At 43.8% G+C, this 825947-nt stretch overlaps 6 protein-coding genes, 2 long non-coding RNA genes and 1 other non-coding gene across 26 annotated transcripts; 4 read left to right on the top strand and 5 right to left on the bottom strand.

Moving 5' to 3' along the window:
- Nucleotides 1-17022: 17022 nt before the first annotated feature.
- MRPS14 (mitochondrial ribosomal protein S14) lies at nt 17023-23098 on the top strand. Its single transcript, XM_039486619.1, has 3 exons — nt 17023-17135; nt 18858-19016; nt 22549-23098. Exons 1-3 carry the CDS (start codon nt 17031-17033, stop codon nt 22729-22731), a joined length of 447 nt encoding a protein of 148 aa, XP_039342553.1. The 5' UTR covers nt 17023-17030; the 3' UTR covers nt 22732-23098.
- LOC120371101 lies at nt 18546-22034 on the bottom strand. Its single transcript, XR_005584140.1, has 2 exons — nt 21821-22034; nt 18546-18759 (listed from the first exon to the last, which is right to left on the bottom strand). It is a non-coding gene; the product is annotated as an uncharacterized LOC120371101 (long non-coding RNA).
- Nucleotides 23099-24510: 1412 nt separating the features above from the next.
- LOC120370380 (calcyclin binding protein) lies at nt 24511-47214 on the bottom strand. 5 transcript variants are annotated; one of them, XM_039484980.1, is made up of 8 exons: nt 47061-47200; nt 37710-37840; nt 35433-35506; nt 34925-35120; nt 31990-32086; nt 31361-31460; nt 28752-28846; nt 24511-25889 (listed from the first exon to the last, which is right to left on the bottom strand). In XM_039484980.1, the coding sequence occupies exons 4-8, from the start codon at nt 35046-35048 to the stop codon at nt 25730-25732; spliced, it is 576 nt and encodes a 191-aa protein (XP_039340914.1). In that variant the 5' UTR covers nt 35049-35120; nt 35433-35506; nt 37710-37840; nt 47061-47200; the 3' UTR covers nt 24511-25729. The 5 variants fall into 5 exon arrangements, with proteins under 5 accessions (XP_039340914.1, XP_039340912.1, XP_039340913.1 ...); XM_039484978.1 differs by lacking the exons at nt 35433-35506; nt 37710-37840 and adding an exon at nt 45293-45391 and having other exon boundaries at nt 47061-47162; XM_039484979.1 differs by lacking the exons at nt 35433-35506; nt 37710-37840 and having other exon boundaries at nt 47061-47214.
- Nucleotides 47215-47367: 153 nt separating this feature from the next.
- On the top strand, nt 47368-54267 carry LOC120370381. Of its 2 annotated transcripts, XR_005583720.1 has the most exons (3): nt 47368-47915; nt 50491-50606; nt 52317-54267. It is a non-coding gene; the product is annotated as an uncharacterized LOC120370381 (long non-coding RNA). The 2 variants fall into 2 exon arrangements; XR_005583721.1 differs by lacking the exon at nt 50491-50606.
- A 1262-nt stretch (nt 54268-55529) lies between these two features.
- On the bottom strand, nt 55530-597645 carry RABGAP1L (RAB GTPase activating protein 1 like). 7 transcript variants are annotated; one of them, XM_039484969.1, is made up of 26 exons: nt 597457-597610; nt 540574-540741; nt 536225-536417; nt 532747-532957; nt 529819-529993; nt 528329-528489; nt 526855-526965; nt 510913-510979; nt 498240-498342; nt 497052-497218; nt 490323-490467; nt 459137-459230; nt 452938-453088; nt 284939-285052; nt 244834-244908; nt 228030-228155; nt 226372-226515; nt 196400-196441; nt 154852-154980; nt 75847-75939; nt 65962-66072; nt 63064-63168; nt 61365-61448; nt 60771-60842; nt 58613-58810; nt 55530-57165 (listed from the first exon to the last, which is right to left on the bottom strand). In XM_039484969.1, exons 2-26 carry the CDS (start codon nt 540706-540708, stop codon nt 57010-57012), a joined length of 3162 nt encoding a protein of 1053 aa, XP_039340903.1. In that variant the 5' UTR covers nt 540709-540741; nt 597457-597610; the 3' UTR covers nt 55530-57009. The 7 variants fall into 7 exon arrangements, with proteins under 7 accessions (XP_039340903.1, XP_039340906.1, XP_039340907.1 ...); XM_039484970.1 differs by lacking the exons at nt 55530-57165; nt 58613-58810; nt 60771-60842; ... (1 more) ...; nt 63064-63168; nt 65962-66072 and adding an exon at nt 75213-75550 and having other exon boundaries at nt 597457-597645; XM_039484972.1 differs by lacking the exons at nt 196400-196441; nt 226372-226515; nt 228030-228155; ... (13 more) ...; nt 540574-540741; nt 597457-597610 and adding an exon at nt 167524-167706.
- On the bottom strand, nt 250804-250877 carry TRNAI-GAU. The gene has a single exon. It is a non-coding gene; the product is annotated as a tRNA-Ile (tRNA).
- On the bottom strand, nt 404836-406813 carry GPR52 (G protein-coupled receptor 52). The gene has a single exon (XM_039484977.1). The coding sequence runs from the start codon at nt 406796-406798 to the stop codon at nt 405713-405715; it is 1086 nt and encodes a 361-aa protein (XP_039340911.1). The 5' UTR covers nt 406799-406813; the 3' UTR covers nt 404836-405712.
- Nucleotides 597646-671866: 74221 nt separating the features above from the next.
- Nucleotides 671867-776527, top strand: RC3H1 (ring finger and CCCH-type domains 1). 6 transcript variants are annotated; one of them, XM_039484571.1, is made up of 20 exons: nt 671867-672554; nt 727565-727927; nt 736790-736910; nt 738139-738378; nt 740399-740574; nt 742622-742822; nt 743475-743601; nt 746802-746920; nt 748641-748753; nt 752510-752791; nt 753099-753310; nt 755097-755479; nt 756902-757066; nt 759159-759329; nt 762382-762595; nt 763061-763151; nt 763278-763413; nt 765950-766114; nt 766761-766864; nt 768614-776527. In XM_039484571.1, the coding sequence occupies exons 2-20, from the start codon at nt 727697-727699 to the stop codon at nt 768762-768764; spliced, it is 3402 nt and encodes a 1133-aa protein (XP_039340505.1). In that variant the 5' UTR covers nt 671867-672554; nt 727565-727696; the 3' UTR covers nt 768765-776527. The 6 variants fall into 6 exon arrangements, with proteins under 6 accessions (XP_039340505.1, XP_039340507.1, XP_039340504.1 ...); XM_039484573.1 differs by having other exon boundaries at nt 671868-672554; nt 743469-743601; nt 765977-766114; XM_039484570.1 differs by having other exon boundaries at nt 671868-672554; nt 743469-743601.
- Nucleotides 776528-779720: 3193 nt separating this feature from the next.
- SERPINC1 (serpin family C member 1) lies at nt 779721-798446 on the top strand. 2 transcript variants are annotated; one of them, XM_039486797.1, is made up of 7 exons: nt 779721-779871; nt 787682-788060; nt 790715-790930; nt 791289-791426; nt 792519-792912; nt 793464-793528; nt 797847-798446. In XM_039486797.1, the coding sequence occupies exons 2-7, from the start codon at nt 787686-787688 to the stop codon at nt 798018-798020; spliced, it is 1362 nt and encodes a 453-aa protein (XP_039342731.1). In that variant the 5' UTR covers nt 779721-779871; nt 787682-787685; the 3' UTR covers nt 798021-798446. The 2 variants fall into 2 exon arrangements, with proteins under 2 accessions (XP_039342731.1, XP_039342732.1); XM_039486798.1 differs by lacking the exon at nt 779721-779871 and adding an exon at nt 785422-785451.
- Nucleotides 798447-825947: the final 27501 nt, after the last annotated feature.

Here is an 825947-nt window from a genome sequence, read left to right as displayed (position 1 = left end):
CAGTTACGCTGGAGTAGATCTGAAGTAATGCCATTGCAATCAGTTAAGTTGTTCCCAATTTATCGCTTGGCTACACTTGAGAGTTACAGCGCATTAAAGGAGCTCCGGGTGCACTACCTCACTACCCGTCCACACTGGCAAGGCACATAGAGCACTCTGACTCCACAGCTAGAACGCTGCTGGTACTCCACCTCTGCGAGTGGAATAACACTTGATCCGCCCTCGCTGGAGCAGCCCAGCGTCAGTGTGAAAGAAGTTGTGCATTACTGGGCTCTGATCAGCCCCTGGAAACGTCCCATAATCCCCTTAAGTCAAGTGGCCACTCTTGTCATTGTTCTGGATATGCCCTTTGAAAGCTCCATTTGACAGCCAGCATGCTTAGCTGCTCTGAGACAAAACAACCATTACTGTGGAATGCTGTGTGTGAGAGAGAGAGGCGGGGGGGAGGAGGAGGTCTGCTGCTGTCTGAACTTACAAGACAGCATGCTGACATGCTCTCAGTCCCCCAAAAACCCACTCTCTCTCCCCTCACATACACACAACACACTCCCTATTAGTCTATAAGGTGCCACAGGATTCTTTGTTGCTTTTACAGATCCAGACTAACACGGCTACCCCTCTGATACTTAACACACTCCCTGTCACACTCCACCCAACCCCCCATTTGAAAAGCACATTGCAGCCACTTGCATGCTGGGATACCCCAATGCACTGCTCTCTGTAGCCATTGCAAGAGCTGCTAATGTGGCCACGCTAGTGCGCTGTCAGTGTGGACAGACTACAGTGCTTTCCCTACCGCGCTATATGAAAGCTGGTTTAACGCAAAGCGCTCTACATCTGCAAGTGTAGCCATGCTCTTAGTGTAAATGAGAGCAGAATCTGGCCCATTTTGTGTTATTGATATTGCCACCAATGAAAGTGCTTAAATAGACACCAGCAGCAGTGAAAAGCAGAACTCATTCATGATGGTTTTCTATATTCACTGGCACCCCACAAAATACCCAATATCCACTGTGCCCAAGTTTCACAGAATCTAGAAATGGAAAATATCTATTCAGTTCTCTAATATTCTAGTCCATCGCCCAGCCATTTGCTTCCTATTATACATTTACTCATTTTATCCAGTCTAGTGGGGCACTCAACTTGTCTCTTCAATCCACATGGCTACTTATTTTACAGAGTTTCCATAAACTTCATTTAATGTAAATGACTGAATTGCTCATCTTGACTTTCTGCACTGAGGCTGTGCTGCTATTTCCAACACCATTTCCTGTAGAGAGATGCTCCTAACAATTTTATTTTCCTGTGTGGGATGATGTTTTGAATATGAGTTGTGTGTGCGTGCGCGTTTAAGTTTAGTTCTGATCTTAGTGAAACAAGAAACACATCTTGGGCTCCAAAAGGAATGGGTTATTGTAGCTACAATATGAGCTGACCACATTCTGCTTTGAATACAACTGAATCCAACTTGGTTACACTGTTTCTTTGAGTGAGTCTATTGCCTTTTTCAAGGACATCACTCACCAATTGACTCTTTACCTAAGTCTACAAAAGTTTGGGATGATTTCAGTTATTAGAAAACAGAATGGAAACCAGTCAGGTAAATCTTTGGGCTTATTTATCTTTCTTTTTCTTCTCATGTGTTTTCTCTTCTACAAAGTCTACATTTTTATATGTATCTGGCTTCCTAACTAGTGTGAATGAAAGATTTATTTCTGAAGCCCCTTGACTGCTTTGAAAATCTCTGCATCTTTGCTTTTTTTTAAATTTATTTTCCAACTGAGTTGTTTAATATAATAAGGTTTTTGTAGCAAGGGTGTAACACTAGCTACGAGGCTTCTTTTTATTATCTATATTAATTACCAATCAGATATTTACATTATTCATTCAGTGTGTGGGTGGCGTTTTTACCTGTGATTAATTGTTATTTTATTAAAGTAAGCCTCTCTCTTTAAGAGAAGAGAATTTTTTAAAATGCTGTATAATTAGCAATTTTTGTAATTATTATAATTGATCACTTCGGTCTATTTTCTTTAATTTTGTTTTGCTAGTGAATGTCATCTTTTTTACATAAACAGTATAATAAATAAAATACTTATTATGGAAAATAAATAGTCTATTTAATTTGACCTGATGATAAAGAGCTTCAAATAATTTGGCCCTATGGAGTCTGTGAAATGACATGTGCACTGTAAGGCATGAAAGAGGCTGTTGAGCAGGTAGATAATTTATATATCAAGCATTTTGTTATTAGTTTGTGTTGCAGTCGTAATTTGTAAATATGGATAAACAACCTTAGTATGATCCCATGACAAGAGGAAAAGTCTTTTAAAACAAATAAAAATCATAGAAATTAGTGTCTGAAATAGAAAGTGTAAAGAACACAACAGATCCTGAAATAACCAGTCTAGGAGTGAAATCCTGACTCCACTGAAGTCAATGGCAACTCCCATCGACTTCAATGAAGACAGCATTTCACTCTAGATATTTGTTTCTTTGAAGGAAAATACTCTGAGCAAGTTTAAACCTTTTAACTTGGAACATATATTATATACTAACTAGAACACCATTTTCTGTGAAATATGTATTCTAATAACACTTACCTGCCACACAGGTGTGTTGTGAGGCTTATTTCATTAGTGTTTGTAAAGTGCTTTGAGGTCTTTAGGTGAAAGGTGCTATAAAAGGGGAAAGAATGATTATTCATGCTTCATCAAAGTCTAAGAGTATTCCCATTTCTTGTCCTAAAGGAAACTGTAGAAAAATGTTCCCCTTACCTCTGGGATATTCTTCAGCTGTCTGATAAGCAGGAGGGTCCTTCTGTTTTGGCTGCCACCTGCAATGGGAAACTTTGGCTGCCACCTGCAATGGGGACTGGTTAGCAACTGCTCTTCTCTGCTCAGTTTCTGATGCCTCTTTTCCCCTCTGGAAGTTTAAATCTCCTTCAGACTAGATGAAAGGAGCCAATAGAGACACTTGGGTGTTTCCCTTTTGAGCTTTTCATAAGAAATAAAGAAGGTTTGAGAGACGGTGAAAAATTCTTCACTGTGTCTCACTCTCTCATTCTATCAGACCCTATCCCTTTATGTTTAGATTTTGACTAAAAACCAGCAGATGTTTATATTTTTGCAAAAACAGGAGCAGAGATCTCAGAATTGTTGTGAAGTCCCATATATGGAGAAGCACTTTTAAAGCATTATTTTGCTGAGGCCTGGGTGTATTCAACACAAAAAAAAGGAAAAGTATAGTACACTTCAAAACCAGTTAAGATTAAATCACAACATTGGGGCTCGAAAGCTTGTCTCTTTCACAAACAGAAGCTGATCCAATAAAGATATTACCTCATTCACTTTACCTATCACATCGTTTGCAAAACTCAAGTACTTAAAAGAAAGCAAATTAAAAGTTAAGAATACCACTTCTTTTTAATCACCCACATAATAAAATTATATACCTACAACAAAGCAAATCCTAAATTAGAGTAAATTGGCACAGTAAATTGGCCATAGAACCTGAGCCATTATTCTTATGAAGTACTAGAGCTGACTGAATATAAACACCCATTTACATGAACATTTTCAGAATGTTGAAGCTCTTTTCATTTCAGAAGATTTGAATGGACCTTTTAAAAACAGATTTTAATAAATGATAAAAAAAATTCCCAAAAACCTGATTTTTGGTATACTAAATATTTCTATTCCCATTTCAATGTTTTCTACAATTTCTAATGTATCAAGAACAGACACATTTTTCACAGGAAACATAAACAATGTTGCCATTTTTTTGCAAAAATTTAATACCTTTTTAACAAAAATCTAACTTTGTATGAACATAATTACTAAAAATGTTATTGACATGGTTCTCAAATTAAGCCTGAAGCCCACACAGATTTTGTCAGGGGCATAACCCAGCCTCCAAGACTTTGCCATTTTCTTGGGTGGAGTTTGGCAACTGTTAGGCACTAGGGAAAACCCACAAACTAATGACAAGCTTGATAATGGCAGAGGCCTTTTGAATGTATGATACTACACCACTGAATGAGTGGGGGTTCGTAATGGGGAGCAAGGGAAAGAGGGCTCTAACACAAGCATAACAGATTTCTGCTGTGTACATGTGGAGCCATTTTGGGGGGCCAGGGAAAGTTATACCACTTTCCTTCCAGTAGTCCAGATTGAACCCTATTGTAACCAGAGGCTGCCTTGGGTACTTTTATTTTTGAGGCTTGGAACTCTGGATTTACTACTTGCCTTCTTTATTCATTATCACTTGATCTTTTGCCTACAGGGAACTGATTCAGAGGAGGCAGCAGGGTCCAATGATCTAAGCATAGGACTCCGAGCCAGGAGCAGCTGCATTCTAGCCCCTTTTTTATTCTGACATACTGCGTGGCCTTGTGCAAGTCAATTAATCTTTCTCAATATCAGTTTTCCAGTTCATGACATGGTGACAATGGCCCAGATCCTCCACTATTGTGCAGTACTTTATGCCTCCCCACTAGGGGAGCGAGGCCCAGCACAGCTGGCCATGGTCAATTCTCTACTAGCCTAGTTTGTATGCCACCATCTTTTTCTATTGCTGGCACAGGGGGCATAGTGAGGAGAAAGGAGCCATGCCCAGGTTATCTCTGGGCCCTGCTGATTCCCATCTACCACACAGGCTTCTTAGAACCAATGGTAGCTGGAGCAATTTAGAGTGCAGGCTGTCCCTAACTTACAGTAGGGGACCATCCTGGCTCAGAATGGGCTCACGATCTCACCCAATCACACTTACCTGCCTCATGGAGATGTTGAGGATTCCAGCGCTCTGCAATGCAAGGCACTATGCAAATACTAAGTATCATAGACATGTATCGATCACTTCTTCTCTCATCTGCTGGGATCTGATATAAAGTATGATGCACTTTATTACACTGAGCATATTTTTCCAAACACTCCCTATGACTGCAAGTCAAGGTATCACATCTGAGCTGTTGGCGTAAATAACTCTCACCAACAATGGACTGCTAGAAGGGCGGGAAAAACGTTCTGGAAACTTTGTCAGCTAAGGTGAACTGAATTCAAAGTCATATTTTAAAGAGATTCTGGACATTGTCTGAAACCACTTGAACATAACAGTTTATGCTAAAGGACATCCTGAAGATCCATATTAAATAAACTATTGGCTCTCCTGGTTTAAGGGACTCCGATATGCCATATTTGTATTTGCTTTTTCCAAATGGTTGCTGCAACAGGAGAGCAGAAAGGACTCCAAGAGAATTTCAGGAAAAGGCAAAACTGTGCTTTTTGATAAGCACGATGGATCTCAACTTGATCTGAGAACTCCAGCGGGCTATGCCCACATAGGCAGAGAACATCACAATCACAATCCAACAGACTGCTTCGAGAGCAGTATTTACCCCATGATATTATGCTCTATATCCATGACAAACTGTATTATTCTCAAACTATTGGAGAAAATAAAACAATAATGTTCAGGGGCAGAGTCTCTCCTGTGCTGAGATTTGCCCAGGGCAGAGGAAGAGGAGTGTGACTATCAGAGATCCAGCTACAGTTCTCAGGTTTCAGAGTAGCAGCCATGTTAGTCTGTATCCGCAAGGAGTACTTGTGGCACCTTAGAGACTAACAAATTTATTTGAGCATAAGCTTTCTTGGGCTACAGCCCACTTCATCGGATGCATAGACTGGAACATACAGCAAAAAGATATTTATACATACAGAGAACATGAAAAGGTGGAAGTAGCCATACCAACTGTAAGAGGCTACAGTTCCCTGATTCTTTCCCCTGAGCGGCTCCAGCTCTAGCATGGGGGCTTTTGTAACTTACACTAGCTGGCAATGGTCTCTAAGGAACCATGCCCAGCTAAGAATTGCTGGAGCACAGCAGTATGGCTCCAGACATGCCCCCTCCTGCCCCGGCTTGGCCCCGTTGCATCTTGTGAGCGGTATAAAGGGGCTAGATTGGGGAGGAGAATTTGGATCTGAGGTTTGTGAGCAGATAACTTGCTTTTTAATAAGAAATATTTTAAAATCACTAATTTAGTAAAGTCAGAGGGCAATATACAGTACTTGGGAATTATGGAACCTTCCCAACACTGTTATAGCCAATACGTCAGGAATGCATACAGGATAGCAAATATCCTGCATGATTCCTATATGCCCTGCCAGTTGTGCAATCATCATTCTGTTAGTTCAGCAGCGTTCACAGCATGTGTGCATTAGTCTGTACACATCTGCACAGTACTTGTATTAAGTGAATTGACAAATACTATTTCTTTTGTTGTTTACAGTGCAAATATTCGTAATAAAAATAAATATAAAGTGAACACTGTACACTTTGTATTCTGTGTTGTAATTGAAATCAATATATTTGAAAATGTAGAAAACATCCCAAAATATTTAAATAAATGGTATTCTATGATTGTTTAAAAGTGTGATTAATCACAATTCATTTTTTTTAAATTGCTTGACAGCCCTACTTTATACCTTTAATCTGGCATCAGTCTCCTTATATATCCCCCTCCCCAGGATCATACTCATCATACACAGCACCTCCCACACTCACCTCTGTCTATTTTCCATCTGAACTCACTAGCTCCCCGTGCAGCTGCTCAAGGATAAAAGCAGGTCAAATGCTACAAAAAACAATGCACAATTACTGATTTTTTTTTTAAACAAAATCTCTTTGGCTATGTCTGTGTCCCTTTTTGCATTTGCATTTCATAAATATTCTAGCAAATGAGCTCACTGGCCAGCAGGTTTTCAGAAACAGAGAATTCAAGCAAATACTCGAGAATATCTATGACAAGCAAATTTTTCATTCTTCCTGCAAGCACCAGAAACTTGATTTTAAACATTCCATTCAGCCAGTCAGGGACCAGAAACACACCACGTAACTTAGGTGCTCAGATGCACATAGCTTGAGTTTTTAGTATCAGATACTCACAACAAACTGCTAATAAATGAGTTACAGACCAAGAGCCTGGCTATCCTGTATTTTCAGAGCTTTGTGCTCCTCGGGTACTGGGGGATTCCCTCAGTGCAGGGGAATCTTCATTTGATGTAAGAACAGCTGTAGTGTCTCCTATACCAAATCTTGATTACCCTCTTAGGTCAGCTTTCTCACTGCTTTACTCTGCAAGCAGTGCAAAGGGGTCAGCGCCTGGGCCAGGATTTAGCCCAGAGCCTTACATCTCTGGGTTGCTGGTCCTAAGCCATCTCAGGTGAGTAGTGACTGAAAATTGCTACCATATTATGGCACTTTGGTAGCCTATGTGATGCAAGTTAGTGGTCTCAGTCCAGTGCCTAGAGGACAGATGTCCACATGAGAGAAACCATCTACCACAAGTAGCACTGAGGTTGGCAGGGAGACCAAGGATATAATAGGCTCTGGAGACTGAACTATCCTCTCAACTATAAAATCTGTCCCTTCAGGCATGGACACGGTTGATGTTCTCTGGCAGTAGTCAGGGTTCGTTATGTTACTGATTCTACTGTGCATAAAGAGACTTCAATCCCCAGGACTCAAACTGCAAGAAACTGTACTTCCATTGTAACACATTAGAACCCCTCTGCCTCTGCTCAGACTGTCACATGGACAAAAGGCAGCACATCAGGCCTGTGAAAGGAGATAATTTCAAAGGCAAGACTTTTTGGATGCTCCAGCCAGTAGATATGAATTATTAATTTCATCAAGAGGTTGAGTTTAAAGTGAAGAGCCCGACATAAGTTCCACCTGAAGTCACAACTTTGTTTACTGCAGCAAAAAGTTATTTTAATGCACCTTGATTGAGATTCCACACAGTGCAAAAGGCAGTTATTCTTTTGAGGCACTATCGTATAGGAAGAAACACACCGCACATGCAGAATTTCCCAGTCATTTTTCATTGGTGAGAGGGTGTCGGAGAAAAACTCAGTTCTCGCTTTTTCGTTTGGGTGCAGCAAAATCAAATACTTTATTATTTCTCCAGTAATTACAATGGAGGGAGAGAGTGCCATAGGACACAAGGTCGCCCCAGTCCTGGACAGGTCTCTCAACTGGTAAACAATTACAGCAAGCCTTTATACCTTTGTTACAGACAATTTCTAGCAATAATACAGACGGTAAAAAGAAACAACTGCATTTGTTTATACATAAGCCTTTCTGCTATCTTATTTGTCTCACTACTAGAAAAAGCAAGCCTGCATATTTGGTTATCAATGCAAGGTCGTAATAACTTTTTACACAGTTCGTTCGTCTGTCCCACACTATCTTTGCTTCTACAAGTCTCACGTCATTAGGGTTACAGCTAGGCTAACTGTTGCTAACTGACTGACATGCATTAAAATCCCCTTCAAATCCTTATTAATTCTTTCCCTGCTTCCACACTCCCCCCTTTTGTACTTCTAGTACAACAAATATTTTCAAATCTCTATTTGCATTAATTCGTGGATTTCAGATTCTACATCAGATGTTTCAACCTTAGGTGTTTTGATTGGATGTAATGACAATGCATGATTAGCATGAACATGAAAGGTATTGCTATTATTACGTTTTTTACAACAACAACAACAACAACAACATAATCCTAAGCTAACTAACAACACTACAAACAATAACATTCCCATAGGAATAATATAATGGGGTTGTTGTACAGTTTTGGTTACAAAGCACAATACATCATACTTAGTACATAAAGTAGACACTCTATAAGCTGTATGAAAGGCATTCTTTTCAGCTTGATATATATTCTGAAGCATGTGAATTTGCCCTTGCAATTCAGAGATTCTTTGAACCTTTGGTAACAATGAAAGCAAATTTTGAAACCGATCAGGCACTACTCTAGTCCAATTAAAATATACCTGAAATCTAAGAGCTACTTGCAACATTCTATCTGCAGGCCAGGAAATGATATAATTGCCTGCAGCAGTGGTAAGATTAATATGTATATCTTGCAATGTGGTGGCTTTAACGTACACACAGCTATCATTAGCTTGAAAAAAAGTGGGTGTCCCGTCAGGGTAGTTCCTTGACCACCACCCTCTCAGCAAATATTGTCATAAACAGTGACAACTTCCCCTGGCTTCAGTTTATAGATACACTGAGCTGTGGTGGTTCTAACGGCCAAAATGTCCATTGACTCTCTATTCTTATTCAAAATGTCAGGTGTTATTCTAGGGGTACTGTCTAGAAATCAGTTAGGTATACCAGGTGGTCTAATTTCCCAGATGTCTCAGTAAATAATTACAGTCCCACATGCATCCTCCCCATGGACCCAGCAGGATTCGGTATGCGGGAGCCCACACCCACCCTAACTGGTCCATATGCTTGGAAGGAGCACCGTGAATGTCCACACTTCCATCCAGAAAGTGTCCAAGTACGTCTCCATGACCATAAATCAGATGGTACTCCTGATGTGTCTGTAAGGGCAGTGGGCCAAGTCTGGTCTAGATCCCACTGCAATGCCTTTCCAGCCTCAGTGATATTCAATACCATCTCTGTCAGTAACTTCTGGGTCATAGAACTAAGGGTGGAAATGACATGTAACTCACCAACTCCAGCCTGTACTTAAGATAGCTGAGCTTCAAAAATAAGGCTAGTGGCCTTTTCTAGTTGGCCCAATTTCTTATCATGTTCTTGGCCTTTAAAAATAGTCCAAATGGCTACTACACTATTGGCCCCAGCCCACAGGGATCTGGTCAATTCCCTTTTTGTCCAGAGGAAATAACCCAGGCTTTTTTGTTGTGCTAATCTAATGGCAGCCCCTTGTGAGCAATCTGGGTATGTAGAAGTGATTTGAAAACTGGATAAGGGCAATGTCATTTAAAATCCAATTAGGGAGTGCAATACACACTGAAGGATTTATCCAGAACACAGGGCGCAGCCTGTAGATTAAACCCCAAAATCCAATCAATACCACATTCCCAAGCATGGATCCCACAAAAAAAAATTTTCCTGCCAGTGTATAATTCTTTGTTTCTTCACCAGGGTCAGTTCTTAATGTTCTTTTCAGTCAGGAATTCCTGGACTTTGGCAATGTCAGTGGAGTGAGTGTTTCTTCTTCTTTCCTGAAGCAGTCGTGGTTCAGCATCCTATAGGGGAGATTACCAGGACATCATCCCGTAATGATTTTGCTTCTTCTAGAAAAGTTTAAAGGCACAGTAGTTTGTCAGTGGACAAGGGAGAGGTTGCTAGCACGTCACCTTGTCCTTTTTCCCTGCTGTCCAGAAGCACAGTAGAACTAGAAGAAAGAATAGGCTAATTATCAGTAGGAAAATTCTTCTGATGTGGAGGGGTCTTCTTGCAGTGAGAATCATGGGTCCAAGCAGTCAGTCTTTGGCACTTCACAGCGGTGTTGGTAGTCAGCAGGACTTGGAAAGGGCCTTTCCAGCGTGGAGCCAAGGCAGTCTTTCGTTGATGGATCTTTATGTAGACCCAGTCTCCTGGTTGCAACGAGTGGCAAGGTTGCACAGGATCCTTCGGTAGTGCTTCCTTCACCTGTGTATAAAAAGACTTAACACATTTCATTAGTGCCCGACAATACTTAAGCATTATGTTATCCATCAAATGAATGTCCATCTGAGCTGGGGTTAGTGGGGGTGCAGTTGGTAGTCGCATTGGGTGTCCTGTCAAAATTTCATGAGGGCTGAGTCCAGTCTTTCGATTGGGAATGGCTCTCATACTCATCAGTGCCAAAGGAAGGGCATCTGGCCACTTTAAGTTTGTTTCAGCACAAATCTTGGCCAGTTTATTTTTTAAAATCCCGTTCTGGCGTTCCACTGTCCCAGCAGACTGTGGGTGGTGAGGGCAGTGAGCTGCACATAACTCCTTTACAATCTGTCCAGTAAAATGAGTTCCACGATCACTGTTGATACTCACAGGGATGCCAAAACGTGGTACAAAATCTTTAAGCAAAATTTCACAACAGTCCTGACATCTGCTTTCCTGCAGGGAAAAGCTTCAACCCAATTGGTAAATACATCAACTAAAACTAATACATATTCATAACCACAACATTTAGACATTTAAATAAAATCAATCTGAATAATTACAAAAGGTCCCCAAGGAGGAGGGTGGGCTGCCTGCTGCACACCAATCTCGTTTAACTGCAGCAACCATCCCCCCTTTCCTTGGTAGTCAGCCAAGTCTTAGCTGTGAGCGGTATCCTTGACTGGGGCCAGCGCCTTATCCTTAGACTGAGCATGTTAGCTATTCTCTTTTTTTTCCCCCTTCTTGGCTTTTTTTTAACCTACAAAAGAAACTTTTACTCTTTACTTATACACCTTCTTTTATACCATGAACACATAAACATTACTGTTATACAGTACATTAGTCTTATTATTCAATGTATGCCACATATACCCTTTCACTAAAATAACCTTATTACAGAACTTTGGAACAACAAGCCAGGACAAGCACACCCACTTTGAGAAGTTCACTTAATATAACCTCTAGTCCAATAGATTTCCACCATCCCCAGCCCTCTGGCTAGAAGTCTGAGGTAGCCAGAAGGATCCCCTGTACAATATGGGGAGTGGGTTAACTTTTCATGTCCTTGCTTCCAAAGACTGTTGGTATGCAAATTTTAACAATTCTTAATTAAAAGATTTGGCCAATGTAGTTTCTTTCTCATACTTAAGAAAATGTATTAGACTTTAGTATATCACATTTTTCTGATGTAACCAAACACTTTATATTCTAAGTTGAACAAAACAAGTATCTGCATTTCAATCCAACACTTCCGCTTGATTTCAAATCAGACCATCTCATGAAAATATTAAACACAACAATTCTGGCCACGAGACAAACACCACAAGACAGAACATAGAACACACAACATAATTTTTTCTCTGTCAGTAAATGCATGGTATGTTGAATGCTGTTCAGCTGGCATTAGTTTTCTTTGATTATCTGAAAGACAAAAACAGGTCTACCCCTTTTGGGCAGTCAATCATTACTTAAAATATACAAATACTCTTGTTGATTTCAGGCAAAATAGAGGAATTACCCCATATTTCTCGTATGTGTTTCTTAGACAGCCCTGGTTTCAGCGGCCTCTACCTTATCAGTTAGTTAATTTGCATTAACACAGATGCTTTCTGGCTTGCTTTTTTTACTTTTAACTCCTGCTTTTAAACACTGAAAGAAAACATCACCACTTATAGTGCCTTTAGAGCCTAATAAAATTTTCATTACATAGCACTGTATACATTCTTCAACTGATTTAACAAAATTGTTCATAGCCAAATGATTGCAATCTAATAATTTCTTTGCCTGAATTTATTTACAAACATTTCAAAGACACCAAACACTTTTCTCTTTAGCATTTTTACAAAGTTCAACTGCTGTTCCCTCCAGCAACTACAGAGTCAACTTTTCACTTTCCTTAAAAATCACTTGCTTGTCTCCCAACAGTCACTTTTATCAACTCAAATCACCATTCCAAATATCCTCCTGAGTATTTGAAATCCTCATGCTTATATTCACTTACTCCTTCTTTCCACTACACCCTCAAAAGTTTCCAACCTGTTCTCCAATCTCTCTGTCTGTTGCCTGCCCACCTGGGCCCGATCCTGCTTTTCTCGCTGAGCCATCCCTTCCATTGGCACCAATTTGCTCCACTACCAGTTTAGCTAGGAGGATGGGCTTCTCAACTAGCCCCCACCCTTCTGGTCTTTTCCCTAAAACATTTCTACTCACAAGACTACCCGAGTCCTCCCTAGTAAGGGTTGCCACCTGGGCAAAAATACATGGCCATTGGGTAAAGGACATTTACTTAACATATAATCCAAACCACTTTAGGGGGTCTACCCAGAGACCCACCCATTTGTCTGCTGACACTTAAACAGAAAAGAAAATTACACAGAAAGCAGAGAGAATTACAGTCTAACCCAGATTTTCTACTTCTATTACATTGTCCGTTACAGGGGGCGGGACAGAAAGATCTCAATACAACCTCAGAGCTTCATCGCACACATGGCTTCCACTCTGAGGAATTACGAACGAGAAGTTCAGTTCCGCCCACACACCCAACGCCCAAATGAACAGAGCAGAAAAACAACAGTAACCGGTTAAACAAAACAGAACAAAACCAGATAGTGTTTCCTTATTCTATTAGGGCTTACCTTTAATCATGCTATTCTTAACATATAACACCAACAGTACCAAACAAAACAAACATAAAATAACAAGGGTAAAACAGATAGATGGTGTAAATTCTGCAGGGCTCCCCCATTCTTAATTGCTCACCAAACTGTGACAAATTCCTGTTACCAATTTATCCCTCATGTCAGGTGATTAGACTGACACTGCAGGAGGTTGGGGGAAGAAAACACACCATATAACCAAATTTTAAAGCTTCATTAAAAATAATAAAACAACAATGGAGAGTGTTGGGAATGCTCCCACCTCACTCAGGAAAAATATGAATGCTCCAAGCCTTAAGCCACTTTAATACTCACACATGTCTCACTGGAAAGTTAAGCTTTGCAAATATAATTCCAATTCTGTAACTTGTACTGCCTTTGGTTTGCCTCCGTCTCTATTTTTCCACATCAGCTGAGGCTGAAAGCAGTTTTTCTTTGCACTTAGCATAGTCCGCGCTGATTCTTGACCTTGAACACAAAACAACTTCTCCTTTATCTCTGGGCTAAGCTGAATTTCTAATTAACCCGTTCCTAGATAAATTGCTCACACTGTGTCAGAGGCTTTTCTCTGGTGATTAAAAGCTCCTCTGAGATATATGATCTTATCTAGATTGAAGATACCTTCTAAATGGGCACTGTTTAGATGGATTTTCACGCGTGTGAAGATTCCAATTCTCTAAATACCTGCAGGTTTTAGGACCACAATGTACGTACATGTAATATGCTGGGGTACCCTTAGGGGGTGAGGTGGAATATTTAGACTGTCCCTTACCCATTTTCCACTTACACACACAGAGAGGGTGCCCTGTCCGCGCTAGCGGCTCAGAAACTAAGGATCTTTCCCTACAGGGCACTCACACAGGAGAGACTCACAAGGAAGACTACGACTCTCCTACACCTCCCTTCAGCAAAGAGCGTCGGCTAGTCTCTGGGAGACGGCGCCGCTTACTCTGATTGCATCCAGTGAGATGATCAGACTGTCAGTAGCCCACACGGAAGGGAAAGGGGAGGGAAGATGGGTTCACACACGCCTAGACCCAGGCAGTTTCCTCGCTGGACTATGCCAGGCCGAGTCAGCCCACCGTGGGTCGGATCTCCTAAAGATCCACTAGTTACCGGGCTTGTGTTAGAGTAGTCCTGATCATGAGCATTCGCTTCACAGGGTATTCTGGGCGTCTTCCGGTAACAGCCACTCACACTGGTGTACACACACACACACACCAAGGCCTCTTTTTTTTTTTTTTTTTAAACCACGATGCATCTTTACCTGGTCTGGACCAATACCATGAGGTGGTATGACAACCCCTCTTGAGGCGGTAAAAACCCCTCAGCACCGGTGCATTCTAATGCATTTACCTATGCATTACCTTATGCATTACCTTGTTGGCCAACTCAGCAGTTCCCTATACTGCTATAAACTAACCTTGTTGGGGCCTTTCCCCAATACCACTCTGCATCTGATCTTGCTGCACAGTCAATAAGTTCAGATGGCATGAGCCCAACAGAGACAGACATCCTCACGGACAGACCTCCTCCGATACCCCAATAGAGATTTCAAAAGGTCTCATACCTCTCATGTAGCGCCATGGGGTTCGAAGGGGAATGATCTGTAGTAGCCGTCTGTGGGTCCGTGGGCGTTGCCATCCCGGACGAGCCCCCAAATTGTCGGAGAAAAACTCAGTTCTCGCTTTTTCATTTGGGTGCAGCAAAATCAAATACTTTATTATTTCTCCAGTAATTACAATGGAGGGAGAGAGTGCCATAGGACACAAGGTCACCCCAGTCCTGGACAGGTCTCTCAACTGGTAAACAATTACAGCAAGCCTTTATACCTTTATTACAGACAATTTCTAGCAATAATACAGACGGTAAAAAGAAACAATTGCATTTGTTTATACATAAGCCTTTCTGCTATCTTATTTGTCTCACTACTAGAAAAAGCAAGCCTGAATATTTGGTTATCAATGCAAGGTCGTAATAACTTTTTACACAGTTTGTTCGTCTGTCCCACACTATCTTTGCTTCTACAAGTCTCACGTCATTAGGGTTACAGCTAGGCTAACTGTTGCTAACTGACTGACATGCATTAAAATCCCCTTCAAATCCTTATTCTTTCCCTGCTTCCACAAGGGTCATGATTGTTCTTTTGCCTGTAAACCACATGTACTTAATCAAAAATTGTGGGCTGAGGTGGTGTGAAATCTTGCCACTGTAAATTAGCTACTAAAAACCAAGAATAAGACCTATGAATAGCCAGGCAGATGAAGAGGCAGCTTGAGAGATGGGAGAGAGATGAGAAAAACAGACTGATAGAGAAACCAAATGTGTAGTAATTATGGTCTTGCAGTACAGATATAGTTAAATGGAAAGTGACCACATTGTGTGGTGTATTGCTTAATCACATTGCATCATATTTTCCTGTTGGAACTCCATCCCCATCATTTGTACAAGCTCTCCCCTCCCAACATCAGATCCTTGTGGTCTGTACAAAGGCTTAGCCTGAGGTTTTGCAAAGGCTACCAGTTTAATCTAATGAGGGAGGTATTTATTCAGACTGACATCAGCATGAGGATGAAGTTCCTACACAGTGTAACCATCGAAAATGATTTGGGTCCCCCTCCCCCCAGCACTTTAAAGTGGAGTTTCACTATAAAAGGAAAGGCATATAGGGCAAAAGCTCCACCCCCTTTACTCCAAGAGTGGTGGCAAGAGTTCTCATCAGTCCTGCAGTGATAGGGGGTTGCCAGCAGCCTCAGTAATGATGGACTCTGAAAGTAGTATCTTCACTCACATTGGGAAGTAGCTATAGCGAGTCTAACCCAGCTGTTCTTTGCTCCTTGTGTATAGAAGCAGCTGCAACAAGATCAGGAACTAGGGATTCCTCTTCCTTGCCCAGCATAGTGCCAACTTTCCTCCACTTTGGCCTTATCTATATTGGGAATTTGCCCCAATTCCAGAAGCACACCCTTGTGTGCATCTTTATGTTCTCTACAAAGAGCCAAGGAACATCAGCCGATCCGTGTCAAAAGCTTGTGTATGGCACACATGGTGGCAATACTGCTGCCCATGGGTGTGGAGGAAGTCTCAGCACATTGAGGAGGTAAAGCAGGAGTGACCCCATAATGATGCAGTGGAGGTCTGAGCAGAGAATGGGGGAACCTTGCATGCTATATAGCTAGCTAGATTAGCCAGAGGAGCCCAGCTGCTCACATAGGTCTAATGGTTAATTTATCACAGACACCTCTGGGCTTCATCTCTTTAGTTGAGCCCATTGTGTGGGGCATCACCCACGGGTCAGGGCCTGTTTCCCCCTTTGTTCATAACAGCGCTGAGCACGCTGGCAGAGACTGACAAACTCAAAGGGTGCCACTCGGGGCTGTGAACTCCAGGCTTCATGGGGAGTCAGGACAGGATCGCCTACTCCTGGCCAGGAGCTTTCACCTCCTGTGGATTTCATGCTGTCACACAGGTCAGCAGCTTCATCCTGTGGGCCTGAAATAGGAGCAGTGCCAGGGGTTGGGCTGCAGAAGGGAAATGAACAATGTGTCCTATCATCCAAACCCGTGGCTCTGCCTGGTTCCACCAAACCTCTCCCTCCCCTCAAAAATCCCCTTAAATCCCCTTCCCCCAAGCCCATCCTCCCTCCAACCCCCTCTTCCCTCATCCCTAAACCTCCCTTCCTCCACCAAGCCTCCCAAAACCTTTCCTTCACCAACCACCCCTCCCCCCAAACTCTCCTTTGTCCCCCAAAGCCTTTCCTCCCCAAACTCCTCTGCCCCCCAACCACCCCTCCCCCTCCTACAAACCCAGCCCCTCTGCCCCCAACCACCCCTCCCCTCCTACAAACCCCAGCCCTCTGCCCCCAACCACCCCTCCTCCTACAAACCCCAGCCCACCCTCACTCTCCCCATGCCCTGCCCAGACCCCGCCCCGGCGCGTGGCTGTAAGCGCATGCGCCAGGCGGCGAAGATGGCGGCCTCCATGCTGGGCTGGGCGTTGCGGGCCGCTCGGCAGGTCAGGCCCGTCGGGCGGCAGCGCCCGGCTCGGGGACTCCGCGGGGCTCGCGCTGGGGCTGGTAACTTCCCCGGGCCGGGCCCCGGTCACTGTCCCGCCACCGACTGGCCGCTGAGCCCAACCTCTGTGCCTGCCCCGGCTCCGATCCGTGCCCCTCGGTGCCCCCTGCCCGTCCGCATTGGCCCCCTCGGTCCGTACCCAGCGCCCCCGCTCCCTGCCCTCGGGATCCCTCCCCCCGCAGCGCCCCCGCTCCCTGCCCTCGGGATCCCTCCCCCCCCAGCGCCCCCCGCTCCCTGCCCTCGGGATCCCTCCCCCCGCAGCGCCCCCGCTCCCTGCCCTCGGGATCCCTCCCCCCCCAGCGCCCCCGCTCCCTGCCCTCGGGATCCCCGCAGCGCCCCCTGCTCCCTGCCCTCGGGATCGCTCCCAGCGCCCCGCCCCTGCCCTCGGGATCCCCGGCAGCGCCCCGCTCCCTGCCCTCGGGATCCCCACAGCGCCTCTCGCTCCCTGCCCTCGGGATTCCCGCCCCCTGCGCCCCCGCTCCCTGCCCTCGGGATTCCCGCCCCCTGCGCCCCCGCTCCCTGCCCTCGGGATTGCTCCCCAGGCAGCCTTTGTGCCTTTGCCTGGTGCCCTCTCTTTGCAGCTCTGTCTGGTGGCCCATGTCCCTCCCGGGGTTGGGCTGCAGCTACCAGTGCAGCGCACCGGGTTCGCTCGCCCCTAGGTGAATTGTAGTATTCCCGTCTTTTCAGGTTGGTTAATTTAGGCGGGAAGGATTGGTGGCTTGTCTGGAGAAGCATTTTACAGAGTGTGCCACTTGGCTTTAGAGAGAGGCAGTGTTGTCTAGGACAGTGGCTCTCAGCATTTCCAGACTACTGCAGGTGAAGAACCAGCAGCAGGAGAAGAGATTCAGCTGCAGAAAAAATTCCTGTTTTCATGGATAGATCCCTAGTGATAAACTCTCTTCCCTTGATTTTGTTAGCAGCTAGAAATAGAAAAGGCCCTTTAGGATGTTTGATATGTATGTCTCACTCACACGATATATCCTCTATCAAGACTGTATAGGCCATTAAAACTAGATTTTGTTCTGTGGGTTCTAGGAGATGCTAACAGCCCTTTTATTTATGATTATGATGATTTGTATTCCTGTAATGCCTACAGGCTTTAACCAAGATCAAAGTCCCCTTGTGTTACGTGCTAGTAGGGCATTTTATTAAGACTAGGGACTGCGTATTTAAATCTTGACAATCTTAAGACTCCATTGTATGCTGTGTAAGAAACACACCTGTGCTGGGATGTATAATCCTGCAGGCCTTGTCTATGCTACAGAATTTTGTGTCTGAACGTAGCTGTCAACAACCATGTTAACACTTGAAACTACATACAGTTTGTCCTGGTCTACGCTGACTGTTAAACATGACAGATTGCAGTTGTCAACAATTGTGTCCTTAGAGATGATAGAATTTCATGACCGAGGCCAGGCCAACAAGAGAGCTAGCTGGTGTGATTAATCCTGTAGCTCAGCAAAATTCTCTGGATGGGTGAAGAGGGTGACTGTTGCCAGTATTGTCAGGCCTGAAGACCAGAGGAGTCAGAGAAGGCAGTGATTGAATCCAAATGAGGGTAGAGTCTAGAAAGAGTAAATTGGAATAAGCAATATTTGGAGTTGGGTGAGTGATAAAATACTGGAAGCTGCAGATTTAACCTTTATATTTTCCCCTTTGTCAGATATTCCCCTTGCCCTGTAGAGGGCAAGTGCGGGGTTACTATGTGGACTGGAGGATGCTGCGTGATGTAAAGAGACGGAAGATGGCTTATGAATATGCAGATGAGAGGTTGCGGATCAACGCTCTCCGAAAAAACAACATCCTGCCTAAAGAACTGCAGGTAAAGTAAAGTCCATTTGTACTTTCCTGCAGGACCATAACTCTTTAGGTAGAAGGTATGTGCATCCACATTGCTGCTGCAGCAGCATTCTCTGAGCATCACAAGCTACTTTGTATGAATCTAATTGTGCAGCCAATGCCAGGCTTCAGATTCTGGGGAGTCAGTCTAGAATACCTGCATCCATTTTTTTTCACAAGCTCACTTCACATCATGTAGCTATCTACTTAATATTGACACTCAGCTCCAGAGCCTTGTCCCTTTTGGGTCATTCTCAAGAGAAATAAAATCTCTTGGGTGGAACTCCTTTGCCACTGCTAAAATCAGAAGTCAGAGGGTATTAGAACAGGAAGTGGTTATGTCCTGCAGGGGTACAGTGAACAGCTTAATTGTTCCTATGGATGTTCCTACAGTCTTGTTTTTCCTTCTGTAACTGTCACTAATGGATGAGTTTGAGGGCCATTTCCCCTTTAGGTATGGGAGGTTCACTATCTAATTCAGTGGTGCGCATACTTTTCCAGTCACGCCCCCACTTACCATTAATGGAATCTGTCTCTGCCTCCCTCCTCCATTACTGCACAGCCAAGGCTGCCTCTACCTTGCAGACATGCTGCACCGCTAGGGCAGGGCCAATATCTGCCCCCGCCCCTCTTGGGTTTTCAGCCGGGGGGTGGAGCCAGCATTCTGTGCAGAGGATGCCGGGAGCAGAAATTGGCATGGCACACTGACCCACAGGCTAGGTGAGCCCACTGAGGTACTTGGGGGTGGAGGTGCTCCCTCCCTGCCCCCAAGGGGGCTGGCACAAGCTATCTGGCATTGCCACTCAGTCCTGAACATTCCTCCATGCCCCCCTGAGGGGGGGTGCCCCACAATTTTGCTCACCAGAGGTTTAGTTCCTAAAGAAACCCTGTACATCCAGGCTGATTTCTGCTCCCACACTACTTTAAAATCTTGGGGCATGAGCCTGTAAAGACTTGCCCATATGCTTAATCTCAAATATTTAAGTAGTCCCGTTGATTTCAACAATGTTGTGCACTGTTAAAATTAGACTTTTACAAGTCTTTCCAGGATCAGGACCTTTATATATAATTTCTGGATTTGTATTGTCTAGTCACCACCACCTCAGCCAACCCATCTGAAAACCCTAATACAGCCAGCAGGTGTCACCAGGGCTATAGAAATTGCTAGAGGGGGGATGGAAGGAGAAAGGTAAGTGCTGCTGATCTGACTCTTAAGTTAAAACATTCTGCTGGAAGTAGCTTTTTCCCCTAGCTGAGCCATCAGTTTCCTTATTTCCCAATGCCAGTATTTACAACAGGAGATGCTTCTTGTTCTCTCAGTCCCTCATTGGTTTGAGTTAGCAAGACTTCCCCTCAGAACTCTGTCTTCAGCAGTTGTTTGTCTGGAATCTTTATTTATATTCTAAAATAAAGCTAGCAATCTTCTTTATAGACTTACCAGGAAATAATGCACCCAAGCTGCTGCTGTGAGGGGTGATCATGGGAATAAGTTAGGATTCTGCTCTGGCTGGTTTGTTAAAGGGGTGCAGAAAGGGTTGATTTGTAGTAGAGAACCTTCTGACTTCTCTGGATGAGTGCTCTAGTATTTTCTGGGTGATTGCTCACATAACTAGCATATAAACTCATTTCCTCATAGAAATTATTCAGACCAAAGGAACAATTGATACCTCATGGGGAACAGTCTCATTGTGTCCTGTTTTCAGTCTCTACATTTTCTGTGGAGTTTCCTTTACCTACCCTTTTGAGTGAGATATAGCAGTGAGTACAATTCATGCTATGAGCTGGCCTTTACATGCCATATTCACCTACCAACATTAAGGTAGCATCAGCCTGCGGTGGACATTTTGTATAAAAACAAGGATTGCTGTTAGTTTATTTGCTCATGCTATTCCCCAGCTGGTGGTGGTCATCTTTCAGAGTCACAGCTAGCTACTGTAGTAGTGAATGTGACTTCAGGTGGGGAAAATGAACTGTTCAGTATAAAATTCCCATGTCATTCTAGTGCCCCTGCTAGTCTTCAGAAGTAGGGAAGAAGAGCATGGAAAACAAGATCTATGCTGTTGCTTTCCACAACATGGTACTTGGGCTCTAACGAAACACTTAAGCAACAGACTCCAGATATGTGCCTTTCAGAAACTCTGAGTAGCATCAGAAAGGCACCAGTTAATTCTGAGCAACTCCACTGTACAAATCAGACTTGTCTATCTGTTGTAGCAAATATAACAACTTCTTACAGTCTCCAAAAGCTGGTGCTACAAACTCCCTATTGAAATTGGCAGTTTACATTTAATTTGCTAATTTAAAGGACACTATTTTTTTTATTTTTTTTGCTATCTATGACAAATTGTGGCTTGAAATTTTTCCTTAAAGATTTGTTTCCCTAACTACCTACCTTCACTCCCCAATGTGGTTGCACTGGCTTGCTCTTCTAGGGTTGTTTGAAAGTATTAGGCTTTGTACATAAAGCCCTGAAGCATCTGGTTTGAAGATAAAACCTACAGTTACACTGACTCTGCAAAGGTAAGAAACAGAAGTAGGTCATCTGTGCAGTTTCTTGACCTTTTGTCCCTTTGAGATCACATGGCCTTTTTAGCAGAAGGAAGTTTTGCAAGGGTACTGCAAGCCTCAGGGAAACAGTAATTGAATGCAACACCATTTACCTGATCCAGCATTAGACCCTGCCACTGCCTGGGTTTCCCAGTGTGACTATACCCAAATTCTTCTGACTCAAATACCTCTTCTTGGAGTTTGGGATATAAAAACATTACAGTTCAAATGTCAACTTACTTCAAAACAAGCCTCTCCCTGACTATCAGTTTCACAGCCCTTTGCTGGGCTCAACAGTTCTTTGTCAAAACCCAACTCCTGCTGTTTTTTTCAAGCCTCTTTTTCTTACAGCTTCTTGCCCCTCCATGCAGGTTGCTTCAGTCAGGTCCTTCCTTCTGGCTGGAGTTGAGACATCTTCCCCAATCTCTTCTGACACTGGGTCCCCTTGCAAGAATTGTCCTACTCATAGTAGGTCTCTCTCTCACCAACTGAGCAGACTCCTTTATCTGCCTGGAAGCCTCTCAGCTGGGGAGGTAGCTAACATGAAACAGGTGGGGCTGAGCCCAACTCCCTTAAAGGGCCAGTCCACCCTCTAACAGAGACACTATTGACAAGTTGTAATTGTCCAACTGGACTGTTCAGTGACTTGTGTGAAATGCATGAGGACACTTTTCAGTTCCTAATGGAGCAGGGTCCTCATCCAGCAAGTGGAGCCATTAAATCCCATGGGAAGTCTGAAGAGAGAGAATCTAGAAGAGCCTGGAGAGCAAACTGCCCTCTCATTAGTGGAGAGGTGATGGCTCCAGGGTAGGAAGGAGGCATATGCTGGTACTTGTGCTGTGGGTAAGAGAGCCTTCAGGCCTATCCATCACTATCCCCGTCACTAAACTGCCTTAGAAAACCTAACCCTGGGCAAAATACAGCATAGCAACTTCTGTATGTGTAACTGCCCCTTCCTTTGGCTCCAGGAAATAGCTGATAAAGAGATTGCTGCCCTGCCACGTGACAGCTGCCCTGTGAGGATCCGGAATAGATGTGTCCTGACATCCCGTTCACGAGGTGTGAAGCGGCGCTGGAGGCTTAGTCGAATTGTTTTCCGCCACCTGGCTGACCACAATCAGATGTCTGGGATACAGAGAGCTATGTGGTAAATCACCACCAGGACTTGTTTGCTCAGTCAAAAAGAGGCAGACTGGGCCTAGTTCATGCTTTCCTGTAACTGAAAAAGCAAGACTGTCCTTTTTGTTTAAAGTCCTGCATAAACGTAACAGAAACAAGGGGAGGGGATAGAGAGGATGCAAACAGCAGTCATTGCAGTTCTGTCACTGGGATACCACTGTGAGGGGACTACTGCAAATCTGATGGCGAAGAGATATGGGTAGGGGCGAGTAGGAATGCACCAAGCCAGGCTGTGCTAAAGGCAGTTTCATTTTGCCATGAAGAGTTGCTACTCTGTTATAAAACCAAGCTGGGATTTGTAATTAAAAGGAACATCTAAATTAAAAACACATTACAGTACAGACTTGTTCAGTGATTCCTGTTCACTCTTTACATTCAGACTGCAATGACCTCTTTTGCGCAGTTATCTGGTCAAAAGTATCACTAAAAACAAGGAATCACACAATGTAGCAGGGAAGTATGCTGCTGTGAATATGAAGACAAGCTCCAGCGGCCAAATAGCTGAATGTATGCCCACCCTCAGTTTAGGTATTTAGACACTACACCTGTTCAGTTTATCTATATGTTATGGGCTGAGCACGCATAGCAGTGGACAAACATCCCATCCAGCTGCTACCCTCATATGTCCCAGGTTCAGCATGTCCCTAGCCCCACTTCCATGTTACAATTGTTCTGGTAGTAACCCACTTGATGAGCAAACCCCACAGGATTTTTGGGCGCTGCAGGGATCTTTAGCTTAGGTACGAGGAGCGTTGCTGCAGGGCAAATGAGGAAGCCAAAAAACATCCACGGGGGAGGGGGGAGAGAGAAGCAAACAGCGTAACCATGAAAGTTATTTATTGCCAGGTAATAACCATAGGGGAGCCAAACAAATAAGAGTTATAATATTAAATCTAACTTAAATTTGATTATAAACGTCAGGTTTAGATAGGATATACCTAGAGAGAGACATGGGTTCTCACCACTCTGTGAAGCTTGAATCGATTGGGGGTTCCAGGTGGTGGTGGTAGCTGAGTGTCCTGCTGGAGACAGGCAGAGCCCCCCAGCACATGCAGTCAAGAGAAGATGACGTCCCAATGGAACTGATGCTGATTTTGGATCCAGGCATCAGAACACTTGAGCACAGGTAGGGGTTTTTGTAGGGAAACAACACACTAGATTTGTTTATGGGTGAACTGATGGCTCAAGGGAGTACACTAAAGTTTTGTTCAGGCTAGACAATAGGACCTGATCATTCCTGGCTATGGGTGGTGGTCCTTGGAGGGAGCTCACAATGCAATTAGGGAGCTTTCCTATTTTGGATACCAATGAAGGATTTATTACTAGAATTGGTCTGATAACTACTGAGCTTGGTGTGGGCAGGCGGGTTTATTAACATCTAGAGCAGCGATTCCCCCCTCATGCGGTGCTTCCCTGCTTTTCTGGTCCCAGAGTTCCATGCAGTTCTTGCCTTGGAATCTCTCTTCTCTATTCTGTATGCTAACAGCGATGCCTCCCTATCCCATCTTTGATACAAATGAGGCTAAGGGAGGTTCCTTACTCCTGGCACCCTTGTCCCGAGGTTTAGGTGTGTCTCCTACTGCCTTTTCATTCCTTTTTGTAAGTCCTTCTGATCAGCTTTGGTTCAAGCAAAGGCTGTGGGGTGGGGAAGGTCATTTGTGAGACAGACTGGGTACTGTGCCCTGGTTCCCCAAGAACATAGAGCTGACAGGTAACACCCCCACATTCAAGGAGTTTGCACAGGATCCCTGCCCCCTTCCTATTCTGTGATTCCTTCACATTGCTGGGAGGAGCATGTGTTCAATCCTACCTTTTACCCATATTCTGCCAGTTGCCAAGCCTGCAGAGGCTCCTTTTTTATAGCAGCAATGGTTGAGCAGCTTCCTGTTGCTAATACAGGAAGCTACAATGAATTCCACATTAACCAACCTGGGGGCTAAGGCTTAGTTCTGTTGACCTGTAGGCTCCTAACCATCTCAAAGTAGGGTGGGAGGAAGTCAACAGTTGTACTGTACTCTAGTAGACAGCACCACCTTTTTTAAAGAAAGGCGGTCATGCCTATAGCAACTTAGTAATTCATTAGTTTGGTACAGAACCTTCCTGTCAATGATCAAGAACTTTACAAAGGGTCGAGAGTAGTTACGCTTCTGCCTTGTGCTAGTCCAAACGTTCTTGCATCTTTCCTTTCTATGGCTACTAACTGCACTGCTGTTACTCAGCCGTGGCTCCTGCATTTTGGGGAGGTGGTTGGAAAAATGGGTGGATTGCCTGCCACAGGCAGATGCTGGGTAAGCTTGTCACATTCAGCTTTTCCTGGGTGCACTTAAGCAAGTCTCTTGACTAGCAACAGGTATCTGCTCAGCATGCTTTCTATAGGGTTCTTGCCATTGCCCTTTTGTAAAGAATGGCAGGCAAGAGCTACTTTCCAGCGCAGTAAGCTAGTAACTAGAGTCGAAGCTGCAGATTCCACACCTATAATTAAGCTGGCTTCAGCAATTTAGACACGTCTGTCCTTTTGAGGTTTGTTTGATAGTTTCTCCTGCTTCCTGCATGTAGAAAGTCACTTGAGCTGATTTTTGCCCCATTAGGGCTAGGAACTAAATAGCCGAAGGCAACCAAGTGACACGTTGACTAGCACACAATAGCTTAGGATTTTTCTTTTTACGTTTGCATAATTATCAGCTTTACAGACATTTCGGATGAGCAGAACAATAAAAAGCTCTTAGGGGGAAGGGGAGGGAAGAGATACAAATATTTCCTACTCCTCAGGGAAGAGGAAACCACTTGATGGAAAGAAATGCTTTATAAGTGTATTTTATTTAAATATTTTCTCCAACCTGAAATGGAAAACAGGTAAGTGTCTTTGCTTGGAAGAAGGTTGTGTAAACAATGCACTTGTAGAACTGATCTCTGCAGCACAGCAAAAGTCCCATATGGAAGGTCCATGTCAAGGCAGCCTTTGGAGTAGTTTCAAATATCTAATGGCATATCCCCTTTGCCTTGTTTCTCTCTGCTTTCAACCCAGGCCTTGTTAATGGTTCTTTTCATTTCATCATCTCCCTCTGCATACATCTTTTTCAGAAGGTTCATCAGCCCCTCACCAGGGTCTGAGGTGTCATAAGAGGCTTTCCTGTAAGACAGGTGGATATGCATGAAACAAGCTTATCACTGTATTATCATAATGCCTAGGAGCCTCAGTCATTTGTAACAATTCTCTGCCAAACTTTAAATGTTTTGCCATTTTTTTTGTGTAAGAATTATGTAGAATTTTGCCTTGGGTTTTGGGAAAGGGTGTTATGGAGTCTCAAGCTGAGTCCTCTGAGCTTGGCATCTTCAAAAAGAGAAAGAGGGCATTGTCTAGACTAAGTGGAAAATAAAAAAACATCATGTTGGAGCTGTCTCACCCGCCCTGCCACGTGCTGCTCCTGCCCTCTGCCTTGGAGCTGCTCCCAGGAGCCTCCTGCTTGCTGTGCAGGGAGGAAGAGGGGGGCATCCCCCTCCCCCGCTTACCCCTTCTCCATGTAGAGCAGGGTGGGGACACATATGCTGGCCGCAGCTGCTGTCTCAACTTCCCGAGAGTGGTGTCAGCATACTTAAAGGGGCAATGCGCATCTCTCTCACACACAGGGTGTGTGTCTTTGTCTCTGTCTGCCATGCTGCCTCCCCTCCCTCCATTCCTGCTGCCTTGTAGAGTGTGAGTCTACATTAACAACAATGTGGTAACCCTTGAGGGCTCAGCCGAGCGCTAGTTCATCATTTAGCAGTAAGGCATTCCTGGGAAATATCCCACCCTCTGACTTCACCACCTCAACCAAGCTTCACAATCATCATTGCTATGTACAGTATTAAATTGTTTGATTAAAACTTTTACTGTGTGCACGCGCGTGTGTATATTATATATAGTTTGTCTGGTGAAAAAAATTTCCCTGGAACCTAACCCCCACCATTTACATTAATTCTTATGGGGAAACTGGATTCCCTTAATTTTGTTTTGCTTAAAATCACATTTTTCAGGAACATAACTAAAACGTTAAGTGAGGAATTACTGTAGTTTGACTTCTATTTTGGATGGGCAGGGGCCAGTGGGGCTGGAGCCACCTCTGCACGGGACTGTCCGGGGAGGAATTGCCACCTCCACCCCGACTCACCTCAGCAGGTCACCCGCCTGTCTGGGTTGGGCGGGGGGGGAGTGGGCACAACCAAAAATTATAACTCAAGGGGGGGAGGGGGGGGAAGAGGAGAGCTCAGCTCAAAAAGTTTGAGAGCAGCTCAACAGCAGGGAGAGGGGTAGCTAGCGGCTGTATGCGGGCAGAGAGGTAGCTAGGGGCTGTGTGTGGGCAGAAGGGTAGCTAGGGCCTGTTTGCTGGGAGGGGGATAGCTAGTGGCTGTGTGCTGGGAGGGCTCCCCTGCAGCTTCAACCCACTGCATCAGCAGGAGACAAGGGAATGCTGCAGCTGCCTGCTCCATGGTACCAGCCAGAAAGCAGCAGCTTTCCTGCACTGCCCAGCTGTGGCCTCCTGCCTCCAACCTGACCAGTGGATGGTGAGAGGAGGTGGAGGAAGGGGTGTGTGTGGAGCTGCCCCGGGACTGCCCTGTTCTTGCACTGTAGCTTCGGGATTGGGGGGAGGGAACATCTCCATGTCCCTCCAACTCTGCCCATGGGCTCAGGGCTTCTGCCCCGTGCGGAGTGTTGGGGTTTGGGAATTCAGCCCAGCTGCTCCTGGTTTCAGCCCCACTCGGGGTTCCAGGGATTGGGGCACTAAACCTGCAGCTCCCTGCTTCAGCCCCTCTAGAGGTGCTGGGAACCTGGCTCTGGGTTTTAGCCCCAGGGCCCCCCTGAAAGGGTTCATGGACCCCCTGTTGAGAACTGCTGCCCTAGAGTGTGACAGCAAGATTGTCCCAGGTGATCTACAAAGTGGCTGGGTCCTGCAACTTTAAATAATAATAAAATAATAATAAATTGGAGATATACCAATCTCCTAGAACTGGAAGGGACCTTGAAAGGTCATTGAGTCCAGCCCCCTGCTTCACTAGCAGGACCAAGTACTGATTTTTGCCCCAGATCCCTAAGTGGCCCCCTCAAGGATTGAACTCACAACCCTGGGTGTAGCAGGCCAATTATATATTGTTACTAACACCTTGAACAGGGAGTCAGTGCAGACCTTTGTAGGGCTGGCTTAGTGGTAAAATACTGCATTGCAGGAGACATATGTTCAATGACCAGTACCCAGTCCCTTGTGCAGCATGCACCAGAAGGAAGCAATAAACTGCTAACGAATTATGAGATATGGATGCAGAAAGAAGGTAGTTTTGATCAGAATTCTAATGTTTCAGATAGCCCAATCTCTACCCATGAGCCCTCAGAAGATTTGCTGGCAAAGCTGACAGGCTCCTGTTTTATTCCTCCTTAAAAGATTGCAGAACGGAGCTACAAAGGAGGGACATAAAGAGCCTCAAGCCATCAACAGAGATGTGGAAAACACTCCATTACCCCCTGCAGGGAAAAAGCCTCTAAGAGCATTTAGTCCCAATTAGAGCAGCTATTCAGAAATACAGCCTCCAAGATAGGACCATGTGGCTTGATGAACAGTTAACTTGAAGCCTCTCATTGCTAGTCTTCACCACAGTTCTCTAAACTTCCTGTGCTGCACCATTCACCAACATCCTATTAAAATCATTTAAAGGATGTACCAGGTGTATCCCACCTGAAGCATTCAAGCAGTAGAAGGCGGAAGGATTTTAGCAACTCAGTGCAAATTCCTTCCCAGTGCACTAATCTTTAGTGCCAAAGGAATCCCCAGATCAGCTGATTACTAAAATCACGAAAACAGTTATGAAATAATTCTCAGGATGTAAAGCAGCTTAAACGCTTGGCCCTTGGACCAACAATTCTCATTTTGTAGACTAGAGACGTTAAAGTCAAGTACACATCTGCTTTCGTTGGTGACTAATGCAATTTTGTTAGGGGTGGAGTGAAAGGGGGGACACTCACTCTTTCTCCTTGCTCTCTTTTTCCACCTGAGTCAGGCAATCCCATTTTTCCTCCCGTTTCTTCCTACATAATACAAGGATCATATCCGTCTTGATCTGTAAAGGGGGGCAAAGAAAAAAAAATCTGATGGTAAGATGTGAATTAAGGATACTTATTGTAGGCGATACTCGTTGCATCCACAATAATTAAAGTAGCAGAACAGTTTCTGGTATTATTCTATTGCTGGATGCTCATACCTTTCTCAGAGAGTTGCTGTCTGGGCTAGTTTTTTCTTATATGGGGCATATTTTTATATCTATATCAAGTATTTGGCTCTGGGGCACTAAGGGTTACTTTGTTTTGAACACTCTAAAAGGGACACAGTCATGTCTAACAGCAGTCAGTATTAAAGGGAGACAGAAAGTATTCTATGAATTCCAAAATACACTCCCAATGCAGGAGCAGACTGGCCCACAATACTTGAGATCCTGAAAACATTGTGGTCTGTCTGGTCAATGGCCTTTTTACCTGGTCAGAGGGACTAGACACCAATCAACGTTAAAGATCCAATACCTACTTTCTTTCTGTGGTGGTTCAAAAATATTACACCCCAGTGGAAATCTGGGGAAAAGGATTAGTATGAGCTTTTCTAAGGACTGTCTCAGAATCAATGATCAGATACGAACTTTCTGATCCCTGAAACTCAGGCACACCACCCACCTAACTTCTAGCACTACTCAGCACCACCTGGAATTAGCAGACATTATCTGCTGTGGTCTGTGCTAGTAGTACAGCCCAGCTTATGACTCCAGCCAGTCCACCTCTGCACTTTTTACTCGAACACAAGGACTCAGCTTATGTTTTCAAGAGTATGGCTTAAGGACTCAAAAGAACCTACAGAGGCACACAATGCACCTCAGTCTAGACTCTCAACAGCCTCTGCTTTTCCACTTCAGACCCACAGCCCACTTCTAATCTGATCTGCAACTCCCTTTGCTATTCCAGTATTTTGTGATGAGGATAAATGGTCTAAGAGTCCAGTAATGATAACATTGAAATCAGGGGTAACTCTATTTGTACCCATATCTTCAGGGATAAAAAGCTAGTCTGAAGACATCACCAAGCCTCAGTGCAGCACCCCAGTGAATTACAAGCAAGACCCTGTGTACTCAGCTGTAACTTTGACCTAAATTCTGTAATCAGACCCCTGCATTCTGCTTCAGATCAATAAAAACCTGTTTTTTAATTCAATACAATATGAAAAATGAATATCTCTATAGAGTATCCACATTATTTAAGCTGATGTTAAATTCAATTTATTTTACACTGCCCTACAGAACTGTGGACCACAACCCACATTTTTAAGTTATATATGTCTAGGACAGTGTTCTCAACCTGTGGGCTGCTTGGGGCCCAATCAGCACAGATCTGAGACCATGTGACATCCTTAGGGCCATAGAAGTAGTATTGGATACGGCCCACAATGGTAAATAGATTGAGAACCTATAGGTTTAGGATGACCAGGTGTCCTGATTTTAAAGGGACGGTACCGATACTGGGGGGTTTGTCTTATATAGGTGCTTATTACCTCCCAGCCCCTGTCCTGATTTTTCACACTTGCTATCTGGTCACCCTATATATGTCATTTGGGGAAGCTGTAAATGTTGGCAGTTGAGTATGGGGCATATGTGGCTTTTGGCACATAGGAATGAGAGGTGATTTGGGTCTGCAGATAGGCACACTAGCTGGAAGTTAAGATAATTAGCGCTGGAATAGTTAACAACATTTTCTATCATTCAACTTCAAAGCCAACATCCCAATGAGATAAATGGGCAGCTCAGCTCTTGTTTCAGGCTGTGTACAGATTCAGGCATCTATTTACTTTCTGGGCTTGTCTACCTAAATATTTTGTTTGTGGCAAAGAAAGCTGGGGCGTGAACCTACTCCGCACTAGCCTGCAGTGTACTAGGTGTCCATTTGGACCCTGCTGAGGCACATTAAGAGTTTGTTCAGGAGATATCAAAGCACACTAACAAATTCTTAGTGCACCTCAGCAGGGTCCATATGGACAGGTAGTGCATAGCAGGCTAGCACGGGGTAAATTCACACTCCCGCTTGCCACGAACTAAGTGTTTGTGTAGACAAGCCCTCTCTTCATGTTTGGAAAATTTTTCTTTGCAACCATAAGGGCTAGATACGGGGATATTTAGGAGCCTAAAGATGCACAGAAACACTTAACAGGATTTTCAAAAGCACCTAAGCAGTTTGGGTGCTTAACGCCTATTGATTTCAGTGGAAGTTAGGGCCCAGACCATCAAAGGTGTTTAGGCACTTTTGAAAATCCCACTAAGCATCTGTCTGCATCTTTAGGAACCTCTATACCTACAAAAATCTGTCCCTTGATGTTTTAAAATAAAAGCATGGATCAATCTGGCACACAATTCTGCAGCCACAGAATACGTGAAAGTCACCATTACAATTCCCATTAGAGGCTGGAGAAAGCAAGAGAGAAAGTTTGAGGTTAGAGCAATCCTATAAGGCTAAATTGGAGGATTCTACTGAATCGGGCTAAGATGACTCAGATGGTAAGGGGGTCTATACAAGTACCTCCAAAGATAAGATACACAGACCTTCCTTGAGCTGCATTCCACAGAGATGGGTTTCAGAAGGTTATTGAATGTCATGGAGTAATTCTTGCCATTGAGATTCTTCACTAGCAGATCAAATGACCTAGAATGGAGAAAGAAAGGAAGTGTGTAATGAATGCACACACTTTACTTCCCTATCATACACAATATGCAAACTGACCCTTAACAAGAGAGGGATACAGCCCCACTCCTTGGGAAACTAAACCCACAAACTTTTGTTGTTTGTCCAGCACTTTCCAATTCCCTACTTGTTGCAATATTGGAAGATTCCTTGAAAGGACTATTGTCTAAAGGTTACAAGGAACTACAAGTCAGAAGTCCTGATCAGATTTCTTTTTATGGCTCTTACTGTGGGACCTTGGGTAAATCACTTAACGTCTCAGTGTTTCAGTTTTGTCACTCATAAAATGGGGCTAATAACACATCCCTTACGACAGTGTTTTACGGCTTAATTAGCATTAGTAAAATGCTTTGAGATCCTCTGAATACAGCTACATATGCATGTGCCAAAGTAACCCAGAAAGGGACTCAATACAACAGGCCTCTGAATCTCAGGTACAGCTCTTCCAATATGCTCTTCCTGGTACAGCATAGCAACAGTCTGGACTCACCTCTCTGTAAAGTGGACCTGCACATTCTCAGCTGGAAGCTGCTGCACTCCATTTAAAGTGATGTAAATCTTCACAAACTTATCCGACTGATCCCAACCTGCAAGGGAGAAAATTAGATACGTTTCTTCCAGCCTTCCTCTGCCTGCTCATGACTGGTGTTCCTCTGAAACAACAATAGCAACCCCAAAAGAGAGCATGCCTTCCACTATAGGCCATACAATATTAAAACTGCCTTCAGAGGGCCAGGGCCGGCTTTATGCCGATTCCCCCGAATTGGGCCCCGCGCGTAAGGGGGCCCCGCTCCAGGGGTCTTCGGCGGCATTTCGGCAGCAGGGGGTCCTTCGGTGCCGCGGAAGACCCGGAGTGGACCCCTCCCCCCCCACCCCCCCCAAGCCCCAGACCGCTGCCAAGTTTTCCAATCGGGCCCCGTGGGTCATAAAGCCAGCCCTGCAGAGGGAAGCCATTAGCTGCTCAAAGAAGGGTGGAATGGAAGAGGGGAGGCCAGGCATGCCCTTTGGGGCTCTGCTCCCCTGGTCCCCATAGTGCATCAAAGAGCAACTCTACCACAGCAGGGAGAAGCAAGGCACCTCTGCCTGACTTAGCGGAAAGGGGTAGGCAGGATCAGAGCCGAGTGGCAGGTTTGGCTGCATCTCTTCTGGCCTCCTACTTTGATGCCCACTTTCACCCAGTACTCCATTCAATTGGGGCAGGGTACTGGACTGTGGGCACTATCTCCATAGATCAGCATGTTGGACACTCCCTGCACCTTTTGCCTGGATTGAAAGTGAAGAGCACCTGGCTCTTTCCCTCATATCGGCCAAGTATTGGGAGGGGTCAGGAGTGTGCAGGACAGGGACCAGTAATCCCCTCCCCATTAATGCTGGAAGATTTGGGACTGCGTAAATCTGCCACCCTCCCCACACACTGCAGCTAAACCTGAAGAGGCTCTCAATGCCCCCCAGTGGTAGCTGCTAGGCTACCTAGCCTGACGGATCTCCTGCTGGTGCCAGGAAAGGGGCTCCTCCTCAGATAAAGCAGGGATGGAGGCTTATTTTTGCTCTTGGGATCCCTTAACCCTTCTCACCTTTAAAACACAATGCCCATATTGGGCAATTATCATCCTTGTAATTTAAACACACACACACACAAGGGGAGTACGAGTGACAAACTGAGTTAACCAGTTAACCACCAGTTGGCACTAATGCTCTGTTCCTTTTACATCATTAATCTTAATGTGATGTTATATGATTCACATGGTCATATTTTAATCATAGTTGCTACCACTGTTATATAATTGCAACAAATCTTGTACAAAGTATGTCATGTAAGGGGTCTATGGAAAAGTTATGATTTGCTTAATATGATTATCCTATTTGTATGCATGCATCATTTTTATATCTAAAGTTGTGAATACTGGCTCTATACCTGTATTTCAAATGTGTTTGCTTCTGGGTACTACCCACAAGGTATCTAGCCAGCACATTGTGAAGGGACTATTCAAGTTGAATGGCTCATCACAATGGCCCATGGAAGACGCCTATCCACACCTAGGGTTGCCAACTTTCTTATTGCAGAAAACAGAACATTCTTGTCCTGCCCCTCTGCCCCACACTTGCTCACTCCACTCCCCCTCCTCTCTCCCCTGCACCCTTGCTCATTTTCACCAGGCTAGGGCAGGGGTTGGGTTGTGGGAGGGGATACAGGCTCTGGGCTGGGGGTGTGGGCCAGAAATGAGGGGTTCAGAGTGCGAGTGGGGGCTCTGGGCTAGGGCAGAGGGTTGGGGTGCAGGCTCTGGGAGGGAGTTTGGGTGCTGAAAGCAGCTCAGGGCTGGGGCAGGGGGTTGGGGAGTGGGGGCAGCCATGGGGCTCTGGGAGCTTCAATAGGAGCTGTGGAGCCAGCGCTCAGGGCAGTGCCTGTGCCAAGGAGTTGGAGGGACATGCCAGCAGTTTCTGGGAACCGCACGGCCCTGGCTGCTGCAGCCAACTGGACTTTTAGTGGCCTGGTCAGCTGTGCTGACCGGAGTTGCCAGGGTCCCATTTTGACCAGGCTTCTGGTTGAAAACTGGATGCCTGGCAACCCTATCCACACCTGATGGACTTTCATGTGATCGTTCTAACTAGAGTATGGGTAATGGCCTCTGCTATAACTCAGCAAAGCATGCAAGGGCATGTGACTAAATCATGACCCTAAATTCCATCTTGTTACCTGTATTTTTCCACAAACTGTGCGGAGGGCTTTGTTTGAAACAATGGATTTTCCTCCATATGGCAAAAACGATCAAAGGCCCTGGAAACATCCCAATTTTGCCTCTTTCCTGCTCTGATCTCTGGACTTATATGAATGGGAGCATTCTAACCAAGGGACTGAGGACCTTCCAATGATTTGGGAGCAACCAGAGACTTAACCAGTTAGCAGTTTATGCCATCACTGTTTCAAGCCTTATCCAAGAACTCTTTGCAACACTAAAGCTCACCATCTCTACTATGGCACTGATCTTAGAACTGTACTCATGTCTGTAGGTATAATGAGCTTTTAACAAATACTCTCTCTTTTCTTTTTAAATAAATTTTAGTTTAGTTAATAAGAATTGGCTAAGCATGTATTTGGGTAAGATCTGAAATATTCATTAACCTGAGAGGTAATGTGTAACCTTTGAGATTGGTAGAACTTTCATATTTGACTTGGCAGTCTGGGTGAAAGACCAAGGCTGGGTTGCTTTAAGGGAACTGTGTTTTGTCTTCTGGGTGACCAGTAAGGTATTATAGAAGCTATTTTGTGGCTAGCTTGGTGGATCTAAGTATTGGAATGACCACCAGCTTTGGGGATTGTCTGCCCCATTCTGCAGTTTGCCCTAATTAAGTAAACTCAGTGTGGCTGCCTGGGACTCTGGTCACACACAGCTCTGCAGGAAGTGGGGATGGAAGAGCAATCCTACCATAACTGTTGATTTTCACTGTGTATCCCCCAGCTGGTGGTTTCTCTTCCTCCATAGTATCTTCTTTTAGCTTGGGTGGTGGCTGGTTCTTGATTTCCATCTCTAGCTTGTACTTTTCTGCCATCAAGACATCATGAGTTCTTTTTCTTGTGGCTTTTTTCAGGAGCTCTTTCACCTCTTCCAAATCTTTTTCTAGCTGGGTTTAAGAATTGAGATCATATATGTACATTAAACACGTGCCTCTTTATCTGAGGTTTACTGCTGAGCCCATTCACTTATCTCAGTCACAGAAACTGGAGATGGATTATATGACTGAACGGGTCTTGTCCATCCCAACCCCACACCCTGGGGCCAATGTAGGACTGCTACCTATAGTGCTTTGTCCAGTCTAATATTAAATATTGCAAAGCAACAAGAATATTGCCACTTTCCTATTCAACAGTCTGCAAATTTCTCCCAATGTTTAGCTTGCATTTTCTCTCTAAAAACTCCAGATGTTTTTACTCATTGAGGCAGAGACTTTTTCTTCTGTGTTTGTACTAGCATAACAGGATTCTGGTCCAGGACTTGGACTCCTAGGTGCTATGATACAAATAATAAATAAGAAGAACATATGAGCTCCCACACTGGATCAGACCAATGGTTCATCAAGCCTAATATCCTGTCTCTGACAGCGGCCAATACCACAGCATACAGGATTGGGCAATTTGGAGGGATCCACCCATGTCTTCTCGTTTAGGGTCTCCCCAAGCATGGGATTACATCCCTGACCATCTTGGCTAATAGCCATAGATGGACTATCCTCCATGAACTTATCTAATTATTTTTTGAACCCGGTTATACTTTTGGTCATCACAAAATCCCATGGCAACCAGTTCCACAGGTTAATTGTTTATTACATGAAGAAGTATTTCCTCTTGTTTGTATTAAACAGGCTGCCTATTAATTTCATTGGGTGACCCCTGGTTTTTGTATTGGATGAAAGAGTAAATAATACTCCTCTATTCACTTTTCCACACCAGTCATGATTTTATAGATCTCTATCATATCCCCGCTTAATTGTCTCTTTTTGAAGCTGAAGAGCCCTAATCCTCTTAGATCCTCTTATGGAAGATGTTCCATATCATTGATCATTTTTGTTGTCCTTCTCTGAACCTTTTTCAGTTCTGAACTGGACACAGTATTCAAGATATGAGTGCATCATGGGTTTATATAGTGGTTTATATAGTAGCATAATGATATTTTCTATCAGTTAATAGTTCCTGACATCCTGTTAGCATTTTTTAACTGCTGCTAGGCATTGAGCAGAAGTTTTCAGAGAAATATCCACAATGACTCTTAAGATCTCTTTTTTGAGTAGTAACAACCAATTTAGACCCCATAATTTTGTATGTACAGTTCATCTGCCATTTTGTTGCCTAGTCACTCAGTTTTGTGAGATTCCCCTGTAATTCTTTGCAATCAGCTTTGGACTTTACTATCTTCAATAATGTTGTATCATTTGCAAACTTTGCCATTTCACTGTTCACTCCATTTAACGTATCATTAACGAATATGTTAAACAGCACAGGTTCCAGAACAGATCTTTAGGGGGCCATGCTGTTAATCTCTATTCATTATGAAAAGTGACAGTTTATTTCTATGCTTTGTTTCAGGTCTTTTAACCAGTTACTGATCAATGAATATCCCATGACTACTTACTTTACTTAAAAGTCTTTGGTAAGGGACCTTGTCAAAGGCTTTCTGAAAATCACCCTTGTCCACACGTGCTTTCTTGACACCCTCAAAGAATTCTAATAGACTGATGAAGTCATGACTTCCTTTTACAAAAGCCATGTTGACTCTTGCCCAACAAATTGCATTAATCTATGTGATTGATAATTCTGTTCTTTACTATAGTGCCTATCAATTTGCCCAGTACTGAAGATAGCCTGACTGGCCTGTAATTGCCAGGATCACCTCTGGAGCCTTTTTTAAAAATTGGAGTTACATTAGCTACCTTCCAGTCATGTGGTACAAAGGCTTGTGTGAATGGTAGGTTACAGATGACCGTTAGTAGTTCTGCAATTTCATATTTGAGCTCCTTCAGAACTCTCGGGAGAATACCACCTGGTCCTGGTGACTTGTTACTGTTAAATTTATCAATTTGTTCTAAAACCTTTTCCATTGGCACATCAATGTGGGACACTACTCCACATTTGTCACCCAAAAAGAATAGCTTTGATGTGGGTACCTCCCCCACATCCTTTGCAGTGAAGACCCATGCAAATAATTACTTTAGCACCTTTGTCATTTCATGCCCCCACTGCCTATTTGGCAGGCTTCCTTCCTCTGATGTGCGTAAAAAAATTCTTACTGTTAGTTTTTGTGTCTTTAACAAGTTGCTTTTCAAACTCTTTCTTGGCCTCCCTTATTATATTTAACCTGCCAGAGTTTGTGCTCCTTCCTATTATTCTCAGTAGGTTTTGACTTCCAAATTTTAAAGGATGCCTTTTTGGTGGCAATTCTTTTGGTCCTTTTATTGTTTTCTCTGATTTGGGGTATACATTTAGGATGAGCGTCTTTTATGGTGTTTTTAAAAATAGTCCCCTTGCCACTTGCAGGCATTTATCTCTTGTGACAACACCTTTTAATTTCCAACTAACAAGAGTTCTCATTTTTGTGTAGTTTCCCTTTTAGAAGTTAAATGTTCCTATAGTGGTATTTTTGGTATTATCCCACCTACAAGGATGTTAAATGTAATTACATTATGGTCACTATTACCAACTGCTTTAACTATAATTACCTCTTGGACCAGATCCTGTGCTTCACTTAGGACTAAATCTACAATTGTCTCTCTCCCTGTGGGTTCCAGGAGTAGCTGCTCCTCTAGACAGTCATTTATGGTGCCTAGATATGTTATCTCTGCATCACTCCCTGAAATGATATTTACCCAGTCAAATGAGGATAGCTGAAAACACCCACTGTTATTGATCTTTCTGCTTGTGTAGCATTTCACAGTCACTGTCACCATCCTGGTCAGGTGGTCAGTAATATAGTCCTACTATCCATGGAATTTCTATCCAGAGAGATTCTTGTGGCACAGTTTGTTTCATTTAAGATTTTTACCTTATTTAACTACTTAATTTATTAAAGAAAAAAATGAATACACACAGAGAGATGATAGTGATATCCCCATGATAAATTTCAGAAACATATGGTAACTATTTATCCTGCATTTCTGTCCATCTCACCTGCACTCTGCCCACTAAATGTTTCTTGGGACACTTTTATTTAACCACCTGAGCACTTTCAAACAGCAGCCTTAAAAATCAACCTACTGGAGAAGTGTTTCCTCAGTTCTAACCACTTCTCAGATGTGAAATTCCCCTGCAAAAGTTACACTGCTTTAAGATACAAGACAGACAGTATTCAGTCTTGGACCAGCAACATAGTAGTCCAATACCATACATTTCCAAGGTAGAAACTGGAACTTTGTGCCAATAGAAGGGGGAAAACTGACAGATTTTTCCAGTTGGACACACAGCAACTGTTCTATTACTGGTAGCTTCTGAAGGATCAGATCTTAAAATGCAGACAAGTAGTTTTTCTCCATGACAACTAAGATTGCAACTAATCACCCCAAAGCATATTCCAGAATTTTAGCTTCCACTTAGAACTAAAGACAATAGAAATCAATATGCCCATCCAACACATGGGACATTTGCCCGAGGACCACCAATTAAGCTGAAATACACATTCCCCTGGAAAAGTCTTCCAGCTACTCAAAGCAGTGACTCCTACCTCTTTTCGTAGAGCTAGGGAGAGAGACAAGAATAACTCTCTCATGTCCTGTTCAAAGTGCTCTATCTCCTCCTCCTCCTATCTGTTAATCAAGAACCATAGATGAATATAGAAACTATATAGGAGGTAAGCTGACTAGAAATAACTTGTTAGTCAACCCCAGTAAAAACCAAAGATCAATTGTGACAAACTGCCTGCTATGCCAAGAAAGCCAAACCAACTAGCCTTCACCCCAAATTAAAAGTTTTATATTTGTCTGCTTGATGACTCAAAGGCACTCACTCTCTCTATGAGGTTAACTTGTTCCTTCACAATGTTTCTTTTTCTAGTGAAATGAAAGGTATTAAATATAATCAAAGAATGTATGGACTGTGTCCACTAAATTTAAAGAAACTGTGATAGGGTATGTACCCCTCAGAGGCTTTGAAAGAGAAGCCAATTTATATACCAGCCTGCACCTGGCGAGTGGGCTAGGCTTAACTGAGAATGAAGCCCAGCTGGGGAGGAGCAATTATAAAGGCAGGAAGTTGACAGCAGAAAGGAGTTGTGTGTATAAAGTGAAGAACTCTGGGAGTAGAGAGATTATGAGGGGAAAACTAAGAGAGAGAAAGCAAGCAAGCAAGCATGTGCCCTGGGATCCTTTCCTATGTGGGGAAGTCTGGCAAGAGGCCAGGAGCGGGACTAACTAAGCAGGCTCTGGGAGTGCAGCAGACTCCAGTGGTAAGCCCTGATAAAAGGACAGGATTTGGACTACCAGGGGAAAGACCAGGAAGGTGCTCAGTTCAGGAACAGAGCAATAGAGATGAGGTCAAGCTCAAAGAGGGCAGAAATTGGTTTTAATTTGTAATGTGGGATTTTTTTATGGGGATTCCAAGGGAGAGACCCCTCAGAAAGAGAGAATCAATGGAAAGCCCAGAGAGAAGAGCATGAAAACCATGAGGCCCAGAAATGGGGCAGATGATCCTTTTGTGAGGGCATTAGACTGTTTTCTTTTGGACTTTGTTTCCCTGGAAGGAGTGGTCTAAATCGTGACCCAGCTGGAGGGCCAAGTCACACAAAGAGACTGACCACTACAGCAGCTGTCAGCAGAGGGTGCCAGATGCGGAGAGAGACGCAACACCATGCACTCCAGCAGTGAGTGACAGAAATTATATGGAATTTTGTTTCTCTAAGTGATAGTGACACTATAGAAGGGGTATGAATTGTATGGTACAAGAAAGAAAAAAATACTGAAAGATAACCACCTGTATATAGCCTTGACATATTAAAATACATTGCTTAATGGGGAAATTCCAAATAACAGCCTGGATAATACAGAAAATTACTGAAATATAGACCTTGAAATGAATGAAAAAAGCCTCCATTAAGAAAAGTATCAAAGAAATGTTACACTGATGCCATCTACTGGATATCAATGGCAACAACAGAGAAACTGAAATCCAAGAGCCTATCTGGCAAATGGACAACAGAAATAAGAATTACATGTGCATAAGCCCTGCCTGGCCCCCGATGAACCCTGAAACAGCATATATAGACTGAGGTCACCATGTGGGACCCCACCGTTTTGCTGAATTCACAAAAGCTGCAAAATTCAGAAGTGCTACTGACGCTTGGACTAACCCCATGAAGAGACTCCCCTATCCAAGTTAACGAAACTGAGAAGTGGTGAGACTCACTCCAGAGATAGTAGTTTTGCTTTGTTTTTTAATGTAAGTAACTGAAAGCTCTCATGGTGAATCTACACTTTCTAGTGAGACCTCAAATAACCATATTTTGGATTTTAACTAAGGAATGCTAGATGTATGTTTCTCCTTTGTAAGTCCAAGCACACTGGCCTAAGAGAACCTCAAACAATAACTTTTAGCAATTCCTTTTGATGTTTTCAACTTGTCCAATTCAAACCAAACACTGGAAAGAACAGGAACCATATTCATAAGAGTGCCTTAAGACAAGGGTATCCCTTTTGGAAAATTACTTAAAGTGCAATAAATGCACTAGAGAGACTAAAGAACTAATGATGCCTGGTGGGAAGTGTAATAAGAAATCTCAGTGATTCCTGTTGTTCAGTAGTATAAGTGCTTGGCCTCAATGCTGTTCTATATCAACTGCTTGCAAGACAGTATGTTGTATTCAGTACATGGCTAGAATATTATATATCCAAACTCAATAACACTGTAGATTACAAACCTATGTGGTTCTTTAGGAATAAACTTATTGACTAGTTAAGAACAACTAAGGCTATGTCTACACTGCATTTCGTCATTAAAACTTTTGTCACTCTAGGTGTGGAAAAAAACACACTCCCCCAAACGACAAAAGTTCTAATGACAAAAAGCGCCGGTGTGGACAGCGCTACGTCGGCAAGAGAGGTGGTTTTATTTTGATGTCAGGAGAGCTCTCTCCTGGCAACAAAGAATGGCTACGCTATGTACCTTACAATGGGGTAGCTGTGGCAGCACAGCCAAGCCGTTGGAACATGAGCAGTGTAGACATAGCTTAAGTATCCTGATCTGAACAGTAGCATTCAAGATAAAAATAACCTTGAAAAGAACATGGCACTGAAGTTAGTAAGCTAGCATTCCCCAGACTCAATAAAGAAGGGGTTATCCTAATTAAATTCCATTCCAATATTAACATTTATCAAATAGCAAATCTATTGTTTTAGATTGTAGCTTTTAATCCTGACACCTCAACCGACTAATTAAAAAAAAAACTAGGGCTGTCAATTAATTGTGGATAACTCGTAATTAACTCAAATTTAAAACTGATTAATCGCAGTTTTAATCACACTTAATAGAATACCAATTGAAATTTATTAAATATTTTGGATGTTTTGGATACATTTTCAAATATATTGATTTCCATTGCAACACAGAATACAAAGTGTACTGTGCTCACTTTATATTTTTATTACAAATATTTGCACTGTAAAAATGAAACAAAAGAAATAGTATGTCAATTCATCTCATACAAGTACCGTAGTACAATCTCTTTATCATGAAAGTGCAACTTACAAATGTAGATTTTTGTTGTTCTATAACTGCACTCAAAAACAAAACAATGTACAACTTTAGCACCTACAAGTCCACTCAGTCCTACTTCTTGTTCAGCCAATCACTAAGAGAAACAAATTTGTTTACATTTACAGGAGATAATGCTGCCAGCTTCTTATTTACAATGTCACCTGAAAATGAGAACAGGCGTTCACATGGCACTTTTGTAGCCAGCATTGCAAGCTATTTACGTGTCAGATATGCTAAACACTCGTATGCCCTTTCATGCTTTGGCCACTATTCCAGAGGACATGATTCCATGCTGATGATACTAGTATGAAAAAAAAAAAACAAGGTGTTGATTGAACTCTTTGGGGGAGAATAGTTGTCTTCTGCTCTGTTTTACCTACATTCTGCCATGTATTTCCATGTTATAGCAGTCTCAGATGATGACCCAGCACATGGTGTTCGTTTTAAGAACACTTTCACTGCAGATTTGCAAAATGCAAAGAAGGTACTAATATGAGCTTTCTAAAGATAGCTACAGCACTCAACCCAAGGTTTAAGAATCTGAGGTGCCTTCCAAAATCTGATCAGGACAGCATGTGGAGCATCCTTTCAGATGTCTTAAAAGAGCAACGCTCCAATGCAGAAATTACAGCACCCGAACCATCAAAAAGAAAATCAACCTTCTGCTGGTGGTATCTGACTCAGATGATGAAACTGAATATACGTCGGTCTGCACCGCTTTGGATCATTATCGAGCAGAACCCATCATCAGCATGGATGCACGTCCTCTGGAATGGTGGTTGAAGATGGAAGGACATATGAAACTTTAGCGCATCTGGCACATAAATATCTTGCAACACTGGCTACAACAGTGCCATGCGAATGTCTGTTCTCACTTTCAGGTGACATTTTAAACAAGAAGCGGGCATTATCTCCTGCAAATGTAAACAAATGTGTTTGTCTGAGCGATTGGCTGAGTGGACTTTGTTTTGGTTTTGAATGCAGTCATTTTTTGTACTTAATTCTACATTTGTAAGTTCAACTTTCATGATAGATTGCATTACAGTACTTGTATTAGGTGAACTGAAAAATACGTTCTTTTTTACGGCACAAATATTTGTAATCAAAACTAAAGTGAGCACTGTAACACTTTGTATTCTGTGTTGTAACTGAAACCAATATATTTGAAAATGTAGAAAACATCAAAATATTTAAATAAATGGTATTCTATTGTTTAACAGTGTGATTAATCACATGGTTAATTTTTAATTGCTTGACAGCCTTAAAAAAGGATCCCATGTCACACTTGCGTGGCTCTGGCTCTTCAGCACATCCTGGCTATGACTGCTCCAGTTACTTCTCTTTGCCTTCTAGTCAGATTATGTTCAGCCCTTTATATTTTGGTGGTCCCGTGACCTTTGGGCCACTACAGGCCCAGCAGTTCCAAAAGCAGGGTGGATAAAAATGAGTAGTTTGTTTTTAAAATTAAGTTTTTTTTCCTCAAAGCATTTTATTAAAAAAATCAATTTTAAATAAAAATCCATCTAAAGAGGGATTATTAATTCCATAGTATGAGACAATATATTCATGTCATGTTTAAGAAAATGTTTTGTAAATGAGTTCCAATAGTTCATGGATTAGGGACCCAATCTTATGGAGTTCCAGGGGCTTCTGTATAGATTTAGGTTAAACTTTCTATCTACCCAATGAGACTCAGTGCTCAGTCTAGAACAGTGGTCCCCAACCTTTTCATCTGGCCCGTGGCAGTGGTCGAGCATCTGCTGAAATGCCACCGAATTTCAGCGGCAATGCCTCTTGATGACATCGCTTGCCGCCGACAAGCGATGTCATCGAGAGGCCTCGCCGCCGAATTTCGACAGCATTTCAGCAGATGCTCGACCGCCGGCCAGGACGCAGGCGCATTTAGATGCCCCCGCGGGCGCACCGCATTAGGGACCGCTGGTCTAGAAGACACCATCAGAGATGCTTAGTTCTGCAGTTCTCAAACTGTGGATTTGTGTCTCCAGAGATAACATACTTGTTAACAGCAAACATGTTTTTAAATAATATACAGAGGTGAGAAATAATAGACCTGAAGCTTATTGTCCCTCTGCAAATTTGTGTACACAGAGTCAATTCCTTACCTCTCTCTAAAAGTGCAAAGTTTCAAAACATTCAATGAATAGAAGATTGTTGGGGGCTGAACAGATCTGGACAAGGAGAAGAAGTCTGGAGATAAAGGTGAGCAGGGAGGGACAGGTAGTAGAAACAAAAGTGAAACTGTTTGAGCAGCATATTCCAGAAGTCTTGAGGTCTTTCTGACCGTAGCCTTCATTGATTTGAGATCTACCATACCATTCTCTCACTGGAAGGGAAAACCTATAACGGCAGCAGGTTGTAAAAGAGACCCAGTTTGGGAATATTTTAATGAAGTTCCTCTACTTGTGGGTAGGACAGGCATGCATGCAAAACGCAAACAGTGTAACAAAGAAATGCAAGGCCTGGTTGCCTGAATGAAACAACATCATGAGAAGTATTCCTTCTCAGGAGGAAGCTGCGTTGAAGATGATGAAAGGAACATCACTTTTAAAATGTATAGTGTGTACCTTCTAAAAATGAAACCTACATCTCTGAGTTGTGAAGAGTATGTATTAAGTTTATAACCAACACAAATGCACTTTTATGTACAAATCCATGATTAAATTGAGTCTTCCTGACTAGTGATTTAAATCCTGATTAAATCAAATCCACTCTATCCAAAAGGCTGCTGGGCCTTAAAGAATGTTGGTGCAATGGTCTGGCCCTTTATTTTGGGCACATGCAGAAGGCATCATACCAACCTTCAGCTCAAGGTGTTTTGAGTTCAAAGCCAAAACTATGTGCTTTCTTTCTTCATCTTCTTAGCATATTGTTCAGTCTTGCCCCCGCCTGCTCAACTGGGTAGAAAGGGGAAGACTATTCAGTGTCTTCAAGAAGTGTCTGTGCTGCAAAAAGATACTGACTATAGCTAAGCCATGGACATTGTTTTGATATCAATTCCTTACACAACATCGTCATTTGGAGGACCATGTCTAAATGGCTGACTGCATTTCAGGTTGCCATGGCCTGGCTGGCCTAAAACTTAATCTTCAGTTTCATTCTGTTTGAGACAAAGAAAAGCAGGACTACTGGATGCTTCAAGTATGTTTCTGTTTTAGACTTATGCAAAACAGCCTTTCCTGCTTGCTCTTCACTCCATACATTTACAAAGAACTATTGCTTGGACTCTGCCTCTAGGGAGGAATCCTGCTTTGTTCTGTCTGGCGGATCCTCTTTCCAAAGTCGGGGAGCCCAGTAGGACTCTTGCCTCCTAGAGTCACCCCCATCCCATCCCATCATTCAGTTTTGGATCATCAACAGGGTAAGTATAACTGGACCAGTATAGTTAAGCCAGTAACCTGCTACAACTATCCCTATGGGCCTAGAAAAAACATCTTTAGAGTAGGGAATTCTACTTGTTTGATGCCAGAGAGCAGAGGCCAGAAGTGAGACGTGTGCAAGACAATACTTTCACAGAAACTGAATTACAGATAAGTAATTACACCTTTTGTTCCTCCATTCTTTTTGCAGCACTCAGAGGAGAGGAGGATGGGGTGAGGACCCTTCCCATGGGGGTGATGAGCTGCTAAGTATCTGTGGGAAGCTGGACAGGTGGAGGGTTAAAGGGCAATGGGTTAATACAACTTTAGTAAAGCACTAATACAATGCCTTTTGTCTTCAGAGCAGTTACAACCATTACATTCCACTGTGTCCTCCTCTGGAAAAAGCTGAAATTTCCCCCCTTCTAATGGCACAAAGTTCCATTTTCTAGCTTTGAAAGGTTGTAAGATATTGAACTTACCTTAATGCATGTAGAGCAGGGGTGGGCAAACTATGGCCCAGGGGCCACATCCAGCCTGCCAGATGTTTTAATCCAGCCCTCAAGTTCCCACCAGTGAATGGGGTCGGGGGCTTGCCCAGCTCCATGCAGCTCCCGGAAGCAGTGGCATGTCCCTCCTCTGGCTCACATGCTGCCCCCACCCCAAGTGCCACTCACACAGCTCCCACTGGTTGGGAACCATGGCCAATAGGAACTTTAGGGGTGGTACTTCTGGACAGGGCAGCGCAGAGCCACCTGGCTGCCCCACCACGTAGGAGCCAGAGAGAGAACATGCTGCTGCTTCTGGGAGCTGCTTGAGGTAAGCACCATCCTGAGCCTGCATCCCTGACCCCCTCCTGCCCCAGCCCTGATCCCCCTTACCCCCTCTGAACCCCTCAGTCCTAGCCCAAAGCCCCCTCCTGCACCCCCCAGCCCACCCCAGAGCCTGCACCCCCAGCTGGAGCCTGCTATACAATTTCCATACCTGGATGTGGCCCTCAGGGCAAAAAGTTTACCAGCCCCTGGTGTAGAGTCAGCATAGCCAGTCCTATGCTTCCTTCTTCACACCCCAGTGCAGGTGCCATGAAGGATGTTCCCCAACTCAATATGTACCATCTGGACCACAGGCAGCTAGAACAAGCTAATGTGTACCCTGGCTGGAGCAGACTCATGGAGCGTCTCCTCCATTTCCTCTGTGGGAGAGGAGAGCCAGCCTTTCCAAAGCACTCCCTTTGGAGGCAGAGCTCCTAGCTGATCTCTATGGGGCTCCCACGGCCAGGCAGGGAAGAAGGGCAGGCACTGGGAGCAATGGCAGCCAGAGGTACTTTCTTCTCCTCCCCCTGGGATGGAGCAGGCAGCCTGAGTAGCTGCAGCAGGGAAGGACCAGCAGCTGCAGGGGCAGTAAGGGGAAGGTGGGAGGAACACTGACTCCCGTGGGGACAGGGACAGGGACAGGGACAGGGCCAGACCCTTCCATTTAAAACGGCAGCTCAGAGAGCACATGGTAAGGCCTAATGACACAGGAAGCAGCTCAGCCAGGCAGGCGGGAGGGCCAGCAGGGCTGAGTGCCCAGCAGCTCAGAGGGCCGGGAGGGGGCCACTCATTTGCCATATTTCTTGTGCTCGCAGGAGAGAACTATGGGGTGTGGCACTCCCAGAACTCGCGTGTGCGCGCCCGGGCGGGCGCAGGGAGCTGCCCGCGCACCTGGAGCGGGGGCGGGGCAGGCTGGGGCCCAGGGGGGCCACGCTTCCAGGCAGGGGTAACGGAGCCCAACCAGCTGGCCCGAAGGCAGGAGCAAGACCTGCCCCTACCGGCCCTCCACTGGGCTCTGTGTGGCCCCACATTCCCTGCAACCCCCCCGCCCCCACTGGGCTCTGTGCACTTTGCCCCGCAGCCCCCGGGCACTACAACGTCCCCCAAGACCCACTCCCTGGCATCCCCAGGCGCCCCTCACCTCCTCCCGCGCAGACGCCATGTCAGGGATGCTGCGCCCGATCTGGGGGGAGGGACAGCCGGACACTGACACAGCCGCAGCGGAGGCTGTTCCCGCCCCGCCCCTTCGGAACTTTCCGGAGCCCCCGTCCGCCACGCCCCCTAGTAACGATCCCAGGCTTCAGCCTCGGATCAGGAGCCGGGACCACGCCCCTTAGCGACCAGCGCCACATAAACCACGCCCCTTCTTATTCCCCGCAGGAAGAGGCATAGAGTTCGCGGGAGTCCGAGTGTCCTAGAAGGTCCCACTGCGGAGCTGGTATAGGCGCTCGGCGGCCATTTTATCGCCCTGCGCGCTGCGAGCGGGAACGGAGTGGGCGGGGCTGTCAAAGGCGCGACGTTTCCAGGGAGACCGCCTAGCTGAGGCACCGCTCGGGCTGTGTTAGGGGGTGTTCGCCGCGGGGAGGCGGGCGCCTCTGGTCAGGGGCTCCGGCTCCGTCACTGCCGCCCGTCTGATGGCCATCACCCCTGCGGTAGCGAGTCTCTCTTCGGGCCGGAGCACCGGGGGTCGCTCTTGGTTGGCCAGTGGCCGCCCAGAGGAAAGGGCCGAGGAGCCCCCCACTCGCCGCGGGGGACGCGGGAGCCGGCGCTGTGTGGATGCGCCATGCGAGGAGAGCCGCGGAGGACGGGGCTGGTCGGGTACTAGCTCGGCTGGCAGCGTCCTTAGACCCGGGTAGGCTCCCTCGTAGTCCCGCTCGCTGGTCGCTGCCCCCTTCATGTGGGACGCTTCTTCCGCCCTCTGCAGCTGCCTGCTGGTTCGCCCCTGCACAGTGGGCGCTGGTGACTGCAGCAGTCATGGACCAGTAGCCCGAGGAAGGTACGTGAGCACCTTTAACGCTAGAGACAGTTTAGTCCTAGACAGTTTTTTGAAGTGCTTATATACAAATGCTACAAGTCTAAATAATAAGATGTGTGAACTTGAGTGCCTGGTATTAAATGATGCAATTGGCATTACAGAAACTTGGTGGAATGAGGATAATCAATGGGACACAGGAATACCCAGGTACAAAATATATCAGAAGGACAGAACAAGTCAGGCAGGCAGAAGGGTGGCGCTGTATGCTTCAGAAAGCGTAGAGGCAAGTGAAAATCTTAGCTGAACCAAACTCTACCATAGAATCTCAATGGATAGTATTTCTATGCTTGAATAATAAGAATATAGCAGTAGGGATATAGTACCAACTACCTGGCCAGGATGGTGATAGACTGCAAAGTGCTCAGAAAGATTAGCGAGGCTGTAAAAATAAACTCAGTAATAATGAGGGGGATTTCAACAATCCCCATACTGACTGGGTACATAGCACCTCAGGATGAGATACAGTTTCTTGACGTCTTAAATGACTAATTCTTGGAGCAGCTAGTCCTGGAACCCGCAAGAGGAGAGGCAATGCTTGATTTATTCCAAATTTGAGCTCAGGATCTGGGCTGAGAGATGAATCGAGCTGAACCACTTGGTAATAGTGACCATAATATAATTAAATTTAACATCCCTGTGGGGGTGATGACACCACAGCAGTCCACCATGGTAGCATTTAATTTCAGAAAGGGGAACTACACAAAAATGAGGACGTTAGTGAAACAGAAATTAAAAAGTACAGTGCCAAAAGTGAAATAACTGCAAGTTGCATGGAAACTTTTTGAAGACTGCATAATAGAGGCCCAGATGTGCCTACCTTTAAGATGCAATACAAGCACAGTATGGTACTTGCTTTTTAAATTTTTTTTGGTCTCTGCTCCTGCCTGATTGATTACTTCCAGTTTCACATGGTGTCCAGTTGACTGGTCAGTCTGTAACTCTTCTTTGAGGTTCTACAGTATTTAGATTTTTCAGAAAGCCTTTGATAAGGTCCTTCATCAAAGGCTCTTAGGCAAAGTACGAAATTAGTGGGATAAGAAGGAAGGTCCTCTCATGGATCTCACTGGTTAAAAGATAGGAAACAGGGTAGGAATAATGGCCAGTTTTTAGAATAGAGAGCGGTAAATAGTGGTGTGTACCCCAGGGGTCTGTACTGGGAGCAGTACTGTTCAACATAACTGAATTTATTTGAGCATAAGCTTTCGTGGGCCACAGCCCACTTCATCGGATGCATAGACTGGAACATACAGCAAGAAGATATTTATACATACAGAGAACATGAAAAGGTGAAAGTAGCCATACCAACTGTAAGAGGCCAATCAATTGAGATGAGCTATCATCAGCAAGAGGAAAAAAAACTTTTGAAGTGATAAGCGAGATGACCCATAGAAGGTGTGAGGATACTTAACATGGGGAAATAGATTAAATTAGTGTAAAGAGATCTTGGAGTTGTGGATAATTTTCTGAAAACATCCACTGAATGTGCAGTGGCAGTCAAAAAAGCAAACAGAATATTGGGAATTGTTAGGAAAGGGATCGATAAGACAGAAAATATATTCCCTCTATATAAATCCAGGTACTCCCATATCTTGACTACTACATCTCAAAAAAGATATATTGGAATTGGAAAAAGTACAGAAAAGAAAAGCAAAAATGATTAGGGGTATGGAACAGCTTCCCTATAAAGAGAGATTAATAAGACTGAGACTTTTCAGCTTGGAAAAAAGACTACTAAGGGGAGATATGATAGAGTTCTATGAAATCATGACTGGTGTGGAGAAAGTAAACAAGGAACTATTATTTTCTCCTCATAACACACGAACTAAGGGTCACCAAATGAAATTAATAGGCAGCAGGTTTAAAACAAACAAAAGGAAGTATTTCTTCACACAGTGCACAGTTAACCTGTGGAACTCCTTGTCTGAGGTTGTTGTGAAAGCAAAGACAATAATGGGGTTCAAAAAAGAACAAGATAAATTCATGGAAGATACATCAGTGGCTATTAGCCAGGATGGGCAGGGATAGTGTCCTTGGTTTCTGTTTCCCAGAACCTGGGAATGGGTGATGGATCACTTGATGATTACCTCTTCTGTTTATTCCCTCTGAAGAACCTGGTATTGGCCACTGTCGGAAGACAGGATATTGGGCTAGATGGACTTGTGGTCTGACCCAGTATAGCCACTCTTATGTTAGAGAAAGCTGTTCCTTGCTTTTTCCTTTGGAAAAATGTAATCTTACTTTTATTTTGTGTCTTCCCACTCCCCTTGCGTCCCAGCTGTCTGGCCCTCTTCTTCTCTGCTCCTCTCCCCCAGCACAAGCTTCTGTCCCTTTTCTAATCTGCTCCCCTGGCCTTACTGCACAGCCACCTTCTCCTTCTCTTCTTGGGTATAGTGCTTGGCTTCCCCATTGCCCGCTTCCACTGTGTATTCTGCTAGGGAGATACACAAGACCCTGTAGCCTCACTCCTTGTGTAGCATCAGCCTCTAGGAATGGTGTATACTGTATATAGACAGACTGGCACCTTTACTTCCACCAGCTTTCGTAAGCCTGTAGGATCTGAAGACCCCAGGCATCTCTAGAAACAATTGGAAAAGAGGAGCCGTGTGATGTATCAGTTCTCCAGACTGCCAGCAATTGAGCTGTGGACCACAGGTGCAGTACTGCATTACCCCATCCAGGGGTAGTCAATTATTTTTTGTCAAGGTCCAAATTTCTTGGTCAATGTATAGTCAAGGTCTAGACTCCAGAGAAAATAATAAACAACAATAATAATAATAATGATGATAAGTAAATAAAAAGATCTTGTGGGCCATTGAAAAGTGTCTGGTGGTCTGGAATTGGCCCACAAGTCTGCCTATGGACTACCCCTACCCCAGATCCTTTAAATTAGTTGGTTGCTATGTAACATCCACTGGTGGACTTTCTAAGTGTGAATTCAGTGATAGGCAAGGATACGATTTAATTCCAGAGGTCATGGATTCTGTGATTCTTTTAACAAACCTCTGTGACTTCTTTGGCTTCCGTCCCCCACTTCTTGGGCTGTCAGTGCCTTTCTCCCCTCTTCCCCCAGGACTTGCACTTCAGTCCCCTCTGGTGGTCAGTGCCCCGTTCCCCTCTTTCCCAGTTATTTTTAGTAAAAGTCAGGGACAGGCGTCCATGAATTTTTGTTTATTGCCTGTGACCTGTCCCTGACTTTTACTAAAAATAACTGTGACAAAATCTTAACCTTAGTGATAGTTGATACAGTAATGCTGCATGCCTGAGAGTGACCAAATTCAGTTGCTATAAGCATATCAAAGGTGCCTGTGTTAATCAGATTTATTGTAAATAGAGGTCAAACCATTTCTTGAGCAGACATTGAGGGTATCAGTAATGTGAGCAGTTTATGAAAACAAGCATCTCATTCCCATCTTGTTTGCATTTCTGTTTATTTTACAACGTATCATTCACACAATGAAAACAAGATACTGATCTAAACATGTCTAACAATTAAAAAAGTAAACATTTCTTGTGGTGATGTACATTAAATTACACTTTTTAATAACAAGCGTTACATATATATTTTTATATAATACATGGATTGGTTATACAGCGACTGATTGGCAGTATAGAAATGTTCCCAAATCATACGTTTAACACAACAAAGCTCCTGTATCTCCCTAGTCCATTAGCACTGTATTTCTCTTATAATTAGGGATGGACCCAAATCAAGACTGTGCAGCTGAATAACCCCAACAGGTGGGGAACCCTCACTCTGGATCCACACTTTGCAGCTGGTCTCTGTTTCAAGAGGCTGAATAAAACCCTTGGAACTGAACCCCCTTTAAATTTTGGAAAAATATGGATCTGGATAGGGCCCATCTCTGCTTGCACTTGACATCATTGTATTTTCTACTTAAACTATAAAGAAGATTCTCTCCAGAGTTGGGCTTTCTAAAAGGTGAATGTTCTAAGTGAAATGGCTCCCAATACAGTTCTTGAAAACATCATCCACATTAGTTTCCTCCAAGGGATTGTTGAAAGGAGAGAATCAGGCAAAGAGGCCAATAACATTTTCTCTTGTTTAGATGAATTGGTAGTAGGATCCATGTATTATATAAAAAAATAAGAGAAACTGAAAGGAAATTAGTAGAGCCCAGGATTCTGGTGGTTATCAAATCACACGAGTGAAATTTGTGACACTAGACCCTTCTGATGTATTTTATATCCCAATTCAGTTTCCTATATATTATTCTATATATAATATATAGTTTCCAAAGATGCATATATGCTCCTTTACAGGTTAAATAAAAACAAGTCTCACTGAATAAGAAAATAAGGGAAGGAAGTAAAGTTCTTATTTTTGAGCCATATTTTTTCCAGGTAAAAATAGGCATGAAATACATTCAACAGCAAACCACTGGGAGTCTGGAAGAAATTGACAGCTCTGTATTCCTGAAGGGCAAACCTGTACATAGTGAGTAATGGTCGTGAAATGATGATTTGCAGGCCTCTGAACTAGGAAAGGTAGGGTTGTAAATTAGTTCTTGTGTGTAGTGCCTTTAAAAAGTCCATTTTCTAGTTCTCATTATGAATCTCTTTAAAACTGGATGCTTTCCAGTTTCAGAGGGTGCATTGGTGGGTGTTCAGAAGTCAACTTGCGACATTTTCTACATTGAGTAGTTCAAAGTGAAAGAGATGTAGTGTGTGAGCATTTAGCACTATTTGGATGGAAATCCTCTTTTTAGTGGGCCAGCTCTCCATGGAATGGTTAGTGTAATAACCAGAAAGGGCATTTACAACAAGTCTATATTTTTAAGAGGAAAATGTACGGTACTGCGTTAAATCTATGGGCATATGCAATGCTATATGTCTAAAAGCTATTGAACAACCGACTACTTTACACGGCATCATCCACTGATTGCTGCTGTGGGTTCAAGAGAACAGTCATTCAGCTCTTAGTTAAAACCACTGCCTAGATCTTCAAAATGTAAAACGTGTACTAAAGGCTTCTCTAGGAGATGAAAAATAACATACCATTATATGACAAAGTTCACATGTTCAGTAAAATATTATTCAGTACAGGGATGTCAGAATTCAGCCCTACACACTTCCTAGCGAGAGGTTTGTAGCATTAGGAAAGCAAGATTTTTCATACTTAATTTGTAAATCATGATACTGTAGCGGCCAGTACAGGCAGTTTTTCTACTCTGTTAAAGAACACTATCACCAAGGCTAGTTGGCATATCACAAACTCAACTCCATGGGTGAAATCCTGGCCCCACTGAAGTCAATGGGAGTTTGGCCGTTGTCTTACTGGGGCCAGGATTTCACCCCAGGTGTTTGCCACAAAACCTAAATCTGTAATTAATTTGTCTCTATTTAGACTACAAGAGTCTGCTATGACTAATATACTTTGGTATCAAGGGATAAGTGTCTGCTCTGCCTGACTCTCCTTTCTTGCTCTAGTGAACAGAGATACCTCACACCTGCTTTTTGCTTCAAAATAGCTTTTTAATGAAATAAGAGAATAAAACAAAATATGCTAGCATAAAACAGGAAATTCAATGGCTAAACAAGAAGTCCCGCCATACAACTTATAATACAAAAAGATTTTTCTGCTTATCTAAAGATAACTTAGCCATAACAAATGGGAAGATGTACAATCTAATGAGCAGGGCAGAGGCTGGGATGTGGGTGTCAGCTAGCTAAACTGAGTACATGGTTCAGTGCTTTCCTTCTACTGAGGACTGAAGCATATGAACCTTGAGCAATTTACCTGAATGAAGGCAAGTTGTTAACTTTTCAATTTTTTTTAAGAGATATGAAGTATGCACTGCTGTTTTACATAAATTCAATTTTGATCCACAAATATATTAGTGAATTGATTTACAATGTAATTAATCCAACTTGATTTATCCTATGAAGTGTTTCACCCAAATAAACTTCTGCATAAAGTGAAAAAAATGTACTTGTTCTTTCTGCATTGTGCACCTCAGTGAGGCACTAGTATCCACAAGATTAATAACTGCACCAAAATATATATTTTTACAGAGATTGGTTTCTTTGTGAAATTAAGGCCATATTTCAGAATTACTTGTTCTGAATGGAAGTAAAAATAAAAATCCCCAGTAATGCTTGCTCCTTACATATGGATGGACACAAGTTACCTTTTGTACAACTGTTGGAACTGGGCATGCATTTTGATATTGAACAAACAAAAATAATTACTTCCACGCTTTGAGTTATGTTAACTGTTTCACTGCTGTTTGAACAGATGCATATTAGCTTCAGTGAGACTTTTAATTCAGGAAGTTTCCCATTGAAAAAAAAATCTATGCAAACACAGCCAACCCTGAAGGTGCACATTTCCATCATGTGCCTGGTTCTGTCTTTCACCACTGAAAGGGCCAACTAAAACCCATTTTTTTTTATCCTTATGACAATGTTAGGTTATTTGTATATACAGCCAGGAAGTTGGATTTTACCTCCTATCTTGTAATCCTACAGTCTTTTTAGCTTTCCATGTTATTGAATATCACTGTCATTAGTCAGGAAAGTGATTTTGAAAATGACATTGAGCTATTTTATTTGTTTTCACAGATTCCAAACAAGATTTACAGTTTTTAAAGTAAAATGTTATTCATTCTTCTAATTAGAGGTGATAGACACTCAACCTGGGATTTGGGGGGGGGGGGGGGAGAGATCAAGCCTCTTGGATCATTACCAGGAGTGAAGAATCTGTCATCAGAACTTGACTGATAATTTTATTGCTATCATGTGAAGGCAAAATAGAATCCAATTTCCTCTCCAATAACTGTCAGGGCTCAGCATGGCTTATAGGTAGCAAACATTTTTGTGAGTGGAGACATGCCAAAAAGTGCCATTTTAAATTCACTTTTCTGTTTATACTGCACTGAAGACCTTGTTTGGAAAACAGTATAAATCAACCTGTAGGCATGATTTAAATTAAAGGATTGGCATTTAAATGAGAAATTTGGACAAAACTGGTGGTTTGATACTAGTAACAATGTTGGCTGTGAGCACAGTACTCTAGGTATTACAATAAATTAATTATCCTAATGTATTTAATTGTATATAATTGTCACCTCCAGTTTATTACATAACTTAGTTCAAGTTTAATTCACTTACTAAGTTCATGTTCCTGTCCAGTGGAATTGCCAGTGACAGTGAGATGTCACTGGCAATTCCACTGGACAGGAACATTGGTCTTTATCTGAATAAATATTAATAGTACTAAGCTGATTATGGAAAGTATGCCAAAATTCGGTTTCATTTGAAGAACCCTCTTATTTTGGTTCCACTCTGTAACAACATCTAGACAAAAGACTGTTCTTCCATTTAAGTTTATAAGCCATTCTAACAAGAGGAACATCCAGCTCTGTTCTTAGGTTCTTTTTTTTTCCTACATCACCAAATTGCAGGCCTTTTGCTGCCTAAGGATAGTGACTACATTTGGATCTCTACTTCAAACAGCTGGCTGCTCTTCAAAATGTCTCATTTGGCACAGGGTAAATGTTAAACTTGTACTATATGTAAAAATCTTCTGAAAATATGCTTGAAAATGAAGCAGGATGTGAGTATCAAACTTTATTGTACAGAGCTGATAAGATATTACATTACTTAAAGTTAAAATCAAAACAGGGCTAATGTCCCTGGAACATTTTATAACATGGGGAAACTTAATGCACAACTAACCTCTTGTCCAGCAACAATATTTATCTGTGAGACCTTCTTATAGACATGTTAAATATAATTTAATATTTCCATCAATTTTTCATGAAATAAGTATTTCTATAAACATTTATGTTCAATCAAAAAAAGTCACAACTGCTTTTGCACTTCTACAACTTAGAGATATAAAACAAGACAATCCTGTTTCCAGACAGACTCAGGAATAATCATCAGTAAAGTTTACCTCATGAGTAAAGTCTATTATCTTGCATTTCTAATATTTTCTCCTTTAAAAAAAAATACAGCAACTTAGGGTTCCCTAATAAAGTGTCAAAAGCAAATAGACTTTTCCATGGTGTTTGTTTCTCCTGTGCAAAGAGCTTTTTGATTTGATGCTTCCATTTTGTGCCAAGTCCAATGCTTAAACCTTGGCCCAATGTTTCATGTGAAAATATTTCCACCAACTTTACACTGAAAAAAAATAGCTTTTAGTGCACGGGGTAGTAGAATGTCAAAACTAAGCAAGGTTTCAAATCTACTTATTGCCCCTTCCCTCCCCCCCACAAAAAATAGCCTTCCCTTTGTTCTAATGGAGGGAATCATTTCTCCAGTTCTGAAAATAAAACTGAATAAGAAGGGAACTAGAATATTTCACTTTAAATTCCAGTTCAGGTGCAATGCACAAGAATTAAACAGTGCTGCCACTCAGCACCTGCAAGACCTGCGCTCCTTGAATTTGTGCAGGAAACTAATTGCCAAAAATCAAACACACAGAATATTCACAGGGAAGATAATAAACACTTGTGCTATGCCAGAGAGAGCACAAGTCTATTTTGGCTGTGACTTAAGACTTACAGTGAATGGGAAATGCTTCTCTGCAGGATGTATTCGCCACTGTAAACTGGAGATGATCCCATGGCATGAGTATAGAGCCTAGCATTATACTGTGCTTTCTTTGACAAGATTTATGCTTCAGTACTTTATGCTGCCCTCCTTCTTTCCCAAAAAGAAAAGATCTGTTTTATGCAAGATAAAAATTATTGTAGTTATAATTAGTTCACATACTGAACACTTAGTTTTGATTTATTATCCATCTTAACATCTAAGCATATAAAATAAAGTGTAAAAGGATGAAGGTTATTGGAACGTGGCTTTCAGGAAGGCAGGTGGGAAATAAGTATTCAACATAAAATTGGATTCTTTAAATAACTTCCCTTTGGAAAGGGTCACACCAGAATGAGTAAAGACACTGAAGGATTTCACTTCAATGCCTGCATTCCTGTCTTTTGTCCTTTCCCCAAGAGGAGACCCCCCTGGGGAAATCCTCCAGGGTTTCAGTTGCTTTGTTCTTTGTGCTCTTGTGCCAGGGGTCTGGCTGGAACTATGTACTGCTGTCTTTGGGTGGCTGGGATGGTGGAGGCTGCTGTGCTGGCTGTGTGCTCGTGGCCGTTTTGATAGAGTTCAGGGTTTTGCTAAACCAAGAGTTTTTAGCAGCTTGGATTTCATTCATAAGGGTTCCTCTCTGGTGCTCCAGTTCCTAAGGAAGTAGAATAGTCAGAGTTGATCAGAAAAATAATTGATTACAGAGAGGCATCTTCAAATTCAATCCCTGTAACTCAGTTCTTTCCTTCTACAGTCATGGGGGTGGAATTGGAGGGGAGAGGCAGTAGAACTACAGAAGATAGTAGTACAAATTAGAGCCCTTTTTCTTTGAAGTCTGGAAGGGAAGAGAGAAAAGGAACATCCCAGTTTCCTGGGAATTCACAAAATCAGCAAAGTCCAATTAGATTGGCATAAAATAAACCCTCAGAGGTGATGTGTGGGTGTAGCAATGGTACAGACAAGCATATGCACACAAGATTTAATCTATATTAGGGTAATAGAACAATGGTATGGTGCCTTGATGGCTTGGCAGCTGTGTGTAGAGATGTCTAGAAGTAGAACAATGGTATGAAAGGAAGGGTGTATCTTGAGCTGCCACTGAACCAATAGAGGAATGGTAGTATCTGAGGAGTGGGGGCTGCCTTGCTTGGATGAAGCTCTTTGCCAGAGGTACTGATGGATGCCACAAGGGATACTACTATCCATGATGGAGGTTGTGACTTGTGGTGAGAGTGACTCCACAAGCTTGGCAGAAGAGGAGAAGGTACTTCACGAACAAAAGGGTAGACAACAGAAAATCATATGCCAGACAGGGCTGGGGTAAGTTACGGGCCATAAATGAGAGCTATGTTACTAAAAGGCTGGATTGTGTTTTATAGTTTCTGCCATGGATTGGGAATGGGGTACAGTTACATTTATCCCCAGCAGATCTATAGGAGGCACTGAGTTTCATACCTTTTCCAGAGCTCCTTACCATGTAGGTTAAACGTGGCCATTGTGCCACCCTTTAAGAGGGTGCAGTATGCTTTCTCTGCAGTCTTCTTAGCCCCCTTTGGCTTGGCTAGCCTTGTAGGGAGTGCAAGGATGACTGTATTCAGCTTCAGTGCAGGAATGAAAGGAAGAAGGAGACGTCTTACAATTTGGCTATGTCTACACAATGTACTTTACAGTGGCACAACTGTGCTGCTACAGTTATGCCTCTGTAAGGTCTCCTGTGTAGCCGCTCTTTGCCGGCTGGACAGAGCTCTCCTTCCAGGAAAATAAAACCATCACCAATGAGCAGCGGTAGCTTTGTCAGTGGGAGAGTGTCTCACGCTGACAAAGTGTTGTCCACAGACACTTTTTGTTGTTAAAACTTTTGTCAGTGAGGAGGGAGAGGGGGTATTTTTTCACACCCCTGACCGGCAGAAGTTTTACCAACAGAAGTAGCAGTGTAGACATAGCCCTTAGTGTTGCTGCATAAAAGCACAGTAGCATTCTAGCTCCATCCACACTGCAGAACCAAAGTCAAGGAGACAGTCACATTGCAACTAAATTCCCCATAGGGTAGATAGGGCTTAATACAATCAGTCTTTTCTGTAGTAGGATACCTGTACATATACCTGAATTTTGCACTTTGCTTCCACAAGCTGCAGTTTGGTCTGTGCCAGTTCCAGCTCCATCTCCCTCAGCTGCTTCTTGAGTGCATCCTTCTCATCATCTCTTTCTGTTCCCTGGGTCTCTCTGCTTATAGCAGGCAGCTTCAATGCTCCTTCCTTACTGAAAATCTCACTGCAGTGTTTGCAAGCCATCACTTTACCCTGGGAACAGCCAGAGAATCCATTTTTAGCAATGTTACAGATGTCCTGTTTCCTGGAAGAGCCGCTCTTATGTTAGATTTGCTTTTTGGTGGTAATGGTAGAGCCACTAAGTGTGTGAGATTGTCACATGCGGTCTTACCTCAAATGATTTTAGAAGTTCATGAACAACAGATATGGGTGCATGCACCAAGATAAGAATTCCTAATACTTTAAGCATTTTTTCAACACATCTAGACTTTGGAAGTCACATTTACCCTCTTGTCAAGACTTGTGATATTTTTGCAGTACTGCATTAATGTTAGCATAGTTGTTAAAGTAGATTGCAGTCTTTTTTCCTCTGGCTAAACCTGCTGCTTTAAAAAAAAACCTGATAAAATATTAAGGTTAATATGGCTTTGGAAAAGGAAATATTACAGCCATGTGATATTGCTTAGAAACCCACTCCCATCCAGGTTTTCCCTACTCGTCACAAGCAAGCACTCCATGCTGGATGCAATGGCTGCTACTTTGCTATTAATACCGGCATGTAATAGTGATACTATCTTACAGAATGCTCCTAGTGTCAAGAACACTTGACAACAGCAAGTTCCATATTGGGTTGGCCTGAAGAGGTGCTTACAAATTGACTAACAATTTGTTCCAGTAACTTTTCAGGTATCAAAGTTAAGATTGCTGGTCTATAATTCCCTAAGTCCTTTTTGTTCCCCTAGTTAAAGATCAGTATTATGTTTGCCTTTCTCCAATCTTCTGGGACCTCACCTGTCTTCCATAAGTTCTCAAAGATGGTTGCTTCAGCTATTTCCTTAACTACTCTAGAATGAATTTCATCAAGCCCTGCTGACTTGAATACATCTCATTTATCTAAATATTCTTCAAACTCTTCTTTCCCTATTTTGGCTTACATTCCTTCCCTCTTGTTGTTAATATTGGGTTGAATATCTGGTCACCATTAACAATAGCCAGTGTCTCAGACCACTTAGCAAGAGTAAACAAGCAAAAACATTGACATTCATCTAGTTTCTTAAAGTATTTCAGTAAATCAGTCTTTATTTTTGTGAAACTAAGTTTAGAACAGTAAGTTGAGTACCTGGCAGTCTCATTTCAGAAATGTCTTTTTTTGTATAAAGAGGGAAGATATGTATGTTGCTAAACTGCCAACTACTTGTAAAGCATGTGTAAAACCCTTGGTTTAATGTTTCAGAAATAGTAAGCAGCAAAATTTATAATCATAGCAAAAGGCAGACATTTGCCACTGGATAGCAACAGATTATATATTTCAGAAAGTTTGAGAACTACAGAAACAGAGGGAGGGATTCCATGTATGTTGCTATGGCAGCATACAGGTGCTGTGAAGTCCCTTATTGGGGAAAATTCCCCTAGTGTGGAGACTATGTAGGACAACCAGAGACATCTCTATGCAGACCTCACAAGGCCTTGGTGTTCAGGACAGGAGGGGGATGGTTATGGAAAGTCTGGGACAGACCAGGCCAGCCCACCATAATTAAGAGCAGCTCCCTGGCCTGCCCAGAATCCATCAGGTCCAAAGCAACCTTTGCTCTTTCTGTCCTGGGCTGTGCCTGTGTGCACTGTGCAAAATGGAGATGCAGTTCAAAAGCTCCCACAAAGGGCTCTCTTTCTCATCGTATTAGAACGTATAAAGACTTATCCCTCCATGCTTCCTGCCAAATTCATACATTTCTGCGGGGGAAAATATAGGCACTCTGTGCACTCCAGTTTGGAAGCTCCAGCATACTTGATGTCCCTTCACCATGCTGTTTCGGATATGTATTCTACAATTGTTTCCATCCTGTGAAACATCTGAGAGGGTATTTTAGACCATCTTCCTGGCTCACAAGGCTGCTACTATATGGCTGCAGTTCAGTTCCTTTCAGTATCTTACTGCCAGCATCTATGAATATTTGAGTTAATGACACTTCACATACAGAGGCCTCATTCTCACCTTCACAACCTCCAGTTCCTCCTTACTTGCTGTCTGTTGTTTCTCCAGCCTGGTACTCAGCTGGGAACAAATCTGGAAGAGAGAAAACAACCCCTTTGATAAAGTTTATACAAAAAACACTCTTGTGGTACATTTCAGCATTATTTTATTACAGCTTCACCAAAGTCATACACAGTTATTTCCTCAGAATGAATCCATTAGTGGTAGCAAGGCTGACAAAAAAAGGTCTAAATGGTAGTATTCAAGATGCAACCTCAACACTGAGATTGATTTGACTAATTTCATGGGGAGCTGGCCTACATCCTTAGCCAGGAGCAGGGCAAAAGAGGCGGTTGCACTTAGCGGGTTGGGAATAGCTTGATAAGGAGGTATTCTTCTCTACAGAAAGTGGTATATTCTTTCTGGAGTTGTCCAAGTGGAATCCAACTGTCTACAATTCATGCTCTCAGAAAGCCTGAAATGAGACATGCCCTGGTCAAAAGTACTAGGACTAGAATGCTGAGCAGTCAGCTTGCCTGAGATAGGGAGTAGGAAGACGTTAAAAATGGTTTACAAATAACTATATGAAACAGGAGTTTTCTTTATAAATGTTACTTGTTTATATTCCGCAATAATGGCAGTGGTTTTCTTTATTTCAGATTCCGCCTTCTCTAGTTGTTTCCTGAAGATTTCCTTCAGCTGGAAAGTTCAAGGAGAGAAATCATATTAGTGGGCGGGCTTTGAGGAATTTTCCAACATGTGAATGATGACATCACTCTTGAACATACTCTGCATCTATAACAGGGGTCAGCAACCTTTCAGAAGTGCTGTGCCGAATCTTCATTTATTCACTTTAATTTAAGGTTTTGCGTGCCAGTAATACATTTTAACGTTTTTAGAAGGTCCCTTTCTAGAAGTCTATACTATATAACTAAACTATTGTTGTATGTAAAGTAAATAAGGTTTATAAAATGTTTAAGAAGCTTCATTTAAAATTACATTAAAATGCAGAGTCCCCCGGACCGGTGGCCAGGACCCGGGCAGTGTGAGTGCCATTGAAAATCAGCTCGTGTGCTGCCTTTGGCACCCGTGCCATAGGTTGCCTACCCCGGTCTATAATAACGCTATAACTCTTCATTACCAATTCCCATTACTTGATAAAGCCTGGCATTCAAAAGCTTTGTTATAGCCTCTGTTTTACTCAATGTGAAGTTATCTTAGTAGTATGATTGTATTCTCAGCAATATGAACAACCATTTAAAAACAGGGACATTTATTGCGTATCTCTGGTTAGGAAATTCTGCTCTAGAGTATGGGGAACATCTTTGATGATGACTGAATACAAACAAGCCCACTAGACTGCCAAATGTTGTTTAGTGTTTGGGTTCCCCAGATCCATACTCAAATATACTTTTTTCCTGGGTGAAAAGGAAGGAGGAGCATGCCAGGATTACCACAATGACCTCTCCAGCTCAAATGGCTCAGAATCGCAGTACTGACCACTGCATTAAAATACCATTAAATCCCATCTTGCCATTCAGCACTATAAAGAACACAGACCTTTCAACAGAAGTAAAAGTCTCTCTTGCCAGATGTGGTAAAACTCTAGCGACACATGGAGAGAGCCTGGGACTCTCTAGTTTAGAGAAACAGAACTATGAAGGATAGGTGTTGTTTGTTTGTTTTTGGGTGGGAGACTGATAACCTTTTGTTAATGCAATGAAGCAAATAAGTCTCATTGCTCCAGCTTCTGCTTACAGATAGGTAGCAAAGAAATCCTCAAGGATGATGAGAGGGGTTTTTGCTATTGAAACACACTTATATGTAGGTCACTGTTCAGGATTTAAAATAGCTAAACGTTTAAAAAAAATTATAAACCAGTATCAGGTGAAACCCAGTTGGGAAAAACATCATTTCCATTCTGTCCTTGGGCTTAGGGCCTGGAAGCACTTAACAGCTCATAGCTTTAACTTGCTGATCCAGTATGGCAAATTCTATGTAACAGCCATGCCTCCAGCTACTTTTGTAGGCTCTGAAGAGGGTCCTTGGGTGTGGGTGTTTTACATAGTGGCAGTAAAAATGATGTTGGAAGACAGGATTAAAATTGGAAAATGGGACCCTCAGTGCTCCAGTAGGAACACAAAAGATGCTCAGAAATAGAGAACGTTAATTTTTTTCTCTTTATATGGATCTTTTATTTTCACTCTGACTTAAAGAATGAATGTTTTGAGGGGCACTAACAAATGTTTGATACTCCCTCAAATTCTTGTGGTTTGTGTGTTTGGTTAGGTGGAAACGCTTAAACAAGGCTTACCTGGGCAGTTTCTTCTTCTTGCTTCTGCTTTTCTTCCTCAGTCTCCACTAGTTTCTGTTTAGTCAGGAGAAGCTCCTTGTTCAGAACATCTGCCTTGTCTTCAGCCTGACAATCAGAAGGGATGAGCTAAAAAAATTTATGCAACTCTTCCTCCTATGTTCTCCCACTCTCACTTTTTGCAGGAGAAACATGTTTTTTTTCTAGTAACTGCTTGCTTGGTTATTGCATTATGTTTCAGCTGCTGTGCAAAGGCCACACAACTATTTGATACTCTAACAGAAAATGTGCTGGGTCACATTAAGAGCAATTAAGGATCCTGGATCATGTGTGAGACTCCTGGCTTATATTAGATGTGTGACTAATGTAAATAAAAGGAAGACTATGAATCAGAAGGGAGGCAGTATGGTATAGTGGGCTAGGTTCTCAACCAAGCTCCTGGGGCAAGTGGCTTGATCTTTCTGTGCTTTGGTTACCATATCTGTAAAATAGGGAAGATACCTACACCACAGGAGAGTTGAGAGTTTGTGTGGCACTTTACACTTTTCAATACTTAGTGTGCAGGCCAATATAAGAAACAGAAGAGCATTATCTACCATTGTAAAAACAGTGCAAAAATATTTTCTGGATAAGCCAGATAATACATGTTGGTCAGGATGTGTGAATTTGCTCCCCCATTTGAAGAGGTAGGCATGACAATGAGATGTTCAAGAGTACCAGAAATGTCTTGGTATGGTGAGGGTACCTTGCTGGCCTAGCTGATTACCATGAAAAAGAGGTTTTGTCAGTGTTGAGTATACTCACTGGCTAGCTAACTTCCCCATTTCTTAGATAAATATTGCATCATAGCACTCACTCTGTTCGATAAGCAGATTGATGGAAAATAACTGGCTGCAAAATCATGGGAAAAAGCACTGCAAAATGATTGATTACCTAATTCAGACATTGTGCGTGTGACCTGCACCATGTTTTCCCACCATCACTGGCACTATGGCTTGCTTCTTTGCCATGCTGCCATTGGTTATTAATAGCAGTTAAATGCAGAGGATGGGTGAAATCCTGGCTCCACTGAAGTCAATGGGAGTTTTTCCAGTGACTTCAGTGGGGCCAGGATGTTACTCAAGGTGCTTTGAGACAGGAACAATGTCCCTACCTTTAGGAGCTTACATCTACAAGAATAACCAAGATGCAGTGAGGACACCCCCAGGATTTCCCCACACCCCCAGAACACTAACTCCTCTCACTGTGTTTGGAGGAGGGGGAAATCCTGGGTGGGGGGGAGATGAAGCAAGTCTTTAGCAAGGATATGAATAAGAGGAAGGTGGGAGGATCGGTAGGTTTTTCCACACGTAGTGGCAGTATGGAAGAGGGCACAAAGAAGAGAATAGTTGAAAGGAAGAGGATAGTGATGCTAGCATCTGATGGAGCAAAGGAGGTAAGGGGATAGTAAAGGGGACCTGCCAACTTTAAAAAGAAAAACAAACAAACCGGTTTTAGATCCTAGACCAGTAACATAATACATGGTTCAACATAACCATTAAAAACACTTGAAAGAACTATCTGAATATCAGTTCCTCTTTCTGTTTGCTCAGTCCCAGGTGCTCATCTGCCTAGCACCATAATAAGTGTTATTAATTCTTGTAGGGAAGGAAGACGTCAGTTGCACATAGAGAGGCAAAGCTATTGCCCCAGCAGGGGTGAACTGCAGGTAAAAGAGCCACTTCAATCTCCTACACAGAAGACAGCTATAACATAAGAGCAGGAATGGGAAGAAAATAAGCAGCTGTGGAGCTAGCAAGTGTTACAATTTGGCATGTATTTCAACTGCTGCTGGGGAGGATACATCTAGCATTCCACAAGGTTTGATCATCTACTCATGGCCTCCAGAGACATTGCCCTTATCCTTTGCCTCTTGTGCATCTCCCCCACCAGCATGGCTCAGGCTCTTAGTCATAACTGAGCCCAAAACAGCAGACACTGACTTTCAAGAGGCAGAGTAACTGCAGGTTTGTGGCATGGACTGTATTTCTTTATGTAAGTTGGGAATCGTAAACAGTCAAAGCACAGTCATGCACAACTGGATTCAGATACCCTTACTCATACCGAGGAGCACCTTACCCCACTACAGCACCTACTGGCTTCAGTTTGAGTAAGATGCTACTCACTGAAATAAGAGTGCAGAATCTCCTGTTTATTATTTAATACAGTAATAATTACTAACTGTTCACCTCTAAGGAATGTAGCAGAATACACTGAAGCTCTGAAGTGCACTGCATTATTGCAAAGAGATAGACAACACCCCAGTTGTGTGTATAACCTTCCCAAAGTCAACCTAATCATGCGAACAGCTCCCCCAGCACTTGTCCTCTGTGCCAAAGCTTAGGTTTTGTAGCAACCAGATTACTGATGGAAATACTAAACATCTTAACATTTGCTGCTAGCACCGCTCAGCTTTCTTGGGAGTGCTGTCTGCTACCTTGGTAACTGGAGCTAGAATTAGATGGTTTTGGAAGAGCAGAGGAACGTGTGAGGTAAGAGACATACTGGATGACATTATAGCAAATTAAAGTTTTGAAGAGTATGGTGTACATTTTTCAAGTTAGTAGTCATATTCTGATATTTGCATGAGAGATTAAGGCCTACATTTTCCAAAACAGAGTGCAATAGCACAGGTAATTTGGTGTCCACTGGTGCCAATATTTGGGCCTACAGCTGCATCCATTAGATACTTAACTTCTTGACGGTAGTTAGGCATCTCAATGGGAGCAGATAAAGGCACTAATAATGCCTTCAATTTTGCACTCATTCAATTGTGAATGCAAAATGCTGCCATTGCCCTCCTCACCACCTAACATTAGGAGTTCAGACTCAGGCCTGGCTACAAATCAGTGCCTGTGTTACCTGGTCCAAGTCATTTCGGAGGGCTATTTTGCTCGTTACAAGTTCATGGGCAAGGTCATCATTCTCCTGTTCCAGACGCATGCTGGCTTCCTGGAGCCTGCGGTTCTCCCTCTGCAGAAAGAGAGGAACAAATAGGAGAATAAGTTAATTCTTATCAATTTTAAAATGAAAGAACAAAGAGACAAGTGAATATGAGAATGAGAAAAAGTGTAAAAACCAAGAAGGCATGAGTGCACAGTTAAGGCAGGATTGCTGCTGTGGGAAACAACATTGAATTAAGCCAGCGGATGCAGTAGCCCATCTGTCAGGGCCTGTTTAGAAAAACTGAAACGGTGCTATGGAAATGTAACTTGAAGGGCAGTGATTCCAATTCCATCCCTGTGGTGCTCTTTACAAGTATGAGCTTTCGTGAGTGAATACCCACTTTGTCGGAAGTGGGTATTCACTCATGAAAGCTCATGCTCCAAAACGTCTGTTAGTCTATAAGGTGCCACAAGACTCTTTGCTGCTTTTACAGATCCAGACTAACACAGCTACCCCTCTGATACTTTACAAGTATATTTATGTTCAGGCCCAAATGACACACTGATTGTAAGTTTCCCTGAGTTCAAAAGCACCCTTCTTACAACAAAAATACTCTGCTTCTACATGGTGATCATTAAGGAAAATTGGTTAGATAATAAAATCCCACACAAAACACAGTGGTAATGAACAAGTGCCATTTTTAAGAGATGCTCTTAATAGTCTATTCAGGTCCAAAATAGAATATGTCGTGCCCCATTTTACCAAATATTGATTTCAAATCTTCCATATGAATATTATGTTCTGAAAATGATGTAGAACCAACTGTCCTTCTGCTGGATCTCAAAACAGGGCGGCCTAGTAATGAACCTTTCTACAGCTCTGTTGAATTGCTTTCTCCAAAATCTGTGCCAGTGGATTCTAGTGTGTATTCAAATTACATCTGCTAAGAAAGAGTGCAAATGGGGAGATGGCCTCTCTTTTTTAAATGTATAAGGATTCCAGAACAATGATGCAGATCAACTCAGAAATGAAAAAAATATTCAGTGTATAGAAGACTAGGGCCTGATTCTCCCCTGGCTTGCACCTTGTGTAGTCACCTATCCCTGTGCAAAGTGGTTGTAAAACACTAGCAAACCACTGTAAGTAAATTAGGGGAGAAGGGAGAGAGGAATAACTAATGCATTTTTTTATCATCGGAATGATGTTTCTTGTCCAAGGACTGTAAGGCAGAAACATTTGTTAAAGATGTCTCAGGTTGAGCAGACAGGCTGCCAAACATGCTCTGAGAATCCTCATCAAGCAGTTGGCTTGAGAAGAATGGGCTAAATATGGGGATCTTAATCAAATGAATTTGCAAAGAGCTGCAGATTTGCTTGCCTGAGCCCTTCCTTAATGGCCTCTAGTCTTTCATACCAAAGAAGGGATGGGGGAAATCTATGAGCTATGTAAAATAAAGACAAAATTTCAAGTTTTTATGAAGAACCTCCTTATGACTGAAGAATGGAATTCTCCACATAACATTTTACAAAGACCATCTCTTCACTTGAGGACACATGTCAATTTTTTCCTTTAAACAAAAATAAAATTAAATATATTATAGCCTCTAAGATAGCAAGATACTACCTCTGTAATAAACTTTCATGAGTTACTCAACCACTGCAATTGCTTCAAAACAAAGAATCCTTGAACCCACTGCATAAACATGCTACTCAGCTTTCTTAATTTTCCTCCTACTCCACAACTATGTTCCTAACAATCCTAATGGAAGATATGGGTAAGGCATTAAAATCCCAACAGAGAAGGGTTGCCAACTCTTCAGGATTGCCCTGGAGTCTCCAGGAATTACAGATTAATCTTTAATTATTGATTATGTCATGATGAAACCTACAGAAAAACCTCCAACCAAAACTGGCAACCCTGCAACAGAGATACAGTCCTGTTTTTGCTCCAACATCCTCCTGCTGCAAGAATATTTCATATGCTTGCCAAAACAAACAAGGAGAACTACTGCTCAAAAAGGATGTTTTAAAAAAAGAAAGAAAACCTCTCCTGTTGTTAAACAGCTTCCTCTGTGCCAGGAAGTGGAGCCTTTGCAAATACCTAGTCTTCAGTGTGACCTTATTGTGCAACAGTGCCTGAAATATTGCACTGCACAGGAAGGTAGATTTGTTTCCTTTTGAAGACATCATACATTAAACAACTGCTACATGGTTACTGAAGCCTTAAATGAAAGAACCTTGTTATGATTTGACACAAGTCAAGTAAACATCTTTTAAAGACAAAAACCTCTGCTGAGTTTTTAGTTAAATTACACTGTACTCTGCTATAAATATAAATTTGTTAAAACTAGTTCTTCAGGTAAGGGTAATATATAGTTGGATGTAAAACTAAATTACAATCTTCTATAAAAAGCTATCAAGTGTCTTTGCTTCAATACTTTGTTCACACTATCAAAGGATTGCCAATTTCATTTGCAAAGATAGCTACCTGACAGCAGATATAGCTGAAAAAGAGACATAATTAACTTAAAACTTCTCACTAGACAGAAATTACTAAGATAGCTGCTATAATGCTGATTATAGGAATACTGTTTAAAGATAAAGAAGAAATCAGCTGGATTCCTTACAGACCTGTGTGAAATAACCCTGAAAGTTGTTTGGCTTTAACATTCTTTGCTATGCTTTTGCCAGAAGCATCAGTGTCTGCAAAGCAAGCAGCATAAGGTGAGAACTCCTGCTCTGCACTCACAGACAAGTGGGAAAGCAAGCAATGTGGTTGGAAATGCACTATTCTCCTCTTAAATAGGAATCTGCATAGCAAGTTTTAAAATGTTAGATGAGTCCTATTCATTATACCAGCCAACAGCTATTTAGTCTCTGTGATTCTACATATATTTATTTTCTAGCGGAGGATAATTTATCAAGTTGCCTTTCCTTTCCCTTAGAAAAAGGATACAAAGTATGATTAGCCATGACTAGGCTTCTCCAGCCCCTCCCCACACCCTACCAATGAAGAACTGCATGCTTTCTCAGGAGCAAGTTCCCAAATCTATTTAAATCCAAAGAAACAATTATATTAACAAAAAAGAGGAACATAGTAACTAAGCTGTGCCTCTCACAAAAGGAAGTGAGCTACTTTTGCTGCCTGTCAAATGTTTTGCAGAGTTTTGCACATAGCCTCATTTGCAGGTGGGGGGCAATCTTCAGATTCATTTTAAATACAGTTTGTTACCTACAACCAGGCTAACATCAGAACCAGCATTTTGTAACCTCACATAAGCTGACTGGTCAGACCTGCTAGATGTTCTACAGCTGTAAACAGAGACTCCCAATCACTCCCTGCCTTGTCTCTAAATACACAGCATTTATAAAAGTTTTTACTGACTGTACTAAGTATTTCCTTCTTGTTGGTATCACTGTTTCCACAAGCAGTAAAATAAAAGATGGAGCTTTCCAAAATAGTCTCCTTCCTTTTGTCACAGGAGACAGCTGGTTACATTTGGTTAGTGTCTGTAAAAGGAGGATACTGCATTTCCAATAGAGACAAACACATTACATACACGCACAAATAAACTTACCTCCTGCAAAGTCACAGACCAACTACTGCTTTCAATCATTGGTGTCAACACAGTGAAAACAGGATATCCAGTGAATTTTAAATATCATACAAAATAATTAGGACATTAAAAAACAAAACAAAAATTCCTGATTTGCTAATCCTACACTGGGATTTTCTCACCTTGTTTTTTAAAGGTATGGTCTACTCTAGCTTCCACTTATTAAAACAAACATTTGATTTAAAGAAGAAAGCTGATTTGAAACTTGCAAGCAAGTCCCAACTCAGGAAGGCTAATAAACTCCACCCTCTGCTATCAAGCTAGCATGAAGGATGAATATACATGATTACCAATCATGATGCAAATTTTTTTCACTGCTGCTACTAAAGCTGGGTGTGACTGTGTCACAAACCTTGCTGAAATCTTAATTTTCACATTTTGTTGTTCCAAAAAGCAGATATTTAAACATGGAGAGTTTCTTATTGATGGAAATGAAACGATTGATTGGAATTCACATTCCTGGATGGCAGCAGGTTGAACGCTTCATGAGTCAATCCAAAAGAGCAGTTAATTAGGTTAATTCCAAGATGGTAAAATTGAGATATGTAAGATGGCTAAAAAGCCACAAAGCTTTAAAGGAACAATTATCCAGGACAAAAGAGGTTTTATGGAAGGCGTCAAAAAGTTTTACACTGCGCTCTCTGCTACTATGATGAACTCTTGGCTATGGTTTTAAAGAAACATTCCTTCAACTGTCATAGTACAGAGTTTTGGGATTTTTTAAACAAAGAAGAAAACCACTCTAACTTATCAAATGTTTCTTCCCCTACATTCAGGAATGCCAATGCAACAACTAGCACCAAAATAACAATTCCTGGAATATTAATTTTTTACTTATTGACACTTCAGGCATACAAAAAAGCTAATACATCTGGATTATACATTAATATAGATTTAAAATTGCTCCTGTATGGCAGTGGAGCCATACAGGTGTAACTGTTCCACTCACAGATCTCGTTGCAGGATCAAGGCTCTTGTGTACAAAATTAGGACATCAAAGCAATTTTGGATGTGAACAACTTTTGTTAAGGGTCATATTCTAGCAGTAAACACTAAAGTGAATATATTTACCTTATTGCAGCAAGATCACACTGTAGGAATAGGAAACTTTCCTAATTTATTTCATTAAGATAAATAGAGCAGTGACATTTAACATTTTTGGTCCTAATCGGCTGTGAGCTATGTGTGAGCAGACTATTTTGCCCACTGAAGTCAATGGGATTCTGCATAGGTGCAGGGTCTACCTGTAGGATTCTAGCTTTTGTTTGCACAACTGTACATGACTTTTTTTTTTACTGGACCCAAGTTTTCATAACTGATACAGCCTATAAACCCATATTATATGTGAGAAGTTCTCAGAGGCTGGAAAAATCACCCAGAATATGGGGGAAATATTTGTCTGAATTATTTTGGTACTTTCCTTGGAGACACAGCTCCCATTTTTTTACTGGCTTCTACTTACAATTTGTGATGTGTTTTAACTAAGAGTCAATTTATTTACTGAAGGATGGCAACTCAGGCTGTGTTTCTGTTTTAGTCTATGAAAATGTCAGATGTTATATTTGTCTGAATGTAAAAACCCAACAGTAAAGTTATTCTGCTGCAGAAATGTGCCTGTATGAATTTAGTTTTCCTAAATGAAATATTTCTAAATTAAGAAAATAAAAATAAACCCCAAAATGAATTTCAGAGCACTATTTCTGATTTGTCTGTGTGTGTGGTGAATGAAATCTGTCACAATTGACTTGCAGAAAATAAGCATGCCCAATAACTAATTCTTGCATCATACTGTACATGTAACATAGTGTACTACATTGCTTCCACTCAGTCTGTGTATGATCTGGCTAGCTGATGATTAATCAGATGATGTAAAAATCCCAGTTTTAAATGATCTCAGAATTTACAGATGGTTTGAGGTTGGACAGTTCTTAGAATGTAATAATAATAAATTTACAATTCTGTCCATACCTTATAGGGATATTGTCAGTCAGTTTGGACATACTACTCTACCATATCTGCTGAAGAATGTCATGTGGATTGTTTATATCTGTTTTAAAAAAATTCTACTGCAGAGAAATTAATCTCCATGTCCATGCTTGTTCCTCTGGAGATCTGCGTTGGGGGAGAAGGAATGCTTCCTCAGCAGTCCTTTTCCCCTCACCAGAACACCCAGATGCCCCTCTGTAGGTGTACTGCCCAGAAGGGACTCTACTGGGTGTTGAGTAGGGTGGGCAGGAGAAGACGACTAGCCATTCTGTGCATCATCACCACTTGGTGTTCACTGGATTGCTGTGGAATGTGGTTAGGCTTAATACACCTCAGTGCTGTATAGCTCTCCCAGATCCGCTCCATGACTCCCACTGAGTAGCCACCCATGCCAACAGCAGCATGGTTTTGACTAGAGCCATGTTGCTAGCAACAGGAAGAGAAGGCCCACTGAACATACAGCTCCTGGCTCTGTCAGTTTAAGAGGCCCTTTCCTGCGGATCCACATGATCTGTAAAGTTGGGAGGCTTCAATCCCTCCTCACTCTGCAGTCCCCCAAGCCCTGCCCCCCACATGTGAGGGGAGGATAATTCACACGACAGTTTTATTCTTTAAGAACCGTAATGAGTCTGAGCAAAGTGACATACAACAAGGCTGTCGGTGTGCATCTAAATGATCACCCCAAAGTTGCACAGGTAGTGAAACAAACCAAAACACATGCTGAAAACAAGGAAGAGAATAAATATGTTCTGCATCTAAAAGATGAACATGCTACACAGACCCCTGCTCCACAGAGCTCGGAAGAAATCATTAAACAAAAGCCATCCCCACTACTGAATGGTGAACTGAAAATTATTTTTTTCTGCTAGGAAAACTGAGTTTTTAAGCCACAACCCTCATGAAGAGTATCATCCCAATGGGAGCTCCTGGAGGCATCATGCAAGGACAGCATGGGCCCTTTGACAAGGTGCAGAGTGCTATCCCCCAGTTCTAGGGAGCCTAGCACTGGCAGTGGTGTGAATATAGTCCTTGCACTCCTGAACACAAGGGCTGCAATGGTGTCTTTTAAGGGATGAGAAGGGCTTTGGTTTCTCCCCCTTGCACATCCATGCAGGCCTGCAGTCATAACTGACTGACTCCTATATGCATAGTCTTCGAATGTTGTTTCTCACCATTCTCATCAAGATACACTAATAAAATTAAACATACAAAACTGGAGTTAATACACTTATCATAACAGACATGTTCTCCCATTAAGAGAGAGAACCTCTTTTCCATGTGTGAAACCTATCAGATAAAAAGCTTGAACTAAATGTGGCTCAGCTGGTTGTGAGGGATCACTCTACTAATCACTGCATCTACAAAAGGTTGACCTGATCCAATCCAGATAAAAGTTACACAAAGAGTTGCATGACTGCAAGCCAGAATCCTGAATTCTAATCTTGCCTCTGACAGTGACTCACTGTGGGTGTGGCCAAGTAAATCACTTCACCTGTTTCACGATCTGCTAAATGGGAATAATAATCCTTGCTCATCCATCTCCCATGAGTGCTGTAAGGTTTAATTAGCTAATATGCTTGCACAGTGGTTTGAAGATGAACAGTACCCTACATTTTCTAAGTATGATTGTAGTTCTGTGTTAGTATGAACAAACTGAAGAAAGAAAACAATCCAAATTAACAAGCAGTAAATATGATTATTTCCATATAGGGAAATTAACTAGCATTCTCTTGGCCATGAATGCAGTCCTAGTTCTGACAGAAAATCAGATCTATGCTGGATTAGAGTTATGTTAAAAAATGTTAATTTGCAGTTTAGCCTCAGAAATCAAGAAATGCCAGTTACACTTTCAAACACAGTCTTAACTCTGCCTCTTCACATGTATGCATTATAACAGTCTTTCACTACATGACTCTGTACTATTCCTCAGCATCATACATTGTTTTCTATAACCTTAGATACTGTACACAATTGTAGTACACCTCTACCCCGATATAACACGAATTTGGATATAACGCAGTAAAGCAGCGCTGGGGAGGGGAGGGGGGAGCTGTGCACTCCAGCAGATCAAACCAAGTTTGATATAACGTGGTTTCACCTATAACACAGTAAGACTTTTTGGCTTCCGAGGACAGTGTTATATTGAGGTAGAGGTGTATCTTGTAGAACTGTTTACTACTCTATGTATGCCAGACAGAATTCATTTAGAAAGTACATAGAAAATGGCACTTATATGTTATGTATAATATTGAGTAACAGTAAAAAAGTTGCTGGCATATGCTGGCCACATAAGTTCACAGCTAAGTCACCCAATAGGCAGTTCAGTGCCTCTTCCTTGAGAAATGCACTGAAGGAAAGCTGAGCTGCTGCTGGAAAAAAAGAAAAAGGTGTAGTAGAAGGGTCCTCAATTTTAAATGAAATACAAACCTTAGAAAGAACTTACCCTATAAAAAAAAAGTCTAAATCAATAGAATATATCATTATGATAATGATAATGAAATTCAAATATATTACAATAAAAAATATTACACGGTGTGACATGTTTATTAGGGCTTGTAGACAAAAATTGACATATTACTATATTGTATTATCTGAGGAACATCATCTGGGCATGTAATCAAAGCTCAGAGGCTCTAGTCCAACTGAACTGTGCTAGGAGTAGGACCTGAGTGCAGAAAGGTGACTTTATGAGTACTGAGTTCATCCTCAGCAAAGTTTTTCAAGATCTGTTGTGTTGGCTTATCTGTGCATTTTCTGCAACATTCCTGACAAATTTTCCCTCAGTATGGCCAACATTGGTACAAGCAAAATAATGCTTTTCCAAACCCCATTCTGAAAGAGTGGCAAGCTACCCTACATGTGCAATAACGTTTTTCCAAGTTTTGCCATAAACAGGGCAATTACTTTTATAAAGTAAAAAGAACCAGCCCCCCAGCTTGAGCAAAATTTGCTTTCTAGGCCCAGATCCTACACTGAGAACTGCATGGACAAACCCCCTCTGACTGCACGGAGCCCCACTGAAGCCAACGGGGCCCTATGCAGGTGCAGGTGTCTGCATACCTGGTTTTCGATGCAGGATCTGGGCCATAATTTGTAAATTTATTCAGCACATTTTTGCCTTTTCCCCCTGTTCATAGCTGTGCATGAATAGATCATGGAACTGTCAAATGTATTCATTATTTGAAATTATTCACAAATTGCTTCAGTGAATGATTCCTGATCTGCCTGCGTATGCAGCATTAGAAAACAAACAAGAAAGGATAAGATCATGCATGCTTATATCTGCTTGTACATAACACAATACTGGCAAGATATTGGATAGTCACACAGTCAGGCCTCCACCCAGCAAGATGCTCTGTGTGGCTGGAGCTACATGCATGTGGGGGCCTGCCTGCAGAGAGCGGCTTTCAGCACTGGGGCCCAATTACCCTGGAAGTCAGAAATTCAGATATACTGTTAAGCTAATGCTTTTTTTGTGAGCCATCAACCTATCAGACTAACAACTTGACTGCTCCACAGTAACCAAGACATTTGACTTTGAACCTGTGGCCATATGTTGTTGATCCCTTTAAGCTGTAATTGATATTCATTCAAATAAATGTAATAACTACCAACATTATTCTGCTTCACACATCATTGGGGCTTTATTTTTCTCCTGTTCATTATTATGTCTACTGCAGTAGTATCAAGGGACCCCAAGCAGGGACCAGGGCCCCCTTGTACTAACAAAAATTATTAAATCTTGCTACAAACAGAGATTAATGACAAGGACCATGTCAGTCTTGGATGAGTTCACCTTCCTAAAGTCTTTGCGGATGTGACCATGCACAGTTTTTGCTAAACAGTATGTATTATTTCCTCCTTTTTGTGTCAGTAGTTGAGAATCACCCTCAGTCTCACAGCGTCTCATGCAGATTCCCAGTAAGAGCGCAACAGCAGGAGAGTTACCTACAAACATATAAACTGAAAGAAGAAAAATATTATATGTGGCTATTTGAGGGCTTTTCGAGTGTTCAACTTTTTTGACTGAAATATTCCTGGAAAATCAGAATGTCTCCAAGTAGCCAATGTGATCATTAAAGAAATTAGATTAATTGGACCCACCACTTTAATTCCCAATATAGTTTTCTGTATTGTATTGGCATATCCCAGTATGTGTGAAATACTGACATAGGCACCTCTTGCTGACTAGTGAAATCTGATCACTACTGCATGTGATTTACCCAATGGAGTAGGTTTCCATATAGTGTCTCCTTTACCTTGTATCTGTCCATTGGGTCTTCCTGCTGCAGCTGACTCTCTCGCATTGTCTGATACTCTCTCTCATATTTCTTCAGCTTCTTTGTGGGCACCTGTGGAATACATTCAGACAAACATGCTCTTAGAGAATCACAGGAAAAGGCTTCCAGAAGACTTTAAATGCAAACATGAAGTAGAGGAAGCTCTGGATATTCTCTACTGAATAATTAATTCCTTATCCCACTGTCACCAGAAAGATGGTGTGAAAGCTGGGGGAATAGTAACATTTTTGCACTCTACTTTTGTTGACAGTAAAAAGAGGCACACCAAACAGTTATCGATACAGCACATGCAGAGAGGATCCTTACTAAGCTTAATGGCATTTATTTTTAAATACTTCAAAAGGAAACCAGAATTCTGAAGTAGAAAAATATTGAATAAAATCAGGAGGAGGAGAACAGGTACCAATATGGGAAATAAAGGAAGAATGGCGAGAAGAACATGACCGAGGTGGCTCTGCTCTCATTCACCTGCCCACACCAAGTCTGGGCATCAGTGTCCCGGAGTTAAGTGATGCCCCATGACACTGATAAAGCTGCATTGCTCACTTCCAGCCACAGCAGGGATACAGTGAGTCAGCTACACAGATGCAAATCACATACAGATTTGGTAAACAACTGTGCAAACAGGTCAAGTCACAGACAGCTGGATTTACATGAAAACATCCATCAGTTTTTTTGCAAAAAAATCAGTCAAGATATAGAAACAGCATCTGTATGTTTCTAAGGTGTAGAATGGAGATACTCAGCTTTACATTTATTTTTTAATTGGCTATAATGTGGCTTTGTGTATACTCCCATTATTTTCTCCCTTGACGACATTTAACAGCACTCTAATGTCCCCAACAACCCAGAATAGGCAACAACAAAGCTGCTAGCTGTACGGCATACATTGGCATCAGGAAAGGACATCAGTGGAAGAATACATCACAGTGATTCCTGTGATATTTCTGCCAATCTTCTAGTCCCTGACCCCCTTGTTATTAAGCAATTGACTAAAATCAGGAGCATTTCATGCTAGTACAGAGCTTCATGTGACATCCACGTTGCAGCTACTGGCAGGACGGGGCTGCACCACAACCACCCTGTCATAGTGGTTGTTGGGAAGAGAAGGTGGCCATTGGGCCATGTGGCCACTAGAGGGTTCAGCATGTGTGTGTGCACACACGCATGAAGGTGGGGCTTAATATAGTTTCTCTTTTCAATTTTCCATTTATCGATTTTCTTCCCCTGCCATAGGAAAGGGCCATGGTGGTTCCCAAAGTCACAGCAGAAAGGGTCTGGGGAGTTACAGCTGGGAGATGTGGAAGCCAATCCTGCTTGCAAGGTTCAGTACACTGCCACAGGGAGTTTCTGTGCTAGACGCAGAAAGGGCTAATACAGCACAAGGGAACAGTTGCAGCCTATTGTTAAACATAAAGCTACAACCCTAAAATATAGACTTTGAAGAGAATAAGAACAGGGAAGAATACAAGCAATGCAATAATTCGGGAATGTTCATGAGAATTCTACTTGGATGCCTCTTAAATAAACATCTATGAAAAGTGCTAAATGATAAGAGAAGATGGTATTATTATTATTACCTGAAAACATATTTGAATGAAAATAATTTAATAGGAGATGCTCATTTATATGTCAATTGACCCCATTAACTATATGAAAAGCAGGGCTTCCTGGGAAAGTACAAACCATTTCATCTTTCCTACCATGCTATGGCTGTTAAGGCTACCTTAACATTCAGCGCTAAATATACACTTCAAAGTAAGATTTTAAGGAAATGAACCAATCCTACACAAAACCCAATCTATTCCCACCCTGCTGTGATTCCATGATGTTTACTTGATCTTGCTTAGAGAAATGGAGCGGGTTCCCAGAATGACGTGTCGCTAGGATACCTTCCAAGCTTATGTCTCTTGTGCTGTTGTGTGATGCTTTGCATCTACCAGCTATTGGCACAAAACAGAGAGAGAAAAAGAAGGGAACGACAGGCGGAGAAGCATGTACAGATATAAAAAGCATGAGTACTTATGAAGCAAAAGGAGAATTAGACTAGAAATTGCTGCACCTTGAAGTGCTGTATTGCAAGGTAAACAATTCTTTTAGACAATGTTGAAAATTTTAGATCTTTATTGGAAATTTCAGATCAATGACAGGACAAAGCCACCAGATCCCAAAGAAAGGGGCACAGTGAGGGAGAAAAATAGTAAATGAATTGTTGTACCAATCAATTTACCTACTTCTTAATATTTTTAATTAATAGTGGATCAAATCTTTAAGGTGCACATGCAAAAGTGTGCATGCTAAATCTCATTACACTCACAAGGTCTGGGTTTGCATATATGCATATATCTACAGTCATTCACTTACATACCTCCGTAATGAGCACCCATTCTATATATATAGGGTGGATACAAATATATTAGATTGGCTAGACAGGAAGATAAGCAGAAGAAGCCAGAGAAGAATTGCATGGTCACCTGTACTCCTTACTTTCAGGTATTTGTGAGTTTAAGTCAAACCTTAATGACATATGAACATTTATTTTGTATTTAGTGTTCAACAGAACTACCAATTAAGCAGGCCCATCATCAATACTTTCTATATTATGCACACTTCTATTGCATCCACCACTGCAGTCCTCCTGGATAGTGAAAGGGACTTGCTAGAAGGCCGTGATGGTTAAAGCATGGCCTCAATGCAGACTTACCAGTTCCTTAGAGGTCCAAACATCTAAAAGAGCTGGGGGAGTTTCTGCATAGCTTACAAAGGAAGCATGAGGCCCAAATTCCTGTGTTTTATATCTTGATATCTAACTAGGTACTTATATGGCCATGATCACTATAGCATCCAAGTGCCTCACAAACATTAATCACTTCTCTACCTCACAGGCGTATAGATTATTACCCCATGTTACAGATGGGAACTGAAGCACAAAATAGCCAAAGTCACACAAGAAATTTGTGGTAGAACTGAGAATTGAACTCAGGTCCCCTGAGTCCCAGTTCAATGCAAGACCAACCTTATTCTCTTCTTTGTAATACCAGATAGCCAGGCAGAAGAAAGGCAGTAAAAAGATATGGGCTGGGTAAGCAATAACCTATACTAGGATATTTGGAGGAGGGCTGAGAGACATTGCCGTGAAACACACAACTACAAAGAGTACTGTATCGAGGCTTTATGGCATCATTTTAGTGTAGTGTAAGTGAAATGGATGAGGACTAGAGCTATGGCTACACTTAAACTTCAAAGCGCTGCCGCGGCAGCGCTTTGAAGCGCTAAGTGTAGTCAAAGCGCCAGCGCTGGGAGAAAACTCTCCCAGCGCTGTCCGTACTCCACCTGCCTGTGGGGAATAACGGACAGCGCTGGGAGCGCGGCTCCCAGCGCTGGGGCTTTGACTACACTGGCGCTTTGTAGCGCCGCAATTTGCAGCGCTGCAAAGGGTGTGTTTTCACACCCTGCTGCAGCGCTGCAAATTTGTAAGTGTAGCCAAGCCCTAGTTCTCCTTATTGGGACTGTGTTAGAGGCCATTAACAGGAACCTAAACACACTAACCAGTAGTATGCAGCACTCCTTGTTAAATTTTTAAAACTTAATTGGCTACCTGCTGGGAGCAGCCTTACTTGTTCGGTTTAGGGTATTGTTGTGAGCTGGCTGAAACTTTGTTATGGGATGCTAAAACCACATTGAGATTGAGAGGTGTGAACACACCCTTCAACTAACATGAGGCTAAGACCCCACCTAGGACAAAAGTAAAATACCCCTGAGCCAATGGTTCATCAGGCTGACACGGTTTAGACATGTCAGTTTCGTAGCCAATGGTACATAAGGAAGCAATGTGGCCAGCATCATGTCCACCAGCCATAGCCAGCCCTAACCTGAAGGAGCAGGTACCATTTTGCAGCTGGGTAAACTGGAAGTCACCTTTCAGCATGAGATTGAGCAAGACTCAAACCCACTGTACCTGTGAATCCACCCAAGTTTTTGCTGAGTATTGTTTTAGGTAGGTGTGTGTGTGCAGAAAAACAGAACACAGGAACTGAGAACAAACAGATTAGAGAGAGAACCAAAAACAAACAGCAAGAGAGTCAAGCAGTAACCTGTGGGCATAGTGTGACCCTGGGAAAAGCTAGAGAAAGAAACTCTCTTTCTGTTGGCTGGAGAGGCTCGAGGGCTGTAAGTTAAGAAACTGCTCTTTTTTGTTCTTGATTACTCCTGCATTTGTAGAAGCAAGACTCCATACATTCCTTGTGTGACATAATGTACCTCAAAATAGCATCCTGTAACCCCCACATTCACCACTTGTAGATGATTATGATATTTGTACAAAGAGTGATTTCTAAGGTATCCTAGGAAAAGTCATGATTTGCTGGAACTCGTTCTGTCAAAATATGTATATCATCATTGTATATGGAGTTATGAGATTTTGCTATTTTTCCACTTATGCCACATTCCTATCATCACTGGAAAATAATACCCAAATACAGCGAAATACTGTTCTGGCAATTTGAGAAAAAGCTTCCACTAGGAAAACATTCCACTCCAGAACAATAATCCCATATATTATAAACTTTACATATGCATAACAACTGACATGTGGTCTCTACTACTATCCAGTAGTAGTATTCTCCAAGGAGTCTGACAAATTATTATAGCTCTTTCTTTTCCTGGATCCATGCTGTTTTGCACTTTAACTCCTTGATACAGTTTGCCTAACACATGATCGCAAACTGTGATCTATTACTTTACAAACATCTGACATATCTCTAGGCCAAGGGGTCTCAAACTGGGGGTCGGGACCCCTCAGGGGGTCACAAGGTTATTACATGGGGGGTTGCGAGCTGTCACCCTCCACCCCAAACCCTGCTTTGCCTCCAGCATTTATAATGGTGTTAAATATATAAAGTGTTTTAATGCATAAGGGGGGTCGCAATCAGAGGCTTGCTGTGTGAAAGAGGTCACCAGTACAAAAGTCTGAGAACTCCTGCTCTAGGCCCTTTCATAAATAATTGCATTATGTTAGCCATGTTTCACTTTTCATGGATTGTGGCTGAACTGAGTATGCTCATAAAAGTGTCCATGAAAGCTTCTGAAATATTGATTTCTTCTTTCTTTAACACCTTGAGGCGTATGCTGGCTGGATGGCACTGTAACAAATTTAGGATTTATAAACCTTGCTTAACCATGTATCTCAATATCTCATATTCCATTCCTGTACATTTGATTTTTATTTTATTGTATTGTATTCTTCATAACCAGAGACACACACAGAGCCAGTCATGCAGTAGATCTCAATAAAACTCAAACACAAGGAACTGAACAAACAAAACTTCCCTCTGAAGAAGCACAAGACTCTCACTCGGGCAAAAACAATGCCATTATCAAGTCAAGTGAACATTCAATGATCATTACAATGAGCTGTCAGATGGCAGGTGAGGAAAAATAACACAATGCATCTTTAGCTTGTTCTCCAGGTTTACAGGAACAAAAAGATCTACAACTGCTATAAGGTCACCCTCTTTGAGGAGGAGTCTCAGGCATGGCAGCACACTGCTCTCTACGAGCTGTGGGTGGCCAGGACAAAAAGGGATCAGTATCCACTCAACTTCTGGAGAGTTTTCATTCATCCAACAATAGTTTTAGTAATTTATGGACAATCCAGACCGATCCTGCTGTATTAATGAATTCCAGATCTACATCCCCTTTTCTCCAAAGATCTCAGAATGCTTTACAAACAGTCATTAGGCCTCAGTTCTATGTGAGTTTGTTATGCTCATTTTATAGATAGGGAAACTAAGGCAAAAAGATGCTATGTGACCTGCCATGGCTTCAAAGTGAGCAAGTGGCTGAGCCAGAAATAGAATTCCCAATTCCTAATCTGCAGCTCTAACCACTAGACCATGTTAAGAAGAGTATTTTCATTCTTTACCTGTTGTTTATTAGTGGTCTTCCTTTAACCATAGACCCACCTTTCTATATACTGCTTCATATACACTAATAACTGAATAGCCAACTCAATTTGCTAACTTCTATATTCCGTTAGATTTATTTCTGCACTCTTCTACCGCTCTCTGTGGTTTCTATATGGAAAATAAACCAAACATTTAATATTTTCCTCTCACTTTCTTTGAAGTAGGCGATTAAAGTTTTCAGCTCCACTTGTTTGTCTTTTCCTTGGTATTAGGGTTGTCAAATGTCTAATCACACAAACCCAAACATCCTTGCCCCGCCCCTTCCTTGAGGCCCCACCCCACCACTTCATCCCCCCTCCCTCTGTTGCTTGCTCTCCCTCACCCTCGTTCACTTTCATGGGGTTAGGGCAGGGAGTTGGGGTGTGGACTGTAGGCTGGGGCCAAGGAGTTCGGAGTGTGGGAGGGGGCTCTGGGCTGAGCCTGGGGCAGGGGGTTGGGATGCCAGAGAGGGTGAGGGATACAAGCTCTGGGAAGGAGCTTGGGTGCTGGAGGGAGCTCAGGGCTGGGGATTAGGGTGTGGGAGAGGGTGATGGGTGCAAGCTCTGCGAGGGAGTTTGGATGTAGTAGGGGGCTCAGGGCTGGGGCAAGGGGTTGGTGCAGGAGGGGTGCGGGCTCTGGGAAGGAGTTTGGGTGCTTACCTCAGGTGGCAGCACAGCAGGGCTAAGGCAGGCTCCCTGCCTGCCCTGGCCCCATGCCACTCCTGGAAGCAGCCAGCACAGCCCTGTGGCCCCTGGAGGGGAGCCAGGCAGCCCCTGCAGCTCCCATTGGCCACAGTTCCTGGCCAATGGAAGCTATGGAGTCAGCACTCTGAGCAGCATGCGGAGACACCCTGCCCCTCCCACCCCCAGGGGCCGCAGGGACGTGCTGGCTGCTTCCGGAAAGGGCGTGGGACCAGGACAGGCAGGGAGCCTGCCTTAGCCCCGCTGCGCCGCCTGACTTTTAGCAGCCTAAAATCTCTCAATTTGGCTTCAGTAGCCTCTGGGAGATACAGTTCAATTCCGGGAGACTCCCAGCGAAACTGTGAGGGTTGGCAACCCTACTTGGTATTTCAAGATTAGGGGGAGAAATTAAATTACTTCAAAGTCAAGATGCCACCACAATCTAATGATTTTTTAGATGAATGAATGCTTAACTTTCTACACTTACAGTCTAACAATACCTAATAGTAAATGTTTGGCTTATTGAAGTATGTCAGCTGAGGACCAGAAGGTTTAGACTAAATTCCTAACCAATACTCAGAATACAGAGTAGTGAAAACGAATTAAGATCATATGTAGTGTTTTGGCTTGTATTACAAGTTATTGTACCAGTTTCTTCCAGTTAATATCCTGTATTAAAAAGAATGTATTCAGCCAAACTAGGGCCAAGGAAGGATAATACAGCTCCATTCAAACAGCTGATTAAACTTATTTAACGCTTGAATGTAATAGTCAAATTTACAGTGAAACTGTCTTAAAGCTTCACTGCATTGTGTAATCATTGATGCAGATCACTGAATTGTCCTTTCAATAACAATAAGATTTCTAAGAGGGCTCTAACAGTACCTTGAGATATTTGTCATAGTGGATTAGATTCAAAATAAGATTAATCCTTCTTGTAATCTACAAGAAATCTAATCCAGAGGACTAATATACCAGACATGATACCATGCAAGGCAATCCGAAGAATTTAATTCTCCAGAGAGATTCAATTTAATCACATGCATAAAGTCCCCATGGGAGAAAAAGGGCACATTTGAACTGGCAACATTTAATTTTTATTGGATAAAGTTAAGGTTTATAGTGAAAAACTTCTGACTCACTGTTAAAGAAGAAATATGGAGATCATAACAAGTAGCCTGTGCACATGGAAAATTCACAGGTTGGAACAACAACTGGGACAGAGGTAGAGAAATTCCGCATTTCTCCTTTTGTCACTGTCTTGAGAACAGCTCACTGGTGGCTCAGAGACCATGCTGCTTTATAGTAGTCTTGAGATCAAACTACAGACAATGCTTCCCTCAGAGAGAATGCTTCCCTCTACCAAGCGCCCTGAAACATGCATTCTAAAAAAATCCAACATTGGATGCCAACAACCTAACTATTGACTAGTCTCCTACCTCTCTTTCTCAGGCAAGATTATCAAGGAGGTGGCAGAGAGCAGTTTCCAACAGAACCTCACCTTCAGCAATATGCTTCACAGTCTGGCTTCAGGCCAGGTCATAGCACAAAAAAAGACAGTTACCTTTTCTATAACTGGTGTTCTTCGAGATGTGTAGTTTATGTCCATCCCATATTAGGTGTGTGTGTTTGCCACATGCACTGGTGCTGGAAGTCTTTCCCTCAGCAGTATCCATAGGGAACTGGCTCTGGTACCCTCTGGAGTGGCACCTACATGGTGCGATATAAGGGGTGCCAGCTCCCCCCACCCTCAGTTCCTTCTTGCCAGAAACTCCGACAGTAGGGAAGGAGGGTGGGTCATGGAATGGACATGAGCAACACATCTCAAAGAACACCAGTTACGGAAAAGGTAACTGTCTTTTCTTCTTTGAGTGCTTGCTCATGTCCATTCCATATTAGGTGACTCCAAAGCAGTACCCCTGGAGGTGGGTAGGAGTTCACAGACGTGTAGATTGCAACACAGCTCTGCTGAACCCAGCATCATCTCTGGACTGCTGAACGATGGCATACTGAGCAGTAAACCTGTGAACAGAGGACCACGTTGCGGCTCTACAGATGTCCTGGATAGGGATGTGCACCAGGAAGGCCACCAAAGACACCTGTGCTCGTGTCAAGTGGGATCTGACAATCAGCGGTGGCGGTGGAACCCCTGCCAGGTTGAAACAGGTCCGTATGCACGAGGTAATCCAATTAGAAATCCTCTGTGAGGACACTGGGCGACCTTTCATCCTATCTGCTGTAGCGATGAAGACTTGAGTTGATTTTTTAAAAGGTTTGGTACAACACCAAGGCCCTCTGCATGGCTCATATATGTTGCTGGGGGAACACTGTGCATGGAGGCTGTGGTGCTTGGTGTGGAGTCGGTCCTCTACTCCGGTGCCGGAGTGCCGACTCGATTAGGAGCACTCTTAGATGGATATTGCACTCCTTCTTCGTCCTAGGTTTGAAGGACTTGCAGATATGGCACTTGTCACTTATGTGCCCTTTGCGTAAGCACTTTAGACAGCTGGTATGGGGATTGCTGATGGGCATAGGCTGTTTGCAGTGATCACAGGGTTTAAAGCTTAAAGCTTGGGGACCGGGGCATGCCCCGACCCCAAGCTGGGTCCCGTTCAGGACTAACAAAGAGTTTGAGAATACTATTAAGGGTAACTAAGAAAACTACTAACTACGTATAACTATTTTACAGGATTTCAAAGTTTGCAAGATCAGAGATGGAATCAATGCTAGTCGAAACAGCAGACGTTCCAGCACTGTCAATGGCGGCAAGAAGGAACTGAGGGTAGGGGGAGCTGGTGGCACCCCTTATACCGCATGATGTGGGCACCACTCCAGAGGACACCAGAGCCAGTCCCCTACGGATACTGCTGAGGGGAAAACTTCCGGCACCGGTGCATGTGGCAAGCACACACACCTAATATGGAGTGGACATGAGCAAGCACTTGAAGAAGAACAGTGCTTGTTGCTCTGTTTAACAACCTCCGCATAGTGAAGGATAGAGGTGAATCAATTATGCTGATACTCTAATCTAGTCTATTCAGGTTCTTGCACAGCATGCATCACTATGAAATCTGAGTGCCTCATGCTATTCTACCTTCTACACTATCAGCAGGGGGACATTCCGTTAAAGCTTCCTGCTGCATAAGCCCAACTGTTTTGTGTAAACCTATATGAAAAGGCTCCTTTACATGTAGCATGAAGCTCCATTTAGTATTCCAGAAAGGAGGAGTTTACACAGATTCTCCTCTTATAGCAGCAAGGCAGTCTTAGCAATCACACCTACTAATATTCTTTCATTTCAGTGAGAGAACTTTTTTTTTTTTAATTTTTAACAAATCACCTTATTTTTCATGTTGTATGCATAGATTTCATGAATAAGGAATCTGCAGATGAACCACCCCATTCAAACCCTAACTGGAAGCCAAGAAAAACTGGTTGGGCTGAAGTTTGGGTCAGTTTTTATTTTATGCTAACAACAGGATCATCAATTCATTATCTAAATGCATAGGTTCTAATTAGACTAGAAAGAGGAACACATGGAATTCCAGAGAGACATTTTGAAAATATTCTACTGTACAGTGATGAGTTATCCTGATTCCAGATGGCAGTCTCCAGAGCCAGTGGCATGAGATGCTTTGGACACTTCTAATGTTGGGGGTTAATCCTTACAAAACATTTCCATATACCTAAAGCCAGCGGTCAATGGCATGTGCATTTCTATAGCCCTTTCAGCTAAGGATTTTATTAATTAGGCCTCAGAATACCCATGTGAGATAGTTAAGTAGCAGGTGAAAAGAATATTTTTATTATCTATCATTTAAGGAAGGCCAGGACCAACATTCCAAACAAGGTTCCTTTCTCCAAGATTGTATAATCTAAGTAAGTTTATCCTGGGGAACATGGCGTAAGATCAGATAATTAGGGGAAATGTCACTTTGTTTAGGCACTGGGGACAGGATCCTGTTCAGGATAACAGAGTTGCGGATAACTGCGGTTGCACCATCATCAGGTTTGTCCATTGGTTCATATCAATCCACTGCCACGTTTTAATTTTTGTAAAGGTCATGTTTACATATATTTGAATTGCTGCTGTTGCTCCCGTTTATCTTATGTGATTGTAGCATCACACTTAAACTCAGTATGAGGGATGTCTCTCACTTTTAAAGTTTAGACCATGTCTACATTAGCGAGCTTATGGTGGCATAGCTGTACCGATGCAGCTTGTGTAGCCGCTCTATGCTGATGGGAGAGAGCTCTCCTATTGACATAATTAAACCACTTCCAATGAGCGGCAGTAGCTGTGTGGGCAGGAAAGCATCTCCTACCATCATAATGCTGCCGACACCGGCACTTCTGACTCAATTTCCCCCCAGGCCCAAGTCAGTGAAAAGTCTTAGGGAATGTTATGCAGGAGCTGCGATTGCTCCCTCGGCAAGTTCACAAGGCTCACAAAGGAGTGGAATTGCTGGGGTTCTGCTACACTCTGCATGGGGAGAAAAAACACAGAGACACTGCAGAGGGAGGCTGTCACACTGTATGCCACAGAGCACTGCTGTATGGTAGCTCTACCCATGGTAATGCAGGGGTCGGTGAGGGGAGTTGTCAGTAGGTCCCACCAACACTGCAGGTCCACTGGCCAAATATTGAATACAAAAGGCATGTTACATTGTAGGCTGCAGCCACTACTCCAACTTGGAGACTGCCATAGTGGCCATATCGTGGTAACACTACTACTCTGTACCTTGGCTCCAAGCTGGTTTATGCAGGCTCTGCGTGGGACTCAGAATTTGGCTCTAAACTAAAGAAATGGGTTCCAGTAAAAGGATCACTCAGGGCTAACTAGAGAACAGCACTGCTGGCTCTGCTGACAGACCCGTCAATTCTTCAGAAGAAAAGGAGGAGGGCAATATATACTGTCCAAAGGAGCTGGGGCTTTCTTCTCCCAGCTTCTCCTGTTCCACTCATCCTTCTGCTAGTCAGTGCAATGAGAAGGAGGGCAGCTGGGGGCTAGGAGAGCACGGCAGAACTGTCACAGTACACAGGGAGGAGGAAGCTGTGCTGTAACATGTGAGTTAAATACAGTGCTGAACCCAGGAGAAGGAGACAGTCCCAAGGACCTCTAACTTACAACAGCTTCCCAAAGAATAGCCAGAGTTCTCCAGCCATCTCCTTTCCTCTCCAGACAGACAGACAGACACACCCCATGCCGGGAGCTGCACAGGGCCAGCCCCACTCTGCACAGTAAACAACCCTGTGCTAGGTATTCCTAGATAACCGGTTAAACTGGCTTTCCAATCCCCTTCACAACCGTTCAGAGTCCTTGAAGGGATTGCAGGGGAGTGTAAAACTGAGGCCAGTGGTGTTGCAGCTAACATATGTGATAGGAGAATTGGCCGACTCAGCAAATTCTGGATCCTATTCACTTTACCATGGCGGAGCTGGTGTGCCTGTTAATTTCTCACAGCACCAGGGCAGAAGCACTGGTTGGAAAAGAAAAAGTTGATTTTGCAATTGGTAGTCAGAGCAAACACAGAAAAGAGCAAGAATGCTAGAAAATTAGGAAAATACCTTCCACAATGTTTTTGAATCATGCTAGGAAGGGGAAAAAAATCCCTGAAGCCAAGAGACCACAACTAAACCGAGTGAGGGTTAACTTCCCAACCTCTTACTTCCAGTATGTAAAACCAATGCAAATTAATTTTATCATCTTACAACTTGTGGGCACAGTGTGTATGCAGCCACTATCCTATTAACAATGGGCCCGTAACCAGGTTCAGTGACATCTAGATTGCAAAAGCTGTAAACACTCCACATTAAACATATTTAGCACAGCCAACAGCTTTCAGCTAACAAGCAATCAACTGAGTGCATCTTGTGAAACCTGCAATTAGTTTGGTGAAAACCATCTGCCCAGCAGACTGGATAAGCAGATGCCTTTGAATGATACAAGCCATAATACATGGCTTGTGGTCTACAGATCGCACAGAAAAGGCTATTGAAAACCACAGTTCTTGACATGAGGGAGATTTAGTGGTTACGGCATTAACCTAGGACTTGGGAAACCCAAGTTCAAGTCCTTGCTCCACCAGACTTCTTATGTGACCTTGGGCAAGTCACTTAGTCTCTCTGTACCTCAGTTCCCCCTCTGTAACATGGCAGTAATATCACTTCCCTGCCTCACAGTGGGGTTATGAGCACACAAACATTAAAGCCCAGTAGGTGTTCAGATATTCCGGTAAAGGAGGCTATAAGCACCACAGATGGACAGACAATTTGTGAACCGAATGCCTGGGTTTGTGGATAGCAGGTGCCAGAGGAGAATTCACAGTGATGTTCTCTATGGAAGATACCAGCTGTATCCCTTCCTGCATCTTCTGGCTAGGGGAGCAGAGCAAATAGATCCAGATTGGATCAATGATGTGCAGTGAATGAGGCACGAAAGCACAAATTGAAGAGCAAGGATTAAAAAAACCTGAAGCACTGTTCAACCTCCATACTGATTAGCAACGTGATAAAACTTTTTGCAATATATGGATTCAGAATGAGTGAAAACGGTATCATAAAACTGAGGGCTAAATGAGAACATTATTTTTAACTCAGATTTTCACCTTGATAGGTGAGCGTTTACATTTTGTTCCATCCACCAGTTAGGGAGAAGTCAGGCTTCTATAAAAAGTTTTATTGCTTTTTCCACTGGAAACTGGTTTCAGATAAGCTTGTTTTTGTCATCCTAGCTAATTCATTTTCTTATGAAAATCCCTCCAAAGTTGGTGGTTTTTAGCTAACAAACAGAGAAGTGAAGCTTGCATTTGTTATTGTCTTATTTATGCAAAACATACTTAGTGCTTACAGCAGTGAAGCATGTTTCATCTTCCAAGCACCCTGTAACGCACAGAAAGAAAAATGCTGCTCCTACAGGAGACTTTAGTTTGAGAGACATATGCTGGAGGTCTCATGTAGCCATCAGTGAAACATCATTAGCGCTTCTAAAAATTATGGATGATCATTTTCTAACATAAAAGGCATAGCACCCAACACAAAGTACTATTTTGGACTTCATTATGATACACAAGGATTAATTCATCACTGGACTGGAAGTTGGTGGTTGCCTAGGAACCAGGGATCATGACCTGATTACATTCAATATGGGCAAACAGGACAGTCCCAACTAGTAATATATATATACACACACACACACACACACACACACACACACACACACACACACTCTCTCTCTCTCTCTCTCTCTCTCTCACTTGGGTACTTCAAAAGGGCTAATTTCCCAAAGTTGAGGAAAATTATGAGTGAAATTGAGTGGGAGGAAATTGTAGACCGAAAAAAGTGAATGAAAACTGGAAGTTCTTAAGAAGAGTTCATTAGATGGCCAAAAAGCCACAAATCCAGAACCAGGAAAGAGGACAGCGTTGGCTAAACGCCTATCCTGGTTAGTGGTGAAGTGAAGGCAGCATTAAGAAATAAAATATATATATATAACAAAAGGAAAAAAGGGGAAATAGATGGCAATCAATATAAATTGGAAGTTATTAAGTGTAGAAAATTGATAACGGAAGCTAACAATATCAAGGAAAAATCCAGGCTTGCAGAGCTAAGGACAAGAAGAAGGATTTTTTAAAGTTTATTAGGAATAAAAGAATTCTTAGCAACAGCATAGGCCCTGTACTTGATGGAGATGGTAACATTTTTATTAATGACATAGAAAAGGCAGAAATATTCAGTAAATATTTATGTTCTGTATTTGGAAATGAGTAGGATGATGTACTCATATCACAAGAGAATGATGAAGTACTTTCCAGTCCACTAGTAATTAAAGAGTTAAACACTATCTACAAAGGGATAAACATTTTTAAATCAGAAGGCCCAGATAACTTGAACCAAGAGTCCTAAAAGACTTGGCTGAGGACATCTGTCCCACTGGTGTTCATTTTTAATAAATCTTGGACATTCCAGAAGACTAGAAGAGTACTAATCTTGTGCCAAGATTCATAAAGGGCAAGTGGAATGACCCAGGTAACTATAGGAAAGTTAGCCAGATATCAATCCTTGGCAAAATAATGCAAAAGCTGACATAGGGTTCAACGGATAAAAAATTAAAGGACAGGAATATAATTAATGGCAGCCAATGCAGTATTATGGAAAATAGGTCTCATCAAACAAACCTGATTTCATTCTTTGAGGAGGTTACAATTTTTGGTTGATATAATATATTTTGATTTTGTACCACATTACATTTTGATTAAAAATTAGCACTATACAATATTAATAAAGCATAAGATACACTGATTAAGAACTGGCTAACTGACAAACCTAAAAAAGGAGTTGTTGATCAGCGAGTTGGGATGTCTAGTGGGGTTCCACCAGGATCGGTACTAGATCTGATGCTATTTAATATTTTCATCAACGATCTGGGAGTAAAGATAAAATTTGCAGATGACACGAAAATTGATGGAAAGGTAAATAATGATGAGGATAGGGCAGGCATACAGAGTGACCTGGACTACTTGCATCCGAAGAAGTGGGTATTCACCCACGAAAGCTCATGCTGCAAAACGTCTGTTAGTCTATAAGGTGCCACAGGATTCTTTGCTGCTTTTACAGAACCAGACTAACACGGCTACCCCTCTGATACTGGACTACTTGGTAAGCTGGGCCAATTTAAACAAAATGCATTTTAATACAGCCAAATGCAAAGATATACCTCTGGGAACAAGGAATGCAGGCCGGCCACACCGACAGAGCAGGGGATTGTATTCTGGAAAGCTGTGACTCTGAAAAGGATTTAGAGGTCATAGTGGACAAGAAACTCAACATGAGCTCCCAGTGTGATGCTGTGGCAAAAAGGGCTAATGCAATCCTTGGATGTATAAACAAGGGAGTAGGAAGATGAATTTACCTCTGTAAACCAGCTATTTCACTATAGAGCATTTAAAAGAAACATCAGAATCAGCAAGCTAATGTGCTTATCTATAGATACTGGAGGCAGTGGTATATATCAGGGCAGGAGGGAGTGGGGTAAGTTACTGCTGTGATGGGGAATGAGGAAGTCAAGTTCCTCCCTGTACATTTCAGGTTACTTCCAATGAGGAAGAAGGCAAAGGGAGATGCATTTCTACCCCACTGCCAAAAGGCTCAACTTCTTGGGTGCCCAAAAGTTAAGTAGACTCCTTTGCTTTTCCAAGTACTAAAAGTCCCAACTGTCCCGCACCCAGCTGACAAAAGCAATTGCTTCACCTCTGACAGTTTGTACAGTGTTTTAAGAATACATAATAGCAAAAACCTGCTTTAAACATTAAAAATTTGAGGCAGCATAAACTAAATCAAATTTTATGTAAAAAAATAAAGAATGATATAGTGATTATTCCCTTCCATATTTAATTCAGTAGGTTTTTTTCATTTACTTAAATATGCCTCAGAATTTCCACCCTGCTACAGAATTCAGCCTCTCAGAGCCATAAAACATAGGGCCAGAGAGAATCGAGGTCCACTTTACCACAGAGTTCACAGGTAAGTCAGTGGTGAAAGCAAAATATACACTGGCAACTGTCACACTATTTACCACCTACATGTACGTGAGTAGTATGGAAAACATATGCTTATCCACTATTTCCCAGTTCCATGACTGGCATTAAATATACATGCACATGCAAACATTTCTGAAAATTTTACTAGACAGGTGTCTGCATCACAATTATTTCCTTGTTGTCAGTCCCAGGAGAGAGGCCAAGAACTGAATGGTTGCTGGAGAATTAACTCCCCCTTTGGCCCTTAGAGATCTTCACATTAGGGTTGAGGCACTGGCAGTGCACATGGCATGATCTGCACTGCCACTGTGTATGCTATACCAGTTTCTCTAGATAAATGGAAATCAGAAAAGAATCTAAATATGATTAATTTGAGAAGGGAAAGGAATTGTGTTTAGACTGTTTAATCCCAGAGGCTGTCAGTACAGTACCTTTCATGAGCAACAGTTACTCAATTAAAAAAATAAATAAATAGCCAAAGAAATCATAATAAGTGAAAATATTTTCACTTTCAAAGACTCTGAAATAAAAAGGTAAGCTACTGAACAACGAAATAAGCTGAAGTCTTTCTATAGCATCCAGTGACTTTGGCCCCAATCCTTTAATTAGCTCCATACAGGCACACCCCTACGCTCAGAGAACCCCACTGAAGTCAATGGGTTTGTGCGTGGTAGAGTTCATTATAGGCTTGAGGCCTCTGTACATAACAAAAGGATCTAAATTTCACAGGTTCTCTCTGTGCAGTTGACGTTCTGTTCTTTGTGATGCTGTTAAGGGAAAAGTGTTGTGTCATCATGGTTACATGGTTAAGAACACTGGCATCACAATGAACGTAAAATAGTATATGTAAATACAACATTAGCACCTTACTCAAACCAAATAATCTAACCAGCCTCCAGTGGATAGGTTAATTATTCCCCTGAAATCTATCCAACAAATAAATACAAGGCCTCCCTTGTCACAGGTGGATTCAGAGGGTGCAAGTAACATGTGAATATATTTGTGAATGTTTAACAGAATCTCTCAGATGAAGTATCTACCTCACACATCGCTGTGGCCTCTCCAGGAGTAGATAATTGAGAAAGAACAAATAGAGAACAAAGAAAACATGAGGCCTATGTTTGCTTCTTTTAGGCTTTGTCTACATTGGGGTATTTAAAGCCAGGTCTACACAGTTTTTGGACCAGTGTAACTATTACAGTCTTTTCATACAGGAGTTATACCAGTACTGTATAACTGTGTCCACACTAGGGGGACTGTACCACTTTAAGTTAAAGGAGTGCAATTTTTGTGTGCAGACAAGGTCTTAAAATAAATAAAATCCCAGTACGAACTGTGGGAGCCCTAATGTACATCAATCAATCCTTAACTAAAAGGGAAGCCACTGGAGCCTTGTCCAAATGAGGGCTCATCCCAGAACAGCTGTCAGTACTAATGGAATTACTAGGAAAATTCCAAAGTGTAGACATAGCCTATGTGGTATGTTGGAGACCATCATGGGAGATGGTAACAGGGAAGTATTTGGTGGATGGAAAGGTCAGGATTGGGTCAAGGAGTTTGCACTCTGGAGAAGAGTCTTGGCAGTTAAAGAGATTAGGTGAAGTCTGTCATAGGGTGTGTTTAAGAAACAGAGGGAGGGTGATTGGTTTATGAAATCACAGAAGTCAGAAGATTAAATTCTGAGCAATTGGGTGGCCAGGGAGTGGGGAGAAGATGGGGGGACAGAGAGAAACAGAACTTTTTTTTTTGTTTGTTTGTTTTTTTAAAAACACCAGTTTAACACAAGCTCATGAAAAGCACCTGGGAGAGAAGCGCTCTAAAAATTTCAATAACCTTCCCCTTCAGAAAACTCCCACTCCATTTTTCTAGTCCTCCTAGAAGGTCTCAGAAAACAACCACCACCGCCACAGTGGAGATAAACCTTGACACTCTTGATACTGCTAATATTAAAAAAAAGGCTGGAAAAAAATTTTTTTTTGGTGATGGGTGCGGGGAGAAGGAATGAAAGAAGAATAAAAAGGGCACAATCAACATTTTTCCTTTGCAGAGCAACTTTACAAATGAGCTAAGGCCCACAACATAGCAGCTATACGTATAGGAGACAGGCCAACACAGATGACTAAATATTATGGGACTTCACTAAATTCAGAATGAAAGTCCCAATTTCAACAAAACAGGTCTCAATACCAGGACACCCACCTAACTGGGATGTATATTCACCCCATCTGTAACAGGCTAACTCCCTCACTTGGTGTGGCTGTCCTCGAACTTGATCTGCAGTAGGTACCCCAAAATGTTGGCTATAACCTGATTAGTGTAAATTTTAGTTCCATGTGATTTATTCACAAATCAGTTTTACTTAGGTTGCTGCACATACAAAATATACTGGCAGAAAAAGCTGAGCCCTGTAATGCCACAGCACCATTATTCTTACACACTCTGGGTGTAAGAACACTGGATTACATTGGATTATACCAGTTAAACCTCTTTGATCCAAGTTTTCTGCAGCTAAACTGAGAATTAAAATTCCCTAGAGTAAAACCACTCAGTTCTGGTACAACCTGCACAATGACCAACTTTGATTTGTTTCTGTCAAATTCAGAATATTAAGTGCACAATGGTTCCAAATAGTCATCTTTCCCCTTTAATGACACTGAATTAAAAGAAAGAGATGCATTCCAGCCTTATGCTTGTTGTTTGCTCAAAATATTTTGCTCTTTTCCTCATATCTTTTTATTTAGCAACCTATGCAACTGATTCTCCATTGCCTTGCACCTGCCGTAGGTATTTACACCAGTGCAAAACAGGTATAAAACACTACTACATCTTAACAATAGCATTTTACACTCACTTTGCACAAGTGTGACTACACAAGTGGAAAATCAGGCCCATAAACCTCTTTTTAATTTACTACACGGTAATAATAGCTATGTAACTGCAGTATAGTAAAATATGTTATTTACAATATATGATAAACTTTCAGCATGAAAAACAAACAGAAGTATTGCTCTCATAGTGATGGTTTTGGAATGTAATTTAAGAAGAGCTTATCTGAAATCTTCCACGTATTTGGCACTTTGTGTAGTCAGTTATTTATTATTTGTATTGTGGGACTGCCCAAAGGTCCCAATTAGAAGCTGGACCCGGAGACGCTGGAACAATTTTTATAGTGGGGTGGCTGAGATCCATTGAACCAAACGTGTATATAATGGAAACCACTTCAAGCCAGGGGGTACGGCAGTACTCCCAGCATCTCTGGTTCCAGAACCTATGGCTGGACCTCAGTGTGTTAGGTGCTGTACAAACACACAGTAAGACATTGCCAATGTCTTAGAGAGATTTCTTTATACGATAAGTACTGTAATCCCACTTAACTCACTAGTATTTTTCTGAGGCAAAAGAAAAGTTGTTCCGTTTTCTGTGGAAACTGTGGCTGAAATGGATGTGAGCTGGGAAATAGCTGAAACTGAATGGTAGTGGGGGCGTGGTTTCCCCTCTTGCGGAAGGCTCATGCAAGATCCTTACTGTTACAGTGATTAGAACTCAACAGCACCAGAAGGTTAAGTAAAGCTGGCCTTAGACAACAGTCTGTGGCCCCATAGTCTTATGCTAATTTGGCAACTCAAAGGCTAGGCTGATTCCCTCCTGTATATTTTGGCACTGGGACCTATAGCAAAAGTCTGTGTTTGTTATTTTTACTTGGCATTAACCTTTTGTGACCCTGACCCATGTCAGATGACTGTCTTACTAGTACTCCTGCATGTCACACACTTACGGGAGGACTTATTGAACAAGAGGAATTAGAATGAAACTAGTTCTGCCAACCCTGCACATTCAAAAATCATGACTCAGGCCTTCAAAATCATGAGATTGTCTTAAAATATCATGAGATTTAAAAAAATAATGTATTTTGGAATCTTTTTATTTGCTTTCCAATGCTGGAGCTTTAAAGTTCATGTTTTCAAGCTTTTCTCCACAAGTTCTCTCTGGGAGAAAAAAAAAAAAAAGAAAGCTGAAATTCTCATGTAATTGCATGAATCCTGAAGCTGGCGCTTTAAGAAAATCACCAAGTATCGCTAGTCTCGTGATAAAGTCATGCAAGATGCCAACACTAGAAACTCATAATCTGATGTACTTTACCCCAATCCAAAAGTGAGACTGGAAAGGGGAAGGAAGTCACAGAAGAAACCTTTGCTGGAAGCTTTGTGAGGCACTGGAGTTCAGATAAACCACATTGGGTTAGTTTGTAACTTTGGGATTTCTCCCTCCATTGACCTTCCCCCTCCCTACATGGAATGGGGGATAAACCACCTTCACAGCAGCACTCTTCCTTTTCCCTGGAGAGGGCTCATGAGAAGTCCAGGGATCTGCACCTGGGGACAGGCTATGGGGGCGGTGGGCAAGCAGCAGTCTGAGCCAGAACACCTGGTCACTTCTGTGCAAAGGCAAAGCCTGGCATTAAAGAGGAAGAAGCAGACGAAACTGTAAGAGGAACCTTACTCCCACGGAGGGGTACAATTAACTCCACAGGTAAATTGTTATGTCTGACAGTAGAAGAATTTAATGTTGCTTTCTTTTAAATGGTAAGTTAGTTTAGAAGCAAACAAACTTGTAACCATTTCCAAAGTCAAATCCCTACAAACCACTTCTGCAGAATCTTGTTCAATGTAGCAAACCCGTCTTGTGGGGCTATCTGGTACAAGTGACCAAAGCAGACTCAACAGGATTTGCTATTTAACTTCATCCCAAAATCACGTGCTGTTCAGTCCAATATGAGACAGTTAAATGTATTTTAAGGCTGATTGAAATCACTAGCAGAAATACTCGCAATTTACTGTCTTTGCCTTATATCATCAAAATGGAGCCTGACATGACTAAAAATTAACCAACTTCAGAAGTGTCAAGTGTCTGCATTTTGCAGTCCCTCCACTAATAGCAGAGATGAAAACCTGCAGCTAAGGATTTGGCCAGTGTGCTGAAACACATGCAGCAACCTGTGCTTCAGAACCAAACCCTGTACACTTGATAAGCACGTATGTTCTGTTATGTTAAAATAAATAATATAGTGATAATAATACTTTGTCCTTCTACAGTGTATTTCATCCAAAGATCGCAATATACTGCGAGGTACTATTTCCATTTCACAGATGAGCAAAAAAAAAGTGACCACAGTGTTATTTCATCATACAGAGAGAGAAAGTGGTAGAATCAGTCAAGGCTGTAACTCAGAATGTCTGACATCAATTCCTCCTCTACATCAATTCTTCACTCAGCACTAGTGACTCACATCTGGCAAGGGGAACAAATGTTGTAGAAAATCCAGACTAAACTGTGCACAAGGTGTTGTCTCTGAACTTCTCTGAATCTGTACAAAGCATGGATGCAATTGCTAGATCCATGTAAGCGAAACTTCCCAAGTAATTAAACTGTAGGCTTGGGCTCAGATGCAGTGTTTCTTACCACAAAAATTTTATCTAAATGATTCGTGAGAAATAGCCTACTAGCATGGAAGCAATTCAGCACTCAGGAAAATATTCTTGGTTCTGGGCTGGTGAAACTCAAGAGCATGACAGAGTTTGAGAACCCAAGTATAGCTATGCACATGACAACCAACTGCTCTAACGGTGCTTCTGCTAGCCAATTTACAGCAGTGCTAGCTGTCTTAGGCTTGTCTACACTAGCAATTAACAGCGCTGCAACTTTCTCGCTCAGGGGTTTGAAAAAAAACATACCCCTTAGCGCAGCAAGTTGCAGCACTGTAAAGCACCAGTGTAGACCGTGCCCCAGCGCTGGGAGCCGCGTCCCTCATGGAGGTGGCTGCAACCACACAAGGCACATTAAAGCGCTGCAGCGCTTTAGCATTGCCAGGGTAGTCTAGTCCTTAGAGAAAGATCTTATTCTGTGTTGTTGATCAGGAAGACAGTTGCTGTTATAGCAATTGCCTAAGACAGGGAGGAGGGCTTTGTCTAGACTAAGATTGAATGGTGTTCAGTTAGAACATGTTAGCTAACACATTTTAAAAGCCCAGTGTAGACAAGGCACACAGCCTGTAACGTGCTAAGCTGGTCATGTGAAAGCTTAGGAGGTGCTTTGGCTTTTACTCAACCAAGCTTAGCACATGTTAAAGAATGAAGTGTCTTGTTGACAGTAGACTTTTCAAACATGTTAGCTAGGGCAGTGGTTCTCGACCAGGGGTACACTTACCCCTCGGGGTACACAGAGGTCTTCCAGAGGGTACATCAATTCATCTAGATATATACCTAGTTTTACAACAGGCTACATAAAAACCCCTAGCAAAGTCAGTACAAACTAAAATTCCATACAGACAATGACTAGTTTATACTCTCTATACACTACACTGAAATGTTAGTACGCTATTTATATTCCAATTGATTTATTTTACAATTATATGGTAAAAATGAGAAAGTCAGCAATTTTTCAGTACTAGTGTGCTGTGACACTTTTGTATTTTTACGTCTGATTTTGTAAGCAAGTAGTTTTTAAGTGAGGTGAAACTTGGGGGTACACAAGAGAAATCAGACTCTTGAAAGGGGCACAGTAGTCTGGAAAGGTTGAGAGCCATTGAACTAGGGTGATCAGATAGCAAGTGTGAAAAATCAGGACGGGTTGGGGCGTGGGGGGAGAAATAAGTGCCTATATAAGACAAAGCCCTAAATATAGGAACTGTCCCTATAAAATCGGGGCATCTGGTCACCCTAATGTTAGCTAATATGTTTCAACATATCTTAAATCTTAGTCTAGACAAGACCTAATGGCAAGGAAGAAAAATGGCACCAGAATGAATGTGACTGGACAAAATCTAAGGAAACTGCCTTAGCTTTGGAGTCCTAATCAGGTGTAATGAAGAGAGGTCATTTGCACATAAATTGCAATTTCCACTGGTGGGGAGGGAAACTAAAGTAGTCGTGAATTTAATGTATTTTTAAAATACATGGATATGGCATATTTTTCCTCTTATGAAGATTATAGATCTGCCACATCTGGAGGAATCCAGGCCCTGTTACCTAAATAAATTCTCTCCCTCTGATACTTACTTACACAGATAGTATACACACAGTGACCAAAAATTGCAAACAGGGTGCCTAAACATAGGCTCCTAGATAAGAAGCATGATGTTTAGTGATGCTTAGCATCTGCACCTGTCAATAAAAAGTTAAGCTCAGCACTTCTGAAAAATCAGGTTTGTATTTTCTAAACCCTTGATCTCACCAATGACTCAATGCCGACAGACCCTTGCATGAAGTCATTCACAGAATCTGACTCTAAAAAATGTGGAATTGGGAGCTCAACTTTGGGCATTCTTTGAAAATCCTAGAGGAGACAAGGTGCAGAGGGCTTTTACTTTGACAAAGCTAGGTGAGGTCAACCCTATACCTCCAACCAGCAGTTGAGTTCACCTAATTACAGCACAGTAAAAGCTCCCTGTATCTTGTCTGGACTAAGATTTTACAGCAGGATAGCTAATGCTTGACTTATCGCGCCTTTTATTTTTATTTTTTTTGTTGGTATTGAAGACAAAGCTGTTAACTTCAGTGGTACCCCACATATCCACAATAACAGATCCCAATGCAGAATCATGACCATACTATGCATATAATGTACATACAGGTCTCTAATATGCTTTAGAATAGTAATTTGGTGCTGAATTTAAATAAAAAGTTTGCATAGATGCTATATTGATTTTAAAATAGGATATATAAGAACAACTCCTATAAAATGAGTGTGAAGTCTATGAACCATCATGTGGGCCAAATTCACAGCTCAGATTCACAGGAACTATGTTGGTTTACACCAGCTGAGAATCTGGCTTTGAGTCTTTAACGGACATGCTAGAAGTGTTGAGGTTATTTAGCACTTGCTCTGTTTTTAGGAGAAAAATACTTTGGAATTAGTTCCAGTCTCATTTTTACTTCTTTCAGAGAGCTCAAAACACTTGAGAACCATAAAAGTTCAAATCAAAATTACACAAAAAACGTATATATTATACACACCACAAAACTAGCTTTTTTACTGAGCACTTCCTCCTCTCTTCACCTCAGTCTCTGAGAAAGACATTAACTCAATATGAACGTTGAAATTCTTACTGCAAATTACTATTATCATTATTATTACTATGTATGCTATTTCTCAGTACATATGAACAAATCACAGAGAGATTTATATATTTTTTAAGAACTGTATTGCTTTCAATGAAAGGGCTCCTCTACTGTAGGAATATAACCATCACATGTTACAGTAAAAGGATCAACAACCTGTGAACAAGAGTTCACAATCACAACAGCAACACCTACCACAGATTTGGGTTTGCTGATTGCCACCAGACTGGCCAGAAAATCTTCATCATGCAGCTGGCTAAAAATATGGGAATTGTAGGCCACCACTATGGAGATTTCTTCCATCATTTTGTCAGCAAGCTCCCAGCCCTTAGCAGCAGCAGCAGCAGCAGGTTCACTATCCAACAATGAACTTTATCTCAGTTCTTTGTGGGTGATGGTCGCCCACACCCACCTGAAGAAGCTAGAGTGGGTGGAGTATCACAAGAAAAACCCCAGCCAACCAAAGCAGCTCCTGTATGTAGTTTGTTTCTTGAGGTGTGTGTGTGGGGCGGGGGTCCTCTTATCTTTACAGGAAATGTGTATTATAAACGCCTGCTCACATTGTCAGAGAAAGCAGAAAAGTAATTTACTGAAGTTTTCTCAAATCCTAGGAAACTATTTAATTCTCTCTGTTCATCCCAAAGTTCTTTGTAATGATTCACTCTTTAAGTCCAATATTTATCCACAGGCAGATGATTCTTCTTGTTGGGGGAGTTTGGTTTTCTACTGAATTCTTGTTTTATGCTTATTCTGCAGATTCAAAGGAAAGGAGTGTATAAATGACCTCTTGTATGCCCTCCATGGAATTTTTCACAAGTTTATAAATCTGTCCTCGGAAATACTTGAAAAAGTAGTCACTTTCTTCTGCACAGTTTTAGGTGGTTGTTTGTGTCATTTAGGGTTTTTTGGAAAACTTGTACTAAAATTAAAGCATAAGTAGGGCTGCTACAGCAACGATATCAAATTACAAGCAAGAAAGAGTCCCAGCTATGGTGGAGATTGAACAGATGTTAGTTTCCTTTTGTAACCCAGAGAGTAAAACGGTCACCTCAAAAAGAGAAGAATATGATGAAAAAATCAAGATTCTTTTATCTAAACTATCTATACTCTAAAAAGGAAATATACATTTTCAAGCAAAAGAAAACCAATAGAAATCCACATTATTTTTCCCAGGCTTGATTGTCCTTAGCATGAAATATTCAGGACTTCTATTGCTTTTAATTACAAAAGTGATAGGGTCTCAGACAGACAGTGTACAGTAGCCCTGTTGGTTGCTTCCCGGAGAATCAGTCTTGTCAAATCATTTGTTTAAACATCCATATGACAAAGAAAAACTGCCAAAACAGAAAAAAAATAGTTTGGAAAATGATAAAGAAATTGAAAGTCATCAAACTATAAATTAAAATACAGTTCTACAGAAAAGTATGAATTGTTTTAAAGAAATAAAACACATCCTATGAGAAAAACTCCTTTAAGCTCAGTTTTACAAGGAAAAGTAATCACTGCCAAATGAACACACACTAAAATTATATCGGCTGTGCTTCTATTTAGCCCCATCTATTACATTTTTTACCCTCTCTGGTAACATGTTGTTCCAGCAATGAAAACTCCGACCTGTGCAAGAAATGTAAATGGATTCAGTTGGGTGTTTTTCCCAAATCAGAGTGAATGCTGGATACTGCAAACCTTACAGAGATTTCCAGTCCGAATTGCCAGTAGCATATTGTCACACGCTTGCTTTCCAGAACAAACAGGATAAGATCAACGTTGCTCTTCTCTTTTTCCTGTTTTTCTTGAAGTATCTTTCAAAGATTACATGCGTATTTAAATAGCACCACGTGCTATTTGCATTTGAATAGGAAACTTGAGCGACAGCTGTAGTGTTCAGGATTAAAAACCAACATCTCTTTTGCTTAAATAGGGGAGGAAAAAAATTACATGTTATTGCTAGGAAACAGAAGAGTGTTCTAATAGGCTTATGGCAAACAAAAATGAGGCGCTTGAGGTGAAATCCTTGAGATTAAGACAGTTTCTGATCATGTTTAACCCTTGCAGGAGAAAGAAAAATATTTTCACTTGAAATTTATCTGCAATGCAGCTTTTGTGCTGTATATTTCTGCTTTGTTTAGATGAGGTTGTCTTATAATATTTCTTGTACTTGTTTCCCTCAGTAGAGGTAATTCAGATTAAAAAATTAGAGTGATATCCAGTAAACAATTTGTGTATCAAGGAGTCCAGCAGATAGCTCATACCTTGTATTCTAAAATCTTCTTATATTTTCCGAAGTGCTGTAAATTGTACTGGGAACTTCTTTACGTATGTTCTCTTCTGCTTCATGGCTTCAGGTTTTTCTTATAGCAACACTTGCTGGCACTGAAAGCAGTTCTTCCTGCATTCACATTTCTCTCAGTCATGGTGACTCAGTGTTTGCAGATAGTATCTGTATATGAGGTGTGCTGACAAAGACACCTGTTGTAGGTGGTGAAGAAAGAAACTTCCCATAATTCCACACTCCTTGCTGGCAGCTGTTCAGAGGCTGCAAACAGGGACTGAAATTACATTTGAACAGTCATGTATGTACCGAGGGAGCGAGCACACAGTACAACAACAACCATTCCTGCATTAGTGAGAGCACAACTTAATTCTACAACAAAGGTAGGGGGTAGAGAATGCAGATATGCAAAATAATACCCAGCTCAGATCATTAAATCCTTCTAGTTAACTTTTTGCTGGTCAGAGATTATGGGCCAGATTTTACTCTCATTTTACAAAAAGAACAGGAGTACTTGTGGCACCTTAGAGACTAACAAATTTATTTGAGCATAAGCTTTGGTGGGCTACAGCCCACTTCATCGGATGCATGCAGTGGAAAATACAGTAGGAAGATTATATATATATATATATATATATATATATATATATATATATATATATATATATATATATATATATATATATATATATATATTATACACACAGAGAACATGAAACAATGGGTGTTACCATACACACTCTAATGAGAGTGATCAGTTAAGGTGAGCTATTACCAGCAGGAGAGAAAAAAAACTTTTTGTAGTGGTACGCAAAATGGTCCATTTGCAGCAGTTGACAAGAAGTTGTGAGGAACGTGGGGGTGGGGGGAGAATAAACATGGGGAAATAGTTTTACTTTGTATAATGACCCATACACTCCCAGTCTTTATTCAAGCCTAATTTAATGGTGTCCATTTTGCAAATTAATTCCAATTCAGCAGTCTCTCGTTGGAGTCTGGTTTTGAAGTTTTTTTGTTGTAATGTTGCGACTTTTAGGTCTGTAATCGAGTGACCAGGGAGATTGAAGTGTTCTCCAACTGGTTTTTGAATGTTATAATTCTTGACGTCTGATTTGTGTCCATTTATTCTTTTATGTAGAGACTGTCCGGTTTGGCCAATGTAGATGGCAGAGGGACATTACTGGCACACGATGGCATATATCATATTGGTAGATGTGCAGGTGAACGAGTCTCTGATAGTGTGGCTGATGTGATTAGGTCCTATGATGGTGTCCCCTGAATAGATATGTGGACAGAGTTTGCAACGGGCTTTGTTGCAAGGATAGGTTCCTGGGTTAGTGTTTTTGTTGTGTGGTCTGTGGTTGCTGGTATTTGCTTCAGGTTGGGAGGCTGCCTGTAAGCCCTGCAGGTGATAGCTCACCTTAACTGATCACTCTCGTTAGAGTGTGTCTGGTAACACCCATTGTTTCATGTTCTCTGTGTATATATATATCTTCCTACTGTATTTTCCACTGCATGCATCCGATGAAGTGGGCTGTAGCCCATGAAAGCTTATGCTCAAATAAATTTGTTAGTCTCTAAGGTGCCACAAGTACTCCTGTTCTTTTTTGTGGATACAGACTAACACGGCTGCTACTCTGAAACCTCTCATTTTACAGCAGAACAGTTCACTGACTTAAACGGGTATTTCTTCAACCACGTGAGCTCAGTCGAGTTAGCCTGATGTGACTGAAAAGTCCTGTTAGAATGCAGGCAAGTTGTGTTGACTGGCTGGGTTGTAGCCCAGGAAGAGCCCAGGTTGAAACATGGCTAGCACCTGCACCTTAACAGGGCTTTTCAGTCATGTTAAAATAATCCGACTGAGCTAACACAATTAAAAACACAACCTGTCTGCCTATCAAGACATGGCCCAGATTATCATTTCACTGAAACTGGGAAGAGGGGATATGCCTTTTCTACAGAAACAGATCACAATCTCTTCCGGTCTGCCCACGTGTTTTCTGATCTTGAATACCGAGCCCCTCAGCAACAAAGATTTTTAAGCACTCCTTTGATGAATAACATATCAGACACATGATGTAAAAACTATGTGCAGACTAGAGCTGCCTCACGTTCTTCCCCCTCCTTTGTAACAAATGCTGCTGCTTTGCATAACATCACACAAGTATTGCAGAAGCAGTCATCAAGGAAGTGGTAAAGCAGTTTTCCTGTGTCATTTGTATTTCAACCAGGTGGTCATGGGGAGGCAGGAGGGCAATCTTAGCCAGCCAGCAGATGGCTAGGACAGCAGCACAAGACTACACTAGCTAATATAACTGACCTGAATCACATTTGCTGGGCTTTTACACATTTGGAGGAAAAGAAAATATGAATGGAATATTTCTGAATTTTGCATAACATTTGCCTTTATGCAGCAAAATTCTGCTTATTCACCGGATAAGATTCCCTCCCACCCTACCTCCAGCAACGTCTTATTGCTATATGACAAGGGACCTTTCCACTGAATGACTGAAAAGCATTATTAGAGAGACAAGGTGGGTGAGGTAACTTCTGTTGTTGAGAGACTTGAAAGAGAGTGCAGCTAGAGAGCGTGTCTCTTTCATCACCCACCTCACCTCTCTAATATCCTGAGACCAACATGGCTCGACCATCACCGAAAAGAGTTATGTATGCTGAGCAAGGGCCTTCTCCAGATTTTTGCTAAGCATTCACTGCAGCCACTCCTTTTATGAAGCAGAGTTTAGAGTTTCCTTCAGTCACTCCAAGCTGGATTTCATATGAACTTCCCAGATTCATTAACATAACAGACTTCAGATAATTAAATTCAAACCTGTTTGTATAGCACTTGAAGTGCTACTTGGCCGTGCTTAAGAGATTTTTGCATAGTTTTTCAACCAATACAGGATGAACAATGGTACTATCATACCCCTTTCTTAACTTCCCACCATGTAATAAAAGGTAAGATTTGTTTCAAATGCAGCCATTAAAGTGGAAAACAGCTGATTAGAAGAGAAAGCTTGTTTATCCCACATTAAAGGTCTACCCTGCTCTTTACCCCAAGAGGATAACTGGCAATTAAGAAGCCAAAGGAGTGGACAAAAAAAAAATCTAGCTCTTAATGTGCACAGGGAGTAATATTATTTCCCCAAAGAGCTAAATATCACAGAAAAACCACTCAGGACTATAAAATGGCTGATCATATTTGGGCAATCCCAGACAACACTGCTGCCCTCCAGAAAAAGTTGAATGACACTCTCTTCATTAGGCTGATTCCTAGAGTAAATCAAACTTTTGTAGCCTGGGGAATGCCAGACCAGCCTTGATTTAGGTGTTAACTACCTCAAGTTAAGTGATAATCAATACAGTCCTATGCAGACATACCTTTGAGAAGGAATATTAACCATTAAATAAGTAACTGTCTGGAAACTATCATAGTATAGGGTCATATTCTAATTATGAACTAGTTCAAATTTTAAGAGAAACATAATGAATTAGGAACCTCTGGGGATTTTCTGTTTTTACACAAACATTAAGTATAAAGTGATATTCATGGAGAGTGTCATATGTAACTTCATAGCAGTGGTGTATATTGCACCAGATGCTTATTGCTGGACAATAAGCTTTTCACGGTTTTACTTTTAAGTATCAGATAACATGGCCTAAATTTTTAAAAATGTGTGTGAGAGCACCTGAGTTGTGCCTGCAAAAATCCTGCCCGCATGTGTACAAATCAGGGTTGTACATGCAGTAAGATATGTATGCATGCAAATCCTTGACTTTTGCAAGTGTCTTGCCTTCCTTGTAATTTGGGTGCAGGCAAAATTGTGCACTCAATCTTACAGATTTAAGCCAGCAAGCCAATATACTTTAGAGAGTTAGTGTTATTCTTCTGGTGGTAGCAGGTTAGCAGGATTGGAATTGCTGAGTCAGGGCCTTTTCCAGCAAGCCGGTGACTCTGGAATTCTCTCCCCCTCAATATAAATCTGTAGCAAGTTTTAGAGAAAAGGTCAAAACTTTTGCTTCTTTTTATTTTATGGCTGTGCTCTGGCTGTGTTTGAATTATTTACTGTATGCGTGGGTGAAGGGGGTGAGATGAGATTTGTTGCCCTTACTTTGTTCTACTCCTATTTTAAAGTTAAAAAAAATACAAAAAACAAAACAAAAAAAGCTTTTAAATTGTTCAGGTCTTCTCTATAGATTATAAGGAAGCAAAATTCACAAAACCCAAACTCTTCCTTTCCTTCCCCCATCCTTTGCAAATCATCAGAATGCCACACAGAAAGCTAATACTGACCCACGTTCCCACTGTAGTTATTGATGAATAAAGATCTGTCTACTTCAGTGGTCCCCAACCTTTTTGTGGCCAGTAGCACATTCATGTTTTCAGAAGAGTGTGGCGGGCACCAACAATTTTTCAAGACTTATTTTGTATTTGTACATTAAATAATAAAAAAATCATATTTAATATTACATAATATATGAATCAAGAGAGAAGCCGGAGAAAAGCGAACACTGGCGCCTGCAGCCCGGGAGTACTCTGTCCCCAGCAGGCATGGGGCCCCGGATTCTCTCCTCTGCTGGACACTAGGCGGGTCCCGCGCCTGCCGGGGACCGAGAACACCGGCGCCTGCAGCCTGCAGCCCTGGAGTTCTCTGTCCCTGGCAGGCGTGGGGCCGCAGCTTCTCTCCCCTCCTGGGCACTAGGCAGGCCCCGCACCTGCCGGGAACAGAGAACACTGCGCCTGCAGCCTGAGTTCTCTGTCCCCGGCAGGCACAGGGCCATGGGTTCTTTCCCCTGCTGGGCAATAGGCGGGCACACATAAATGCCTTGGCGGGCGCCATGGCAACCAAGGGCACCTCGTTGGGGACCACTGGTCTACTTTCCTCTCCCTTCTTCAGCTTTCTCAAGAAATTAATGGTGAATTTCTCACTTCATGTCCTTCTGTCTCTAATAAATATATATATTTTAAAATCATCATCTATGCAAACCATTGTCTTGAACACTGTGCGTGTGTGTGTGTGTGTAGCAGTCCTTTCCCCCACCTTCCACTACGTTTTGGGTGGGATTTTCAAGGGAGCCTAAGGCTTAAACTGCTACAGCAGCACAACTGCAGTGCTTCAGTGTGGACACTCACTCTGGTTGGCTTAACTACATTGCTCAGGGGTTTGGATTTTATGCACCCCTGAACAACGTAGCTGGGTCAACCTAAGTTTTTAGAGCAAACCTGGCCTAAGTAATTTAGGAGCACAAGTCTCACTGAAAGTCAATTGGACCTACGCTCCGCCGTGACTTGGGTTACATTACATCTATGCAGCAATTGAAGGTGTGAGTGCAGCTCGGGCAGACATACTCACACTAGCTTTAATCTAGCTACCACAACTAAAAACAGCAGTGAAGCTGCAGTGGCATGTGCTGTACAAGCCCACCTGGCACCCCTATGTACTCACATTCCTAGCTCATGCCACTGCAGCTTCACTGCTACTTTTAGCCATTCTTTCTAGCTAGATTAAAGCTATTTTGGGTATACCTATCCATGCTGCAATCATACATTTGACTGTAGAATAGACATATCTGCAGGCTTTTGAAAATCATACCCTTTCTCATCTGTAAGCTAACACTACAATTTGAGGGTGGGTGGGGCGATATTGTAGAGTACCTAGCATAATCTGTGGTATGACAGAGAACAGTCTGCCATCCACTTGTCTGATTCATTATGCGAAACCAATATGGCATTTTTGCTACTTGCAGCAGCTGAGAGGTTACCCAGTTATGCTGCATAATAAGCAAAGGCTATTCTAGACATATTTCACTCTCAGTGTCAATCTTAGAGCAGAGCAAGCAGGTCTACATGGCAGGTCCATGTGGTAAAGGCACCAAAAATTCTCTGTGCTTCACCTGTACATGTGGATAATAGTACATACCTACCTTATAGAGGATATTAATCTAAGAACTAAATAATACGTGCATAGCTCTTTGCACATTTTAAGCACTAACTAATAAACTGATCCAAAACAATAGCCTTTGAAATGAAAACTGTTTAAAACGGCAACATTTGCCAGCTGATCTAATGTTTTAAAAGTTTTGAGGCTCAAATATATTTTTGTAGACAAATGTAACACCACAATGGTTTGCAGTTGAAATTTTTAAATTAATTCTGGTTTAGCCCAGGTAGCTGGGTGCATAGTTTGATTTAGGGACTCGCTGTGCTATCTGACTGGGGCTCCTCAGAAATCTGAATGACCAGAACACAACTGTATCAAACAGAAGTCTTGTTAGGGCAAAGTGAACCTGCAGCTGGTATGGGCTCCTCACAAAAGCTCATAAGCATGTATCTATGTTGTTACCTTTGTCCTTGAATTACAATGACTGTCGTCATATACTGTTTTTGAATAGCAAATGAGAACAGATATTAACATTAAACAACACATTATAAAGTTTAAATTTGCAAATATGAAGAAGCTTGAAGTTAGCATGGCACCGTGGGCCAGGAGTCCTTGGTTCTAATCCAAAGTTTGCACCTGACTTGCTGTGTGGCCTTCTGCTAGTTGGACTGCTCTGATTCTGTTTTCCCATCCATAAAATGGAGGTTAGATTACCTGCCTATTTAGTTGTGAAAATTAGTTAATATTTGCATTGAAAATATAAAATGCTAAGTATAATTTTTTGGAGATTGCCTGTCAGGTTCTCGTCAAATTGCTGTCAAAACAGCTTATTACCTGGCAGACTGCCACATTGTGCAGGGTGAATAGGACACAGAAGAAGAAATATTTATTTGGATGCCTCATAGCACAACTGGTTTCAATTTTAATTTAATCATTTAGGGCAGGGGTAGGCAATCTATGGCACGCATGCCAAAGGCGGCACGTGAGCTGATTTTCAGTGGCACTCACACTGCCCGGGTCCTGGCCACCGGTCTTGGGGGCTCTGCATTTTAGTTTAATTTTAAATGAAGCTTCTTAAACATTTTAAAAACCTTATTTACTTTACATACAACAATAGTTTAGTTATATATTATAGACTTATAGAAAGAGACCTTCTAAAAACATTAAAATGTATTATTGGCACACAAAACCTTAAATCAGAGTGAATAAATGAAGACTCGGCACACCACTTCTGAAAGGTTGCTGACCTCTGATTTAGGGCATGTCCACAAAGCAGCTGGAAGGTAAAATTCACAGTGTGGGTAAATGTCCACATGCAGGCTCTGCTTGAGCTAGCACCTAAAACAGTGCAGTCGCCATGGCATAATCCTGCTCAACCCGCTGGGTACATATTAGGGTGGCTAGCATGAGCTGCTGCTCATGCCACTGGGGCCACACTGCTACTTTTAGGGGCTATGTCGAGCAGAGCTAGCATGCACATATACACACACACTGGGAATTACCCCTCCAAACTGCTATGTACTGTACTCTTGGGGTCAGATCATACCGTGCACAAGGGAAGGAGAGGGAGCAAAAGGGGAGACCTGAGGGACCAGGTGCAAAGAGAAACTTTTTCACTCACAGGGCTTGTCTCAACTGCAACAGTTAGCCCAGGTCTACACTACCACTTATGTTGGCAAAAAACACCCCCGAGTGACATAAGTTTTGCCGGCATAAGTGGTAGTGTGAACTGGTTCATTCACTTGCATGTCCACCAATGTAATATACGCCATCATGTGCCAGCAATGCCCCTCTGCTATCTACATCGGCCAAACTGGACAATCCCTACATAAAAGGAAAAATGGACACAAGTCAGATATTAGGAATGGCAATATACAAAAACCTGTAGGAGAACACTTCAACCTCCCTGGACACACAATAGCAGATTTAAAGGTGGCCATCCTGCAGCAAAAAACCATCAGGACCAGACTCCAAAAGGGAAACTGCTGAACTTCAGTTCATTTGCAAATTTGACACCATCAGCTCAGGATTAAACAAAGACTGTGAATGTCTAGCCAACTACAAAAGCAGTTTCTCCTCCCTAGGTGTTCACACCTCAACTGCTAGAAGAGGGCCTCATCCTCCCTGATTGAACTAACCTTGTTATCTCTAGACTGATTCTTGCCTGCATATTTATACCTGCCTCTGGAAATTTCCACCACATGAGTCCGATGAAGTGGGTGTTCACCCATGAAAGCTTATGCTCCAATACTTCTGTTAGTCTATAACGTGCCACAGGACTCTGTTGCTTTTTACAGATCCAGACTAACATGGCTACCCCTCTGATACTTTCAAGGGGAAATGTTTATATTAAACTCACTTCTAAAAAATTCACAAGATTTTTGAGAGGCTTTTTTTGTTTAATTTTCAGTGGCTATTTTATTCTAGTTTTAAACACTTTCCCTTGGAAACAATTTAGATGTTAAATTATATACACAATGACCAGCAACACCACACTTTAATCTAAGGCCTGGTCTACACTACGTGTTTAAACAGAATTTAGCAGCGATAAACCGAATTAACCCTGCACCCGTCCACACAACGAAGCCCTTTATATCGATATAAAGGGCTCTTTAAACTGATTTCTGTACTCCTCCCCGACGAGGGGACTAGCGCTGAAATCGGTATTGCCATGTCGGATTAGGGTTAGTGTGGCCACAATTCAACGGTATTGGCCTCCGGGCGGTATCCCACAGTGCACCATTGTGACTGCTCTAGACAGCAATCTGAACTCGGATGCACTGGCCAGGTAGACAGGAAAAGCCCCGCGAACTTTTGAATTTCATTTCCTGTTTGCCCAGCGTGGAGCTCTGATCAGCACGGGTGGCGATGCAGTCCCAAATCCAAAAAGAGCTCCATCATGGACCGTATGGGAGATACTGGATCTGATCACTGTATGGGGAAACAAATCTGTTCTATCAGAGCTCCATTACAGAAGATGAAATGACAAAGCATTTGAAAAAATCTCCAGGCTATGATAGACAGAGGCCACAGCAGGGACTCAGCACAGTGCTGCGTGACAAGCGTAATGGAAAGCCAAAGAATCAAAAGGACGCTTATGGAGGGAGGGAGGGGGGACTGAGGACTCCAGCTATCCCACAGTTCCCGCAGTCTCCGAAAAGCACTTGCATTCTTGGCTGAGCTACCAATGCCTGAAGGGTCAAAAACATTGTACGGGGTGGTTCAGGATATATCTTGTCAATTTACTCTCCCTCCCCCCCGTGAAAGAAAAGGGAAAAAAATAGTTTCTCGCCTTTTTTCAATGTCATCGTATGTCTACTGCATGCTGCTGGTAGACGCAGTGCTGCGGCGCTGAACAGCAGCCTCCCCTCCCCTTCCTTTCCTGATGACAGACGGTGCAAAATGATGGAAAACCGTCATCATCCCGTGAGTGCTCCTGGCTGGCCTCGGTGAGGTCGGCCGGGGGTGCCTGGGTAAAAATGGGAACGACTCCTGGTCATTCCCGGCAGATGGTACAAAATGCTTGGTAACCGTCCTCATCATAGCAGCTGGAGGCTGAGCTCCATCAGCCCTCCCCCCACACCCTCTTTCATGTCTAAAGGAAAGATTCTGTACTCCCTGGACTATCATAGCAGCGAGAGGCTGCGCTCCTCTCCCCCCCCCTTTAATGTCCTGCCTGGACTATCATAGCAGCTGGAGGCTGCCTCCCCCTCATTTTATCTCGCTAAAAAGTCAGTGTTTCTTATTCCTGCATTCTTTATTACTTCATCACACAAATGTGGGGACACTGCCACGGTAGCCCAGGAGGGTTGGGGGAGGAGAGAAGCAATGGATGGGTTTGTTGCAGGGGCACCCTCTAGAATGGCATGCAGCTCACCATTTCTGCGGGATCTCTGGGGCTCTGACCCGGAGCAGCTGTGCTCTCTGGTTCTCTAGTACACTTGCCCCATATTCTAGGCAGGACTGACTCTATTTTTAGACAAAACATAAAGAAGGTAATGACCCGGGGAGTCATTCCCATTTTTGTCCATGCGCCCCCGGCCGACCTCATCAAGGCCAGCCAGGAGCACCCATGACAGCAGCAGACAGTACAAAATGATTGATAACCGTCACTGCCAACTTCCAATTGCAAACGGTGCAAAATGACTGATAACCATCATCTCATCGCCAATTTACAATGGCAGATGGTGCAATAGGGATGGTAACTGTCTCTGCTATCTTGCAAAGGCAAATGAATGCTGCTGTGTAGCACTGCAGTACCGCCTCTGTCAGCAGCATCCAGTACACATACGGTGACAGTGACAAAAGGCAAAAGAGGCTCCATGATTGCCATGCTATGGTGTCTGCCATGGCAATCCAGGGGAAAAAGGGTGCGAAATGATTGTCTGCCGTTGCTTTCACGGAGGAAGGATTGAGTGATGACATTTACCCAGAATCACCCGCGACACTGTTTTTGCACCATCATACATTGGGATCTCAACCCAGAATTCCAATGGGTGGGGGAGACTGCGGGAACTATGGGATAGCTACAGGATAACTACCAGTGCAACGCTCTGGAAATCGACGCTAGCCTCGGTACATGGACGCACACCGCCGAATTAATGTGCTTAGTGTGGCCGCGTGCACTCGACTTTATACAATCTGTTTAAAAAACCGGTTTCTGTAAAATTGGAATAATCCCGTAGTGTAGACATACCCTAAGAGTCAAGTTTTCCTTTGCCACCAAGTCTCTGTTCATCATTGCACTCTATAGTAAAAGGAATATAGTCCACATTTGGAAGAAAAAAAGATTTCAGAAGCAAAGATAATTTCTCCTCAAAGGTTTATTTTGTCCGAGGGTCAGTATGCAAGTTGTTTCAGTCCTTAATTATGTTGATCCAGTTTCCTAATGTGGAAACTGTATCTACTACCCGATGGTTCAATAAAGCGTAATACAATTAGAAAAAGCTACGATTTTTTTCAAGATACATTTTTCTTGATTTGACACAACAGGCTTATCTTTGGACTTGGAGTGGTATGAGAGGGGGAAGGGAGCATCTTGCGCAGTTTAGTGAAGCAATTCTTTCCATGCTAATGAAATATTTCTTTACTCAGACTCGATCAAAGAGATTCCAGGCATTTTCAAACATTTGTATGTCCCGTTGGCATCTCCTCAGCTTTTCTCCTCCGACTCCATTTTGCTTTTTTATCCAAGGAAGATACGATCTGGACCATTACACCAGTATCATCACTGCTATAAAGTCTATATAGCTAATGGAAATGAGCCTAAAGAAAGACAAAGGAATATACCCAGCCCAGTGCAGGCGCCCACAGGAGAAGAGATGGGAGTGTAGGGAGTCTCTTCTCCTTGCATCCGTCTGCAAGGGCTGGACAAAATCTACCATTTGGACTACTAAAGGCTAGTGCTTTTGCCATGTGGCAGAGCTGCCCGGCAGCAGAAAGAAGAGGACACTGCACTTCCATCAATGGTGTGGCTGTGCTCCCTCATACTCACTGGAGGCTCAATGACTCCTAGAGATCCTGCTGGTGTGGGGTCTCCCCACAACACCCCAAACAGGGGTGTCTCAAAGGCACAATAGAGCTATAATATCTAATCCTACTTGGCATTTTCAGCATGCCTTCTACAAGCAGAAAAACTCTTCAGGCCTAATTCTTCCCACACAGATTACAATGGGATTGTCAGATATAATGGAGGGTAGATTTTGCCTCACATAGATACCCTCAATGATTTTTCAAGGGACACCATCAATGTAACCTCTGCCTGTTACAAGTAACGCCTAGGATTATTGTAACTACATAATAACACCTAGGGTTACTCTAACAGATGAGAGAAATAAATAAAAAAATTTCTATCTATCTATCTATATATATATATATATATATATGGAGTTTGTTTACTTTCTGAATTTGACAGCATTTTGTGTATGGTCAGTGTCACTATTTTCCCGTTGTTTGTTTGGGTCTTTCACAAAACTTTAGAAAAAAATGTTAAAAGAAGAAAATTTGGTTTGTAAAACCATCAAAATGTGCAGGAGACTCTGAGGCAGGTGTGTACCTGACAACTTTTAACACATTTGCTTTAAAATTAGCTACATTTCAAGTTGACAGTATTCCCTTTAACCCTGATTTGCTCTTCTGCTCCAACCAGTCAGCTTCTAGGCTGGGTAGGAACTGTAAGAATGTGGCAGTTCCTGTCTAACATCAGTTTGTATGCAGAAGGTTCAAGTTTTATTAGATTCCAAGTCTGTGTTCACCACTCAAATTAAGGAGGGAAAAATCAGTCTTTATCTTCTTTTGTTTACAAAAGGCTCTGTTTGGGATCTCAAGAAAAAGCTCTGAGAATTCTGTCCCTATAACAGCACTGCTTTAAACTAACATGAAGTTGATCAGAAAATGAGGTGCTTTCAAGCAAATGTTAAAATTAATGTGAAAAAAGAGACATTATTTTGCTGTCTCCCATATGACTGACCACATATAATGTAAATCTAGGGCCGTGGATACCTATGGGGCTCTCAGAACAATTTTTTGGGGGCCTCAGAGTGTGGCCACCAACCTTTGCTGGGGGCCGCTCTGAAAATGTGTCCAAACCCAAGCCCTGCTGCCCCAGGCTGAAGTCCAGAGCCGGAGCCCAGGTCCCAAAGCCCGCTGAGCACACACACTGACCCCAGATGTCTGCGGAGGTGCTGCCTGGAGCCCCCAGGAGGCTGCCTGGTGCAGACTGCTGATGCCTTGCTGGTGGTGCCAGCAAACACCAAGGCAGCCAGGAGCAATGGCTAGGCAATGCAGGGAGGGGCTGCTGCTTTGCCCCCTTCCTCCCACCCCCAAATCTCCACCCAAGCGGCTGTCATAGCCTCAGAAAAATCCCCTGGTGGCCACATGCGGCCAAAGTGGCTGCATTTGAGAAACGCTGGCCTATAACATTTAGAAGACTTACAAATGTCTGTCTTCTCAAGAATTGTTCCTGCTATGTTTGTGGGACAATGTCTTGGTTTCTAATAATGCTGTGAAACAGGTGAGGGATTTGATCCACACTGCAAAACATGCCATGTCTCCTTTACAGGAATGCTCCACCGGCATTGCTTCTGTTGAAGTAGCTGTCCCGGAGTGAAGTGTCTTGCTGCAGCTGGTTGTAATAGTATGGAGGACTACAAATCAACTTGGCAACTCTACTGGCATTGAGGGAGCCCCTCTAAGGACAGGTGATTAATTCAGCAGATACATTAACTGGACTTTCCGCGGCGTTTGAGTATGAAAGTAGACTTTCACACTGGTAATTCTTCTGATGCAGCCTGTTCTATTTCATACGTTTCATAATATTATGATTATTGCTATGGCTAAATTCTCTACTGATCTTGTCATGAAAGAGAAAACACCAAGCTCCTTTCTTGTCCTCAGATGCCCCAGGAACCTCTCAGACTCACTCTGTTGCGTGACAACTTTGTGTGATTTATTTATTTTCCCATCACCAATACTAATACAATCCCATGCAGCGATATTATATATAAAGCTTCTCTACCTTTAGCCCTTTCCTACAGGACCAGAGGTCTCTCTTTTTTTAGGTCTCTGCACACACTCGGCTCAACTAGCCCTGGTTACTCCTTCTCTCCCCCTGGTACTTCCTTCCTGTCTTTCTTACACCCCTCAGCTGACAGACTAATTGGCTCATCCAGCCTCTGAGCCCGATCAGCCAATTAGTTTTCATATCCCCAATCAGTCATCTCCCGGGGAGTTGACTGATGCCTAAGTGATCAGAGTGCTGGCTCACCTGATAGCTCCCAGCACTCTGTCACACACGGTTTAAAGCTGCAACACAGAGAAAGCACAGAAATTTCAGAGATAAGTTCATATTCGTCCCTTCCCCCATAATACCAAATAACAGCAGCAACAAAGAATCTTGGGGTGGGTTAAGGGCTGAGAGTCCTAACTTGGCATCTAAGTGCTTTTGGTCATTTATTATTTATTTATGACTTGTAGGGCTGTCGATTAATCGCAGTTAACTCATGCGATTAACTCAAAAAAATGAATTGCAATTAACTGCAGTTTTAATCGCACTGTTTAACAATGGAATACTAATTGAAATGTATTAAATATTTTGGGTGTTTTTCTACATTTTCAAATATACTGATTTCAATTATAAAACAGAATACAAAGTGTAGAGGGGTTATTTTATAGTATTTTTTTTTATTACAAATATTTTCACTGTAAATATCCAGACCTCTGAACCCACAATGCTGGAATACTGTACTGTATGATCTTACAGTGCTAAGGCCCAAATCTTGAGTGAATCACAGGCAGGCAGAAAAGCATTTATCTGCTTCTCTCTGTTCTTCTCAAGAGGGAGGCAAGTGAGAGAGACAGCATGAAAGCAGAAAAATGTTTTCCTACCAAAAAGGAGTATAAGCTCAAAACTGCCATGGACAGACAAGGAAAGAGACAGAGTGTCGCCAAAGGCAGTGTGATGCAGGGCACCAGAGAGTATGAGTCACGGGACAAGCACAGTCCAGAGATGCAATTCATGAATGCCATGTATATGTTTTTTAAAAAATATTTGTTTTAAATAACTCTCCATAGGATTCAGCTTTCCCTTTACTAATCGGATACAGTATTATCCTACAGTTGTGGTGCAAACAACTGCAACTTATAATAGTATTCATACAGTGCTCGGAGCCTTTATAATATAGTATTTTAGTTGTTGTAAGGCAATAGGTATTGTAACCTAACAACTGTGATTCCATAATCAGGGTTACCATGACTCTTACAGCCAGATTCTCTGTTGTGTTACAACTCTTTTTGTGCTGCTCTGTTGGTATAAGGTGACCATTAGGTCAGTGGACCTCACCACTGGGGAAATACCTCTGGCAAAAGGGGATTCTAGTGTAGGGGCTATGGCCAGGGAGAAAGACGCATGACTTTAGACACCACTGCACTCATTGTCTGATGGAATAGCACCACATGCAGCTGAGCATAAGTTAGAGCAGCCAGAGAATAAAGGAAGCACAAATGTGGCACAAAGCCACCTTTGTTCCCATCCCCTCGTTTCCTGTATCAAGAATCGCTGGGACTGAACAGAGATTCAGGGCTGCTATTTCTTGTTGAATGAGACACTCACCCCAGCTGTGGCAGGCTATGCTCTAAAATTCACATTCAGCATCTTTGGAGAGAATCTCTTGCTCAGCAAACATGACAAGAAGTTTGTTAAGATGATGGACAGGAAGAAAAGGATAAAAAATTGACAAATAATGCGGTTAGAAAGAAGACACAATGATATCCAAATAAAGTTAACATGTTCAAACACAGAGGCTTAGAGCCTTCTATGTAAGTTAAGGACAAATCTGTTCAGCTCTGGTGGCCAAGAACTATAAACAAATAAATAAAAAGCTCCAAGCAAGAAGCTAGATATTGGTCAATTTGTTATTTTGGCGGTTGCTAAGTAACAGGCTCTGCTCTGCAGGACTAAAGCAGCATGAAATTAGCAGCTTTTCAGAAAAAGACAAATTTAATATAAAATTGGGGATGTGTCATTTCAATGGAAAAAGAGAGACAAGCATCAACTTGTTAATCAGATAAGGTGGGCATCTTCTGAGTGTTCAGGGACCTTAAATGATGTGGCAAAGAGGTTTTGCTCTGGATGCGTACTGATAAATTCCAAGGCATGAGTAGTAAGTAAATAATGTAATCATTATTAAAATGATGTCCATTATAGTCACCTAATGTGCTTATTAAATTACCTTGAATAACAAACTCCATCACCATTAAATCATTAAAAAGGGGATAAAGAATAAGACTGAGAATATATTATTGCCCTTATATAAATCCATGGTACGCCCACATCATGAATACTGTGTACAGATGTGGTCTCCTCACCTCAAAAAAGATATTCTAGCACTAGAAAAGGTTCAGAAAAGGGCAACTAAAATGATTAGGGGTTTGAAGAGAGTCCCATATGAGGAAAGATTAAAGAGGCTAGGACTCTTCAGCTTGGAAAAGAGGAGACTAAGGGGGGATATGATAGAGGTATATAAAATCATGAGTGATGTGGAGAAAGTGGATAAGGAAAAGTTATTTACTTATTCCCATAATACAAGAACTAGGGGTCACCAAATGAAATTAATAGGCAGCAGGTTTAAAACAAATAAAAGGAAGTTCTTCTTCACGCAGTGCACAGTCAACTTGTGGAACTCCTTACCCGAGGAGGTTGTGAAGGCTAGGACTATGGCAGTGTTTAAAAGATAACTGGATAAATTCATGGTGGTTAAGTCCATAAATGGCTATTAGCCAGGATGGGTAAAGAATGGTGTCCCTAGCCTCTGTCCGTCAGAGGATGGAGATGGATGGCAGAAGAGAGATCACTTGATCATTGCCTGTTAGGTTCACTCCCTCTGGGGCACCTGGCATTGGCCACTGTCAGTAGACAGATACTGTGCTAGATGGACCTTTGGTCTGACCCGGTACGGCCGTTCTTATGTTCTTATGTTCACCTTAGACTACCCCCTGCTGGAGTGACAGCTGACTATATACCACTTGTACCAGAGATACATGGATGACATTTTCATCCTCTGGGCAAATGACCTAAACACCCCATACATTTCCACCATAACTTCAACAACTACTACCCATCCATCAAACTCTCTAGAACACACCCGCACCAACATCAACTTTCTTGACACCACGATCAGCTTCAACAATGGAACCCCATAGAAAACTATATACAGGAAACCCAGGGATCACCACACCTACCTTTGTAGATTCAGTAACCATACCAAGGAATCTGTTCTCTACAGCCAAGCACTCAGATACCACAGAATATGTTCCTAGGAGAAAGCCTGGGATACATACCCTAGCACACTTAAAATCACCCTCACCAAACAAGAATACTCCACCAGGGAAGTAGTTTACATCATGGAATGGGCTACCCAAATACCCTGAGAGAACCTGCTTCAATACAGGAAAAAAAACCTCTGACTGCATACCTCTAGTTGTCATGTGACACCCCACACTGGAACCCATACAAGGTATCATTGAATAATTACAACCCATTTACGATGGGGACCACATCTTGAAAGAAATCTTTCCCAAACCCTCTCTTCTGGCCTTCAAACAACCCCCCAGCCTTACCAAGCTCATCAGAAACAAGTTCCTCACAGACCAGGACCCACCAACTCAAAGTGGCACCAGAACTTGCCAGAACAACAGACGCAAAACCTGCAGACATATCTCCACTGCTACAATGATCAACACCGCCCACAACACACCTTTCAAGATCCATGGTCCTACACATGCCTATCACAACGTGTGGTGTACCTCATCCAGCACACCAAATGCCCCAATAATAATTAAGTGGATGAAACCAGACAACCACTGCACTTTCGAATGAACTCACACAGAAAAATGGATAAAAGACAAAAACACCACATCACCTCAGTGTGAACACTTTTCACAAAACGATCACTCTGTATCTGACCTCTCATTCCTCGATCTCAAAGGAAACCTGCACAACACCTTGAAAAGACAAGCATGGGAGCTTAAACTCATAACTTTGCTAGACATAAAAAATTAGGGACTGAACAGAGACACTGGATTTATGGCTTATTACAACAATCTGTAACCCACTAACCCCATTTTTTTGGTTCTATGGCCACAGAGGTGACAATGGGCCACTTTACGTTGAATAGTCTCTTAGAATGTATGTTTACTTAGGCTAAACAACCTGTTCCACCTCTTAAGTCTGGTCTACACTACAGACCTATGTCGGTATAACTATGTCACTCAGGGATGTGAAAAATCCAAAACCCCGACTGATGTGGTTATACTGACTTTAACGCCCCGTGTACACAATGCTATGTCGACATAGGTACCGCCTCTCAGGGAGGTGGATTAACTATTGGCATAGGAGTGTCTTCACTTAAGAACTGCAGCTGCACCATTTTAAGTGTAGACCTGTCCTTATTTAGCTGTAGCACTCTGAGTACCTTTCCCAGACCTGAAGAAGAGCTTGTGTAGCCTGAAAGCTTGTGTCTTTCCCCAACAGAAGTTTATCCAATAAAAGATATTACCTCTCCATATCACCACATTCTTAGTTACAGACCATCTCTCTTTAATGTAATTCCCCAGCACTTCAGCTCAAGGTTGTCATGATGTGGTCTTTGCATTCACCCGAGGATTCCTCTCATTTTATGTCATTAAAGTAGCACAATCTCAGCCTCACAGGTCTGCCCCTTCTGCCCAAGTAATTCTTCTATACCACGTTCTTTCCATGTTTGGAATTCTCTCTGGCCTTTCAGAGCATCAAAATACCTATTTATGCACACACTGAGAAATCATTACACAGAGAATAGCTAGTATTATTGACTGAAATAACTGAACAGCAAGAAGAGTAGCTTGGGTACATGTTTCCTAAAGGAATTAAAGAAGTATTTGAAAGAAAGATTGCTCTAGGGGTTCAATTATTAACTATGGCCAGATTGTAGCAGTTAATAGCTGCCCAGAGTTATGAAGCTGTCCTGTCCCAGCAGGTCACTACAGGCAACTTACTAACTGATGTAGAGTGGGTCAAGCCACAGGAGCAGAGAAAATTACAACTGTGGCTGGCCCCTGCATGAAGTTCAAGGGAGAGGAAAGGCAACTTGCTCCCTCTCCCCTTTCACACCCACAAACAGTCAGTGATAATCTAGCCCAGGGGTAGGCAACCTATGGCACATGTGCCGAAGGCGGCACGCAAGCTGATTTCCAGTGGCACTCACACTGTCCTGGCCACTGGTCTGGGGAGCTCTGCATTTTAATTTAAATGAAGCTTCTTAAACATTTAAAAAACTTTGTTTACTTTACATACAACAATAGTTTAGTTATATATTATAGACTTATAGAAAGAGACCTTCTAAAAACATTAAAATGTATTACCAGCACGCGAAACCTTGAATTAGAGTGAATAAGTGAAGACTCGGCACAGCACTTCTGAAAGGCTGCCGACTCCTGATCTAGCCCATTATTATTGTTATTATTAAGGTTCATTTACATAGTACCTTTAAATCCAGTGGCTCTCCATAAACAGAAAAACACGCATTCCTTGCCCCAAGAGCTTATTACCTATAGGCCAAATCCTGCTCTTATGCACAGGAACAATCCCATTGACTTCATTTACATTACTTGTATAAGTAAAGCCAACAACACTCAGCACTGGGGCAGTGTTCCCTCTAATTTTTCCCACGTCTGTGCGGAATGAATTTTGTTATGTGCACCAATATGGAGGTGATGTGTGACACATCACCTTCATATACACATCACCTCCATATTGGTGCACATAACAAAATTCATGTGGTGGTGGTGGGGCTGAGGTGTTCTTTGTGGGAGGGGGCTCAGGGCTGAGGCAGAGGGTTGGGGTGCAGAGGGGTGAGGGCTCCAGCTGGGATTGCAGGCTCTGGGGTGGGGCTGGAGATGAGGGATTTGGAGTGCAGGAGGGTGTTCCAGGGCTACGGCAGGGAGCGAGGCCTCGCCCCAGCACTCTCTCCCTGCAGCAGCACCTGGATGGGGGAGGGCCGTGCCTGGGGCCGACCCATGCTGAGCCAGCCGCGCCTGGGGTGGTGCTGCTCCAGCTGCACCTGGGCCCGATCTGGCCATGGCTGGGTCCCCTGTGCAGCACTAAATAGCCTGCTGCACGGCCTCGCAGCTTACAGGGAATTTAGCCCTGGGTGGATATGAGAGGGTGCAAAAGATGTTCAGGGCTAAATCAGGGAAATATAGGTGAGAGATTCCCAGCCCTATTTTATGCACCAGAGCTATACCCCCATCATCCCTGTGAATGATGCTGAAATGTACACAGACCACAAGCAGCTGACCAGGCAACCAATTACTGATCCCAGAAAATTGGAACATTGACTCTTTTGAATCCTCATGATTGTAGGCAGGGTTTGTGGGTTCTTGAGAGATGAAGGCCTGAGGGGCATTACAGTAGAACCTCAGAGTTACGAATACCTCAGGAATGGAGGTTGTTTGTAACTCTGAAACCTTTGTAATGCTGAACAAAACGTTATGGCTGTTCCTTCAAAAGTTTGTAATTGAACATTCATGTAATGCAGCTTTGAAACTTTACTATGCAGAAGAAAAATGCTGCTTTAAACCATCTTAATTTAAATTAAACAATCACAGAAACAGTTTCCTTACCTTGTCAATTTTTTTAAACTTTCTCTTTATTTTTCTAGTAGTTTACGTTTAACACAGTACTGTAATTGCTTCTCCCCGGTCTCTATTGCTGTCTGATTGCCTACTTCCAGTTCCAAATGATGTGTGTGGTTGACTGGTCAGCTCGTAACTCTGATTTTTGTAACTCTGAGGTTCTACTGTATTTCAGTTTGTCTGGGGTCTGATGGAAGGCAGCTGAGGCTCACTGGTGAGGTGAATAGTTAGGACAGGTGGTATCCACTTCCTTAATGAGCCAATTAAGAGAACCTACCAAAGGGGTCTATCTGATCTCACAGGAAAGAAACACGCATTTAAACCGAATTTAGCAGCGTTAAACTGATTTAACCCTGCACCCGTCCACACAATGAGGCCCTTTATATCGATATAAAGGGCTCTTTAAACCGATTTCTGTACCGGGAGGACTAGTGCTGAAATCGGTATTGCCATGTCGGATTAGGGTTAGTGTGGCCGCAAATCGACGGTATTGGCCTCCGGGCACTATCCCACAGTGCACCATTGTTACCGCTCTGGAAAGCCATCTGAACTCGGATGCACTGGCCAGGTAGACAGGAAAAGCCCCGCGAACTTTTGAATTTCATTTCCTGTTTGGCCAGCGTGGAGAGCTCACCAGCACAGGTGACCACGCAGAGCTCATCAGCACAGGTAACAATGCAGTCTCCTGAGAATCGAAAAAGAGCTCCAGCATGGACCGCACAGGAGGTACTGGATCTGATCGCTGTATGGGGAGAGGATTCCATGCTAACAGAACTCCGTTCCAAAAGATGAAATGAAAAAACATTTGAAAAAATTTCCAAGGCCATGATGCAGAGAGGCCACACCAGGGACTCAGTACAGTGCCGTGTGAAAGTTAAGGAGCTCAGACAAGCCTACCAGAAAACCAAAGAATCAAATGGAAGGTCCGGGGCAGGGCCGAAATCATGCCGCTTCTACGCTGAGCTGCATGCAATTCTAGGGGGATCCGCCACCAGTACCCCACCCCTGTCCGTGGATTCCGAGGTGGGGGTGGTAATCTCAGCCATGGCTGAGGATTCTGTGGACGGGGAAGATGAGGAGGAGGAAGAGGAGGACGAGCTTGCAGAGAGCACACAGCACTCCATTCTCCCCAACAGCCAGGAGCTTTTTCTCACCCTGACGGAATTACCCTCCCAGCCCTCCCAAGCCACTATCCCAGACAATGAAGCCATGGAAGGGACCTCTGGTGAGTGTATCTTTGTAAATATAAAACATGGTTTAAAAGCAAGCGTTTTTTAATGATTAATTTGCCCTGAGGACTTGGGATGCCTTTGCGGCCAGTACAGTTACTGGAAAAGTCTGTTAACATGTCTGGGGATGGAGCAGAAATCCTCCAGGGACATGTCCATGAAGCTCTCCTGGAGGTACTCCAAAAGCCTTTGCAGAAGGTTTCTGGGCAGGGCAGCCTTATTCCGTCCTCCATGGTAGGACACTTGACCACGCCATGCATGTAGCAAGTAATCTTGTATCATTGCATGACAAAGCCTAGCTGCGTATGGTCCCGGTGTTTGCTGGCATTCAAGCAACATCCGTTCTTTATCTCGCTGTGTTATCCTTAGAGAGAGTGATATCGTTCATGGTAACCTGGTTGAAATTCAGGAATTTAATTAAGGGGACATAGATGGCTATTCCTACTGGGCTGTTTGCCTGTTGCTTAAAAGAAATCCTTCCTTGCAGGTAGCCAAGCAGAGGGAAGTGGGGGGTGATTGGCGGTGAGCTTTTTCGCATTTGGCTAGCAGGGATCTTCCCTGCTACCAGCCACGCGGTGGTGGGGGGGGAAGGGTGGTGTTTAGTGATCTTCCATGATACCAGCCACGCGGTGGGGGGGGAGGGCCAAAGCGATCATCCCAGAGAATTGGATGGGGGGGTGGTTTCTGCTGCTGCATGTTAACAGGAAAGAAGCAGCACTGAACGGGCTTAGCTTGGTATTTGGGAAAGGAGGGCACTGTGTATATGAAGGCTGCAGAAGCCGAAAGCCAATGGCTTACCATGGCCGCATGCAAGCTGAATTCTGATGCCTGGACCTGCGTCTGTGAGATCTCTAACACCAGAGCCGCAGGCACTCAATATTAAGATGCAAAATGCGACCTTGTAGTGAAATCACATGTGCTATGTAAGGTGAATAGTGTTGTTCACCGTGAAAGAGTATGACCATTGTTCTCTAAAATGTATCTTTTTAAATACTTCTCTCCCTTTTTTCCCTCCCTCATGCAGCTGCAAATTTTTCAAGCCTCCCTACTCCATCCCGAAGGCTAGCTCAGATAAGGCAGCGGAAAAAAAAGACACAAGACGAAATGTTCTCGGAAATCACGGAAGTGACCCGCAATGAAAGAGCTCATCTGAATGAGTGGAAGGACGTGGTATCAAATTACAGGAAAGATGCCAGTGAACGTGAGGACAGGAAGGACGCTCGAGATGAGAGGTGGCAGCAGGAAGATCAGAGGTGTAGGCAGGAAGATCAGTGGTGGCGGGATGCAACTCTGGGGCTGCTGCGTGATCAAACTGACATGCTCCGGCGTCTGGTGGAGCTTCAGGAACAGCAGCAGGATCACAGAGTGCCGCTGCAGCCCCTGTAATGCCACCCTCACCCCTCACCATGTTCCACATCCTCCTCACCCAGACGTGTAAGAACGTGTGGGGGGAGGCTCCGTGCACCGCCCACTCCACCCCCGTGGACAGCCCAACCAAAAGGCTCTCATTACTTTGAAATTTTTTTAGTGGCCTTTTCCTTCCCTCCTCCCAAACCACACCTGGGCTACCTTGTCAGTTCTCTCTCTCTTTTTATAATGAATTAATAAAGAATACATGATTTTTAAACGATAGTGACTTTATTTCCTTAAGCAAGCTGTAATCGAAGGGGGAGGGTGGGTTGTTTACAGGGAATGAGTCAGTCAAGGAGGGGGGGGGTTCATCAAGGGGAAACAAACACAGCAGTCACACCGTACCCTGGCCCATGATGAAACTCGTTTTCAAAGCTTCTCTGATGCGCACTGCTTCCTGGTGTGCTCTTCTAATCACCCTGGTGTCTGGCTGCGCATAATCAGTGGCCAGGTGATTTGCCTCAGCCTCCCACCCCGCCATAAAGGTCTCCCCCTTACTCTCACAGAGATTGTGGAGCACACAGCAAGCAGTAATAACAATGGGGACACTGGTTTGGCTGAGGTCTGAGCGAGTCAGTAATGTGCGCCAGCACTCCTTTAAACGGCCAAATGCACATTCTACCACCATTCTGCACTTGCTCAGCCTGTAGTTGAACAACTCCTGACTACTGTCCAGGCTGCCTCTGTATGGCTTCATGAGCCATGGCATTAAGGGGTAGGCTGGGTCCCCCAGGATAACTACAGGCATTTCAACATCCCCAACTGTTATTTTCTGGTCTGGGAAGTAATTCCCTTGCTGCAGCCGTTTAAACAGAGTAGTGTTCCTAAAGACGCGAGCGTCATGAACCCTTCCTGGCCATCCCACGTGGATGTTGGTGAAACGTCCCTTGTGATCCACCAGTGCTTGCAGCACCACTGAAAAGTACCCCTTGCGGTTTACGTACTGGGTGCCCTGGTGCTCCGGTGCCAAGATAGAGATAGGGGTTCCATCTATCGCCCCCCCACAGTTAGGGAATCCCATTGCAGCAAAGCCATCCACTATGGCCTGCACATTTCCCAGAGTCACAACCTTTCGTAGCAGCATCTTAATGACTGCTTTGGCTACTTGCATCACAGCAGCCCCCACAGTAGATTTTCCCACTCCAAATTGATTCCCAACTGACCGGTAGCTGTCTGGCATTGCAAGCTTCCAGAGGGCTATTGCCACTCGCTTCTCAACTGTGAGGGCTGCTCTCATCTTGGTATTCTGGCGTTTCAGGGCAGGGGAAAGCAAGTCACAAAGTTCCATGAAAGTGTCCTTACGCATGCGAAAGTTTCGCAGCCACTGGGAATCGTCCCAAACCTGCAAAACTATGCGGTCCCATCAGTCTGTGCTTGTTTCCCGGGCCCAAAATTGGTGTTCAATGGCTAGAACCTGCCCCATTACCAGCAGGATCTCCAAAGCGCAGGGACGCGCAGTTTGAGAGAATTCTGTGTCAATGTCCTCATCACTCTCGTCGCCGCACTGCTGTAGCCGCCTCCTCCTCGACTGGTTTTGCAGGTCCTGGTTCACCATAGACTGCATGATAATGTGTGAGGTATTTACAACATCCATGATTGCTGTCTTGAGCTCAGCAGGGTCCATGCTTGCCGTGCTATGGCGTCTGCACAGTTCATCCAGGAAAAAAGGCGTGAAATGGTTGTCTGCTGCTTTCACGGAGGGAGGGGTGAGGCTGTACTCAGAACCACCCACGACAAAGTTTTTTGCCCCATCAAGCACTGGGATCTCAACCCAGAATTCCAAGGGCAGGGGATACTGTGGGAACTATGGGATATCTATGGGATGGCTACCCACAGTGCAACGCTCCGGAAATTGACACCAGCCTCGGTACATGAACGCACACCGCCGAATTAATGTGCTTAGTGTGGCTGCTTGCACTCGACTTTATACAATCTGTTTTTAAAAACTGGTTTCTGTAAAATCGGTATAATCCTGTAGTGTAGACATACCCAGAGATGGAGACTCCAAAAACTGTCCTGAGAGATTCATAGGGCATACAAGCCAGAGAAGTGAGTTATGCAATATAGTAGTTAATTGGTAGCAGTGTGGTCTTGCGCCTAAAGCAGCAGACTATGTCAAGATACCTGGGTTCTACTTGTAGCTGTGCCACTGACTGATCTGCTGTGACTTGGAACAGGTCACTTCCTTTCTCTGCTTCAGATTCCCCCTCTACGAGACGTGGATAACAATATTTCATCTTCCAGAGGTGTTGTGAGGCTCAATTCATTAATATTTGTAATGTATATTGTGATAGTTAAATGTCTGGCAAAACTGCAAAGTACTGTCAGCTCTATGTATTTGAACAACGTGAGCAACTGAACTGAGACAATTTTCTTTTGAGTCACAAGAACTGGTGAATACATTAAAACCACAGGGAGAGCTTTTCCTTTATCCAAACGGTTTGTTCAGCATATCTCTGCAGCTGTGGTACCCCTGGCCTTCCTCTGCCATGTTTCTGGGACAGCTTATGAGACTGGACCCAATTACTGTCAGCACACTGCCCCACACCTCTGCTTTTTGCACAAAAACTTTTATTCCCCAAAACTAAAAATGATTCAGTGTGGCGCGTTTTCCAATGTTTTGCCAATTTTTTGTTCCTATAAACTCAACTTACATGCAGCACACTGTGCCACTAGACAGCTGATATTGTAAAGTGATACCTCAACTCCATTACACATCTTTTTCAGGGAGGCCAGCTTCCCCTCCAGAAATGCCATCTCAAATGGACACATCCCTGGGCTAGAAAGTCATCTTCTGTCTTGTCACTTCTTATACTCCTAATATTTTTAATGATGTCAAATGTACTAATGGCTTCTCAACCCACTTAACAACAAACCTAGTAAATAAAAACATACCGACTTGGATTTGTAAGGGGTCTCGGGGCTTAGATGCCCAACTCCTCTAGCCACAAGTATTACAGTATTTTAAGGAAGATTAAACAATTATTTTTACTACTCAGAGGCTTCCATGAAAGAGTCTTCCCCATTCAGTTTCATGAACCCCACACCAAGTTAAAAACTCAAATTTCAAGTCACAAGGACATACAAACAATCACATCATACTTGCCCTACACATTTTTCAACAGGTTTCCCACCTACTTATTTTTATTTATATTGTGGTAGCACACAGCGGCTCCAGTCAGGACTGTGCTGGGCACTGAACAAAGACAGAGATAGTCCCTGCCCTGCAATCTAAGAATCATAGAATCATAGAACTGGAAGGGACCTCGAGAGGTCATCTTGTCCAGTCTCCTGCACTCGTGGAAGGACTAATTATCTAGACCATTCCTGACAGGTGTTTGTCCAACCTGCTCTTAAAAGTCTTCAATGATGGAACAGCAAAGAATCCTGTGGCACCTTATAGACTAACACACGTTTTGCAGCATGAGCTTCAATGATGGAGATTCCACAACCTAACTGGGCAATTTTTTCCAGTGCTTAATCACCCAGACAGTTAGGAAATTTTTCCTTATGTCCAACCTAAACCTCCCTTGCTGCAATTTAAGACCATTGCTTCTTGTCCTATCCTCAGAGATTAAGAAAAACAATTTTTCTTCCTCCTCCTTTTACATACAGGGCTGGGGCAGAGGGTTGGGGTACAGGAGAGGGGTGAGGGGTGCGGGCACTGGCACTTACACTTGGGCGGCTCCCGGAAGCGACCGGCATGTCCCTCCAGCTTCTAGGCTCAGGGATGGCCAGGTGGCTCTGTGCGCTGTTCTGCCCCAGGCACTGCCCCCGCAGCTCCCATTTGCAGGAGTTCCTGGCCAATGGAAGCTGTGGAGTCAGCCCTCTGGGCAGGGGTAGTGTGCAGAGACCCCGGTCATCCCTGCGCCTAGGAGCCAGACATGCCGGCTGCTTGCCAGGGCAGATAGGGAGCCTGCCTTAGCCCTGTTGCACTGCCGACTGGACTTTTAGTGGCCTGTTAAAATCTCCCAGATTGCTTTCAAAAGTCACTGGGAGATCGATGCCAATTCTGGTAGACTCCCGGCCAATCCAGGAGGGCTGGCAACCCTACCTACCACAGTGGAGGGAGTGGAAGTTAATGCAGGTAGGAGCCATGGGGAAGCCCCCTCCTCTGCAGGCTGGAGACAGAGGGCAGCTGCTGGAGTCCGCCAGGGAACTGTGGGGAGTGTACATGAGCCTCTGGTGGGGAGCCAGGGGGATTCTGAGCAGTGGATTGGAGTCGGGAGGCAGTCAAGGCAGGGGCACAGGGGTGCCAGGGCCTAAATCTGCACGTGTGCATGTTCAGGATCTTTGAGGTGCAAAAAACCAGGACAACCCGGATGACCTTGAGCCAATAAAACTGGACCGCTGGCAGCGTGCCCTGAGCACCCTTACAGAATTCTCAGCACAAAAGGGCTGATCCTGGGAAAGCCTGGACATGTGGCAACCTTAAGTCTGTATGCACTGACAGTTGCATTTTCAACCTGTAATTGTCACACACACATTGGGGTGGTCAGGGGAGTTCAAAAACAAACTATACTAAAACATCATTTCTTCTTCATCTCTCCCCCCACCCCCAAATCTCATGATTTCTGAACTCTTGGGAGTGGACAATACTGATAAAATTACATGTATTATCAAATTTAATTGTATTGTAAGTAACTTACTATATCAACAGGCACAAAAAGGAAAATCCAACCTTTTCCTATTGTATATCCTGTATAAATTATTTACATTTATGTAGCAGCAGCCAATCTCTCCTCTTCCAATGTCAACAAACTGGTCTTTATGTTCTCAGACTGACTTTTGGAGCTTGAAGGATTTCTAAGTCTCAGATTTTAAGTCTCTGTGTACTAGCATAAGGAACATTTAATTGTTTAGTACCCTTACTACTGGCATTTCTGAGCAGTTAGACATTATCTACCTTTATTATTTCCAAAGCACATAATTATTATAGTCTCACTAATCCTTTACTATTTGTTTTTGATCAGTAAAGGGCAATAGAGGGAAACCCAACATGAAAACCTGGATATATATGGTCTGACTCATGCTCACCTTGTTCTGAACATCACCTCATCATTCTTGAAAGTTCTTTGGGAACCCTAAAAATCGGTGGCCACCAACCGGTCAATCGCGATCGACTGGTCGATCCTAGAGGATATCCCAGTTGATCGTGCTCTCCGATGGTGCAGTGGGGCTGCTGCTAAAGCAGGTTCCCTGCCTGCCCCAGCCCCACACTGCTACTGGAAACATCAATGTGGACCCAAGGGCAGGGGTCTCCCTCCATGCGCTGCTCCTGCCTGAAAGCACTGCACCCGCAACTCTCATTAGCCAGGAACAGGGAGCTTGCAGTGTGCAGAGCCACGTGCCTCCCATCCCCCCACTACAGGCTGCAGGGGCACATCAGCCCTCCCGGGAGCGGTGTGGGGCCAGGGTAGGCAGGGAGCCTGCCTTTGCGGCAGCCACGCTGCACCACCAACTGGGATCTGCCAGAGGTAAGTGCTGCCCGGCGGGAGGCCATACCCCAACCCCCAGCCCCCTCCCAGAGCCAGCACCTTATACCCCCTCCTGTACCCTGAACCCCCTTCCTGCACCCCAAGCCCGAGCCCTGAGACCCGTCCCAGAGCCAGCCCCCCAAGCTCCCAACCCCTAGCCCTGACCCCCCTCTCAGAGCCAGCACCCCATACCCCATCTGGCACCCCAAACTCCCTCCTGCACCCCAAGCCCCAGCCCTGACCCCCCTCCCAGAACCAGCACCCTGTACCCCTCCTTCACCCCAACCCCCAGCTCATCCCACAGCCCCCTCCTGCACCCAAACTCCCTCCCAGAGCTTGCACCCCTCAGCCCCTCCTGCACCCCAACCCCCTGCCCCAGGCTCAGACCAGAGCTCCCTCCCACACTGCAAATCCCTCAGCCCCAGCCCAGAGCCTGCACCCCTCCCGAACTCCAATCCCCGACCCCAGCCCAGTGAAAGTGAGTGAAGGGGGAGGAAAGCGAGCGACCGAGAGAGGGGTTGATGGAGTGAGCAGGGCGGGGCTTTCAGGAAGGTGCGGGCTAGATCCTTGGTTGCCCTTAAATTCAAAAAGTGATCTTGGGCGTAAAAAAGTTAGAGACCACTGCCTTAAATAAATAAAACACCAGCTAATAACCAAGTTATTCTATCAAATGCAGTTAAACCCCTTCAATACAGTATTATTCTCACTAAAAATTCTATACTTGGAAATCATAGCTCAGAATCAGATGCAATAGGAACCACTCAAATGTGGAGGGGGTTTTAAGGAATGAAAAGATTCTCTCCATTGGAGCCAGGATTCCCTACTGGCAGATACATGAGCTTCCAATCCAGCAATAAATCTATAAATATGTTGCTCATTTCCTGCTTGCTTAGGCCATTAGGCCTTAATCTACTTCCTGAGAAAAAAATGGCTAATGGAGAGAGATTTATAATAGTAATCAGAACAGAAGATGGACTCCTGGCATCTAGTCACTCAAACCCCATCTGTCCTCATATTTCACCTCAGCAATTAATATTGTTTCTGTAAAGAATCCTTTCACTCCATACAGTGCAAGGTTGTTTGTTACCAAAGAGCAAGGAAAGAAGGAAGATTTTCAATCGTTTCTAAGTGTCCAAAATGCGGCATCTTTCTTGTTTTCATTGTGTGATTTCCCTGGACAGATGACTTCAAGAAATGAACTGTAGAAGAGCTCTGTGTGTAGCTCGAAAGTTCTCTCTTTCACCAACAGAAGTTGGTCCAATAAATGATGTTACCTCACGCACCTTGTCTCTGCAATTTATTTATCAGGTACGTCACATCTGTCTGGGTGGATGGTTCTGGGTAATCTAAGAATATGGCACAAAAAAGTGAATTAAAAATATTGTTTCTGGACTAGATGGCTCCTGCCTCTGCGTCCACACATCATTAAAACACGCCAGTCTCACAATGCAGAACTGAAAAGCCAGAAAGGGGAAATGATGACAGCCTGGTTGTTGTTCTCAACATCCCAGGCATTGGGCTAACAGGAAACTTTCTGTGCTGGGTCCTTCACTTTAGGGAGAACGGATACTGCCTGTTCCAAACTGCACTCATGCATAGGACAAGTTCTATCCTGTGTATATGAGGTTTTTACTACAAGTAAACCCAAACCTCACTTTATATTATGAGGCAATGAAAGGCCATATTCTGCCTTTCTGTGTACATAGCTTCCACTAAAGGCAATGGGAACTGGGTATGTACATCTAAGGATGGAAATGAGTCCAAGTGAAGTTGAAGGGAGAAGAGGAAAATTACCCTACTTCATGGGGGCCAAGAGTAGGGTTATTAGTCCAAATTTGGAGTTATTTGTGAAAAGGGTTCCCAAGATACAGCACCTCCTAAAAACAGATTGTGTACAAAATCACCTAGTTCTTCTAACCATTTTGTGCTCATCTGGGGCTCAAACTATGGCTCACCCCTTCCCCATACTGACCTCAACCACTCAAGATTTATCTCAGCTGGTGCACGGCACCCACTGCCCCTTTGGGGAAACAATATTGAAAAATTAGGAAGGGTAAGACGTAGAATTTAGGTCAGCATGACATATACTGATGACCTAAAAGAGTGAAATGTGCATGTGCAGCAAGACCAGGGCTCTGCAGGCAGTCTGTTTTCATAGTAACTGGGTGGCTCAAGGTAATATGCCATGGTCATTGAACCTGAGCTGTACCTGGCACTGTGAAGTTAAGGTTCACCCTCTGCCAGCTTTCAGAGAATATATGTTGTGTATTTTGTTCTCTGCCTCCATTCTGCTGGGACTCCTTCTGGATGTTTTGCCCAGAAACCAAAAGTTCTGGTTTAAGAGATATGTTTTAAAGTTCTTAAGTAAAATTTTAAAGAAGTACCAAGGAAATTCACATTAATAAAATACCGGGAAGATGAAAGACTCTAGTATACGGTTAAAGTAACATATTTCTTGAACAATGGATCTGACTGTAATCAAAGGAATGCAAGTCGCTGGGTCATTTGGTCAATGGATTTCTGCTATATAGCCCTCTAAATGTGAACTGCTCATACATTTTTAGAGTTGTATAGATTTTGTTGTAGCACAGCTAAGGAATATGGAGGTTGGAGCAGGGGGAGGGAATGTGAGGGTTGTTGGAGCAGTGTGGCCAGTGTGGAGGTTGAGAGAGTGCAGGATGACCACTCTGCGCCTTCAACCACCTTCACCCTTTAGGGTTGTGTTCTGGCACAGCCACTGACAGGACAGCACACCCTGAGATAATGACCCTTATGAGTGTCAGGATTCATTTCAACACTGCTTTTGAAAATCTTGTTTGATGACTTTGACAAAGAACTGGATTTCCAAAAACTGGCCATTCCGCCTGGAAAAGCTGCAGGAGTGGATGTGAAGCAGTCTTGGGGAGATAGAGAGAAATGTCCTAGTATAGTGTGGTCAGAAGTTGGCATCAAAGTGGATTCTCCCTGCCCAGGTGCTGTACAGAAAAATCAAACTATAATAATATATGCTAACAACAACAAGATAAATATTTCATCTTTAAACAATGCTAGAGCCCCAGGAAAAAAGAGGGAAGGAGTGAAGTCCTACACAGGCTTCTCAATTAAAAAGAAACACCTCTGTAAAAGGTGAAAAAAAAATACTGTGACTTTTCCATCTAGCTAGTTACTTAAGCAACCTCTTTTTTGAAAATTTCAGCACCTCAGCTGTTAGACACATTCTGTCTCAGTTCAAAAGCCCTGCCTCCTATCTTTGCACTTGTGTTCCTGCTATGGCACTTTTTTTTTTTAATACACAGGTTATAAAGAAGGCCCATTTTAACCGTATCATATCTGTCTCATTTACTTCCCCACAAGAAGCCAGGGCTGTTAGAAACTAGTATTAGTCACATAGGGCTGGAGAAAGCCACAGCAGTAATACGAGGGGAATCTGAAAATATTACTACCACTACTATGAAACTTCCAGCCAGACTTCTAGTCTGTCAGAGATGTCTTAGACAGTGTAACAAATTATTCTTAGCACTTAATTCTGAAGCCTTCCAGAACAGGTACTAATAATGACTGAAATAATATTTGGAGGTATGTAAAGGAAAGTGACTCACCTGGAACTGAAATTCTCAGGGTACATTGTCAATGCAAATCCCTATAACACTTGGAATGTGCCCTCACCATTCCATGCTCAGAATTATTTGGAAAGCAGTGAACTTCAACTTCAAGTGCAGTTCCTAGCTAAACCAAACATTCACTGAAAAGGGTAGGTAATAAGGACCCTGGCCCCAACGGTCCCTCAGCATCTTTCTTAACTCCATCAGCAATGGAGCTGAAAATACAATGGACCTCTTTCTTGTTAATCTTTTTGCCTTCTATGTTTTTAAAAAAAATTAAATAAAACCATAGCATTAGGTTTCTTATCTTACCATTGAGTCAAATCAGAATACATTGGTTCATTTCATTTGTCCACACCATTGCACAGGCCTGGACACTTTCCTCCTCTGTATCGGAATGTGAGACTAAGGGCATGGCTACACTTGCAGATGTAGAGCGCTGTGAGTTAAACCCGCCTTCGTAGAGCGCAGTAGGGAAAGCGCTGCAGTCTGTCCACACTGACAGCTTCAAGCACACTGGTGTGGCCACATTTGCAGTTCTTGCAGTGGCATTGGGAGCGGTGCATTATGGGCAGCTATCCCAGCATGCAAGTGACTACAACATGCTTTTCAAATGCGGGGGTGGGGTGGAGTGTGACAGGGAGTGTGTTGTGTGTATGTGGGGGGGGGAGGGCGTGGGTTGTTGGGGTGCTGAGAGTGTGTCAGCATGTTATCTTGTAAGTTCAGACCACCCTCCTCCCCCCCGCCTCTCTCTCACTCACTCACAGCAAACAGTAAATGCTTGCTTTTTCCTCGGAGCTGATAAGCAGCCGACTTCTCCGAAACGGAGCTTTGAAAGGGCATTTCCGCATTCCTGCAGCCGGTTTCACAACAATGACAAGAGTGGCCACTTGACTTAAGGGGATCATGGGAAGTTTCCAGAGGCTGATCACAGCGCAGTAACGCAACACCTCATTCACAATGGTGCTGCAGCACTCCAATGGGGGCCCAGCAACGTTTTTCTACTCGCCGAGGTGGAGTACCAGCAGTGCTATAGCTGCGAAGCTGCTCTACGTGCCTTCCCAGTGTGGACGGGGAGTAAGCTAGGGTGCCCAGGGCTGCTTTATTGCGCTGTAACTCACAAGTGTAGCCAAGGCCTAATTGTTCTTCTTTTCCTGAGCTATTCTGTGGCATCGGTCATGGTTCTGATTACTTGACCTTGTGTGTTTAGGGATCATGGCTGAAGCTGACAAGACGTTGTGCTTTGAGTGCTATGAGGCCTACAGCAATAAAATATCGATTACAAATGAGGATTTGGAGTGCTTAAAATATATGGATGAAGGACATTCACCGAAGGGCTGCTCAGTCTTTACAGAGCAGGAGACTTCACATTCTCATTCAAACTCAATCAGTTCCAGGCTCCACTCAATGCTGTGGTGAGTGGGAAGGGCCTGGATCAGATGAAGATCTTATGGAAACCGCTATCAAGTGCCTGTGAAGACTGAACTCCCAGGATTGCCTATGTGAGAGGGGAAGGAGCGGTGGATTTCACACTTGGAAGGGATATCAGATTCCCTGAAGCAGTAGAGGCAGATCTTGTGCACGTCGCTTACCAAGAAGACCAGAGGGGAGGCAAGGCAAGGTTTGAAGCCTGGGACTTTGGGCATAAGTAACTGGTCATAGGGGAAAGGGGGGGGGGGGCAGAAACCCTTGGTTTCCACTAACTACTATTTTAAAAGCACTAACTGACAAACAAACAATGAGTAAAATAACAAAACTTAAAACTATGTACAATATTTACAGATAATGGATCAAGTAGAAGTTAGAAGACTAATGGATACAGGAGGGTTCTGTCCCAGATAGCCAGTGACAAAAAGGAACTGGAGAGATGGTCAATCCACGCCACCATTTATACACTCATATTGCAGCATACGAAATGCAAGGCGTAGGTGTGGCCCAATGAGAATGTCTGGTCCCGGGCACATAAAGTGCACGCACAGCTACAGCAAATACCCATAGGGACCAGCACTCGAAAAAGGACTCCAAGTTCGGAAATGATTTTGTAAATAGAAGACTCTTGGTAACTAATTTCGAACCACTTTTGATGTTGAGACTACTACAACAGAATTAAACACCAGCTTTGGTGGGGGCCAGTGATGCTTTGATCTGTGCAATCCCATCTTTTTGAAACAAAGAAATACCAAATATGTATGATAAATTATATGTCGCTAGACAAATATATTTGTTTATGCAGAAATAAATGTATGGCATCCTAATAAAAAGGATCTATCTTAGCTGAGTTAAGGGAAATTATGAATCTAGAGGCTTATGCAAGAAAAGTACTCTTCTTTTGTAGAGCTTCAATCTGACATTCAGAAGTGCCTGTTCATTGCATGATGCTATACCATGAATCAGAGACGTAGCCCAAGTAGAGAACAGAGTGCGCAGTAAAAAACATGACCCTCCTTATTATGACGACAGGATTGCAGTTCTGCAAACTGGAGATAACTGCACACGGATAATAAGTGGAATTGAAAATCAGCTTTTAATAAGAAATCCCACATGACACGGCAGCACTTTCTATAGGCCTGAAAACAATTCTCTCCAGTTTGATTTGACTTCTTCAGAAATCGATAAACGAGCAATTTTTTTCTGTCCCTTATGTCGGAAAATTAATTTGATGCAGCACTGGCAGAGCTCTTGCATCCTTGGAGCCTTTCTACAAGGAGCTCTTTCACTTTTTTCTGGGTTTTGGGTGGGCTTTTCCCCTCTTATGGCAAAAACAAGATTTCTAGCCCTTCCCATTGCAAAGATAGATTCCCTTACACACAAATCAATGCATGGTTACTTGTTAATCCAGCCCAGCAGGAATCTGTTTCCAGGCCAAAGAGCAGTTTCAATAAAGGTGTGAATATTATCACTCATTCACCTCAGACAAAAAGAACAGGAGTACTTGTGGCACCTTAGAAACTAACAAATTTATTTCAGCATAAGCTTTCGTGGGCTACAGCCCACTTCTTTGGATGCATAGAATGGAACACACGGAAAGAAGATATTTATACATACAGAGAACGTGAAAAGGTGGAAGTAGCCATGCCAACTGTAAGAGCTCATCTCAATTGACTGGACTATCATCAGCAGGAGGAAAAAAAACCAAAAACCTTTGAAGTGATAATCGAGATGACCCATAGAAGGTGTGAGGAGAACTTAACATGAGGAATTAATGTAATGACCCAACCATTCCCAGTCTCTGTTTAAACCTAAGTTAATTGTATCTAATTTGCATATTAATTCGAGTTCAGCGCTCTCTCTTTGGAGTCTGTTTTTGAAGTTTTTTTGTTGCAAAATTGCCACCTTCAAGTCTGTCACTGAATGGTTAGAGAGGTTGAAGTGTTCTCCCACTGGTTTTTGAATGTTATGATTCCTGATGTCAGATTTGTGTCCATTTATTCTTTTGCAAAGAGACTGTCCGGTTTGGCCAATGTACATGGTAGATGGGCATTGCTGGCACATGATGGCATATATCACGTTGGTAGATGTGCAGGTGAACGAGCCCCTGATGGCGTGGCTGATGTGGTTAGGTCCTATGATGGTGTCACTTGAATAGATATGTGGACAGAGCTGGCATTGGGCTTTGTTGCAAGGATAGGTTCCTGGGTTAGTGTTTATGTTGTATGGTGTGCGGTTGCTCGTGAGTATTTGCTTAGGTGTTAGCTTCAAAGGCTAGTTGGAACTATTTAAATAGCAATATTATTAATGAATGTTGTTTTAAGCTATGTAAAGAACAATTTCCAGTTGAAACAAGTTTAGCATAGTCGCTACTAGCTTAGTTTGTTCTTTTTGGCTCAGCTAGTAAAACTATTAGCTATGTACCACATAGCTCAAGGCAGAGCTAAGGTTATTTGCAGGATGCACAGATCACCTTATTAACGTGCACCTGTGACAAGAGTTTGGGTAACTGTTTCATATAGAAAAAGCCACAATTTTGTTGAACTTGTCAGCTGCTGTTCATGTAAGGTGGTGAGAGCAGCACTCTGTCCTCTTACACTACCAATCCAATGGGAGAACCCTACACTTGCTTTGAAGTGTGGATGGAAAAAACATAGTTACAATGTTCAATGGGGCTGCTCTCATCAGGGCCTTAATGTGCTGCTATTACCAAGTCTTTTCTCCCACTGAGAAGAGGGTGAGGAGGGATTAGAAGAGAAGCCGGCTGTCATATGTGAGCTATGCAAAGGAAGAAGAGCAGCCATTAACCAATATGTTTAGACTGCAGGAAAGCAAGCTCATAGAGTTGAAGGCCAGAAGGGACAATTATATCATCTATTCTTAACCTCCTGTATTGAGCCCAATTACTTGTGTTTGATTAAAGTATAACTTGTGTTTTGGTTAATGCATATCTTCCAGAAGGGAATTCAATTTTGTTCTGAAGACATGAAAAGACGGCTACGCCACCTCTTCCCTTGGTAATTCCAATGTTCCAATGGTTAATTGCCATTAACATTTGAATAGCTTAGTAAGACTCAAAAAGAGATAAACAACATATGAATAAGAAGAGTATCTTCAATCAGACTCAGCAGTATAGCAATTAGAAAGGCTCTCATTCCTCATGCTGGAGGTTATAAATGAATGGCTAGCTGAGATCAGGAAGAAAATTCCATCCCCTCCAACTATTTTATAGACTTGGCCAGATACACTATGGAAGGTGTTTCCCTTCCATATAGAACAGACCATTGCCAGAGGCAAGATATCTGACTACTGTTATCTTCTTCTGGTAGGGTAACTGTAATGGACTGGGAAAAGAGCAGGAAACAAAAGTGAAAAATCCTTCTTCTCCTGTAGTGTCTTACATCCTACTGGGAGAATGAGCATTTACCTTGTTCTGTCTGGCAAATTCAGCTGTAAACAAGACTGTGCTTTGCCCTTAGATTCTGATCAGATAACTTTACAGTGCCCAGGCCCACCGGCAGCAATTCTGGGCTCCAGAGCAGAATAGTCAATGGGCCCCCATGCATGCACAAGCTGCGCTGGTGCAGACGTGATCCACCAGACATTTGGGTGGTGCTGCGCCTGCGCTGGCTGACGCCCAGCAAGCTGCCGGCTGCATTGCTGGGTGCGCTCTTCTGGCATGGCCAGGGCTTCCACATGCCTGCCCAGAAGGGTTACCAACTGTCTAATCACACAAACACAAAGACCCTTGCACCATCCCTTACCTGAGGCTCCTCCCCCTGCTTACTCCATCCCCCCTCCCTCCATCGCTCGCTCTCCCCCACCCTCACTCACTTTCAACAGGCTGGGGAGGGGGCTGGGCTGTGGGGTGCAGGCTCTGGGAGGGAGTTTTGGTGCAGGAGGGGGTGAGGGGTGCAGGATCTGGGTGGGAGTTTGGGCTCTAGGCTGGGGCAGGGGGTTGGGGTGCAGGAGGGAGTCAGAGGGTCGGCACTTACCTTGGGCGGCTCCCGAAAGCGACTGGCACACCCCTCTTGCAGTGGCTCCTAGGCGGGGGGCCCAGAAAGCCTCCATGCACCGCTGCCCACAGGCACCACCCCCACAGCTCCCATTGGCCGCAGTTCCTGGCCAATGGGAGCTGTGGAGTCGGCACTCGGGGCGGGGGCAGTGCACAGAGACCTCCTCCCCAGGCTTCAGGGACATACTGTCGGCCGCTTCCGGGAGCAGCATGGAGCAAGGGTGGGCAGGAAGCCTGCCTTAGCCCTGCTGTGCTGATGCCGCCCCCCAGCCCTTTTAAATCACCCAGGTCCCTGGGCAATTGCCCGCTCCCCCCCCCCCCCCCACCCACCCAGTCTGCAGGTCTGATAGTGCCTAGCCTCTTAAAGTTTGGAACAAAATGAATCACATCTTAGGTTCCACAAATGTGGGGCAAATACATAAGCCAAATTTGCCATTGGCTGTTAAGGTGTACGCTGACTTTGGAGTTATGTAACATATATGAGTTGTGCTAGATGCAGAATTATGTAAGAATTTCTACAAATCTAATAACGTAGTACAAGTTACCTCCAAAGTGTCCCCCAAATGCATGGAATACTATCCCACAATTGCCTAAAAAAACAGTAGTATTTCTTGCAAATTTCCACTAATCAATAGTGAGCTCCTAACTAGTGAACCATTCAATTCCAGAACCATCATACTTAGTGCCAATTAATGTGTTCCAGACTGGGTGGTAAGTCACTGCTAGGGACACACCCTAAATGAATGAGACAGCCTCCATCACACTTTACACACAGTCTTCAATTAACATAGCTTCTCTATTTTTGCCAAACTATCCTCAAGACACAGAGTGGTGCCTGTGCTTTCAGACTTGTTTTAAAGTTAGGACTGTGTTTGGTTTCACTGTGTCTAGGGCAGTCTCTATTTTAAATCCTAGAATGAAGATCGATCTCAGTCTGGGAGACTCTACCAGTGTTTAGACAAATGGTAACTTGTCATTTTCTTCCCAAGTGCAAAACTAGTACTGACAACCCAGAGCATTCCAAAACCAGGAATCAGGCTTTAAAAAAAAGTGGGTTTCTTTTTTTGTTTGTTTTCTGGTTATTGAACCTTCAGGGTTCATATTTTCAAGCTCTTCTATGAAATCATGAGGGCTAGAAACCTACTTTCAAAAATAAACAATGAAAGCTGAGATTCTCATGTATTAACATGACTCCAGGAGCTGCAATTTTAAGAAAAACATCCACTCTCGAAAACCTCATGGTAAAATCATGAGTTGGCACAGTTGTGGCCCTGCTTTCAGGTTTGTTATTTAGTCTCAAAATAACTGGAATGCAGGAGAGGCCCCAAGTTTCAAGCAGCACATTAGACATAACATAAATGGCAAAGATGAACAACATAAAGGACTCAGCACCGAGGGACACCTTGAATCTTTATACTTGTCAGTGATTGCTGGAGCTATTTGAATTCCTCTCCAGATAAGACCTTCCATTTACCCAGTGTCTGAATACTAGCTCCCACACCACAAGGCACCCAGATGATATTTCTATGTGACAATGTGGAAGAAAGATGAGGCCAAAACAAGGTAGCACAAAGTCATGGCCAAGTTTGACTGCTGGGTCTCTGGCAGCCAAAGATTTGATCAGTTTTTGTAGCCATCTGATGGCTGTTGCTGAAACTTAGGCAACATGGCTTTTCTCCCTACAGAAAAAGACCGCGGAGCCTCCAAAATCCTCTTCAGAGGAGCTTCTATTGTTCTGCTGAAGGAGACATCAGCTGCTGTGCCCAGATTCCAGGAATATGGTATTTCTCTTAGCTGCCCTGGAGATAGTTACATTCACTTTTGGTTTCCTCAGGACAGTTTGAGAGTCATCTCTCAAAAACTAATGAAGGGACCTTAGCAGCCTGTTATGCTACTTTCTAGCCACGATATCGAAGATGGAGGATAAAGGGGCCAAATGATTAATTCACTGAAATGTTAAGTTATTTTCAGCAGTTATGCATTTGTCACATTTGTGCTACTAGGATGAGAAAGCACTAAGAGCAGCACTGATTAAACACAGGAACGTAGGAAATAAAACTTTAAAAAGAGCTTGCGCCATTAACAGCAACCTCACTTTTCACATATGTTTGGGACTGGGCCATTTGGAACACTTCAAAATGTAAGACAATCAAAGAACAATAACTTTTTGCTAGAACTGGCTGTGTAAATGTAAGGTACTAGTCATGCAATCTGTCTCCAAGTAATTTTCAGTATTGTTTTATACAACACATTTTTAAGATCAAGAAATAAAAAAACTTTGCTCATGTTAGTTTCAAAGGTCAGTGTATTTTCCAATTATCCTTTTGGGTACAACTACAGAGGGCATTGGGTGTATTTAGAAACAATCCTGTTAATCACTAGTTTAGCAATTTACAGAAAACGCTCCTTGGCACTTACACTCTGAGATTCATAAAGAGAACCATATTTGTTTGATTTATCAACATAGCCACTTTCCAATTCAGTATTAGTAAAACACACAGTCTCTCTCTCAGAGCAGATGCATGATCTTATTTAAAAAAAACAAGTCAGTTTGCTGCTTACACTCTGTGGATCCTGAAAGGAATTTCATTCTGGGGAAAATGAACTCATTTCTTTTAGTGGACATTCCGGGCCAGATTCTCCCACCTTGCCCCTTTACAATAACTTAGACCTAGGCAAAGTGGCAGTAAAATGCTGAATAGCAGCATTTTATACCCATTTTTCAAAGGTGCAAGAAGCAAGGGAGGAGAGAATCCTTTATGTACATTTCCAAACACTCAGAAAATTGATGTTTTGGGACTAAAGGAAACCTGCAATAACAGGGGTTTTTTGGGTCTCTGTTGCTACCTGACTGTGTACTTCCAGTTCCAAATGAGGTGTGTGGTTGTTCTGTCTGTTCGTAACTCTGAGGTTCTACTCTAAGACATTCAGTGCTTACAGTGGATGATGGCAGAGGAGCTAAAGAGCATTAAGATACATATCAGATTCTTTTACTGCTGGTCCATATTTCAGTTGTGAAATGCACGGCTCTCCCACAGCCCCTAGTGCTTGCCCAATAAAACCACAAAACACTGAAATATTTTGGGAATTTCAACAAAAGTGAACTTGCATCTCAAAGAAAATATCCAGAAACTGTTCTTTGCTACTGCTAAAAATTAAATAAATTTGATAGTGACCATCTCATATACCTCAGTGAGAGTAACAGATTTGTCATGAGTTCTAACAAAGCATTTGTCCTGCAAAGTATTTGTTGAATTAACTGCTTCCATTTTTGCACTGAGGCTGGCAACAACTGTAGCACAATCTGAGACAGACTCTGGGTGTTAACGACATACACAGCAGCAAATAAAGGGGCTGAGTTCGTAACAATAGGGCAGCTAATATAGTATTTCTCATCTCAGAAATGTCATCACTATTGCCCACAATGTCCTGTCACTCACTAGCACGTTTCTCACTGTCATAGCTCCAGGCAAGATGACAGGTTCTTAAAATATCAATGTGGTCTGAAAAACAACTATGCTTGCTCTTACTCATCTGAAGCAACCAGCTACAAAGAAAGGAAATAATTGCTTTTAAATATCATGTATAAATCTTCCAAATCAGGGGTTTCCAGTCTCATTTATACATTGTGGCATATGAAATCAAAACTATCTGGGTCTATCACACAACATCTCAGTGGATGGGTTACTTACCTCTCTCCTCAAAAGCTGAGAGAAACTTGTCCTAGCTGACAGTTAACTTCTTTGGCCAATAGCCCAGACACAATTATCAGTGATTTCTGCCGAGAAAGGCTAAAACTGATATAAACGGGAGCAGCAAAGCATGCAGTGGCTCTAAACTATTCTCCTATTTGCCCTTCATTGGCAGAAACTAAGGAAGAAGTAGCTCTGAAGTCCTCTGTAGAGTAACAATTCTATGAACAATGTTCATTAAGTGTCTGTCTCAAAAGGAAATGGAAGATGTATCTGGCCACATCTGGGCAGAGAGACCATTTGTGGTGACTCAAACAATCTGCTCAGGTGGTCTTCTACGCTGTTCTGTATGCCTGGCAGAGAAGACGCTTCTAGATTTATCCAATAGGCAATACAGAACTCCCACAGTAAAACGTCTTCCTGACAGAGTGGAGAAGTGTAGGTTCTCCCATGTTTGTTGAGGTAAAACATTGCTGCTGCGCTATCTGTGAGGACTAGCAGGCTGCTTCCACTGAGCTGCAATAGAAATACTTGGAATGCCAGTCTCAAAGCTTTCAGTTCTCTGACACTGATGTGAAAAGCTAAGTCTTCTAAGGACCACTGACCTTGTGTCGGCATGGCAGAGAACTCAGGTTGGCTCCCCATCCCACAGCATAAGCATCTGTCACTAGTGTGAGAGTCGGTTGTGGGCGGGCACACACATACATCGGCTGGGTTTGTCCACCAATCTATGTGAGGCCCTGGGAGGACACTCTTATCACTAAGTCTAATTGAGGGCAGCTTGGCGAGTAGACTGATAACAGCCAGCCCTGCAGAGTTCTGAGGCACAGTTTGGCATATTGAACCAGGTGCAAGAGTACATGTAGGTGCAATAGGCCATGTGACTTAGAAGCCTCCAACAGTTTTGTGCTGTTGTGACTGGGTGAACTGTCAAACATATAACAATTGATCAGATGGCCTGGAACTTGGAGTCTGGAAGAAAGGCATTCACTTGAGATGAGTGCAGTACTGCCCCTATGAACCGTATATCCTCTGGACCAGGGAGAGGAAAGATTTTTCTGTGTTGATTAACAGTCCCTAAACATTGAACATTGACTGAATCAGAGCAACAATGTTATGTTCTTGCAGTCTGGACTGGCCCCTGACCAGCCAGTTGTCAGGGGTAAACCTGAACTCCCAATCTTTGGAGGAATGTAGCTACTATTGCCATTACTTTTGTAAAGACCCGGGGAGCTGCTCCAGTGAACTGGTAATGCTTTTGACTTACCAGAAACTTGGGTACTTCTTTTGAGCTGGATTGACTGCCACATGGGAGTAGAGAGAAGTTGAGAATGGCATACCAGTCCCCAGGATCCAGGGAAGGGATAATAGAAGCTAGGGTGATCATGTGAGCCTTTATCTTTTTAAGAATCTGTTAGGTTGATGCAGGTCTATAACTGGTCTGAGACTCACCCTCCCCCACCTTCACTTTTGGGATTAGGAAATATCAGGAATAAAATCCCTTCCCTCTGAAACCACCTGGAACCTCCTCTATGGCTCCTAAGCAAAGAACCGATTTTTCTTCCTCGATAAGGAGTTTCTTGTTAAAGTGGACCCTGAAGAGGGATGGGGAGAGAGGAGTAGAAGCAAACTGGAGAGTATATCCCACTTCCACAGTGCTCTAGATCCACTGGCCTGAAGTAACTGGGGACCAAGCACTGCGGAAGTGGGACATATGGCTTGTGAAGATGAGAGAGTTTGGGTCTAGAGAGATGGAGACTCTCATGTTGACCTTGACTGGCCCATCAAAATGACCACTTTGCACTTCCTGGGTGTCTTGAAGGGCCTGGAGCTGGTACAAAACAGCAGGACAGGGAGACCTACACCTATCACCCCTGGACCTCTTTTTTGACAGGTCCTTGTCTAGGCAGATGAGCGGAATATTGGTGCATATGCTGGGGCTGAAAGTGCTTCCAGACAGGGCAGATGTTACTGACCTATGGACTTCAAGATGGCTTTAGTATCCTTAAGTCCATGGAGCTTGCTGTCTGTGTGGTCCGGGAATTACAGAAGGACTCTCAGATGGCAGGTCCTGAATAGTATTCTGGACTGCCCAGGGAAGGCCCAAAGGATGATCTATGTATGGCAGCTGCAGAAGCCAGGGTTCTAGCTGCTGACTCTGCTGCGTCCAGCCACACCTACAACATAGTTCTCACAACTGATCTGCCCTCATTGACCAAAGAAGAGAACTCCTCCCTAGTGTTCTCTGGGAGAAGCTCCCTGAACTTTTTCATGGAGTCCCACAAATTAAAATCACACCGCCCCAACAGAGCCTGTTGGTTAACAATATGCAGCTGCAAATTCTCATTGAATAAATCTTTCTGATGAATAAATCCAACCTCATAGCATGTTTTGATTTGGGGAAGTGGCCGCCTGGTGCTCCGTCACTCTGATTAGCTGCTGTGACAACTAATGAGCCCAGAGGTGGGTGAGTATAAAGGTACTCAAAACCTTGGGAGGATACATAGTACTTTCTTTCTGCCCTGGTAGTGGTGGGAGGCAAAGAGGATGGAGTCTGCCATAGGCTCTGGTATTGTCTCATAAATTGGCAGAGCTACCTTGGAAAGAGACCCACAGATGATTAAAATGTCAGCCAGGCAAAGTGAGGACTCTCTAACCTCTTCAACCTGTGCACCTCAGTCTGCAGCCCCTCTCCTTAATAACTTCTGATAAACATTAAAATCATCAGGATGGGGTGGAGTTGTCCTGGATGAAACAGACTCATCTGGAGTGGGCAAAGAGAAGGGAAAGACTGGAGGTGGTAGAATCTCTTCTACCAGCTTTTGCTCAGGTCCTGGAAACCTCTTCTTGATGCTCAATACCTGCTCGGTACCAGACTCTGGGGACTGAACCATTCAGTGAGCAGACTCTGCCCTCCTAGATGAAGGCACTGAGTATGCACTGTGTGGGAAAGATCTGGAAGCTGGGGGGAACTCTCCAGGGTCCAAAATAGCCACTGATACAGGGCAGGGCCCCACTGTCCTGGCCACATTCCCACAGTAGATCCTATTGAAGAGTCATGGTGTTAGGTTGACAAAGAGGATCTTAGAGCAGTGGGTCCTGCTTCAGGGTTCTGAGATGTAAGAGCCCACCTCAGAGTCCAAGGACAAAGATTCCCCTTCTTCTGACCATAATGGGGCTGATCCAGTCAGTCTGGGGACCAGTGCTGAGAGCCTGGTGATAGGGGGTGCGCTGCAATCCTTGCAGGCTTCCTCTTGGATTGTACCGAGGACCCATGTGTCCCAGAAACAGGCAACTGTGAAACCGAAAGTTGAATCAATGGCAGATGTGGCGTCAGTGCCAAGGGATCGGACTCCTTAAGGAAGGAGATACCAGCACCAACAACCAGAGCAGATTTCCTGCTGCCACAAATACCTCCAACGTAGTCAGCAGCAAGAGGATCTCTTGTTCCAGTGCTGAAGAAGTTGATGGTGCTGCTTCTGGCATCAGGTTCAACAGTGCTCCTTATGGCGCCAGAGCCGACTGAGCCAACTTAGGCACTGATTTGGAGAAAGAATGCTTAGGTTTCAGGCGCACTGTACTCAACTCATAACAGACTTAGAGGGTGGAGACCTTCCCCTAGCTGGGGTCTCACTGGAAGTTTTGTATTTCTTCCTTGGTACAGGCAAGAGAGAATGGTGCTGAGATTCTGCTAAAGCTGGAGGCAAGTTTCTCACTGAAGCTGCAGCATTTGGCATCGAATCAGATCAGGACGGCTCCAACAGTGAACTGAGCGCCACCTCCATCAGCAGGAATTTCAGCCTAGCCTCTCTGTCCTCCTTCATTGTAGGTCTGAACTCTGCAAATCTGACACCAGCCCTTTATGTGTGCGGTTGCTCACTAGCATCAGCCTTAAGCAAGAAGCGCACGGCTTGAAGCTGGTGACGAAACTTTGTTTTGTGAATAGGAAACCACCCTAATGGGTAAAACAACAAATCTGAAACATGCATCCGACCAAGTGGGTATTCATCCACGAAAGCTCATGCTCCAATACGTCTGTTAGTCTATAAGGTGCCACAGGACTCTTTGCTGTTTGTTTAAACACATCTAAAACTTACTAACTATCCTAACTATACTGAAGACTAGACCAACTATATGTGTGTGTGTGTGTATACACACACACATATGCATACATACACACACACACACTATATTTACAGAGAGAGAGGGAGAGAGCGAGCACTGTTCTGGTACTGAACAGAGTTCCAATGACTTATAGGTGCTAAAAAGGAACTGAGGGGGGTTAGAGGCGGCTCTTCCCTTTATAACTGCAAACGGTGGTGCACAGCAGCAGGGGGGAGCTCGAGCTGCCCAATGGGTACCACTAAGAGAAAAAGTTTCTGACGGATGTAGGCTGGGCACGCCAACCCAAGAGTGGAATGCACATGTGCCATCTCTCAAAGAAGAAATTAAAGATAAGTGAAGTTCAGCTGAAATCTTTTCACCAGGCTTGGCTGCTCCTAGGCTTCCTTTAACAGGATTGCTAGATCCCTGCCCACCTCTCTTATGTTTGAGCAAGCTAATGAACCACTTGCTTCAGTGAGTCAGCAGAACCCACTTAACATTCCTTCGCAGGAATAATACCTTCTAATAGGGTGGTGTGGGGTGTTTCACACACACACTGCCAGCCTGTGACACTAAATCTAAATTGACATTTTTCTTTTAATTTAATTCCATTTCCCTCCACTGCTGATGAACTCGGCATCATTCTTAACCTTGAGTTGTCCTTCCCCTCCCTCCAACACTATCTGGATGTGCATACCTCTGCAACATAGCCTAAGTAGGACAGTGCCTTGATTCCACCTCTGCTGAACTAAGTTGTGCCTTTATCTCACCCTTCAAATTCCAGTATGTGCCGAATTCTACTTTCTGCCTTCTTATCCATATAATAAACAAGTGTGTCCACGTCACAACAACTCAAACAACTCAACAGACTTCCAATTCATTTTGGAATTTAGTTCAGAATTCCCTTCCCTGTTTTAAAAGGACCCCATGCTCTTGCTAGTGTCGACCTCACAGACTTGGTTTCCTCCTCCATTGCTAAACTGGTATTGGGCTCCATTTCTCTGCACAACATGGCTACCTTTCATGAAAGAACATTCCTTTCTGCAGCTCTTGCTATCTGGAAGAGCATTCCTCCGCACGTCTGCTTCATTTGATCGCCCTCCCCTTTTCACAGGTCGTATCTGTTCTCCCTGGCTTATCCCTCCTAATTCCTCTTTCCCTCTGTTATTGGTCTTTTGGCAGACTGCTTTCACCACACACCATTGTTTCTTGTAATGTATACCATAATATTATCTTGTATTAATTAATGTTGTGACTCATTTAAAGATACAGTTTGCTATCCCAATAGATATAAAAGATGTTCTTATATACAAAATAAAATTGTACTCTATTGAAATTTATTTTTTATTTATTTTTTTAAACTAGGATTAACTATTCTAAGAATAATTAATTTGAAGACATACTGCACTGTGCTTTTTTGGTAATTTCTACTAGTTTGGGGATTGCATTTATGTGTGATGCAAAACTTTGTAACAATTTTTAACTTCAAAATAGGCTAATAGCTTTGGCTGCATACCAGCAAATAGGCACTCAGCTAGAAAAGCTGCAGGAGGACAAAAAACAATGAATGACAAAAGATTTTAATGCAAAATCCTTTAAAAGAATAATGAACTGACTGGAAGAAAAATTGACATGGCATGAGTATGCTGAGAAATCCATACTCTGCACAGATTTAATTTACCAAATAGAGTGAAAGCCATTCTAAGTTTGAAAAAAAAAATATGACTCTTATTACGCATATGTAGCCAAAATCACAATAGTCATCAGATTGGGTGGTAATAATAACAAAACCGTATCTGACACAGTAAGTTAATAACAGCATCATTAATATACGTATACCTTCTACATTGAATGATTCCAAAATAATTCACAAAATCAATCAAATACAATCAGCTGGCATGCAATAAATTGCACAAGAGCAAAGTGAGGGAAATTTGGGCCTAAGAAAATCGCCCTCCCCTTTTCATACAAATCGCTATGATGCCAACCCAGAGCTATGGCACTTCTATATTTAAGGTCTCTGAAAAATGCATACAAAGTAAACAGCATAGAAATCAATTTATTTAGCTCAGCAGAAACCAGGCCTCAAATTATTCAAACCAGGATTTGAACTGTGGTCTGACTGAATATAGGTATGTCAAACCTGAAGCTTAATCTTTTAAGCCTTTCCCTCCCATACTTTCATCTCTGAAGGGAAGGATTCAAGTCCAAGCATAGGTGACAAGTAAAAGGGATTTTAGTCTCAACCTTATGTTCACTTTACAAACCTTGTCTTTGCGCAACTAAAAATAGTCAACCAATGTAACACAGAAATGGTTACCTACCTTTCTGTAACTGTTGTTCTTCAAGATGCATTGCACATGTCCATGCCCAGCGCATGGTTGTCAAAGATTTTCTCCTCCAGCAATACCCATTGGGGTGGTTCAAGCATCCTCTGCTGCCATGTGCCACTGCATGCAGGTATAAAGGGCGGAGCTGCCCTTGACCCCCCTCAGTTTCTTTCTACTGCATAGACTCCAATAGAGAGGGGTGGGTCATGGAATGAATATGTGCAACACATCTCAAAGAACAACAGTTATGGAAAGGCAAGTAACTGTTTCTTCTTCTTTGAGTGATTGCACAGGTCCATTCCACTGTAGGTGATTTACAAGCAGATCAATCTGGAGGTGGGCCTGGTGTCTATTTGAACAGTGATTGTAGAACAACATGCCCAAATCTGGCATCGTTCCTGGATTGAAGGGCTCTAGTGTAATGAGAAGCAAGTGAGAGGACGGATGACCACGTCCAGAGTAGCAATTGTCCCAGGAAAGCCGTAGTTGTGCGTATGCCCTTGTTGAATGTACTAGCATGCTAGCCGGTGGAATGACATGAGCCAATTGGCAACATAAACACATATACAAAGAAATCCAAGAGAAAATCCTCTGAAAGGATACCGAGTGACCTTTCATTCTGTCCACTGCTGTGACAAACAATTGTGACGATGACCTAAATGATTTAGTTTGGTCTAGGTAAAAAGCTGAAGCTCTTCTGACATCTAAAGAGTGGAGCTTTTCTTCATCTCTATGAGCATGAGGCTACTGGAAGAAAGTTGGCAAATAGATTGCCTGATTAATGTGAAATTTGTAAACAGCTTTTGTCAGGTACTTTGGGTGAGGGCAAAGGTAAACCTTGTTCTTAAAAAAGACCTTACAGGAGGCCCTGATACCAGACCTCTCAGCTCGCCCACTCTTCTAACTGAGGTAGTTGCAATAAAAAACAACACTTTAACAGAGACGTTGAATAGAGAACAAGTCTTGAATGGTTCAAAGGGTGGTTCCATTAACTTTGCTAATAGGAGGTTCAGATCCCATGGGTGGATAAGTTCTTGTACATGTGGGATGCGACTGGAAAAAAAGAGATCTGTTATTCATGGATGAGTGGAAAGCAGAGATAGTTGCCAGATGAACTTTGACAGAGATAACTGCTAGATCTTGATGTTTCAAGTACAGAAGATAGCCCAACATGTGATGGATGGGGACTCACTTCAGAGGAAGAACTTTCTGGTAGGTCTAGATGGAAAAACGCTTCCATTTAGCCAGGTAATTACTCTTAGTTGAAGATTTTCTACTATTTAGAAGTACTTCTTCCATGTTCTTTGAGCAAGTCTTTTGTAACAGTGTTAGCCATGAAGCATCCATTCTGTCATGTGGAGGGCCCACAGGTTGGGGTGGAAGAGGCGGCCATGGTCCCGGGAAATTGTGTCTGGATTCAGCAGGTGAGACAACGTAGGTCTGACTGACAAGCTTACCAGGGTCGAGAACCAGTGCTGCCGATGCCACACTAGTCTCATTTGATCTTGGACAAGACTCTGGGCAGTAACAGGATCGGAGGGAAGGCATACAGTAAGGTGTTCTTCCAGGACAACAGGAATGCATCCGTCAACAAACCAGGCTGTGACCTCCTTGGGAATAGAACTGATGACACTTTCTTTTTGTCCTTGCTGCAACCAGGTCCATTTGAGGAGTGCCCCAGTCAGAAGATGGACCTGGCCATGTCTGGATGATGTGACCATTTGAGAAGGACTTGATCAATTGATCTGCTAGCATATTCTGCACCCCTGGAAGAGAAGCAGCTCTGACGTGAACAGAGTTGGCTATGCAGAACTCTATGCAAAACCAAATCGAATGTGCTGATCCTTGTCTGTTTACATAAAACATGATGGCTATGTTGTCTGTTAACACTAGCAGATTTTTTTCCCTTAATATGTGGAAGGAAGGCCCAATACACAAGATGGACAGCTTGCAATTCTCTGACATTTATATGAGCCTTTAGATCTTGGGAAGACCACTGACCTTGAGTCTTCAGTGACCCCATATATACTCCCTAACCCAGTGATGATGCATCTAAAGAGTGTGCTGGTTGCAGGGGAGCAGTGGGGATGCCCCACAAACTTTCAGAGGGTCTGTCCACTAGTCCAGAGATGACAAGATTAGCAGTGGTTCTTGCGCCACCATGTCTAGATGATGGCGGCTCAGGAAATACACTGAAGCTAGCCACCCGTATAGCTTTCTGAAATGCAGTTTTGTGTGCGTCACTCTGTGCATAAGTACACACTGCCATGTGCCTAAGGCAACTGCACTCTCGGTGACAGGATGTGCTTTTAGTTGCAGAACTAAACTCCGCAGCATTTCAAATCTTGATTGTGGCAGAAAAGCTTTGACTTTTGTAGAGTCTGGGACTGCTCTGATAAATGTTATTCGCTGTACTGGTTTCAGAATTGATTTGTCCAAGCTGACTAGGAGCCCCAGCACATCAAAGGTAGACCAGATAATGGCTGCACTGGCCAGTACCTGAGACCTAGACTGGCCTCTCACCAGCCAGTCATCCAGGTAAGGGAACACACATACCCCGACCTTTCAAAGGAATGCTGCTACCATTGCCATGCATTCTGTGAAAACACAAGGAGCTTCCGACAGTCTGAATGGAAGCACTGTAAATTGGTAGTGGATACCCTTTACCATGAACTTGAGAAACTTCTGGTGGTTCTGGTGGATTACCACATGGAAATAAGCATCTTTCAAGCTGAGGTCAGCATACCAGTCCCCTTGCTCCAAGGAAGGAATAATGGAAGCTAGAGTAACCAGGCAAAAGTTTATTTTCTTCAGGAACTTGTTTAACTCTCTTAGATCTAAGAGAGGCCTGAGACCAACTTTTGCTTTCAGACTAAGAAAAGAGCAGGATTAAAAACCCCTCCCCATGAAGAAGAGAGTAACTTCCTCTACTGCCCCTATTTGAAGAAGAGATTGGACCTCCTGTTGAAGACTGGTCTCGAGAGTGGTCCCTGAAGAGAGAGGGAGAGGGGGATTGGGAAGAGGGAAAAGAAACAAATTGGTGGGTGAATTCCAAATGCACCATGCTTAAGACCCATTGAACTGAAATGATGTGGGACCAAGCACTTAGGAAGTAGGGTAAACAGTGGGCAAATGGGGGCAGGGGTAGGAGCAGATGGCACTCTCGGGACAGGCAGTCTGTCCTTGACCAACACTTATTTGGACTAAGCCACTAGATGGGGGAAGCCGAGTCTGCAGAAGAGGAGGGTGGCAGTGGTCACCTCCTGTAATTTCTGGGTCTGAGATATAAAGCCTGGAAATCTGTGGGTCTGCTGTGGGCAGAACTGCTTCCTTTTCATCACCATCATGTAACTTCCAAGCAACTTCAGTGTCTTGAATCCTTTAGGCTACAGCGCCTATCTGATAAAAGGGAAGGACCTACAAATGGGAGGTCTTGGATGGTCTCCTGAACCTCTGGAGGGAGACCAGAAGACTGCAGCCACAAACACCTTCTCATAAGATATGGCAGACACCATGACTTCAGCTGATGAGTCAGCTGCATCCAAGCCAGCCTGAAGAGTTGTTCTGGCCACCAGCTTGCCCCTGTCCACCATCACATTTAAGTCCTGCCTCCAGCCGTCTCGTAACCTGTCCTTAAACTTCAACATGTGATTCTACAAGGTGAAATCATACCGACCTAGAAGTGCCTGTTGATATACAATCCTAAACTGCAGAAACTTACAACTAACCCTAACTAACTCATTACTATTTCTAAGAAAATGGGTATAATTTACACTGGAATGAGGTAAGAACTTGCAGTAGCAAGATTGAATCCATTCCAACAATTGTCCTGGGCAGTTAGAAGGAACTGAGAAGGGTTGGGGATGGCTCCACCTTTTATACCTGCACACAATGGCGCACAGCAGCAGAGAGCACCTGAGCCACCCTGATAGGCTCTGTTGAGCGAAAAAATCTCTGACATACATTCACTAAGTGCACATTCACCTACAGTGGAATAGATATGTGCAGTCACTTTGAAGAATAACTATCAATCTTCGTTCAAATGCAGAAGTAAATTGGAGTTAGTGGTGTTCCAGATGAAGGCTGAGGTGCATTGGCAGCATTGTTTGGAAAAATTTGCATAGCATTTGCCTTCTATAGGCTGGACTCAACACCTAGTCTTGAGAGTCTCTCACTTACATGACATAAGTGTTTTAATATTAATACATACAAAGGACAAGCCTAATAAAGTATTAAACTCGAAAAGCAGAAAGAAACTAGTTCTCAGTAGTGCGCTGTGATTAAATAAAAGCTTCATTTTCTAATTTTTTTTCCCAGTGGGAAGATCATACTTTCTGGTGATAGATTCCCAGTCCATTTTGCTGAGCATTACTTACACAATTCCAATTAATAGAAAAGCCTCAAGACTTGAGTTAAGAATACCCCTTTGTATTTAGGACCAAAATTTGCTACCAAATGGTTAAGCTCTACTTCTATAATCATTCCAAAAGAAAAATGCCAGATCGAAGAGACCACTCCCACAACATCTCATCTCTACATCCTCTTGCCATTTTACCCACTTAAAATCATTATTTCCCCTAGCATAGACTTATGGAAGAATTGTGAGAGTTTCCCCAGGTTAGCCATCCATCACTACAAAAACACAACCCTAGTACAGAGCTCCTAAGAAGCCCATTGCTTACAGATAAGGCTTTGGCTAGGGTACCATTTGGACAGAGGACCATTGTCTCAGTAAGCATGAACTGCAAGAAAAATGGTCTTCTACTCCAAAATATTTACAGTATAAAACAATACCTGGCAGACAAATAGCCCCAAAGGCAAGACACCTGGTAGCCCAAATTGACAAATGGCTGTGTGAGCCTCTGACATACCATCCAGCTTTTTAGTCTTTTGACTATTTACAAATTAACTAATTAAGTGACATCTCTACTTTTACTTTTCCAACTATAAATCAATTTCCCTATTCTACTTAGTTGCTTTATTCAAAACAGATTTTGAGGGAAAAAAGCCTGATGCAATATTTTGTTTAAATATAAAGAATAAAAATTAGAGATAGTGAAGACCACTCTTACCTTAATGTTGCAGGCCTGTTCCATTAGTCTTCTAGCATTCTCTTCTGCTCTGTACCTCTTTGGCAGCTGAACTCTGAAGAATTTTAAAGCCCCTTCAAAATCAGCCTGTAAAAGGTCCTCCTTTGAGGTCTGCAATGAAATACAGATAAGAACTATTATAAACACACAGAACATCCATACCTGCTCTATTATTGGATTTATCATCTATTAAATGTATTCCGAACAGCCAGTGTTCACATTAGCTCAAAAAACATTCTCTAGTACAATGATTCTCTAACTTACATCTTATAAGATGAAATAAAAAGTCAAGAGCACATCCAGAAAAATCCCAGACAAAGTAGCATGATAAGAGGAGTTTAACAAGATGATGTACTTATCTTTCTGTACCTGGAGGCTGAGAAAGTAAATCTGGCAAAGTCTGTCAAGATGGAACTCAGGGACAGAAAAACTAGGAGGAGAATTATGGTGTTTTTTAGATGGTTTGTGCGTCTTAGATTGTTGCTGATTTCAGTAACTCCCTGCTAGAAAGACAGTGTATGTGGCTGCAGACGTCATCATCAGATGTAAAAGTGCTTCTGAGTTATAACAAGTATCAGCAAATCATTAATGTGAGGGAGCCTGTGACACTAAATGTCATATGTAGCACTGTGCCAGAAAAAGCATTACACCCCACCTCTATATTTTTCAATTTAATGCTTATCACAGTGGTACTGAGCCACAAACATAGCCAGTACTGTACCTGGAAAAGGGAAGAGATTAAGATTCAACAGAAATCCAGTAGTGCTGCTGACAGGGCAATATGAACAGTATCATGGAGATTAGTATTTGTTTCTGTTACTCACATCCTACTAAAAATGTATGTAAAATTTAATAAGATTAACTTCTGCATTTGAGAGAATACAAAGGACTACAGCTAATTAATTAATTAATTGTTAATGGGCAGCAGGTTTAAAACAAATAAAAGGAAGTTCTTCACACAGCGCACAGTCAATCTGTGGAATTCCTTGCCTGAGGAGTTGTGAAGGCCAAAACTATAACAAGGTTTAAAAGAGAACTAGATAAATTAATGGAGATTAAGTCCATTAACAGATAGTTAAGGGTTAAAGTGTGTTTTACCTGTAAAGGGTTAACATGCAGTACCTGGTGACCACCTGACCAAAGGACCAATCAGAGATGAGATAATTTCAAATCTCTGTGGAGGAAGGGAAGTGTTGTGTGTTCTTGTTTGAACTCTTTGAATCTAAGAGAGACAGGCATGTCTCCAAGTTCTCCTGGTTTTAGTTCTACTAATTAATAGTAATAGTTTTAATTAGAAAATTATTAGTATTATTTGATTTGATTTTGATTTTTAGGTTTTTTGCTAAGGAAAAGCTAAAAGAAATGCTTTTGCTATTGTTTTTTTTTTTTTTTTAAGGAGAAGGGGGAGAGGGAATTGATTGAGAGAGACCCTATGAGTGTCTTGCTCATAGAGATTCTTAGAGATCTTTTATTTTTTTTTTTTTTTTCTTTTTCTTTTTCTTTTTCTTTTTTCTTCTTTTCTTCAGGATTGGGGAGGAAGTGGGGGAGGGGGGGGAGGGAGGTGTGTGTGGAGATTGTGTAGGTGTTCAATTTCAGTATCCTTCAGAGCAGGCAGAAGGAGAGGAGGAGAGAGGAGGGGAGGGAGGGGGGTGGATGGATCCTCCTCTGTGTCTTGAAGGGAGACGGGGAAGAGGGGAAGGGGGGTGTCAGCCGAGGAGGGGGTGGTGCGGGGTGGTGGACCTACCCTAGATTTTGGGGTGGGGGAAGACTAGGATTTTGCTACTTGGAACCCAGTTTCAAGTGAGGTCAGTGCCCCCATGGTGGCAGACGGGTGCATTTCTGGTGAACCCATTGTTTTTTTTTTTTTTTCCTTGAGTTTTGGGCTTTTTTTCGCTTTTCTTTTTTCTTGCTTCTTGCTTTTTTTTTCTCTTTCTGAAAGTTTTTTCAGGCAGTTTTCAGCAGTTAAGGTTTTTTCAGTTCTTCCTAGCTTTTTCTTAAGAAGCCTCAGGTTTTCTGTTTTGTGCCCTCCCTGTCAAGAGATATCAGACGAGATTCCATTCCTGAGGAAAAAGCTATTTCCCAAAGCACATTCCCATCCAGAAAAGAGGTTTTGCAGGGGAGGGAGAAAGAAGGGCAGCAGATTTTTTTTTTTTTTTCCCTTTTTTTTTGAAATTCCTTGACCAATAAGAAACAAAAATACTGAAAGGATTTAAACTTCTCTACGCCGTACTAGGGGAACAGCTGTACCCCAGCAGCTTATTAGTACCACAGCTCAGGAGGGAAGGAGAGATTGCTTTTTTTAAAGATTTTTTTTTTTTTTTTTTTTTTCTGGATTTAGCTTTTTTCTGTGGGCTTTTCTTTTTTTCTTTTTCTTCTTTTTTTTTTCTTTTTTTTCTTTTTCTTTCTGTCTTTAAAAAAAAGGAGGAAAGAGTTGGAGGTTTGTGTTAAAGTGAGGCCACTGGACACTGTACTTAGGAGTGTTAGAAAAGGAAGGAAACAGGTTTTTTTTTTTTTGGTCTTTTTTATATCAAGCACAGTTTTTCATTCAGCAAATGAAGTTTTGTTTTTTTTTTTTTTTTTTTTTTTTTCTTTAAAAAATGAAAGGTTAGAGAAAGGGGGGAAAATTGGGGACTGACTGCACTGGCTGCAAACAAAAGCAACAAACACAAGCAACACCAGCAACCCACACACTTGCAGAGCTGACTGCAGAGCACCAGAAGCAGAGTGGTTCCCATCAGAAACCCTTCCCCTTCTTGGTGAGAACACTGAGGCACTGGGAAAGGTTTGAAAAGTTTTAAAAGAAACCTGCCATGGCCTGAAGACCCTGAAGACCAGACTCAGGAATAAGAACTTCTTTTTTTGCTGTCTATAAATTATCAATTCCATCCCCTTGCATGGGGAGACTTGGCCAACCATGTGCAGCTGGCCAAGAGGGGGAGTGGTCATCCATGTGGCCAGCCAAAGCAAGCAGGCCCTCCCCCTGTTCCTGAGCCATCCACCAGAACCCGTCTGTGTTACAAAGACCCAGACCAGACAGGTGTGGTGTGATCCCATCCCAGACACACACTCAGCAGATATACCAACCCATCCAGGAACCAGCGAACTGGAAGAGCAACCAGCGGCAAACCAGCCCCACGCCAGCGCCAGCGCGCACAACCACACCAGGGCGCCCAGCAAACCCAACAGGCAGCAGCTGCAGCAGAGCACAGCCAAGCAGCTCTAAACTCAGAGAGCCAAAGCCAGAGCACCCACCACAGCCACCAGCGGTCCACAGTCACCCAGAACAACCTCAAACTCCACATCCAACCCAAAGTTCCTCCCACTCAAGCAGGACCAGACTGAGCAGGACAAGCCGCCGATGAGCCTTAAGACAACAGACAGCTTGGCGCAGCAACCCACCGCCTCAGCAACCCACCGCTTTCTGCAAGACACTTGTTCTGGGACTTCTGGATATTTATAGAAGGATTCCTACTACCAGACACAGGAAGGACTCAAAGACAGGACTGGTTCCAGCTTGCAATCACAGTTAAGTTGCAAGTGGGCATTCTGGGGGTAACTGGGAAAAACAAGGCAAAATTCAAAAAAAAACATCCAAAAAACAAAAAAACACAAGTGCAAAATAAATGCCAAGGAATGGAATGGCAATGTGTTGTTCAATGCACCATTGTTCATGTTGTTTATATTGTTTGTAGTATTAGTAGTGTGTTGTTGTATTGTATAGTTTTATATTAGTTGTTTATTTAGTAGTTGTTTATCTTTCATTGTTTGTTTTAAATAGTGTTGTTTTTACAGTTGCTTTAGAGTTAACCACCAGTAGTTTTTATAGGTTTAAGGGTTAAACCTGCACCAAAAAAGGACTACAGAGTTAATCAAAGAACCAATAATCTGTGGAGAGACCACCTGAGTGAAGCCTTTTCAAATCTCTCTGTGGAGGAGAGATCTGTTCTGTGAGACAGTTATGTCTCTGTGTTCTCTCTTCTTTTCTGAGAATAGTGTAGTTAAAAATAGAAATTAATTAGTCTTATGATTTCTTTATTTATTTTCAATATATTAATTGTTATTTAAATTTTATATTAGTGCTTTGCTGATATTTTTGCTTATTGAAATTTTGTTTCTCTCTCTTGAGAGATTGAATCCAGAGATTGATAGTTTCTTCCAGAGATTGATAGAGGCTCTTCCTTTTCTTTGTCTCTCAATTTCTTTTCTTTTTTTTCTTTTTCTTTCTTTTCTTTCTTCTTTCTTTTTTCTGTATCTTTAGGGGATTCTTTCTCTTTCTCTTGTGTTGGGGGAGGTGGGTTGCTTTTCCTCCTCAGAGATTCAGGAGCAGAGAGGAGGGAGGAGGAGAGGAGAGGAAGGGGGGAAGAATTCTCCTCCCTGAGTGGAGGGTTCCTGAAGGAGAGGGAGGGAGAGAGGGGGGGAAAGAGGGGTGGGAAGTGTTCCTTGAAGGGGAATTGTGGTGTGGGGAAAGGGGGAGACCTACTCAGGGAGGGGGGTGGGGGCCCTGGCCCTGAAAGGGGAAACTTGAAACCCCCAGTGAGGTGAGGTGCAGACAGGGTGATTAACTAGGATGGGTAAGAAATGGTGCCCCTAGCCTCTGTTTGTCAGAGGGTGGAGATGGATGGCAGGAGAGCAATCACTTGATCATTACCTGTTAGGTTCACTCTGTCTGGGGCACCTGGCATTGGCTACTGTTGGTAGACAGGATACTGGGCTGGATGGACCTTTGGTCTGACCCAGTATGGCCATTCTTATGTTCTTATGTAAAATTTTCAAATGTGAATGCCCAACTTCCATGTGTACAATGCACTATGTTTGCACAGCGGTCAGGGTTGCACATATGCAATAGGTGCGTGTGTGACAAATCCCCAAAGTGAACTACTCAGTTTCCCAAATGTAGCCTCACCAGTCCAAAATCTCATGAAGTCTTCAAATGAAGATTGAATGCCTTTCTGGAAGATATGCTTTAGTCATACACAAGTGATTGGGCTCAATACAGGCATAACTGGATCAAATTCTATGGCCTGTACTAGATGTTCTAATGATCCCTTCTGGTCTTAAAATCTGTGAAAATCTAACTGGAGAAAATGATCCTGATGCTTTCAGTTATGAATCAGTGCTACACACCTTGTGAACCTGGATATTCTTATTGCAAGATTGGCTCATTTACATATAAATAATTAAATAAACTATATAAACACTTTTTTTTAAAAGAGCAAATATAATTTTTCCCAAATGCTTTAAATTATATTTCAACAAAAAGATGCAGGCTTTAAAAGCATGTACCAGAAACAATCGAGCATAGGAAGTGGCCCAGCTGGCCACAAACAACAGCCCTTTGAAAGTGCAGTAGCAGCTAAGCCCAGAAAAGATGGAAGGAGGGGCCTGAAAGGAACAATCTAGTTAAGCTTAATACGATTTTTAAACAGTACTCAAGATTGTGCAGGTGTTTTCATTTCTGCTCTTATTTCTATTACAAACTATTTTTCATGGTGGGAGAATACAGTGCATAGATCAGAAAAAAAGGCTTTAAAATTCCTTCAAATCTGTTAAAGTGGTAGAAAGAGCCAGGGTGAATTTTCCTGGTCACTAATCTCTTGAGTAGTTTAGCGCATGAGGATGGTACCTGAAGTATGCCACTTCAACACTGACAATGTTGCCAGTTATTGACCTGTTTTCATCTCCCTTTTTGGGAAACATCATGGAGAAGGCTGTAGTAGGGGAGCCCTCAGATTTCCTCAGTCAGGCTTAAGGCCCATGAATGGGGGACAAACTACACTGGATGTGTTGACTAATGATCTCCTCCTAATGACAGAAGAAGATCAAATGTCCATGCTGATTTTTTGGGTGTGTTGGTAATCTTTGCCACCACTGATCACAAGATATGGTTGATAGGTTCATGACCCCTCAAGGAGTGGCTTAAGTTGCTTGAGTAGCCTGTTCCTTTGTGTTTGTGATTCCAGACAGCAAGTGTTGTTCTGCCCCAAAAACTCTCACGTAGGGTTCCATAGGGATCTATCTGGCTACTCCTCTGTTTATAGTAGATGAGGCCGCTGGGATCATTAGTGAAGGAACGTGAGAAAAGGTACCTTCAGCAGGTTGATGACATGCAGCTCTACAAACCATCATAGGTGCTGGAACTAGGGGTGCTGCTGCACCCCCTGGCTTAAAGTGGTTTCCATCACATACAGGGTCTACAGTTTGGTTCAATGGCTCTCAGCACCCCCACTACACAAATTGTTCCAGCGGCTATGCAAACAATCATATCTGGCTCTGGCTGAGGCTCGATCCAGACAGTAATAAGGCAATGTTGATGGAATGCTGATGCATTTAACTGATTTGGGGCTGCTCATCAATGCTGCTGTGGCCAAAAAAATATATGGTTTAAACTGTACCTGCAACCATTTCTTTTGGATGCAGGCTTCACCTGAGCTATCTGTATTTTTATCACTCAAGACAGGGTGACTGTAGTGTATTCCACATAGGGCAACACTTTGGGGATTATTATATGGAACTTGTAGAATGTGTTGGCTTGCTTATTAAGCAGTCCCGCATACAGAGAGCATGCAGTACCAATGATCTGCACTGGCTGCCTATCAGCTTTTGGGTACAAGTTCAAAGGGTTAGTGTTAACTGAAAAAACATAAATGATTTGGTAAATGGCTACCTGAGTGATCACCTCTCCCCATGTGTGATACTGCCACATTTGCAATCAAGGGAGGCATCTGAGCTGCAGTCACTCATTATATTGCAAAACTTTCCTCTTTGAGAAAGTATTTCTCAATGCGTGTCATTCACAATTTATTCCCAAATCCCTCTCCCCTCAAAAAACCCACACAAACAAACAAAACTTACCCCCAAGTACAGTTCTGACCCCATAAAGGGAGACGTGCCAGAGACTCCATGAAGTCCACTAAGGACTTTTCTATTGCTATTGATTTTATGTAGAAGGATCTCAGATACTACCCTGATGGAGCTCTAATGGATGGAGGGACTGCTGACAGAAAGTTTTCCATCCAGGTTCTGGACTTCAAAAGTTAATGCCAGAGCCTTGATTTCTTAGCCTTCCAGGCACACTGCAAATCCCATCTTTTTGCCAGGCTATGATAAGGAAGGGGATTGAGTGCTGGAATTAGATTATCCTAGTTTTAGGTGACTTTTTAGTTTGAATTGGCCTGGGTTAGTCTGTTCACTTGTGTTGTCTGTACTGTATTCTATTTGTATTTTTTAACTAATATATTGCATCAAGAGCTCCAGATAGGTGCCCTGTAAATCAGTTAAATCAACAACTGCAACAATTGCTCCAGTATGTCTTAATATGATATAGGAGTAGCAGAGAAGAGAAAGCACTATTTGAAAACAAGCACAAAATTCAGTCTTCAAATACGCTGTGAGGCAATTTCCCCCCACCCAGTAATGGGACTTTTCAAATGTATTCCAAATACATTTGGGGGGTTCAGGACATTGCCGGGACCATTCTGAATGCAATTCTCCTAGGCAGTTAGAACATCAAGCCCTTGGAACTCCAAAAGCACCACACTCCCAAAGTAATGGTTCATTATAAAAAACACTCAAAACATTGAACCAAACTTTGATGCAAAGAACTTGCTAGGAGAACCAAATTGTGTTTTGTATAATGTACATCTATTATTTTGTTGTTCTCCCAAGCTATTCATTTACTATTATTCATTACTCATGTAAATAAGAACTATTCATACAAGTAACAGTTTGCTGGATTGAGTCTATAACCATTGAAAAGTACAAGTTATGAAGTTTTCGAGCAGATACACAGTGTTTAGCTGAAGCCTTAATATTTGGACTTTTCTACTTCACTGTGCATTTTTAATTTTTTTTTAAATGACCCTGTTAATTGAAATGTTAAAGTTTCGCAGTGAAAAATCACATGAAGTCAAAAAATACCAAAGTAAAGATTCTAAGAATAATGTTCACTGACTGCATTTGTGTATGTCTTATGCTCTAAGTTGTTCAACCAACAGAAATATTTAGCTACTCATTAGAACAGGAAAGAAAAAAGCAATAGAAAATAGTGTGTGTGTGTGTGATGGGGTGTCCACCCCACACAAAACTGGAAAGAGTTAAGGTGCGCCAATTAACTGCCCAGATTGCACCTGGACCAGGATCAAGGGATTGATTAAATGAGGCTCAGCTAGGCAGGAACAGGAAGAGCCTGTCTGTATAAAAGTCTAGGACAGGGGTAGGCAACCTATGGCACGGGTGTCGAAGGCAGCACACAAGCTGATTTTCAGTGGCACTCACACTGCCTGGGTCCTGGCCACCGGTCCAGGAGGCTCTGCATTTTAATTTAATTTTAAATGAAGCTTCTTAAACATTTTGAAACCTTATTTATTTTACATACAACAATAGTTTAGTTATATATTGTAGACTTATAGAAAGAGACGTTCTAAATACGCACGACCTTAAATTAGAGTGAATAAATGAAGACTCGGCACACCACTTCTGAAAGGTTGCTGACCCCTGGTCTAGGAGCTGAGAAAAGGAAGAGGCTGCAGAAGAGCATTCTACAATCGCCCTCTGGAAGGTGTGTTTGGGGCTAGAGAGAGTAGCCTACAGACAGGGGCGGCTCTAGAAATCGGGCTGCCCCAAGCAGCGCGGAGCGCTGCGCTGCCCTTCCCCGGTCCCGCGGCGGGTCCCCTCTTCCCGCGGCTCCGGTTGAGCTCCTGCCGGCATGCCTGCAGCAGGTCCACCGGAGCCCGGGACCAGCGGACCTGCCGCAGTCATGCCTGCGGGAGCTCAACCGGAGCCGCGGGAAGAGGGGACCCGCCGCAGTCATGCCTGCGGCAGGTCCGCTCGTTCCGGGCTCCGGTGGACCTGCCGCAGGCATGCCGGCGGGAGCTCCACCGGAGCCAAATGCCGCCCCCCCGGGAAACGGCCTCCCCAAGCGCCTGCTTGGCGCGCTGGTGTCTAAAGCCGCCCCTGCCTACAGATACTCCCGGGGCGGAGGGAGTTTGGGCTGGCACACCCAGACAGGTGGGAGAGCCAGCAAGGTAAGAAAGGCACAGGAGAAAACAGCAAGGAATAGGAGGGCAGACCTTGACTGCTGATTAGAGGGCCCCAGGCCAGGGGTTTCCCTACCAGCTACCCAGGAAGTGGCAACAGCTCAGGCACTCTTCCTGCTCACTGCCCAGCCGGTGCCACTCCCTCAAGTCAGGGGACTACTTAGCCACCTGATTCCCCTCAGCTGTGGCCTTTTGGGTTAATTAGCCCCCTTCTCAATCTGTATTAACCCTTTCAGGGTAAGTGTGGGGTGAACACCCATCACAATGTGTAATACAAATTAGACTGGTGTTGACACCGTAAGCCTTCCATTTTTTGACTTTTTGTGATCCTTAATGATGGATCAAGGAAGAATTCTGGATCCATTCAGCATACAAAGATCTGTAAACTCCTTGGTCTGCAGTTAATCAGCTCGTAGAGCTGACAAACAGCTCATTTTTACCAAAAAAGTTTGTAAGCTTGGTGAACCATCAAGTCCAGCTTAATTACCTGCATATCCATGTTGTGTTTTTGTGCATGTGGGGACTTAAGGACACTTTCTAGTACTCAATAAACAGCTTTCAAATCGTTGTGTTTGTTAAACTGATTTTTCTTTCAAACCAAACCAAAATAGTAGATCTCAAAGATGTCCATGGCCATATCAAGTTGAAGTTTCAAACTTCAGCCTGTTTCATCATAGCCATGTCTTTAAAAGGGTGAGTAAAACATTTTAGGTTTTTTTAAATGGATAAAGTGTGTTTTTGTAGATGTGTAAATGCCCTTCAAGGAATTTTGCTGAAACTCAGAAAAAGCACTTTCCACTGCAAAAGTGCAGTTTTGGAAAACCCTAAGCATGAAGCAGGAGAAGAGAATGCACACTGTTTTGAAATTATGGGCAGTATAACATACCCACCTTGATTACCTTTTTTGGCAAGTACACAATGTCACAATGAAGCTCCCCAAAATAGTTAACAACATGCACTGTGGAAAATGTAACTGACTTGTTTTTCTTTTAATTCAATTACTCTGTTGTGCGTTGCAGAAATTTCCAGCCTGCTTCAGTAATGTCAACATCAACTCTGACTCTAATTCTCACCTAAGAAGTGATGAGGCATATGGACTTGATTCTCCACTGTCTTGCATCTTGTATAATCATTTACACCTACCTGTACAGAGGATAAAACACTACCACGTCAAAATGGTAGCATTTTACACCCTCTTTGACCAGAGATCAATGTCTACCCAGAGTGCAAGGCAGGGGAGAGTCAGACACTGTTCTCTCTAATTCCTTACTAAATTCCCTACCATTATATCTGTTTCCTATGCCAAATACTCTTACCCTATACAGTTTCCCCATCTGTAGAATGGGGATAATGATATTTACCTCTTTTTGCAAGGTGCTTTAAGCTCTATGGATGAAAAGTGTGTAGATGGGAGCTAGGTATTACTATTATTATTGATCTCACACACTATAAAATGTACTCTTCTAAGACAAATAGGTCAGACTGTATGTCTCTTATTTAACCTCTTTCATATTCTAAATCTGGTAATCTAAAATTAAGGATTATCTGCTAATTTTTTTAAAGTTTTGAATCCATTCCTTTTCCATAGATAGGAGAAAGTATGCAATGCTATATGTGACATGGTTCCCCATAATACTGCCCTGTAAGTATTAGTCATGGATCCAGCATCATTAGCCACTCCAATAAGATAAAGCTGAACTACTGTACTTTCTACCACTGTAGCGAGTAAACTTTCTGAGAACCAAGGCCTTGTCTATGTTAGAAAATGATCTGCCTGTATATTCTTCTAGTGTACATGCAGTTTAAACTGGCAAAAGAGTGCATTTGCCAGTAGAGCTTACACTGTTTCCTGGAACAAAACAAGCTATACTGGCAAAAGCACTTTTTCCCAGTATAAAAATGTCATTTAAAAAAAAAGAATCACAGTGCTAACCAACAGTACCAGCAAAAGTTTTCGTGTAGACCTCGCCTAAGTCTTATACACAATGTATTGACATCCACAAGTGCACTACTAATAACTCTGTGACTGAAGATCCATGATGGCTCTTGCCAAATCTCTCCAGTTCAGCTATGTGTACTCACGGACTTCTAAAAGGCACTGTAAGTTAAGACTTGCAAAATAATCATGAAAATGTATAGGCCCAAACACACACAGTCTAATCATGATGATAATGAAGGGAAAAACCCAAACAAAATTAATGCTATTTCAGTTGCCTTTCAACAAGTGTACTTGACTCAGGTGAGAATTTTATAGGCTGATGTAACTGCTATAGAGCATATTTTTCACATAACTCCTTAATGGAATACATTTTGCATACAGCTCAGGATTTGGGCACATTAGGAGTGGTACGGGGGGAAGCTTGGATAATGTTTATAGTTTGATTGATTCAAACCTGTTATTAGCCTCTCTCTATGATGAGCACTAAATCCATACCCACACCAAATGATGTTATTCAAATTTGTCATCACTTTTCATTTCAAGTAATTGAAACTACTTGGTTTTTGACTGAATGTCTCACAATGCAGAAGGAAAAGAGTATTCTGGTGAACTTCTTATGCCTTAAACATCCTCTAAGAAAGACTGTCACTTATCTGGGTCTACTGCAGAAAATGGAGATCAAGAATAGGTTTCTAAAGTACTTGTAAAAAACCTAGCTTAGGTCACTCTAGGAATAGTACAGGATTAGTTGAGAGTATGGCAATAAAGAAACCCCCCTATCCCTCTAGAAAATCAATTTCCCATTATAAAACTGCCTGGGTCCGGCTTAAGAACTCTCTCCAACATACAATAACCAGATTAGTTGGAATATTTATGTTCAGCTATGAAATACTGGATATTAGACAACAGAACTGCTTTAGACCAATTATACTACAGAACTGAAGCCTGGTTTAGTTACAGAGCCATGGAAGAGAACTGGGCAGAACTGGCTAGTGATTTTGTCTTTTACCTTAACTATTTTGTGTGTTTGGCTTTGTTCTTGTGCTGCTGTACAAATGATAAGCAGGTCAGACGTCTCTGTATCATAACAAGCCACACTAGCTTCAGGCCATTTCACAGACACACAGTTCAGGTGCTCCAGCAGATAAGAGCATCTTTAACCATTTCCTTCTCAGAGATAATTTAGACATTTTACACCTTGCCAGCTGGATTTTCACAGTCAAGCACAGAAACGTTAGAAGTAAGCAAATATACAGCATCACTGCTTCAAATTATGGATGAAATTGCCTGCATGTCTGAAATTAACATTGGCATCAGGAGTTAGGAATTCCGAATGCTAAGCACCAATGCATTCTGCATTAGTATTTGGGAATGAGTAAGACATACTACACTAGCAATCACAATGAAATTGAGAACAAAAACATTAATGCAGCCCTATGACCCCTCAAACCAGTTAAGGAGTGGCACTGATGGACTCAGAAGGGAGTATCCATCCAGTTTTCCTTGGCTAGAACAGCAGTGAGCAGGATTCAGTGCTTCTTAGGTGGGCTGTGTAAAGCAGAGGGAAAATGGGGGAATCCTCATGTATCTAACAGCTGCAGAGGATCCTTGGAGGCAGAGGGAGGGGAAAGGAGGATGGCAGATAAGCTATGAATTAATTTCAAGAAAATGTGATCTCACCGCAAGCAGCCGAGGCACAAACAGGCGATGCCCCATCCCCAGAAGTTCCAGCACACGACATGCATACTCATTCACCAGCTTGCTCCTCTCGTCATGCATGTCCTGTGACTTTTTGACGGGTGGTGTGAGCTTGGCAGCTGGGGTGGTGCAAGGTACCCCTTCTTCCATGAGCAATAAGCAGTAAGTATCCAGAGTGAGAAGCGCTGTCTCTTAGCCACAATCTGAAAAACTACAATATTATAGGAGCTAGCCTCAGGTCTCCCAAATAGGTTCACACTTCTGCCTACAGCAAGGACTGTCAGCTAATGTCTTAGAAAGAGCAAGGCATCTTGCTATGAATCAAAGAAGAATATGATCCACTGTGATGGCTTAGCAGGAGTCCAAAGTAGATTACAAAAAACAAACCAAAGAACAGATGCATCTAAATATATCTGGAAAGCAGGAAAATGGCAGAGAATGAGAGCAGGAAAGCTCTGATGGGAGAAAGGCAAAGGATAGCTATCAGGGCCCAGTGCATCTATGAATGTGTGTGTGCGCAGACAGGAGCAGCAATAAGAGCAATAAAACCAGGGCAGTTATGAAGCTGCAAAGAGAAAAGGATGAGCTCATTGCAATCCCTGATTCGTGACAATCCTGGCTGCTGCTGCCGCTGCTGCCTCTTGCTGTGAATCAGTAATGAAGGGGTAGGAAAGGAGGGGGAGGGGAGAGAAGGAGGTAGGTGAATGAGCATGCAGAGTGTGTCTCGGGGGAGAATGCTGTAATAAGAAGCCAATAGTGAGCTGTTGAATCGATGAGCTCCCCCTCCCAGTCTACCTTAAATCAATGTTAGTCAGACAGTTTCTGCTGTTGAATCCCGAACTCACAGATACATGAACTGCATCCTCTTACCATTTGATGCTTAGAGGAAATCAACAGACTGCCAACCAATATGTACACTGTATTCATATCTGCTTTCAAAAAACACAAACAGATTCAATACTTTCCACATACATGTGGGTAGGACAAGACACTCCAGTCCCTCCTAGATTACTGCATGGAACAGTGAGAGATGCCAGGGCGTACTGATGGACAGGATCGAGAGAGCACAGCACACAGATTCTAAGAAGCTGGAATGACACGGCCTATGTCTGTATAGCACTAACTACAGTTTCAGGTAGTATGACTTCAGGAGGCATTTCTGAATGTGGAGAAGATTTGCACTGATGGAACAGAATTTCTACAATGTATAAAATATGATGGGAAAAAAAAAAGAACTAAAAATTTGTTTGGGGAAATGCTGTGGTGTCACATCTTCAATTGTCTTGCATTTCTCCCATGCATGGAACAGGCCAGGTACCTCTGCCATATGGCTAGATATATTGTACCATGTTCTGCTTCATCTCATTGGGAGTGAGCTTGAGAAAGCTTGCCTTTTATGACAGGTTTCAGAGTAGCAGCCGTGTTAGTCTGTATCCGCAAAAAAAACAGGAGTACTTGTGGCACCTTAAAGACTAACAAATTTATTTAAGCATGAGCTTTCGTGAGCTACAGCTCACTTCTTCGGATGCATAGAATGGAACACACAGACAGGGGATATTTATACATACAGAGAACATGAAAAGGTGGAAGTATGCATAACAACAGGCAGAGTCTTGCCTTTTATGAGGCTCTGCCTTTAAATCATTCAGTTAGAAAATGGACTGTACAACAGAGCATATCTTTGGAACAATTCACACACTAGACTGAAAACTAAGATAATATCCCTGCCTAAGCAGAAAGATAATGGAATTCAACATATTTCTAATTTATAGAAAGATGGTAGATTTTGAAAATATCTAAAATGACAAAGAGATATGATCCTTGAAAATTGCACACATTTCTGCAAATACATATTAGCTTGTAAAAAGCATTTGTCCCTGGACTTCCTATATCCAGGATAACTCCCTTTAGCAGAGCTACTGGCCAAAACATTATTTGATAAAAAGTGAAATTCCACAATACAGGGTCACAACATTGAAATCACAATCAGAATGCTCTGATTGTGTATAGACTATAAGTAGTCTAAATGTGAAGAAGATTTGACTTATTTAGGGCAGGTCTACACTAAGGGTGGGGGTCGAACTAGGGTACGCAATTCAGCTACGTGAATAGCATAGCTGAATTCGAAGTACCCTAGTTCGAACTACTCACCCGTCCAGACGCCGCGGAATCGAAGTCCGCGGCTCCAAGGTCGACTCTGCCACCGCCTTTTGCAGTGGTGGAGTACCGGAGTCGACCGCGGCGCTTCCGGAGTTCGAACTATCGCGTCCAGATTAGACGCGATAGTTCGAACTCCGAGAAGTCGAACTCACCGCATCGACCCGGCTGGTAAGTGTAGACTAGCCCTAAGACATGTCTGGATAAACTCTGCAACAGCAGTGAAAAATACTAAATTGAAGTTGATACAATTCAGGATAATGCACCATCTATACTGAACTCCATTAAAACATTTTCTTGGACTGACAAAGAACTTTACGGGAAAGGTGTTAGCAAAAATAACTCCATCCTCATAGGTCATCTTGGTTTACTGGTACAGATGAAGTGCATGGGAGAATGGCTGGAGCAGCAGTGGAAGAAACTATGGGCTAATGACGGCTGACTGTGTCCAAGATTCCTTAAACTCTTATGTATGGCTGTGCAGGAGGCAAAGAAGAAATTCATCATCTTACCCACAGCACCTACAGATTTGCTTTAGCAGTGTATAGCCTATTTAATCCAAGCAGTTCTCCTGGCAGTTGATTTGAGTACATCCTGCTGCAAGGAAATACCTTATTTTGCACAGCAAATCTTTCATGTTTGGACTGGACTGTCTGGAGAACAGAATTTTGAAGGAGTGGAGGCTAGATCATCTCTGACTTAGTTAAGGTTAGTGATCCCCATTGAGGCTTGGGATGTACAGGGAGTACTTTGATCCACTCCCTGCACCTGGCTGTTGAAGGCTGATAAGGAAATAGTAGGTCCATGATTGGTAGAGATTGTCCTAGCACTCTTAAGAGAAATTGTGTATGACCTTTGCACAAGAAATCTTTACTTGTAACAGACAATATGACCAACTATAATCTTCCATTTTGGTTAAGTTTATGAAGAAAGCTCTGATATTCTAGAATCCTCAGATCTTTGATCCTTGCCGATCTGGCTTTAGACCATTTATGGAATTCAGATTGCACTGGAAGTACTGGTTCTAAAGGACTAAAGATCAGTAGTCCACATTAATAGATTTATAAGCGGACTTCAGCACTGTTCATCATGAGGTGGTCCTGACTTGCTTAAGGCCCAAGAAGGAACATATAAGGCTACCTTGTTACAGGATTCCAATGAATGCTCTTGCGTAATTGTTTCAGTGCACGGAAGGTCTCATGTGTTGTTACCCAAGGTTCTACCTTATCATGTCTATACAATGTGTGGGTAGGTCCACTGTGGGGGCTAGCAAGAAAGGGATGTGTTAACTGGGTTGGGAAAAAGCTGGGGGGTTCCACTCAGGAAAACAAAAACAACAACATAGTGGGATTATTTTTCCAATTTTGTTTTTGCATTTTTTAAATATGTACATGAACATAACATATGTAGAGAGTTCGAAGATACTAAAACATTAGAATCAAGTTTCAATCTGTGATTAGATTCATGGATGACAGGGCCAGAAGGGACCACTGTGATCTTCTGCTCTGCCCTCCTGTATACCACAGGCCATAGGACTTCCCCAAAATAATTCCAGTTTGAACAAGAGAAGATGTTTTAGTAAAACATCCAATCTTGGTTTAAAAATTGCCCATGATGAAGAATCCACCATGACCCTTAATAAATTGCTCCAAGGGTTAATTCCCCTCACTTTTAAAAATGTATGCCTAATTTCCAGTATGAATTTTCAGTCTTGTTAGACCTTTGTTTGCAAGGTGAGGAGCCCATGATCATAATCAAAGTTTTCAAAATGAAAACTTTACTCTCAAAACATTAAAAAGGAAACAATGTGACTATGAAGGTTCTTGTTAAGCCTACTGGGAAACATGAAGGAAAAAACGGTTATCTACCTTTTCGTAACTTGTTCTTCGAGATGTATTGTTCACATCCATTACACATTAGATGTGCGCGCACCGCATGCACGGACATCGGAAACTTTATCCCTTAGTGGCTCCCGTCGGGCCAGCAGCGGGGCCCCGCCAGAGCGGCGCCCCGCTCTAGTGCATATATACCCCTGCCGGCCCGACCCTCCCTCAGTTCCTTCTTGCTGGAGACTCCGACAGAGGGGAAGGAGGGTGGGAAGTGTAATGGACGTGACCAACACATCTCGAAGAACAACAGTTACGAAAAGGTAGGTAACCGTTTTTTCTTCTTCAAGTGATTGTTCACGTCCATTACACATTAGGTGACTCACAAGCTTACCATAGGAGGAGGGTATGAGTCAAGGAATAATTGATTGAAGCACAGCCATGCCAACTGCCGCATCCTCTCTGGCCTAATGATGGACTGTGTAGTGGGCTGTGAATGTGTGTACCGACGACCAGGTGGCTGCTTTACAGATCTCCTGGAGCAGAACCTGAGCCAGGAAAGCCGTCGAGGACGCTTGAGCCCTAGTCGAGTGAGCTGTGATCGCCGGGGCTGGCACTTTGGTGAGCTCATAGCAGATGCAATCCACGATCCACGATGATATCCGTTGCGCCGAGATAGGGAGGCCCTTCATTCTGTCTGCAATGGCAACAAACAACTTGTGTCGACTTGCAAAAAGGCCTGGTTTGTTCCAGGTACAACGCCAGGGCCCTACAGACATCTAGGCTATGCAGGCTGCGGTGACTCGGATCCATGTGTGGTTTGGGAAAGAATACCGGTAAACAAATGATCTGACCCATGTGAAACTGTGAGACCACTTTAGGGAGGAATTTAGGGTGTGGCCTCAGCTGCACCTTGTCCTTATAAAAAACTGTATATGGGGGTTCCAAAGTGAAGGCCCTCAGCTCTGACACCCTCCTAGCTGACGTAATGGCCACCAAAAATGCCACCTTCCATGAGAGGTGCATGAGAAAGCAAGAGGCTAGGGGTTCAAAAAGTGGTCCCATGAGCTTAGTTAAGACCAGGTTAAGGTTCCATGGGGGAACCGGTGGGTGCGAGTAGGGAAACACCCTCTCCAACCCCTTGAGAAATCAGACTACTATGGGGTTGGAAAAACACGGAATGCCCAGACTCCCCAGGGTGGAACGCCGATATGGCGGCCAGATGTACTCTGATTGAGGAGGAGGCAAGACCCTGATTTTTGAGGTGCAGAAGGTATTCTAGTATAGATGGGACAGAGGCCTGAAGAGGCTGTATGAGCTTAGGTTCGCACCAGTATGAGAACCTCTTCCATTTGGCAAGGTATGTCGCCCTTGTGGAAGGTTTTCTGCTACCAAGGAGAATTTGTTGTACCTGGCGGGAGCACCTACTCTCCATAGCGTTTCGCCACAGAGATTCCACACTGTGAGATGTAGAGACTGCAGGTTCGGGAGGAGCAGGCGACCCCTGTCCTGTGTGATGAGATCTCGGTGCAGGGGCAGGGTAATTGGGGCAGTCACTGACAGTTCCAGCAGAGTCGTAAACCAATTTTGGTGTGACCAGGCCGGTGCGATGAGAATCATCACCGCTTTATTCCTGCAGACCTTGAACAGGACTCTGTGGATGAGTGGGAGTGGCGGGAAGGCGTACTTCAGACTCCAACCCCACAGAATTGCGAAGGCATCTGCCACCGAGCCTGGGCTGAGGTTTTGGAAGGAACAAAACTGAGGGCATTGGCTTTTGTCCTTGGTGGCAAAGAGATCTATTTGGGGAAATCCCCACCTCCAGAAAATTGATCTCAGGACATCCGCTCTTAACGTCCATTCGTGCACTTGATACGATCTGCTGAGGCAGTCCGCTAGCTTGTTTTGCACCCCCCGAAGGTATGATGCCACTAGTTGGACTGAGTGGGCTATACAAAAGTCCCACAGGAGAAGCGCCTAGTGGCAGAGGGGAGAGGAACAGGCACCACCTTGCTTGTTTATGTAGAACATGGCGGTAGTGTTGTTCGTCACAACTGTCATGCTGTGGTCTTCTATGGTAGCATGAAAGGTCTGGCAGGCGAGGCGAACCGCCCTTAGCTCCTTCACATTGATGTGGAGCGACATTTCCTCCCTGGACCACAACCCCTGCATTTGCAGATCCCCCAAGTGTGCTCCCCAGCTTAAGTCTGATGCGTCTATTACCAGCGTCAAGGTGGGTTGTGGTGTAGCGAAGGGGACCCCTTCGCAAACTACCTGCTGATTGAGCCACCAGCGGAGGGAGTCTGAGACTCAAGCCGGGATTGTCACTACAAGGTCCAAGGGGTCTCTGCTGGGGCGATATGTTTGGGCTAGCCACAGTTGCATAGGTCTGAGTCTCAGCCAGGCATGTTTGACTACATGGGTGCACACTGCCATGTGCTCCAGAAGCTGCATGCAGCATCTGACTGTAGTTGTGGGGAACCATTGCACGGTTCGCTGAATGGCTAGGAACCTGGGAACCGGTAGGCTTGCTCGTGCCTGTACCAAGTCCAGGACTGCCCCTATGAAGTCCAGTCTTTGTGTAGGTATCAGTGAGGACTTGGGCACATTGACTAGAAGACCTAGCTTGTGGAACAAGTCTAGTGCCAATGTCACATGGGAACAGACCTTGTCCTCAGACCGGCCTGCGAGAAGCCAATCGTCCAAGTATGGATACACCCGCTTTTCCTTTTTCAAAGAAATGCTGCCAACACGGACATGCATTCCGTGAACACCTGTGGGGCCGTCACCAGGCCGAAGGGTAGGACCGTAAACTGGTAATGGTGATGGCTTATGGGGAACTGCAGGAACCGCCGGTGAGCGAGGTGAATGGTGACGTGAAAGTACGCATCTTTCATATCGAGGGCAGCGTACCAATCCCCCGGATCCAGGGAAGGGATAATAGAACCAAGGGAGACCATGCGGAAGCAGACCTGACTAGGAATTTGTTGAGTCCGCATAGGTCCAGAATGGGTCGAAGACCCCCCCTTTGCCTTGGGGATAAGGAAGTACCTGGATTAGAACCCTTTCCCTCTTAGGTCTGGAGGGACCTCCTCCACCGCCCCTGCCCTGAGAAGGGCCTGAACCTCCTGCATCAGGAGTTGCTCATGAGAGGGGTCCCTGAAGAGGGACGGGGATGGGGGGTGGGAGAGAGGGGGCGAGGAGAACTGAAGCGTGTATCCCATCTTCACCATGCGCAGGACCCAATGGTCCGATGTCATATTGGACCATGCACGGTAGAAATGGGACAAAAGGTTCATGAAACAGAGGGGAGGATCTGGTGAGAGGTTTGGTGTGCTGTCCTCGAGCGCACCTTCAAAATCCCTGCTTGTTGTCGGGTTGTGGCTTGCCCTGGCCCTGGCCCTGGCCTTGGCTAGGCATGTTGTTCCGCCTATGCCTATTATCTCTGCCCCTTCTGCGGTAAGGTTCCTGCCTGGGGCGAGGATGGTACTGTCTTTGTTGTGGCGGTTGGGGTTTAAAAGGCTTCCTCTGCAGGCATAGCCAGAGCGGCCCGAGTCCATCTCGGAGTCCATGGACGGTGACCTCGGGGGCCACGGTAGTGCCGAGGAACAGTGCCGGTCAGGGACTGGGGAGCGATATCGTATTGACCGGGACTGGGATCGGGAGTGGTGCCTTGCCGACCAGGACTGGGATCAGTTCCGGTACTCTGGAGACCGGGAACGACGGCCAGTGGTCGGGCCCGGCCTTGAAATGTCCCAGCGTCCGCTTGGAGAAGGAGCTGGGGAATGCTAGGGTGGCGAGGCCGGTGCCAAGCGTGAGCCAGTGCCAGTTTGCCTCTGGACGACAGTCTTGGTGCCAGAGGCTTCTCCTTGGTTGGGAGGGGGCTCGTCGCGGACAATTCAATGAGGTCCTTTGCTGCCTTAAATGTGTCCGGCGTGGAGGTTTGTTCTGGGAGCTCCTCCAGCCCTTCCTCCTCACTCGAGGTGCTTACCCCGGGGCTTGACGGACCTTTCGGTGCGGGAGCCACCGGTACAGGGGGTCTGTTCTGGGGGTTCCAAAGTGAAGGCCCTTTTGCGCACTTGAGGCCTTCATGGGCGCTGCTCTCTTATGTGGGGAGCGCCCTCGGGCCTTGGGTAGGCCCTTTGACTGGGTCGGTGAAGTCAACCGGTGCCAGGGCCGGTTGTGTTGTCTCAGTGCCCTAGGCTTAGGGTGCCCCACCAGTGCCGGGTCACGAACCAATGTCGGGGCACTCCACACCGAGGCCGCCGGAGCCATGGGATGGTCCAAAGTTGAGGGCTGTAACGCAACCTCCGTGAGCAGCTGCTTCATTCGAAAATCTCTTTCTTTTTTAGTCCTTGGCTTGAAAGCCTTACAGATTTTGCAGAGTTCTGTCTGATGCGATTCCCTCAGGCAACGGAGACACGAGTCGTGGGGATCACTAATTGGCATAGGATTGCGGCACGTGGCACAAGCCTTGAAGCCTTGGGCGTGTGGCCTTCCCCGCCGCCCAGGGCCGGTGCCGGAATTTATCCACACCTAGAACAAAGGAAGCTTAACTATCTACTAAGAAACCGTAACTACTAACAACCAACACTGATAACTGCTAACAATCCTAAGGGACACTCTCAGTCGAGAGACAGGAGTTGTTCCAACAACGCCACAGATGGTGGTAAGAAGGAACTGAGGGAGGGTCGGGCCGGCAGGGGTATATATGCACCAGAGCAGGGTGCCACTCTGGCGGGGCCCCCCTGCCGGCTCGATGGGAGCCGCTAAGGGAAAAAGTTTCCAACGTCCGTGCACACAGCGTGTGCACACCTAATGTGTAATGGACGTGAACAATCACTCGAAGAAGAACTTACAGAACTGTCTAGAAGCACAGAGAGTGGAATGACTGGTGAGAGAGGCAGGGCTAGTGGGTGGAATCAACAGGAGGCAGAACAGTTCCATTCATCATTTGTCAATTTTTGAAAGACCTGCATTCTGATCAACAGACCTCAAGCTAATTTTAATAGACGGGGGCCTCACCTATTGCGTTCTTTTGTTTTACTTACAGAAATGCAGACTTTTCATTTTGGTTAAGGCTTGTTTCTTTTCATGTATGAAGAATGAATATGCTTGTGAAGTGAATACAAAGTTGTCTCTTTACTCTAGCAGGCAAAGAAATAATGAGATCCGATTGCTGGGAGCTGAAGCAAGATAATTTCAGATTGGAAATAAGGTGCGATTTTTAGCAGTGAGGATAATTAACCACTGGAACAGCTTCCCAAGGGAGATGGTGTATTCCTCATTCCTTGAAATCTTTAAATCAAGATTGATGGTCTTGCTACAAAGAGACATACTCTAACACTAACTCCACTAAGTTGTTATAGGTTTGATGCAAGGGGTGCAATCTATGGCCTGAGTTGTGCAGAAGGTCAGCACTGAATATCATAATGGTCCCTTTTGGCCTTAAAATGTGTGACTGACATAGTGTGTCTCTTGCATTTCATTTTACAACACCTTTAAGGGTTTTTTATTTTGTTTTTCAACGCGTGCCCCCTCCCAGTTTTTTCCTTGGGAAAATAATCTCTTTTTTTGGAGGGGTGTGTGTTTTTCTAATAAGCTAATGATATTCGAACCAGAGGGTACAGTGGAATGTTTCCCTCTGTGGATTGAGTACAGTATATGCAGCTTATTAGACAGCCAAAAGTTGCCATTAACCAGCAGTTGTCAGTAAGCAAAAGGCAGATTTGTAAGGCTGCAGCCAGGGAAGGAAAGGCTGGGACATCTCGAGCTCTGGATGCAGGCAGGTTTGTGGGGGCTGCAGCTAGGGAATGAAGCGCTGGGGCTACAAGGTACCTCTCCCTGCACTTTCCAGGCTGTGTTCTGCCTTGGCACAGGGGGCCTGGGCTTGGCATACGTCAACTCTTTCTTTCTTGGCTGCAGCCTCACAATCCTGCCTGCAGCTGGGGCTTTCCAGGGGAGCAGGGGTGCTGGGATTTGTGGAGTCCAGGCCCTGGTGCCAGGGCTCGACACAACCTGGAGAACGCAGGGAGAGGTAACTGTGCAGGCCCCTGGGCCCTCAGTGTCCTGATCCCTATGCAAAGCCCCGACATCTGGGCATCTGCCTGGGGCATGGGCTCCACATGTCCCAGCACTTCTATCCCTGGCTGCAGCCCCCACAAAAAAGTTGTCAATAGCCGGCATGCCTGTTGCCAGTATCCAGACCAATTAACGTTGTAGCCCATTGTACGGTATCAGTTCCAGGCAGAATGGTTCTATTAACAGAAAGCTGTTATTAACTAGGTCGTTATTAAGCATAACCTTCCGCAATTGGCACACGAACGAGAGTGAGTGGGCTGAGGCTCAACCTGGACTGAGCTGATATTAGTAGGCTGGGAGAAACAACCAGAAGATATGGCAATGATTACCTTAATCCTTCAGACTGAGAATGGGTCTGCTGCTTGTCATTCAAATTTGCAATTTGGCGGTCTTGTTACACTCCCAGCTGCTGCAGTTTTATAGCACAAGTAAGCAGGACATCTTATTTCCATCTGTTTCTTGTCAGGAAGTTCCAGCCCTCTCTCTCTCTGATGCAGACCTTACTGCCATTCATGCAACATTAGACTATTACAATGCACTCTTCAAAGGACCACTCTTTAAATCAACTCAGAAACTGAGGCTGGTACAACCAGGAGCAAAGCATGCAAGTTAAGCAGCTTGTCTTGTAGTCAGCACACAGCACTAGTACTCTGAATCTCCATGTGCTGCTCATTAGCTTCTTAGTGGACTTTAAGGTATTGGTTCTGACCTATGAATCCCTAACTGGCCAAGGGCTTTCTTTTCCAAGAGACTGTCTCTCTGCCTATGCGACAATACCACAGTTGAGCTCAGCAGAGATGGGGGGAGGGATAGCTCAGTGGTTTGAGCATTGGCCTGCTTAACCCAGGGTTGTGAGTTCAATCCTTGAAGGGGCTATTTCAGGATCTGGGGCAAAAATCTGTCAGGGGATTGGTCCTGCTTTGAGCAGGAGGGTGGACTAGATGACCTCCTGAGGTCCCTTCCAACCTTGGCATTCTATGTTTCTATAATGAGGAGCTCCCTGCTAGAGAAGTAGCTGCTGGCAGGGCATTCTCTGTGAGGGCTCTTCAACTTGGTTTCAAAATAGGGTGACCAGAAAGCAAGTGTGAAAAATCAGGGTGGGGGTAATAGGAGCCTATACAAGAAAAAGACCCAAAAATCAGGACTGTCCCTATAAAATCAGGACATCTGGTCACCCTATTTCAAAATCACATTTGTTGACCTTTAGAGCATGGTTCAAAGCCATCTCTCTGATGTAGCTTTAATATACAATTGTATTTGAAAAATGTGTCAAGAAGCCCCTAAAACAAAGGATGGGTACTTCTTTTACGGAACTAGTATATAAATCAAAACAAACATATATATGGGAAGGAATCTGTGGATGGATGAAGTTCAGGAGATTCTAAGATGAGGTTGTGGATTTCTATCTGGGAGAGATTAGGGTTCTCATGACATAGTTACCTGGCATGTCATGGGTCTACCCTCACTTGAAACTGGCCGGTTTCAAAGTGAGGACCCGCATGTATCCCCCCACCCTAAAATCCTAGGGTAGGTCCCCTTTTCTGCCACCACCCGGTCAATTTCGTGGGCCGGGACACCCCTGTTTCCCCCCTGTCTCCCTTCAAAGACACTCCCTGGGAACACAGATCAATTCACAGAGGAGGAACCTTCCCCCTCCCCTCTCTTCCCTCTCTCCAGCCTGCTCCGAAGAGAGATACCTGGATTCAAACGCCTTGAATCTCTACACACAGGGAAGCAGCCCACTTCCCCCTCCCCTTCCCCTGAATTTCCCCAAGGGAAGGAATTAACCAAGTCCAAAGAAAAGAAAAGAATTTATTAAGAGAACAAAAAGAAAATACAGAATCTCTATGAGTCCAAGCTGGACACTCATAGGGTATAACCTTGCTAAGTTCTGGAGAGAATCCTCTCTCTTTCTCAGTACAACCAGTACAAGCAGAATTAAGAATAATCAACAACAAACACACAGAATTGCAAACATAGGATTATTAGATAAGGACACAAAGTATCTTTCTAATACTCACTATCTTGACTAGAAGAAATTAGTTCAGAAAGGTGGAACTTGTAGGGACTTGATTAACTCGTCTGGTCTCTTGAACTCCAAACGGCCAAAGACAAAGACCCCCCCAAACAGAGAGAGAAAGTTCCCTCCTAGGAGTTTCAAATTCTCTTCCCTGATTGGTCCTCAGGTCAGGTGCCCACCAGGTACTATGCTTTAACCCTTTACTAACTATTCATGACAAATGTATTAGCAGGAGTGTTGTAAGCAAGCCATGAGAAGTAATTCTTCTGCTTTACTCTGCACTAATTAGGCCTCAACTGGAATATTGTGTCCAGTTCTGGGCGCCACATTTCAGGAAGGATGTGGACAAATTGGAGAGAGTCCAGAGAAGAGCAACAAAAATGATTAAAGGTCTAGAAAACATGACCTATGAGGGAAGACTGAAAAAATTGGGTTTGTTTAGTCTGGAAAAGAGAAGACAGAAGAGGGGACATGATAACAGTTTTCAAGTATGTAAAAGGTTGTTACAAGGAGGAGGAAGAAAAATTGTTTTTCTTAACCTCTGAGGATATGACAAGAAGCAATGGGCTTAAATTGTATCAAGGGAGGTTTAGGTTGGACATTACAAAAAACTTCCTATCAGGGTGGTTAAGCACTAGAATAAATTAGGTATTAGGAAGTTTTGCGCAAAACAGTTGTTGGTTTGCTACTGCTGTTCTTTACTCTAAGTATTTGTCATGTGCTCAGAGGCTGGCGACAGGGGGTCTTATGTCTTACATGTTCATACTGAGTTCACACTCAGATACTACGATAATGGAAGCCATATGAGTACCTAAGCTAGACAGATAGGCATTGAAACAACAAAACAAGCATCACTAATAGTTCCCACATAATAAACTATTGCTTTTGTATGATAGTTTCTGAGCTATAGAGCTGTCCAAAGAAAGCATCTCTTTGGATTACCATTAGTATTTTAGTAGAAAAAAGACTGAGTCACTAAAAAGCTAATGAGAATCTAATATTGAAAAAAATAGATGTTCTCTTTAATGAAAATGCCTTCCTATGAAAAGATAAAACATAGGCTGCAATGAGAATAAATTTGAAAATACCTGAAGACCATGTTTTTTTACACTGGAAGACAAGAGAATGAGCTAGACTCCTTCCTCCCTCTCATTTTACCAACCCCTTTCTTTACACACTTGGTTCTACGGTTATGCTCATGGTGGTGCAGTATCATTGGATTATTATTTACTTTATCACCTACTTACATGTCCCTACAAATAATTTTCACCAAGGGAGTCTAAAGATTTTCCTAGGATTCCTAAATCTTAAAGTGCAGGACAAGACCTGGCCCTGGAGCAGCTCATTCCAATTTACATATGTAAATTCTGATTTGTCACCTAAGAAAGGACAGCAGAATGAGGCGGAATGAGACCAGAATGGTGGGCAGGAGTTTTCACAGAATACTTTATCAAATGATCCAGGGACTTGGAGCCACTAAAGGGCTGAATTCTGGTGAATTTTGAGTTATTTTTCCTGCTTTCATTCTCAAACCCTTTTAAAGGGGGGAAAAAAAGCTTAAAATTCACATAACCGTGTACATGACACTCTAGCACAATGGTCCCTAGATCCCTAGCTTATTAGGACAAATTGTCCATGACAAACATTTCCACACTGGAGTTAAAGGGTTCATCTACAGACTGTCTCTATAAAGAGGCAATTTTCAATAAATACACTCAGCAGAGCTGGGCTTTGAAACCCACAAAACCCACTGCTGTTGACCTTCCTGAGTTAGGGGAACTAGAAACGTAAAGGAGAATCTCAGCCTTGTTTTTTAAAAAAGGTAAATTTCTAGACCTCTCCCTTGTGAAGACAGCTTTGAAAACACAGAACAGTAGTCACTGATCACTAATGCTGAACAGAATAATTAGCTGGAATCCACTTCTGCAGCAGGAGCCTTGGGAAAGAACCTAACAAACCCCTGTGCACCTGCTCCCTCTGCACACATTTTTTATGTAAAATGAGCAAGTTTAACTTTGTTCTGCCTCTCAAATAACCATCTCACTAGCCCTGCCTCAAATCCTTAGGCCAGCCCTGTGCACAGTAGTGTGATAATGGTGGATACGAATCGGTTACACTTTGGATGTTGAGGGGGAAAACAAATTGTTGTCACTCTTTTGCAGGGCTACCCAAAATGTTATGGGGCTGGCTCTGCTCTTAGACAGTTCTTGTAATTTGCTGAGAATTCAGAGGTATCTCTTGGATGTGTCTAAATACACAGCCAATGTTGGGCTAAGAGGCCCCAAAACAGCATCTTTGAAAAAACTACTCATGTTGAAGTTTTTCTCAGGAAATCCTTGTGTCTCACAGTTCCTGCCAAGCAAGTTACTGAGTCTGTATAGCTCACCACAAAGAAAATCCAACATGATATCAACATTGTCAACAAACAATCAAGAGAGGAGTGACTGTCAGACATCCTCAACAATGCTCAGAGAGAGCCTGGAGTAAACTAAAGGTAAGGAAAGGACAAATAACTCCCATCTCCCAGAACACACAGACTTCCTGGGGAAGTGGCTTGTACCAGCCTAAGCCTCAGAAATACCCCATCTATTTGCAAGGAGTGAAATTAACTCCATCTCTCACAGCCGCATGCTGAAGGCCAGTTAGGGTAGGTCTGCACTGCAGCTGGGAGCCTGGGTAAATAGACACATGCTAGCTCTGCTCAAGTTAGCATGCTAAAAAGACAATGTTGTGGCATGCGTTAGCCACCCATGTATGGACCCAAGGGGCAGTGTAGGGTTCTACATGGGAGGCTAGCTTGTGTTGCCACCCATGCCATAATGGCCACAGTGCTATTTTTAGTGTGCTAGCTCAAGCAGAGCTAGTGTGTGTCTCTCTACCCAGGCTGGGAGGCACACTCGTTGCTGCAAAGTACCCTAAGAAGCGTCTATGCAGAGCTTAAGTGGGATTTAAGTAAGAGACACAAGCGTTGTGCTGGCCTAGTGTTGCCAACTTATACAATTTTATTGCGAGTCTCACAATATTTTTAAAGCACTTGGAGTCGTGTGATTGCATGAGAATCTTGGGTCTCATTAAAAAAAGCCTCCAACCCTCTTGGTTGCAGAGAAATCGTGAAAAGTGATATTTGTATACGCTAAAGGCTCAGAATCAAAAGACAAATAAAAAGAACACAGAACATATATTTTAAAATCTCAAGAGTTTTCAGGGCTGACTCATGATTCTTAAACATTTGGGGTTGGCAATATTGCAAATGTTATCCAGAGCGACAACTTATCAGTCCAGTTCTCTCCTTTCCTCCCCACTTCACCCCACTCCCCTCTCTGTAGTAGTGATTACTAGGCCACTAATACCCCAGGCCAAACACATCAACTGGCATGTGATGGGATCTTGCAAAAGACAACGGTAGAATCTAGAGGTTCTACCAGAAATCGTTTAAAACAACAGAAACTAAAAATACATAACTACTGTAAATGACTAGCAGATTTGATACCCAGGGCCAAAAGAGCCCTGGATCCAATCTGGAGAGATTTCCCCTTGGTGCAAGGCAATTTATGCTGTCCTGAGAGGCACCCGCTGCAAACCCTGGCATAGGAGTAATGGCTGACAATGAAAGGGGGGTTGCCATAACAGACATTAGTATGGTCATTCTGGCTTGCACTGCAGTGCTATGTTGAAGTTGGTCGATTTCACTCAAGCGACGCTGTCCCAAATGCAGTAACTCGAGTGTACTACATCGAGCTGACCGTTGCAGTGAAGACAAGGCACAGAACAAAATCTTATCCTTGATTTTTAAAGTCCTGGTACCTTCCAGAGGATGAGAGACAAAATTTGGGACTGGGTAGCTATAAGTGTCCACCAAAGGAGCTGACAAGGTACCATGAGAGCAGAATGAAAAGGGCTCCCTGCATTACTGGCAAGATGTTTGCTACAGAGGAAATTTACTCCTATGCAGAGGGCCAGTGTAACCCTTATGCTTCACTTGCCTCCCACATAAACCCTGGCTTTAAGAGGTGCACCAGTTGTGATGACCCTCTGCTTAGTGATAAATTTCACTGCATGAGACCAAGTTGTCCCTAAAAGGCTGGCTTGATGAGTGAAGGTCGCAAAGGATAGAGAAGGGAAAGGAGAGATACAGAGGAATAATGATATCAAATAATCCACCCTTTTCATTCTAGTTTTCATTTATTTTTGGAAATGAGAAGCCACCAACACCAGCTAGCTGTCTGAAATACTCCCTATCACTAACTTTTAAGACACTCTAGATAACAAAATATGTTATTAAGATTTCCAACCCCTGTACACTTGAACTTAGTATCTTTTTACAGACCAAAGGATGGGGCTTGATCTATTAGCAACCAACCAATATTTTCTTAGTGGTTACCTACATCAATGCACTTGATCAATAGCCAGGGTTTGGGGATTTTTATGAACTGTGGATAACTTTTGTGTTTTGTCCACAGCCTGTAAGTAGCTCATTTCCATAAAGAGAGTGTGCATGTCCAAGAAGTCACGGTGTTTTGTGACACTTTTAGTTATTGCACATTATTTTCTTTGTGTTTCAGTTTCTTGTATTTTAATTTAAACTTTTACTTCTGTATAATGATGTATTTTTATACTTGCCTCATTTTGCTAGCCCCAAAACTGAATTGAAAAGTGTGCATTTAATTTTCCAGATAACAGAGTGGGAAGATTAAAGTAAGGCACAGGAGCCGGCAAACAGAGCTGTAAACGGGAGTTTGAGTGGGAGTTTGCAGGAGCAGTTGGAGGGAAGACTAAGAGAGGCAGGCAGAGGAACAGACAGGCTACTGAAGGGAGTGTGTGGTGTTGTAGCAGTGTCTTGGTGCTTGTTGGGGGTTTGTTTTGCTGTGGGCGGTGGTGTTTCGGTTTGGTTTGTGTTTCTCAGATTTACAGGAGTGAGGTGGGAAGCCTATGACAGACACAGAGGCATCAGTTGTAGTGACCCAAGCAGTGGAAGACACAATGAAGATGACTGGATGTGGAAGCTGCAGCATGTACGTGATCCTGGAGGGGGTACCTGATAAAAGTTTCATCTGCATGAAGTGCCGCCTGATAGAGCTGATGGTAGAAAAGATCCGAGGACTGGAGATGCAGGTGGAAACTCTGGTTGAGTTTAGAAGGTTCAGCAAGGACAAGTGTAGAGTCCTGCACTTAGGACGGAAGAATCCCATTCACTGTTACAAACTAGGGACCGAATGGCTAGGAAGCAGTTCTGCAGAAAAGGACCTAGGGGTTACAGTGGACGAGAAGCTGGATATGAGTCAACAGTGTGTCCTTGTTGCCAAGAAGGCTGACGGCATTTTGGGCTGTATAAGTAGGGGCACTGCCAGCAGATCGAGGCACATGATCATTCCCCTCTATTTAACATTGGTGAGGCCTCATCTGGAGTACTGTGTCCAGTTTTGGGCCCCACACTACAAGAAGGATGTGGAAAAACTGGAAAGAGTCCAGCAGAAGGCAACAAAAATGATTAGGGGGCTGGAGCACATGACTTAGGAGGAGAGGCTGAGGGAACTGGGATTGTTTAGTCTGCAGAAAAGAAGAATGACGGGGGATTTGATAGCTGCTTTCAACTACCTGAAAGGGGGTTCCAAAGAGGATGGATCTAGCCTATTCAGTGGTACCTGATGACAGAACAAGGAGTAATGGTCTCAAGTTGCAGTGGGAGAGGTTTAGGTTGGATATTAGGAAAAACTTTTTCACTAGGAGAGTGGTGAAGCACTGGAATGGGTTACCTAGGGAGGTGGTGGAATCTCCTTCCTTAGAGGTTTTTAAGGTCAGGCTTGACAAAGCCCTGGCTGGGATGATTTAGTTGGGAATTGGTCCTGCTTTGAGCAGGGGGTTGGACTAGATGACCTCCTGAGGTCCCTTCCAACCCTGATATTCTATGATTCTAAGTGGATTCGAGCGGATGATGGAGCAAAGACATGAGGAGACTGAATGGAAAAGCTCAGACTTGTAGATGGAAGCAGGACCAAAGAACTCTGAGGGGAGACTGCTGGGTGAGGAAACTGGACAGTGGAAGCATGTGACTAAGAGAACCAGGCAGAGAAAAAGATGGGCTAGTGAAGGAGAAATAGAGCTCAGGAACAGGTTTGCAGAGCTGGAAAATGAAGAAGGGGCATAGTAGATGGTTGCTGAAGGTGAGAGGGCAAGGAAGAAGAGAAGAGCAGCTAGTCCTATAAGAAGAGGGGAAAAGTCAATGGAGATAACACCAAATATGAGCCCCAGGAGGATAGCAAGGGCGAATAGGAATCGAGAGGACTTGCAGCCAGAGGGAACATGGGATATACCGGAGAATCGCACCGTCACCAGGAAAAGGCAGGTCTACGTGACTGGGGACTCCTTACTGAGAAGGATAGACAGGCCTGTAACCAGAGCTGATCCAGAGAACAGAAGGGTGTGCTGTCTGCCGGGTATTAAGATATGGGATGTGGACCTGAGGCTGAAGAGGATACTAATGGGAGCGGGAAAGAATCCACTGATTGTCCTTCATGTGGGAACGAATGATACAGCTAGATTCTTGCTGGAACGTATCAATGGGGACTATGCCAGGCAGGGGAAGACGCTTAAGGAAATCGAGGCTCGGGTGATCTTCAGCGGGATTCTGCCTGTTCCTAGAGAAGGGCAACAAAGGTGTGACAAGATTATGATGATCAACAGATGGCTCAGGCAGTGGTGCTATAAGGAGGACTTTGGGATGTATGGCCACTGGGAGGCATTCATGGACAGAGGATTGTTCTCTCAGGATGGACTTCACCTGAGTAGGGAGGGAAATAGACTTCTAGGATGGAGGCTGGCAAAACTGATTAAGAGAACTTTAAACTAGGAGGGGAGATGGTTGGGAAATGTCCAGGTAATCTCCATGCTCGATTTTAACATTGAGAGGGAAGAAAACTAAGAAAGAAAGGATACAGCCATGGGTAGGAGAATGGACATACAGAGGAAGGGTAGTGTAGATACCATTCTAATAGGTGATACTGGTGGTAGAATGTCTGGGCCTAATCGGGTATAGAATGTGAGCGAAGCCAAACAGCAAGAATTAAGATGTTTGTACACCAATGCGAGGAGCCTAGGTAACAAAATGGAGGAACTAGAGTTACTGGTGCAGGAAGTGAAACCGGATATTATAGGGATAACAGAAACATGGTAGAATAGTAGTCATGACTGGAGTACAGGTATTGAAGGCTATGTGCTGTTTAGGAAAGACAGAAATAAAGGCAAAGGCAGTAGAGTAGCATGTATATCAATGATGAGGTAGACTGTAAAGAAATAAGAAGGGATGGAATGGATAAGACAGAGTCTGGGCAAAAATCACATTGGGAAAGAAAGCTACTAGAGCCTCCCTTGAGATAGTGCTTGGGGTGTGCTATAGACCATCGGGATCTGATTTGGATATGGATAGAGACCTTTTTAATGTTTTTAATGAAGTAAATACTAATGGGAATTGCGTGATCATGGGAGACTTTAACTTCCCAGATATAGACTGGAGGACATAGGGCTCAGATTTTCCTAGATACGATAGCTGATGAATTCCTTCACCAAGTAGTTGAAGAACCAACAAGAGGGGATGCCATTTTAGATTTGGTTTGGGGGAGTAGTGAGGACCTCATAGAAGAAATGGTTGTAGGGGACAACGTTGGTTCGAGTGATCATGAGCTAATTCAGTTTAAACTAAATGGAACAATAAACAAAAATAGATCTGGGACTAGGGTTTTTGATTTCAAAAGGGCTAACTTAAAAAAATTAAGGAAATTAGTTAGGGAAGTGGATTGGACTGAAGAACTTGGGGATCTAAAGGTAGAGGAGGCCTGCAATTACTTCATGTCAAAGTTGCAGAAACTATCAGAAGCCTACATCCCAAGAAAGGAGAAAAAATTCATAGGCAGGAGTTGTAGACCAAACTGGATGAGCAAGCATCTCAGAGAGGGGATTAAGAAAAAGCAGAAAGCCTACAAGGAGTGGAAAATGGGAGTGATCAGCCAGGAATGCTACCTTATTGAGGTCAGAACATTTAGGGATAAAGTGAGAAAGGCCAAAAGCCATGTAGAATTGGACCTTGCAAAGGGAATTAAAACCAATAGTAAAAGGTTCTATAGCCATATAAATAAGAAGAAAACCAAGAAAGAAGTGGGACTGCTAAACACGGAGGATGGAGTGGAGGTTAAGGATAATCTAGGCATGGCCCAATATCTAAACAAATACTTTGCCTCAGTCTTTAATGAGGAGTTGAGGGATAATGGTAGGATGGCAAATGGGAATGAGGATATGAAGGTAGATATTACCACATCCAAGGTAGAAGCCAAACTCGAACATCTTAATGGGACTAAATCAGGGGGCCCAGATAATCTTCATCCAAGAATATTAAAGGAACTTGCACATGAAATTGCAAGCCCATTAGCAAGAATTTTTAACGAATCTGTAAACTCAGGGGTTGTACCGTATGACTGGGAAAAAAAGTGATCTGGGCAACTACAGGCCTGTTAGTTTGACATCTGTAGTATGTAGTCTTGGAAAAAAGTTGAAAGAGAAAGTAGTTAAGGACATTGAGGTCTATGGAAATTGGGACAAAATACAACATGGTTTTACAAAAGGTAGATCATGCCAAACCAACCCGATCTCCTTCTTTGACAAGGTAACAGATTTTTTAGACAAAGGAAATGCAGTGGATCTAATTTACGATTTCAATAAGGCATTTGATGTGGTTCCACATGGGGAATTATTAGTTAAATTGGAAAAGAAGGGGATCAATATGAAAATTGAAAAGGTGGATAAGGAACTGGTTAAAGGGGAGACTACAATGGGTTGTACTGAAAGGTAAACTGTCAGGCTGGAGGAAGGTTACTAGTGGAGTTTCTCAGGGATCGATTTTGGGACCAATCTTATTTAATCTTTTTATTATTGACCTTGGCACAAAAAGTGGGAATGTGCTAATAAAGTTTGCGGATGACACAAAGCTGGGAGGTATTGCCAATACAGAGAAGGGCCAGGATATCATATAGGAAGATCTGGATGACCTTGTAAACTGGAGTAATAGTAATAGGATGAAATTTAATAGCAAAAAGTGCAAGGTCATGCATTTAGGGATTAACAAGAATTATTGTTATAAGCTGGGGATGCATCAGTTGGAAGTAACAGAGGAGGAGAAGGACCTCGGAGTATTGGTTGATCACAGGATGACTATAAGCTGCTAATGTGATATGGCCGTGAAAAAAGCTAATGCGGTCTTGGGATGCATCAGGCGAGGTATTTCCAGTAGAGATAAGGAGGTGTTAGTACTGTTATACAAGGCACTGGTGAGACCTCATCTGGAATACTGTGTGCAGTTCTGGTCTCCCATGTTTAAGAAGGATGAATTCAAACTGGAACAGGTACAGAGAAGGGCTACTAGGATGATCCAAGGAATGGAAAACCTGTCTTATGAAAGGAGACTCAAAGAGCTTGACTTGTTTAGCCTAACCAAAAGAAGGTTGATATGATTGCCCTCTCTAAATATATCAGAGGAATAAATACCAGGGAGGGAGAGGAATTATTTAAGCTCAGTACCAATGTGGACACAAGAACAAATGGATATAAACTGACCATCAGGAAGTTTAGAGTTGAAATTAGATGAAGGTTTCTAACCATCAGAGGAGTGAAGTTCTGGAACAGCCTTCCAAGTGGAGCAGTGGGGGCAAAAGACATATCTGGCTTCAAGACTAAGCTTGATAAGTTTATGGAGGGGATGGTATAATGGGATAGCCTAATTTTGGCAATTAATTGGTCTTTGACTATTAGCAGTAAATATGCCCAATGGCTTGTGATGGTATGTTAGATGGGGTGGGATCTGAGTTACTACAGAGAATTATTTTCTGGATGTCTGGCTGGTGAGTCTTGCCCACATGCTCAGGGTTTAGCTGATCACCATATTTGGGGTTGGAAAGGAATTTTCCTCCAGGGCAGACTGGCAGAGGCCCTGGGGGTTTTTTGCGTTCCTCTGGGGCATGGGTCATTTGCTGGAAGATTCTCTGCATCTTGAAGTCTTTAAACCATGATTTGAGGACTTCAATGGCTCAGACACAGGTTTGATACAGGAGTGGGTGAGTGAGATTCTGTGGCCTGCGTTGTGCAGGAAAGTCAGACTAGGTGATCATAATGATCCCGTCTGACCGTAAAGTCTATGATTCTATGAATACATAATGTGTAGAACTTAAAAATCTGATTAAAAAACCTGATTTTCCTGAGTCTCCTTATGTTACTTTGATGTTTGGTAAACCATAAACAAGAGAACACTTGCTCAGAAGTCACATTTTGTGATATAGCTACATAAGTTTGGATGCAATTAATCAAAAATGTAAATTCCACTGTAAACCTTGCTTTACACTTTCAGCTCACTCAATTAAGAGTTTTTGAGTGGAAATAAAAAGGCTTACCATGGCTAAAATTGCATTCCATATTTGTCTAAAATGGGGTGTCAAATGACACTTTTTAATGGAACAGGTTTCCTAACGGATGCAAATATTGTAATGTTTACTTTGCAATCCACAACAAGGAAGCTGACTGTCTGGGTGATAAAAGGCATTTGAATATGTGCCATGCACTGGAATGGGAATGTATTTTCCTTTTCACCATTCTAAATCTATAATCTTAATGAGTGTCCTTTTTATGAAAATGTCAAGATAGCAAATTGCTTGTGAAAGTGCTTTAAACTGTCCTTCATTAACAGTGTATCTGCCATTTAAACATGAATGTTCATTTTACGCTGCTGTGCCTTAGTCTGTCTCCCTCTTGGGAACTGGGAAGTAAGAGCAAAGAAAGTTGTTTACATCAATGAGCTCAACTTATTAACAATGCTTCAGTTACAATTACAATATTAAATATCTAAACAATAAGCAATTGTATAATACTGCCACCAACAGGACAAAATTATAATTGAGAATACTTTGTGGATGCTATATATCAGGGGTGGCCAAAACACCGCTCGTGAGCCGCTTTCCAGTTAAAGAGCAGCTTGCAGAGCCTCCCATCCCCCAACCCTCCCACTCTCCGCCTACCAGCCTTGGCAGGAGGGAGCTCTGGACTTCTGCCCTGCAGCAGGGTAGTGGCTCTCAGTGCTTCTGCCCAGTGGAGAGGGGGCTCTCAGGGCTTGAGCCCCATGGGGCACACCTGCTGGGGTTTGGGGCTTGAGCCCCACTTTTGCTGAAGCCCTGATCCCTGAGATAACCCACCTCCCCGCCAGGCAGAAGTCCCAAGACCTGGCAGGTGTGCCCGGCTCTCGAACTTCTAAAGATTATCAGATGCGGCTTGGAGGGTCAGTAAGTTTGGCCACCCCTGCTGTATATTCTACATCAATATCTGAAAGGTAGTAACTGTTGGAGGAAGATGTGACTAAATGGAACACTTACAACTTGGACACTGTAGGGAAAGTTTATTTCCTTCAACACACTATTTTCCATACTGGATCAGACTAATACTCCGTCAGGTCTGGGAGTCTATGGCAGTGGCCAATGCCTGTTGTTCAGAGAAAAGCAACCAAAACACATAATGATTGTGCCTAATCAACTGTGTATTGCTGTGAATGTGTTAGATCATGGAGGTGTGGATGGGAGCAGGTTCCTCCCTGATTCCTGTAACTATCATTTTATTCCCTGAAACAGGTTAGCATGCCCAGGTTATTGGTCAGAGGAACTTCACTGCCATTTAAAACTCTAGCAAAAATTCAGTTTTAATCTAAGCACCTGGTAGAGCAGACACACCAAATTTACTAGGCTAGTAGACAGTTCAGGACCAGAGTTATAATTCAGTTGGTAATTAGAGGACATTACTGAACATTACTCACAGATGCCAGGAAGAAATGACATTTACTGGGTAGAGACTCTTTAATAGCCTGTTGATTAATGATTCCTAAAATTAGAAATCACCCAAAAGATTGTGGGGGAGAAAAAAAGAGTAAAGTTTTATTTTTTATATATATATATATATATATATATATATATATATCATAGAACTGGAAGGGACCCCGAAAGGTCATCAAGGCCAGCCCCCTGTCTTCACTAGCAGGACCAAGTACTGATTTTGCCCCAGATCCCTAAGTGGCCCCCTCAAGGACTAAACTCACAACCCTGCCATTAATTATGCCTGGGGTGAGGTCTACCTATACCAAGCCCCCAGAGCTGTTAGACTACATGCAGTATCCAACTCCAGCTCTGGTAAGGAACGAGCTCCTCAGAAGCACATGGTTTCATAAAGATGTTGTTCTGAAGCACTCAGATTTGGTTACTGTTATTTGAAAGACAGAAACTAAAAGCATCTTGTTTCTAAGCTATAAAAGTTGCAAATATATTTAAGTGGCAAATATTTATTTCAGAACTCAGTACAAAAATCCTCTCCTCTCAAATAGGAGAGCAATTGCTGCTGAAAGCAAGCCATGCTCTAATTTAGATCATCATTTCCATGTTGCTGCTGCTATGGAAGTGAAGTCTTCTGTAACAAAGTGAAAGGTACATCCTTTTAAACTAATAAGTGATTTCTAATTTAGAACCTGATCTTACTTGACTATATTCTCTTTGTGGTTATTTTCTGCTTTCCAATAGGGAAATATTTTATCAAGATAACTTCTTTATTACTGTTTAGTGCCTATTACTGCCACAACATGAGGATGGATGCAACATACTGTATTATCTTAAGAGTTGCTAAGAGCAGAATAACAAACCAAAATGCAGACAGTTACAAGCTTATAAAGTGCTTATAATAAAGTGATTCTAGAATACCTTCTTAAAAGTTTTCCCTTCTAATATTCTGAGGTAGTCAATACAGAACTGACTCAGTGGGCAAGGGAGATAATCATCAAGTAATTAGATTGAGTGCTTTATGTTACAGATAACCAGGGCTAATTTTTTAAAACAAGAAGTCTCCTTAATCGTAACAAGGCCTTTCTAAAGGTAGATGTTTAGGGGTTCAATCCTCTTGCTAACATAACACCAAGGCCCTTGCCTACGCTTGAAATTTTTTCTAGAAACATACTACTGTTGCTAACATCAGCTCAGCTGCATAAGTGTTAGCAACGTTGGAAGCACTACTGGACACAGACGACTGAGCTGATGCAGATGTTTTTAAAACCATATCACGTAACCCTGTTCAGAGCAAGTCTAATCAACAAGGTGTTAAAACACTCCCAGCAGCCTACCCACATGTCTATGATAGAAACGTCATGGAGGCATGCAGCTGAAATATCTTTGGATGTAGCAGAGTATGTTCCAATACCCCAAATAGTGAAACATCTGCCAGCTCACAGCACATGCGTACATGTAACCTAGTCCATTAGAGGGACTCTGTGCTGAGATAAATTGGCCCCTAGCTTTAACCCCTAAGAGCAATGAGAAGACTACCACGTAGGGTCGATCTAAGATATGCAACTTCAGCTTCGCGAATAGCGTAGCTGAAGTCAATGTACTTAGATCTACTCACCGTGGTGTCTTCACTGCGGTAAGTCAACAGTTGATGCTCTCCCATCGACTCCACTTGCACTTCTAGTTCTGGTGGAGTACCGGAGTTGACGGGAGAGTGCTCAGCAGTCGATTTATCGTGTCTATACTAGATGCAATAAATTGACCCCTGCTGGATCGATCACTGCTCGCTGATCCAGCAGATACTGTAGACAAGCTGTAAGTGTTTAATTAATTGGCTTTGTCTTGTCTAGGAAATAAGTAAAAGCTCTCTTAACATTTAAGGTGTATAATCTAATGTCTCTCAGAATCAAATGGGGTTTAGGAAAGAAGATGGGTAAATTAATGAGCTGATTAAGATGGAAATAAAAGACTACTTTAGTAAAATAAATTTTGGGTGAGGATATAGGAACCAACTATCAGGATTTGGAACTCACTGGGAAATCCATATAGAAAAGCTATTCTATTTCAGCATAAACAGCTGTCTATGAGAAGGTTTTTGCTTCCAGAAATGATCTCCTGAACTTTTGCAGAACAGTCAGAGCTGAAACCTCCTGACAGGCCAGTAGCTAACCTGTAAGACTGAGCAACTTCCATGTGAAGAACACAGCTTTGATCATGAGACAATACACCCAGGAGATTGAGAAGTGAGACTTCAAGGTCCAATTCTAGATCCATGAGATCCAAAAACCAGAGCTGTTTGGTCCAGTTTTGAGCTATCAATAACACTTTGTCCCACTTGCTCTTTCTGATGACTCTGGAAACTAGAGATATTTGGGGAAAACATGGAAGAACTGTTGAGTTCAATTGTAAAAACAAATCCCTTGAGGATCCTGGGATTATTCTGCATGATTTTTATGTTTGAAATCTCAGGTATCACATATCTTATCTTCCTTGTTTTTGCTGGAGGTCTCCCTTGGAAAACCCAAAGAAGTAGATTGGGTGCTCTCTCAGCCCTTCATTGCTATGACGGGGCGCTGAATCTTTGAAAAAGGGAGCTTGCCTGTTAACTGTTCATTAGGCATACCACTCATTTAACAATGTGTTGTAACAAAAAAAAAAAACAAAAAAATCATTCAATACTCTGGATAAAAATGACTTTCCCCATTGCAGGGCTTGTCTTCACTGATTCATGTTATAGCTCAAGTAATCCTGTTAATTTGACTCCCATTTACACTGAAAAACTCCTCTCTTCTGTACTGCCATACTAGTAACACAAGTTGGCCATCATGACTAAGGGCATAGGCAAAACCCTAGTGACCAACTCACATCTGCTAACATGACCATTCTGTCTCATGGATGCAAGCTAGCACTACTAAATTGCTGCTGATCCTCCAATACTCTCCCACAATCCTGCTTGACCATTTGGGACTCAATTTTCACAAGGTATGTGTCATGTCAAACTGCTAAGTTTCCAGTAATCCACAGAATCTCTCAGAGAAAAAAACACACCAGGTAATCAAGTTCTCAGTTTGTAATGTAAGAAACAAGCAGCAAACACATGAGGTTTTTCTGTTGTTTTTTAAAACCTTTCAGGCCTTTCTCTCTCTCTCACACACACACATACACATACATCCCAGAATAGTGCTGGGCAACCTGCGGCCCATCAGGGTAATCTGATTGTGGGCCATAAGAGATTTTGCTGATGTTGACCGTCCGCAGGCACAGCCCCCCTGCAGCTCCCAGTGGCTGCGGTTCACCGTTCCCGGCCAATGGGAGCTGGCTGCCGCTTCCCACAGCTCCCATTGGCCAGGAACGGCGAACCGCGGTCACTGGGAGCTGCGAGGAGCCATGTCTGCAGACAGTTAATGTCAGCAAAATGTCTCGTGGCCCACAATCAGATTACCCTGATGGGCCGAATGCAGCCCACGGGCCACAGATTGCCCACCACTGCCCAAGAACTATAATAGAGCACAAACATTTTTTCACCTTTTGCAGTCATTTTGAAAATTGAGAGTGGAAGCTAGTGGCATTGCAGACTGACAACTCTCTGGAAACGCACGTGAAATTAATTTCCTTGTTCCAGGCTGTTCCTTGAAGATGTGTCAATTTAACAAAGTAACCACACAATCTGGCACAAACTGGCTATCTGCTAAGGAAACTCCAGTTACTGAGGATACATCTTCACTGCAAAGCTAATTTGTGTTGTCTTCGTTTGAGTTGCATATCTCACATTAGCATAGCTCAAGTGACAATGGCCACACTGTGAAATAATCCTCACGTTGGTTTGTCCACAAAGGTGCTGCACTCACTCATGTGTCATGCTATGATTTCTGGGGGGTATATCCAAGGCTTCTTTGAGCTACAGTAAACTGAGCTGTCTATGAATTATTTCCCAGTAAATTGTGAGAGAACTTGTCTGTCCTTTCTAGACACATGGGGAATTGTGGGAAGACATTGGAGGACTAGTGATAATTGAGTGGCGCTAGCCTGCATCCACATTACAGAGTAATTATGTTAACAACTGATGAGCTGTGCTAATTTGAGCTGTAGTCTCTACCCCTTGAGGGGTCAGCCCCTTTCAGTTAAAAGCACCATCACACATAAATTAAGGGTTTGTGTGTGTGGACAGGATTTGAATCAGGATGTGAGTTATAACTTGAGTGAACTGCAGTGAAGACAAGGTCTTAAACAGCAGACTGTTGGACAATACAGAGGTTTTTTGACAGTAGCGTGTTGGGAATACTACAGAGCACTTGTCCAGTTCCAGCACCACTTCCATTTCCAAACAAAAGCAAAGATGAAGTCTTGGCCCTGATAAAGTCAATGTGAGTTCTGCAATTGACATCAACTGAGCCAGGATTTCACCCCAAATGTTCTGTCAAGTGTAATTTTTCTGTATCTAAGATAGTCATAAGATAAAGATTATTTTCATCTACACTACAACAGACTTCTAGTTTCTCCCTTGTCATTACAAATGTGTTTCATATGCAATTATACATTTCCTGGAGGAATAACTTCATGAAATACCTCAGCAAGGAAGTATAGGACTGTGAAGTGAAGCAAAGTTGTTTTCTTCTGAGCAGGTACATTTATGAGGCATCTTAATCACCGTATTACCTTTGTCTCCAGGAACTTTACTGCATGATGAAGCAGTTTAATACAAACAACAAAGCTGACATTTTTAAGGACAACCCCCCCCATCCCCCAACCTCACCTGTTACAGTATTTTCATTTTCCTCCATGATAACTCTGAGACACCAACCACCATTCCCTGAGGCTTTTCAATGTGGTTTTATTACAAGGTGTGGCATATTCAATTAAATAATCCCTGATTGTGAATATCTCATACTGCTTTATAATAAACAAAAGGGTTAAAATAAATGACTTACCTTTAAGAGTGCCAAGGCTACATGAAAGATTATGTTCAGACCCTGAAAAGGAGAAGAAGAAAAAAAGGGAGTTGAATCAGTCCCACTGTACCAGGTTTTAGTTCTCCCTTGGGAGATTTGCAAGATTTTTGTCAGAGTCCTGAGGCACCCCCAGTTTCCCCCACTTCACATCCCACACTTAAGGCCCCATGATGCAGCTTCCAAACTTCTAGCTGAGGGGGACCGAGACTCTTTGGACTCCAGTGATTTTGCTCTCTTATTGGTCAGACAGGTGCTTTTGGACAGCCCTCTGTCCCTTGGCTGAATATCAGTCAAATCTGGTCTCTCATGGAGCAGTACAGAATAATATCAGCAACTGACCATTGGGACAGCCTGTTTCTTCAAAGCCAACAGAACCAAATATTCTAGTTAATACAATTTTTGCCAGTCAAAGAAAGCAGCTTGTATCTAAAATCTTTTGTATTAAACACCCACAAAAATCCCAAGTCTTAAACACACAGATTTTCTGATATCAACTCAAATGTAAGACAGTTCAGAGATCAGGCAGCTAGATGTGTAAACCAGACCTGTTGTGCTTGCCACTTTCACTACATTGCAAACATATGGCTCTATATACATGAATATATATAATAAAGGAAATAATGATAAAATAATGATGCTCCACAGATTTCAGATCCCCTGAGAGAAGACAGTGCTGGAATTGCTAGGCTCAGTGGAGCTGAATTAAAGGTACCAGTGCTCCCTCCTAGACTTTCTAACAGACCTTAAACAGGCCAACTCTGCCTTCATCTGGTGCCATTCTGAGTCCAAAGATAAAGATCTAGAGCCTCTTTCTGACTACACATAAAAGTTGTACTGCTTAACTGGTATAGTTAAAGCGGTGCAATCACCTTCTGGTGGACCTTGAGGGGGCCATTTAGGGATCTGAGGCAAAAATCTGTCTGGGGATTGGTCCTGCTTCGAGCAGGGGGTTGGACTAGATGACCTCCTGAGGTCCCTTCCAGCCCTGATATTCTATGATTCTATGACGCAGCTATGTCGGTATAAAGATGTTTATACCAGTAAAGATATTCCTATATGACAAGGCACCTTTATACCAGTATAACTGCATCCACATGAGGGCTTGTCCAAGGGTACGTCTACACTACGGGATTATTCCGAATTTACATAAACCGGTTTAACAAAACAGATTGTATAAAATCGAGTGTGCGCGGCCACACTAAACACATTAAATCGGTGGTGTGCGTCCACGGTCGATTTCTGGAGCATTGCACTGTGGGTAGCTATTCCGTAGCTATCCCATAGTTCCCGCAGCCTCCCCCCCCCTTTGAATTTCCGGGTTGAGATCCCAGTGCCTGATGCGGCAAAAATCATTGTCGCGGGTGGTTCTGGGTAAATGTCGTCAGTCACTCCTTCCGCTGGGAAAGCAACGGCAGACAAGCATTTCACGCCTTTTTTTCCCTGGATTGCCCTGGAAGATGCCATAGCATGGCAATCATGGAGCCTGTTTTGCCTTTTGTGACTGTCACTGTATGTGTACTAGATGCCGCTCACAGAGGCGATTCAGCAGTGCTACACAGCTGCATGCTTTTGCTTTTGCATGATAGCAGAGATGGTTATCAGCCATATTGTACCATCTACCATACCATAAATTGGTAATAAGATGGGCATGGCTACCAGTCCTTTTGCACTGTTCCATTTGCTGCTGTCATAAGTGCCCCTGGCTGCTCTTAGCAAGGGCGCAAAGCCAAAATTGGGAATGACTCCCTGAGTCAATCCCTCCTTTTGGGATCTAAAAATAGAATCAGTCCTGCCTAGAATATGGGCAAGTGTACTAGAGAACCACTGTATCAGAGAACCAGAGAGCACAGCTGCTCTGTGTCAGATCCTGCATAGATTATGAGCTGTATGCTATTCACAGGGGGTGCTCCTGCAACAACCCCACCTGTTCATTCCATTCTTCCCCTGCCTTCCTGGACTACCATAGCATTGTCCCCCCACTTGTGTGATGAAGTAATAAAGAATGCGGGAATACTTGTTAGTGAGAAATGAGTGGAAGGCAGCCTCCAGTTGCTATGATAGTCCACATAGGACATTAAGGAGTGTGGAGGAGAGGAGCCCAGCATCCTGCTGCTAGTCCAGGGGCAATTGAATCTTTTCTTTACACATGAAGGGTGGGGGCTGATGAAGCTCAGCCCCCTGTTGCTATGATGATGATGGTTATCAGCCATATTGTACCATCTACCAGGAAAAATTAGGGCCAGGCGCCCTTGATCGACCTGACCGATGCTAGTACGCATGGTTACCAGTCCTTTTGCACTGCCCCATGTGCCAATAGGCTGATGATGACGATGGGTATCAGTCTTATTGTACCATCAGCCACCCATGACGGGGGGGGAGCAAGGATGTTGGTGTTGAGTGCTGCACCATCGCATCTATCTGCAGCATTCAGTAAAGATAGGGTGACATGTAAAAGAGTCAAGACAGGATTGTTTTCCCTTTCACTTCTGGGGGTGGGGGGGGGTGCGTAAATTGCCTAGCTATGCCCTGACCCACCACGGACACTGTTTTTGACCCTAGAAGCATTTGGAGCTCAGCCAAGAATGCAAATGCTTTTCAGAGACTGCAGGAACTGTGGGATAGCTTGAGTCCTCCAGTCCATGAGCGTCCATTTGATTCTTTGGCTTTCCGTTATGCTTGCCACGCAGCAGTGCGCTGAGTCCCTGCTATGGCATCTGTCTGGAGATATTTAAAAAATGATTTTGAATTTCGTCTTCTGTAACGGAGCGCTGATAGAACAGATTTGCCTGCCCTTACAGCGATCACGTCCGCATCGTCCATGCTGGAGCTCTTTCTTTATTTTGATTTTTAACTGCATCACCACCCGTGCTGATCGGAGCTCCACGCTGGGCAAACAGGAAATATTCAAAAGTTCGCGGGGCTTTTCCTGTCTACCTGGCCATTGCATCCGAGTTCAGATTGCTGTCCAGAGCGGTCAGTGGTGCACTGTGGGATACCGCCCGGAGGCCAATACCGTCGATCTGCGGCCACACTAACCCCAATCCGATATGTTAATACCGATATTAGCCCTACTCCTCTCGTTAGGGAGGAGTACAGAAACCGGTTTAAAGAGCCATTTATACCGATATAAAGGGCCTCTTAGTGTGGACGGTTGTGGCGTTAAATCGGTTTTACGCTCCTAAAACCGGTTTAAACACGTAGTGTAGACCAGGCTCCAGTATAACTATATCAGTAAAAATATCACACCCCTCACCTATACAGTTATATCAGTACAACTTGCAAGTGTAGACCAGGCCAAAGAGCACAATACAGCTGTATTTTGCAGGATCAAACATTCCCTCTATCAATAAAACAGGGTCTACTAGCTATGACTACTTTGCCATACGTAGCTCCATTTAACTTTATACAGGGCTTTATGATACCCTGGCTAAGGTAGATACTGTACTATATAAAACCCACATTTATTGTATTATTTTGACTTTCCTTTGTATTTATCACTATAACTTTACATTTTTTAGCAAATGTAGATAGTTCAACTGCAGGTTACCTACTACATTGCCTCACTCAGATTTAACATATGAAAGAGTTCCAACAGACTTGCTCAGAAATAATGTTGCCATTATAATACACACTGTTATGGGATTATCACAGGATTTCCTTAGTAATCTCCCCTTGTACAATAACAAGATTTCAATGAGTTCCTTGCTAATTTCACTCTGTAATTTGTTTTAACAATATCATAATGGAGTTTCTGAGGTAATCTCACATATTTTTATTAATTAGGGTTGAGTGAATTGGTTTTTGCAAGAATAAGAGCCCTTAAACTTTTGCCAATCCCTTGAACCAAGCCTTCTTTAAGGTTCAGAAATATTGATGTAAATTCTCTCCATCACATTTCACCTCCAACAATTTGCTGTCAAGATCTTTCCTGTCGTCTAAAGCTTCCCCGTTAGCGTCATATCACATTGCCTAGCACTCCTGGGAAACTAGCTCACATGTTGTCAGGGGCTTCCAGGCATGCTGTGTCATTTATAGGAGTGGGTTCTGTTAGGAAAACCCAGAGATACAAAATTAAAGAGGCAGCATGTAACCCCTAAGATCCAATAGCATAGGGAGGGCTGTGGAGCCATCTGCTCTGTCCTTAGAAAAATGCTGCTGGTTGGGAGAGGTAGAAGTAGCCTCCTCCTCGAGAAGCTTGCTGATTCCGTGATGAGAAGTCCTCCAAACCTCCCCCTAAACGTGATGCTCTATATCTTAGGTATAAATGTAAAATCGTGGAGTTTGTCGTGTCCTGCACAATCCAGACTTCATCAAAAGCTGCAGAACCTTTTAAAAAGAAGTTTTCTTAGAATGTAAGCTCTGTCAGGCAGGATCGGTCTTTTCTGTCATGTTTGTGCAGTGCTAAGCATAATGGGGTTGTGGTACATGACTGGGGTTCCTGGGTGCTACCAAAATTTAAAAAAAAAATTGCATTAGCTAGCAAGTTGTTTGGTAATTCTATATTTAATCACTATGGCAACAGTTCACACATCTTCCACCAGAGGTCAGAATTGTAGCAGCATTGAAACCAGAGGAGCATTTATTGAACCATCACTAGTTCCATCGGCAACAACAGCAGTTTAAATATACACCAAAAGTGATTTTGTTTATTTTCACTAGAAAAGTGTTTGACTGTCAACCATGCTAACTGAAATTCATGCAACAGGTAAAGTGCTGATAGTAACAGTCGAAACTCCCAATATTGCCATTCCAGAATCTCTCAACCTGATTCTAGACAGAACATTTTTAGTGGTAAAAAGAGTATTTCAGGCTCCATAGCCTCTCTCTGCTGAGAATGCGATCAAGACTGCCAAAAAGTATGGAATTTTCTGTAACTTGTGATATCAATCCTTTAAAAATGTAACTGAAACCAACAATTCATTTCACATAGTCATCGGATGGTAACAACTTTCATCCACAACTGAAGTGGACTAGGTTTGAGCGCATGGTCTATAAATGAAAAGCTCTGTACTCGTAACTGCCATCAGAATGAACAATGATGTGCTCAAACAAGAAACTGTCAGGACCCCAGTATCAAAGCCAGGCTTGCTAGGTCCATAGGCTGCATCCCAAGCTGCTGCACCACAGCAATGCACTGAACTACCACCTTGACCAACAGTCTTCGTGCTAAAGGCCTACAGACCCACAGCAGCCTTCCTCAGGCCCCTGATTGGATGGTCTGGCCACATTCTCACTGGGCACTTGGACTACATAAAGACCCCAACAGGAAGAGGAAGCTATCTGAGCAACAGACCATTGCCTGCTGGTTGCTGCCTAAACCACCTTGCCTTGCTGCTTTGCCTGACCCTACCTTGCTGCCTGCTGCCTCGCCTGACCTCACCTCCTTAACCCACTGACTCAACCCCTTGGATTGGATCTTCCAGCTACTGACCTCTGCAAGAACTCTGACCACTTCTCCAGAATACCTCTGATACCAATCCATCTCCTGGCTGCCTGACCACCCGCACACACTTGACTACTGCTCTGGACTGCCACCTAGCCTACCTCGGCCAATGGGCATTACAAAATCCCACAATCAGCACAGATTGACTGGCGAAGCAGATTTTGTTATCGTATGCCAACACACAGTCCTACTCCTGCAGAATTACTGATGATTACTGTCTTGTGTGCAATTTCAGGCACTATAAAAGTCCCATGAAAAAATCAAGTGTTGGTTTGTCTTCCCAAGAACTCTTCTCTGTCACTGGCAGCCTTGGCTCTAAACGTATACTGTTTCCATCTCCCCTCTACCATGTTCTTGTTATTGAGGTCAGTGTAACAGTTCTTATATCACCTCTCTTCCACTAGACAGCAAAAGGGACATGATGAGGACCTCCCTGTGCCCTGAAGATCCCCAGCTGCTTTAACAGCCCCTTGGGGCGACTGACAGCCAGTGTAATTGACAGCAGCCCTGGCTTTGCTCCAAGTTACATTGGGCAATCAGTCAAACACATAGGCAGCCCAGGATCAGGAGAGGACAAAGTAACTTAAAACCTCCGATACATACAGCCCTCCTGAGGGCATGTCTACACTTACCTCCAGAGCGATTAATCCAGCAGGGGTCGATTTATCGCATCTAGTGAAGACACAATAAATCGACTGCCGAGCACTCTTCCATCGACTCTGGTACTCCACCGGAGCGAGAAGCGCAGGTGGAGTCGACAGGGGAGTGTCAGCAGTTGACTTACTGCAGTGAAGACACCTTGGTAACCAGCTCTAAGTATGTTGACTTCAGCTACCTTATTCACATAGCTGAAGTTGCGTACCTTAGATCAATCTACCCCCCTAGCGTAAACCAGGCCTGAGATGTGCTCTGTGCTCCTTGACTGCAGCCAGTCAAGTAGTTGTAAGTCAACCATCTATGTCAAGAGCCCTGAAGCAGAGGGTGTGGGAATTGTTCCCCTAGGATCCATGCCTGGAACTAACCCTTTGTGCACTGACCTCCCACACTTCTTCCACAGAGACAGAAAAAGGTCAGCAGACTCCATGGCATCACATGCAACCCCTCCTTGGGGATGGCCCTCTGCATAGCATGCCCCTCCCCTCCTCCAAATCTATCCTGAGTTTCCTGTAGGGCAGCATATTCATACAGAGTACAACTTTAAGGTCACAGAGGTAGTGTGAGTAAAAACAGTTTTAGAAAAGAAAGCTCATTGACTCTTTGTGCACAGCTGGAGATAAGGAAATGAAACAGAAGCAAGGAGGCTGCTGAACAGGTGTATGGGCTTGTCAGGAAGTGATGTTGATAAAACATATACTAATGAATAGTATTCTTGAAACAAATGTAACAGGAATTGTAAACAATATACCTGATGAAATATGGGGATTATTTTTCTAATATTTTTGGTTCTGTTGTAAAAGACTGATGTTCGGTAAAATAAAAAAAAAGAAAACATTTCCCTCAGCTTGATCAAAACCCAAGGTAAATGCCATCTGTGCAAGTTATTTCAAACAGAGGAGCTTGCTGACACGAGGGAGAGTGTGAAATTCCTGTTGTTGGCTGAACGTAATTGTTGACTACTTCATACTCCTGCCCAGTTCATTGGGTTCAATTTAAATATTTTCTTCTCACAAGTCAAACCAATTAATCCTCACTGAGGCTCTGGGGCAGAATTTAGGCTCAAATAATTCTAAAATAAGAAAACTCATAGCAGGATCAAGAAGCTTGGCCACATTCCCTTGTGGAGCTTCCTCTGTATTGTTTTCTTAAAAAGACTAGGAGAGGGACCCTTCTGGTACAGGCAGGGAGTTCAGTCCCCAAGCCTCTGGAATTCAGGGGCTTAGCTGAAAAAGCATAGGTGTCTTTGTGAAGGTCTTGGGGAGGGCATGGCTTCAGTGGACCCATGATTCCACAGACTCTCTCACTGGCTACCATGCTTTGAATCTCCCCTCCCCGCCCCACCTCTCAGGTGGCTTCCACAGAGTTGCACACACAAGTCAGAGGGATGCAATATTAGTCCTGTAAAGCAATAATGGTGGGGCGATGATGCATGAAGAGAGCTCATCCCCTGTCCCTGCCCACTCCACAGCTCAGATTCTAACACCATGGAGGGACTACCGCAGTGCCCAGCTAGTACTCTATGCTACTCTGCATGTGAAGGTATGATCAGGCCCTTAGTTTAAGGTTTCAAAACCAAATCATTATTGACTTGTTTGAACTCCAAATATGCCAAAAGACTGATTTCCCAGGGAATTCTGGGTTCTAACCAGCAAATTTCATCTAAATTGTAAAATATGTAAAGTTTCAGCTGAAAATAGTATGTGTGTGTGCGCACACTGAAGTTAAGACTGGAAATGAGAGAGTTTAAATGGAAACTTTTAAAAAAACTTTACAGTTCTGTTCCCCTAAATGTGTGAGTGCCCTGCAGAAGGACTGTGTCTTTTTTTTTGGGGGGGGGGGGGGGGAGGGACGGACGATAAGAGGTGGGGAGTTCAAAGGGAGGCAAGTTAAAATCACCTTCAATCAAGATTCCCTCTGCATGGTAGTAACACACTTCAAACTCAAGATAACACTAGGAGAATCCCAAAAGAGGATCAAGCAATCTTCAACAATCCTCAACTTTTAAATCATGAACATGGCATTAATGTCACTTAATCCAACATAAGTAAGTGCATCCTTTAGTGAATCATAAACTGCTTCTGTATATAAGTTCTGAGACTATTTTCTCTATCCACTCCATAAACACCAAAACATACTCACTAAAGTGCATAAGTAAACTACAATCACATGTGATTAAAACCCCCTTTAAATACAAAGGAACTCGGGAATAATTAACCATTTCATTACAAGAGCAATCACGTTTCTTGGATTGATGAAGCTGACCTTCCAATAAGAAAAAGAACTGTATGTTTTTTTCCCTTGGGCATAAAAGTAACCTAATAGTCAGAGTTCATGGGACATCATATATTTCTCTTTCAAATATAATGAGAGGGTAAGATTAAGTGAATACTAGGGATATGTTGATTTTTTGTTATGGACTAAACTGTTGCGGACTAAAGACGTTTTAATGAAAAAAATTAATTTGTTATCACAATTTACATGTCAACACTTAGGGTAATTATGAATGAGACAAATATACAATGCAACATGTTTGCTTAGTGCATTTCAGGGTTTTAACCTTTTCACTCCAAAACTGGAAATGCAGAAGAAAGTGCAACTACTACTATGGCAGAAGCAGATATGGGATTAAAAACTGTTTGGCCTGGAATGCTGATATGCTTTCTTTTACAGAACCAATGAGCTGGATTAAGTTACTCCTTTATTTATGTTTTATTTCACTGCTTAATTTAGTATTTGAGCTCAAATTAACTTGTTATGAAGATCAACAGGCTGGTGCCAAGCTGCTGGCAACCTCCAATAACCCAGTGTGCAGCTGGCTTGTGCAGCTGGGAAGTGGGTGGGGCCAGAATAATAGAATTATAGAAATATAGGGCTGGAATGGATGTCAGGAGGTCAACTAGTCCATCCCCCTGTGATGAGGCAGGACCAAGTAACCTAGAATACAGTGATGCAGCACATCTCCTGAAGAGCATTTGCCTGTGGGGCTTTTATGGAACCCATGTCTGATTTTCAATCTGTTCTCACATGGCAGAAGTCCGAAGGGAAGGTAGTGTTGGTACTGGCACCTCCTCTCCCCAGGAGGCATCACCACACTGACACAGATGCCTCTGTGGTCACAGAGCAATGCTCTTAACACCACCATCCACCACCCCAGAGGGTGAATCTGGCCGAACAGATTTAATGGAAATTCATTCAATATATTCGTCTCTGATTTGGGAGTGCATGGAGGTGAATACATGTGGTTTTACTCCTATATAAGGATGGGTTCTAGGAGGAATTAAAAAGGCGATATTGACAAAACATTCTCTACAGCTCATAGACTCATAGACTTTAAGGTCAGAAGGGACCATTATGATCATCTAGTCTGACCTCCTGCACAATGCAGGCCACAGAATCTCACCCACCCACTCCTGTAACAAACCCCTAACCTATGTCTGAGCTACTGAAGTCCTCAAATTGTGGTTTGAAGACCTCATATTCAGATGCATCAGGTATGTGTTAAAGAAGTCTGAGTTGCTCCTAAATAACATTTGAAAAATCTCAGGCCAAAATGGATAGTATCAAGAGAACCAGTCACTGTAACTCTGTTTCAAAATTCTGATATTAAAATGTTTCTAATCTGGTTTTTAGAATTTAGCTATTCATTAGAAGCTAATTTGAAGCTGTTCTGTAATTGTGTGTTCAGTTGAACTTTTTTCAAAGGTGCCATAAAGGGTAATTGAGGTTACAGATTCTAAAAGGGAATTACAATTCTATTTAAATTTTGGATTGGGTCGAGTTGAATGTTTGTTTGGTGGCTATGATTTGTGGGGCACAAATGACGGGGCCTGAGGAATAAGTTCTTCTTTTTGCTGACTATAACTATGTAGAGTAAAAGGTCTGTGGCATAGTCTTCAATTTGTAAGTCATGGAGGCCTGCTGAACATTTTGCAGGGATTGGTTTTGAATTAATTTAATAAACAATAATACACCTCTACCCCAATATAACGCTGTCCTTGGGAGCCAAAAATTTTTACCATGTTATAAATGAAACCGCATTATATTGAACTTGCTTTGATCCGCTGGAGTGCGCAGCCCCACCCCCACCGGAGCGTGCTTTACCGCGTTATATCCGAATTCGCATTATATCAGGTTCGTGATATCGGGGTAGAGGTGTAATTTGCACTTACATACCACTTCTCATAGCTTGGTAATCACAGCTGTGCCTCAGTTGTCTCATCAGTAAAATAGGGATAACTGAGGTTAAATCCACTCTGAAAAGTGACTATGTAAAAATGACATCTTCTTACTCACAAGATCTATCTGTTCCTTGTGTGTATTCAGAGTTAGAGCTGCTTGCTTTACTGACTAAAATAAGTTGTTAGTATTGTTTATTGCTGTTAGGGAGAAGTCAAGGAGAGAGAGCTGGATTCTATTTTGGCTTATCTATCATTAACAGAATTGCTAAATTTCAATTGCAAAATATTTGTTACTGTTCTGATAGCCAGAAAGAATCCTACTTGACTCTCACATTCCAGGGTGAAAAAAACATTTAACTTGTAATTCTGTAAGAGAGTAAGCCTTGGGCAGGCAACAGACACAGCTTTCTTAGTAACTATTCCTCATCTATGGAACTCACTTCTGAAAGAAATCAAAATGACCACAAACCCCAATGTCTTCATAGTAGAAGGCATAACTTACTTCTTCAACCTAGCCTTTTTCAATAGCCTCACCAAAATCACCTATTATAAAAACATCATAATAAAAAATTGAGTCCCTATAGTAAGGAAAAGGAAGGAAAACACTGAAATCTTCATGTCTATTTTTTAATATACAGTAGAACCCTGTTCATCCAACCCTCTATTAGCCAGCTCTCACAACCAGCAGACACAGGTCCAGAAGCGGGGATCTCCCCTATGGCCACTAGATGGCGCTGCGGACTCACACTTTCCCATTCCTTCAATTATCCAAATATTTGATAATCCGATTTTGCCCCAGTCCCAATTAGATCGGATAAACAGGGTTCTGCTGTATTGGTACTTCTTTCAGAGAACACAGTGATGGAAATAGTATAAGAATATAAATTAGATTCAACTGACTGGATTAAATAGGCAACTAAATTGGATAACAATAGATAACTGAGATTGTAAAAACACTATTAAGGGATTCAATATTTATTGTCACTTTTCAGAACAGAACAATGCCCTAAGGGCAAAATTTTCAACATGCACAACTGGGGATGGATTTTCAAAAGTGCTCAGCCCCCCCAGCAGTCCGCATTATGGCATTTTTTGCCAAATTTAAAAAAAAAAAAAAAAAAAGCTCAGCACCTAACTCCTAGTTCTTTAAAAAACGTGGCCCGTTATTTTGTTGACTAACTAGGAATTGAGCTCATTTGAAAATCTTGTCCCAATTGTGAGTTCTTCCCAACATGTGATTTGCCTAAATATATATGAATCATTTGCAAGGTAAGAAAAAGAACCCAGGATTCCAGATTTATGCCTAATCCACTAAACCACAGGCACCCAGTACAGGTTTTCTTTCTTCCCTGTAAGTGGAACATTACCCCAATTCGTCGTTCTGGGTTTTAATTTAATGGGTCATACTGAGGGATACATGTTTTGGTATAGTGAGTTTAAGAGGTATAGATGAATTCAGTCAGTGAATGAGTTTAACTTGCCTATATTTGATTTATATTCACTGCATGTGAAGGATCTCAGAGTGACAGTACAATGGACGCCATTCAAATCTGTATATTTCCCATTTCAAAAGTAATTGCTGTACCATAGTTTCTCTGTTTCAAAGTACAGGAAGATACTGCTGTGACTGTAAGTATGGTAAATGGAACAATGCATGTTGAGTTTTTAATTATACCAAATGCACTTGGCACACTCAAAGGACCTGCTCCTACCTCTTTAATGAAGTTTATATACCTCTCATCATAGCCTCAAGATGCATTTTACAATTACATTAAAAATACAATTATCAAATGGATTCCAAAGTTGAGAAAAGATCTTCCGATCAGCTGCCTTCAGTGTCTTTATATTATTGAGGGGTTGATATTACCAATGGTATTTTAAACCATAGTAACTTGTGCCAAAGGTTCGCAGTCCCTAAAGGCTACATTATCAGAATCAGCAGGGTGAGACCCACTATTAGAAATAACATTAGGGCAGGAGACTCTAGGAGCACATGAGGAATGATAATAGTGACCACAACAGCATTCACAAGTTATTAATATTCCCTTTATTAAAAACTTTACTACACAGATAATTAATGCCACAGTTACAGACACCTAAGTGAAGTGGAGGAATACCATAAGATGTCCAGCATCTATGTTTTCATACTCATATCCCCAAGGTTACCATAAGGACGGGAGAAATTTTCAACAAGTGGTCATCTGTGGAGGGTCTGCTGATGCATTCTTCCCCACTATTCAGTCCTTTTATTCTGTTACACTCATGCTCATAACCCATATACATATGCTTGAGGGTTCCACTCCTTTTCCCTTAACTGGACTTCCATACCTATAAAATCTGGGATGCCCCACTTTTCAGAGGCTATCCTCTTAGGACCCCTTATTTTCATTAGCATTTACAACAAGTCCCCATGGTAACCTGTGATTGCTGCAGTATTTCCCAAGATGTTACAATCGGGCATCATGTGGTACATTGTGGCATATTTTTCCAATCACCACCTATTAGCATATATTTTACAGTAATCTTGTAACTTCACAGGTACAGGGTTACTCTTGGGTTACGTTCTCATGGCCTAATGTGGCTAAGTTAAAACCTTACAGGCCTCAGCCTGGAGACCTTGTATTACGGCCTTACTTTGCTTTGCTTATATACTTATTCACTCATAAATGCTTGTCAGCCTTATACCCCTATAATACAATCCTACTTATTCCTATACCTCCAATTTAAATCTATTCATCACACATTGATTACATATGAATTAACCACAACAATAGTTAACACAATTAAATGACTGTATAAGGCGATTATCTACAAATATGAGTGCTGAAATGCAAGCATCCCAGTAAATCTCAAGTTTCAAGGTAAAGGATGTCGTAAACTAGGTGCCTACACTGGTATCTGAGAGGCTGGCAGTATTTCCCCATATTCAGAGTAAGAAATATAGCCTCATCCTCAAAAACAAAAACAAAAAAAAAAAAGCTGATCTTGTTGGACTGGTTAATATAACAGAGACAAGGTAGGTGAGGTAATGTGTTTTATTGGACCAATTTCTGTTGTGGAGAGAGACAAGTTTTCGAGCTTACACAGAGCTCTTTTTCAGGTCTGGGAAATTAACTCAGGGTATAACTCGGAGTTAGTTTCCCAGACCTGAAGAAGAACTCTGTGTAAGCTCGAAAGCTCGTCTCTCTCACCAATAAAATTTGGTCCAGTAAAAGATATTAACTCATCCACCTTCTCTCTCTAATATCCGGGGCCCAACATGGCTACAACAACAGTGCATACAACAATGGTTAATATAATGCAGGGGTTGGCAACCTTTCAGAAGTGGTGTGCCGAGTCTTTATTTATTCACTCTAATTTAAGGTTTCATGTGCCAGTAATACATTTTAACGTTTTTAGAAGGTGTCATTCTATAAGTCTATAATATATAACTAAACTATTGTTGTATGTAAAGTAAATAAGGTTTTTAAAATGTTTATGAAGCTTCATTTAAAATTAAATTAAAATGCAGAGCCCCCCGGACCAGTGGCCAGGACCCGGGCAGCGTGAGTGCCACTGGAAATCAGCTTGCGTGCCGCCTTCGGCACGCGTGCCATAGGTTGCCTACCCCTGATAGAATGTCATTTCTCCATTTGTAATATTTACTTAGGTTCTTTTTGAAATTGTGCTTTTGCTTTATGTACTGCCTGGAATGACTAGAATCTGCTCCTATCCACAAGCAGCAGATGGCAGTACATGTTAGGTAGGAATAATAGAAATGTACTGTACTCCTAGAAAAATTGTCCATAGGGAGACTAGCTAGAAAGTGGCTCAAAAGTGCTTTGAGTAAACATATGGAGACAGAGGTCAAAAGCAGCAGCGGCTCCAGGCACCAGCGCTCCAAGCACATGCCTGGGGCAGCAAGCTGCAGGGGGAGCCCTGCCCATCCCTGTGAGGGCGGCAGTCAGGCAGCCTTCAGTGGCTTGTCTGAGGGAGGTCCGCCGGTCCCGTGGATTCGATGGCAGGTACGCCGAATCCGTGGGACCGGCGGACCTCCCACAGGCAAGCCGCCGAAGGCAGCCTGCCTGCCGTGCTTGTGGCGGCAAAAAAGCTAGAGCCGTCCCTGGTCAAAAGCATATTGTGATAATGCACTACATGGTTCACAGCTGGGTGCTGAAGAAAATAAAGGAAAACCTATATAGTGCTCTACAAAAATAAAGAGAAAATATATACAGATTTTATATATATATTAGTAACAATAGAGTATCCACCAAAGGACAATGAATGCTCTTCTGCTCTCAGGGCCTTATCTGGGTCTGACCACAGACGGATATATTTGAAAGGCACTACATTTTTATAATGCTATCTCTGCCTCTACAAAGGCCTGATTCTGGCAAATTAGGAATTGGTTTAAATGGAATCTGTATTAGACCCTTATTCCAAGTATTACCAGCACTCCTACGGTACATAATTCAGTGGGAATTTAACAGGCATGCTCAGTAACTTAAAGACATTCTCACCAACTACTTTCTTGTACTTGGGAATTATTTGACTTCTAAATAACTCCTTTTTGTGGAAGAAAACCTGTCTAATGAATGTCAAATGATCACAGAGCAAGTAAGTTTAATACAGGGGAAACTAATAAAACTCACAGCCAGAGAAGGAAAGTGTGAGGCAAGTTAAATAGGGTGCTCACACCTCAATGGCAACTTTTTTCTTAGGCCTGGGCTGGGCTACACTTAGAAGTTTTGCCAGCATACCTATCTCAATTAGGAGCGGGGGAGGGAGGGAAAAATCACTTCCCTAATCAACATAGATATGCCCAGCAAAAGACAAGTGTAGACACAATGATACCATCAAAAATATTTTTGCTTGTATAGTTTTTTTTTTTTTTGGGGGGGGGGAGGGGGGGAGAGAGAGAGAGAACTGGTATAAAGCTAAACCAGCAAAGAACTCTTTAATCTGTCTCCCCTGTAGAAGGGCTTGCTGGTATATCTATCACGGTATAGCTGTTCTGATAAACACTTTATAGTGTACACGAGGCCTTAAACTCTGGCCAAAGCAACAGTCTTAGAAAACATTTAGAGGATTTTTATTAATGAACTACAAAAGAAAGTTAAAAAGTAAACCAAGATCAGAAATGTGTGCTCAATGTCATTCAACTATGGGGTGCATTCAGCACATTATAAAAAATATATATGTATACTCTTCATGTATGTTAGCAAGAGGCCCCTGAATGTGTTTTTTTTGAGCTTCACCAAATCAGGAAATTTTACTGTAGCAATGACCAGACTCTTGAGAATTAACGTAAATCCCAGTTTAATCTTTAGGTTTAAATTAATAATTAAAAAGAAAAAAGACAAAATGTAAAAATATACTACTTAAAAAAAATAATAAGGGAAATGTTCTCAGTCTCCCATGAGACTGCTCAATGATACAGCAAAGATTTCCAGCAGGATAGCACTGAAGCCATAAAAAGATGAATTCTGGGACATCAACGAAGTACTGAGATCCACCCAGTTGATTTAGAATCAAAGACTTTTTTAAAAGTTACTTTTTACATGTCTCTCTCCTCTCCACCATAATTCAGGGCATTCAGCACAGGACACAGAAATGTGCTAAATTTTCAGCCACATTGTGACGGGGTGTACTTACCCTGCATTGGTTCAGGAGTGATTCATTCTGTGGGCTGAGGAAGCTGGGCATGCTCCAGCTGAAACCAGAGTATAAAAGGGAGTAGCTCACTCAAGCAATTTAGTCTTCCTCTGTTTTTGTGAGCATTAGTTTGAAACTAGTTTTAAGCCTTTTATGATTCTAATCTAAAACATTTAAAACAAAAACTTTAAAGGTGCATTAAGCCATATACTACACCAATTGCTGAATTGTTTACATTTATTTCTGTTCCAGTACTGGAAAACTTCTCCCCCACCTTATGGGGCAAAGCAGTAACCATAACTACAGTTATGTTTAAAATAGGTCCAACTGTCTGATGTAAACCCAAGAAAGCAAGAAAATTCAGAGATAGCAAACTTGACTTAACTCCACTACCTTAATTGGGGGGAAGGGGGGCACGAATGAAAGCCACTGGCTGTATAATTCTAATCTCAAAATTGACAATATAAATATCTCTATATAAATATATGTATATAAACACACACCTTTTTATGTATCAGGTATGTAGTCCTGATACAAAGTCCTAGCATTTTAATATTTTAAGACACATTACACAGCTGTAGTGACTCTTTTTTTTTTAAAGGAATTTGTAATCTTCAATGATCTTTTAACACTGAGCAAAACTGATGGATTGACAGCCTTTTAGATGAAAGCCCTCTATTAGCCACATTACAGATACCAGGCCTATTCAATACTTTACCCTGTGAGACTGCAAAGAGCAGTGTCAATTAATGCCTGTGGTAATGGAAGGGATGTGATATGGAATCCTGTCAACTAGCAAATGGACTAACAATTCATTTCACCTGTTCTGAGAGTGAAATAACTAATTCTTTTACTCTTTTCTTTCAAACTAGTAAATAGTGGGTCTAGTGGATCTAGAGTACCATATTGGACATACAGGTTCAAATCCTACCCTTTAGTTCCCTAAGCATGAGTGCTGCTGATAACCTACCCAGCCCACCCTGGAATAAACTCTTAGGTCTATTAAGGACTAATGTTAATAGGCTCAGAAGAAAATCCCACCCAGTTATCACTAGATGCTATGAGGATGGTTGACATAAGAAAAGAAAATGCCTCCACAGGGTCTGAGAGATGTGGAAGAAGGACTGAAGAGAAAAAAAAGTGGCAAGGACATTTAGCCTAAAGTCTGATAATCTATACCAATGGTCCCCCAACTTTTTCTGTCACGCCCGCCCCTACCCATAATGGAAACTGTCCAAGTCCTCCCCCACCCCCAGGAGCCATGGACGACAGCAGGGCTGGAGCTGTGGTCAGGAGCCAAGGCCAGGACTGCAGCTAGGAGCAGGGCTGAGGCTGGGGCCCGAGCTGTGGCTGGGGGCGGGCCCAGAGCAAGCTGGAGGCAGAGTGGGGCTGGGTGGTGCTCCCTCCCTGCGCCCCATAGGGATGGGCCCAGGCCCCACTGTGCCCCCCTGAATGTTCCTTGGCGCATCCCACAGTTTGGGGACCACTGATCTACACCCTTTTTATTTAAAGCAAATAAAGTTGTTTTTGACTTACAGGAGTGAAGGAAAACAGAGTCCAACACATCTGTGCAACTGTTGCAATGGTATATTTTCATGCTGAAACTTTCTGCACAGAATTTTGATCTAAAGCTAGTTTTTAAGTCTAAACTGTTACAGCTCTAAAATAGGGTTTATTTTTAGAGAACCCTCTCTACCATTTAATAAGCTTTAGTAAACATGCATTATGGAAATGCTGACAGATGCTTAATTACAGTTTTGATAGACAATATAGCAAATTCTGAAAAGTTCCAGCATTTTTGTCAACAGAACCTTGCTAAGATAAAATACTGTACACTATTTCTTTAAATTCACATTTTACCCCACTGTAAATTTGGGGAGGAAGTGGATTTGTTCCAGATCCAATTCCTGAGGAAGTTTAACAGGTTAAAATATTAATCTGTTCTTTTTCAACTTGGCTTTGTTGATGGAATCACAGCAGAGTTTGACAACAACAGATAAAAAATAACAGGCTATTATGACTTCTAGTACTAGAGTCAGAACTAATGTGCCGAGTCTACCAGTCTTATAGTCTGAGCTATATCATTCTGCTTAGTGTTTCCCAGCACCTACATTCCCAGCAAGACACTGCACTGGAAAAATCAAACCTTCCATGCCCATGTGTATAATCCCTATGAGACTTTAACTATTTCATTATCAAACCTAGCACTTCTCAACAACCATAGTTATACAATATAGCTCCATAATTTAACTCTGAAGTCATGCCCGCTCACTAGATTTAAATAACATTTTCTAAGATTTATTTACAATCAAATATATCAGTCAATTATTTTATACAAATAATCTACCAAGGCTGATTCTGAACATTATTTTACACAAATTCTGAGCTGAATATTTATGGAAGGAGAATGGTCCAGGGTTATAATATAGGACAAGGATTCACAAGATCTGTTCTATTCCCAGCTCTACCATTATGTTGCTGTGTGACCTTGCAAAAGTTAGCTTCAACTCTCTGTGACTCAGATTTTCCAGTCTCTGAATACTATAATTACAATACACATAATTTACAAATAACAGATTGAATTCCCAGTAACTCATTTCTACTCAGTCCTCAGAAATGTTGATCCCAAAATGGCAGCTCGAAATCCAGACCATTTTTGTGACAACTGTCGCTTTCTGGTATGATTGATACTACCGAACATGCACCAAGGCCCACCAGATGTGTGCTAATATTTAATGTATACCCTTTAGAAGGAGAAAAATGTTATCCTTAAGCACTTCAACATCCTCAAAGTTTTGCACAAAAATGGCCTTCTGTAATGAAAAAACTGAACATAAGATTTCAAGTTATTATTAACGTTGTGACACAAACCAACAAGCACCTGGAAATTCAAAGTTAATAATGGAGTGACAGCTTTAGCATTGAACTTCCTGGCTTTTGACAATACTGCTTGTATCACGACTCCTTGTACTGAACATTTTCCTTTAAAAGAAAATGTCATGAAAGGTTATAAAAGGCATCTAATTTACTTGTCAGGATTTTTTTTTTTTTGCTCTCTAATAAATAGGTAGGTAGACTTGTGTAAACACATTTTTTTAAAATGCATATTTATGAAAAAATATGTAAAATGTTAATTCACCTGAGATCCAATACAATTATCTAAATATCTATTATACATACATACATGGACCAAGACTTCAGTGTTGTGAAAGAACTGAGTGTGTGGCAAAAGGTACTAAGAAAGATCACTCATAAGAAAGCAACTTGTCAAATAGAAACAAAAGAGTAAGGTAAGAGATCCTTGATCTATTAAATATGATCTTTAGTATTTCTAAGCCAATTTATGTACATCACAATAAGAAAGCCCTACACAGAAAATACAACATTTTTTAAAAAGGAAAAAGTACCAGTTCTCCTGGGATCTCCACAGTGATCAAGGAGGGATGGCAAGTTTGACTTTAATATGCAAACAATAGGGAAAAAAGTGTTGGGATAAGCCAATTTGAGTAAGTGTTTAAAGAAGGCGAGCAGTGAAGAATCAGGTTACTGGAGATAAAATGAGATTGAGGAATGTGAGTCTCAAGGATTGTCAACAATAAAGGGTGAGCCTATTTTACTTACTTTTATGAGAACTGCATTGAAAGGCGAGCACTTCTCGTTTCGGGTTGGGGCGATCTACCCAAAAGTAAGCTATTTAAGAATGTTATATTGAAATCTATTAGATGAGGAAAACCTTTAGTTCTCCTAACACTCTATTCCACTAAGTAGAACTCCACACTCCTTAAATCTAGGTTTAATTTAACCTAGATTTAATTCTTTGCTGCTCACCTTTCAACTATCAATATCCTGCAGACTGGTCCAGAGAGCCCCAACTTGATGACATTCTGGTTAAGCTCAAAAGCCATTTACTTCACAGGGTTTGTGGAAAAGGTTTAGGATATGGATATGTTTCTTTATGCATGAGTGTTGTTCTTGTATGAGGATATGTTCCTGTTACTTTGTTACAGTTTCTGATTGTTTAATTCTACTGAAGGGCTACATTTGCAACCCATAAGTGATTTTTTAATTCTGCTGTGTTGTATGATTAATTATTCAAAATGCCTAGAGCATTTTGTATGACTTATTTCTTACTATTGTTAAAATCTAAATAAATAAATAAATAAATAATCAGCAACAGTGACAAGTGTACCCCAACCCTAATCCTCTCTAGCCATCAGCAACAATAGCCTCTGCTCAAGTCCCTCAAGCTGTAAAATCCTCCCCATTCCAGACAGGGCTTTGACACCAAGGTGACAAATGAGGAATCCCTAGGAGGCATTAGTGCAGTGACATTGGAAATATGGAGCACCCTAGGCCTACATCACATCTTCAACAGTTGGGAGATGGGTAGAGGGGAAGCTGATGACTGGAGGTCACAGGGAGGATGTTGGGGGAGAGGGGATGCTCAAAAAAGGCAGTGTTTTGGATACACATCTAAGCCTTTGAACGCACATTCAAACCTAACCATTTGATATTCTCCCAACATTCACTGTGACCTTGCACGGCAAGTTCCAGACTGCTATGAATTTTAACAAGGAAGATATTATCTCCATCAAGCTATATATAAGGAAAAGATTAAAAGACCTTTGCTGTAGAGGCACAAACACCACTATAATGCTAGAAAAAGATATCCTGAACATCAGTTCATTATTTATCACTATATTACTGGTTTGCCATTTAGTTTCTTCTCTTTCCTATCCTCCATTACCCAAAATTCTTATTTCCCCCACATATTAAGGTTCGTTAGTGACCTCTTCCATGAGACTTTCAGTGGAAAGCAGCATACTTGCTCGTTATAAGATGCTGCAGTCACCAAAAATGCTTTTCCTTTCTGGAATGAGGATTTAAAATACCCCTTTGAATTATCAATGTTCTTCCCTCTCCCAGCACAGATAAAATCAAAACTGATAAACCCCATCTGAAATTAACCCTGTCTGGCACAAAGTGTTAATCAATTAGCACCATAATTAGCATCATTTTCATGGGGACCAGAGAATCTCATTGCCAATGACTAGCTCTGACCATCTATAAGCATTTTGTTACCTATTTTTCTTTCTTCAGACATTTTTTCCTGCATAAAAGAGTTACTTCGGATGTAAATATTTTGTCAACTACAGGCAGGATAGAGACACAGAGAAAGCACAGCCAGGAAGGAAGTTAAAAGCTATTCAAAATTCATCTGTATTTATGATAAAGACAAGCTAATGAAAAGGCTGGAAACCCATAAAAAAGCCACAACACAGCTCACTTCAAAAGGGTTTTTTTAGACGGACATTTTCCATTGTTAAATGCTGCACCTAGTTTTTTCCTTCCAGTTGCTGGAATTACAGATATGCTGAGAAATAAAGAAAAGAGCTATTTAATGCAGACAATGCTATGCTGCATAGCTCTTCTTGGAGGCTGCTTGGGGACATAGCTTTACAATATGACTGGAATCCTAAATTAAAGGCCTATTTCTTGTCTTTTCTTTCAAGCTCCATATGCCCTTAGCTTTTATTTTCCTTCTCTGTTGAGGGCCAGACACATTTTTGATTTAACCACAGACCAACCCTAATACTATTTTTGACCATTATCTCCTCCAACAAATTCTCAGGAGCCCAAGTATTTTTAGGCTGGATTCTTTCTGGAGGTCAGTGTTATTTTCTGGCTGTTCTGTACTGTTGCTTGGTTTTCTGCCTGAGCTCTGGTCTACACTACAGGGCTAGGTCGAATTTAGCCATGTTAGGTCGATTTTATAACGAATGTGTCTACACAAGTAACCCCGTTCTGTCAACTTAAAGGGCTCTTAAAATTGACTTCTGTACTCTTCCCCGGGGAGGGGAGTAATGCTAAAATCGACCTTGCTGGGTCGAATTAGGGGTAGTGCGGACGCAAACTGACGTTATTGGTCTCCGGGAGCTCTCTCAGAGTGCTCCAATGTGACCGCTCTGGACAGCAGTTTCAACTCCGATGCACTAGCCAGGTACACAGGAAAAGCCCCAGGAAGTTTTGAATTTCATTTCCTGTTTGGTCAGCATGGTGAGCTCAGCAGCACAGGTGACCATGCAGTCCCCCCAGAATCGCAAACGAGTTCCAGCATGGAGCGAACGAGAGACACTGGATCTGATCGCTGTATAGGGAGAAGAATCTGTGCAGGCAGAACTCCAATCAAAAAGAAGAAATGCTGATATATATGCCAAAATCGCAGAGGGCATGATGGGCAGAGGCTACAACAGGGACACACAGCAGTGCCGCGTGAAAGTCAAGGAGCTCAGGAAAGCCTACCAAAAGACAAAGGAGGCAAACGGTCGCTCTGGGTCAGAGACTCATACATGCTGCTTCTATGATCAGCTGCATGGCATTCTGGGGAAGTGGGGGGGGGCTACCACTACCCCACCACTGTCCGTGGACACCTGCAAGGCGGGAGTCTCACACAAGGAGGATTTTGTGGATGAGGAGCAGGAGGCAAGCGTTGAATCCATTCTCCCTGGCAGCCAGGACCTTTTCATCACCCTGGAGCCAATGCCCTCCCAAGGGGGGTACCCCCAACCCTGAAGGCAAAAAAGGCACCTCTGGTGAGTGCACATTTGTAATTACAGTACAGGGTTTAAAAGCAATAGTGTTCAATGTCTGATTCACCCTGAAGACTTGGGATGCATTCGCAGCCAGTACAGCTGCTGGAAAAGTCTGTTAACATGTCTGGGGATGGAGCAGAAATCCTCCAGGGACACCTCCATGAAGCTCCCCCGGAGGTACTTTGAAAGCCTTTGCCGAAGGTTTCTGGGGAGAGCTGCCTTAATTCATCCTCCACGGTAGAACACTTTACCACACCAAGCCAGTAGCAAGTAGTCTGGGATCATTGCAGCACAAAGCATGGCAGCAAATGGTCCTGGGTTTTGGTCGTATTCAAGCAACATTCGGTGTATATCTTTCTGTGTTAGCCTCAGGAGAGTGATATCATTCATGGTCACCTGGTTGAAACAGGGGAATTTTTGTAAAAGAACAGTAAAAGGACCCTATTCATACTGGGCTGTTTGCGCTTGGCTAAAAGAGATCATCCCTGAGAATAGCCACGGGGCGGGGGGGAGGGGTGAAGGGATCATCCGAAATAGCCACGTGGAGGGGTGGGGGAAGGTGTGTGCCTCACATCCACCCAAAAACCACAGCGCCTCCTTTTTAATGGCAAACCAACCAGCAATGCTTGCTATGGGAAAGGAGGGTGCTGCAGTTTGAAAACATTCCCAGATGTTATGAAGGCGTTAGAAGCCAAACCCGCATACCCTTTGGCTTACCATGGCTGCCAAGAAACTGAATTCTGTTCCTCAGCCGTGTGTGATGTGTCACCATACTGGAAGGCACTCAATATAAAAGGCAAAATGTGACCTTGTACCTAAAGCACATGCGCTGTCTGCTGCGAATTGCTTGATTCACTGTGAAAGAGTCTCCTTTTTGTTCTCAGAAATGTATCATCTTAAATTTTACTCTCCCTTTTTATTCCCCGCAGGTGCAAATGTTTCTATGCTCCCCCTACAATCTCCATCCCTGAGGTTATCGTAGATTAGAAGGTGAAAAAAAACGCACTCGCAATTACATGTTTTCCGAGCTCATGCAGTCCTCCCACACTGATCAGGCACAGCTGAATGCAGTGGCAGAGTCCAGGAAAGCATTAAGTGAGCATAATGAGAAGAGGCAGGATGCAATGCTGAGGCTAATGGGGGAGCAAACAGACAAGCTCAAGTGTCTGATGGAGCTGCAGGAAAGCCAACAAGAGCACAGACCGCTGCTGCATCCACTGTACAACCGACTGCCCTCCTCCCCAAGTTCCATATCCTCCTCACCCAGATGCCCAAGAACGTGGGGGAGGCTCCGGGCACCCAGCCACTCCACTCTAGAGGATGGCCCAAGCAACAGAAGGCTGTCATTCAAACAGTTTTGATTTGTAGTGTGGCTACAATAAGCAATGTGGCCTTGTCCTTCCCTCCTCCTCACCCGGGCTACCTTATCAATTATCTCCCTTTTTTTCAATTAATAAAGAAAGAATGCATGGTTTCAAAACAATAGTGACTTTATTTCCTTTGCCAGCTGTGATAAAGGGGGGAGGGTGGTTGGCTTACAGGGAATTAAAATCAACAAAGGGGGCAGGTTTGCATCAAAGAGAAACAGACAACTGTCACACCGTAGGCTGGCCAGTCATGAAACTGGTTTTCAAAGCGCCTCTATGCGCAGTGCGCATACCTGTGCTCTTCTAATCGCCCTGGTGTCTGGCTGTTCAAAATTGGCAGCCAGGCGATTTGCCTCAACCTCCCACCCCACCATAAACGTCTCCCCCTTACTCTCACAGATATTATGGAGCACACAGCAAGCAGTAATAACAATGGGAATATTGGTTGTGCTGAGGTCTAACCTAGTCAGCAAACAGCACCAGCGAGCTTTTAAATGTCTAAAGGCACATTCTACCACCATTCTGCACTTGCTCAGCCTACAGTTGAACTGCTCCTTACTACTGTCCAGGCTGCCTGTGTCTGGCTTCATGAGCCATGGGAACAAGGGGTAGGCTGGGTCTCCAAGGATAACTATTGGCATGTCAACATCTCCAACAGTAATTTTCTGGTCTGGAAAGTAAGTCCCTTCTTGCAGCTGCTCAAACAGCCCGGAGTTCCTAAAGATGCGAGCGTCATGCACCTTTCCTGGCCATCTCACGTTGATGTCGGTGAAACATCCCTTGTGATCCACCAGCGCTTGCAGCACCATTGAGAAGTACCACTGGCGGTTTATGTACTGGTTGCCAAGGTGGTCTGGTCCCAAGATAGGGATGTGAATTCCATCTATGGCCCCACCACAGTTAGGGAAACCCATTGTAGCAAAGCCATCCACTATGACCTGCACATTTCCCCAGAGTCACTACCCTTAGTAGCAGAACGTCAGTGATTGAATTGGCTACTTGATTCACACTAGATTCGGCCACTCCAAATTGATTCCCGACAAACCAGTAGCCATCAGGCGTTGCAAGCTTTCACAGGCCTATCGCCACTCACTTCTCAACTTTCAGGGCAGCTCTCATCTTGGTACTCCTGCGCTTCAGGGTGGGGGAAAGCAAATCACAGAGTTCCAGGAAAGTGGCCTTATGCATGCGGAAGTTTCGCAGCCCCTGGGAATCATCCCATACCTGCAACACTATGCGGTCCCACCAGTCTGTGGTTGTTTGCCGGGCCCAGAATTGGCATTCCACCGTATAAACCAACCTCACTGCTGCCATGCTGTCCCAATTGCCACATCCCATGCTTTCAGGAATGTCTGTGCCCATGTCCTCCTCACAATCGTCCTCATGCTGCTGTCTCTTAGCCAGGCTCTGCACATACTGCAGTATAATGTGCGAGGTGTTTACAATGCTTGCAACAGCAGCAGTGAGCTGAGTGGGCTCCATGCTTGCCGTGCTATGGCGTCTGCACGGGTAACCCAGGAAAAAAGGCGCAAAATGATTGTTTGCAGTTGGTTTCACAGAGTGAGGAAAGGAGGGGAGACTGACGACATGTACCCAAAACCACCTGTGACAATGGTTTTGCCCCATCAGGCATTGGGAGCTTAACCCAGAATTCCAATGGGCAGCGGAGACTGTGGAAACTGTGGGATAGCTTCTCCCAGTGCACCGCTCCGTGAATTGATGCTAGCCATGGTAGTGAGGACGCACTCCGCCAACTTAATGCACTTAGTGGGGACATACACAATCAACCGTATAAAATCGATTTCTAAAAATTGACTTCTATAAAATCAATCTAATTTTGTAGTGTAGACATACCCTGAGACATTTTCCTGTCGGGGATTGAGATTTCTACACGACTTCCTACTAGCCCTTCATTTCTTTAATATTTCTGATTATTGTTTAGCCATCATAAATTAGGCCCCTTTCATGTTAAAGGGTTTTCCTCCCTCAAATGCTAGGTTTACTTTTTCTAGCAGATTCCAATTTTTCCTCTTACACCGCTTTACTTATACTCCCAAAAGGAAAAAAAGGTTTTCATCTTTTTTAATGTGTGTTTTCACCAAACAAGGTGAGACAGAGGCTACCAGATATGACATCTGTATTTCAATGTTTCTAGAGCTGAGTTTTTAAAAAAAAATCTACATTTTCTTCAGCATTTATACTTTCTTATTGGGGTTAATACAATAAAGGGTGAAGTGTGGTTCTACTGTCAGATGGGCAATCACTGCTCTGATAAGCTGTGGATTCTTGTCTGCACTGTTTCTTACAATAACGGTGTCTGAGGGTATGTCTACACTACAAGACTATTTCGAATCAACTTAAGTCGAATTTGTGGAATCGACCTTATGAAGTCGAATTTGTACATCCACACTAAATACACTAATTCGACTGTGTGAGTCCACAGTAATGGGGCCAGCGTCAACTTTGGAAGCGGTGCACTGTGGGAAGCAATCCCACAGTTCCCGCAGTCCCCGCTGCCCATTGGAATGCTGGGTAGAGCCCCCAATGCCTGCTGGGGGAAAAATGTGTTGAGGGTGGTTTTGGGTAACTGTCATCATTGAACCGTCAATCACGCCCTCCCTCCCTCCCTGAAAGCGCCTGCGGGCAATCTGTTAGTGCACTTTTCTGCTCAGTGACAGCGCGGGCGCCGCAGCACTGCGAGCATGGAGCCCGCTGCAGTTATGGCCGTTGTCAACTCCTCGCACCTTATCGTCCACCTCTTCCACAGCCAGCTGCTGAGAAATAGGGCTACTTTTCAATGGTGCTGCGAGCACTGGTGGACCATGGGGGACGTTTTACCAACATCAACGTCGGGTGGCCAGGCAAAGTTCATGACATGCGTGTTTTCAGGAACTCTGGTCTGTTTAGACGCCTGCAGGAAGGTAGTTTCTTCCTGGACCACAAAATAACTCTTGGGGATGTGCAGATGCCTATAGTGATCCTCGGGTACCCAGCCTACCCACTAATGCCCTGGCTCGTGAAGCCCTATGCAGGCGCCTTGCACAGCGACAAGGAACTCTTCAAGTACCAGCGAGCAGCGTGACCTGTGACTGTTCAGTTTCTTTACAGAGAAGCTGAACCTGCCTCTGTTTCTTTACCAAGTTACTGTTGACTAGCATCTGCAGTTACATACCCCGTCCACCCCGCTTCCCCCACTTCCAACACACGTTTAAAAATAAAATACATGTTCCACTGTAACTTTACAAAGGTTTCTTTATTGATGACTTTGCGTTAAAGGGTTGAAATTGGGACGCAGACTGTGCTGGGTAGGGTGTGCGGTGATGTAAAGACCACCTCTAAACACGAGGAATGACAGGCTCCTGCTCCCAGAGCGGTCTGCAGTGCCGGACTGGTTGTTTCAATGGAGCCTGCCATCCCTCCTTTTTGGGACTCTGTGTGCGGGGGCTATGGGCCTTGTGGCGGGGGAGGACGGATACAGATTCCTCTGCTGCGTGGCTCTGTGGTCCAGGACAGGGACCGTTGCATGAGATCTGTAACCCCCCTCCCCCGCTACAAAGTCATGTACCCCCCCACCCACACAGAACCTGCAAACCACCTCCCATACCGAACAGGGTGCCTACTGACTGCACTGTGTGTGTGACCTGCTGCTGATCCTGCCCCCGTCTCTGCACCCTGCTAAAGGTGACTGTCCTATGCAAAACCCTACCCCCTTACCCACCCACCCACCCCTTCAAACACAGCGTTGTGTAAAAATGCATGACGGAAACAGTAATTAACAGCAAAGTATTTTTAATAATTAACCAGACAGTCAGGGGATGAAACTGGGATTGGGGCTTGGGTGAGTCAGGAAGGGAAGGAATTCTCAAAAATTAGGGTATGAGAGCTTTTGGGTACTTGAGCACTCTGCTGGGGTGCAGTGACAGTTTTCACGGCCCCTGGCGCCACTCCTTCTGGTTACTTTGGGTGACGGGAGGTATGGGACTTTGTTGCGGGGGAGGGCAGTTGCAGATACACTGCGGGGGGGCTCTGTCCTCCTGGCTGCGGTCCTGTGTGGCTGGTCAGAACATCCAAGCTCGGACTGCTGTCCAGCGCGTCAACAGAGTGGTGCACTGTGGGATAGCTCCCGGAGCTACTAAGTTTGATTTGCATCCACACCTAGCCTAATTCGACATAGCCATGTCGAATTTAGCGCTACTCCCCTCGTCGGGGAGGAGTACAGAATTCGAACTAAAGAGCCCTCTATGTTGAATTAAATGGCTTCCTGGTGTGGACGGGTGCACGGTTAATTTGAATTAACGCTGCTAAATTTGAATTAAAGTCCTAGTGTAGACCAGGCCTGAAAGAGACTGGAGTGAACAGACATGACTTTCTCTTCAAGAAACAGAGCGTAGGGATACATTAGATTGACAGAGACTGATCGCACTAGCAGACACAATTCTGTTTTGAAAATAAACTTGCTAACTTAATTCCAAAGAGATCAAAATGCTGAACTCAGTGTATGATTTACTCTGTAAGGAATAGGATGCATGCAAGTGAAATGGGTGGCACTGATGTTCTCTTCTCCTCTGTTTGTTTTACTAACACAACTAGAAATTGTTAGAGAAAGAAGACTAAATGGTTTGAGCCCACACTGGAACACACTGTGATCATGAAAAGTAAATAAAATGATCTTTACCCCATGTCTGCTGAAGCTGTGAAATTGACAAAAAAGCCGGCTCCCCAGCCAGCCTGCTGCCTGGTCTCTGCTCCACACTCCCACTGACCGGACACCAGGCATAGACCTCCCCACTGGGAGCTCAGCTGTCCCCGACCCTGACCCCCGGACTCTCAGCTCCCCGCTCCCCACTGGAAGCTCAGCTGCACCAGACCCTGACCCCTGGACTCTCAGCTCCCCGCACCCCACTGGGAGCTCAGCTGTCCCTGACCCTGACCCCCGGACACTCAGCTCCCCGCTCCCCACTGGGAGCTCAGCTGCACCAGCGGCACCCGGCTGGGAGCTCAGCACCTGGAGTCTGGTTTGCTGCCGTGCTCCCAGCAGTAAACCAAGAGCATCCGACGAAGTGGGTATTCACCCACGAAAGCTCATGCTCCAATACGTCCGTTAGTCTATAAGGTGCCACAGGACTCTCTGCTGCCTTTACAGATCCAGACTAACATGGCTACCCCTCTGATACATAGGAGCCTGGTGGGGCAGTCAGGCTCCTGGAAGGGAGCTGAGAAGCCTGGTGCAACCTCCCCATTCCCAGCGGGGAGCTGAGAAGCTGGGTATGTCTGCCTTGTTCCCAGTAGGGAGGGGCTGCCAAGCTCCTGGCGAGTAGTGGACTACCAGTGGGGAGATGCATGCGGTGCTGAGCGCCCTTGCTGTCAGCCCCCCCCACCCCCCTTCTTAAGTCGGTGGAAGTGCACCTGGTGAGGATGCGTACCATCAACAGAAGAAGAACCGTGTGGACATGAACTACCACAGTAATTACTGCAGTGGCTGTAAGCTGATCTAACATAGGTCGACTCAAGTTTATAGTGTAGACATGCCCCAAGAAACTGCAACTCTGTTCTCTGGAGAAAGGCAGTGCTTGATTATTTTCTAACCGTCAGACCTAAGAGTTTAATGTACCAGAACTGTCTGGTAATTCTCCACTATCTGTGAAATACCAGGCTATCAGAAACAACAAGTAATATTCACCCTGTCTTTGGATGCTCTGATCTGGGGAAACAAAGTAAAGTTCTACCACAGCAGTCTTATCTGAGCAATTGGTTGGTTGCCAGAAGCCAGATTTATTAAACTTGGATGAACTATCCATTAAAAAAATTAAATGGCTAACTAACTGAACTTACACTTATTTAAAAGTCCATCCTGAAAAAATTAATCACTTGCAGCTAGTGCAAAACTACATTTATAAAGAGCAAGGTGCCTTGCTAGCATCTTCAGTTTAACACATTCAGCATTCATTTAGAAATTAATCTGATAGAAACTGAGCAAAAAATGACTAAATCTTCCAACAAAATGAGGTAAAAAAGGAAAATTAACAACATTTTTTGGACAAAAAGCATTTTTTCTTATTCAAGGACGGTGTCATTTTACCTCACAGAGTAGTAAATCAATGATGTGGAAGACCATGCAGAGTGGGAACTTGGCAGTAAAGAGGGTGAGAAACCACTGGGATGCATACATATGAGCTTCCAGGTTCAAGTCTGCGAAATGGCTATATAAATCAGGTAGCTGCTCCTAGAGTAAGGAAAAAAAAAAGGGGGAGGGGAGAAATGCTTAAATGTCACCCAAGGATCCTCCAGCTTCAGAAACACACTGCCAGCAAGGTTATTGGAGGTTTGAGAAAAGAGGAAAGTGAAATCCTGGCTCCATTAAAGCCAATGGGCGTTTTGCCACAGACTTCAGTGGGGACAGGATTTCACCTTCAATTTTTGGCGGCTTCTCTGTGTTACCCGCCACAGATTCTATCATGCTAGTTATTAAAAACAAAATCAAATCAATACTATACTGTGGGATTAGAGAGAGAAATTACAGGACATTAAATATGGAAAGGTAGAGTAGTTGTGCCATGTATAAGGTGTGTAACTATCTATTTTAAAAAATCGTTAATGCTTTTGTTCTAAATGGTTTATTCTGGGAAAACAATGAAATTATGGACATTGGAGCAGGGAGTTTAAATCAGCCTCAGGGATCATGAAAGATCAGCAGAAAACTAAAAAACATTAACAATCAGACAACGAGGCAAGTTCCACAGGCCAGGAATGCAGTATACACCAACTACGAGGTATGTAGTAACTTCAATTGTAGATTATATAAATTGGTCATTAAAAATACATTTACTTGATAAAGTTCATTGTAGCTGTTTGGTACAAATATTGAAAAAAACATACTGAGGACAAATTAATGTATTTTTTTTAATGTAGCACCACATAACACTTTATTGAAAAGTATCAGTAAATTGTAAACATACACAAATTGTCATCCTGGAAAGCGAGTTCAAAGGGGTTGTGTGCCCAAGATTGTATTTTAGTTTTTAAATCTCAAAAAGGAAATTTTGCAGAACAGTTGTATTTTTACTCTGGTTAACTGAATCCAACAGCAAGCTTCCATTATTGTAACTGCACCAGAGGTCAAATCTTAATGGACTGTTAATAATGGCTTATTAGTCAGGACACCAGCGTATAAAACTTGTAATGGTTTAGTCAGAGTTAAACTGCTTTTAATATGAAAAATTAAAATGTGAGGAAAAACTAGACGCATATTGAGTCACAATAAGATGACCCATGGCCTGCAAAATGATCTGTGGTGGCCTTATTTTTCATATTCATAGAATCGTCCCAGCTTGTATAATATCTTAACTCATAATGCAAGTCATATAAACTAAGACAATCCTATACCAAAATATTCTCATATTCTGTTAGAACTCAGAAGTTCTACTGTAGTCACATCAATTTAACAAATAAAAAGAGAAGGGGAGAGAAAACCATAAATATCCTCTCTTTGAATCAAAAAAGTTTGCAAGAGTAAGTATATGGAAGCCAAAAGAAAACAGACACAGACCCAACCACAATGTTTGGCTTCAGATCTTAAATGTCCTTCAATTTGGGGCTCTTAGGATTCAAGAATTTGGTCCAATACACTCCTGAAAGGAGAAAGTTGTATTTTTCTAAAGCTGTAAGAGAATAGTTTACCTCTTCCCCACTCAACATTACCACGTATTAAAGGACAAGAGTTCTTGATCCTGGTCCTACCTGCATTAGTTTCTCTAGTTGGTAAAATTTGCAGTGAAGATCTTCAAAGTTATTTTTGTAGAGGTCTCGCAAGCCGTAGTCATACATGATCTTCACCAGCACACAAAAGGCTTGCTCCTCTGGCATCTGCAAGGAGAAATACACAAAGAGTCTTTGAATGACAATGCAGAGATTTGAAATATCATAGCTGTAACATTTCAAAATTCCCTTTGCCCAAGGGATGGTAAGAGATTCTGAAAAAAATCTAAATGTTTCAATTTTTTAAAATTCAAAATTACTTTTAATTTTGAAATTTTCTGAAATTTTATTATTTAAAACATTAGAAAGCTTGAAATGTTTTTGTTTATTCAGTTCTATTAGGTACCAAAAAATCTTGGGGGAATAATTTATTCTCCTTGAGGAAAACATTAGTTAGGCCTTGTCTATACTGATTTGAAACAGTGTTAGGATCTTTCTTCAGAACCTTATTCAAACACAGTGTAAACAGTATTCTAGTCTCAATTCAATGCTTGGGGCTGTAAATGCACAACTGCCATTAGCATTCCCACTACAAAGGTAAATGAGAATATTTAGCTAAGCTGGTACATAATTCTCATCTAGAAAACCACAGTAAAAAACAAATTGTCATCAAAACAGTCTTTGTCAACTGGACATTAGAAAAACATTTCTAAAAAATTCTAGGCTATATCAGGCCCTCATGGGAAAAAATGCAGAAAGGGAAAATTACAGCCAACTTTCAGGTGCATTAAGCAGTCCCGGGTCAGGTTTTCCATGACTGAGGACGCAACAATGAGCTTGGCCCTCCAAACATGTGACCATTCTGAGACCTCTCCAAGCAGCATGACTCCCTCAGAAGCCCTGCTACACCATGTCCATACCTCCTCCTCCAAATGATACTGAACGCTTTAATCCCTGCTGGGGCTCTACTCAAGACCCACTTAGGGGCTTCACTAAATCAGCCAACCTCACTTTTGGAGTTGTGCTGGCTGGCTGCATGCCCTAATGGGAGGGGAGGTTGTGAGAAGTCTTGTGTCATCATAACTTCCCTTGATAGTATCCCTGACTTCAGGGGATACCATAACAGGGTATGTGTGAGCGGAAGCTATTGCAGACACAAATCAGGACTTTAATCACAAGAATGTCTTACTTCTGCAAATACCACATAAGTGCCAATGAGCAGAAACTACTTCTGAATATCTGAGTGACAACTCTTGACCTTTTACTATTTCCGCTTGCACGCAGAATCTCTCTCTAGACAAATGTCAGCAGTGGATAAAAGTTAAATAGTTTTCTTCAAAGAGAATTTCAGTCCCTTTTTATTGACTTCTAAGGTTTCACTTTTTAGTGCCCAGACTAAGATCACGCCTTGCCTCTAGGCCAAAACTGGTGCTGAGTCCTTTCTCTTTAGCCAGTTTACATGAAAGTAGCTGTTGAACCTCAAGAACTGCCAGCCCAGCTGCCAGGTGTCTGTGCAGACTAAGATCAGACATAATAAGCTGTTAAGAGATCTCACATCTCTTGCCACAATTTTATCTGAAAAGATGAACCCCTATGGGTTAAGAAGAGAAATTAATAGCTTTCTCCTGCATGAAGAGCTTGGGGACTTGGGTCTGTTCTTTCTAAAACATAAATGTAAACTTATTTTACTTGCTCATATACTAACAAGGAAATTATGTTTACACACATGTGCATGTTCACCCAGACATGTGCATGCACACACACATTCATCCCCATCCAACACATACGGTGTGTCAGCACTGCAAAAAAAAAAAAAGTGTGTTCTTAACTCAGGTTAAAATAGCAGGGAAAACATAGTAACTCAGGTTTTAACTTGGGTTAGCAGGTGAAGTTTAAACCTCTAAGGGAACCTGGGGTTGAACTCAAGCTGCAAACCCAGGTTAAATGCCAAATTGCTGTGTATTCACTGGTATTTTAACCCAAGTTAAGAATAGACCTTTTTTTGCAATGAAGACATACCTACAAGGAGTAGAGAGGGATTGAGAGTTTATTGTGAGGCCAAGTCTTTTACAGGGAGAGGCCATGGAGACTTCACTCTTGGGGGATAAGGATTTCCCCAGTATTACCAATCCCAAGAGTCCAAAATCATGAATCAATCCCCAAAATTTATGTTGTTATTAAGCCAATGAAATTTAAAAAAATAAATTTTGGTTTCTTTTAATTTGCTTTGGTTTTTGAGCCCCTTTTCCAACCATGATTGCTAAAAACTTACCAATTTGTTAATAATGAGAACTAAGATTCTCACATAGTCACATGAATGCAAGAGCTGGGCTTCAAGAAGCACACAAAATATTGCAAGATCTGTGGTAAAATCACAACAGCTGGAGACAAATGGTTCCCTGTGACTGGGAAATCTCTGCTCATATTTTGGTGGGGATTTCTCCAGAAGAACTATGAAGACTCAAGATGGAGGTTCAGGCTACCCAGCCACCCCTAGAAGACAACTCAGGGGAAGGAAAAAGCACCCCCTATCCCAGAAGAATACAAAAGGCCTGGGGACCATGGGACCATGTAGAGATTAACAAGGCTTAGGCCTGGTCTACACTAGGCTTTTAAACCGATTTTAGCAGCATTAAACTGATTTAATGCCGCACCCGTTCACACCACGAGGCCCTTTATATCAATATAAAGGGCTCTTTAAACCGGTTTCTGTACTCCTCCCCGACGAGAGGAGTAGCACTAATATCGGTATTACCATATCGGATTAGGGTTAGTGTGGCCGCAAATCGACGGTATTGGCCTCCGGGCGGTATCCCACAGTGCACCACTGTGACCGCTCTGGACAGCATTCTGAACTCGGATGCACTGCCCAGGTACACAGGAAAAGCCCCGCGAACTTTTGAAATTCATTTCCTGCTTGCCCAGCGTGGAGAGCTCATCAGCACAGGTGACCACGCACAGCTCATCTGCACAGGTAACAATGCAGTCTCCTGAGAATCGAAAAAGAGCTCCAGCGTGGACTACACGGGAGGTACTGGATCTGATCGCTATATGGGGAGAGGATTCAGTGCTAACAGAACTGCGTTCCAAAAGACGAAATGAAAAAGTATTTGAAAGAATTTCCAAGGCTATGATGGAAAAAGGCCACAGCAGGGACTCAGTGCAGTGCAGAGTGAAAGTTAAGGAGCTCAGACAAGCCTATCAGAAAACAAAAGAAGCAAACGGAAGGTCCGGTGCAGGGCCAAAAACATGCCGCTTCTACGCTGAGCTGCATGCAATTTTAGGGGGCTGCGCCACAACTACCCCACCCCTGTCCGTGGATTCCGAGGTGGGGGTTGTAATCTCAGCCATGGCTGAGGATTATGCGGACGGGGAAGATTACGATGAGGAAGGTGACGAGGACGACCTTGCAGAGAGCACACAGCACTCCGTTAGCCCCAACAGCCAGGAGCTTTTTCTGACCCAGACGGAATTACCCTCCCAGCCCTCCCAAGCAACTATCCCAGACAATGAAGCCATGGAAGTGACCTCTGGTGAGTGTACCTTTGTAAATATCAAACATTGTTTTTTAAGCAAGCGTTTTTTAATGATTGATTTGCCCTGAGGACTTGGGATGCATTCGCAGCCAGTAAAGTTACTTAGAAAAGTTTGTTAACATGTCTGGGGATTGAGCGGAAATCCTCCAGGGACATCTCCATGAAGCGCTCCTGGAGGTACTCCAAAAGCCTTTGCAGAAAGTTTCTGGGCAAGGCAGCCTTGTTCCATCCACCATGGTAGGACACTTTACCACGCCATGCATGTAGCAAGTAATCGGGTATCATTGCATGGCAAAGCATAGCTGCGTATGGTCCCGGTGATTGCTGGCATTCAAGAAAAGACGGTTACTCACCGTTGTAACTTGTTCTTCGAGATGTGTTGCTCCTATCCATTCCAGTTAGGTGTGCGCGCCGCACGTGCACGGCTCTTCAGAAGATTTTTACCCTAGCAACACCGGCGGGCCGGCTGGGCGCCCCCTGGACTGGCGCCGCTATAGCGCTAGATATATACCCCGGCCGGCCCGTCCGCTCCTCAGTTCCTTCTTGTCGGCTACTCCGACAGTGGGGAAGGAGGGCGGGTCTGGAATGGATAGGAGCAACACATCTCGAAGAACAACAGTTACAACGGTGAGTAACCGTCTTTTCTTCTTCGAGTGATTGCTCCTATGCATTCCAGTTAGGTGATTCCCAAGCCTTACCTAGGCGGTGGAGTCGGAGTGAGACGTGGCAGAGTGTAAGACTGCTGAGCCGAAGGCTGCACCGTCTCTGGACTGTTGCACCAACGCGTAGTGGGAAGCGAAGGTGTGGACAGAAGACCAGGTGGCCGCTCTACAGATGTCCTGGATGGGGACATGGGCCAGGAAGGCGGCAGACGAGGCTTGCGCTCTTGTAGAGTGAGCGGTGAGGCGGCTAGCTGGCACTCGAGCAAGCTCGTAACATGTCCGGATACAAGACGTTACCCAGGAGGAAATCCTCTGAGAGGAGACCGGCTTGCCTTTCATACGCTCCGCAACCGCTACGAATAGTTGGGGCGAACGCCGGAAGGATTTCGTTCGCTCTGTGTAGAAAGCGAGGGCCCTGTGGACGTCCAGGGTGTGAAGCTGTTGTTCCCGACTCGAGGCGTGAGGCTTTGGGAAAAAAACCGGAAGAAAAATGTCCTGGTTCAAATGGAAGGCCGACACCACCTTAGGGAGGAAGGCCGGGTGTGGCCGAAGCTGAACTTTGTCTGCATGAAAGATGGTATACGGTGGACCAGCCGTCAGTGCATGAAGCTCGGAAACTCGCCTCGCTGAGGTTATGGCAACTAGGAAAGCCGTTTTCCACGACAGGTGGAGTAGGGAACATGTGGCCAAGGGCTCGAAAGGGGCTCCCATGAGCCTGGCCAAAACTAGCTTCAGATCCCAGGATGGGGTAGGACGTCGTACTGGCGGGAACAAGCGATCTAGGCTTTTTAGGAAGCGGGAAACCGTCGGATCGGAGAAGATAGACCGGTGACCGACCGGCGGTCGAAAGGTGGATATGGCCGTTAGGTGTACTTTCAACGATGAGACCACAAGACCCTGCTCCTTAAGCGACCAGAGGTAGTCCTGGATCGTTGGAATAGGGACGACGAACGGACTAAGGTCTCTCTGATCGCACCAGAGTGCGAAACGCTTCCATTTCGCGAGGTAAGTCGAGCGAGTGGAAGGCTTCCTGCTCTCTAGCAGGACTCGCTGGACCGCTGCCGAACAGTCACGCTCCGGCTGTAAGATGGAGGGACTGCAGGTCCGGGTGGCGGAGCCTGCCGAAGTCCTGCGTTATCAGATCCGGCCACAACGGGAGTGGAATGGGATCCCGTACTGAGAGCTCGAGCAGTAGAGTGTACCAGTGCTGTCTCGGCCAGGCAGGAGCGACGAGTATGAGGCGGGCCCTGTCCCTCCGAAATTTGAGCAGCACTCGATGTACGAGTGGGAACGGAGGGAAGGCGTAGAGGAGGTGATCCATCCAGGAGCAGAGGAATGCGTCCAACAGGGAGCCTTGGGAGCGACCCTGGTAAGAACAGAACTGGTGGCATTTCCTGTTCTCTCTGGAGGCAAACAGGTCTATTTGGGGAAACCCCCACATTCGGAAAATTGTGTGTGCCACATATGGACGCAGGGACCACTCGTGAGAAAGGAACGACCTGCTGAGACGGTCGGCCAGCGTGTTCTGCACCCCCGGAAGATAGGACGCTACCAGGTGAATCGAGTGGGTTATGCAGAAGTCCCACAGGAGCATCGCTTCCGTGCAAAGCAGGGAGGATCAGGCCCCGCCCTGCTTGTTGACATAAAACATCGCCGTCGTGTTGTCCGTACACACCGCCACACAGCGCCCTTGGAGATGGGAGCGGAAGGCTTGACACGCAAGGTGAATTCCCTGACATTGAAATGTAGGGAGAGCTCTCGGGGTGACCAGAGACCTTGGGTGTGCAGGTCGGCCAGGTGCGCCCCCCACCCCAGCTCCGAAGCATCCGTGGTCAGGGTGACGGATGGGTGAGGAGGGCGGAATGGGACTCCGGCACACATGACTTCCGGGTCCAGCTGAGTGAAGCAAGGGTCGGCTTCATGGGCGTGACCACCATATCTATGGAGTCGCGGTGTGGCCGGTACACCGACGCAAGCCAAGTTTGAAACGGGCGAAGGCGCAACCTCGCGTATGAAGTGACGAACGTGCACGATGCCATGTGGCCGAGGAGGCGGAGGCAGGATCGCACCGTTGTTGTGGGAAAGGATTGCAGGTCCCGAACTAAGGAGACCAGAGACTGATGCCGAAGTTGAGGGAGGCGGGCCCTGGCCAAATTGGAATCCAGGACTGCTCCGATGAACTCCACCCTCTGCGATGGAATCAACATGGACTTCTTGGCATTTATCATAAGTCCTAGGCACTGAAACAGGGCCAGGGTCGTGGTCATGTGACTTGCTACCAGTTGGCGGGATGGTCCGCGGATCAGCCAATCGTCGAGATACGGGTATACGTGAATACGACGACGGCAGAGGGCTGCGGCAACCACTGCCATGCACTTGGTGAAGACCCTCGGCGCGGTGGAGAGGCCGAAGGGAAGCACCGTAAACTGGTAGTGCGTGCTGTTGACGACAAAACGCAGGTAGTGTCGATGAGGAGGGTAAATCGCAACATGGAAATACGCATCCTTCATGTCGAGGGCGGCAAACCAGTCTCCCGGATCCAGGGAGGGAATGATAGTCCCCAGGGTTACCATGCGAAACTTGAGCTTGAGCAGGTATCTGTTGAGCTCCCGGAGATCTAGTATAGGTCTTAGACCTCCTTTCGCTTTGGGGATCAGGAAATATCGGGAATAAAATCCCCTGCCTCGCATTTCGCTCGGCACCTCCTCTATGGCACCCAAACTCAGCAGAGTCTCGACCTCTTGGGAGAGGACTTGCTCATGAGAGGGGTCCCTGAAGAGGGACGGGGTGGGTGGGTAGGAGGGAGGGGGCGAAACAAACTGAAGACGGTAACCGGACTCTACCGTGCGTACCACGCAGTTGTCCGCTGTAATCTGGGCCCACGCCGGGAGGAAATGAGAAAGCCGGTTGAAAAATAACGGGGAAGGATCCAGTAACGAGACTGATGGGCCGTCCTCGGGCGTCCCATCAAAATCCCTGCTTCAGCCCTTGAGGGGCCTTGGGGGGTGCCTGGGACTGGGTGCAGCGGTTGCCGGATGGCCTACGCCGGTTCAGCCTGCCTCTACGCCCATTATCAGGCCATGGCCTGGCCTGATTGAATGGCCGATACGGCTGCTGCCTGAAGGACCTCCGCTGGGTAGCTGGCGTGTGCATGCCCAGGGTGCGGATGGTGATACGGCCATCTTTCAGGGTCTAGATTCTGGAGTCTGTTTTCTCCGAGAATAGGCCCTTGGTATTGAAGGGCAGGTCCTGTAAGGTGTACTGGACTTCTGGCAGCAAGGTGGAAAACTGCAGCCAGGAGATCCTCCTCACGGTCACTCCTGATGCCAAAGTTCTGCTCCGGAATCTGCTGAGTCCAGCGAGGCCTGGAGGGAGGACCTGGAGGCTTTCTTGCCCTCCTCAAGCAGGGCTGAGAATTCTTGCCTGGAGGATGATGGAATCAACTCCGTAAACTTAGAGAGGGCCACGAAGTTGTCGTATGTGTAGCGGCCAAGGAGAGCCAGCTGGTTGGCTATCCGTAGCTGAAGGCCGCCCGCCGAATAGACCTTCCGGCCCAACAGGTCCATCCGCCACGCGTCCTTGGACTTTGGCGCCGGCGCGTGTTGCCCATTTCTCTCCCGGTCATTCACAGACTGCACGACAAGGGAGTCTGGGGTCGGGTGCGTATACAGGTACTCGTACCCGGTCGGGGGAACGGAGTACTTTCGCTCCACGCCCCGAGCAGTGGGAGGGATGGCTGCAGGCGACTGCCAGATTGTAGTGGCATTCTTCTGGATGGTGCGAATGAAGGGCAGGGCCACTCGCATCGGGGCCTCAGCTCCAAGCACCCTAGTAACCGGATCCTCGTCTTCAGTGACCTCTGCGACCGGGAGGTCAATGGCTTGTGCCACCCGACGAAGGAGGTCCTGGTGGGCATGCAAGTCAATCGGAGGGGGATCCGATGATGAAGACCCCGCCACCGCCTCATCCGGCGAGGAAGACGAGGACAGGCCCTGGCCCATGGCTTGAAGCTGAGGCTCGTCCATGGGGTACGAAGCCTCCGCCTCTACGGGATGCTCCGCCGGTACAGGCGGTGGTGGAGCCTCAGCCGGAGGTGATGGAGGAGGCCTGCTGACAGTGGCGTCCGGCACCCTGTGGTCGGAGGCGCTGGGTCGCTGCAGGGAGGGGACGCCTTGAGCCTCGTGATAGGCCCAGGGGGTCCAGAAGCCCCATTGCTGTGGACCGTGGTCCTGCCCGGTGCTCTCCACCGCTGCCCTCGTGCGAGGCGACCGACGGTTGGCGGGAAGGCCACGGGGGGGCAGAGGCGCTCAGGGACTGCGCCATCGATGCCGCTAGTCTGCCCGTGGACGGTGCCGGGGACCGGTGCCGGTCAACGCGGTGCCGGGAGCAAGAGCGGGACCATCGACCGCATGAGTATCGGGAGGTCGACCGCGATCTCAACCGTCGTCGACGGGAGCGGCTCCGTGAACGGTGACGGGAGCGGTGTCGGGATCCGGACCTTCTTCGGTGCCGACGGTCCGGAGACCGGGACCGGGATCGTCTCCGGGAGTGCGACCGGTACCGCGATGAGGAGCGGTACCGGGACTGCAACCGGTGCTGAGAAGGAGAGCGGTACCGGGATGGTGACCGGTGCCGGGACCTGGATCGGCGTGCAGGTGACCGTCTCCGGGATCGGGATCGGGAGCGGGACCTGGATCGCCTTCTATCCCGTCTGTCAGGGGAAGGAGGCCTCGTCATGGCCGGTTTACCCACTGACTGTACAGCCCGCACCGGCGGTGCCGGGGGCCGGAGGCTCAGTGCCTCTGTGAGCTCTATGAGCTCCATCGCCGTCGAGAAAGTCTCGGGCGTGGACGGGAGAGGCAGCTCGACCACGGTTCGCACTGGGGAGCACGGAGGTACCAGACTCAACGGCCCTGACGGTGCCAGAGTCGACGGTACCACGCATGGTCTATGCGCTGTCGAGGTCGGTGCCGAAGAGGCCAACACTGGCTGCTGGGCAAGCGGTCCTGATGCCGATGTCTTCATAGACTTTTGCTGCGGCTTTCGTTTCCCCGATGGTGAGAGGGAACGGTGCTGGGGCTTCGGTGCCGGCTGCTTTTTCTTAAGAGTCTCGGTACCGGACCGGTCAGGGACCGCTGGAGCGCTCCGTGCCGAGGACGATGGCGGAGCTGAAGGTGTCGGCACCGCAGGGGTAAGCGCCGACTCCATTAGGAGCTTTCTCAATCTAATGTCCCGCTCCTTTTTTGTTCTAGGTTTGAACGATCTGCAAATTGGGCACTTATCTGGTCGATGGGCCTCACCCAGACAATGCAGGCAGGAGTCGTGAGGATCCCCAATCGGCATGTGCCGCTGGCAAGCCGCACAGGGCTTGAACCCCGGTGTCTTGGGCATAAGCCCGCACCGGACGGGAAAAGAGGGCTAAGCCCCCCTAATTCCCCTTAATCTACCTAATAACTAACTTAACTAACTATTTAACTAACTATATACACTAAATCAAAATGAGAAACAGAGGTGAGCTAGGGATGTGGAGGTCAAAGGAGCACTCCACTGTTCCAACGGCCGTTACGGGCGGGAAGAAGGAACTGAGGAGCGGCCGGGCCGGCCGGGGTATATATCTAGTGCTATAGCGGCGCCACTCCAGGGGGCGCCCAGCCGGCCCGCCGGTGTTGCTAGGGTAAAAATCTTCCGAAGAGCCGTGCACGCAAGGCGCGCACACCTAACTGGAATGCATAGGAGCAATCACTCGAAGAAGAAACATCCGTTCTTTATCTCGCTGTGTTATCCTCAGCAGAGTGATATCGTTCAGGGGAACCTGGTTGAAAATCAGGAATTTAATTAAGGGGACAGAGATGGCCATTTTCCTACTGGGGTCGTGGACTGCAGCTTAAAAAAATTCCTTTCCTGCACCTAGCCAAGCGGGGGGAAGGGAGGAGTGAAATACCGATGAGCTTTTTCGTGTTTGGTTAGCGTGTGGTGATGGGGGGAAGTGGGGTGATTAGCAGTGAGCTTTCATGGTACCAGCCATGCGTTGGGGGGGAGGGGTAAAGCACTGCTGAAGCCGAAAGACAGTGGCTTACCATGGCCGCCTGCAAGCTGAATTCTGATGCCCGGACCTGTGTCTGTGAGATCTGTAACACCAGAGCCGCAGGCACTCAATATTAAGATGAAAAATGCGAACTTGCAGTGAAATCGCATGTGCTATGTAAGGTGAATAGTGCTGTTCACTGTGAAAGAGTACAACCATTGCTCTGTAAAATGTATCTTTTTAAATACGTAGCTCCCTTTTTTCCCTCCCTCATGCAGCTGCAAATTTTTCAAGCCTCCCTACTCCATCCCAAAGGCTAGCTCAGATAAGGTGGAGGAAAAAGAAGACGCGAGACGAGATGTTCTCAGATATAATGGAAGTAACCCGCAAGGAAAGAGCTCATCTGAATGAGTGGAAGGAGGTGGTATCAAATTACAGGAAAGATGCCAGTGAATGTGAGGACAGGAGGGACACCCGAGATGAGAGGTGGCAGCAGGAAGATCGGCAGGAAGATCAGAGGTGGCGGCAGGAAGATCAGCGGTGGCGGGATGCAACTCTGGGGCTGCTGCGTGATCAAACTGACATGCTCCGGCATCTGGTGGAGCTTCAGGAACGGCAGCAGGATCACAGAGTGCCGCTGCAGCCCCTGTATAACCACCCTCACCCCTCACCCAGACGTGTAAGAACACGTGTGGGGAGGCTCCGTGCACCCGCCCACTCCACCCCCGTGGACAGCCCAACCAGAAGGCTGTCATTACTGTGAAGTTTTTTTAGTGGGCTTTTCCATCCCTCCTGTCCTCTTCCCAAACCACACCCGGGCTACCTTCTCAGTTCTCTCCCTCTTTTTATAATGGATTAATAAAGAATACATGATTTTTAAACTATAGTGACTTTATTTCCATAAGCAAGCTGTAATTGAAGGGGGAGGGTGGGTTGCTTACAGGGAATGAGTCAATCAAGGGGGGTGGGTGTTCATCAACAAACACAGCAGTCACACCCTACCCTGGCCAGTGATGAAGCTCGTTTTCAAAGCGTCTCTGATGTGCACCGCTTCCTGGTGTGTTCTTCTAATCTCCCTGGTGTCTGGCTGTGCGTAATCAGCGGCCAGGTGATTTGCCTCAGCCTCCCACCCCACCATAAAGGTCTCCCCCTTACTCTCACAGAGGTTGTGGAGAACACAGCAAGCAACAATAACATAGGGGACATTGGTTTGGCTGAGGTCTGAGCGAGTCAGTAATGTGCGCCAGCGTGCCTTTAAACGGCCAAAGGCACATTCTACCACCATTTTGCACTTGCTCAGCCTGTATTTGAACAGCTCCTGACCACTGTCCAGGCTGCCTCTGTATGGCTTCATGAGCCATGGCATCAAGGGGTAGGCTGGGTCCCCCAGGATAACTACAGGCATTTCAACATCCCCAACTGTTATTTTCTGGTCTGGAAAGTAAGTCCCTTGCTGCAGCCGTTTAAACAGAGTAGTGCTTCTGAAGACGCGAGCATCATCATTTACCCTCGCTGGCCATCCCACGTGGATGTTGGTGAAACGTCCCTTGTGATCCACCAGTGCTTGCAGCGCCATGGAAAAGTATCCCTTGCGGTTTACGTACTGGGTGCCCTGGTGCTCCGGTGCCAATATAGGGATATGGGTTCCATCTATCGCCCCCCCACAGTTAGGGAATCCCATTGCAGCAAAGCCATCCACTATGGCCTGCACATTTCCCAGAGTCACAACCTTTCGTAGCAGCAGCTTAATGATTGCTTTGGCTACTTGCATCACAGCAGCCCCCACAGTAGATTTTCCAACTCCAAATTGATTCCCGACTGACTGGTAGCTGTCTGGCGTTGCAAGCTTCCAGAGGGCTATTGCCACTCGCTTCTCCACTGTGAGGGCTGCTCTCATCTTAGTATTATGGTGTTTCAGGGCAGGGGCAAGCAAGTCACAAAGTTCCATGAAAGTGCCCTTATGCATGCGAAAGTTTCGCAGCCACTGCGAATCGTCCCACACCTGCAACACAATGCGGTCCCACCAGTCTGTGCTTGTTTCCCGGGCCCAAAATCGGCGTTCAATGGCTAGAACCTGCCCCATTACCATCAGGATCTCCAAAGCGCAGGGGCCCGCGGTTTGAGAGAATTCTGTGTCCATGTCCTCATCACTCTCATCGCCGCGCTGCCGTAGCCGCCTCCTCTTCGCCTGGCTTTGCAGGTCCTGGTTCACCATAGACTGCACGAGAATGCACGAGGTGTTTAAAACGTCCACGATTGTGGTATTGAGCTGAGCAGGGTCCATGCTTGCTGTGCTATGGCGTCTGCACAGTTCACCCAGGAAAAAAGGCGCGAAACGGTTGTCTGCTGCTTTCACGGAGGGAGGGGTGAGGCTGTACCCAGAACCACCCGCGACAATGATTTTTGCCCCATCAGGCACTGGGATCTCAACCCAGAATTCCAAGGGGCGGGGGAGACTGCAGGAACTATGGGATAGCTTCGGGATACCTACCCACAGTGCAACACTCCGGAAATCAATGCTAGCCTCGGTACATGGACGCACACCACCGAATTACTGTGCGTTGTGTGGCCGCGTGCAATCGACTTTATACAATCTGTTTTACAAAACCGGTTTATGTAAATTCGGAATAATCCCGTAGTGTAGACGTACCCTTAGACACGTTCAGAACAGAGTCAGTAAGCATTCAGGACATTGGACTGGTTGGGAATGGACAATCTGGGGGAGCTAGGAGCTTGAAGGATGTGATCTTCTTCCTCTCCCCCACCAGAGCTCCTAAGCGACATCAGAGAGAATTTGCTTCCTCCCCTTCTCTGATCATTTCAGTTTCATTTCTTATTAGGAATGTATGTATTATATAGGCATATTAAAATGGGTGTAATTGACATTTGGTGGTCCCTAGAAATACCTTTCAAATTTAATCACAAACTCTAAAAACACTCAAAGGCAATTTTACACAGTAATGCCAATGTAACATCACACATTTGGAGATAAGGGGAGCCAAACGAAAATTCATCATATTTGGAATTTGGCAGCTTATTCATTTTTTGAACACTTGTGTCTCTACAAATAGCTTATCTTATCTGAACCAAACTTAAAAAAAAAAAAAGTCTACTGTTGGGTAAGAAATGCCATGTAAAATATCTGATGGCATGTTTGATTCTGGAATATATGGAGGTGAGGTGTGGGGGGTGATAATGTCGTTCTAGTTTCAATTGTATCTATAAAGAGACTATCATCTCTCCACAATGCTCTTATTGGGTATCAGCTGCTTAGATCTTCAAGACGTCATAGTTGTATTTTAAGAAGATAATACTTATGCCTGAAACAGTCTGAATTTTTCTTTTAGACATCTTACTTAGTAACTTCTTTCCTCTTGGGCTGTCCGTGTGAGGGATAAATCTTTAGAGGTCTTCTAAAGAACCATACTCTAAATGGTGATAACTTCTGAGAGTGATTAATGTGATGTTACCAACAAAAGCCTGGCACTGAAAACAAGCAATAGCCTGCATAACTGTTTTTTTAAAATGCTCTTCACAATATCCCATTTCTTAACTCCATAGATGTATCAATACATTTGTTTAGCAGCTTGTAAATATCTAATATTTTTCAACTATGCTAGTATCTTGGAAATTAAAGATGACAATACAAATTAACAATCAAGTATGTCTTTCAATGAATGGGTCAAATCCGTTATTCAGCTTTTGCTCATGAGATTTCAAAACTGCTCAAGTGACTTGGGAGCAAAGAGACAAATTGAAAGTCAATGGCACTTATGATCCATTTGGGTGAGAATCCCATTCTCAGACAAGCTCCCACTAACTTCAATAAGAGTTTGCCTGGTGAGAACCAGGTTAAAAATGAAATGTAAATCCATTAAAAACTTCAGGATTTGGCAAACTATTCAAAAAAGTATCCTTTACCATCAAATAAAAACTGACCACTACAAAATATATAATAGCTTCTATTATAACAAAACCTAATTATTCCTGACCTAATGGTTTCTTAAGAACATAAGAATGGCTATAATGAGTCAGACCAATGGTCCACCTATCTAGCCCAGTATCCTGTCTTCTGACAGTGGCTGGTGCCAGAATCTTCAGAGGGAAATGAACAGAACAGGGCAATTATCCTGTGTTCAATTCCCCGTTATCCAGTCCCAGCTTCAGAGGCTAGGGACTCTCAGAGCAGGGGTTGCATCCATGACTATCTTAGCTAATAGCCATTGATGGACCTATCTAATTCTTTTTTGAGCCCACAGTCATACTTTTGGCCTTCACAACATCCCCCAGCAAAAAGTTCTCCGGGTTGACTGTGTGTTGTGTGAAGAAGTACTTCTTTCTGTTTGTTTTAAACCTGCTGCCTATTAATTCATTGGATGACCCCAGTTTGTATTGTGTGAAGGGATAAATAACACTTCCTTATTCACTTTCACCACATCATTCATGATTTTATACACCTCTATCATCGCCCCCACCCCCCACTAATTATCTCTCTCCTAAATTGAACAGTCCCAATCTTTTTAATCTGTCCTCATATAGAAGCTGTTCCATACCCCTAATCATTTCTGTTGCCCTTCTCTGCACCTTTTCCAATTCTAATATAACTTTTTTGAGATGGGATGACCTGAACTGCACAAAGTATTCAAGTGTGGAGGTACCATGGATTTATATTGTGGTATTATATCATCTTCTGTTTTATTGTCTATCTATTTCCTAATAGTTCCTAACTTCGTTAGCTTTTTTGACTGCCACTGCACATTGAGCAGATGTTTTCAGAGAACTAGCCAAGATCATTCTTGACTGGTAACAGCTAATTTAGACCCCCAACATTTTGTATGTATAGGTGGGATTATATTTGGCAATGAACATTATTGTTCATTTATTAACATTGAATTTCATCTGCTATTTTGTTGCCTAGACACCCAGCTTAGTGGGATCCTGTGACGTACCCATGTACCCTTTGTAACTCTTCACTGACAGCTTTGGACTTAATGATCTTGAGTAATTTAGTATTGTCCACCTCACTTTTCACCCCTCTTTCCAGATCATTTATGAATAGGGCCCTACCAAATTCACTGCCATGAAAAAAGCATAACGACTGTGAAATCTGGTCTCTCTCCATGAAATCTGGTCTTTAGTGTGCTTTTATTCTATACTATAATGATTTCACAGGTGAGACCAGCATTTCTCAAATTGGGGGTCCTGACCCAAAAGGGAGTTGCAGGGGGGTCACAAGGTTATTTTAGGGAAGTTGCAGTATTGCCACCCTTACTTCTGCGCTGCCTTCAGAGCTGGGCAGCCGGAGAGCGGAGAGTGTTGGCTGTTGGCCGGCACCCAGCTCTGAGGGCAGTGCCCCACCAGCAGCTGTGCAGAAGTAAGGATGGCAATACCATACCATGCCACCCTTACTTCTGCACTGCTGCCTTCAGAGCTGTGTGACCAGAGAGTGACGGCTGCAGACCAAGGACCCAGTTCTGAAGGCAGCAGCGCAGAAGTAAAGGTGACAATACCATACCATGCCATCCTTACTTCTGCGCTGCTGCTGGCAGTGGCTCTGCCTTCAGAGCTGGGCTCCCAGCCAACAGCTGCCACTCTCCACCTGCCCAGCTCTGACAGTCGCACTGCTGGTAGCAACAGTGCAGAAGTAAGGGTAGCAGTATTGCAAAGCTCCTCTACAATAATCTTGTGACACCCCCTCAACTCCTTTTTTGATCAGGACCCCTAGAGTTCCAATATCTGATTTAAATATCTGAAATCATGAAATTTATGATTTTTAAAATCCTATGACCATGAAATTAAGCAAAATGAATTGTGAATTTGGTAGGGTCCTATTTATGAATATGTTGAACAGCACTGGTCCCAGTATAGATCCCTAGGGAACCCTGCTATTTATCGCTTTCCATTGTGAAAAATGACCATTTATTCCTTGCCATTGTTTCCTATTTTTTAACCAGTTACTGAGCCATGAGAGGGCCTTCCCTCTTATCCCATGACTGCTTACTTTGCTTCAGATCCTTTGGGGAGGGATCTTGTGAAAGGCTTTCTGAAAGTCCAGGTATACTATATCCACTGAGTCACCCTTGTCCACGTGCTTGTTGACACCACCAAAGAATTCTAATTGCTTGGCAAGGCATGATTTCCCTTTACAAAAGCTGTGTTGATTCTTCCCCAACATATCACGTTCATCTACGTGTCTGAAAAATTTGTTCTTTACTGTAGTTTCAACCAATTTGCCTGGTACTGAAGTTAGGCTGACTGGTCTGTAATTGCTGGGATCGCCTCTGGAGACTTTTTTAAAAATTGGAGTTACATTAGCTATTCCCCAGTCATCTGGTACAGAGGCTGATTTAAGCAATAGGTTACCTACTACAGTTAGTAGCTCTGCAATTTCATATTTGAGTAGTTCATATTCTTATTTGTAGATGAACCACACATTTGTAGAAATAAGCCACATGTACTTTCTCTTGGCATCAGGCAAAAAGGATTCCACAGGGAAGAAAAAGATGAACAGACAGAAAAACTAGCACTGGTGAATATTTGATGGACACCAAGTTACGGTATTACATTTTTAAAAACTGCTTCAGCTTCATCATATCAGAGCTTTCACTTTGTAATTTACTCACATGCAGCAGCAACACCGCAGCAAGGAAGGACTGTCCCTGACAATAGCCAATGTCTTCATCATAAACAGAGTATGCCTAGAAAAAAATAAAGGCAAGTTTAATTTCTTTACTGAATATTTAAAATCCAAGTATCTTTTGTCACAAAACACAGTATAATTAATGCAGTATTCAGATCATGTGATATTCTGGAGCTAGAGGCACTGAAGTGCATGGAATTGCAACCACTTTGGTGTAGGCTTAATGTGCATTAAATAAAACATGTATAGATCGCTGCTTGTCCTTTACTGACACTGTATATTTTCAAATGTGCTGAAAATGTTGGGCCTTATTGTTCTCCCACTTAAACCAGTGTGAATCAGCAATAATTTTACTGAAATCAATAGAGTTACATCAGTGTAAAACTGATAAAAGAGGAAAATTAGAACAGTTACCTTTAAAAAACCCAAACAAACTGTTACATGATAAAATTCTGGGCCCTGAGAGTGTTAAGAAGAAAACCACCAAGGGTAATTTGAAACGGACATTTTCTCTGTAAGACAGCGGTCCCTGCCTTATTATCATACTGAAAAGGAATAATAATACTCAACTTGCAGATAACAAGGTTGTAATTCCATGGAGGATTTCAGATGACATCATAGGAATGAGGCTTAAGAAATGTTTTCCAAAGATTTGAAAGCTTCCTTTCAGGAAATGAAACCAACTGCACCTCCGTTCAAGCCATCCTGGCATTATTAAAAGTCTATCAATATTTTAGAATTTTAATTAAAGGGCTTTAAAATACAATTTGATCTATGTCTTTATATTTTTTATTTTGTAGATCTTAATAATGATACCTACTCTCCTTTCCTACATGCTTTGAAAAGCAGTGAAACAGTTACTGTAGACACGAAAAGAAAATATCGACATCTGAACTGGAACTCACTGAAATGAATGGTTCCATTCAGACCTCAGAGCTTTCATTTCAAGTTCTCTGAAAGCTCAGGAAGACATCACATCAGTTGCATTTTAGCTCATGTTTTGAAAAGTTACTTCACAACTATAACAGCTAGAGACTACTAAAAAAAAAAACCCAAAAAACCAACCCCACAAACCTGGAGAAAAACTGCTTCACCTAATCCTCCACTGGTGTAAGGTTCCTGAGAGATCGTATGCCAATCATGAGGTTAGCATTGCACCTGTGTAGCTCTAACTTGTGCTGGAGCTGGGTATTTCTGAATCAGGGAGTTGCAAACAGCTCCCTGCCTAGCCCTCACACTCTCTGTGAAGAATTAAGCTCCTCAGCCATAAACTCTAAAGATATGTTATGAGCAACTGGGTACCATGAGTAACCTAGCCCTGGTCTACACTATGAGTTTAGGTCGAATTTAGCAGCGTTAGATCGATTTAACCCTGCACCCGTCCACACGACGAAGCCATTTTTGTCAACTTAAAAGGCTCTTAAAATCGATTTCTGTACTCCTCCCCCACGAGGGGATTAGCGCTGAAATCGACACAGCTGGGTTGAATTTGGGGTAGTGTGGACGCAATTCGATGGTATTGGCCTCCAGGAGCTATCCCAGAGTGCTCCATTGTGACTGCTCTGGACAGCACTTTGAACTCAGATGCACTAGCCAGGTACACAGGAAAAGCCTGGGAACTTCTGAATTTCATTTCCTGTTTTGGCCAGCGTCGCAAACTCAGCAGCACTCAGCAGCACAGGTGACCATGAAGTGCCCCTAGAATGTTTCTACATTCCCCCTATCATCTCTGTCCCTGAAGTTATCGCAGATTAGAAGGCGAAAAAACTGCACTCGCGATGATATGTTTTCCGAGCTCATGCAGTCCTCCTGCACTGATAGGGCACAGCGTAATGCATGGAGGCATTCAGTGGCAGAGGCCAGGAAAGAATTGCTGTGTTAGCTTTATGGTAAAAATATCATGCCTCACTAGCGATTCTGCCTGAGCTAGGTCACTGTGTCAGCCTTGGGCGGGGGCATGACCGCTTTGTGAGCAGGAAGGCCATAGATACAGACATTGCATTAGGTAGCTTCTGTAGCTAGAGAAAACATTCCTGTGCATTCAGCAAAGTCTGTGGCAAAAAAGAGAAGCCCCGTAGTGTAGTGGTTATCATGTTCACCTAACACAGAAAAGCCCCATAGTGTAGTGGTTATCATGTTCACCTAACACATGAAACATCCCTGGTTCGAAAGCTGGCGGAAACAGGTGGCTGTTCCTTTTTCTGACTCCTCTCCTGCACTTTTAGTCTTAGAACAGACCACGCTGTGAAATTTTACTTTTAATTATAACAATTATGAGTTAAATAATATGGAAGCTCTCTCTAAGTTATAGTCCCGGGTTCCTTACTCTTTCAGCTACTCTGATAAATTAACATTTTTGTTAGGGGCGGGGAAAATTGTCATGAAGCCTTTTATAGGGACTAATGCTATCTAGGACTCTGAAATAATCTTAACATGGCCCATAGAGTGCAATCCTTCGTTCTGGATTTGTCATTCCACAAGTTGAACTGCTCCTTACTACTGTCCAGGCTTCATGATCCATGGGAGCAAGGGGCAGGCTGGTGTAGGTGCGACCGTGCGGTCCTGCCAGCTGGGAGAGCAGCCTGAGGCAGAAGCCTCCAGCTAACATGATATTCCAGGCAGGACCGAATCACCATGAGATGAAACTTAAAGAAGAGAATGACCTGGAGTCACTCCCATTCGGTGCTCTAAGAGGAGGATAGCCATGTCTGTCCAGGTACCCCCGATCGACCTCACTGAGGTTTGCCAGCTGAGCGGGACCCCAGCTGGCAGAAGCCAGCGGACGGAGCCTTGCTCACCTTGCTGCCGGTCTGGGGCTCCGTCTGCCGGCCCTGCTCAGCCCACTGCCTGCCTGCAGTTCCGATCATCCAGGCAGGCAGTGGGCTGAGCAGGTCCAGTGGATGGGACCCTGGAAAAAAGGCGCAAAACAATTGTCTGCCGTTGCTTTCACCGGGGGGAGGAGGGGAGGGGCTGACGACATGTACCCAGAACCACCCGCGACAAAGTTTTTGCCCCATCAAGCATTGGGAGCTCAACCCAGAATTTCAATGGGCGGCGGAGACTGCAGGAACTGTGGGATAGCTACCCACAAAATGCAATGCTCCGAAAGTCGATGCTAGCCTCGGTACTGTGGATGCACTCCACTGACTTAATGGTCTTAAGTGGGGACACACACAATCAACAGTATCAAATTGATTTCTAAAAAATCTACATATTAAATCGACCTAATTTCGTAGTGTAGACATACCCTTCGTGATATAATTCACATGGAAGTTTCATGTTGCCTGTATGCCTGAGGGTACAATTAATGACACGCAGCAATAGTTTTATTATAGCACTATTCATCCAGGTCATCCAAATATCTGACTAATGTCCCAGATGTTGCTTTGATTATGTTGTTGCATCTCCAAAACAAGTAAAACATGTATTGTAATTTTAAAACAAAACCACACCCACACAACATTCTCATTAAACCATCAATGTAAGTGATGCTTTGCCTTCTGTACACAAATGATCTGCTATAGAGATAAAGTACAGGATAAACACAAGACTAATCAAAAAGAAATTTTCAACATCTGTCTCTGATTCTCTGCTAACATTTTGCACTTTGCTTCAGCTGAGAGTGGTTTTTTAGGAATTTTTTTCTTCTGTGGGAGATATAACATTTTGAACACCCAGAAACATGATAGTACCTCACAAAATAAAACAGACAGTCCTGCCCCAAATAATAAATTTAATTTTAATATGACACAAATAGCAAGAGCCATAGACATAGGCTATGTCTCCACTGCCATAAGTGCGAATCACAAAACTGTCTCCACACCCTCACAAACATCTGATCTTGTAAGATAATGGTTTGAATTGGGACCCTACATTAGTGTTTTGTTTCTAAGCCCTGGTCTACACTACGAGTTTAGGTCAAATTTAGCACCGTTACATCGATTTAACCCTGCACCCATCCACATGACGAAGCCTTTTTTCCGACTTAAAGGGCTCTTAAAATCGATTTCTAGTCCTTCCCCGATGAGGGGATTAGTGCTGAAATCGACCTTGCTGGGTCAAATTTGGGGTAGTGTGAGGGTAGTGGGGTCGCAATTCGATGGTATTGCCCTCTGGGAGCTATCCCAGAGTTCTCCATTGTGACTGCTCTGGACAGCGCTCTCAACTCAGATGCACTGGCCAGGTAGACAGGAAAAGCCCCGCAAACTTTTGAATCTCATTTCCTGTTTGGCCAGCGTGGCAAGCTGATGAGCGCAGGTGACCATGCAGAGCTCATCAGCAGAGGTGACCATGGAGTCCCAGAATCACAAAAGAGCTCCAGCATGGACTGAACGGGAGGTACTGGATCTGATCACTGTATGGAGAGATGAATCCGTGCTATCAGAACTCTGTTCCAAAAGGCGAAATGCCAAAATACTTGAAAAAATCTCCAAGGGCATGAAAGACAAAGGCTATAACAGGGACCCGCGGCAGTGCCGCATGAAACTTAAGGCGCTCAGATAAGCCTACCAAAAAACCAAAGAGGCAAACGTCTGCTCCGGGTCAGACCCCCAGACATGCCGCTTCTATCATGAGCTGCATGCCATTCTAGCAGGTGCCCCTACAAATACCCCACCCCTGTATGTGGACTCCTGCAAGGGGACAAGGAAGATGATGATGAGGAGGAGGTTGAAGATAGGCAAGTAGAGAAACCATTCTCCCCAACAGCCAGGAACTGTTTATCACCCTGGAGATATTACCCTCCCAACCCGGGCTCCCGGACCTTAAAGGCGGAGAAGGCACCTCTGGTGAGTTTACCTTTGTAAATATAATACATAGTTTAAAAGCAAGCGTGTTTAATGATTAATTTGCCCTGAAGACTTGGGATGTATTCGTGGCTAGTAAAGCTACTGGAATGCAGTCAAGCAACATCCGTTCTTTATCTCTGTGTTATCCTCAGGAGAGTGATATCATTCATGGTCACCTGGTTGAAATAGGGGAATTTTATTAAGGGGACATTGAGAGGTGGCTGTTCCTGCTGGGCTGTGTGCCTGTGGCTAAAAAGAAACCATCCCTGCTGTTAGCCACATGGTGGGAGGAGGGGTGAAGCCATCATCCCAGAGAATTGGGTGTGAGGGGGAGTTACTAGGGTTTGTGCTGCACGTTAACCCAAAAACCGCAGCCCCTCCTTTTAAATGGCCAACCCATTTTAAATGGTCAACCCAACTCTCCCTTTTTTTCCTTCCGCAGCAGCAAATGTTTCAATGCTCCCCCTATCATCTCCGTCCCAGACGCTAGGGCAGATAAGAAGGTGAAAAAAATGCACTTGCGATGAAATGTTCTCTGAGTTCATGCAGTTGTCCCACACTGAGAGAGCCCAGCAGAATGTGTGGAGGCAGACAATGTCAGAGTACAGGAAAGCACAAAATGAATGCAAGGACAGATGGCTAGAGCAAGAGGAGTGGTGGTGGCAGCGTGATGAGAGGAGGCAGGATGCAATGCTGAGGCTACTGGAGGATCGAACTGATATGCTCCGGCGTATGGTTGAGCTGCAGAAAAGGCAGCAGGAGCACAGACCGCCGCTGCAGCCCCTGTGTAACCAACCACCCTCCTCCCGAATTTCCATAGCCTCCTCACCTAGACGCCCAGGAATGCAGTGGGGGCGTGGGTCCCCTCTGGGCACTCAACCACTCCACCCCAGAGGACTGCCCAAGCAACAGAAGGCTGGCATTCAATAAGTTTTGAAGTGCAGTGTGGCCTTGTCCTTCCCCACCCCTCATAGAATCATAGATTATTAGGGTTGGAAGGGACCTCAAGAGATCATCTAGTCCAACCCCCTGCTCAAAGCAGGACCAATCCCCAAATGGGCCCCTCAAGGATTGAACTTACAACCCTGGGTTTAACTGGCCAATGCTCAAACCACTAAGCTATCCCTCCCCCCGCAGAAGCCACCCTCTCCATCCCGCACACGGAGTGGCCAGCATGGGGCATGAACCCATGACCTTGGCGTTATCAGCACCACGCTCTAACCAGCTGAGCTAGCCGGGCTATCTTGGCAGTTATCCCCCTACTTGTGTGATGAATTAATAAAGAATGCATGAATGTGAAGCAACAATGACTTTATTGTCTCTGCAAGCAGTGATTGAAGTGGGGAGAGGAGGGTGGTTAGCTTACAGGGAAGCAGAGTGAACCAAGGAAGGGTTCGGGGGGGTCATCAAGCAGAAACAAACAGAACTTTCACACCGTAGCCTGGCCAATCATGAAACTGGTTTTCAAAGCTTCTCTGATGCTCACCATGCCCTCCTGTACTCTGCTAACCACCCTGGTGTCTGGCTGCCATGATGTCCATATTGCCGGGGCCCATACTTTGAGAGAAGTCTATGTCCATGTCCTGATCACTCTCATCACCACACTTCCGTCGCCTGGTTTTGCTTTTGCAGGTTCTGGTTCTGCATATACTGCAGAATAATGTGTGTGGTGTTTACAGTGCTCATAACTACCACGGTGATCTGAGCGGGCTCCATGCTTGCCGTGCTATGGTGTCTGCGCTGAAAAAAGGCGCGAAACGATTGTCTGCCATTGCTCTGATGCAGGGAGGGGCAACTTGGCTTACAGGGAATTAAAATCAACAAAGAGGGTGGGTTTGTATCAAGGAGAAACACACACAACTGTCACATAGAATGGCCCCCTCAAGGATTGAACTCAAAACCCTGGGTTTAGCAGGTTAATGCTCAAACCACTAAGCTATCCCTCCTCTCACATTCAGGGAGGGAAGGAAGGAGGGGGGAGCAAATGAATACAAATGAATACAAAACAAATCTGGACTCTTTCTTGTTTAGATCCACTCCATCAATCTTATACATCTTAGACTGGTAGCAGATGGTGCAGTACGACTGCTAGCCATCCTCGTCTCCTGGCTGCTCGCCAGAAGACAGTGCAGTATGAATGCAGGCAGGACTGAATCTCCATGAGACTAAACTTAAAAAGAGAATGACCTGGAGTCACTCCCATTTATGTCCAGGTGCCCCTGACAGACCTCACCGAGGTCTGCTAGGAGCACCCATGTCTGCCCAAGTGCCCCTGACCAACCTCACTGAGGTTGGCTAAAAGAACACCCAGGAGATGACGACGATGGCTACCAGTCGTAATGCACCATCTGCTGCCAAAAGGCAATGAGTTGCTGCTGTGTAGCAATGCAGTCCTACGTCTGGCAGCACCCAGGAAATGTACAGTGATGGTGAGCTGAGCGGGCTCCATGCTTGCCGTGGTATAGTGTCTGCACAGGTAACCTGGAAATAAGGCTCAAAACGATTGTCTGCCATTGCTTTCATGGGGGGGAATGGGGCTGATGACATGTCTACCAGAACCACATGTCTACCAGAACCACCCGTGAAAATGTTTTTGCCCCATCAAGCATTGGGAGCTCAACCCAGGATTCCAATGGGTGGCAGAGACTGCGGGAACTGTGGGATAGCTACCACAGTGCAACGCTCCGGAAGTCGACACTAGCCTTGGTACTGTGGACGCACTCCACCAAGTTAATGGTCTTAATGGTCTTGAGTGGGGACACACACAATCGACTGTATAAAATCAATTTCTAAAAAATCGACTTCTATAAATTCAACCTAATTTCGTACTATAGACATACGCTAAGTCTCAGATGAGACAAGGTTGCAAATTCTACTTAGCTGGGGATAAACTGGATAGTGTGGGAATAGGATAGTGTAGGCAATATTCACACGCAGCTTTTTGAAAGGCGTGGTAACTCATGAAAGGTAGAATTATACATTGTAGTCACATCTTGGCCAGATTTTTTTGGACAACCATTCCCTTGCTTTGTATCGAAAAGGATATTCACAGCATTAGGACCACAATGTTTTCACAGAAACCAAATTCTGTATTTTCTGTTCTTCTGGAGCCCCTCTAAACTAAAAAGTACAAAAGATTCTGCGTGTGAAGTTGCCATCATCAAACGCAGTCAGTAGCAACGAACCCTTTTCTCAGTCCCGGGGAGGAAAGCCATTTCCACTTTTGTTTCAAGTTCTTTTAGCAGATTTTTATTGCAAAAAGACCCATCTAAAACTTTCATGTAGTGCATCTTCATTGGGGTCTTGTTGCAGTGCTTTCAGTGGATGGTGGCAGAGGAGCTAAAGAGCATTAAGATACATATCAGATTCTTTTACTGCTGGTCCATATTTCAATTGTGAAATGCACGGCTCTCCCACAGCCCCTAGTGCTTGCCCAATAAAACCACAAAACACTGAAATATTTTGGGAATTTCAACAAAAGTTGAACTTGCACCTCAAAGAAAATATCCAGAAACTGTTCTTTGCTACTGCTAAAAATTAAATAAATTTGATAGTGACCATCTCATATACCTCAGTGAGAGTAACAGATTTGTCATGAGTTCTAACAAAGCATTTGTCCTGCGAAGTATTTGTTGAATTAACTGCTTCCATTTTTGCACTGAGGCTGGCAACAACTGTAGCACAATCTGAGACAGACTCTGGGTATTAACGACATACACAGCAGCAAATAAAGGGGCTGAGCTGGTAACAATGGGGCAGCTAATATAGTATTTCTCATCTCAGAAATGTCATCACTATTGCCCACAATGTCCTGTCACTCACTAGCACGTTTCTCACTGTCATAGCTCCAGGCAAGATGAGATGTTCTTAAAATATCAATGTGGTCTGAAAAACAACTATGCTTGCTCTTACTCATCTGAAGCAACCAGCTACAAAGAAAGGAAATAATTGCTTTTAAATATCATGCATAAATCTTCCAAATCAGGGGTTTCCAGTCTCATTTATACATTGTGGCATATGAAATCAAAACCATCTGGGTCTATCGCATAATATCTCAGTGGGTGGGTTACTTACCTCTCTCCTCAAAAGCTGAGAGAAATTTGTCCTAGCTGACAGTTAACTTCCCTGGCCAACAGCCCTAGCACAATTATCAAGGATTTCTGCCAAGAAAGTCTAAAACTGATATAAACGGGAGCTGCAAAGCATGCAGTGTCTCTAAACTATCCTCCTATTTGCCCTTGATTGGCAGAAACTAAGGAAGAAGTAGCTCTGAAGTCCTCTGTAGAATAACAATTTTAGAATGTTTTTATGAACAGTGTTCATTAAATGTCTCTCTTAAAAGGAGCCCACAAGTGTCCTGTACAGGGAGTCTCATGCACTCATATTTCATACTGCATTTATAGCTACCCTTGCTGGAAATTAGCTGTGGCCCACAGATAGTATCTTTGTATCTATATAGCTTACTAATCTTTTGTTTGTATTAAACACAGAGTAACCAGAACAGAGACCACAACAGCCCAGATCCATTCTTTTTATCATCTGCTCAAATGCAAAGAGATTAACATCCTCAGTTAGATAAGGAAACAGATTCACATAAACAGCTTAATACTAAAACTGAAACCTGATTACTAATTTCGACAAATTTAGCTGCTGAGGTTACAAGGTAGGAGAACTCCATCGTGCTTAATAACTGTCAGGAGCTGTCATTCTTGTAAATGGATGCTAGTTTGGGTAAGTGTTTAATTAAAATTGGTCTCTTGCTCTACTAACCCAAGCACTGGATCAATATAAAATGTTTTTTAATTAAAAGTTAAAATGGAATGGATTCTGGACATGTCCTAACCAGTGCCAGGATTTGTTAAAAAAATAGAGTGTTAATTAAGAAAAAGCAATAAGGGAATATGTTTTTTTCATCTGAATTCCCACATGTCTACCAGTCTGTGGGTACTTAATCCCTTATTTATTTAGTACTTCCGAAAGTTGTTTCATATCTGCCTTTTAAAGGGCAGTGCTGTTCAGTAGCAAATACACAAAGAAATAGCCAGTCATTTATTTTCAGCATTATAACAACATTCACTATTTTTTTTAAGTTATCTAAACTGTAACACAAAACTACTAACAAAGGATAGACATACACAGGATTCTATTGGTGGTGGACAATAATTACATAATAGTTACTTGGTTTAAAAATAGCAACAGCTAACTAATTCAAAGAGATTTTAAAACAAGTATCAAGTATCAGAGGGGTAGCCGTGTTAGTCTGGATCTGTAAAAGCAGCAAAGAGTCCTGTGGTACCTTATAGACTAACAGACGTATTGGAGCATGAGCTTTCATGGGTGAATACATGCATCCGACGAAGTGGGTATTCACCCACGAATGCTCATGCTCCAATACGTCTGTTAGTCTATAAGGTGACACTGGACTCTTTGCTGCTAAAACAAGTATGTTCTAAGTCAATTAATTATTGTTAAAAAATCCTGGTACAGAAAACAGGAAGTATTCGTGAGGTAAATGTTCCTTTTTCATCATCAGATTTTCATTTCATGGTACAGAACTTGTAGACAGAAACAGAGAAACTGTGATAACAGATCAGACTAATGTTTCCTCTATTTCAGTATCCTACCAGATGCTTCAGAGGAAGGTGCAAAAAACCACAAAATGGATAATTATGGAGTAACATGCCCATCGGGGGAGTTTCTGCCTAACCTCAGGAAGTCAGAGGTTGGCTTATACTCTGAAGCATCCCTTGTAATTTTTTAAATCTTTTCTTATGTAACTGTGTATATGTTCTTATTGTTCACATTTTTGTCTAACCCCTTTTAAATTCTTAATACACTCTTGGAACTCACTGCCACAAGATATCAAAACCACAAGTAAATGACCCATGTAAATAGTACGGAAAAGATGAAAAACTTCAGTAGCAGCTAGTGATCAATTAAAGAAATGACAGGCAGTCATATTTAGGCAGGATTTGGGTAATTTACCTAGCACCTGCTAGTCTGAGCACTAAGCCTTCTAGCCAGGGTAAAAGAGACTTGTGCTGCCAGGTAACCAAAGACACAATCATGAGGGCTAGAGATTTTTTTTTTTTAAATGAAACATTTGATTCTGAAGAAATTAATAGCATTTGCCCAGGAAAGTTTCATACTCATCCCATGTGAGTGGATTTTTCAAGCTTCATGTTTAGGATATTTCAAAATACAAGGTTTTATTTTGTTTTTTGTAGTTCTTGTTCTTTTGTTTCAGTTGGTTTTTGTTCAGTTACTTGTAAAACTTTACATTGCAGAGCATCAGTACAAGCTTTACTTCATCAATTTACCCTCAACAATAAGGGTGCTACCTACAGGGACTATCACAATATTATGCAACTAATAAGATCATCCACAGGAATTTTTCAAGGTAACATCCTTTCAGGAGCACCTAGGTTGTTTTCCAGACCTCGAGACAAAATCATGCTCCCAGTGAAGTTAATGGGACTTTTATCATTTACTTGAATAAGGACAGGATTTGTCCTTTAATGACCTGGAACAATTTAGCAAACCTTTATGCTGGTATTCTTCTCTGACTGCTACTCAGAAATCGTTGTTTACTGTCGTAAGAGAAGAGTGAGATTCCTACACCTTCCCCTCCTCCCACAATGATATAGGATTTTTTTAAATTAAAAGAACAGACTTCTGAACAGACAGGCTGTAAGTCTCTACTGGGCAATCCTGTTCAACTCATTAATAACAAACAGAAACCGAGCCACCTCTACACGATCAATAGCTTCTTTATAACAGCTATCAGTCTTCTAGAACTTGTAAGGGATTTTCAAGTTATCACAACATCTATAGCACCTTTTGGGATCAACACAGCCTCCGAAAATAGCACTACTGATATGGAGTAGTCTGCTGATCCAAATAGAAGAATGCAGAAGTCTACGGTCAACAGAAATGCTCTTTAAAAAAACTGTTATAGAAAATTGATTGAGATCCGAACCCTTAATAGAATTAAGTAGATTTAAAAATTCGAAATATATCCATTTCAAAGGTGAACAGAAAGGCTTCTGGCCTGAACTTAAACCCTCAGATTTCTGTGATTCTGCTGCTACTGTGGATGATGTCACTAACATGAAAGCAGGCTAAGGAATGCACATCAAAGCTCCAAAGTGAGATGGACTTTGATCACTTTGCCTTCCCAATCAAGAAAATTAATTGAGACATGATAGCTCAGCTCTCCCAAGGTTCCATCGTACTCAGAACCCATAAAACTTCAACATACTAACTAGGAAATGTGAAATTACAATCATATTGCCAATGCGCCTTTAACACAGTGAGCCAGTCACACTAAACTACAATAGATGACATTCAAATATCCTTCTATACCTTCTGCTCCGGGAAGATCTGCATTTTTTCCAGAGCTCGCATTTACCCCCCATCTTCACACCAGTGTAGGCACACAACAGAACTACCCTCTTTCTGGCAAAAGGCATGGATGGAGCTTCCTTAGAATTGGGTACTAGCATCTTTCTCTCATCTGCAAGGGTCACTGGTGAACAACACAGCAAGCTCTCTCTCCCATGAGTAAGTATCAAGCATACTGGATGCAGAGGACACCAAGAGACTGGGAGTCAAGGGCAGGTTTTCAGGACTACTGCGATCCCAGCTTGCTTTTTATTATCTATTTTGTGTCAGTACCATATTTCTAAGCAGGGTCGGCTCCAGGCACCAAAATTCCAAGCAGGTGCTTGGGGCGGCAATTTGCAAGGGGCAGCAGTCCGTGTGTTTTTGCCCCCAAGCAGCATGCTGAATTGCCACCGCGGACGGCGGGGGCAGTCCCTGTGCCATTAGGGTGGCTTGCACATTCCCACGGCGGCGGCAATTCGGCAGCAGCTTCTATGTTCAGATGTCTGCGGCGGCGCAGCTTCTGTCTTCCGGCTGAAGACAGAAGCTGCCGCCGAATTGCCGCCGCTGCAGAAACACGCGTGCCACCCTAACGGCACATGGACTGCCCCTGCCGTCAGCAGCGGCAATTTGGCACGCTGCTTGGGGCGGCCAAAACAGTAGAACCAGCCCTGTTTCTAAAGATGGTCTGAGGGATATACCAACAATTTGTGATGAAGGAATTAAACCTTTATATTACCAAAGTTTTACTCTAATAGAACTGGCTTTAGATTATACTTGTAGTAACAGAATTACACTGCACTTCAATGACACCGTACTTCCAGGGGCTGATTTTGAATTAAGTTTCTTTTTTCTGTGCAACAGTGGGTCTTATATAAGAATCTGAGCTCTTTGCCATTTCCTTATACACAGGCATGCTCCCACCTAAAGCAGTGTCAAAGTGGGAGCAGTAGAGTTTTCACCTGTCTTTGCTCTGAACTGCCTTTTCTTACCCTCATATAATTCACCTCTTTTCTTCCTTCTGCTCTGCCCACAGCAAAAATCTGTATATTGCTCTCATAACTGGGTTTCAGGAGAAAGCATATTGCACAGAAAAAGCAACACTGCTTTATCAACGGCTAGGACAGGGGTCGTCAACCTACGGCACACATGCCAAAGGTGGCACATGAGCTGATTATTGATGGCAAGCGGCGCGGGCTGAGCTGCTCAGCCCGCTGCCTCTCTGGGGTTTCCGCCGCCGGCTTCTGCCAGCCGGGGTCCCACTGCCAGTCTCACTCAGCACCACTGCTGGCCTGGGTGAAGGAACCCCAGTCTGGCAGCGGGCTGAGACCCTGGCTGGCAGGAGCCAGCTGCTAATACCCCAGAGCGGGGGCAGGCTGAGCTGGGGTCCCCCCCTGCCGCAGCCCCACTCACCTTGCGCAGGTCCCCTGCCAGACAGGGTCCAGGCCTCCGGCCCTGCTCAGCCCTACCAGCCACCAGCTCCACTCACCTCAGCTTCTGATCTGGGCAGGGGCGGCTCTAGGGTTTTTGCTGCCCCAAGCACGGCAGGCAGGCTGCCTTCAGCGGTTTGCCTGAGGAGGGTCCGCTGGTCCTGCGGCTTCGGCAGTCCTCCAAAGCCGCGGGACCAGCGGACCCTCCACAGGCACGCCTGCGGGAGGTCCATGAAAGCCACGAGACCAGTGGACCCTCCGCAGGCAAGCCGCCGAGGGCAGCCTGCCTGCCACCCTCGCAGCGCCGGCAGAGTGCCCCCCACAGCTTGCCACCCCAAGCACACGCTTGGCGTGCTGGGGCCTGGAGCTGCCCCTGGATCTGGGGTTTCAGCTGCTGATCTCCTGCCAGCCGTGGTCCGGATCTCCAGCCTTGCTCAGCCTGCTTTCCGGCCTGGAGTCCCAGCAGGGCACCCTGGGCTCTGCTCCTGGCCTTGGATCAGTGCTGTGCAGCCTCCCCGCTGTGGCCCACTGTCCCCAGCCTGGGACAGTGAGGGTTGCACATGAGGCAAGAGGGGGTGCAGCACAGCACCCCCATCTTAAAATTGCTTATATCAGACCACACTGCGTTTGACCTTGTGCCTGCCCTCTATCGCCATTTTTTTTCCCACTGAGAGTTGAAGGGAACATTTGACAAAATGGCAGCTCCTAAGAAAGTGAAGCTAGATGTCCGACTATTTCAGCCTGCTTGGACAGACGCATTTGGATTTATTGAAGGACCGTGCTATTTGTGCTTTCTGTTATGAAAGTGTTGTTTGTCGCACATCAGGCGTTTGATGACATTTTGAAACGAAGCACGAGAAAACCTTTCTTGACGAAGCAGACAAGACTGAATCAATCAAAAAGGCAGTAGCAGCCTATGAGAAGCAAAGCAGTGTTTTTAAAAGCTTAAGTGTAAGTATAAATCAAGCTACAGAAGGAAGTTACAAGATTGCACAGTGCATTGCAAAAAACAAAAAGCCGTTTACAGATGGGGAATATATAAAAGAAGTTTTTCTCAGCAGTTCAGAGATTTTGTTCAATGATTTGCCAAATAAAGATACAATCATACCTAGAATAAAAGAACTGCCCATCTCTGCCAGAATAGTTGAGAGACGCGCAAGTGAAATGGCAGAAAACATTAAGGAAAAGCAGACGACTGCATTGAAAGACACAGCAGTGTTTAGTGTTGCAGTTGATGAGAGCGTGGATAAAAATGACGTTCCACATTTGGCAGTTATTGCAAGATATTGTGCTTCCGATGAAATCCAAGAGGAAAGAAGGCTGAAGGGAGATATGATTGCTCTCTATAAATATATCAGAGGAATAAATACCAGGGAAGGAGAGGAATTATTTAAGCTCAGTACCAATGTGGACACAAGAACAAATGGACATAAACTGGCCATCAGGAAGTTTAGACTTGACATTAGACAAAGGTTTCTAACCATCAGAGGAGTGAAGTTCTGGAACAGCCTTCCAAGGGGACTAGTGGGGGCAAAAGACATATCAAGCTTAGTCTTGAAGCCAGATAAGTTTATGGAGGGGATGGTATAATGGGATAGCCTAATTTTGGCAATTAATTCATCTTTGACTACTAGCGGATGTTAGATGGGTTGGGATCTGAGTTACTACAGAGAATTCTTTCCTGGGTGTCTGGCTGGTGAGTCTTGCCCACATGCTCAAGGGTTTAACTGATCGCCATATTTGGGGTCGGGAAGGAATTTTCCTCCAGGGCAGATTGGCAGAAGCCCTGGGGGGGTTTCACCTTCCTCTGCAGCGTGGGGCACGGGCCACTTGCAGGAAGGTTCTCTGCATCTTGAAGTCTTTAAACCATGATTTGAGGACTTCAATGGCTCAGACACAGGTTTGATAAAGGAGTGGGTGGGTGAGATTCTGTGGCCTGCATTGTGCAGGAGGTCAGACTAGATGATCATAATGGTCCCTTCTGACCTTAAAGTCTGTGATTCTATGATTCTAACTTTGTTGCCTAAAACCCCTGCATGGCACAACAAAGGGGGAAGATATATTGGAAAGTTTTGCAAACCATTTTGAAAAACAAGGCGTTGACATCAGAAAAATATTTGTAAAGTTACTTGAAGATCAAATTGGCCATCCAACAGTCAAATTTCACTGTATCATCCATCAAGAAAACCTGTGTGCTAAAATTTCTAATTCAGAGCTTAATAATGTGATGAATACAGTGGTGCAAATTGTGCATTTCCTTGTTGCTTGATCTGCTTTGACTCACAGACAATTTCAAGCACTGCTAGAAAAGATGGACAGTGCTTATAACGACATCCCACTTCACAGCAACGTTCGGTGGCTAAGTTGTGGCAAGGTTTTGGTGCACTTTGTAAACTGTTTTGATGCAATCAAGGCCTTTTTGTCAAAAAAAGAACAAAACTACCTCGAACTGGATGATGACAAATGGCTGTGTAAGCTTATGTTTCTAACTGATATCACTGCTCACCTAAACAAACCCAACCTCTGTCTCCAGGGTGCAGGGCAAACAGTTCTGGATCATTATGAAGCCTGGAAAGCATTTGTTGTGAAACTAGCAGTTTTTTCCAGGGATATTCAAACTTCTACTTTCTGCTACTTCCGACTCATAAAAGAGCTATCAACACATTGCACTGTCAATGTCGATGAGATTGGAAAGTACATGCAAGAACTGGAATCAGAATTTTCTGACAGATTTCAAGATTTCCAGAGATTTGGCCCAATGCTTTCTTTTCTAATTAAACCTGAAAAGTTCAAGAAAAGCGACTTGGATTTGTCTGTACTTCAGTGGATGGGTGTTGAAGATTTCAAAATGCAACTCATTCAGTTAAAAAGCTCAGAATTGTGGACATCAAAGTTTGTGGATCTGCGGAGCGCACTTGAAGCTATCAAGAGAGATCATGGGGCCTCTATTCTGACCTGCTGGACGTCCCTGACAGTGAAATTTAACTGTTTGAAGAAAATTGCATTTGCAATGCTTTCAGCATTTGGATCCACATACCTGTGTGAACAGGTATTTTCACACATGAAATCTGTCCTCTGTCCCTCTCGGAGCCAGTTAACAAGTGATTACTCAGAAGCCTGTGTGCAGCTTAAAGTATCCAAATACGTGCCAGACATTGGAAAACTCAGTAAGGAAAAGCAAGGGCAAGGATCACACTAAACTGATAAGACCTGCATTTTAATTTAATTTTAAATAAAGCTTCTGAAACATTTTGAAAACCTTGTTTACTTTACATATAACAGTAGTTTGGTTATATATTATAGACTTATAGAGAGACCTTCTAAAAAACTTGGATCTGTGTCTCTTATTTAAGAGTTTATAGCGCTGAGAGGCTAGGAAGTTATTTACTTCATGTTTGGTCTCTTAATAATTTTGGTTGTACAGTAATTTACAACTCTGCACCCAAACCAGTCGAATAGCTAATTGTACATCCAGGTTGCAGAATAACAGTATTCCTACTACTTTATCTAACAAGCTGGGATATCTTGGATATATCATATAATACACCCTCCCACACCACTGCGTTTACGCAGAGCTATGATTATTGAATTATTTAATCCACTTATGAAGTACCCACTGCAAGGCATTTCAGTTTCACACAATAAGCCTCATGCAGAGCCGTAACTACAATCTGAGACTGGGAGAATGAAGAAATATTTACAATCTCTTCAGGCAGGCCTCCTAGCGCAATAAATCATTTATTTTCTTTCCAGCACTGTGGCTTCACAAACCTGACCTTTTAACTGGTGCAGTCTCAGCAGAAAATTCATATGTGAGACTAGCATTACTCCTTCCTTGCTGATGCACAGAGGGAGAGTCTTATTAATATAGAAGCAGCAAAGAATCCTGTGGCACCTTATAGACTAACAGACGTTTTGCAGCATGAGCTTTCGTGGGTGAATACCCACTTCTTCGGATGCAAGCAGTGGAAATTTCCAGGGGCAGGTGTGTATATATAAGCAAGCAAGAAGCAAGCTAGAGATAACGAGGTTAGATCAATCAGGGAGGATGGGGCCCTGTTCCAGCAGCTGAGGTGTGAAAACCAAGGGAGGAGAAACTGGTTCTGTAATTGGCAAGCCATTCACAGTCTTTGTTTAGTCCTAAACTGATGGTGTTAAATTTGCAGATGAACTGGAGCTCAGCAGTTTCTCTTTGGAGTCTGGTCCTAAAGTTTTTTTGCTGTAGGATGGCCACCTTAAAATCTGCTATTGTGTGGCCAGGGAGGTTGAAGTGTTCTCCTACAGGTTTTTGTATATTGCCATTCCTAATGTCTGATTTGTGTCCATTTATCCTTTTCCGCAGAGACTGTCCAGTTTGGCCGATGTACAGGGCACATCGTGCCTGGGCGAATGGCCAGGGCACCATGGTCGGAGGGTGGGGGAGAGAAAACGCCATCCAAGCGCTGCAAACAGGCCTGGGTTGCTGGAGCAGGGGTGAGTGCAGCAGAGCCCGGGGCTGGAGCCCTGGCCAGATGAGCAGGGGGTGGGCGATGCCGGCTGGGGCTGCCAGCCTGGCTGGGAGGCACAGGCACCAGGGTTTGTCCTGCGGAGCCAGTGGGCCAGCCCCGGGTCTCCCCCAACCCCAATGAGGTAGGCAATGCCAACAGCCTGGCGAGGAGGCGCAGGCAGCAGGACTCGCCCCTCTGGAGCCAGAGAGCCAGCTTCTGGGTCCCCCCTTCCCATGGACACAGTTGTCAGGGGGCATATGGCTGGGCTCAGAAATGCCTCCTTCCGCAGCCCTTCCTGCAGGTGATGAAGGCGGGAAGCCCAAGGAGCCCCTGGGGACCAGGGGCGGTGGGGAAGGTGCGCCCACAGGCACCAGGGCTCCAAAAATAAAGTTCACCCAGGGCACCATTTTCCCTAAGGCCAGTCCTGCAGTCACCAACTGCTATAGCCCTGGGTGTTTTGTGGCTGTGCAGCTTTGGTCCAGAGCTCTGACCCCAACAGCCTGCCAGCAGGACACAAGCCTCATGCTGGCTTTGTCCAACCTCGTTACTACGCCTGGCAGGCAGACCTAAGCACCCTTCTAGCCCTGAATTGGCTCCCAAATCATCCTACTGCAGGGACCAGAAAAAGTGTTAGGTTTGCTGCCTTTACAGATACAGTAAAACATTCCAACCTGTTAGCTTTCTAGAAGCACACATGATACAGGTCTTACACACCACTGATGATTAATAATGAAAGCAAAACAAGTTTGTTAACAAAAGAGCATGGATTAAGTGATACCAAGTAAAAAGGATAAAGGTAGAGATGGTTACAAGCAAATAGTTAAAACATGCATCTAAAAGGCTAAAACTGAATCTAGAATGATAGTCTTTTTTCAAGATGGTTTCTCTAACTCAGTCTCCTTTCCACTTTTTACTGGCCAGGACCTATCACAGAGATCAAATTGCTTGGTTTCTTTGTCTTGTAAGGTGAAGGATGGAGTCTCTCCTTTATATCCCCAAAAGGATTCTCTTTGTCTTATAAGTCTGGAAGGCCTCTTGGGGATCCAGTCTCCTGTGTGTCTCTGGGATACAAGACCCATGGTAATTCTCTGTCTCTTGAGTTCAGGATCAGGATAACCCCCACCAGTTTAGCTTGACAGCTTTGTTTATGGCCAATCTACAAATCAAGATAAACCCACATTCCTTTGTCTAGGACACACCTGTTTATCACCTTTACCTAAGCTAGGCTGTCTGGTCTTAAACATGTTCTAGTAACATCACAGAAAGGAAATTCATAACTTCATAAATAGCATTAAACCATGCATTTTACAGTGATATTAATAACCCTTGTGTTATTAACTTTCACATGATATCTCCCAAGGCATATTTTGTCCAACCATTATTGCAGTAGTGTGTAAATTGTGAATACAGGGATGCCTAGGGTCGCAGTAAGGATATATGCATATAAAGAAGAAGAGAGCACTGAAGGAGAGGACACTATAACAGAGTGAATCAGGAAAGAGGTTTGAAGGATAAACAAAGGAGAAATCGACTGGATAGCATTATGGAGCAGCTTTGCCACACTGAAGGATGAGCCAAAGAGCAAACAATCAAAATAGGCGAATCATGGTATAAAAGTTACATGTCATGATAGCACAAATCAATACAGCGTTTCCATTACATTATCTCCTATAGCTAAGAGAGTCCAAAGGAAAGTACATTGGGCATGATCAGTACTAGCTGCTCCAGAGAAACAGCTTGTAATTCTCTCTCTGAGGACCAAACACACAGAGATTTGGTCAATTGCTGCAGTGGGATTATGTTATTCCATTGTAAACCAAGTGCTGTGCTGAATAATTCATCCCCATTTCTACAAGCATGGGTAGGATTAAGAATAAACTATAAACTAGATGAGGAAAAAAAAGAAAGTGTCCAGCAATGAAAGGTGCCATGTCACAAATGACACGGATCCGCCTCCAGTGCCTCAGTTTTCATTGGAAACATTGACACCCACTTTGAGCCTGTGAAATAAAACACAACCATGTTTGCAGAAACAGGTGAGTGCTGCATTTATTTTTGTTTGGTTCTTTGTACAATAAGATTATTAACCTAAACAAACTGGGATATTGATTTCTCTGCAACATATTTGATTCTTCCTATTAAAAAGTCACAGCAGTTGTTTCTCCATCAAATACAAGCTGCTTTAATCAGAAAATGAGAAAAAACAACATGCCTCAAATTAAATTGTGCACTGCAGATACTCCAAACCAAACAGCTGAGAGGACTATTTCTGCCAATTGCTTTGTATCCCTATAGCACAGAGCCTTTAACTAGATGTGTAGCATGGAAGTAGGCCATCAGCACTATTCCATTATTCTCGGTGACACAGAGAATGAACTCTCCAAAAATTGTTCTAATTTTCATAAAATTAACAAAAATGCAAGAGTGCAAGAAATGAAAACACTTGCTCTGTAAAATACTAGCCAATCTGAAGCCCCCCAATGAAATTTATAGAGTCAGTCACTGCTGGTTCTTTTCTCATCACCCATTACCATCTTCAGCCTTACAAGTTCATTTCTAGAGTCTTAATTTCATCACACAAATGTGCCGCAACAGAAAAAGCATCACACTTTCCTGATTCCTTTCTATTCTGAAGAGATTAAGAGAAGAAACAAGAACTGACAGATCCATTAAAACATGGCAGTGAGCTTTTAAGTCTTCCTTCTTATCTGATGGTTCAGATCATTTCTCATTTCACTGGGGCACAGAGAAACTCACTCCTCTCCAGCTTTCTACTCTCCTATTGAAGAAAACAGAGACCTTTCCTGGCCCTATTAAACAGCAGCATTCTTCAAATGTCTCCTGTTTTCACATTTAGGAGAGCAGCAAGAGTGCACAGTATCTGTTAAAAGACTCTCTCTACTATAAAGCTGCCAAGCCATTGCTTTCAGCACTGAAGGTTTTCATGAAATCATCTCTCTTGTAAGCAACTTCATTAACTTTTAAAAACAGTTCTTCTAAAACTTGACAAGGCTCTTGTACTATGTAACAAACACAGGACCAGATTAGATATAGGCACAACAGGCACATTCCCAGGGCCCTGGCTCGCGGAGACATGTGATGTTATACTAAGTCCTGAGGTTTGGTTTTTTTAAATTATGTTTCTAGCCCTTATAGTACTGTCGTCAGGTGGCTGTCTCCTGGGTGCCCCATTGTGGCCTCAACAGCCCCCAGCCTCAATTTCCCTCTTCCAGGCACTGATCGCCTGCCCATATTCTCCACCATATGTGATAAAGTGGCCATGTCTGGCAGGAGTACCTGAAGCAGGCAACGGCACAACCAGTGCACTAGCCTCAGTTTTGTGTTTCTTCCAGAGTCCCCAGTAACTCCACACAAGCTTTCCAAGTATAAATAGCTATTATCAGGGTTAATTTATTACAAACGGTCCCACACAAACACAATTCAGATTTCCTCAGCACAGTCAGAAGAGCACATTCATTCTCTCAAATCCCAACACACCACGTACAACTCTGAACATCTCTCACCACACTCCAGCATCTCTCTTTAGACTCTCAGGTACAGCCCTGGCATTTCTCACCACACCTCCCCCAGGTATGGCTCTGGTGTCTCACACTATGCCTTGCCCCAGCCCCATTAACTATTGTGCTTCTCTGCCCTGCTTCATTCTCAGGTCTGGCTCTAGCTCTCACACGGAGACATCAGCAAGTTCATCATTCACCAGCATTCAGCCTGTTCTGGCCCTTTGGCTTCAGCTCTCTGGCTCAGAGAGCCAACAGACATCTCCGTCCTCTGCTTGCAGCCTTCAGCCCTGGGCATAGCTTTCTGATCTGGAGAAGTTTGTAGGTGACTCCCTTAATTTACTTTCTGCCTTCTGCTTTCACCAGCCTGATTTGGTTCCACTGTTCATCAGTGAACTCTCCCTCCTTCAGCGACATCTCCTTGCTAAAGCTCTCAACCTAGCCCTGCTCTTCCTTATGAGCTTTGAACTCTCTCTTGACTTTGGGCTGTTTCCAACTAGCATGCATCTGGACTAGAACAGAATAATTGAGACCGATTTCATATAAAGGGCCAGTTATTCTGTTACAAATGTGAATAAGAGCTTGAAAACATGACCTTGAGTGCAACTAATGCAGTGATGTCTGCACAAGTCTGCACGGAGCCTGCAGCAGAGGTAGGAGCATCGCTCACTGGGGCCGACCAAACTATTTTAGGAGGACACTATGCCAAGGTTTAAGGGGCCCCCCTCCATTGCTCAGAGAGCCCTGCCAGTACTCTCAGCAAGGCTGGAGGGTCAGGAAGCAGCCAAAGTCAACAGTCCAGAGGAGAGGGAGCCTCCTGGTTCCTCCAGGCAGCTGGGGTAACAACAGGAGCAGCCTGGAGAAGAAGCAGGCTACTGCTGCAGGGGTCCGTATGAGCAAGAGCTCCAGTTACTGGGGGAGATGGCAAGGGTCATTGGTTCTGGCACTCTACAGGAGGTGGAAAGGGAGCCAAAGTCACTGTCACATCTCCCAGTGGTCAGAATAAGGGAAGGTCCAGCATCTGCAGTTCTTGGTTGGCCAGGAGGAGCAGGGGCCACTACTGCCTGCAATTTCCAGCTTTTTTGGGGGGGGCAAAGGGGGGTGTCCTCTACTACTGCTCCTGAGAGCCTGACATCTCTGCTGCTCCCAAGCTAGCTGGGTGGAAGTCTAGGGCTTCCCCTCCCGCTTGTCCCTCCCTCCCCCTTCTTTTTCTGGATGCACAATATCTGTCAGCAGTCAAGTTGAAAAACTAGAAGCAAAAGCACTGGTGAGGAGCTGATAATTAAGATGGAGCAGGAAATGGACAGGTCGGAGGAATAAGTTTATGAGAAGGTATATAGATTCATAGATTTTCAAGCCAGACTTACTGTGATCACAGAATCATAGAAATGTAGGACTGAAAGAGATCTCGAAAAACCATCTAGTCCCATTCCCCAAACTGAGGCAGGACTGAGTATTATCAAGGCCATCCCTGACAGGTGTTTGTCTAACCTATTCTTAAAAACCTCCAATAACAGAGATTCCACAACCTCCCTAGGCAATTTTATTCCAGTGCTTAACTACCCTGATTGTTAGGAAGTTTTTTCTGATGTCTAACCTAAATCTCCTCTGCAATTTAAGCTCATTACTTCTTGTCCTGTCCTCAGTAGCTAAGGAGAATAATTTATAATTTTCTCCTTATAACAACCTTTTAAGTACTTGAAGACTTATGTCCCCCAACTCAGTCTTCTCTTCTCCAGACTAAACATGTTTTCTAGACCTTTAATAATTTTTGTTGCTCTCCTTGGGACTTTCTCCAGTCTGTCCACATCTTTTCCGAAGTGCAGTGCCCAGAACTGGACACAATACTCCAGTGGAGGCCTTCTCAGAGCTGAGAAGAGTAGAAAAATTACTTCTTGTGTCTTGTTCACAACACTCCCGCTAATACATCCCAGAATGATGTTTGCTTTTTCTGCAACAGTATTACAACGTTGACTCATATTTAGTTTGTGATCCACTATAACCCCAGATCCTTTTCTGAAGTACTCCTTCCTACGCGTCATTTCCCATTTTGTATTTCTGCAATTGATTATTCCTTACTAAGTGTAGTACACTGCATTTGTCCTTACTGAATTTCATCCTATTTAATTCAGACCATTTCTCCAGTTTGTCAAGATAATTTTGAATTTTAATCCTGTCCCCCAAAGCGCTTGCAACCACTCCGAGCTTGGTATTGTCTGCACACTTTATAAGTGCACTCTCTATGCCATTATCAAAATCATTTATGAAGATATTGAATAGAACCAGACCCAAGACAGATCTCTGCAGGATCCCACTTGACATGTCCTGGCTTGATTGTGAGCCATTGATAACTACTCTCTGAGTATCATTTTTCTCTAAGGTCTAGGCTATATTTCTCTAGTTTCTTTATGAAACGCTCATGTGAGACAATATCAAAAGCCTTACTAAAAAGTCAAGATATATGACATCTATGCTTTTCCCCTATCCACAAGGCTTATTACCCTGTCAAAGAAGAAGATTAGGTTGTTTTGACATGATTTGTTCTTGACAAATCTATGTTTACTGTTACTTATTACCTTATTTTCTTCTAGGTGCTTACAAATTGCTTATGTGATTATTTGCTCCATTATCTTTCCAGGTATCGAAGTTAAGCTGACTGGTCTACAATTCCGTGGGTTGTGCTTATTCCCCTTTTTATAGATATAATCAAAGGCCTTGGTTAGGTCGATGAATGCCATGAACAGTTCCTGGTGTTGCTCTCTGCACTTCTCCTGAATCGGTTGTGCCACAAAGATCATGTCAGTTGTGCCTTGGGATGGCCTGAAGCCATACTGTGATTTCAGGAGGTGGGAGGAGGTGGGGGAGAGGGAGGAGGCCGTTTAGTAGGATCCAGGCAAGGATCTTCCTTGCGATGGAGAGGATGGTAATACCTCTGTAGTTCCCGCACCAAGATTTGTCCCTTTTCTTGAATATTGTAACAATGGGAAAGCCGCTTCCCTGATCGTGATGCCCTATGGAACGTGCTGTGTAAGTCTGGCTGTTCACAGAAATTCATTTCCATCAGACTATTCCATGATGGGATGACTGCCACCATTCTGTGCAACAGCTCAGAGACCAAACCATTCATCATTCATGCTGTTGTCAAGCAGGGCTATGTCACTTCTCCAACACTCTTCTTCATTTACCTTGCTGTGATCCTGATTTTCATCTGCAACCGCCTTCCTGATGGAATCAGAATTGAGTATTGGATGGATGGCCAACTCCTCAATCGCCAACGTCTCCAAACAAAATCTAAGATCATGAGAACTGGCATCACTGATCAGTATGCAGATGACTGCGTCATCCTTTCACGCATAGAGGCCGATCTACAAAGCACCCTAAATCTTTTTGCAGATGCCTATCACAGCCTGGGTCTTCCTCTCATCATCGGGAAAATCAAGATACTCTAGCCCTCATCAGCACAGACTACTCTTCGTACTCCACAAATCATCATCGGCGGAGAACTCCTGGAAAATGTGGACCACTTTCCATACCTTGGTAGCCACCTCTCCCAAACAGCCAGCATTGACACAGAAACTGAATACAGGATCTGCTGTGTGGAACACTACTCAAATGAGTCTTCAATGATAGGGATCTGCTAACAGGCACCAAGATCTTGGTTTACATGGCAGTTGTCATCCCCACCCTTCTCTATGGGTGTGAGACCTGGGAAACCTACAAATGACATCTCAAGTGGCTGGAGAGGTTCCAGCACTGCTGCCTCAGGAGGATTCTCGGGATCAGCTGGAAAGACTGACGCACCAACATCAGCGTGCTCTCTGCAGCCCACATCAGCAGTACAGAAGAGTAAGTCATGAAAACCAACTCCGCTGGGCTGGCCACTCTGTAAGTATGCCTGACACTCACCTCCTGAAGCAAGTACTCTTTTCTCAGTTAAGTCAAGGAAGAATGGCTCGCAGAGGGCAGCAGAAGCGCTTCAAAGGCATTCTGAAAGTACATCTTAAAAAGGGAGGCATCAACCCAACAAACTGGGAGGACTCAGAGCGGAACAGAACACAGTGGCATCATACCATACGCCAAGCCACAGCTCATTTTGAGGAGAACAGCTGTGCTCATGAGACAAAGAAGTGGCAAAGGAGGAAAGAAAGGGCACAATTGTCCAACCAACAACTATGTCTCCTCCAAGAGTACACCTATCACGTCTGTGGGAAAATCTGCAGGGCATGTGTGATGGGTTGCTCCACTTCAAGGTGCCATCTGATGTGCTGAGATATCACTGAGCCCATGTGTTCTGCCAGCCTGGGCCCCCCTTACCCTGTCTTGTTGAGCCAGGCTGTTAAACCTCCTCTAGCACACACATAGGCAGGGCCACACCCAGCTGCAGAAAAACACAGACACTGAGATTAGCTCTGGGAAGACTCAGTTTCAGGGACTTGCCTCAGCACTTAGGTGCCCACCTGCCTTAGAGTGCAGACCCAAAGGTATATTGTCTTGCACTGTATAAAAGAATCTGCACAGCGCGAGCTCCTAAAAATTTACCCTCGTCCTCAATATGAAGAGAGATATGCACCCTTTCTTGCCCCCCCCAGTTAAAAATTGCACAAACTGGGTTTAATAATAAACAAAACAAATGTATTAACTATAAAAGGCTGATTTGAAGTGATTATAAGGGATAGCAAACAGAATAAAGCAGATTATTAAGCAAATAAAACAAAATATTCAAACTAAGCTTGATTCACTAAAGAAAATTGATTACAAATAGTAATTTCTCACCCTAAATGTTGTTTCAGGCAGATTACAGAGATCCTTGAAAGCCCGCTGCACTGGCCTGCAGCTTGTAACTTCAGGTATTACTACTCACAGGTTAGACACCCTTCCAGCCTGGGCTCAACTCTTCTCCCCCACTCCCGGTTCAGTTCTTGCTTCCAGGTGTTTCCCAGTGTCTCTTTGGGTGGGGAGGCAGAGGAAAACCATAATGATGACACTCCCCTGCCTTATATAGCTTTTGTGTATGGCAGTAACCCTTTGTCTTCCAGTGGAAAAACAATGGCATTGCAAGGGCGGGGGGAGGGGAGAGTCCCAGTACCAGGTGACTCAGACCCATGTCTCTGCAGGGTGGTAGCAGCTATTACTCACAGGCTGTCTGGAGCATCCACAGGAAGACTAAGCTCTTTCACAGTCAATTGTTTTTACTAATGGGCCATCAGCCCTGTCTGGCTTTTTCATTGTTGTACCTGAAGGGCTAGTTGTGGGTGACAACCAAAGTAGCACATTTGAAATACAGATACGTAGTCAATATTCCTAGATTCAGGCACAGAAATAATAAAGGCATACAAATTGGATAATCACATTCAGTAAATCATAACCTTTCCAATGATATCTTACATGAACCATCTTGCATAAAGTATATCTTAGTTATGCCATATCCATATCATAAGCATATTTCCATAAAGGATATGGAGTGTAATATCGCAGCATGAATTGGGCTCCTCAGACACTTAGAAACCCACCAATGAACCCCCTTGGCAGACATCATCCTCGCATCAAGGAATATCCGAAGAGTTTATATATAGGTATTATATTTGCCCTTTTTCAGTCTTCAGGTATCTCTCCGATCCTCCACTAGTTCTAAAAGGTAATCGCTAATGGCTCAGAGATCTCTTCAGTCAGTTCCTTAAGTATTCTAAGATGTATTTCCTCAGGCCCTGCCGACTTGAAGACATCAAACTATTCTAAGTAATTCTTAACTTGTTCTGCTATTTTAGCCTCTGATCCCACTTCATTTATACTGTTGTTCTCTATGTTAGTCATTGATCAATGCTAACTTTTTTGGTGAAAACTGAAACCAAAAAAAGGCATTTAACTCTTCAGCCACTGCTGCATTTTCTGTTATTGTCTTTTCCTCCTCATTTAGTAATGGGTGTACCCTATCTCTGGTCTGCCTCTTGCTTCCTATGTATTTGTAAAATGCTTTCTTGTTACTCTTTATATTCTAGCTAGGTCAATCTCGTTTTGTGCCTCGGCCTTTCTAATTTTGTCTCTACATACTTGTGTTTTTTAAATACTCATTCTTTTTAATTTGACCTCGTTTCCACGTCTTGTATGAATCTTATTTGAGTTTTAGGTCATTGAAGATCTCTTGGTTAAGCCAGGGTAGCTGCTTACCATACTTCCTATCTTTCATATGCATAGGTATTGTTTGCTTTTGTGCCCTTAATAATGTCTCTTCGAAAAACTGCCAACTGTCCTTAACTCTTTTTTCCCTTACACTTGCTTCCCATAGGATCTTACCTACCAATTCTCTGAGTTTGCTGAAGTCTGCCTTCTTGAAGTCCACTGTCTTTACTCTGCTGTTTTCCCTCCTGCTGTTGCTTAAAATCAAGAACTCAATCATTTCATGATCACTTTCACCCAAGCTGCCTTCCACCTTCAGATTCTCAACTAGTTCCTCCTTGTTTGTCAGAATTAAATTCAGAGTAGCCCCTGCCCTAGTGGCTTTCTCCACTTTCTGTACAAGAAGTTGTCTCCAATGCATTCCAAGAACTTGCTGAATAATCTGTACCCTGCTGCAGATGTCTGGATAGTTGAAGTCTCCCATCATCATCAAGTCCTGTATTTTGAATGATTTTGTTAGTTGTTTAAAAAAAGCCTCATCCATGTCTTCTTCCTGGTTAGGTGGTCTATTAAAAACCCCTACCATGATATCACCCTTGTTCTATACCACTTTTATCCTTACGCAGAGACTTTCAATTGATCTGCCTTACACTTCTGTTCAACCTTGGTGCAAGTGAATACATCTTTAACATACAAGGCAACACCTCTTCTCTAATTGTCCTTCCTGAACAAGCTGTATCAGTCTATACCAATATCGTCTAGTCTGACCTCCTGCACAGCACAGGCCATAGGACTTCCCTGAATTAACTCCTGTTTGAATTACAGTAGATCTTTTAGCAAAACATCCAATCTTGATTTTAAAATAGTCAGTGATGGAGAATCCACGACAACCCTTGGTAAGTTGTTCCAGTGATTAATTACCTTCACTGTTAAAAATGTATGCCTTATTTTCAGCCTAAATTTGTCTAGCTTCACCTTCCATACATTTGATCTTGTTATACCTTCACTAGATTGAAGAGCCTTGTACTATCAAATTTCTGTTCCCCATATAGGTATTTATAGACTGATCAAGTCACCCCTTAACCTTCTCTTTGATAAGTTAAATAAATTAAGCTCCTTGACATTACTACTGGAAGGCATGTTTTCCATTCTTTTAATCATTCTTGTGACTCTTCTCTGCACCCTCTCCAATTTATCAACATCTTCCTTGAATTGTGGACACCAGAACTAGACACAGTATTCCAGTAGCGATAACACTGGTGCCAAATACAGATGTAATATATAACTTCTATACTCCTACTCAATTTTCCCAATTATACATCTAAACATCACACTAGCCCTTTGACCACAGCATCACACTAGGAGCGCATGTTCAGCTGATTATCCACCAGGACCACCAAGTCTTTGTCAGAGTCTCTGGCTCCCAGGATAAAATACTGCATCCTGTAAGTACGGTCTGAATTCTTTTTTCTTAGATGTATGAATTTGGCCATACTGAAATGCATATTTGCATGCATCCAGCTTACCAAGCAATCCAGATCACTCTGAATCAGTGACCTGTCCTCTTTATTATTTACCACTCCAATCTTTGTGTCATCTGAAAACTTAGTAACTAATGATTTTATGTTTTCTTCCAGATCATTGATAAAAACTAGGGCTGTCGATTAATCACAGTTAACTCACACGGTTAACTCAAAAATATTAATTGCGATTAAAAAAATGAATCATGATTAATAGCAGTTTTAATCGCACTGTTAAACAATAGAATAACAATTGAAATGTATTAAATATTTTGGATGTCTTTCTACATTTTCATATATATAGTTTTTTGTGATATAATTGAAATCAAAGTATTTTACTACAAATATCTGCACTGTAAAAATGATAAACAAAAGAAATTGTGTTTTTCAAATCTCCTCATACAACTACTGTAGTGCAATCTCTGTCATGAAATTGCAATATACAAATATAGATTTTTTTTGTTATATAACTGCACTCAAAAACAAAACAATGTAAAACTTCAGAGTCTACAAGTCCACTCAGTCCTACTTCTTGTTCAGCCAATCGCTAAGACAAACAAGTTCGTTTACATTTATGGGAGATAATGCTGCCCTCTTCTTATTTACAATGTCACCAGAAAGCGAGAACAGGCATTTGCATAGCACGTTTGTAGCCGGCATTGCAAGGTATTTACATGCCAGGTATGCTAAATATTCATATGCCCCTTCATGCTTCAGCCACCATTCCAGGGGACATGCTTCCATGCTGATGACACTAGTTAAAAAAAATAATGCATTAATTAAATTTGTGACTGAACTCCTTGGGGGAGAATTGTATGTCCCCTGCTGTGTTTTACCCAAACTTTGCCATATATTTCATGTTATAGCAGTCTCGGATGATGACCCAGCACATGTTGTTCATTTTAAGAAACACTTTCACTGCAGATTTCACAAAACACAAAGAAGGTACCAATGTGAGATTTCTAAAGATAGTACAGCACTCAACCCAAGGTTTAAGAATCTGAAGTGCCAAAATCTGAGAGGGACGAGGTGTGGAGCATGCTTTCAGAAGTCTTAAAAAAGCAACACTCTGATGCGGAAACTACAGAACCCAAATGACCAAAAAAGAATATCAACCTTCTGCTGGTGGCATCTGACTCAGATAATGAAAATGAACATGTGTCGGTCCACAATGCTTTGGACTGTATTGAGCAGAACCCATCATCAGCATGGACGCATGTGCCCTGGAATGCTGGTTGAAGCATGGAGGGACATAGGAATCTTTAGCGCATCTGGAATGTAAATATCTTGCGACCCGGCTACAACAGTGCCATGAGAACGCTTGTTCTCATTGTAAACAAGAAGCGGGCAGGATTATCTCCTGAAAATGTAAATAAACTTGTTTGTTTGAGCAATTGTCTGAACAAGAAGTAGGACTGTGTGGACTTGCAGGTGCTAAAATTTTCCATCGTTTAATTTTTGAATGCTTTTTTTTTTTTTACTTAATTCTACATTTGTAAGTTCAACTTTCATGCTAAAGAGATTGGACTACAGTGCTTGTATTACATGAACTGAAAAATACTATTTCTTTTGTTTTTTTACAGTGCAAATACTTGTATTCAAAAATAAATATGAAGTGAGCACTGTACACTTTGTATTCTGTGTTGTAATTGAAATAAATATATTTGAAAATATAGAAACATCCAAAACTATTTAAATAAATGGCATTCTATTACTGGTGGCGCTTAGGACTTTCCAGGAGGGACGGGAAGGGGTGGGGACACGGCATGCTCAGAGGAGAAGGCGGAGAAGAGGCAGGGCAGGGGCGGGGACTTGGGGGAAAGGGGTGGAATGGGGGCTGGAAAGGGGCAGGGAGTTTGGGGAAGGGGTTGAATGAGGGCGGTGCAGAGGCGGGGCCAGGGGTAGGTTGAGAACCCACCGGGAAGAGGGGAAGTCGGCACCTATGGGACCAAGAACTGATCACTGCAGGACTCCTCTAGAAACACTGATGATGATTCCCCAGTTACAATCACATGTTGAGACCTATCACTTTAGCCATATTTAATCCATTTGAGATATGCTGGAGTTTTTTGTGCATTGTTCTAGTTTCTTCATTATAATGTTGTGTGGTACCAAGTCAAATACCTTACTGAAGTCTAATACTTTTCCCTTTTTATCAACCAAATTTATAATCTCATCCAAAAAAAGGTATCAAATTAGTTAGACAAGATCTATTTTCCACAAAACTGTGCTGATTGGCATTAATGTGTTACTCTTCTTTAATTATTAATTGAGTCCTGTATCAGTAGTTTCATCATTTTTCCCAAGATTAATTTCAGGCTGACAGACATATAATAACCCAGATCATCCTGTTTATCAATTTTAAATAGTGGCATATTAGCTTTCTTCTAGTCCTTTAGAACTGTCCCAAGACTCACTGAAAAACAATATTAACATTTCAGTGAGCTCCTTGGCCAACACTTTTAAAACTCTTGAATGCAAATTATCTGGACTTGCTGATTTTAAAATGTCTAAATTTAGTAACTGATGTTCAACATCTTACTGAATTACTGTTGGAATAGAAAGAATTTCACCATTGTCATATAATTTGTATACACCATCCAGCTATTTCCCAAATATAGAACAGAAATATTAATTGAACACTTCTGCCTTCCTGCATTATTATAGACAATTTTACCATTTCTGTCTAGTAATGGAATGGAGGATGAGACAAGTAACAGGGAGAGAGAAGGGGAGTGGCAGAGGCAGTGCCTAGGCAGTTATTCATTCTGCACACCAAAAAAAATTAAAGGGAATACTGGATGCAACCTCCACTCCCTTGCAAAAGAGGTCCCTAGGAAAAGGTGCCAGCCCCGTTTTTAGAAGCATGGACCACTATGTCAGAGGTCCCCCAGTGATGCCACCCCAGCAAAAGTCTTTTTGGGGACATAGGTTGTCACTACTGCTCCCCACCCCATCCTTATAAAAGGAGGGAGACACAATTAACACACTTCTGGCTGCCTACCGGAATAGGTATATATGGTTTAAAGCAGAAATTTAAGATCTCTTGGGATGTAAAAATATGAAGAGTGTGTGAAATTTGTCACCTGCTCAAACTGGCTTTAGACAAGTGACTTATATAAATATATGGGGGATGGAATCCTCCTCCCCAACCCGCAGAACACCTGCACAGCCACTACATTTCTCATAAACAGTGAAGTTTTAGCAAGTGGCTCCATAAAGTTTGTAAATCTACTGGTTATCCAGCCACTCCATCTAAGCCCACATACAACTCCACTCTGACCTGTCCTGGAGAGAACTGCCAAAGAATGCAGCACTCCCTGCATGACCTCTCTTTGGCCTGTTCCCCATGCAGCGGAATCATAGCTCTCTTGCTCTCATTGCAAACCTGTGAAAGGGGCAGATACGAGCCCCCTGTTTTTGATAATTGGATAAAATCAAACATTGTAAAGTGTAAAGGGAAAGACCTTTGTACAGGTTAAAAACGGTTACTTACCTTTGTAACTGTTGTTCTTCGAGATGTGTTGCTCATATCCATTCCATGTAGGTGTGTGCGCGCCGCGTGCATGTTCGTCGGAAGACTTTTACCCTAGCAACTCAGTGGGTCGGCTGGGCGCCCCCTGGAGTGGCGCCACCATGGCGCCGGATATATACACCAGCCGACCCACCCAGTCCTCAGTTCCTTCTTGCCGGCTACTCGGACAGTGGGGAAGGAGGGTAGGTTTGGAAAGGATATGAGCAACACATCTCAAAGAACAACAGTTACAAAGGTAAGTAACCGTTTTTTCTTCTTCGAGTGATTTCTTATATCCATTCCATGTAGGTGATTCCCAAGCCTTACGTAGGCGGTGGGGTCGGAGTGAGATGTTGCAGAATGCAAACTGCTGAGCCAAAGGCTGCATCATCTCTGGACAGACAGACCAAAGAGGCAAAGGTCCGGACAGAGGACCATGTAGTAGCATGACATAGCCCCTGGAAGGGTATGTGAGTCGGAAAGGCAGGAGAAGAAGCCTGAGCCCTGGTGAAACGAGCAGTAAGGTGGCCCGACGGAACATGAGCCTGTCACAGGAGGAGCAAATGCATGACGTCACCCAGGATGGAAAGCTCTGGGAGGAGACAGGTAGGCCCTTCATCCGGTCTGCCAATACAACGAAGAGTTGGGGCGTACAAAAAGGCTTGTCCGTTCGACATAAAAAGCAAGCGCCCTACGGACGTCTAGGGAGGGCAAATGTGCTCCCGTCGCAATGAATGGGGCTTCGGAAGAAGACCGGAAGGAAGATATCCCGGATGATATGAAAGGTCAACAGCACCTTAGGGAGGAAGGCCGGACGTGGTCACAACCGCCCCTTGTCCTTACGCAACATAGTGTACCGTGGGTTCACTGTGAGAGCCCGAAGCTCGGAGACTTGTCCAACCGATGCAAGGCGACAAGGAAAAAGCTGTCCCCCAGGGCAGGTATCTCAGCCAGCATGTTGTCAGTGGTTCAAATGGAGCAGGCATAAGTCTGCTTATAACCAGGTTGAAGACCCAGGAGTTGGTGGGGCGGTGAACCTGGGGGCATAAGTGCCCCAAGCCCTTGAGGAACCTAGAAACCACAGCATGTGAGAATATGAAGCGGCCACTCTCCCTTGGGAGGAAGGTAGAGACGGCTGCCAAGTGCACCCTTAATGATGAACTGCGCCAGGCGCTGCTGTTTGAAGATCATAGGGAACCCCAGAGGAAATAGAATGGAACCTCTGTGGGGGAAACATTGTGTTTCATAGCAGCAAGAGAAAGACTGCCAGTTGGGCAGAAATGTTAACCGAGTGGAAGGCTTCCTACCACCCAGGAGAATCCTGTAGAACCGAGGCAGAACAATGTAACACGGATCGGTTTAGGCCCGCAGCAGGCATGTGGAGATGTGCAGGGATTGCAAGTCTAGGTGGTAAAGTTTGCCATGACCCAGAGTTATGAGGTCTGGGCAAAGAGGCAGGGGAATCGGTTGGCTACCGACAGGTCTAGCGACATGGTGTACCAGTGCTGCCTGGACCACGCTGGAGCGATCATGATCAGATGCGCTCTGTCCCTGCGGAGTGTTAGCAGGACCTTGCGAACCAGCGGGAGCGGTGGGAAAAACGGACGGCAGACGACTCGTCCATGGCATCAGAAAAACAGCCAAGATCGAGTCCTGGGGGAGGCCTTGGCATGAGCAGAACTTCTCTCTCGTTCCGTTCCCGCGAGAGCGAAGTTCCGGAAACGTAATGGCTAACATCCGGAGGAATCCACCACTTGAGAGACCGGAAGGAACTGCTGAGGCGATCCGCCAGAGTGTTCCGGTCCCCAAGAGAAAGGACGCTACCAGGTCCGTCAATTGAGCTGTGCAGGAGACCCAGAGCTGGATAGCTCCCTGCCAAAAAGAGGAGGACCGTGCTCCTCCGTGCTTGTTTATGCAATGGGTGTCCGGTGTGTTATCTGTGAACACGGAGACACAAAAGCCTTGTAGGTGCTGCTGAAGCGCCTGGTACACAAGGCAGACTGCTCTCAACTCCCGGACATTGATGTGCAAGGGCAGCTGTTGAGCCAACCAAAGGTCTGGAGTGGGAAACTGACCCAAGTGAGCACCCCAGTCAAGAGATGGGGCATCCATCATGAGGGACACCGAGGGTGAGGTGGATGGAACAGCACCTCTGCACACGTCAGGGAGGGCGTCGACCCCCAGTCGAGGGAGCCTAGCACGCCTGGAGGGATCGAGGCGACCATGACCATGCTGACTCTGGCCGGGTGGTACACTGAGGTGAGTCACGATTAAAGTGTACGGAGGCGAAGCCTGGCATGTTCGGTTACGCACGTGCAGGCAGACATGTGACCCAGAAAATCTAGGCAAGTTCAAGCCAAAGTTGCCGGGAAGGTCCGTAGACCTTGTACAATGGTTACCAACGCGTGAAAGCAAGGCGTAGGTAAGCAGGCTGTGCGATACTGAAGTCCAGAGTGGCCTCAGTTAAGTGTATTCCCTGAGCGGGAATCCGGGTGGATTTCGCTATATGGTTCCTCAGGCCTAAACGCAGGAATAGGACCTCGTCGACTCCCATGAGTGGTAACTTGGGCCCCGGTGGCCCCTGGAATGAGCCAATCGTCCAGATACGGAGAACGTGTATCCGACAATGGCGGAGAGGGCAGCGACTACAGCCAGAGACTGAATACACAGGGGGCTGACACATAGTCAGCCAGGAGGACCGTAAACTGGAAATGACGGTTGGTCACAAACCGGAGGTACCTGCTGTGCGGAGGATAAATGGCGATGTGAAAATACGCGCCCTTCATATCGAGGGCGGCATACCAGTCTCTGGGATCCAAGGATGGGATGACGGTCCCCATGGATACCATGCGGAACTCCAGGTATATCATAACTTGTTGAGCTCCCTCAGGTCTAGGATAGGTCTGAGACCTCCCTTCACCTTGGGGATCAGGAACTAGTGGGGCTAGAACCTTTTGTCCCTTTCGACCATGGAACCTCCTCTATAGCGCCGATGGTGAGGAGCGCCCGCACCTCTTGCTCATGAGAGGGGTCCCAGGAGGGATGAGGAGGGACAGGTTTTTGCCCGACTGGTGGTTGGGAGGACCCTGATTTTGGCCCCTTAGGGGTCCCGACCAATGCCTACGACTGCCTCAGCGTCGCCTGCTGGCAAAGCCTTGTCTTTGGCTAGGCGCAGGGTAAGGGCGGCGAGGCTGGGCGGAAAGGTCGGCGGTGAGACATCGGCATGTACATGCCAAGAGGGAGTGCATAGTGACCTCGCTGACCTTTGGGCCTTGCAGCCTAGGTCCAGTTTTGAGAACAGGCCTTTGTCATTGAAGGACAAGTCCTGTATAGTGTGTAGCAGCTGCGAGGGAAGGCTTGATACCTGGAGCCATGAAATGCACCTCATGGCAACACCCGAGGCCAGAGCCGTGGCTGTGGAGTCCGCTATCTCCAACAAGGTGTGGAGGGAAGCTCTCGCAACTCTGAACCCTTTTTCCAGGAGGGCATCAAACTCTTGACGGGAGTTCTGAGAACCCGACTCCATAAAGTCTCCCATTAGATGACAAGGGAGCAGGGGGAAAGACGTACATATAGGTGCCCGTCGCCCCTGGAGGATACCATGCACATGCATTCGACTCCCGTGCCTACGGGCGGGATAGTGGCCACTTGGAGATTCATAGTGAATGCCATCCGTCTCGGGAGGTCCTGATGGGCCCTCAGGCCGATTAGGGGAGGGCCTAAGGAGCACGCTTCTGCCACCGCCTCATCTCGGGAGGAGGGAGACAAAAAGCCGGGGCAAGTGGGTCTTGTGCGGGCTCACGCTCCTGGACGACCTGCTGATCTGGTGGGATGTGGGAATCCAGTGGCAGAACCGGACTCCCTCCGTACCGGTCGGAGGGGGACGACTAACTGTCACCCCTGGTACCCATTGCTCTGACGGAAAAGAGCGTGATGGGAGCACAGGTAGCGCGCCCAAGATGTACAGGGCAGCCACTGATGGAGGTCAGGGTCCTGTCCTGGAGCACCCAGAAGACTCCGGTGTCCACATCCGAATGGATGGCCATGGAGAAGTTAAAGCCCTGAGCGGAGTCTCCCTCTCCAGCTCATGGCGCTCGACGCGGCACCGGGAATCGGTACCATGAGGCCTACCGGTACCAGGAGCGAGAATGGGACCTGCGACCGGAGCGATGCCGGGAGGCTGGCCGAGATCTCGAGGCTCGACACCGGGAGTGGCTATGTGAGTCCAGTGCCTGGAGCGGTGTCGGGAGCTGGATCTGCACCGAGTGTAGCAGGTCGGGAAACGGGCCGCTGATCGGTGCCGCGGGTACGACCGGTACCGATATGGGGAAACGGTGCCAGGACCGTGAACGGTGCCGGCACCGGGCTTGACGACAGGACCGAGAACATCTGCGGGACTGCGATCGTGAACGGTGCTGCTCTGTGGTGCCGACGCCGGGTGGCGTGAGCAAGACAGGCTCGCGATAGATAATATAACCCGCACCGGCGGTACCGGGGGTTAAAGCAGCGCAGGTTCTGCCCTTGCCATTAACACCCTCGCTGTGGAAATGTTTCCTGCGTGGAGGGAATAGTGAGGACAACCACAGCTCGCATCAGGGAGCGTTCAGGTGGTGGACTCGACGGCTCCTGCATGGCCGGAGTCTACGGTGCTGATACTGTCGGTGCCGCAGCAGGTACTGGCGCCGGGCAGTGCGACGTAGTAGAGCACTCGGGCTGCGGAGCAGGTGGCTCGGACGCAGCTTAATCGCAAGCTCGACCACAGTTCGTACCGGGGAGCTTTCCAGCACCGGACTCGACGGCTCTTGCCTGGCCGGAGTTAACAGTGCGGATATCGTCGGTGCCGCGGCAGACATCGGTGCCGGGCGATCTGACTGAGCATAGCGCTCGGCTGCGGAGCAGGCGGCTCGGACGCAGCAAGGATATTGTGCCTCTTCATCCTCCAGGCCGAGTGGACGTCAGAGCCAGTGACGGTCGGCGCCGAGAGGCCTTGGCGGTACCGGCGATCCGGTGCCGAGGGAGCGCTCCTTGAAGATTAACCAGCGCTCAGTGCCGAGAGCGGAGGAGCAAGAGCTGCCTCCCTCAGGAGCTGTTTGAGACGAAAGTCCCGCTCTCCTTTGATCTCGGATTAAAGGCCTCACAAATGCGGCACTTATCTATGAGTTGAGATTCCTCGAGGCACTTAGGAGAGGATCTCTTGTCAGCATCGGCTTGTGGCCGGCCGAGCATTATAAAACCCTGTGGACCGGGCATCGGACCCGGCACCGGGTGAGGGGAAGGGGATAAACCCCGAACCCCTGTGAAATAAATATTATACTACAAACAAATAAGGTTAACTACAACTATAAACATCTGAACTATATACTTAACGAGAGAAACTACGAGTAGCTAGGGAAGTGGAGGTCAGCTAAGCCGCGCTCCACTGTTCCAATGACCGACACGGGCGGTAAGAAGGAACTGAGGAGTGGGTGGGTCGGCTGGTGTATATATCCGGCGCCATGGTGGCGCCACTCCAGGGGGCGCCCAGCCGACCCACTGAGTTGCTAGGGTAAAAGTCTTCCGATGAACATGCACGCGGCGCGCACACACCTACATGGAATGGATATGAGCAATCACTCCAAGAAGAACACTCGGTTACATTAAATCAGATCTCTGAAGATTTTTTTTTTTACTATGTATCATAGGGGTGGGCAAACTACAGCCCACGGGCTAAATCCAGCCCACCAGCTGTTTTAATCCGTCCCTTGAGCTCCTGCTGGGGAGTAGGGTCTGGGGCTTGCCCCGCGCCAGCTGGAGAGCAGGGTCGGGGGCTGCACCATGCAGCTCCTGGAAGCAGCGGCATGGCCCCCCCTCCAGCTCCTACACTTAGGGGCAGCCAGGGGCCTCCACTCTGCACGCTACCCCCACTCCAAGCACTGCCCCCACAACTCCCATTGTCAGGAACCGCAGCCAATGGAGCCAGAGAAGGGACATGCTGCTGCTTCTGGGAGCCACTTGAGGTAAGCGCCACCCACAGCCTACACCCCCGAGCCTCTCCCTGTGCCCTAACCCCCTTCCCCCTCCCACCCTCCAAACCCCTTGGTCCCAGCCCAGAGCACCCTCCTGCACCCCAAACTCCTCATCCCCAGCCCCACTGCAGAGCCTGCACCCCCACTGGAGCCCCCACTCTCCTGCCCCAACCTCCACCTCCCCAGTACCCTGAACTCCTCATTTCTGGCCCCACCCTGGAGCCTGCACCCCCAACCAGAGCCCTCACCCCCTCCTGCACCTTAACCCCAATTTTGTGAGCATTTATGGCCTGCCATACAATTTCTATTCCCAAATGTGGCCCTAGGGTGACCAGATGTCCCGATTTTATAGGGACAGTCCCGATTTTGGGGTCTTTTTCTTATATAGGCTCCTATTACCCCCCACCCCCATCCCGATTTTTCACATTTGCTGTCTGGTCATCCTATGTGGCCCTCAGGCCAAAAGGTTTGCACACCCCTGGTGTATCAGCTCAAATTGCATGTTGAAATTCATAGGATAGCCAGTAACTGACTCTATTTTAGGACATGTCCGTTTGCAATAGGATACCTAAACTTGCAAGAAGCAATTTGATGAGATATAACTCAGCATAACTAATAATCCCACACCTTCGCCAAAATAATTCCTGATGACAAAAATAAAATAAAATCTAATCTTATTTCCCACCCCTGGCTGAAAATTACAATGGTGGAAGAACATAACTGATCTAGCTGTGATGCCCCACTTTGCGCATCTCTCCACTGTGGCAGGTCCGTTTTTTGTGCCCGGGAACAAGTTACTTCACTTAGTGCCTCAGCTTCTTCATCTATAAAATGGAGCTGATGATACCCTCCTCCATCAAGTGCTTTGAGATCTATGAGTGAAAGTGCTACGTAAGAGTTAAGTGTTATTTGTGGGAGTTACTCTCTGAGTAGCTGCTTCGGGGAGGCTCTTTGCTACTGTCACTGCAGAACTGGCTCTGGAGGCTCAGACTGCCCTGGCAGCTCTCTACTGCAGACCAAGTGACAAAGCTCAATTGCCCTGTGCCTCTACAGCAACACACCTGTGAGACCGTACTGCCCATCAGCAAAGCTGACTTGAGACCGTAATATTCCCACAGTCTCACTTGAGGAGATACAGAATATGAAGTTACAAGATCTACTTTAGTAGGTCTAATCCTGAGGAACACTGAAATCACATCTCTAATTCAAAATAAGTTTTAAGATCTAACTGACCACTGATTTGAACCAGACCAGAGTTACAAGGGAGTAAAATCACAGCAAAATCTCAAACGACTTTTTTTTTTTTAAAAACAGAAAAAACTGACCATACCTTACATATCTTGTACAGTGATTCCTGCCCGTCTCCTCCTGTGTCTTTGAAATAGTCATGTGCTGGAAATGTTCGATGAATGTCTCGTGTAATGACGCTCTCCTGGACAGAGTCCTAGTGAGAGAAAAAAAAATACTATTAGCAGTTACAGTATAATTAAATATGCAGAATGTAAAATTATATCTGCAGTCAACATGGATGTATCACATAACTGCCTTACTGACTCGTCCCCCAAAAATGCACTTAAAAAAATTCCACTCCTATAACCAGTTGACAGCTGCTTTAGTAAGAGCAACGTGGCAAGTTTTTCTTCCTCCAGGCTTAGGGTCCAAAAAGCTTAAACTCTGGTAGCACTTTAAGGAAATGGTTAGTCATTTAATTGTAGCTGCTTTTTCCCTGGAAATGTTGCGTACTATATCCCTCTGAATATCAAGAAAACAGAATCAGACTGCCTTGAGCAACCTTACAGATGCATTTCTTCAAAACATATCAGGCCAACAGCAAAACAGTGCTAATTACAAATTAAAACTAGTAGTTTGAACCTGGCTGTTTGAAAATACTTAAAATTGATCAAGAGAAAAAAAATCTGAAAATGTTGTTATACTAGAATCCATAATGACCACACACAACTATTCATCCTGCCTCTCTCAAAACAGAAAAAAGGAAGGATTAAGTGATTGTCAGACAAGTCCATACTTTCCCTTGCTACCCATACCTCTTTAATTCAGCTCAATTTTCATGCTGGCTAGTAATTAGATATGTCTGTCTGTGTGCAAAAGGAAGGAGACTGCTTGGAAAGCTGTGTGTCTGTCAAAAAACATCCAAATTATTGCAAATCAATCCTGAGAAAATTCTACTAGCATACACCAAGCAGAGATGCCAACCTGGTTCTGAAACTTTTAGGGATGTTCGTGAAAATAATTAGGAAGGAATTGGGGAGCTTGCTTGGACCTCTCTCTCCCCTCTTCCTGCAGAAACTGGGAACTCTCCCTCTCCCCATAGGCACCAACTTCCCCTTAGCCAGGAGGATGTTTGACACCCCCCCGGCCACGCCCTTTCCCTGCCTCTTCCCGCCCCTGCACCGCCACTGCCCTGCCCCCATTCCACTCCTTCCCCCAAGTCCTCACCCTGCCCTGCCTCTTCTCCACCTCCTCCCCTAAGCACGCCACATCCCGCTCCTCCCCCTCCCTCCCAGGAAGTCCAAAGCGCCACCAAACAGCTGTTAGGCAGAGGGAAGCGTGGGGGGGGGGGGAGAAGGAGTGAGGACGCAGCATGTTCGGGGGAGGAGGTGGTGAGGAGGGGATGGAGGGAGCTTGGCTGCCGGTGTGTGCTAAGCACCTGCTAATTTTTTCCTGTGGGTGCTCCAGCCCCGGAACACCCACGGAGTCGGCGCCTCTTGTTCCTGTCTATGCCCATGGGCTGTGAGATACCTGGGCCCCTTGTACCCCACCCCCAAACATGGAGAAAGAGAGGAATAGCCCTAGGTAAGCTGCCCTCCTATGCCACTAGGGCTCTTAACTACCTTGGCCAGTCCCAGGCCTAGACTGCCTTCCTAGGATCATACTCATCTTCTCATTCTTCTGTTGCGTTCCCCTCCTTCCTCTGCCATTGCAACCTCCTCCTCCCCTGGCTTCTCTCCTCTAGACTGTGCAGCAAGTGTCTGATAGCAGGCAAGCCGCAGAGACTTCAGTCGGGTTTGGGATGCTGGATTCATCACTCAAGCCGCAGGCTGCATGTTGTGCTCTATCTGCCCTATGTGGACCTTGCTGGCACACTCCAGGTGACTAGAGGGTACTAACATAGTTCAGTGAGCCCACACAGTGCAAGTAAAATGCAACACATAGCCTGGGACTTGGGCAGTGAATCCAGCAGCACCCAACACATTCAAAATCACTGTGGCTTGCCTCCTATCAGAGCCACACTACGCAGTCTGTGGGTACGTCTACACTACGGGATTATTCCAATTTTACATAAACCGGTTTAGCAAAACAGATTGTATAAAATCGAGTGTGCGCGGCCACACTAAACACATTAAATCGGTGGTGTGCGTCCACGGTCCGAGGCTAGCGTCGATTTCTGGAGCGTTGCACTGTGGGTAGCTATTCCGTAGCTATCCCATAGTTCCCGCAGCCTCCCCCGCCCCTTGGAATTTCCAGGTTGAGATCCCAGTGCCTGATGGGGCAAAAATCATTGTCGCGGGTGGTTCTGGGTAAATGTCATCAGTCACTCCTTCCTCTGGGAAAGCAACGGCAGACAAGCATTTCACGCCTTTTTTCCCTGGATTGCCCTGGCAGATGCCATAGCATGGCAATCATGGAGCCTGTTTTGCCTTTTGTGACTATCACCGTATGTGTACTAGATGCCGCTCACAGAGGCGATTCAGCAGCGCTACACAGCAGCATGCTTTTGCATGACAGCAGAGATGGTTACTAGCCATACTGTACCATCTACCATACCATAAATTGGTAATAAGATGATCATGGTTACCAGTCCTTTTGCACTGTACCATTTGCTGCTGTCATAAGTGCCCCGGCTGATCAGCCAGGGGCACAAAAGCCAAAATTGGGAATGACTCCCTGAGTCAAACCCTCCTTTTTGGTATCTAAAAATAGAATCAGTCCTGCCTAGAATATGGGCAAGTGTACTAGAGAACCACTGTATCATAGAACCAGAGAGCACAGCCGCTCTGTGTCAGATCCCACAGAAATTATGAGCTGTATGCTATTCACACGGGGTGCTCCTGCAACAACCCCACCTGTTGATTCTGTTCTTCCCCCAGCCTTCCTGGGCTACCATAGCATTGTCCCCCCACTTGTGTGATGAAGTAATAAAGAATGCAGGAATAAGACACAGTGACTTGTTAGTGAGAAATGAGTGGAAGGCAGCCTCCAGCTGCTATGATAGTCCAGACAGGACAGTAAGGAGTGTGGAGGAGAGGAGCCCAGCATCCCTCTGCTAGTCCAGGGGCAATTGAATCTTTTCTTTACACATGAAGGATGGGGGCTGATGGAGCTCAGCCCCCTGTTGCTATGATGACGACGGTTATCAGCCATACTGCACCATCTACCAGGAAAAATTAGGGCCAGGCGCCCTTGAGTGACCTAACTGATGCTAGTCGGCATGGTTACCAGTCCTTTTGCACTGCCCCATGTGCCAATAGGCTGATGATGAGGACGGGTACCAGTCATTTTGCACCATCAGCCACCCATGGCGGGGGGGGGGGGAGCAAGGATGTTGGTGTTGAGTGCTGCAGCATCGCATCTATCTGCAGCATTCAGTAAAGATAGGGTGACATGTTAAAGAGTCAAGAGAGGATTTTTTCCCCTTTCACTTCTGGGGGTGGGGTGTGTGTGTGTGTGCGTAAATTGCTGAGCTATGCCCTGACCCACCGCGGACACTGTGTTTGACCCTAGAAGCATTTGGAGCTCAGCCAAGAATGCAAATACTTTTCGGAGACTGCAGGAACTGTGGGATAGCTTGAGTCCTCCAGTCCATGAGCGTCCATTTGATTCTTTGGCTTTCCGTTACGCTTGTCACACAGCAGTGCGCTGAGCCCCTGCTATGGCGTCTGTCTGGAGATTTTTTAAAAATGATTTTGAATTTCGTATTCTGTATCGGAGCGCTGATAGAACAGATTTGCCTGCCCTTACAGCGATCACGTCCGCATGGTCCATGCGGGAGCTCTTTCTTTATTTTGATTTTTAACTGCATGGCCACACATGCTGATCGGAGCTCCACGCTGGGCAAACAGGAAATATTCAAAAGTTCGCGGGGCTTTTCCTGTCTACCTGGCCACTGCATCCGAGTTCAGATTGCTGTCCAGAGCGGTCAGTGGTGCACTGTGGGATACCGTTCGGAGGCCAATACCATCGATCTGCGGCCACACTAACCCTAATCCGATATGGTAATACCGATATTAGCGCTACTCCTCTCGTTAGGGAGGAGTACAGAAACCAGTTTAAAGAGCCCTTTATACTGATAGAAAGGGCCTCTCAGTGTGGACGGGTGTGGCGTTAAATCGGTTTTACGCTCCTAAAACCGGTTTAAACGCCTAGTGTAGACCAGGCCTGTGTATTGCCAGAGAGGTGATGGAGAAGAATGCCCTCCCCCATGCTACAGCATTATTTGCTGTGTTTGTCAGATCCTGGTGGTGGTGAGTGAGACACACACACTTACAAAATTAGTAGATTTGCACCTGAATTAATAATTTCATAATTACATGTAAAAATCAGGAGGATTGTGGAAAATTAGGGAGGGTTGGCATCTCTGTACCAAGAAGCACTAACCAAGCATTGGTGTTATAGCTACAATAACAGGAGAACCTAAACCTCCTTCTATCCTAACAGCAGCATACTAGGTCACACCAAAGGTCCATCTAGCCCAGTATCTTGTATTTTGACAGTGGCCAATGCCAGGTGCCCAGGAGGAATGAACAGAACAGGTAATCATCAAGTGAACCATTCCCTGTCGCCCCTTTCACAAACTGACAAACAGAATCTAGGGCCACCATCCATGCCCATCCTGGCTAATAGCCATTGATGGACCGATCCTCCATAAATTTATCTAGTTCTTTTTTTAACCCTCTTATAGTCTTGGCCTTCACAACATCCTCTGGCAAGGAGTTCCACAGGTTGACTGTGTGTTGTGTGAAGAAATACTTTTTGTTTTAAACCTGCTGCCTATTAACTTCATTTGGTGACCCCTAGTTCTTATGTTATGAGAAGGAGTAAATAACACTTCCTTATTTACGTTCTCCACACCCATCATTATTTTATAGACCTCTATTATATCCCCCCTTAGTCGTCTCTTTTCCAAGCTGAAAAGTCCCAATCTTACTAATCTCTCCTCATATGAAGCTGTTCCATACCACTAATCATTTTATCGCCCTTTTCCAAACCTTTTCCAATTACAATATATCTTTTTTGAGATGGGGCGACCACATCTCCATGCAGTATTCAAGATGTGGGTTTACCATGGATTTATATAGAGGGAATATGATATTTTCTGTCTTATCTATCCCTTTCCTAATGATTCCCAACATTCTGTTATCTTTTTTTGACTGCTGCTGCACATTGAGTGGATGTTGTCAGAGAAGTATCCACAATGACTCCAATATCTCTTTCTTGAGTGGTAACAGCTAATTTAGACCCCATCATTTTATATGTATATTTGGGATTATGTTTTCCAATGTACATTACTTTGCATTTAACAACATTGAACTTCATCTGCCATTTTGTTGCCTAGTCACCCAGTTTTGTTAGATCCCTTTCTAACTCTGTGCAGTCTGCTTTGGACTTAACTATCTTGAATAGTTTTGTATCATCTGCAAATTTTGCCACGTCACTGTTTACCCCTTTTTCTGGATCATTTATGAATATGTTGAATAGTACTGGTTCCAGTATAGACCCCTGGGGGACACCACTTATTTACCTATCACCATTCTGAAAACTAACCATTTATTCCTAACATTTGTTTCTTATCTTTTAACCAGTTACCAATCCATGAGAGGACCTTCCTTCTTATCCCAGGACAGCTTACTTTTCTTAAGAGCCTTTGGTGAGGGACCTTATCAAAGGTTTTCTGAAAATATTAGTATACTATATCTACTGGATCACCCTAGTCCACATGCTTATTGACCCTCTCAAAGAATTCTAGTAGATTGGTGAGGCATGATTTCCCTTTACAAAAAACATGTTGACACTTCCCCCAACAAATTATGTTCATCTATGTGTCTGACAATTCTGTTCTTTACTATAGTTTCAACCAGTTTGCCCGGTATTGAAGTCAGGCTTACTGTCTTGTAATTGCTGGGATCACCTCTGGAGCCCTTTTTAAAAACTGGCATCACATTATCTATCCTCCAGTTATCTGGTATAGAAGCTGATTTAAATGATAAGTTACTAATCACAGTTGTTAGTTCTGCAATTTCTCATTTGAGTTCCTTCAGAACTCTTAGGTGAATACCACCTGATCCTGGTGACTTATTACTGTTTAATTTATCAATTTGTTCCAAAACCTCCTCTAATGACACCTCAATCTGGGCCAGTACCTCAGATCTGACATCTAAAACGAATGGCTCAGGTTTGGGAATCTCCATTACATCCTCAGCAATGAAGACTGATGCAAAGAATTCATTTAGTTTCTCTACAATGGCCTTATCATCCTTGAGTGCTCCTTCAGCATCTCGATCATCCAGTAGGCCACTCGTTGTTTAGTAGGCTTCCTGCTTTCTGGTGTACTTACAATTTTTTTTGCTATTACTTTTTGAGTCTTTGGCTAGCTGATCTTCAAATTCTTTTTCGGCCTTTCTAATTATATTTTTACACTTCACTTGCCAGAATTCATACTCCTCCTTATTTTCCTCACAAGGATTTAACTTCCACTTTTTAAAGGATACCTTTTTGCCTCTCACTGCTTCTTTTATTTTATTGTTTAGCCACTGTGGCACTTTTTGGTTTTCTTACTAATTTTTTTATTTTGGGGTATACATTTAAGTTGAGCCTCTATTATGGTGTCTTTAAAAGTTTCCATGCAGCTTGCAGGAATTTCATTTTTGGCACTGTACCTTTTAATTTCTGTTTAACTAACTTCCTTATTTTTGCCAAGTACACTGCTCTACAGGCAAAATGCTTCTGAAATAAATGTAGTCAAAAGTTACTAATTCTGGGTCACTGAGAACGAAAATGATGCTTAAAATTGTTGATTGGCTCTAGTTTTCAAGTTATGCTATTGGGTCAGTAAATACGACCCTTGACTTGGGAATAGCGGAGGATAAGTGAGTTATAAAGGGAAGGGATCTCAATTTAAACCAGAAATGACTAAAATACATCTTTAACTGGATCTATGAATAAATCTATGACTGGGTTTGGACAGTACTTGCTTTTTAGGCAAAACAATGAATGATGCAATCTGAAGCTGGTATTGCATCATACATGATATGAATTGCATCATGTTATTCCTAGAAGTCATGGATGATGCAATCATAACGAAGCTTACATCACTCTGCTGAACAAATTGCCCTATATCAGCTCTACAAATCATACAGTGTCGTGCTCTCTTATTTGTCAGTGTTTGATTTTGCAAAGGGACACATTTCTGTTTAGCCAAAGTGAGCAGAGACGCCTCGTACTTGTGTGAACAGTGCAGATAACTTCTGCTATGTTTGTGGTGAAATGACTTTTGCATCACAAAAGCGCAGTATAACCACTATGGTTAAGAGAGCCTATCACCTTTATTTTGGTTGCAAAATTGGAGATCAGGACAAGAGGTGGGCCCCACACATATGCTGCAACACTTGTGCAATAAATCTTCGCCAGCGGTTGAACAGGAAAAGAAAATCTATGCCTTTTGCAATGCCAATGATTTGGAGAGAGCCAACAGATCATACCAGCAATTATTACTTCTGCATGGTGCCTCCAGTTTGAAAAGGTGTGTCAAAGAAGACAAAGTGGACTGTGCATTATCCAAACATTCCATCAGCTATACGCCCAGTACCCCACGGAGAAGGACTGCCGGTTTCTGATGCACCAGAATCATTCTCACTTGAGTCAGACGAGGAAGAGGAAGAGGATGAAACTTCTGGTCCTGAACCATCAATGTCACAGGACCCACATTTTCTCCCATCCTCCTCCTCTGAACCACACCTCATAACACAAGGTGAACTGAATGACCTTGTCAGGGATTTGGAACTACCCAAGAGTAAGGCAGAGCTGTTGGGCTCCAGACTACAGCAGTGGAATCTCCTGGCAGGTGATGTTAGGGTTTCCATGTTCTGTGACCGTCAAAAGGATCTTGTCCCATTCTTCTTCATGGAAGGTGATCTTGTAGCCTGCAACAACATCGATGGTGTGATGGCAGCCCTCAACATCGTTCACGATCCAGATGAGTGGAGACTGTTCATTGATTCATCGAAGACGAGTCTTAAAGCTGTTTTGCTGCATAATGGCAATGTTTTGCCATCAATTCCAGTTGGTCATGCAGTCCATATGAAGGAAACCTATGACAACATGAAACAACTTTTGAGGTGCATAAACTATGACCAACATCAGTGGCAGCTTTGTGGTGATTTGAAGGTTGTTGCTCTCTTGCTTGGTCTGCAGACTTGATACACAAAGTACTGCTGTTTTCTCTGCGAATGGGATAGTCGTGAAAGAGATTCCCACTACATCAAGAAAGATTGGCCACTCCGACAGTCATTGGAGGCTGGGAGGAAAAGTGTTCAGCATCCACCACTTGTTGAATCAAGGAAGATTTTGTTACCACCCTTACACATTAAGCTGGGTCTGATGAAGAACTTTGTCAAGGCCATTGACAAAACACAAGCAGCTTTCAAGTACCTCCGTGGAAAATTTCCAAGGTTAAGTGAAGCTAAGATAAAGGAAGGTGTCTTTGTTGGTCCTCAGATTTGTGAACTTCTTCGAGTTGATGCATTTGACCATGCACTGCGTGGCAAGGAAAAGACAGCCTGGAAAGCCTTCCAGTTAGTGGCAATAAATTTTCTCAGAAACAAGAAGGCAGACAACTACAGGTTGTTGGTGGAAAACCTCCTCAAGGCATACAAAAGCCTTGGTTGCAACATGTCACTAAAGATACATTTTTTGCACTCTCATCTAGATTTTTTTCCACCGAACTGCGGAGCAGTGAGCGACGAGCACGGCGAGCGATTTCACCAGGACATTGCAACAATGGAGAAACGCTATCAGGGCAAATGGAGCCCATCAATGCTTGCAGACTATTGCTGGACAGTGACAAGAGATGCTCCATTTAATGAATACAAGAGAGAAGCCAAGAAGCGCCGAGTAGACGCTGAATAGGACTAAACTATGTACATAATAGTTTTTTGCCTTTTGTTTCATAATAAATTTTAGTTATATAACCCTTTTGCTGATTTTTAAAGCGTTACATAAACAGGACAGGTGAAATGTTATCATGTAAAGCAACCATAAACACATGAAAAGACCTAGGTTTACAATTTATGATTAAAACTCTACTATCTACACAATATACATAGACATAAAATGTAAAAACTTAAATAACTTAGAAACAGTAGCCAATCAGTTGTTTTAATTGTCATATTTGAATTCAGCACATCAAAATACATAATAAATAGCACATTTTCTCTCTGAAGCAGACGACTTTTCAAAAATTGTAGACCAGTGGTATCAGAGGAGTAACCCTGTTAGTCTGTATCCACAAAAACGAGGAGTCTGATGGCACCTTAAAGACTAACAGATTTATTTGGACAAAAATTTCGTGGATAAAAAAACTCACTTCTGCATCTGAAAAAGTGGGATTTTTTTACCCAAGAAAGCTTATGCCCAAATAAATCTGTTAGTGTTTAAGGTGCCATCGGACTGCTTGTTGTTCCTCATTTTTGTGTAGTTCCCTTTTCTGAAATTAAATGCTAACATGGTAGGCTGCTGTAGTGTTTTCCCCACCACAGGGATGTTACATTTAATTAGATTATGGTCACTATTACCAAGCAGTCCAGCTACATTTACCTCTTGGACCTGACCCTGTGCTCCATTTAGGACTAAATCAAGAATTGCCTCTCCTCTTGTGGGCTCCAGGACTAGTTGCTCCAAGAAGCAGACATTTAAGGTATCAAGAAACTTTATCTTTGCATTCAGTCCTGAGGTAACATGTATCCTGTCAATATGGGGATAGTTGAAATCCCCCATTATTATTGAGATTTTTTATTTTTTTTAGCCTCTCTAAGCTCCCTGAGCATTTTGCAGTCACTATCACCATTCTAGTCAAGTGATCAGTAGTATATCCCTACTGCTATATTCTTATTATCCAAGCATGGATTTACTATCCATAGTATCAGAGGGGTAGCTGTGTTAGTCTGGATCTGTAGGCATCTTCACTTGCATTTACTATCCATAGAAATTCTATGGTACAGTTTGGTTCATTTAAGATTTTTATTTGATTTGATTCTACACTTTCTTTCACATATAGTGCCACTCCCCCTCCCCCACACGACCAGTTCTTCCTTCCGATATATTTTGTACCTTGGTATTACTGTGTCCCATTGATTATTCTCATTCCACCCAGTTTCTGTGATGCCTCAATATCCTCATTTAATATGAGGCACTCTAGTTCTCCCATCTTATTATTTAGACTTCTAGCACTTGTATATAAGCACTTAAAACTTGTCACTTTTTAGCTGCCTGCCATTACATGATGTAATTGAATGGGATTCTTTTTCATTTGACTGCTTCTCATCAGATCCTACCTGTATTTTATCATCTTTCCTCCTCTCTCCTTACTAGGATATAGAGAATCTCTATTAATAGATTCTCCCCTATGGGATGTGTCTGTCCGAATCACATGCTCCTCCACATCTGTTGGCTTTCCCCCAGGCCTGAGTTTAGAAGCTGCTCTATGACTTTTTTAATTTTAAGTGCGAGCAATCTGGTTCCAATTTGGTTTAGGTGGAGCCCATCCTTCCTCTATAGGTTCCCACTTTCCCTAAAGTTCCCCCAGTTTCTAATAAATCTAAATCTCTCCTCCCTACACCATCATCTCATCCACGCATTGAGACCCTGCAGTTCTGCCTGTCTAATTGGCCCTGCGCATGGAACTGGAAGCATTTTAGAGAATGCTACCAGGGAGGTCCTGGACTTCAATCTCTTACTGAGCAGCCTAAATTTGGCCTCCAGGACCTCTCTCCTATCCTTCCCTATGTCATTGGTACCTACATATACCACGACTAGTGGCTCCTCTACTGCACCACACAAGTCTATTGAGATGTCTCGAGAGGCACGCAGCAAGCAAGTCACCATGCGGTTCTCCCAGTCATCGCAAACCCAGCGGTCTATGTTTCTAATGATTGAACCCCCCATAACTATTACTTATCTCTTTCTACTAAGTGGAGTTCCCTCCCCCGGAGAGGTATGCTCAGTGTGAGAGGATACTACTGTAACGAACTGGGAATGTTCTTAATGTTTTCTCTGAATACTGTGTGGGGGGCCTCAGTTTCTGGCTGACCCTTGTCACCTAGCAACTAATGGCCAGGCCCTTCCCCCCAGCAAGAGGATGCTAAAGGTGTGGGAGACAAAGAGATCAGGTGACCTCCTGGCCCGGGAAAGAGACAAAGCCCAGAGAGGAGGGGCTGGAGGGGGCTTTCAGTTTGGAGCTGGCTGTGAAGTGCAGACGTGGGGGTCTGGCTCACTGCCCCCCAGAATGGACCCGGCCAAGGGGTCCGGTTCACAGGAGCTACAAGCTCTGTTTTAGACCGTATTCCTGTCATCGAATAAACCTCTGTTTTACTGGCTGGCTGAGAGTCACGTCTGACTGCGAAGTGGGGGTGCCGGACCCTGTGGCTTCCCCAGGACCCCGCTGGGGCGGGCTCGCTGTGGGAAGCGCATGGAGGGGCAGAGGATCCTGAATGCTCCAAGAAGAGACCCAGGAGGTGAAGACGTGTGAGCTTCTTGCCCTGAAAAAGTCTGCTCCAAGGGAGAGGAGGCTCCCCAAAGTCCTGACTGGCTTTGTGAGGAGCAGTTCCAGAGCATTCCCCAGGGACTCCGTGACAACTACAACATCATCTGGAAGGAGGGTCCCAGCTATGTGATCGTTTCCCTTTGCTCCAGTTGGATGGTCTCCTTCCCTGAGACTTTCATCCTCCTCAATAGCACAAAGGCTGTCAGACCGGGGGTGGGACCGTTCTACTGTGTCCCGGAAAGTCTCATCTATGTACCTCTCTGTCTCCCTTAGTTCATCCAGTTCAGCCACTCTGACCTGCAAAGCCCATACACGGTCTCTGAGAGCCAGGAGCTCCTTGTACTGAATGAACACACATGCCACCTGTCCATAGGGCAGGTAATCATACATGCTGCATTGAGTGTAATAAACAGGATAGTCCCCACTCTGTTGCTGGACTTCTGCCTGCATTCTCTTTTTACTCCTGCAGCTCATTCCTTTGTTGATGCTTTGTTTTTATCAGGGGGTATTTTGGCCTTAAGTTTAAAGAAGTTTAAATAATGTTAAAGTGCATCTAGCTCCCCCTCACACTTTCCTCTGAACTCCCTCGCAAAACTCCTTTGCATCCAACCACATGCATCCGACGAAGTGGGTATTCACCCACGAAAGCTCATGCTCCAATACATCTGTTAGTCTATAAGGTGCCACAGGACTCTTTGCTGCTTTTACAGATCCAGACTAACATGGCTATCCCTTGGATACAAAACTCCACTGGTTGCTTAGGAGCAGGCTTTTTAAAGCCCTGGTCTTCCTGAGTAGCCCCGCCCCCTGGTTAAGGGTTGATGGGTGCGAAAGGGTTTAGGTATCAAAGCCTCATTAAGAAGCTCTCAGCCTGAACACTCTTCAGCTGTAGCTGAAAAGACAGATGCAGGTGTAACTTTGTATAAATTAAATCTAAGCTTATACTGGCTTCTAACACTATTGCACTGAGCAACGCAGACATGGCCAACATTTCTTTAAAACCATGTTCTAGTTCAGTTCCCTACTCACCTCTGCTCTCATTTCCTTTTTATGACCTCCTAATCCTCACTCCCAACTGCTTCTTCACCTCTTTTTCCTACTCTGAGATTCACTCCTTCCTCCAAGCTCCACCTCCCCTATGGAACACTCTTCCCCCTCTTAGGCCTGGTCTACACTGGGGGTGGGGGGGTGTCGATCTAAGGTACACAACTTCAGCTACGTGAATAGCGTAGCTGAAGTCGAAGTACCTTAGCTCGAATTACTTACCCGTCCTCACGGCGCGGGATCGACGTCCATGGCTCCCCCGTCGACTCCGCTACCGCCACTTGCTCCGGTGGAGTTCCGGAGCCGAAGGGAGCGCGTTCGGGATTCGATATATCGCGTCTAGATGAGACGCGATATATCGAACTCCGAGAAATCGATTGCTACCCGCCGATCCGGCGGGTAGTGAAGATGTACCCTTAAACAACCAGCTCTCCCTCTCTTCTCTTTGAAATCCCTCCTTAAAACCCACTTCTTCCAGGATTCCTTCCCATACTCGACTCCTCACCAATGATTCCTAACCCTCAGTTGTCTGAACAGCTGTTTTGCCTTTGTTTAACTGTAACTCTTCAGTGCAGGGACTTTGATCTATTCCCTATTTTATAAAAAGCATCTTGTTTGCTAATCTATGCTAAGTATTCCTAAGGTACCTATCACTGTGTTAACTGACCACGCTACATAAATAAATAACAAAACAGCGACGAAACCATAGTTAATAAACACAGTTTCTCAACAAGGTTCTCATCCCAGTGTGAATGTCTAGCCCCCTTTTCCAAATGAGTATTTTCCTAGTTATAGCTCTCAAACCATGCAAGGGAATAAATTCTTAAGCACGACTGAGTTAGGGTGACCAGATAGCAAGTGTGAAAAATCAGAACATTTTTTTTCAGGGGTAGGTGGGGATGTAAAAGAGATATCTAAGACAAAGCTCCTAATATCAGGATGTTTGGTCACCCTACACTAGGGTGACCAAATGTCTCAATTTTATTGGGATAGTCCCGATATTTGGGGCTTTTTTCTTATATAGACACCTATTACTCACCTATTGCCCCCCACCCCATCCCAATTTTTCACACTTGCTATCGGATGTCCTGATTTTATAGAAACAGTCCCGATATTTCGGGCTTTTTCTTATATAGGTGCCTATTATGCCCCACCCCCCGTCACGATTTTTCACACTTGTTATCTGGTCACACTACCCTACCCTACCCTAGACTGAGTTAGGACAAACTCTCTAAATAAACTGCAGCGCTTCTCTTCTCCCTCACTCAGTTTGAGTCTATCAGTTTTGTTACATGGTTATGTAATCCCTTTAATGGAAGTTTAGGTCAAGAGGTAGAACATTTTCACTAAAATAGCTCATTGATAAGAGCTGCTTATCCTTTTCTGGCTAGTGAATAATCAATAGGTCCAGTATGTAGTCCTAGGATAATAGGTCAAATAGTAAGTCACTTCAACAATTACTGTAGCAATCAAACCACACTATTGCTCTATTGAGGAAGAAATTTAATTGATGCATTTCAGCATTTAAAAGCTCCCCCTGAAAAAGAACAGTTACTGTTCCATAACTGGCGTTCTTTGAGATGTGTTGCTCAGGTGTATTCCACAGTAGGTGTGCGTGCTCGCCATGTGCACCGGTGCCAGAAGTTTTTCCCGTAGCAGTACCAATATGGGGGGGAGCACCGCTGCAACCCCTGGAGTGGTGCCTCTGTATCACGCTATAAAGGGAGCTGTGCACTCCCCCGACCCTCGGTTCCTTCTTGCCAGACAACTCTGACAGAGGGGAAGGAGGGCGGGATGTGGAATACACCTGAGCAACACATCTCGAAGAACGCCAGTTAAGGAACAGGTAACTGTCCTTTCTTCTTCGAATGATTGCTCATGTGTATTCCACAGTAGGTGACTCCAAACTATATCTGATGGAGGTGGTTAGGAGTTTAAGGGTTTCTGGGATGGAGTACCGCCCTACCAAACCTGGCGTCATCCCGTGTTTGGGAGACGATAGCATAATGAGAAGAAAAGGTGTGGATAGAGGACCATGTGGCAGCTCTACATATATCCTGGATAGGGATGTGAGCTACATAGGTGGCCGACGAGGCCTGAGCTCTCATAGAATGCGCCTTAACCATAGGTGGCGGGGGAACCCCTGCCAGGTCATAACATATGTGTACGCATGAGGTGATCCAGCGGGAGAGGCGCTGGGTGGAAATTGGTTGCTTCCTCATACGTTCGGCCGACGCAACAAACAACTGCGAGGATTTCCGGAACGGCCTGGTACGGTCCAAGTAAAAGCCAGCGCCCTACGCACATCTAGCGTGTAGGTGGCGTTCCTCGTTGGAGGAATGGGGCGTAGGACAGAGTACCGGTAGGAAGATGACCTGATCCACATGGAAGGTGGAGACCACCTTCGAGACAAAAGCAGGGTGTGGGCGAAGCTGGACCTTATCCTTGTGGAAGACCATATATGGGGGTTCCGAGGTCAAGACCCTAAGCTCCAAGACACGACAAGCTGATGTGATAGCAACAAGGAATGCTACCTTCCATGAGAGGTGGGACCAGGAGCACATGGCCAAAGGTTCAAAGGGAGGACCTGTGAGGCGGAATAACACTAGGTTTAGATCCCATTGCGGGACAAGGGGCCTGGCATACGGAAATGAACAATCTAGGCCCTTTAAAAAGTGGGAGGTCATATGGTGGGAAAAGACCGAGTGGCCCTGTACCGGGGAATGGAAGGCCAATATGGCCGCCATATACACCCTGACGGAGGCGGGCACTAGCCCTTGGGTTCTAAGGGACAGGAGCTAATCGAGAATGAGTTGGAGCAATGCGGATGATGGGGAGGTTCCCCGCTCCCCCGCCCACCTAGAGAACCTGGACCATTTGGCTAGGTATGTCCATCGTGTGGACAGCTTTCTGCTTTCCAACAGAACTCGTTTGACGTTCTCAGAACACCTCCCCTCCTCCTCATCTAACCATGGAGCAACCACGCTGTCAGGTGAAGCACGGCCAGGTTGGGGTGGAGGAGGTATCCCCCCTCCTGGGAGAGGAGATCCAGGCGAAGCGGCAGCCACCGCAGGGGGGCCGCTAAGAGTTGCAGAAGGGTCCTGTACCAGTGTTGACGGGCCCAATCCAGGGCTATGAGGATGACTCACGTCCTGTCTGCTTTTACTTTCTGCAGGACTTTGCCTATCGGGGGAGCGGTGGGAAGGCGCAGAAAAGCCGGCCCGACCACCGAAGGAGGAAGGCGTCTGTGATCGCCCCCCTTCCTGCTCCTCCCCTGGAGCAGAACTGGGGGCAGCGTTGATTCTGGTCAGCTGCAAAGAGGTCGACCCGGGGAGCTCCCCACTCTCGGAAGAGCTGCAGGACGACCTCCCAGTGGAGCAACCACTCGTGTTGGTGGGAAAAAATCCTGCTGAGGTGATCGGCTCGCACATTGGGCACGCCAGATAAGTGGAAGGCTCTCAGGGAAATATCGTGGGCTATACAGAACTCCCATAGGCTCAGGGCTTCCAGGCACAGGGCAGAGAAGCACGTGCCCCCCGTCTGTTGATGCAACACATCACAGCCATATTGTCCGTGAGGACTCTGATCACCTTCCTGCGAAGGTGCACACTGAAAGCTACGCACGCCAAGCGTATCGCCCTGAGCTCCCTGACGTTTATGTGTAGGGATAATTCCGAGGCTGACCATCTCCCTTGGGTTTGAATGTTCCCTATATGGGCTCCCCAGCCCAGGTCCGAGGCATCCAACACTAGGTCTAGTGAGGGGGAGACTTCTCAGAAGGGGATCCCTTGTAGCATGTTGCACAGGAGGGACCACCATTCCAGGGCAGCCACTACGTGGGGCGCTAACGAGACAACCTTGTCCAGCCTGTCCCTGACCTGGGAATACTGGGAGGCTAACCAGAGATGGAGGGGCCTCATTCTGAGCCTGGCATGGCGGACCACGGACGTGCATGCTGCAATGTGACCGAGGATCTGAAGGCACACCCTCGCCGTCATCATGGGGAATACCGTGACTGAGACGATGAGACCTTTGAGGGTCTCGAATCTGTCCTGGGGAAGAGAGGCTGTGGCCTCTAATGAGTCCAGTAGAGCCTCTATGAATTGTATGCATTGAACCAGAACTAATGTAGACTTGACCTCGTTCACCACTAGGCCAAGGTCTGCGCACGTGGACAGAAGTCGTCCTGCCTGGGCCTGTACCTGGGACCGAGAGTTGTCCTTTAGGAGCCAATCATCCAGGTAAGGGAATATTTGTACTACTAAGCCTAACTAGAGAAGCTGCAGCAAAGCTGGAGAACGAAGTTCCGACTACCTTCACTGGCGGCAAAAAGGAACTGAGGGTGGGGGGAGTGTGCAGCTTTCCTCATAGTGTGATATAGAGGCGCCACTCCAAGGGTCGCAGTGGTGCTCCCCCCGTACGGGTACTGCTAAGGGAAAAACTTCCGGCACCGGTGCACGTGGTGAGCACACACACCTACTGTGGAATACATATGAGCAATCACTCGAAGAAGAACAGCTTTATTTTCTTCTACTCAAAAGAGAATGTCTCACATTGTAAACTTACATTAAACAACAGTGAATTCTTGGTCTATTTAAAAAAACATCACAGTACAAATGTTGAAGGAAAATTCCGGGATAGCACATAAGCTATTCTAATCACTATGTCCAGTTAGATAGAAGACAGTACCTCTGTATTTAAAAAAACCCAAATCTTTAAAAGCTTATCAAATATTGGGCCAAAGTGTGGCTTTGCTAGCATGGCGGGGCAACGGGGGTCAAAGGAGCACACGGTGCCCCCTTGCACCCAGGTGCTAGCTACTTATACCATAGGTAGCAGTGCAGGAAGGGAAACAGGCTCTCAAAGTTGCTATGTCCCCTCCCCATGCTGGTGGGACAGCAGGGCAGAGCCGAGGCCCCACTTCCCCCAAGACACCCAGAGACACAGCTAAACCAGCACATCAGGGAGTATATGCCGTACTAGGTATAGAAATGATGCAATTTATTCCCTCCTCAGAACAGCAGGGAGGCCAGGAGGAAGACTGTGACTCAAGGAGTCATAATCTCCATCTCAGGGCTACCCTGTATTCAGGGCAGATTGTAAACTCAAGATTTATCCCAGAATAAAGAGAAATTGTTCAAAATAAATTGGAAATCACCTTATTGACTATGTGCTGATGTAGGTCAACTGGGAGCCACTCACCACTAGAAGTCACGAGAAAGGAGGAGACTTTCAGAGCAGATGGAAGGTGCATCATTCTCTTTCTACTTTTTTTAATATAAATTAACCAAATTTCAAATACTGTAACTTACAGCAGCAGTTTCACCCATGCTTTCCAATGCTGAACTAAAGGAAATTTTTGTGACCACTTATTTCTCAAGCAGGAAGGCCAGCAAAACGGTCTTCTCCTACATAAACACTAACACACTAATGCTGTTACACACAGAAAAGAAGAGTGAGCAGTTCTGCATGGCCAAAGGGGGATAACATACAAACACTTTTCAGGAAAAGCTAGTACAGCATCAGGTTGTATTATCTTTCCTGCTAAGCCTCCTCCATAAGGAGCAGTCATCAGCAATTGCTGCACCCAGATAAGTCCCTAACTGTGTAGCTCCCAGTGATCTCATGCTGGTAGAGATGAGAGAGGGTGTCAAGTGCCAGTACTAGAGCAGAAGAGGCATACATAGTTCAATCTCCTATAAATCCCTTGGACCACGCAGGGTTTCTAGGCAGGCTCCACAGTTAATTCCACAGGGCAAGCTGACCCACATTCCCAATGGAACAACGTGAAGGAATCTCTGTAAGATTTTTGTGGATTTTTTGATAACTTCTGTGGCTTTACCCCAGAGGTAAATCCAGCCCTCTAAAACCGAGATACAGGAAACCTGTTAGGTCAGAGTCCTCCCAACTAGGGCCAAATTGAACCCTACAATATACTTCCAGTGCCTTGTTCACTCTAGCTACAATATTTTCTAGTGCTTTTTCCAGTGGAACTACAACCCAAATTTGTCTCAAGAATGCTGTCAGGGAATCTATTTTTTTTTCTTGATTGGTTCAGACATAGTGACAGTTCTAGCACATAACCAAAACATTTAAACATCATGCAAACAGTAAACAAGACTGAAAAGAAGATATTGCCTAACAATATGATAGTGTGATCACATCTAGAATGTGCCATAGATTGCTTTAATTTCCCTTTCAGCTACCTCTCCTTCATACCAACCTAAATTAACACCCACCTACTCCCATACGCACTTCATATCAGTATCCTTCTAAAGAACAAGCTGCTTTTCCATATTAATACACCCATTTCTCCCATTCATTCTTTAGATGTACTTATACAAGAAAAGCACATGGATATTTTAAAGTAAGTTACAGGAAAGCTGCCAGACCCAGTTTTTTGTTGTTGTTCTATCTGGAAGAGTGTTCAGGTTCCGCTTCCATCTCCCCCCATCCCCACCCTTATTAAGAACAGAACATTTAATTAGGTATATAAGATTTAACAACATGGGGAGGGGGGGAGGAAGAGAGAGAGAATAAGATTTTCTGGCTGTATAAAGGCCCAAATTCAAATCTTTTTTTACTGAGGGAGACCTAACAGGATTCAAAGTGGGATCACCCAGCAGTATTGAATGGGTGTTTCTAGAATAATTACAGGGAAGCAATTAGATAGTCCTAAAATAATCTGGGCCAAATGGCACAGGAACAAATTTATTCTCAAAAGACCATATGAGTCTGAAGTGTGATAAAACCTATGTTCCAACAAAAGCCATTATAGACTCTGTAACAAAGGCCAGTGTAGGAGAACATTATAAAATGTACGAAAAGCACCTCGTTAAACTTTCCAGTTCACATGAGTTCACTTTACAATTCTGCTACTAGGAGAATCACACTAACTATACTGCAAAGATCTGGGATATAAAGCAGTTTATGGTTATCGTAATTTGTATACTTAACGGGTTTCTTTTATCATTTTGAAAACAGTCACTTTCTTGTGAGAAAGAGAAAAGAAATTCAGGTGCCCTGGCATTAAGAACAAGAGTTCTGATGATCTTGATTATATTTCATACAATGGTTTCTGTGCTGCCCACTCAGAGAAATGATTGGGGAAGGACTATTTTCATATATCCCCTATATAGCAGATTTATGAAAGTAAGATCCCAATGAACTCTCTGGCTGTACTTTCCCAAAACAGCTAAACATCATCTACAGCGGCATTAACTGAACTGAGATACTCCCAGGCACTGCTAGTACCTTAAACTTTCAAATGCTACTTCACATTGTTAAAGTGTTGCTATCAACAGACTTGTTTTAAAATATGAATCTTAGTATATAAAACTACTTGGTTATTTTATAATTATAGTTATTTAAATTAGCTCCATATTTGGGATAGATGCGAACCTCATCTTTAGTTTTAAGTTGGAGGCAGGTCTACTCTGAAGTGCCACTGGTAGGTGCACTTGGAGTATCCTCTCATCACACTTACAATAGCAGATCCAATTTGCACAACAGACATAGAAATGTTAGAATTTTTGGTTACATTCATCTTGCTGGGGATGGAAGGAGCATTTTTCTCTGCAAGTTTAATCAATCATTTTTAAATTATGTGAATACTGAAGCAGGTAAGACAGTAAAATAAATTATGTTAGGAATAAGTTCCAAATGTTACACTACAAAATACAACCTTCATTGGAGATTGTCTAAGACAGTGGTGCCCAAACTTTTCCTGTTGCCCCCCACCCCCTCTTTACCAGTAACAGAATCTGTCTGCACCCTCTCTCCATTATTGCACAGCCAAGGCTTCCTCAGCAGCAGAAATTGAGCTGAGGGTGGGAGGAAAATGGGGATGGGGGAGGAGTTGGTATTAGAGGCAGAACTGGCCTGGAGTTGAAGTGGAGCTGCAGCTGGAGCTGGGCTGATGGTAGAGCGGGGCTGGATGTGTGATGCTCCCTTCCCACCCCCCGGGGTGGGGGGAGGCTGGCTCATGCCCCGCCACATGCCTCTCCAAACGTTTTGGGGGTACATCCCACAGTTTGGGACCACTGGTCTAAGACATAGCAAGAAGATGAATCAGAGGACTGGGGTATAATAGGCAGCATCCAGACTCCACAATATCTACCATACAAAGACTAAAGCAAAATAGACCCCAGAGCATTAAAAAAAATTGCAATACAACTATAACCAAGCACTTTTTAATGCTAGGACAGGGAAATAATTTACCGTATCAAAAAATACCATAAACACAGGCATCGAGGACAGTGGTCAAGTAACAAGTAACATGGAAGCCAGGGGTTATGTGGTTTGTTTTTGTTTTTTAGTTACCATACAACAAGAATGGGTCTGCGACCCAATTTACATAAAGGAAACATTAAACTAAAGAGAGATTCCTAGTGCTTACACATGAGAGATCCTGGTGTGGCTTAGCACCTCAGTTCAATCAACAGCTCCTTTCGGAGGTAATGAATTATCTACCTACACATCTCAGATTTATGACTTGTTAACACTTTATATGTCAATGGTAGAGCTGGAAATAGAAACTCAAGGCTCTTTATTTACCATCTGGTATCCTAGCCAGAGGATCACTCTTCTTCCCAGGCAAGATGTATATATGAGATATAATTGCACACACTCTATACACATGGCAGTGATATCCATATGATAAACCGCAGAGCCTTATGATAAATTAAAATGAATATATACGATGGGCAAGATCCTCAACTCTGCTCCGGCCCATTTATGCCAGATAAAAGGGTTGCAGTGGTATAAAGGGGCCCTAAAAGCCTGGATTTGGCTGTCAGAGAAATACCCTGGTGCAGACACTGTGAAGCCTCTTAGACCATCTTACAAGCTTTGGCATACAGGATGTGCCAGGGTCGGAGAATGCAGCACCACAGACATTCTGAACAATGCAGCAATCCTCAGGGCAGGCCAGAAGGCTGCTGCAACTTCTGACAGGCTCTTGGGGCTTACTAAGTTAAATCAGGGGCTTCCTAGCCCCCAAAGCAGCGCAGGGTCAAGAAGGCACAATACCATATTAGTATCTTCCTCCCTTGCTCTTACTGGACTGTGAGTTCTGTGCTGTGCCTCTCAGAGGTGAGTACAAAACCTTACCAAATATTTATTTATATTATTATTATAATAGGTGGTCTGGTAGCACCACCTTTTATTAAGGTTGCCTGACATATCCCATTTTAAGTCCCTGTTTTTAGTTGCTTATAACTTTGCCAAACTAACTGTTTGGGCTGAAATTTTCCATGCTATGTGTCTGCCTCCAGCTGGATTTTTTTTAGAATATGTCAGCAAAAACGGTTCAGCCATTTCTGAGAATGAGGCTAGAGAAAAATACATGTTTTTGCCCATGTTAAAAAATTCTGGTGACCTTTTCTTTGAAAAGCTGCAAGCCCCCAAGCTTTGGATCAGGTACTTGAAATTTGGCAGGGGTGTGTGGCTTTTACCACCCACGTGAAAATCTGTCCAAATTTGGCCAAGTTATAAGTCTTTGAAAAAATCACAGTTTACACCTGCTGAGCAGAAACTTGCTAGAGTTTTGCAGATAAAAGCACTGAAGATTCCATCTTCACTGAGCATGCTCCTACTTGGTGCAGAACAGTACTTTCCCTGCAATTGCTGCTAATGGGCTGCTGCGAGCTCGGCTGGGCCCAGGCATTGGAACTGAGAGTAGCAAGCTGGGGGGAGGGATAGCTCAGTGGTTTGAGCATTGGCCTGCTAAACCCAGGGTTGTGAGTTCAATCCTTGAGGAGGCCACTTAGGGATCTGGGGCAAAAATTGGTCCTGCTAGTGAAGGCAGGGGGCTGGACTCAATGACCTTTCGAGGTACCTTCCAGTTCTAGGAGATTGGTATATCTCCAATTATTACCTTACCTCTCCTATGCTCTCAGTGACCCCGCTGTTGGCAGAGCCCAACCAGTGGCAGGAGGAAGGGGCCTGACTATAATACAGAGGGGATAAGAGGTGGACTGAAGGGGGGGGAATCAAATTGGCACAAGGAATTGAAGGATGGGGGGAGATGGGACTGGGAGTTGGGGGAGACAAAATGGGGTGGGTGGAGCAAGGGAAGAGAGGGACTTGCTAGGCAGGGAGATTCAAACCGGAAGCTGGGTAGGGGGAGAGGATTGATAGATTTTAAGGCAAGAAGGAACCATTATATCATTTAGTCTAACATCAAAGCACTGGGACTGGCTGGGCAAGGAGACTGGAACTGGGACTGGGAGCCAGGGAAGGAAATAGAGGGTGGGGGGAAGAGACTGGGATCAGACGAGGAGCCAGCAAGGGAGAGTGGGACTAGATGAGCAAGAAGATTGGGAACCATTAGGGGAGAGAGGAGTGAAGGGAACATAGATTTTATGAGGAGCCAGGGTCCAGGGGGAGAACTGGGACAGGCTGGGCAAAGAGACTGTGACAAAGAACCAGGGGGACAAAAGGAGGAAGAGACTGGACAAGGAGGAAGAATGGGCTTGGCAGCCAGCAGAGATAGAGAATGTTGGCCAGGGAAGGGGTGACTGGAGGCCAAATAGAAAGAAGAGAGACAGAATGTATGAAGAGTAGTAGTTGGGGAACTGGGACTGACTGGGCAAGGAGACTTGGGTCAAGGACCTGGGAAGGCCCTAGAACAGATGGGCATGGAGACAGAGTGGGAGCAGGGGGAAGGAGGAAGAGAGAAATAGATGGGGGGGGGCAGAAAGGCTCACACTTGCAGGGAACTGGCAGAAGAATCTGTGCCCACTGGAGCACATTCCTCCAGGACCTGGAATGGAACCCATGAATTCTGAATCTCCTCATTCCTCTGCTGTCCACAAATATCTGTGAAACTCAATGGCAAAATGTCCAATACCCCTTTAATGCTGTTCCAAATAAAGAATGACAACCTGCTACTGCTATCAGTTATTCCATTAGCTCAGGTGGTAAAGGCCCGAGTGGTGGATCTAAAGGTTCTGACCCTGCTGATGACCTACGTGTCAGTATGAAGCCACATGATGAAATTTTTGGTTTTTCAGTTTGCTGGTTCAAAAACCTAGGCTATGTTAAAAACTAGGTTAAAATAACATATTACAGTTGCAAAGTCACACACCCAAAAGTTTGGAAACGCCAAAATTAAGGTTGCCTGTACCTTTGACGGTCTCTAATGACATGATCATGCACTTTTTTTTTCTTTTTTTTTTTTTTTTAAAACAGGACCCTCACTTCATTCAGTGCACATAATGGATGGCCTTACTTAATGAACAGATATACTTTATGAAGAAAAGTCGATGTGACAAATTGCACAGGCATGTATTTTAATCATATACCTATGCCAGCTTCACCTATCCACTAATCCATCTGCCTGGGACCTATTCTAACACTCCAGACCTCTAAGTAACTTCAAACAACTGATATTTATTTGTGAAATTATCCCAGCAATGTTTCCTTCTGGCCCTCAAAACCACAGCTTCTGGAGGCCCAGGAAAAGCAAGATTCAGTCCTGGACCAGCTACCAGATTTCTCTATATAAAAACATAATACATTTGAAGTCTGATATCTCATGCTCCTGCAGGGCTAGAAATGGAAGCTTTAGATCTTTGAAAAGGGAATTCCTAGATTTTCATTGGTGCTCATTACTTGTTTCCAGTTCTGGAAGGTCCAGAGATATTGATCTTTGAAGTGGACATTTTCAGATATTAAAAGGCTACTTTAGGACAGTTTCAGACGTTTTTATGGCTCCCTCTGAGCCCCACAGAGTTGAGCGAGAGAAACTAAGGCATCTGGCTTTACAGGCTCAGGAATATGAAAAATTATCTCAACATATTTTGTTAAAATTCCCTAAAATATTTGTAAAATATGACAGACACACACTATATGAAGATGTGGTGTAGTATAAAGGTTTGTCAGCATTGGTTTGGGATGACAATATGTCTTTGCCACTTGTGATTATTATGGCTTTCACAAACTCGTTCCTCAATAAAACTTTACATCACACAATCCCGTATGCACATTCTCTCAGTCCCCTTCCTCTCCTCATTCTCCACATTTTTATATAAAAATATATAAAATTGACCCAGTGTGTACATAATCCCACACAATCCCAGGTTCACTATCAACTATTTTAAAAATTCAGTAGTCTTTTTCCTTTTAAAATATCTCACATTAGAATTTGTACGTCACATGCTGGAGTTTTGTGTATTGAGTGAAAGATTTTTATAAGATTTTTTTGTGTCGTTCAGTTCAGCTCCTTTCCATAAATAGACCGTCTCTCAATTATCATCATCTTTTATTCATCTGGGAGTATAAAATGCACCGATCAAACAGTACTAATTAAAAGAGAGACAGGAATTGAGAAAAAGCAGAAGGGGATATTCCTGGGAGGCTTTTTAAACATAGTTAGATATCAAGATACTTGGATGAAGAGAATGGTTAGGTTAGCCCAATAAATACATTGGTCAATTTAATTCTGTAGTATGCTACCTTACTCTCAAACATATTAACTGCTGTCATAGCAAAAATAGCTTGTACTGGCATTAGAATACAAGTCTTGCTAGAAATGAGCACAAACCAAAACCTCAGATCTGAACAGCCCTGAACTTCGGAGAATTCAAACCTGACTATGAACTGTGTGTGGATTGGTCCGGAGTAAAACTGACAAATTCAAATTAGATTCAATTTTTTTTTTAAAACAGTGAGGGTGATTAACCAATGGAACAAGCTACCAAGGAAAGCGGTTGATAACCGTTTCTTGATGTCTTCAGATCAACAGCAGATGCCTTTCTGGAAAATATGCTTTAACCAAACAGAAATTATGCTTTAGCTAAACACAAGTGGGCTCAATACAGGAGTGAAATGTAATGGCCTATAATATACAGGTCAGACTAGATGATCTAATGGACCCTTCTGGCCTTAAACTTGATGACTTTATGAAAAACTACAGTATTGCCAAGGTACCATTTACAGGTACTTTTACTGCATATCTGGATGCACATTCCTCTTCTACGGTAAATGGGATTATTTTGTAGACCAGTAGACATAGGGCCAAATTCAGAAGCTGCCTCTAAACAAGTCAGTTGAGGATGTCTGTCTAAATTGCTGTAAGTTGTACCTTTCTCCAGCCCTCTCAGCCTGTACAATCTGTTCACACTCTCTCTCTAGGCTCTCTTAGAGCTACTTATACTCAGAACCATCTACCATCTTGTAACTTATATCACCCACTGCACATCATCTCTGAATTTGGCCCAGTAGAGTCTAACTAAATGTAAGTGCAATTTAAGAAATTTAGGATGGTATACACTGAGGAGCTTGAAGAGGAGGAGGGGGTTAGAAAAGAAAAACAACAGAGGATTGAAGGGTATGCTTGTGTTCATTTTGGATAAAATTTGGTTTGCAGGGTGCTTATGCATAGGGAAGCATGCTGTGGCTCACCACCCTAGGAAATTCTAGAGAAGGCTGAGGGAGGGGGGTGAGCTCAACATGTGGAGTGCAGAACTATGGGCATGTGATGAACAAATCCATATATAGAAAGGTTAAATATGATTGGTTAGAGGTTTGTGTTATGTAACTTGTTATGTTAGTGCCATGTGCTATAATATAGCAATGGGAGGGGCTCCTTGCTGGAGGGTCTCTCCCTTTGTGCACATTGAATAAAGCCTTGTTGAATCAAATTGAATTGAATCAAATTGAAGACCCTTGATTCTGCCCAGCATCTGACTCATTGGGAACCACAAAATCCCAACAGGATGTAACAATCTATATGTGAAAGCAGGACCGCACCTTAATTCATACCATCTCACCACTGCTTCCTGCTACTCGGCTTGTACTTACACCAGCTCTTCCTTAGAGATTAGTAAACTGGTCTGAGAAAGTAACCTATACCACCCTTATACATCATGTGTGAATTTCACCTGCAGTGTACAATGCACCACAAGACTGCTGTGAAAGTAAACACTGGCACTGCAAAACATGGCCTCATCTGGAGTAATGTACAAGTACTGGTCACTCATTCTCAAAAAAGATATTGCAGGATTACAGGGGGTTCAGAGAGGAGTGACAAGAATGATCAAGAGCATGTGAAAAAAGAGAAATTGTAAAGATTAGGATTAACTTCATGAAGAAGAGGAGACATGGTTAAACTATATAAAACAAGAAATGGCCTAGAGAAGGTTGAATGGGAACTTCTGTTCTCCCTGTCTCATAACACAAGTGCAAAGGGACATTTAACAAAATTCAAAGGTCAGAAATTCAAAACAGATAATTGAAAATACGTTTTCACACAATGCATAATTAGACAGGGGAATTCATTGCCACAGGAAGTCATTGAGGCAAGGAACTTAGATCGATTCAAAGACATTTGAATATTTATATGGAAATCAAGAAAAGAACTATAATTAGAAAAAAACATTTTGGAAGGGATATTAAGACAATCTCTAACTATCAGAACTCAGAATGGGACCTAATGTGGGGGACAAATACCACCACATCTGCTTACAGTGAGGTTTCCTCAACTTTTCTCTGGCACATCTGGTGCTCACTTCTGGCAGAGAAGGATAGCAGACCAGATGGACTTTCGGTCTGATCTAGTCTGGCAATTCCTACATTCCAAAGAACTTTACAAAATACAAACTTATAATACTAATAGTTTAAAAGAGCTAAATACATATGCAGATACTGTTTCATGCTTATCCATTTTTTCAGAACAAAAAATGAAGATAATATGCAGAGTTCAAAGGGGTCAGGTAACACCTGGTCAGACCCAGAGAAAGATTACCATCCAGCTACAAGGCTACATGAATTTTTATTTTTTTCCTGTAAACATTCATTATACTATTAGATCTGATACAAAACAAGTAATAATGCAACATTTCTTCAAAATAAAAAAATTAAAAAAAAACCACAGCCCTTTACTCTGCCTGAGTTTTTCTTCATTCTTTCCCTTTTCTCTCTCTATTCTTCACTCTCTTTTTTCTGCTACATACTGATACTTTTAGTCTGTCTCAATCCATTTGCTCTTTCCAAAAAAATAAAAACAAAACAAAAAAACCACAGGTCCCTTTTGCTTCAACACATTAGGGTAAATCCTTGAGTGCCGGTTGGTCAGTTGTCCCACTGCGATGGAGTACTGTAAATTTAAAAGCTTATCAAGGAGACTCATGAAGTTGCATGCAGAAGACAAAGACTCTGTATACCACAGAGTGTTTACCTGTGGCATAGGCGAGTTGGAGGTGTGGTTTGCAAAAAAAAAAAAAAGAGGGAGAGGGTTATCTGTCCACTGGAAGTTACCCAGACCATGGTGTGTATGCTCAGTGTCATTCAATATTTCTTATAGGCATAAAGCTGGAGCAGCCTCTAGTTCTTCTGGAAGGCTCTTTCCTACTTCTACTTTCCTTATTTTTACATGATTCTGTGGCAGCGAGATTCTGAATGGCTGGTATTGGGAACCCTAAGAAATCTAATTATAAAAAATAAACAGATGACAATCCTGCACTTATTATTATTATTTATTTGTATTACTGTAGTGCCTCTTGCTAAATATTTTATATTTTGCTCTCATGCTGCTTCCATTAGCTGGGCGTTGGGATTGCTTCATTCCATTAGAAGATATTGATTTGATTTATCAAGCTGATGATTTTACTTAGTAAAGAATCAGCAAATATTACTAAAAAGTTCAAGTGACTGCACTGGAGACAGAGTTAAGAAGCTTTGGTTTAAGACTGCAAAAGGAAAACTGAGGGAATGGAGATAAATGATTGAGAGTACCACTCTCATTCTTAATGAGAATACCAAGGCTGTAAACCACTGAGAAACTGAATGGATGATCTGAAATTTAAGACCAAATTCTGAAATAGCAAGCTGGTTTGAGGTTTTTAAAGACAAGAGGGCATGTAGTACTGATCCTTTTCATCTCCAACAGATAATCAAGATGTAGAGGAGAGGGTATCTCTTCTTAACTCCTCTACAGGCGTGACACCCCAATTAGCCATTACCTGAATGGTAACTGTAGACCAGGAAGGGCAGGTTTGGTATTCATTTCAAAACTGCCCCTCATAGTCTACAGTGAGTGTATGTGATCAATTAAAAAATCATAATAAAAACACACTTTCAAAACTATAAATAATCCTCCCCACTTCAGTGAATGCCAGAGATAATCTGAAAGAGACAAGCTGGGTGAGATAATATCTTTTATTCAACCAACTTCTGTTGGTGAAAGAGAAAAGCTTCCGAGCTCCTGAGAGCACTTCTTCATACACAATCTGTGTTGACCGAACTCAAGCCCGTTTTGGTTTCTTTTTTAATTACACACGACCTCAGTGTAATCACTGTATGTGGAGAAGAAATGACAAAAGTTTATTTTCCTTTTTGTCCTGCCCTGTGCTTTATTTGGGTCACGATGAAATTTGATAAATACGTCTTTTAATCTTCTTTAATTAAAGTGAAGAGATGCTTTTGAGCAGCTCTGAATATTGAAAAAAATAACATTGTTATTAACTAGGAAGGTCTGATTCAGTATATGGAAGACATTTAAGGCCCAAGTAAAGGGCATCTGACCCAGCATGCTTGCTTACACTTTTTATACTGCTCTTAATTCCACCAGCCTTCTTAATCTCTTCCCTTCTCCAGAAACAAATCTCGGCAGTTCTTCCTGAACAAGCAATTTTTTTCCAAGTTCCTGATTTTCTTTTTGTCTCCTAATTTTTATATTATGTCTCCTTCATCAGACTAAAGAATGTAGAGGATAACCAGATTCAAGGAATTTAATTGAAGGAGGTTCTTGCGGTTAAAGCACTGGACTGAGTCAGAATACTCCTGACTATGCCACTGACTCACTGTGCCACTCTCGGCAAGTCACTTCACATCCAATTAGCCACCTTAACTCACAACAAATAGTACTTTACTTCACTGATATTGGATTACTGCAGAGTACGGATTTCTTATTAATTGCAGAGTATGGCAATGGTGACAGATTTGGGCCCTTACTTCCTATGCACCTCAATTTCTTCATCTATAAATTGGTGATGTTGCAAGGCTTACCAAGTTTTATAAGGCGCTTTAAGAGCTCCACTGGAAGACACTATACAAGGGCAAAGTATTTTTATTGCTTTAGAAGACAACTTTAGTCAAATAAAAAAAGAGGTTAAGGTCAAATGTTTATTAAAGTGAGGGTATTTTTTAGTCAACACACTGAGAGGCTGTTCAACTGGTTGTGTCTCTTTCTGCATGTTTATATGTGTTCCAAAATTAAACCTAGTTTTGGAGATGAGAAGATTAAGATTAAGATTTCAAGGAACTGCTGCTTCTCCAGAGTTGGCTGATTTTTCACTTGCAAGTTGAGCAACTCTAGCTCTGAGAAATGGCCCTAATATAATTCAAATGCATGGCAGCCAGTAACATTTGTACTGCCTGCTGCTAGCAAAATATTAATATTTGATGTTACAGCATTTTCATTTTAGAAGTCTATTAAGCTTGTGTCTTCAGTGTTTCTGGGTTTTGTCATGGAACAGCATTCTTTAAGCTTTACACAGACTAAAAGAGTTGCTGATAGACTGATTCTAAAATATGTTTATCTGCACATAGTGATCCTTGTCAAAAGGAGACATGAGACTTTTTGTATTTTTTGTTTCTATCTTTCTAGGAGACAGCTCAGTTTCCCCCATAATCCAAGCAGAAACTCTACAACAGTATTTCCAGTTGACTGGGTATCTTATTTCAATCAATAAGAATAACCAGCTGATCACCTGTCAGCTTTCCAGTGCTAGGCATCCAGTCCAGCAAGCATTCTGATACCCCAAATATATTCCTATCGATATTTGCCATCACAACATTGCTTTTTCAGTCCCCTAATTTGGAAACAGACAAGCTATTCTAAAACATGTTCTACTCTCTTGAATCCACCCTTTTCCCAGAATGGTTAAGGATCAACAATCTCATTATAGGTTAGAGCAGGGGTGGGGAAACTTTTTGGCCTGAAGGCCTCATCAGGTTTTGTAAATTGTATGGGGAGCCGGTTAGGGGAGGGGGTCTTGGCCCAGCCCCCACTTCCTATCTGTCCCCCCTCCCCGGGACCCCTGCCCCTTCCAACTACCCCTTATTCCTGTCCCCTGACTGCCCCCTGCCGCCCCATCCAACCCTCCTCCTTCCTGACTACCCCCAAAGGACAATCCCCTATTCCCCCCCGACTGTCCCAACCCCTATCCACACCCCTACCCCCAACCACCACCCTGAACTCCCCTTCCCTCTATCCAACCCCCCCGCTCCCTGCCCCCTTATTGCACTGCCTGGAGCCAGGCCATGCCGCAGCACAGAGACTGAGTCAGAGCCACTCTGCAGATGCACTGCCCCAGGAGCTCACAGCCCCGCCGCCCAGAGCATTGTGCCGCCGGCGGAGCAAGCGAGCTGAGGCTGTGGGGGAGGGGGAACACTAGGGGAGGGACCGGGGCTAGCCTCCCGGGCCGGGAGCTTGGGGGCCAGGCAGGACAGTCCCATGGGCTGGATGTGGCCCACGGGCCATAGTTTGCCCACCTCTGGGTTAGTGTAAATAAAAAATAAATAAATATATGGAGATATACCCATCTCCTAGAACTTGAAAGGTCATTGAGTTGAGTCCAGTCCCCTGCCTTCACTAGCAGGACCAAATACTGATTTTGCCTAAATGCCTCCCTCAAGGATTGAACTCACAATACTGGGTTTAGCGGGCCAATGCTCAAACCACTGAGCTATCCCTCCCTGACAAGAAGGTACAATGACAGGAGATCAGCTGAAAAATCTTTGGAGAAAGGGAAGAATTATTTGGTGTCAATCATCTTTGCATTTTATAGAAGAAAATCCAGTATCAGTGGTGGCCTGGTGTTTCTGTGTTGGGTTGGCAGCTTTTTGCATTACTTGCAGTGACATTGGCTTTGGAAGAAATTAAGACTCCAGCTCCTTAGGCAGGTGGAATTTTGCTGCAATGTTCAGTCATTTGTGTGGTTTTGCCTAATGCCTTCTTTTCCTTTTTTTAATAACAGTGATTGTTATACTTGGATTCGGGAGGAGGGATAGCTCAGTGTTTGAGCACTGGCCTACTAAACCCACGGTTGTGAGTTCAATCCTTGAAGGGGCTGCTTAGGAAAGGCAGCGGGGGCTGGACTCAATGAACTTTCAGGGTCCCTTCCAGTTCTAGGAAATAGATACATCTCCATATATTAAGACATGTAAAAGAATGCCCATAATTAAATAGTGAGAACCACACCCCTGAGCTGGTGGTCAGGGAAACAATTAGTAGAGCCAGCCTACCATTTCTTATTCTTCTAAACTAAATATTTTTAGTAATTTCAAAAATAAAATTATCTGCCATCCAACAATTTAAAACTAACCCTTTTGACCCTACATTCATGATTTTTGTCAAGCTGTATTTGGATGGAAATTGGTATTCCATTAAAAATGCATAAAACAGCATTTTAAATTGTTATTAGTTTAAAAATACTTACTTTAATTGGGTTGGATACAATAGAAAAAAAGTTTATCAAAACAAACATTGAAAACTAATTGATTTATTAAACAAAAGAAGCATTATCTGTAGGTCGTGAAATGAATTGCTTGTTGCTAGTCACCATGTCTTTCAAGATTTTTGACCTAGTAGATCAGATTCTGTCATACCCCATTTGTATGCACAGATCAGACGATGAAAACAAGCTTTCCTGTGTTTTCAGCACCCAATTGGTTTCTCAAGTTTCAATTATCTAGTCATAGAAATGAACTGGTTCAATAAACTGAAAAAAAAATCTCTGCTCCTGCACTTTATATTTATAAAAAAATATTCTCTCTGTTCCTTAGCACTTCAACAAACTGGGGACCAAGGTTCTTTACCAGTGACTTCCAACAGTTTAGAAGTCTGATTTTATTTAAAACTTCAGCAGTAAACAAGTATTAACTGAATATTGTGGGTTTTTTTTATTTAAATTGAAATGATTTTATTAGATTATAGTAAATTCATCAAGATCAAGGAAAAAGAGTCCAACCCAAGAAAAGTGACAGGATGTCATAAAGGTCATAAAGGAAAACATGTTATGGGTTTCAGAGTGGTAGCCATGTTAGTCTGCATCAGCAAAAACAACGAGGAGTCCTTGTGGCACCTTAGAGACTAACAAATGAATCTGGGCATAAGCTTTCGTGGGCTAGAACCTACGAAAGCAAATAAATTTGTTAGTCTCTAAGGTGCCACAAGGACTCCTCATTGTTTATGTTATCACCATGTCCTGGTCTGCACCCTCACTTGAAACTGGGCGGTTTCACAGTGAGGACCAGCATGTCTTCCCCCTACCCTAGGATTTTGGGGTGGGTCTCCCCTTCGGCTGCCACCATGTCCTGGTCTGCACCCTCACTTGAAACTGGGGGGTTTCAAAGTGAGGACCAGCATGTATTCCCCCACCCTAAAATCCTAGGGTAGGTCTCCTTCGCTGCCACCAGTCAGGTTAAAGTGTCTGACACACTGCCTGTCCCCCAAGTTTCCCCTGGGGAACCCAGATTCAAACCCCTTGAATCTCTACACACAGGGAAGCAGCCCACTTCCCCCCTCTCTCTCTCCTAGCCACTTTGGAGAGATATACACCGAGTCAAATCCTTGACTCAACACAAAGAGGGACTCACTTCCCCCCTCCCCTTCCATGTCCTGGAAAGAGATACCTGATTCAAACTGCTTGAATCAAACCCAGGAGGAACTGTCTCTTCCTCCCTCCCCTTCCCCTGAATTTCCACAAGAGAAGGAATTAACCAAGTCCAAAGAAAAGAAAAGAATTTATTAAGAGAACAAAAAGAAAATACAGAATCTCTATGAGCCCAAGCTGGACACTCATAGGGTATAACCTTATCAATCTCTGGAGAGAATTCCCCCTCCCCCCTTTCTCAGTCAAAGCAAAATCAGCAAACAAGAATAAAGCATTTCCTTTAGCAAACACCCAATTGCAAATATAGAAATCAAATCATAAGACTAATTCACCTTTCTAATTAATACTCACTATTAATTAGTAGAAACTACTCCAGGAGAACTTGGAGACATGACTGTCCCTCTTAGATTCAAAAAGAGTTCTCACAAAGAACACAGACAAAGGCTTCCCTCCACAGAGATTTGAAATTATCTCGTCTCTGATTGGTCCTTTGGTCAGGTGGTCACCAGGTACTGCATGTTAACCCTTTACAGGTAAAACAGACTTTAACCCTTAACTATCTGTTTATGACATTATGGGTTGTGATAGAGGATATGGCATAGAAGAGCACTTTGGAGGGAGAGGACTGGTACAGTGGACCCTATCTAATGGGATAAATACAAGGAAGAAGAGTAATTTTATGCCTTACCACAGATTGTTATAATTTAAAATTTACTTTAAAATAACTTTTTTTGAAAAGTATTTAAATTTAAATTTAAAAATCTTGTTTTAATCACTGATTTTAATCCATCTATTTCTATATCACCCATCATCATCATATCTAAGCACTTCCCACATAAACTACATGGGCATAGCGAGATTTCTAGCGGATTTCAGGAAGCCTTCTTTTCGTCTCCTTTCCTTGGTTGTAAGTACTTCTTTTCTTTTTCCTTCTCTATTTTATTTATTAACTTAATTTATTCTAATCACTCTGGTTATGTGGGGAGGCTCTCTCATTAGACAGTACTGTCATTTCACAGTTGCCTTTCATTGAGTGACATTTTCAAAATAATAATACTTAGCACATAAACATACTCCTTGAATATATGAATGTTCTGCCATGACTAATATAACCCAGAATCTGTTTAAATATGCAAATTTATAAATTAACTGACAATACCCTTTTTCTTAGTGCCCTTGAACATTCATGTCAGTCAGCAGCACTGATATAAAACTGCTGATCTCCTACCTCAACAGAAGCAAAGAATAACCCTAAGATGTATGAAAGGTGCTACTTTATGATCAGAAAATGCAGTGAACTACATTCAGTATGTGCCCTCAGGCATGGAGGAATGAAGAAGTTATAGTATAAAATAAAAACAAACCACACCAAAAAAAAAAATCGAATCCCTTCACATAAAGGATATTGCTGGGAAAAGATCAGAAGACAGGCCTGCTTTGAAAGCTATAGAACCAACTTTAATAAATTTAACAACATAATATCTCCCAGTCACACATTTTCCTACATCACAGGTTAACAACTATTCAACATGTCAATGTGAAGCTACATTAATAAACAGATTAAAAACAGAGATCTGGAGTTAACCAAAGATTTCATTTTCTTTCAATATGTTTAAAGGGTCACCATCAATTAAAAACACGTTTGTCTAATTTATTTTTAACATAAATTGTTACTAGAATACTATGACTGAAAGACAATTTTTCCCCATGTTTTTATAAATTTATTTACTTTGTGCACTTGGCATTTTTCCATAGTCAGTTTAACTATTTCCTCTAGGTAGATAGATGGATCACTATTTCTGTGGGTCTTTCACACCACAACAGGAAACAGCTTGTTTTGTTTTTAAAACAGGGAAATGTGGTTGTAGGTGTAGCATCTGAGACTATTTTTTAACTCAATTGGTGTAACTGATCAGGTTTCAAGATGGTGTCCCTTTAAAATACAATTTATCATCAGAATTTCACTCCTTTCCAAACCAGTCAACATAAACCAAAGGGAAACAAAACCCTTCTAGAAAGGCTGGACAACATTATGATTATTTGAGAAATACCTGGTGAGCTAAAAACAGCCCCCTGTTACTAATTATTATTATAAATATATCTGCATTGCCAGGGGCAGCTCTAGGTATTTTGCCGCCCCACGCACGGCAGGTAGGCTGCTTTCGGCAGCTTGCCTGCGGGAGGTCCCTGTCCCACGGATTCGGTGGCACGCCTGCGGGAGGTCCGCCGAAGCCACGGGACCAGTGGACCCTCCGCAGGCATGCCGCCGAAGGCAACCTGCCTGCCGCCCCCGTGGCTTGCCACCCCAGGCACACGCTTGGCATGCTGGTGCCTGGAGCCACCCCTGTGCATTGTGCCTAAAAGATTCTAACCTGTGATTAAGTCTTGACCTTGAATACTTTATAAATGTGATTATGACAGTCAGATCAGTGTTAACACAGGAAAGGAATTCTGCAAGATACTCAACAGAATATGGAATAGACAAAAAATACAGAACAAGAGAGGAAAAAGAGGGGAGATGGAGACAACTAAAGACAGAAGAGAAGGAAGGAGGAATAGCATAAAAGGGATGGGAATGGATCAACAGGACATGGTGAGAAAGATGATAGAGGAAGGAGGACATACAGGGGAAATGGAACAAGATAAATGATAGAGAGAAAAAAAGACAGGCGATATCAGACTGATTATATTTTGCTCTCATTCACTCACAAACAGAGGCTATAAATCAACATCCTACCTTCAATTTGAACCAAGGTAAAATCAGATTGTAAGATAAATAAGATCAGTTGTACTCTGTTACTCTGACCAGGCTATAAAGATCTAGAAGAGCCACATATAGTTATGAAATGGAAGAATGGCTTTTTCCTTTCTGAGCTCTATAGAATCTATCACTAGATCTGTTATAAAATTCTACTGCTTCCAAAATCCTAAAATCTAAATCACTAGATGCTGATGTGCTTAAATTTCAGCCCCCCCCCCCCCAGTTGCTTTAGGCAGATGGATGCTCCTGTCCTGGATACTATTCCTCACTACTTGTATTTAATTGCTATGAGTGAGTGGAAAATTAGATTGTGAGCAATATGGCTTATCCTAGTGACATGTTTTTGAATCTTGTATATTTACTTTTATTGATGGAAGATGGATCCAGATTACAAGTGCTTTGGCTCACTTTCTATCTCTTTATCTTTCTGATAAGTGTTACTTTCCTCCTACATTTTTATATGAGCATTGCACTTCTAAATAGCTTTTGGTTGGTTTGGTCTGGTTATTAGGTGTGATGGGTTATCTGGCTGCCCAATGCTCATGTTGTATTTATCATACAGTATTTTTATAATCATGTGTGTGACATCTTTGCCTCTAGGTGCTATGGCTTAACTTGTAAAATCAAAGGAATAAAACATCTAACAACATTTCTATATTTTTAAAACTTATAAAGGTATCAAAGAATGTTGCAAATCAAAAATAAATTAGTTTTTGCCACTGTGGAGTCTGCACTCTCTTGCATTTGTATGTAGAGATTATTTGACTCACATAACACTTGTATTTTTCTGGTTTTTAGGATATTTAAGAACTCTCCTATGTAGGCTTGCCTGAGGCTTTATAACCTAGCTTAGCTCAGATGATATCTGTCCAAGTTTGGGATCTTTCAAGTCAAGGAGTTTACAATGGAAAGGTCAAAGGGTTTATTAGGATTCCTATTATTTACAGATGCTTAGTTCTGTTTCGAAACACAAATACTGTATAAACTATTCAGAATAGGATTTTGTGCAAACATAACTGTGTCAGAGATGCACAGAATATGGTGTAAGGGCCAAATGAGGCCCACAGAGTCACAAAATGCTACCCCAAGGTACACTCTCCCTGCAACTACAAGTCAGGGCAAAATTAGTTTACTGATGCTATTTTTATTGCTGATAAATTTAAGCAATTCATCTATCAAGGAAGTACTGAAACACTATGGTTTATGCAAATACTATAGCTGTGTGATTTTTTTCTTAAAAATGTGAAACACATATAAATATTTAGGGGAGCAACCTCTCCCTTCACAGCAAGTTACCAGTTCAGACCTCAGTATCAAAAAGTTTGGGCTTATCTGACATACATAAAGCTTTGCCATCCCTTGTTAATCTTATATGTACCTTCCCCGCACATTAGGTAAAGCTTTCAAAGCAGTTGCTTGACACTGTGGAGCTCATCACCTTTCAAGATTCTAAACTGGCTTATTGAAAACTGTATTTGTTGCTATTTTAGGTGTTCTTTGTATCCTGCCTTATTAGATATATGCATAAGAGAAATAAGTAATAGAAAGCCAATATTCAGTTTGGGATAAGTAATCATTTATATATTTTACTTCCTAAGAACATTGTTTAACACAAATATCCTATTACAATATTATTGTACTAAAATTATTTAAGTGTTACTGTATGAGATGCAGGCAACCAGCATTTTAAGTCAAAATATTTATTTCTGGGAAACAGAGCTGTGATTCAGCAAAGTACTGCACTGCTTTGCAGAATTGGGGCCTAGGTGCCAGGGTAAGAGATTTTGTCCATAGTTCTAAAAACCTATTGACATCTCTGTTCCCAGTACGCAGAACAGTACCTACATAAAAGATGACACTAATACACAGAGGGCATTGAAATATATCACTCTGAGAAGTACTGAGAGGTTTTTAAAAGTGACAACTGATTTTCTAGTGGCAGCCAAACCTACAGTAACAATTTCTTTGTCTACCCATTTAATGCTGCTAGAATTAATGAAACAAACTGCAGGGCAAATAGATGGCTTCTTATAGGTTTCTGTATCGCTAATATCAGTCTATGCAGAAAATCAGGCATACTCAGTGATCGTTGCTTTGTTACACAGAAGGCATTAGTAAATTTTAATACTTGCTATAAATGTAAAACAATAGAATTAAAAGGCACTAGCACTCAAATAGTTTTGTTTTCTTATATCACTGTTGTGCTCTGAAAGTACTATTCTCCAGAGGACCACACTGATGAGTGTACACGGGGGAGGTGCAATGGCTCAAGCCTCTAGGGAATATATCACATGAAAGCTCTCAAATATCAGGTCCATTTGGACTCAATACTGGCTAGGAAGCAACTGAAACCTCCACATGGTAAAATTAGTTAGGGAGGATAGACCTACTGTTCTCAGAATAATACTTTCAGATAAAGACTCATCCTTGGAGATTGTGTAACTAGAATGATGCCTATTCCAGGTGAAGGTGAAATAAATAGACAACATATGTTTCCCTTACAATCCATAATCTCCAAAGCCACACCCCACAATTTACTATGAGAAAAATCCTGCCTCCTTCACCATGGGTGGAGTGAATGCACTAGCAGTGTAACTGATGCAGTTCCAGTGCACACCATGGATGTGCAGGATTAAAGGGGGGGGGGGGGGAGACTACATGGGAAATACATGGCCCTTGAGTGGAATGGAGCCCTGCTGTGCAAGGGCTCTCACACAGCATCAGGGAGGACGCAGATGGAATCTGAGGCCAGAAGATCTACCACTGTGCTGGTCCTCTGGTGTTCACTCCCGCAGAAGAAGGGCCATGTACTGTAGGCCACAGGGCGCCATTGGTCTGAAATAGCCTCTGCAGCCTGGGAAGAGGATTTCTTCTCAATACTCCATTACACACCTGTTCATTGACCAGGCCAGCTACTAGGGCTCAAGATGCTGTTGAGATTTTGGCCTTGGGTGACCTGTGCCTTCAAAGGGGACACAGTATATACAAATAGTGCAAAGGATATTATAAAGACAAAAACAAATTCTACCTCTATTCAAGAAAATCTTACATTATGAAAACAAAATTTTAAAAATCTTTAAAAAATTCTCCATGTATACCCTTAATTTTGCTTTCTTGCCAGACTGAGCAATGAAACTATATCTGCCAGTATCACTTTTTCCAGTTCTCAAGCATGGTGCTGTCAAGCTTGGATTCCAAACAATGCAGGAGAATTTGTTACACACAATTTTGTGTAATCATTCCTATTTATACTGGGTTTTGTAAACCTTTTTTCTTACAAAATCTAAACTTTGGGTCAAAACTACTTGACAGTATTTCTTTAAAAAGGAAGTGGGAAAAGGTGAATTCTCTAGAAGAAATAGAAAGAATGAAACTTGTGACAACAGGAGCAGGACATAACGCTTTCAAAATAAGGAATGAAAATGACTTGATTTGAAATAACTCAGCTCCTTCACTGATAAACAAAGGATGGAAAGATTTTACCCAGAAATTTATCAACATGGCAAATGTAACTGTCCAACTCACAATACACACTGAAATAAATATTATCACAGTTACATGAAAGCATGAAAGTGTTTGATCAAAAAAGCAGCGTTTAAAGTTTTCTAATACATGAATTATACATTTTTAAATTACAAAATTATAGACATTAAGTGTTGCATACAGATTAAGTCCTGCTCAGCACAGACTAAGACCATAGTTATCTAATGAAGTAAATTCTTAAAAAGTCACCCAATGAAAGAAATTAAACTCAGACTACAGTAGTTCGTGAAATTAGAGACAGAAAATGTATACCTAAAAAGGGTAGGTATAAATAGCCAGTTTTCAGAATGGAAAGAGGTAAATAGTGGTGTCCCCTAGGGGTCTGTACTGGGACCAGTCCTATTCAACATATTCATAAATGATCTGGAAAAAGGGGTAAACAGTGAGATGGCAACATTTGCAGATGACACAAAATCACTAAAGATAGTTAAGACTCAGGCAGACTACGAAGAACTACAAAAGGATCTCTCAAAACTGAGTGACTGGGAAACAAAATGGCAGATAAAATTTAATGTTGATAAATGCAAAGTAATGCACATTGGAAAGCATAATCCCAACTATACATATAAAATGATGGGGTCTAAATTAGCTGTTACCACTCAAGAAAGAGATCTTGGAGTCATTGTGGATACTCCTCTGAAAACATCCACTCAATGTGCAGTGGCAGTCAAAAAAGCAAACAGAATGCTGGGAATAATTAAGAAAGGGATAGATAATAGGACAGAAAATATCCTTTTGCCTCTATATAAATCCACAGTATGCCCACATCTTGAATAGTGTGTGCAGATGTGGTCGCCCTATCTCAAAAAAGATACACTGGAATTGGAAAAGGTTCAGAAAAAGGCAACAAAAATGATTAGGGGTATGGAACAGCTTCAGTATAAGGAGAGATTAATAAGATTGGGATTTTTCAGCTTGGAAAAAAGACGGCTAAGGGGAGATATGATTGAGGTCTATAAAATCATGACTGGTATAGAGAAAGTACATAAGAAACTGTTGTTTACTACTTCTCATAACACAAGAACTAGGAGTCACCAAATTAAGTTAATAGGCAGCAGGTTTAAAACAAAAAGTATTTCTTCACACAACACACAGTCAACCTGTAAAACTCCTTGCCAGAGGATGTTGTGAAGGCCAAGACCATAACAGGGTTCAAAAAAGAACTAGATAAAGTCATGGAGGATAGGTCCATCAATGGCTGTTAGCCAGGATGGGTAGGGATGGTGTCCCTAGCCTCTGTTTGCCAGAAGCTGGGAATGAGTGACAGGGGACGGATCACTTGATGATTACCTGTTCTGTTCATTCCCTGTGGGGCACCTGGCACTGGCCACTGTCGGAAGACAGGATATTGGGCTAGCTGGATCTTTGGTCTGACCCAGTAGGGCCATTCTTAGGGTACGTCCATACTACCCGCCCGGGTCGGTGGGTAGCGATCGACTTCTCGGAGTTCGATATATCGCGTCTCATCTAGACGCGCTATAGCTAGATATATCTCATCTAGACGCGATATATCGAACTCCGAATGCGCTCCCGTCGACTCCGGAACTCCACCACCGTGAACGGCAGTGGCGGAGTCGACAGGGGAGCCACGGACTTCGATCCCGTGCCGTCAGGATGGGTAAGTAGTTCGAACTAAGGTAGTTCGAGTTCAGCTACGCTATTCGCGTAGCTGAACTTGCGTACCTTAGTTCGAACCCCCCCCCAGTGTAGACCAGGCCTTATGTTCTTATGTTCAAATATTTGACCAAATCTGTGGCATTTTAAATTATACACAATTCGAGACCTACTTTTCTGAAAAGCAACAAAAAATATTTGAAATGAATGGCCTGTGATTTTCTCATGAATTATGATTTGGAGACTATAAATCAGCCAGATCCAGCTATGAATAACAGCTTTATAAAGAAAGTTTTCTACAGTAACACAAGCTCTAATGTAGAAACATTAAATTACTACTAAATACCCTTAGGTGCCCTGTCTCCACAGCCTTACTTTTTACTATACAGTACAAAAAGACTCTGTTAGAGGCAGCACTACCAGTTCCACCAATAGTTAACCTGCCTAACACATCACACTATAACACCCTAGTTTCAGTTGCTTACAACTTTGTCAAACTTCAGCTGTTCAGGCTGAAATTTCCAATGCCAGGTATCTGACTGCCTCAGGTTGAATTTTTATTTGGAAAGTGTCAGCAAAACTGGTTCAGTCATTTTGAAAACAAAATTAAGAAAAATAAATTGGCTTGCTCATGTTAAAAAAAAGTCCTTATAACCTTTTCTTTAAGAAGCTATAGCCAGACATGTGCCTTTTTCTGCTTCTGTGAAAAAATGCCCAAATTTGGCCAATCTCTCACTTGTTCAGGACAGTTTGGCGGCTAGATTCTCTCAAGAGTCCATCCATGCTAGGAATGCTCAAACCTGGGGCTGAACAGGACATTCCCTGCAACTGTTGCTCCCAGCTGCAGAGGGGCTGCAGTGGTACTGGGGACTGAGAGAAAAGAGACTCTCTTTCCTCTGCTCTCAATGCTTCCCCTGCTGGAACCCAGCAGCATGGAGGAGGAAACAGACTGACTTGCATGAATAAAGATAAGACCCAGATCAAAGGGCGATAGTACATAGGAGCCAGGGAGGTGGAATTCTGCTCCACATCCCATGCAGGAGAGCAACACTGGTTCCACTGCCATATACTGTAGTTGAAAAGGCCTGGGCAGGATTTGCCAATAGGAACCCGAGTTTCAAGGTCATTCAAGTCTTCCATTGAAAATTTTGATTCCTTAAGCAAAAAGTTGTGGGTTTTCCTCCCCCACTCCCATTTTGGTGTGTGCAAAATTCTGTAATTTTACTGTCTTGCCAACTTTCTTTTGAAAAGGAAGATGTTTTGAGCCCTTTTTCGTTCCTTCTCTTCCGGTGCTTAAAGGATCATAGTATTTTCTGAATGTTGCAAACAACTTATTTTATGTTGGTTCTTTTCTGTCAAGGTGTGAGGAAATTCTTATCCCGTTTTTATATGGCCATAGCGCAGCTGAAGGGTTTCTCTAGGAACAAAGTAGTGTTCTTTGATTTTTAAAAACTTCTTAAGAAATGTTTGCCATGTGATGAAGGACTATAATTTTCTCTATTTCAGTACTGCAAAGCAATCCACAGCATTCAACATCCACCAGCTTGCTGAATGAACTGAAGTAAAACCTTTGAAGTAAATTCTGTTTTTAGTTTCTTTGTCTACAGAACTGCATAAGCTAAGCTTCATTGGTCGGGGTCTGTCAACAGCTAGTGAGCTGGGAGCTCCCAAATAATGAGTCTGCTATCATTTTAAAATAACACTCTTGGTAGAAAACACAAATTGCAGTATCAACTGTTTCCCTAGGGAGGTAATGCAGTTTTTATAGGCTTCTGTGCCTTCCTCTATGGCTTTATGTAAAGTTCTCTAGTGTTACCCTAAATCTAAGGGTATATCTATACTACCCACTGGATTAGTGGGCAGCGATCGACCCAGCGGGGGTCGATTTATCTTGTCTAGTCTAGACGGGATAAATCGACCCCTGAGCGCTCTCCCGTCAACTCCTGTACTCCACCACCACAAGAGGCACAGGCAGAGTCAACGGGGGAGCGGCAGCAGTCGACTCATCGCAGTGAAGACACTGCGGTGAGTAGATCTAAGTACATTGACTTCAGCTATGTTATTCACGTAGCTGAAGTTGCATAACTTAGATCGATCCCCCCCACGGTGTAGACGAGGCCTTAGAAAGATCTCATTCAACAGTAACCAGACTATAAGTTACCTCCCCCACAGCACATTCTGGCCCCAAATCACTAAGATGTTTGTCAACCACTGTTTGGATTCCTAAAACTGTTTGGGAAGCTGGCCTTCTGCATTATCAGCATTGAACAGTTTTGCCTTAAGCATGGAATAAATATGTTTGGAGGGACAGTATTTGAGCTAGAGATGTGCAAGAGTCCCCAGAAACTGAAACAACTCATTTAGCATTTTTCTTACATTCAACAATTTGTACTTGTCGCACATGCCATGATTTCAAAATATCTTCTTGAACTGTTAAAATAAACTGTGTTACTATTTACATTTTTAAAGTCTTAGAAAAGTATTCTAAGAATACTATATTATCATATTGTCTTTTGTTTATATGCTGCTAGGTACATTTCAGCATGGAGGTTAGCAATGAGGCAAGTACAGTAATTCCCAAAATTAACAATTCTTGTGCTGAAAATGTTGCCCTAAACTCAAAGCTCAGCAATGGAGCATCTACATATTTAAAACAAAGCACTTAAGTCATTACATTGGAATAAATAAGTAGAATGTAACCTTTGTTATTATAATGTAGTTAATGGTCATTTGTAATTTTAATAGTTTTGTAACAAATAAGGTATTTCTCAACAGACCTGTACATTTATAGTAGCCCTGTCAACTTCATTCGGCCCAAGATCTGTCCCCTCTAAAAACCAGTCTACTTGGTGAATTCTGTAAAATAACCCGCTAGTCTCATCTGGTCCCACAGGATCACACCCATATCACAAAAATCCTGACATCAATGGAACTGCAATCACTTGTGTCAGGACTGAATTTGATATTTAACACATTTTCTACTGGGTATTCAGGGGCACCTCTGGGGGTAGGGAGTAAAATGGGGCCCACCCAGGCACATACCTTCCCACTAGGACCTCTAAGACTCAGACTTATACAGGGAAACCCCTTCCCTGAGGGCACTAGGACCCAGATACCTCCCCCCTCCCCACATCAAAGTGGTCTTGGGGGAAAAGGAACAGTCAGCCAGAGACACAAGCTGGAAGGAGTAGCTGAAGCAGCAGCTTAAGCAGGATGTTTTGGATACTGATGATGACAGAGTATTTTCTATGGTTTTTACTGCACTTTCTCAGCTCAGTGATGACTGGCTGTTTGCTCCAACCTCTACTTACCATCTCCCAAACAGCCTGTAGTCAGCCTCCCTGCCCAAGTGGCCTCGCCCCTCCTTCCAGAAGTATACCACCAGTACAGGAAGTATAAAGGGTGGGCCTCCCACTCGTTTGGTGCTGGGACACCGAGGGAGGCAGACGGATCCTGCTTGCCCCCAGCCACGGACCCTGCTGCTAAGCCCAGCAACACCCTACCCACCAGGGAACTTGCTTCTCCCATGGACCTGCTGGGACTGCTGGGGGCCACCTACCCAGAAAAGCCAGAAGACGACCTGCTGACCCAAGTACACCGTGAGGAGAGGCAAGGAAATGGCCCAGGGATAGCTGACCTTAGTCTGGCTACAGCTCTGCCTGAGGTACAGTCAGCGTGTTGTGGTTGGGATCCCCGCTGACCCAGTGGAGGACCATGCTGCCACTGCTAGGGTCCTGGGTCGGGGACCAGTGGAGTAGGGAGGGCCTGGACCCCACCCGCCACCCCACTCCTGAGGTAGTAGCCTCCCCTCACCAGGACCAGTGGCCTGCGTTCATTGGTTGTCCACCAGAGCTAGGACGCCCAATCCCTGGGGCTGCTCTGTCTCTGAACCCAAAGTCTAGAGCTGATTGACTACTAGGTGTGCTCTGTCTGCAACTGGAGGCCAGAGATGATTAAGTACTGGCTTTGCCCTGGCTCTGTATCAAGAGACCAGGGCGAAATCGACTGCTAGGTTTGCCCTGTCTCTGCCTTGAGAGACCAGGGCTAATTGTCTCCTGGATGTGCTCTGTTTCTGAACCAAGAGAACAGAGCTAATTGTCTCCTGGGTGTGCTTGGTCTCTGAATCAAGAGACCAGGGCTAATTGTCTCCTGAGTGTGCTCTGTCCCTGAACCAAAAGACCAGAGCTAATTGACAACTGGGTGTGCTCTGTCTCTGCATCAAGAGACCGGGGAAATTGATTCCAGTGTTTGCACAGTCCCTGCTTAAAAAGACTGAAGGCTATAGACTCTTGACTGTTCAGCCCCCACCTCAGGGCGAAGGCATATGGGCTCCTAGGAGAACCTGTTTCTGCCTACGGGCCAAAGCTAACTGTCTATCTGGGAATTCAACCCCATTAGGCCAGTCGGGATACGAACGCCTAAATGCTAATTCCCCCCAAATACTAGGCCAAGGTCCCAATGGCATAGTGAGGCAGCATAGCCTCCTTCTGACCCAGAAGGGGAGGGACAACCACCACCAAAATACACAGCCTCTTCACCTGGCCTCACTTCACCTGCCCTTACCATCCTCTTTCCTCCCCTGCTTTGTCACCCCACCTCCCCCCTTTAACATCTCCTCTCCCTTTCCTTGTCTTTCCATTTAGCTAACCCTCTCCCAGCTAAACCCCAACAACAGCAACAAAAATAAACCAACATGATGTTTGCTGCCATCATATTGTTCAATCTGCTTGTGTGTTATACCCCTTCGCCCATCATCTGTCTCATCCACTTAAACTGTAAGTTCTTTGAAGCAGGGACTGTCTTTTACTTCGTGACTGTAGCATAATAGAGTCCTGATGTTCATTGGTCCCTAGGCAGTATCACAGCAAACACAGATTAATAATAAATGATAATTTAAATAAAGATACCACAAAGCAGTCATTGTCAGTTAAATCCTAGAATCATTTACAAAAAATCTGAAGATAAGATCATATACTATCTACATAGCCAACTTCTGACAACAAATGATTGGCCTGCAGAAAGCATTTGTTCAGCAAGCAATACCTAGCAATCTTCACTTTCACAGCCCAAGCACCTGAACTCAGAGATACACTTGAGCCCTGACAACCTGAGATCCAAACCTCTGAACCAGGTTTCCCCACCCTGAAGTGCATTGATGCTCTTCTCATCCAACTGCCAGGCTGCTTCTGAACCAGGTTTCCCCACTCTGCAGTGCATTGATGCTCTCATGCAACTACCAGCCTAGCTCAGAATAAAGGTTTGGTAAACAATTTAAAGTGTCCTTCCTTACATGGTCTGTGCTAAAACAGAGTTTATATAATCTGAGTAAAGATGTTTAAGAAACTAAAGGCTAGATGGTACTGAACGAAGTGCAGAAACATCAAGGTTGGTATAAAAAGACATGTTGCCATAGAGACCATCTTTGAGCTACTAGTTACAATTACAATTGTGCTGTGTGACTAGATATATCATCCCAAGCCCAAACTAAATTTAACCTTGCTTAACAAAAAGCAAAACAAATGGAATACTTCCCTAGCACCACACAATGGAACTATAATGAAACATTCTGTGCTAGGTTACATACTAATGCTGAAAACATGTATCTATATTTCAAGGAATTATTCCATGCCCCAACTAGAGCACACTATTAATCTTACTCCCAAAATTTACTCAAGGTCACATCACACAGTATGAGAAACAATGGTCCCTTAGCAGTAATTATATTTTTTTCAGCAGATTGTGAATATCATTCCACAAGAACTCTAAGCATTGATGTGATGAGCCCCTCAGAGCCTTTTCTTCAAATTCTACTACCAATTTGAGAGAAGGCGGGGATTACATTCCTCTAATAGAGTCACTCTGTCTCTAGATATTGCTAAATCTTCCTTCCATAGATATCTTACAGTGGATCCATAATAAGGTACAACCATTCTGAAGAGCAACCAGGGTACACCTCTTACTGATGCATTTAGAAAAAGCTTTGTAAGACTATGATGCCTAGGGCTCCCTTACAAGGTCTTCACCACCACCAGTTTCAAACAGCAAAGTTTTACGCTGTGCTTCGATAGATTCAATATGTTCTTTCAGGAACAAAACAAATAGTATCAGCAAATTTCAGTCACATGCTTGTTTGCTAACATGGGTTATGGTTATAATTTTGTTGTTTACATGGAGGAGTCACCAACCCTCAACTCCCTCTCTCTGCAAGTATTAGAATCTCTGGGAGCTAGATACAGAAACAAAAGTCTCTGCTGGCACAATGTTACCAGCTGGCAAAACTGCCCCAGCAAATGCATCCTCAGGTTCCTGCTATAAAACATTTGGTATCTCCTGGTTTCTTTATAAATCTTAATGGCAATTAGATCTAGAGCTGGTAGAACTTACTTCATGGTACTCTTCCAAACCCTGTTTTCAACTTCTTTCTCCCCTCCTCCCGCAAACTGATCCCTGCATAAAGACCTCCTGCCTTCCTGTCTAAGTATGGTGGCATAGATAGATGACTTCTGGTGAGAAGAATAAGCACAGAAACAGATGAACATTTTTGCACATAAATGTCCTTCAAGAGGCAAAATAAAGGAAGGAAAACATTGGAAATATTATATACAGACAGATTTGATTTTAAATAGAATGTAGTACAAAGTTTTCCACGAAGTATCAACAGCTCTATCTGGGAAAAATCAGTAAATATAAACATGGATTGCTATTTATAGGCAACACAAAAAATGTACGTCAGGAAAACACCTGGGATCTCTCATTCTCAGATTCTGTGTCCTTCACCTCTACATGACAAATATCAGAAGGGGGAAAAATGCTTTCAGATTAAAAACATTCACAGCTCTTCTACTTGGAAATGTGAAAAATCTTTTTTTTTTTAAATAACTGACTTTTGTGTATCCAAGAGAACTTTATAAACCACCATTTCATAATGAATACTACTAGTAGTTGTAGTTAATAGTAGGCCCTTTTATGCTACCTTCCAAGGATCTCAAAGAGCTTCATAAATAGCAATTAAACCTAACAATACCCCTGCAAGATAGGTATGCTAAGTATTATCTTCATTTTACAGGTGGGGAAACTCAGGCATACAGCATTTAAGTGACTTGCCCAAGGCCACGAAGATGGGAATAAAACATTGCTCTCTTAAAGTAGAGTTGCCTCCTTTTTTTTCTATAAATTCCCTTTATCATAATCTTCTGACACCTTCTTTATCCTCCCCACATTGCTGCCATATGTCAAATTCTACCCCAGGATGCAAGATGTCTGATGTCACGTTATAGTCAATAAAAATGGTATTTGAAGAACAAATCAGCCAGTACTTTCCTTTCTAAATGGTTAAGAATATGACAATCTACACAGGGTGAAAGAGTACTCTCTCCTAGACCTGATTCTGGATTCCTGAACAGCACCATAGAATACTATCAAAACACCACATCTTCCAGGTTCTCTCTTTCTTAATTACACTTATTAAAAAAAAGTAAATGAGATCAAAAACTCCAACAATAAATACATCATATTCCAGGGCAGGGAGCTGGTTACTTAGGGAAGATTTTACTTAATTTATCAAATCCTGTTAAGTGACTGTGTAGTTTGGTTTTCTTAAAAATATGTACTGTGACAGCAGCTCATTCAGCAGTCACTCACATTTAGGTTTACGATTTATTTTTAGTTCACTTTTGCTTTTTATTATAGAAAAACAGACAGACCATAAAAGTTCAGCTTGAAGGAAAGGTTTAAAATTACCTTAATAGTTTTCCTGGGACAAAATTCACAGCTTCAAAGCAAGCAGTAAAAAAGTGAGATAAAAGCATTGGCCAATCTAAGGAGCAGTGCCAACTATGGAAAAAGAAATGGGAAATTTAAAATGGTTGGCCATTTACTTTAAGAAAAAATGCTCCTGGGTTGAAATTCCAGACAGCACTGGAAATATCAAATATGGTACAAAACTTATTTAAATTTTAAATTCTTTCAGAGTGATGCATACATGCTGCTGTTTCTTCAATTGATTCACAAGTGGAGCAGAGGAGTGAAAAAAACCCACACCTCTAGCATCAGTGATTTGTTCCCCAAGGGTGATTCATCCCCAGGAGAGGGCAAGTATTGTTTGCATTAACTACCATCCCTCAGGAGGGCAAAAGAGATGGCAATAAAACCTAAGAAGGGCCTGACTCTACTACCTTCCCCACCAATGAAGGCACTTGTTAGTTGTGGCTGACATTCCATACACGCACACAAAATTACAGGTGGACAATGTCCGGGAGACATGTTAATTCAGTACATTGCCCAGCTACCCTAGCCACACCCCCTTCCCAAACCAAGCACTGCTCATTTTTTGAGCAGGGTTATCAAGAGCAGAAGCAGAATGCAGCACCACACAGTCATGATTGAGCCCTCTATCTGTAAAGAAAAGATAGGTAATTAGATAATCTAGTCCCTAAATCCCAGGCCATATAATTAGTCAGTGTTCCAGGTTTTAATTAAATTCTCAAGAGGACAACAATGCCCTTTGCACTGAAAGTAAATAAGCAATTCTTGATTTAAAAGGTAGAGAAGCCATGCTGTCATAAAAATTGTTTCTGTTTACTTGATTTTCATAGAAGTATCGTTTCTGGAAGATGATTTTTACCCCTAGAAAAATTTATATTCTTCTTGGTCCATCCTCTGCTACACACATAACATTGCTTGTTTTAATGAAAAACAATAAAAAAGTGAAAGAAATGAAGTGCTCGAGTGACATAAAGGGACAATATTTTTTTATTTGGGAATCACACAACAATTTTTCATTCTTAGTCATTGTAGGTATAGGTCATGCATTACAGTTTTATAGAAGAAATATACAGTACACATTACATTTCAAACAAAACAAATTGCTTCTGCTTTGGAATTTTTCATTCCCAACTCAGCACTCTAAGAAAAGGCAATATAAAACATTACAAAATGACAATACCGGTACATTAAATTTGCCGAGTGGTTTTTTTCTGCCTTTGGAATTATTCATTATGAACAAATGGTCCAAGTGCAGACTTCATCAATAATTGAAATACTGATAGAAGGAGACTTGCAACAGAAAAAAATAAACAGTAGTTGAAAGGTCTGGAGTGAAGTTAGGACACAAAATGCTTACAGAAACTACAGGACTACTGTTCAAGCTAATATTCCCGGATGTTATTAACACTTCAGTGGTCATGTGGTAAAGTTGTGAACCAGATGCATCCTTTCTGGATCATAAAGAATTCTATGTTCATGAAACTATGCAAAGTCTGATAACTAACAAAAAAAGCACGTTACATCCTGAGTTCACTAAAAAAATGTTCACACTCAACATGTTGAAAGAATCGAAAGGTACTGACAAATTAAAGTGACAAACAATAGTCACTATATTTTTCATAATTTTAAGATATATTTTTCACATTGTATTGTTATTATAGGGCTTCTTTCAATTGCTGGGCTCGTGGTGTGGATTTATATTTTAAATAGACAATTTATTTTGGAAAAAAATAAAAATGATTACTGGTTCTTTGCAAACAGAAGTCCCAAATATTGAGCACTGTTAGCCTTCTCACAATTAATACTTTAAGATTGACATTTCTTTACCCTTCACCTTTATGCTTAGGTGTTATATTACAGCTGGGCCCTGCATGGTTGCACAAGCGGAAAGGGGCAACCCCCCACACCATGGCAAGCCAGAGTTGCACTTCTGAGACAGCTTAGCTTTGATGTTTAGAATTGCTGAGTACTCACAACCCCGACTGAAGTCAATGGCAGCTGCAGGAGCTCAGAACCTCTGAAGGTCAGCCCAAGGTGTACCAAAGTTGAGAACCAAAAAACAGCGGTACCCAAAGTCATCAGTCACTTCTGAAAATTTGGCTGCATAACTATACATAATGATCACATTCTACATCAGTGGTTCTCAACTGGGGGGCCCATGGCCCCCTGAAGGTCTGTGAGCCATTTCAGGGGTTCCACGAATCCCGAGCCCCCCACCCTGCAGCACTAAAGCCAGGAGCCCCGAGCCCCGACACGCCACATGGCTAAAGCCGAGGATGCCGAGCCCTGGCGCCCCATAGGGCTAAAACCAAGAGCCCCGAACCTCAGCTCACCGTGGAGTAGAAGCCAGGAGCCTAGAGCTCCAGCACCCCGCAGGGCTAAAGCCAAGAGCCTGAATCCCAGCACCCTGCACATCTAAAGCTAAGAGCCCCCAAGCTCAGTGCCAAAACCTCTCGCCTCCTCCCCCACTCCACAGGACTGAAGCCCCGAGCCCCCCACCCCAGAGGGCTGAAGCCCCAAGTCCCCTGTCTAGCAGCTGAAGCCCAGACCCCTGAGACAGCCCCCCTGCACCCTGCAGGGCAGAAGCCTTAAGACCCCTGCCTGCAGGGCTGAAGCCCTGAGCCTCAGCTATCCCCCTACTGGGCCCTGTTTTTTATAGCCTGTTAGGGAGCTCTCAGAAACAAGAACGGTGAGAACCCCTGTTCTCCATTCCTACATTCAGTCAAAAGATGAAACAGACAATTGCCAGCTACATTACAAAAACTCTCTTCCAGTTGTCCCTGGAGAGAGAAATTTAGGTCATCAGACTGTACTTATCCAAACTGGAGTTTGAGTAGGACATATGGGTTTGGCATCCTGAACTCCTGTGAAAACTCCCACTGTGACACAGCCATGCTCCAACATGCCCAGGCATGTCCTGGCAGAAACAGTATATCTGTGTCTGACCACTTTCTCAAAATTAAACCAAAGGGTGTTGTGTCATTCCCAGGATATGAGAGAGAGGTGGGTGAGGTAATAGCTTTTAAAGGAGGTTGTTATTGTCATAGTTAACGTGAGATGTCTGTATGGGAAACAATTTTAGAGCTATGCAATATGTAGGATATTATGTTCCAAGTCTGCTGGGTATGAAACCTATCACATGAGGAAGGGGAGTCTGCAAAAAACAAAACAAAAAAAAAAAACCCCACACCTTGGGACCCATTCAAGCTGACCCAATCAACATTAAAACAATGGACAGCCATGGAGACAGCCTAGGTTTATTATCTGGAGTAGAGAGACAAGGTTGGGAAGGTAATGTCTTTTATTGGACCAACTTCTGTTGGTGAGAGAGACAGGCTTTCGAGCCACACAGAGCTCTTCTTCAGGTCTGGGAAAGATACTAATGCCATGTCTACATTAGCAAGCTTATAGTGGCACACTTGTACCGATGCAGCTGCACCGCTGTAGCCCCCCTATGCCAATGGGAGAGCTCTACCGCTGACATAATAAAACAATGGCAGTAACTATGTTGGCAGGAGAACATAGCACAGTGCACACTAACTGTGATAAATGAAGGGGCGGGGGGGTAGCTTCCTTTTATAGACACCCAGCCAGACAGTTAGCTATAAAATTCCTCTTAGTAGCTGTTCTCTACTTGCTTTACCTGTAAAGGGTTAACCAGCCCACAGGTAAAAGGAAAGAGAGTGGGCACCTGACCAAAAGAGCCAATGGGAGGGCTAGAACTTTTTAAATTGGAAAAAAAACTTCCCTTTGTCTGTGTTTTGCGGTTCTCTGGGAAAGAGGGGAACAGGGAGCAGTTATGCTGTGAGAAACTGAAGGCCAGATATGAAAATCATCAGATCATATCTAGAACTACTTATTTAACAACCCAAATATGTAAGTAACTCAGGAATGTTTAGAAAGATGTGATTAGGTTTATTTCTGTTTATTTCTTATGGGCTTGTGGACTTCTCTGTGCTAACCCCAAATGCTTTTTGCTTTGCTTGTAACCTTTAGGCTGGACCTCAAGAAGGTTATTCTTAATGTTTAAGTTTTGTAAGTGATTTTTTTAAATCTAGCAAAAGCCCAAGTTCCAGATGTATTTTCTTCCTTGTTGTTTTTAATAAAATTTACCTTTTTTAAGAACAGGATTGGATTTTCTGGTGTCCTGATAGGTTTGTGCATAAGTTGTTTAATTAGCTGGGGACAACAGCTAATTTCCTTTGTTTTCTTTCTCAGCTCGTCCCTGGAGGGGGAGTGAAAGGGCTTGAGGGTATCCCACAGGAAGGAATTCCCAACTGTGCTTTCCTGGGTTCCAAGGGGTTTTTTTGCACTTGGGCAGTGGCAGCATCTAGCCATCCAAGGTCAGAGAGAAACTGTGACCTTGGGAGTTTAATACCAGCCTGGAGTGGCCAGTATTAATTTTTAGATCCTTGCAGGCCCCCACCTTCTGCACTTGAAGTGTCAGAGTGGGGAATCAGCCTTGACACTACCACTTATGCCAGTGAAGCTTATGTTGCTCAGGGGGATTTTTTTTTAAACCCCTGAATGATATAAATTTTGCTGACATAAGTGGTAGTGTAGACATGGCCTAAGAGTGTCACAGCTAAATACAAGATTGAACAGATAGTTTAGCATAAGTAGTCAGCAGATATTCTAAGGGACCATTCAAGGTGAAATATCTCATTAACACTCCTGCAGTCATAGGACAAAAACAGGAGTTAGTGGGTACAGATTGTTGTAATAAACCATAAATCCAGTGTCTTCATTAAGACCAGGATTTTGAGTGCTTAGCAAAATTATGAATTTAAGCTCCCAAGCTTATCTTTTGAAAGTGTTGTGCAGGTTTCCTTTGAGGATGAGGACTGAAAGGTCAGATACAGAGTGATAGTTTTGTGAAAAGTGTTCATCACAGACAATGTGGTGTTTTTGTCTTATCATTTTCCTGTGTGAGTTCATTTGAGAGTGCAGTGATTGTCTGTTTTCAGCCACATAGTTGTTATTGGGGCAGTTAGTGCACTGGATGAGATACATCACACGTTGTGATAGGCATATGTAGGACCATGAATATTGCAAGGTGTGTTGTGGGGGTGTTAATCATTGTAGCATTGGAGATATGTCTGTAGGTTTTGCATCTGTTGTTCTGACAGGTCTGGTGCTGCTTTGAGTTGGTGTGTCCTGGTCTGTGGGGACCTTGCTTCTGATGATCAACGAGGCTGGGAGTTTGTTCAAAGGCCAGAGAAGGGGGTTCAGGAAACAATTATTTCAGGATGGGGATGCCCTCAAGTATGGGTTATAGTTGTTTCATGATACCCCATATGGAAACCACTGTAGGGTGGTAAGTGACAACTGGGGGTGTGCAGTTGAAGGGGGTTTTATTTCTGCATTGAAACAGATTCTCTTGGGGTATTTGGCTGGCTCATTCCATGATGCAATGTACTTCTCTGGTGGAGTGTCCTTGTTTGTTCAAGGAGGCTTTGAGTGTGTTAAGGTGTATATTCCCTGGACTTTCTCCTCAGATCATATTCTGCGGCATCCGAGTGCCTGGCTGCAGATAACAGATTTCTTGATGTGTTTGGGGTGGTTATTGGATCTATATCTGGAATAGATGCAAGCTGGAGAGCAACCGATATAAATGAACCCCAAGTAACTTCTCAAAAGAGGGGGGCCAGTGGGCTAAGAGACTCAGACCCTAATGTCAGAAGGAACCATCATGATCATCTAGTCTGACTTCCTGCATATTGCAGGCCACAGAACCTCACCCACCCACTCCTGAGACAATAGCCCTAGGATTGTATAAAAGCAGAAGATTGTCCCATGTGTTATCCATTACAGGAGGGGACCCCTCTGTGAGGGGAGATGGAGGTGTCACCAACAGTGCATCCCAGCTTTAAGGGCTGGACAAGCTCTGGAAGAACTAGCCATAGGATGAGAAATGCTTTATTAGTCAGGAAAGTAACTTGTTAATAAGTATAGACTATAGATTGCATTTTGTGTTGTCATTTAGTGGTAACCTCATGTTTTCAAATTCTTTTACTTGCCTTTATTTTGACTCCTTATTTCGAGCGCTGTTAAATAAACTTTAATTTGGTTTTACTATAAACCTAAGTGCCTTGTGCTAAGGAGAGTGTTGAACTGATATGAAACCAGTGAACTGTGGTGCCTTGTTTCCACGGAAACAGCAGACCAGTATACACTGCAGGTGTCCAGAAGATAGAGAAGTGGGCAAGGGGGTGGGGGTGTGTGTGCAAAGGGGGGTGTGTGTGTAAATTGCAAGCCTGCAGAGAGAAAGAGCAGGGCTCTCAGAGACTGGAGTAGAGCACCTGCATTGCAAAGCAGCCAGTGGCTAAGGACTGTTTCCCCTGGTGGGCACAGACAGAACTCCCTTCCGCTGTAAGCAGATGTCAAGGCTGATTTCCCACTCTGGCACTTCGAGGTGGGGCCTGCAAGGATTCAAAAAATTAATACTGGCCACTTCAGGCTGGTATTAAACTCCCACAGTTACAAGCTTCTCTCTGACCTTGGATGGATAGATGCTGCCACCACCCAAATGCAAAATAATCCCTTTGAAACCAGGAAGGTGCACTTGGGAATTCCTCCCTCTGGGGTACCCTCAATCCCTTTCATACACACCCCTCCAGGGAAGAGCTGAGAAAGAAAACAAAGGAAATCAACTGTTGCCACCAGCTAATTAAACATATGCACAAACCTCTTAGGACACAAAAACCCAGTCCTGTTCTTAAAAAAGGTAAATTTTATTAAAAACAAAAAGAAAGAAAATACATCTGGAACTTAGGCTATTGCTAGATTTAAAAAGAGCAAATATAATAATTAAGCATCAAGAATGGTTTTCTTGAGGTCCATCTTAATGGTTACAAGCAAAACAAAAGCATTTGAGGGTTAGCACAGAGGAATCCACAAGCCATAACAACATAAAAGAAATAAATCTAACCGTGCCTTCCTAGACATTTCCTGATCTACTTACATATCTGGGTTTTCAAATAAGTAGTTTCTAGGTATGATTTTATGGTTTTTCATATCTGGCTTAAAGCTTCTTACAGCATAGTCCAGCCCTCTCTGGGAGAACAACCACAGACAGACAAAGGGGAAGTTTTTTCCAATTTTAAAAAGTTCTAGCCCTCCCATTGGCTCTTATGGTCAGGTGCCCACTCCCTTCCTTTTACGTATGGGCTTTTTTAACCCTTTACAGGTAAAGCAAGTAAAGAACAGCTACTAACAGGGATTTTGTAGCTAACTGGCTGGCTGGGTGTCTATAAAAGGGAGTTACCCCTCCCCCCCTTCATTTATCACAGTAGGTGTCAGCTATTCACCCCAGACACCCTTGGTAACCTCCAAAAGTATCACAGCCACTACATTTTTAAAGATCATATTACCACACATTGAAATCTTATTCAAAAGATCTCAGCCTCCAGCAGCACAGTTCTCCCTTAAACCATGCAGGGGCCTTAGTGTAGCAGTAACTTTGAGTGAAGCATATACTGCTCACAATATAAATAATATTCAACAACTTTCTGAAGCATCTAGATTCTCCTCTAACATTGCTGTTTACAATTATCATTTGGTTATGTCAGTTTTCAGTCTCTGTCAGAGGGCTCATATCCATGCTACAGACCAATCTGAATATATTTGATGTAGGATTTTGAGAGAGTCTGTATTAAATGTTTTATTGGAGTCCAGATATATTATATCCCTTCATCCACTAGTTTTATCACTCAGATTGCACTGTAAATGCCAACTACGTTCTGCCTCTGAAGCACCATGTCAATGGACAGCACTCTATAAATAATAAATAGGCCAGGTTTGTTTAGCATAAATTATAAATTCACACAATTTATCATCATTTATAGGTCCACTACTTAGATTTTTGTATAATTCTTTTAGAGATTTTTTCTCTCAATACTTTTTCTACTATTTTACTTCATATTGAAATTAGACATTGCTATATACTGAAAAAGCAATACTACATTTGATGTTTTCCAATCCTCTTGTAGTTCTCCAGTTCTCCATGATTTCTAATAATAATTGTCAGTGGTTCACTATATTTATTAGCTAATTTATTTAGCAACTCTTGGCTCATGATCTAAAGCAGATGGTTTGTATGCTATTTTTTTCCAAATGGATTTTCATACAGTAGCTGCTATTTAAAATCAGTAAATATTTTTTGTTTTCAGCTCTTCATAATAATCTACTTCATTATTTGCTTCACTAAGAAAATATTGTTTAAAAAGTATCTCAGCCATGTTAGAATTATTTTTATCTCCACAGGGTATTGCTGTGTTCCTCAAACCAACTCTGTATTATGTTGAATCCAACAAGCCTGAGGTACTTATTTAAAAGGAAGAAAAAATGTAAATTGTAACCACTTACGCAGGAGGTCAGAATCTGCCACAAAGACTGTATTACAAGTTAACTGAAGCCAAAAATAAACTCAGAAATTGACTTAATCCAGCTGAGTTAATTTTGTGCTAAACCACCCAAAATAAAGGCCACTATATCATGAGAAAATTGCAGCTGATTTCAAATCTAGCATCTTTTATATAAGAGATGTACAGTACAGATGGCACAAACTCAGCCCTAAACAAAACTAATGAAATTGAACTTGACACACAACTGTAATGAACTCTTGCTTTCCTATCAGTTTGAAAAATATCAGAGAGCCTTGCAAACCATTACTCTAGCAAACTAAATGCATGATGGTAATAGATGCACTATTCTGAGAGGTACAGTCATGACAGAATAATGAATGACATTAATTTTTTCAAATTACATTACAGAGCGCTTTTCCTGCTTAATAATGAAGTCATGAAGAGGCATTTACAAAGCATTAACACTTAAGAGGAACAGATTAATAAAAAAGAAAAGAAAAGGAATGACAGCTTTGAAAGTTAACATACTTTCAAAATAATCAATGACAAAGAATTAAACTAGAAGCTAGTACCACGGTCACCATTCTGGCTAATTCATCTAATTTACATATATAGCCTTCAATAATAAAGTTTTTTTATTCTTTTAAAACTGAAATGTAAAATACAATACAGCAAAACAATACTAATTACAAACAAGACAGAATTAAGGGTTACAGACAAGAAAAAACCGTTACCTACCTTTCTCTAACAGTTGTTCTTCAAGAGGTGTTGCACATGTCCATTCCACTGTAGATGTGTGCGCGCCTCATGCACAGGTGTCAGACATTTTTCTCTCAGCAGTTCCCACTGGTGCCTCGCACCACTGCACGCAGGTTTAAGGGGATGTACTGCCCCAACTCCCCTTAGTTCCTTTCTACTGGAAAGACTCCAACAGGGAGCAGAAGGAGGGAGGGGTGTCGTAGAACGGACATGTGCAACACATCTCAAAAGAACAACAGTTACAGAACAGTAGGTGACCATTTTTTATTTGCGTGATTGCACATGTCCATTCCATTGTAGGTGATTCACAAGCAGTTTGAACTGGAGGTGGGCTCGGAGTCTACTTGAAGAGGGATTGTAGGTCCATTCATCCATATCTGGCATTGTCTCTAGAGTGACAATGGGCGGTCTTGAATGGCTTGTTGCACCTCCAGGGGAAGACTTTATGACTGCAGCCAAGATGAATGCCACATAGTGATGGCAGAAGCCATAGCTCAAGCTGCAGAGTCCGCCACATCCAGGCTCACATGCAGTGATGTTTTGGCAACTAATTTTTCCTCCTCCACCATAGCAGTGAACTCCTGCTTTGCCTCAGCAAGAAACTTGTCTTTAAACTTCAGGGTATCATCCCACAGGCTGCTGGTTCACGATTCTAAGCTGTAAACCTCCTGTGAAATAAAGTTACCTGCTAAACAGGTCTAGCTTTTTTGCTTTTTTTCCTTTAGAGGTAGAGGTAAGGTGTCCCTGTCTTTCTTTTTCATTACCAGAGAGCCTGGAGGAGAGTGATTATAGAAGAGCTCAAATCCCTGTGAAGGGACATAATATCTCCTCTCCACCCTTTTAGCAGTGGGAGGCAGGGAAGATGGGGTTTGCCATAAAACACTGACAGGTTCCAGCATAATCTCATTAATAGGGAGAGCAGCCCTAGAGAGTTCTGCAGAGACTAAAACATCCACGAGCCTGTGTGACCTTTCTTGCACCTCTTCTGGTTGGATATCCAGAGCTGCAGCCACCTTTCTCAACAAGTCTTGCTAAGCAATGAAATCATCAGGAGGAGGGGGAAGTAGATTCAGTCACTACCACCTCACTGGGTGACAAAGAGGAGGCTATGGGTTGTTGAGGAGGTGCCTCCTCCAACTCCTCCACAGGACAGTCCTGAGTATGTGGTTCCCCTTGCACGGTACTGGTTCCAGTTCCAAAGGAGGGAAGAAGATGACCTTGTTGCAGATGCTTCTGGTGCATAGCTCATGTAGAAGGGCAGGAAGGGAATGGAGTGGCTCTAGAATGTGGAGGGAAGACACAAGGGGTCCAAAAGAGGCATTGATGTGGGGGTGGAACCCAACAATGTGCAGGCCATTGGTCCTTAGAGTGCTGAGACTGCAGCTGGTACCACGGCGGGCAGACATTCCACTGGGGCTGCTGGGCATGCTTGGGTCGAGACACCTTGGATTCTGATGAGGAGTCTGCTTCCTCAGACCATGATGGAGCTGACCCTATTGGTACCAGGGAGACCAGCTCTGAGTCTGGAGATGGGGGTATCTGCAAGATCATCGCTGGCTTCTCTCTAGATGGAATTCTACAAAAAAGGGAGGCAACTATAGAAACCACTGGTACTGAATGCAGGGGCGGCTCTAGACACCAGCGCGCCAAGCAGGCGCTTGGGGCGGCCGTTTCCCGGGGGGGCGGCATTTGGCTCCGGTTGAGCTCCCGCCGGCATGCCTGCGGCAGGTCCACCGGAGCCCGGAACGAGCGGACCTGCCGCAGGCATGACTGCGGCGGGTCCCGTCTTCCCGCGGCTCCGGCTGAGCTCCCGCAGGCATGACTGCGGCAGGTCCGCTTGTCCCGGGCTCCGGTGGACCTGCCGCAGGCATGCCGGCAGGAGCTCAACCGGAGCCGCGGGAAGAGGGGACCCGCCGCGGGACCGGGGAAGGGCGGCGCAGCGCTCCGCGCTGCTTGGGGCAGCCCGATTTCTAGAGCGGCCCCTGACTGAATGGTGCTCTGGCACTGGAACCAGGACTATGACCTTCTAATCCTGGTACTGGGCGAGATTCGTGAACTGCAGGGGAAGTTGGCACCAACAGGTTAAGCAATTCTCTGGCTGCCTCAAAAGCCTTGGGTGTAGACGACAGCAGAAAGGGCTCCTGAGTCTGTGATGCTGAAAAGTGTGCCAGTCCTTCAGGGACTGGTCTTGACAGACCCTTCTTGGGCTCCGGACTCAGCAATTCCTCCTGAATTATGGTCTGTGTCTGGGGGTGCCTCTTCTTTAAGCACACTTCTGAGTCCTTGCCTCCACTTGGTGACTCACCATAAACTTCAAAGGCCCCGGTACGTCATCTATGGGAGACTTATGTTGTCTTTTCTTAGGTACCACCACCAAGGGTCTGCTGCTGGACTCAGTCAGAACAGGGAGAGCACTCCTAACCAACTCAGACATGCTCTGTACCCGTTCCAAGCAGGAAGGTTCCAACGACAGGCGAAGTGCAGACTGCATAAGCTGGGACTTCAGTCTGGCAGCCCTGTCCTTTTTTGATTGGGGTTTGAACACTCGATAAATGTGACATTTTTCAGTTTCATGCACATCTCCCAGACACTTAAGGCAGCTGTACTCTGGGTCGCTCACTGGCATAGACTTGTTACATGAGAGACAGGCCTTGAAGCCGGGAGAATGAAGCATTAGTCTGGTACTGAGCCTGGTACCCAACTGGGAACTGATAACCCCACTCTAGAAAATTACTATCCTAAACTTATTCTTATATCTAAATATAGATTAAAAACTAACTCTGTAGGCACTTATATACACTAAAATAGGGAAGACTTGCAGATGCAAAAGATCAGAGCTTCAACAACCACTACTGGCGGTGGGAAGGATCTGACAGAGGTCAGGGGAGCACAGCCTTTTATATCTGTGTGCATATGCTGGCATATGCTGCCCAGAAAAGGAATGGTGAGGGGAAAATCTATGACAACCGTGCACAAGGTAGGCACACAACTACAGTGGCACTGACATGTGCAATCACTCCAAGAAGAAAGGGAAATGTTTTAAAAGATATTCACCAGTCTTCAACTGCCAAATTAGATTAAATGAGCAAATCAGTTGATGCAAGGTCTTAGGTTAAGTCTACAGGCTCTAGATTACAGATACTACAATGTGCCACCATTCTGAGCAATTAACAGAAAACACTGTTTGTCTGATTCTGTTTCATCCTATCAAAACATGGCACAATGTACTGATGACAGGGATGGGGCAAGAGGATACTGGGAGTCACTTCTACATAGCATACTGCACAGAAGCAGATCAGGAGAAGGACTGAATACTAGATGGGAAGTTTGGTAATGCACCCAGGATTGCTCCATGGTCTCAATGGGGAATGGTTGAACAGCTTAGGGAAGTGGACAGATAACTGGTCCCCTCTCATAGGGTACTGTTAACAGCAGGTATTAAGGGGGGGAACATGCACGCATCCTTTCCAGAGCAGTAAGAAGTGCTGGTGAATGATTTGTGCTTTTTTCCCCTCTCCCCGCCAAGACGTTCTCCCAGGTGCCCACACACAAAGGCTTGTAGACCCTCTATTTAGACATTACTGCTCCATTTCCTTCCCTAAGTAAATTTACATGCAAAAGCAGACTTTTGTTCATAGTTCCATAGGAATCTGTACTTTCAATGAGACAGATGATTATATGAAACAAAAATATGAGGAAAAAAAATTGAAGGTAATGTATGTTTGCTGTTATAATACCTAGATAATTAAAATTAATGCTATCAAGTCCTCTTTTTCACACTACTTAATGGCCCCGATTTTCAAAAATGCATGCATCTGACAGCATACCCAGAATGCCAGATGTGCATATGCAACCAATTATTTACTGAGGGTGGGTCGCCTGCCCAGTGCTAATGAGCCTCCAGACAGAGCATGAGGAGGGGAGATCACATATATATCCCAAACAAACACTGCTATCAAATATCTCTGATCAGAAGCAAAGGGATGCACATATACCTACAGTGGAGCACCCATAGGGACACTACTCAAAGAAGAACCTCAACTTGTACATAAAAGCCAGAATTTGCATACTAAGAAAAGTGTGTTCCAGATTTACATGGGTTTGAAAATCTAGGCCTATGTTTTTATATGAAAACAATGTTTAGGAAAGTGGACATATGGATGATTCCTCACAAGAGAACAATTAAAACTAGGAATGAAAAAAAGTTGTCCCTCCATTCTCTCAAAAGTAACAGGCGTGAAAGACCCAAGTAGGGAAGAGAACTATACCAGTAGCACCACTGAAATCATCCCCAATATTAATTTTTGATTAGTTTTTCTCATAAACCTACATGGTGCCTTGCAATTAAAATGCAGTGTGCCTAAGTTGCTATGGCAGCCGTATTTCCAGAGAACAATAAATTCCTCTAGCTCAGTCATGAATAGTGCTACAAAGCTGAAATGAAGTCTGCATTTGAAAGGTTTGTGGGGGATTGGCAGGCGGAGGAAGCAAGAGGAAAAAATTTGATTTTTCCAGTTATGAAATAGGTAATAAGTACTTTGAATTACTTTCCCATCCCCAGCAAAGCTCCTGAGGCCCAGGATCTCTGGCTTTTTATCTGGTTTTCTTTTTCCTTATCCCTTTAATAGCTGAAAATATTCCTGACAACCATTTCAGCATCATTCACCTCAAGCAGATTGGCTCAAGCTATAAATAGCACATTCTGCCATCTGCCTTTCTATTCTTGTGCTGAATGCAGTGCTGGCATTGTGTTCACACTTCAGTGATGCCAGGCCTGATGCTGTATAGCCAGCAGCATTAGAAAATAATAGTGCAAGACAGAGATAATGAGGTGAGGAACAGAAATGGTACTACTATAATTAACTGTGTTTTGATATTCACCACTGTAAAGAATTCATACTGGTGCTAAGCGAACCTTAAAAGCATATTTAGCAATATTGTGTATATCCTGTCAGTAAGACATACTAAAGAACAATTCTGCAGTCTAACAGTATTCACTCAAGCAAATTTGCTTCAATCATCACATAATCAGTAACAAGTACAATAACACACCTCAATCCTGACCTGTGGCCACCCCCGATACTCCAGTCAGGGGAATAAATCTAACCTTGGTGCTACTCTTTTGAAATAAGAGCCAGATGCTGCATTTTTGGGTGGGTTTACAAGGTTTTGTCCCCTCCAACAAGTATCCACCATTATACACAGGGCCAAACTATGGATTTTAGGAAGGTTTCGATAAGATGATTTTCAAATCCCCAAATTTATATGGATATATTTTATATAAAGAACAATATTGCTATGTTTGACTGAGCTGAGCAAGACCCAGGACCTGAGAAACGGGGTTGGCTGGGGGGAGATGCTCCAAGACCTAGAGGCCAACCTGGCCCCCAATGTAACTTAGAGCAGCAGTTGGTTACAGTTGTCCCCTGCTGGCTGTTCAGGGTTTGCCAATGTAGTGTGCTCCAGACACACCCCATTCCACCGCCTCATGCCCCTGGCCTTCTTTGGCATTCTCTCTCTCTATGAGGAGGGAGAGGGGCAGAATGCAGGTGATGTAGAGAAAACTACGCTGGCCTTAGGTCACCCATGCGTTCTCCTATGTCAGGAGAATCCCCAGCTGCCATGTTCAGGCAGCTTTCCACTCCTACCAGTGATCAGGATCTGGCCCAAAAATTGTGTCCAGGAACATAAGGGAAGGAGTTCTCTTTAGTCTCCCCACACTAAATCTACAAAGCAGAATTCAGCTGCTCATTCCTTTCAGCCTTAGAGATCCATTTACAACAATCTATATTTATGCTTTCAATGCCATCTTTCCAAGGAAATAGGTTAGAAATTTAAGCCCTGACTCAGCAAGGTACTAAAGCATGTGTCTGACCTCAAGATGGCTACTTACATGCATAAAGTTAGACCCCTGCCTAAGTACTTGGTGAATTGGGGCCTTTGTTTTGTTTTTTAATGAAAGCCGAGAATTTTTTTTATCTTTCCAATTCCTTCAAATCAACAGCAGCATGTTTTACAGGGCCAGTGGTTGGCTCTCTCAGTTGACTTCAAGATTTGATTGCCAAACAAAGACTGATTTCAGCCAATTTTCTTTTCACATGTGGAGAAATGTCAGCCAAGAAAGATTGGTTATCTCAACCTAACTTATTCTCATTTCTACATAATCCAGATGGTAACGCAGGACTTCAGAGGTAAAAATTTAGTGTATTAATTCACTGCAGAACTTACTACCCTCCACCCCAAGAACTTTAATAAACACTGGAGTTTACAAACAATTAAGCAATACATTTCACATGGAACTATCTTCATGCATAAAGTAACATTACTACAAAACCACAGCCTGATAAACAAGAGACCCAGTTCTAAAGTTAATAACAATGTTAATTGCAATGGAATTATCACAATTGGGTCTGTGTCTCTTCTTCAGTTGGTTTGGCTTTTAATCGCTAAAACTTATACTTACTTTAGTGGGGCTAAGTGGAAAAGAAATGTCTTTTTTAAAAAAGTGTTTGGGACTTGATCCTCCCCTCATTCTGGTTAATGGCAAAACTCTCATCGACTTCCAACAGAAGTGGGATCAGGGCACTAGCTAAGCAAGCTATCCCCCGAGACCACTTCTGAAATCGTCTGGAAATTGAGTATGGTTTATTAAATTTATTTTTTCCATTTTTAAATGTGTATGTGGAGTTTTTACCAATGCATGTAATTGGATATATGATGCCTTGATTTGCTTTTTTAAATACACTATTGCTTTTCTTTGCGTAAATGTGCCATATTTCACATATTCCCCTTCATTCTTTGTGTACCTTCGAAGCATAATAGCCTTCTGGTAGGTTGCCACCTATCTAAATTAAACTAAATTAAAATATCAGTTACCTGATATCAAATATATTTATATTATTTAAAAGGTTCCCAAAATTATCATCTGTTTTGTTCCATTGGTACTTTCTGTTTTTATCCAGAAAAATTATTTCACTGTTTTAGAACCTTTATTATAAAAATTGTTTTACTCCCAAAGCATAACTGCCTTAAGCCAATTAATTTGATATGGAAACCATGACATTATTGTGTTTTCCTTTACCATGATAACACGATCTTTGAAGAATGAGAAATAGTTTTAAAGACCTACCTTTTATAAATCCATGTTGGCTGTATCTACTGAAGCTATATGTTGCAAAGAACTGTAGTTAATTCACTAAATCAAACAAACCTGTTTTTAATATTTTCCTAACAAGTGATGTTAAAATTACTGTTCTATAAGGTGTATTGTAACTTGCACCTCCTTAAATTAATCGACTTAAACTGGCATCTTTTCGGTCCTCTGGAATCTGAACAGTAAAAAAATATCTATTGCCTTTTCCATTAAAATCCCAGATAAATACAGCATGTTATCAGAACTTAGCCCTACCTCAAGTACTTTACTTAACCTATACAATCCAGGAATCTTAAATTTCCACCTACCCTGCATGTGATAATCCACTGAAAACTTTCAACCCCTGTAAAAGACAGACACTCCCTTTATGCAGAAAAGACAGAATTTTACGACTCCATCATTATTTTTATGAAAGAAGCATTTCCCCCAGTTGTACGTTCACATTAGCATGTTATTACATCTTCTTAGTGAGAAGGTAATATATCATCTCTAAAATGATCACCTGGAGTGTCTGAATATAAGTAAGAGGGTCATGTCAGCTGACTTGGGCTCCAGCCTGAGTCCAGACATCTTCACTGCAATTTTATAGCCCCACAAGCCCATATCAGCAGACACAGGCCAGGTGCAGCTGTTTTACTGCAGTGTAGACATACCCTTAGAGCTCTCTTTTTAACAACATCTGAAGTAGAGCACAGAATATACTAAGTCCATAAGATAGGGATAAAACCACAGAACATTCCACGTACACTCAATAGAACTGTAAAATGTTTTGTTCAAAAGAAAAATAATACCACCAGTTAGGTGCAATGCTGGACTAATATGACCAAAACTAATTGGGTTACAAATATTTTAAGCAGCTAAATTCTGACATTAGTATTTTACAGAAGTTCCAGAAGGCTCCTGAATAGGATCCGTTGCACTAGGCAGTGTACAGACATGAAGTAAAAAGACAGTCCCTGCCACAAAAAAACATACAATTCTAGTTGCTGACAAGATGCAGCAGGTGGACAAAAACACCAGACAAGGTAAAAGGGAAGGATGAGAAAAGAGTGAAATGGGGCTACATTTTCCATGGTAGACAGTAATCATAATTTACCATCTGCCTAGCCGTGGTCAGCCATCAGGGTTTTGTAGGCATCACAAGAGAACAAAAACTGGAACACGTGTATCAATGGCAACAATAATTAAGTTGTAGTGCAATCATTAATATAAAAATTACATGGCAATGACAGTAGGTTAAAAGTGATCAAACTTTCCATATACCTTGGTCATGATGATACGATGTTACGTTTGTGTCATACACTGTCTCGGAAATAATTTACAATGAATTTTTAGAAGACTCCGATCTCTAAGTGGATTGCATGTACAAAGAAGCATTAGGCCCAATTCTGTGGTCTCTTATATGCTTAACTCTAGTTGAACACAATGGAAATTGTGTGCAAACAGACTGTGGGATCATGCCCATAGAGTATATATTACATTACGGTTTATGGGCTTGGATTTCTTTTTTATAGCAGGAGTAATTCCAACTGACGTCAGTAGAGTTATACTAATGTAACACTGGTGAGACAGGACAATCAGGTCCTCCATGAGATGCACAGCAAAGTGAGCAACCCAATTAGCACTAACAGATGTTATACACATCAGTCCCAGTTCTGCAAGTAACTGTGAAGATGGACTACTGCACGTGGGTGGAACCCCACTGGTTTCAATGGGACTCTGTACCAAGGCAGAGGTTGTCCTCATTAAGTCACTTGTAGGACTGGGGCTTTAATACTCTATGTTTGGCACAGTAAATTTACCATCTGCCTTCTGTACAACACACACATTTTGGACTCCAATTACTAAATGAATTAAAAAGTTAATCTTTCAGCTAAAAAGAAAATGAACGTCAACGGTTTCACAAAGCAAATGGAATACCAGCATGTGTTCTGAGCTTGTTTCTTCTCTGATTAAATTACCTGACTCTCCTAGTCCTCTGTGTAATTTCTCTCTCAAGTGGTCCAATAAACAGCATTGTACTTTTTCTCACTTCTAATAATACTGTAATGATAATGCATCCAGATTTTTCTAGTGCACAATAAGTTAACCTTAAATAGAACATGAGAGGAAAAACAAAGACCAATTTTTAAAAAAACAAATCATATAAAATTTATCTCAAGAGCACTTTTATGGAAACACAGAATTTGTCATATCAGATCATTTGTCCACCTCGTCCAGCACTATACCTGTGGCAGTGAACACCAAAGGCAACACTCAATTCAGCACACAGCCCCCAAACCCACAATATAATGCACCTATACAGTTGCAACATGTTTTATTCATCTGGAGGGAAAAACAATTACTTAAGACATTCTTAAACATGATGTTCGATCACCCTTCTAATTCTTTGAGTTTGAGTAACTAGAAATGTTAACAGTCATTAAATTACCTTTGGGGTTTTTGTTTATTATTCAATGTTTTTCTGAAGTCCAGTCACTGTATTTGTCTTGACCTCCTGGAGCTTTCAGTGCTACAGGTTGACTATATGTTATCTAAAAACACATTTCCTTTTACTTATTCTAAAAGGCACTGCACTTTAATTTCACTTTTCGCAGTAAGCAACATCCTGGGCAAAAAGCCACATCCTGATCCTGCAAACACTTGTGTATTTTAATAACTTTACTCAAATCAACAATCCCAGTGAAGTCAATGTGACTACTCATGTGAAGACACTTAAGCAAGGTCATAAATATTTGCAGGGTCACAGCCTTTTTGATTACTTCTCAATTTACCGTTCATCATTTTGAAAACCTCAGCCAACTTTCTTAAGTCCTTTATGTCCTAACATTATGCTCTTAGTCTTTTGTAATCTCTTTGTATGCCATATTTTTACCACCTCTCTTTGGGACTTCTTAATCTCTGCTGCATCTTTCTTGAGAGCATTTTTCCAGGACTCACATGCAGGTATTAAGAGAAGACAGCCTCTCTGTAGACATTTCACTAAGCCAGAACCACTGCGTTTATCCAGATTCTTGTAATGACATGTTATTTGCTTCATCACACAAATGGATAACTGTTTTTTGGTAACACCAGTAAAGGCTATTCCTGGAAATCATGTCAACTTTTTATCTGATGACTCCAGCAGAGTGGCCTTCCCTACCTAGCCTCAACAGAAAATGTCTGCTTGTTTTGGAGAATTACATACATTTCTATTTATAACTAGTTTTAAAGGATGGCAGGCAGGCAGGCCTGGACAGGGAGGCAGGATTTCTCTGTTGAGTCATCCTGATTGTCAGGCATTTGAACCTTACATATGAACGGCAAGTATAATTACTGCTGATTCACACTACAGATAGACTGTTAACTCCAACCAGGATGTAAGAGGCCCTGTAAGGAAAATTCTACAGCCAAGTTTGGGGAGAAAGATTATGCTTATGTTTGGATATTATTTGAATGACCAAAAAAGCAAAATTCCAGGGAGGGTCAATGTTGGGACTATATGCAGCATGTACACCACTACCTTGATATAACGCCGCTACCTCGATATAACGCCACCCAATATAACACAAATTTGGATATAACAGTAAAGCAGTGCTCTGGGGGGGCAGGGCTGCGCACTCTGGTGGATCAAAGCAAGTTCAATATAACACGGCTTCACCTATAACGCGGTAAGATTTTTTGGCTCCCAAGGACAGCATTATATCAACGTAGAGGTGTATATTATATACTCTGCTCACAGCAGAATTGGAATTGTATTTGCATACAATGAGACTTATGGACATTCATGGCAATAGCTACTAATAACTGATGCTTTCACAAGAAAGCAACCATCCAGAAATATAGTTATGTAACCATACCACATTCCTTTTAAATATATTAGCAAACATATAAGAAAAGCTATGAAGACATGTAAGAAAAGAATAAGAAGACATTTTAAAAAATATTTTAAGAGGGCACTTTCTTTTTCACAAGGAATAAAATAATATTGACATCAATGCCTATCATATAAAACTTATGTATTATTACTTTTTGTGGAGATATATTTCATTAAAGATATGTTAGATGTGATATATCCGATAAGTTTATACCAATCTCTTTTCTTTTCTGCAACAAGTTAGTTAGTTTCCATCACAGTGATGCTTCCAGGGCTTGAAGCTAGTTTTGATTGTAAAACACTAGGCCTGAAGCAGTAAAGTAGAGCAGCAGAGAAAAAAGGTACATATCATTACTCTTCATGCTTTAATTACCTTTCTCAACAACCTGGGACTGGCTATTTTTAAAAGATTGCTTCTCACCAGTAATGCTGTAATTACCTTCCCTTGAAATAGATTAGTTCAACCCTATCTATAGAGCGCACTACATATTTAAAAATTCTGAATTCATTTCTGTACAAAGTTCGTTATGATATTTATCCCACCTAATTTAATTCAAAACACCAATTTGTATGTTTTCTTAATTTCAGAAATCATGCTGGGAGATGGTTAGGCTCTCAGAATAACAGACACACACAAAAAAAGTAAAAAGGAAATAAATATATGTTAGTAAAATGATTTAGCATTACAACACAGTTTAATAGTAGGTGATTTTTGTTTATAAAGTGTACTTAGTATCATTAAAGAGATATGGTCAAGTTAAAAATCTTATTTTAAAATAACATTACATATGCTACAAATAAAACTTGATATTAAAATTAAATGTCATTAAAACTAATGTACAACTATTTCTGCTGCTTGGTTTTTTCATGCCTCAGTCTGGACAATTAAAACAAAAGTCAGTTTTACTTTTGTTCACAGTCAGTTTCTAGTCAATTTCACTTTAGACTAAACTTTGGGTTGCAGAAAATCTTATTTGTCAATAACTACAGGTATGGAAATATTTATTGAGAAAACTGTTTTCCACTGCAATTTTTTCTTGAAAAAACACTAGTAACATTTTTATTAATCATAGATTTTTTTAATTTGTTTTTTAAAAGGTGGGTTTGTTTTTGTTTATTTTTAAACAAAACCTAAATTTTGGAACAGATTTAATCTGGAATAGATTATATCATTTCAAGCCAACATAATAGAAATGCATCCCACATTTCAGTCAAGTTCACTGATGAGATGTTAGATGAATTTATACTTGTGGTGTACCTAAAAAGGAAAATCTCTCTCTATGAGGAACTATAGGTTAATAATTATAGTAGTATGACTAGTATTTCTGATAGAGGATTAACCTCTTTGTGTAAAGTTGGATGTCATTCTCCTCAGTAGAAAACATGGCCAAAATATAAGACCATGTATTGGACAGGTTACACAATTGCAAATAATGTGCTAATTCACAATGTGTCATCAGATTTTAACCAATTTATCCTGGTCTGTAGGTCCCTTTAATTGCAGAGGTCAAAAACATCAAGAAAAGTAGCAGGAAGAAATGATGAGGGCTATCTTACAAGATGAAAAACTAACCAATTAGATAGAACAAAGTAATTGGCTAATTGAGACGGAAGAGTGGAAATAGGATGTCAGAAAAACACAGGATAGATAAGTAAATTCTACAAAGACAGAGCAAATACCCAACTGAGAGGCAAGTAGAGATACCACTCTGCATAGAAGATGAAAACTAAGGGCAGCAAAAACTGAGAAGGACAGTTTTAATTTACTTCAAATAGTTTGCTGAATTAGATCATAATAGGCTGGGTATCTACACTTTGTGCCTCATTCTGCGTACACATGCACAACCCCTACTCACTTCAGTGGGAACTGAATATTTGTAAATGAGAGCAGGAAGGATGATTCAGTGGTTAGCCTGGGACTCTGGAAACTCAAGCTCACTCCTCTGCTCCATCACAGACTTCCTTTATGATCTCGAGCAAGTCTCTATGGGTATGTCTACACTATGAAATTAGGTTAAATTTATAGAAGATAATTTTTTAGGAAGCAATTTTATACAGTCGATTGTGTGTGTCCCCACTAAGCGCATTAAGTCGGCGGAGTGCGTCCACAGTACCGAGGCTAGTGTCGACTTTCGGAGCGTTGCACTGTGGGTAGCTATCCCACAGTTCCCAAAGTCTCCGCCACCCATTGGAATTCTGGGTTGAGCTCCCATTGCCTGATAGGGCAAAAACATTGTCGTGGGTGGTTTTGGGTACATGTCGTCAGTCGCCACTCCCTCCGTGAGAGTAACAGCAGAAAATCGTTTCACACCTTTTTTCCGCGCAGACCCCATAGCATAGCAAGTGTGCAGCCCGCTCAGCTCAGCCGCCGCTGTTGTCTCCTGGGTACTGCTGGCAGCAGATGGTGCCATAGGGCTGCAGACCATCGTCATCAAATGACCAAACAACCGCTTCCGCTGCCACTCTGCTCTCCTGCTCTGGCTGCAGATGGTGCAGTAGAGCTGCAAACCATCGTCATGCTTCCGCTGCCACTCTGCTTTCCTGCTCTTCTACAGACGCCATACCACGGCAAGTATGGAGCCCGTGCAGATCACCGCCGCAGTTATGAGCACCGTAAACACCTCGTGCATTATCCTGCAGTATATGCAGCACCAGAACCTGCAAAAGCAGGCAAGGAGGCGACGGCAGTGGGGTGATGAGAGTGATGAAGACATGGACACAGACTTCTCTCAAATCACGGGCCCTGGCAATTTGGACATCATGGTGGTAATGGGGCAGGTTCATGCCGTGGAACGCCAATTCTGGGTCCGGGAAACAAGCACAGACTGATGGGACTGCATAGTGTTGCAGGTCTGGGATGATTCCCAGTGGCTGCAAAACTTTCGCATGCATACAGGCACTTCCATGGAATTTTGTGACTTGCTTTTCCCCTGCCCTGAAGCGCAAGAATACCAAGATGAGAGCAGCCCTCTCACATCTCACAAGTGAGTGGCGATAGCCCTCTGGAAGCTTGCAATGCCAGACAGCTACCAGTCAGTCGGGAATTAATTTGGAGTGGGCAAATCTACTGTGGGGGCTGCTGTGATCCAAGTAGCCAATGCAATCACTGAGCTGCTGCTATCAAGGGTAGTGACTCTGGGAAATGTGCAGGTCATAGTGGAGGGCTTTGCTGTAATGGGATTCCCTAACTGTGGTGGGGCAATAGACAGAACGCATATCCCTATCTTGAGACCGGAGCACCAAAGCAGCCAGTACATAAACCGCAAGAGGTACTTTTCAATGGTGCTGCAAGCACTGGTGGATCACAAGGGACATTTCACCAACATCAACGTGGGATGGCCGGGAAAGGTACATGACGCTCGCATCTTCAAGAACTCTGGTCTGTCAGAACAGCTGCAGCAAGGGACTTACTTTCCAGACCGGAAAATAACCGTTGGGGATGTTGAAATGCCTATAATTATCCTTAGAAACCCAGCCTACCCCTTAATGCCATGGCTCATGAAGCCATACACAGGACAGTAGTCAGGAGCTGTTCAACTATAGGCTGAGCAAATGCAGAATGGTGGTAGAATGTGCATTTTACTGACTCGGTTAGACCTCAGCAAAACCAGTATTCCCATCGTTATTACTGCTTGCTGTGTGCTCCACAATATCTATAAGAGTAAGTGGGAGACATTTATGGTGCGGTGGGAGGTTGAGGCAAATTGCCCGGCTGCTGATTACGCACAGCCTGACACCAGGGCAGTTAGAAGAGCACTGCAAGGCGCACTGCACATCAGAGAAGCTTTGAAAACCAGTTTCATGACTGGCCAGGCTACGGTGTGAAAGTTCTGTTTGTTTCTCCTTGATGAAAACCCGCCTCCGTGGTTCACTCTACTTCCCTGTAAGCCAATTCCCCTCCCCCCTTCGATCACCGCTTGCAGAGGCAATAAAGTCATTGTTGTTTCAAATTCATGCATTCTTTATTAATTCGTCACACAAATAGGGAGATAACTGCCAAGGTAGCCCGGGAGGGGTGATGGAGAAGGGAAGCACCATGTGGGATGGTGGAGGAGGGGAGGAGAGAAGGACAAGGCCACACTGCACTTCAAAACTTATTGAATGCCAGCCTTCTGTTGCTTGGGCAGTACTCTGGGGTGGAGTGGTTGGGTGCCCAAAGGCCTCCCCGCCCCCCCCCCCCGCATTCTTGAGCATCTGGGTTAGGAGGTTATGGAACTTGGGGAGGAGTGTGGTTGGTTACACAGGGGCTGCAGCGGTGGTCTGTGTTCCTGCTGCCTTTCCTGCAGCTCAACCATATGCCGGAGCATATCAGTTTGATCCTCAAGTAGCCTCAGCAATGAATCCTGCCTCCTCTCATCACGCTGCCACCACTCCCCTTGCTCCAGCCATCTGTCCTCGCGTTCATTTTATGCTTTCCTGTACTCTGACATTGTCTGCCTCCACATATTCTGCTGGGCTCTTTCAGTGTGGGAGGACTGGATGAGCTCAGAGAACATTTCATCGCGAGTGCGTTTTTTTCACCTTCTTATCTGCACTGGGCTCTGGGACGGAGATGATAGGGGGAGCGTTGAAACATTTGCCGCTGCGGGAGGGAAAAAAGGGAGAGTTGAGTTGACCATTTAAAATGGGTTGGCCATTTAAAAGGAAGAGCTGCGGTTTTCGGGTTAACGTGTAGCACAAAACCAACTAAACCCCCACTCACACCCAATTCTCTGGGATGATCGCTTCACCCCTCCTCCCACCGTGTGGCTAACAGCAGGGATGGTTTCTTTTCAGCCACAGGCACACAGCCCAGCAGGAACGGCTACCTCTGAATGTCCCCTTAATAAAATTCCCCTATTTCAACCAGGTGACCATGAATGATATCACTCTCCTGAGGATAACACACAGAGATAAAGAACAGATGTTGCTTGACTGCATTCCAGTAGCCTTACTGGCCGCAAATACATCCCAAGTCTTCAGGGCAAATTAATCATTAAACACGCTTGCTTTTTTTAAACCATGTATTATATTTACAAAAGGTACACTCACCAGAGGTGCCTTCTCCGTTTTCAAGGTCCGGGAGCCCGAGTTGGGAGGGTAATATCTCCAGGGTGATAAATAGTTCTTGGCTGTCAAGGAGAATGGTTTCTCTGCTTGCCTGCTGTGTGCTATCATCTTCCTCGTCCCCCAGATCCTCATCCCTGTTGCGTGAGACTCCCCTGCAGGGAGTACAGGGGTGGGGTAGTTGTAGGGGCACCCGCTAGAATGGCATGCAGCTCATGATAGAAGCGGCATGTCTGGGGATCTGACCCGGAGCAGCCGTTTGCCTCTGGTTTTTTTGGTAGGCTTCTCTGAGATCCTTAAGTTACACACGGCACTGCTGCAGGTCCCTGTTATAGCTTTTGTCCTTCATGCCCTTGGAGAGTTTTTCAAATATTTTGGCATTTCGTCTTTTGGAATGGAGATCTGATAGCACGGATTCATTTCCCCAAACAGTGATCAGATCCAGTACCTCCCGTTCAGTCCATGCTGGAGCTCTTTTGCGATTCTGGGACTCCATGGTCACCTGTGCTGATGAGCTCTGCATGGTCACCTGTGCTCATCAGCTTGCCACGGCCAAACAGGAAATGAAATTCAAAAGTTCGCGGGGCTTTTCCTGTCTACCTGGCCAGTGCATCTGAGTTAAGAGTGCTGTCCAGAGCAGTCACAATGGAACACTCTGGGATAGCTCCCGGAGGCCAATACCGTCGAATTGCATCCACACTACCCCCAAATTTGACAAGGCAATGTCGATTTCAGCGCTAATCCCCTCATCGGGAAGGAGTACAGAAACTGATTTGAAGACCCCTTTAAGTCAATAAAAATGGCTTCATCGTGTGGATGGGTGCAGGTTAAATCGATCTAATGCTGCTAAATTCAACCTAAACTCGTAGTGTAGACCAGGGCTTTGTATCTCCATTTCCCATCTGTAAAATGGGAAAAATCATACTTCCCTACCTAACAGGGGTGTTGTGAGGATAAATACATTAAACAATCTGAGATGCTCAAATACTACGGTAGTGGGGAGCACATTGCCCCTGGGGGTCCGTGAGCCCAGTCCCCCCCCCACCCCAAAGCTGGGACTGAAGCAGAGCTGAAGCCAGGAGCCCCAGCACCCCTACCCCACCCCGCTGAAGCTCAGAGCCATGCAGGACTGAAGCCCCAAGTCCTGGCGCTTCCCACGTGCAGAAGCCCCAGGCCCATGGGCAGAGTTGGGGGGGAGGGCCACAAAGGTGTTACCCCCTCCAAACTGCAGTGTCTTACCCAGAGTGGGGCAGTCCAGAGGCAGCTCCCTCCTCCGCCCCCCACATACACCCCTCCTCCTCTCCCCCAGCACCCCTCAGGCCAGGTTGTAGGTGGGAAGCCATAGCTGCTGATGGTGCCATGTAGTGGGCAGCTGTGGCATTCCCCCATCTGCTGCTGGTGCCCAGGGTTGCAGCTGCTCCTTAGCTCCCTACAAGGGCTTAAGAGTCCTCAACTCTCTTTACAATTCAATGGGGCTAGGAACACTTAGCACCTTGTATGTCAGGTCCTAAGTTAAGATAAATATAAATCAATATTTCCAAATCCAATTAATAAAACCTAATAAAACACTAAATGAAGATATCTGATCTGCAAACGTGTAGATTTAATGGAAAGAAATGAAATAAAAAATAACTCTAATGAGGTTGAGTCTGTGAAACTAACACAATTTAGGATCAAATCAAGTCTGTAAGGCAATGAGTTTGCAGGCCTTTTCTCTTCCCTTCTGGGAGAGACTGCTGTAATTACTGTATTGTCCTGGTCTTGAAGATGGGAATAAGAAAGAACAGAATTAATTTCTAAGTAATCAATGTCAGAGTTGCTAATACCACAACATACATCTCCCTGACATTAACAGAGACTCACAGCCACAAAAAGTGGAGACAGCTAATAAGCAGCTTATATTTTTAGTCAGCATCTCTAGTGAAGAATGTAGTTTGTGAAACAGAAGGATTGCTGGGATCTTTATCTGGGTGCAACCCTTCTGCAGTTTTTCAACAATAACTTAACAGTGTCTGATTATTTCTCCTGTGAAAATAAGGAAAATATCTGTCCCTGTAAACAAGGATATCCATAGTTATGCATCAAATCCCATTTATGCCATACACTTATCGGTAAAGCAGTCAAATAACTGTGACTCTTTTGAATTCCAGTAATGTGGATTTTATCAAGGCCTTGTAAATCAAAGAATTCCAAAGGCTGATCACATCCTGAGAGTGAAAGCCCTAGGCTATTTAATCTGGATTTTATTTTTTAAATTTCCAGGACTGGCCTTGCATGTACCTGTAGCAGATTAGTTAAATTTACATAGCTATCTAAGTTAATTTACCCCATTTGGGGGGGGAACCTTACAGAAATTTCTAATTTCCTCCTTTTCTAGTGAGAAGGTTCCGATCACCTGCCAGAAGCTACCACCTACTCGTACATCATCAGCAGAGAAAGTGTCAGCAACAGCACCAGAGGCAGCTGGGGCTCTGACAAAAGCAGTCACTGGCTGCTGTTGTGGCTCTCTAAGGCCTGGTCTACACTACGGGTTTATACCGAATTTAGCAGCGTTAAACCGAATTAACCCTGCACCTGTCCACACAACAAAGCCCTTTATATCGATATAAAAGGCTCTTAATATCGATATCTGTACTCCTCCCCAACGAGGGGAGTAGCGCTGAAATCGGTATTGCCATTTCGGAATAGGGTCAGTGTGGCCACAATTCAACGGTATTGGCCTCCAGGAGCTATCCCACAGTGCACCATTGTGACCACTCCAGACAGCAATCTGAAGTCAGATGCACTGGCCAGGTAGACAGGAAAAGCCCCGCGAACTTTTGAATTTCATTTCCTGTTTGCCCAGCGTGGAGCGCTGATCAGCATGGACTGTACGGGAGATACTGGATCTGATCGCTGTATGGGGAGACAAATCTGTTCTATCAGAGCTCCGTTACAGAAGACGAAATGCCAAAGCATTTAAAAAAAATCTCCAGACAGAGGCCACAGCAGGGACTCAACACAGTGCTGTGTGACAAGCGTAACGGAAAGCCAAAGAATCAAATGGACGCTCATGGAGGGAGGGAGGGGGGACTGAGGACTCCAGCTATCCCACAGTCCCCGCAGTCTCCGAAAAGCATTTGCATTCTTGGCTGAGCTCCCAATGCCTGAAGGGTCAAAAACATTGTCCTGGGTGGTTCAGGGTATATGTCATCAATTTACCCCTCTCCCACCCCCGTGAAAGAAAAGGGGGAAAAATAGTTTCTTGCCTTTTTTCAATGTCACCGTATGTCTACTGCATGCTGCTGGTAGACGCGGTGCTGTGGCGCTGAACAGCAGCATCCCCTCCCCTTCCTTTCCTGATGGCAGACGGTACAAAATGGTGGAAAACCGTCATCATCCCGTGAGTGCTCCTGGCCGGCCTCAGTGAGGTCGGCCGGGGGCGCCTGGGCAACAATGGGAATGACTCCCGGTCATTCCCGGCAGACAGTGCAAAAGGATTGAAAACCGTCCTCATCATAGCAACTGGGGGGCTGAGCTCCATCAACCCCCCCCCCCTTTCATGTCTAATGAAGGTTCTGTACTGCCTGGTCTATCACAGCAGTGGGAGCCTGCCTCCCCCTCATTTTATCTCACTAAAAAGTCAGTGTTTCTTATTCCTCCATTCTTTATTACTTCATCACACAAATGGGGGGACACTGCCACAGTAGCCCAGGAGGGTTGGGGGAGGAGGGAAGCAACGGGTGGGGTTGTTGCAGGGGCACCCCCTAGAAAGGCATCATCATTTCTGCGGGATCTCTGGGGCTCTGACCCGGAGCAGCTGTGCTCTCTGGTTCTCTAGTACACTTGCCCCATATTCTAGGCAGGACTGACTCTATTTTTAGACAAAACATAAAGAAGGGAATGACCCGGGGAGTCATTCCCATTTTTGTCCATGCGCCCCCGGCCGACCTCAGCGAGGCCAGCCAGGAGCACCCATGACAGCAGCAGACGGTACAAAAGGACTAATAACCGTCATCACCAATTTCCAATTGCAGATGGTGCTATAGCTGGTAACCGTCTCTTTAACATTGCAAAGGCAAATGAATGCTGCTGTGTAGCACTGCAGTACCGCGTCTGTCAGCAGCATCCAGTACACATACGGTGACAGTGACAAAAGGCTAAACGGGCTCCATGGTTGCCATGCTATGGCATCTGCCAGGGCAATCCAGGGAAAAAGGGCGCGAAATGATTGTCTGCCGTTGCTTCACGGAGGAAGGATTGAGTGACGACATTTACCCAGAATCACCCGGGACACTGTTTTTGCATTGGGATCTCAACCCAGAATTCCAATGGGCAGGGGAGACTGCGGGAACTATGGGATAGCTATGGGATAGCTACCCACAGTGCAACGCTCCGGAAATCGACGCTAGCCTCGGTACATGGACGCACACCGCCGAAATGTGCTTAGTGTGGCCACGTGCACTCGACTTTATACAATCTGTTTTAAAAAACCGGTTTATGTAAAATCGGAATAATCCCATTGTGTAGACATACCCTAAGAAAACAGCATGAAAGAAGGAAAACCTCCAACAAAGGAGGGCTTCTCGTAGTGAACTGGGGTGGGGGAGAAGAAAAGCAATCTCATCCACAACCTGCACAAAATAGGGAATAGGTAAGAAGGGCAAGAGAAGCTCTCTTCAGAGAAGGAAGCTAGAGTGAACTGTATTGGAAGAACCAGAGTCAGCGAGTAGGATACAAAGGGATACTAGATGGACTGAGTAGCAGGCAGTGAAGTTGGAGTGAATTAGCTTTACCCCAGACCCTTGTGAATCCAGCTACAGAACCATTACCACCCACTCAAATCCTCTCCAGATGATCTTTTTATCTGCTGTTGGGAGAAAACCTGGACCTGGTTTCTCTCCCTCTGTGGAGTTCTGAATCCCCCCGCCCTGAGACAGGACACGAGGGAAAAGATAAGACAGAGGGTCCTATCAAGAGATCAAAGGGCTATCAGGTGGGAATAAGAGGTGGATGGACTTGGCTCAATTCTGCAATGAGCAGAACCATGAGAGCTCAGTGACCTTGCTAATCTCATTGCTTGCTCCCAAAATCAATACTCTGAGCATCCTCTCTAAAGCAGCTTCTCCCCGCTGCCCCCTTACTGCAGAGCTATTCTCTATACAGCTCCCATCTATTGTAGGGGCAATAGTGCTTCTTGCCATACCCCCCAGAATGGGAAGTGTTCACTGTACAAATGTTTTTCTTAGAGCAAAAGCAGCCACTTGAGCTGTCCGTGGTGCTCCCGGTCCTAACCTAAGATAACAACTATTAGCAAATCCCAGCAAGAAGCATGGTTTCTCTCTAGAAATGGGGCACTGACCTTCAGGGCACCACATGTGGGTTAAATGAATTATTAAAGCTTGGCCTGTTACTTCTCCACAAACTTCACTTTTCTAAAGTGTGAAAACAGTCAAACCATCAGTCTTTCATTATTATTAAGTCCATGGAATCTTTGATCAATTTAAGTTACTCTTTCCAAGTAATTAATATTACCACAGTATTCTCAATATTCCCTGTTAATATCATGGATATATTAATTAGGAAAAAGGCAAAATTATAAAGATTCGAGTGATGAACATTATCAGCTCTTCCCTGGACTTCCCTAGAATTCACACCTCCTTTTGCAGTTAGGGATCAAAAAATGGACCAGAAGCAGCAGGGATCTCACCATGTCCTTGTACAATGACATATTTCCCTGCCCTTGCTCGTCATTCTCATTTTGATGCAGCTCAGAATCCTATAGGCCTTATTTGCAGCAACTGAATACTTTATGTTTCCATTATCATGTTTTTCTAATACAAATCCCTATATATTTTCAGTTACTTTTCAATATGTATATGTTTTTAATAAAAGTAATAGCAACAAAAATACATAATTACTGTTCGTTGTCTTTTAAGACTGCCCAATAAAAAAATTAGTTCTCAGAGTCCTAGAGACAACCATCTCTCTCTTATAAACCTCCTTTTTCTAACCTGATGAGGTAGTTTAGTAGCTTTACAATTCTAAAGCTTAAGGAATTCCTAACTGTTCTTCCTGCCAGCAAGTAACAATGTAAGAAATGGTAAACAGTAAATGGGAGGGCTGGTAAAGACGTTCAATAATTACTATTTATTAATCATCTAGCAACAATCCAGCCTTCAATCCAGGCTTGCAGGGTGAACAGTAAATGTATAACCACCTCCTCCAAGAGTCTATCTATACAATAACTCCTGAGTACCTATTTCAATTAAGCTTTCATTAAAAAAAATGTTTGAGATTGTATGACAAACATCAGGACTTGAAACCTAATGCTGTGGCCCACGATGGGGACTGTAACTGAGCAAATTAATAAACAATGAAACGTTGACTTACATGTAGTGTTCTAACAGAACTGTCCACAAATGTTCCTTCTGGAGGAGAAAGTACAATTACTGTGCCCTCCATTAACATAAAAAAACACAGTACATTGAATTTGTGTGAAAGCCTAAGGCATCCCTTATCTCAAACAGGAACAAAACAGCACTTTCTTAAAAAAACCCAAACTACAATACATCATCTGATACTATTTTGTGGTTATTTACACAGTTATTAAGAAAACCCAACCTTTTAGATCCACGCAGCATTCAATAAACCGTGTTCTGCTAAAAAGCATTCCCTATATGTATATTAAATAGGCATTTTTGAGCTTCTGCTTGTGTGTTGGTGAAAAGCGACACCTCCTATGACAGTAACTATAAGGGTCCAGTGTCAGCATGTGCCAACTAGTTCCTATATTATCTAATTACATACACACACACACACGTCATTAAATGAACATGATTAAGATTGCAAAGTCAAGCACTCAATGGCTAGGAAATCTCCTTGTGTGTATGCATTATGATGCTCTGATCATATGCTCTTTTTCAACAGGACCCCTGCTGCATTCAACACACAGGATGGAGCTGCGGTAAGGCTGAATCAGGGTTGTGTAGTGATGGAAGGTGTCGTCCACAGGCAAAACAACATAGTTTTCCCTAGCCTTGTTCTTGGAAACAGCTGAACCTTTTTTGCTGAAGTATTGCAAAGAAGTCAGCCTGTGGCAGACACATGAGATGAAGAATTTCAGCCCAAACAGTTAAAATTTGACAAAGTTATAAGCCACTGAAAACAGGATCTTATACTGGGATCTGTCAGCAGCCATAATAAAGCCTTGATGAGGGGGCAAGGCTAACTCAGGAAGGCCAGAGGTTTAAAGAGCCAGCTCCTAAGTGCAAGCAGGAGCAGCAAGCAGGGGACTTGTGCGAGGGAGTTCTCCAGGTGAAGGAGGAAGGACTACATGATCCTTAGGTTGAGTTTGTTTATTGCGTGCTTACTTGCTTGCTGATTCTAGGAGCAACAAACAGGAGTTTTGCAAGGGAGTTTAGAGAGGGCATGTGAGAGGCAGATATACCTTAAAATATACTCTAAACATAGGCCAATAACACACACCCCCCCCAACACACAAAAAACCACACTGTAAGAATAAAATTAATGCAAGCAGCAGAGTGGGGGCTATCCCGTTAATTGCACTGAATGCAGTATGTATGCTATCTGCCTTGTGGGCAGGTGTTGTACGTGTGCATTCAGTGCAAGCAATTCATGACCCTCAGGGTATGTCTACACTACGGGATTATTCCGATTTTACATAAACCGTTTTTTAAAAACAGATTGTATAAAGTCGAGTGCACGTGGCCACACTAAGCACATTAATTCGGTGGTGTGCATCCATGTACCGAGGCTAGCGTCGATTTCCGGAGCGTTGCACTGTGGGTAGCTATCCCATAGCTATCCCATAGTTCCCGCAGTCTCCCCATTGGAATTCTGGGTTGAGATCTCAATGCAAAAACAGTGTCACGGGTGATTCTGGGTAAATGTCGTCACTCAATCCTTCCTCCGTGAAAGCAACGACAGACAATCATTTTGCGCCCTTTTTCCCTGGATTGCCCTGGCAGACGCCATAGCATGGCAACCATGGAGCCCGTTTTGCCTTGTCACTGTCACCGAATGTGTACTGGATGCTGCTGACAGACGCGGTGCTGCAGTGCTACACAGCAGCATTCATTTGCCTTTGCAAGGTAGCAGAGACAGTTACCATCCCTATTGCACCATCTGCCATTGTAAATTGGCGATGAGATGATGGTTATCAGTCATTTTGCACCATTTGCAATTGGAAATTGGTGATGACGGTTATCAATCGTTTTGTACCGTCTGCTGCTGTCGGGTGCTCCTGGCTGGCCTCGCTGAGGTCGGCTGGGGGTGCATGGACAAAAATGGGAATGACTCCCCGGGTCATTCCCTTCTTTATGTTTTGTCTAAAAATAGAGTCAGTCTTGCCTAGAATATGGGGCAAGTGTACTAGAGAACCAAAGAGCACAGCTGCTCCGGGTCAGAGCCCCAGAGATCACGCAGAAATGATGAGCTGCATGCCATTCTAGGGGGTGCCCCTGCAACAACCCCACCCGTTGCTTCCCTCCTCCCCCAACCCTCCTGAGCTACTGTGGCAGTGTCCCCCCTTTTGCGTGATGATGAAATAAAGAATGCAGGAATAAGAAACACTGACTTTTTAGTGAGATAAAATGAGGGGAAGGAAGCCTCCAGCTGCTATGATAGTCCAGGCAGTACAGAATCTTTTCTTTAGACATGAAAGTGGGGGGGGCTGATGGAGCTCAGCCTCCAGTTGCTATGATGAGGACGGTTACCAACCGTTTTGTACCATCTGCCAGGAATGACCAGGATTCATTCCCGTTTTTACCCAGGCGCCCCCGGCCGACCTCACCGAGGCCAGCCAGGAGCACTCACGGGCTGATAATGAAGACGGATATCAGTCATATTGCACTATCTGCCACCGGGAAGGGGATGCTGGTGTTCAGCGCTGCATCTACCAGCAGCATGCAGTAGACATAAGGTGACATTAAAAAAGGCGAGAAACGATTTTTTCCCCTTTTCTTTCGGGGGTGGGGGAAGGGTGTAAATTGACGACATATACCCTGAAACACCCGGGAAAATGTTTTTGACCCTTCAGGCATTGGGAGCTCAGCCAAGAATGCAAATGCTTTTCGGAGACTGCGGGGACTGTGGGATAACTGGAGTCCTCAGTCCCCCCTCCCTCCCTCCCTCAGCATCCATTTGATTCTTTGGCTTTCCGTTACGCTTGTCACACAGCACTGTGCTGTGGACTCTGTATCATAGCCTGGAGATTTTTTCAAATGCTTTGGCATTTAGTCTGTAACAGAGCTCTGATAGAACAGATTTCTCTCCCCATACAGCGATCAGATCCAGTATCTCCCATACGGTCCATGCTGGAGCTCTTTTTGGATTTGGGACTGCACCGCCACCCGTGCTGATCAGAGCTCCACGCTGGACAAACAGGAAATGAAATTCAAAAGTTCGCGGGGCTTTTCCTGTCTACCTGGCCAGTGCATCCGAGTTCAGATTGCTTTCCAGAGCAGTCACAATGGTGCACTGTGGGATACCGCCCAGAGGCCAATACCATTGAATTGCAGCCACACTAACCCTAATCCGACATGGCAATACCAATTTCAGCGCTACTCTCCTTGTCGGGGAGGAGTACAGAAATTGGTTTGAAGAGCCCTTTATATCGATATAAAGGGCTTCGTTGTGTGGACGGGTGCAGGGTTAATTCGGTTTAACACTGCTAAATTTGGTTTAAACGTGTAGTGTAGACCAGGCCTCAGAGAGAGAGAGTGGTAGCTCCTGAGGCCAGAGTGGCTGAATTGGAGGAGCTAAGGGAGAGAGAGAGGTATATAGATAAGACACAGTAGAATGGTCCCACCCTCAATCTGATAGCCTCTGTGCTGTTAAGGAGGATGAAAGTCTTGGAGAAAGAAAGCATCAAAATGGAGGAGAAGGAAACAATCCCATAGTTGGGATCCGCCTTCCAGATGATGTCATGGTATCCTCTTACCATGACTCAGGGGTAGGCAACCTATGGCACGGGTGCCGAACGCGGCACACAAGCTGATTTTTAGTGTCACTCACACTGCCTGGGTCCTGGCCACTGATCCGGGGGGCTCTGCATTTTATTTAATTTTAAATGAGGCTTCTTTAACTATTGTTGTATGTAAAGTAAATAAGGTTTTTAAAATGTTTGTTATATATTATAGACTTATAGAAAGAGACCTTCTAAGAACCTTAAAATGTATTACCGGCATGCAAAACCTTAAATTAAAGTGAATGAATAAAGACTCGGCACACCACTTCTGAAAGGTTGCCAACCCCTGCCATGACTCTACCCCGCTGTGGGAGGGAGCCCCAGTTACTACGGAGAGCCAAGAAATAGTAATGGGTATTCAATTATTACAAATAGAGATAGCTGGGTTTGTGATGAGTGGGAGAATCACATGGTGAATTGCCTGCTGGGTGCAAAGCCTGCAGATCTCACACTAGATAGACATATGTGCAGTGCTGGGGAGGAGCTGGAAGTCATGGTACATGTAGATAGCAATGACATACAGAAAGGTAGGAAAGAGGCCCTGGAGGCCAAATTTAGGCTGCTTGAAGTCCAGAACCACCATGGTAGCATTCTCTGAAATGCTTCCAGTTCCACATGTGAGGCCAGGAAGACAGGCAGAACCTAAAGCACGGATGAGACAATGGTGTAGGGAAGAGGAGGTTAGGTTTATTAGGAACTGGGGAACCTTTTGGGAAAGGAGGCAGCTATAGAGGAAGGATGGGCTCCACCTAAACCAAAATGGAATCAGACTGCTGCCATGTAAATAAAAAATCCTCTACAATATTTTTAGTAAGTAAGATCTGAGAGAAAGCCAACAAGTGTGGAGGAGCACACGGTTCAGGTGGAGACATTCATTAGGAATTCATTTATTAAAAGGGGGAACTCTATATCCTAAATAAAGAGGATAGGAAACAAGTGGGTAAAGTACAGGTATCGAGAAACAGTCAAATGTCAAAGTGTCTCATTTAAATATAGCACATGAAGGCACACGAGTACTGAGAAAATGTACAAATGCTTATTTACAAAATGCTTGAAGTCTAAATACTAAGATTAGTGAACTAGAGTGCCAGGCATTAAATGATATAACAGGCACCATGGAAACTTGATGGAATGAGGATAATCAACAGAACATGGTAATATCAGGGTACAAAATACATAGGAATGACAGAGTAGTTTGCACATGTGGGGGAGTGGCACTATATGTGAAAACAAGCATAATGCCTTAATGAAATAAACTGTATCATAAAATCTTTATGGATAGAAATTCCATGCTTGCACAATCAGAGTATAGTAGTTGGAATATACTATTAACCACATGACCAGGATGTTGATGGTGATTGTGAAATACTCAGAGATTAACGAGGGTGTCAACAAGCATGTGAACAAGGGTGATCTGATCAACATAGTGTACTTCAACTTTCAGAAAGCCTTTGACAAAGTTCCTCACTAAAGGCTCTTAAGCAGAGTAGGAAGTCATGGTATAAGAGGGAAGGTCCTCTCCTGGATGAGTAATTGGCTAAAAGATAGGAAACAACGGGTAGGAATAAATGGTCAGTTTTCACTATGGAGAGAGGTAAAGAGCAGATCCTCCAAAGAACTGTATTGAGACCTGTGATGTTCAACATATTCATAAGTGATGTGGAAAAGTAAAGTGACAAATTTGCAAATGATACAAAATTACTCAAGATCATTAAGTCTAAAGCTGACTGCAAAGAGTTACAAAGTGATATCACCTGACTGGGTGGCAAAACGGCGGATGAAATTCCATGTGGATAAATGCAAAGTAATGCATATTGGAAAAATAATCCCAACTATACATACATACACATGATGGGGTCAAAATTAGATGTTACCTCTCAGGAAGTCCAGAAGCCCAGCAGCAGAGTGGGGGCTATCCAGTTTATTGTGCTGACTGTCGCATGTATGATTACCTACCCTGTGGGCGGGTGGCGTATGTGTGCAGTCGGTGCAAGGAGCTCCTGGCCCTCAGAGACCATGTACGGACTTTGGAGGCCAGGGTGGCGGAACTGGAGGAGCTGAGAGAGGCAGAGAGGTATGTTGATGAGGCTTTCCGGGACACTGTAGAATTGTCCCACCTCCGCTTAGACAGCTCCTGTGCTGTTGAGGAGGAAGAAAGGCCCAGGGAAGAAGAGCAGTCAATGGGAGCAGAGGGAAACCTTCCCGTAGTTGGGACCCTCCTTCCAGATGGTGCTGGGGTTGCCTCTCGCACTGAGGTTGCCTCTCCGGGGGAGGGAACTCCAGTATCTAAGAAAAGGCAGGTGTTAGTAATGGGAGATTCAATTATTAGAAATGTAGATAGCTGTGTCTGTGGTGACCGGGAGAACCGTATGGTGACTTGCCTGCCTGGTGCGAAGGTTGCGGATCTCTCGAGGCATCTAGATAGACTTATGTGTAGTGCTGGGGAGGAGCCGGTGGTCGTGGTACATGTAGGTACCAATGACATAGGGAAGGGTAGGAGAGATGTCCTGGAAGCCAAATTTAGGCTGGTAGGGAAGAGACTGAAATCCAGGACCTCTATGGTGGCATTTTCAGAAATGCTCCCAGTTCCACGCGCAGGGCCAGGTAGGCAGGCAGAGCTTCAGAGTCTCAATGCGTGGATGAGACGATGGTGTAGAGAGGAGGGGTTCACGTTCATTAGGAACTGGGGAAACTTCTGGGATGGGAGGAGCCTATACAGGAGAGATGGGCTCCACCTAAACCAAAGTGGAACCAGACTGCTGGCACTAAACATTAAAAAGGTTGTAGAGCAGTTTTTAAACTGGGAGATGGGGGAAAGCCGACTGCTGCAGAGGAGCGTGTAGATCGGACACAGACTTCTCTTAAGGGAGAGTCTCCAGGTTATAGTCAGGAGCAGAGGACTGAAAAGTATAATGTAAGGGCCGGATCAGATGATAAACAGTCACATAAAAAAGAATCTGGCACATCAGAAAAAGGCAGGCTAATAAACAGGGACAAGTTTTTAAAGTGCTTGTACACAAATGCCAGAAGTCTAAATAATAAGATGGGTGAACTAGAGTGCCTTGTGATAAAGGAGGATATAGATATAATAGGCATCACCGAAACCTGGTGGACTGAGAGCAATCAATGGGACACAATCATTCCGGGGTACAAAATATATCGGAAGGACAGAACAGGCCATGCAGGGGGAGGAGTGGCACTATATGTTAAAGAAAGTGTAGATTCAAATGAAGTAAAAATCTTAAGCGAATCCACAGGTTCCATAGAGTCTCTATGGATAGAAATTTCATGCTCTAGTAAAAATATAACATTAGGGATCTATTATCGACCACCTGACCAGGACAGTAATAGTGATGATGAAATGCTAAGGGAAATTAGAGAGACTATCAAAATTAAGAACCCAATAATAGTGGGGGATTTCAATTATCCCCATATTGACTGGGAACATTTCACTTCAGGACGAAATGCAGAGATAAAATTTCTCGATACTTTAAATGACTGCTTCATGGAGCAGCTGGTACGGGAACCCACAAGGGGAGAGGCAACTCTAGATTTAATCCTGAGTGGAGCGCAGGAGCTGGTCCAAGAGGTAACTATAGCAGGACCGCTTGGAAATAGTGACCATAATACAATAGCATTCAACATCCCTGTGGTGGAAAGAACACCTCAACTACCCAACACTGTGGCATTTAATTTCAAAAGGGGGAACTATACAAAAATGAGGGGGTTAGTTAGACAAAAGTTAAAAGGTACAGTGACTAAAGTGAAATCCCTGCAAGTTGCATGGGCCCTTTTTAAAGGCACCATAATAGAGGCCCAACTTCAATGTATAACCCAAATTAAGAAAAACAGTAAAAGAACTAAAAAAGAGCCACCGTGGCTTAACAACCATGTAAAAGAAGCAGTGAGAGATAAAAAGACTTCCTTTAAAAAGTGGAAGTCAAATCCTAGTGAGGCAAATAGAAAGGAGCACAAACACTGCCAACTTAAGTGCAAGAGTGTAATAAGAAAAGCCAAAGAGGAGTTTGAAGAACGGCTAGCCAAAAACTCCAAAGGTAATAACAAAATGTTTTTTAAGTACATCAGAAGCAGGAAGCCTGCTAAACAACCAGTGGGGCCCCTTGACGATGAAAATACAAAAGGAGCGCTTAAAGATGATAAAGTCATTGCGGAGAAACTAAATGGATTCTTTGCTTCAGTCTTCACGGCTGAGGATGTTAGGGAGATTCCCAAACCTGAGCTGGTTTTTGTAGGTGACAAATCTGAGGAACTGTCACAGATTGAAGTATCACTAGAGGAGGTTTGGGAATTAATTGATAAACTCAACATTAACAAGTCACTGGGACCAGATGGCATTCACCCAAGAGTTCTGAAAGAACTCAAATGTGAAGTTGCGGAACTATTAACTAAGGTTTGTAACCTGTCCTTTAAATCGGCTTCGGTACCCAATGACTGGAAGTTAGCTAATGTAACGCCAACATTTAAAAAGGGCTGTAGTGGTGATCCCGGCAATTACAGACCGGTAAGTCTAACGTCGGTACCGGGCAAATTAGTTGAAACAATAGTAAAGAATAAAATTGTCAGACACATAGAAAAACAAACTCGTGAGCAATAGTCAACATGGTTTCTGTAAAGGGAAATCGTGTCTTACTAATCTATTAGAGTTCTTTGAAGGGGTCAACAAACATGTGGACAAGGGGGATCCGGTGGACATAGTGTACTTAGATTTCCAGAAAGCCTTTGACAAGGTCCCTCACCAAAGGCTCTTATGTAAATTAAGCTGTCATGGGTTAAAAGGAAAGGTCCTTTCATGGATTGAGAACTGGTTAAAGGACAGGGAACAAAGGGTAGGAATTAATGGTAAATTCTCAGAATGGAGAGGGGTAACTAGTGGTGTTCCCCAAGGGTCAGTCCTAGGACCAATCCTATTCAATTTATTCATAAATGATCTGGAGAAAGGGGTAAACAGTGAGGTGGCAAAGTTTGCAGATGATACTAAACTGCTCAGGATAGTTAAGACCAAACCAGATTGTGAAGAACTTCAAAAAGATCTCACAAAACTAAGTGATTGGGCAACAAAATGGCAAATGAAATTTAATGTAGATAAATGTAAAGTAATGCACATTGGAAAAAATAACCCCAACTATACATACAACATGATGGGGGCTAATTTAGCTACAACGAGTCAGGAAAAAGATCTTGGAGTTATCGTGGATAGTTCTCTGAAGATGTCCACGCAGTGTGCAGAGGCGGTCAAAAAAGCAAACAGGATGTTAGGAATCATTAAAAAGGGGATAGAGAATAAGACTGAGAATATATTATTGCCCTTATATAAATCCATGGTACGCCCACATCTCAAATACTGTGTACAGATGTGGTCTCCTCACCTCAAAAAAGATATTCTAGCACTAGAAAAGGTTCAGAAAAGAGCAACTAAAATGATTAGGGGTTTAGAGAGGGTCCCATATGAGGAAAGATTAAAGAGGCTAGGACTCTTCAGTTTGGAAAAGAGAAGACTAAGGGGGGACATGATAGAGGTATATAAAATCATGAGTGATGTTGAGAAAGTGGATAAGGAAAAGTTATTTACTTATTCCCATAATACAAGAACTAGGGGTCACCAAATGAAATTAATAGGCAGCAGGTTTAAAACAAATAAAAGGAAGTTCTTCACGCAGCGCACAGTCAACTTGTGGAACTCCTTACCTGAGGAGGTTGTGAAGGCTAGGACTATAACAATGTTTAAAAGGGGACTGGATAAATTCATGGTGGCTAAGTCCATAAATGGCTATTAGCCAGGATGGGTAAGAATGGTGTCCCTAGCCTCTGTTCGTCAGAGGATGGAGATGGATGCCAGGAGAGAGATCACTTGATCATTGCCTGTTCGGTTCACTCCCTCAGGGGCACCTGGCATTGGCCACTGTCGGTAGACAGATACTGGGCTAGATGGACCTTTGGTCTGACCCGGTACGGCCTTTCTTATGTTCTTAACAGAATGTAAGGCACCATTAGGAAAGAAATAGATAAGACAGAAAATCATAGCATACCAGAGCTGGAAGGGACCTCAGGAGGTCATCTAGTCCAACCCCCTGCTCAAAGCAGGACCCAACCTCAGACAGATTTTTGCCCCAGATCCCTAAATGGTCCCCTCAGGGATTGAACTCAACCTTGGGTTTAGCAGGCCAATGCTCAAAACCACTGTGCTATCCCTCCCCCTCTATATAAATCCACAGTGCACCCAGACCTTGAATACTGCATGCAGTTCTGGTCACTCCATCTCAAAAAAATGTTATAATTGAAAAAGGTACAGAGAGGGGCAAGGAAAATGTTTAGGGGTATGGAAAAGCTTCTGTATGAGGAAAGATTAAGAAGACTGGGAATGTTCATCTTAGAAAAGAGACGACTAAGGGGGAATATGACAGCAGTCTGTAAAATCATAAACGGTATGGAGAAAGTGAATAAGGAAGTGTTATTTACTCCTTCATATAACACAAGAACTAGGGGTCCCCAAATGAAATTAATAGGCAGCAAGTTTAAAACAAGCAAAAGGAAGTACTTCTTCACACAATGCACAGTCAGCCTGTGGAACTCATTGCCAGGGAACGTTGTGAAGGCCAAAACTATAACAGGGTTCAAAGAAGAACTAGGAAAGTTCATGGAGGATAGATCCATCAATGGCTGTTAGCCAAGATAGTCAGGGATGCAATCCCATGTTCCAGGCAGGGCCGGCTTTAGGTAGTGTGGGGCCCGATTCAAATACCCAGCGGTGGTCCGGGTCTTCGGCTGCACTTTGGCGGCGGGTCCTTCACTCGCTCTGGGTCTTCCGTGGCAATGAAGGACCTGCCACTGAAATGCCAAAGACCCAGAAAGAGTGAAGGACCCGCTGCCAAAGTGCCACTGAAGACCCGGACCGTCGCCAGGTGAGTAAGAACTAAAAAGTTAGGCACTCTTCTGTAGGGCATGGGGCCCTCTGAGGCGCAGAGCCCAATTCAGGGGAATCGGCCTAAAGCTGGCCCTGGTTCCTGGTATCTTTAAACCTCCAACTACCAGAAGCTGAGACTGGATGACACGGGCTAGATCACTTGGTAATTGCCCTGTTCTGTTCACTCCCTCTCAAGTACCTGGCATTGGCCACTGTCAGATGCAGGACACTGGACTAGATGCACCATTGGTCTGATCCCGTATGTCTGTTCTTATTTTCTTACATGTTCTTATGCTAAATGTATGCACAAACAGTTGTGTGAATAAATTAGTCTACAGGCCTCCATCTAAATATTATAGTTGATTGTGAAACAATATTAGTTCCAAAAAAGCTCACTTATTCAGATATTATATTTTAATATATATTAAAATGGTTGAGCAAAGTCATTACAGTTGGCAAGTAAAAGCACTTTTGAATTTTCACTTGGTCTAAGGGAGATAGACACCTAAATCCCACTGAAATTCAATAGAAGCTGGATGCCAAGCCCCCTTTTTGCTCCTTTGAAAATCCCAGCCTTTATTACTAAATTCCATGGGAATGCAGCATTTGCACTGCAGTACTCACATACAGTTAAACCCTCAAACTAAACATCTATTTTCCTAAAGGGTACTGCGGTTATCTTTTTAACATACTAACTAATATAATATACCACTGTATGCCCTCAGCCTTGTATTACTAGAAGGCCAAGAGACACACCATTCTTCTTTGATTCAACTCTGGTTAGCAAAAGTTCAGTTATGATCCTGGGATATCACAACGCAGCTTAAAGACTAACAAATTTATTTTAGCATGAGCTTTCGTGAGCTGCAGCTCAAGCTGCAGCTCACGAAAGCTCATGCTAAAATAAATTTGTTAGTCTTTAAGGTGCCACAAGTACTCCTGTTTTTTTTTGCGGATACAGACTAACACGGCTGCTACTCTGAAACAACGCAGCTTGTACGTAGGAGGAGGAGGCAGGACAGGCAAGGGTGCTGAGAAGGGAAGGAATTGATCCTATGTGAAAAATGCAGCTTCACACCTACAAGAACATAAGAACTGCCATATTGGGTCAGACCAAAGGTCCATCTAGCCCAGTATCCTGTCTTCGGACAGTGGCCAATACCAGGTGCCCCACAGGAAATGAACAGAACAAGTAATCATCAAGTGATCCATCCCCTGTTGCCCATTCCCAGCTTCTGGCAAAGAAGCTAGGGACACCAACCCTGCCTCCAAAGCTTAGAAGGGGTAAATACGTATGGACTTTGTGAAAGTCCCAATATCAGTAACGCTGTGAACAACTTTAACAGCTTCCTTATGCATTTTGGAAACTCCTTAGATGTTTTCATAGAAACCAAACTGCAGTGTTATAGCAAATGCAATTCTCTGTTAAGGAGATAAATGTCAGCACTTCTTCACCTGTCTCTCTTCCTCTTCGGGATACCACCAGAACTAGTGACAGAAGAGGCAAGCAATTTTGGTAGCACAGAATGGTAGCAGCAGCTTACAGTGTCTGCATTAAAACATCAGCATTTACCAACAGTTACAACATCTTATTTCCTTATCAAATTACAGGAAACATTGCAGTTTCATAACAATAAATGCTGCCTTTTTAATAGTAACCACTGTGCTAGTGGAGATAATAGCTGGCAGAGAACTGACAGGAGTAGCAGTGACTAGACTGCTACCCTATTTTTTTTATTTATATATATATATGAAGTAAAGCTGATCACATGGCGAGGAAGGTAGGTGTGAGATAAACCAATGTATTTCGTTTTCTATCGCATCTTTCATGCATGTAGTATCCCTAAATGGCTCCCAGACTGTTGATGTGTCTAGAAATCAAAATAATGAGACCGCATCCTATATTACTACCTATTAAATTGAATCAGTAAATCTGACCACTACATAGCTAGGCACGCAGCGCATGTAGATTAAAGAGAACCATGTTACATGCAAATAGATAATAATACAAAGGAGGTTTGGAAAAGTTCATAAAGAGATGAAAAAGAAACTGAAGATATAAAAGGTTTGATTATGATACTAAAATAAATGTGTACAGCATAAAAATAAAACACTTAGAAATGAAATGCCATTCATCCTGTTAGAGCAGAATGACTTTTTGGTTGTAATTATAGCAATTTACTTCAATTTATACTACACATTAGATAAGGTATTCAGAATATTAGCAAGTGTTATAGGATTTTCAACATTTAAAATGAATAATCCTTCTTAATAGCAGATCAATGTCATTTCCAGTTGACTACTACTAATTCTCTCTTTGAAACAACCTGAAAACATTAATGATGATAGATGTTCCTTGGAGCATACTTTTTTTTTTTTTTTAAAGAGAGCTGCAGCTGTAGGCAAGTAACTTTCTCTATTCCATTCTTATCTGCTAGAGAACTGCACTACTGAAGACACAGTTACAGAAATTTGTCTGCAACACAACAGCATGTCAGGGAAGATGCACTTATTCCTGTGATAAAACAAACTACACTACTAAAACAGCAGTAAGCACGAGGAATTTGTGAACCAACTACTGGTGACCTTGCCAAACAAACTGCAAACAGTCCCTACTGTAAACTGAAGGTATTTAAAGAGTGTGAATGTGGACCCTTGAAATTAAGTCATGGATATTCCATTTCCTTCCCCATCTCAATCCCTACCCCCCACCGACACAAGGAGGTGCCCACAAATACTCAATGGGGAAAAATTAAGTTTGAATGAAATATAAAAGATATTGTAAAAACCGAGGAAAATATTTATAACTTTATGTATTCAAGATGGCAGTTGCCATACGGCTCAAGCTCTCATATGGACTGAATATCAGCATAACCTACTGGGGAAAATTCAATCCTGCTGTAAGCTGGTACAACTCCGTTGATTACAAGAAATCTGCACACACATTAGGGCTTAATTTGACTCACTGAATTTCAAACAGAAGCCTCAGAAGATAACAAGTTGCAGCATATATAAAGGAAAGGAACATTTTAAAAGGAATTATAAAAATACCTTATGTAGACTGGAGTTTAAGCTTGTAGGGAAAAGCTACTGTCCTTAAGGTCAACAAGTGACCGCTAGTAGGGAATAATGACCTGAGCTTGTCTCTTTACTTTTACCCACCAGGTATACATTTTTAACGTCAGTTGCAGTCTATATATATATATATATATATTATATTTTTACTTCCATTCTGATATTTTTATTATTTTTATTTTCCTAAGTATCATTTTCTTGAATCAGATTATTGAAAAATGTTGCTTAAATATTTTAGAAATATATTTAATTTCCATAATTTTAATATTCCTTGCTAAGTTTTAGCTCTGGTGACATTCATATATTATCTTTTCAATCAAAAAACTATATAGTTCTGTATATACTGACCACATTTTTCATTATTTTAAATCTTCATCACCATTTTAAATTGCAGCAAGAGAGATTTAGGTTAAATATTAGGAAAAACTTCCTAATGTAAGGGTTGTTAAGGACTGGAACAAATTACCTAGGGAGGTTGTGGAATCTCCATCATACAAGGTTTTTAAGAACAGGTCAGACAAACACCTATCAGGGACGGTCTAGATAATACTTGGTCCTGTCTCACTGAAGGGGATAGAACTAGATGACCTATCAAGGTCCTTTCCGTCCTACATTTCTATTATTTTCAGAACTAACCTATATATCTTGCCATTTGTATGGTGTTTGTTATGTTCACTGATGCAGCAAGTATATCCCTTGCTTACAGTTCTCAATTGTAGGAACAATATTATTTTGTATATGTATGCAGCCTTGCACAGGCAAACTTTAAACTTACAGTCATCTTTTACATTCATCTTTATTAAAGCAATTATTTATATTTTATTAGCATTTGAACATTTAAAGGAAAATTATGGCTGAAGATGAGGCAATACCATGTTACGTAGCATAAGAATTCCTATACTACTCCAGATTTTCATCAAGCCGCTGATGTGGATTCATCTTTTTATACCGAGACTAGCCAGAAAGTCATTTTATATAAAATGCTTGTGATTAAATATGTACAACAGTAAAAAGATTGCAGGAGCATTTGTCCCATAAAAGGATACATTTCATCTGTCTTTTCAGCAACCATACTGAGAGCGAGTATGCCAGTTAGTTCATTCATTCTCGGTACTTCGTATTCTGATATGCTTTATTTTTAGCTAGAAAGATTTGGGACCATTACTACAAAAACAAAAAAATCTGCTAGTCAGTATAATACTGATATTATTACTAAATCTGTTTTTTCTGGTCTCTCCCATTACCCTTCAACAATAAAAATAACAAATGCATTAATTTGTTTTACTACTGATGAAGAATTCCTTATTTTCTAATGTCTAACAGTGATGTCTGTTAGGTACTACCTCCTCATTCCTTAATGTCTAAATCCTGAGGATGAAGTTTTAAGGGATGCAGTAGGGAGGGAGAATTTGTTCTGTTTTTATTTTTATTTTTTACTTCCTAATCCATTAACTCCTCATAAGGATTTGTCTCAAGGTGTTCAGTATGTTTGCCAAAAAGTTCTTCATCCTCATAATATAAGAGGTAATCATACAGGTCTTGTTTGAAGATTATGTGATCCTGGACAAATTGTCCTTCCACCCGATTCTTTATGCAGTTCATTTCTCAATAAAGTACAATCTTTTCTAAAATCCAGTCTAGACTGTCTAATATTTGGAGTCTCAAATCCTTCCATGAGGTGGTCCACAACTTAGGCCTTGTCTACACTTGCAGTGGTGTATAGGATACATGTAGCTACACGTGGCAATAAAAGCCTCTGGCAGATGGGAAATGTTCCAGCAATCGAGACCTGCTGAAACCTTTCCCTGCTGTCTATCCCTGCTGGAACCTTTCCCTGCCGTCTACTCCTGCCAGAATCTTTCTCCACTGCTGGAGCCTTTCACTGCAGTGGGGAAAGGCTCCAGAAGCAGTGAGGCAGTGGGACACTACACCGTTAAAAACAGCAGTGTGGATGTGAGAGGCTCTGCTTTGTTGTGTAGAGAGCCATGTATGGTATAGACCAACCTAAGGTTCTAGCATTTCTATATTCCACTTGCCTAAGCAGTACCTCACCGTCTACATTGCTACTTATGCCTGTGCTAGCTGGGCATGCAGTGTCTGTACTCTAAACACCACCGTAAGTGTAGTCCTACCCTACATGGAGAACTTGTCTCATGCACATTTCCTCCCCCATTTGCACTTTCCCCTCCCTTTCCAGGGCCACATGCCCTTCAAATAGTTATCATAACACATCTCTGTGGCAATGTGCTTAATTTTAAGAAAATATTTACTGCTTTTTTAAGTTGTCTTTTAGTGTGATTTAGCAGCCAGAGACAAGGAGAGCCAGACCTATGTGACCAGCCAGCTCTACTCAAGATCACCAGCAAATTCCCTGCAGAGCAGTTTGAGAATAGCCACTCTAGTACATTCAGAAATTACCTATTCACAGTAATAATATCTTCTTTCTGGGTAAAATCTACAGAGAAAACGTTTGTGAGCTCCCTACAGCCTGAATGAGAGTAGGATCATTAAGGATAGTACAAACCAGATCATTTAGAGATATTCTTATTCAGGCTTAATTAAAGCAACATCTACAACCAATCTGTCCATCAGAGCGCAAGGAAATAACTGCAAGTACAGAAAATCAGGACAATGAATTTTCAGATCTTCCACACACTCCTATAACTTATGTTTAGGGCCCTACCAAATTCACAGTCCACTTTGATCAATTTCATGGTCATAGGATTTTTAAAATCTTAAATTTCACGATGTCAGCTATTTAAATATGAAATTTCAGTGTTAAAATTGTAGTCTTGCAGTCCTGTAATTGTAGCAGCGCAGAAGTAAGGATGGCATAGTATGGTATTGCCACCCTCACTTCTGTGCTGCTGTCTGCAGAGCTTGGCCCTCAGTCAGTAGCCACTACTGTCCAGCCACCCAGCTCTGAAGGCAGCAGCGCAGAAGTAAAGGTGGCATGGTATGGTATTGCCACCCTTAGTTCTGTGCTGCTGCTGGCCACCCAGCAGCTACCACTCTCCAGTCGCCCAGCTCAGAAGGCAGTGCAGAAGTAAAGGTGGCAATACCATGACCCCTCCTTAAAATAACCTTGCAATCCTCCCCGCAACTCCCTTTTGGGTCAGGATGCTCAATTTGAGAAAGGATGGTCTCCTTGGTGAAGTCTGTATAGTATAGGGTAAAAGCACACAAAAGACCAGATTTCAGGGTCTGTGATGCGTTTTTCATGGCTGTGAATTTGGTAGGGCCCTACTTATGTTACAGCACTTCTATTTCACTGTCCTAAGACTCCTGATCACCAAAACCAAAGTCACAACTTAAACCCATATTCAAAAGTTATTTCTCCGCTAGTCTCCAATCCCTGCCCATTCTAATCTAGGTGGCAGAATTTTTTTTTAATTGCGATCCTCAGAGATGAAAATTCATCTTATTTTGGTGTCACAATGTATATGCTGGCATGTTGTGACACAGATGGATACAGTTCTTCTAGTCAGTCAGGATCTGATAATAAGGTGTTGGAAGTGATCAAAGAGGTCCAGCTACTCTGATCCCCCATTTCACATCTTCTCTTCTATTCCATACAGTGAAATGTCAAGCCAAGGCACTATAGTTCAGGGTGCACCTAGAAGAGTAGGACCAGCAGATGGGAAGATAACAGACACACCAATTAGAAGAGCTTGTATGATTAGTGAGAAAAGACTGACCATAGTATCTCAGAAACAGACAGGGGAGGAGAGAGAGGAAAGGAGAAAAGCAAAGTAGGAAGAATTCAGAAAATGTGAAAAGGATGGGGGAAGGGGGGCAGAAACAAGGAAGAACACAGGGAAGGTAGAGACAAGAACAGAAATCCATCCTCCCAAAACAGAACCTCTTACAAATCAAAGACAGAAAAGCACTGGCTTAAGAAAAACCATTTCAAGCATCAGGAAGTAGCATAGAGCTGTATTAAAAGCTCAAGTAACCTGACTTAGGTATAAAATAATTTACAATATAAGAGGAAAGGCTAGAAGAAAAAGTCTCACATTACTATGCCACCAAGCTGTTTATAGATTGCATTTCCCCCCCAAATATATACCAGGGTGAATCCTCAGTCACTGAGTACCTACACCTCCCTCAACTTCAATGGGAAATTGGGTTGCTCAGCAACAGTGAAAAATCAGGCCACCTCTACCTAGATGCCTAAATATAGAATTAGTATGTTAACTTTAGGTACCCAGGTTTGAAAATTTTGTCCTAGCTCTTTCTGCTGTGGGGACTGCCTTCAAAATGTAACAGTACACCAGTTACGTGCATTGAAAATCTTTTGATATAATTTTTTCTCTAAAAATCCCTGGTTACTCACAGTCCTTTCTATCCCACCCAGAAATGACCTTCAAGGCCGAGGAAGCCTGTGGCTCTCTCTCCCCTACAACCCCTAACTTTTTTGTGGGGTGGGAAGGGAAACTCTGACCAATTTGCAGCTGAAGGGGAGAAGTGTTATGGCTTCTGTGAGTGAGCACCCATTGCTGACCGACTACTTGCAAGCAAGCAAGCAAGCAAGCTTCTCCTGTGAACGTGAGCAGAGTATCTGGGCTTAAAGGGCCAACTCAATTGAGGCTCTGACTCAAGGAAGAGTTTAAGTGACAAAACTAAGGTTTCAGAGGGGTAGCCATGTTAGTCTGTATCAGCAAAAACAATGAGGAATCCTAGGTGCCACAAGGATTCCTCATTGTTAAAACTAAGGTTGGAAGCTATCTATTTCCTCCCCACTAAAACTGTATTGGTTAAGTTCTTGATGTGATCTGAATAATAATAATAGTAGTAATATTTCACAGAGTATACAATATCTTCATAGCACAGTAAAAACAATAAATATTGACATACAATCTATTCCTGGCTGGCTGTCTAGGTAGTATGGACAGAACAGAATTAAAAGAATGCAAAATAAAGAGACTGACGATAAAAAACTTATCCAAAATAGAAGCCAGAGCACATGAACATAAGCCCCAGAATGATTTCTTGGAAAGCAAAAAAAAAAAAAAAAAAGGGCAATTATATCCATTGTCATTTTAAAGCCATGAAAGATACTACTAAGAAAGTGATTCTTGCTCTTGTGAGTAACCTTTCAGTTAACAGAGCCAAGAGAATGATTTTTTCCTAAAAATATCAAAGCATTGAGAGATTAGAGGATGGAAAGAGAGAGGAAATGCAGGGATGGTTGTGTAAATCACTCCCCTGTTTCATGTTGAGTCCTGCTGAGGGAAATCAATTAATCAGCCAAAAGCACAAAAAGAGCAATGCTGCAAGGGAACAGCTGACAACAACTCCAAAAGACATGTTCTCAAAAATAAGACACAAGCTTTTTAGCATGAGCGATGTTGAGAAAGTGGATAAGGAAAAGTTATTTACTTATTCCCATAATACAAGAACTAGGGGTCACCAAATGAAAATAATAGGCAGCAGGTTTAAAACAAAGAAAAGGAAGTTCTTCTTCACGCAGCGCACAGTCAACTTGTGGAACTCCTTACCTGAGGAGGTTGTGAAGGCTAGGAATATAACAATGTTTAAAAGGGGACTGGATAAATTCATGGTGGCTAAGTCCATAAATGGCTACTAGCCAGGATGGGTAAGAAAGGTGTCCCTAGCCTCTGTTCGTCAGAGGATGGAGATGGATGGCAGGAGAGAGATCACTTGATCATTGCCTGTTAGGTTCACTCCCTCTGGGGCACCTGGCATTGGCCACTGTCGGTAGACAGATACTGGGTTGGATGGACCTTTGGTCTGACCCGGTACGGCCTTTCTTATGTTCTAGCTAGCGTGCTACTTAGATAATATAACTGAAACCTCCCCCAAAAACAATCCATAACTAAGAGCACTGAAGTTTAGTCTGAGAACTTGATGCTTTATGACATAATAAATGGTGGACATGGAAAAGAATCATTAGGTCATCTAGTGCGTCTTTCTGCCTGATAGTGAAGGATTTCCTATGGTACATTTCCTTGTAATTTGTCCTGTCTGCTTCAAGGATTTGTGAAGTTTACTGGATTAGTACCAAATCCCATCTGCAGCACATCCTGGCTATCCCAAAAGGTATTTCTGTTTTTGGGAGAGGAGAGGAAAGATGCTCCCCACTCCAGGTGTGGAGGTGCTGAAGTAGTCAGCCAGGTCCTGTCGTGACAGGAATATGAGGCCAGGAGGATCAACAGTGGAGTGGGGTCAGACGATTCACTCTTAATTGCCCCACGTGTCAGCAAACACGTACCCCAGCAGTGCTGAACTGGTACCCAAACCAAAAAAACCCCACTCAAAACTAATGCACGCCCTCTGCACATTCCCCACACATAATCCAGCACCATGATACAACTTGGTAAGAGACAGACATTAACACAATAAATTAATGTTATTAATGTATGTACTGAAATACAGTATATATGCCACATAAGATTTAAGTATGGCAATGAAAAACATAAGCTGAAATAACCCTGTAAGAAAAGCAGAAGAGTTGCTGATGAGAGATGTTTAGATCTGATATAATACCAGGCAGAATACTACTAATTTTCTGTAAATACAGAAAATATATATTTATAGACTAATTTTAAACCTCCAAGATGAAATGGTTACATTTTTGCAACCAACACAAAGAAGGGAGCATGTGTTCTCCATATACCTTTCTTCCTCATACTTAGATAATAGAAAATTTTACAGCCAACATTTTCAAACTTGGGTGAGGATAAAGTAACTAATGTTTCGGAAGCATTAACATTCTCTGGTGATAGTAATAAGTACTTACATAGATCTGCTGCTAGAGGAGTCTCTGAATCTATGTGGAAGCAAGATTTGCTCCTTAATACAAAAGTGTTGCATTTCAGATTGCAAGCAATATAGAAAGTCCCCATAATTATTCCTTGTTCTACTTAATATATAACCATAACAGAATTAAAATGTTTTTGGATCAACTCCCAAGATACAGAAAGCAGAATAAACCCCAAGGAAAATACTGCTCATGCAAAACAAGAATTTCAGATCATTACCAATCCTAGAGCACTAACAAAAAAATCTGCTTTGAATGTAACATATATTCAGCTTCTGCCTAATAAGTAGTTTGGCTGGGATTAACTCTTAGATCTCTTTATACAATATCTGTGTGAGAATGATTGAACTTCTTTAAAGATATGATGACAAGACTATGGTTTGGGTTTAGTTTTGTAAACCTCAGGTGGAATTTGAGTTTGCAAGATCAAAACCAGGGTGATTTGCATCTGGGTTCTATGTTATCTAAACCAGAATTCAGGAGGATAAGGCTAAAAGGCTCCAGTTTTGGCCCATCTCTATTTCCAAGGATCACTTTACATTTTGCACGCAGTCTATTAATAATACAACTGGTATAAACTTATTTTTGCCTATTGCACAATCCTATAATCACATATAGTAGTCTAGCCCTACTACAGCTTTTAATTCATTTTCCACAAAAATAAGTAGAACCATTTCTGGTAACCAAAAGGCCATGTTAACTCATCTACTTATGTGACAAAAAAGTTTCGAAATAATATTCAGTATTAAGTAACAACTTAATATTCTTTGAATATTTACAGCCTCTCATACACAAATGAACATGCTGCTTTCCTGAAATGAGGTACTCTTCTTACAAGATTGCATTAGAGATTTCATTTAAACTTTTAAGTATTCAGTATTATGTCATACAAATTATGATTTAACATGAGAGCAATTAACACAAAAATTTCAAACTGAAAAGAATATAAATTAAACTGAATATTGCTTAGTGAGCCAACAAGCCAAATTAAATTTATAATCTTTCTCTGTGACAAATCTGAAGACACCAGCTAACAAAAAAGGGCTTTTGTGAATTCCTACATGTTATATATCCGGATGATTCATCCGGAAGCTACAGCTGAACATATCATTACAACAACTCAGTGATGCAGACAGGTTAAAGTAGGTGGGAATATAGCTCCTCATCTCCTGTTAACAGCTGTGGGGTGGCTCCCTCCTTTCTCTAGCTTGGGTAAGCAGCAATCCCAGCAGTTCCCCCTTCTAGTTCCACCTATTTTGCCCACTACAGAGATCTTTATGAACACTTGCAACACAAACTGTCTAGTAATGCTGGTGACCCCCAAAAATTCCACAGAAGATCTGTCCAGTTTATTTGAAAAAGATCTTGCTAATGAAATGATGGAGGATTGAGATGTTATAGGGAATGTTTCCAGCCTGTTCACTACCATTTCATAACTTAGTTTATGTGGAAAAATATCATCACACTTCTTCGAAGAGACATAGAAAATATATTTCCCTCAAAATGCTAAGTCTTCACATGCTATTTTTGGAAGAGAGCACACTGCCCTCTTAAACCAATATACTTTATGTATTAATAAAGGCATGCAGACAGCTTAGCTAACAAAGCTGAGCCAGAATCTCAAGATTGCAAGATTTTAAGGCTCAGATGTGATGTTAAAATAAAGGTTGTACATCAAAGTCATTGCCATTCAGGGGCTGTTGTGTATTCTGTTGCTTCATAAAATGAGTTGGTATTCTCAGTTCAGTTACCAGAAATCACCCACCATGATTAGCATCCAGTAATGATAATCACAGCAGAAATGCCAAGGACTGAATGGACCATGGAAATTGATGCTGTGGATAATTGTTTCATGTATCTGGACCAAATTCCTCTGGGTAACGTCTACCGATTCCTTGGACCACTTCAAAAAGCTGTGGGTGTAGTCCAGAGTTCTCTGCTCATTGGTTCTTTCACCTTCACTCTGGTTCCTCTTTTGTTGCCCACACAATTAACTGATTTCTAGTCCTGTGGCCCCTCTCTCACCCAAGGAGGCAGGCCTTCTGTTCCTTGTGGACCCACTTTTCCAATTCAAATAAGCTGGCCCCTTTCACTTTCAGGTTCTCTGTTTGGTGAACACCACTATCACACCTCTGACCTCATCCTGTGCATTCCGTTTTTCAATTTGTCCCATGTACTTAGCTGGCTTCTGTTTCTTTGTGGCCTCCTGCACCCCTACCCTCTCCTGAAAGGAAGTCCATTTTCCATGGAGAGGCCTGTCCAGGGTCCCCATCACTCCTACAGAAACTGGCTTCTTTTCCATCACTCTGAGGGAAAGACGGCTCCTTTCCTATCACTGTGAGGGGTTCCCCGCTCAGTGTCCCCACCCCAATAGTTTCCTCCTCTGGCACATTTTACTTTTTTCATGATCACACTCCGTTGGCCTCACTTGACCAACTCCCTTTGATCTCTCCCATCTAACTGAGGGGGGCTTTGTTGCCCCAAAGCAGGCCTATTCCAAGAGCTCTGTCTGTTTCCCCATACATGATTACATTACACTGGCCCCTTTCACCAGCACAAAGTTCTCATTACTTTAAAGAAAGAGGGGACATAAATGTCTGAATCTAAAATAAGATCACTACCCCTAAAGAGCCCCAGTTTATATAGTAAATGGATACCATTGACTAGATTGCATAAGAACAAAGTCCTCCCAGCAGAGAAATATGAAAATCCTAGCTATTCGACTGTCAAATATAGTTATTACACAACCTTTTTTTCTGAGATATGTTCATTAACTGTGAAGTTTTATAGTTTTAAGTCATCTGAGTAATAAAAACAAATAAATAATAATTAAAGTTATAAATAGATTGCTTGTATAATATTCTAGGACCATGAGTTTCTTTATATGTGCTCATATTACACTTCCAAAAATGAAATTCAGAATGTTCAATATACTGTTTAATTACAAATGAGAACAGTATGCTATAGTATTAATCATTGGACTATTTCTATAGAATCACAAATACAAAAGATTGTAATTATATTGATAAATCAGTGTGCTCTTTGTGTCACAGAAATATATCAACTCTAGAACAATGTCCTGTTAGAAGAGTTATGCTCTTTTTGGTGTGTTACCCATATACTATATAGTAAACATGTACAGTAACTCCTCACTTAAACTTGTCCCGGTTAACGTTGTTACGTTGCTGATCAGTTAGGAAACATGCTCGTTTAAGCTTGTGCGTTTGGCAGCCGCCTGATTTGTCCACTGTTTGCAGGTTTGTGCACTGTTTGGCAGCCCGTTGCAGCTAGCTGGTGGGGGCTTGGAACCATGGTGGACCGGCAGCTCCCCATCAGCTCCCCGCTCCCATAAGTTCCCTGTGCAGCAGCCGCCCAACAGGCTATCAATTGCCGGCAATTCAGCTGTCCTCCCGACACTGCCATGTGCTGCTCCTGCCCTCTGCTTTGGATAGGGTGACCAGATGTCCTGATTTTATAGGGCCAGTCCCGATTTTTGGGTCTTTTTCTTATATAGGCTCCTATTACTCCCCACCCCCATCCTAATTTTTCACACTTGCTGTCTGGTCACCCTAGCTTTGGAGCTGCTCCCTGAGCCTCCTGCTTGCTGTGTGTGTGGGGGGGCTAATGTCAGGGTGTCCCCCTCCCCCCTGCTCCTGCACCCCGCTTACCCCATCTCCATAGAGTTGGGGGGACACACGACAGGGCTCAGGACAGAGGGAGCTTCCTGGCAGCAGCTGCCTCTCAGCTTGCTGATTAGCTTGACAAGGCAGTGTACTTAAGAGTGGGGGGTCAGCGTATTTAAAGGGGAAATGCGCATCTCTCTCTCTCTCTCTCACACACACACACACACACACGGTGTGTGTCTCTGTCTGTCTGCCATGCTGTCTCCTCTCCCTCCATTCGTGCTGCCTTGTAGATTGTGACGTTACATTAACAATGAGTTAACCCTTGAGGGCTCAGCCAATTGCTAGTTCATCATCTAGTAGTAAGGCATTCCATGGGAAATATCCCACCCTCTGACTTCACCACCTCAACCAAGCTTCACAATCATCATTGCTGTGTACAGTATTAAATTGTTTAAAACTTATATACAGAGAGAGAGAGAGTGTGTGAGTGTGTGTATGTGTATATATATATATATATACACACACATACATACACACACACACACACACACACACACAAATAAATAAACTTTTGATTGGCAAAAAAAAATGTCCCTGGAACCTAACCCCCCCTATTTACATTAATTCTTATGGGGAAATTGGATTCGCTTAACATTGTTTTGCTTAAAGCCGCATTTTTCAGGAACATAACTACAATGTTAAGTGAGGAGTTACTGTATTAAGGACTTTGGTAGTCCAGTAAAGCAGCACAATTTTGTTACAAGTCTCATCTCTTCTTTGAGAAACTTACATTTATAACAAGAAAAAATAATCAAGTTATCCTAAATGTAAAGTCACGGGTAATTAATCTGCTTGTCATGAAAATGCAAAGTTTTAGATATCATGTGGCAAACTGGAGCTACAGCATACTTTCCATTTTTTCTTTATTGTACTGTGGATTTTAATAGTTTCAATCAAGAATGAAGTAGGGGTTAGACATAAGATTTTGCTGAACATGTTATATATCCTCTTCAGCCCAACCATGCAAACACTTAAGCAGATGCATAATTATGCTCATGATAATCCTATACAAATAGTACAGTTATTAAAGCTTCTATGCATTCCTCTTAATTATAATGGGACTGCTCATAAGTAAGTTATGCAACAGACTAAGTGTTTGAAGGATTGGCGCTTTAGATATTACTCTGATTAAAATCTAGAACTAAAAACTGGACATGCAAACCCACTAACCTAAGATTCCTTGCACATCTAAGACTCCCACTAAAGATAATGGGAGATTTGATGTGTAAAGAAAGCATCATTTTGTAAGTGATAAATATCTATGTTAAGAAAAGGCCACATTAAAATAATCTAAATTATTGAAAATGTTGCAGAGTTGTATTGACTTTTTAACTGATATCTCTTGAATTAATATACACATGGTTGTAAAGAAGCAAATTTTTGCTGGTGCATACATCTTCAACACTTGAAAACTGGAAGAAGAAACATCTTGCAGAGGAAAAGAGAGACAATATACATAATATTTTAACAGGGAAAACAGTGTCAATAAAGAAAAAGTTGTGGGAGATCAACTCCTTTTTATGTCAAACCATGTATACATTTCTCTAGTTTACTTGATACTTAGTGCTGCAATTTTTCATGTAATCAAGTACAGTATCCACATCTTTTGCAACTGCCCTGTAAAAATACCTTTAGAGTTGGATAATGTACAGACAGATCTCTCATTTGCTGCTCTTAAATCCATATTGTAGTAGATTAATGCTTACATATGTAACATGAGCAAATGACTACAGTAAAGTAAAGGCTTACCACTGAAATTAGAAGGGGTTTAAGGCACCCTATGCTTATATTCACTATGCAAACTAATAGGTATGTGGTTTCTGCATACCTACATACAACAATGAATAGTACCTCTATATAAAAATCTGTAATACATACTTGATTCTGATTCACAGGTCAACCATAGCATAAATCAGGAGTAGTTTACTTTCACCTTTCCATATATTTTTACAAATTTTAGGGAGCAGAGTTAAGGTTGGGTGGATGGCACACATGAGGCAGGGTGATCATGAGAGATAAAATGTAATATGAGATGTGTAATCTAGTGGAGAAAGAACTGGACTGGGAGCCAGGAGATCAGGATTATAGACCCTACTTGGCCACTGATCAGCAATGTGAATTTAGGCAAGATTCGTCTACTTCTGTTTCCCTTTGTCTTGTCTATTTAGAATGCATGCTCTTTGGGGCAGGGATTGCATCACACTATGTGCTTGTACAGTGGGGCCCTGATCTCAGAGACCTTGAGATACTACAGTAATACCAAATTCCAAGATCTCTTAACTATTCATTTCCAAACTTGGTAAGGTTTCGATTGATTGCAATTGTAGGATTTCTGTAAGAAATGTGTAGTATCGGGTTTTGGATATATACAATTTTAAAACCTTTTGTTCAAGATTTTGTTTAGGAATTTCACTGTGTTTGAATAAGTGCAAAAAAAATTAATTGAGTTGACATATAATATCCATAGGAAAAAATCTGGCATTTCTCATGTATCCCTCTAAAGCATTACCCTTCCATTACCCATGCAGAATATGTGGTTAGAATGAAATTCCAAGCATGGAAACTGCAGCCCAAAAGGAATTTTCAGAAAGTTATGAGCATCTGAAAAGAGTTAGTGGAAACCATTTTGCAACCTTAAATATAGGTGTTCAAAAAGATGTACGAAGTGGCAAGTTTAAGATCTTTAAAAGGCTCCTGTGGCATGAGACCACAGAAATAAAGGATTGAGGGTAGCAATGAAATTGCTAACAACTACAGTTTAAACAACCTCACGAAGAGCTCAGTGTGGTTCAAAAACTTGTCTCTCTCACCAACAAAAGTTGTTCCAATAAGAGGTATTACCTCACACACCTTGTCTATAATATCCTGGGACAACATGGCTACAATTACACTGCATACATGTGTATTTCCAGTCATTTTACCCTTAGTATATTTTAATCCACCATTGGGTAAGTCAACAAAAGCATGGCAAGGCCATTTTTTCTTTGGGGCACCACCGTAGATTATTTCTTTTTTTTTTTTTAAATAAGGCTCCCAGGAAAACAGCCAAAAGAAGAGACATTATCGAAGTATACACCTGAAACTTTAAGATTCACTGTGCAAGAGTATATTTTGTCTAATATAGAATATGTTCCTTTTGGTCTCAAAAGAATTAATTTTAGAAAGAAGAATAAAAAATAGTTTTACAAGTTCCCAGGGTGTTGCTGGTATCTGTCTAGTCACATGCATCCTTCTACAAGAACATGAACAGGATGTTTTAAGTCATGAAATAATTTAAACATGGAAGCTTCACTATTTTAAGCTGTGATTTCTTTTGACATTTTCCCATTCTTTCAACATCTTGAATTCATAAACAAGAGAAAGACGACTCAGGCTAGCCTGAAGGTCCAATGGCACTCTAAACTGCAACACAGGAAACCAGAATTCAGAACAGAACTAGATCTTCATGATTTAACCATTCAGGGACTGGACACTGAGAAAGTCAGACAATCTAGAGAAAGAAGGACTGAACATGTGTCTTTTAAACTCCATCCTATCAGCAGATAAACTGCAAACAGAAAAAGACTGATATAAAGACAAAGCCCCCTCCCTCCACTACAAATGTCTAGCCATGGCTCTATTGTCGTGAAGGTATACGTTCACACCATACTAAACTCTATTTTCAGCTACACAGACCGCAATACTAACAACATGGAGGATGGGTCCCAGTCTGTGTTGTGGCCTTCTATTTGAATGGAGAGTGCACTGGTTAAGGATTTGAAAGATCCTCTGCTGTTTCTAAAATGTGGTAGCCACTGTGATGATTGAAATATGACCATGTATATCATTGATATTGCCACTGTTGGACAACTGCAACAAAAGTTGTACAAAGTATATCATGTAAGGTGTCATGGAAAAGTTATGATATAATAAAGATGATTATCCTGTTTAAATCCAGGTATCATCACTGTATCTGACGTTATGAATATTGGTTATGTATCTATATGTTAAATGTGTTGTTCCTGGGGTAACACCCATAAGGTAATTTACAGCCAGTCTAGCCAGCACATTGTGAATGGACTATTCAAGTATGATGGCCCATTAAAGGACACTTTGCTCTAACTATAGGCTATAGAAGAAACTCCTCCTGCCCTGTGAGTCTTCCTGTGGACGACTTAGCCTCCAAATGGCCAATGGCTGCCCCTGTGACTTTACAAGCTGCAGTCTATAACATCACTGCTACCAACCTGAAATAAGAACATTGGCCATTATTGTATGTATATGATCTATTGACTATTTTAACTCGCCTCTTCTTTTCTCTTTTAAATAAACCTTTAGATTTCAGTTAGTAAAAGATTGGCAGCAGTGTGATTTTTGGGTAATATCTGAGTTATATATTGACCTGGCTACAGGGCTGATCTCTTGAGATCAGAACCATCCTTTTTTTGATTAAATTGGTTTTCAATAACAACTCATCAGAAAGTCTAGCATCTGGATGGTGAAACAAGGGCTGGGATGCCTAAGGAGATGACATTTTGACTTCTTGTTAACCAGTGTGGTAAGACAGAAGTTTACTTTTGTTACTGGCTTGGTATATCTAATGATAAAATAACTACCAGTCTGAGGTGAGTCTGCCCTGTTTCTCAGCAGTTTGTCCCGAATCTGGCATCCTCAGCTGTAACCCACTAAGGCATGGTGAAAGCCACTTGGCCATTTTTAGTCACACATGATCTCTCAACAGCTTTTGTTATGGATGACCAGGATTATTGCTTTGGTGATTAAGGAATTTAGTTGCTGGGATCTCTCTAACTTTGGTGGTTCCAATGAGACCTGGGAAAATGAGACGTGATGCAGATGTGTATGCTGTGTGGGATGCACACCCTGCACACTGGAGCCAGAAAGTTGGGGCAGGGACTCTGGGGAAGGGGGGTGGGACAGAGGTGGAAAGAGGCAGGGCAGGGGCAGGGCCTCATTGAAGAGGTGGAGTGGGGGCAGGGAGGGGTCGAGCACCCACGTGAAAAAGGGGAAGTTGGCGCCTATGCTCACAGCAGGTGGGGGGTCAGAGTCTTTTTTAAAGGAGGACTGCCTTCCCAAGTTTGCATCTGATCTGGAGCAGCTGCAATGGCATGGTGGTTTGCAAAAAGTATGCACAGAGGACCAAGCAGCCACTCTGCAAATGTCCAATATAGGAATATCATTTAGAAAAGCCATTGATGTGACTTGAGCTCTTGTAGAATGAGGTCATACCTCCAAGGAGTTGTAGCCTAGTCTACTTTGTACTCTGTCATGAGACAGGAAGTTATCCACCTGGATACTGTTTGTGAAGAGACTGCTTGGCCCCTCATTTGAGCTTCATTTGAGCTGCATATGAAACAGACAAGGTGAGTTTAGTTCTCTCCAGATAAAAAGCTAAACATTGCCTGTCATCTAATGTGTGAAGACACTGCTCCTCTGGGGTTGAATGCAGCTTAGGGAAGAACACTGGCAGATATATAACTTGATTCAAGCAAAATTGGGAAACCACCTTAGATAAAAACTTAGGGTGCACCTGCAGGATTACTTTGTCTTTGGAAAAAGGCATGTAAGGAGTTCGCCACCATCAAAGCCTGAAACTTGCACTCTCTCCTTGCAGATGTTACTGCAACAAGAAAGGCAGTTTTCTGACACAGAAGAGAGTAAGATGAAGTTGCCAGAGGCTCAAATGGAAATCCCATGAGAGCTGCTAAAATAATATTGAAGTCCCACAAAGGAACCAGCTCACTAACCAATAGGTGGAGATGAAAGACTCCTTTCAAGAACTTCACTGCTATGGGGTTTGAACACACTGACTTCCCCTGGATTGAAATCACCGTCAGGAGCACTCTCAGTGAATTAAGTGCAAGACCAAAAGACTGAAGGTGTTAACCAATTACTCCAAGTAAGATGTCCTGGATACAAGCCAGGATTGGTTGAACTTCCCAGGCTATAATGACCATAATGAGAACCACTTCCACATGGCTGAATAGGCAGCCTTGGTGGAGGACTTTCTACTGGTAAGCAAGACCTGCCCCAGACTGCCTCTGAACATCCTTCCTCCTTATCTAACTATGCAGCATCCGCGCTGTGAGATGCAGGCAGCCAAGCCTGACCATGATGCTGAGTTAGGAGGTCAGGATGAAAAAGAAGGGACAAGGGGGCCAACCAATAATGCGAGGAGGTCTCAGACACACTGAAGCAGTGAGAATAAGCTTGGCAGGGCCCAATTTCACCTTGAGAATGACCTGCAGGATGACCGGAATCAGAGACAAGGCAAACAGAGGTGCTGATTCCCAATGCAGGTGAAAAGCATCCATCAGGGAGCCCAGACCGAGACGTCACAGGGAGACGTCCCTGTGTATTAAGGCAATTTTTTTGCCTTAATACACAAATCCTATTACTTATTCTCCTATAATAAAATAGCTACAAGCCAGTATTCCTTGTTTGCTATGAGAGGCAACAGATCGATCATTGGGATACCACAAACTGCAAATATAGACCAACTGCTGGACACTGAGCTTCAAAGACTACTTGTGATTCAGACAGAAATTCCTGCTGAGGTGATCCATCAGGTGACTGTGGATTCCAGACAAGTGATTGGCCATGGGCATAATGTTTCCCCCAGTGCAAAACTGCCAAAACCTGACTGTCTCCTGACAAAGCAGGTTGAAGTGTGCTTCCTGCTACCTGTTCACATAATATATTGTGATGGCATTGTCAGGGAGTATGAGAACCGCTGAGCCCCAATGTGATCCTGAAAGGTCTGAGATGCACTGTAGATAGCATGAAGCTCCATGACATTGATCTGCAGAGAAGCTTCCTGTTCTGACAAGAGGCCTTGAATTTTCAGCAAGTCCAGATGGACTCCCCAACCTATTAAGGAGCCATCAGTGACTATAGTCCTGGTCAGTTGAGGCCAAGTGAAAGGAACACCCTGACACTCATTGTCCTGAATCACCCACCCTGTAAGGAGATCAGCATCATTGGAGGTAGTCAGACCAGCATGTCCAAAAAACAGACCAATTTCAGTCACGTCTGAATAGGATGCAGGCGCAGCCTGGCATATTGAACTACCTGCGTGCATGTGGCCTAGCAACCACAGCCCGCATATACCTGAGCTGTAGTTGAGGAATGAGACTGCAGCTCCAACATAGGTAGCAGATTGCCTTGGATCACTTGGTCGGTAGAAACAATCTTGAACTTTTTGAGTCTATCTGGGCCATAATGAACTCGATTCACTGAAACACTGAAACACTGGAACCAATGTTGCCTTCCCGGGTTCAGGATGAGTCCTAGATGATCGAGTAGATGTAGAGTGATGTGAACAAAAGAGAGGACTTCCCCTCTGGACTTGCCACTCAATAACCAATCGTCTAGATACAGGAAGATATGAATTCCCTTTACCAAGAGGTTCTGTGGTGACAATGGGGGAGCGAGCCCCGATGAGGCAAACTTACGGTCAGACTCATCTGAAGCCCAACAAGGTGGCAAATTTGGTGCCAAAGAGGAGTGGGGAATCAGCATCAAATGAGACACTGCCACTTGGTACCAGGAGAGGCATCAGCACCGAGTCCAATACTGAACTCGATGATGGGATCTGCCACCAAGACAATGGTGGTGCTGGGCCTGGCCGCAACTTTCTAGTCTGCAGGCCAGATGGTAGACACACAGACCCAGTGATTTTGCGACATGGCCAAAAGGTGACACTTAATTTGTGCTTGGAATTCATTTGATTGAAACAGGGAAGAGAACCAAAACAAAAATATGGTACCCTCAACTGTATTAGCATTAACTAAGAATTTGTACAATTTTCCTGCCTCTGAGGGTTTACCCACGGGAAGCCACTATTTGGCCCATCACTATTACTCCAATGAATTCTTTCAAATATAAAAATTGTTTGCTGCAATAAATTCATGCGAGAGATTAAGAGCAGCTCAGTTGTAGACTTGTTAATTTTTTTGCCTTAATACACAAATCCTATTACTTATTCTCCTATAATAAAATAGCTAACAGGAAAATGAACAATTTAATTGGTTAATAAACATTCCAAGCCCTGTGGGTACTCTACATGCCTTTCATAGGTCAGGGCAAATTTGCCTATTCACTGAAAAATATCATTTGTCCGTTTACAATTCTAAACTTAGAAGTCAAACAAGGAGAACTGCCAGAAGCAAAGTCTGGGGAAAAAACAATTTAAATATAAAACACACAAATTGGATAATACTTTAAAAGGTTGCATACTCATAATAAAAAAACTCCTATAACTGGGTGCAGGTTCACATCTGAGGCGCGTGAGAATTCAACATAGTTGCAGGTCCATGCCTTTTTCCATGCAATTACCAACACATGGAACACCCTACCCTACTTTTTATTTAAATGTCTCCTGAAAACTGACCACTTCCATGATGCTCACAATAATTCATTATTTATTCATTCAATTTCAATAATATTCACTCATTTCTATCTTCCTTTTCAAATTAAATATTTATAGAAGGGAACAAGAACAAAGGGGAGAAAAGAAAAACAACAATACAATCAAAATGTGGGCATGCCTTAAGTAACCATATATATTTGTATTGCCTCAGAATGTGTCACATTCTTCTCAAGTGGATGGGGTTTGGCACTGCAGAGAGGGGCCAAGTCTGCATTTGTCCGGAGATGATAAAAATCACACTGATCTCATGGAATCCATAGGGGGCTGAGGCATTCTTTGTCCCACCTTCCCCCTACCTCCTAAGTCAGCCTGGCTGAAAAAGCTGCATTGTCCTTGCATCCTACCGTACTACAAACTACTCCTTGAGTGGAGTTTGAAGTTCTACACCAGGAATCCACAGGAATTAATTGTGAAATAGTAAGCATTAATTCTTGCCTGTATTTTCCCATGGGTTTGCTGGAGAACAAAGTTCTGTTGTGTACAGTGCTTTTCTCCCTTCTCCCAGACTCTGCTCCCTCAACACTCAAAAATTCAGGGAGCCTTGATCACAATTAACAGAAGGATTTCCGCAGTGTTAGAGGAAAGGAAGGGAGGATGTGATGTTATTTAAAGAGCAACTCCCTTCTAACTCTCAGACTCACTAGTGATTTGAGAGAATCTTCCACTCTTTTTCCCCCCTCTGAGGCTCAAATCCTTTTCACCCTCAAAGGCATCAATTGCACCTAAGCAGAAGCCAATCTTCACATATCTTCTTTCATACTAAATGTAAAATCAGATTCAAATACTCAGGAGAATACAAATACTCAGGAGAAATGGAATAGCAAACGCCATGGCACAATATATGCAATCTATACACATTTGCACAAGGGGAATCTCATAAATAAATGTAAGCAATTTTGCTTTGCTTAACCTGCAGTACAGGACACATCCTCATTTCAACCTTTTCATTCTAATTTTTTGCTTTAGCAGCTAATTTTTTATTATTGTGAGCCATTTCCTAAAATGTTTCAGAGGACTCCAGCATTCTGATGGCACAGGGAGGGGTTTTAATGTTCATTTTACTAACCACGTTGATTTTATGACTTGGGTGGACATCTTGATTTATTTGGTTAATATTTGTACTGTTATTTCCTACATTTTATTTTTATCTTTATTTCAAAAGGTCTGTAGGCACATGGAAGTGAGGAGTATTCCATTAACAAGACTTTTATGTGACTTACAGTTAACAAAGAAACAGAAATTGCAACAACGGAATAAATTTAAGAAGAAAATAAATCAGAGCTTTCTCCTTAATCTGGTTTTCACATGCAAGAATGTGAGATCATCATACTGAGAGACTTTGTGGAAAATCAGGACACGAGACAAATTGGGCAGTTGCCTGACTGACATAATAAGAAATATCTACTGTACTTCCTTTTGTCCATCAAAAGGAGTTAAGCCTCCTGTAGAACCCTCCAATGCATGCTAAGGAAAAGACAAACCTTTATGCAAACCTTACAGAGAATTCCTTTATTAGAGAACCCCTTCTTCAGAGGAGCAAACTTAAAAATAAGTAAAAATTATAGGTAGCCATGCTTGCTTTACAGGCCAGACTTTGACCAATATTCTGGCACATAGCAGTAAGGGACCTACTGGTTGTTAATTCACAAGTTAGAAAGTTCAGCAACCAGTCTGACAGATTCCAAGACATGGTGGGTGAGGTAATATCTCCACAGCAGCCCCATCTCCAGAACCTACATAAGCAAATGAATGCCCTACTCCCATCCAGCATTCAGAATATCCACCCCTCCCGACTCCACTCCAACATAGAGGTTCCTGCAGTCTAAGGCTGCAGTAAACTCATGTAACTTCAAGAAAGAGAAAGCAGGGACCAGAAAGAAGGAAACAAAGTGATTTCCCATTGAGTGGGGACATCGGTGTATTCAGGAGGAGTTCTGACCTACTCCTCCTACAACTGGCCTTTAGAGAATCTTTCCCACAGCTGATCTCTCCAAAGGCTGAGAAGAGGGATGGGGAGGTAAGTATCACAGATTCTGCTCATTGGACAAGGAGCAAAGGCAAACCACCTGATATACATTCTGCTGTAGTATCTCTACGGTGGAGCACCAGCTCAGAATTCTAACTGCTAGGTAACAGAGTTCCAGCCAGCTCTCCAAACAGACGTTCAGTATGGCTAAGTTTTGCGCTCTTATATGACGGAAGACTGGCTTCATATGCAAAAGAACTTTCCTCTCCACTGCTATTTGCACAAAGATGGCTTGCAGCGAGGGCGCTGCTAGCAGAAGTGAATTAGTCCCTAGATCTGTAAACCATCATGAACACCTGTGGTGCTATAGTAAAAATTTGTTAAATATAGTAAAAATTTGCTATAGTAAAAATATAGTAATTTGCCTTGGGCAGTTGCAGCGCTCTTAAAAAAAACTAAAAAAAACCCCTCAATGAAGGGCACAGCTCCCAGTGCTGGGGCACGGTCTACACTGGCGCTTTACAGCGCTGCAACTTGCTGTGCTCAGGGGCGTGTTTTTTCACTCCCCTGAGCAAGAAAGTTGCAGCGCTGTTAATTGCCAGTGTAGACAAGCCCTAATATTATTTTTGAAAAGTAAAAGATTTGTTCAACTTTAAGACATTTCTGTAATTTGCTGAATAACTGGTAACTCTTATTACCTTATTTAAAAATACCCACAGTTAGTCATCAGTATGTACAGGGTCAATTAAACACCTTTTCCCAGTTAATATCTATGCAATATGTAATTTGCTTTTCCCCACCTTGTCATTGCTGCAGTGGAATTCCAATTGTACAACTGGAAACTGTCTTTCAAGAAAACAAGCAGACCTTCAATATGTTTCCTCTTTTTTAAAGATTTCATTCTAATCTCAATAAAACAATAGCACATCTAGATCGTATGGCCCTGTTTAGAAGAGAAGTTATGCAGCTTTCTGGCTTCCATAAACTTCAGTAGGTCACATATAGGGCTCGTTGACTGGGTTGACAGGAAGGTCAGAGAAAAGTATGAAGGGGAAGAGTATCCAATTGAAGAGCATGGAGTTATGAAGCTGCTATGTGTGACATAGGTGGGACAAGCCAGGGAACATAGTTAAATGAGCTTTTTATTTTATTTCTTGGCTGCCATTTCCTGCATATCTGGGATATACTGACAAGGCTTAGGGCATCCCCTACCTTTAGTTTTACTTAGGCTGGGTGGGATCCAAGTTTGCTTCTGAGAATGGATCAGGACTAGCAGCCATAAAAAGATGAAATCAGCTAGAGGAAATTCTCTGGAATAAAAGCAGTTTAATTGTAGCTGATATACCCTAGAGGCTCACAGAGCATGCAGGCTACTCACCCATGGAAATAATTATAAAGGGCTGGATAAGCATCATAATCAAAAACCCAAAGCCTCAAATGCAAGAGTCACATTGCTAGCACACAATTTTGCATACTCAAATGATGGTAAACAGTAGGCAAACTAATTAAAAAAGGCAGTAGTAAATCTGAAGAAAAACCTTTTTTTTATATCAATCCTGCAAGTCCTTATATAGTTGTCCCTTATATAGTTGTCAGGCACTTTTTCGGTTATAATGACTCATAACAAATAGATTTAGAGAAAATCAAAAAGACGTTAAAAATAATAGAAAGCATTTTGAGCTAAAGTAGTGATTTAAGAGGTTTGTTAAGTTGCTTAATATCACCACACACAATTACAGGTAACCTACTAAGGAAAAGAGGTTAATCTGTGATTTTGTTACATTTTTATATTGTAACTAAAACTGCCAGAAAATATTTTTTTCCTGTTTATTTACATTATAGATTCAGGTTTTGTCTATCATGTTTCACTTAACAAATTTTGCAGATGACTCAAGATATAGCTTGTTTATCATGTCACAAATACCAAACAAGCAACATCTATTCAATTCCTTTGAAGTAGGTGCTGTAAAATCTCCTAAACCACATCTTCTGGTCCCCTAAGGAGGGTTGATATTTGAAGGTTAAAAACCCCAAAACATTCATTTATTTTAGAAATCAAACCCTTTTGAACTATCTTAATACTACACTATCAGTAAATAAGAACGAAGAGGCAAAGACCCTCTTCAAGTCACCTTTAAGACTTGAACCACTGTGATGCATACCAAAACTAGTAACCTGAGACTTTGGCAATAGGTACTCTAGTTCTCTCCCTTCTTAAACTTAAAAAATTAGTTTCTTTCATTAGAGACTGGCATACTGCTACTTCACCCTCCCATAGGCAGCCTTAACTACAAGCTGAATTATGAGTATGTGGGCACAGACTGGTTTTAGGCCAATAAACAGGTTACACTTCCCCAAAAAGGTGAAAGAATCACCATGTAGAGTTTAGCAAAACTAGCTGCAGCGTGAAGACCAAAGCTTGATTCCATTCACTACAGAACACTTGGGAATATCTATGAAATATCCACTGAGTAAAATTTTCAGAAGGATCTTAATCCCATTTTCAAAAATGATTCAGGCATTTACAAGGTGGATTGATTTAAATCACCAATTTTAATCATTATTTACATCAGCAAGAAATCATTGATTTTAACCCTGCTTTGCATTTATACTTTAGTCATTTTCCTAAAGAAAGGTTTGTTCTCATTGGTTGGTACAACCATTAAAACATATTGATCGCAAATAAATATAACCTTTACACTAAATGTGGTACTTTTTGCTAACAGGAGAATACCATGTATTTATACACACTTATTTAAACAATTGTATAGTTTAACATACATTTATTCATATTCTTAATTATTTCCTTATTATTAGAAAATGGTTAATGATGCATTTTTTAGTAGATTATTAATTTTTTGCTCCAGATTTATGTTGATTTACATTTGGATGGCAACTGGAATTAATTTAAAAATGAACAAGAAAAACATTTTAAAATTGTTTATCAATAAAATAAAACTACTTTAAATGTGCTGAATACATACGTTTATCAACTAGTTTTGCATTTAAGACTAACAGATGTATAAATTGTAGTTAGTGAATTGTCAGATTGGAAATCTGGACTATGGTGACCAGGAAAAAAAAAAAAGGTATCTGGGGGCCAACAGTGCTGATAGGCATCTAACCTGGTTAGGTACTTTTCAAAATCCCACTAGGAGCCTATCTGCATATTTAGGTACCTAAATACTTTTGAAAATCTGGCCCCTTGTCCTTCAACTTTTAGACTTAATAGATCTAATTCTCTCTCACACCTGGTTTTTAATTCATAAATTGGATGAAAACATGCTTTCCTGTTTTTTCAACTCCAGGTTGGTTTCTCAGTTTTGAATGAATTAGTCCAAATGAAGAAAATATTTTCTCTTCATCTGCTAGATAAACTGAAAACAAAATTAATTAAGGCAAAAGATTTTCTGCTCAGCAGTAATTGAAACTAAATGTAAATACTAGCATTCACTCAATTGCAAAGATTAAAAATAATATAGATACTGAATGCAGTATTGTGACTTTATAAAGCTTAATTGACTGCAAAAGTTAGAGATTTTCCACCTGATTCTCTGTATCATAAAAAACCTGAATTCATTAACTCATTAAAATTTGAGGAGGGCTCATTAAAGCAGCATTTTTCTTTTATTTATTTAAATTATTTTAATAGATTATAGTAAATTTAGGCCTTAACATAAGCCATTTTTAAAAGGTTTTTAAAAATAAAACATTAATTTAAATAAACTTTTATTTTGAGTTCTTTTTAAATAGATTTTTACCCACTCTGGACACTTATGAGCCTAAATCTCACTCTCTTTCAATGAGATGTAGGCACCAAAATGCCTAAAACTCTTTTAAAAATAGAACTAAACCACTTAAGCACTTTTAAAAATTTCATCCGTTGTCTTCAGAAGGGAAGGAATAGGTTCATCTGTCTAAACAACTATGAGATATACGGGGTAAAGACAAAGGTACCAAGGAATTCCTCTCAAATTTTATCTGGAGTATTAATCTGGGGTAATTATCAACCCCAAATAAGATTAGCTAGACTAGAGGGAAGTTCCAAGTGGCACTTAAACCTGCCTCACCAATACACAATATTAGAAACAATGACAGACACACGATGTAGGGAAAGCAAAAAAACACAAAAATTAAAGTGTTGGGGTTTTTTTTTTATTCTAATTCCTTAGCTGTCACCCATTTGGACTTTCGGAGAACAGAGAGCATCATCAGGGAACTAAATCCAAGTCTGGTTTTGACATACATAATACTACTTTATTCTTTTTATTTTTTCTTACTTTTCTTACAGTTTTAAAAAATGGACAGGGGTTCAGAACCACCTCAATAAAACAGTGCATACATTTTTATTTTTAAAGGGATTACTGTAGTCAAATCATTGGTGTGCAAAGAGGGTTGACTTCTGTTATGAAAAGTCATAGGCACAATTTCATTATATGCATTTTGGTAAAATAAGGAACTATAGCACAGCTGTTAAGAGGAGCAATAGTTAGGCCTTTTTAAAAAACAAAACAAACCACCATCTGCACCTTGCGTCAAAAATAATATTTAAAATATTTCACTACTTGTCATACTATATCTGAACCCCAGGCAATTTATTACACAAGTAGTGCCCTTGCAAAGTATTTTATTTAAGCGGTGAACCTGAAAGGCAATACAAAAGGCAATACGGAGGCTCTTATCTGTATTTTATACTAAATTGTCTCTCCACCTCCTCCTCTAATAAATATCTATTTAATAACTGCACAAAAGTATTTCTCTTAGAGCAAGTAATTATTTTTTTAAATCCTGTAGACTTAAAATTGACCTACTCCATATGCTATGAAACATTAGGCACAGACCACATACTTTACATTTTCTTTTTAAAAAAAATACAATATGTGCAAGCTAAGTTCATACAAAGGATTGGCAGCTACAACAGTAAGCTATTCAGACCCCACAGAAAAGTTATTTTCCATTAAAAAAAATTTCAATTCACTGAGCAGTGATGTTACACTGCTGTGTGTGGTAATCATATTTGCATTAGGATTATTTGTGTAACCGTTAAAGGAAAAGCTTTAGTACATCCTAAAGGACATCACATCAATACTGTGTGCTAATTCAGCAGGATCTAGAGAACAAAGTTTGTAAAACTTATTAGAATATGGTGAGTGAAATCATCAAGCTAGTAAAAATAGCCTGAATTTTCTGAAGAAGAAGTTATTTGAAATTATGTTTATCTGACAGGCTCCTTCATTAACTAAGTCGCTTCTGAATAATGGAACCCAGGGTGCAGGGCATGTAAAAAATGGAAATGGGGGGGACGGGGGAAGCAGGCTTTGTGGAAGCTGCACTAGAAATGCAAAAAATAAAACTTTAACTTTATCCAAAAAGTGTACCCATCCGTTTCTTTAATTTGTATGGGGGGTCGGGGGGGAGGGGTTTAGAGGATATTTGTACAACTGAAAATAGTACAAAACACAAGCAAAGACTATGTGCAGCTGATTGTTACATTCCAACATTTATTATGCACCCTCTGTTGATATCATTTATGAAGAGCCACCCACTGTGTTTAAAAAAGTTTATTTTAATGCGAGAGACTACTGTATATCTTGCCACATATATGACAATTTTTCTACAAGGAAAAATAAATTAATAAGTCACTAATTTATCCTAAGGGGGGCCTGCTTTGAAGTGCGCCTGTTATTTCATGCCTTGCGGAAGATATGAGATATTGATTTCTTTCATCTTCTGTTAAATTTCTGTCATACCACCACACAATTTCACAAGACCCATATTCAAAATAATTTGTGTACCCTTTCAGTGCCCTTTAATAGCAACCTTTTCCTTTATTACGAATCACTTCCAAACCCACATCTCATGTCATAGGAGCTATTCAAGTAAATATTTCTGTTGTGGCAAATTTCCAGATGTATCAAATGCTATCCAAACTCAATGTCAGATTGCATTTCATTAGTTGTCCCAGTTTTCTTTAAATGGAGCAGGAATTAGCCCGTTTTCTAGGTTTGGGGTCCCGTACATCCTTGTCTTTTAAACACATACAAGATGAACATATTGTCTCTGACAGTCTCCGGAGTCCCAGCCTGAAAACACTGTTGGAGAGGCTATATATCACACAGTTGCAGAAACTATTGCTTATAGCAAGCCATGTTGTTAAGAAGGAAAGTGCTGGATTATCCAGCACCCTAGAGCTCTCCAGCAGAAAGTATATGATATAAGGGAGCCAAAGCATGTAAAACACACTGGTTATCCGAAATAAAACCATGGCATAGCGGCGGTCAGGGCTGTGCCCAGTCTCTCCAGCAGCATCCACTTCATGGCTAGGAAAACGAGCTCTCCGGTCATTTATCTCTTTGGTGTGCTGCCGGCAAATTTTGAAGATGTGGAAATATGTGAAGCAGATTACCAAAGCAGCTGGAGCATATAGTAAGCACACAATAAAGCCAGTAAAATAAGCATTGGTGAGCCAGGAGATAGCACACCATTCAAAAATATCACCATGGTAACCAGGTTTTCCCCAACCAAAAAAGGAAGGTAAGAAGATCAGACAAGAGTATATCCAGATCAAAATGATACAGATTCTCAAGCGACAAGGCGTGACCAGTTGATTATAGGAGAGAGGTTTTGTAATAGCAAGATAGCGGTCAACACTGATGCAAGCAAGACATGCCATGGAGACACTCTTCAGGACAGAGATGATATATCCAAAAACCTGACAAGTCAAGGACTCATGGACACCTGTAGAGTAGTGAAGCAATGATAAGGTAGGAACCAGGCAGCTAACTCCAACAAAAAGATCAGCATAGGCCATGGTCTGAATAAAATAGCTGGTGGTATAATGATGTAAAAGCGGAGCACAGTGAAAGACAAATATTACAGTTAAATTACCAGCAATAATTAAAAATGTTAGCAAAACAATAACGATTGTCTCAAGGATGCAGATGTCAACTGCATTGTAGTGGCCAAATCCTAGCGGACAAGAGAGATGCTCAGATACATTCACAATGCTACTGCTCATGTTCAGAGTCCTCCATTCAGTCCATCTGGAGTGGTTCATGGTTTGGGATTAGGGAACTCTGCAATCAGAGCTATGGTGAGCAGGTGACCTGCCCAACATCAGCTAAACTCTGCTTCAGAGTCTCATGATCTCTTTTTGTAGACACGGCCAGCGCTTCTCTCAGGGAGGTTACAGTCTCATCGCTGTTGATGTTTCTTCAGCATCAATGCAACACTTTGACACACCTTAGCTTTGAGGAAAGAAAAAAAAAGCCAGAAAGAAGAAAAAAGGCCACTGACAGGTTTCCTCCGGTGCTCTTGATCCATCTTTATCAAACACAAGGCACTTCTAAAGAAAACAGGCTCTTTTTACTGTATTTGTGGAAGATGAAAATAAAAACAGACGAACAAACAAAAAAGGCAGAGGAGGGGGAGAGACAGGAAAAAGTCAGTTGCCTCAAAAGAAATTCTGTGATTGTTTTTTCCTGAGAAAGGCAGTTTCTTTGGAATTAGCTAGAAAAATACAAATAATAAAAAGAGGAAAATGTCTCAATACAACACAGGTTTCATGAATCAGCAATCTTTAGAAACGAATTAATGTTTTATGTTAATTTAAATAATTAAACCACAAAATGTCTGGAAAACCAAGGAAAAGTTCACTGTATTGTGCTGTGTCTTTTGGCTCCGTTCAGGAGATCTTTGCTTCATATATTCTATTCATTAGAGAGGTAAGGAAAACATTTCTGTCCAGGGCAATTCCAATAGACTCACCACAGTTTGTGTATGAATAATGAATTTTATTTGGAGGGAGAAGGGTATGGGGAAAGCCAGGTTTGTCCTCTGACTCCCAGGAAGGAAAACATACATCTATCTGTACACTGAGGAAGATCATGTGTAATCACTTAAAAATCAGAAAAATGTAAGCACAAAATTTTGGAGCTTTAAGTCAGTATTCAAAACTCTTTTAAACAGTTACGGTCCACTACAACTATCAATGTCAGCAGCACAATCCAAGGTCCTCACAGACAAAATAAATCCTTCTTGCATTTCATTTCAGCAGTGATAATCAAAAATAATTTTCTTAGAAATAATGCCATATCTGCTCAGTGGATCAGTACAGTGAAGTTCATGGGTATATCCATGATATTTCTCACCTCTCTAGCAACACCTGAATCCTTTCACAAGCTCCATACAACAAGAACAGAAACTTCCATCTGCATTCTGCTGTGAAGCTAATGAAATGCTGATCAGACTAGAAAAGCTGCCATTGTTTACTCCATTATTCTGTCATTCAGCTTCATCTTCTAGGCTGCCACAGACTTTCTGTTTTTATTAGACGATTAGCATGATAAATCACTGCTTTAAAAACCAGATCTTCTAATAGCTGGACATTACCTGTTAATTGTATTTGCGGTTATGGAGCAGCCATACGTTAAAGAAAGCCTCTTCTGTATTCATTTTTAGTAACTGCTTGATTAGTGCAAGGACCACTAGCTTGGTTACTAAATGTACACAGTCTTGTTTTAAAAAAAAACCAGAAATACTAAAAATATCTTTAATCCTAGAATTCCTGAGATTAGGAAGAGGCAGACAAGAACGAATCAATCCAAATAAAAAGATTTCCAAGGTCATGTAGATATTAGCATTTGTTTAATGTCCCTTTAAAAGTACTAATATCTCACTGATGCTTTTGATAGTCTTCACTGCTCCTTCTGAAGGAATTTCATTCACTAGAAAAGAAACATTTTCTCCACTTCTGATGCAGTAGTTTGATAGAAAGCATTCTTTTGAAGTTAATTTTCCAAGGTGCACCATCATGCTGTACAGAAGGTTCTTTTTGATTTTATAACATCCCCAAAACACTTGCCAGTTGTTCATTCTCTCTGTCTATAAGTAATTTAATCTGTTACAAAATTACTACTTATTAAAAAAATTCTCTTGCTACAGCAATAAACCAATGTTTCTCACCTATGTTCATTCTTATCAGCTGCTATGGTGAACAGCTTGATACAGAAGTCCTATTTACTGTGAGGCAGTTACAAGGATGCTGTCACTATTCCTCACATTCTCTCTCAAAATTATTGCTTGCACCTGAGCCTGCTGCTCCTCTTTATCCTTAGCTGATGCAGAAGAACTCACTATCGGAAAGGTGACTCGGTCCTTCTGCCCCAATCAACAGCACAGCCAATGGCTAAGGCAGCTGAAATTGTCACTAGGTAACAGTTGCCAGGCACAATGCAGGCTTACACAGCAAGAGGCAAATAAGAATGACAAATTAAGACAATGGAACTGACCATTTCCCTATAATATATTAATTGTATTTGGAAACTTCTGAAAGAGGCTTCCCTTCTAGTACTTCCACAGGGTTATATCCTGCAGATTAGCAAAACATGAAATTATTCATAGATGTACCTTTGCATACCACATAGAAACTACCATAATATTACTATAACAATCACCAGTTAAAGCAAGTCAGCAGTAATGTAATCCTTATTGGCAGGAAAGACCTATTAATTATTAAACAAATAAGTGCTAACCTTCATAAAGTCAAACTGATTCTTTTAAAAATCAAAAATATGCTGTTCTATTTTGATCTGTAAAAGTTTAAAATCAGCTTCTATCCTCTTATCAATTAAATTACTGAACTATTTAAACAAGACAAATGTAGACACATTAATGTAACTACAAAATCATAAAAAATACATTTAAGCAATGTTTAAGATCCAAAATAAATACCCAAATGCAAAGACATTTAAAATTAAGGCTCTAACTATCTAATTAATTTGCTCTATTATGTCTAGATATGCAGACGTCTCAGCACAGTATATTTATGGAGTATACAGCATTATCTACTGCAATACCTAAATACAATGTTGAGAAAGTTATTCTCACAGTATTTGTTAAGAATGAATATAACATTTATTGCTTCTAAAATGTTTAAGTGATTTAACATTAATCAATTATTTGTTTTAGTTTAATGTAAAAAAAAATGAGGGGAGTTACCAATTGATTTTAAAGGGGTAAATTAAAATAAGTCCCTAAAATAATTCAAAATGTCTAATTGTATATTTAGCAAGTTATTAAAAAAAATTTTTGGTCAGAACAATTTTCTTCCAGTAGGTCAGTCTGAGACAATATAACAGACCATTGTAGTGTTAAAGTCTACAGATTTTTTAAACTCCATTAACTGATTTATGTAATACCAATACATATTCATTATATTATTCCTCTTCTGGTTATGGATATTAAATATGTGTTTTGTCATTCCATGATACAAAATGGGCATAAAGTAAAATGATTACATTCACACTAGACACATTTTTAACACAAAATTGAAACATTCAGTATATTCAGAAAATACCCATACACCAGTGCAGCACAGCACAATTTTGGCTAAAGGCCAGCAAAATACATTTGTCACAGGTTTTGTTTTAGAGAGTGAATACAATAGAATAAAGTATCTAATTACAAAGTCTTGCAATTCTGCTACATCAAACCACAGACCAAATTTGGCAAAAGTTGCTCCTGGGTTAACACCTTGTATTGCAAATTCAGCCTCAAGCAAATTTTCAAGGGTGAATGACAAATCTCTAGAAATCAGAACTGCATACCGAACTGAAGCAACATAACTATGAAATACACTGGTATAGCTGTGCTACTGTATTCCTCCAGTTGAGGGATTTAAGAGAAATATAAAGCAGTACATTAGTGCAATATGAAAGATATTCCAATCACTTGCTATTGTAAATTGCTTCAACAAAATGCTTTAGAACTAGATTGAGCCTTTAGGCTCAGCTCTGAGTAACACCTAGCTGCACCACAAGGGTAGCAAAGGAAAGGTATTTTGACTCTTCTCTTTTCCCACTTGCTTGCAGCCGGTGATGGGGTGAGGAGAAGGCTTGGGAGAAGAAAAGTGGATGAGACATCCCTACTCCTCCCTTCCTTCTGCTGGACTCCACACATGATCCAGGCTGAAAACGAAGGGCTTGTCTACACCTTTTAAAACACTGAAAATCAGACACTTCAAATTTAGCAGCAGTTAAACCTAACATTAAGGGAATCATAAAAAGGTACATTTTAAAAAAATAAAGTTTACATGACAATAGTTTTGAAACTTACTGATTTCTAAATAATAACAGCCATACTGAGACCGACCACTGGTCCATTTAGCTCAATATTCTGACAGTGGCTGGTTGCCAGATGCTTCAGAGAGAATTAACAGAACAGGGCAATTATTAAGGTTACAGTTTAATCATAGAGGTCATGGAAGTCACGGATTCTGTGACTTTACCAGACCGCCGTGATTTCTTTGGCTTCAGCTGTCAGCTGCTGTAGCTGGGGCCAGATCCATATGCTCCCCTACCAGCCCCCCACAGCTAAGCCAGAGATGCAGCTCTGTGTGCCCCCTTCCCCATTTCTGTCCCCTCCCCGTGGCTTCAGCTACGCTGTGCACCCCACTGTGGTGGAGGGGCTCAGGCTGTCAGTCCCCCCCCACATGGGGCTCCAGCTCTCATTCCTTCCTCTTCCCCGCAATTGCCCTCCTCCTAGTTATTTTTCGTAAAAGTCACAGACAGGTCACAGGCTCCCTCAAATTTTTGTTTATTGCCTGTGACCTGTCTGTGACTTTTACTAAAAATAACTGTGACAAAATCTTAACCTTAGCAATTATCGAGTGATCCACCCTCTGTTGTCCAGTCCCAGCTTCTGGTAGTTAGACATTTACGAACACCCAGAGCATAGGATTGCATGCCTGGCAATACTGGTTAATAGCCATTGATGGACCTATCCTTCATGAACTTATCTAATACTTTTTTTAACCCAGTTATACTTTTGGCCCTCCCAACATTGCCCAGTAACGAGTTCACAGGTTGACTATGTGTTGTGTGAAGAAGTACGTGTTCTTGTTTGTTTTAAACCTGCTGCCTATTAATTTCATTGGGTGACCCCTAGTTCCTGCGTTAGAAGACAGGGTAAATAACACTTCCCTATTCATTCTCTCCACACCATTCATGATTTTATAGATCTCTATCACATCCCCCCTTAGTTGTCTCTTTTTTAAAGAGTTCATCTTTTTAATCTCTCTTCATATGGAAGCTGTTCCATACCCTAATCCTTTTCCTTGCCCTTCTTTATACCTTTTCCAATTCTATCTTTTTTGAGATGGGGTGACCAGAACTGCATGCAGCATTCAAGATGTGGGCATCATATGGATTTATAAGGTGGCATTATGATATTTTCTGTTTTATGATCTATCCTTTTCCCAATAGTTCCTCAGATTGTCAGCTTTTTTGACTGCCGCCGCACACTGAATGGATATTTTCAGAGAACTTTCCACAACTCCAACATCTCTTTTTTGAGTTGTAACAGTTAATTTAGACCCCATCATTTGTATGTATAGTTGGGATTATTTTTCAATGTGCATTACTTTACACTTAACACTGAATTTCATCTACTATCTGTCACCCAGTCACCCAGTATAGTGAGATCCCTTCTAACTCTTCACAGTCAGCTTTGGATTTAACTATCGGAGTAATTTTGTATCAGCTGCCAATTTTGACACCTCAGCATTCACCCCTTTTTCCAGATCATTTATGAATATGTTGAACAGTACTGGTCCTAGTACAGATCCTTGGGGGACACCATCCTTTACTTTTCTCCATAGTGAAAACTGATAATTTATTCCTACCCTTTGTTTTCTGTCTTTTAATCTATGAGAGGACCTTCCCTCTTATCCCATGATTGCTTAGTTTGCTTAAGAGCCTTTGGTGAGGGACTCTGTCAAAGGCTTTCTGAAAGTCCAGGTACACTATATGCACTGGATCATCCTTTTCTACATGCTTGTTGACATCCTCAAAGAATTCTAATTGATTGGCAAGGCATGATTTCCCTTTGCAAAAGCCATATTGACACTTCTCCCCTCAACATATCATATTTATCTGTGTGAGAGATAATTTTGTTCTTTAATACAGTTTCAACTAATTTGCCTGGTACTGAAATTAGGCTTAAAAGCCTGTAATTGCCGGGATTGCCCCTGGAGTCTATTTTTTTTTTTTTAAATCAGCACTACATTAGCTATCCCCAGTTGTCTGGTAGAGAGGCTGATTTAAGTGATAGTTTCTTTCAAAACTCTTGGGTAAATACCATCTGGTCCTGATGACTTATTACTGTTTAATTAATCAGTTTGTTCCAAAATCGCCTCTGCTGACACCTCAATCTGGTGTATTCACCTTGTATTTATTTACCTGTCACATTCTGAGTACATTTCCCAGACCTGAAGAGTTCTCTGTAGCTTGAAAGCTTGTCTCTTTCACCAACAGAAGTTGGTCCAATAAAAGATATTACCTCATCCAGCTTGCACCTCAATCTGGGACGGCTCCACATAATAATTTTGAATGTTGAAGCTCATACTTTCAAGTCCTAATGTGCATAATCAAACTAGGCTTCCTACAGAGATGCATCACTAAATAGAAGTTGTCAACTGAGAACCAACTCACTCATTACATCTGGTTCAGCAGATTTTTGAAATGTCAGGTCTTTCTACCGGCCTCAGAAAGAGTCCTACACATACTTGTAAGCAGCAACCCTGCCTTCATATTTTGGAAGTTGTAAAAGGAGTCCAGGAGGATACTAACTAGCCAGTGTGTACATAGTGTGGAAACAATGTCAACATATGAGGACTCTCTTTCAGTGTGTGTAAAATGATACTGTTTCATGAATTATAATAAAAGTGATAAAGTAATTAGATTACTTTAAAGTGTCCCTTCTACCTTGTGTGAGAATTACAACACAAAAGTAGGGGAGATTTGAATTCTTCCATTCAGGGAGTGAAGTCAGACAAGAAGCCAAGTGGCAAGCTGCCAGTGGCTCCCCAGACCTCAGCTGCTCCTAGAGCCCAACTCATTATGGATTTTCTCAAACAGCTGAGAGGGAAACAGTACAAGTTACAAACTGTCTACAGTAATTTATATGGTCTTTTTTACATGTCGAGGAGCGGGGGTGCAAATTAAGCAGAAATTAGCCAACCCTGCCAAACCCATGGAGTTTGCAGGGTATGGAGAAACTGATGTTATGCCTTGAGCTGCACTGCCCCATTTCTGCATGGGAAGGGGGAAAGCCACACACAACAAGGGCCTCCATATGTAGATCATTAGGAGACAATATAGCCCAAAATTTTTTTTTTAAACAAAACTTGTCCTCGTTTTTTGTTCGGTTTCATTACTTCCCCTTTATATACAGTGGTATGGTGGAAGGTGTTAATAGCTGCCATCAAGCAGTTGTTTAATCTACAGACAATTGCAAACCTGGTTCAAACTATGGGGTGAGCTAAATACCCTTCTTTCATGCTTTAATGGATGGAACAATTAAATGCCCCTTATATAGTGAAATAGCTGGAAACAACAGAAGCTACCACCCACGGCAAGAGACCATTTGGCAAGGTCTGAGCAAAACCATCCTAGGGAGATTAACAGGGGTTTCCTCCACACACAGTTTCTTGGACAGAAAAATCACTGGAGAAGTAGACTTGAAAATCGTGATCAAGGAAACTCCTTACTGAGCCCTGGGAAATAGTAGTTTGCGTACATTCACTGTAAATAAACAGGATTGCACCAAAGAAATATCTGACTCACATCATCAATTTCTCCTCCTAATGGAAACAACTGTGCAAGGCCCAGAATAGTGGATACTTGCTCAGGCCAAAGGGGCAAAAATATTCCAAATTTTTTCTAAAAATATTTAACTTCTTTATAGTTTACTTCATTTCTATCTAATTCCAACCTTTTCTTTATTTTCTATTCTAGATTTTTTCCTCCCCTGAATTTGTTTACCTTGGTTCCCTTTTCATCCCAGGTGTCTATTTCAGTTTCAGCTCTAAGGGAATGTCTACACTACCTGCCAGATCGGTGGGCAGCGATCGATCCAGCGGGGAGTCGATTTATCGTGTCTAGTCTAGATACGATAAATTGATCACCGAGTGCTCTCCCGTCAACTCCTGTACTCCACCGCCGCGAGAGGCACAGGCAGAGTCGATGGGGGAGCAGCAGAAGTCGACTCACCGCGGTGAAGACACCCCAGTAGGTCAATCTAAATACATCGACTTCAGCTACATTATTCATGTAGCTGAAGTTGCATAACTTAGATCGATTTCCCCCCCACACACACTTCGTGTAGACCAGGCCTAAATATTTTTTCCTATACATTTATTTTCATATTTTTATTTCACATTTCTCTTCCCCCTGAGCTCACTGTTCTCCATCCTGTCCATTGCTGCTGTTCTCCAATCCCTTAACGTCTTTCCCTTCGGCTCTCCTCAATTCTGCCTCCCCCCTGCAATCTTTCCTGTTCTCAGCTGCAAAAGAAGCCCTGCTGACTCCTTAGTTTTCCTCCACCTCTATATTTAAGGTAAATACAAATGGTTTGTCCACCTTCTGCCTTGTAGTCTCAAATTCAGCCCCTACTCTCTTCCCTTTTTCCAGGCTCTACCCAAGTCACCTCACAGGTCAGCTGCTAGCAGGAATTCTCTTCTCCATGTCAAATGCTTCCCTCCCCATTGCTTTCCATCCTGTATTTACTCTACCCACTGTCACTAAAAAAAGTTGTCATTAAGAAAGTTACTTCCACCATGGCTGTACACTATGCAAGGAACTATGCAGAACTGGTCATCCAAGGAAAGACATGAGACTGAATCACTTAGGCAGACAGAGCTAATCAATTGCTGGAGTCTCATATCTGTGCCTGGGCAGCTCTTGAGAATTTGGGAACTGATGGGAAAACAAATGGAAAAAGCTGTGCAGAACTGGATCAGCGAAGGAAATTGGCCATGAATATGTTAAAGTTCTCTGTCTGGTCCTTTTATGTCCTTGTGTATTACACAACCACCTTTCATAATGATTAAAAATTTGGTATTAATGACCAACATAGAGACTCCATTCATATATTCATATTTGTATATATTAAGCTAAGTTCTTAGAACAGATCACTGCAGCTTTCCTTTAAAAAAAATGTTTGGAACCTCAGGGATTAAGTGGCTACACTTTTGAAACTACAAACTCAATTCAGAGCTGTACATACATCTGACTACCAAATTGTGGACATACATGGAATATTTTCACTCCTCAAGTCTATGAAAATTAAAAGCCCTGTGGAAAACTGGCTGGAGGATGATTTACATGAGGAGGGTGCTGTGGAGAAGTGTAAAGGATACTGCTCTCTTGCATCACTTAGTAGGCAGTTCTAATATCTGGCAGCAAAAGTAGCACTACAGTGTCAAGTTAGATAAGCACGCATGGGTTGAGCACATATTGAGTGGAAAGAGAATATAAAGCAAAAAATAGGTGACTTAGCATGAAGGAGACAGCCACCCACTTTAGTTGGGTACCCATCTCAAGGTATTGCTTTAGGAAGGGGAAAATAGCAGCAATCATGTATATGCCCTCAGCCAGCGTCACGTGGCTGTGGACACTGCCATTAAAACTAACAGGCCGGTCTTTCTACTAACAGTAAGAGGCAGGCAAAAATAATAAACTGGTAAATACACAAAGCGACATTAACTACCACTTCCCCAGACACCTGATCGAGGGCATCATTATTTTCATTGTCTTTTTCTTTAACCTCTCCTTCTGATTATGTGACTAATGTGTATTTAATGGGTTGTGAAAGTATATTTAAGGTCTAAAAACATGTATTTCATTTAAAACTACCCTTTTTGCATTCCAAATACCACAACATATCCATCCACTGTGCAGCTAACAATGTTAATGCATAGCCTCAGTGCATGGAAATTACACTGGAGTCATCTGAAATAAATTAGCTATTAAATACACTATACAGTACTTTCAAGTGCCAAATAAAAGTTTGAACTGCTAAGTACATTACTGGACAAATGACTAGCAATTAAAAGCTCCCAAGGTACTTAGCACCCTGCTAATACTCTTTTCACCACCTGCACATCATACATCTTTCGCACTTGTAGACAAGCTCCAAGCAGAATTGCAGAGCATGAAAGATAATGGTAACATTTGGGAGGCTTTACAGATATGAACTCACTCTGTGATCGTATATGAGAAAAATGGTGATATTCAACTGCACAAATTTTAGGGCACTCAAATATATGAGATGTGGGAGTTTTAACTGTCAACCTTCAAAGAGGTAACTAGCTGGGTATGTGGATCCGAGATCTGTGGCTTGCAGTTATTGACTTTCAGCATGCTATCTCAGAGGTACAGCTATCAATGGCTCCCTTTTGACTTAGACTCTGCTCCTGGGATATTTCAGCTCCTTCATAATATCCAATGCTATTCTGGACCAGGTGCCAACCCAACTCCAACAAGCTGGCATAAAGTTAAATGTAACCAGTGCAGTTTTGCAAAAGATACTGTAGAGCAGGGGTCGGCAACTTTTCAGAAGTGGTGTGTCCAGTCTTCATTTATACACACTAATTTAAGACTTCACGTACCAGTAATACATGTTTTGTAGAAGGTCTTTCTATATTATATAACCAAACTATTGTTATATGTAAAGTAAACAAGGTTTTCAAAATGTTTCAGAAGCTTTATTTAAAATTAAATTAAAATGCAGATCTTATCAGTTTAGTGTGATCCTTGCCCTTGCTTTTCCTTGCTGAGTTTTCCAATGTCTGGCACGTATTTGGATACTTTAAGCTGCACACAGGCTTCTGAGTGATCAGTTGTTAACCAGCTGGCAGGAGGTCAGCGGCTGGAACCCCAGATCGGCAGCTGAGGTGAGGGGAGCTGGCGGCTGGTAGGGCTGAGCAGGGCCAGAGGCATGGACCCCCCTGCCTGCACTGGAACTCCAACCAGAAGTTCTGGGGACTCCTGCCAGCCAGGGTCTCAGCCCACTGCCAGCGTGGGGTTCCTTCACCCAAGCCAGCAGCAGGCACTGAGTGGGACTGGCGGAGGGACCCCAGCTGGCAGGAGCCAGTGGCAGAAACCCCAGAGTGGCGGCGGGCTGAGTGTGCCATTAAAAAAACAGGCTCGTGTGCCACAGGTTGCCAACCCCTGCTGTAGAGTTTCTAGTGTAGTATCTATCAGCCAATTGAGTGCAGCCAATGCTACAAACTGTTGCTTCACTACCATTACCCTGACAACCAGGGTACTCCGGTCATAGCAGTTTACATTCGTTCATTGGCCTACCTCAATACATAGGTGGTCGCGCTCTCATTCTGACAGAAGCAAAGCATTTCCAGATTAGTTTGGAGTTCTTGCTATTGTATGCTTCAAAGTCTACTTAGTGGGAAGACATTTCACTTTAGAAACCAATTATTTGCCTGTCCTGGCCTTTATCATAAGGCCATTGACCTGCTGAATGTGACGTTGCAGTGGTGTATTATTCAGTTGTAGTAGTATGATTTCAATTTAGTACATACCAAAGGAAGACAATTTATTTGCCAATGATCTTTCAAGAAAGTCTTCTGAGTTGCCACCCTCATAGGCAGAAACAGCAGAGTAACAATACTTTTTACTGAAACATATGCAGCGGACTGCTGATGCCACTCTTCAAGATGTTGAGCTATGAAAGATGATATGTGCTGTGGACGTGGTTTGGATGGATCCACTCCTTAAGAAAATGTTGTGTACATTCTACAAAATTCGTTCCAAGATCACAGTGTAGACGTGTTTCTCAACATTGTGCTTAATGTGCATAAGCCTGGTCAAGTAATGTCAGGCTAAGTACTGTTATATCTAAAACTTCCAGAAGTTCTAAGAAGCGAGTACAGTAGAATCCTGCAAGCATAAGCATAATCTATCTAGGAAGCTTTATAGATTAAGAAGGAAACTCTGTAAAGGTTGATACAGACTTGTGGTTACTATGCTCTGCAACCAGACACTTCTTTAAGCTGATTTAGGGTTTTTTAAGTCTAGGAAATTGACCACAACTAGCCGCAAAAAGGAAAGATGAGCTGGTCACAGGTGCACAGTTAATTTGTTCAAAACAACCGCAAATGCCACCCTGTAAAATTTGGCCACCTTGATTGGTTGACTTGTTCAAAAGCACGGCCAGCAAGTACTGTATAAATAAAATGCAGAAGCGCATATATGTGTGTGTGTTGTTGACCTAAAAGAGATCACTCTTTGTCAGGCTCACATACACCCCCTGAACCAAAGGGACTTGCGCTTCACTGACTATCTGTGCCTGGCCAGTGCAGGGAATGGTCAACTGAAAGGTAATGTATCTTTGGATGAAAACAGGGTGAGGTATTAGGTAAAACGGTTTGGTAATGCTCGAGCTGGTTAATCTTAAGTCTGTATTAACACTATAGGTTAAGTTTATCAATAAATTGTTTAAGTTGTTTAAAAGTAGTAGTAGTTAATAGTAAATCCTTATATAGCAACAGTATATGTATTTGTGCCTTGCTGGAAATGGGTACGGTGTGGGCAAAATCAACAGATTATAAATCATAGTAACTTTGCAAGTCACTGTGCCTGTCTTCAGTATAAGTTACCATAAAGTTAGCATAAAAGTTAGTAAAAGTTTATTGATTATATATATATATATATATATATGTACGTTAAGATTGGTAAAATATAGTTAATCAATGTATTAGTATCACATATAGAATTATATGCTATTGGAGATGGATATAACGCCTGTAAGGTTGTTAGCTAATCAAAAATAGCAGCATTGCATGTTCTTGTAACTGTTTCCAATATTACTTATAGGAATAAGTAGTTAATGCACAATATTACTTGTACTTGTGCCTGTCTCCAGTATCATTTGTCATTTATATTAATTCTCACTCAGTGTTGGTCTTTAATTCTGTTCTTCTTATTCTGCCTGTGTTGCCTTTATAGTCGTAAGTCATTAAAAGCCTTTCTTGAGGAATAATTAGTTGTTAGTTTCTCTTTTGCGGACTCTACTCAACCTCATTACATCTGTGTTGGGTGGTGGGAAGTAGCAAACACCCAGAGCCCCACTAAGGTCCTAATAGGAGCCCCCTTAGGGCTCTGATGTGTGCCTCCTCCTTCCATTAATCTCCACAAACATCTCTTATGAAGAAGAGCCTGGGTGGTCATCCCCGCAGTGTTGCAACATACAGTCCTGGATGTGTAACATTTATGAGTTACAAAGGAACTTCTACATAATTATGCTTGGTGGCCAGGGCTGCACTCAGACACTGAGCATCAGGAGAAGGCATGCTCAGCCCGCTTAATGCATAGAAGTACTGTTCCTCTGGCCCCTTTGAAACTGGTAGTCATAGACAGACCATGGCAGAGAAATATCTGACTCTCATCATCAATTTCTCCTCCTAATGGGAACAACTGTGCAAGGCTCAGAATAGTGGATACTTGCTCAGGCCAAAGGGGCAAAAATATTCCATATTTTTTCTAAAAACATTTAACTTCTTTACAGTTTACTTTAGGAAGGAATTTTCCTCCAGGGAAGATTGGCAGAGACCCTGGAGGTTTTTCACCTTCCTCTGCAGCGTGGGGCACGGGTCACTTGCTGGAGGATTCTCTGCATCTTGAGGTCTTTAAACCACGATTTGAGGACATCAATAACTCAGACAAAGGTTAGGGGTTTGTTACAGGAGTGGGTGGGTGAGATTCTGTGGCCTGCATTGTGCAGGAGGTCAGACTAGATGACTATAATGGTCCCTTCTGACTTTAAGTCTATGAATCTATGAACTGCAGTAGATATCTTTGGCCTCTCAACTGCACTGCATGGCTACATATTGTTGATTGATTGTTATAGACTATTACTCATGTTACCTTTCCACATTCATCATTTCACAAGGCACCTCAAAGGAGTTCATTTCTTTCTTAAACACTTTGACACTTTCTTAAACATAGATTGGGGGGAGGGATAAACAGTGGTTTGAGCATTGGCCTGCTAAACCCAGGGTTGTGTGTTCAATCCTTGAGGAGGTCACTTAGGGATCTGGGGCAAAAATTGGTCCTGCTAGTGAAGGCAGGGGGCTGGACTCAATGACCTTTCAAGGTCCCTTCCAGTTCTAGGAGATTGGTATATCTCCAATTATCATCTTTATCATATTTTAGCCTACTAGAGCACCTCATGAAAGTACTGGAGAAACCCTGTTTTATCAGCTCTTCAGCCAACCTATGAGAACCAAGTTGTCTATGTTGACAGAAAAAGTTCATCCCAACGCTCACCATCCTAAAAGCCAAGTGATGTGATTAGGAAATATATGAATTTCAACAAATATTCCCATGCAAGACTCCATGGGTAGGTCCACACAACAATTAGACATTTGCAGCTGGCCTGTGTCAGCTGATTCAGTCTTGCAGGGCTTGGACTGTGGGGCTGTATAATCACAGTGTAAATGTTCAGGCTCAGGCTGGAGCCCAAGCTCTGGGACCAGCAAGTGAGGAGGGTCACAGAGCCCAGGCTCCAACCTGAGTCTGAATACATACATTGCAATTTTACAGCCCCATAGCCCAAGCCAGCTGATACAGGCAAGCCTCAAGTGTTTAATTACTGTGTAGATATACCTCTAGTCTTTGATCCTGGACAAGGAGTGTAAATTAGGCAAGGGCTGGAAGTATTTTCAATATTCGTGGTATGATTTTGTGGGCTGCAGGATACGGAACATTGATGAGTGCATTTATCACAAGAAGAATCCATTGTTAACCAACAAGTTATACTGCCGACTGAAAATTGAACAGATAGGGAAGAGGACGTTCTTTCTGCACCTGATGTCATGTGGCCAACTGGGGAAGTTGCACCACTGCAACAGCATTCATCCCCAGAACTGAATCAGAGGTATAATCTACGGCCCCAGGATCACCTGATGCCTCAATCAGGTACTACCAAACTTATTGGGAAAAGGGAAGTAAATTGTGATGACTGTGTGTTTCCTTCCTGTTCCCTGCTCAGTTCCTGGTTCCTACTCCCTGAACTCAATGTTCCTCTGCCTGTTTCTTTGCACCAGTAAGTTGGGCATGACCAGGGTCTTGGGGAAGGACCAACAGTAGCTTACTGATGAGAAACTGAATACTGAGTTTCCTTTTTGCATATAGTACATTTCACTTTTGAAATCTTACATACTGGCACAAGGCAGAGGTGCAAATCCTGATGGGGGATTTCACTGACATTTGTGTTTTCAGGTTTTGTAAAACATTGTAAAACAGGTCAGGGTTAATCAGATACTGCGCCTTTTAAAGTAACAAATGAGAAGACAAGGTCTGCTGCAAATTTTGAAGAATATTTTGTGATTAATTTCTGTAAACAAACACCAAGTACTTATTAAGCACTTAATTTTTGTTATGTGGTGAGCTTATTTGTGTCCAACGGGACAAGCTGAGAGTTCTCTTAACTTCTAAAGCTTACATTCAGATATGCCAAGTATCATGCATCTCACACAACACTCGCATAAGTTGGCAATTTTTTTAATGCATCTTTGGCAATTTATCACATTTTTGCAGAAGAACAACCCTGTAGCCTAAGAAAATAGACACTGAGCTGCAAGTCTGGAGACCATGAGTTCAAGCCTGATGCTTTCACCAGTAATGAAACCACATTCAGTTTTAAAAAAAAGTATTTATGGTTATAAGCATACTATTTGCAAATCAGTAAATTAATTCCCTAAAATGTCTCAGGGAGCATAACAAAACTTGGCAGCTACTCATATTGGGTTATATTATGACCCCTCCACCATGTCTGGGAAGGCACAGGCAGTCCTTACCCCAATGCACTCATACACATGGGAATATGAGGTAGAGAGAATTAAGCTGAATGCCTGAGGAATTCTGGACAGGGCATCTTGGGGAGGAGCATAAGCAGAGTAATGGAAGCACTGTCTACCTGTTACATAGTTGTAAGTAAACCCCTCTGGCCTCATTACAGGTTCCACATCATAGGGCCTCTGCAGTTAGTTTGCTTTACACAAGCCAAGTAATTCCATGCACTGCTGGAATAATTTCAGTGCCCCCTCTCCCCAACATGCCTCCACTTCACATTGCAAGTATAAACAGAGCCCAGAATTTTCCACCATCCTTGTAATGAGAACAAAATGGCCAGCTATTTTGGAAATGCTGCAAGTTTAAAAGACTTACGTTGTTTAAATGGATGATCCCCAACTCGATCAAAATGTCCTCCTTTGGACATCTACTAGCAACCCAAAATTAATTTAATGTATTGGTTTTAATATGGACCAATATGGTGTCAAAAAGTATTGTGTTCTTTCAGTATGCATGTTATTTATAACCTATAGTTAAAAAAAAATATGAATGTTAAATGCCAGGTCTATTCAGTCAACAACAAAAAACTTGAAAGACAAAGTCTCTAAGGCAACCTTTAGAGAATTAAAAATGCAAATGATAACATCAGAAAAAAGAGACGGGCTTTCAACAGCAAAAAAAGAAAAAAAAACAGGCTTCTTTCTCTAGAAGATATCTGTTATTCCTTAGAAATAACCAGTCACTATAAACAAACATGTTGGAGAAGGCTAGATTTTGTTTGAATCTAGAAGAATTAAACACTTTTCAAGAACATAATGTATTGAACATGAAACAAAATTCCAGCACTAATTAATTTTCTACCCAAGCGAAGGCTCCATACAGATAGCTACACTGATTTTCCTAAGACACCTGTGCACAAACAATTCAAATTCATGGAAATAAAGGCTCAGCCTTCAAAGACCTCATGTGAAAACCCATTACATTATATGAAAACTAAAGTGTTCATATTATAGGGGAAATTTTGCTATGCATTTAAACATTTTTTCCCCAGAAAAAGTTTCTCTGTAAAACAAAAGACAAAAAAAAGAGAAAAAAGGTTACATTCAAAAAGCTATATTTTATTGTTATGGCAACTGATGTGCTAAAAATAAAGAATATCAAAGTTGTTATGGTAACTGGAAATTTAAAAGTAGTCAAGAGTAGAATAATCAAACCTTCAGCTGCCTTAAAATGTAACATCTATGACTCAATTTTCAGAAGAGCTTTCAGATACAATTTCTTTTGCTTTTGTGAATCTCCTTTAGAGATCAGAATTACAGTATAACTTTTTTAAAACTCTTCAGGGTAATAGAATGCGAGAAAAATAAAAGTGAATGGAAAATAATAAATTGGTCATTCAGACTTCTCACACTCAGCTTGGTGTCCTTGCAGCTTTATCTAGGCCAGCAACTACCTCCATTTATTGCAAGTAAGGGATAAATAACATTTATATAATTCGTTGTAATGGTGGGAACAAATGACATTTTAAAAATTGCATTAAGATACTATTAAAAACTGTGCAGTCAAGTCAGGCCTTCCCAAAGTTAACTCTGTGTGTATACATTAGAAAGCAGACTAATTAATGGATCACAATTTTTCTCAAATACCACAATATATTTAAATTTCTAATATACATAATACAATTTTAGGGATCCTAGCTAGAGGTGCACATTTGCTATGAAGCTAAATTACTGTGCAAGTCAGCTTAGCACAGCATGCCTTTTCCCCCAAGCACTAGCAGATGATTAAGTTACCAATTTTGTTAAAAATTAAACAGATATGCTCAATGTGCACTTTCAAAGCCTCATAACTCAGCCAAATCCTAACCAATCTTTGGCCAAAACACTCAGTCTCTTCTTAGTAAGACCTAATTTTTTAAAAAATTTCAATTTTCTAATTAGTTTGGCTATATTTCTGTTTTTAAAAAGATTAAATACAAAATTAAAAACCTTTTAAATGTGGGAACCATTTTTCCTTAAACTGAAAACCCACCTTCAAGCAGAATCAAGGAACAGAAAATTTCACCTACATGGATGAAATGCTGTAAAGTTATGACTAACTGAAAATAATTTATAAATGGAAATACTTTGGCAATCTGAACTGTATGCTGTAGCTGTTGCTAGCACTCCAGCTATAACAATATTGAAGGCCACAACTGAAGACAGCATATATCTTAGGCTATTGTGGCAAGTGTTTCCCCTAACCCACTCCCATCAATACACCAAGTCCTCTTACCCAGGTTTGGTGGTGCTTTCAACCTGGGATAGCTGGCATTGCTGAGGATATAGATTACAGCAGCATTTCTCAAATGCAGCCACCATGGCTGCATGCGACCACCACGGGCTTTTCTTGCAGCCATAGCCCCCGGGCTGTGTGTGTGGGGACTAGCAGCCCCTCCTCGTCCCTGTTGCTGCTTGATGCACCACCTTGGTGTTGGTTGCTGGGGCTGCCAGCAGGGATTGGGCCCTGCCCCCTTCTGGTGACACCTGGGACACAATGCTGGAGGAACAGGCAGCCAGTGAGTTCCCCGCCTTCCCAAGGGCGGTAGGGCTCAGACTTTGGGTTTCAGTCCTGAGGTGGTGAGCTGACAGGCTCTGACAGCAGAGCTTTGGGCTCCAGTCCCAGGCTCCAGCTACACAGTGGCAGGCCCTAGGCTCCAGCAGCAGGGCTTCAGGCTCTAGCCCCGCTCACCTCCCTTAGCCCCTCATCCAGGGCTTAAATTTGTCCCCAGGCTTGGCAGAGCTGAGTAAATCTGTTGTGAAAAGTGATATCTGTATGTTAATATTACTTTTCACAATGGACTTATGAGCTAGCAATAAATAAATTACAATGATTTGGATGTGTATATTTATTTACTTTTCTTAAAGCTAATTAAGTATTTTAGGGAAAAGTATGAGAGCAACCACCAGCAAGAGTTGGTGACTGCACTCTGAGGCCACCAAAATGTGGCCTGAGAACCCCTGGGTTAAAGACTCGGTTCCACTTTCACTCAGGCTGGCATCCCGCCCACTTAACCAGCATCCACACGGCAAACCCACTCCGAGCACTGGCAGTCCTCCAATGCCTTCCCAAAATTCCTCCCCGTATGCCCAGAGGGACTGACTAGGTTTTCCACAATTCACAGGGAATGGCTCAGCTTACTTCAGCACAAAGAATCATGGGATATGCCTCCAGAAGTCCTAGCAACACAAATGGTGGAGTCCAGCAACAGTCAGGATGCAGTAGCTCAGTTGTAGCTTTGCAGTGTGGCTGCTCACACCTGTGCTATGCTAACCCAGGCTACCTTGCAATAAAGAGGTACCCTCTGAGGCTGGGAGAGGAGATTGGATGACAAGGAGACATAGCTCTTGTCATGAGATGCAGATATGAATTTGAGATGCTCTGACAGCTAAGCAGTCTATTCAATATCTTTGTCTTCCAGAAACTCCTATGTGGAACAATTCCTCTGGATAAATCATCATCGGAAAGGATTAAATCTGACATATCTGGATATAAAATCATGAGCCTTTACTACCTGAGCTAAGAACCCTAAGAATCAGGTTCCATAGCTCAAAGGCTATATGTGTGGCCTAGCCAACAGAGGGGACAAAGCCATTCTGATTTAACATTGGTTCTACATGGAATGAGCTCCTTCATAGCAAGTGATGCTGAATTTTAATTACAGTATGCATGTGCCAGGCTCCAGGATGGTGCCTTCCAGGGCATAAGAGAAAGAGGGGAAATCCAAATACCAGTCTCATGTAATCTGTATTTATTCTATATCCATTGTAAAAGATTAGCATTCTGCATTCACTAGTCTCATTTCTTTCTTACTAGTATAAGTGATCAAATAATTTTACAATGGATACAACATGTTTCTTCTGCTGCTTGCAAGGTGCACTTCATTCCTAAATAAATTTATATGCTTCTGTATTCATATTTAGCACAAAAGGACAAGTGAAGTAACTGAAGAGACTATGTCATAGAAAGAGAGAAGGAAAGATTATGAAGTTTTCAAGTGAGGACAAAATTAACTGTGCATCTGCATTTATAACATTAACAAGATTTTGCAAAGACATAAAGCTCTCATCCCAACACATACTTCTCTTTTAAAATATAAGCAGTAGTAAAGGTACTCAATTTGACAAGTCAATATTTTATTTTTAGATCCAGGTGAATACATTACCAGACCAAAAAAGGAATCAGACCAAGGAAACCACTACTTTTGAATCAAACTGATCTGTATGATTTAGAAAAACATGATGCACAACTCCATACCAATGACTTTCAGCCATCAACTTCAACGTTAACTGGCTATAGCTTATCCTTGTGATCAGGTAACATTTTAAAACTAAACTCACTGGTCAATAATATCATGGCAAAATGGGTGTAGCAACATTATATATAAAGTTAGGAACATACACTGAAATTATAGCTGAAATGTGTTTACCAGACAAGTTTAGGGAGGGAGTAAAGAACAGTTACTTACCTTCCGTACCTGTTGTTCTTCGAGATGTGTTGTTCACGTCCATTCCACATTAGGTGTGCGTGCATTGCATGCACGAGCATAGGAAACTTTTTCCCTTAGCGGCTCCCGTGGCCACTGCGCCGTGCATATATACCCCCGCTGGCCCAACTCCCTCCAGTTCCTTCTTGCCGGCGACTCCGACAGAGGGGTAGGAGGGTGGGTGGTGGAATAGACGTGAACACCACATCTCGAAGAACAGTTACGAAAGATAAGTAACCGTTCTTTCTTCTTCGAGTGCTTGTTCACGTCCATTCCACATTAGGTGAATCACAAGCTTACCTTTGGAGGAGGGTAGGAGTCACGAGACAATTGATCGGAGGACTGCCCCGCCAACTGCCACATCCTCCTGTGCCTGCTAGTTGACCGTGTAGTGGGTCGTAAAGGCGTGCACCAATGACCAGGTTGCCGCCCTGCAGATCTCCTGTACAGGGACCCGCGCCAGGAAGGCCGTGGACGCTGCCTGCTCTCTGGTCAAATGGGCTGTGACCGCCAGAGCTGGGACACCAGCAAGGTCATAACACACCCAAATGCAGTCCGCAATCCACAATGAGATTCACTGTGGCGACACCGGACTGCCCCTCATCCTCTCAGCCACGGCCACAAATACCTGTGTGGACTTACGAAAGGGTTTGGTGTGCTCCAAGTAGAATGCCAATGCTCGGTGGACACCTAGGATGTGCAGGCTGCAGTGACTCGGATCCAGATGGGGTTTGGGAAAAAAACACCGGCAGGCAAATTTCCTGGCCCAGATGGAATTGTGAGACCACCGTTGGGAGGAACTTAGGGTGCAGGCAGAACTGCACCTTGTCTTTGTGAAACACAGTATATGGTGGCTCCGAGGTGAGAGCCCGCAGCTCCGATACCCTTCTGGCCGGGGTGAGCGCCACCAGGAATGCCACCTTCCAGGAAAGGTGGAGAAGGGAGCAGGTAGCCACGGGCTCAAACACGGGCCCCCCATGAGCTTAGAAAGGACTAAGTTCAGACTCCACGGAGGGACTCGGGGGCCAGAGTAAGGGAACACCCTTTCCAGACCTTTGAGGAATCATCCCACCGTTGGGTGGGAGAAAACGGAGCTACCTAAAAACCCTGGGTGAAAGGCGGAAATAGCCGCCAGGTGCACCTTAATCAAGGTCAGGGCCAGCCCTTGTTGCTTAAGGTGCAGAAGGTATTCTAGAGTGATTGGCACCGGGGCCTGGAGCGGTTGCACCTGTTGTGACCCGCACTAGCATGAGAACCTCTTCCACTTGGCCAAGTAAGTTGCCCTGGTAGAGGGCTTCCTACTACCAAGTAGAACCTGCTGCACAGGAAGAGAGCACTGGCTCTCCGAAGCATTTAACCATGTAGCTTCCATGCCGTCAGATGCAGTGATTGCAGGTCAGGGTAGAGAAGCCACCCTCCGTCCTGCATAATGAGGTCCCGGTGAAGGGGTAGGGTTATCGGGGCCTCCATGACAGCTCCAGTAATGTGGTGAACCAATGCTGTCAGGCCCATGCCAGGGTGATGAGAATGATTGACGCCCTGTCCCTGCATACCTTGAGCAGTACCCTGTGTACTAGGGGGCTGGGGGGGGAAAGCATATCTTAGTTCCCTTCCCCACCGGATCGCGAATGCGTCGGCTATAGAGCCCGGGCTGCGACCATGGAACGAGCAGAAATGTGGGTATTAGGTGTTGTCCTTGGTTGCAAACAGGTCCACCCAGGGAAACCCCCACCTTCGGAAGAGCGAAAGCATGACGTCCGTTCTGAGCATCCACTCGTGCATGCAGTAGGACCTGCTGAGGTGGTCCACCAGCTCGTTTTGCTCCCCCGGGAGATACACCGCTTCGAGGTGAATGGCAGGAGCTATGCAGAAGTCCCAAAGAAGGAGAGCTTCGAGGCAAAGTAAGGAGGAACAGGCTCCGCCTTTCTTGTTTATATAAAACATGGCGGTTGTGTTGTCCGTCAGAACTGTCACGCTGTGACCACTCAGAGTGGCGTGAAAGGTCTGGTAAGCTAAACAAACTGCCCTGAGCTCCTTCCCGTTGATATGGAGCGATTGCTCCATCCCCGACCACAAGTCCTGAGTTCTGAGGTTCCCCAGGTGAGCTCCCCATCCAAGTCTGATGCATCTGTTACCAGCGTCAAGTCCGGCTGTTGTGCGGCAAAGGGGATGCCCTCGCAAATTACGGTTTGGGACTGCCACCAACTCAATGAGTCCAGTACGTCCCCCAGGACTGTCACTATCAAGTCTATGGGGTCCCTGCCAGGGCGGTATACACGGGCGAGCCAAGCCTGCAGATTTTTTAATCTCAGTCTGGCATGCTTGACCACATGCATGCAAGCTGCCACGCGGCCTAGCAGTCGCAGGCAATGTCTGGCAGTCGTAGTGGGGAACTGCCACAGGGAGCTCACCGCCTGCTAGATGGCCAGGAATCATGATTCCGGGAGGCTCACCCTTGCCCATATCACGTCTAGGACCGCCCCTATGTACTCCACTCTCTCTGTTGGGACAAGAGTGGACTTGGGAACATTGACCAGGAGCCCCAGTTTGCGGAATAGACTCAATGCCGTCTGTGTGGAAGCCAGTAAATAATTAACAAGGATTTGAAGGGATCTTAATGAATGTCAGTTACTTAGCATGAGTTAGGCTAGCTGTGACCCTAATGACGTGAGATTTGTAGAAGCAAGATAATGTGAGACAGAGTGAACTGTGTACAAAGTTATTGCGACCTTGCATTGATAACCAAATATGCAGGCTTGCTTTTTCTTAGTAGTAAGACAAATAAGATAGCAGAAAAGCTTATGTATAAACAAAATGTATTTGTTGCTTTTTATCGTCTGTATTATTGCTAGAAATTGTCTGTAACAAAGGTATAAAGCTTGCTGTAATTGTTTACCAGTTGAGAGACCTGTCCGGGACTGGGGTGACCCTGTGTCCTATGGCACTCTCTCCCTCCATTGTAATTACTGGAGAAATAATAAAGTATTTGATTTTGCTGCACCCAAACAAAAAGCGAGAACTGAGTTTTTCTCCGACATCTGTAAATGAGTCCGAACCTCTTCTTCGGACCGCTCCACCAGGAGCCAGTTGTCGAGGTAGGGGTAAACTCGAATCCTCTGTCTCCACAAGCATGCTGCCACCACCGCCATGCATTTTGTGAATACTCATGGGGCCGCAGCAAGGCCAAACGGTAAAACCGCAAACTGGTAACGTTCCTGGTTCACAGTGAAGCACAGAAATCGGCGCTGAGCGGGGTGGATGGCAATATGAAAGTACGCATCCTTCAGGTCGAGGGCAGCAAACCAGTCTCCCAGATCTAGAGACGGGATAATAGTGCCCAGAGAGACCATGTGGAACCGGGCCTTGATCGAGAACTTGTTGAGCCTGCACAGGTCTAGGATGGGACGAAGGCCCACCTTGGCCTTGGGGATGAGGAAGTAGCGGGAGTAGAACCCTTTCCCACTTAGGTCTAAGGGCACTATCTGAACCGCCCCCGCCTCTAGGAGCGAGTGATCCTCCCTTTCCAGGAGATGCTCGTGAGAAGGGTCCCTGAAGAGGGATGGGGAAGGGAGGCATGGGGTAGGCTGGGAGGAAAACTGTAGGATGTACTCACTTCGTACCGTGCGTAACACCCAACGGTCCGATGTAATGCTGGACCATGCACGGGAGAAGCAGGACAGGCGGTTGAGTAAACACGGCACTGGATCCGGTGGATGATCTGGTACACTGTCCTCGAGCGCACCTTCAAAAGCCTGGCTTAGAGCCTGACTGAGGCTTATGTTGGCCTTGGTTCTGGCCCAGCCTATTGGAATTGTTGTTATTATTGCGCTACCTCCTATTGTCTCCGCCTCACCTGCGGTAAGGCTCCTGCTGAGGCCGAGGCTGGTACTGGTGCTAGGAAGGAGGTTGCGGCTTAAAGGGCTTCCTCCGAGTTGCTGGGGTATGCATACCCAGTGACTTGCGTGTGGCCCTAGAGTCCTTAAGGCTATGTAGCTTCGAATCAGTTTGGTCCGAGAACAGTCCGGATCCTTCGAATGGGAGGTCCTTGATCAAATTCTGGACCTCAGACGGCAAACCTGACTCCTGAAACCACGCTGAGCACCACATGACCACACTTGATGCTATTGTCCTGGCCGCCGCGTCCAGGGATGCTTGGAGGGAAGTTTTCACTACGGCCTTGCCGTACTCCACCAGGGCCGCAAACGCCTGTTGGGAGCCCTGCGGGAGGTTGTCCTTAAACTTCCCCACTGCCACCCAGGAGTTGAAGTTATGCCTGTTGAGGATGGCCTGTTGGTTAGCAATCCTCAACTGTAGGTCCCCTGATGAATACACCTTCCTCCCGAACAGGTCTAGGCATTTTGCTTCCTTGGCCTTGGGGGCGGGGGCTTGTTGCCCACGGCGTTCTCTCTCGTTCACCGCCAAGACTACCAGTGAACATGGGCTCGGGTGACAGAACAAGAAGTCGTAACCTTTTGACGGGGCGAAATACTTGCACTCCACACCTTTGGCCATCGGTGCGCTGGATGCCGGGATCTGCCATATAGTCCTGTAATTAGACTGAATGGTCTTAATGAGCGGAAGCGCTATACTGGAAGGACCTTTTGGGCTCAGAATGTCCACCATGGGGTCTTCCTGCTCAACCGTCTCCTCGGCTTGCAATCCCAACTTATGGGCCACTTTATGAAGCAGTTCTTGGTGGGCCTTGTGGTCTAATGACGGAGATCCTGACACCACTGTGCCTGCTACTGCTCCATCCGGGGATGACAAGGAAGTTAGCAGCTGCTCAGCTTCCTCCTGCTGGTCTCCCTCCCCCTAGGGGAGGGGCTTCTGGCTCGAGCTGGGGCTGGTGGTTCTGGGACAGCACCAAGTACAGTGCCGGCCTCTCTGGTCTCTCGCTTGGTGAGGCTTCAGCTTGGACACTGTAGCTTCCCTTACAGGAGAGCATCAGCGCGGGGACCGAGACCGCTGTACCGAATAGCTGGCCCTAGAGAAAGCACCTTGACGCTGGTGGTAGGCCCAAGGGGTCCAGAAGGGCCAGTGTCCTGGTGGTCCCCATTGTGGTAGCCAGCCAGCCTGTTGTTCCCTGCTGTCTGGGGCCCACTGCAGGTAGTTGTATCAGCCCGAGTCGGCACCGGACTCCAGTGATGCCAAGCGTGAGGGCCACAGCGGTGCCATTGATCTGTGCCGGTGGGAGGCTGATGACCGGCTTCTAGCTGATCGAGACCGAGACCAGTACCACTGCTCTCTTGACCGGGACTGGGACCGGTGCCAGTGTTCCCGAGACTGGGACCAGGACCGGTGCCTTCTGGGCGCCTTCGGCAACTCGGGCTCAACTCCTGCCAGTGCCGGTCTTGGGGGGGAGGGGGCACCAGGGAGCGCCATGTGTCCTGCACTGACCCCGTGCGTTGACTCGTCTCCAGTACCGAGACTTCCGTCAGAGTCAAGAGTAGCTGGGAGACCACGGACTCAGAGCTCGACCGGGACCAACACCGGGAGCAGTGCCAGGGCAGTGACCTTGAACGGCACACCATTGCCAGCTTTCCTCTCGACAGCCTTAAACGAAAGTCTCTGTTTGGTGAACTTCCTGTAGGCAATGTAGAGAGGAGTCATGGGGGTCACTAACGAGCACAGGCTTGCGGCACGTGGCGCAAGCCTTAAATCTGTGGGCCTGCGGCATGCCCTTGGTGGGTACCTGAGTCCTCCAAGCACCTAATCCAGGGGTCTCAAACTCAAATTACCACGAGGGCCACATGAGGACTAGTACATTGGCCCGAAGGCCGTATTACTGACACCTCCCCCTCGCTGCCCTCAGCCCCACCCCCACTCCCCCCCTTCCATGAGGCCCCACCTCTTCCCACCCCCTTTCCTGCCCCCATTCCAACCCCTTCCCAAAAATCCCCACCCCAACTCCACCCCCTCCCTACCCCCAGGTGGTGCAGGAGGGGTGTGGGGTGTGGCAGCAGCTCAGGGCAGCTTGCCCTGCCCCTGGTGCGCGCCGGGCCAGAGACTATCTAGGTAAACACTGCGGGAGGGCAGGGGGGCTGTGAGGACCTTGCGGGCCGCAGAAAATAACCTCGCAGGCCGCGTGCGGCCCACATGTTTGAGACCCCTGACCTAATCTATTAAGTATTCAACAACAATTAAATGCTAACTGATAACAGCTATGTAACACTAAGGCTAAGGGAATTGCTTCTCTTACAAGAGCAAGAGGTTATTGCAACGCCGTCACGGATGGTAAGAAGGAACTGGATGGGGTCAGGCCAGCGGGGTATATATGCACGGCGCAGTGACGCCACTCTGGCAGGGGCCCCACCGGCCCGATGGGAGCCGCTAAGGGTAAAAGTTTCCAACGCTTGTGCTCGCGACGCAGGCACATCTAATGTGGAATGGACATGAACAAGCACTCAAAGAAGAAACCTGTTTCTCAGAGGACAACCTAACACCTCCAGCCAGGTGTCCAAGTTGACTGGCAATCACCTGTCAAGTGGCCATTCTTTGGCAACAAAGGGGGGCAGGAACAGCTAGTATAGCAAACAACAACATGGAACCTCTTTCTCCACAAAACTCCTTGCTCCATCCTCTCAGCTGGAAGAAATTTTATCTAGGGATAGCCCTAGGGAAAATGCATTTCAAAGGGTGACTGGACTATAAATGTGAGGGGCAAAAATACCTCAGGAGTCTTCCTTTCTTTCTCTCTCTATCACTCTCTTTCACCTTAGACGAAAAAGGAACTAGCCCTTAGACTTGGGCGGGGAGGGAGAAGCGAGTTGAGGGAGGCAGATCTGAGAATTTGGTCAGCCCTGTTGCTAGGAACATGTGGTAAGGATTTTACCTTGAGCCAAATCTAGTTAAGTTTAGCTACTAGAAAGCATTTTATCTTTATTTCTCTTGTAACCATTTCTGACTAATACCTTGTATTTGCACTCACTTGAAATCTCCTCTTTGTAGTTAAATAAACTTGTTTTATTCTTTAATCAAAACTTATCCAGTGTTGTGTTTAAACTGAATGGTGTGGTTAACTCCAGTTAAAAAGCAAAGTGTTGAACATTGACCCTTTATAAGGACAATGGATCTTTAATATCTGAACTCTCCAGGAGAGGGCTGAACAGTGCATTATACATACAGTTGGGAAAATTTGGGATTGGGAGTGTGTTGGGGTCACCCTGCAAGTGGTAACCCAGGCTGGTGGAAACCAGAGTGGACATGGAGTTTTGCTGGCAGGCTGCAACTATACACAGATACTCAGGGTGTGACTTGCATGCTGTTTGACTATTAGTGAACAGCCCAAGTTGGGAGCTACAGCAGCAAGGCATTGTGAAGCTCCTAAGGTTGAAGGACAGAAGGTAACATCCCTCACTGGTCTGGATTACACTCCTGGAATGTGATACCCACTGGATGGAAGGCAAATATCCCAATCTGGCAAGGAAAAGGAAACTTCAAATAAGTCAGAGGGTGAATACTTATTGCAGCCAGTAGACTGGCAGATTCCGCTTTAAATAAAAATTTAAAAGAAAAAAGTAAAGGGGGGGCTACACATCCCTTGCTTCATTTCTTTATTCAGCTTGTGACAAAAGGCCATCATGCCTTTATCCAAGAAAAGAAAGATAGACAAAGAGTGTGTGCATTTCAAGAGAAAAATAAAATTTTATATTTCTTTGTGGACATGAATGGAAAGACCACATGTGTGGATTTGTACTATTTAGTCATCAATGGGCATTTGTTCACCTGGTCACAGAGGTATCAACACTTTTTTTGTACAGCATCAAAAGTCTTTGAGAAAAGAAACTAAATGCAAAGTACACAGGTTCATGTATTTATTTCTCTCGGTTTTTGATAAATAGTTTTCTAGTCTTCTTGTTTTAATGTTTAAATCTCTTTATGCTTAAGTGCCACAGTGATAGATATTATATAGAAACTAGAAATAAATAGTATAGATTTTTTTAAAGGAACCATTTTAATATTAGATACAAATTGATCTGACCTTGTGTCTAACATAGCATCTGAGATACATACAAGTTAAGATCCATGTGTATCAAAAAAAACAAACTATATTTTAAAAGCTGACTTTTATACAGTACAGGACAGTAAAGGAGACTGTCAGGTACGTGTTCAAAAAGTAAAAAGAACCCAATTTTTCAACATAGTAATTTTGCATGCAATCGCTGTATTTGGGCATGCAAATCTGCACTGACACATGCAAATATGGTAATTCAGCATTCAACCACCTGATCAGCATTCCCAATATGTTTGCAGTTTTAGAAGCCAAGTTCAGGCTGGCTGAAATTTGCCCTAATGAATAACATTTACATTTCCTTTACAATCAGTGTGTTAAGAGCAGAAGTGAATTAGCCCTAAAACCAGAAGTAAATGTTAAATCATAATTCTCTGAATTTCAGTGATGCCAAACATTAGATTTCCAGAATGAAAAACTACCAAAATACACTATATGGGGCACTGTCTCTACTTCCCCTACAGGCACAATTCCCCCTAGTAGTTGTTCCACACACAGTAATATAGAAAGGTTAATGCTAGCTCTCTCTCTCACCTTCAAACAAATCTCATCCTTTAGTACTGCAGTGTCCTGAATGGCAATTACGCAATCCTTTGTTTGAAGATGGTGGATAGTTAGGAAGGAGTCAGCAAGCAATCAATTTAAAATGAGATTGTAATGTTCACAGGAGGTTCATTTTATTTTATTTTATCAGAAATTACAGTGATCTGTCAGTCTACATATGCAATAATTCTTTACATTTTATAGAGTTCCTTTGGCTGTGGCAGCTAGATGCTTATATACAAACTGAACACAAAATTACATACAACAGTCCACAACGGGGAAGTACTTAAGAATAATTATTCTTGCCTTCAGAAACATTAGCGCATACAATATGGTATACAAAACCCCTACTTTTAATAAGATTTTCACTCGGATTGCTGTATGAACAACTATGTGTTCACGCTCAGGATATAAAACATACCACTAAATATCTAGGGTAAGGAAGAAATCATATGTATTATATTACTTTTCTTGCTAATTGTCCCAGTTTGGCCTGGACTACCCTGTTCTTTTTAAGCATGACAGAACTATCATTCAAAAATGTGTATGGGAAGAGGAAGGAGAGACAGGGACCCTGACCCTCCACTACAAAATGCCATGATGCCTAGGGGATTGTGTATCAAACTGCAACCAAGAGATCATAAATTCTAATCTATTCCAATGGCTGCTGTTAATACATCTGCACATTTCCTAGCCCTTAATAGCCTAGACTTAGAATCATAGAATATCAGGGCTGGAAGGGACTCAGGAGGTCATCTAGTCCAACCCCCTGCTCAAAGCAAGACCAATTCCCAGACAGATTTTTGCCCCAGATCCCTAAATGGCCCCATCAAGGATTGAACCCACAACCCTGGGTTTAGCAAGCCAATGCTCAAACCACTGAGCTATCCCTCCCCACTTCATCACATTACTTTAGGGGAGAGGCAATTATCATTCACCTAGAGTTAGGAATAGATTCCAGGTCTCTGATATGACAGACCGAAATCTCATTCACTAACCTTCAGAAGAAGTGTGCCAAATTATGTACTTGGATATGCTGTCTCTAGCTTGTAGGCCACACAGTGCTCCCAGAGCCAGGAATTGTATCCTAATAACCAACAATACAGTGCTGTCTTGAATTACAAATGAAAGAGCTAAATATATGGAACTACTTATATTTGTGAGTATCCTGGAATAACTGTAGTTGTTGACACGATTTTATATCGCAAAATATTATACTTAGAATGAATTTGGATGATTGTTAATATTTGTTTTATTGCTCTATTATTATTGTTTGTATTTTAGTCAATGGGAGCTGTTCCTTTAAGAACAGCTTTAATTGTAGAATATGTTTGAAGAGGACATAGCAGCATGGGGGAAGTTTTGCCTCTGTATCCAGACGGAGAGCAGAGGCAAAGTGTCAGCTCCCAAAATGTCAGAACTTGATTTATTACACACATTTCCCCAGAAAGTTTGTCTAGCATTTATTGTGGGACTGGATGCTTCAAGGAATTATTTAAAAATTACAGGACCTTCTATCTAAAGGTCACTAGCCTGAACCCAGCCTAGATCAGTAAAGATTAAAAGCTGTTCCCATTTAACGGATGTTTGCTGGCCCCAACAGGAGATGAGTTCAGTGGGTCTCAGTTCCAGCTCCGACATCACAAATTCATCACCATAGTTTGCATTAATTGGTAGACTCAGCAAAGAGCCCCAAAAACTGAATGGGTCATGGAGGCTGAACTACCCGTTACCTCAAGAGAAAACTTCCTCTGCCCCTATGTCAGAGCTGATGCATATTGGATAAACAAAGCAAACTCCCTTCCCCTGCCCTAGAGCCACACCATTGTTTTAAGTTGAGGTTTGTGGCTATTTGCAATTGTTTTCAATAAATAATTTTCCTATCACACATGGAGCTGCATGAAACTTTAACAGCTCTGTTTAAACCTTTTCCGGGGCACTTTCAATCCAAGCCAAAATCCCAGGCCACACACTGGCTCCATTTTCTAAAAGAAATCAGGTGTCTAGTCAGTAGGCCACAGCGGGGAGCTATACCCTCTCCCCAAGCCTGCAAGAGGTAGATGCTAAGCAGCAGAGCAGGAGCGCTGCCAGCATTTTTGGCGCCCTAGGCGGTGGAAGGTCCCGACCCCGAAATGGCACCCCGACAGAGGCGGCAGAAGGTCCCGCCCCTGAAATACCACCGATGACCGGGACGGCCAAAGATCCGGCCACCGCGGTCACTGTCCCCCAAATGTTAGCGCCCCAAGCGACTGCCTAGGTCACCTAATGGGTTGCACCGGCCCTACAGCAGAGGCTAGTAGAGGTCAGAAAGGGACCACTGCCAACCAGCTAGCCTGGTCCCTTAATGATGGTGAGACAGCACAGTCCTTGCATATGTAGTCTGTTCTCTCCCATTCAGACTCCCACTTTAGGGCTGAAGGAGAAAGAAATGGGGGAAAAGGCTGATAGAAGACTTGCAGGAAGCTTCAAATACCATCCCACTACCAAAAGACTGTAAATGGGGAGATCCCCTGAGGGTCCCTAAAATGAGATTGAATGAAGGGAGAAGCCCTTTGGTCCTCTATTTCCCAGGGTGGTGGGAAGAGGGAAGAAAACACCAGAAATGGGTGGGCGGGGAAAGCTGTTCTCCATTAGGAATATCAGAGGTATGCAGCTATCCTGCTCACGTCCACGCATCCCCAAGACAATTGCAGATAGAGGCTGCCTGTTGCAAGAAGGGGCTTATGTGGGGATAGAGGCATATGGAGTCTAGTTTGGGTGAATAAGCATCTAAACATTGGTATGTTATTTAATCCCCAAACTTTTAAAAGCTAAATAAAATTAAAGCTCACCAAAATATACACACAACTCTCCAGAGCTAGGTGTTTTTGATCCCAGACCCCTAGATCCTTGGAAAAATGCTTCAATTATTGGCAACTACATCTACCTCACAATTTTTCACTATGGAGAAATTTTCCTATGAAGGTCTGGTACTGCCCACTCATACAGGATAATGCACTGGATAGACCATAAGTCTGATCCAGAATTGCAATTCCTACATCCCTTACACAGCTGCTAATGGAAGAAACAGATGGGCATTTCCAGAGAGCATTGTTTTTGGCCACGCCTTGATTAATATCACCAGAAACAGTAGATAGGTTCCCTCCCAGACAGGAGAGAGGGCAGCTGTTTCTCCCTGTAAGGCCACATACTTTAAAGTATAATATCATTAAGCATCCATATTTCTGTACATAGTGTTAAAATATAGATTTCCAAGTGATATTAATCACCAGTGTGTCATTAGCTTTCAGAAAAGACCGCACTCCACACACTTTATAAAACAGTAATATTTATACAGGTGGTTGATTCAATTGTTTATCACCTGAGGTTCAGTGCCCCTGTCTTTACAGAGCAGTAAATCTTTGCAACATATTCTTTGAAAAGTAAAACCCAGGCCAAGCTTCTCTCTCCTGAAGACACACCACTTGCTGGCTTGATACCTCTCTTTACCTAAAATGTAAAAATGGTCCTTCATTGTCTTTTCCTCATGACCAGGCTGGTCAAAGAATAAAATACACATTCCTTTGGCTAAGGTAGATAATGCTTATGCGTTGCTTGCCAAACACATTTTAAGAATATAATTCTAGTGTGGATTCATAACTTTTTGTACACACCCTGCACACACATCATGCAAGAATATGAATGATCATGCCACGAGTTTCCCACTGCCTAACTGGTGTGACAAAGTTCCTCCTCTACCTTGGTAGGTCCTGCACTTATTGGCGGATTTGCTCGCCTTAGAGATTCACCATGTGAGTCAGGAAACAGCCCAGAGACCTTCCCCTCTGGTAGAAGCCACAGTCCAGGTCAATTCCTCCTTTGTCTGATCAGGAGTTGGAGGGTTGGGGGGAACCCAGACCCGCCCTCTACTCCAGGTTCCAGCCCAGGGGACTGCAGCTGTCTAGAGTGCCTCCTGGTACAGCTGCATGACAGCTACAACTCCCTGGGCTACTTCCCCATGGCCTCCTCCCAACACCTTCTTTAGTCTCACCACAGGACCTTTCTCCTGGTGTCTGATAATGCTCGTACTCCTCAGCCTTCCAGCAATGTCTTCTCACTCTCAGCTCCTAGTGCGTCTTGCTCCCAGCTCCTTGTATGCATACTACAAACTGAAGTGAGGTCCTTTTTAACTCAGGTGCCCTGCTTAGCCAGCCTGTACTAATTGATTCCAGCAGTTTCTTCTTAATTGGCTCCAGGTGTCCTAATTAGCCTGCCTGCTTGTTCTGGAATTGCCCCTGTTACCTTACCCAGGGAAAAGGGATCTACTTAATCTGGGACTAATATATCTGCCTTTTAACACTCTCCTGTAGACATCTGGCCTGACCCTGTCACATTGGTCAGCATTATTCTCATACTTGGGGCCAGAAACAATGAAAATTCAATCTACCCTTTGTTCTATACTGTGCTACAATGAGCAAAGCAAAGAGTTGTTTGTTTGTTTTGTGGTCTTATTAGGACTTTCCTAACATGGAAAAACTGAAGATGTCCTACCAATAAATGACCTGAAAGAACAATGTTAGATATATTTTCAGAAAAACAAACTATCTTCAAAGTAACAAACCCAGGGGAAGAAGGAATAATTCAGACACAAATGACAACTATTTACTTCAGTATTTCAGTTTATTATGTAGTATTATAACTTTAAATACTTAAGTGGGAAAGCTATGCATTAAGACCCTAAAATCTGACAGTTTTCTAAGCACTTCCCTGCTCACAGATAAATCAAGAATTATGGGCCAGATTATCAGCTGGTGCAAATCACTGAACCTGGCCTGTTATTTGTAGTTACAAGTTTCTCCTATTGTTTTTATACAAAATATGCCTCACAGGTAAGTCTGTCCAATACATGAGACCTGGATATTCAAACCAACAGTAATGTTTGGGATGGAGGTAGCACAACCAGATAGCAATTGTGAAAACTTGGGACGGGGTGGGAGAAGGTGCCTATATAAAACAAAGCCTCAAATACCAGGACTGTCCTTATAAAATCGGGACATCTGGTCACCTTAGTTGAAGGAAAGACGAGAGTAATGCTTCATCAAATTTTATAACCTAGGTTTGCTGTTGATTTGTCAGAATTTTTCTGCCATTGTCTATGTTCAAGCAGACAAAACAAAAGGCAGCAGCATATAAACAGTTACAATTACTAATCAAAAAAGGTAATCATATTAGAAACTCCACAACAGTGAAGTACCTGATCTTGCAATATACTGCATCTCTTCTCCAAGGTACCAAGCACCCTCAATTCTCAGTGAAGTCAATGGAAGTTGAGGGCAAGAACAAGTCACATGATCAAGCTCTAAGCGTTAAGAAAGTCTTTAAAGCTGAATAAAACTAGTAAGTGTATTTTAGGTAAAGTGTTTTAACAAATACACATCACCGATTTTAAGTATGATCTTTTGTCATAACTCCTGTTCATTAATTTCATTCAAATCTGATATCCAAGTTCCTCACTGTATTTAACAATTGTATTCCTTAATTGGATATTCATTTATGGAGATATATCTATCTCATAGAACTGGAAGGGACCTTGAAAGGTCATCGAGTCCAGCCCCCTACCTTCACTAGCAGGCCCAAGTACTGATTTTTGCCCCAGATCCCTAAGTGGCCCCCTGAAGGATTGAACTCACTACCCTGGGTTTAGCAGGCCAATGCTCAAACCACTTATTGCACAGTGTACAATAAACCGTTATTATTTATTTGTTTAGCACTAACGTTTTTGGCACTGTGCACTATGCAAATACCATCTCAATAGGTTCAACGGATTAGAGAACACATTTTCAAACAGGTATATGTGCATTTTTCATGTGTGCCATATAAGCTGGGGTTGTGGGCACTAATCAGCTTCATACACCAACCCAAATATGCACAAAAATGTGTACACAATTCATTGAAAATTTGGGTTTAATTACTTTACTAAAACATAATAAAATATATTTTTTATGAGTTACTTCATTCCAACAACAAAGGTTATACTGAGGGAAACAGGAATGGGTTGGCTTTCCAAGTACAATAATATGCCTCAACATTTACTAATTATTTGTAGTAAATGTTTTCAGTTCATATGGCATAATAGCCCAAAATCTTCAAAGCTGCAGAAATGTAGCACTACAGAAATAAATAAAAAAGCTACTAGAAACATTTGTAAAACATGAGACCTTTCTATCTCCTAACTTTCAGCACTTATAACACTCAGAATATTATTAATTTACACCACAAAATGACATGCTGTCCTGTCAGTCTTCCTTCCTCCATGAAGAGCAAAATGTATGATACTTATAAAAGTGGGGATTCACAAAACATGGCATGAACAATCTAAGGAGAGATAAGGAGAGAACCACCTTATCCTTTGCCTCCTAGGAAAAAGTAGATAAAATTAAAGCAGCAGAATCTGCTATGGATATTGAACAAACTGAAATTAAACAAAAATAAAACTGGGCAACAAGCTCATAGTACACCACACAATGATACTAATACAGGAAGGTATGCTCCCGCAAGAAGTATTTCACCTAATACCCAAGCCAATCATTAAGAAACTGATATCCAACACAGACCAAGTGTTATATGATTACGAAGAATTATTTATACGTCATTTTCACTTTTTAATAAGAAGGATAAAATCTTAACTGCCTTTAAATCATTGGATATTTTTCTCTTTTTTTCTTAGCAAACTGCAGAAAATTACCTTATATATTATCAATTACAGAAGATTTATATGAGCCTGCAGTCACACCACCCTGGGTGGTGATCTTATCTCTAAGCAGGTAAGGAGGTCATGCCTACTCAATATTTAAATAGAACACAGCCAAGGAACAAGCCAGACACTGGAAGAAAAATTCAGTAGGTAAGAGCTTTCCACAGCGTTAGTATTAAGCAAATTTCCCACTCTAAAACCGTGTCAGGAAACAATGTGCAGCTGGATGTGCTTTTTTTTCCTAAGCAGGTTTGAAACCATAGTTTGGACAAGTTGTGGTCTCCAAAGATCCCAAGACAAATTTTCACAAAAGTAAAGTTATTAACCCACATCCCCTAGCCATAAATCAGTTTGTAAGGGTCTTTGCGGTAAATACGTGTCTTATTAGAAGAAGAGAAAGTAGTCTATTTAGAAATAATAATAGCAGTTCACTGCAAAACACCATTATCGAGAAGTTGCTGGACTTGAAAATTAACAAAATCTTGCCTACCACTGGTGCTCTCATATAGGTTAATATTGGAGGTAGACCACTAAGCAGCAAATTTAATGGCAAGTGATGCTTCACACGACATTCGACAGGAGGAACAGTAGGTGCTATACTCTAAATGGAAGCATAAAGTATCCCACCCTCAGTGAGGACAAACAAATGAAATGTCCCGTACAGGATAAATTTGCCAGAAAGTTGCTATGCAAATATTTTTTTCTAGTTTCTTTCTTTAAAACAGCCTGCACGGGCAGCTGGTGTGCAATCCCCTTTTTAATTAGAGTCCTTTATTGTTTAATTAGTCCCAGAACATTTAACAATGTAAGCCTGCATTGTGCATTGGGATAAAAGATGCTTCTCCCTCTTGGTTCAAACTTAATATCCTCTGTTGCTGCTAGAAATAACAAGTTGATCTATTTTCTATCCAAATCAACAGCGTCTTTCCATGTTAGAAATAATCCTCAAATCTACAAGTGAACATTTCAAGCCTACTTTTGCAGTCAGAAATTAAGATGGGGGCTTCCTAATAGAAACAGAAATTACAAAGCTTTCAAAGGACTTCAAAGTATACCGGATTTACTCACATTTATATAAACGTTGGCTCACTTCCAATTTCCTTCACCTTCTATCTTGCAGCTGCATTAGTTAACTCAGAAAAATGAAGATTAACTAGGTGTATTAAAAGCAAAGTATATTAAATATGTAGCAAAGTTTTTCCCTCTGTACAAATATAGTTATTAGAATTTGAAATGTTGAAAAAATAAATGCTTGCACATGTTTTTAACAGGTTTACATGAGTTATCTGAAGGCTGATCTTTTACTTCCAGCTTTTATACTCAACTTGTGCACAGAATTAACATGAAAATGCATAGAAATAGCTGTATTAAAACTCTGTTAGCATAACATATGTTCAGCTCTGTGGAAGCATGCGATCCTCTAGAAGAGGAGCTCAAACTAAGCACTTTTAAAAACCCCAAGGTTGACCAGAATAGGAGAAAAGATGACAAAATGGGAAAATTCTTACCCTGATTTACCCTGGGTGGTTTGGAACACAAAAATCTACTTATTAGTTCTATTTGTTCTTTAATTTTAGACCAGAGACTACTGGTAAAGGGACTTGCCCATCCTAGAAAAAGGTAAGAAAACTTCATCTTTCTTTATATTCCCTCCAGTATCTGTTTGTTCCTGCTTTGAAACCATGCTCTAACCCAGAGGTGGGCAAACATTTTGGCTTGAGGGCCGCATCAGGTTTCCAAAATTCTATGGAGGGCTGGTTAGGGGAAGCTGTGCCTCCCAAACAGCCAGGCGTGGGCTGGCCCCTGTCCCCATCCAACCCTCTGCTGCTTCTCACCCCCTGACAGCCTCCCCCCCCCAGGACTCCTGCCCCATTCAACCCCCCCGTTCCCTGACCGCCCCCCGGGACCCCTGCCCCATCCAACCCTCTTCACCCTGTCCCCTGACTGCCCCAAGAACCCATGCCCCTGTCCGCACTGCATCACCCCATCCAATGCCCCTCTCCTTCCTGACTGCTCCCCCCAGGACTCCTGACCCATTCAACCCCTGTTCCCCACCCTCTGACTGCCCCGACCTCTATCCACACCTCTGCCCCTGACCACCACCTCCAAACTCCCCTGCCCTCTATCCAAACCCACCCCCTGCTCCGTACCCCCTTACCGCGCTGCCTGCAGCACAGGTGGCTAGCGGCACTAAAGCCGCACCACCGCATCAGGCTGCGGCTCTGCAGCTGCGCTACCCCAGGAACTCGCAGCCCAGAGCATTGCACCGGTGGTGCAGTGAGCTGAGGCTGTGGGGGAGGGGGGACAGCAGGGGTGGGGCCGGGGGGCTAGCTTCCTGGGCCAGGAGCTCAGGGGCCAGGCAGAAGGGTCCCACGGGCCACCTCTGCTCTAACCTAACTTCAGACACCACTGAAAATTTCAAAGTAATTTCCCTTTTCCATACAGTATTTGTAATTTCCCTTTCTTCATGTAAAATTTCTCTTTTGTATCTTTATTCTGTCTTCTCATAAACATTGTATATATTACAAGTTAATCCCTTATTATTCCCCTATTTGGAAACTATTGTCTCAGACTGTGAGAGGTCTATTAATCTTTGTAGTTCTGCCTAAATTGTTAACAGTGTTGCATAGCATATACTAACAAAAGTTGAGAGGGGCATTTTATACATTGTTTTGACCTCATTGTAAGACATGAAGATTTCAGCCCTAAGCAGCTGATTCATTCACCTAATTTTGCCCGTCTTCCACAAAGTCCCTCCTAACCCTTTCACAAAAACCCAACATAATTTGGGTTAAAAGCTGGGCTTTCTACAGCTGGTAAATATTTATGTTTTTTAAAGAGATTTGTTCTCCTGATTTTGTAATTTAATCCCAGAATCAAACTTCCCATACTTTGAGACCCAGAAGAATCTCCAGAAAAGTCGCTCTCCAATTGAATGGCCTGCAATTACGTTCTTGGCCCAGATACATGCATTACACAGTGAGCAAACAGAGCTAATTTTTGGCTGATTTTTCCCCACTTCTATTCCTTTAATTAGTTGATTATATCTAATTTTCTGGGCAAACGCTTCTATTCCCATAGCCAATAATAATGACAATCATGGACAGACTTGTGTGGTTCCCCGATACAAGTCAGTTCTTCCAGAAATACAGCCATTAACTCTTGCCTGAGGTTCTTCATACAAATCTCAGTCCATTTAAGGATATTTGTATTGCATTCACATCCAAATATATCACCCCATATAACCCCAAACACATTCTATAATGACAATTTTGTTCTTTTTCTCAGCATACTAAATAAATCACTTTCAATTCTCTTTCAATATTGTCTGCTAATTGCCTGTCCTTGATCATTTGTTCCTGTGTATGCAGTTAGGAAACATATTTAATATTTTATCTAGCACCTTAGCAAACAGAGAAATGTGATTTTAAACTGACAGCATCCCATTAAGTAATCACAGAGAACTTTAAAGAACAATAATTCTCTAGCTGATTCAATTCTGGCAACACTAATAATAGTTTCCCTTGTTCTATTATAAGTTTGTTTTTTTCTTAAAAATCAAGCCACAAAATTTAAGGGAACGTGAAACATTAATGAGATGCACCTAGGATAGGAAAGATTTTGTTCATTTTCAAGTCCAGCAAGTCCTTTGCAGTGAGATGCCTTTATTATTTCTAAGTGATAGGCCATTTTTGCCTCTTTAAATAATAATTTACATTTATACAGAGTCTTTCATTTAAAAGATTTGCAAATTGATTTATGGATAGGACATCATGGGCAGGACAGGGCTTATGAACCATAAACAAAACCTTATAAACTTTAAAATGTGATTGATACCTATGTGCCAAGTGTTGTCTTTGGTGAGAGAGCTAAGGTTACAATTGACCTGGGGTAAATGACTGGTCCTTTCAGACTGGGAGTAACCTGAATATTGTTGTGATTTTTGGTGTGAGGGACCATCTATCACAAACGCAGGCTTACCTGGGTGACAAGATAGACTGGAGTACCCAAGGGGACTGTGTGTGACTCTATGTTGAGGCTTACAGTGCTTGAAGAGTACATACTTGGATGGCGAAATCTAATTACAGAACACACAACTAGTTTGGGGTTTGTGCCCTGGTTTGTAACAGTCTGCCCTAAGTTGGCACCCACATTTGTGAGCCACTCCAGACAGCCTGACACTACCACCCATTCCTTTTCTCTCTCATCAGAAATGCTTTCCTGCTTCAGTTTCCCTACCTTCCATGCCATTTGTGCATCACAGCAGGTGGCTCTATTTGGCTTTCCTGCTTCTGCAGGTTGCTTCTCTCAGTGTTGTGTCAAGAACAGCAGACATGTCTCTTGGAGGACAAGGCAGGTTATAAATCATCTTTCTAATAAGGGGAAACATCTTTCTTTCCTGTGTTGAGTTTAAAAAACCCCAACCCCACCCAAAACATAGACTCTAGCACTCTCAAAAAAAGGAAAACAAAATGGTAGATTTCAACTTTGTATTTAAAATGCTGTTTTGATATGGTTGCAGAGTTAAAAATGAAAATAAAATAACCATTTTATGTTGTCATTGAACTGTACGCTGAAATGTGGGAACATTAATTATGAAGTTACTTGACAACACATGGTTAGATGATTAGAAGTATTTTTGCATTACTGTTTGTCAAATGTATGACATTTTCAAAAAGTTTGTACATAATTAGAATTCCAAATTAGAATAAAATTTATTTTTAGTATCTGCCATAATTTAATTCATCTTAGGGTCCATATATGATATATTTCCTGCTGTCTGCCTACAAGCAGTAATTTTCCATAAAGCCAAGCAGATAGATCCTCACTGTGGGTTATGTCATGTCAGTACTGGAGTATTTTCAAAGCCTCCAGACACTAACATAACTCGCTTCTCTACTTGAGATAGCCACAAGCAATGATGGCTAGATATTATACATTCAGTATTAGAGACTCCAAGTGTGAGTTCCCCATTCTTGCTAAGGGACTAAAGCCTAAGTTTTCCTACCTTGTGCCTCAAGTTAGGTCCTTAAATCCATATTTGCAAACATTCAATTAAAGATAATTGATTTACTCGTTTGCATCCAAAATCTACTGTAAAGATTCCTACTTTTAGAGACTATGCTACCAAGAGGTCAAGAAACCTAATAAGACATTGAGTTTCCAGAAATTAGCCTAAACAATGAATACTTATACAGGGTATGCAAATATTCATCAATAGGAAAGGTCAAGTGAAGAACAATGAAAATCGGAGAATGTAGAGACCTCCCCATCAATGAAAGGCTAAAAAGATGATGACTAATTCAGAATGGAAACAAATTAGAGATGAGGCAATAGAGGCACTGAAGGGTACAGGAAAAAAAATAAGGTGAGCATTCCTGTTTACCCGCTTTTCATGATACAAGGGCGAAATTAAGACAGAGAATTTAAATTTTGAAACAGAAAAATCTATGGAATGTATTATAAAAAAATTATTGCAGCAAAGACCTTAGGATTCAGGAGAGGAACAGACACATATATATTGATAAAATACTGTGTTTTATGATCCAAGATTAAATTAACATTTTTTTTAAAATGCCAAAGAAAATTCTTCAATATATAAATCAACCATGAACTGACAGTGTTTAGGGAGAAACTTTCCCTATTGCAGATTATTCCATAATTGTCCATTAAGAGGATATCCGATATCAGCCATCACTAGAGACAAGATACAAGAACAGATGGACCTTTTATCTGGTTCACTATAGCAATTCCTATGTTCCTAGGTTTTGTAACAGCTTAAAGAGATTTTCATGGATAGGTTGACCAGATTGCAAGTGTGAAAAATCAGGACAGGGGGTGGAGGGTAATAGGAGCCTATGTAGAAAAAGCCCCAAATATCGGAACTGTCTCTTTAAAATTGGGACATCTGGTCACCCTATTAATGGAAAACAGAAAAAGTATTATATGAGCAATAATTACATGCAGAGAAATAAACTACATACAATATTAGAAGGTATACATAAGGCAAAACGACCTTAACATACAGGGTGAAGTGACATTCAACCTAGCAATTTAAAAATACGCTGTGGTGAACAGAAGAGTCAGACCTGGATTTATTGTACAACATTGCCCAAGCCAGCTGGCCATCAGAGATTTATTTCAATTTGTAATAAAAGTCCGAAGTTCTTCACACACATACAGATTTAAAAAACAAAACAAATGTCATCATTGACCATAAAGAACCCACCCCCCAAAGTCCAGCAAAGTAAAAGCAAACATCCCTCAATGCAAACTCCAACCACTCAACCCCAAGAAAAGCATGAGAAAACAGGTAATCTTTGCAATGTGCCAGTAAAATAAAGATCCAAACCTTATGAAATTAAAGGAGTGGGGCAAGATCTATTGTCATGGGTCCCTAACTGGAAACACCATGCCACCAGCCCACTCCCATTTAAACATGAAGGCTGTTAGCTCAACTACCACAGCAGACCTTAAGCGTTGCAGTATCATGCAAGCAAACAAGCCTACAAGGCAGCCAGCATTCAGCAGGTCACATCCAGAAACAAAATGGAAGCTTGATACACAATGGCATGTGCAAAGGTTGTTCCATTGTGCAGGTACATAGAAAGGCTACCTCCATGCACCCCACTCCCTTTCCACCCATTTAAAAGCTAGTCACAATGTGGCAGACTGCACGGCAGCAATCCAATCTGGAAGTGACAAAGACATGCAGAAGTATAGCACGGTCCACATTCAAAAGGAAAAAGTCAACCTTCTAACAAAGTACATCTAGAAAAAAGTACTCTCAGTGAGCTAATTGCTCTACCTGTAAAGGGTTAAAAAGTCTCACTGCTATGCACAGGTAAAAGGAAGTGAATTGGCACCTGTCCAAAAGAGCCAATGGGAAGGCTAGAACTTTTTAAAATTGAAACAAGGCTCCCCTTTTGTCGGTCTGTTGTTGTTGTTCTCCTGGCGAGAGGTGGGTAGGACAACAGTTATGCTGTAAGAAGCTTAGCCAGGTATGAAAAAATCATCAGTATTTATACCTAGTGTGACAAAGTTCCTTCTCTACCTTGGTGGGTCCTATGCTTATCAGAGGATTTGCTCGCCTCACAGATTCACCCTGTGGGTCGGGAAACAGCCCAGAGACCTTCCCCTCTGGTAGAAGCCACAGTCCAGGTCAATTCCTCCTGTGTCTGCTCAGGAGTTGGGAGGTTTGGGGGGAAACCCAGGCCTGCCCTCTACTCCAGGTTCCAGACCTGGGCACTACAGCTGTCTATAGAGTGCCTCCGGGTACAGTTGCACGACAGCTACAACTCCCTGGGCTACTTCACCATGGCCTCCTCCCAACACCTTCTTTGTCCTCACCACCGGACCTTCCTCCTGATTTCTAATAATACTTGTACTTCTCAGTCCTCCAGCAGTATGCCTACTCACTCTCAGCTTCTTGCATGCCTCTTGCTCTCAGTTCCTTGCATGCACTTCCTCTCCTCTGGCTCCCTCACTCTCTTTGGCCTGACTGGAGTGAGCCCTTTTATAGCATCAGAGGGCCCTTAATTAGAGTCAGGTGCTTAACAGCCTCACCTGACTCTTAGCAGATTAATTGGAGTCAGGTGTTCTCATTAGCCTGGAGCAGCCCCTGCTCTGGTCACTCAGGGAACAGAAAACTGCTTATTCAGTGGCCAGTATATCTCCCTTCTACTACTCTGCTGTTCCCAACTGGCCTGGGTCTATCACATTAGAAACTACTCATTTAAAACCCCAGATACGTAAGTAGATCAGGAAATGTCTAGGAAGACGTGATTAGGTTTATCCCTTTTATTTCGTTATGGCTTGTGGATTCCTCTGTGCTAACCCTAGGTGCTTTTGTTTTGCTTGTAACCTTTAAGCTGGACCTCAAGAAAGCTATTCTTGATGCTTAAACCTTGTAGTTGCCCTTTTAAGATCTAGCAATAGTCTGAGTTCCCAGATGTATTTTCTTTCTTTTTCTTATTAATAAAATTTACCTTTATTTAGAACATAATTGGATTTTTTCTTCAGCTCTTCCCCAGAGGGGGAGTGAAAGGCCTTGAGGGTACCCCACAGGAAGGAATTCCCAAGTGTGCTACACAAGTGCTCTCAAAGGGGTTCTGCACTTGGGTGGTGGCAGCATCTACCAATCCAAGGTCAGAGAAAAGCTGTAACCTTGGGAGTTTAACACAAGCCTGGAGTGACCAGTATTACTTTTAGAATCCTTGTGGGCCCCCACCTTCTGCACTCCAAGTGCTAGAGTGGGGAATCAGCCTTGACATCCAGAGATAAGCAACTGTCAAAAATGTTTGGTCCTGTCAGAGAAAAAAGAATGGGGCTAGTTCAACTATCCATGTAAGGGTCCACAAATGTCCATATTAACAGTGTCTTGTGATCAAAGCCTGATGATGGATCCAACAGAATGAGCACAGACCCTTGATCTTCAGTCACCAGAAGATGATCATCCTACAATGCAACCTCCATACCATAACAAGGCCTAAAATAAGGGTCCCCAGATGTCTTGACACTCTAGATATTATCTGAGCTGCTTTGCCACGGCCTACCCAATAAACCTCCCTTAAAGAGAAAGATTGTAGACATGACTGTAATTAAGATTCTCGGTATCAAAAGTCTAACAACTGCTTCTTTAAAAGATGCTAAAAAGGCATCATTGACAATTCCTACTAACAGCTGTATTTCTCTCCATTCACCTTTACCAGCCAAGATAATCATGAGTACAAATTAAATTCTCAGGTTGTGCCCCAGCACATTGAGAATGGACGCAAGTGATACTTGCTGAAACACTAATGGAAAAGTCTTTGTATTTTTCTCTCATTCATCTACCCCAGGCACAGTTACACCACATAGGACTACCTATAAGCTTGCTACAGCCAATTTTAAACCTAAGCCTTTGAATGACAAGCCCCCCTCAGAACAATCTGAAACACAGGATGTTAAAACACAAATTGTATAGACTTTGTTAATACCTACCAGGTCGCATAAGGTTTTTAGGTTCTCACTGACAGAATAAGACCTCACTAGGACAGGCATGAGGGCCAGTGAAAGATATAAGCAGAATGATGAACATTTAAAGTGAAAACAACATCTTCACTGGAAAAAAAAAATCCACTTCATCTCATTTCATTAACTATTTTATCCATCATATGCCAAATTATATAGTCGCTAGCATTTGTATATTCATAGTTGACGGGGCAAAGTTCATGCCTTCAGAGAAAAAAAGATTTCCATTCAGCAAAAGTGAGTTTGCAAAAATTTCATATCAAATGTTAGATGCAATTGTCCCTTAATAATCTCAAAAAATATAAGCCGCCTAGAAATCCTTAGATTCTACCAGTTCGTGAAAAGCCCAAATTGCAGCTACATATTTTTGTATGGCAACAGTTTGAAGATCAGAGTCATATCGAAAAGAAATCAACCTTTTTACCCCACAATAAACAGCTTTCCCACTGTTAGAACGGAGGGGAAGAATAACAGTGAATGGATTTGATGCAGCACACAACAAAATGGTGGTCTCAGAATGGCTCCCAGAGAAAACTCTGTCCAAATCACAAAAAACATTATCAACTGACTTTCCTGCTAGCAAGGCTAAATAGGCCATGAAGACCAAACTCTTCTCTCAATTCCAGAAGCAACTTTCTCACCTTAAAATCCTAGCTGACTGGTCAGATTAAAAGGTACAAGCAGCAACACGATAAGACAGAGTTCCAGCTCTCTAATGTCTCTACATAAGACTTGTGAGGGCACCAGATACTAAAATGATGGCACCCTAAATATGCTACTAATTACTACTAGTATAGTAGTCAGGATTGAGTCATAATGGGAGGAAGTTTACATTGCCATTGCCTATGCTGTATGTTTTCTGTGGATAGAAAATGTCAGTCTCTGGGGCTATAAATCCAGTACATTTTACAAGCACTATGTAAAATTGGAGTCATTACTTGCTTCCATCACACTCATCTTTGTGGCTATTGTTTTAAATCAGATAAAACAGTGATATGTGTTTTTGAAACATAAGACAGATAAATCTTATAGAGCAAAATGACTAGTCTGAAAATGCACAGAAGCTTTGTAACTTTACGCTAATGATGCTCAAACTGTGGTCCATGTTCATCAGTAGTCTGGGAAGCCTTTCCTGATAATCTGCAAAAACTATTAGGACACCCAAGCAGCAGAGGCATTGGGATGTGGTGAGGGGAGGTGATACATGAGAAGATATTCCTGTCCATAGAATGAAAAGTTTGCAGAACCACTGCTCCAGATTACTAATGATGCTATGCACTGGAAACCATGTCATGAGAAGAGGAGCCAAGTCTCTTCATACTTAAATATACTTTTTAATATTCTTATATAAAAAAGCCTTTGCCAAGATCATATTCTTTCAATAAAGAGCAAAAATTAAAATACACATCAATTGGAGGCTGATGCTAACAAACAATAAATCTTAAATAAGACCCAACACTTTAAAAACAAGGCGATGGAGTGGTTGTTATCAAGGCAAACAAAGTTAAATGTCAAGCATTACTATGGATATAGGTCATTGGTTTCTATTATTAATTAATGCCATCCAGCAGCTACCCACAGCAGGGGGTAAAGTGTGTTCATCACCATTTCAATTACCCTTTTTTTATAAACAGTTCTGCACACTTGTCACTTTGCAGCCACACAAAACTGAGGTTCTATATAGTTTATTCTAGAAAACAAAAGCATACATAATTTTTACCTTTGTGATGAGAATCCTGTATTTGTCCAACATGGCCTGGTTGTCATGGCATCCTGCTAGCAACTGCCAAATCTCTGCTCTTAGTGCCTCTGGAACACCACTCTTCACCAGTGTAGACAGTCCTTTTGGTCGCACAGCAAGGTTATTGTGCCTGAGAAAACAAATTAAGTGTTTACCTCTCCTATATGAGGAGACAAAAACATCCAGTATGAGAAATACATGGAAAGTTTTCTGAGTATGTGTGTTGTTCCAAAAAGTACAGTCACTACTAATTCAAACCATAAATATTTGTTTCATTGCTCATATTTGCAAGTACTTCTCAGGTTACTAGCAAAACTGCCACAAGAATTTATATCGGGATCGGTGACAAAATTTGCTGAATACCCAAAATCAAAATTTGCTCATTACCCAAAAGGTCAAAATTAGAGAGGTTTAATCAAGACTAGAAATGTATGAACTGAAGGAACAAAGCTAGTCAATGGAGAACACATTGATAAATGAAATTCATTGCTGGCAAGTGCAACAATTTGCAGTACACAGAACAATTTGACTATTCATACACATAGGTGAGCTAAAAATTAACTATTAAAAAAAAGGCATAGTCATTATGGAAGTTCATTTAAAACATCTGCTCAATGCACAGTTGCAGTTTAAAAAAAGCAAATAAAATACATTGGGTTTTATAAAAAGAGGCATTGAGTATATTTTAATACCATTGTTATGGAGGCACTAGTTACAGCTCCATAGTTAAAGCTGAGTTGAGTTTTGCTTGTAAAGCAGGGATTCAACCTCTTTATTATGTAGAAATAGAGTATACAGTATTTCCACCAAATTACAGCACTTCCTCTGAGTACTGAATTAATTTTCCTAAGAATTTACAAGTAAATCCATTAACTAATGAGTTAAAATTAATTAAAAATAGGAATTTTTAAAAATAATTTAGCACTTCTCTATTAGACTTCTTGTCCTCTGCTTCTCCATCTAGTCCCACTCCCTGCATAGAAGATGGAAAAGATTCATGCATGGCTGGGACATATGTTTTTTTTAAATTAACACATAATTAATCTGTGGAACTCACTTCAAAAATTGAGGGAAAGGGCCTAGTAGAATTTAAAAAGGATTACATAATGATAACAACAAACTTTTTTTTTAATCAATGTTACAAATAGTCATCATGGTTTTCCATAATAAACAGAAACAAGACAGACAGATTTCTGTCTCTAACTTAACTACTTTGAGATATTCTCCAAAGAAGCCTTTCCTTTCTTGTACTCAATTGGAAAACAAACTTGTTTTCAATGACTGATCATAAACATGATCGTTTTCTGTTTTGTTGAAAATTAAAAGGCTAGGTCCAGGACAGATCATTCAAACTCCAACACTCCACTCAGGCAAACAAAAGACATAACTGTCCCTTTCCTACTTTGTATCATGTTTTATAGTGGGTCGCCTGTGACTAATGGATTTCTCATAGGAGGAGAAGCTATTATCCAACAGAAATATTTTAAATGCTAGATATTTTAAGCATCTTCAAAGTAAAGAAATTTCTATTCAGGAGCAAATAAGTGGGTGTGAATTGAATTTCAAACACAAGTTACACACACAGTGAGCATAAACTAGTTAGTGAGATATCCATATCCATGAGAAAGTAGTTCAAGATTTGTTTGGTAAATTATTTATATAGTGCCATTGCTATGTACAGACAAGTAAGAAAAACTCCCTGTCCCCCATAGACTTTATAATTTAATGGAAAGTGAAACAACCACCAACCAGGCAAGTGGTAAGAAGGGGACAAAAAAAAATTGAATCCTACTGTATAAAACCAAACAAATAACTACGCCCCCAAAATACACAAAGTTTAAACAGTCTGAAATGGGGTGAAGAAGTTCATCAGTTCTGAAGCAATAATTCCATAAGATACATGCTGTACTTGCGAGTGTGCTTTCCACACCTGCACATTTAACTACAATTGCTTTTTATTTGTTAGGTAATTTACAGAAACCACAGCAGACAATTTTTCTTTGTAAGTAAACATAAAGGCCTACTTAATTCTGATCCTTTTAACATGTAGATAAATCCAACAAAGAGCTAAGATGGCAAGCTTTCACATGCACATGAAAGACAGTAAGCAATTCTTCACTGCCAGCAGCAAGAGCACACAGATAATAATATACAGTGATAGCCAAGAGAGCTGAATACTGTACTCCATGTATTACCACCATCATAGATTTCCAACTTCCAAGCATGTTAGAGCACTGCATGCACAGGATCATAATGGATCTGTTACATAAATACTCAAGTACATTAACTTTACTGCACAGATAGCACTTCTCTTGGTAGTATTAGATAGTTCAGTTTATGTTCTAAAATAACCATGCAGTCAAGCAAAACTCTGTACCTTTACAATTAGCAACTCTTCAGGTATCTGAGTGTCTGTCTGGGAAATAGTTTAAACTATTAATATTCCTTGCTGTCCATTTTACTGTAGAAAATAAATATGCATGCTTTTTACTTACTCTACTGCCAGATGACCCTCTGTCATCTGTTTGGTTGTGGAAACAGCGTTTTTTATTTAAACACACACACACACACACACACACACACACACACACAAAGCTTTGCTCATCTTCATCACATACACAGTTTGGCATTTGGAAAGGACTAGGTCTCTCATGGCTGCTGGTGGATTCACATCTTTAATTTCTTACAAAGTAGGCATTTATTATCTTGGCTACACTTCAGCAGTTGTTATTTAATAGGTCAAAGAACAAATACAGGATATTATCAGAGATGCCAAGACCATATGATTATGGCCTGGGAGGAAATAACAGAAGAACAATAAAAAGTTACAGTTGCTATAAATATTTCTGGTTAAAGACTACTAAGTATGGCCATTATCTATGTATACATCAGAAGCTATTATCCACATCTTTTTGAGAATTCAGCTGGTTATGACAGAAGTTCAGCTCAGAAAAACAGACCTCATTCTAAGGATGCCCTACATATTGTGACTTATTAAATAAATGACAAGACAGTCCCCTATCTTCCATTTGTGTTTTTTTTCCTGCTTATCTTGTTTTGATTTCTAGTTACAGAATATACATTATCTTTTAGGAAAAAATCTCTGTTACAGATTACATCTCCACAATTTTTCTGTTATATCAGTCCACTAGTTTACAGTAACATTAAATGACAGGTAGCAATTAACATGCAACAAGTTTTTATCTCCAAAACAGTCAGTGCACTAATACTCAAAACGGAAATGTTAATTTCTTACGAAGGCATGTATCTTCTTTCAGCATATGCTGTAGTGTTTGGCACGTTGGAGGAGCTTATTTTATTTGATCTATTTTTAATTTTCAAACTGTTACATTTCTGATCAACCGTTTAATGCTATACTTTTCAAAAAATCCTGGAAAGACTAAACTATTCCTCAAAAGTTTAAATACTGAACAGGCCAAATTCATCTCTGACATAACATAACAGTGGAGTTGCACTAAAGCTGAATCTGGCCAGGCATGTTTTAGGTTTAATCCATTTCCTCCTACCCCTCATTAATGCAAGCCTGGATTAAGGCAATATGGGGTTCCAGGCACATCTCCAAGCAACCTCCCCATCTGACGTGGTAATAGCAAAGACCATCCATCCAAGAATCATCTCCTAGGGCAGTGGACAGCCTACCCGTTGTCCTCTTTGGGACAGCTTATACAGTATACCCAATTTATACTTATACAGTATGCCCAAACCCATCTCTCTACATCGGAACATGCTGGGTGGGGTCAGCACAAGACCAGCAATGCCCCAGCCCCACCAAGGTCTCAATGTGGAGGGGTCTCTTCTACCACCCCAGCAGAAGGCCCTGTAGAGCAGTGGTTCTCAACCAGGAGTACACATACCCTGGTGGTATGCAGAGATCTTGCAGTGGGTACTCAACACATCTAGATCAGTTTCTCAACCTGGGGGTTGTGAATCACAGGGGGGTTGCAGGATGGGTTTAGAGGGGTCACAAGTGTGGCACTGATGTTAGAGGGTGGCAAGCAGGGCAATTTCCCAGGGCCCCAAGCCACAGGGGATCCCACGAAGCTAATTTAGATGCTTCAGCCTTGGGCGTCAGGGTTTTGGCTTCAGCTCTGCCACCCGAGGCTCTGGCTTCAGACAAGGCTCACAAATGAAAAACAGTATCATACTGATATGTAAGTACAATATTTATATTCCAATTGATTTATTTAATACTTATATGGTAAAATGAGAAAGTCAGTAGTTTTTCAGTAATAAGGTGCTGTGACACTTTTGTATTTTTACGTCTGATTTTGTGAGCAAGTAGTTTTTAAGTGAGGTGAAACTTGAGACTTGAAACTTGACAAATCAGACTCCTGAAAGGGGTACAGTAGTCTGGAAAGGTTGAGCACCACTGCTGTAGAGGATGGTTCCTGCTGCCACCACCTACACAGAGGGCTCTGCTGGGTTAATAGTAGCAGAAAGTCCCCACAGAGAAAGTCCTCAGATAAACTAGCAGGCAGGGGCCTGCAGCTGCTGTTCTTCAAGCTGGCTGAGGTCCTTCCCCTCCTAGGCTAACCACTCATACCCTGCGTGTTTTTCAGGAGAATTTGCATATGAAAACTGGGGATGGAAAAGTGCTTTGCATTCCAATCTGATCTTATTTAAAGATTGAGTGAGTGTGGAAGCTAAATCCCACAGCAGATCCATTCCACTCCATTCCTTCAATTATGTTTTTCTAAAATTTTAAATTCTTAAATGAAAGTTGGGTATAACTCTGCAGTGGGACAATTTAGCAGAAACAACCACCGCCGTATTATTGTAACCCTATCACTATATTAGCACCCAAACAGTGCTAGGTACTTTACAGGAAAATAAAATACCCACCGCTCCTAAAGATCCTACATTTTAATAGTAGACTTGATTCAATGGGTGAAAGCAACAAACAATCGAGGCAAGATAAGGAATAGAGTCACAAATAATAAGCGAATGAGGACAATCTGGTTTGGTGCATGCATATTTTGCTAGTTCCATAATACACACACACACTTTTTTGTTCTAATCTATTCTTCATTTAGCTCTGAAGTCCCAAAATTAACATTCCATCCATACTGGCACTATCCATGTAGCTACTTGATTCCATGTTTATGTTTATTTTCACAAGCATAGGCAGTACCCACTATAGTTATTTGCATAACCATTTCTATTACAACCTTCAATTTGCAGATGCTCATAATTTTCAACCCCCACATTATGGCCTAAAATTTTCTATGCTTGGTCTTCATCTCAACAGGATTTTATTTTAATCTGGGCAAAACTCTTCTGGACATTTTTGAATTGTGAAAAGGTGAAATGAAGATGTTTTTATCCGTTTGAAAAAAAGTTGCAACCTGTTTTCTAGGTATTTGAGAATTTCTAAGCTATTTCACCAAATTCTAACTTTTCACATGCCTTTCATGTATCCTGGATTGCCTTCTTTTGAAAGATGTAAATATGCATTTGTTCACCTGGGAAGACTAAGTTACTCAAACATATAAGACCTCAATTTTAATTTTTCTAGCCTTGTGTGAATATGCATTTGAATGTTAACTTGAAATTGAGAATTTTGCCAACAAATACAGTTGATCAAATTTAATTTTGTCTAAACAAGGCAATTTGAAGTCTGTTACATGATTTAAAAACAAAAACAAACAAAAAACCTCTGCTTGGCATCTGAGAAAACAGATCAGTGTCCCCTTGGGATACTATCATGTATAGGATCAACAAACAGAATTAATACCAATGAAACCATAATTCACAACATGTAACATCATAAGAAGGAAAGATTTGGGAATGGACAAATCTAGTACAAATGAATAAATCAGGCTATAAAGATAAGCATTTAAACAGGATGGGGGGAGCATGAAATGAACCATTTTTAACACCAAGATTGAGGAGAATTATTAGTCAAATAAACCACCAATTAAAAATACAAGTGCTAATCCTTTATGCGCTGGGTTTAAATACATGTTTTCATATGGAGCATCTCTACTTTTTAATCATAACTAAAATGTTTGGAGTTTTTTTTAAATGGAGAAAGAAAAGTAAAATTTAAGGTGAAGGAATTTTAGGCCTTATACTGTTTTATGAGCCGTTATCTGCTCTTCTGAAGGGTGAAAAGGTTCAGTATTTAAAAATCTAAATGAGAAAAAATAATATTTACCATCTCCCCAGTAATTCTCCCCAGGAATACAAGACCTTCTCAGGACAATCCTTAGACACATCACCAGTACCACTTGAGAGTTCGTTATCACTCTCTGCAAAGAAACAAAAACATGCACAGATTTACCAAAGAGCTAACAGATTATAGAACAACAATTTTTTCTGACAAAAAAACAGTTATATGAGACTACACCAAAAAAAGATAGAAAACACAAATGAATATGGAAAGCTTGAGGATTTGTGCAGACAAGTGTGGGATGAAATTTAAGATGCAGAAGTTTAAAATTAACACATTTAGGAAAGAATACACAACAGACAGATTAGGGAACTATTATCTAGAAAGTATGTGAAGATACTCGGTGGCAATCAGTGATACATTAAATAAGAGTACTCAGTGCTATACCTACTGCCGAATACAAGCCAATTCCATTTCCAGGTTTTATATACAGAGAAATTTCCCATCAAGTAGAGCAGATTATATTAGTCCTTTACATTGCATCATACCTAGGATACCATGCACAGTTCTTGCCTCAGAAACTCTGATCACACTCCACAGTGATGAAATTGTATCTTACTGAAAGAGATCCACAGAAGAGCAGCAAAAGTGATATTGTGACTTGGAAGCCGAAATCATGTGGGAAGTTAGAAGTGACGAGACAATAATCTCAGAAGTGGATAAGTGGCTTTAATGGAGAGTTAGATACAGAAGTAAAATGGGTTGGATGAGCCTGTGAATCAGAAATTATGTTGAAGGTAAAATTTTCTAAACAGCTTAAGTGAGTTAGGAGTCTAAGTCCCATTTTCAAACATCATGGGGGAAACTGACCAGCACAACTATTTTGGTATAATTTAGCTATAACAGAATAACTCCCCCATATGGACACTATTCTGGAATTACATCACTTATCTTCTGGAATAGATCATCTATGCAGGGAGCTATTCCAAAATAGCTACTGCAAAACAGTTATTCCAGAATTGCTATTTCCCTGTGGAGACAAGCCCCAAATCTCACTGAGTTCAGGTTCCTAAATCACTTCTGAAAATGGGACTCTAAATGGTCATATGCTTTGCTAGCTGTCATATATCTCTACTACCCAGAGGTTGTTTCTGAAGCTTCCCCGCCCCCCCCACATCCAAACCTCAAGCGTGGGCTGTTTCACAGAGGGAAGTTTAATTATCACTCTTTCTAGAAAGGTTCATGATTAAAGACTAGATTCATCTCATAGGGTATTGGCTGACACAACTGAAAAGGGAATGGGCTAGATGTCACAAAGTGTTCCCTCTCAGGTGCAAGACTTAGTGGGGTTACATGTGTTTTGTGTACTGGGAAACAATGTGACCACAACCATTATATGGAAAGACAATAACTCATTTAGTTGGGTTGACCTAATCCTCCATTCAATCAGGATAATCTGGGGAGTCTATGAAATAATCTTGGAGGTTTTTTTGAGTCACATGAACTTGGTGAAGATTCTGCTCAAGCTGAGGAAGGACTGGCCCAAAAGCTTTTGGGGCAAGATACCTATCACAAAATTCCTTCTGTCTCGCACTGAAACATTTCACATTGCTCTCACCTGACTCCATCTAATATGCAGAGTGGTATTGACGAATTTATGGCCAGGGTGGGGCCAAACTAGACAGACAAAAGAAGTTATGAAATCTTTGTAGTTCATATATATCAGAGGACCCATCATCACCAAAAATAAACACAGATACAAAGGAGGACCTGTCACCATCTATACAAACTTTTTCCTGGTCTCAACCACTGAAACCACAGATTTCTGATTATATGTTTACTAGTAATTTTAGGTCTTTAAAACAAAATCTTAAAAGCAAATACTGTTAAATATTCAAAACTAGTATGGTTTAGAAGATAACTGGTACTGTGACCAGGCCCAATCACAGCTCTTTTGTACCACTCTGGAAGCACAAAAGAGTCGCTGCCATGTTCCATTATCCTTGGAGGCCCAAAGCAGCTAAGTATAGTTCAGAGCAGGCCTGAGTATGCTTTAAATTTTGCCTGGGAGCAAACTATCTCAAGAATCCAGAGAGCTCAAAAGGTGGCTTAAAGCAACTTTTGCTCCACAAGAGTGTGACAGAGTTCAGCCACACTCATGAGTCTCTGCCAACATCTGTAATTTTCCAAGAATTTTCAACATTTCATATTAGAAACAAGTTGATTTATTGTTGGCATCAGTAGTTCATGTAGAGGAGGATCTGTCCAACATACTGGCATGATTTCTCTCCTAACTAAATCTTCATCACTGTCACTCTGACTCCAATTAATCATCTCAGCAGTTGCCAAGTACAAGTCATTAATAAAAACATATCAGTCCTTGAATTTGACAACCAAACATGAAGACAAGATAGCTCCTGTCTTGTACCTCAAAAACACTCAAAGCAATGTGAACAGAAATGCTGGTTTGGAAAAATATTAGAGTTCCACAATCTCCTCCCATTTCAAACCAAAACATGGTTCATGAAATTCTGTGTGTCAGAACCAGTTTGCATGGTTTCATAGGTCCTGAAATAAAGTAGATGTAGGTTTGAATGAATCCAGTTGCCCCATTTTTTTTAATCTCCATGCAATCCTACAGGCAAAATTTGGTTTGATGGGTTCATATCCTTTTGAGCAGGTTCACTGGAAACAAAAGTAGAAACACTGAGCTCAGAAAAAGCAATTTTCCCTTATTAAGCAAAGATATGATGATAATTAAGTGTATTAAAATATACGATAGTAAAATGAGACAGCTCCCAATAACCTGAAGAATTCATTACGGCCCATGGAAATGTATTTTGAAGCCCAGATCTGCAAAGCATATTATTAAATTCTAAAGCAAATAACGGGAAATATTGTGGACCCATTCTCCTTTTCCTCAGAACCTGAGCAGTTATTAAAATTTAAATTTAAAAACAGTAATTTTTTAAAGAAATTTAATAGCATAAATTAAATTTTAAAAATTCTCCCCTCTCCTGATTTTCCCAGCTAGATCAGATAGCTTAGATACAATACTTCCCTCTTCTTTCCCTGAGACACTAAGTAAAAATGGATTCTGCTGAGCAGATCCATTACTGGTCACATGGGGTAATTCAGCCAATCAGAATAAAATATGACATGTCCCACTAATCTACCTGGTCCAAACCTGAAGCTCATAACAAATAGAAACGTCAAAATCCAAAGCAGAACAAAGCAAAATTAATCAGAAAAATGTTCCAAGGTGAAAGCTGATGATAGATAGATAGATAGATAGATAGATAGATAGATAGATAGATAGATAGATAGATAGATAGATAGATAGATAAACTTGAGAACCTGGTTGGTAACGTATGTTCACAAGTAAAAAGGTTCTACTAAACCACTGCTGAAAATAAATGCACAAGAAATATTTTTGGAGTTTGAGAAACATATGACTAAGCTCTACAAGACATATTCCAGCCTGGTCAGCAACACTAGAAAGGTTGAAGGTTACTTAGCCTATAACTGAGGTTCTTGGAGATGGACTCTGCATATTCACACTCTTGGGACACGTGCCGACCAGTGCCATTGAACAGTGCAGCCTTCTAGTAGCAGTGTCAATATGAGCACTCACACAGCCCCTCGCTGGTCCTCTCAACATTTGAGCATGTTCTGATGGCAGGGCTGTAAAAGCAGGCACTGCAGCGGTTGCCACCTCAGCTCCTTCCATCGCTAATAAGAATATAAGAACAGCCATGCTGGGTCATACCAAAGGTCCATCCAGCCCAGTATCCTGTCTACCGACAGTGGCCAATGCCAGGTGCCCCAGACAGAGCGAACCTAACAGGTAATGATCAAGTGATCTCTCTTCTGCCATCCATCTCCACCCTCTGACAAACAGAGGCTAGGGACACCATTCCTTACACATCATGGCTAATAGCCATTAATGGATTTAACCTCCATGAATTTATCTAGTTCTATTTTAAACCCTGTTATAGTCCTAGCCTTCACAACCTCCTCAGGCAAGGAGTTCCACAGGTTGACTGTGTGCTGTGTGAAGAACTACTTCCTTTTATTTGTTTTAAACCTGCTGCCCATTAATTTCATTTGGTGGCCCCTAGTTCTTATATTATGAGACCAAGTAAATAACTTTTCCTTATTCTCTTTCCCTACACCACTCATGATTTTATATACCTCTATCCTCCTTAGTCTCCTCTTTTCCAAGCTGAAAAGTCCTAGCCTGTTTAATCTTTCCTCATACAGAAGCCATTCCATACCCCTAATCATTTTCATTGCCCTTCTCTGAACCTTTTCTAATGGCAGTATATCTTTTTTGAGATGAGACCACCACATCTGTATGCAGTATTCAAGATGTGGGCATACCATGGATTTATATAAGGGCAATAAGATATTCTCTGTCTTATTCTCTATCCCTTTTTGAATGATTCCTAACATCCTGTTTCCTTCTTTGACTGACGCTGCACACTGCGTGGACTTCTTCAAAGAATTATCCATGATGACTCCAAGATTAGCCCCCATCATATTGTATGTATAGTTGGGGTTCTTTTTTCCAATGTGCATTTTACTTTACATTTATCCACATTAAATTTCATTTGCCATTTTGTTGCCCAATCGCTTAGTTTTGTGAGATCTTTTTGAAGTTCTTCACAGTCTGCTTTGGTCTTAACTATCCTGAGCAGTTTAGTATCATCTGCAAACTTTGCCACCTCACTGTTTACCCCTTTCTCCAGATCATTTATGAATAAATTGAATAGGATTGGTCCTAGGACTGACCCTTGGGGAACACCACTAGTTACCCCTCTCCATTCTGAAAATTTACCATTTATTCCTATCCTTTGTTCGCTGTCTTTTAACCAGTTCTCAATCCATGAAAAGATCTTTCCTCTTATCCCATGACAACTTAATTTACGTAAGAGCCTTTGGTGAGGGACCTTGTCAAAGGCTTTCTGGAAATCTAAGTACACTATGTCCATTGCATCCCCCTTGTCCACATGTTTGCTGACCCCTTCAAAGAACTCTAATAGATTAGTAAGACATGATTTCTCTTTACAGAAACCACCATGCTTTTTTTTAAAAAATGTGTGTGTTCTGCTATGTATCTGATTTTTTTATTATTTTTTATTTCAACTAATTTGCCTTGTACTGACATTATAGACTACCAGTCTTCTGTAATTGCCGGGATCACCCCTATTATATATATATATATATACATTACAGAAGCCGATTTAAAGGACAGGTTACAAACCTTAGTTAATAGTTCTGCAATTTCACATTTGAGTTCTTTCCAAACTCTTGGGTGAATGCCATCTGGTCCCAGTGACTTGTTACTATTACATTTATCAATTAATTCCAAAACCTCCTCTAGTGACACTTCAATCTGTGACAGTTCCTCAGATTTGTCACCTACAAAAGCCAGCTCAGGTTTGGGAATCTCCCTAACATCCTCAGCCATGAAGACTGAAGCAAAGAATTTATTTAGTTTCTTCGCAATGACTTTATCGTCTTTAAGTGCTCCTTTTGTATCTTGATCATCCAGGGGCCCCACTGGCTGTTTAGCAGGCTTCCTGCTTCTGATGTACTTAAACATATTATTACCTATGTGGAAAGGCCTTAAAAGCCGGAGGCTAAGCGACCATGAGGAGCTAGCAAACAGGGGAGTTTATGGGAGAGAGATGTAATAAAATTGCTATGGTTAGGAAGGGCCGCACTGCCAGTGCCAACACTGCTTCTGTCTCCTCCACCTGCGCCTGTATCCAGACAGAGAACCTAACCATGGATGCCTCTACCCAGATCCTGATGTGGATTTGCAGAGACTGTGGCTTGCATTTCCCACTCTCAGAAAGCCAGCTGTGGGGACCATCCAATGTGAGAGGTGCCTGCTAGTGGAATCTCTCAGGAAGCAGTTGGGAGAGCTACAGGAGGAGTTCACTAGGCTGAGGAGCATCCGTGCACAAGAAGAATTCCTTGACAGTATTCATATAGAGACTTCCAAGGCTGAGGACGCTATCCAGCTAGAGAGGACTACTGTCATGCCACCGGGGGAGGAGGAGGATATGACTCTGGTACAGGGAGGACACTGGCTGCTTGCTACCTCTGGCAGCAGGCAGTGATCCACCCCTACTCCCAACCCACCCACCATGGTGATGGAGAACCGTTATGCTGCCCTGGCAACGAGTAATGAAGAATCACCCCCAAAGGTTGAAGAGGAGAAGCCATATACCTCCGAGGCTGGAAGGATCACAGCCACCACTCCCAGAAGGAAACATAGGGTAGTGGTGGTTGGAGACTCTCTTCTGAGGGGGACGGAGGCATCCATCTTTTGCCCCAACATGGCATCCCAGGAGGTATGCTGACTGCCAGGGGCCTGTATCCGAGACGTTATGGAGGGATTGTCGAGGATCACCTGGCCCTCTGACTACCACTCCATGCTACTCATCTACGTGGGCACTAATGATACTGCAAGGTATGACCCTCAACAGATCAGAAGTGACTACAGGGTTCTGGGAGTAAAGTTAAGAGAGTTGGGAGCAGCTGCTGTGTTCTTCTTCCCCCCCAGTCAGGGTAGGGGGGGCGCGCAGAGAGATGCATCTTGGGTGAATGCCTGGCTGCGAGGAGACTGTGTCGTCAGAAGGGGCTTCTTTTCATTGACCACCTGGTTCAGGGGGGGGGGGACTGCTAAACAGAGATGGGGTCCACACCTATCCTAGGAAGGAAGGAGAGAGCATATTTGGGCACTAACTGGCTAAGGGAGGGGAGGGGCTGGGCGCAGGTGACCAAAGCCCACAGGTAAGCAAAAACATGGAGACCTGGGAGGAGGAGGATCTGAAGGGGGCATGGCTGTTATATAGCAAATATAAGAGAGAGAGACAGAGACTGAGGGGCAGGGGGGCAATCAAATCAAATCTCATAGATGTATGTATACTGAAGTATGTATGGGGAATAAGAAAGAAAGAAGAAAGAAAAAATAAAACAAAAAACTAAAACATGTGTTTGGGCATGGGGGACTGGGGGGGGATAATATGATGACTGGAATATTGGTATAGAATAGTAATAAGGGAGGAAGGGGGGGAGGGAGGGGGGGAGGGGAGGAGGGAGTTATATATAATAAAAAAAATGTATACACTTGACTGAGGGAGAGATAGAAATAAGAGACAGACTTGTTGAAAGTCTCTGGAAGGAAGAAAAAAGTAAAAACAAGGGTGATGTCTACTACCAGGGCCAGCTCCAGGCACCAGCGCTGCAAGCAGGTGCTTGGGGAGGCCAACGGAAAGGGGTGGCACGTAATAAGGACGTCCGGCTCTTCAGCAGCCCCCCCCTCCCTCCTTCTCAGGGGAGGGGAGGACCTGCCGCTGCCAAGAAAGAATGAATGAGTAAAAGCTGCTGCAGCCGTGCTGCCGCGCGCGATCCCCCACCGACGCTTGGGGCAGCAAAAACCCTAGAGCTGGCCCTGTCTACTACAGACCACCAAACCAGAAAGAGGTGTATGAGGCTTTTTTTAAACAACTAACAAAATCATCCAAAGCACAGGACTTGGTGGTGATGGGGGACCTCAGCTACCCAGACATCTGTTGGGAAAATAACACAGCAGGGCACAGATTATCCAACAAGTTCTTGGAATGTACTGGACACAATATTTTATTTCAGAAGGTGGAGAAAGCTACTAGGGGGGAGGCTGTTCTAGATTTGATTTTGACAAATAGGGAGGAATTGGTTGAGAATTTGAACATGGAAGGCAACTTGGATGAAAGTGATCATGAAATGGAAGAGTTCATGATTTTAAGGAAGGAGAACAGCACAATATAGACAATGGATTTCAAAAAGGCAGACTTTAGCAAACTCAGGGAGTTGGTAGATAAAATCCCATGGGAAGCAAGTGTAAGGGGGAAAACAATTGAAGACAATTGGCAGCTTTTCAGAGAGACACTATTAATGGCACAAGAGCAAACTATCTCACTGCGTAGGAATAATAGGAAGTATGGCAAGAGACTACCTTGGCTTAACCAAGAGATCTTCAATGATCTAAAACACAAATAAATAAATAAATAAATAAATAAAATAAAAAGAGTCCTACAAAAAGTGGACACTCGGTCAAATTACAAAGGATGAATACAAACAAATACAACTATGCAGGGACAATATTAGAAAAGCAAAGGCACAAAATGAGATCAAACTAGCTAGGGACATAAAGGGTAACAAGAAAGCATTCTACAAATACATTAGAAGCAAGAGGAAGACCAAGGACTGAGTAGGCCCATTACTTAATGAGGTGGGGGAAGACAACAGAAAATGTGGAAATGGCAGAGGTGCTTAATGACTTGTTTGTTTCGGTTTTTATCAAGAAGATTGGTGGTGATTGGATGTCTAACATAGTGAATGCCTGTGAAAATGAGGTAGGATCAGAGTCTAAAATAGGGAAAGAACAAGTCAAAAATTACTTAGACGAGTTAGATGTCTTCAAATCACCAGGGCCTGATAAAATGCATCCTAGGATACTCAAGGAGCTGAATGAGGAGATATCTGAGCCATTGGTAATTATCTGTGAAAAGTCATGGAAGATGGGAGACATTCCAGAAGACTGGAAAAGGGCAAATATAGTGCCTATCTATAAAAAGGGAAATAAGGACAAAGCGGGGAATTACAGACCAGTCAGCTTAACTTCTGTACCCAGAAAAATAATGGGGCAAATAATTAAAAAATCAATTTGCAAACACCTAGAAGATAATGAGGTGATAAATAACAGTCAGCATGGATTTGTCAAGAACAAATCATGTCAAACCAATCTGATAGCTTTCTTTGACGGGGTAACAAGCCTTGTGGATAGGAGCTAAGTGGTAGATGTGGTATATCTTGACTTTAGTGAGACTTTTGATACTGTCCCACATGACCTTCTCATAAACAAATTAGGGAAATACAACCTAGATGGAGCTACTATAAGGTGGGTGCATAACTGGTTGGAAAATCGTTCCCAGAAAGTAGTTATCAGTGGTTCACAGTCATGCTGGAAGGGCATCGCAGGGGTCCCACAGGGATCGGTTCTGGGTCTGGTTTTGTTCAATATTTTCATCAATGATTTAGATAATGGCATAGAGAGTACACTTATAAAGTTTGCAGACCATACGAAGTTAGGAGGGGTTTCAAGTGCTTTGGAGGATAGGATTAAAATTCAAAATGATCTGGACAAACTGGAGAAATGGTCTGAAGTAAACAGGATTAAATTCAGTAAGAACAAATGCAAAGTACTCCACTTAGGAAGGAACAATCAGTTGCATATATACAAAATGGGAAATGACTGCCTAGGAAGGAATACTACTGAAAGGGATCTGGGGGTCATAGTGGATCACAAGCTAAATATGAGTCAGTGTAACACTGTTGGGGGAAAAAAAAAGGCAAACATGATTCTGGGATGTATTGTAAGCAAGACACGAGAAGTAATTCTCCCGCTCTACTCCACTCTGATTAGGCCTCAACTGGAGCATCGAGTCCAGTTCTGGGTGCCACATTTCAGGAAAGATGTGGACAAATTGGAGAAAGTCCAGAGATGAGCAACAAAAATGATTAAAGGTCTAGAAAACATGACCTATGAGGGAAGATTGAAAAAACTGGGTTTGTTTAGTCTGGAAAAGAGAAGACTGAGATGAGACATGATAACAGTTTTCAAATACATAAAAGGTTGTTACAAGGAAGAGGGAGAAAAATTGTTGTTGTTAACCTCTGCGGATAGGAAAAGAAGCAATGAACTTAAATTGCAGCAAGGGCAGTTTAGGTTGGACATTAGGATGAATTTCCTGTCAGAGTGGTTAAGCACTGGACTAAATTGCCTAGGGAGGTTGCGGAATCTCCATCGTTGGAGATTTTTAAAAGCAGGTTGGACAAACACCTGTCAGGGATGATGCAGATAATGCTTAGTCCTTCTTTGAGTGCAGGGGACTGGATTAGATGACCTCTCAAGGTCCCTTTCAGTTCCATGATTCTATGATGAAACATATTTTGGTTCAGAATTGTTATCCTAACAAATGGATGTATTTCAAATTTTTTATCTGGCTGTATTTATAATGAAAAAACTAACAGCTCCATTTTGTGTGGGCCTTTTGTTGAATTCTATTTAACAAATGTTCATTTAATAGACTTATTACTCTCCCACTAGTATTTAAACCCAATTACATATATAGAGTACTTAGCACTACCTTTTCAATAACTGCAGCTGTCTTTAAACAGCCAAGCACAGTAGATCTGATTCAGTGAGTATGATATTATTAACTTATATAGTAATTTAGAAATAATTATTCTAAGTGCCATCTATAGCACATGCAAATAAACACATCCTTGCCCCCAAAGAACTTACAGTTTGAACGCATAAATAATTGTAGTACATACTACAAACAATGGGTAGTAGTGCAATAATATTAAAGTAGATTTGCTTAGCTAAGCAGGTGGATTTTTGGTAGCGATCTGAAGGAGGAGAAAAGGTTCATGATGAGTTTTAACTGAAAACCTGTTACAAACAAAAGAAACTTTGGAGTGGGTGAGGGTGACAAAAAAGTAGTCAGGAGAGAAGCTTGAGCAGAGCACAGGGAGTGGGAAGGGATGTACAGGAGAAGGAAATTAGGTCAGATGTAGGTGGTAATGTCACTGGAGTGTTTTGAAAGTGAGAAGTTTAAATGTAGGAAAATAGGAGAAGTCAATAGAAACACTGAAGGTAACATGGTATGGTCAGAGTAACAATAGGAAGATGCTCCTGACAGCAGCATTTTGAACATATTAAATAAAACAGAGAGACAGTGAGGAAGACAGAAGAGAAGCAGGTTACAGTAGGTAAGCTGAGATAAGAAGCACCAGAGCATGGACCAGAGAGTGTTTTGGAAGTAATGATGGAGAAAAGGGAATAAATTATCAGAGCTAGTCAGGAAACGTTATGTCATTTCCAGTGAAAACTTGAGAAAAATTTAAAAAAATTAGTTTGTGTAAAAAAAGAGGTTCTCAATTACGATGATTTTTTGTTTCAATATAAATGCAAAAAAGATTAAAAATAACCTCTCACCAAAAATTCTATTTTATTGAAATAACATTTTTTGTTAAAAAAAAAATCAGCCAGTTTTACAAATGACAAACTTATTTCTCTGGACTGCCATAATCAATGTAACAGTAAATCAGAAGCATGTTATATTTACATTAAGGTAAAATAGTTCATAGGGAGATAAAATCAGTTCATAGGAAATAGCAATGGCTTTGTAGATGCAGCTACAAATTTGGACATGAATGTGAACAAAGCTAGCCATGTTGGCTCCCGCCCATTGAGGAAAAAAAGGCTGGATATGTGTAAGTTACATATTGAACTGGTATGGCAAAAAATATTTCCCAATAGCTATTTGAAAGATCATCTAAACATGGGGGGTGGGGGGAGACTTTAAAAAGCTACATGACAATGTGTTGCTAGCCCTGTGAACAGCTGTAGCAAATAAATGTTTCCATTCACTATCACCCTTATTTCTGTTCATGAACTGTTTGACCAGACTTCAATTTTTTACAGAATTTGTTTGCTATTCAAAATTCTTCAAGTACCATTTCATGCTAACAAATTCCAACCTGCTGATTATTTGCAAATTATTTGCTAAGTGTCTGCTATTTTTATTACCACTATGTAATTAGTCATATGGTATTGCTTCTTTTTCCTCTTTGGAAGAGCAATTAAAACAGTGGCTGGGGGAGAACTGAATCAGATTATCTTAATAGAGGCTGAGGGCAGATACAGAATTATCTCATCACATCAATATGAACTAACTGGGAAGGGCAGGTGTGGTCCCCTCTCCATCCATGAAAGGTTGGGTCATATTCTGGCTTAGTTTATATTAAAAAAAAACCAAAATATACATTTTGAAACAGTTACGGTTGTATCATGATGCATCCCACCCTCTCAACACCTTAAAAACATGGACATAAATTAAGGGAGAAGTCTCCTGCATTGCTTGCTACTTTCACATTGCCTACAACACAGTCAATAACACACTCCCATCAGGCTTTCACTTCTCTCTCCAACAGATACCAAAAAGCAATACATAGCCCAGCTTCAAATTCATGCTGTTGCACAAAGTCTTAATGGCGACCTCATGTGCTCATATCATTTATATGAGCAGACTGGCATACCTGACTGTCACACAAACCATTTTTATGGGAAGTTAATCTGCCTCTACAATGTTAAAGTCGTCATCAAGGTTTTGCATAAAAACTCTGGGAGAAAGCTCTTGGGTTAGGACACTCTGACAGACAATTGCCCCCTCAAAGTAGTATGAGCAAAGGACCATTACATTGCGGCTATGTACGTTGACCCCACTTTTTAAAATATCAGATGTATTTTATGTGCGTTTCTCCCTTTCCTTCCTGAGGGGGCAACAGGCAAAGAACTGGTAGCAAAGACTAACAGACTGGCAACATGCATTCAGCAAGGGCCTGATCCAAACATCAGGGAGCATCATGCTGCTCAGAGGAGTGCAACAGTAATAACAGGAGCAGCATGATGGAGGCAATTCAGCATTTCAGAGGTGAAAAGATCCCTGTGAAGCAACTTGGAGAACTTCAGACTTGTCAACATTTTCCCCAAGTGCCCAGTAGATTCAGCTGAAGCCAGGGCTGCACAGATGGCCACAGACTTTATTAATATTTATATCACACTCATCCTGTCTCTCCCCTTCATTCCCCAACACAGATAGGATATATGCAAGGTCCCACTGTTGTACTGCCCAATACAGACCTTTAGTTGTATTCTCATAGTGAAAGAGATCTGCAACTGGACTGTTTCACTGGTACAGTTTCGTCCCCTGTTGTCCCCGAACTTATTTTGAGTGACTTTTTAGAAAGGTAGGTAATACACAGGTAATTTGATTAAAGTAATTCTCTTCACAACAAACATCCTCTTCCATGCTAAAAAACAAATAGAGCACTTATCTAGTAGCAGCAGGGAAGAACAGAAAATGGAGATGGATGTGAATGAGGACAACATTCAAGGACTCAATGTGCTCTTTGGTGAAACTCTGCAAATGACTGTCTGGGTACGTCTACACTACGGGATTATTCCGAATTTACATAAACCGGTTTAACAAAACAGATTGTATAAAATCGAGTGTGCGCGGCCACACTAAACACATTAAATCGGTGGTGTGCGTCCACGGTCCGAGGCTAGCGTCGATTTCTGGAGCATTGCACTGTGGGTAGCTACTCCGTAGCTATCCCATAGTTCCCGCAGCCTCTCCCGCCCCTTTGAATTTCCGGGTTGAGATCCCAGTGCCTGATGCGGCAAAAATCATTGTCGCGGGTGGTTCTGGGTAAATGTCGTCAGTCACTCCTTCCGCTGGGAAAGCAACGGCAGACAAGCATTTCATGCCTTTTTTCCCTGGATTGCCCTGGAAGATGCCATAGCATGGCAATCATGGAGCCTGTTTCGCCTTTTGTGACTGTCACCATATGTGTACTAGATGCCGCTCACAGAGGCGATTCAGCAGCGCTACACAGCAGCATGCTTTTGCTTTTGCATGATAGCAGAGATGGTTATCAGCCATATTGTACCATCTACCATACCATAAATTGGTAATAAGATGATCGTGGCTACCAGTCCTTTTGCACTGTTCCATTTGCTGCTGTCATAAGTGCCCCTGGCTGCTCTTAGCCAGGGGCGCAAAAGCCAAAATTGGGAATGACTCCCTGAGTCAATCCCTCCTTTTTGGTATCTAAAAATAGAATCAGTCCTGCCTAGAATATGGGCAAGTGTACTAGAGAACCACTGTATCAGAGAACCAGAGAGCACAGCTGCTGTGTGTCAGATCCTGCAGAAATTATGAGCTGTATTCTATTCACAGGGGGTGCTCCTGCAACAACCCCACCTGTTGATTCCGTTCTTCCCTCAGCCTTCCTGGGCTACCGTAGCATTGTCCCCCCACTTGTGTGATGAAGTAATAAAGAATGCAGGAATAAGACACAGTGACTTGTTAGTGAGATATGAGTGGAAGGCAGCCTCCAGCTGCTATGATAGTCCAGACAGGACAGTAAGGAGTGTGTAGGAGAGGAGCCCAGCATCCCTCTGCTAGTTCAGGGGCACTTGAATCTTTTCTTTACACATGAAGGGTGGGGGCTGATGGAGCTCAGCCCCCTGTTGCTATGATGACAATGGTAATCAGCCATATTGTACCATCTACCAGGAAAAATTAGGACCAGGCGCCCTTGATCGACCTAACAGATGCTAGTCAGCATGGTTACCAGTCCTTTTGCACTGCCCCATGTGCCAATAGGCTGATGACGAGGACGGATACCAGTCGTATTGTACCATCAGCCAGCCATAGCGTGGGGGGAGCAAGGATGTTGGTGTTGAGTGCTGCACCATCGCGTCTATCTGCAGCATTCAGTAAAGATAGGGTGACATGTAAAAGAGTCAAGAGAGGATTGTTTTCCCTTTCACTTCTGGGGGTGGGGGAGGGTGCGTAAATTGCCGAGCTATGCCCTGACCCACCGCGGACACTGTGTTTGACCCTAGAAGCATTTGGAGCTCAGCCAAGAATGCAAATGCTTTTCAGAGACTGCAGGAACTGTGGGATAGCTTGAGTCCTCCAGTCCATGAGCGTCCATTTGATTCTTTGGCTTTCCGTTACGCTTGTCACGCAGCAGTGCGCTGAGTCCCTGCTATGGCATCTGTCTGGAGATATTTAAAAAATGATTTTGAATTTCGTCTTCTGTAACGGAGCGCTGATAGAACAGATTTGCCTGCCCTTACAGCGATCACGTCCGCATCATCCATGCTCTTTCTTTGATTTTGATTTTTAACTGCATCACCACCCGTGCTGATCAGAGCTCCACGCTGGGCAAACAGGAAATATTCAAAAGTTCGCGGGGCTTTTCCTGTCTACCTGGCCACTGCATCCGAGTTCAGATTGCTGTCCAGAGCGGTCAGTGGTGCACTGTGGGATACCGCCCGGAGGCCAATACCGTCGATCTGCGGCCACACTAACCCCAATCCGATATGGTAATACCGATATTAGCCCTACTCCTCTCTTGAACATCTATCTGTTGTGGAAAAGGGCAGTATACTGGCCTAGCTTAACAGGCTAGGCTACACTAACACTACTGCTAAAGTAAAGTCTGCTCATAAAACCTGGGGGATTAAAGACCTGGTACATCTAAAGAGGGTGTTACTACTGCTAGAGTTCTGCAATTTAATTTTTAAGCTTGTTTAAAACAATTTTTCTATTCTATTAATACCAACACATTATGTTTGTGTGATCTTGCAGAATTCTGAAAGTTGTCAGTAAACCAACTGGAGAAATATAACAAATGGCCCAACTATGAGCTTTAATGCTCAAACAATTCACTGTACAGTGAAATGTTTTAGTACTCCAAACACTCAAAAATTAGAAATGCTCACCTCATGTCACCCATGAATTACTTTAACAGTAAAATAGTTCCCCCATCCTAACATATTTGTTTAAAAAAATTGGAATAATTTTAGCAAACATTAAGCTACAACTATTCAAGCAAAAACTTAAAATATGGGGAGTGTGAATGAAAAGTTAACACAGTAAACATATGCTCCCACTTCCTCCAGACACAATTCTCTTGCTCAGATTGAATGGGAAGCTAGAGGTGGATGGCATAAGTAGGGTAAGGACAGACATTGCCTGTAGAGGAAATGGATGTACAATGATGGAAGGAGGTCATAAATCAAGAGGGGAGACATATTCAAGTAAATATTTGTTCACCCCACTATCCAGGGCGTGGCTTTGATGTGGCTGGGAACAATGGCAACAGCTTCTGGCATCTCAACTGGCAGCAGCTGAGGCAGCGTTCCATGTACCTTTGCTCTTGCAATTCCAGTTGACTTCATCATGTGGGGGCTGCTTCTTTCTCCTCTACCTCCCTTCTTCCTCATACTGGATGGGGTGGGGGAGTGAGAGGATAACATGCTGCATCTGGACCTGACCTGCCACTGCCACTGGCTGATGTGGGTGGTGCTGGGCCAAGTGGAGCATGAGGGAGGGTTGATACAGTTTTCTGCCTGGACAGGGTAACCCTTGTGGGCTCCCTGTTTCAGCCCTGCCCCTCTCTTAATCTAGTTGCTGGGTCTCCAGTGATGATGTCAGCTAGGCTAATCACCAGTTTTGGCATCTGGAAAGGATTTTTCTCATATGGCAAAATTGGCAAACTACTGTGCAAGGTTTTGTTTTGTTTTTTTTTACCTTCCACCTGGCATTCAAGCAGTCTGGTTTTGGAGTTTAATTATTTCACCTTTGGCAGATTCCAGTGCAGTTGGCAGGTTAGAAAGGGTCCTACTGAGAGCGCTGTAATCTAGTGGCCTACTTGGGCATTGACCCTGGTCACAGCATAGCGTGGTGAGAGGGCGTGCTGATGTGTCTCATGCTGCTTGCAACTCCACATCTTCTCTCTCCTTCTCCACATTGGAGGCAGGAGACTTAGGCTTCCAGTCAGGGTCCCTTAGCAGAGCTGAGGGTGGTGAGAGAGCGTGACCTTTACAACCACACAGGTTTATAGTACATCAGGGTATACCACTTAAGAGATCTGCAGTGGAACAACCTTATTGGGTAGTTTGAGGTGGTTACCCAAGTTAGGTAATATTTTAAATAAGGTTGCGGCCTCTTCATTTATATAATATTATGGTGCATGTCACACTGTTTCCACATCCACAGCAAATAGTTTTCACAACCAGCCAGTTCTCTCCTTCCCTCCTGTTCCCCCTTTCCAATCTACAGACCCTAAAAAAGGAGAACCAGCAATCTCACTTCAGAGATGAGGGATCCTCTGGATGAATCTTTGCCAGATCTCCTCCCTGATGCTGCTCCTCTTTATGGGGTGATGTGATGGTAGATTAGAGCAATATTATTCTGGGCACATTGGCTCACCTGACTTGCAGATAGCAACAGTCCCTCTCCCTGCAGCCTCTGAAGCAAACATGGTCCACTGGACCTTTCCAGCCCTCTCTGCCTTGATCCCTAGCTTCGTCCTCACTTTCAGATAAAATCCTATAGGGGCCCTGCCCTACTTTCACTCAAAACAAGTTTTGTTTACTCATTGAACAAATGTCAGCTATGGAGCAAAAATCTGTTTGTAAAAACATTTGTACAAAAAGAGAAGACTCCACTCATGTATATTCATGAATAGCAAACACAAAAGGGTGCTAATCATGGAAAATGAAAAGTTGGTATATACTTCATTTAAATCTTAATAGATAATTTTCACCCACTCTTCATTCAGCATCATTCTCTTTACAGTTCACTAGTTTTACACCCACATTGATGACAAAGCCAATTAAATGCTGCACAATAGATAAGTGTTCCTAAAAATGTAAATTCCTTCAAAATGTACTGTACCATCTGAGTTTGACATCTCTATGAAAATGCAAAAAAGAGAAGTTTAAAAAAAAATGAGACGAGAGATACTTGGATATCTAGTGGGAGCAATTCATAACCCTTAGGGACCACAACAGTAAGAGTTCAAGTCAATCAACCTAAGATACAAAGGTGAAAACCTAAAACGTGATTTGCATCAGAACCCAGACACTGACGAGAAAAAAGGTCACAGAGGTTATCAAGGGCATAGGTAACTCCATCCCCCCTTGGAGACTTGATAAACCAACAAGGATACCTTAAAAAAATCAATATGCCATTTTATAGGTAACTAAGGTAAAGAACACAGGGCAGGTGTAATGTGATCACAGTGGTTCAATCTCATGATCAGGCTCATTTCTGCGCTCTGCACAAGCTACATGAATTTACTGTAATTTATTATTTAAAAGGTTAAATATCAATTTTACAAAGCATAAATTGAAGTGACTATATTTTAGCCTTTGATTAGATTAGCAGATAAAATTATCAAAATCACATTTTTAAACATTCCAGAAAGCCAACTGAGTTGAACCAGAGTTGATAGACCAGATTTTCAGAAGCGTCAATGCAGATACCAAAATGATTTATTTTTTAATATGTATAAGTGTTAGCACATCCATGCATATAATCCATTTGTCCTCAGAGTGCATGAATGAGGTCTGCAATGTAAGTTTCATGATTTACACACACTCTGTGCAAAAGTGTACAAAATGTTTGCCCACACAAAACTGAATGTGCAGAGATTAGGATTTTACAAATTTAGCCTAAAACAAAATTGAAGTTCCTAAAAAGAACCTCACTTAGGATCCCAAGATATCCTATGTGGTCTATTTCCATACAGGGGACTGGAAAATCCTCTCATTTTTGCTAGCTGTTTCTACTCATCATTCTGTTGGAGGAGTGGGGCTTGCCCCAAGCAGTAGTAGTGAAGGGAACTGGCCCAAAGAAATAGAGGTTACTTACCTGTATCTGGAGGTGCTTCAAGATGTGTGGTCCCTATCTGTATGCACACACACCATTTGCTTGAGTCCAGAAATTTTTAGTAAGCAGCGTCGTCTGTTGGTCCACATATCGCAATTGTTCTGCTTGTACTTCAAACAGAAAGTATTAAGGGCAGTGTGGACAGACACCTCTTCAATTCTTTTTCTTATCACAAATCTGGCTATCATCTGCAGCAGAGGGGATGGAGGGTTGGGAGGGAAATAAAGATAGGGACCACACATCTCAAAGAACATACAGTTACAGGTAAGTAACTTCCATTACTTTGAGTGACGATCCCTATGTATATTCCACACATGGGACATTAGTAAGCAGTAGTCAAACAGGAAGTGGGTGTGAGGATGCAGATGTTATGGCCTGTCTGTAATACAGCTGTCCCCTCAGCCGTCTCTTGCCAGAACAGTAGATCAAGGCATCGTGTCCTGTGAAGGTGTGTAAGGTGCTCCAGGTATACATATTTTTAGTAAAAGTACATCTTGAAAAGATGCCATTGCAGTTGCTTACGCTCTGGTGGAATGGGTTCTCACCCCATCAAGGAGAAGAATATGAAAAGGAGCTGGGAAGAGGGTTTGTGGTGGAGAGGAAAAACAAACTTGATTATGTAAAAAGTGACAGAGTCCTGTGGCACCTTATAGACTAACAGAAGTATTGGAGCATAAGCTTTCATGGGTGAATACCCACTTTGTCAGACGCATGGGGGTATTCACGCGTCTGATGAAGTGGGTATTCACCCATGAAAGCTTATGCTCCAATACTTCTGTTAGTCTATAAAGTGCCACAGGACTCTTTGTCACTTTTTACAGATCCAGACTAACACGGCTACCCCTCTGATACTAAACTTGATTATGTAGCTTTGGTGGATGATGTCTAGTACCCACTTGTCTGTAGTTATTGTTGCCCAGCTGAAGGCAGAGTGTGTGGGGTTGGGTGGTGGCTGTGGAGATAGAAGTAGCCATATATCTGGATCTTTGAGCTCTTAGCTTCTTACGTGGGAGTTCATATGGGCATTGATGATAAAATGCCTGAGGAGGTGGTCTGGGCCTATAGGGTTGCTTGGGGCTGTGTGCCAGGATGGCCCACCTTGTAGTTGCTGCTCCCTGAGGGCTCTACTGGCTCTGGAGCCAGGGGCAGGGAGGCTCTTACCAGCTGCCAGAGCAGTCAAAAAGGTCTGGGAGCTGAGGAGCAGTCACAATCCTGGGCAGCAGCAGCAGGACATGGGGGAGCTCTGTGGCTGCCTGCTGCATGGCACCAGCCAGAGCAGAAACCACCCTGCAATGCCGAGCTCCAGCTTCCCACCTCCGACCTGGCCTGGGGAGAGGGGCAGGGGGAGAGAAGGAGGTGAAGGGAAGGTGTGGGGTTGCCCCCGGGACTGCCTCGCAGTGGGTAAAGAGCAGCAATTTGGGGGGGGAGCAACTCTGCCCCTGGGCTCAGGACTTCAGCCCCACAGGGGGATGCCGGGGCTCATGGTTTCACAGTCACAGAACTCCACAGCCCAGTTGAAACAACTCGTGGCCAGTTGAGAACAGCTGTTTTAAAGTGTACAAGACTCATTGGTCTTCTCACTAAAGAGGTTCTAGTCATCAAAAGGAAGGTTCTCGATGTTATTCTGGTCTTCCCTGAGATACCCCTAGGATTTACAGGGAATTATAGACCAGTCAGCTTAACTTTGGTACCTGAAAATATAATGGAGCAAATAGTCAGTTTGTAAGAACCTAGAAGATAAGGTGATATGTAACAGTCAAGCTGGAAGGCCATATCGAGTGAGGTCCCATCGGGATCTGTCCTGGGCCAGTTCAATTCAATATCTTCATAAATTATTTGGATAATGGCATAGAGAGTACACATATAAAGTTTGCTGACAATACCAAGCTGGAAGGGGTGGAAGCGCTTTGAAGGACAGGATTAGAATTCAAAATTATCTTGACAGACCAAGAAATAGTCTGAGTTAAACAGCATGAAATTCAAAAAGGAGAAACGCAAAGTACTACACTCAGGACGGAATAATCAGTTGCACAAATACAAAATGGGAAATGACTGCCTAGGAAAGAGTACTGCAGAAAAGGTCCAGGGGTGACAGTGGGTCACAAACTAAATATGACTGAGTCACAGTGTAATACTGTTCTAAAAAAAGCAAATATTCTGGGATATGTTGGCAGAAGTGTTGCATACAAGACAAGAAGTAATTCTTCTACTCTACTCAGCACTGATAAGGACTCAACTGGAGAATTGTGTCCAGTTCTGGAAAGATGTGTACCAAGGAGGAGCAACAAAAATGATGAAAGGTCTGGAAAACATGACCTGTGAGGAAACATTGAAAAACTGGGTTTGTTTAGCTGGAGAAGACTAAGTAGGGGGCCTGATGATAATAGTCTTTAATTATGTAAAGCTTGTTATAAAGAGAAGTGTGATAAATTGGTCTCTTTATCCACTGAGGACAGGACAAGAAAGTAATGGGATTAAATTGCAGCAAGGGAGATTTAGGTTAGCCATTACAAAAAACTTCCTAACTATATGGATGGTTAAACTTCTGAACAAATTAACTAGGGAGGTTGTGGACTCTCCATCTTCGGAGATTTTTAAGAACAAGTCAGACAAACACCTGTGAAGGATGGTCTAGATAATCCGTAGTCCTGGCCTGAGTACAGAGGGTTGGATTAGATGACCAATTAAAGTCTCTTCCAGTCCTACATTTCTATGATTCTATTCTATAATTACAATCATGACTCATGTCTCATGACTACAGCTGTGACAATGGCTCTAGAGGCAGTAACAGCAGCATCTACTGTCACTTGAAGTGACATCTTGGCCACCAAACTGCCTCCATTAGTAAGGGCTTGGAACTGGGCCCTAGCTTCCCGGGGAAGTCTGTTTTTAAAGTCTGAAAATTTGGCATAATTCAGAAAATCATATTTCGCTAACAATGCCTCATAGTTAGCAGCTCTGAATTGGAGACTAGCCGATGAGACGTTCCTACCCAAAAGGTTGAGATGTTTGCACCCTTGTCAGCTGGTGTAGTCTTAGGGCAGGTCCATACACACCGCGCAGGTCGACGCGGTGAGTTCGACTTCTCAGAGCTCGAACTATCGCGTCTAATCAAGACGCGATAGTTCAAACTCCCCGCGCGCTCCGGTCGACTCCGGAACTCCACCGCGGAGTCGACCTTGGAGCCATGGAGTTCGACCCCGCCGCGTCTGGACGGGTAAGTCAGTCGAACTAGGGTACTTCGAGTTCAGCTACGCTATTCGCGTAGCTGAACTTGCGTACCCTAGTTCGACCCCCGCCCCTTAGTGTAGACCAGGCCTTAGAGTAGTCTGGTCCTTTGTGCAGCCACTTGAACCACTAAGGAGTTGGGAACTTAATGAGCAGAAGAAACTTCTGACACTTCATCTGGCACAAAATATGATTTCTCAGCTCTCTAGGGTAGGGGTACACCAATCTGGTGGGTTCCAAAATGGTTGGTTAACTGCAAGGACCACCTTCAAAGGGCCAGAGGCCTGGAGGATGTCCAATAGGCCCTGTTGTGTGTCCTGAACCTCTTCAAGGAGATATCTGGAGCTCCATTGCCACATTCTGCAACAATTCCTGTACTGCTTTTGGTCATCAGAGAGGGAGATGATGGAGCAACCTCCTCTTTCAATGAGACTGATATACCCACCAGAACAACTGGATCCAACTTGACCTCCTCTTAAATTCTGACGGAGCCAACTGGAATGGTTAGGAGAAGACAGTTGGTATGATTCCTGCAGAGATCCACAATGCCTACTATATGGATCCCACAGGTCCCAGTAACACCAGTATGGATCAGCCAGAAGGGGAAGAGTGTAAGACATCCGATACCAGTGGTCCCTGGGGTAGCTGCATTTGGAAGCAGGCAGAGAGTTCCAATACCTTCTTTGGTCTCGTTTCCCTTGTGAGAGAAGGTGGGAGAGGGAGCTTCATCTGGAGTGTCAGTCACTTGATAAAATGATAGGCTCATGTTCTACCAGTAGTGCCAATGATACATGGGGAAGGATGTTCCAAGTTGTGGACATAGTAGGGAAAAATATTCTTCCCCACAGGGTGGTCTCCCCAGATGTAAGTATATTTCTAAATGAGCCACGCATGAGAGCAAGGGAGCTTGTGGGCAGGACAGACTGAAGACATCCTCCAGCGAGGTAAAGGCTTTGGTCTTCCTTAGTGTTTTGAGGGCTCCTGAGGAGTGGATCAGTGGATCCAGGTAATGCAAATGTCTTGTGTTCCAGAGATCTGGCATGGAGAATCAGAGGTGGATTAAGGTTTTGTGGGGCCCTGGGCCAGAACACACCTTCTGCCTGCAGCCCCACCACCGTTCCACCCACGGCCCCACAAAGTCCTGCCCCCTCACCTGGGCCCTGAGGCTTTAGCAGGGAGCCAGATCTCCTCTAGTCCCGGGAACACAACAGGGGTCAGGGCATTGGGGCTTCCTCCACTGCCCCGCATTTCTGTGGAGCCTGGGCAGGGAGCAGGCTGCTGCCCCTCCCCAGCCAGGCTCTCTCCCAGGCAGCTCTGCAGGCAGTGTTCCAGCATAGCTGGAGAGGCTTTGGCCCCACCCCTTCCTCTCCGGCTCTGAGTCTGGCCCCGTCCCTTCCTCTCTCTGCCTGGGAGGCTGCTGGGGAGCACTGGACTCTCCATGCCGTCCCAGTCATTTAGCAGGGTTGAGGCATGGGGTCTTCTCTCGCTCATGCACCCGGCGCTGCTGCCAGGAAGTGGGGTCGGGGCAGTGTAGAGACTTCCCCTGCACCACCCAGTGTTTGTCTGCTGGGGGCAGACTGCCCATTTTTCAAGGGTCTCCCAATTGGCCAGGGCCCCTGGGCACAGGTCCTGTGGGTCCAGCTGATAATCCATCACTGCGAGAACATTGGAGCCATCAGATGGGATCCCAGCATTGAACTCCTATACAGAACTGTTGGGTACCGCTCATTAGGTTTGCAGGATGGAGCTGGACCAGTATGATTGGATCCTTCTTCCTTCACGCCTGTCCTTCTAGGACAGAAGGTTTATGCAGACTTAATTCTTTAGAACCCATACGTGAGGACTCACTTGACTTTGACATGATGGGGAGGAATCCTCTCTCTTAGAAGCAGATCTGGCCAGAGATCTGTTCTTATGCCTATGTCCATGTCCCCCTCTCTTGTGGGAGGGTTTCTTAGACTTAAGAGCTTTTGCCTCAACTCTGGAGGTCATGCTCAGATGTCTGCTGCTCATAGTTTGAGGCCGTTGTACAGGGAAAGTCTCTCCAGCCTGAATCTGAATGAGATTTCATGTCCTGCTCCATGAGGTGCTTCTACAGAAAAAGCTCTTGTCTCTTATGAGTTTAGAGAGAGAAGGAGCAGCAGATGTTGCACTTGGTGGCAATAAGAGTCTCCCCAAGGCAATAAAGGCAGTGCTGGTGGCAGTTGCTGATGAAAAAGGAACTGGTGCAGGAGAGAATTCTTGAACACCGGAACTCTTGGCATAGTCCCTCTTCAAAAGGAGAAGCTCCCTGGGGCAGGAAGACCTAAACTAATTACACTAACTATAAAAACACTAAGAACCTAAACTATGTGCAACTATTTATAAATTATATTTATGGGTTCACAATAAAGAAAGATCAAAGTGGACAAGGAGGATTCTGGCTCCATCCATGCGGTGGTAAGAAGGAACTGGAGAGGTGTCAGTTCACACTACCCTTTATAGTCTGTTTGGAGTACAAGGAGAGTAACTGCACATCCCAGAGCAATGGACACTGCTTACCAAAAAAATTCTGAAGCCAGGCACATGGTACACATGCATACCCAAATGTGGAATACATATAGAGACCATCAATCGAAGAAGAACCCATAGAATCCCACCAAATACTCATGAATATCAGGATATCCACAGAGGGCCACGGTCATTCATAGAAAAGCCCTATGCTGCAAAGATCATCATACAGAACTTGCTGCAGATGGAAACTATCCCTTAGTGCTGAAGGGAAGAAGGTTTGACAGAGAGAAGGGAGAATCCACTCATATAATGCTTACCCAGTCCACCATATCTTGCACCTATTTGTCCTGTGGTTTTGGAAGAAGAAAGAATATGATGCTGCATAGAGCACCCATCCACCCTTGACCTGGATCACAAATGAGTTCCCACAGACAAATGTTCATGGGGTTGGGGAGACTTGAGTGCAGGAGAGAGAAGAAAGGATGTCATGCAGCTAGGACCCCAACTCCAAACTACTGTTACAAAATAATTCTGGAAGAGAAGCAGCCATAAAATTCCAAATTTCAACATTTGACATGAAAAATTCACGTCATACAACTCCAGGTAGGTTTGCATCCCATGGAAATGCTTTGTATTTAAATATTAACTTTTTTTAAACTGAGAATTCACACTTGAATCACTAACTTTACAGTATGACCATAAATCAAATTAAACTATCGTGTGTTACATCACTCAGAGCAAGAAAAAAAATTTAATATATTGTACTCAATTTTTCACCAGTTAAAGAAGGGATTAGAAACTATCCAATAGCATAATAATATTGCTGCAGGAGTTGATTAAATGTATTTCTAATAACGGAAAGGTTAACTTGCAATGCAGTAAGAATGGTCTAATGTTAGAGAACAGAATGTACAACCTGTAAAAATGAGATATTGACTCATCTCAGATGTAATGGTTTTTTTTAAGTGAAATGCTTTGGATTTGCACTCATTAGAAGCTGCTATATAAAAAAGTTAAATCTTGTGGGACTGCAACTAAGGTTTCAGTCTGATAGAGAGTAATCTTGTCCTATGTTCAAAGACTGTCCTCATGAATTTAACATTTTTTATATTTTATTTTTTATTTTTATGACAACAATAGGAATTAAAAGGCAAAGCATATTTAAGTTTTGTTTGGTTGAAGGAGGACCCAACAATAGCAGTCTATTCTGGGGTTCTGATACAGTTCTTATGAATTAAATAAAATATCAGCTATTTTTAATTTGTATTAACCAACGGTTCTGATGTAATTTATTAGTTCTTATGTAATTTCCACAAAATAGAAATTCATTCTGAGATACTACTCTCCCCCACTAACTCTGCTTCTGTAACTCCTTGATTCTCTCATCCTCATTTCTCCTGCCCCAGAGATAGGGCCGGCTCCAGGGGTTTTGCTGCCCCAAGCAGAAAAAAAAAAAGAAGCCGCGATCGCGATCAGCGGGAGCTCTACCGCCGCCACTTCCCAAAGCATTTAAGTCCCATGAAACTTATCATAAGTTACTTAGGCACTTTTGAAAATGTTACCCATAAAAGTTCAAGATCTGCCCTTGAATTCAAAATGTCACGCTTTTAGGGTTTTTTTTTCTTTCGGTGGCAATTCGGCGGCTGGTCCTTTGCTCTGAGAGGGACTGAGGGACCTGCAGCCGAATTGCCGCGGCCGCCCCAAGCACCTGCTTGCTGGGCTGGCGCCTGGTGCCAGCCTGCCCAGAGACCATGGTGATGCCACTGAGGTTCTTTCCTCTTGCTGTTTCCTGTCCCTCCCCACTCCACAACTTTTCTTCTTTCAAAGTCAACTTCATAAATCTTTGCAGTGTTGTTGGAGCCACACTGGCCTCAGAGTATGACACACACAAGGTGGGTGAGATAATATCTTTTATTGGACCAACTTTTGTTAGTGGAAAGTACAAGCTTTCGAGCCACCCAAAGCTCTTCTTCAAGTCTGGGGAAGGAAATCAGAATGTCTGCACTAAATACCAGTTGGGACAGACTAAATGAAGTGGGCAATTGGGGGATAGACCATTATGCATAAAAGGTTTGAAGTGGGCAATTAAGGATAGAAGGCAAGTATTGAAAAATAAGATATGGAGTGATCGCTTTATGAAAACTGTTCATGCACAGGTAATGTGGTGTTTTTGTCTTACTGTATTTTTTGTATTTTACCATACTGTGAGATGATGATCAGATCATTTTACATTGCTCACTCTGTCCTTACCTTCTCTCTCTTTCTGGGCCCTCCAATCCATAAATCTCTCAGATTTCTCTGCAGCTTTCAGACCCCTCCATCACTTTGATCTCCCTCTCATCTTTGAATTTCATGGTGTCTACATGTAACACCAACCTCTCCTCCACGTCTCAATCCTCACATGCTATTACTTTGTTCTTATTTCTGGAGAGTGAAGCCATCTCAAAAGAGTCCGAGGACCAGGGGACTTATGCTACACATTTTTTCTTCCCTCCTGAAGTTCTACCTCTACCCCTCAGCTTGTGAGCAAAAAAAATTAAACTTCACCTCCCTAGTAAGATCCACGTATGTTTAATCACATTCCAATATGGCTCCGATAGCACAGTCCCTTCCTTCTGCACCAGCATCAGTGCAGAGACTCATGCTTTCATATCTGGGAAATGCCCAATTCAATTCCTGGTGTGTCAGCCATGGTGGAGGCCTAATCATCTTTAAGAAATCTGTTGCTATAGCAAAAGGCTGACTGTTCCTTAGTTTTCCATTCAGCATTGCATTTCAGGAAATCATGAGAATTTTCTAGAAGATGACTGTCCTTTGAGTAGATACTTCTTCCTTATCAAGCTGCTGTCTCCAGGAGTGTCACCTGACTAATAAAGTGTTACTTATTTCATTTTTTATTAAAAAGGATGAATCACTTTTTGAAGACTATTCTTTGCCAATTTACAAAAATATAAAAGTTTACTTAGGAAAACAGTGTCATTAAAGTTGGCTCTAAATAAATTCAACTTTTTGTATAATTTTGGCACATTTGTAAAGAAAACTTTATTTATCATCTATTTCCTACTTCTGAACTACTTTCTGAAAGCACTGAATATTAAGTATGACTTTATGTGGGCAACAGCAGGGAGCCCCACTTTTTGAAATCATACAAAACTATAACAAGAGAACCCAAAAGTCATCATTGCAAAAACAGTTTCATGACTGGGAGATACAAAGGTGACAAGTTAATTCACGAAATTATTTACACCTACCGTATATTCCGGCGTATAAGACGACTTTCTATATTAAAAAACAACCCCCCAAAATCAGAAGTCGTCTTATACGCCGGGTATAACAGCGGGCGGCTGGGATTTAAAAGGCTCTGGGCTCCCCGCCGCAGCGGGCAGCCCAGAGCCCTCTGATTCCCAGCCGCGGCTGGGATTTAAAAGGCTCTGGGCTCCCCGCCGCAGCGGGCAGCCCAGAGCCCTCTGATTCCCAGCCGCGGCTGGGATTTAAAAGGCTCTGGGCTCCCCACCAAAGCGGGCAGCCCAGAGCCCTCTGATTCCCAGCCGCGGCTGGGATTTAAAAGGCTCTGGGCTCCCCGCCAAAGCGGGCAGCCCAGAGCCCTCTGATTCCCCACCGCGGCTGGGATTTAAAAGGATCTGGGCTCCCCGCCGCAGCGGGCAGCCCAGACCCTCTGACTCCCCGCCGCGGCTGGGATTTAAAAGACGACCTCGGAAGGGGGGGTCTTCTTATAGGGCGAGTATAGCCCAAAAACCTATATTTTAACTCTAAAATTAGGGGGTCGTCTTATACGCCCCGTCGCCCTATACGCCGGAAAATACGGTAGTTGCTGTATATCAACTTCATATCAAAAGAGCACTGAGCTGGTGGACTGATTCAGCAGAAACAAAAAACAGACGGTAGTTGCTGTATATCAACTTCATATCAAAAGAGCACTGAGCTGGTGGACTGATTCAGCAGAAACAAAAAACAGACCTAGTCATCAAGGATTGTCTTCAAAGGGTAGCAAATATCATTAGAAATCAAAACAAATTAACTAAAAAATAATACCTTACCCCTTTCCCTAATCAATCTAATCTTAGGACCTCAAGTGTGGAACCCTGCCTTTCCATGAGCAGTCTCCAACTATATCCTAAGCAACTAATTTATACTCTTTCCCCCAAGTATCTGTGTAGAGGAGGAGGAAACTGAGGTTAACATCTTTTACAATTCAGTGACCTTACACCAGGACCAATTTTGGCAAACTATAGAACCCACAGTGGAAGGAAAAACAGAGAGAATCAGTTCAGCTGCAACCATTGCAACAGTAATGAGCAACAGTTTCATTTTTTGCCATAGTTCAGTGCCTACTTATTCTTCATTCCTCCATTACACACTATAAGGAGTGAATGTGAAAAACCCTGTGCTGTACTTCTTATGCCTGAAAACTGCTTCCCTCCCCAGCTACCTCCCAGCCTTCCAAAAAGCAGATCTGCTCTGTTCTAAGTAGTAGTTCTCAGGAAGTTTGGCCAGGTATGTGAGGAAACAGCAGCATGGGGCAGATACTTGAACTTCAAGTTTGGGTCTTAGATGACCAGAAGAGGTGAGGGAGAATTGTCTTTTCCTCACTAGTTACCAGCTACCTGACTTCATTTCATGTTGCCCCTCATGGGGGTCTTTTAAGTCTCCAGCCTCCTAGCTATTTCATATTCTCCCTTTTCTAGAGGATGCCTCCAGACCCCCCACTTTCAGGTGCGTCATGCTCCCTCTATCTAGGTGCATCCTCTAGGGTTCTTTCCTGGCCACTGATGGCTCTTTGTCTGGGCACTTCTGTCAGGGCAAATTTAAATGGGGGGAAGAAACGAAAAAATGATTACAAAGGAGGCCCCTATGAGTGTGCTTGAACCAGCTATGCCTTGCTCCCTGTCAAAATTACACATTAATAATTCACTCTCCCACTACTTTACCATGCATTATGAACATGAGCACAGATACCCTAATACATTTCACTTGAGACCTCTTCCAACAACATAAGAGAAAGTTTAGTCAATATACATCTGAATCTCTTTTTAGTTATAGTCTGAATTAAGCAACCCTGTTAGCAAGGTAAGGCAATTTAGTGTGGAGGTTCAACGCATTCTTTTGCTTTGACACGCAAACTGTTAATATTAATTAAATAAGACTAAGCAGGGGAACATTTCTGTGCCACCTCCAGCTCCCAGGTTTGATGACTGAGCTGACAGAAATATGAGCTGCAGTGCTAGTGATAAAATGTAATGAAAATGTATGTTAGGTTGATATGAAAAATTCCTAAATGGCCACTGTATGATTTTGCAGAGATCTTTAAAAAAGACAAACTGGAAGTTAGTGTCATGAAACCAAGGCACCAGTAAGAACAAAGGTATGGTTTATTTATTAGAAAAACATGATCCCAATTTTCTATAAGGTCTTGCTCTTATAACACAATGAAATGTATTTCCCATTCACATTAAAATGCTAATGACCTTAAAAACAGGATGGGAAGAAAATCCACACATCTGTCAATAGAACAGCAGCACAAAAGTCCTACTGAACCACTCTCTTCATATATGGACTGAAAGAATATTCTGTCTTATTTCTTAAAGTAACATTTCCATTCCTAATCATGGCATGAGTCATCTAGCTCACAAAGGACCACAGGATGCTTAGTCCTGGGGTTGGCAGAAATTGAGATAGCTGCAAAGGGTAAGCAAGCAAGATGAGGATGCAAATAAGACATCATACACTTTTATGGAATTATATAAATAAATAATATTGCAGGCTTCAAATGTCATACAATGAATCATGAGGAAAATGATGGAGCTAATGGAGTGGGGAACAGCACTTCACAAAGAATAAAGAACAACCCCTCAGAACCCATACATGGATGAACTAACTGTTAGCCAATGAGGTGGGAAAATCCCTACAACATATAATATATGCCATAGCCAGGACCAGGTTAAAAAAAAAAGGGGGGGGGAGAATATGGAGCCAGGTATTTTTGGCCCCTGACCCTAAACAGAAATTATACAAATAAATAAATCTTAGTTCAAGATCTAAAATACAATTATTATTATTATTTGGAAATTTAAACTATTATATTTTTCCCTCATAATAATTAATAATCTGCAGAAGAAGGTACACAAGAATAGCAATGTATGTAGAACAACTGGCAGTGACTCATTTAATCTGCACATCTAGCAGGATGGATAACTTCTAGGCAAGTACTCTAAATGCAGTTTCCATGAGAACAGTGTTACATCGTAATGACATTTTAAAATGAGGATTATTTCCTTTGCAAGTATTTTGAATTTAACATATGGAAACTAATATTAAGTTTAACTTACCATTTTATTTTTCCTGCTATGCAAACCTCTATACTATTATTTACTCTATTTTTAAATAGAACTGTTTTACACAACATCAAGAGGGCAAGATCTAGAGAATACTTATTCTCTAATAGCACAGTGTTCATTAAATTCTGGAACAATCACTTGTTATTCTCAATAATAGTCACTGGAAAAAAAGGAATAAATAGTGCAACAGTAATTATTGAAGCCTGCTCCATCAAACAAGCTGCTGAAAGGACACTTACTATACATATAAAATATATTCAGGATAGATTGCTAGCATGAAGAAAAAAAATCCATAAAATTTTTAAGTTACATAAACATGATCCATAGGCACCAGGGATTGAGTCAGAAATCATTACTACTGTAAACAGTGAAGAGCTTCCTGGCATCGCTGTTAATTATGAAAGCTCTTTCTAGAGAATAATGGACTCTGATTGGAAGAAAAACCCTTTAACAGAAGCTTGCTATCTTGCTAGCCTAACAGGTGAGGAGGAATGGTAAGTTTTGGTGTACAGTGCTGTATGGATGCACCCTGTCTGCTGCTACATCTGGATAAAACAGCCTAGATAGGACAGTCAAAAAGTGTCGGACACTACTGCTGGTAGTGAAGATGCACTAGTTGTGAATGACAGGTGATTTGGGGGGCGGGGAGGGCGCTATCATAATACATCCCTGATGGACACAAATAGGAAGAAAACAATATGGGAATAAAAGGCAGAAAAAATATGAAAAAAACCCAGCATATACGGGAACTGTACATGTTCATTTTACTCTTACCTTCTTCAGCCTCATCCTCCTGTGGCGATAGTGGACCCCCTCTACTTGTTGGACTGACTGATTCATCATCTCTCTCAGACTCCCGCTGCAGACTTACAACTTCATAAATTGCATCTCCAGCATTTGTGTGGCTTTTCCCTTCAGACTAAAAATAAGGAAATGAAATGAGTTTTGATGTTAGGCTCTTGCTATTCACCAACTCCATGTTTCTTCTGGTTTCTTCAAATAGGATTAAACCAAGGACTGATACAGTAATTTGGGGGCAAGACAAAGACTCCATCCAATTTCAATGGAAATTACACATGTGGATTGAGATTAGTATATGACACTGCTGAACGTAATTTGAGGAAGATGAAAAACAGCAATGAAAACAGGTAGAACAATAATTATTGTTAAAGCTCCTTCCGCAACAACCTTTATGTATTTGAGGAATTATAACACAAACTTTACAATTTAAATTTAACAAACTGAGACAGGGAGGGGACTGCTCTAAGAAAAAATTGCAAAGAACAGACAGGAAAAATATTGTGATAATAAAAATAAGTACCAAACATTTTTGAGAAACCAAGTTTTTTAGGCATTTTGGAGAATGTTGAGAGTTGGCAGTAGGTAGCATGTTCCATATCATAAGGATTATAACACCCACTGTATAAGCAACGGGCTAAGAAAGGATCCTTAGAAGTAGATTGTGTACAGTGCATATATTCACCTGTGCTCCAGGGACCACAATATCTTCCGTTTAATCCCAGGAGCCCTTTAGGATTTGTAATCAGTGTATTTATGTTTTACCAGTAGCTGAAATTTAGTTGGAATGCCTGAGCTCAATATCCCTAGTTATAACAATTTGGGGAACAAGGCACTCTCACTGGAGGGCACTTGACACTCAAAAGTAGCTTCATACCTGACTGTGCCAGAGTTTGATAACTTTCAAGACACACTGAAAGGAATACATTTTCTCACATACTTTATTTAGCATGGATGAGGTGTGACAAACAATCTATTAAAGACCCATCAAATTCTTTTGTTGATCAAAACAACTTGTACTTCATATTTTTAAAAATGTAATGTACTTAAATCTTGAGCACTGGATAAATGAATTTTATAGGATTTTATAGAAGAAAAAAGATCAATAAAATAGCTCTTTAGTTTGTCCACATTAAATCTTGGAAGAGAAGAGAACCAGACAACAGGACTGTTCCTAGATGTCTCCTCTCCAACATGTGCCCCAGCTGCTTTGCTTCCCAGAAATCACAGAACAGTATATACATCTCTCCTTACTGCCCACTCCCACTTTAAAAAGATTCTTCTCTGATGTACTCATTATTTGAAAAGTACAGTGATTTATGTATTTTCATATGGTTGTACAATAATAAAGCCAAATAGCTGCTATTAAGTGAACTGGAGATAAAGTAAAGCCAAAAAGTACATTTTAAGACCAGTTATTTTTTTCAGCCTGCTTCATTCTTTGCAAACCTTACATAATCAGAGTTAAAATAAAGTCATTTTTCAAACAGGCTAATAATGTCAAGTCAGCCTCAAAAATCAAATGAAAGTAGTCTTACGGAGGTGGTGTTAAATTTGTCTCAGAAGCATAGTGTTAACCATGTGAGAAAAAAGGAATATCCAATAAAGGATACGTGAAAGAAAAAATTACCAAGGATTAGAATAAGATATTACTGTTTCCTCTGTCAGAAAAAAAAATAAGAGTGACATATGAAAACCTGCTGTGTAAAACCAAGGCACTGACCACTTGTCACTTATGAGCCCCTGGAACCTTTAATTTTTTTTTTTAAAGGGGGGGGTGGAGGAGGGAGGAGAGCACTAACTCCAGCTTGCTGGCCAATTTCCACCCACAATAATTAACATCTTCCACTCTAAATACCTCCTGTAGTTTCAGTTCCAGTTGGTGGAACTGTTCCATGGGGTAGTGTAAATCGGGACTGTCTGTGGTTGGACAAAATCAAGCGTTTCCCCCCTACTCTGATCAGTCCATCACACCTGTTTCTATTATAACCATTCCATGTTGGGAAAAAGCAAGGCATGGCTCCTCTTCTCTCTCTCTCCGAGTATCAGACAATTTTTCATACAGTTCTGGAAGTGCGGGGTGAAATCTGGGCTACAGTTTATAATTTAGATCCATTACCCTTGTGATTAGTAAAATACAGCAGGGAGAAATTTGGTCCATTATCAACGCATACACGTTTCACCTCCCAGGATGTCAGTATCAAGTAATTGCAAGGCCCCTGGTCAAGCAATTATGTCGACTCTGATAATCTCATCATTTATCAAAGTCTCAGACATTCCTTTTGGAGATATAGAGAGGGGTGTTATTGAGAACATTGCAGTAGTACAGCTTTAGCATTACTCTGAGGACTTGGGATAGTATTCAGAAATCTGTTTAAATGTCCTTTTCATTTTTTAAAAATGTGTTTGTCTGAAACTCAAGACACATATAAACAAACATTTAAAAAAATACATTAAGAACATCAGATTAGCCCACTGCCAACATTTCGGACTCTTCTAACCACCAAAAATGCCCCCTCAATCTACTTCCCACTGATACCCTTAAAATCACCTCAAAAAAAGGCAAAGATTTCATTGAAACATGCCCTGCTGACTCAAGTTTACTTGGACCAAGAAAGAAGCTGTATTTTAAGATACGTATCAAGCAAATGTAAATAAAAAGGATTATAGTATGCGCTCTTTAAAACTGGAAAGGGCAGCAGTCTTCCACATTTTCACATACAGTGGAATTTATAAAAAAAAAAAATTTCACTTATCTCTATTGTAAAACTGAAGAGCAGGAGTGCCAAAGAAAACAGCTTGCATGAGACTGATTTAGTCAGGTGGGCATTTAGTGTAGTCTGTGCCTTTACTTCTTAGTAAAAACATCACTAGCTGTTCAGCATTAATTGTTTTATCCCTCAGTAAGGTGACAATTGTCATTTTAGTTTAGGATCAGCAAAATTAAGTCAGTCCTATTCATTTAAGTCAACCACAGGGGTTGTGGTTCCACTGCAGTACAACACAAATTAGAAGATCAGACTCCACTTTTCAGATCTTGAGCGAATATCAATATAATGTGTAAGTCTCTAGAGAAAATGGATCAATGTTTATTGCAGGAGTATGAAACTCTACATAATTCCAGAATGAACTGAATAATAATGGGAAGCTGCAAGTAATTGGGTGTCAGCCATGAGAGAAGAACCATCGGGAGGACCTTTGGATTCTAATCTACTGAACATTATTCAATAAATCTTACACATATTTAGGCCTGGTTTACACTGAGGGGTTGAAGGGGGAGAGGGGGAGAATTGATCTAAGATACGTAACTTCAGCTACATGAATAACGTAGTTGAAGTCGACGTACTTAGATCTACACACCGCGGTGTCTTCATTGAGGTGAGTCAACTGCTGCCGCTCCCCCATCAACTCCGCCTGCACCTCTCATGCCAGTGGAGTACAGGAGTTGACAGGAGAGTGCTCAGGGGGTTGATTTATCACATCTAGACTAGACGTGATAATCGACCCCCGTTGGATCAATCGCTACCCACCGATTTGGCGGGTAGTATAGACATATCCTAAGAAGCATATGCACCCTTCCACTGCATGGCAAGGACGGATGCAAAATCATGTTAATCACACACACACAGTCCTGGGAAAGCCACACAGAGGGAATATGCAGTATGCTGCATCTTGGGTCCACCTCCCCTAGGTTGAACTACACCGTCCTTTCATACAAATAATGCCAAACAGAGTTCTGGGGGTGCTAATGAAGTGAAATATTCAGGAGGAATTATAACTTGCACAGAAATCTGTTGCATGTTATTCTGAGGAACTTAGGTGTCTTAATCATTATTATTAAAGCATTATATAACATTACAATAATCTATATTGTGATTTTAATTAATAATGATCATTTAATGCTTCAATTTATAACACTAATTCCCTCACTGCTCCTTCCACACACCAGGGGAGCAGTGTAGATGACATCACATTAAATATCACATGAAGGCGGACAATTAAATATCGTGATTGTATACAAATGCTGTAAGTCCGATTACTAAGATGGGTGAACCTGAGTGCCTGGGATTGAATGAGGATATTGAAATAAGAGGCATTACAGAAACTTGGTGGAACAATGATAATCCACATGACACTAATACTGGGGCACAAAATATGTAAGAATTCCAGTAGATTGTCACTACCTGTGAGAGAAACAGTCAAATATAGTAAAAAACTTAAATAAATCAAACTTTACTATCAAATCTCTATGGATAGAAATTCCATACATGAATAATAAGAGTATAGTAGCAGGAATATACTACCGATCACCTGACCAGGGTGGTGACAGTGATTGTGAAATACTCAGAGAATTTATAGAGGCTACAAAAACAGAAAACCCAACAATAATGAGGGATTTCAACTATCCCTGAACTGACTGGGTATGTGTCACCTCAAGACAGGGATGCAGACAGAAAAATGTCTGGATACCATAAAATGACTGCTGTGACCTTCTGTACCCCTGGAGAACACCCTGTAATCCCCCATATTCCTCATCTGTATATAATTGTGATATTACATATAAAGCATGCCTTGTAAGGTATCAAAGGAAAGGTTATGATCTGCTGAAAGTCATTTCTCTATCCATATATGTACATCATTAATGCATATGAAGTAGGGCTGTCAAGCGATTAAAAAAATTAATTGTGATTAATCGTGCTGTTAAACAATAGAATACCATTTATTTTAAATATTTCTGATGTTTACTACATTTTCAAATACATTAATTTCAATTACAACACAGAATGTGTACAGTGCTCGCTTTATATTTATTTTTATTACAAATATTTGCACTGTAAAAAAACAAAAAATTTATTTTTCAATCCACCTCATACAAGTACTGTAGTGCAATCTCTTTATCATGAAAGTTGAACTTACAAATGTAGAATTATGTACAAAAAAAATCAACATTCAAAAATAAAACAATGTAAAACTTTAGAGCCTACAAGTCCACTCAGGACTACTACTTGGTCAGCCAATCACTCAGACAAACAATGTTGGTTACAATTTGCAGGAGATAAAGCTGCCTGCTTCTTGTTTACAATGTCACCTGAAAGTGAGAACAGGCGTTTGCATGGCACTGTTGTAGCCGGCGTTGCAAGATATTTTCATGCAGATGCGTTAAAGATTCATATGTCCCTTCATGCGTCAATCACCATTCTAGAGGACATGCTTCCATGCGGATGATGAGTTCTGCTTGATAACGATCAGAAGCAGTGTGAACAGACGCATGTTCATTTTCATCATCTGAGTCAGATGCCATCACCAGAAGGTTGATTTTCTTTTTTGGTGGTTTGGGTTCTGTAGTTTCCGCATCAGAGTGTTGCTCTTTTAAGACTTCTGAAAGCATGCTGCACGCCTCGTCCCTCTCAGATTTTGGACAGCACTTCAGATTCTTAAACCCTGGGTCAAGTTCTGTAGCTATTTTTAGAAATTTCACATTGGTACCTTCTTTACATTTTGTCAAATCTGCTGTGAAAGTGTTCTTAAAATGAACATGTGCTGGCTCATCGTCCAAGACTGCCATAACATAAAATATATGCAGAATGCAGGTAAAACAGAGCAGGAGACAAACAATTCTCCCCACAAGGAGTACAGTCAAAAATTTAATTGATGCATTATTTTTTTTAATGAGCATCATCCGCATGGAAGCATGTCCTCTGGAATGCTGGCTGAAGCATGGAAGGGGCATATGAATGTTTAACGTATCTGGCATGTAAATACCTTGCAACACCAGGTACAGAAGTGCCATGCAAATGCCTGTTCTCATTTTCAGGTGACACCGTAAATAAAAAGCAGGCAACAGTATCTCCCATCAATGTAAACACACTTGTTTATCTTAAACAACGAGGAGTCCAGTGGAACCTTAAAGACTAACAGATTTATTTGGGCATAAATGACATAAATGACACTATATAAAATAATCTGAAGAATAAATGATGCTGTAATGAGCTACAGTACTAGAGTGAGCTGTTGATATTTAAATATATAAAGATGCCTGGGTTGCTTTAATGTTAGAGCTACATTATTGTAAATATACATAGACATTTACCACTGCATCAGTGAACAATTTAGAACTAGATAGGAAGCTTCCAATTTAAGCATTTATAAAATGTGTACTGCCAGGGAATACAAACTCAAATGCCTAGAGATGAATAATGGTCCTTTCATTGACTAGCATGAAAAGGAATATTTGAGATTAGGCAAAGTGCATTTGTAACCAAGTTGGACCTGTGAACTCCAAAACATTAACAAAACAAATTAAATTCATGACTTATTTATTTTGTGTGTGTGTACATATAAATAAAGCTAGATAAAAGATAACACGATAAAATTAAGACTTCCAAAGGATTGACTTTTCTTCATTTTTAAACGCTATTCTTTATCGCCATTACAGGGGTGGTGCTAGCCCACTGGAGGCCCTAAGCATGAATATTGTCGTCCCCTCCCACCCCCAAACACAAAAAGTGAATGGGGGCCCCCTTCAGCTGCTTGGGGCCCTAAGCAATTGCTTAACCTGTTTATGCCTAGAGCCGGCCCTGCACCATTATCAGTGGCCTTGGAAACATCAACAGAAACAAATTAAAAAAGGTAGACCTAATGCTCAGAAAGTCAATTTTTCCTAAAGAAATGCAATTTTATTGTTATTAGTAAACACTGCTGTACCTGTTTTAGCTTCATGTAGAAAGTTTCTGTGAAGGTTTTTCTGCTGAAATACCAGAAACGCTCATTAGCTGGGTACACGCGAACAACAGTCTCCAGCAAAAAGCGGACTGGCTCTACCACTTCAGTGACCACCATATCCACTGCCACAGTCATGTACACACGTTTATCTGGAACACAAAAATAAATTCACATTCACAAAAGCAGTCAGTCCCAAAAAGATTCAATTTCTCAAGGTACTGAGTAATATAAAAAACACCACAGAAATAGATGGCTATTTAGGTCCAAATCCCTTCCTATTAAATCCATCTATTGATTCTGCAGCACATATTTCATTTCTGTTTTAGATCTTGCATATCCACATAGAATGAAATGCACAATAGCCAATGGGATATTCTCCTTTAATACCAAATAATTCTGGTAGTCCTCTCACACAAGTAAGCATTTGCAAGAATGGAGGCAAAATGTCCCATATGAGGTGAGGCGGGGGAGGGAATGAAGAAACTGTGGACCAGAGCCATGGTCTGAGGTCAGATAACTGGAAAATTACACTGGATCAGGTCACAAATCTGAAGGTGTAATCTAATGCTGAAGGCATGAGCTGTATTAGAAGCCAGATACTCAAGTGTCAAGGCATCCCCTACATCATCCTCCATTTGTCCCAAGAACTTGAGTACAAAATGGATTAATGATGCCTATTGCCTGGTAAGTTACAAATAAGACCCCCTAAGTAAGTGATTTTACTGTTGCAGGAAACAGCTTTTAAAATAAGAGTTAGTTTTTAGTCATAAGGGATAGGATACAGAGCCTCAGGCAATAACAAATGCACTCAACTGGGATAGTTATGTGATCAGACTAAGTTCCCTTGGGATTGAAAATTCTGATCCCCAGGGGAACATGCCTGTGACCTCACACACTGCTCTTCTACTGGATTCTGACCTGGCAGCAAGAATACACGCCAGTATGAGCATTTCTTTATGTTATATGTGTTTATACAGTTCCTCGCTCAGTGAGGTTGTGATACTGACTGAGGCCTTTGGGGTTACCATGATGTTAATATTAAACTGAAATATACAGCATGGTGTCATAGAGACAAAGATGGAGAACATTTATTAAATGCGGTTAAGTATTCTTTACCATACTAAATAATTACTAAGCAAGCAAAACAGCTTGTTTAAAAAAATCATTTACCTTTAGGTGTTTCCTCATTAAGTACTAGAAAAGTAGGTGCATTGGGATTCCACATTCCAGTAATAACATATGCTCTCCCATCACAGCTCTTTCCCATGGACTCCTAAGAATAAACACATGTATTATATGCATTACAGTGGCACCTAGAACCAATATCAGGGACCCAGTTGTGCTAGGAATTATACAGTGAGATAATCCCCTGCTTCAAAGAGCTTCAGATCTAAACAGTGAAGACAGACAAAGTGGAAAAGGGAAGTAAACACAATAGCTTACAACATTTCATTTATTTTCATTTAGTTCAATAATTTTTGTTAGTATTTTATTTTGAGGGAGGGTGTTTCTGGCTTTATGTTTTACTGTTCTGGAGTGTGGGAATAGACCAACAAATGAAGAGAGAAGAGACAATGTAGGGAGTGATGAGGGGAAAGCAGGGAAAGCAGATATGGGGGCCAGGGTCAGGAAAACTGACTGTGCAGGAGTAAAAGAGCCAATCAGCAGAGGGGAGAAAGCATTCAGAGTGAAAACAAGGAAAACTCTCTGAGGAACTCAACAACATCCAAATTTCCAGGAGAAAGGGGAGGCAGAAATCTCTCGCGGTGCAGCTGTACCTGTTGCACTTGCTTTTGTGTTTGCTGCTGGCTGATAGACTTTTATGTGCCACCACTGATGTAGATTTCTTTGAGAATTAAACCTTAACTTTAGGGGCAAATGTCAGAACAACAAAACAGCGCCCCTCCTCCCCCCCCCACCGCCACCACCACACGTATGTGAATGCACTAAAATCTCTGTTGATGTCTCCATGTTTGCACTGCCATGCAGTGTCCCCCATTTCTTAAAAAAAAAAAAAATCATAATCTTGGGAGAAATAAATCTGAACACAGAGTTGTGTGTAGAGGCTATTGCCAGGTCTGTGGTCATATGCGTGTGCACACCAGACTCTTGAAGGCCTCCCCGTTTCAGAACATCCCTTCATTGCTCAGATCAAGGAGGGCCTTGCAGAACGGCCTCTCCACGGATCTTGAGGAGAGATCAGTATCTTCCATCCTACCTTAAATTTGTCAGGGTGCTGGGTAATTAATCTGAGGTGCTCATTAGAGCTGCGTGAATAATTTATTCACTGAAAAAAAAAAAAAAACCTTCTGGCAAACTGAAAGTATCTGCAAAGTCACTTTGAGTCTGCCAAATAATTTTAACCAAACAAAACATTTCCAAAACATTCAGATTTTTTCCAATCAAAATGGTTTGGTTTGACATTGTCAAAACCTTTCGATTTATCAGGCTAGTGGTGGTGCCTTTTTTATAACCCACTGCTGAAGAGTCTCCTGGAATGTACGAAAAGACGTTTACTCACCGTTGTAACTGTTGTTCTTCGAGATGTGTTGCTCATATCCATTCCAGTTAGGTGTGTGCGCGTCGCGTGCACGCTCGTCGGAAGATTTTTACCCTAGCCACACTCGGTGGGTCGGCTGGGCGCCCCCTGGAGTGGCACTGCTATAGTGCCAGATATATACCCCTGCCGTCCCATCCGCTCCTCAGTTCCTTCTTGCCGGCTACTCTGACAGTGGGGAAGGAGGGCAGGTCTGGAATGGATATGAGCAACACATCTCGAAGAACAACAGTTACAACGGTGAGTAACCGTCTTTTCTTGTTCAAGTGATTGCTCATATGCATTCCAGTTAGGTGATTCCCAAGCCTTACCTAGGCGGTGGGGTCGGAGAGAGACGTGGCAGAGTGTAATATCGCTGAGCCAAAGGCTGCATCATCTCTGGATTGTTGTACCAATGCGTAGTGGGACGCAAAGGTGTGAACTGAAGACCAGGTAGCCGCCCGACAGATTTCCTGGATGGGGACATGGGCCAGGAAGGCGGCAGAAGAGGCCTGTGCTCTTGTGGAGTGAGCAGTAAGGTGGCTAGCCTGAACGTGAGCGAGCTCGTAACATGTCTTGATACAGGATGTCACCCAAGAGGAGATCCGCTGGGACGAGACTGGCATGCCCTTCATTCGGTCCGCCACTGCGACAAAGAGCTGGGGCGAACGTCGAAAGGGTTTCGTCCATTCTATATAAAAGGCGAGAGCCCTACGGACGTCCAAAGTGTGAAGGTGCTGTTCCCAGCGCGATGAGTGTGGTTTCGGGAAGAAAACCGGGAGGAAGATGTCCTGGTTTACATGAAAGGCAGACACCACCTTGGGGAGGAAGGAGAGGTGTGGTCGGAGGTGCACCTTGTCTTTGTGGAAGATCGTATAAGGCGGTCCCACCGTCAGGGCACAAAGTTCTGAAACCCGCCTCGCCGAAGTGATAGTGACAAGGAAGGCTGTCTTCCACGAGAGATATAAAAGGGAACACGTGGCCATAGGCTCGAAAGGGGGCCCCATAAGTTTAGCTAGGACCAGGTTTAAGTCCCAGGTAGGGGACAGGCGCCGGATCTGTGGGTACAACCGTTCTAGTCCCTTAAGGAACCGGGAAACCATCTGGTTAGAAAAGACAGAATGGCCCCCCTCGCTGGGCCGGAAGGCCGAGATGGCTGCCAGGTGTACCTTCAAGGAGGAGACCGCAAGGCCCTGCTCTTTGAGGGACCAAAGGTAGTCCAATATCTTTGGGATAGACACCAGAAGAGGATTGTCGCTGCTCTGATTGCACCAGAGGGCGAAACGCTTCCACTTGGCGAGGTAAGTCGACCGAGTGGAAGGTTTCCTGCTCCCCAGAAGCACATGCTGTACTGCAGCAGAACAACTCTGCTCCGCCTGAGTCAACCACGCAGGAGCCATGCCATGAGGTGAAGGGACTGCAGGTACGGGTGGAGAAGCCTGCCGAAGTCCTGCGTTATGAGGTCCGGCCACAGCGGCAGGGGAATTGTTTCCGCCACTGACAGGTCGAACAGCAGGGTGTACCAATGCCGCCTCGGCCATGCTGGAGCAATGAGAATGAGATTGGCCCTGTCCCTCCGGAGCTTGAGCAGTACTCTGTGAATGTGGGGAAAGGGCGGAAAGGCATAAAACAGGTGTCTCGTCCACGGGAGGAGAAAAGCATCTGAGAGGGAGCCCGGGGAGCGTCCCTGGTAGGAGCAGAACACGTGGCATTTCCTGTTCTCTCTGGAGGCAAAGAGGTCTACTTGGGGAAAGCCCCACCTCCGGAAAACCGTATGGATGACATCGGGACAGATCGACCATTCGTGAGACAGGAATGACCTGCTGAGGTGATCTGCCAGGGTGTTCTGTACTCCTGGGAGAAAGGACGCTATTAAATGAATAGAGTGGGCTATGCAGAAGTCCCACAGTTGGATGGCTTCTTGACAAAGTAGGGAGGAACGCGCTCCGCCCTGCTTGTTTATGTAGAACATTGTTGTCATGTTGTCCGTGAAGACAGATACACAGCGGCCTTGTAGATGGACTCGGAACGTCTGGCACACCAGGTGAACTGCCCTCAGCTCCCTGACATCGATATGTAAGGCCAGCTTGTGGGATGACCAGAGGCCCTGAGTGTGTAAGTTGCCGAGGTGGGCACCCCACCCCAAGGACGATGTGTCTGTGGTCAGTGCTACGGAGGGATGGGGAGGGTGGAACGGGACTCCCGCGCATACCACTGCTGGGTCTAACCACCAATTGAGGGAGTCGAGGACTGAGCCAAGAATCGTGACCACCGTGTCTATATTGTCCCTGTGCGGGCGGTATATGGACGCGAGCCACGTTTGGAAACTTCGAAGCCTGAGCTTCGCGTACAGGGTCACAAAAGTGCAGGAGGCCATGTGACCTAGTAGGCTGAGGCAGGTGCGCACCAACGTTGTCGGGAAGGATTGGAAGCTTCGAATGATCGAAGCCATGGCGTGAAACCGGGGCAGAGGGAGGCAGGCTCAGGCCAGATTGGAGTCCAGAACTGCCTCAATGAATTCTATCCTCTGTGTTGGAGTCAATGTAGACTTTTAGGCGTTGACCATAAGGCCTAGCCTGCAGAAGAGGTCTGTGACCACGCTCATGTGCTGAGACACCTGCTGTTGGGAAGTCCCGTGAACCAGCCAGTCGTCGAGGTACGGGTAGACGTGTATCCGACGACGGCAGAGGGCTGCAGCGACCACAGCCATGCACTTGGTGAAGACCCACGGCGCCGTTGAGAGGCCAAAGGGGAGCACCATGAACTGGTAGTGCTGATGGTTGACGACAAAGCGAAGGTAGCGTCGATGAGGCAGGTAAATGGCAATGTGGAAGTACGCGTCCTTCATATCGAGGGCGGCATACCAGTCTCCCGGATCCAGGGAAGGGATAATGGTCCCCACGGTTACCATGCGGAACTTGAGCTTTACCATAAATTTGTTGAGCTCTCGCAGGTCTAGGATTGGTCGTAGACCTCCCTTTGCCTTGGGGATTAGGAAATAGCAGGAATAAAACCCCCTGCCCCTCATGCCTTCTGGCACCTCCTCTATGGCACCCAAATTCAAGAGAGTCTCGACCTCTTGCAAGAGGAATTGCTCGTGAGAGGGGTCCCTGAAGAGGGACGGGTAGGGTGGGTAGGAGGGAGGGGGAGAAACAAACTGGAGGTGGTATCCTGCTTCCACTGTGCGGAGGACCCAGCTGTCGGATGTTATCTGGGACCAAGCAGGGAGGAAATGGGAGAGGCGGTTGGAAAAAAATGGGGAAGGATCTGGTAGGGAAACTGGTGGGCCGCCCTCGAGCATCCCATCAAAAGTTCTGCTTCGACCCCGAAGCTGGTTTCGGGGGCGGTTGGGTTTGGTTTCCCTGGTTGCCCGACTGTCTCCGCCGATTCACCCTGCCACGACGCCTGGTGTCTGGTCGCGGCCTGGGTTGATTGTAGGGGCAGTACAGTTGGGGCCGGAAGGACCTACGTTGGGTCACCGGGGTGTGCATGCCCAACGAGCGCATCGTAATGCGGTTGTCCTTGAGGCTTTGCAGCCTTGGGTCGGTTTTCTCCGAAAAGAGACCCTGACCGTCGAAGGGCAGATCCTGAATCGTTTGTTGTAATTCAGGTGGGAGAGTCGAGGCTTGGAGCCATGATATGCGCCTCATTGTTAGGCCAGAGGCCAGGGTTCTGGCCGCCAAGTCCGCTGAGTCCAGGGAGGCCTGAAGGGCAGTTCTGGCCACTTTTTTACCCTCTTCCAAAAGGGCCGTGAACTCTGGATGGAGTCTTGTGGCAGAAGCTCGGTGAACTTGCCTACAGACACCCATGTATTAGCTGCGGCGGCAGAAGGGCCTGCTGGTTGGGCCCCACCTTAGTTTGAAGGCCGCCAGCCGATCTCTTAGATCTGGCCTAGTCCATGCGCCGCCCTCTTCTCTTTTAGCCCGGCGCTTGCTGGCCATGTCGCTCTCATTGGCGGTTGATTTGAACTACCAGGCAGAGGGGGGGGGGGGAGTGGTGCAGATACTCATAGCCCTTTGACGGGACCATGTATTTTCTTCCAGCAGTCGGTGGATGGAGTGGGGGTGGGATGGAGGATTGCCATGCCATGCCACTTTCTGGGGGGGGCCATGGGCAGGGGCATCACCACTGTCCTCCCTACACTCTACCTCCTCCTCCGATGGGCTCTATTCCTCTTTTTATCCTAGCCTTTGAAACTCCTCCTCTCCTGAAGGTCAAGGTCAGGAAGGTGAGAGAGGGATCCGAGGGGATTGCATCAGGTGAGGAGGAGGATTAGAGGCCCGGTACCAGAGGGTCCTGTGGTGGATCAGTGAGCGGCGGAGGAGCGTCTGCAGCGAGAGGAGCTTCAGGTTCCTTGGATGCCAGAGGTGCCTCTTTCGTGTCCGTGGGAGGAGGCCTGCTAATCGTGGCTTCTGGAGCTCGATGGTCGGACGGCCCCGAGCGCTGAGCTGCGAATGGGACACCTTGCGCCTCATGGTACGCCCACGGGGTCCAGAAAGCCCATTGTGGAGGGCCTTGGTCCTGGCCTTGAGGCTCGGTTTGCTGGTAAGCAGCACTGCCGGCATGGGAGGAGACGGATGGTTGTCTCGAGGCCATGGCGGTGCCGAGAAGCCGTGTGACAGTGCCGCCGATCCAGCCGTTCAGTCCCGGGACAGTACCGGGGAACGGTGCCAGTCTTGTCGGTGCCGGGAGTGAGATCGGGACCATCTACCGTGCCGGGAGGTCGACCGAGATCTCGAGTCTCTATGGTGAGAACGGCTGCGGGATGAGCGGTACCGAGAGCCGGACCAGTGCCGATAGCGTCTGTCCGGCGACCGGGATTGTGATGGTCTCCGCAAGTATGACCGGTACCGCGATGGAGAGCGGAACCGGGACTGCGAGCGGTGCCGGGATCGAGACCAGCGTGAGCGGGAACGTCTCCGAGATCGAGATCTGGAGTGACGTTTCTCCTGGCGGTCAGGGGAAGGAGGCCTCATTATGGCCGGCTTGCCAACTGACTTGACAACCCACACCGGCAGTGCCAGGGGTTGAGGCTGTGTCGGCTCCGTCAGCGCAATCAGCTCTCTTGCCATCGAGAAAGTCTCAGGAGTTGATGGGAGAGCCAGCTCGACCGCAGTGTGAACCGGGGAGCAGAGTGGTACCGGACTCGACGGCCCTTGCGGTGCCGGAGTCGACGGTGCCACGCTAGGAGAAGCTTGGAGTTGCGGTGCCAGAGTTGGTGGTGCCGGCGTAGGTACCGGAGTTCGGCCTATGGGCCTGGACGTATAGTCCTTTTTGGAGGACGAAGTCGACACCGCCTTGCGTTTCCCCGAGGGGGAGAGGGAACGGTGCCAGGGAACCGGTGCCGGCTGTTGTCGGTGCCGGGCCTCGGTGCCGGAGTCAGCTGGTGCCGAAGGCGCGCTCCTCACCGATGCAGACTGCTGGGCGGTCAGTGCCGGCGCCGCAGGGCTAAGTGCCGACTCCATTAGGAGCTGCTTTAAGCGAAAGTCCCGCTCCTTTTTTGTTCTTGGCTTGAACGACTTGCAAATGCGACACTTATCAGGAAGGTGAGACTCTCCTAAGCACTTCAGGCAAGATTCGTCAGGGTCTCCAACCGGCATCGGCTTCTGGCAGGCCGAGCACGGCTTAAACCCCGGTGCCTTGGGCATGAGCCCGCACCGGGTCTGGGGAAAAAAGGGGGCTAGTCCCCCAATTCCCCAGTGGACTATACACTAACTACAACTAAACTAGTAAACTAACTCTAACTATACTAAAGTTGAACTATATACACAACAAGGTAGAAACAAGAGCGAGAAGCTAGGGTTGTGGAGGACAGTGATGCCGCACTCCACTGTTCCAACGACTGTCACGGGCAGTAAGAAGGAACTGAGGAGCGGCTGGGACGGCAGGGGTATATATCTGGCACTATAGCGGCGCCACTCCAGGGGGCGCCCAGCCAACCCACCGAGTGTTGCTAGGGTAAAAATCTTCCAACAAGCATGCACGCGGCGCGCACACACCTAACTGGAATGCATATGAGCAATCACTCGAAGAAGAAACCTAGGTTCAATTTCTCCCTCTGCCCATTGTGGAGCAGGGACTTGAAGTTGGGCCTCTCGCATCCTGGGTGGGTGCCTTAAAAAGTTGGCTATAGAGTCATTCTCACATACTTTCCCTAGCCCAATGACTATTCATTGCAATCATGGATGACTAAAAATTGCCAGTATGAACAACAATGGAGAGAGCGAGAGACTCACATGGGAATATTCCACAACCCTATGGCTAGGGCACTCTCCTGCAATGTGGCAGACTCAAGTTGAAATTCCCTCTCCCACTTCAGGGGGAACTGAACCCTGGTCTGCTACATCCTGGGAGACTATCCTAATCAGTGGACTAAAAGTTATAAGGAGGAAATGAGCACTCCCTCACCCCCCCACCGATTTTGTGAATCTAGTCTTCCTCTGTTTGTGTTAAAATATAAGAATTGAAATGAAAGACATTGTCAGGTTGAACAAAATGTTTGACTTGACCCAGCTTGAATTTTTTTCTGATTTTTTTAATTCGCTGCAAATATTTTTTAAAAAATGGTTTTCACTTGCATCTGAACCAAAACATGTTTTTTTGGAATAGCCAGAGAATTGAAAAATCCATGATTCACCCAGTCCTAGTGCTGAATTCTCCAAATAAACAGTAAAAACACTCTTCAGAATATTTGTTATACTTAAGCAAAAAACTAAGATTATGTGATGCAGTAGTTTAATGCAATGGGTTTTATTTCTGGAGACCTGGATTCAAATCCTAGTTAAGATGACATATTAAACTATGTTTTATAGACCTGTTTCAGTAGACATTTGTCTACATTACAAAACAACCACAAAGTTTACTACAGTTTGTTGTTCCATTTCCTAATCAAAGGATAGAACTGGAAAAGCAGATTTGTTCATGTCACTACTGAGATGCACTAGCAGAGATATGTAGATAACTGGAGAAGACTGAGGGGGGACACTATCAGTAATCAAATATGTAAAAGGTTGTTATAAAAAGGGTGGTGGTAAATTGGGGATAGTTTAGGTATATTTAATTGTGCCTCAGCACAGGGCAATGGACTGGATGACCCCTTCTGGCCCTACAAATTTCTGTGATTCTGTAAGTGTACCCACTATTTGCATACTCTGTGTTTGGCTCAAGCTAGCATCATTTAGTCCCTTGCTGTCATCAGTGCGATTTATTTTATTAAGTCAAACAAACAAATGGTTGTAGCAGGAATCTCATTAGGAAAAAAAACATTCTGCAGCAGGCCAGGAAGAAAAATCCTTTAAAGTGACTGAAGGTTTTGGATGTCAGTGAAGACAACAGGTGGTAGAGATCACATCAGGGTGCATTACTCTGATCTTCACAGGGAGTAAAATATATCCTCAACATCTGAGCCAAAGCCAACCCCTTGAGATGTGCCAACATTCTGAAGTGTCTTTCACTGCACTGATGTGTCTTTTTGACTTGCTGGTATGGGACAATGTAGAATGCTTTGAAGATGTCAAAGTATCACTGGAAATTTTCAACTTGAGTCAACTCTCATTTGAGGAATATTACTTTTCCCATGAAAAAGAAAAGGAATGTCTTCCTTGCGCCTAAAAATTACTTTAACATGAAGTCTTCAGGAATTATCTTTCGCACTTTGGAAAAAGAGGGATATTTAGTCAGGATCTAGGATTCTTGCTCCTTGACTGCTAGGGGACCATCCTAAAACAATGTAATGCCATCAACATTAATTGCTTGCTATGAAACACACCAGGATCAACTTGTCCTGATCAAACATTTTCTTACCTTACATAGGAAACTGGAGGGACATAAAAGGACTAGAAGTAAATCAAGGTTATTGTACTGATGCACAACACCTTACCAGTTCAAGTTAAGCACTTCTCGAAGATGTTGAGATTTCAATATTGTAGAACACTAATCAAAACTCAAAAAATTAATATATTACAGAAACTATTAACTTATAAACCACTCGCTACGGAGTGTACAATAGAAAAGTTAAAAGTTGAAAAAGGTCAAATAGTAGTTAAGAGTAATGGCCAAAATTTTAAGTTGTAATGAAGCAAATGAGGGGCTGAATGTTTCTAAGCATCTAGAAAAAGTCAGGTCACTTATTTAGATGTCCAAGTATGAATGTAGGTACCTGATTTTAATTACCCATACTTGAAAATTTTGGCTTATATGCCTCACATAATACTAAAAGGCCAGTTACTTCTAATAGTTAGGTGTCAGCTCACCAAGCAAACTCCTCCACCGTTAAAAGCAACAGATGGCTACAGGCTGACACATCCTAATACATTGAAACCTGAACAAAAGGACAACCTTCAATGGGCAACTTTTTGTCTTAAGCAACTACTTTAGACAATGTACATATGGTTTCTAGAACCTTTTTCCTCAATGTTTAGTTAAAGTCCAAGGGCAAAATTTAGCCTCTCTTATAAATGGATACAATTCCACTTACTTCAGTGGGACTGGGTCTGCTTATGGCAGGACTGATTTTGGCTGAGAAGCTCAGTGAATATTTTTTAGTGCTCATTTTGGCCATCAAGTTAAGTTAAGATATAACTAGATCTCGTGCTGTTGCTTGGACAGCCTAGACAGAGGCCACCAAATGAGTTATGTACCTCCATGATGTTCCGTCCTGAACCAAATCGGATATATTACAAGACAGTATGACAGACATGGCAATTGCCTTCCATTTCTTTGGGAGAGCTTACTGTATTAAGTTTATGTATCATTGTGGGCCAGTGATTGTATGGGGGAGGGTAATCAGAGCCATTCATGAAATAAGAACAGTGTGGGGTGATCAAGCAAATTCAATCAAGGTCTAACACCTCCAGAGATATACCACTCCCTAAGGAGGCCCACCTACACTAGTTCAAACTGGATATTTTAGAGGTCAATGGACAAAAAGGATTTTTGGCTAAATAGCCTAAGTTTAAACTGAGTCAAGACCTTCCTTCTGATCCAGCAAACAGACAGGATCTTCTGTCTAAAGGCAGGGCCTCAATTTTTAGGGAATGGTTGGAAGGACTGGCACCGATCAGAGCTCTTGTGGAGATGGGGGAAGTGATCTCTTATAAGCTTATTAGCATGTTGGTCGGTTCCTTTCTTCTTTTAAATATGTTTTCTTGATAATCTTTTATAAGATTATAAGAAAAAATGTGCTTGCTTAGAAAAAGCTGTGTTGCAACTTAAACTATGGGCAATTATACTGTTTATAGCCACTGATGAGAAAAGCAAAGTGCAGACATGGGCCTGTTTAGTCAGTCTGCCTTGCTGGGGGAACTCTGCAGCCTGGGAAAACCCCAGTCAAGAGGGAGAGAGAGAAGCAGATCTCCACTCAAAATAGGTGATGGCTGGGGAGCCAGAAGCATGAGGATGGGTGCCCTTGCTGGACCACAAGGAGGGAATACAGGTGCAGTTGCCCTGAAATGGGACAGTTAGAACGACTTTAAGGGAAATGTGTCTGTTGACACTATCCAGCCATCGTGTTTTAGGTTTCTGGGTGGTCTTTTCCATTCTGCTTTTACAGGTCAAAAGTCAAAGATGACTTTCACAGGGAAGTTGGTAGTATTTTTGTGTGTCCTACGTGTACCTCAGTTTCCCCTCCATCGTGCACTGCTACTCAACTAGGGTAAAAGGATTAAATTTGCTCTCCAGGCAGGCTAAGATACAGGTCTGTTACACCTCACTGTATAAGTGGAATGAAAAGTTCTTAAGGATTAAGGAATTGGTGGAAATCAACCCAGATCAACAAGAGGGCTGCAGAGACAATGCAAGCTCCAATGACTCATGGATTTCCGGCCTCTCAGCAGAAAAGTTGAGCAAAGACCACAGCTGAAGAACAAAAGACAGACACTGGTGTTGAGGGGATGGTTTCCAGAGGTAGCTGGGAGCTCTCTCACTTGGGAACTGATTAACGAACAAACAGAGAGAGAACACAAGCACAAGTTTGATAATGGAGTTTGCTACAGCTTGGCTGGGGCTCTGGGCTGACTAGAATGCACTATGCTTTAACCTTAATTTTTCTATGCTAACCTAAGGACTTCTTATGCTGTGGTTCACTTGACTAAAATGCCACTGTTTTGATGCCACTACAAATACTGGGTGAGGTGCAATAGTCCCTGAAGAGGACTCTACCAGGAATCTCTGTTGGACTCACTGAACAGAGCTCACAATGTGAAGCCCCAGAGTTTCAGTCTCAGAGGTAGTGAGACATCTGTGGCCTACCCTGAAGGAAGAGAGAGACCCCTTGGGGTCAGGCACATCGGAGGATTTCCTTCAATAAATTGTTCTAAAGTTGGGGGTGTAGCCCCGATCCTGTAGATCTGGGACAGTGGTGGGCCTGCGGGGATCGAAGAGTGCTATGCCATTGGCAAAACTGATGTCAGTGAGGGTATCAGCATCCAGGTATATCCCTAAATATATTTACTTACTGTTTGTTCAAGTACATATTCTGACCACATTAAGAGTTCTGGAGTGGCAAGATATCCTTGCTGAACATCTGACCTAATTCAGAGGAAGGCAGTTTGCTTCTCATTTACAAGAATGCAGCTTGAAGAGTCATCATAAAAGAGACGGAACACTATACAGAACTTGTCAGAGATTAACATTTGACTTACTGAACATACAATCTGAATACACAATATATGTTGCTTCTAATATAGGTTTCTAGAAATTTGAGAGTATATCCAGTACATATGCCTAAAACCAAATAATTTGAAAATAAGAAGGAACAAAGGAGGGATTCTTTAAACAGCAGTGTCAGTCATGTATGATAGATTAATGTGATGCTTTAAATAAGTGACAACAAAGCTCTTGAAGATGCAAATTATCAGACCTCTGCTAAATTTAGTAATCAAGTCAGACAAAATAGAAAGCTCTACTTTATTTGCTAATTTGAGTGACCATTTTCTTTAAGCATAGATCTTTTTTATCCCCATAAAGGGACACTGTCAAGAAAAATTAAAACAAATTATTCAAATGTCAACCTTATCTTTGTATGGGAAGTCCATTTAATTCTTTTAGATATGCTTTCTTCCCCAGGATAACAATGTTTCATATGTTTGTATTTAATAAAACAAAATTCATGAACAGCTCTACAATAATAAACCAATATATGCATATAATGGAAGAAACATTTTGGTGAAGGACCAAATTTCAGCGTCAAGTTTCAAATCTGGGATTTTAAAAGACTGAATTACAATGGGCACCCTGACAGTGTCCTTTTTTAAAAAAGGAACATAAAACTGCACTCCATAACACTAATTTGTTAGACAAGATTATTACCATATCAAGTAAATGCATGTCACTGTTCTTCACATTTCGACCTGGGCTTAACAGCATCCCAAAGCATCTGCAAAAGGTTTTTAAAAATTAAAGACATTAGAAAGTCATTGAAAGTACAGCAATATCTTCTTGAGTGTGCACACAACACAGATTACCCACTATTTTCCCTTTAAGTAGAATCATTTTACAATAAATTACTGCTGGTGCTATGTTATCTCACACATTCAGAAAACGCCACCACATATACTAGACATGGCCAAGAAACGGTCTACTGAAAAGTCAAAATCAAGTATTAATTTCTGTTATGAACAACCAACCTTTTTGGAATAAGTACAAAGCTTAAAATATACAGTTTAAATGTTAAAACTGTTCAGATACACAGGAAGTATTTGAGACTGAACACGGTATTCAATATTTCACATCAAGAAAAAAAAATATATATATATATATATATATAAAATTTGACCTACTTCTATACAGCAGGACTAAATACTATTTCTAATGTTCCTTTCTACCATTTACAATAATACAGTATCAGCATTCCTTAAAAATGAAAAGGCTTTTCTGTTCATTCCCTATTTTAGTGTCATGTTCATTGCTAATCCTACATTTTAATGATAAAGGAGAAAAAACACTGAGGTTGCTTTATTCTTCTGTACTTTTTTATGGATACATCAAATGAGCTGAAGGGTTTTGTTCAAATTTGAGTAATTGATATGGGAAAGGATTAAATTATAAAATATATAAAGCTCTAAAACAGGGGTGGGCAAACTTTTTGGCCCGAGGGCCACATCTGGGTAGGGAAATTGCATGCAGGGCCATGAATGTAGGGCTGGGCCAGCAGGTTGGGGTGCGGGAGAGAGTGCGGAGTGTGGCACCGTGTGCAGGAAGGGGCGCAGGAGAGGTGCGGGTTGTACGAGGGGGCTCAGGGCAGGGGGTGCAGAAGGGGGCTGGGGTGCAGACTTTGGCCTAGTGCCACTTACCTAGAGCAGCACCAGGGTGACAATGGTGTGCACTGAGGCCAGTGCCTGCCCTGGCCCCATGTTGGTACCACATCGTTCCCGGAAGCGGCTGGCACCACATCCCTGCAGCCCCTGGGAGAGGAGGGGCAGAGGGCTCTGCGCGCTGCCCTCGCCTGTGGGTACCTCCCCCGAAGCTCCCATTGGCCACTGGTCCCAGTTCCCAGTCCATGGGAGCTGCAGGGAGCGGTGCCTGCAGGAGAGGACAGCGCACAGAGCCCTCTACCTCACCCCCGCCTTCCCCAGGGCCTGCAGGGCCAGCCACTTCTGGGAGCAGCGCGGGGCCTGCAGTGCCATGGGGGTGGCAATCCTGCAGGCCAGATCCAAAGCCCTGATGGGCCAAATCCAGCCCACGGGCCGTAGTTTTTGCCCACTCCTGCTTTAAACAGTACACACATACATGCACACCCACCCCGCTGACCATTTGAAAGAAAGTATATCCTTCTTCAATGTTTAGTACTCCAGCCCCTTCAATTAAGGTACAGGAGCTTACAAAACACATTTATACTAGCCTCCAGAGGTTCCAACTGAGATCAGGACCCCATTGTGTTAACTGTTTATATACACAATGAAAGACAGCATCTTGTCCTAACAAACCTGAAATCTAAACAGAGAAGACAAACAAAGGAAGTATTTACCATCCCCATTTTACAGTTGGGAAACTGAGGTACTGGAGGTATGTCTACACTGCACACTAAGCCCAGTCTCTAACTCAGGTTTCAACCCAACCTCCACTTCTGTCCACACACAAATCAATCTGACTCAGGTTAGCAAGCACTCAGGACCCAGGTCCCAAGACCCTGCTATGGAGATGGGTCAAAGTTGAGTCCCACTTTAACTCAGGTCCAAGCCCTGTCATTTTGCAGATCAAGCAGCAGACCCAAGTCAGAAAGTCTGTAGTGCAGTATGGACATGTTAGCAGAGCTGTGAGACCCAGGTCCTGGAACTGTAAACCCAAGTTAATAATGCAATGTGGGATTCTCAAGTGCAGGCTTGGAAACACCAAGTTCACAAGCCTGGGTTCCACAGATTCTGGCTTAGTGTGCAGTGTAGACTCCTCACTTAACAGTAACTCCTCACTTAACCCTCCTGCTTAATGTTGTTTCGAAGTTACGTCGCTGCTCCATTAGGGAACATGCTCGTTTAAAGTTGTGCAATGCTCCCTTATAACGTTGTTTGGCTGCCTGCTCTGTCCACTGCTTGTAGGATTCTGTGGAAGAGCAGTGACTTCACAAAGGAGCATTGCACAAGTTCCTCTTCTCCACCTCCTCCCCCTCCCTCCCAGCACTTCCCCTGCCACCAAACAGTTGTTTGGTGGCACTTAGGACTTTCTGGGAGGGAGGGAGGGAGGAAAGGAGCGGGGAAGCACCATGTCTCCGCTCCTCCCCCTCCCTCACAGAAAGAAGGGAGAGAGAGGGAGGAGCAGGGACGCAGCGTGCTCAAGGGAGGAGGTGGAGTGGGGGGTGGGAAGAGACGGGCCTGGAATGGAGCGGGGACAGGAAGAGGTGGGCCTGGCAGCATCCCCCAGCAAAGTTGGCACCTGTTCTTCTGGGGGGAAGCGGACACTGCTGCTGAGCAAAGTGCTTCCTAGTGTCCTTACCTACTTTATTGTCTGCAGCATGCCTGTGTGGAGGAAGCCAGGGGCTCCTCCCCATCACAGTACAGTATATAATACCTTTTGTCTGCCCCCCAAAAAATTTCCTTGGAACCTAACCCCCTGCATTTACATTAAATCTTATGGGAAAATTGGATTTGTTTAACAACGTTTCACTTAAAGTTGCATTTTTCAGGAACATAACTACAATGTTAAGTGAGGAGTTACTGTCCCATGACAGTTTAAGTAACTTGGCCAAGATCAGAAAGGAGTCTACACTGAAATCCAGTCTGGTGCTTCAGCCACAAGGCTATCTTTCTACAAAAGAATAAATTAAAATACCTCTTCCTCTAAGATCCCAAAGAAGTCTCCAGCAAAAGCTGGAAAAAACAGACTTAACATGCCTCGGGGTTTGTTTGTTTTTATTAAAGTAGAGCACTTTTTTAAAAGCAACAAAGAATCCTGTGGCACCTTATAGACTAACAGACGTTCTGCAGCATGAGCTTTCGTGGGTGAATACCCACTTCTTCAGATGCAAGACACTTGCATCTGAAGAAGTGGGTATTCACCCACGAAAGCTCATGCTGCAGAACGTCTGTTAGTCTATAAGGTGCCACAGGATTCTTTGTTGCTTTTACAGATCCAGACTAACACGGCTACCCCTCTGATACTTGACACTTTTTTAAACAATCTTTTCAGGCTTCCTTTATACAGGATAAGGAAACAAAGGCACAAAGCCAGTTTTTAAAAAAACCTTTGTAAGTCACCTGTAGACCTTCCCCTTGGAATTTGCTCCATCACAAATAGAGTGGTTAGCTGTATGCATATTTATAATGGACAAATGTTATGCAATACTACACAGCATTTTTTTTAAGAAACTAGATCTCACAATCAAGAAAGTATCTGAGCAGCGTTATTAGTAACAGGCTGAATTATAAAAAGCATAGACAATATTTTAGTCTTTTTTTGACAGTTTTCTTTTGCACAATAGCCTAATTTTCTCTAATGGAAGAAAGGTTTGACTGTTTCACAATGAATATTTAGGTTTTACAACAAATAGGGATTATAAGGAATAGACAGTTTAGACATTTAGTATTCATAGGATACCACAAAAGTAGTCTCATAGCTTTCAAATGATTGACAGCTAACTAATTAATATTGTGGTGAGCATGGTGTGTTATGAGTAAAGATGTAATAAACAATGCAATTACATTAGCAGAGTGAATATCATTATATTAAAAACTGTTACAAACACAGGTTTTTCCACATAAGTGATTACTACCCTATTAGCCAGGTTTGTTCCTGTTCATTTTATGCATGTGATTTTCTTTTTCTGCTTCATTATAGAAATAAGACATGGTAGTAACTTATATACAAAAATATATTTTTCTCTCTTCACATTTTATTATTATACAGCATAAAAAAGATCAATAGCAGAAACACAGACTTCAAAAGGCAGAGAGTACATAAAAGCAATAGGGTTACCAGGGAAGAGACCAGTGAAACTGAAATACAGGCACACAATTCAGAACTGCCGGTTGCCTCTTTAGGCCCCAATCCCATACCTTGTTGCATGGGGGCCATCAACTATATCTGCACAAAGCTCCACTGAAGACAATGGGATTACATGGAAGTGCGCCACTCTGCTTCCATGCAACAAGTAGTGGCATCAGGACCACCCTGAAAATAAACTGGGATCATCTTCAAATTAATACAGATTTCCACTTATACAACATGCCTTATCCATGGGTAAACCCAGTGGCTTTAACATAATATGCAGGAGATCAGAATTAAGGTTAAGGTTTAGTCCTTCAATCATGAGCACCAGCTGATGTTCTGAAACTATGACCTAATGATACTTGTCAAGATTCTAACCTCAATTACACTGGTGTGAATCAGACTCTCTGCAGAAGTGAGTGGAATTACTCTACATTTGCAACTGAGGTCGAGCCCACTGCCTCTAGAAATGAAAGAGTATTTCAATCTTTATACAAATTCTCTGGTTAGCCTCTCTGCTAAGAGTGTTAAAATATTTGATGTGAATACGTACAGAGAGAAAATCAACAACTCATTTCACTAAACAATAACCAGTCACTCTCCTCCAGAGCAAGACTGAAGCCAGTGGCCCCAAATATGACAAACTATATCACATTAACAAGATCTTGTACCATCCAATTCCTTCTTACCATCCAAATTCTATCATTTAAATTTTTCCAAATCTATCAACATCTTTTATACAGTGTAGACACCAAAACTGGACATAACAGTCCAGTAAAGTTCTCACTGATGCCATATACAGGGGTATTAACACTTTCCCATGTCTAAACCCACATTTGCTCTTCTAGCCACACCACTGCACTGCAAACTCATTTTCAGTTGGTTATCCACCATGACAGTCAGGCCCCTTTCTGAATCACTGCTTTCCAAAAATATAATCCCCTGTCCTAAAAATGTGACCCATATTCTAGATACCTAGATGCACAACCTTGCATTTAGCTGTATTAAAATCCATGTTTTTCATGTGAGCCCAGTTTACTATGCAATGCAGATCACTCTACAGAGCTTACCTATCTTTATTATATACCACTCTGCCAATGTGTCTCATCTGCAAATTTTACCACCAATAATATATTTTCTTCTAGACCATTAATAAAGGTAATAACTACCACGGGCCCAAGAACAGATCCCTCTGAGACCCCACTAGAAACTCCCCTTTTGTATTATAAGTCCCCATTTACAATTACTTTGAGATCAGTTAGCCAGTCTTTAATCTATTTAAAGTGTACTGTACTGATTTTGTAGAGTTATATTTAGTCAGCTTATGCAGTGGGAAATCACATGACTTACAGAAGTCTAAGTATATTATATCAACGCAGTTACCTTTGTCAACCAAACTGGAATCACAAAACACAATATTTAGGAAGTCTATTAGAATTACTTCAAGTAAGGGGTAATACTTGGTGTTAGAAAAATCTATATTTTTTAGGAACTCCAAGGAATTTTTACTAGTGTCAGCATGAGACCTCCAGCATATGTCCACAGATTGAAATCTCCCACAATAGTGCAATTTTTCTTTCTACATATTATAAATAGATGCTTAAAGGAGCTCTTTATCCTGTTCTCTAGCCTGATCTGGTGGTCCATAACAGATTCCCATCAGTACCCCATCTTGTAATCTGTCAGTTAGAACATTGATCCATCCATAAGCATTTCAGGTACTGCGCTTTTGAATTGTCAATTATTCTAAAGCAGGTGAACCTTTTTATAACATAGGTTTCTTACTGCACTTCCTGAAAGTAGTTAACAAGATACTCTTAACAAATCATTATTTAAGATTACCCAAGATCAAATGTTTTACAAATCTTGAAGTTTGCATGAAACTACAAAAAAAATTAAACAAATGCTTTGATGCCCCATAGCCTCCAGCTATAAAGAAATTAGAAATTAATTCTGTAGCCTCTCTAACTATCAAAACTTGGAACACCCTCTGAATGACAAAAAGAAGTGTGAACCTTTATAGGCAGAGCTTAAATTAATGTTTTTGAAGTACAGAATGAAACAAGTAATTCCTAATGTTTCCCCAAGAATATGCATGCATTTTCACTGTTTCAATAAAAAAGAAATCAGCTAGAGGCAATTTCATTTTTGTAAAAACTAAATAATTAGGCACTAATGCAACAACTATTCTTAAATTGTCACTGGTTGCTAGGAGCTGCAAGGACTCTGAGGATCACACATGAGCCAGTAATTAATTAACCTAAAATCACTTTCATCCACTACCCCCAAGAGGAAACTATTAACACATGCAGGCTTACAGAACCCAAACTGAGCTTCATTAAATTGGAATACAGGAAGACAAAAATACACACGATCATCTTGGTGTAAAGAGACTTGGCTCTTTGCTGATCAGATAGTCTGCTATAGGAGAATTTGCTGTATAAATTTCCACAATATATTATCCGCATGTACCCTCCTCACCAGGAGTTTAAATTCTGATCTTTGCAAAAAGCTGAGTTTCCATCTCAGAAAGACAAGATGAGCACTAATTACTTCCTTTCCAAAACATACTGCTGAAATTCATTAAAGTGAAGAACTCACCAGCTAGGGTCAGCTATGTATCTGCAAGGCCTCATACACAACACAAGGAGCATAATTCCTGTCGAACAAAACCTTTGTGTTGTACTCCAGACTCCAACTCTAGAGCTGAAATTCTCCATAGCTTGCTTCAAATCAAAAAAAGTATTTTTGTGACGTCTGAGCAAAATCTGTTTAACCATTTTTGAGTTATGTGGTTATAAACAAAATATTGTTTAATACTAAAATTAGAAATTAGCTTTATATTCACGATTTGGTGTTTTTACACACACAGTTTTTCAATGGAATATACATAAGTTCTTTAGGGTTGCAAATTCAAGCATTCAAAAGGTAGGGAATGCCAGATTTACAGTTGCCCATAAAACCTTAATTCTACCCTCTTGTATCCCTCCTCCACCCAGTCTGCATAATGAATAAGGCAGCGGTCCTTTGGAAAAATTAGTGTGTGATTATGTAATTAGAGACTATCATAATATGCCCCCAACTCCCACAGCAAAGAAAGGGTTGTATAATCTCCATCCATCTATTTTAAGGCTATATTTGACATACCACTTATAGATCATTACTGGGTACAGAAATGAAGTTATATGATGACAGCAAGAGTGGATTTACAGGTGAAATTATTCTATATTCTGTTTTCAATCCTATTTTTAGTTATTTTTTTTAAAAAGCTCCCGAAGAGTAGGAATGGCGTTTCAGGATACAGAAAAATCACACAATCGCGTTTAAAGGTAAGATTTTTTATTATATTTTAACGGTCTAAAGAGTTCAATTTTCATTTTATGACAATCTGGAAGAAAGTGAAAGATATGTCTTTTTCAAGTTTTTTAAATTATTATTATTATTATTTTGTGGTGAGAATCTCTTGATCACTTCAAGGTACTTTCTCCTACTAATCGCTGATTAGAATATAATACTTTCCTCAACTTTTTCACTATATACCAGACTAGTAGGTGTATTTGCATTCTTTTGGTAAGACTGCCACCTGGTGGATTTTTTTATTTTAATATTTTTAATGCTACTATTCAGAAGGAACTTCCCAATTATACCATAACAACCACCCCCATCACCACTGTAGTTAAGGGCAGTTAGTATTCTCTATTATGAAAGAACAGTTACTTACCTTACAGTAACTGGTTCTTTCAGATGTGTTAGCCACATTAATTCCACTTTTGGTGCATATATGCTCCACACACATGAAACTGGAATCTTTTGGCCAATAGCCCATTCCTGTGCCCCAGATGGTCTCACACACACACACACCCCGCCCCCAATCCTCCAGTCCAAGGATATCAAGGGCATAGCAGGTCCAAGCACCCTTCTGTTCCCTCACCAATGCAGAATCCCAAAGGAGGACAACTCCACAGTAGCAGAGAAGGAGGGTGGGTCATGGAGTCCATGCGGACAACACATCTTGAAAACTGACTGTCTGTGTGGATTTCATTCTTGTTTACTAACAAGCAATTATCTGTGTGCTAGGAGGTAGATAGTAGCTATTCTATTTAAACAATGACTGCAGGACAGACCTATCAAAAATGAGCATCTAATCAGGACGCTTCTACCGAAGTACAGTGTCTTGCAAATATGTGGACCAAGCTTCATGTAGCTGCTTTACAAATTTCAGAAATAGGGACATTCTTCTAACAGGCAGCAGAGGCTCTAAAGCTTGAGCTCTAGGTGGCTGTAACCTGGTTTGCTCCCAATATGTTCTTATACACTTGGAGACCCATTTTTATAATCTCTGTGAGGATTAAGATCAGGCAATATCCTATCAGCAAAGGCTACCAGCAGTTTAAGGTGTGTTCATGAATGATTCTGACCTGTTAAGGTAAAATGGTAATCCCCCCTGGGGTTGAGTAATGCTTGGGGAAGAAAACTGGGAGATGAATTAATTAGTTCATAGGCAACTGCTTGGCCCATGCTGAGGCCATCATGATCATCAATCCAGCATCTTGCCTCAGCTTCCTCTAGACCCTCTGTATCATGGAGATGGTTGGTAGAAGGTATACATGGGTCCCAGTGTCCAGGGGACAAGAAAACCATCTGACAGAGAGCAAACGATCTAATTATGGGTATCCTCATTTGCAGAAGATGCTCTGAAACATTATGTCCTTGACTGACCACCTATGGTTGTCCGAGAACTGTCTACTGAAGTAATCTGCTAGCAAGTTCTCAATCCTTGGAAGATGTGGGGACCAGGAATGATAGAGCGATCAACATACAAAATCAAGAGCCAAATGGCTTCCTGACAAAGTGGAGAGGACCTGAATCTTCCATGTCTACTGACATAATCCATAGGCAGGATGTTGTCTGTCAGCATCTGAACTGTGAATCCCTGGAGTAAAGGTAGAAACGCCATGCATGCCAGGCAGATGACTTTGAGTTCCAGGATGTTTACGTGCAGACTAGCTTCTTGAGGGGACCTTAAAGCTTGAGTTTTAAGGTGATCTAGCCAGCACCATCACCAATCTATCCAGTGAAGGTGATCTTGAATCAGGCCCACAGCTAAATCATTTGGGGTCCATATATGCTCTAGAGACAGCACCAATGCATCAAGTACTAAGGTGACTGTGCCACAGCAAGGTCAGTCCACAGGTTTCATGGTGTAGACGATGAGGGTAATATTTGCTTGGGCTAACTCAAAATGTGTTGAAATGCAAGAAGGGAGCAGGATTCACACTAGCTAAAGTTAAGTTGTTAGCATGAGCGAATAGTGATATTAACAGAAGTGACAAGGCACAACCTTGGGTCATAAAGTAAATATGTTTTTGTTTTAATTGGATTTAGCAAGTGTTGTAGGGGAATTTTTGGATGTTTTGGAACATTGGTAGCCACAGAATTTGAAATGATGCAAATAGTAATTGGAATGATGTTTTATATTAATAGCCAATAAAGAAGAAGATATTTGAGTTTTCGGGTATGGAAGATTTAATGTGGTAGAGGAAGCACAGATATAGTACAAGGTAGGTTTAATGCTAAGGTGTTGTTATAATTTATTATAAAAGGGTATTATGCTAATTTTAGATTAGCATGCTCATCCACCATCAAGGTGTCATACAAAAAAAGTCTATACACCAGTTCTTCTAGTCCAGGGACTGATCACCCCAAAATGCACCATTTATTCTTGGAATGTGAATATAAATGCAGCGTAGTTATATTTTAATTCCTGTTTGCTTTAAGTAATTTTTTAAATTAAATAACGTCTTTAATTCGATCACTCATTCTGTCAGTCACAGTCCTCCACTAAATTAAATTATCTATAACCACCCTGGAGGCTCAACCCTTAAAGTGTTCAGTATGGTTTTATTCCTTATGTTTAAACTCTTAATCAAACAAGGATACAGTTGGCACCAAGAGACATGTGTCAGGCTGCCCTTTGATTGGTGAGCCAGAGACAAATCAGACACTGGTGCCTAGCAAGTTGAGACGTAAGAATCAGCAGGTGAGGGTGACTTAGGCCTGGTCTACAAGGTGGGGGGGGGAAATCGGTCTAAATTATGCAACTTCAGCTACGTGAATAACGTAGCTGAAGTTGACATACTTAGATCAACTTACTGTGGTGTCTTCACCATTGCGAGTTGACTGCTGCCTCTCCCCCGTCGACTCTGCCTGCGCCTCTCGCCGAGCTGGAGTACAGGAGTCAACAGGAGAGCACTCGGGGGTCAATTTATCGCATCTAGATTAGACACGATAAATCAATCCCCGCTGGATCGATAGCTGCCCGCCGATCCGGCCGGTAGTGAAGACATACCCTTACACCTTAGCTCATATCTGGAGCGGTGCTCCTTCCTTCCCTTCTCTGAGGTCATAGACAGCAAAATGAAGGCAGAGAACTGGGGCCTCTTGGTCAATGAAACACAGGAGCTCAGGTGGAATCTCAACTCACTGTGGCACTCATGAGGAGGAACTGACAGGAGGACTAAGCTCGAGCTACATCCTTCCACAGTTGCTTGTACATAGCACTCCAGGGGGAGCAATTTTAGGTGGGCCTCTAGCTTTTTTAGTCCATTTAGAGAAGGAGAAATATATTGATCACTTAGGAATATGTCCCTCTCCTAAACAAAAGAGGACCAGGTACATATACACTGCAAAATACATAAATAAATAAAAACCCTGCAGCAGCGAGTCTCGAAGCCTGAGTCTAACTGACACTTCAGGGCTAAAACTAGCAGTGTAGATGTTCCCACTTCGGCTGGAGCTTAGGCTCTGAAACCCAGCAAGAAGAGTGGGTCTCAGAGCCTGTGGGAACATCTACACTGCTACTTTTAGCCATGTAGCACAAGCCCCACGAGCCAGAGTCACTGAGACTTGCTGCTGTGCGGAGGAGGAGGAAGCAAGTAGACAGTGTAAGGATTCTGTCTCATTGCCACAGGTGGTAAGATGGAATGGAAGGACTGTTGGACCACTCCACTCTTTACACCTTCAGGCAAAGGAGGAGGAGTGCAAGAAAATGTAGCATGCAGGAACACCACCACCAGACATTGGTGGCCAAAAGAATCCAATCTCACACATCAAAAGTGGACCAATCACATAAAAAACATCAGTTTCCAAGGAAGAGTCTTAGCACCTAAGAGCACTGTCAAATATTCTCATACAATACTTAGGCTTGCTTCTACATATTACTAATTATTAGGGCTGTCAATTAATTGCAGTTAACTCACGCGATTAACTAAAAAAAATTAATTGTGATTAATCGCAGTTTTAATCGCACTATTAAACAATAGAATACCAACTGAAATTTATTAAATATTTTGGATGTTTTTCTACATTTTCATATATACTGTATTCTGTGTTGCAACTGAAATCAAAGTGTATATTATTTTTGATGACAAGTATTTGCACTGTAAAAATTATAAACAAAAGAAATGGTATTTTTCATTTCACCTCATACAAGTACTGTAGTGCAATCGCTTTGTCCTGAAAGTGCAATTTACAAATGTAGATTTTTTTTTTTACATAACTGAACTCAAAAACCAAACAATATAAAACTTCAGAGCCTACAACCACCATTCCAAAGGATATGCTTCCATGCTGATGACACTCATTAAAAAAAATAATGCGTTAATTAAATTTATGACTGAACTTCTTGGGGGAGAACACTATGTCCCCTTCTATGTTTTCCCTGCATTCTGCCAAATATTTCATATTATAGCAGTCTCGCATGATGACCCAGCACATGTCATTCATTTTAAGAACACTTTCACTGCAGATTTCACAAAATGCAAAGAAGGTACCAATGTGAGATTTCTAAAGATAGCTACAGCATTCGACCCAAGGTTTAAGAATCTGAAGTGCCTTCCAAAATCTGAGGGACGAGGTGTGGAGCATGCCTTCAGAAGTCTTAAAAGAGCAACACCGATGCAGAGACTACAGAACCCGAACCACCAAAAAAGAAAAACAACCTTCTGCTGGTGGCATCTGTGATAAATGAAGGGGGAAGTGGGGAGCATAGCTCCCTTTTATGGATACCCAGGCAGCCAGCAGCTATGAAATCCCTCTTAGGGTATGGCTACACTTGCGAGTTGCAGCGCTGGTGGAGGCTTTCCAGCGCTGCAATTAGTAAGTGGCCACACCTGCAGGGCACTTCCAGCGCTGCAACTCCCTGGCTGCAGACCTCACTCAGCATGGGGAATAAGGATTGCAGCGCTGGTGCTGCAGCGCTGGTCATCAAGTGTGGCCACACACCAGCGCTGTTATTGGCCTCCAGGGTATAAGGGTGTATCCCAGAATGCTTTTAACTAAATTACTCCCTTTGTTTTGTTATGCAGCCTCTCTTCGTTTTGTTGTGAACCTCCGGAGCTCCTCCGTTGCTACCGGAGCTGCTCTACCGGAGCCGCTTATCAGCTCCTGTTTGCTGTGATCAATCTGTGAACAATCAAATGAGATCCTCCTCCCTGCGTGATTCACAGGGTTGAGTGTTTGCATTTTGCTTGACCAGCAGCGAGAAAAGGAGTCATTCACAGGGGTTGAGTGTTTGCTTTGCTTGAGAGAAACGGGGGGAGGGGGCAGAGGGGGGAAAGAGAGTATGTTGGATGCAGGCTGTTTGCAGTTAACAGTAAGGGGGTGGGAAAATTTTCTGATTTTGCACAGTGTCAGTTCCAAAAATCCACTCTCTCTTCCCCCCCCCCCCCCGGTCCCTGTCACACTGCCCCACACCCCCCTCTTTTGAAAAGCACGTTGCTGCCACTTGAATGCTGGGATAGCTGCCCATAATTCATCACTCCCAACAGTGCTGCAAATGTGGCCACACTGCAGCGCTGGTAGCTGTGAGTGTGGCCACACACCAGCGCTGGCCCTGCACAGCTGGACGACCAGCGCTGCAACTACCAGCGCTGCAGATTTGTAAGTGTAGCCATACCCTTAGTAGCGGTTCTCTAATCACTCTAACTCTAAAGCATTAAAAAGTCTCACTGCTATGCATAGGTAAAAGGAAATGACTGGGCACCTGGCCAAAAGAGCCAATGAGAAGGCTAGAACTTTTTAAAATTGAAACAAGACTTCAGTTTTGTCAGTCTGTTGTTGCTCTCCAGGGGAGAGGCAGACGGGGCAGAGCTATGCTGTAAAATGCTTGGGCCAGGTATGAAAAATCATCAGTATGATACCTAGAAACTACTCTATTAAAGACCCAGATATGTAAGTAGATCAGGAAATGTCTAGGAAGACACGATTAGGTTTATCCCTTTTATTTCTTTATGGCTTGTGGATTTCTCTGTGCTAACCCCAAGTGCTTTTATTTTGCTTGTAATCTTTAAGCTGGGCCTCAAGGAAGCTATTTTTGGTGCTTAATCCCTGTAATTGCTCTTTTAAATATATAGCAATAGCCTGAGTTCCCAGATGTATTTTCTTCCCTTTTTTAAAAATAAAATTTACCTTTTTTAAGAACAGAATTGGATTTTTGTGTCTTAAGAGGTTTGTGCACATGTTTAATTAGCTGGTGGCAACAGCTGATTTCCACCTCCCCACTTCTCAGCTCTTCCCCGGAGGGGGTTATCCCACAGAAAGGAATTCCCAAGTGCACCTTCCTGGGCTCTCAAAGAGGTTCTGCACTTGGGTGGTGGCAGCATCTACCAATCCAAGGTCAGAGAAAAGCGGTAACCTTGGAAGTTTAATACAAGCATGGAGTAGCTTTAGTATTCATTTTTAGAATCCTTGTGGGCCCCACCTTCTGCACTCGAAGTGCCAGAGTGGGGAATTAGCCTTGACAGCATCTGACTCAGATAATGAAAATGAACATGTGTCAGTTCGCACTACTTCGGATTGTTATTGAGCAGAACCCGCCACCCGCATGTCCCCTGGAATGGTGATTGAGGCTTGAAGGGACATATGAATCTTTAGCACATCTGGCACGGAAATATCTTGTGATGCCGGCTACAACAGTGCCATGCAAATGCCTATTCTCGCTTTCAGGTAACATTGTAAATAAGAAGTGGGCAGCATTATCTCCTGCAAATTTAACCAAACTTGTTTGTCTGAGTGATTAGCTGAACAAGAAGTAGGACTGAGTGGACTTGAAGGCTGTAAAATTTCATTGTTTTATTTTTTAATGCCGTTATTTTTTGTACATAATTCTACATTTGTAAGTCCACCTGTCATGCTAAAGAGATTGCACTGAAGTACTTGTATTAGGTGAGTTGAAAAATACTATTTCTTTTGGTTTTTTTTACAGTGCAAATACTTGCAATCAAAAATATAAAGTGAGCACTGTACACTTTGTATTGTGTTCTAATTGAAATCAATACATTTGAAAATGCAGAAAACATCCAAAAACATTTAAATTGTATTCTATTATTGTTTAACAGTGCGATTAATCATGATTAATTTTTTTACTTGCTTGACAGCCCTACTAATTATACCATTACTTGAATACATTCAGTACATATTATTTCCTAAATAATTGTATTAAATGTTCACTAAAAATTATAAAATTAGAAGACATATCACAAATTCAAGAATCAAAACTTTGTATGAATGGAGCAAGATCATAGGACTTTGCACAGACATCATAATTCAGACAAAACTGGAGGAAGATGGGCCTAGCCATCCAGCAGGAGACATGTTGTTGTAAAATGTCAAGCTGAAAAGAATAAAAACTTTCTAAAACTAATTTAGAATCAAACCACAAATTGGCAGGCTTCACACCTGTTACAGCTGCAGAGAAACAGGAACCAGAAGAAATGGAACAGAAAGCTCAAAAGTTCATCAGAAAGCTGGTTTTCTTTAAGACAAAAAAACAGCACCAGCATTCAAACACCAATACATACTTTGTGCACTAATCAAACCTTTAACCAAGAACAAAGAAAAACAATCCTTGGGAACAGAAAGAATCAAACAGGGGCTTTAAGAAACCTTGGCCAGATCTGAACAGTAGGACACTTCCAGGGAAGAAAACAAATGGAAAACCTACAGATTCAAGAATTTCAATTAATGGGCCACATCAGGGCATTAATGCCAACTCAGTTTGCTGGATCTGAAATTAAGGTATTAGAAAAGGATTCATATCCCACTAGCAATCCAGTGAGACACTAACTCTCCACTGTTTCTATTTTTAAGATGTTAGTATAGCAAATGTGGCTTTAGCAGATATGGCTGCCAAAATTTCAATAGGAACATACTAGACACAAAAGGCTACAATGGATGTACTACATTTTGTCCGACATATTCGAAACATTAAGCAACATCAAAAGCAGTTAAAGTGCATAAGCAACAAAGAATTGTAGGCAAACCCAAAAATGCAACCAAGAGGTGAAGCAGAACGAAAAGCCCTGTCTGAGTATTATGAGAGAGATTTTCAGAAAATATCTGCCACCCTTCCTTAGGTACCAAAGTAAGTGGCCAAATCCTCAACCAACGTGTAGATTTAAAAAATAAAATAAAATGGGCCTCCAAGTATTTGGTCCTGTGCTGAGCCAACACTTGTTGGATTCACTCCATAGAAGTGAACACAGGCCTTAACACTGAAATAATTCCAAAAGTGATAGATCAGCTATAAGGTATTTGGCCACTAGTAACCAATTAACCTATTTTTTTCTATTCCTTTGGATATTTAAGAAGAAACACTTGGTCATACACACCAGTTAGCTCATTAGATCTCCAAGTCTGATGTTAGTACATATGTATTATTAGTACACAATGTATTCAGTTCCACTGAATCACAGGTATTTTGTGAGAGCGATGATAAGCACATTAGAGACCATTTTCTTACACTTAACCTGTTTTACTTTATATCATGCTTACCTTTCAATGGCCAATTCTTTGTTTGAGAGTTGCTGGACTGTGATCACAACTTTCTTATCAATTCCCTGTTTCAGTTTGAAATAAAATTTCTCTCTGTCCTTTGGTACAGGGCTAAAAAGAAAGAATTAGTTCCATTTGAACAGATATAGCACAATATAAGTGGATAACTATTAGAAATATGACGTGGTGATAGCTAGAGCCTCATCAAATTATTTTCATTTTATTTTTTGGCCATTTCATTTTATTTTATTGTGGGAGGCCCAGAGGGAGGGGTGTCTGGGCCCGCCCCTAAAGGGAGTGGGAGGCCTTGGGAGGGGTGTTGTAGAGTGAGATCACCCTATTCTCACCCCACAGTGGTGCCATCTGTCCCATGGAGTTGGGCTTGGCTCCCCACTCCAGGGGTTATGACCTGGTGCACAAAATTGCAGAGCTGCTGGGGTTTGGCCTGGCTAACCCATGGAATATGAGCAGCAGGAGCCACCAACATGGAGTAAATTTTTTGTTTTATTTCATTTTATGTTGTGTTATTTCATATTTGTGAAAACCCACAGGGCTCTAGTGATAGCCACCCACTTAGTTCCTCCAGTGCCACCCGTGTCTGCAATCATTTGATATCTCCTCTTCTCCTTTATTCGTCCTTTAATCAGCAAATGAATAGCTTGGTACTGAACAAAAGAAATCTTTGCCCCACCCTTAGGGGCCTAAATTTCTGTATGTTTCATTTTCATGTTTGCAGATATTATTATGTGCATTTTTATCTACTATAGTTTAAGACTGCTTCTCAATCAGTAGCTATCTTAAGTTACAGTTTGAGAATATTACGCGCCCATAGTTGGGCACCATGCAAAATATAAAAGCAGAAACAAGTATTACACAAAATAAAAATTCCCATTACTACCCCTTTCCATCCAAAATTCTCACATATCTGTATGTCTTAAATCATACCCAAAAAGGACTGTGTGTTAAGAGAAGGCTGCCCATGCTTAGTGAAATTTGCTTCCTTTCCCACCTCCACAATGCTTCAAGACATTTTTCTAAGATTTTCTTCTGTATCTTCAATATACTGATTCAAATTTATGGCTTATGAAAACTAAATTAGAAGAGTTAAATAACTGTACTGAAAGAAACCCTAGAAAACATTGGTACAAATTTTCAGCAAGCTAGGCCTCAACTATCTTTCCAAGTTCCATAGGCACAGCTGAGTATGTCCACCAAGAACTAGGATTTTAAATACTTACAAAACTTGATTAATATTGTTTTTCTATGCTGCTTTTTATTTTTTAATCAGATTAGGCTTTTCCAAAAAATGTATTTAAGACAAACAAAGCAATAACCTCATAAAGAAAAAAATAGCATACAGCAAAAAATTAACCAAAACTAGTTTCTTCACTACATGCTGGTTAGCCACACATCCCTCAAAACAGCTGCACATGTTTTATGGAAGCTTCTAATTTTTCTCTGTTTTTCAAATTACCTAAAATTTCCTTTACCATCATCTTCTTTAACCTCTAAGGAGACACTGAAAGTGAACACATCACTATCTGGGGTAGGAAGAACAGAGTCCTTAACATGGTCTGAGGCTTGTTTGGAAGACCGTCTGAACGCTGTTGAGAAACTATATAAAATTCTGCTGACCTGAAAAAGGGAGGGAAAAAAAGAATAAGAGCACTGATGCCATCTATTCCTCTTCCTATGGAGAACATGCACAGTTGTGATGTATTCCCTCAAGGGATCATTTCTCAGTAAGCATATTTTTTTAAATTCTTAAAAGGAAATAATTTTACCTTTATTTTCTCCTCCTCCCTCGCTCAATTCAAATGTTTAATAAGAATATCTGTTGAGATACCATGGTTTTAGTGTAACAGAAGTGTGTTCACTTCTGATTCAATATCTCAAAAATTATTAAGTCAGCAAGTTTCGCCTACACCAGTGGTTTTCAACCTGTGGTCCGCAGACTATGTCTAAAGGGTCCATGAAAGGTGACTATGAAAATAAAGTTTCAGATCCCAGAAAGGTCATTCCATTTTTCTGATCAAAAATATGTGAATCCTCCCACCTACAGGTCAAAACCCAAAAGTGTTGTCATTACTATTAAAAACAACAGTTTAGCACCCTTTCTCATGCTGCATCAAACGCCGTGCAGAGCATGTGAAACATTTATAGTTGAATTCTATTCAGTCAGTTTTCAGCTTAAGACTACTATGGTAGAGATCTGTGGACCACAGGTTTAATTTCCAAAGGGGTCCGCACCTTCATTCAAAAATTTTTAAGGGTGCACAAATGAAAAAATGTTGAAAAACCACTGGCCCACACAGTTCACAAATGTGATTTTGTTGCTAAATGACCTGCAGATTTTGTTATTGTAATTATTTTTACATTTAAAAATCTCTACAGCTTAGTGTTTGTACCTGCCAGGTCCTAAACTCACATTCGCTTTACTTTTTTCTTTTTTCTGTTTCCATCCTCAAGACCCAATATTGTGCTGATCATCATTAACTCAAGGAAAGCAGAAGTCTGCTCTTTCCAATGTCCCAATGCTCTTCTTTAACCATCTAGAGGAATCCTTACTGAAGGCTTTAAGATGTTCCTTTATAACTCCGGGGCCCAAGTACACTATCTCCTTGGTACTCTCAAACCAGACTCAAAGCAGCAGCAAAGGATTTTCTCCCAAATCTCCCCATTACATTGTAGTGCAATACATTGTAAGCTAGGACTATGTTTGGACAGGACCCACTGCAAGATATAAACTTTGGTAAAAGGTATTAAAGTAACTTCCTAAATTATTTTAATATTCAAGAACACATAGCTGCACATCTTGTGAAATCTACTGCACACACACCAAAGTACTGAGGTTGATTTTACATGACAGTATGTGATAGTATATATTTAAAGACTGGAGACATTCATAGAAAATACCTTTATTATATTAGGTAACAAGTCACTGTGGTAGTATTTTATACTTACTGCCTCTTTAATCTCACAGGAGAAAACATGAATCTGGAACTCCTCTGTTCCACAGTAGCTTTCAGTAAATGCGAAGCAGTCACTCTCTGCAGTTCCATTTTGTCCACGTGCACAGAACAATATCTTATAGATTGGGAAAGAGGCTATCTCCGTATTGCTGGTTTGGTCTATTATTCTGCAGGGGTGAAGTGACAAACATGAAGTTAGTCAAATAAACTAGAACCAAATAAAGATACCCACCAGCTTCTTTCTGTAATTGAATGAGCTATTATGCAAAGTATAACTACTATTCAATGTAAGCACCCAACATTAAAATACAATTAAGAAATATAAGCAATAAAAATGTTCAGTTTCAACTACATTTGTTTCAGTACAATTTATATCAAAATAAAATAGGAAGCATATATTACCCTAAATTATATAGGACCAGTATTCATCATAAAAATCCCTGCTCTGCAGTTCATCACTAGAGTCAAAGGGTTTCGTTAACTAGGAACCACAGAAATTGTGAAAATGCACTTTATATAGATACAGGCCCAGAAGTTCAGCAAAGGGAGATTCTGTAAACTTCCTGTCTGAGAAAGCAACAAAGAATCCTGTGGCAAGTCTTGCATCCGAAGAAGTGGGTATTCACCCACGAAAGCTCATGCTGCAAAACGTCTGTTAGTCTATAAGGTGCCACAGGATTCTTTGTTGCTTTTACAGATCCAGACTAACACGGCTACCCCTCTGATACCTGTCTGAGAAGTTATTAGTAGTCTGAAATGTAGGCTGTTATGCTGTAGACTGCTGAAATGTCAAATAATGGTGAAAAATGACCTTAATATCTTCTCCAAAAATATCAATAAAAGGCACATGACCCCCATTTGAGGTCAACTTCTGATCAAGATTTCCTTTACCCTGTCCTGCAAGCTATTTTAAGGGCCTGATATTTTATTTTTGTATAAAATTGGGGCGTACTACCTCCTGACAACCATCAATATGAAAAAATCCAGCCAAAAGTAATAAACCTCAAGGCAACTCCAGCTCCTGCATTTCATAAAGAAATGTTTCTGCCCAAGGAAGGTCTTGGAAGTGCCCTGAAGAAACTGGTGATAATTCCCCTGTCTTATCATACCCAAGCACCAGCTCCTTTCGAAAAGTCAGTCTAGGGCTAGAAAAAATACCCATATTCAAAGGTGTTTAGAATAAAATCACTTGAAGCTAACTTTAGCTGGAATGTGTGAAAGGCTTCCTTTCTAGAATTTGGCAAAAGTTACCAACACTGCAGGTATGCTATTCCAAGTGATTTCTATACATCTTATAAATTGAATTTCTCCAAACACTAGACTATGCTGATGCCTCAAGCTTTCCAACATTGCTAACATAATTTGCTATCTCAGTCCACATTTAAACTAATACTTTATGTAAAAGGTGACTTTTCTGATTTAGGGAATAATCTGCTATAATATGCATTGCATTAATACACATTTTTATTTAAACAGAAAAGTAGGTCTCTAAGTTTTTCATGAAGTGGGTCAAAGCAGCCACAGATCAGCAAAATACACAAGTACCAATGATGTGTATATTTTTTCTGTTAGAAATGAACCCTCATTCTCTCCATTTCCCTTGATTTCTCTCTTGCATGACACCTGCAAGTCTGATGCTTTAGCAAAGTCACATCATTTCCAATTATATATTAGCCTGGAAGCATTTCCAAGGCGCCACCCTTGTGGTTTCCGCCAAGAACAGTAACAAATATTTTATTGTGCAGGAAAACCAGATTACTGAAAGAACCTATTTAATGAAGGTAATTTTATTTATTTTTGCTTTAAGAAATGGGTGCCAGGGAAACTAACTACAGTAACAATGAAAAGCAGAGTCAGTAAGGGAAAGCTAACAAAGAGGTGGGTCTTTTCCAAAGGAGGCAAACTTGTCTAATACACATAATTTCATTATGGAAAAAACATTGAGCATCTTCACTTTATGTATCAGGACCTACAATATGCACTTGTATCTTATAATGTATTTACAGAATTAAGCTCAAGCACAACATCTATAAAATCAGTATAAAGCAGATAAAACTATCATTTAAATCAATGGGATCTGTGCCCACTTACTTCAGTTCTGAATTTGGGTCACAGTACCAAGATCAAATGTATGATTACCCTCTTAAAAAGTTATTGTCATAGATTGAAATTATGAACTGAAAGAATGGCACTAGTAATAGCCCTACACAATGGTCAGCAATAGAATCTTCGCAGCTGCCCTTTTGCAAGTACACATTACTTTTGCAGTCTTCAAAAATACTCCATTTAGTGAGCATACAGGACTTTTTGGGACTATTACTGTAAGGCTAACTGCTTGCAAGACCTTTATAGAGTTTGCAATTACAAACACTGTATATAGGAAAATGCTAATAATTTGAGCATGCTTTTGGTTACAGAAATAAAGCACGCTCAAGAACTTCTCAAAGGTGATGTTCACTGATTTCAACTTTAGGTATGTTTATTCTGTATGGACAGGCTGAATATTTCTCATTGTGATCTGTGATCTCAGTGTGATCTGTTGAACACAATCTAGAATATTTCAAATTTGCTACAAATTAAAAGAAGATAGCGATTTTGTCTCATATAATGCATCAGGGAAATTAAATTTATATGACCTAGTCCTACCATCATCATACAATAAAACTAGTTTAATATTAAAGGGTTCAAGATTCTAAATTCAACTTATGCATTTTTCTCACTGGATGTTTTACCTATTGGTTTAAATATCCTTAATTTTTATTCATTTTATCATATTCTTCAGCAAACGGAGTTTGTGACAAATTATGCTTCTGGACAGACCTATGCAGTTCAACTTCACTGGAAGCCCAGTGTTTGAAACTCAGGTCAGAATCTGAACCCTTTGTGTCTGCCTAAGTAATGAAGTACCATTGTAGTTCACCTTACAGAGCCTTCTGGGATATTCGGAACATAGAGAGTCACAGGAAAAGAGGACTGGCATGAGGATTTCAAAGCTTCCATAGCATGTAGAGCTTCTGACTCACTACGAGGAGCGGAAACCTTCATAGAACCTAGATACATCAATTTGTTAAATAATACACTGTCCTCTTCTGGGAGTTCATTAGGGGAACAGGGTCTAGGTGCCGAGATTTCTGAAAATGAAGAAAATATAAGATAACAATAAAACTCTCAGCCATTGCATTAAATTAGTGCAAGTTAAAAGCTGAAAGCCTACATTTGTAAAACTAAAAAACTATCACTGTATCTGAACAGGCTCCCTAAAGCACTACCCTAGACATTGATCACATGGACCCAAAAGTGCAGTGATACTGAATTATGGCCATTTCATATTTGTGAAGCTTTTGCAGTAATAAATGAGTGTGGGGTAGTCAGGTTAAAAACCAATCAATCAAGACATTTTAAGACCATCTCCATATTTAGTGTCAATCTCTCCCTACTGATTACAGGTATAGCTTACTGAATGAGTGAGAGTAGCCTAAGGTTGATTCATCAATCTGAGCACTCTGCAAGCATCCCCACATGGGCCACAATGTGGAGATAATTGGTTAATGACTGGATGATTGAGCAATTAGCAAGGTAATTCAGCTAGTCAGCTGAGGACAGTTAAAAGACAGACAGGAGTGGGAGAGAGGAAGGCTAGAGGGGGGCCAGAGAAGCTCAAAATCTCAGGGCTTGGCTACACTGGAGAGTTGCAGTGCTGGTGGTGGGTTTACAGCGCTGCAACTTACTCACCGTCCACACTTGCAAGGCACATACAGCGCTGCATCTCCCTGGCTGCAGCACTGGCTGTACTCCTGCTCTGCCTCAGGTATAACTATTGCAGCGCTGGTGATGCAGCGCTGCTTCGCCAGTGTGGCCACCAAAAGCGCTGTAATTGGCCTCCAGAATTTTCCCATAATGCTTTTAACTAAAGAACTCTCTTTGTTTTGTTGTGAACTCGGGGCTCCCGGAGCTGCTTATCTAAAAAACAAACACAGCTCCTGTTTGCTGTGAATGAGGCAGGCAGGGGGATGAATGTCTACAGCTAGTGTTTGCTTGAGGATGTCTGTTACAGCTGTCCCCCTGCTGCATTCCTTTTTTTTCCTCTCCTTTCTGTTTGTTCTGTGTGGCCGCCCCTCCCAGCCTTGAGCTAACAAAAGTCACAGCCTGGCCCTGCTCATGGAAATGGCTTGTGTAGACTAACTGGAGCCATTGCTCTGCTCAGGGAGGGGGCCTTTTTGCTCCTTTGTCTAGCTTCTTTGTTCGGACCCGGCTCGGTGTAGGGGGCGCTGCCCAAAAAATGCAAGACCTAAAGTGGCCCAAATAGCTGAGCATATGAGTCATGCCTATGGCTCAGAAACTTGCCCAGGCATGTCTGTGCTCACCTGAAGTCTCCTCTCCTCCCCTCTAACAAGGGGAACCAATCAAAGTTACTGGTGGGAAGCTGCCTGAGTTTGCCTTTATAACCAGACATTTTCTGATCAGACCTCGGAGAAGGTCCTTGCTTTGCCACCTGGTCTGATCAGCTAGGGGTCTTTGGGGGGCCCTCTCCCTGCTCTCGTTTGTTTTTGAGCGTACCCCCGTTTTTAAACTCCCCTCCCACGAACAACGAATTTTGCCTGGAGATCTCCTGATTATTGTGAGCGAATCGAGTCCTCTCTGCGTCCTCTGATGCTGAAACTGCTGTTCCTGCTACTGCTTTGGGGATTGGTAAGAACTCCCTCTTGCAAACTCCCCCTGTCCTAGCTGCTGGCTTTCTTTCCCCAGCAGGCAGACCCAAGCTAACTCCTTGGTCTGTATCTGTAATCTGCTTCTAGCTCTGCAGCGCCTTTGCTGCTAGAAATAAGCCTGCTTGCAGCCGCCCCACTGCTGCAGCCACCACTAGTTAACCCCCCCACACACACACACTTGGAGCTGTATCCTGGGCACACACCACTCTGCCCTCTGGAACTACCCCTAGTATAAGGTGCACCCATTAGGTTAGGTTTAGCCTTTAGTCTAGATAAATTGTAATTTCATTTTGCATAGCTGTGGTTAAGTTAGGTTTAGAAAATTGTTTGCATTGTACTCTGTAAGTTAGGCTTAGAGAATTGTTGCATTGTGTTTTGTTACTTGCTAATTTGTGTAGTCTTGGTTAAGTTAGATCATAGATAAGATTTTGCTTTGTTCTGTATAATTGTGATTGTCTGTCTTCTCACTGTCAGCCCCCCCTCCCCCCCCGGGCTTCCTCTGTGTCTCCCTGACTTGTTGCAGTTTTTGCTGCTTAAACTTACAGCCTGTTTGTTCTCTGTGTCTCTCTGAGTTTAAATCTCCCTCCGCAGCGCCTCTGCCTTTGCTCTCTGCTCCGCCTCATGCTCTCTCTCTTTTAATTCCTTCCCTCACGTGTTCACACTGCTCTTACTGCTGCCAAACCTCAATTGTATTGCTAAAGTCTAGCATAAAACCCCATTGGTTACTTTTTCTCTCTGATACACCTCACATTCTACATTTACACCACTGTGACACATTTTTACCTAGGATTGTTGCTACTTAACATATTTTATCCATAACTGTTAGCTGGTTATATGCTGCTGTAACACACCCTTTACATAGAAATTGTTAGCTACCTGTTACATTTATATTTCTGTGTTAATTGGTTACCCACTGTATTGTATCCTACTGTATTGTACCCCACTATTGAAACCCCCTATACTGTTCACCAAAAGAAACCCCTCCCCAATTGTCTACCTTAACAAGCCCCATACCCCTGACTATTGAATTTTCCCTGTTTTTGCATTTTCTTAATAAAGTTTATTTTGCACCCCACCAGTGCAGTAATTGTCCCCCACGATCCCCTACCTGCTGGCAGGATCAGAGGAGAGAAACAGCACGGCGGGGGGGGGGAGGGAGGGAGTCCCTCGGAGCAGCTGCTTATCTGGTCTGCAGGCTATTTGCATTTAAGAGTGAATGAGGGGTCGGGGAAATGGTCAGAATTTGCAAGGCAGGGAGCTGACACAGTGTCAGCTCCAAAAATCCCCTCTCTCTCTCTCTCCCCCACGCTCCCTGTCACACTCCACCCCACCCCCCTCTTTTGAAAAGCACGTTGCAGCCACTTGAACGCTGGGATAGCTGCCCATAATGCACCACTCCCAACACCGCTGCAAATGTGGCCACACTGCAGCGCTGGTAGCTGTCAGTGTGGCCACACTCCAGCGCTTTCCCTACACAGCTGTACGAAGACAGCTGTAACTCCCAGCGCTGCACACGTGCAAGCGTAGCCAAGCCCTCAGAAACATGAGGTTTTCTCCCCACCTTCCCCCGGTCTGGGGATTCCTGAGACTAGTATCAGACCTCTGCATAGTCAGACTCATCTCAATTTTTCCTTTGCTCAGTTTCATACCATAACTTCATTACCTACCCAAAAATATCTTAACCAGTACCTGTCGTGGAAGGGTCCAGAATTAGATGTAAAGAAGGTTGGTTTGTCTGACTGGCTGACACATCCTCAGCTGACTGTCTACAAGCATCATTGGAGTCTTTACAGTCAGTAGTATAACTTATTTGGCCTTTTTCAGAATCTCTCAGTATCTCTTCCATGGCTTTCTCCAGCTGTTCATCTCCATTTGAAAATATCTGTACGAAGGACAAGACACAAAAAAAAGACTTAAAAACTGACTGCTACTTTTACCTTAAGAGATATTACACAAATATTTGAAAAGTATTTTAAAATTTGATTTACTTTTTTAATGACATTTTGCCAAATAACACTTCTTCAACTAATTATACCAGATACCCATGTTACTCATGTGGCTAAAGCCATGAATTCACCCAAGGCTAATCCATGTTCATTAAACCAACAAATAAAATGTGCACAATGGAAGTATATATCTGATTACCAAAGGTTCCAACATCCAGTATTACAATGCAGCATCCAGTATAACTGCTCAGGTAATGACAATTTATATTTCCTCAAATCTTTGACTATATACATTACAGATTTCACCTCTCCAAGTACTTTATATAGTATTAAAATAGCATCCATGAGTCATGAATGTGTGCTATACTCAGGTATTTTATTAAGAGGCTCACACAAAAAATAAAAAGAACAGGAGTACTTGTGGCACCTTAGAGACTAACAAATTTATTTCAGCATAAGCTTTCGTGGGCTACAGCTCACTTCTTCAGATGCATAGAATGGAACACACAGACAGGAGATATTTATACATACAGAGAACATGAAAAGTACACATACTTCGCGTACTTCCACCTTTTCATGTTCTCTGTATGTATAAATATCTCCTGTCTGTGTGTTCCATTCTATGCATCCGAACAAGTGAGCTGTAGCCCACGAAAGCTTATGCTGAAATAAATTTGTTAGTCTCTAAGGTGCCACAAGTACTCCTGTTCTTTTTGTGGATACAGACTAACACAGCTGCTACTCTGAAACAAAAAATAAAGTGTAATTAGGTATATCCTTCTCCCCTCATTTTTAATATATAACTGTAATGAATGGCAAAATTAATTTGGAGGTTTTGTTCCTTATTCTATTTTCATTTATCTTTATTTTTAAAAATAACTGAGAATTAGAAACAGAGCTTTCTCCAGGTGTTCAGACAATAGTAAAAATGTTGTTCAATTCAGTTTCTATATCGAGAAAAAAGGGAAACTACCTAACCATAACAAAACACATCTAGTCAATTGGGACAACTACCTGGGAGAGACATTTTCATATCTGCCTTCTCCTCAGGACAGTTCAACTTTGAGCTCCACTGAAAGTTAATTTAAAATTAATTTCCTCAACATAATTTTCTCTATTCTTTGAGTGGGAGCACAGTGCTCTGTCAGTCAAGTATTGACAAGTTTTCTACCTTGTCACACATTTTGGATGAAGAGAATAATATTCCTACTGAGCTTTCCCTCCCCCCACATCTGTCAGTTACTTGCCAACTAAAGTGAAGAATAATTCACATTCAAATAAGCTCTTATAAGGGAGTGGTTTCGGACAATGCACTAGAAGCTTAAAGATGATAACATTACAGTAAGGAAACTACTTTTATGTTTCTCCCATATAAACAGCCATTGCCCCCATGAGACAAGTGCTTATAGGAAACAGCAAGCAGTAAAAAGACATCCATCAAATCGAAGGGAAAGAAAAACTGAAGTCTTCCAATATCTGATAGCTGCATTGGATGAGTTTGCATCTTATACGGGCTAGTACAGTGGTTTTCAAACTGTGGGTCGGGACCCCAAGGTGGGTCGCAACCCTGTTTTAATGGAGTCTCCAGGGCTGCCTTACACTTGCTGGGGCCCAGGACCAAAGTCTGAGGGCTTCAGCCCTGGATGGCGGGGCTCAGGTTACAAGCCCCCTGCCTAGGGCTGAAGCCCTTGAGCTTCGGCTTTGCCCCCACTCACCTGAGGGGTGGGGCACGGGCTTCGGCTTTGGCCCCCACCCACCCAGGGCGGCAGGGCTCGGGCAGGCTCAGGCTTTGGTCCCTGCTCCTGGGGTCAGGTCATAATTTTTGTTGTCAGAAGGGGGTCATGGTGCAATGAAGTTTGAGAACCCCTAGCCTAGTAGAACAGAGCACTGAAAACCAAGTACACTGAAACCCAACACATCTCCTCAAAGATTCTCTGCGTTGCTGAGTCCATAAAGTAGTCCTGCTAGTGTGTGCGCGCACTCATGTGGGAGGAGTCTTATTGTATAACTGATAGTCATGCAATTTTTAGGCCTATCTTGACTTAACTATTCACTTTTTTAGATCCTCCATATAAAGACAAATTTGCATCAGACTTTCCCCAGGGCTTTGTTCTATGCAAGTAAAACTTCACTTCCTTGACCACATCCAAAACATTTCAGTGCTTCTCATGGTCTGAGGTGGCTTGGGGTAGAAAGAGGGCAAAGAAAAACTGACTCAGGTGGAAGGTTGTGTTTTTCCCAGGAAATTTTTAAAATCCTACACCCAACCACCCAGCAAACCACTGTTTAATGGACTTGGTGAGTACTTGCAAAACTAGATGTAAAGACCTTAAAATAAGGGGCTCTCCTGGCTCTGCATGCTTTCTTAAAAGCAGTGTTTCAGACTTGTTCAAGAGACAGCTACAGATGCACCAGTTCCTGTGTCTGAAATTAAGGAGTTCTTCTGGTACCTGACTGGACAGTCCTGATGGTGATTTTAAACCAGCAGCCTGCCATACATCTTCAAATATTCTGAGGCCACTATTTCATTAGATATTCTGGAATTGGGAAGGCAGTTTTGCCCTCTCCCCATCATTTTATCTTAAGGACAGTTGGGTGGCCAGGTTTGTAATATTTAAGGTGCAGTAAATGCGATCCAGCAGCAAAACCTCACCCTACAGAACCGACAACCTAAATCATTGGATTGGGACTTGGCTAATGCAGAGCACCAGAAAACTGGTGAAAATCTTGAAATCCTAGCTCCGGCTTCCAAGGCTATTGTGTGTACAAATACATGGAGCTGAGAGCAGCTCCTTTGATCGTAGTGCTCTAACCACTTCTAGCACTGGAGAAACCCACTGAGTAAAGGAAGTCTCCAGCTTCCCTTCAACCTTTGACAAAACCCCTCTCCCTACCAAAACTACTGCTAAATTCGAGTGAAAATGTGGGGTTGAAGAGAAAAACCTGTCTGGGCAGAGAGCTTAGGAACAGAAACTAGGCTGAAAGTATAGTGTAGTTATAATAAGCATGTCAGCAATGGAAGCTGGGTCATTTTCTACAAATTTCCCACCTGTGCCTACAGCACTATAGCTGCATCAAAGTTCACTATGCTGAAAACCCTGGTAAGACAAGGTCCCACAGCCAGAGCCATCTGTAACACTATCAACCAAAAACGCTTAGAGAAAGTCTGACATGACATTAAAAGTGGCTCCAGTTGCAGGAGTCTTGCCTGCATTAAGCGTTCTGTTATCAACAGTGGGAAGTGTTTAGAAAGTGTCCTTAATGGATAGCAGTGTTTCTCAACCTGAACTTAAAAAAAAAAAAAATCGGGACCCTCCCCCATAGTAAGATTTGAAAAACTGTGACCCCCTAGCTTAAATATAATTAAGTAAATTATGAATAATACTCAGGGCCAGCACCATGGGGTGGCAAGCAGGGCAACTGCCCAGGGCTCAACACTTCAGGAAGCTAAGTTACAGGACCGAACCCCGCTACCAGGAACTCTAGCATGTAACTTAGCTTTATGGGGCCCCAGGCAATTGCCCTGCTTGCCACCCCCTAATGCTGGCCTTGCACTTGTGACCTCCCTAAACTCATTCCGCGACCCCTACGAGCCATGTCCCCCAGGTTAAGAAACACTGGTATAGACAATGCTAAGGAAGGCAGATCAATAGGGCAAAAGGCAGTGCAGTCTATACATCCATAGCTTAATCCTGATCTCGTATACAAACAGCAAAACAGCATTCCGAGTCTTTGAATCATAAAGCCACATTATTTCCTATCTCTCAATTGAAGTTTTTTAATTTATAAGAATAACTGGTTTCTTTTGTTGATTGTATAAATCATAAGGATGCACAGATGGCTAATAAGTCTTGACACTTCAAGTTATTACATAAGTGACTGGACTGAAACCTTCATTAGACAAACCGATTTGCTCACTCAGGTCTGTTCATTTTGCAAATATATACAGTACAGCAAGAACAAAGGTAAAGAATTTTAAGAATCTCCCGAAACACCAAAGTCAATTAACTTAAATAAATTATAATATAAATCACAACTTTTTGGGGTGAGAGATTCTTATTATGCATTTAAAACAAAACAAAAAAAGTGTACTTTTAGTTGAGGTTTCTCATCTTTTGCATGGGGATCCTCAGGTTGCTGATGAACCAAGACAAATTCTTCACTGTTTAATGTGGACACAGATTCAGATGATTGACTAAATTTATCAAATGAAGACCGGACTTCCATTTCCGGACTGCAATCCCTTCCTGCTGCACCAACCTAATAAAACAATGTAGAAACACAGTCAGCTCTGAAACCATACACAGTTATCCTTTTCTAATTGATAAATATATTTAATAGCAGTTGCAGAAGAAGAATAGTGCCTAACAAAATAACAGAATATTTTAAATTATATAAACATAACAGTTAATGGGAACTCAGAGTTTTTATTTTTGGTCTCCCAAACCATTATTTTAGATAACAAGACCCTATAAGAGACATTCATTTTCCTTCCCTTCCTGACCATTTAGAGGGAGGGTGAAAAAACAATCTAAAAATATACTAATTAAAAAGGAGAAGGGATTAAAATACTCCATTCTGAATGGTGATTTTCATTATTTCAAAGCCCCAACCACAAAATACAATTGCTTGGCATGCTCTATGGTGGCTCTACAGCCAAAACAAGTTTTTGGCTCTTCCCTAAAGAATGGTGGCTTTATTGTGCCCATATCAACACATGCAACTCCAGCAAAGATCAAGAACATAAATACGACCTTGAAAATTTCACCTCCTCTGGGCTTATAGACATTATAAAAAGAAATCTTGGAATCACTGCACAACTCCATTCTATCCAGGGACTGATTTATACAGATTTTATACAGTACATTCTTGTCAGAAGGCCGTGCTTCCAGCAAAGCCACTGTCCTCTGGTTGCAAATACTGTGGTAGAGATTACCAGCTGGGGTTAAAGTTTTAGCTATACGTGTGCTCTTTCAAACACCCACATATTTAAGAAATATTTTCAGAAGAATGATGTAATGTGAGCTCCACCCAAAGACTAGTTTAGAGATTCACTGTTGCAATAAGCTTTGTTCCAGAGTTTAAAAATCTCTGCTAAAATTGTTCTCTCCCTTACTGGTAAAGGAATAATTCCTTCCAGCACCACGTTGGAAATGCATGAGAATAAAGACACAGGGAGGAAAGTGCAGTGAAGTGATTATTACACTAACTACAACAATTAATGTCAGTACAATGCTTTGAAAATTTAACATGCTATAGAAGTGCTTGGAGCTCACTTACTATATTACTCTATTATAGAGAAATTCCTGTTAAAATGAATTGGAGTGGAAGCGCTTCAATGCACTTCAGGGGATTTGAACTGCTCTGATTTTCACTGAAGATTCACTTTAGAATAAAATTTCATTGCCTTCTTCTTTGAATGCAGCAATTAGTCACCATGACAAATATGCTCAACCCTTATCTACATTAGAACGCCTATTGTTGCTAGCACCCATAGTTGCACCATTGCTGCAAGACAAAATATTTTAATATAGACAAGGCTTGGCTGAAAAGCTGGGAGGAGAAATTGCCACTACACCCACGATGGTGAGGAACCATAAGTATGCCTCTCAATATTTTTGATGCTGCTCCCTTAGGAAGTAGATAGGGCTTTTGTAAAGGGCCACATGCAAACACTGCTGATAAAGGCCCCAAAGCTACAGGGAATAAGATGAGGCCTTAACCCTACTCCAAATATATTTGGTGGGGAGGTAAGAGAATATTTTGCCAAGTAGGCCCTCATTTCATTACAGTGAAACTCCACTTAGTGAAGTTTTGCATACGCTTGGTGAAGGGAAATGGGGGGAAGACAGGGCTACACTATAAGAGGATTGTGCTACATTGATTATTATGCTGATTATTAAGTAATCGGAATTCTACCAGCAAATCAAGTCATTCTGGAACACAAATGTCCAGTAAAAACAAACTGTCTCCTCAAGAAATTATGTTATCCTGCAAGATTGTTTTCCTTAGACAACGTTGTCTATTTGATTAACTTCAATGTTATTTGTTATATGTACTGAGGTACAATGTAGGAGCCCCAGTTCTGCTGTACAAAACACAAAACAAAGAGACACATCTTCCCCACAGAACTTGCAATCTAAGTATAAGACAAGAGACAACAGGTGGATAAAGGCAGGGGAGCACAAGAAATGAGGTAATACTGATCAGCAGGGATCCTAGAAATCCATTTGCCACGGGAAAACATGGAATTTGCATTTTTGCAAAGAACTTTAGTTTTTACATTTTGTGAAAAAAATAAACACATATATTAACTGTTAACTAAATTTTACTGAAAGTACCAGTGTGCGCAACCTCCCATTCTTGTAGATTTTTGAATGCACTTTAAAATGTACGTAGCTAAACATACACCAATAAACTGCTTCCGGCATACAGAGTTTTGTTCAATGTCATATAGGGGTTCCTGTTTTAATGCATTTCAAATTTCACTTCAGCCTCAAGACATGAGTAATTAAAGTTATGAAAAGACGCCAAAAACTTTAAACCCCTAAAACCATGTCACTGAGTTTGGCAAGGACAACATTTAAAGATAATGTGCAGCTCTGTACTGTATGCAGCAAAGTTGTAGATTACATTTGAAGGCAGACAAATACAAACTGCAATTCTATTAATTTTATTATAATGATTAATGGCACTGGTAGGCTTCAAGCTTGCTTAAAATGGTAAATATATCAATAAAACACTGTGTTCAACTGACAGGGTGGATAAAAGTCAATTTAAAAAAAAACCAATTTTTTAATTTAAATTGGATTTTTTTGATAAAATGCTTTTTGAGGAAAAAAATTATCTAAAGATAGTTTTAATTAAGATACATTCTAGCTCAAAGATATATCATCATGGAATAGGGATGATACATTCTAATTCTATAGTATTAGACAATATATTCATGTAATGGTTAAGAAAAGTTTTGTAAATGAGTTCCAATAGTTAATGGATTAGGGACCCAATTTTATGGGGTTTCAGGGGCTTCTGTATAGCTTATTTAGATTAATCTTTCTATCTACCCAATGGGACTCAGTGCTCAGTCTAGAACATACCATCAGAGATACTTAGTTTTGCAGTTTTCAAACTATGGATTTGTGTCTCCAGAGATAACATGCTTGTTAACAGCAAAGAATGTTTTTTAAATAAATAAAGAGAGGTGAGAAATAACTGCCATCAAGCCTATTGTCCCTCTGCAAATTTGTGTACACAGAGTCAATCCCTTACCTCTCTCTAAAAGTGCAAAGTTTCAAAAAGTTCAATGAATAGAAGATTGTTGGGGGCAGAATAGATCTAGACAAGGAGAAGAAAAGTCTGGAGATAAATGTGAGAAGGGAGGGACTGACCGTAGAAACAACAGCTAAACTGTTTGAGCAGCATATTCCAGAAGTCTTGAGGTCTTTCTGAGCGTAGCCTTCATTGATTTGAGATCAACTATACCATTCTCTCACTGGAAGGGAAAACCTATAATGGCAACAGGCCATAAAAGAGACCCAGTTTGGGAATATTTTAATGAAGTTCCTCTACCTGTGGGTAAGACAGGCACGTGTGCATAATGCAAACAGTGCAACAAAGCAATGCAAGACCTGGTTGCCCGAATGCGTCATGAGAAGTGTTCCTTCTCAGGAGGAAGCTGCATTGAAGATGATGAAAGGAACATGTCTGAACATGCAGGATCTTCAGGTTGGTAAACTTTTTATTTCATACTTTTCTTAACGGACTGCCTGTCTTCCTTCTGGACTATTCTTGAATTCTCATGTTTGAGCAAAAAATATAGTTGATACCCTATGGTACTATCATTTTAGATGCAGTTGTGATAAAAAATAAATAGCTGAAATAGGCAGATCCTTCCTTTTACAATTTCACCTTTAAAGTAGTACTGAGTGTCAGTGAATGCAATGAGCAATACTAAATGAGCAGTATGGTGGTAATAATTAAATAATGACACTGACTTATTTTGTTTAGGAGAATCCATCCTAAACATACAGGATTCTGAAGACTATCCATCTTCCAGATCGCCATCATTTTCTATAGTTTCAGAGTTATCTGCCAAGGATAGTGTTTCAGTCACACTGTGTATGTCACATAGCCACAGTGTATCACTTGTAGCAAAAAGAAAAAAAAAATCTCTATCATCCAGAAACAATCATAGATAAATTTGTGATAAGAACCAGCAGATTACAAAAAGAGGTAATTGATGAAAGAACTGCCCGATTTATTTACGCAAAAAACTCTTTCTGTATGATTGAGAACCCACACTTCATTAACATGGTTCAGTCATTAAGACCAGGATACAGAGCACCCAACAGAATAGATGTCGCAGGCAAATTGCTGGATAATGCATATAAAAGAGAAATTGAGCAGTGTGCAAAAGGTCTAGAGGATAAAATTGTTAACCTAAGTCTTGATGGGTGGAGCAATGTCCACAATGATCCTGTTGTATGTGCTTGTGTGACAACAGGAGAAGGGAATAACTTCCTTACAGAAACAATTGATATATCAGGAAATGCACACACAGAAGAATACTTAAAAGAAGTAAAGCTATAACAAACTGTGAAAAAAATTCACGTCTAGTATGCAGCTTGGTCACAGACAATGCTGCAAACGTATCCAAGATGAGAAGAAATTTATTTATAAGAGAGAGTCTCAAACTAATAACGTATGGCTGTGATGCTCCTTTGATGCACCTCCTAGCCAAAGACTTCAGTGTTCCAGAAATAAAGGCTAATGTTGTTGAAATTGGAAAATACTTCCCTAACAACCACTTTGCAGGAGCTGCTCTGAAAAAAGTGGGAGGAAACAAGGTAACTCTCCCACAAGACCTGCGATGGAACTCAGTAGTGGACTGTTTTGAGCACTATATCAAGAACTGGCCTAATCTGATGACCGTTTGTGAACAAAATCAGATGGCACTGTTACAGCCAAAGTTCTCAACATTGGGCTTAAGAGAAATGCTGAACACATGCTGAGTACCCTGAAGCCTATTTCTGTAGCCTTCAACAAAATGCAGGGAAATAGCTCTTTTATTGCTGACGCTGTTGAAATCTGGAAGGAACTGAGTGAGATCTTAAAAAGAGCAATATGCAACGACAGAGTTAAACTACAAGCATTAAAAAAACAAATGAGACAAGCACTATCTCCAGCACATTTTCTTGCAAATATTCTCAATACTCAGTACCAAGGTTAAACCTTAACTGCTGAAGAAGAGGAGTTGGCTATGACATGGACATCCAGCAACCATCCTGTGACGTTGCACTCCATATGATTTTATGAAAATATGCTAATGAGTGTGAATATAATGTAACTGGAATACGCTTCATACAAAGAGTCTCTTGTAAGGGTATCATTACAAAGCTTATAATCTACTAAGTGTGGTCATCCTATTTGTATATATGTATCATTCTTGTATCTGAAACTAGAAATATGAAATATAACTGAGGTCCTATTGTAATTATGCAAAGTGAGGGCCATTAAGGGTGGTTTGGAATCTTGATGGCTCCCATCAACTAGGCCAATTCGTTGTAAATGGCTCTGTTTACTTGCAAGCTTTCCTGTGAGTCAGGCTAGGAAGAATGAAGGCTTGAGGTCTCACAGGACATGTGACCATGTCACCTGGTACTGGAATCCATCTTAAACCTGGTGCTTTTCCATTTAGGAGGAGGGGTGATGACCCAGAGAGACAAAAGATTCCCGCCTTGTGCCAAAGCTATATAAGGAGGTGGAACAGAACAAAGTGGGTTCCAATCATGAGAAATCCCCTATTTACCACCTGAGCTGAAGCTAACAAGAACTGTATCAGGGGAAAGGAGTGGGACCAGATTAGGAAGGAGTCCAGTTTGTGAAAGAAGCTTATTGGAATATCTCTGAGGGTGAGATTTTATCTGTATTCAGTTTCTTGATGTATTAGGATTAGACTTGCATGTTTTGTTTTATTTTGTGTGGTAACTTACTTTGTTCTGCCTGTTATTACTTGGAACCACTTAAATACTACTTTTTATATTTAATAAAATCACTTTTGCTTATTAATTAACCCAGAGTAAGTAATTAATACTTGGGGGAGCAAACAGCTGTGCATCTCTCTCTATCAGTGTTATAGAGGGCGGACAATTTATGAGTTTACCCTGTATAAGCTTTATACAGAGTAAAACGGATTCATTTGGGGTTTGGATCCCATTGGGAACTGGGTGTCTGGGTGCTGGAGACAGGAGCACTTCTTAAGCTGTTTTCAGTTAAGTCTGCAGCTTTGGGGCACATGGTTCAGACCTTGGCTCTGTGTTGGAACAGACTGGCATGTCTGGCTCAACAAGGCAGGGTTCTGGAGGCCCAAACTGGCAGAGAAAACAGGCAACAGTCCCAAGGGAGTCTCTGTCACCGAACCCATCACACATCCCTCCATAATGCCAACTATAATAAACTTCAGAGCTAAAGGTTAACCATTCAAGAAATATATGTTTGCTGATGATGTTTTAAAGAATGTCACACCAGTGAACTGGTGGAAGTCACTTGAGCACTTGGATTCAGAGACTATTGAAGTGATAATCTCACTTAAAAGCAGTGGCTTCTTCTGCCCATGTAGAAAAGAATATTTTCTTCCTTTGGACCAATTCATTCCAAACTGAGAAATGGTTTAGGACCTGAAAAAGCAGGAAAACTTGTTTTTCTTTTCCAGATTATGAACAAACAGGAAAATGAAGGTGAAGATGACTAAATTAGCTGCAGAAGCCAATATTTTAAGTTTCTCATGTTGACCTGGCTGACATAGTCCATTTAATTTTTGTTGTTTTTTCTTTAAAAAAAAATTCATTTAACTATTTTAGTTAAAAACAATTTTAACAAAAACAAACCTGATTTTAAAAAACTTGAATGTTTAACTAAATTCAAAAATTCATATGCTTGTTTTGTTAAAATATTTGCTGTTGAAGAAAAAAAATCCAGAATATAACACGTTATAGTGTTAGTTAAATAAAACAAAAAACCATTTAAACATCTGTCAGGTGATGTTCTCCTCCTAATAGAGCATGGCAAGAAAATCCTCCATATGTTAATGATTAACCTGTTGAATTGGAGATAGTTTACCTCCCAATGACTTCATAAATATCTGCTTCAATTACCTTTGGTAAATGAAATAACCAATCATTCGTTTTCTAATATAGCTGTAAAACTAATCTGAAAAGTTTTCAAAATAAATCACTTTAAAAATGTAGTGTGTGTATCTTCTAAAAATGAAACCTACACCTATCTCTGAGTTGTGAAGAATATGTATTAAGGTTATAACAACCAACAAGAATGCATTTTTATGTAGAAATCCATGATTAAATAGAGTCTTTCTGACTAGTGATTTAAATCAAATCCACCCTATCAACTGATACACCTATATTGTGGCTAGGGAAACTAAAGTTCAGCATTTCATTTTAATCATGGAAAAACACAGATTTTTATGTATTTTTTTAGTCAGAGAATTTTGGTTTTTTATCATGGAAAACTAGGATCCTGCTGATCAGTAGGATAGGTACTGGTCTCAGCACAGTTGCTGTCTAGCCATTGTCAAGGTTTTTTTTTAGACATCCTGGCAAAGGACAGTTTTAACAAAGTACATCTGCAAATGTTTACAGAATGCTCCTCCCAGGCATATGGGGGCAGTATGGAATAAAGCACAAAAGTGCTTGTCTGAAAATTTTACCAGTGGGCAACAAAGACTGGTTTCATTGGCAAGATATGGGAGTCAACATCTCACTAGTGAAAGAGAATATAAGCAGCATGGCGTTAGGGTACAAAGGGCCTTAAAAGTGAAGACAAGTAGTTTACGTTTCATGAGACGGAGAAAGAGAAGCCAATGGATGCAAAGAGAGGATGACATGGTTAAAGTGACGAGGGAAATAACCTTTGTGGCTTTTTTTTAAATAAACGTCAGTGGTGGAAGATTGCATTTACCAAGTCCAGAGGACATGTTGTAGTAATTGAAATGCAAGATGACAGCATGAACAAGCATTTTGGAACTGCATGGATAGATAAGAAAAGGTCACATCCAGGGCCATCCCTAGGCAGCTGCATGCTGCTTACGCAGCAGCACCAGCTCCGGCAGCCAGTCCTATCCCCCAGCCCCAGGCTGCGCTCACTGCAAGGGGCAGGGCCGTCCGTAGCAGGGTGTGGGGCCCGGGACAACTCCCTCCACCCTGCCTCTTAGTCTTCCTCCCTGCTCCACCGCCATCCTGTCCCCATTGCTGGGGGAAGAGGTGGAATGGACACAGCCCAGAGGATTAGCAGGGGGCCTACGCCAGCAGCAGGGGTCAGGCCTGACCTTGCACTCACCATCAGGAAGCAGAGCAACCCAACTCCAGCCCGCTCCCCTCTGCCAGCTCCCAACCACGTCGCTCCGCTTCCCGCTGCAAGTGAGTGCAGGTGGCAGTCCTTCCCCCTCCCCCAAGCGACACGCCTGGGGCCGAGATGGGGGAAGCGGAGTGGGCTGGGGCCGGAACGCTCCACTTCCTGCTACCAGTGAGCGTGAGGGGAGGTCCTTTCCCCACCCTCCCCAACCCGAGTGACACAGCTAGAGCAGGGGGAGTGAAGTGGGCTGGGGCCAGGTTATTCCGCTTCCCGCTGCTGGTGCCAGGCCCCCTACTAATCCCCTGGGCACTCTGGACCTGTGGGGCCCCCCAAAGCGGCACCCCCCAGCTCCTGCCTCCCCAGACCCTCCATGGGAGGGAGTGGGGGGGGAGCAGGTGCTTGGGCTGCATAGGGCACCATAATTGGTAGGGACAGCCCTGGTCATATCTTAGATATGTTATGCAAAAAGACTCAAAGATTTTGACACAGCCTGATTGCAAGAGTAATTTCAGATTAAAATCTAGGCCTTGTGTCTTTTCAAGATACCCTCTTTTAGATGCTAAAGAGCTTTGATCTATTATCATATGGCAAACAGCAACTTTATAGCAGCATTTGTATTCTAATATAGAATTTCTGCTTTGTCACAAGAGTAACTTTAGCAGTTTCATCTCAGAGACAGATGGACAATCATTCAGCACTTTTTAGCACCACAATATAGAACAGAAATGGGTGTCAGTACTTTTGTCTTGTGCTGTGAGGACAGATGGGACTGAGCTACAACAGTAAAAATGGCTTCCCCAGAGTACCAGCGGCAGAATGAACATGCTACTCAATTAGTACCTTTTCTGATGCTGAAATGCATGAATGAACCACAGAAGTGATAGGATTTCTCATCTCTTTAGCCCATTCTAGTCATGTGCTATTTAGATAGCAAAGGTTTTGTACACAAAAGTTAGTATGACACCATCCACAAGCCAAATTAGCTTCCCATACCGTGTTTTGTGGAGAAAGTGGATAAGGAAAACTTATTTACTTATTCCCCTAATACAAGAACTAGGGGTCACCAAATGAAATTAATAGGCAGCAGGTTTAAAACAAATAAAAGGAAGTTCTTCTTCATGCAGCGCACAGTCAACTTGTGGAACTCCTTACTTGAGGAGGTTGTGAAGGCTAGGACTATAACAGCATTTAAAAGGGAACTGGATAAATTCATAGTGGTTAAGTCCATAAATGGGTATTAGCTAGGATGGGTAAGGAATGGTGTCCCTAGCCTCTGTTTGTCAGAGGATGGAGATGGATGGCAGGAGAGAGATCACTTGATCACTGCCTGTTAGGTTCACTCCCTCTGGGGCACCTGGCATTGGCCACTGTCAGTAGACAGGATACTGGGCTAGATGGACCTTTGGTCTGACCCGGTACGGCCGTTCTTATATATAAATTAGCCACCAGTCACATTCCAGAGCAAATAGCACAAGTATTAGAATGACTGCCTAAAGACATGATATACACTCCAAAAACATACACCAAATCTAAAAAAGTTACCCCAATTTTTTTTTTAATGGACTGCCTATAAGAAAAAATATACACATATACTATATAATAAATATTTGGATGTTGATACATCATACATCTGAACACTTATGAAGTGACACAATAATCTAGTAAAACCTGTCAAGTGATCCATACAGATTAAAAGATCTTTATGAGGCAACTGACTATCTTTTGGCGCAGTGGCCACACACAGACAGTAATGTAATGATGTAACATGCTTTTTTATTACCAAAAGAAAACAGGCATTTCCTTACTGAATTTCTAGTCGCTTCTAGACAACAGAAGTTTGAGGACTCTCTCTTTGGTAGCTAGTTTTACTCTTGTATATATTAGCACCTTCCCCTCTCTCTCTCTCTCTCTCTCTCTCACTACCAGCAGTTTTGAATTTAAATTCTGCCACTTCTAAATCGTAGCAATTTAAAATGTCAGAAACGTTAATGTGTTTGGTTTCATGGAACAAGGTCAAAGTTATGATGTGGCAGGCAGACAGACAGGTTTATATATTCTAAACTAAATCTAAATATCACAAGTTCAAGTTTGGCAGGTTATAACCCACAATACAAACACAGTGCTGCTCTAGAAACTCTCTTCCCTGGAACATATATGGCTGCAGTAACAATGGGGAAGCAGCTTCCTAGGAGAGAGGCACTCCTAGAGCCCAGGAAGTATTGGTTTCCACTTTTGGGTAGTGGAAGATGATGGATGTCTGCAACTGGACTCAAAAATCTAAGAGAAGAATTCGCTATTATTTTATGCTTTCCCCAACCTCCATTTTTTAGGTCCACTTTCCATATGAATAACCCAAATTACACCTATGAATGAGGACAATTCTTGTTGATTAACATCCTCCTTACTAAATTCTGAATAAGAGCACTTACGCGGACCACAGTCTTGTTAAATTCACTGTTGTTGCTATCAAAGTTACTGACAGCAGCAGAGGCACTGGAACAGTCTGACTGCAGACTCAGAAACACAACAGTATACCACTTTACATTTGGAAAGTTCTCTCCACATCTGTACAGATTAGAGCTTTATATTTACTGTAAAAATTTAAATTCTACATAAGATACTGGCTCGGGCAGCCACACTCACTCCCATAGGCAAGGCCGGTTCCAGGGTTTTTGCTGCCCCAAACAGGGAAAAAAAAAAAAGCCGTGATCACGATCTGCAGCTCTACCACCGCCACTTCAGTCTTCGGCGACAATTTGGCGGCAGGTCCTTCGCTCCGAGAGGAAGTGAGGAACCCACCACCGAATTGCCGCCGAAGAGCCGGACATGCCGCCCCTTCCCCATGGCCGTCCCAAGCACCTGCTTGCTGGGCTGGTGTCTGGAGCCGGCCCTGCCCATAGGCAAATTTATTTTATCAAGCCTTGATCAGAGATACAGTACACATGCTGGTGTAGAAACTCCTAGAAAAAAAAAACAGTGCATTTTTTGTTTAAACTATTTAGCATTACAAACTAGTAATATACTTCCTAGGAATGCAGACAACATTGCCCAAATGGATTTTTTGCCAAACAGGTCACATTTTCAACTCCAAAACTGAGTCCTATTTTTAAATTTGAAGAGGATTACATATTTTGGACTTCTCAAAAATTAAATATGTCCCATTTTATCTAGTTTTAAAAGAGAAAGACCACATGCAACAATCTACATTAGGAAAGTCTTAAGAATTGTGTTGACACTGTAGAAGATAGGATGGTTAAGGCAATGGGCAGGACTGAGGAGATCTCAATTAAATTGCTGCCTGTCTCCTCCACAGATTTCCTGTGTGATTTGGGGCCAGTCACCTAATCTCTCAAGGCCTCAGTTTCCAATTCTTGCTCATATGCAGCTTCCAATTCTCCAATCCTTTTTCTGTGTTGTGCACTTAGAGCATAAGCTCTTTGGGAAAGGGACTGTCTCTTACTATGCATTTGTACAGTGCCTAGCACAACGGGGCCCTGATGTTGACTGTATTACAATAGTGCCTTATGGCTCCAAACAGCTTTTCATGTTAGTGCTATGAACTAAAAAGAAAACCACAGCAGAATGAGAAGAAATTAACCTCATTGCTTCTTTCTTGAAATAGAAATGATTCAATATAAAACATTAACAGTTTCTAACAGGAAGTAAGTTTCCTGTGCTCTGAGAGCAACCAAAAGCAAGCTCCTAATGTGCATGTTTCTCATCAAAGCTAACAAGGGCAGGACAGGCAAACTCTTGCTTAGTAAAGTTGACCTATTTTGTATTCAAGTAGACCATGTAAACTGAATAGTTTTGCTAACTGATCACAAAATGGAAGTGTAATAAAAAGAAAACGAAAAAGAAGAGTTTCTTACCAGTAACTGTGATTCTTGAAGAGTGGCCTTGTACTTATATGTATTCTTGGGAAAGGTACCCCCTGGCATCTGAATTCCAAGAACTTTCTGAAAAGCTATGTCTGTTGGGGCTACATGAGCTCCATCTTCTGCTGCTGAACAATTGGCACCTGAGATCATAAGGGAAGTGCAGTCCTTAACTGCTTCAGTTTCCTCACCTAAACCTCAGAGTGCAATGTATTTAGGAATTGACAGGCAAAGGGGAGGGTGGGTGGAGAGTGTGAATACAGCAGCAACTCCCAAGGAACCACAGTTACCAGTAACCTCTTACTTGTTCAAGGGCCTCTGTGCACTTCCACTCAAAAAGGAGATTAATGAGCGGAACTGGCCAGATGAGAAGGTGGTCTGAGGAGTTCTTAGTTAAACCAGAAACGAACATTGCTCTCCTCAATCCAGCATCAGAGCAGGATATTAAGTCCAGAGGCTAATGTACAGTAAATGCACTTACTGACCACCACACAGCTATTCTGCATATTTCTATAATAGGGATATGTTTAACTCAAGCCATGAAAGCAACTGTAGCTCTAGTTAAGTGAGCCCTAAGACCTGCAGATATGAGAATTTTAGGTATGTCATAAAAGTTTCAATACAGGACCTTATCCACTTAATCCCTCTTGCACTTTTCCCCAGGAACTACAATAAATCTAGTGAGAGAAGATGGAGAACACTAATGCAGAATCAGACGACAGGCCCTTCTCACAATCTCATACCAAAAAAAAATCTCTTCCATTCTGAGTAACAATTCTAAGTTGAAAACTTCTTAGATTGTAGTAGAGGACTGCTTGAACTTGAACATGCATCTGTGAAAGTCAGTATCCTATGACTCATGTTGCCTGGTACAGAGACTCTGGATTGTGGGGGAAAACTAGACTGTCCCTTTGGGATAGAAGATGCTAATGAAACAGCTCTAGAATACCAGTAGATCATTGCTACTTTGGCCAATGACAGCAAGCCTCTGTCTTGAGTCACCTTTTGAATTACCAATTCCCCTCATTTCTATGGAGTTAAGGTTTTGTTTTTGTTTTTTAATATATTGTTTTTGCAGCTAGTTTATAGTTGAACCACCCACCTTTTATGAAATCACTTCATGTGCTCTGTAAATAATTTCCCCATACAACAAGGTATTGTTTTCACCTGCATTATACTACGGGATAATACCAGGAGTTTAAATATCTTTAAAGATCCCTCTCCTGGAGGAGGGACGATTGGTCAATTACAATTATAACAGATCTATAAAGCACACAATCTCTAAAAAAAAAGTTTTAAACTTTCTAAAAAATAGCGCTGTCGATTAATCGCAGTTAATTCACATGTCTAACTCCAAAATATTTTCATGATTAAAAAAATTAAAGTGTATATTATTTTTATTACAAATATTTGCACTGTAAAAATGATAAAAGAAATGGAAACTGCACTCAAAAACAAAACAATATAAAACTTCAAGGCCTACAACCACCATTCCCAAGGACATGCTTCCATGCTGATGAGCCTCATTAAAAAAAAGTGCTAATTAAATGTGACTTAACTCCTTGGGGGAGACTTGTATGTCCCCTGCTCTGTTTTACCCACATTCTCCTACAAATTCATTTTATAGCAGTCTCAGATGATAAGCCAGCACATGTTGTTCATTTTAAGAACAATTTCACTGCAGATTTCCCAAAACACAAAGAAGGTACCAATGTGAGATTTCTAAAGATAACTACAGCACTCTACCCAAGGTTTAAGTATCTGAAGAGCCATCTAAAATCCAAGAGGGACAAGGTGAGGAGCATACTTTCAGAAGTCTTAAAAGAGCAACATTCCGATGCAGAAACTACAGAACCTGAACCACCAAAAAAGAAAATCAGCCTTCTGCTGGTGGCATCTGACTGAGATAATAATGAAAAATGCGTCAGTCTGCACTGCTTTGGATTGTTATCAAGCAGAACCAGCATGAAGGAACATATGAATCTTTAATACATCTGGGAGGTAAATATCTTGCGATGCCAGCTACAACAGTGCCATGTAAATGCCTGTTCTCACTTTCAGGTGACATTATAAACAAGAAGTGGGCAGCATTATCTCCTGCAAATGTAAACAAACTTGTTTGTCTGAGTGATTGGCTTCACAAGTAGTAGGACTGAGTGGACTTGCAGGCTGTAAAATTTTACATTGTTTTATTTTTCAATGCAGTTATTTTTTGTACATGATTCTATGTTTGTAAGTCCAACTGTCATGATAAAGAGATTGCACTAAAGTACTTGTATTAGGTGAACTGAAAAAATACTATTTCTTTTGGTTTTTTTACGGTGCAAATACTTGCAGTCAAAATAAATATAAAGTAAGCACTGTACACTTTGTATTCTGTGTTCTAATTGAAATCAATATATTTGAAAATGTAGAAAACATCCAAAAATATTTAAATAAATAGTTTTCTATTGCTTAACAGTGCAATTAATCGTTTGACAGCCCTACTAAAAATATGTATTTTCTAACAGAGGGAAAGGAGAGAAATGATTATTAAATGGTAGTAGCAGATACCTGTTTCCATTGTTACCTGACTTTGCTAAATACAGTATTATCTTTTTTCTCTTCACCCTTCCCCCGATTTAGTTCAGATCTCTGGATATCCTAAATGTTGTCATATCCTGCTCTTCCTTTCCCCTCTAGCAGCTTGTTATAGCTAAAGCTCAGCTTTCAAGAACTACATTAAAAAGAGAAAATATTGTCTATGGCAGTGGTTCACAACCAGGGGGCAATGAACAGGTTTCAGGGGGGCCACCAAGCAGGGCGAGCATCAGACTCACTGGGGCTTGGGGCTGGAGCCTCTCTGCCCTGCTGCTAGGGCTGAGGCCAAAGACAAAGTCTGAGCAACTAAGCTTTGTGGGGCCCTCTATGGCATAGGGACTAACACTGGAGCTGGTTTTTATAGGAAGAAAAAAAGAGTTATGGCACAGGTGAGCCATTGAGTTTTTATAGCATGTTGGGGGAGGGAGGAGGGGTATACCTTGGAAACAAAAAGGCTGAGAACCCCTGGTCTATGGGATGTACGTTTAAGGCTATGTATCTATTGGGTTCCCGGGAAATGGGGCGGGCGCAAGCCCGCCCCATGCTAACGGATTCCCGCCCCCAGCCTAAGGGGAGGAACCACAGGGCCACGGAAACCCACTAATTGCGGGGGACAACTAATAAAAGAACAGGGACAGGAGTGAGGTCAAAGGGTCATAAGGAGGGAGCCTGATGGGGACACCGAGCAGAGAACCCCAGACAGTGCCCACTGCTCCTCGAAGGCGTCAAGGGAGCCAGCGGACGCCGCCCAGAGGAACTCCGCCCGGAGACATGAGCGGACGAGGGACTGGAAACAAGCCCCACAGTCGCAGGAGTCTCCGTCGGCCAACCTCCTCTCCCTGGTCGCGTGGATGGCCTTTTTAGCCAGGGCGAGGAGGAGGTTGACCAGGAGGTCCCGCGACTTTGTGGGGCCACGGATAGGGAGTGCATGGATAAGGTGGTGAGGGGAAAAGTGCAGCCAGAAACGTAACAGAATATCGGTGAGGAGCCGGTATAGGGGCTGCAACCTGGCGCACTCTAGGTAAACATGCGCCAGGGTCTCCCTCACGCCGCAGAAGGGGCAGGTGTCCGGGACAGGGGTGAACCGCGCCAAGTACACGCCCGTGCTCACGGCCCCATGAAGGAGCCGCCAGCTGATATCCCCGGCGGGCCTCGGGACCAGGGTGGAGTACAGGCTGGCCCACCGGGGCTCCTCACCCTCCACAGGTGGCAAAAGGTCCCGCCACTTGGTGTCGGGGCGGGACACGAGGGTGAGGAAGTGAACGGTATGGAGCACGAGCGCGTAGAGCTGCTTCCTTGGCGCGGTTCGAAAACGGACCGGCTGCAGATCGTGCAGCCGGCTTGCCGAGAAGGGGCGGGGGGGCCGGTCGGGCCTACGGGGCAGGGGCCCGATGAAGAGGTCCGGAGGGCTCGGGGTAGGGGGTGGGCGGGGCGTGCCCTCACGCAGGACCTGGTCGAGGTAGGCCCGAGCAGCGGGCGGCAAAGCGGCCCGCACCTCCTGAAGTACGCGCCGAGGAGTACACGGTCTGGAGAGCCCCATCCGCCGAGCGAGCGTCAGGGGACCCAGCCAGTCTCCCCGGTCGTAGTCCAGGAGGTCTCCGACCCTGGTAGCTTCCGCCAGGACCAACCTCTGGCGCACCGCAGGGGACTCCGCCACCTGCACACGGAGCTGGGGGTTGTGTAGCAGGGGCTCCGCGAGGAGATCTGCTCCCTCGGTGGCCGCCACGGACCTGGTCGCAGAGAACAGCTTCCAGGTCCGGAGGAGGTCCTGGTAGAAGACCGGCAGCCCGGAGAGGTCTCGCGGAAGACCCCTCGGATCGAGATAAAGGAGCTGCCGGTCGTATCGGAGCCCTCGGAAGCGGCGCAGGAAGGCGTGCGCCAGGGCTCTCCACGCCGGACTACCCGCACCATAAAGGAGCCTCTGCAGTGCCTGGAGGCGGAAGACGTGGACCTGAGTGCGGAGGCACTTCAGGCCCTGCCCGCCCTCCTCCAGGGGTAGGTGGAGTACCCCTGCGGGGACCCAGTGCAGTCCTGGCCAAAAGAACTCCAGCACCACCCTCCGGAGGTCGGTCAGGAACACCGGGGCCGGGACCAGGGTGTTGAGCCGGTACCAGAGCATGGACAGGACCAGTTGATTGAGCACCAGTGCCCTCCCTCGGAGGGAAAGGCACCGGAGGAGTCCTGTCCATTTCCGGAGCCTCTCCGCCACCCTGCCCTGTAAACCGTGCCAGTTCTCCGGCGGAGAAGGATGCGTGGCAGAAAGGTAAACGCCGAGATAGAGCAGCAGACCCGCGCTCCACCGGATGGCCTGAAGCGCGGGTGGGAGGGAGCCCGCCTGCCACCCGTCCCCGACCACCAGGCCAGAGCTCTTGACCCAGTTGACCCGGGCGGAGGAGGCCGCCAAGTACACGGCCTGGCAGGCCTCCACCTGCGCCAACTCGCCCGGGTCCTGGACCACGAGGAGCACATCGTCGGCGTACGCCGACAGGACCAGCCGCAGCTCCAGCTCCCGAAGCACCAACCCCGTCAGCCTCCTGCGGAGGAGACAGAGGAAGGGCTCGATCGCCAGGGCGTACAGCTGGCCCGAGAGGGGGCACCCCTGCCGCACTCCCCACCCGAAGCTGACCAGCTCGGTCAGGGTCCAGTTGAGCCTGACCAGACACTCTGCGGAGGCGTACAGCACCCGGAGAAACCCCACAAACTGGGACCCGAAGCCGAACGCCTGCAGAGTGCCCAGAAGATACCCGTGGTTCACCCTGTCGAACGCCTTCTCCTGATCCAGGGACAAGAGGGCGAACGACAGACCATCCCTACACCCTAATTCCAGAAGGTCCCGGACCAGATACAAGTTATCAAAGATCGTGCGGCCCGGGACGGTGTAGGTCTGGTCCAGGTGGACCACGTCCGCCAGCACGGACCCTAGCCGAATCGAAATGGCCTTCGCAACGATTGTATAGTCCGTGCTGAGGAGCGAGATGGGACGCCAATTCCGTAAATCGCGGAGGTCCCCCCTCTTCGGCAATAAAGCGAGCACGGCTCGCCTGCACGAAAGAGGGAGGACCCCGCCCCGCAAGGACTCGGCCCAGACGGTGACTAGGTCCGGGCCGAGGACGTCCCAGAACACGCGGTAGAACTCCACGGTCAGCCCGTCCATGCCCGGGGATTTATTGGTGGGCATGCGACGGAGGGCTTCCGAGAACTCGGCCAGAGTGAGAGGCAGCTCTAGCCGGTCCCGGTCGCCTGCGCTGACCGTCGGGAGTCCGTCCCACAGCACTTTGCAAGCGGCAGGATCTGTCAGATCCGGGGAGAAAAGGCGCGCGTAGAAGGTCTGGGCCCTCTCGCACATCTCCGCCGGATCCGTGAGGGGGGAGCCATCCTCCGCCAGGAGGCAGGTGACGTGCTTCTTGGCACCTCTCCATTTCTCCAGGGCGTAGAAGAAGCGGGAGCCGCGATCCATCTCCCGAAGGAGGCGGATGCGGGATCGAACAAAGGCGCCCCGGGCCCGATGGTCTTCGAGGACCCGGAGCTCCTCCCGCTTCTCCCGGCACGCTCCGCAAAGGGATGGATCCTCGGGGCTGGTGGCCAGACGCCTCTCCAGCTCCAAGACCTCCCGCTCCAACTGCCCTATCGCCGCATCCCTCCGTCGGCTGGCGCCCCGGGTGTAGTCACGGCAGAAGAGCCGGGCGCGCACCTTCCCCACATCCCACCACCGCCGCGCCGAGGGAAAGGCGCACCGCTGCCCTCGCCAGGCCAGCCAGAACTCCCGGAAGGACGCCACGAAGCCCCCATCCTCCAGCAAGCTGTTGTTGAAGTGCCAATAGGCCGGCCCAGGCCTCTCCGCGCAGAGAGAGGCCGTCACGGTGACGAGGTGGTGGTCCGAAAAAGGGGCCGGCCGGATGCTGGAGGACTGGGCCCGTGAGAGATGGAACCGGGACAGATAGATGCGGTCCAACCGGGAGTGGCACGACCGATGGGCTTCCACCCGGACATAGGTGTACGTGGAGCCGTCGTCCGGGTGGTGGTCGCGCCAGACGTCCACCAGGGAGTGATGGGCGACGATCTCCCTGAGGATGTCCGCGGCGGCCGGGCTCTGCTCAGTCCCCGAGCGGTCCCGCTCCTCGAGGACGGTGTTAAAGTCCCCGCCCAGGACCAGGCACTCGCGAGGATCCAGGGAGCCGAGGAAGGCGGACGCCTGTCGATAGAATCGCAGCCGCTCCGGGGCCGATGTCGGGGCATAGACGTTGATGAGGTTGACCACAAGCCCCGCCATGCGGACCCGGAGGTGCAGCAGGCGGCCCAGCACAGCCTCGGCGACCCCCAGCACCTCTGGTCGTAGGTCGGGGGAGAACAGGGTAGCCACTCCAGCCTGACGGGTGGTGAGATGGCTGAAGTAGACCCCGTCCCCCCACTCCAGCTGCCAGCTAGCTTCGGCGGCCGGATCCGTGTGGGTCTCCTGCAGGAAAACCACGGAGTACCCCCCCTCCCGAAGGAAGGAGAACACCTGGCTCCTGCGGAAACCCACCCTACAGCTCCGGGTGTTTAGTGTGGCGAAGGTGATGACTGCCATGAGGAGGGCTGGGGGGGATCCACGTCAGCAGGGGCGCTCACGGCCCCCGTTGGGCCGCGCAGCAAACCGTGGCCCACCCCGAAGGCGAGCAGGGAGTCACGGAAGCCACGCGCCCGGTGGTAAGCCGCGACATTCTGCTTCCCGGTCCCCTTGCCCTCCCCTATGAGGGCCCGCGTGGCCAGGAGGATCCGGTGGAAGTCCCCCCAACGCTGGAGAGCAAGCACGACCTTGTTGCGGGAGCCCCGGACGTCCTCCAAGAACTCCCGCAACTCCTCTCGCAGTGTATGGGGGGGCGGGGTCACTGGCCTCCGGGGGTCCACCAGTGGGGCCTCTGGCGCAGCCCCGTGGCCCGCTGGGATGGGTAAACAAGGGGCGGACCCGCGACGTGGCGCCCGATGGACCGGCGCCACCTGGTCCGCCCCGGACCTTGGCTCAATGGGGGGGGGGCGGAGGGAAGAGCGCAGCCCCTAGTGGGTCCGGACTGAGGAACGCAAAGGCCGCTCCCTGGGAGTCATCCTCCGGGAAAGGGAAGGAGACAGCTCCAGGGGCGGCAATAACAGTACAGGAGGCGGAGGGGGCAGGGCTGGGGTCAGGAGCAGTGTTGGGGGGGAGGGACAGTGATGGGACCCTGGGCCGCAGGAGCAGGACCATCGGTAAGCGGCTCCTCGCGGCCAGGCACAGGGGTTGGAGGGGTAGGGAGGGGGTCCCCAGTGACACCGGGCTCGGGCTCAATGGTAGGCAGAGCAGCCGCGGCACGGGGAGATGTGGAATCCTCAGGGGGGCCCCCACCCGGGAAGGAACTCGATCGCCCTGCACCACCGAGGGACACCCCCAGTAGCTTGTCTCCCGCCCATGAGGCACCGGCCGTCGCCTCAACAGGCTCGGCGGCCAGCAGCAGGGTGCCATCCGCAGCCGGGCAGGTCGAGGAGTCCAGGGGACCCTCGGAGGCGGGAGCGGACGTAGCAGGAGGGATGGGGGAGCATGGGGAAGGGGGAGCTGGGGTGAGGTCGGCCAGGTCGAGGCCCATTCGTAGAGGGTCGTCCTCCCCCTGGGTGACCGGGGTCAGACCCAGGGCCTCGATCTCCGCAAAGATGGAGGGGAGCTCACCACCCACCACCCCAGAGGCCTCCCCACTTGCGCCCGAGGCGACGCTCACCTCGGGTATTGCGGGGGGCACAGGTGGCAAGGGAACAGGAGGGGCTGCATCGGGGGCCCCCGCAGGGAGGGACTGCGGAGGAGGAATGGTGGTACCCTCCGGTGCTGCCATGTCTTCCCTAGCCGTCATCGGCAGATGGGGTGTCCCCGTGGGCACGGCGGAAGGCTCGGTGCCTGCGGCCCCCTTTCTGGTCTTACGGGGGGCTTCCACGGCAGATGGCACGAGTTGAGCCCGAGCCTTCCGCTTACCCCGCTTACCCTCCACCCGGGTCCAGCCCTCCATGGCATCACCTGCGGGCTGGTCAACAGGGATTGGGTCAGGGGGCAGAGAAGACAGTTTGGGGGCAGGGAGAGGCACTGGTGGAACAACAGGAGGGAGGGATGAGTCCCCCTGGGGAGAGCCCTCTCCCACGCCCGGCAGTACCCCTGCCGCACCCTCCTCCACAGGTCCCGCCAGCGTGCAGGCAGCGGAGGCGGGGCTCTCCCGCCCATCTGGGCGCCCCGGAGAACGGACCCCTGAGGCCCGAGTGGGAGCAGTGATGGACCGAGGGGGAGGAGGGGCGGCTCTGGGTACCGGGTGGTCAGGGGCACCGGCGATGGCGGGGCCGGCACCCTGCCGGAGCTCGGGGGTCCCGGGCGCTCCTCCGTGCTGGGCCAAGGGGCAGTCCCTCCGGACGTGCCCCGTCGCCCGGCAGAGGTAGCACCAGGCCTCCCCCGTGGCGTAATGCACCCGGTACTGGGCCCCCTGATAGGGGACCAGGAAGGACCCCTCGAGCGCCTCTCCGCCACGTGCCGCCGGCAGCAGCTGAAGCTGCACCTGCCAGCGGAACGAGAGGACGTGACGGAGGGCGGGGTCCTTGCAGCCCAAGGGGAGAGGGCTCACCACGGAGATGGGCTTCCCCAAAGTAGAGAGGGCGGGTAACAGGGCGACATTGGGCAGGAAGGGAGGGACGGAGGTCAGGACCACTCGGACACCCAGGTCCTCCAGCGGCTCCAGGGGGCGAACCGCCCCACCGCCAGGCCCTTCTCCACCGCCTCCTGGGCGGCGGCCTCCGAGGCAAGGAAGAAGACCACCTTGCCGTACATTTTGGAGGCCGCCACAATGGCCGTGGGCCCCACCACCCTCGCCAACGCCCGCACGTAGGTCTCCACGTGGGGCGAGGCAGGCACCAGGAGGCAACGGACGCCGTGCTTCCTGGTCAAGTTGGGGAAGGGGCCCCGGCCGCTGTAGATGGTAGCGGAGGCGGCGGTCGGGGGAGACGATGTAGCGGCGGGGCCGCCGCCACATGGGCGTATGCTCTGGGGGCCGAGGGAGGGGCACCCGCAGAGCTGGTGGAGGGGACAGCGGGGAGGGGCGCGGCGGTGGCGGGCAGCGGCAGCGTGGCAGGCTCCGCCATGGAGGCTTAGTCTTTCTAGCAGGGCCCTTTCCCTTCTTTTGCCCTGGCCCTTTCCGCCGGCTGGGGCTCCCAGAGGCGGAAGAAGGCGAGGGCGTGGCAGCAGAGGGCACCCGTCGGTCGCCGCTGCCGGCGCCTCAGCGGGAGCGGTGGCAGGTGGTCCGGCAGCGGCGGTTGAGGTCGAGACCGGGAGGCGTTTGGGGGGAGCAGGCGAGGGAGGGGGGACAGACGTCGTCCCGGGAGTCCCACCCGCCGCGTCCCCCTCCATGCTGAGTGGGGAGGGAGGGAAAACACCCGAGGAAGGGGGGGGGGGAACAGGCCAACCACTCCTCCCCGCTAGGCTGTGGGCAGGGAGGAGGGTGCCAACAATGGGGAGGGGGGGCAGATATGGGGACTATCGAGGACTTCAGGGGTCAGTCACCGACAGAGGATTGAAATCTGGCTCCTCTAGCTGCACTAGGGGAGGGGGCGGGGGAAACAAGAGCAATGGGGGGTGCAGTGCAGGAGGGGCAACTTAAACAGGGGAGAGGCACAAGTGCACTGATGGGGCTATGGGCGCACAAGGGGAGGGGCTAATCAGGGTGAGGGGCCGCGGAGGGAGGGGAGCAACCAGGCTGGGAGTGGGGCAGAGGGACCAAGGGGCTGGCTTCAGGACAAAGCTGCAAAGGGAGATGGGCGGGGTCGGCAAACAAACTGAAGCTGGGTGGGGCAGGGGGAAGGCTACAAGGGGCGAACGGGGCAGGCAACAAGGGGCCAAGCTAGGGGGCCTGTTGCAGAGGGGAAGGGGCCAGTCCAGGGGAAGGGGGGGGGGGTGCGTGCACCCACGAGCACTTGTGCAAAGTCTGTGGCTGGCTGGCTGCTGCTGGAGGCCCAAACGGTGGCAATAGGGCGTGGCAGGCCAGGCGAGCAACTGAGTCCCAGAGGCAGGAATCGAGGCAGATGGTAAGCGGCCTGCGGGGGTGGTGGAGGGGGCAGCGGTGGTGGTGGGGGTTGGGGGGGGGACACAGATAGACCAGGGGGCAGGCTCCACGCCACACCCCCTGTGTCCCCGCAAACACAGTCTAAACCCCCACCACTAGAGCACAGTTAGAGAGATACTCAGTCTTTAAGGCCCCCTCCACAGTGGTCTTCAGAGGCCTGTGCGCTCCCCAGCAGCCGGTGGTCTTCTCAGTCCCTTTCCTCCTCCTACTCCAGGCTCCAGCAGCTCCCCAGGACAAACACAGCTCCAGCAGCAGCAGCAGCAGCTCCTCCTTCTCCAGCAGCCTCGGTGGTCAGGCAGGAAGGACCCCCCACAGGTGGTAGCTGTAGTGGTGGTGGTGGGGGGGGGGTCCTGGCTTCTCCCTCCAGAGAGGTGGGGGGAGTGGGGGCTGGCCAGCAAGCCCCCCCCCCACCCACCCACCCACCCCTCACTCACCCGCTCAGCAGTAGTGGCAGCAGCAGCAGTCCAGGAAGGAGTACTCCAGCCAGCAGCAGCAGCCCAGGAAGGGAGAAGGAGCTCCAGCCAGCAAGGTAGCCAGAGAAAGGGAGAGCACTCCAGCCAGCAGGGCAGCCCGAGCAGGCCCGGAAGTAGGGTGGACCTCTGCTCCTGCCCTGAAGGGATAAAAACAGCCCTGGTGGAAGGTTGTGGCTGGGGGCTGCTAAGCTGGGCTGATTGGGAAGTGGCTGCATCTGGGCCACGCCCCAATCAGGCCACAGCTCGCCTGTATAAAAAGGCTGTGAGCCAGGAGCCCAAACAGTCTCCCCCTGCATACAGAGAGAGAAGAACCTGGCTACAGGGATCTAGAGACAGAGTACCTGAGTGGAACAGGGCTAGGGAAAGGCAGAGGAGCTGGGGAGCTCCAGCCTGGAAAGCCCCAGGCTGTGGCCTAGCATAAGGCCAACAGGTACTGGGGGTTGCAGAGGGCAGCCCAGGGGTAGGCCAAGGCAGCAGGTCCAAACCCAACCTTGCCAGTGATGAGTAGGATGATACTGCAGTTTGCCCCAGGGCATGGGGCTAGATGATGACTGGCAGTAGCCTTATACTGAAGTGAGGTGGGACTAGTGAGTAGGGGTTCCCCAGGGATAGGAGACCCTAAGACTGAGGGGAGCAGCACCCCAGGTACAAGGGCACTGGGTCTAGGAGGGACACGGGGGCCAGAGGACAAGCAGATCACTAGCCTGCAGAGGGTGCTCCGGAGCTGGAACGAACTAATTCCTGGAAGTCACCAGCAGGAGGTGCTGGAGGGGTGAGTCCGCTTTTCTACAGGCTACATTAATAAAAGACATACGTGTGTGGATATATAGATATCTTAATGTTTTAAAACCAAAAAAAGTGCCACTATGTAAATCTTTTACTGTGTCCTGATTAAGCCCTTTTAAATGGGACCTGCAAAGGAGGAAAGGAAGAGTCCCCTCTTCATGATCTATAACAGAAGTCTAAAAGATCATTTTCATGTCCCTAAACTGTTTTTCTGTTTCTTGATTTGATTTTTTTATGGTTGAAATTTAAAAGTTATTTGCACAGAGATATCAAAGAATCACTCCCATTCATTTAATCATTTATTTTTACTGACTCAGTTTGAAATTCTGTTTTGCTTTAAATAGGTGTTAACAAAAACACCTGAAACCTACCAAATAAGTTGACAATTACCCTAAAAGTCCTCCAACAAAACCAGGAGCTGAAGTCAAACACTCCTAGTATTTCTAAAAAAGGTTAAAACAAAAAAAGCTGAGAGAAAATAAAGTTCACACAAAACACACACACACATCATGTTCCACACGACACACACAGTAAAGTACCAAAATAGGGTATAACCCTTAAAATCCTTTGTAGGATGTTTAATAACTCAGGAGCTTCTAGAGAAGCACTGTATGGCTCTGTAGAATTTAAGAGTGACTGGTCTTCTCTTCTTACCCCTGAAACAAGTAATATTTTCCTAGTCATCTTTTAAAGCTATAAATAGACACACATACTGTTGCATCTGAAGCTTGTAATTATGTAGTACATCACTCAAAAAAGAATACAATATTTTCCACACTATTTTTTCCACTATCTCCCCCCTCCCGACATACCCATATTCAACCTACATAACAGCACAACAGATACCATTTATGAAAAAAGATACTATTTTATGGAAGAATTAAATTGATCAACAAAAAGGCTCAGCCAGCCAATTTGACTCTAGCTTTTGGCAACCTATATCTAAAACCATACCAATTTTCTGTTTAAAACAGAGAAAAGTAATGTGCTGGATAATGAAACAGAAAAGGTGACACACAAAAACAGACTTTTCGTAATGACTAAGCTGACCCTTTTTAATGTGGTTTGATTTTTTGAGTCACCCTGCTGTATTTATACGTGCAGTATTATTCAAATTTTTAGTTTGCTAAAGTGATGTGCGCCACATACTAATTTGCTGCTGTGAAGCTACGTATTGTCAGCTTACTGTTCGGTGTTAAACTCAGTATGTCTGAGGACTGAGGCCATGTCTACACTATGGGCATTATAGTTGCATAAATACACCATTGAAACTATGCCAGTGTATCACCATAAAAATCATAAAATAAAAATCAATTAGAGGCAAAAAGGCATCCTTTAAAAATTGGAAGTTAAGAAGAAAATAAAAGGGAACAAACTCTGGCAAGTCAAATTAGGCAGGCCAAAAAGAATTTGAAGAGCAATTAGCCAAAAACACAAGAACAAAAAAAAAAATGTAAGTACATCAGAAGCAGGAAGTCTGCCAAACAATCAGTGGGGCCACTGCACAATCAAGGTGCTAAAGGAGCACTCAATGAAGATATGGCTGTTGTGGAGAAACTAGACTAATTCTTTGCATCAGTCTTCATTGCAGAAGATGTGAGGGAGATTCCCACACCTGAACCATTCTTTTTAGGTGACAAATCTGAGGAACTGTCAGATTGAGGTGTCAATAGAGGTTCTGGAAGAAAGTGATCAACTAAACAGTAATAAGTCACCAGGACAAGAGGGTATTCACCCAAGAGTTCTGAAGGAACTTAAATTTGAAAATGCAGAACTACTAATTGTGGTATGTAACCTATTATTTAAATCAGCTTCTATACCAGATAACTAGATGATATAACACCATTGTTTTAGAAAAGCTCCAAAGACCACCCTGGCAATTACACGCCAGTAAGCCTAACTTCAGTACCAAGCAAATTAGAAGAAACTATAGTAAAGAACAGAATTATCAGACACATAGGGTATGGCTACACTGGCGATTTGCAGCGCTGGAAAGCCTCCACCAGCGCTGCAATTAGTAAGTGGCCACACCTGCAGGGCACTTCCAGCGCTGCAACTCCCTGGCTGCAGCGCTGGCCGTATACCTCACTCAGCATGGGGAATAAGGATTCCAGCGCTGGTGCTGCAGCGCTGGTCATCAAGTGTGGCCACACACCAGCGCTGTGATTGGCCTCCAGGGAATAAGGTGTATCCCAGAATGCTTTTATAAATTACTCTCTTTGTTTTGTTATGCAACCTCTCTTTGTTTTGTTGTGAACGAGCTCCGATCGGTACCTGGCTGTAAACAATCAAATGAGAGGCAGGGAGAGTGAATGAAACAGAACGAAGCCGATCGGAGCTCCGTTTGAACTGCTTATCTATAAAAACAAACACTGATCACAGCAAACAGGAACTATCTGTACCTGGCTGTGAACGATCAAATGAGAGGCAGGGGAAACAGTGTTGGATGCAGGCTGTTAGGGTTTGCAAACATTTTGTGATTTTTCCAATCTTTCTCTTCCCCGCTCCCTGTCACAGTACACCACAGGGAGTGAGTGAAACAGGGGGCAGTCCGTGTTGGAGGCAGGCTGTTTGCAATTAGAATTAAGACTAAGGGCTCATGAACATTTTGTGATTTTTCCAATCCAGGAAGCTAACACACAGCGTTGGCTCCAAAAATCCCCTCTCTCTTTCCCCCCGCTCCCTGTCACAGTACACCACCCTCCACCCCCCTCTTTTGAAAAGCACGTTGGTGCACTTGAATGCTGGGATAGCTGCCCATAATGCAGCACTCCCAACAGCGCTGCAAATGCTCCAAATGTGGCCACACACCAGCGCTGGTAGCTGTGAGTGTGGCCACACACCAGCGCTGCTCCTACACAGCTGGATGACCAGCGCTGCAAACTACCAGCGCTGCAAACCGTAAGTGTAGCCATACCCATAGATGAACATGATATGTTGGGGAACAGTCCACAAGGCCTTTGTAAAGAGAAATCATGCCTCACCAATCTATTAGAATTCTCTGAGGGTGTCAACACACATGTGGACAAGGGTGATCCAGTGGATAGAGTGCATGGATTATCAGAAAGCATTTGACAAGCTCCCTCACCAAAGGCTCTTAAGCAAAGTAGGCATGGGTTAAGAGAGAGAGTCCTCTCCAGTGCTGGATTAAAGCATAAAATAACTAAGCTACAGCTCAGGGTGTCGCAATAGGAGGAGTCTCTAAAAAAGAAAAAAATGACACTTTCAAATTTTATCAAAATCAGTTGATAAATAAAGGAGATATGGGGAAGATTCTCTACATATATACATTTTCATTAAAATGTGACAAATATACACACATGGCTACACAAATACCTTTACACCCTACCCTTATCCTTCACTAATTGTTCATTATTGACAGGTGGGAGACCAGGGTTGAGGGGTGGGGGAAATAGATAATTGCACTTGTAAAATTAGAATTTCTACTAGTAAGTCTGTTATCAGTCGCCTAAGGCAGTGTTTTGTTGGACAGCTGCTACTGGTAAAATTCTGACCGTGCCTTCATAATTTATTTAAATAAATCTCACTTCTGATAAAAATTGGGCAAAATGTAAGGCAGTGTCATGAAGCAATCCTGCCAAGCTCATACTCGTATGGGACTCATCCTAGGAGTAACATCATGGATAGCGTCCCCCTCAGCTGATAATAGCCGGAAGGCCGCCATCTTTTGTTTACGGTCCAGCATGCTCAGTTGTATAGTGTCTTTGTTCCTGTTTTTGGTTTTCTGAAGTGTTAATGTGTACTTCTTTTGATCTGTACATATGTACAATTGTATATTTTAGTGCACATGCCGCTTTCAGCTTCATGCGCTGCCCATACTTCACATGACTGAGTTTGCAGGTGAATGTTTTATGGACTTGGATTGAGTGGATCTTGAGGACGACAAATTTGTGTTGGCTTCCCTCAGTCAGTTTCGGGAACCTTCACAGTAAATATCAGAGTTCTGACGAAAGGATAAACAGAGAGTTTTGAGAGAAGTGAAGGTAGATATATATATATCACAAAATATTCTGAGTACTTTGAGTTATTTCAAACTATGTGCATATATGATTTATAAACTATTAAAGCCTATAATATTCATTATATTTGCTTGAATACAGGCAAGTTTTTCTCACTTTCTCAATGCTTGTCTAGAAATTACCAGTCTCTCTTTCTGGTAAATTTTCTCTCTCTCATATGCATATAGCTTGTCTCACTCTGTGTCCCCAAGGTGTTTACTCAAGATTAATTAGTAGTCCTGGGGAAGACAGGGTAGTGAAGTGAATGTGAAGAGAGATGTCTGCCTAGAAAAAAGACTGGGATTTTCTGCTAGGCAGGTTTGGAGCACACAAGATAATAATTTATTATAGGCAGTATGCTATGTAAAAATTCTTATATAGATTTATAAATCACGTATCATATGCATAATACATACTATTTTTATAGTATGGCAAAAGAAAAACCCCAACCATTCACTGTTTTGTATTGAAAATAAAATCTGAATAAACATTTGTACATTTTTATGTATAGTCTGGATAAACTTTGTATTTTCCTAACAATCAAACTTTTTTCGTTTTATTCATATGAAAAGAAGGATAATTTTCCTTATTCATGGTATAAAAAAGTATATCCTCTCCTTGTCCTGTGAGAACATAGACAAAATAACACTAACTTAACAGAAATATCCTGGTATAACACTATATAATTTTTTTACTGGTTTCAATAAAAACTTACTATATTTAGTACCAATATTTGGGAATTCAGCATAACCGTCTGTAAAAACAAATCAATTTATTGGAAAAAATACAACCTGCATACAATTTTCTGACAGTTTGCTTATTACCTGGCTGTAATTCATACCAGTATAATTAATAGTTGAGCTTTAAGGTTGTGGGTTATCTGCATCCTATATCCTCTATTGCCTCTTTTATCCTCTAAGAGTTTCACTGCATATTCAGACAAGAAATTCCACAATTTAGATGCCCCAACAGAGAAGAAAAATTTCCTGAGAACTCTTCTAGTAAAATGGTATTATTTACCATATTGTTTTTTGGATTTTGGATTTTTTTATATTGTATTGTTTACAATGTCCTTTCTGTGAAATTAATAAATTATTTTACACTTGACGTAGCTTGGGGCCTCTGAATGTCATAATCCATCCCTAGTCCTCTCATATAGTGTCCCCCAGGGTCTGTCCTGGGACCAGTGCTGTTCAACATATTTACCTCCTTTCCAGATCATTTGTCAACAGTGAGGTGGCAAAATTTACAGACAATACAAAAGTCATTCAAGATAGTTAAGTCCAAAGTAGACTACGGAGAGATACAAAGGGATCTCATAAAACTGGGTGACTGGATAAGAAAATGGCAGATGAAATTCAATCTTGATAAATGCAATGTAATATATGTTAGAAAACATAATCCCAACTATACATACAAAATGATGGGGTCTAAACTAGCTGTTACCACTTAAAGAGGAGATCTTGGAGTTATTGTGGATAGTTCTCTGAAAATATCCGCTCAGTGTGCAGCAGCAGTCAAAAAAGCTAACAGAACATTAAGAACAATTATAAAAGGTATAGATAAGATGACAGAAAATATGATGTCTCTATATGAATCCATGGTACACCCACACCTTGACTACTGCATGCAGTTTTGGTCCTGTCCCGCCCCAGTCTCAAAAAAGATCTAGTAGAATTGAAAAAGGTACAGAAAAGGGCAACAAAAATTATTAGGGGTATGGAACAGCTCCCGTACGAGGCACGATTAAAAATACTGGGACTTTTCATCTTGGAAAAGAGATGACTAAGAGGGGATGACAGAGGTATATAAAATCTTGACTGGTGTGGAGAAAGTGAATGTTATTTTTTCCTTCACATAACACAAACCTGGAGTCACCTGCTGAAATTAATAGGCAACAGGTTTAAAACAAACAAAAGGAAATACTTCTTCATACAATGCATAGTCAACCTGTGGAACTCATTGCCAGAGGATGTTGTGAAGGCCAAGACTATAACAGGGTTCAAAAAAGAACCAGATAAGTTCTTGGAGGGTAGATCCACCAATGGCTATTAGCCAAGATGGTCAGGGATGCAACACCATTCTCTGTGTCCCTAGCCTCAGTTTGCCAGAAGCTGGGAGTAGACAACAGAGGATGGATCACTCGATGACTGCCTGTTCTGTTCATTCCCTCTGAAGCACTGGTCACTGTCAGAAGACAGGATACAGGGCTAGATGGACCATTGGTGTGACCCAATATGGCTGTTCTTATGTAGACACAGCCTTCAGCAATGGAAGGGGTTTTTCTGTCACTGTGGGTACACCATCTCCCTGAGCAACGGTAGCTAGATCAATGGAAGCATTCTTCCATTATCCTACCTGCATCTACACTGTGAGTTACATCTGTAGAGGTACTGTGCTAAGAGGTGTGGATTTTTCACACCCTGAGTGCCATAGCTATGCCAACCTAAATTTTGCACGCAGACCAGACCTATTCCTTAAAAGTGCGAATGTTTTCAGGCCCAACATTTGAACCTAGTTTTTTTGTTCATGAACACATCAAACAGCTTAAAATTTATAAGAGATATATGTGTATGATGTACAGTCACCACTAAACACACCTTATGTCTTTAGTACATATCTGCATCTTAATTTTTAAATGCCTCTGGCAGGTTCACGTGTGTTTAAGTAACATAGCTGATAGTCTATATGGAAGGAAGATAGTACACTAATAGGGCTAAATCCTGGACCTTCTGAAGTCAATGAGATTGTTTCCACTGACTTCAACAGAGCCAGGATGTCACCCCTTGCCTTCATCTTCTCATTTCTGTGGAAACTTTCGCTATAAAGATGCAGAACAAAAATTACATCTGCTCAGTATCAGTTGATTAAGCCCCCAGTGCCTTAAATCCAGCAATACTAGAAAATGTTAAATATCTCTGAGAAACCAGTAAACTTTTAGTATTTTCTTGATTTGCTAGTACTGTTGCATGGGATAGAATAAAAACTTTTCATGAACAGAGAGGAGACAGATGTATATTATCAATATACTTCTACAATCATGAAATCTTAGCTCTTCATAGCTTCCAAGAAAGCAGTGTTAAGGATGAAGTCCTTGTTTAAAAAAATAAATAAATAAATAAATCACCTACCACACACAGAAGTTATTTGACTTATTTTGGAAAAATGGACATTTCTGTGAAAGTAAAACTACCCTCCATGGAAAGAGCACAGTTATGGGTCTGTTCGTGGAGAGCAAAGAACGATTGTTTTTGGTGAAGTTGTTGTATTGGGTGCCTAAATAAAAAAGTGATGGCCACATTACAAATGCCATAGACCAGCAGTTCTCAACCAAGGCCCAAGCCCCCCTGGGGGGCCACAAGCTGATTTCAGGGAGTCCGCCAAGCAAGGCCAGCATTAGACTCTCTGGGGTCCAACGAAGAAAGCCGAAGCCCAACATCTGGGGCTGAAGTTGAAGCTTGAGCAATTTACCTTCACTAGGTCCTGTGTGGCGTGGGGCCTCAGGTAACTGCCCTGCTTGCTACCTCCTAATGCTGGCCCTGGCTATTATATGCAGAAGAAACAGTTGTAGCACAGGTGGGCAAGGGAATTTTTATAACATGGGGGGGGGGGCCCTCAGAAAGAAAAAGCTTGAGAACCCCTGCCATAGATTAACTTTAAAGTCTCTGCAACTTGTAACCCAAAATCAACCACTTAAGGAAAATGGCATCACTACAAAGTCACATAAGCCAAGATTTATTCTCCTTCTGCAAGATTTTGCAACCAGTGCTTTGCACTAGATCATATTATGAATACCAATGTATTTATAAGAAAGTAGAGGAAAAAATGTTTTGCTTCCTCGGGCTTCGTGTATGTACTGAGTCCCTGAACCACTTAGATAACACAAGAATTCATAGTCTAGAACAGGGGTCAGCAACCTTTCAGAAGTGGTGGGCCGAGTCTTCATTTATTCACTCTAAGGTTTCGCGTGCCAGTAATACATGAACCCAGAAGGTCTCTTTCTATAAGTCTATAATATATAACTAAACTATTGTTGTATGTAAAAGTAAATAAGGTTTTTAAAATGTTTAAGCAGCTTCATTTAAAATTACAGTAAAATGCAGAGCCCCCCGGACTGGTAGCCAGGACCCGGGCAGTGTGAGTGCCACTGAAAATCAGCTCATGTGCCACCTTTGGCACACGTGCCATAGGTTGCCTACCCCGGTCTAGAGTCATTCAGGGAAAAATACTGTCCTAACTAGCCTTAACCAACTAAGCTGGGGAAAGAAGGGTCCCAGAACAGCGCCAGCCATGTTGCTGGCACAGAATCAATCTGCCAGCTCAGTGCAGCATAGCTCAAGATGACAAGGAGCACACACACATGCACAACCACACAACGGAGCAACACATCCCCAGCCTCGTTTCTGCACACAGTCCATTGCAGAATGGGAGGAGGAAGTAGTTAAGAAGTCCTAAACACACAGCCAGTGTGCCAATCAGGACCACTAACTGAAACACTAGTCTAGGTTTTTCAAATGAAATCAGTCCATAAGTAGCTCCCCACCCCCTTTTTTTTTTTTTTTAAACATTCAGAAAGTCAAGCTGGGTCCTTTCCTTTTCACACATCCTCAATAATAAATATTATGCAGGCCAAACTATGCCCTCTGCATTAGTTGCAAAAGTGTTGTGACAGATTTGTAACCGGAATTTAATAGACAATTCTACTGATACTGCACAAGTTATAGAATCCCAGCTCACACTCAGCTGTGTGTACAGTGCTAGGCATTAAAAACAGAGTAAAAAAAATAAATGTTTACTTTTAACAGAGAGAGGCCTGCATCTATTTAGAATCTGATTTAGTGTTTGTCTGTAGGGTGACACTCGAGAATTAATCCTAAATATAAAAGTCTGAATTTAAAGTGGATTAGTTAAAACCATATTAAATCCATGTATGGATGCTCTCATTCAGAATTAAAATGACCTTCACCTGGTTGAGTTCATTCACTTTAAAAAGGAATTAAGCTAAACACATTGAAAGCCACTTGAATTCCAAATACACCTCTACCCCGATATAACGCTGTCCTCGGGAGCCAAAAAAATCTTACGGCGTTATAGGTAAACCGCGTTATATCGAAATTTGCTTTGATCTGCCGGAGTGCGCAGCCCAGCCTTCCCCCGGAGCCCTGCTTTACAGCATTATATCCGAATTCATGTTATATCGGGCCGCGTAATATCAGGGTAGAGGTGTACAAGGATCCTCAGAGGGATTTTACTAACCCACTTTATATTTACACCTTTAGTTAATTCAGATTAATTTTCCTGAGGTTTCCATGTGTAAATAAGCCATTAGTTACACTGGTGCAGACCCGTGTGTGGACACACATCAGATTACAACTGGTTACAATACTTAAATTTATGCCTATACATTTAGCAGTGCAAGCTAAACTAATGTAAGTTAGGTTTAAGTTGACTGAAGGATGTCCACCCATAGTTTTCCCACCAGTTTACATCTTTTTTTTTTCATTACATATTGTGACGCTGTACCCCATAATGCTTTATGGGAATATGACTATTCATCTTATTTGTACACATATATCATTTTTGTACTTGAAGTTAAGAATATTGACTGTATACTTGCTTGATTTCTAGTACATCTATACTACCCACCGCATTGGCGGGTAGTGTTCGATGTATCGGGGATCAATTAATCGTGTCTTATCTGGATGCAATAAATCGATCCACGAATTGACGCCCGTACTCCAACTCAGCAGGAGGAGTAAGCGGAGTTGACGGGGGAGCCACGGCAGTCGACTCACCACTGTGAGGACGGCCAGGTAAGCGAACTAAGATACTTCGACTCCAGCTACGCGAGTAGCATAGCTGAAGTTACGCATCTCAGGGTATGGCTACAGGGTATGGAAAGCCTCCACCAGCGCTGCAATTAGTAAGTGGCCACACCTGCAGGGCACTTCCAGCGCTGCAACTCCCTGGCTGCAGCGCTGGCCGTACACCTCACTCGGCATGGGGAATAAGGATTCCAGCGCTGGTGCTGCAGCGCTGGTCAACAAGTATGGCCACACACCAGCGCTGTGATTGGCCTCCAGGGTATAAGGTGTATCCCAGAATGCTTTTATAAATTACTCTCTTTGTTTTGTTACGCAGCCTCTCTTTGTTTTGTTGTGAACGAGCTCCGATCGGAGCTCCGAACAAACAGAGCTCCTGTTTGCTGTGATCATCTGTACCTGGCTGTAAACAATCAAATGAGAGGCAGGCAGGGAGAGTGAATGAAACAGAACGGAGCCGATCGGAGCTCCGTTGAACTGCTTATCTAAAAAAACAAACACTGATCACAGCAAACAGGAGCTATCTGTACCTGGCTGTGAACGATCAAATGAGAGGCAGGGGAAACAGCGTTGGATGCAGGGTTCGCAAACATTTTGTGATTTGTCCAATCTCTCTCTTCCCCGCTCCCTGTCACAGTACACCACAGGGAGTGAGTGAAACAGCGGGGAGTCCGTGTTGGAGGCAGGCTGTTTGCAATTAAGAGTTAAGACTAAGGGCTTGGCTACACTTACAAGTTGCAGCGCTGGTGGAGGCTTTCCAGCACTGCAATTACACCCCGTCCACACTTGCAGGGCACAACCAGCGCTGCAACTCCCTGGTTGCAGCGCTGGCTGAAAACCCATCCCGGCAGGGGTATAAGGAGTGCAGCGCTGGTGGATCCAGCGCTGCTCAGCAGGTGTGGACACTCACCAGCGCTTTACCTGTCCTCCAGGGAATAAGGAGCTATCCCAGAATTCCTGTTCAGCCACTCTGCTCATCAGTTTGCACTCTACTGCTCTTGCCTCAGGTGACCAGCCCTTTAAATGCCCCAGGAATTTTAAAAATCTCCTTCCTGTTTGCTGCAGCCAGGTGTGGAGTGCAATCAGTTAATCTTTCCAGGTGACCATGCCTCCACGTGGCAAACGAGCCCCAGCATGGAGCAATGGCGAGCTGTTGGACCTCATCAGTGCTTGGGGGGAGGAATCAGTGCAGGCACAGCTGCGCTCCGGCCGTAGGAATTACGATATCTTTGAGCAGATATCAAGGTCCTTGCTGGATAGGGGCCATGATCGGGACGCACTGCAATGCAGAGTGAAAGTTAAGGAGCTGCGGAGTGCCTATTACAAAGCCCGCGAGTGTAATCGCCGATCCGGATCTGCCCCACGACCTGCCGTTTTACAGGAGATGGGCGAGATACTTGGGGGTGACCCCACTGCCAATCCCAGGATAACGATGGACACTTCTGAGCAGGCTGGGGACAGGAGGAGGAGGCGGAGGCGGCGGCGGAGGAGGAGGAGGCGGGGAAACCACGAGTGAAGCTACTGGGATGGGGGAAGACACCCCAGAGTGGGCATGCAGCCAGGATCTCTTCTCAAGCCAGGAGGAAAGTACCCAATCGCAGCAGCCAGCAGTTGCAGAACGACAAGCAGAGGAGGCGGGTTAACGGTAGCGGCTTTTATTTTCTGGGTGGAAATGTTTCTGGAGAGGAAGGGGGGTTATGGCTGCATGCATGCCAGCCTCTAGATGTGGAATAGCCCGTTGATGTGGTCTATCACGTCGCGGTAATCTGCTTCAGTTATCTCAGCAAAAGTTTCAGCCAGAGCGTGGGCAATATGCCTGCGCAGGTTTATAGGGAGAGCCACTGTGTTTCTTGTCCCAGTCACGCTGGCCAGCGTCCGCGCCACTGTTCCGCGAGTGGGGATCATTTCTGAACACAGGAAGCGCGTAGGGTCCCGGGCGGAATCCACATTGCTGTAAAAGAGCCTCCCGCTGTCCCCTAGTGACTCGCAGCAGGGAGATATCTTGCAGGATTAACTCCTGTGAAAAATGTTGGGAGACTCTTTAGTGAAGAGATAGGTAGATAGTGAAGATCACCCCTGCAGCTGCATCTTCACTCAACCCCTCTATCACTCCAGATTACCCGAAGCAACCAGCCCCCCTCTATCAATCAAGCCCCACTTCTCCTTCTATAAGCACCCCTCACTCACCATTTCGTGGCTTCTGTCGTGTTATGCGTGTGGGAAAAGAATGTTAAAGTGCAAACTCCCTCAGTGTAACAATTCATGTCTGGAGATAGTGGATACAATGCTGCCCCTGTTAAATGTTTCATTTCTACAGTGACCTTGACTCCTGGAGTGGGCAGATGTTCCACAGCACAGAGGCTACAAAATTTGAGAAGAAATACCTGAAAGAGCAAAGAGGAGATGCTGAAGACTGTTCTTCAGCACTCTGCTGCAGAGAGAAAGGAACTGAAGGAGTGGCGAGAGAAGGAAAGCATGATCCGCCAGAGACATTGGCGTAGAAACGCTGTGGCAAAGAAGAAAAGCACAAACCAGCTGCTAGAGATCCTGTCGAGCCAAGCGGACTGTCTCAAGGCAATCTTAGCCATGCAGGCAGAGCAGTCTCGTGCTGCCCCACAGCCCCCCCCGTCCCAAAGCTTTTTTCCTTGTGCCCCAATGTCAGCTCAAACCGCCTTTCCCCAGCATTCAGTTTCTTACCACCACCAGCTGCCTCCAACACCTGTTCTTTCACCAACCAGCCCTGATACCTACCACCCTTACCCTCTGCACTCAACCCCCACAACCATGCAGTATATGCACCCTGAAGTGCAGGAATCGTTAAACAGCACTCCAGACAGGACATATGCAAACTTGTGACTGTACAGTTCACCAACCCACACCCCTTCCCTCTTGTGTTCATGAAATGTTGTGTGTCTGTCTGTCTGTCAAGGAATTTTTTTTCTTTACAATAAAACAATTCTTGGCTTTGAAAACAGTCTTTATTATAGCAGATAGTGAAAGATACCTTAGCCCAGTAAAGAAAGAGGCACTGCAAATCATTTTAGGGATAATAGAATAACAGTGTAAACAGTGCAATTCACTCCCATGCAAGTCAGCAAACATTACTGTTGGCTTTCAGCCTCAAATTCTTCCCTCAAGGCATCCCTAATCCTTGAAGCCCTGTGCTGGGCCTCTCTATTAGCCCTGCTCTCTGGCTGTGCATATTCAGCCTCCAGGACTTGAACCTCGGTGGTCCATGCCTCACTGAATGTTTCACCCTTCCCTTCACAAATATTATGGAGGGTACAGCAAGCGGATATAACCGCGGGGATGCTGCTTTCCCCCAAGTCTAGCTTCCCATACAAGCAACGCCAGCGTGCCTTTAAACGGCCAAAAGCACACTCCACAGTCATTTGGCACCGCCTCAGCCTGTAGTTGAACCGGTCCTTGCTCCTGTCAAGCTTCCCTGTATAGGGTTTCATGAGCCAAGGCAGTAACAGGTGTGGGGTCTCCAAGGATCACAATGGGCATTTCGACGTCCCCTACTGTGATCTTCCTGTCTGGGAAAAAGTCCCTGCCTGCATCTTCCTGAACAGGCCACTGTTCCGAAAGATGCGTGCATCATGCACCTTTCCAGGCCAGCCTGTGTAAATGTCAATGAAACGCCCGCGGTGATCCACAAGCGCCTGGAGAACCATAGAGAAATACCCCTTTCGATTAACGTGCTCTGATGCCAGGTGGGGCCAGAATAGGAATATCGTCCCATCTATTGCCCCTCCACAGTTAGGAAACCCATTTGTGCAAAGCCCTCCACCATGTCCTGCACGCTCCCCAGAGTCACGGTCTTTCTTAGCAGGATGCGATTAATTGCCTTGCAAACTTGCATCAAAACAATTCCAACGGTCGACTTTCCCACTCCAAACTGGTTCCCGACCGACCGGTAGCTGTCTGGATTTGCCAGCTTCCAGATTGCAAGAGCCACCCGCTTTTCCACTGTCAGGGCAGCTCTCAATCTTGTGTCCTTGCGCGCAGAGTGAGGCGAGCTCAGCACACAGTCCCATGAAAGTGGCTTTTCTCATACGAAAGTTCTGCAGCCACTGCTCGTCATCCCAGACTTCCATGACGATGTGATCCCACCACTCAGTGCTTGTTTCCGAGCCCAAAGCGGCGTTCAACGGTGCTGAGCATTTCTGTGAATGCCACAAGCACTTTGGTGTCACACGTGGCAGGAGAATCGATATCGATATCATCGTCAGACTCCTCGCTGTCACTTTGGAGCTGAAGGAATAGCTCGACTGCCAAACGTGTTGTGCTGGCGACACTCATCAGCACAGTCCTCAGCAGCTCGGGCTCCATTTCCCACAGAGTAAAACAGAAAGACACTCACAATGGCGCCAAACGTTGCCGGAAAGACAGAATGCTGGGATGTGAAGCGATGCACCACGGGGCGTTGGAACAGGAAGCAGAATGACCCACACACTTCCTTCCCCTTCCCACAATACTCAGCGCCAAAACGGCGCCAAAACGGGACGAGGTGTTCTGTGGGATAGCTGCCCACAATGCACCTCTCAATACAGCACTGGAAAGTGCTGCAAGTGTGGCCACACTGCAGCGCTGGTAGCTGTCAGTGTGGCCACACTCCAGCGCTGGCCCCTACACAGCTGCATGACCAGCGCTGTAACTCCCAGCGCTGCAACTTATAAGTGTAGCCATACCCTAAGGGGTCAGAAACATGTTCTGATTTTTCAATGCAGGAAGCTAAACACACAGTGTTGGCTCCAAAAATCCCCTCTCTCTTTCCCCCCGCTCCCTGTCACACTAGACCCCACTCCACCCCCCTCTTTTGAAAAGCACATTGTGGGCACTTGAACGCTGGGATAGCTGCCCATAATGCATCACTCCCAACAGCGCTGCAAATACTGCAAATGTGGCCACACACCAGCGCTGGTAGCTGTGAGTGTGGCCACACACCAGCGCTGGCCCTGCACAGCTGGACGACCAGCGCTGCAAACTACCAGCGCTGCACACCGTAAGTGTAGCCATATCCTTAGTTCGAACCTCCCTGCTAGTGTAGCCCAGGCCTAAGGAAGCTTTGTAAGGCATTTGGTCAGCTTCTTTAGAAAGAAATTTGCAAAGTTAAGTGCCCAATCAAGAAGCACTTGAGGAACAATGGATCTTGGAATGCTCCAATCTACATAAGGAGTCTACTTGAGGACACTCAAGGTAGCATATGAACCATGTCTGCTACCTGTAGTTCTGAGTCATGCATGGACATCTGACTTGCCCATGTGATTCCAAAACTCCATCTTGGAGCTGGATTTTGTATAGGAGAGAGGAGGGGGTCTCCACCCACAAGAGAAAGTCTATTTAAATGCCAGGAGACCCTTTCCATTTTATCTTCAGCTGGCTAAAGAGAGAGCCTCTTCACCCCCAAAGATACCTGAAAGTAACTGGAACAAAGGACAGTAACTACAGGGGGGTGAGTGATTGCTGGACCCAGACTAGCAGGAGACTAGTCTGTAAAAGGAAGCTTACTGGACTGGTGAGGTGTTATTTGTATTAAGTTTCTTAGACATAGGACTTGCGTGTTCTATTTTATTTTACTTGGTAATTCCCTTTGTTCTGTCTGTTACTACTTGAAACCACTTAAATCCTACTTTCTGTATTTAATGAAATCACTTTTTACTTATTAATTAACCCAGAGTATGTGTTAATACCTGGGGGGGGGGGGCAAACAGCTGTGCATATCTCTCTATCAGCATTATAGAGGGCAAACAATTTATGAGTTTACCCTGTATAAGCTTTCTACAGGGCAAAACAAATTTATTTGTGTTTAGACCCCATTGGGAGTTGGGCATCTGAGTGTTAAAGACAAGAACACTTCTGTTAGCTGCTTTCAGGTAAACCTGCAGCTTTGGGGCAAGTAATTCACACCCTGGATCTGTGTTGGAGCAGACAGGCGTGTCTGGTTCAGCAAGACAGGGTGCTGGGGTCCCGAGCTGGCAGGGAAAGCAGGGGCAGAAGTAGTCTTGGCACATCAGTTGGCATCTCCCAAGAGGGTTTCTATAATCCAACCCGTCACACATATTTTGCTAAACCAGTGTATGATAAGGACTAGCAGCAGAACTGTCCTCATCTCCAGGCAGTTATGACTAATTATGCAGATCTTAATGCTAATAAAAGCACAAGGAAGAAAATGAATATTATATTTGCACGTTAAGTATTAGAAAAGTAATACTGAAAGTATTTACTATGTATGTATGCTATTCAGTCTCCTGAGATACAGTTTTTGTTGAGTAAGCAATTCTGAGTCAAGGGTACCGCAGTGCAAGTGCTACAAATTAAAGTAGTTCTGCAATATTCTTTCAAGCTGCTTCCTTGTCACTAACTAAGCAAACTCATTAAAAAGTTAAATAATTTAGGGAAAACTGTGGCTATCCAACAGTTCATTTTTGACTTTGGAAAGTATGAGATAGTGCTGAAGACAGAACAGATGATTCTACTTGAGTCAAGTTCTGCTAGGCAAACAAAAAAACCCACCACATTACTGTTTCCTAGTACTTGCTGTTTTCAAGTTCTTGGTCAAGCTCAATCCTGGTGTAATGTTATGGCTACACAGTTTAGAGCAGGGGTCAGCAACCTTTCAGAAGTGGTGTGCTGAGTCTTCATTTATTCACTTTAAGGTTTTGCGTGCCGGTAATACATTTTAATGTTTTTAGAAGGCCTCTCTAAGTCTATATATTATAAAACTAAACTAGTGTTTGTATTGTAAAATAAACAAGGTTTTCAAAATGTTTTAGAAGCTTCATTTAAAATTAAATTAAAATGTTGATCTTACGTTGCCAGCCCACTCAGCCGCTGCTCGTCTGGGGTTCTGTTCACCTAGGCCGGCAGCGGGCTGAGTGGGGCCTGCGGCCAGGACCCCAGACTGGCACTGGGCTGAGTGGCTCAGCCCACTGCTGCTCAGCGGTTCCATCCACCGGCTCCTGCCAGCCAGGATCCCGGCTGCCGGACCCGCTCAGCCCACTGCCAGTTTGGGGTCTCGGCCCTGCCCACATATAGTGGGCACCTACCTTCTCCCTGGTTCTGGCCCATTCTCTTCCTCTCTCTGCACTGAGCTGAAAGTTGGAGTGCACTGAGCACAGGGCTGGGAGTGAAGGGTCTGGCCAGGAGCTAGAATGAGGGAAGGGGCTCGGGGTTGGGGCAGGAGGTTTGGGTGTGAGGCACTTACCTGGGCAGCTCCCATTTGGTGCAAGGGGTGCAGGTGGGAATGTGGAGGGGGGTGCAGGAGCTCCCGTTTGGTGCTCAGGATGAGGGTGGGAATCTGGAGGGTGCAAGACTCAGGATGTGGGGGTGCAAGAGTCAGAGCAGAGGGCTGGGGGCATGTGAGGGGATTCGGTGTCAGGCGGAGGGGGCTGGGTATGTGGGGGGGTGCCAGTCAGGGCTCAGGTCGTGGTGGGGAGGGGTGAAGGAGTCAAGCAGAGGGCTGAGTGTGTATGAGGGGGGTACAGGGCTCAGGGCAGGGGTGTGTGCGGGGCACAGGGCATGGGCCTGGGGTGTGTGTGCAGGGCTCAGGGCTGGGTGTGGGGTCAGGGCAGAGGGCTGGGGGGGATGTGAGGGTGGGTTGGGTCAGGGCAGGGGGCTAGAGGGGATATGCCCCTATTCCACCACCCTCCTTCCCCAAGGCCCTGCCCCCGCTTCTTCTCTGCCTCCTCCGGGAACAGCAAGCACGCTGACTCTGCTCCTTCCCGACCTGCTCCCTCGCAAGGGCCATCAGCTGATCGGCCAGCAGGGAAGGAGGGATGGAGAGGCGGAGGAGGGGCAAGAACCCAGCACACTACAGAAAGAGGTAGGGGAGCCGACAGGACCAAGCTTCTGCCCCTTGCCCCCACAGAGGGGGAGAGCGGAGGGCAGAGAAGAGTGGGCCAGGCTGGGCTGGGCAGGATTTTTTCCAGCAGGCAGCAGCGTGCCATTAAAAATCAGCTTGCGTGTCCTCTTTGGCACGCGTGCCATAGGTTGCCGACCCCTGGTTTAGAGTGATGGATTGTATTCCAGAGTGGAAAGCAACTACTACTACTACTCCAGAAAATAGTGCGAACAATGGTGATGTGTTAATTTAGCCACTGAAACAAGCTCACAGTTAAGTATATTGCGTGTTCCCACCAGCTACCATCTCTGCAGGCTATTTCTAACAACATGAGACCATGTGAGAAACTTGTCTGAGAATAGAATAGTAATATTTTACAATAGCACAGCTCTGTTCTTCTTGAAATGCTTTATGAACAGGAGTCACTGCAACCACCACTGAAATGCATCCACCTCTGAAGAGAGAGAACAGTTGCTGGGCAAATAATCACACTACATAGTCAGCAGAGGTGATAATTTGGGCAAGGAATTAGAGAAGGATCTACTCTCACAAAAACTCCATAGGATCTTTGCTCTCTACACTAAGCAAACCTAACCTCAGTTTAAGGTCTCCTTTGAAAGACTATAGGAGTGGTGCCCAAACTTGTCGCTGCCGCCGCCCCCCCTTACCGGTAATAGAATCTGTTCATCCTCCCCTTTTATTACTGCACAGCCAAGGCTTCCTCAGCAGAGTTTAGGCTGAAGGCAGAGCTGGGAACAGAACTGGGGATGGGGTGGAGAGGGAAAGAGGGCAAAGCTAGGCTGGGGGCAGAGCGGAGCTGTGGCTGGAATCAGAGCAGGGAACAGAGTGGAGCTGTCTTTTCCGCTGTCTCTGTACTGGAAGGGTCAGGCACTGGACAAAATGCATCCTCTGTTTGTTGGGTACCGGGATTGGTACCAAGCTCGATATTGGATAAAGTACAGTGCCTTGATGGAGATTTATTGGTATGCCGTCAAGGCAATGAGGACCGTGTAGGATAAATATGAAATTAAAGAATTAGAGTTATCTTAAATTTGGTTAAGAAAAATGTGTTGTAAAGAAAGGCCCTAATTAGGAAGCAGAAGGAAGGCCTTGAAAATAATGAGTTATAAGGCCAGAAGGAATGAAGTAAGGAGGATGCATGGTTCAAAGAATAACTAATGAGATTAAAGGAAGTTTCTAAAAAGAAGGCCTCTGGCCCAATGAGGAAGATGCAGATGGTTTTAAATAAAACAAAGAGAATCTGTTTTCAAATAAGGCAACATGGTCCTTCCCACCCCACATACCAGTGTTAAAGTCTATGTGAACCCAGGTGTAACAGAAAAACTGTTGGGGGGGAAGAAAGGCCATGGGAAGAAAGTAGGTTTTACATTTTATCTGGATTAAGACAAAATAAGATGGAACTGTCTCAGATTGGTTTTTAGCTAAAGTCAGTAATTGGCAATGACATCACTAGTTTATTAAAGGGTAAAAAAACCGGTCAACTCTTAAAGCGTTCATTGCTAATACCTGCCTGACCACATTGGAACCAACCAATATGGGTCTAAGCACCTCTGGGTTAGCCCACTTATAAGAATCTTGATCATATGCTTATAAATATTTTTTGTAATGTTTGGATGTAGTAAATTGCATATGATTTAGGCTTTTTAGACATTTTTAGAGCAATATATAAATTTGGCCTTTGGATTTAATAAAGAAATTCATCGTTAAATTAGTATTTGGTAGTTTCCCATATCACTATTATTAATTTTAATTATTAATAATAATTCTAACAGACCTTAAGTCTGGAGGGACCTCCCCCTCCCAAGGCCACACTCTTCCCCTAATCACCTGCTGATCAGTTGCCTTGGGAGAGGTCTAAGGAGCAAAGGCAGTGGGTAGTAAGACTAGAGGGGGCTCAGCCTCCCTAAATCTGAGCCACCATGCTGTGATCCTGGGAGCTCTTGATGCCAAATGGCAGACAACGAGGGGTGCACAACAGGGAACCCCTGGGTCAGGTATCTGTATCAGAGTTCACCAAAAGCTGCCATCTGAGATCTCAACCAAAAGTCAGTAGCCCATTTGTCATAATAACTGCAAAAGATATGTATGGATAACATTTAAGGAGTTCTGTATCCATACTCAAAATTATGCTCAGAAGATGACATTCCTTTGAGGTGTTCCCTTCAGGCAGGAGGTAACTGACACCTATCTCCCACTAATGAAGCTCTCAATTCCCTGATTTTGCAAAATGGTATCCTCTGCACAGCATGACCTCACACATGAGGCCACGCCACATGGAGGATGTTATTTTTCTCTAAACAACAGTGCCCTCCATGCAGCGTGACCTCGCAAACACCATGTAAGTGCAAGGGCACACTGTATGGAGGATACCATTTTAGAAAGCAAAATGGCATCCTCCATGCAGCATGACCTTGCAGGTACAGTCACACTGCAGAGAGGGTGCCATTTATGCTATCTGGGGTTGTGAGAAACTATACATCTGAAAATGGGGTCATACAAGGAAAAATGTTTAGGTACTGCTAGTCTACCCTCTTTCTAGCAAGACATCAAGTAACCTCATATACTTTGAATTTTAACTAAGTAATAGTATATGCATGTTCTCCTTTGTAAGTCCAAGCAAATCAGCCTGAGAGAACCTCAAACAATACCTTTAAGCAATTGCTTGATATTTTCAATTACTACCCCCCCTCCCCCGCCCATACTGAACTGAAATAGAAGGACAATATTCCTAAAAGTGCTTTAAGACAAGGACATCCTTATTTCTTGGAGAACTACTGGAAACATGTAAATGAATTAGGGGTACTAACGGTCTGGTAACTGATATATAAGTATAATAAGAGATCTTAGTTAGTTTGTGGTGTTCTCTGGTAGAGCTGCTGGGCCCCAACACTGGTCTATACTAATTGCTTACAAAACTGAATTTGATATTGTATTCCATGTGTGCCTAGAACATTTGTTGTATCTACACTTGATCTATGGATTGTGATTGGTTGCTTATGTGGTTCTGATGAATTAACTGTTGATTAGTTAAGAATAACCAAGTATTCTGATCTGAGGAATACTGTCCCAGGCAGGTAAAAGTAGACTTGGAAAGAATCTAGTTCTAATGTTAATAAGCTAAGACTCCTTGGACTCAATAAGGAGTTAAACCCAATTAAATGCCATTCCAATATTGACTAACATTTATAAAGATGGCAAATGTTGTTTGCTAGATTTTAAAACTGAAATCTGTCACCTCAGCAAATCCAGAAAGTTGACCCCCATTCACACTCAAATCAAAAAGTCATACACTAGTGTACACAGGGCACAGGCATTTTCACTATTGCATCAATCAACCCTCTGCTTAGAGCAGGTCTAGATGACACAATAATCAAGACACCTGCCTCTGACACTAGCACATCCACCACTGTTGCCCCCAACAGAGCTGCACTGGTTGTAGCAAATGGTGGGAAATTTCCTACAAAAAACTAGTTTGAATAAGCCTAAAGGAGTCTATATTGTCTAATACAGTGGATCTGTAATGAATTCAAATTGTTCTTTATGATTTGAGTTAAATCAAAGAGAATGGAATCACTGGAAAATAGATTCCCTGATGGATTGTAGCCCTGGAGGGGTCAAATGCCTATCCATATAAAATTGAAAGCTCTATTCACTTTTGGTCTTAATGGCCTGGAATGCAAATAGACCCCGCCAGGTGAAAATATGACAGAGTCAATTAGGTAAATAGGTCCTAATTGGAAGGTGACCCAAATATGCAGGAATGTGGCTGAGCAAAGGTGAAAACCAATTACCTCGTGGAAGTGTGAAATCATCACGGGCAAGAGGGGAAGGTTAGAACTTATTTCTGACTCAGGTATGATAAGTAAAGCAGTTTCAGTTCCTGCTTGGAGTACAACCACCTGGGTGAAGGTTAACTTTTGTATAATTTATCTATTTTGTTTTTCATCTCCCCAAAACAAAAACTTTAAAACTGGACTTCCTCCTGGAAGGTTTGGTTGGCTGGCTCATATAAAGCTAGATTTCTGCCAGAGGGCCTAACTTTCCCAAAAGAGCAACTTGTTAATGTTGTTTTCAGATTTGGTAAAAGTTAACTTGTTTTACCTTAAGTATAGTTGCCCACACACAAGTGTAGCGCTCCTCTTCAGATTTTACTACTTTCCAAGAGAGTTCACTGTATACACTATTTTCAAACAGCAGCACTCACTGGTAACAAAGAACAGCAGCTGAAAATTTTACTTTGACAATGTGTTTTGTTGGGTACTGCATACATCCAATTAAGAATACAAACCAGTTCATTTATCTACTCCAAGCCTGCACAACTCGTAAAGCGGCGAGGGCCACATTCCTCCAAAGAAAACAGCCAAGGGCCAAAACCTCCCGGCCCCACAGAAACACCCCGCCCCAGGGCCGTCCAGCCCTGCAGAAACAAACCCTCCTTCCCCAGCGCCACCCCACCAAAACAGCTGTGGGCCAAAAAGGAAGGTTGGGGGTGGGGAGGTGATACTTTATTTTAAATCAACCCGGGGCTCCCAGCTGAAGAGGTGGCTGGGAGCCCTCAGGGTCAAATTAAAGGGCTCGGGGCTCCGGCGGCTGGGCCCCAAGCAAAAAAAAATTTGGCTGCCCCCAGTCCCAGCCCTGGGCTCCCCCCTATAGCCCCCTGCTGCCCCAATCCTGGGCTCTCCCCACACTGACCCACACCCCCTGCCGCCCCAGCGCTGGGCTTCCCCCTTTCCTCCCCACCAGTGCCCTCCCCCAACCCTGCTGCTGCCCCAGCCCTGGGCTCCCCCCCACCAGTGCCCCCCCCCACACACACACCTCCTACCTCCCCAGCCCTGGGTCACTGGTAACGCTCCCAGGGCAGGTCATTCAGCAGGAATTTTGGATGTGCACAAAACACAGACAGGATTGGTTCCCATATGGTTACAGAGCTGCAGTAAAGTGGAACAATTTTCAGCTTGTGTGATTGGAGGATATCTGGATGCATATTATAAGACTGTCCTCTATAAATGAGGAAAAGTTGAGGTGCCTTTATTATTCTTTTGTTCCACTCTTTCTTTCTATGGGGAATTTGCCAATGCAATATCACTGTCTTCCTTTTAAACAAACAAAAAGGCAATGGCTGTTGAAAATAGCAATTCCAGTGCTAATAAGCATTTCTTGCTCGATTTTATCCTGCTTTTTCTACAGCAAGTTACAGTGGATCAGTATATTTGATTTAGGAGAAATGAAGTAACAGCTGCCCAAACTGAGCTTGAGCACTCCTGAATTTTGAGGTGTTCAAATCTGGAAGGTAGATGCTGGGGGGGGCGGCCTGAGCATGGCAGCAATGTGTCTGGAGCTGCATGGAGCCAGACACACTGGTCTGAGTGGCATGGTAAGGGGGCTGGGGGTTGGAGAAGGGGTAGGGAGTTCCAGGGGGCAGTCAAGGGACAGGGAGCAGGGGTGGTTGGATGGGGCAGAGGTTCAGGGGGGCAGTCAGGGGACAGGCAGTAGTAGGATAGGCATGGGAGTCCCAGGGGTTTAATCAGGGGACGGGTAGGGGGTGGGGTCCTGGGGGAAAGTTGGGGGGGTCTCAGGAGGGGGCAGTTGGGGACAAGGAAAAGGGAGGCTTCGATAGGGGCTGAGGTCCCAAGGGGCAGAGGTCTTGGGAGGGGGCAATCGGGGGACAAGGAGCAGCGGCATTTAGATAGGGGGTGGGAGTCCTGGGGGGCAGTTGGGGCAGGGGTCCGGGGAGGGGGCAAACAGCGGGCCGCATGCAGCCCGCAGGCCGTATGTTGTGCAGGCCTGATCTACTCTATATACATGTAACTTCCATTATATTTACAGAGACGATATTTATTTATCCTAGAGAAAACAGGTTTCCTGGAATTTTGCCTGGACTATCCATTTAAGATGATAAATATGAGTTTCCCCACAAATGTGAAATCTGTGTTAACATGACTCAAAAGTGGGGCTGTCAAGTGACTAAAAAAATTAAATGTGTGATTAATCACACTGTTAAACAATAGAATAGCATTTATTTACATATTTTTGGATGTTTTCTACATTTTCAAATATATTGATTTAAATTACAACACAGAATACAAAGTGTATTTATATTTATTTTTGATCACAAGTATTTGCACTGTAAAAAGACAACAGAAATAGTATTTTTCAATTCACCTAATACAAGTACTGTAATGTAATCTCTATCATGAAAGTTGAACTTACAAATATACAGTTATGTACAAAAATACTGCACTCAAAAACAAAACAATGTAAAATTTTAGAGCTTGTAAGTCCACTAAGTCCTAATTCTTGTTCAGCCAATTGCTCAAACAAGTTTGTTTACATTTATAGGCGATAATGCTGCCCGCTTCTTGTTTACAATGTCACCTGAAAGTGAGAACAGGCATTTTCATGGCACTGTTGTTGCTGGCGTCACAAAATATTTACGTGCCAGATGCGCATGCTTCATCCACCATTCCAGGGGACCATGTGTCCATGCTCGATAACAATCCAAAGCAGTGTGGGACAACCCATGTTCATTTTCATTATCTGAGTCAAATGCTATCAGCAGAAGGTTGATTTTTTTTTTTGGTGGTTCGGGTTCTGTAGTTTCCGCATCGGAGCGTTTCTCTTTTAACACTTCAGAAAACACGCCCTCTACCTCGTCCCTCTCAGATTTGGGAAGGCACTTCAGATTCTTAAATCTTGGGTCCAGTGCTGTAGTGATCTTTACAAATCTCACATTGGTATCTTCTTTGCATTGTGTCAAATCTGAGTGAAAGTGTTCTTAAAACAAACAACGTGCTGATTCATCATCCGAGACTTCCATAACATGAAATATATGGGAAAAACCGGGTAAAACAAAGCAGGGGACATACAATTCTCCCCCAAGGAGTTCAGTTACAAATTTAATTAACGCTTTTTTTTTTAACGAGCATTAACACCATGGAAGCATGTCCTTTGGAATGGTGGCTGAAGTATGAAGGGGCATACGAATGTTTAGCATATCTGGCACATAAATACCTTGCAATGCTGGCTACGAAAGTGCCATGCAAATGCCTGTTCTCACTTTCTGGTGACATTATAAGTAAGAAGCAGGCAGCATTACCTCCTGTAAATGTAAACAAACTTGTTTGTCTGAGCGATTGGCTGAACAAGAAGTAGGACAGTGGACTTGTAGCCTCTGAAGTTTTACACTGTTTTGTTTTTGAGTACAGCTATGTAACAAAACAAAAAAAAAATCTACATTTGTAAGTTCCACTTTCAGGACAAAGATTGCACTACGGTACTTGTATGAAGTGAATTGAAAAATACTATGTCTTCTGTTTATCATTTTTACAGTGCAAATATTTGTAATCAAAATATACACTTTGAATTCAGATACAACACAGAATACAAGATATATACTAAAATGTAGAAAAACATCCAAAATATTTAATAAATTTCAATTGGTAGTCTCTTAACAGTGGAATTAAAACTGAGATTAATCGACAGCCCTACTCAAAATACTAAATTCATCCAAGGAGCTTGTACATGTGCATATTAAAATGTTTAACGCACAGATACTAAAAAACAAGCCAAATGGATTATTTCAGAAACATCTATTACTGTATTTTGGTAGAACTAGGTCACATCCTAAATCTACAGGCCCATTGATTCCTTGAGATTTGTGGTTGTGTCACACCTTCATATGCAAGGTATCTCAAAATCCATTTTACAATACAAGACACAATTACTATTAAAGAAGTGGCATGAAAGTTTACCAGCCCCAGGACCAAATTTATTTGCCAACTCTGTGGTAAAGAAATATTTTACTCCATATCAGAAAAGTTACTTACCCTGAAAGAGGAGAATTTTTCAAAGCTATGGGCATGGCTACACTTGCAGATGTAGAGCGCTTTGAGTTAAACCAGCCTTCGTAGAGCACAGTAGGGAAACCGCTGTAGTCTGTCCACACTGACAGCTGAACAGCGCACTGGCATGGCCACATTAGCAGCTCTTGCAACGACCAAAGAGCAGTGCATTGTGGTAGCTATCCCAGCATGCAAGTGGCTGCAACGTGCTTTTCAAATGGGGGGGGGTGGAATGTGACAGGGAGTGTGTTGTGTATATGTGGGGGAAGAGAGATTGGGTTTTTGGGGGACAGAGCATGTGAGCTCTGTATTTTAAGTCCAGACAGCAGCAGCCCTCCCTCTCCCCCCCCCCCCCAGCCTCTCTCTCCCACACACACACACACAGCATTCCTCAGTAATGGTTGCTTTGTCTCTGAGCAGATAAGCATGCCGGCTGTCAAATGGAACTTTCAAAAGGTATATCCAAAACAATGACAAGAGTGGCTACTTGACTTAAGGGGATTATGGGTCGTTTCCGGAGGCTGATCAGAGCACAGTAATGCAACACCTCGTTACACTGATGCTGGGCCGCTCCAGCGAGGGTGGATCAAACATTATTCTACTCACCGAGGTGGAGTACCAGGAGCACTCTACCCGTGGAGTCAGAGCGCTCTACGTGCCTTGCCAGTGTGGACAGGTAGTGAACTAGTGTGCCTGGGGCTCCTTTAATGCACTGTAACTCCCAAGAGTAGCCAAGCCCTATATGTTGTCAGGATGGATATTTTTGATAAAATGCTTTAATTACGATACATTATAGCTCAAAGATATCATCCCTATTCCATGATGAGATAAATTCTAATTATATAGTATAAGACAATATATCCATGTATTGTTTAAGTTTTTAAATGAGTTCTAACACTTCATGGATTAGGGACCCAATCTTATGGAGTTCCAGGGGCTTCTGTATAGATTATTTAGGTTAATCTTTCTATCTACCCAATGGGACTCAGTGCTCAGTCTAGAACATACCATCAGAGATGCTTAGTTCTGCAGTTCTCAAACTGTGGACGTGTGTCTACAGAAATAACATGCTTGTCAACAGCAAAAATGTTTTAAATAAATAAATAAATAAATATAGAAGAGGTGAGAAATAACTGCCATCAAGCCTATTGTCCCTCTGCAAATTTGTGTACACAGAGTCAATCCATTACCTCTCTCTAAAAGTGCAAAGTTTCAAAAAGTTCAATGAATAGAAGATTGTTGGGGACAGAATAGAACTGGACAAGGAGAAGAAAAGTCTGGAAATAAATGTGAGAAGGGAGGGATAGGCAGCAGAAATAAAAGCTCAACTGTTTGAGCAGCATATTCCAGAAGTCTTCAGGTCTTTCTGAGTCTAGCCTTCATTGATTTGAGATCTACCATACCATTCTCTCACTAGAAGGGAAAACTATAATGGCAGCAGGCCATAAAAGAGACCCAGTTTGGGAATATTTTAATGAAGTTCCTCTACCTGTGGGTAAGACAGGCATGTGTGCATAATGCAAACAGTGAAGAAAAGAAATGCAAGGCCTGGTTGCCTCAATGAAACAACATCATGAGAAGTGTTCCTTCTCAGGAGGAAGCTGCTTTGAAGATGATGAAAGGAACATCTCTGAACATGCAGGATCTTCAGGTTGGTAAACTTTTTATTTCATACTTCTTTAAGGACTGTCTTCCTTAGATGCAGTTGTGATAAAAAAATAAATAGCTGAAATAGGCAGATCTTCCTTTTGCTGGATAAAGTGTATGAAAGAGAAATTGAGCAGTGTGCAAAGGGTCTAGAGGGTAAAATTGTTAACCTGAGTCTTGATGGGTGGAGCTATATCTACAATGATCCTGTTGTATGTGCTTGTGTGACAACAGAAGAAGGTTTCATAATGGTAGCTGTTTTAGAATGTCTTCCTTACAGAAACAATTGATACATCAGGAAATGCACACACAGCAGAATACTTACAAGTACATAAGAATATAAGAACGGCCGTACCAGGTCAGACCAAAGGTCCATCTAGCCAGTATCTGTCTACCGACAGTGGCCAATACCAGGTGCCCCAGAGGGAGTGAACCTAATAGGCAATGATCAAGTGATCACTCTCCTGCCATCCATCTCCATCCTCTGGCAAACAGAGGCTAGGGACACCATTCCTTACCCAACGTTGCTAATAGCCATTTATGGATTTAACCACCATGAATTTATCCAGTTCTTTTTAAACGCTGTTATAGTCCTAGCCTTCACAACCTCCTCAGGTAAGAAGTTCCACAAGTTGACTGTGCGCTGCGTGAAGAACTTCCTTTTATTTGTTTTAAACCTGCTGCCTATTAATTTCATTTGATGACCCCTAGTTCTTGTATTATGGGAATAAGTAAATAACTTTTCCTTATCCACTTTCTCAACATCACTCATGATTTTATATACCTCTATCATATCCCCCCTTAGTCTCCTCTTTTCCAAGCTGAAGAGTCCTAGCCTCTTTAATCTTTCCTCATATGGGACCATCTCCAAACCCCTAATCATTTTAGTTGCCCTTTTCTGAACCTTTTCTAGTGCCAGTATATCTTTTTTGAGGTGAGACCACCACATCTGTACACAGTATTTGAGATGTGGCGTACCATGGATTTATATAAGGACAATAATATATTCTCAGTCTTATTCTCTATCCCCTTTTTAATGATTCCTAACATCCTGTTTGCTTTTTTGACCGCCTCTGCACACTGCGTGGACATCTTCAGAGAACTGTCCACGATGACTTCAAGATCTTTTTCCTGACTCGTTGTAGCTAAATTAGCCCCCATCAAGACACGATTTCCCTTTACAGAAACCATGTTGACTATTGCTCAACAGTTTGTTTTTCTATGTGTCTGACAATTTTATTCTTAACTACTGTTTCGACTAATTTGCCCGGTACCAACGTTAGACTTACCGGTCTGTAATTGCCAGGACCACCTCTAGAGCCCTTTTTAAATATTGGCGTTACATTAGCTAACTTCCAGTCATTGGGTACCGAAGCCGATTTAAAGGACAGGTTACAAACCTTAGTTAATAGTTCCGCAACTTCACATTTGAGTTCTTTCAGAACTCTTGGGTGAATGCCATCTGGTCCCGGTGACTTGTTAATGTTGAGTTTATCAATTAATTCCAAAACCTCCTTTAGTGATACTTCAATCTGTGACAGTTCCTCAGATTTGTCACCTACAAAAGCCAGCTCAGGTTTGGGAATCTCTCTAACATCCTCAGCCGTGAAGACTGAAGCAAAGAATCCATTTAGTTTCTCCGCAATGACTTTATCATCTTTAAGTGCTCCTTTTGTATTTCCATCGTCAAGGGGCCCACTGGTTGTTTAGCAAGTTTCCTGCTTCTGATGTACTTAAAAAACATTTTGTTATTACCTTCGGAGTTTTGGGCTAGCCGTTCTTCAAACTCCTCTTTGGCTTTTCTTATTACACTCTTGCACTTAAGTTGGCAGCGTTCATGCTCCTTTCTCTTTGCCTCACTAGGATTTGACTTCCAGTTTTTAAAGGAAGTATTTTTATCTCTCACTGTTTCCTTTACATGGTTGTTAAGCCACGGTGGCTCTTTTTTAGTTCTTTTACTGTGTTTCATAATTTGGGGTATACATTGAAGTTGGGCCTCTATTATGGTGTCTTTAAAAAGCGCCCATGCAGCTTGCAGGGATTTCACTTTAGTCACTGTACCTTTTAACTTTTGTTTAACTAACCCCCTCATTTTGTATAGTTCCCCCTTTTGAAATTAAATGCCACAGTGTTGGGCTGTTGAGGTGTTCTTCCCACCACAGGGATGTTAAATATTATTATATTATGGTCACTATTTGCAAGCGGTCCTGCTATAGTTACCTCTTGGACCAGCTCCTGCGCTCCACTCAGGATTAAATCTAGAGTTGCCTCTCCCCTTGTGGGTTCCCGTACCAGCTGCTCCATGAAGCAGTCATTTAAAGTATAGAGAAATTTTATCTCTGCATTTCGTCCTGAAGTGAAATGTTCCCAGTCAATATGGGGATAACTGAAATCCCCCACTATTATTGGGTTCTTAATTTTGATAGCCTCTCTAATTTCCCTTAGCATTTCATCATCACTATTACTGTCCTGGTCAGGTGGTTGATAATAGATCCCTAATGTTATATTTTTTTATTAGAGCATGACATTTCTATCCATAGAGATTCTACGGAACATGTGGATTCACTTAAGATTTTTACTTCATTTGTATTTACATTTTCTTTCACATATAGTGCCACTCCTCCCCCTGCATGACCTATTCTGTCCTTCCGATATACTTTGTACCCCGGAATGACTGTGTCCTATTGATTGCTCTCAGTCCACCAGGTTTCTGTGATGCCTATTATATCCATATCCTCCTTTATCACAAGGCACTCTAGTTCACCCATCTTATTATTTAGACTTCTAGCATTTGTGTACAAGCACTTTAAAAAACTTGTCCCTGTTTATTTGTCTGCCCTTTTCTGATGTGCCAGATTCTTTTTTATGTAACTGTTTATCATCTGATCCGGCCCTTACATTATACTCTTCCGTCCTCTGCTCCTGACTATAACCTGGAGATTCTCTATCATCAGACTCTCCCCTAAGAAAAGTCTGTGTCCGATCCACATGCTCCTCTGCAGCGGTCAGCTTTCCTCCATCTCCTAGTTTAAAAACTGCTCTACAACCTTTTTAATGTTTAGTGCCAGCAGTCTGGTTCCACTTTGGTTTAGGTGGAGCCCATCTCTCCTGTATAGGCTCCCCCCATCCCAAAAGTTTCCCTAGTTCCTAATGAATGTAAATCCCACCATCGTCTCATCCACGCATTGAGACTCCTAAGCTCTGCCTGCCTACCTGGGCCTGCGCGTGGAACTGGGATGGTTTACCTAGGGAAGTGGTAGAATCTCCTTCATTAGAGGTTTTTAAGGTCAGGCTTCATGAAGCCCTGGCTGGGATGATTTAGTTGGGACATGGTCCTGCTTTGTGTAAGGGCTTAGACTAGATGACCTCCTGAGGTCCCTTCCAACCCTGATATTATATTATTCTATATATTTCAAGAATAAAGACCTAAACAGGCAAAAAAGGGAATAAAAAAATTTAAAGACAGATTCACAAGTGATGTGTTACTAAACAAATGCCAGTGAAGCACAGGTTGAATTATACCACTACCAGAAAGGAAACGAAACTAATGCTTTTTGGGTAGTCAATGGAATTAACCTGTTCCAAATGTCAATTACATAAGGATGTTATGTTTAAGTTGTCTAACAAACATCAAACCACCAGATCAAGGGCTGATCTGTTCCACTTTGTGTATTTATGTGGCCCACACAGAATATTCAAATTCTGCAAAATATGAGTTTTCAGTAAAAACAAAGGTTCTTGCCCTACCAGTGGCAAAGATAACCTTTCAATCATGAACTATGAATAGCTGATGTACTCTTCTCTTCCTGAATCTGCAGACAGGCTGAAACAATGACTGAGAATTCCCCTGCCCTCTTAATCTCATTAGCATCTTAACAACATAAAGCCTAGTGATAACACTTTATACGTCAACATTCACTAATTTAGGAGATGCAATGGTGGGAAGGGTGAAAGTGAAGCACAAAGAGAGGAAATGGGAATTGCTGCAGGGAACGAAATGCAGAGGGAAGAAAGACAGATGCATAACGACAGGAAAGTTGAAGCAATAGTATAGGGAAGGAGAGGAACAAGGAGCAGAACTACAGGTGACCGTAAATGCAAGTACATTTTCCCACTCAGTGATGCTGAAAGCAAAAATAAGGAACTAATAGTGATGGTAAGTAGAAGTTTGGTAGCAAAATAAAAAGCACACTATATCTTTGATCTTTATGTGAGCCTCTCATTGACGTCATTGGAAGTTTCAGTGTAGACATGGGTAGTATGTGGCCCTAAATGTACACCTTAGCACATGAACCAAAATTTAAAGTTAAATTCAGCCCTCTAAACAAAATGAGGCCAGCGCATTGACATGTGGAACTTGGGAGTTTGCTTAAGACAAGTGAACACTTCAGTGGGGTAACATGGGTTTGCGGAGAACAGAATTTGTAGCTTTCAATCCTAACAGGTAGGTAGTTTGTGAAGGAGGTAGAGTAGGCTGCCCTTTACCAAAGTCGGATTTGGCATCGTGTCATTAATATCATCATGAGGCTGGCTAAAGCTTGATAATGAAAACATGAGAAATGTTTCTAGAGCGGCTTCTTTTAAACAGAAGGGTTTTTTCTGGTTGTTGCTTTTATTTTTTTTAAGTGGCTGGTACTTTGTATCTTTTCTATAGCTCAAAACAGAAACACATTCAGAATCCCTTGCTAAGAAAAGTGATATATGAGATGTAATTAACATACAAGAAAATCAAATACAAAAAGACCACCCTTGAACCCTTGACAGTAAGATTAAAGTAATTGGCACACTTTCAAAACATACAGTAGAGCAGACCTGCCAAGTCTCACTCCTTCAGAGAAGGTCTCCCTCATTTGGGATTAAGATTTAAGGAGTTTTTAAAGTATCTCCATGTGGGAATGAAGGGTTTTGCTGTGTGTCAATTAAGTGTTTGTGCTCCTCAGACACACAGACAGATGCAGGCTTAGGAAGTGACTTCATTTTTCCTACAAGAGGAGGAGAGGAACCCTTCCACCTAACCTCCCCCTTCCCAACTCAAGAGTCGAATAACTTTACCATTACACCCCAGCTTCACAACACCTCCCTCCTCCCAACGCTGCACTAACCCAAGGACCACTGGAGTACAGGGAAGCACACACACCCCGGACACAAAAGACCTGGACACGGAGCAGGACGACACAGCAACACCCGTACCAAAACAAACACACCTCACGTCTCCTCCTCTTCCCTTCAGGGCCGGGGAGGCGCAGCCGGCGGCTCCCAGAGCACTGGGGGAGGGGGGGTTAAACACCGAGGCAGCAGTAATGTCGGCAGGTCACAGCTGGTGCCGCCCCCTGCCAGGATAAACCACCCGAGGTCACGGGGACCTGTCACAGGCTCCAGACGCCCACCCAGGGCAGGGCGAGGCTCAAGGCCTGCGGACCCGAAAGAAAGCAGCTCCCTCCCCTTTCCTCCACCCCTTTACTGGCACCGGCGGACCCAAAAGGGAAGAGCTTCCCCCCCCAACAGCGGCGAGCTACCGCCCCCTCCCGTCCGCACACAGGGGGCAGCCCAGGCACAGCCCGGGACGGGGACCTCGAGACGTTCTCCTTCCCCTCGCTCACCAGTCGCAGAACTCTGCGTGCCTCAGCCCCTCTGCCCCGGCCCGTCCCGGCTTCGCTCCACCACCGGCGCTCCGAGAGGAGGGAGGGAGGGAGCGAGCGGGGGGAGGGGGGAGTCGCGCAGGCGCGCTGAGGTTCGAGAGGACGGCCAACATTCCGACAGCGGAGCGGGCGCGCGCGCGAGAGACCGAGAGCCGGAGGCCAAGGGGCGGTTGAGGGCGGCCTTTGGCGACTATTATTGCCTCCTCCTTGTGGGCGCGCGCGCGCGACGATCTACGGCCTTCAAACTGAGGGGCCCGCCGCGCGCGCCCAATCCGTCAGTCAGTGGCGGTTCAGGGCAGCCGCGCGCCCTGGTCCGCGGGCTGCTCGTTAGGGAGAGTCACTGCAGGCCCGGACGTTCCAGGGTGGCGGTCAGGCATCCAAAATAACTGGCCAGGGCTGAGGTTTGCAAGGGGGGTAGTCTCCTGAGGAGCGGCTCTGCCAGCTCAGACCCTTGCCCACAGGCGCCGCGGGGGGGGAGGGCTGGCTGCCTGCCTGCCTGCCTGAGTGTGGCTAATTATGTTGGTGCCTAGCTTCAGGCAATTGAAAACGTTGGCGTTCGTGGCTACCCGATGACAGGCGTTGCTGCGGCCTGTCTCTGTAGCATGGCCGGAGTAATGCCAACCCCATAGGTCAGAAAATCCTGAGTCAGCTCCCCTTCTCCTCCAAAAAAAACCCCCACCCCATTAGGTGAGATGGGCATGCAAGTCATGAGGTTCTTTGAAACAAGGCTGGTGTAAAAAAAACAGGAGTACTTGTGGCACCTTAGAGACTAACAAATTTATTTCAGCATGAGCTTTCGTGAGCTAAAGCTCACTTCTTCGGATGCATAGAATGGAACACACAGACAGGAGATATTTATACATACAGAGAACATGAAAAGGTGGTATTTATACATACAGAGTATGTGTAGTTTTCTGTCATCACCCAGAGCTTAATATGTGCTAGGGCTGAGCTCTGGCACCTCTAGACTTGGCAGTTTATAGCCCTAGCATCTCTGGGCTTCCTGCATCAGTTATGAAGGCAGGGGGAGTTGAGCTCTGGCACAATTACAAATTAAGCATTGCTATCAGCTGGTTTGCAGAGTCCCCCTGCAAGTCCTCAGGGTAGGTGCCAATCACAGTACTTCCAGCTCTTGCAAATTAAAGTGCTTCTTGCTGCAGCTGTTGTGGAAATAATGCGAACACGTGCTGTCATGCAGTTGTGGTGCAGTTGGTTGCAAGTCTCATAACCTCACTTTCTTCCTCTCCGGCCCTGGCAGCCACTTGTTCCCATAGCTGCCAAAACTTGTGCAGCTCCACCTGTAATGTTTCTGACAAGTGAGAAAGTCATTAACATATGTATCCTATATGGTTTCCTGTTATTGCTTGCTGTGGGGGACTGGGATCCATGTGAGGGACATTAGATAATGTCACACATGGAGCGGCACAAAACAAATCTTCAGTTCTTTCCAAAAAAGTCAATTGCTACTGACTATACCATTCTCCCCACTCCCAAGTAAATTAGTACCTTTCTACTTTTGTGCTTGACCTTCTGTGACATTGCACTCTATATGTTTATGGAAATATGCTTATAAGTGTAAATATAACATAACTGGAATATGCTTTATGCTATGTAACATATCTTTGAAAAGGTTATGATCTACCATTTGTAGGCATGTATCATTTTTATATCTGAAGTTATGAATGTTGGCTCTATGCTTGTATTTAAAGTGTTTGCTGGAGGAAACGCATAAGGGAGGTTTGGCCAACATATTGTGAAGGGACTATTCAAGTAATGGGGAGTACTTAACTAACTGTGGACTTTGGGAGATGCCAATCCACATCTGAGCTTTCCTGGGAACATTCAAACTAAACAATGGCGTCGGCCTGCAAAAAGCTGAATCATTCATGGACATGTGACTTACCCAGGTGGTTACAAACTCCATCTTGTTGCTGTGATTTTGCACAGAAGAACAAAGGGATTTCTGCCCACAAGAGAGAGAATATAAAAGGCCCTGGAAGCAGGGCTGTCAAGGTTTCCTCCCCCACTCTGAACTTTAGAGTACAGATGTGGGAACCTGCATGGACCCTTCTAAGCTTAATTCCTAGCTTAGATCTGGTAACTCTGCCACCAGCCAGAAATCAGTGTCTGGCACACATTCTGTCCCCCCCAAAACCTTCCCTGGGGAACACAGATCCAAACCCCTTGGATCTTAAAACAAGGAGAAATTAACCATTCCCCCCTCCTTTCCCCCACCAACTCCTGGTGAGTTCAGACCCAATTCCCTGGATCTTAAAACAAAGAAAAATCAATCAGGTTTAAAAAAAAACAACCCTTTTAATTAAAAAAAAAGAAAGGTAAAAATCAGGATGGAAAATGCTTACAGGGTACTTAGATTCATATAGCCCAGAGGAAACCCCCTCTAGCCTTAGGTTCAAAGTTACAGCAAACAGAGGTAAAAATCCTTCCAGCAAAAAGAAACATTTACAGATTGAGAAAACAAAAATAAGACTAATACGCCTTGCCTGTGCTACTTACAAGTTTGAACATGAGAGACTGATTCAGAAAGATTTGGAGAGCCTGGATTGACGTCTGGTCCCTCTCAGTCCCAAGAACCAACAACCCCCAAAGCAAAGAACACAAACAAAGAACTCCCTCCACCAAGATTTGAAAGTATCTTGTCCCCCTATTGGTCCTCTGGTCAGGTGTCAGCCAGGTTTACTGAGCTTCTTAACCCTTTACAGGTAAAAGAGACATTAACCCTTAACTATCTGTTTATGACAAGGGCCGGTGCAACCATTTAGGCAACCTAGGTGGTAGCCTAGGGTCCTGGCATTTGGGGGGCGCAATTTTCTTTGGCAGCGACCGCGGTGGCCGGACCTTCGGCCACCCCGGTCACCACCAGCATTTAGGCGGAGGGAGCTGGGGCAGGGGAGCGCGGGGAGGGCCGCCTGCAGCAAGTAAGGTTGGGGGGGGCGGCATGCAGGGGAACTCCCCGCCCCAGCTCACCCCTGCCCTACCTTCTCCCCGAGCACGCCGTGGCTGCTTCACTTCTCCCGCCTCCCAGGCTTGCGGCGCCAATCAGCTTAGGCGCCGCAAGCCTGCGAGGCAGGAGAAGTGAAGCAGCCACGGCGTGCTCATGCACGGAGCAGGGGTGAGCTGGGGTGGGGGGTGGGGAGCTGCCATAAGGGGGGCACCTCAGGGCGGAGATGGGGAGCTGCCACAAGGGGGGTGGCGCCTCAGGGTGTGGATGCGGGGGTGGGGGAGGGCACAAGGTGGAAGTTTTGCCTAGGGCGCGAAACATCCTTGCACTGGCCCTGCCTGGAAGACTCCATTTTTGTCTTCAGCTGGCTCAAAAGATGGCTTCTCCACCTCAAAGACATGCCTGAAAGAAACTGGAACAAAGGACGGTAACTACGGGGGTGTGAGTGATTGCTGATCTCAGATGAGGAGGGGACTAGTCTGTGAAAGAAGCTTATTGGGACATCTCTGCGGGTGAGATTTACCTGCATTTAGTTTCCTACTGTATTAAGCTTAGACATGCATGTTTTTGTTTTATTTTGCTTGGTAATTTACTTTATTCTGTCTATTACTTAAATCCTACTTTTTATATTTAATAAAATCACTTTTTACTTATGAATTAACCCAGAGCAAGTAATTAATACCTGGGGGAGCAAACAGCTGTGCATATCTCTCTATCAGTGTTATACAGGGTGGACAATTTATGAGTTTACCCTTTATAAGTTTTATACAGAGTAAAATGGATTTATTTGGGGTTTGGATCTCATTGGGAGCTGGGTGTCTGGGTGCTGGAGACAGGAGTACCTGCTGAGTGGTTTTCAGTTAAAGCTTGCAACTTTGGGGACATGGTTCAGACCCTGGGTCTGTGTTGCCTCAGGCTTGCTTGTATGGCTCAACAAGACAGGGTTCTGGAGTCCCAAGCTGATAGGGAAAACGGGCTCAGAGGTAGTTTCAGCATGCCAGATGACAGTCCCAAGGGGGTCTCTGTGACCAAACCTGTCATACCTTCTGGTCCTGCTGGATCAACATGGGGGAGGGGATTATATTGCCATATAATTCCAGCAGATGATACCAGTTTGCTTCCGATTATTGGCCTGTCAAGAATTACGTATCGATTTATGTAACTGGAGATTGTCCTGTTGGTTTCCTTTCTGTGTTTCTTTCACTCCTATTCTCCTTTTACGGTGAAACAAACCATAAAAAATAAATTGTAATTAAAATTAAATATATATATTATAGAGCTTGTCAGTGCTGCTTCTGCCTCAAAGATAGATCAAGGGTGGTCGCCTAGAACAGCAATGTGTTAAGGAGCATCACTCCAGAATGTTTAATAATGACTGTTTATTGTGTGAAAGACTATGGGCTGGGTAGGGCAGATATTTTCCAATTAACATAAGACAGCAAATTCATAGAGATGGCACATGATTTATATCATTAGGTAGGATTCAGGAAAGGTTGTGCAGGGATATCTTATTCATTCAATGTTCTAAACTAGTTTCTCTCCACAGAAGCTAGTTCTACACTGATTTCCCATGCAAGGAACCTGGATATACTGGTGGGGATCTTGGACAGGGAATCAGCAACTATGTGGATCCTATGGCCAAAATTGTATGCTTTTGGATAGTTGAATCATAGAATATCAGGGTTGGAAGGAACCTCAGGAGGTCATCTAGTCCAACCCCTGCTCAAAGCAGGACCAATTCCCAACTAAATCATCCCAGCCAGGGCTTTCTCAAGCCTGACCTTAAAAACCTCTAAGGAGATTCCATCACCTCCCTAGGTAACCCATTCCAGTACTTCACCACTCTCTGAGTGAAAAAGTTTTTTCTAATATCCAACCTAAACCTCCCCCACTGCAACTTGAGACCATTACTCCTTGTTCTGTCATCAGGTACCACTGAGAACAATCTAGATCCATCCTCTTTGGAATCCCCTTTCAGGTGGTTGAAAACAGCTATCAAATCCCCCTTCGTTCTTCTCTTCTGCAGACTAAACAATCCCAGTTCCCTCAGCCTCTCCTCATAAGTCATGTGCTCCAGCCCCCTAATCATTTTTATTGCCCTCCACTGAACTCTTTCCAATTGTTCCACATCCTTCTTGTAGTGTGGGGCCCAAAACTGGACACAGTACTCCAGATGAGCATGTCTAGACAACACTGTAGTAAAAATACAAGTGGCATCATCTCTATGTTACCGTCATCTCTATGTTACCACTTCTATTATTGCTACCAGATGCTCTGGGGGGGAATTTTAAGGGGAAAAGCTAGTGCAGACAAGACCTTAGGAATTACTGCAACAACAATAGATACAGCATTTACACATGGAAATGTGATTTTCAAGATCCTGGTGTTCTTTGAACGTATCCAATTCCAAAATCCAGTTAAGTCAATGGAAAGTCTCTCATTTACTTCAGTGGGTACGGGGTCAAGGATCTGGAGATTGATATTCTAGCCTTCACCGTTCAGCCTTCTTCATTAGCCTCTGTTTAGTTCCTGTGCACTTCCATATCCCCGATTTAAACTGTGTACTCTAATAGAGCAGCACTAGATCTGTTTTGAATATAAGACCTGGATTTGGAGCAGCTGATGTTTCATTAGATAGTGTATAATTAAGGGCTGGTCCAGTGTCTAAGTCAATAGGAGTCTTTAAATTGATATCACTGAGCATTGGACTAGGCCAGGGGTGGCCAATCTGAGCCTGAGAAAGAGCCTTAACTTGCCAATGAACATTGCCAAAGAGCCATAGTAATATGTCAGCAGCCCCCCATCTGCTACCCCCCCCCAGCACCTCCTGCCCACTGGCAGCCCCGCCAATCAGTGCTTCCCCCTTTGTCCCCATGCCTCCCACCTGCCACAATCAGCTGTTTTGCAGTGCGCAGGAGGCTCTGGTGGTGAGGCACAAGGCCATGGGATGCTCGGGGAAAGGGGCAAGGGCCTTGGAGGAAGGGGAGGAGTGGTGGCAGGACCTGGGGCAGAGCAGAGGGTTGAGCAGTGAGCACCCCACAGCACATTGGAAAGTTAGCATCTGTAGCTCCAGCCTCGGAGTCAGCGCCTATGCAAGGAGCCGCATATTAACCTCTGAAGAGCCGCATGTGGCTCCGGAGCCACAGGTTGGCAACCCCTGGACTAGGCCTTTTTTGGGAGACATCAGGGACTGTCTGATACAGTCAAGGCCTTGCAGGATCAGGCTTTTAATCTAGTAATAAGGTACAGTTTCTCAAAAAAATTTCAGCCAAAAGAGATGCTTGGGAATTTCCTGATCCACAGCACCTCCAGTAAAACAAAAAGGATTTAATTAACTTTGTTATTTGGGGCTACTAATAGATTTTTTTTCCTAAACAAAAGCCTTTCCTGCCTTTCCTGTGTTTCCTTTTGTTGGAATGGAGCCAAATTGGTTTGCAGTTTTCTCTGAAAGCATTATGCATGCTCTTCTGAAAATGAGGTAACAGGAGTAAGCCTACATCTTTCATGTTTGTAAGAGATCAACAGCATCATTTGTACATGGTCTCCACCACCATTGAGAATAGATTTCCTGTGGTTACTTGCTTCCAAATTGCTTGACACAGCAGAGCACAGTAGCCCCCAATAGCCCAAGTGTTTCATAGATTTGTATGAAAAAAATTCTACTTTTGGCATTCATCACATTTGGATACTACTGTGATCTTTATCTCATGTGAGGGCACAGAATTTTATATAACATAATAAGGAGAGACTGTATGTTTCAATATCAATACTGAATATATCCCAAACTATTAGGCATTGACACTATCACCATATGGCAGTGGAAAATTAATTTTTCCTAGCTATGGAAAGTCTCAAACTTAGACTATTATTTTCATGTAAGAGTAAGATGGCTCCTCTTAATATATCCAGATCCTCAGGCAGATAACTTAATTGATAGTTCAAATAAACTTATTGTGAGATAAAAAATCCAGTAACATAAGTGAGATGTGTTTCTAGAAGCATATACATTTTTTTAAATATAGACAAAGACAACATTCCTAATTAAATTTCTTCTTTTATTCACTGGAATTATTTGTATTCTTTGTTTTACAAGTGAGCACTACAAATATCAGGTGACTAAAAGCTAGACTATTCCACACTAAGGTAATTTTTCCAAAGTTTAATCAAATTAGATCCTTTTTTGTTTAAAATGTATCTACCAAAGCTACACTGCCAATATCTTCCTATCATATCCATTAGGGGGAGCCACAGGGTAACGTTGCCAGATAGATTGTGTGAAGGAGTCAGGCTGCTTAGTTAATTTAGAGGAGGTGTATGATGCAGTGGCCTATTTATTCCCCCACCCTGACCTCATGTGATGGTGCTCAGAAGTAGAACTTTCTCTCTGTAACAGAGCAATTGCTTTCTGTTTGAAGGACTGTGATGGGAAGTACAGGTCTTTCTGCACCTGCAGGAAGGACTCCATAGTCCACATACATGGCAGCCCTGAGAGCAGGCCACACTGAGTCAAAAAGCAATGCGTTTTTCTGGGTTCATTGCTAGAAAGGTTTCTGAATTCAAAGAGTCACTTCTACCTAGGAGTTATTTATGTGAGCTGGTTAGGCTCAGTACTTTAAAGAAGGGCTGGGTTAAAGAGGATGGAATTATAGACCAATATCTGGGGCAGATCTGGGAAAACATGATTCTTGGGAATTTGTTTTGGCCTATAGTAACTGTGAATTTGTATATAAGGAATGCATCCAGAAACTTCTAGCAAGTTTGCATAATTTTGGTTAACCCAGAGCTCTTGTAATAAATCTGAAAACCTAGCAAGTTTAAACCTGGTGTTTAAATCTTATTCTGATGTGAACTTTTTCTCTAGCTAGTTAGAGACTGGCTTTATCCCAGGGACCTTGCCTCCAGGTGTATGAACACACCAGTCTAATTTGTTGATTTTTAGTGTGACTGGAGTTAGCTTTAAAAACAAGCAAAGCAAGTAGTGTCTTTGCCCCACAACCCATGCAAAACATACAACTTGAAGGTGAGGAGTCTGATTTCCTGTTGGCCTGCACCTTGTGGTAGTTATGTATACCTGCGAAAGTGGGTGTAACCTGCTTCCATATTGTTTTAGTAGCATGTTACAACCACTTTATACTAGAATAAGCAGTCACACAAGGTGCAGGGCAATCAAGAATTGGGCTTGATATCTTTCTAGAAACACAAAGCATAGGGCCAGACCTCTTTTAACAAGACAAAGTGGTGTGGGGACAACTCATGGTATGATATCTTTCCAGAAACTCGGAACCTGGCAAATCTTAAGGTTGGTGCTGAACATGGGGATATATGAAGTACTGTATTCAGTTAGCAAATTCCCCTCGACCAACTGTGAAAAGACGGTTACTCACCTTTGTAACTGTTGTTCTTCGAGATGTGTTGCTCATATCCATTCCAATTAGGTGTGCGCGCCGCACGTGCACATTCGTCGGAAGATTTTTACCCTAGCAACTCCCGGTGGGTCGGCTGGGTCGCCCCCTAGAGTGGCGCCACCATGGCGCCGAATATATACCCCTGCCGACCCGACCGCTCCTCAGTTCCTTCTTGCCAGATACTCCGACAGTGGGGAAGGAGGGCGGGTTTGGAAGAACAACAGTTACAAAGGTGAGTAACCGTCTTTTCGTCTTCGAGTGCTTGCTCATATCCATTCCAGTTAGGTGATTCCCAAGCCTTACCTAGGCGGTGGGGTCGGAGTGAGATGTCGCAGAGTGTAAAACTGCGGAGCCAAAGGCTGCGTCATCCCTGGACTGCTGAACCAGGGCATAGTGGGAGGCGAAGGTATGGACCGAGGACCAGGTAGCTGCGCAACAAATCTCTTGGATGGGCACGTGAGCCAAGAAAGCGGCAGATGAGGCTTGAGCCCTGGTAGAGTGCACGGTGATGTGGCTCAATGGAACATGAGCTAAATCATAACATGTGCGGATGCACGACGTCACCCAGGAGGAAATCCTCTGCAAGGAAATGGGTAAGCCCTTCATCCACTCAGCCACCGCAATGAAGAGTTGTGGGGTTCTGCGGAAGGGTTTTGTGCGCTCGATGTAAAAAGCGAGTGCTCTACGGACGTCGAGTGAGTGCAGTTGTTGCTCCCTGCGGGATGAATGCGGCTTTGGAAAGAAAACCAGGAAATCTTCCTTCCTGTCAACATGGAAGGCCGATACCACTTTGGGGAGAAAAGCCGGATGTGGTCGCAACTGCACCTTGTCCTTATGGAACACAGTATATGGAGGGTCTACCATAAGAGCCCGAAGCTCGGAAACTCATCTCGCCGATGTGATGACCACGAGAAAAGAGGTTTTCCATGAGAGGTAGAGAAGGGAGCAAGTTGCTCATGGCTCAAATGGGGACAACATAAGTCTGGTGAGAACCAGGTTAAGGTCCCAGGTCGGGGCGGGGTGGCGGACCTGTGGGTATAGACGCTCCAGGCCCTTGAGGAATCGAGATACCATAGGATGGGAAAATACCGAGCGGCCAGTTTCTCCTGGGTGGAAGGTAGAGATGGCCGCCAAGTGCACCCTCAAAGATGATAGTGCTAGGCCCTGTTGTTGAAGAGACCAAAGGTAGTCCAAGATGGTGGGAATGGAAACCTCGGTTGGGAGAACGTGCCGCACTTCGCACCAGCACGTGAAACACTTCCACTTGGCCAAATATGTTGCTCTAGTGGAAGGCTTCCTGCTACCCAGGAGCACTTGTTGCACTGGGGCAGAGCAACGCAACTTGGACTGGGTCAACCACTCAGGAGCCATGCCGCGAGGTGGAGGGATGGTAGGTCTGGGTGATGTAGTTTGCCGTGGTCCTGAGTTATCAGGTCCTGGTGAAGAGGTAGGGGGGATAGGGTCCTGTCATAAACAGATAGTTAAGGGTTAAGGTCTCTTTTACCTGTAAAGGGTTAACAAGCTCAGTAACCTGACGGACACCTGACCAAAGGACCAATCAAGGGACAAGATAATTTCAAATCTCTGTGGAGGGAAGTCTTTGTCTGTGTTCTTTGTTTGGGTCTTTGTTCTCTCTTTGGATCTAAGAGGGGCCAGACGTATTTCCAGGCTCTCCAAGTTTCCTGAAGTATTCTCTTCTATTCAGTATAGTGAGTATTAGAAAGGCGGATTAGTCTTCTAATTAATTTCTGTATTTGCAAATGTGTGTTTGCTGGAACCCTATTTTATTTTATTTTTTGGTTGCTGTATTTGTCCTGATGCTAGCTCTCTAGTTTCATAAGTTATACCCTGTAACAATTCCATCCTGGTGTTACAGAGATAGTGTACTTTCTTTCTTTCTTTTAATAAAACCCTTTTCTTTTTAGAACCTGATTGATTTCTTCTCTTGTTTGGATTTTCAGGGGAAGGGGAGGGGGGGAAAAGTGAATCCCTCTTTGTTTTGATTCAAGGAGTTTGAATCAAGGTGATCTCTCCCAACGACTAGGGGAGGGGGGAGGAGGGGGGGGAATGGTTTATTTCCCTTTGTGTTAAGATCCAAGGAAGTTTGGGTCTGTGTTCCCCAGGGAAAGGTTTGGGGGAACAGAGAGTGTACCATACATTGAAACCTGGCTGGTGGCAGCAAGAACCAGATCTAAACTAGGATTTAAGTTTAGAGGAACCCATGCAGGTCCCCATCTTGTGGACGCTAAAGTTCAAAGTGGGGAATAAACCTATGACAGGTCCGCTATGGACATGTCCAGCAACATGGTGTATCAGTGCTGCCGGGGCCATGCTGGAGCGATCATGATCAAGCGGGCTCTGTCCCTGCGTACTTTGAGCAGGACCCTGTGGATGAGCAGAAATGGTGGAAAGGCGTATAGCAGGTGCGTCGTCCACGGTATAAGGAAGGCGTCCGCTATGGAACCCGGTGAGAGGCCTTGGAAGGAGCAGAACATCTGGCATTTCCTGTTCTCGCAGGACGCGAATAGGTCTACCCGGGGAAATCCCCACTTTCAGAAGATCGAAAGAATAACGTCCGGGCGAAGCGACCACTCGTGAGAGAGGAAGGATCTGCTGAAGCGATCCGCCAGCGTGTTCCGAACCCCCGAGAGAAAGGACACTACGAGGTCTATGGAGTGGGCTATACAGAAGTCCCAGAGTCGTAAGGCCTCTTGACAAAGGGGCGAGGACCTTGTCCCGCCCTGTTTGTTTATATAGTACATGGCTGTTGTGTTGTCGGTGAATATTGACACACGACGGCCTTGCAAGGGCTGTTGGAACGCCTGGCAAGCAAGGCGGACTGCTCTCAGCTCCCGGACATTGATATGCAAGGCCAGTTCCTGAGATGACCAAAGACCTTGAGTGTGTAGATGCCCGAGGTGAGCACCCCAACCGAGAGATGATGCGTCTTGTCAGGGATGCAGAGGGCTGGGGCAGATGGAACGACAGCCCTGCACAGACCAGGGAGGGGGTCAGCCACCATTTGAAGGAGCCTAGGACGCTCGGGGGAATGGTGACGATCATGTCCATGGCATCCCTGCCTGGTCGGTACACTGAGTTGAGCCACGATTGGAGGGGACGGAGGCGCAGTCTGGCGTATTTCGTCACAAATGTGCAGGCTGCCATGTGACCCAGGAGACCCAGGCAAGTGCGAACCGAAGTCAACGGAGCAGCTTGCAGACTCTGGATGATGGCCACCATTGCGTGGAACCGGGGCAGCGGTAAGCAGGCTCTGGCAAGGTTTGAGTCCAGGGTGGCGCCAATGACGTCTATCCTCTGAGTGGGAATCACAGTGAATTTTTCCGCATTGATCATTAGGCCTAGATGTAGGAAAAGGTCCTTGACAATGCCGACGTGATGGATCACCTGCGCCTCGGAGGTCCGCCGGATGAGCCAGTCGTCTAGATACAGAAAAACGTGTATCCGGCGGCGGCAGAGGGCGGCGACTACAGCCATGCATTTTGTGAATACTCTTGGAGCTGTACAGAGGCCGAACGGGAAGACTGCGAACTGAAAATGTTGGCAGTTGGCTACGAACTGGAGGAACCTCCTGTGAGGTGGGTAGATGGCTATGTGGAAATAGGCATCTTTCATGTCGAGGGCGGCATACCAGTCTCCGGGATCCAGGATGGGATGATGGTCCCTAAGGATACCATGCGGAACTTCAACTTTATCATGAATGTGTTTAGTTTCCGCAGGTCCAGGATGGGTCTGAGACCTCCCTTTGCCTTGGGGATCAGGAAGTAGCGGGAGTAAAACCCCTTGCCCCACTCGTGTTCTGGTACCTCCTCTATGGCTCCTTTGGCAAGGAGCACCTGAACCTCCTGAAGGAGGAGTTGTTCGTGAGAGGGGTCCCTGAAGAGGGATGAGGAGGGTGGGTGGAAGGGGGGGCATGAAATAAATGGAAGGTGGTACCCAAATTCCAGCGTGCGTAAGACCCAGCAATCTGACGTTAGCTGGGACCACGCAGGGAGGAAAAAGGAGAGACGGTTGGAGAAAGGCGGGAACGGATCCTCTAAAGAAACTGGTACAACACCCTCGGGCGCACCTTCAAAAGGAAGGTTTCATCCCTGCGGGAGGCTTGGAGGAACCTTGGTTTTGGCCCCCTTGGTTGCCCGACTGCCGTCGGCGACCGGTCTTGCCCCGCCGTCTGGCAAGATCTTGCCTCTGCCTGGGCTGAGGGTACGGGTGGTGTGGTTAAGGGCGGAAGGGCCTGCGCTGAGTCACTGGCGTGTGCATGCCTAACGAGCGCATAATGACCCTGCTGTCTTTTAGGCTTTGCAGCCTAGGGTCAGTTTTGTCGGAGAAGAGGCCTTGTCCTTCAAAGGGGAGGTCCTGAATCGTATGTTGGAGCTCCAGGGGGAGGCCAGAGACCTGCAGCCACGAGAGACGTCTCATAGTAACCCCTGAGGCTAGTGTCCTGGCTGCTGAGTCCGCAGCGTATAGGGAAGCCTGGAGGGAAGTTCTCGCCACTTTTTTCCCCTCATCTAGGATAGCTGCAAACTCCTGACGGGAGTCCTGCGGGAGCAACTCCTTAAATTTGTCCGCCGCCGCCCAGGTATTATAATTATAGCAGCTAAGGAGGGCTTGTTGGTTAGCCACGCGGAGTTGGAGCGCCCCTGCAGAATAGACTTTGCGCCCCAGCAAGTCCATACGCCTAACGTCTTTAGATTTAGGGGCTGGAGCCTGCTGGTCATGGCGCTCCCTCTCGTTAACCGACTGGACAACGAGGGAGCAAGGCGGAGGGTGGACATACAGATAGTCATAGCCCTTGGAGGGCACCATATATTTATGTTCCACGCCTCGTGCAGCAGGTGGGACGGAGGCCGGAGACTGCCAGATCATGTTGGCATTGGCCTGGATCGTCCAAATGATTGGAAGAGCCACTCTCGTGGGGGCATCTGATGACAAAATGTCCACCACTGGGTCCTCCACCTCTGGGACCTCCTCGACCTGCAAGTTCGTATTTTGTGCCACACGTCTGAGGAGGTCCTGGTGGGCACATAGGTCGATTGGTGGAGGGCCGACAGACGAGGTTCCGGCTACAGCCTCATCAGGGGAGGAGGATGAGGAGAGACCCGGGACAAGCGGGTCGGTCGAGGGCTCGTCATGGTGGGTGGGTTGTGTCTCCCTGGGGAGTTGGGAGTCCTGAGGTTGGGCCGACACTTCCTCTGAAGCACAGGGAGGAGGGCGGCTTATCGTTGCTTCCGGCACCTGGTGTTTTGAGGTGGCAGAGCGCGACGGACCTGGGGGTGCACCTTGGGCCTGATGATATGCCCACAGTGTCCAGAAACCCCACTGTTGAGGTCCCTGATCCTGAGCCAGGGGCTCGTGGAATAACGCAGCAGGCACATCAGCGTCGTGGGCATACACACTATCCGCCTGTGAAGACACGGACGGGTGTCTGGACGGCCGGGGCGGGCCGAGCGAGCCTGGTATGAGTCCCTCTCTCTCGCTGTTGGTGATCTCCTCGGTGCCGGGGATCGGTACCTGGAGCCATACCGGTGCCGAGAGCGAGACCGGGACCTGCAACCGGCCCTGTGCCGGGAGGTCGACCTGGATCTCAACGGTCTCCAGCGGGAACGACTGCAAGAGTCTCGGTGCCGGGATCGGTGCTGAGAGCTGGAGCGGTACTGAGAGTACCCGGCAAGACGAGATACCGATCTATGCCGTGAGTACGACCGGTACCAAAGTGGCGAGTGGTGCCGGGACTGCGAGCGGCGTCGGGATCGTGAGCGGCCATGAGAACGCGAACGGCGCCGGGACCTGGATCGAGATTGGTGCCGGCCTGCCGAGCCAACTGAGGGACGTGTCATGATCGCTGGTTTGCCTCTCGAATGTAGTACCCGCACCGGCAGTGCCAGGGGTTGAGGCAGGACAGACTCAGTCATGGCGATAAGGTCCCTTGCAGTCGAGAACGTCTCAGGCGTAGATGGGACCGTAAGCTCAATGACAGGCCGGGGCGGGGAGCTCTCCAGGACCGGACTCGACGGCCCTCTCAGGACCGGAGTCAACGGTACCACAGCCGTCAGTGCCGCAGCAGGTGTAGGTGCCGGACAGTCCGAACGGGGCTGAGTCTGAGTCACTGAAGGCATCGAAGTAGTGGAGGACCTCGACCTCTTCTGTTTTGGTGAGAGGGATCGGTGTCAATCAGGGCCCTGCGCCAAAGAAGGCCAGTGCCGCAGTGTCTTTGCGGTGCCGGTGCGGTCCGGTGCCGGAGAAGCGCTGCTGGCAGTGTGGTCGGCGCTCGGTGCCGAGGACGGAGGGTTCAAAGCTGCCTCCATGAGGAGAGTCTTTAAGCGAAAGTCTCTCTCCTTCTTTGTCCTCGGCTTAAATGCCTTGCAAATACGGCACTTATCTGAGACGTGCGATTCCCCGAGGCACTTTAGACACAAGTCGTGGGGATCGCTTGTGGGCATCGGCTTTTCACAGGCCGAGCACGGTTTGAACCCCGGTGAACCAGGCATGGGCCCCGGCACCGGGTGCGGGGAAGGGGTTAATGCCCAAACCCCGCTAACTATTTCTAAACTAACTATCTAAGAACTATTTATACTAATTACACTATATATCTGAAACAACTATATACAAGAAGATATCAATAAACAAGGAGAAGCTAGGGAAGTGGAGGACAGCTAAGCCGCGCTCCACTCTTCCAACGACCGACACGGGCGGTAAGAAGGAACTGAGGATCGGTCGGGTCGGCAGGGGTATATATCCAGCGCCATGGTGGTGCCACTCTAGGGGGCGACCCAGCCGACCCACCGGGAATTGCTAGGGTAAAAATCTTCCGACAAACGTGCACGCGTGGCGCGCACACCTAACTGGAATGGATATGAGCAAGCACTCGAAGAAGAACTAGTCTTTGTTTTCCTGGGTGGGTATATCACATCTCAAACCTTTAAGTTTTCTAAAGCATAAGAACAACTCTGTTAGGCACTTCAGATTAACATAGTAATGCCCCAGAACATTTAAAACCTACTTTCAATCATATTATCAAATGGTTCTACAGCTCTGAATTTACAAGGCTGTAGCACAGTTAAAACACCATGTAATTCTGTGTACATGGTCAAGAACAAACTATATTTTATTCATTTTTAAATGTTGTAACTAGGTGCCCAAATTGGTAATTTTATAGCACAACAGGACCATAGAAGTTAATTCTAACAGAAAAAATCAATACTGATTTGTTTTCACCATGTCAGTATTATGCAAAACTGAATTAGTAGCTTACTTTAATTGGTAATTAAAATTAGACAGAAAACATACATTGACTATTGTTGTTGATAGCATAATTTCATCTACATTATGGACCTAGTGTATGTGTTGTCTATTGGTTATAACAGCAGATTGAGGATCAGGACACATAAGAACAAAACCCAGCTCTGTTAGTGATTCAGTGGGTGAGTTTGGGCAACTAAATATTTCTATGCCTCAATTTTACCAGTCTGTAAAATGAGGCTAATGCTCTGAAGTCTAATTAACTGCTGTGAAATACTTTCAGACGTTGGGTTGGAGATGCTGAAAAAGTGCAAAGCAACATAATATAATTTAATTTTCATTTGAAATGCAAGACTTTCTCTCAGATTCTAAGTGTAGCAAAGGACAGAAATTTCCTTCTCTGTAGATCAAATAATTATTTGCCATTGTAATGTATTAATGTTAAAATATTATGGGATTTTGGGGGGTGTTTCATATTGCAGTTTTATCCATTTCAGGGCTTCATTCCTTTCTCTTTAACTTGGAGTGTTACTTGTGTGTAATTCCATTAGGAATTTGATAACTTTTTTGATTTATTAGTTAGAGCTTTGAAGTTCAGCTCTCATATTAGTTTTGAAATAAAGATAAATATAATGAATTGGACTATATATCAAAATTGCCACCATTCTGCTTCTCTAGTCATAATGAGAAGGAAAAGGAGGGAAGGAGACCCTGATGAAAAGTAGTTTGATTGTTAAGTGTGTTGTTCCAACTTTGTGAATTACGCACAGCTCACTGTTTGAAAACTCCATTCCAAAGAACTTTTGTGGGTTTAGCTCTTTCAACAGTGTTTGGCTAGTCAGGTACAAACTTTCCTGAGATGTGATTTGCAGGTTGCAAGTGGCAGTTAAAGACAGACATGTGATACCATGAACATACCTAGATACTTGTGCTAGCAGCCAACATGATTTGTATATGTCCAGTGGGAAAGAGAAACTCTGGTCCAGAGCCCTGCAGCAGGACTGGGATCTCACAGGACCTGCTGCCGTAACAGCGGGAGTGGATAAAATGTACTTTGTTGCAGGTGGAGTTGGAAGTGCAAAAAAAACCAGATTGCGGTTGTGATGAGTTTCCCCCTGCCCCGGGGTGCCACTTGGAACTGAGGTACTACTGAACTTGCCTGACCCACCAGCCTGGGTTCCTTTTACACTGTACTGTTATGCAGCCTGTCAAGCCCTTCCCCAGGCTTTCGACTGCACTTTACCAGCACACATTCAACTAGAGACACATTCAGCTGAAGCTGGACACACAGATGCTGAGATCAGCTCTGCATGGGAAGGCTCAGCTAAGGAACTGTCCAGTTACTGAAATGCACTCCCCCACACCGAAGTGTAAACCCAAAATTGCACCATCTTACACTGTACAGTTCTCTCTGTACAGCATAAGATCATGAAATTTGCCCCCTCCCCCAATGTGGAGAGGAATATATACAGCTTTCTGCCCCAAGTTATGATTTACACACACACTGGTTTTAGACCAAACAAAAGCAAGTTTCTTAACTTTTAAGTGATTATAAGGGATTGTAAACAGATCAAAGCAGATTACCTAGCAAATAAAGCAAACGTGCAATCTAAGATTAATATACTAAAGAAATGGGTTATAAATTAGCAAAATCTCACCCTAAATGTTGTTTTAGGTAGATTGCAGACATTCTTGAATGCAAACTGCACTTGCTTGCAGATTAAAACTCTAGATATTCCTTTCACAGGGCAGACAACCCTCTAGCCTGGGCTCAGCCCTTCTCCCCTAATCCAATCTTTTTGTTCTCAGGTGTTTCCAGCAGTCCTCTTTCTTGGGCGGGGAATCAATGAAGAATGAACCCTGATGATGTCACTCCCCTGCCTTAAATAGTCTTTCCATATGGCGGGAATTGTTTGTCTCCCAGTTTGATTCCCAACCCCAAGTCAGTGGAAAAACACTAGTATTATCATAGAGTCCAGTACCAGGTGACTTGGTCACATGTCCCTGCAGCCATAACTCAGAGACTGTTTGCAGCTAAGGCTTCCTGGTGGGAGATCACAGGACCCCCCTTGGGAGCTGCCAGCTGATCTGCCAAGATTACTTCTACCCCGGCCTTCCCTGCCAGCTCGGGGCCCCAGCACCCTGTCTTGCTAAGCCAGACACTCCTGTCTGCTCCAACAAAGACCCAGGTCTGAATTACTTGCCCCAAAGCTGCAAGTTTACCTGAAAGCAGCTTACAGAAGTGTTCTTGTCTTTAACACTCAGATGCCCAACTCCCAATGGGGTCTAAACCCAAATAAATCAGTTGTACTCTGTATAAAGCTTAAGCAGGGTAAACTCAAATTGTTTGCCCTCTATAACACTGAGAGATATGCACGGCTGTTTGCTGCCCCAGATATTAATACATACTCTGGGTCAATTAATAAGTAAAAAGTGATTTTATTAAATACAGAAAGTAGGATTTAAGTGGTGCCAAGTAGTAACAGACATAATAAAGTAAGTCACCAAGCAAAATAAAATAAAATGCACAAATCTATGTCTAATCAAACTGAATACATATAATCTCATCCTCAGAGATGCTTCAGTAAGTTTTTTCCTCAGACTGGACACCTTCCAGGCCTGGCCACAATTCTTTCCCCTGGTACAGCTCTTGTTCCAGCTCAGGTGGTAGCTAGGGGATTCTTCATGATAGCTCCCTCCCACTTTGTTCTGTTCTACCCATTTATATAATCTTTTGCATAAGGCGGGAATCCTTTGTCCCTCTCTAGGTTCTCACCCCCTCCTTCTCAACGGAAAGACACCAGATTAAAGATGGATTCCAGTTCAGGTGACATGGATTGAGAAAAGACAGGGAACAAAGGGTAGGAATTAATGGTAAATTCTCAGAATGGAGAGGGGTAACTAGTGGTGTTTCCCAAGGGTCAGTCCTAGGACCAATCCTATTCAATTTATTCATAAATGATCTGGAGAAAGGGGTAAAAAGTGAGATGGCGAAGTTTGCAGATGATACTAAACTGCTCAAGATAGTTAAGACCAAAGCAGACTGTGAAGAACTTCAAAAAGATCTCACAAAACTAAGTGATTGGGCAACAAAATGGCAAATGAAATTTAATGTGGATAAATGTAAAGTAATGCACATTGGAAAAAATAACCCCAACTATACATACAATATGATGGGGGGCTAATTTAGCTACAACGAATCAGGAAAAAAGATCTTGGAGTCATCATGGACAGTTCTCTGAAGATGTCCACGCAGTGTGCAGAGGCGGTCAAAAAAGCAAACTGGATTTTAGGAATCATTAAAAAGGGGATAGAAATAAGACTGAGAATATATTATTGCCCTTATATAAATCCATGGTACGCCCACATCTCAAATACTGTGTACAGATGTGGTCTCCTCACCTCAAAAAAGATATACTGGCACTAGAAAAGGTTCAGAAAAGGGCAACTAAAATGATTAGGGGTTTGGAGAGGGTCCCATATGAGGAAAGATAAAAGAGGCTATGACTCTTCAGCTTGGAAAAGAGGAGACTAAGGCCATGGCTACACTTGCAGGTGTGCAGCGCTGGGAGTTACAGGTGTCTTTGTACAGCTGTGTAGGGAAAGCGCTGCAGTGTGGCCACACTGACAGCTACCAGCGCTGCAGTGTGGCCACATTTGCAGCATTTGCAGCACTGCTGGGAGTGGTGCATTATGGGCAGCTATCCCAGCGTTCAAGTGGCTGCAACATGCTTTTCAAAAGAGGGGGTGGGGTGGAGTGTGGGGGAGACAGAGAGTGGATTTTTTGAGCCGACACTGTGTGTCAGCTCCCTGCCTTGCAAGTTCTAAGGACTGGAAGATACACAGTACCAACCTTCAATCATTTTAAAACTTTCGACCCCTTCCCCCACCCCTCTCTTATTCACTAAATGCAAATAGCCTTCAGAGCACATAAGCAGCTGTTTCAAAACGGACCCCTCCTCCCCCCGCTTCTCTCCTCAAGCAAATTATCTCTCTCCTCAAGCAAACACTAGCAAACACTAGCTGTGCACATTCCAAAGGAATTCCCCTGCCTGTCTCTGCTCCAGCAAACAGGAGCTGTGTTTGTTTTTTAGATAAGCAGCTCCGGGAGCTCGGAGTTCACAACAAAACAAAGAGAGGCATCACAACAAAACAAAGAATGTTATCTGGTACTTAAAGCATTTTGGGAAGGTTCCGGAGGTCAGTTACAGCGTAGTAAGATTAATCACTGTTTACACTTGCTCCCCAGCACTGCATCACCAGCGCTGCACTCGTTATACCCAGGGCTGGCTCCAGACCCCAGCGCGCTAAGCGCGTGCTTGGGGCGGCGTGCCGCAGGAGGGCGGCAGGCAGCTCTGGTGGACCTCCTGCAGGCGTGCCTGCGGAGGGTCTGCTGGTCCCACGGCTTCGGTGGAGCATCTGCTGGCGTGCCTGCGGGAGGTCCACCGGAGCCGCGGGACCAGCAGACCCTCCGCAGGCACGTCTGCAGGAGGTCCACTGGAGCCGCAGGACCAGCGACTGCCAGAGCGCCCCCCAGCGGTGTGCCGCCCTGCTTGGGGCGGTGCAATTCCTAGAGCCGCCCCTGATTTAAAATAAAGATAAATGAAGGGATTAAAAAGGACCTGGAGAATTATAGATCAGTCAGCCACATTTGGACTCTACACAGTAGAATTCAGGAATCGGTGGCCCAAAGTTTACTCTGGCAAGACTCAAATGCTCTTGCACTGGGACGTGCTGAAGCCTGGATTCTTCTGGTCATGTAGGAGTAGTAGCATCTGTTGTCTATTTTGATTGTACTATTTGAGAAGATAGGGGGCCAAAAGGTGGTAGGATCCAGAGGGATCTGTGTTTTTATGGTGTTTCCAACAGGGATGCATTGATGTCCTTTTTGAGTACAGTCTTTCAACCAGTTGTGCACCCACCCAATAGTAATATCTAGACCTAGACCACATTTCCCTAGTTTGCTTATGAGAATGTCATGTGGGGCTTCATCAAAAGCCCTGTTAAAATCAAGATATATCACCTCTACTCTTTCACCTCTATCCACTAAGCTAGTAACCCTGTAAAGAAAGAAATTAAGTTGGTTCGGCATGATTTGTTCTTAACAAATCTGTGCTTGCTGTTCCTTAAAACTGTTATCCTCTCTTGGAGCTTACCAGTTGTTTAATAATTTGTTCCATTATCTTTCCCGCTATTGAAGTTAGGCTGACTGATCTATAATTCTCCAGGTCCTCTTTATTCCCTTCATTTATCTTTATTTTAAAGATAGGTACTATGTTTGCCCATCTCCAGTCAGCTGGGCTCTCACCCATACTCCATGAGTTCTCAAAGACAATTACTAATGGTTCTTGGATTGCTTCAGGTAGTTCCTTGAGTATGCTAGGGTGAATTCCTTTAGGCACTGCTGACTTGAGTACATCTAACTCATCTAAATATCTTTTAACCTGTTCTTTCCCTAATTTGGCTTCCAGTCCTCCCCCCTGTTCATATTCATTGTGTTTTGAGTATCAGGTCAAATGTATCTTTTTAGTGAAGGCTGAAGCAAAATAGACATTTAACATCTTAACCTTCTTGATGGCATCTGTTTTTAGCTTTCCTTCCTTGCTAAGCAGAGGACCTACACTTTCCTTTGTCTTTCTCTTGCTCCTAATATATTTATAGACCCTCTTTTTATTGTCTTTTATGTTCCTAGCTGTGTGGAACTCATTTTGTGTCTTAGCCTTTCTGATTTTTATCCCTACATGTCTGTGCTATTCTTTTGGACTCATTCTTAGTAATTTGCCCATGTTTCCACTCTTAGTAGGATTCCTTTTGGATTTTCAGTTAACTGACGAGCTCCTGATGGAGCCCTATTGGCCACTTACTATTCTTTCTATCTTTGCGACTCATCAGGATAGTTTGCTATTGTGCCTTTAGTATTGTCTCTTTGAGAAACTGCCAGCTCTCCTGAACTCCTGTTTCCCTTAGATTTTCTTCCCATTAAACCTTATTTACCAGTTCTCTAAGTTTCTTAAAGTCTGCTTTTTTTAAAAAGTCCATTCTCATTAATCACTACTTCCTTTCCTTGGCCAAATAAAATGTATTATTTCATGATCTCTTTCACCTAAATTGGCTTCAACCTTCAGATTCACAACCAATTCCTGCTAGTTAGAATCAAGTCTAAGGCCTTGGCTACACTTGCAAATTTGCAGCGCTGCAGCAGGGTGTGAAAACACACCCTCTCCAGCGCTGCAAATTGCGGCGCTGCAAAGCGCCAGTGTGGTCAAAGCCCCAGCGCTGGGAGCGCGGCTCCCAGCGCTGTGCTATTCCCACAGGGAGGTGGAGTACGGACAGCGCTGGGAGAGCTCTCTCCCAGCACTGGCGCTTTGACTACACTTAGCGCTTCAAAGCGCTGCCGCGGCAGCGCTTTGAAGTGCAAGTGTAGCCAAACCCTAAAATAGTTGTCCCCGTGGTTACCGCCTCTAATTTCTGAAACAAAAAAGTTGTCCCCGATGTATTCCAAGAACTTATTGGAAATTGGGTTTTGCCATATTATTTTTCCAACAGATGTCTGGGTAGTTAGTCCCCTGTTAATACCATCTCTTGTGTTTTTGATATTTCTGTTATTGTTTCTTTGCTTCATGCACCAATTCCTTCTGATCAGGTAAAAGCTGCACAATGTGATCATTCACATCTACTAAACCACTTCCACTGCAAAATTTCAGTGTTATGATATGAAATTTAGCTGTATTTAAAAAATTAAGACACAGATCTGGATTACTGTGGATTCCCTGAAACAGTGTATTGGTTGCAGTTTTATCTGATGTAAAAGGATCACTACATCAGGGTCCACATGTTAGGTACACTAGGTGCTGCAGTACTTGTTCTGTGTTCATGCTATGGAATTTGGAGGTGGAGGGAGGCTAAACACTGTGTGGTTCCAACAGGATCCATGTAGCATTGCCAACTCACAATTTTATTGTGTATCACAATATTTTAGTGTGTCTTCTTGAAGTCCCAACTCCTGGAATTATGAGATTGAAGTAAGTAATTTTTTTTTTTTAAAAAAGAATGTTTCTAGCCCTCATAAATAAAGAGATTTTTGAAAATGTGAACTCTAAAGTCTCAAAATTCAAAATGTTTAAAAAGAACCCAACTTTTTTTTTAAATCTCATGTTTTTTAAGACAATATTATGGCGGGTTTTTTTGTTTGTTTTTTGAATGCTTGGCTTTGACAATACTGAATGTGTTGAATCCAGGATTTTGTTGCACTCATGCATGAGGGTCCAGAATTTTTTGGTGCAGTAGGAATGGCTAGACTTGGTCTGTACTTTGGCATTAAGAAGATAGGGACTTGATCTTTCCAGAAAGATCCAGGTGCAGGATCCATGTGTTTGCAGTGCTCATGTTCTGGGGTGCATTGGGTCTTTGATGCAGTGGGAGCAGCTGGCGTTCTCTAATTAGGTGCTGGAATTTGCAGGGTTGGAATTAAATTTGGCAGGATCCAATAGTTTTTGACAAGATCCAGATTTTGTTCCCATTGCCTTCAGCACTTCATGTCCTCCTGCATTATCCCCAAGACCACCTCATGATCTTATTCTTCTGAGCCCCTTCAGCACTCTCTCACTTCATTCCCCCAAGTCACTTCAAACAAGTCCCTCCCCTATATGTCCCTCCTGATTCTCCACACACACTCCCTGCTTCCATTGCTGACACCCAGACCCAGCGTCTCTCCTTGCCTAAATATTTCTTCAACTCCTCTCCAACATTCACTCTCACCCCACAAATCTCCCCCATAACTCCTGCCTCCGACTCTCATATCTCCCATCAACTGCATCCCTCCCTCTAAGTCCTCTTTAAGACTCCTATTTTTTGACTTTGCATCACCGATCCTGCTCTGTATTTTAAGTTTCCCCTAATCCTGTCTTCCCTGCCTCTGAGCTTCTCCTATCACCAGCTGTACTCCTTAATCTTTCCTACACTCTTCTGCACTCAGTATCTCTCCTGTTCCTCCATCTCTCTAACTTTCTCACTCTTTCCCTTCCTTCTCTCTCTACTCTGGCTTTCCTTCTGTCCCCAAGACCCCTTCTGTAATCCCAAAGTTTGAGTCCTCCACGCTTTGACTCTTCCACAAACTGATATTATCTCCATCTGTGTCTTATTTTCCAAACATCCTCTGCTTACAAACAGTGATCATCTGTAAAACTCCTCCTTAATGCTCTCCTGAACTTCCAGTGGCATAAACATCCTGGTATACTCTCTGACACATACTTATGTCTACACTATGAAATTAGGTCGAATTTATAGAAGTCGATTTTTAGGAAGTGATTTTATGCAGTCGATTATGTGTGTCCCCACTAAGTGTATTAAGTCAGGGGAGTGCATCCACAGTACTGTGGCTAGCGTTGACTTTCGGAGCGTTGCACTGTGGGTAGCTATCCCACAGTTCCCGCAGTCTCTGCTGCCCATTGGAATTCTGGGTTGAGCTCCCAATGCCTGATAGGGCAAAAACATTGTCGCAGGTGGTTTTGGGTACAATCGTTTCGCGCCTTTTTTCCATTCAGACACCATACGACGGCAAGTGTGCAGCCCGCTCAGCTTAGCTCACCAACACCGCCGCTGTTGTGTCCTGGGTGCTGCCGTCAGCAGACGGTGCAGTAGGACAGCTAATCTTCATCATACACCGCTTCCGCTGCAACTGTGCTCAGCTGCTCGTCTCAATAGCGAATTTCTCCATCTTGTCTGTCATGGGCTCCCGGGTACGGTGTGTTCTTCCTCGGGAAATGTGCGCGGTGCTGTCATCCTCCACCGCTTCCACTGCAACTCTGCTCTCCTGGTGCCATGAATCCACCTCTCAGCTCCTCTTGTTGTTCTGTATAAATATTTATTTTCGTGCCATCCGTCGTCATCCACCACTTCTGCAGCAACTCTGCTCTCCTGCAGATGCCATACCATGGCAAGCATGGAGCCCGCTCAGCTCACCACTGCTGTCGTGAGCATTGTAAACACCTCACGCATTATCCTGCAGTATGTGCAGAACCTGCAAAAGCAGGCAAGGAGGCGATGATAGTGCAATCACGATAGTGATGGGGACATAGACACAGACGTCTCTCAAAGAAGGACTCTGGCAATTTGGACATCACAGTGGAAATGGGACAGGTTCCTGCCATGTAACGCTGATTCTGGGCCTGGGAAACAAGCACAGACTGGTGGGACTGCATAATGTTGCAGGTCTGGGATGATTCCCAGTGACTGCAAAACTTTCGCATGCTTAAGGGCACTTTAATGGAGCTTTGTGACTTGCTTTCCCCTGCCTGGATGTGCAAGAATACCAAGATGAGAGCAGCCCTCACAGTTGAGAAGTGAGTGACGATAGCCCTGTGGAAGCTTGCAACGCCAGACAGCTACCGGTCAGTCGGGAATCAATTTGGAGTGGGTAAATCTATTGCGGGGGCTGCTGTGATCCAAGTAGCCAGGTAGTGACTCTGGGAAATGTGCAGGTCACAGTGGATGGCTTTGTTGCAATGGGATTCCTTAACTGTGGTGGGGAGATAGATGGAACGCATATCCCTGTCTTGGGATTGGACTATCTTGGCAGCCAGTACGTAAACCGCAAGTGGTACTTCAATGGTGCTGCAAGCACTGGTGGATCACAAGGGACATTTCACCGATATCAACATGGGATGGCCGGGAAAGGTGCATGACGCTCGCATCTTCAGGAACTCTGGTCTGTTTGAACAGCTGCAGGAAGGAACTTACTTCCCAGACCAGAAAATTACCATTGGGGATGTTGAAATGCCTATAGTTATCCTTGGGGACCCAGACTATCCCTTAATGCCTTGGCTCATGAAGCCATACACAGGCACCCTGGACAGAAGTAAGGAGCAGTTCAGCTATAGGCTAAGCAAGTGCAGAATGGTGGTAGAATGTGTATTTGGACATTTAAAAGCTCACAGCGCAGTTTACTGACTAGGTTAGACCTCAGCGAAACCAATATTCCCATTGTTATTGCTGTGTGCTCCACACTATCTGTGAGAGTAAGGGGGAGACATTTATGGCAGGGTGGGAGGTTGAGACAAATCATCTGGCGGCCAATTACACACAGCCAGAAACCAGGGCGATTAGAAGAGCATAGCTGGACGCCCTGTGCATCAGAGAAACTTTGAAAACCAGTTTCATGACTGGCCAGGCTATGGTGTGACAGTTCTCTTTGTTTCTCCTTGCTGAAAACTCGCCCCCATGTACTTCACTGCCTCTACTCGCCGCCTCTACTTCACTGTAAGCCAGCCGACCTCCCCCTTCTATCACTGCTTTCAGAGGCAATAAAGTCATTATGGTTTCCAAATCATGCATTCTCTATTAATTCCTCACACAAATAGGGGGAAAACTCGCAAGGTAGCCTGGGAGATGTGGGTGAGGGGGGAAGCACCGGGTGGGGTGGTGGAGGAGGGAAGGACAAGGCCACACTACAGTTCAAAACTTATTGAATGGCAGCCTTCTGTTGCTTGGGCAATCTTCTGGGGTGGAGTGGCTGGGTGCCCATATCCTCCCCCACGTTCTTGGGCATCTGGGTGAGGAGGATATGGAGGAGGGCAGGCGGTTATATAGGGGCTGCTGCCTTTTCTGTAGCTCCAGCAGATGCCTGAGCATGTCAGTTTGCTCCCCCATTAGTCTCAGCATTGCATCCTGCCTCCTTTCAGTGTGCTCCTCCCTCCTCTCATCTCATTCATTTAACGCTTTCCTAGACTCTGCCATTATTTGCCTCCACTCATTCTGCATGAGCTCTGAGAACATGCCATCGCAAGTGCGTTTTTTTCGCCTTCTAATCTGCACTAGCCTCTGGGACGGAGATGATAGGGGGAGTGTAGAAACATTTGCAGCTGCAGGAGGAAAAAAGGGGGAAAGTAGTATTTTAAAAGATACCTTTTAAGAACAAAGGAAAGACTATTTCACACTAAATCATGTGATTCACATTACATAGCACATGTCCTTTTGGTACAAGGTTGCATTTTGCCTCTTATTTTGAGTGCCTGCTGGTTTGGTGTGAGAAATCACACACCCTCGGATGGGCAACAGAATTCGGCTTTCAGGCAGCCATGGTAAGGCAAAGGGTTTCAGCTTCTTCAACCTTGAGAACGGTTTCAAACAGCAGCGCCCTCCCTTCCCATACCAAGCAAAGCCTGTTGGCTTGGCCATTTAAAAGGAGGGGTTGTGGTTTTAGGGTGAATGTGCAGCACAATCCAGGCATCCCCCGCCCCCCAATTCTCTGGGATGATCACTTCACCCCCACCCCCCCACCGGGTGGCTAGTATCCCTGTCAGCCAAATGCGAACAGCTCAATATGAACAGGCCTCCCCCCACCGCGTGGCTAATGGCAGGGATGATTTATTTTCAGCCAAAGGCAAACAGCCCAGCAGGAACGGGCACCTCTGAATGTCCCCTTAAACAAATTTCCCATATATCAGCCATGTGACCACGAATGATATCACGGTCCTGAGGCTAACGCAGAGATAAAGAACGGATGTTGCTTGAATGCCACCAAAGCCTGGGCTCATTCGCTGCAATGTTTTGTTCTGCAATGATTCCAGACTACTTGCTACTGGCTTGGCGTAGTAAAGTGTCCTACCATGGAGAACGGAATAGGGCTGCCCGCTCCAGAAACCTTCTGCAAAGGCTTTTAGAGTACCTCCAGGAGAGCTTCATGGAAATGTCCCTGAAGGATTTCCGCTCCATCCCCAGACACATTAACAGACTTTTCCAGTAGCTATACTGGCTGCGAATGCATCCCAAGTCTTCAGGGCAAATTAATCATTAAACACGCTTGCTTCTAAATCTTGTATTATATTTACAAAGGTACACTCACCAGAGGTGCCTTCTCTGGCTTCATGGTCCGGGAGCCTGCCTTGGGAGGGTTGGGAGGGTGTTGGTTCCAGGGTGATGAACAGTTCCTGGCTGTCGGGGAGAAAGGATTCTCCGCTTGTCTGCTGTGCGCTATCCTCAACCACCTCCTCCTCATCTTCTTCCTTATCCACAAAATCCTCATCCCTGTTGCGTGAGACTCCCCCCTTGAAGGTGTCCACGGACAGTTGTGGGGTAGTGTTAGGCCCCCACCCCCAGAATTGCATGCAGCTCATCATAGAAGCAGCATTTATGAGGCTCTGACCAGGAGCAACCGTTTGCATTCTTTGTTTTTTGGTAGGCTTGCCTTGGCTCCTGAACTTTCACATGTCACTGTTGTGTGTCCCTGTTGTAGCCTCTGTCCATCATGCCCTTGGAAATTTTGGCAAATATATTGGCATTTTGTCTTTTGGAACGGAGTTCTGCCTGCATGGATTCTTCTCCCCATACAGCAATCAGATTCAGTACCTCCTGTTTGGTCCATGCTGGAGCTCTTTTGCGATTCTGGGACTCCATGGTCACCTGTACTGATGAGCTCTGCTTGGTCACCTGTGCTAATCAGCTTGCCACGCTGGCCAAACAGGAAATGAAATTCAAAAGTTCCCGGGGCTTTTCTTGTCTACCTGGCCAGTGCATCTGAGTTGAGAGTGCTGTCCAGAGCAGTCACAATGGAACACTCTGGGATAGCTCCTAGAAGCCAATACCGTTGAATTGCGTCCACACTACCCCAAATTCAACCCAGCGAGGTCAATTTTAGCGGTAAACCCCTCGCTGGGGAGGAATATAGAAATCAATTTTAAGAGCCCTTTAAGTCAACAAAACAGGCTTGGTCGTGTGGATGGGTGCAGGGTTAAATCGACCTAACGCTGCTAACTTTGACCTAAACTTGTAGTGTAGACCAGGACTATGACTCTTATATTCTTCCTTCTATTTGTCCCTCATTCACTTCCTTGACAATATAGGAGGAGTGAGAGCTCTGGAGCAGCAAATCTCCTCTAAATCAGAGAGATGGGGGAGAATTCTTCCTCTGCTCTCATCAGAGGAGGAGGAGGAGCTGTGCCCAAGTTCCCCTCTATTTTAGCCTCTGTTCCAGAAGATGTCATCTCAAATGCTGTTTTTCTATCACACAGACTGCTGCTCATCCCTCTCTTACTCCAATAGATTGCTTTGAGATTACACTATTTGATTTTTATCACATCCTAAGAACCAATTTCAAATCCTCTCATTCCTAACCTATAATTTGATTTTCTTCTCCTTTTTCTTATTCCATTAGACATCAGTTTGTCATACTCTTATTATTTGGCTTTGTCACCCTGTGAAAACACTGCTTCAAGATTCTGACTGGCACAATCACTGGTTCCATCTCCCCCTGCCAGCATCTCTCTCTCTCTCATACTCATTCCCTCCATTAGAGCACTATTTACTTATTCTCTCTCTCTTTCTCTCTCTCTCTCTCTCTCTCAAGCTATTATTGACTTCCTCACAATCTACTCTTGACTCATTCTTTTATTGTGTAGGTAGCCAAATCAACTACTCTCTGAACTCTATATTCTAAAGCAGGTAGCAGTGCCTGACTTGTCCATTTGCCTTTTTCTCTCCAGTAGTTTGAGTGCTAGTAAGCAAGCTAAAATCTTTTCCTTTCCCTGGTCCCCACATGACAGCACAAAACTGATTACTGTCACTCATTGCCTTTTCATTCAGAGCTGTATGTCATCCACAGCATATTTTCCCCATAGCTTCCAGATATGAATAGGCAACAGCAAAAACATTGTTATGCCAGGATAGCTGGCTCCATCTGCATTTAACACATCAGTCTAGGACACAGTCATCATTAGGGATAATGGAAATTCATGGGCATAGAAAGTATGCATATTCTGTGGATTTAGAATATCCAGTGGATTGCTTCCAGATTTTTCCGGTTTATACAATATCTAAGCTTTCATTTAAAAAAAAAAAATTCTAGCCCTTCTGGTTGGAAAGATAGGCTTGATAGAGTAAGCTGCTGCAATGTTATCAGATCGAGCTGGCAAAGAAAGACTGAAACAACAGCATCAAAAGAGGTGTAAATGACCCTTTCCCGGTAGCTGCCATATCAGAAAATGTGGCAATGATTCTTGAAAGGCAGAGGGAGTAGGGCTTACATCAAGAGCTTGACTTGATACCAAAGCCTTGCCCACTCTGGGCAAAGAACTATCTTTGAAAGCTGTGCTTCAGCATGACTCCAGTTCAGTTAGACATGTCTTGTCAGGCCTATCTAGATGGGGACTAGTCCATGTTGGTCCCAATACTGGGCGGTGTTTTCAAAATGAGGTCCTTTTTGCTTGTCTTCTGAGCAGCTCTGTTACAGACCCATTTTACTAAATGAGACTACTGCAGGGTGTAATGTTCAGCACATGGTAAGTGTTTGCAAGCTCGGGGCCTAAAAAAGGAAGAGCTTAGACAAGTTTAGACAAGAGCTTAGCATTGTATTTAATAGTACCATAAAAAGTCAAGGTTGTGCATAATGTTTCCAGAAGCAGACCTTTCTTTGTAAAATCTTTGGGTAAGGGACTATATACATAACATGCAGTGTCTAGCACAGTGAAACACCAATCCTGATCAGGGCCTTTGGCCACTACCATGATTTAAATAATAATGAATCTGTGTACACTTTTGCAGATGCAATTTTTTACCTACATTTTGATTGTGCTATTACCATAAATGTGCATGCAAATTACTAACTTGATGCTTATCTAGCAAATTCCACACAACTGCAATAATTCAACTTCCAAATTAAATTGCAAAAAAATGCACCAAAGGGACTATACAGATTTAAAATATAAAAGTCTGTTTAAAAAATGGACCTGAAGAAGAGCTCCATGTAGCTCGAAAGCTTGTCTCTTTCACCAACAGAAGTTGGTCCAATAAAATATATTACCTTACCCACTTAATTTTAATTAACTATTTTAATTAAATGGACAAAGTTCATCCAGGTCCATATGATAGCTTACTTGTTCAGTATTCATTAAATGTTTGATTACTGCTGCAGATATTGTAGTTTAGTGTTTGCATATGTAGTTGATTACCAGGCACAATTTATTACTTCAGATGTTTGCAGAATTTATTAATCAGGTTGTGTAATTTCCCTTTATTTAGTTGCATGCTACAGTTGTTGAACTCTGACATGCTATAGACAGATATGCATATTTTACCAATCTTTTAAGTGTATGTTACTAGTGAAGTTACACCAGGGCCTGCTCCAGCTTTTTTGCTGTCCCAAGCGACAAAAAAAGAAAAGAAAAGGAAAAACCTGATTGAGCTGCCACTGAAGAGGAAGAGAGGTACTGAAGGACCCACTGCCAAATTTCCGCCGAAGACCCAGACATGCCCACCACCAAATTGCCACCAAAGACCTGGATGTGCCGCCCCAATAATGGACAGACTGCCACCCCTTTCTATGGGCCCCTCCAGGCACCTGCTTCCTTCGCTGGTGCCTGGAGCTGGCCCTGAGTTACACTCTGCTGGTTAACTCTTGTCCTACACACTTAACCTCAGTTTTAGTTTTGATATGTTTAGTATACTCCAGATGTAGATAGACAGACACATACACACACTGTATAATTGTGCTTATCCCAGTTCATACAGTTATTGGAGTCTGATTCAAAATTCAGTAGAAATCACTGGAAGCCTTTCCTTTTACATCATTTGGTTGTGGATTTTGCCCATAGTGAATACTTCGTATATTCATGAATAGGAATTAAACTGTGCCATCAAATTCATATTTCTAAAGGAAGCAAGTGTTACGTAAGGCAATCCCCGTGGGAATAGACCAGTTAACCATCTAGTCTAGTATCTGGTCACTGATAGTGGCATCTTCAGGAGAAAGTGATCTGGAACAGGTGGGTAGAGTCAAAGGAGACAGATCCATATGATTTATCACATACATCTGCAATGCATCATATGGTTCCACAATTTAATACATACAGATCACTACTCTGTCCATGGTGTGTTGTCGTACATGTAGTTCTCTCTTACGCTCATCTGTGCCTATATTGACAGATATTTCAACTTCTCCTAAAATAAGATCTTCCAAGTCTCTGAGTGAATGTATAAAATTTTAATACTAAACATACAAAATTAGGCCCAATAAAAAAAATCCTCCCACACTAGTACTCTACCCTCAGCCTATCCACATTCCCCAGAAGAGGTCTGGGGGAAAAGATGAACTTTGCAGCTAGACCTTACATTTGGACTCCAGCAGACCAACCAAGCCATTTCCAGGGTTGAGGACTCTTCACTGGAAATGCTCTGCCTCACCTGCCTTCATGACTAAACAGGGGTCTGTTACATTGAGTCCCTCAGCAGATCTCAACTGCTGTAGTATTGCATAGGGACAGAAACTTTTTAGATGGAAAGCTTTTTCTGGGCAGAGACTCTCTTTTTATTCTGTATTTCTACAGGACCTGGGACAACACGGTTCTGATACATGTTTCTACAGTAATACAAATAACAATAGTATTTCTGAAGTAAACAGGAATTAAACCATTTATTAGGATCTTATAGGTCAAAAGCAACACATTAAATTGCACCTAGAATTGAACTGGAAGACAGTGTGGATCGGGGAGTGCTGGTGTAATGTGCTGCCACACAAAAGAGCTGCATTAGCTGCACATGCTGCAGTAGCTGAAATGTCTAAGGGGTCATAAGGTGCCACCCCATGTAGAGCATATGGCAATATCCAGACGGGAAGTGACAAAGGCGTGAATTTGTGGTGAGTTCTGCATCTTAAAGAAAAGATTGCAATCTCCTGGCAAAGCATATGTGATTGAAAAGCATTTTTGGCTACCGCTGTCCTCTGAGCCACCAAGTTTACAACAAATATTTGCTTGCCCTATAAGCAGAGCCGGATTAAGCATTAGAAAAGGCAAAATTACTAGGCAAAATACATGTATGGGCCCCTACTTTCTTATGAATAATGACAAAGAGCTGTACAGTACACTCATCATGGCCATGCTATGGATCCTTCTGAACCAGCTCCTCAGGGCACTGCTCATATCCTAAAACCTACAATTGCCAGCAGTAACAAGTTACCACAAAATCTTTCTAAGTAAGCACATTTATGCTTAAGATGAAAGCATTACAGAGAAAACATGAAAAACAATGAAGAACATACAAGCATGATAATAAGCTTACCAAAAATTGCCCCCCAACTCAGGCTCTGGTAGGAATTATTCCTTCAACTGGGGTTTTTCTGTGGTTATAAGTTCACAATGAGCACAACCATGAATATTTCAGTCTTTCCTTTGTATAGTTTGTATAGTTTAGGCCTTTGTTTCCTTTGTATAGTTTAGGCCTTTGATATTGAGACTTTAAGAACAAGTAGTCAATGGAAAAAGGTCCTTTCCTCAGGGTGTAGCTTCAAAAGGCTGAGGTTTTACATAACCAGAGGTGGGGAATGTAGAGATTCCCAGGAAAACCACTCAACATGGTTTGTTCCAAAAGTCCATTCATGTCTAGCCCATTGTTTAAAATAGTCCTTTGACATTCACAACACTTCTCAGGGTTCACAGTACTACATACATTTTGCATTCAATACAATGGCCTCCAAAGATAGTTAAACTTAATTCAATAAGGTTTTTCAAGGAAATTACATGAACTTGCTGTATTTCACACCTAGTTTGTCTAGGCCTTAATCCAGTCCTGTTTATGAGCAGTGAGAAGACATCACACAGGTGCTCTACACGCTCCATTTGCCTTCTGTCTGATTCTAGGGATGTACCTGAGCTAGGTTTGATCTAGCTAGCTCAGATGATGATAGCATTGAAGCTGTGGCAGCGCAGGATCTGCAAGCCTGCCCAGGACCCTGGTTATGTACTCTAGCAGCTAGCTTGTGTTTACTGATGCTGCCAGAGCTTCACTGACATTCTTATTCAAGCTAGCTAGATAAAATCTAGCTCAGGTATGTCCATATGTGTTACAGTCACATATCTGATTGCAGTGTAAATGTACCCTAGATCTAGTTCAAGGTGTTGGTCCTTATCAGTAAGGGGGTTCTGGTCTGTCTATATTAGGAAAGTTTTACCTGTAGTCTCTAATCACTTTTGAAAATGAGATTTAAGCACTTGGAATCCTAAATCTCATTGAAAAACATTGGGACTTTGGCTCTTGAGTTACTTAGCAGCACTTGCAAGTTTTATCCTTAGTCTCCATCTGTGATCCTCCAAAATAGCTGCCTTTATCAGGGATGGTAATTTTGACTGTTCTCTAGGGTGAAATGTCTAGATGCTGGAGGCAAATTTTTCTCTGTAGAAGGACTTCAATTATGAAGCTCATTAGAAGAAAAGATCAGATGGAATCCATCCACTAACACAGGGGTGGATAAACTCTTTGGCCTGAGAGCCGCATTGGGTTTCGGAAATTGTATGGAGGGCCGGTTAGGGGAGGCTGTGCCTCCCCAAACAGCTGGGCGTGGCCCATCCCCCGTCCCTTATCCCCCCACTGCTTCTTGCCCCCTGATGGCCCCCCTAGGACTCCTGCCCCATCCACCCCTACTTCCTGTCCCCTGACTGCCCCCAGAACCCGCCCCCAACCCCTCCTCTCATTCCTGAATGCCCCCAGGACCCCTGCCCCATCCAACCCCCCCTTCTTCCTGACTGCCCGCCCAGAACACCTGCACCCATTCAACCCTCCTGTTCCCTGCCCTCTGACTGCCCCAATCCCTAACCACACACCCCCTCTCTGACTACCCCCCTGAACTCCCCTGTCCTTCATCCAACCCCCCATCCCCCTTACCATGCTGCCTGGAGCATCGGTGGCTGGCGGCACTGCTGTGGCTGGAGCCAGCCACACCACTGCACAGCACAGAGCACCGGGTCAGGCCACGGCTGTGCAACTGCGCTGCCCAGCTGCCCAGAGGATTGCGCCGGTGGCGCAGTGCACTGAGGCTGCGAGGGAGGGGGAACAGCAGAGGAGGGTCTGGGGGCTAGGATCCCGGGCCAGGACCTCAGGGGCCGGGCAGGAGGGTCCCACAGGTCGGATGTAGCCTGTGGGCCATAGTTTTCCCACCTAACAAGTTCAGAGCATGCATCAAAATATGTCAATTTGTGAACATTGACTGAGTTGAACAACTACCCAGCCCTCCTCATTTCTAGAACTAAGTAGAACGAAGAGAAGAGAAGGAGGAGGGAAAGAAGCAGATGAGGAAATGTAGGAACAGTGGCTATTTGAAGCGCAGAGAGGAGAGTCCAATTTGGACCATTTCTTTGCAGTCCTAAAAACGTATTCTGTGCCTTCTTAAGATGGTGATTGAGGCATTATAAATACCTAGATAGACAGAACATACTATTAAAGTTGAAAGGAAATTGCTTTAATTTTTTATAGTATTACAAGCCCATATTTAATGTTATGTGTTTATTTTCCAGGTACATTATGTGTTCATGAGTTGAGATGACTAAGGGGTTGCTAATGAAATCTGTTTGTATAATAGAATATACTGAAAGTCAACTTCTGATGTGTGAAAAGATCAGGGGCAGGAGTTACTCACATTTTTAATTCTTTTCTTGAGTGTACAATACCTTTCAATGGAAACTACATGCTCTTTGATTTAATTTTGGACTTATCTTGCTAAACTCTCAAGGAAACAATGAAAAGCCAGCAACATGTATGAAAGTCAAAAGGGTTTAATTGCATGTGGAAACAATTACCTTTCTTGTTCTGAGTTCATCAACTCAGTAGCCGTAGGAAGGTCTTCACAAACTGGCAAGCTTTGATACATGCTTTTGGTGCTTTCTGCAGGTAAATTACAAATGGAAACCTGTGGAAATGGGGGCACAGCTGTGTGTGTGTGTGTGTGTGTGTGTGTGTGTGTGTGTGTGTGTGTGTGTGTGTGTGTGTGTGTGTGTGTAAAAAAGAGGTCCATGGATGATGGTATATACACAGGGCCGGTGCAAGGAAGTTTCGCGCCCTAGGCGAAACTTCCACCTTGCGCCCCCCCACCAGCCCTGCAGCAGCTCCCCGCCCCCCCCTGCCCTGAGGTGCCCCCCACCCCGACAGCAGTTCCCCCTCGGGGAGCTGTGCAGCACCTCCCCACCCCAGCTCACCTCTGCTCCATGTCCTCCCCGAGCACGCCGCCCTTGCTCTAATTCTCCTCCCAGGCTTGCGGCGCCAAATAGCTGATTGGCGCCGCAAGCCTGGGAGGTGGAAGAATTAGAGTGGGGGTAGCGTGCTCGGGGAGGACGCAGAGCAGAGGTGAGGAGCCCTGTGGCAGCTCCCCTCCCGTGCCCTGAGGCACCCCCGCGGCAGCTCCCCACCCCCTGGCCCGGGAAGCCGTGCGGTACCTCCCCACCCCAGCTCACTTCTGCTCTGCGTCCTCCCTGAGCACTCTGTCCCTGCTCTAACTCTCCTCCCAGGCTTGCGGTGCCAAACAGCTGATTGGCACCGCAAGCCTGGGAGGTGGGAGAAGCGAAGCAGCGACTGCGTGGTGGAACCCAAGGGAACCCCTGGGCTGCCGGCGGCAGCTCAGACTCCCTCTCAGTGCAGCGGCTGCTGAAATGCTTTAAAAAGTTTTGGGGGGGCGCCGCTTTTTGGCGCCCCCGAATCTTGGCACCCTAGTCAACCGCCTAGTTGGCCTAAATGGTAGCACCGGCCCTGTATATACAAAAACCTATGGAGTTTGAGAGTTGTTTCAAAATGGCTATGAAATCAGTGTCTAACACCATAGTATTTAATGGAATTGTCCTGAAATAATAAAAGCCAGTTTTTAATTGAAATATGTTTCCACCTAACAGGTACAGCCCTGCCAGCAGCCATGCAATCTTCTCTACACTGCTACCCTAATGTAGCTGAACTCTGTATCTTTTTATTGAACTTTATATCTGCTCAGGATGCCAGTAAGGTTGTCAGTTGTGAAAATTCCTTTTATGATGTCCATTGGAGATGGACTGAGTCCAGGAGGGAAGAAACTGAGGACAATTCATTTAATAAATCACCCAGTAGTCATCAGACAGTAAGCACTTGTGGTGCCTACCAACCCAGGCTTGGATTCAACCTACCGTCCCCCTCTTGCAACTATTTCATATGTGGAAGTCCCAATGATTTCAATGGGATTCCACAGCATGGAGCTCTTACAAGACTGGACTCTAAAGATGGAAGACCATGAGACAATATCACAGTGCAAAAGTTCAGATAAATGTTTCCTAAAACTAAACTGAGCAAGGAGTTGGAAATATATTCTCCTCTCACACTTGAAGAGGGTCTTCCTTGTACATATTTCACCTGGAAAAATTCTGGGCCTGATAGACTTACTCCATGGTAGGCTCTGGCCCACAGGTCTTCTCAACAAAACAAGATGCTTTGCTTTTGAGCAACTCCATTTGGTAAAAGCCACAATGAGCTGAATTCTTGCTTACACTCTGTTCTACTCCATTAGTTTTGGAGGAACTCATTGGGATTTTGGTTCTGGAATTGGCCAAATGCTTTTCTTTTTAATACATTTTAAAGTGTTATTGTTAGATATTATGATTATTTATTTAAGCAAGTCTCCAATCCTGTAAACCCTTATTCCTGTAAGAAATCCTTAGTTCACAGGACTACTCATGCATGTAAGAGTTTGAAGGATTAAGGCCATTGATATTAATATTATTACTAATTTTTCACCACCTATCTCTCTGTTGCATCATAATTGAATATACTGAAACATTCCAGTGAACAATGTGGCTACATTTATCACTAGAGAAAATCATTTTAAAAATCCAGTTTGCCATTTTTAGAACCACGCCACTCAGAACTACGTACCGCATGGAGTCTAGAAAGGTGATTGTTATTGACCAAGTGCCTGATATGCTGCTATCATTGTGAGGAAGCCCTGTGAAGTGAGTTTTCACTTACACTAGTGTGAGAGGAGAATCAGTTCCAAAAATGCTCATAATGGGCTTCAGTGGATCTAGTAACCAATAGTTCTGTTATTCTATTGTAAGACTGTAATATCATCCACAATCTTAAATCAGATAGCTAGATAAATCACTGATATTTCTATTTCTGTACAAGTTAGATTTTGTTTAAGCAACTGTATTAGTTTTGTAGTTGCTGTGAATTTATTGTGTTCTTGCCCAATCAACATCATAAAAGATATTCAGTCTAAACATTTAATGAAAGTTTATAATCTGTAAAGCAAACTTAAAAACAGAGTTATGGTTTTAATAACATGACACATTTGTGAAGGTGTCAAGGGGACAAAGACAGGATTAGTGTCAAAACAAGAGCAGAGCTGTAAGGCTCTTTTACTGATGTGAAAACAGCTTATGCATAGCATTGGAGGATCATGCAATTGTAGATTTCAGATTGTATCAATATTGGGGTTGGGAGGTTGTTTGTGTATATAGAATTTAGCGTTCACAAGATTGAGGCACTGATAACACTAGCTAATTTTCCCCATAAAATGGGACTGCTTTATAACTGTGCACTTTTTTTCAGAAATACCAAGGTAGGCGCTTCTCTTTAAAAAATACTCTGCTCTTTTATATCCCTCTTGAAATTCTAAAGCTTGGCTACTATTTTGATATGGGACTGCTAGTTGTGTCAAATGGTGATGTAGATTAATAAGAACTAAAGCTGTTGTTAGTAAACTCATTTCAAGTGGGATCTAAGGTCTGAATTGAACTGAAGTCTCCACAGGTGAAAGGCAAGTGTCCTAATCCACTGTCATCTATTCTACCTTTTTACCATTCTCCTCTTAGAATTTTCACATTGAACCGTAGCCATTCTGCGCAAAAAAAAAAAAAGTTGTTTTTGGAGCCTGTCTTTATATTGAGAATAGACAAAATATATCAGCAAATAAGTTCAATGTTAGCTTTTTCTTTTGACTAAGAATAGTGTAAAACATGCAGTTATAAAACAAATTAATTCTTCCAAGAAACATTACAAGAGTGATAGGACATAATTAACCTACTCGCTAGAACATCATAGGAAAAGAAAGTCACTGTTCTTAACAGTAAGATCACTAAGTATAACAGTGCCAGTTTCAAAAGAATCTTATGATTATTGACACATTATTGTAATTTATAAGCTACAGCACTTGTTACTACTTTTATTTTCTTCATAGTGTGATGATCTAGTGCAGTACTTCCCAAACTTGTTTCCTGCTTGTGCAGGGAAAGCCCCGGTGGGCTGGGCTGGTTTGTTTACCTGTCATGTCCACAGGTTTGGCTGATCGTGGCTCCCAGTGGCTGCGGTTCACTGCTTCAGGCCAATGGGGGCTGCTGGAAGTGGCGACCAGTACATCCCTTGGCCTGTGCCGCTTCCAGCAGCCTTCATTGGCCTGAAGCAGTGAACCGCGGCCACTGGGAGCCGCGATCGACCGAACCTTTGGACACAGCAGGTAAAGAAACTGGCCCGGCCCGCCAGGAGCTTTCCCTGCACAAGCGGCGGAACAAGTTTGGGAACCACTGATCTAGTGATTTAACTACATTGTTACACAACCATGCTATATGTTTTTTTCAAACCTGTACCACAACTGAAGGTATTTATAGTGCATTATATGCTTGGTAAGTATGAGTGGATGATTCATGCAGAAGTTCAATCCCACCTCAGCTGAGTCTGCTGAACGGAACCTAGCCTTGCAAGTTTCAATTTGGTGGGGGTCTGTACTCTTGAGGCTCATCCCCAGAGGCAGTGCTGGTGATTTGCCCATAGATGGTCAAGAGAAATGTGAACTCCAGAATCTCATTCCTAAAGCAAAATGACAGGAAGGAGGATGGAATGCCTGAACTCTAGGGCACCATTCCTGGAACACAGACAAAAATAGGAGGCCAGGGCTGGACATTTCAAGTTTGTATTGGCACTTGGTATGTCACCAGAATTTATTGGGCTCAGATATGTTAAAAATGCAATTTGTCAAACAACTACAACTAATGAATGATGAAATGATGAGAGCCAAAAAGTATTCTTAATCAGCTGCACCATAATAAGTGGCAGGGCAAGATCAGAAATAAGGACGGGGGCAGCTCCAGGCACCAGCATGCCAAGCACGTGCCTGGGGCGGCAAGCCACGGGGGGTGCTCTGCCGGTCACCGCGAGGGCGGCAGGCAGGCTGCCTTCGGTGGCATGCCTGCGGAGGGTCCGCTGGTCCCATGGCTTCGGTGGACCTCCCGCAGGCGTGCCACCGAATCTGCGGGACTGGGGACTTCCCGCAGACAAGCCGCCGAAGGCAGCCTGCCTGCCGTGCTTGGGGCGGCAAAATACCTAGAGCCGCCCCTGGTTATACCTGAGGCAGATCAGGTGTACGGCCAGCGTTGCAGCCAGGGAGATGCAGCGCTGGATGTGCCTTGCAGGTGTGGACAGTTACTAAGTTGCAGCGCTGTAAACCCACCACCAGCGCTGCAATTCTCCAGTGTAGCCAAGCCCTAACGGGGGATAAGATAGAGATATATAAAATCATGAGTGATGTTGAGAAAGTGGATAAGGAAAAGTTATTTACTTATTCCCATAATACAAGAACAAGTGGTCACCAAATAAAATTCATAGGCAGCAGGTTTAAAACAAACAAAAGGAAGTTCTTCACGCAGCGCACAGTCAACTTGAGGAACTCCTTACCTGAGGAGGTTGTGAAGGCTAGGACTATAACAGCGTTTAAAAGAGAACTGGATAAATTCATGGTGATTAAGTCCATAAATGGCTATTAGCCAGGATGGTTAAGGAATGGTGTCCCTAGCCTCTGTTTGTCAGAGGATGGAGATGAATGGCAGGAGAGAGATCACTTGATCATTGCTTGTTAGGTTCACTCCTGGGGCACCTGGCATTGGCCACTGTCAGTAGACAGATACTGGGCTAGATGGACCTTTGGTCTGACCTGGTACGGCCGTTCTTATGTTCTATAGTGGTGTCGATGATTAAGCTAGAAAAAGAATTAGAAATAGAATTATTTAGAAATAGTTGTTTCAGTTAGTAGTTAGACAGTTTACCCTTTTTTCTCCCACCCACCCACCCTTGCGTTTTTCATTAAAAGTTACCTTAGCAAGGGACTGTAACATGTCTGGTTTGCCAGGCTTTAAGAGATGCAACTCATGTAGAGATACTATACCTATTTGAGATGGGCATTCACTCTGTGTCCACTGCCTAGGTGAGTCGCACATACCACAAAAATGCACTCACTGCCACAATCTAAAAGCCAGAGCCAGGCGAGATAGACATCTCCGCCTGAAACTTATCCTCACAGAAAAGTCTCTCCGGCCAGCCTCTGACCCCGAACAACAGAACTGCTCGACCAGGGGCTCTCCAGGCACCTCCTCATTGATAGGGCCCTACCAAATTCATGGTCCATTTTGGTCAATTTTACAGTCATAGGCTATTTTTAAAATCATAAATTGAATGATTTCAGCTATTTAAATCTGAAATTTCACCATGTTGTAACTGTAGGGGTCCTGACCCAAAAAGGAGTCATGGGGGGGTTGCAAGGTTATTGTAGAAGGGGTTGCGGTATTGCTACCCTTACTTCTGTGCTGCCATAGGTGCTGACTCAGTGGGTGCTCTGGGGCTGGAGCACCCACGGGAAAAATTAGCTGGTGCTCCACACTCACCGGCAGCCAAGCTGCCCCCCTTCTCCTTCTCTCCCTCCCCCAGTTCGCTGCTCTTCCCCCTCCCTCCCAGTGCTTCCTGCTGCCTAACAGCTGTTTGACGGTGCTTAGGAGTTTCTGGGAGGGAGGGGGAGGAGCGGAGATGTGGTGCACTCAGAGGAGGAGGCAGAGAAGAGGCAGGGCAGGCAGGGACTTGTGGGAAGGGTGTGGAATGGGGGCAGGAAGGAGGCAGAGCTAGGGAGGGAAAAGGTGGGGTGGGGACTTTGGGGAAAGGGGTGGAATGTGGGTTGGTGAGGGCGATGCAAGGGCAGGAAGAGGCAGTGCAGGGGCGGGACTAGGGGCAGGGTCAAGCACCCACCAGGCAGAGGGGAAGTTGGCGCCTATGTGTGCTGCTGCTGGCGATGGTGCTGCCTTCAGAGCTGGGCAGCTAGAGAGCAGCGGGTGCTGGCCAGGAATCTAGCTCTGAAGGCAGTGCCCCACCAGCAGCAGCACAGAAGTAAGGATGGCATGGTAGGGTACTGCCACCCTTACTTCTGTGCTGCTTCCTGCAGAGCTGGGCCCTCAGTCAGCAGCTGCCACTCTCCAGCCATCCAGCCCTGAAAGCAGCAGCACAGAAGTAAGGGTGGCATGGTATGGTATTGCCATTCTTACTTCTGCACTGCTGCTGGTGGGGCGCTGCCTTTAGAGCTGAGCGCCTGGCCAATAGCCACTGCTCTCCAGATACTCAGCTCTGAAGGCAGCACAGAAGTGAAGGTTGCAATACCACAACCTCCCTAAAATAACCTTGTGACCTCCTCCTCCCGCCTCCAACTCACTTTTGGGCCAGGACCCCCAATTTGATAAATGATGGTCTCCCTCATTAAATCTTTATAGTATAAGATAAAAAGCACACAAAAGACCACATTTCATGAGGGGAGACCAGATTTCACAGTCCATGACACGTTTTTCATGGGTGTGAATTTGGTAGGGCCCTACTCACAGAACATAGCAAAAACCCATTCCTCCAAGAAAATGAAGAAATGAGCCATTGTAAGGATAAGGCCTTTATCTGCAGCCATATTGTAAGGCCTGAAGGCCTTAGGCCGTCATCTGTAGCCTGATTAAAAGAGCAGCCGCCATTAGCTGAGAAGCAGAAAGTCACAGCCACACATTCCATCTAAATTACATTAAAACAATGTAATATCAGGCTGTTAAGAAGGAGACCCCATCCTAATGGCAACCACTATCACCAGATAAAGAAACAGATCTTAAGATGGTTAAAGAAAACCTAGTTTGATAGCATTGTGTCTGTCAAGAAATCACTTATCAATAGTTGTGGTTGTGAAATCCTGATTTCTTTATTGTTTTGTCATTATGGTCTCCACTTCCCTATTGTTTATCTGTATGATCTTTGTCTGATTCTTTAATTGTTTCCATCTGTTACATAATTAATTTTGCTAGGTGTTGATTAATTAAGATGGTGGGGTAGGATTGGTTAAAGAGTTTTGTTACGGGCTTGGCTACACTTGCAAGTTGCAGCGCTGGTAGAGGCTTTCCAGCGCTGCAATTAGTAACCGTCCACACCTGCAAGGCACATCCAGCGCTGCAACTCCCTGGCTGCAGCACTAGCTGTACACCTGGCCAGGTTGGGGTGTAGCGATTGCAGCGCTGGTGATCCAGCGCTGCTCATCAAGTGTGGACACACACCAGCGCTTTTATTGGCCTCCAGGGAATAAGGAGATATCCCAGAATGCGTTTAACTAAATTACTCTCTTTGTTTTGTTACGTAGCCTCTCTTTGTTTTGTTGTGAACTCCGATCGGAGCTCCGTTGAACTGCTTATCTAAAAAACAAACACTGATCACAGCAAACAGGAGCTATCTGTACCTGGCTGTGAACGATCAAATGAGAGGCAAGCAGTTTGCTTGACAGAGAAACAGCGTTGGATGCAGGCTGTTTGCAATTAAGACTAAGGGTTCGCGAACATTTTGTGATTTTTCAATCCAGGGAAGCTAACACACAGTGTTGGCTCCAAAAATCCACTCTCTCTATCTTCCCCGCTCCCTGTCACAGTACACCACCCTCCACCCCCCTCTTTTGAAAAGCACGTTGTTGCCACTTGAATGCTGGGATAGCTGCCCATAATGCAGCACACCCAACAGCGCTGTAAATGCTGCAAATGTGGCCACACACCAGCACTGGTAGCTGTGAGTGTGGCCACACACCAGCGCTGGCCCTGCACAGCTGCACCACCAGCGCTGTAACTTTCAAGTGTAGCCAAGCCCTATGTTAGGATAGGTTAGTAAAATGTTAGTATAATGATTGGTTAAGGTATAGCTGAAAAGGACTCAAATTTCACTATATAAACTGGAGTCCAAAAGGAATTTCTTTGGGAACCAACTCCAGGACACAGCCCTAAAGATTGGAGCTGCCAGACCTCAACACTCTGCCAATGTCACCATGCAGAAACTGGAGTTCCCCAGATGGACCTGATCCTGACTGGTCATCAAGAAAAGTTCATCTGTCTTATTGGGAGTGGTGAGCACTATATGTGTAATGTGTGCATTCTGTTTTTGATGATTTATCTAATAAATAGAGGTTATGTAGTATATTACTGTGTAAGGCTCTTTCACTGGTAAAATGTCCTGCACACCTGCAGAAGTAGTATACACCCGGAGCCCTACGTATTGGGAAAGGGTGTGGGTACTTAAATTGCCTAGGTTAGTTACACCCTGAACCCTACAAACTGGGTATGGGTGGCCCTGAGCTCTACAAATTGGGTATAGGTGGGTGCTTTTTGCCTGAGGCCCTACGAATTGGGAAAAGGTGGGGGTACCTAAATTAACTGGGTTATACTGGGATCCCTATGGACTGGGAAAAGGTGGGGTGCCCTAATTTTGTGCAGCTAACACCATGTCCACCCCACAGAGAGAATTGTTTGAAGAGAAAATGATCTCCTGCAAGGTCACTGTCCTTGGTGCCAACCACGTTGAGAGTGAGCACCTTTGAGATGCTGGGAACCTCCAGTACCGCCCACCCCAGGACCTCTGCCGGCTAGGTTAAGGAGTTGAGGCAAACACAAGCCAGCCTTCTCTTCCCTGGCACTGACAACAGCGGTGAAAGTCAGGGGTTGCTCCAGGCACCAGCAAAGCAAGTGCGTGCCTGGGGAGGCAAGCCACGGGGGGCGGCCTGCTGGTCGCTGTGAGGGTGGCAGGCAGCTTTCGTCGGCAGGAGGTCCGCTGGTTTGGTGTTATCCACTACATTAAGTTTCTGGCTTGGTAATAGAACTTAACGTTTGGTAAAGAGAATACTCCCTTTTTACATGGCCTTTGTTAAGTAGATGCATAACTGGGGGTTTCTTATTTCCCCAGCTGAATTTGTTTATCAGGGATTGCTATTGATTTAAGACTTCCCAAGACTAAAATCAGAAGTGTTTGGAAAAGGAAGTTAATTAAGAGTAAGATTAATTTTAAATGCCACAATTTTTCCTCACCATGAAATTTCAAACTTCAACCAGTTTTCTAGATCTCTTTTGATTTTCTTAATCATAAGAGTATAATTATTATGTAAGTCTTGCCATTTGTATTTATCTTTTATATTTTTCTGTACATCAGAACCCACGCCTACATCCCGTAAATCTGACTTATCATAGTTTACTTTAACTCTGACACTTTGCCACATTATACGATTTTTTTCTTGCAATTCTAGTAGTATGTGAGCTGGATTTGTAACAAATGCCATGACATGTTCCACATGAAAGCTAATTTGTGTTGTTTCCTATTTATATTAGTATTGTTTCTGATTAATTGGGCAAATGACTCCATTACCATGGCAAAAAGAAGGTGATAATGGACATTCTTGGCATGTGCCTGTAAAAGGGGGAATTTTTCTGATAGATCTCCATATACTTTTATGGTAGCATATGGATTGGAATATAAGTTGGAAATGCAATTTTGAAACTTAGGGCCTAAACCAAATGCATCTATGGTATCTTTTAAGAACTGCCAATTCAGTCAGTCAAAAGCTTTATCTTCATCTAGTGGTAAAAAATGATGGATCTCATTAGTAGAGACTGAAGAAGATCAGGAATAAAATTCTGAATGTTGTCAGCTCTCTGTTTAATACAAACCCTGTCTGATCTTCTAATACATCTAGGTAACAATTTTCAGACTATTTGCTAGGATTGAAGCATAAATTTTTACATCTTGATTTAATAGGAATATGAGCCTGTAAGACACATCGTTGGATAACTCATAAGAACATAAGAATGGCCGTACCGGGTCAGACCAAAGGTCCATCTAGCCCAGTATCTGTCTACTGACAGTTGCCAATGCCAGGTGCCCCAGAGGGAGTGAACCTAACAGGCAATGATCAAGTGATCTCTCTCCTGCCATCCATCTCCATCCTCTGATGAACAGAGGCTAGGGACACCATTCTTACCCATCCTAGCTAATAGCCATTTATGGACTTAGCCACCATGAATTTATCCAGTCCCCTTTTAAACATTGTTATAGTCCTAGCCTTCACAACCTCCTCAGGTAAGGAGTTCCACAAGTTGACTGTGCGCTGCGTGAAGAAGAACTTCCTTTTATTTGTTTTAAACCTGCTGCCTATTAATTTCATTTGGTGACCCCTAGTTCTTGTATTATGGGAATAAGTAAATAACTTTTCCTTATCCACTTTCTCAACATCGCTCATGATTTTATATACCTCTATCATATCCCCCCTTAGTCTTCTCTTTTCCAAGCTGAAGAGTCCTAGCCTCTTTAATCTTTCCTCGTATGGGACCCTCTCCAAACCCCTAAGCATTTAGTTGCCCTTTTCTGAACCTTTTCTAGTGCCCTTTTCTGAACCTTTTCTAGTGCTAGAATATCTTTTTTGAGGTGTCCTAGCCTCTTTAATCTTTCCTCGTATGGGACCCTCTCCAAACCCCTAATCATTTAGTTGCCCTTTTCTGAACCTTTTCTAGTGCCCTTTTCTGAACCTTTTCTAGTGCTAGAATATCTTTTTTGAGGTGAGGAGACCACATCTGTACACAGTATTCGAGATGTGGGCGTACCATGGATTTATATAAGGGCAATAATATATTCTCAGTCTTATTTTCTATCCCCTTTGTAATGATTTCTAACATCCTGTTTGCTTTTTTGACCACCTCTGCACACTGCGTGGACATCTTCAGAGAACTATCCACGATGACTCCAAGATCTTTTTCCTGACTCGTTGTAGCTAAATTAGCCCCCATCATGTTGTATGTATAGTTGGGGTTATTTTTTCCAATGTGCATTACTTTACATTTATCCACATTAAATTTCATTTGCCATTTTGTTGCCCAATCACTTAGTTTTGTGAGATCTTTTTGAAGTTCTTCACAATCTGCTTTGGTCTTAACTATCTTGAGTAGTTTAGTATCATCTGCAAACTTTGCCACCTCACTGTTTACCCCTTTCTCCAGATCATTTATGAATAAGTTGAATAGGATTGGTCCTAGGACTGACCCTTGGGGAACACCACTAGTTACCCCTATCCATTCTGAAAATTTATCATTTATTCCTATCCTTTGTTCCCTGTCTTTTAACCAGTTCTCAATCCATGAAAAGATCTTCCCTTTTATCCCATGACAGCTTAATTTACGTAAGAGCCTTTGGTGAGGGACCTTGTCAAAGGCTTTCTGGCAATCTAAGTACACTATGTCCACCGGATCCCCCTCGTCCACATGTTTGTTGACCCCTTCAAAGAACTCTAATAGATTAGTAAGACACGATTTCCCTTTACAGAAACCATGTTGACTATTGCTCAACAGTTTATGTTTTTCTATGTGTCTGACAATTTTATTCTTTACTATTGTTTCAACTAATTTGCCCGGTACCGACGTTAGACTTACTGGTCTGTAATTGCCGGGATCACCCCTAGAGCCCTTTTTAAATATTGGCGTTACATTAGCTAACTTCCAGTCATTGGGTACCAAAGCCGATTTAAAGGACAGGTTACAAACCTTAGTTAATAGTTGTGCAACTTCACATTTGAGTTCTTTCAGAACTCTTGGATGAATGCCATCTGGTCCCGGTGACTTGTTAATGTTGAGTTTATCAATTAATTCCAAAACCTCCTCTAGTGACACTTCAATCTGTGATAGTTCCTCATATTTGTCACCTACAAAAGCCAGCTCAGGTTTGGGAATCTCCCTAACATCCTCAGCCGTGAAGACTGAAGCAAAGAATCCATTTAGTTTCTCCGCAATGACTTTATCGTCTTTCAGCGCTCCTTTTGTATTTTGATCGTCAAGGGGCCCCACTGGTTGTTTAGCAGGCTTCCTGCTGCTGATGTACTTAAAAAACATTTTGTTATTACCTTTAGAGTTTTTGGCTAGCCGTTCTTCAAACTCCTCTTTGGCTTTTCTTATTACACTCTTGCACTTAAGTTGGCAGTGTTTGTGCTCCTTTCTATTTGCCTCACTAGGATTTTACTTCCACCTTTTAAAGGAAGTCTTTTTATCTCTCACTGCTTCTTTTACATGGTTGTTAAGCCACGGTGGCTCTTTTTTAGTTCTTTTACTGTTTTTCTTAATTTGGGGTATACATTGAAGTTGGGCCTCTATTATGGTGTCTTTAAAAAGGGCCTATGCAACTTGCAGGGATTTCACTTTAGTCACTGTACCTTTTAACTTTTGTCTAACTAACCCCCTCATTTTTGTATAGTTCCCCCTTTTGAAATTAAATGCCATAGTGTTGGGCAGTTGAGGTGTTCTTCCCACCACAGGGATGTTGAATGCTATTGTATTATGGTCACTATTTCCAAGCGGTCCTGCTATAGTTACCTCTTGGACCAGCTCCTGCGCTCCACTCAGGATTAAATCTAGAGTTGCCTCTCCCCTTGTGGGTTCCCGTACCAGCTGCTCCATGAAGCAGTCATTTAAAGTATCGAGAAATTTTATCTCTGCATTTCGTCCTGAAGTGAAATGTTCCCAGTCAATATGGGGATAATTGAAATCCCCCACTATTATTGGGTTCTTAATTTTGATAGCCTCTCTAATTTCCCTTAGCATTTCATCATCACTATTACTGTCCTGGTCAGGTGGTCGATAATAGATCCCTAATGTTATATTTTTATTAGAGCATGAAATTTCTATCCATAGAGATTCTATGGAACATGTGGATTCGCTTAAGATTTTTACTTCATTTGAATCTACACTCTCTTTCACATATAGTGCCACTCCTCCCCCTGCACGACCTGTTCTGTCCTTCCGATATATTTTGTACCCCGGAATGATTGTGTCCCATTGATTGCTCTCAGTCCACCAGGTTTCTGTGATGCCTATTATATCAATATCCTTCTTTATCACAAGGCACTCTAGTTCACCCATCTTATTATTCAGACTTCTGGCATTTGTGTACAAGCACTTTAAAAACTTGTCCCTGTTTATTAGCCTGCCTTTTTCTGATGTGCCAGATTCTTTTTTATGTGACTGTTTATCATCTGATCCGGCCCTTACATTATACTCTTCAGTCCTCTGCTCCTGACTATAACCTGGAGATTCTCTATCATCAGACTCTCCCCTAAGAAAAGTCTGTGTCCGATCCACACGCTCCTCTGCAGCGGTCGGCTTTCCCCCATCTCCTAGTTTAAAAACTGCTCTACAACCTTTTTAATGTTTAGTGCCAGCAGTCTGGTTCCACTTTGGTTTAGGTGGAGCCCATCTCTCCTGTATAGGCTCCTCCCATCCCAGAAATTTCCCCAGTTCCTAATGAACGTGAACCCCTCCTCTCTACACCATCGTCTCATCCACGCATTGAGACTCTGAAGCTCTGCCTGCCTACCTGGCCCTGCGCGTGGAACTGAGAGCATTTCTGAGAATGCCACCATAGAGGTCCTGGATTTCAGTCTCTTCCCTAGCAGCCTAAATTTGGCTTCCAGGACATCTCTCCTACCCTTCCCTATGTCATTGGTACCTACATGTACCACGACCACCGGCTCCTCCCCAGCACTACACATAAGTCTGTCTAGATGCCTCGAGAGATCCGCAACCTTCGCACCAGGCAGGCAAGTCACCATACGGTTCTCCCGGTCACCACAGATCCAGCTATCTACATTTCTAATAATTGAATCTCCCATTACTAACACCTGCCTTTTCCTAGATACTGGAGTTCCCTCCCCCGGAGAGGCAACCTCAGTGCGAGAGGCAACCCCAGCACCATCTGGAAGGAGGGTCCCAACTACGGGAAGGTTTCCCTCTGCTCCCATTGACTGCTCTACTTCCCTGGGCCGTTCTTCCTCCTCAACAGCACAGGGGCTGTCTCAGTGGAGGTGGGACAATTCTACAGTGTCCCGGAAGGCCTCATCAACATACCTCTCTGCCTCTCTTAGCTCCTCCAGTTCCTCCACCCTGGCCTCCAAAGTCCGTACATGGTCTCTGAGGGCCAGGAGCTCCTTGCACCTACTGCACACATACGCCACCCGCCCACAGGGCAGGTAATCATACATGCAACACTCAGTGCAATAAACTGGATAGCCCCCACTCTGCTGCTGGGCTTCTGCCTGCATTGTCTCCTAGTTAATGGAAGGGTGGTTTACAGAAAGGGGTTTTGAAATGTGGTTCGGTTTATAGGTTTTAGGGGGACCACAGGGAAGGGGTTAGGGCTGGCAAGGGACTCCCACTCCCCTTCTAAACTCCCTTGCGAAACTCCCTGTTAGCAGCCCTTGGTCGCTTGTGCGTGGCTTTATAAAGCCCTGGACTGAGTGAATGCCCCGCCCACTGATTAAGGCTCAGCCAATTACCAGAGGCTTCGAGCTTTCAAAGCTGCCTCCAACTGCCAGCCAGAGCACACGGTCCCTCCAACAACCAACCAAACAAACAGACTGACAAACACAAGCTCAGCACACAGTAAGTAACCCCCAAACACAAACACACACACACTACAGACAGTCACTTACTCCACAGATGCTGTATTTGCTCCTCCTTCACCTGGAGAATTCCCTTGCGAAACTCCCTGTTAGCAGCCCCTGGTCACTTGTGCGCGGCTTTGTAAAGCCCTGGCCTGAGTGAATGCCCCGCCCACTGATTAAGGCTCAGCCAACTCCTTAGCACGTTTTGTGATAACTACAATTTATGCACCTTTCCCATTATACAGGATATTTATTTCCTTTAGATATTTAATTGACAACATCTATTAATTGTCATATTAATTGTGCCCTAAAAAAAATAGAGAATTCTGGAGGAAATACATCAGGGCCAATGGCTTGACTATTTTTAAGGGACTTAATAACATATAGGACTTCCTCTGGTTTGATATCTTTCTCCATGGCATCTAGGTCTAGGTGTTCTAGTTTTGGGACATTAGCTTTAACTAATTATTTCTTTATCAGCTTATGGTCAGCTGACTCTAAGGAGTAAAGCCTCCTATAGAAGTCTGCAAAAGCCTCACCCATTTTGGGCTAGTTGCCATTTCATTTGGAGCCTTCCAGACTGGAGATATGATTTTACTTTCTTTTAATGTTGTTAGCATATTAGCTAATTATTTATCACTTTCATTACCCTTTTTCATAGTATAATTTTGTGTATCTGATTACCTGGTCATTTTTTTCTGTTTCAAATAAATCTAACTTACTTCTAGTTTCTTCATGTTTAATATATTTTCTGTGATTGATTTGTCTGGTGTAACTTTAAATTGTTCAACCTTCTTGACCAATGTTTGCACTTCTTTTTTGAGATAGGATTATTTATTAAGCTTCCCCTAATCACTACTTGGAAGGCATCCTACAGAGGACTTCTTAAAATCTGGGCTGCAGTTTTCTTTAAATGATTGCTTAGTTTCCTGTCTGATATCTTAAATTCTTTTCTGGTCATACAGAAGTGGGATATTTTATCCCCATCTTTTCACTGTAGGTTTGTCTTCCCAGTTTCTAATAAGAAGCCAAACTGGAATGTGATCTAACCAGGAGATGCAGCCTTGCTGTGCTGATGTTCCTGTATTAAGTAAAGATCTAAAGCAGTGTTTCTCAAACTGGGGTCGCCGCTTGTGTAGGGAAAGCCCCTGGTGGGCCTGCCCAGTTTGCCCTGATTGACCTGCCCTGTCTGCAGGTCTGGTCAATCAGGGCTCCCACTGGCCATGGTTCACCGCTGCAGGCCCACGGGAGCTGCTGGAAGATCTTTAGATTTTGGAGATCTAAACTCAGAAATTAGCTCACAAAAATCTTCCTTAGTGATAGGGATCGCTGTTAGGGTGGCCAGTACTTCCAGGAATGGCGTGGCTCCATCCCCACTGGAATGACCTCGCCTGCATGGTCACAGGGCGGAGCAGCATGCTCTTCAAAATGGCATACACCATCCGATACTGTTGGTTTTACCAGATGGGGACAAACCACCCAAAAAAGAGGACTGTCTGGTTTAAAATTGGATGAATGGCCTGCCTATCTCTCTCTCTTCTGGTCTTTCTTCGGAGGGATTTGGTCCTAGCAGCTGCAATCTTGGATTTTTCCATCTCAGCTGTTCTGCAGTCTCACTGCCTTGTGAGTGTCAAGGTAGAGCTGTGGAAAAGGATTTCAGGGGCTGATCTCATATGCATGGACACACCCACCCTGCCTAGCATGATGGGACTGCTTGCCCAGATGGTCACTTTGGCTGCTGTGGGATCCCTAGTCTATTTGTTATTGGGGCAGGAGTAAAAAAGTACTGTTACCCTGGTTATGTGAATCAAGGACAGTAGAACTGTACTTGGCATTTTATGACTGTGGGACTCGCCCTCAGCTAAGTAGAACTCGCTAAGCAAGGGACATGGGTTCCAAAACCCAGGGAATTGAAGGAGTATGGGGGAAAATATCTGTAGGTGTTAATACGTTCTTGTTTCTGAGAACTGTAAGTACCATTGTGGCCTATTTTCTCTACTGTGTAATAACAGTTAATTTTGATTTTATTAGGAATCTTGTTATATACTGTAAGGCTGAAATCACTGATACTTAGGTCCAATGCTTAGACCTTCTCTGGACTAGTGTTTGTGAGTGTGCCAGCACTGAGGCTCTCCTATTAACAGCTGAAATCACTGAGGCCTGGTCTACACTACGCGTTTATACTGAATTTAGCAGTGTTAAACCAATTTAACCCTGCACCCGTCGACACAACAAAGCCCTTTATATCGATATAAAGGGCTCTTAAAACCAATTTCTGTACTCCTCCCCGACGAGGGGAGTAGTGCTGAAATCGGTATTGCCATGTCGGATTAGGGTTAGTGTGGCTGCAATTCGACGGTATTGGCCTCCGGGCGGTATCCCACAGTGCACCATTGTGACCGCTCTGGAAAGCAATCTGAACTCAGATGCATTGGCCAGGTAGACAGGAAAAGCCCCGCGAACTTTTGAATTTCATTTCCTGCTTGCCCAGCGTAGAGCGCTGATCAGCACGGGTGGCCATGCAGTCCCAAATCTAAAAAGAGCTCCAGCATGGACTGTACAGGAGATACTGGATCTGATCGCTGTATGGGGAGACAAATCTGTTCTATCAAAGCTCCGTTCTAGAAGACGAAATGCCAAAGCAGTTGAAAAAATCTCCAGGCTATGATAGACAGAGGCCACAGCAGGGACTCAACACTGTGCTGTGTGACAAGCGTAACAGAAAGCCAAAGAATCAAATGGACACTCATGGAGGGAGGGAGGGGAGATTGAGGACTCGAGCTATCTCACAGTTCCTGCAGTCTCCGAAAAGCATTTGCATTCTTGGCTGAGCTCCCAATGCCTGAAGGGTCAAAAACATTGTCACCAGTGGTTCAGGGAATATGTCGTCTATTTACCCCCCTCCACCCTTCAAAGAAAAGGGAAAAAAATCTTTTCTTGCCTCTTTTCAATGTCACCATATGTCTACTGGATGCTGCTGGTAGACAGGGTGCTGCAGCGCTAAACAGCAGCATCCTCTTCCCTCCCCTCCCCGGTGGCAGACGGTACGGTACTAAATGACTGATAGCCGTCCTCGTCGTCATCCTGTGAGTGCTCCTGGCTGGCCTTGGTGAGGTCAGCCAGGGGTGCCTGGGCAAAAATGGGAAGGACTCCCGGTCATTCCCTTCTTTAAGCTTTGTGTCCTGGAGATTCAGTCCTGGCAGATGATGCAATAGGGCTGGTAACCGTCCTCATCATAGCAGCGGGAGGCTGTGCTCCTCTCCTCCACCACCCTTTAATGAGTAATGGAGATGTCCTGCCTGGAATATCATAGCAGCTGGAGGCTGCCTCCCCCTCATTTTATCTCACTAAAAAGTCAGTGTTTCTTATTCCTGCATTCTTTATTACTTCATCACACAAATGGGGGGATAACTGCCACGGTAGCCCAGGAGGGGTGTGGGAGGAGGGAAGCAACGGGTGGGGTTGTTGCAGGGGCACCCCCTAGAATGGCATGCAGCTCATCATTTCTGCGGGATATCTGGGGCTCTGACCCGGAGCGGCTGTGCTCTCTGGTTCTCTAGTAGACTTGCCCCATATTCTAGGCAGGACTGACTCTATTTTTAGACAAAACATAAAGAAGAGAATGACCTGGGAAGTCATTCCCATTTTTGTCCATGCGACCCCGGCCAACCTCAGCGAGGCCAGCCAGGAGCACCCATGACAGCAGCAGACGGTACAATATGACTGGTAACCGTCATCACCAATTTCCAAAGCAGCAGACGGTGCAATAGGGCTGGTAACTGTCTCTGCTACCTTGCAAAGGCAAATGAATGCTGCTGTGTAGCACTGCAGTACCGTGTCTGTCAGCAGCATCCAGTACACATATGGTGACAGTGAAAAAAGGCTAAACGGGCTCCATGGTTACCATGCTGTGGCATCTGCCAGGGCAATCCAGAGAAAAAGGGCGCGAAATGATTGTCTGCCATTGCTTTCACGGAGGAAGGATTGAGTGACGACATTTACCCGAATCACCCGCGACACTGTTTTTGCTCCATCATGCATTGCGATCTCAACCCAGAATTCCAATGGGCAGGGGAGACTGCGGGATAGCTACCCACAATGCATCGCTCTGGAAATCGATGCTAGCCTCGGTACATGGACGCACACCGCTGAATTAATGTGCTTAGTGTGGCCGTGTGCACTTGACTTTATACAATCCGTTTTAAAAAACCGGTTTATGTAAAATCGGAATGATCCCGTAGTGTAGACATACCCTCTGAGAGCTGTGTGGAGGATGGGGGCTGAAGACATAGTTGTGAATGGCTAGCAGGATGGCTGATAGAGAGGAGTGGCTTGTGGTGAAGACTGCAGCAGAACTCAATGGAGAGGTGTGACAATCGGTCATGACTCATTCTACCCAGGCTGGGAGGTAAACTCTGCAGATCAACTCCTAAACTCTGTGGGGGGCTGCACTGGCCAAGGACAAAAACTGTGGGTGGGGTGACTTTTTGGTTACTGGACTCCAGAACCAAAGGGAAAGGACACTGCCCAATCTGCTTGGGGGTGAGTCTTCTGGTTCATGGTTTGTGTTTATAAACCCTAGTTGTGGGGTTTTCCCAATTTAATGCGGAGTTGTTTACCTCATGTTAGTAAAGATTTTTGCTAAAGGAGACTCTGTGCTTGACTCTTTGAGGCGCCCAGGGATGTGTTTGTAGTTTTCCCAGGTCACTGGGTGGGGGCTCGAGCCGGTTTTGCATTGTATTGTTGAAAGGGAACCCCTATGTACTGAACCTGGCCCTTGCTGCTGTCAACCCTGCCTGGCAGAAGGGTTACACTTCTTCAGATTGTTCTCTTTACATGGAGTACCCATCTAAGAATTAGGAGAGGTTTCCTGGGAAGTCATGGGGGCTGAGTCGTCCACTAATTGTGCCATCTTCAACATGGAGCTAAAGGCCGAAGCAGCCATTTAGCGCCAGTGATGTCACTTCCCTGTTCTCTTCAATTTAAAACAGAAAAGTAAATAATATTACATGTAAAAGTCAGAGCTTGCCAAAGATAAGTGAATATATACTGCAGGAATGGGGGATAGTCAATTATAAATCAGAAATTTCTGCATTCAGAACTGAAATTAAATGTTTGTGATGTAAAGTGGGGGGAATAGCTCAGTGGTTTGAGCATTGGCCTGCTAAACCCAGCGTTGTGAACTCAGTCCTTGAGGGGGCCACTTAGGGATCTGGGGCAAAATCAGTACTTGGTCCTGCTCTAGCGAAGGCAGGGGTCTGGACTCAATGACCCTTCAGGGTCTCTTCCAGCTCTATGAGATAGGTATATCTCCATATATTATAATTAATTAAACATGGCAACTTTTTAACTGCACAATAACTAAAGACAGTAAGTGAATAATATTGTCAGTTATAACAGAAGGGGGAAATCTTAGGCAAGCAGAAAGCTTTTATCCATGTTGGAATCAGGACATTGAGACTGGTAAGTAGAATCTGATAAAATAAGTAAGGAATTCACCATACAGTTGTAACCTCCACAAGTCATCTAAAAACCATATAAAGAAATTTTTGACAAAACATACTTCAGCCAAAGAGGATCTTCTTGTAAATAGCTTAGCAAACACAAACTGCAGCTATACATTTATTTTGTTTCTTTTCTGGTTATAGTCTCAAAACTCTTCAAAAAATGAGACTAGGGCTGTTTTAAAACCAGGATAGGCAACCTCTGGCACGCGTGCCAAAGGCGGCACGTGAGCTGATTTTCAGTGGCACTCACACTGCCTAGGTCCTGGCTACCAGTCTGGGGGGCTCTGCATTTTAATTTAATTTTAAATGAAGCTTCTGAAACACTTTAAAAACCTTATTTACTTTTACATACAACAATAGTTTAGTTATATATTATAGACTTCTAAAAAGAGACCTTCTAAAAACGTTAATGTATTACTGGCACGCAAAACCTTAAATTAGAGTGAATAAATGAAGACTTGGCACAGCACTTCTGAAAGGTTGCCGACCCCAGTCTAACTCTGCTGAAAACAGTAGAATTATACCAGGGATTAATTTGACCCTTTATTTTCTTAAGGGAACTGAAGACTGTTTCCTAGAAGATGTTTTTGTGGGGTTTCCTGTCTGATGCCATCACAAACTAAGCTACAGCTGCATGGAACTAAAAATTCACTGGGGATAGCATCAACCAAGAAAAACATGAGATAAGCAACTTGTCATAGCAACATTTTTACTACTGGTGTAAAAATATTTGACTTCATACAGTTAAGACAGAGAGCTGCTTTTATTTGTTATCAGTAGGGCTCCATGTTTGTTATGGAGGTCACATAAGTCACAGTTTCTGTGATTTCCTGCGACCTCCATGACTTCTGCAGGGGCCAACATGGCTGACCCCAGGGCTGCCCAAGCAGATGGCCTTGGGGCCAGCTGCTCAGGTGACCCTGGGGACAGCCACACCGGCTGCTGCTGGAGTGGCTCTGCAGCCAGCCGCTCGGGCGGACCCACAGGCAGCCGCACCTGCTGCTGCTTTGGCGGCCCTGGGCAGCTGGGCCCACAGACCACCTGAGAAGTGGTCATGGGGGTGGCAGGAGCAACTGCAGCTGCCAGCAGCGGTCCTGGGCAGCTGGAGCAGCAGCTGGCCCCAGGGCTCCCTCCCCTCTTGGCGGCAGCCGGACCATCTGCTGGCCCCCTGGGGCTCTCTCTCCCACCGGCAGCAGGTCCCCCATGGCTCCCCTTCCCGGCTGATGCCGCAGGCTCCTCCCCCACTAAGATTCAATCATGGGTATTTTTAATAAAAGTCATAGACAGGTCACAGGCCGTAATTTTTTGTTTCTTGCCCATGACCTGTCCATGACTTTTACTAAAAATACCTGTGATTAAATCATAGCCTTAGTTATCAGCATACTCTGCACTAGCATAGAAGGTGAAGACAAATTCCATTGGGAACATTATTTATGGAGCATTTATATTGGTGTTATAATTGCTTTCAAATACATGTTTGGACAATGCAGCGTGTCTAGTGATTAGAACAGGAGACTGAATTTGGAGATCTAGCTTTCATTCCTCATTTCCCCAGTACTTGCTATATGAACTTGAGCAATTCACTTATCCTCACATTATAGTTAGAATACTGAGACACAGAGAGGTTAACACCTACCTCATGTGGGGAAAGGGTGTGTAATAATTACATAATGTTATAGGACTCTGAACTCAACGCTTGACAGAAAATTTCAAATAAATAAAAGATAATTTTTTTAAATCTGCATTTCTAATAGTTTGGTTAAATTGTAAGTATCTAGATCTCAAATTGCCTCTTACATGGAGGTTATTTCTCCCTAAGAGAGTTCTATGATATGCTGATTAGAGAGAGTTAGTAGGTTTAAATTGGAGATTATATTTTATAATTTGTATTACAGTGGCACCTATAGACCCTAACTTTGGCTAGGCACTGTGCAAACAAAGTAAAGATAGCCCATGCCTCAGAGAGCTTGCAATCTAAATAGATAAGACAAACAAATGGTGGGAGAGAAAATAGGGAGAGTGGGGAAGTGATTTGCCCAAGGTCACACAACAGGTAAGTGTGAAAGCTTGAAATATAACCTGTACTCTTTCTCCTAGACCAGTGGTTCTCAAACTTTTTTTTATTGTTGACCACTTGAAAATTGCTGAGGGTCTCAGCGGACCACTTAATGATCTTTCTAAATGTTGTTTATACCGTTATATAACTATTGTAAAGCACTTTTATCCAAAGTGCTATATAAAAAAAACTTAATAATTATTAACTTGTTTTGTTCTACAAATAAAAGCACACAACTCATATTTTAATATCAGTAGTCATACCTTTCTAATGCAATGGATGTGCCCTCTCTCCCCTGCTGCAGCAGTCCCCAAGTTGGGGCTGGGAAGGAGGGGGTTCTCTCCCTGACCACAGAGCTGAGTCTGTGAAGGAGGGACATCTCTCCCCACAGCCCTGGAGCTGGGGAAAGTCGCCTCTTTCTCTGGCTGCCGCAGCCTTGCATGTTCCAAATTCCCCCCACCCCTTCTTCTCACCCCACTACCCACTGCCCCCTCCCATGTACCCCCTATTCCCCACAAGGCCACCACCTCACCGTATATGTGTGTCTTCTCCAGGGTCCAGGCACCTAATTTGTGGAGCCACACCTGCGCGGCTCCACTAATTAGGTGGGTGGCCCTTCATTCTCTCGTGTGCGGCCACCCAGGCACACTATCTGCAGACCACCTGAATGGAGTGCACCTTAGAGAGACCACAGTTTGAGAACCTCTATCCTAGACTTTACTGTCTCATGCATTCAATGAGGAATCTGCTATAGAGGACTCTCTCTGAAAAATGTAACTTTTGTTAATAAAATAATAATGGATTGTTAAATTATATTTAGGCTTGGTATCGTGTATGAGCAGAGCAGCTGCAATTAATCCTTAAAGTTAAGACTGTCATAATCCTTTATAGTCATCATCCAATGATCCTCGTCTTGAGCTAAAGGAAATGGTGTTAATGCAAAGCATGAAGAGATAATTTTACAAGAGAGGAAGACAGAACAGACTATAACATAAGCACTACTGGATGAAGGGAAAGAAAAATAAAGGGTGCATACTTCATGCTAGTAGGATATGGAGAAAAGGAAATGTTTCATAATAAACCAGAGAACCAAAGTGCAAGTACTAGCAGTTTGCAACATGAAGAGGCAGCAGCATGTAGCACTTGGCATAGGCATTCAGATTCATTGGCTAATATGTTGTAGTTACTTCAGCAGAGGGCACCAGAAGAATAATTGAGTGTGTTAAGTCAACTACGACTTACTGCTATGATGACCACCTAATATTAAACAAAACTTTGACATTCTGGGTATTGCAGCCCTTCATTCTTTTATGCTATGACTTCTTGGGTGGGGTTTTTTTGTTTGTTTTGTGGTGTGGTTTTTTTTTGGTCTGTCATGACTGCAGGGGAATTTTCACTGCGGAGTGACACAGGATATACCTTCATGGACCAAGAGTGCTGGAGAACAAGTTGGATCAAGAATTAAAACAGTGCACATCACTAATGTCTAGGCAACCAGACAGGCAGGACCAGCTTTAGATTTTGTGGGACTTAATAAGAAGACATGTGGGATCCCTGAAAGATGACAATGCGTAACATCTGAAGTGATAGGGTGTGGCAGTTAGATGGGTTGGGTTGCTTCTAGTTAGGAAGTGTAGGAGGATTTTAACAACTGAGGATATGGTGTATGACTGTACACTTGGTACAGCCCTAGGGCCAGCCTGGAAGGGTGGTCTAAATGAGTATTTAATAACTATAGTAATACTTCATACATCTAACACCTTCCATCTCAGAATTACAAATACATCATACATTTGTAATCAATCATAATACACCTGTGAAGTTGGTATTATCTTGATTTTACAGATCATGAAACTGAGGCACAGAGAGTAAATAAGAGATATATACTCTAGGCCTGACAGTAATTTACACGCCCCTGTACACTGCCTGAATGGTGAAAAGGGGCTTTAGTGTAAATGAGAAACAAACCCTATATCTAGAGATAGATTGATGAGCTAGGAAGAAGAAAAACTAGATTGGAATATTGTAAAAGGGGGACTCAGCATTGAAGTACTTCCTTGTGGCTGGGTGTGGCATAGTGACTTGCTTCACATCTGGGCTCCCCTGCTGATGGCCGCTCTGGTGTTCTGTAGTCCACCTCTTCCAATAACTTGGTCCTCCATGCGTGCCACGATTTAAGTCCACCCCTTCTGGGGTAACAAAGGCCAACAAACCAATGTCCAATACCTTGTATCAAGTTTTAGCACCAAGCCTGCTCTCTGTGGTTCTCATTCCCTTTTGTCAAAGGTCTCTGTCACTCTTCTTTCCTCCTCCAGCCTCATGCCAACATATCAGTGGCTTGTAGGGGAACCTAGGCCTTCTTTCACCAGGGTTCCAGCCCATGGACCCTATAACCAGAAGCCAAGTTGTTCAAGAGTTGTTTCATCCAACTTTGCTGTTGCATCCCTGGACTTCTTCCTATGCAGTCTCTCTCAAGCCTTCTTCCCCACAACCTCTCTAGGTTCACCCTTCTCTCAGGGCCTTCCCCTGAAATCCTCTAACACAGTGGTTTTCAACCTGTGGTCCGTGGATCCCTGGGATAATCTCTCTCCTAATCTCCTACCAGACGTCTCTAGTCAGGACAGGATCCCTGGCTTATTCTCTCTGTTGGGCTTCCTCATTGGTATCTCTATCTCATTCCATTCACTATGGACACTCTCCCAGCAGCCCCCTTTCTTTATCTTTGTTTACTTTTGGCACAACAGTGTCATCGTAGGAAATACAACCACCTTGAGTGCCTGTTTAAAAAAAAAATCCTTGTACTCATTCTAGTATCCTTAAGGAAGCACAGCAAGGCTTTTTTAGCACTATTCCATTTTCCTGACATTCTCACTAGTCCCTTAGGGGGAAAATCTTTGACTCTAAGCCAACAAATATTTTTATAAAGGAACTTTCTTACCATAGGACAATACCATAGAAGATGATCAACAGTTTCTTAGGGTTTGTACACATTACTCAGGCCATCCTTATGTATTTTTTAATAAGTTTAATTTTTCATTTAAGGTACAATGACCAGCTAATACTCTAAAAATTACTACTTCACTTTTTCTATCATGACTGTGGAGTATATTATTATCTGTGATTTTCGAGCATATATCATAAAACCTTCATCTTTTTGTTTCCTTAGTCTATAGTTCTTGCTATTCCTTTGCAAGTTCCTTCATGACCACACTTTTAAATTCTTGTCTAAGGATATACCCCTTTCTGCTTTGACCTTTCTCTGTTTATAGTCCTCTGCCAGCCCCTCATGAGCTGGGCTTTGCCTTTAGTTAAGCCTGGCTTTCCCTGCAGGTGCAGCCTGGTGTGTTAATTGGCCTCTTAGGCCTGGTCTACACTACGCGTTTAAACCGGTTTTAGGAGCGTTAAACCGATTTAATGCCACACCCGTCCACACTAAGAGGCCCCTTATATCGATTTTAATGGCTCTTTAAATCGGTTTCTGTACTCCTCCCCGACGAGAGGAGTAGCGCTAATATCGGGATTAACATATCGTAATAGGGTTAGTGTGGCCGCAAATCGACGGTATTGGCCTCCGGGCGGTATCTCACAGTGCACCACTGTGACCGCTCTGGACAGCAATCTGAACTCTGATGCACTGGCCAGATAAACAGGAAAAGCCCCGCGAAGTTTTGAAATTCATTTCCTGCTTCCCCAGCGTGGAGAGCTCATCAGCACAGGTGACCACGCACAGCTCATCTGCACAGGTAACAATGCAGTCTCCTGAGAATCGAAAAAGAGCCCCAGCATGGACTGCATGGGAGGTACTGGATCTGATCGCTATCTAACAGAACTGCGTTCAAAAAGACGAAATGAAAAAGTATTTGAAAGAATTGCAAGGTCTATGACGGATAAAGGCCACACCAGGGACTCAGTACAGTGCTGTGTGAAAGTCAAGGAGCTCAGACAAGCCTACCAGAAAACCAAAGAAGCAAACGGAAGGTCCGGGGCAGGGCCAAAAACATGCCGCTTCTACGCTGAGCTGCATGCAATTTTAGGGGGCTGCGCCACAAGTACCCCACCCCTGTCCGTGGATTCCGAGGTGGGGGTTGTAATATCTGCCATGGCTGAGGATTATGCGGACGGGGAAGATGACGATGAAGAAGGTGAGGAGGACGACCTTGCAGAGAGCACACAGCACTCCGTAAGCCCCAACAGCCAGGAGCTTTTTCTCACCCTGACGGAATTACCCTCCCAACCCACTACCCCAGACAATGAAGCCATGGAAGGGACCTCTGGTGAGTGTACCTTTGCAAATATCAAAGATTGTTTTTTAAGTAAGCGTTTTTTAATGATTGATTTGCCCTGAGGACTTGGGATGCATTCGCTGACAGTATAGTTAATTAGAAAAGTTTGTTAACATGTCTGGGGATTGAACGGAAATCCTCCAGGGACATCTCAATGAAGCGCTCCTGGAGGTACTCCAGAAGCCTTTGCAGAAGGTTTCTGGGCAAGGCAGCCTTGTTCCATCCACCATGGTAGGACACTTTACCACGCCATGCATGTAGCAAGTAATCAGGTATCATTGCATGGCAAAGCATAGCTGCGTATGGTCCCGGTGATTGCTGGCATTCAAGAAGCATCCGTTCTTTATCTCGCTGTGTTATCCTCAGCAGAGTGATATCGTTCAGGGTAACCTGGTTGAAAATCAGGAATTTAAGTAAGGGGGATGACCATTTTCCTACTGGGTTCGTGGACTGCAGCAGCTTAAAAGAAAACCCTTTCCTGCACGTAGCTGCCGGGGAGGAGGAGTGAAATGCCGATGATCTTTTCGTGTTTGGTCAGCGGGGATCTTCCCCAAGCTACCAGACAGGCAGTGGGGGGGGGGGAAGGGTGTTGATTAGCAGGGAGCTAGCATGGTATTAGCCATGCGTTGCGGGGAGGGGTAAATCACTGCAGAAGCCGAAAGACAGTGGCTTACCATGGCCACATGCAAGCTGAATTCTGATGCCCAGACCTGTGTCTGTGAGATCTGTAACTCCAGAGCTGCAGGCACTCAGTATTAAGATGAAAAATGCAACTTTGTAGGGAAATCACATGTGCTATGTAAGGTGAATAGTGCTGTTCACTGTGAAAGAGTATAACCATTGTTCTGTAAAATGTATCTTTTTAAATACTTCTCTCCCTCATGCAGCTGCAAATTTTTCAAGCCTCCCTACTCCATCCCAAAGGCTAGCCCAGATAAGGCGGAGGAAAAAGAAGATGCGAGATGAAATGTTCTCGGACATTATGGAAGTTACACGCAAGGAAAGAGCTCATCTGAGTGAGTGGAAGGACGTGGTATCAAATTACAGGAAAGATGCCAGTGAACGTGAGGACAGGAGAGACACCTGAGATGAGAGGTGGCGGCAGGAAGACCGGCAGGAAAATCAGAGGTGGCGGCAGGAAGATCAGCGGTGGCGGGATGCAACTCTGGGGCTGCTGCGTGATCAAACTGACATGCTCTGGCGTCTGGTGGAGCTTCAGGAACGGCAGCAGGACCACAGAGTGCCGCTGCAGCCCCTGTATAACCACCCTCAACCCTCACCATGTTCCACATCCTCCTCACCCAGACGTGTAAGAACGCGTGGGGGGAGGCTCTGTGCACCCGCCCACTCCACCCCCGTGGACAGCCCAACCAGAAGGCTGTAATTAATGTGAAATTTTTTACTGCCCTTCTCCATCCCTCCTATCCTCCTCCCAAACCACACCCTTACTTCTCTCCCTCTTTTTATAATGAATTAATAAATAAATCATGATTTTAAAAATATAGTGCCTTTATTTGCATAAGTAAGCTGTACTCGAAGGAGGAGGGTGAGTTGCTTACAGGGAATGAGTCAATCAAGCGGGGTGGGTGTTCATCAACAAACACAGCAGTCACACTGTACCCTGGCCATTGATGAAGCTCGTTTTCAAAGCTTCTCTGATGCGCACCGCTTCCTGGTGTGCTCTTCTAATCTCCCTGGTGTCTGGCTGCGTGTAATCAGCGGCCAGGTGATTTGCCTCAGCCTCCCACCCCGCCATAAAGGTCTCACCCTTACTCTCACAGAGATTGTGGAGAATACAGCAAGCAGCAATAACATAGGGGACATTGGTTTGGCTGAGGTCTGAGCGAGTCAGTAATGTGCGCCAGCGCGCCTTTAAATGGCCAAATGCACATTCCACCACCATTCTGCACTTGCTCAGCCTGTAATTGAACAGATCCTGACCACTGTCCAGGCTGCCTGTGTATGGCTTCATGAGCCATGGCATCAAGGGGTAGGCTGGGTCCCCCAGGATAACGACAGGCATTTCAACATCCCCAACTGTTAATTTCTGGTCTGGGAAGTAATTCCCTTGCTGCAGCCGTTTAAACAGAGTAGTGCTTCTGAATACGCGAGCGTCATGAACCCTCCCTGGCCATCCCACGTGGATGTTGGTGAAACGTCCCTTGTGATCCACCAGTGCTTGCAGCACCATTGAAAAGTACCCCTTCCGGTTTACGTACTGGGTGCCCTGGTGCTCCGGTGCCAAGATAGGGATATGGGTTCCATCTATCACCCCCCCACAGTTAGGGAATCCCAGTGCAGCAAAGCCATCCACTATGGCCTGCACATTTCCCAGAGTCACAACCTTTCGTAGCAGCAGCTTAGTGATTGCTTTGGCTACTTGCATCACAGCAGCCCCCACAGTAGATTTTCCAACTCCAAATTGATTCCCGACTGACCGGTAGCTGTCTGGCGTTGCAAGCTTCCACAGGGCTATCGCCACTCGCTTCTCTACTGTGAGGGCTGCTCTCATCTTGGTATTATGGCGTTTCAGGGCAGGGGCAAGCAAGTCACAAAGTTCCATGAAAGTGCCCTTATGCATGCGAAAGTTTCGCAGCCACTGCGAATCGTCCCACACCTGCAACACAATGCGGTCCCCACCAGTCAGTGCTTGTTTCCCGGGCCCAAAATCGGCGTTCAATGGATAGAATCTGCCCCATTACCATCAGGATCTCCAAAGCGCAGGGGCCCGCGGTTTGAGAGAATTCTGTGTCTACATCCTCATCACTGTCATTGCCGCGCTGCCGTATCCGCCTCCTCCTCGCCTCGGTTTGAAGGTCCTGGTTCACCATATACTGCACGAGAGTGCGCGAGGTGTTTAAAACATCCACGATTGTGGTATTGAGCTGAGCAAGGTCCATGCTTGCTGTGTTATGGCGTCTGCACAGTTCACCAAGCAAAAAAGGCACGAAACGGTTGTCTGCTGCTTTCAGGGAGGGAGGGGTGAGGCTGTACCCAGAACCACCTGCGACAATGATTTTTGTCCCATCAGGCACTGGGATCTCAACCTGGAAATTCCAAGGGGCGGGGGAGGCTGCGGGAACTATGGGATAGCTACGGGATAGCTACCCACAGTGCAACGCTCCAGAAATCGACGCTAGCCTCGGACTGTGGACGCACACCACCGATTTAATGTGTTTAGTGTGGCCGCGCGCACTCAGTTTTATACAATCTGTTTTGCTAAACCGGTTTATGTAAAATCGGAATAATCCCGTAGTGTAGACGTACCCATAGGCACAATAACTCTTTTGATGCCTGTGTGGGATACACACCCCAACACATATACAAAGATATATACAAATCAACAGTCACCCCAAAGTGCAGGGCATTATTGCTGTCATCCTTTCCTTTTTTTAAATTGCTACAAAATATAAAGTATGCCAGTCATTTTAGAAATGATTTCTTCTTTCTTAAATGATATCATGGTTGTATGGTATTAACATACTTTCAGATGGATATTGACTTCTCTCATGTGGAGTAATGGGTACTCCATTGTGTGTAAACATGCTTCACTCTTCTGCTTTTGTCAGCTTTATTTTGTGAAAAGTACAGTTACTTAGGCCCTGATTCTGAAAACATTTACAAACATGCTTAAAGTAAAACACATGCATAACTCTTAGCAGGACTGGGATCTTATTTTGTTATCTTTGATAACATGATATGGTTTAGAATCTTGGCTGTGCCAAATATTTGGGATTTTTGGACACTCACTCAGCCAGCTGGAACAGAGGACAGTTGATCCTTGCTTTTCATTCTGATGTAATTCTAGAACATCTTTCAGTTCTAAACCTGTCATCAGCATTGCAGGTCATTTGGATCATTTAGATGCCTGGCTAAAATTTATTTTGCAGCTGAAATCTCTCTTAAGCTTTAAAAATCTGTATGCTTGTTTTTATTGAAGACCATTTACCGTATTTTCCGGCGTATAGGGCGACGGGGCGTATAAGACGACCCCCTAATTTTAGAGTTAAAATATAGGTTTTTGGGCTATACTCGCCCTATAAGACGACCCCCCCTTCCGAGGTCGTCTTTTAAATCCCAGCCGCGGCGGGGAGTCAGAGGGTCTGGGCAGACCGCTGCGGCGGGGAGCCCAGATCCTTTTAAATCCCAGCTGCGGCAGGGAGTCAGAGGGCTCTGGGCTGCCCGCTTCGGCGGGGAACCCAGAGCCTTTTAAATCCCAGCCGCGGCTGGGAATCAGAGGGCTCTGGGCTGCCCGCTGCGGCGGGGAGCCCAGAGCCTTTTAAATCCCAGCCGCGGCTGGGAATCAGAGGGCTCTGGGCTGCCCGCTTTGGCGGGGAGCCCAGAGCCTTTTAAATCCCAGCCGCGGCTGGGAATCAGAGGGCTCTGGGCTGCCCGCTGCGGCGGGGAGCCCAGAGCCTTTTAAATCCCAGCCGCCCGCTGTTATACCCGGCGTATAAGACGACTTCCGATTTTGGGGGGTTGTTTTTTAATATAGAAAGTCGTCTTATACGCCGGAATATACAGTATTACCAAAACGGAAGCATTTTGTTTTATGGTCAAAAAGTTATATAGTTAAAATGCTCTAGTTCAGCTCCTGCACTAACATTCTAAAAATCTTCAGTATATTCTCCATATGTCAAACATGTTTGTGTAGGATCAGTTTAAAAAAGCAGAGCCTGAAGAACACTGCTAGTTGGCCCAAATAAATGAAACACTGGAAGTGTAACTGCATCAGGTCTTCTGTTTACAAAGAAATAAAGAAAATAAAGGAATGGAAAAGTGAGATATCACGTTGTAGGACCAAATATCAAAATTTCCTGTGGGTCTTTGAGGACCCTGTACCTCATGGCAGAATCATAAGAGATTTGGGGTAATAAATGATCACAAATTAAAAATTAGCTTGCAATGAGATATGGCAATGGCAATAGCCAAAAACAAATGCTATTTTGAGTTGTAAACACATCATGCCACAGAGGAGGGGGTGGATGCTTCATTTTATAATGCTCTGGAACTGGAACTCATTGCATTGAGTTTTGGATGCCTCAGTTTCAGAAAGATATTGACAAATTGGATAAAATAGAAAAAAGGCAGTAAAAATGATAGGAGTGTGACAGGATGGATCACAGAAACCCTCTTTGGGACTGCCACCTGATGTGCTGAGGCTATCTCTGAGCCCGTTTTTCCTTGCAGCTTTGGACTTCAGAACCCTGCCTGGTTGTGCCAGACTCGCTAGCCTGCTACAGACCCAGACCCAGGTCTGAATCACGTCCTTCACAAGCTGCAGGCTTAACTGAAAACAGCTTAAGAAGTACTCCTGTCTCCAGCACTCAGATGCCCAACTCCCAATGGGGTCCAAACCCCAAATAAATCCATTTTACCCCATATAAAGCCTATACAGAGTAAACTCATAAATTGTTCACCCTCTATAACATTGATAGATCTGCAGAGCTGTTTGCCCCCCAAGGTATTAATTACTTGCTCTGGGTTAATTAATAAGTAAAAAGTGATTTTACTGAATACAAAAAGTAGGATTTAAGTGGCTCCAAGTAATAACAGGCAGAACAAAGTGAATTACCAAGCAAAATAAAATAAAACACGCAAGTCTAAGACTAATACATTAAGAAAGTGATTACAGGTGAAATCTCACCCTCAGAGATGTTCCAGTAAGCTTCTTTTACAGACTAGCCTCTTTCTAATCTGGGTCCACTCACACCCCTGTGGTTACTGTCCTTTGTTCCAGTTTCTTTCAGGTATCCTTTGGGGGTGGTAAGGCTGTCTCTTGAGCCAGATGAAGACCAAATGGAGGGGTCTCCCAGAACTTTATATAGTTCCCCTCTTGTGAGTGAACACCCCTCCCTCCCCCTGTGTTGCAAGCCCGCTACAAGATGGAGTTTTATGGGCAAGTCACATATCCATGCATGACTCAGAACTTTACAGGTGGCAGCCATTACTCACATGCTACCTTGAACATCCCCAGGTAGGCTTCTTATGTGGATTGGAGTCTTCCAAGGTCCATTGTCCATTAAGTGTTTCTTGATTCAGCGCTTAACTTGCAAATTCCTTTCTTAAGAAGTTGACCAAATGCCTTACTAAGGCTACTTAAAATCAAACAAGTACACAGCCAATATTCATAACTTCGAACACAAAAATGATACATGCATACAAAATAGGATGAATATATTCAGTAGATCATAACCTTTGCAAAGATATGTAACATGGCATACGAAGCATAAAACATATTCCAGTTATGTCATATATACATTCATAAGCATATTTCCATAAAGCATTATGGGGTGCAACATCACAAGGAGGTTAACGGATTGATTTGTGATGAAAGAGGAGATAAGATATCCTACAAATATCTGAACATTTAAAATCCAGATGGAAGAGGAATTATTTAGAGCGTGGGTTCACAATTGATGGTGTCCTGAACAAGGGTAAACAGATCATAACTAATCTGCCCTTCCTATATTGGTGAATATGAGGTAGGGCTTCAGCTACAGCTCACCTCAATGGGAAGAGGGTCCTGGGTGGTCCTTGTTTAGAAAAGAGGGTTGTTGTATGGAAAAGTTTGAGAACCACTGATTACAGGAGAAATTAAAAAAGAAAATGTAGGCTGCATAACAGGAAAATTTAACAGTACCGTCTGCTGCTTTGCAAGATGGCAATGACAGTTACCAGTCATATTGTACCGTCTGCTGCTGTCATGGGTGCTCCTGGCCAGCCTCGGTGAGGTCGGTTGGGGGCGCCTGGACAAAAATGGGAATGACTCCCCAGGTCATTCCCTTCTTTATGTTTTGTCTAATGGAGAGTCAGTCCTGCCTAGAATATCAGGCAAGCCTACTAAAGAACCAGATAGGCAAACGGCCGCTCTGGGTCAGAGCCCCAGACATCCCGCAGAAATGATGAGCTGCATGTCATTCTAGGGGGTGCCCCTGCAACAACCCCATCTGTTGCTTCCCTCCTCCCCGACCCCTCCTGGGCTACCGTGGCAGTTATCCCCCCTATTTGTGTGATGAAGTAATAAAGAATGCATGAATAAGAAACAACACTGACTTTATTGCAAGCAGAGATCAAAGGGGGGAGGGAAGGGCGGTTGGCTTACAGCGTAGAGTGAACCACCCATTCTGCACTTGCTCAGCCTATAGCTGAAAATGGGAATCTATGACAAGCACTAGGATAGAAGCACAGGCAGGACTGAATCTCCATTTGTGTGTGGGCCTTTGGTTGACACTGGTAAAATACAAAATGTCCCAGGATATGTATGTTGAGGGACAGTTCTAAACGGCAGCTTAATTTTTTTATTTGCAGCAAAATGTAGAGGTCTAAGTATCTGATTGTGAGCCCTGGTAGCAAAGAGTAGGCTGGGGTAGGCGCCTCCAGCTGCCATGATATTCCAGGCAGGACTGAATCTTCATTAGACAAAACTTAAAGAAGAGAATGATCTGGAGTCATTTCCTTTTTTGCCCAGGTGCCCCCGGCCGACCTCATCGAGGCCAGCCAGGAGCACTCACAGGATGACGATGACGGATATCAGTGTTACTGTACTGTCTGCCATCCGCAAGGTAAGGCAAGGGGATGCTGCTGTGTAGCGCTGCAGCACCGCGTCTGCCAGCAGTATCCAGTAGACATACGGTGACATTGAAAAAAGGCGAGAAACGATTTTTTTCCCTTTGCTTTCATGGGGTGGGAGGGGTGACAACATATACCCTGAACCACCTGCGACAATGTTTTTGACCCTTCAGGCTTTGGGAACTCAGCCTAGAATTCAAATGGTTTTCAGAGAGCGTGGGAACTGTGGGATAGCTACAGTCGTCAGTTGCCACTCCCTCCGTGAGCGTCCATTTGATTCTTTGGCTTTCTGGTACGCTTGTCTCAGCTCCTTAAGTTTCACGCAGTACTGTGTTGAGTCCCTGTTGTGGCCTCTGTCCATCACGGCCTTGGAGATTTTTTCAAATGTTTTGGCATTTCATCTTTTGGAACGGAGTTCCGATAGAACAAATTCATCTCCCCATACAGAGATCAGATTCAGTATCTCCCGTATGGTCCATGCTGGAGCTCTTTTTTGATTTTGGGACTGCATGGTCACCTGTGCTGATCAGCTCTCCATGCTGGGCAAACAGGAAATGAAATTCAAAAGTTTGTGGGGATTTTCCTGTCTACATGGCCAGTGCATCCGAGTTCAGATTGCTGTCCAGAGCGGTCACAATGGTGCACTGTGGGAGAGCTCCCAGAGGCCAATACCGTCGAATTGCGGCCATACTAACCCTCATTCGAAATGGCAATACCGATTTCAGCGCTACTCCTCTCGTCAGGGAGGAGTACAGATATCGATATTAAGAACCCTTTATATCGAAGTAAAGGGCTTCGTTGTGTGGACGTAGGGATATTAAAGAAGGTACTAACAGTGATTCCCCCAAGTGACAGTGACCCCCCAGTTTCACCAAGTACAAAAATATTTTAGTTCTTCCGTTAAAACGTGTAAGCTCCTGTCTGTAGAAACCATTGATCGTATCTGTCCTGTGAAAGATACTCTATTACTATGTAAAACTTACAAACAAGTTAATTGACTTTGTTCTTGAAGTGAACGCTGTGAGCCTTAAGCTGTAATTAATACAATGTAAACAAACGCTATAAGCCCCTAAGTGACTTTCACTTCATTGTAACAGCAATGGCTCCTAGAAACAGACCCCACCCTCTGTGATTAAAGGACCGGGAGTCTCAAATGAATTAGCACACACTCCGAAAGTGGTGGAGACAGTAAATTAAAATATGGTTAAGATATGGAATGTATGTTGATGAATGCTTGATGTACATGAATGGTTAGGGAGGTGCCAGCCTAGAAAGGGAGTATCCATTGGCCGAAGAACGTGTCAAGTGGACCACCAGACAACCCCTGGAGGGTAAACTGGGATCCACCCCAACACCTGGAAGGATGAGAAACACAAACTTTGGACAGTGTGGAGCCACCAAGAATGTGCCACTTTAGACAGTGTGGAGCCACCAGGAATGTGCCATCTGCTGATTGAGTCAGCAACAGCAGGATGAAACAGCTCCCATAGACTAACATAGGAATTAATTCCTATAAGAATGAACTCCAAAGACTGAGGACTTTGAGTCTCTGGTTCTGCTGCCAACCTCCAGGAGCATCAGATGCATCTGACACAGACTTGGCTCCATCCTCATGACCAAGATACCTGGCCTGTAACTTGGCATAAGCAACTTCTAGGCTGGTAACTATAACACCTATACAGAACTTGAATGAAAGATTGTGTGAATGAATATATATATATATATATATATATATATATATATATATGTGTGTGTGTGTGTGTGTGTGTGTGTGTGTGTGTATAAGGAATAAGTAGTAATAGGAATAAGTAGTCAAACAACATTGTTTACTTTTATCTTTTGCTTTATTATTATATTTACAATAAATGTGGCATCTTTGCCTTATCCCTCTTAATAAGATCCTGCTGTTTTTTATTATATTGGTATAACATGGATGGGTGCAGGGTTAATTCGGTTTAACGCTGCTAAATTCAAGATAAAATCATAGTATAGACCAGGCCTCAGTGTAGTTAATCCATCTTTCCAAGAGGTGGTAGTTGGTTGGCAATCACATCTACAACAGGGTCTAGGTTTACCTAACTACAGTGTCCATGGCGCAACATTTTTCACAGCCCTGAGTGACGTTGCTAGGTTGAACTAATTTTTAAGTGTCTAGCAGACCTGTGAGTTCCAGTGTAACCCTTTCCCAATATCCTTTTGCCTGCAGACCACACCTGTGTATGCTCCTGCTGCAGATACTACTAGCCCTGTGCCTACAACCATCTGACTTGACCCAATGCTCAGGCTACCAGCTATCTAGTCTTCTCTCTTTGACCAGCTCTCAGGTTGCTGTCTCCAGCCTTCTCCTGTTTACATGAAGCATTGTACTTCCACATGAGCCAGGTCACCACTTCTGACCTCAAGTAGCCCTTCTCTTTCCTGTACAGTACTCAAGAGGTTATGGAGTCCTGTGCTGGCTAGATATTGAACTGGGGATGAATACAGTCCCCCATAATGATTGAATAGGTTAATTATGCTATCATAGTTAATTAAGCTGTACACAACTACAACTTTTTCAGGCCCCATATCAACATAGACTACCACAGGGGTAACATTTAGAACAGGGGTGGGCAAACTTTTTGGCCCGAGGGCCACATCGGGGTTGTGCAACTGTATGGAGGACCAGGTAGGGAAGGCTGTGCCTCCCCGAACAGCCTGGCCCCTGCCCCGTCCCGCTTCCCACCACCTGACTACTCCCCTCAGAACTCCCAACCCATCCAACCCCCCCTGCTCCTTGTCCCCAGACCGCCCTCTATCCAACCCCCCTGCTCCGTCCCCTGACTGCCCCAACCCCTATCCATACCCCCACCACCTGACATCCCCCCCGAAGACTCCCACCCCCTATCCAACCACCCTCTGCTCCTCATCCCCTGACCACTCCTCCCAGGACCCCCCGCCCCTAACTGCCCCCTGCTCACTGTCCCGACTGCCCTCCCGACCCCTATCCACATCCTCACCCCAACAGGCCCCGGGACTCCCACTCCCAACCCTCCCTGTTCCACATCCCCTGACTACCCCCCCGAGAACCTCCACCCCCTCCAACTGCCCCCTCCTCCCTGACTGCCCCACAGAACCCCCTCACTCCCTTACTCAACCCCCCTGCTTCCTGCCCCCTTACCAGCAGCAGGAGCTCGCAGCCTTGACACCCAGCCAGAGCCAGCTAAGCTCCCCACACTGCCCAGGGGGAGCGGCAGGCCAGAGCACAGCCCACACGGGGGGTGTGACTGCAGAGGAGGGGGACAGCGTGGGGGAGGGGCCAGGGACTAGGCTCCCTGGCTGGGAGCTCAGGGGCCGGGCAGGACGATCCTGTGGGCCGGATGTGGCCCGCGGGCCGTAGTTTGCCCACATCTCCTTTAGAACCATTCAGCTCAGGGAAGCTGAATGTCCCATAAGGACTGCCCCTTTAAGAGGGAGCAGGGTCCAGTACCCCTGGACAGATTACCTGCTACCCAATTAGGCTTAAGGAAAGGCACCTAGGCCTTATAAAGAAGAAATTAGCTGTATGTGGGTGTCAGCGTATGCATGCAGGGAAATAAGAAAGCACCTACAGGGCCCTGAGTCAGCAGGGGGAAAACACCACTGGGGGAAAGGCCTAAGGAGAAGACCAAATACTCTCTTTCCTCCCTGTATCTTTCCTTACTAACTCAGGCCCCTGCAGGGGCATTCTTACTCCCTAAAGGCAACTGTCAACACTCACCTATAGCTGTCTTATAAGGTCCCTTCCCCTAAGTTAGGCAGCAGGTGATCAGTCCAGGTGCATGGGACTTCTCTCTCTCTCAGAGGCCAGTCATGCTTGACACTGACCAAAAAAATTGTACTGTTAGTAGGTTTGGCAAAATTCATTTTTTTATAACTAAGGAATAATATTAGCTTATTTGAAAGCATTTTTTATTTAAATTTTCAGTTGCAGAAAATTGTGGGTTTTTGTTTAGATTTATATCAATTTAAATTGCATTAGTTATGGGAAATTAATAATAGGTGGATCATATAATTATTTAAATGATAGTTGACAATGAAGTTACAGCTTTATAACCATTGAAAAGGCAAATTGTCAACATTGCATGTCAAAATATACAAAGTAATTATCCTTAAGTGAAACTCTAAGTTCTCAAGCAACATTTTCTTACTTTACCTATCTGTAAATTCTGAATGTTACCGATGGAAATATTTGTCAATGTGTGTGAAAATTCTATTTATTAATTAAAGAATCTAATCCTGCCAAACCTAATTCTTAGCACCTGTTGTCTCTTGTCTTATACTGAAATTGTAAGATGTTTGGCTTTTTGTTCTGTTTATAGTGTGCCTAGCACAATACCATGAGTGGTATGATATAAATAATAATATAGTTCTGAAGCACCTATGTAAGAAAGCAATTTGTAGAAGGAGAAAGATGTGTTTTAAACCCACTTTTAAAATACAGTGTGATTCAATTAGCTTTCTGAAAGGATAGAGTGAAATTAAAATGATCTTGAAAATGAGTCTGAAGACCCTATTGAAGTCAATGGAACTCCATGTGGGCACTAGGGTCTGATCATACAGAGCCAATTGCAGAACTGAACTCCAGATTTGTTTAGTATTTATAACACATGACTGGGCAGTAAGGACTGTTAGTTTCTATTGCCAGTATGTCCTTGAACAAGTCACAACCTATATGTCTCAGTTTATGCATCTGTAAAACAGAGGTGTGGTTAACAATAATATTTAGCTCTCACAAAGCAGTTTAAATCTTCTAAACTCTGGACATTTGTTAACTAATTAATGCAGCGAGGCTTCATTAATGCTTGGAAAGTACTTTAAAATCCCCAAATAAACAGGTTTGCAGTGCCAGGTATTATGTGACAAATGAATTCTTTAGGGGGACCCTGAAATATCTTACCTTTGTTCTAAATTATTTTAACAGCTGTATAAAAAGGTATCACAGCATTGGCCTTCTGCTAAGGGAACATCTCTCCCAAGCTGGGACACTTGGCATGCATAGGCCTAACAACACTAACAGCTGAAGCCTCCACTTATGGAAGGTTCCCATAGAGTATAAGGGGTGGGGAGCCATTAATCTTTCTCCATCCCCTGCCCAGAAGCGTGGGTGACGTTTGGGAGAGGAGGGAGAAAGAAAGCGTTGGGGGAAGGGCACCTATTAATCTCCCTCCCCCTTCGGAAATACGTGTGTGTGGGTGTTGTTGCTAGAGAAGGAGGGGGAGTAGCCGGGCGGTTTCACCTGCGTGTCTGCTTCCCAGAAAGGGCTAGGGCCTGGTTGTCGTTGGGGGAACAGGCAGGGTGGGTGTGAAAGGCTAGAGCCAAGCTTGCTCCAGAAGGGGCGGCAGAGTGAGGGGGGGAAGCCACGCAGCCGGGGTGGGGGTGGTTAGCAACATTTGTCCCTAGCCGGGGAGCAGTGCAGCCCCCGACGGGGATCGGCCTTTCTCCTCCCCCTTGGCGGTGCCCGGCCTCCCGCGGCAGGAAGGGGAGGTGGAAGAAAGGGGAAGAAGCTCCAGGCAGGCCGGGGAGGGAGGAGCAGTCTCGCGGGGAGGCGGCAGACGCACAAGATGGCCCCTGCTGCAGAGGCAGCAGTAGCAGCCGGTCGTGGGGAGGAGGGGGCGGCGGCCAGGCGGCCTCTGCTGCCGGTGCTGGAGGCGGTGGGTGCTGCGGCCAGCCCCGTGGCCCGGAGCTGAGAAAAGCTGCGCTGGGAGACCAGCCGTGCGGTGAGTGCGGGTGCTGGGCTTCGGTGCGGGGAACAATGGGGCGGAGGTGGTGTCTCTCCGGCCTGGCCCAGTGGAGGTCGGGGGCTGGCCCTGCCTTACTCAGGGCTTTCAGGTGGCAGGGGGTCTCTGCGGCGGGCTCTAGCCTGTGTCCCTGCCTCCATCTCTAGGCCTCAGGCTTCGGCCGGTCTCCATTTCCGAGTTGTTCTGTCTTGGAGGCCAAGGAGGTTGGTTCTATAAAGCTGGGGGCTGGGAAAAAGAGATGATTTCCTTTGCCCTTGAAGGAGGAGTGGGGGTGGTAGTTCCAGGGGCTCTTGGTTTAGGGGAGCTGGGGCTGGCCTCATGTCATTCTGGGGTGGGGGCAGAAGACACTATTTGGGTTGCGGGGAGAGTCTGAAGTATGAAAGAAAATATAGTCCCTAGCCCCAGTTATAAAGGTCTTTTACAGCACAGATGGGAAGTCGGTTCCTGCACTCAAAGGGGTTCAGCCCCCCACTGTGGATTTGTAGAGCTGATGTGACACACATTGAATGCTTTGTTTAAAATATATCTACAAATGTCTGTGTCGTGTGTCCCCCGTCCCCCCTGTCAGCCTGCTGCTGTTTTGGGTGCCTATCAAAGTTGTAGGGAACATTCAGGGTAAGTTGGCCAGTGATTTCTCTGTGAGGGCTCTGGAAACTGAGAGCCTGGCATTTGGGAAATGTAAATCTAAAAATATCCAACTAACTTGACATTGTTTTGGTCTTTGGTATTACTTTAGACACAGAGTTAAAAGATGGGGCAAGGATTTCCTGCCAGGAAACAGAGCACTGAGTAGCTACCCTTATGTGTTTGGGTGGGAGGGAGAAAAGAAGAATAACCAGAAATGATGTATTGTCTTCAGAGGCCATATTGAGTGAGATCTGTGCCATTTTAAGAGCCCACAAGTAGGGAAACTGACATTTCTTGTATAAACTGGTATTTCATTAAATTCTTTCCACATACACTTCTTTCTTCTGAACAGTTGTTTTAAAACTTGTTTTGTTTCAATCACTTATGGGGGAAAAAAAGTATTGGTGACATTTTATCAATTGGTAAGGAGCTTCCATTATTTTAATGTAATTTTGATAAATTTAAAATGGCCAAACTATTAAATTGCAAAAATGAGTTCATCTTAAAACAGCTAGTTCACCCCATCAGTAGGAATGGTACTTTTTCACCATTAACTCTTTTAGTGACATGTTACCTTTTGATCGCTCTGTAAGATGACAATTGGACTATTTTTACGTTTATACTATAGTGATGCCTAGTATCTGTGACACATGGAAGAAGTGTGCTACCTTTTCCACTAAACTATTTTTTCCCCATCTTCAGGGATATATAAATCTTGTTTTAAACCTTCCTGCCAATTCCTGAGCATATGGGTAACTAATTGTGTATGGTCTTATTGACTTCATTGAGACTGTTAACACATGAATAAAGTTATGCACATGCTTGAGTGTTGGCAGGACTGGGGTCCACATCTTTATCAGTCAGTGAAATTATTGTAGAAATTATCAATCCAGAAATGCAGTGTTTAATTTCTCCTATTGATGTGAACATATAGTTTCCTTTGAAGTTAATAAGAGCTGGGTGCCTCAAAGGGGGATGATCTCTCTTTTCTCTCCCGCCCCCCCCCCCCTTCTGAAGTTGTTTCAGCCTATTATTTAGAGAAGGCTCTTCCAGAGCAGATGCTTTAGCAGGTTATTTTGAGGGACCTTTTGCACTGATGCTACATGTATTCTGTTTGTTTGATGGACTCTGATTTCCGTTGCTGTCAGTAAACACCTTTGGTCAGCAATAACATTCATGGGGATGAAGAGGAAATTGCTTGTTCTTTGTACCAAAACCAACTTAATTTAAAACAAAATGTACTAGATGGTTGGTTTGAAGTTGGTCTGGGCTGGTAGTAACTGCAAGGTCTGATCTAATGTCTGAGTTGCATGAAACTAAGGGCAGATCTGCAGGTAAAATGTTGCATTGGTGCAGCTGCACTGGTGTAGTGTAAATCCACCTCCCAGAGAGATGGTAGTTATGTCAATGAGAGAAGCGCTCTCATCGACATAGCACTGTCTATAGAGGAGGCTAGGTCTGTATATAACTGTCAGATTTTTCACGCTCCTGAGTGATGTACTTACAGGTCTGTAGTGTAGAGTGGGCCTTAATGATGGCTTCAGCCCACTTCCCAAAGCGTAAGTGTCTGCATGACACAGACCAGTACCAGTTTTGCTAACTGAAAGATTTAACAGAGTTAAGTGCTGAAGACCTAAATTATTTAAAGATGGCCCTCCAAACCAGGTTTGAACTAACATTGATGGGACAGTTTGTAGGGACTTGAACTCCTGTTGCCTATGACCTACCAGCTATCTGGATTGAGACCTTCTATCGCAAATGCTGTCAATCTGGTACTCTTCAGTAGTGGTGAATTAAGAGAATGTATACACCCAAGATTTTGAACTAATTGCTTTATTTTCATATATGTCTGAATATTTGGAAAGAAGCTGAAAATGGTGGCAAGGATTGAAAATTTCACTGATCTGGGACTTGCTATATACACAGGCTTGGCAGAATTTGATTTTTTTTTTTTTAAATTTGAATGTTTAATATTTATTTTTAAGTATTTTCTGTTTTTAATAATTTAATTTTCACAGTTGCAGGACATTAAGGGGTGTTAGTGTTAGGGTAGCGCTGGCAGTGGGGCTTCAGGAGTCTCCCCCAATGGGCCTGACACCTGGTCACAATGTTCAGGGGAGGCTGTGGTCCAGACTCCATGAGGAGGAGGGTGAGCTCCCAGCCCTATGCGAGGCTGCCCTATTGATGAATGACTTCTGCCTGGGGATGGCCCCTGTACACCTGGCTGTGAATGAGCAAGCAGGGAGGTGACAGTGGGGCTGTAGAGTGCTCCCTGCATGCCCACCAGGCTGGTGACACCAGGTCCCTGTAGGTGTTAGCTGTGGGAGAAGCTGCACTTGCTGACTGTTATACATATTTTTTGTTGATTTCTATGTCAGGTGAAATTGATGTTTAATGATTTAAATGAAATCCTGCCAATCAGACGTATATGATGCTGGACAAGTGCCCAAGAGAAGCACTGCTAGATTAACAAACTGATAGTGTTAAGGTTCATTATCTCATGACTCATCATTGCAAAAAAAGGTGTGCTGTATGCCATTAGAAAACAGGAATTAGTTTTTTGTTTGTTAGCTATGCATGTTGTGATTATCATATTTCTTTTTCCATGTGAATTCCAACATGATTTTACTGTCTAATATCTAGAAAACAAATGACTGCAAAATAATGCTTTAAATGCCTTAAGTGTAAAATAGGGATAATGATACTTGCTACTTTTGTAAAGCTGTTTATAGGACTTTCCATCAGTAGTTAGCGTAAGAACTAGGTATTTATTTATTTACACTCTCTGAAAAGCTTGCAAGTCCCAGCTTTCAAATGATATGAAGAATAAGACTGAAATTTTAAAAAATGAGTGCCTAAAGTTAGGCTCCCAAATATGTGGCCTGACTTTCCAAAAGTGATAAGCACCCAGAAGCTCCCATACGTGGTTTAACCAAACTTTATTTCAAATCTTGACCTTTCTCTCTCACCATCACTGAAATCAGTTGCAACATGATTTTAAGTAGCTGCAAAGTAGAAGAGGGACAAATAAAAACATAATCAGTGTGGGGTTTTTTTTTCCCCTAGCCCCCCAAGGCCTGGTATACTGCAGCCTGCTTGAGTTTGATTGACTAGTATTTAGAACCAGAAGATTTCTCCCCCGTATTGCCATTGGACCATTGATCACACAAACATGTACGCATCTCCACTCCAGACTTGAACATCTGGAAAAAAATAGTTAGTTTTTTTCATGTTTACAAAAAATCTATTGTGACAGTTAAGTATGTTTAAAATAACTACCCCATATACAGAAACTCAGCAAGTGATCCAACATCAATGAACAATAACCCTTCTATAAAAATTCTTTTGGTCTTCCACCCTTTCAAACCACTTTCAAGAAAAGCCTGAGAAAATATAGGCCTTGCAACCTTCCCCTGTCAATGGAGACATGAGGAAGGAAGCAAATTCCATTTGTGGAGGAACTCCACAGAAAATTGTCTCTATATGTACAAAGCAAGTGGTTGTTGGTCTTTTAACAGCTGAGATCAACTGGGATACTTGAGCTATCTCTTTTTGTGCTTTAACCTAAGATACACAGGATCCGAACCATAAAGAAACTTGTATATCAAAGCCAGTACTTTGCGGTGCACCTGACAATGAACTGGAAACTAGTATAGTCAAGGGAGCATAAACATGTGCTTGGTGTGTGAAATGGCAGTCAGTAAGCAAGTGCGTTCTGCACTGTTTGAAGTTTCAGTGTGACCTTTAAGGTTAGCTATAAGGAGGGCACATTGTCTGGAGATTCTTGGGTAACTGTTGTGACATCCACAAATAGCAACTGATCATGCATAATTTCTGTACAGTAAAAAAATTTAACACTTGAGTTATAAGATCTGTTCTCCTTTTGAGTTGATCCAGGTGTAGCTTCTATTATTGTCAATGTGCTCATGAGTATGTCTTGAGAACTATGGTAGGGCAAACTATCTTTTGCACACAATCCCATTGTTTTAATTGGTGGCCTGTGTAGTAAAACTTAAGTGACCTCATACTACTGTAGTTTCAAAGGAATTAATGACTTATGTCTCCTATACTTGTGGAATGACATAACTGAGGAGAAGTCTCAATGTCTGTAAAACTGTATGGGCACTAACCTGTTTCAGTGTGGTATTACAAATGCATAGGTGTTTTGTCCCCCCCCCCCCCCTCTTGTATTTGGAAACCAGTTGCAGTGGTTCAGGAAATAATGTCCCTGTTACTAATATATCAGCTGTGAGAGGAACTTGTTTTGATGTTTAAATGAGGATTCTGGATGATCATTTGTTCATTGCAGTTTCATACTGTTATTAGGGTGGCACTGCTTGTGTCCTCCTATAGTTGAAGTTACAGAACAGCATCCATAAACCTCTCTGCTTGGTAGTTTATCCTTCAAGCTGAAATATTTCTTGCTTCATATTTGACCAAAAATTATTTTTTAAATGTTCAGCTCTTTTTGAGTGAGAGAAAATGAAGTAGATGGAAAATACCAATTATTAGAGAAGAGAAATATTTTTTTATAAGTTTTGTCTGCCCTCTGCTACGTTGAAATGGAAAGCAATACGCTGGAAAGAGAACATTCCTCTCTTCTAGCTTTACTTCCTTCCACAGAGCATATGGTAGGTGTGTGTGGGAATATAACTTGAGAGCTTTTTTTTTATGTTTTTTATTTTATTTTATTTATTTTAGAGATGGGTATTAATACTACTTTCAGCCTTCAGTGGCAGGGGTGGCTCATTGATTGAAATGCTTATTGTCCTGGAGCAGGGGTGGGCAAACTTTTTGGCCTGAGAGGCACATCTGGCTGGGGAAATTGCATGCAGGGCCATGAATGTAGGGTTGGGGGCAGGGGGTTGGGGTGTGGAGGGGGTGTGTAGTGTGGGAGGGGGCTCAGGGCAGGGGGATGGGGTGCAGGGAGGGGAGTGAAGTGCGGGAGGGGCTCAGGATGGGGTTGGGGTGCAGGATGGGGGTGCAGAGTGTGGGAAGGGGCTCAGGGCAAGGGATTGGGGTGGAGGGTGGGGGCCCAGGGCAGGGGGTTGAGGTGCAGGAGAGAGCTCAGGGCAGGGGGTTGCGGTGCAGGAAGGGGTGCAGCATGCAGGAGGGGGCTCGGGGCAGGGTATAGGGGTGTGGGAGGGGTTTAGGGTGTGGGGTTTGGCCTGGTGCTGCTTACCTTGAGTGGCTCCGGGGTGGCAGCGGCACACAGCGGGGCTAAGACAGGCTCCCTGGCGCCACGCTGCTCCCGGAAGCACCCGGCACCACATCCCTGGGGAAGTAGGGAGGCAGAGGGCTCCGCACACTGCCCTCACCTGCGGGTACCGTCCAAGCTATTGACTATGGTTCCCTGTTCCTGGCCAATGGGAGCTGCGGGGGGAGGTACCCACAGGCAAGGGCAGGGCACGGAGCCCTCTGCCTCCCCCAACCCCCAGGGGCCGCAGGGACATGATGCCGGCCACTTTCGGGAATGGCGTGGGGCCCACGGTGCCACGGGTGGCAATCTTGTGGGCTGGATCCAAAGCCCTGATGGGCCGGATCCGGCCCACAAGCTGTAGTTTGCCCACCCCTGTCCTGGAGCCATCCATTCAAATTTAGGCAACATTGACTTCCCTGCTACTTACTGTTTGGGATTTTCAGAACCAGTGCAGTTTCGTAGCGTAGACGAGATGTATTGTGGTTGGATGTTTCTTTTAAAGTGATCATCAGTGAAATAGTTTAATGTGACTTATAGTAATTTGAAGTCGGATAACATTATGCTTGTTACTGCCACGTTGTTTGTGGTGGAGCTGAACCAGTGTTATCAGCACTGAAGCTTATTCTGGTTTAGACAAGGCCTGAGAACCCTAGAGCTGCTTCTGGACTTGCAGATCCCATGTTAGAATTCAGAACTACTGCCAGCCTACCATGATGACTAGTATCTCATCTTTAATTTATCTTATTTGAACTTTGCTGTATATAAAGCGGGATCAGGATTCCAATCTAGATCCTGCCTTAAAATGAACTTAAAAAAACCCTGACCATCTTAATAAGTGGACTTTCAGACAAAGTGAAAATGAGGTGCTATCTGAGATTGAAGGGTTAAAAGAGGTTCAGCAAGGTCCAGATGGTGCATATCCATGACTTCCTAAGTATGAAGTGGCTGAACTTCTAGCAAAAACATGCAGTCTCATTTGAAAACCGCTACTATATAGGTGCCTTGGAAGGTAACAAATGTTGTACCCAGGGGTGATCCAGGGAATTAAAAAGGTAAAACTTGCTTCTGTACCTGGTAAATTGGTTGAAATGATCATTAAAAACAGAACAGTAAAACCTCCTGAAAGATCATCATATGATATACTATCTAACCTGCATGGTTTCTGCAAAGGAAAGTTGTCTCGTGAAACTCTTAAAAAGCTTTGAAAGTGTCGTCAAAGTAGTGGATACAGCAAAACTGGTTGTCATAGGCCAGGTCTACACTAGGGGGGGTCGAACTACCTTAGTTCGACTGACTTACCCGTCCAGACGCGGCGGGGTCGAACTCTGCGGCTCCCAGGTCGACTCCGCCACCGCCGTTCGCGGTGGTGGAGTTCCGGAGTCGACTGGAGCACGTGGGGAGTTTGAACTATCGCGTCTTGATTAGACACGATAGTTCGAACTCCGAGAAGTCGAACTCACCGCGTCGACCCGCGCGGTAAGTATGGACCTTCCCATAGTTTATTTAGATTTTCAAAAGCGCTTTTGGGGGGTTGTGGAAGCTAAGAGTTTAGTTAGCATTCAGAGGGAGATTAGATGCTTATATAGACAAAAATATTCCCACTCATGCATTCAGAGTTTTGGAAGGGATAAAAAAACCCTCATACTTCTAGTTTTCAAACTAGTGTTTAACTATTAGGGATTAGGATGAGAGCTTCATTTGGATAAATTATATCGCATCTGCCTACTGTGATTCTTGCACCTTCCTCTTAAGTACCTGCAACTGCCACTGTTAGACAGGAAACAGGATTAGGTGGACTACAGAGTCTGGTGCAGTATGATAATTCCTATATTTTCTATATAGAATACAAATTGTGATAGGATAAAATGAAAGCCAGAAAAGGAAAAGCACACTTCTCTTGTCCCAAAATATTCTGAATTTCTCCTCAGTAGTAATGAATTATGCAAACTTTGGAATAGTATCAGAGAGGTAGTCGTATTAGTCTGTATCCACAAAAACGAGGACTCCAGTAGCACCCTAAAGACTAACATATATTTGGGCATAAGCTTTCATGGGTAAAAAACCACTTCTTCAGATGCAACTGAATTGTGTTTTTACACACGAAAGCTTATGCCCAAATAAATCTGTTAGTCTTTTAACTTTGGAATAGTTCCTTTGAAGAAAGTGGAGGGTGGAGGAAAAGAGGGAAGACAGAAAGTCATTAAATGTTAATAGGAAAATATAATTGTCTGTTATGAATGCAACACTTGCGTGTGAATGAATGTTAGCTCTTCTACTCATCTTGTATTGTACCAGCTCTTAGGTGTTCACATGATGTTTATCTTTACATTTAATAGGATGATGTGAGCAGACAACTTTTCCAACCTGTTTTAAAACACAGCCCACATAATGTGCAATCAAAACTATCCTTTTCCTGGGGTTTGGTTTTGTCATCGTACTGTTAATGAAGGTCACCCCAGGCCTTCCCTCCATGTTTAGCTTCTCCTAGAGATGGTCACAGGACTGCTACATCTGTGCACTAAATCCTCTCTTCTTCAGATCCAACCTAGAGAGCCACTCCCATCTAACTTATCAGTGGTGGAATTTAATGAACTTCATTCGTACTAGTGAATCTGCTGTAGTCTTGATTCCAGCAGAATCAACAATAACTGCAGCTGGGGTGGGTTCACAAACTGTCAGCTAGAAAAAGATTGACAGTTGCATGTTCCTATTGCATGAACAAGCTGTACTCCTTCAAGGGGTCCAGTAGGAATTTTTTTCATCCCTGGCATGTGCAACATTGCACCGTTGTTGGATGGTCTTGTACTTTCCACTCAACCATCAGTGACTAGCTACTGCCAGAATGTGATGGACTACTGGTCTCATATAGTGTGGCAGATCCTGCAATATGTGCTTTTAAGATGTGTTGAACAGTAGTTTAGTTTGTGAAGTGGTTATCTTGATGCGTAGAGATTCATTGTCCAGGCTACCATTTCCAAGAGTGTTGGGGGCATAATTTAGGATGCAGAAAGGGTATTTGGAGCTTAGAAGCATCAACAGAGGTACTATATGTACTCACATGAGCTAGTTCTACAAGACCAGCCAATTCCTGCACAGTTGGAGACCACCTCTTGTTGGGATTTTGCATGCAGAGTATATTGTCTGTGGAAATTCATTGCAATGTTTCAAAATTGTGGATGACAATGAGTCATCTGAACCATTTCCAGTCATCAATGGGGTCAAGCAGGACTGTGTGTTGGCTCTAGCTCTCTTCAGTATGATGTTCTCTGCCATGCTTACAGACGCCTTATGTGATTGTCGCACCAAAATTTGTTGTCAGATATTGGACTGATGGTAAGCTGCTCAATTTGAGGAGACTACAGGTGATGACAAAAGTACAGGAAGTGACTTTCATGATCTTTGGTTTGCTGATGACTGTTTCCCAAATGTCAAATCTCAGTCTGACATGCAGCAGAATGAGCTATTTTTCTTCAGCTGATGACAACTTTGGTCTCGCAACATCAAGAAGACAGAAATGATGTACCAGTCTGCACAAGGAAAGTCTGACGTAGAACCTAGTATCCCAGTGAATGGCCAAATCCTTCCAGCAGGTTCACCTACCTTGGAAATGCACTGTCTCATTCACATAAATGATGAAACCAATGCCAGAATTGCAAAAGTGAGTGTGGCCTTTAGGCTCCCACACATTTGCACATAACCTGCCAGAGGCATTAATCAACAAACAAAACTGAAGGACTACAAAGCCATCATGTTGCCACCTCTGATGTATGCATGTGAAACCTGGATGGTGTACAGATTGCCATGCTATGAAACTGAATCACTTCTCCATGGGCTGTCTGAGGAAACTGATCAGGATAAGATGGCAAGACAAGTTTCCAGATACTTAAGTTCTCTTATGACCAGGCATTCCAAGCTTCCATATTCTGATATCACATATGAGATGATCAGGCCATGTCAACAGAATGTCAGAGGATCGACTGCCAAAGAAGATATTTTACAGTGATCTGAAGGAAAGCACTCTCAGAGGCAGAAAGAAATGTTTCAAGGGCTCCCTCAAGTTATCCCTGGGGTGTTTCAACATTGACTCAGACTGCTGGGAAGATCTCACACGTGATTGTTCTACTTGGTGAATGCTTGTGTGTGCAGCTCTCCTGCTGACGTAGCTACTGCCACTTGTTTAGATGGGTTTTTCTTTTTTATGTTGACGAGAGAGCTCTCTCCTGTCGGCATAGAGCGGCTACATGAGCGATCTTTCAGTTTGCTAGTGTAGACGTGGCCTGAATCTCACAACAGCAGCATGATCACTGTTAATCAAGTAACACATAGTGGCATCTCTTGTTCAGTGTGCCACAGACTGTTCAAAGCTCCAGTTGGCCTGATCAGCCACTCAAGTGTTCACAGAAACTAAAGCAACCACTGATGTTTGTCCTTCAAGTTCAAAGATGACCATGACAACACATGTTATATGAAAACTTCCACTGTCCTTTATGGTCACAAAAATCAATACAAGTTCTCTATTCCGGGAGAGGTAGTACCTGGGAGTGCAGCAGAAGAAGCATTGCTGTTCTTGAAGGTGAAATTTGCTTATAGTGGATAGAGTCAAGGTTGCATGGGGCTTTACCTTAATGCTGTATTTCTTGGTTTTCACAAGTTGGAGTTTTGCTGAAATCAGTGTTCTGGAAAGGCATGAGCTGGGCTACCTTAAATCTGTGTATATAAATTAGAGGATGTAATGGAGGGAGAAACAAAGTAGATGTGCAGCACTATAAATCAAGAATCAGTAAATTAAAGGGTCTTAGGGCAGCTGAAGCTTTCAATTCAGCCCAGTGTTTTCCAATACTTCAAAAATATAGAGAAGAAAATGTTCCTTGGTCATTTTAGATTCATTTTACTTTTTCAGTGATATTGACTGAATAATTTGAACAAGGGTAGCATAATGCCTTTCCCCTTCCCCAACAATAACAAGTAATACAGGGTATATGTAAAGGAAGAAAAGAGTTCAAGAATTTTCTAACTTAGTAAAGGCTAAATTCTGGATACCCTTATAAAACTTAAGTAGAAGTGCTTGCTTAGGAGAAAATGTGAATGTTGAGGAATAGGAAATTGCATCCTCTTTCCCAGGGGTGGCCAACACGAGCCTGAGAGAGCCAGAATTTACCAATGTACATTGTCAAAGAGCCACAGTAATATGTAAGCAGCCCCCCATAAGCTCCTCCCTGGCTCCCAGTGCCTCCTGCCCACCAGCAGCCCCGCTGATCAGTGCTTCCCTGCACCTCGGGATCAGTTTTCTTGGCATGCAGGAGGCTTGAAGGGGGAGTGGGAGGAGCCAGGGCATGGCAGGCTAGTGGAGCGGGTGGGAAGAGGCGGAGTAGGTTCAAAGCCTGTGGCAGAGCCAGGGGTTGAGCAGTGAGCACCCCCAGCACATTTGTAGCTCCAGCCCTGGAGTTGGTGCCTATACAAGGAGCCACATATTAACTTCTGAAGAACCGCATGTGGCTCCAGAGCCACAGGTTGGCCACCCCTGCTCTTTCCATTTCCTTACCTGGGGTATAGTGTAGAGTACTTGGGGAAGAGATGTGTTTAAAACTGGTTTATTTTGTTGTGAAACTTACTTCTCTCGTTTGCAATGTGTTGCTTCTTGTTAAGGGATTGCATGTGATGTTGATTTTTAAGCAGCTGTTCTCTGTGCTGTTTATAGCAAGAAGGAATGTCTCCTTTCTAAAAACTAGGGATAGCTCCAGGACTCAACAAAATCATATAAGGCAAATACTATTGCTTTGGGAAATCAATATTTAGGAAACCCTGGATTCTTGTTTTGTAAATGGGCAAAGGATCAATATTTCCACACTCAGCCTGGAGAACAGCAGTTAGTCTGGTAGGCCTCTTAATGAGGGATTCAAAGTGATAAATATTGTGAGCTGAATGCATCACTGCAGAAATGTTAACGGGCCCTCTACTTTGAATGGTCTCTTAAAATATGTGAAAACACCAAGGAGTCCTTGTGGCACCATAGACTAACCCATTTATTTGGGCATAAGCTTTCGTGGGCTAAAACCCGCTTCATTAGATGCATGGAATGGAAAACACAGGTAGGTATAAACACACAGCACATGAAAAGATGGGGAGTTGCCTTACCGAGTTGTGGGGTCAGTGCTAATGAGCCAGTTCCATTAAGGTGGAAATGGGCTATTCTGAACAGTTGACGACAAGGGGTGAATATCAAGGGAAGAAAAATCACTTTTGTAGTGCCAAATGAGTTCAGTGTAATTAAGGTGGCTCATACCTTCTTGTCAGCTGTTTGAAATGAGTATCAGGCCTGGTCTACACTGGCGGGGAAGGGGGGGAGAATAAGCAATTTCAGCTACGGGAATAGCGTAGCTGAAGTCGATGTGTCTTAGATCGACTTGGAATCACTTACTTCACGTCCTCGCAGCACGGGATTGACAGCCGCCGCTCCCCTGTCAACTTTGCTTCCGCCTCTCGCTGAGCTGGAGTTCAGCAGTTGACGGGAGAGTGATCAGGGATCAATTTATAAATCGATCCCCGATATATCGATCGCTACCCGCCAATCTGGCAGGTAGTGTAGATGTATGCTCAGTAGTGGGAGATTAGTTTTTGTAGTGACCCATCCACTCCTAGTCTTTATTCAGGCCTAATTTGATGTTGCAAATTAATTCCAGTTCTGCAGTTTCTCATTGGAGTCTGTTTTTGAAGTTTTTTTAATTGAATTGCCACTTTTAAGTCTGTTATTGATTGTCCAGGGTGATTGAAGTGTTCTCCTACTGGGTTTTGAATGTTATAATTCTTGATGTCAGATTTGTGTCATTTATTCTTTTGCATAGAGACTGTCTGGTTTTGCCAATGCAAATGGCAGAGGGACATTGCTGGCACATGATGCATATATCACATTGGTAGATGTGCAGGTGAACGAGCCTCTGGTGTGGCTGATATGGTTAGGTCCTATGATGGTGTCTCTTGAATAGATATGCGGACAGAGTTAGCAATGGGGTTTGTTGCAGGGATTTGTTCCTGCGTTAGTGTTTTTGTTTAGTTGCTGGTGAGTATTTGCTTCAGCTTGGGGGGCTGTTTGTAAGTGATTACTGGTCTGTCTCCCAAGGTCTGTGAGAGTGAGGGATCGTCCTTCAGTATAGGTTGTAGATCCTTGATGTGCTGAAGAGGAGACTGTAGGTGACAGCTAGTGGCGTTCTGTTATTTTCCTTGTTGGGCCTGCCCTGTAGTAGGTGACTTCTGGGTACCCTTCTGGCTCTGTCAGTCTGTTTCTTCAATACTCACTTGGTGAAGTGTAGTTTTAAGAATGCTTGATAGAGATCCTGTAGGTGTTTGCCTCTGTCTGAGGGATTGGAGCAATGCGGTTGTATCTTAGAGCTTGACTGTAGACAATGGATCGTGTGATGTGTCCTGGTTGAAAGCTGGAGGCATGTAGCTAAGTATAGCGGTCAGTAGGTTTCCGGTATAGGGTGGTGGTTGTGTCACCATTGCTTATTTGCACTGTAGTGTCTAGGAAGTAGATCACTGTCTCTTCTGCCTTTTTCCAATCCCTGAATTGACACTTCTGTAGATGATGCTTTCTTTGTTTCACAACAGGCACTATTTCTAATGGGTTAACTTTTCTGACTCCATTGATCTCTACCTCTTGTAGTAGGCATGGACTGGGTAAGGGGGCAGCGTGATTGAAAAAGTTTGGGGACCACTACTCCATTGCTCTGTTCCTGCTCTTTCTTATCTCTTCTTTCTCCTGCTGTTTGCCAGCCTACCTGATGCTCCCTCTGCTATTTTCTGCTAGGTTTAGCCAGTAGTAGATTCTAATATCTATTGCAGGCAACAGAGATGGCATGTTGCCTATTAATTGCATCACATTGGCAGTTTAAAATTACCGTATATACTTGATCATAAGATGGTTCGTTTATAAGCTGACAAACACCCTCCACCCTCATGGATGGATAAGTAAAAATGGAAAAATTTTGACCTGTTCATAAACTGATCCTGTAATTCAGGGGTCAGCAGACTTGGGCTCCCAGGCCATGAGGATAAACAGCTGGCGGGCTGAGATGGTTTGTTTACCTCAAGTGTCCGCAGGCACGGAGGTAAACCTAAGTAAACAAAGTGTCCCAGCACGCCAGCTGCTTACCCTAACAGGCTGGGACAGCAACTGGTGGGAAAAAAATTTGTGACCACCTCCTACATGACCCCACCCCTAGCCTGGGACCCCCACACTCTCCCCATCCCATCCCACCTTATCTGGAGAGGATGTCTCTGGCCGGGCGGTGTGGCTGCAGCCTGCTCCGGCGGGCTGGGCCAGGCGGCGCGGCCGCAGCCTGCTCCCCCTTTCTCTGGTGCTTCCCTTTTTTACTTTAAAAAAAAAAATAAAAAATCGGCTTATGAACTAGTATATACAGTACTTCAGACAGCTCTGTTATTGGGGAAAAAAGCAGAAATACATTGTGGAAGACGAATGTGGTCTTCTGAGCAACTGTGGGACACTGGCCTCTGGCTCTTGTGGCATCTCACCCTCTCTAGAGAGGAAGCTAAGTTAGTGAGTATTGTTCATGGCATACTCCCTGGTTGCTGCTTTGGCCACAGCTGTTAATCTGAAACATGAAAGACCAATTTAGACTAGGTTGAACTGGTTTAACAGAATGGATTGGAGGATTAAACTAGAGGCCACTACTCTGGCCGCCCTTCCTGTGTATGACTCATTCTCCTACTTGCTTGCTGTAGAACTAATTAAAAAGAAAGGAACTAGTGCAGCAAAAAGTTCAGGGCACGTCTACACTGGCAAAGTTACAGCGCCAGCAGTTGCAGCGCTGCTCAGAGTGCTGAAAGGAAACTGCTCTTGTGTGTTCACACAATCAGCTGCTTGCGCAATAGTGTGTTCACACTTGTGGCACTTGCAGCGGTATTTGGAGCGGTGCACTCTGGGCAGCTATCCCACAGAGCATCTCTTTCTCTTCTACCGCTAAGACTTGTGGGAAGGCTGAGGCATCCTGGTTCCTGTCCCAATGACCTGTGATGCATTGCTTCGCATCCCAGAAATCCCTGTGCTTCTGTCTGCATTTGGTGCCATCTTTCAACATTTTGTGTACTGCGCAGCCTGCCTCTTTGGGTTGCAGGAGTGGATCCTGGACTGTTAACCCGTGTGCTGCTCATTCTGACTAACATGTCATGAGTGGCATTGGCAGGGCCATCCTTAGGCATAGGCAGAATAGGCAGCCGCCTAGGGCACCACTAGGTTGGGGGCACCGCTCTGCCGGGAGCCCGGACAGATGGGAAGCAGTGGAGCATGTAAGAGCAGGCTGCTGGATCCTAGAGAGATCAGAATGCAGCACAGTCTGAGGGAGGGGATTGGCTGCTGGGGTCTCTGGGAAGGGGAGGGGGTAGGGGTTGGGGAAGGAGCTCAGCTGTGAGTGTGACTCTTTCGCCCCCGCTGAGGTGAGGTGAGGCAGGCTCTGCGGCTCTGGAACTAGTATCCTTTGTTGTCCCCCATAACATTCATTCTTCTCCCCCCCCCTTCCCCATGGAGCACCCCCTCCTTTCTCCCTCCTCCCCAGGAGCATCCCTCTCTCTCTCCTCCCTCCCCTCCATCAGGGCTGGGTTGGGTGAGGTGCTGGGGGGTAGGTGGGGGGAGGAGGCTGGCTTCCTGCCTGCTGAGGAGTGAAAGTGAAAGTAACTCACTTCCTCGGCCAGGATTGGAATGTCTCACAGGGCTGGGCTGGGGTTAGCCAGATGTGTGAAAAATCAGGACAGGGGGTTGGGGTAGGGTGAGCAGATATCCCTATTTTATAGGGCCAGTCCCAATTTTGGGGTCTTTTTCTTATATAGTCTCCTTTTACCCCCACCCCGTCCTGATTTTTCACGCTTGCTGTCTGGTCACTCTAGGTGGGGGTAATTAGTGCCTATATAAGACACAGCCCCAAATATCGGGACTGGCCCTATAAAATCAGGACATTTGGATCTGGGCACCCTAGCTGGGGAGTGCCTCTCTCCCGGGCTGGCAGCTGCCAGCGATCCACCTCATCCGGGGGGAGCTACACAGGGCAGGATGAGCTGCTGTGGCTCCATGGGTGACCTGTCCCTGAGATCAGATGCTGTGCTAACTTCACCATGGTCCGTAAGGCTGGTGGTGGTGCCCATTGGCGTGTGATTGGACCTGAGGGTTTGCTGCTGCTGTTGCCACTCTGCACCCCAAGAGGTGGATTTTGGGGTCTACTGCAGCTGTTGGACCAGCAGGCTGGGGGGTGAGCCAAGCATGAAAGCAGTACTGTGTTGCCATTTAGATTGCCATTTAACAACTTTGTTTGCCAAAAATTCTTGCTAACAATCCTGAATCCAATTTCAATATTTAAAAAAAAAAAATCACTTAGTCAAAAACAGAAAATTAAGTTGTTGACAATTATTAGTGACAGGTTTGGTTTGAGGCAGGGAGTGGGCCAGTTTTCATCAGAGAAACAAAAAATGTTGACTGACTTTCCTATAGCCTGTTACTCCTGATAAGAGCCCTCCAACAACTGTAATATGCTCATCTCCTTACTAGTGTATAAAGCAGGGGTCGGCAACCTATGGCACACGCGCCAAAGGTGGCAGGTGAGCTGATTTTTGATGGTAGGCAGCGGCAGGCTGAGCGGCTCAGCCCATCACTGCTCTGGGGTTCCGGCTGCTGCCCTATTGCCAGCTGGGATACCAGCCGTCGGCCCCACTCAGCACTTGCTGCTGGCCTGGGGACCCCCAAGGAACCCCAGGCTGGCAGCGGGCTGAGCAGGCCGGCTGAACCACTCAACCTGCTGTCAGCCTGGAGTTCCATTCACTCAGCCGGCAGTGGGCTGAGCAGGGCTGGTGGGGGGTTGAGTGGCTCAGTCTGCTGCCAGTCTGGGGTGCCAGCAGCACTCAGCCTACTGCTACTCCGGGGTTCTGGCTGCCAGCCCCTTGCCAGTCAGGAGCCCAGCCGCCGGCCCCACTCTGCCTCCTGCCAGCCTGGGTGAGCAGAATCCAAGGCTGGTAGCAGGCTGAGGGGGGTTGGCGGCCGGGATCCTGGCTAGCAGGAGTTGGTGGTCAGAACCCCAGACCAGCAGTGGCCTGAGCAGGGCCTGGGATCCTTGTCTAGGGTTCCAGCCACCAGTCCCGCTCAGCCCGCTGCCGGTCTGGGGTTTCATTTACTCAGCTGGCAGTGGCCTGAGCAGGACCAGTGGCCAGGACCTCAGATAATAACAATAGTTTATTTATATAATATAGACATAGAGAGAGACCTTCTACAAACGTTAAAATGTATTACTGGCACGAGAAACCTTAAATTACAGTGAACTTGGCACACCACTTCTGAAAGGTTGCCAACCCCTGGTATAGACTGACCATATGTTGTACTAAGATTCTCCTGCATTTTTTTTTCCTGTGAGTCAGTATAGCTTTTGCTAGCCCAGAAGTTGGGCAGCCACTGTTTTACGTTTTCACAATGTTTTCTCCAACTTTCATAAAGTAAATACATAGTTAATATGAGTTAAAAAGGCCAGGGACACTTCCTTGTGAAGAATCTGTACAGCAGATCATGCCAGAGCTGAGAAAATGTCAGTTTTTGATGGAACTTTAGAGGCAGTGATTTATCATGTATTTTATCATGTGAATGTGCTGCTATTGCTAATGTCTTTCCAAACAAAAATAAGGTACAATAGGACTTCTGTAACATTTCTGTGCTACCTTAATCTAGATGAGATGATTCTGTGCTGACTTCATTTTGGTCACTTTGTGCTTTACCTAGCAGTAAAACTAGGGTTATATTTTCCCACTGTTTGGAAACCCAGCTTGTTAAACTGATTTTGCAGCCAAAAAAGCCAGAAAGATTGCTTTTAATTAAAAACAAATCTTTGTTTCAATACCTCTTCATATAAATTTCCAATAAAATTTTGACAAATTAAAAAATTATATTATTTGCATCATTCTGTCAAATCAGAATTTTTTCTATAGTGCTACTTCTTTAGTGCTAGTGCATCAGCATTACAGTGTGCTTAATTAAGTTAAACTGGTTTTAATACCGTGAATGTGGCAAGTTTTCCAATACTGTATGCTTATATTTGTGTTGCTAAGAGCAGATCAGGCACAGGGGCACCAGTTTAATAATCTCGCCTAGGGCACCAGAAATCCTAAGGACGGCCCTGGGCATTGGAGTTATTCCTTAAACTACAAGGGCAAGAGGAGTGTGACATATCGCCACGTGTAGTAGCTACGACACAAGATTGCTTGTGGCATTCATGGAGGTGCTGACCACAGTGGAATGCTGCTTTTGGGCTCAGGAAACAAGCACTCAGTGGTGAGATCACATCGTCGTGCACGTCTGGGATGACGAGCAGTGGCTGCAGAACTTTTGGAGGAGGAAAGCCACATTCACGGGACTGTGTGGTGAGCTTGCCCCAGGCCTGCAGTGCAAGGACATGAGAATGAGGGCTGCCCTGTCATTGAAGCGCTGTGCACTGTTGAAACTGGCTACTCCAGATTGTTACCGATCGGTTGCTAACCAGTTTGGAGTGGGAAAGTCGACGGTTGGACTTGTGTTGATGGAACTGTGCAGGGCCGTTAATCACATCATGCTTCGAAAGACCGTGACTCTGGGCAACGTGTGTGACATTGTGGATTGCTTTACACAAATGGGCTTCCATAACTGCGGAGGGGTGATAAATGGCACGCATATTCCAATTCTGGCACCAGACCGCCTAGCCATCGAGTACATTAAAAGGTGTATTTCTCAGGGCTTGGCTACACTTACAAATTTGCAGCGCTGCAGCAGGGTGTGAAAACACACCCTCTGCAGCGCTGCAAATTGCGGCGCTACAAAGCGCCAGTGTAGTCAAAGCCCCAGCGCTGGGAGCCGCGCTCCCAGCGCTGTCCGTTATTCCCCACAGGGAGGTGGAGTACTGACAGCGCTGGGAGAGTTTTCTCCCAGCGCTGGCGCTTTGACTACACTTAGCGCTTCAAAGCGCTGCTGCGGCAGCACTTTGAAATGCAAGTGTAGCCACAGCCTCCGTGATTTTCCAGGTGTTTATGGATCACTGTGGGCGTTTCACAGATACTAACACAAGCTGGTCTGGAAAGGTGCATGACACACGCATCTTTCAGAACACTGGCCTGTTCAGGAAACTGCAAGCAGGGACTTTCTTCCCAGACCAGAAGATCACCATAGGGGAAGTCAAAATGCCCATTGTGATCCTGGGAGACCCCACCTACCCCTTAATGCTGTGGCTTATGAAGCCATACATGTGGCAACTTGACAGCAGCAAGGAGCGGTTCAACAACAGGCTGGGTAAGTGCAGAGTGACTGTGGAGTGTGCTTTTGGCTGTTTAAAAGCCTGCTGGTGTGGCTTCTATGGGAAGCTGGACCTGGACGATGCCAATATTCTTATGTTTATAATCGTTTGCTGTACATTCCATAATATTTGTGAAGGGAAGGGTGAAAGCTCTGAGGGCTGGACCACAGAGGCTCAGCACCTGGAGGCTGAGTTTGAACAGTCAGAGATGAGGGCTATTAGAGGGGCACAGTACAGGGCCATAAGGATCAGGGATGCCTTGAGGCAGCATTTTGAAGCTGAAAGTCATTAATGTTTGTTGCTATGCTTGGGATTGCAGTGCTTGTAATGCTAGGAGGTGGTTGGTGCACATCATGCAATAAGGGGGTTTAACATAATTGTATGTTGCTTTGGAGTGCTCTTTTTGCTTTCACTTAATAGAATAAAGATTGCTTTCAAACCAACACAATTGTATTAAAAGAAAACAACCAGAGGAGAAAGTCAAACAAAAAACAGCAGGGAGGGGAATGGGGGAAGAGAGGTAGGAGGTGGTGGAGGGGTCCTAGGATGGCTAAAGATTTGTGTATGTCCAGGGATCCTATCCAACCTTCTCCTTTGGAGTACAGTGCAGTGGGTACTGTACTTCAGCAGGGCCAAACCCCAGAGGGATGGGCAGCGGGTTATATTCTTTTGTGGTGCCCAAGCTCCAGCAATATTCAGAGCCAGGGGCCCAGCTCCAGCAGTATTTGGAGCTGGGTCTCTCCCCCAGCCCTTCCTGGAGCGGGCCCGGGCCCCTGTGGGTCTCCCCCCTGCCCTGCCATGTCCCTGCTTGGAGCAGGTCCTGGCCTCCACCTGTCCCCTCCCCTCCCCCCCATGTCCCTGCCCGAAATAAAGCAGTGTGCCTCTCCCGTACCTTCTTGTGCTGCCAGAGTAGCACATTCCTAGGTGGAGCCCTGCTCTCAGCAGCAACTGCTGTCTGCTGCCCCAGGGTCCTAGTGCCCCCATCTGCTAATGGCAAGGCAGGCTGCCCTTACCCTGCCCTTCCGCCCTAGCCCTGAGCCTCTCCAATGCCCCAAACCCTCATCCCGAGCCAGAGCCCTCATCCCCCTGCACCTTAATCCTCTGCCCCAGCCCTGAGCCCTCTCCTGTATCATGAACCCCTCATCCTCAGCCCCACAGCCCGCACCCCTCCCCCTTCCCCCACACTCCCTCCTACCCTCAAACTCCCTCCCAAAGCCTGCGCCCTCTCCCTTTGCACCGCCTCCCACCCCCAAACTCCATCTCAGAGCCTGCACCCCTAATCTCCAGCCCAGGACCTGCACCCCCAAACCTCCTCCCCCCACCCCCAGAGCCTTAGGCAGGTGGTGGGGGGCAGAGTTGGGGGGGCAGGTTCTGGGCATCACCAAAATTTCTACAAACCTGCCACCCATGAGTGCGTAGTGGGAGTCCACAGTGCTTGACTGTAAGGGGGGAGGAGTGGAATGCTGTGGGTATAGACTGGAGACAGGAGGTTGATAAGAGTGTTGGCGGTGTCTGGGGGGAGCATGGGAAAGAGTTTTGCAACAGCAGCAGCAGGGAGGGCGGGTGCGGAGCTGCTCGGTTTGAAGAGCTAGTATTGCCTGGAGTGTGTCTGCCTGGCACTCCATAACATTTAAGAGCCACTCCATGGCTTCATTCTGGCATGCTGCATTCTCCTTTCAGTCCCTCTTCTCGCTGTCCCGCCACTCATTCAGTTCCTGTTTCTGGGTGGCGGAGTGCATCATAACATCACTCAGAAAGTCGTCCGTAATTTTTCTTGGCCGCTTTCTAAGGGCTTGGCAACGCTGGAGAGTTGCAGTGCTGGTGGAGGCTTTACAGCGCTGCAACTTAGTCACCGTCCACACTTGCAAGGCACATACAGTGCTGCATCTCCCTGGCTGCAGCGCTGGCTGGACTCCTGCTCTGCCTCGGGTATAAGGATTGCAGCGCTGGTGATGATGCAGCGCTGCTCCACAAGTGTGGCCACCAAAAGCGCTGTAATTGGCCTCCAGGGTATTCGGAGGTATCCCAGAATGCCTGTTCAGCCACTCTGCACTCCACACCTGGCTGAGCAAACAGGAAGGGGATTTTTAAAATTCCCGGGGCATTTAAAGGGCGGGTCACCTGAGGCCAAGGCAGTAGAGTCCGAACTGATGAGCAATCAGTGAATCTTTCCAGGTGACCATGCCTCCACGTGCCAAACAAGCCCCAGCATGGAGCAGTGGCGAGTTGCTGGACCTCATCAGTGTTTGGGATGAGGAAGCTGTGCAGTCACAGCTGCGCTCCAGCCGTAGGAATTACAATACCTATGGGCAGATATCAAGGCCCATGCTGGAAAGGGGCCATGACTGGGACGCGCTGCAGTGCAGGATTAAAGTGAAGGAGCTGCGGAGTACCTATTGCAAAGCCCACGAGGGAAACGCCACTTCGGCGCTGCCCCCACGACCTGCCGTTTTTACAAAGAGCTGGACACGATACTTGGGGGTGACCCCACCGCCAATCCGAGGACCACGATGGACACTTCTGAGCGGGGGAGGGGGAGGAAACCGAGAGTGAGGGTACTGGGGGGGGGCGGGGGGAACACCCTGGAGTCCCTGGAGGCATGCAGCCAGGAGCTCTTCTCAAGCCAGGAGGAAGGTAGCCAGTCGCAGCAGCCGGTACTTGGTGAAGGACAAGCAGAGGAGCGGGTTACCGGTAAGCGGCTTCTATTTTCAGGATGGAAATGTTTCGGGAGAGGAGGGTGGGTTAGGGCTGCGTGCATGCATGCCTAGATGTGGAATAGCCCATTGATGTGGTCTGTCACGTCGCGGTAATCGGCCTCGGTAATCTCTTCAAAAGTTTCAGCCAGAGCGTGGGCAATGCGCCTGCGCAAGTTTATAGGGAGAGTCACTGTGGTCCTTGTCCCAGTCAGGCTAATGCATCCGCGCCACTGTGCCGCGAGGGGTTGGGGGACCATTGCTGCACACAGGCAAGCTGCATAGGGGCCAGGGTGGAATCCGCATTGCTGTAGAAGAGCCTCCTGCTCTTCCCTGGTGACCCGCAGCAGCGAGATATCTTCCAGGATTAACTCCTGTGGAAAATGTTGGGAGACTGTTCAGTGCAGATGCCCCCTGTAGCAGTTTGCTAAAGTGAAGACTGGTAAACTCCTTCACTGTGTGGGAATTACTGTCTGGATGAGATTATGAACAATGCTACCCCTGTTAACTGTTGCTATTTTTGCCTTTCGAAAAGTGTCCTTGACTGCTGGACTGCCCATCTCCTCGACTGCTCAGAGGCTACAAAACCTCAGGAAGAAGTCGTGAAAAACCAAGGAAGACATGCTGAAAGCAGTTATGGATCAGTCTGCCAGAGAGAGTAAAAACCTGCAGGACTGGAGGGAAAGGGAAAGCAGGATCCGCCAGAGAAACGCAGCGGCCAGGAGGAAAAGCACAAAGCAGCTGATAAGCATCCTGGCATGCCAAGCGGACTCTATCCAGTCACTCGTAGCCATGCAGGCAGAGCACTACCGTGCCGATCCGCCGCCCCTCCACCCCCGGCCCAAAGCTCTTTCCCTTGTGCCCCAATGTCAGCTCCAAACCCCCTTCCCCAGCATCCAGGTTCTTACCTCCACCAGCTGCCTCCAACACCTGTACGTTCACCAACCAGCCCTGAGAACTACGACCCTTACCCTCTGCATTCAACCCCCATCACCATGCAGTATAGGCACCCTGAAGTGCAGCAGTCACCGCACAGCACTCCAGACAGGACATATTCAAACCTGTGACTGTACAGTTCACCAACCCACCCCCCTGCCCTTTTAGGTTCCCAAAATGTTGTCTGTGTCAAGGAAGTTTATTTTCTTTTCAATAAAAGAATTCTTGGCTTTGAAAACAGTTTTTATTATTGCAGAAAGTGAAAGATATCATAGCCCAGTAAAGAAACAGGCACTGCAAATCATTTTAGGAAAAACAGATTCCTACTAACATTGTAACCACTGCACTTCACTCCCGTGCAAGGCAACAAACATTACTGTTGGCTTTCAGCCTCAAATTCCTCCCTCAAGGCATCCCTAATCCTTGTAGCCCTGTGCTGGGCCTCTCTATTAGCCCTGCTCTCTGGCTGTGCAAATTCAGCCTCCAGGACTTGAACCTCGGTGGTCCATGCCTGACTGAATGTTTCACCCTTCCCTTCACAAATATTATGGAGGGTACAGCACACGGATATAACAGCAGGGATGATGCTTTCCCCCAAGTCTAGCTTCCCATACAGAGATCTCCAGTGCCCTTTTAAATGGCCAAAAGCACACTCCACAGTCATTCGGCACCGGCTCAGCCTGTAGTTGAACTGGTCCTTGCTCCTGTCAAGCTTCCCTGTATAGGGTTTCATGAGCCAAGGCAGTAACGGGTAAGCGGGGTCTCCAAGGATCACAATGGGCATTTCGACGTCCCCTACTGTGATCTTCCTGTCTGGGGAAAAAAGTCCCGGCCTGCATCTTCCTGAACAGGTAACTGTTCCGAAAGATGCGTGCATCATGCACCTTTCCAAGCCAGCCTGTGTTAATGTCAATTAAATGCCCACGGTGATCCACAAGTGCCTGGAGAACCATAGAGAAATACCCCTTCCGATTAACATACTCGGATGCTAGGTGGGGTGGTGCCAGAATAGGAATATGCGTCCCATCTATCGCCCCTCCACAGTTAGGGAAACCCATTTGTGCAAAGCCATCCACAATGTTCTGCACGTTCCCCAGAGTCACGGTGGTTCTTAGCAGGATGCGATTAATGGCCCTGCAAACTTGCATCAAAACGATTCCAACCATTGACTTCCCCACTCCAAACTGGTTCCCGACCGATCGGTAGCTGTCTGGAGTTGCCAGCTTCCAGATTGCAATAGCCACCCACTTCTCCACCGTCAGAGCAGCTCTCAATCTCGTGTCCTTGTGCCGCAGGGTGGATGCGAGCTCAGCACACAGTCCCATGAAAGTGGCTTTTTCTCATCCGAAAGTTCTGCAGCCACTGCTGGTCATCCCAGACTTCCATGACGATGTGATCCCACCACTCAGTGCTTGTGTCCCAAGCCCAAAAGCGGTGTTCCACGGTGCTGAGCATTTCCGTGAATGCCACAAGCAATTTAGTGTCATACACGATATCATCATCATCATCGGACTCCTCACTGTCACTTTGGAGCTGAAGGAATAGCTTAACTGCCAAACGTGATGTGCTGGCGAGACTCAGCAGCATATTCCTCAGCAGCTCGGGCTCCATTTCCCACGGAAATCGCGCTGCACAGAAACGGTTGGGAGAGTCACAATGGCGCAAAACGTGGACGGAAAAACAGTGACTGCTGGGATGTGAAGCGATGCATCACGGGGCGTTGGGACAGGAAGCAGAATGACCCGCACCCTTCCGTCCCCTTCCCACAACCCACGGCGCCAAAATGGGATGAGGTGCTCTGTGGGATAGCTGCCCATAATGCACCACTCCCAACAGCACTGCAAATGTGGCCACACTGCAGCGCTGGTAGCGGTCAGTGTGGCCACACACCAGCGCTTTCCCTACACAGCTGTAACTCCCAGTGCTGCACATCTGCAAGTGTAGCCAAGTCCTAATTCTGCACAGCCGTTCAGCTGCCAGTAACAAAGAGGGAGGCTGGGCTCCCAAGGTCCTCTCTGTGAAGTTTAAATGCAACATTTTACAGAAGCAGTATTGTTTGCAACACAGACAACACTGATTCCGTGCTTTAAAACAGTCAGTATTCACACACCTGTCACTAACTGGCTGACCCCAGGCAAGCACACAGGAGCCACAAGACCCCCAAAATGGTGAGTAGCTGCAGGGGTAGGGGAAATCACTCTTCCCAGACCCTGCTGTACACTGGGCACGTGGCTCTTGGGGAGAGCCAGCACTGTAGTGGGGGCCTGATAATCATTCCTGTCACCACACTTTCCAGAGGATGTGATCATTATGGAAGATATCTCGCTGCTGAGGGTGAGCAGGGAATCAGCAGAGGGTCTTCTCCAAGACTGCAGCTTCCACCCTGGCCTCTGTGCAGCTTGCCTGTGTGCAGCAATGGTGGTGTCCCACACCCCCCCGCCCCCATGATGGCCTAATGATGCAGGTAAGTTACTGTTAATGGGGCAAGAAACAAAGCAGCTCTGCTGAAGACCCTGCAGCCGCAGATTGCCCAGGATGTCCTGGAGAGTTTCCTGGAGATCTGAGGGAGATTCCTTTGAAGTGAGGGAGTCAATCAACAGCCTGTTCTGCTGCTCAGACTTGGCATAGGGTGGAAGACAAGCCTGCTTTCTGCAACCCTCCTGCCCCCAACAACTCGCTTCAGTGATTCGCAAAATCAGATTCACTTACCAGGGTCTCTTCTCCTGTTTGCGCTTCTCCAGTCTCTGACAGCTGTGGCTGGCTAGCCTCCTCCAGGGTTTTATATTTAAAAAAAAAAAAAAAAAAAAGCTGACTGCATGCTTCCAAATCATCCTCTGCCTCTGAGTCCACATCCTCATCCAAGATTTCCTCCTCCTGGCTCTGTCCACTCTCGACTAGCATGTGAGCCACCAAAGTATCCACAGTAGTCTTCGCAGTGGGGTTGGGGTCGCCACCGAGTATCTTGTCTAGCTCTTTGTAGAACTGGCAGATCATGGGCGTCGCACTGGAGCCATGGTTTGCCTCTTGCGCCTTATGATAGGTGTTCCATAGCTCCTTCACTTTGATCCTGAACTGTAATGTGTTCCAGTCATGGCCCCTTTCTGTCATGCATCGTGAAATCTGTCTGTAGGTATCATAATTCCTATGGCTGGAGCGCAGCTGGGACTGGACAGCTGCCTCTCCCCAAATGCTGATGAGATCCAGCAGCTCGGCATTGCTGTAAGTGGGGGATTGCCTGGAACAGGCATGGCCACCTGGAAAGATGCTCTGAGACCATTGCACGCATCACTGAGCAAACAGGAAGGGGACTTCCAAATTTCCAAAGGAATTTTACGGTCATCGAGTCCAGCCCCCTGCCTTCACTAGCAGGACCAACTAGTGAGTTTGCCCCAGATCCCTAGGTGGCCCCCTCAAGGATTGAACTCTCAACCCTGGGTTTAGCAGGCCAATGCTCAAACCACTGAGCTATTCCCCCCCCCCCGATTGTGGGTTAAGGGGTATTGAAAGCCGCACTGCTGCTGCGAGAGCAATTCAGAGCCTGAAGGCACAGTAGTTCCAATTGGTATGGCATCCTGCTGGATTAGTGTTTACATGAAACAGTGGTTACTCTTGGATACTGTATTCAATTTTTAGTTTATGCAAAGCAAGCATATTAGCTTGTAGAGAGTAATCCACTTCTTATCTCCTGTATGAGTTTAGCGAACAGGATTTCTCTTCCAGCCTCTTCTTTAAGGTCTGAGAATGGTGAAGTATTAACTCCTGGTGTTTAAGCATTCCCCAGCTGGGTTGGATGATGACCCAGCAACCTTGTGACTGTGAATCAAAGTAAATTCTATAATTACTCTTAATTTATAAAAACCTAAATCTTGTATTAATGAAAAGTGGACAAACACACGGTCCTCCTTTCTCACTGTAAGGTAGCTTTTTGCAAAGTAAGAGATCACAGGAAATTTCATACGTCATTTACATGATGCTCTTTCTCCTCACTGTAACTGTTGTAAAAGAAAATAACTAAAAGTAGGATTGTTTGAATTACACAAGCATTGTGCACAAATCAATCTTTGAAAGCCATTTTTAGTGAACTTTAGATTTTATTTTTGATACACCTGATACAAACCACTGATCAATCTGGTTCACATTAAGGATTGCAAATCTTTGCTATGTGTTTACAGTAGGAGTTTATTTGCTTCTTCCTTGACTTTTCAAGCCTTAACAAGTTTTTACACAATTAAGGCAAGTACTGATTTGCAACCCAGTTCTTCTGGTCACTCCTCTTGCACTGGAATATTTCAGGGCTGGTTTACACTGGGAATTTACATTGGCATAACTGCATTTTGGGGTGTGAAAAATCCACATCCTTCAGAGATGTAGCTATGCCGACCTAATCCCTGGTGTAGACAGTGCTAGGTCGACGGAAGAATTTTTCTGTTGACCTAGCTACTGTTTCTCAAGGAGCGGATTACCTACACCGATGGGAGAACCCCTCCCATTGACATAGGTAGTATCTACTACACTGAAGTGCTACAGCAGTGTCCTTGCAGCAGTTTAAGTGTAGACATGCCTTCAGTATAATATTTGTAACCAAACTAAATATAGTGGAATGGGAATCTGACTGTGTTTCTGAAGAGGATTGATAGGATTGCAGCCAGTTTTGTATAGGTAGGTAGGTAAATAGTGTCACTGGACTAGTTTAGACTAGCGTAGTTTAATTTGTATGTTCAGATGGATTTCAGGTGTGGTAAAATGTTTCAGGACACGGGCAGAAAAGATTTCATAGGAATGGAAGCTGTTGGTGAGATGTAAACAAATACCTGAGGAGGTAATAGTGTTGCCGATTCATGAGCAAGGGAGTGTGATAGCTATCTTATTCTCAAGCATTAGAAAGATCATATGCTGGGTTTCTCAGGAACTTCTCTCATGAAGAATCTGAAGAGTTTTGATTCCATTGTTTCTTCATGTGAGCAGTGGGTGAAGTCACGCACGAAGTAAAAATGGTGTTGCTCTCTGGGAGGGCAAAAATGTTGGATGGTTTATCTAGCCACTTAGGTAGCGATCATAGAATCCTAGAAATGTAGCACTGGAAGGGTCCTTGATAGGTCAACTAGTACAGTCCTCTTCATGAGGCAGGACTAACTATTATCTAGAGTAGACCATCCCTACCGTAATGGTAGAGGGAGCCTCTGATTCATCACCAGCAGACCTCTTGAGCACATCTGACAGATTTTGAAACTACATTGCATGAATCACTGTAATATTTAAAAGTGGGAGTATAGTCATAGTCATGCTGGTGTGACATGCTGGCACGTGAACACTCAATTTTTGATGAAAGTTGGCAGTTAGCCTGTTATGGGACAGTGTCTGCAACATTCCACAAAGTGTCCTTCAAGAAGTTTGCTACTAACCTGTGTCCTACATAATAGACAAATTTCATCCCAGTTGAACTTTACAGGCTTCAGTGGAGTTACACTAGGGATGAAATTCATTCACATTTTGAAAAGGTCCCTCTTTAGGTGGATTACTTTGTTTATTTTCCCTTTCTGTCACTGATTTTGCTGTGACAGCAGTGAATAGCTGAATATAGGAGTGTGTGGAGGGACACTGATATTGGCTGGTGTGGGCAGAATGGTGGCTTTAGTACCTAGATTTCCCCCCTTATTCCGTTTGTCTGTTTAAACTGCTGTTTAAAATGGGGATTTGAGCAATGCAAGACAAATGGGGAATTTAACTGCTGTATTCATGCAAATACTAAGACTGAAAGAGTTATTTATAACCTGCTCAATCTGCAGTGATGGAAATGCATTTGCAGTTAAGCGCACGCACATACACCTTCCACGTCATTTTCAAAATTTCCATCTTTTAAGATTTGAGAGCTCAGTTAATATTCTGTGTAGTTCAGTTATGGAGCAACAGTACAATCTTATACTGTTAAGTTCTGGAAATGGATGCCATAATCTCATGCATTTCTTCATTTCGATGCCTATAACGCACAAGCCCACATCAAAAAGCTTTGTGGAGTTTTTTAAAGGCATAAATTGAATATGCCCTGGTGTAAATTACTTTTGGGACACGAGTTGTGGTTTGAGGATTTCCTAATGCCACCAACATCAGAGGAAACACAATCTAAAATTCAAGCAGGAAAGCATGTGCATTGATTCCCTCAAGATAGTGCTCTTTTATCACAGATAGGGATGGTTTTGCCTGAGGCCATGTCTACACTTGCAGAGTTTTTGCGCTGTAAGTTTCACTGGTGATAGGGAACCTGTGAAAGAAAAGCACTGGTTTGTGCACTCAGTTCCTCAGGTGTCAGTGTTTGTTTAGAGTGGAAGCAGCACTTCCATCCTCGATGAGAGCAGCTCCCTAGGGCTGCTATCCCACAGTGCAGCTCTCTCCATTTTGATGATGGGTCTTGTGGGAAGGGCAGGGTGTGTGTGTGTGATTGTGAGGCATCCTGGGTCCCTGTACAGCTTCCTCTCCCCAAACACTGATCAGCTGTAGTAGCTCAGCATTGCTCCAAGCAGGGGATCATTTGCTCCATCGAGCAGGTATTGTCACCTGACCAGATAGGTGAGCACTTGCCAAGAAAACAGGAAGGGGAGTTTCAGAGTTCCCAGGACTTTACAGGGGTGGCAGCAGTGCTGCTGGCCAGAGTGGTCATCTGGGCACTGTGGGATATCCTCAGGCGGCTAAAAGCTGTGTAAACAGGAAGAACATGTCTTCATTTGCACATCACCGCAAAAGCATCACCAGTAAGAGCTGTATGCCTCTACGCCTGGTGAAGGTGGTTTTCTTTTTGCGGTGAAACTTCTGAGTTTCACCGCAAAAAGTTATTGACAAGTGTAGATGCTACCACGTTTTTTTGCAAAAAAGGGACTCTTTCTGCTTTAAGTGGCAAGTGTAGACGTGCCCTTACAAGCTTACAGCGGCACACCCCTGAGTGACAGAAGTTTTGCTGACATAAGTACTAGTGTAGAATGGCCATAACCTGAGAAACTTCTCCCACAAAGCACCTAGAGATTTTCCTCACAATGGTAGAGACTTGAATTGGCAACTAAGGGATCTGCTGAGCAATATTTTTCAGATCTAGTAGTGAAGACAAAACTGCTTGGTTTTTTTCCCCCTAATAGCTATGGCATAAACCTTTTTAAAAAAAAAAAAAAAAAAAAGGTAAAAGGAAGAAAACCAAACCCTTGATGCAGTCTGACTCCTTAATTCCTAATGAATCATTAGGCCAAATTTTTATTATAAATCAAAATCCCCTTGTTTAAAAGGGTTGCTTTAATTCTGCATGCTCTGTAGATCAGCCACAAACACAATTCTGCCATACAACAAATGCATTCTCCTCTGTTTCTTTTCTTGGGCCTTGTCTACTCTGCCACTTACAGCGCTGAAATTTTCTTCGCTCAGGGGTGTGAAAAAACACACCCCAGAGCAGTACAAGTTTCAGCGCTGTCAAGTGGCAGTGTAGATAGTGCTATGCCGCTGGGAGCCATTCCGTTCACAGAGGTGGTTTTATTACAGCACTGGGAAAGCTCTCTCCCAGTGCTGGACCTGCGACTACATAGCCAAGTTAAAGCGCTACCACGGCAGTGCTTTAACATAGACTGTGTAGACATATCCTTAATGTTTTCCAGTCTTCACTTTCAGAAGTAAGGTCTAGGCTGTTGTGAATAAGGTTATATTGACTTAACATTTTTTAAGCAGATGGTAAGGTATATTTGAGCTCACTGCAGCATGGCTTGCAGAATCCTGCATTTTTAATAATAGATCTTTGTTAGTGCTCACAGTGTGAAATCCACATAACTCTTCTGAGTTCATCACTTCCCCCCACTTTATGGCTGTGAATTCTCAGTACCAACTTTCTTTTGGCAAAACTTGTTTTGGCTTACACCAAAAGTCGTTGTTGTAAGCAGTAAGGGGAATATTGAGCTAAGAACCAGAAAATAGGAGCCTTGTAAAGCTAATCTGCTTCCAACAGTTTTATGTTGAGAGAACAGTATAAACCTGTTGAGAACACTTTTTTTTCCCAAACCACAAAATCTGTCATTAATGAAACTATTTTTATACAATTTAAGAACAAGCAAAATATTTCAATGTAATATGTCGCCAATATATTTTTAATAGATTATGATCACCCGTTTGCCTGGGTTGTTTTCAGGGTCTGTAATTTGAACCCTAATAGGACTATGTATACCTTAAAACTTTTGCTGACTGTCCTTCATGCCCTCTCTTCATTCATTTAAATCTAATTAAAAGGCTTGCATTTGGAAACCAGTAACTGCTGTCTTACTCCAAAGTACAAGTTTCAGTCTCTTTGAATCTGGTGAATCTTCTTGTACCTGTGCTAACTGATGCTTTTCCTTTAGAACAGATGGTAATCTCATTTTGTTTTGCATTTAAAAAAATCTGAGGCAGCATTCTTTCTTTTGTGGTTAGATTCTAAAATGCCTGTTAAATATCAATAGGTGGGTGAGTGGAAACCCTGAAACGAAAGCCTTTTGTTTCCATTTATGAAAACTGTATGAACAGTTGTTTGCAATGTTAATAAACCCCTATGGGAGAAAGAGGAGATATATAGATATATAGATATATAAAAATAAAATAAATCTGAAGGGTAAATGGGACTAATGCGAAAGTGGCACTCCTTTTTAAGAAGACTATATATAGAGATATATAGTTAAATGAAAAATCTCACTCTGAATTAGTGCCCTGCCCCAAGGTTAGTTCTGGTCTCTGGAACTCTGCTCTCTAGCATTGCTACAAATTAAATCACCAGGTGCCAGTAGTATTTAAAGCTAATGATGCTCTATTACACATAGTCAGAAGTGCCTGAATTAAACTGCTTTCCAGCAAGTGTTTTGTGACCTCACTCCCACTGGATGACTGAAGAGTTAAGCCCTGCCAGTGTGGGAATTTAACACTGCTTAAGAGCAACTAGCAAGTTTTATCTACACTATTCACTGTTTAAATTTTACTGCAAATCCATGTTAAAGGGCATGGGGACATCCTTGAGCATGGTGCTAGCTAACTTATGTTCCCTTTATGCTACAATTACACCATAGTCAGGAGAGCTGGTTACTGCATTGTTCTAGTCCAGGGGTGGCCAACCTGAGCATGAGAAGGAGCCAGAATTTACCAATGTACATTGCCAAAAAGTCACAGTAATACGTCAGCAGCTCCCCATAAGCTTTCCCACCTTGCTTCCAGTGCCTTCTGCCCACTAGTAGTGCTGCCGATCAGCACCTTCCCCTCTCTCCCTCCCTCCCTCCCTGCACCTCCAAATCAGCTGTTTCTTGGCATGCAGGAGGATCAAAGGGAGAGTGGGAGGAGCGAGGGCTTAATATGGGGGGAATCCAGGTGTGGGGTGAGAGATTTCTGTGTGGGGCAATCTGGGCGTGGGCAGCTCAGTGGGAGATCTGGATGCACAGGGGCTCGTTGGGGGATTCCAGGTGCAGGGGCAATGGGTCTGTGCAGGGGATCCAGGTGAAGGTGGTTGGGGCTCAGTGGCGGGGGGGGAGGGAGTGGGGCTTGATGAGGTGGGGGTCTGGGTGTGGGGGGGCTACTCAGGGGTCCAGGTTTAGGGGGGTAGGGCTCAGTGGTTTGTGCATTGGCCTGCTAAACCCAGGGTTGCGAGTTCCATTCTTGAGGGGGCCATTTAGGGAACTGGGATTAAAAAACCTGGCTGGGGATTTGTCCCCCTTTGAGCAGGGGGTTGGACTAGATGATCTGCTGAGGTCCCTTCCAACCCTGAGATTCTATGATTTCTTATCAGGGTGTGGGTTTGATGGGCCTGTTTAGCTGGGGAGTCCTAGCTGCTGTCAAGGGGATGCCGCATGCTGGGCTCCTGCTTCCTCCGCCTCCCCCTACCTCTGTGCGATTCCTCTATTCCCTTTTCCTCCCTACCTTTCCCTTCCACATTACCCCCCCACCCCCTTTCCTTCCCCACTCCCTCTTCCACCCCCTCTTTCCTTCATTCCCTCTTTTTCCATCCCCATCCATTCCCAGCATGGGCACTCACTGTTGCACAGAAAACGGGAAGGTTCCCAGCACACAGTAGGAGGCAGCATTCAGCTGTAGAGTCAGCAGAGCTGAGACACAGCTTCCTTCAGATGGGCAGCTCTGTGCTTGCAGAAATGGGGAGATGGGGGACAGTGACACGTAACCCTATGTGCCCCCATGCCTCACCTCAGTTTGAGGGGGAGACTATTTCCCCCTCCCCCCCAAAAAAACTGCACCCATGGTCGTCCTTACTGCTCCTATGTGGCTTCCCTGCTATTTTCTGCAGGGAAGCACAGAAATTTGGGGGGAGAGTGTTTTCCACTGGCGCGCAGTCCCTCAGAATTCTCCCAGGAGTAGATAGTCTTCTAAACAAGTCACCTAACAAGGTTGTATTTGTATGGGAGACAAGAGCATTGGTTCAGAATATGCTGCAAAAAATAATTACGATAAACATCTGTGAAAATTATATTTTTTTCCCCTCCAACAGTCTCACTGTTGTCACTGGTGTAGCTACAGTGTAAGTAGCCTTGGTAGAAGTTATAGCTTAGGGCTTGGCTACACTTACAAATTTGCAGTGCTGCAGCAGGGTGTGAAAACACACCCTCTCCAGCACTGCAAATTGCGGCGCTGCAAAGCGCCAGTGTGGTCAAAGCCCCAGCGCTGGGAGCGCGGCTCCCAGCGCTGTCAGTTATTCCCCACAGGGAGGTGGAGTACGGACAGCGCTGGGAGAGCTCTCTCCCAGCGCTGGCGCTTTGACTACACTTAGTGTGTAGCCACAGCCTACATTTAGTAGGCCCCTGGCATTTTAACTATTGTGTAATCACAGTCAGAGCTAGTCTAGACAGTGATTCAAATTCTGTAAGCTGCCTGTGTCTCCTCTGTGCTAGCACTCACACCATTGCTACTGCTTTTGGAGTAGCATTAGGGATGGTAAATGGGAAACTTTAAAGGCAAGGCCATGATGAATTGTTAGACCATAATTTCCTTTGTTGCCACCATAGACAGAAGACGGTGCTGTAATCATGTTAAGCTAAAATATTGTTTCCAAATACAGTTATAGAATTGTCTGCTGTTCATTCTGGCAAGAAGAAGGCATGCCTCATGGTTGGGTTTATTTTACAAAAATTAAGTAGGTTTAATTAACACATGTAGGGAAAAGAGAATCTCTTCTGCACTAATGCTCCCACCTGAGCTACTATTAGTTTAGTGGGATTTTTTTGTAAAATTCTCTAGTGTAGACATAGCCTTTGTCTGCATTCATAGTGGAGTTTGCCTTTACTATCATTTAAAGGTGGTGTTAGGCGATATAGATTTTAAGGCCTTCACTGGGGCAAAAAAGTATATTTTAACTCATTAAACTAACTAACTGTGTTACAATCCTAGTGAAGACCAGGCAGTTTTAATTTCAACTAATTTTAGCTGGGGAGATAACTAACACATTAGCTATCTTGCTGTAAAATTCTAGTGGTCAGAAGTCTTTCAGTGCTCTAGTTAGGAGAGGTCAACCATAGATGTTGACATTGTCTACTTACATCAGAGTAAAAATTACCTGTGCCTCGTCTTAACTAAGATGCATTAGCTATCTTGCTGTAAAATGTTACCTCACCGGCTAAAATGGGTTAAAACTAAAACTGCCTCATCTTCGCTAGAATTGTAACAGATAAGATTAATTAACATGGGTTAAAAATACTCTCTTACCTAATGCAGACATAGCCTAAACCCAGGTGACGATGGTTGAGTGGAAGCCCTTGTCTGTATGAGAGTTTTAGCATGTTAGCTATCGTTAGGTAACAATACTCTTTTAAAAAAGCCTAGACAAACTCAGCAAGGACTCAGAGGGATAAACCTTGAGCTGCCTTTGACTCTGGAGATCCAAACTCTGCTAGCCGGACAGCTTTAAAATGGCTTTTGAAGCATAGTTCTGTTGCACTAAGTAGAATGGTGCTTTACAACAATATTGGAAAACAGTTGTCACTGGGACAGTTTGGTGTTCCAGTGTAGACAGGATTTCCAGTAGGTAATGAATTGTATAGCTCTATTACATGGTTAGCGAGGGACGAAGGCGTGGGGTGGGTAGCCTAGAGATAATAAACTAAATTTAAAAGTGGTTTTTAGTTAACACAGTTCACAAGCATGAGGGGTTTTTTACCCAGTATTGTGCATAGGATTATATCGCGTATATAGAATTGTGGTCTGTCTCAAAAAAGCATAATTTGTTGTGGCATAAGTTGAAGCTTTTGTTTGTGGTATAACCCTTGCTATGGTGAAATATATATATCAAGCAATGATGTCCCAGTGCTACTTCAAATAGCATAATGGGAACCTGGAGGTTATTCCCTGTAAACTCACCCCCTCCCCCAAAAATTAGAGCTCAGAGGGAGGTGTGTGATAGCCAGCTATGAACACAACACTTAAAGGTTCCCATCTGTGGTGTGGTTTTTTTTTTAATTAGTTAAAAATTACTTCGGTAGTTAGGAAATTAATCGAGTGTCTTCATTGTTTATGATGACGAACTCCTGTGCTATGTCCCAGACAAAGAATTCTAAATTCAGTGCTCAAAAGCACTCTCTTCCAAAATAATCTCCATTGCTCATCAATTAATTTTGTTAAAGTAACTTCTTTTTATAGCAGTTGCCTCTGATGGGCATATATATTTGGTTTTGAGTTTTTTTACTAGTGTATATTCATCTTGGTGTTTTCTAAAAGCATGGCTTGGTTTTCAAGCCAAAGTTTTCACACTGCAGAACATTTAAAACATATTGGAAATGTTTGCTTCTATGCGTTTATGGTTTGCCTTGTTCCTCCTATTCCTTCTGTCTGAACTGCACACAAACAAAGGGTTATTGAGCTCTTAGAGTATGTCTATGCTTCAATTAAAAACTCAGAGCTCGCCCTTGGCAGCTGACTTAGGCTCGTAGGGCTAAGGCTAAGGGGCTGTTTAACTGCAATTGTAGAGCGTTCCCTCTAAGCTGTGTGCCTGTGCAGATGCACAGCACTCTAAGGCTTTGGCTACACTTGCAAATTTGCAGCGCTGCAGCAGGGTGTGAAAACACACCCCCTCCAGCGCTGCAAATTGCGGCGCTGCAAAGCGCCAGTGTGGTCAAAGCCCCAGCGCTGGGAGCGCGGCTCCCAGCGCTGTCCATTATTCCCCACAGGGAGGTGGAGTATGGACAGCGCTGGGAGAGCTCTCTCCCAGCGCTGGCGCTTTGACTACACTTAGTACTTCAAAGCGCTGCTGCGGTAACTGCAGAGAGGCAATAGATGGGACTCCTATTCCAATTCTGGCACCAGCCCACCTAGCCTCCGAGTACATTAATCGGAAGGGGTATTTTTCTGTGGTTCTCCAAGTGCTTGTGGATCACCGTGATTGTTTCATTGACATTAACGGTGCATGACGCACTCATCTTTTGGAACACTGGCCTGTTTAGGAAGCTGCAAGCAGGGACTTTCTTCCCAGACCAGAAGATCACTGTAGGGGAAGTCGAAATGCCCTCTGTGATCCTTGGAGATCTTGCTTACCCCTTAATGCCGTGGCTCATGAAACCCTACACAGGGAGTCTTGACAGCAGCAAGGAGCGGTTCAACAACAGGCGGAGTTGGTGCAGAATGAGGGTGGAGTGTGCTTTTGGCCGTTTAAAGGGCTGCAGGACCTGGCTCGGTCCCCTCGGTTATATACGGGTACTGTACCCTCCATAACATTTGTGAAGGGAAGGGTGAAAGATTCACTCAGGCATGGGCCTCAGAGGTTCAACATATGGAGGCTGAATTTGAACAGCCAGAGAGCAGGGCTATTAGAGGGGCCCAGCGTGGGGCTGCAAGGACTAGGGATGCCTTGAGGGAGCAATTTGATGCTGAAAGCCACCAGTAATGTTTGGTTCCCTGCACGGGACTGAAACGCAGCAGTTCCAATGTTAGTAGGAATCTGTGCTTGCTACGCTGCCTTGCAGTGCCTGTTGCTTTCCTGGGCTAAGGTATCTTTTACTTAGTGGAGTAATAAAGAATGTTTTCAAAGCCAAAAAAGCAATTTATTTAAAAGAAAATTCATTTATTGAAAAGAGACACAACTGCTTGGGAAACAGAAAGGGCAAGGGGGTGGGGTGGGGAACGGTTCAATCACATATTTGTGTATGTCCTGTTCTCATACTCAGCCTTCCTGTCTGGAGTGCTGTGCAGTAAGTGCTGCACTTCAGGCTGGCTAAAATGCATGGTGATGGGGGTTGAGTGCAGTGGGTAAGGTTGAGTGCAGGGCTGGGTGGTGAAACTACAGGTGTGGGAGGCAGCTGGTGGCAATAAGAACCCGGATGTTGGGGAAAGTGGGTTGGCGGTGACATGGGGCACAAGGGAAAGAGTTTTGGGACAAGGGCTGCAGGGGAGGGCGAGCACGGTGGTCCTCCGCCTGCTTGGCTACAAGCGCCTGGATCAAGTCCGCTTGGCGCTCCATAATGCTTATCAGCCGCTTCGTGCTTTGGTGCTGGCGCTCCACGCTTTGGTGCCAGTGCTTTGCATTCTGCTGGTGGAACCTCCTTTCACTCTCCCTCCACTCCTGCACTTTTTGATTTTCATGAAGGGACTGCTGCATTACTTCATGCAGCATGTCTTCTTTGCGTCTACGTGGCCTCTTCCTAATTCTTTGGAGTCTTTCGGCTGGTGATAAACATGGACAGCTCAGATCTCAAGGTTGCATCTGTAAAGGCAAAGTGCAATGCTTAACAGAAGCAGCATTAACACCAGACAGAACAATGATTCGCCCATACTTAAAGACAAGCACAGTCTACACCATAGCAGAATTTGCCCGTCCCAAAGTGAGCATGCACAACCCACAGGAGCCCCAAAATGGTGAGTAAGCACAGGATCGATGGGGACTGATTGTTTCACTTCTGTACTGTCCTCTGGGGTTCTGTGCCTTGGGGAGAGCCAACAGCTGAAGGGGGCCCCTATGCTGAACACTGTCCCCACATTTTCCACAGGAGTTCGTCCTGGAAGATACCTCACTGCTGAGGGTGACCTGGGAAGAAAGGGAGGGTGTTCTTCTACAATGCGGCTTCCGCCCTGGCCCATATGCAGCTTGCCTGTGTGCAGCATTGGTCCCTCTGCCCCTCATGGCACAGTGGTGCAGACATGTTACCCTTACTGGGACAAAGGCCACAGTGGCTCTCCCATGAAACCTGCGCAAGCGCATTGCCCAAGTTCTGGATGAGACCTTTGAAGAGATCACTGAGGCCGACTGACGTGCTCTGACATTGCGGTAATGCCCTATTCTGCACCTAGGCATGCATGCAGCTCTAAGCCTCTTTGCCCCAAGAGTCCGCATGGAATAACTTCCTTCCCAAAATAAAATCCGCTTACCAGGCACGTCCTCTGGTGTTTGTCCTTCCCCAAGCACCAGCCACTGCGACTGGCTACCTTCCTCCTGGCTTGAGAACAGCTCCTGGCTGCATGCATCTAGGGATGCCGGGGTGTCTTCTGCCTCCTCAGTCCCGCTCTCCTCCTCCTCCTCCTCCTCCTCCTGCCTTGTTGAACTGGGCTCTGAAGTTTCCATGGTGGTCCTTGGAGTGGAGGTGGGGTTACCACCCAGTATTGCATCTAGCTCTTTGTAGAAACGGCAGGTCGCGGGGGCAGCACCGGAGCGGTGGTTTGCCTTGTGGGCTTTGTGGTAGGCATTCCTCAGCTCCTTCGCTTTAACCCTGCATTGTACTGCGTCCCAGTCATGGCCCCTTTACATCATGTCCCTTGATATCTGCCCGAAGGTATCATCATTCCTATGGCTGGAGCGCAGCTGGAACTGGACAGCATCCTCCCCCCAAACACTGAGGTCCAGTACCTCGCAATTGCTCCATACTGGGGATTGCCTGGCACGTGGAGGCACGGTCACCTGGAAAGATGCGCTGAGAGCACTCCACGCCTTGCTGAGCGAACAGGAAGGGGATTTTCAAAATTCCCAGAGAATTTTAAAGGGCGGGTCTGACGGTCACCTGAGGGCAGGTCAAAGTGATGACCAGAGTGGCTAGAACAGGCATTGTGGAACACTTCTGGAGGCCGATCAGAGCACATTAACAGACCAGGGCATCAACACTGGTGCCGTGGTGCTCCAGCCAAGGCGCACCAAGCGTCATGACTCTTGTGGCGGTGGATTACCAGGAGCGCTCCAGCCATGGAGTCAGAGCGCTCTACGTGCCTTGCCAATGTGGACGTGTCATGAGAGTGCACGCAGCTGTTTTAATGTGCTCTAACTTGCAAGTGTAGCCATGCCCTTAGCTATGTTCACTTTGAGCTGAGAGCTAGACATCCACAAGGAGATGTCAGTGAGAGGCACAAATTTTAATTTGGAGAGAAGGGAGACAGATCTGGTGTAGAATTGTACATCTGAGAGTCATCAGCATAAAGATGGTAGTTTAATGTGTTTTGTAAATGAGATTATGAAAAGTTAAGGTGTAGAGGGAAAAGAGAGGGAGCTCTGTGGAACTCCTAGAGAAAGTTCGAGGGATTATGAGGCAGATCCTCTAAGGGAACAATTGGAGATTGTAGCATGGCCTGATTTTGTTTACCAATGTAGCTGGGTTTTTTTTTTAAGTCAATTTTTTTATATTTTCAATCTCACTTCTGAAATGGGTATAAATAATGAGAATTGTGGGCAGGGGAATACAGTACTTCACACTCATATATAGGCCTCTTGAATTTGATGTCATTGTGTAAGAAACAGATGTCAAGGTTATTTTGTTGTTGACTGGTTCTGGCAGTTTGTTAGCAAAATATTTATTAGAGAAACATTTTACCATAGATTTCAAGTCCTCTAGATTTCAAAAAATTGAATGTCTGTTTCTGGGATGTCAGTTCTGTTTTCTGGAGCAAGTCTGAAAAGGTGGAGTTGGTGAAAAGCAAAATGCTCCATGATCTAGCTCAGGCATTGCTTTGCAAAAAGCCACTGGAGGCTGGTAACTTAGGTTACAGGCCCAAGAGTAACAACATGTAAATCTTGTGCTCCTCGAGTACAAAGAAGTGTGATTAATTCTAGGCTTCTCTGCATTTCCACAAATAGGTAACTGATCTCTTTAAAAAGAATAGGATTAAATATACAGTGCTTCACAAATTTGTTTTATGTTTGTATAGGGGGCTCTGCTAATCTTCTCTTTATGTCCCATCTTAAGAATATATGCTGCCAAAGAAAGCATTACGAGGTATTGGTTGGGGTTTTTGCCAGTTTTCACAGACCTCTCCATTCAGCTACTGTCTCATTCTCTATCCTGTTGTGGTCTTGTAATGATATTCTGATAGTGTTGTGATATCTGTGGTATCTCTGTCGCAAACAGGATTATGACTTCACAGCAGGATGAGACGGATGCGGGAACTCACTGAAAAATATAAAGTTTAAAAATAAATGGGAATTCAAAAAGTTACTGACCTTAAATTGTCTTTTGTAGATAGGACTTTTTTGCATTTGTTGCAGTCTGAAATATGAAGAAGAAATTACTGTGGAAACAGGATTTTTTTTAGGATTTCTTAAATTAAAATCTTTATTGGCTGCTGTGCCAGTGTTTGTCAGAAATGGATGATTAGATTATAGTACCAAACTGGTGATGGTAATTTTTTAAGTTCTGCAGGAAAAGGGGCTCTTAATATCTATCTTTTTGTTGTTTTCATTCTCCTTTAATATTAAATAGTATTATTTCTAGATAGTAAAGTGCAGGCTCTAGAAGTTTGGTCTCTGGGAATAATTACAATATTTATTAGTAGCAGTTTACACATAATGCTTTTTATCCATAGGTCCAAAGCAGTTTTGAAAGGGTAAGAATCTCATTATCCCTATTTTACAGCTGCTTTTTTAACTTACTTTTTAAATTGTGAACCTGCTGAAGGAAGTTAGAAGTTGAAGATATGCAAACGGCATGAGCTTGTCTGTCTCTCCATAATTGCCATCATTTCCAGGGTGATCAAATAGCAAATTACGCTGGCTGAACTGTAAAAAATATTCTCTATCGTGGATTAGCTGCATGCGGTCCAGGGCAGACCTTACCAATGCTATAAGTCTGCACATACACACAAACCACTTTAATTGAGCAAATTCCTCCTACCCTACTGGGATGGAGGAGAGAGGTGTCCTCCCCTTCTCTCCCCCCCCCCTTTTTTTTTTAGTACCTGGGAGCCACCAGGATGTTCTGATTATGAAAACCATATAAGTATCTAGCTGAATAGGTGTATATATAAGATCAGTTTTAAATTGTTGAGGTGTCAGCATTAGTTTCCAGACCTGCATTTTCCCCCATTGGAATTCAAATTTGGTTATATGTATTTTTAGACAACAGCTCTTCAAACTCCAACATCTACTTTTGGGGAGGCCAGATGTTTTATTTATTGTTACTTCTACTTTGGAAGGTTAATGGATGGAGTTTTTTTTTACTATTGACCCATGGATCTAATATCTTTTCTCTGAAAAGGTGACTTTTTTTTTCTTTTTTCTCTTCAGCTACTTTACTCCTCCCCACCCTTTTCCCCAACTTCAGCCGTAGTGCATAACTGCTAGTTAGAGGCCCATATACCTAAATTGCAGTTGCTTGGTAGGAAAATGTGTGCTCAACAAGATCTGCTGTTTTAGAGGTACGTGAAGACCCTCTAGTTGCAATGAAGGGATGTAGTTCTGGACATCCCTCTCTTTTCCCTAACCTCTTCTAAACCATGTGCACTTAAGCTGGTGACATGTAGAATTTTTTTCAGGCTAAAGACCTGAGAGTCTACTGATTTTTTTTAATGTATTTATTTTTTTTCCTCCTCAAGGATTGCCCCTTTCTTTTAAATAGTAGAGATAGAGTCTCTACTATAAAATGTGAAGCTGTTATGGCCTGCTAAATTAACTCTTGTATACTTCATTGAGAATTCATTGACCGTTGGCTTTTAAAAATGTACAGTTCTTGTTTTATATCCTATAAAGAGAACTGTAGCTATTCTATATTAAAATGTACACAACTTTCATATATACACCACAACAGATGTATAAAGGATGTAAATGTTCTTCAGTTTTAACCGTGGTGGCAAGGAGTAGTCTTGTGGCTGAAGCACAGGTCTTGCAGGTTGGGAGGGGGAATGGAGTCCTAGTCCCAGCTCTTACCCAAGATCTCTCAGTTGAGGTCATTTAACCCTTCTAAGCCTCAGGCTTCCCCACTTGTAAAAGTAAATTGATTCTTGCTTCTCAGGATGTTGTGAAGCTTAATTCATTAATGTCTGTAAGGTGCTCTGAGATCTCTGATAGGAGGTGCTATGGTGGTGTAAGGGATTTTTTATGTTCTTAGAAACTAGGACGTTTCAAGTGAAGGCAAATGTCTTGTCCTTAACAGGTCCTTGTTTTTGCTAAAATATTTTATTGGCTACCAAACAAGTGACTTTTTTACATAATGAGGAGGTATGTGTCAGGAAGGGGATTTCTGACTTTCCCATTCCTGCTAATGGGAGTTTGTCTATAGAGGGGACAAAGCCCTTCCTTGTATATTGCAGCCTTGATATGTAATTGAAGGTAAAGAAACTTCAGCCTTAACTTTGTTTGGATTGTGTGAGTTGGAATTAGCATTCGTGTGTTGTACATGGTTTTATGATTTCTTTTTTAGCTTAAAAATGAAACGCAAGTGTGCACAAACAACTCTGCATTGAATGAGAGTTTATCTACTCTGCAAATTGTATTTCATGTGATTTACTGTGCAGTATCCTTTTAAGGGTGGGAGAGAGGATTTTTTAGGCATAAACCACCTGGGTTTTGCTGCTTTTTCAGGACTTGCTTTTGTCACAGAACTCTGCTGCCTTTTAGGTGGATGGCTGTGTGTGTGTGTGTGTGTGTGTGTGTGTGTGTGTGTAAAGAATGAGGAAGTGAAGCACTTGGAACGTGCAGTCATTTGACTAACACTGTGTACGACTAGTCCAGCGAACTCCCCCCCTTCATTGTTCTTAAAATACAGTAACCATGCAGTAATATCCCAAGCATATTTGTGATGGTTATGAAGTTCCACAAATGAAGGTAAGAATCTCTTCTCTTGGCATCTCCTCTTCGTACTCTTCTCCCACCTCCCCCACATACAAAAATTGTTTGTGATCAGAAGTAAGCTTTCATTTTCAGATGCTATTCTGCAGAGCTGGGTGTGGAAACACTGTGTAACATAATTTTCCCTTTTCATGAATGCTGCAGTTGGCTGCTCTGTGTGTTCTTAAAAAAGAAAAGGCTGCACAGTTTTGAACTGTATCTAAATAACCATTTTCTTCTGGCTGGTAAAGGAGTCAGGTAAAATATTTTTAATTTCTCTTTACCTTTTAAAAGAAATGTAAGGTTTTTATAAGACTTTTTTTTTTAAAAAAGAAATGATCATGAGGGGAAGTGAAAGAAAATATTGTAGTGCATTCATAATAATTTTTGATAGGCGAAACTCAGTACAGTTCTGTTAACAGATAACTTATTTTAATGTAAAGTGCCGGTGAAAAGTGAGTCATTGACAGGCTTGTAGAATGAAGTCCTCTCACCTTGGGTCCTACATGACAGTGGCAGTGCGAGCTCCCCTATATTGTTCTCCTACTAGGTTGCAGCCTTGTCCTGGAGGGTCCAGAGAAGATGGTTTATTCTGTAAGCTCCTTAAACCCTTCTGTGTGTGCTTGCCGGGTTTTCAGATGTGGGGTCTGGTCTCTCCCTCTCCCTCTCCCTCCTTCTCTGATAACTCTTGCCCGTTGGGAACTGGCCTGGGACAAGCAATTCATTTTGCCTGAGCCACCAACTTGTATTTATTTTTAATAATCCTGAGTGTAGGAGGAATATAATAATTGAGTAATCCAAAGGATGTGCTCCACCAACTAAGGGGAAGGTGCAGCAAAATTCATGGATTTTCCATCAGGTAGATTTATCAGAAGTTCCCACAACATGGGATGAATAAAGGCAACAGGAAACATACCTGGAAAATTATTCTTCTAGTGGATAGAAAATATAGTTTGACAACCTTATCTTCCCTTACTTATGGTGCTGTTGAGGAATAGCAATTTTCAAAGTTAATGCCATGTTATTAACTACTTGCAAAATATTAAATTAGAGTAGCCAGGAGCTATGTCCATGTAAACAGATGAAATGGTAATTAAGATTTTTTGTGGGGTACAGAGTTGGAGTTTGAACTGACAGTGACTAGTAGTGAATAAGAGTGTTTCTCTCAGGCTGATTTGCAGGATCCTAGCTGAGTTTGGGGATTGAGCCTTATAGATAGAACCCCTGTGTTTTGCAAATGTGAAATAAACCTTAAAAAAAATATATATATAAAAAATAAAATGAAACACTGCTCTGGTTTGGCTCAGCCACCGCTCCATCATGAGGGGAGTGACTGGTTAAATTTTGAGGGAGTGGCATTGTGACTTGGCACAGGGTCTCAGTGCCCTTTTGGTTTGGCTGGCCACTTCTTCATGATGGGGGGGGGGGGCAGCAGGGCCAGACTTGAGTGTTGCTGCAACTTGTGCACCAGGTTGCAGTGCCCAGGGCGAGGAACCAGGCTGAGTCTCATCAGACGGGAACTACAGCTGTCAGGTGAGTGTGGGGTTGGTTTTCTCTCCAGCCTCTTCCCCCTGGGCCTCCACTTCTCACCAGGCTGGGGCAGGATCTATCTCCCCCCACCAAACTCTACACAACTATTTAAAAAAAAAAAAAAATGAATTCCATGAGTTCTAGTTGTAGGTCTCCAGTCTCACCTCATTCCTGTTGTTGGAGTGGGGAATCAAGCCATGAATTGTTGAGGCATTCCGTGGCCTCTAGCATCTGCTTGTGTTTAAGGCAGGCCCTGAGCTATGATGAATAAATAGATTGCAACATTTGTTGGTGACATGATTATTTTTGTTAGTAAAGACTAGGAAGAACTATATAAACTCTAATAAAAAGTGGTAATTGGACAACAATAAAGCTGGTGAACTTCATGATAGAATTTTATGATAGGCACTGTATACCAGAAGGAATAACTTGAAACAATTCATATCTAGTTCGCTTATGAATCTGTCGTAACCTCTTGGCAAGGCGGGAAAAGATCCAAAAGTCATCTTGGATGTTCCCCTTAGCACGTCTGCTCAGTGGCCAACACTAAATAATTGAGATATTAGCTTGTACTAAGGGTTAGACAAAAATATTACATTGTTTATAGCTGCATTATGTACACTGGACAGATGGTCTCGCACTCTGAATACTTCATTAGGTTTTATTTGCTTCATTTTAAGAGACTTAGCAAAAATGGAAAAGATTAAGGAGAGAGCAACAAAAATTATTGTAGAGACCATGGAGAATCTCTATTAAAAGATCAAGATTATTATTAAGACTGAGGAAGATTATTTAGCTTGGAAAGGAAAAGATTATCAAGATGTTGGACACGGTATATAAAGATTAAGCTCTTTGTAGCTGTAGATCATGAAAAAGTGAGTAGTAAGATCTGGAGGCACAGACAGGGAGCCCAGGAAGCTTGCTATAAACTCCATTTAACTTTCACTAAAGTTCTGAGTTAGTGATCAGAGTATAGAATAATATGGTTTGAGTGGAGGTACTGAATGGAAGTACTGAAATATTCTATGATCTCTTCGTTCTGGGCTGCTGTCTTTCTTTTGTTTGGATCCAGTATCCCTAAGTAAATGTAGTTGTGGGGGGTCAAAGGAATCTCCTGTCCTTACATGCACCCACTTCCTCCTCTTATGAGGATTGTATCTGTTCTACTCTTCAGTGCAATTTTACTTTTCAAACTCTGGTGTAGAAGCATGAAACTGATCAGAATTTCCTTCTATTCTGAGTTGGTTCTGCTTTTTCTGGTGCTGTACAGCAAAAGCTTTGGGCAAGAACATTAGCACAAGTATGATTCTAGTCAGGAGCCAGAGATGCAAAAAAGAAAGATGGCGTGAAATGAGTCCATGAAGGAGGGACAGACACACACAGGTGGGGACCATGCTCATCAATCAAGTGACATTGCATCTGAGTTCATGAGCAAGTTTGGGGGCTGGCAGGGAAGAGGACAGTAAAACTCACTAATGTAACTTGCTAGGAATCGCCTTGCCCCAAATGAAAGACCAGCCACTAGCAGATTGCCAAGTGAACTACCTCTAGCTCTTCTCAGCTACTAAGAAGGTCACTGATGTGTGGCCTTTCAGGGAGAGTAAAGTGAGTAGTCCTGGAAACCGCATGATGATAAGAATAACTCGATGCAGCCCACACTAGCGTTCTCCAACTCTTGTATTTGGTAGAACATGAATTTCAGTCTGAAATTCATTTTGTAGTTTCTGATATGCAATGCTTAAAGTCCTTATCTCCTGCTATCACTATTCTGATCACTTGTGGTAAAGAAAGGAGAGACCAAAATAGAGCCTGAAGAGAAACTGGCAGAAATAAGATGTTGAGAACGTGGGTGGTGGGTGCAGAGAATGTATGGATTTTATGTAGTGGGAAGACTGAGAAAGAAGGGACTATACTGGTTTTTAGCAGGAAATTTGTACAGTAATTCCTCGCTTAACGTCGTAGTTATGTTCCTGAAAAATGCGACTTTAAGCGAAATGATGTTAAGCAAATCCAATTTCCCATAAGAATTAATGTAAATGAGGGGGTTAGATTCCAGGGAATTTTTTTTCGCCAGGCAAAAGACATACATAACATACATACATACACAGTATAAGCTTTTAAACGAACAGTTTTATGGGGGTAGGGCTCAGTGGTTTGAGCACTGGCCTGCTAAACCCAGGGTTGTGAGTTCAATCCTTGAGAGGGCCATTTAGGGATCTGGGGCAAAAATCTGTCTGGGGGTTGGTCCTGCTTTGAGCAGGAGGTTGGACTAATGACCTCCTGAGGTCCCTTCCAACCCTGATATTCTATGATTCTGTGATTCTAATACTGTACACACCAATGATGATTGTGAAGCTTGGTTGAGGTGGTGAAGTCAGAGGGTGGGATATTTCCCAGGAAATGCCTTACTACTAAATGCACCTCATGAACTAGCACTTGGCTGAGCCCTCAAGGGTTAAGTACGCTGACCCCACTCTGAAGTACACTGCCTCTTCAAGTAGATCAGCAAGTTGAGACAGCAGCTGTTACCAGCAAGCTCCCTCGGTTCTGAGCTCCGTCGTGTCCCCCATCTTCTCCCCCCGCCCGCTCTGTGAAAATAAGGTAAAGTACAGGAGTGGGGGAGGGGGACACCTGACATTAGCCCCCCTCTTCTTCCCCCTGCACAGCAAGCAGGAGGCTCCCAGGAGCAGCTCCAAAGCAGAGGGCAGGAGCAGCACATGGCAGGGGCGGGCGGGCGGGGGCAGGGGACACACAGCTGAGCTGCCTGGCAATTAATAGCCTGCTGGGCAGCTGCTGCACAGGGAACTTGGGTGTGGGGAGCTGATAGCAGGGCTGCTGGTCCACTGTGATTCCAAGCCCCCACCAGCTAGCTCAAATGGGCTGCTCTTTCTGCAAGCAGTGGACAAAGCAGGCGGCTGCCAAATGACGTTATAAGGGAGCATTGTGCAATTTTAAACAAGCATGTTCCCTAATTGATTAGCAACGTAACAACGTTAACTGGGATGACTTTAAGGAGTTACTGTATATGAATATTTGTCAAGGGCTTCTGTGCATTCCAGGTACAAGATTTGTTGCCTCTGGCACTGAGACATACAATTGTGTAGAAAAGCAATATCCTTGGTGGGTGAAAGTGCTGTGCTGACATAGTTGGCTCTGTAGAAGGGAGTGTACCCCCAACCACCTTAATTCCTTTGCCACAGAGAACTTACAGAACTACCTGGTACGTATGAGCTAGTTATAGTGTTTAATTATACTGTATTGTAAAGAGGCCTTTCACCTTAGGTTAACTCTGAGGCTGTGGTAAGTCCCAAACTCCACGTGGGGTTAAAAAGATGGGCATCTTGCTGAGCTATATATTCCAAGATTAGCTGTCTTGTGTGTCTGAGAGAAACCAACATCGTATCCCAGTGCATGATCTGCTGTGCCTTCACTCCCTGACAAGGAAGAATAGACATGCCCGTGGCTTTCTTCAGCCTGCTGTTTCCATCACTCCTTTGGGAGTAAGCAGTCTCCGTGCTGAGGTCTTCTGGAAAGAGACCTGAGACATGCCCTGTTGCTTCAGTCTTGGTGCTGCCATTGATGTTATTGGGCCCAGTAAGTCTCTCTCCAAGACAACAGTTGGCCGGAGTCAAGCTTCCCATCTGTCACCATCCAATGTTGCAAGCTCCATCCCCCCAAAAGTCTCCCATATTGCACCATCGGCACAAAAGGTTGTTCATGTCATTAGCGTTGACATTGCTCTGTGCCACGAGTGAGATGCAAGACTCTGGAGTTGCTGTTGAGCCAATTAAGCAGGGTGGATAGATTTTTTTTTTTTTTATCAAAGCAATTTAAATCACCAATTTTTAATAATGGTTTAAATCAGCAAGCAGAAAAACTTGATCTAAAGCATCAATTTTAATCTTATTTTGCATTTGTACTTTAGTTATTTTCTGAGAAGCTGATTCTCATTGATTGTTAACCATTAAAACATGTTGATTTGCAACTAAACATAGCCTTTACCCTAAACTTGGTACTTTTTGCTATCCGGGAGGGTATGCTATATATGTACACATTTAAGCAATTATATAGCTTAACTTATTTATTCAGATTCTTAATTTTTTTTACAATATTTTGGAAATTGGTGAAGGATGTACATGATCTCTTTACTAGATACAATTTTTATTTATGATTTGTCAAGCTCTTTAGAAATTCAAATTCAACTAAATGCACAAATATTATTTTTAAAATAGTTTTAGTTAAACAATTTTTTACATGTGCTGGATAGATAAAAGTTTTTTATCAAAATAATTTTTATCTGGAAAAGCATTAAACAAAGTATTCTGTGTAGTTAGTAAATGGAACTGCTTGTTTCTAGATTACCATGTCCTTCAAGATTTTAGAATTAGATCTCATCCTTACCTTGGTTTTTATTCATAGCGTGGAAGAGGACAAGCTTTTCTGCTTTTTTCACCTCCCAGTTGATTTCTTAACTTTGAGTGAACTAGTCACTGAACTGAAGTAGTTGAATAAACTGAAATGAAAATAGCTTTTCTCCACCTGCAGAAGAGGCTGCTGCTGTCAAAAGCTGATTTATCACTTCAAACTCTGGTTCTGTGTGCTTTGCCAGTGACTTCAACCAATTCAGTGGTTTCACTTTCTTTAAAACTTGCCAGCATACATATACTGCTTTTTTTAAAAAAATTAATGTAAATGATTTTAATAGATTATAATTTTAGGGCTTTTCGTATAGGTTGCCATCATTTCAAATTGGTTATTTTTTAAAAATCATATTTTAAACAGAAAAAAATCTTATTTAAGTTAATTTTTTAAAAATCAGATTTAAAGAGTTTTATCCACCCTGCTACTTGGGATAAGAAGAAAGAAAGAGAACATTCAGATCCTTAGAAGGATTCTAAGGAGAGAGAGAAAAAGGCATTGTTTTCCTTTATTACCACTGGTCCATGTTATTGCCTTTGGTGCTTCCTTTCTAGTCATGGCATATCATTTGGTTGGTACCCCTCCTCAGCTCGAGGCCTTGGTGCTAATTAATTTAGATGCTTTATCAGTGCATATACCACCAGCCTCCTTGCTATCACCTTTCTTGACCAGGGGACCAGCTCTGACTGAGCCTTTTGGCTACTTATCTGCTGCTTGACTCTGCATAGCAACGTTTGTCACAGGTCTTAATCTGAAATACCCTCAAGTAAGAGGGGAATTTCAGCTGAATTTTGTAAGTGGTATTGTACCAGCCTTCCAAAACTCTGCCTCTGCTGGTAAGTTTCCATACTAAAGTCTGCTTGCCCACCCTTTACCATGATGATGAAAAACAAGTATGTTTTACTGTCCTGTTGTTCTAGACAAGTGGAAGTTGGGAGGATTGCAGCTTTGCTTCCATGGCTATAGTTAGACAACTTTATCTTTATTTTATATTTCCTCTTTTGCCTATTGGCATATGTCAAGTCAGCACTTTCCTAGTGGGCAGTCTACCAATTCAGTGTCTTTTTGCTTAGGCTGATTAGGAGCCACTCAAATGTTTTCCTGTACTAGCATGTGTGTATTTTCTTTCGTTCAAAACTCTGCAGTCTGGCATGGAGATGGATGATTCCATGGCTATATTCTTAGTGTGGAAAAATGAAAGTCTTATATAAGAACTTTGTCAGGACAACTGATAAATGTTACCCGTTACTCCAGTTGTCTTGGGATAGCCAAGATCTTAAAAAAAAAAAAAAAAAGTACAGGAGTCTGTAAATATGAAAAAAGTAGAATACAGGATAGGAATATGAATGCAAAATGTCCTATTGTTTCAAGTGTGAATTTTAATACTGTTTGGGTTACATTATGGAATGGACTCATGGTTAAATCCCTTGGTAGAGAAGCCATTGTTATAGTATTACCCATTCCATTATAAGTCTTTTAAAAAAACTTTCTCACTGTCTAAGGAACAACTCTTTTGAGCCTGAAATTTCTCATGTTTAGTTTAAGGCCATAGATTTGATTTTTTTTTTTTAAAGCTATAAAATAACTTGCCCAAACTGTTCTTGAATTATATACATTCTTTTGGGAAATGAATTATTCTGGCTTTTTAAATTTCACTTTTTTGATGGAAAGGAACTTCAAACAGCTGGCACTTACATGTTCAAACTTCTTCATACTACTTAATGGGAAATAGTGCATATATTAGATTTCACTTTTTGTCTTGCTTCCTGCTTCTGTTGGAATCTTAAGAAAGCATAGTGATACCCTGCAAAAGCTGGTTTGATTAACTAAGAATGACTCTACTTCAGGTGTCCGAGATAGACATACAAACGATAGGAAGCAAATTCCCTGTGATGTTTATAGTTGGTTCGTATGGTTCATGTGAATCAATGATTATTTTTCATAGGTTTGTTTAATGACATCATAGTCTTGTAAGAAGTAGAACAATTTGCTTTGCATGTCTGTGTTACTAGCAGGCTTGTTTTTCAAGGACTGATGGGTGAAATAGAAATGTGTTTATTCTGGGGTATGGAGGTTACTTTAAAAACAAGTTTCCAAATTCTCGTTCCATAGGCTGGTAAGGTTTTGGAGTTTGGCATAGGCAAAGCCTCCAGCTAGTGCCTTGTGGTGTTCAATAACAGCCTTATTAACAGACTGAGTTGTATTGATTCCTATCCACTCCTCCTTGGCTGATTAGATAGTGGCCACACGTTAAGGCTTCAAGTGTGGTGAAAAATGTGACACTTGTGACACTTCTGGGATGTACCTTTTTTTTTTTTTTTTTTTGTCTGAGTGCTTGCTATGGTATGATACTAGTGACTGAACCAGTCTTCTTCATATGTGATACTGGTAGTCTTGGCCATGGTTTAACTGGTAACTTTTTTTGATCAGGTAGGATAGTTGTGAACAACAGTTATACTAAACTCTGGGACACAAACTTAACTAGGTTTTCTAGACAAAATATTTTGATTAGTTGTGAATGTTTTCAGAGTACCTCTGACTAAAAAAGGTTCTAATTTGGAGGCCATTAGTTGTCTCCCATTTAAAACTGTGTACTTTTTAAGTAAAAATGCCCTACTTACTAACGTTTGACAAATGGCTACTACTCAGCGTGCATAGTAACTTTGTTTGAATATATTATAGCAAACAAGTATGCTCCTTCCTGATTGAAGGGAAAACCAATGCAGTGAGGAAATGATTTTCAAGGTTCCAAGGAGTAATTATAAAGCAGGAGAGGAAGGGGGAAAATACTCTTATAAAAATACTAGAGTTGTGTATAATAGAAATAAAAACTTCTTGTTGAAAATCCTGTTTAGAATGGAACTAAATCCATGCAGCCACACTGGCTTTTGATCTCTTTTGGTAGAGGATAAATTTCAGACTGAAGACATTTGTAGTATCTCATTTACAGTGCTTTTTCCGTGATAAAGATTACTCTAATCATTTGTTCTTATTCATATTTAGTCTGTTACCTTGTTTCTCATAGCATACATGATGCAGTTTTTGTTTATTTTCTTCTGTTTAATTTTCTTTTTCACAGCAAGGGGATGTTTTATCTTGTACCTTCCTTACACTTATCAGCATTCATTTCCTCTTTTGGCATTCAGATCATGATCTGATGTAACAGAACCTAGTAAGAAAGATTTCCCAGGTTATATTCCCTTGAAATATTTCAGTGGAATCTGTCAGCTCAGAAGGAACTAGTCACTGTCACTCATTGTGGTCCAGAGTTGGCTTCCTGAAGAATCCTCTTTTCACTGCCTCTCAGGGTTTGTTGATTTAGTTCCCAAGGCCAGGGACACACAGTGGGGATTCCCAGCACACTGTCTCCATCAGTCTGGAGAACAGTTGTCACCAACCGATCCATTGGGAGCCTCTGCCAGTCGATCGCCGTTTCTGGGCCGCTAAAAGTCCAGCAGGGCTCAGGCAGGCTGCCTGCTGTGGCCCCACACCGCTTCTGGAAGCGGCTGGCTTCTGGCACGGCTCTGTGGCTCCTGGGGGAAGGGAGGGTGGCTCTGCATGCTGCCCCCACCCCCAGCACTGTCCCCACATCTCTCATTGAACGGTTCCTGTTCAATGGGAGCTGCGGAAGCGGTGCTTGTGGGCCTGGGCAGCACATGCGGACGTGCTGCCTTTCCTCCCCTGCCCCGCCGCAGAGACATGCTAGCTGCTTCTGGGAGCTTCATGGGGACATGGCAGGCAGGCAGGCAGCCTGCCTGAGCCCTGCTGCACCGCCAGCTGGGAGCTGCCTGTGGTAAGTGCCTCCCGGCTGGAGTTTGCACCTCACATCCCCTCCTATGCTCCAGCCTGGAGCCCCCTCCTGCACCCAAACTCCATCCCAGAGCTTGGACCCCTCACTTTCTCCTGCACCTCAACCCCCTGCCCCAAACTCAGCCTGGAGCCCCCTCCCACACTCAGAACCCCTCGGCCCCAGTCCACAGCCTGTACCCCATGCTCCAGCCCATTAAAAGTGAGTGAGGGTCGGAGAGAGCGAGCGACAGAGGGATGGGGGAATGGAGTCAGCGGGGCAGGGCCTCAGGGAAGAGGAGGGGTAGATCCTGGGTTGATTTTAACTTCAAAAAGTGATCTTGTGCATAAAAAGATTGGAGACTACTGCTGGAGGAGGAGGAGGAGGAAGATGATGAAGTAGTAGTACCTTCTGGACCAAGGGTGGACTTTTGGATCCAGCCCGTGGGATTACCCCCTCTGGCTTCGCGGGCCCTACGCCGCTCTCAGAAACGGCCCTCAGGAAGGGACCAGAGGGCTCCATGTGCATTGCCCTTGCCTCCAGTGACTGCCCCCGACAGCTCCCATTGGCCAGGAATGGGGAACCGTGGCCAATGGAAGCTTTGGGGGAGGTACCTGGAGGCGTGGCAAGGGCAGCGCATGTAGAGCCCTCTGTGCCCCCCCCCACACACACACAGGGGCCACAGCGCTTCCTGGGGTGGCGCGGGGCCAGGGCAGGTATGCAGGGAGCCTGCCCTGGCCCCGGTGCACACCACTGCCATCCTAGTGCTGCTTTAGGTAAGCGGCGCCTGGCCAGAGCTCGAACCCCTCCTGCACTCTGCCCCCCAACTCCCTGCCTTAAGCCTCCTGCCTGCACCTTGTACCCTTCCTGCACCCAACTCCCTGCCCTGAGCCCCCTCGTACACCACACACCCCTGCCGCACCCCAACCCCCTGCCGCACCCCTCCCACAGTCCACATCCCAACCCCCTGCCGCACTCCTGCCCTGAGCCCCCTCATACACTCCGCACCCTTCCTCTGCCCCAATCCCTTGTCCTGAGCCCCTTCCTGCACACCGCACCCACTCCCATACCCCGCATTCCCTCCTGTCACTAAACTCTACATTCTAGGACGGGGTGGCCAGCTGAGACGGAGCCAGAATTTACCAGTGAACATTGCCAAAGAGCCACAGAAATATGTCAGCAGCCCCCCAATCTACTACCCCTCACCAGCATGTCCTGCCCATGGCAGCCCTGCCAATCAGCACCTCCCCCTCCCACCTGCCGCAGTCAGCTGTTTTGCAGTGCGCAGGAGGCTCTGGTGGTGGGGGCGGAGTGAGGGCAGGGCATGGCATGTTCGGGGGAAGGGACAGGGGCCTTGGGGGAAGCAGTGGCAGGACCTGGGACAGAGCAAGGGGTTGGGCAGTGAGCACCCCACAGCACATTGGAAAGTTAGCATCTGTAGCTCCAGCCTCGGAGTCAGCGCCTATGCAAGGAGCCGCACGTGTCTCTGGAGCCACAGGTTGACCACCCCTGTTCTAGGATATCTTCAGTGAATCAGGAAGTATCAAGATGACTTGATGGTGGGAAGGGGGGAATCATTTTTTTAAAATGTCTGGGTTGAATGATGCTTGGAAACCTGAGATTTATCTTGGTTTTCTGCTTTTGCTCTGTAGTTCACCTTCTAGAGGAAAATTCTTTCTGAAAACATGCATAGATTGTTATGAATCTTATCTGATATTTGGGTCATGTCATTAGTGCAGGCTATGTTCTCATTTCTTAGACTGTTGAATTAGTTTGATGTTGCTAGTCCTGTTTTCCAGGTGCGCATGTTACAATGCTATTTTTTTTTATTTTTATTTTTTTTGCACTTTCATTTTGTGGCTGATCCCAAGCCAGTTGAACTCAATGAGAACGTTTCCACTGATTTCAAAGGGATTTGGATCAAGTCTTGTCTAAACAACTTTGTGTCAGTTTAACTGAAGGTGTGTTTTTAAATCCATAAACCAGTGGAAAACCTTATGTTGACATTTATTTGATTAAAACCTGGTTTACAGATGCTCCCAAACTTACGCAAGCGTTCCGTTCGGGACGTATACCTGACAATTATGCTGACTGCCCCCCCAAAACCCTTCCAAAAAACAAAAAAAAACCCACTTATGGAATTTTTCCCCTGAGTGTGGGTTTGCGTAACCTGGGGAGCATCTGTATATTGATTTGCTCAATTTGTTTTTCATGACCTTTATCTTTCTTTGCAAATATCAGTTTATCCAGCTTTATTCATAAGGTAGATAATTATTCCCTTTTTTACAACTATGTAAAAACTGAGGGGTTTATGCGACTTGGCCAAGCTGTCAGTATAACAGAGGTCATGGTTCAGTTCCCTGTTCTAAATACTGAATTGCACTCCCACTTCAACTAGGCCAGTCCATCTTCAAGAATTAGATTAATAGCATAAAGGATTTAAAATACCTCTTGCAGTACAGAGGGCTAACTTCATTTTTCTCTTTCCTTCCAGGTTATGTTTTACACTCTGTGCTGGCTGTCTGTACTTACAGAAGATATTTAAAAACAAACATTTTTGTCAAAGATTTTGATTCCAGTGGAATCTGTGCTTTAGATTTTGTCTTGTGAATTAACTTCTGAAACAATGCCTGTACAAGCTCCACAATGGACGGATTTTCTCTCCTGCCCAATTTGCACACAAACTTTTGACGAAACGATCCGGAAGCCCATCAGCTTGGGCTGCGGCCACACTGTCTGCAAGATGTGCCTCAACAAGCTCCACCGTAAGGCATGCCCCTTCGACCAGACCACTATCAATACAGATATTGATCTCCTCCCTGTGAACTCAGCTTTGTTGCAGCTAGTGGGTGCTCAGGTAACAACGCACGTCTTTCTTTTTTGTTCTTACTTAGTTTTTCCTTGTGTGTTTTTTTTTTTTTAAGGCAAGAACAAGTGAATGAAAATTGTGGGACTAATAATGGGTGTAGAGCAGAGAAATACCTGTGTGATTTTACCAGTTGCAGGTTTCGGGCCTGCAGTGTGCTGAGGCAGTATTGCTTATTATAGCAGTTCTTAACCTTCTTCTACCTGGGGCTTAAATCATTTATGATTTCTTTCTGTGGCCAACACAAGCCCATGGTACTTTGTGGTCATAAAGGATTGTGGGATTGGGGTCATTCCAAAAACTGTCTGGCTTCTGAATGGTGAGCCAGGATGGGGGAAGGAAGGGCCTGGATGGGTGTTGCAGGGAGAGAATACTGAGGATGGGCAGGGGATTCTTCCTTTTCACCTCTCCTATCCACCCATTTCTGTTTAGGAAGCAGCAGAAAGTTGCTCCTGACATGCCCTTTCCCACTAAGGGAAGATGAGAGGAGCTGCAGTTGTGATAGTGATTTGTGTGTGTGTGTGCTGATGAGCTGCATTGTGGGTGCATAGAAGTTGGAGGCGGTGCAGCTACAGGAGGAGGGTGAAGGGAGCAGGTTGCTCCTTTTCACTGTCTCCTGCCATGTACTAGGTCTATGGGATTTTGCTACATTTTTTCTTTTTGGTTTCTCAGCTGGTGTACCTACTTATGGGTTTCCTGTTAGTATCTGTTAACCTGATTTTTAGTCTTCTGATGTAATTATCTGAATCACTGGCAAAGTCAGGAAATCTGGGATGCTGGACAGGTTGCTTACTCTGTTGCTGGCTCTGTTTCCCTTTCTGTAACATGTATGCTGCTACTTCAGAAAAGCTGTCATTAGGCTTCATTAATGTTTGAAAAGCACATTAAAATCCTTTAATCTTTTTTTAGTTGTATAGGAACTAGAGCTGTCAAGCAATTAAAAAAATTGTGTTTAATCGCACGATTAAACAATAATAGAATACCATTTATTTAAATATTTTTGGATGTTTTCTACTTTTTTTAATTGATTTCGATTACAAAACAGTACAAAGTGTGTACAATGCTCACTTTATATTTTTTATTACAAGTAATTGCACTGTAAAAGAACAAAAGAAATAGTATTACAGCATTATCTCCTGTAAATGTAAACAAACTTGTTTGATTTAGCGACTGGCTGAACAAGAAGTAGGACTGAGTGGACTTTTAGGCTCCAAAGTTTTACATTGTTTTGTTTTTGAGTGCAGTTATGTAACACAAAAATCTACATCAGGATAAAGAGATTGCACTACATTACTTGTATGAGGTGAATTGAAAAAGTACTATTTTTCTTTTATCATTTTATAATGAAAACATTTGTAATAAAAATAATCTACACTGATTTCAATAACACAGAATACCATATATATGAAAATGTAGAAGAAAATCCAAATATTTAATACATTTCAATTGATATTCTATTGTTTAACAGTGCCATTAAAACTGCAATTAATCATGATTAATTTTTTTGAGTTAATCGTGTGAGTTAACTGTGATAAATGAATGTTCCTATTAGGGCTGTCAATTAAAGTATTGTGTATTTTCCAGGCCTGGGCATTTCCTGAAAAGGATGTATCAGTTGTGACCAAATATCTGGATTTATGATGGTGATTCTTGCAGGGAGTGCTGTTGTGCAAATCAAGGCCATGGGTATGAGAGTGGAAAATATAGTGAATGCTACTTTCAAGTTTTCATCTTTCCATTGGTCTAGAAAACTAACACTTGATGATGATGATAATAGATCTTCCAAGGTAGACTTTTAACATGACTGCTGTTGCTGGGTGTTGCCGAGTGTGTTGGGAGGCTTTCAGGTGAATTGTTCGGACAGTAAAGGGACAGGTAGTGATGTGTGTGTTTGTTTTTAAGAGGAAACTTTAATGACTTTTGTTTGTGCTTTATTTTATTTTAAACTCTTCACCAAAAACAAAATCCTTTTTGATGAGATGGAAAATTGCAGTGTCCTGACCACTTAAGTATTAAAAATTCCATGGCAATCTTTGCTAGGTTTAAGGATGTTAAGGAAATTATAATAATATATGGAGATACACCTATCTCATAGAACTGGAAGGGACCCCGAAAGGTCATCAAGTACAGCCCCCTGCCTTCACTAGCAGGATCAAGTACTGATTTTGCCCCAGATCCCTAAGTGGCCCCCCTCAAGGATTGAACTTACAACCCTGGTTTAGCAGGCCAGTGCTCAAACCACTGAGCTAATTCTAGCTACGTTCTAATTGATTATTGCACTATAGTTGCAGTTGGATGAGGTATTTTAGAAAGGAAGGATGGTCTTATGATTAAGGCACTGGATTAGGTTTCAGGAAATTGGGGTTCAATTTCTGGCTCTGTGTCAGACTTCCTGTGTGAATTTGGGCAGTTGGCTTAATTTCTCTGAGCCCCTTGGAGAGAGAGAAAACATCCTCTTTTACATTTTTTTTTTTTTTTTTTTTTAAGATTGTGAGCTCTTCAGGGCAAGGACGGTCTGTCTCAATGCATACTTACAGTGCCTGGCACTATGAGGTTGTGATCTTGGTTGGGGCTTCTAACCATTGCTGTAATATAATTACTGTTCTTAACTTTTGTCTTGAACATTAAGAAGGCTACCACTTTGCCCTAGTCTTTCTCAAATGCAGGGCACATTGACTATTTAAGAAAAGGGCATTTGAGAGAGGCTACAAACACTTTGAGCTCTTTCATACTGAAAGGGTGTGTTCTCTTTGGCACATCTCCAAAAAACTGAGCTGGGATCAACAAAACATAATTATGAAGTATATGTCACTCAGGAGTATTCTTGCCAGCCTTCATAGTCTAATACTGCGCTGTTCTGGCTTCCACTTCCCAGTTAACACTCTCTTTGCTTGACCCTCCCCTCACTTCTTGTAAATCTTCTGCGTTTCAGTCCCTGTACAGCTAATGGCTCTAATGTCTTAAAAAGAGAAGCATGAAATCCAGAAAGCTGAAGTTTAATTGTAGAAGGAAATGATACAGGAGACACTTAAAACTTGTATCTGGGGAAAAGGAGCCCCTTCTTTCAGTTTAGTACTTTTGTAAGGGATTACCAATTTATAACTGTTTGTTTTCTTGGGTTCGTTCCTGCATATTTAAAAAAAAATAATTTTAAGAAGCAAAACTATTTTAAGGAGAGTAAAAGTAATGACAGGATTCACTTAAAACAAATGGGTCACATTGGCCTGTTTGTGTACCAGCAGCATTGGTGAAGTAAGTAGAACAGTATGTGTCTCTGGGAATAGTGTGCTAACTGATACACATACAGCCCAGGCATTAAAAGAACACACTATTTTTTTTTGTTATACTTTATGCTTTTGTGGTGGTAGAGAGTATACATTTTTGTTTTGTTTTGTTTTAAAAACTTAAAATAGAGAAGAAATTCTTAAGGTGGTCAGAGTGGTTTATTTGAGTATCCCTTCAGTGCTTACTCTGATAGCCATTTTAAATATCTACCAGACGGGTCTTTTGAGGTTATATAGTCCCTGCTTTGACATACAGTCTCTCTGCCCTCCTGCCTTTTTTGTGTGACACATGAAACTGCAATGTGCACATTCCAAACAGGTGACATCAAATGGCCAAAGTAAACTAGAATCCACATGTCAAATGTTAGTTTCTTATTCAGTCCAGTTCCTGACGGGCTAAGTATAGTTCCATGCACTAGATGTAGCAGGAATGAATGTGACAACATAGCAGGCGGGGTACTCTGTTCCTGGTCCCCACTCCAGGCCCCAGACCCACCCCTAGCCTCAGCCACCTTACCCCTTGTCCAAATCCAGTGGCACTGCAACATTTTTAATAGTGGGAATGCTGAAAGGCAGCCCCTTTCCCCCTGTTTGTGCCTCCCTCCCTCAGCTGGGGCTGGGAGTAGAGCCATGTCTCTGGGAGGGGGAGACCCGAATAGGGGTAAGCGGGGTCGAGGCTGGAGCTAGCAGCTGGGGCAGCTGCAGCACCCCCCACACCCTTAGTACCCATGCCTATGTCCACATCTCACCTCGGAAGCTGCAACCCCAGCTCCTGGTGGACAGGGAGCATGGATGGGGTAAGTTGGGGCTTGACCCTGAAAAGTTTGGGGGCCACTGCTGTAAAGAATCAGGCTGATACCCCTCCCCCAAAACAATTTTTTTAAATTACCAATTCAGAATCTTGTAGCTGCTCTCAGGATACATTTCATAGCAGGCTTAGCATTCTTTTTCAGTCCCCACCCCATATATTTCATCATAACCAACTTCTGCCTGTCACTGCAGTTGCTTATGCTTATGGATTACATTCCAGTGTCATTCTCAGTATTATTCATTGTAGGGGAAGATGCATGGAAAATAAGGGCACATTTAAAGCACCAACATATTCTTGATATTTTGCCTGCCTTTCCTTAAACTAACTAGCTCTCTTGTAGGACTAGAGTATTACACAAGGCTAGTTTGCACTCTGAGCCCTGGTGGGTTTGGGGAGGGGATGGGGAAATGAGGTGATAGAATGTTTTGATGAAGATGAAAATAAAGTAATGCTTCAGTGCTATATATTTTGAGGATCTAAAGTGCTTTGCAAGCACTAAGGAATATAGGGTGTTACTCACTTTGTGAATAAAGTGGGGAATTGCTAACTTTGCAGATAGGGAACTCAAAGCGCTCTGAACATAAGTGACTTAGGGCTTGTCTACACTGGCAATTAACAGCGCTGCAACTTCCGCAACACACACTGAGTGCAGCAAGTTGCAGCACTGTAAAGCGCCAGTGTAGACAGTGCACCAGCCCTGGTAGCTATTCCCCTCGTGGAGTGTGTGTTAAGAGCGCTGGGAGAGCTATGCTGCAACTACACAAGCCATGTTAAAGAGCTGCCGCGGCAGCGCTTTAACGTTGCCAGTGTAGACATGCCCTTAGACAGACAATGCTAGGTGGACAGAAGAAGTCTTCCATTGATCTAGCTACTACCTCTCAACACTGTAGTTAAATTACCTCACTGGGAGAAACCCGCCCGTTGCTGTAGGAAATGTCAACACTGAAGCATTACCGCTGTGCTGCTGTAGCGTTTTAAGTGTAGACTTGCTCTAACTCAAGTTTCCCTTAGTATGGGGCCTTACACTGTCTGTCAGACTGCCAAGTTCTCTCTCTCACATTTAACAGTTACTTTGCAAAAAGTAAAATTAAAAGAAACTCTACGTTTCAAGCTGAGCTTTCCAGTGGGAAGGGGAGAAACAGAGATTGAATGTCTAGATATCATGTTCATTATGTAGCTTTACTTGCCTTTGGGTAGCTTTTCTTATGTTAGTTTTTTGTTTTTGTACTATTTGGGGCTGGGGAAAGCTTTCTGGTTGGTTGCCTAGGCAGTCCTGGTCTCTCACTAGACCAGTTCTGCTGTGTATAGCATTCCTAACCAACGCTGTGAATGCATGCTAAATCTACCCTGATTCAGGATATAAATCCATTGCTGACCACTGTGTTCCTGTCTCACGCCTATTCCAAACCATCTTTCTGCTAAATGTAATAATGTTGCGTTTCATGTTGTGCCATAGTCCGTAGATTGAGTGAAGCAGAGTTAAAATGGAAACATGCACACAGTAATCTAAGGCTTTGGCTACACTTGCATTTCAAAGCGCTGCCGCGGCAGCGCTTTGAAAGTGTGAGTCAGCGCAGCCGCGCTGGGAAAAAACCCTCCAGCGTCCTGTCCCCCACACCCCCTGTGGGGGGGGGGACAGCGCAGGGCGCGCTGGCGCGCTGGGGGCTGGCTTGACACACTGGCGCTTTGCGCAGCAGCGCAGCAGCACTGCAGAGGGTGTGTTTTCACACCCTGCTGCAGCGCTGCAAATTTGTAAGTGTAGCCAAGCCATTACAGTAAGGATGCTGTAGAGTGGCTAGCCTCAGCACAAATGTAGATAGATGCACATGGTTAGACGAGTTCTTTTTGGGTACTTTCCCAGACAGAAGCAGATTGTTACAATGACAGAGGCTTTGTAAGGGAAACATAATAGTATTAGAATGATGGTTAATATTGAAGGTGTTGGTTAAACTGGTGTTTAGAGATTTGGGAGACAGGCAGTCTGGGGTCACTCTTATTGTAGCATTTTATGGTAGTGACCACTGACTAAAGTGGTAAAAACATTTCATCCTAAAGCACTCTTTCACTCAGATATGAAGGAAATTGTATGAGAAAGTTATAGGTAAGATTCTTGCTGGGAGGGGAGGAGGTAGATTGCAGTTCCAGTATAGTAGTAATAGTCTGAGGAAGCCTGGAGGCCAGGATTGAACTTGTCTTAAGTGTGTGCACACGCGCATTACACTATTCTGCGTAAACTAGGTTCGGATAATAGAAGTTCTGCTCTATAAAACAGCTTAAATTTTTTTTATTTTAACCAACAACAAAAAATTAATGCATTGTGAATGTTGTGTAACTAAATACTTTTTTGAATGCAAATGCAAACTTAAGTTGAGAAAACACATATTGTCAAAAATATTTGGACATCAGTATGATTATACACTAAAATCTCATTCAGGTTTAAAGATCCTCCCCAATAAAGAAACTGTATCTAAGCCAGAAAAAAATTCAGTGTCCCTTGGGTGGTTTTGATGTCTGATGTATTAGCTGAAAAAAGAAATGAATGCCTCCTCCTAATGCTTTTAAAAAAAACAAAACACAACAGCTAACGTATTGTGGTATTCAACTGATAACTTATGCTGAGTGTGTGTGTGTGTGTGTGTGTGTGTGTGTACGTACACCTAGCACAAAGTCACTAGTTGTTTACTGGGTTTATAGTCTGGCCCTTTTTCCAAGTGTGGCCTGATACATGTGCCATTATCATTATTTCCCTAAACTAAAAATGACAGTAGCCCTAAGTCAGTGGTTCTCAACCAGGGGTACACAGAGTTCTTCCAGGGGCTACATCAACTCATCTAGATATTTGCCTAGTTTTACAAAAGGATACATAAAAAGCAGTAGAGAAGTCAGTACAAACTAAAATTTCATACAGATAATGACTTGTTTATACTGCTCTATGTGAGGGGGGGAGAGATAGCTCAGTGGTTTGAGCACTGACCAGCTTAACCCAGGGTTGTGAGTTCAGTCCTTAAGGGGGCCATTTAGGGATCTGGGGCAAAAATCTGTTTGTTTGGGGATTGGTCCTGCTTTGAGCAGGGGGTTGGACTAGATGACCTCCTGAGGTCCCTTCTAACCCTGGTATTCTATGATCTATACTATACACTGAAATGTAAGTACAATATTTATATTCCAATTGATTTATTTTATAATTGTATGGTAAAATGAGAAAGTAAGCAATTTTTCAGCAAGTGTGCTGTTACACTTGTATTTTTATATCTGATTTTGTAAGCAAGTAGTTTTTAAGTGAGGTGAAACTTGGGGTACGTAAGAGAAATCAGATTCCTGTAAGGAATACAATAGTTTGGAAAGATTGAGAGTCACTGCCTTAAGTGATCCAAGTTAGGGGAGGAAATAAAGCAATTACATGCATTAGTTTGTGTGTTTCATCTTAGGCACAAGTCTAATGTGCAGTGCAGCAGTTTGACCATTTGACTTTCTATAGAAAATTTTAGAGCAGCCAAGTCCTCAGTGTGGATCTGCACATACCTGCAAACCAAACCAGCTGGTAGGTCTAATTTTAGGCTTACTAGCTTTGAGTGTTCCTTTCTAAATACATCTCTACCCTGATATAACGCTGTCCTCGGGAACCAAAAAATCTTATCACATTATAGGTGAAACCGCGTTATAGCGAACTTGCTTTGATTCGCCAGAGTGCGCAGCCCCGCCCCCCCGGAGCGCTGCTTTACCGCGTTATATCCAAATTCATGTTATATCGGGTCGCGTTATATCAGGGTAGAGGTGTATCTTGCTTTATCATCAAAGACTGATCACGAAACTACTGGTGTGTTGCTTTAATATCTGATATACTAGATGATGTTCCAGTAGATTATAAGTCTTCTGCTTTTATCATTTCAACAACTAAATCAAAATGGTTGTGTTGCCACACATTCCAGGTAAACTTGAAATCATTGCAAGCTTCGGCATTTCTTTTAAACTTCGTTCTAAGGCATGCATTGATTTGTGCCCCAAGCTCACTGACGTGCCCTTGTGCTGCCATATAATACAACTAGCTTTGTAAAGAGAAACTGTTGTATTGTATCAGAGGGGTAGCCGTGTTAGTCTGGTTCTGTAGAAGCAGCAAAGAATCCTGTGGCACCTTATAGACTAACAGATGTTTTGCAGCATGAGCTTTTGTGGGTGTTGTATTGTGTGGTGATGCTAAAAAGTCTGTTTAATATCAAGCAATTTTTAAAAGCTTCAGGCTGAAAAAGCTTTTCAAGTGTTAAGAATACCATGAATGAAGTGAAATGTCAAGGGTTCTAAAACTGGAGCACGTTCCCACATAAATGTTGTGGAAAGGTTGGGTATGGGTGTGAGAATATTTGACATTGAAGAGCTTGGTATGGTGTCTTTGTGTGTCTGTGCATACTGTAGTGCCAGGGGTAGGCAATCTATGACACTTGCGCCGAAGGTGGCACACAAGCTGATTTTCAGTGGCACTCACACTGCCCGGGTCCTGGCCACTGGTCCGGGGGCTCTGCATTTTAATTTAATTTTAAATGAAGTTTCTTAAACATTTTAAAAACCTTATTTACTTTACATACAACAATGGTTTAGTTATATATTATAGACTTATAGAAAGAGACCTTCTAAAAATGTTAAAATGTATTACTGGCACGTGAAACCTTAAATCACAGTGAATAAATGAAGACTTGGCACACCACTTCTGAAAGGTTGCCGACCCCTGCTGTAGTGTGTAAGTTTACCTTAATCTGTTTCCAGGTTCCTGAGCAGCAGCCAATCACTTTGTGCAGTGGAGCAGAAGACACCAAACATTATGAGGAGGCCAAGAAATGTGTGGAAGAACTAGCGTTGTACCTCAAACCACTCAGCAGTGCGAGAGGTAAGTCTTGCACTGCCCTACTTCCTTGGAAGGGAGAACTGGCAACAGGTAATAGTTCATCCCTTCTTTTAAAAAAGACCTTACACCATCAAAATAATTCTAGTGAAACCTGCTTGAAAAAAGGTCAAGTCCTATTAAAGAAATGGGTTTTGTAAGCACTAAAGCTATTTCTTCACTACAAAAAGAGTAGAGGTTTTAGAGAGAGGGAGAGAGCATGATATCTTGCTGTAAAATCTTAGTGATACAAGTCTCTGGTAGGTTTTACCTTGATGTAGCGAGTCAAGGTCATCCTTATACTTTTGACCTCCACTAGCTACATTGAGGTAAGTCACCTGTGTCTTGTCTTAACTATCTCACCGTAAAAACTCCATTTGGTAGCGAAAATATAGCCTGAAACAGGTAAAGTAAAGTTTTGTTTGATGTCCCATGGGTCAATCCAGGAAAGTTGGACTTGTATTGTCCAACTAGCAGATGAGAACAGGAAGTCGAACAACTTCAGTGTCATAGTATAACAGAGTGGCTTGACTCTTGAGGGCTGGAGCTAGCCAACACTGATTGCACATCTCCTTATATAGGAACTGGATCCATCTAAGTAATCCTGTTTGAACAATTGTAATAACAATAAAACTTTATTTAAATATCTGTATGCTGGTCTTGGTGATTGTAAATGTCTATATGTTAAACACCTGCTAGCCAGAAACAGCAATGAAGGATAAGAGAGAGAGATGAGGCCCCATCAGTGAGTCTGTGGTACAGTAGGTACTAGTAATACTTGGGTTTTTCTTTAGAGCAAACTTTTTTGCCTTTTACTGAAGATTTCGATCAGTCTACTTTCTCTAGACCTGCTCAAGGGTTTAATCTTTCATATCTGCCTCTGGTTAAAAGGTTTTTGACAAATTTATCTTCACCCCCATTCTGAGTCTCCTGGCAAAGCTATGAGCAGCTGAAGCAGTAAAGCTGTTTAGTGAGTAGGGTTTTTTTTTGTTTTGTTCAAGCACTGCCTGAAATGAACCTTTCAAAGTTCACAGTGCATTTTTGACAGGTTTGGATGTAGTGTTCAATGTACTAAAATGAAGTGCAGCTGGAGCTGGTTAGATGTTTAAAGTGCAAAACACAGAAGTTGAAAGTTGGCTTGGCTAGAGGAATGTGATACCTATAGTGCACTTAGATAATCCTGCAGAAGGAGAAATGTAGCTCACTGTCTTTGTATGCTTTTTTTTCCCTGAAGGTGTGGGTCTGAACAGTACCACTCAGAGTGTGCTAAGTCGCCCCATGCAGAGGAAGCTTGTAACTCTAGTTCACTGCCAGCTAGTAGAGGAAGAAGGACGGATCAGGGCCATGCGTGCAGCACGGTCACTGGGTGAAAGAACAGTCACAGAGCTCATTCTTCAACATCAAAATCCCCAGCAACTCTCTTCCAACCTCTGGGCTGCAGTGAGGGCCAGGGGCTGCCAGTTCCTGGGGCCAGGTATGTACCAGTGAGATGACGAGTTCTTATGCAGTAGCAAGATTCAGGGATTGGAGGGGTGGGGGAAAAGATGGCTGGAAACTGCCTTGGCAGTGTTGTTGGGCGGTGGCTTCTCTTCAGATATTTTGCAGTAGGTCTTCTGATTTAATGGTAACTTTGAACAATTTTTATTGCCTTTCAAATATTTTTGGGACTTATTCTGTCTTTTTGTTTTTGTAAAGCTCAAAAAAATCTGTCTTTAGTTGTTGACATGAACAGAGAAGACTGAGTAGTTTACCTCACTGTGGAGAGGTTTAAATGAGTGATTTTAAAAATCATTAACTTTAACCATGGTTTAAATCAGTGAGCAGGAAACCTTCATTTAAGTGATTAATTTGCATTTGTACTTTAGTAAAGAGAAGTTGATAACCATTAAAACATATTGATTTGCAACTAAATAAAGTTTCTACACTAAATTTGGTGGTACTTTTTGCTAGCCAGGAGAGTACACAATACCTATACATGGCTATATAAGCAATTATGACTAAGTTTAAGATTTTTGTCATGGTTATTTTTAGTAAAAGTCTGGGACAGGCTGTGGGCAATAAAACAAATAAATAAATAAATAAAAAATTCACAGAAGCCCATGACCTGTCTGATTTTTACAAAAAATAATGGGCCAGGGGAGGGGTCTGACAGGATGACTGAAGCCTGGGATGGGGGAGAGGGGCAGCACATTGCTGCTCCTGCTGGTTCCCCACCATCCAGGGACTGAGGTGGAAAATGTCACAAAGGTCTCTGGAAGTCATGGAGTCCATGACCTCTGTGACATAACCTTATCCTTAATTGTACCTTAATGTACATATTCTTAATTTTTGTTGTGTTAGAAAATGGTGAACGGTGCATTTTTTATGTACTAAATTTAATTTTTACTTGTGATTTGTGTACACCTGCATTTGGATGGAAATTATAATAAAGTGCATAATTTTTTTAAAAAAAAATTTTTTAGTTAAATACAACTACCTTAATGTGTCTGTATAGATCAGAGAAAAGGATTATCAAAACATTTTTTGCATTTAAAACTGATTTATTAAACAAAGGAAGTATCTGTAGCTAGTGACTTGAACTGATTGTTTGTAGTCATCACATCCTTCAAGATTTTAGGACTGGTAGATTTCCGTTCTCTGGTACCTCATTTTTTTCATAGATTGGAAAAGGAAAACCAGGTTTCCTGCTTTTACGTCTCCCAGTTTATTTCTCAACTTTGGGTGAGCTAGTCAATGAATTGAACTAGCTGAAATAAACTGAATTAAAATACTCTGTACCTGCAGACAATGTTCTTGCTGTCGAAAGCTGGTCTAGCACTTCAACAAACTTCTGCAAGTTCAGTGATTTGACATTCTTTAAAACTTTGTCAGCAAGCATGTAGTGGTTGAATTATTTTAATTTAGCTTAAATAATTGTAATATAGGCTCTCATAATTAAAAATTTATTTTAAATAAGTTTCTTTTTAAAAGGAAACGTATTTAATTTAAGTTTAAAAATCTATTTTTGTCCACCTTGGTTTGCCTCTTCTTTGTTCTTGTTTTGCAAGAACATAGCCCTAGTGAGGAGAACATTAGGGATGAGTAGATATGAATTCTTCTCTTAGCTCAGCCCTCCTCTGGAAATGGAGGATTCCTTTTTCCTCCTAAGCTCATAAAAAGAGAGGGCTGGACACACTCCATCTGCTGCTCCGTAACATGGGACCAACAAGCTGGAGGGCTCTGACTGCAGCAGTATGGGAGGTAGTTGAGAAGTTTGGTGCTCAGGCAGCTGGCTTGCTAGTTCCTATTCCTGCACCCTCCTTCCATTATTAATGCAAGAGTGTTTTGTAAGTGTCTTCCACATGCCCCACTACGTTCTGGGAGCTTAGGAGTGACTTTGCCTGCCCCTTTTGGTTACCTACTGCACTCATTTGTAGTGAAAGCATGTTATTAATGCAAGATCATTCTTGATGTTTCATTTTCTTTTCTTCTTTTGTTGCCTTGTATTTTTCCAGCAATGCAAGAGGAAGCACTGAAGCTGGTTCTGCTGGCTCTGGAAGATGGATCTGCTTTGTCACGAAAGGTCTTGGTTCTCTTTGTGGTGCAGAGATTGGAGCCACGATTTCCTCAAGCTTCTAAAACCAGCATTGGGCATGTTGTCCAGCTTCTTTACAGAGCCTCCTGCTTCAAGGTATGAAGTAAACCCTGCTTGGAGGTTCCACAACACAAGGAAGATTTACTTCTTATACCCCCAGAAAATGCTAAGACCTCATTAAATTTGGAACCACACACCAATCTGTCGTGCAAATAAAGAAGGCTTTTATTTGCTTGCATCTTTGAATTTGTAGTTATGCTATACATTTAGTTATCAGTGGTTATTCATTATCAATTGTTGAGTCAAGCTGGACGGACATATCGAGTGGGGTCCCGTAGGGATCATTCCTGGATCCAGTTCTGCTCAATATATTCATAAATAATGTAGATAGTGGCAGAGCGAGTACACTAATAAAGTGTGCAGACAATACCAAGCTGGGAGGGTGTTGCAAGTGCTTTAGATTAAAATTCAAAATGATCTGGACAAACTGGAGAAATGGTCTGAAGTAAATAGGATGAAATTCAATAAGGACAAATGCAGAGTATTCCACTGAGGAAGGAAGAATCAATTTCCCACATACAAAATGGGAAATGACTGCCTGGGAAGGAGTACTGTGGAAAGGGATCTAGGGGTTATAGTGGATAACAAGCTAAATATGAGTCAACAGTATTGTGAATGCGCGCACACCAAAAAATAAAAAGCAAACATCATTCTGGGATGTCTTAGCAGGAGTGTTGTAAGCAAGACACAGGAAGTAATTCTTCCATTCTACTCTGCATTGGTAAGGCCTCAGTTGGAGTATTGTGTCCAGTTCTGGGTGCCACATTTTAGGAAAGATGTGGACAAATTGGAGAAAATCCAGACGAGCAGCAAAACCCATTAAAGATTTAGAAAATATGACCTATCAGGGAAGATTGGAGAAAATTTGTTTGTTTTTTAGTCTGGAGAAGAAAAGAGTGAGGTGGGATGTAAGTTTTCAAGTACATAAAAGGTTGTTACAAGGAGGGGGGTGAAAAATTGTTCTCTCTTTACCTCTGAGGATAAGACAGGAAGCAGTGGGCTTAAATTGCAGCAAGGGTGGTTTAGATTGGACATTAGGGAAAAGCTTCCTAACTGTCCGGATGGTTAACCATGGGAACAGATTGCCTAGGTAAATTGGGGAATCTCTCATAGGAGATTTTTAAGAACAGGTTAGACAAAATCTTGTTAGGAATGATCTAGTTATGACATAGTCCTGCCTTGAGTGCAGAGGACTGGACTAGATTACCTATTGAGGTCTATTTCAGTTCTACGCTTCTATGATTAAATGTATAAGACACTTGTATTTTTAGAATGGGTCTCATTTGTGAAGTCCCAAATGTTCAGACTTTTCACAGAACTGGACTTCGGCTGTAATTTGGTTTTAAGTTGCAAGTGAAATGCAAGTTTGGGCTCAGAGTAGGTCATAGTGGATAAACAGTACCAAATCTACCAAACAAATTAGCTTTATTTTCTGTCTGCTTAGGAGAGACTTGCTGGCAGAATACCCCAGGATATGTTGACTGAGTTGTACGTATGGTGGTTAGGTTGAAATAGCGTGGGGTGCTGCACATCAAGGATGAGATTCATTGGCACAGCTGCATGAGGGAATCCTATGCTTCCCTCATGCAGGGAAGTTGCTGACTCCATGTTTTTTATAGTATGTCCATTCTTCTTTGCACAAAAATTCACCAAAATGAATTTACAGTGAAAAGAGACTAACCTAAAATTATATTATGTTGTTGCTGCTGGTGAGATTCCCAAGATGAAGTGAAGGAACTCCGGCACCATCATGATGGGTACCAGTGTAAAAAATCTAGAATGCAACGTTTCTCTCTCTCTCTAACATCTGGAATCAGGCTTCAAGTCAATGATGTTCTATACATCTGCGTTAATGTATTCCATAGCATTTCAATATATGAATATAGGAACACTTCTCCCTTATTACAGTCAGGAGGAACCATTCTCATTTGTTGGTGTTTACTACGTAGTATTGTGATAGTAATTAATACCGTCTGGGGAGGAGGGAACTTAGTACTATGCTAAGAATTTATTTGCTCTGAGCTTGGCACTGCCATGTGATTTATCCCTGGCTCATTGTGATGGGCAACTTTCTCCCCATCAGGTGACTAAACGTGATGAGGACTCCTCCCTGATGCAGTTGAAGGAGGAGTTCCGTACCTATGAAGCTCTGCGAAGGGAACATGATTCCCAGATTGTGCAGATTGCCATGGAAGCAGGTTTACGCATTGCACCGGATCAGTGGTCCTCGCTGCTATATGGTGATCAGTCCCACAAATCCCACATGCAGTCCATCATTGACAAGGTAAAGCCACCTCAAATCAGCCCAACCATTTGTTCTCTTTCCCAGCCCTTTTGTAACCTAATACTAGTCGTGAGTCAATAAAGGGCTAGTCCACATTTGAAATGTTAGAGTGGTGCAGCTGGAGAGCTTCAGTGCAACTACTCACTTCAGTGATGGGAGGCATTCTCCGATCATCATAGTTAATCCACTTCCCACAGAGGGGGTAGCTAGGAAGAATTCTTATTACTGTTACCTTGTCGTCCACCCCCATCTTCCTTTCTTTTCCTTATTACACTTGTGTTAAATTAAGTTGAAAACTTCTTGGTCCAGAGGCCAAAGAGAGCTTTGTGCCTTTTAGGAGAGGTCTAGCACAATGGCGCTCCAATTCTTATTGGTATCACTGGATACTAGTGGAATATAAATGACTTAGAACATCCAGGGAAAACCCACGGCTCTGGTGTATCTTTGCTTGAGGTGTAGTCTTGCATATTGAAGAAAGGGGAGTTCCCTTTTGGAACTAAGAAAAAGTGAGCACTTGGTGAAGAAATCATCTTGGGTGAAAATGAACTGAAACAATTGGAAAGATGACTTTGACTTACTGGAGCAGCCTGCAGGAGCAGTGATGGTTGCCTTGCCTGTAGAAAGTTAATTGTTACAATTTTTTAAGTTGCAGACCCCAGCCTCATTTGCACAGAGTGTTCAAGAACTAACCATTGCTCTCCAGAGGACTGGAGACCCAGCCAACTTGAACCGACTTCGACCTCACCTAGAGCTCTTGGCAAATATTGACCCTAGTCCAGGTAAACCTGTGAGCATCCTGTAAGGTCCATAGTAGTGTCTGCTTTAACAGAATGGCCTTACTGTATTAGCTGTTTAATCAAAAACTGTGTGTCTTGAATATTCTCTACAGTGGTAGGTTCTCAGAATTTTGGACTTCACACTTCTTTTTTTAATCAGAAAGCATTTTCCATGAAAGAATTACTGAGGAATCTTAATCCTGATACTCTGGAACTACATAGAGTAGGAAAAGGTCAGGCTAGATAGACAAGCAGTTTGTTTATTGTGGGAAGTGTCATGCAATTTTGCTGGCTACTCAGAAATTTTGAATGACCGTTGAAGTCCACCAAGATCAGAGTGGGAGAGGAACCATGCAGGGGGAAGGAAGTGGGGAGAAAGAAAGTAGGGACTAAGAAGGGGAATCCAAGTTGTGGGGAAGGAAGAAGAAAAGGGAGATTTGGAGAGGGAACTTGAGGGGAAGGCGGCAGGGGGGAGTAAGTATTGGAGAGGAGAAAATAGATGGTAAACGGTAGGTGGGTACCTGAGAGGGGAACCTAAGCTCATATGGCTGAAGACTGCTCTTTACCCATCTGTAAAATAAAATGTATAGCCTTAAATCTACTCACCAGTGGTGAGTGGGGAGCTTTCCCTGGTGAGTGGGAAGGCCTAAGTTATCTATTACTGCAGGAAGTGATAAGGGTTTTTGGTTTGTAAAGTTGACTCTTACGGTTGCAAAACGAACTTTCCAAATATGGACCAATCAGTGCTTAGCAACCAAAAATGCAGTGCTTTCTTCCTGAATCTGCCAAAGAGCTCTGCTACTACTGTTTACTCCTGTGGGAAAGAAGAGTCGAGTGAATTTGACAGCATTGCTGCTATTCAATCCCTGGCAACGCTGGAACTATCAAGTACCATGGCAGTGTTCTGGGCAGTAGCAGTTGCTGCTACTTCCGAAAACTAGGACACAGAAGAGAATTGAGGAGAGAATACAAAATAACACAAGGTGACTGCAGGAGTATTGGGTCATGGAAATCCTCCCCTTTAAAGCACCCAGGTGGAGTGGGAGGGAGAATATCAGATCTTCCCCCTGCCTATTTCCTACTCGGGGGCCAGGAGAAAGGAAGAAATCTCTTTCACTTTCTGGAATTACAGGAGGGCAGAACTTCAAATGTATCAGATACCAACTAGACAGAGACTGATTATAGAAGATGGAGTCATCTGTGCCCCTCCCTTTCCCCAGTCTTCAATGGATCTGGACATCTCATCTTAATGATGTGCCTGTACCCAGCTTAAATTTTTCATAAACTAACTAGGTAGCAGGTGTCTGGTAAACGTCATTACACCCATTAAATCTTTAATTTAACTATGTTACAAGATTTTGAGACTCAGTGTATATAGAGCATTTTGAGATTCACTGATTCAAGGTGGGGTGCGCGTGCGTGCACGCCCAGTGGTATTATCTTCTGTTGGATTAGGTTTAATAACTGGAAGAGAAATCAACCAGATAAAAAAATTTCTGTTCTGGCTGATGGCCCTATAGTTACTGATTCTGTCATGTATTAAATAGTGGTTCAGTTGTGGAGTTGTGTTGTTTCACATTGTGGGGAGGGGAGGGGGGAGAGTGACTTGTGTTTTACAATGAGTGCCCCTCTAGATGGTCTAGGACAGGGTTCCCAAACTTCAGTAAGTGTATCCCAGGGGGTTCGTGAGATGTCTCAAGGGGCAGGGGGAGGAAGAAGAATAATGCAGGAAAAACTATGTAATGGTGGATTTTTTTAATTTATTAACTTATTGCATTTTCCTAATAGGCTACTCAGACGAAGCTTTAAAATTGTGGGAATTTTATATAAAATACAATATAATAGAACCTCACTTATGAACACTAGAAATGGAGGTTGTTTGTATCTGAAATGTTCATAACTCTGATAGAAAAGTTGTTCTTTCAAAAGTTTACAACAGAACATTGACTTAATACAGCTTTGAAACTTTACTATGCGGAAGAAAAATGCTGCTTTTAACCATCTTAATTTAAGTGACACAAGCAGAGTTTCCTTACCTTGTCAAATCTTCTTTAACTTTCCCTTTATTTTTTAGTAGTTTACGTTTAACACAGTACTGTACTGCATTTGCTTTTTTTCCGTCTCTGCTTCTGCCTGATTGCATACTTCCAATTCCAAATGAGGTGTGTGTTGACTGGTCAGTTCGTAATTCTGGTGTTCATAACTGAGGTTCTGCTGTAGTTAATTTACTTCAAGATGTACCAATGAGGACACTGATGTACAGAGCCCTCACCTCCATTCACCGTACAGCGCGGGTTCAGTTGCCCAGCAACTGTCCAGTCTAACTGAAATCAGAACTTAATCAGGATATTGTGTTTTGGTGTTTTTTCTGGTTGTATACATTGCACTATAACTATATTTGTATGTAACAGTGAAATATGAACAAATGGCTAAAGAGCAGTAGTGTTAAGAATACAAAATATCCATGATGAGAAGGGTAGGAGTATGCAGGTGGATCTAGAAGGGTGTACTCAATAAAAAAAGGTTGGGAACCTCTGATCTAATGTTGATGGCCTTTGTAGAGAATATTGCCTAAAATAATGTCTGTGTGATATAGGGCCTTGCGGAGGTATGATGCAGCTGGAGGACAGGGCCTGTCCTGCAGATAAGACCTTGCTTCCAAAAACAATCCACAAAACACTAATGTACGTCAGAGCTGTTCTGTCAGACTTAGATTAACCAATATGTTTTTGGTGCAGCATTGTACAAAAGAGTGATGTGAAAACAAAGAATTTGATAGTGTTTTCTGTGCAAAAGACTTGTGCTCTTGTCAAGTTTCTAGAATACTGTCAAAATCAAAATATGTGCAATGATTTTGCTTGTCAGTCTCTCAAAGCTGTGAACTAGGAACTAAAACACCAGTGTTGCCTGAATTTTTTTTTTCAAACATGCCAGATACTGGCTTGCTGATTTATGTAGCTTCTTGTGCAGCTCAATTCTCTGATGTTGTAAATTTTGTTCTTTAAATGATCAATACTGAGACTGTGAGGGTTTTTTTGTTTGGTGTTTTTTTTGGTTGATTCCTGGTAAGGCTCTCCTTGAGGCTTGCTACTTAGATTTTTGTGTGTTTGGGGTTTTTTAAATTGAAATATTCTTGATAACTAGTTGTGGAAACATCTTAATTTTAATTGTAAGACATTTTCTGTTTCTTGTGAATGCTGCAGATGCCCCACCCCCAACATGGGAACAACTAGAAAATGGATTAGTTGCTGTGAGGACAGTGGTACATGGACTAGTTGATTACATCCAGAATCACAGCAAGAAAGGAACAGATCAGCAGCAGGTAAAGACTGGAGTATTAGGAATCTGGGAAACTATTAGCCTCTAAACTTTGTTTGGAGCAAGTGGCATGGATTTATTTGTATGTCACTTCTGGAGACCTGGCTTCAAATATACTTCAATAAAACTAGTTTGGGAGTCTGACTGTAGTGCCTAGTTAGTATTCTCCTTAGCAGGCAATCATCTCTCGCATCTTGTACAGTAGATCAGGAAGAAAAGAAAATCTAATCCTTCTGAAGCTACAGGGAAATCAATAGGCAAACCCCCTTCCAAAAAAAATCTTTGTGCCAAAGTTGCTTTTTTTAAAACTGGCATATTTCACACATGAGATGGCACCTTCTCAGGGACGCAATACCTGTACTTATTGCTTGTAATGGTTCTGTAAAGCTTAAACATTTGGGACTCGAGTGAAGTGCTATTATAAATCCCCAAACTGAAAATCTTTGTTTCAAGAACTAATTGAGGTAGCTAAAGAACGTTGTTACCTATCACATAACCAAACCTAGTAGTCTTTAAAGCAAGGAGCTGCAAGGAGGATCAAAATTAGCATTAGAATGGGATTGTAACTGCAGCCTTAATGTGTGGAAGCCATCACTTATCCATAGTTTTTTGTGCACAGCTGGGACAAGACACCAAATCCTCCTACATCCCAAAAAACAGGCCTGTGCCACTTAGCTAGCAGAGCTCTGGTTGCTCATTTCTGATAGAAATTTCCTTCCTTTTTTTCTTATGTGCAACTGGCCAGTAGAGGGCAACATGCTCACATACACAATGCACTGTTCAGTTCCCATTGTTGTAAATAGTGGTGATGGGGAAATACAAAATCCCACTGACCTGCGTGGGACCAAGATTGGCTCCCAAAATGTTCTCTCACACAAATTTAATTTTATTTATTAACTACTATGTTGTTCAGATACAGCCAGCACAGAAATTGTCAGTGAGACGTAACCAATATGTGAAGTTCAAAGGGGGTAGTAATAGGCCATTTTGAGATGGAGGGAGACTAAAGTGTTTTTAACTGGTAAAATTTCAAGTATGGGATAACTTGTTAATCTGTAACTCAAGAACAGCTTGATGAATTTTCTGCAGGCTTTGAAGAACCCTTTTCCTTACCCTAAAATGGCCATTTTTACTTAGCAGGCAAACTCAGATTAATGTAGATTAACATGAAAATCAGTTAGGTATTTGGGTATAGGTGTTAATTTAGCATGTTTTCTGCCCTCAGTGTGAAATTCTGGCTCGCTTCAGTGATGGTAGCTTCCACAGTATCTTATGGTGTTTTAGCCCCAACATTCAATTTGTGATTACTAAGTGTTTTTTTTATAATGTAGAGAGAGACACCAAGCTGCTTTCAGAACTACCAGTAATGTTTTGTCCCCACTTATTTGTTATCTGAACCCACAGGCTGTTCCAATCCAGCCTCAGTAAATAGTTTTGCTTATGTAATCACTGGTATGGATGAGCCATTTAAATCTGGCACTGGATCTGCTGACATAGTACCTAATTCTGAGTACAGTGTACAGTTGTATCAAATTATCATATACACACAACTCCTTCAATTGCTCATCTAGCTTGCGGTCGTCTCTGAATAAAGTTTGTCAATAATTATTCACTTTGAACATCCTATTTTATTGCGAGCATGGTAGTCTAAAGTACCCTCTTGGTTAATTATGTGCATTAATTTATACTCAAGTGCCTTATTTTGTTGTCTTTACTCTTCATAGCCTCCTCAACACAGCAAGTATAAGACATACATGTGCCGAGACATGAAGCAGAGAGGAGGGTGTCCCCGTGGAGCCAGCTGCACCTTCGCACACTCGCAGGAAGAATTGGAAAAGTAAGAGTGCCTTGTATAGTGAAAACCTTTCTTTGCCTTTTTCCCCCTGCCATTAGCAATGGAAGCCATTTATCACAATTCTAAGAATGAGGAAGGGGGTGAGCGGGTGTGTTCTACCAGTTAAGAAGTTTTTCCGATGCTTTCTTAAACTCTCAATCAGCAGGCTTTCTTTTAAGATTTTGAGCTTGACATATACATAGTTCTGAATGTAGAATTCAGGTTTTGCCTTGTTTGGCAGTAATAAAGCTGTGAACAGTTGAAAATCATGTAGCAAGCATACATAGTGCATTGTTTTTGTTCCTGATTTTAAACATACTTCCAAAGTGTACTGCTTTGACTGTTCCCAAGTGTTTTTCTTGTTACCTCAATTTTATAGTCAGGTGAGAGAGGTAGGTTGGAGCTGGTAATTCTTCAAATCTTCAGCACTTTCTTGGTCTTGTACCTCAAGCCTTTACACCACCTTGAAGAGCTTGAAACTCAGGGTTAACCCTGCTCAGAGCTCTCTCCTTGCAACAGTAACTCTTTTGAACTTGTCATTTACACAATGGCTTGTAAACCATGAAAGCTAATATTACAACATAATGAAATGCCATCTGTGCAAGTGAATCCTGGGATAAATAAATGATAGAAGCTGTAGTTTTAGAGAGAGCTGAATGTTTGAAAGAGCAGAGTTGTGTCTATCTGGTTTGTGTGTTGTAGATTTTTTTTTTAAACTTTTTAAAAGCTAAGCAGCAGTGATGCTTTTAAAGAAGAATAGAATTTCATTCTGTAGTTCAAAATTTATATTTTATATGGTTTATAATTTCTCAATTTTTGCGTTTTTGGGCTGAAATTACTCATGAGTGTTCTCAGTGAACGGTTACCTTTTTTAACTTGGAAGAATACCAGTTCAGATATTCAGAAATGTTACTTCATGGTCATGTTTTAATCTTCTCTTTTTTTAAAATTAAAAAAGAAAAAAAACAGTGCCACATTTTGATTTCATAAAATTAATGAACCACAATTGTGCCCTCTTTTATACGTTAGAATAAGATCTCTTTGGGAGGGGATGCTTTTACAGCTTGATAGAATACCGTACTCATAGTTTGGAACATAATTATCTTTTGTCTTCAACTGTGTTCTTCTCTACTCCTAACCATGGCTCTACCTGTCATCCTCACAGGTGGTCATGGTATATAGATGAACTTTGATAGATGAAACAGGGAAGAGGCTGAAGTACCCGGATGTAGATATCTCATGTTGGTTGATCAGCTATGACACACAATTAGTAAAAGTCTTATGCCATCATTGTGATGGAAACCGTTTTCTTTTCCTTCACTGCGGTGTCCATAAAGTACTGATTGGAAAAGCTGTTCTAGACAGATGGTGTTCTGGTGAATACAGGTTACCTCGGCTCTGAAAGAGTTGAGTATATGTGCTGTTTTTTCCAGCTGTTTTGAAGATGAGGTCTAATGTATCCAGACTCATTTGGCAGCTTCAGTGGCAGTAGTTCTGTTTTGGGAGGGGGAAAATGTCATCTCGAGTTTCAAATTGTGTGCTCACTGAAGTTCTAAAGGTGGCTGGAGAACTTTGAACTGTGTTTCTGATCTGTGCCTTTCCCTTCGGCTGAACTCCAGTGAAGAGCTATTTGATTCATTATTGGTATTAGAGGGTCAGTGCTTTCCTAAAAGAGAGAAGCAAGGTGTCAGCATATCTTAAATGAACTCTTGCTAGAGACCTGCTCAAGTAACTGGCTCCTGTGTAGCCTTCCTTTTTAGAGGAAAGTTGTAGTGAAGCAGCTCCGGTAATGCCTGGAGTCCTCCGGCTTCTGTGGGCCCATTCCAAATTTGGTTTCACAACTACTTATGAGATAGTCAGCACCCTGGTTTCATTGGTGGATTATCCTCTCTGGCAATATGCAAAGACCAAGTGTCCATGTTTCACATATATTAGCTGCCTTTGAGGCTTGGTATATTTGCAGACTACAACAGGGATTCATGGAACTGCCTGAATGGCTTTTTCCTCTGAGCGAAAAAAATACCACCAGAGAGTGATATTGTGCAACTGCTATTCTTCTTGAAGGCTTTCTCATATGGAGTGCCACAAGGATCCATTCTGTCACGTTTTGTTGAATATGAGTGAGACTGTTGGGAACATGTGGTGTTTCAGCCTGCAGTGCTTTGTGTGCTAATGAGACTGTTCTACAGCTCCTTTTCATCATATCCAAATGATGTGCACTCTACATTCCCTGTCTAGATGAAATTGGGGCTGTCTGGCTGAAGTTTAACCCAGATGAGACCTTCATGATGCTGGCTGGCAGAGGGTTGAGTTACAGCCAGGGGAGATGGAAAAGTTGATGTATGTTCCCTTGATTAGAAGGGTTTGGGCCTGCTTCTGTTAGTTTGCTGTGCATTCTTTCAGTCCTGATGGATCCTCACCTGCTTTTGAATGGATTAGTAGTAACAACAAACAGTGCTTTTTTTTTTAATCTAAGCATGGCAAAACAACAATTGTTCCTCTCAATGCAAACTTCACATGCACTACCTGTGCCTTTATCACATCTAGATTGGATTACTGTTGTGCTGTGCTTGTACCTACATCTGAAGACCTCTCAGAAAACTCACGAGTGCAGAATGCAGCTGTCCACTTTTTTTTAGTGGCCTTTCTTGCAATCTTGGCTGCAGTGTTCGGTCTGCATTAGCTTCTGATTTTGCTTTTGGGTGCAATTCAAGGTGCTGGTTTTGATTTATAAAATCCTTTAAGTTTTGGAGTCTGCCTTTGTAGGAAATTCTTATTGTTCAGTCCCAATAGTAGAGACCAGTTGTTGTGTTTAAGCTAACACACCTCCAGATTTTAATAACTGAGCAGATGCCAGGACATCTTGAGTAATGGGCATTCACCTGAAATTCGCTCTCCGGCCTGGTCCAACAGAGCTCTAGTCTGCTGTTTTTCGCAGGGCACGTTATAAAGCTCATATTTGCTCAGGCTTTTGCCAGAGGAGGTGGAGTTAGATTTATTTGAGGATGGGGAGGATTGAATTTTTATCTTTGAATCTTAAGAAAACACTCAGTTTATTTTGCAGTGCAAATTTATGTGTTGAATATTGTGCATGCGCTTAGGTCTCTCAGCATGTATTGCAAATGTTCTAAAACAAAATGTGATCACACAACACTGAGTGAAGTGACCTATTAAGCAAATAGTAGGATAGAAGAGAATGTTTTCGTCCCCTGTATTTTTTTTTCATTCAGTAATGCTGTGTAAATATACTAGATTGTATACTGTCTATTGTGACCCTTTTCCTAAAACCCTAACTGCACAGATGTAGTATTTTGAACACCTGAATGTATGTTGTTCCCATGTAAATGAAGACCCTATTATTGTAATGTGTATATATGCAAGGAGAGAACCAAGTTAAGTTTACTGTGGGAATCTTAACTCTGAAATCCCTGGAACTCTTTGTCATTTAAAAAAAAACAAAAACCATCCTTAATATTGCATTACAACTTATTTTGCATCTTAATATAGGCACATAATCTTTGCTGAATATGTAGTATACATACTCATTCTTCTGAAAGAAAACATTTTGCTAACGTTTTGTTCAAATAGCACCAAGAAACTCCAGTCTGCCAGATATTAGCAATAAATTTCTGGCAAAGCTTCAAGAAGCTTGAATTAAAAATTGAAGCTCTTTCTGTAGCACCTATATGAAAAATCTTGAAACCCAACTCCTTCTAGTTTCTTGTTTCATTTTTTGGTGTGTGATTTCTTTTTCTGAAGATTTCGTAAAATGAACAAACGCCTGGTTCCCAGAAGACCCCTGAGTGCCTCCTTGGGCCAGCTAAATGAGGTGGGCCTGCCTTCAGCAGCTATCCTCTCGGATGAAGGGGCAGTGGACTTGCCCAGTAGAAAATCCTCTGCCTTGTCGAATGGGATTGTGTCTACGGTCAGCACAGGGACGCAGCTTATCTCCCGAGGGACCGACTCCGGCTATGATTCTGCTCTGAAGCCAGGGAAGATCGACCACCTTAGCAGCAGTGCCCCTGGATCCCCTCCTGACTTGTACGGATCTTCCTAACTATTGTTCGAAGTGTCATTTGTGTAAATGTGTGATGGAGGAAATATAAGGGACAGTAAATCCATTCTAGAAATGAAACAACAATTATCTTGCCTTGCACCTTTAGTGATTAAAAATGGCCTAGGGAAAAAAAAAGATGCTTTACTTCCTGCTTTTTATAAGGAAAATTGGTGAGAGCCATCAAAAGATACACCTTTGAAATCATACAATGTTTAGACATGTTCAGTATTGAAAGCACATCAAGCTGTACGATGTGGCCTGATCATTATTGATGTCTTCCTTCTACTTTAGGCTGGAGTCTGTCCCCAAGAGCTCTATTTCTGCCTTACCAGTGAACCCCCACCCTGTGCCCCCGAGAGGACCTACAGACCTGCTCACAACGTCCAAGCAACTCCAAATTGTACCACGAGGGTCACAGTTGTATCCTGCTCAACAAGGAAATATGTTTTATCAGGAACCTAGAGGATCTGCCCCACCATTTGAGCCATCACCTTATCCACAAGGTAAGTGTGTTGGGGTCAGTTGTCGTTCCCCCCCCCCCCGCCCCCCAATTGATTCTGTGCCTGTGCTCCCGCACTCACCAGTGATTTATTTAACCTCCTCAATTTTGGGTTTTCCTGTGGGAGCATGAAGGATAAATGCTTGATGTGCTAACAGCATAGTAAAATGGAAGTCCAGCATGGAGAAAAGGTGTACTTTAGTGGTAGAGTTTTCTTTCAGTCTAAGTAATAAATTTCTTATGTGATAGCATTCAGCCAGTCACATCCAGAGGGGATTTTGTGCCATTAAATGAGAACTCGCTCTTCTGGGTTTTTGTTAAGTTTGCACTCATCCAGCATCATAAGTCTCTTTTGTCACATTAAAAAAGTGGATGAGATGAAATGAAGATCACAAGGTATCGTGGAAAATGGGAACAGCAGTAACTTCCCAGTCAGGATATTTATAAGACTTCATTGATGTTAAAATATTTTGAGGTACTCAGATGAAAGGTTCATGGCTGCTGCAGAAATGTTTGCACCAGAGAACGATGAATTTGGACAAGGAGTGGAAGACATAGGAATAGTTTAGAAAAGAGAACAAAAGGGCAGTTCTGGAGGAGGAAGAGAATGATGGGGATGGTAAGGATAAGAGAAGGAAGTATTCCTTTGAAGAGAGGATTTTCATGATTGAACTTGAGTCAGGCCGAGGAGAAATAGAAATAAGGAAGGAGAAATTAGTGTGAGGGGAAAGAGAAGGAAGAATAAAAGCAATATACCCAGAGCAACAAATTAAAATGTATAATATTTTACTTCATGTACAAATGGGAAATCTGAGTAATCCATTTGACAATGACCCCTTTGTTTACATATGGGACACTGCTCTGTAAAGTCCAGGGGTTTTTTTTCCCCTTACCAGTTCCAGTCCTAAAAGGCTCCACCCTCCATTTTAGCCGTAGATATTCCAGCCCTTCCAGCATTGTCAATTAACAGAAAAAGGGAGAATTAACACGCACAATTATCCCATGATTGTGGAAAGGCTCTTTCCTGCTGGGGTGCTTTTGTCGAGTTTTATGGACCCTCAACTGAGTTCAAAGACACATACAGCAGAATAATCCGCACAAAAGGGCAGTCTGCCTTGGGCCCTTCCTTCAGGGTGAGGCTAGTGAGCAGCAGCCATCTGAGGCGCTCCTGCTTTCAGTCAGCCTTTCCTCCAGCGGCTGGGGACTGGAGATCTGTTCTCCTCCCTGGTCAGCCACCAACTGTGCTGCATTTCCTCCTCTTTAAGCGCCTCTCTCCAAAGCTTCTTGAAAAATGTTACTCAGGCTACTTGTGCCCAGAAAAGTGCTAGTCATTGACTGGCAGGATCATTCATGTGAACTTGGAGGGACACCTAATGAGTTCCTTCTGCAAAGTTGTGGGAATTATAGTCTTTGGGCCCAGTTGTGGTCTAGGCTGAAGAGAGCAGGCTGCACCTTCTCACCTGTGCTGGACTCAATCTCCAGCTGCTGTGGCTTGTCTCCAGCCATACTGGCTGGTTTGGTTAATTTAAACTTCACTCCCTGGGCTCTAGATCAACCTGTGCATTCTCAAATGTCTTGTGGCTGATTTATGATGACTTTTTCCTATATGAAAATCTATTATTTATAGCACTAAGATGACAGGTGTGTGTGTGGGGGGGGGGGGTCAAGAAATGACCTACTGATGCCACTTTTCAAGACAGTTGTAGACTGAAATTTCTAAGAATAAATTGTGGTGAATTGATATGTCCAATCATGTACTGACTTTTTGTATCCTTGTTACATAAATTCAGGTGTGTACTATCCTACTCCATCCTCACAGTGCGTGTCTCGTTTTGTCCGACCTCCACCATCTGCTCCTGAACCTGGTGGTCCTTACTTAGACCATTACCCACCCTACCTTCAGGATCGTCTGGTGAATTCGCAGTACAGCACACAGCCACAGCAGTATCCTCCCATGGGACAACCTATGTACCCACATTATGAGAGCCGGCGTGTGTACCCTTCTGCCCAACCATACCAGCGGGAAGAGATTGTCCGAGGAAGCCCTGTGCCCATTGACATTCCACGTGGAGCTGCACCTCCCTACGTACCTGAATCCAGAGACAGATACCAGCAAGTGGAGGGTTATTATCCCGTGGGTCCACATCTCAATCCGATCAGACCATACCACAGAGTACGGTTTTCTATATACTTATGTAGTTTTCTCAGAGAAAGAACGTTAAGGGCATTTTAATTTTGGGGAACTGGGCACTTTCTGAAGGATGGGAGGTGAAGCACTTTTTAGGAGAATTAAATGCCAAACTCACTCCTGAGACACTAAAGCTTATTTCCCCCCCACACATGCACAGCTTGTGCCAAATTTTAAAATTCCTGATGGTGACTGATGAAAACTGAGCATTGGTGCTGGTCACTCCTGAAAGAACATAGTTCCATATAAATCATTTCAAGTAAAGAAATGTCATATGTTCGCATGAAATGCTCAACCCTGACTTTTGTGGCAAAATAAAATTTGAAGAAAGTGTCTTAAATCTTCTTTGATTTCAAGTGTAGTGACATGATTGTGACATGGATGGAAACTGACATCTTCTCTTTATACACAGTGCAGATATAGCATGGGCACATGGTAATGTGAGAGATTCCATGCACTGCCCGCTCTTGACCTGGAGAGACTGCCTCCAGAATGGGCCAGGAATTCTGCTTTCATGACCATTCTATATTTAGGCCCTTGACTGGGATTGCCAACTGGAGTATCCGTATGTTATGGTTTTGTGTGGACATCAGTCCAGTGGAAACTAGAAAGACCAAATTTGCTGCCCATAAGCACTTGATGAAAATAGTCACTTGCTACATAGCTAGATTCAAATGAGTGATGTGGGGATTAAGGGCTCTGTATCCCATTATCTGGTCCATGAATGAATTTTAAACTTTTCAGTTTACCCAGTGTGTAGCTTCATCAAGTCTGAGATCTGATAAATCTGTTCAAGTGGTATAATTCTGTTATAAGATATACAATATCCCCAGATATCCTAATTAACTAGGTACGGTTATATCCTGCAGAGTTGTACAGCTGCTGTACCCCAGGATGAATGACAGCTTTGGCATTATCCACCTTGGAGTGCACAGCCACTTGAAAGCTAACTACTCCACACCACCCACAAAGGAGTGTGGTTTGCAAGACAAATGTTTGGCCCTTCCGTGGGTTGAGGGTCAAAAAAGCTAGAACACACTGCACTAATGGGGGTCTAATCAGTGTTGGCAGCTTGTGTATGTTCTGTATTTCTAGGGAAGCTTGCATTATCACCCATGTGAACTCTCTGTGAATAAGAGGCTGCAGTCTCCAGGACAACTTTAATGAGCACTAAATTCAGGCAAATGTTTAGAGAAGTATCTTGCAAATAGAATTGTTTTGATTTCCCCCCCCCTTTCTTACAATATGAACTGTGTTCTGGTGTTAGATATATATATATAGATATATATAGATAGATATATATATATATATATATTTTTACTACATTTTTCCTCTTGTAGGGTGGTGATGCTCTGCTTTGTGTGTTACGTAAGTTTACTCAACAAGTTGTTTATATTATAACTTTAGGAGACTTACAACCCACTTCCGCCTCCATCTCAAACCCATCCCAGCCTGGATGAGCTTCATCGCCGAAGGAAGGAAATCATGGCCCAGTTAGAAGAAAGGAAGGTGATCTCCCCACCTCCCTTTGCACCGTCACCAACTTTGACTCACCCCTTCCACCCAGAGGAGGTAAGCTTATTTTTAACCAAGCTTTTGGGTTGCCGATATGGTCATAAATTAGTTTAAGGGTGTGACAGGTTCCCCCCAGGGGTGCCTCCTGGAACTGGGATACCACTGAGCCCACCTAGGCTTTCTTTACACTGTACTGCTTTGACAGGCCCTCAAGGCCCCTCCAATGCACATACAGGTAGGGACACGCAGCTGCAGCTACACACATGCTGAGTTCAGCTCTGCATAGGAAGACTCAACTAAGGCTCCTCCCAGTTCCTAAGGCATGCACCCACTCCAACTGCACAGTGTAAGCTCATGAAATTTGCCCCCTCCCTCAGTGTAGAAGATATGCAATAACTTTCTGCCCCCAGTTATGATTTCCACATACTGGTTTTAGACAAAACAAAAACAAGTTTATTAACTACAAAAGATAGATCTTAAGTGGTTTGGTAAGGGATAGCAAACAGATCAAAGCAGACTGTGTTTTTGTTTATTTGCTAGGTAATCTAACCTTTAATATATTAAGAGATTGGATATGAGCAGCAAATTGTCACCCTAATTGTTTTAGGTAGTTTGCAGAGATTCTTGAGAGCAAGCTGCACTTGCTTGCATCTTAAAACCCCAGATATTCCTTTCACAGGCTAGAAATCCCTCTAGCCTGGGTTCAGCCCTTCTCCCCTCGTCCAGTCTTTGTTTCTCAGGTGTTTCCAGAAATCTTATTGGGCAGGGAGTCAGAGAAGAACCATGATGATGCCTTAAATGTCTTCTGCATATGGCGGGAACCCTTTGTCTCCCATTTTGGTTCCCATGCCCAGTCAGTGGAAAAACACTGGTATTCCAAGATGGAGTCCAGTACCAAGTGACTTGATCTCATACCTCTGTAGGGACACAGCAGCCATGACTCTAAGGATGTTTGTAGCATCCTCAGGAAGGCTCCGGGTGGGAGATTAGCCTCTTCTAAGACCTATTGTTCTCCCTAATGGTCCTTTCCAGCTATCCATCTAGAGTAAGTGCATTCTGCCTAGTGGGCATTCTCCAGTGTAAACGCATTTGTAATAGACGTATAGACAATATTCCTAACTTCAGATACCAATATGATATATGCATACAAGTAGGATAATCATATTCAGTAAATCATAACCTTTTCAATGATATCTCCTATGACCCATCTTGCATAAAATGCATCAGATATGCCATAACAATATCTCAGTAATATTACTATGAATAATATGGGGCGTAATGCCACAAGGAATATGCAAGGTTAAGAAGTGAGTTTCTTTCACTGATCATGACCTTCTGAAAGGCTAAAATGAGCCTATAGGATAAGAAAGGGTAGATTAACAGGTTAGCACAGTACTGAACAATAATAAATCTCCTAGGATCTTATATTAAACATTTTAGGGAGACCTTTGTGCTCCAGTTATGGAGGTCCATATGGTGACATCTGGGGAAGAATGTTCTTGGTTCTCCATCAGAACTCTGATCTATCAGTGCTTCTTCGTTATCTATTTATGCAGCCATGAGAGCGATCTTGCTGCTTTAATGTGTGGCGGCGCTATTAGATTGTTTTGAATGTCTCTGTTAATGACCGGAATACCATTGCTAGGCTTGGCTTTATTTACACCTGATATGGATAGAATTAAGTAATGAGGCAAGTCTTCAACTAGATCAAGGTCAAAATGTCACCTCTTCTTGCTGTGCAAGAGGGGAGGGGTAGCTCAGTGGTTTGAGCATTGGCCTGCTAAACCCAGGGTTGTGAGATTAATCCTTGAGGGGGCCACTTAGGGATCTGGGGCAAAAGCAGTACTTGGTCCTGCTAGTGAAGGCAGGGGGCTGGACTCGATGACCTTTCAAGGTCCCTTCCAGTTCTATGAGATAGGTATATCTCAATTTTCTTCCTTTCTTTCTCTCTTTTTTTTATTATTATTTTTTTTAAATACTGGGAGTCCAGCCAGGTGATTTGAATTTCACAAATAATATGAAATATAAGTTTGCAGCTTCCTGTAGTACATCTGGTTGAAGACCTGCCAGCATCTTGCTTGAAGTGAACTGTGTCACAGGAGTCAACAATGCCTGCGATACACCTCCTGCCTTTTACTTACAGAACCAGGTTTTTGTTTTTGTACAGTACTCGGATGAAGACCTGAAGGTAGCTGGGAAATACAAAGGAAATGATTATAGCCAGTACTCTCCTTGGTCGTGTGACACCATTGGCTCCTACATTGGAACCAAAGATGCAAAACCCAAAGATGTTGTGGCAGCAGGGAGTGTAGAGATGGCGGTAAGTTGGGATGCAAGAATGCAAAAAAAGTTAAATTGTGAGGGACCTCCTTTATTTATTAGCTAGACTGCAGCATGTGCCTCTTTCTCAGACCAAATGTATTTGACAGTCGGGGATAGTTTTACAGTTGCATCAAAATGCTCTGTTTTCAAAACGAGAAATTGTTCCAAAGCCACAATATCATTTCTATTTATCTGTTTGTCCTCTTGGTTCTGGGTATAAGTATAAACTAATAGCTCCTACCCGACTTGAAGCCACTTAGTGAGAGAGATACTATGATGTTATGTCATCAATTTCTCAACACTAATTTGGAGTCCAGAAATTATTTGTAGTAAGTTCTAATTAGTTGGAGCTGCTCACCTTTTGTTTCCTTCACTGAGATGGAAGAAACCTGAGGGTTTTAAAAACATTTTGGGTGCTTTTATGGTCATGGTTCAAGTTAACACTGTTTAGTTGGTTTTTTGCTTTGGGGGCTAGCTCAGTTGACAGTCTTTTTTGGGGTCCAGGACCAAGAGAACACCTCAAATATTTCTCTGAAGTGCTGCAAATATACCATGATACTGCAGTCTGCTACTGTCCTGAGTGCCTTTTCAGCATTTTTCTGATTCCTCTCTCTCTCTCACACAATCCAGAGCGGCTATTGACTGGAATTGCTCTGCTTTAAAGGATATCAGAATTCTTAAAAATTTAATTTAAAAACACAGTACTGGTGCAGGGGAACAGGAATTAACTGGCCCAAACAGGCATGCCTCAGTGGTGCTATATTTCTGCAGGACTGATTTCGCCAGGAAGATGCCTGCTGGGGTATCACATTTATTGGGAGCCAGTGATTGCAAGGGAAGAAGAATAGGGCATGGATCTTGCAATAACACCGCATTTCCACATGACCCCTAGTTAGAAAAACATTCAGAAGGTGCTGAAATTTGCATTTAGTAAACTTGAAGCGGTCACACACAACCTTAATATTTTTGCCTTTTTGAAAAATGTGTATTTGTAACTCATCTCCATTGCGACTGTCTGTAAATGAAACAGAAGCCAGCTCTCTTTTTTTTTGAGAAGGGGTCGGGGAGGTGGAGGAATGTTCTTTGTGAAGAATTCCCGTTTCCTCCCCTTTATTGTATATCCCACCTCATTCCTTCACTGTCCTATGTCATGGTGACCTGTCTTAGGACAAAGACAACTGGATGAGACTACTTTTCAGAAATCATCATTCTGTGATATGCTTCTACCAGTATGAACGAGTTCTCATCTGTCATCTGGCTACCACCTGTCTGACTGACAGGATTTTCTGACCAGCTCCTCCTCCTCCTCCTCTGCATGCAGGCAAGTTTCCCTGGTTGTTCTCCTGCCTTACTGGAAGCAGCTGCACCTGGTGCTTCACTGCTGAGTTGCCCTCCATCTTTCTGACCTTAATGGAGCTATGTGGATTAGGGAAAGGCAAAATTGGTTTAGTCCCAGAAAAAGAAGGGTAAGAAGCATCATAAATGCCTTTCCCCTGCAGCTTTGGGCAGCTGGTCCATTTTGTTTGTCCTGCACATTCTCACCATGCAGAATTGCCACTGCTAGGTCTGGGAAGTGGCAGGAGGTATTCTAAATGAAGCAATTGCTTTCTACTTCAACAGCCCTCTATGGAACTTGGGAGCTGTCCTGCAGGTCTCCTAAGTTTCTCCCCTGCTTCCCTCCACCACCCAGAAAGACCAAGTCACAGATGGGGGGCTGACAAGATATCCTCCACCTTCAGTGTGTCATCCAGTCTCGTGGATGGGAAGAGGGGGGATTACTTTTAATCACCACAAAGGAAATTCCTCCATCTGAGCCATATACTGAATAAATAAATAGGGCCTTTGCTGCCTCACTGCTTTCACCCTTCCACTGAAGAAGCTTGGCAAGAATCTCACTATCGGGTTCAGGTGACCTCCTGAGCCCCTTTTTCTGTTGTCCATTCAAGAGATTTCTTTCCTAGGGGCAGGGAAAGCCTCATCCTTCTCTTCTCTTATAGTCTCTCAAAGAGAGTGAGCTAGAATCAGATCTGAACCATCTTCCTGTACTAAGATCCTTTTTCCTTCCTGGAAAACCACAGTAGAGTCATACCAGAGGAGTGGGGTTACTTGGTCACTCACGTAATGAAACCTTTATCTCTTTCGAACAGAAATCCTACAGAGATGAGCAGGGGCTCATATTTTTCCCCCCAGGGCAGCCTTACTTCCAGGACTTGTATCTACTCCACCCAAAGGTGAAGTTGCAATTTCCCGTTCTGAGTCCAGAGACCTGCCTGAGGACACACTGTGTGGTGTTTTGACACCTGGATAGGAAGGTTAAAAGTGCTGTTAAACAGTTCTTTAGAGTGGGTGCTACTCAAATTACTACTGTAGTTTGTGCCTCATAAACCTCAAGGGCAGCCATCCAGTGCCTCCCAAAGATACCAGGGGACAAAGCAATTGGCTCCAAACATCCCTCCTCAGTAGGTAGGACATCTCTAAGTGACTTCTTTTTAATTCTCTGAATGGCATGATTCAAGGTTCTGCGCATTTAGGCATGAGCATCCTGGCTACTCCCTCCCTGGATCAATTCCTGTGGCAGCTTACCTTTGTTTCCTTGCCACCACTTCAGTGGAATTCGGAGAAGCCATTCATTGATGGAGGCTTCAGCTGCCAAGTTCCAGAAGGGTTGCTTTTGAGATTTGGAAGGAGGGCCACTCACTCCAGTAGACTGTGCCTCCTCTCCTCCTCACTCTTGTCCCCCACGATTCTCCTTTTTTGTCATAGTAGCCATCCTCCATCTTAGTTTCTTTGTAGATCTTCCTTATCTAGGTGTGGTCATTGCTTGTTCTGAGTTTTTAACTGGAAAAACAGGAAGCCTGTCTGGATGCTGAGAGGAAGGAACCAGGTGCAAAAATCCCATAATGGATAAGCTACCACCTGACAGACACCGTGAGCAAGACTTGTCCATACTGGTGTTGGCACATTCTGGAAGACAAGCAGCAAGGAAAGAGACACTTCAAATATTTTGTTACTGCTGTGGTCAATTTTATTTTTTTTTACCTCTTGTCCAGAACATAGATAGTAAAGGCATGCGTGACCAGCGGTTGGACTTACAGAGAAGGGCAGCAGAAGCTGGGGACGATGACCTCATCCCATTTGGAGACCGGCCAACTGTGTCAAGGTTTGGGGCCATCTCGCGTACTTCCAAAACGATGTACCAGAGTTCTGGCCCCATGCAGGCCATTGCGGTACAGGGAGCTTCCACCAAATCTATCAACATTTCAGGTATAATGGGTACACATGGTTATTTTTCTTTTAGCATAGTTTTGTTTTATTAGCGTGGTAGTATAGTGCAGGTAAAAGATGTCTTAGGAAATGTTTTATCAGACTCTTCAATGGTACCTGATGCTACCAGGTTCTGATTAATAAATTATGGATGGAAATGCCAGTTGGCCTTGTGTTTCAGTGAGGAAGCCTACTCCACCTGTTTTTCCTACAAGGATTACTGTACTTGTAGGGAGCTGGGGAATGATGATGATTTTTTTACCATCTGAATGTATGCTGTATATGAGAGAGTTCAGGCATAGCATTCCTATGGAAAAAGCATTTTGGTGGTTAAACTAATCTTTCTTCCCAGCTATTACAGATATTCTTTGCAACCTATTGGATTATATATGAGAGAGTTCTGTAACTCAAAGCATTGTAACATGGCATGTGTTCTCTGGGTAACTCCTTCTGGTTTTTTTGCAGATTACAGTCCATATGGAACTCATGGCAGCTGGGGAGCTTCTGCATATTCACCCCACCAAAACATACCTTCTCAGGGACGCTTCAGTGACAGGTGGGAATGTCTGTCTCACGCACATGCTCACCCTTTTTGTCTGTACTTATTCTGTTTATAGTAGTTTCTTCTTTACCAAACTTAGTAAAGTTATTTTCTTTCCAATCCCTTTCCTGCCCCTCAAAGGGAGAGATTGTCCATGTCAGATGTGGCCAGTCACGGGAAACCCTTGCCGTCAGCTGAGAGGGAGCAGCAGCTCAGGCTGGAACTGCAGCAACTAAATCATCAGATCAGCCAGCAGACACAATTACGAGGACTGGAGGTTGGTACCTGTGCCCTGGAAGGGGTATGAGAGAGCAAGAGAGAGATGGAGTTAGCAGACTTGCTTACTGGAAGCCAGAGACTCTTCTCTCATATTGAACATAGTACAAAAATTTAAATCCACGATACCTGACATCAGGACTTCCCAGCACTTCAGCACATAGGAAAAACCCTTGACTATTTAGCAGCAGGAACTGAGGACTTGCTCACTCTTACATTTTTTTTTTAATTTAATTTGTAGTCTAAAGATAGCATACTGTGTGTGTGTTCATGTCTGCTTGCTTTTTATCTCTCGTGGTCTTTTCTGGGCCCAATAATCTGTAAGCAAATAAAGCTCTTGGCTTTTCAGATTTTGAGTGAATCAGACTCTACCTGTAGGAAGTTAAACCCTTTTGTGTGGTGTTTGGCTTTGTGCTGTAGCCCTGTTCTTCCTAAACAGCACAAGCCACAAAACTGAACAAAATAGATGTTAAAGTATTTTAACTTTAGACTTCAAAGTTGAGCTTTTATTTTTACTTAAAATGAGTGTAATTTCTGCACAGAGGGATGGTATGGGAAGTTTATATTTGTAAAAGGAACAATGAGCAGTAAGTATTATGTGATAAACTCAGGACAGACAGCTGCAAGGGAAGGGTAGAATTCAGTCCCAGAGGGTCAAAAGGCCCTCCTCCCTATCAACTGGGGGGTAACTACGGGTCAATGAGGTTCAGCTGAGAAAGGGTTACCAAGGTAGCAATTGCAATTGGAATCAATTAACCTGAGGTTAATTAGGATCAGCTGATTCCAACTTAGGACTGCCTGAGACCTTTTTAAACCCTTCCCTGGGAGGAAGGGGGGGGAGGGGAGAGCAGAGAGAGAAGGACCCCTGCTGCCAGGAGTGTAGGAGCAGCAAGACAGTGAGCCTCACCAGGAGCAGAGGCAGTACTCTCTCCCACAAGGGAGAAAAAGACTCTAAAAAGAACTGGGGAAGACACTGAGAGCAGACTTTCCCTGTGTCCCAAGGGGGACCAAATTACCCGAGCCTGTCTCACCAGGGCTAAAAGCAGCGGAGGCTGGAGAGACCGGGAAGGTGCCTTGCCACAATAGCTTTACTTCATTTTATGGGACCTTGTGGTAGGAGGGAGTTGTGAAACAAAATTAAGGAATTCTTGCTGTAGGAAAGCTTAGTTACTGTACTGTTGACCTTTTCTGGAAGGGAAATCCTTCTCTTCCTACAGAAAGCAATGGAGAACTACTCTAAGGCACCTCCCCTCTAGTCAGATTGAGGTTTCTCTCAGCAAGGATCATTGTTCATTAAGAAGTCTTTGCTCTAGTAAGAGCTTGGTTCCTAAAGCAGGAGTTCATTGTGCATTCATGGCACTCACAATGTCTGAGTGGCAATGACAGTTTCAAGAAGCACACGTTTCCCAGTTACTTGAAAAGTGACTTGTTTGTGTTCTTGTGCTCTTATTCAGGAACAAGAGGGAAATTGTATTTTAATTGTGCATGCTTGCCTTTGCTGGTACCTTAATGGAGGAGTATTGGAAAGTTTCAAAACCTGTACCTGGCTTCCCTCCCCACATACCAGTATAATTGATCTTGATTGTCTTACATCCTAAATGGTTAGATGTTGAACATTAACTATAAAACCTTGAGAGCAAAGCTGCAGTTCAGGTCACAGGAGCTTTAGCTGTCATGTTTGTTTCTAGATGCAACTAGTTATTTATAATCCAGGAGGCATCTCCCATTTAAGTACTAGATGGGTAGGTCAAAGCTTTGGGTATAAACCAGCCCTGGTCACACACGTTTTAGTGTAATGGATAAGTGTCTTCGCTAACTGTAGATCAGTAATCTGTGATTACTGTAAGGAAGGATGGCCTTGCAATTAAAGTACAGAACTGGGACTCAGTCTTGTGCTCTGCTTTTTGGGTTTCCCATTTAATCACTGTGTGACCTTGAGCAAGTCACTTGATCTCTGTGCTTCCACACTTCCTCACGTGGGTTGGGAAGAACTATTCATTGTCTGTACTTACATAGAACCTCCCATCTTAGGATCTTCAAACAATTTTATAAAAGTAGTAATATTGTAACTACCTTTTAGTTGTATTGTAGGGATTTAGTGCTCTCTACTGTAGCAAAGCCCTTTGCTGCTTATTCCAAGGACATGGGTTTGCTTATACTTCAGGAGCAAACAGTTCACAAACGAACATTTACACATGGGAATGTATTATGGCTTCATTTGCAAATGAAAAATAAAGATCAGGGCACAACAACTCTTACTAGGGTTAATAATTTGTCACAATATTAAAATAACTGCATGTTAAATACTGACATCTTTTTTTAAAAAACAATGCAAAAAAAGACCTTTAACTGGATGTAAGAGAGACCCCTTGAAATATTGTTGAAGTGCTTTCAAAGTCATGACATAATAACCCATGTAAGGGGAGGGAAGGCTTGGGTTTGCAACTAGGTAATGCTCCTGAATTACAGCCTGGTCCAACTCTGCGCATGGTTTGTTGTGTGCTCAGTTGTGTATGTGCTTGGCTTTATGCATTTAGGCTGTTAATAACAGGCTGCTGTTGCAGAGGGAGGCGACCACCCTGGCGGGCCAGCCACAGCCACCACCTCATAAATGGCCTGCAATGATCTCAAGTGAACAGCTGAGTATGGAACTGCACCAGGTGGAAAGGGAAATCGGGAAGAGAACCCGTGAGCTGAGCATGGTGAGTGCTGTGGGTGTGGGATGTGGAAAGGTGGAATGTAGAGCTGCTTGCTTGGCTACAGCACATTAACCCTTGCCAGTAAGGCTCTCTGCTGGATTACTGCTACCAGTGTTAGTCATTTCCTTTTCACCATTTTATTAGTCAAAACCTCTAGGTTAGTAGTATTTTTGTGTCCAGGATTTGAATTCTAATGTGCCTAAAATATTCAACTTTGTTGTAGCCTTTTGAAAACAAAAGTAGGATTAATTTTATAATTGGTCAGGTAACTACAAACTTAGTATCAAATTGCTGTCCAAGTCTTCCTTGGGTTATAAATGTACCCTTTCAGCTGACTACAACACATACTGTAGTGTAACATGCATAAGAAGTTTGCCATTCCATTCAGGAGAGGGCCAGTGTTCAGTACTTGGCCTGTGGTGTTAAAGTTCTTGGTCTTTGCTTCGCAGTGTACGAATCATTCCCGTCTTTTGGGAAATTCGGTATCCTCCGTGGATGGACAGATCCTTCTGAATCTGTATTTTCTTGTCTCTTGGCTTTTGTGCAGTGCTTTGTGCAAGATTTACAGGCATTCTCTTCTGTTCCCATTGAATGAAGCCACAGAATTTGTACAATGTGAAACAATATTTTCTTTCCTCTTCTTTCAAAGGAGACCCAGTCTTCACTGGACATGAAAAGCAACCTGGGCACCAATAAACAGACAGAAAATGGACAACTAGAACCACAAAGCAAGGTTCCAGCTGAGAAGTTCAGGTAACAGGAGTTTCCATTGGTCCTTAGAGTATAAATTAGTCAGGGCTGTCTCTTTGGGATACAAAGAGCATCAGATACCCTTTGCTTTTGTGTCATTTTTATATTGAGTATACATTAGTGAAGAATGGAATTATTCAATTTATAGTATTACCGTGAATTTGGGATGATTTCAGCCAAGTGGAGGAATGAAATGAATGGGGGGGGGGGCGCGTGTGGGTGTGAATTGTTAACTAGTCCCACATAAAACAAATTATTCTGGTTTTAATAGCAGGAATATTTTGGGGGCATTAGCTGTGAAATGGAGATGTTTATGAAGATACTGGAAAGCTGTGCAAAATTCAGCTGTTGCACCTGCACAGAGCTTCCAGTTGTGATTGATCTCTGTATGTGTCTTGAACTAGGACTGCATCGACACTATAAACAAAAAAGCATTTACAATATGCTGTTGGCTGGAATGTTATAGGTCTGCACATCTCAGGAGTTTTACAAGCATTGGTTACAACAGTAGTAAGGTCATTACTTCAGATGTAGTTGAACTAGAAAAGACTACAGTGGCTTCTCTGCACTGTGAACAGAAGGGCACAAGCTTTGCAGTTGTCAGTAAAACTAGTCTGTATAATTTCAGTTAGATAATTTAAGTATTGATATTAGCTCAGTGGTTGAAAATCAGTGAAGATTTTTAGTTAGCTTGGTGGTCAAGTTAAACACCAGCCATTAGATTCTTGAATTTTTTTGCACATCGGGTAAGCAGAGGGACAGCGCTGAATCTGTGATGTAATGGTGCTGTATTTACACTTAATTTTCTTTACAGTGTAATTTAAAAGTTATTCTAATCTCTACAACTAACTGGAAAAAATAATAAATCACTAAAATATTAAAATTTTTTGCATCCTAACACACTCAAATGTCAAAACGGTAGGGTCCTAAATTGCTGATAATAGCACCACTTTGTTGGAGTCTAATGGAGAGAACATAGAGATAATTTAGCTGTCCAGAGAAATTAGAGACCTTCAGAGTGGTTGAGGTACCATAAATTAAATTCAATGATTAATTTAAAAGTAGCCAAACTTCTTGTAGTTTAGCCAGTTAAAATATAAAATGAAGATTTCTTCACTATTTTTTTTTAGTAGAGTCCTCACTTTCCCTTTTCTCAGCCCTGCACAATCTGCCCTAGTCTATGTCATGAAATGGAAGCCACTAGAGGGAAGTATTAGTACAATGGCAGTTTATCTGCGCTGTGGAAATAATGAAACAGCGAGGGTGACTAGATGTCCCAGTTTTATAGGGACAGTCGTGATTTTGTTGGGTCTTTTTCTTATATGGGCACCTATTACCCCCCACCCTGTCCCAATTTTTCACATTTACCGTCTGGTCACCTTATCTGGAAATGATTTTGGGCAGAGGAGGCACATTAAATACTAAGTTTATGCAATGTATAATTTGAATGGTAGTTAATTCTATATGTATTTCATAAAATGGATACTATCAAGTGCTGTTATAGAAACTGTACAGTTTTTCCTTTATTGTGGTGTTTGTTTTCCACTATCCTTAATGTGTATATTTTTTCTGATCTGGTGAGGTATTCGTGAAAAGTAAATCGGCACAAGCTTGCCTTGTACCATGAATCTATCCCGTGAAATTGTCACAGATGGTCATTGTGAAACTGCAGCAACAATAGTCAGGGCCTTGTACAGTTTTTTTTAAACCTGTTTATCCTCCTTTTCTCCTTCCGCATCCCTCCTTCCACAGTGATGTTCCAAATGGATCAGTCTTGACGCAAGAGAACATCAGCCTCCTGTCAAACAAGACCACATCTCTGAACCTGTCAGAGGACCCAGAGGGGGGAGGAGACCACCAGGACTCCCAGAGAACAGGAGTTGCACCCACCTCTTCTCCATGAAGTGAGGAAAGCATCCCCCCAGAGTTTCTATTGGGGAGGAGGAGTTGGTAGCTTCCATCACGCTTCCCTCTAAAGGTGGTCAGAGAAACGCAGAAGCAGCAGCAGCAGGAGGTCCGGAGGCAATGTGCACAAACACCACTACTAGAAACAAACCCTGCACATAGTTCACATTAATGCGTTTTTTAATTAAAAAAAAAATTAGCAGTATCTGCAAGCAATTCAGATTAAATTTGTTTTTGTTCTGTGAATGAACTTTATTTTAATAACTTCGGACGCCTTGGATACAGGGCTTTAAAAAAAAGATATTATATATATATACTCTGTTTGATTAATTGTATGATCTTAATGAAGTAGGTTTTTTCTTTTACTTTGGTATTATTACATACCCAGTGTATAATTCCTTACCACCTCCACTCCCTTTCACCTGAGAACAACGTTGGCTGCCTCCTTGTATGAATTTAAAGGTGAATGAGGGACATAGGATGGAGGGAGGCTATGAATTGCAGTGTCAGAAAACATGCAGCAAACATCAGTAGGTTTTTAAAATGAATTTCTTGTAAGTAGGAGTTCTCCAACACCTACACTACCTTTCTACTTATACCCATTGGCTTTTAGCCACAGTTGATGCAATCGTTTCAGCTCAGTGAAAGCATTCCATAATATCCATCCCACTGCAGCATGTATCCCCAAGGCTATTATTTAAGCAGTAGCAAAAAGAGTCTGGTGTATGCACATTACATTTATTTAACTAGGAACTGATATGACATTGTATTTTGTGGTTGGGATTAGAGTTCAGCAAAGGACAGAGGGCCTCAACTAGTTGAGACCTGTATGTTTCAGACTTCCAGAAGAGATTGAAGAAATTAGTTGACCGGCTCCTGAGCTGCTTGGCCAGCCAGCAATTGTCACTGAGCAACATGACAGAGGCACCAAAAAGTTTCCATCCCTTGCAATAGGAAGGTAAAAAGAGAGCAAGAACACAGATTTTAAGGAAGGAAAATAACTGAAAACTAGCTTGCAAAGACCCTTTTTCATCAGCCTATATTTAGAAAGATGGAAGTTTCCTTTGTTAGGGCATAGGAAGATAGTCTTTATAAAAGACTATTTTTTTGTAGCCCAGCCTCTTCCAATCATGATAGCATCTAGGGTTGCTTCAGAAAGGGCACGGACTACCTGTTATGGACCCGATCCAAAGCCCACTGAAGTCAGTCAGTGAAGAAACTTCTACTGACTTCTATGAGCTTTGGAACAGGCCTTCCATTTGCCCTTTTTAAAAAAAACTATTTCAATTATAGCTAATTACTGAGTTTGCTTGTGTCTTCTGCTTTTATAATCTGCCACCTCTGGCCTGCAATTTATTTGTTTGTGGTGTCAGTGAAGGCTTCTCATGGGAAGAAGAAGAGAACTTTTGTTTACATGCACAAAACTTGGCAATTAGCAAAAGTAGAGGCGGGCAAGTGTAGAAGTAATAGTAATGCTTGGTAAGATCCAGGCATACCAGAATTGGGCAGCAAAGACTGGAAATTCAGCTGCTGCTCTTTAGCTTTGTCTGTCATTGCTGCATGGAATCCTTTCAGAAGCCAGCATTTCTTCTCTGTAGGAGAAAAGTTGCATCCAGAAATGCCACTTCAGGTCCAACAGTGATCCTGCCAGAAGCATTTCGAATACTTGAAATCCAGGATTTTGTTGTGACCTATGTCATTTGCTCAGTCTCCCAATGGAGGTGAGGTAGGTGGAGATGATACCTGAATGGAAGCGGTTTTAAGAAGTCACAAGCCTTTCAGTTCTGTGTGGTATCATTCCACTGAGAAGTTCCTCTTAACAGACACAAAAATCAGTGAGGATTTGCTCTTGCTGCATGTATTTTGACCCTTTCTGCCTGCACTGAACTGAACCCCTCTGAATAGAAAACTCAGTGGAGAAGAGTCTGTTCAATGTTGCTCCCTCCATGCCCGTGCGGCCTGCTTTTTGTTTTTCTTTCTGGATTAGACTACTAAATCAGAAAGCACTGGTTATGTAATAAATTTATTGCATTGCTTTGGTTGGGTAAAAGCAAGAGTTAATACTTTTCTTGTTTAGTTGTTTCTTAACCCTTAACTCCTGCTGAGGTCATTGGAACCTTGGACTAAGCTTTGCATCCATTATACTGTTAATTTAAACAAAATGGGGGAGGAGGTAGATACAGTCCCACTATTGCCTACCAGTAGAGTGTCCAAACAGAAGACTCTTTTGAGTAGCGATTATTTAATTTGCCCAGTCAAGGCACCGCATTTATATACTATTTCACATTGAATTTGATTATGCCCTACAGACCTGGCTGGTCAAGGATTTGATATACATATTGGCTTGGGATTCGAGCTTTCTTTTTTATTTAAATAAAAATTTATATATATAAAAATATATATATACATATATACATAGTTATATCTGTATATATATTGGGTATGTTTTAAGAATTTTTTCACATGAGCGCAGCTGTTCTGATCAAATGTCTGATTGGGAGGTAGAAGCACGGAATAAAGATAAAGCATTTTCAGCTCACAGCCACACTCTTTGTGCATTCGTGCACGTTTATTTCACTCTTAGCTTAACTTTGGCCTCAGAATTGCCAAAGAAAGCAGTTTTGAGGCTTGCTTTTATTTTTTTCCTTGATTGTGGGGAAGACTCTTCTCTGCCCTGGATTCTCACCAGCTGCACTATTTCTCCCACTCACGCATGTTTACACCCTGCACCCTTCCTTGCTCATGGCCTCCATCCTTTCAGCTCAAGAGGACTGGGCTGACTTTGAGAGATTATTTCTGTTCCATCCTTCTCCCTGTTAGGATGGGCTCAGTGCGCTGTCTTGACAGCATGCTGGTGAGTGAGCTGATTCAGGTACCCATGCTGTGGTCTCTACTCCTGAAGTGAAGATCACCACCACCACCAGGTCAGCTTTGACTTCATTATTTTTAAGAAACCTTTTTTTCTGCTGTGTTTATATTAACACAAGCTCATTTTAGTCAAGATAATTTAGTGCAGTATTCTAATCTAGGAGGGCAAGTGCAGAATGCCAGATTTTTTTTCTTTTGACTAGAAAAATCTTTACATAAAATAATTAAAATTACCAACAAAATTTGCATGCTATGGCACATTTTCCTCCACCGTAGGAAGAAAATCTGGAGGGAGCAAAAAAATTATGGCCCATTATCTGTTGTGCCAACTAATTGCATTTCCAGTTCAGAATTTACCCTCTTTTCTCTAAGCCTAGGGAAAGAAAAATTCTACAGTAAGAACTGTTCAGATCACTACATGTAGGTCAGCAAGGGTAAATGCTCCTAAACCTATGGATTAGAAAGAGTACCGTTCATGTTGTTTTTCCCCCGTTTGTGCTGTACTTTTTGTGCATAGTGTCCTTGTTGTGATCAGTCTCTCCAGGTGAATGCCCTGTTTGCTCAACATTGTAGTTTGGCTTGTTAACTAGTCTGTTTAATATGTGCAAACCTTATTGATTTTGGCTTTGTTTCCTTTTTCTCCTGCTCTTGCACTTTCCCTATGTTTCTCTGGAGAAGTTTAGGTGATAAAACTAGTGAAATAGGGAACCAGAAAAAGGCTTTAAGTTTTCACGAAGACAGTACCTGAAATCCTGCCAGCAGAGCTGAGAACCCATCACTCTTCAGGTGCAAGGACTGATTGTTAAAACAGATAGCTGGTCCATGGGAATGTAGGTTATGTTTACTGCTTCACTCATTTGTGTTCTATCCCTGTCCCTATTACATCAGGACATTGACCATTTCGGTTAAATGAAACTGCTACAGCCTAGCTTGGTCCCATCTACTCCAGCAAGAACAGTGTTGGAATACTGTTGGGGCATTATCATGTTGTATGGCAAGTAGGGTAGATTTGCTGGTGTAGATCAAACCTTTTGAGTGCTTGTTGCTAGCAGAGTTTCAACCATAATGTACACAGAGCCCTAAAAATGAGACACTTCAAACAGCAGGCTACTCTTCACAATGTCAGACACAAATAGTTGACCCACTAGGAGTATAAACAATTTCATTTTTCCTGTAGTATCATGGGTTTTTTCCTTTTTACATATGCCCCAGTTCCCCTATCTTAATGGTAGAATTATAAATGCTTATCTTCTAGCCATTTGTAGGCTGCCCTGCCCCATTTCAAAATAGAAATCCTGTGGAACTGAGCACCTTTCATACATGTAATGCTGTTACCACTTTAACCTCAAATTCTTCAGCTGTCTCAGTTCTACTGAGCCTTGTTATCTTCCTCTGGTCCACCTCTCTGGCTTGCCTATCATCCTCCCTGATCGTGCAACAGTGACAGCTTGCTGCCTCAAAACAGAGCATTCAAATGAATTCGCTTAGCCAATAACTTCTGTGAAGTTGCCTTTTCTAATGGTGTTATTACTCAGTGATGCACAAATGTGATATTGCCCCTACTGGTAGGCAAACGGGGTCTGTATAAACATGGTAAACTGCTGTTTTTCTTTAAAGGAGAGCCAAAGACTTGTGCTTTTACTTTTTTTCCCCCCAGGATAGCCGTTTTGATAGTCAAATCTTTGTAGAATTTTGTGAGTTGACTGTATTCTCCTGGTAGCAGTTTGCACAGTTAATGATTATCAAGCCTTAAACATATGTTAAATGGTGGCATCAGTTCATCTAGTTACACAATTTGAAAAGGGTGTGTTTAAGCACCTAATATATTTTGGAGTCTTCTAACTTTCATACTTCTTCTTTAATTCACTCCCATGCACTCTCTCAGCTAATTTTACAGGTAGCAGAGAAGGCACTTAGAAGTTTACATAGTTAAAAAAGCCATGTTTATAAACATTATTGCTGATTAACCTGTTGGATTTTGCTGATTTAAAATTAAAATTTCTAAAAACTAGTTTGCTGCAAATGTGAATCTTTGCTGACTTCTAAGGAAGTCCAGTGAGACTGACAAGACTCCTGTCCAGCTATACCGTTGCTTTAAATCAAATACAATACAAATACTTCATGCAAGGACATCATTGCCTACTGATAACAAGTATTTAATATCTGTGACAAACTCAGTGAAGTGCAAAGAAGAAGAATTGGGCTTTTGAGTTTAACATACAGTAAAGCCTTTTTTAAAACTACTTTCCATGGGGTCACTTAAATCTCTTGCAGATTATGCTTTTGAAATTCAGAGGGGAACACCTAAACAGTAAAAGTAATCAGAAAATCCTCCGCTTCTTGCTGTTCCCATTCACAAAAGTGTGGAGCTTTTAAAAATATTCTGACAGCCAGAGGTCAGTGATAAGTACCAACCCTCAGGGCAGCTTTTTGAAGAGGGAGCACTTTGTCAAGAAGCTATCTTCAGTCAAAGATTGACTTAACTTCAATAAAAAAGCCCAAGAAATTCAGTGCTAAAAATGAGAGCATTGAATAGCAGTGCTGCCAGCTAGCCTCCTCTGTTTTAACAAATGGAAAACCAATCCATGCAAAAGCTGTTTGAGTGTGGAAACTACATAGAGTAGTTTACATGAGCAGGCAGAATAACTGGCATGACTTCCCTTACGTAACCATCCATTATGTTGATATCCTTCTCCTCCCCTTGTCTCTAAACATGTACACTTTCTGCCCCTCCTCCTAATATTGGCAGTATTGACAGTGATTGATGCTACTGTCCACAAGTTTACACATCTCTTTAACATACTAAAACGCTTCCCCTGTCTTGTTCAGCATAGTGATTCAGACATTGACCTGGTGAAAGGCCTATTGTGCTAAATGAAATCTCAATTTAGATTAAAAATTAATCAGCACTTCTGAGCTACCTTCTAAACACAGTCTTAGTGCTGAGAAGTGACATTTGTGTCCTATGCGGTATGTGAGTACATGGCCAAGATTGTTCATATGACATTGAAACGGATTTGCTCTCACCATAACTTTAATAAGAAATATAAAAATTAAATACTGATACCATATTGTTAAATAGTGATACCATCAACTATTTGTTTTCTCACAAAATGGCAGATCCTGGGAAGAGGCTTAAGTGCCAGTTCAGTTACATGTCAAAAGTCAACTGGTCTGGGGGACCTTATTCCAACAGAGTCTCCTGACACAGGTTCTACACTGTAGTGAAAAACAGATGTTAACTGTGTCTCTGATCATGCCTCATCCTTGGAAGCAGTTGATTGTTGTGATGTAGATGGGACCTTAATTGGAGGCGAAAGGAGCATTAATATCATTTAAATGTATAAGTGGTGAGAGCTGTTTCATGCCATGGGATCTCTGAACACTATAAGCGGAGAAAGTAGAGCTTTCTTTGAAATCTTCTAATGAAGGAGTGCACGAAGAACTTGGCTCTTTCTCTGTGTACACTGGACTTCCTCCTCAACAGCCTGCCAGTGCAGGTGGAACTTTATAACACTGTGGCCAAAATGTCCAAACTTGGATGTTGACAGTTTAGCCACCTGAATAAGTGGTCTGACCTTCTGTGCTACTGAGCCCCTGCAGCTTCCACAGAGTTAACCTCTAAGTCCAGTAGGAGCTACAGATGCTCAGCACCTCTGAAAATCAGACATGTTCCATTCAGGCTGAGCTCCAGCTACCAGATTTTGGACGCTTTTGTCCGATCGATCTGGAGTTGTGTAAGTTTCACCAGTTCCTCCTGGTTCTGGAAGTTTTGGCCGAAAGGAGAACACAGCAGTATCCATTTAAAAATAGAAAAACAGTTTTGTCTTGTGGAAAGTACAACCAAAGGGAGACGCAGTCCATGAAAAGAAAAAGTATTAGATATACTGAAATATGTATATGTATCTGTAACTAAATAACAAAATCCTGTGGTGTATTTGATGTTTATGGTATAAACTAAAAATCATTTGCTTCTCTGTAATATTAAAGTTGTTAATAATTTGTGGCAGATAATACTCACAAGTCTTTGGCATCCAAACCAGATTGTGTACTGGATAGATCCCACAACTGGACCTATGCAGTGAGCTCCTTTGTAGCTTTTATTAGAGGTGGCAGAAGCTTTCTCTGCATGCAGAAAACAGCTTGAGTCAGGAGAGGAGTAATAACCCCCCTAGCAACATAGCTTCTCCATTGTTTGTAATTTTTATGCCATTCCTTTGCAGCCTCTCCTAAGTGGGCAGCTGCAATGTGGACAAAATAGCCAATAACGTGAGACTCTTAGCTTTTCTAGTGTCAGGAATTTCTGCGTTCCCTGTGGCTTCTGCTTGCCAGGTAAGCAGCCTCTGTGCTAAGAGGAGCTTTCCTTGAAGGTCAGCTTATCAGCTACACTGTAGCTTGATTTTTATTTTTATTTTTATGCTTTTGATAACCGGTGATAGCAATGTGAAGAGCTCTGTCCCCATTTTGTTCCACTCTATGGGGCAGTGGGTGTTAGGTGTGTGTGTGGGAGGACTGTGACAGCTAAGAGACAGAACATACACAACCACATGCATTCCCACTTTAGAAGCCACCTGTTTCCAGTTGTGGGATTTCTCTACAGAAATACTTTTATTTGTAAGCCTAGTTTTCTGTGGTTTCTTAGGTTCATACCGGTCTCCCCGAGACATTCTGCAGTCATTATCACCTTTTTGGGTGGAATTTATTTTATTTTTTCGGTTTGGTTTTTTAAAAATAACTTTTTAACATTGGTGCATATATGCTTGGGATAGAGCTTGTGTAATTTACCAATCGTATTGATTGTATGTGATTGTGCCCTGCAGAGGTATATTTAACAAAAAAAGTTAAAATAAAATTTTAAAAAAATAGAATAATAAAGGAGAACATGAGACTTGAGTTGAGTCATGAATTACTTCTTGAACTTATTTAGTATTTTGGATAAGTAAGGATCCCTGTGTGCTGTTCCTATTGGTCTGTGCTGAACACAATGCCTTTCCTTCCTAAGAACATAAGAACGGCTGTACCGGGTCAGACCAAAGGTCCATCTAGCCCAGTGTCCTGTCTACCGACAGTGGCCAATGCCAAGTGCCCCAGAGGGAGTGAACCTAACAGGCAATGATCAAGTCATCTCTCTCCTGCCATCTCCGTCCTCTGACAAACAGAGGCTAGGGACACCATTCCTTACCCATCCTGGCTAATAACCATTTATGGACTTAACCACCATGAATTTATCCAGTTCCCTTTTAAACCCTGTTATAGTCCTAGCCTTCACAACCTCCTCAGGTAAGGAGTTCCACAAGTTGACTGTGCGCTGCGTGAAGAAGAACTTCCTTTTATTTGTTTTAAACCTGCTGCCTATTAATTTCATTTGGCGACCCCTAGTCCTTTTTTTATGGGAATAAGTAAATAACTTTTCCTTATCCACTTTCTCCACATCACTCATGATTTTATATACCTCTATCATATCCCCCCTTAGTCTCCTCTTTTCCAAGCTGAAGAGTCCTAGCCTCTTTAATCTTTCCTCATATGGGACCCTCTCCAAACCCCTAATCATTTTAGTTGCCCTTTTCTGAACCTTTTCTAGTGCCAGTATATCTTTTTTGAGATGAGGAGACCACATCTGTACGCAGTATTCGAGATGTGGGTGTACCATGGATTTATATAAGGGCAATAATATATTTTCAGTCTTATTCTCTATCCTTTTTTGAATGATTCCTAACATCTTGTTTGCTTTTTTGACCGCCTCTGCACACTGCGTGGACATCTTCAGAGAACTGTCCATGATGACTCCAAGATCTTTTTCCTGACTCGTTGTAGCTAAACTAGCCCCCATCATATTGTATGTATAGTTGGGGTTATTTTTTCCGATGTCCATTACTTTACATTTATCCACATTAAATTTCATTTGCCATTTTGTTGCCCAATCACTTAGTTTTGTGAGATCTTTTTGAAGTTCTTCACAGTCTGCTTTGGTCTTAACTATCTTGAGCAGTTTAGTATCATCTGCAAACTTTACCCCTTTCTCCAGATCATTTATGAATAAGTTGAATAGGATTGGTCTGAGGACTGACCTTCCTTCGTTCCAGGGGCTCCTAATGGCTCCACTGCTTCATGTGCAACACCCTCCTCGATGTCAGTGGGGACAACATGGTGTTCTGTGCATTGCACAAAAGTGTGGCCATATCCAAAGGTTTGTAATATTTCAAAAGGCAGTCTGCCAAGGTGAGTGACACACACTGGAGGCCTGTCTGCTCTTCCTATCTATACTAGGCGAGACCTTCTACAAAGCCTCTTATTCTCTCTATTGTGAATGGTGACTTTTCTCCCCTAGAGTTGAAGGTGGGAGACCTTAGCAGCACTATGGCTGATGCTTCTGAGCCTTAGCCATCAGGTGAGTGTGGGTGTGTCACCAGTTCCATCTCTCACTTGAGAAACCTGAGATGCTGATACCTGCCCAGTGCGACAGAGCATGGCATCAGGAGAAAAACTGCCTGCTCCACAGAACCAGACAAAAAGCAAACATTTGATTTAATGCATTTTCCATGTCAGACACAAGAATAGTGCCCATGCAGTCTTGACATATGTCTTCTGTCTTAGGGGCCTCCCCCTGTTGCAGTGACTATGATCCAACAAAGCACTGTAAGAGCCTAGAGCGATAAGGTGACTGAAGAGCTCTGTGTAGCTCGAAAGCTTCTATCACCAACAGAAGCTGGTCCACTAAAAAAGAGCTCCTGACCCATTTTGTGTCTCTAATATCCTGGGACTGACATGGCTACAACAACCCTGCATGCTGTAAAAACCTGTCCATTTTAAAAAATCAAATCACTCTTTGGAGCAGAGAGAGGTTTTTCTCTTGGCTAAATGGCCCCAAATCTGCACTACAGTCTACCTTCTACCACTGCAAGCTCCCTGTGCACAATTCTGCTGCAACCGTAACTTTCTAATTGGTGCCCTTCCAACACCCACTATGGTCACTGGGAATCTGTGAATTTTAGGGTGCATTGGGCCAGGCTCTTATCAACCTGTCCTGCAGCAAAGGGCTAATTCCTCAGTAATACAAATGTGCTTTTCTTACCCTGGTGGAAAATACGCATTCCCAATGACAAATGCCTTCCTTTGCTTATGTTGAAAGTTTTATTTTCAGTTACAAGGCCTACAAATGATTTTCTCTCCTCCCCTGGGCCCCTCCCCATCCAGTGGTGCTGAGAACCCCCAAACTCCCATTTGAAGTTTATAGGATTTGTCAGTGCTCAGCACCTTGGAAAACCAGTCTGATAAACCTTTAGAGCCTTCTTTCTAGTAGGTTATCTGTATTAAAGACCATAGCTTTATGGCTCATCTCCCATGAAGAGGCATTTCAAACAATGCCTTCAAAGGACTAATGTGTGTGTTATTCAGTAACTTGCACTGCAGCTCTAGCTGACAGTCCAGTTCTGCCAAAACCTGCTCTCTGGCAGGAATGAAAACAGGACAGTGCTTCACAAACAGCTGGTTTTTTTTACACATAATCCTGGGCATCTTGCGGTGTCTGGAGGGTAGTGGGTTTCGCGTGTGCTCTTACAGTGGCCTCTATTGTGAAGATGTTACTGATTATTGCATGATAAACCCAATCTGATTGCATTTTTAAATCAAACGATATTTATGGAGCAAACTGCATCTGAGTTGTTGAATTAAATCAGCACCCAGCTCCCATCCATGCCAGTTGTGAGATGGTGAAGGATCATGATCCCCAGTTGACCAATGGGAAAACTAAAGAACAGAAGTGTGTGATTTAGTCCACACTGCTGCAGAATGGAAAATATGCAAATCTTCCCCAACTTGGAGGGGGGGAGGAGGAATTGGCCTGAGCTAAGTTTCTAAATCTACAATCATTTGAATTCTGGAAAACTTCTGTGTGTTTTATCAGCCAGAATTGGGAAGCCCTGAAGTCTGTGTGGAGAAGGTGACCAAACTTTCCCTCATCAGACTGAACTTTAAAACCTTTTTCAGATCAAACATTGCTTTGTTCAACTCTTTGCTTAACCTTCCACGATTGGTCATCAACCTTTGACCTCAACATCCCACTTCTTCCCTCCCTTTCTCCCCTGACTTGACTGAGCTCTGGTGGAGTGCAGAAATTCAGTGCAGAAGCAACTATTGACTAGCTTTGTCTCTGATTTTTCCCTGCTCTAAAGCCAGCGTGCCTGTCACTGTACGTTGCAGATCACGTCCTATAGGCGAGGAATCTGAGACACCACAAGGTAAGAGGAATTGGTTCCACAGTCCTGCTTGCTTCCAATGAGATTTTCATGTTCATTAACATGGTTTCTCATGGACTCATCCCACTTTGTAGAAATCTACACACTCCAGCCATCGCTGGACTGCTTGTCTGTGGGGGATCCCTGACTAGTGCTGAGGGGCTGTAATTGTAGAGTTCTGTCTAGGTTGCCTAGAGATCCTGGTTACGCCATGTGCTGCTCACTATAATGCCTGCAAACCCTTCACTTCTTAAACTGTAAAGTGGGGAGCAGTTGTTTCAAGGAGGTTTGGAAAGTCCTGGCTTTATCTCACTCGTCTCTCTAAAATGCTGTACGCCTCAGGTTGGGAACCTCAGTGGGGCACCTACTTTTCCTGGGAATTTCACACACACACAAAAAAGCTCTTGTGGGAGCTCCTTAATATTTGTTAAGCTTTCAAACACTCGAAGCAAATAATAGTGACTGATTTCTTAGCGCTACTTCTAGCATGGTGTGGAGGGAACACACCTCTGGCATGTTTGTTAGAGAATTATCCATAAGTTTGTAACACTTGTGAACGTTGCCCTTTGTCAGAAGACAACGTTGTTGAGCAAAGGTACTGGAATGGAAAATTACTGGGATATGTGGACCCTGACTCTGGTGTGGGAGGAGGAGGAGGTTTCTAAAGTGTGTTCTGGGTGTTGACTCTTGAACTTCCCATGATCAATGCAAGAGACTGCTTGGAGCCTTGCAATTTTGAGCTGATTAAGCAATTCTCTACCTGACCCTGCCACTCCAGCATTAGGCTAGAAGGGTGCACACAAAAAAAAAACCTTACCTATGGGAGTGTTGCCATTGACTGCAGTCAGACTAGAATTCCACCATCTGTGTTTAAAACATGACCACTGGAGTAAGGCAGGCAATCTTCTCTGCTCTATTTAGGTTTGCATCCATGCCCTTTGCAGTGGTATCTGAGCACCTTTCAGTAAGGTTTGTATTGCCAGGGCCCCACGTATGTGGAATTCACTGGCTTTATGTTCTTATGATACTGGGTCAGACCAAAGGTCCATCTAGCCCAGTATCCTGTCTTCCAACAGTGGCCAATGCCAGGTGCCCAGAGGGAATTAACAGAACAGGTAATCATCAAGTGATGCATTCCCAGCTTCTGGCAAACAGGCTAGGGACACCATCCCTGCCCATCCTGGCTAATAGCCATTGATGGACCTATCCTCCATGAACTTATCTAGTTCTTATTTGAACTGTTAAAGTCTTGGCCTTCACACCATCCTCTGGCAAAGATTCCACAGGGGTTTTTTTGTTTTAAATCTCCTGCCTATTAATTTCATTTGGTGACCCCTAGTTCTTGTGTTATGAAAAGGCGTAAATAACACTTCCTTATTTACTTTTTCCACACCTGTCAAGATTTTATAGACTTACATTCCCCCTTAGTCGTCTCTTTTTTCCAAGCTGAAAAGTCCCAGTCGTCTTAATCTCTCCTCATACGGAAGCCGTTCCATACCCCTAATCATTTTTGTTGCCCTTTTCTGAACCTTTTCCAATTCCAATACATCTTTTTTTAGATGGGCTGACCACATCTGTATGCAGTATTCAGGATGTGGGTGTACCATGGATTTATATAGAGGCAACATATTTTCTGTCTTATCTATCCCTTTCTTAATGATTCCCAACATTCTATTAGCTTTTTTTGACTTCCGAAGAATGCATCTGAGCTTAGCCTGGTTATAGAAAAAGCAATGCCTAGACACTATGATGATAGGCACTAAGGCACGTGTCTTTACAAGGGCTTTTAGCTTTGAAAATTTGGACATTGGGCTATCACAGACAGCATGTCTGTGCCTGTAAATAACCCTGTCCTTGCACTTGACTGAGAGCTGAGTTGGGGCTTGCAGCTTGCTGCTGCTCTTCCCAACATCCTGAAATGGGAGATATGATGCAAAATCAGTCACTTATACAATATTGGTGGAGCAGTTCTAATACTCAGAAAAACCTTCTCCAGTGAAAATGGTAGACTAAAAGTAAGGAAAGCAATAGCAGTTCTGGCTGTCCATGTACACAGCAGAGATCCTTGGGTGCAGATCTCAATCTTGCCTTGACCCCTTGCTCATTGCTCCCAATGGGAATGAAATGTTCAGAAGCTAACGCTGGGGGTAGCTTTCCTGGCTATTCACCTGCAGCTCTTCACTCTGTTGCTAGCTATCTCTGTAGCACTTGTCACCACTGCATTGTTAATTATGATGTAAATAATAAAAGTGGCTACCACCCTCAAGCAAGATCATTGTGCTAGCCATTCTGCAGACACCTAACAAGGCCATTTCGGCCCTGGAGAGCTTGCAAACTAAAGAGAAAAGATGGCAAAGAATGAGAGGAAGGATTATCATCTCCATTCTAGATGAGGCCCAGCTTAAGTGATTTTTACACAAGGTCATGCACAGTGTTTGTGATAGAGCCAGGAATGGAACTCGGATCTGTGTCATAGACCACTGTGTTAATCACAAAGCCACCCTTCCTTCCCAATACCATTCAATCCAAATGCCTTTGAGTCAAAATTGTACTGCCAGAGGCCACACTTTCCTGCTAGTGAAACCGTATCTCTGGAATCACTCTAGATAAATGCACCTCATCTTGCACCTAGCCATAAAGTATGCCATGCTGGGTTACTGTGGTGATGGGCACTATGGGAAAACCTAAGATAGACCCATCTTTTTGCAAAGGCTCTCCATGGAGTACTGAGTCCTGGGCGAGTAGCCAAGTTTCCATTCCTTCTCTTTCAAGCTAGACAGAAGCCTGGTCTGTATGCTGCAGAGCATTGGATATCTGATCAAACCCAGTGTTAAGCCATGTAACAATGCATGTAGAAACCATAGTGATGGAAGCCTTACAAACAGGTGTACTAAACACTGCGCATTCCACTGTGCCTACACGAGGCTGGGGTGCTATGCTACTGCTGATCAGAGCAACATAAGAGGTGGTGGGATTTATAATCCCTGCACAAGCAGAGGTGTGACCAACAGTCAGTGATCGTTGTTTGGCTAACCTGTGCCTTGAGAGTGACATTCTGATAGCCCCTTTTCTGCTTGGCCTGATTTCCCGATCAGTAATACTGACATAACTTGCAGGGGCACAGTGACTGTTAATGAATGTAAAAGTGCATTGAGATCTTCATACAGCAGTTGGCACTGGACAGGCACCTTGTAGGACTGTCATTTTAAAAGACCATTTTACTGTCCTCTCACTCTTCTGACTTGGTATTTCCCATGTTTTAAAAAAAAAATTGGGGATATACTATCTCCTAGAACTGGAAGGGACCTCAAAAGGTCATCGAGTCCAGCCCCCTGCCTTCACTAGCAGGACCAAGTACTGATTTTTGCCCCAGATCCCTAAGTGGCCCCCTCCAAGGATTGAACTCACAACTCTGGATTTAGCAGGCCAATGCTCAAACCACTGAGCTATCCCTTTCAATAACATAATGTAGAGCTGGGACTGAGCATGGAGCTCATCTCCTGCTAAGGACTAGGAAAATGTTTAGAATAGCGCTGTCAAGGGATTAAAAAAAATTAATCATGATTAATTGCGCTGTTAATAATAGAATACCATTTATTTAAATATTTTTGGATGTTTTCTTTTTTCAAATATTTTGATTTCAGTTACAACACAGAATACAAGTTTACAGTCCTCACTTTATATTTATTTTTATTACAAATATTTGCACTGTAAAAAACAAGAGATATTATTTTTCAGTTCACCTAATACAAGTACTGTAGTTTAGTCTCTTTATCATGAGTTGAACTTACGAATGTAGAATTCTGTACAAAAAATAACTTCAAAATAAAACATTCTAAAATTTTAGAGCCTAGAAAGTCCCCTCAGTCCTACTTCTTGTACAGGCAATCGCTCAGACAAACAGTTTTGTTTACATTTGCAGGAGATAATGCTGCCCACTACTCGTTTACAATCTCACCTGAAAGTGAGAACAGGCATTCGCATGACACTGTTATAGCTAGTGTCGCAAGATATTTATGTGCCATATATGCTAAAGATTCATGTGTCCCTTCATGCTTCAACCACCCTTCCAGATAGCGGTGACGGGTTCTGCTCATTAATGATCCAAAGCAGTGAGGACCGATGCATGTTCACTTTCATCATCTGAGTTAGATGCCACCAGCAGAAGGTTGATTTTCCTTTTTGGTGGTTCGGATTCTGTAGTTGCCACATCAGTGTGTTGTGCTTTTAAGACTTCTGAAAGCATGCTCCACACCTCATCCCTCTCAGATTTTGGAAGGCACTTCAGATTCTTAAACCTTGGGTCGAATGCTGTAGCTATCTTTAAAATTTTCACATTGGTACCGTCTTTGCATTTTGTCAAATCTGCAGTGAAATTGTTCTTAAAATGAACATCATCTGCTGGGTCACTTGAGACTGCTACAACATGAAATGTATTACAGAATGTGTGTAAAACAGCAGGAAACATACAATTCTCCCCCAAGGAATTAAGTCATAAATTTAATAATGCATTATTTTTTTAACGAGCGTCATCAGCGTAGAAGCATGTCCTCTAGAGTGGTGGCCAAAACATGAAGAGGCATATAAATGTTTAGCATATCTGGCATGTAAATACCTTGCAATGCCAGCTACAAAAGTGCCACGTGAATGCCTGTTCTCACTTTCAGGTGACATTGTAAATAAAAAGGGGACAGTGATTATCTCCCATAAATGTAAACAAACTTGTTTGTCTTAGCAATTGGCTGAACAAGAAGTAGGACTGAGTGGACTTGTAGGCTCTAAAGTTTCACGTTCTTTTGTTTTTGAATGCAGTTATGTAACCAAAAAAAATCTACATTTGTAAGTTGCACTTTCATGATACAGATTGCACTACAGTAACTGAATGAGGTGAATTGAACAATACTGTCTTGTTCAGGGCCGGCTCTAGGTTTTTTGCAGCCCCAAGCAAAAAAAATGTTGGCTACCCCTGACCCCAACCCTGGGCTCCTCGCCACACCCCACTGCCACCCCAGCTCTGGGCTCTCCCCCCCGCCCCCCGCACCTCCTATGCCCCAGCCCTGGGCTCTCCCGCTTCCCACCTGCACCCTCCTTCCGCCCCAGCCCTGGGTCACTGGTAACTTGCTCCCAGGACGGGTCATTCAGCAGGAATTTTGAATGTGCACAGAACAGACAGGATTGGTTCCCATATGGTTACAGAGCTGCAGTAAAGTGGAACAATTTTCAGCTTGTGTGATTTGGAGGATATCTGGATGCATATTACAAGACTGTCCTACATAAATGAGGAAAAGTTGAGGTGCCTTTATTATTCTTTTGTTCCACTCTTTGTTTCTATGGGGAATTTGTCAATGCAATATCACAGTCTTCCTTTTAAACAACTAAAACTAAAAAAAAAAAGGGAATGGCTGTTGAAAATAGCAATTCCAGTCCTAATAACTACTGGGAAGCATTTCTTAATCAATTTTATTCTACTTTTTCTACAGCAAGTTACAGTGGATCAGTATATTTGATTTGGGAGAAATGAAGTAACAGCTGCCTGAGTTAAGCTTGAGCACTCCTGAATTTTGCGGTGTTCAAATCTGGAAGGCAGGTGCTAGATTCCCTTTCTGAATATTAGCTAAATCTGGAAAGGAAAAGTCAATTTCTGCTTCCACGGCTCAGAAGTGGAAATCCTCCTACGTGCCTGGTACCATATCTAAAGCTGCCCAGGTCCAGAGCCTCCCCTCCCTTACTTATCATTTTAACTTCTGGTGGGATCCATGTACCTCCCTTGCTAGGCTTCAGATAGAGAGGTGCACTGTCCATTTAGTCCACCCAATTCCTTCTTTGGGGGCTGCAATGTGAGGTCACACCAGTATCCCTAATCCAGTCTGGGGAAGCCTTCTGAAGGGGATATCTGGGCCAAAGCCTACTCCTTAGGCATACTACTAGGGTTATCGTACGTCCGTATTTTCACGGACTTGTCTGGGGTTTTGGGTTTTAAATAGCCGTCCGGGAATTTGTAAAACTCTCAAAAGGTCCGGGATTTCTTACAATGCAAAGTGCGGTGCGGCTGACAGGGCGGCTCAGCCAGATTGAGCCGCTCGCATGGGGCCTCCAGCAGCCAGAGCCCCTCTCCTGCTCCCCCCCTCCCCTGCAGCCTCAGCGTGCCACCCCAGCAGCGTTTGGGGGGGGGCGCTGTGTGCTCCACAGGGGAACACAGCAGCATGTATGCAGCAGCATGTCTGGCGCCACGTGGAGTCAAACATGCTGGTCTGAGTGGCACGGTAAGGAGGCTGGGGGGTTGGAGAAGGGGTAGAGGGTTGGGGGGGCAGTCAAGGGACAGGGAGCGGGGGGGTTGGATGGGGTGGAGGTTCGGCGGAGTAGTCAAGGGAAGGGAGAAGTGGGGGTTAGATGGGGCAGGGGTTCTGGGGGGGCAGTCAGGGGACAGGCAGCGGTTGAATAGGCATGGGAGTCCCGGGGTTTGTCAGGGGACAGGTAGGGGGTGGGGTCCTAGGAGGGAAGTTGGGGGGGTCTCAGGAGGGGGCAGTCGGGGACAAGGAGAAGGGAGGTTTAGATGGGGGCGAGGTTCCAAGGGGCAGTTAGGGGCAGGGGTCCCGGGAGGGGGCAATCAGGGGACAAGGAGCAGCGGTGCTTAGATAGGGGGTGGGGTCCCGGGGGCAGTTAGGGGCAGGGGTGCCGGGATGGGGTGATCAGGGGACAGGGAGCAGGGGTGGTTGGATGGGTTGGCGTTTCTGTGGGGGGCAGTCAGGGGGTTGGAACTGGGAGGCAGTGGATGGCGGCAGAGCAGGGCTAACCTCCCTCCCCGTGGAGTGTCCTATTTTTTGAATGTTAAAATATGGTATCCCTACCCTTCACAGTGCAGCTCTCCATTCACAGCAGGCTGCAGCATGAGGTCTCAGCTCCCTCCCTCCCTTTCCTGTTGATAGTGGCAAAGGGAATGCTGGGAAATGTAGTTCTTTCCCTGCTCCAGGGCTGGCTCTATAGGCAGGGAGCTAACCAAGGAACTACAGCTCCCAGAGCCCCCTGTTGGTTCTCAGCTCCTATGCTGGATCCCTGCTGCCCCTGCAAATGGGCTGCCCCAAGCACCTGCTTGCTTTGCTGGTGCCTAGAGCTGCCCCTGGTCTTGTTTATTTTTTATTACAAATATTTGCACTGTAAAAATGATAAAGTGAGCACTGTACACTTTGATTTCAATTACAACACAAAATACAATATATTTGAAAATGTAGAAAAACATCCAAAAATATTTAGTACATTTCAATTGGTATTCTATTGTTTAACAGTGCTGTTAAAACTCCAATTTATTGCAATTAATTTTTTAATCACGATTGTTTTGAGTTAATCGTGTGAATTTAACTGCGATTAATCGACAGCCCTGAGGCATAGAATGATTTCCATATGAAGTTTACAATCAGGGGCGGCTCTATGTATTTTGCTGCCCCAAGCATGACAGGCAGGCGGCTTTCAGCGGCATGCCTGCAGGAGGTCCGCTGATCACGCGGATTCGGTGGCATGCCTGCAAGAGGTCCGCCGGTTCCACACCTTCGGCATACCCACCGCCAAAGCTGCAGGACCGGCGGACCTCCTGCAGGCATGCCACCGAAGGCAGCCTGACTGCTGCCCTCACGGCGACTGGCAGGCCGCCCCAAGGACGCACTTGGTGTGCTGGTGCCTGGAGCCACCCATGTTTACAATGGGACTAGTGAGTTTGGAGAGGAGATGGATACAGTGGCTGTTATGTCCATGAGTCCATTTGGAGGGATGGCTCATGCAAGGCTTGCAGCTGGATTGTAACTTCTCTTTCTGGTTTCAGGAGGATGCATCTATTCATGTGGTTGATCATCAGCCTCTGGGGTGCAGTAGCTCCTCAGTACCACTCTGTGGAAGATATCTGCACTGCAAAGCCAAGGGATATCCCAGTGAATCCCATGTGCATTTACCGTAACCCTGAGAAGAAGGAGAGTGAGGGGCTAGGGTTGGAGCAAGTGAAGGAGAAGATTCCAGAATCTACTAATCCCCGTGTCTGGGAGTTATCAAAGGCCAACACTCGCTTCGCCACAGAATTCTACAAATACCTGGCAGACTCCAAAAATGACAATGAAAACATCTTCATGTCACCCCTCAGCATTTCCACAGCCTTTGCGATGACCAAACTCGGTGCTTGCGGTAACACCCTCCAGCAGCTCATGGAGGTGAGTGGCACCATCTCAGCTTCTTCAAGTTGCTGTCCTAACAACTGAGGTTAGAGCAAGCTGCCAGCTGTTTGTCGGTGATAAATCTCTCTCGGGCTCCTCCACTCAGGACATTTCCCTGCTTAGAGAGAGAGAGACCTCTCAGCTAAACAAGCCCCTTGTCAGGACACCTTTCCTGTTGGAGAGCACTGCAGGAAGCTCCAGGCTGGTTTTCCCCTGGTCTGTTGGGAATCCCAACTCCTAGATCCAGTGGTTGGAGTAAATTCTTCTGATGCATGCTGGGTTCGGGCCTATTGACTCCATATGGAGGAGCGGGAAACTTTTCAAGGGGCACAGAGGAGAAGTCAAATACTTGGCTTCTAGTGGACCTGACAATATGTAGCTAGGCAATGTTAGACATGCAGGGATAGATCATTCTAACCTGGGCATGGGGTTAGTGTTAGCTCCTCCCTGTTCCTACAGCAGCCCAAACTCAGGATGCCCCTACCCCAGGAAAATAATTCTCCTGTCGCTCCATGGAAATGCTGCCGGACAAAGGCTACCTCCTGGAATGAATAAGGGATGAGGTGGAGACCACACACTGACTTCTGTGTTCATATAAAACAAATTCACGGCATCACCCAATATCCAGGAAACTGAGTGCCTTACTGATCTCAAGGCACTTAACTGCACTGAGGGTCTTCTATCACAGTCTGTGCCTGCCCTAGGGAAATCTATGGTGCTAACCACTGAGTGGTTCCACCAGAGTGCTTCTAATGAACCTCAGGCTGATCCAGCTCCCATTGAAGTCAATGGCATAAGTCCCATTGATGCTAATGCAGCTGGATGCAGCCCCTTGTGAGCTCACATGTGCAACTGCTTCCAACGGTGCATGGCTAAGCTAGCACCATTCGCAATAGATTTGGAAGACAGGCTCAGTGTCTTCACTTTGCTAGGGATCCCATTAGCAAAAAATATGAATCAATGAAAAGGTGCCTGAGGCATCTCCCTGGAGCCAGCTCAAGAGCATTCTCCAGATCCACACCCAGTTGTTCCTGGGTGGTGACTCTCGGGTAGCCTGAGTGAAACGAGCTTCCACTGGCATGAGCGTCTCTTTGGAAAAACTGAAAATAAAGCTGACACAGAGCAGTTGAAGTGAGGAGCAGGGGTTTCTGGTTCTCACAATAGCCAGCAAAGGGCACTTCAGGCATGTGTCACTAGCTGTAACTCTTGTGACTTTCAGGGTCTCTAGTTTCCTACTGGGGCCATGGCAGTGTTAGTTTTCAGAGGGCTCCTCCATAGCATGTATGAAAACTCCATGGGACAGAAGCCAATAGAGGGGAGTGCAGCTGAGAATATAAATGGCTTGTGCCCGTTTGTATTTGGCATTAGATCTCAAAGCAGAAGTTACTGCACCAAGGTAAGTGCTCCTGCCTCATGAGTAAATGATTGCATGGGCCGTAGCAAAGCGGCAGTTCCAGAAACAAGATCCACCCATTACCCGAATGGCAGATTGTTTGAGCCCGCAATTATATTAGGATTCTAGCTCTGTTCATTTGGCTTGTACTGCTCCGCTTTGACTAACCCAGTGAGAGGTGTGCTCCGGGAGGCACAGGACTGTGAGCCAGATGTGCTAGTTCTTTGGCTGACACCAGTTTCCTCTGTAGCGGAGTCATTTGTCTAAGGTACCTAGATGCACCCCCATTACTGTCCTATCCGAGCACCCCACAATCTTTAATGTATTTATCCTCCCAATGCCCCTGTGAGGTAGGGAAGTTTCAGAAGGGGCACTCAGGCCCAGGGAGGCTAGGGCTTTGTCTGCCTGGGAAAGTTATACTAGTGTAAATAAGGAATTTAAACCACTGTCATTACATTGGTGTAACACCCCAGGTGGACTTTTATTCCTGAATAAGCATGTCCACATGGATAGTTACTGGTATGATTGCAGTGGTGTGACTATACTGGTGGTATAACTAGAAACATTTCCTGGGTAGACAAACCCTTAGTGGCCTGCCCAAAGTCGTGCAGAAATCCTGCAGCAGAGATGTTTCCCAGGCTAGTGCCCAGGATTTAAAAGAATCCAGGTCTCCTGATTCCACGTGCAGCAGCCATAAGGGCTCCACTCGCTTCCTGAAAGGAGAGAGGGAGCACAGTTGGTGAATGAGAATTGTGAGGCTGTTCTTGGTGTAAGGTAGAGGCTTAAAAGAAGCGATCAGACAAAAGGGGCAATTGGGGAGGGGCATGGGCAGGGTGTAGTCTGAGCATGGGAGAGGAGACATCTGTGCTTTGAAGGGGATGAGAAGAAAGAGGAGCAGCCGTATGATTTTTATATAGACTTTCTTTGTTAAATGGTGTTTGTATTCTGGACAGTTCAAAGCCTTGTTTCTGCACAGCTGCACCCAGCTTTCATGCAGAGAGATGGGCTCAGCTGAAAAGTTTGTGGATGTGTCTAAACTCCACAAATCTCCAGACCCTATCCAGGGGGTTGGATCAGGCCTATCTCTGCTTCCATGTGAATAAAACCAAACAAACCAAGAGCTCTCACCAAGTCCAGAGTGAGTGGTCCAGTGTGCCTGTGGAGTTATTGAGTAGTTATCAGCCTGTCCCCTCTGCCTGTGGCTACAGGAAATGGGGAGCCATGTCTGTGATTCCGTCTCTCTCCTTTGGTTCCCTAGGTTTTCCGGTTTGACACCATTTCAGAGAAGACATCTGATCAGATCCACTTCTTCTTTGCCAAGCTGAATTGCCGGCTTTATAAGAAGGCCAACAAATCCTCAGAGCTGGTGTCAGCCAATCGTCTCTTTGGGGAGAAATCTCTGACCTTCAACGAGACCTACCAGAACATCAGTGAGGTGGTTTATGGAGCCAAACTCTGGCCCTTGAACTTCAAAGTGAGTCTGAAGGACTTTGGTTTCTATCCCTTTCCAAATCCTTGTGCTGTTGATGATAAATTCTCTCCCTTACCTCGCTTGAGCGACCTAGTGGGTGCTGTGAACCAGGGGCTGCGTATGACTTGAGTGTGCTTGAATGCAGCACAGTTTTGCTACTGACCGAACCTGCTTTAAGCTCAGATTCTGGTTCATCCATTTACAAGCTTCTCACTTCTGAGTATTGCAGTATGGTGCTCAGAACACACTGTCTGCATGGGGAACATGCCCCCCCACTTCTTGGTGGCTGCCTCCTACAGAGAGAGACAATGGGGTGTTGAAAATCCCCATGTAACTTATTGTTTTGGGTCTATTCCTCCAGGAAAAGCCGGAGCAGTCCAGGGCTCTAATTAATGAGTGGATCGCTAATAAAACTGAGAAGCGCATTACTGACGTGATCCCTGAGGGAGCCATTGATGACCTCACTGTCCTGGTGCTGGTCAACACCATTTACTTTAAGGTACGGGAAACAACCCTAGGGAAATCTGCTCCCCGGGGGAGAGGGGAAGTCTATAGCCAGGCTTTGGGTGGGGTGATGAGAAGTCAGTAGATGACTCTCTCAGCCCAGACATACTGAAGCTTTAAGAAACGAAGATGCTGGCTCAGACCTGTCAGCTGTGATGACTCAGGGGACAGCAGTGAAAACCCAGACACACCAACATTGGGACAGAGAACTTAAAAGTGAAGCTCACTATAAGGGAGAGAGGGGTGCAAACCAACCCAAAAACCTGGACCTTCTCATCCCTGATCTTTGTGTTGTGGGGAGAGGTCTGGAATCCAGATCAGAATTCCTTGCCTGGCCCCTATTTGGGTTGTGCCAAAATCTCAGATCCAAACACCCCTAAGATATGGCAAGGGTCTGAAATTTGAATCTAGCTCCAAATTCTACAGCCCCGAAAGTACATCTGACCGCTCTGATTTCATTTCCCAAGCTGTGGTGAGATGCACAGTCAACAATCAGCACAACTGGGGACAAGCCAGTGAGTTCTGTATGTCAATTCCATTTCAGGGAGGTGGGGGGGGGGCCGAAGAGCATCCTTCCGGGATAGGGGAGTTGTCTGTTCCGTAACCAGCTCTGCCACTGAGCTATGTGGTGTCAGCTAAGTCACTTAGCCTCTCTGTGTCCATTTCCCTATCCGTAGCCGCCTCCTCACTGTGGGTGTGGGGGGAGGTTGTGAGGCTAACCTCATTTGTTCACTACAGAAATGCAAAGCACTATTCACCACAACAGTGGTGAGCCAGCTCCTTCTCTTACAAAACTTTGGGGGATTCAGGTTCAATGGGATCTTGATCTCCGTTTGCTTCTGAAAAACGGAATCCTTGTTGAAGTTTTGCAACAGCCAAAACTGCCCCTAGTCCTTCCTATCACTAGCATGGACAATGGGAGGTGCTACTAGTAACAAATGGGAAGCCAATGATGATCTGGAGAACGTCCCTTTTTGAAGAGGTGAGAGCAATGCACTGATTCCCCCATGGCTCAGCGTGCACTGGGCCATGGGGCTGGGATTCTTGGATCTGTGGCTGATTACTGTCTGTCTTTATGGTCTCCCAGGGGCACTGGAAATCTGAGTTCCCTGCTCAAAACACAAAAAGGGATAAGTTCTATAGAAGCGACGGCCAGATCTGTGCCACCCCCATGATGTACCAGGAGAACAAGTTCCGTCACGTCTCTGTCCCCAGAGACCACGTGCAGGTGGTGGAGCTACCATACAAAGGGGATGACATCACCATGGTTCTCATCCTGCCAACCATGGGCACATCTCTTGGAGAAGTGGAGCGGGACCTGACACCAGAGCGGCTGCAGGGCTGGCTGGGCTCTATGGAGGAGATCTCACTCTCTGTCTACCTCCCCCGCTTCCGCATCGAAGACAACTTCAGCTTGAAGGAGAAGCTGCAGCACATGGGGCTCGTGGATCTTTTCAGCCCTGAAAGTGCCAAGCTGCCAGGTCAGTCCTGGCAGGTTCCCACACTGAGAGCAGAGGGAGGGAAATGAAATGAAGCAGCACTGTGTGGAGGGGGGCCAGATACCTGAAAGCAGTGCTAGAACTGTAGTGGCTTCTCCACTGAGCTGTGCACAAGTGTCCTGATCACAAAATCCAGAGACACCACTGGGGAAAAGTCCCCTCTGATCCTAGGGTTGGCCTGTGTGGGTCAGGGTTGAATCTACAGAGGAAGGATTGTCAGATTGGCATCTTCCACCAGCACTAAACTTGCCTGTAAATTGTTCAGTGCTAAGGGCCCAAATCTACCCTTAGATACAAACACTTGGGCCCACAGTGACGTCAGGGGAAATCCTAATACAGTGGCAGCAGGGCGGAATTTGGATCTTTAGCTTGATCCTTGTCATCATTTCATTTGCCCTTTCCCAATAAGTGTCATCGTCTGCCTCAAACTCCTTCTGTGTGAGAGCAAAATGCTTTGGTGCTCGGAGTGTTGTCTTCTCAAAAAGCTGTTCTTGAATTTCCCTGTCTGTTTATGGCTTGTTGGGTTTTTTTAGGTATAGTTGCAGAGGGCCGTACAGACCTGTATGTGTCCGATGCTTTCCACAAAGCCTTCCTTGAGGTAAGCCTTGCTTTCCGGTGCTCTCCTGTAGTTTGTTTCTTTTAATGTAACTTTTTGTTTAGTCTTTTTAACAGCAAAAACCTTTCTCTTCCTTCCTCTCGCCTCCGATAAACTTAAAATTGTGCCACTCATCTCCAATCGAAGACTGTGACTCTTCTGGGTTCCAGTCTGTGGCAGGGGAAGATATGGCACCGAAACCACCAACAATTGAATTCCAAAGCCAACAGCACAAAGTAGAACATGTGGTTTGGAGTTTGTAAAGAACCTAGGGGCTGAGCCAAACCTTGTTGAAGTCAAGTCTTCCCATTGACTTCAGAGGGCTTTGGATCAGACCCCTACAGCATTGTTGGGCCTATACAAGAAATACCCTGTAAGGCTGGCTGCCAAAGAATGGGGGTGCGGGTGCGGTGAATCCAGGGTTTCGGCAGGGCAACAAATTCAATGTCGTCGTTTTAGTTACAGTTCTGATCCGGTGCTTTAATATTAAAGTTGTTTGTCCTGGGAAGTTATGAGACAATAAATATCCTTTTACTTAACAATAAAACTTGCTTTAAAACATTTCAATAGCCAGTGATTGTAATTATAGAATATCAGGGGTTGGAAGGGACCACAGGAGGTCATCTAGTCCAACCCCTTGCTCAAAGTAGGACCAATCCGCAACTAAATCATCTCAGCCAGGGCTTCGTCAAGCCTGACCTTAAAAACCTCTAAGGAAATAGATTCCACCGCCTCCCTAGGTAACCCAGTCCAGTGCTTCACCACCCTCCTAGTGAAAAAGTTTTTCCTAATATCTAACCTAAACCTCCCCCACTGTAACTTGAGACCCTTACTCCTTGTTCTGTTACCTCAGTGGTCTCCAACCTTTTCATCTGGTGGGCGCCAGATGAAGGACCGTGGCGGTGGTGGAGCATCCGCTGAAATGCCGCCTCTTGATGATGTCGCTTGTCAGCGGCAAGCGGCGTCATTGAGAGGCGTCGCCGCCAAAATGCTGCAGAAATTCACAGCATTTCGGCAGATGCTTGACCGCCGGCCAGGACGCGGGTGCATTTAGATGCCCCTGCGGGCACGATGGCACCCACAGGCACTGCATTGGGGACCCCTGTGTCATCTGGTACCACTGAGAACAGTCTAGATCCATCCTCTTTGGAACCCCCTTTCAGGTAGTTGAAAGCAGCTATCAAATCCCCCCTCATTCTTCTCTTCTGCAGACTAAACAATCCCAGTTCCCTCAGCCTCTCCTCATAAATCATGTGCTCCAGCCCCCTAATCATTTTTGTTGCCCTCCGCTGGATTCTTTCCAATTTTTCCACATCCTCCTTGTAGTGTGGGACCCAAAACTGGACACAATACTCCAAATGAGGCCTCACCAATGTCAAATAGAGTCGAATAATCAGTCCCCTCGATCTGCTGGCAACACTCCTCCTAATGCAGCCTAAAATGCCGTAACCTTCTTGGCAACAAGGGCACACTGTTGACTCATATCTAGCTTCTCATCCACTGTAACCCCTAGGTCCTTTTCTGCAGAACTGCTGTCTAGCCCCTCGGTCCCTAGTCTGTAGCAGTGCATGGGATTCTTCCATCCTAAGTGCAGGACTCTGCACTTGTCCTTGTTGAACCTCATCAGATTTCTCTTGGCCCAATCTTCTAATTTATCTAGGTCCCTCTGTATCCTATCCCTACCCTCCAGTGTATCTGCCACTCCTCCCAGTTTAGCGTCATCTGCAAACTTGCTGATCATGCAGTCCTAGCCATCCTTCAGATCGTTAATTAAGATATTCAACAAAAATGGCCCCAGGACCGACCCTTGGGGCACTCCACTTGATACCGGCTGCCAACTAGACATGGAGTCATTGATCACTACCCATTGAGCCCGATGATCTAGCCAGCTTTCTGTCCATCATATAGTCCATTCATCCAGCTCATACTTTAACTTGTTGGCAAGAATAGTGTGGGAGGCCGTACCAAAAGCTTTGCTAAAGTCAAGGAATAACACGTCCACTGCTTTCCCCTCATCCACAGAGCCAGTTATCTCATCATAGAAGGCAATCAGGTTGGTCAGGCATGACTTGCCCTTGGTGAATCCATGCTGACTGTTCCTGATCACTTTCCTCTCCTCTAAGTGCTTGAGGACCTGCTCCATGATTTTTCCAGGGACTGAGGTGAAGCTGACTGGCCTGTAGTTCCCTGGATCCTCCTCCTTCCCTTTTTTAAAGATGAGCACTACATTAGCCTTTTTCTAGTCATCCGGGACCTCCCTCGATCACTATGAGTTTTCAAAGATAACGGTCAATGGCTCTGCAATCACATCCGCTAACTCCTTTAGCACCCTCAGATGCAGCGCATCCGGCCCCGTGGACTTGTGCTTGTCCAGCTTTTCTAAATAGTCCTGAACCACTACTTTCTCCACAGAGGGCTGGTCACTTCCTCCCCATACCGTGCTGCCCAGTGCAGTAATCTGGGAGCTGACCTATTTTGTGAAGACAGAGGCAAAAAAAGCATTGAGTACATTAGCTTTTTCCACCTCCTCTGTCACTAGGTTGCCTCCGTCATTCAGTAAGGGGCCCACACTTCCCTTGACTTTCTTCTTCTTGCTAACATACCTGAAGAAACCCTTCTTGTTACTCTTAACATCTCTTGCTGGCTGCAACTCCAAGTGTGATTTGGCCTTCCTGATTTCACTCCTGCATGCCTGAGCAATATTTTTATACTCCTCCCTGGTCATTTGTCCAATTTTCCACTTCTTGTAAGCTTCTTTTTTGTGTTTAAGATCAGCAAGGATTTCACTGTTAAGCCAAGCTGGTCGCCTGCCATATTTACTATTCTTTCTACACATCAAGACAGTTTGTTCCTGCAATCTCAATAAGGATTCTTTAAAATGATGCTGGTCTTGCTTCCGCAGCTAATGTTGCAGATTTAGAATTTTAGATTAATCTTTCTCCATCTCTAGAGTCTCCTAAATCAGCTAGGCCTAGGTCTTCAAAAGTACCTAGGCGCTGAACTCCCACTGAAACCAGTAGGAGTCGGGCGCCCAAGAACCTTTGAGAGTCAGGGCACTAGTCCCTTCTCCCCCTGTTGATGCAAGATTGTCAGTGTATTGATCAGAATAGCACAGGTGGTTTGTGGGCCTGTTTTTCACAGGACCATACTCTGATTTGCACAGGACCATACTTACACATGTGCTGGAAATCATGGGGTTACACATTGTGACAAAGTTCCTCCTCTACCTTGGTCAGTCCTGTGCTTATTGGCTGATTTGCTCGCCTCACAGATTCACCCTGTGGGTTGGGAAACAGCCCAGAGACCTTCCCCTCTGGTAGAAGCCACAGTCCAGGTCAATTCCTCCTGTGTCTGATCAGGAGTTGGGAGGTTTGGGGGGAACCCGGGCCCGCCCTCTACTCCAGGTTCCAGCTCAGGGCCCTGTGGACTGCAGCTGTCTAGAGTGCCTCCTGGTACACTTGCGCGACAGCTACAACTCCCTGGGCTACTTCCCCATGTCCTCCTCCCAACACCTTCTTTGTCCTCACCACCAGACCTTCCTCCTGATGTCTGATAATGCTTGTACTTCTCAGTCATCCAGCAGTATGGCTACTCACTCTCAGCTTCTTGCACACCTCTTGCTCCCAGTTCCTCACATGCACTTCCTCTCCTCTGGCCTGACTGGAGTGAGCCCTTTTATAGCATCAGAGGTACTTAATTAGAGTCAGGTACTTAACAGCCTCACCTGACTCTTAGCAGGCTAATTGGAGTCAGGTGTTCTCATTAGCCTGGAGCAGCCCCTGCTCTGGTCACTCAAGGAACAGAAAACTGCTTATCCAGTGGCCAATATATCTCCCTTCTTCTACTCTGCTGTTCCCAACTGGCCTGGGTCTATCACAACATATGCATCAGAGTTTGGAAGCAGATGAGTTTGAAAATCTGGCCTCTTAGGTCCAGATGCATCGAATGTTAACCAGGTGTAAAGGACTGTTTCGTGACTTTATCACATAAGATGATGCTTGTGTATTCTCCTGTGTGCTTCAGATCCATAAAACAATGGGGAAAACCTTTTAAAACCGCTCCTTGAAAATCCTCTGTTAGCTGTAGCAGAGGAGGGTGCTCTGTGGTACCATATGGAGAAGCCTGGTGTACCACCTGCAGCCAGCAGGGCCTGGGAGCTCTGCACAGAGGGAGTGAGCATTTCACAGCCAGGTGACCGTGACTTTTCTCTCATGCACTCCCAGCCAACCTGGAAGTAAAGGGGGGTGGGGGCTGCAGCATGCACATCTGTCCTATGTACATGGGGATTGTATGTTAATCTCATCTTCCATCTGATTGACAGGTGAATGAGGAAGGCAGTGAGGCAGCAGCTTCTACCGTAGTCATGATCTCGGGGCGTTCATTTCCCATGAACAAAATGATCTTCAATGCTAACAGGCCCTTCCTGCTGCTCATCCGGGAAGTTGCCATCAACACCATCATCTTCATGGGCCGAATATCCAATCCCTGCCATTAAGGAGCCGTGGCCAGGTCCCAGCTTCTCCATCCACATGAGTATCCAGTCAATAAAATATCATCTCCCCATGTCTGTCTCCTATGCAGCATTTTCTGCAGTATTGTTGGTCAGCAGTTTTGAAGGCCTCCTGGGAAGGCCCAGCTTTCTCTCAGGGCATCTGTCCTGTTATTTGACACAACCCTTACTTAGGGACTGTAACCTACTAAACTGTTTACCCCCTTGCTGTCACAGTCAGGCGAGGGAGTGTGATGCATCTCAGGTGATGTGCTCTCATCACCAGAGGAAGTCCCATCCTGCATTCTCTCTATTAAAAGGAGGCTGGATTCTCCCAGTATTTTGCACCAAGATTTATGTTGTGTATTGTTGTCTTCATTCAGGCCTCAACTGTAACTCTGATCACATCTTCCATTAAAAAAAAAAAATCCAGCAAGCTAAAACACGAATGGCCAGTGTCCTCTTTGTTATAAACCTTTCAGTACATGAGAGAGGAGCAGGTTGGGCCCGTAGAGCTCTCAATCTTTAATAAATAGGTGTTTCTCCCCAGCCCACTCTTACCCTAGTGGACAGGCATGTCAAACTTCCTGCTGGAGTGTGGTGAATCTTCCCACTCACTCATGGAGTCAGAATGCCACTTCTTGAAATTTGGTCTGCCTTGCCCCTCTGTTATGAGAGGGGAGGCTGGGCCATATTTGAGTGAGTGGTATTGCAATGCCCACTAACGCTGAGGCTCAAATTGAGAAATACTGCCCTGAAAGGTTTGGCTACTAAGGTATGTCCTTTAAAAGGTTTCCTAGGCTATGCAAAATTAGACAGCAGGATCAAAAGACTGATTTACTTAAAGTAGAATCCGTTTATTCAAATCAATGTATTGATGGTCCCAGTTCCATCCAGATTACATTGGACAGTCCCATTTTGTAAGGGAGAGGGCTCAAAATTAAATAAATAAATTCTTGCATTAGAACAATGCTAAATTAAGGCCTAACCCTGCTCCATGGAAGTCAATGGCAAAACTGTCAGGGTATATCTACACTGCAATGTAAACCCAGGGTTCAAACTCTGGCTCAAGTCTAGCTCCCCTTCTTATCTACATACACATCATGCTAACCCAAGGCTTGGAGTGAGGATCCTAGGACCCCACAAGGGTGGAGGGTTCAAACCGGGACTCAAATTCTACTAACGCTGGGCTTACAGTGCAGAGTAGATGTACCCTCAGAGAGCAGTTGCATATTACACCTTTCCATTGGCCTTCAGAAACGTCTAGTGTCTAGGCAGGACCCCAATACACATGAATTAATTGCAGTAATTTAACTGGGAAATTTTGGCCCAGTAGCTGTGGCAGAAACACCTCTGGGGGGTGGTACATGAAGCACCTGACAGCCAAAAGAGTTGCATGACCCCACTATATTGCTTTGAAATGGTATTGACTTGTCAGACATGCCTGACTGAAATCTGTTTATTCTCCAGTAAAAGGACCTGCCCGTCAAAGTTGTAAATACCTGTCAGTTACTGAAAGGGTTTTCCCCATAAGCAAATGGTTTTTTTTCATCAGCTCTGCAAATGAGTCCTGAAAGCTCCATGTTAGTTACACTTCCATTCAGAACTACAGAAATCCACAATTAAGGTAAACACACCAGCCACCACTCTGCCTCTAGCTCCTGCTAATCAGCCACCCATATTAAGGGCTTAAAGAATTCCTTTATCTACTTCATTTGCACAGTTAGTTTGTGGTGCTGAGAAACTATAGTTTCTTCTTCGAGTGATTGCTCCTATGCATTCCAGTTAGGTGTGCGCGCGCTGCGTGCACGCTCGTCGGAAGATTTTTACCCTAGCAACACTCGGTGGGTCGGCTGGGCGCCCCCTGGAGTGGCGCCGCTATAGCGCTAGATATATACCCCAGCCAACCCGTCCGCTCCTCAGTTCCTTCTTACCGCCCGTGACAGTCGTTGGAACAGTGGAGTGCTTAGTTGACCTCCACAGCCCTAGCTTCTCACTGCTTTTCTTCTCATACTTGTTGTATATAGTTAGTTAGATTAGTTTTAATAGTTTGTTGTACTCAGTGTTAGTTAGGGGAAATCGGGGGGCCTAGCCCTTTTTCCCAACCTGGTGCAGGCTCATGCCCAAGGCACCGGGATTTAAGCCGTGCTCAGCCTGCCAGCGGCCCATGCCGATTGGAGACCCTCACGACTCCTGCCTGCGGTGCTTAGGAGAGTCTCATCTTACAGATAAGTGCCGCATTTGCAAGTCCTTTAAGCCAAAGACAAAGAAGGAGCGGGACTTTCGCTTGAAGCAGCTCCTGATGGAATCGTCACTTAGCCCTGGGGTGCCGACACCAGCCGCTCCACAAACCTCTTTGGTGCGGAGCGGTCCCTGGCTGTTCCGGTACCGAGGCCATGAAGAAGCAGCAGCCGGCACCCCGGCACCGTTCCCTCTCTCCCTCGAGGAAACGTAAGCCAGTGCAGACGTCCTCCAAGGTCTCTGCACCAGGACCTCTCGCCCAACCACCGGCACCGGCGCCCCCGGCACCGACAGCGCATTAACCGTGCGCTGTACTGTTGACTCCGGTACCGCAAGGGCCGTCGAGTCCGGTACCTCCTTGCTCCCTGGTGCATACTGCGGTCGATCTCACTCTCCCGTCAACACCTGAAACCTTTTAGACAGCGAGAGAACTCATTGCGTTGACGGAGCCAACGCATACTCAACCCCCGGCACCGCTGGTGTGGGTTGTTAAGTCAGCGGGCAAGCCGGCTATCATGCGGCCTCCTTCCCCTGACAGACAGGAGAGACGGTACTCCAGGTCCCGGTCCTGATCCTGATCCCGGAGACGTTCACGTTCACGCCGCTCCAGATCTCGGCACCGCTCGCAGTCCCGGTACCGCTCTCCATCGCAGTACCGGTCGTACTCGCGGAGACTATCCGGTCCCGCTCTCCTGAGCGGCGCTATCGGCACCGATCCGGCTCTCGGTACCGTTCCCGGTACCGGTCCTCCCGCAGCCGCTCCCACCGTCGGGACTCGAGATCCCGGTCGACCTCCCGGCACCGGCACGGTAGATGGTCCCGGTCTCATTCCCGGCACCGCAAAGACCGGCACCGTTCCCCGGCACCATCCAAGGACAGACCGGCGGTATCGACGGCGCAGTCGCACAGTCTCTCCGCCCCGCCGTGGCCTTCGAGACAGCCGTCCGTCTCCTCTCAGGCAGACAGCGCAGTTGATCAGCGCACCGAGCCTCAAGGGCAAGACCAGGGTCCTCCTCAATGGGGCTTCTGGACTCCATGGGCCTGCCATGAGACTCAAGGAGTGCCCTTTTCCACTCAGCGCTCCAGGACATCCGACCACAGGGCTACGGTCAGCAGACCTCCTCCCACAGCCGTGGTAGAGGAGCCGTTGCCATCCACGGATGTGGAGCATACCCCTGTTGCTGAGGCCCCGCAGCAGCTCGATGAGCCCCCGCCGGACACGCTGCTCCCAGGCCTGTCATCCTCTTCCTCACCGGATGAGGCCGTGGCTGGGGCGTCCTCCTCGGGCCCTCCTCCGATCGACCTTCGGGCCCATGAGGACTTGTTACGACGGGTGGCCCAAAACATAAGTTGAAGAGGTGGCAGAGGACGATGACCCCGTCGTCAGCATAATTGGAGCAGATGCGCCTCTTCGTGTGGCCCTGCCCTTCATCCGCACAATCCAGCGGAATGCGGACACTGTCTGGCAGTCACCAGCTTCCATCCCTCCCACCGCTCGGGGGGTGGAAAGAAAATACTCGGTCCCATTTAAGGGATACGAGTATCTCTACACGCACCCAGCTCCATGCTCATTGGTGGTCCAGTCGGTTGACGACCATGAGCGACATGGCCAGCCAGCGCCAGCGCCCAAATCCAAAGAAGCGAGGCATATGGACCTTTTGGGCCGTAAGGTCTATTTGGCCAGTGGCCTCCAGTTGAGAGTCGCCAACCAGCTGGCTCTCCTCAGCAGGTACACCTCTAACACCTTGGTGTCCCTCTCGAAGTTCTCTGAGCTTGTGCCATCTGACTCCCGCCCTGAGTTCACGGCCCTTGTTGAGGAGGGTAAGAAGGCGTCCCGGTCAGCCCTCCAAGCCTCTCTGGACTCTGCAGATTCGGGAGCCAGGACTTTGGCCTCTGGAGTGACCATGAGGAGAATTTTGTGGCTTCAGGCCTCCACGCTGTCGTCGGAGGTCCAGCATACCATCCAGGACTTGCCGTTTGATGGCCAGGGTCTCTTTTCTGAAAAGACAGACTCACCGCTGCAGACCCTCAAGGATGGTCGAATCACAATACGCTCCCTGGGCATGCACACGCCCGCTACCCAGCGGAGATCCTTCCGGCCACAGCCGTACCGCCCGTTCAACCAGCCCAGACCACGCCCCGATAATAGGCGCAGGGGCAGAGTGAACCGGCGCAGGCAGTTGGGCAATCAGGGAAACCAGTCCCAGCCGCCCTCGAAGCCTTCCTCAGGACCCAAGCAAAACTTTTGATGGGACGCCCGAGGACGGCCCACCAGTTTCTTTACCGGATCCTTCCCCGTTGTTTTTCAACCAACTTTCCCACTTCCTACCGGCGTGGTCCCAGATAACAACAGACAACTGGGTACTTCGCACGGTGGAGTCTGGTTACCGCCTCCAGTTTGTTTCGCCCCCTCCCTCCCACCCACCCTACCTGTCCCTCTTCAGGGACCCCTCTTACGAGCAATTCCTCTTGCAAGAGGTCAAGACTCTGAGTTTGGGTGCCATAGAGGAGGTGCCGGAAGGCATGCGGGGCAGGGGATTTTATTCCCGATATTTCCTAATCCCCAAGGCGAAGGGAGGTCTGCAACCAATCCTCGACCTCTGAGAGCTCAACAGATTTCTGGTCAAGCTCAAGTTTCACATGGTAACCCTGGGGACCATTATTCCCTCCCTGGATCCGGGAGACTGGTTTGCCGCCCTCGACATGAAGGACGCGTATTTCCATATTACAATTTACCCTCCTCATCGACGCTACCTGCGCTTTGTCGTCAACCACCAGCACTACCAGTTTACGGTGCTCCCCTTCGGCCTCTCCACGGCACCGAGGGTCTTCACCAAGTGCATGGCGGTGGTCGCCGTGGTCCTTCGCCGTCGCCAGATACATGTTTACCCGTATCTCGACGACTGGCTGGTCCGCGGAACGTCCCAGCAGCTCGTAGCACAGCAAATGGCCGAGATCCCAGGCCTGTTTCAACACCTAGGCCTGATGATCAACGCTGAGAAGTCTACCTTGACTCCAACGTAGAGGATAGAATTCATCGGCGCGGTCCTGGACTCCAATCTAGCCAGAGCCTGCCTCCCTCTGCCTCGACACCGGGCCATGGCTTCCATCACCCGAAGCCTGCAGTCCTTCCCGACGACAACAGTGCGCACCTGCCTCAGCCTCCTAGGCCACATGGCAGCATGCACTTTCGTGACCCCATACGCGAAGCTCCACCTTCGCACCTTTTAAACGTGGTTGGCATCTGTTTACCGCCCGCACAGGGACTCCATAGACACGGTGGTCACGATCCCGCCGTCAGTCCTCGTCTCGCTCAACTGGTGGTTGGACCCAAGGGCGGTCTGTGCCGGGGTTCTGTTCCGCCCCCCTCACCCCTCCATCACTTTAACTACGGACGCCTCGGCCATGGGGTGGGGTGCGCACCTCGGCAGCCTACACACCCAGGGCCTTTGGTCACCCCGCGAGCTGACCCTCCATATCAACGTCAGGGAACTGCGCGTGGTTCGCTTGGCATGCCAGACTTTTCGCTCTCAACTCCAAGGTCGCTGCGTGTCTGTCCTCACCGACAACACGACAGCGATGTTCTACATCAACAAGCAGGGCGGAGCACGTTCCTCCCGGCTTTGCACGGAAGCAATGCAACTGTGGGACTTTTGCATAGCCCACTCCATACACATAGTGGCGTCGTTTCTCCCGGGAGTGCAGAACACACTGGCAGACCGCCTCAGCAGGTCTTTCCTCTCCCACGAGTGGTCGCTTCGTCCCGATGTGGTGCACACAATTTTCCAGAGGTGGGGTTTTCCCTGGATAGACCTTTTTGCCTCCAGAGAGAACAGGAAATGCCATCTGTTCTGCTCTTACCAGGGCGGCTCCCAGGGCTCCCTCTCGGATGCATTCCTCCTCCCCTGGAAGGATCGCCTACTGTATGCCTTCCCTCCGTTCCCCCTCGTACACCGGGTGCTGCTCAAGCTCCGGAGGGACAGGGCCCGCCTCGTTCTCATTGCTCCGGCGTGGCCGAGACAGCACTGGTACGCCCTGCTGTTCGACCTCTCAGTAGCGGATCCTATTCCCCTCCCGCTATGGCCGGACCTCATAACGCAGGACTTCGGCAGGCTTCGCCACCCAGACCTGCAGTCCCTCCACCTGACGGCTTGGCTCCTGCATGGCTAACCTGAGCAGAGCGGGACTGTTCCGCTGCAGTGCAGCAGGTGCTGCTAGAGAGCAGACAGCCTTCCACTCGGTCGACCTACCTCGCTAAGTGGAAGCGTTTCGCGCTCTGGTGCAATCAGAAAGGTCTCAACCCTCTTCTGATACCTATTCCCAGGATCCTGGAGTATCTTTGGTCCCTCAAGGAGCAAGGCCTCGCAATCTCCTCCTTGAAAGTGCACCTGGCGGCAATATCCGCCTTTAGGCCCAGCATAGGGGAACGTTCCATCTTCTCCAATCACATGGTTTCCCGTTTTCTAAAGGGGCTAGAACGATTATACCCTCCGGTACGACGCCCAACTCCTACCTGGGATTTGAACTTGGTCTTAGTCAAGCTTATGGGAGCCCCCTTTGAGCCCTTGGCCACGTGTTCCTTTCTCTACTTGTCCTGGAAAACGGCCTTCCTCGTCGCAATTACTTTGGCGCGACGGGTCTCTGAGCTTCGTGCCCTAACGGCTGACCCGCCGTATACTATCTTCCATAAGGACAAGGTGCAGCTTTGGCCACATCCCGCCTTCCTGCCTAAGGTGGTGTCGGCTTTCCATGTGAACCAGGACATCTTCCTCCCGGTCTTCTTCCCGAAGCCGCACACATCTCGTAGGGAGCAGCAGCTTCATAGCCTCGACGTGCGTAGGGCCCTCGCTTTTTACATAGAGCGAACGAAGCCTTTCCGCCGTTCGCCTCAGCTCTTTGTGGCGGTAGCAGATCGCATGAAGGGCATGCCAGTCTCTTCCCAGCGGATTTCGGCCTGGGTGACGTCATGTATCAAGACATGCTACGAGCTCGCTCAGGTTCCAGCTGGTCATCTCTCCGCTCACTCTACAAGAGCGCAAGCCTCTTCTGCCGCCTTCCTGGCCCATGTCCCCGTTCAGGACATCTGTCGAGCGGCGACCTGGTCGTCAATTCACACCTTTGCTTCCCACTACTCACTGGTGCAACAGTCTAGAGACGATGCAGCCTTTGGCTCAGCAGTCTTACACTCTGCCACATCTCACTCCGACCCCACCACCTAGGTAAGGCTTGGGAATCACCTAACTGGAATGCATAGGAGCAATCACTCGAAGAAGAAAAGACGGTTACTCACCGTTGTAACTGTTGTTCTTCGAGATGTGTTGCTCCTATCCATTCCAGACCCGCCCTCCTTCCCCACTGCCGGAGTAGCCGGCAAGAAGGAACTGAGGAGCGGACGGGTCGGCTGGGGTATATATCTAGCGCTATAGCGGCGCCACTCCAGGGGGCGCCCAGCCGACCCACCGAGTGTTGCTAGGGTAAAAATCTTCCGACGAGCGTGCATGTGGCGCGCGCACACCTAACTGGAATGGATAGGAGCAACACATCTCGAAGAAGAACAACAGTTACAACGGTGAGTAACCGTCTTTTGTGTGGCTTTGGTTTTGTGCATCTGTCTCCTGTATAAGTGTGGTCTCCAATCCTCAACTTTTGCTCCACCAATGAATAGGTTTGTAGCTATATGTCTGTGCTATACTTCACAGTGCTCTTATCCTTTCCGTTTCTGAATCCTGAATAGTTGTCTTGAACGTGGCCCCCTGTTGAGGCTTTTATAGCTCTTCCTCTTATCAGTGACAAGGGCGTAGCCTTGAGGCAGAGGTATTATAAGGTATTAATGTAGAGGCAGGGAGGTGCACTTCAGTCTAAAGCAGGGGTCTCAAACACATGGCCTGTGGAGTTATTTCCTGCGGCCAACCATAGCTGCCGACTCCACCAGCCCCCTATCCTCCCACCTCCCCCCAAGCGCGCTGCGTCCCCACTCCTCTGCCTACCTCCCAGCACTTCCTGCTGCCGAACAGCTGTTTGGTGGCATTTAGGACTTTCCAGAAGGGAAGGGGGAGGAGCAGGGACACAGCGCGCTCAGGCGAAGAGGAAGGGCTGGGCCCGGGATTTGGAGAAGGAGTTGGAATAGGGCAGTGGCTCTCAAACATTTTTTTACTGGTGACCCCTTTCTCACAGCGAGCCTCTGAGTGCGACCTCTCTTATACATTAAAAACACTTTTTAAAATCTATTTAACACCATTATAAATGCTGGAGGCAAAGCTGGGTTTGGGGTGAAGGCTGACAGCTTGCGACCCTCCATGTAATAACTTTGCGACCCCCCTGAGGGGTCCCGACCCCCAGTTTTAGAACCCTTGGAATAGGGGCAGGGAGGGGGCAGCGAAGGGGGGGGCAGGAGCAGGGCCTCATGGACTAGATGAGCAGTCTGAGGTATGAAGTTCAGCATGTATGATTCTTTGCTGTGAGTAGCTGGGAAGAATGTTTGTTAAAAGTGGCAACATATTTTGTATGAATAGTTACTTTAAAAAGTTCCTGCCATTACAGCTGTGTTGATAGACTGTTAGTGTAGATCATCATCAGTGTTACTGACCACATAAGGAATAGTTACAGGTGTTAATATTTTATTAAAACCCCTCTTCGCATTACAGTTTTTAAAAAGTTAATACATTGACTTTTAATAGCGTACTATATTACGCTTCATTTTTTACTATACTTTTGTATTGTTGTTTGAGTGATGCAGCCCTTGGGCCAATGTACCAGTCCTCATGTGGCCCTTGTGGTGATTTGAGTTTGAGATCTCTGGTCTAAATGCTACAATAACATGTTAGGAGTGCTCTGTGTATGTATATATGTAAATAGTTTATAGATAAGGTGCCGGTGGATGGCACTCAAGGTTATGTAGCATAATTCCTGGGTTTTGTTGGACCGATAAAACATGCACTGTAAATGGCTTCCTCTATACAACTCATTAAGTCAGCTCTTGACACTATAGGCCTATCAATGACTGACTGTAAGGTACTTAAGTTAGATGATCTGCCAGTTTCTGGAATCACCAATGCAGAGAGGTGTGTTGGTTGCATGTGAGATTGCATCCTAGTTATCAGTGGGTCTGGGACAGAATTAAGGGTGTTCTATATGGAGTCTCTAAACCAGGATCTGAAAGGCCTGTGCCTTTCCATACTGTCTAATATTCAGTATCTTTCCCTGAAGTGGAGTTTCCACAGGGAAAGACCAAGTGGCTGACGATGGTTTTGCTTTTGTATTATGAACATGTTGTATTTTGAGTCTCCTCGCCACCCCACAACCCCGCAAAATGTGATGAGATCTTAACTCTATAACCCATGTTCAGGCAGCTTCATGTTACTGAAACTCTTAGGCTACTGAATGATTTTATTTCTCTGGGGTGCTGGGCTCTTGTCTTTATGGTGTAAAACTTGCATAGAGTGTAGGTGAGAAAAGGCTAGCAGACCCCTTGGTTCATCCCTGGCTGCTACTCTTCCATGGGAGTTGGGGTCTGAGAGAGCAGCCCTCTCTGAGAGGAGATGGCCTGGCTGCAGCACTGTCTGTAGGTGGAAAGGCTGGGATCCGGTGTCCTCAAGCAGGCTCCACAGGTGGCCCAGTAGTCCAGGGAGAAAAAGCTGCCAAACTACTATTTCCCTTCCCTGCTGCTGCTTTTCCAGGGCAGCCTCTTCCTCTTGCTCACTGGACCTCAGCTCCAATCCCTACCCCCTAAAATCCATCTCCTTCTGCAGCCTCTGGCTTCCTTCATCTCATCTCCTCGACCCTGAGGTGAGGTGCTGATGCTGCTAGTGGCGAAGAGGAAGGCTGATAGAGGTGAGGAGCAAGCAGGAGCAGGCTCTCCAGCCTGCTGCTTGCGCTCTGCCCCTGAAGCACAGAGGTAAGTCTGGAAAGAGCTGCTCAGAGGAAGAACAAAGGCACAGACGAGCTGCCTGGAAACAGGTCAGAGTTGTTCTAGGAGCATATTGCACCTAGAGAAAACAAAATCTACAGCCAGAAGCTGGGAGAACCCTGCTCCCAGGAGGGGTCTTGTGGCTTGCGCAGAGGAGCTATGCGCACTCTGCAGCCAGGAAAATCCTGCTGGTGTGTATTTGAGGAAAGGTAGCAAAGAGATCAGGTGTCTTAGTGCTTGGCCGAGACTCACATGCCCAACAGAATACACTGCATCCTTGGTCCAGTCAGTGGCCGAGTTCACCTCTCTCACTTGGAATGTTAAGTGCTTTAGCCTGGTAGGTTTAGTAACTGAAGCACCAGACCCCCAGCTGAAGGAGCAGATTCCAAAGGCATTGCTGGAATTCCCTGGGGTAATGAGACTTATGTTGTAGTGCAGCTGCAGCAGTGTTGTCCCAATGTGCCTTGTATTACTGGCAGACTGTGCTAAACATGGATATAAACACACACTGGAGTGAAAACAACAGCTTTTGACAAAGTTCAGATCACCTGAGAACTCTATAGAAGGGGAACAGAAGCTTGCAAAGATGGATACAGAGTGTCGCAAGCTGTTGTACCACCACAGCCAGAAGCCATTTACTTGCACAAGTATCTTTTGGCTCAGTCTATTCACAGACTTTCCAATAGGTAGAGTCCAGAATCACTGCAATTTGCCACCTAGGCCCACAGGGAGTTACAGGAGTAAGTTGGGGGGATACTGTTTGCCAGAATCATGGAAAAGACAATAGGTGGAGGATGGAGGGTTATGTAATAGAGGCTCTGGATTATATAATGGGTATATATGTGTTTGCATAGTAGCTCTCGATCTCTTTAATCATCCATTCTCCACTGTCTGTCTCTTCCATGACTGTGACAAACCAACTTCTGATCCTTCACTTCCATAACCTGACTTGCCCTCTAAGGGCACGTTACAAGTGGTGAACTCCACCAAATGGGGTTAGCAAAACAGCATTATAAGTCACTATGGTGAGGATATTAAAGCACTTAAGTCTCAGCTTCCTATGAGACACGTGTACCCATTTTACAGCAGGGAAGGCTCAAGACTACATTCAACATTTTCACACTGGCCACTGATTTTTGGGTGCCCAGCCTGAGAACTTTGTAGGCCTGATTTTTAGAAGTGCTGGGCACTCAGACTCCAGCGTGAGGTGAGGATGTGCAGCTCCTTTGAAAATCAGCCCCAATCTCAAGCTGAGCACCCAAAATCAGCGGCCATTGTTCAAAGTGTTGACTGTAACTTATCTAACAGCAGCGGCTGAGCTAGGATTAGAAGCCAGATCTCCTGAGTCCCATTCCTAGGCCTTATTCTTTCATTGGTTAAGGAGGGTATAAGAACAAGCAAGTACTGGGCCTGATTTTCAGGATGGGGCCTCCCTATCACTTGCATGTGCAAACAGTGGTGCTTCAGGGACAGCAGCTAGGTTCCTGGAGTTCAAATAGATGCAGGTGGAGGCCCTAGTTTTGTAGGGGTGGCCTTTGGGTGAGGAAGAGTTGACTTCCATTTCACTTGTGGGCTGCAGAGAAGAATGGAGCCTAGGAGTGTGGGCACCAGATGAGGAGACTGTATATTAGGAAAAATTCCTCAAGTGCAGGCCAAAGGCTATTTTCTCTCTGATTCAGTGTTTTCTGGGAGGCTCCCTGCAACTGAGCACTTTCCCGCTTGCTGTGGGAGACCGGGTTTGATAGAACCACAGGCTATGGGGCCCTATCACTTCAGCAAGCCATTTGCTGCTGCTCTTCCCAGCTGTGAGAGTAAAGTGCTGCCTCAGCAAGACTGCTGCTGTGTTCTCTGCAGAGGCAGTCAGGCTGCACAAGGAACAGAGGAATCCTGCTTCAGAACGGCCTTTTCAGGTTTGATGCCTATAAGAAGGGGCTCAAAATGGCCATCAAAAGGTCACCTCTCCTGCCTCTGAATCCCTAGAAGGGAGAAATCAAACGGGAATTTGGGGAGACCAAAGATGTTACCATCTGAGTAGTTATCAGTTCTGCTCTGTGACTGAGGGTGGCAGGGAGAAACCAAGTGGGTCCTGAGCTTAGATGGGAGGAGGTGCGGGGGGAAGGACCAATAAATGAAAGACTAGGGACAAGATGGCCCAGGGCCAGCTCCAGCCACAGGAGAGCTTGTGTTTGAATGGCACGTTACTAGTGTGTATAAAGCAGGGCCGCCCAGAGGATTCCGGGGGCCCGGGGTCTTCGGCAGTGGGGGGCCCTGCTTCGGCGGTAAGTCGGCAGCGGGGGGTCCTTCCATTCCGGGACCTGCTGCCAAAGTGCCCCAAGACCCACGGTGGGGACCCCCCTCCGCCGACTTACCGCCGAAGCAGGACCTGCTGCCAAAGTGCAGCCCCCACCGCGGGTCTTCAGGGCACTTCGGCAGTGGGTCCCGGAACGGAAGGACCCCCCTGCTGCCGAAGACCTGGCTGCACTCCGGCGGCGGGTCCCGCTTTGGCGGTAATTCGGCGGCGGGGGGGGGGGTCCTTCTATCCCAGAGAGGAAGGACCTCCCGCCAGCGAAGACCGGGAGCGAAGAAGCTCCGGGGGCCTGGGCCCCGTGAGAGTTTTCTGGAGCCCCCGGAGCGAGTGAAGGACCCCTCTCCAGGGCCCCCGAAAAACTCTCGTGGGGGCCCCTGCTGGGCCCGGGGTAAATTGCTCCACTTTGCCCCCCCGCCTCTGGCCGGCCCTGGTATAAAGAACAGATGGAATTACTATAACAGACTAGTTCGCTCCAAAAAAAAGACAACAGTGAGTATTAAACCATTTAATTTTCAAACCACTCACATGCATAATGTTCTTTTACAGTGTTAAAAGAAAGAAGAAAATGCAATTTGTTTTTAATACAAACAGAATTTCAAGTATACATTTATAGAATTTTCAAAGGTTCCTAACCAAGTTGCTACGTTTTCATTCACATTGTTCTTAAAGCTGTTTGCTGAGAGCTTTTTCTAAACTGATTTAAATGTTTTGTACAATTGTTTCTTCCTCCTTATGTCTTAAACCCTGGTCCTCTTGCTTCCTTTCCCTGTCAGCACCATCAACAATCAGTGTAGGCTACCAGCCAGCCACCAGCTAGCCCTCACTAAGTGCTGGTGTGTGCCTGAGTCACAGAGAGGAAAGGAAGGTTAGAGGACCAGCTTGGGAGAAGCTTGTAAAATCATTTAAGACCAGTTCTGATCTTCACAAATTATATATAGCAGGGCCCCACTTCAACCTACTGCAGATTCAGTGTGAACATCGCCTTTTTAAAATAAGGACTCTAACCGTGCCCCATGCCAAAAAAAAAAAAAAAAAAAAGTAGAGAAGTTAGTACAGCATGAAACTTCTTACCTGTGAAAATAGTCTCAAGTGTTAGGACAGGTGTTATCCACCAGCTTCAGATTCATAGGTCAGCATTTTAAAGAGATGTCCCAATTATTATATTTTTGGTTACTTGAAACACCAGGCAAAAGCAGGGTCCATGTGAGACAAGAATAACATTTGGACTTTAAAACCATAGAACTGAGTAGGGCCCTATTTACACTAAACCCCCCCCCCCCCCAAAACCAGTAACAGCTCTGTTGTGGCTTAGTCCTGTTATAACAGAGTTAAGCCTGGGGTGTGTTGATGGTCTACCTGCTGTACTTAAGGTGACCAGATGTCCTGATTTAGGTTTTTTTTTCCTTATATAGGCTCCTATTACCCCCTCCACCCCACCCCATCCTGATTTTTCACGTTTTCTGTCTGGTCACCCTAGCTGTACTATAACTGGTGTATCTTCTGACCTATTATAAATGGATGTTAAACAAACTCTACAGCTGAGGGCACTTTTTTTTTAGGCCCACTTATAAAAGCATTCACACAGATCAATTTGTGCCTGTTCAGAGAACGCTATCGCCATGCTGAGCTACAGCCACGGTTGCCGTGGTGGGTAATCCCCTGGCTTTTTTTTTTAGTGTAGCCTGGGCCACAGTCTTGCACAAGGAGGGGATGCTGAGGTAGGAGGTAGAGCTGCATTTGCTTATGAGGCTGCAGCAGGCAATGGCAGCAGCCAAAGGTTTAGCAACATCACTTCCTCCAAAACTCTCTTGCTAAAACAATCCAGCTGCACGTACAAGCAGCTACAAAGCCAGCAACAGCTACACCCATCTTAAGATTTAAAGTGCATTTCTTCAGGCATGGGGGTTTTCTTCCTTAACGTAACCTAGGTAAAGTGCTGTTCTTATTTGAAAAGGGACTTTTTAAAAATGGCACCTTTTTACTTAAAGGGTCTGTTTCTCCCCTGTGTATTCAGAGTCAAATCTGCTGTCTAGTGACTAAAATAAGGTATTTATTGCTTTTCACACCTGTCAGTGCTGCAGTGGAGGGAAGGAGCTAGATTCTTCCTCTAGGGTAATAGGATTAACTCAGTTCCAACTGCAGGAAGTTAAGCCCATAGTGTTACAGGTCTAACACTGGCCTTTGGCAGAGCATGACCAAGCCAGAAAGCACCCAGCTCTACTTTCAGAACTGAAAGGCAGTTTGTAGGGCTGGCTGTTTGATTTAAAAGCAAGATCTTTTTTCTAAGCTGGAGTTGGTGAGCATGAACACATAACCCTGGATGCCATTTTCACAGAGTCACTTAACAGAGCAGACCTGCATTTTAAAAACACAGCTGGGGCAAAATTGAATGTGTTCTACATCAGTGGTTCTCAACCTGTGGCCCCCTAGGGGAGGAGAGGGTACAGACTATGTCTAAGGGGGCGACAAAAGATTTTGAATGTTATTAAATGACATGTATCGATAACAGATTCCCAAAGGCGGTCCGTCTCTCCAGTTGGAATTTTTTAGGGGTCTACAAATGAAAAAAGGTTGAGAACCACTGTTCTACATAAGTCTTCTAAATAGCAACATGTGTAGGCATGGCAACCTAAGCACTCAGCCAGAGGGAGGTAGTTACTGTCCTGTACATCTTCTGCAGCGTGATGCAACACGGTAGATGGAGTGATTGCTCTATTAAAACAACCACCACAGAAACCTTTTCCTCTGTTGTTTTTCTAAGGACAAAGTTACCCCAGTTCTTTTCTATTCAAAACATATTCAACCCTCTCCCTCTAAGGGGTTTCTGTATTTTAGAAATTGATTGTCAGTTTAGTATATTATGAATCAAATCTGATTAGCAAATAGCAATAAAAAGCCACTTATAGTAAGTTTAAATTACTTTAGTAACTAAATGCTCCATTCTCCTTGGGACCACACCCATTCATCACTATGCATGGGTGGAGATTTCTCAGTCAGAGCTGTTCTTCCTCAGTGTTACCATGCGACTGCATAAGACAACATTTGATGCAAGAGGCAATTTTCCTGGACACCTTTACAAAGGAAAAAAAGAGCCTGTAGCCCCCCCCAGCCCAAGGCTAAGGCTCATATTCACAGCCTTGTGTAGAAAAGACGGGGGGTGAGGTTGGGAAAGGGGAGGTTTGGTCAGGAAGAGGGGGGCGAGAGAGCCCTCCATGGGGACAATTCTAGATCAAATATAGGCTGAGATGCCAAAGTGAGGAGGAGGAACCTGGGCCTTGCTTTCACCCTTCCCCCACAAAGTGCTGTTGAGAATAGCTTGCTTTCCATTTCAAGAATAAAAATTGCTACTACCTTGTTTCCTTCTCTTGTCACTCATCTACCCTGGGGGCAAGTCCATACGTCTCCATGTTTTCCTTCAAGAGAGAGGTTGATTCTCACACTGCCTTGACAGGCTAAAAATCAATCAGCAACTTTACACACAGAAGCATAAAAGAAACAAATTATAATTGAGGAGAAAAAACTTCCCCATTCAATTTAAAAACACTTCCCTGATTCAGTTGTTCTGCTGAAGCTGTAGCCCCAGAATCCTTTGCAAGTCATGTGGTGCCAAGGGAGGTTACTCAGTAAAGCCAAAGGGAATGCTTCTTTGGTAAGTGGCATTATATGATTAATGCAAAACTCCACTCTCTATGCCATACAGCTGATCTCAGCTCAGACATGCTGCTTTCCTTATAGGCAGAGAACCCACCTGTGGATGTTCCTAATGTTTAGGAAGAACAGAAGCGTATCACACCAAACATCTAAATCCCCTGTGGCAGATATGAGACAAATTGTGCCCTAAGCCTGTATTTTGAGTGTAACCAGGCAGCACACTAAATTAACTGAATTCTACCACTGCATTTTAACAGAGTAAGCCTCTGATGTAAGCCACCATGAACTTGAGGGTGCTTCGAATTTATATTGCAACAAACTTGAAAGGATTCGGGGGGGGGGGGAGAAAATTCCTCAGCAGAAAGAGAGTAGTGGAATGTTTCAAACCTTTCTATAAAATCAGAGCTCAATGAGCATTTCATTGTCAACACTTCGTTAATGTGAAGCTTACATAATGTCTGGCTTCAAATACAAACTGGACCTGGCTCTTGCTAACCACTCCCAACCCCGCTTAAGTCAGTGTGGTAGGTGTGTTCACATACTGATATGATATAAAGCTATTAAATAAATGCTTCACAGTAACCCAGAGAGCTTCCATATATGTGAAAACCCTAAGGGATATAGCATCATGGGAGGCACAAATTCCCATTTGTGCTGAATGCCCTAGACATCGGGATAAAAACTGGCTCCCCCTCTGCTGGCTTTATGCACCTCACAATGTACAAAGCAGAACAAAAACTTTGAAACTGCTGAAGTGACATGATCAGGTTAAAAAAATCACTATCAAAAATGGTCTTTGTCCAAGGTAGGTTTTTAAGCTTTTTCAGATTTAATAATTTAAAATTTACTTTCCCCCACTTAGACCAGTCTAGTTTCAGGCAATCATAGTGAAATACAGAAAATAATGGTATGTTTCAAATGCCCCCCCCACCCCAATCCATTTCACAGTTTCTCATGCCCTATCCAGTGGTGGTGTATTTGAAATCCAAACCCAGCAGGGATGGTTTAAATAAATACATTTCCCTGCAATACAAAAAATAATGAAAATACTTATTCATGGGGGGGGGGGGTCTGAGTTATACAAACCAAGCTAAATATGGGGCTTGATAAACATACAGTGCCCATGGAAAAATAATGTAGAGGTGTTTTTTTTATTACTGCCTTTGATTAATCAGAATATGTAAAATTGAACAAGGAAGTTGCACAGCAGTGTTTAAAGATACCTGAATATGTTTCAAAAGTGTCACTGCTATGAACGGGACAGCCTCTTGGGAGAGCTCAGTTAAATGATCATGGTAAACACAGGCTGGTTTATTTGTAAACTAAGGGAAATCAGAGCTGCAGTTTGACACAGGAAACAGCAGGTTTCTATGGCATGTTTTAGGTCAGAAATGTAATTTTATGGATGTACACATCCATCACTGATTATTCAAAAGCTAGAGAGCTAAGGCAAGATTTTCAAAGGCCCATATGCCACTTTCCCCTAGGGAATTAGTTACATTTTAAAGTGGTGCATGTGCCTGGAAACGCGTTGCCAGTCCACTACACTTCACTTTGTCTTCACTTCAGTGCTGACACAATCCTCTCAGTCATTCTCCCATTTAAACTCAGACTATCAACTGCTTATAGATAGAGTCTGTAGCATTTACATTTCAGAGAAAGGGATTTTTAGTCACTTGGGGAATCTGGATGCTTAACTGCCATTAATTCTAATGCCTCAGGCAGCACTGACAATTTCAGCCAGTGACTGAAACATCTCTGAGAACAAACCCTGCTGCACCTGATGCAGCCACACAGCACACATTTTAAAAAGCTAGCCATCACTTCCTGATCTTGGCTCGAAAAATTAAGTGGAGTATTACAGCAACTCCCTGCAGATGCATTGGTGGCAGCAATGATATCAGCACTAGTATAGCCAGCGTTCAGGCATCTTGCCCATCATGCATGACACAGTGGCCAAGAGGCCAGAAATGCCTGTGCCAGTGGCTTAACATTGCTGCAGCTGCACATTGCTGGTTGTTGCTGAAAATCAGTACATGTATTATTAGGCTAGAGGCCCCACTGGGTGCTCCTAAATGAACCTAGGTTTTTAATTTGCTCCCTCCCTATGCACAACATCTGAAACATGCTAGAGACAAACAGTTCTTGCCCATCAAACTTTGCAGGTGCATTTAATTTCCATTCTCCCCAATGCTTCTTGCTGGCTACCACCAGAAACAGGCAAAGCAACACTTACACTGAAACAACTGTGGAACTACATGATCTAACTCCTTGTTTTGGCCCAGCTGGCTTCTCCCCCCACATTTTGTCATTATCATGCTAATGCCACCAAACCAACCTTACTTTCCACTTTATTTCTGCTTACACTTCGCAGCCATCCTCTCACTGCTTACCCAATGGCCCAGGGTGGGAAGAATTCCGGCACGAGAGCTAGGTGGACCTGTCAGTCAGACAGTTCCATTACTTTCGCAGCAAAGTGCTAATGTCTCCAATCAGCTCGTGTAAATGCTCACTGTTTAAACACTATAAACGTTGGTCTGCAACACTCTCCTCCCCAGGCGCCAAAACTGGCTCTGCATGCTAAGCAGAACATGATCCTATTTTTCCCTTTGAAGGCCATAAGAGTACACAGCTCAGTCACCTACCCACTAACTACATAGAACACAAAGCTTTAAAACTGGGACTCAAATACGCTCTGCTCACGTTAATAACAGCATGACTGTGTTTGGGATCCGGCACCAGTGAAAGGCCACTTCCCATTTGCACAAGGCAACAGGCCTTTGCCAGGTGGGAATTTGTGCCTGCCTGTAGGATTTGTGGACTGCTTAGCAACAGAGACATACGGCAAGAAAAAAAGCGGGCTCATGCGCACCAGCAGCAAACTGAGCCCTGCACTGCATACGCTAAATGAGTCAGTTTATTATCAGATAAAGTTTTTTGCTACTGCTGCTCTAGCAACACACTCTTCCCTCCCTAGTGAGGACTGGACAAGCTTGGCAAAGCCTGACATTCCAGTAGGGGGTGCTGGTCTGAGGCCAATAACTTCTCTTCCCTCTCATCTCTGTCCCCACCCCGGCCTGACTTGCTATTTCACCACCACTTAACACACAGTCAAGCGGCCTGCACCCTGTTTAGTGTATTATTGCTTTATAAAAGCAGGCATAGGTGCCCATCCCAAATGCTGGGCTCCCTGGCCTAATTTAATTTCATAAAGTTTAAAGGCTCCTTTTCCCAATGTGAAATAATTACCTACCAGTGGATAAAACACAACAAACCACAAAACAGCTCCAGCCTGAACTCCCCTGCAGCTGGAGTTGGGGGATGGAGGGGCGAGGGGAAAGGCAGACCTTGTACTGTGTCCTGAAGGTTAACAGATCTGGACTCTGGCAGGCTGGGGGAGCGTGAATTTCAAATTTGGCCTCCTCCCAGAGAGCACCATACTAGCAAGTCCCTGCCCAGCTAGAGCAGTGGTTCTCAAACTTCTGTACTGGTGACCCCTCTCACATAGCAAACCTCTGAGTGTGAGCCCCCTAATAGATTAAAAACACTTTTTTATATATTTAACACCATTAAAAATGCTGGAGGCAAAGTGAGGTTTGAGGTGGAGGCTGACAGCTCGCGACCCCCCATGTAATAACCTCACGACCCCCTGAGGAGGTCCCTACCCCCAGTTTGAGAACCCCTGATCCAGAGGAAGGGGGTTTGGCTCACTGTGCTCTCAGCTGTGGCCCTATAGCATGAAGAGAGGTGGTCTCTCAGACAGGACTTCACTGTGCCATCTTCACAATTTAGGCTGGGACAATCAGCCTTAGTGAATGGCTGGCCAGCTGTGCCCTGAGCTTTTTACAATGAGAGTCACCAACGCCAGAAGCTCTGCCTTAATGACTTTTCTGGTCTGGGGGTGGGTGAGTTCAATATTTATTCCTGCTTCAGCTGCCTTGAAAGGGGACATACATGAGCTGTGATACATGGATTCAAGGATGCTACCTAGATTCTTGGTTACTGTAGCGGCTGCCATAAGTGCTTGTAGTGCGTTGTCCCCTGAAATGCTACTGTATCATTTCCTACATATCTGATTTGCTGTGAATATCACCACAAATATCCATAGGCATCTGATAGCAAGAGGACCTAGGGAGAAATTATTGTTCGTCTCTCCTTAGTGGCAGAAACATACAAATTGCTGAGCTACAACAGGGCTTTAGCCCGCTCTACAGAGAGACCAATAAGCCCTGCACTGAAAGTGCATACATAGGGCTGTATTTTCACACACACACACGGCTCTAAAGTTACACCAACAATGTATGTGGATGTGCAAATAGGTAAAGGCTCAGGCAAACATACAAGGGAACATAAAATGGGTAACTGCAGTTACTTGTGTGTGCAAAAGCATATTTTACTGGCATACCATCAGGGCTTTTTAGAAACATTTAGACTTAAAAATTGATTTGGACACTTGAAATGGAAGCCCTGGAACAATGAGACCACCGGGCCCATTAATGATTTGTAAATGGAACTCTCCAGCCATTTTCTTCTTCACAGATGGCTAAAGAGCAGCCCATTTCACCATGTGGAAACAACCATTTGACTATATATAATGTAGTGACTGACATTTGGGACCGACCCTGAATTACTACCGTCTTGCTAAAAGTGGATTTGGGTCATCATTTGCAATGATCACTGTAAAAGACAAATTAAAATGTCTTTTTCTGGGGTTGAGTTCTGTGATGACCCTGCTCTGGTCCCTCTAGTAATTCCATTCTCACACCATCTCTGCTCAGTTTTTAGGTACCCGCCTCCTGATTAAGCCAAACAACTACAATGTCTTTAATTTCAACCACTGCACTGGAGCCATTAACCCTCTTGACCACACCCTCATGCAAAAAGGGTTTCAAAGAGATTTAATAATTAGAAGACAGTTTAGTACCTGCCCGTGGTGAGAAGTGCTTTTCTACTCTGAAGCTTTCAAATAACTGGGCTGGGTCCAGTTCTCTTTGAAAAATAGCAATTTTCTGATCAGTCTGGGACTCTGTGGTAGAGAAACCAACACAGACGGCTTCACCAAGCTCCATGAAATCCATGCTGGTGGCTAGACAATTCATCCAACACGCTTGGCTGCAGAACCAACCATCAAGACATGTTCGCTCCTGATGTCCAAGGTAGCAGAATCTGTAGTCAGCCATCTACACTGGAGAGAGACGCTAAAGCCAAAGCACTCATGCAACAGGTGGCCAGTCACAATGAAAACTTTAGAGGAAAAGCTAATTGCCATGTTAAATGTTAGGCCATAGTCAGCAAGCTTCAGTACTTGATGTCTCCACTCTGTCTCTGGTCTATGCTGGCTCTCCTCACACACAGCTGCAGTCCCTTAACCTCTCTCTCCCCATTTTATAACATTCCCCTTACTTGTAACACTGATATCAGCCTGCTCTAGAGACCCACTTAGAGAAGGGCACTAAACAATATTAACCAGGGCCGCCCAGAGGATTCCGGGGGCCTGGGGTCTTCGGCGGCGGGGGGCCCCCGCTTCGGTGGTAATTCGGCGGCGGGGGGGGGCCCCTTCCGTTCCGGGACCCGCCGCCGAAGTGCCCCGAAGACCCGCGGCGGGGGCCCCCTGCCACCGAAGCGGGACCCACCGCCGAAGTGCAGCCGGGTCTTCAGCGGTAATTCAGCAGCGGGGGGTCCCCGCCGCGGGTCTTCGGGGCACTTCGGCGGCGGGTCCCGGAACGGAAGGGCTCCCCCGCCGCCGAATTACCGCTGAAGACCCGGCTGCATTTTGGCGGTGGGTCCCACTTCGGCGGTAATTCGCCGGCGGGGGGTCCTTCTGCCCTGGAGCGGAAGGACCCCCCGCCGGCGAAGACTGGGAGCGGAAGAAACTCCGGGGGCCTGGGCCCCGTGAGAATTTTCCAGGCCCCCCAGAGCGAGTGAAGGACCCCGCTCCAGAGCCCCGAAAAACTCTCGTGGGGGCCCCAGCGGGACCCAGGGCCTGGGGCAAATTGCCCCTCTTGCCCCCCCCCCCCGGTCTAGGCGGCCCTGATATTAACTGTAAACAGAAAGTGCAAAAAAGTCATTGTACTGGAAAAAAGTGTGTAGTTTTTGCAGCCAAATTTCCAGGACAAGCATTAAAGCTGTAAAACAATGTGGCACATTCACACTAAATGATTTTATAAAATCAAGATGGTCACAGCTGACTTGAACGCAGTGCCATAAACATGCATTTACAAACATTAAATCGCCAGACCACCCACCAATACCTTTGCCTAAAGTATCTTTACTAAGCCCCTGTGCAGTCAGAGTGGGGGTTTATAGCTGATTTAGATTCGTGTAATTTTAAATTTATTCTGCCCATTTCCAAGAAAAAAAGGGCTATTTTCTTGTTAATAAAAGTGACATGATTTAAAACTATTTTAGCACAAATACAAATAGAAGTACAATGTACACCCTAAATATTTGTCCATTTGTTCAACGATTCTTTTCTGCCCCACTGGGATATCTGTTCTTGGGTGTGTGTCCTCCCAGGATTCTATATTATTTCTCTTTAACTGGTTTATTACAGTGGCTCCTGCTATAGACAACTGCACTTAGGGGTTTCACTACTGCAGTGGTTCTTAACCTGTGGTCCGTGAACTAGGTCCAAGGGCTCTGCTAAAGACTTGGCCTGAAATCTGACTGAACAGAATTCAACATACATTCAGACAATACATTTCCAAGGGGCTTTGCACCTCCATTTGAAATTTTGTAGGGGTCTGCAAATGAAAAAAGGTTGAGAACCACTGCACTAGTATGTCCATTATAACCTTAGAAGGGACGCTGGCTGACTGCAAGCTGAGGTTTACTAGGGGAAGCCTTGGCCTAATGGAATTTTTTCTTCACAAAACTGACGTATGACAAAGTTCCTTCGGGCAGGGACTATGTCTTCCTATGTGTTTGTACAGTGTCTAGCACAATGGAACAAGCGGTCCTCACAGAATAGTACCCAGTGGTCACAGTCAGAAACTGGTTAACTTAAATATTTTTGTATTTGCCAGATATGAACATGAGAGCCTTCCCCTACTCTTCACTGTCTATTAGGAGTCTCTGGAATCAGTAAATGCAAACTGGCCTGTATCTAGCTGGCAGAGATTGCCTGAAACACCGCATCCTGCTAACAGGCATTGATTATACTGGGGAATGCACAGTGAGTTCTGCTAACTCACAGAGGCAGGTGGCTCATTACCCCACTGGATACAAGGGAAGAGGGAGTAGCTTTCTAGAAGGAGGCGATCTAGGGTATGGGTTGAGTAATGCAGCGGGAGGAACACTATGAGCAGCCAAGCCTGGAGAGAAGTTTTGAGCTATGTATGTTATAGTTAATTTCTGTGGTAATAAAACAGAACCCTGTGAGGGGAGTGAGTATGGACTCTATACCGTGTGTGCGGACTGTTTTTGTGAGCAGACTGGGAAAGATACCTGCTCACGTAGACCAAACACCATTCCATATTCATTCCCCCTGCCCCCCATTTCCATTGAAGTGGTACAAGTATAGTGAGATCAGAGGGCTCTCTCTCCAGTGAGTGACACAATAACTATCAGTTGGGAGCCTGAATTCCCAGTCCTACCAAGTAAAAACATGTCTAAATTACAGTGATGAATGACCTACTATTGCAAAAAGAGTACACATTTCAGAATATGCTCCATAACCATCTGAATACAACAAAACCTTAGTGCTAACAGAAAAGCCATCCAGCACCATGCAGTTTCTTGGATCAATGTATTCTTAACAATTAACCCTCTGATTCACCAGCTAGAGACTTAGGGCTTTGTCTACACACTGCCACAATGTGCACTAGAGGGGTGTGAATTCTAAAGCACACCAAAGGTGTTGTACGCTAAGTGGCCTGCATGGGCCCTGCTGGCATGCACTCAAAGTACCCTACTCCACCTTAACATAGTACTGCTTGTAATTATAAATAATTATTCCTTTCCATGGTGCTGCACTTTAGAATTCACTCTCCTCTACTGTGCATGGCCGCACCATGTAAACCAGCACTTAGCTTTAGCAAGGAACTTCTCATAGGACCCATCTGCATTACAGATTAAATAGTCAGAGGAATAGTCACATTATACTGCACACAATGCTTTACCTCTGTTCCATACCAGGCTAAAGCCCTGACTCAGCTGTACTGGTGGCATAGGTGGTCTCTAAAGGACTGTTACAGGCTGAGAATGCACACGTATGCGACTGCTGTTTTATACTCAAGGTAGGTTAATAACCACTTCTCTGAAATCTAATAGTCATTTCATTATTGGCCAATCACAGTGGCAGTAACTAATGTTCTACTGTGGCTACAAGAGAGTCAAAATGATTCGACAGATGCAATTTGCTTTGCTAATGTCATTGCTTGTCAGCTCTCCCTTTCCCATCACGCAAAGCAGGGATTTGTCAATAGCCAGTAGACCTAATGGGTGCTGCTGTCAGATGCAAAAGAAAAGCAGCTCATTCCAATGCACAAAATAACTAGCAAATAGGCGAAGCCATAATACCGAGAGCCATCAGTCCCAATGCCACCTCTCTGATCTCATCTTGAGAACTCTCAGGTCAGCCACCACAATAAGATACGTGCCTCTTCTGAAGTGGCTGTGAAACCCTATTTAGGGACTGTTAGCTGCCAGGGGTGTGGATTGTAATGGGGTAATCTGTCCCATCTACTTAGATACTAATCGTACAAGCCACACTTTGAAAAACTCTGAGACACTAGGGCAGATACCAGAGAAACCAGTAAGAGATTCAAAAGGAGAAAGCTTGTTTCTCCAAAAATATAAATATTTAAACTATTTTGGAAGAGAAAAATACAATTTAGAAATTTCTTTTTTTAATCCACAATCCATTCTCTTCCCCACCCAGTCTCAAAGGTTTCAAGGCTAAAATTCCTAAGAGATTCACCAATGCTGGGTCTCAAATCAGAAATATGGATGTAAATAAGACATCTAAGAACTGCTCAGAATCATCTCCTAGAAGTGTCCTTCTGCTGCCAAGATGTGTCATCTAGCAATCTGTTCGTGACCAGATTAAAATTAAAATTCGATTAGAGTCCAGTGGTCCCCAACCTTTTTCGACGAGCCACAGAGGACCATGGCAGCGGATGAGCATCCGCCGAAATGCCACCGACAAGTGGCGTCATCCAGAGGCGTCACCGCTGAATTTTGGCGGCATTTTGGTGGATGCTGGTCCGCTGGCCAGTACATGGGTGCACTTAGACACCCCAGCGGGTGCCGCGTTGGGGACCCCTGGATTAGACTACTGCAGCCCAACTTAATATTGAAAGGTTTATACATCCCTAATGATAGCTGGAGTAAGAAAAATTCTGCTTTCTTCACCCAAGGCTTCTTTTCTCCCTACCATAACATATATTATCCATTGCAACCATTCCCAGGGCATACAAGATACCAAAGCGCTGGATGATGACATTGATGATACAGCCGAATCACAGACTGACTGACTTTTATGAACAAGAACAAAATAAATTAAAGGAAACAGTAGTAACTTCTTCACAGTTTGGAGGAGGAGAACACAGCAAGAAACCTGAAATCTTAGACTCCCCAGGAATAGGAAGTAAAATAAAGCAATGAAGATTCTGGCTAGGAATATTTTGAGTTTACATCAGAAGTTAAGACTGAAGATTCGCACCAGAAGCAGAGAACTTACCTGCCATGGAGAAAGGTACAAAGCACATCAGACTCTTTGCTGTCAACGGGCCAAATTCTGGTCCCATCAAAGTCAATGGCAAGATTTCCAGTGACTTCAATGGGACCAGATTCAGCACAATGACACTAAAATAATAGGTCCCAGCCATTCTCCCTCAGTAATATTCAGGGATAAGAAGATTCTTGTGAAGCTAATTCAACTCTTGGTATGGAAGACATACATTCTCAGTCTGACTCCCACTCAACCATGCAAATTTCACTGCCTAGTTCTCTAGATCAGAGATTGCCAAATATTTTGCAGAGTCCCCCTTAATAGATTCATGTCCCATGCTCACCTCTCCATAACTGTGAGGAGGGAAAGAATCAGGGAAGAGGGGGTGCTCAGTAGTCACAGGGGAACTGGGGCGGCTGGCTCCCATTGGGGGGGCTGGAGGAGGCCCTGCTGGGTGGAGCAGCATATCATTATTGCCAGGGTGCAGCCTTTTGCTCCCTGCTCGCAGAATCCCTGCCGGCCTCCACAGCAGAGGAGGGTAAATGCTGGCTGCTGCAGTGGAGGAGTGAGATGGGCAGGGAGCCTGGTCTTGGCTGCACAAAGCCCCAAATGCTTCCCCTGCTGAACAGACCCCCCCACCCTTGACCCTGGCCTTTGAGCATGGCCCTATCGTGTCCTCGCACCCCCATTAATTGTATGGTGCCCCTCCCCTGGGGACATGCCTCACAGTTTGGGAACCTTTGCTCTAGACCAGTGGTCCCCAACCTTTTTCGTCTGGAGCCACGGAGGACCATGGTGGCAGATGAGCATCTGCCGAAATGCCACCGACAAGTGGCGTCATCCAGAGGCGTCGCCGCCGAATTTCGGCAGATGCTTGTCTGCCGGCCAGTATGCAGGCACACTTAGATGCCCCAGCGGGCGCCATGGCGCCCGTGGGCACCGCGTTGGGGACCTCTTCTCTAGACCTTCTGTCCTTTTCTAGCTAGCATCTGTAATACTTCAGATCCACCTTCCCAAACTCCAGGCTCTGTATCTCCCATTATGCTTGTAAAAAAGCTACATTTTCAAAGACAGCCTTTTTAGTATGCACTTCATTGCTCATTCATGTGCAACAATGCACCAAGGTAACTAGAGATGGGAGGACTCTTCTGGCCAAAATCTATCACCCACTTGAAATGGGTTGTTCCCCCCCCGCAGATTTACAACAATTTGAGGTTCCAGTTCCCCTGGCTGTAGCACAACAGGAGCTCTGGACTGCTGCCTTTTTAAAACCAACTTATTCTATTCCCCAAACAGCCCTAAAAGGCCTGACACGGATTGTGTTCAAACAACAGCCTGTAGTGTTTGCATAGTACTAGCTTCCATTTGGTTACAAATATATATTTTTTTATATAAAAATTTCCCTTGAATGACAATGGCTGAAATCATAAACATTTTTTGCCAGCTCTAGAGTCTTCCCTTGAGGATCTTAAAGCGCTTTACAACCATCAGTAAGTTATGCCTCACAGCATGTATTCCACCCCAATGAGTATCATCTCCATTTCAATGAAGGGAAACTCAGGCATAGAGACCTGCCCAATGACACATAGCCCATCAGTAGCAGAGCTGTTCAAAGAGCCCAGATTTTCTGACTTCAGATCCCAAGCATTAGCCACTACAGATCATCCTCTCATGAAAGAGAGAATTAAGGGAATTATTTTTCTCTGACAAACTTGAATTACACAAAACCCCAAACTAAAAGCACAAATAATTTGAGATTCCACAAAGCAGCATTCCTTTGGCTTCTCCTATCCCCAAAATATTTCCACAAGAGCAAGCAAAGCAGTTAGCAGCCCTGAAAATGGAAATCATCTGCGTGCTCTAATCGCACCTCTAAATTAGTCCGGCACCATTGTGTGCAAAACAGCACATTTTTATAAAGTTTAACTAATAGGTTTTCTGGGTGCTAATTTTTGCTGTTAATTAAAATGCACGTCTCAAAGTATCCATCTTATGAGCTAATTTGCACTAAGTAAACTGCATCTTCCAGATCATTTTTCATTTGTTCATCAGCTTCTGCAGTAGCACATAAAAGTTAAGGCCCAAATCCTCCAAATGGATCTATATGGACAAATCTCCATTAAAGTCAAAGGGGTTCCACACAAGTGCAAGGGT

This window comes from Mauremys reevesii, linkage group 8 (genome assembly GCF_016161935.1).
Source record: "Mauremys reevesii isolate NIE-2019 linkage group 8, ASM1616193v1, whole genome shotgun sequence".
Lineage (NCBI taxonomy): Eukaryota > Metazoa > Chordata > Testudines > Geoemydidae > Mauremys > Mauremys reevesii.
This window is presented reverse-complemented; position numbering and strand designations above follow the sequence as displayed.

What these genes read in the sequence shown, in the direction of transcription:
- MRPS14 (XM_039486619.1), top strand. Translation starts at nt 17,031, where the DNA reads ATGCCCTGCCCAGACCCCGCCCCGGCGCGTGGCTGTAAGCGCATGCGC. An exon ending in CGTTGCGGGCCGCTCGGCAG is followed by an intron (nt 17,136 to 18,857) that starts GTCAGGCCCGTC and finishes CCCCTTTGTCAG; the next exon opens with ATATTCCCCTTGCCCTGTAG. An exon ending in TCCTGCCTAAAGAACTGCAG is followed by an intron (nt 19,017 to 22,548) that starts GTAAAGTAAAGT and finishes CTTTGGCTCCAG; the next exon opens with GAAATAGCTGATAAAGAGAT.
- LOC120370380 (XM_039484978.1), bottom strand. Translation starts at nt 45,358, where the DNA reads ATGGGAAGGGTCCTCACCCCATCCTCCTCTCCTCTGAGTGCTGCAAAA. An exon ending in AAAGAATGGAGGAACAAAAG is followed by an intron (nt 35,121 to 45,292) that starts GTGTAATTACTT and finishes TCTTAAACCCAG; the next exon opens with CTAGAAAAAGATTTGGAAGA. An exon ending in AAAGAGAGCAAGGAGAAAGA is followed by an intron (nt 25,890 to 28,751) that starts GTGAGTGTCCCC and finishes CCTGTCTTACAG; the next exon opens with GAAAGCCTCTTATGACACCT.
- GPR52 (XM_039484977.1), bottom strand. Translation starts at nt 406,798, where the DNA reads ATGAACCACTCCAGATGGACTGAATGGAGGACTCTGAACATGAGCAGT.
- RABGAP1L (XM_039484969.1), bottom strand. Translation starts at nt 540,708, where the DNA reads ATGGAAGTCCGGTCTTCATTTGATAAATTTAGTCAATCATCTGAATCT. An exon ending in ACATGCATTTACTTGATATG is followed by an intron (nt 498,343 to 510,912) that starts GTAATAATCTTG and finishes GTTTATTCTTAG; the next exon opens with GAGTCCATGGGAAAGAGCTG. An exon ending in TTGATTTACTACTCTGTGAG is followed by an intron (nt 196,442 to 226,371) that starts GTAAAATGACAC and finishes TCTCCTTTTCAG; the next exon opens with GGTCTGAACATAATCTTTCA.
- RC3H1 (XM_039484570.1), top strand. Translation starts at nt 727,697, where the DNA reads ATGCCTGTACAAGCTCCACAATGGACGGATTTTCTCTCCTGCCCAATT. An exon ending in AAATATTGACCCTAGTCCAG is followed by an intron (nt 743,602 to 746,801) that starts GTAAACCTGTGA and finishes TGAATGCTGCAG; the next exon opens with ATGCCCCACCCCCAACATGG. An exon ending in CCTGGATCCCCTCCTGACTT is followed by an intron (nt 752,792 to 753,098) that starts GTACGGATCTTC and finishes CTTCTACTTTAG; the next exon opens with GCTGGAGTCTGTCCCCAAGA.
- SERPINC1 (XM_039486797.1), top strand. Translation starts at nt 787,686, where the DNA reads ATGCATCTATTCATGTGGTTGATCATCAGCCTCTGGGGTGCAGTAGCT. An exon ending in TCTGGCCCTTGAACTTCAAA is followed by an intron (nt 790,931 to 791,288) that starts GTGAGTCTGAAG and finishes CTATTCCTCCAG; the next exon opens with GAAAAGCCGGAGCAGTCCAG. An exon ending in TCAACACCATTTACTTTAAG is followed by an intron (nt 791,427 to 792,518) that starts GTACGGGAAACA and finishes ATGGTCTCCCAG; the next exon opens with GGGCACTGGAAATCTGAGTT.